Below are 1153433 nucleotides of genomic sequence, written 5' to 3' on the forward strand. Positions count from 1 at the left end.
TGGTATAATATTATCATTTTGCTATTTGTTCTTGTGTCTTATGTTTTTGCTCCTATTTTCCTTTGTTACTGGCTTCTTTTGTGGTAAACAAATATTTTCTAGTGTAACTTTTTAATTATCTTGTGGCATATTTTACTATATATATATATTTAGTCTACTTTATTTGCCATTGCTCTTAGCTGATGGGATTACAACTACCATCTTAACTTGAAACAATGTAGTTCAGATTAATACCAACTTCTTTCAATAGTTTACATAAACCTTTCTGCAATATAGTACCAATCCTGTTTCCCTTTCTTGTGCTATTATTGTCATGCTAATTACATCGTTATACATTATAAACCCATCAGAACAATTTTATAATTACTGTTTTATGCAGTTGTATTTCAAATGAAATAGAGAAGAACAGTGACATGATGCTATATATTTACAGTCGATTTTATATTTACCTATGTAACTCCTTTATTAGTACTGTTTATTTCATAATATGAATTTGAGTTACCATTTAGTGTTCTTTCATTTCAGTCTGAAAAACATCTTTTATTATTTCTTGAAAGTATGTCTGCTAACAAATTATTTCAGTATTTGTTCATCTGGAAATATCTTAATTTCTCCATTTTTAAAGAATAGTTTTACAGGATATATAATTCTTCATTGACAGTCTTTTTCTTACAGCACTTCCAATAGGTCTCCTGGCTTCCATGGTTTCTGATGAGGAATCAACTCTTAAACTTATTGAGGATTCCTTGTACATTAGGGTCATTTTTCTCTTTCTGCTTATCAGATTCTCTCTTTTTCTTTGGACAATTTGGCCACAGTTTGTCTAAGTGTGGCTTTTGTTCAGTTTATCTTATTTAGAGTTCACTGAGCTTCTTGGATATATAGATTAATGTTTCTAAATTAAGTTTGAAAAGTTTCTGACTTTTTTTTTCAAATACTATTTCTTCTCTTTTTTCTCTACCCTTACTTCTGGGAATCCCATTATGTATATGTCATATGTTTGATGATTTCTTATAGATCTGTGAAGCTCTGTTTATTTTTCATCATACTGTTTTTATTTCTGTTTCTCAAACTATTATCTCAACTTACCTTTATTCAAGTTCACTGATTCTTTTCTCCTGCTAGCTTAAATCTGCTTTTGAATATCACCACCTTGGATTATTCATGTAGCTATTATACTTTTCTTTTCTTTTTTTTTTTTTGAGATGGAGTCTCACTGTGTCACCCAGGCTGGAGTGCAGTGGCATCGTCTCTGCTCGCTGCAAACTCCGCCTACCGGGTTCACTACCTTCTGCCTCAGCATCCCGAGTAGCTGGGACTACAGGTGCCTGCCACCATGCCTGGCTAAATTTTTTGCATTTCTAGTAGAGATGGGGTTTCACCGTGTTAGCCAGGATGGTCTCGATCTCCTGACCTTGTGATCCTCCTGCCTCGGCCTCCCAAAGTGCTGGGATTACGGGCATGAGCCACCGCGCCCAGCCACTATTCTGCTTTTCAATTTCAGAATTCCTATTTTTTTCTGTAGATTTTATCTGTTTACTGATATTATCTACCTGATAAGACATTGTAAGTTTTCATTTTTTTTTAATCTTTAGACATGGTTTCTTCTCTTTCTTTCTTTCTTTTTTTTTTTTTAACTTTTTTAAACATGAGATCTTGTTATGTTGCCCAGGTTGGTCTCAAATTCCTAGACTCATGTAATTCTCCTGCCTCAGGCTCCTGAGTAGCAGGGATTACAAGCATGAGTTATTACACCCAAGCTATTTCTATAAGTATGTTCATAATAGCGAATTTAAAAATTTTATCTAGTAAGTCCATCATCTAGTCTCGCTCAGGAAAACTTTCAATTGACTAGTGTGTGCATGTGTGCACCCGCAAATACACACACATATGCAAAATAGTTTGCACACATGTGCAAAATAGTTTTCCAATTCTTCACATTTCTTTTGTCTTTTACCCAACAATTCCCATTTCATGTCATTTCAGAAAATATAAAGTAGCAACTCTGAAAATCAGATACTCACTCTCACCAGGATTTGTTGCTCGGTTCGTTTGTCATTGTTTGCTTAGTAACTTAGTAACTTGCCTGGACTACTTCTACATATTCATTGTATATTCTCTGTAGTGAGTCATGATTGAACTCTGCTCAGTAAGCTTAGTGGTCAGCTAATGACTGCTTAAAGATTTTCTTCAGTTCCTTGAACACATCTTCAAGGCCTTTTGCATCTTTGCCTTAGCCTTTACTTTTCACTTGTTCAGGGCCTCAAGGTCAGCCAGATTTGAACCCTCTCAGTTCTTGCCTGGCTGGTCCTCAGCTCTTGTTTTCCCCAGCTGCTATAGCAGTCTCAGGTAGCTGAGGTGTTAAAAAAAAAAATTGATGCTAATTGTATCTTTTTACAAATATCTTGGGTATAAAATTTTTCCCACAGAATGAGTAGTTCAAATAACTACAACACCCTGAGAAGGGAATTTTTGCAGGTAGCTATAAGACAGGTTAAAAAGTGACTCTAAAGTGCTCTAAAGATAGGGCTTTTTGAGCAGCTCCAAACACAAATATGCTCTTTTGATGGCTGCAAAGCCACAGGAGTTGCAAGGTTGCTGGTTTTCAAGGCTATTGCAGAGCTGGGTAAAGTGGAATGAGACAAGCCAACTTAAAATACCACAGACCCTGTTCTTACCTACATTCAGCTTTTCTTTGAATAAATGTTTTTGACAGTTTTTGATTGATATAAGCCATTGACTAATGCCAATAATTCTTAAAATGTTTATTTTGACCATTTTTGTTAGTGCTTTGTTGCTTTTATGGAAGAATGAATTTAGGGATATCTCCACTCTGCTATTATGGAAGTACCACCCAAATTTAAAAATATATATATTAATAGATGAAGAAATGGAATCACAGGAAACAATTATCCAATTTTCTATAACTAATATGTCAATCCAGGATCTAACACTAGATGTTCTGGTTCCAGAGTCCTATACTTAACTGCTACCTTATTTCCTCTTAAAATAATAGAAGCTATTTTGTATTGATTTCTTATTCTATTGTAGGTGTTATGTTATAAATGTTATATATATTGCTCAAAACAACCTTACAAATTAGGTGCTGCTATTATTCCCATTTTACAAGTGGAAAACTAATAAGAGATTTCACATGTCCAATAATTCAAGATTCATTACACAGATTTGGTTGACCCTTAATGGAAATATTCTTAAATTCTATAAAATTGTTTTATATCAAAGAATGATTAATATATTAACACATATCAATATGAGACCTAAGATTATAAACCACAGTACTCATTTTCAGGATTTTGATATTTTTATAGTATTAACATGCAAAATATCTTCCTTCCATTAAGGGATACCTTTGGAAGGATTCTCCTTGTCAGGACAATTATTTTTCAATGACATAAATTTTTGGTGATATTTTAAGCAAAACTAATACTAAATTACTTCACTTATTCATGTTTCAAAAATATTATTATTAAATAATAAATTTTAGTATATATTCTTAAGTATAAAAATGACAGAAGATCTTTCATGTAAAGTTGGGCATTTGAATACATGCACTTCTTTTTTCTCCCTTACCATATCAGAAACAATAATACTGTGAGTATATTTGAAGAGGCAGCTACAACATTTCGGAAACTAGAAATCAAATGGATGAGTAGCAAAGGATTTAGCAGATCCAAGAAGTCTGAATTCTAAACTAGCAATGGGGAAAGCTAACACTATATACTGTGTAGCATTCTCCCCAAAATTCTGAGTGGTTACAAGCACTTCTGGAAATTGGGGTGAAAGGTATATTCCTGAAAACGGGAATTGTTGCTTGAAAGGCTGATAAAGAAATAGACAGATTCAAAGACTCCCTCTGATCCTCCACACAGTGATGAGTTAATTATCAACAAGGCAAAGGAGAGAGTTTCTGAACGCTAGTAAACTGAGCACAACTGAAGGCAGCAGTACACCAAGCTGAAAACAGAGATCTTAAGTGAAGACCTGCACCTGCATACTGGAGACTCAGACCTCCAATCTTCTCTCACTAGAATCTTAAAATGCTGCAAACCAAGCCTTCTCTCTTGAAGCATAACATGGAAAATTTCTGGTAAATTCAACCAGCCTGAGAAGATAGGCATATACTTATAAAACAGAAATTAACCAGTTAAATTGTCCAGTCACATGCTCTGCTCTACAGCAGTAAGCAAGCATTAGTCATACTCACAGAGTTTCAAATTAGCTCCTTACTGCCCCAATTTTAAATACCTATGTATAACAAAGATTACAAGGTAGTTAAGAATGGTATCTTGAATAAGAGATACCATGAATAAGACAAATTACACAAAGCAAATGAAAAAGCTACTTAGAATATACTGGACGATAAGCAACTGTGTTTAATATTCTAATATTGGCTGAGTGCGGTGACTCATGCCTGTAATCCCAGTACTTTGGGAGGCTGAGGTGGGTGGATCACGAGGTCAGGAGTTCAAGACAAGCCTGGCCAAGATGGTGAAACCCTGCCTCTACCAAAAATACAAAAATTACACTGCACTGAAGCCTGGGTGACAGAGTGAGACTCTGTCTCAAAAAAAATTTTTCTAATATTCACAGAGAGGTGAGAAAATGTATTGCAAAGAAAAAGCAATAAGAAGATACAGTAAGAGGATTCATTGAAAATCAACTTCATTGATCTTAATGAAATCATAGAAATAGTATAGTAAGTAACTATCAGCAAAGAGATTAGAAGACAAAGTTGAGGAAATTAGATAGGAAGTGCACAAAGCAAAAATGTGGAAAATAAGAGAAATAAAAACTATAAAAATTTGATCTATTGTGTAGGAGATTCAGCATATAAATAATAGGAATTCCAGCAATGAAACAGAGATAACAGAGTTTTAGATAGACTATGTGCTCCACAAAATGAATGAAAAATAACATAGTAAGTCACAATTGCTTGAAATTTAAGAAACTTTGTAGAAAAAAGCACCTTACAATATTTCAGAAAGATAAAAATAATACCCAAATATTATGATCAACATACACAATAATTCAGACTTCAGAGCTCAAAGAGACTGTCTATGACCCTTTTGGTAGGAAGCAATAAATTCAGTGTTGATTTTTTATTTTATAAAACTAAAACAGTTTTATTATAGAAAAGCTGCTATTTTCTAGAGCAGTTTAGTTTTGCATATGACTGGGAAAATCCACAAATTAAAAAATAGTATTTTCGAAAGTATTTTCTATGACTCCAATGACTTGCTCTCAGTTGCCATCTTGATGTTGACAATTCTCACTCTACCAATAAGCTGTTATGATGGTTATGATCCTAATTTATCTGACAGATATACCAAGTTGATGAATTCTTCCATCACCTAATAAAAATATCGGGCCTTGAAGCAACATAAAGAGAGAAAATATGCAAGGCAATGTGTCTCCCGTCTCTGATTTATTCATCTCAATTGGATATGAGGTCAGTGGAAAATATAACAGCAGATCGTTAACAAGAACTCTTCAAAAATATATGCCTGTGTTTATATATGTTTTAAAACCAGTCACCCATTCTTTCTTTCTTTCTACCCCATGCCTCACTCTGGATGGCAGAGTTGTGTTTACTACATTTACTATAAAACACAGACTATTTTGACATTATTTTTAGCTATCTGGCATAAAAAAAAAATGTGTCCTAGATATTTTCTTCTAAATATGTGGTAAACAAACCATGTTCTTTTATAAAGATGATGCAGACATCCTGTACTACTTGTCACTACATCCTTTTGGTTTACAGACATGCCAGTTCATGTCAAAACATCTCTTTAAAAGAAACCCTCTCCTTGTTCTTCTGGTTAAATTTTGTTTGATTGTTTTTAATTTTTCTATGCTTTATGGCACAAGCCTATTTTTCTTCACATTTTTACCTACCTACTTACAAAATACATTTTGAACTTTATCCAGTAAAACATTTTCTTGTTAGTTTTCCCTTTATATAGTACTGCCCATAGTTGACGTCTTGGTAAATAGGTAAATGGAAAAGATTTCAATAAAAAACATAGCATATGATGGAAAGATTGTTATCACATTAAAACAAAATAACTTTGAATTTATTCTTACCGATTGTGAAAAATTTTATGAGCAGCCTTCAGGGATGAGACATATGCAGTCCATAAATACTTCAACAGGTCATTAGAGCTACTAGATGATGACTTTACATGCTATCCAAGAAGGAAAATGTTATTAATATTGAATAACGATTACTATCTCTCTTCCTGAAAATCAATTGTATTTACAAATATAATTTTTCAATACTCTAAATGAGAGGAGAAAATTGTAAGAGTTAGGATATGGAGAATATAACGCCTAATGCTTCCTGGAGAGCTTAATATTAGTTATACTAATTACAAGTAACACTGAATGCATTTGAAAGGAATAAACCAAGTAATTTTTTGGTTTTTGAAATATTCATAATTTTATATTGCTCAGAACTACAGCTTTAGTATTTTATTTGTTTATTTGTTTTTCTCCTAGCATGCAATGAGCTTTCTATAAAGCAGTAAGAGTCAGAAATGGGGACAGAGGAGGAGTAGGAAAAGTAGCAAAGTTTGATCTAACCATATGCAATATAATGAGTAAGTTCTCTAAAGGGAAACTTTATCTTTGGTCATTTACTCTTCCATCTATGACATTTTACTTTGAACATCAATATTTGATTCTGATTGTCAAATGATCATTTTAAGCAACTCATATGTAATTGCTTATGAAGGCAATTAAAATAAATTGATCAAATTAATCACAATCTATTCCATAATTATATTTCTATATAAGTTATTAATATGTTGACCCAAAGTTAGGATTAACCAGAACATTTTCTACACCACTAAGCCATAATTTCTCTGTGTTCACGTGTCTGTGTATAATTTATTTGATGTGAGAAGAGTTCATAGGACTGCCTCAATACGTATTGGAAACAAGGGTGCTATGAGATATGATCTCATGTGGCAATATACTCATATTAATACTGCTAGCATCATAATATACTTTTTCATATTAGGAATTATTTATTGGGAACATATTGTTCAATGCATTAAAATTATACATAAAGTATTATACGGAACTATCTGGTTACCTTCAAAGGTTATTAATAAAAATATTAGAGAAAAACTTGGTAAAATTCATGCCACATTTGTATTGTTCCTGGAAAGAATGAATGACAGCTAGAAATGTTATAACAAAGATTTATCTGATCCTTAGATGGTGGTAGAAGGATGACATTGTCTGATGATATCACCATTATGCCAGAGTCGATTGCAGCAAGAAAGGGCATAGCAAAAAGATAATAATTAAAGTCCATATAAACAAAGAGTTATTACTAATATTATTACTATAGAAAAGAGGTTGTTTTTGAAGTAAATAAATCTATCACAAAAGTAAACCCCACAGAGTTAGAAACATGTAGTAAAACTTAAGCAATAGCTCTGGGCACTTATCCTTAACAAATTAACACAGGAACAGAAAACCAAACCACATGTCCTCACTTATAAGCGGGACCTAAATGATAAGAACACATGGACACATAGAGAGGAACAACACAACACACCCTGGGGCCTTTCAGAGGGTGGGAGGGGAGAAGGGAGAAGATCGGGACAAGTAATTAATGGATGCTAGGCTTGGTACCTGGGTGATGAAATGGTCTGTACAACAAATCCCCATGACACCAGTTCACCTATGTAACAAACCCGCACTTGTACCTCTAAGGTAAAATAAAAGTTAAAAAAAAGACTTTATTAGAAATTTCCTTGAGGATCATTTGGAACTTAAATATGCTTCTCTTAAAAATCCAACTTTCTTAAAGCAAAATTGATTTATTTATGTTGTAGATATATTATTTTAAATCATAGATAATAACTACCTTGAAATTTTAAATACTAATTAAATTCCAAAGCACAAAATGTAAAAAGGAAAAAAATTTAGTAACTCTATAGAGTGCTATACTTTTCTTTTATCAGAAGGTTTCTTTTTTCTAAATTTGAAAGTCTGATATGTTTTTAAAATATTTCTACTATTTATCTAGATTTTTTTTTGTAAGCAAAGTTTTCTTTTATAGCATGAGATAAATTCCTACTTCTGTCTTAAGCATCTGAAGCAAGGTGTGAGGTTACTAGTTTCTTTCAAATGGCATTTCAATAATTGGATACACTGATTAGTAGATTTTAAACATATGTGTCTGATAACATTTCAAAACATTTAGATTTTAGGTTCAGAAGATTTAGGTCAAACAGATTGCTTTTGTAAAAGCGCTAATTCTGGTTTTTGTTTTTGGTTTTGAAAAGTGGCATTTTAGATTGATGTAGTCATTTGTGAAGAGGTAATCAATTCAAGGTTTATTATTAAAGCATTAAACTCACTAGCCCACCAACTGTTCACGGAGATGCACAGATGATCCCCAGAGTCATGGTCACTGTCTGTTTTGTGGGTGGGACCAGCTAATCTGGCTAGTAGAGAGAACATGCAGTCATAGTTATTAGGCCATTTCTAACCTGAATACACGAAAACTTAACTAGATACTTTTTTTTTTCAAAAATAAGAAAATTCTTATTATCTGAAAAAAAATTACTTCTCATCATTTTCTTTCCTTCATAACTTTGGCTTCCCATCTGCCATTCTTATTCTTTTCTTTCCTATGACATTGCTACTCTCTACTCCCTCTTGTTGGCCTTAATTTGCTTAACCTCTGTAATTGTTGTCTCTTTTTTTATTATTATACTTTAAGTTCTGGGGTACATGTGTAGAACGTGCAGCTTTGTTATGTAGGTGCACACGTGCCATGGTGGTTGGCTGCACCCATCAACCAGTCACCTGCATTAGGTATTCCTCCTCATGCTATTCCTCCTCTAGCTCTCCACCCACTGACAGGTCCTGGTGTGTGATGTTCCCCTCTCTGTGGTCATGTGTTATTATTGTTCAACTCCCACTTATGAGTGAGAACTTGTGGTGTTTAGTTTACTGTTCACTAACTCTTCCTCTCTTCATTGACTCAAAGTTAGGAGTCAGTATTCATGTACGTTAAACAGGATCTCTACTTTGCCTAAAATCAAATCCATATTCATTACTTACCTATTGTGTAATGCTAGATAAGTAACTTCTGTAAGCCTCAATTTTTTAATCTACGTACAAGGAATACTAAAAATAATTACCTCATAGAAGATCGGGAAGTGTTAAATGATGATAAACATGGAAAGTAGTCAGTGCAGTGAACACATGCTCCATAAATATTAGTCATTATTCTATCTTATCCCCCTTTCTTTCTGAAATTCTCTCTTATCTCCTAGTTTCAAAACTTCCCTTCCTGGTTCATTCCATATTTAACTCTGGTACCTTCTGAGTATACTTCCCACATAGTATGTCCCTTCAGCGATCTTATAAATCTGTGCCCATCTCTCTCTCTCTCTCTCTCTCTCTGGCAACCATTTTCATACCTGGCTTATTCTCTCTGCTCTTGCTAGCCTCCTCTTTTCTCCAGCTCCCCGCAGTGTTTTGACTCTTCCTTTGCCCCTCCAGCCTCTCCTGTCTAGTCCTTACGCACTGACAGGGGACGTTCCCTTCTTTTCTCCAAACCACCTTTTTCTGCAGTAATCAAGATTTCTTCCTTCTCATTCCCCTCCGCTACACTCACTGTTTCCTTTCTTTTCACCAGTCCACCGGTCTGTTCCCCATTATTCTATTTTGTTTCCCTTTTATTTTCTTACTTGAAGTTCTCACTTGGTTATTCTTGGTGGCCAACAGTAAAGATATGGAGAAGTCTATTAAAAGGTTTACATTTCCCAAAATCAATATTCCTTTTTAAAGCTGTAATCATTTTCAGGTATGTAAAATATCCCTCTTTTAGTTCTTAGGTTTTGTCTCATTGGGAGTGTTTTATATCTGCTTCTGAGACTCTCTCCTTTTAAAGCCACTCATGCTCTGAGAATGTTCACCCATTATACTCATCTAAGAACTGCTATATGTTGCTGACTTCCATATCTTATGCCCTGAGTCCTCACTGTGCTCCAGTTCCATTTTTGTTAAATTCCCACAGAGCTCTTCTATTCGTGATTCCAAGCCAACTCCAACTGAGCATGCCTGAGACTGATCTCTTGATATTGATAGCCGAGCAAGTCTGCTTTATACACTTTCTGGCGTCTTTTCTTTTCTTGTTTCTTTGGTGAAAGAGTTTTATTACTCTTCTTGATATCTTCTGCACTTTTCCTTTATAGCTAATGTGAATCTACCTCCTATTGTCTTGTTCTCAGAAGATGTTTTCTTGTCTTCCCATGGAAAGCAACACATCTATCTCAATAAACTGGATCAAAAGCTGTATTTTGTCCCACTATTTTTGTCAAGAACACAATTTATGGTATATTTAATACTATTAAAACCCAAATTCCTGCCTCGAGTTTAACTTATTTTTAAATTATATTATTCCCTGGCATAAATTATGTGTGACCCATACCCCCAACATTTCTTTCTCTCTTCCTGTCTTTTTCTCTCACATATGCCTTGTCAATTTCAAACTCTTCCCTTTAGTTCATTCTGTTTATTTCTTTATGGGTTACTTTTATTTTGAAAAACTTTTCTGCTAAGCAATAAAAGGGAATGAACTGTTGACATATGCAATCAGATGGACGAATCTCAAAATAATTATGGCTACTGAAATAAACCAGACCAAAAAAGAGTACGTAGCTGTTGATATGAAAATTCTAGTTAATGCAGTCTAATTTGCAATGATTAAAAAGCAGATATATGGTTGTCTGTGAAGCTAGGAAGTGGGGTGTGGTGAGTTGTCTGAGCAGTGTGGGAATAGTGGGGACAGGGGAAAATAGACACAGGAGGTAGGGAAGTTCCTGAGGATGAGAATATAAAGAGAAAAAGAATACAAAGAGGAAAAGAAAAAATTTAATATGTATATGGTTGTTATTGAGGTGATGTGTTCCAGGCCATATATAGAATTAAAACATACCAAATAATGCATTTTAAAATGTATAGTTTATTATATGTTTGTGACACATTAATAACGCTTAAAAAAAAAAAAAAAAACCTTTTCTAAGGAGGCAAGAAGCAAACATTTAAGTTGCTTAAGTATTGTGCAAGCAGCAGGCCTTTGCTGCTAAACCAAACCATGTTGCCTAAGCACCCAGTCAAAACTCCTCAGTCTGACTTTGAAGATATCTCTTAAATTGGCCCTAATTGATTTTTTTCAAATTTATCCCTCATTACTTTTTCACATTCTAATTCTCCTGCCAGCCTGGCAATTTGTTCCCAATATACCCTGTTGCTATCACCATCTTGTAAATATTATTCTAACAATGCCCCCAGCAAGCTCTTTGGCCCCACTCCCTTCCACCATTATCTCAGCCCATGGTTGTAACTCTTTTCTCAGCTATCTTTGTACTTATGGTCCTTACCTTGTCTTTGCGTCTTAACACAGTGTTGAAAAATATTTTTGTGGAGTATTTTAATAATTTTAATGCTGTTTTGATTTTCTGTTTATGCCATAGAACTCAGCTTGGTTAAATATGAAGTAAAATCAACCACTTAAAAAAAGGAAGCCCATGTATTGTGCTGTTGAATGATAATGAAATTGTGAAAATGTCCAAACTAACATTCCACCTTCCCATTTGCTCACCCCTGGGCCCAGGGCCAAAACCTCTCCTAGGAGTGGGCAAGTGTCCTCTTTAGGGGAGTTGTTTATTGTTCAAAGTGGACCTTATGTTAGGGCTTCTCTGGAATCATATCTAAGAAGTTCGTGTATTCCTCTTCTCCATGCCAAGGACAGCCTACAAATGGGAATTATACTGGATGTCAGGGCATTCCCTTGACAGGCCCAGATGCAATCACAGCTCCAGTGTCCTTACAGGATCTCCTCCTCTATCTTTTCCGCAACAGAACTCATTTTGTCATTGGTTTATTTCTTCCAGTACTGTTTTCTGGGGCGGGGTGGTGAAGGTCCCTTGTTTAATGAATGCCATTTTTAGCTTTAGATTTATGATGTTTTTGTTCCAAAACACATCTCTACTAATTCTTAAGTGTAGACACTATTTTCAAGAAGAGAAGACTTGAAAGAAATGTTCTCCCACAGAGATTTTTTTCTCCTGTATCATTCCAATCTACATAATTATCTAATCACATTTAGAACTGTAGACATGTAAGCTAATCTTATACAACCTTGTATATTTAATGCATGTTACCTAAACTGCAATTTTCAGTTCTAAGTTAATTGTTTTATAGAAAATGGCTACATTCAGACTTTCCAAAATAGCCCTTTATGTTCATTAGGTCTCCTTGTTATATACCAGTTCCATAATTCTTAAAATAAAACTTTATTTCCTTGGCACTTGTATTGGGTAAAGACATTGGCCTTGGAAGGACTGGCTAATATTTATTGACCAATTCAATATATTTCTCAATATATTGAATTTACCTCAGAAAATAAAGTCAATGTTTTGTAAAATGGTATAAAATAATGATATTATTTAATTATACTGACACTGAAACAGAAGTGGCCAAATAACTATTGAAGGATATCACTGTACTCTTCCAGAACATGAAATGGTTGAGCATATCATACAATGCAGGCACAAAGCTTCTTTCACTTTGGTTGTAATGTCTGCTATAAAATCGAATAAAGATAATATAAACACAGTTATGAAACTACTACTAATGGTGAAATCTTCCATCAAAGGCAATCTCAATTTTTGGCTTTTTAACCTATTTTTATATAAGTACATTTTTTATGTAAAATATTAACATTTCAAATGCAGAATTGTATGAAAAAATACACAATTTCATTCCTTTCCCTATCCCTTTCCAACCCATTTTCACTCACACTGATGGGCAACTAATTAAATAGCTCCTCGTTAATCCATCCTGCATTTTCTGTTTGTTGGATTGTTGTGTCTGCTTTTTAAAAATAAGTATATCTACATTTATATTTACTCTACCTGTATCTCCATATTTATTTATTCCTTATTGGTTCCTAATTTCTTCCAAAAAAGGTAGAATACTATATATATTCCTTGGTACCCAGATTATTTTTCACTTATTTTTTTTTTCCTCGGAAAATACTATGTATGTCCTCTTAGAGATATTTGTCATCTTTAAGTTTTTGTTTGTTTCTTTTTGCTAACTACATAGCATTCCTCTGTGTGGATGTTCAGTAGTTAATGCAACCAATACCCCATGCGTGGCCATTCAAAATTATCTAAAGATTTCAAATACAAATAATATCACAATGAATAATCGTCCCCCGCCCCATATTTCATAGCAGATGTATTTTTAAGGTGAATTCCCAGATGAGGGGTTGCTGGTTCAAAAGATGATTGCATAGGATGTGTAGTTCTGAAATAAAATGGTCTAGACTCACATTTCTCTGCTTTTCCCCTTTAAACGCAACTACATACCCTAGAGACTATTCTATAGTGATGATAGGACTCTGAATGAGGAGAAATAGATACATAAAGACTGGCTAGAGATCTCGAGACTTTAGAAATGTCATCATCAAGGGTTCTCTGGGTTTTCTTTTATCTCTAATGTAATCCTTGATTGGGCACCAGAGAGGTCTGCAACCTGGAACTGTCAATAGGAATACACAAGAGCACCAAGAAAAATTACTCTCTCTGACCAAAGGACAGGAAAGTGGAAGATCAGCAGAGAACTAGTAGGGAACCCAGCTCCCATTCCACAGTCTGAGCACCTGTAGGCAGTCTAATGCATTGGCAGGAGTGACAGCAGCACAGAAGGAAACCCTAGGCCATTCTAACTTCCACTCTGCAACCTAGATATCAGAGAGTGGTGCCATCTGCTTACAGGTCAGCAGTGTGGATGACCTTCATTCTCTGCCCTCCATACCTGTAAATTTCACCCCACTAGAAGGTCAATGAGTGACAACAGGTGACCCACAGAAGTGACTTCTGCCCCATAGATGGCTCCAGGAGACACTGAGTGAGAGCTCAATAACATTAGAAGAACCAGAACAGAATAATGTTGTAAGAGCTGAGAAAACTAAACTGTCATTGGAGTTGAATCCCACAAAAGTGTACCAGAACCTATATGCTAAACAGGGCTACAGTATACTACAATGAAAAATTTATGTAGGGTCAAAGGATTTATATAGGATCAAGCATGATAACCAAAATGTCCAAGATACAATCAAAATCATTTGGCATACTAAATGTGAGACAAATCAGAATTTGAATGAGAGATGACAATCAACAGATGTCAATATGAAGATGAATCAGACGTTGAAATTATCTGCTAAGGATTTTAAAACAGTCATCTTAAAAATGCTTCAATATCTAAAGGACATTTATAGAGCACTTCACCCAACAACACCTGAATACAAAATTATTTTAAGTGTCCACAGAACATTCACAAAGATAGAGTATATCCTGAACAATAAGACATACCTTAACAAATCTTAAAAATTAAAATCATAAAGAGTAAAATCTCTGACCATAATGAAGTAAACCAGAAATCAATATGAAATTCCTCAGGATACAAAATGAAAAAGCATTAATTGCATTTCCATACACTGACAAATGGATACTAACATTTTAAAAATAGGATTATTTTAGTAACTTTAAAAAAAATGAAATTCTTAGATTTAAATCTTATAAAACAGGAGTGATGTCACCAAAATGGCAGAGTAGAAGGAAGTTGGCTTCACTTTCCCTTGACAGAAAACCTAAAACAAAAATATAACACTAAGACTATCATCAGCAATATTCCAGAACTCAAATATGAAAATGAGACAGTTTCGGAGTCCATAGAGAAGTGAAAAAATTCTGTACAGAGGGTAAAAAAAAAATCAGACTTTTATGTTTGAGATTCCTGCTCCCTAGTCTGCCAGGCACAAAACCCAAGGAAAATTTCTCCCTGACGCCTGATTACTATACAGGAAGAAGTGAGATCAAGGTGGACAACCAGCTTTCCCACCATCTTGGGTTTCCTGGCAGAAGACCTGTCCCTCCTCAACCCGTTGGAAACATCACAAGTGCCCAAAGGGAGAAAAGTTCCTGAGGGCAGCTAGAAACAAAGCAGAGAGATGGGACTAGCATCCACAGGTGAAAAACACTGCTCTGTATCGAGGCCAAAGGAGATGCCAAATCAGAGTGGCTGTTCAGCAACACAGAACTTTAGGGGGTACACTGGGGTCTCCTGAGCATGAACTTGTGGCCAACCTTTCCACACTGCCAGGATGCCAGGGTACTCTCTTCGGGACCTTCCCCATCCAGGACAGGCAGCACTCTGAACTTTGTTAGTGCTGAAAAGGCAAATCTGGGCTAAAATGCCACCTAGTGCCAAAAAGGAGGTAGTGACCCACCAAAAAGATATTGAACAGCTACATTGCAAATAAATACCTAAGCAGACATACTTAGTAAAAACCCAAACAAGCCAGATAGGCTAGAATTAGTAACTAATTCTTCAATGCAAAGACATAGATATATATCTGCAAGAAACAACATTAGCAAACGGTGAACCATGACCTCCTAAAACAGACAAAGAAAGGAGCCAGTGATCAACCTCAACGAGAAGGCAATAGGTAGGCCCTCCAATCAGGAATTCAAAATAGCAATTTTAAGGAAATTCAAAAATCTCCAAAATAATACAAACAAGCAATTCAAAAATTTATCAGAGAAATTCAACGAAGGATTTGAAACAGTTTTTAAAAATCAAACAGAAATCCTAGAACTTAGAGGTATATTTGCTTAACTAAAAAGTTCATTAGAGGCTTTTAACAGTAGAATAAATGAAGCAGAGAAAAGAATCAGTGAAGTCAAAGACAGGCGATTGGAAAACACACTGTGTGAGAGAGAGAAAAGAAAAAAAGAATGAAAAGGAATGAAAAATGCCCACTGTAAGAATTAAAGAAAGAGGAAAGAAAAACAAAAAGTTGCTATACAGTCAAGGAAAGGTTTATTTTAGAGAAAACAAACCTGAGAGAGGCTACTGGCTGAGTTAGGTCATGCCCACTCTCTTACAGACTAAGAGTTTTTAAGGATTTAGGGTGGGAGAGTTTATCAGAGGCTTGGACTGCTTCTGTGTCTCTTTTGTCTCTTTGTTGTGCTTATCTGGGAGGGAGAGTTGTGTGTCTGTTCCCATATATCCCTGAAGCTGAAGGCACACTCGTGGAGTCTGCTTTTAGCTTTTCTATCTTAGTGCACCTAAAGGGAAAGGAATGCGCTTATTAAGGCCCACTGTTTTACTGGGGCCCATTGTATGAGGGTGAGGTTTCACAGTTACCCAAGAGACATTCCCCACATCTCCCTCTGTGCCCAAGCAACCTTATCTGTGTTTTACTGTCTGCTCTTTCTGGCTGCTTGTAGTTGGAAGAGAAGTGATTTCCTTGAAATGAATGAAGCTAGAAAGGGAGCTGGAACTTAAAATGGTGGTGTTTGTCTGAAATGATGGTGCTCCTGCTCTGTCACCCACAAGATATAAAAAACTACCTTAAAAGAAAATCTAAAAATTAATGGTATTCAAGGGGAATCTGAGCAAAAGAAAAAGATAGAAAGCGTATTCAAAGAAGTAATAATATAAAACTTTCCAAAACTTGAGGAAGATATAAATATTCAGGTATGCAAAGGTCAGAGATCACCAAACAGATTAAGCCCAAATAAGACTACTCCAAGTCATGTAATAATAAAATTCTCAAAGGGCAAGGGCAAAAGGGATCCTAAAGACAGCAAAAGAAAATAAGCATAAATGTATACTAAAGACAGCAAAAGAAAATAAGCATAAATGTATACTAAAGACAGCAAAAGAAAATAAGCATAAATGTATAGAGGCTCCAATTTATTTGGCAACGGATTTTTCAGTAAAAATCATATAGGCCAGGAGGGAGGAGGATGACATATTCAAAACAGTAAAAAAAAAAAAAAAAAAAAAAAAAAAAAAAAAAAAAAAAAATGCCAACTGAGAATATACCTTGCAAATTTATCTTTCAAACCTGAAGAAGAAATACAGTTTTTTCAAAATGAACAAAAACTAAGAAAATTGATCACAACAGACCTGTATTACTAGAAATCATAAAGAGAATTTTTCAGTTTGAAAGGAAAAATACTGACATGCAAAAGTAAAACATAAAAAGGCATAAAACCCACTCATAAAATAAGTACAAAGACAAGCTCAGAATACTATAACAAGATTTTGGTATGTAATCCAATGAACTCTAGTATGAAGATGAAAAGACAAATCTACCAAAAATAATAGGAGCTACAGCAATCTGTTAAGAGATAGTCAGGATAAAAACATGTCAATTGAAACAACAAAAGTAAAAATGAGGGGGGAATGAAGTTAAAGTGTATAGTTTGTCATTTTTCCTTTATTTCTATTATTTTCTTTGTGATAAAAGATAAGTTGCCATCTCTTTAAAATAACTTGTTATAATTATAAGATTTTTGCAAGCCTGATGGCTACCACAAAGCTAAAACCTATAATGAATGCACTAAAAATAAAAACCATTAATTAAAACATACTACCAAAGAAAATCACGTAATCACAAAGGATGACAGTAAGAAAAGAAAAGAGGAATTATAAAACAACTAGAAAACATGTCACAAATGACAGTAGTAAGTCCTTACTTATCAATATTAACATTGATATAAAAGAAATAAATGCTCTAATGAAAAGATATAGAGTAAATGAATGCATAAAGAAAAAAGATCCAACTATATGCTGCCTATAAGAAGCCCACTTCACCTATAAAAATACACATAGACTGAACTTGAAGGAATGGAAAAGATATTCTATGCAAATGGAAACAGAAAAAGAACAGTAGTAGTTATATTTATATAAGATAAAATAGACAACAAATCAAAGACTGCAAAAACAAACAAAGAACACTATTTTTAAAAAGAGGTCAATTCAGCAAGAGGATATAACAACTATAAATATCTACACACCCAACACAGTAACTCCCAAGTATATAAGATGAGCATTAATTGATCTAAAGAGAAAGATGAGTTGTAATACAATAATGGTTGAGACTTCAACACCCCACTCTCATTAATGGACAAATTATCCAAACAGAAAAATCGACAAAGAAGCATCAGAATTAAACTACATAGTAGACCAAATGGGCCTAACTGACATTTTCAGAACATTTCACTCAATTATTGTAGAATATGCAGTCTTCTCATCAGCACCTGAAACATGCTTTAGAACAGACAGTATGTTTGGTCACAAAACAAGTCTCAACGAATTCAAAAAAGGCAAAATTATATCAATTATCTTCTCAGACCACAATGGAATAAAATTAGACATCAGTAACAAGAGAAATGTTGTAAACTACACAATCACATGGAAATTAAACAACATGCTCCTGAAGGACCAATAGATAAATGAATAAGTTAATTTAAAAATTAAAAAAATTCTTGAAACAAATGAATATAGAAATACAATATACTAAAATCTATGGAATACAGAATAGGGAAGAGGGAAGTTTATGTCAATATGTGCCTACATAAAATAGTAGTAAGTTTTCAAATAAATCACCTAATGATATACCTCAAGGAACTAGAAAAACAAAAACTAACCCCAATGATAGTCGAAGGGAAGAAATAATAAATACTAGAGCACAAATAAATGAACTTTTGGCTAAAAGAACCCCCCAAATCAACAAAAGAAAAAGTTGGGTTTTTGAAAAGATATACAACATAGACAAACCTTTTTCTAGACTAAGAAAGAAAGAGAAGATTCAAATAAACTAAGATCAGGAATAAAAAAGCAAGGAAAACAACTGATACCACATAAATACAAAGAATCTTTAGAGGCTATTAAGAACAACTACACACTAACACTTTGGAAAACCTAGAATCAATGGATAAATTCTTGCACACATACAAAATATCAAGATTTAATCAAGAAGAAATAGAAAACAGACCAAATGTGACTTACAAGATTGAATTAGTAAAAAATTTTCTCATCAAAGATAAGCTTAGAACCTGATAGTTTCACTGCTGAATTCTGTTAAACACTTAAAAAAGAATTAATATCAATTCTACTGAAACAATTTGAAAAAATTGAAGAAGTGACAATACTTTCAAACTCATTCCAAAAGGCAAAATTACCCCAATACGAAAACCAGACAAGGTCACAAAGAAAAAGGAAAACTACAGACCAATATCCCAGATGAACATAGATGCAACTATTCTCAACAAAATACTAGCAAACTGAATTCAACAACACATTAAAAAGATCATTTATCATAAGCAAGTGGGATTCATTCCAAGGATGCAAGAATGGTTCAATGTATCAAATTAATAAACATGACATATTACATTAACAGAACCAAGAGCAAAAACCATATAATCATTTCAATAGGTGCTGAAAAAGCATTTGATAAAACTCAACATCTTTTTATGATAAAAAGTACTCAGCAAAATGGGTATAGAAGGAATATACATCAAAACAATAAAGGCATATATGACAACCCCACAGCTAACATCATACTGAATGGGGAAATACCTAAAGCCTTGCCTCTAAGCTCTGGAACAAGATAAGGATATTTACTTTCACCATGTTTATTCAACATAATACTGTAAAGTCCTAGTCAGAGCAATCAAGCAACGGAAACAAATAAAGGGCATCAAAGCTGGAAAAGAAGAAGTTAAAAGATCCTTGTTCACAGAAGACACTATATTTAGAGAATTCTTAATACATCACCTAACACCGTTAGAGTTGTTGAATAAATTCAGTAAAGTTGGAGGATATAAAATTAATATACAAAAATCAGTATCATTTATATACATCTGCAGCTGAAAAAAAATTAAGAAAACAATTCCATTTACAATAGTGAAAAAATATAAACTACTTAGGAATAAATTTAACCAAAGAAATGAAAGATCTTTACATGGAAACTATAAAACATTGATGAAAGAAATGAAGAGGACAAAGGAAAATGGAAAGACATTTCATGCTCGTGGATTTTAAGAATTAATATTGTTAAAATGTCAATATTAAAACAAATTCAACACAATCTCTGTCAAAATACCTGCCATTCTTCACAGAAATAGAAAAAATAATTCTAAAATTTACATGGAGTCACTAAAGCCTTCAATCCTGAAAAAAGAACAAAGTTGGAGGCATCACACTGCCTGACTTCAAAATATACTACCGAGCTACAGTAACCAAAACAGTATGGTACCAGCATAAAAACAGACATAGACCAATGGAACATAATAGAAAACCCAGAACCAAATCCATACATTCAAGGTCAAATCATTACTGAGAAAGCCTTCAGGCATTGTACATTGGAAAGAAATAAGACAATCTTTTCAATAAATGGTTCTGGGAAAACTGCACATCCATATGCAAAAGAATAAAACTAGAAACTTATCTATCACCATACACAAAAATCAAATAAAAATTGATTAAAGACTTAAATCTAAGACTGGAAACTATAAAAGTAGTAAAAGAAAACACTGTGGAAATGCCCTAGATCATTAGTCTGGGTAAATATATTTTGAGTAAGACCTCAAAGTGACAGGTAACAAAAGCAAAAATAAGATTTGTAAATAAGATGTAAATAAGATGTAAATAAGATTACATCAATCTGAAAAGCATCTGCACATCAAAGGAAACAACAAAATGAAGAGGTAACCCACAGAATGGGAGAAAACATTTGCAAATTACCCATATGACAAGGGATAAATTATCAGAATATAAAAAGAACCCAAACAACTCAGTAGCAAAAGAACCAATAATTCAATTTTAATACAAATGAAAGGTCAGTATAGACATTTCTCAGAAGACATGCAAATGGCAGACAGATATATGAAAAAGGGCTCAGCATCACTAATAGTCTGAGAAATAAAAATCAAAATCACAATGAAATGTCATCTCACCTCAGTCAAAATTGCTTCTATCAAAAAGATAGGCAATAACAAATGCTGGCAAGGATATGGAAGGAAGGGAACCTTTTTATATGATTGGTGGGAATATAAACTAGTACAGTCATTATAGAAAACAGTATGGAAGTTACTCAAAAAATTAAATATAGAACTACCATAGGATACAACAATTCCACTACCAGATATATATCTAAAAGAAAGGAAATAAATATATCAAAGAGATATATCCACTCCAATGTTTATTGTGACACTATTCAAATAACCAAAATATGGAATCAACCTAGTACCCATAAGTAAATGAATAGATAGAGAAAATGTGGTATATATACATGTATCAGTCTGTTCTCACACTGCTACAAATAACTACCTGAGACTGGGTAATTTATGAAGAGAGAAGTTTAATTTACCCACAGTTCAACAGGCTTAACAGAAAGCATGGCTGAGAGTTCTCAGAAACTGGCAATCATGATGGAAAGCAAAGGGGAAGCAAGCACATCTTACCATGGTGAAGTTGAAGAGAGAGAGAGTGAGAAGGAGAGAGAAGTCACACACTTTTGAACCATCAGATCTTGTGAGAACACACTATCATGAGAACAGCAAGGGGGAAATCCACCCCTGATATGGTTTGGCTGTGTCCCCAGACAAATCTCATCTTGAATTGTAGTTTTCATAATCCCCACATGTCATGGGAGGAACCCAGTGGGAGGTAATTGAATAATGGGGGTGGTTTCTCCCATGCTATTCTCATGATAGTGCGTAAATTCTCATGAGATCTGATGGTTTCATGAGGGGCATCCCTGTTTGCTTGGTTCTCATTCTTCTCTCTCCTGCCACCTTGTAAAGAGGGACGTGTTGCTTCTGCTTCTGCCATGATTGTAAGTTTCCTGAGGCCTCCCCAGCCCTGTGGAACTGTGAGTCAATTAAACTTCTTTCCTTTATAAATTCCCTAGTCTCAGGTATGGCCTTATAGCAGTGTGAGAATGGACTAACACAGCTCCCATGATCCAATCATCTCCCACCCATACCCTCCCTTGACATGTAGGGATACAAATTAAGATGAGATTTGGACAGTTACACACAGCCAATCCGTATCAATACACAAGAGAATATTATTCAGCTATAAGAAAAATGAAATCTTATAATTTCCAGCAACATGGATGGAACAGGAGGAACTTTAAGTGAAATAAAACAGGAACAGGAAGATGAACATAATATTTCACACTCATATGCAAGAGCTTAAAAAGTGAATCACATGAAGACAGAGGGTAGATTGGTGGTTACCATAGGTTAGGAAGGGTAGGGAGTCGGGGGATTCAAAAGGAGTTGATTTTTGGGTACAAAAATTCAGTTAGATAGAAGAAATAAGATCTATTATTTGATAAATAAGTAGAGTGACTACAGGAAACACTAATTTATTATATATTTCAGAACAGCTAGAAGAAAATAATTTGTTTGTTTTCAGCATAAAGGAAAGTTAAATGTTTAATGTGATGGATATAACAATTACTCTTATTTGAAAATTGTATATTATGCAAATGTATCAAAATATCACATATACCTCCAAAATATGTACCTATATCATGAATCAATATAATAAATAAATAAATAAATAAATAAATAAATAGATGGGTTCCAGAAAAAAATAAAAAATAAAAAAAATCTTAGAAAACATACAAAGGATCTTGATGATGACAGCTGCAAAAGGTTGATGACAAATTAAAGAAAACATAAATATTTCTAGACACCATATTTATAGTTTGTAAAACTCAATATCATAAGGATGTCCATTATTTTAATTTATCTATAGATTTAACATATTTCTTCTATCCATATTTCAGTAATGGTTTTTCTTTTAAAAGCAATCTTATAAAATTTATGTGAAAATGAAAGACCCTAGAACAGATGTATTCTAGGGGAATAAAGTGAGAGAAATCATTCTTCTTAACATACTATATAGACACAGTAATCCAGATAGTGTGGTACTATTGGAGTAATAAACACATAGATAAATGGAACAGAATAGAAAAACCAGAAATATATCCTCACAAATACGTTCAATGAGTTTTTGACCAAGTTGCAAGAGCGATTTAATAGAAGAGAAATTGCTTTTTAAATAAATGGTGCTGGAGCAATTAGACGTCCTTAGGCAAAAAGAATCTTAACTAACTCTGTATATCTTCTACAAGAACTAACTCAAAGTAGATAAAGAATGTAAATATAAAATATAAAACTATGAAATTCCAGAAAATAAATAAGTAAAAATCTTTGGCACCTAGAACGAGGTGAAGAGGTCTTAGATATGACTCCAGAAGTATAATATGTAGGAGGAAAATTGATCGGACATCTGCAAAATTTAAAAAATTCACTCTGTGAAAGAGTTCGTTTAAAAAAATGGAAAGATAACCTGCGGACTGTGAGAAAATATTTGCAAACCATATATCCAACAAAAGTCTTATATCTAGAATATATTAAGATTCTCAAAAGTTGGCAATAAGCAATCCAATTAGAAGATGGGAAAAAGACATAAACAGACATTTGATAGAAGAGATACTGATGCCAAATAAGCACATGCAAAGATGTGTAATATCATTGGTCAATGAAGAAATAAAAACTAAAACCACAATAAGATATGACTAATGCTCATCAGAATGGCTAAAATAAAAGAAATAGTGATAACACAAACACTAGTGTGGATGTGAGGAGAATGTCACTCATACATGGTACATCAACTCTGAGGAATAATTTGGTGGTTATTTATAAACTAAAATGGACCTACCATATGACCTGGCAATTACACTCTTAGGCATATATCTCAGAGAAATAACATATTTTCCCTCAGAAAATTATGCATAGATATTCACAGCACCTTTATTTATAGTAGTCAAAAGCCCAAATGTGCTTCAGTGAATGAATAATTAAGCAAAGGTGTTATATCTATGGCATAAACCACCTTTATGCCATAAAGCAATAAAAAGGAATGAACCATTAATACATGCAGCAACTTGAATGAACCTTAAGGAAATTGTTTCTAATGGGAATAAAAGTTAATATCAAAAGGAAACAGGTTGCATGTTTTCATTTATATAACACTTGTGTAATAGCTTAAGTATTGCCGTGAAGTACATATTAGTTATTGCCAGGGCTCAGGGTGGGGTATAGGGTGGGTATGGATATAAGTAAGTAGGATAAGGGAGTCTTGTGGTAATGGATGGTTTAAGTATTTAATATCTTGATTTTGGTAGTGAACCAATGTCAACAGCCTGATGTTGATAAAGTAAAATGGTGATATTGGGAAAGTTTAGGTGAAAGGGTACATGTGAACTCCCTGTATTATTTCTTTTCACTTTACTATAAATCTATAATTATTGAAAAAATAAGTTTAAAAAGTGAGGTCATATGTTGTTTTGTTACATAAGGCTGAATTCTCCTGTAAGGGTTGTAATATTTTTCTCTGCACCAGTAGTAAAGCTTTTAAGTTGTCCAGCTTTTTGCTAATTTTAGAGCAGAGAAATGGTATCCAGTATTCATTTGCATTTCTCTTATCATGAATGTGTTAACACAATGTCAAAACAAATTCACATGAATCATAAAATTTTCCAACTTCAATCTTAACTAATGATTTTAAGGATTCAAGCAAGAAGCAGACATGGACAGAATTTATTTTTAAATGGCAGGGCGTTATTCATACACTGCATCCTAATTATCTTTTTTTTCCCTAAAGTAATGTGTAATTTCAACTTGGATTAACAGACATTTCTGAACAATATATGCAAATACATTGTTTTCAAAGACATCAATTTCAGTTTTGGGGCTCCCCAGCTTTATGCTTTGTTACTTCCACAAACAAAGAAATGCCTACATGATTAACTCCCATCACCAGCTCTGCCCCAGAAATCCGTGTTATGTTTATTTGCAATAACTGACCTGGTACATGCCATCTGAATAAAAAGCATTTTTATAGAGTGAGTCTCTGTTATTCAACCATTTGTTTACTAGGAGATCTGATATAGGTTGTTAACCTACATGTAAAGAAATCTGGTCTAAGTTAATAATTACCATGGACATTCTGCTTAGGGAGGGATGAAGCACAAGTGTCTGTTAATTTCCTTCCAAGGAATACAGTTAGCCAAGACAATCCTAAGCAAAAGGAACAAAGCTGGAGGCATCACACTACTTGTCTTCAGACTATACTATAGGGCTACAGTAACCAAAACAGCATGGTATTGGTACAAGGACAGGCTGATAGACCAATGGAACAGAATAGAGAACCCAGAAATAAGGCCAGACACCTACAACCATCTGATCTTTAAAAAAAACTGACAAAAACAAGCAGTGGAGTGAAGACTTCCTATTCAATAAATGGTGCTGGGATATCAGGCTTGCCATACACAAAAGATTGAAGCTGGACCCCTTTCTTACACCATATACAAAAATCAACTAAAGATGGATTAAAGACTTAAATGTAAAACCCCAAACTATAACAATCCTGGAAGACAACCTAGGTAATGCCATCCTGGACATAAGAATGGGAAAAGATTTTATGACAAAGACACCTGGTGCAATCTCAACAAGAGCAAAAATTGACAAATGGGATCTAATTTAACTAAAGAGCTTCTGCACAGCAAAAGAAATGACTAACAGAGTAAACAGGCAACCTACAAAATGGGAGAAAATATTTGCAAACTATGCATCTGACAAAGGTCTAATATCCAGTATCTTTAAGGACCTTAAACAAATTTACAAGAGAAAATCAAACAACCCTATTAAAAAGTGGGCAAAACACATGAATAGACACTTTTCAAAAGAAGACATACATGGAGCCAACAATTATGTAAACAAAGCTCAACATCACTGATTATTAGAGAAATATAAATCAAAACCACCATGAGATACTGTCTCACACCAGTCAGAATGGCTATTATTAAAAAGTCAAAAAATAACAGATGCTGGGGAGGTTGTGGAGGAAAAGAACACATACACTGTTGGTGGAAATATAAATTAAATTAGTTCAACCATCGTTGAAGACAGTTTGAGATTCCTCAAAGACCTAAAGATAGAAATACCGTTGGACCCAGCAATTCCATTACTGGGTGATACAGTTTGGCTGTGTCCCCATTCAAATCTCAACTTGAATTGTATCTCCCAGAATTCCCATGTGTGAGAAGGACCCAGGGGGAGGTAATTGAATCATGAGGGCTGGTCTTTGTCATACTATTCTCATGATAGTGAATATGTCTCATGAGATCTGATGGATTTATCCATCAGATAAATGGTTTTCTGCTTTTGTTTCTTCCTCATTTTTTCTTACTGCCACAGTGTAAGAAGTGCCTTTCACTCCCCACCATGATTCTGAGGCCTCCCCAACCATATGGAACTGTATGTCCAATTAAACCTCTTTTTCTTCCCATCTTGGGTATGTCTTTATCAGCAACATGAAAATGGACTAATACGCTGGGTATATACCCAAAGGAATATAAATCATTCTATTATAAAGACAAATGTATGTGTATGTTCATTGCAGCACTATTCACAATAGTAAAGACATGGAATCAACCTAAATGCCCATCAGTGGTGGACTGGATAAAGAAAATGTGATACATATACACTACAGAATACTTTGCAGCCATAAAAATGAATGAGATCATGTCCTTTGCAGGAACATGGAAGGAGCTGGAGGCAATTATCCTTAGCAAACTAATGCAGGAAGAGAAAACCAAATACCACATGTTTTCACTTGTAAGTGAGAGCTAAACGATGAGAACACATGGACACATGGAGAAGAACAATACACATTGGCACCTACCAGAGGGAGGAGAGGTCGGGGAGGGAGAAGATCATTAAAATAACTAAAAGATACTAGGCTTAATACCGGGGTGATGAAATAATCTATACAACAGACTCCCATGACACGTTTACCTATGTAACAAACCTGTGCATCCTACATATGTACCCCGAACTTAAAAGTAAAAAAAATTTAGAGGGTGTTGAAATTTTATTTTTATTTACACCTGACTATTAAGAAGCAACATCTAAGCCCTTGGAATATCGTGCCTGATAAGACTGTCTTTGTTTACTTGGGGCCTTGGGCACCCCATACAGTCTGTGTGAACAATATAATTTATGGAGTGGGCCTTGGTTCATGCAGTACCAACCAGATCTCTGCAGGTGCCGGAGGCTCAGGTTAAGCACCCAGGAAGTCAATCAGGCCTATTTGACTTACCTCCAATAGAAATGCTGGACACCTGGGCTTGAGTGTGCTTCCCTGGTTGATGATAGCCTATGTGCCTTGTCATGTATTGTAAAACAATAAAGTCAAGCATTTTTTCATGTTAAAGTAGCACTTGAATATCTATTTTACAAATTTCCTTTTCATGTCTTTGCCTATTTTTAAAATTGGGACTTTTCTATTTATGTTGATTTTTAAGATTTTCTTTCTCAAAGGGAAACTGCAACAATACAACAACAACAACAAAAATGTGTCTAGAAAGGATAAAAAGGGTCCCTGGGGACAAATCATTGTGATGTGGAACCAAAATACATCATAAGTGTAATTAACGTGGTCCAGGACAGCATAGAACATCTATATCACTCTTCCTGATACAATAATCATGAAAACCGATCAATGAAGTTCTTTAACATGTACAGAAAACCGTCATGGGCTGGTTTAAACTTTTACAACAGTTTTAAAGTTAACTGCATAACTAAAGAAATGATGCAGACATTTTAATCCAGTGCTGTAGGTAGGCTCACAGAATTAGACTCAAAGGATTTGTAAAAATAAAAATGAAAACAATATAGCTACAAGATCAAAGTCAGGAAAGAAGAAAATTTACTTCTGTATTCAAGGATTACAGAGCTACAAATGCAGTCTGCGTGTTTTTGTTTGTAATGAGATGGATAAGTACATCAGACTAGATAAAACATGCAGAATGTATTCCTGAACTTACCCAGAAACTCCAAAGAAAACGTCACGAAACAGCTCACTAGAGAAAAAAAAAATTCCCTAGTTATTTACCCTGCTTCAACACTGTCAACATAAAGGCAGAAATAAAGAAAGCTCAGAACTACTGATATAAGACATCAAATTTCTAAATCAGTGTATTAAAAAAGTGAACACTTCCTCTTTTTTCTCTCTTCTACATTTAACTAGAATCATGTTTTAAAAAATTGTTATTAAATGTGACATTTCAGAGCTACTACTGGAAAGAGTAACTCACAACTTGCCTACCCTCCTACCATCCCTGCTGATTCAGGAAAAGAGGGAAAAAACAAAGAAAACAAAACAGAAAACCAACCAACCAGGGTGTCTTGTAGATTTGCTGCTATGCCACAAAATGTTGACATTTGCTCCCATGCCACAATGTTGGTCCACTGAAATAGGATTTCTGTGGAAACTGTCAACAGGAATTCACCATATGCAAGTGCCATCCTTAGCATATGAGAATAATAACAGGTTCTATAGAAATGTACAATGTGCTCAAGATAATGAAAATTGTAGCACTGCATTTGAGATTTGTTTCTCTACTTATCTAGTAAAACTTGTCATTTTTGCTCACCTAATTATGAACATTTGTGATTCCTTTAAATAGCAAAAATGCACAGTCCTCTTTAGGCCTCCACTCAATAAGAGTTTACATTACTCTTAACAAAATCATTCTACATAAACAGATAGCTCCTTAAAAAGAGTACTCTCTTATGAAATCTAATTTGACAGAAAGAAGTTTAAGGAAAACAGAGGTGTTTTATAAGTGAAAAAGCACAAATCTTTGGCCTTTCTCTTGACATTTTCATATGCCAAAAAGCAAAAAAACCTTCATGTAATTCAATCTGGTGATTACTTTTTGCACCGTAATTTGTTTTGCACACCACAAGAGGAGTCACTTTCAGTATCCGTAAAAGGTATTTAATCCTAAAACATGCTTACCAAGACAGTAATTAAAACAGAATTCAGTACACTCTAATATCTATTAGGAAATTAAGAGTTACCACTTCTTTTTTTCCTTTTTTTTCTGGCTTGACTTCTTTTATATATATATATATATATATATATATATATATATATATATATATATATACACTTTATGTTCTAGGGTACATGTGCACAACGTGCAGGTTTGTTACACATGTATACATGCGCCATGATGGTGTGCTGTACCCATTAACTCGTCACTTACATTAGGTATATCTCCTAATGCTATCCCTCCCCACTCCCCCCACCCCACAAGAGGCCCTGGTGTATGATGTTCCCATTCCTGTGTCCAAGTGTTCTCGTTGTTCAATTCCCACCTATGAGTGAGAACATGCGGTGTTTGGTTTTCTGTTCTTGCCATAGTTTGCTGAGAATGATGGTTTCCAGCTGCATCCATGTCCCTACAAAAGACATGAACTCATCCTTTTTTGTGGTTGCATAGTATTCCATGGTGTATATGTGCCACATTTTCTTAATCCAGTCTGTCATTGATGGACATTTGGGTTGGTTCCAAGTCTTTGCTATTGTGAATAGTGCCGCAATAAACATACGTGTGCATGTGTCTTTATAGCAGCATGATTTATAATCCTTTGGGTATATACCCAGTAATGGGATGGCTGGGTCAAATGGGATTTCAAGAGTTACCACTTCTCAAAGTCTTTTGAAAGCCATGGTGTTACCTGGTCAATGGCAGGAAATAGGGATTGGAACAAACATAAGAACCTACGGGATTTCCTACATGGAGGCCAAGAAAGACATTCCTTTATATTGCTTAAAAGTAGCAGCTGCTCTTTCTTTATTCCATTTTAATCAATGAGTATTCATTCAAGTTTTCCCTTCTATTTTTCCTTATGATAAGTTCCTTACAGTCGCTTATACAACAATGAATAGCATAATAAAACTACTGGATTCAATTGATCATCAGGAATAAGTTCTCAGGAAAACACAGGCGGAAAAATGAGCAAGAATCCCAAATACAGAACTTTACAAGATGTGAAACTTGGTCTCATGCAATCATGTTACTTCTCAAATTATAGATAATCTTATTTCTATCTATTGGAGCAGCATCTTGGCACATCAACAGGCAATGATGATGTTGAGAACAGCAGCAAAAATAAACAATCACATGCTCATGAAGAACCCAAGCCTACAAAATGAATGCCTTTCAGAAAAGTGTATACTTAAAAGACCCAAGGCGTCAGGATAATACAGCTCTGTATTTATAGTCTTTTATATGTCCTTTTGTATGTCCTATTGTGGTTACTACGCTTAAGTAAAATAGCTACAGGAAAAAAAAAAAAAACAGAAAAGATGACAATATCATAAAAATGTAGCTGTCTATTTTGGCAGCTGCATTGCAGAATTTCTTGACTACATTTAATCAGCTGGGAAAAAGTAAGTATATGCAAATGAATAAATTGTCCATATAAAAATATAAAAGTAACATCAATAATCATCTCTGACTTTCAGGTTTAAATTCAGTGCAATTGACAAATGCATGGCTAAAGGAAAATGCAACTTAAAAGATACTCTAAACATTTGTGTGTATTCCTGGGAGCACATTTTAAAATTATTGCACAGACTTTTTATAATTTTTATTTTTATTTTTAAACAATAACAGAGACCAACCACAGATGTGGACCTCTTGCAATAAAAGCAGGAATTAAAGTGCCAGGTACTCAGCATATTAGGTTTCCTACAGAAGTCACAGGTTAATAAGTTCTAAATATCTCTAATTCAAAACCTAAATTCAAAACCCTAAAAGGAGCTGGCACAAAACCATCATGAATGACTGCCTCTTCTGATGTAATTTTTTTTTTTTTTTGAGATGAACTCTCACTCTGTCACCCAGGCTGGAGTGCAATGGCATGGTCTCAGCTCACTGCAACCTCTGCTGCCCAGGTTCAAGCTATTCTCCTGCCTCAGCTTCCTGAGTAGCTAGGACTACAGGCACGTGCCACCACACCCGGCTAGTTTTTGTACTTTTAGCAGAGACAGGGTTTCACTATACCTGACCTCGTGATCCGCCCACCTCGGCCTTCCAAAGTGCTGAGATTACAGGTCTGAGCGACCGCGCCCGGCCTGTATGTAAATTTTAAAAAATATTATTATAGTCTCATAGTCCCCACTAACAACTGGGATACATGTAACAATGTATTGTGAAATTAAGTGTATTTATACTCTCTACCAATAGCAATTGCTACCCTACCTTAGTGAAACCAAGACTTGTTTCAATCAATGCTGTTTTGTAAAAACAGCAAAGCAACGAAAGCTGAAAATCAAAGCTGCATTACTTGGGTTAAATCAGTTTCTACTCAAACTTAAAAGTTAAAATTTTAGTACTAAAAGGCCTCAAAATAATTCATGACAGAAATAGTGTTATTAATTTGCTAAGCTCAACAATAAGGAATTCCTCAATTAAAATATTTGAGATATAAATTTGACGAGCTTTCTCTTCAGAAATGACATACCTGGATTATGTTAGCATTTCTAAAAGTGTGTCCATAGTTTCCTGTATTCTTGATTGTTTTTTCTTTAAGCTATCTATTTCCTTGAATATTTCTCCCATCCTACTCCTCACGAAATTTATCACTGCTAACTGAAGAACACTTTGGACACTGAATAACCAGCAGTGATACCCAGGTACTACATCAAGGGCCCAGGCGCGCCCCTGAGACTTGCTGTCTTCAGGTGAGCTATCCATAACATTGGAATATTTATATATATATTTTTTTCATCTTTGATTTCTTCCGGCAGTGTTTTGTAATTCTCATTCTAGAGACCTTTCACTTCCCTGGTTATCGGTATTCCTAGGTATTTTATCCTTCCGTGGCTATTGTGAATGGGATTGTGATCTTGATTCGGCTCTCAGCTTGGATGTTGTTGGTGTATAGGATTGCTACTGATTGTCATACATTTATTTTGTATCCCAAAAGTTTGCTAAAGTTAAATAGAAGTGGTACTATGTTAAATAGAAATGGTGAGACTGGACTTTCTGGTATTGTTCCAGTTCTCAAGGGGAATGCAGCCAGCTTTTGTCCATTCAGTATGATGGTGATAGGTTTATCATAGATGGCCATTTCTTCAATGCTTAGTTTGTCGAAGGTTTTTAATATGAAGGAATATGGAATTGTATTAAAAACCTTTTCTGCATTTCTTGAACAAGTCATGTTTTTTTGTTTGTTTGTTTTTTGTTTTGGTTCTATTTCTGTGACGTATCACATTTATTGATTGGTGTATGTTGAACCAACTTTGTTTCCCAGGGATAAAGGCTACTTGATCATTGTGGATTTTTTTACAGGCTGCTGGATTTGGTTTGCTAGTATTTTGTTGGGGTTTTTGCATCTATGTTCATTAATAATATTTGCCTGAAGTTTTCTGTTTTTGTTGTGTCTCTGTCAGGTTTTGCCGTCAGGATGATGCTAGCTTTATAGAATAAGTTACAGAGGAATTCCTCCCCCTCAATTTTTTCGAATAGTTTCAGTAGGAATGATACCAGCTCTTCTTTGTATAACTGGTATAATTCAGCTGTGAATCTTTCTGGTTCTGGGTTTTTTTTTTTTATTATTATTGCTTTTGGTTGGCAGGCTATTTATTATTAATTCAATTTCAGGTCCCTGAAAATACCAATATCATTATTAGTCTTTTTGGGGATTTAATTTCTTCCTGGTTCCATCTTGGAGGTTGTATGCTTCCAGGAATGTATCCATTTATTTTAGGTTTTCTAGCTTATGTGCATAGAGTTGTTCCTAGTTGCCTCTGATGGATTTTTGTATTTCTGTGGGGTGAGTAGTAACATCTCCTTTGTCATTTCTGATTGTGTTTATTTGGATCTTCTCTCTTATTTTCTTTATTGGTCTAGCTATTAATCTATCTTATTAATTCAGAAAACCAACTCGTGGATTCATTGATCTTTTGTGTGGTTTTATTGTTTCTCAATGTCCTTCAATTCAGCTCTGACTTTGATTATTTCTTGTCTTCTGTTAGCTTTGGCATTGGTATGCTCTTGTTTCTCTAGTTCCTCTAGTTGTGATGTTAGGTTGTTAATTTGAGATCTTTTTAACCTTTGATGTGAATGTTTAGTGCTATACATTTATCTCTTAATACCACTTTAGCTGTGTTACAGAGACTCATATGTTGTATCTTTGTTCTTATTTTTCCAAAATATTTCTTAATTTGTGCCTTAATTTCATTATTCACCCAGAAATCATTCAGGAGCAGGTTGTTTAGTTTCCATGTAACTGTATGACTTTGAGCAATTTTCTTATTATTGATCTCTATTTTACTGTGCTGTGGACCAAGAGTGTGGTTGGTATGATTTTAGTTTTTTGAATTTGCTGATGCTGAGGATTGTTTTGTGTTTGATTATGTGGTCAATTTTAGAGTATGATCCATGTGCAGATGAGAAGAGTGTACATTCTGTTGTTTTGAGATGGAGAGTTCCATAGATAATTGTTAGGCCCATTTGGTCAAGTGTTGAGTTCCTAAATATCTTTGTTAGTTTTCTGCCCCAACGATCTGTCTAACATTCTCAAAGAGTTGTTGAAGTCTTCCACTATTGTTGTGTATTTATCTAAGTCTCTTCATTGGTATATAAGAACTTGCTTTATGAATCTGGGTGATCTTGTGTTGGGGGCATATATATTTAGGATAATTCATATTTTCATTGAAGTAAACCATTTACCATTATGTAATGCCCTTCCTTGTCTTTTTTTTATCTTTGCTGGTTTAAAGTCTGTTTTGTCTGAAATTAAAATAGCAATCACTGTTTTTTTCTGATTTCTATTTGCTGGGTAGATTTCTCTTCATCTCTTTACATTGAGTACCTTCATTACTACTGCCCTGGTGGGCAGTAGCCCTGGGTGGGGTTCCCGCTTCCTCCTCTGTCAGCCCATCATCTGTATCCTCTCTCCATCCACTCTTGGTGCCTTCTCTCCAAAAATTTGCTTGAATTGTGCCAGTCTTCCTGATGTCCCAGTCCCTCAGTGGGAGATGTACCTACTGGCTGCATCTAGTTGGCCATCTTGCCTCCCTTCACATTCCTAAAACTATTTGTTTTTAAAAGAAACTTTTGTGTTGGTCAGAGGGTGGGACACTTGAGGAGGGATAATATTTGGAGAAATACCTAATGTAGATGACGGGTTGATGGGTGCAGCAAACCACCATCTAACAAACCTGCACGTTCTGCACACGTATCCCAGAACTTAAAGTATAATTTTAAAAAAAGAGACTTTTGTTTAATAGTCTTCACAACTATGTAATAAACAAACAAATTTGTAGGTCTAGGAAAGAGTTAGTACCTTTAGGGCAACTGAGAATTTATAAAATTTGATTGTAGAAAGGAAGTGGGAGTCAGATTACCAAGAGCTTTGTTACCAAGGAAAGAAAATTTCATTCTAATTCCATTTATCCTTCAGACCTGCTTTCTCCTGTGTCTGTCTCAATAATGATTTGAGATCTGGCTAGTTTAATTGAGTTCTTATTGCCGAACTTACGTTATCCTAGGATTTGTAACCTAATAGTTTCATATTTAAAGTAATTACACCTTTTGATTTGGAAGTATACTTCCAAAATATTACTTATGGTAAATATTTTATAAGACCCAGATTTTTATATAAGTAATTAGAAATTTTGGTTTGGGGGTACATCATCTGTTAAGTAGTTTGCTGCTTCCTTTTTTTTTTTTTTTTTTTTTTTTTTTTACCATTTGTTTTGTTTTCACTTTCTTTCATCTAAATATAAAAAATAATGATGTGAGTGTTTTTTGTTTTGCCCTAGATTGTTCTGTATTTTTTTTCAACATATTAGCTGTCCATGGGAAAAACATAGAAGCAGAGCCATGATAAGCAAATGACAAAGTTAAAACTATATATTTATGCTAACAAGGCCTAAATTGGGAAAATATCTGGTTTTCCAAAATGGACACAAGGGACTCTAGAAAAATAATGAAACACATTCAACAATAACAGTCAGCTGATGATGAGTTCAAAATAATCTCTCTAAAAAACTGTCTATTTTATTCTAAATGTTTTTGAAAGGAAACCCTTTTCTATTTGCTCTTTATCTTCATAAGCAGTTTACACTCCTATTTTTTATGGTACTTTTCTTTGTCTCTCAAGAATTTATCTTATCCTCAAGATTTTATTAATAGTCATACAATTACAAATATATAATTCAGGTCCAGAGAGGATGAATTTGAACCCTTCTCTAGAGCCAGGTTGACTGCTATAATTATTTTTCTAAACCTCAAAAAATGCAAACAGAAATTTGATTCAGAGTTCAGGAATGTGTTACACCCTTAGTTGTTCTAGATAACTTAGACAACCTAACAATCAACAGGTTCACTTAATCATGAGCTCCTCAGACAGGAGAACATGAATAAAATCAGGAGGCTAGAAAAGGGTAGGAAAAGATTAAAATATTTCCACTGTCTATAAATTTTTATGGCCTGGAGGAGGCAAAAATAAAATTGCAAATAACTGAAGGTTACTAATGAAATTTGGTATATGGAGGGATGAAATGATGCAATAAATGCAATACAAAGTCCTCTCCCATAAAACAAAAATAATTTTTCTACACACTCTGTGAGTTGCAAAAGAATACCTACTGGACATGCATAGTTTTTTTTTTAAAAAACCTGTATATGTATATATAATACTTTTGCATGTTAAATATGCAGTTAACCCTTGAAAAACATGGGTTAATGGAGTGGACTTACTTTTATGACAATTTTTTTCATCCAAAGGTAATTGAAAATACATTATTCACAGAATGTGAATCTTCATGTATGGAGGATCAGCTTTTTGTATACACAGATTTAGCTGGTCAGACTGTGGGATTTGAGTAAGCATGGAGTTTGGTATATATGGGGGGTCCTGGAACCAATTCACCAAGCATACTGAAAGATTATTTTATTATTTAATTTTCTGTAAGTATAATTACCATCTACTTCAAAGAAAATTTCTGTATAATTTTGTTTAAAATTCTATTGTTTTTCATTATTTTGATAAATAATATCACCAAAGAAATGCTGTCCACATTATTTCTATTGGTAAGAAACAAGAATTTGTTAGAATTTATTTATAATTTTCAGTCATGGGATTTGACTTACAAGTGCAAGTATCTGCCTTAATATCATTTTTAAATTGTTGTGCCAAGCATTTTATGCATTGAAATACATATTTTATTACCAATTTTTTTCTTTTGGTTTATAGTTCCTGTTTCTGTTTCATTGAATTTGTTTATAAACTTATATGTGAAGATAGAATACATTATCTACAAAAATCACTAAAGGTTTTTTAAATTCTGATAAAGCATTTATCATAAAAGGAGAGCATTAAGAGTAACAAAGAAGTGACAACAGAAAGTCAGTGGAATAAAATATTTTGGGATCACTCAAACACAGAGATGTACAATTAACAACTATTAAAAGACAAGAATGGCATTCTGAATTCACTGTAAATTGGAGGAGAACCCCCCTGGGCCCACAGAGTCAAGAAAAGCTGTGACCTCAAGAGGAAATGGTCATTTTAGACTCTGCCACTCCCTCCCTCAGAGCAGCAAAATACCACTCACAGAGAATTTTCTGAACCCAGGATTCCAAGGTGGGAGGAGGGAATTGGAAGTGAAAGTCTGGTCTCCTCCCCCTTGCTCTGGCAGTCTTCATGGAAAGCCCACTTTGGCCCTGTCCCATGGAAGAGCTGAACCACTTGGAGTAAAAATGAGACAAGGAATAGGATGCTGATCACAGTGACCATCCCACAGATCATGGTGGCTACTCTGTGCTCCAATTAGTGGAGCTGTCACGCAGAGGAGACTGGTCATGCCATAGCACTGTTAGGGCATTATCCATGGGAAGGCTTAAGTCTCTGGCCAGATTCCCCAATTAGCTCAGGTGCTCCTATGGCGCCTTTTCCTGACCAAGAAACATTTACAATGTTACAATTAAGCTCTGATGCTTGCTTAAGTCTTTCTCAGACCCAGAAACCACTGCAGCTTTGTGTTTAAGTTGCAATGCAGCAATTAACTTGTGGTGTGAACTGTACATTCTCCCCAGAACAGGCCAACAACAGGCCAGCAATTAAATTCTGATATTAAGTATTAAACATCTAACACTCAAAGAACACCTGCAAAAGCTGAAGAGGTGGCCATGTCCTCAAATGCATAGATACCAATGTAAGGACACAGGATTGTGAAAAATCAGAAAAATGACACCACCAAAAGAAACCAATAAAGCTCCAGCAACCAACCCCCCAAAATTGAAGGTGACAAGATATATTGAGACAAGAAAATGAGAAATTGACAAAGAAATAAAAACAATTTTAAAAAACAAATATAAACCCCAGAAATAAATAATACAATAACTATACTGAAAACTTAATAGAAAGCTTCAAAAAAACAGACTTGATCAAACAGAACAAAGAATCAGTGAGGTCAAAGACAGAACATATGAAATTATCTAATCAGAGGAGCAAAAAGAAAGAATTTTAAAAAGTGAAGAAGGCTTATGGGACTTATTGGACACCATCAAGCAAACTAAACTTCACATAATAGGAGTTCCCAAAAGATACAAGAAAGAAAAAGGCCTATAAAGCATATTTGAGAAGAAAAAACAGCTGAAAATTCTCAAATCTGGAAGAAGACGACAGCATCCAGGTACAAGATGCTCAGAAGTCACCAACAAAACTCAACCCAAAGAGAAATTCCCCAAGGCACATCATAATAAAATTATTAAAAATCAGAGACAAAAAAGAATACTGAAAGTGGCAAGAAAAAAGAAACATATTATATTCAACAGAGAACCAATGGAGTTTTCAGGAGATTTCTCAGCATAAATCCTCAGGGCCAGGAGAGAGTGGGACGATACATTCACAGTGCTGAAGGAAATATTGCAAACTAAAATTGCAAACTAAAATACCGTGCCCAGCAAAGCTATTCTTCAAACACAGAGAGATAAAGATATTTTCAGGCAAACAAATTTGAGGGAATTGATCAAAACCAGATCTGTCTTATAAGAAATCTCAAAAGGAGTTCCTCAGTTTGAAAGAAAAGGGTGCTAATATGTAACAAGAAAACATCTGAAGGTCTAAAACTCACTAGTAAAAGTATAAGGACAAATTCAAATATTCTAATACTGAATTTGTGGTATGTAAACCACGTATGTCTTTAGTATGAAAACTAACAAAAAACTATTAATAACAATAATAACTGCAATTCATTAAGGGATAGGAAATATAAAATGATGATGAGATCTCAAAAAGTCAAAATGAGGGGGAGAAATGATGTTGAAGTGTAGAGTTTGTTTTTGATTCTTTTCTTTTCTTGCGACTAAAGATGTCATTCAGCTTAAAATAACCTGTTCTAACTATAAGATGATTTTTGTAAGCCTCATGATAACAACAAAGCAAAAACCTACAATAGATACACTAAAAATAAATAGCACAGAATCAAAGCATACTACTAGAGAAAATCACTTAACCACAAAGGAAAACTGTAAGAAGGAAAAAGGAAGAAAGGATCTACAAAACATCCAGAAAACAATTAACAAAATGACAGTAGGAAGTCCTTACTTATCAATAATAACTTTGAAGGTAAACATATCAAAGTTAAAGTCTCCAATGAAAAGACATAAAGTGGTTGAATTGATTTAAAAGAAAAGACCCAACTATAGGCTCATTTACCTATAAAGACATGAATTGTGTTGACATCTCTCCTCTTTGTAAGGAGATTAGCTGTATTGGATTAAGGACTAATTGTGCTCCAGTGTGATCTCATCTTAACTAATTACATTTGCAATGACTTCATTTCCAAATACAGTCACATTCAGAGGTATTAGGGACTAGGATTTCAAAGTATAAAATTTTGGGGGGTGCACACGATTCAACCCAAAACAATTGCTCTATCAGTTTGCATTCCTGCTGCTATGTATGAGAGTTCCAGATCTTCCACATCCTTGTCAACATTTGATATTGTCAATATTTTAGCCATTCTAACAGGTGTGCAGTGGTAGTCATAGTTTGTAGATACATTTTTTTAATGGAAAACTGAGATTTTCTGTGTAGACAGTCAGGTCGTCTGTGATTTCTGTTTCTCTGTAGGTCTTTTCACTACTGTATTCTGATTATAGGAGGAAACCGTTCAGTCTTTCAACAGTAAGTATAATGTTAACTGTAGGGTTTTTATAATGCCTTCTAATCAAGTTGACAAAGTTTCCTTCTATTCCTAGTTTGCTGAAAGTTTCTACGTGATAAATAGAGTTTGCATTTTATCAAATGCTTAATCTGCATTAATTTATGTAATCTTATGGAATGTATATTTTAATAATGTGAATTACATTGACTAATTTTAAATATCAAACCAGCTTTGTATACTCACAAAACCTCCCTCTGTAGTAATATATGATTCCTCTTATATATTGCTGAATTTCATTTGATAATACCTGATTGAGAATCTTTAAAATCAAAAATTCGTGAGGCATATTGGTCTGTGGATTTGTTGGTTTGCTTTTTTTTGGTCTGGTTTTAGCATCAGGGTAATGTTAGACTCATAAAATAGGTTGGTAAATGTTGGTAAATGTTTGCCTGTTTTCTGTTTTCTGAAAGAGATGTATAGCATTTTTGAGTTTTTCTTTCTATTTTTCATATGGATAATTTCTTTGCTCTTTCTTCAGTCAATTCCATTCTGCTATTAAGTTTATTCTTCAAGTATGTTACTTCTATCACTATATATATATCCATTTTATAATTTCAATTTATATATTTTATTTTTATTTGTTAAAAATGTTCATGATTATGCATTTGAGCAATTTTAAAATAGCTGCTTTAATGTCCCTGTCAGATAATTCCAATATCTGTATCATCTGATTGTAGGCATCTGTTGATTGTATTTTCCCATCAAAGTTGACATTTTCATCTCCCTTTATATATATATTTTCTATTGTATCCTAGATATTTTGATTATTATGTTATAAGACTCTGGGTTTTACTTAAATCCTATGGAAAATGTTGATATTTTTGGTTTTGCGGCAATCTACTTGTTAAAACAAAAGTTCAGGCTGCAAATTTCTGCCCATCTTCTATAGGCTACAGTTACTAATTTAGTTCAGTTTCAAAGTTTTTGCAGTGGCTCAGTACTATTTGGATTTGTCCCTTGTGTACACTACTCAGTTGTCAGTCTGGGACCTATATAAGAACCTATTCATTAGTTCAGTTCTCCAAAGTCTTTGGTATGCTAACTAGAACCAGATTCATGCATATGCAGGTTGAAGTCAGTCCAGAAGTTTATAAACAACTTTATGAGTGTTCTTTCTGAGTTCTCATTCCTTATAGCATCTCATTCCATAAAATAAAGTCCTGCTCTGGGCATGGCAGCACTGTTGATTTTATAAAGTTGGAACAAGTAAATGGAATAATAAACAAAAACAGATTGGCTAACATCAGGTTACTTCAGGTTGCTTTTAAGGGTTAAAGCAAAGACGACTTCTTAATTACACTGGCTTAGGTCAACTAGGCCCTTTCTAATTGGTTGTTGCAAATATGCTAATTTCAGGAAAGTATTATTTAGTATTCCATGACTAGGTTAACTTAAAACAGAGAGTGAGAACAAGTGGGTCTAGAATCTGATTCCATAAAAGGGACCAGTAGTGCAATTTGAGCAAACGATTTTGTTAGGAATGTTGCTAAAGTGAGCTGATGGGCGGACTAAAGGATCTCTTACATAATGTGAAGATTTGGGTTTAGCATGAGAGATCCAACACTCCCTCAAGTTACCCACAGAAGCTACTAATTGTGAGATTCTAATGACAGTATTATACTTCCCTGCAAAAGAGGGAAACATAAGAAAGTCAAAAAATTAAGAAGGGTAAGAGTCTCATGATGATGAGTTTTATTCTTATGTCTTGGGAAAAGTCGTCCACAACTTGAAGTTGTCAACTTCTCATCCTGTTTGCAGTATGAAGGTCTCTGGTTATGGCATTTCACATTTCAGTGAACTCTCAAGGCACAAAGTTGCCCCTAGAAATTTATGTTGATTGGTCAGGCTCCAGATTATGGGGCTTCAAGAGCAGAACTGTTCTTGTCATTAGTGGAAGCCAGATATTGCAGGGAACAAGAAAAGTTTGAGGATCCAGTCCAATCTACAGGTAGATGATAAAAACTCAAAAACAGCTGGGCTTGGTGGCTCACGCCTGTCATCCCAGCACTTTGGGAGTCTGAGATGAGCAGATCACCTGAGCTCAGGAGTTTAAGACCAGCCTGGCCAACATGGCAACACTCCATCTCTACTAAAAATACAAAAACTAGCTGGGTGTGGTGGTGGGCACCTGTAATCCCAGCTACTCGGGGAGCTGAAGTAAGCAAATAGCTCGAATTCAGGAGGTGGAGGTTGCAGTGAGCTGAGATGGCACCACTCTACTCCAGCCTGGGCAACAGAGTGAGACTCCTTCTCAAAACAAACAAACAAACAAACACACAAACAATGAATAGAGCTATAATCCAATAACAAGTATACTGTAGTGTTTTTCTGAAACATAATTTTTATCTCTACAGTCGCCCCAATTTCTACCTAAGTTAATCAAAGTAAGACTAATTTGTTTACAAAAATAAATTTACTCTTATCATACTTTTCCTGATTATATAAGCAGAGCAAAAATAGTGATTGACAATATAGGCCCCTTTTTCACGTTGAAAATTTCTAATATGACTACGAAGCAAATCCTTATTTTTCTTTAAAACTTATTTTAGGTTTAGGGGCACATGCTATATAAGTAAACTTGTGTCACAGGGGTTTGTTGTACAGATTATTTCATGAGCCAGGTATTAAGCCTAGTACCCAACAGTTACTTTTTCTGCTCCTCTCCCTCCTCCCACCTTCCACCCTCAAGTAGACCCCAGGGTCTATTTTCCCTTCTTTGTGTTCATGAGTTCTCATCATTCAGCTCCTACTTATAAGTGAGAATGTGCGTTGTTTGGTATCCTATTCCTGTGTTAACTTGCTAAAGATAATAGCCTCCCACTTCATCTATGCTCCTTCAAAACATGATCTTGTTCTTTTTTATGGCTGTGTAGTATTCCGCGGGGTATATGTACCACATTTTCTTTATCCAATCTGTCATTGATGGACATTTAAGTTGATTCCACGTCTTTGCAATTGTGAATAGTACTGCAGTGAGCATTCACGTGCATGTGCCTTTATGGTAGAATGATTTATATTCCTCTGGGTATATACCCAGTAAAGGGATTGCTGGGTTTAATGATAGTTCTGCTTTTAGCTCTTTGAAGAATCACATTCTCCTTTCCACAGTGGTTGGAATTTACACTCCCATCATCAGTATGTAAGTGTTTCCTTTTCTCCACAACCTCACCAGCATCTGTTATTTTATGACTTTCTAATAATAGCCATTCTGCCTGGTGTGAGATGGTATCTCACTGTGGCTTTGATTTGCATTTCTCTAATTCTCAGTGATATTGAGCTGTTTTTCACAAGCTTGTCAGCCACGTGTATGTCTTATTTTGAGAAATGTCTGTTCATGTCCTTTGCTCACTTTTTAATGGGTTTGCTTTTCTTGTAAATTTGATTACAGTTCTTATAAATGCTGGATATTAAATCTTTGTCAGATGCATAGTTTGCAAATATTTTATCCCATTTTGTAGATTAGCTGTTTACTCTCTTAATCATTTCTTTTGTTGTGTAGAAGCTCTTAAGTTTAATTAGATCCCATTTGTCAATTTTTGGTTTTGTTAAGACTGTTTTCAGTGCCTTTGTCATAAAATCTTTGCCCATTCCTATGTCCAGGATGGTGTTGCCTTGGTTATCTTCCAAGATTTTTATAATTTTGGGTTTTACATTTAAGTCTTTAATCCATCTTGATTTGATTTTGTGTATGGTTTAAGGAAGGGATACAGCTGTATGTTACCAATGTGCTATAGATAACTTAAGAGAAAAAAATTAAAAGTTTTCTTAGTTCAGGAAAATAAAACATTAAAGCAAAGAATCTCCAAAATTTTGAATAGAAAGTCAAAAAACATTATCCTCAGCAGAATAAACATCATGCAATTCTTTTTTTTTTTTTTTTTTTTTTTTTTGAGACGGAGTCTCGCTCTGTCGCCCAGGCTGGAGTGCAGTGGCGGGATCTCAGCTCACTCCAAGCTCCGCCTCCCGGGTTTTTACGCCATTCTCCTGCCTCAGCCTCCCGAGTAGCTGGGACTACAGGCGCCCACCACCTCGCCCGGCTAGTTTTTTGTGTTTTTAGTAGAGACAGGGTTTCACCATGTTAGCCAGGATGGTCTCGATCTCCTGACCTTGTGATCCGCCCGTCTCGGCCTCCCAAAGTGCTGGGATTACAGGCTTGAGCCACCGCGCCCGGCCAACATCATGCAATTCTTGTTTTGCTTGATCTTATTATAGCTGTTGCATGAAGCCATTAGGTTTTTCATTAGAGTTTTTAAAATTCTTACCCAGTCCAATGATAAGATCACAAAGTTATCAGCAGAAATCTGTATTTCAGAGTACCTGTCAGAGTCTTTTTCATGAATGTCCTTGAAGATAAGGCAATTTTGAACTGTAGCTGATTACAAACACTTTCAGAGAAGAATCAAAGTAAAACAATTAACTGTCTGTGAATGACAAGAGTTAAATTGCCCATTGTTAAAAAATCTGGTGGCAGCTGATTATAATAATAATGTAATTACCAGAAGATTTGGTTATTTTTGTGACATAGCTATATTTTAGACTTGGATGTTACTACCTTTTAGGATATAAAGAAAAAGAGATTGAGTGAAGTTAGAAGTATTTTTTTTAACTTAAATATTGCAAATGTTAACTTTCTATATTCTCCAACTTAACTGAACCTTAGAATTGAATTCTATATTGTGTTTAGAAAACACTGGTGAGAAAAAGGGAGAAGCAAGCTTTTGAGAAATGCAACTGCTTGGATTTATATACTAGACAACTAGCAACATCTAGTGGTCATGCTCATGATCAACCCCTGTCTTCACTTTCATTGTTGCTTGGAATTAACTTGCATTACAAGAGTTGGCAGATATTTTGAATTAAGTAAAATCCACATGTGAAAAATAACAAAAAACTTAAACTAAGCATCAGTTTCAATGTATATGTGTTGTAAACATATAACATATAATACAGTGTTGTTTATAATTGTGTTCAGTTTCTGATAGAATTTAATACATTGAATAAAACTTATCTAAGAGAGTGTTCGTTCAGCTGCTTTATTTGTCTTAAGAAGGGTTGTGATCTTGCCACATTCAGGGGACTGGAGTTAATTTTACCAATTTTAATACTAAATGTTCAGTTGATATTTTGGAACTCTTATGGAGAACTGTACTATTTTAACTTATAATATTGGCATGGATTTTGAACCATTATTTATTTTATTCATCTGTTTGAAATTGAGTTATAAGCACAATAGTTTTGCATCCTTGAAAGCACATGACAGTGAGGTTTATACATATGTTTAAAAAATGATAATAGGTAATAATTACTTGGTGGCAAAAGAAAGGTAGCCAGGAGTTTTTATGATTCTCATGACCAATCTGCAAATAAATAATCAAAAGTTGAATACAGATTAAAAACTGTCAGGAAATGGGTGATTTCTACTAACATAATTCAAATGCTCTAAAAATTATTTATTTCACATACTAATAGTATGTTATATGGATGCTGAAAACACAAGGACTATAAACGAAAAGGCAGGAGTGGAAATGGAAGAAAGAGACCAATGATGTTTATGCACCTTTCAAGTGCCAGGCACTGGGTTGTGCTTCATGTGCATCCATCATTATCCTTCATCTGCATGACAATTCTAGAGGCAGGCGTCTTTGTCCCCCATCTTATAGATAAAGGAATGGAGTCCTACTCCTGTTATCACACAAGAAGTAAGCGAGAACGGTAAATTTGAATTTGACCAAATCTGACTACAAAATTGATGTTCTCAGAGTTTATCACCTCATCATATACACAAAATCTATAATCTGGGAAAAAAGTTTTTAATAGAGTGTCAGCATTTTTTTAGTCTCGATATTGTTTTGCAAGTCTTGAAAAAAAAAAAGCACATAACTTCAGTGTAAAGCAGTGAACAATGTGTCATCCTCAAATATGCCTAATTGGTATATTGATTATTTTGAGTTAAAAACATTAGAGAAATAATTTCAGAAAGGCTGAGCTGATTTTTCTCTTTCTGCCTGCAGCAAATGATAGATTCCTCGGGAAGGGGTACTTTCTCCATATCAGGGTGGGAAAATAGCCCTTATCACCAGAGACTTGAAATTGAAGACTACAGTGAACCTAAATAACCATAATTAATGAAGTAATCCTCATCCTTCACCTGTTTTACACTTTCCTATGTATTTCCTAGTCACTCCCCTAGAAAATTTTACCACAGTAGCCAGATTTTCTTTGTCCTATCATTTCTTCTCAAATTTATCACTCTATGTCTACAAAGTATCAAGGCATCTTGCTTTGGCCACTTCTTTTGACTTCCCTCTCTTGTGAAGAGCCCCATGTGCATGAAAACTAATAACATTTGTATACCTTTCTCTTATCAACCTTCCTGGTATCAATCTGGTTTCTGCATCCAGCTGAAGAACCCATTAAGAGTTAAAAGGGGGGTTGGAGGTGACCTCTGGCTCCCTACAAGTGTCATCTGTTATCTTGAAAGATGCTCCACTGGTCAAGCATGACTCTTACGTGTCAGTGAACAAAACTTTTCATTTTAAACATTTATTCAACTATTTTCTCAGGTACTTGTAGGACTGGAGAACTAAACAGGTGGACATTGCTTTCATGGATCTTATGGTCTAGTTGGGAAAGATATAACAGGTTTCAAAGGTAATACAACTGTGCTAAACATGAAAGGGGCAAATACACAATGCTTGGAAAGTTTTGAAACCTCCACAATTAAAGATAAGGCTTAAGATACAAATCTAAGTTCGAAGTGGTATTACAAATTAAACATATATAGCATTAGAGATGTACTCATTCAAAAATCATAGATTGTGCACCTACTATGAGGCACTGTTGATACCAAACAGATGATACAAATAGCCTAAACACCAATAACTCAGTAAAAACATATGCAAACCATTATTCACAATACTGAAGATACATTAGTGTATAATATATACTATAGTGGTAGAGGAGAAGAAGGAATGATGGTGTCTGCTTTGATGTAACTTGCAGAGTTTACAAAGGAGATGTTCAAACTCTGTCGTTTACTATCTATATTAAGGTGGAACAAAAGACAATGACAGAGGAGTCCACATAAAGGCAAGAAGCAGATGGAGAGAAGTAGATGAATTTGAGAGATATTTAAAGGCAATAATACATTAAGGGTAGTAACTTATCATGATGATAGAATAATACATCCTCCCCAAATAGGTAAGATGAGAAGAAGTTGTTGACTGTGTCTGGCATACTAATTGATCTAAACTGACACATTCCCTTTCCTTGAAGCCTTCTCAGATGGTCAATAATTATGCATTTCCTATTTTGGCAATACTATTTAATATAGTTATAACATTATTCCTTAGTTCTTTCTGAAAGTGTATTTGTTGTCAACAAGTTAAAATATATACACCTCCATACTTTAGGCCCACAACAAGAAAGGGCACTTTTATACTTTTTGATACATAAGCTCACACACACACACACACACACACACACACATAGGCGCACACACACACACACTCTTAATAAATGAGAACATACTACTCGCAACTCCACTGTCCCTCATTTATCCATCTGTCTCATGTTTGTGTGTCTGATAGTACCACATATTAATCGTTATTAGGTTGTTTGCAATTCTGCACTATTTAAAACAGGGCCCATCTGTGTTTATTTTTCATGGCCTAATTTGTGATGATAGCCTAGAGTAAATTCCTGAAAATGAAATGGCTGAGTTAAAAGATAAATAATTTTTAATCGATATTGTCAGATTGCACTCAACAATTTTGTTTTACTTTATATTCTCACCAAAAAATACATTAAGTTCTTGTTTCTGCACACCCACACTCAGTTTAGGAAAGCTTTAAATCTGTGCTTCTATGATAGACAAAATATGGTACTTAAATGTCAATTTGATTAACTTTTATATTTTAACTATAATATTTTAAAACCTGACTATGTAGTTTAAATTTTAACCATCATTCATATATATGTATGCCGATATATCTGCATATCTACATCATGTATCTTACAATACAGAGGAAGAATTGTCATACTCCTTTCTAAGTTTGTAGCAGCTGCCAACATTGTATCTTCCAATGATGTGAAGTATCTTAGAGAGTTTCTTTCAAGTGAAGTATTTGTGCTGTTACCACCTGCTCTTTAACATCTTTGTCCTTTTTGTCAGAATCACTTTCCTTGTGCATGTCATTAAGTGGGACCTTCACTAAGTTCCTTGGGCTGTGTAATTAGAGTCTCTCAATGGCAGCTATTTTCCCATAACTCCATTCATGTTTGATTCACATTTCACTGCTGGTGTTATAACTTTTTTTTTTTTTTTTTTTTTTTTTTTTTTTTTTTTTGCTGCACTTTTATGTATGTTGACTTCTTTGATTCCCTCTTTGGATTATTCACTTTTATAAAATGTCAGGCGGGTTTATCAGTAGGAGACCAGGAAGCAACACAACAAAATGCTTTGCTACAGATGTGCAGTGAACAATCAGTAACAAACTTTAAAAGAAGTGACATCATTGGCCACTGGTCACAATGTATCCATGTTATTTACATAAGGATTTGCGGTCTGAAGAGCCAGCAGCAACATTTGTACTTTACTCCGTTACTCAGTTAATATACTGTGAAAACTAAAATTTGAACTGTGTTGTTGGGGAATTATTATTATTTGGTATTATTTAACTAAACCATGGTAATTGAAATCTGTACATATTGGAGCTGTGCAAGGCAAGGACTATCTGTACACACATACATACGTGTGTGTATTTATTTCAATACCGTATGTACATATACTTTGTATTAATTTATTAGTGCTGCCATAACAAAGTACACATACTGAATGGCTTAAACAACAGAAATTTATTTTCTCACAGTTCTGGAGACAAGAAGTTGAAATCAAGGTGTTGGCAGAGATGGTTTCGTTGAGGCCTTTCTTTTTGCTTCGTGGATGACCATCTTCTCCCTCTGTCTTCGCATGGATTTTCCTCTGTGTGCACATATTCCCATGACCAAATTTCCTCTTCTTATAAGGACACTAATCGTATTGGATTGTAGCCCTCCATATAACCTCACTTTAACTACCTCTTTAAAGGACGTTTCTCCAAATACAGTCACATTCTAAAGTACTGGAGTTTAGCACTTTAACCTGTTGATTTTGGATGGCCACAATTCAACACAAAACCCTCCAACTTTCATGTCCTCTTCACATGCAAAATATGAGTTCTTTCCCAATAGCTCAAAATATTTAACCCATTCCAGTATCGAATCCAAGTCTAAAATTCATCTAAAGATCATCTAAATCAGGCATAGTGAGACTCAAGGTGTGATTATCCTCAGGCAAAATTCCTCTCCAGCATGAAACTATAGAACTGCAAAAGTTATCAACTTACTAAATGCAATGGTAGGGCTGACATACAATAAACATCCCATTTCCAAAAGGGATACATCAGAAAGAAGAAAGGGGTCAGAGGTCCCAGGCCAGTCTAAAACCTACCAGGTCAAATTCCAGTATATTTTAAGGCTCAAGAATAATCCCTTTTGTCTCAATTCTTTGTCTTCAGGACCCACTGGGGAGGTGACCCTGCCTTCCAGGACCACTGGGGTGGGCTGTTTTGCTCCCTTGGCCCTGGATAATGGCAGCCCAGCCTGCTGAAACCAAGGAGGTGGCCCCACCCTCTGAAACTGGGGAAGAGACCTCCCTGCCACCCAGACCTGAGACTCTGAGCCCATAATAATAGTGGCAAAGGTACAACTTTTGGAGTCATTTTTCTCTTTTCTTGAAAAATAACACAGATTTTTAGCTTGATACTCCAACTGGTTCATCCTATGGAATTTTAGAATTCTGATGGCTTTCCTTCACTCTCTCCCATCACTGTCCCTTTTATTCCAAGCTGGCAGTTTTTCTGCTGATATAAAATTCTCAAAAATAACTTTGTTGACTTCATAGGGATCCAAGCCATCAGACAAGAGCGCCCTCCACATCTTTTCTGGATGATCACATCTGTATTCTTGGCTTCTGCTGAGATCATTGATTCAATCCATGAGTCACATTCATAATTTCTTTATGAAATGAATGACCAGTCACACCCTTGTCTTCTGTTCAGAACGAGTTTTCTCATTTTTTGGCCATATGAATAAACTGATAATTTTCTAAATCTCAAGTTCTGACTCCTTTATTCTTAATGATCCTTTGATATATCTCTCTTCTCTTGTATTTTACTATAAGCATCAAAAAGAAACCTGGCCACACTTTCAAAAGTTTGCTTAGAAATCACCTCAGCTAAATCCCTGGGTTAATAATCACTTACATGTTGTACCTTCCATAAAACACTAGAGCACAATTCAGTCATGTTCTTTGCCACTCTATAATAGGTATTGCCTTTGCTCCAGTGTCCAAAACATATTTCTCATTTCCATCTAAGGTTTCACAGTAGCACTTTTTAAATTTTGTGTTTTTTCTCTTTTGTTTTTTGTTTGTTTGTTTGTTTGTTTTTGAGACAGAGTCTTGCTGTGTTGCCCAGGCTGGGGTACAGTGGTGTGATCTCGGCTCACTGCGACTTCGACCACTGCAAATTCTCCTGCCTCAAACTCCCGAGTAGCTGGGATTACAGGCATGCACCACTATGCCCAGCTAATTTTTGTATTTTTAGTAGAGACGGGATTTTGCCTTGTTGGTCAGGCTGGTCTTGAACTCTTGACCTCAAGAGAACCACCCACCTCGGCCTCTTAAAGTGCTGGGATTACAGGCGTGAGCCACTGCACCTGGCCCCACAGTAGCACTTTTAATGTCTATATTTCCACCAACAGTTTCTTCAAGGCAAGCTAAACTTTTTCAAACGTGGCCTCATCAGTCTTCGAGCCTCTATTCGTTACCTATTTCCAAAGCCACTTCCACATTTATAGTTATTTTTACAGTTGGTATCCCACTCCCAGTATCCAAATCTGTATTAGATTGCTAGGGCTATCATAACAAAAAATAAATACCATTTACTGGAGGGTTAAATAATAGAAATTTATTTTCTCAGAGTTCTGGAGGCAAGGAGTCTGAGATCACAGTGTCAGCAAAGTTTTGTGATTTGTTTTGTTTTGTTCTGGTTTTTATTTTTTATTTTTAAGGCTGCCCTCCATAGACTGTAGATAGCTTTCTCTCTGTCTTTACATAGTCTTTCCTCTGTGCATGTGTATGTCTAATGTCCAAATTTCCTCTTCTTATAAAGACTCCAATCTATTGGATTGGGCCCATCTGACCCTTTTTACCTTAATTACGTCTATCCCAAATACAGTCACATTCTGAGGCACTGTGTGTGAAGGCTTCAATGTATGATTTTTGGGGAGGCACAATTCAAATCAAAATATATGATAACACACACACATGTACATGTATATGTATACTACTATAAAATTGGTGTCTACAGCCTGGAACTCTCTCCCGACTCATATATGCAAATGTGTGAGGGCTAAAAGGGGTACAAAAATTAATGTGTCCAAAACTGAGCCTCCGAGAATCATTCCCAAATCAGCACTTTCTGCACTATTCCTTATTATAGTCAATGGTAACTCCATTTGAAGGGGCCAAAATTCTTCAGGTCATCCTTGACTCCTCTCTATTTCCCACAACTATATCCATGCTTTCCACAAATTCTAATAGCTCTACCTTTCCAAACTACGTACAAAATTTGATTCTCATTCTTACCACCTGGATTCCAGCAACTGTCATCTCTGGAGGACTGTTGCATTAGCCCACCTACTGATAATACTGCTTCTGCTCTCCTCACATATATTGTACCCTCAAACAATAGGCATAACAGTTCTAGGAAAATAAGAAATCATCACTTTCTCAAAACCCTCCAGTGACTCCCATCTCATTCAATGAAAAGCTAAATTCCTTAATGTTACCTCCAAGGCTCTATATTTTCTGGTTTTCTTACTTTTCTTACTTCTTTCCCTAGCTATTCTCCAATTCAAGAACCCCTTGGTTACACTGAACATGTCATGTATGTTTTGACCTCAAGTCTTTTGCACTTGTTAATCTCAATGTCTTGGTGCTGTCTCTCCAGATGTTCATATGACCAGTGTGATCACTTCCTCAGGATTTTACTGAAATTTCCTTCTCCTTGAGGCTTTTACTGCATATCTGATTAGCACTGCCATTTCTAGAACCCCTTCCCTGTATTAATGTTTCTCCTTAAAAATTATCAATATTCATTCTACTATATATTTTATTTGTTTATTTTATAAGTTATCAAGAAACAATAGATTTAAAACTAACTTTGTCAAAATCAAGTTAGTCTTCCATGTTTAGTATCCTGGGCTTATGTATGTTTGGTGGAATGCAATTATCTGACCTTTTACAATTTAAATTAATGTTGCTCTATACAACTTGCCAATTAATGATTTGGCTTTCATAATCAGTAATGACAGAGATTTTGTGAGATAATTATAAATTTCTGAGAAAATTTAAAAATAGCTATTCAACTTAATTGAATCATTTATGGTTGTTATTGATAACTTGATCTTATGAAATTTTTAATGATAGTCTTTGACAACCTGCTGTGAATAGGCAAAATCTTTTAAAATAATGTTCAGGTGATTTTTTAACAATGTTTATGTTTTTAAAACTTTTAATATTGATATGGAAAATAGAGTACACCACCTGACTCACCAGACTTTTGTAACATTAGTTCAACTACATTTGGACAAGATAAGAATGTTGGTCCATACAGCTGTGAGGTCAAGGCCAGGTTTGCTGTCTTTTAGGAAGAATGTAAGGACAATAGAAGAATATTCCCTCTTTTCTTAATATCCATTGTTTCAGAGGCCATATTAAAATTTTAGTATATTACCCAAGTCTATAAGGAAGGTTACTCTTTCTGGCTGAAAAAAAATAGGAGTTTTCCCCTCCTATTATAATGTCTGTCCTTAATTCAATTGACTATGAACAAGCAACAGCACATTCACTCAGATGAAACAATCATACAGGGCCTATTCTCCTGTTGTGCGTATGGTCTGACATATTTCCCAGAAGCTACATACTACATATTGACTCAAAAGATACAACAAAATTCCTAACGGGTAAAACTCCCTACCTAGGCCCAGAAAATAGAAAGAAATTTTTCTACTAAGTTATTAATTTGGAAATTTATTTCTTCATTTTGTGAGTTCCTAAATTATATGGCTTAAAATATCACGCCAGATAATTTTAAAAGTATTATGACTAGTTGCTATACTGTTAATTTTTCACTTTTATCTGGATAATTAATTAAAATTTAAGGAGATAATTTTAGAGTCTAAAAATTCCACAACCTTAAGTTTTGCAGATGATACGTTAAAAAAAAAAAGGCCAAAGTTTGGTACAAACCTAGTATCTCCACTCTCTTCATATTTCTAGGATATTCCTTCCTTATTATAATCCAATAAAAAGAGTTAGACTTCTTATCTCACAGGATCAATAGGAAATCTAGTCTCTTTCAAGGTCTCTCTCCCCAAGTCTTTGGGAGGAGGGGTTGTCCTAAAAAGTGCCTGTGTGATCCACAAATTTATCTAATTTATTTCTCATCATAGTAAATCTGTCTACTACTTCAGATCTTTTACTGGTCACATTTTGTAGTGTCATAACCACCTTTTTTGGCTGTGTGTGGTTGCTATGTTTGTATAACTTCTCACCAAGTGTGGGCCACTCTTCTTCCATACATTATTTAATTAAGTGACATCTCAGATGTAATATTTCAAAACACTTCATTGAACATTTTTGAAAAAAGTAAATAATTAAAACCTAGGGGGAAAAGTACATTGTACTTACTAGATGATGTGGCTCCTGAATTTCACAGGATATGTCCTTCCACTAAACATTCCCTACTCTCTTCACTCTTCTTAAGTCTAAAAAGTCTAAAAAGTTGCAAGAATTAGTCCACATGGCTAGAAAAGACATTGATAGAACAGAGATAGCAGAAATAGACTGAAATGTACGTGATTAATTGGATTTCAAACAACTTGCAAAAGCCATTCAATAGAAAAAAGAAGTCTGTTTAACAAATAGTGGTGGAAAACTTAAGTATCTATTTGGGGAAAAAAGGAAGGAAGAAATAAAGGCAGGAAAGAAGAAGAAAAAAAGCATCTTTACAACCATCCCTCCTCATATCATATATAAATATTAACTCAAACAGATCACATACCTAAATGTAAAATCTAAAAATTCTAGAAGAATATGCAGTAGAAACTCTTCATGACTTGTGTTAGGCAAACATTTTTTTAAATATGACACACAAACATGATCCATAAAATAAAATTATAAATCAAACCTCATTAAAATTAAGAACTGTGTTTTAACAGACTATTTTAAGAAAATGAAAAGATAAAACACAGATCAAGTAAAAATATTTGCAAATCACATTTCTGATGAAGAACTTGTATTTAATATTTACATACATGTTTATGACTCAAGTTTCAATCATAATAAAAATGAAAACATATTCTAAATGAGAATTATTTAGACAAAGTTAATTATTTTCATGTAATGGGAGAAGGAAAACATTAGAGTAGGCTTCCTCTAATAGTGTGCTATTTAGTCTAACTAGCCTATGAGCACTATAAATAAATATTTTTGCTAGTATTTCACTACTAATCTCTAACTTAGAAATAAGAACACTTCGTGTATCTTTCCATGAATTGGAAATATTCAGCCCAGCTTGAGGTTTCCTCAGAATGCACAAAAGCAAAAAAGAAAAAATTAAATGTCAGGGTTATGTCTAAAAAAGTACAAATATCATATATATTAAGTACTTCAAGTACTTGATAACACGGACTAAAGAGTTCAGATTTTACTTTGAATACTACAGAAGATAAGAAATTGACATACAATGTAGAAAGCATTTATTTTTAACAAAATGATTTGGGACATTTCAAGGAACATGCTGAAGAAAATGTACCTCTTATCTTTTATTAGCATGTGAGATAAATATAAGAAAATATTTATGAGATCATCCCAATGGAAAAATGCATTCTAGCAAGATAGTAGAGCTAAAGTATGTGCCTAACAACATTACATTTGATGAAATAAACTGCACACAGGGGATTCTAATATGTATTTTATGGGAAGTTTGCTGAATATCTGCATTCTTTGTCGGCCAGATCAAATAGTAATGTTTCCCTTATTTCATTTTTTCCTCCATTTGTTTTTGTATATATAAAATATTTATATGTACAAAACATATACTACATATACAATAAGAAATATAACACTGTGAATACACTTTAAGTCCCTTAGGCTCTAATCCCTAATCTCTCCTCAACCTTTACCCCAGGGGTAAGTACTGTTCTGAAACTTGTGCTTACCATTCTGTTGCCTTATTACACATAGGCAGTGAAGTGCGTAATTCTACAGTGCAAACCTTCATTAATTTAAACCTATGTATATTTCAATGTAACCATAACACAGATTAATATATGGAACATTCTCAGCCCTCCGGAGACCTCTTGTGTGCCTCTCCAGCCAGTCATAACCAAACCAAATGCAAACATCATACTTCTTTCTATTACTATAAAGCACTGTTGCCTTTTCTTAATATTTATATAAACAGAATCATACAGTAAAAACTATTTTGTGTTTAATTTTGATGATTCCTGTGGTAAATACTATTTTGTGTCTAATTTTGATGATTCATACAGTAAATACTATTTTGTGTCTAATTTTGATGATTCTGGTTTGTAAAAACATCCATGCTGTTGCATTTTTGTATAGTTTATCTTTTTTCATTGCTACATCGGTTTCCATTGCATGGTTACCCTACAATGTGTTTGCCTATTCTACTACTCCTGGGCACGGGTTGTTTCCAGTTTGAAACTACTTTGAATAAAGTCATTAGGAACATCATTGTACATGTCTTATTGGTAGCTAAATTAGTTTACATTTAGTTTTGTTGGATTTACACAAATAGGAATTCTGGGTCATAGGGTAGGTGTATGTTTAGCTTTAGGAGTCAGTGCCAAACAGTTTTCCAAATAGATCTGTCAATTTAAACTCCTACCAGTAACATGTGAGAGTTCTGGCTGCTCCACAGTTTCTTCAAAACTTGTTCTTTTCATTTTTTGAAAAAACTTTTAGCCATCTGGTAGGCTTATAATGATATATCTTGTTGTAGTTTTAATTTGCATTTGCCTAAAGATTGCTGTGATTTTGAGCAGATTTTTATGTTCATTATCCTTTCGAATATCCTCTTTTATGAAGTACCTGCTTAAGTTCTTTACCCTTTCTTAAAATTAGCTTGTCTGCATTTTACTTAATGATTTGAAGGAGGCTTTTATACATTCTGGATGCCATTTTTTTTATTGGACATATATATTACAAATATCTTCCAGTCTGTAATTATTTTTTAATATCCTACTCATTATTGATTCTCAGATTTTTTTTTTCTGGACTTATTTTCTTTCTTAGAGTATACTCTTTAGATATCCTTTTACCAAGAATTCAATTGACTGTAAGCCCCCTGTTTTTGTTTATCTGTAAGAAATATGTTATTCTTATTTTTGAAAATATTTTAACTGGGTTAACAGTTCTCACTGGAGAGATTTTCCCTTGGCATCCCATCTTCCAACTGTTGTACTAGGCTTGGAAAAGTCAACTGTTTGTCCAATTGATGTCCCAGTTCTATTTTATATCCTCCTTCTGAAATTTCACTATGAGTTGTAAGGAAATTACTTCTTTATTCTTCTTGAAATACGCTGCTGTATTTCCTAAATCTGAAGTTTTGTATTATTTATTATTCCTGGAAAGTTCTCAGACATCATCTCTTTGAATATTACTTCACTTCTGCCTTGCATCACTCTCTGAATTTTTTGTGCTCTCACTCTAATTAAGTAAATATTCTGCCTTCTTAAACTCTTCTCAGTGTTTTTTAACACCTCTTTTTCACTGTCCTGTCTTTCCTTGCTGCATTCTGGGTAATTAATTAAAGTCTACCATCTCAGCAACTTTCTCTTCTGTTGTGCCTAACCTGCATTTTTTTTTCTTTTTTTAGCTGTCATAATCATCGTTGTATTTGTCCATTTTCACACTGCTGATAAAGACATACCCAAGACTGGACAATTTACAAAAGAAAGTGGTTTATTGGATTTACAGTTCTATGTGGCAGGGGAGACTTCACAATCATGGCAGAAGGAGAAAGGCACATCTCACATGGTGGCAGAGAAGAGAAGAGAGTTTGCGCAAGGGAATTCCACTTTTTAAAACCATCGGATATTGTGAGACTTATTCACTCTCATGAGAACAGCATGGGAAAAACCTGCCCCCATGATTCAACACACACAACACATGGGAATTCAAGATGAGATTTGGGTAGGGACAAATCTCCCTCACACAACACATGGGAATTCAAGATGAGATTTGGGTAGGGGCACAGCCAAACCATATTTATTATTTCTAGTATTTTATTTTTATTTTGTAATCTTGCAAAACCAAGACCATTAGAATGAGTTTTAATTTCATATTGTCACTCAAAGATACAAGAAACAATAAGTACACCAAGCACTAAGTTTACTTAGCTTTAATAAAGGGTATGAAGCAGATAGCAAGTACTATGTGGGGCAAGAAAATCCTGGAGGGCTCGGACACTAAGCTGCAGCTTCCGATGTGCCCAACCATTGCACTGTTCTCAAGAAATGACAAGAATATGTTGAATGAGGGTCACATCAGCAAACACAAGCCACAGGGACTAGGGACCCATAGCTTAAGTACCTTGCTAGCCACCTAAAAGGGTATGTATCTAGCTCCCATTCTTTAGTAACACCTTGGCCCATTAACAACAGAATAAACTAAACCTTGCAAAAATTCAAGATGCTGCCATATGGATAAAAATTTTAGGATTCCCTTGAGCTAAGGAAGCTAGGATATCTCATCAGACAAAGAACAGGTTCTGGCACTATCTTTATTTGTTCTGGGCTGCTATAACAAAATACCTTAGACTGGGTAATTTATAAAGAATAGAAATTTATTGCTCACCATTCTGGAGGCTAAGAAGTCTAAGATCAAGGTACCAGAAGATTTGAGGTCTGGTGAGGACTTGCTTTGTTTCAAAGATGGCACCTCTTGCTGCATCCTTACATGGCAGAGGGGAGCAAGGACACTCCCTTCAGCTTCTTTCGTAAGAGAACCAGTCCCATTCCTGAGAATAGAGCCATCATGACATAATTACTTCTTAAAAGACCCATCTTTTAATATTATCACACTGGGTATTGGTTTCCAACATATGAATTTTGGAAGACACTAACATTTAGACCATAGCAAGTCCTTTACACCTCTTTCCACTAAGAAAGCATTTAGTAAGTCTTTGGGGGTTGGATAGGCAGTACATACCACACTTGAGTATGCTGCTCTGAATCATGTATGAGATGATGCAAATGACTGACAGTTGTGTATGTGGCCCAGAGGAAGGAGGGGTGATACAGCAGGTCAAGTCTGTGGTTGCAGAAGACTTGCATCTCTGCCATATTACTTGAAAGATCTGTGGTACTGTGGGTATCTAGATATATAGCTGATGAGTATCTAATAGATATAGTGTATAAAATCGCTGGCAAGCTCTAATAGGAGAATTACTGTGCAATCCTTGGAACACGGCCATGACATTTTATCACAGACCTATACAACATTTGAAAAGCAGCTGTCACCATGCTACTTTACCAAATAGGAGACTGATACATGACAATAGAACATTGTATAATCATATGACTGAAACTGCCCTCTTGGGCTGGTTGCTATAAGACACAGGAATTCATAAGATTAAGTAAACCCAGCAGCAGCACTTTGCAAGACAGAAGCAGCACATACAGGACTGGGGTGAAGCAGGTCCAGATGATACAAATGAGACGTGCCAATGAGTGACTGATGAGACCCTCAAATCACTCACCCACATTGTTGTACCTGCACTTTTTATTCAGCTTACACTTCCAGAGCTCAGGGTGCGGTTCTCTGTAAACAACTAATAAAATGAAGTGGATTCGTTCATGGATGGGTCAACTTGGTGTATTAGCAGAGGCCCAAATGGATTACTGTTGCACTAGAGCCCTACTTAGGAGTGAGTCTGAAAGACAATGGTGAAGTGAAATCCTCCCAGTGGACAGAGTTGCATGCATCTGGTTGTCCACATTGTGTGTCAACAGAAAACGGCCTGCAATCAGGATAAACATAAACTCCTTGGGAAGTGGCTTTAATAGCAAATGGCTTAGCTGATTAGTTCAATACTTGGATACAGATAGAGCTAAATATGGCGGATAAAAATATCTGAAGAAGAGGATGACTATGAAAATTGGGAAAAGGTGTGAAAATTTTGTATAGCAAATTAGTGTTCAACAGAGAGCATCTGTACTATAAAATCAATTAGATAGGTTAACTCAATCAGTAAATATCAACTAGCCTCTGTCCTTAGTCACCCTGGTACTTGCACAATGGATTCATGAGTGGAGTAACCATGATGGCACATATTACTGTAAGTCCTGGGCCAACAGCATGAACTGTTTCTCACAAAGGCTGACCTAGTTACTGTTACTGTTGAAGTTTCAACTTACCTTCCACAAATACCAATGGTGTTTGTCCCTCTCCCTGATAAGTTACCATCCTTTGAAGAGACAACCTAGTCAGTTGGTAAGAATTTTATTACATTGAATCTCTTTCACCCAAGAAGAATCTATGCTTTCTCATAACTGAAATCAAAACACACTCCAGGTATCAGTTTATTTTTCCTTTCCACAGTGCCTCAGCCAGCACTGCCACAGAGGGGTCACAGGATTTCTGTTCTCCCAACATGATACCCTGTGTAATATCATCTCAGATCAAGTGACACAATTTGTCACAAGGGAGACGCAACGGTGGGATATACCTTTGGGACTCATTTGTCCTGTAGTATGGTACAGAATTTGGAACCTGCTGGCCTCTTGGATTGGAACAAATTTTTGAAGGTTCAGCCGAGGGATCAGCACAGTAGTATAATCCATGCTCTGGGGTACCCTTAGGATCAGGCTGGAAAGATTAGGTTGGAGTTCTTATGAAACCATGTATTTATCTAGATCATTCTCCTATCCTGGTTCTGCTTCTTCCACTTCCATACAGATTTCTCCTAAAAACACTCCAATAAACCACTGAACGAGTATCTTCCCCCTTAACCTGTGCTTCTAGGGAACCTGAGCTAAGATAATAAGGACTAGATAGGTATTGGTCATGGTACATAAGAGTGGAAGTGGGAAAGGAAGAAAACTCAAAGAAGAAAAGATGCAAAACTCCAAAACTAAAATTCCTTGATCTAACATTTTATATATAATTTAGAACATATACATATTATAAAATAATAACAGATAAATGTATTGAGGACTTACTTTTTGCCAGACAAAGCTCTAAGCACTTTACATATATTCATTCATCAAATTATCACAACAACTCTACAATGTAGATTCTATTTTAGTCCTATTTTATATATATGTAGGAATTTGAAGCAGAAGGAGGCTCACACACCTACCCAAGGCAACCCAGTAAACAGGGAATCAGTATTCAGACCTGGGCAGTCTGGCCCGAGTTTTCACATTCCTAACTTTAATCAGTTCATTCAGCAAACATATACTGAGTGCCAGATATATGCCAGATACTATTCTAAGTGCCTGGGTGTAGTGCAGAAACCAACAAGAAATCTTGCCTTCAGGGGGTTTACAGTCTAGTGTAAAGGAGACAGAAAAGAAATAAGATATGTAAAAGACATTACTTGTTAGATAGAATAAACTATTATGGAGAAAATTAAGGCAGGGAAGGAGATACAAAGACTAATAAGAGTTGAGACTGCAGTTTGAGATAGGGTGGCCAGAGCAGGCCACACTGAGAAGATAATATGTGGATAAAGCCTGAAGCAAGTAAGGGAGTGACCTCTGTGGAGAGGAGAGCAAACTGTGTTCCAGGCAGGGAGAACAGCAAATGCAAAGGCCTCAGGGTAGGACTAGCCCTGGCACAGTTGATAAATAATGGTGTATTAGTCCATTCTCACACTGCTAATAAAGACATACCCAAGACTGGGTTATTTATAAAGGAAATAGGTTTAATTGTCTCACAGTTCAGCATGGCTGGGGAGGCCTCAGAAAATTTATAATCATGGCAGAAGGGGAAGCAAACATATCCTTCTTCACATGGTGGCAGCAAGAAGTGCCAAGCAAAAGTGGAAAAAGCCTTTATAAAAGCCATCAGATCTCATGAGAACTCACTCACTATCAGGAGAACAGCATGGGGGAAACTGCCCCCATGACTCAATTACCTACCACCGGGTTCCTCCCATGACATGTGGGGATTATGAGAACTACAATTCAAGACGAGATTTAGATGGGGACACAGCCAAACCACATCAAATGGGAAGATCAGTATGACTTCAGCAAAATGAACAGGAAGAGTCCAGAGAGAGAATGGGAATAGATTGGGTACACCTTTGTGGATCATTTTAGGAATTTTGGCTTTTAGTCTGAATGAGGTAGGACATGACTGTGGTGTGTAATAATAGCATATATTTTAATGAGATCATTCTGGCTCTCACAATCAGAATAGATTGATAGGTAGGAAGGGCAGGAACGGGAAGGATTGTTACAGGATTTTTGCAATAATCCAACAGAGATGACTGAGTTTGGACCACAGCAGTAGAAGTAGAAACAGTCAGAAGTTTTACAATTGTGGAAATATTTTCATGGTAAAATCAAAAGAATACTTTTATTCTATTGGATTTCATTTTTAGTATTCCAGCCTACCGGGGTTATAATTAGATCCTAATTCTGACTTCCCCCAGCGTTTTACACATTTTTTTTCTTTTAGAGGCAACTTGAACCAAGAACCATTGGATAAACACCTAAAAGTCTCATTACGTGTTGACTCTGATCTTAAAACAAACAGTTTTTATATTAAAATCCCGGACGCAAGAGTTGAACTAGCCTATCTCAACAATCACATTTTCCTCTTTCCATTTCTCACTCCTTTCTGACAGCCTTTTCCAAAATTGCTTGGCTGATTCAATTAGGAAGAAGCCAGTATTAACAATTCGTAGTCTTGGCCCCTGTCTATGCAACTTGACCATGCTGTGAAATTTGGTCATTATGATTGAGCTCAGCACTGTAAGTCCATAGGGGATGGAGAGGGCAGGAAGGAAATCTCTCTCCTCCTGGCTTTTTTTTTTTTTTTTTTTTTTTTTTTTTTTTTTTTTAGCACAAGCAATCCCTTCCTTAGTGAACAATTTATTTCAATTCTAGTTAAAGACTATTTTAACCTAATCGTTACAGGAAGATAGTTATCCTAGAGTTAAACATAGAAGAGAACACATACAAATAAAAATTAGGAAATTTATTTTCAACCTTCCCAAATCTCCAATAAGTGAGCATGAAGTTTATTACACTTTTCAATATCAAGACAACTGGAAATGCAGTATGTGAAAGGACTTATATTTAGAAATGTTATATATGATTTCCATTAGAAAGCCCTTGATAATTTACGGCCAAAGGAAGATATGCATTCTCTTAATTTTCTAATCAAAGAATGATACCTATCAAAAGTACAAATTTAATCATTCTCATATTCCAAATGAAAATATTAATTATTCACTATTACTTGAAAAATAACAAATTATATGAGTCTAAAATTACCTAAGGTGCAGTTTGCCAAGGTTGTCAGGTTAAGATTCGCTGTGGCCTTCAATAACCAAATGTGGGGCTTAGAAAAGTTTCTGCTCTAATCTGCACAAACAGGCAAAATAAATAAAAGTAAAACTATCCCATAAAAGTTTAGACATTGTAGATAAGAAATGATATTACCACAATCAAATCACTAAGCAATATTTAGGACATTAGAAATCAGGATTAATTGTCACTTAGAAAAAAAGTAAGGTAAAGTGAGCTTAATCAGAATATAAACATTCAAAAAACTCTAACTGTAATTTTTTTTGTTCAAAAGCTGACTCACAATTTATTGTCTTCAGAAACACTTTGGTACAAAATCAACAAATTTCTCCAAGTAACATAAAATAATTATGAGATAGGATGTTAGCTAACAGATTTTGTACAGAGTATGATCTATGGATGAAGTTTAAGTGTTACTGTTAAATTCCTGTGTAACATTAACCAGATAGCCTGTCTCTTCATTTTGTTAGAGGAAAAATAATATTGCTCCTGTATACTTAATACATAATAAGATAAATTATCAAAATGTGAGAGCTCTTAAAGTAATTTTTATAGATGATGCAACTATAAGAGCATCATTCTAATGTACACTAATTAAGAATCACTTTGGTTTATTGTCAGCCAAATTTATTATATCTCATTACAATTTTATTGCCTTTTTCTTTACATCAAATATTATGATTAACTAGATAATTTTCCTACAATCCTAAGAAACATTCATCTAAAGAATTGTGTGGTACACAGTATATAAAATACTAAGGCATCTTCTCAGAAATCCGGTGAAATTTCAGTCATGAACTTGTTGTGTCATAGAAGAGGTTATGGAAAACTCCTATGACTCTCAATGGCTTTGGTTGTTGGAATTCAAACATATTTATTACAAAGTATATTTTGTAAATACACTGTGAATGTGAAGTCAAACTCCCTTCCACCCTTGATAGGTAGGGATCCCAGTTCCAAGGGATTTGGATAAGAAACCTGGACATTTTAAATCAATCAGATATAATTATTTTTCTGTAAGTTAGTCTTGTTAGGAATGATGATAGCACTAAAAAAATGGCAAAACAAATTTTGGGAAAAAAAGAAAATATTTGGTGAGCTCTTATCCTATTTCAGACTGGTTTTACTCAGAAACTGAAATACAAAATTATTTCTCAATTACTTAGTTGTTGGTAGTAGAAATAAGAACCTGAAAAAAATGTGCATGTTAAATAAATATGTCCTAAAGAACAACAAAACAATACATACAGATTTAGACACAACAGAATAGACTATACGAATTTTATATCTTAGGTTTCTCTAAGTTTTATCTGTTAAAAGTTTTAAGGTTGTTCTCTCCTTTGCAGCGATGAGTCAAGTTTCTTCTGGAGTCCATTGGGGAATATTTGTTTTTCAGCTAGAAGGCTAGCTTCTTTTTTCCCTCCAACATTTATGTTTGTTGACTAAGTGGCTTCTGTCACATCTTGTTATTTTTGATGTTTTTCATTCTTGAATGTTTCTATAAATAAAAAAATAAGAAGCGTTTATCAGAAATATGTATTGAAAATAACCAGAAAGGAAACTGCCCGCTTTCAAATACTGTTGACACTCACATGCATGTACGTTTTTTGAGAAATGGTTGGAAGCAAAGCAGAAAGAGCCAACAAAATAAAACGAAAACAAAACAAACAAACAAACAGAAAAAGTAAGCTCTTCACTCTTCAGAAACAAGGTAGATACTTGTGTGAAGTAGGAGATAATAGCTTAGATGTATAAAGTGTTTTTCCATGGACAAAATGCTTTTCTTTGCCTTTCAGTTCATCCTTATAACAACTCTATCATATGGGTAATGTAAGGTAGAAAACTGAGACCTCAGTGAAGTTGAGACCTCCCCAGCAATCACACAGCTAGTAAGAAGATTAAGCTGATTATGTCTAAAAATGTCTATTTCCAGACTCAACAGTCTTTGGCTGTGGCACTGTGCCTACAGAATAGAATACAAATATAGTGGAGTTCTAAGAACTACAGAGGAGGAAAAGGGTGCCTAATAATTGTTAAACTGAAGAAAAAATCAACAGGCTTCCAGCATAAGTTGTACTATCTAAAGTTCCTAGTTAACATATACACAGACCTGGCATTAACACAAAATCATGTCAGCCTCTCAAATAAAGCAAGCTACGCTATGAATAGGAACTGTACCTGTTTTCCGGTAAGACACTTGATTCCTTTTTACTATGGCTTTATGGAGCATGATGGATGGGTGATTAAAAGAAGCCCTAAAAGTAAGCACTACAAGTGGTCAAGAGGAAGAGAAAACCAGAAATCTCTGTGACCCTCCCTTGCCTCTATTGTACTAGAGGTTAGTTAAGTGCTAGCTGCCCAGACCTGGAGAGAAAGTCTCTGGTCTTTGTTGGTCTTCCTTCTGAGCACTCAATAGCCTATAATTGCCTCCCTCCTTGCCTCCTTCCCTCCCTCCCTCCCTCCCTCCCTCCCTCCCTCCTTCCCCTTCCTTCCTTCCTTCCTTCCTTCCTTCCTTCCTTCCTTCCTTCCTTCCTTCCTTCCTTCCTTCCTTCCTTCCTTCCTTCTTCCTTCCTTCCTTTTTTCCTTCCATTTGTTTTCCTTCCCTTCTTCCCCTCTCCCACTTTCCCTCACTTTCTTCTTTTTTTCTTCCTGCTTCCTCTCTTCTTTTCTTCTTTGAATTATTTTTCTGTCACATTAGCTGTATAACCTAAAGTAATTTACCTAACCTTTATATGTCTCATTTTCTCATTTTTTTAAGGAGAAGGAGAAGGGGGATAATAATGCCCGTCAAATGGAATAGTTGCAAAGATAGAATATGTCAATAAATGTAAAAAGACTAACATTATCTCACCATCTCTTAGTGATTTTCATGATGTGTGTGAAACACAGAAGCAAAATATGCAGTTTCGTGGCTCCTGAGGAGGTCACAGACTAATTGAGAAAGAAGAAAGGTGTTGTCAAAGGAGAAGGAAGAGGAATTTCTCCACATACCATGTTAATTCCCCTAATGGTCTGAATTTACTTTCGTCTGTCAACATTCCCATCAGTACTAACTGGGACTGGAGCTGGAGTGGTCAGTGGGTTGATGCAGAAGAGAACATGGACTGCATGCTCTCCTAGATTTCCTTCCCTCTCCTCATGATCCACTGTCCTCAACGGCTGCCTTTACATTTTTAGATCTTTCTTATATGACAAACAGTAATAAAACCACACACTGTAGAATATACATTTTAGATATAAGAACACAAGATTTTTAGGCAGTATGCCTAGATTTAATTCCCACTTCTATCATTTACTATCTTTGTGACTTTATCTATAAAAAGGAATAACAGCAATATTTCTTCCTTGCAGTGCTGCTTTTCTTAGGGAGCAGGGGGATGGGATGAAGGAAAATGCAGTAAATGAATTGTAGTACAGAGAACTGGAATCTGAAGACCTAGGTCTGATTCCTGCGTCTACAACTTAACTGGCTGTGTGTCTTGAGGACTCTCTGAATTCCATTTCCTTATCAGTGAATACGTTTTCATTATAATAACTGAATCAGCCAGGCGCAGTGGCTCACGCCTGTAATCACAGCACTTTGGGAGGCCAAGGCGGGTGGATCACCAGGTCAAGAGATCGAGACCATCCTGGTTAACACTGTGAAACCCCGTCTCTACTAAAAAAAAAAAATACAAAAAATTAGCCGGGCGAGGTGGCGGGCGCCTGTAGTACCAGCCACTCAGGAGGCTGAGGCAGGAGAATGGCGTGAACCCTGGAGGCGGAGCTTGCAGTGAGCCGAGATCGCGCCACTGCACTCTACAGCCTGGGCGACAGAGAGAGACTCCGTCTCAAAAAAAATAAAAATAAAAAAAAATAACTGAATCATAGAGAATTGAGGAAATATCAAATGAAATAATGAGCTTGCAAGTGCTTTGTAAACTGTAAAGTGCTACAGAAATATTACTTGCCATTGCCATCTCAGAGTCACATAAAACTATTAAAAGCATGCAGTTTGAAAGTTCAATCTGTCATCTTGACAGTTATTAGTCTAACTTTCCCTTGTCAATAAGCAGATTTAAGATAGTACACAGTTAAGCAGAAAAATGGGAGTTGAGGTAATTAAAATAATTAAATTATTTCCAAATAAAAGACTGGGATTTAAACAATCTTAGTTTTAGAAGGGACCTTAGAGGTCAGCTCACCCTGCCTGATCTAAACCCAATCTTTACCCAGTGCAGTGGTCCTCTAAATTACATCTATGCTCTGGTGGCAAGCTCTAGTTGACAGAGCAGGAGATTCCACATTGAATAGAAATTGTTTCTTGCATACTAACTTTCAAGAAATCTCAAATTGTGCAATAACTTTTTTTTTTTCTGACAATAATTTAGGTTTTAAAATCCAAAGAGATTTAAAGTCTTTATCTTTTTGGCATTCATCACCCATTCCTTTTGGAAATGTCACAAGTTCAATAAGGAGGTGATGATTCTCATGTTGAAATGAATATTCACTGAACCAGTTACTCAGTTGATCAGACTAACTGAAGTACTTGGAATCATGTAGACAAGTTTCCTTGTAGATCAAGTAAAGTATTTCATTCATAGAAGAGTAGACATAGAATGGAGTTTCATTTTGCTTTTCTCTCTCAAAATTACAGGCTAAAGAAGTGTCCTTCAATGGTCAGAATTATATCTTTTTAAGAATAACCTACAAAATAAAGTTATAAGCATAAAATTACATGGGTAATTATTGGAATAAGAAGGTTAAAGTGAAAGAAAATTTCAATTTCCTCATACTTTGGAGGAATCAAGCTGAAGTATGTTTAAAAGTAATTTACATTCTCTTATAAACCTGATGTTTCCTAAAGTGTTAGTTTGAAGGAAAGCTATTCCCTTTTCACTTTTCTTTTGGGGAACTTTGAGTGCCAGTCCCCTGAAATTGCTCAATGTGATGGTGAACACTCAAACCTGCCATGAACCATCTTTCTCTTTTAGGATGCAACTTGATTGTGGTTTTTTGGAGAATCTTCTGAAGAGTTTCAACTGGATTTTCATTCATGTTTTCATATTTGTACCCATAATTAACTCCCCTTTCCTTAGTATCTTTTGTAATCAAATTGTGGGCTGAGACTGAACAAACAATACAAGTTAATAGCTGCTTTATTTACCCTCTCATTTGAAGTGATTGAGTATTGCATCTTGTTTCAGAGATAAGTCTTCTATTTGTACTCCTGGCAACTGTTTTTGAATACAGAAAATGTTTGATAGAATCCACACATAATCTGTCAAACACAAGATAGGAGTCTGGGGTTCATTTCTGTATTCAAGAAATACTTACTGTGAACCTCTTATGAGCCAGACACTTTCCTGTAACCTGAGGATAGAGCAAACTGATAAAAACCCCTGCCTTCGTAGTGACCTTATGTGGAGTAGGTGACCAATAACCAAAATAAAAAGGACACTGCAAAACATGTTAGAGAGCATAAAGGAGGCAGATAGTGCCAGACAGGAGGGTTATAGTTTTAAAATAAGGTGATCGCCAAGAAGGTAACCATTGAATAAAGACCTAAAGGAAGCGAATCTGAAAGCCACATGGATCTCTGGGGAAAGATTATGCCATTTAGATAAAATAGTCTGTGACAGCCTGGAGGATGGAGCTCTCCTAGGGTTTTTGAGAAACAGCAATGAGGCCAACATATCCAGAGTAGTGAGAAAGGAGAAGTAGAGAGGCCACTGGAAGACATTGAGGAGAGGAGTTACACAATCTGACTTAAGATTATTATACTTACTCTGGCTGTTGTGTTGGGAATGGACACTATGGGCCACGTGTAGGAGCAAATAGACTAGTTAGAAAACAAGTGCAAGAATCCAGATGAGAGACAGTGGTTGATAGCAGCAGATAGTTTAGACTTGGTTGGTAGTATTAGCCATGGAAAAAAAAAATGGGCGTATTCTAGATGTTGTTTGAAGATAAAGCCAACCAGGCTTTCTGGTAGAGTGGGTGTGATAAGTGAGAAGAAGTGAAGGTTGTTCACAATTCTTCTAGTGCATTATTTTTCAAAATGTGATCCATAGAACCCCTACAGCAGACTCACCTGAGATACACTGAAATACATCCCCGTGGTATACCTGAATCATACTTTTTCTCTAAAGGGCCAGACAGTAAATATCTGTTACCATTACTTGACCGTGCTGATAGAGCACTAATGCAGTCATACACAATGTTTAAATAAATGTAGATGTGTTCCAATAAAACTTTATTCATAGACATTAAAATTTGAATTTTATAAAATTTTTACATGTCAAAAATATTATTTTTAAATATTCTTTAACATTTGAAAATGAAAAATTAAACATTCCTGGCTCCCCAGCCATAAAAATCGGGCAATGGGACCCATTAATATTTTATCCATAGGCCATGATGCTTTTCCAACTCTGCTCTAGAGAATAGATCCCAAGAATATACATTTTTAGCATACACATTAAGCGATATTTTAAAACACAAGAAATTCCGTGTAAGATAAGTATTTTTATTCTAATTTTAAAGATAAGAAAACAAAATCACAAACAAATGTGACATTCTTTGAATTAGAGCTTAGTCTTGGGTCTGTCTCATTACAAAACTTGCACTCTCTACCATCCCCCAGCACCTCGTGGAATATTTTCCCAGGGGTTAATATTTCTGTTCAACCATAGATGGAGCACAGAGCAGAGTAAAAAGAAAACAAAAAGATTGCTTTGCCTAGAGAACTGTTTTTCCCTCTCAATATGGTACACGGTTTTGTTTTATAATTAGCATTCTGCTGATGAGATCTCTCATTGGTGAAGGCTTACGAGTAAGATTTCCATGTAAAGCAAGCACTGCAGGAAATAAATTAATCTCTAGGGAAGAAGAGGGGCGAGGTTGTCAGTGCTCACACAACTTCCTAATAGGAAATGATATTTCAGAATTGTTCAAAGAATGAAATGGCTATGGGTTGTCCTCGCAGCACATTCTTAAACATTTAAATCGTCTGAGAAGAGGGAGATAGGTTGCTATAAAATGAAGAGCAATCTTATAACATTTTTCTTTAGGGTGTCAGTATTTCCAAACTAAAATAGCCTTATCTAGAAATGTAAAATAAATTCTACTAATATAATTATTTTGTTTATATTATTAAATATCTGCATTGATGTTAAATATAAAGATGAAGGGACAGATTTTTAAATCATTGGTTGAAAATCATACAATATTTTAAATAACAGATTTTCTAGACTTTGGAATAAAAGTAATTTTTGCACTTAGAACACTACTTAGAATAAACCTGAATTTGAGGTGTTTCTTCTTTAAAATTAAGAGACAACAATGTGTTGTATGATCTAAACTACCTACCTCTTGATCCCATATAATCAGCCTTTCAATTAAGGTCTTTAATATAGAACCCCCAACTTGTCTAATCCTCAAAATGGTCCCGATAGGAAACTACTTATGTTTTATTTTCCATGATACAAATAGGATCTGAAGTTTATGTTAAGCATTTATGTTAAACTAAAGCTACAGAATCATTCTTTATTCTCTAGCTTCGACCTTGGCCTAAGTGGAGAGCTTTCCCAGGGAGTTTGTTTTTTTCTGACCTGTTTAAATTTCCAAATTAAGTAAGATCTTAGATGTGGTGAATTACCTGTATGTGAGTCTCAGAGATAAGACCATTTGAGTCCAACAATTTCAATGCTCTAACTCAGAGTAAGCCATAGGATCACAGGCTTTTAGAACTGATAGGGCATACAGATTATCTGGTATACCCACTATTTTGATGGAGAAAGTCAAGCTCAGAGAAATGAAATGGCTTCTGAAAGGCTAAGAATCCAGGTTGTGGTAGAACTGGGACTCAAACTTGGAGTGCCTGGGTTTCATTTTCTAGCCCAGGGTTTGTCTTACTACCTGACTAGTCTAATTTATGAAGGACAAACAGTAGCACAGATTTAGTCTAAAGTTGTAGGGAAAATTCAAAGACCACAGTCAAAGTTACAAAAGGAAGAAAATCGCATTGGAAAATATGGATCAGGAGAGTGTAACATTTGCTTATTAGAAAACATTTATGTTTATGTAGGACAAAAACAAATAAGCATATTTAAAAGGTCATCCTTCCTGGCAATGATTTGAGTTTCTAGAGAGACATAAGGAGGAAAAAGGAAAATGGCCCCTTGTTTAGCCCAGAAGATAACTGGAAGCAATGGCAGCAATTAATGAGTGACCCACATAATAATCAGATCCTCCTCAGAACTGAATAATCATCCTCTTGTACCTAATGGCTGTGCCCTTGGCTGAAAAAAGCCACATTGCCCATAACCACAGACTCTCCTCAGGGACAGCTGCATCCAATGATTGTTTGATGCAGGGGGTATAAAATTCTGTTCCCCACCGGCTAATTCAGGACAACCCTGAAGAACCATGCCAACTCCAGAGCTCCCTATGGGATCAGTTGAGGTCTTTGTTGTGACTATATCATGATTCAATTTTTCCCTCTGCCCAAATCTGCTTCTGGGACTCTGCCTCAAGTGCTGTTCCTCAGAGCACTTCCCAACCAACTTTCCACATGTAAATCAGCCCAGGGAACTGGATGCAGCAAATAGTACAATGAAAACATTTCCACTTAACACACTAAAAATAGACCTTAAGCTGAATAAACATTGAAGCCCTATGCTCCTCCTCCGCTATTGCTGCTGAAGTAAGATGGGGAAAGAGTCCATTAGGGAGAATCAGGGAATCCATGTCTCTACACAATTGGAGTGTTTCTTTTACTGTGAGGAATCAGTGACATTATCAAAGACGGTTTCTCATCCCCTCCAATGTTCATAGAATTCACAAAGGCCATAACATCTCCAAGAGCATACTGTTCTCAAAGGCAAAAAACGCAGACAGAAACTCAGAGACTAAAAGATCCATAACATGAAGTGGCCACAGCCAGCAATTTACAGAGCATATCGTAGGAAAACAAAGTTTTCCTTAGCAACCAATTTGTAAAGATTCAGTAGTTAATTATTATAGCTTGACTTCATTGTAGTTTACTATGTACTATACTTTTACCTATTTGATCTAATATAATCTTCAAAAAAAAAAAAAAAAGCCCATGGTATAGCACTACTAGTAACTCAATTTTACAAATAAAGGAATAGTCTTAAATAACAAATTGCTCATAGTCCATAGCTACCTAATGGGGAAACCAAAATGTTAAACCAGAAATCTCAGTTCAGCCTCTAAAGGTCTGTGCTCATTCTATCACTTAATCATCCTACTTTCAGATAACATATTTTAGTAATTTATGGATAAAATAACATGTAGAATTAATAGTAATGTTCTTAAAATAAGGCATGGGCATCACCAAGCAACCAGAGTGAATCAAGGACCCACAGAAAAAGGTTGTCTAGAATCTGGTGAAATGTTTTCATCAATTTCTTAGTGAAGATGTCAGTGGCTGGCAGCACTGCTCCTAAGTGAGGATTTACTGTACTCTTGGCTGGAATAGAGTCTTATTACACAATTCATGTTCAGTCATTCACAGTAAAATTTTAGTTGTTGACATTGAAGACCAAGATAAATAATTTCCTTAGTACAATTATTAGATACATATTTGAAAAAGCTCCACCCCATTTAATTGAAAGAATTAGGTCTGGGTATCCCAAAAGAGCAACACTAGAAAAGCAAAGCAGCACCCCTATCTTAATTAGGCTTTTTTTTTTAAGTCTGTGATATGCTACAAAGTCTCTGCAACTGTTACTCTCATCAAAGATAATTTAGGAAATGACTGACTTATGTCTAAGCATTAGAAAGAGGAGAAAGCTCAGAAAAGGCCTAATCTACCCATCCTGAACTCAAAGAAGGCTACTACATATTCCATGAGCTATCCATGTGAAGTATGGTAAATGTTAAGTATGGCTCCAATGAGTCTTTTTTTTTGGAAATGAAGAACATATCCTATATGATATAAGATAAAAATAAGGTTTGAAAAATTATATTTTTGCTCTACTCTACTTTTGTATTTTTATATATAGAATTATCACACAATTATAATCCATAAGGAAGAAAGACTGTAATTATTGCATTTACAAATGGGAAAGCAAATAAAAATATTGCCAAGATGTTCATACTGGGTAATTTCTAAATAAATGGATGTTAAAATCAAATTTATCTAGGAAAGGAGATTCCATTTTACTCTCTTGAATGAAGTTAGGGAGTCCCACTTGCCTTGAACCACTGCTTTAATTCCAGGTCATTTTTGTCCCTAAAATCATCACTTACAAGTAATACGTTCAACGTTGGTGCTTCTCTGGTCTGTAACATACGCTGTACTACTCACTCAGGGCACAAAGCTGGGACTACTGCTGTACCATCCCAGAAAGATTCACATACAAGAGAAGATTAGATAACGTTTCCCTCTGATTGAAACAAAAACTTTGATCTCAGGAATTGTGTTATCTGGTACTCTTTAAAATCCACAATCTTAAAGAAAAAAAAAACAGGTTCCAATGAATTAATAATGGCTTGAGACTCAATGCGCTGCAGCAATTTTCACTGCCGTGGTTGTTTCTTTTATAGTCACACTTGATTAGTATTAGAAATGTGGAGGAATTGCAATATGCATGGTTTTCAAAGCCCTTTACAGAATTTCATTTTTCTCACTAGGAAAGAGTCAATGAAAAGGTAATAAGAAAAGCTCTCTGGGACGTTTTTATAGGAGTGTCAGAAGCCAGTAAGCTAACTACATGAAAGAACCCAGATCGTGCAGACAGCGTTTGGAGCAGAAACACTTCAGAGACTTTATATCTAGTATTTTGACTTTTACATGTCCTTGGAGAAGAAAGTGTGCTAGCTACAAAACCAAATAAGGATGAGAAAGGAGGAAACCGTATGCTTAAGAATAATTACAGTTTCAATTTTCATAGGAAATACATGTGAAGTTTCAAAGATAAAGTGTAATAGAAATTGAGGGGGTTTGGTGTGTCTAAAATATTGGCAAGAAACAAACTTCTTATTTCCCTTGCTAGCTCATCCCAAATTTCCGCCATATGAAAGTTAGTCTGGGTAGCTTAATTGAATGCTATCAACTCCTCCACAAGTCCATTTGCTTTTGTTTTGCACTCAGTGGAGATGAAAAATATCAGATCACAATCCCTATAAACTGAACCATCATAATTCAAGCTTGCATTCAATGACTTATCTGACACTTCTTTAAATTTAAAACATCCCAATTATTTTAACCTCTTTTCAAGACAGTAATTCTTCTTGTTCATTGTTCTAGCAAAAATATCAAAATATTATTATCAAAAAAGTACAAGCAATCTTAAAATATTTCATTGGCCATGAAAGCCATAAAGGAGGTGAAAAATCTAATAATGGAAAACAATAAACATGACTATTATTATTGTGAGTGTTCAACATCATGCTTCACATAAAACTTCATTTCAATGTGATCTGCAGAGCAGGGTGATTACTTTGGCTGAGTCATATATTCCAAACAAAATAACAGTAAGAATCTGTCCATTGCACCTTTGTCATGTGGACAGTCAAACTACCGTGGTTTAACTGACCTATAGTCACATCAGTACCTGCTACTGCCGTGGCCCCACGGTTGCTCCTCTCTTTCTCTTCATCCACCAAATCATTCTGACTACCAACCGGTACTTTCGAATCCAGGCCAGCTTGATTTGGGTGAAGTTTCTTGGTTATGTCTACGTGATGACGCTGAAATGACACAAGTCAGAGTGACTGATTTCACAAGTAAATTGCCAGTCCAAAATAAATCCTTCGCAGAAATATGAAAGATTTATCACATGGCAATTCATTTCTGTATGTCTGAAACAGAACATTTGACATGTCAAAGCAAGTTACAAATTATATGTTCATCAAGATATTTTGGAAATCAAGGTGTACAATTTTTGAAGCAATCTAAGTAACTAGAATAAGAAATAATTTTTGGCATAGAAAACCATCTTCAAAGACCATTTGTGTATATTACTTTCTTCTTGTGAAGCTTTTAAAATATTTTTCATTTAGAACATTTTTATTTAGTTTTTATTCTTATAGTTAACTAACCCAGCACTTCATTATATATTACATAATTTCATATTATATGATCAAAAGCAGATTTCATTTATGTATCATCATACTCTTTATGTAAAACAAATCATAATATCTACTATAAATTAACCCACATTTTTTATCAGCATTATGCAAATTTGACAAAGCTCCTCTAGTCAATTTCAGAGTAATAATTCATCATAACAATGAATTATTAAGGCACGGCATCAATGGTCCCCATAACTCATCTCACATGTAAGAGATGTCACAGCATTTGACATTATACTGACACACTGTATGCTTCAAAAGAATCATCAGATGGGAACAAAAAGTGAAAACTTCAATTGGAAATTAAACTTCCAGCACTTAATTAATTCATACCCAAGTCCAGATTGGAAGTTTATCAATTTGAATAAGATTACAGAATATGTGAAGATTCTTAGAGTCAATATTATCTTGTCAATTATGGCCATTCAGACTAGCCATGTTGGCTCACTAAAGGATAGTATAATGGACACTTTTCCTGTAAAGTTTCTCCTATAGACCGTATATTGCATGAAATTCATTGAAAGCTTGATTTTATAAAATCAGCCGCTCTTAAAGCTTGAGAAAGGCCAATAAGGAAATTAGGCTTTAGAATGATTAAGTAATTCACTTGAGTTAACAAAATGAACAGTGCTGAGCCTTATGATATGAATCCTGAACCTCGGACAGTGTTCTTCATGATTGATTTCTTGAGATTTTTAATGCAGTGGACTGGATGCCCAGGTAGCCCTCACTCTTCACTCCTCTCTATATCCATGTCCTTTCTACAGAATTTTGCAGTGCCCTCCTATTCTGACTTTTGGCCTATTAATGTGGCTTCTTCTGGCCCAACAGGATATTGACATAGAGGCTTGAAAGAGGCTTGCACAATTGTTTTTGCTCATTCCTTAACTTCCACTATGCCATGAGACTATGCCTAGACTAGCTGGCCACAGATTGAACATGAGATGGAGAGTTAGGTCACCCCAGTTGTCCAAGCTGAAGCAAACAACAGCCAGGGGAGCCCCAGACATTTGGGTGAAACCAGTCTAGATCATCTGAGACCAGCTCAAGTCAGCTGAATTCCACAGCTTCATGAGCAAAATGAATGTGATTTTGGTCGTATGCCATTATGTTTTTCGGGTGGTTATGCAGCATTGTATGCTGATAGACAACTGGTACATTCAACCACCATCTATCTATAGTATCCCAGATAATGGATGTGGTGTGAGAATACAAACATAACATGACATTCTCTCAGACTCCAAATTATTAAAACACAATTTCTTACATTGTTTATGCAGATAATTAAAATAGAGTGTGGTAAGTCATTTGCAGATATTTCTCAAATTCCTTTTCTAATGGCAAAGGAAGGGATCCTAGCGATACTACAAAAGACAGCTCACAAGATCAGTTTGGATGTTGGTATTGACTAGAACTAAACCATCCCGCTTGTTTATTTTTAGCTCCTCCACAGCCCACAGAAACATAAGTCCATCACTGTAATTTTTAAAATTTATTGTCAGGCCTCTATTATCATGTAGTTTTTGGAAAGAAGCAGATTTCAGTATCCAACTACTTTCCTGATTCTGAATTAGACACCTTTGAAAAGGTTATTATTATTTCAAGTTATGACATGAGTATTAAATCATAGTTTCTCAGAACTGAGCAAGGCAATAGATTAAAGAAGGAATAAGCTTCATGTTTGTTCATACCAAATTCAATTGAAAATATTAAAACATTGAGGGAAAGTTAAGAATTCATGCAAGTTATGTATATTCTAATATATTCCAGACTGAAAATAAAAGAAATGCTGAGCTTATTTACTCATGAAAGGATTTTTGTGAAAGCCTGAGAGAGAAAACAACCCCTTGATCAGAATAGGTTCTGAATTGTAAAGGTCCTGTGCTTCCTGGTGCAAACCTCTGGCAGACTGGACATTTTATAAACATATTAGTGTTTCAGTAATTAAGAGCCTCATTTTCCTGGAAACAGTTCCCACATGGAGTCTCTTCTTAAGTAAGCCCTGTCAGATTTTCCGACTTTTCTTTTACGTTACATATTATAGCCAAGCTGCTGTTCCCAGGTCCTAATGTAAAGGGAGATAGGTGTCTCTTAAGTTATTGACCCTGCCACACTCCCTCTTCCTTGTTTACTTAGCCCCTCCATCTAGTTCCCTGGGTCTGCACATTATACCCTGGCATCTCTTTTCTGCTACAATAAAATTCCTACAGTGTTTCATTCTTAATTACCCAACTGCCCTCCACTAACCCTCAATTCTCTCTTCCCTCTCCCCTTTCCTATCTCTCAAATTCTTCCATCATGCCTTGATAACTTTGCTTCATGGTTTGCAAACTTCACTACATATTCAACTTCTTTTCTGAACATTGTCTCTACCTTCTTACCCTGACTAAAATCTCATTCTTCTTTGAAGACACCACTTCCTCTGTGAATGATACCGGCTGCTTATTCTTCCTCATCCCCGTTACCCTTAAGTGGAGGATCCCCTTCCCTGAGTGTTGTCCATTGCACCTTACCTCCTTGCAAATGTGCCTGCTGCTTTGATATTCCTGGCGTCTAGCTATGCGCCATCTCTCTTCTTGTTGGTATCATCTCTCTACTAATCTCTATGCATCTTTCAAAAGAAGTCTTTGGCACCTGGACTGTTGTCCAGCATCTGATGTAGCCTCAGCATCGCCATGATCTTGGACAATATCCACATCTACATAAACATTCTATCTTATTCATCCCTGGATCTCCTTATTACAAATGAACTTCTCATTCTTTCTAACTCATGCTTTCAGTCCCAAGATCACATTTGAAGTCTATCATCAGCTGAAATGTTTCCACCTCCAATATTAAGTATGTTCCTCTTTCACTTCTTCTCCTATCCTCAAGTTTATTCCCTCCACTCCAGCCAAATCACCTTCTCTACGACTGCTTTTTCCACAATTTCTGCCAAGGCTATTCGTGGACTTCACTGGCATCTGAGATCCACTAATCCCTTTACTTTCTCTATATCCATCACCCCCTTGCTCTTTTTCCTTTCTTCTCTACCCAGCATCCATTTCTGTTCAGAAACTTCAACCTGGCCAATAACCGGCCAGACTTCAACTTGTTTTACCTCTCAGCAGCATCTGACATGTCTGGTCACCTCCTTCTTTTGGCTTCTGATGTTCCTCCTACCACTCTGAGTGCTTATTCTTAGTCTCCTTTGCTGGAGTATCCTTCTTAACCAAACATTGAGTGTCAAGAGGTCTCAAGGTTCTGTTATTCTCCCAGTTTTCTTTTTACCATTCCTAGATAATTTCAGCAATCATGTGGCTTGACCTACCACCTGTACGTTTATGACTCCAGTGGGGAGGTAGAGATTTATGAAATGAGATGAGGTGTAGAGAGGCAGGAGCTTGTATGCCTTAGTAAGCACTCTGGACTCTAATTCTAACATCCTTTCAGGTCCACAATCTCATCACACTTCCTTCCTGTCTGAAGGCTTGGCTATTCTGTTTGCCTAGGACATTCTTAGTAAAATTTCCCCCTTAATATTACGAAGGCTTGGGTTCCTGCAAGTATCACTCACTGTATAAACCTTAGCCAGTGCCCTATTTTCTAGTCTTTGTGCACCTTGTACTTCTACTGTAATGTAATTTTTATAATTACAATCAAATAATAGCTGTTTTCATGTTTAATGTCTATCTCCCTGGCTAAAATAAAACTCCCTGGAAGTAAAAACTATGCATGCCCTGTTCACTGTCCCGAGCTCTTATCTCAGGGTTTTAAATATAGTAGGCATTAAATAACTACACATTAAATAAATAGGCAAATTCATGAATAAAACATGACTTAATTTTTATGACTTTTTCTTTAGCCAGTTATCAATAGCCACTGTATAGTCACACTCCCATGCATAAGCAAGTTTGTGTATATCATCACTCCTAACAGTACTGCTTATCATTATGTGTTGGTAGATAAAATGCAATTACATTTTACCTTGTTTTATCTATAAAAAACACATATTCCAAATCCTGTGCTTTTAAATAAACTCATTACTGAAATCATGCAGAACTATATACAGTATCCCATATAGCTCTGAATCAAATTACATTGGTCAACCATCTATGGAAGTTATAAATCTGAGAATTGTTATGTTAGAGAAAGTGAAAATTGAGAACTAAGTATGTAAACACAGCAGCCTCTATTACCCTAGGTGTGTGAATGTGGTCTGACAACAACTGGAGAAATAAAACCCTCTGTCAGGTCCTGCTTCTGTGATGTCAAGTCTTCAACCTGAAGGTTGGGTCCAGAGGAAAATAAGAAAATTAAAATGTCTGCAAAGAATGGAGAGGAACATAGATAAATTTGAACTGCCATGCATCAGGCCTCTGTGACCACGCTGTAGTTGTACTTCAAAAATAAGGTTCTGTTTATTCTATGTAATTTCCATTTAACTTGTTATTAGAAATGAATCATTACAATCCTGTCTGCTAATTTGAAATGACTATTAAATTATTTTTATGTATTTCTTGGCTTGTAGTTTGCACGTTGTTTTTAATATTCCTGCTAAAGGTAATGATGCAATTATAAGGTACTGAATATTTGTCTCACAAAGAAAGGAACAAATAAGTATTACCAAAAAGTTAACCAAGATGTCCACGAAAAAAAAAATGGAAAGAGCTCTTCAAATCTTTCATCTCATAACTAAGGCCATGCCGTTGAGTAAAATCATACTTTTTCAATTTATTGAGATTCCTAGTTCATGATTGTATTTATTTGTACCCCTTCTCCCCAAGGGCAAATGGTCATGTTTTTCCTTAGAGAGGTACAAAGGACCTGTCTTCACCAGGGACTGTACATCACTCATATTTAAAGCAACATGAAGTATCCTAGATAAAGTACTTTACTTTTTACTTTGTAAAAAAATCAATCCTCTGCTGACTATAAAAAGCAACCTCCCTCTCTGCTTATATAAACACTGCTACTTTCCACTGCCTGTACTTTTTCACTTCAGAAAGTACATTTAAGTGAAGAAATTTCAAGTGATATTTGAGAAGAAATCTCTCATTAACTAACTTTCTTCCAGAGAATTAAATTCTACTTAAAATAAGAACAATGGCAATAATTCAGAGACTATACATAAATAAAAGAGAATATAGGTTTGCTGGGGATATGCAAATGATCATTCTATAAAAGCATTCTGTATGTAATCTGTCTTCTACTGTGTATGTGTGTGTGTCTGTGTATGTATGTCTCTATGTGTGTTCTCTTCTGTTTATTACCTAGTTGAATCACCATAAATAATTTAGAAGATAATTAAGTGTTTTATATAAAAACTAATTAATTTCTTATTGTGTATTATAAAGGTCCATAATATAACAGAGACAATTTTTTTTTTAAAAAGCAAGAATATAAACTGAAAAATAATCTAAAACTGACCATCCATATAGACAGTCATCTCTTTTGGGCAATATTCTGAGGTTTCCTACAATGATTCATATATACTCAAACTGCCCTTTCTGCACAGAATGTCTTCTTTACACCAATTCAAAGAGATCCTTCTGAGCTTGTTCAACCCTATCCCAAAGACATGCTATCTTTTGACCCTTTCCTGTCCCTTGCAACCTTATGTTGTTTACAGAGGGTTTGCTCAAGCCTGTGTTTGGCAGGCCTTGGTTCATCAGCTCATCAGAAGCTCATTTCCCCTTTTCTGCTCCTCCTGGAGCTTTAGACTGTGACCTTCCCAGGTGAGATTCCTTGCTGGCATCAATTACCCTCCTTGGCTAGTGATCCTCCTCCCTGGACCCTTCACACCTTCTTATTCAAATGTGACCTTGCTGGCTAGGTCTGGGCTGGCAGTTGATCAGGAACTTCACCAGCAGTCACAGGTGTTTGCATGTGGCTTGACGCTAAGACATCCTTGGGCCCAATAGTGGTTAACAAGAAGAACAGACTCTTCCTTCTGTGCTTATTCCAAGTACCTCCAGAAAGTCAGACATTTGATAGAGTTGGTATCTACCCTGACCTTTTCTTGGGTTGGAGGAAAGACAGTAAGCCTACGGAAAAGAAAGATGCCTGAATCTATTTCCCTAGTTGCCTAATAAGAGAAGACAGCACCCCATCTGAATCCTACAAAGACCTCTTCTTGGACTGGCTGGGACCAGACCCAAGAAAAACCATCCTTGCTGTAACTGATTAGAAATTGTCTCACATATCATACATCAAATATCTTACTGTATCCCCTGGGAAAGAAGTTCCTCATTACTATTAAGATTATTTTATACTTCACTTTAAAAATATGTTTCAAGACTATATCAAGCATTAAAGTAAGAGATTAACAGTACTCATATTTCAGATATAGATTTCACTTGCATCGTCCTCTATTTTCCCTGATGAAAACTGGGATCTAGGTAATTTGATATCTAGAAGTCCCACCATCTTGGTTTACGTTGATTTAATCACCCTCTTGGAAAAAATCAAATCCTAGTTCATGGATGTGGGAAGAACTCAATATAATCACATACTTTGATTGAAATGAGTTGAAGTATTTTCATCTACAATACTTAGGTGGAGAACCTCTTCACATACTTCCATCAAGCTCAAATCAATGTGCTTCTTGCTACTCTAACATTCTGTGAATTTAGCCAAAGATGAAATGAAGATTTGAAGCAAGGCTTAGCCAATACTTCTTACTTTAAAATGAGATCTGAGTAGACAGCTAATCTGTACAATTATTATTCTTAAGGAGATAAACAAAAATTCCTTCTACCCTCAAAGAGGTTAGCTTTGTCACTCCAGATATTGGACAATCATGCAAAAGAATTTGCTATTTTAGAGACTCTGTGGCAAGTCCCTCCTGTTCAAATTGCCAAAGTTGGCTTACTCAAAATGCTGATGTAATGCACCCTGGAGCAGCTCTTTGTGTAGTGATAAATCTTCTTCCTTATTTTGTCTTCCTGAAAATTTGGAAGTAATTAATTTGCATGATTATTGTCATAACTTTCAAAGCTCCTATTTTAACGGGAAATCATAACTCTTAGAGTCTGTGAGTGTAATCTGTGGCCAAAGGGCAGGAAGATTAATCTTATTTTAAATTATGAAAATAGAAATTACAGTGGAATCAACGATGTGACACATTTTTTGTTAGATGAGATTTTGGAGAAATTAGTTTTGAATTAGTGGACATATGAATAGCATTTGAACAGTGTCCAGCCGGGTGACAGTTGCTGCAGATGGCAGACGGAAACTGTGGTATACTTTATAATAGGTCTGTCTGTATCTAGGAAAATTATTCTCAATTCATTTCTTAAAAATTACCTTTGAAATCATCTTAGCCTTCTGGGTATTAAAACGCAGGTTTTCACATGAGTCTTTAAAAGGTATATGTCCTGGCAATCTGATTTAAAACATTGTTGTATTATTATTTGAGCTAGAAATGATTTTGATGAGTATGACTCATCTCACTATTTCTTCAAGCCTTCAAATTACTGTATATAAACTATTGAATGGCATTCTTGCTACCAAAGTGTTGCTAAAATACAAAATGCATGTGCTGTTGTGAATAGGTGCCCTGTATAGGATGTGGTCCTTGGAGCCTGCTTTCTATCTCCTCAGCTCAACTTAAGCCTGGCAACATTTCTTTGAAATCTCTTCCCATAAAGGCTGCTCTTCCGACCTCCTCTAATTCACAAGCCCTATTTCTGATTCCCCTTTTAAGGCATTGTCTGGCACCACCACCCAACACCTTTTTGAAATTTCTATAGATTCCAGGCATGGCCCTTCATCTTCAGGATCCTTCTCCATTTTGTTCAGAATGGCCTCTAGCTCATGTTCTCCTCTTTGCTCTCCCTCTCCAAACATGACATCAACAGACCTTAATGTTTGCACCACTGTTGAACTTCCTTTTAGTCTTTTTTAGACTCTTGTAAGTACAATCAGAACATGGACCTCATTGTTCATCAGAATATCTCCATCCTCACGATCTTGGATTCTAACACTCTCCTCTGTGCTCTCACTTGCTGCTACTAACACTGCTCTTCCCTCTTGGTCTTATTTTCTTTTTTCTGGCATTGTTTTAGCTTTATTTTTCATCAAAGCAATACATTCACGTTGTAATCAATCAAACAGTGCAGAAGAGTTAGAAGGGAAAGCAAAAGCCTCCTATCCCAACATTTCCAATCCCTCAAAGCAACTTCTTTCTTATTATTTCTGCTTTTTAGTTTTGCTGGAGTCTACATCTGTAACATTTACTTTACACATTGTAACTTATCAGCTTAAATTACTAACTTTCAAATATTAATATAAAAGATAAAGATTTAGTTAATTTATACCAATTCATTCCCTTTCCATTGTTGTATGATCATTCATTCATTCAGCAAGTATATAATGAGCAACAACTATGCAAAGGTTTTGGGGATATAGTACTAAGAAAGAAGAGGCAAAGAATTCCCTGCCCTCCTTGTGTTTACATCCTGTGTGTGTGAGTTGGGATTTGGGGTGAGGTGGCAGGGAGGAAGAGCCAATAACAAATACATCAGGAAAATATATAGAATGAGTTCAATGGGAAAAAATGAAACAGAGAAGTGGATAGACAATGTAGAGTAGGGCAACAAGGTTGCAATTTTAGATTGGCATTTGAGCAAAGATTTGGATGAGAAGAGCTTTCATTATATTTGAGCAAAGATCTGAATTTAAAATATTTTTTCATTTGATTACATTTGTATCTTCAAATACACTTGAACCCCCATCACTCTTTCATTTATTTTTACCTATTGACTTCTTCCTTGATTCACTGTTTCCCTACCCAACGGGCTTTAAAACCTTCATATTAAAAACTTTCTTACTGTGACTATCAGATATCACATCCTCAATTTCCATTCTACCCCCTTTGCCAATTTCTTCTCTCTCTCTCTCTCTCTCTCTCTCTCTTTCTCTCGCACTCATACCCAGAGGTAGCAAGCTATTGCTGGTTTAAAAGAAAAAAAAAAACTTGAAATTTTCTATTTGTTTCTGACATGCATTCATGTTACCTGGTGACATGTGGGTTCTCAGTGTTGCTCAGTTTTTTGGAGGATCTCTGCTTCCCTTCCTTTCGAGAGGTCTATGGAAGATATTTCAAGCCTTTTTCTCTTCTATCAAAGTTCACAATGGAAATTCGGCATTCCTCATTTTAGAATGTTACTCAATCACTTAATTCGCTGATATGGTGGCCATCTGAAATCAATGCCCCTAGCTCTCCTTCTCTTTCCTTAGAAACAACACTTGATTTCTTCTGTTTCTTACTGACTCACAAAATGTCCAGTCCTTTTTCCAACGTGCATGCCTTCCCCTCGGAATATGACCCTTTCTCTTCCCCTCTTCCCGTGACATACTTAATCAATCATTCTTCCAACCTCTCATGTATTTTCTGACTCTCCTCCTCCATTGCCTCATTCATTTTTCTGCCAAGCTTTAACAAGAGCAATCCACTTACTGCTCCTTTTGTTCCCTCTCACTCGCTTATCTGGGTATTTACAGAATAGAATCTGGTTTCTGTTCCTATGACTTGACCAACAATACTTTCACCAACCATTTTCTAGTCATAAGTCATAAATCCCAAAGTGCCTTTTCAGACCTTGTGGTTCCTAAGTTTTCTACTGCATATAACTCTGTTAACCAACTCACCGTTTTTTAAAGACATTTTCCCCTCAGCCTCCAGTATTCCATCTCCAGGATCCTTACACACTCATCTCTTTACTACCTTTTCTCTTCCCTAACAACTTCTAAATCAGTGTCTCTAAACCATTCTGATTGCATGTTATTAATAAAAATTTTAAGTGTAAAACATAAATATGATACATGTATATAAAGTTATACACATGTATTTAACATATGTAGTTGTATGCATTTGCTGTACTAATATAGTATGTGTATTATAAAACAAACTCTAAGTAGAAATTTCAGAGAGGTAAAGTTGAAATAAAATATTTTGTTTAATGCAAATTTTTAAAAAAATATTTAAGGCAAAATTTTATTTCATTTACTAATAATATATTGAGAAAACAATGGAATAGTTTTAATACTTTTTAAAATTTTGATTTAACACTTTATGATACAGCGATTCAATTGTTTGCTTTATAATTAACTTCATTTTTGTACTGAGTTTTCATGGCTGTCACCACTGAAAATGAAGTGCTACAAAGCCATGTGGATCCAAGCAGGAAAAGTATATTGTTAATCACTCTAAGTCATGGTGAATATGTTTCAAAATTATCTACCAATTGTGCAAATATTTGTTAAAAATGGCTAATAAAGTTTTATCCACCTTGATGTCAAATTATTTTTAAACAATAAACTGGTTGAGCATGGTGGCTTATGTCTGTAATCCCTGCATTTTGGGAGGTTGAGGCAGGAGAATTACTTCAGGCCAGGAGTTTGAGACAAGACTGAGCAATATAGTGAGGACTTGTTTCTAATAAATAAATAAAAAGCCAGGAGTGGCGGTAGGTGACTGCAGTCCCAGCTACTCAGGAAGCTGAGGCCAGAGGATGGCTTTAGTCCAGGAGGTCAAGTCTATAGTGAGCTATGATTGTGCCACTGCACTCCAGGTCTGGGCAACAGAGAGAGACCCTGTCTCTATAGGAAAGAAAAAAAGAAAAGAAAAGAGAGAAAGAGAGAAAAAAAAGAAAAAAAGAAAAGGAAAGAAAGAAAACAAAAGGAAGGAAAGAAGAAAGGGAGGGAGGGAGGGAGAGAAGAAAGAGAAAGAACGAAAGAAAGAAAGAACGAAAGAAAGAAAGAAAGAAAGAAAGAAAGAAAGAAAGAAAGAGAAAGAAAGAAAGAGAAAAAAGAGATGAAGAGGAAGAAGAGGAAGGGAGGGAGGAAGAAAGGAAGGAAGGAAGGAAGGAAGGTTTGAGATAATATATTTAATCATTTAATATTTTTATTATTGAGTTTAAAATCCACTGCAATTCTTTGGAAGATTGTATCAAAGATTAGAAAATTTCCTTCCATGTTTTTAAGGTTTACAATATGACAGGCTTTACAGGTTGCACATCGTTTTCAGCAGTGACAGCATATAACATCAAAAATATTCCAAAACAATCAATTTTCAAAATATTCTCCATAGAATGATTCTTTTATTAAAGTTACATTTTTATCTTTTAACTAAAGGGCCAGCTCAAGTGTGTACGTGTGTGTTCCTGGCACTTATCCCGGATGAGGTAGGCAAATTTGAATGCTCACCATTTTGTAAAATAAAAGTTAATACTAATACGTCCTTAATTTTGTAAAAAGTGTTCTTTCATGAGATTATTGGCAAGTTTTTAGATGATGCAAAACAATGCCATAGTCATTCCCCTTCTCACAGAATATCATGAGGGTTCTACCGTATTTTTAAACCTTTGCTTCTATAAATTAAACATATTTAGTACATCCGGCAGAATTTGGTAAACCACTGGTTATAATTTCTTTACTGCAATAACATGTCTATAATGACACTGGGGATTTCATATGTGAATTTATTTCTCCAGGCTTTTTCATAAACACTTTAAAAATTCTGGACAATGCAGCTACTGTATCAGTGGTTGTACTTACTCAACTTATCCATAAAGAAATGCTTTCACTAAAGAAGTCATTAAGGGATAGAATAATGGATTCTCCAATGCATAAGAAATACTTCTTTGTGTATTTCATTATTGAAACACATCATGTAAATATAATAAACAGATATGTCAGGGAAAAAAACAGAATTCTCATGCAACTTATAGAAAAATCTCCCTTAACTGGGTCATTTGTTCATACAAACTATAATAACAGCTAACATTTATTTTGTGCTAAGTGTCAGGCATTATTCTAAACTGTTACGTGTATTAGCGTATTGAAATCTTCAGCATTTTTTTTTCCTAAGCATTTGTCAAGGGCATTTTCAAAAAAAAAAAAAAAAAAAAAGGTTCTAATTTGTCACCATATTGTTTCTTTGTGTAATTTTCCCCATATTTAGGAAGAACCAATGTACTTCCATAATATGTAGCTTTTTCTTTATTGGTACTTTTTTTTCTTTTTTCTTTTTCTTTTTTTTTTTTTTTTTGAGATGGAGTCTCGCTCTGTCACCCAGGCTGGAGTGCAGTGGCATGATCTTGGCTCACTAAAACCTCCACCTCCCAGGTTCAAGCGATTCTCCTGCCTCAGGTTCCCAACTAGCTGGGATTACAGGTGCATGTAACCGTGCCCGGCTAATTTTTTGTATTTTTTTTTTTTTTTTTTTTAGTAGAGATGGGGCTTCACCCTGTTAACCAGGAGCGTCTCAATCTCCTGACCTCATGATTCACCCACCTCAGCCTCCTAAAGTGCTGGGATTACAAGCGTGAGCCACCTTGCCCGGCCATTTTTTTTTCTTTAAACTCATAAGAGTTAATATTAATTTTGGTGAATCTTAAATGTTATGCAGTATTGGGTTGAGTATACCATAATTTTTTACAGTTCTGAAAAACTATAGGCAAGCATCTTCCAATACCTGTTTTCTGAGTTTTAAAAAGTGTATTGTTAATCATTATGGTTTCATTTTCCCAGTGGCTAATATCACATAACATGGTGAAGTTTTTTGTCACTATGAGTGTTTATAAAAGTTCATTTCAATCATTTTTATGATTTCAATTTTTTGGCTTACATCTTGATGGGTATGGTTCGTTCATCTGCTTTTATACCTCCTAATACTAGAAGTGTGAAAACTGTCAGGTTTTTTTAAACGATTCTCTTTAGCTCATAAGTACAATATTTTATTTACAATAGTATATAATACTTTCATGAAATGCACAAATAATAAGGACACAGCTCAATAACTTGATATAAATTGAATGTTCCATGTAACCATTACACAGATCTGGAAATAGAATATTAATAATCCCAGCAGCTCCTTCAAGCCTCAACCTAGTCACATTTCCAGTGCTTTTCCCCCAAAGCTAATCCTTATCCTGACACCTAGTATCATAGTTTAATTTTCTCCCCTGTTTGGGAACTTTATATGCTTTGAATCATATAACATATTCTTTGGTGTCTGGTTTCCTTCTTTAGATTCATAGCATCATTCCATTGTATGGATAAACCAAAATGCATTTGCTTACTCTACTACTGAAGAATATTTGAGTAATTTCCAAGTATTAGTTGTTACAAATAATGCTGTTGTGAATATTCCTGTTCATGTCTTTTTGTGCACATGTCACACATTTCTATTGGGTGCACATATGAATATGTTGCTGTAGACAGGTCAGTGCTGGGTCACATGACAGTTTTAGTAGAGCCTGCAGACAGTTTCCCAGACTAATACACTCTCTACATGGGTATGTGAAGTAGCAGTTTCTCCATATTCTTGCTAAGACTTGGTACTCTCAATCTATTTAACCATTCTAGTGGATTTGCTGGTGTTCGTGTTATCTCCTCATTGGTTTGATTTGCATTTCCCAGATGAATGGTGAGATTAAATAACTTTTCAATGTTGTATTGCTCATTGGAAATACTTATTGTGAAATGCCTACTTTGTGAAGTAACTATTTGAGTTTTTGCCCACTTTGTCTATTGTGCTATTTGTATTTTTATATTGACTGATAACATGTCTTTATATATTCTGAATACAAATTCTTTTTGGTATCCCTTATCTATTTTGCAAATAGCTTCTCCTGCTTTGTAGCTTGCATTTTCACTTCATTAATGTTGTCTCTAGTAATCTTTAATCCACAGGTTGTTTTCAGTAATTCTAAAAATTGCTTGTCCATCTTGTGAGATTTGGTTTCGTTTAAACTAGTTAATATAATGTTCAAAGAACTTAACCAAGATCCTTGAATCTGCAGCCTAACAATTCCCTGAAATCAAGGGTGCCACTGTGCACCCGTAGGTGGGGGTTCCAGCCTCAGAGACACTCAGTCTCTGGAAACTAAAAACAAGATCCAGTAGCTACCACTGCCCATTAACTTTGAGTTAACAATGATTATAAACAACTACCAGCTTTATGAGAAAGAAAGAAACAACCAGACTTTATGTAACTCCTGATGAAAATACATCACACTGTCTACGGAGTAATCTTCCTAAAGTATCAAATCTGAATCTATCAAGCCTCAAGATTTAACTGTCAATTCTCAGGAAAATAAGGCAGAAGAACGTTTTGGGAGGAAGCCCACTCACAGACAAAACAATCCAAGAATATACGATGTCTAGAAAAGACTATGTCTAGTATATATGACACGTAGTAAACAGAAAAGAAACTGATATATAAGAAAATCCTGTAAAGTGTAAGGAATCTAGTAACAGGAGATGTTTGGAAAACAACAAAGGACATTAAAATATCACCAGTTGATTCCAGTTTCTGCGTGAGTGGCTATATGTAACTGGCAAAAAGAAAATCATTTCTACTTCTCTTCACTTGCATCCATAGGAATATACTCTGCAACACTCATGCTGTGGCAAACTCTATAAAACAAATCGTTTCTCCAACAAATTGAGAAAAAATAGGAGGAAACTTATAAAGAAGATTTTAAAAGATCAACAATTGCAACGTATGCACCTTACGTAGATCCTGATTGAAACTGTAAGAAAACATTTATGAGACAACCATACAAATTTGAATCTTTACTTGATAAGTTTTCATGTGTGACACTATATTGTTTTAAAGAATCCTTACATTTTAGAGTTATCTACTGAAGAATTTGCTGATTAAATTATGTGAAATGGTATCTGTTTTGTTTTGTCTTGTTTTGCTTTTTCCGAAAAATCCAGCCAGGGTGAATAATGAGGAATATGGATGAAGTAAAATTGATCTTGAGTTAATGGTTGATGAAGTCAGGTAATGGGTATCTGGAGGTTTATTATGCTATTCTCCTGCTTTTTGTGTATTCTTGGAATTTTTTGTAAGACAATGTTTGGTCTAAGGCTTGAAATCAAGACAATAATTTGCTTGTGTATGACGTAAGGGCGCATGTGGCTCATGCCTGTAATCCTAGTACTTTGGGAGACCAAGGCAGGCAGATCACAAGACCAGGAGATCAAGATCATCCTGGCTAACACGGTGAAAACCTGTCTCTACTAAAAATACAAAATTTAGCTAGGTGTGGTGGCACGCGCCTGTAGTCCCAGCTACTCAGGAGGCTGAGGCAGGAGTATCGCTTGAACCTGAGAGGCGGAGGTTGCAGTGAGCCAAGATCATGTCACTGCATTCCAGCCTGGGTGACAGAGCAAGACTCTGTCTCAAAAAAAAAAACATATATATATATACACACGCACACACACACACACACACACAACACACACACACAACACACACAACACACACACACACACTTATACTGGAGTTCAGGAATTAAGATATTGTTTCTTGGGGGGCGGAGCAAGATGGCCGAATAGGAACAGCTCCAGTCTCCAACTCCCAGCGCCAGCGACACAGAAGACCGGTGATTTCTGCATTTTCAACTGAGGTACTGGGATCATCTCACTGGGGAGTGCCGGACGATCGGTGCTGGTCAGCTGCTGCAGCCCAACCAGCGAGAGCTGAAGCAGGGCGAGGCATTGCCTCACCTGGGAAGCGCAAGGGGGAAGGGAGTCCCTTTTCCTAGCCAGGGGAACTGAGACACACAACACCTGGAAAATCGGGTAACTCCCACCCCAATACTGCGCTTTAAGCAAACAGGCACACCAGGAGATCATATCCCACACCTGGCCGGGAGGGTCCCATACCCACGGAGCCTCCCTCATTGCTAGCACAGCAGTCTGTGATCTACCGGCAAGGCAGCAGCGAGGCTGGGGGAGGGGCGCCCGCCATTGCTGAGGCTTAAGTAGGTAAACAAAGCTGCTGGGAAGCTCGAACTGGGTGGAGCTCACAGCAGCTCAAGGAAACCTGCCTGTCTCTGTAGACTCCACCTCTGAGGACAGGGCACAGTAAACAATAACAAACACAGCCGAAACCTCAGCAGACGCAAACGACTCTGTCTGACAGCTTTGAAGAGAGCAGTGGATCTCCCAACACGGAGGTTGAGATCTGAGAAGGGACAGACTCCTTGCTCAAGTGGGTCCCTGACCCCTGAGTAGCCTAACTGGGAGACATCCCCCACTAGGGGCAGTCTGACACCCCACACCTCACAGGGTGGAGTACACCCCTGAGAGGAAGCTTCCAAAGCAAGAATCAGACAGGTACACTCGCTGTTCAGAAATATTCTATCTTCTGCAGCCTCTGCTGCTGATACCCAGGCAAACAGGGTCTGGAGTGGACCTCAAGCAATCTCCAACAGACCTACAGCTGAGGGTCCTGACTGTTAGAAGGAAAACTATCAAACAGGAAGGACACCTACACCAAAACCCCATCAGTACATCACCATCATCAAAGACCAGAGGCAGATAAAACCACAAAGATGGGGAAAAAGCAGGGCAGAAAAGCTGGAAATTCAAAAAATAAGAGCGCATCTCCCCGGGCAAAGGAGCGCAGCTCATCGCCAGCAACGGATCAAAGCTGGATGGAGAATGACTTTGACGAGATGAGAGAAGAAGGCTTCAGTCCATCAAATTTCTCAGAGCTAAAGGAGGAATTACGTACCCAGCGCAAAGAAACTAAAAATCTTGAAAAAAAAAGTGGTAGAATTGATGGCTAGAGTAATTAATGCAGAGAAGGTCATAAACGAAATGAAAGAGATGAAAACCATGACACGAGAAATACGTGACAAATGCACAAGCTTCAGTAACCGACTCGATCAACTGGAAGAAAGAGTATCTGCGATTGAGGATCAAATGAATGAAATGAAGCGAGAAGAGAAACCAAAAGAAAAAAGAAGAAAAAGAAATGAACAAAGACTGCCAGAAGTATGGGATTATGTAAAAAGACCAAATCTACGTCTGATTGGGGTGCCTGAAAGTGAGGGGGAAAATGGAACCAAGTTGGAAAACACTCTTCAGGATATCATCCAGGAGAACTTCCCCAACCTAGTAGGGCTGGCCAACATTCAAATCCAGGAAATACAGAGAACGCCACAAAGATACTCCTCGAGAAGAGCAACTCCAAGACACATAATTGCCAGATTCACCAAAGTTGAAATGAAGGAAAAAATCTTAAGGGCAGCCAGAGAGAAAGGTCGGGTTACCCACAAAGGGAAGCCCATCAGACTAACAGCAGATCTCTCAGCAGAAACTCTCCAAGCCAGAAGAGAGTGGGGGCCAATATTCAACATTCTTAAAGAAAAGAATTTTAAACCCAGAATTTCATATCCAGCCAAACTAAGTTTCATAAGTGAAGGAGAAATAAAATCCTTTACAGATAAGCAAATGCTTAGAGATTTTGTCACCACTAGGCCTGCCTTACAAGAGACCCTGAAGGAAGCACTAAACATGGAAAGGAACAACCGGTACCAGCCATTGCAAAAACATGCCAAAATATAAAGACCATCGAGGCTAGGAAGACACTGCATCAACTAACAAGCAAAATAACCAGTTAATATGATAATGGCAGGATCAAGTTCACACATAACAATATTAACCTTAAATGTAAATGGACTAAATGCTCCAATTAAAAGACACAGATTGGCAAACTGGATAAAGAGTCAAGACCCACCAGTCTGCTGTATTCAGGAGACCCATCTCACACGCAGAGACATACATAGGCTCAAAATAAAGGGATGGAGGAAGATTTACCAAGCAAATGGAGAACAAAAAAAAGCAGGGGTTGCAATACTAGTCTCTGATAAAACAGACTTTAAACCATCAAAGATCAAAAGAGACAAAGAAGGCCATTACATAATGGTAAAGGGATCAATTCAACAGGAAGAGCTAACTATCCTAAATATATATGCACCCAATACAGGAGCACCCAGATTCATAAAGCAAGTCCTTAGAGACTTAGAAAGAGACTTAGACTCCCATACAATAATAATGGGAGACTTCAACACTCCACTGTCAACATTAGACAGATCAACGAGACAGAAAGTTAACAAGGATATCCAGGAATTGAACTCATCTCTGCAGCAAGCAGACCTAATAGACATCTATAGAACTCTCCACCCCAAATCAACAGAATATACATTCTTCTCAGCACCACATCGTACTTACTCCAAAATCGACCACGTAATTGGAAGTAAAGCACTCCTCCGCAAATGTACAAGAACAGAAATTATAACAAACTGTCTCTCAGACCACAGTGCAATCAAACTAGAACTCAGGACTAAGAAACTCAATCAAAACCGCTCAACTACATGGAAACTGAACAACCTGCTCCTGAATGACTACTGGGTACATAACGAAATGAAGGCAGAAATAAAGATGTTCTTTGAAACCAATGAGAACAAAGATACAACATACCAGAATCTCTGGGACACATTTAAAGCAGTGTGTAGAGGGAAATTTATAGCACTAAATGCCCACAAGAGAAAGCAGGAAAGATCTAAAATTGACACTCTAACATCGCAATTAAAAGAACTAGAGAAGCAAGAGCAAACACATTCGAAAGCTAGCAGAAGGCAAGAAATAACTAAGATCAGAGCAGAACTGAAGGAGATAGAGACACAAAAAACTCTCCAAAAAATCAATGAATCCAGGAGTTGGTTTTTTGAAAAGATCAACAAAATTGACAGACCACTAGCAAGACTAATAAAGAAGAAAAGAGAGAAGAATCAAATCGACGCAATTAAAAATGATAAAGGGGATATCACCACCGACCCCACAGAAATACAAACTACCATCAGAGAATACTATAAACACCTCTACGCAAATAAACTGGAAAATCTAGAAGAAATGGATAATTTCCTGGACACTTACACTCTTCCAAGACTAAACCAGGAAGTAGTTGAATTCCTGAATAGACCAATAGCAGGCTCTGAAATTGAGGCAATAATTAATAGCCTACCAACCAAAAAAAGTCCAGGACCAGATGGATACACAGCTGAATTCTACCAGAGGTACAAGGCGGAGCTGGTACCATTCCTTCTGAAACTATTCCAATCAATAGAAAAAGAGGGAATCCTCCCTAACTCATTTTATGAGGCCAACATCATCCTGATACCAAAGCCTGGCAGAGACACAACAAAAAAAGAGAATTTTAGACCAATATCCCTGATGAACATCGATGCAAAAATCCTCAATAAAATACTGGCAAACCGGATTCAGCAACACATCAAAAAGCTTATCCACCATGATCAAGTGGGCTTCATCCCTGGGATGCAAGGCTGGTTCAACATTCGCAAATCAATAAACATAATCCAGCATATAAACAGAACCAAAGACAAGAACCACATGATTATCTCAATAGATGCAGAAAAGGCTTTTGACAAAATTCAACAGCCCTTCATGCTAAAAACGCTCAATAAATTCGGTATTGATGGAACGTACCTCAAAATAATAAGAGCTATTTATGACAAACCCACAGCCAATATCATACTTAATGGGCAAAAACTGGAAAAATTCCCTTTGAAAACTGGCACAAGACAGGGATGCCCTCTCTCACCACTCCTATTCAACATAGTGTTGGAAGTTCTGGCTAGGGCAATTAGGCAAGAGAAAGAAATCAAGGGTATTCAGTTAGGAAAAGAAGAAGTCAAACTGTCCCTGTTTGCAGATGACATGATTGTATATTTAGAAAACCCCATTGTCTCAGCCCAAAATCTCCTTAAGCTGATAAGCAACTTCAGCAAAGTCTCAGGATACAAAATTAATGTGCAAAAATCACAAGCATTCTTATACACCAGTAACAGACAAACAGAGAGCCAAATCAGGAATGAACTTCCATTCACAATTGCTTCAAAGAGAATCAAATACCTAGGAATCCAACTTACAAGGGATGTAAAGGACCTCTTCAAGGAGAACTACAAACCACTGCTCAGTGAAATAAAAGAGGACACAAACAAATGGAAGAACATACCATGCTCATGGATAGGAAGAATCAATATCGTGAAAATGGCCATACTGCCCAAGGTAATTTATAGATTCAATGCCATCCCCATCAAGCTACCAATGAGTTTCTTCACAGAATTGGACAAAACTGCTTTAAAGTTCATATGGAACCAAAAAAGACCCCGCATCTCCAAGACAATCCTAAGTCAAAAGAACAAAGCTGGAGGCATCATGCTACCTGACTTCAAACTATACTACAAGGCTACAGTAACCAAAACAGCATGGTACTGGTACCAAAACAGAGATATAGACCAATGGAACAGAACAGAGTCCTCAGAAATAATACCACACATCTACAGCCATCTGATCTTTGACAAACCTGAGAGAAACAAGAAATGGGGAAAGGATTCCCTATTTAATAAATGGTGCTGGGAAAATTGGCTAGCCATAAGTAGAAAGCTGAAACTGTATCCTTTCCTTACTCCTTATACGAAAATTAATTCAAGATGGATTAGAGACTTAAATGTTAGACCTAATACCATAAAAATCCTAGAGGAAAACCTAGGTACTACCATTCAGGACATAGGCATGGGCAAAGACTTCATGTCTAAAACACCAAAAGCTACGGCAGCAAAAGCCAAAATTGACAAATGGGATCTCATTAAACTAAAGAGCTTCTGCACAGCAAAAGAAACTTCCATCAGAGTGAACAGGCAACCTACAGAATGGGAGAAAATTTTTGCAATCTACTCATCTGACAAAGGGCTAATATCCAGAACCTACAAAGAACTCAAACAAATTTACAAGAAAAAAACAAACAACCCCATCAAAAAGTGGGCAAAGGATATGAACAGACATTTCTCAAAAGAAGACATTCATACAGCCAACAGACACATGAAAAAATGCTCATCATCACTGGCCATCAGAGAAATGCAAATCAAAACCACAATGAGATACCATCTCACACCAGTTAGAATGGCGATCATTAAAAAGTCAGGAAACAACAGATGCTGGAGAGGATGTGGAGAAATAGGAACACTTTTACACTGTTGGTGGGATTGTAAACTAGTTCAACCATTATGGAAAACAGTATGGCGATTCCTCAAGGATCTAGAACTAGATGTACCATATGACCCAGCCATCCCATTACTGGGTATATACCCAAAGGATTATAAATTATGCTGCTATAAAGACACATGCACACGTATGTTTATTGCAGCACTATTCACAATAGCAAAGACTTGGAATCAACCCAAATGTCCACCAGTGACAGATTGGATTAAGAAAATGTGGCACATATACACCATGGAATACTATGCAGCCATCAAAAAGGATGAGTTTGTGTCCTTTGTAGGGACATGGATGCAGCTGGAAACCATCATTCTTAGCAAACTATCACAGGAACAGAGGACCAAACACCGCATGTTCTCACTCATAGGTGGGAACTGAACAATGAGATCACTTGGACTCAGGAAGGGGAACATCACACACCGGGGCCTATCATGGGGAGGGGGGAGGGGGGAAGGGGGAGGGATTGCATTGGGAGTTATACCTGATGTAAATGACGAGTTGATGGGTGTAGCACGCCAACATGGCACAAGTATGCATATGTAACAAACCTGCATGTTATGCACATGTACCCTACAACTTAAAGTATAATAATAATAAATAAATTTTTAAAAAAAAGAAAAAAAAAAGAATAAAAATAAAAATCCAAAGCATGTTCAATTCTAAAAAGAATTATAGGTGACCTATAAATGAATACATTATTATACTTGTTTTTCAAGAGATAATTACATTGGTGTATTCAGTACTCTAATATAGCTAATAAAGTTATCATTTTGCAATCATGAAAAAAAAAAGATATTGTTTCTTAAATAACCTCTCCCTTCTAAAGTCAAAATTGAAGATCATTACTAGATTAGGATGGTATTGTTAGATCTATAGTCTCAGCAGATGAGAATTTTAGAGACTTGATTCTGTACTACTCCAGGAGCTAAAACAGAAGCTATAGTTCAGACATTATTGCAAGGAATAGACAAGGACTAAGGTCCCAATCTAACAACAAAACTGAGCAAATGAATGTGGGGCCTTTAACCTTTGTAACTTGCTCTCAGAAACATCTTGATAATTAAACACTAAATCTGTTACAAATAAGGGTGTGTGTGTCTGTGTGTGTGTGTGTGTGTGTGTGTGTTGAGAAAAAAGAAAGCATTAGTCTGTATCCTTTGTAGCAACTTCAGCTTTCCTGAACTTCATACTATATCTGAAGGGAGCAATGACTTTCAGTGAAAGGATAATCCATAGTTAGCAAATGATTTGGATACACATGATTTTTATTTAATAGTGATTGCATATTGGGGTTATATGTTTGGGATTTGTAGCCTTTAATTAGAGAATACATGGTGTTTTCAAAGTCAACATTGTGGATCATGAGAGGAACCTGGAAGAACAACTTCTGAATCAGCTGACACTGCCATCTAGAAGCCCGGGTACAATAGACCAGGAACAATCTGCCATGTATGTTTACAACTTCAGAAAGCCCTGGAATGACAGTTGCCAGGGTAGTTCTTCTGAATTTGCGGGTCAGCATTAGGGGGTGATGCATTTGTTTCACACATGGTCAACTCTGTGCCACTTGCTACAAGATATTGGAACAGGTATATTTATTTATTTAATGATGATCAATGATTCTGCCAAGGAACATCAGGGAAATCAGCTAGTATATGCTCTTCTTGAGAATTTTCAGCTCCAAATCCTAAAAGCATTCATGAAACTACATAAATTATTTTTGTTAAGCAAATCATCATAAGTAAATCCAGTCATATGAACCTGGAAGGATTTGCCGACGGGCACTAACACTGACCATGTGTTTCAGCGTGGCCACATTTGCCATCCATCATGGATTTTGTGCTTGGTGAATTATAGGGAGTGACAGAGAGAAGGATGTTTGGCCCAGTTGTCTTTTTTACCTATATCTGAAATTCTCACTTAGTCAAGAACAAAACATTTAGACATTTCATTTCTCTTTTGGGGTTTTAGTGATACATGTTTAGAATTGCATATTGAGAGAAAATTCTTTTTATTATATATAATTTATAAATTCAGTAGAGAGACAAATTTATACTGAGAAAATATTTTATATGAAGTATAGTTGTCTCTCTCTCACACAGACAAACACAAACACATATATAGCATCTGAAACTCTGCAGAAAATGTTTCAACCCACTCCCACATTCACTTTGAAGGGAGTGAAATTTAGTAAAATAGGGAATAAAATTGATAATAGGGGATATTTAAGAGATGAGAATTTATTGATATGGTTTTCTAACACCCAGATCTAGCCCCCAGATCACATAAGCACTTTAAGTACATTAAAATCGCTATGCAAGTATGTGATCTAGCATTATCATTTGCCAAGGTGATACCCAGCTCACAGAGGAACTATAAATCTATCAAGTACAAGAGGATTAAACAATATCCTCAAATGCAAATCAAATTAGAGTCTAGGCTAAAGACTCATCATTTTCAGACCTATGTTTGGATTACTTTCGTTCTTTGCCATTTAATTAATTTCTCCATATTCTTCTATCCCCTAATGTAGTCTGAGTTGTGTATCATATTGCCCTTTTCATAACAAGAGGGATTAACCCAGTTTTTGAAAACTATGATATAAGTAAAGAAAAACCAAATGATCCAAAAAAAAGAACGAAAAATATTTGTCAGCCTCTCCTTGACATGGCATAGAAAAGATAAAATAACAACAAATAGATAAAACTTCTAAAACAATAATAACTATTATTTATGAGTTAAAATGTTGTTCATTTGATGCCTGTAGTGTTTGGTTTAAATTTTCATTTCACTCTTGCCTTTAAAGTTAGGCTGTAAACAAATACCTTAACAAAGCAACCAGGAGGTTGTGACTTGTGTTTTGGTAGTAATTTTAAATTCCCACCAGATGGCAGTCTTCCCTGGCTCTTGGCAACTACCTTTCAGAGTGTAGCTATTCCTCGCTGAGGAAGCAGTGTCATATCTGTGCAGTGAGTTTGAATATGGGAAATCTGCCAGGAATCCATGGCCCTAGGATTAAATGTCTCTCATTTGAAAAGAGACTTCCATGGGCAGAGGTTTTTATTTTTTCAAGTCATACATATACCTTCAGGACAAAGGCGATTTACATAAACTCCAGGCTTAAGTTGAGCCTCTCAAGATCACAGTTGGCATCTTTTCTTGATGTTCAGGACTCCAAGAGACTGGTAAATGCACTAGTGAATGTTTCAGAGTATTGTGTTTCTTAAAGCAGAGCCAAGTAAGTATTCAAATGCCACCCATATCTCAAGTATTCTCATCTAATCTTAGCTCCTGGAATATTTACTTAAAACATTTTCATTTTCTTGGCAAAGAGCTATGTAAATACATTTAATTTTACCTTTCTTAATACATATTTCCCTGAGATCTTGCCTAATGTGTTAGATTCGAGGATTTTACTCACTAACTACATGGGCACAAATATATCATAAACCAATTCAAGAATAAATGTCTTATCACTATGATCATTGACATTTGGATTCAGAAGTCATAAGCAACTGAGAATTAATCAACTCTCTTTACTGTTAGAGAGAACCTTAATGTGTTTTTTGAGTTACTTATTTGTAATATGTACCTCTAACAAATTCATACCCCTGACATGGATTAGTACTAGTGGATGGCATTTTCAAGACAGGAATTCACACAATCTTAAATACTGTTTATACTTTATACAAGGTGCTTGTGCAGGGAAAAGGGTGGGGCTTTAGGGAAAGAGACTTCAAGGAAGGGCATGATGGTGACTCTGGGAGATACATCTGAGGTGAGCCTCTATCCTTCTTACCATGGTTTTGCTCTACTTACAACTAATAGAAACATAAGCTATTGAACAAAGCTACGGGTAAATCCTACTCTGGTCTAAGGTCTCACTCCCTTCACTCCCACTCAATAATGTAGTATACTGTAATTCTAGAGGATATAAGCCATTTTAATATGCATAATATAAAGCAAGAATTCAGTATAAATTTAGGTAAAAAATGCTCATTACCTAGAACTAAATTCACTGTGATCCACAGAGAATCAGATTGTAATCCAATTGTCAAATAATGTAGCATACATGGACACAATCATGCATAGAAAATTTTCTATGGCTGGAGATTTTGAGGCCAAATTATTTAGGTAAACAAAGCAACATGGAAAGGCCTTAGTATGGTTTAGGGCAGTTGAAACTGAGAAAGTTCTATCTTATTTCAATAGCAAAGAGTTATAGGGTTTTTCATGTACAATTAGAGTTGTCAATTTAACTTCTCTAACTCTTCTGTAACTCCAATTCTATTGCCCACACTGTAAATTCCAGACTACTACCTATGACCTTGACAATTATTGTGCAACCACATTTCACACCTCCCCTTCTACGCTTTGCTTTGTAATTCCCTGAGTAAGCCCTGACTTTGCTTATTTTCAAGTCTGTCCTGCTAGATCCTGTGCTCTTGGAAGTCTTTCTACTTGTTCACCTTGGAAATTTCCATTGAGCCCTTGATACATATGTGGTGAATTAATTAGTTAAGTAACTCATTAAAGGTTTTCTAAGAAATTTCTGTAGAATTTCAAAATACCTGGAAAAAAATACATACACACATATATATATGTGTGTGTATATATACATATATTCATATTGATATGAACTGCTATGTTCATAGCTGATAATTCCAAGCTAATTTCTTGGTAAGTCCTGTGTATCATATTAATTTCCCAGGGCTGTTATAGCCAATTACTACAAATAGGGTGGCCTAATTAAAAATATATATATTCTCTAACAGTTCTGGAGGTCGGAAGTTTGGTATTCCTTTGCTAATGGCTGTACCATTGCAACCCCTGTCTTCATCTTCACATTGGCTTTTCTGTGCTTGTGTGTGTCTAACCTCCCTCATCCTCTCTCATAAGAACACTGTGATGGCATTTTACAGTCCACCCACCACTCCATGACAAACACCCCTTCTCAAGATCCTTAATCACATGTTTTACCATATAAGAGAATAATGAAGAAGAGTTAAAAGAGAAGCGTTTGGGAACGAGGTCAGAAGGTGAATAAGAAGTCCAAGATAAAAAATGAATTTCAATTCCAAGGAACAAAAGAGTTAAGAGAGAGACAGAGAGCAAGAGTGAACAAATTATGGGGGAAAAAATAAGAAATTATTTCCAGGCTGGGCGCGGTGGCTCACGCCTGTAATCCCAGCACTTTGGGAGGCCAAGGCAGGTGGATCACGAGATCAGGAGATTGAGACCATCCTGGCTAAAGTAGACCATCTCTACTAAAAATACAAAAAAAATTAGCTGGGCGCCGTGGCAGGCACCTGTAGTCCCAGCTACTCGGGAGGCTGAGGCAGGAGAATGGCGTGAACCCGGGAGGTGGAGCTTGTAGTGAGCCGAGATTGTGCCACCGAAACCCAGCCTGGGCGACAGAGCAAGACTCCGTCTCAAAAAAAAAAAAAAAAAAAAAAAAAAAAAAAAAAAAAAAGAAAGAAAAGAAAAGAAAAAAAAATAAAGAAAAGAAAAAAAAGAAAAAAGAAAAAAAGAAATTATTTCCAGCTGCCTTTGAGGGCTCAGAATAAATGAAGGACCAACCAGTTGGGAGGAGGAGGTGATCATGTGAAACACAGGTGGCCTAGGTCGCCTATTTAATGCTGTTACCCTAACAAATCGTGGCAAGCATGTCACTTAAATGAGATTTGGTATGAATCAGCAATTTGCTACTTTTCTGATATTCCAGGACTCTAAGGTTCCATTATATGAATAGTCAAAACACAGAGTGGTTCTTAATATCATAAACTGCAGGGCTGACATTCGCTGGTGTGCACTGTTGCACAGCAGACATGCATCCATTCTCAATAACACGGGCTCTGATTGGCCAGTGCCCATGTCAATTTTCTCCAGAATCAGCTCCGGCTGTACCCATGGGCATGTAAGGACAGGGTTGGAAAAGAGCCATTGGAGAAGAGAGACCTGGACCTTGAGGTGGAAATAATTCTCCCCTGATTCCTCCAGGGAAATAAGTAGGAAATTAATTAGAGCAGTGGCAACAGGAACCTAATTGATTTTTTTTTTTTTCCTGCTTTGTAGGTCTTTTCTGGGCAGGTGGGAACAAAGGACATTTAAAATCATTTAAAATCCATGTGAAATTAAGTGCTGGAAACTCAAACACCTTCAGAACCCATGAGGCAGGACTCATGATAGAGAATGGAGAAAAAGTAAGGATCATATATATTTGTGACTGATTCTACAGCTGCAGTTACCAGTTTGTGACCCCTGGTAGATTGCCTCTAGTGGATTTGAATGTTGCTAAAAAAAAAAAAAAATTATTGGATGTAAAATTCAAACTGTTCATAGTCATATCCCAGTGATTATTTTTAAAATGCAACAAATGTGATTTAATCAAACTCAACTGCAGAGTCAGTCCAACTGGTTCTCCTGAAAGTGGTTCTTAACTGGCCTGAAACTTCCCAATGTCATCAAAAAGGGTGACCATATATAAGTCCAGGCTTGTTTTGCTGACCTGCTTTGGATGGTATGAGAACATAAATAATGGCCATTTTTTTCTTTAGCTATCTGAAAATAAAGCTAGTATGTGCCTACAAATGGCTGTGGAGAAGAAGAGAATTTATATATTGAAGCAATCTGTGATGAACATAGCATTATATCTCCAGAGAGCATTTATGAGTTACTAGAACTCCACTATTTAAACTATAAACCACTTACTACTATCTTTTCTTTTCTTAAGTAAAAATAAATAAAAATTTAGGGGACACTTTGTGACATATATTTTTTATATTACTAGCAAGTGCTCAAAAATTCAAAAAGCTTTTTAAAAATTTTGTTTTTCTAACAATGTTTGAAAATATTTCCACTTCTTTCTTACCCTCCATCGTATGCAGAGAAACGTTTGCACATTTGCTTCCCCACACCTGAAAAGTACTTAAATTTTATAGATAACATCTATTAGAACCCGGTAAAACCCTACAAATACTGTAGCTCTGTGGGAAATTCTGTTTTAAATCTGCAAACATAGTATCCAACTTTACTATTTCTCAGCAAACATGTGGTTTATAGGCACAGAAGCAGCAAAAGCTAGCAGTTCACAACCCGTAAGTTATAAACCTATGAGTAAGCTTACCATTTCCTTTAAACTTGCTGTTAAGTTTTCTGGTGCATTTTCAATACCTTTTAAGGGTCAAATAATGGTGTGTACATCATTTAAAATTAAATAATTATTTTTATTTTTCTTGATATCTTTTCTGATCTTGAAAATAGCTGATAGAACAGCATTGTTTGATGTTGCTTATCAAATTTTATTTGCAATATTATAGACTTAGAATCATAGAAGGAGGAAAAATTCTCTAGATATATTTTGTCACAAACTCCATAACAAAATAAAGATGCAAAAATAAACTGAAGAAGGAGAATAAACCAACTAAGGTATATGACAACTTCAGAATGAATTATTAAGGTTTGAAGCACACAAAAATCCAGACGAACAGCAGAAAGTGTTCAACTAGGTATTTAGAAACTTTGATTTCTTCAGTTCTCTAAGTAATCTGTGGAAGTCATTTATGGTTACACTGCCTTTCAGTTAATCCTTTGCTGCACCAGCTCATTCTCTTAACGAGGATCGAATTAATTTCTTAATCTGCAATATAAGAGTAACAGCTACTGGCTGGCCAAAATAATGGGTCAAGGTTACATGAGGCTGCTCAGGCTAGATATAAAAGAAGGAACCATTAAAATCCATTAGGGGACAGTTGGTCCCAAGCAACTGGCAGTAGCCAAAATGATAAAAGATGTTGCTGCAGAACAAGTGAAGACAATTTAAACATGTTCTAGGTGGGACAGTCAAGAGGATCACATGAAATACAGGGAGAGTGGGCAAGGAGGATATGAGCCATTGTGGAAAACAGTATTAAGGTCTGTCAAGAAATTTAACACAGAATCACCAGGCTGAGCATGGTGGCTCACACCGGTAATCCCAGCAATTTGAGAGGTTGAGGTAGGCGGATCACCTGATGTCAGTGTGGCCAACATGGTGAAACCCTGTCTCTATCAAAAAATGCAAAAACATTAGCCGGGCATGGTGGTGTGTGCCTGTAGTCCCAGCTACTTGGGAGGCTGAGGCAAGAGAATCACTTGAACCCGGGAGGCAGAGGTTGCAGTGAGCCAAGATCATGCCACTGTACTCCAGCCTGAGTGACAGAGCGAGACTCTATTTCAAAACAAACAAACAAACAAAGATAGAATCACCAAATGATGCAGTAACTCTGCTTCTGCTTATGTATTTAAAAAAAAAAAAAACCTGAAAGCAGAGACTCTAACAGATATTTGTAACTAATGTTCCCAGTAGTAGTATTCACAACAGCTAAAATGGAGAAGCAACCCAAATGACCATCCATGGATGAATGGATAAACAAAATATTTTACATAGATACAATGGAATATTATTCAGACTTAAAAAGGAAGGTAATTCTAGCACATGCTACAACATGAATGAACCCTAAAGACATTAGAGTAAGTGAAATACACCAGACACAAAAGGTCAAAGATTGTTATGATGTCCCTTACATGAGATACTAGAGTAGTCAAATTCATAGAGATGGAAGTAGAATGGTGGTTGTCAGCGGCTGCGGGTGGGGGAGAAATAAAAAGTTATTATTTAAGGGGTACAGATTTTAGTTTGGGAAGATAAAAATGTTCTGGAGATGGAGATGGTGGTGATGGTTCCATAACAATGTGGATGTCCTTAATACACTGAAACTACACATTTAAACATTGTTAAAATGGTAAATATTTGTGTTATGTATATTTTACCATGAATAAAAAAGAATATGAAGAATATTTCTTCTTGGATTTTGAAAAAAATAATTTATTAAAAGACCGACATATAGAAGAAGAAATTATTTTAGAAATAGTATATAGCACGTAAAAGGTGATTCATTAAAGGAAAATGAGAGAGAAAATAGGTTATTCTCCTGAGGAGGGCAAGCAAGCTAATAAGTAGTGGGTCCAAAGAACACTAAAAGGCAAAAACATCACTAGGTGACTGCCTTCTTCTGGTTAAAATAATGATATCTCAGATCCAGTGATGGTTTTGCATTAGAGTCCCTTATTTTATCACTTGACTGCTACTCTTCTGGGCATAAATCATGCCGGATATGAAGCCTAAGCCTAGGAAAATGCCATCACCCTCAATTTGTCTCCCACCCAAAGCCAAGTTAAATGAAAATGTTGACTTGACATTTAGAAATGTATAGATGTGAATGAAATAAATGAAGGGAAAAAGTTCATTTAGAAATATGACTGGTGTTTAAGGGGAGTAAGAGAATGAGGTCTCTAGAAAAAGAGTAAGACAGAATGGTGATGTTCAGAGAATACACCATTCAGTCCTTAAATGTAATGGGAGTATAAAAGGTTCCTTAGGATAGAGTCTCTTAAGGAAAATGTACCAGTGTTTTTTTAGTTGCTATGGTATTAGCTTTGCAGGCAGATGCTGAATTCAGACAAAATTGTAGACATCTTATTGTGCCCCAGGCTGCTTCGCATATGTGTGATGATGAAAAGGATGACGATTAAAACAAATCATTTTACAAATCTTATCCCAAGTTCCTCAGGTATACAATGCATCATAAATGCAAATCCTTTATTTAGAATTATTTCTGTTGAATACAATACATAAATAGTAAAAAGCAAGCCTGTTTTTCTACATTTTTCTAGTCATTTCTATATTATCACTACAGGTATTTCCTTAGGTTAAAGAGCAACTCACTAGATTTACTTTGAACAATAAAATATATTATCTTTTAAAATGTTTTTGGTCCAGAAAAAGTAGATAGTAAAGACAAAAACTGAAATCTGGAAATGACTTTTATTAAATATTAAAATTGACCAACTTTTCAACATCTCATATCAGGTACAAGGATCAGTGTTGACCCTAGGACAGACTGTTTATTGAGTGCACCAGGAAATTATTCTCCAACGAGTTGCAGCAACTTCTAGTGTCTTTATTGGGTTTACCAGAATCTGGTCATTTTGTCCAGGATGTTAAAGAGGGGTTTACTTTTTGGAAATTTTTGGTGGAAACAACATGTGTCTTTTATAGTCTCTTCTTGATCATTTTGTCTTTGTCAATTCCTGAGTCTCTCTTAATATTCTTATGTTACCCCCAGGCTCTTCATGATGCATCACCTTCAAGAAATGTACAATTGAAAAGAATGACAGTGAAGACTAACAGTGGACATCTGCACTTCCATGTTCATTGCAGCATTATTCACAATAGTCACATTGGGGGACAATCCATATATCCATCGACAGATGAATTAAGAAAGAAAATGTGATATATTCGTAGAGTGAAATATTATTCAGCCTTTAAAAAGAAGCAAGTCGTATCATTTGTGACAACATGGATGGACCTGGAAGGGCATCATGCTTAATGAAATAAGTCAGTCACAGAAGGACAAATACTGCATGATTCCACTTACATGAGGTATCTAAAATGGTCAAACTTGTGAAAACAGGAAAAAGAATACTGATTGCAAGGGGATAAGAGGAGACATAAGGTGTTCTTGTTCAATTGATATAAAGTTACAGTCATAGTAGATGGGTAAGTTCTAGACATATGCTGTACAACATAGTGCCTATGGTTAACAATACAATGCTGTGCATTTACAGATTTAAAAGGGTAGATCTCATGTCAAGTGCTTTTAACCCACATGCACACACATGCACACACATGCACACATGCACATAATCAAAAAGATGCATGGAGACTTTTGGAGGTGAATAATATATTTCTCACCTTGATTGAGGTATAATTACAATATCATGGGTGTTTATTTATCTAACCAGGCTCGTCAAATTATATATATTAAATATATACAGTTTGATTGTATATCAATTATGCCTCAAAAAAGCTGCCAAAAGAAAAAAGAAATGAAACAATGGAACTTATGTCAACATGGCTCCTGAGCTTAGAAATATTTAAATAATACTCTCTTTAATGCCACAAAACAATCAGCCATGCTGATACAAATCTAACTTTGAGGAGCTTAAATTATTTTCCAACACTCATGGAAAGCATTTTGAAAATGTGCCTCAAAGACTTTAATAGGACTGAACCCTTGACCAATAATTCTACTTGTGGAAAATATGCCTAAGTAACTAATCTTAAATTTAAAATGCCTTATAGAGAAAAATTAGGAACAATCATTCAATTGACAACCAAAATACCCAAATAATGCAGAATAACTAGGGAAATTGTGGTGAATTCATAAGGTAGATATTTAAAGTCATCAAAAAAGATGACATATGATGTTTATAAATATCTTTATGCTATGATTTTACATGTAAATATCTTTATGCTAAAATTTTACATGTAAAAAGCAAATAACAGTATGGGTATGGCTGTACAATGTACCTTTACTACTATATCAAACTACAAGTACTGGTCTGTTGCTATCAACATAATATATTAGTATGACGCCCTGTGGGTGAATTTGGGGTCCAGTTCTATTTCAACATATTCAACTATGTTCTCTTTAGGGCAATGGAAAAAAATTAGTGAGACTACAGGTTGTTTCCTGACAGAAACATGAGTTAAATAACATCCACACCAGTTCAATCTTCTGTTGTTAGTCTTTATTTTTGTTTTTGTTTTAGTTCTATAGTTGTGGAACATAGATAATTAGCTAACTGCTATAGATGTGCAAAAATTTGGTTACTCCACAGAATATGTACACTCAAAAAAGACCTGCTTGGTTTCTATTAAGGTGAGAATCTTACCTGTGAATTCTCTTGCATTGAAGAATTTAACACATTATGTTTAAAGGGAAAAGTTTTTAACTTATTGTTTAAACCTATTCTCCTTGGTTTATAAATATGAGTACAATTCTCAAAGATTATTCATACTATTAGAATAAGCTTTAGAGACATAAAATATTTGATATTAATATGCATGTTTAGAACATTGAAACTATTTGTTTCCAACTCAGTTTATACCCAGCTATTTCTCCATTTCTTCCCAAGTATTTCTTTGACTTGTTCTACTTTCAAGAAATAATTATGTATTAAATATCACTAAGTTTGAAAGAAAACCCAAAATATTAATGGCTTAATGAAGATATTCTATTTCTGTTTCACAGAAAAATACAATAGAGGTAGGTTGTCCAGGGTAGGCTACAAGGGATGCTGTGAAAGACAGTATTTACGCTAGAAGCCATATCCTAAAAATCAGGTATTCTATACTACTAAGGAGGAAGCAAAGAACAATTAGGAAACTATTAGCAATCTGCCACACAGACACTGCTTTTCACTATATTCCTATAGTACCTAGCACAGTGCTTTGCACTAAATAAGTGCACAAGAAATATTTAATTAATATTCCTTTAAAATTTAATTCAACTGAGTTAAGATTATTCAGTCACAAATTTGGTAATATGATCTAGTTATTTATATTAACTGACAAATCAAAGATGTGCTAAAAGATTTAACAAGGGTACACTGTACATTGTTATTGTTTTTTAATACTAAAAAATTAAATTAGAAACAATAAAAGACCGAGACTGATTATATATATTAAATATAGATATATTATAGATTTACTATACATATATTTTATTATATATTGTAGAAATCTATAATTATATTATATATAATTATATATAGCTATTTATAATTAGATATCTATTATATCTGCATATTATATGCATACTATAGCTATCTATATGTTAGTGGTATATAATTATAAATATCTATATATCTATATATAATATATAGATACAATTATAGATACATAATATATATTATAGATGTAGATATAAATTATAGATATATTTACAGCATATCTAGGCAAATATATTATGCCTAGACAATGTTAAATGTATATTAAAATAATTGAAAAGAGTGAATTACAAATCAGATTGAGCAGAGGGAAAGAAACTGAAAGAAGATTCATCAAAATTACTAAGGTAATTAACCATCTGTTGAATTACAGGGAAGTTTATGTTCATGTTTGTTTATCTCTTTTAAAAAAATCTTTTCCCATGATAATCATTTTTGCACAAAAGACTACTCATATGATAAAGTTATTTTTAAAAATATATTGGGATAATATGTAATGTTAGCATCAAAAGAAGACAGCGTTCATAATTCACGCTAAATATTATTCACAGGCCAGCCGAAGGATACTTAACTGACATAATAAATCTGTATCTTACTTTCATTTATTATGTGTGTTTCCCTGATTTTCTCCCATTCTCTTTTAGACATTTCTTTTTTTCTGAACATCCTTACAACACACACATACACTTTTACACAAAAAGCAAGTTAACTGTAAATGAAGAAAGGAATAAAAAGAATAAACTTCCAAGGAAATCATAACAACTGTTGAAAATGAAAATGGTCTCAAAAAATGTTACATGTTATGAAGATAGCACATACAAGACGACACTCAATTTTTCCACTTTATTTTTTGCAATTAGTAATGATGCTGAAGTGGAGCTAATGGCTGGCAGATCTGCTGCTGTTAGGACAATAGCTTGCCTCTGTTAGGTGGGTTACATCCATTGGGGTTTATTCACTTGAGGAATGCCATTTTCTGTTGCTATAACAGTACCTGAGACTGAATAATTTAGAAAGGAGAGAGTTTTATTCTGGCTTATGGTTCAGGAGTCTGGGAAGTCTAAAAATGAGGGGCTGCATCTGGTCAGCTTCTGGTGATGGTTTCATGCTGTGGCAAAACATGGAGAAGAAGTGAAAAGGGGAAGTGGGCACGTGTAAAAAGGGGCAAAATACCAGGGGTAGTCTCACTTTCTAACAACCCACTCTCACAGTAACTAATCCAGTCCCATGACAGCAAGAACTCACTCACTCTTAAGAAAATTAACCCAGTCCTGCAAGAGCAGTGTTAATTCCTCTTAATGACCTAATCACCTCTTAAAGTCTCCACCTCCTAATATCATCACACCAGAGATGAAATTTCCAACACATGAATATTGTAGGAGACAGTCAAACAGTAACAAAGGCTCTGCTTTACCAACACACATACTCAACATCTGATAGCCAAACTGAGGTGTCATGGATACTGCAGCAAAATGGGAATAAAAAACCAAGACTTTAAAGGTTTTAATCTCAGTTCTGTTACCACTACTACAAAACCTTGAGAAAGTTACAATCTCTCAGAAACTCAATTTCCAGATTAACCTATAATAATATAATTATATACTATTTAGATGCTTTATTGAGTTAAAATCTGATATCCACACTTCAAATTATTTAATAGTGAAAGCAGCCCTGGATGTAAGCACCCATCTCAGTTCCACTCTGAACTTTTATTGATATTAGATTAGACAGTGTGTCAGGAATTCACAGTATATCTATAAATGAGGGAGTGGGATAAGACAAACTTAAGTAGGATAAGGTTCCATTCAGTTTAACTTTCCACAATTCTTCATGTATGGCCTCTATAACAATTTTGTATGCCAGAACATTGCCTTTGGCAAAAATCTCATAGTAAAACTTGACCCAGCCATGAGGATATTATGCCTTTTGGATCTAGAGCTCTTTGTATGGTGAAAGCTATTTTTCTTTTATTTGAAAAAGCCTCTTATTGTTATGGCTGTGGCCTTCAGAGTATAACTTTCTTTGTATACATTTTTCAAAGCTGACAAGAGCATAAAGATATGTGGTGATTAACTGAATGTAAGCAAAGCAACTGAGCTCAATGTTTATTAAAACTCCAGGATTGATGTTTTCTATGTCGAGTTAGTGGGGAAGGAAAGTCTTCATGAAACCAGATATGCAGTGTTGCACATCAGCAGCTTATTTTGAAAGAACATTTGGAGCAGAAAGGAATGGTCATATCTATTTTTTAAAATGTTCTATCACATTTTCATTTCTCCCTTACCATTTTTGCTGTGTGTGCTATATGCCTTCATAGGATGTGGCATCCCTAATGTAACAGTAAACTTACAGGTAAGTCAGAAATAGATGCTATGACAGGGCCAGTGACTTTTTAGAGAATTTGTGAAAGGTGGTGAAGATCCCAATTAAATAATCTTATTCTACAAGACCCTGACAAAGCATTACTGGATCATAGGGTTAAGTGTTTCTGGACCCTACTAGATTGAAGATGAAGTTTAAGCCATAAAACAGGCCTTATACTCTGGACATATAGCTGAACTGAAAGTTTATTAGAGCAAAATACATCATACAGAATTACTGCTAGCTCCATTGACCACAAAAACACCACGTCATGAGTTTTATAGAATATAGGAGTAGATTTGGAGTTTTGAGTAGAACAAGGTATTAATAGGCAGGCACTTTATTTAATCTTTTCTCAGGCATTAATGAAAAGTCATTCCTAACCACTGCTCATTTCTGTATAGAATGGGGATACTGCATCCTAGATCAATTAGAAAGGCTTATCAGACATGCTTTAACAGTTAATGTTAATGGATTCATTACAATCATTGTTACTATGGAGGTATTATCACACCTCTGTCCAGATCTCAATCAACTAAGTTTATTGGACCAAGGTTGTAATGAGAAGGCTATCCTTACAGAAGTGAGAAAAATTACTGATATTTCTACTCTAATTAATAACATATTCTGGTCATCTGTGGCTGAGAAAAGATATTTTCCCTTGAGTGCAAAAAAAAAAAAAAAAGAAAGAAAGAAAATAATATGGCTTGTATTTCATTTTATTGAGTCAGGCATGTTTTCTTTTTTTTTTTTTTTTTTCTTTTTATAGTCTTGGCCTATAAGTAAAGTGTCCCCTCATATAGACATTACAAGCACTGATTTTATTTATTTTTATACATACCTCATATAATATTTTATATGATCAATTTGAAAAAGAAAAAAGAAAACACAAACCAACTTACTAATTATAGGCACAGTTTAATTCATGCCTGATCATAAATTTGAAGCCAGGAAGTCAATGCATTATCAATACAAGAGCTATTATTTTAGTAAAGCTATGTATTTGGATTTCCATAACAATGGCACAAAACATAGTCAAACTAGATCTTTTTATCTGATTTAAGACAGGAAAAATCTGCTTATTCTAACATTGACTACATAGTTGCTGATGCAATTTTAAGTTAATAAAATTTATGAGAACATTAAACTAGAATAAAGAAGCTGCTTAAACAAGAGAAAATCCTTGTGACATATAAAAGAACATTCATAAGACCATCAGTGGATTTCTTAGCAGAAACCCTACAGGCCAGGAGAATAAGATTACATATTCAAAGTGCTGAAAAAATTGTTAGCCAAGAATACTTCACCAGGCAAAGCTGCCCTTCAGGAAAAAAGGAAATACTTTCCCAGGCAAACAAAGTTGAAAGATCTTATTATCTCTCGAGCTTACAAGACGTACTGGAGGCAAGTATTCGAGGTGAAATGAAAGAATGCTAATTAGCAACATGAAAAGATGACAGTATGAAACTCACTGGTAAAGGTAAGGGTATAGTCAAGTCTAAAATACTTATGTTACAGTGGAGGTACATAAATAACTTTTAACTCTTGTATAAAAGTTAAAAAACAAAAGGATTGAAAGTAACTATAGCTATAATAAATTGTTAATAGAAACACAGGATGAAAGTCATAAACAGTGATACCAATAACAAAATGTGTGTCAGGGCAAGAAGTAAAATTGTAGAGATTTTCTTTGTGATCATAGTTCATTGTTATCAGCTTAAAATAGACTGTTATAACTACAAGATCTTTTATGTAAATCTCACAGTAATAACAAAGAAAAACCTTTAGCAGATGCAAAAAAAAATAAAGAGAAAGGAAGGAAAGCATCTCACTATAAAAATAATCACAAAGAAAGACAGATGAAAGGAACAGAAGAACTCGCTTCAGCTTTAAGGACAAAGCGAAGTAATCAAAGAAAGATATTCCCTGCAAACAGTAACCAAAAGAATGTAGAAGTGGTGGCAATACTTTATATGAGACAAATTAGACTTCAGGTCAAAAATTATCACAGGAGACAAAGAAGACCATCAATAAAAATAAAAGTGTAAATTTATTGAGAGATTATAACAATTGTAAATATATATGCACCCAACATCTGAGCACCTAACTATATAAAACAAATACTAACAGAACTGAAGGGCTAAATAGACAGCAATACACTAATGGTAGGGGACTCCAATACTACACCTTCAACAATGAATTTATTATCCAGCCAGAAAATCAATAAGAGAATAGTGAACTGAAACAACTACAGACCAAAAGGATCTAACAGTAATATTCAGAACCTTCCATCCAACAGCAGTAGAATGTGTATTTTTCACAATCATACATGTATCATTCTCCAAAACAGGTCATAATAAATTTAAGAAGACTGACATCATATCAGGTATCTTTTTTAATCACAATGGTATGAAATTAGAAACAAGAAGAAAATTAAATGCACCACTATTGAATCGCCAATAGGTAAGAAAAGAAATTAAAAGGGATATCAAAATGTGTCTTGGGACAAACAAAAATGAAAACATAACATATCCAAACTTATAGGATGCAGCAAAAGTCGTTCTAAAAGGAAAAGTTACCACAGTAAATACCTATATTAAAAAAAGAGAGAAAGATTTGTGTATACAACCTAAATTTATACCTTGAGGAACCAGAAAAGAAGAATAAGATAAGCCCAAAATTAACAGAGGGGAGGAAATGAATTAGAACAGAAATAAATAAAATAGAGACTAAAAAAGTAGGAAAGAGTAATGAAGCTAAGAGGTTTGTTTTTGTTTTTGTTTTAGAAAAATAGTCAAAATTAGCAAACCTTTAGCTAGAGTAACTAAGAAAAAAGAAGACTCAAATAAAAATAAATATAAATTAAAGAGAGAGCATTACAAGTGATAACACAGAAATACAAAAGATCACAATGGACTATGATGAACAAATATACACCAACATATTGGTAAACCAAGAAGAAAGATTTATTCCTAGAAACAGCAAATGTATGGTTGCCCTCCTAGAAACATACAAACTACCAAGACCCAATCATGAAGAAAATAGAAAACTTGAGCCAACCAATTATGAGTAAGAACATTGAATTAGTAATCAAAACTTCTCAACAAAGAAAAGTCTAGGACCTGATGGCTTTACTGGTGAATTATACCAAACATTTAAAGAAAAATTAACACCAATTTTTCCCAAACTCTTCTAAAAAATTAAAGAGGAATAAATATTTTCAAACTTATTTTACAAGACCAGTATTACTCTGTTACCAAAGTCAGACAAGGACCCAAAAAATAGAAAAGCACAGGCCAATATACTTGATAAATGCAAAATTCTCAACAAAATATTAGCAAATTGAATTCAATAACATTTTTAAAATCCTTCACTATGAGCAAGATTTTCCCCTGGAATGCAAGGATGGTTCAATATATGCAAATCAATAAATATGATACACCACATTAATGGAATGATGATTAAAAATCACATAATCATCTCCATAGATTCAGAAAAGCATTTGCCAAAATCTAACTTCCCATCATGATAAAAAAAAAAAAAAAAAAAAAAAAACTAATTTATTAGGTGTAAAAGCAACATACCTCAATATAATACAGATCACCTATGACAAGCCCACAGCCAACATCTGAGATACTCAAGGGTAAAAAGCTGAAAACTTTTCTTCTAAGATCAAGAGCAGGGACTGTAACGACTCCAGTAAAACATTGTTAGAAATAGTAAAAAAGTTCAGTAAATATGTGGATACAAAATCAACATACGAAAATCAGTCTCATTTCTATACACTAGCAATGAGCTTTCTGAAATAGAAATTAATAAAACAATTCCTCTTACAATAGCATCAAAAATAATAAAAATACTTAAGAATAAAATTAACCAAGTATGTGAAAGAGCTGTACACTAAAATCTATAAAGCATTATTGAAATAAATTGATGAAGGCAAAAACAAATTAAAAGATGTCTACATTCATGTATTAGAAGAAATAGAAGAAAGTTGTCACAGAAATAGAAAAAAAAGCAATCCTAAAATTTATATGGAAGCACAAATGACCCTGAATAGCTAAATCAATCTTGAAAAAGAAAAACAAAGCTGTTAACAAAACATCTTAACATACATGTTTTGGAATATAATAGAATATAGACTATAATAGAATGTTGATTGCCAGGGGCTGATGGGAGGGTGAAGTGGGGAGGCAATGGTCAAAGGGTACAAAGGTTCATTTTGCAAGTTATGTTCTGAAGGTCTACTGTACAGCATAGTGCCTATAGCTAACAACACTGTATTCTTATACTTAACAATTTCTAAAAGGATAGATCTTATAATAATAATAACAACAATAAATGATGATGATGATGATAATAATAAAGAGGCCAGAAGGAACTTTGGGAAGTGACAAATATATATCTATGGCCTTAATGGTGGTGATGGTTTTATGGTTTTATACTTATCCTCAACTCATTGAGTTGTATACATTGAATATGTGCAGATTTTTACATGTCAATCATACCTCGATAAATTGTTATCTCAAAAAAGTTGCTTAATATTTATCTCACATGTTTTAAGTGCTTTACAAAACATATGGTATACAAGTAGTCACAACTTACAAAAGGGTTGCATTTCTACATTTGGATAAAGGGCTTTTGGAGAATTTTTCTACAAAGCATTCTCAACCCAGCCTCTTCCACAACAGTTGCTTTAATGTAACTGAGTTTTAATACAAATATTATTTTCAAACGAACTCATATTTAGTACATAATTCTCATGGTAAAATTGTGAAATGTGTATACAGTTGAAACTCAGGCTGCTGTGGCCCGATGCTGCTGTGATGGACCCAGATTCTTACTCTCTCACCACTCTGCCATTCTTGGCATGCCAGTTTTGTCCATTGGTCAATTCCTCTCATCGTCACAAAACTGCTACCAGAAACAACTGAGCAAAATGCTTCTTTGTTCATATACACTTTAACACAGGGAAACTCTCTCTCGATGAAATAATACAATTTTCTCCATTCGGTCTCACAGGGCAAACTTGGATCATGTGCTCATCTTCAAACTAATAATAGTTGTTCGGGAATTGCCTTAAATTAATGAGAAAATAACCCTAAGAGTCATGATAGAGGTATAAAAAAGAGGAGTTTATATAAGGAAAAAGAGGGACAGCAAATGTATTCTGGGTACCAGACTACAAAGAGATTTGGGGACAGCAATGGAGACAATAAAAACAGATGAGCAAAGGGTGAATGGTAGCAATGGTTCAAATTAGTTAACTGTCTATAAATTATCTGTTGATCATTTAATGGATATTCATAATATTCACACAGAATATGTATGGAAGGTGAAATTTCTAGAAATTATTGCAACTCATTGGAGAACCTTCCCAAGAAATCAGGCAAGAATTAGCATAAAGCTCCGTCACACTCATTCATTCTTTTTTTTTTTTTTTAACCCTCCTTTAAAAACTATTTGGCATATTATTAGGGTAAATTATTTAAATAAAAATCTTGGTCTGCTGTATGCAAGACATCCTTTTTTGAAAACTGCCAGCATCTACAGAACACGTGTTCCAAAATAATATAATGCTCTTGCACTATATCTAGCTTTAGTGTCATTATCATCGATTAGATTTGAAGACAAAATTGGTGGCTACACCCCTTTTTGGCATTGAATCCCTAAATTTAAAAAATACTTAAATACTTTTAAATTAGAAGTTCTTGTTGGAGACTGGTTAGTTTGGCTTCCCAGCCTAAAGAAGTTTTGGATTTCTACTGAGAAAACAACAGAAAAGTCAATGAACAAGAATTGTGAAGCTTCCAATAAAATGCTTAACGTTTCACATTTTGATCCAAAATATACATTTTTTTTAATTACCCTACAGAATGCTTGAAGTAACCATCTGGCATATCAAGGCATCATTTTTAAAGATTCTTTTTAGTTTGCTATCGACTTACTATAAGTTTTAATTCAGTGTTGTATAAACATTTTGCACAATTAAAGTAACAGTAGAAAATAGCAACATTCTCATTCTCCATACTTTAGCAATTAATATTCAACCCTAATCCATTCAAGCACAAAAGAGGATCCATGTAATCAAAGTGTGTCATTAAGCAACCTTTTTGTTTTCATAAAAAAAGGTTTATCATCATGGTCTTTAAAAAATTAGGAATTACAGTTGAGCGCAGTGGCTCACACTTGTAATACCAGCACTTTGGGAGGCGGGCAGATCACTTGAGGTCAGGAGTTCAAGACCAGCCTGGCCAAAATTGTGAAACCCTGTCTCTACTAAAAATACAAAAATTAGCCTGGCATGGTGGTGCATGGCTGTAGTCCTAGCTACTCAGGAAACTGAGAAAGAAGAATTGCTTGAACCCGGGAGGTGGAAATTGCAGTCAGCTGAGATCACACCACTGCACTCCAGCCTGGGCCACAGAGTGAGACTCCATCTAAAAAAAAAAAAAAAAAAAAAACCCAAACCAAAAAAAACAGAAATTTTATTGTAACACTGTTTAATTTTCTAAAAATCTACATGTAGAAGTATTGGTATGCAAGTAAGTACTCATTTGCATTATATTACAAGTATAATTATACAAGGCTGTAGGATAAAAAAGGTAGAACACAAACATCTCCTTAATCTGTAGATCAATGCCACAAATGCAACTATGAAATCACGGGTCAATTTTACTATACCTAATGTCATTTCTAATCAATTTCACTTTTTTTGCAGCAGCACAAAAGATGGAAACAATAGTTTGTATGATAGTCTCTAACAGAATGCTTCCATGACCAAATTCAGTTTTATTCAAGGTGGCTGTATACCTGTTTCCTCTAATGGCTACTTTTGATAAGATAATAATAAACATAAAGTGATGAAAATGATCAATGTAAAAAACCATTACAGAAATCATTTTGGCACTTTGAACTGAAGCTTTTGTTTCTTTCCTCTAAGTCCTCTGTCACTCAACTGCATCATCTATTACTTTTCACTAATTTTTAGCTGTTTACAAATATGACAGCTACTGTACTTAGCTGAAGAAATACAGCCTAGAGAGATTACGTCTTTCTAGTATTTTAATATGCAGGTCAAATTAATTCCAAAAGTGAGTTTCATCAGAGTAGTTCATTGCTTAGCTTTTACGAGGCTGCAGTAATGTCAATTTGAACTCCAAAATGCAACTAGTTTGCCATCCAATTATTTATATCCTAATAAAAAAATGCTACCACAATTAATCTGGGATTTTTTTTCTGATCAATGGGCAACTTATGACTTTTCAATTTATGTATTTTCTCATTAGAACATTTCTGTCAATTTGTGATTTTGTGGCAACAATAATAAATTAGTATTGTACATTAAAAAATCTTCTTATTTTGGAAAAAAAGTAGAAAAGCAAAAATATCTGCACGTCTAGTAAAGAAAACAATTCTTTTATTCCATAATAAAGTTTTTCAATAGAACTTTCTCTGGTGATAAAAATGTTCTATATCTGTGTTCTCCATTACACTAGCCACATGTGGTCATTAAACTCTTTAAATGTGACTAGGTCAAATAAGTAAATAAAATTTTAATTTTTGCTAATTTAAATTTTAAAAGCCCCAGGTGGCTCGTGGCGATATTAGTCATAATCTACAGTGTATTATGCCATGGATTTCTGCAAGTATTGTTGAAGTACTGACAATATATCTAAGCCTTGGATAATATACAAATTTTTTCTTGAATAGACAAAAATGTACTTAAAATGTGATAATCTCTAGAGATACTAATATATTTAAGTACTTTATATGTAAAAAGAATTTAATTCACTCATGCATAGATAAATGGCAGATAGCTATAGACGTAGAAATATATTTACAAATATAAGTATGTAAGTGAAAGTGATATATGTAACATATGTCATTTTTTTTTTTTTTTTTTTGAGACAATGTCTCGCTCTGTCGCCCAGGATGGAGTGCAGTGGCTCTATCTCAGCTCACTGCAAGCTCCGCCTCCCAGGTTCACACCATTCTCCTGCCTCAGCTTCCCGACTAGCTGGGACTACAGGTGCCCGCCACCACGCCCGGCTAATTTTTTGTATTTTTTAGTAGTGACAGGGTTTCACCGTGTTAGCCAGGATGGTCTCAATCTCCTGACCTCATGATCCACCTGCCTTGGCCTCCCAAAGTGCTGGGAGTACGGGCATGAGCCACCGTGCCCGGCCCATATGTCACATTTTATTGGCCAAGTCAAGTCATATAGACAAGTCTGATATCAGTATAGCTAAGAATATTATCTTCAGGAATTACCTGGTAGAGAGTGATCAGGTAATAAAGGGCAGTAAATATTTAGACAATAATTATTCTCTATAGATTGATAGGTACATACATACATACATACATAGATAAATTATATTCATCTACAAATATATATATATGTATATATATACACACACACATAGATATATATTATATATAAATGCACATATATGTATATAACAGTATATATGTTTATATACTTATACATGTTCATAACAAAAGAGATTTGAACTGGTTAATAATTATACATAAAATTAACAGATTACAAAAATAAAGAATTAAGAATAAAATAAAAATAAGATGTAATTTAAAAGGAGGGAGTATACAAATAACAAATCATAAGATCTTTTACAGTTGATAGAGTTGGACTGTAAATTGGAGTCTGAACTTCCTAGTATCCCAAAAGAGGAAATATATAATCAATTTCTACACTTACATTAATCATAACTCACAAACAGACCAATTTCTTAGAGAAATATGGCTTAACTGGAAGAATTTATGAAAATACCTTGTAATAATGAAAAACCCATTCCTTAACAATTACCTTATAATAAATAAATATTATATATGTAACATCTATGTTACATATGTATTAAATATATTACAAATATTTAATACTACAGTAAAAGAATAGCCCTAATGCCTCATAGGTGCCTAATGCCTATTTCTTGAATGAAATATATCTTGAATGAAATAAAGAAAGGCAGAAACGTCAAATTCCTATAGCAGAAAGATAAAAAAGTGATTTAATGTAAGCTACAGGTGTAACATTAAAGCTGAAAAAAGTAAAAGATCTTTTACAAGAAGGCAACTATATAAATATGTGTATGCCTATCTAGATTTCTAATTGTGTGAATTTAATACAAAAATGTTTAGAGTATATAGAAGAATGAATGAACTACAGGTGATACAGGTAATCACTCATGAAAGAAAGAATTATTGGATCATTTTGTGAAAAAGAATCTGTTTCTTTATTGGGCAAGGAACACAATCAGAATTATAATAAAAGTTTACAAGACTTTTGAATCCAAAATTGTGTAATTTAAGCCAGATACTTAGGTAATTGGTGCAGTATTATGTATAATTTATGAACTTACAAAATAATTAACCCACAAAAGAACTCAATGCTAGACATGTCAAGAAGTATGGAAAGAATTATACTACAAGACAGTCATATTAGGTATTCTATTTTGAAATGGCTGTGTATTACATACAGAAATTTGTTGTATTTTCAGAACTCAAGAAGAGTACCTTTATTTTAATTAGTAAAGAGGAGGAGTTTGTTATTTAAGCGTAAATTTATACAGGGAAATGAAGTAATACTTTTAAATAAAGAGGCTTGATTATAAGAAAATTTCTTATACTAAACTTTTAGAACGCAGCACAATGCTCTCAAAAATGTTAAGCAAATTAATCAAAGAATATCACAGGTAAATTTTGAGGTTTGCTCGGTCCATAGTCACAAATATGTAGGCTGATGACACCAAAATCTACATCCCTAACTGTAACCTCTTCCCTAATCACTGGACTCATATAAATTGAATATATTCAACTACCCTCCAAGGGGTGAAGTTGGGTGTTCAAAGGGTATGAACGTTTAATTTCAAATTTAATATTTCCAAAACTTAATTATTCACTTCTCCTCAAACATATTTCCATACCAGTCTTCCCCATCATAGTAAGTGGAAAATTTGTTCTTCCAGCTACACATGTTAATAACCTTGGAGTCAGCCTTAACACTTTATCTCACATATGTTCATCACTGAATTATGTTGACTCTGTCTTCAAACACATCCAGCATGTAACCACATCTCATCACATCTATCCCTACATCCCTGGTCCAAGTCACCACTCCCTCTTCACAGCATTATTTAAAAGGTATTTCGTATGTTGTTTCTCTTCCTTCCCTCCCTTACTCTCTCCCTTTCCCTTCCTTCCCTTCCTTCCTTCCTTCCTTCCCTCCCTCCTTCCCTCCCTCCTTCCCCTTCCTTCCTTCCTTCCTTCCTTCCTTCTTTCCTTCCTTCCTTCCTTCCTTCCTTCCAATCCCTTCATAATCTGTTGTTCATAAGGTAACCAAAGGGATCATTTTGAAATGTAAATTAGATTATGTAGCTTCCCAACTGAAAACCTTATGATTTTTTACAGTGTCAAGTCTTTTGTCTAAGTTTCTCATTCGAGTCAATATTTATGTATAGTGTAAGCTAAATATCGAATCTCTCTCTTTTTTTTTTTTTTTTTGCAGATGGCTTTCTAGTTTTCTCAACACTATTTTTTGAACAGATAATTCTTCCTTATTATGTATTCTTGTCATCCTTATCAAAGATATATTGACCATATATGTGTAGATTTACTTTTAGGCTTTGTATTCTGTTCCATGGGACTATATGTCTGCCTTTATAACAGTACCATACTGTTTCAATTATTGTAGTTTTGTAATATATTTTGAAATCAGGAAATATGGTGCCTCCAGCTTTATTCTTTCTCAATAGTGATTTGCCTATTCATGGCCTTCATGGTTTCAAATGACTTTGAGAATTATTTTTTCTATTTCTGTACAAACTCCCATTGAAATTTTGATAGGTATTACATTATATCTATATTTCATTTTTGGTAGTATGAATATTTTAACAATTTAAAATCTTCCAAGCTCAGCATAGTGGCTCCGTCTGTAATCCCAGCACTCTGGGAGGCTTGGGTGGGAGGATTACTTGAGGCTAGGAGTTCAAGAACAGCCAAGGAAACATAGCAATACTCTATTGCTACAAAAAATTAAAAACCAGCCAGGCATGGTGGTGCATCCCTATAGTCCTAGGTACTCTAGCGGCTGAGGCCCGGAGGATCGTTTGGACCCAGGAGTTAAAGGTTGCAGTGAGCTATGATCATGCCACTGCACTCCATCCTGTGTAACAGAGTGAGACCTTGTCTCTTAAAAGAGAGGGAGAAAAAAAAAAAAAAGAAAGAAAATTCTTCTAGACATAAATGTAAGACCTGAGGTTGTAAAACTCCTAGAATAAAACATATTAGAAAAGCTTATTGACATTGGTCTTAGCAATTATTTCATGTATATGACACCAAAAGTACAGGCGACGAAAACAAAAATAAATGGGTCTACATCAAACTAAAAAAGCTTCTGCACAACAAAGGAAACAATTGACAAAATAATAAGATGAACTATGGAATGAGGGAAAATGTTTGCAAATCATAAACCTCATAAGGGTTAATATAAAAAAACTGATTAAAAATGGACTAAGGACTTAAGGAGACATTTCTCCCAATAAAACATACTAGGAAATGCAAATTATAACCACAATGAGATAACACCTCACACCTGTCAGGATGGTTATTACCAAAAAAATCAAAAGACAAGTGTTGGGAAGGATGTGAAGAAAAGGGAACACTAGAACACTCTTGGTAGAAATGTAAAGGTACAGCTGAGACAGGCAAGCTGGCAGGCTTCCGGTTTTGACATGGTTTAGAGAAAAAGAAAAAATGCCTCTCAAGCTATAGCTGACCTAAGTTCCAGTCAATCATCAAATAAAGACCCAAGAAGCTATTTATTACAGGTTTCTGCTTTAGGGGGCTGGGGACTTCCCTTGGGCTCCATATGTGCAGATAGACTTGAACTTCAACTCACAGTTACCCTTTCCTCATTTTAATGCTGAAAATCATGCCCAGGGGTGGAGATTTAAAATGCCTATGTTCCATGCAATGTATTAAGAAGTACATAAGGCCACTGAACAAGCACTAGAGAAAACCCTGCTATATAGGACCTGATGAAACCGTTCCCTATAGAAAGGATCTATAAAACTAGCGCACATACTACTCTCAGGGAGCAGCCCACTCTTTTCTTTTTGCAGTGCTGACTTCCTTGTGCACAAGTGAAATAAATCTTTCTCTTTGCTGCTATGTCTGGTGACGTCTCTTCATTTCTATACTGGGAGATTACAAGAACCCAAAGTGCCAACAGCACAGCCATTATGGAAAACAGTATGGAGACTCTCAAAAAATTAAAAATAGAATACCATATGATAAAGCAATCCTACTTGAGTTTTTTATCCAAAAGAACTGAAATCAGTGTCTCAAATTGATAGGAGCACTTCCATATTCGCTGCAGTTGTAATCACAATAATCAAGATGTGGAAACACCCTAAATGTCTACTGATAAATGAATGGATAAAGAAAAGAAAATGTACTCTCTACATACAAGGAGATACTATTCAGATATTTTAAAATAGAAGGAAATTCTGCAATATGTGACAACATGTATGAATTGGGAGACATTATGCTAACTGAAATATGCCAGTTATAGAAAGATAAATATATCATGATTCTATTATATGACATATCTAAAACTAGGCAAATTCATAGCATTCAAGAATGGAATGGTGGTTGTCAGGTGGGAAGACAGTGAATTGAGGAGTGACGTATTAAGTTTCAGTCAAGGAAGATGAATAAGCCCTAAAGATATTCTATACAATATTGTACCTATATTCAACAATATTATATGGTACTGGCAAAAATTTGTTACAATGATAGATCTCATGTCTTCTTACCAGAACTGAAACAATAACAAAAACAAAAACGAATCCTCTATTGGCATCCTGTCTTACTCAGAAAAGAAATCTAAAGCACTTATCATTCCTTATGCACTCTGGCTCTCTGCCAGCTCTCAGATAAAATACACTACCACTCATCTCTATTCCAGCCATGACAAGAAACTTATCACATCAAGGCCTTTGCATTGTCAGTCCCCTCCACCTGGAAAGGTTCTTCTCTCAGAAGTAGACATGATTGTCTTGCTCACTTCATTCCCTGGCCACTCTAATTTATTAAAATAACTGTCACCATCCCCATTACTTCCTCTACTCAAACTAAACTGTTTTCAATACTCATAATGCACTTAAAACTATAATTAGCCTATGGAATTGGCATTGACCTTGCTTTAATTTCTCATTTCTATCATCTCCCCTGCATTACCTGTTGTTGCTGCCATTGTTCTAAGTATCTCTAGGCTACGTACACAGAAGTAATACATTCAGTGTTGTCTACCAAGTTACTAAATGTCATAAAAATCAAAGAAAGATTTAATCAGCTGTTTATCTGCACTGAAAAAAAAGGTAGATAATTGGAGACCCATACAACTATCATATAAGTATGAAATAATTGGATTGGGCAAATGAAAGGAAAGACAAAGGGAATGTTTTTAAGTATTCCTTTTGGAAAATTAATCCCAACCAGGGTTTATTCTCTTACCTAGTAACTCGAGACCTAAGAGTTTAAGAAAGGAAAGAATGTGTCTGGTTTCCATGAGTAACTTGTACAGGGAAAGTCAATTTAGAAAGGAAAGGGAAAGCATTATATTTTAATTTAGGTGCACTTACCAATGAATTCTCTACGTGATTAAAATAGTCTTGATCTTCACTATGCATTTATAGCGCTTTATAACTTACAGAATGCTTTTGTGTACATTATCTCATTGAATCATCAAAAATCAAGATTTGTATGGCGGCTATGACTGGATCAACTAACTAACATCATCCTAAACAAAAGTTAATTTTGAATACTCCAAAGAATTGATGGCTGTTTGAGACAGGTGTTTCTGCCCAACTCTAGACTTCTGTATAATAAAGTAGGTTATAATTAGAAGCGATTTAAGACAAAAATAAACCAAAAAAAAAGGTCTTTGTCCTAGCTTTGCTACTCTCCTTACTTATCATGATCCATGAAAAAAGTTACCTTATCCACTTGCAAATGATTGAAAATACATAACTAGAGATAATTTTCTTTACTGTAGACTTCATTTTCTCTTCATATGAATCTACACTGTCCAGGTAGCTATTGAATTATTGAAATGTGGGTAGTCTGAACTGAGATGTGTACAATATATGTACTAGATTTTCAAAATGTAATAGGGTAAATTTTGTCTAATAATTTTACATTGATTACATGTAAGTCAATGAAACTGATGATATTTTGTAAATATCATGCTAAAGTATATCACTCAAATAAGTTTTTCCCTGTTTCTTTTTGCTTTTTTGATAGAGTTACTAGGAAAATTTTAATTACATATATGACTCAAAATTGTGGCTCACAATATATTATTATTTAATAGATCATTCAGAGAGGGCATATAACTTACAGATTCCTAAAATCTGGTTTAATTAGATGTAATTGAGGGAGGAACAAATGAGAGTATCATGAGATTTATCCCAAGTTTAGAAAGAAAGACACAGGAAATTGTGCAAGATATTTTGTATCAGAAAGTCGGTAATAGAAGGCTTTATGATTGGTAATATTTACTTAGTGTTTACTAGGTATCTGGCATTTCACATACTTTATCCCATTTAATACTTATAAAACCCCTATGAGATAGAGACTAAATAAGGTGAAACCCATTTTCTGTATTTTTTTCCACAGTCGTTTGTCAACATTTAGCCTCTCTTTCTCTCCATTTGGTTGAAGTCTATAATCTTGAGTGTTTTTTTTAACTCTAGTAACTTCCATTTAATTTTGATATAGAATTAATACTAAAGAAACACTAAAACATTAAAAAGGAAAAGTGGCTATGAAATGCACGTCTGCAGCAGACTGCTGTAATCAATAAGAATAAAATATAAAATAAAATGTTTCTTAAGTTTATACAGAGATATCACAGCCACAGAGAAGGCCTAAATGGGACACTAGGCCACAAACATGTCTCCTTATCCACTCCTTGACTATTTCAGGCCTTATTTTCTAAAATAATGCAGTTGGTAATAACATTGATCCAAGACAGGTGTTGCATGCTGGCATTACCCTAAAACAGCAGTAATCATTTGATAATTAGGCTGTGGCTCAAGAACAGTTTGTGTATTGTACTCCCATTACTTTTCCCTATCTATCATTAGATTTTGGAGTATCTTTATTTTCTTATCTATTACTTAAAATATCTAGAAGTTATTTTAACTCTGCTTTTCCTGAAGATTAATATAAATGTTGTTACATGTTTTGCTCTCTCTCTTTCTCTTTTTCCACATTATCATGAAATTAGACCCCTCCGCCCGTCCCAATTGCAGTAGGAGTTTATGCTTCATTTTGTTCTGACATCTTCATTTGTATGGGCCACCACCAGGGAAACCTCATTAACTGTGAATTTGAAAGCTTCATATAAACTACAAGTGTCTCATAAATCTAATCTTGTTACAGGAGACCCTTACATTCTCCAGAGATACCTCTTGAGACTTTCAAGAATTCTCAAAGTCAAGAACACTATCATAGCACATAATTTCTTTCTTAAAAATTCAGTAATGCAGAATAAAAAATGTATAAGAGGTCTCTTCAGACTCTCAATGGTTCTAAAAACACAAAGCCAAAATTGTGTATAAAGTTATTTGAGAGGCAAGAATTGTTATTTTCTTCCACCTCTTTAATGCTCATCAACTTTATCGGTTGACTATTTTCTAGGAAGTATTTCACAATGCGACAAAGTTTTCATCATGTCATGGATGTAGCTGTATGGAAGATGATAAAGAGAAAACAATAAAAGCCCAAATTGGGATGAATTTAAACTAGAAAAAATGGATGAGGAAGCTGACACCAGTCCACTGGCTGTGAAGCAGAGATTCAATTTCAGTTGTGGTAAATTATGAATTATTACAAGGTATTGCAAATGAAGATTTTTTGTAAACAATGAAAAGAAGTTTGTAATGCCAAATGTAAGGAGCTACTACCCAAGCTATTTAATCAAAATTGAATTGACTGAGTATACAGTCATGTGCCACATTACATTTCAAAGAACCACACATACAATGGTGATTCCAAAACATTATAATACTATATTTTTAATGTGCCTTTTTATGTTTAGATAAGTTTAGATACACAATACTTACCACTGTGTTACAATTGCCTCCAGTATTCAGTACAATAACATAATGTACAGGTTTGTAGCTTAGAAGCAATAGGTTATGCCATATAGCCTAGATGTGTAGTAGGCTATACGATCTTAAGTTTGCTTAAGTGCACTCTATAATATTTACACAATGAAATTGCCTAATGATGCATTTCTCAGAACATATCATAGTCAATAATTGGTGCATAGATGTATTTGAATGCTAGTTGATCAATACAACATTCCTTGGAAAAATGTTCAATTATTCTTAAATTTTTATTGATACTTAACCTAGAGCAAGACTTTATCGAGTGGCTAGTGGCTAATGTAGAAGCAAAGAGATCAAAATTTAGCACCCCAAATTCAAAGTGTCTGCTTGAAATTGTGGTCTAGTGGGCAGAACAAGATGGCCGAATAGGAACAGCTCCAGTCTCCAGCTCCCAGTGCGAGTGACACAGAAGACTGGTGATTTCTGCACTTTCAACTGAGGTACTGGGTTCATCTCACTAGGGAGTGCCGGACAATCGTTGCTGGTCAGATGCTGCAGCCTGACCAGTGAGAGCTGAAGCAGGGCGAGGCATTGCCTCACCTGGGAAGCGCAAAGGGGAAGGGAATCCCTTTTCCTAGCCAGGGGAACTGAGACACACAACACCTGGAAAATTGGGTAACTCCCACCCAATACTGCGCTTTACCAAGGGTCTTAGCAAACGGGCATACCAGGTGATTATATCCCACACCTGGCCGGGAGGGTCCCATGCCCACAGAGCCTCCCTCATTGCTAGCACAGCAGCCTGCAATCTAAGGGCAAGGTGGCAGCAAGGCTGGGGGAGGGGCACCCGCCATTGCTGAGGCTTAAGCAGGTAAACAAAGCCACTGGGAAGCTCGAACTGGATGGAGCTCACAGCAGCTCAAGGAGGCCTGCCTGTCTCTGTAGACTCCACCTCTGGGGACAGGGCACAGCTAAACAATAACAACAACAACAACAACAAAAGCAGCAGAAACCTCTGCAGACGCAAACGACTCTGACAGCTTTGAGGAGAGCAGTGGATCTCCCAACACTGAGGTTGAGATCTGAGAACGGACAGACTGCCTGCTCAAGTGGGTCCCTGACCCCTGAGTAGCCTAACTGGGAGACATCCCCCACTAGGGGCAGACCAACACCCCACACCTCACACGGTGGAGTACACCCCTGAGAGGAAGCTTCCAAAGCAAGAATCAGACAGGTACACTCGCTGTTCAGCAATATTCTATCTTCTGCAACCTCTGCTGCTGATACCCAGGCAAACAGGGTCTGGAGTGGACCTCAAGCAATCTCCAACATACCTACAGCTGAGGGTCCTGACTATTAGAAGGAAAACTAACAAACAGGAAGGACACCTACACCAAAACCCCATCAATACGTCACCATCATCAAAGACCAGAGGCAGATAAAACCACGAAGATGGGGAAAAAGCAGGGCAGAAAAGCTGGAAATTCAAAAAATAAGAGCGCATCTCCCCTTGCAAGGGAATGCAGCTCATCGCGAGCAACAGATCAAAGCTCGACAGAGAATGACTTTGACGAGATGAGAGAAGAAGGCTTCAGTCCATCAAACTTCTCAGAGCTAAAGGAGGAATTATGTACCCAGCGCAAAGAAACTAAAAATCTTGAAAAAAGAGTGGAAGAATTGATAACTAGAATAATTAATGCAGAGAAGGCCATAAACGAACTGACAGAGATGAAAACCATGACATGAGAAATACGTGACAAATGCACAAGCTTCAGTAACTGACTCGATCAACTGGAAGAAAGAGTATCAGCAATTGAGGATCAAATGAATGAAATGAAGCAAGAAGAGAAACCTAAAGAAAAAAGAAGAAAAAGAAATGAACAAAGCCTGCAAGAAGTATGGGATTATGTAAAAAGACCAAATCTACGTCTGATTGGGGTGCCTGAAAGTGAGGGGGAAAATGGAACCAAGTTGGAAAACACTCTTCAGGATATCATCCAGGAGAACTTCCCTAACCTAGTAGGGCAGGCCAACATTCAAATTCAGGAAATACAGAGAATGCCACAAAGATACTCCTTGAGAAGAGCAACTACAAGACACACAATTGTCAGATTCACCAAAGTTGAAATGAAGGAAAAAATCTTAAGGACAGCCAGAGAGAAAGGTCGGGTTACCCACAAAGGGAAGTCCATCAGACTAAAAGCAGAACTCTCGGCAGAAACTCTACAAGCCAGAAGAGAGTGGCAGCCAATATTCAACATTCATAAAGAAAAGAATTTTAAACCCAGAATTTCATATCCAGCCAAACTAAGTTTCATAAGTGAAGGAGAAATAAAATCCTTTACAGATAAGCAAATGCTTAGAGATTTTGTCACCACCAGGCCTGCCTTAAAAGAGACCCTGAAGGAAGCACTCAACATGGAAAGGAACAACCGGTACCAGCCATTGCAAAAACATGCTAAAATGTAAAGACCATTGAGGCTAGGAAGACACTGCATCAACTAACAAGCAAAATAACCAGTTAATATCATAATGGCAGGATCAAGTTCACACATAACAATATTAACCTTAAATGTAAATGGACTAAATAGTCCAATTAAAAGGCACAGACTGGCAAACTGGATAAAGAGTCAAGACCCACCAGTCTGCTGTATTCAGGAGACCCATCTCACATGCAGAGACATACATAGGCTCAAAATAAAGGGATGGAGGAAGATTTACCAAGCAAATGGAGAACAAAAAAAAAGCAGGGGTTGCAATCCTAGTCTCTGATAAAACAGACTTTAAACCATCAAAGATCAAAAGAGACAAAGAAGGCCATTACATAATGGTAAAGGGATCAATTCAACAGGAAGAGCTAACTATCCTAAATATATATGCACCCAATACAGGAGCACCCAGATTCATAAAGCAAGTCCTTAGAGACTTACAAAGAGACTTAGACTCCCATACAATAATAGTGGGAGACTTCAACACTCCACTGTCAACATTAGACAGATCAACGAGACAGAAAGTTAACAAGGATATCCAGGAATTGAACTCATCTCTGCAGAAAGCAGACCTAATAGACATCTACAGAACTCTCCACCCCAAATCAACAGAATATACATTCTTCTCAGCACCACATCACACTTATTCCAAAATTGACCACTTAATTGGAAGTCAAGCACTCCTCAGCAAATGTACAAGAACAGAAATTATAACAGACTGTCTCTCAGACCACAGTGCAATCAAACTAGAACTCAGGACTAAGAAACTCAATCAAAACTGCTCAACTACATGGAAACTGAACAATCTGCTCCTGAATGACTACTGGGTACATAACGAAATGAAGGCAAAAATAAAGATGTTCTTTGAAACTAATGAGAACAAAGATACAACATACCAGAATCTCTGGGACACATTTAAAGCAGTGTGTAGAGGGAAATTTATAGCACTAAATGCCCACAAGAGAAAGCTGGAAAGATCTAAAATTGACACTCTAACATCACAATTAAAAGAACTAGAGAAGCAAGAGCAAATACATTCAAAAGCTAGCAGAAGGCAAGAAATTACTAAGATCAGAGCAGAACTGAAGGAGATAGAGCCACAAAAAACCCTCCAAAAAATCAATGAATCCAGGAGTTGGTTTTTTGAAAAGATCAACAAAATTGATAGACCACTAGCAAGTCTAATAAAGAAGAAAAGAGAGAAGAATCAAATAGATGCAATAAAAAATGATAAAGGGGATATCACCACCGACCCCACAGAAATACAAACTACCATCAGAGAATACTATAAACACCTCTATGCAAATAAACTAGAAAATCTAGAAGAAATGGATAATTTCCTGGACACTTACACTCTCCCAAGACTAAACCAGGAAGAAGCTGAATCCCTGAATAGACCAATAGCAGGCTCTGAAATTGAGGCAATAATTAATAACCTACCAACCAAAAAAAGTCCAGGACCAGATGGATTCACAGCTGAATTCTACCAGAGGTACAAGACGGAGCTGGTACCATTCCTTCTGAAACTATTCCAATCAATAGAAAAAAAGGGAATCCTCCCAAACTCATTTTATGAGGCCAACATCATCCTGATACCAAAGCCTTGCAGAGACACAACAAAAAAAGAGAATTTTAGACCAATATCCCTGATGAACATCAATGCAAAAATCCTCAATAAAATACTGGCAAACCAGATCCAGCAGCAAATCAAAAAGCTTATCCACCATCATCAAGTGGGCTTCATCCCTGGGATGCAAGGCTGGTTCAACATACACAAATCAATAAACGTAATCCAGCATATTTGTCCAGAACCAAAGACAAAAACCACATGATTATCTCAATAGATACAGAAAAGGCCTTTGACAAAATTCAACAGCGCTTCATGCTAAAAATTCTCAATAAATTCTATATTGATGGAACATTTTTCAAAATCATAAGAGCTATTTATGACAAACCTATAGCCAATATCATACTGAATGGGCAAAAACTGGAAAAATTAACTTTGAAAACTGGCACAAGACAGGGATGCCCTCTCTCACCACTCCTATTCAACATAATGTTGGAAGTTCTGGCTGGGGCAATCAGGCAAGAGAAAGAAATCAAGGGTATTCAGTTAGGAAAAGACGAAGTCAAATTGTCCCTGTTGGCAGATGACATGATTATATATTTGAAAACCCCACTGTTTCAGCCCAAAATCTCCTTCAGCTGATAAGAAACTTCAGCAAAGTCTCAGGATACAAAATCAATGTGCAAAAATCACAAGCATTCTTGTACACCAGTAACAGACAGAGAGCCAAATCATGAATGAACTTCCGTTCACGATTGCTTCAAAGAGAATAAAATACCTAGGAATCCAACTTACAAGGGATGTAAAGGACCTCTTCAAGGAGAACTACAAACCACTGCTCAGTGAAATAAAAGAGGACACAAATGGAAGAACATACCGTGCTCATGGATAGGAAGAATCAATATTGAGAAAATGGCCATACTGCCCAAGGTAATATATAGATTCAATACCATCTCCATCAAGCTACCAATGAGTTTCTTCACAGAATTGGAAAAAACTGCTTTAAAGTTCATACGGAACCAAAAAAGATCCCGCATTGCCAAGACAATCCTAAGTCAAAAGAACAAAGCTGGAGGCATCATGCTACCTGACTTCAAACTATACTACAAGGCTACAGTAACCAAAACAGCATGGTACTGGTACCAAAACAGAGATATAGACCAATGGAACAGAACAGAGTCCTCAGAAATAATACCACACATCTACAGCCATCTGATCTTTGATAAACCTGAGAAAAACAAAAAACAGGGAAAGAATTCCCTATTTAATAAATGGTACTGGGAAAATTGGCTAGCCATATGTAGAACACAGAAACTGGATCCTTTCCTTACTCCTTATATGAAAATTAATTCAAGATGGATTAGAGACTTAAATGTTAGACCTAATACCATAAAAACCCTAGAAGAAAACCTAGGTAGTACCATTCAGGACATAGGCATGGACAAAGACTTCATGTCTAAAACACCAAAAGTAATGGCAACAAAAGCCAAAATTGATAAATGGGATCTAATTAAACTAAAGAGCTTCTGCAGAGCAAAAGAAACTACCATCAGCGTGAACAGGCAACCTACAGAAAGGGAGAAAATTTTTGCCATCTACTCATCTGACAAAGGGCTAATATCCAGAACCTACAAAGAACTCAAACAAATTTACAAGAAAAAAACAAACAACCCCATCAAAAAGTGGGCAAAGGATATGAACAGACAGTTCTCAAAAGAAGACATGCATGCAACCAACAGACACATGAAAAAATGCTCATCATCACTGGCCATCGGAGAAATGCAAATCAAAACCACAATGAAATACCATCTCACACCAGTTAGAATGGCGATCATTAAAAAGTCAGGAAACAACAGGTGCCGGAGAGGATGTGGAGAAATAGGAACACTTTTACACTGTTGGTGGGATTGTAAACTAGTTCAACCATTATGGAAAACAGTGTGGCGATTCCTTAAGGATCTAGAACTAGAAGTACCATATGACCCAGTCATTCCATTACTGGGTGTATACCCAAAGGATTATAAATCATGCTGCTATAAAGACACATGCACACGTATGTTCATTGCGGCACTATTCATAATAGCAAAGACTTGGAATCAACCCAAATGTCCATCAGTGACAGACTGGATTAAGAAAATGTGGCACATAAACACCATGGAATACTATGCAACCATAAAAAAGGATGAGTTTGTGTCCTTTGTAGGGACATGGATGCAACCGGAAACCATCATTCTCAGCAACCTATTGCAAGAACAGAAAACCAAACACCGCATGTTCTCACTCATGGGTGGGAACTGAACAATGAGATCACTTGGACTCGGGAAGGGGAACATTACACACCAGGGCCTATCATGGGGAGGGGGGAGGGGGGAGGGATTGCACTGGGAGTTATACTTGATGTAAATGACGAGTTGATGGGTGCTGACGAGTTGATGGGTGCAGCACACCAACATGGCACAAGTATACATACGTAACAAACCTGCACATTATGCACATGTTCCCTAGAACTTAAAGTATAATAATAATGATAATAAAAAAGAATATAAAATTCTATGGCTTGATTAAAAATGAAACAACAGCTGACGATGTTTTGAAGCCAACTGATCAGTCTTAAAAAGTACTTGGAATAAAACTAAATGTGTAACGACAAAGAAAAAAAAAAAAGAAAAGAAATTGCGGTCTAATATTCTCTGTCCATGGTGCCTTAAAATCACAATTCTAACAAACTCTCAATCATCATTAGTCAGGTCCATTATATTGCAGTCTTACTCCTGTAATACTTGTTTATATCTTTATATCTTTTTAATGCATACCGGAAATCCCCAAAGTGAATTTCAAACATTCCATCTATCTTTTTTGTCTGTTTGATGTTGTAACCAACAGTTTTGTTGAATGAAACATGAAGCATGAACTATTAAGTAGCATTTGAAAATCTTTGTTTTTTAAACACGTTTAATTTGGTGATACTTTTGTTACAAATAATGATTTATTAGAGTTAACCTCCTTTGTATTCTACTTCTATACAACATAATTTTTTTCCTCAGGTAAGTAAAAATCTAAAATACAGTCACACATCACTGAATGACAGGAATACATTCCGAGAAATGCAGCGTTAGTCAATTTTGTCATTGTGCAAGCACCACAGAATGTACTTAGAGAAACATTGATGGTACAGCTTACTACACACCTTCGTTATATGGGATAGCCTATTGTTCCTGGGCTACAAACCTGTATGTATAGTATGTTCCTGTACTGAATACTGTAGGCAGTGGTAACACAATGGTAAGTATTTTTGTATCTAAACATATATAAACATAGAAAATATACAGTAAAAATATGATATAAAACATTAAAAATTGTACATCAATATAAGGCACTTACTATGAATGAAACTTGAAGGACTAGAAGTTGCTTTGCATGAGTAAGTGAGTGAATAATGTGAGTGACTATGAAGGCCTAGGACATTACCATATTCTACTGTAGGCTTTATAAACACTGTAAACTTTGGCTATATTCAGTGTATTAAAAAATTTCCTTTCTTAAATAATAAATTAAACAGTTTACTGTAAAATTATTATTCTATAAATGTTTTAAGTTTTTGACTCTTGTTAATAACATAACTTAAAATACGCTGTACAGACATACAAAAAATATTTTCTGTTTTTTTTTTTTTGACACGGAGTCTCACTTTGTCACCCAGGCTGGAGTGCGGTGGCACGATCTCGACTCACTGCAACCTCCACCTCCCAGGTTCAAGTGATTCTCCTGCCTCAAACTCCCAAGTAGCTGGGATTACAAGTGTGCACCACCACATCTGACTAATTTTTTGTATTTTAGTGAAGACATAGTTTCACCACTTTGGCCCGGCTGGTCTCAAACTCCTGACCTCAAGTGATCTGCCGGTCTTGGTCTCCCAAAGTACTGGGATTACAGACGTGAGCCACCATACCAGGCCAAATATATTCTTTATATCCTTGTTCTATAAGCTTTTTTTTCAATGTTTAAAATTTTTATTTTTACTTTTACTATTTAACTAAGGCACAAGAGCACACACAAACGTAGGCATACACAGGGTCGTGGTCATCAACATCACTGTCTTCTACCTCTACATCTCGTCATACTGGAAGGGCTTCAAGGGTAGTACAAATGAAGCTGTCAACTCCTTTGGTAACAATGCCTTTGTCTGGAATACTTCCAAAAGGACCTACCTGAGACTGTTTGACAGTTAACATTTTTTAATAAGTAGAAGGAATACACTCTAGAATAATGTGTATTCTAGAATTATAAACCAGTGATATTGCCATTTATTATCAAGTTTTATATACTGTACATAATTGTATGTACATACTTTTATACAACCACCAATGCAGTAGGTTTATATACACCAGCACCACCACAAACAAAGTAATGTGTTGCACTACAAAGTTATGACAGCTACAACCTCACTAGGTGATACAAGTTTTTCAGCGTCATTATAATCTTATGAGACCATGCATATATGTGGTCCATAGTTGATCTAAAGTCCTTATGGGGCATGTTGACTATTTGTTCAGTGGGTCTGATGCAATCTTTTGTGAGTAGCTATTGATGATTTATGATAGAGACCCTCCAAAATATTCATTAATACATGTTCCCCTTTCTTCTTACAATCACTTTCTCTGAACTATACACCCACATGCACACAAACACACAATTTACTCTACTTCTGAGCCTATTTAATAATTTTAAATTCACACAGATTATAAATTAATGCACAACGCAATACTTCTTTAATTGAAGAAGTGTACTTTCAGAGTAAAATGAATGTTAACTAACCTTATTTGTATTTCAGGGATTCAGCTTTCCTCCCTTCTAACTAACTGAAATGCCACGCTGTGTTTCTGGATTCGTTAACAACTCCAAGCACATTTCCCTCCCCTTGCCTCTGTCAACCCTGCAAGCTGTTCCTTCTGACATCAAAGTGTAAATATTTTTGCTTCATCATCAGTTTTCTAGTCTGAAGGGAGAGTTGGCTTACCTAAAAAGAAACCATATTTTGCAACAAAAACAATAGAATAGAGATGCTAATCAATGCTTCCTTTTAAAATATGTATGCCTTTTCCTCCAAAAATAAAAAGGAAAATTTCTTTTATAAAAGAATAAAGGCAACATGTGAAACAGACCTTCAAATATTATTAATTATATTTTTGAAATTCAAGTTATTGAAATCAGACAGCGCAATTAGCTGAATTACTTATGCATTCAGAGTTATTTAGATCAGGTATTTAATATTTTACAAAAATTAAAATGTTTGTAAACAGAAGTTCCCAAGTTCCTCTCATCATTTGTACAGTTACCTCGATGTAGCTGGATGATGTATGCAAAAGTATCACCTTTTAAATATTAGCTTTGCTTTCTATTAACAGGTTCTAATCCTTTTGGCATCCCTGTTCTTAGCTCTCAGTGCACATAATCAATCTTTCTTGTTTATCCTGAAGATCAACACTGAAGATCTTACAACCTGAGAAAACATAATGTTGAGCTTAATCTAAAATGCAAATGTTGCAGCGTTTCAAACACATCATCAAAAGACAATGTTCATTTCCTATTTACTTTGCAAACTTCCTTTGCTAGCTGGCTGTCTGGATTCTGGTTAACTTTGGACTCTGCAGGAATATGAAACATTAATTACACTTGGGTCCATTTTTTTGATTTCTTAAATCCACACTTCAAATGAAAGACGTGAAGAAGAAAGAAACAGACTACAATCAAACATTTTTAGGATGCCATTTAATTGGGTAAGTCATTTGAATTGGTTCTCCTTGGCTTTCTTCATATTGTTCTAGTCAGTCATCAAAGGAATTGCTTTAAACTTCTAAGATTGTTGTATTTATTGTGAACAAATGATAATAGACCATTTTGTTGTTGTTGTTGTTGTTGTTTTTAGTATCTTGCCTGGCAGTGTATGAAGTATTGTCCTACAATATGTTCTTTGCTTTTTCCCAGGAACTTACTAAATACATTTCATCCCTCATTTTACAAGTGAGGAGAGAGTGGCAGAGATGAAGCAACATGCTAAAAGTCACAAAGCTTAAGCAGTCAGGCACTTTCTCTACAGCCATTCATGCTTGTTGTTCTGTCTTATGAAAGTTTTATTTCTGCTCCATTAGACAAAGGCCCTTAAAAATTACCTTTATATTCTTTTCTTTAAAAAAAAAAAATATATATATATATATAAAATTATGCTTTAAGTTCTAGGGTACACGTGCACAACGTGCAGATTTGTTACATATGTATACATGTGCCATGTTGTTTTGCTGCACTCATTAACCTGTCATTTACATTAGGTATTTCTCCTAATGCTATCCCTCCCCCATCCCCCCACCCCACGACAGGCCCTGGTGTGTGATGTTCCCCGCCTTGTGTCCAAAGGTTCTCATTGTTCAATTCCCACCTATGAGTGAGAACATGCGGTGTTTAGTTTTCTGTCCTTGCGATAGTTTGCTCAGAATGATGGTTTCCAGCTCCATCCATGTCCCTACAAAGGACATGAACTCATCCATTTTTACAGCCACAAAGTATTCCACGTTGTATATGTGCCACATTTTCTTAATCCAGTCTATCATTGATGGACATCTGGGTTGGTCTCAAGTCTTTGCTATTGTGAATAGTGCTGCAATAAACATATGTGTGCATGTGTCTTTATAGCAGCACGATTTACAATCCTTTGGGTATATACGCAGTAATGGGATCACTGAATCAAATGGTATTTCTGGTTCTCGATCCTTGAGGAATCGCCACACTGTCTTCCACAATGGTTGAACTAGTTTATACTCAACAAACAGTGTAAAAAGCATTCCTATTTCTCCACATCCTCTCCAGCACCTGTTGTTTCCTGACATTTTAATGATCACCATTCTAATTGGTGTGAGATGGTATCTCACTGTGGTTTTGATTTGCAGTCTCTGATGACCAGTGATGATGAGCATTTTTTCATGTGTCTGTTGGCTACACAAATGTCTTTTTTTGGAAAGTATCTGTTCATATCCTTTGCCCACTTTTTGATGGGATTGTTTGATTTTTTCTTGTAAATTTGTTTGAGTTCTTTGTAGATTCTGGATATTAGCCCTTTGTCAGATGAGTAGATTGCAAAAATTTTCTCCCTTTCTGTAGGTTGCCTGTTCACTCTAATGATAGCTTATTTTGCTCTGCAGAAGCTCTTTAGTTTAATTAGATCCCACTTATCAATTCTGGCTTTTGTGCCATTGCTTTTGGTATTTTACTCATGAAGTCCTTGCCCATGCCTATGTCCTGAATGGTGTTTCCTAGGTTTTCTTCTAGGGTTTTTATGGTTTTAGGTCTAACATTTAAGTCTCTAATCCATCTTGAATTAATTTTCGTATAAGGAGTAAGGAAGGGATCCAGTTTCAGCTTTCTACATATGGCTAGCCAGTTTTCCCAGCGCCATTTATTAAATAGGGAATCCTTTCCCCATTTCTTGTTTTTGTCAGGTTTGTCAAAGATCAGGGCAATCAGGCAAGAGAAAGAAACAAAGGGTATTCAATTAGGAAAAGAGGAAGTCAAATTGTCCCTGTTTGCAGATGGCATTATTGTATATTTAAAATACCCCATGATTTCAGCCCCAAATCTCTTTAAGCTGATAAGCAACTTCTGCAAAGTCTCAGGATACAAAATCAATGTGCAAAAATCACAAGCATTCTTATACACCAATAACAGACAAACAGAGAGCCAAATCATGAGTGAACTCCCATTCACAATTGCTACAAAGAGAATAAAATACCTAGGAATCCAACTTACAAGGGATGTGAAGATCCTCTTCAAGGAAAACTACAAACCACTGCTTAACAAAATAAGAGGACACAAACAAATGGAAGAACATTCCATGCTCATGGATAGGAAGAATCAATATCATGAAAACGGCCATACTGTCCAAGGTTATTTATAGATTCAATGCCATCCCCATCAAGCTACCAACGACTTTCTCCACAGAATTGGAAAAAACTAAAGTTCATATGGAACAAAAAAAGAGCCTGAGTTGCCAAGACAATCCTAAGCAAAAAGAACAAAGCTGGAGGCATCACTCTACCTGACATCAAAGTATACTACAAAGCTACAATAACCAAAACAGCTTGATACTTGTACCAAAACAGAGATATAGACCAATGGAACAGAACAGAGGCCTCAAAAATAACACCACACATCTACAACATTCTGATCTTTGAAAAATTACCTTTATATTCTATAGCAAATACCAATGTCAAGTTGGAAGTTAGAACTGTGAAAACAATTAATTAAAATTCACTTAAGCATTGATTGTTTAAAACCAACGATGGAATTATTTCAAGTTACACCGTGAAATTTCCCCTATCTTTTTACTTCTCCATAATTACAAAGTTAGTATATGTATAGCCCTTACTCCACTATATCTTCCTCTTCCTTCCCCAAGGGTTACTGCAATCAGTATGGTACATGTGCATCACCCCATATACATGTATCATAAGGCATATATGATCATATGGAAGTGTATGATTTAGTTTTATGTTTTTAAAAAATAGAAGAAGACTGCATTTTGTTTTGCAACTTGCTTTTTTATTTAATAATATATCTTGGGCACCTTTATTTCAGTATATGTAAATCTGTCTCTGCCACATCCTCTAAAATGCTTTATAATATTGATTTTTCTGATTTATTTAATCATCCTATTAATAGAGATCTAGATTGCTTCCATGTGCTCATTATGTTAGATAGCACAACAATGATTATTCTCATGAGTGCACATATGTTTGTTTTGTTAATAAGACAGATAATGTTAAGTGGAATTGCTAGGTCAAAAAGTACACAAACAAGGTACAAGATAATTTTTTCTCACACTCTCTGCTTGATTAAAAAATTTTTTTCATTTTTGTCCCTGGTGAATTAAAATGTCTTACTTTAAATTTTGAATATTCTTGAATTTTATGAGATTAGGTAGGGCTTTGTGTATTTATTGGTCAGATTTCTACAAATTTTCTATTTGTTGTATATTTCTCCTCAACATACGATGGGGAAACAGGATCATTTGTCCACTTTTCAGAATCTTCATCTGTTCACCAAGAATGTTTAAGGAAAATTTCTAGTATCTGAGCTAAAAAAAGCATTTCCTTTCAAGTTTAATTGCTTAAAAATCAAGGTCTTGGTGTTATCCTCTAGGAAGAATTTGGATGTGATGCTTCATTTTTGTACAGCCAGAATCACTCATATATCTTCTTGTTTCTGTCTTGCCAAAGACTACACACACACTCAACCTATTTAATAGGTATGCTTGCAAACAGATTCTAATTCTGATGGCTCTTCCCTTAAAAGAAAAGTAATACCTTTCAAATCTGATATTATTATGATGTTTATACTCCCAGAGAAGTCTGAAAATGTAAGAAATTCTGGTGGATAATTTAGAGGTTTATTCTTCTCATTTTGAGGGCATTTTGGGGGGCAGCTCAGTCTTGAAATAATTCTTACTCTATAGAAAGTTAACGTTTGTTTATTAGACTTCTCTTGGCTCTGCCAGTCATGACCTACTTAGCATAAAAATGAAGTTATGTTAAATCAACTTGATCGCACTGGATAAGTTCCAGAATGCAATGTCTGTATGCATACAAAGATATGCTGACTCAAACTAAGTACCTAAAGCTTCTAAGTAACTTTTTGCATGATTTTGGGGATAGAAAAATAATTAAGAAGCAAGAGATAATCCCAAGATTTTGCTGATAAGAGAATAGAATTATGCCCTGGAATGTACTTCCTTTGGGAGTAAGACAAAGAATGTAGCTCTTTATAATAGTCTCATATAATTAAACTGATATGGAAGCACTGAGACCTATCAGAAAGTTTTTAGAGTACCAGCTTATTAAAGAATCACTCTTTTTGATCATCACAAAGACTCCAGATATATTTCAGCATGGCTAATATGCCAAATTTTAATGCTGGAAACTTCCAAAAGAAGAATTTACATTTTTAGAGAGTATTTGAATCTTTTTATCCAATTTTTACCATTAAAATTAGAACACTGTTAAAAATGTTTAGAAATCTTAAAAATGCTTTATGTATTTTAAAAATTATCTGTTTTCCTATGACTGATACACCACTACATATCTAAACTTCCGCTAAAGGATTTTAAAAATATATTTTCATGACAACAAGAAGATTGTGGATATTTTCATCACATATGTGACATCTGGTATCTTCTTTCTTGCCAAGATCTATAAATGGCTTAAACTATCACTTAACTTTGAAAAAAGCAACCTGAATAAAGAAGCCAAAAAACCTAAAGAATAATAATCAATATAACAACAACTGTACGAAACTCTACTATTGGTGGCTACCGATAATAAATTTATGTCAGAGAAAAAAATTTAAGGTTAGCTAAAATTCAAAGTGAGAAAATCAAAATTAGCAAATTTATTCATTTGTATTTAGCATAATCTTATGGTCTCATACAGTTAATGGCTTATATTAGGGGCCCGGTTATCTATTGCTGAATAAAAAAATCACCACAAAACTTAGTAGCTTAAAAATACATCATTTTATTATCTCCACTATTCTGTGAATCAACTAGGCCCACCTCCATGTGATGCCAACTGGGTCTGCTATATCCAAGATGGCTCACTACACGCCTGGCACTTTGGTGAAGAAAGCTGAGTATCTCAGCTCAGCTGTTGGGGTGCTGTGACAATTGCATCTCCAAATCGACTCTCCAACAAAATAGCCAACATTTTTACATGGTGGTATGGAACTATCCTGAAAAGCAAAGCAGAACCTACCAGGCCTTTTTAATGTTTTAATTTTTATTATTATTATTTTTTGAGACAGAGTCTCACTCTCTCACCCAGGCTGGAGTGCAGTGGTGCACCAGGTTCATGCCATTCTCCTGCCTCAGCCTCCCAAGTAGCTGGGACTACAGGCGCCCACCACCACACCCGGCTAATTTTTTGTGGTTTTAGTAGAGACAGGGTTTCACCGTGTTAGCCAGAATGGTCTCTATCTCCTGACCTCGTAATCCACCCATCTTGGCCTCCCAAAGTGCTGAGATTACAGGCGTCAGCCACTGCGCCAAGCCAGAATCTGCCAGGTCTTCTTATGGCTTACACCAGAAACTGGTCCAGAGACACTTGTACTACATCTAATTGCTTAAAGCAAATCACAAAGATAGCACATATGTACTATGGTAAAACTTAGACCAGGAGAGCTGGTCTACTGGGGTCATTTTGGGAGAGTAGCTATCACACTTAGTCCTCTGGCCAAGGATGATGTGTTTTCTTCTCACTTTCAAAATACACTTACCAATCTCCCTAAACCCCCAAAGTCTCATCACTATCATACACTTTAAGTTCAGAATCTCATCATGTAAATCAAGTCAAGCTGCTGTATTTAGCAACTGGCTTCTAAAGCAAATAGAATGAGGCTAGTAGGGTGAGGGTGGAACTTCCTCTTGATCAGAAGACCATGAAATAAGGAAACCAACTATACGCCCCCACATTTCCACCTTACAATGAGGAGACATGATCAAGAGAACCACAATACATACCATCACTTAAAAAGAGGCAGGACAATCTGAGTGACATTGCGGTCACTGGGATGAGAAAATTCTGAGATCCAGTAAGAACGAGCTACCATTTCACCTTGCTCAGGAGGCAGGGCATATGTTGATTAGAATCCATATATGTTTCCTGGGGTGGTTCTTCTTGACTCCTGGCCGCACACCATGAACTCTTTAATGACACATGTTTGCAGCTGCATAATGTTCTTAGCCTGCTTCCTGCCCATAGGGAGTTGGAGACACAAAATCGTTTTTATGTTTTGAGCAGTGTCTGTTCCTTTCAGTCCAAGCTACTAAAATTCCTTTTAAAATATGTGGGCTTGTTGTGTACAAATTATAATCAAATTCATTAGACAACAGTGGCATCCACCTATTTCTCTGAATGGAGTCTTCCTCTATTTGGGGTTACTTGTGAAGACCCTCACAGCAGAGGGGGTCAAAGAGTCTTGTCCTTAAAATTCTTAGAAGCAATTTTTACTGAGAGGAAAATGAGACACTCTTCCACAATTTCCTGAAATCTCAATCAAATTACAACCATAGCTTTGGTTTGATTGTGAGCCTGAGGCCACAGATTTTACTGGCAGCACCCTGGGTTTGACCTCATTCCCTGAATTTTTTCCCATCACCCCCAAAAATTATTTCATGCCTTTTTTGCAGTTAATGATCCCCACCCCTGGCAACAAATGATCTGTTTTGCCTTTCTATAATTTAATATAAATGAAATGACACAGTATTTACTCTTTAATATCTGGCTTCTTTGGCTAAGCATAATGCTTTTCAGAGTCATTTATGCTTTTTTTGTAAAATGGTTGGTCAAACCTTTCTCTCTATTTTTAATCGTTTGTCTTATTGTCAAGCTGTCAAGGGTTTTTTTAGTGTATTAAAAATACAAGCACTTTGCCAGATATATGTATCTCTAACATTTTCTCTCAGATTGGCACCTTTGTTTCATTTTCAATAGAATATTGTGTTTTTTCAATTGGTTTAAATTATTTTCTAATTTTCCTTGTGATTTTTGTCTTTGACCCATGTATTCTTTAAAAGTGTATTGAACAAATGCCAAATAATGGGGGATTTTTCTGTATAACTTTCTGTTATTTATTTCTAATCAATTCATTCGTCAATGAGTGTACCTCCATAATTTGTCTACGCTTCTAAATTTGTCAAGACTTTTTTTTATGCTCCAGGATATATTCTGTGGTAGGCAACTTTTAAGATGATCCACCCATGATCACTGGCTCCTGCATCCAGGTCCTTGTGTAACCCCTGACTTTGATCGTAGGCGGATTTCGCGACTAGCTTCTAGGAAATAGAATAAGGCAGATGTGATGAAATCTCACCTCTGAAATTAGGTTATAAAATGACTACAGTTTCTGTCTTAGATACTGTTTCTTGGACCTCTCATTCTGGCGGGAAGCCAGCTGTCATTTTGAGAGACAGTTCTGTGCAGAGGCTCATGTGACTGACCCTGGATCAGAGAATCTGGGGTCTGCCCCAAGGCAGATGAATTACCTTGAAAGCAGAACCCCTCCGAGTCAGCAATTTTGATGAACGTAGCCCCAGCTGACACATTGACTGCAGTAGTACCATAAAAGACCCATAGCCAGAACCACCGAGCTAAGATGCTCCCAGATTCTGGACTCACAGAACCTGTGCCATAATGAATGTTTGTTGTTTATACTTATTAAGTTTCGGTAAAATTTGTTATGCAACAATAGATAACTAACATAGATATTGGTTATACCTCTTGGTGAATGTTCTGTTACTTGTAAGGAATGTGTTTTTTTCATTCTTTTTGAGTGCAGTGTTCCGTAAAATCAATTAGGTCAATTCAGATGAGAGTTTGTTCAATTATTCTATATGCTAACTTCTTTTTTCTTACTTTTTCTGTCAATTACTGTCAGAGGAATGTTGAAATTTTCAACTGTAATTGTGAATTTCCCTGTTTTTTTTTACATTAATAGGTTTTCATTTCATATAACATTCTCTTATTAGTTGCATGCATATATAAGAAATGTGATATCTTCTTGATAAATTGATCATCATTGTTATAAAATTTCCACCTTTATATCTGGTAATATTCCTTGCCCTAAAGTCCATTTTATATAGCCTCTCCAGCTTTCTTTTGAATAATATTACAATTATATATATATTTTTTCCCATTCTTTTACTTTTAACCTTTCTGCATTTTTATATTTGCAATACATTTTCTGTAGACAGCATATAGTTGAGTACTTTTTATTTACATTGAAAATTTCTGCTTTTAAATTGGAGTACTTACCCATTTACATTAAAGTGGTTATTGATGTGTTTGAGTTTAAATTTAACACCTTGGGTATTTTTTACGTTTGTTTCATTTTTACTTTTCTGTTGATTTCCTGCCTTACATTAATTGCAAATATTTTCAGATTTTGTTTTATCTATAGAACTAACTTATTAGCTTTACCTCATTTATCTACTTTTGGAGGTTGCTTTAGGTTTATAATATTGATTTGTAATTTGTGGCAGAGATGTTTCAAATAATATTATGCCACTTTGATATATAGGCCACTCTTCATAATAATACCTGAGACATTACATTCAGGAAAGCACATTTTTCAATGAAAATATCCAGGGCTGAAAATATAAGACAGAGAAAACATTTGTCGTATGACTACATAGCCTAATAAGGACTAAGTCTTTATTCAAACAATTATATTGTTAATTAAAAAGACAATTTTGGCTATCTGGGAATAGCATGCTAATTACTCTTTTAGACTATGAAAACTGTTTTTAGTGCTGGACTGAGAGCTGCAAAGAAAGGGCTGCTTACCAGATAATGGACAAACACCACTGTGCTCCATTACCTTTACATTCTTCCAGGCTTCCATATTTAATTAAGAATTATTTATATGATTAAAAGAGTGGTTATTTATTATTTTTAAAACACCATTTGGGTTCTCTGAATAGAATGATTTGCTAAAGATTGCTTTTTCAGCTTAGAGTACATGTGGAAAGGCCACAGACATCCAGAGTTCTATAATTGTTTCCAGAGGAGTGACTAGGTTCCCCAATATATGAATCACAAGAATCTACTCTTTGCGCAATCAAGAGTGTAGGAGTGCTGTTCTACTTACTGTTATAAAGGCTGGAACTTGACAAATGTACAAATGCAAAAACACTACAGGGTTGGTTTCCAGAATTTGGTTAATTGAGGATATACCTGAGTGTAGAAATCTCAATGCAGTCTCAGTGCTGAAGGAATTTTTGAGCAAATGCTGGAGGAATTATTCAGTGAAGAAATAATTATACGTATGTGTATGTATATTTCAAAACCAATGCTCAGAAGTAGCAAATCAGTCAGTAGTATCTAACAAACAGAAGCAAATATAAAAAGAAAGATGCCTTCTGACAATCTTCCCTATAGCACAGAATATAGGAAATGAATTTGGAACTGAATTGGATTTTTTAAATGAGCTAGTTTTCCTCGTTCTCAATGGTAGATTTATATATAATCAACGAACATCTGTTTCCATTCTTTTACTATCAACATGTGTGTTTATAATTAAAATACATTATCTGTAGACAACATGTAGTTCGGTCTTAATTCCTTTTATTCAGTCTAACAATTTCTGCCTTTTATTGAAGTGCTTACCCATTTACATTTAATGTGATTATAGACGCCACCTCTTTCAGGGAATCTACTTATTGGATACACTCGAACATTTCTCATGTTTAACTCTTTTAAATTTGCCAGCCCATTTGGAGCAGGCAGACATCCTAAGGTTTACCATAACAGTGATCTTTTTTTGTCATATATAAGCCATGTGTTCATTAAAAGGAAGTTCCCAGGGCATAATGTTTCATTTTCCTTATGTGTGCAGTTTTGTATTTTATTTTTAGTAAGTTATATATGCCAGTACTTCATCCAGTTCGACTATATTGAAGTGTTTATTAAAGTTTAGTCCTAAAAGTCATTCAAGTGGAATTTTTTTTTTTTTTTTTTTTTTTTTTTTTTTTTTTTTTTTTTTTTTTTGCTAAAAATGTTGAAGTAATTGGAGAATAAAGAAATAATACCTATTGGGTTGCTTGAACCCAAGTTTTCATTTTATGATGCTAATTTTATTATACTGCACAGAAGCAGATTCATCTAATTCAGGAGCAACTTCACATGTTATATCTGCAGGATGTACATACTGAGTTATTACAATATTCTCTCTCTCCTGAGAAACATAGGCAAAGATCCCATGAAGGAAAATTTCTGCAGAAGACTGAAACTACAGACTGTCTACATGTGATGATCAGTCAATCTGGTCAAAAAGATAGTTATTGAGCACGTTCGGGGTTCAACATATTCCTCTAAGTGGCTGATCTCACTTACTTTTGACTTTATCATCTTTCAGACGGAGTTAAAAGCCTTCTCCCTGACTGATCCTTTCTTAGGCATTAAGCAATGATAAGCTGTATCTTTAGAGTTTAACTTCAGATACATTCCCTTTAACATCACACCCTTCTCAGATCTGTAGTGACTTAATGTCAAGTTTGAATTTATGCATTATTTTCCAGAGACAGAGACATACAAGTAGCTTTTTCAAGTCAATATTGGAGAAGAGATAATTAGATTAACATAGTCTTCTGGATTTTCCAATCATATATATAGGGTTAATCATCACTCATTATTTCACTCATTTTATTTTGCTCATTCATTTACCAAACAAAATTTTAAGCCACTGAAAAATATACTATATTGCACAGAATAAAATACTCTCCCTGAATTGAAGAGCTCCAATGAAAAATAGTATTTCTAATGTGGTGTAGTAAGTGCTATAATATTGGTATGAATTGAAGCTCAAAATTCATTTTTATCAAAAATAGTGGAGCTTATCAATCTGCAAATCAAATGAGTTAAAGCTGTGAAATATAGGAAAAATTTCATAACCTCTCTGGCCTTTAGTTGCTCCACCAGTAAGAGACATTTAGAAGAGATCATCTGTAAAGCTTAATGTACTAATTATACTGTTTTATATAGCTTCAATTTTCCTAATAGTTCAAAAATTTCTGTTTCATAAAGAACAGCTCTAAAGGGATATTTACTCCATGATAACTTTTCTATCAAAAATTTATCTCCCCTGCATATTCTTGTTAATTTTCTGTCTTGTAGATCTGTCTAATATTGACAGTGGGGTGTTAAAGTCTCCCAATATTATTGTGTGGGAGTCTAAGTCTCTTTGTAGGTCTCTGAGAACTTGCTTTATGAATCTGAGTGCTCCTGTATTGGGTGCATATATATTTAGGATAGTAGCTCTTTTTGTTGCATTGATTGCTTTACCATTAAGTAATGCCTTTCTTTGTCTTTTTTGATCTTTGTTGGTTTAAATTCTGTTTTATCAGAGACTATGATAGCAGCCCCTGCTTTTTTTTTTTCTTTCTCTTTGTTAGGTAAATATTCCACCATCCCTTTATTTTGAGCTTATCTGTGTCTTTGCAAGTGAGATGGGTCTCCTGAATACAGCACACCGATGGGTCTTGACTCTACCCAATTGGCCAGTCTGTGTCTTTTAATTGCAGCATTTAGCTCATTTATACTTAAGATTAATATTGTTATGTGCAAATTTCATCCTGTAATTATGATGCTAGCTGGTTATTTTGCCCATTAGTTGTTGCAGTTTCTTCACAGTGTCAACGGTCTTTACAATTTGGTATGTTTTTGCAGTGGCTGGTACCAGTTTTTCCTTCCCATATTTAGTACTTCTGTCAGGAGCTCTTGTAAGGCAAGCCTGGTGGTGACAAAATCTCTCAGCATTTGCTTGTCTGTAAAGGATTTTATTTCTCAATCACTTATGAAGCCTAGTTTGGCTGGATGTGAAATTATGGGTTGAAAATTATTTTCTTTAAGAATGTTGAATATTGACCCCCACTCTCCTCTGGCTTGTAGAGTTTCTGCAGAGAAATCCACTGTTAGTCTGATGGGCTTCTCTTTATGGGTAACCCAACCTTTCTTTCTGGTTGCCCTTAACATTTTTTTCTTCATTTCAACCTTGGTGAGTCTGGCAATTGTGTGTCTTGGGGTTGCTCTTCTCAAGGACTATCTTTGTGGTGTTCTCTGTATTTCCTGAATTTGAATGTTGGCCTGTCTTGCTTGGTTAGGGAAGTTCTCCTGAATAATGTCCTGAAGAGTGTTTTCCAACTTGGTTCCCTTCTCCCATCACTTTCAGATACACCAATCAAATGTAGGTTTGGTCTTTTCACATAGTCCCATATTTCTTGGAGGTTTTGTTTGGTCCCTTTCATTCTTTTTCTCTAATCTTATCTTCATTATTTATTTCATTAAGTTAATCTTCAATATCTGATATCCTTACTTCTGCTTGATTGATTCAGTTATTGATACTTGTGTATGCTTCACAAAGTTCTTGTGCTGTGTTTTTCAGCTCTATTAGGTCATCATGTTCTTCTCTAAACTGGTTATTCTAGTTAGCAATCCACCTTACCTTTTTTCAAGGTTCTTAGCTTCCTTGCATTGGGTCAGAACACACTCCTTTAGCGCAGAAGAGTTTATTACCCACCTTCTGAAGCCTAGTTCTGTCAATTTGTCAAACTCATTATCCGTCCAGTTTTGTTCCCTTGCTGGTGAGGAGTTGTGATCCTTTCGAGAAGAGGTGTTCTGGTTTTTGGAATTTTCCGCCTTTTTGTGCTGATTTCTCCCCATCTTTGTGGATTTATTTACTTTTGGTCTTTGATGTTGGTGACCTTTGGATGGGGTTTCTGTGTCTGGATGTCCTTTTTGCTGATGTTGATGCTATGCCTTTCTGTTTGTTATTTGTCCTTCTAACAGTCAGGCCCCTCTGCTGCAGGTCTGCTAGAGTTTGTTGGAGGTCCCCTCTAGACCCTGTTTGCCTGGGTATCACCAGTAGAGGCTTCAGAACAGCAAAGATTGCTGCCTATTCTTCCTCCGGAAGCTTCGTCCCAGAGGGGCACCAGCCGGATGCCAACTGGAGCTCTCCTGTATGAGGTGTCTGTCGACCCCTCCTGGGAACTGTTTCCAAGTCAGGTGGCACCAGGATCAGGGACCCACTTGAGGAGGCAGTCTGTCCCTTAGCAGAGCTCAAGAGATGTGTTGGGAGATCTGCTACTCTCTTCAGAGCCAGCAGGCAGGAACGTTTAAGTCTACTGCAGCTCTGCCAAGAGAGAAAGAATCTAGAGAGGCAGTCTGGATACAGCAGCTTTGCCAAGCTGCAGTGGGCTCCACCCAATTCGAACTTCCCTGTGGCTTTGTTTAACTGTGAGGGGAACATTGCCACTAAAGCCTTGGTAATGGCGGACACCCTTCCCCACACCAAGCACAAGCATCCCAAGTCAACTTTAGACTGCTGTGCTGGTAGCAAGAATTTCAAGTCAGTGGATATTAGCTTGTTGGGCTCCATGAGGGTGGAATCCACTGAGCTAGACCACTTGGCTCCCTGGCTTCAGCCTTCATTCCAGGGGAGCGAACAGTTCTGTCTCACTGGCATTCCAGGTGCCACTGGGGTATGAAAAAAAATTCCTGCAGATAGCTTAGTGTCTGCCCAAACGGCTGCCCAGTTTTGTGCTTGAAACCCAGGGCCCTAGTGGTGTAGGCACCTAAGGGAATAGTCTGGTCTGTGGGTTGCGAAGACCATGGGAAAAGCATAGTATCTGGGCTGGAATGTACCATTCCTCATGACACAGTCCCTCACAGCTTCCCTTGGCTATAGGAAGGAGTTCCCTGACCCCTTGTGCTTCCCTGGTGAGGCGATGCCACACTTTTCTTTGGCTTGCCCTCCATGGGCTGCACCCACTGTCTAACCAGTGTCAATGAGATGAGCAGGTACCTCAGTTGGAAATGCAGAAATCACCCACCTTCTGCGTTGATTTCCTTGGAGCTGCACACTTGAGCTGTTCCTATTTAGCCATACTACACCTCCTCTTCCATGCTCATGGATAGGAAGAATCAATATTGTACAAATGGCCATACTGCCCAAAGTGATTTATAGACCCAATGCTACTCTCATCAAGCTACCATGGACTTTCTTCACAGAATTAGAAAAAACTACTTTAAATTTCATATGGAACCAAAAAAGAGCCTGCATAGCCAAAACAATCCTAAGCAAAAAGAACAAAGCTGGAGGTATGATGCTACCTGACTTCAAAGTGTAGTACAAGGCTACAGTAACCAAAAGAGCATGGTACTAGGACCAAAACAGATATATAGACCAATGGAACAGAACAGAGGCCTCAGAAATAATGCCACACATCTGCAGCCATCTGATCTTTGACAAAGCTGACAAAAATAAGCAATGGGGAATAACCTATTTAATAAACCTATTTAATAAATGGTGTTGGGAAAATTGGCTAGCCATATGCAGAAAATTGAAACTGGACCCCTTCCTTACACTTTATACAAAAATTAACTCAAGATGGATTAAAGACTTAAACATAAGACCTAAAACCATAAAAACGCTAGAAGAAAAGCTAGGCATTACCATTGAGGAAATAAGCATGGACAAAGACTTCATGACTAAAATACCAAAAGCAATGGCAACAAAAGCCAAAACTGACAAATGGGATCTAATTAAACTAAAGAGCTTCTGCAGAGCAAAAGAAACTATCATTAGAGTGAGCAGTTAACCTACAGAATGGGAGAAAATTGTTGCAATCTATTCATCTGACAAAGGGCTAATATCCAGAATCTACAAGGAACTTAAACAAATTTACAAGAAAAATCAAACAACCCCATCAAGAAGTGGGCAAAGGATATGAACAGACACTTCTCAAAAGAAGACATTTATGCGGCCACAAAAACATATGAATAAAAGCTCATCATCACTGGTCATTAGAGAAATGCAAATCAAAACCACAATGAAATACCATCTCACGCCAGTTAGAATGGCAATTATTAAAAAGTGAGGAAACAGCAGATGCTGCAGAGGATGTGGAGAAATAGGAACACTGTTACACAGTGGTTGGGAATGTAAATTAGTTCAATCATTGTGGAAGACAGTGTGGCGATTCCTCAAGGATCCAGAACCTGAAATACAATCCCACTACTGGGTATATACCCAAAGGATTATAAATCATTCTGCTATAAAGACACATGCACACATATGTTTATTGCAGCACTATTCACAACAACAAAGACTTGGAACCAACCCAAATGCCCAGCGATGGTAGACTGGATAAAGAAAATGTGGCACATATACACCGTGGAATACTATGCAGCCATACAAAAGGATGAGTTCATGTCCTTTGTAGGGACATGGATGAAGCTGGAAACCATCATTTTCAGCAAACTAATACAGGAAAAGAAAACCAAACACCGCATATTGTCACTCATAAGTGGGAGGTGAACAATGAGAACACATGGACACAGGGAGGGGAACATCATACACCGGGGCCTGTTGTGGGGTGGAGGGCTAGGGGAGGGATAGCATTAAGAGAAAACCTACTGCAGATGATGGGCTGATGGGTGCAGCAGACCACCACAGCACGTGTATACTTATGTAACAAACCTGCATGTTCTGCAGATGTATCCCAGAACTTAAAGTATATGTAAAAAAAAGTTTATCTCCCCAAAATCCATTTCCCTTTCTTCCAGCAAAGTCCAGGCTCTCATTTAGGCTATATCCCTCTTGCTTCTCAGTCCACCTGAACTGAATGAAGTACACACCTATCTCCAGAGCAGAATGTGTAATCTTGACTGGTCCATCAGCACCTTAAATCCTCTCACACACACACAATTCAGGGATTCATCCATGACCCAAAACAGGCCAATCAGGGGAACAAAACTCAGTTCTGTGGCTTCTGTTTGAGTCATTGCTGAAGCAGAAATGTTTCTTTTGTTTTTTAATGTCATGGCTCTGAAGATACTGAGTACTGTAATGGAACTGTGAATGGAACTACCCAGATGAGGTAGAGCTGAAATGGAGTCTGTGATGAGCTCTTTAATCCAGCACTTCTGAAAGAGCTCAACCCCTGGACTTCTCAGATTATATGTACACATACGTACCTTTTTAAAAATCTTAGGCCTGTTTGAGAGGATATTTCTATCTCTAACAACTGAAAGAGATATAACTTTCATAAGGTTTATCTATACAGTCATTCTAATTCCAAATCTTCAGATAGCAAAGGCAGTCACTCTGTCTGTCTATCTATCTGTCTATCTATCTACCTACCTACTTATCTATATATATCTACCTGTCTGTCATCTATTTATCTACCTACCTACCTATCATCTATCTACCTATTATCTACCTACCTAATCTATTCTCTACCTACCTAGCTATTATCTATGCATCTATCTATCTATCTATCTATCTATCTATCTATCTATCTATCCATCCATATCCATCCATATCTCTATCTATCTATCTATCTATCTATCTATCTATCTATCTATCTACCTACCTATCATCTATCTAATTATCATCTATCTACCTGTCATCTATCTATCTGTCTATCTTTATATCTATCTGATATCCATGGTATACAGGAACAATTGCATAAAATTGAATTGAAATTTTGGTCCTTAAGAAAGAATACTTTCTCCAGATTGATACATTTAACTAGAGAGTTTTGCATGGAGTATATTTCTCTTCTTTAGATCTTATTCGGTTTAATCTTTACCATATAAAAGGATTATAAAAATATAATCATTAAAATATCTCAGTTCACTTTTAAAGTTAAAGAACAACTGGTGAACCAGGTTAGCCGTCTTTTCCTGCTTATTCAAAAGTCAGAGTCTTAAGAATATTACAAATATAGACCAAAAAACCTAAGAATATCTTTAAGGAAGTGACTCATTATATGAGTACCATGCTTAATGTTATCAAAAATAATATTAATATCCTTTAGAAGACAGGGCAAAAAACTACTTATTTCTCATAATTAACTACTGTTAAATATTTTGAATTGGCCATTGTAACTACATATTATACCAATTTATAAAATTCTCATTTTCTTTTTCTGACAGGCTCAAGTTTGCTGATATTTAATGCACTGAAAGAAACTCATCTTCTCGTATGTACTCTCTTTTAGTATGAGATCGTTTTAGGAAGAAGCTTTATTTATTATTAAAAGCTTAAATATTTTATAAAACATTAATGACTTTGATAGCTCTAGGTATTTAATAAGATATTTTGCACTATTTGCACCCTGGGACAATCCTCTCAAAAAGTGAAATTTTATACACCACATGGATAAAAGTACATAAATAAATGTGGCATTCTTATTTTTCTCAGGTAACAGAAAACAAAATTACCCTGTTTGAGCCTACATATTTGAACAGTAAGTAAAATCATAATATCTTCAACAGCTTGGCCATCTGCTATTGTTCCAAAAAGCTTGAGGGAATATTCTGTGTAATGGAATGTAAAACATTATCAACTGCTATGGTCTGAAATGCTGTGGAATAGAATCTGTAAAACTTTGTAACCAGATAAACCAATTCAAAAAAATAAAAAGTGAATATAAAACCAAAATTTGGGGGAAATAAAGGGTAGGTTTGTTTATATCTAAACTTAAGTATTTAAAATGAATATACTGATACTGACAGCCAGTGTTGTTTGAATATTCATTATGTACCAGGTACTATTCTAAGTGCTTTTCTTGATGAGCTTTCTTAAGCCTCAAACAATTCTCTGAGGCACGTTACTATGCTTGTTTTATGAATTAGAAAATTGAGAAAAAGGGAGATTAAATAATTTGCCCAAGACCAACCGTTAGAAATGGCAGGCTAAGGACTTCTGACAATCTATTTCAGCATAAAAGCAATGACCACTAGCAAAATTTGTCAGAATCAACTTGTGCAGAACTCTAGAAATTAACTAAAAAGAAATATTTTTTAAAGAAAAGTGACTAAATCTTGATAAGAATGTGAGCTTTGTGATGTTTTGAATTGTCCTATAGCAATTCTTCTCAGCTCCATGACAGCCTTGAAAACAAGCAGCCTTACAATCACAGTAGCTGTGAGAAAAAGCAACTTTGCAACCAGCAAAGAGGGGACACTGGGTTTGGAGCTCCTCAAAAAAACTTGATTCCAAGAGCATTGCCACTATGTTAACTGTTAGGAATCTCCCTGAAAAAGCACCCTTTCTAGGACTTGTCTTTACTTGAGCTGACTCCATACTGTCCCCAGGAAAAGCCATATCAAAGAATGAGCAGCAATTATTAACCATTGCATCTTCCAGAGGCTGTGATATAATTGTGGCAAACAAGAATATAAGTTATTTTTTCATGTCCAAAATTTTCCCAACTTTTCTGTTTATCTTTGTCTTTTTCCAGAACCCTTGCCTGCACATGTGCATGCACACGCGCATGTGCACACACACACACATACACAAACACATGCACACACAACCTTCTTCCTTTAGCCGGAAAACTTTCATAGATCTACTCATGCACATAAAAGGCATCAGAGATCACTAGTCCACTAGGTCTGCCAAGATGAATCTAGTTTGCTCCTAGCTGACACCCTGCTGCACCCATATCAACATGTTCTTTGCATGACATCACCTTATCTTGATATGTTTCAAAGAAATTCAAACCTATCACTGCCACCAAGGAAATGCTTCTCTCTCTCTATCTCAACTGTCCTGCAAGTATGTGTGTGGAAAGAACTCTTTACTGTACACATATTATTACTGTGATCTGTTTTTTGAATATATCATAGAGAACACATGATACACAGAATATTTTGACAATGGATACCACAAAATGATTCTCATTTCTCATCATTACAAACATCAGCATGGCATGAGGTTAATAAAGGAAAGACATGTGTATTATCTAAAATTAAGTCTAAATACCAACTCTACAAGCTAAAAAGTCAGCCTGCTACAGTGATAGATAGGTAGATAGGTAGACAGATGATAGATAGATAGATAGATAGATAGATAGATAGATAGATAGATAGATGAATAGATACTATTCTGGCAATAAACACAAAGTCTCTAGATTAGAAAACAGGTGAATATTCACAGACCATCTTAGCACTGATGAAGCTATGACAGCCTAATGTCATCCTGCACAAAAAGAGTAAGCATACCACCATGGACCCACAAAACTATGACACTTGGAGTTTGGCTGGCACATTGACCCGTCCTCTCCTCAGGTGAGGGAGAGTCCTTTATTCTGAGATGTTAGCAAATGTTGGCAGGAGAGATGTCTCTAAACCTCTGTGAGGTAACCTACTATCTCTATCTTCCAAGACATATTTGCTATTCAACCATACTTTAAGTTTGCCAGTGGTCTTTCTTTAAAAAGATTGGACTATGTGGTAATCTGAAAGTATTCATGGAGAATTGCCTCTCAATAATCAGATCCAGGGGTTGACACCAGCCTAGTGACTTTTCCTGATTTATTCTACAGCTTTTGGTTATTGAATAATGGAAGGTTAAAGGACTAACACAAAGGAAGCTTCCCATCCCACAAGAAAAAATTAAAATGCTTTATTTCCCAATATTGACATTTTCATTAAACAAATCATAATTATTACCTTAATTCAAACTACCAGAATTTTTGAGGGTATTCAATTCCTGACAGTAAGAGGATACTCAATTATATTTTCAGATTATAGTACTCTAATTGAAAACAAGTTATTTTAACATTTTAGTCCCACATATTTTCTTGAAAACGCACAACAAAAATGATCACATCAGCAGAAATTATTTATTTTATCATTAAAGAGGCAATACATTATTATAGTGTATAAATTCTACTCAGACAAGGCTATTTCACTTAATCCTCACTAACCCCTCCCTATTCTCTAAGAAGACAAAATATTACAGAAATACAATTAACTTATTTACCTTAATATAGTAAAAACATACTGTAATCTCTGGGACACAGCTAAAGTAGTGTTTAGAGGGAAATTTATAGCACTAAATGCCCATAGGAGAAAGCATGAAAGATGTAAAATCGACACCATAATATCACAATTAAAAGAACTAGAGAAGCACGAGCAAACAAGTTCAAAAGCTAGCATAAGACAAGAAATAACTAAGATCAGAGCAGAGTTGAAGGAGATACAGACATGAAAAACCCTTAAAAAAATCAATGAATCCAGGAGCTGATTTTTTGAAAAAGATTAACAGAATAGATAGACCACTAGCCAGACTAATAAAGAAGAAAATAGAGAAGAATCAAATAGACACAATAAAAAATGATAAAAGGGATATCTCTACTCATCCCATAAAAATATAAACTACCATCAGAGAATACTATAAGCACCTCCATGGAAATAAACTAGAAAATCTAGAAGAAATGGATAAATTCCTGGACACATACACCCTCCCGAGACTAAACCAGGAAGAAGATGAATCCCTGAATAGACCAATAACAGGTTCTGAAATAAGGCAGTAATTAATAGCCTACCAACCAAAAAAAAAAAAAAAAAAAAAAAAAGGCCAGCACCAGACAGATTCACAGCTGAATTTTACTAGAGGTACAAAGAGGAGCTGGTACCATTCTTTCTGAAACTATTCCAAACAATAGAAAAAGAAGGACTCCTTCCTAACTCATTTTAAGAGACCAACATCATCCTGATACCAAAACCTGTAAGAGACACAACAAAAAAAGAAAATTTTAGGCTAATATTCCTGATGAACATCGATGCAAAAATCCTCAATAAAATACTGGCAAACTGAATCCAGTAGCACATCGAAAACCTTATCCACCACAATCAAGTCGGCTTCATCCCTGGGATGCAAGACTGGTTCAACATACACAAATCAATAAATGTAATCCATCGCATAAATGGAACCAATGACAAAAACTACACGATTATCTCAGCAGATGTAAAAAAGGCCTTTGATATAATTCAATGCAACTTTATGCTAAAAACTCTCAATAAACGAGGTATTGATGGAACATATCTCAAAATCATAAGAGCTATTTATGACAAACCCACAGCCAATATCATACTGAATGGGCAAAAGCTAGAAGCATTCCCTTTGAAAATCAGTACAAGACAAGGATGCCCTCTCTCACCACTCCTGTTCAACATAGTATTGGAAGTTCTGGCCAGGGCAATCAGGCAAGAGAAAGAAATAAAGGGTATTCAAATAGGAAGAGAGGAAGTCAGAAGGTCTCTGATTGCAGATGACATGACTGTATATTTAGAAAACCCCATCATCTCAGCCGAAAATCTCTTTAAGCTGATAAGCAACTTCAGCAAAGTCTCAGGATACAAAATCAATGTGCAAAAATCATAAGCATTCCTATATACCAATTATAGACAGATAGAGAGTCAAATCATGAGTGAACTCCCATTCAAAATTGCTACAAAGAGAATAAAATACCTAGGAATAAAACCTGCAAGTGATGTGAAAGACCTCTTCAAGAACTACAACCCACTGCTCAAGGAAACGAGAGGTCACAAACAAATGGAAAAGCATTCCATGCTCCTGGATAGGAAGACTCAGTATCATGAAAATGGCCATACTGTCCAAAGTAATTTATAGATTCAATGCTACCCCCATCAAGCTACCATTAACTTTCTTCACAGAATTAGAAAAAAAACTACTTTAAATTTTGTAGAACCAAAAAAGAACCCATTTAGCCAAGACAATACTAAGCAAAAATAACAAAGCTAGAGGCATCACACTATCTGACTTCAAAGTATACTACAAGGCTACAATAACCAAAACAGGATGATACTAGGACCAAAACAGATTATACAGACCAATGGAACAGAACAGAGGCCTATAGGGAAAGGATTACCTATTTAATAAATGGTGTCGAGAAAACTGGCTAGCCATATGCAGCAACTGAAACTGGACCCCTTCCTTATACTTTATACAAAAATTAACTCAAGATGGATTAAAGACTTAAATGTAAGACCTAAAACTATAAAAACCCTAGAGGAAAACCTAGGCAATACCATTGAGGACATAGCCATGGACAAAGACTTCATGACTAAAACACCAAAAGCAATGGCAACAAAAGCCAAAATTGACAAATGGGATCTAATTAAACTAAAGAGCTTTTGCACAGCAAAAGACACTATCATTAGAGTGAACAGGCAACCTACAGAATGGGAGAAAATTGTTGCAATCTATCCATATGGCAAAGAGCTCATATCCAGAATCTACAAGGAACTTAAACAAATTGACAAGAAAAAAACAACCCCATCAAAAAGTGGGTAAAGGATACAAACAGATACTTCCAAAAGAAGACATGAGGCCAACAAACATATGAAAAAAAGCTCATCATCACTGGTCATTAGAGAAATGCAAATCAAAACCACAATGAGATACCATCTCATGCCAGTTAGAATGGTGATCATTAAAAAGTCAGGAAACAACAGATGCTGGAGAGAATGTGGGGAAATAGGAACACTTTTACACTGCGGATGGGAGTGTAAATTAGTTCAACCATTGTGGAAGACAGTGTGGCAATTCCTCCAGGATCCAGAAATACCATTTGACCCAGCAATCCCATTACTGGGTATATAACCAAAGGATTATAAATCATTCTACTATAAAGGCACATGCACATGTATGTTTATTGCAGCACTGTTCGCAATAGCAAAGACTTGGAACCAACCCAAATGCCCATCAATGATAGACTGGATAAAGAAAATGTGGCACATATACATGGTGGAACACTATGCAGCCATAAAAAAAGGATGAATTCATGTGCTTTGTAGGGCCATGGATGAAGCTGGAAACTATCATTCTTAGCAAACTAACACTGCATGTTCTTACTCATAAGTGGGAGTTGAGCAATGAGAACACATGGACACAGGGAGGGGAACATCACACACTGGGACCTGTTGTGGGGTGGGGAGGTAGGGGATGGACCGCATCAGGAGAAATACCTAATGTAGATGACGGGTTGATGGGTGCAGCAAACCACCATGGGAGGTGTATACCTATGTAACAAACCTGTACGTTCTGCACATGTATCCCAGAACTTAAAGTACAATGAAAATATATACATATATGTTCAAGTAAATTTCAAAATCAAAACAAAATGACCTGAATATTTAGATCACATTGTAGGAACAAAGCTTCAGTATCCTAACCAACACGGATCTTAATCCTTTAGGACCCTCTTGGAGCCACAGTGATGCTTTTAAAATATAAATCATATCCTGTCACATTTACGCCCCAAGTCCTTTGATGGTTTTCTATATGCATCTAGAAAAAAATCAGAGTCTTTTCAGTGTCCTATAGTATCCTACATGGCTTACCTGTCCTGGGTAACAATTGGTGTTTTTGATGGTTTTGTTTTGTTACATCTACATATTCCAACCAACTGAAAGATCATTTGATAAACAATTGAGTACAATTAGCATGCAGCTTAGAAGTCTTAAAGCTTTTTAGCTTTGCACTGAAACTGGATGAATTCTATATATAATTCAAATGTTTTCACTAGGAGATTTTTCAAGTGTGAAAATGTGTTATCTTGTTCAACACTAGACAAAGACTATTTAAGGACAGACTTAAAGACTATCTTCAAAATCCTTTGAAGATAGTCAGGCATGCATGAGCAAGGTAAAGACGTGCTTTATTGAGCAACAGAATAGCTCGGAGGAGACCCACAGTGGTTATCTCCTCTCCATAGGCAGATCATCCCAACGTCTGTTCAGCTCTCAGCAGAAAGGAGACCCATAGTGGGTAGCTCCTTTCCACAGGCTGATTGCCCATTGTCCACTCAGCTCTCAGCAGAGAGGAGACCCACAATAGGTATTTCCTTTCTGCAGGCAGGTCATCCCATCATCTGCCCAAGTTTGGCTGAGTCCAAGGTTTTTATGGGCTTAAGAGGGGCAAAAGTAGGTGCTGATTGGCCCATGAGCAGTCATGGGAGGCCCCAGAGAAATCTCTGTTAAGTTCTCACTCTGTGGCAACCCTCCCGCAGGCTTCAGCAAATCCCTGGCCTGAAGGTGGGGCTTTACTGGGGACCCATTCCTTTCTGCCCGGGAGCCTGTTTGCATCCTACCACCATTAACCTGCTGTCCATGGTGCCTATGGCACTCTGGCTGTTTGTGCCAAGGGGTGCCTGCAGGACTGCACCGAGCCATCCTTAGTCCCCACTTCACCCTCCCTCCCATGCTTGTGGGCACCCAAAATCTGGAGGAGGCCGAGGTGATAGGGGGCTGGTGTTTCAGTGCTGCCCCTAGCATGCACACACCTGGCTGGGTCATGACAGTGCCCAGGCTTGGCCACAACTTTGCTCTGAAATTGGAGTGGGCACTGGGAGTGGGGAGAGGCCAGGCAGCGACAGCAGGCACTTTCCAGCCTGCAGGGGCAAGGGTGTTTCCTGGGGTCCTGAGAGTGCAGAGTTGCCTGGGTCCACCTGGCTGCTCTGCTACAGCTGGGCCTGGGAGGGCAGCGCTCCAGCCCCTCCAACTTGGAAGGGGGCATGGCTTTCACCTGTTCCCAGCTCCCACCAGTTTTATAGAGCACTCAGCCCTGGCTGTGCCTCCCCCATTGTAGCCAGTGTCATGGCAGCGGCCACTCCAGGTGGACCGCCGCTGCCATCAGTATTGCTCTGTCAATGACAGAAATAATAAACATAGTGTTCACATAAGGAACAAAAGCAGAGTGAAGTTGAAAAAGACACTCTTAAACAGCTTTTACAGTAGGCATCATGGGACCATAAGTACCCGTGTTCTGTTGGCAGGAGACCAGAGAGACAGGATGGCCATGACACTGTAAACCTTGGAATCTTGGGCGAGTTTCCTCACTATAAAAATGGTGATAATGATACCTATCTCACAGATTATGTTACGTGGGTCAAATAAGAAATACATAAAACCACGATGTTTTATTATTATAGTTTCTGGGAAAGACATGATTTTAAAATTTTGTAATATAGTTTACCAATAACTTGATGTTAGGAAAATTCTGAGAATCATCATTTTGGATTGTGTTTCTGGCCTTCAAAATGCTCCTTATTTTTAACCATTCCCTGAAAAACTCATGTTGCCAATCAAATCTGAATTACTGCCTGCCTATACAGGCCACTCTCCCTAAAACCGATTACCTTTTAACCACGATTCGAGATTTAGTTTTCATAATAGGAAATAACAGTTTTGCAGCATGGTCTGACGGGGCTTTAAAGAACAGCTTCAATCAGGCTGACATGTGCTTTTACTAACCATATTTTCTATAGCTGCACAGACAATGAGAAAGCGCTTCTGTGAGCAGAACCAATTATAAGTGAACAGGTACACTTTTTCCCAAGCCTGCTCATGATGTCAAATGCTTGATTAGAAAAGTGTTGTGCTTTTAGCTAAATGAGGGTAGATTTCTTTCCATTTACAAAAACAACCCATTTCCGCCTTTCATTCCACAGCCTCTCAACATCTAAATTTTCATTTCTCAATGGCAAATAGAGTCACAAATGTAACCCCTTGAGATAGGGGAAACAGTATTGTGATACTTGTTTGAAAACAAATTGAGTTAGTTTCAGGAAGGAATAGCCTGCACTATTGCACAAAATCAAAAGCATTGTGTGATCCTGGAGAGAACAGGGACAAGCTACACGCAGACAATGAGTCCCAGTTGGGGAAACATTGGGATGGATTTGACAGCCATGAAGAGGAATCTCAACAAGAGTGACAAATAAGGGAAAACTTTAAGATCACATGGATTAAAAAGCTGGTGGGGAACCTTCATGTGCATATCTAATAGAATAACACAACCACAGTAAATCAGGTTTTGGAAATACAGGACTAAAGTGGAGGAGTTGTGATTCTGAACAGAGGCAGTTCCTGGGAAAATCCTCCCAGAGAAGGTAAGAAAAGATGAAAACAGGAACCAAGTTTCTACTACATGCAGGATTAAGAAGCGAAAGCAGGCCCCATTAAATCAAGCATTACAGATAAGTCTCCTATTTGGGTGCCAAGGACAAAGAAACTTACAGGGAATGTCACCAAGAAGACTACCATTCCCCAAAATACCACAGGCTCACTTGAGGTCCTTCCTGTTTCTTGTCTTTAAAATTTTTCAGCTATGAAAAAGCAACCTGTTGATATTTCAAGGAACTCAACTGAAATTTTTTGTTTAAAATGTATTATTCAACTTTTAACTGGCCAGTGCATAAGTACAGAATCACAGATTGGTAGAATATTTAGCTAGAAGAAATAGTACTGATCATTTACTCTAAACTCATTTTATAAGCAAGGACACTAAGAATATCTCAGACCACAGAGCAAACTATTTACAGAGCCAGGACGAGAACCGTATTCTCCAAATTTCCAGATAAAGTTGTTGGCTTTCCCACTATAGTTATCTAATTCCAGATTAAACTTTCAACGTTTTCCCCCCAAAAAGTCATCACATTTAAAGCCCAAAAGATGATAATTCTGTTAATAACAGGACCCAGGTTGAAATAAGCTAAATTTTAAGTCAGAGTTGGAGAAGTTTTAAAATGAAGATTACTTAAGCAGAATAAGAGGGAAAATGCAACCAGAAAGAAACACTTTTGGCTTTGCACTCAAAGCAGATGTAGAATTAACCATTTCTTATTATCTCCATTGCTATCCTCCTAGCCCATGGCAGTATCAAGATGGCAATGTCCTTCTAACTCGTCTTTCTGTTTCCATTCTTGCTCCACTAGTGCCTAACCTCAACACAAAAGCCAAGATGAGCCCTCTAAGATGTAAGTCAGTTTCTGTCATTTCTCCACTCAATTCTCCTAATTGTTTCATCTTTCATGAACAATTAAGCCAAGATTACTACAACAACCTCAAGACCTAAACAATCTGCTTCCCCAATTTCCTCTCTGGTGTCATCTCCTTTGATCCATTTCAGTCACAATATTTCAGCCTTCTGACCTGCTGGCTGAATCATTTTTATTTAATACAGGGTCTTAGTATGTTGTCCACGCTGGTCTTCTACTTCAGCCCCCTGAGTAGCTGGGACTGTGCCACTATGCCTGGCTCTGCCTGTCTTGAACACATTAGACACAGTCCTGCCTTAATGTGTTTATTATCTCTTTCCTCTGTCTGGAACATTTCCTCTCACTATGCATATTTCATCTTACCCATTCATGTCTTTGTACAAATGTCATCTTCTCAGTAAGGTACACCTTGACATTCTTTCAGAAATTATTCTACCCCCCTCAAACTCTTAGTCCTTCTCCTTTTGCTCTATTTTTATAGTACTCTTAATGCTCTAACATTTACCTGATCATTTACCTGTATCATTTACTTCCAAGTAAAGGTAAACATTAAGAGGAGTATCAAACCATTTACTGAGGAGTTTTGTTACTGATGACAATGTAACACAAAAAACCAGTATGTAAAATATAATAACCAACAGATATTTGCAGGAAGAAAGATTTGACTGAAAGCAGATTCTCATCATGTTATAATACATAATATTTGGTTTTATTCAGACGTGAGAATATAAATTCTGTACCATAGACAGTTCCACAGCATTGAAAGTTCCTAATGCTCAAGAAAATGACCTGATATCTCCAACATGCATTTATAGATATGTCAGAAGTACACCAGAAATTGTTAGAAAACATACACATGGCTTTCTATTTAGATTTAGCTAAATAGAATACAAAACCATTTGCAAAGATGGGAAAACCAAATATCATAAAAATTCAAATTCTCCCAAATTAATATGCTTAATATAATTTCAATCAAATATCTCACCAGATTTTTTTAGAAGTTAATAAAGTGTTTTACAGGCTCATTTGAAAGAACAGGAAGCTGAGAATCTAAGTAATTACTGATAAAAAAGATTAATACCAAGGAGAAGAAGAAAAAAAATAAGTTGGTGCAAAAGTAATTGCAGTTCTTGACATTGAAATTGCTTTTGCGCCAACCTAATACATATGCATATTAGGATGTACTAGAAAGTCCTACATTGTAAGTAACTGATACTGGTTTAGGACAATTAGGTAAATCAAAGGCACAGAGTAAAAAGTTGAGAAATTGCTTCCAGAAAAAACAGGTAAAGAATTGTTTAGTCAATATGTGGTAACGGGGAAATATACTAACCATTTGTGAAAGCAGTTTGATCCTCATCTCATACGATATGCAAAATAAATTTTTTCACAGATAAAAAGTTAAAGAAGAAAATAAAAATTTAGAATACATTATAGTGGATCTGATTTCAAGGCAAGTAAAGCTTTCTAAGATTAGAAGTATAGAACTAAAATGAGAATGAGCATTTCAATGCATTTGTTTTATTAGTATTATCATCATTATTAAGCAAAAAACCAATGTGGGTTGATCCTGGGTGGAAAAGCATTGATTTTGTGAGATGAAAAACCTTGAAGAAGGTTAAGGTTTAGAGTTAAGGGCCATCAGTCATTAGGAATTAGAACTTCTACTTCCTGTTCCTAGCTATTATCACCAAACCTTCACCAAATTTATGTTCACCTACAAGTGCATTTTTAGTGGTTCCTTAAAAAATAAAAAGGACAAATTTAATTGACCATTTGAGGTACTAAAGACCAGAGCAACCTTACGCAGTTGGAATGCCTGTATTGAAATGATCACAGGTGACTGAAAACTAGAGAAGAGTAAACAGCAAGAAAGCAAATGAGACAAAAAGAGAAAACATAAAGATCCTACACAACTTTTTGGAAATAATAGAGGAAGCATTGCCAAAATTATATGAAAATGAAAGCTTATTTGATTTTATTTAGACACTAAAGCAAAATTTGACGTTCAAAGAATGACTGGAGATAACTGCATCGCACATACATACACATAAACACTAATACATATAGATACACATAAATATATGGATATATATAGTATATACCCATGTTTGGTGTGCAGAACACATATGCATGCATACTCATCAGCAACTTATTGAGTAAGCTGAACTTAATAATGTATATACAAGAGCCACCTTGATTCTTACTCTTTTATATCCCTTCAAATCTCTGTGAACTAGTGTTTATTCTAACTCTGCATAAAATCATGGGGAAATCCCATAGTCTTTAGTGAGCACATGGTTCATAAAAATCCACTTCACTCCAGCTCAGTTTAGCATGCTAACAAAGCTCAGAATCCTTCTCTAAGTCAAGACATCTTCCTGCTGTAGCTTAATCCCACTTGAGATTTTTAAGTCTACAGAAGAGAAGCAAGTATGTTTGGCTGCTTAATGATGAGCTCTCTTCAACTCCTGCATCCACGCACTAACTTTTCTTTTTTGATTTCTCTAGCTTACGGCCTTGGGAGAAAGTGGAATAAGAAGAAAGGATACACACTCTTGAATCACTAACATCTTTGTAATGTTGAAACAGCAGGAGTCAAAACCTAACCCTTTTATTCATAGGCCACTTCTTCAGATTAATGGGAAACCATCCCATTGGGAACCACACAAGTTTCTTTGACTAAGGCTAAGAATGTACCACTACCACCTTCAGTGCTTCTATTTCAGGAAATATACCCACTAGTCAAGGTCCCGTTCCATCTCTCAAGTTCACACCTTGTCTTCGGAGAACCCACACCTTCATTCTGCTATTGACAGAAGTGCAGTTTTCTTTCAGTATAACTTACCCCAGGCAAAAGGAAGCTCTAGTCACAGCCTCTCACCTTTATATTTTGGAGATATGGGTCAACGGCCAGCTCCTATTTTCTTCCAACTCCCACAGCCCATTGTCAAGACCTCCAAATAGATCACTTGAAGATCCCATCACATAACTTGAAGTGAGGGAGAGGAACCCAACTTCTCTAACCCATAATGCCAGGGACTAAAAATTCACACGATATGGTTAACAACCATCTGTCAAACAATCTTCTCTCTCCATTTTGCTAACTTCTCAATGTTTCTCTTATTTGACCTGAGGTGAAAGAAAAGCCCCAGCACTTAAAGAACACTCACTCCTTGCTTCCAAGATGGGAAACTAGCTAATACTGCTGGCATCGATTATAGGACCTTCACCTTCCAAGTCCTGCATACACAATTCTGCAGCTCACTTTAAAATGTGGGGATTCACAGGCCTGCATTTTTGTTCTCAGGCTTTGGGTTCTCAGGCTTTGGGCTCCCAGGATGAAGAGTCAATGAAACAATCTGTTAGACTACACACATGTGTACATATGCAAATGTGTTCATATGTCACTTTATCACAGACACAGATGAATACAGAATCATGCACATATGTGTGTCTGAGTATATATGTGTATGAATAATGGAAATATAATATTGTTAGTACAAAATATTAATAAGATGAAATTGCTCCTGATTTTATTTCCTTCTTTCATTTTTTTCTCTTTTCTAAAATAGCATGCCTTACTCTTAAAACCACAAAAGTGTATATTTATATACAAACATATAACAGTGGATCTTATTTTAAAGTTGTGATATTAGTTAAAAAAAATAAAAGATCTCTGGAAATGACTAAGTAGTTAAGAAACAGACTTTTATATAAAGAAGTTTTTTATGTGATTAAAAAAGCATCAGAAAATTGAGAAGAATCATTTAATAAGTGATATTGAGATATTTTGGAATCACTTTCATAAATACCAGATGAGTTCAACAGTGTATAATGGTACACACATATACATACACGCTCTATATGAATGTGTATGTGTGTTTGTATATATATACACACACACATATATATGTGTATATATGCATGTGTATGCCTATGGTCTGCATATGTATATATATGTGTGTGTGCATATATAGATAAATTATTTAAAAACCAGAAATAAATATATGTGATGCACATGTTATTCACTGGAATGAAGATAAGTTTAAAAGCAATTTAGAAGCAAGCACAAGTGAAAAGGTGCAAAAAAATTTAATACTTCCATGTGACTAAATGGAAAAGATCAAGTTTTCTGGAAATATCCCAAAATGTGACAAATTTTCAGACTCTTTTTAATATATGGTCTGTGAAAGAATTGAATTGGAAAAAAATAAAAGAAATTATAACGTTATCTCTTCTTCCTACAAACATTTACTGAGTGACTGCTACGTACCAGAAACTTTACAAAACACCGAGGAAGGAAATGCAAATACAGCCATGTGCTTCATGACAACATTTCCATCAAGGACAGATTACATATACAACTATGGTTCCATAAGGTTATAAAGTAGCTGAAAAATTCCTATATTAATGATGTCATAGCTGTCATAATGTTGTCATGTAACTAACGCATTACTTACTGTTTTGTAGTAATGCTGGCGTAAACGAACCTACTGTACTGCCAGTCATATAAAAGTATAGCACATACAAGTATGTATAATATTTGATCATGATAATAAATGACCGTTATTGGTTTATGTATTTACTCTACTATACTTTTTAATCACATGTAAGTGTACTTCTACTTATTGGAAAAAAAAAGTTAACTGTAAAACAGCCTCAGGCAGGTCCTTGAGAATGTCTTCCAGAAGAAGGCATTGTTATCACAGGAGACAGCGTCATGGTGATTTTGCCCCTGAAGACCTTCCAATGGGACAAGATATGGAGGTGGAAGGCAGTGATATTGATGATCTTGACCCTGTGTAGGCTTAGGCTAATGTGTGTGCGTTTGTGTCTTAGTTTTAGCCTAAAAAGCAAAACATTAAAAAACAACCTTAAAATAGAAAAAAGTTTATAGAATTAAAAAAAGAAAAATTATTTTTATTTATATCTGTGCAAGGGTTTGTTTTAAGCTAAGTGTTATCAAAAGCATCAAAACAAAAAGTTTAAAAAATTAAAAAGTTTATAAAGTAAAAATGTTACAGTAAACAAAGGTCAAGTTATTATTGAAGAAAGAACAAGTCTTTTATAAATTGAGTGTAGGCTAAGAGTATAGTATTTATAAAGTCTTCAGTAGCATACAGTAATGTCCTAGGCCTTCACCTTCACTCACCACTCACTCACTGACTCACTCAGAGCAAATTCCAGTCCTGCAAGCTCCATTCATGATAAGTGCCCTATACAGGTGTGTATTTTTACTGTATGTTTTCTATTTTTAGATACACAAGTACTACTATTGTGTTACAATTGCCTATAATTGTACCATGTAACACTATTTAGTGTAGGAACATGCTGTACAGGTTTGTAGCCTATAAGCCACATGCTATACCTTATTGCCTGGGTGTAGTGCAGGTTATACTATCGAGGTTTTTGTAAGTACACTACATTCTATAATGTTCAAATAACACCTAAAGATGCATATCTCTGAGGTATTCCCATCGTTAAGCAATGTGTGACTGTTTTGAATAGTCCACTATAACATTTTATAGTAAGAGCTATGGTAGTAATTCGTAAGGCCTGGAATGAAAACCCACATTAAGAACACCAAAATCAGACTTGCAAGCCGTGGGTTGAGAGGCAGATGAGCACCTGGGAAATTTTCTAGAACAAGTAACAACAAAGAGTGGTCTAAATAAAGGATGGTTTCGAATTCTAGCTCGCACTCTGAGTAGTAGTTCTCTTTCCTCAGATCTTTCATGAACTAAAATCACACATTTAAAATAAGATTCATAATTACTCTCTGAGCTTGAGTGTTCATGTCTTGGGAATATTAATAACACTCATAGGGATATGGAAAGAATTGAATGAGAATTATTTAGTTACTTAAATATTAGTGAGCCCTCAATAAATGGTTATTTAAAGAAGTAACAAAATTTCAATTGAAAAATTGAGGACTCAGAAGAGAATAAAATATTTGCAGGCTGCAAATGTTTAATATAGCCAAATACTAAATGTATAAACGTGAGGCAAGGTATGGAGGCAGAAAAGCTTGAGAATTAAATAATAGATGGATGATAAACTATTGAAAAGAAAGCCACAACAGGTTCTCAGCAAGAGAGATACATGGTAAGATTTTCTTTTTAGAATGATCAAATTATCTGTAATGTGGATAATAAATTTAAGAGTGGTGATCAAAAACAAAAAGACTAGTTAAGAGATGGTCTCAAAAATCCAGACAAGAAATCACGAAGATCTGAAGTAAGTAGGTATATATATTCAAGAGATATCAAAGAAATGGAATCTACAGGATTTGATGATTAACAAATGGAAACAGGAACAAAAAAGGAAGGACTGTTCCTAAATATTTGGTTTAGGTAAGTCAATAGATGGTGGTGGCATTTGGAAAGATAAGAAATAAGAGAAGGAAGGATACCATCCCATCGTTAATCTTTTTTGTTTGTTTGTTTTTTGTTTTCTTTTTCTTTCTTTTTTCTTTTTTTCTTTTCTTTTTTTTTTTTTTTTTGTCTGTGTAATAGTTCTTATATTGTTCAATAGTACCCAGTTTCCCTCTACTTTCAGGCTTAAGGGAAGGTTACACTTTCACACTCGAGCATAGACATGGACTCTGAATTTCTCTGGCCAATTAAATAAGTGCAATTGATAGAGACAGAGATCTCACATTTGTGCATTATTAGTAGTTTGTGATTCTCCACTGTCCTTTACCCATACCATGATAACAAGTCAATTCCGGAAGAAGGAGCTAATTGAGGACGATGTATTTCAGAAAATTTTTCTTTGACAAGTTATAGATCCATGAAATCTTAAGTGACCAATTTAGTCATAATGAGGTCCATAATTTTTATTAGGGGAAAAAAAGCATCAATTAGCCATGACTTGAATTTTGATTCTAAAGTCACAAATCTTCTTCATAGTACTGAGTCCCTTAAAATGTTGTTCATTATTTATATCTGAAAAGCAATGGTACATTGCATATGGTCTTGGAAAGTTATCCATTGTTTATGAGCTTTGTCTCACCTGTAAAATTGGGATAATAATAATTATGGAATTAATTTCACTAGTTTTGTATGAGGACTAAATGAGTTGATGCATATAGAAAACAGAATAGTGACTGATTCATTGTTAGCACTCATCTAATAAAGCCCTCTGGTTCTTACCTTTAAAATTTTTTAGTGTATTTCCTTTGTTCCTTATATTTTGGACTTTCTCAGAAAAAAAAATTCCATCTTCTTCTCTCATGGGCCACCCACTCTAGCTTCATCTCACCTTCTCAAAGAACATTATTTATCACATATTTGTTGACACTTGAATCATCGTCCTTAGTTTAGATTTCTTTCCTAAAGTACAGACCCATGGTAAACATCCTACTAGGCATCTCAGCTCAGAAATTTCAAACTAAACTAAACTGTAACCTTGCTTCTGTAAAACCATCTGTGATGGTTAATACTGAGTGTTAACTTGATTGGATTGAAGGATACAAAGTGTTGATTTTGGGTGTGTCTGTGAGGGTGCTGCCAAAGGAGATTAACATTTGAGTCAGTGGGCTGGGAAAGGCATACACACCCTTAATCTAGGTGGCACAATTTAATCAGCTTAGAGCGCAGCAGAATACAAGGAGGCAGAAAAATGGGAAACGGGAGACTGACCTAGCCTCTGAGCCTACATCTTTCTCCTGTGTTGGATACTTCCTGCCCTTTGAACATCAGACTCCAAGTTCTTCAGTTTTTGGAATTGGACTGGCTCTCCTTGCTCCTCAGCCTGAAGATGGCCTATTGTGGGACTTACATTCCATTAGTTCTGTCCCTCTAAAGAACTCTGGCTAATACAGATTTTGGTACCAGGAGTGGTTCTAGGGGAAGAGGAACAGAATATTAAGGATGGAGTTCTTCCATTGGTTTTGGGGTTTCAGGAGTTGACTGCATAATATGATTAGATCCAAAAATGCTAAGGACTCTACTTCTAATAGTGTGGAGAACACTGATAGTCCTTGGCATGAACTGTTTTGAGAGTTATGCAAAATAAATGCATTTGACATTCCTGATACACACTCATGAGAGGCAAAGAGTTTAGTGACTCTGTGCATAATACCTTTGACCACATGTGGAGAACCAAGGAACCTTTGACCATATGTGGAGAATATAATGAAGCTCCTTGGTTGCTCCTCAGTTCAGTGAGCAAAGTGACTAATGAAATCTACGATTCTATCTCCTGGCCTCAGAAGTACATGCTAAGCCTCAAATCTGCTAAGATTGCCCTGAGTCTCCTGTACAGAAAGAGCTGAAATTGTGGAAAACCAGACACAAGATCTTATCATGTGAGTGGCTAACCTGCAACGAAAGGTACATGCACAACCTTGCCAGGAGTCTACTGTTAAAGTGAGGGCATTGATTGGAAAAGAATGGGACCCTGCAACTTGGAATAAGGACAAATGGGAGGACCCTGAAAAAGCTGGAGACACTGAGTTTGTAAACTCTCATGAATCTTTTTTGCTTTTTTGCCAGGAGAAATAGCTTCCCCATCCCCAGTAGTGACAATATCCCCTCCTCCACCCATGCTGCCATCAGCCTTTCCACCTTTGTCTAAGAAGACAAACCCTGCACTGCCTGAGGCAACAGTGATGCCCTCCCCTGAGGCAATTGCCAGGCAAGATAATGTTGATTCTCCTCAGAAGCCACGCCCAACACCTCCGTTTGCTTCCAGACCTATAACGAGACTAAATTACCAGCGGACCCTAGAGGTGAGGTTGAGAGTGTGACCCATGAGGAGGTACACTACACTTGAAAAGAAGTGCTTGAGTTCTCTAATTTATATAAACAGAAATCTGGAGAACAGGCATGGGAATGGATATTAAGGGTGTGGGATAAGTGGAAGGACATAGAGTTGGATAAGGCATAATTTGTTGATTTGGGCCCACTAAGTAGGAACTCTGCATTTAATGTTCCAGCTCGGGGAGTTAAATAAAGGTTCTAATAGTTTATTTGCTTGGTTAGCTGAAATATAGATTAAAAGATAGCCCACTGTGAGCAAGTTGGAAATGCCTGATCTCCCTTGGTTTAATGTAAAGGAAAGGATCAAAAGGCCTAGGGAGATTGGGATGGTGGAGTAGATTGGTCACTTGAGAACTACTCATCCCAGCTGGGAGAGTCCAGAAGATATACTCTTGACCAATGCCTTGCAAAATAGATTTATGAGGGCAGCACCTGCATATTTGAAGAGCCCTGTAATTGTTCTTCTCTGTATGTCAGATCTAATGGGGGAACCACAGTCACTCAACTACAAAATTTAAATATAGTGGGAATAATTGGATCCTGAGGTGGTAGGGGCCAAGTGGCAGCACTCAATCATCAAAGGAAAGGTGAGGGTAGCATTATGCTAGCATAATGGACAGCAGAGGCAAAGAGACAATCAGAATAGTCAGACTTGTGTAGAGCACTGGCATGGCTAATCACAGTGTTCCTAGAAGTGAAATTGATAGGAAGCCTACTGCATTCCTACTTAAATTATACAAACAGAAAATTTATAGGTCGAATGGGCAAAAGACTAACTTGAATTATAAAAAATGGAGAATCATAGCCCCTCAATAAATTTCCAGACTTGAGCCAGTTTACAGAGCCAGAACCCCTTGAATGAAAGGGAGGCAGGACCCCTTGAGGAAGGACCCTACTACATTACTGACAATTTATGCAGTGACTCTTTCTCCCATCCTTCCCCAAGGAGACCTCTAGCCTTTAACCTGGGTAACTGTGCGTTGTGGAAAAGGAAATGTTCTGTCCCTCTAGAGAACCCTGAATAATACGCTATTCTTCTACCTATGTTCTGTGTTTTTTATTTTAATGAATTTTCTGAATGTGTTTTAATCAATTTCACCACCAGCCATTTTGATGCTTATGTTAGAAATCTGGATACTTTCCTTATCTCATACCTTTTTATTTTCTACAATTTATCAACCATACATCCTACACCTACCGTATGCTAAAATTTTCTTGCATACGGGTCTTCCATTCAGAGGCAGGCATCGTCTCTCTTATCTTATTGTTTTAGTTTCCTAACTTTGTCTCTCTGCCTCTGTTTGAATTGATTATCTGTGCTATAATTAGAGTATTTTAATAGCTGCATTCAGGTATGATTGATAATTTTAAGTGTACAATGCAATGATTTTAATACATCTATAGATCTGTGCAACCATTACCGTAATCCAGTTTTAAAACCTTTTCATCACCCAAAAGACGTTCCTCATGTCTGTTTGTCGTTAAGTAAGTAGTGTTATGCCTACTTATCTCTCTAGGAAAACACTGATCTGCTTTCTGTCTATACTAACTACCTCAGAATTTTACTGTAATTACATAGTTCTAGTTTTCCTCTATGTAACCACCATCACTGGATGTAAAACTAGAACCCTATAATTGCAGTAAAATAAAAATTTTCTAAATTTTTCTTTGCTTATTATGAAAGTGTTCATTATTCTGTGTTCCTGAACACATTAACCCTTTATTAATTTTTTCCTGTTATACATCCCTGTCTACCTTAATGAAGAGAAGACTTCATATTCTCTCTGGATCTTATATTATCACCTACTCAATATGGTATTCAAATGAATAGTCCTAAGTTCTACTCCTGTTCTTAGTTCTACTTGCTGAAGCTTATTTCAGCTAAATCCTGAATTGTTACTAAAGAGTTTTTGTGATGCCAAAGTTCATCAGCTAAAATTGTAATGTCTCTTAGAGAGTTCAAGATATTCTCAACTTTCTTCTCATCACTGGATCAGGAAAGAAAAGTCCTAAGCATGATAAGCCTACATTCAAAAGAATAGCATGTCAGTAGGAAGTCTCTTTCCTTACTTGATCATTTTCCCTGACCTTTGATCTCTTCCAAAGGTATAGTCAAACTGCTACAGAACAGACATAGTGATACAGCTAGTATCCCCCAGGAGCTGAACTCTCCTTAAAAAAAATGACATTTACACATATTTAAGCAGATTTTAACAGGAAAATATGACACCATTTCTGGTTGCTTTCATTAATGAATCCATATACATAAATAATTCTACTGACAGCCATTTTATACACATAAAATAAGAAATTTGTGAGTGTGGATAGGAATTTTAAAAGTAGGCATAGATAGAAACGAGACCAAAGACTGAGCTCAAAGGCACTTGAACATTAAAAGTTAATGGAGATTGGAGAAGAGCCACCAAAAAAGACGAGAGAAAAATACAACCACTGCAGTATAAAAATATCAGGAAGGCATAATATTCCAGAATTCTATGAAAGGATTTTAAAAAGTAGGTAGTGTTCAACTGTGCCACATACTACCTAGTATTCATATAATATGAGGACTGAGGATTGACCATAAAATCTGGCAACCTGAGTATCATCGGTAACCATGACACACCTAATATACTCCTCAGCCTAAATTACCTTATCTGCAAAATAGAGATAATCACAGCATCCATCTCATGGAGGAATATGGAAGATTAAATAAGAGATTAATACATGTAAGTACCTGGTATAGTGCCAGTTCAGTAATGAGCAGCTGGTGTTTTTATTGCAGAAGATTGAGATCAGTCTGGATCACAGACCTTCAGATATTTTATTATTGAACACAGGATGTCTGACAACCTTGTGAGAATTTGGCTGGAGCAGAGTCTAGTATGAATGGAAAATACAGAAATGATTTTACCTCAGGAGAAAAGCCGAAACCAGAACCAATGAAGAGAACAATAGCTCGGATAGGGTAGTTCTCAGCCTTGGATAACAATTGAGAAAACACATCTTACATGACTTTGTGTTTTATCCTATTTCACAACTGATAATTGCACACTTTTAAGACATTAATTACATTTTTTAAAAGCATTTGATAACAACAACAAACTTTTATTAAGGACGAATGGTATGTAAAGTTTAGTGATCTGAATGAGCATAAAGTCACAAGTCAGAATAATATTTGTATCTTTTCAGCTATACTAAAATAACAAATATTTATTCGTTTTGTATATTGTGTGACTTCATAATTTTATAATCAGTCCTTTTCAATTTTGTGTGTGCCTTCATAAATAACAGTGGATTTATTATACATTTCTTGTGGTCTTTAATGTAAAATTTGATTCTTGTTTGGCTAATTTTGTAGTCAATCGCCTTCTGATTTTACAGAATTCCCTCTTATTTTGTTCTCATCAGATCTAAAATCATCTGTGTAATTGGCTCATGGTAAATATCTCAAAGGAGAGCATTGGAGATATTTTAGCCTCTTACAAAGAGGCTAAAAGCAACTTGTCCTATTAGAAGTGTATCCTAATTAAGTATTGCTTAGAAAGTTTCTAAGACATCATGATTATATTGAAGTTAGATTCTGGACAAAGTACATGAAAAAGTTTAGGGCTATAAAATGTTTGCTGAGAGTTCTTCCTCAAATAATGCATGCACAAATATTTTCTTTGTCTATGAATTTTTAGAGTATCTATGGGCCCTCTGGTCTCTTAAACTTAAAGTTCATTTTCACTTTCCACTCTCTTCTATTTCTAAGACAAATTTTTTTCTTATGTTTTTTTACTTTTCAAAATTTGGAAAAAAATACTGATTTCTGGAAGCCTATTTTTATGCATTCTTTCATAGCCATCTTGTGCTCATTTTCTGTCCTAATATTTATCGAGCAAAATTTGGTTTGGGAAGCAAACCTAAAATATATTTGTTGATGTAGGTCTGATATCAATGTAAACATCACCAAAGATTAAAAGTAATGGTTAGCTTGCAAGAAACTGGGGAATTGTAGCAAAACTTATTTGCTCAAATATATAGCTTATGTCTTATCAATTTATTTTTAGGCAAGGCTTTTATTCTAAAATAAATTCATAACTGACAAATATAGTAATGGAAAATTCAGATAAATCTGTTTCGAAACTGCATAGCCAACTGGAACTTATCTCCTCCACTTTTCTTCAACTGCTCTTTTGATTTTTTTTTAAAAGAAAAACTGAAGGTAATAAGCTCAAAGAAAGGAACATAAATATCTAGTGAGCCCACACTCAACTTAGTGATTACAGGCACTAAAATTTCTATAGAGATTATAGGAAGTTGGCAATTCAAATGCCCTCACTTAATACATACTATGTAATGAACTGATCATTTTTTCTGTTATTGCTACCATTTCAAAAAGGAATTTCCATGTAGTGGGCATTTAAGTAAGTGAAAACTATTCTAATTTTCTTAAAGGCCAGAAATCTAATGCAAAGTAATTTAGTCCAAATTTTGCTCAAGCCTTTTGCTAATCTATTGAGAAAATAAATAAATTTTATAAATTCAATGTTTTTTCCTGCTAAAAAAGTAATATTCAGTAACACTGAAAATATGACATCACATATTTGGTGGTATTTTTGTTCCTGATACTATAGGTAAGGAGTGGGGGAACAGTATTAACTAATATTTTTCATCATTGCCCCCCAGGTGAGAACATTTTGAGTTGTTAGAAAGTTCAGAGAGGGCAAAAATGTTAGTTTATTCAAATATTTCCCATTGGAAGTGTACTTCAATTATGCCATAATGAAAATCATGTTCTTTAGCCATAAATTATCCAGAGAAAATCAGTATTTTATTATTAGTCTGATGACTTGTTTATTGTTTCTTGAAATTTCCCTAAAATCAGGTGATATTTGCAAATATTTTAGTTTAACCAATTCTTTTTCATTTGAAACTCAATTATACCAATTCAGCTATCCAGATGGAAGTATCAACACACTACATGTCACGACCAGAGCAAAACTAAAATTCAGATCACTCCTCTCCCATTCCAGAAGCACAAAAAAAGCTTATAAATATTCTGCATATGCCATTGGGCACAGATTTGTACCTTCGAGGTTTCAGCTGTAACTCAAGTTTGGTTAACTTTCAACCCAGCACTTTACTCATCCTTTGCCCTCTTCTCCCGTCTTTTTCACTTCCTTAGTTGTCTGTTTATAGCCCATGCCATTTACTAGACAACAGACCTCAGGAAACTCAAAAATCATGATTTATTATCTGTACATGTCTCGCCTTAAGGAAAGCTCAAATAGCTACTAAAAAAATGCTAAAATTGGCTGGGTGCAGTGGCTCATGCCTGTAAGCCCAGCACTTTGGAAGGCCCAGGTGGGCAGATCACAAGGTCAGGAGTTCAAGACCTGCCTGGCCAAGATGGTGAAACCCCATCTCTACTAAAATTACAAAAATTACCTGGACATGGTGGCAGGTACCTGTAATCCCAGCTACTTCGGAGGCTGAGGCAGAGAATTGTTTACACCTGGGAGGCAGAGGTTGCAGTGAGCCAAGATCGCAGCATTGCACTCCAGCCTGGGCAACAGAGTGAGACTTAAAAAAAAAAAAAAAGCTAAAATTGTATCTCATCACAGTCAAAATTTGTCAATTTTTTAAAGGAAGTTCAAAAGTTTCCTGTATTTTTCCTATTTTCAGATTCAAAAACCCAATATTTAAATATGTCCATATTCCATCTTCATTGTGTTGGGTCTTTGAAAAACGTTATAACAGTAATTTTCCCTGTTCAGAGGGAAATCAGAATTACAGCTTCTATGTTACACGAAAAGGACCTACCATGAGTAGAAAGGTGGGAGTGTTCAGAAGCTCAGTGTCAGCTACAAATTCAAACACTCTTAATGTATTTATACTACATCAGGTTAACAAAAACAAAAACAAGTCACATCGTTTGTGACCAAACCCTGTTGATAACAAACAAGTGGGTATAATACTGCTCTCTAATGATCTAGATTTAGTCCAGTAACGTGGGTTTCTCTAACATATTTCAGCCACTGTAACTGTCACACCACATCAGAAGTGACAATTTAGCACCAGCAGCAGCTGCTGAAGTGTTCTCTCTGCACTCCCCAGGAACCATTGCTTTCCTTCTGCCTTTTTCAGGCCTCACTCTAATTCTAGTGCAGGATATTTTTCTGCTCATTTCACAGTACCTTGCCATTACTGCCTCCCTTGCTCTTTGTCTTAATGTCTCCTATGGGTGTTCTTGTCCGACAGAAATCTAGAAATTCAGGCAGCAAAGCGGACACTTGGGCATTAAATGGCCAAACAGAGTTAGTGAAATACAAGATTTCTGGTCCCAGCTGCAGTCTCTGAAGACTCGGACTCTCTCATCTTTCAACCAAAGGTTTGTTTTTCTGTCTGGTTATAGGCCCTTTCATCAGAATACAGAAGTTACATTTCTCCTATGTGGCACTCAGAAGTCATAGCTATATATATCCATGACAGGCAAAACCCCAGTGAGTATATGTTCTTCTAAACTATCTGAAACCACTTCTAACATAGAAACCAACCTTCAAGGAAGGAGAATCTACCTGACAACATTTCTATTTAGAACACAATTTCAGGTCCAGCTTCATTTATTTAGTCATTTTATAATGTTGTTTCCATCAGATTAAAAATTCAGATGCACAGATCCTAATGACATTATTTCCGCATTATGTCAAAAACCTAAAGGAAATGTTAAGGATTCCCCTGGCCTATTCCCACTCCTTTGTTTAGATCCCATACATTATTCTTATAAACAGTTAACTAGCACATTTAAAGAACAACTATATTATTATTTCACGTAAAACCTCATAGGTCTTGAAATAGGCTGTAATCCTGTTTGTAACCATCCCCCCACTCTTGTCCCTGCCCAAACTGAATTATAATTCTAAAGTTTCTACACCAATCTACTTTTTTTTTTCTTTTTAGGTATTGCTAAAGCTGGAGAACTGTTGCCAATCTTACTTTGGAAAATAATTCTATTTCTCCTAGTTTCTGTAAACTGTCCTCATGTATTCTTAATTTTCAAACATTTTAGATGAGCTTGTAGTGTTCATAACCAACAACAGATACCTGCTGTAGGTTAATTTGGCTAATGCAGAGTGAATTTTAGATTCTTTCTCTTAGACTGCCCATACATCTGTCTGTTACTTAACAATGCAAGAAATGATTTAGTAAAGTTAATGATCCATTGGGAAGGCAAAAGTAAATTCATATAATGAAGCATCTAGGACTCTTCTCTGTGCATGTAAAACAGCATTTTAATGAGCTAAATGAGTTTGAATATTTAAACTCTGAATAACCCTTACTATTTGTTATCCAAATTTAAAGCAATATTTCATATGTAATCCATAATATTAGAGGCTGGTTTTCAATGGCTGCTTTCTACCTATGAAGTATAAAAAATGTTCCTCAAAAACACACATGATAGAACAGGCTTAATGTAAATATCAGAAGAAACATAAAAGGAATATATGAAAGGATGACTTTGTGAGAATAAGAAATAGTACTAATATTACTATTTTTGGAGTAGATTATGGAGAAACTAAGAGAGCTTCTGTTTACATTCTATAAACAATGTACTAAACAGATTCCTGACTTCATGGTGAAAAATAATTGCTGAAAATAAGGAGGTCAGTAGGTCTAAATACAGGTAGATTATAGCATCCTCTGACATTTTAAAGTGATTTCAGAGAAAATATAATGTTTTATCTATCACATTAGAATTAAAGGAACTATTCATAAACAAAGAATTGTAGACTCTTCTCAACTGTCTGATAAATTCTCAACCAGAGCAGGGATTCCCTGACAACATCACTGACATGATTTTCTATCTTCTGCTATAAACATTTTTGGGAGAAGAAATGTGTTCCAACATATTCCACCAAATTTGTCCTTCCTTTAACTTTCACCCAGTGTTGAAGATGTTGTAATGGAATATAAGTCTGCACTCTGCCACAAAGCAACTATTTAAATGTATAAAATAACTAATATCATCTAGTATCAAGTCTTCCAATTTTAGATTATCACTCAATGTCTTCAACTATTCCTCAATGAAAATGGCTCCAGAACATCTTAACATCTTTAATGGCTCTTTACAAACTCCAGTTAATAGTCTCTAGAGTGAGACTCAGAATTGGAACACCAAGAATCCATGTGGGGTCTGACCAGTAAAAAACAGTTAGAAATTATTAAGTATCTGGAATCCTACATGTACGGGTTTAGTCAAAGATTGCATTCACTTCAGTTTAGTAGTCTAGGCGTAATGTTGTTCTGTGAGTTTCTCTCTTAATAAAACACTTAGATCATTTTCATCTAATGTCTGGTAAATAACAATTTTTTAAAATTTTAACCTTTTATTCTTCCTATGAGTGCTTTTTTTGTGATTTGGTATTTTTTCTTAATCCTTTCTTTCTGATGATAGTGGACATCTATTATTTGTATCTCCATGTTTTTACATCCTGTAATTCTATATTACTAGATACTAAAGGCAACCACACCTCATTCTCCTCCCAACTGCTATGGTTTAAATTGTTTTATTCCCTCCAATATTCACATGCTGAAAACTTAATCACCAACACAACATTGTTGGAAGGTGTGTCCTAATGAGATGTGTTTTTATTATGTGGGCAGAGCCCTCATTAAAGGATTAATGCTGTAAGAAAAGGGCTTGTGGAAAGGGTTCCCCCACTTTTGCTATGTGACAACACAACATTCCTTCTTTCCCATCAATGGAACAATAAGAAGCCATCTTGGAACCAGAGACAGAGCCAACTGGCATTTTGATCTTGGACTTTCCAGCCTCCAGAACTCTAAAACAATAAATGGCTGTTCTTTATGAATTACGGAGTCTGTGGTATTATGTTATAATAGCACAAACAGATACCCTCCAATCATGCCTCTAGTTGGAGTAAGTAATAAATTGGTTGAGTCAGGAGATGGCATTAATCCAACCAAGGCCCTTTCGGTTTTAAATTTTGAGCCAAAGAGATTATCTTCTTCTCTAGAGATGAAACAATGAGATGTGAGATGCAGGAACTCTTAGCAGTAGGCTGGGAAAAAAAAAACTGAGACAGTTAGCCTGGGAAAAGAAAGCCAATATGTAATGAAAAGTAAAAACAACTTAGGCCGTTTTCAAGATTCCGGTTCCAACTATTCCTGAAGCTTAGCTATACCCTTAGGTTGTCCATGGGTACATGAGCTAATAAATTCATTTAAAGAAAAAAAAAAACACAACAACAACAACAAAAAAACACTTTTCTAGCAAAACAAGTAGTGACTTGCATATACATTTTATTGTCTATGGTTTTTAATTATTCCTCTTTCTCAACTTGATGTCTTGTATTATCTATTGTTACTATAATAAATTATCATCAACTTAGTGGCTTAAATAATACAAATTTATTATTTTACAGTCCTATAGGTTAGTAACTGATGTGGGTCCCACTAGCTAAAACCAGTGTTGTCAACTGCACTCCTTCCTGGAGACTCTGGGAAAGAATCTGATTCCTTGTCTTCTCTGGCTTCTAGAGGCCATCTGTGTTCCTTAGTTCATTATTCCCTTCCTCCGTCTTCAAATTCAGTAATGTTGGATCTCTGACCATTCTTATGTAGTTACGTGTCCCTCTAACCCTGATCTTATTTGGAAAGGTTGTTGTAAGGACTCTCGTGATTAAATTGGACCCACCTGGATAATCCAGAATAATCTCCTCATCTCGATGTCCTTAATTTTAAGCACATATGCAAAGTCTCTTTTGCCACGCAAAGTAACATATTCATAGGTTCTGGGAATTTAGGTATATAAATATTTGAGTGAGGGGGGAATTATTCTGCCTGCCACTAAGAAACAAAGACGACATTTCATTTCTCATTTCATTTCTCATTATTCAGTTCAGTAATAAAAATATGTTAAATAGGAGAAGCCAAAGATACCTTTCAAAATAATAACAACACGTTAATCAACATTATTTGGAAACCATTGTATTATATATCAAATGACTCTTTCAAAATTGTTTTTCTGGGAAGAAAATTTCTGCTGGTTTTATCTTTTTCTAAAGATGCTTTTGGAGATCCTTACTGGATTTCCCCAGCTATTATCAGAATGCAATCTCTGAGATGTAGAAATAAAAGTATTTCCATATCCATATACTTGAAGCCTAAGGCTGCTATTATTTCTAAGCATAGAGAGTGAACACAGCATCTCTTTGTTTTACTAATTGCTTTGTTTCCCTAAGCTGCAAGTACAACATCTGCCAGACCAGAATGCACTCCTTCCACACACCAAAGAACCACGGCTGGATAAACAACCTACACATCATGGTGTAAGGGCAAGAGCTTTGCAGGCAGCCAGAAGGCAGTTTTCAAGAGGCAAAGACTTCAAGTGGAAATGAAGCTGAATCACCCTCCAAAATCTTTAGAGTGGTTATGGAGTTGTTGATTCTGTAATGATTTCATAGTGTCTGCAATTTTATTGATTTTGTTTTTCAATAGAACTGTTAAAGATTACGATTCTAAGATAAGCAGAATGTGGGCAGATGCTCACAATCTCACTCACTGTTCTGCCAAGATATTTTTACATCTTTCTGCACATAAAACAAAATGAAGACATGTGCTATAGATGCATGCTACCAGTAATCCCCCATCCCCATAAGAAGGGAGTTTACTCTATGTTAATATCCTGGATGAGGTATTAAATTTTACTTAGAAAAAAATTAACAGAACTTCTAAAATAAAAGGGGTTTGCTTCCAAGGCAGTTTATGAAATATTCTTAATTACCCAAACCCATTGAAAAGGCAATTTGGGTCATCATTTCCAAATGTCATCTCTGTTATTTCCACTTCAGTATTAAACTTCATGCCACATCAGAATATAAAATGCTGCAACAGCTTACGCACTGTTGATGTTCATTCATCTACTGCACATCAGAAAAGCTCATTGCAAATATGGCATGAAAGAAAGAAAAGTAAGCAAAACACACTCAGAAAACACTTGAAACAAACTGCCTCAAGGAACACACTCCAGAGGAAAGATTGCAAAACCATAGCCTTACCTTGGGAGACTTGGGCAGGTCCACCTTCCTTTCTTCTGCTAAGGTTTGCAGGGTTAACTTTGTTTCCTCTACTGAAGGGTGTTTGGGAGGGCGAGGTGGGGGGTGTGAGGCTGAGCTTTCATATCTCCGCATCATGTAATACTGCTCTTCAGTGATCTCTTCTACCAGAGTCCTGACTAGAAATGGTCCTGCATCCCTAGAGAAATTACTAACTAACTGAACAGTCATATTCAAGCGACCCACAGGAATTTCCCAGCACTCCGTGGGGTTGGCAAAGTCACTTATGAGTAGGTAAGAGTCTGTGATGTCTTCCTCCAACTGCAGTCCTGGTGTGGCAGCCAACACATCCTCTTCAATGGAAAGATCCCTGACAGACACCTTCACATTGAAGGGCAAGCGGAACTGTTTACAGAGCTCAGAAATCGGGTACTGTTTCTTATCATGAATCACCTCTACAAAACCTCCTTCCATGTACAAAGGGAGCAGTGCTGCCTCATAGGACTTTTTGAGGATTTTTTCACAGGCCAGAACATTCACTACTTTTTTTATTCCCTCACAGAGGACTTCAGTTGTCTCTGAGTGATGCACCAGAAACTGGTCCCCAACAGATACAGATGACAGCTTGTTATGAGGGGAATGAAAGGCTTTGGTGGCCACCACGTGAAGAGGCTCCTTTTCACTCTTAGCGATCTCTAGGTCATAGGCCGTTGGGAACTCCCTCGGTCGCCGCTTGAACTTGCCTTTATAGCTAGTGGGGATCAAGAAGTGTCTTTTAGGAAAATTGCTTCTAATTTCTGAAGCTAAGATTCTTGATGCCTGGTACTTTTTGTGGATCACAATTGTTTTCCCAGGCTGTAAAATGCTTTGGGGCAGGTGATTTCCTTGAGGTGCTTCTATGACTTCAGTTACTATGGGGAACTCTTTACTGGTCATTTCAAAAAGATCTTCTGTTGATAACAGCTGAAGAAACCAGTTAGCATCATAAGAATCAGTGATGTCTTTGACTTCGACATCTAGACTGGGGAGGATGCGGACTATATCCTTTCGAACTGAAAAGAAAACAAAATCACTATGGTATTTTGTACTTCAAAATGTTTGCTGCAAGATACTCTCCTGATGACATAAATAAACTTATTTTACAAAATAAAGAACTCAGATGATCATCATATATCATTTCTTATGTGTGATTTTCCTTTTTTCAAATTTTAAGATGAAAGAGATTGAATATAAAACCAACACTCATAAGCCCATACTCAGTTTAAGAAGTGGACATTAGCCAGTACCTTGGAGCTCTAGGGAGCTTCCTCAGAATCACATCCTCACTTCTACTGACGTACAATCACTCTCCTGATTCTCATGCTAAATATTCCTGTGTTTATATTTATACTTTTATCATTCATAACATACATGAATATAGCTATATGTGTGAATATGTATGTAAATGTGTTCATAAATTTTATACGAAGGTTTATAAATTATTAGGTCATTTTAAGTCACATTCTTGAGGGCCAGACTTTATATATCAAATTATCATAGAAGAAAGTTTTGACCCAAAACATACATTCTTTATACCAAATCTTATCCTGTGAGATGAAACAATATTGCAAAATCATGAGATACAAGCTACTTGAGATTAATATGTGAAAATAAATACCAAGATGCAGTATTTTTCCAATGTCAAAATTATTTCTTTCTCCACTGGTGTTATATTATACCTACCTAGCAAAGGAGTGGTGCAGAGTGGGTCACAATCAGAGGAGCCATTCAGGAGCCCTACGTATGCTGGTGGGTGCTCAGCAATGTATTAATTGCCTCATGCGTCACTGGGGTTAATGGATATCTGTATTTTTTCCAACTACCCACTGTCTCATGAGTCTTCCTTTGAGACTGCAGAGATGCTTAGAATATTGTCCTGCATTTATTTACCTGTTCCTCATACACTACCCAACATAGTATCATTATAAATGGTCCTGAATAAACTTACGTATTGGCCAGGAACTGTATCTCATTCCTATAATCCCAGCATTTTGGGAGGCTCAGGTGAGAGGACTGCTTCAGCCCAGGAGTTCAAGGCTAGCCTGGGCAATATAGTGAGACCTTGTTTCTGTACAAAAATTAGAAAAAAATTAGCTGAACCTGGTGGCATGTCCCAGCTACTCAGGAGACTGAGGTGGGAATATCACTTGACCCTGAGAAGCAAAGGTTGCAGTGAGTCATGATCACACCCACTGCATTTCAGCTTGGGTGACAGAGTGAGACCCTGTCTCAAAACATAAAAATAAAAAAAAAATAAAGTTATGTGTTAATATTAACAGGGTATTATAATAGTCTATATTTTCTTGATAACTTACTAACATAAATTTTACAGCATTTTCATGATATGGCATTGATTTTTAATATCTCCAGCCACCCTTCTGTCATTTTTTTCTTCCTTCCATGCTTTTGAAAATGAACAATTTGGAAGATTTGGAAGACAGAATATCCTCTTATAAAACATTACATATATATTACTTTTCATATTATTAACTGCATCAAAAAACCTGTGTGATTTATGTAATATTATTTATATACCCTGTGTAATTATAGAGTTTCTGAAGATGCAGCAATGAAAAAGTATTATCTTCTTGTAAAAAAACAAAAAATCAGTGGTTGCCTATAGGCTGAAGGTCTGCAAAATTGTAAAGATTTTTAATTTTTAGAAAAAAAAGGAGGGTTTAAAGAGCACTTCTTACATTAATAAGTTATTTTATAAAGTTTAGCACACACTAACTTTTGACATTATACCTACTGGCTTCTCTGAACCTCAAGGTAAGTTTAGAAACTAAAATTCTGGTTGTTTGACTCAAAATGAGCTAGGTTTAAGAATCCTAGAGCTAGCTCTAGATAGGCTCATGCTATTCCTCAAGTCTAGGGAACAGCTAGAGATTAGTAGAATAGATGCCATCAAGGACTTCCTGAGAACTCAGAACATCAGTTTCAATGCAAGCTAGATCCCAATCTTTCTTTGTACATGGTGGGTGCTGTGGGCTAGGAATAGCTTTAATGCATTGAAGGAAGGCATTGCTGCTGGAGAAAGTCTACGGGCCATGTTATCTAAACTCTTAATTTTTTTGTATTCAATTACTGACCTATCTTCAATACTTTTGTGCCTAAATCCACTGAAATAATGTTAGCCTATCTTATTTTACTTAAGTTCTCAGCAGCATTTGACAAAGTAGATTAGACTCCCTCCTCTTTGATACATTTTTCTCACTTATTTTCCTCTTATCTCACTTGTGATTCTTCTCAGTTTTGCTGGTTTCTTCTCCCTATACACCACCCACCCCTCACACACACCTTTTAGCGTGTCTTGGTTCTCTTTTTCCCTCTATCTACACTCACGCCTACTCTGATCTTAAATGGTCTCATGTCTTTAAATATCATCTTTATGCTGATGACTACCCAAAATATAGCTCTAGCCAAAACATCTTCCTGAATGCTGTATGTCTACTTCAGATCTCCACTCGGACATCTAATAGATGTCTCAAAATTAACATGCTTAAACTGAAATCTAATCTTCCCCCAAAACCTAAGCTACATGCTGTTTTCCCAAACTCAGCTATTGGAAACTGTTTTCTTTCAGTGCAGTCCATAAATCTCAGGGACATCCTTAGCTTTTCTCTTTTTTAACACCTGACATCTCTTACATCAGGACTATCCTGATCTGAGCCATATTATCTCTTGCCTGGCTTGTTGCAATGGCTTTCTAACCAGTATCCTTGCAGTCAAATCTCAATAGGGAAGCCAAATATTATTTTTAGATGCTAAATAAATTATGTCTGTCTTCTGTTTATAAGCCTACGGTGTCACTCCTTTCACTCAATATAAAAACCAAAGTCTTTACCTGGCCCCTGGCACCACCTGGGTCTCATCTGCTACTCCTTTGTCTCACTCTAACTCCCCACTGTCTCCCGGACCTCCTCATTGTCAGTCAGATCTTTGCACAGCCTGTTTCCTCTGCCTGTTACATTCTTCAGCCAGATATGTTCACAGCCAACTTCTCTTTTTCTTCAAGACTGCTTAAATATCATCTTGGCAGTGAGATCTACTCTAAATGCTCTATTTAAAATTGCAAGCTTCTCTTCCATTTGCCCTTTTCTGTTTCTCTATTTCATATCACCCTTCACCTTCTATCATTCCATATCACTTGCTTATTTATATTATGATCATTTTCTATTGTTTGTTTCCCTAAACTGAAACATATGCCTTCCCAGAGGCAGTAGTCTTTCATTGTTTTCTTCATCAATGTCTAGAATGTCTAGAATGGCTCCTGGCACATAGTAGATACTCAATAAATGAATTAATGAATAAAAAATAATTGCCAGAACAAAGTACATGAGTGAGTACTAAAGGAAGCAAATCAGTAAATAAATTCTATATAAAATTTCACTGTAGAAAAAAAGTTTTCAATGTTAAAATTCCTGCTACTATTCATAGCAGCTATTGTATATTTTATTTAAGACATGTCTCTTAAGGTTACAGTTTAACTTAATCAATGGCCTGTTCAATGCAGTAAATACTTGTTTTTAATGTCTTCAATACAATAGAGAGATTGAAGTATAAATAGATGAGCAAAGTAAAATACTTTCATCCAAGTTTTTTAATTAAAAAGATTAGGCAAAATCATGATGTATATGCCTAAAGAGAAGATTCAGTACAAGGAAATAGCACAAGCAGTGAAAATCAACAATTCTTCTTAGATTCACCAGAGAATTGAGGTCACAGGGCAAACCACAACCCCAAAAACTAGACAGGTAGGCGAATACAAACAGTCATAGCTCACTGGGGGCAAAAACCACTGCTGGAGCCAGCATCTGGAAGAATACAAGGGTAACTGGGGACCAACAGTAGAATCGTTTAAGAGATAAAACTCCCAGGGTAGGGGGAGCATGTTTAGGAGGACCTTCCACACTTTTCTGAGTCTTACTTTCAGGGGCCCATCCAGGTTCTCGGGATGAAGATGAAAAAAATTTCCTTGTGCTTCTGGCAGGGTGAGAGAAGAAGCAACCATTCTGAAATATATCCAGACCATTCTGTTCTCCTTTAAAAATGCCTGTCCTCAAGGAAAACTATTTTAGCACAGCCCAACCAACTTGTGCTTTACCAGATCCTAACTGTTATGGGGGAAGGGAATTACCCAACCAAACCACCTCTAATATTCTATGTAGGGAAAAAGGAATACCCAACTCCAACCTCCTCTGTACTTCCACATAAAGGAAGGGAAATACCCAACTCAAGCCTCCACTAGCCATTCTGTCTCTCCCAAAGCGTACAAAAAAGCTGAGAAACATTTGTGAAGGTCACAGCCTAGAGACACAGGCTCACTAATAACTGAAACCTAATCATAAAATTATAGAAATCCCCCCTCCATACCATAGGACCACATCAACAGTGCTACTGTATAATAACAGGAAACTACGACTCAAAGAAAGGCATTTAAGACTGTATCTAAGAAGGAGTCTCTAGAGACTAAAGTCAATAGGGCAGACAAAAGCAAGAGCACTACACGACAATGTAGTCTCTGACACCTACCATTATCGTAAACTATAAACACAGCCTAACTTCTAGATAGACAAACAGAAAATATCACATTAAAAGACAATTTATCAGTTTCTTTTAACTGAAACATCATGTCTGGCTTTCAAAAAAAAAAAAATCTGCAACATATATTATAAGGCAAAAAAGCACACTCTGAAGAGACAAATCAAGCATCAAAGCCAGATTCAGATATAGCACATATTTGGGAATTATCAGACCAGGAACTTAAAATTTAATAATAACCCTAAGGAGTATAATGGAAAAAGGGGACAACATGCAGGGAAAGACGGGTGATGTAAGCAGAGAAATGGAAACTCTAGGGGAAAACCGAAAGGCAATGATAGAAATTGAAAACACAAGGCCAGGCACGGTGGCTCACGCCTGTAATCCCAGGACTTTGGGAGGCTGAGGCAGGCGGATCACGAAGTCAGGAGATCGAGACCATCCTGACTAACATAGTGAAACCCTGTCTCTAACAAAAATACAAAAAATTAACCTGGCATGGAGGCATGTGCCTGTAGTTCCAGGTGCTACAAAGGCTGAGGCAGGAGAATCGCCTGAACCCGGGAGGCAGAGGTTGGAGTGATGTGAGATCATGCCACTGCACTCTAGCCTGGGTGGCACAGCGAGACTCTGTCGAAAGAAAGAAAGGAGAGAGAGAGAGAGAGAGAGAGAGAGAGAGAAATTAAAAACACAGAAACAGAAATAAAGTCTTTAGTGGGTTTCTAATTATACTGGACACTGCTGAGGAAAGAATCAATGGGCTTGAATATATGTCAATTAAAAACTTCCCAAACCAAAAAGAAAGAGAAATGAAAAAACAACAGAACATAATATAATACCCAAGAAATGTGAGACAACTGCAGAAGATGTAACATGTATGTCCTGGGTATACCAGAAGGAGGATACAGTGGTCATGAAACAGAAGAAATATTTGCAGTAACCAGACTGAGAATTTTCCAAAATTAATGCAGTTTCAAAACACTGAGCAGGATAAATGCAAAAAAAAAAAAAAAAAAACTACATTGAAGAGTATCATAATCAGACTTCATCAAATCAAAGACAAAGCAAAAACTTGAACCAGAGCGATAAAAACACCTTACCAACAGAGGAAAAAGGAAGAGATTTACAATGGGCTTTTCTTTGGAAACCATGTAAGCAAGAAGAGAAGAGAGGGACAAATTTAAAGAGTTGGAAAAAACCCACCAACCTAGAATTCTGTATCCAGTGAAATCATCCTTCAAAAGTAAAGGAGAAATAAAGACTTACTAATATGAGTAACAATTCAGGGGATTTGTCACCAGTTCACCTGCCTTGTAAGATGAAGAATTTTTAAATTCTTCAGGGAAAAGAAAAATGATAAAGGTCAGAAATTCAGATGTACACACAGAAAGGACGAGTGCTGGAGAAGAAATAATTGAAGGCAAAATAAAATGTTTTATTTTTCTTATTCTTAATTGATCTAACAGAAAGCAGTCTGTTAAAAATAATAATTGTAGCAATAGTTTGGATGATTATAGCTCATAGATAAGTGAAATGAATGACAGTACTGTTTTAAGAGACAAGAGGGAGGAATGATGAATACTTTCATATAAGGTAACTGCAGTACTCATGAAGTTATTTGTGTTATTTGAAAGTGACATATATTAGTTGTAAATATATATTACAAACTCTAGAGTAACAACTAAAAATGTGTTTTACAGTATAATTTATATGCTAAGAGAAAAGAGAAAGTGGAATCATATAAAAGCCTCAATTAAAACTACAGTAGGCAGGCAAAGAAGGGGAAAAATAGCACATTTAATTTGAGGATGAGGATAAAGACATTTTATGAAAGGCATGGCCACAACACGAGACTTTAAGAATGAAAAGAAATTACAGGCGAAGATAGAATAGGAGAGGGTATAATCCAGATGGCAAGGACACCATGATCAATGATAAGAAGGGAACTTGAGAATTGTTAGTAATTAACAAGATATCCAACATCTCAGGATTTTAAATTAGAGCACAGGGACTGGACAGGAGACTCACTGAAAGAAACACCATGAAAATGAATTGACACTTTGAATGCCAGGCTGAGGCATGTATAACTACTTCAGGAGGAAATCCAAAATATTTCAGATCAAGAAAGATGAAATTACAATTAGCAATTTGGCAGATTATCTGATAAATCAACGGGAGGGGAGACTGAAACCAGGGAGTCTACCTTTCTTTCTATACTAAGTGCCATGAAGCCCATAGACATACAATTTACTGGCAACTCAGTCAGCCTCATTACTTTTGCATGAACTTTGAATTTTTATATTATTCTCTCATGTCTGTTAAAACAAAATGAAACCTTGATTATATACTGTTCTGTTGATTTTTGCATATGTTTTAAGTTTTCCATAGTCAAAAGTTAAAATAAAAACTCATTATTTGCTTAAGGTTACCTAGAATTTGGCAATGACATCCTCAAGTTTTTAAACTGAAATAGGTTTCATTAATTTTTATGGCAAATATTATACCTACAAATCTCTCCTAGAGAAAGATAAAGACACCAACACTTCTAGTGTTGCTCTCTTATAAAACAAAAAGTTGCATGTTTTTACAGAAATATTATAAAATATAAGACAGGAAAAACAATTAGAATCTTTTACAGATTTATAAAATTTTAGATTACCATTGCTTATGTTGCAGTATATATAGCTCTAATCGTGTGTGTGTGTGTGTGTCTGTGTGCGTGTGTGTGAGAGAGAGAGAGAGAATTTTTTTAAAGAAGCATTTGTTATTTTGCAATTGGGAAAATGGAATTTTCTCCCCCCAAAAAGACCAAACAGTACAAGCTAAATTAGAAAATGTCATTTTCCAAAAAAGTTCTTTTTGACTCTAAAATGATAGATAAGAAGGCAACACCTGAGAGCATGAGAATGAGAAACATTCCTGGAGGTTTATATTACAAGTTTTTCTGTTCCAAACTAAACCGAAGTGAAAAAGTTTTGTACTTATCAAACTTTAGTTTAGACTTCCCAGAATTTCTTTCTGAGTGAACATGAATTATCCTTGCTGGGTATGTTTTCTTGCTATCCAAAGCAAGCTCCTGTGAAAAACAATTTCCATTCCATTTTTTTCTGAAAGGGTAACAGGTTACTTCTGTATGTTGCTGAGTAGTTTCACTAAGTTCTTTCCAGAAAAGTCCCTTCACAGGGTGAATGCTAATCATAATGTGGTGCTTTTCTATATTCCCCACTGTAACAACCCTCTTAACTAAGTTTGAATTTCGGGGATGCCACTAAAATTGCCTTTAAAGAGAAAATAAAGAGTTACCCTTAAACTTGGTTGGTGATGGGCAACATATGTTTCCTTGGATATTTAATATTCAATTCTAGAATACTCTTGGTCTCAACTCACGAAGTGAGAACCAAACCTTTGTGATTGGACCTAAATTAGTACAGAGATGGAAATCCGCTGAGACACTCTTATTCAAGACTTGAAGACAAGAGGATTGTTTCTACATATTTTTCTCCAAAGAAATTTTATAAATCCTAGTGCTACAGTTTCTCCCAACTTCTAGTTCCTCCTATATTATTATTTAATGATAATAATCTGTATATTTGTTAGACATTTTTACCGTCTAATCTTTGTCATTTACTTTCTGAGACTACAGTTGTTTTTCTCAAAAGTATGAACTTCATCTTCATCTCTCATCCACTCAATGAACTGTTTAGTTACATATTTGCATTGCATTCCAATCTTTATTATAGGGCAATTATTAGGTTTATTAATAATTTCTGAGCTCTGCCTTGTTCCAGACTTTTAAATTAAAATTTGCTTTACAGTTCATTCATTTGATCTCAATTTTCTTTATGGATATTCTGTGAATTAATTTTTTAAATTTATTTAACTTCATTTCAACTTAAGAGAAGCTATACTATGAATTTCTATTTTCTTAGCTGGTTCTCCTCTGGTTCATCTGTTGTCCATATTTCTAAACAAAGAGAGCCTTTTGAATGGTTCTGTAACTTTTGTATTAGAAAAAATTATAAACCTCACTGAGAAATTGAGAGTTATTTAAAATGAATACACTTGCATTTTATATGAGTTTATTCATAACACTACTTTGCCTTTTACATTTTAATTTAGTCCATAAAATCTAAGAAAAGCAAATAAACACTTTTTTAGATACTTTTAACATGTATTCCATTGATGTTTGTAATGGTTAGTTTTACATATCAACTTGATTAGGCTATATTACCTAGTTATTTAATCAAACACTAACCTAGGTGAGGCTGTGAAGGTATTTCGTACATGCAGCTGTCATCTACACTCAGTTGACTTTAAAGGATGTTACCCTCCATGATTCAGGTGGGCCCTGACTAATCAGTTGGAGGTCTTAAGAGCAAAAACTGAGATTTCCCAGAGAAAAGGAAATTCTGCCTCAAGACTGCAGCATTAACTCATGCCTGAGTTTTGAGCCTCTGCAGCTTGTCCTACAGGTTTAGATCTTATCAACTCCCATACTCGCATGAACCAATTCCTTAAAATAAATAACACTGTATATATTAATGTATAATTAGGTATATTTAGCACACATATATATTCTGTTTCTCTGGAAAATCCTAATAAGGCATTAATAGTTGGTAATGTAAAAATAAATATATACCTAATACAAAATAGGTACCTTTCTCTGCTTGCTGCATGATATTTCTATTAGCAATAAGACTGTACCCTAAAGGAACAAAATGAAATGGGAGCTGACTAGAGTATCCACTGGTTCTAAATATCACGTCATAGTATTTTCATGGACACATTATGAAAAGCATCACTAACAAAAATTGAACCTGTTATACAAATACAGATGATATAAACTTTGGTACCATGAAGTTCATATTTTCCTTAGCTATTGAACCCATAAATATGTCATCATAATAAATCAAATCTGGATATGGTTAGTGAGAAAACCCCTTGTTACCTAAAGAGGAGCTTTGTACTGTGAAACATAAATATACATGCATGAACAATGTGTTAGTCGCTTAATTCATTCTTTCATTCACTTGATTTACGGAATGCTTATGGAACATTTACTCTATCTCAAGCACTGAGAAAATACAAATACATACATAAGAAATGAATGGGATATTTTTATAAATTACTGAAAATTGCATTTTACTAAATATATTAAATTTATAAATTATACTTGTTATCATTTAGCAGGAGTAGCAACCAGTCGTTTGAGAGATTATAATAGATCCAGGCAAAACTCTGGGCTAGAACTAATTTAATTAGGTAGTGAGATTTATGGCTAAAATTATACCTTTTCAATCCTTTCTCCCATCAAATTTACCACAGGGGTAAAAAGTCAAAAAAGGAAGTTTTTTTTTTAAAAAGTTCAGTGAGTCTAAAAGATATCTGCAATCCTTAATCTAAATGAAGACAGAAATCAGAGGGAAGAATGATAAATGACTTGACAGAAAAGAAAAAGAAATGCCTATGCACCTGAGGAGGCAAAATCCAAAGAAAAGCGAACCATTGTTGTCCCATGAGACCTCCAAAGACAGAATTTGGAGACATAAGGCTCCTGGAAAGCAAAGTGAAGCCAGGGGCCTAAAAACACAGGGATTATTCAGATGTCTGAAAAACGGTTAAACCCAGGTCTCCACTCTACTTTAGGGAAGATAGGTGACCACTCCTTCCACCTCTCTCTCTGCAGTAAAAAGTATATACAGGATCTCAGAACCTCAGAAACCAGACATAGGTGAGCAGGAGGGAAGCGTGGGACTGAAAGTGAAGTAGTTAATTATAAATCTGTAAGTAGGAGTGGTGAGATTGTTAGCTCCGTCCCCACTTAGCTCCAAGTCTCATAATCCCCAGAAGACACCACGAAGATTCTTCTCAGGTGAAACTGAACTCAAAAAGGAAAGACTCACAAAACCTAAATTTGAGGACCGCTGCAGTGAAAAAGCTGGCATGATAATATCTAAAATTCATAAACATAGAGCTTATATAGAAACAGTGCCTTACTTGTACATTTTTGTTTCAACTGACCCCTGTAAATATGAACATACGACAAGAAATCACAAAGCATTTGATAAAAACATTTAACAAGAAATGATACACCAAAATTTAAAAAAAAAAAAAAAAAAAAAAAAAGCCCAAAAGGAGGGAGAGAAAATGCAGTGAACTATTGAAAACTTAAAAAAACTATCTAAAATATTTTTAGTAGAGATAGGGTTTCACCGTGTTAGCCAGGATAGTCTCGATTTCCCGACCTCGTGATCCGCCTGCCTCGGCCTCCCAAAGTGCTGGGATTATAGGCGTGAGTCACCGGGTGGCGGGCGTCTGTAGTCCCAGCTACTTGGGAGGCTGAGGCAGGAAAATGGCGTGAACCTGGGAGGCGGAGCTTGCAGTGAGCCCAGATCGCGCCACTGCACTCCAGCCTGAGCGACAGAGAGAGACTCCGTCCAAAAAAAAAAAAAAAAAAATTATCTAAAATATTCTCAGAGAGACAAAATGTTGTATTTTAAAAACAAGAACAGAGTAAAATATGTACAATGATGGAAGAAATAACTCTTGGAAATTAAAAATATAACTAAAATTAAAAATTCATTAAAACAGTTGGAAATGTAGTTAAGAAAATTTTCCCTGAAGATAAACAAAAGACAAAAAGATATAAAATAGAAAAAGAAAAAAGGCCCTAGAAGATCGGTATGGGAATTTCAGTATGAGATTTGAAATTAAAGACAGAGAGAAGAGAAAATATAATTGAGCGGACATTATGAGAGAAATTATTCCAGACATAAAGCACCTAAATATTCAGATTCAAAACTGTCATCACAAAGAAAGAACAGACCCACCAGAAGTCACATTACTGTGAAACTTCAGAATACCACATATAATCTCTCCAAGACGATATGGGATAGTGGAAGATAAGGGAGTAAAGTTCTCAAAATTCTGAGGGGAATTTATTTTCAACTTGGAATTCTGTAAGTAGCCAAACTATCAGTCTTTTATGTGTATAGAATATTTTTCAAACATTCAGGCTTTCTAAATATTTGATATTCCACGCACCGTTCTCAGGAAGCAAGTGAAGGTTGGTCTCCATCAAAATCGGAAAAAAGTCAAGAAGGAGTTAGTTATTTGATTTCAGAAACAGTTAGTCAACAGAAACACAAGTCAACAGTCAATCACCAGGATGATTTTAAATGGAATTCCCAGGACAGCACCTGTGCAGTTGGTCTCAAGAATAAGCAATTCCAATTGGAACATGAGAATGAAGAGTTACAAAGGAATACATTCAGGAAAACAAATTAATAGAAAAGGTAGCCTTCCTGACAGTTTGGGCTCTTTGGAAAATTACACTGAGTGGCCTTTTTTTATAGAGTTGAAGAATGCTCTAAGACTTAGGATAAAATTGAAGAAAATCAAGCAAAGAAAACGATAAGGTCATCATCACAGAAAAACAGTGATGGAGAAATGGAATTATACTCATTATACACCACTTGGTTGAGCAGTGAATTGTCACAATAATGAAAATATTAATGTTTAGCCATAACTTGTACTGAAAATATACGGAAGGGGAAGTAAGAATATAAGAGAATTAAGTCTTCATTGTCATATGTGAAAGTCAATAGTTACTATCTTAAAGTTGATGACTTGAAAAAGAGCAATATTCCTTTATTATTTAGAAGTGTGCCAGAAAGTAGAGGAAAAATATTTAAAGGCACTACCTCAGAAGAACAGAATATGAGGAAAATTTGGCCCTCGTGTCAAGGGCACAAAGTTTTGCTGATAACGTTGTTATAATTCCTTTTACTGTTTGACTTTTTCGACTTTGATAAACATTAAAATTATTTTAAAAAATTAAATGAGAGAAAGAAGAAGTCTTAGTATTCTAAAGACCAAAGTGTTATTTTTCTGCTATTCACGTATCACTGATTATACAATATGCAGACACAACCTTTCTGATACCACTTTTCACTTGTGTGATTTCAGCCCTCTGCTCATAAAATGAATTAACTTTTTTCATATCTGGGCTAAAACCATTCCCCCCAAATTTGACAGGTATTGAGGTTTTTTCATAAAAGAAAGTTATACAACTCTGAAATTTTCACTTAGGGAAGAAATAATTATCAATCTATATGTCAAAACACGACACTATTTTAAGTTTTAATGGTCAAGACCTCTCTCTTTCAGAGGCAAATTTAAATAGCTCACTCAATTTTTTCATTTGCAAATATTATGTATTCCATTTAATATGCTAATATGAATTTCATCTTCCTGAGAAAGGCACAATACACATCGTGAAGTGACTTATATAAGACTAGTAGTTTGAAGTTTGCAATGTTATGTGTATCTATTTTCCGAAGAAGGATAATTTTTTCTAAATCATTAAATGTGTGATGAGGGTTGGGGACTTTCAAATCTATAACAGATTTTGGCCAAGTTTCCAGAAACAAATACTTTATTTAAACACTTTTATTTTTTATGAAACTCAAAATTTCACATTAATAATAAAAAACTAGCAATAAGAGTTGAATATCTTATATTTTCTCTTATCTCTACATATGTTATGTTCTCTTTTCAGCAAATCAGTATTTCATGGCTCCCTGTAGTTCTCACTATTTTTCATCTTGCTCTTTCCCCTAAGGTTTCTGTAAAACTTCGAATTCCCTGCTCACATCTACTCTTTTTCTTGTCACTTTGGAAAGGAAGCATTCTAGCCAAGAAGGGTTTGGACTGACACTCAAGGCCTGTGGAAAGCAATTTAGTAACATTCCTTGACCTCAAGGAAAGTTTGAATCTTCAAGTTAAGAAAGAATCATGTAAAACAAAACCACAATGGATTCAAAACATGGTCTATATTTTATATTCAGGGCAAAAATGCCTACAACAATAAAAATATTTTAAATTAGGTATTTGTGATAAGACACCCATCCTCTATTTCCAGGAAATATTCTGCAGTCAATACACATGCAATCCAGTCTCATGCAGTTTTTGTGCTGAAATTGCTATACAATAAGAACTAATGTTTAAAATAATCCCTATGAAATTAAATATCCAGTATAATTAAAATGAGAATTTAGTTTAAATAGCGTTAAATAATGGGAATTAGACTAAAACAATTTGTAAACAGTATTATTTCAACCAAGGGCTTTCTTCTGGGTCTTGGTTAACATAAATTCACAGTTAAGTCCTACCTAAACAAATACGTTAATATCCCCTGATCTTCTGATGATGACATTCAATAGACTGCACTTCCATCCAGTGCATCAAGACAAGAAGCTGGGAAGAAGTTTGGCGTCTTTCTCCTTCCAACAGACCTTCACATTTTGCTCATTGTACTTCTTAAATACCCATAAAGCCCAACTATGATTCTCTGTCTTTCCCACTGTTGTCTCTGTTGTATAAATTTCCTGTACCCTGGCACTCAACTGGCCTCACTACTCTCCTCTGTTCTTGTCTTTCCCTGCTTAAAGCCTTTTACTGATTTGCCCTTATGACACATTTTAGCCTCTTAGTATATACTTCAAGACCCTCCATGATTGATTCCACTCCCCATTGCATGTGTTCATATTTGTTTCAACCTGCCCTCTCCGTTTTTTTCTCACACCAGCTACACTAGTGCTCCCATCCCTTTCTCATCTGCTGCCCCCATACCACTGCTTGTCCACTTAATGACAAGGTTGGAATTCTCCAACCTTGTGCCCTTCTTCTTTGCCTGATTACCTCCTATGCATCTTTTGAGCCTTCATTTAAATGCCATTTCTGCAGAGTAGGCTTTCTTGCTTCCTAATTAATAAATGTTGTAATCACTTTATCGATGTGCTGCTTAGGTTGTAGGTTTACCCTCATTTGTAACTATGCAATAGGCAGGAGATGCCAATAGTTTTAGAAAGTAACACATTTTAAAATGGGAAAACACTGTTATTGATAAAAATTAAAGAAATCTCAATTACTCATCTCAACTGAACATTTAGGGATCGCTAACAGAACATTAATGTGGGGTCTACAATTTGCCGTTGCCTCAATTTTTTGTAATACTAAAAATACTCATTTTTAGCATTCATTAAGTGGAATTCCTTGCCTATACCTTCAGTTCAACTTGAATTGATTAATTTCTGATTAAATATTTGTTTGTGACAGAATTTAGGAACAATTCTAATACTTGCCAAAAGATTCATATTGATTTTTCAATAATTGTATGTGGCCAATAGTATTAATGAGTCCAGAGAAAAATATATTTTTTAAAAGATACCTAAGGAGGACATTTTGAACAAATGTTTTTACATACTGTTTTTTGTTCTCAAGTGTATAGTATAATAGTACCTTAATAAAACCTTAATTTCTCTCTCAACACTACTTTAAAAGGTAGGCAAAAGAGTATCACCATTTTCTTTGCATAAACAGGGAGTCTAAATGGTGCACTGAAAACCAACACCTATTAAGTTACTGACCCAGAATTAGAATCTAGGACTCCAAGTTCAGAACTCTTTATTATCCATCCTACTCATGTGTCATAATCCTGAAAACTCAAGGTATTAACACCTTTGAAGTAACAATGCTCTCTCCAGATATTCCTATTTCAAAATGCAAATAATTCTATGAAGATTGCATATTAAAACACGCTGGGCCGGGTGTGGTGGCTCACACCTGTAATCCCAGCACTTTGGGAGGCTGAGGTGGGTCAATCACAAGGTCAAGAGATCGAGACCATCCTGGTTAACATGGTGAAACCCTATCTCTACTAAAAATACAAAAAAATTAGCTGAACGTGGTGGCGGGCACCTGTAGTCCCAGCTACTTGGGAGGCTGAGGCAGGAGAATCACTGCACTCCAGCCTGGCAACAAAGCGAGACTCTGTCACAAAAAAAAAAAAAAAAAAAAAAAAAACCCACCATGCCTATATGTGAATTAATTTATCATATCATTTTCCCTTAAGACAGAGAAGCTCTGGGATAGTAGAGATTTATAGTCAATAATGGATGGATGGAACAAAAAAAAAAAGACTGTCAGAAAAATAGAAGTAAGAGATGCATTAAGGAAACTTTCCATATTTACTCTTTTGTTGACCACCTCCATACAAGAAAGCCTCATTCTCACTAAATATGTTCTATCTTTTAAAAGTAGCTCTTTTCTAGTCATATTTAACTGGCAGTAACAAAAATAAATTAGTAGTTTGATCTGTCTGTTCCTGATAGTTATAGCACCTCACATGTGAATAGTACCGTACAATTTACAATATACTTGTATATTCATTATTCAATTTGATCCTTGGAATGGATATATGGTTTGCTTATTGGTCGATGAGGAATCTAACTCTCAGAGGCTTAATAGTTGAAATAAAGACAGACTCTCATTTTTCAGCCTTTAAAACCTTTCTTTCCCAAACTCCACAATGTTCATGCTCATAGAACACCTTTCTCAGTGGATACTCACATTTCATCACACCTTGAATTTCATAAACAGGCTTGAGAATCAGGGTACCATAAAAGTCTTTAGGAAACAGATTCGTTGAGTCCCACTTATTTGAAAAATCTGTAAGTTTTACAGTTCTTGTTCTGTTCTTAGGAATCTTCCATTCAACAATCTCCTTTAAAGTATAAATGCGTTCATCTTCACATTCGTAGAATTTTCCTTCTTGTGACAAAGGCAAATTAAATGAGTGATTTTGATGATTCCTTACTACTGTACAGCTCACCATTATTTCTCCATCAATCTCTTCAACTGAGTTGAGCATGATTTGCTCACCCTGCTCTATGATGAAGTTCTCTAGTTTTATATCCTTCTGATGATAGAAGCAAGGATGCCCTAGTCTACTTGGTCCAATATGAATGGTCCTTGTGATTTCTTCCATAGTAAGGTACGGAGTTTTATCAGCCATGATCTTAAAAAGACCTAAGAACAGAATTATGTGAATTAAAAAGAGACTTCTTACAATGAAAATTCTCACAAGAAAATCGCAATGAGAGAGTTATAACACAAATACTGTGTACATTTTTAAAGTGATACCTTTTTAAAGATAAAAGATGCTTGTTTTTATCCAGAGTTCTTCTAGGTAAAATTATGAAGTATTGCTTTTAGATCACTAGATCATTAGACCAGACAATACAAATGGAGATAAGGGGAAAATACCTTGAAATAGAAAAGACCCTATTCTTGGAAATGGGAAATCTGGATGACACTGGCTCTGTTCCAACTACTTTGTGATCTCAAGCAAGACATCTTACTTCTCAGTCATATTTTAATTTTTTTATTTTTAAAATGAGAAGATTGGATTTGGTCAGCTTTTTTATGAATATATGCTCTAGACACACTAAAATTAAAAGATATTCCCAAAGGGATGGATTTGTAGTCATATTAATGATTTAAAAACTATATATCTGGGCCTGTAATCCCAGCACTTTGGGAAGGTGAGGTGAGAGGATCACTTGAGGCCAGGAGTTTGAGACCAACCTCGGCAACATGGCAAATCCCCATCTCTACAAAAAATACAAAAATTAGCTGGGCATAGTGGCTGCACCTTTAGTCCCAGTTACTTGGGAGGCTGAGGTGAGAGGATTGGTTGAGCTCGGGAGGTAGAGGTTGTAGGGAGCCACGATCACTCCACTGCACTCCAGCCTAGGCAACAGAGTGAGACTCTGTCTCTCAAAAAATAAAATAAAATAAAATAAAATAAAATAAAATAAAATAAAATAAAGCTATATAGCTTGGACTAGATAGATAGCAGTGATGGTTGCACAATATTCCAAATGTGCTTAAAGCCACTAAACTGTACACTTTAAAATGGTAAAGTTCATGTTATGTGTATTTTACCACAATGAAAAGTATCTGCACAGGTCCGAATAATGTAAGACTTCTTAGAAACTTTAAATACACTGTGACTCTCAAGAGAAGAATATGAGATGCAGAATTTCCCAAATTTCTTTGATTATAAAACCCTTGTAGAAAACACACATTAATAAATCACAACATACTACATCACAGAACCTTCCTTGAAAACACGAGGCTCTGTAGTTGTTCTGGACTGACTGCTCTTGACTATATTTCAATTGTTCTTCTCATTTTCTCTCATTACTTCTCTAATTTTTCCATTAGAAAATAGCACTATTTTCACTATTTCATTGATATCTATTTCACCAATTTCAATATTTAAAATGTTATCTCTATCAGGATAACCAACTACTACAATAAAATTTTACTGCTTAAGATACAGCTTTTTGTATAATGTATGTCTAAGTGGTTCCATTTGATTTATTTTATTTTTATTTCATGGGCACATCTGCTTTGTATCACTTTCAGAAATGCATTTATTGAATAGATTTTAATAAATTCCAGAGAAAATGAGAACAAAGCAGAAATTAGTTAATTGCTTTCTTAACCAAAAGTAATTAAGAATATTGTATACTAGCATGCTCTAAGATAGTATATTTTTAAAAACTTAGTAAAATTATATAGCTTCAAAAAATCTTTTATTATTTCATCAACAAGTGTATTCCAATGAAATTCATCTATATATCAAATCATTTTTAGCCAGATTATAGTATCATTTTTGTATATTTTTGGTTACTGTTCAAAGATTATTTTAATCCGTTATTTTTGAAGTAGTTTTTACTCATACAAACAAAAGGAATTTTGGTGATTTTTAGACATAAACTTCCTGAAAAACTGTGACTGATGGAATCTTGGCAGGAATGAGCAAGGTAGCAAATGCAACCTATCCTAAAAACTTAGAAATGGAACAGTGTTCATTCACTGCATGGTATGCTTGACTGAAGTAAGGGAAAGACACATTTACTTTGAAGGAATTTCTCATTTTATTACATCTTGTATCAGGGAGAATTCAATAAAATAGTGTTCTTGAATTCACCACAGTAAATGAATTTGTGTGTGTGTCTGTGCCTGAGTGTGTTTAATCTCATTTGTCTGTGTGTGAAGATTTATTTCTAAGAGTCCACAATCATTATCAGGGTATAGAAAATTCAGCAGTTATTGTGAAATAAGTTTTAAAAAAAATACTTACCTAAAATCTCATAAAGGATAGAGACACATAGTTTTATTTTTATCCTAGCTGTATCGATGACATAAGTCACAGAGAATTAATTTGGCGTCATCTTTCTTGGGGAATAGAGCTCACCTAAGGTAATAACACACCTAAAATATTATGAAGTAGGAAAAGACTAAAACCCTAAGGGCCACCATTATTTCAGTTAATCACACTATTCAGAGCTGTCTTACTGGATGTTTCTATTGCAAGAAAAATGTGTCTGTGAATCTGTGTGCTTTTCCTTAAAAGATGATGAAGTACACAGTTTAGCATATTAAAGTGGCACAATATAGGAAAAATATTTGATTAACTTATCTCTTCATATACTATTGCAGCCAATCCAAGTAATTCTTTTTAATAACAGCCATTGAAAGCCATAAAACTAGGGCATGTTGTTGTTGTCTTAATATGATGCCATATTGGAACTTCAGTTTCACAATGAAGAAAGTTAAATAAAAAGTTAAATAAAAAGCACCATTGGGACTTATTAGATCTAAATGTGACCCATTTTTTTTCATTTTTTTTCTCAAAGTGTACAATAGTTTTATACTGGGAAAAATATGCTTTGTTATTCTTCCAAATAAAGACAAGACACATTCTAAGAGTTAAGTAATCAAGTTATTAAAATAAGCCAACATGCAACCTTTATAAAACAAGTTAACAGATGAAAATAGATGTCTATTTCCACCTTGGATTGTCAAATCTCTCTCTCTTTTTTTTTTTTTTTTTTTTTTTGTTGTTGTTGTTGTTGAGATGGAGTCTTGCTCTGTCTCCCAGGCTAGAGTACAATGGCACGATCTCAGCTCACTGCAACCTCCACCTCCCGGGTTCAAGCGATTCTTCTGTCTCAGCCTCCCGAGTAGTTGGGATTACAGGTGTGCACCACCATACCCAGTTAATTTTTGTATTTTTAATAGAGACAGGGTTCAGCCATGTTGGCCAGGCTGGTCTTGAACTCCTGACCTCAGGTAATCTGCCCACCTCAGCCTCCCAAAGTGCTGGGATTACAGGTGTGAGCCACTGCACCTGGCCTGTTAGTTCTTAAAAGGAATTTTATTGTTATTTTTGAATTAGGAGACATTGCTCTTAAAAAACATGTCACTTAACTAAAAAAATCATGGGAAATGCAATAGATTGAGCGGTTAAAAATTAATTAATAAATGAAGGTAGTCTTTCAAGTCTTTTCCTTGAATCTTTTTAACCCATTCTTAATGATTTGCAGGTGTTATTAACAGTAATTACAACAATTGAAATTTGGTTAGAAATTTACAAGTTTGAAAACTTTTTCATATGCATCATTTATCCTTACAATAATCTTTTGAGGACAATGAAAGAAATATTATTACTATAGGGGGATATGAAAATAGTTGCAATTTTTACAACTGGTAGTCATAGCTCTGGAATCTCAATCTGAACTTTGACATCCAAGTTTTGCATCCTGCCACAAGCCAGGCTTGCCTCCCTGTTGCATGTATGACTTACAAGGACATTGCTCATGAGAAGAACATGTTTATAGGTCTTACCAGCCAGCCCTCTCTTTACATGGATCAGCCTTCCCCAGATGCCACAGTGTGAGAAGAACAATAATGATCTCCTCGTCCTACTGTGAAGGCTTTGATGGGTTATTTCATGCACACCATTTCAATCTAAAGATGAATAGAGATACTTGAGCTAGAACTTCTAATGGAAACACTGGATTTGGGATAATCTTGAAAAAGATACATTTGTAGAATATACCAACCTAAAAATTGTCTTGGGAATGTAACACAATGATAGAAAAGCCACAGAAACATGTGAAATGAGAATTATATATGACAAATATATAATAACAAGGATGTTCAGGTCGGTATATTCCACAAATCCATCAAAGCAAAACGTTCAAAACCCTCAAAGTATTGGAATATAAAATAACAATGTCTGAACTGAGAAGAGTCTCCAGATTTTGGTGTCAATTATAGATCATTGAACATCATCAGCTAATGAGTGACTCCAACCGTTTTCATAGAAGAGTCTTCAAGAACAGAAATAAGCAGTGTGGGGGAAGTCAAAGTTTGTGATAAAGAAATGATACACAGTAACTTAACTGAGTATTTGGGAGGGCAGAACATATGTCAAACATGGTGATGAAGTTTCTTAAAATGTTGAGGGAAACTAAGTGAAACTATAGAATGCTTATGTTCACATGTCTTTACATTAATAACTGATTTGGGGCCAGGCGTGGTGGGTCTCACCTGTAATCCCAGCACTTTGGGAGACCAAGGGGGGCAAATAATTTCAGGTCAAGAGTTCAAGGCCAGCGTGGCCAACATGGTGAAACCCCGTCTCCACTAAAAATACCCCCCAAAAAAAAATAGCTGGGTGTTGTGGTGCATGCCTGTAGTCCCAGCTGCTAGGGAGGCTGAGGCAGGGGAATTGCTTGAACCTAGGAGACAAAGGTTGCTGTGAGCTGAGATCATGTCACTGCACTCCAGCCTGGGCAACAGAGTGAGACTCCATCTCAAAATAAGAATAGTAATAATGATAATAATTAAATTGAAACTATCTGCAATAGCTATTAATAGGTTTTCAGATTTATTTTACCTGCAGAGGTAAAAGAATATATCGTAAAATCTTTCAATTCATTTTTACCTCTTTGGTTCAACCATTGCATGGGGAAAACAAACAAATTTTCCTAGTAACATTTAAACTCCTTGAAAGGAATGACTGCAAAACCTAACACATTTGGGATGCTTAACAAATAACACATTAATAATGTTAGCTCTTAAGATCAAATGATATAATCTGATATCTAGGCCTAAAGCTTTATTATAATCATAGCTTATTAATAAATGTGCCACACATCATGCACACACTTGTTCATGTTAAAACTTCCTCTCTCCCAGGCAGAGAGAGTAATAGACCTAGGATGAGGAGAGAGAATGTGAGAAATTGTTATTTTCATAACCTTGCTGGCAACACAGCTCCCTGGATGCTCATTAGTTCTGCAGAGCACTGCTCCTCGGGTTTTGAGAAGACACATAGAGGTATGAGGGCTAGAAAGAAACTCCACAGACTTTAGGCACCCCCAAACCTCTCACAAAGCATTGTTAAGAAGATTTTCAGAATACCACATATTTGCTGTTTCTAGCCCTAGGTGATTTTAGGTAGTCGAATTTTCAGGATTCCTGGCCCTAGGTGCTTTTGGGCAGTGTAGAACTTTCAGGATAAAGGAACATAACTAGAGTGGGGTGGTTAAGATTATGGCTTTCCAATTCCTATTAGCCTGGGTTTTAATTCTGGCCTCAGTCCCTTCCTTCATGTGTAAATTTTAGAATTCAAAGTCTCATGGCTACAATTTCCTTTTTCATAAAATGAGAAAAATTCTATCACTTACCACATAAGGTCATTGTGGTGATTAAATAAGCTAATACAGGTAACATGATTAGATAGTACTTAACACCTAGTAAGCACCAAATGATTAAAAACACAGTGTTTATTAAATCTCCTCATTTGCCTTTACTCTTGGATTCTAAGCCATTGTAGGATGGTTATAAGGTCAGAAAAATTAGTACCTATGGAAGTTGAACGCCAACGAGGACAAATGAGATATTCTAGTCTGGATCAAAATCGAGATAACAAAATATATGGAATCTACAGCTCAGCATCTGGCACAGATTGAGCAAAAATTTCCAGCAATGATAATTTTCACAGATTTCACCAGCATGTTTGAATATGGAAATGAGCTTCAGGTGACCACTTTAGGTGGACTGCCTTTGGAGAAATATTTCCAGGTCGCTTTGAGGAGCTTGTCTGACCCCATGCTTTGATAAATTACTTAGGATTTAACCATCATAATTTTATGCCCATAATGAGCAGATTATAGGGAGAATAAAAGATGTAAGCACATTTTAAATGCAAATATTATGCTGCTTGTTGTTATTCACAAAGTATACATTATACACAGTTACTGAAGTTCCCTTGAACAAAGGAAACAGCAAAATGCCAAGGCATTTTTGAAAATGTGTTTTATCCATGACTCTGAAAGGTAGCTGAAGCCAACTAAGGGAGTACTATACCCTCCCTCTATTTTAATGATCTTAATTTTGTTAATGGAATGTTAGTAGAAAGAGTTTGGGAGCCATGTGGAGCTGATTGTGTTGTTCAGTATTGATGTTGCCTGCAAATTAAATGTACCTAAGTAGCCACCTGTTTATGCTCATGATTATGTAAAGCCCCATATGTTTCTCTCTCTACACATGGGAGGTAAATATTGAAAAAATTATTCTGGTGTGAAGGGTGAAAACAGCAGCAATTCTTCTATAACTGTCAACATATGCTGTGGTGTTTCCTTGTAACATTGTGCTTTGTCTGACATATTTGCTGATTTTTACCATGCAGTGTTCAAAAAATCTGTTACCCATGGTTATACAAAACAATTAAAAATCAGTTTACATTAAATTCAAATTAGGAAAAGGTATAATTTCCCGATGTAACCATAAGTATTAAATGAACATCAGGGCTTAGGATTTAAATAGATTTTGATTTGCACAATAAAGAAAACTGAATTTTTGTTATTCTAAATTCACCAGCATAATAAGAAGGAACATTTTCTCTCTAAGCACATTATTTTGGTTCCATATTACTAGGCAATAAAAACTAATTTCAATAGCATGAATTTGAAAATCCCGCCTAAAATCGGCGGTGGGCTCCTGAACTGGCTAACCCACCACTATCCCAGTGGATTTGACTTGGAAAGGAGCTCACTGGCCCCTGACAGTCCTCTCTGGAAGCTTTGACCTGGTACCTGGTCCGCAGGAACTCCTGAATAGCTCTGAGATGAATTTCTTCAGAGCACTGGGGGATCTCGTGCGGGTAACTCCTATGGAACTGCCCCAAAACTATTCAGAGATCGGCCCAGGCAGTCGCTTCCAGGAAAAATCACAGCGTTTGGAGCTGCTATTGTTGATCACTTTAGACACTGAAGATAAACAAATGGGGGTTTTCCAAAGTTTGTGTTTGATTAAGAGGGGTTTAAATGCTGGCTGTCTAGCAGCCCTGGACACGGCCGTCCCTGACCTTCCAATATAAAGTATACACAAAAAGACACCAAAAATGATAGAAAATGATGAAAACTTACCACATCATCAAAAACTAAGAATAATAGACCAACTACTGCAAAATGCCAGAAGGAAGTTACTTCCTAAAAAGGAGAATAGAGCTGAAATGAGAAAATTCAAGGCCTACCCATGCTGAGGCTCATGAAAAGAGGAGCTCCTCCAAATTTTTAAAATATTATAATAATGAGAAAAACAATGTTAACACTGTTATTGTGTTATGTGTCATGGTCTGTAGTAAGCTAATCTCCTCATTTAATTTATTTGATCCTCTGAAGAATTTTGTGAGGTAAATATTATTAATGTTTTCCCTACTTTATAAATGAGAAAATTGTTAAATCAAAGCCCTGAAAGACACCAAGGAACCCAGCCTAAATTTTTATTTGTGTGTTTGTGTTTCTCTGTGTGTATGTGTGTGTAGTATGTGTATATATGTGTGCATATATTTACATATATTCTGAAAAAAATTTAACGAATTTAAAATAAAATTAAAATCACTCATTCTCACTGGACTGAAACAGCTGCTTTTAAAATTCTGACCTTTTTAACTTGATATATATATATAGAGAGAGATAAAAATGTTTTAAACAATGTCAAAAACTTTACTATAGACACTTCATTTGAATCTTACTTGTCTCATTTAATACTGAACCCCAAATAAACCCCATGCTTTAGAATATTTTTCACAAATATAGTTGTTAATAGATGAATATGTTGTAAGGAATGTATCATAATTTACCCGATTCCTCACTGTTGGGCATATAAGTTGATTCTATTGTTTTACTATTACAAATAATTCTAAAATGATTATTTCTTTGGAGTTAATTCTGACAAGTTGAAGCACTGAGTTAAAGCTTTAGACATTATAAAGGCTCTTTTCTCAGCAGAGTACTGGTTCCAGGATGGCAGAACCAAGACTAAGCATACCTGTGTCATTAATCATTATTTCTGTACATGCTTAAGATGTAGATGGAATTCAAAATATATTACATGTATTTTCAAAGAAGCTACTCAATCTATTATCAAATTTATTTTCAGGAAGGATACACTCCTCAGTTAGGTTTAAGAGTGATCCTTTGATAATATTTTTCCCAACTTCATTATTGCAAAAGCTTAGCTAGCTATATAGGTGGAAAAGTTGTTATTGTGTTAGTACAAACTGATTTCTACATAATTATAAACCATTTGAATTTCTTCTAAGCTTTGTCCATTTTCCTATTAGTGTTCTACCAGAATTTTTATTGATTTTTGTTTTTCATTTTAGTAACATTTAGTCTTAAAAATTGAGTTATTTTCCTTCGCTATTAAACATTTCTTCCTTTACGACAGAAAATTTCATTTTATGTATTCAAATATATTGTTACTTTATGGTTTTATATTTGCAACTTGAAAGTTGTTTCAAATATAGACATAAGATAGTTTTCCTCAAAATGTAATGTTTTTATCTATTTCAAATTTCTTTTGCTATCTGGTATAATGTTGATGATCCAATTTGATCTACTGTTTGTTACATTATTAACTGTACCAGAACAATGTACTAAATAATTCTTCCTTTAAACCCAACTGTGTGGTAAAAACTTTATCAAACAGAAAATAATACTCTACATTAAAGTCTGTTTCTGGGCTATAAACAAATGCTTAAGTGCATGGCACTGGAGTCAAATTAAAAACATTGCTATGACACTTCTATAACTACTAGTACAACTGTTATTAAAGTAATTTATTAATGCGGTTTTTGATTTTCTTAACCAATATATAGTACCATTTATTTTAACTTTGTATCAGGCATTAATGTTGGCAGGACAAGTACTCCCTCATTATCTTATTTTTAAAATATTTGCTTGAATATCTTCACTTGTTTATTCTCCCAAGTGATTTTTACAATTACTCTCTCAAGAGGCAACATAATAATAATGATGATTATAATATGGAAAGTTTATTCTGCAATATGTTGAATATAAATTAATTCACATGCAATTGATATATTTATAATATTCAGTTTTCTGATTCAAGCACATAAGTCTGTTTATTTTTAATAAATAAACTTGCATAATACTTTTTAAATAAATAAATGACTTAAAGTTATAAAATATGTTACCCCTATATATTCTAAGTGCTTATAAATGGAAAATTATAACTATATGTATTCTTATAAGGAAGAATATATTCCTTTACGTACCTACAGTTGTTTTACGTATTTGTTCATCATGTCATCTTACCAAGTTTCAATATTTTGTCTCATTTGATACTCTGTTTTCCTGGGTAATGTTACTATTTGCAAATAATTATTATCACCTCTTCTTTTAAATTTTCAATTTGTTTGAGGGAGAGTCTTGCTTTCACCCAGGCTGGAGTGTAGTGGTGGAGTCATAGATCACTGCAGCCTCAAACTCCTGGGTTCATGCCATCCTCCCACCTAAGCCTTTCAAAGAGCTGGGATTACAGGCATGAGCCACTATGCCCAACCAATTAACAACTCATTTCTAAAAGTTTTTAAATTCATTCATTTCTGGCCATATTTACTTACAATTCTAGAAAGAAGTTACATAGGTCAAAACAAACACCTTTATAAGAACAACTCTTCCCTTTCATCACTCACCTAAGCACTGCACATCTTGGTTCCCCTACCTGACTACAGGGCATCGTTGACAGTGTGACCCTCTGCTAGGTCTGTCAGGCCCTGTCATTTTCAAGGATGCTGAAGATTTAAAATTTCATGTTTCCAAAAAAATGGAGACAGGGATACTAAAGGCCATTGAATTGTATATTTTAAACAGGTGAATGTTGTTATGTGGAAATTGTTATAATGCTATTAACTCAAAAAAATGAGATGAGAAACACAAACAATTAAGTCACACACTCAAAAAAGCAGTTAGATTGGCCCTCTCAAAAGTTCCTGGTTGGAATGCAAATTAGCAGAGCCTTTATGAAATGTGATGGACAATATGTATCAGATCTTTAAAAGCATTTTTCCTTCTATGTATATAAGATTATTGTAATAGTCAGAAATGCAGACAAAATTTTAGTTTAAAAGGCTGTTCATCACAGTACAAATTGTATAAACAGCCATGTTCAGGATGGATTGAATAAATTACAGAATATGCATATGAGGGACTACTATCTAGAAAATAAAAATTATGCTTTGAAGAATATTTAATGACACAGGCAAGTCCTCAGAATAAGATTCTTTTCCCCATTATATTAAAACATGTGTCTATATGTATGCACGTGTACAATGCACTGGAAAACAACAGAAATAAATGTATCTAACATTAATGCTGGATGACTCTGGTGATGATATTATAGTGAGTTTTATATACTTCCCTGCATTTTCTCCCATTTTCTAATTGTCTACAAGATGCACGTGTTACTCGTAAAACAGAAAAACAAATACATCTTATAGCTTTAGAACTTGGGTTCTTTATCTTCACACAAAATCCTGCACATGAATGTTTATAGCAGCCTTATTCATAATTGCCAAAGCTTGGAAGTAATCACGATGTCCTTCAGTAGGTGAATGGATAAACTGTGGCATATCCAGACAATGAAATATTACTTGACGCTAAAAAGAAATGACTTAATACATCATGAAAAGCCATGTAAGAACCTTAAATACACATTAGTAAGTGAAAGAAGTCAATCTTTAAAGGCTACATACTATATGATTCCAACTATATGATGCTCTGAAAAAGGCAAAATATGGAGACAGGAAAAGCATCAGTAGTTACCAGGGGTTCGAGAAGAGAGGGGAATGAGTAGGCAAAGCACAAAGGATTTTTAGGGTGGGTTCTATCAAAGTAGATACGTGTCATTCTACGTTTATCAAAACCCATCGAATGTACACCACCAAAAGTGAACCCAAATATAAAACTTTGATGTGTCAATGAAGGTTCACACTTGCAACAAGTGTATCACTCTAGTGTTGCGTGTTGGTGGTGGGGGAGGCTGCCATGCATGCTGTGTTGGGGGTCAGGAAGTATAGGGAAACTCTGCTTACATTCCAATGGCAGAAACTCTAAATACCCAAAATATGACTGTGTATAGTTATAGAAACGTGCTCTACCAATGTTCAGTTAAGATGCAAGAAACAGAAGATCCAATTGTTTAAGGGCAATCTGGTTCCTCTCATGAGAGTCCTTCCCTGCTGGTACTGTTACGGTAACATCATAAAAAGCTTTTAGAATTGTGCCTGTAAGAAAGAGGGATGGTAAGGACCAGGAGAGATGAGATAGATTTTAGAAGATGGATATAAAACATTAATACAAGGAAAACTTATAGAACAGCACCAGCTGTGGAACAGTCTCCTTTAAAATGATCTTTCTGACAGAATTCTGATCTGATACTAAAATGCACATAGGTGAGTAACACAATAATTTTAACCTAGAACTGCAAAATCTGTTTGTCTTTTGGCTAATATATATGGTAGTTATCCAAAGACCAAGGATGCAGAGAAATAATCTGATCATGTACTAAAAAGCAAGATAAAAAATATTAGGCCAAGAAACAGATCTTAAAATTACTTTAAAAACCTGAATTTCTTTTGCACACTGATTAATTCATTTTCTTGCATAGTTTATACAAAATACCCCTTTTTGTCAAGGAAAAGATGTTGTAAGGTAGACACAGCTGAGTTTACTTTGCTTAAGTGAGCACAGTGGGAAATAGGTACCTTAAGGGAACTTGACCCAGAAAATTTGGAAAAACAGCCCCTGATTCCTTGGATAGTGAATTATCTAAAAGGCAGGGAGCTTTATTTAGAGCTGCTCTGAGTCATGTTTTATCATAACATCCAGATGGAAAAACAGTAGCAACTTCTGACTTACATTCCCTGCTTCTTTTAACAAAAGTCCCTAAAAAACAGAAGATTGAAAGGTTATTTAAAGCTAGCAAATGTATATTTTTTTGCATAATAATTTTCCTATCAGGTCCTTTGAAACTTGTGTTTTAGTCAAATAAAAAAATCAGCTACAGTCATAAAATAGTTAAGGATGAAAGATTGATCATTTCAATAGTAGATGAAAATACAATGAATGATGATTGAATGTAATACATATTTTCTGTTAATGCAGTATATAATTCTCCAAATGAAACAATGGTCATTGTTAATGTGTTACAATTAACAATGTTAATATATTACATATTACCTGGGCATAAGGAACAGACTTTATAAATTTTAGCCATTTATCCTTAATTAATTTCTTACAGAAACAATTCTATTAATTCAATTTCTGTCATAAGTTATTTGAATACTTTTCTGAATTTTTCACATGTATAATAAAGGTGATTTTTTTTTTAAGTCTTACGGCTTAAGGGATATAGTCATGTTGGAAGAGAATTCTCCGTGGCATTTCTATACGCCTTGGGAGCTAGAGGAGCAGGCTTCTTTTCAACTAGTATAAAAATGAAAGAGACTGTCTCCCTCCCCAGAGACATTCTAGGATAGTAAAGTCTTTCTCCTCGCCTCAAAGGAATTATTTTACATTCCAGGGTAATAAATATAATTTTTCATGGAGGGCAAAGGTTGGTAGTTTGCCAGCAACCCCTTTTATGTTTGGGGCTTGTAAGTTCAGGGTTCCCCAATTACATGTTCAGCAATCCCCTGTGTCACCTTGGGGGTCTTGGGGGTCAAAGTCAACCTCTGAGACATGAAGCTTATGCTGCCTGCTGTGCACCTCGTGCTCACTGTCTCCTTAGTGGTGCAATTCGTGGAAGAGTGGTATTAGTCTAGTAGCTGCCTGGCTGCTTAAGAGTTTCTTGACAACTTGATAGATAAAATCCTTGTATCTGGTAGAAATTAATTTAAGTAGGAAGCACGGCCCAAAGCTTGTTTTAAATACATGGTTTAAATCCATGAAACATATGAAAGAAATTTTATACTTAGTGAATTTAGTAAATTTTCTAACATTCATCTAAAAATTTCTGTTTCCTCTTGTTCTAGGAGTGATATTAGTTCAAATCTTTTTAACATTACAATGCTACTATATACAGTAGAAAAATTCCTTATTATGGCATTGATGTTGATTGACAAAAATATCAACTTTTTTTTTTCTATGATTAAGCAAGAAGTGCTTCAGAACACAAACCTGGACCTATACATACTGTTCAGATCTGTTATTTCCAATAGAGTACCGTTAACGTAGCCATTGTGCTGAGCATTTGAAATGTGGCTACTTGAATTAGGACAGTCTAAATTGAGATGTACTATAAGTGGAAAATATATATTAGATTTTAAAGGGTTAGCATGAAAAGAATATAAAATATCTCAATAATTTTATATGAATAAGTTGTTGAAACTATAATATCCTAGATACACATTTTTAAATAAAGCATATTAAATTTAATGTCACCTTTCTTTTTTAACTTTTAAAGATATCTGTGCTAGGTAGCCTCCAAGATGGTACCCAGTTATTTCTCCCTCCTGGTAGTCACACCCTTGTTCAGTCCCCTCCCAGGCTGTACTAGCATTGAACTGTCTGATCAAAAGAGTATAGTAGAAGTGATGGTATGTCACTTGTGAGATTAGGCCATAGAAGACTGGTTTCAGTCTTGGGCTTGCTCTCACTCTTAGAACACTAAGTCAGTGAGAACCGTATGGAGAGGACCATGTGGTAAAAACTGAAGCCTCCCAGAACAGTCATGTGAATGAACTTGGAAATGGATCTCCAAATCACAGTCAAGTTTTCAGAGACTCCATTTCCTGCCTACAGCTTCACTACAACTTCATGAAAGCCCCTGAGGCAGAACTATAGCATCTAAAGCACTCCCGATTCCTCACCCTCATAAATTATGTGAGATAATAAACGTTCATTGTTTTAAGTTTCTGAATTTAGACACAACTTATTATGAACATATATATAAGTAGTAAATGTGGATATTGAACATTTAAAATCACATATGAGGTTCATATTATATTTTTATTAGACAGTGCTAGGGCAGGCTCAGCATAACCACTTGCTATGTGATTTTGGGCAAATTACTTGGTGATTCTGTTTTCTCATCTGTAAAGTCTGAATTCAATTAGTATTTATATATACATAAAAGTGTTTAGAAAAGTTTTATATGTAAAAGTATTAAGAACAATGTCTAGCACATCATTTATATCTTCATTTGAGTGTGTGTTATGGACAGGATAGGATAAAGGGTAGTAGAGGATGTTCCATCTCAAGTATTTCTTCATGTCTGCTACCTCCTGAAACAAAATTCCTACACGCAACAAAATTCATAGAGTGTGGTCTAAATATTAAAACAGAAAAATGTCTTTATCTGGCCTTGTAATTTTAAGGGTGGTTTTATATATGCAACTACAGTCTTCCTTGACCAAATCATTTAGAGACAAAGTGAACTTGCTCTTTGGGGGGAAAAAAAAAATCCGTGTTCATCATAAAAATAGTATTGAAACACTCTCAGGCTATTTCTCATGACTAAGAGAATACATGTATTATTCATGCTTCATAACACTCTGAAAGGGGGACAAGTCTTTCCAGGAGGTAATCCAGAAATTTGGAACTTCACTGTAAACCACACATGACATGATTTACCAATCTATGCAGGTAATGCAATTAACTACCGAATAGGATATATTTTTGTTGTGTTTGGCCAGATTGGCATGTTTTCTAGCTCATAAAATGAACAGCTAGAAGGGCTGTTTTCTAAAAGAACAAGTTGTGCTTCTAAAGCAGTATGTTTTGTTTCGTTCATTACTGAAATGATTGCTTATTATTTCTTTTAAAATATTTGAACATCTTTGAGGTGACAAAAGAGACATACGGAAATAAAATATTAATATAGGATGCAACCAGTGGTGTATATATTTGGAGTGTAGTTCCCCATTCGCATTTTAGTTTAAAAAAAAAAAAAAAGGCTCCAGTTTGTCCCCTGAAAGTGTGCTTGTCAAACTCTGAAAACCTTTACCTTCTTGACTTTTTCTTGAGCTTTCATTTGCTGAAACTGCATCTACAAAGCTATGTTTATTGGTCAAAGGCTGGGTATCTTTCCTCAGTAGATTTTCTTTTTTTACAAAGAAGTAATTCTGTGCACTCTTGCCAAAGTATTTTCATCTTCAATACTTTTAAATTATCATAAAATTGAGGATATATGAGTTTATGTACTTTAATACAGAAGAGCAGGTCAATCTTTTTCAAAACTCTAAAAACTAACCCAAGAATTGGAGCAATCTGGGAAACATTTATTGAAGAAAAATGGCTGAATCTTGGTAAGAACAGCAAAGTTTGTGGCACTTTAACTTGTATTCTCATTCTCTCCTCCCCCACACTCAGGGCCACAGTAACCTTGAAAACTAACAACCTATAATCATGAAAAAATCATCATCCTGACAGTGACAGGAGAAAACAGTAAGAGGCTGAAGTATCTTCAAAGCTCAATCCCAGAGAATTGTTATTATTCGACATATCTGGTGGCTCTCTGGAAGGTCATACTTGCATTGTTGTCTCTTTGATCTCAGTTTGAACTCATTATTGGGGAAAGGCTTTTCCTCAGAGCAGTTGCCAAAAATAATAAAAGAAAATTGTTTAACTTTTGTGGCTACCTGCACTGGTGGGGAAAAAAATAATAGGCTAACCCAAAAGCTTAAAAAGAATATCTGGGAAATGAGATGCCCATAAGGACATTGAAAATTTCCAACATACTCCTAAGAAGTCACATCAGTAATTTTAAACACATGCCCAGGACTGTTTGCATACTCAAGAAAGACCCACGCAAGCCCTTACCTATCAATTCTGGCTGACTGCAGCTCTTCCTGAGCCCAAATTCAAGGCTAAGCTAGAATTTTCAATTGCCTGACTGAATGCTGACAGAATGGTCCCAAATGAACAACAGAGTCCTTCAACACATACTGAAAACATTGTTTCAATTGTGTAAGTTAATCTCTGTTCAGACATCAGTTGTCCACTAAGCTAACTAAGCAGGGACTTCTGTGGCCACACATGATGGAGAATGCAGACTTTACAGATTTAGTTAAGAAAATTCACTAAACAAACAACTACTAATAGAAGCAAGTCCTGGGAAAAGGAAACAATTTGATTATACAATTGCCACATTATATCATTTAAAATATCCAGTTTCAAACAAAAATTATGAGAATGCAAAGGAACAAGAAAGTATGACCTGTACACAGTGGGGGAGGGCAAGTAATCAATAGAAGCTGTCCCTGCAGAGCAAGATTCACCAAGAAAAGAAGAGAGAAGATTTAAATAAGCTCAATTAGAAATGAAATTGGAGATATTACAACCGATACCACATAAATACAAAAGATCATTCAAAGCTACTATGAACACCTTTACATGCACGAACTAGAAAAGTCCAGAGGAATTGGATAAATACCTGGAAATATACAATCCTCTTAGATTAAATCACAAAGAAATAGAAACCCTGAGCAGATCAATAACAAGCAGTGAGATTGAACCTGTAATTAAAAAATTGCCAACCCAAAAAAGTCCAGGGCCAGAGAGATTCACAGCTGAATTCTACCAGATGTTCCAAGAAGAATTACAACCGATCCTACTGAAACTACTCCAAAAAATAGAGAAAGATGGAATCCTCCCTAAGCATTCTATGAAATCAGTATCACCCCAACACCAAAACCAGGAAAGACCATAACAAAAAAAAAAAGCTACAGATAAAAATCCCTGAATATAGATGCAAAAATTCTCAACTAAATATTAGCTAACCAAATCTAATAGCATATCAAAAAGATAATACATCATTATCATGTGGGTTTCATCCCAGGGATACAGAGATAGTTTAACATACAAAAGTAAACAAATGTGACACATCACATAGACAGAATTAAAAACGTAAATCACATAATCGTCTCAATAGATGTGGAAAAAGCATTTGATAAAATTCGCATCCGTTTATGATAAAAACCCTCAATAAAATAGGCATAGAAGGGACTTAACTGAATATAATAAAAGCCATATATGGCAAACTCACAGCCAACATCACACTGAATGGGGAAAAGTTGAAAGTACTCCCACTGAGAACTGGAACAAGACAAGGTTGCCAACTTTCACCACTTCTCTTTAACATAGTATTGGAAGCCCTAGCCAGAACAATTAGACAAGAGAAAGAAATAAAGGGCATCCAAATCGGAAAAGAGGAAGGCAAACTGTTGCTATTTGCCAATGATATGATTGCACATCCAGAAAAACCTAAAGACTCATCCAAAAAGCTCCTAGATCTGATAAACAAATTTAGCAAAGTCTCAGGTTACAAAATCAATGTATACAAGTCAGTAGCACTGCTTTATACCATCAATGACCAAGCTGAGAATCAAACCAAAAGCTCAATCCCTTTACAATGGCTGCAAAAGAAACCAAAACCAAAACAAAAACCAACCTTACATTTTAACCAAGGAGGTGAAAGAACTGTACAAGGAAAACTAAAACACACTGTTAAAAGAAATCATAGATAACACAAACAAATGGAAACACAGCCCATGTTCACAGATGGGAAGAGTCAATATTGTGAAAATGACCAAACTGCCCAAAGGAATCTACAGATTCAATGCAATTCCCAACAAAATACTAGTATCGTTCTTCACAGAACTAGAAAAAGCAATCCTAAAATTAATATGGGACCCAAAAAGAGCCCACATAGCCAAAGCAATACTAACCCAAAATAACAAATATGGAGGCATCACATTACTCAATTTCAAATTATACTACAAGACTATAGTCACCAAAACAACATGGTACTTGTATGAAAATATGCACATAGACCAATGGAACAGAATACAGAATCCAAAAATAAAGCCACTCACAGTCAGGTAATCATCAACAAAGCATACAAAAACATAAGTTAGGGAAAGGACACCCTATTCAATAAATGGTGCTGGAAATACTGGCAATCCATACGTATGAGAATGAAACTGGATCCCCATTTCTCACATTATACAAAAATCAACTCAAGATGGATCAAAGATTTAAATCTAAGACCTGGAACCATAAAAATTCTAGAAGATAACATCAGAAAAATTCTTCTGGACATGAGCTTAGGCAAAGAATTCATGACTAAGACACCAAAAGAAAATGCCACAAAAATAAATAAATGGGACCAAATTAAACTGAAGAACTTCCACACAGCAAAAGAAATAAGCAGCAGAGTAAACAGACAACCCCCAGAGTGGGAGAAAATATTTGCAAAGTATGCATCCAACCAAGGACTAAAATCTAGAATCTACAAGGAACTCAAACAAATAAGCAAGAAGTAAACTAATAACCCCACCAAAAAGTAGGCAAATGACATGAATAGACATTTCTCAAAAGACAATACACATATGAACAACAAACATATGAAAAATGCCCAACGTAACTAATAATCAAGGAAATGCAAATTAAAACCACAATGAAATACCACCTTACTCCTGAAAGAAAGGTCATAATTAAAAAATAAAATAATAAATAAATGATAGATTTTGGCATAAATCTAGTGAAAAGGGAACACTTTTACAATGCTGGTGAGAATGTAAATTAGTACAATCACTGTGGATAATAGTATGGAGATTCCTTAAAGAACTAAAAGTAGAACAATCCGGCAATTCCATTACTGCGTATCTACTCAAAGGAAGAAAGTCATTATATGAAAAAGACACATGCATACACATGCTTATAACAGCACAATTCACAATTGCAAAGATATGGAACTGACCTAACTGTCCATCAACCAACAGTGGATTTAAAAATGTAGTATATACCCACCATGGAATACTACTCGTCCTTAAAAAGAAATGAAATAATGTCTTTTGCAGCAACTTGGATGGAGTTGGATGCAATTAGTCTAACTGCAATAACTCAGGAATGAAAAACCAAATATCATATGTTCTCACTTATAAGTAGGAGCTAAGCTACAAGGACACAAAGGCATAAGAGTGATAAATGAACTTTGGGGACTTAGCAGGGAAGGTTGGGAGGGGGTGAAGGATTAAAAGACTACATATTGGGTACAGTATTCACTGCTTTGTTGATGGGTGCACTAAAATCTCAGAAGTCACCACTAAAGAACTTCTCCATGTTATCAAAAACTACTTGTACCCCCAAATCTATGGAAATAATAATAATAATAACATAAACCATCTCTAAGGAAGCCCAGATATCAGACTTACTAGAGAAAAAAAACTTAAATTAGCTATTTTAAATATATGCAAAGAACTAAAGAAAATCACATCTACATAACTAGAACAAAAGTATGAGAATTATGTCTTACCAAATAGTTAATCTAAATCAAATGTGAAGAAAATTCAATTGAGATTATACCTTCAGAGGAAGAGGAAAAAAGTATAAAGAAAAGAACAGAGTCTCAAAGACCTATAGATCACCATAAAGCATAAGAATATATGAATAATAGGATTCCTAAAAGGCGAGAGGAGAGAGAGAGAGGTATAGAAAGAATATATAAAAAAACTAATGACAAAAATTTTCAAAATTTGATGAAAAACAATCTACATGTTCAAGAAACTTAATATACTTCAAGTAGACTAAACCCAGAGATTCATGCCTAGACCACATGATGATCAAATGGTTGAAAATCAAAGACAGCCTTGGAATCAACCCAAATGCCCACCAATGATAGACTGAATAAAGAAAATGTGGTACATACATACCATGGAATACTATGCAGTCATAAAAAATAACAAGATCACTTTGCAGGGTCATAGATAGAGCTGGAAGCCATTATCCTTAACAAACTAACACAGGAACAGAAAACCAAACACCAGATGTTCTCGCTTATAAGTGGGAACCGAGCAATGAGACCACATGGACACAGAGAGGGCAGCAACACACACTGGGGCCTTTTGGGGTTATTGGGGGTATTGGCGGAGGAAAAACATCAGGATAAATAGCTAATGCATGTTGGGCTTAATACCTAGGTGATGGGTTGATAGATGCAGCAAACTGCCATGGAACATGTTTACCTATGTAACAAACCTACATGTCCCGCACATGTATACCAGAACTTAAAAAAAAAAAAAATTAAATTTTAAAAAAAGGAAAACAAAAATCAAATGCAAATGAAAAACTTTGAATATAGCAAAATAGAAACCATTCATCATGTACAAGATATCCTCAATAAGATTAAAAGCTAATTTTTACTCAGAAACTATGGAGGCCAAAAGCAGTAGGATGAGATATTTAGAATGCTGAAAGAAAAAGCCTATCAACCAAGAATTCTCTATTCAAGAAAATTGTCCTCTAAAACTTAAGGAGAAATTAAGAAATTTCTAGATAAATAAAAACTGAGAAAGTGTGACACTGTCAAACCTTCCCTACAAGAAATAGTAAAGCAAATCATTCAGGCTGAAATAAAAGGACACAAGACAGAACTCTCTTCCATATGAAGAAATAAAGAGTATTAATAAAGATAACTACAGAGATAAATATAAAAGACAGTTTAAATACATAGTCTTGTTTGAAAATCTTTTGTCCTACCTGATTTAAAATTGCATAAATAACAATTACAAATCTATGTTTATGGGCACAACACATCTGTCAATAGAACAAAAACTTAGAGAACAGTAAAGAGAAATACGTGAATCCACTATTGTAACTGGAGATTTTAACATCCCGTTATAGACATGAAAAGATCCAGCAGGCAGAAAAACTAAGGGTACAGTTGAACTCAACAGAAACACCAATGAACTGGATATAATGGACATCTATAGATGACATCATCCAACCAACCACACCAGATTACACTTTCTTCTCAGGCTCACCTGGATATTCACCAAGATAGACCACATTCTAAGCCATAAAACACATTTATAGTTGGAAATTTTAAACAACATACTTCTCAATAAACCATTGATTAAAGACAAAATCTCAAGAGAAATGTTTAAAATGTTTTAAACTCGCTGAGAATAAAAATATAACATCAAAATGTGTGGAAAACAGAGAAGGCTGTGCTTAGAGGGAAATCTATAGCATCAAATGTATATACTAGAAAAGAAAAAAATATGTAAAAATCAATAATCTAAACTTCCACCTTAAGAAACTTGAAAAACAAGAGCAAATTACATCCTAAGTAAGCAGAAAAAATAAAAATAAAAATTAGAGCAGTAATAATGCAACTGAAAGCAGCGAACCAACAAAGAAAATCAACAAAACTTCAAGCTGTTTATTTGAAAAGATCAATAAAATAGATGTGCTTCTTGCCAGGCTAACTAAGCTAAAAGGAGCATAGACACAAATTTTTAAATCAAAAATGAAAGGGGGCATCATTACAAATCCAATGGACATTAAAAGGATAATAAAGGAATACCAGGGGCAACTCTATGCCCGCAAGTTTGATAACCTGTATGAAATAAGCCAACTCCTCAAAAGATGCAATCTGCTAAAACTCACACAAGAAGAGATACACAATTTGAATAGGACTATTCCTATTAAATAAATTGAATTAATAATTAATAACCTCCCACAACAAAACACACCAGGCCTATATGGATTCACTGGTAAATTCTAACAAATATTTAGGGAAGAAATTACACACATTTTTACAATGTCTTCTGGAAAATATTAACAGAGAGAATAGTCCCTAACTCATTCTATGAGGCCAGCATTATTCTAATACCAAAACCAGGCACATGTGTTATAAGAAAACATCTCTCATTAACATAAATGGAAAAACTCTCAACCAAGTAGTATCAAATCAAAGCCAAGGATACATAGAAAAAATTATACACCACAGTTAAGTGGGTTTTATCCATATTTGTGTAAGGATGGCTTAACATTCAAAAATTAATTAATGTAATTCATCACATCAACAGGCAAAAGAAAAAAATAATCACCCGATCATATCAATATATGCACAAAAATTATTTGACAAAATTCAACATCCATTCATGATTTTTAAAAAACCTCTCAGTAAATTAGAAATAAAAGTTTCCTCAATTTGATAAATAACATCTTTAAAAAAAATCATATAGTTGACATCTTACTTCATGTTGAGAAGTTAGAACTTTTCAGCTAAGATCAGGAACAAAGCTAGCATGGCACCTCTTACCACTCCTTTTTAATATTGTACTAGAAGTCCTAACAAATGGAATAAGACAAGAAAAGGAAATAAAAGGGATATTGATTGGAAAGGATAAAATAAAATTGTCTTTGTTCAAAGGTAAAATGATTGTCTATGTAGAAAATCTGAAAAAAATCATAAAAAGCCTCCTAGAAGTAATAAGTAATTATAGCAGTTACACTTGGAATAAATGATAAAGTAAAGCAAGTTTACAAGACATAAGTTTGATACAAAAGTCATTTTCCTATATGCCAGCAATAAAGAAGAAAATTTGAAATTTAAAATGCAATACTGCCGGGCATCATGATTCACGCCTATAATCCCAGCACTTTGGGAGGCCAAGGCGGGTGGATCACGAAGTCAGGAGTTCGAGATCAGCCTGGCCAACATGGTGAAACCTCATCTTTACTAAACATACAAAAATTAGTTGGTTGTGGTGGCAGGCACCGGTAGTCCCAGCTACTCAGGAGGCTGAGGCAGGAGAATTACTTGAACCCAGGAGGTGGAGGTTGCAGTGAACGAGATTGCAGCACTGCATTCCAGCCTGGGCAACAGAGCGAGGCTCTGTCTCAAAAAAGAAAAAAACAACAATACCATTTACATTATCATCCCCCCCAATAAAATACTTAGATATAAATCTAGCAAAATATGTACAAGTTCAACATGAGGAAGACTGTAACATTCTGATGAGAAACATCGAAAACTGAAATAATGAAGAGATATTTTATGTTCATCCATAGAAAGACTCAACATTGTCAAGATGTCAGTTATTCCAAACTAGATCTATAGATTAAATACAATCTCAATAAAAATCCCAGCAAATTATTTTGTGGATATTAACTAATTCTCTAATTTATATGGAGATGCAAAAGCCACAGAATAGCTAACACCATTTTGAAGGAGAAAAACAAGTTTAAAGGACTGGCACTACCTGATGTCAAGACTTACTACTAAGCAACAGTGATCAAGGCAGTGTGGTATTGGTGAAAGAATAAACAAATAGATCAATGCAACAGAATGGAGAGCCCAGGAGTAGTCTCATGCAAATATGGTTAACTGGTTTATGACAAAGGAAAAGGAAATACAATAGAAGTAAAGATACTCTTTTGAACAGACGATGCTAGAACAAGTGGATGCCCATATGCAAAGAAATGAATCCAGGCACATACCTTATGCCCTTAATAAAAATTAACTGAAAATGAATCACAGTCCTAAATGTAAAATGCAGAATTCTTAGACAATAACATAGGAGAAAACCTAGATAACCTTGGATTTAGTGGTGACTTTTAGATTCAACACCAAAGGCACAATCCATGAAAGAAAGAATTGATAACCTAGACTTCATTAAAACTAAAAACTTCTCTGCTAATGATACTCTCAAAAGTATGAGAAGACAAGCCACAGAATGGGAGAAAATATTTGCAAGAGGCAAATCTGATAAAGACTGTTACCCAAAATATGCAAAGAATTATTGAAACATAACAAGAAAAACAAGAACCCAATTAAAAAAAAAATAAGCAAAAGGAACCTAAAGTATAATTAAAAAAAAAAGTTTAAGATATTGGAAAAATAAAGAGGTGCAGAAAATGCTAAATTCACCAAAAAAAAAAAAAAAAAAGAGCAAAAGACTTGAACACCAAAGATGTACTGATAGCAAACAAGCATACGAAAAGCACATCCTGAATACATGCCATCAGGGCATTGCAAATTAACACAATGATATACCATAAGGGTCTCCTTATAAAATGTCCAAAATCCAAAATATTGACAAAGTCAAATAGTGGTGAGGATGTGGAACAAAATAAACTCTCATTTATTTTTGGGGGGAATGCAAAATAGTACAGCTACTTTGGAATATAGTTTGGCAGTTTCTTTAAACTAAACATACTCTTACTATACAGTCCAGCAATCACACTCCTTGGTATTTACCCAAAGGAGTTCAAAACATAACCTACCTTAAATGTGCTCAGAACACTTACATTAGCCTGCAGTTAGTAAAAACAAAATTCAAAATTTGATGTATGCTTTCTATGGAATGCATATTGCTTTTGCATCATTGTAAACTTGAAAAAATATAATCATGTCATCATAAGTCGGGGACTATCTGTAGTTTGAAAGTAAAAGAATAAAAGATGAGAGACCTTGCAAATATTAACTGGAAGAAAACTGTAGTGACTATATTAATACCAGACAAAATAGACTTTAAAACAAAAATTGCTGCTAGAGTCAAAAGATATTATATAATGGTAAAAGGATCACTCTATCAAGAAGAGATAACAATTACAAATACATATACCCCTACCATCAGAGCCCCCAAATACATGAAGCAAAAGCTGACAGAATTGAAGGGAAAATAAACAATTCAACAACAGTAGATGGAAACGTCAACACCTCACTTTCAATAATGACTAAAACTAGATAGAAGATACACAAAGAAATAGAAGACTTGAACAACACACATAAACCAACAGACATCTGTAGAACACTTACCCAACAAAAATAGAATATACTTTCTTCTCGAGTGAATACAGAACATTCTCTAGATCATATATTAGTCTAAAAAAAAAGTCTCACTAAATTTAAAAGGACTGAGTCATACAAAATATGTCATCTGACCATAATACAATAAAATTAGAAATCAATGTGAAAAGGAAATTTGGGAAATTCACAAATAAGGAAGAATGTTTTAAAATACTATTTGACTTTTTAAGTTGAAAATCTAATTGGGAACTTAAATAGTTTTAAATAGAGCATAAATAAAGAGATGCGGCTATTAAAATTTTTGAATAACATTAGCGTCCTTGATTTCTATCTTTCTCACTAGTGCCGATGTAGAAGAATTATCCCTGTATCTGGGATAACTTTCATCATTATCTAGGAGCTCTCTTTGAAAAAAGAAACTATACCCTAACCAGTGCCAATCATTTTACCCTTCCATTTTCACCCTATTCTTTTCAATAAAATTGTTTTATAAACATCATTTTCAAATTGTTACTTAATAGATGCAAGATTATCATGCCAATTGGAAGTTCAAAAGAATATTCTAAATGGCAACTCCCCAAGTTAAACTGTTAGCCAAAAACTAAGTGTTTGCACCATTCTAATAAGAAAAAACTCTTTCTACCAAAAGATTCTAGTCATTTTAACTTACTATTTATTATGTTCATCTTTTTCTAAATACCTTGGGGATTATTGCAATAAATAAGATTCAGATTCTGCCCGCAGCAACCTTGTGATCTATTAGACAAATGGTGGTAGTCAGACAAGTAGACAAATAACCTCAATTACATGCAAAATGTGACAAATGCAATGATTAAGGCACGAAAGACTATAGTGATTTAAAAAGGGAATTGTTACATCTAATTAGAGTACTTAAGAGAGGCATCTTATAAAGTAATGGTTCTCAACACTGGCTGCTCATTAGTATCACACTGGGAGCTTTAAGAAACCTTGATGACCAGACTTTGCCACAGAGCAAACAAATCAGAATATCTCATATAAGTGGCCTGAACATCAGAATTTTTTAAAGCTCCCTGGGTGATTCTAATGTGCAGCCAAATTTGAGAATCATTGTTATAAAAGACAAGTAAGAAAGACATAGAATTGAACAACGTGTAAAGTTTCACTTGAAAGGGAACTGGATACTAGAGCACTTGAAAAAATCCTCACTTCAATATAACTAACATATTTTCATTCTTCCAACTTCAGCTCAATTAAAGCATCCCTAAAAAGCTTTTCCTGACTCCTCCAATGATAGTCATAATATCTTAAAAATGGTAATAAAAGCTGACACTTTTTAATGCACCTTGCAGTATGTCACGTACCATTCTAAGCACTAAATATATTTCAATACGTAGCCCTCCCAATAATGCTAGGAGATAGATAGTATTATTATTCCCATTTTACATGAAAGGAAGGTAAATAACTTGTCAAAGTTATCCAGCTAAGAAGTAGCAGAGCTGGAATTCAATTACAATGGCTCCAGAATCCCTGTTCTGAAACACAACCAACTATAGTCTGATATTCCTTTTCAAGCCCCACAAAGGACACAGTATACTTCTATCACACCATGAAACATATTATATTGTAAAGGTTTGTGAGATTTTTCTCTTCTACTAGTCATTCATTCATTCATCCAGTTAACAATTACTGAGCACACACTCAATTGTGCCAAAAATTGTGCTTGGTTTTTGAATCAGAAATACAAAATCACATGTTCATATTTCATGTCAAGGAGTTTTAGTCTAGAGCAGAGTTCAGCAAACTACAGTTGATGAGTCAAATCCTGCTTGCCACTTGTTTTTGTAAATAAAGATTTATTGAGCCATAGCTATGCTCATTGGTTTATGTATTATCCAGAGCTGCTTTCGTGCTACAACATAAATAGCATAGTGAAATAGGTGTGACAGAGACCCTCTGGCCACAAAGCCTAAAAGATTTACTATCTGGCTCTTTATAGAAAAAGTTTGCCAACTCCTAGTGTAAAAAATATGACAAATGAGGAAGTCATCAATGACTGTCCAATGAGGTGTATGCTATGAGGCCCAAGATACTGTGGGAACATAAAAGAGAAATCTAGATTAGGTTAGAGGGTCAGCAAAAGTCTTCTAGATGGCATGATACTTGAGTTAGTTTTGGAAGGCTGAGTAGAGTCAATTAGATAAAAAAAGACCAGGGAGACTTTTCAGTAATATTACATAGGCAAGGTCAACGGTGATCCAAGGAGCCAGAGTAATGACAGTAAGAATAGCAAACAGGTGGATATGCTTAAATGATATTACTTAGTTCTACAGAATTTATGAAAATATATCTTTGATTTCTTGGTTCTCATTATTTAGCACAACTAACGGTGTGTATAGAGTTGGAACTCACTAAATGTTTGTTAACCAAAAAGATTACTTCTTAAGTACAAGATAAACATCTTTCACTTTAAAAAAGGAGAAAATAGTTGCCTTCCATTTGTTCTTAAAATGATCAAACTATAACAATTCTGGATTTTTTTCACCCATTGTCCTAGAGTGAAAAAAAGACCATTTTTTTCTCATTTTCAGTTGTGTATATATACATCATATTAACAATATAGTTGTACAAATGATAAGTGGTTGCAATACACTGTACCTGGAAAATTCATAGGCAGTTCAAATGGCTGTAGAGACTCACAACCTTCCATCTGCTCACAAATTTCAGCTATGATCTTCTTAATTTTGAGACCAGTAATTTTAATCACTTCTCCTGTTGAAAAACAGCATTCATTTCCAAACATTTCATAAATAGAGCCTAAAAGGAAAGAAAAGTTAAAACAGCTTTTTAAAAAGAAAACAGTGAAAAACAAAGTAGACTCAAAAGCTTAATATAAAGTGTTTTAATTCAGTTCCTGTCTTAGCTACCTACTAAACAGGAATTTAATCAAGCTTGGCAAAATGGACAGCATAGACCAGAAAAATATTAGATTTTCACTTTTTCCACTGGGCCAAGTATAAATAATCTTATTTTCTTTATTTTTGTAAATTGAATTTATGGTTTCCTCAGCACCCTTAGCTCATCTTACCATGGTCAAACTACAAACATATCTCCCACTACTGAGATTTATGATCTGTTTTTGCTGGGTCATAAAATTAAGCTTATATGACTCAACAATGATTTAAGTAACAACTGCAAACAAGGTTGTCATACAATCGGATATGAAAAGACAGAGGGTTGCACACTAGGGCTTCATATTAACGGGATCATATTTATTTATTAGATCTGGTTCTCTTCATTAGCATGAAAGTAAAACTTTTTGCCCATATTTATCTGTTGGTTTTTGACAAGCTAGAAACCATTCTGAATATCTTTATGGCGATAGGGGGCAGACCAACCCAGATAAACTGAAAAGCTTCATTTTAGGATTTCAGTCTTCTTCTTGACAAAATTTTTATCATAGGTGCTACAGCTAAGTTTTCATTCACTTATTTTCCTTTAATATTCCCTGATGGAAGGACAGTGGGTAGTAAAATAACCAGCAGATGAGCAACAGGCAAGAGCAGAGGCAAAAATTCTGGATAATCTACCCCCACCGAAAAGGAAACAACCTAAAAATGACATTTCTGGCATATTATTGCTTTACAATTCAACACTAAACTTAAAGCTGGTATATAGAGCTGTGAGCTTTTATATATATCAATTGTTCCTGACCTCCAAGATGGTTTGCATTGCCTTTGCCATACTAAATGTAAAGTATATGAGCACAGCATTTTAGGTTTGCTAATTTGTTTTCTGAATTTTTCTGTATTGAGCCACCTCCTCATAGAATTTTTCCTATACAGCATGCACCTCAAATGTTTTTATGGCATTAATGGTTGTCAGAAAAGTCATTAAGCCTGACATCCAATGTAGCTCTAAACAACAACTCTGAGGTCATACCAGAGTCCTAGTAGGTGACAGGGCACACTCAAATTAGAATAATTTCAGGAGGTTTATCATAGGGGCCATCTTTAAAAAGTGGCACAGACAGTTCTAAGCAACCAAAGAAAACAAATGTCCTGACCTCACTCTTCTCCAAAGGCATCCCATTAACCAAATTCTGCCAGAAGCCAGAGGACAAGTGAGTTGCTAATGTCCCCACAGAAGTCAGTCTCCCAGGCAGAGTGGGTATGAAAATCCAGCACACCCACATTACTGTCCATATCTTAGCAAGAAGCACTTTTGCAGACAAGAAGAATACATCTAAAGAATACATCTTAAAGATAATCTATCCGTTCCTCAAGCTTTGAGTACATATTTCCATAACCCTCTCCTTGTCTCATACTATTCCCTTAACTACACATGTGTTCATATTTTCATTAACTTTAATACATAGTGTTATCAGCAGGCTCAAGTCCTTTGTGGAACAAATTGAGATATTAAAAATACTAATAAATCCCCAGTAACATTTTCCTCCAATTGACTCTGAATGGTTATTTGCTATGATCCTCATTTGGCAATTAATCACATACTAACATTTTATATCTTTAGTATTATCTCAGCCTATACTTAACTTTTTATGTTTGTTTTTATGACTCCCAATTCAATTTTAAACTTCATGAGACGAAATATCGCATTACATTCTTGTATGACTACAACACATCAACTTCCCCTCTTCATTCATTCAGCAAACTTTGATTAAAAAAAAAAAAAACCTACTATGTTGTTTATTGGCAAAAGGAATCAGAGATTAAAATTGCTTCCCCCCAGAAGCATTGTCTTGAAGGGAAAGAACAATTAAGGAGACAATTGCGACAGATTATGAGAAAGGTGTAATAAAGGAAATACAGGGCATTGTGGGAGTATACTGAAGGCATTTAATCATGCAATTACATGAAAAAGAGATTAAAGAAGGATTCATGGAGGAGATGGCGGCAGATTTGAGTTTTAAAGGGAGAGTCAGAGGACACCAGGACAGGCAGAGGAAATAGTATTTGAAAAGGTACTGACGTGTGAAAGAGCCTGATACATTCTGGAAACTTTAAGTACTTTGTTATGTCTAAAATGTAAAGTAAGAAAGAGGAAGTGGTAAAAACAGAGACTAGAGAAGTAGAGGGAGTCCAGATGGTTCAGAGCGTTCATTATTGATTCATTATCAATAAATAAAAAAGCAATTCAAAGTCTGAAGCAACCTCAAAGTCAGATAATCTACATTTCCAGTTATCATGGTCCAAGAACACATTTAACGACAGGTCATTTGTACTCTAAGTGTTTGCTATACAAACCTTGGTCCACTGCATCACCTGAGAGCTTGTTAGAATCTTAGACCCCAGACCTGCTGAATCAGAACCTGTGTTTTTAACAAGATCCCTAGATGATTTATAAGTACATTAAGGTTTGCAAACGTTGGCCTAGGCAACAAATGGATAACAAAATAGTCTCTGTTTTGAAATTGTTGCAAAACTAACAGAGAGGGGAGAATGTGTTAAGCAGAGAAAACACTGGGCGTCATTGAGTTAGAGGATGTTATAAGTGGAGAGAGGGAAAGGGAAGGATTTTAAGTAAAGGAGCAAGAAGTAAAATTTTTCTTTGTCACGTTAAATGGAACATAGTTTAACCTAGCCCATCTCAGCTGAAGTCTGTCGGGCTTAATTTCAGTGCAATGGTTATCTAATTGTAAATGTAATGTATATCAAATTGGCTGAGTTGGAATGTCATCTTTCTTTTAAAGGTTCAATTGTAATTCAAAATAAAAAGATAAATTTGTGTGAGATTTCATACCATTTCACATGGAACAGAAGCCAGAGAGTTCTATAAAAACAAATTTCATGAGTCTTGGTCACCACAAGAAAAGCTTTTGACTCTGCAGGTCTTTTTCCAAGCAAGTCTTTCCTTTTGGAAGAAAAAAGGTCACTTATTTCAGTCACATAAGGAAAAGAACATCTTGTAAATGCTAATCTTTTATAATTTCTCTTTAATATTTTGTGACTTCCAATTTTCTTCAACCAAGAAAGCTGTTAACTCATTTTTAATAAAGAAAGTGTTCAGAGACATCCAGCACTAGAAAGTTGTGTCTATGATAGGTGACAGGGACATATAGCAAAGCTCAAGTCCCTAAAACTGGAAATCTTGTACTTTGTTAACACTAATATAATGTGTCTTAAAATATATTTTTTCTTCACGATAAATTAAAATGGTGAGTTTAAAAATAGCCAACTTTCATTATCTCAGAGCAAACACATAATATGTGTAATTGCTTTTAAAAAATTGCTGAGATGTGTTTCTGAAATATATCTGTGTATATATAGACATACATATTAAAATGGCTTTCATTTCATTTTAACCATAAAACATGTATTTTGAATATGCAAATCTCAAATCTATTAAATCTTTACAGACTGATTCTTTCCAAGTCAGAGCATATGTATTCAGGATAATGCCAAACATCAGAGAAAGCTGGAACAAAGCAGCCTGTTTTCAGTGATCAAACATTGCCCCTGAAGGCTGTAATGAAAGAGCCATGTGCCTTTGAAATCACCTTTTCTGTAATGCTACTTTGCTCAATAAAAACGACACATTAATATCCTTTTATGAGCTCATCCCTTGTTTGACAATCCATATAAGCAATGTTGTGATCACATCAGAGCAGCCAAAACAATTGGTTCAATAGATTTTCTTCCATCTTCCCTCCAAAGTTAAAAATGTATGACAGTCAGCAAAGAGGAAACTACATTGGATGCTTCTTCCCTTTACTCAAATGCATTCTCCCTCCACTACTGCCTGCCCTCCCACCCCCAGCCACTATACCAGGCCACCCATCCCTTTACATCCTCATCAACTTTTCAAAGTCCAACCAATTCCAAAGTTTCAGCCCATATTCATCATTTTCTTCAAAGCCTTCCATGATTCCTACACGTAAGTAAGAATTAATTCTGTCCTCTGTGCTCTGATAGCACTTCATGCGTATCTCCATTATAGCCCTTATGTGATTATTATCACTCCTTCAATTAGAGTGTTATGTATATTTTGGAATTATTATGATTTCCTAGAGAAGAGAAGAGACATTATCTTAACTATATGTATACCTTCCCCACAGCTAGTAAAACAGTTTTTATCACTTATTAGATCATTAGTGAATGTTGTTATAATTTTGTTTCACTGTAAAATGACAATTTTTGCAAATATAATAGTGGTCCTTCTACATAAGCAGTTTAAAGCATGGTCAAGTCAAAGGTTTTTGAATGGGTTATATCTTTATTTGGTGTGTTTGATATCTAATATACAAGCAAAGTATATGCAAGCTGGCCACATTGTGAATTCCCTAGACAAGGAGTAATGAGGGTAGTGGTTCTATAATATGAATCTCTACTTGTTAAGTTTGCATAAAGAGGGAGCTCATGTGATCATCTGAGATATGTTTTTATAAGTTAGGAAATTATAACTGCAAAGTATGACTGATAGTGTCTGACAGAACCATATCCAGTGGGGTTGCCAGTGGAGATGCATCGTTGCTCATTATAAATAGATGTGATTATTTTTTGCTTCAGGATAGCACAAGTTATCAAGAAGGAGCATCCCTCTAAAGGAAATGTTTAAGTGTAAAACTATTTTATTGGCAATTGTGTACGTAGACATGGAAGTTGATATGACATTGCGACCATTATAGTGATAAATTCAGTTTTCCAAATGAACCTCTAGATAAGCAGCCACAGGAATGAAGTTCAAAAGAGGCCATGGTTGCAATAGACATTTATGTGGCCAGTCTTCCATAAAGAGATGGTCTGCATTTTCTGTAAGGCAGAGACAATGTCATTCCCACTCTATGAAGAATGTGTCTAAAAATAAGTGAGCATGATATTTTAATGCAATGTACATATAAGTAGACATGAAAAAACAAGCTTTCAGCTTTACTAAGGGTGGATTCTTCTAGTTGGACACTAGATATACCACTAAGAGGTACATCTGAATAATGCTAGGGAATGATCCTTCCAGGCCATAGAGATTCTCTCATCCCCAAAACATCAGTATTAAGATGGCAAAACATTGGGATTACATAATAAGAAAAGTTATGGCTGTGCTAAGAACTAAGGTAAAATCTCTCTAACCTCTAAGAATATAGGATTTTTCTTGTGAATTGGGGGTTTAAGTATTATCCAGGAAGTCAAATCTAAAGACTGAAATATGCAAAAGACTGTAGTAAATGTTGGTGAGTCTTACATAAAACACCTCAACGTGGGGAAGCAATAAAAGTTCCTACAAATTGGAAATGCTGGGGCTTGAGAGCCAAAAATAAATAAATAAATAAATAAAATCAGATTAAAATAGTACTAGGGTCAAAACCCAGAAAAGCACAACATTTCAATCACTCTGAGTGATGTGCGAGTGATGTGCAAGAAATTCAAATGACTAAGTTTCAGTGATAGAAGAATAATAAATCACTGTTTCATGCACTAGCCAAAAATGTGTTTGTTTAATGGCAAATTTATTAATTTAATAGATTAAATAAAACTGTACTAAGAGGGCTTACAAGTGGTTGTCATGATAGAAGTCATCATTGTGGCTCACTGAGTCAACATTATCAGAGCAAAGGGATTTGAGGGTATGTGTATGAAATAAATATCCCTCCTGTGTATTCACAAAATATTTGTCTATGATTGTGGAACAAATCAGTGATTGTACATCTTCTGACACTATTATTGATCAAATATTTCCCATATTTCACCCAAATTTTAAGCCTCAAAGTGACATAAATAATATCATAATTTTATATATAAACACTATTGCATTGGGAGTTGGCTTATTGTTTTAGGAAGGACTTGGTTTCAAGTACATTTTATACACATCAACATCTCTGCCTACATTTTTATATCTTAAATGTTGAATAAATTTAATATAGACATCTATAGTCATTTAAAATTATAAACTTCTTCTGTATTTCCATTTAATGAATACATATGTACTGATTGCATTGATTACACAGGGACCCTAATGGGGTATAGTGTGTTCGCACAATACATACAAAATAAAGCTTCATGCTATTATATATTTCCCTAACTTTGTTAGCATTAATTAAACACTCCATTAACTATTCTGCTTGCAAATTTTAGTTTAGAAATTGAGAATAAAGACTGGGCACAGTGGCTCACACCTGTAAGCCCAGCACTTTGGGAGGCCGAGGTGGGTGGATCACCTGAGTTTAGGAGTTCAAGAGCAGCCTAGTCAATGTGGCGAAACCTGTCTCTACTAAAAATACAAAAATTAGCTGGGCATGGTGGCGGGTGCCTGTAATCCCAGCTACCTGGGAGGCTGAGGCGGGAGAATCACTGGAACCCAGGAGGTGAAGGTTGCAGTGAGCTGAGATTGTACCACTGCACTCCAGCCTGCATGACAGAGTAAGACTCCAAAGAAAGAAAGAAAGGAAAGGAAAGGAAAGGAAAGGAAAGGAAAGGAAAGGAAAGGAAAGGAAAGGAAAGGAAAGGAAAGGAAAGGAAAAGAAACAGTAAAGGCTTAAATTTTTAAATAAATTTTGGAGGTCATTCATTGAAATTGTGCTTATATTTTGCATTATTTAATTTTATTTTTATAACTCATTTTATTGCATTTTATCAAAGTACTAATTCATGATGGATCAGAAAAGGAAAATGAATTAGGTCTTCACCACAGATAGTTTTGGAAACGCTTCCAGAAGGAATTAAGTGCAAACATATGACCACAGTCAAGGCAGGAAACAAGGATGTAGTCTCAAGGAGTTAGAAAGTTAGAGTAAATTTCAATATCCTGAAAAAGGAAAGTTATAACCTAATACATAAAGTCTTAATCAGTGTTATTAACTCATCTATCTCAATGACACAGCAGCCTGAGTGTCCTAGCTAAAAGACACAGGAATTTTAATCAATTTGACAGTAATAATTCTAATTGCAAGTTATTGGACTGGCATTCTGATTTCTACCTTATATTCTTCTGAGTTGTATGAGTTAATGCTGATCCTAATTGACCATGGATGCTTTGAGTTGCTGGACCTACACAGCTCAGTTCTAAAGCCATAAGCAAGTGAAATCTCCCTAGGAAGTAAATTCTTTTTTTTCTTTTTTTTTTCGCTCTGTTGCACAGGCTGGAGTCCAGTGGCGCAATCTCAGCTCATTGCAACCTCCGCCTCCTACATTCAAGTGATTCTCCTACCTCACCCTACCAAATAGCTGGGATTACAGGCGCTCACCATCATGCCAAGATAATTTTTGTATTTTCAGTAGAGACAGGGTTTCACCATGTTGGCCAGGCTAGTCTTGAACTCCTGACTTCAAGTGATCCACCCACCTCGGCCTCCCAAAGTGCTGGGATTACAGGTGTCAACCACCCTGCCCAGCCCCAGGAGATGAATTCTATGCCTTCTACCTAAATAACAGGCCAAGTAGTCTCCATGAGAGAGACAGCAAATATGTGCAGTATATTCTACCATTTGTCCCTCCCATCACTAATCATCCAAGGTATATTTTGAGCTGACTCTAGATATGACCTAATAATCCTCAACATCAAGTTCTAGGTGACTATCCATCAGTTGAAGATGGCATGCCAGGTATTAATTATGCCCAGCCCAGTCCTGCACTATGACTCATCTTGCTTTCTTTAAGCCCCTTGGCTAATATTTTTAAAGACTTTAATCCTCAAATTGGGCTAATTTACTCCCAAAGGCTTGGTCTAATGAAATCTGGCAGAAGAATACAGAACTCTTCATTCAATCATTTATTCCAGGTCAGTTGTCTGAATTGAGGCATAAAACTCTAACTTGATAATAATCACAGTTGTATACAACCCAATGGCAGTTGTAGAATGAGTTTAAATTTCATTTACATTTCTGAGTGCTAGCAGCTTTAATGATCTCGCGAATCATTGCATCTCAGACAGGAAAATTTAAATATTCTTTTATCCTGTTAATGTATTATGATAACTGAGTCCCTATACAGTATCTGTACCAGGCAGGTGTCCAGATTTTATTTGAACATCTTCAGTGATGGAATTCCATTATTTTAAGGTGATCTGCTTTACTTTTGAGCAGCTCTTACTGTTAAAAATTTCTTCATTTTATTAACCTTTATCTGTGCTTATCTGGGATATACACACTCAAACAGGTTTTTAGCCTTTGAAATCATACAGAAAACAATTATCTTAACTCTTCTACTAGAAGCCTTAACATATTTGAAGACAGCTGTTCTTTCTAACAAACAAAGCTGTCAAACAATTGGAGTATATTCAGGGCCACTGCTTACTGCATAGGTTGCCCATTATAAAACTGCTTGAACCACAACTTACATGGATGTGAATGGCATCCTTGGAGTTGTGGAGCATGGAATCCTACTTCTCAAAAATATATGTACTTAAGTGTTCCAGGAAAGACTAAATAGTAGCACTCAGAGATGTCCAAAGGAAGTTTCCTGCCAGAAAACTAAAAATATTTGTGTGAGGAAAAACCAGCCATTTCATACTAGCAACATTTGACTTTGCCAACCAATGGTCAAAGTAATACCTACAGTAGAAAAAGTACAAATGTCTTAAAGCTGAGCAGCAAATGTAGGGAAATAATACCTCATCAATAGCTAGATTCTTCCCCTGTGTCCCTTCTACCATTAAAGCCAAGACATAAGGATTATTTCCCCAGGGAAGAAAGGAAGTTTTAGTCATTGTTTAGCTCTGAGATTCAAAGACATTTTGAATACTTAGGGAGATAATTGTCTTGACAAGATAGGCTTTATTAAAATTGAACAATATTTTTCACAATTGTCAAAATCTTTTCATATGAATATAAGAGTCCAATAATGAAAGATGATCTATAGTAGATCATAGACCAAGGGGGGCACAGTGCATGACATAAAGGAATTTATCACCCTGCTGAAAAAAATTTGGGATTTTTTTTTTAGTACAAAGAGAAAAAATAAAGAATACTATGTTTTATTTCCAAAATCTACTCTTTGTGCCAGATCAGAAAAAAAAAAAAAGACTTTTAAAATCAAAGCTTTTGATTTACAAGAGCTGTTTCTTATTGAGAGAAGTAAAAGCCAGGTCTTGAGGAAGGTCATAGAATTTATGCTTTGCAGTTAGTTTGAAAGGGAATAAAAGAATCTTAGACTATCTTCTGGGAGAGTACTGGGGAAGCAGAAAGGTGATTTCAATAGTGAGGCATCTTGGAGAAGATGAGCTGGGTCTGATTTGAAGACGTCATGTGCAGAAGTCCAGAGATTTCTATAAATACCCTACTCAGCATCCCCTGTGATCAGATTCAGGAAGCTGTCACTGTAGATTTTGACAAATTACCATCCTAACAAATACTAAATCAACCTGAAGAAACAAGATCAGTGTCTCAGCCTCTCAGTTCTGTTTGTTGAAGGCCTCCATCAACACTTACTTGAACGTCCAGCAAATTTATGTTTATCCATATGTATCATGTACATATGGATGTCTGCATATATGGATGTCTGCATATCATATGGATGTCTGCCTATACACTCTCAGGTTAATGATTGATTAGAGCTCATAGAAGTCAGAAAAGCTGTTATACTCATGGTTACAATTTATTCAGAGAAAGAACACAGATTAAAATGAGCCAATGGAAAAGGTGCATGGGGCAGAGCCCAAGAAAAACCAGGCACAGGTTTCCAATTGTCCTCTCCAGGTGGAGTCACATGCACAGAGCATCATTCTCCCAGCAATGATGAGTGACAACATCTACAAACAGTTGCTAACAAGGAAAGTTTACCTGATCCTTGGAGTCCTGGGATTTTACTGGAGGTCGATCACAGAAGCATGGAGTGCACACACAACTGACCTTAACTACTAAATATGCAGCACTCCCTCAGAAGTGAAACTCAAACAGTGTGGCCAAGGACCTCAGGTGAAAACCAAAACAAACAAAACTAAAAAAAAACAGATATTCATCAAAAATCACCTTGTTAGTATGAGCTATCCACGCTAACAGATGTTAGAGTGGTCAAAACAGATATTCATCAAAAATCACCTTGTTAGTATGAGCTATCCACGCTAACAGATGTTAGAGTGGTCAAACGTCCAAAGTATACAAAACACTCATCGTGCAGGATGATCCAAAGGTTTATAAGGTATCTCCAAGGAGCCAGTCAAGACCAGTCCTTTCTTTGGAATGTACATAAAGTTTGAACACCCAAAGCCTGCTGAGTTAACCCTTTACTAAATACCATGTTTCAAGACTTTGTTAAAGCTTTTCAGGAAAAAAGTTGTCCAAGACTTGAAAAGTACAAAAAAGATTACTACATATCCTCTCAGTGCAGAGCTAGATGTTGTCCAGCAGACCTTTTTGGGAATTATCTGATTCTACAGAGGTATACAGCTTGTACTGTCTTGTAGAAAATTGATAGAAATGTAAATTATTCTTATCCATAGTAACATAAATGATTATTTTCCACTGCAATAAAATGATTTTTTTCCAGTAAATATGTAATTGATCTATGCCTTGTAGAAAAGATACACTAACGTTCCATGTTTGAGGTTGATAATCAGGTTTGACTATACTGTAATTCATTTTGGCATTTCTGATTTTACTTTTGCTTGTGTGTATGTATGTGTGTTTGAACTGGATTTAACATCTCAGATTCCCTCATTTAATGAGTTAAAATTATTTGCACATTCATTTTACGTTTATTTGGCAGTGAGGTTTTTAATTAAGTGAAAAAATTTTATCAGTCTCATATTAGTTGCACAGCATTTGAATGTTCTTTTCAATAAGTTTAGTCATTTGTAACAGAGTGGGATCCTTGAGTCCCAGAAATGCATTGATAATATAAGGAAAATCTCCAATATTTACATTTGAGTGGAAATGCAGTGATGTAACTCACACTCCTGTTATTTGTAGAATATTGTACTTGACTTATACTTTAGATTTTCTTCCTCATATCTTTTTTAGCTCTGCTTTTTCTTCCCTAGTTTTCTGATTTATTGAAGATTCTTTAATTGAAAGAATAAAGATAGATTAATAATTTAGCTTGTTTTTAAAAATACATTAAATTTTACCATATTCATTTATAAAGTGCACTATTCACTATAAGTTACCTACACATAGTGTCTATAGTTTTATTCAATAACTAAAAATTCTAAAACAAATAGTGATGAACATAATTTTATAGTTATGTTATTTAGTTTATTTTTGCAAATTTTCTCTTTGAATGTTTTTCTTAGCAGATCAAGTGGAAAACAGATAGAATTTCATTATCATTTACTTTGAAGAAAGACAAATATTTTTAAATGTTTTACTCAAAAGAGTCACTGAGAAATTTTAAAATAAATAAATTCTAAAGATTCTAAAAAATTAAATTGCCCTTTGGTGGATGAGCTCTCTCTCCCCATATTTCTGTACGTTTGCAACCAATGCATAAAGTTTCATAACAAATTGAACTGAGAGATATAATATTTAAAAATACTCAATACTCCCTCTTAATTGAACAATTTTTATCATCTACGGAGGATCTAATATCATCCAATTAAGAGCACAAAACCAGATATTATCAAAAGATATACACACAAAGAAATAACCTATAAAAGCCAAAAGATCCCTTTTCTTGAGAAACTTACATTCTAGGTAGCTGGAGAAAGAAGACACACACAAATATATAAAGAACAAAAACAAATAAGCTAGTAGACACTAATGTCAGGCACAAAGAGCTTTGGCTAAGGCTACTAAGATTTTTATGTTTATTTTATGTATTTATTTATTTATTTATTTTACTTTTGATAGAACTCAGTAACCAAGAAAGAAAAAAAGTTTTCTGTGCTATAGAAAAGGAGATATAGGTACTCTTTTCTAAAGACTGTTCCTTTCTTTCTTCTAGAGGGAAAATCCTAAAGAATTATAGGAAAGGAACATCCTATACAACAACAGAAAACCTGTTAAACAACAACCATTCTACTCTACCCAAACATCACAGGAAAAAAAAAGAAAAACATTGTCTCTATGCTCACCCACACCAATAAGGGCTGAATAGAGAAGTGAAGCTTCGCTCTTTGCCAGGCTGTAACAAGGCACTCCCCCATTTTTTCTTGGGTGGTGTCAGAAAAGGCAGAGTAGAGAGCTGGGTCTTACATCTTTTCAAGGCAATAACAGTTCCTCAAACACTGTCAGGGAAACCAGGAGGAGAGCCTGGACTTTCACTCCCACTCAGAAGCAATGATACATCCTTTCTCCTTCCCACTGAGGTGATGTCAGAGGATGTCTACTGAAAAATCAGGGCCTTGTGCCCAGCACAATCAGCAGCTTCCCTACCGCATGATGTAAGGGGTGGCCAAGTGCCGAGTAATAAGGCAATGCTCGTACCCCTCCCAACATGGGTAGTGTCAATGAAGCCATAGTGGGGGGTCAGCACTCCCACTCCGCATAATAATGGGGACCCTGTCTTCCTAAGGTGTCACAGAGCTGAAGGAGAAACCTGGGATTTCTACCCCACTTGGCAATAATGAGACACTGCTTCCTGCTGTAAGAGTGTCAAAGAAACAAAAAACAGAGAACAAACAGAAAATTTAAAAATAAAACAGGAGATGTAAGCATTGCCATATCAATAGTTACATTAAATGTACACAACTTAAATCCTTTTTTTAAAAAACAGAGATTGGTAGAATGAATTAAAAAACATAACCCAAAGACATACTATGACTCACTCCAAATGAAATAGACAGATTGAAAGAAGATGGATGGAAAATGAATATCATGTGAATATTTATCAACAGAAAGCAGAAGCAGCAATATTAATACCAAATAAAGTAAAATTTAGAAAAAATGAAATTACTAGAGACAAAGAAAAACATTACATAATGATAAAAGTGTCAATCTACCAGGAAGATAAGGAATCCCAAATACGTATACACCAACCAAAGAACAGGGCTGAAAAATATGTAAAAGAGAAACTGTTCTAACTAAAAGGAGAAATAGACAAATCCACAATTACAGTGGGATCCTTCAACACTCCTCTTTCAATAATTGATAGAAAAACTAGACAGATTACCTGTAAGGATATAGAAGAACTCCACAACATCATCAAACAAGAGAATCAAATCTTCATTTATAGAACAGTTTACCTAACAACAGTAAAATACACATTGGTTTCAAATACCCACAATAACATATACTGAGATATCCTGTGCCATAAAACAAATCTCAACAAATTTAAAAAATTTAAAATAATTGAATCATAATATTCTATGACCACAATGAATTAAACTAAAAATCAGTAACAGAAAGATACCAAGAAATTCCCCAAACACTTGAAAACTAAACACAACACCTTCAAATAATCCATGAGGGAAAAAGAAACTTTAAGAAAAAAAAATTTATATATGCATATAATACATATTTATATCTATATGCATATACATACACATACATATATTTATATACACACACACTGAACTTAATAAAAATGAAAATACAACATATCAAAATTGTGGGAAATAGCTAAGGCAGTACTGAGAGGATAATTTTTAGCACTGAATAGTTATATTGGAAAAGAGCAATAGCCTCAAATGAGCAATCTAAGCTCATAATTCAAGAATATGGAAAAAGAAACAGAAAAAAAAAATCAATGAAGCAAAGAGAAAATTATTTGAAAATATCAATAAAATTGACAAAACACTAGCAATTCTGAAAAAGAAAAAAATGAGAAAAGACAGAAGTTATCAATAAGAGAGTATCACTACAAAACCTTCAGACATCAAAAATGTAATAAGGGAATCAACTTTACCACATCATTTGACAATTTAGTTGAAATAAACCAGTTCCTCAAAAAAAAAAAAAAAAAACCAACAAAATATACTATCTCTCATCCAGTATGAAATAGATAACTTGTTCAGTCCAATAACTATTAAGGAAATTTAATTCATATTATAAAACTCCCAAAAAAGAAATCTCCAGGCCCTGACTGTTTCAGTGGAGACAATCGGCCAAATTTCTAAGGAAATATTTTCAACAATTCTAGATGGGAGAATACTCACCAATTTAGCTAATGAAGCTAGTATTGCCATTATACCCAAACCAGACAGACAGCACTCATCAAAAAGAAAAAGAAAAAAAAAATCCTATAAACCAATTCATTAATATCGACAAAAATTCTTCAGAGAAATTTAGTAAATTCAATCTAGCAATATATAAAAAGAATTATACACCATGACCAAGTATGGTTAATGCCAGGAATACAAGGCTTGCTCAATATCAACAAAGCAATCAATGTAATCTACTATATTAACAGGCTAAAAAAGTGTGGTGGGGGAGCACAAATGATAATTTCAGTTGATGCAGAAAAATCATTAGACAAAATTTTACACCTATTTATTTAAAAAACAAAATTCTCACGCCAGGAGTGGTGACTCATGCCTGTAATCCCAGCACTTTGGGAGACTGAAGCGGGTGGATCGCTTGAAGCCAGGAGTCTGAGACCAGCCTTGCCAACATGGTGAAACTCCATCTCTACTAAAAAGACAAAAATTAGCCGGACATGGTGGCAGACACCTGTAATCCCAGTTACTTGGGAGGCTGAGGCAGGAAAACCCAGGAGACAGAGCTTGCAGTGAGCCGAGTTTGCGCTACTGCACTCCAGCCTGGGTGACAGAGTGAGAATTTGTCTCCAAAAAAAAAAACCTCTCAGAAAAACTAGGAGTACAGAGAAATTGCTCTAATTGGTAACAAGAATCTATAAAACAGACAAATAAAACAAAAACAAAAACCTTACCGACAAAATTATACTTGGTGGTCAAAACCTGAATGTTTTCTCCCTAAGATCAGAAACAAGTCCAGGCTATCTGCTCTAACCACTCTTATGCAAACAGTCCTAGAAATTTTAGCCAGTGCAATCAAGCAAGAAAATAAAATAAAAGTCATACACCTTGGAAAGGAAAACATAAAACAGTCCCTATTTCCAAATGACATAATTATCTGCACAGAAAATCCGAAGGAATCTAAAAACAACAAACACTATTAGAACAATTAAGTGAGTTCACCAAAGTTGTAGGATACTAGCATAACATTCAAAAATCAGTTTTATTTCTAAAACTAGCTATGAACATGTGGACAATGAAATTCAAAATAAAATATTTGTGACTGCTCAAAAAATGAAATACTTAGTCATGGATGTAATAAAACATGTACAGAACTTGTATGCTGAAAACTAAAAAAATGTTGATGTGAGAAATTAACGATCTTAACAAATGGAGAGACATACTGTTTTCATTCATTGAAAGTCTCAACAATGTAAAGATGTCAATTTTCCTCAAATTGATATACAGGTTAATACAATTATTATCAACATTTTTGTAAATTTTTTGTAAATGTAGATGAGATCATTCTGAATTGAATATGGAAAGACAAAGGAACTAGACAATTAAAACAATTTTGTAAAAGAAAAATAAAGGAGGTAGGAATTCAAGTACCCAAGTCAAGACTTATATTTAACTACAGTAATCAGAACTGTATAGTTAGTGGCAGAGAATAGATACATGTATTAAGGGAACAAAATGTACTCCCCAAAAACTGCACCACAGAAATAAGCCCATCTGATTTTTGACAAAGTTGCAAAAGCAATTCAAAAGCAAGCTTTTTAAAGAACAACAACAAAGTGGTGGAAAAACTGGATATCCATAAAATTAAAATAATTAACCTAGTACAGGTTACCCTTAAACAATGTATGGAGTTAAGGGCCCTGGCCTTGTGCAGTCAAAAATCCATGTTACAACGTTTGACTTTCCCAAAACTTAACAACTAATAGGCTACTGGAAGCATTCCCAGTAACGTAAAGTCAATTAACACATATTTTGTATGTTACATGTATTACACAAGGCATTTTTACAATAAAATAAGCTAGCAAAAAGAAAATGTCACTAAGAAAATAATAAGGAATAGAAAATGCATTCATAATATTGCATTTATTGATATCATAAGTTTACATCTTTTGTTTATAACATCTGTCTGAAATGCTGGGCAGCCACGACTGCAGACCTCAATCTATGGCACATATCAAGGAATTCAACTTTTTCTTGCAATGTTACAACTTTTCTCTACTTTTTGGGAGTACCAATAGCATCACTAATAGCACTTTGTAGGTGTCATGCTGTTTTTCAAGGTTTACGGTATAGCACTATGATGGAACGTACACGAGAATGAGCTCACTTTTTACTGCAATTCACAATTTGTAAGAGAGAATGAGTACTCAAAAGGAGATGATTAGAGTGACAGGGTGTTTTAATCAGACACTTCCAAAGCTTGAGCTCACCATAACAGCAACAGAACAGGGCTACAAAGTTATTATGGTAGAACAATATTACTATAGTTAATTTTATGTAGTTGTGATTTAACACTGCATCTGTTACATGTGTTTACCTTTGTCTCAACTGTGACTAGCACCTTTACATGTCTGTAAAGGCATGTGCAAGTTGTGAAAACTGTTATCTTTTTATAATAGATTTGTGTGTATTTTATGGTAGTATATGATAAAATAAATTAGTAGCTACATATATTGTATGGATTCATGACATACCTAATTTTCTTAGTTTTTTATCTTAGGTATTTCTAGGCTACGTGGTTTGTGAGTTCTTTTCGAATTGTTTCAAATCTCCAGAAAAATCTCCTCTATATATATATTTTTAAATCTGCATATAAGTGGACCCACGAAATCCAAACCTCTTTGTTCAAGAGTTAAGTGTACTAAACTTCACATTATACACACACAAATATTGACTCAAAATGGATTATGAACTTAAATTTGAAAGGAGTTAAGAAGAAGGTGGGAAAGTGGGAAAGAAGTAGATGTGGCTATAAAAAAGCAACGAGTGATGCGATGATATAAATATTGTGTCTCTTGACTGTAACAATGTCAATATCCTAGTCATAATATTGTATTATAGTTTTGTAAGACCTTACCATTGAGGGAAGTTGAGTAAAGCAGGGGTCCGCAACCCCTGGGCCACAGACTGGTGCTGGCCGCACAGCAGGAGGTGAGCAGCTAAAGAGCCAGCAAAGCTGAGCTTCACCTTTTGTCGGATCAGTAGGCATTAGATTCTCTTAGGAGCAGAAACCCTGTTGTGAACTGTGCATGCAAGGGATCTAGATTGTGTACTCCTTATGAGAATCTAATCATCCGATGATAAACATAGTGTGTACTTGAAACATCCCAAAAACCTCTGCCCCTGCAATCCACGGAAAAATTGTCTTCCATGAAACCAGTCCCGGGTGCCAAAAAATTTGGGAACCACTGGAGTCATGGATACATGGGATCTCTTTGTATTATTTCTTACAACTGCATATGAATCTGCATTCATCTCAAAATAAAGAATTTATTTTATTTGTTTAAATTAAATAGATGTGTGTATGTGTGCAACTTTTGACACTAGTGATAGAGAAAGTCTTTGTCAAACACAGAAGCATGTGCATATAAGGTGAAGTAGTAGAAGAAGCCTCAGCACAATGTAGAAACCCCAAAACTGCAGAAAGCCATTAGGGAAGTCAACACAGCAGCAAGAGAGGCAAATAGGTTTTATTGATATTGGAAATGTGAGCCTCTTCCCATCTTGAGACTTCTAGAGGGACTCCACAACGGAACTGTCCAGTAAAACTTTCTGCAATGTTGGAAATATAATCTGAGCTACCCAATACTGCAGCTAATAGCCACATGAGGCTCTTGAGCACTTAAATGTAACTAATGTAATGGAGGAACTCAAGTTTTAAATGCATTTACTTTCACTTAATTTAAACTTAAACAGCCACATATGACTAGCGACTACTGTAGTGAACAGCACAGTGCTATGAAAAGATTAAAAACAAAAATGAGAGCTGCAGTTTTGCAATTGGTGGACTGTTTCAGAGCTTTGGTAATTTGGTCATCTATGCGTCATGTGTCACCTTGATTGTCCTCTCATGCCAATGAAGTTAGCAACAAACAAATCGAAGTATAATCCTCTACATAGTTGACATGTGAGTATAGCTAAATGAGGTCAGTCTGGATGTTTGCCTATTAATATTGATAGAAAGGGCATTCCAGAAGGTAAAAATACCACTTTTAAGATTTGAACAAATTAATGTGCTAAAATATTATCTGACATCCAATGTTTTCCTACATGATCTGATTACAAAATAAAAATTCAGTGGTTGGAGAAAACCCAAGAAGAATATACTGGAAATGCAGACAACATAGCATTATTGTTGTAAGAAATTTTTCCTGAGTTGTCACAAAGTACAAGAGACACTAGAGGCAATGAGATGTGTTACAGAGTGAACCAGGCATGCACAGTGTCTAAATAAGATGACAGCTGCAAATATCAAAATTATCCACCACCAGGCACTGGTGAATTTCAAGTGAAAAAAATTAGATAAAACTGACTTCCAGATCGAGGTGCTGGGGTATTAGGAGAATGATAGGGCACTAAGAATCATTGATGCAGAAAAATAGAGAAGGAAGCAAAGAGTTCAGTTCTTGATATATTGTTTCTTATATCAAATGGTCATCCTTAAGCAGAGATGGTCCTGTCTAGTTCCTTTTCAACAATTGTTTGCATACAGACTGCCTTGGAATCAATTGGAGAAAGTTTTAAAATACAGATTCTTGGGTTATCTTCCAAAATTCTCAACCAGATTCTCCATGGTGAAACCCACGAATATGTAATATTTTAAAGTTCCTTCGTAAATTGCGAAGTTTGGTTAGGTTTGCAAATATTGTAGCACATTAAGCAGGTAAAGGAGTCAGGAGACAACATAAATCAACTTGGAATAGCATATGGATTTAGGACTTAGTTAAAGCTATAGTATGAAAACAAAACTAAATGAAAGCAATTAACTATGGCTAGATCTGCCTCCACTCAGAGCGACAATAGAGCATCTTGGACATATGTGGAAATAAATGTTTAAGATTATTATAATATCCTTATAATTTACTTAAAACACTTCAGCTAGATAATGAGATACATTCAGGCATATCTCAGAGATATTGCAGATTTGGTTCTAGACCACTGCAATAAATGAGTATTACAATAAGGCAAGTCACACAGATTTTTTTGGTTTCTCAGTGCATATAAAAGTTATATTTACAGTATACTGTAGTCTATTAAGTATCCAGTAGAATTGTGTCTAAAAAATAATGTATATACCTTAATTTGAAAACAATGTATTGCTAAAAACTGCTAACAATTTCTAACAATCCTCTGAGTCTTCAGAGAGTAATAATCTTTTTGCTGATAGAGGGTCTTGCCTTAATGTTCAGGGCCTTGATCTGAATTAGGATTTGGCTAAGAGAATGCTGTGACTGATGTGATCTTCTATTCATACCACTAAAACTTTCTTCATATCAGCAATAAGGCTGTTTTTCTTTCTTATCATTCATGTATTCACTGGAGTAGTACCTTTAATTTCCTTCAAGAACTTTTCCTTTACAATAACAGCATGGCTAACTGCTTAGCACAAAAAGCCCTGCCTTCAGCCTAGATTGGCTTTTGACGTTCCTTCCACACTAAGCTTAATCATTTCTAGCTTTTGATTGAAAGTGAGAGAGTATGACTCTTCCTTTCACTTGAACATTTAAGAGGCCAGCTTAGGGTTATTAATTTGCCTAATTTTTATATTGTTGTGTCTCAGGGAATAGGCAGACACGAGGAGAGCAAGAGATGGGGAACAAATGGCTGGTCGAGGGAGCAGTCAGACACACAACATTTATTAAGTTTGCCATCTTATATGCTCATGGTTTGTGGTGCCCCAAAACAATAACAATAGGAATATCAAAGATCATCGATTACAGATCATTACAACAAATATAATAATGATAAAGTTTGAAATATTGCAAGAATTACCAAAATGTGACACAGAGACACAAAAGGAGAACACATTGTTGGAAAAATGGTGCCAGTAGAATTGCTTAATACAGGTTTGCCACAATCCTTCAACTTGTTTATATATATTTGTGAAGCACAAAAAAGTGAAGTATACCTGTATGTATCTGTTCAAGAGTTTTAACCACTAGGAAAGGATCAGGAAAATGCTAGTTCACATCTGAGATACACCAATCAGAAATAAAATCCAGGGTGGCTAGACAACATGCAAAGACTAATCAGAGGTCCATGCTCTTAAAACAACTAGTGCAGATATCACATGCTTTTGTTTCCTATTAATACAGGCTTTGTTAATTAGAATAATGGTTTTTAGTAAGGCTGCTTCATGGGTGAAATCAATGGTGTTCAAAATGTGTTCATTAGTTGCAAATATAACACAGGCATTCCTGTTCTTGCAAAGAGGTGTAAGAATCTTGTGAATCCAACATGGGCCCTATGCTCTACAGTTTCAGCTCAGCAGCTGATTCAAAACAGTTTTGTTACCTGATTCTAACTAGAAGGGTAGCTGAATCCTGCTGCTGAAACACAGTTGCAGAAGTCTCTTATGAACTTTTTAGGCAAGGTACTGTCAGAGAGCTTCAAAAGACAGCTGGGACTACATCAAGCTGACACATGGCCATATAGCTGTTATTAAGTCTATTTGCAAACAAGAAAAAAATGCTTTTTACATTTGGCAAAATTTGATGTTAGGCATTTGATTTTTGGTTGTACTAGGCCTTCAAGTTTATGGGATAAGAGACTGATAGCTATCATCTACTTTCAAGAACTGAAGGCTATCGGTACCGACCAAAAATAACCAAATTAGGGTGAATGACAAAATGGATTCTGGTCAGTTTGCACCAAAAGTCATTTTCTCCAGAAAGTCTGGCATGAATTTTTTTCTAGTGACTCTTAATAAATAAGATGAGATTAATACTTCTCAATAAATTACTTTAATAAATGGAAATTTCTGAATACTACTGAGCAGCAAGCCTGTGGTTTTATAAAAACATGATGATTTTGGAACAATTCTGCTTTGTCTTTCAAAGGGATCTGAATTAGAAAAGCAACTAGCATGAAGCCCAGCAGTAAAAATACAATGCTGTAGGTCACTTGTCAGATAAATGGCATCTATCAGTAGTTAATCTGCACTGTCAGGTTTTTAATGAATTGCTTCTTTTTCCCAGTCAGAAGAAGAGAACATTCTGAACAGCAGAAATTAAAAATTGTATTCTTGTTTATATCTTTGTGAATTAAAATACTCATTTAAACGTAAAGCCTCTGTTACAATAAGAAGTAATTTGCTAGATGTCAACTTAGGAAAAAAAATCTTTTTCAAAAGAATACTATTTCTAATGCACAGAGGAAAATGTTCTCTGAGGTATATTACATAAAAATTTAGATGATCTAATTATTGTTGACAGAAACAATATCAATTCAGGAACGACTCTCTAACCTATTGAGCATAGGTTAACAAATAGCATATCTTAAAATGTCTTTGTAACTCTTATGTCTAACTCTACAATGGAGGCTTGGACTTTTTGAGAGTTAGGGCCATGATGATTGTGTGGTCTTTATTGCTCCAAATTCAGCATCCTGACAGGTATTAGGTAGCCACTCAAAGAGTGTCAGCTGGATAAATGAATATTCTTGGACACTCATTTACTCAGTGACTATCTGTTTCCTCAGATTGAAGTATCATGAAGAAAGATAATTGTTGATCCTGTTAATATGAAAAGAAAGTTTGAATCTTCTCTTTATTGATAATGGCTGAATGGAATAATTTTCTAAAAATGTGTGTAAATGCCTTTGTAAAATGAGATTAGTTTCAGTGATCTAGAATGCTGTGTCGCTCTGAAAAAAAAAAGTAAACAGATTTACTAGAAATGTAGAACATTATTTTTTTAAAAAATGAGCAAATTATTCGCGGGCAGGGTGTAGAGAAAGAAAGAAAAAGAAAACGAAGACTTGGTGCAGTTGGGGAAGAAGGGTGGAGAAGTTGCTTCTGGTCTTCCGCCAGCTGGAGCTGCTGGACTGGATCCTAACCCGAGGTCTCACTGAGCTGGTCTTCAACTATTTACAACCCGGCCTTGCCTAGGCCACTTCTACAGTTTGGTATTTTCCCATTAACCCTCCTCAGGCACCTGACTTCCTCCCAGCTGCGGAGCCCACCATTAACCCCCATTAACCCTCTTCCGGCACCTGACTTCCTCCCACCTGCGGAGCCCACCCTGCCCAGACTCCACCCGGTGTAGCCCAGTCACGCGGGTCACAGCCACCTAGTTTTCCTCAATTTTTAAGGCATGCAATGCAGGTACAGTTGATATGCCATTTTTAGGTACCATCTCTATTATCCTCTTAATTTTATTATGTGTCTTTTCTTTGAATGAAAAATTTGATGGCTGGGATTTTTATTTTATATGTTCCCCTTTTCCATGTATCATGTTTCACCACAGCACACAGCAGGTACTCAAAGTAAATCTGCGTCAGAATACGTTAAAATTTTCCATTCTCATTTGTCTAAAGTAAAAAGGAGGACAGAAGGGAGGGAGAAAAGGAGGGCAAGATTGTATCTGATCTAAGATTAGTTCAGATTACCATTATTTAAAAATTCCATAAACTCTTTGAGGAAGCCAAATAGATGCTGATTTTTATTTAAAATACTGGAACAAATACATATGCTGTGTTTAGGTAGAAGGGTTAGGACAACTGTCAGTAATTTTAAAAATCAAGGTGGTTTCTGCTCATGAACTGTTATTTCTGAACTCACATGATTTGATTTCAGGAGTCCTGAGGGGAAAAAAAAAATACTTTTCTGAATATGTTTTAAGCTTTGCCTGATGCCAAAAGACAAGTTTCTTTAAAAAAAAGAAAAAAAAAAAAAAGCACTTGGTCTGTGGTTAGAAGATTAGAATTCACACATAGCTGATGGGGCAGGTGTTCTTTCCTTAACTAACATAAATGCTGAATCACTAAAACCAACCCTTCTAATGTAGGCAAAAACCCTCTGGAGTCCTATTTATTTTTTGTAAGAACTAGGAAATCAGAGAGCTAATCTGTTTATATAGAGTAGTTGAAAATTGCCTCCCATAAAAACTTGTTCTAGTAATTTATTTTTAAAAATAATAACAAAATGTATTTTTAAATGACTGACCATTTCCATGTAAAAAGTTTTATTTCCTGTGAAAAAGTATTTCATCTAAAGACATTTCATTTCACAACTTTTGTTAAAATTTTGGTTTTAAAAGATGCAATGATTCCAAGTACTTATTGAGCGTGAAACAAATTAGATGTTCCAACTAAAATGTAAAGTTTTTAAATTCAAGAGCTTAAATATTGCATCAAAGCAGACATTTCTAAACCCCAGATTTTATCATCTTTTTTTTGCACGCTAACTTGAAGTCATTTTCTTTCCCATCTCAACACTTATTCACTAGTCATTTAGCAATGCCTAACAAAATCTACCAGTATCATAATATAGAAAACCATAAAACTACGAATCTTAAAGCAAGTCTTGCTTTTGATTTCTCTTTAGTAAATGTTTTAATGTTAAATAATTGACCAATAATTTGTACTTATTAAAAATGAACCAAAATTTTCATTTCACAGCATTTGAAAGTCTAGCAGAAAATAAAAAATAAAATTTTAATGTTTTCCTCATTATTTGTTTATACTTACAAAATGAAGGATGCACATATATAATCTATATTTATAGGATTACAGGAGAAAACATTTTCCAGTAGTCCAAATTGTAGCTTTGTATTGCATGGTCAAAGTTGGTGCTTAACAACAAAGAACTTAGGTATCTTTAAGTATGAACACTCTATTATAAATGTACGTCATATACTCCATTGTACAAAAATGTCCACATTTTGGCACATCTTCACTTAAGTAAATAACACAAAAAGTATTTTCCTCTACAGCTTTTGAAAATAATACAACTGGAATTGCTTTTATCTAAGCTTATTTGCTTGTTTCCTTGTTTTTAAAGCATCTGTTTTAGGGCTTTTCTCTACAATAAGGCCTGCTTAAGCTTAAGCTAAATTTTAGGGAGAAATGTGTTCCATTCAAGCACATACACAAAAATGCACTAAACTTTTAAACTTCAAATTTACATTCTTAAACTTCACATTTTTATTTTTATTTTTAAAAATACAATGTCCACACTAAAAGGTTAACTTTTTATTGACTTCTAGTATATATTGCTTGAAGGGATTCCAGTACACAAGTTATACAGTAGCTGCAGTGTCATCTTATACGGCAAAAAAAGTGGTCTCAAAGTTTTTAAAGGAAAAAAGTCCCTTGAAACAAGATTATCTTTTTAAGTATGTAGGTAAAATTACTATTTTTGCATGTAACTGAAATTGAACATTTAAGGTTTCCAAATTCTATTCTGACAGTCATTTTAGTGTCCAACCATACAAAATTGACACAAATAGAGCAAATTTAAAATTATTTAATAAAGTGTTTTAAGTTTCAGGATATAATAAATTTTATGTACTTTACAAGCTTAGATATAAAAAGTTTACAGTTTCCAACATGTGTGAGTTTAGGTCGTCCTGCCTATCTTAAACATGTAAAAAAACAATTCTACTTTAGAAATGTAATGTTTGTCTTCAATGAATCTTTACAACTAGAAGCTCATGTAGAAAAATACTGGTGCTCTCTTTTCATTTAGTTGAAATTAATTTTTTAAATATGATAGACCAGATTTCATTAGACTCTATATAATTTCATTCCACTTGAATCTATATGAAACAATATCAATGTTGTAAATTTTAAGAAGTTTTTAAAAAAGCTTTTGTTTTGTCTAAGTATTTAAAACCTGTGAAATATGAATACATGTGAGTAGAATATAATACTGTGATTTTCAAATTTGCCGTGATTTTACTACAGCATCACTGCTTGGTTTAATTGAGCCCGAAAACATTAAATTCATTTAGCCATAAAATAAGTATATGAGCATTAAAGTAGGCATGATTTTTGCTGCATAAACTCTCAGATGCATCAGATCCATAAAAGTCATGTTCATATAATTCCTAATTCACTAAGTATCATTATTCAATATACTTATTCAATCAGTTGTAGAGTTAATTCTTCAATGTCATATTTATCAAATTGCAATTAGTAATGTTATTAAAAGACAAGACAAATGTAGTTACTACTAGTTATTTCTTACGCGTGTTTACTTCAGCAACTAAATTTGTGTAGCCAAATTGCCATCAATAAATTGTCCTAAAATATCTTAGGAAACATTTTTGGTTCTATGATGATAGCATTTCCTATAGGATTTCTCATTCAAACTCTTCAGTAGAGCAGAGCAATAATGAACTTTACTGTAAGTTTTATCCCTATGGCAGAGGTAAGTGATATGAAAAACAGGAGACTCTAAAAAATGCAAATAATATTAATAATCTCACAAGAGATCTTCAAGGGCTAAATATATTTATAAACATATAAATTAACTAACTTAAATAAGAGTAAATATATATGTATACATATATATGAACACTAAATTTACATGTAGACAAACATATACATTATTTAATTACATGTGTTGCATTATATAGATTCACATATTTATGTATAGGCATACACATATAAAATATATATACAGGCACTCCCATACTTGGTTTGACTTACCAATTTTTTGACTTTATGATGATTTGAAAGTAGTACATATTCAGTAGAAACCATACTTCAAGTACCCAACAGAACCATTCTGTTTTTCATTTTCAGTACAGTATCAATGCGTTACATGAGATATTCAACTTTTTATTATAAAATAAGGTTTGTGCTCAATTATTTTGCCCAACTGTAGGCTAATATGAGGGTTCTGAGCACATTTAAGGTAGGCTAGGCTAAGTTATAATGTTTAGTAGGTTAGGTGTGTTCAATGCAGGTTTGATTTATGATATTTTCAGTTTACAATGATATTTTCAGTTTACAGTTACAGGATGTAACACCATCATAAATTGAGGAGCATCTGTGTTATATATATATGTATATATATAAAATATGTGCTTACACACCCAAATGTATATTAACAAAGAATATGGCACACTGCCTGGCCCATAGTAAGCCTTCAATAGATACAGCTTTAATTATCATTAATACCCTACTACAAATCACGTGCTAAAACCAAACATTTATTCCTGACATTCTCTCTATCTGGTGCTCTCTGCCATTTCTTTTCATCAACAAACTACCCTACTCTCTGCTGCCTCTCTTCCAACACAGAGACCGATTGTTTGGTTTGTTCGTTTTGCGTTACAGGCTGCACTTTATCCACACCTCCCATGTCAGTGTTCTTTGGGACCCAAGTATTTCTTCTGATGTGGCACATGGACAATGGGACAATTCCTAAAGTCACAAGACTTCTTTCACTCATTTTCAAATCCATAATGTCAGCCCTGACAACTCTACATTCCTTTTACTTTAGATGAGCATTTTCAGCTAAGGTTCATTTGCATGTGAATGTCATATAAAGGCCTCAAACTCATTGGAATACAACTGAATTATGCACCCCCTCTTTTAGTTACTCTTTCAATTAATGCTTTTATCATCTGCCATACTACTAGTCTAGACTCTTCAACTCCCCCTCTTGCTCACAGCCTTTCATAAACTGTCTAGTTCAGAATATTCTACCCAAAGGGAACATGGTTTCTGTCTCCACAGCTGCTATTAACTCCTTGCTATTATCTCTTTCTCATACCCTTCTAGTAAACGTCTACTACAGTGGATGTCTAACATACTCATCTGAGATGATTTTTTGCCTTGTGCTGCCATAACAAAATACCATAGACTAGGTAGTTTAAATAACAGGAATTTATTTTCTCATAATTTTGGAGACCAGAAGTCCAAGATCAAGGTTCTCATTGGTTCGGTTTCTGGTGAGGCCTCTCTTCTTGGCATGCATACTGGCTGCCTTCTGTCTGTGCTCACGTGACCTCACATGGCTTTTCCTCATTGACTGTGTGTGTGTGTCTGTGTGTGTGTGCACATGCATGTGTGCATGTTTACAGAGAACTTTCTGTGTCTCTTCTTATAAGGACACTAATCCTATCAGATCAGGGCCTCACCTGTGTTACCTCCTTTAACCTACTCATTTCCTTAGAGACCCCATCTCCTAATGTAGTCACACTAGGGTTTCAACATATAAATTGGAGTGGAAGAGAATACATTCAGTCCGTAACATATATTATAGAAATAATGTATTTTTGTAGTTGCCTATTGATTAGAAATTCAAAATCCTCATTATTATTCAAGGGCCATTTAAAATATGACCATAAATGACGTGATTTTCTACTATTCCCTGAGAAGTTTTTGAACCCCCTTTTGAACTTTAAAACTTGCATAACCTTCTAAACAATTTTCTCTCATTCTGAAAGTTTCTTAGTTACCAGGTTATCTTCTATTTGGGCTTCAAGTCCTAGCAAAATTATCACCACTTCTTGTTAAGCTTTCTCTGACTTTTCTGAGTGGTGAGTTATACTCTCCCCAGTGTTCTCAAACAGTTTATGACAGAGCACCTTTCACATTGTATTATTAATACTGATAAAAAATAAAAAATAACTATCTACTTTCATTAGTCATTGGAATTTTTAAGGGTAAAGATCTTGCTTTATTCATTTTCTAGAAGAAACTAAAGAGGGAAAGAAGAAGAAAGAAAAGAAGGAAGAAACAAAGGGAGATAAACAGTATTAGGGAATAATTTCCAAGATTTTAACATTTTTTTGCAGAAAAAAGAAATAGTTAACATTTAATACATGCAAAATACAGTACTTAAAAATCTTAACTCTGAAGAGGGAAATGACAACTTCTTGGCATTCACAAATTGTTACAAGAAACACTTTGGAGTATCATACTTTTGGGCTGAGTTAAACACAACTATGCTTTGACTTTTACAAATGTGTGTATGGCTTCATCAACATTTTTCTTTTTAATAAACAGTAAAAATAAGTGGCTTATGCTCTCTAAATTCATAGTTAAGAAAAGAGTTCTACCACTGGATTAGGTGGTTTTGGCTGATTTACTTTGGTATCTACAGCTTCCCCATTGAACATTACAGTGTCCAAAAGAGCCATATGTGCTTCTCCAACATTTCGTCTCTCATATCATTTCTGATCACTCTCCCCCTCCTTCCAGGCTCATTGGTTTCTCACTTTTCCTATAACATCCCAACACCTTCCTACCATAACGTTTTGCTAAAGATGTTTCCCTCAACTTGAAACACCATCCACCTAGATATTTCTTTGGTTAACTCCGTCACTTCTCCCAATTAGAGATAGCCTTTTCTTCCTGAGTCATTCCCAGCATGCTTTGTAAACAGATTCATAGTTGGGTTAGTTTTTCCATCAGTTGGATTTACAGATGAAGAAAATTCAGGCTAACTCAAAATGGATTATAGACCCAAAGATAAGAGATAAAACTCTCTCAAAATAAAACCATATAGCAAAGGGTTAACTCCATGGACTTGGAGTACTCAACCCCCATATATTCCAAAGAAAGAATTAGCTCTTGACAGTCCTTGGAGCACAAAAGTGTTTTTGTGTATCTGGAACATTGGGCCACACCGCAAAGTTTATGCTAACAACATGACTTCTGGTAAATTCCTGTTTTTGTTCACTTGGGGTTCTGGACCACACTGTATAAGTCTGACCTTTGTAGGGGCTGAAGACTGAGTAGCTGAGGTCAGTCCCGTGGGCACTCCATGTTTATGAGACTTTCCACACAAAAATCCTTGGACATGAAAGTACAGATGAAGTTCTCTGGTTGGAACTACTTTGTAGATGTTGTCATGCATCATCATTAAGAGAATTAAGCACTGTCCATATATCTCCACTGGGAGAGGATAACTGACAGCTCATGTTTGGTTTCTCCTGAACTCTGCCCTATACTGCCGTTTTCCTTTGTTGACTATCTTTTCCCTGTAATAAACCATAACCATGAGTGTAATAGCTTATGTAGTTCGAGTCCTTCTAGAGAGTTAGTGAGGGTCATCTTGGGCACCCCCAACAGAAAAACAGAGGAGAAAAGTTTTGTGCTCTTAGGTTAGGTAACGTGATACCAAAATCATGCCCCCCAACCCCCCCAAAAATAAATTGGATTTCATCAAAATGTAAAACTTTTTGCTTCAAAAGGCAACATAAACAAAATGAAACCACAAGCCACCAAGGAAAGAAAATAAGTGCAAATTGTATATCTAATATATTTGCAAATCAGATATCCAGAATACAAAAAGAATTCTTATAACTCAATAAAAGGAAGACAATGCAATTAAAAATGGGTGAATGATTCGAAGAGACATTTGATCAAAGACGACAAATAAACTGCTAATAAGCATAAGAAAAAGTGCTCAACATTAGTTGTCATTAAGGAAATACAAATTAAAACTACAATGAGATATCACTGGCTGTAAAAGGAGAAAATACCAAGTCTTAGTGTGGATATTGAGAAACTGAGATCCTTATACATTAATAGTAGAAATGTAAAATGACATATTATTCATAATACTTCCAATCATGAAACAATCTGAGTGTCTATCAACTGGTGTTAGATAAACAAAATGTGGTATATCCAAACAATAAAATACTCTTTACTAATAAAAAGGAACAAAATACTGATGTATGATACAATATAGATGAACCACAAACACATACTAAGTGAGAGAAGCCAGATTTAAAAAAAAACTGCATATTGTATGACTTACTTTATATGAAATGTCTATAGAAGGCAAATTTATAGAAAGAAAGCAGATCAGTGGTTGCCTGGAGATGGAAATGCCCATAGAGATTAATGGCAAAGAACCCAGGCTAATTCTTTAAGATGATGAAAATGATCTTAAATTGCTGATGATTATACAACTCTATCAATTTACTTAAAACCATTCAGTTGTATACTTATAGTGGTTGAATTTTATGGTATATAAATTATACCTCGATAAAACTGTAAGAAAAATCTAATAAGAGAGGACATAAAAACATGCTATACATAACTTACACGTAAGAAAGAGCCAGGTGCTTCAGTACAGAAGAAAATGAAGACCAGAATATAGAAGACAGGGAATCCAGGGAAAGGGGATTAGAAAAATTGCAAGAATAAAGAGGTAGCTGGGGTAAACCTCATAGAGAAGGGAGTTAGTCAAGTCAATGTTCTGAAGAAGAATTTTCCAGATGAAGAGTGTGAACAAAGCTTTAAGGCAGGAGAATATCTCCAAAGTTGAGGAACAGTGAAGTGGCTAGTGTGGCTAGGAGGAGATGCAGATTAATAAGCAACAAACTCAGATAAATAATGCAACATAGAGACAATGTAGAGCCTTATTACCCATATAAGGTTTTTATTTTGAGAAAAAATAGAGGGTTTTTGACAGAGGAGTGACACAATCTGACATCCATGACTATAGGTGCTATGTTGAGAATAGATTTTAGACATGAAAGAAAGAAGAGCATTTAGGAGATTTTGATAATCCTAGCAGTAAATTATGATGGCTTGAACTAAGGGGATAAATGGAAGTTGTGGGAAATGATGAGGTTCCCTATGAAGCACGGGGAAAAGGGATTTGGGCATCAATTTTCTTTTCTTGAAAGTTAATTCATATTTTTATAAAAATTACAAGAGAATGCATCAAAATGTTAACCATATTTCTGTTAGGTGGCATTATGGGTAATTTTGCATTTTTGCATTTATAAAATTACCAACCATGCACATGTGTTTTTCTAAAGCAAAAAAAAAAAAATTAATATCCAACTCATCAAAAAAGTTCATAATGCAAACCAATTTTGTTTTTTGCCAAATTTTTAAATCAACACCAAAATGGGTGCATGTACAAAGTCAACAGTGGTAAATGGTAATGTTTGCAATATGAAGAGTAGTTAAAGAAGCAACAGATGCTTCCTGAATAGAGTGATAAAATCACTTTCTTATGAACATGTGGTAGCATTATTACCCAAGTAACTTCCCTGACATTATATGACTCTCTTTAAAATATGCTTGGTTTCTAATTTTTTGAAATTGATAATAACTTCAGTTCCAGTCATAATAAAAATAGTTTATTGTATCAGTGAGAGAAGTGTAGCTTATATTAAGATAACAACCTCAAAATCTTAGAGATTAAACAATAAAGTGTATTTCTTATTTCACTACATGTCCAATACAGGTGGGTGAGGACATGATCTCTGCTAATTGCAGTCACTTAGCAACACAGGCTATTGAAGATTTCATTTTGACATAGTCTACCATGATGAAATATGTTTAATCATGAACTGGTTCTTAAAGCATCTGTACCAAATTATGCATATTATTTTTGTTCTCAGTACATTCGCCAGTACAAGTCATGTGATCATGTGACCACAAAAGGGTTGGGAAGTACAAGCATACCATGTACTCAAAAGAGGTGGAAAAGTGGAATAGATGAACACCAGTTTTTTCCTCAAATTTGTTCTTTGGTTATAAACTGCTTGCTTAAAGAACTGAAGAGGACAAGATAGCACAAGTCAATTTATCTGTGACATAGGTCATATATAATTACCCAGAGTTTTAATCTGAGAGGGACTCATGACAGCAATTGTGTTAGCTCCTTGCAGGGATCTCTAAATTGGGCCACATATTCCATAGAGTATTACAAGATGTGAGGTTAAAGTAGAAAATATTAGAACTTCGTATTCATTTCTACATAAAAGAAATAAGAAAACTAAACTATACTAATATTTAACAGAAAGATTTACTATTACTTAATTTCAAAGTTGCTAGTATTTGATATTAAAAATCCTAATTTATCTTTGCATCAGATAGTCATATGACATGCATGGTAAGTCACATACTGAGACAGATTGGGAATTTCAAAAAATGAGTTAAAAGAAATGTTTTAATTCATTCATTTACTTTCAATATACTACAACATAATGCAGTTGAAGTTAAGTTGATTTAAGAATTGTTATAATCTAATTTTATCTATACTCACTCTCACAAAATAGACATAACGTCACAAGATGCCAACACAGACATTTGAGAATTGAAAATTGCAGGCCCTATCAAGAAGAAAATGACGGAGTGACACATCTTCTATTAGCACAATCTTGTCGTTGTCTGTGTACAATTGCTATCTAACGAAACTGCCAAAATCAGATTTAGGAAGATTATTTCATAACATGAAATTTATAAAGATTATTTCATATATAGAGTGATAGCCACAAATATTAATGAAAAACCTGCTCTATGAGTAGATTACATATAATGTATATTGGACCTTGATGAGGTATCTTCAATAGCTGTCATTCAAAACAAAAACTAAAATAAATTAATTAGAACCATTTGAATCACTGTGTCACACGCTAATCAGCCTTTTCCAAAACAATATTTGGCAATAAAAATATGTAATATTTTCAATAATATGACTTCCACTAAAAATGGATTAATAGTTAATATGTTTTATTCTCATTCATGTATGGCAGCTAAAAATATTGATCTCACGGAGGGAAGAGAGTAGAATGGTGGTTACCAAAGGCTAGAAAACATAGAGAGGAGAAAGGGGTGAAGTGAGGTTGGTTAATGGATACAAAAATACAGTTAGATAGAAGGAATGAAACCTAGTGTTCAGTAGCACAGTAGGGTGACTATAGTGAATAATAACTTATTGTCTATTTCAAAATAACAGTAAGAAAAATTTGGAATACTCTCAACACAAAGAAATGATCAATGTTTAAGGTGTACGGTATCCTAACTATCCTAATTTGATCACATTGTAAGCATGAATCAAAATATTAAGTGTACCTCATAAATATGTATAATTATTATATATTAATTTTAAAACTAGTTAATTGTTACAATAGAGTTAATAGCTTTTGTGAGAAAAATAGTGTATATTATTAACAAAAATTAAAATTGTATAAGATATCAATTTTATCTTTTTTATAATTGTATTACTATGTATGCTTTGGAATGAATATAAATATCAATAGAGAAATACACATATGGAAAGCTGCATCCTCTTTTTTTAAATTGATGAGGTTTTTGATCAAATAAAGTCCTGATCAATTAAGTAATGGATGGGGCATTCCAACCACAAGCATCCTCTGTGCCCAAACCGGATTTTTAATTGCCTAACTTGAAATATCCACTTGGCTGAGTAATATATATTTATATTTAATATGTCCAAAACAGAACTTTTGTTTTTCTCACTAAAACCTCATCTTCCCCTGGTCTTCATGACTCTTTCAAATACACAAACATTTACCCAGTGGTTAAAGTCAAAATCTTGAATTCATCCTTTAGTCTTTTTATGTTCTCACCTCAATTTCAAATCCATTGGAAAATCCTGACATTTCAGCCGGGCGCGGTGGCTCACACCTGTAATCCCAGCAGTTTGGGAGGCCAAGGTAGATGGATCCCCCCAGGTTAGGAGTTCAAGACCAGCCTGATCAATATAGTGAAACCCCGTCCCTACTAAAAATACAAAATAATAATTAGCCAGGCCTAGTGGCGGGCACCTGTAGTCCCAGCTAGTCGCAAGGCTGAGACAGGAGAATTGCTTGAATCCGGGAGGCAGAGGTTGCAGTGAGCTGAGATAGCGCCACTACACTCCAGCCTGTGTGATAGACAGACTCCATCTTAAAAAGAAAAAAGAAAAAGAAAAGAAAAAGAAAGTTCTGACATTTCTACCTCCAAAGCATCTCTTGAGCTGTTCCTTTCTCTTCACACTAAATCAAGGCACCATCACCTCTCCTCTAGATTATTGCAGTCTCCTAATATGTCATTCCACTTTTGCCTACCTATTGCCTGTTCTCCCCAAAGTAGCCAATGATCTTCCTCAAATGGCAAACAGGTCTTGTCAGTCTGCTGCCTCAAACTAGTCATTAGCATCTCATAAAACCCAAACTCCTTGAAATGCTCTTGCCCACTCCTTAAACTTCTCATATGATCTTCTCCCTGCTTTATACATGCTCAAGGTACAGGGATATGTTTTCTCTTCCTCAAACAGACGAAGCTCCTTTTAGTCCCCAGAGGTCTGCACTGTCTGTTCACTCTGGAACACTCCAGAACCTAGATCTTTCCTTGGCTGATTCCTTCTCAATATTCAAGTCTCTGCTCCAAAATCATTTCTTCAGAGTGGCCTTCCCTGACCATATTATCTTACGGGTCCTACCTGTTTCCCAGCCCCACTGTGCACCACATTCAGTGTTACTCTAGCCTTCAAGGCCTACAAGGTCTGGGCCTGCCCATGCCTCAGTCTTTCTCCTACCAGCCTTCCCCCAAGTCCTTGCCTTCAGCACCACTTGGCTGCTCCTTGTTTCTTATTCAGACAAAGCAAGCTCTTCAGTAGTTTGCACTTGTTCTGTCCTCAGCAGGGAATTCTTCCAGATGTGGGCAAGGTTTATTTCCTCAGTTTATTCAGGTCCCTGCTCAAATTTCATCTCATCAGAAATAATCTGCCCTGGTTACCCCATCAAAAGATCACCTTTCACCTCACCTTGCTTTACTCTGCAGTCGGTGCTTCATGACACTTGTATATATTCTAAATCTATCATTGGTTTGTCATTTGTCCCATTCACTAGAATATAAGCTCCAAGAGGGGAGGGCTTTACTTTTTTTCCCAACTATAATTCTAGACCCTTGACAATGCCTGATATTGCATTATTATAATGTATGTAAGCTATTCCATTCTAGGCTTCCTTAATGTTTTTCTATAAAACATGCTTCTATGAGCATTCTAATATAATCATTATTTTGCTTTTTGTAATTATATTTAAAATTAATTTCTAAAGGTTGGATGTTTATAAACATTTTTCTCTGTAGATACATATTACCCAGTTGCAACCTAGAAAGTCTGTAACTGTTTATACTTCACCAAGGGTGCCTTGGCTCCTTTTCACACATTCATGCCTACAATGACTTTTGTGAATCTTTTAATACCTGTGACCTGAAAGAGAAGTAATGATTTATTGTTTCATTGCATTTTTGATAGTAAATTTGAATTTTTTAATATTAGTGTGTTATGTGAACTGCCTTTTACATCTTTATATTCACTTTTCTTTATTGTTAGTAATTCCTTATACATTTAGGATATTTATAGTCTGTCTGCTCTATATTACGTAAATATTCCCCTAGTGTAGAGTTAGTCTTTCTTCCACATTTATGTATTTTGGGTTTTTTTTTTTTTTTGGAATAAGGAAGTTTTTTATTTTATAAATTTAATTTTTTCACTTTTTAAAGTTTCAGTTTCACATTTTTATGTGGTTTCTTTAATTGGTTTCATTGTTATTGTTTTACTTTTACTATTTTTCTTCATATTTAATTTATGTTGGTGTATGCAGCAGTAGACAAATTCAAATCAGTTTTGTTTTAATTTTTGAAATAATTACCCAGTTTCTTTACAATATGCCAGCATTAAGGTAATAATAATAATAGTTACGATTTACTGGAAGATTACTCTGGGCCAGTCATTTTGCTAAATTCTTTATATACCATGGTTCAATTAATCTTCACATCCTACCTCAGGGTTATGATAAAACCCATTTTTCGTAACAGAGGACAAATGTTCAATGTTTTAAGTTGACCATGGAATCACCTCTCATTTATAACTTATCCAGGAGGCAGAGTCCTGAGTTTATAACCCACAATTCTGTGCTTCACATCAATAGGGCATAAATGCTTAACATCAATAGGGCTCTTAAAATAATAAATGCTTGAGCAACATGTTCTTGAGAAGAACATTCTCCCTATTACAACCATGGTTGTGAATGGGGAGTATTCAATCCAATACCAGAGAACCTCACATGATTTGACATCAGCCTTTTTCAAATTCCCTCAAACCTCCCATCCCCCAAAATGTGTCACAGAGTCACCATCACCACAGGATGGTTGGAACCTGGCTCCATTGCGTGAACTGACACAAAAGGCAGAAAGAGGACAAATAATATGTTTCTTTGCACATAAAACAAAAAATAAAACCCCAAAATATTGGAAACAAATGCTTAGAAAATGATATACCAAAAGATAGTTGAAGTAGTAACGTTGTCTAACAAAATAGAACCTAAAGAAAAAAAAATCATCAAGGAAAAAGGATGATAATGTAGTAAAAAGATGTAACTCTCTAACACATGGAACAACTGAACCTCAAAAAAAAATCTGATGAAATAAAAGACAGAAATGAAGAGTGAACTAGATAGATGTACAACTGATAAAGTAAATGACAGACTAAGCATATGAAAACTAAGCAGGGAGAGAAATGATCTGAACAAAACAAATAAAAACTCAAGCTATTTGGCATATAAAGAGGGGTGTTATACCAAAAAACAAATCATACTATTTTTGAGCACACAGGAAGTATTTCCAAAGTAGAACATGTTTCATACCACAAAGTAAAGGAAACCACAATCAATTCCAAAGAAAGATTATCCATCTCCAACAAAATACAATAAAATTATTAATTAAAAGCAAAAGGATAGCAAACAAAATCTTATCTGATCACTAAATAAGCAAAATTCATAGCTATTGGATTTAAAAAAATACATTATAATTAGAACTGAGGAATAATGAAAATGCTACATGGCAAAATTTATAGGAAACAGTTTAAAAATACTTAGAGAAAAATTATAGATGTAAACACACTTATCAAGAGGCAAACAAGGTATTAAACATGGCTGCCGATTCAACATAGGAGGCTGGAAAAGGAGCAAGAGAGAAAACAAACAAACAAGAAAACAAATGAGACTGAATCAGAAATAATAAAAGATACAAGACATAGAGAGTATTAACAAAACCAAATTCTGGCTTCTTTCCAAAAATATTCCATGTTTAGTAGGTCATCCAGGAGCACTCTAACAAATTTTTAAGAAGATTGTTAAACTTATTTTTAGAAAATTATCTCAGAAAATAGAAATAACAAAATTTATGTAACTCATTTTCGGAAGCTAATGTTATCTTAAAATCTAAAATGAATAAGTCTATGGGCTCATTTTAATTATGATTAAATGTAAAAATCCTAAATATAATGTCAAATTCCTACATTGTATTTCAAAAAGTATATGGTTTTTGAAAATATATATATTTATAAGAAAATATATGGATATTCATATATTATATATTTATATGAAAATATATATTTATATGAATATATATTCATACATTATATATTTATATGAATATATATATTTATATATTTATATGAAAGGATCCTCCAACATTTGAAAAATCTTTAAAGTTAACTCACATAAACACACTAAAGAAAGTAAATCACATTATTATCTTAATCAATGATGGAATAGCATTGATTAAGTTCAATACCTATTTATTATGAAAACACCTAGAAAGCAAAGAATAGTTGGGAACTTCCTTAATTGAGTAAAGGTTAAACACCAAAATTTAGTACATAATATATTAACAAGAAACTTTAGATGATTTTCTTTATGACGAGGAAAAAGACAAAGATTTCCACTATTGCTTGATATAATACTGAAGGCTCTAGTCTATAATAAAAAGGTAAGAAAAAACATTTGTGGTATGAAAGAGACACAACTTGATGTTTCTGATATTAATATCTATTTAAGAAAACCAGTGGAAAAAAATATAGACTGATAGAATCAACAAGGGAATTTATAAATATTACGAATCATATTGAACTGCACTTCTTCATTTTAGTGACAACCAATGGGAAAACAGACAAAATATGATCTCAATATAGTAATATATATACACACATGATATAAGTATGTGTGTGTGCATTCTAGGAACTAGGCTAGCATACATAAGAACTCTATAGAGATAATTTTTTAAACTGTGATAAATTACGTAGAAGATATTTTATTCTCTTTTTTAAATAAGAGATAAACTATGCTCATGGACGAAAATACTTTACTATTAAAAAATTGAAGTGATAATTAAAAACATTTCTATATTGGAAATCTCAGCTCAGGAGGCTTTCGTTGAAAATTCTACTAAATATTTAAATAAGAAATAACACCAAAGTTACATAAAATCTTTAGGAAAATAACAAAACACTAACCAAGAAGTTCCATAAGTTCAACTAACTTGATAATAAAGCCTGGCTAGGATATTACAAAAAATCAAAACTATAAGCCAATATCATTCCCTAAAAGAGATACAAACATTCTAACAACAACAACAAAAAAATAGTAAGCCAAATTCAGTGAAATATGACCCAATTGGTTGTATTCCACAATTAAAAGCTTGTTTAACACTTTTTTAATGTAAAAAAAACCCATGTGATTATCATAAAAGTTACAAAGAGAATATTTGATAAATGTCAAACATATATTCAAGTTTTTAAAACCTATTAGAAAACTAGAACTAGTTTAACCTAAAACAAACATATTTAACGGCGAATTACTGAAAATTGCTCTCAGTGGTCATGAATGAAATACAGAGATCTTTTTTTTATCATTACCTCTATTCAGTATTATACTAGAAGCAAAATCCATCAGTATTCACAGACAACACAAATGTACACATAACATATCCAAAATAAGTTAAAGATATATTCTTAAAATTCGATAAGTACAACAAAGAGAAAATGAATGATTTTAAAGATATCATTTAAAATGGCATGAAAAAATCAAATTACTAAGAATAAATCTGAAAAAAATACAAGATCTGCACAAAAATTATAAAATGTTATCGACAGAAATGAAATAGCCTTAAATAACTAGAAAGCTGTGCCAGATTAGTGGGGCAGAAGACTTAATTTAAAATGATGCCAATTTTCTCCAAACCAATGCACAGCTAATCAAAATTCCAGGAGGACTTTTGAGGAAGTTGATAAGTTAATTCTAAAATGTATGTGAAAATTCAAAGTGCCAAACTTAAAAGGGAATAATAAATCAAGAGAACTTATTCTAAAGTAGTAGTTATCAAATTTGACTGTGTGTTATAATCATCAGGAAGATTTTCAAAAACCTGATGGTGATGCCTTACCTTTTACACAATTAAATCTTTATCTCTTGAGGAGAAACCTAGGCATTTATATTTTAAAATCAATCCAGGTATTTTTAATGCACAGCCAAGTTTCAGAACCATGGTTCTGTAGCATATTATTATATATAATCTAATAGAAAATATATATTAGATATTGCATATCCACATTACTTAAGACAGGAAAAAATTGATGTAAGGATAGCAGTAGATGAATAGAACAGCATAAAAGGGAAAAGACCCAGTCGTGTACGGACACTATTTCTGAGTAAGTTTAACAGAGTAAGATGATAGAAAAAGGGCAGCTTTTCAATAAATATCACTGCACCAATTGACTCTATAGAAGAGAAAAATAAATATTGCTCTCAAGTTCAAACCATATACAAAAACATAAACCCAGGTAGACTGCAGATCTAAAAGTGAGGGTAAACAATAGGATTTCTAGAAGATAATAGATATTTTCATGAACTCAGGGTAAAGAAAAAAATTGTTGACAACACAGAAAAAGGAAAATACAAATTGACTACACTAACACTAAAGTGGAAAACTTTCATCCATTAAAAGACACAATTTTGAAAATAAAAGATGAAGCTATAGACTCAGAAAGTAATTTGCAACACAGAAAACTGACAAAGATTGAGCATCCCAAATATATATACACATAAACTTCATCAAATCAATAACAAAAATGTATAAAATTCAACAGAAAAATGAGCAAGAGATATAAACCACCTCTGCAAAAAAGAGTATCTCCAAAAATCCGAGAAATATATGAAAAGGTGCTCAATCTTATTAGTCATCTGGGAGATGAAAACTAAAACCATGAGCTACCCCTATACTCTTGCCAGAATGACTAAAATTAAGAAGACGGTAACGTCGTGTTACTAAGCAAATGAGTTAATCGGAACACACATATACTGCTTTTAGGAAAGTAAATTGGATTACTTAAGAAACTTGTTTTTCATTACCTTCCAAGGCTGAATGTACACATACAATATGACATAGCAATCCCACTTACTTTTATGCCCTATTTAATACATATACATGTAGGCGCACATGTACAAGAATTTTCATGACAAAATTACTGGAAACTCCAAGCCAGAAATAATCCAAATGCCTATAAGCAGTAGAATTAATATATAAATTGTAGTATATTCATCCAACGGAATAACATACGTACTGAAAATGAATGAACTATATAAAACAGCATGGATTAGTTTCACAAATACAATGTTAAATAGATATACCAACCAGAAAAGAATACATACTGTAATTTTCCATTTGACAAAAGTCATGATGATGGTTACCCTTGAGGGAGATAGTAGATAATGACTGAGGAGGGAGATAGTAGATAATGACTGAGAAAGAGCACAGGATAGGGCTTCTGGAATACTTTGAATTTTCTATTTCTGGACCAGGGTGGTGGTTACATGAATGTGTTTACATTGTGAGAATGATCAAGGTATTTACTTTTTTTCCCCTCTTAATTGAAGTACAACATAGTAGTAAAATAATAAGGTATGAAGAAGACAGTCTGGACACACAGAAGGACATACTATGTTCTTTCTGAAAACAACATAAAATGTCAATTCCTTCCAACTTAATCTACCAAATCAATAAATCCAATAAAGATCCCATTTAGATTTCTTACAGAAACAATTGATTTAATGAAAAACTTATTTACAAAGTCATGAGATGTTATTTCACTTCAGTTAAAACGGCTTTTATCAAAAAGATAAAAAATAATGGATGTTGGAGAGGATGTGGAGAAAAGGGAACATTTATACCGGATGTTGGGAATGTAAATCAGTACAGTCACTATGAGAAACAGTGTGAAGTTTTCACAAAAAAAAAAAAAAAAAAATAGAACTACACACAACTCAATAATCCCACTGCTGGGTATATTTCTAAAAGAAAAGACATCAGTATATTAAAGAGACATCTGTATTCACATGTTTTCACAATAGCCAAAACATGAAATCAACTGAAATGTCCATCAACAGATGAATAGACAAAGAAAATGTGGAATATTATTCAGCCATAAAAAAGAAGGAAATCCACTCATTTGTAGCAACATGGATAGAAGGACATTAGGTTAAGTGAAATAAGCCAGGCACGGAAAGACAAATATCACATGTTCTCATTCATTTGTGGGAGCTAAAAACAAACAAACAAACAAAAAAACTGCTCTCATGGAGACAGAGAGTAGAATGATGGCTACCAAGTGCTGGGAAGGGTAGTGGGAGGGGGATAGAGATGGGTTGGTTGATTAATGGGAACAAAAACACAGTTAAAAGGAATAAGATCTAGTGTTTGATAGTACAATAAGGTGACTATAGCTAAAAATAATTTACTATATATTTTAAAATAACTAGAGTAGTAGAATTGGAATGTTCCTAACATGAAGAAATGGTAAATGTTTGAGGTGATGAGTAATATCCCCATTACTCTGACTTGATCATTATACACTGTATCAAAATATCACATGTATCCCATAAAAATGTATATATATTATGTATCTATAAAAACATTTTTAAAGTCTATGAATATCTAAGCCAATTTAGGAAAAAAGGATTGAAAACAGGGATTGGTCTATACATCATTTCTATATTAACACATATTCCAAGGCCATAGTTACAAAAATAGTGTGTTTGGGGGCAATTAAGAAAAAAATACACTAAAGGAATAGAAGAGATATATTAGAGACAGACTGATACAGAGGTGAACATATAATATGATTTAAAGGAGGCAACAATAATCGATGGCAGAAAGATTGTCAGCTTAGCAAATGGTACCTGGAAATCAGGTGAACTGTATAAAGAAAACTAAAATTTGATCCCTGTACAATTCATAGGTGTCCTCCAAATAGACTGAAAACTAAATGCAAAATATAAAATTGTAAAGTTGATAAAAAAAACAATATAGGAAAATATCTTTTTAAAGTAGACATAAAGACTTTTTAAATAAAGCCTAAAAAACACAAACCATGAGACAAAAAATGATTTGAGGCTGGCTTAGAAATAGAGACACTGAAAATATGATTACACATGGCAAAACATAGTCTGATTCCAAAAATCAACTTACAAATTAGTTAAATAAAATTGTATGCCAAGCTGGTAACAGCCCATATCAATTCATCACCTGCAAGTATGTGTGTGTGTGTGTGTGTGTGTGTGTGTGTGTGTGTGTGTCTGTATATATATATTTAAACTGGAGCTGACATGTTAATCTTTCTTTTACTTGGCAACATAATATGTAATACATTATTTTGTCTATGAACAGGAAAGGCCTGCCTACCAAAACTATTTTCCTGGTAGTTTTGTCTTGATCTGATTCTACAATTACTTCAATTGTACCACTCTTGAGGCCAGAAATACACCTACAAATTATTCATTGTATTCTGTGTATTCAAACTAACCATGTAAAGATTCTGGGTTGTATATTGGAGATTTTAATGTTCTTTTACCTGAATTAACATAGTAAGTTACACCAAAACTCACTATCTTATTCAATAAGTTAATTGAACTCTGAGTTTTCAACATCAATTTTTTAAAAATTATCTTGTAGCAATAATTTCTATACCTTCAAATTAAAATGTTCATTATTTAAGGAATTTGGAATTAGGCCACTACAGAGTGAGAAAAACATTGGTATAAGCAACATTTAGAAGCTAAAAGTTTGGGAAATACTTCTGAAACACTGTGCCTTTGATAGTTGCTTTTGTTTTAGCAAGCTCAATTTTATTTTTTATATTGTAGAAACATAAATATTGATGACTAAATTTATTATTCTTGATTGCAACCAATTTCAAAGCAAACGCAGAAATAGTTCACCATTCAAGGCCTACAGAAAGCTCAAAAAGCTTCACTCAGTTTCTTATTGCTGTCTATCCCACAGTCCTGTCTAGTTTCTCCCCTCTCCAACACCATTGGCTTTTGACCATTCATTGGTCAGTTCATTACTTTCTCTCTTTTGTGATCGCCTTTCCTTTACCAGAACTAACATATTTGCTGTTAAAACTCCCCCCCTCCAATTTTCAAGAGTGTATACTTTACAAGAATGTTCTAGCCAGTAAAGGTATTGAAGAGTGCTTACCTTCAAAATAGATGCCTGCCTGGATTTCTAGAACCCTGGGTAGGGTCCTGGGGTCAAGAGAGTGGACGAATTCTTCCAGTGATAATGCCATTGCTATGCCTTGGGTAGTTTGTAGACCTGGTGCTCACAGAAACTTGTGGCTTCTGGGTGACACTTGTCTGCAATTACAGCCCCTGCTCACCATTTCTTCCTCAGGCAGGCAGGAATGTCACACTACAGCCAGCGTGGGGTGGAGTAGCTCTATATAGGGAGGACAGTGAGGAGGGAGGGAGGAGGCAGGAGACAAAAAATGTTACAGCTCTTTTTGTTCACATTGTGGCTTCATTTCCTTCTGACATTGAAGTTGAACAGGATGGGGGTGGGGTGAACAGACACTGCCCAAAAAATGAGACGTGCTAAGTAACTCATTCTGTCCGTTGTTAATCCAGGTGCGCATCTACTACGGCAGCAAAACTGAGGTCAGAGTTGCTTGTGACTTGCCCACCAACAAAGAAAAGGAACATAGGACTAAAGTCTAATCTTAAAAATGGCACCATGTGAATTCATTATCTCTCTAGTTCATTTCTAAAGCTTGGCTTTGTGCCTTATTTGCATACTGTCAGTGCCTTTACATTAAAATTGGTAATAAAAGTGCTTTGTGTCAGCTCTTTTTAGAATTTTGATAGTATACTCTGGAGAGAGTATCGAAACCACTTTTTATTCTTCCACATTAAAAATTTTGCTGAATCTTAAAGGAGGGTAGGGTAGGGATAGAATATGCAAAGTGATACAGTAAGTTAACAAAGTATGTTAAAATGAGTTTTCTAATCTCTACACTATAGTAGAAAGTATTAAAATTACTTGTCAGGAAACCTGGGTTTTCTGGGTTTAGTTCTGCTTTTGATTTACAGGCTAACTTCAGCCTTGTCTTCTCTGATTTTCATTTGTTTTATTTACTAAATGGAAATGAAGTAGAAGAGTCCAATCAATTTTGTCATTTCTTCCAAGTTCACAATTCCACAATTCTGATCTTGTTGAAATTTAGGAGGAGAAATTACCAGCATCAAAGGAAGCAGGAGAAACCTCATGAACATCGATCTCTTCAAAATCCTGTTCCTCTCTATTTTTTGCATGTAACTGAAACAATATTTAGAATATGTACAATTAAAGGTGGTAGTTCCTAAGTCTCTTTAAGGTAAAGTCAAAGAATATTGGTTGAGGCTGGGTACAGTGGTTCATACCTGTAGTCTCAGCACTTTAGGAGGCTGAGGTAGGAGAATTGCTTGAGCCCAAGAGTTCAAAACCAGCCTGGGCAACATAGTGAGACTTTGTCTCTACAAAAAAATTTAAAAAATTAGCCAGGCATGGTGGCACATGCCTGTAGTCCTAGCTGTGAGGAGGATGAGGAAGGAGGATCACTTGAACCCAGGAGTTTGAGGCTACAGTGAGCTGTAAATATGCCACTATATTCCAGGCTAAATAACAGAGCAAGACCCTATCTCAAAAAAAAAAAAAAAAAAAAGAATACTGGTTGGTATGTATACACTTGAAAGATGTCAGGAAGCTACACATTCTCTTTAGTAACTAAACTCCAGGCTCTTGTCTATAAACTGTTTTGGCCTTAGGCTGCAGAGAGCATAGCCAGATACAGAGGGTCAGGGGACATCTCAGTTCTACCATGGCCATCATGTAAATGACCTAGAAAGATAAATACTGCCTAGTTTTGATATGGAGCTTATAAAGCTGTTTCAATTCTTCATAATCCTATTTGACATTTTCAATAATCTGTCCAGCTTTATTTCTTTCTTTATAAAAGTAGAATGTACGATTGACCACATCAACAGGCTTACTATCGTTAGATTCAAATTCCTCACTTGCAACCTTTTTGTCCAAAAATTTCCTACCCTTGATCTGTCTGCCTTCCATACCCCTCCCCACAGTTTACAGCCTAGCAGTGTATTTCATGTGGATGAATATATGAAAGAGGCTTCTGTGGACTGCTCCTTAAAAATCATGAATCTGTTAGAATTGATACCACAATAAATTTCATTTGATATCTAATGCAAGCTGGATTTCACTTTTTCTTTTTTTTAATATTCCCAAGCCAAATTTCTATCCTACTAGCCAAACAGCCATTTCGTATCAGCAATCTCTTACAATTACCTAGGCTCCACCTGCTTCTGCTCTCGCAACAGATGACACTCCCTCTGTGATAATCATCTTCTTTGTATTCTCGATCTTAATTAATGACATTACTATTCTCTTAGTTTCCCAAGCCGGAAGGCTTAGAATCATGTGAGATGCCATTTTTTTTCTCTACCCGTTAAGTCCATCAGGCCCTATAGATGACAATACTCAGTACCACTCACTCTGTCTTTGCTCTATATCCCCACTGCTACTGCTTTAGACCAAATCGTAATCACTTCTGACACTCAGGCAAAAAAAATCCTGATTTGAGCAGCCAACGAGAATTACGAGAATTCAAAAAAAAAAAAAAAAAAAACCAGACTGTATATAATAATTTACTATTTGAAAAAGGTAAAATTTCAACGCAGTGGGGAAGAATGTTTTCTTCAACAAACGGTTGTTAAATAATTGGGGGAAAATTTTTTCCTAACTTTCCATGCAGCAAAATTAAAGTTAGATAAATTTTAAAATTAAATTTAAATAAAAATAAACCAGAGGGGAAAAATAGGAAAATGGCTGGAAAAGGGTAAGAAAATAACTATTTTTGAGTACTAATTGAAGTCTTCAAGGAAAAAACTAATAATATATTTGAAAACTAACTTATGAAGTACTCCTGTAAATAAAAAAGGAGTTTGAACAAAATAGAAAAAAAAGCATATACTTCAAATAAACAACGGTTTAGGTGTGTAAAGGTCACTTATTAGTCAATATGCAAAATAAAAATATTCAAAGACTTCTACTTCTGGCTATGAGCTTGTATCTGAGCACGTTTCCTACTAAAGGCACCTGGAAGAGCTGTATACTTTTTAAAAAGCTGTTTTAAGAAACAAGAGAGCTGTCAGGGTGCAGAACATGAGAGGCCAAGATCCTGTAAAGCAGAGCAGAACCATTAGAGGAACTCCATATTTTGCACTTCTTTTCCCTCAAGGCTTTTATGAGTTAGTAATTGGCACCGAGAGAGTCTGAGAAGCAGAGCAAAAACTGGTGGCTCAGGAGGAGAGAACCTGAGTTGAGTTTTTGGCAGTTTCACACAGCAAAAGAGACCAAAATAAATTGGACTTTGGGACTTAGCAAGTCCTCCAGGCAAAGTCAGAGAAATGTGTTGCTTAGCACCACTTTTTCCCCTTAAAAAATTTTTGCCCATTGAAAGCACTACAGGGTTGATTGTGTGAGACACAAACAAGAGCATGATTGGTATGAAGTTGAAGAAGCCAAGGAATGCTTTCAGCAGTCTTGCAGAACTGGGAAGCCAGGGCCACCAAGGAGGGAGCAGTGTAAGTAGGAGAATGCTTATGTTCTCCGTTGGGGCTCCTGAAGGCTGCTTCCTAAGAGAAAGGGTTGCCTATAAATAGAACAAGCTTTACAAAAACTGAAGCTTAGACTAAAATTAGCTCAATCCCTCACTGGATTAAAGTGGTCTGCCCCTATTCTCGCTGCCAGATAGAAGCAAATGTAAATCCTCCTGTTGAAGAAAAGCAGCCAGAACTTCTATAATATTTAAAAATACAACATCTATAATTAAGTATGAAATGAATAGAAATGCCAAAAGATAGGACAAAGAAAGACAGAGAGAAGGGAGACCACAGAGACAAACTCATGGGGTGATTCTGATATTGGAATTATTAGTCCTGCAATTTAAGATAATTTTGATAAACATGTTCAAAACTAGAAGACAAGAAAGAGAAAAGAACTGCTATCTATAGAAAGTATCAGATGAAAATTCTAGAGTTAAAAAATACAGTAACTGAAATTAAAAATTCAATAATTGGTTTTAACAGCAAATGGGACATACAGTAAGAGAGGATTGTTGAACTGGAAACGGGAGCATAGGAAAGATCTGCTCTCTCTCTCTCTCTTTCTCTCTCTCTCTCTCTCCAGAGAGATATTTCAGCCATAGTGGAAAGATCTTACATGTAAACTGAGTCCCAACATGAGAGGAGAAATAATAGTGGGAGAAGAAATATTTTAAGATATAATAGCTGAAGATCTTCCAAAGCTGAAAAGGCATCAATCCACAGATTAAAGACCTGCCAACACCACCAAGGAGGATAAATGCAAAAGAAGGCACACTAAGGAACATCATACTAAAAACGTTAAAAAGCGAAAGTCAAACAGAATATCTTAAATGCACTCTGAAGAAAAGAAATCATCACTTTCAAAGGATCACCAATAAGATGATAGCTGACTTACTAACAAAAACCAATAAGGGTAGAAAACAGTGGAATAGCATCATTAAAATGCTGAAAGAAAACAACTACCAACTCGATATTCTAAATCCAGAGAAGCATGAAAGCAACAGCAAAATAAAGACATTTTCAGACAAACAAAAACTAAGAAAATTCATTACCAGTAAGCTCTCACTAAAAGCGATGCTATAAAGGGTGTTCTTCACGCGAAAGTAAAATGATCTCAGATAGAAAGTCAAGACCACAGGAAGGAATGAAGAGGGTGAATATGTCAGTGAATTGAATATATTAAGTTCCCAAAACAATAATTAATGGCTTGTGGAGTTCAGATATATTTGCACTATATATAATTCATGCAATATATTGTAAAACATAGCAGTAGTGCAAAAGCAAAACTGATAATGAAGTTAAAATGTTCTAAAGCACTAGACTTCTAGAGAAATTGCAAAAGTACTGTTTAATACCAGAGTTAAATGAATAAAAACACATGTAATTTCTAGGAAAGCCACTAAAATGTAGTAAATGGATGATAAAATTAATCCAAAAAAGACGAGAAAGAAAAGAAAAAGAACCTCAAAATTGCTAGCAGATAGTATGATGGTATACATAAACTCAATTATACTCTTAAAATAATTGAAATGAACTAAATATACAAATAAAAAGTAAATAGTTTAATAGTTCAAGTAATAAACTAATGTTGGCAGATAACATTTAAACACATAAATTTACTTAAAATATACAATTTAATTACAAGTTTATAGAAAGTCTAAAGATGAAAAATGGGAAAATATATACCATAAAACATCAAGTAAAAGAAAGCTCGTGAAACTACATCAATGTTAGATAAATTAGATTTAAAGAAAAGGATTATAAAAGATAATAAGGTTATTTGTTTAATAATGAAAAGCTGACCAATTCTTGAAGAAAATTCACAGCTTTAAATAATATAACTTCAAAATATCTAAAGCAAAATTAACCAAATGAATGGAATCAGAGTAAAAAACAACCTGACAGAAAAAGCAAATATTTAATTCATAAAATTCATACTGTTAGTAGTGCAATATTTAGTCACTCATATGTACTACAAACTGTTGTGATTGATCTTGAAATCAATTTGATGTAGCAATTTCACATTTAGATATAATCAGATACACACAAAGATTTATTTATACCATGAACTGAAGCATTTATTAGTTTAATGACCAAAAAAAGGAGGAGAAAAGAAAAGAAAATGCATTTCACATTACCCTAATAATTCAAACAGGGAAGTTCCTATTGAAAAAAAAATCTTGTCCTCACACCAGGCTTGCTACTACTTAATGCACCTTCTTAAAATTTCTGCTAAAGAATAGAGATGGACTTGACTATCAAATGATGATTAAGTTATGGTTAGCATCATTAGTGCCAATGATTTCTATCCCAAGAGAAGTATTGTTGAAAAGAAAAAGAAAAATGGCTCAAAGCAAACTTTACATAAGATACCAATTCCTTTGCTAAATTATCTATAGCTGCTTTCCTAAAAAGTAAGCAGAACTGGCTGAATGTCAAAAAAAAAAAAAAAAAAAAAAAAAATCACAAGCAGAGAAATAAACTTCAACAGTAGAGGCTTAAAACTATATTATAATATCTGAGTGTAATGTAATATTTCTCTGAGTAAAGAATAAACCCTTATCTCCAAGTAGATATATCAGAAAAAAAAAAAGAAAAAGAAAGAAGAAGAAACGTTAGAGGTTATTCTACCTGGTATCTAAATCACTCATTCTCTGAAACTTTCTTTTCATTGTTTATTTCTAAAGAAGAAAAAAATAGGCTTATAGGAATCATTCCTGTGATTTTGGATTAACCAAAATGTGCCATTTATTGGTTCATCATTGAAAGGTTTACAGCATTTCTACCTACAGAATAAACTTGTTCTGGGGAAACATACAATATCATTAGGGCATTAGGCTCGGCTTTGTTTTTGCATGAGCAACATTTTGGGGAGATCCTGCTGTTGTGTGACACCTGGCAGCTCAAGATTTGTATCTCATAAATTCAAGTGCAATGGAAGAGACTACTTTCTCCTAGTCATACTGGGAAAAGTCCCAGGATAAGCTCTGATTGATCCAACTTGGCTCACAGGTATATGTCTCAGCCAATCATCATGACTAGAAAATGAAATACACTAATTTGCCATAATTTCAGGTTCATGGGCTCTACTTTGGATTTTATTAGGCAGTTATCTCAGCTAAATCACAAAAAGAGTTGGAAGAGGAAATATCTCAAAGAAAATAAGTGAGCTAATTACCCAAAAAAGAAGGAAAGGGTGTGTGATTAACGAAATCATAGTACACCCACCATCAATGTTCCCAATGCCATAAATGGCTTCCATTTGAAATACCTTGATCACTATTCTTTTCTGTCTCCAACCATCTGTACATTCTTCTTCTTTTTTTTTTTTTTGACGTGGAGTCTTGCTCTGGTGCCACATCCAGCTAATTTTTTTATATTTTTAGTAAAGACAGGGTTTCATTCTTAATTTATAAGAATGAATATGGCCAGGCGCGGTGGCTCAAGCCTGTAATCCCAGCACTTTGGGAGGCCGAGATGGGCGGATCACGAGGTCAGGAGATCGAGAGACGATCCCGGCTAACACGGTGAAACCCCGTCTCTACTAAAAAATACAAAAAAATAGCCGGGCGAGGTGGCGGGCGCCTGTAGTCCCAGCTACTCGGGAGGCTGAGGCAGGAGAATGGCGTAAACCCGAGAGGCGGAGCTTGCAGTGAGCTGAGATCCGGCCACTGCACTCCAGCCTGGGTGACAGAGCAAGACTCCGTCTCAAAAAAAAAAAAAAAAAAAAAAGAATATGAATGATTTTCATAACCTTGAAAAAAATAAAATCCTACAATAACACAACAGTTTGTTTTGTCAAAATGCAACAGCCTATGAGCGTGTTCATTCATCACCACCTGGTTTTCAAAGAAGCTCCTGCCTCCCAGCACTTTTAGTTTCCTTTTGAATGAAATTCAATATAGGATTCATGTTTCTTCCCATGTCAGTTTATTTTTCTGATCATCCTTTTGTCTAAATTAATGTTTAATTGTTCTTTCAGTAAACCACTGAACTCTTCCTCTACACTCGTCATTATACAAGGCCCTGAGAATATAAATAAGCCCTTAGAGACATTACATTTTAGCCGACCATGCCCACAAGTTAAGAATCACAATCCAATGTATACTGTTCAGGAACTTCAAGAATTAGGAAGCAGTCTCCCCAGGAAGAGTGTTCCTCAGATGAATCTTAAAGGGTAAAAAGCAGTCAGGTAGATGAGCCTGCTCACCATGAGAAGACTTTACTCAAATGAGTGGATCTGTGTATTTTTTACACTAGGTTCTGCCTATTGCTTGGTGCCACGGAACAGGAGCACAGGTTGAAATATCTTGCAAAGTGCAATGTGAATGTTGGTGTTACCGTATGAATTCTGCCCTGACATTTTCCCTTGCTGTAGGACTCAACCTTTTCTCAGAACCATGAAATAAAAAATGAATCCCTTATATTCATAAGAGATTTTCTAGTTTTTCTCTTTAAATGGTGGAGGTCCTCTGATGTAACTCTAACATTTTCCTCTGACTTTTATACAGCATTTGTGAAAAACTTAACTGCAATATGCCTGTAGAAAGGGTATGCCCACTTTAACAGCTCTTTTCTCTCTCTTTTTTTTTTTTTTTTTTTTGCACGTTTGTTATCTCTTATAACCCAGAGAAACTTAAAGATGTCATTTGCGTTTTGATGTGATAACATTTTAGAAACTCACGGAAACAATTCGGTCCTGCATTATTAAAAATAGAGTTTAAAACATTTAAAATAGTTATCTATTATAAATTAAGCACTGATAAGTTGCCAAATGTTTACAAAAAATCAAGTTTTCCTTTTAGATTTCAGATCTAAAAATTAAATAATATATTAAGTATATATTATAAAAATAAAATATTAAAATATGAATTAAATACAAATTATCTAGTTTAGTAAATTCAACTTAGGATATGTATTTCTTTAATCATTTAGTTTATTGGGCAACAGACCATTTGCTTAACCTGACAAATGTATACATGAAACTGTGAGTTATAAATAACTTTTTTTTACCTGGTGCCACTAGACTGAGTCAGGGAAGTTACTAGGTGATATGGTTTGATTCTGTGCCCCCACCTAAATCTCACCTTGAACTTTAATAATACCCACATATCAAAGGTGGGACCAGGTAGAGACAGTTGAATCATGGGGGCAGTTTCATCATGCTGTTCTCGTGATAGTGAGTGAGTTCTCACAAGATCTGATGGTTTTATAAGGGGCTTCCCCCTTCACTTGGCACTCATTCTCCTTCCTGCTGCCATGTGAAGAAAGACATGTTTGCTTTGCCTTCCACCATGATTGTAAGTTTCCCAAGGCTTCCTCAGTCCTGCAGAACTGTGAGTCAATTAAACCTCTTTCCTTTATAAATTACCCAGTCTTGGGTATCCTTATAGTGGCATGAGAACAGACTAATGCACTAAGTAATCAAAGCTTTGTAATATTAATGGCATATTTAACTGTCCCAGTCAAATGGATTATGGGGAAAAGTTACAGAGATGACAACAAAAACAAACACACAAACATTAAACAACAACTACACACACAAGGGAGAATGGTGATGGATGCAGGTTGGTCAGGATTCTTATTTCCAAGGTGTTTTAAAAACCTGAAGAATCTACTTTGTTCACTTGATAGGTCAGCAATACATGGTTGAGGACATTTTGTTTCTCAAAAGTGCTCCTCTTTTACAAACTAAGATAAAGATACACAATATGCCTAAGATAATTTTCAAAGTTGGAAAAGTCATAGATCCAGTAACAGAAAAATCTGAGCAGGGACTATTACACTTACCCACAAAATTTAATATCTTGAGAAACTCTCAGAAAAAAAAAAAAAAAAAAAAAAAATCTCAAAGGTATTGGAAAGGTAACAACAGAAGAGATTTATAGATTCACTTTATAGAAAAATAATAGCTTTAGCTTTCATTACTTTCTAGTGCATCTAATTTCCTTTTTTAAATATATAAACTAGCTAAGACTAAATTAAGTAAAAGGCTTGTTATAGATAATGATTTTTTTATAAAGAATTATAGTCATAGTTCAGACTACCTTCTCAGTGTCTCTGTTTTCCAATTAAACTCTGAGAGCCTTGCAATAAGCCTCATCATTTTGTAAGCTCATTGTCTTAGAAGATGTATTTATTTCATTCTTAGGAATTACATATTTATCCTCAAGAATTTGTTATTAGGGAAGAAAATTCTTGCTATAAACAGTTACAATCTTATTACGTAAGTATTGTTTTCTGATAGCACATATTCAAAAGTAATTGAATATTTTTATCCATTCCCACAATGTTATTTCCAGAATAAAGCTGTCTGAATAGAGCAAGGAATTGGAGAATCTGTTTCTACTATCACCATGCCTTGGGGAAGATAATTAGATGACTGTACATTTGAAATGGAGTTTATAAAATACAGCAACCATAATTTTTTAAGATAATTATTTAATTTGAGAATAGGTTATAGAATCATAGAAAAGTTGCAGAGATAGTACAGAGATTTCCTGTATACCCATACAAACAACTGTCGCCTTTGTTTTAACACTTTAGATTATGATGATGCATTTGTCACAACATAGAAGCCAATATTGAGATATTATTATTAGCTAAACTTCATACTTCACTAAAATTTTATTAGTTTTTTGCTAATGTCATTTTTCCTTTTTAGGATCCCATTCAGTATATCCCATTGCCTTTGGCCATTATGTCTCCCTAGGCTCTTGGGAGCTGTGGCAGTTTCTCAAACATTCCTTGTTTCTGATGACCTTGACAATTTGACGGATACTGGTCAGGCATTTTGTAGAACGTGCCTCAATTTCAGTTTGTCTGATGTTTTTCTCATGGTTCACCTTGGGTTATGGGTTTGGGGAGGAAGACCACAGAGGTAAATTACAGTTCTCATTCTGTCATACCAAAGTTATAGACTCTCAACATAATTTATTACTGATAATGTTAACTTTATCTGACTAAGTTAGTGTTTACCAAGTTTCTCCACAGTATTTTTACCTTTCCCCTCTTTTCACACTGTTCTCCATGAAAGCAAGTCATTAAGTGTAGCCTACACTTACAGGGTAGGAACTTACACTGTAGCTCCTTGAGGGAGGAATATCTACATAAATAATTTGGAGAATTTTACAGGAGATTTTTCTGTCTTCTCCTTCACTTATGTATTTATTTAATCATGATTTTATTTATATCTGCATGGGTTCATGGATATATATTTTATACTTTAAGTTATAATCTAACACAACTTTTAAAACTTATTTTGTGCTCAAATTGTTTCAGCTTTGATCACTGTATACACACATAAAATATTTCTACATGTCTTCGTCTGTATTTATATAAGAATGTAAACATAAGTTCGCACTGATATTGCCTACTCTAATCCAATACTTCATGGTTCAATTTAGCCTTCCTCCTTTGCTTATTTCTATCCTTCCACTCCAGTTGTGGGGTTTGGGAACCTCTGCCTACATTTCAAAGGATGTATGGAAATGCCTGGATGTTCAGGCAGAAGTTAACCGTGGAGGCAGAAGCCTTATGGAGAACCTTTGCTAGGGCAATGTAGAAGGGAAATGTGGGGTTGGAGCCCCCACACAGAGTTCCCACTGGGGCACTGCCTAGTGGAATTATAAGAAGGGGGCCATGGTCCTTCAGACCCCAGAATGGTAGATCCACCGATAGCTTGCACCACACACCTGGAAAAGCCACAGACACTCAATGGTAGCCGGTGAAAGCAGCCAGAAGATGGGCAGTACCCTGCAAAGCCAAGGGGCAGAGCTACTCAAGGCTATAGGAACCCACCTCTTGCGTCAGCATGACCTGGATGTGAGACATGGTGTCAAAGGAAATAATTTTGGAACTTTAAGGTTTAATGACTGCCTTATTGGATTTCAGACTTGCATGAGGTCTGTAACCCCTTTGTTTTGGCCAATTTCTCCCATTTAAAATAGGTGTATTTACCCAATGTTTCTACTCCCATTGTTTCTAGGAAGTAACTAAATTGCTTTAGATTTTACAGGCTCATAAGTGGAGGGAACTTGTCTTGTTTCAGATGGGGCTGAAATTGCCATTGCAAAATTGTAACTGAGACAGTGAAAGAGATTTAACCAACTCTATCTTGCTTCTAACCTCCAAGCTGTCATTGTTCATTCCTGGGAATAGGCTGAGTTAACTTTGGGAGGAATTTTTGGAAGTCAATCTGCATCTTACTCAAGTTCTGAGTCACATACATAGGCTGAGATAATTGAAGAGCTGTGTAAGTTACCTTGTTATTTCCAAGCTTCCATATTATCTTAGACCCAGGGATGCCTTGTATCCAGAATTGGTCTGAGAAGTGCCACCAGAAACCCAAACCTGTCTTTGAGAATTCTCAAACCTCTTAATCTGGAATATGACCTACTTCTATGGCCTAACTTAAATTATTAATACACATAATACACAACTGAAAAAAGTTTTAAGGTGTTAAGCAAATATAAGAGGAAAATCTATAATCTTCCTGTAAATATGACAGATTTTATATACCTGTTTGTATTTTATAATAGTGCCTGTAGGCCAAATGCTGTTTGTTTTGCCTTACAAAGTCCAACTGCTTTAATGTTGAAGTTAAAACCTCCAGATCTTAGCCTGAATTCCAATGCTTCTACCATGAATCTTCTTGTCTAAGCAAAGTGGATGACTTGCTCTTCCAGATCTGTATCCCTAATGCAGTGAGAAAAGATTGTTATTAATTACTTTTCTCAGGGGTCTGACTAGGATATTTTTCCATGCCTGAATGACATCAGTGGCCAAGTGAATGTAACGCTCTGCTGGCCAGATTAGGTCACAGGACCATTATGACATTGGACATGAAATGCTTAGACACAGAGCGGCGCATCAAGTAATTCCTCATAAAAGGGGAAATAGATACTGGATGGGAAAAAAAAGTCTCTTATACTCATCGTTTAAGTTCTAGTTCCTTTACCTCCATGAAGCCTTTTCTAATCTTTATTTTCAAAATTCTCTCTTCTTTTTCAGAGTTTCCATTTGCTGAATGTTTATTATGTGTCCATTTGCACGCTTTATCCTCAGTTCCTGAATTCTACATTTAGGTGAAGGAGATTTGGGTCTACTTCGGTTGGATGCACTCAATAGCTCCAAATACCTTCACCAGCACTATGCTAACAAATGTGGCGTTTTTTTTGTTTTGTTTTGTTTTAAAACAACGACAAAAAAACAAATGAATGGCCTTCACATATTTGTTGTATTTAATTGAATAACGTGAAACCAAACCAGGTTAAATTCTACCTACATTCTTACCTTCTCCTCCCCAAGATGACAGAATAGAATCATGACCAGACCAGGGCACAGGCCAGTGCTAGAGTGTTTGTCTCACTGAGAGATTTCTCTGTTGAAGTAAACTGTAAATTCAGGCTTTTAATCACCACAGCATTATTTAATCTGTATTTGAAGTAAATATCGACCTCATAAAGAAGCTGAATATTTTTCTCCTGTGTAACATTTTATAGTTCATGCATTAGAATCCAATCACAAGTACTCTATTTCAGAATACCAGTATTGATTGGTAATGATGATCAAGGACTGTGTGTTCGCTAGAACTTAATTGGAAGAAAATATTGCTCCTAAACTCCTTAGCAAACAGCGCATAAAATGGTGGAGGCCAAGTCTTATACAGGTTGAAAATTTATCTGATATGCTTGGGACAAAAAGTGTTTCAGATTCTTTTCAGATTTGGAAATATTTCCATATACATAATAAAATATCTTGGGGATGGGGTCCAAGTTTAAAAACAAAGTTTATTTGTGTTTTATAGACACCTTACACACATAACCTGAATGTAATTTTATACAATATTTTTAATAATTTTGTGCATGAAACAAAGTCTTGACTGAGTTTTGTCTGCAGCGTGAAGCTAGACGTGTAATTTTCCACTGTTTTGTCATGTTGGTGCTCAAAAAGTTTCAGATTTTGGAGCATTGTGGATTTTTGGATTTCCAGATCAGAAATGCTCAACCTGTATAGCTCTCCTGGAAAGGCATGTCTATGAAGATACTAAGAAAAACATAGATTTTTTTTTTCTTGCCACTTTGTAAATTCCTAAGGGATGAATTCATTATGAAACATAGTCATGTGTCACTTAATGAAGAGATATGTTCTGAGAAATGCAGCCTCAGGTAATTTCATTGTTGTGTGAATCACAGAGTGTGCTTACACAAACCTAGGTGTGTACTTTTACTACACACCTAGGCCATCAGGTACAGCCTGTTGCTCCTAGGCTACAAACCTGTATAGTGCGTTACTGTCTGAATGCTGTAGGCAACTGTAACACAGTGGTATTTGTGTGTCTAGACATATCCAAACATAGAAAAAAGCACAGTATAAACATGGTATTATAATCTTAAGGGACTACCATCACATATGTAGTCCATTGTTGACCAAAGCATTAATATAAGGAATGAAAGGAACTTTCAAATGTATGTAAATGCCATTTGCCTCCTTTGTTCCCACTATAGTAAAGTTACATACTTTTCTACAGTAGAGCCAGGAGGTAACTATATAATCTTCATTAAGTTCTCTTTTGTTTGAAACAAAGTAATATTACAGATAATGTGCCAAGTAAAATATTTTATGTGTACATGCTATGGTTATCACAAGAGTAATTGAATAGAAACACACTTTGACCTGATTTTATATGTTACTAGTGAATCTGGAAAGCTGCTAATTATTGATATTGAACCTTTTTTAGAATCAAGTTTATATAATTTTAATCTTATACAGACTGAGGTCCCACTGTAACTGTTCTTCATTGATGACCCATTTTTGTCCTATTTTTAGTAAATTTACTTTTAAAAGAACCACAGAAAACACTTTTGAAGCTTTTACTGGGGTGTGGAAGGAGGTTTATCATACTTCCCCTTTGGAAAAAAACAAAATTGAAAACAGACATAAAAGCAAAACGATTACAGTATAGTATCATTTTGTTGTTGTTTGTTTGTTTGGGTACAACTACGCTAAAGGACATACATGTAATCATGGGCTAAAGACCATATGTGTAATCATGGGCTAAAATTGGAGCTTCCAACCACTATCCCCTAAGTTTGTGGCTTGGTATGGACAGCAGAAAGAGATGAAGTTCCAGATTCTACACTTAGGAACATTCACAGACTTCACAGGCCTTTTTCGGGCCTATTGCTATTGGGCCCTGATTTGGTCATGCTTACTAGGTAAAGGCAGGGCAAATAAAGATGATGGGCTCTATACTCTGCTTGGGGCAGGAGGGAGTTAGGGGTGGGGAGAGAGAGGGTCAGAGAGAAAGAGAGAATAGAGAGAGAGAGAGAGAGAGAGAGAGAGAGAAACTTGAGCTACACATAAACCTTTATATCAATTGTGCCAGAAAAGAAACTTCTCAGGTAGAAGCACATGAGAAAACAGAATGAGCAGCCGGGTGCAGTGGCTCATGCCTGTAATCCCAGCACTTTGGGAGGCCAAGGTGGGTGGATCACCAGAGGTCAGGAGTTCAAGACCAGTCGCCCAACATGGTGAAACCACATCTCTACTAAAATTACAAAAATTAGCTAGGTGTGGTGGCACATGCCTGTAATCCCAGCTACTCAGGAGGCTGAGGCAGGAGAATTGTTTAATAGGAGGCAGGAGAATTGTTTGATAGGAGGCAGGAGAATTGTTTGACCCTAGGAGGCAGAGGTTGCAGTGAGCTGAGATTGTGCCACTGCACTCCAGCCTGGGTGACAGAGCAACACACCATCTCAAAAGTAATAATAAAAGAAAAAAGAATGAGCAAATTTGGTTTTTCCCCTTAAAACTAGATGTCAGAACTTTCTAATTTTTGGGTAATGCAAGTCTACCCAAAGTTATAAAATTAGCCCTATATTTGTCTAACTAAAAATATGTTTTTATGTTATAAAATCTAGAGAGTTAGAAAAAATTTAATTTTTTAATATTATAATTAAATACCTCTATAAAAATTAAACCTAGAGAATGAGTTAGAAATAATTATATAGATATTATATATATGCATATATACACATATATATTTATAAAAAAATACTTATATTGAAAACAATTATGGTTATATTACAATAAAAAATCACTGCCTACCCAGTCCCCACCACTGTCCTCCATCAAACCCCAATGTCTGTTTGTGGTTCCTCCTGTCATGGCAGAGAGGCAACTGGAATTCTGCCTGGGATAAGGTGAAGACGATTAATGGTACCTTCCTATCTCAACCTCTGTTCACTGCAGTGGTTGATACAGAGGTCCTTCCGCCTGGCTTAAGAGGGGTATGATCAAAGCTAGAACTGTATCCTCTCTGTGGGAAACTTAAATATTGAGTACAGTAAGACAAAGAAAGTAAGAAAAATGAAATGGATAGAATTTATTCATTTCAGTGGCTGACAATGATCAGACAAAATAGTGAATTACTGCTTGCTGTGCTGTTAGATTCTAAATTTCATACTTCCACATGCTGGCAGAGCCAGTGAACTCTCTAATATCCATAAAATAAATTTCCTTTTGCTTAAGCCAGAGTCGGTTTCCGTTGCTTGCAGCCAAGGACCTCAAATAATGTACTACCAGGGAATTATTTCTTGTTGCTTTGAGTCATAGGACAAGCTATTAGGCTGGTTCAAAAGTTATTGTAGTTTTTAAAACACATTGACAGTAATGGCAAAACCGCAATTACTTTTGCACCAACCTAATAGAAACTATTATATTAATGGACAGTACACTTAGGCTCAAGTCCACTGAGAAGCATCAGAAACCTCAAGACAAGGACTAGAATCAAAGAGTTTGCTTCTGCAAAAGGATTGATGTTAAAATTTAGTATATAGGGTCTAGAAAAAGAGAATGGAGAAAAACAAACCAAAAAAGTTTTTAAGAGTTGTATTTCCACAGAAAACTAAGCTTGACAAAGTACTGGATTTTCAGTTGCTAAGGTCTTCCCAAGTCTCACAAACTATAAGAGAAAGATTATAAAATGGGTTGGTCTTCAACACTATCTGAGATGTAGTTGGAAGTCAAAGAGAGCAGAATGGAGTCAGTCCCCCAGTTACATTTTGGGTCTGTAGGCAGGCAATAAGTGCTTCTAGTACCAACTTCTATATCAGTTAGGATCCTTTGGTTGCAAGCAACATAAACCAACAATAACTAAAGAAATATGGGGAATTTATTGGAAGAATAAGATATACAGAATTGATAGGATGCTGAAAACAGGACAGGAACCAGGGCAGTAGAATCTGGAATGTGTGAGTACTGAACCTAGTCTTTCACGTTAACTCCAAAATCAGCAGTGAGAAGTGCTTCCCTGTGTCAAAGTTCCTCTTTATGACCTTTGTTTTAGGTACTTTTAATCTATCTGCCCAGCTCCTAGTCATGAGAATTCTCCTTCTCTTGGAGTAATCAGCAGGGATGTCCCTTTCAGCCACATTTATATCATCTGATCACTTTCAAGACCATGGTTAGTTGAATAGAGACCAACACCTGAAACAAGCTGGGCCAATCACATTCTCTTTCCCAGGAATTTAGAATTTGAACTAAAAGATATACTGGAAATCATCAATTGTGTCATTAAAGATAAAACTAGCCACAAATTCCTGCTTCTGAGGAAGCTGCTACTTTCCCTGACTTCCTCATTCTAAGAGTCTAGTGGTTCAGCATTTCCTTGGATTCCATGAGATATTATAATAGGTTTCTAATACATTTCTCCTTTCTACTACTTACATTTGCATGCGTCAGCTTATTTCACTCTTACTTGAGAGACCCCTAATCAATACACTAGTGAAAGTCCTCATTGCAAGGATAAGTATTGATTTTTGAGAATCATGTACAATTAAAGTAAATTTGAAAGCCATTTGTCTTTAGGTATATTCTTGGATAGGTCCTAATCCCAGCATAGAGAGTGGCCCGTTAATAACTAAACACTGAAGGCTCCAAGGCACAGACTTGCAACATTAAAAATAAACAAACCCAGGTATAATGCATGCCTGCAATTAGCATTCTAATCCTAAAGAAAGATAATTTAAGGATTATCAACTTGACCCTGCCGGTAACTAATATTTTTCAGAGAAATTCTCTTCTAGACTAGGTCTTTATAACTGACCATTTAAAGCAAGAAAACCCTGAGAGTATATACATAATTAGTGATAACCGTGGCCCATAAAATCTTATGCAAGAGGTATTATCCCACAAAGAGCTGTACCTTTGATCAGAGAGGCTGAAGTTAATGATCATTATCTGCGTAAGAGCATTGGAGCATCCCAGGTGTTTTCCTCCTCTCCTGTAGAAAATAAGGAATCCAGGAAGAGCCTCTCACCCCCACCCACCAGCCAAAGAGACTGATGTAAATATAAATCTCGTAAATGTAAGTATAAACCTTGAGTCTGCAGAACACTTTATTTGTGAACCTGTTGTGTCTACAAAGTGGGTGGAGCTTCTAAATTTTGATGTGGTTAAACCCATATTGTACCAGATTCAGTATTTCCTGCTGTGCTAGCTGGAAATAACAGCAACCAATTCCAGTTAGATTAACCTAAAGATTAAAATTATTACAAAGAGCTTCTGCACAGCAAAAGAAACTATCATCAGAGTGAACAGGCAACCTACAGAATGGGAGAAAATTTTGGCAATCTACTCATCAGACAAAGGGCTAATATCCAGAACCTACAACGAACTCAAACAAATTTACAAGAAAAAAAAAACAACCCCATCAAAAAGTGGGCAAAGGATATGAACAGACATTTCTCAAAAGAAGACATTCATACAGCCAACAGACACATGAAAAAATGCTCATCATCACTGGCCATCAGAGAAATGCAAATCAAAACCACAATGAGCTACCATCTCACACCAGTTAGAATGGCAATTATTAAAAAGTCAGGAAACAACAGGTGCTGGAGAGGATGTGGAGAAATAGGAACACTTCTACACTGCTGGTGGGATTGTAAACTAGTTCAACCATTATGGAAAACAGTATGGCGATTCCTCAAGGATCTAGAACTAGAAGTACCATATGACCCAGTCATCCCATTACTGGGTATATACTCAAAGGATTATAAATCATGCTGCTATAAAGACACATGCACACGTATGTTTATTGCGGCACTATTCACAATAGCAAAGACTTGGAATCAACCTAAATGTCCATCAGTGACAGACTGGACTAAGAAAATGTGGCACATATACACCATGGAACACTATGCAGCCATAAAAAAGGATGAGTTTGTGTCCTTTGTAGGGACATGGATGCAGCTGGAAACCATCATTCTTAGCAAACTGTCGCAAGAACAGAAAACCAAACACCGCATGTTCTCACTCATAGGTGGGAACTGAACAATGAGATCACTTGGATTCGGGAAGGGGAACATCACACGCCGGGGCCTATCACGAGGGGGGGGGGGGGAGGGATTGCATTAGGAGTTATACCTGATGTAAATGACGAGTTGATGGGTGCTGACGAGTTGATAAGTGCAGCACACCAACATGGCACAAGTATACATATGTAACAAACCTGCACATTATGCATATGTACCCTAGAACTTAAAGTATAATAATAATTAAAAAAAAGATTATCAGACAATTAAAAAAAAAAAGAGAGAGTTCAGAATAGGTTAAAGGCAAGTATGCTGTTGTGGATCAGGTAAAAACTGGAACCACAAATTGAAAGCCTTCTGGAACTTGAAGTATGCTGTCTCCATCTTTCTTTTTTGTTTTCTCTGTGTGTCATGAAAGAGCCTAAGTAGCTCACGCACGTTCACTTAACTAGCTTGTAATAGAGCTGAAACTGAAATCCAAACCTTTGGACTTTAGTGTTGAGCAATTTCTACTTTCCTTTACTCTCCTCCTTGGGGGGCAACTATATAAAATCAGCTATGCAAATCTAACTCCTTCCATGTTTTACTAAATGGTAAATTGCTCCAAATAAATAGGTACTAAATAAGGTTGATGAGTAGCTGCACGAAAGCTCACCAATTCCATTATCCCTCCTGTCTGCTTGTTTTACAACATGATATGTTGTAGTAGGTAGAGTCCTAGACGATGAAGCCATATAGTCCCAGCTCTGCACCTCACTAGGCAGAGCTTCAGCAAGTCATTTAAACTCTCCAAGTCAGAATATTGTGCTAAGATAAATAAAGCAGGCCCAGAAAAACAAATACTGCATGATCTCATTCATATGTGGAATCTAGAAAAATTGCTTTCAGAATTAGAGGGTAGAAGATGCTTCCCAGAGTTATGGGTGGCTAAAAGGCAGCAGGGATGGGGTTGGTCAAAAGATATATAATTACAGTTAAGTAGGAGGAATATTTTAAAATGTGTCTAGAATAGGCAAATTTATAGAGGTAAGAAGTAGATAAGTGATTGCCTGGGGTGAGTGTGTAGGATGGGGTAGGGAGAAGAGGATAGATGGGGAGGGAGGGATCACTACTAATGGTTATGGTGTTTTTTTTTCCTGTGATGAAAATGTTCTCAAATTGATCATGGTGATGCTTGCACAGCTCTGCGAACATAAGAAGAATCATTGATTATACACTTTAGATGGATGAATTGTGTGATACATGAATTATGTCTCAATAAGGCTGTTTTTCAAAAGAATAAAACAATACTAATAAATTCTCCAAGTCTTGGCTTTCTCATCTTTCAAAAAAAAGATAGTAATTGTTTGTCCCCCAGGGGAGATACAATTTACGAATGAAAATTTATAAATGCTTATGAATGCTGTGAGAGTTAAATGAGATAGCATACATCCAAAGTGCACCAGTCCATGGTAAACCTTTGCAGGGTAGTAGCTATCAGTATCACTATTCTCATGTCAGTCCTCTAAACAACTCTGCCATCCCATCTCCAGTTCAAAACACATACACTACAGCTTTGAGGATTCTCAAAGCAGGGATCTTTATATTGATAAAAACAATCTTTTAGTGTTTTTGTGGAGGACGAGGTGAGGTAAACAGACAAATTGACATTCATTTTGCCTTAATCCAAGTGTCAAAGTCTGGCTTCCCAAAGAGAATGGCCAGTATTCTGGGGGCAGCTGTCAAATCTTCCCAATTTACACAGATGCAATAGCACCTGCTGAATTAACCTATGGCATTTACCAAAGCCAACCCCTGCCAAAAGCAAATCTCTCTCCTCCTGGTATACTGAATAAGAGACAGGGATGCATTAAACATTTACGAAGACACTTCAAGAGAGTCTCAGGTAACAGGAAGTGTTCTGAGATTGATTTGCCACGCTTTGAGTGCACAGAAGACAGAGGGAGACACACAGGGAATGTTCCTGAGACTTTTTCTTTTCAATCATCCTCCTCTGTGACTTCTACCCTATAATTTATTTTTAAAGAGGCATCATAGTTTTCTGGGTGCCATAACAAAATCTAAAATAAATGTTTTCACCTAGATAAGCACTATTAAAAGGAAAGGATACTGAATTCATTTGAATACATTTGCGGAAGATTGATTTTCCCAAGGGAATGTACCTATCCTATTTCTTTAATTATTCTTGAAGTTTTGCCTATCAACTGACAATTTCTTACAGAAAGGAAGCAAAACAGCCTGGCTTTCCTGACAGCAAAGAATTATAATAATACTAGAATAAAAACGGGTTTGTCACTTTCCTTATCTCTTCTAATGTCTGAGTTACTGGGAGTCAGAAATGTAATAACCCCATCCCAGTAACACAGTTATTCAGAATATGTTCAATTGAAAAGTAAATTCAAAGTCAAATTTCTCTAGTTTTTGAAGATCAGTATACTCATTCCTAACTACAAGCACCCAGTATGATTAGTTATACAACATTAGAGAAAATGTGGTCATACTCACTTTACTTTTTCAACTGATCATCATTTGATTAGAGAGAAGCCCATTTTGTTTCATATGACTTAGTCTCAGCAACAAAACTGTTTACTTAAGCATAGGAAGGCCAACCTTTGTACTCAAAGAGAACTGAGAAGTTTAAGCAGCCCATGATCTTCATTGTTTTGGCTTCTGCTGTAAAGCGTCACTGTGAAAAATTGGTCCTGATCCCAGCAATCGATGCTTTCCCACTGCACAGGGATGGCCTGGCGTTATCGTGCCATTGTGGCTGCTAAGGGCAGGGTTCCTTATCAATGCATAATGGCCAGAACAAGGCCTCCCCAACCCTGCACTAAGGGCAGGCCCCCAGTCCCAAATCGTTTCCCCATCTTATTCCAGTTTCTCTATGGGAGCTGTGGTTTCTTTCTGTGGTTGAATACGGTTCAGCTCTTCCTGAACCTGGTCCTCCCCCAAAATAATTAACTGTTGGAGAGTGGTGATCGTTGGACAACATTGTGAATATAAAATACCACTGAATTGTACATTTAAATGGGAAATGTTATGCTATCTATACTTTACTACAGAAATTATCTCTAATGTGTATTCCCAGGTAGCAGAGAGCTTGTCTTCTCAGAGGACCCTGAGCTGCCCTTTTCAGAAGCTCCACCACCTCTGTATCTTTGCATGCTAACAAAGACTTTTTTTTTTTTTTTTTGAGATGGAGTCTTGCTCTGTCGCCCAGGCTGAAGTGCAGTGGCGCGATCTTGGCTCACTGCATAGGAAGGCCATAGGAAGCATAGGAACCTCTACCTCCCAGGTTCAGGCAACTCTCCAGCCCAGCCTCCCGAGTAGCTGAGATTATAGGTATGCGTCAACACGCCCAGCTAAGTTTTGTATTTTTAGTAGGGACAGGGTTTTGACATGTTGGCCAGGCTCATCTTGAACTCCTGACCTTAGGTGATCCGCCCGCCTCAGCCTCCCAAAGTGCCAGGATTACAGGCATGAGCCACCATGCCTGGCCAACAAAGACTTCTAGTGCTAATCACAGATGTACCAAATGAAATTGTCCCTTTATGCCCTTTCCCTTCTCCGTCAAGGGATGAAATATAATTTTCCTCTCCTTGAATCTATGTAGACTTATGACACACTTGACATCAATCAAATGTAGCAGATATGATGCTAGAAAACTTCTGAGGCTCAATGATTACAAGCAATTAATTCATCTTCTTTCTCACTTGCTTGAACTCCCACATTGGATCTCTGAACTGCAATTGCAGCAGTTCAACTGCCCTGCAGTCACCACGCTGCAAGAAAGCCCAGACTAAAGCACACAAGGAGACCAATAGAGAAACACTAAGACTGCATGAAGAGCCAGAGAGTGGTGCAGCCCTCTGTTCCAGCTTCTGTCGCCGTCTGACTGCAACTTAGGAAACCCACAGCTAGAACTACATAGTCAAATTCTTCCCCAATTCCAGACTGGCTGAAACCATGAGGTAATAAAATAATTATTATCGTTTTTGATGCATAAATTGTTATGCAGATATAGATAACTGGAACTGAAAGTGGAGTGCCATAATATATATCAGAAATATGTGACTTTGGGTTTGGGATCAGGCAAAAGCTGGAAGAACCCTGTGAACTATTAACAAAAGCCTAAAGGGCCTGGAGAAAAACTTAACGGAGTTTTAAAAGGTCTCAAGGAGGCTGTCAATCAAAACCCGGAGGAAAGTGAGAACATTATCAGAAGGTTAAGGAAAAGATATCCTTTCATGCAGTGACAGAAACCTAAGCATAACTGTCATCTGAGGTAACATGGAAAATAGAAAATGTATGTAATGAACTGGGTGATCTATCTAAGGAGATTTCCAGGCAATGTTGAGATGCCTGCCTAGTTTCTTCCAGCCACTTATAATAAAATGAAGAGAAAGACATGAACTAAAAAACAAATTATTCAGAGTTTGAATTGAAATTTGAATAATTTGCAAAGATCCCAAAAGTAGTCTTTTCAGCTCGCAAAAGTTTCCAAAATAAGAATGTGTCTCAGGCCAAAGATCAAATCCAAAATGTGACTATGAGATTATCAGAAAGAGTTAAGGCGTACCCTCAAGACACTTTTCAGACAGAAAAAAAGGATCTAAAGGGCCTTAAGGGTATGCCTCATGGATCTTTTCAATTAAACAAAAGAGTTTCTAAGAATCATAAAAGCATTGCCCCTCAGCAGCCTCACAGGTAAACCCAAAACAGAAAAGGGTGTATCTGAAAGAGATATGTGGGTATGGCTTTTGTCAAATGAGGTAAATCATAAATTAATGCACAAAAAACCTACACAATTTTAAGAATTGTATTAGAGAAAATTCAAAATTAAAAGAGGTCATTGGACTCTGAAACTTCTAAAGGCAGAAAGCAGGAAGAGAAAACTAATCAACAGCAAACACAAGAGACTTTAATTAGAAGAGGAAAGATGACTCCAAAGATAGAAAACAGGAGCCTAGGGAGAGGACCAAGCCACATAGAGAACAACTCACAGGAGGTAGAAAAAAAATCTAATCAAAGGGCTGTAATTGTGTGTCTGGCTAGATTCCAGAATTGCCACAGATCTGTGACAGTTGTGTGCCTCCCTTTTGCCCCCTTTTTGAGTGGGAGTGTCCATTGCAGCTCTTGAACACCTGTTCCACCACTGTACATTGGGTCTACGTGCGGAAGAGAAGACCTCTCTTTGGCTCATTTGTTTTCAGGCAGAGAGCAGTATTTAAGGGACCAAATCCAAACACCTGACAACCTTTAATTGCCAGTGGACCTGATTTAAATGAAGAGATCCTGACCTTTGAACCGAAGCCTGATGCTGTAATGGGATGAGAATTTTGGCAGGTCTTGGGAGGGAGGATGAGTGTATTTTGCATGTAGGAGAGATGTAAATACAGGTCAGAGGTCACTCTGTGGCAGACTATATTTCCAAAGATGACTGCAAGGATATATTTCATTCCATTTGCTCTTATACAATCCTACCACTCTTTCATCAAGAGGGGAGGTCTGATGTCTCTTCTTGTGAATCTAGGTGGGCTTGTGACTCACAAACTCACTTAAAACCAATAGAATGATGTAGAAATGACATTGAGTGACTTCTGAGTGTAGGTGATACACTCAGAACCTTGTAGTGATACAACGTTTTTAGCTTCAATCCTGTTCATTGAAGCCATAAACTCTTCTATGAAGCAGGTTGACTATACTTGGGTTGCCATACGGGGAGGAAGTCCAAACTAGCCCACACAGAGAGATCACATGGAGAATTCCTAAGGCCTTAGGGAAAGAGAGAGAGAGAGAGCTAGTTGGTCTCAACTGCTTTAGCTCCAGCCACCATTTGACCGCATACAACTACATGAAAGACCCTGAGCCAGCACATACCCTTCAAGGCCTTCATGAATTTCTGTCCCACAGAAACAATGTGAGATAATAAAGTAGTAGTTGAAAGACACACTTTTTGGTAGCAACAGATACCCGACTACCCAGCCTTCCTTATCTCAATAACATTACCCACCAAGTTTTTTTCTTACTCCACATGCAAAGCATTAGAAAATACAGCCCATTCAACTTCTAAAACATAAACTGAAGCCCAATAGTTCTCATTTTCTCTCTTACTTCCTTAGTCCACATCACTATGATCTTTTCTCTGGCAAACTCCTATCTATTCTCCCAGCTTCTATGCTTGCCTCCATAAAATCTATTCTTCATACAGTCCACAGAGTAATCATTTAGAATGTAAATTATGTCACTTATCTTCCTGCCTAAAACTTTCTAATTTTTTGCCTTGCAGTTGAAATAAAATCTTAATTATTTTTCATGGTCTAAAGTTGTTACATGATCTGGCTCTGAGTCACACTGTAACCCCAACTCATCTGGTTCTCTTACTTGTTCACGCTTTTCTAGCTTTATTCAACTAGTTTCTGTTTTTTGAATCAGCCAAATGCTTCCCTAGCTTGGGGGTTTTCATTAATTTTCCCTTTGGAATGGAAATGTCTTCATGTAGATTTTCCTGTTGTTGACTTCTCCTTATCATTCAGTACTAAATTCAAAGGGTATCTTCTTAAAAAGACCTTCTCTGACCACTCTTTAACGCCATCTGCTCATATCTTACATCCACCTCAGTCACTGTTTCATTACTGCATTTTGTTTTCTTCATAGTATGCATGACAATTTGAAATTATTAATTTGTTCACTTCATTTTTGGTCTCCTCCTAAATTGGATTATATGTGTCATGAAAGAATATTTTCTCTTCTACATGCCACTTAGAATATTTCCTAACATATGGTTGAGACACATTATTTGTTAAGTGAAGGAAGGAGTGAATGTTATTCCCATGACCTCCATTCTTTTAGAGTAACTGTAGCAGATACTGCTAATTGGCTGACCCTTAACCAATTAAGAAAATCTTACTTCCTGCCTATTTCTCAATGATTGCTCTGCAGGTAGCCACATGACCCAACTCTAGACAATGTGAGGTAAGTGGATAATATCACATGCAATTCTTAGAAAACTTTTTTAAAGATAAAATTTCTGTGACAAAAACTTTCTAGTTTTTCACTCCTTGTTCTTGACAAGAATAAGTAACGTAAGACCAGGAAATGGAACAACCATCCTGCAGCCATAAATACACACTCATACGCTAAGGATGGCAAAAAGGAATAATGATACAAAACAACCCTCACGGAGGGGAGCAAATGTGTTGACTTAAATAACTTTGGAAATGAGTGGATTCTGTAAGACTAAAAGCAAAAGGAACTGCATATAAGCACTGTACTCTTGAAGGTAAAGTTGTTTCTCATAGAGGTATTGCTTAACAAATCTGTTATTGTTACACATGTATACTGGGATTGAACAATTAAGTAAATAGATGGCAGATGGTAGGAACCTGGTTTCTCAATGTTAGAGTAGGAAGCTAGAGATAAGCAAGGGGAGAAAACTATAATGCTTCATGTGGTAATATCCTTATGGACTCATGTTTAGCTTAATATATGCAGATATACATAAAAATATTTATAAATGTGTTTGGGCATATGGGATGCTATATATGCATATATATTTTTTTGCCCTGACATCTGAAAAGGCCTACAAGCAAGAACACCCCAATAACAATGAGCACATATAGGACTCAGATCTTGATTACACCATTCTCCAAAAGAACAAGGGTTCCTTGGAGAAATGGTTGCTTTTAGAACTAGGATAAAAAATGTACAAGAAACCTGGAGTATTCTGTAATGCCAGAAAGGAAATATTTGAAAAAACAAATAAAACAAAGCACACACAAACATTGATTGGGTATGTGAACAGGACATAGGACCCAACTGAAAGAGTGTCAGTGGCCAAATCTGGAAAAATTTGGGCAAAAATTTAATAACGTAGTATTAGATTATAACCCTACATACAAAATATTCATGAGTCCATACTAATATAAAGAAATGACTGAATAAATAAATGAGGGAAAATAGACAAATATCCTAGGCAGGAGGATTTCAAATATTTTACATAGATATTGACTCCTTCAAGGAGATGGACCATAATTCCTCAGACTTTACATGTGACATGTGCATAATGACTTCCTTCCAAAGAGTACAGTATGGAAAGGTGGGAAAAGTTTAGCTTTCCAGTTGAGAAGCTTAGCAAACACTACCTTAATCAGGTAATCAAAGTCAAAATCAAAAAGTGATAAGTCACGTGGATAGCATGTACCCTCAATATTGACACAGGATTTTTCTTGGCCACTTTCCCTTCTGGAGACCTCCAGCCAACAATACCTCTGCGCAGGTCCTCCTCAGACCCAGTTTCATTGCTGGAGATGCCCGGTCTACTCAGGTCACCGGGCTGCACCTCGCTTGCACTCTAGTGCAAATCCCGTGGCCACTGTAACTGCACACTCATCCTCCTGCATTTGACTGGTCCCAAGTTCTTGTCCGGTGTCCAAGAAGAATGAGGTTACACTAACAATTAAAGGGTGAGGAAGATGGAGAATAGTTTTATTGAGGACCAAAACAGCTCTCAGTAGAGAGAGGACATAAGGGTGGCCCCAACCCGAAGTTGGGTGGTCTCACTCTCCTTGTGCCTGGGCCAGGGCTTTTGTGGGCTCAGATGGGAAGTGTATGCTGATTGGTTTGTGAGTATACAAAAAAGGCTAAAACAAAGGTGCCATTCAAAAGAGGCCATGACAGTGTAAAAAACTAATTAGGGAAAAGTAGATACATATAAAATAAGTGAAGGGTGAAGATCAATCAGAGGAAAGCAAGCCGAATGGGAAGAGAGGCTCTCAATCTGGTCTGTGGATTTGACTCACGGCTTGACTTTCAGGCTTTAAACTGTCTTCAGCTTAAAGGTCAAGGTTCACTGGGGACCCACCCCTATCTGCCTACACATTTGTCTGCCTCCTGCCACTATCAATATGATATGATGTGAATAGCACTTTACCTCTGTAGTCTTCCTCCCAAAATTCCATAACTCCAGTCTAATAACGAGAAGAACATCAGACAAATCACCTTTGTAGATTGAGGAACAATCTACAAAATTCCTCACCAGTGCTCCTCAAAACTTTCAAGATCATCAAAAATAAGGTAAATCTAAGAAAACATAACAAAGTAAGTAAAATATGGTATCCTGGAACTCTAATAGGACATTAGGAAACAACTAAGATAATCTGAATAAAAAATAATAATGTATAAATATTTTTGTTAGTTGTGACAAATGTGTACACTAACATAATACATTAACAACAGGAGGAATTGGATGTGAAGTATATGAGCATCCTCTGTACTATCTTTGCAATTTTTCTGCAAAATTAAAACTATTCTAAAATTAAAAATGTATTTAATAGAAAAGCAATTATGGAAGGAACGTGGTCCTATTGATATCATAGAGTTGCTATACCAGTTGCATCATGTGATTTCCTATGTTGTTAAATTATTTTGATATAATATTCTAATTCTCCCTATCAGAGCAAAGCAATGATAAATGAATATACTGAGTCTCAGAGGTGTGAGAAGAGAATGGCAGGATTGTAAAAAAGGAAGAGGCATAGAAAAGACTAAGTTTATTCAGAAGTAAGGCCATTGTCTCATTTACCCAGATTCTAATATGGTAATTATGAGAGCAGGTATGCTTTTTTTTTAAACTGAAGGAAGTAGTCACTTTCCACAGTTAAAGAAAAACTCTAATTGTTGTGTGTTGTATTATTAAACATGATATGAAAAAACATGAAGATTAGAATCTAGAGATATTTGGAGGTAGCAAATGGGGTTTGCTGAATTATTCTTGTTTGTCAAGCTTGAAGCCCTTACTATATGCAGGGCAAAAGGAGGTGATGAATCCTGCTGTTTGTTTGTCTTTGAGATACTATGCATCTCTAAACAGGAGCTACAGAGGCCCAGTTCGTGTGTGGATGTCTCATGAGACTCCCCAGAAAGAGTCTAGGCCCCTCTCGCTAACTGTTTGGGTGGTTCAACCAAGGTCAAGAATGCCACATTCAAATCATCACTTAAAGAAGCAAAGAAATGGGCTTCAGTTAGAAACAAAATACCTCTCTCTGAAGGGAAGTATAATCAGTAAAAGAGAAACACAATAAGATCAGAAGTAGAAAAGCAGAATGTGGTAACCAAGTGAAGCTCGAGGTAACCCCAGCAGTGAGGGTGTGGTGAAGCAGAGGGATCATGATTTTTGTTTCCGGGCAAGTAAGGAAGAACACCCAAAACCAGACCCCTGCAAAGAGTTAGTATCTGTTTGCTTTCGGTTATACTTCACCTTCTAGAAGCCTGTGAAGATCATCCCCACATCATCCCCATAAGATTTTAAAGGGGTGGCTACGGAGGGGCAATTGTGTACAAAACTTTGATACCCTAGGAATGGAAGGGGTTCTAGAGACAAACTTTGTATTTTACTTCCTTTCTCAGAAAGCCCCATGGTTCATGTCATAAATTATAAACTTGGCATTATATATTTAATTGTAATTTCTTCCTCGGCCTATGTAAAGTTCAATCTGAAACAATTTCAGAGTGTTTCATTTTAATGACTGAAATGTGTATTCAATTCCTATAAAAATCCAAAGCTCCATTCCAAATGTAGTTGACATTCTCCAGCACATCATTTAAATTTCTCTTAGTAATTTTGTGCCTTCTGTGAGACAGTGATATTACATTGCCTCAAGGCATTTTGCATATTTTGTTGATTTTAACATTTAAAGTCCTGGTGGTTTCTATACTCTCATTATGCCCCTGTTCATGTCCCAAATTTCCCTCCACTCCTCACTAGGAAGCAGTGAGAAGGTTTAAATAATTTGTGTGATTTTTAAAAAGTAATTTCTCTGGGATGGGGACAAGTGAGAGTCTGAGACGGAAGCATTGATGAAGATATCAGAATTCAGGGAAACTTGTTCTGGTTATGATGGCTAAGAGGAAAAATAATGGGATCATTCTACCTATGATGTAGATGTCCTAAAAATAAAATGGAAGCCGAGGACTACAATCACTTTCAGCATTTAGGGAAAGGAAAAAATTAAAAATTAATTTACACTTTTCAAAGGTAAACCCTGTTGAATGGAGAATAAATATTTGGATGAAAACAGCTAACAAGAATATGCTAATTTGGCCCAAAGGCAGTGCCAAGAGCCATTATGTCTATCACATTTTTCTAGAGAGCTCTTTTCCAATGTATTAGTCTGAAAAGCGAGGCCCTAGCTCATGTCTGCTTATTACTTACATATATTTTATATTATAATATCTAGACTATGACTATAGTTATCTGGTCTATAATATGTAACATATATATAGCATATCTGGTCTATAATATGTAGACTATGTTTCTAAATAGTATGTAGAGGGAGACATTATGAGTGGGTTCAAATCCTATCCCATCTTCAATGAATAAAATATTTATCTAACTTAAGAAGTCATAGTGAGAATGAAATGGATAATACATTTACACTCCTTAAGATGCAGTGTTAAATAAATGTTAGTTATTATTATCATCATTAATGACTATTACCACTGGCCAGTAGAAGTCATACAGTTCAGGAAACATGCTGGTCATTTTTATATATTATTAATAAGCCATTTCAACCACCATCAAGTGTAATCGTTACCATTTATATATTAAAAAAATGAGCTTCAGAGACAGTTAAATTACTTTTCCATTGTCACCTGCAAATAACTGATAAAGTCAGATTTAACTCATATCTGGTTCATTCCAAACCTCATTCCTTTTCTACTGTGTCATTGCTGCTTCAAAAACAATACAATTTAACATAAACAGAAAATAGCACACAAATTCACCTTATTAGGGTGGGCAAATTTGGTAAGTAAAAATAAAAATTGTTGTCTGGGTTCCGTGGCTCATGCCTGTAATCCCAGCACTTTGGGAGGCCAAGGCAGGTGGATCACTTGAGGTCAGGAGTTCAACACCAACCAGGGCAACTGGGTGAAACCCCATTTCTATTAAAAATACAAAACTTAGCTGGGTGTGGTGGTACATGCCTGTAGGTGCAGTTACTTGGGAAGCTGAGGCAGGAGAATGGCTTGAACCCAGGAGGCAGAGGTTGCAGTGAGCCGAGATCATGCCATTGCACTCCAGTCTGGGCACCAGAGTGAGACTCTGTCTCAAAAACAAAATAAAATAAAGTAAAATAAAAATTGTTCATTGTTTATATGGAATTCAAATTTAAGTAGATATCTTGTATTTATTTGGCAACTCTACATCTCAAAATATTTTTAGCTATTAAACCTAGATGCATTGTTGCTAACTATTGATAATCAGGGATCTCACTTTTTGGTATGTATGTCTTCATTTGTTAGATGAAATTTAGTTAAGGAAGGGATCTTGTTCTTTATTAGACATCTCCCACCCACAGACTCACAGACTAATACCCAGACAGATCAAAAGTGCTCCTTGGAGACTCTGCTTTATTCACGTTTGTGTCTCCAAACACTATATATAACACACACGGGCACTCAAAAAATGCCTATGGAATGAAAACAACCACCACGTGTTCTTAGGAGTACTTGAGCAGGGAAGATTTGTGTGGCAAGAAAACATTTAACACATGGTGTGTGCAGCAAATATGAAGCAACAAGAGCTTTGTGTAGCTCTTTGGTAACTTAGAAATTAACACTCTTCTTTCTTCTACAACCAGAATAAACTTCAAATTCATCTATCCAAGCTCCATGTAATTATGTTTACTACTATTTTATTGAGTTACAGCTCAAAACAGAGAGAAGAGACTGATACTATTATATCTGGAATGTTAAATACTATGAATTGGTTCAAAGTTCTATTGTAGCAGAAATCATCATCAACATCACCATCACCACCATCATCATCATCCCTGTCATCATCATCATCACCATCATCATCATCATCATCATTATCATGTTACATCTAGTTGCTCACTGCATCATCTTTTGAATTCCATTCAGTGAGAAAATTATAAAATAAGAAAAACTTTTGGAAAAGGCAAAGGAAGCCCTGCTTAAGGTTTTGTCACAGGGAAGGGCAATCGAGTCTCTAAAATAAAATAATCACAAGAAACAGAAGCAGTGGTTTAGCCTGGAGGAAAAGAAAATAGTTTTTGATCTGTGAACTGGAAAAACTGGAACAAGAGCTGACCAAGAACAGACTCGCATTCTGGGAGAGTAAATGCACCTAAAGAGCTCACAGCCCTGGCCAGTTTTTGCATGGAGTTCTTTGACAGACTGTCTCTGGAGGGGTGGACTTATCCCTTCTCGTGATGCTGGAAATATCTGCACTAGCAGCCATCAGAATAGCAGAAATTGGTTAATCCAACCACTCTCTGAACTTGACCATCAGTAATGGTAATTATTTACTATGAGCAATTCTTCTGCCTTCTATGATCTTACACAATTTACTTAACCTCTCTGTGTCCCCATTTTCTCATCTGTAAAATGGGGTTAATAATGATTCCTATGTCATGTCTGTTGTACAAGCTAAGGCACTCAAATGCTCACTGTTACTATCACCTATTTTTCACTGTACACCACATATTATGCAATGACAGTGCTTTAGTATTATAATTTAAAAAATGCTTTAGCCTTTTGAGTCTAAAACAGTTTTGGCCTTGGAACTTCCCTGATTCCATACTGAGGAAGTTGGAGGGCATTTCTCTTTTTGAAGACCCATCTCTCCTGGGATGTAGGAGGAAAGCCTTCCCTCTGTTTCTGATACCAATTCTCAGGCCTAGTGATCTAAAAAGTGCCAGAGCGCCTCAGAAACTGACAATGTGGTAGGTACAGGTCATTCCCCAACTTCAGAATATGCACTTGGGTCTAAGTATCAGCTCTGAGATCTGGGGGTGCACAGGATGGCTACACACAAAGATTCCTGGGCACATAAAGAGAGTTCTTGGCAAGGGTAGGCACCTGTTAATCATTAAGCTTTAATCACATCCCCATGTGTAACAGGTACTCCTCACCCAATGATGCAGGCACAGAAAAATAAATAGTAGCATTAAATATTTATTCCATAAGGAGCAGAGGTACTTTTTTTATGAAGGGCAAAAAGAGGAGCATTGCCAGGGTCAAGAGAGGGGAACAATTTTCCTATGGACCACTAATAATGAATGTCTCCTATATGTAACATTTTGATCAAGGAAAAAAGGACAAAACCCCCTACAAGTTCTTTTGCAGTACCAGATCCTTTTTTTTTTCTTACATTGTGAAACCTATAGATTATTTTATGTTTTAGTATAGTATGTTTTAAATTTTCAGCAACTTCTAATTATGGTTAGAGACAGAAATTTAATAATAGAATAGCAATGTGTGACATTTGATATTTTTAAGAGATATAGAAGATATCTTTACCCTTTGAGTAGATTTTATTTGTTTAAATTCCAAAGTATTTGGAAAAATGTAAAACTAGAAAAACAAAAAGTATCCTATATCTGTTCATTATTTCCTTCCTCCTGATGAGTCATCTTGTTTTCATTTTGCTGACTCACTATTTCTATGAGTGTTGTGATCCTAAGGCAACTAACTCTCATGGTTTTTGGGTTTGGCTTTTTTTTTTTTTTTTTTTTTTTTTTTTTTTTTACCCCACAGCCTCCTGGTTAAAGCACATTTACAGCTGTTTATTTTCTTCTTTTCCCCCATCAGCTTTCAACACAAATACAGTAGTTACAATTCATAAAATTACAGTGTGCTCTGCTCTTTTCAACACCTTCAGAAATACATTTAGTGATATGCTTGTGGATGGCAAAACAATGTCAAAGCATTTATCCATCTGCCTTTCTACTAAATTGTAGATGGACTCAGAGTGTTTGATATATACTGTAGATCATAAGTGCGGTTCTCAACTCTTCTGAGAATGGGTTATACCAAAAGCTACAAGTATGAATTCATCATACTTTATTTAGACTCGGAAATATATACATCTTGGAATACCTTAATTCTACATTGATTCTACTTTAGAGGAAGTATAATCTTTGGAGATTTTTATGGTTAGAATTTTCTCTCTAAAAAACAAAGCAAACAAGATCATAGTAACCTCTTTCTTTCAGAAAAGCCATTGTAAGTTTTCCTAGGAACAAATAAATAAAAGCTCATCAAATAAGACTTCCGTGTTCACTTCTGTCACATACACAAGCTGTGTGATAGCTCAGCTTAGGGCAGACCAGTTCTTCCAGTGAGAACAACTACAATCATCTGCATTAAATAAATAAGTAACATATTTTTTGAAGGCTCTGGAGAACTGCTAAGATACATAGAATCTGAGATACTGGAAAGAAAGAAAACAGATATTTCCTTCAGGGCATTTGCCAAATTTTAGAGCACAATGAGAGGCCAACTGGGAGGAGGCAGAGAACCTAAAACACTTTTGAAAATATCAAAGTGCTAGAGAGACAAAATTTGGAGTTCAGGACTGCCCGGAACTAACACTTACAATTAACAGATAGGTTTTTAATTGTGTTAACTGCTTTTTCCACATCACAATGGCTAAACTGAAAAAGACACAACACTGAGTATTGGTGAGTGCGCAGGTGAATGAAACTCACATGCTGCTCAGGGGTGTTTGAAGTATTACAGCCACTTTGCAATTCTGTTTGGCCCTCATTATTTACTAATGGCCAGCATGTATATACCACTCCTAGGTATATACTCAGTATAACCCTTAGCAGAAACAACTACACACGCTTATGAAAAGACCTGTATTCTAGTGCATAGCAATACTATTCTTAATAGACAAAAAACTAAAAACGATCCAAATGTTCATCACAATAGAATGGACAAATTACATTATATTTATCCAATGAAATCCTATGCAGTAATGAGGAGGAATGAACTATTTCAAGATGCAACAGTACAGGTTACCTTCACCAACATTATGTTGATTGAAAGAAGCCAACAAAAAGGAATTTCTCCTGTTTGATTTTATTTATATAAAGCTCAAAACAGGCAAAAGTAAGCTACGCTGTTAGAAATTAGGATAATAGGTAACTTGGAGAGGGTAATGACTAGAAGTGGTCGTGAATGAAGTTCTGGGATGTTGCAAACATTCTACTTTTTCATCACGTTGCTCGTTACACAGTTTTTTGTTTTTTGTTTTTTTCATGAAATTTATTGAGCTATACATTTACGATTTCTGAATATCTATATGTAAACTATACTTTAAGTAAGAATTGGCCGGGCGCGGTGGCTCAAGCCTGTAATCCCAGCACTTTGGAGGCCGAGACGGGCGGATCACGAGGTCAGGAGATCGAGACCATCTTGGCTAACACAGTGAAACCCCGTCTCTACTAAAAAATACAAAAAACTAGCCGGGCGAGGTGGCGGGCGTCTGTAGTCCCAGCTACTCAGGAGGCTGAGGCAGGAGAATGGCGTAAACCCGGGAGGCGGAGCTTGCAGTGAGCTGAGATCCGGCCACTGCAGTCCAGCCTGGGCAACAGAGCGAGACTCTGTCTCAAAAAAAAAAAAAAAAAAAAAAAGTAAGAATTACTTTACAACTAAGATCTTGCCCCTATAGTTTAATGGGTTTTACCTCCAGAAACCTTATTGAGTTTCTACAGTGAAGAGCCAAAATATTGTCCGGAGCTGCGCGCCCCGGCCATAGCAAATAATAATTAATGATTAAACGCCCGAGCTCTATTCCTTTCCACCTTCTACCTCCTCCCTAGATTTGTTGTTTCTCTTTTGTATCAATACCTCATAATAGATGGCGCTCTTCCTGCTTCTTCTTCACTTGTTTTTCCCCGCCGGCGGCCGCGAAAATTGTTACTTTGTAGCACAGGCACCATCCCGTGCCCGGGAAAATTACCAACTGACAGCGCAGGTGCAACATGACGTTCGACCAGAGAAACCAATACCTACTTGGTCACGCCCTCTGCAACGAGATCATCTCCGCCTCTGGCCCAACCCCTTCCCCTCCAAGTATATATAAGGCACTGCATTACCGGCATTAAACGAGACTTGATCAGAGCACTGTCTTGTCTCCATTTCTCGTGTCTCTTGTCCCCCAAATTCCCACTCCCTCCTCCAGGGCCTGCTTCGACGATCCCGCGGGCCGGGATAAAAAATATTCCATCCTGGTTCTGATATGGGGAGGAAAAAATGTAGCCATTAGAAATAAACATAGGGGCCGGGTGCAGTGGCTCACACCTGTAATCCCAGCCCTTTGGGAGGCCGAGGTGGGCGGATCATGAGGTCAGGAGGTCGAGACCATCCTGGCTAACACGGTGAAACCCCATCTCTACTAAAAATACAAAAAGTTAGCCGGGCCTGGTGGAGGCTGAGGCAGGAGAATGGCGTGAACCTGGGAGGCGGAGGTTGCAGTGAGCCGAGATCGCGCCACTGCACTGCAGCCTGGGAAACATAGCGAGACTCTGTCTCAAAAAAACATTAAAAAATTTAAAAATACACTTAGGCTATTCTTTTTAACAAAGACATACTCCCCACCAAGGGGAAAGACTTTACCAGAGCCTTATCCCAGCTAAGAGAAAGGGAATTCATCTGACTCCAGCTCCTTCTAGTCTTCCTGTTCCACCTCAGTGGAAAAGAAGAAAGCCAAGAAACATTTGCGAAGGTCAAAGCCCAGGGACACAGTTTGAAAAACTGAGATTTAATCGTAAGATTATAGTCCACCTCCCCTCGCTTACACCTTACTGCCACACCAACAGAACTTCAGTACAGTCACAACAGATAACAGCAGACAGAGCTGCAATGTGCAGCTTCTGTCTAAGGAAGAGCTCTTAGGGAGGCTCAGAAACAACAGAAATATGAAAACGAGGACACGGGAGGAATCTAAAGGTGTGGTACCTATAACTAGAGCAAACACTAAACACAGCTCAACTCCTAGCCAGATTAACAGAGTCTCACATTAAAGTTCTATTTCCCTCAGTTTCTATTACTTCATATTTGACTTTCAACAAAATATCACAAAGCATGCTAAGAAGCAAGAAAATTATGTTATGTATTGTTATGTTATGTGTTATGTATATAGTATAAACCATCTCCTGAAACAGTGAATTAATTTACCCAACTTAAGATAAGTTTTCTTCATTGAGTATAAGGCTTAGTTACCTGTTTGACTTATAAATAGTACTTAACTTTTGGAGGCTGTACTACTGAATTTAATGAATATGTTTTCTGCTGATGTGCTGAATAATATTCTCTACCTCCCATCTCTGCACAAATGTCACCTCATCAGTGAGTTCTTCCATCACTTAAAATAGCAGCACTTCTCCAAACTTTTGACTCACGCTCCCTGCTTTACTTTTCTCCATAGCCTGTGTCTTTGTTTGATATATCATATTCTAACATTATGATTTATTAATTGACTCTCTCCTCTAAAATGTAAGCTTCACAGAACTCTCTCTTTAAATTCATTACTCCTCCCAAAGTTCTTACAACAGTTAGTTTTGTAAATCTATGTTAACTAGATGAATTAATATATATGTATATTTATCAAAGTTATGTTTAGATATACGATATTATATAATGGTAGCTAACATTGAATTCTTACTATGTTGTAAAACTGTGCTGAAAAACTATAGGTTTTGCATGGATTACTTTGTTTAAGCTTCAAAACAACTGTAGGGACACTAGTGTTCCTTTTTTAAAAAATGAGAAAGTTAAAGAAAAAGGTTAAATTATCCAATGTCCTCCGCAGATAAACTGGACCTTTCTTGATTTCTCATAATTATGTCTAAATTTCCAATACAATTATCAAAGTTATAACTATAAATGATAGGAACCCACTCATTCTAAAGCAAGGCCAATGTACACGTCTCTGTAAAACTTTTCGGAAAGTATATCAGTCTTACCATCTTTATTAGTCCGTTTCCACACTGCTGACAAAGACATACCTGGGACTGGGAAATTTACAAAAGAAAGAGTGTCAATGGACTTACAGTTCAACGTGACTGGGGAGGCCTCATGATCACGGTGGAAGGCAAGGAGGAGCAAAAGTCACGTCTTACATGGATGGAAACAGGCAAAGAGAGAGAGCTTGTGCAGGGAAACTCCCCTTTTTAAAACTATCAGATCTCGTGAGACTCATCACTATCACAAGAACAGCATGGAAAAGACTTGACCCCATGATTCAATTACCTCCCACCTGGCGCCTCCCATAACAAGTGAGAATTCAAGATGAGATTTGAGTGGGGACACAGCCAAACCATATCACCGTCATCAGACCATCACCTACATCCAAAGTATATAAAGGGAAGCTAGGAATTTGGAAAGTAAAGTGCTGTGTTGTCTTTTCAGGTAGTCATTAGTAGATTGGTAAAGGGGACTGTGGCTTTTGCCTTTTCCCATCTTCCCTATTCCTTCCCCCAATCCCCTTCCAAGAGTCATGCTGCCCAAGAGAACAATCCAGAGATTACCCATCTGTCTCCTATACTTGCTGAACTTCAGAAACTCACAGACAAGCTCTGGTTCACTGCACTAAGATGAAGTGCAGTGAGAGAATTCTCAGTAGCTTCACTGGTATCCTGTGAAGCTTGGGAGCATGCATGACCGTAGAATGAGACATCTGCCTTGTACTGCATAATGCTGGAGTTAAACTGATAGCTGAAGCGGCCCCTGATGGCAGAACTTGAAGACAGGGAGCCATACTTGGCTACCACTTTCAACAATTTGCCATGACAGAGCCAGGATTAATCCATTTTGAAGGCCTCTGTTTATTAAGGTGGACTGCTGGGTCAATGGAAGGTCAGCAGGTAGAGACCATGGGAAAAACTCCCAGGTGCTGGATCTGAGTTAGGCATGACCAGAAGTCAGTCAGAGAAGAAATCATCAATATCAGAAAACTGTGCTGTGTAGAAGTCCCCACAAGTCCTCCAAGGATCTAAATGTGATACAAGTTGGCATCTGGATGTCTGCCCCAAAGCAGGCATCGACAGTCTATTGGATGTTGGTAGCCAAAGGAAAATAAAAAAGCAAGACCAAAGAAGTAAAAGTAAATAAAACATTTACACGCTTGTTTCTAATCTCTTCTCTCCATTGTGCTGCTTCAGATTTCCTTTAAGTCAGGTAGGAAGGAGGGAAGATAAATGAATGGGTCCTCCACCAGTGCAAGGCCACAAGCCCCACAGTCAGCATGAGGTGGGATAGAGAAGATAGTTGCTTTTAACTAAATTAATATTTAAATTATGTTTTTGCAGTCTCTTCTGAAAGGTATACAGCTCTTTTAAAAAATTCTTTTAATTGAAAGTTATCAGAAATCCAAGCTGTTTGGTCCAGATATTATATAATCAAGGGATGAAGAAGGCAAGATCAAAACAAACATGTTAAAAGCAAGCAGAAAATTTTTCTCACTTTTACCCTAAGATTAAATCACTCTATAAACAAGTTATAATGATGATGTTTATACTATATAGACTTTAATGCATTATGCAATAAATAATTACAAAGGAATATAAAATAATCCTCATGATCTTTAAAAACACCAAGATATTGCAAAATCTGAGCTGGGAAGTCATTTTCTAGCTTGATACCAAGGGTCTAGATTTCTGGTGTCAGTCCTGGCACAAATGAACTATTTTGGACACAGACTCCACACTTAATCTCAATTTTATATCTGCTTCAATAGTTATATGTGAAATCCGAAATATACAGTAAAGAACAACTTAGCAGAGAAGACGCAGTTAATATCATATGTATCTGCTAAGAGACCATAAGATTACCAAGATTGTATATGAAGGTACAGTGAAACATCTCCATAAATACAAAATAATGACCACTATCATTGACAGAGTTATGCCAGTCTAGTAAAAAAATATTGTGTTTAACTTTTTAATTCTCACAACAAACTCATGAGGTAGGTTCATTATTAATCCTATTTTACAGAAGAGGAAATTGAGGAAGGAAGAGATTAAGAAAATTATCAGCTAGTAGGTGGCAGACAGGATTTAGTCTATGCTTCCTCTTATATTTATGTAAATGAGATGTCTTAAGTGGCAAAACAAAACTAGCCCAAATTCTTCAAAAGTTGAGATGAAATTATAAGAGAGTTACTCCCTTGTGTTACCGTAAGAGCCCAAGACTCCTAATGCCAGAGGTGTCAGTTTTGAAAAATTTCCTCTGCCCAAAGTTGATTATAACATTATTATAAAATTCTCAATGCCTGTCTCTTCCGGGTTTTCAAACACAGTATGGTGGGCAGGGATTCCTTTAAAGTCAAATTTAGCTGCAGGAAAAATATTAATCATTAAAGTTGGACTGGCCCCAAAGGTTTGGTGTTTCTGTTCTTTTATCTTTACACTTACTTCTAGTAATACCAATTTTACAAGAATACGTGTTTCTGCATATTTTTCTTATCTAAAACCTTGAATATACATTGTGTCATGTTTTTGATTATTACTTTAGTAACACACCAATTGATATAAATGTTAAGTGTTCAGAACTAATGCATTAGTTCCCTAAGCTGCTAGGACTGCTAGTACCAATGGCTCCCAGTTGAGTTTATCTCTAGGAATTGTCCTTGGTTGAAAGAAGTTGCCTCAGTCAAGATTAAGACAGTTCCTTGAAGGCTGCTTGAATTTAATGAGTAGTCAGAGTTGTGGTACAAAGATCTTGATCCCCTGACTCAACAGAGACAATCACGAAGGGATATCCCAGTTACAGGAAGCTCCACAGGATTGGTTGAAGCCTCTGGTGCAATTCATTGCAGTTCAATTTTATCTTCTGCCCAATCTTGCCTCCCTCATCCCTTACTTGTGTTAGTCTCTAGTAAATGCATTGAAAATAAATCTGCACTTAAATCCCAGTGTCGTGGAGTCTGTTTTCTGGGGAATCCAACATAAGAGAGTTGGTTCTGGGAATGTTCATAGGAAGCAAACCCCATAAATGTGATTTTAGAGCTAGATTCACTGTGGGTCATATGGTAATAAGGATACCATAACTGGAGGTAGATGAAGCACTCACAGCCCCTGGCACATATTTTCAGTACAATTAAAACTTATACCAGTGATGAATGGGGATGAGATACTTGTGAAATGTAATGCACTGGCAGGTGTAATAGCTTAGGATTTTTAGATATTTGGGGGAAGTAATAATTATAAGAATGACAGGATCAGACAGTTTCTGATGAGACAAATGACATATTGGAAAAACAGTGGAAAGATGAAGGTGATTAATCACCAACAGAAGGTAAAATGGTAAAGTCCAAGAGTTTCCTTGATATCACATAGAGGATCTCATTTCCATCAGCTACAGAGTAGAAAAGGCTGAGCACGAGACCCAGGAATTAATTATAAGAGAACCTACTCCAAAGTGGGTTGCATTCTCAACCCTGTCGGGTCTGATATGCCACGGTCAGAGCACTGATTGAGAAACAGGGGGACCCTGAAACTTGGAATGTGAAATCCTGGGACAATATACTAAAGGATCCTGAATTTCAGTAATTCTCTGAACCCACAGAAGGCAGAAATGCCTCACTTCTCACCCTTAATAACCATCACTCTCCCCTTATTTTGAAGACAATGTATAGATTTTTAATTGAAAGCCTAGTTTCTCTACTCAAGATATAGCACCACTTATTCTACTGACTGCTAGAAAATAACTGGCATTGGGTTATAACCCAAGCCATAATCCCTAGCCATAACTAGGCCAGGAAAGTGCAAGGCCTTCTAAAGGAAGAAAGTCATTATATACCAAAGGTACCAAAGGACCTAGGCAACATGTATGTGTTGTAGTTGGGAGATTACATATGAGCCTGAATCTTGACAGTGCTATAACAAGAGGGATGGAATAGAAAAGTGGGCAAGGGCACGTTTATCATATGGGATCACTCTCCAACATAAGATTTAATATACTGGCAGGAACCCTGGAAGATGGTACTGTTATACTGCTAGACTGGCCCTAGGATGCTTGGATGCTTGGAAAAAGTGATGACTTACACTAAGTGAAATGGAAACTGTCAGAATGAATGGTGAATTAAAGAGCTGAAAAGTACCATGTTAGAGTTCATAGTCTACCCTGATAGCAAGTCACAATTCACTACTCAGTTTCCAGACCTGAGCTAGTTCTTAGGGCTGAAACCACTGACTGAAGGAGAGACTGATTGACCATAAGAAAGGAACCTGCAGCACCATGGCAGGTATATAGATAATAGTTTCCCTGGTCCCTCTCCAAAGGGAACCACTACCATTTACTCAAGTACCTGTACATCAGAAAAATGAGAATACTCAAAATAATTAGAGGACTGTAGGAAGTATCCACATTCCCTACCCTCATTAGATTGATGGATATGGGAGTAATATGTTAAGTGTAGTCCTGTCCCGGATCCAACTCACAGTGAGATCACTTATTCCATGGACACATCCTGTAGTCATTTCTCTAGTCTCCAAATGTCTGATTCAATGGATATTTTGGTGGCTGGAAAAAGCTCCACATTGGTTTCTTGATCTGTGAGATGAGAACTAGTGGGGGAAATCAAGGGGATTTCTCTGAAACTTCCTCACAAGAGAGTAAGTCAAGACTAATATTGCCCAACTCAATGAGTGTACTAAAACACATTAAATTATGCAGTTTAAATAGGTGAATAGTATGATATGTTAATTATATCTCATTAAAATGTTTAAAATTGCAATTTGGGGAAATGGCATACAGTAATGTTACCTTTAGACACCTAGAAGATGCACCTTATCATATCTCTATTTCATTTACCAATCTGGCACCTAGAGAAACCAGATGTATCCTCTAGGTAACAGTGGTTACTGCAAACTCAATTAAGTAGCAACCTCAATTAAAATTGGCATTTCAGATATATTATCTTTACTAGCACAAATTAACATGGACTTGGGAACATGGTATATAGCCATTGACCTAGCAAATTTGTTATTTTCATGTCTATCAGGGAAGAGGACCTAAAGTAGTTCATATTCACTTGAGATAAGCAATAGCATATATTTGTGATCTTGCCCTAGAGCTGCAGTATTTCTGACACTCTGTTGTAATATAGCTGGAAGCAACCTGCACATTTGGACATTTAAAAAAAAAAATTCGTTCAATTCAATTTAATGAAAAAATACTAATTAGACCTGATGAACAAGAAATGGCAAATACATTGCAGGCTTTGATAAGAAACAATCACTTCTGATGGCAGCAGAGAAACTCTACAAAGATTCAGTGACATGCCACATCAGTAAAGATTTTAAGAGTTTAAGAGGCAGGCCAGGCACAGTGGTTCACTCCTGTAATCCCAGCAATTTGAGAGGCCAAGGCAGGTGGATTATGAGGTCAAGAGATAGAGACCATCCTGGCCAACGTGGTGAAAACCCGTCTCTATTAAAAATACAAAAATTAGCCAGACGTGGTGGCTGGTGCCTGTATTCCCAGCTACTCAGGAGGCTGAGGCAGGAGAATCACTTGAACCTGGGAGGTGGAGGTTGCAATGAGCCAAGATTGGGCCACTGTACTCCAGCCTGGCAACAGAGCCAGACGCCGTCTCAAAGAAAAAAAGAGGCAGGAATTGGTTGGAATCCTGTCATGACCATCACTTTGAAGAAAAAGAAAAAAAGAGTTTAGTAGTAGGTCAGACTGAGACATACAAATATAAAGAACAAAGAACTGTCCAAATTAGAGAACTAAGAATTGCATTTTGAGCCGCTAAAGTAGAAGGACGTGTAATGCCTAGCAGAACTCTCCCAATTCTGGAGGCAATATATATGCCATGCTTGGGAAAACTATATCATCCCGTTTACCAATGAGGAAGGTTGCTGACTTTAAATGGGGTCCAGAGCAGGAAAGGGCACTGCAATAGTTCCAAGCTACAGTGCATACAAGCATTCCTGCAGCTTGGGCCCCGCGATCTGGCAGACCCTCTCATATTAAAGTTATCTGTGGTGGGAAAGATGCCATATGGCATTTAGGGTACCTCCAAATAGAAGAGTAACAGTATGGGTTCTGGAGCAATTCCATATTGTCTGATGTTTAGATGATTGAGCATCATTCTAAAAATAGATGGTGGTTTTTGACTGGGTCCTGGTAGAAATGGAGCACCTGAACCTGGATGCACAGTGACAGAGCTACCCACCTTGAGTTGGGTTATTTCAGACCCACCAAGTCATACAGTCAAGCAGACCTAGCAGTAATCTATCCATTGTAAAATGAAATTGGTATCTCTTGGAGCAAGCAATAGTAGTGAAGTCAACTGCACAATCAGATAGTTCAGAAATCTGTGCCATCCAAAACTGTTGCACCAGTACCCTTCTCTCATTAAACAGCTATAGTAAATGAAAAGTCTCTTATGGCCAGCTGACACAGGAGGCAGAGGGCCAAGCAAAGTTCATAAATTGGTTGGTTCAGCACATGGTTGCACGTTGACAATAGACTGCTATTCTACTGCAGGCCAACTTAGTGGCAGCCTTGAAAGACAGTGGCTAGAGGAAATTATAGCACTCAGTAAAGTTTTGGGCAGTGCCTCTGGTCATGTACTTCGCATGAAAATATAAGTAGCCATATATGGATGGATTCAAGGATAATGACCAGTGGCTGGGATCTTTGTTTGAGGCCTTGGAATGAAAAAAATTGTAAGATTGCAGACAAGGAGATTTGGGGAATATATCTGTGGGTAGAATTATCAGAGAAAGCATAGAGTGTGACACTCCTTATATTGCGTATTAATGCTAGAGAATGTCCACTGAAACCAAGTGGACAGAATTATATAGCTAATTGATGGTTACACAGCTTTTGTTCTTAGCCACTGCTAAATGGCTGGGGTAACAGCCACTGACAGGTGGTTGCAAATTGAGTACATTGGATTTCATCTGTGCTGGAATAACCAGTGATTTATGCTGATTGGAATCAACAGTTATTCTGGATATGGATTACCTTTGCTGCTTGAGGGGCTTTAACCAGTACCATTCTCCAAAGGTTTATAGAGTTTTGATCCACCAATATGGATCCCATATAACAGTAAATAAAACCAAAGGAACCATTTCAAAGCAAAGGAAGTTCATCAGTAAGCTCATGGTCATGGGATTCACTGGTCCTCTTACCTTCTATACTACCCAGAAACCACCAGCTTAATGGAGTGATAGAGTAACTTATTAAAAGTACAGATGCAACACCAGTTTGGTTGTACAAACGAAGCACCAGCTTGGATAATAGGGAACTATCTTTCATGTTGTGACACTAACACATTGATATTCATTATATTGTGTTGTGCTCCCAATATGTAAATACACTGCAACAGGAACCAAGGGGTGGAAGTAAGAGTGACCTCAATGATATCAAGCGGAATGACTTACTTGGAAGTTTGCATTCTGTACCTTTAACTCTAGGCTCTTTTGGCTTTAGAGATTTAGGAACACTCCCTCCCACCAAAGGACACAGTGAGAGTCCCATTAAATATTAAGTCAAAGTTGACCTCAGGTCACTTTAGTCTCTTTATACCTAGAGCTCGGTGGGGAAAGAATGGCGTCAACATCCTTGCAGGTATAATTGATCCTGATCTTCAGGGGGAGACAAGGCTGACGGTATACAATCCGGGCAGGGAAGGATTCACTGGGCATCCAAGTGATGCACTGGGCTATCTGTTGGTGCCCACTATTAACAGGAAATACTCAAGTAGAGCAGCCGTGCTTGAGAAATACATAGGGATTAGGAGCTCTCACTCCTCGTGGATGAAGGTCTGCATCACTCAACCACAGGAGCCGTCAAGACAAGCAGAGGAGCTAGTTAAGGGTGAAGCAAATTTAAAATGATAAATATCCTTGAAATTAGCCGCAGCACTGGAGTTTGTAGTTTGTACTGTTAATCTTCCTCTTGTATATTTCCCTGGGGGTAGAGACCAACCATAATCTTGTAGGAGCTACCTCCAGACAGGGTGAATTCACTACATTATATGAAGTAAAAGGATCCAGAGACACACAGGAGTGAACTGTAGTGAATGCTATAGCGTTATACCCAGAACTTTCTTTAAGGCCATGCACCCATCACTCAGCTGCCAGAATTGTTGACTATTGACCACACTTAGCTGAACGCCCCTCCAGATATCACCTATGGTTTGTGGAAGCTTCCTCACTTAAGGTTCTGTCCTTTGCCTCTGGGTAGCCCTGCAGCCAATGACCAGTTCATGGAGCGATACAAAGGCCTGGCCTCTGCCCCAGTGGAGGCAACCCTGAAGAGGCATCCAAGCCCTGTTAGAACTGCCTGGTGATTAAACTCCTTCTGCTCAATCCTGCTTCCCTCAACCGGCATATGTGTAGCTCTCAGGAACATTACCCAATACACCGCCTGCATGCTAATCTCCGTTTCCGGGTTTCTTTTTGGGGAAACTAACCTGCAATATTCGCCAAGTCTGCTAGAATAATACTTCCTTTTTTTCTTACCTAGTCATTATAAGTGTATACATGATGTTACTCTTTCTCGGACAATAAATAGTACTTTTAAACTCTTATTTAAATGATTCTTTGATATCTCCTGAAGGCCTGGTGTCAAATTCCACTGAGCCTTCTTTCCTTTGCCTTTTTCCTAAGATTGCCAGACCTGGGTACCTGCAGGCACAGCTGAGGAGACTTGGCATTTTCTCATCTACTGTTCAAAAGTGCCATGATCTAGTTCCTCTATTGCTACAGTAATGGCATAAAGACAAACCTTGCGATGGCCCCTTTTAATATGAAACAACTCAGTTTTTACTTTACCAAAGCCACCAATTTCCTGTACTTTTAAGCCTTTGTCTCACTTCAAGAACCACAAAACACAATCATTAACAAACGCCAACAGTATTTCTCAACCTTAATTCAAATTTGATGTTTCAGTTTAAGTTCTACCAGAGAAAAAAGTCTCCAGAAAAGTGCCCTTTTTGGTTGCCTGGATAACTTTTCATTGACAACAAAATAAAGTCCAAACTCCTGTCAATGTTAGGTCCTTTGTGCTTTGTTTTTAAAGGAATCTCCACTCCGATCCTGCTAAACGGATTTGTATACAATTTCTATCTTGTGCCTTTTTTGTAGTACTCTCCTCTCTCACAACTCTTCCACCCATTAGTTAAGCCCCGTCTCTTATATCATCTGTGATGAAGTTTTGTGTGACCAACAGAGAGAAAAACAGAGTGGTGGGCCCCCATTGCTTATGGGAGAAAGACCATAATCCCTCCTACAGCTTGGAAGGTCCTGTATGGGACAGCTTCTCTGTCTAGCTCCAGCTTTCTCTGGCACGTTGCTTTCTGAGTTTCAGTCCCATTCACATTTTTCTCTTTGTAGAACCGACGTTCTTCCTGCCAAAGCGTTATTTGCATGCCTTTCCTCATACTTCTAACATTGCTTCTGTCCTGAAAGCTCTAGTCTTTTGCAAGAGCTTCCTCATATTCTTTCAGATCTAATATCAGTTTTCACTTCCTCAGGGGAACTTTACCTTATTTCCCAGAATAGGTAAGAATTCCATTATGTGCTCTCACAGAACATACAGTTCTTCTTATAGCTGTAGCTACGTACTAGTTACCCTGTATTTCTTATTTAGTGCTTTTCTTATTGACTTAGTCAAGGTTTGGGTAGAAAATCAGAAATAGGCACTTTAGGCCAGTCATGGTGGCTCACACCTGTAATCCCAGCACTTTAGGAGGCCGAGGCAGGTGGATCGCTTGAACTCAGGAGTGTGAGGCCAACCTGGGCAACAGGGCGAAACCCCATCTCTACAAATAATACAAAAAATTAGTGGGGCATGGTGGCCTGCGCCTGTGGTCCCAGTTACTCAGGAGGCTGAGGTGGAAGGATTGTTTGAGCACAGGAGGTCGGTGCTGTAGTGAGCCATGTTCATGCCACTGTACTCCAGCCTGGACAACAGAGTGAGACCATATCTCAAAAATAAATAAATAAATAAATAAATAAATAAATAAATAAATAAATAAGACATACCCACTTTAGGCCGGGCGCAGTGGCTCACGCCTGTAATCCCAGCACTTTGGGAGGCCTAGGCGGGTGGATCATGAGGCCAGGAGATCGAGACCATTCTGGCCAACATGGCAAAACCTCGTCTCTACTGAAATACAAAAAATTAACTGGACGTGGTGGCATGGGTCAGTAGTCCCAGCTACTCAGGAGGCTGAGGCAGGGGAATTGCTTGAACCCAGGAAGTGGAAGTTGCAGTGAGCCGAGATCACGTTACTGCACTCTAGCTTGGCAACAGAGCAAGACTCCATCTCAAAAACAGAACAAAACAAAAAAAGACATAGCCACTTTAGGTATGTCGAGGAGGAAGGGACTAAATATAGGAATGTGAGGCTTACACAAGACTTTGGAAGGCGGGAAGAGCAAAGTCTGGGAGGAAACTGATATCAGAATTCAGGAGCCCATAAAATGCAGGAGTCACTTGTGATCTGGGCTGAGCTTCTGTGGTGAATTTGCAAGCTAATACCTAGAAGCTGCTGGCAAAACCTCCTATGAGCCATCTGCCAAAGCCCATGCAGTTCTCTTACACGCCATAGGAGATAACTACCTTCTGCTTCTTTTCTCCCTTCTAAATCTCTTGCAATCCCCTCTCATTACCAGAATCTAATCTGCTGGTAAGCATTTTAGGCAATGTAGTTCGGAGGCTTCAAGAACAGATTTGACAAACATTTCTATAAAAAGCCAGATAGTCAATATTTTAGGCTTTAGCTATTGTAGTATAGAAAGCAACCAAACTAAAATTTGAGTTTTGGATAATGATTACACATTACAAACTCCTATTTTTCATTTGATTCTTCTCCCAAACCATTTTTTTTTCTTTTTTTTTTTTTTGAGATGGAGTCTTGCTCTGTTGCCCAGGCTGGAGTGCAGTGGCATGATCTCGGCTCACTGCAACCTCCACCTCTCAGGTTCAAGCAATTCTCAGCCTCCTGAATAGCTAAGATTATAGGTGCCTGCCATCATGCCCAGCTATTTTTTTGTATTTTCAGTAGAGACAGGGTTTCACCATGTTGGCCAGATAGGTCTTGAACTCCTGATCTCAGGCAATCCACCTGCCTTGGCCTCCCAAAGTACTGGGATTACAGGTGTGAGCCACCACGCCTGGCCCTGCTAAACCATTTTAAAATGTAAACATTATTCTTAACTTTTGAGCAGGACAAACAGGTGGCAGGTTAGATTTGGCCCATGGGGAGTTGTTTACCAACCACTGGTCTAGACCCTGCAAAACAAGAAGGGTGGAAGTGGTACTGACATGTCGCTCATCTTGTAGCTAACAAAACTACAATTGTTTTAGCATCTCAGCGATGTCATAGATATGAGTTCAGGAAGAGAAGGTGAAGAGCAGGAGCAGATGCTAGAGAATTCTGAGCTACCAATCTTGAAATTTCCTTATGGTTTCTTGACCTTCTTAGACTCAGTCTTATATTAATATATATCAATTACATTTAATCATGAAAAACTGCTGCACACATCCCACTTTATAATTCTATGGGTCAGATAGCACTCAGTTCTTGATGGTAGCTCTGTTCCTATAGTCACTGGTGTTCCATATCATAGTCAGCTGCTCCTTTTCTACCATGGCCAAGTAGCAAATTAAAAGCAGCCTTACTAATAGAGGATAGTAGTTTGCAAAAGAGGAATTAGCCTTATTCTAAAACCTCAGGGGTCTACATTGTGATGTCATTGTTGCTGGCAACAGATTTTATCCCTTTCTGCCACAAATACTTCAAGTACAATTCACTCTTCTAGGTCACAGGTCTAAGTGATGGGTCAGCTTGCGCAGAAGCCTGGACCTGCTGCATAACCCCACCTTGCTCTAAATATCCCTTGGAACAGGTTACCTGGTGTAATATACCCAAATATGGAATTTGTTGTGTCCCAATTTCAATGAAACATACTGAATGCTAGAGCTCTTTCTTCTGTGGGTTGTGCAAAGTGAGACAACTTGTCCCTCATTTGAAAAGGAATATTCTGTCATTTTCACAGCATTGTCACACTAGAAACCTCATATGCTCACAAGTCTATGAAATTTCACGTGGTTTGTCTCCCTTCCCTGGTCATGTGTTTGTGTTCCTAAGGCATCAGGTTGTTAGTTTCTTCCTGATGACATGGTAAAATTAATATGCTCCAACATGGTATTCTATTGGATATTGAGACAATCAAGATCCCTCTAGACCAAATTACGTGCCTGCAACAATGAGGTAAGGAGCTTCCACCAGAATATAAATCAATGCACTACTCCTTCATCAAAAAAATCTTTGTAAGAAAAAAATTGCCAGCTGAGCCAGTGTGCTTAGTGGTATAGTTCACATTCTGGTGCAAACTTCCTAATTCATTGGGGACAAATAAGAAACATGGACCAGAAACCAGTTCACAGATGACACTTTAAGGATCACTGCTCTAGTCTAGACCTCAACATGACAGAGATCAGATATTGTCTTGATAAAAGACAGCAAAGCTATACTGCTGACCCTCTGGGCAAAGGTGAGATGTCCAGGGTTATATTTGCTGATGGAAACTAAAAAGAAAGCATTTGCTAGGTTGGTAGGTTCACATTGCATGCCAGAGGCCGATGTGTTTTAGTAAAGGTACCAGCCATTTCTTGCCTCAGATTTCCAGGTTTCAATTTCCCCAGGGCAAAAAGTCTGTCTATGCAACTCATCCAATATATAAGTGACTCAACTCCATATACGATTTGATGAACTGTGTTTTAGGGGAACTTCTGGAACCAATTACAGTATAAGTCAAGAGTTCAGCAGGAAAATGATGGCATACTCAAATAGTTAATTGAGGGATATGTTTTTTGTTTTTTGTTTTTTTTAAAAAGACCATTTACAGTAGTACTAGAATGGCTGGGGGACCAATAAGGGTTGGTAAAACAACCAGGAAGTAACAAAAGCTATAAGCTATTATCATCTCTGGGCCTGAATGGAGACAAGAATAAAGCAGTGTTACTCGAACCTGGAAAGCTGAGGCTATGTAGCAAATGACTGACTCCCAGGATATTGGTAGAGGAATTGCAGCCATTATAAAAAAAATATGGACCAGTATGGAGAATGTACCATGTCTCTTTCCCCCCACCAGTTGATCTTTTGTTGGTGCCTTGCCTTGGCCAAACCAACTCCTCTAAGGCAGAGAGCAAGGGACCCCAGGTGATGCAGATCCAAGAAGTTAGCCTCTTATGACAGAGAGCCAAGTAGAGAAGGGCAGAGACTGATGCTTACGAGGCAAATAGAGAATTCATCCATAAGAGAAAGTTTTGATAAAACAGGTTATATCTCTACAATCAAATATTATACATTAATTTTTAAAATGAACTAGATTTCCAATGTAAATAAATCTCAAAAACATATTAAGAGAAAAACAGCAAGCAGCATCGGGATACCCACAGTCTAACATTTATATAACATTTACAATCCAGTAAAACCATATTTTATGGATATTTAAATATGGAGGAAAAAGATATTCTTGCAGCTGGGAATGCGATTCTGTATACATTAGTGTTATGGGTTGAATATGTCTGAAAATATCCCCATTCTATTCTCACAACTTGAATAATTTGGCTGGGTGTGTTTTATATTGCTGTATTTTGTGGGTTGGGCTGTGTCCTCCAAAAATATAAGTTGTCTGAATCCTCAATACCTTAGAAGGTGACCTTATTTGGAAATAGAGTCATTCCATATACTATTAGTTAAGTTAAAATAAGGTGATACTATGTATGACTTATGTCAGTATCCAGTATGACTAATATCATAAGAGGAGAAGAGACATTGGGAGAACAGCATGTAAAGATGGGAGCAGAGATTGGAGTGACGTGGCTACAAGCCAGGAATGCCAAGGATTGGAAGCTAGGAAGAGGCAAGGAAAGATTCTTCCCCTACAGGTTTCGGAGGGAAAATGGCCTTGCCAATGCCTTGATTTCAAACTTCTAGCCTCTAAGAACTGAAAAAATAAATTTCTGTTGTTTTAAGCCACCTACTCTGCAATACGTTGTAATGGCAGTGCTGGAAGTCTAGTAAACTTTCAGGACTCTTAACGCAAGATGAGTGACATGCTTCAAGGCTATCTGGCTCTGATGGGTACAGATGGATGACTCAGTCCATCTTGATCTTTCAGTCAAGGGCATCTATTTCTTTCCTGGCTGGTGTGCTTCAGGCCCCAGCTGTGCAGACACAGTTTGGCTCTATTCTCTCCCATCTTCTCTGGCACCCCCTAGGTCAGACAGTTTCAGCCCCTGCTCACTGCTATGGCTTTTTCCATTTTTCTTTTTGGAAAAGCCTCTCTATTTCTGATTTATGAGATTTATCTTTCTAGTTTTCACAGTGGGATCTATATTTATAAAATATGTTTGTGTGTTGCTATCATTTATGAGTTTGGACTGGAATGGAAGAAGATTTTGTTTATGTTCAATCCGTGATATTGAACTGGATACATGCCATAGTCTCCTTAGGCCCAGATTTATTTTTTGTTTCTCATGGTCCTGAGTCAATTTACTTACTACAGAACTCATTGAATTCAGAAATACTATAAATGAAGTGCCAAAGTACTTAGGGGAATGAGCTATCCAGTGTACTCAAAGGATAATCCTGGAAAGTTCCCAGGAGCCGATGCCTTGGGGTTTCATTTATTTGTCTGATTTTTTAGAAGTAGAAACACTGTATGATGTAGTAGGGATAACACAGGAGAAGAAGGAAGCCTGGATTCTAGGCCTGGCTTAAATTATATCTAATAAACATTTATTGAAACTTACCATTTGCAATGCAATAAATTAAGCTCTGGATTATGCAGTGTGAGGATGTAGAGAATGGAAGACAGTGATGAATAATATATTCAAAATCCTGTCTTTGGCTTGCAAAGCTCCGGGCACTGTGGACCACTTTCACTGACCTCATGTACTACTGTCAGTGTGCACCAGCCTTACTAGCCACTTGCTCTTTCTTGTACACATCCAACCTATTCCTATTTTAGGGCTGTGGATTGAAAGGATCCTTTCCCTTATTCTTTTTGGAGATCCAGGTTACTTGTCGAAACATCACCCTTTTTGAAATCACTCTGCTTAGCACATATCACTATCCAACACTTGTCTTGTTTATTTGATGTATATATTTTGTTGGTCTTTCTGCTTTCCTTCTCTGGTTTTATTTCCATGGGCATTGTTTTAGACAGCACAAGATTTTGATTTAAACACTGTTTCATATTCCTTTTCCTTTGCGTACTTCTGTTAGGTTGATGCAAACATAATGAGGTTTTTGCATTGTTGGAATTTGCCATTTGATACTGGAATACATTCTTAAATAAATGTGGTTATGCCATATATCATTTTAATGGGTATTTCTGGCTTTATGTGCTTTTTTTGCTAATGACTTGTTACTTGCTGTTTATTTTAGACTATGTAAATGATGTTAGACAAAAAGCAAATTTGAGCGATTTTCTTATTCGGGTTCAATACCGGTCATAAAGCAGCAGAGACAACTTGCAGCATCCACAACGTATTTGGTTCAGGCACTGCTAATGAACGTACAGTGCAGTGGGGGTTCAAGAAGTTTTGCCAAGGAGAAGAGAGCCTTGAAGATGAGGAGTGTAGTAGCTGGCCGTTGGAAGTTGACATCCACCAATTGGGAGAAATCATTGAAGCGGATCCTTTTACGACTACATGGGAAGTTGCTGAATAACTCAATATTGGCCATTCTACAGTCGTTTGGCATTTGAAGCAAATTAGAAAGGTGAAAAAGCTTAATAAGTGGGTGCCTCATGAGCTGAGTGAAAAAAAGAAAATCATCGTTTTGAAGTGTCATCTTCTCTTTAAAAAATCATCGTTTTGAAGTGTCATCTTCTCTTATTCTATGCAACAACAATGAACCATTTCTTGATTAGATTGTGACATGTGACAAAAAGTGGATTGTATGTGACAACCGGAGAAGCCCAGCTCAGTGGTTGGACCAAAAAGAAACTCCAAAACTTCTTGCACCACAAAAAGGTCATGGGCACTGTTTGGTGGCCTGCTGCCAATCTGATCCACTACAGCTTTTGGAGTCCCAGCAAAACCATTACATCTGAGAAGTATGCTCAGCAAATCAATTAGATGCACCGAAAACTGCAATGCCTGCAGTTGGCATTGGTCAACAGAAAGGGCCAAATTCTCATGGCAATGCCCGACTGCACGTTACACAACCAGTGCTTCCAAAGTTGAATGAATTGGGCTATGAAGTTTTGCCTCATCTGCCGTGTTCACCTGACCTTTGCCAACTGACTACCTCTTCTTCAAATATCTCAACAACATTATGCAGGGAAAACACTTCCACAACCAACAGGATGCAGAAAATGCTTTCCACTACAAATTTTTATACTACAGGAATAAACAAACTTATCGTTGGCAAAAATGTGTTGATTATAATGGTTCTGATTTTGATTAATAAAGATGTATTTGAGCTTGGTTTAAAATTCATGGTCCAAAACCACAATTACTTTTGCACTAACTTAATACCCCAACAGTAAGAAAAGGACTATATGCAAAAGGGTACTTTTTCCATTTGAAAAAGAGATTATGGACTCAGGGATTAAAGGTTAAATAATATTTTTTTCTCTAGATTCAATACATGGGATTTGTTTATTTGGATCATCCACTATTGGAGGGTCGTCCAAAAATTTTGTGATTTTATATTGGATATCGTTGGATGATCTGGTAGGTCATAAATGTTGTAGGGCATATCTTTGGAAACATGTTAGAAGCGTGTATCTGAACATACACACACTTGTGCACGTGTACCCTGGCCTCCTAGAAATGGTGGCTTCCTGAATCCAGATTGGTCCCTCACATGGCTGTGCCTGTGCTTCCTGGCCCTGTTTGACTGGATCAGTGATACAGGCAGCTGAAACAAGTAATGAAAGTAGAAAAGGTTATTCTCAATATTACAACCAATGAAGCAATCACAGTTTTCTGCTTTCCATCTTTGACATTTTGGCTTTATTGATCTTGGAATTTTATTTCTCAGAGGACCCAATAATGGTTTCATTGAGCTGGAAGTTGACTCTGCTGCCTGGGCTTCAAGGCTCCTTTTGAGTTAAACAATAGACATGGGAGTGGACAGGGCTGTCAGGTTTTTGTACTGATTGGGTGATTGATACTAATTGTCAAGTATATGGTTCCTGGGGCCAGGATGACTGTTTAGAATTTAAGGGCTTTTCTGGAGCACCTCTGTTGTGGCTTGAATGGTGATCCCCACCCCCTACCCCGAAAAGGTATGGCTATCTAGACTTGTGAATGTCATATTATTTGGAAAAGGAGTTTTTTATGTTTTTGTTTTGTTTTGTTTTTCACTTTTAATTAAGGTAAGGATCTTGAAATGAGATCATCCTGAATAACCAGGGTGAGCCCTAAATCTGATGACGGGTGTCCTTGAAGAAGACATGGATCAGAAGAGGAGAAATGCAGAGGAGTAGTCCATGAGAAGCTGGAGGCAGAGATTAGAGTTATATGCCTACAAGTCAAGAATGTTAAAGATCCTAGGAATGCCCAAGGCCACCGGCAGCCAAAAAGTCTTGGAGAGAAACATGGGACAGATTTTCCCTAGGAGCTTCAAAAAGGAATCAACTATGCCAATACCGTGATGTCTGATTTCTGGCCTCCAGAACTGTGAGAGGATAAAGTTTCATTGTTTGAAGCCACCAAGTTTGTGGTAACTTGTTATAGTAACCACAGGAAACTGAAGAAACCTCTCTGTATTTTCATGTCCAGTACTAATGGTTAACAGGAAATAAAAGCAGCCCAATAAAAGCAGTTCTAGATGCTTCAGATATTAAGATTTGGGTTACCCCCACCCTCACGTGCTAGTTGAGGGCAATGGGGCAATGGGCCTGTATCCCATAAAAGGGAAACCATAAATACTAACCATGGGTTCATGGCCCATTACAGAAATGAGGATTATAGGAGCTATGTGTATTTCTTTCATTGTTTGTAGTGTATATTTTTATATATATTAATTATATTTTTTTCTGCTTTCGCTTCCTCTTGTATTAGTTTTCCATGCAATCTAATGAATTACCACAGACTCAAAGACTTAAAAAACAATATACATATATGATCTCACAGTTTCTGCGGATAGGAAGTCTAGGCATGCCTTAACTGGGTCCTCTGCAAAGCTGTAATCTGTGTGCTTTCCTGTCCAGATCTTGGAAATTCAAAAGTGTTTTCTCCTCTTCTGTTTTCTTGGAAAAGATTGTGTAGAATTAGTGCTAATTCTTTACATGTTTATTAGAAATTTCCAATGAAACAGTCTAAGCTCAGGTATTTCTTTTTTGAGATTTGTAAATGATAAACTCAATTTCTTTAATGGTACTGCTTTTATTGGGTTGCTTTTATTTTATATATTTTCCAGAATATCAGTTTTGTCTTAGTTGAGTTTTAACAGTTAGCAGTGTTTCAGAAATTTGCCCATTTTTTTTTTTGGAAATTTTCCAATTTGTTAATATAAAGTTTTTTTTTTTCAGTATTCTCTATCTTTTTTTAAATTTCAACTTTTATTTTAGATACATTAGGTATATGTGCAGGTTTATTAAATGGGAATATTATGTGGTGCTGAAGTTTGGAGTACAGCTCCTGTCACCCCAAAAGTGAGCATAGTACCTGATAGTTTTGTAATGCCCTGCCCATTCTATAGTACTCCACAGTGTCTATTGTTCTCATATTTATGTCCATGTGTACTCTATGTTTAGCTCCCATTTATGAGTGAGAACATGTGGTATTTGATCTTCTGTTCCTGCATTAATTTGCTTAGAATTATGGCCTTCAGCTCCATTCGTGTTGCTGCAAAGGACACAATTTCATCCTTTTTTATGGCTGCATGGTATTCCATCGTGTGTATCTACCACATTTGCTTTATCCAAGCTATCATTGATGGGCCCCTTGGTTGATTTCATGTCTTTGCTATTGTGAACAGCATATGGATGAACATACAAGTGCATGTGTCTTTTTGGCAGAATGATTTATTCTCTTTTGGGTATAATGGGATTGCTGTAATGGGATTGCTGGCTCAACTATCTTTTTTTTTTGATATGGAGTCTCGCTCTGTTGCCCAGGCTGGAGTGCAGTGGCGCGATCTCGGCTCACTGCAAGCTGCGCTGCCTCGCGGGATCACGCCATTTTCCTGCCTCAGCCTCCCCAGAAGCTGGGACTACAGGCGCCCGCCACCATGCCTGGCTAATTTTTTTTTGTATTTTTAGTAGAGACGGGGTTTCACCGATTTAGCCAGGATGGTCTCGATCTCTTGACCTCGTGATCCGCCCGCCTCGGCCTCCCAAAGTGCTGGGATTACAGGCGTGAGCCACCGCGCCCGGCCTCAACTATCTTTTTTTTTTTTTTTTTTTTTGAGACGGAGTCTCGCTCTGTCACCCAGGCTGGAGTGCAGTGGCCGGATCTCAGCTCACTGCAAGCTCCGCCTCCCGGGTTTACGCCATTCTCCGGCCTCAGCCTACCGAGTAACTGGGACTACAGGCGCCCGCCACCTCGCCCGGCTAGTTTTTTGTATTTCTTAATAGAGACGGGGTTTCACCGTGTTAGCCAGGATGGTCTCGATCTCCTGACCTCGTGATCCGCCCGTCTCGGCCTCCCAAAGTGCTGGGATTACAGGCTTGAGCCACCGCGCCCGGCCTCAACTATCTTTTTAATGTGTGCAGTATCTGTAATGATGTTCTGTTTCAATCTTGATACTTATTTTTTCATTTAATTTTTGTCTGTCTTGTTAGAGATTTATCAATTTCATCAATAATTTTGGAATATTTTTTTCATTGATATTCTTTAATGTTTTATTATTTTCATTGCCATTGATTTCTGCTCTTATCTTTATTATTTCCTTCCTTCTGTTTGCTTTTGTTTTCCTTCTTTTTGTGTTTTCTTGAGATAGGTTCTTAGGTAATTGATTTGAGAGCTTCCATCATTTCAAACGTAAGCATTTAATGCTATAAATTTCCTGCTCAGGACTACTTCAGCTGTCTCTCAGAAATTTTGATACTTACAGTTCTTCCAGTTCTGTCCTTAAAAAGTTTTCTTTGAAACTTTTTCCTTAACTCATGAATTACTTAGGAGAGTATAGCTTAATTACCATGTATTTAGAGACTTTCCTACTGTCTGTTATTTAATTCTAGTTTGATACCTTTATGGCCAAAGACCATACTCTATAGAATTATTTTAAAAATATTTTGTTGGGGTTTATGTTATGGTCCATGATATAATTTATCTTGTTAAATGTTCCATAGGAACTTGAATAAAGTATATTTTGCTGTTGCTGAGTATTCTATATTTCATCAATTAGATCTGGTGATTGATTGTACTGTAGACTTCTGTATTTTTATTTATTTTCTGTCTAGTAATTCTACCAGCTGCAGAAAGCGGGCATTTGAAGTTTCCAACTATAATTGTAGATTTCTCTAATTTCCTCTCTATCAGTTTTTGATTCATTTGGGGACTCGGTGTTTTGGTGTGTATAGTTAGCACCATTGTGTCTTCCTTGTGGATTGATCCTTTTCTCATTAATCACCCTCTACGTTTGTAGTAATTTTATTTTTGCATGAGTCTACTTTAACAGATGTTACTATAGTCACTCATGATTTTTTAAATTCACTGTTTGCATGGTGTACACCATTTTCCTTCCCTTTACTCTCAAACTACCCATTTCATTGAATATGAACTGAGATTCTTGTACATATTATATAGGTGGGTCATGTTCTTTGTAGTTGGCTTTTATCCAGTCTGTCAAATTATATGTTTTATTGGCTTTTAAAGGAAAATTAAAGTAATTATTGATACTTTAACAATTGTCATTTATTTGTTTTCTGTTTATTTTCTCTGGTTCTTATTCATCTGTTTCTCTTTCCTTACCTTCCTGTGGGTTATGTGAACATTTAGGGGATTCCGTCTTGATTCATTTATAGTGCATTTGAGCATATTTTTTCATATACTTTTGTGTTTTTTTGTTTTTGATGATTATACTGTAACATGTGATGTATTACAATCTAGTGGTATCAATATTTTACCATGTCCAATGAAGTATAAAAACCTTACTTCTACTTAGATGTCTTTCCTTTCCCACTTTTAACTATCATTTTATTGAGTCTCAGATGGTGTTGGAATTTTTTTGTTTCAATCATCAAAAATGACCTATGAGATAAATAAATGTAAATAATGTTTTTGTAGGTACCCATAATTCTACTATCCATTGTTCTTTCTCCTTTCCTGATACTTGAAAACTCCTTCTTCTATCATTTACTTCCTGTTTGAAGAACTTCTTCAGCAAATCTTCAAGGGAAGGTCTCCTGGCAACAAGGTAACATAAGCCAACAGCCTGCAAAGCTTAAACTATTTATTAGATGGCTCTCTTTAGATAGACATATGACTTCATTAGGTTTTAATTTCTTAACCTTAACAACAAGGGCTTGGGATTAGATAATTTCTAAATACCCTCTGATGTTCTACAATTTCATGAGAAAAAAAGCCAATCCTCTAATTTCTTATGAGAAAATGAGATTCTTTTTCCTCAATGACCACATTTGATCACAGGCAATAAAAAACTTGACATTGAAAAATAAGTAATTAATGAATACATACTCACTTTATCATTCCAAGAATATAACATGAAGGTGAAGAGAAATCAATTTCGGTCTGCTGACTGTGCTTCAGGTAATTAGATTTATAGAACTAGAGTTCAGGTTCCCATTGTGAGCTGGCAAGAGCCCACACTGCTTTACACCTGCCATAGAAGTCAGCAGGCATCATCACAATCTGGAAATGCGATGCTTCCACAGATGCTATTCTGCACTTGTGACTAAAATGGTTCTGGCCATCCCACGGCTCACAGAACAACTGCTCCCCTTTTGAGTTCTCAGTATTGTTATTTCCAGAAGAATTATCTCCTACTCATCATTTTGGGGAGTGCTTACTAGGTAAAATGTGTGAATTATTTTCTGAAATATGCTTTTCTGAGGTTAGTCCAGGTACAAAGAAGCAGAAAGAGAAGCTGATCTTGTTTTTGTTGTTGTTTTGTTTTTATCTTAGGAGTCAAGATTCATCTACATGCATTTTTAAAACAGAAAAATAAGTGAGGAAACGAAGCAAATAGGAAAAAAGAACATGTATGGAAAACAGTTATGATAGCTATTTTAAGACAGCTAAAACTCATATTTCTTTTAAATGTTTTAAAAAGGTCAAAACAGTAAAACCAGTTATTTCATGACGGAGGTCACAGACTGGGAGCATGAAGCTCTTACACAACCACAGCAAGTGTAGCCTTCAGACAGGGTTTGTTTGTTCTACACAGAGTTGGACCAGAGGTTTGTTTTCGTCTATATTTCTAAACTTAATTGGTTACCAACATTCGAGAACTTTCTAAATTAATCTAAACATTTTGATTTCTACATTCTCTTGGGAACTGGGCCATGCTTGGGTCCATATCCCTGTGCCGCTAAGGCTGCTGGAAGGTAGTGCTGCTGCAGGTGTTCAATGTGCTTTCGAGTCCCAGTGGGGGCAGCCCTCCCCACATTGCTCCCTTTTGTCCCCATATCAAACAGCAGGTACCATTTACCATCACTCACATTTTTTGTGTTTCTTACAGTACAGCTGAATGTGGCAGAATATCTAGTATCCATTTAGTGGGAAAATGCAAGAGTAATCAATAGGAACATGTGTTTTAATACAACCAGGAGGCAGAATATTTTGTAGAGATGAAAAATATTCCTATTAGGAAACACACAAGCTAAGGACATCCATTGTAATAATATGACCTGAGTGACCATTCTTAAATATACATGGCCCACTTCCCACACTCACTGTCCCTGCTGGTCTTGCAGGCATGAATTTCCCACTGCTTTCTCAACAAATAGTAGGTGGATGCCATGACATTCATATTTTTCTCTACTTTCTCAGTTACATTTTGTCTCCTCAACCATGCAGTATCATCTAAATGCATGGCCTTTGCCTATCTGTACATTCTAATTTCTATTTAAGAAAAGAGGCCAGGCATGGTGGCTCACGCCTGTAATCCCAGCACTTTGGGAGGCCAAGGCGGGCGGATCACGAGGTCAGGAGTTTGAGACCAGGCGGGCCAACAAGGTGAAACCCCGTCTCTACTAAAAATACAAAAATTAGCCAGGCATGGTGGTGTTCACCTGTAATCCCAGCTACTTGGGAGGCTGAGGCAGGAGAATCACTTGAACTCAGGAGGCAGAGGTTGCAGGGAGCCAAGATCATGCCACTGCACTCCAGCCTGGGAGATGGAGTGAGACTGCATCTCAAGAAATAAAATGAAATAAAATAAAATAAATATAAAAACAAAATAAGAAGTCATTGGTGACTCAATTTAGATATTCCTGTTCTTCGTATTCTATATGTGAATAGACTGCATAGATTACATCTAAATACCAAGGGTTTGATTCTTATGGCCTAAGTGCTACATATTCCTGACTGAATCAAGACTAATATAACCTAAAAGACGAATCAAATCTGCCCAAAAAACATGAGGTGGAAGGCATTTTATGACAGATAATATCTCATGATGATGGACTTGCCAATTGTATTAAAAAACAATACTTAACATCTAACACAGAAAATTGCTGATTTATTCGGATGTAGTTGATTAGTTTCAATATAGTCTTAACATTAAAGAGGGAGCTTTCAGATATTCCATAGTGACCTATGTTTTCTTCCGTGGTTTAGAAACTCTCTATTGGTGTCTTTCTGGATTTGGTAACAACAGGGTCTCTGTGTTGTTCGTTATCTTCCAGGTTAGCATTTCAATTCACTTTGGAGGAAGCTGGAAGTTCAGAAGTGTCATATATATCTACCACATTTCCATTGATTTGTGGAGAATTTATATTCCAAAAGCCACTTATAGCTTACTTAAAGTAGATCCCAAGACAGAGCTTTTCCTTTTAGTTTCAGAGAGATGTAATAATACTCAAATACTCTGCAGACTGCTTGAATAGACAGGAGGTGTGAACAAATTCAGATACATCTTTTACTCCAAACCTCCCTAACCTGTGAGACTATGAAATAATATGTAAGTAGAAATGATTAAGGGAGGCACAGCCAGTTGCCTTCTATCTTCACTTAGTGTTGAATGAAATGGCACACAAGACTCTACATTAAATAGGGGTGCTTACGAAAACACTGAACTAAGTCTAGGAAGGATGTGGAGTCTCTGCCTATGGAAACATTTTATAGGGTAAATATTACATATTATACCCAGGATATGTGATGGATTATTGATTTCTGGCTATTTTGTTATTATAAAGAACACTTGCCAAAGTGCACAGAAATTAAATATAAATGCTCAATTGTCACTCCCCTATGAAAGTTAGGCAAATCTCTGGGCATGGTGGCTCATGCCTGTAATCCCAGCACTTTGGGAGGTTGAGGCGGGTGGATCCCCTGATGTCAGGAGTTCGAGACCAGCCTGGCCAACATGGCAAACCCCCGTGTCTGCTAAAAATACAAAAATTAGTGGGGCATGGTAGCAGGTGCCTGTAATCCCGGCTACTTGGGAGGCTGGGGCAGGAGAATCACCTGAACATGGGAGGTTGAGGTTGCAGTGAGCCAAGATCGCACCATTGCACTCCACCCTGGGCGACAAGAGCAAAACTTCATCTCAAAAAAAAAAAAAAAAAAAAAAAAGGCAAATGTCAAAGGTGGTCTTCCAAAGCTAGTAGACTACCCATCTCATATTTTCAGTTGAGCTACAACCAGCCGCTGCTCTTCTGCATTTTAGTATTTACTGGTATCTATTAAATTCAGATGCCAAGAACCTCTTCCTTTACACCATTTTCTGGGAACAGAGTAGATATGAGAAGGAGCAGCTGTTGGTGTCTGAATTCCAAGTTTACGACATGAATGCCTGGAACTCAAGAGATTCTTGTGGTAAGATGAAGACTGAATGAGCACATCAGCACATCAGTGTGGAGATAAACAGGTGGCCTCTCCATGTCCAGGCAAAAAATATCTCCCGTTTTGTTTATCTTTAAATGTGAGATCATTTGGCTGCAACACAGCAACACCTTTATCTAAAGATTCTGATGGTTAATACTGAGTGTCAACTTGATTGGATTGAAGGATACAAAGTATTAATCCTAGGTGTGTCTGTGAGGGTGTTACCAAAAGAGGTTAACATTTGAGTCAGTGGGCTGGGGAAGGCAGATCCACCCTTAACCTGGTGGGGACAATCTAATCAGCTACCAGCAAATATAAAGCAGGCAGAAAAACGTGAAAAGACAAGACTGGCCTAACCTCCCTGCCTACATCTTTATCCTGTGCTGGATGCTTCCTGCCCTTGAACATCGGACTCCAAGTTCTTCCGTTTTGAGACTCAGACTGGCTCTTCTGCTCCTCAAGCTTGCAGTCTATTGTGGGACCTTGTGATCATGTAAGCTTATATTTAATAAACTCCTTTATATATTTATCCTATTAGTTGTGTCTCTCTAGAGAACCCTAATACAGACTCCAAAGCCTAAGTATTAGAAAAGGCTAGGAGACAGCTCTAAGAGAGCTAACACTTATTTTCAAGAATGGTTTTAAAACTCAAAAATTCCCAGTTGCTGGTGTGTGTGTCTCTGGCCCAAACACTTCCAACATTTCCTTAGTAATAATTATAGATGGGGGTCTGTAAAATTCAATGACATGACAGTCATTCAAGGAATAACTAAATTAGGACTAGGAAGCCCTAAACTATGAAAAGCATGTAGAGCTCTGCCAGTGGAAGGGGACCCCATCCCCAGCCAGCACCAGGACATCTGCCCAGAGGGACACAGCCAGGGGTGTCGGAGAACATAGTCATGCGCAAGACTACTTACAGAGCCCCTTAAGGGTATAAGATATGAACTTTTGAATATGAGTTTTGAGATCAACAGGCAACCCCTCTCCCACTGTCTCCTGATAAAGTGGCTTCTGTGGTGCCCAAACAATAGCAAGCATGATATTTCAATTTCCTGTTACAAAGAAAGAGAACTCTTGTTCTTTGAATTTCAGAGGCTGCATAGACCTCTGAGCTTTGTGGACAGTTGTGCTCATGATAATTCTGCTGGTGTGTGGTGCAATCACGAGTAGAAATGAAGTCAGGGTCACACAGTGAAACAGAATCTTCTATAGGATAACATAATAAACATTACTGGGTAAAAAAAAATATATCTTGGGCGAGTTTGTGGATTTTTTTGTTCAATGTCTCCATGTTTAAATGAAAATCATCTTTCCTAGGAAAAGGTTGCTTTACCTGAATTGTTTTAAAAGTCACACATTTTCTTTTTTTGGTCTATCTTTGTGACAGTTGGGAAACAATGTGTTTAGCAGTAAAGACATAGCTGTTAAGTAAGAATGAATCTGTTGACAAATCATGTACCTTCTCATTAGCTTCCATTTCATTATCTGTAAAATAGGGATGATAAGTACCATTTGTGAAGTTGGTTATAAGAAAAAAGTAAGATGTGTATTACATAAATGGATAGTGACATACATAAATGGAAAATGTGTGTTACATACATGGATAAATATAGAAACAAACAAACAAAAAATGATGTCAATCTCCCTGCCTTTTCTACCTCCAGCTACTGGACATTTTGGCATTCAATTAAGAAAATAAAAATAAAAGAAACTAGAGGTTGGAAATTAGTTTTACTTTGAGTAGAGTTTTTGTGGCCTATTCGTATCAACGAGTGTAGGAATAAGCTACTCATTTAGTAGTGAATGCATGAAAGAGGAAAAAATGATGTGCAAACAATAACTGTTATAATTATAAAAACTTTATTTCATTCTTACTTTAATTAAATCTTTATAAGCACCATGTCATGAGCTGGCAATCTAGAAAGAGGACACTGGAATGCTTTAGTCAATTACAAACTGCAAGCTGATGACGTGAAGTTACAGCTACATGGAGCATGTGAACAAGACCACATTTAGAAATGTTCACTTAAGAATCCCATGACAATGCGCAAAACAGGAATCTGGCATTGATTTGTTCACACTTTTAATAGTCAGAATCCAAAGCTTGTGCATGTAAACATCAGGAGAAACATTTTATCACCCTAACAGTTTACAGTTTGCTAAAATTTGACCCTGAAAGCATATATGTTGCCATCTTGTTTTCCTGACCAGTGCTGGGCCACAGGCTGAAAAAATCAATTCCTTTAAAATTTAAACGATGCTTAAAGGCGGTGTTCAACATTGTGTAAGTTGTCAGCAAGGCCTTTTAATGTGTACATTTCTCATGTATGATCACCAAACCATTATTTACCTAATGAAATTGTGAAAAACTATACATTTTCAGTAAAATGTTTTAATTTGGTCCTATATTAAAAGACCCAATTGCCAAGGGATTTTACACAAATTTAATTCACAAGCATGTACACAAGAGAATCACTATAAAGAACATTGCTTCCTGGTTTATGAATAAAAAGTTTATCCTCTACTTACACTAAAACATACAAAAAATAATCTAGAAAAATCGTTTACAATTGATTTTAGCTAAAGAAAAAGCTTTCTTCAGGAAAAAAAAGATGATTGTGTGGTGGTAGTATTTTAGCCATCAAAAAAGGAATGTAAGTAACCAATAAATATAATGTGCTTTCTCCATATAGACATATTTACACTTGAGTCTTTGGCTTATGTTATTTTCTAAAAAGAACTTTAAATGATCCAGCCATCATTGCACATTAAAAGAAAATAAGCCAGTTATATATATTTATATATTTATATAGAGATCTGCTACACTGGAAACATATAAAAAATGAACTTTACTATGAATTTGCACAGCTTTTCTTTTCTTCTTCCTTTTGAGATTCATCAGCTTTCATTTTAGAAAGGGAGAAAAATGCCACGTAGAAAGTATGAACTCATGCAACATATGGTAGCTGTTCTACTGAAACCATGAGAAAAAAGGTGGCATGTTCACTGTACAAACACCAATAAGTTCTCATTTCAATCTGGTTCTTATTAAATATAATTTATGTGGCATGAAATGTTGATGCTTTAATATAGTAATAAAAACTAATTCAGTCCTTTTTATTAAGATACACAACTTCATAAGAAAAATACTTTTACCTCTCAAATGTAAAAGTCTCCCACCCCCCACATTAAAATCTTTCTGCACAAGTGTAACAGGTACAACAGTTGCTGGCTCAATAGATGAACAGGTTTCTTCATAGATGCACGTTAAAGAGTCTCACCCAACTAAGATGATTCCAGGTACTCCAAAGCTACATCATAGCAGAAACGGTATTGCTCCTGAAAGATGTCAAAACACAAATAGTGAGAACAGTTAAGAAAGAGATTAACATTAAATAACAGTTACCAAATGAAACTTGACAACCAATTTAGATAACTCAAGGATTACAATTTATTTTTTCTATATATGAGATTAATATCTAGGCATACATATTTTATACTTGAGTCTAATGATCCATTTAAGAAAAAGGAAATTTATATTAAAAAGACATTTTATCTTAGACTCATATTTTCCATCAATTTTTTAAATGTCTAAAATTTTTTATCTGATTATAATAGTAATACTTGATCATTACAGAACAATTCTGTACAAATCTAAAGAATATACAAATTCTGAACAAATATAAAGAATGAGAAAAAGAGCTATAATTCTATCATCAGAAGAAATTGTTAAAATATCACCTTAGTTTGCCTCAGTTCTTTTTGTGCATGGTTGAAATAATTATCTTAGAATAAATATAACTATGTATACTTCAAAATATAATTTTAAATGTAACTTTTAAAATTTAACACTGTTGCAATTCTTTTTCCACGTTATTTAACATCTTTTAATACCACATAAAAATCAAACATATGTATTGTTTGACTATTAAGTTGCTTTTCTTATTTTCTCTATTTTATAATGCTATAGTGATCAACTGCAAATGTTTTTCTCCATGTATTTCCGATGATTTCCTTGAGAAAAAAAAAGTCAGCCATTTTAAACAGCCATTTATGCAATTTCAAATTCTTAATTTTTGACACTGTTTTTGTCCATCAGAGTATTTAAGCAAATTTTTCAAGAATGGTTAGTGGTCCTTAAATTTTGAGCCTACTTATACCTGAACATTTATTTCTGCTGCCTTTATATGTTTAAGACAACATATTGGCAATAACATTTTTGAGTTAAAAAGCCTTTCCTCTAAGCCCATCTATGGACTTGCTCCATAATAAGAATTTAGAAAAATTCAGAGACTATATAATAAACTATTACTTATAATATGCAATTCATTTAAAAATTCCCAACTCAGTTCATTCAAGTGGGAAAAAATTCAGGCTGGATAACAGTCTAAAAGGCATATTATTTTGGAAGAGAAGTTCCAGGTGTCTCCAGCAATAAACTAGGGTAATAAAACTTTCCTTAAGAGGTCTTTATCATTCCAACACTATTTACCAAGTAGGTATGATTCAAATTCACCTACCACTGTGGCGAGTGCATTCAAGGAACCAAAATGTGCCTAGAAATAGTTATGTCTCTTTAAGCAGTTTCCAGCAATTTTGCCTACACTCTAAATCTCCTCACCAAACTTGTCAGCTCAGCTCCATAGCCCACTAAACTAATCATCAACACTGATTAAACACAAATCAGAGGGCGAGTGTTCAGGATTCATGAGACACAAATGTAAAGGAAAACAGTAACTTTTTGGAAGGTTCCAGAATGGCAGAGTTTAACCATAGATTTTTTTATTTTTATTAAAAAAGGGTGGGAAGTCAGTTAAATTTGAAGGTAAAAGTTGAATTCTGAAGTCAGAAGTGATCCCACTGATGACTTTAAGACTTGATCTGAAAAATGGAGGCAGTTTACATCAAGAAATCTTCAAACTGCAAAGAGTTTAAAGACACAACCACTATTCATTCAGTTGCTAAGACAATCTGAGAGTTCCCCGTCAAAAATCTCTCCAATTCATCCCCCTTTCTCATCTCCACAGCCAGCACCCCAATTGAAATCAATGTAATCTTGTGTAGACAGCTGCAACAACCCAGGGAAATGAGGCGGTGTACAGAAGGAGTTTGAGGGCACCTGTAGAAAGGGTGGAAGTCTAGTACCTCTTGCAAAAGTGAAACAGTATAAACCTAAGCCTTCAGATTTTGTCTCAGGAAGTAACACAACTCTTGTGTGAGCAATCCACGAGCAGGAAGTGGTGAAATACTTTAAAGGTTTATTGAATTGCTCATTCTAGTTATCTGATCATCTTGATAAATGTAGGGCAAGCAACAATGATGCCTTGGTTTTTCTGGTTTACTTCTCTGTGAGCATACACTACACAGCTGCTCCCAACCTGATCCCATCATGCACATACATACGTGTAACCCACAGATACCTCTCGTTAGAAGTAAAATGTGTTAGATAAGTGTAGCTTTCTTTCTTACTCTGCATACAGCTTCACCTAGATGAACTGTCACACACACACACCCCTATCAGCTCTTATTTTGTAAGCTATGTTCCGACTTCATGAGCCTTGACAAGCTCAAGTAGCATGATATGAACTGCCCTCTACAGTTGGTAAAAGCTGAAAACTTAATAATGATAGTTTAACCATTTATAATTTGATCAGAAAATGAATAATTATAGATATTGACACAACTAAATTTCAGTTGCCCTTTAAAAATACTGGCTGTCTAAGGTACTTATGAAACCTATATCCCTTAGACATACAGCCTTAATACAGGATTTATTCTTACAGGACCATTTACCAAAGTTTACTGCAGCAAATATTTTTTGGCTATAACAGAAAAAAAAAATCCTACAAATTTCCAAACGAAATGAAAATAGTTTCACTTATGTGATATGTGATTAAGTGTCTGTGGGTAGAGGGGGGTGCTCAGCAATCTATTAATTAGGCAGGAAAGTCCCCACAACGTCTCATTTTCACATCTGATTCCCTATGTGTGTATGAAGTCAAATCAATAAGTAGGTATATGACTAACTAATCTCTAAGATGCCTTCCAAGTCTAAGATGCTGTGACTCACCGGGGCTTCCACCATGTTTGGCTTGCTGTTCCTTAGCGTCTTTACCGCATGGAAAACATCGACAACGTTTTGCCGTTTCACCATTTCAACAACGATGCCTATCGCACAGAACATGCCACTTCGCCCGCCACCATTTCTGAAAGCAAAGAAAGCACAAGCATTTTAGATAGCAGCACCAAGTGACCACAGGTCACACTATCATATATGTTTGAGAAAATAAGACATTGTAGTTTTAATTGTTTTCCATTTGTGTCTTAATTTTGCTTTATATGTGTACAAGGCAGAGAGGAGGAAACTTGAGGATGAAATTAGATCAGTAACTTATACTTAGGAATATGCTATAGACATAGATTGCTGCATTCTAGACTTTGAGATTCTGATATATTTGTAAACTGTGTAAATCTGAAGTTGTTAAGAGTGGTGTTCCAAAGAGTTTAAATAATATAACTACATAATAATCAATATTTAGAAAATATACAAAATAAACTTAGTAGTTAATTATAGACTCATGAGACAGGAAGACTGTTTAAAAATAACATCTATGGGAGGTCCATAAGATGCAAGTCGGATAGTCTTCAATATTGAAAATGAGAAAATAAGCACCAAGGCCCTATGAATGACGGGCTGCACTGCCCTACTCACAGGCAATGGATAATCGTCCGGCCTTCCCCTTCCTCGCATTCCTCCTGCCACTTTTCCACCTGCAGTATCAGTTTCAAGAATGACCTTTTGGATCCAGGTACTTCTCGATGAGAAGCCCATCCTAGGTACTGAAACTGTTGCACCATCAGATAACCTTCCTGTGGCTGTAGAGGGAAAAGTGTTTTTATGTAAATAAGCTGGGACTACAATTTTTACAAAAAAGTAAAAGGTGCATACAATTTACAATACAAATAGCATCTACACTGGATTGAGTCTAGCTGATATAAATCCTCAATTTGTACATGTTACTACAAAAACATTATAAGTGATAATAGCAGGAAACATGGCAATCATCCTCTATACCTGTTGCTCCCTCACACTATGTATCCAGTAATTCATTACTATGATAACATTTCCTAAATAACTTTCAGATTCATTGCTTTCTCTTTATCACCACTGACATCAATACACTACCAGTCACAGGCCCGGATAATTACCTCCTAGTTGAGCTCCCTGAATAAACTTTGATCTCCTTCCAGTCCGTTCTTACTATAGGCATCATGATTATTTTGAACTGCAAATACAATCTTGTCATATCCTGCTTTAATGACTTTCAAATGATCTTAGCATAAAATCCAAATTGTTGTCATGTCTTAAAACAACTGATGTGATCTGGCTCCACCCCCTTCTTCAATTTTCTGTTGGTCTTCTTTTAATCCATTTATCAAGTCACTTCTTGCCTTGGGGACTTTGCATATACTGTACCCTTTGCCTTGAATACTTCTTTCTTGCTTGCTCCTCTCAATCCCAAATAGAATGACCAACTTGTCCCAGGTTGGCCTGGGATTTCTGTGGTCTTAGCACTGAAGCCTGTGTGTCTTGGGAAAGCTCCTGCCCTGGACAAACCAGGATGGTGGGTTACTTCAACCCCCAAGTAATTTCTATTGATTCATTAAATTTTGGCTTAAATACTCTTTCAAAGAGGTCATCTCTGATCACACAGTTATGTCAGATCGCTCAGTTAAACACTCTATATTCTTTACTCTTTCGCTGTAAAATGCATCACTTTTATACAAAAAGGATTATACAATTTTCATGTAATGCTTTTCTTCCTGAAAAAAATAAAGATTCCTTAAGTACACGGAAATCTTTTTTTCCTACACTCTGTATCAGTAGAACTTTGCATAATACTTCCCCAAAAGTAATATTGTTGAAAGAATGAATCAAAACCTTAAACCTTGAAATAAAAATATCGGGAAGAACAAGTAATATATGAGTAAACCATATCAGATTGGCAAGGGCCCATGCATCTTTTGGTAGCTGACAAGCCCTACTTGGTACTCTACAAACTTCTTGTTGGTACATATTAAATATTTGATGCAGTGAAATATATTAAATATACTAAATGCTGACAGTGAGAACAGAAAAAAAAATCATGTACTAATAAGGACCAGAATACCAAATACAGAGGCAGTTCAATAAGTAAGCAAACAAATAAATAAATATGCTGACAAAAATATAACATTTCAGTTCCTGTTCCTAGAATATTTTTCACATAAACTGCTCAATTACCAGACAAGCCTTACTGTCTTCAGCAGTTCTGTTTTTTTCAAGTAAAATATTACTAGAACCATAATGTAACAGATGTGCAGACATAATGAGATTCCATTTAAATTAACATCTAAGATATGCATGAATATTATGAAATGATTGAAGTTACCCTTTTTTCCTCCACTGAAATGAGCAATAGGAGTCGATATGATTCCATTCCCTGCTCACAGTTATACACATATAGACTTATTAACCAGACACACACGTAGTCATTTTGATATGAGAGACACTGAAACATGACAATCCTAATCACACACTTAAAATAATACACACCCACAGAGCTGGTGCTTTAAAAAACAGAGTAATCTTTCTCTCTAAAAAGAGCTTAATTCCATGAAAGTCACTAATATTTTCTTTTCCAATTCTTTTTTTTTTTTTTTTTTTTGAGATGAAGTCTTGCTCTGTCGCCAGGCTGGAGTGCAGTGGCATGATCTCGGCTCACTGCAACCTCTGCCTCCTGGGTTCAAATGATTCTGCTGCCCCAGCCTCCAGAGTAGCTGGGACTACAGGCATGCACCATCACGCCCAGCTAATTTTTGTATTTTTAGTAGAGACGGGGTTTCACCACATTGGCGTGGCTGGTTTTGAACTCCTGACCTTGTGATCTGCTCACCTTGACCTCCCAAAGTGCTGGCATTACAGGCGTGAGTCACAGCACCCAGCCTTTATTAGCACTTTTTTTTTTGAAGATCCTCCCCACCCAGATTTAATTTGTCATGTAGTGGAAAGCAGATGAGGAGTGAGGGAAAGACGATACAGTTACTACTTTGCTGCTGGGAAAAGGCATGGCAGTAGCAGCACTGATTCTACCTTTAGATCTGCGTAGAGCCAGAGGTTGGGACATTTAGGGAGATGAAACTGCAGGTAGGAGAATCAATAATGAACTTGGAACAGTGACATGGAACCCTTCTATAATGGTTGATCCAACATGTCTCTTTCCTCCTGCAGTACATCTTCTCTGTCATTATCGTTTTTGCAATGTTCTCATTTTTTTTTATCACATGCCATTTCTGTGCTGGATGTCAATACTAATAAAACATGCAGTCATCCTTAAGATAAGTCTACATACACTCAGAGGCCAGGCCTAGGCTATCCAACTTGACTGAGCCAGTGCATCTGTATTTCCAGAGGGAATATGTTACTCTAGTGACTGACCAACAAACCTAGCTTCCAGCATTTCTGCTTTCTTATGTTTTTATTCGAGTACTAAGGCATAAGATGGTTACTAGCTTTGAGGTGGAAGATATAGTGCTTATCAATTCTAGTCTCCCTGTTGTCTGAATAAAATTATACCACATCTTGGTTATGATTGACCTATTCTAGATCAGCTCAAAGGATCCAATTGTGACTCACTCTTGTTAGATTGCATATCCTAAAAATCCGGTTGATCACATCACAATCCATTGAACAAGACATGCATTCCACTTGGATGGGGCCATATCGTAGCATCCCTTCCTCTGGCCAGTACTGAGGGCAGCCCTGAATGATGAATGTTTTGAAAGAAAAAAAAAAAAAGCATTATTTTTTCTAATTAGGATAGTATAAAGCAGATTTTAGCATTTCATTACTACTCTATTAAGTTGTATGTAAGTACACAAAAGCAACCCATAGCCATTAACCTGGGACAAGTCGACTTCGTTTAACATCACAATGGAGGTGCAGCCATAATCATACACTAATCTCCAGAAGTCTTTCACAGTGTTTGGCAGAGGGTATTGTGTGACGATGAAAGCAGCTGGTTGCCTGTAGCTCTGTGAAGAAACAAGGTAGACAGAGAAACATAAGAACTTAAAATGTATGATCAGTTGTACAAACAGATACAATACACTTCAATGTAGGACCAGTATGATGTAATAGCTTCACATGCAGAGGGAGCCAGAGTGATGCTTCAGCCATGAATAAAGAGATTCAGACCACTGGAATGAACTGAACTAGTACAGTAATGAATCAATTTGGTAGAAGACTTCAATGCCTCCAAAGCAATTCAAGTCAATACCTGAATTTTTGCTTTACTGAAAGATGTAAATACAGGATAAACACAAAAGAAGAAACTAAAGAGCTTCTGAGGTTAACATCCTCTGTAAGGTACCTGTTGGGCTATTTCAATTTTCTAAACACAATCAGTCTTTGAGAGGCTGAAGGCAAAGTAAGAACAAAACCCCTGGTATGTCTATCAATCATCTGGGTATGTGGATAGTATGTGTGCGTGCAAGTAAAATCACTCCAAATAAGAAAAATAGCTCAAACACTTGTGCTTTTACATTATGTGGACACTACCAGGATATTCTGCACATCTCGCAGGCAATCCACCTTCCACAGCTTCCTGGGCATTTCTAACATATATCAAAGGTCATAATGACAGTTTCAACCATTTAAGATACTGAAGCACCAAAGAGTAACAACAATACACTTACTGTCCCCACATAAGCAGGGAGATAGCTCCTTGTTTACCAAGTGCTCCTTGATTAGAACACAATATATTATCTGTTTCCAAAGGGAGAAGTAGTAAAAACAATATTTATCTGACCTGGACAATGTCATTTGATTAAACTAATTATTTGAATTAAACTAATTATGCAATAATAATAGTAATAATTAGTAGCTTATAGAGTTCCCTAATGCTGACAAAAAATTTCAATGATCTTATAGCTCATTTGTATCACATTACTATTTAAGTCCTTCAAGAATCTTAACATCAGAACAGGAGCTGGTTCTTGGACTTCACTGATGCTACCACCATTTGGGAAATGCTGCTAACCATGGCATTCAGCACTGGCTGAAGACTGCAGGATAAATCTGAGTAGATGACAATAATAATTTACCTGGCTACTTCCAAATGACCTTAAAACCTTATGAAGTTACACATGCAGCTGGGATGAGGGTCTCCTAAGAAAGGTATGAAGGTTCATGAATGATATTTTTTGGCTCTGTGTCCTCATCCAAATCTCATCTAGAATTGTAATAAACCCCACGTGTCAAGGGCAGGAACAGGTGGAGATAATTGAATCATGGGGGGCAGTTTCCCCTATGCTATTCTCCAGATAGTGAATGAGTTCTCATGAGATCTGATGGTTTTGTAAGGGGCTTCCCCCTTTGCTTGGCACTTCTTCCCCTTCCTGCCACCCCGAGAAGAAGGACGGGTTTGCTTCCCATTCTGCCATACTTGCAGGGTTCCTGAGGTCTCCCCAGCCCTGTGGAACTGTGAGTCAATGAAACCTGTTTCCTTTATAAATTACCCAGTCTCAAGTATGCTTTTATTAGCAGTGTGAGAATGAACTAATACAATGAGAAAAGTTAAGAAAAAGTAAGCTCTCTTTCCAATCAAATGTCTGCTCCACGGAAAGGTAAGTCAAAGCAGACTGATGGCTATCTACTCATTTTTTGAGCCACTGGGGAGGGGACATGCATGAGGAGGAGCTGACAAGAGAGAATACGACTGAAAATTTCCTTTTCTTTTTCTCTCTAAATGCAGGAACATATGTAAGGCTTTGAAATTACAGAATCCTTGGCCTTACCTCCTAATCCCTCATAGGCCTGGCAAAAAGGTATCACACTAATGATGGGAATAAAGGGTAGGGAGAAAGAGGAAGTGTTGAACAATAAACCCTATTCTTGTAAATCAAACCAGCTTTACTTCTCCGAAGGTACAGCTGGGCTTCTCTGAAGGTTCATTTGCACCACTAAATCCCTAGAACATCTTTAATTATGAAATGTCTTTTTTGAATCACAGGAGATTAACCAGACAGTAAGAGCAGGTGGATTACAAGGTTCAACCTTCATACAGAAAAGAAGACAAGCTTGGACAAGAAAGCAAGACCCATCTTTACAAAAATTAAAAAATAAAAATTAGCTGGGCATGGTGGCATGCACCTATAGTTCTAGCTACTTGGTAGGCTGAGGAGAGAGGATCACTTGAGCCCAGGAGATTGAGGCTGCAGTCAGCTGTGATCATGCACGACACTCCAGCCTGTGCTACAGAGTGAGACCTTGTCTCAAAAAGAACAAAAACAAAGAAAAGGAGACAATCTGGAAATTGAGAAAAATTTGATAAAGATGACAATGGCAAAAAATTCAAAGGCATCAATGCTTTTCTAAATATTATTATTTTCTCCTTTTCTTGTTCAGACATCCTTTTTTTCATTCCATATTTAGATGCAGAAATGAAAAAGTATTGTATGCCATCTCTGTATTTAGTATATTTGCCTTTCCAGACACCTAATATAAAAATAAAAGGTATAATTAGGATTTAATGTGATTTCAGTGGGTGTGATTAATGGCCAGGCAAGACTCTGATCACAGCAAGGATGACAGCTTTTCACAGGCAAGAGCAATCACAACAAGGATGAGAGCCTGCCTTTAGACTATTCCACTTTGCGGCACCAAAAAGAGGAAAGTAACTGGTGAAGACTGCTCAGAGAAATAGAATTTGGGCTTAATAGGAACAACAACTCAGAAAGCCTGATTATAGTCAGAAAGAAATGAACCGTGGCTTCTAATTTCTCCTTGCTATTGTTTCATAGGAGAAAGGGCAAAAGCTAGAAATGAAGGCAGTAAACTGTTTAAAAAGATTCTAAACCTTGATAGCTTTCTTGCTTCTTTCTAAGGTAATCAAAGTAAAGTGGCCAAAGTCATAATTTAAAACTTTCTTTCCTTGAGAGGCCGAGGTGGGCGGATCATGAGGTCAGGAGTTCGAGAGCAGCCTAGACAATATGATGAAACCTCCTCTCTACTAAAAATACAAAAAAGGCCGGGTGCGGTGGCTTACGCCTGTAATCCCAACACTTCGGGAGGCCGAGGCAGGTGGATTACCTGAGGTCAGGAGTTCAAGACCAGTTTCACCAACATGGTGAAACCCCGTCTCTACCATATGCAAAAAATTAGCCAGGTGTGGTGGTACATGCCTGTAGTCCCAACTACTTAGGAGGGAAAGGCAGGAGAATAGCTTGAACATGGGAAGCGGAGGTTGCAGTGAGCAGTGATCGTGCCATTGCACTCTAACCTGGGCAACAAGAGTGAAACTCTGTCTCAAAAACAACAACAAACAAAAAAAATTAGCCAGGTGTGGTGGCACGCTCCTGTGGTCCAAGTTACTCGAGAGTCTGAGGCGGGAGAATTGCTTGAACCTGGGAGGCGGAGGTTGCAGTGAGCTGAGATCATGCCACTGCACTCCAGCCTGGGTGACAGAGTTAGACTGTCTCAACAACAACAACAACATAAAAAACTAAAACAAAAAACTTTCTTTCCATATTGTTTTGTCTATGGGCTACAACACTCTGCGGTTTAAGATTTTGAATGGGGCAAGATCGTTCTTTCATTATGATGGATGTGTTAACCTAATACCATCCATCTCTTCTCTAGTTACTTATAATAGTCTTTATTGATTAATGGCCAACAAATTAATTGTAAATTACTGAAACATTAAATGTCAGAAATAAAAATTTCCCAAATTAACACAATTTTTGTACGATTTGGCATGCTGTGATTTAAAACATTCATTTCTAATTATATTCAAAATAGATAAGGCATGATTTTCTTTTCTGAAAATAATTAAGATGACATTTATAATCTGCAGTATTTACTATATGAATATAATAACTGACAATTAATCTCCAAATCTACAATAAGGCTATAAAAATGACAGTTCTTAAGAATCCCTATAGGGAAAATCTAAAATCATTTTCCAAAAAAATATATTTCAATAAAAGTTTCCACTTCTCCTTTTTAGGTTATTTTAATTTCCTCGAAAAGAAAACTAGCCAGTGTTCAGTTGCATTATGTAGCTTTTCACACAGCACTCTACACTAACAAAGAGGGCAGTCTCTTACATCCATAAGAGCAGCATTGATGTAGTTACTGCTCTCCCCATCAATTGTAATTAAAAAAGGCAGACATCTGTCAGGTGGCAGCATGTCCATGAAACGATTCTTGTCATGGTTCCTTGGCAGGCACGCTATACTGCAGTCTTCAGCTTGTAGTCGAGGGGTGACTGAATTCAGAGTCTAAAAAGAAAAGAGAACCCAGGTTAAAAGACAGTGTGACCCATTTAGCAGTGTAACACAGATCCATCAGGCTTTTAGAAGGCCAAGTAGAAAGTTAAGGATTTGTGCAAGGCAATGGCATTTGCTACTATGACAGGCTGATAGACTTTGTAGTTAAAGCTAATGAAGCCTGAGAAGTGACAAAGAAACAAGACACACATTGTTCTGTGCTCCTCTTCTTAAAAGGAAAAGGGACGCTAAACAACACTGCTACCTTCAAAATGCATTGCCTTAACCAAAGAAAATACAATCGGGAAGTCCATGATGATGATGACCCTTCATCACAGTGGGAAACGGTATAATTTGTAGTAACATCTGGGCTTGCCATATTTGAAGATAAGCTATGGTATGTTGGAAAGAGCACTGGACCAACAATCAAATAATTTGGTCTCTGCTCTTGAATTTATTTTCACCCACCTTCAGAGATGTTTTAAGGGCAGTGAAAACATTTAGGGCTGTTTTGAAATAGTATTTACTACAAACTTCATTATTTATTATTATTATTATTATTATTGAGACAGGGTCTTGCTCTATTGCCCAGGTTGGAGTGCAGTGGTGATATCATAGCTCACCACAGCCTTCCAGGGTGAAGTAGTCTTCCAGAGTCAAGCAATCTTCCCATCTCAACCTCCTGAGTAGCTGGGACTACAGGCATGCACCACTATGCCCAGCTATTTTTTGTACTCTTTGTAGAGATGAGGTTTTGCCATGTTGGCCAGGCTGGTCTTGAACTGCTGACCTCAAGATCCGCCTGCCTTGGCTTCCCAAAGTGCTGGTATTATAGGTGTGAGCCGCCACTGAACCCAGACTCAGTAGTAATTAATGTGCTTGATCTCATCACACTGTGAGTGACCAGGTCAAAATCTGTATGGCTGCATGAAAAAAGGCTATAAATACACACAAATCACCGCTAATTTTGATTTTTTTTTTTCTTTTGAGACAGAGTCTCGCTCTGTCACTGATGCTGGAGTGCAGTGATGTGATCTCGGCTCACTGCAAGCTCTGCCTCCTGGGTTCATGCCATTCTCCTGCCTCAGCCTCCCGAGTAGCTGGGACTACAGGCACCCGCCACCACGCCCGGCTACTTTTTTTTGTATTTTTAGTAGAGATGGGGTTTCACTGTGTTAGCCAGGATGGTCTCGATCTCCTGACCTCCTGATCCACCCGCCTCGGCCTCCCAAAGTGCTGAGATTACAGGCGTGAGCCACGTTGCCTGCCCTAATTTTGACTTTTATGATACCTTTCCCCTTTGCTCTTCCCTAAGTCTGAATTTATTTGTCACTTTGGATACAGTAGATACAAATTCATTAATAGAAAAATGACTATATAATATGTATAATGAAAGAGATATGTATTGTATTTAAAACAGGATCAAAGGGACTTGAAAGACCTTCTTTAAAATGATTCCTAGTGCCCAGAACAAATTGTAGTAAGTCATAAAAGAGGTTTTAGAAACAGTTAATACCTGAAATTCATCCTTGAGATGTGAAGAGTTAGTCTGGGAGTCTATTCTAATCATATCAAAATATGCAGCTTTAAATTCACAGACAGGTATGGCAGTTTCTCCACATAAGCAGGCTTCTAAAATGGCATCATGAATAAAAATGTACTGTTCCTACCAAAAGAATGAAAAAGAAAATTTTGTACTAGTTTTAGTATCACTTCTCTGTCATCGAAGTTAGGGAATGCAGAAAATTTTCTCTATATGGAAATATGAATTAAAACACCAATATTTTTCTATATGACTGAGCTAATATTGATTACATATGAAAAACATCTACTCTTTCGGTTGAGTAGAGTACATATGAGACACATCTACTCTTTGTTTGCAAAAAAAGAAAAAAAAAAAGTCCATACAGGTAAATCTACATACCTCTGTCTGGACCATATTAATACGTCGAGATCTTAAGGCTTTGACACAATTGTAGATATCAACAACACCCTCTCTTTCAGCCATGTCCAGCATGATGTCAATCACAATGTAGCAGCCAGTTCGTCCAGCACCAGCACTGAAACAAATGAACAAATTGCAAGATGCATGTTAGTCTTCATAACCTTAAAGAAGGACCTTTTCCACTGTCAGATAGGTAGAATCAAATTGATTTAACAAAGCGCAAGGCATAGCACTTGTCCATGCTGGGTAAAAGCTTGTGAATGTACAAATAACTTCATGCAGAGTATCTGCTTTGGTATAAACTAAAGATTGGAACAAAAGTTCGAAATTATTTCCAAATTGAAAATAACGTTATTTAAATTCCATACCTCTCTCACAATTTTCATTTTATGTAAATTTAATACACATAATTTCAAGTTCATAGAATTGATCAAGTGGCAGATTCATGCTTCAGAATTTCACTCCAGATTGAATATTTTTAGATTCATCTAGCTGTGTGTCCTCTGGCAACAATGTGAGAATGTTGGCTCACTCACTGTGTTCGCCTCTTGTAAATACCAAGGCAAAAGAAAATTAATTCCCAAACCTTTAAATGGGAAATCTGAGGAGCCATGATTCACAGGAAATGCAAATGGTGGGGATGGGCAAGAGAATGATGGTTACATAAAGAGAGGAGAGTAACAGTGTAAAGACTATTTGAATCATGATCTGAAGAGAAAGGAAAATGAATTATTAAGTGTAGAATATGATTCCCAGCAAGTCACAAGGCTAGCCACTATCTTACTATACTTAATTCTAAGGTATTTTTTAAAATTATATTTTATTCTTGAATTGGCAAATAATAATGTACATATTCTTCGGTACATAGTGATATTTCAATACATATAATGTATAGTGATCAGAAAAGGGTGATGGGTATATGAATCCTCTCAAACATGTATCATTTGTGTTGTGAACATTCAGTATCCTCCTTCTAGCTCTCTCCAACTAAACATTATCATTTACCGGACTTATCCTACAGTGGTATAGAACACTAAAATGTATTCCTCTATCTTACTGTATTTTGTATCCTTTAATCATAATACAGTGTGATTATTTTGCCCCTGGGGAATGTTTCTCCAATTTTATATATAGAAGTCAATGGAGAAAACAAAATAAAGATTTTTTTGAGGGAGTGGGGAATTCACTTTGTAGTCCAGAGATACTTCAGTGTAAGTGGAAAATGACACTTCTGTTTCAAGAGAGTATCTGAGACTCTTAGAGCACTTCTGAAGCAAGCAATTCATAAGAAAGTAAACCTCTCTGATAAATCAAGAAATCCTTAAATTGAAAACCCATTTATCTCATTTTCTAAGTGCTTAGATAGGCTAGTAACATTATTTCATTGTTATCCAGATTTGGTCACTTCTCTTAAACTCACTGTTCTTTTAGAAATTTAAGCAAAAGATATTGTGGCTATCTCTATTTATTTTTGTCCCCTACCATCTTCTCAATCACTGTTCCCAGAGTTAGAGACAGGAATGTAATTTAAGAGTACATCAGATTTCATGAGGAGGATTGAAAGGAAGATTATTTTTTTGTTTTCAGGGTACATAGTATCTGATCCTATGGGATGTTTTACCTTTACTTCATTCTCGCTTTTTTTCCCCTCTTTTACACACGGTTATTTAAACCCTGACTAGGTTGGATTTTCAGATAGCAAAAAATAATTAGGTACAACCTATTATGTAGCTTGGAGGGAAGAGCATTTGAGAATGGTATGCAGCATCATTTAGGAAACGCTTTTCAGATTCAGTACTTATTTTTCTGGTCACACCTCAAAATGAGGCCATGTAATTTGCTTTTAGTATCTATAAATGCTTGTTTTAAGAGAAGTTTCTAATCAGAAGAAAGTCTGGATATAATGTTCGTGTTTTTTGGCACATATTTGCTGAATCTCACTGATGCAGTTTTCAAGGTCCTCTAATGTGAAGTCTTTAGATTTTTTTTTTTTTAAATAGCTGTTTTGCAGCACAAATCCTTGAAATTTAGGCCATTTAGTAACTCTGTATGTCTGAAATTTAGTTTTAAAAGCTGGAATTCTATTGGGAATTTTCTAGATTGGTAAGAAATGTCTATTTCAACCTAGCATTCTATACGATATGGGATTTGCAAAAGTGATAAAAACAAAAAACACAGATGTTGCCACTAAAAGGCAGAGTTTCTATACTTTAAATTGTTGATAACACTACACACATTAGGATGAATGTATGTATTTCTTAAATTCCTGTTTTATAGACTACTTACAGAAACTTTTATTTTATTGCTGTTTTACTTTATCTATAATACAAGCAAGCTGGAACTTTGTAAGCACACATTAGCTTTTGTGCTCAAAAGCCTTGTCTTGACACTCTAAAATAAGCTGATTGCATAAAGTCAACACCATTTGGACCACCACTCACCTGCAATGTACAACGATGGGGCCCGCACTGGGAGGGTTGGATAACTTGACTCGCCGGATAAAGGAAAGCAGCCCTGTAGCATGGTAGGGCACTCCGTGGTCAGGCCAGCCCGTGAAATGGAACTGTTTAACTTCACGGATTTCATTGTAGCCCCTCTGTGCAAAGATGGAAATAAATGTTTTCAAAAGCCATTTTAATGGCCAAAATAAAGCCATTAAACACAATTGTGGGTACAGACCCAACTGACAATGATAACAATAAAAACTTTACCAAAGATTATGCCTTTTCTTAAAATTAAAAAAAAAAAAAAAAAAGTGAAGGCCTAACATGGACTAGGAGCTTACCTTTATTGTCAGACAACTGCCAAAGAAAGAAAATTAGAAGTCTTGCTCAGTTCTAAAAGTCTGGGTAAATTTTATTTACTTTGACAGCTTGCTTCTGCTGGAAATGACAACACATTAAATTATTAGGGGAAAAGAAGGAAATGGGAAAGCTAAAATGCAGCCCTATTGACCCAACGCATTGAGTTCTCAAGTGGTGTATAAAAGCAACTTTCCAGCTTCTCACCTCACAAAGAGATTTTAATGCCTTGCTTATCCATGTTGAAAATGATTTTGAAGCATAGCATGTAGGGATTTTCCAGGACAGTGCTGCTCTAGATTGGCTTGTGAAAATATACAGGCAGCTAAACTGTTCTTTGGGCAAACTATTTTTCTTAGCTCTGTGAAATAATTCAGCACAGTATTATAGTAACACAAATACAAAATGAAAGAAGTGAAGCATCTGCTGTTGTGCTGCTCTCCCATTGGGTTGATTTAAGAGAATCCTACATAAATGCACATTTCAAAGCTTTCTCCTTCCTTTGTGTTAGGAGAAGGCTGTAGATGGAGGTAGCACAGCTTGGAAGGTATAGATTAAATACTGCAGAATTTATTTTTAAGAACTCACATTTGTAGCAAAAGGAAACAAAATCCCACTTTAATCTATATAATTCAAATTCTATTGTGAACTATCTGTAAACTCTCAGTCTCACTTGTTCAGTCAGAAAAGGTAGACACATTACATGGAATAAACAAAATTGAGGAAAAGTTTATCTTTAGATTCAATCTTATATAGACCAGTATCACCAAAACCTTGGAAGTTAGTGATCATTTCTTAAAGGTTTTCTTAATTCCAATTCCTAGCACAATGCCCTATACAAAGCAGGGATGAACAAACAATTGTAACAATCACAATGATAAGCATCACCATGGAATCACCCCAATGGAAAATCACCTTTTGCTACTTTTCAACTCTAGTGAAGAAGGTCAAAAATTGTTTCAAGGCCTGATTTTAGGTATTACTTGACTCCTTCTATATTAATTCTTTTATTAGAGTTGCTGGATGGGCCTTGCTCCCTTTATCTTTCTATTACATTTATAGGATTTGCTCTTTTTAGTACATTTTTATATGTCAGCGCCTATTTCCCTAATGTTTTTTTTTTTTATTTTTCTGAGTGATTTTCAAATATATGGTTAAACCCACCCCCCCTTTTCTTGTTCTAAATAATAAGAAAAAAAAAATCCAACGATTTTCCAAATAGGATTGCATTATATCCATACAGTGTTATTAATATCAACTACTCCTATATTCTGGAACACGGTGCATGTCTGCACTCATTCACATATTATGTGTATCCATAAGTACACGGTTGTGTTTTTATTCAACCAGGAACTGTATCATTCTTATTAAATATATTCTGAGATAGTTTGGCACTTTTTATTTTTAAAGATTATTTAGTAATATTTTCTTATTTCTGCTTATTGCTAATATAAAGATAAGCTATAACTTATGACTATTTATGCAGATTTAATCATTTAAATAAACGTTTATACATCCCATTTAAAAATATTATCTGTAGTTTTCTTGGTATAAATCCTTTCATCTTAAAATAATTTGTCTTTTCTAGTAGTTACACAGTTTATTCCTTTTGCTGCCTTATTTCATTTGCTAAAACTTCCAAAAATGTTTAATATTAGCGACACTGATTATCCACATAACATTCTTGATTGTAGAAGCAGTAATATAATCTTTATACTAGTTTTTTAATGATAAACGAATAGTCTTTAGTTCTTCATTCCTTAACATGGCTGCTACTAGGTATTGTTGAATCACCTTTATCATGGTTTAGGATGTCTCTTAGCTTCCCTAATTAGAGTATTACTATAAATATTTTGAAAATAAAATTAAATGCATTTATCTATTAATAAAGTCATACAGTTTTGGTCCTTTAACGTACTGACATAATAAAATATCCTGTTAGATTTCCCACTACAGTTGCAATCTTCTTGCATTCTTAGGGAAAAAACAATAGCTCATGTAGTGATATTTTCTTAATTCACTCCTAGATCCGAATTTTCAATATTTTATTTTGAATGTTTTCATGTTCTTGAATGAAACTGGTCTGCAATGTGTGTGTGCATGGGGAAGAGAGAGAAGAAAGAGATTGTGAAAGAGAGAATGAGTGCTCCAGGGAATGCTATCGTTATCTGATTCTGTTATCACCATTATGCTAACCTTCTTCTTTTTTTTTTTTTCTTTTTTTGGAGACAGTGTCTCCCTCTGTTGTCCAGGCTGGAGAGCAGTGGCGCCATCTTGGCTCACTGCAACCTCTGCCTTCCGGGCTCGGATGATTCTCTTGCCTAGGATTCCAAGTACGTTATGCTAACTTTTAAAACATAGACATAGACATTAGCTATTCCTTAAAGGATAAAGGAACTTTAACTTTAAAATCACAGTGCAATTTTAATGATAAAGTTTAACAATCATTCTATTTTCTTTTACCATCTATTTGTGCTTCTAATTCTTCATGATCTAATTTTTGAGAATTAGCGTTTGCTAGAAAATCAGTGTCCTAGACTAAAAGTTATATTTTTAGGTTTATACATAATATTTTCTATAGCTTTTCTAATAGCAGGTATAACGGCTATGTCCCTCTGTGTTTCCTAATATTGCGTATTTTGTTTTCATTGTACCTCATTTAGAATTGATAGTGGTTTAATTACTTTATTGATCTTTTCAATAAACAAGCTTTTTATTTCTTTTTTCTCATTTGTTTCTTTTTTATATTTAATTTTTCCTTTGTTCTATTCTACTTTTCCTGATTTTTCAATGTTACAACTTTTCACGTGATTTCAGAGCACATTTCAAAACAGAAATCACTTATGGGTGTAAATTTTTCTTACAGAATAATGAGGTAAATTTTGATGTAAAACTGTTGATCTATACAATGTAATTGTAGTTTTGAGGAAATCATTCAAGGATTATTCAGAAGAGGATTTGGTAACTTCTTTTTTTTTTTTTTTTTTTTTGAGACGGAGTCTTTGCTCTGTCACCCAGGCTGGGGTGCAGTGGCGCGAACTCGGCTCACTACAAGCTCCGCCTCCTGGGTTTACGCCATTCTCCCGCCACCTCGCCCGGCTAGTTTTTTGTATTTTTAGTAGAGACGGGGTTTCACTGTGTTAGCCAGGATGGTCTCGATCTCCTGACCTTGTGATCCGCCCGTCTCGGCCTCCCAAAGTGCTGGGATTACAGGCGTGAGCCACCGCGCCCGGCAGGATTTGGTAACTTCTAATAGGCTAATTTCTGGGGTCATTGGTCAGTGGTTTGTTATTGCTTTCTCTTGGATTTTGGAAATATCTCAACTTTTTGTTACGTATTCAGATTTTCCTTATTACTAAGATCATCATTGATTTTTATAAGACTTGTATGGACTTAAGAGACTGTATATTCTACATTTTCTTTTTGATAATATGATCTAGTTATTCATTAAATCAAGCTTAATGGTTCTCTGTGAAATCTCCCATATCAATTGCTTATTTTATTCTACTTGATTTATCTAAGAAATTTTCATACATATTTTATAGTTACAATAATCATGATTATGTTGTTCTGTATAATGCTAGTTTCAACTTAATATTTTGCCTAATTTTTTCGTGTTGGTAGGATAACTCACAAATGTTTTTATAAAATATTATTCAACTATTTCTCTATTGTTGGCCATTTATGGTTATCTATAGGTTTCTAATGCTATAAATGAATTCATTATATTTAAAATAAACTCCTTAGGAAAGATTCATGAAAGTTAACTTCTCAAAGGACATAAATATTTTAAAGCTCTGGAGATACATTGTTTTATTGATTTAAAGAAGGTTTGTAGCAATTTAACTATGATCAGTAATGTATAAAAATATGTTTCAACACATTCTAACACTCAATGAGGATTGTTTTTTAAAGTTCTACCTGATTTGAAAGGACAAAATGGTGTATCAGTACACTAGGTTAAACATTTTTAATAGGCATGTTAACAATTGTGTTTCTTCAGAGATTCTAGTGTTTTTTTCTTCTACTGGTATTAACATTATAAATTAAGGACATTAATAAATAATCACCAGGTTCTTTTGTGTGTATGTACCTTTGATAAAATTTTGTGCCACAGGTAATTTCACAGTTTTATGTGGTCAAATCTACCAAGCTTTACCACAAAATGTATTTCACTGTTAACTATATTCCACTTCAGTCTACTACACCAGCCACCTCACATTATTCTTTGCAATGTAACACTTGGAGTGATCCTTTTAGAAATAAAAATCAGACCATGTTATCCCTGGGCTCACAAACCCTACAATGGCAGCCTAACTCAGTTTTAGTATGAACTAAAATCATCATGGCCTACAAAGCACCACTTATCCAATTTTGTGATTTCTCTGCCTTCATTTTGTATTCCTTTCCCCTTCACTTATGGATCTCTGAACATCTTGGCCTGCTGACTGGCATTCTAACATCTTTACACATGCCTCCGGGCTTCTGAAATGACTCTCCCTTCTGTCAGAAACATTACTGCCCTGGACATAACCCGTCACTCCCTCACTTAGGTCTCTACTCATATTACTTCCTTAACAATGAGTTCTTCTTTGATCATCCTTTCAAAATTGTAAACCATTTCTTCCCCCTGCCTCAATAATATTCCCTACTTCCTTTCCTAACATTATTTTTCTCTATAGCACTTGTCATGATGTATATTAGTTGATTTATTTATTTTTATTGCTGTCTTAATTCAATCGGCTATAAGATCGACAAGAGGAGATTTTAACATGTGTCCCAAGGTTTAGAAACATGTCTGGCACATAGTAAACTCTTAAATAAACATTTGTGGAATGAATACATGAATGAATGGATTTTATAGCATCACGAAAACAGAACTTGACAAAGGTTTTAAGAGAAAAAGCAGTTTTGATATAACTTTTTAAAATAGAATTTTAGAGTACTTACCCTTTCCAGGGTGAATGTCCTAACTACATATTCAGCAAGTGGTTCCATTTCTACACAAGTTACTTTGAAGTCACCATAAACTTCAGTATCATCAGGCCAATATTTATAGCATTTAACCTAAGTGACAAAAAGAATACATAGGTAGACCTGAATATATACTACTAATTAGCCAAGGTGATTTAATTCCAGCAATAACTCTTTAGGTCACAATTAAAACTCAGTTAAAAATCTATAAATGAGAAAAAAAAAACTGTTACACAATAAACAGAGTTCATATAGTCTCACAAAAAATATACAAGCCTGATAATGCAATTAGATTCTAGTACAAAATTAAAGCTTATATTGTTACTCAATGAGAAATCAAATAATTTCTCAGCCATTCAAGGTCTATTTAGAGGTACTCAATTAAAATGCTGTGCCTATAAATTTTTTTAAACAATTGGATGATATTCTATTTTGAGTCTCTTATATGCTGCCTCTCAACTAGATTCATTTTTATGACAAAAAAATTCTTTTTATTCCTCTTACCCGGCCAACCTCAACTAAATTTGTAACCATCACAATGCAAGCAGATTGTTCTTGCCAAATCATCCTCCAGAAATCATATACTGTTTCATGAACGGGACCTATGAAGAAATTAATTAGAATATTATGTTATCAAAGGAATTTTGTAGTTAGTAAGAAGTTTAGCTAAGATAAGAAACAGAGTAAATGAAATAATTCCAAAAAAAATGTCCAGCGCAAAATGTCACTGAAAATACTTAAATCCAGTTCATATCTAAATTCTCACAATAGGCAAAACCATAGGCATATGTAAGTTTTTTTTTCTTTTTTTTTTTTTTTTTTTCAATTTGCCCTCTATACTTCCCAATTTAGAAGACACTATCACTAGTTTCTTGGGTATTTATATCAGTCACTAAGTCATTTTAACACATCTTCAAATATATGTAAAAACTAGAACTCTTATACCACCATCAACCAGACAGCATATATTACCAATTAAATAAGTGCCCACTATTTATAAATAGTACATGTTTAGGGATCAATAAAAAACATATCCTTACACGTAAGGACATACTCTAATCTTATCATTATATAATCTCCAAACTGCAAAAGCATGTGCTGGGCTATTCTCTACTGAATACCATAAAACTGAATATTGTTCACACTATGGTTGATCTTTCTAACTTTAAAGAGTATACAACTGAACTCAATTACTCCAAACATATGTGAAAACATAGAAAAATGACCCTTGTCAAATGAGTAAACCTAGCTTTTGTTTTACTTTCCTTTTATATAAAATAGATGTACAGGTTTCTCTTCTGAGGGCCAGTAGTAGTCAATTTAGAGAGATAACTACAGATGCTTTTTGTTTGGATACTTTTACTCCCCAGTGTACCACTATAACCAGATCTCTCTACTTTCTTATTATTTTCCATGAAGAATTAACTTGACTAAATTCCATCTCTTTGTTTTGTCTTAGTCTTGACTTGTCAAAAAATTGCTCAGTATAATAGCTCATTATAACAATATTGGTCTTGGGTACTATTAACAAACTTGCTGCAAGAAGACAGGCCTCTTATATGAGACTTCTTTTTCCTTTTCTCAAAAATGAGTAATTCCTCTGGCTGGCACTATGGACTAGTGCTCTGACCTATCTGTATAACAAGGATCAAATCATAATAACCACTACCAGCTTTTCTTTTACTTTTAATTAAAAGTAAATCAAGCTTGAATTTATATAAGCTTTACACACATAACAAATTTGTACTGTACAAATGAGTAAGGAGCAGTGTTAATCAGAAGGGCTGATTTTTTTGTTACTAAGATAAAATTAAAAAAAATAAAAACCACTATATAGATGAATAAGCAAGTTTGTTTTTTCTATAACATTTAACAAGGCAAAGTTTTACCTTGGGTTGCAATGTAATGACTTGGTCTCTGGTAGCCCTAAAATAGGAGAACAAATTAGTTATCATTTTACATCAATATCAGAAATAAATGAATGAAGGCATAAAAAGATGAAGACAACCACCTGTTAAGATTAAGTTATAATAAAAAGTCCAGAAATGAGTAGTGAACACATAGTTCACTTCTCAAACCTACGTTATCTGAAAGGTAAACATAAAACAAAAATTAAATATTTTAAAGGCTCTGATTGGAATATATATTGTATAATTTATTTTTGTTTGCCATGGAATATAACCTCATAGATTTTGTTTGGTTTCACTAAAATGTTTATGCCTTCATGTAAATGTTTAGTCATTCATTCCTGGTAAAATAGTGTTTAAAAATATTAATTCTCATTTTATCATCCAGAAGTACAACACACTGCATTACAAATGGACGAGGACATATTAGAACCATAAAAAAAATAACAGAACATTCCAATGTTAGAGCTGGACAATGCATGTGTGCATCCAATCAAAGTCCTGCTGAGATTTTTAGAGAATATTCCTTTTCGATAATACATTCAGGGATATGCAAAAACTATTTTGTGCGTGCTCACAATGTTAATTTACACACACATAATTATAGGTACACACACATATATATATATATAGGGAAAGAAGAGTTTTTAAAAAGGCATTTTATCTTGAGTAAAAATTTAGTATTTTTTTTCAGTGTGCTAAAAGTTCTGTTGAGGAGGAATAGATTGTTAGTCGCTCTCAATTGGTTTGAATACCAACAGAGCATAAGTTGCAAAAATGTTGATGATACGATCCTAAGTTCTGAATTTGTTGCATATTTACAAATGAGCCTTAGTGAAAGTCTGTGGTACAATTTGTCCACTTATTGGTGTGGGCAACTCAATACACATATAAATACATGTGAACTGAGATCTCCAACCTAAAATTTAATAGCAGGAGTATGACATTGCAAATTTGGAAGATTTCAACTTTTTAATATACCACAATGTTTTATGGAAAATAGCACAATGTTTTCTGGAAAAATTTTTCCAAGCTTTATATGTATTTGCAGTTCTTAAAAAAATACCAATTGCCGAAGTATATACTTATATCTTTTACATATAATGAACTAATGGGAGAGGGAAAATTATGAAATTGTATAGAAATAGACCAAAATACACTGGGGTCTTAACAGAAAGACTGGATAACAAGTCTTATTTAAAATACAGTCCTACATTATGAACCATGAAATAGTTTTATAACAAGGCTCCAGTGTACATGTCCTGGCAGAAAACCCAGGTTAAAGTAAATAGGTAAGAACAATTACAAATTTTTCATAGAACTGTTGATTATTTTATTCTAAAAATTAGACCATTAGCTTAGTTTTACATAATGACATGTTTGATAAATTTAATGAATAAGAGTAAGATTATGATCAGAAATTGAACCCATATACTCATATACTATGCTTTATAAAATATATTAATTCAACTAAATACATACAATTCATAACATAAACTCTAAAATGTGAACTTAATAAATGTAAAGAAAATTATTTCCTATTTATGGAAATTAGAAAATGTTGGGTCCTAGGTTTCATATCTTTTATGTCTATAAAAGTATACATATGCTGCCATACTTAACACCCCCACCTTTTGTCTTATAATTACACATATTATGAATCAATTTAATTACAGCACACCTAGATTTTAATTGTAAAAAGAAAAAAGTTGAAGTTTAATGAGTGCTAGGCATTGGGCAAAATGCTAAACATGCATGACTTCATTTAATTCTCGCAACAAAGTGAGGAGGTTAGTACTATTATTATTATCCCCACTGCAAAGATAAGGAAACTGAGGTACAGAGAGAGAAGTAACATTCCCAAGCTCTCCAGTGTGATTATGAACCAGGTGGTATCACAAAGAGCCTGTCCTCCTTATAGGTAATGTAATATATTGCCCTTTAAGAATGTTTTATATTTTGTTTGATAATTACTTCCTTTAAATAAAGAATTTGCATGTAGATATATATGCAATCAAAATTTAACAGTGAAATATATGATAGAAGCAAACTTTTTCATTTCTGTGATTCGATATATATGTGTGATATGTGTATTTTACAATTGAAATTTAGTAATTATTTTGCCTGAGTAATTTTCTTACTTTAGAAGCCAATACAACACATCACAAAATAGTCTCCCTACTCATTTTAACATCAGAAGTCAAATGTAAAAAGTAAAATTTCAGTCACACTAATACACATCATACTATCCAGCTTCTCACATATGTTTAGGGAAGGGTAAGAATAAAAGCCAGAAACAGAAATCATCAACAAATAAAACTCGAGTACATAATAAATTGTCAAAGCTAAAAATGGTCCTGTTTTTCTACACAAGAAAAGGGAAGGAGGTAAAATAGATCTTTACGCATGTGAAAGAATTACAAAAAAACGAACAGAGATACATTGTATGAAGCTAATTAGGTGAAGCATGCAGAAATAACTAGTAGTAAGAGAGCATTAGTAATAACTGTAATTAAGAACGTTTGTATTTATAATAGGGTGCTGTTATTTACATATAGTGGTACTTACATCCCTGTACAGCCAAATCTACAGCCCAAACCAAAGTCAGGTGTGAAAGAAAGCACAACAACGTCAGTAAGTACTAGGACGTAGAACAAGGAAAAGTGTACAGTTTGTACTTTTAAATTTTAAAAAGCTAGCAATCGCTTTATAGGTAATGGGCAAAAAGGTTCATATATATAAGTCAATAAAGTAGACATACTTAACTATAAAAATACTTACATCAATATAGTTGGCATTAATATAATCTGAGGAAGGATCATCCTCTACGGGTTGCAAAATTACTCTGGAGTGATCATCTAAAAATTTTAAATAATAAATATAAGCTGTTAAATTTTCTCCCTGTTCTGAGGCAATGTCATTGGTTGAGACCAAAGAATTCAGTGGTTGCCCATAGTCTATCCATAGTATATTACTACCAAATCAGTCCTTTGAAGAAGTATAAGAACTTTAGTGAGCCTTGCTATTACATTTATAATACTCTGTGACTCAAGCTTCACTGACTTGAACCTTCATAGTTAGTGTTTAGGAGACATGAAATTGTCTGGTAAGTAATCATTTGAGTCATATAATTGTCCACATAACTGAACTAGACTTAACTTCTAATTTTGCTTCTTAGTCATGACTTTAAATGGGTTGGATCCTTTTCTTCTGCACTTTACAGCAAATGAGCTACAGAATTAAAAAGTGAATTTTGAATTCCTGTTCTCAGTTTCTTACTCCCTGAAAATCAAGGTTAGATTTTGAGCTATTCATAAGATACTTTAAAATAATTTAAATTCAGAATAGAGTGGTCTAGGTAAATCAGCAGCTAGTTACAAGTTAAACTACCTGCTACTTTCCTTACTGATCTGTGGTTTTATCTGATAATGACTTTATTATCCCGTGTATATCTTGAGGACTTACTCAGGAGGAAGTCCCTAATGATAAATAATACCGAACAACTGGAGTTTAGACAGTGCCTCCAAGTAAGAATTAAAGGCATGTGGAAAGAATAACACCCCAATCTTGAATATGTTTGATGGGGTGTTAAAACAGTTTATAACTGAAAATATCTTATTTTTTCATTATCCTGATAGTCTTAGCTGTTCAGTAACACCCCATGCATTTATGTACAAACATGAAATCAAACAGCAAGTTATCTCCACAGGGTGAAGTGGCTGAGTCAATTTGATTAATGAGGATGATGACAATTTCAGAATCACTGCTAATAGCCAATGTTGTTTTTGTTTGTTGTTGTTTTTTGAGATGGAGTCTCGCTTTGCCGCCCAGGCTGGAGTGCAGTAACAATCTCTGTTCATTGCAACCTCCATCTCCTGGGTTCAAGCAATTCTATTTCCTAAGCATCCTGAGTAGCTAGGATTACAGCCACGTGCCACCAAGCTGGGTAATTTTGTATTTTTAGCAGAAATAGGGTTTTGCCATGTTGGCCAGGTTGGTCTCAAACTCCTGACCTCAGGTGATATGTCCGCCTTGGCCTCCCAAAGTGCTGGGATTGCAGGCGTGAGCCCCTGAGCCTGACTGTAAATGCTGTCTTAATATGAAATAGATTACTTCATAAACAGACACACCACTCTCTGGGATTTTTATTAAGGTTTAAAACCATATAAGCATATAATATTTACATTCACCAAGAATTGTATGGGAACTTACATGCTATAATGTTTCCATATCGGTTTTTTGCTCTATTTTGATCTTTTTTAGCTACATCCCAAGATGCTGACTGTCCTTCAAAAAAGCTCTGGAAAAACAAAATGAATAAACAGACTGAATTTAATTCCTTTTTAAAAATCAGGTTATCTGTTCGGAAGCCCCAAATAGTAAAAACCACTTTCTCAGAGAGGAAAGGAATCCCACAGTAGTAAACAAGTTTCATTCTCAGACCTCAAAGCCGCTTTGTTGGATTCATACTTGTTCATCTCAAATTGGATTGAGGTCAAATTAAAGACAAAATAATAACTTTAGAGAAAAAAAAATGGACCTTGAAAGTATTTTAAATTTAAGATCACTATAACGAGAGGTAGAAGTAGAAAAGTAGCATTCTTTTCAAAACGTATTGAATGATAATGCATCAAAACTGCAAAAAAAACTTTTAATGAGTATCTTTCAAATGTGCATCATTTAGCATTTATAACAGTAGAAAGAAAACCTGCTTCCCTCCATAATTATTCATTAAATTGTGTGCAATACATCACATTTGAGTTTCTTTGAAGATCATAAAAAGGACTGAGTCTTTACAACAAAGGACCATATAAAAATTAAAATAGAGTCCTCTTTTTCAAGAATCTGGGAACAGATGAATTTGTTGACTAGTTTAATTACCACACACAGCAATTTAAAATGGGTGTAAATTTCATTTTGCAAAAGAACTTAAACTTTGCTCAACACAGGAAATGGGGTCTTCAAAGGGCCAATGGTCTTTGAGGCAAGGTACACAGGAATACACGTGAAATGAACAAAAAGAACCAGCTCTGACAGAATAGTCTAATTCCTTGTACTTATTTTGTTACCATGGCATAGTGTTTCTGGCATATATCTAAAATCAACTTTCAAAATTCAGAGATAATTAATACTCCTAATTTAAGGTATTCAAGTAATCCATAGATAAAATATAGAGTTTAAAAGATTCTTCATGAAATTGGATGTGTTTTGGATGGTCTTTTCAAAGCCAAATATTACTTGGATTCTTTCACTTTAAATGTGTGGGTACTGTGATGTGTTCATGGGGAGTGGGCTGGCTTCCTTCCATGCCCCAGATTGGTATTTCTCAGTAAGTGAAGGGTGGCAAAGGAACTATTTCCCTTTTGCTATATTACATTAGTTGGAATGTTTGGTTTTAAATCACTGCCTTTGTAAGATAAGTCCTGGTATTTTGGTTTGAGTAGGAAGGGGAAATAAGGTTGGAAGAAATATTTCCCACTGCCTTCTTTCAGCTTCTCAGTGTTGTTTACCAGATTTGCAGTGCTCTATTTTTTTTCTCAGCCACCCTCAACCAATAATCCATAAAATTAACCTGAGAGTGGCAAGTAGTACATTTAGAGCACAAAGCTTCATTTGATTTCTCAATCATAAGGTCAACAAATGAAGAGGCAGAGAAGTACCTGCTACTTGATTCATTCAAATGATAGAATCTGTAATGGAACAATGGGAACCAAAGTGTATTGCTACTTGATTTTTGCATGAGAAGATACACAAAGTATTTTTTAATGCCATAGTAAAATAAATTATGGAATCCAACATTAAAGATTCTTGTAATAAATTTAGACTCAGATATATCTCTGGGAAGTGCTTTTTCCCCATTCCCTTCCCATTCCCATGATAAACACTAGATTAGAGAGCCTACAGAGCAATCCCCTCCTTGTTGTGTTAAAGACGGGAAAAAAGATTAAATTCCACTGAGTATCCTAGTTAAAAATCAAATTCAATACAGTATCGAAACTTATTCACCTCATATTCCTCTTTGAACCCATAGCTGTCTGATGTCTTCATGAGATTAATGTGTTGCAGTAAATCAGCTACCCTGATGGCTGGATGCAGCTGTCCTGTCTGGTAAGGGGATTCCGTCCCCTCACAGAGGTAGCGAGGTACGTCTAGAAGGCGACTGGACTCTGCTGTAGCACTGTGGTTCTCATCTGGCATTTTTCAGATTTCAGAAGTTAAAAAAGAAACAAAGTTATCTTGTTTAATATATATATCTATGCAATGAGGATTTTAAGACCTTAAGATCTTTTTGATAATAAGAGGAATTCTGGGAAAGAAATATCATACAGTATAGGCCTAGGCAGTATCCCCAAAGACAAAACTCAAGGTTTGAGGTGAGAGTATATTATGTGTGGATCAGCAAGAAAACAGATCCTGTGAGATGCAGGAAGGCATCTGATAGACCTTCTTTTAAAAGCTTAAGTGGGAAATTTTGCTGAGTTCTTTTTCTTGTATCTGCAGTCATAGCAGTATAGAGTGGGACCAGAGGACCCAGCTGTCAAGTGGAGGGGTATTTTCATGGTCGATTAAGTTGATCAAACTCCTTCCCACCCATATCCCAACCTCCCTCAGAGACACCCGATCTAGGTGGCCCATCCCCAAAGGGCTGCTCTTCTTGTTCTTGTGGCCCTATTCTCTGAGGCTTCTTACCATAGCACACTCTGCACTAGGAAACATGGGCATTCCACATGATCACCCCTGATGCCACTCTGTCTGCTAGCCAGACTACACGTGCATTTATATTCAACCTCTGCCACCTTGACTTATTACTATTATTGTTTTTATTGCAAACATATTCTGAGTCTCCTGGCCACGCTGTGAGAGAAAGCAGGGTGTGCTTCTGGAGCAAAATGTGGGTTCCTCCCCTGGAAGTCTTTTCTGGCCCCTCCAGGTTGAGTTACAATGCTCCTTCTTTATGTTCCCATGACCTCTTATTCATTTTTACATGTCATTTCACTTAATCTATATTTTGATCATTTATTTACTTGGCTATTTTCCTCACTAAATTCCAAACACAGAGTACAGAGACAGAATATTTTTCTTTCTATTCCTAGTGCCTGATGCATAAGTCACTCAATAAACATTCCAATGAATGAATTAAAAAGTCAACTGAATCCCTGACCACCCACAATTAAGTGTAAGTCCCTTCCCAATTGTGTCATTAGCTTTAAAAGAAAAGAAACTTTAAATTCTTTTTCTGTCATAAGAAGAAAAGAACAAGAACATTTTTGCCTATGAAGAATAAACAGTATTTTAATGACCAAAGTACTAAACATTACAATGAGAAGCATGCTCATATTTATCACATTTAAACTTACCAATTAAAAAAAAAAAAAACAAATGTTTTAAGGGGTGTTACTTTGAAAAGCATTATACCGTCATACTCATTAACAGAAGAGAAAATACACTCTTAGGGGAACTTTTTTTTTTTTTTTTTTAACGATAATGCATACTGTAGAGAACGATATTTAATTAACAGATAAACATATTTCAAGTGCTAGTACATTTGCCTGTTCTATCACCAACTCTACAAATAGGATATGGCAAAAAATGAATTGTTGTCCCCATGATAAACATTTTTTCTTCCTGGAGAAGGGGGAAAAAAAAAAAAAAGAACCCTACAATCAGATTTGTGTGCCTCTGTAATTTAGCTTGATTGCATTTATCTTTACTCCCTCTTATTAAGCTGAATGCTTATTTTTTGCATTCATTCCTAAAAATACCACATTGAATCAAAAAATCCCTGATAGATTCTGTTGTGACCTAACCACCTAAGTGAATTCATGTCTTTTACTCAGATTTTTCCCACCCCTCTACACAAAAACATTGGCTAATAAACATGATTCATGAGTTTCCTATTGTCAATATGAGACCGAAGTCAATGGATCTACTTCTATTAAAATATTACAATCAACAGACCGACATAAAGAATAAATACATCTCCCCAGAAAAATTAAATTCAGAAGCAACTGATTTGGGCACTGCTGCAGAATATACAGTTAAGGATGAAAAGTAAAGAGAACAGATAACATCAGAGAGGCAAAATGCAATCACTCAAGCTGGAGGAAGGTAGCCAGGGCTCAGTGGAGCAGCCCCAGAGCTCACTTTTACCTGCTGGAGTAGCAGAATATTTACAATTGAAAAAGGCTTAGTGAGAAACACAGAATTCACCCATATTCCAAATCTTACAGATGATTGTGTCCTAATATAAAATAGACAGTGCCTTTTGTTTTGCATTAAACTTTAATACAGTAGTACAATGAGCAGTAAGGTCTTTAAAATCATCACATATGCATTATTAATCTCAATACATTTCTGCCTCATTAAACCACCTAATAATGTGACTAGTAGTGATGGTACATGTACTAATCATTATCCTTATTATACATTTAAGAATAATAACTTGAAATACATCCTTGATTGAAAGGTTTTCTAGAGTTCTTTGCAATACACTTACCTGTTATAGGAACTTAAACCCAATGAAGCAGTAAAACACAAAAACCAAAAATATTAGTCAATATGAAAAGTTTCTAAGCCCTTTTAAATCAGTAAGCATTAGCATTAAACAATATTTGAAGTGATTTCAGAAACTGCATTATAAATACAAAAACGATTGGATGCAAAACTCTAAAGACCACAATCCTAAGAATGATGAAAAATACAACATATCATTTCTACATCTAATATGATTAAAGAGATAGTTAGCTTTTAAAGAATGCCAATATATTTTTAAAACCAGCTTGACTTTCAAAATTTAAAAAAATGTATAATGAATGTTTATATAACTAGACTTCATGACTCTATTGTGTTAAATCTGACTTTCCTTAAACATGAAAATCCTTTTTCACAGGAAAAATTATTATAATAATTATTTATAGTTTATAAAACTCATACACATGATCTAATTTTCTCTTTATAATAAAATCCTGTGAAAAAGGTATGGTAGGAATTATTATACTGTTTTACAGATGGGAAAACAAAGATGTAAGGTATTTTTATGAGTTCATATTGTAAATCTACAGGAGGAATGAGACTTGGACTTTACATATGTGTAGAAAATTATTGTAATGAAACTTAGCATTGAAGCAACTAATTTTTTCCAATTAGTTATCAATATTTTTAATTGAAATTTATTAACTTTATACTGACAGCATTCTACAGTGCTTAGCAGAAGATGACATTTTCGGAGGCATCTGATGTCTCCTTAATGATCCCCAGTGATCATCATTTATGGCTCCTCCCTGTGTGATCAGATCACTCCCTGGGGCAAATCCCCAGTTCACTTCTTAACCATTATTGGTGGACATCAAAGGGAGAGTGCAAGTAGAGATGAAGAACACTGACTTTTCAGATTATTTAAGAATATATATCCTTCATAGTAATTATAAAATTATAATTTTAAATATTTATTTTAGTGAATGAGAGGTATATTCTACCTGAGTTAGTTGTGTTGTTCCAAAATATTTTAAAAAATTCAATTTAACATTGATTGTATGGATAACAAAAATACAAGCATAAAATATGAGTTAAAGTTTTATGTTCACAAGAAATATTAAATAACAAACATGACATTTGGGAATTTACAAGATATATTTATCTGATAATTTCCCTATTTCTTTGGTTAAAGCTTAACTAGAAACACTGGTAAAATTGATATGGAACCTGTGAACATATAGGCAAGCTGGTTACTAATCATTGGTGTATAATTAGTCAAGGAATAGGGTACAAAGTGGAATGAAACCCATTCCATTCTTCAATATATAGGTAGATTTAAAAAATAATATAATTTTACATCTGTAAAAGCCTTAATTGTCATTAGCAATAGCAGTTGTATTAGATGTTATACAGTGGTAACCCAAGTAGCTTGTTCTAAATTTCTTGAAAGGTAACACTACTTATCAGATAAAGTTCATGTAGAATGTCAAACCCCACATCAAGATTTTAGCAATTTTACCTACATTATAATAGTCTTAATAAAGACAAAAGCTAAAGCAAATGCACATAATCCTAATGTTCACTTGTAAATTTGTTCTTTTGTGGTTATAAATTAGGAGGATTTAGAAACATTCCTTTCCATTAGGTAGACTTTTACATATAAACTAGTTATTCAAGCAACACTGGACCCTGAGATGTATGCATTTGGCTTCATTCTGCTAATTTTGACATGTTAATATTAGTTATATATTAAGGGCCATTGTACTACTGCTCCACATCTAACAATCAAGAATTAAAGAATACATTAAATAGCATGCTTTGCTAATTTGAAATCCACTAGATCTGATATTGAGTTGAACACAGTTGCTCTCTTTGATAATACTACGGCTATTTTCAAAATCAAGCTGCCTCCTGCACTGTAAATAATCTGTATGTGGGCAAACCCATGCAAGGAGGTGTCATCCATGCAATGAAAAGATGATAAAGATTTAGGGCCTCACCTAACACAGCAGTCGGTACAAGTGGATCATTGGGCACTGCAGGAAAACAAAGCTCATGAAGGAATATATTGCTCTAAAATTGTTTTTTAAAATCTTTTTTCTTTAAAATAGATTTATGCTTTTTAAAGAAATATAATCATTAAATTTTCTCAGATTACTGTATTCTGCAAATGTAAAATTTTCTCTCCCAGCTTGCGTTATATCTAAACATCAAGAGAGGTGTATCTATAATTATAGTTCAGAACTCTGTTTAATTTAAAAAGCCAGAAGATCCAACCTGACATTACAAAAATTAAGGGAAAAAAACCATGTATTTTAGATCTATCAAGTGTAAGGTATTTAAAGAAATAATTATCTCATATTCATTCCAAATAATTTTTTTTCAGTTAGCTGTGGGAAATAGATTTAATCCTTTCTCTAAGTTCGTAAGTGGATATTTATAGTTACACTGCGGAATTCAAACTTTCAAATAAGGTCCTAACATAGGCAATAGATAGACAAGTTTGGGAAGCATGAATGCTTTCAAACCCTTAAGTGATTAAGTATTAAATGAAGTGGTTAAGGAGATGATACATCTTTATTTTCAGCAAAACTTACTTTCAACAGTAATAGTATTTTACGTTTTTCTCCATCATTTATCTATAGTGAAATAAAAATAAAATAGATCTGAAAGGCCCTTTCATGATTATAACTAAATTCCAAAATGACTCATGTACAGCATTCCTAACTACTAATTTGGTATACATATATACATAGAAAATGATGGGCTTCATTTTAGATCCAATAGTTACCGAAAAATTTCACCAAGCTGAACAATTCAGAAAAAAAACCTTCCCTCCCTGAAAAGACATACAAGCATACAACCTACAAATACTTTCTTTTCAATCTTACTACTACATATGTTCATAGTTTGTATATGTTCATAGTTTGTATAATACTTCTATTGTTTCTTTGCTTATACCCATGTTTTCCAAATTGGGGTGTGCATATCTCTGAGATCTGAGCCAAATGTCATAAGGCCCAAGTTATACAAGGCCAGTATACTCAAGAGATATACCTGATTTGCCTGCTTCAAGCATCAATTTTACTAGAGGATTTGAAGAAACAAAGTTAGGCAATTTCACTTAAACTTAATTAACTTAAACAGATGCACTATAGAACAGAATATAACATTCATATGAAATTTGAAAATAAACAGTAATATTGATTCTGGGGTAATTATTAAAGTCATCTGCTTTTAAACGGTACTTCAGTGGAAATATTTTAAAAGCCGTGCCTTCATAGACCAACATTAGGAATTTTCAAGACAGATGGATGGATGAATTTCACTGTTCCTTGCAAATCCCCCAATTCAAGTATACTTTTGGACTTCACAGCAGATACTTAAGAGCATGTAGACTAACGTTTCCCTGAGTTAACTTTTCAGTATTGCAATTCTCCAGGAGTCTACAATATACTACTTTAATGGCATGATTTTACCTATGCCAATAATTCCCAGAATTACCGTTTCCTCTTATCTCAAAAGAGACTTTCATCTTACACAAAGGAAGATGCAAATGGAAAAAGAATTACAAATTCTGACATGAACTAACTTTTTGTAGGCAATCATGTATTTTCACTTAAAGCAATGACATGTGCTATGGACTGAGTGGAATATGTTTGGAATATCTCTTGTGATACAGTAATAAAATTCATAGAGTTTGAAGTTAAACTAAATCCAGTATCAATCCTCATGAGAACCCTTCTTGTAAATTCCATAATATCCTCCATCTCTTTCTCTTCTTTCTAGCTGCTTCTCCCCTCACTTCCTTACTCTCTCTCATTATTCAAAAGGTAATGTGCAGAATTCAAAGTGAACTTAATGAGCCGTAACATCATTTATTAAAACTTTAATGAAAAACTTACATCTTGGACTAAAGTTATGTTGGTCCATGAAGGTGATGGAAAGAGGATCTTCTGCATGCAGAGTGCTCTGATCAGCGTAACTTCGATCCATTGCATTCACCATGTGAGTCATCTCCTGCCGGGTATTCCCCATGGCATCTTTGCGTTTTTTAGCAAGTTTGCTGCCAAGGCAAGTACAAAACGGAATCCTTAGTGTTTGAGGCTTGAAGGAGAGTTAACACCAGCAATAAGTAGTTCAGGTGAGCCCGAGGATAATGTTACAAACATGGTTTAGAAACCCCAAGCACTGGTCACAATTTCAGGAATTAAGTTTGACATTCAAACAATTATATTTGTTCCTTGCTATAAAAGTATTTTGTCAGATGCATATTTCAATATTCAAGCTGTCAACCCAAATCTCTCATCATTTCCTATATTTTATTCTCTTAAATATAATAAAATATAATTATAGTTATTAAAAGCAAAATAAATACCTCCTTACTAGAGTAATTCAATAAATATTTAAGCTAAAGCCAAGTTTTGATATTCCTCCTGGGTAATTAATTCTTTTGATCAACTTTTAGTTCCTTTTAGAAATAACATGACTAACTTTTCAAATCTGTTTTACTGTAGCCACCAAATTAAAACAAAGACATGTCCCATTCTTCATTCTCTGTGCTATTATTAAAAATGCGATATGTAGCATTAATATATTTAGCAATATATTTACAGCATTAATCAGAAGCTAATCTGAAGACTTTTAGAATAAACCACTGCTAGAAAATTTCAAGTACACATGAATATATGGGATTAAATAATATACTGTGTAAGAAAAGTACTGAGAAGAGTTTTAAAAAATGGTATGGAAAGATACGCAAATTATCATCTTGGAATATTCACATGGTCAAATATTAAAAATGTGTTTTCTAATTAGAACCACATGACATACTATCAACTAACTACAGCAATGCTTTATAAATGCAGAAAGGCATATGATTTAAGAGATTGGCTAATAACAGCATTAGAATTACGAACTACTCAAATATTGGCACGTTCATCTTACATGTCATGGATGTAAAATATATTTTAGTTCTTTGTGAATGTTACACATGAAACATCCAAGAAAAAGGGCTATTAAAGGCACATAAAATATTTAAATCACACTAACAAGAAAATTTATATATAAATAAAGGTACTCTAAAAGCCTGTAATAGGCAAATTGTGTTACTAAGTTTATGGCAGCAATTTATATTGCCTTGGAAATATTCTTTAGTTGTTTTAAGAACACCAGTCCTCCACTAGATTATAAGCTAAGCCATTTTCTTCTGATCCTCATATTAATATCCAACCCAGAGTAAATGTACTACAAATACTACAAAGGCTCATTTAATAGACTGAGTTTATGTATAAAGGCTTCTCCTTTAAAACATAAATCTAGCAATTGGAGGACTGCTCCGGTGTAGGATATTTTTCTCTGAGAATTATATTACTTGGCCTCAAGGCGGTACATACACAACACACACGACACGTGTACACAGCAGATCTGACACTATGTTGTTTAAGATAGTCATAAGCTAAGATTTGAGGATGGAGATGGCTATTTTAGAAATAATAAATAACGATAATCACAGAATCACAGTATTGGTAATAAGAAAAGAACAACAAAGTGTAACAAGAACTATCACCACCACCAACATAACTACCACTACACCATCACCACCATCATTTATTAGCAACATTTGCGCTATACATTCAAAGAGCTATTAATCTTTTTCTAGGTTTGAGGGTAAAAATCCTTTATGAATATGTAGGTTTCAGACAGGTAATATAAATGAGTGCTGCTGTCAGTGGCAAGATACTGTAAGGAAGGATAATGAAGAACCGGAAAGCAGTTTAGGGGCAACTTGCCTAAGTGACTACTGGTATTTGATCCCAGTGTTGAACTTCTGGCTTATTTATTTATTTATTTTTTAAGACAAGTCATGATGAATCTGATTGTTGATGTTAATTTTCTTGATTTTTTCGAGTGGTTTTATTTTTTGAAACAGTGTATGGGCCACATGAAACATCATAAGGTCACATTTAGCCTATGGACTTTCACTTTCCAAACTTCCCGCTAGGCCATCATACAGGATGTTTGTTCTTTAACCTACAACATTTTTTTGACTGTAATATCTGGCTAACTCCTATCTGTTCTGTCTCAGTGTAACAGACACTTCATCAGGGAGGTTTTGCATGACTGACTCTAAAACAGCCTTTCTCAAGTTAGGCTAGGTATTTTCTATACTACCACATTCTTCCCCTGTAATGAGTGTTATTGATTGAAAAGTGCGAATATCTTTCAATTGTTTTCCCCACTATGTGCTCCACAAAGAGAAGGATGATCTGCATAGCCTTGGCACTTGACTCTGTGTCTGGCATGTAACAGGCTTCAGTAAATACTTGTTGAATTGATGAATTAGGCCTGTTATGTACTTGGCACTTTTCATTTGTTAACTCAATTCTCAGATCAATCTGCTGAAAAAGGCACAAGGATTCTAATTGTATAGATAAGTTCAATGAGGCTCAGGGGAGTTAAATAACTTGCCCAAGGTTATTTATCTAATAAGCAATGAAGAATGACTTGGTTCTAAAGCCTGAGCTCTTACACTGTATCTGGTTGCTTACACTTTTTAAATTGCCACATTTCAAAGTGGCACTACTTACTCCAGCAGTTGAACACTAGTTAATATACACCACTACTTACTCTAGCAGTTGAACACTAGTTAATATACACCACTACTTACTCTAGCAGTTGAACACTAGTTAATATACACCACTACTTACTCTAGCAGTTGAACACTAGTTGTTATAAATTTCAGCAAAATATATAGAAAAAATATTTTGCCATTTGTAAATTTTAAAACAGCAAAAATTGCCTTAGGAAATAACTTCCAATCTTTGTTTCTAGGATAAGAAGAATAAATTCATTTCTCAAAAAATATGAGAGACTGAATTGAATAAAAATAGCACTGAAATAAAAAGCAAACTGAAATTTGGATTCAAAATAATGTTAAAATTTTGAAGATGGGCAGTTCAAAGTCAATAGAAAAGACAAATTTAAACCCTGAGGCTTTACTTTAAAATATGTGTAATTTATATGTATTTCATGATTGGAGAGAAACAAGAAGTAATGAATTTGTTAAATACATGACAGGTTTAAATTTTCATGCAATGAAGGACTTTAACTTCTCAGATTCACAAACCTAGATTAGTTGACAAATTATGGGGGAATATAACCTTTGTTAATATCTGCCAGCCATGAATTATCAGCTTGGTTTTTATACCTTAATCCTCACAACAACCCTGTGAGGTAGGCTTTCATTCAGGCTCTTCTAAAACAAAGAAAAATTAACATCAGTGTTAAGTGTTTTGATCAAAAACAGATAGTTACTATGACAATGCCAATGAACATTAGCTCAAAGATCATATCTGGTTTTCTTTTAAGCTCTACTCTGATTTTTATCTATTTTTATCTTTAAAAACCCCTCTAATCCAGATAAGCATCACTAGGTATGGCTAAGCAGCCTTTAAAAGCATATCTCTGTGATAATCTCTGTAGTTATGATTAAAATTGCCAGTAACCCTATGTACTACAATAATATTAGTATAACCTGTTACATTGTCTGGAACACAGAAATGTTGTCTATCCATCAAAAAAGGGAATCCCATTTTAACATCAGAGCTGCATCAATGGTTAATGTTAAGCTATTGACAGTCTCATAATGAAATACTTATTGATTCCAGTATGTTTGATGCTTTGTCTCCTCCTGAGCAACTAGCATATATAATGTGCACTTCAGAACAGTTAAGCAATTCATTTTGCAACTACTTTGAGTTTGACAGATGTGCAAATGACTTTCATTATCAAAGCAGCCAACAGCATAAACTTCTGCAGGTGGATGTATGGGTGGGCCATAAAGGGGGAAAGTGCTCCATCATTGTATGAAACGGTACAGTTAATTATCTCTGGCTTCATCAAACATAATTTAACAAGGATATTATGATTCATCACAATAAGTTAGGAGCACTGTTAGTGTACAGCTGCTTGGTTTAGCAGATTTTAGGAAGCAAAACTTTTATAATATTTAAAATGTTGGCAGAACTGTGTTATAGTCATGGAGAATGGAGACTGTTACAAAGGTTTTATTGTAAAGCTAGCTTAAATTTACCTAGTGATTTAAATGCTGTGGGATATGTGCCCCAAACATACTTAATTTCAATCTTTAAACCTTGAAAGGTGGTGGATCAAATACTGGTCAAGCAAAGTCCAAGAATGCCTTGCTGTAATGTTCCCTTGATTTGGATGAAAAACTACTCCGGCATCTTAGGTGATAAGCTGAAAATGACTCAGGAAATAGAATGGACCATCTTCTCCATCCTTATCCAAATGAACAAACCATGCTTGAGTCTCGGAAGAGTTACAGACTTTGGAAGAGAAAAGGAGCAATGTGGTGCCTATATCTGTTCCTAGTTTCTAGTTGACAAAGGTTTTTTTTGGTTCTAGTTTTAGGAAACATTTGTCCTACTTAAGTTACAATGAACTCATTTTTTTCCTCTAAAAATAATTTTTATTTCTTTGTTGCTGCAACACCATGATTTTTCTACTATTTTTTTCTTTAACAAAAGCACAGTGATTGCCTTAATGGCCAGACCAAAGATGTTCTGAAGTTATAACCCATCCTGGATTCCTAGAAATACAGAGAGAGATGTTATCACATGCAGACCTGAACTAATTTGCATCCTATGAAGGCATTTTGAGTGTTCCATAAATACACCATTTGGCTCATTTTGTCAGACATAACGATGCTACATAAAGATAGTGATTTGTGAGTTACAACCACTATCTCTTCTTTACAAGATGAGTGAAGTGTCATATTGCTAAGATAAGGTACAGGTTTAACTTTAGTAAATAAATGATGTTTTGGCTCTAGACTAAAGCTACTTATGGAAAATTATAAATAAATTAAAAGTAGCTGGACAAACAGAAATACAATATCCCTTTTTAAAAAGATTGGCAAAATAGGTAATAAAGTTTATAGTTTTAGAGTCTGAAAAAACTTTTTTTTAATGTCACCAAAATTGCAAACATTCTGTTTTGTTTTTGAAAAGGGATACTGCATCCTTAACACATGTAAAGTTGTACATCACCCATTTTCTACTTACAGGTAGTAGGAGTAAGAATAGTAGCTCCTCCTGGCAAGCAAATCACAGACAGTGGAAAAAGAGAAGCAATGGTGAATGAAAAGCGTGACTCTGTCACATTCAATAAAGCAGAAAAATGTGCGTTAAAAAATAAAAGAAAATAAAATAAAATTCATGTTTTTTTGCTTTGCATTTCAATTTGCTCATGCATTGTTAGATTGTTTTTTTGCCATGCAATTAAACAGACAGATATGCAATTAAAAATAAAATTTGAAATACATAATTTGGAAAAAATAACATGCTGATATTTCTTATTGCCAAAAAATTGAAAAATTAAATGGATTGTGTATTTTCAACATGCAGTTAAGCATAATATCCATTACCATCTAAATATGTGACAGATGGAACAGCTGTGCATAGAACTTGTGTACTATATAGATTATTTTTCTTTAGATACAAAACATAAAGATTTATCATATTAATATATCATATATACAGAATAACACCTAAATTTCTACAAACAAGTTATTATATCTTAATGGTACATAGGTATATACATATGTTATGTGAATATACATATATACCATATACTATATATACACAAAGATACTTCTACAGTAGATGCATGTGAACATAATATACACAAACATTTACTGTATTGAAACATAATTTCAAATTTATGTTTGAGTTATTAATGTGTTCATGCTGTGCATGTAAAATATAATACACAACCAATGAAAAATGGCATACATTTGGAAATAATTGAATAGCGATTAAATTAAAAAAATGACATTGCGTTTTGAAAGATGCAATATCCCTTTTCTTAGCCTAAAAACTTACTTTATATATATCCTTAGCTGTAAAACTTTACTCAATTGAATTACACACCATCCTTTTGCAAAACAACCAAAAAGACATGGAACTGTTTTCCCCACAAGAAATATATCTACATATATTCATCCCAGTGAGGGATAAAGTCAAACTTAACACTATCCCACTAAAATGCAGATAAGAGACTAAAGTAACTTGTTTTTCCATTATTTTAATTATAAATTAATATATGAAAAGGGAAACATTTTATATTAATAGTTTTAAGCTATACTTGATGATAATATCCAATGCAATGCTGCTATATCTATACTTTTTTATATGTATGATAAACATACTTGTAGTTAAAGCATACATGTTACATGTGTGACACACGGTACATATGAGTAAAAGTCATTACAAAGTTGCTTTGCTAAGTAAGAAATTCAAGTAATGTAGATATAAATACTATATATTAGAAGGTAACATATCTAAATAATGAAACCTGACCTCTCTATAAAAGTGTAGGTTTTCCTGGATATAAAGGTGATGGTGAGGAACAGAAGCAAAAGCCCTAACATACTTTCTAGCAAAAGACAATCAAAGCATAATTATGAAAGCTCAAATGTTAAATATTTTAATAGAGAGGCTCATTAACTTAACCATTTAATATATGAACCAGAAAATCAAGTTGTCATATTACACAATTTTAGAGAGCTGTCAGAGCATTTTACCTTCCCCTAAAATCTTGCTTAGTGATGGTTTTAGCATACTTTAGGAAGTTTATTTTTCAATTTTTTTTTCATTATTGCTAAATCAGAGGCCTGGATAGGGAGGTTTATCAAGACAAATGAATGCTTTCAAATAAAACTGAATAGTTTAGCCCAATTCTAACTGAATATGAGGACATAATTAGAAGTCACTTTCATGTTTATATCCAATCTGAAGAACATTGTTAAGCAACGTTTAGATAAATTTGCTCTCTAAACTGTTTACTTAAGTCTCCAAATACAAATTTAAACTAAACAGAGACATAAGGTCTGAAGGTTACATTTGGTGATTTTTATTGATCTTTACTGGCAAATTTTTATTGCTAAAATACTTAAAACTTTTGCCTCACATATGATGTATTTTCCAACCACAGAGGGAGACAACAGCAAGAGAAAGCACTATTTGGGGAAAGCACGTATGTAGCTAATTTAACACAAAACACTATAATGCATACCTAATGTTTCTAATGCAGATGTGTCTTCTCCAACATATATATCTCCAGGGGATAATCGTAAAGAGGCAATATATTAAAATAAACTCTGATGGAATCGTTAAAACATGTAGTATGAGTCTTATCTATAATGTTAATGCTTTATTTCAAGTATAAAATAACTATAATAGTAAACTGGATAATTTAATGTACTATAAGCAACATCATTTATTATATTTTTCAATAGAATTCATTGATTACAACCACTTCTATACACCAAACTATTTTAGGACTGTACTTTTGCTTATAAAGATTTTTTTAAAGTCTTTCCAAATTGTAGCATTATCCCAAATACACAATGGGAAAGATTAGAGTGCTATATTAGTTTCCAAGACAATGCCTTACAGATTTATGACATTTTATATAATGTAAAACAGCTGAAATTACAAAAACTGTGTACTTTGAAAGGCTTTTCATCAGGAATATACTTTGGTCTCCAGAGCAAAGCTCAGTTTAAATTCCAGTAGGTCTTAATATTTTCAAGTAATTCCAGAAGATGGTGATATTGGTTGATATAGTATAAAAAATTAATGTTCAATTAAAACAATTTACTCTCTATTTTAAAAGGCTAAAATTTTTAGTCAATGAATATTTAATGTACAATTTTACTAAATAATGTTTATATTCTTCTCATATCTTATTTGTAGCCAAGATGTAGAAAAATACATTAAAAGAGCACAAAATAATTCCTAGACCACAGCCCAAGTATCACAATAAATCCATATTTTGCCATTGTTAATAACACTTCAAATACAAGATAAATTATCTCAAGTACCTTTGCATTTGAGAAATTTAAATTCAGATATTAATTTCTAGATCAACTTAACAAAAAGCGTATGTTTTATATCCAGAATTAAATTGCAAATAACCAAATAAGAATTTATTAGACAGCATGTCCAATAGACTCAGGTGCTGACAACATTGTTAAAATTAAAAGTTTCTTCTTGTTGTTTGTTCTAATTTAAAGGATCTTGAAAAAAACAGGTTTTTAAAACCAGTGACATAAATGGCAAGTGAGCAAGACCGGACAATATTAGGCCTTACCTCTTTTTTACAATTAATATGACAACTAGGAGAAGGAGGATGAACACCAAAATTCCAGCACTAATTCCTGCTATTTTCACCACTCTGTCTGTCTGCTTGGCGGGATCTGGGATCACTTCTGGTTCTTCTGTTGCTGCTGCTAAATGAATAAAAAAAAATCAGTTACTGAAAGAAGCTAACAATCACAGAAAAAGAATTATTCCCAGTAATCACCCCCAATAAACACAACTTGTTTACTGTATATTAATAAAAATAATTTCACAATGTAAATACAGAAGCATGCTAAAATACAATAGGAGATTTAGGGTCGAGGTAAGGAAATCTTTCTGACAAGAGGTTTTGTTAATACAAAAAATAAAACAAACCTCCAAAATAAATATCAAAGAGAATGATGAACTAGTTTTCCCCAAGTGTCCTTGAAAGTCAGAACATAAGGTTTTCTAGCAACTAGTACATTGGAAAGAAATGGGGTCAGATTTAGAGGTTTATCAGTCAATTCAGCAAATGCTTCTTGACTCAAATGCCTGGTGGTATGCTTGGTGCTTTAAGGCAGTATTAATGACACTTGTCTGGGACAGAAGGGTTAGGTTTAATAAATGTCTAGTATAACTGCTAGAAGCATGAGTTTATGATTTAATATATATAATTTGAGATGAATAGTTGAGTTGGCACAAGAGAAGAATAGGAAAAGAAAAACAGACACATCAAGGAATATTTCAAATTATTTTATTAAATAAAACCCAGATAATAAACTTGGGAAACAACTTGGAGAAGATGATTATTTTTAAAAACTTCTTTGTATGCCCTAACTTCCTTTCTTCCTCAAAACCATCTGACTACTCATCATACACACAATCAATTAAAATTATAAACTTTAACTCCTTTACAAGCCCCGGTAACTCTCTGAGGACATTTTCCTTTTACCTCATTTATCTTGAAAATTGACAAGGAAAGTATTACTACCTACACTTTATCGATAAAGGAACTGAGGCTTAGAAAGATAAGGATAGTTTATAAATTGCTCAAGAGCAAAGAAAAAATCTAATATATCTTCTGTCTTTTAACACACAATTTCTCAATGTTTCCAGATCCATGGCTCCTACTGCTAAAAATTGGTGTAACAAGAGTCCAGGTGATTCGCAGGATTAGACACATTTGGGAAACTGCCTTGAAGCACCCAGCACAGCGCCTTACACTTGGAGTCAAGAGATGGTGTCCACATGAACAGACACACAAAGAAATCTCTAAACCTAACCTCGTATCTTTCCAATGGACAATTTGTTAACTAGCTCTTAAAAATGAACCATTTGTCTACATTCTGATCCTTTCTTCTTTACCTTCTCCTCTTGGCTTCTCTACACTCCCCCAACCCATAGTTCTATACATCCAAGTATCTGCTCCACTTTTCCCACCAGCCACAGATTCTGCCAAAAGGAGACTGTTGAGGTTAACTATTAATTTCTCAAAGTAAGAAATCTGACAGAATAAATAGATCTAATGTAAATATTGTTATATAAAATGGTAATTTAAAGCTAAACCGGTGAGAAAGACATAGTTACAAACCGTTAACTTTGTAAAACAATTCACTATAACTGTCGTAATTTATCTTATTTCAATTGCATGAAAACTTCTCCATAGACTAGATTTGGTAACTATTATTCTCAAGCTGAAAAAGCAAGCCTTTGGCTGGTATATTTTGGGAAACTAAGGAAGATTCCCTTTCTGACTTGACACTTTCCATATATTCTGGCTGTAGGGAATTTCTAACCTCATAATTATGAACAGAGGTACCTCAAGGCTTTCAAATTATTTTATGGTTCAGTTTACCAAAACATGTAGTAAATATGTTAGAGATCTTTTCCATTCCAGGGCAACTTTAGAAATAAATACATATATCTATATCTCTATATATGTAGCTATTGAAAACAGGTGGAATATGTTACAAAGTTGAATGAAAAAACCTAAAAGGAACATAGTCATTGCTTGTAACTCTTAAATTACATTGGTTTGGCAGAGATACTACTTCAAATAGGAAGAGAAACAGAATGTTTGATGTAGAAATCACTAGAAAAAAAGTCTTAGTCCATGCAACAAATCATCATTATTCACTAATCAAAGACTACTTTCTTCAGGTTCTGTGAGACACTTGGCTTTCAGGGGCTAATGATAATGATCCCTTAGTGATTTTCTGACATATCTGAGTTATAGAATCAAATGTTTCTGAAAATTCTCTGGAAGAGCAGTTCTTGCTTAATGAGGTCAGCATTTTTCATAACAGTTAAAATAAAATACGTGCTATTATGGTATAATTTTCTAAATATATTATACTATGAGTGGCATATGCTACATTTTACAAAAATCTTCAGAGATGCTTCTTCCCCACCAGAAGCAGGTAATGTATATGGGTACAAATATAATATATATAATTATGTAGGTGCAAATATAAACTATCATCATGAAGTAAGAGCAGTAGCTTTAATACTACTACCTAGATTTAGTAATAAAATAACACAACTGACATGAGGGTGATGGGTCAAACAATTTCAAAGTTAGGGGATGAAGAAATTTTTAAGGTCTTACAAGTAATACAGATAGGTTAATGAATTCATGTAAACATATTTCCAGAAATAAAAAGCCAAATCTGGAAGTAACTTTTTTAGCATAGATAGATACTAAAACGCTTGCAAGTGTACCAAGAGTACAAAGCATTGAGACTTTCATAATCTATTATGCAAATCAGAGATATTACTTTAAAGTCATAGTCTATATGTCTTTGTTAAAGACTGGACTTCAATTCACATTTACCATGTGGTTAATGAAGGAAAAAAAGCCCATTAAGTTATTTATTTGAGTTGGGTAAGGCTGCCTGTCTGTCATGATGACAATTCTTGTGCCAAGAGTTGTTCACTAATCTTCAACATAATTATTAAACTGAAGTATAGAAGTCTAATCAAATTCTCCAAGTACATGTGATTTGGTGGTTGTTTTCCTTAATTGTGAGTTCTCCTCAAAGTCTTTAGCGGTGGCATTTATTATTATCATTACTATTACTACCATGAACAGTAGTTTTCACTAAATATGTCTGTATAGATTTATTAGTTTGGATATTTTAATCACATGTATCTTTTAAAGTTCTTGGCCTGCTATAATCGGGGAACATAAATATCCTATTTAAAATCATTCAAGCTTAGAAGATTCATTAAAGGAAATACAACCAGTAGCCCCTAAGTGAGCATTTTCCATTTTCTTCAAAGAGAGCAAAAAGCTATTAATAGTGGTGGGGCCCCTGATTTCTGTTTGTAACTTATGCACATACACAAAGACAATGTGGAGAACCTTTTTCACGTTTTCCTTGACCATAAATCTTTACCTTTTTTTAATCTATCACAGAACATATAAGGAATCCCCAGGGTTCAGAAGCCAAGAGCAGCATAATTCTTCGTATAGTGAGAAAAAAAACTAAGGCACAATTTTATTTTCATTGAACAAATTTCTAGAATGCATTTTGGGGGGCAAAAATAGCTAAAGTGACTTCATCAATTGTGTCCTTGCTCCCAGTACTTAAAAAGCTTTAAAGTCACACAAATTTACCTTAAAAATTATAACTATTTTAATAGCTGTGATTAGACAAATTCATTCTTCTACTTTCATAATGGACATTAGAGATAGAAGCCTCTAAGTACAATGTATTAAGTAATCTTATGGTGTCTTCGGATATATTATTGTCACTCAAATTCTGCAAATACTCCTGGTATTTCATTAGCGCTTTCTTCCTTTCTCAGTTATAGATCTGAGAAACTGTTCCCACTCATGTCCCAATCATTCTTTAAAATCCTACCAGCAGGCTATGTCCCCATCCACACCAAACCACCACAACCAATGTTTCTAATGACTTGCTAGTTTCTGAATTCAATGTGTACTTTTCTATTCTTATTTTATGTGACCTCTTAATAGCATGTGACATTCCTGTCTACTCCCTCTTTCTTGCAATACCCTTTTTCTGGGACTTCCATGAACTTGGGTACCTCCTAGTTTTCTTGGACTCTGGTCTCTCCCCTCCAGATTTTTGTTTGCTCATCCCTTAAAAATAGGTGCCCCTTTGAGTTCCTCAGGGACCTATGCCTCTTGACACTGTGTTCCATACTTTTTGGCTTGGTGATCTTATCCATTTTCATCTCTTTAGTTACCATCCTGATACCTGATCACTCTCTAATCGATGTATCTCTGACTGAAAGTTGCAACCCAAATTCCTGACCCAAGGAGTCATGTGATTAATATGTCTTCAGGTCAATGTATGACAGTCACCTTAAGCACACCATGTCCAACCTGAACTCATAATCTTATCTCATGCCAGTTCTTTTTCAAGTGTATCCACTTTCAGTAAATGGCAAAACTATTCATACAGTTCTTCAAGCCAGAAATGTATGCATCATTCTTGAATCCTCCACTTTGCTTATCTCTAGGATTAACATTTATCATTCAAATTGGGATGTTTTTGAAGGAAAACAAAAACTGGAATTATCTTGGGCAAACTGGAATGCACAGTCACTTTCTTACACAATTAGTTACAAAATTACTACTTCCTAAATAATATTTATCTTCACTTTTCCCATCCCCACTGCTACTACCTTCACTCAGATCAGTATCATCTCTCAGCCAGATCACACAGCAGCCACCTATGTTTAATCTCTGAATATACTGTTTGCCTATTCCACCTCAAAACCCACATTGTAGCACAAGTATTTTCTAGGATTTCAACTGTATCATATCACTGCACTGATTAGAGCCCTCCAATAGCTTCCCATTGCTGTTAAGGTAAAGCCCATGAAAGCGGAAACCACATTTATTTTTCTCACCATTGAATTTCTAGTAGGACCTAAAAAGGAGCAATACAACAGAAAATATTAGTTGAATAAATGAAAGAATGCCAGTAAGCCTGCCTAAGGTAGGTTGTATTGGCATATAGAAAATCAGTTATCTCCTTAAAAAACACAAGGATGTCTCTGATCAGACAAATCTCTTACTGTTGTGGATATTAACATAAGGTGAACTTGACACAAACATTTTTGAGTTGTCTCTGGAAATTTCAAGGCCCTTTGTTACATTCCTTTATAGAGCTAACCGTTTCCACCACCTGTCACCACCTATGGCCAAACCAATGTGCAAGAAAAGTCCAGTGTCACCGAAAGCACAAGGGATTGGATCAGCAAGACCCTGTTTTGATTCTTATCTCATTCTCTTATCTGTTGTGTGACAATGAGCAAGTGAGAATCTTTTAGAGTGAATGCCTTCATCGATAAAATAAAATTAGTAACATTACCCATCTTGTGTAGCTTTTAGGAATATCAAGTAACATAATGGTGTGAAAGGTTTCTGTAAACTAAAACACATGGGATAGTAGAAATAGGAGTAGATGCTGCTGCTCTAGGTAGAGATAACCTAGATGTCAGTTCTTTGGGTCTATTATATAGAAATGAAAAACTATGAATAGGAAAAATGAAATTATCGAAAAACAGCTTTTAAAAAAATCCTTGCTCCCTATTATATAAATATACAATGACAGGTTGTGTAAAGTACGTGTTATTTATATCACAGGCTGCCACAGTGGAAGCCTAAACCTTATGGGCGTCTTGAAGTATGTATTATTTAACTCAATGATCCTTTTAAGTAATCTGGCTTCCTCATCGCATGTGATCTTATGAAACTTGCCCAGTATTAGATCACTGACTAAAACAGGGTCTACCAGAGATTTTATTGGTGAGAAAAGAGAGCAGCTAAATGCCATGTGCTTTAACAGTAAATTGGAAAATAATTTATTCTCCTTTAATAATGATATGGATGCGACCCAAATATTTCCGATGTGGAAAATAGTGCAAAAGTCTATGAAGACTTTAAACAACTAAGAAATAAAATTACAGATTAATATTGAAGATATTGGAAATTAATTTTACACTGCTAAAGGCATCTTCTAGTCTTAAGAGTCTCTAAATTAGTTTTGGTTTTAAAAACACAGCTCAAAATGCTATATAAAATTCTGAAGTGACAGAAATATGTTTTAAGAAAGCAATAAAATAAGTATGTTTTAGGAATGTATATAATGGTAAAAAACATGTAAAATATTATTGTTTCATAGTAATGAAGAAGAAATATTTTAATGTGCATATTAATTTTTCATGAAGTTTCCCATTAAATTCATTCAATTAGGTAAAATACAGCATTAGTGTACTGTCTTACTTCTTAAATGCAGTTGATTCTATCTCCTTAGTTCTCTCTGAAACTGGTTCTGAATTCTCCACCTCACCTTCGACTGCCTTCAGGACCCAATCTTGTTTTTTCACTAGTCCTCCTGCTTCCCATGTTGACTACCTCAGATTTGTCCTATATATTGCTAGTTGGATGAGTTTTCTAAAATGTAAATGTGAAGAAATGACTACATTGCTTTACATTCAAGAGGAAAAGGCAAAAGTTATGACACATAAGGCCTTTCACAAGCAGGCTCCAATCAACATTTTCAACCTCGTCTTCTGAGACACTTCCATTCATATACTCTTATCATTAAAATCCTTCCACCATTTCTCAAATACTGTTTACTCCATTTTAGGAGTTGGCAAACTATGGTCCTTGGGTTGTATCCAGCTCATTTTGATGAAACAAAGATTGTAAATATTAAACTTTACAAGATAATACACCAAACTGTTACCAATTTATATACCTACCAGCATTGTATGCCAACCCCATTTAAGTTATATCTTACCACAGTAATGTAGGCCAACCCCATTTAAATTATATTAAATTATATCTTACCACTTTGTATTCTCAGCCTTCTTGATTTTCTACTTGAGCAGTAGAAAATGATATGTAATACATATTTGATTACTACTAAAATGACTTTTTGAGATACTTGAAATATCTCTACCTGTTTTTTTCTCTGAAATGTTCAGTATATAGCTTTGACTGAAATTTGTATTACAAATATCTTCTCCTATCAGACGGCATAAGGGATGAAAACCATCTTTTCCTTTCAAGATGTTAAGAGTTCATGGCTAGGACCTCTATTACAAAAGACAGATTAAGAAGAGAAAAATACAAATTTATTAATATAAGTTTTACAAGACATGGTAGACTTCATAAGGAAATGAAGAACTAATGCAACAGTTAAACCCGAGTGTTTTTCTAGTAGGTTTGATGAAGGCTGACGTTATAAAGGACGATGACAGGGTAAAGAGTATGAGCTAGTACAGTAAACCGCAGAAAACTTAGCAAGGCCTGTTTGTTCAGATTCTTCTCTGTGTCCCTTATCTTTGGAAAGAAGGGTGCTTTTTTTTTTTTTTTTTCCTGTAGTTATAAGGAGGACACTTCTCATATGAGGGTCTTATGATCTGTTTCAAGGGAAGGTCAGAGAGATCTTCCTGTTTCTGTCACTTTTTCAAATTTTTTTCAGGTTAAAATATTCAGTATGCTAAGATGCCATATTTTGGGGTAATGTGTCCTGAAAGCCATCAGTTGCTTTTCTTCCCACTTTACTTATGGTATGAATAACAGTTATTAATTTTAATGAAGTCAAATATATCAATCTTTTTTATGGTTAGGGTCTACTCTTTAAGAAGTCCCCTTCAAACCTGAGTTTTTAAAAAATCCTCTTTTTTATTTGAAAGTTTTAAAAGAGTCCAAGATGTATAGTAGAAAGCTGTTTCAGGTCCTCCTCCCTCCTTACATACATATCCAGTTACCTGTGCATAACTTTTGAATTGATCCAATGATCTACACAGCCACTTCTGTCCTATATCAAAATTACATAAGTACATGAGTCACTTTCTGGATTTTCCATTATATTCTTAGAGGAAATAAACTATTCTGTGCTGAAGTACATGATTTCAATTACTATAGTTCTGTAATATATTGTATATATGATGGAGATATCCCCAGGCCTAGTTCTCTTCTTCTTGAGCATCTTAGCCCTTTTTTCTGTTTTGTTCTGGGTAACTTCTTCAGATTTAAACTCTAGCTAATAAATTATCTCTTCATTTTGCCCAATCTGCTATTAAGTCTATCCAAAGAGTTATTTTTAAATTTGAACAATTATGCTTTCCCTTCCTACAAGTTCCATTTGGTTCTTGTTAAACAGTTCTGTGTTTAGTTATTCCTGGTAGCACCTTGTTAATCTTTATGATTTGCACTTTATTTCTTTAGAGGTTTTGTACAAGGCTATTTGTATTTGACAATCTCAATACCTGCAGTTTTTTTGAGGATTTACATCTGTTGTTTCTGCTAACTCTCACAGTGAGTTACTTTCAAGAATGCTTGGTGACCTTTGATTGTGAGTTAATTGCTTTATGTTAGTCTGTGGGAACCCTGCAGGCCTAAATTGATCATGCTTTCATCTCAAAGATAATTTACATCTCCTACCAGTAGCCATGAGGTGTCCCATACCTCAGACCAACTCTGCCAGCTCCATATGGGAGTCCCAGGCTGGGCAACACTCTTACTACCAGTCTGAAGATAAAAGTCTCAAGGGCAATATAGTTTTAGCATCCCCCTTCAGGGATTACCAACCTCTCTTTCTGCCTGTTGCTCACTGTTTTCAGCTCTCTCTCTCTCCTTCTCTCTCTCTCTCTCTCTCTCTCTCTCTCTCTCTCTATATATATATATATATATATATATATACTACTGCTCAAGTGACAAAAATCAAGAAGGCTGAGAATACAAAGTGGTCAGATATAATTTAAATGAGGTTGGCGCGCATATATATATATATATATATATATATATATATATATATAAAATATATTTCTCTATATATATATAGAGAGAGAGAGAGAGAGGGAGGGAGAGAGCAGAATAGTGGGTCCTGAGATATCTCCACCAGCCACTGTAAGTCCAGTAATGTATCCAAAGATGTGTCCTATCCAGGGTAGGACTGTTCTGCAGAGGTCCTCTGAGAACTTAATTTGCCAGACTTCCAAAATGGGAAGACGGATCATGGGCTTTTATGTTCTTTAGTTTTCCTAACACCTTTCCCTTAACTACCCTCTCACCTCTAAACACCAGTCAATTATTTTCCCATAACCCAAATAAAAATTGTATTGCAAGTATTTCTCAGCAAGTCTACAACTCACACTAAGTCTGGAGCAAATCGAGGGCAAAGATATAATCTCATTCATGTCTTTATGGCTAATGATTTTTACATAATTACCAATATATTGTTAACTTTTAATATATATTTGTCCAATGAGTAGGTAAAATATGAAAAATGCTCATAATTTGTCAAGGTATGTTACTTATATAAGAGCATCTATCAACTATAATATACTGTTTAAAGTTTAAAAATTTTTTTGAAACAAATACATTAATGCTAGGGTTAACTGAACTAACTTATAAAATCTACAGCATTCTTTAAGAGAAAAATTCTGCTCTTCATAGCATCAATTGGTAAAGAGCTTCAATCATCTCTGGAAAAACACGAATAGTGAACATTCTCATCAGGTGGCCTTAAATTTTTTTTTGATAAAACAAAACCATCAATCAGAGTTTGAATTCCAGCTTTGTCACAAGTTGACCTTAGGTAAGTTAACCACTGCTCCTCACTTTTCTTATTGGTAAAATGGAGATTGAGTCTACCTTCTAGATTGACTCAAAGATTAAATGTACTGAAACATGTAAAGTGCTAAGGACAATATTTGGTACTTTATGAAGTCTCAGTAAGTATTAGGGAATGTATAAACAGATTCGGATAAAGTTCTCTTTCTAAATCTGGATTTCTGCACCATAAGTATTATAGCATCACAGAAGCAGCATTAGATGGAGGGAAGTGTACTTTCTAAAAATATGGAGACAAGAATCTGTTATTATTTATCATTTAGTAGGTATTTGTTGAATATCTGATGGTTATAAAACACTGTACTAGGCTAAAAAACCAGAAAGATGAACAAGTGTTCTTACTTTAGAGATTGTATAAACTAGAAGAACATGGTAATTACTCAAATGACTGTACTTATTAGCAGAATACTGCAATACATACCATGGCTACTAGTATTACAGAAGAGGCACAGATAAGGCTCCTCCATAGGGGGATGAATTTGTATCTGATTTGTTGACATCCTAAGACATTTCTTAGAATCATTCAACAAAAAAGTCCAACTGTGGTTTTCAAATAAAGAAAGACAAACTCAGGAGAGGGAAGTGGTTTTTTCATAATTCTAGCATTAACTTCTGACACAATTAAAAATACAGCCCATGCTTCCTGACTCCCATCTGGCACTTTCACTTGGGAGAAATGTGATTAGCTACCTATATTAGGAGTAATTTTTAACATTGCCTTTTCAAAACACGGAGGTGAAGTAGAGGATACAATAGAGGTGTCAACCTCAACTACTACCTAAGAAAAAGACAGGAAAAGTTGGGGAGATATAAATACACATAAATTGGCAGTCAGTCACATCAAATCCTTTTGGGGAGAAATAAAAGCAGACTTAAATGGATAGACGAATGAATGGAATCTGGGAGGGTTCTAAGAGGAAGCCTTAGAAGCAAAAAGAAAAAAAAAAAATAAATGTTCCGTGCCCCATCTTAAACCCACAAAGAAAACATTTACTTTTTTTGTTACCTTCCTTTCGTTAATTAAATAAATTATTTGGTGTCCCTGGCATGTGCCTGGCACACTTCTAGGGTTTAAAGAATCATTGCTGAACAAAACAGAGAATATTTCCACTCTTGTGCAGTTTACATGTCTGTGTTGTCTAGTAAATGACAGACAAGTAAACAAGGATCACCTGATAGTGAGGAGTTCTATACTGAGGATTAAAATAGAAGGATAAGGTAGAGTGCCTTGGTGACTGTGTTAGATTTGGAGCTGAGAGAAGACCTTTCTGAAGAAGACATGGAGGTAGGTGGTGTGTGTGTGGTTTTTTTTTACTAAGTTGAGGAACTGTATCATCTCAAAAGCAAAAATGCTTTAAGTGCCTTGTCTATGTAGTAGGTGCTAAAGGGAGTTCAGTGATTATGGAGTTGTTTAATTGACAAATAAGAATTTTTTGTCCACCTGAAATAACAAAAGTCAGAGAATAACAATAGGATGAAAATAAAATTTTATTTGGGGAAGTAAAAAAGAAATACCCTGGAAAATAATGAGCTGGTTCACATTTATGCCAAACGTAAAGGAAGGAAAGGAGTGTAAATCACAAGAAACTACACCTCTACATACTGATTATTACATGTGTGACATCCAAGTAGTAATGGCCTATTAAGAGTAAAACAAGCTGAGCTGAACATTAATGGGAATTAAGAGAAAAAAGTTCAAACAGTGCGGAATTATATATCTAAACATAGCGTTTATAGGAAAGTAGGCTACGGAACAACTAAACCTGACCCAAAGTGAAATTGTTCTGAAATGATAAATGTGGATATATGGAGATGTTAGGGGAAAAAGCTTCATAATAATGTCAGTGATATTTTTTCCCTTCCACAAACTACAGGACCAGAAAAGTCTCTTCTTCAGGGAAAAATCTAAAATATTAAAATCCAGGCACTGTATGTAATTAAAAGGCAAATGCACTTGACATTTTTGTTGGCACAAACTCAGAATGCCAGATCTGGGCCAGTCATCCAAACATGCCATTCAAAGTACAAACAGGAACAAAATCACATTTGAATATTAGAGAAAGAAATAGAAAGCAAATAAAACCTTTACTAGTGCTCAAATTATAAGAATGTGATGTGATCTAAAATAGCAAAGATGGTCTACTTTTTAACCTATTCCCACTGATCTTATTTACAAAATGAAGGGTTAAGACTAGCTGTTTTTTGGGATGCTTTTAGTTATGAATTCCATTTTCATTTTGAGCAGGTCATTTTCCACCAAGCCTTCGATAATTCATTAATCTGGCATATCTCAGGAAAACATACAACATGGTTTAAATCACATTAATAGAGGTTGCACTGCAATTTTCAGAGGTGTTTATTTACTAAATTAGAGACTGCCTTAATATTAAACAGATGAACCAGATTTAAAAAAATGATTTTAGTTGAGCTCTAGCTTTTCCAAGATAATTTAGTATAAAGTCTAAATTATTAATAAATATTTTAGAGTTTGAGATTGGTTTTTAATCCTAAAATGTTTTTTGGCCTTGAGTGAATGAAAAGATGGGAGCCTTATTTTTAAATGATTCTTGGTTGTCTAAAATTATCTAATAACTACATTTCACAATTTCTAATTCTCAAAGTATCTAACAAACGCTTACATCCAAAATACTTCAATGGGCTGTAGGTTGTCCAATTCTAGATAATCAACCTTTTTATACGCAACATCTTCCCCTTGTCTAAATTGGACCCTTTTAATAAGAAAGTTTCATCTCTTCCACAAAGCCTTTTCCAGCCCTCAATCCCCCAAGGGTCTTTGGAATTTCTATGCACTTGTTGGCTGTATTTCTCATTTGAACTCTAAATCACAGCCTAATAGAGGTAGGCTGGAGTTTTAGAAGGAGCAAGGCTTTCTGAAGTCACCATTCACCAATGTATAGACTTGGGGAACTTACATAACTTGAATATCAGTTTCTTTGTCTATAAAATGGAGTAGTAATATTCTTTCATATATATTCTAAGGATTATATGAGATCATGTTGAAGAAAGCTTATAAAGGTTTGTTTCCTTTGTGTTTTCCATTTATTTCCTCTCGGAGGGTACATACCAGCACCTATCTTGACTCTCTAGCAAAGAGTAAGAATTCAGAAAATATTTAATCCCCAAATCCCTCGCTTACATTAGAGATTGGACCACCAACATTCTGTACGCCACTGTTTGGAAAACAGAGTTTTACAACGTAAATGCAAATTGGCTTTTGCCTGCTATTTCAAAAGCTAGAGTAGTTGGTATAAATTAGTTCTCAGAAGAAATTAAGTGCCTGTTAGTGGCACAGTTGGATCTCTCATCCTCCTTTCTTTTTTATGGCTGCTTCAGATTCTCCTGCGACCACTTCATAAAACACTGTGTGTGTTGGTAGCGGGGCTGGAAGGTGGGGGGACAGAGTGGTGCTTGTTTTGTCTTTTTGCCATGAAAACTTTTATTCCCCTACATTTCTTCTCTTAAAATCTAATACTCAGCAACCTTTAAGCAAGTGACTTCATTTTTCTTTGACTTTTAGTGTATTTACTTTTTCGATTATTTTCAAATGCACTGAATCCAAGTGGTTCACATATTCCACGTAGAGTTTTGAATTCCTAAAAGCCAGTTTCTATGCACCTCACTCCAAATGAATCCAACTACTGTCAATGACCCCTAGCTTACGGAGTAAAGGAAAAATCTTCATTGATTTTGAAGAGATCACTGAGGCACTGTCCTCCAGTATTGCCAGAGCACACAGCTGCCTGGGGCTCCTCGGTATTTCCTGGAACACCTAACCCACCTGGATGATCCGAGTTATTCCTCTTCCATCTGCCTCACTCTGAATTTGCTCTTTCCATGGATATCACTGAATTTATATTTTATGAACATATTTCTTTTACAGTCTGCCCCCAATATGTTTTCACAATTTGGGAGACTAGAGAGCTAAGATATTTAAAGGAAAATTGTGTTCTCTATCAAGTTTACACATACTTAGTAGGTTAAGATACTGCAGCCTGGCTCACCTCAGCTACTTGGGATCACTGCATGAACCAAAATGCTCAGATACAGAGATTAAAAACCTAAATTACAAAATCCCATCCTCACCGCATTTTCTGATTTAAAAATATTGAACACTTCTTTGACCTGTAGTGAACTCAGCAGTGGAGCTGGAGCAGCCAAGAAAAATGGGGCAAAAGAAGAGTCAAACCAAAGGCTAAAATCTGTAAAACCAAGTATAATTTGAGAAACAGGATCCATAAAGCTATCCAATAAATTGTTAATAACATCACATGTGACTATTAACAGTTTTCCCCAAATCTTAGCTGAAGAGTGATTTCTAATTTTCTTGAAATTAGAAACTTCAAGCTGAAGTTACAAGAATCAGGTGAAATGACAGACCTTACTCTGTTTTTCTTATTAGTTTTTTGCAAGATAATAATTCCTTCAGATTTGCAAGCATAAAGATTAGTCTTCTAGGCAACATGCCTCAGAAATAATAAAAGTTTCTGCTCATTCGGCACAGCTGAGTGAAAAGACCCAGTTCTGGGCAAGAGCAAAATGGGTGCCTAGCCATATTCGTGTTAAAATTTAGGAATGGAAAGAAGGCAAAGCACCTCTATCTGAGATCAGTGGTCACCAGTCTGTTGGGAATTTGGGTGGCCTAAACGAGATGCGGTACTCTAGATACCACTCCTCTGTTTTTTTGATGTAAAATCCTGTTCTACGCATAACTCACTTCTGACCTTCAATTCACAACTCCCTAAAGTCAAATTTTCTTCATCAAACCTCTCTGGATGCTACATTGGCAGTGTCAGCCCCTCCTAATTTTTTTAACTCTCCTTTTGCCCTGGAGCTGGTGTTGCCTGGTTTTTCTTCTTAATGTTCAGATTCTCTTCACCACTTAATTTGCCCCCAGCATGTTCCTTATTTTGGTATGATTTCCCAATAAAACTCTACTGGGAAGTATTCTTTTAAACAATATGATTAAAACAAAAAAACAAACAATCATTTCTCACCTAGCCTATTTTAAAACAGGATTATTCGATCCCTTATTTTATTTTATTTTTTTGAGACAGGGTCTCACTCTGTCTCCCGGGTTAGAGTTCAGTGGAATTATCTTGGCTCAGTGCAGCCTCACCCTCCTGGGCTCAAGCGATCCTCCCAGCTCAGCCGATGGAGTAGCTGGGACCATAGGGACATTCCGCTATGCCTGGCTTATGTTTTCTTTCTCTTTCTCTTTCTTTTCTTTTCTTTATTTTTCTTTTTTCTTTCTTTTTTTTTTTTTTTTTTTTTTGGTAGAGATGAGGTTTCTCCATGTTGTCCAGGTTGGTCTTGAACTCCTGGGTTCAAGCAATCCGCCTGCCTTGGCCTCCCCAAGTGCTGGGATTACAGGCGTCAGTCACCACACCCAGCCAATCTCTTATTTTTAACTCAAAGAGAGACATCTCTAGGGCAATCAGATAATTCACAAATTTTAATCTCTGTTCACTCATACTATTTTTCTTTCCCAAACAGGTATTTAACATACCCGCACAATTCAAAGCTACTTAAATATTCCAAGTCATCACAGTAACTCAATCCTTTAAGCACATAACATTTCAATCCAGATGAACACACTAAAATAATTTAGAAACAGACTAAAATAATTCCTTGTAAGAGCTTTGTAAACATCTGGAGAAATCTTATTCTATCATATCACAATGTACTTTAATAACTAAGTCTATTCTAAGCACATGGCCACAACTACTTGCACTGTAACAGATGATGTTCTCAATATAAGATTATGTTGCAATGGCATCAACAAACCATGATCTTACGAATCAATTATCTTATTTACCAGGACCATTTTTAAGGAAAATAAAAAATTACTGGTTGTCTATTACATTTTTACATTTAAGATAAATGTAAATTTAGCACTAAGCATGAAAATTAGTAATTTGACATTTTCTTAGAGTACAAAACCAGACCTATGGCCAGGCGCAGTGGCTTATGCTTGTAATCCCAGTACTTTGAGAGGCTGAGATGGGCAGATCACTTGAGGTCAGAAGTTCAAGACCAGACTGGCCAACCCCCATTTCTACTAAAAATACAAAAAATTAGCTGGGCATGGTGGCAGGCACCCATAATCCCAGCTACTTGGGAGGCTGAGACAGAAGAATTGCAATCTCGCAGGAGGCGGAGGTTGCAGTGAGCCGACATCGTGCCACTGCACACCAGCCTGGGCAACAAACCAAGATTCCATCTCAAAAACAACAACAACAACAACAACAACAACAAAAACAAACTAGGCCTATATTTTAATCACTGATAATTCCTAGAATTTATCATTAGATTTTTCAGGATCAGCAATACAGTTTTGCAATTTATTAACATGTGCCAAAAGAATGAATATGAGAGAATAGAATGTAAATTGTAATGTTTACCTTTTCAACTAAGATCACACACTACTAGTTTAATTTGCAGTACAAGAAGTGTGTCTTTGACATATGTGGAATAAATTCTACAAAGCTGAAAGAATTTGCCAGTCCTTTTAAATTAAGATTATCTCAAGCTATTTCCAAATCCTCAACAAACTGAAACATGGCTTTTGCATTCTGCATGTTGGAATGCGGCTGACAACAAAGATTTGCATAAGACACTCTACTTTCTCCCTATGAGGCCGAGTTTTGTATTCCTTCATTAGTTTGTATGAATTCATATTCTAAAGTCTCTGGTTCAGACAGATTGTTTTCTCTAACTTTTGTTATATCAAGATTTTTTAGGCTGAACCTGAAAGGAGACAACACATTCTTATACGTCTTTTGCAAAATTGTCCTACCTTATAGAGGAGGAATAAGTAAACACATTTAAATCAAGATGAAAATCAATGGTTTGTAGATTAGAAAACCCTGGTTCTATCTAGCTCTAATAAGATCAAATGCTGACTAAACAACTGCATGTAAGAGAAAAAGTCATAAAATAATTTTCTATGTCTGTATTAGTTTCTCATGGCCACTGCAGAAAACTGCCACGACTTGATGGCTAAAAACCACACACATTTATTCTCTTACAGTTCTGGGAACTAGAGGCGCCCAAAGCAGTATCACTGGGGCAAAATCAAGGTGTCAGTAGGGTTACTCTTGCTGCTCAGACTCTAGAAGAGAACTCATTCCTTGCCTTTTCCAGTTACCAGTGCTGCTGGCATTCCTTGACTTGGGGTTACATGACTCCAGTCTCTGCCTCCGTGGTCACACTGATTTCTCCTCCTCTGTGTGTCAAATCTTCCTCTGCTTTGCTCTTGTAAGGATACATGGAACTGGATTTAGGGCCCACACTGTTAATCCAGTATAATCTACCTCGTCAAGATCCTTTACTTAATCACATTTGCAAAGACCACTTTTCCTTAAAAGGTAACATTTACAGCTTATTGGGATTAGGACATGGTATCTTCCAGTAGCCATTATTCAGCCTACTAAAATCCATATGCTTTCCAATGTATTTTTAAACAGAATTTTTCAAGGTATAGGTTTTAAAAATTAAGAGAATTCCAAGAGATCTGAATGGTAAGAGAGAGAGAGGCCTAAGTGATGATAGTGAGGGGCACTGAACAAAATAAGACAAAGATGATCATCTGCCATATTTGACAGTTGTTGGTAGACAACATCTTCTCTTCATGTTCCGTTGTTTGTTATTTGTTTTTACTGCTACCAGAACTTCTTACAATTCTCTACTCACTCATGTAAACACTAGCTGCAGAAGGCCTGGCAACTTGGTTCAAACATTACTTTTCTCCTATTTGTATATGTGTAAAGTGGTCTTTCCCTTACATTAAGTTAAAAAAAAAATACAGTTGTGATAGCTACTTCCTAATGGCCAAAGGGTTGCATTTGAAAGAGGGATGAAAATCACTCCAGGTACCAAGAAAAAGTACTGTGTGATCTGGGAGAAGTTATCTGCTTCTTTTGAGACCCACTTTTCTCATCTTTACAGTGAAATAACTAAATTCTGCTCTCTAGGCTTGCTCTGAAGTTTACTGAATACACATTTAAAGTACCTAGAAGTATTTGGCATATAGCAGGAACTTAATATACAATTACTGGTATTGCTATTAGGGATTAAGAAAGTACTAGCATGTAACATATTATATATTTGACAAGATTACATCATCTTGAAAATATATAAGAAGCATTCTTTTTGTATAGTACTTTAAGGAGGCTATTATTCATTTTATATCATTTTCCTTCTCACTGTGATATGTAGAATATATCACACCGAAATTGTGGTTGACCCAACACTCCCAATCAGAGTCCTATTTTACTCACTCTGTATTTCTTAATCCATTTAATAAATATTACTAAATCCACTTGTTGTGCTAGATGCTGAGGGAGGTGTGTGACACAGCCTGTAGTCTAGAAGGAGAGGTAGACATTAAACAAATAATTAACTCCAGTCAATTTCAGTGCTATATATGAAAAAGACAATTCACTATTTTTTATGACTTGACTTATAGCTCACAGTGCCCAGAAAACTGGGAATCTTGATAGACCGAACCACATATCTCCTAATTAGCAACAATCACTAGTTTGGCCCCATAATGTACATAGCTAACGCACACTTTCACTGGACAGAGAAGAAAATACCTATCACCATATTATGATCAAAGTATTTTTTAATTCCTCATTATTTCTTAGTGCATACAGCAATTCCTTTAAAAGCAGACTCTACCAGCATGTTTCCCACTGAACAGAATTGTTTGTCCATTTAACAAAAAGATATTTATTGCCTGGGAATTCATTAGTTCATTATTTGAAGAAATATGTATATTGGGCAAGAATGTAAGTCAGGCAGTTAGTTATCACATGAAAATGCATAAAACAGTACCCACATTCAAAGAGTTCAAAGAGTCCTTCAGGAAATCAGGTGCCTAAAAGTCAAACTGACCCTTTAAAAAAAAAAAAAAAGTTCATAGCTTCCTCTGTTAAATGAATGATCATTTCAGAGTTTTGTAAATGCCAAACTCTTTTAATATATTATTTCAATTAGCTTTCACAAGCACCTATGAGGCTTGCTGTATTTTTATTTATTTGTTTATTTTGAGACAGAGTCTCGCTCTGTCACCGAGGCTGTGGTGCAGTGGAGCAGTCTCAGGTTACTGCAACCTTCTTCTGGGTTCAAGCAATTCTCCTACCTCAGCCACCCAAGTAGCTGGGACTACAGGTGTGTGCCACCATGCCTGGCTAATTTTTGATTTCAATAGAGATGGAGTTTCACCCTGTTGGCCAAGCTCGTGTTGTACTCCTGGCCTCAAGTGATCTACCCACCTTGGCCTCCCAGAGTGCTGGGATTACAGGCATGAGCCAATGCACCCAGCTGTATCTTCTTTTACAGATGAGGACACTGACAGGTTGGTGTCACCTCTTTCCTAGTCTATATTGCAGCCATTCCCTTATTGAAGTTTCTGACTCCAAGTCCTACTCATCCTAATCTACCTGCAGCTTTTAAGATGTCATTTTTCTAAAACTTCGATATGTTCCTATCATTGTTCTGCTTAATAGCCTACAAAGATTTCAGAGAAAATGAAAATGAGGAATGTAAATTATAGTGCACACACTATTTATAATAATATTTAGCCACTTAAAATTAAAACACATAAAAATGTGGGTAAAGCTCATGGTAAAATAGTAACTACAAATAATTACAAGTCACAATCATTGCAATAATGAGAAATATTTAAGTAAGCACTTGATAAAAGGAAAAGCAAAAGTGATAACAGTTGTTTAGAATATTGTTTCAGAACACTTTTTAAGGTTACTATCCTGTTTCAATTTTTAAAATAGAAGAGAAAGTGCATTATCACTGTTGATAGCTGCCACCCTGCTCTCAAGATAAAGTCAATCTTGAGTTTTACAGCCCTTTCTCATATCTGTATCCACATACATTTTAGCCTAATTTCTTAATAACTCCTCAATATATTCTTGAACACTGCATTAATTTTCATGTCTAACTGCACACCTCTGCCCATGCTGTTACCAGTGTGGATATGGTCTCCAGTTCTTCTATCCATTTAAATGTCACTTTGTATGGAATTCTATTTCATGTTTAGGCACACTGCATGAAGTTATTACTTCATCTATCAGGTTCTTTCACTATTCACAACTTCTTGAGAGTATAGAACATATCCTACATATTTTTAATATTTTCTCAATGCCCAGCCTAGGCAGAGAGTAAGTGTGCAACAAAATTGTGTTGATTTAATATTCGTATTTTCCATAAGTGAAAACAATATTTTTGCTTGATATGATGCTTTGATGGTTTCTGATGTAAGGTTACGATGTTAAACAGACTCCATTTTTACATGACCATAATTCTACTCCCCAATTCTGCCATGTTCCTAAGTCTTTAGTGAGCTAAGAATTCAGATTCATGGTAAGGTTAGAATTGTGCTGGACTGCTTGTGACTTCAACTATCCATCTTCCATGATCAGCTCTTGGTCAACGGATATAGTTTGGATGTTTGTCCCCTCCAAATCTCATGTTGAGATGTATTCCGCGATGCTGGAGATGGGACTTGGTGGGAGGTTTTTGGTTTTGGGGGTTGGCTCTCTCATGAAGGCCTTGGTGCCATCCTCACAGTAATGAGTGTTCTTGTGAGATCTGGTTGTTTAAAGAGTGGGGACCCTCCCCCTCCTGTCTCCCTCTCTTGCCATGTGATACATGGCTCCCCTTCACCTTCTGCCATGATTGTAAGCTCCCTGAGGCCCTCACCAAAAGCAGATGCCAGCACTATACTTCCTCACAGCCTGCAGAACCATGAGCCATTTAAACCTCTTTTCTTTATAAATTACCCAGTCTCTGACTGGGTGCGGTAGCTCACACCTGTAATCTCAGTACTCTGGGAGCCCGAGGCAGGTGGATCACTTGAGGTCAGGAGTTCAAGACCAGCTTAGCTAACAAGGTGAAACCCGATCTCTACTAAAAACACAAAAATTAGCTGGGCGTGGTGGTGGGCACCTGTAATCCCAGCTAGTGGGGAGGCGAGGCAGAAGAATCACTTGAACCTAAGAGGCAGAGGTTGTAGTTCCACTACACTCCAGCCTGGGTGACAGAGTGAGACTCCATCTCAAAATAATAATAATAATAATAATTATTATTATTATTATTATTATCCAGCCTCACATATTGCTTTATAGCAATGCAAGGACCAACTAACACACCAAATGAAAGCCAAATTTCCTACTTTGCTTACTCTTCAAAATACTTGTAAAGGATCATGATCCAGATGTGCTGGAGATTGAAGATGAAAGATAAAAGAAGGAAGAATCTATTCTCAAAAAATTCTCATGTGTTAGGTTAGGTTTCCTAGAAGCAGAGCCTGAGACAAGGATTTGGATGCACATGATTTATTAAGGAAGTGTTGTCAGGTGAAAAGGAGAGAGGAAAGTAGGGTAGGAAAGGGAAAGCAGCTAAGTGAGAATGTGGTATTAGTGTAAGTCTAACTTCAGCCTGATGTCATGGGGAGCTCTAGAGCATGAATTGCCCCAGAGTTGACCTAATCATGAAGTGAGGGCCTTGGCCTTTTGTATTCTCCATGTCAGTTAGTCATCAGATATGAGCTGATAGTGTTGGGAGGTACGTGCATAAGGTTTGGGCAAAGTAAATGTTTTTCAGCCACAAGTGATTCTGAAGAGAAGTCGGGGCTGTGAGCCATTAGCAGCTAACACTGATGGAAACTGGGGGTTTTACGGACTTGGTAAAAGGGATCTGGACAGGGCACCAAAGGTGACTAAAGTCACCGGAAAGCACAACCTCCAAGTGACAACATAAACATCTCTTTAAAAAAATATAAAGTGGCAAGGAAAGAGGCATTTTGAAGGGTAAAAATCACAAGATTTATAACTTAACCAGCAGTGCTTCTAGCTCAATCAGCAGTTGCTCATATTTATCTGTACATCTTGACATTATCTGTAGATGGTCCTTAAAACCCGATTCTTCCCTTAGCTGTGTCCTGTAAGATATGGATATTTCTTAGTTCCTGTTTCTAGCTGTGCATCTTGAAATTGCTTTCTTGGATTATTTTAATCTTATCAAAGCCTTTATATGCGTGACTCTGACTGAAAAAGGAGGCCTTCTTCATTTCCACAGAACAAGCCCTACCTGGCTGATCAGATTGCAGCTGGATTATTCTTTTAAAAGCAGTTGATTCTCTGTATAAAGCTTGTGCACCTCAGGCTTGCTTTTTTGCCTCCAAGTCAGAAATCAAGTTCAAGAAGAATTTCAAGCTGACATAAAAATAATTCTCCTCAAAAGCCTAAAATGTCATTCTCTACAGCCTATACTAAACTTTTCACATGGAAGTGGTTATGCACATCTGAATATTGCATGATTGAACCATAGCATTCATTTTTTCCCCAACAAATATTTATTAGACACTTACTACATTCAAAAAAATACACTAAATGACATGATAGACAAAATGATTAAATCAAATGAAACGTCATATCTGTGAAACTTTTATTAGCAGTAGAAATTTTTAAAAAAAGATACACATAGGAACCCGATATATGAAACACTGAGAGCACAGACACAGTAGCTGAAAAAGAAATAAGACACCCCAGCCTTGAATGCTCTGACTTCATTTCGCCTCATATTCTTGAAAATCACTCATTCAAGTGTATTTATAGTTTGGGCAACCTAGATTTGAACAGGTGATTTGGCTAAGGGTACACAACTGTTTTGTAGAACCTAGGTCATCCGACACCAAGCTTGGTACATTTTCTTTCAAACTGCAGCTAAAGATATATTTCCCGTCCTCTGGCACTTCGCACTTTGTTTGAAAAGAAAATAAATGTTCAATAATGATACAAATTGTGTGACACTAATGCTATATAAATGCTGCAGAGTGATTTACATAAGACTGGGAAATGTGAAATGAATCATTCACAGAAGAAACTGATGAAGTAATTTCAATGTCTACATAAAATTTCTCAGTGTTCCATGTAAGAACAGACTAGGGTAATTATCTTTTGTTGTTATTGTTGGGGAGGAAAGTAACTAATGAGTAAATGGCAAATAACTAAACTCCAAATCCATGTTTTAAAATTAAGTATGCTCCTTTCCCCTAACAACCCAAATACCTCCAAATATTTCTACAATCAAAACTGCTTGAGCTGGACTTTATTTATCCCCCTTCTTTAGCTTTCAATTTGTAGATCTTGAACTAATTTAGAACAGTTTAAAGAACACTAAAATTTAAGTGACAAAGACAAAGAGATGCATTGCCTCCTATACTCTTTCCCTGTAAGAAAAACACTGGAACGGTCCAGTGACCTGTCTGAGTCAGCATCCTCAATCTCATGTCCTGTCTTTCCTACACCCTCACCCGGTGTCAGGGTCCTCCGGCTGTCATAAGCTCCGAAGCTGCAAGTGTCACAGGTTTCAGTGGACCAGTGTAGTCGCAGTCACAACAGCAAGGACTTCCTGTGGAAGGCAGGTACTATTTGAACAGTTCAAGTGCTTCTGGTTTGCTGTGTCTGCTCTGATCTCAAAAATCTATCTGATTTTGACCTGCGACCTATCTCTAATGTCCAGCTTCTTATACAATGCAGACTCCTGAGGCATCCTCCGGCTGCCGCCTCTCACCTTCAGATGCCCTCAGAGCCCTGCCTCCTGACTTAATCTTCCCTTCCAATCACTGCTGGTTGGTTTCTTACCCTCTTGCTGCTGGGCTCTGTGCTGTATTTTTCAGCCCCTTTGTGGTTTTCTTCTTTCTGGCGTCTGGTTCTGTGTGAAGAATCATGCTGCCTGCACTAGTTTTGCCAGTTATGCGATCCAGATCGACAACAGGAGATGGGTTATTCTGTCAAAGGATTGTAAAGGCCACAGCTCTAATAGCTTCAGCTTGACACACTTCTAGGAGTGTGTCTAAACTCTGATTTTAGATAATCCAGGAAATTTTAAATCAAATATATGAGTCAGTATTTATTATGTGTTAACAGCCTATACATTGATTGTAACTAGATATATAAAGTCAAGTAAACATCGCATATGAACAGTCAACTTAACCATAAGGGTGAAAAATTACCCTCTTTAAGAAGGATGAAAAGATACAGTAATTCCAGCTTCCAAGGATGAAAGGCCTCCAAGGTTTTGTAGATTCTACATTTTAAAAAATATTTTAGATCAATAACATGAAGAAAGGAGTCAGTAGCACGTGTCACAGACATAGACATGGTTACTGAAGCAATATCAGCTTAGTGCATATTATATCATATGTTACTGCGGGAACATCAGCCACGTGAAGAAGAAAAGCACCCTCAGGACAACACTGCCTGGACCTGACCCCAGATCTTATTTTCTTGAATGACAGATACTTTTTAAAAATCATTTTTGGTAACCCAGAGGTATGCTCCAAGCCAGTTCTAAATTATGTAATCTTCCCAGGAAGAAAGCAGCTGTTTTTATGTCTGAATAGCTGATAGGAAGGTAGGTGAAGGGCTCTTTGGGAATTTGATAGGGATAGATGTGGGAAATCTAGGAGAACATGCTTCTAGTATTTCTAAATTTTTTTTCTAGTTGGTTATACTCCCTGAGTAATAACTTGGAAAAAACATTACTGATTTTGGAATATAAGGGTGGCACAAATGACAGATCTAAGTTTTTTTTTTTTTTTTTTTTTTTTTTTGAGACAGAATCTTGCTCTGTCGCCCAGTCTAGAGTGCAGTGGCACAATCTCTGCTCACTGCAAGCTCTGCCTCCCGGGTTCACACCATTCTCCTGCCTCAGCCTCCCAAGTAGCTGGGACTACAGGAGACCCCACCACGGCTGGCTAATTTTTTGTATTTTCAGTAGAAATGGGGGTTCACTGTGTTAGCCAGGATGGTCTCGATCTCCTGACCTCATGATCCATCCACGTGACAGTGGATTTTGTTAGGGAATATCAGGAGATACTGAGATATAATGGATACGTCTTGGCAGAAAGTGAAAGTTGTTGAAGTCAGATTTAGAGCATGAAAATTCAGCTGACAAATCTATCATTCCAAAGAGTTTAGCACTATATTCAAACTTCATGAGATCATAACTATCTTCACAGTTTTCACTGCCAGATTTCTGAGGATTTTAGAACAGCATATGTCTGCTATTACTGCATTCAAATAAATTTTTGTTTTACTGATACATGGATTTGGAAGTCAGATGAAATGGTGGCTTTACATTTAATGAAAGCTTTTGTGTTTAAAAGGTAAAACTGGCATAGCTGAGCACAGTGGCACATGCCTGTGATCCCGGCACTTTGAGGGGCCAAGATGAGAGGATTGCTTGAGCCCAGGAGTTTGAGACCAGCCTGGGCTAAGTGGAGAGATCTAGTTTCTACAAAAAATAAAATTATTTAATTAGCTGAGTGTGGTGGCTTGTGTCTGTGGTTCCAGCTACCTGAGAGACCGACGGGGGAGGATCACTTGAGCCCAGGTGGAAGCTGTAGTTAGCTATAACAGTGCCACTGCACTCTAGCCTGGGTAACAGAATGAGACCTTGTCTCAAGAAAAAAAAAAAATAGGGGATAAAAGATGAATTTCACAAGTCGGGAATAGTTTAGTACTGGTTTACAACACTGGGTTTGATTAGAGTCCTCTGAGTGCCAAAGAGGATGTAGACACCTCAGGTATCACTCATATTTCTATTCTTTATATCTTCATATGAAAAGATACACTTCTGTACACTTAGGACCATCTTCTTGAATCCAAACTGGTCCTCCAGTACAAGCTGTGTCTGTTGTCATTAACTGTGTAGACTAAACCATTCTCAAACTTACATTATTATGTTTTTTATACAAAGGGCAGTACATTCTTTTCACCAGAAACATCTACATGCACAGTTAGAGGGATTAAAGTCTACATGCCTCTCACTATAGAAAAAGGCAGCTAAGGCAGCCCAATCAACTTCTCCCTTGTGTTTTCAGAAATAAAGCAACAACATAATGGAAAAACTATAAGATGTATTCAAATCGATGACCAATTTTTGATTAGTAGCATTTCAACCATCACAAGGTTGAACGCAACTTCCCTTTGCTAAGGAAAAAGAATCTGTAAAATATTCTTTGAAGAAATATACTTTCATCTTTTTTTTTTTTTTTTTTTTTTTTTTTTTTGAGACGGAGTCTCGCTCTGTCACCCAGGCTGGAGTGCAGTGGCCGGATCTCGGCTCACTGCAAGCTCCGCCTCCCAGGTTCACGCCATTCTCCTGCCTCAGCCTCCCGAGTAGCTGGGACTATAGGCGCCCGCCACCTCGCCCGGCTAGTTTTTTGTATTTTTTAGTAGAGACGGGGTTTCACCGTGTTAGCCAGGATGGTCTCGATCTCCTGATCTCGTGATCCGCCCATCTCGGCCTCCCAAAGTGCTGGGATTACAGGCGTGAGCCACTGCGCCCGGCCTATACTTTCATCTTTAACAAGCTGTATTCATTCACACATTTATATCTTCATGCAGTCAGTACAAAATTATTAAATATACACAGTGCTGTAAATGTTTTGGTTTAGGGAATGATACAGGGGAAAGAAAAATCAAAAGCAAGCACTCCAAGGTTGTAAACCTATAGTCCCTTTAGATTTATTAAGTAGGCCATCAAAGAAAAAATAAAACTGTTAAAGTTTTATAATTTACAACTTCTCTTTGGAGAATGTAGTAGTTGTATGGGACAGTCGTTTTGGTTTGTTTTGTTGTTAATTTGAAGAAGAAGTGTTAGGCAATCAGAAGTAGGTGTTCAAGATTTGATGATTGAAACAACAAATGGTGTTATGTGAAATATGTAAGTCCTCAGTAAATACTTGTGGATTGAGTGAAATGTTTAAACTGAAAAGTGAAAAATCTGTTAAAGATACACATTTAAGTCATATTAAATGTTTCACAGCAATGTCAGAAAACATATTATCAAGGAGAAAGATGAAAGTGAGACAGACATGAAAATTTGCAAGCTACTTAGTTTACATCCATTTATGCTGGTTAAAGAAAATTTAGGGAGTGGTCGTTTTCTGATGTTTAAAATGTTTTTCTATTCAAAAGATGTTGCGTGTTAAAAACAATTATATTGGCTGGGCATGGTGGCTCATGCCTGACAGCACTTTGACAGGCCAAGGTAGGCAGATCACCTGAGGTCAGGAGTTCAAGATCAGCCTGGCCAATATGTTGAAACCCCGGCTCTACAAAAAGTACAAAATTATCCAGGCGTGGTAGAGTGTGCCTGTAATCCCAGCTACCGGGGAGGCTGAGGTGGGAGAATCACTTGAAACCAGGAGGCAGGGGTTGCAGTGAGTAGAGAATGCACTATTGCACTCCAGCCTGGGCGACCAGAGCAAAACTCCATCTCAAAAATAAAATATAAAATAAAATAAAAAATTACATTAATACTCTTTTTATCAAAACAATACTGAATCCTTCATTGCTTACTGCCAATGTCATCTGGACACAAAATGACAACATGGTAATGATACAACATGAGGCAAGTTGGGATTTCATGTTATGATCTGCCACTTGAAGATATACTCATAAAAATATATCATATTCCCAAGTGTGGACATATCTATGTTCTATTTTAGGAAACAGAAAAAAATATTCCAAGTTTCTATGTGCTCATGGAAGACTGAGAGCAAAATCTTCTTCAGAGCTACCAGGGACAGATGTTACAAATAAGAAGAGGTATGGAAGGTAAAGTTCTATAGCAATGTTCTCAGTATAGCAGATAGTGCCTTCTGGAGTCATCTAGGAAATGTGTAGGAACACTTAGGTCTCCCAATTAGAGTAAGGCTCTATAATGTTTATTGGGAAAGAGCAGGGCTGATAGACATTCTGAGATCTGCAGGACAGTCTGCATAATTAGGAGTTTCATTCTGTGATTCTCAGAATAGCGGCAAACATCAGAGTATTCTTTATATCTTCTAACGTGGTTGTGTTCAGTAGTTTAGGCAATAAGCATATATTTTATTTCCTTTGACTCTTTTTAATATTAAAAGTTAGGTACATTTGGTTATCTTTTGAAATGATGTATGTTGGTAAATGGAATGCAATGGATTTTTGCTTTTTCATAGTACAGAGGGTCTTACAAACAGTTGTTGTATTTGGGATCTGATAGGGTTGGGAAACCTCTGTTCCCAACCTCAAAATATGAGGTATTTCATATAATATAAGCATGCCTCAAGGTATGAGAAAGAGACACAGGCAACCAAAGCCTCTCCCACGGCTGTGAGAGAATGAGCCCAATAAACTACTGAGTTTTATATGGTTTCATACTTCACTGTGGCTATGTCATCTTCATGGGAACAGCTACACCCAGGAGATGTTTTAGAAACCAAATTTGGTCTTACGGATAAGATACAACCGAATTATAAGATGGTTGCTAGCAACAGAGTTGTACAGAGAATAGTAACCATGTAGGCAAGAAAAGATAACAACAACAATGAAATAATTTTAAGAGAAAGAGTGAAAATTACTAGCCATGAGTAAGAGAGAAGATAACCTTCATCAATGGAAAAAGGCAAAAAAAAGGAACATAGAAAAGTACTAGGATGTGAGTGCCCTAAAATTAATACACATATATTGCTATTCTTCAGTCTCTCTATGTTTAATAACATTGCAAGTATTTAATAAACTAAAATACTGAAATAAATGTAGAAAATAAAGAGTTGGTAAAATATAGATACATCAAAAATTCTAAAGGAACCTACCACTCACTCATCCTTGATCATTTTGAAAATAAATGAACCGATTTCTTTCCATCTCCTCCCTAACTCGTTCTTTTTTATTTATTTATTTATTTATTTATTTATTTTTTTGAGATGGAGTCTCGCTCTGTCGCCCAGGCTGGAGTGCAGTGGCCGGATCTCAGCTCACTGCAAGCTCTGCCTCCCGGGTTCACGCCATTCTCCTGCCTCAGCCTCCCGAGTAGCTGGGATTACTGGCACGCACCACCATGCCCAGCTAATTTTTGTATCTTTAGTACAGACAGGGTTTCACCACCTTGGCCAGAATGCTCTCGAACTCCTGACCTCAGGTGATCTGACTGCCTTGGCCTCCCAAAGTACTGGGACCCCACACCCAGCCCTCCTTAACTCATTCTTTTAGTTGTGCTTGAGTGCAAATCTTGTTCACTGTGCTGCCACCTCCCTCGCCTTTCTCCTTTGGGTTAATCAGATTTCTCTGCCTCTTCTCAGTCAACAGGACTATATACTTGATCTCTAGACTCAGGCCTCTGTCATTGATAGACTCTCTTTTAGAGAAACAAGAGACATTATATATTAAGTCATTTAAGTCATCCCAGATTAAGACTGAATTAATTTAAGTCCCAGGGGGAATTTAAAACTGGATTATCCTCTCCTGAGATTCCTCTACTTCCTGCAGAAAAGTTAATTTAGGTCATTTTGTGATACCCTGCATGATGGGCAACTGTGCCCGTGAATGAAACCAAACAAAAGCATGATGCAAATACGGAGCAAGTCAGTCCTCTGAGAGAGTTACCCAGTTGAGCTCTCTTGGAGCCTCCTAGAACATCTGCCTATCAAGATTTAAGAATGCATATCTTAAAATAATATTTACAAAATCAGATTTGGAGTTTATTATTCACTTAACATCAAGACATTTGGGAAATGACTCTAGCATTATTAGAATTTTACTATGTATTTATTTCAATGAAGTCTTGATTAGCAAAAGAAAAATGGAGCAAAACCCAGTCAGATTTGGAATATCTGTAGAAAACCTCTTAGCATCATGTCAGTAAATAAATTTCGTGCTCATGACAACAGATCAGGGAGCTGTACACATTACTGGTTATTTGGTTTAATCTAAAACTGAATTCTTCTAAAACTAAAAAAAGGAAGTAATCCTGAGTTGAGCAATGTATAACATTCTTCTGTTTGTCTCTGTAATAAACTTCTTAGACAGTTGTATATATCATAGTGAAATTTAACATTATTTTTTAAAGATTTTTAAAACAATTATTATATTGAGGGTAAAACTTAATTTTTTCACTTTAAAAATTTTTGTGCGGTTTTAACACTGATTTTCAAAACCATATGTTATTTATCAACGAACAGAATATAGAGCTTAGATGTTTCACAGCAATGTGAGAAACACGCATCATATTGAACACTGAAAAAGACTTCTATCAAAACATCTGGTAAGCAGAAGTAGAACTGAACTTAACTGGTAATATGCATATTTATCTAACTTGTTTTTCTAACTTGGTTATATATCTTGGAAGAGATGTGGCGATTTTTTTTTCCAGGAGAAATTGAAAATACTAATGTACTTTATATACATTTTTTATGATTATAATGACATTTGTCTTACTGTCATTCAAAGCATTATGCAAATTTTAAAAACAGCAACTTTAAATTAACATTTTTTAAAAAATTTATCTTAGTAGTGAATTTAAAAATATTCTTCACATTTGCCTCTACCAACTAGCTTATCTAATGAATCTCAATTTATCTGTATGGCTACTCATGCTTTCTTCCACTTTGATTATTTTGACATACTTTACTTTTATTAAGAGTAAAAAAGTACAGTTCTTATAACTTCTAGAGATACTGCTCCACTCAATGACAATGTCTGGAGAAATCTGAAATCAGAGACTGTCAGTGATTACAAAAAAAGCCTATCTTAAATCAAGATGATTTAGAATCTACTGTAGCTCAGGAAATGCGACAGAACCACTATGCACTTAAAGACATTCCAAAGCAAACTAAAGTATTTCCAGGCTTTTCTTAAGGAGCAACTATCAATAAAAAAACTTTAAATGTTTGATTTTTTTCATTTTTCAAAGTGCAACAAAATGCACCACACAAGTTGAATAGTTAACTGTGTTTGTCTCTTCATTCTTCATGCAACAATTTTATGACTGTCTCTTCATTCTTCATGCAACAATTTTACAATAGGCAGTGTTATCATTAACTGAATAATGTTACGATGAAACATCACAAAATGTTAATCATATCTGCCCATCACATAAGCAAAACTTTTAAAGATTGGCACTAATTAGTAGTGATAAGGATATGGAGAAATAAGTATTCTAACATATTGTTTGGAATGTAAATGTGCATAATTATCTTGAGGCTGTAATTATTTACAATATATACATATCATATGACCTGACAATATTGCTTCTAGAAATTTATCCCATAACAGAGAATGTAAAGATCTTAGCCAAGGATATTTATTGCATCATTGAATGTAATCCCAAGAAATTTGAATAAACTAAATGTTCATCAATATAAGAAGGATTAAACATACACTCATGCTATGGAATGCTCATAATTTCATACTTGAAAATAAGTTAAAGACACTATTTTAAGTTCAAAAATGCAAGCTTCAGACCACTATTTTAGGATGATAACAATTTTAAAAACAGTGTATTTTTCTATATTCAGGTAGATGTAGAAATATAGATAGGGTCTACGACCATAAATAAGTCTGAAAAGAGATGCCCACATTAAGTAAATACATAATGAATGCCAACTGAAATTACAAACAGAAAAGTTTCTACTTAAAACACAACATTGGATTAGTGACTTGTTTTATAAAACTGGAATCAAAACAGCCTAGATATATTTTGGATAATCATATACTTGTTTAAAGGAAGTGTTAGTAAATTCTAAGTTATAGGGAATCTATAACTTGGACTGTATATATTCTACCCAAACGAAAAGTGAAGCAACTTCTTCCAAAGAACATATCTTGGCAGAGCTGGGGAACTGTCACAAGAAGGTTCACAGCTCATGATTTAACAAAGATGTGGCCAATGTCTGTTTTTATCCCAAACCTGCTCTGCGTAGTAACTGCATACAGGTGGGATGCCTTCCCTCCTACGACCCTCTTATTTGGAGCACAATATCTGATTTAGTGCCTTACAGACAGGAAGCACATAATACTTTCTGAATGCATGACCAATAGTCCCAATATTTAGCAGCTGGTAGAAGAGTTAGGTGTAGGAAATTAAACAACTAACAAAGATATATTCAAGGGATTGCTGTTGTTACCATGATGATGTGAATTCTAAATTTAAAAAAAGCAAATTAATAAGGTGGCTGTTGTTATTACCATTGCTAAGAAGTGTTGTGCTGGCAAAGTCAAGAGAAAATGCCTCAATTAGATAAGGCAAAATTTTAGCTACATACTTCTTAGGAACTTTAATTTTTATCCTCTGTTTTCCTTCTCTTTACTAACATTTTATTTGCTCTAGTCTTTAGACATTGCTAGACCACCAACAATGAGTCACATTTACTTCACACTGTCTCCACAGTGGCTGAACTTGTCAGAAAAATGATAGCTGCATAATACAAAGCAGTCTTTGTTTTTGTTTTTGTTTTTGTTTTTTTAAATAAAAGAGTCAAAACCAAGATGATGGTCATCAGGGTGAACAGAGGAAAGATTTACTAGGACACTGAAACTATCCCTACCTTAGAAGCATAGCCCAGTTGGGTTTTCACCTGGGAAATAGCAGCAAATAGCAGGAGGTATACAAGAACTGGGAATTATCCTCAAACAAAGGGCAAGATTGGAATTGTAAGAGGCACAGATGCAAAGCCAGGTGCTGTAAATAACAGCTGCAGTCAGCAATTACAACATTGTCTGAATTGAAAATATGGAAGGCACACCTGCACACATGAACATCGCTCAGGAAGAGTAACATTGTTAACTAAAAGATAATCTGTATTTGTCCATAAGGGTTAGTAATACTCATACTGTAAACCTCTTACTGCCATTACTAACGATATACAAAATGTGATGAGGATCACTTTGTCACCTCTACCATCATATTTGCAAGCACCTGAATCTCTACATTTTGTTAAACAATGAAGAATATAGAGTGTCTATATAAACCAAGCCGAAATGATAACCTCTTTACCAGTTAATACAGAATGAGCTCTTGAATACTGAACAGGAAATACAAGAACTGGAGCAAGATTCCAAAATTAGAAGCTCAGTTGAGATCTGTGTCAAAAACAGTAGGTGACAAATCTAGAACTATGCAGATGTTTGGAGTAAAATTCATTTTCTCTGCCTGCAAACTAAAAACACAATAAACTAAACATGTGTTCCACTATGTGGCATTTTTTATAACCCATTTTTACAAAATTTAAGATATTTTTATTTTAAAATGAATTAAAATTTATCCATGATTTTTGTAACTTCAATAGGAGTTACATAATTTTTTTGAGAAAACTGATCACACAAAAATTAATTCTCTAATCTAAAAGTTTTAAACACATAAAACAAACTCAAAGAACATAATATTCTATCTTTCACTCCCATCAATCACACATAGTGGTCACCATTCATTCAAGAAAGATCCAATTAACTTTCTACTCTAATGCATTTATTAAATCAGATAGATAATCTTTGAAGTAATCCACATTTCATTAAAAACTGAATAGAATTCATAATTTCAGTCACTAAACTGATAGAGGATAAAGAATACTTTGTCTATTATATGGCAATAATCATAAACCAATGCTCTATAACACTCTGCAAATGTGCTTCAGTGAGGCCAAACTGGATTTTAATACTTTTTCCCTGCAACTGGATAAATATAGAAAAAAGAGAGGCAGAAATCACGTCACCATAATACTGCAATAAAACTAATGTAATCCTTTTCATATAGAGATTCAGTATAAAGGCCTGTTTTTAATTGCTAAGGATAGAAATACTTAAGACTTTTCTGTAGCATTTGCCTGCTTCATAATCAAAGTGAAGGTTGAACTGTCACTACATAAAGATAATAGTATCAACAAATTATATATAATATATATATGTGTGTATATATGTGTGTGTATATGTGTGAATGTGTATGTGTATATATACAGTTTTATATGTCTATAGTTTTATAAAAGTGGGTATATATGTAATACACATTTGTGTATTAATGTCTGTATATATAGCTATATATATAGTTTTATAAAAGTATGTATATGTAATATACATTTGTGTGTGTGTCTGGAAAGTTTACACCTTCAGCATTGCTTGGAAATCGCCTTACCTCATATACAAATTCATAATTTATAAATTTGGCTTTCCCCAGAACTGCACAATTCAGCTAAATTTCTGCCACCTAACAAGAATACCCTCTCCTCAGGTTTCAATATGTTCTTTATTTTCTTCTGCATCTTTGCCACACAGACTTTAACATTCATATTTCTAACATTCTGTTGAAGGCAACCTAGGCTGTGTATCATGTGCCTCAAAATTTTTCCAAGCTTCTGCCCACTGTCTGATTCCAAAGTCATTTTCATGTTTTTAGATATCAATTACAGTAAGACCACACTTGCAGGTGCCAGAATTTGTATTCATTAGGCATAAGTGCTATAACAAGTTACAGCAAATTTATGGGTTAAAACAACACAAATTCATCATTTTATATATCTGAGAGATACATAAAGAGAAGTCGTAAATGAGTCTAATGGGACTAAAATCAAGGTGTTGGCAGGGCTTTGTTTTTCTACAGACTCAAGGGAGAAAATCTGTTTTCTTGATTTTTCCACTTTCTAGAAGCTGCCTGCATTCCTTGGCTCATGGCCCCAATCTTCTTCAAAGCAGGTCATTCCCACTTTTGCTTCTGTCATCACATCCCTTCTCTGCCGTTGATTCTGCTACCTCACATGTATCAGCACTCTTGTGATTACACTCATTTTACCTGGAAAATGCAGAATAACTTTTCCATCTCAAGATCCTTAACTTAATCGCAACTGGGAATTCTCTTTTTTCCATGGAACTTAACATCTTTACAGCATCTGAGGATTAGATGTAGACATCTTTGTGGGAGGACATTATTCAGCCTATCGCAGAAGCCCCAACCAAGAATTATCATTATTACAAATAACCTATCTGTTTGATATAATATGATTCTGTAGAAATGTTAACTGGCTCAGTTTTGATTGACAGCATTAAAATAAAGGTTGTGAGGGAGGATAATCTCATCAAGTATTTTGCCATCTTTGCTCTGACATAAATGTATATGAAGATCTTACATGGGTAGTAGTTATTTCTGTTTCATTAGTCACTCAATGTAACATTCCTAGAATTAAAGGCAATAAGTAATTTAGACTTTACCGTTGATATTATTTGAACAAAACTCTAAATTATAAAATTCTCCCTAATAAACAAATGACATCCTCAGTTCGATGCTATCAGTATACTCTATCAAATAAAAATATCTGGCTTGTTCTTTAATCACATTAGAGAAATTATTATGATAGACCTCTGGTACTTAGATACTCATATTACTCTTGATACGAAAATAGGGGTTGAACATATATGAGTTTTAACTGATGATTCTACATGGACAGTGTGAAATAAATGTAGTGCACTGAAAAAAGTACAGGGAATTGATTTCTGTTCCTACACTTTCAACTGTCTGTCCTGCCTCAGAAATCAAATCATCAATAAACATCAGTCTTCTCATCCATAGCAAGAGGGCATTGACTTAGGTCAGGGAATCCAAACTTTTTAGTATGAAATCATTTTGAAAAATAAATACTAAATGGAGTATAACTATTTTATTAATAAGTTTATAAGTTTAAACTTACTTATGACCAATACCATTTGCATTTCTTACTATAAAGCCAATCAGTGAAAAGAAGTGTTCTAAATTTGAAACCAAGGGTTAAGAAAGATTGTTGCATAGGGTTAAAAATAACACATTTTGTTGCTTGAGGGGGCAAAAAAAGAGAACGATAGCTGTGATATTATAGAAACTATTTAATATTTGATTTGGTTGCATGTTATCAATATATGGAATCTAAATATATTACATACTATCATCTTAGTAACTGACATTGTAGTTTCAAGTTATATGTATAACAGAGTGAGAAGAAAAAAAAAACTTTTTTTTTTTTTTAAATCTGTTTAGGAATAAAGAAACTTTATGGCAAAATTTAAGGGAACATATTTGTTAGTATTCTGTATATGACACATTTGTATAGTTAAGCATTGTTTTTAATTTTAAAAATAGTTTATTACAAAAGTAGGGCAAATGCTCTTGAAGTCCATAAAACGCCTGCAAAAGAAACTAGGAAAATATTTGGAATATATAATGCTAAGTAACTCAAATTTGAAAATTCAATAATTCTATTTTCTAATGACTATTGATTTTGATACTATATCAAATCCAACATTTTCAATCCTCATCCTATCCATGAAAGAACTCATAGATTTCAACTTACTTAGATTTTAAACAGCTTATTTTTTGCACAATGTCACAAAACCAAATGAAATAGCAAACTCATCCACTTAGTCGTACATGAGAAAAACCTATCATTCTTCATTTTACTTTCCTTCCTACATTACATTTAATCTATCAACAAGTACTATGTATCTGTATCTAAAAGTATTAAATACGCCCATTTCTCTCTCATGCCACTGCCACTCCCTTAGTCTTAGCCACCATTGTAGTAGTATGTGCTCTAAATACACTCTGACGAGCTTACAATCTCTTCTCCATGGAGTATCCAGAGTGATCCTTAAAAGCACAAATCAAATCATGATTCCCTGTTTATATGCTCCAGTGGCTCTCTTTCACACTTAAAATATAAATTCTCTATCATGGTTTACCAGGCCTTCATGATCCTCTTTATTCCTTGAATATCCAAAGTTTGTTCCTATATCAAGTCCTTTGCATCTGCTGTTCCTTCTCCTTGGTAAGCTCTTCTGGCAACTTATATGACAGGCTAATTTTTTTTTTTTTCTCATTTAAGTCTCAGCTGAAACATCAACTCAGTGAAGATTTATCTGAAATCCTTTCAAAATTAGTTTTACTCAGGAAACTCACTCAAAATCACATTATACTGCTCTTTTTTTCTTCACTGAATTATGTATCAAAACTTCAAAACTATCTTGATTACTTAATTTGTATTTGTGGGTGTGTGGGCGTGTATGTGTGTGTGTGTGTATACATATATATGTAGTTGGTTTCCCCATCTGAAATATAGGCTCCTCGAAGTGATACGTCTTGTTTACCATTTTAATGCTGTCATCTAGAATCATGTCTGGTACACAGGGAGTGTTTAAAAATTTTTGTTGAATAAATGAATAAATTTGTTGGGGGAAATCCTCATACAGCCTGTTAAAACCTTTCTGCCTCTGCTTATGCCCAGTCCCAGTTGAAAGTTCAACTGACCTCTTAAGATGTAGATGAGATTTAATGACTTCCAAGAAATTTTCCACAAGTCATCATCGCTGTTCTTGAAAACTTCCTATCTCTTTAGTAGAATACTTACATATAGTATACATACTTATATTACATACACACATTTTTGAGTTTTTTTTTTTCTAGACTAGTTTTTTCCAGATCTATTTATGTGTCATGAGTTGGACCATGAGCTTCCTGAAGTCATGGGCTTCTATATCATTTCTTTCCTCTATTTACAGTAATCACACTACTCTTTATCCAGTAGGTAGAGGCAAGGTAAAAAATCAACTACTTTTTAAACCTATTTTTCTCACAAAAAAGGTGAAAATTAATATAAGATGTAATGAAATTAAGAACTCAGGCAAAAGGTTTCTTTCTGTATTTTGTCCATTCTAAGAGGGTATGGGAGTGCAGAAGCAAAAGCAAAGGCAGAACTTCTTTCTATTCATAAACATTTTCTCTTTTTCTATATTAGATTAAAAGAAAAATGACCACTCCACATTGTTTCTAAATTATGTCAATAAAGTTAAAACATAGCAGAAAAAAACACTGATACATCTTCAGGGCACTGAAAAGAATAATTATGAATTATTGTAGTAAATAATATTCTGAATAACAATATTAATTAATTAAGCCAGTCCAAAGAGATGAATACATATCTTAAATATCAGGCACAGACAATTATAAGGAGGTTGATACCTTCATGAACTTTACAGTCCATCCAGACAGTTCTTCATTTCAGTAAGAAATTCCTGAATAATTAACAATTTGACCACTCATCAGCCTTTGAATCCATTGTGGCAATACAACATTTTTATTCTACTCCAGTTTTTCAAAGGCAAAGAGAGAATTTAGCCTTGCAAACAGGTTGAAAAAAATCTATTAGCTATTAGCTTTTTAGTACCTTTATATTTAAACAAAAAAGAATTTATAATGATAAGGATGTTGACAGAAAAGCAGGAAATATTAGTGCCTAACAAAAGTCAGTTCTAATTCATGACCATTGATTTAAATGTCATTAAAATTGTACTTGTTCCTGGCTTGGCTTTGCTTAGATATGCTTTCATTTCCCTCAGGCTGTAGTCTATTACTAATATACTTTTCTGTAATTTCCTCCCTTCTGAGTTCAGTAAAAGAAAAACTTTAAATCAGATTAATTTTTGACAACTTGTGCATAGATCCAACAGGCAGGAAGAATGATACACACTTGTTCCCTTGCAGGAGAAAAGAGTGTGATTGTCAGCAAGAGTGCTCAGGCACTCAGAGGAAAAACTACACAATTCTGCTCATTGATTACAAGTTTTCAGAAGGGCTAGCAGCTTTTCCCAAGCTAATTCCATCCTAGGGACCAAGAAAAGCCACACACCTGCCCAAAGTTTCTGAATGGCTAGGCTAACCTACCACAGTTAATCCTAACTTCCATCCCTTTAAAAAAAAAAGAGGTAAAAAAGTGTCTGAAAATTTATTGTTAATGCTTTCCTATTTCCTTCAACATCAGTAGTCTAAAAATAAAGCATCTTAGTACAATTTAAGAAATTAAGACTAGGATTTCAGACCCTGAAGCCCATTTAAATATGTATTATTATTATTATTACTTTTTAACCCTTGCTTTTAAACCACCCTCAACTTTTGTAAATTCTGTGAGGGATGAAACACAGGAGTACAATTTAAGAGTGGAGATTGTGGAGTTTCTCAAGTTCACCAGTGGTGACTATGATGGGAATGAATTCAGTCAAACAATTTCTAAACACACGGAGTACAACCAAATGGAGCTTCCACAGTTTTACTGTAACTTCTTGACAGATAAACTGTTCTTTTTCTTCTCAGGTTTGTTATTTTTGAATGTCTGTCACTTATAAAAGCATGTCATCCATCTGCACAGAGAAAAGGGCACCAGTGAAAGATTTGACAGAAGCAGCATCAGACAAAATTAAGATTATGAAGAAAATGCTTTTGAAAAAACAAATTCTTCATCAAGTAATTAGTGAATAGACCACAAAAGAAAGAAGAATGGATAAATTAGACAAAACATGATCAGTGCTGGTATGTCTTATGTATTTGGATAAAATCTTCCATGTACTACTACTCTTTTGTAACAAGTGATTTTTTTCTTAATATTGGAATACATGTTTAAAATGCAAGCTAGCACTGAAGTCAAAGATTTTTAGAGGGAGTGAGGAAGGACTTATCATCATTGCTTACCATAAGTAATATTCTGAATAAATAATAATCTGACTTAGACAGTCCCAGGATATAAATATACAAAACGAAGAGGTAAACTCCAGACTATATGAATCTTTAGTAATTATACATCAACTTTAGGTTTATCAAATGAATGAATAAACTGATATTAAATGAAAAATGAATGCATACATGTATGCCTTAGCTTTTGGAATTTTTTCTTTCCATGCCTTCTAGGGGTACTGTCTGTGTTACTGATTTCCAGCTATATCTGGTGCCAGTGAGGATAAGTTCTACCAAAGTACCTATGGCAAGGCAGCCAAAGTGTTTCTGGTATTCTAGACTGACGCCAAGAAGGAGATTCACTATTTAAAAAATATCATGGTAATGATTAGGTTACATGAACTGTAAGTGCTTTCTTGATATCATTTGTGAAATACCTGAATCTTTACACTTCATATTGGAAACGAGCCACTATTTTTACTAAAATTCCTAATATCAGTTCAGACATTATATGCTGCAAATAACAGATTACCTACTAGCAGTGATTTCCATAATGATTTTTTTTTTTCAAATACAGATATATAAAGTTAAGGAAGTCCAGCAATGGAGATCTCAGAACTTCATGGTTGTTAGGGCTCTGAGTTGGCTAATTTGTTTAGACAATTTGGCTCAACTTTCTGAACACCATATCCTGATAAACAATGCCCCTAGGTAAAAAGGATAAGTTGGGGGCTGTCCTTACCACCTCTCTGTTTATAAATCAGGAAGGAAAACATTTCTTTGAAGGCTTACATTCTAAGAAAATGTAGCCTTAGATCTCTCATGCCAAGACTGGATTACATCTACAATGCTAAACCCATCACTGGCAGTGGGTGAATGGGACTTGCTTAGACCAGCTGTTGACCTGACCAGCAGTGTCGGGGTAAACTTGTTAGAAATGCAAATGGGCCTCTTCACAGGCCCAGTGATTTAGAAACTGTGGAGCTGAGGTCCAGCAATCTGCTTAACAAGCCCCCAAGTGATTCTGACTTAAGCTTAACTTTGAGAAGAGCTGATTTAGAACATTCTAGCTCATATCCTGGGTTTGACCCACCTTCTCTGAGCAGATAAGGAAAAATTCTCCTCAAGGTTCCACGTATGTTCCCTCTGCCTCCAGTGTTCCTCCCCCACATGGGTGATGCCCTCATTCCCTTCAGGCAAACACTATGCTTTTTCATATCAGGGACTTGAGCATCCCTGATTTTGGTATCCTCAAGGTCCCAGAACCAGTTCTCTTTGGATACTAAGGAATGACTGTACTTACTTGTTTGTGTTTGGTCTACTTCCTTCAACTAGAATTTCAATTCCATAAGAGCAAAGGCTTTACTCTACTTATTCACTTTTCTATCCCCAGGGCCTACAACATTGTCTGGTATACTATGGACATAAAATAAATATCTGCTATAGAAATATTGATATCCAAATGAAATTAGAAATAAAAAAATGGCTCATGAATAGACAAGCAACATTATTAAATTTTTAAAAAGCATTTTTCACCATAAACACTATGTTCAAATAAATTTACCTATATTAGAAGTTTTGCCATTCTATCAGATTTCATAGCTTTTATCTATGGAAATGTCAGGTTTTTTAAGAAATAGATTTGACTAACATACAAACTTCTGCCAAAAGTAAATGCTAAGTAACAAGGTTTGTTCTAAAAAAATCCAGAAATTCACAGGATGGAGAAATTAGGTACAACCAAAGTAGTTTCGAAATGTAAACTACTTACATAAACAGATTACAATTCTTGCAATTTCCCATACCGTTGGTTTTGTTTCTTAGTTTTAGTCTAAGTATTATTCAGCATCTTGATTTCTTATCAATGCCCGCTTGCTTTACTTTAAGAATAATTTTATGTAAATAAGTACATGTGTCCACAAATAACTATTTATATATTGAGAAAATTTTAAATGACATAATATGCTAAATATTATCACACAATATAAAATAAAAATTCAACCGAAAGGCCTCTTTTGTTAGTTTAATATGGATAAAGCGTATTTCTAGTGAAATACTTTTGAAGATCCTTTAAGTAAATTTTAATATAATTTATATATTTGCATGATTCAGCACATTTAAATCCAGCCACAAAAATGTTACTTGTTAAGATCGTTTGCTTAAGAAAAAAATGATTGCAGTATAAATTCTTGATGGCATCATGCAAAAAATCCTTAGCTGCTAATTTACAAATAATTGTGTGTATGCAATGAATTAGGGCACCATATAAATTACATATACAAAGATAGGCTGGGTGCAGTGGCTCACGCCTGTAATCCCAGCACTTTGGGAGGCCAAAGCGGGTGGGTCACCTGAGGTCGGGAGTTCAAGACCAGTCTGACCAACATGGAGAAACCCCATCTCTACTAAAAATACAAAATTAGCCGGGCATCGTGGCGCATGCCTGTAATCTCAGCTACTTCAGAGGCTGAGGCAAGAGAATCGCTTGAACCCAGGAGGCGGAGGTTGCGCTGAGCTGAGATCATGCCATTGCACTCCAGCCTGGGCAACAAGAGTGAAACTCCGTCTCAAGAAAAAAAAAAAAAAAAAAGAAAGCAAATCAACATCAATCTCAAACAGTATTTTTTCAGTAGAGAGAACTGAACCTAAAGACAATGAGCATGCAAGTTGCACAATGATCCTGTCTCATTGTACAAGTGACTCTCTAGTGTTGCTCCATGTTCTTAATGTATCACAAACACTTTTCCTGAGACTTATCCTCCTTTTTGCTTTCAAATATACAGCTAACCAAATTCCCTTTCACATGTTAAAACAATCCTGGTTTTGAACAGACTATGTTATAAATGGAAAGCCTTTCTTGATTTTTAGTACAATTTAGATAAGCCCTTCTACTCCATTCTTGAAGCATATCTTCTCAGTGACTTCTTGCCTAAAAGAATAACAGGCAGAACCACTTGTCTCAACTGCAATGAACATAACTCCCAAAATATCTCTTCTCTTGCATCAAAATATGTAACCACATGACTATTTATTTTAAACATTATGATACTGATTATTTAATTAACATGCTTCTTTAATAGTCAAGCCAATGTCTTTATTCTCTTTACGTACTGGCTGCCACCAGAGATACAAATTTCAAGAAGGCAGGAAACAAACTATTACACAAAGCATTTTTAATTTTTAGTTTATTTTTTTTTATAGAAATGGGTCTTGCTATATTGCCCAGGCTGGTCTTGAACTCCTGGGCTCAAGCAATCCTCCTGCCTCCACCTCCCAAAGTGTTGGGATTACAGGCATGAGTCACGGCATACAGCCTATACTGGGAATTTTTTAGAATGATTCTCACATGCTCAAAAATTTTCAAAATGATGTTATTTCAGGATGTATGCTAATTGTTCTTAGATTTAAATTCTTTCACATTGTCCTTCAAGAATTTTCAAACTTTTAAACATTTCCTGGTCTCTTGTTCCACATCTGATACTTGTATTCTCTGCACAGGACCTCATTTAATTTGTTTAAATGGATCATCCAATACACTTCTCATTTTTTTCTGTTGGTGTCACTTGTCCATTTGCCCTCACAGGTTCAATAATTCCCAATTGTTTTAAAAGGTATGTTTCTGCATTCGTCCAATTCTATCACTGCTTACTTCGTCTAGAAAGTTATACTTTCTTATATATATTCAATAATTTTTGCTCCATTGGTAGGTTTCCTCTGATAAATAAAATATGCTCAAGTCTCTACCATACTTAATAATTCTTTTCTAAATTAAAGAATCTCCTTTCTATCAGTAATGCATTTCTGGAAAGGAAAGTTTCCCCAACCACTTTATTTTCTCAGCTCCTATTCACACTAAAGTCTTGCTTCTATCCGCTATCTTTTCGCCCAGTCACTCTAATTGAATGCTCCCTTTTCTAAACTCAACCATAGACATCACAATTTGCAAACCCAGTTGCCTCTTCTCATCCTATTTTATTTGAGCTTTCTATGCTGCTTCAAACTATTAACTACCGTTTATAAGCCTCTTCTTGGTATATCTTCCTTTCCTCAGTGTTGTGACAAGGCACTCCACTGTTTATGCACCTTTCAATCCGGTCACTTCTATTCTAGCTTCTCTCCTACCTCATTTTCTTCCTCCTACTGTCTCAACATAGGTGTCCTCCAAGGAGCTCTCCTCGTCTTTCTATATTATCTTGTTTATATGTTTTTACTACTCCCAAAGCTCCTAGTCTGAGTTCTCTAGTTCCAGACATTGTCCAAACTTTTATTTCTGTTTTTCTGATTGCATTTATCTTAGCTGTTTTTTGGTACTCTACACTTGGCTTTTCCAAAATGGAATAAATGATTTTTTCTTTTAAATCTCAGCCCTTGTTTCTAGTCTTTTCTGTCTCTGTGACGGACATCACATCTTCCTAGTGTGGTTGGTTCAGGACAGAAGTTCAGCATCTTATTTAAGTCTTCAGCTTCCTTGTTCCAACAGATACACCCCGAGACATGTTAACTTGTACTCCACCATCACCTCCTCCATAGCCTTATTTCTTATTTTTTAACGAAATCACTCATCTCTTCTCCATATTTTAGTACACCAGCTTTAAAATTCCAACTTTTTGTTGGAAAAACTCACAAACTTACAGAAAATTTGCAAATACACTACTCTTTTTATTTTCACTTTACTAAACATGAAGAGTAAGTTACTGCGCTGATGCCTCCATTATCCAGAATACTTTAGTATTTCTCATAAACAAAAACATTTTCCTACAGAGCACAAAATGATGTTCAAACTTAAGAAAAATTACTGTCTAAACTTCAGATCCTATTCAAATTTTGCAGTTGTCTTAATGATGTCTTTTGTATCTAAATGATCTAATCAGAATCACGTGTTATATTTAGTTACTATATCTCTTTGGTCCCATTCAGCCTTCACAGTTCAGCCTTCCCTTCACTTTTGAGGCTTTACATTTTTGAAAATTATAGCTCAGTTATGTTGTAGAATGTCCTAAATTTGGATTTCTCTGTTTTTTTAATGTTTAGATTAAGGATATGCATCTTTGCCCTGAATATCACAAAAGTGATGCTGTACTTTTCTTGCATCCTAGTGGGAAACCACAATTACTTTCCCAACATGGATACTGTTCACCTTCATCATTTGGTCAAAGCATCTGCTAGGCTCTTCCAATGTGAGGTTAATCTGTTCCCTTTTATAAATATTAAGTTTTTGGGAGCTACTTTGAAACTATGTAAATACCTGGTTTCTCATCCATTTTTCTCTATATATTTATTTATATCAGTAAGAACTTGTGCTTTCCTGTTTTATTCAGTGTTATAATCAATCACAATCTTCATTTTGATTCTCAAGTAATAGGCCTCTGGTTCAGCCAATGAGGGGGCACCTTGAGGTTGGCAATTGTGTCCTCTTGATATGCCCTCAATTTTTTTTTTAGCGTTTTATGGGAAAAAAAAATAATCTAGTTTTATGTTGTACTTTTCTTGTTCCAGTCCTGGATTGAGCCGTTTATCCAAAGAGCCCCAGTTACTTTTATTGGATAATGGTATTCAGACACCAAAATCTGGATGTTAGGCATATTTACCACCAATATGTTGTTGCTCCCAGGCTCTCTCAGTGGACTATGTGTATGGAACACACACAAACACACATAGACACCTATACACAGTTTCACCTGTGTTTTTTGTTGAACATTCTCCCTCCCACGCCTGCCCTGCCACACACATAATCTCTGCCATCTCTGCTTGCACCTCCTTCCCTGTGTGGCTGTGCTCCTCACTCCATGCAGACTCAGGCACCCTGCACATGACCAACCTCTGCCTGGAAGTTCACACACCTAGACCGATAAGGCTCTGATATGCTGCATGGGCCACCCTCTTGCATGGTCACCCTCTTAACCTCCCGCAGAGTCTGCCTCCCCACCCCCAAGCTTTTCATCTTGTTTGGACTCTGACACCTCACACCATGCCATGTGTCCCTGACAGGTCCCCTTTTCACTACACTTGGGCTCTCATTTCCCAAGGTGGATTGCCTAGTGTGTTGATATTTCACTCGCCCTAGTTGGGCTCCAAAACCCCAGCAGTTCACCTCCACATGTGGACACTCTTCTCCCTGCTCAAGCTCTTACTTCCCACACGGGGTCGTGCCACCCACCGTCCCCATGAAGACAAGCTTCTGAATCTGATTGATTTCTGAGATGCCACACGAGGCTGATACTTTGTGAGACTGCCTCCTCCATCCAGCTCAGGCTCTGACAAGGTCTGTGGGGCCACTGCTGCTTCTCCCCTCTCCCACTGGTGTGGGTCCTACCATGCTCTGACCCACCACAATGGTTATGAGGTGAATTGTCAAGAAAAAAAGAGAAGAAAAGAGAAAAGGCTGAGAAAAAAGAGCTGCACCAGGCTTTCAGCTTGTTTCTTTACCTCTACTATTTCACTGCATCAATCTAACATATATGCCATTGAGAATTTTTTAACCCAAAATGTTACATATAGCTGGGATTAAACTGCTTTCACTTCAAAAGCTTTCAGTGATTTACTGTTGCCTTTGCAATGCAATTTGAATTCAAGGTGCTGTCCAATATGAACATAAACTTTCCAGCTTTTCTTTCCCTGCATTGATATGAATGAGACAGAAAACTTTTATTCTTTAGATGTAAAGCATGTTTTCTAGTCCTATAGCTTTTGTTCTACCTAATTACTGCTAATTGGATTATCTTCCCTTTCATTTCCAACTGTCAAAATAACGTCCATCTTGGAAAATAAGATTTAATGTTACTTCCTCCATAAAATTCTTCTCTTAGCTTCTCCACCAAAAGCAATTATGAATAATAGTAATAATAGCAATGAGTTGTATTAAAAATGTCTCACATGTACTTTACTAGAAATTTCACGTCTATTATTCCTGCTCTTTTGTTAGTTCTGAAAATTAATAATTTTCAACTCCAATTTTATTTTATATACAATAACAAAACATCAGCACAGAGAGTTCAGATGACTTGTTCAAATCTTAACAGTCAATAAATAGCAGAGGGGGGATCTGAATCTAGATTCTAGTCTGAATCCAAGGCTAATGCTATTTGCAGTGGGACACAAGCATTGCTCACTACACTTTTCCAGGCACTTTGTCTTTTTCATTTTGAACATAGCACATTTGCATCATACTTTACTTGTTTCGCATATTACTTAAAAGAATAAAAGCTCCTTGAGGACAGGTTCATTCATGTTTAATTTCATATCCCTACCATCAGAGAGCCTTGACCATGGAGAACCCTTAGCACAGAGAAGAATGAACCATGGACTAGGGGGTCAGGAGGACCAGCCTATAATCCTGCTTTGCCACAGGTCACAGGGATATGAAATGATACTTTAAATAGACACTTAACTTCCCTGATCCTAGGATTCTATGTTTCTAAAAGGCTGTGGTGGTAAGACTGTATGACTTTTATCTCTATCCAAATTAAATCCCTGAGTTGTTTGATTTAATAAATAATAACTTTAAACATAAGAGAGTAAAAAAAAAATCCTATCACATCCATCTTTATCTTTCCATATATTTAAAAGTTTTTTGGCACTTTCAATTTTAATAAACTATTTCATTAAAAGTCAAATTTGATCATTATCTTTAGAGAACTGAAAGGGTACAAAGTTTATTTTGACAAAGAACAATTTGAATTCACTTTTTCCGGTAAACAGCCCTGAAAGCACTTTCTATAGGACTCAAAGAATAAGAAAAACATACTAAAATAATAGCAACAATTAAAAAGGGGTATTTTAACCTGAAAATGATCTACAACTAATATATATAAATGAACTGGCCCTGTGATACTTGGTTTCATATTTATAATTCAAATATGGCTTAAGACCTAAGTAATGGGTATAGAGTTGGATATATTTTTTCTATTGGATTATAACCGTTCATGAATTTGGGGTTACTAAATTCCTTAGCAGTGTCCTTTTCCATTTATACGTGGTTTTTTTTCCTATCTCCTCTTCATTTTCGTAACGTCTTTGTATTTGCCATGATTGTTGCCTAAACATTTCCTGCATTGTTTTTTGTTTTTTGCTTTGTTTTGTTTTGTTTTTAGAGACAGGGTCTTGCTCTGTTGCCCAAGCTAGAGTGCAGTGGAGTGATCATGGCTCACTGCTGCCTCAAACTCCCGGGCTCAAGTGATCATCCTGCTTCAGCCTCCCAAGTAGTTGTGACTATACGTGTGTGCCACCATGCCCGGCTAATTTTAAACGTTATTTTGTAGAGATTGGGTCTCACTGTGTTGCACAAGTTGATCTCAAACTCCTGGCCTGAAGGGATCTCTTGCCTCAGCTTCCCAAAGCACTGGGATTACAGGCATGAGCCACCATATCTGGCCATGCTTAAAGTGTCTTTAAAGTTTTTCTGGCTCCTTTACCAGAAGTGTCCATTATTCAGGACACAAGCCCCCCGCCTTCCTTTTTTTTTTTTTTTTTAATCTTGGAATTAGACTTGTGTAAGCCCCAGCAATGTGGTCTTTCTTTTCCTTTCTTCTCTTTTTCTTCATTTAGATTGTCGCTAATAGTGAGCATAATACTGCAGTTTTGGAAACTTTGTTTTTCCCTCCCTCTTTCCTCTTTAATTTCTCTGGTTTCCCAGCTTTTTTTCAGCACATAGCTCATGGTTAAGGAGTAGTCAATGAGAAGGGCCTAAGGTCAGGTTTTCAAGGGGCCTAAGGTCAGATTTCTACACTTCCTTAAAATTCTGTTCAATGCTATATCTACTTACCACCACAATTCACAGACTTTATGTCATCATGTATTTTTATTCCTTAATCTTTGTTGTTTTCTTTATCCATACCTGAACATATCTGAAATATGCTTTTTTTTTTTTTTTTTGAGATGGAGTCTCACACTATTGCCTGGGCTGGAGTGTAGTGGCACAATCTTGGCTCAATGCAACTTCTGTCTCCTGGGTTCAAGTGATTCTCCCGTCTCCGCCTCATAAGTAGCTGGGATTACAGGTGCCCACTACCACACCCAGCTAATTTTTTGTATTTTTAGTAGAGATGGGGTTTCACTATGTTGGCCAGGCTGGTCTCGAACTCCTGACCTTGTGATCCGCCCGCCTTAGCCTCCCAAAGTCCTGGGATTACAGGTGTGAGCCATGGCACCTGGCCAGAAATATGCTTTTAAATACCTGTTCTTATTTACTCAAGTAAGAGTTTGAAAACCTGAACTGCATACATATTGGGTGTAGAAAGATAGTAAAATTATGGTATTATATAAGCTGGTATACAATCTGAACGGCAAATGACTAAATGAGCTGTCATTTCTTAGAAGGTTCTAAAGATTGTTTTCAAGAAATCCTATTCAGAAGTGTTCAAATAAAGTAGGCCCATATTCTCTACTTAGAGAAGGATTTGGGGGAGATACAGGCTATGGGTGACTTTATCCTATGTTATAACTCTTTATCTTAAGGAGGTCCTTAAATCATCACTCAGATTTCTCTCTTAGTGTCAATAATTAATTTTCTAATTATTTTTCATACATCCAAATTTTCTACTTCTTTAATTGTATGTATAATTTTTGGGATTTTTCTCTAATTTCTTCAAATATTCTTTTAACTAGCCCTTGAGACACTTGATATAGATATTGTACAGAAAAGAGTTAACGTAGCAGGACTAAGACTGAAATTCTTGGAAAGGGCTGCTTGCAAAGTTGACCTTGGCCTGATGTCCGGGAACTCGGATTTGGGAGGGTTCCCATCATTCCCTGAGAAGAGTGGTTCATTGTGCCTAAATTGTGCCTTATGCTAAAAGTCTAGTTTCCTTCTGGGAGTAGGGAATCTTGGCAGATGCTAGCAGGAAGGGGTTCATGTGACTAGTCCCCACTAAAAACCTTAGGAACTGAGTCTCTAATAAGCTTCCTTGATAGACAACATTTCACATGTGCTGTCCCAATTCCGTCCTGGAGAAATTAAGCATGTCGTGTATGATTCCATAGGAAGAGGCTTCCTCTGAACTTTGTCCATGTGACTTCTCCCTGTCCTTATTCTGCTTTGTATCCTTTCCCTTTAATAAGTCATAGCCATGAGAACAGGACAACTCACAGGATGACCGAGTCCTCCTTGTGAATCACCAAATCTGAGGGTAGTCTCGGGAACCCCTGAGACAGATGCCTTTCTAGATAATATAATATTTAAATCATAATACATCTATATAGTTACTGCATATACCTTTTAACTTTTATTAGTTATTTTATCTCATTTTTACAAATTAAACAATACAGTGTATATTCTTTGTTGTCTGGCTTTCACTCAAATGATGTTTGTTATACTTATATATATTATTTTGTGTAGTCATAGTTTGTATTCTCTGCTTTAGAGCATGGCATTATGTGAATATACCCAACTTATTTATCTAGTCTACTAATGGTTGTTGCTGGGCTGTTTCTAGTTTGTTGCTTTTATAAATAGTGCTGCTATAAATTTTGTACTACATGTTTTTGGGTGTATTGACATACATATTTCTTTGGTGAGTATCCCAGGAATGGAATTGTTAGGACATAGGTTAGTTTACTTTCAGTCCGTTTTGCTAGACAGTTCTCCAAAGTGGTTGTACAAATTTATACCCCCACCAGCAGGATGGTATGATATTTCCAGTTATTTTACATCCTTCTTAAGGCTTGGTATTTTCTACAATTTTTCATTTTACTAATTTTAGTATAGGTGTACTGGAATCACATTGTGGTTCCAATTTGTATTTTCTTGTTGAACACCATCTCATAGGTTAATTGATCATTTTGTATTTCCTTTTCTCTTAAGTGTCTGCTCAAGTGTTTTCTCCATTTTCTACTGGGTTGTCTCTTGTCTCGCACTAGTTTTAATACTTTTTCAATACGTTTTTGATATGCCCTATTTCAGATATATTTATTATAAGTATATTTTCTCCTCTGTAAATTCTGTTTTACTCTCATAATGGTATCTTTCGACAAGAAAGAGGTCTTAAGTAGAATTTATCATTTATTCCTTTTGTTCAGCATATTTCTGTCTTCTATCTAAGAAATCTTTGCCTATTATGTTTTTAAAAAAATTGTTGAAATTTTTATTTTCTTTTTGGTGGAGGATGCAGGCATCAATCTTTGCCTGTTGTAACATCATAAAAGGTGTTCTCCTATATTCTTCTAAAAGCTATATTGTTATAACTCTTACATGTAGCTGTATATTTTTTATATAGTGTGAGTTAGGGGTCAAGATATAATGTCTTCCATATAGATATGGAAAAAGTACCATTTATTGAAAAGAGTATCCGTTCCCCTCTTCCCTACAGTTTTACCTTTGCCATAAAAAATGGTGAACGTGTGTGTGTGCATCTATTACTGGAGTTTCTCTTTCACTGGTCAGAATTTTTATTCCTATGCTATTACTACACTGTCTTAATTACTATAACTTTATCATAGGCCTTGATAACATCCAGGAACAGTATTTAGATTTAAGAGTAGCCTTGCATATTCTTATTCCTTTGCATTTTCATATTGTCTTTAGAATCAGATTGCCATTTTTTTTAACAAAATTGGGATTTTGAATGCTTTAAATCTACACATTAATGTAGGAGAACTGACATTTTGCCAATATTGAATCTTCTAATCCATGAACATGGTGTGTCTTCCCATTAATTTAGGTATTGTTTAATTTCTCTCAATAAGGTTTTGTAGTGTTCAGTGCAGAGGTGTAACCTATCTTTCACCAGACATATTCCTACTCTAATTTTTAAAGATATATTATAAATGGCATCATCTTAAAATACTGTTTTGTTGCTGCTTCGCTACTGATTTTTGAATATTGATGATATAACCACCCACCTTAGTGAATTTTTCTTCTGAAATGGATTATAAATTATTTCCTTTAGGTTGTACCAATTTATGTTTTTCCAGTCTCTTCTAAGTATGTGATTACAGCATTAAAAATTAGGTTAGAAACTCTATCCTTTCCACAGTTAACAGTGACAGTTTGATCAGTTTATGAATGAATGTCATCACTTCTCTCCTGTAGATGTGGCCATAAATGTAAGGTACCTGCAACAGGCTTCTCAGGAAAGAGAGGGTAATAGGTCAGAAATCTCATAAAACAGTTTAATTTCTATAATAGCAAAATGCTTGAATCATCTTCAGGTCAGTTCTATTTTTTTCCATTTCTCTCTTTATCCTAGCATCCCAGTTACTATCATTCTGTCAAAAATAATTAGACTAGTAATATTTCATATGCAAACAATAATAGTTTGCTACTTTTAAAGCAAAGGAATATTTAACTTCCATCTAACTTGGGGTTGGGATGAAAATAGTGATCATGAACCTTTGAAGGTCCTCAACTCATATCTTTTCTGTTTCGGTGACTTGGCTATTTCTCTAAGAACATGGTGGAGAAGAGTCTACTTATACTAGCAATGAGAGCAAAAAGAGAAGTTCCAGGGTCCAACTTGAAGTGAATTAAGATGAAACCAGTCAGACACAGTATATTCCAGATATACAGTAGTAATGGGCGGACTGTCACCAACTTTGAGAATTCAAAATGTTGGCCGGGCGTGGTGGCTCACTCCTGTAATCCCAGCACTTTGGGAGGCCGAGACGGGCGGATCATGAGGTCAGGAGATCGAGACCATCCTGGCTAACACGGTGAAACCCCGTCTCTACTAAAAAATACAAAAAAATTTGTCGGGCGAGGTGGTGGCACCTGTAGTCCCAGCTACTCGGGAGGCTGAGGCAGGAGAATGGCGTAAACCTGGGAGGCGGAGCTTGCAGTGAGCTGAGATCCGGCCACTGCACTCCAGCCTGGGCAACAGAGCGAGACTCCATCTCAAAAAAAAAAAAAAAAAAAAAAGAAAAAAGAAGAAAAGAATTCAAAATGTTGGGAAAAGATGAATGTTGAAAATTGTATGTGTTACTCCTTTTAAATTTCTAGTTCTGATCTTACGCTTGAGAACTATAAAAATATTCAGAACTATTATTTCTACTTTGACTGTAAAATTTAAAGACATCCACCAATGAAGTCAGGGTTCCTCATTAGCAAAACATGGTACATTCTTATGCTACTTAGTTATGTCCATCCTTATGACACTTGATAGAATTTTAATCTCTCATCATAATGTCCTGCATCCCAAATTTAAGTAATAAGAGGTAATAATAGCTAGATTCCCTTTGGACTCTGTTGTTGCGGAAAGTCAGGGACCCCAAATGGAGGGACCAGCTGGAGCTGCAGCCGTCGAACATAAATTGTGAAGACTTCATGGACATTTACCAGTTCCCAAATAATACTTTCATAATTTCTTACGCCTGTCTTACTTTAATCTCTTAATCCTGTTATCTTTATAAGCTGAGGATGTACGTCACCTCAAGGCCACTATGATAATTGTGTTAACTATACAAATTGATTGTAAAATGTGTGTTTGAACAATATGAAATCAGTGCACCTTGAAAAAGAACAGTAAAACAGCGATTTTAGGGAACAAGGGAAAACAACCATAAGGTCTGACTGCCTGCAGGGTCGGGAAAAATAGAGCCATATTTTTCTTCTTGGAGACAGCCTATAAATGGACGTGCAAGTAGGGAAGACATCACTAAATTCTCTTCCTAGCAAGGATTAATGCTCTGGGAAAGGCATGCATTCCTAGGGGGAGGTCTATAAACGGCCGCTCTGGGAGTGTTTGTCCTATGCAGTTGAGATAAGGACTGAAATATGCCCTGATCTCCTGCAGTACCCTCAGGTTTACTAGGATGGGGTAAAACCCTGCCCTGGTAAATTTGACGTCAGACCAGTTCTCTGCTCTTGAACCCTATTTTCTGTTGTCTAAGATGTTTATCAAGACAATAGGTGCACCGCTGAACACAGACCCTTATCAGTAATTCTGCTTCTGCCCTTTGTCTTGTGATCTTTGCTTTTGCCCCTTGCTTTGTGATCTTTGTTGGACCCTTATCAGGAGTTTGAGATTTTGCCCTTAGAAGCATGCAATCTTTGTTCTCCTTTTTGTCCTTTGAAGCATGTGATCTTGTGACCTACTCCCTGTTCTTGCACTCTCTCCCCTTTTGAAATCCTTAATAAAACTTGCTGGCTTTAAGGCTCAGGTGGGCATCATGGTCCTATCGATATGTGATATCACCCTGGAGGCCCAGCTGTAAAATTCCTCTCTTTGTATTCTTTCTCTCTTTTGTTTTTTGAGATGGAGTCTCCCTCTGTCACCCAGGCTGGAGTGCAGCGGTGCGATCTCAGCTCACTGCAAGCTTCGCCTCCCGGGTTCACGCCATTCTGCCTCAGCCTCCCAAGTAGCTGGGACTATAGACACCCCCCACCATGCACAGCTAATTTTTTTGTCTTTTTAGTAGAGATGGGGTTTCACTGGGTTAGCCAGGATGGTCTCAATCTCCTGATCTCATGATCCGCCTGCCTCAGCCTCCCAAAGTGCTGAGATTACAGGTGTGAGCCACCATGTCCAGTCTGTACTCTTTCTCTTTATTTCTCAGCTAGCCAACACTTATGGGAAATAGAAAGAACCTACATTGAAATATTAGGGGCGGGTTCCCCTGATACTCTGTGCTCTAATACATCAACTCATTCATTCTGGTTAACTCACTTGAATAGGTCCTTCACACTGAAATGTGAGTACCAGGAAAGCAAAGAAGCTATAGAATATAGTCATAAGAATAGCAGTGATTACAATGAAAAGACAATTTGAGCTAAACTGTCTTCCTATCACAGAATTCAGCAGAAGAAAACTCATTTGAATAAAACTGATATAGACCCAGACTAGGACTCAATTTCATTTAATTCACATTAGTTTATAGATAATATTTTTAACTGCTTTGTTACTAAAATAAAGTCTTAGCTTTGGTAAAAGTATTCTATATTAGAATATGACATATATATCACAATATAAATTCACAGTTAAAGAAATAAAAACAACTCTAGTTAGTTAATAAATTTGTCTTAACTCACATATAAACACTTTTCATAATTGCAGACAGTACTGTAACTTGTTTGATTAAACATGAAAGCTGAAGCATCTACCTTACATTTTGTTCAAATTCAATTATCAACTCAACAAATATTTATTGTATCTAATACGACTCTCACTCTGTACTTGTCCCTGGCATATAGTGATGTATACATATGTATATATAGAGAGAGCTTCAAACTTGGCTAAATAAGCATTTTCTTTTTGTTTTAGTAAAATGTTTTATTTTCTATAAAGATGATACGAATATGTAACAATGAACTCTGGTTTCTCCATATAAAATACAACTTTTTCTAAATAAAGGGGTTAGAAAAACAATTTCCAGAGAAAGACAGAGTGAGCAAGAGAGACACACATTTCGTTCAAGGTACTTTGTCCCAGACTACATTTGGAATGTTTATAACTATTCATTTTAAGTTTTCAAAAAAATGAGAAAAAAGCAACAGACTATTGCATATGGCCTGAACAGAAAATTTGTGTGGTAAAAGGTCACACTGCAAACTGGAATGTCTTATGGAGGGACACCAGAACTAAGTTCTTTTCAGCAAAACTGATCTAAATACAAAGAATATTAGGAAAGGAAGGTTCCAGCTCTTCAGTATGCACAACTGACACTGGAAAGAGGGTCGGGGCAGGGCAGGAGAGGGTCTGACTGTAGGACAGGTAGAACACAAGACTTGCCCGTAGGAGTCATCCAGGATGAAGAAAGGTCCTTTCTACGCCCTTTCCATTCAGCCCAGGGATTCCTGGGCAGGGTTGTCCTTCTCATTGAAAGTGGCTTATGTACTGAAAATGCACCTTGTCCCGTAGAAGGAAACTTTCACTGAAGCTAGCAAGGGGAGCCTTTCAAACTCCAGACTCCCCTATAATATACTCAGTGCTGTTTCTAACTCTGGTCATGCAATTTTTAATGTTTAATTCATTTTTTAATACTGAGAAATACCTTACCTATCTACCTACATATCCACACACAAATTTATAAGAGTAAAGTGCACACATTTTAAACATACAGTTCAACAGATTTTCACCTACATATGCACCTGTGAAATACTGAATCGTTCCTTCACCAGAAGGTTCTTTCATGCCTCTTCCCAGTCATATGATTATGCTATTTTGACTCTTAAATGTGTCTTGAAAATGCCCTGTCAGAAAACTTTTTATTTTCATATTGAAAAATTTCACACCAAAGCTGACCATACCTGCATGTTAGTTTAAAATGTAGTCAGGCAATAAGTTGATGCTACTTTAATAAATGCAGTAGTTTTCCGTTTTCATTTCATTTCATTTCTTTTTTTTGTTTGTTTTCTTTTGAGACAGAGTCTCACACTGTCACCCAGACTGGAGGGCAATGGTGCAATCATAGCCCACTGAAGCCTCAAATTCCTAGGCTGAAGCAATCCTCCCGTCTTCCAAGTAGCTGGAGCTACAGGTGCATGTCACCATGCCTGGCTAATTTTTTTTTTTAGTTTTTGTAGAAACAGGGTTGGCTTTTCATATGTGGAAAAAATGCTAACTGTTCAGAGAAGAAAATATATTAGATCTGGTCAGAAACATTAAAAAACAAACCAACAAAAAAACCCTTAGTTTCTCCCCTGTTCTCGCAATCTCAGTCATGAACATTTAGTTTTGTTTTTATACATATTTCATTCATAACTGTCTAACCTAAATTATGTCCCTCTTAAGTATAAAATTATTAGTATAATGATAAGATAGTTAACACATGTACTATTTATAATATGCTAAGCACTATTTAAGCACTTCATATATATTTTATTTTATTATTTTAGAGACAGGGTCTCACTCTGTCACCCAGGTTGGAGTACAGTGGCACGGTCATAGCTCACCGCACACTGAAACTTCTGGGCTTAAGCGATGCTCCCGCTGCAGCCTTCCAAGTACCTGGGACCACAGGTGAGCTCCAGCAAGCCCGGCTAGTATTTATTTTATTTTATTTTCAGTAGAAACAGGGTCTTGCTATGTTGCCCACGCTGGTATCAAACTCTTGGCCTCAAGCTATCCTCCCACTTTGGTGTTGCAAAGTGCCAGGAGCCACCATGTCTGGCCTATATATGTTATTTTAATCCTCACAACAATAAAAAGGTGTAGGTACTCTAATATTTAATTTTTGGAATGAAGGTTTACATCATTTTCTCAATACTAAAAAACTCCTAAGGGACACAGTCAATATTTGAAATCAGATAGTACAAGGCCAGAGTCCTTTCTCTTACTCAGTACATCACACTGCATTACTGAGACCCAGAAGTGTAGCAGAACTAGATTATTAGACAAATAATGAACTATGTTTTTTACCACTTCAAAGTTTCTGGCAATTATTTTATGCCACATGGTAAGACTGTTTCCAGGATCTCAATCCTCCTGTAGTTTAAATATCATGTGGTATTTGTCATTTTTAAAATTTGTATTGAGAGAGAGAAAAGAACACAGACATCTCAGGCAAGAGCAAATAATGAAATAACTGAATAAAAAAGTTATGTTAGGATAATATATAGCTATCATTTCCCAGTTACAGAAACATAGCATGACATATCTAAAGAACTTCAGAGGTCAATGTGGGACCCTTTTGCAATTTTGGTTCTACTTTAAATCTGGAAAAAGACAGGTGATATAGACCTAAATGCCTTCTTCTATTATCTTTCAAAAATTTCAACTCTCGTTCCTAATCCATAAGCTAAAGTAAAATCCTTATACATAATATGTATCTGTGTATATTCTCTTTAATAATTGCTTTTTAAAATAAAACTATCAAAAGGAATCTTCATATGTGAATTGAAAAAAGTATATATTTTCTCTTCCACAAAGCTTCTTTATTACTCGCAAGAGTTAAGGAGAAAGTCTTTCTTTATTGCCTTACAAATCAGGAGTAAAGCACAAATGCTGATTGAGCAGACTGATGACTAGATGGAGAAAAATAATGAAAGGAAAGTTGCCAGTACAAACAGAATATTGCCATTCATTTTTACCCCAAATGAATCAACTACTGGTCACAAATGTGGATGTGCTACTAATTCCGGCAACAAACACCCAAAGAACCAACCCTCTGAGGAGGCCCACGTCTGCATGCAGACAACTTTTTCATGTTTCTCTTGCTAGAACACACCAAGTAGCAATTTCTCCTTTGTTGGCATAATCAGGTAACTCTTAAATGAAGAATCAAAAACACAGAGAATGCAGGAGACTTTCCCCGACTTGGAACTCTAAATACTCATTCAAAGATGCAAATGTTTTCTCTTGTCAAAGAAACTAAACAGCTAAGTCATAATATGCCTGGTCAGGAGGAATTGCCCTGACTATTAGCTAGCCATCACAGATCTGATTTCTCACAGTAAGTTTAAAAAAAAAGTAAATGATCTTCAATCTAACTGCACTACTGATGAAGATATGGACCAGTCTCTATCCCTATAATCTTATATAAGCATGAATTAGCTTGGTTTTACATTTGATTACCTATGATGGAAAGTAATAGAGGTTTTTAAACAAGTGACTTGCTATTTTCATCTGCTATTCCTGACCTTTTCCTAAGATATTGGTTGATCAGCAGCACAAGACTATTCAGACACTAAATGGCAGAAATAAGTCCTTCTAAGGTTTTCTAGATCTTTCCTATTATCATAACAAGATTCCTTCAGTCAAGTACTAGAGGATGGGAAGTAGCACGCCAATACTTGTTAAAGACACCCAAGTGAGTCACAGAACTAACTGTAATAGAAATGCCATATTTAATTAGCCCTGAAGCAGGGAACAAAGTCCTTCCATTTTAGAAAGGTGGTGAGTGTAGTTAAAACAAGCAAAAAACGCAAACCTCTTACCTTTTGTAGCAATGCGTACACACTGGGTTTTAGTTTCCTGATAGAGGAAAAATGAAAAAAAAAAAGAGTCAATGTATAGATAATGTTTCCTGTTTCATAAACTATAATTATTATAAAGATCCATCTGGGGTCATAAAAAGGGATTATAAACAACAGAATTTTAATATTAAGAAAACTTTTAAAAATATGCCTCCCTAGGGATACTTAAAAATATAAAATAAGAACTTTGAAAAATATTTTAGTTTTTATAGAGATGTAAATATCTGTTTTTAGTTCGCAATGAAACAGGTTAGTTTGTGACAAGTAGTATAGCATTCTATTTTCATATACAGTACTTTGTAAACTATCAGAAAGAAAAATGTATTTGCAAAAGTAATAAAAATCAGGTCCAAATATAAATTTAATTTTCATCTGAGAACTGTAGACTCAGACCAAAGCTGAACATTATATACTTTCATTTGGATCTCAGCATGACTAAAGAGCTAAATGATAGCAGTTAGAAAGATTATCAAAACATTGCATCATAGTTGCGGTGTAATTTATCTCTTCTTTCTTCCTTTTAATTTAGCTATTAGGAGTTAAATGTTTCTCAGCATAGATAATTTTCCTCCTCTTGCTAGACAGAGCGGATATACAAAGTAGAAGCAGTAGGAAAGGACAAGAAAAAATATCATTATTATTTTTAATGCTGTAGGGTGACAGTAGGAGACACATGTCCCCACCAGCTACTTTTGGCCCCACTCTTCCTCCTTTAGGACTTAGTTGAGTCAGTGTACATCCTTGAATATACAAGAGGTGAGAAAAGGTATCGAAGCCAGTAAACAAAACAGAGGTGATCTGTTTGCAAGATGCATTTATAACTCCATCTTGAGTAGTTCTATATGTTGATAATTTATAAAAGAGTTTACAATTTCCACTTAAGCATTTTTTAAAATTATTTTTAAATTAAAATAAAGCAGTGAGGGGGGAGTTAGCAATTAAAAATAAAATTTTGCACTTCTATTACTTGTGGCCTGAGACCTTCATGGTAACCTACAAGAGATTATTTCACATTCCCATAAAGGCCCAAAAGGATTTTCATTTCCTAAAAGCAATTGCTGTTAACTTTCTGTTGGCATTACCAATCTCTGTTGGTAGAAGCCACATCAACTTTAAAACTCTTTGCTGCCGGACTCGGTGGCTTACGCCTGTAATCCCAGCACTTTGGGAGGCCGAGGCAGGTGGATCACAGGTCAGGAGGTCGAGACCATCCTGGTTAACATGGTGAAACCCCATCTCTACTAAAAATACAAGAAAAGTAGCCGGTCGTGATGGCGGGCGCCTGTAGTCCCAGCCACTCGGGAGGCTGAAGCAGCAGAATGGTGAGAACCTGGGAGGCAGCTGCAGTCAGCTGAGATCGCACCACTGTACTCCAGCCTGGGCGACAGAGTCAGACTCCGTCTCAAAAAAAAAAAAAAAAACTATTTGCCAAGATAACTGTGAAATATATTGTTGCTATTCTGTACTTTGACTAAACCACAATGTAGATATATTAACAATTGGAAGAGAAAATTCATATCAAGAAGCTTTTAAAGAATGCAGACATTCATTAACACTCCTCTGGTATAACAGACCAAATAACCAAAGTTAATTTGGAAGCTCTCTAAAGATGAAAACCCTCAGACAAAACTATACTTCCTGCTCAATGCTACATTATACCCAGAATAGACTAATAACTTCCGTAGTGTTCTGTTTTTAGAGCAGCTCAGTTGTAACAGTGGTATGGAATGATGCGTGGGCAGGAAGTGGACACTAGACTACTCTCTAAAGACCCCTGTTTCTTTAGAGGTAAACCAGAAGAGGAGAAGAGTATCTTCAACCGTGAGCAGCCTCTGACTTTGGAGAACATCTTAGAAGATGCTGTGACCTTTTTCTTTGCTACCTACAAGCCAACCATATAGGCAAGCAAACAACAAAGCTTTCATTCAAAAGCAGTTAATCAATACCCAAAGCTCTCACGGCCCCTGCATAAATGCAAACGGATTGTTATGTCTTCCAATTAAACTCTTCCAAGATATAATATACTGATGCAATTGTATATCATGTAGCACTCCCAGGTGCTCACCTTAGGGACTCAATTACATAAACCCAGCAATTTCCTATACGCCTTCAAGTCCATTAAAATGTCATCATTCTATTGGATTTTGAATTGTGAATATTTCTATCCTCAACATTTGTTTTCCCTCTATCTCTGTCTGCCAATAAATAAATAAATAAACAAATAACAGTAAGTTTTAGGAAAGAAAATTTTCCAAAGAGAACAGCATGAGGCATGAAAGGCCAGGTTGTTTTCTCACATACGGAACTGCTGGTCATTCCTAACGTCCTGTTGTGTTTTCCTCTTCAATATTCATTTGGGATCAGCGGCAGTGTTCAAAAACAACTGTGTCCAAAATGGGAAAAGGAGGGGCAACCAGGGAAACAGAGAGAAGCCTTCTGTAATGGCTCAGCAGCCAGTCATCGCCAGGCTGCCTTTTGTTTAGGTTCCGTCAGATATACCACAGGCGCCCTATTACTTTGTAATCAGAGGATTGTTACTTGTTATTTACTATTTGGCTTGAAAACCCTGAAAAGTTTATAAGGGTTTATTAGCCTGCTGTGGAACACGCATTCTGTTTATCCTGCAGTAAATTTAATCTCTTGAAGTGTGCCACCACTGAGCAAGGAAGACAGAACAATGCCGGATCGTTACTGGGGGTGGAGTCCCGGCAGCAGCACACCCACCTTTTCAAATCATTTTACTCTCAATTGCTATTGTGGGCTTTCCTGAGGAAGCCTCCAGTCGAAGCAGTTACTAGGAAACAGGAACCCTGTGAAATGGAACTGGCGTGCGGCCTCAGCCCTACAGGAGGCCCCAAACTGTGCACACTGTGGAGAACAAAACCCCCTACATGCAAATTTTCTTTTTCTTTCTTTCTTTTTTTCTCTTGACAGATGCTACTGAGTATTTATAAAATTTGACTTCAGCTTTTCTTCAAAGCAGGGAAAAAGCAAATCCTGGAGGAAGCTCACCTTCTCCACACTGCTCATTGCCTGGAAATAGATGTTGTATCCTTTGCGTGGAGCCAAAGGAGGGTTCCAAAAGCCTTGGTAGGTCCGATTGTCACCCACAGTGAATGGGGCAGGCTCAGGCAGGTTTCCTGGGGGAAGTTCTGCAGCAAAGTAATAGGGTGCACCCCCACTCATGGCATTTTGGTATGTGACAGGAACCTGGTAGCATTCCATGGCTCCTGCTTCTCTCTTGGTTCGGTGTGGGTGCAGTTCTTCCACAACAATCTGATAAGCACTTTGGGGAAAAGAAAAAAAAAACGATAACACATCAACACATATATACACACATATTTAGAGATTTGAGATACTAAGTTTTTTTTGTTTTTTTTTTTTAAAGGAACAAGGGGTTTAAGGGGTTGACTATTAACAGACAACATTTCAAAGTATTTAAAGTCAGTCGTAACCTGCTACACTCTTTTCAGCTATTTCGCAATAAAATAAAAAATTCACATAGATGCTGCTGTCCCTAACATCACCGTAGTTACAAAGAAACTGATAAAAATAAGAACAATCACCTTAGGACTTTCAACATTTTCAAATGTTGAGGAATGAGCCACCCTAATAAGGATTCTGACATTAACCAGAGACACATCATAGATTCAGTTCTTTGTCTGATATTTTTAAATGTTTAAAGTTAACATTTTCCCTTGAAATGAGAGTACAGAAAGTCCAGCTCCAAGGTCTAACAGAATGACTGCCTCAGGGCGGTGCTAGAAGCACCCATTTGTGGTTGTCACAGCCATAGAGACAGAATGTACTGACAGGCTTCTCCACCTCTTGACCTTGCCATGGCATCTACATTGGCTCAGAGCTATGTAGATCTAAAATACAAGTGACATGCGGCAATACGGGCACAGATGGACAGAAATCTGTCCTCACAACCGAAATAGACCGCCTCCTTCTTCTGGAGTTGTTAATAATAAAATGTTACAAATTGTAGAAACAGATGGCATTTGGCCTATTAAAGCTCTAACCTAAACCTTCTGATATCTTTAAGTCTTAAAACTTTTCTATAATTGCAATTACTTTACAGAGGAGAGAGAAAACAAAACAAAACAAAACAAAAACACAACAACAACAACAACCAAAAGGCAAATTTAAAATAAAGATCCCCCTGATCTCTACCAATATTTTTTAACAACTCTGAAACTGGTATATTAATAATATTCTTTTTTAGTAGAAAATTCTTTAGGTTAAAATTTTTTCAGGTAAAATATTACCATGAAAGTTGACATAATTATATTTTATATATTATAAATATATTTTAAAATGTTTTAAAATTCCTAAAATTCTGGAAAAGTATATGTGGTATTTCATGTAAGTTGAACATAAATTGTATGTAGGGCTGCATATTGATATTCAGTGGATCTCCAGGAGGAATAGAATATATTCTTTAAAAGATTTCCATGAAAAAGAAAGAGGTGGGTAGGTAGAGGGGAGTGGGAAGGAGAGGGGAATGGAGAAATATATATATATATATATATATATAGAGAGAGAGAGAGAGAGAGAGAGATACACTGAACATGTGTCTATGAAAATTAAAACAGTTTAGACTCTGGTATAAAATTCTAATTTAATATAAACTCTTATACCTACAAATAAAAGATCTTCATAGATTAAACAAAAGGACATCAAAAGAAAGAGTTAAATCATAATTTAATTGATAAAGATTTTCTTTTCTTCCTAATTATTCAAGCTCCCATTTTCCATTAAAATATTGCTAATAAATCAGTAGGTTGGTATCCATCTCGTTTCCTATAAAAAGTGAACAGAACTTGTAGTAGTGTCAGAAATTCAGATTTGAGCAAGCAAGGCAGAAGTCTATGTTATTTCAAATTGTATGTGCTGCATCATTCCCTATACCTCTGCCAAGTTGGGTTGCTAAGCTTCTAAGTATGCTACTGACAAGATGCATGGTCTCTGAGGCATCCATAGAGCAGGCGCTTGTCAATTTTAAGATATAGAAAATACATAAGCATAGCCCTGGAGAAAGAAGAGAATGATCATAGCTGACATATGCTATGTTTTATTTTAAATTTATAATTCATATTTGTATATTATACATTTGCCTGTCCTGTGGATGTATCCACATATGCATATAAACTGCCTCATACATGCTCTCCAAACAAATGTAACCTTATATTCTTGCCCTAAAGAATAATAATGATAATTACCTATCCTTGTTAATCATTAATCTAATCCTTAAAAATAGATTCCTCATTAATTATCCCATACCTTTAGAAAAAAAAAAAAACAGAAAATCTAGTGAATGTTCAATCTTAACTAATTCTATTACATTGACAGAGATTCTACATATCAAATTAAGGATACTTCATGCAAGACAGCTTGTCTATTCAGATCTATGAGGAGCAAAGTAAACTGCCAGTGTTGGAGAAGAGTGAAGGAAGAAATGGTGCAATAGGTTCCTTGGGAAAGAGCCTTAAGTATGGTGCCATAGAAAATAAAGATCAACGCCTTGGGTTGAACTTTCAGATTTGGCCCTATTCTCAATGAAATGGAAGATAAATTATTTCAATTTTATAAGTTCTAAAATACAAGTGACATACTTGTTTCATAAAGAATAAATTAAGAAAATGATTTCCACATATATACAAATATAAATTACAGTGCAATGCACTTTAATCTTATGTATCTTTTCTCTACCAATATTATGCATTTATTCTTTGAATGGTCATTACGGAAATGAAGTATTATATTTTTGTTACTATTGAAACTGAAGCAGAGAAATTGAGCTCCATTAAAACTTAAACCAGGAGCCTCACTTTGTTCATTCTCTACTTTACACTATAGTGTTACCAACTGAATATTTGTGCCCCATTCCCCCAGAATTCATGTTAAAACCCTAGTTCTCAAAGTGATAGTATTTGGAGATGGGGCCTTTGGAAAATAATTAATTTAGAAGAGGGGCCCTCATCAAGAACCAGATCCGAGAGCACCTGGATCTTGGACTTCCCAGCCTCCAGAACTGTGAGAAATATTTCTTGTTTAAGCCACCTAATACTTTGTAATAGCATCCTCAGCAGATTAAGACATATACATACAAAAAGGCTTCTGAGAACTGGCTTCCAAGCATACTTTCTAAAACATTCTTTGCATGATGAGTGACATTAGATGGAAAGCTAGTTGGAGATAACCTGATCATCCCACTCTACCTCTTCCACTCTACCACCAGCTATACCAGGAGAAACGTCTTCATGATATAACATTCACCTCAGTTTCTAGATATTTTTTAACCTCAGATATGTTTAACTCCAAAAGCTGATACAATAGCCATTACATTTTCACATGTTATACTTACTTAAATGCCCATTATCCTATTTGAAACCACACTTGAATATATGGTTTCAAATAGGATAATAGGCATTTAAGTGTTTGTGAAATGAATACACCGCTTTTGCCTTTTCTGTTTTTTTTTGCTTAGGACATTTCCAATATATTTTTTTTTCCTTCTTCATGAAAGTACATTTTTCACCTGAAAAATCCTGAACATTATTTGAAGAGTAAGAATTTTCTCAATTACCTTTCTTCCTGTGACATTGTATCCATTAATTCATTTTCATTCAACAATTATATATTTAATAGTTATCACGCAGGCTCTGAGGACAGAGAGGTTAAAAAAAAAAAACAAAAAAAACCCTGGCTTTCACGGACCTTATATTCACTTTTATTTATTGAAATTTCTAGTGTTCTACCATTTTTAGAATGCTTTCTGCCTGTCTCAAGTTTGATACAGTTTAAAACAACAACAAAACTAAAATATATACTTTCTTTTAAACTCTGTCCACTTACGAACCTGTGACTGTCCATGGTAAGCTTTTAAAATGACTGAGACAGCTACCCAGAAGTAGATCTTCAGAGTCTTTTAAAGTCATCTCTCATACTCTCTTTTGCGATTATACCCAAACCAAACTGAAATTGTACTACTTTTCTATAACATCACCCAGAAATACCCCTTTCAGTTTAAAATCTTGATACACACCTGTCTGCTGTACTGCTATCTTTCCGTTCTGGACCTCCTCAGCATGCTACCTTTTCAGGATACTGAAAATATGAAAAGTACCTTTCCTTGTACCAGTATCCCTCAAAATCCTCTATTGGAATTTTACTCTCCTTAGTTGAGCTCAGTCTTTAGTAGGTGTCTTTCTGAATGCATCACTTTGTGTATCTATTTCTACCTTTTTTCATGCCCATTGAAGAGGCATTTTTATAACTCATACAGAGATCAATTGTAATCATGGTGAATCTTTAAGAAGTATTTACATTTAGTGAAAAACAGCTATAAAAATAACAGAAAGTCACAATAGTCCATGTTTAAAAGAAACTATCTTTACTTCATTGTTCAATCTGAGAGGTTGTTCTCTAATCACATTTCCAATTTTTAAATCTGTTTCTGTCCTTGTTATTTTCTTATTTATCAATACAAATTTATTAAAAGACAGAAATAAGAAATGAGAAATCGCATTAGAAGTGAGTTGACTAATTACATGAAATGGGCTTGTGCTTCTTCATTCTTCTGGTTGTCTAATTACCTAATGGTACTAAACTCTAGCTAGATCTAAATATTATGTGAGCTTAGTACTTTAGCAATTAAAAATATTCCAAAATCATCGTAATATTTTTAATAACTCTACGCATAGTTCATATATTCCCCATTCCTTTTAATAAACTTCAAAAATATTTCTGTTAAATTTAAATTATGTTAAATCAATATATGGGTTCATGAATTTTCATTCATTACACAAAATATGACTTCCTTATTTTTTTAAAAATTAAAATGACGTACTTTAGTACATTATATGGATGTTTCTCAACTTATGATGGGGTTATGTCCCAATAAACCCATTACGAGTTGAAAATATTGTAAATTGAAATGCATATAATACACCTAACCTACTGAACATCATAGCTTAGCCTAGCCTAGCCTACCTTAAATGTGCTCAGAACATTTACATTACCTTACAGTTGGCAAAATCATCTACTACAAAACCTGTTTTATAATAAAGTGTTTGATATCTCATGTATTACATATCACTAGCCCAGTATAATATCAACATTCAAAATTTGAAGTACATTCAAATTTCAATGGTTTTGCATCATAATTTTAAAGAAAAATCATAGATTGAACCATCAAAAGTTGAGGATCATTTGTAATCTAATTTGATTAAACATTGGTATGTAGTCATTTTTTTTTTGGTTTTAGAGAGGCCAAATAATGACTTCTCATCATGTAATTTCCCGTTAGTTGTAAGACTAAGAAAGCAAATGGATAAGGGGATTTTGCCGTTAACTCAAAAAGAGACTATGTGATACATACGGTAGACAGTATTCTTAATTTAATGCTTACAAAGTATGAGGCTGAACCCCAAATTATCTATAATGGCCTGCCATAGATTTTTTAAAAAACCCATTACTAAGTAAATACTCTGTGAACATGGTTATAGTTTTAGCTTGCACAACCTCTTGGTGATAGCAAAATAACAAGTTATACAGTGGTATATAAACAACCTCAAATTTAATCTAAAATGTCTTCTTAAGGCTTTAGGAGAAATTATCTAGCTCCAGTATTTTACTGTTTCTCTTACAAACAATCTTTTCAATGTCCCAAAGCTATGGTTGCTTCTACTGCCAATATTTTAGTGCCCCAGGGGGTAAAGATTTAACTGTCATCCCTGATTGTCTTTCCAATCCCTGTTTTTCACCTTTACACACCTGAAACACATAAGTCACTTCTCCCATGACTAATCTCCCTGTAAAAGGAACTAACAGTTACCAAATAAACACAGCTCAAAATCCCGGCATTAACTTTAATAATTCCTATCTTTAACCAAATTCTATCTCCCTGTAATTTTTCTTAATAATGCCTTTTAATATACTATTTCTCTCTATCCTCATTTCTTCCATTCCTTCATAAGTCAAAATGTACTTTTTACACTAGGGTTGATAAATTACCACATTCCTTACCTTATATCTCCATTCTTGTTTTATCTCCTGATATTTATTTTCCATTTGAAGCTGGTATGACCATTGTTACCCAAATATACTAAACATACAGTCAAGAATTTCTAACTTTCTTGTCTAGTTTTTCTACTTCTGCCATGAAGCCGTCTTGAACTATCTCATTCCTCAGTACTCTGTCTTCTAAAGACAATGGAGTAATTTTTGAAGTGAGGATGATTGAAGGGTGACATGGGGGTAGAAGTCATAATCACATGTATGCATGTTTAATCTTGTTCCTAACACAATTACAACAATTATAATGAAAAAGATCCATTGATCAGAACCATAAATGGCATTCTCAAAAACTCTGGGGTGGAAAAAACAAAAGGCCTAGCATTGCCGTCTTATAATATTTATTGCTTATGTGATACATCAGTATGTGAATGTGGCACATTACAAGTACCAACATGGTACATTACAAATATGTTTGATATTATACTGTTATAAATAGTTTTTTAGGTATATGTCTTTTCTTTAGCAGATTATAAGCTTACTACATAATGTAGCTGTTACATTTTTAGCTCCAGTTCATTCGTTCACCAAATATTTACTGAGTATCTGTTACATGTCATGCATTGTTTTAAGTACTGAGGTTAAAATAATGAAGATAGTAGTGAAAGTCTCTGTTCTCATGAAGTTTACATGCTAGTGGGGAGATACAGATAAAAAATTAAATTCAGAAAACCAACACATATCAAGAAGGGATAAGTGCTCTAAAGAAAGATACATCAGGCTAAAGGAAAGAGGAAATGATGGGAATGCAGAGTGCTACTTTATATGGGTTGGTCAAGAAATCCCTATGTGATAAAGTATCCATTGGGCAGAAATCTGAAGAAAGAAAATATTTATACTACGTGGGTACATGTATTATCTCTTCCTGCATAACATATTACTATAAAATTCTGTAGCTCAAAGCATTTATTCTCTCACAGCTTCAGTGGGTCAGGAATTCAAGAGTTGCTAAGCTAGGATGGGTCTGGCCCAGGGCTTCTCATAAGGTCATAAGCAAGCTGTGGGTTGAGACTATGGAATTCTAGAGACAGGAAAGAAGATTTAACAAGAAGGGCATACCTACTCCTATTTTTGGTTAGAAAAATTCTAACGATTCTACCTACTATGCTTCTAGAGAATAAACCATAAAATTAAAATAACATCTATTTGATCTAATTGGACCATATGACCTTTATGCCCATAAAAGAGGGCAAAAAGATTATTTCAATCTCTGGTTAAATTTCAAGATGGTTTTATTTGGAATTCAAGTAAGCTCTAGGTTAGGATAGTGGTTAGGAAAATCAGAACTATTTGATATATTTAAATGTGTGTAATGAAACAGACTATTCTGCAGGTGGATGAGGATGGCCCCAAATTTTAAAGCTATGTGACCCAAAGAAGACATACAACCCTAACATACATTTGTCTGTTAAGCTGTCAGTGAACTTAGAATATCAGACAATTTCTTTTCCTAATTTAACTGTGGAAAAACTGGTGGTTTTGACTTTATTTCATGACTATATTTTAATTATCAAACTAAATAGGTAGTGCTTAATGTTATGAAATGCAAATTAGATGTTCTCCATAAATCAAAGTAACCCTAGAATGGGTAGCTTCCTGCAGCTCAAAATTGGTAGCGTTTCTATTTGGAAAATGCTGAAATACAATACATATTCATTTATTAACTTTACAATGAACAGCCTCACCACAGAGAAACTGTGTTTTTACAATATGCTGTTGTTATTTTCATTCTTTGAAAACACAGCTACATTGGGTCAATCTTTTAATAAATGGGACGTTCTATGCATTATAATTTGTAATTATATTTCCCCAGGTTAGAATTTTAATTCATTTTTGAACAAACCTTTTAGAAAAAAAGAAAAAGAATTATGTATTCTAGGGAATTGATTCTAAATGTAGACAATATTCATTTTGAATACAGTGATGATTGTCAAGTGATGACAGTTGTAAGGATAGATCTCAAAAAGTTGGTAAGGAGATTCAAAGTTCTACTTAAGTCAGGCAACAATGTTCAGTTTTTAGAAGGATTATAAAATCAAAAATTAATTTTGTCAAAGAACCATACTTACCAGCACTGCATTGCACATGTTCTACATTAGCATAGGGAGGCAGTAATGGGTAACAGAAGGACAACGTGGTTGGTGAAACTTAGTGCTGCATTTTGCAGAATGGAATTTTTCACTGTGGTCATTACTTCTTATGTAAACACCATGATCTCTTAGAGATTAAAACTTGGTGAAAATATTGGTGAGGTAGACAAAATTTACGAAATAACCCCTCTTTTCATAGAGAGACCATTACTTTTTTGATTTGGGTAGCAATACTAAAGTATTTGTTATCACTTAATAACCTCAAAAAACAAAACCTTGAATTCTGAGATGTCTTTTTGCTCTGCTATCACTTCAAATATAAAAGCTACCATCTTCTCTCACCTAAAGTCTCCACTTAAACTCTCTTCCCACAAAGCTTTTCACATTCTACTGATCTGAAACCTTATGTAGGAGGCACAGCCTTTCCTGCATTTCCATTGCTACTTTCTTGATACGGCCCATTAGCACTTCTCACAGGGACTACTCCAGCCTTCTGGATTATCCCCAGTCCATTCTCTATGTTTCTATCAGAGTGCGCTTTCTAAAAATGTAAAACTGTCCATGGTCATTTCTGCTTACGGTCCTTCTGTGCCTAGCTTCAGTTTTGGGGCTGGCACTAAACAGCCTCTCCCTTTGCTCCCTGTTCACCCCTCCAGCTTCAGCTGCTGTCAATTCTCCCACAGACCCTTCGCTCTCAATGACCTAAGCTATTTGCAATTCGTAAATGCATCAAGTGACCCTTGGCCATGCTCATTTCTTCCTCTCCTCACAAATTCAGCTCTAGCACCACATTTTCTAGCTCCTATGATTGCACTTACCATACATCATTGTTACCAGTCATTAATTTAGGAGTCTACCACTCACATGGGTGCACATACTATTCGCCGTAAGATTTCTATTTCAAGTATGCAGCTCAGCTCCTGGCACATATGGAATGCTATTAAATCAACAAATTTATAGAAACCATTGCCGATTTCAGCTTTCCTAATAAAACTAACTCTGTATACCAAGATTTCCTAGTTGCTATGTCAGAGGATTGTAGAACTGGAGTTTGTTTGATATTAGGAAGACCAAGCAGAAGGAATACATATTTCCACTGGAGGTAGGATGAATAGATGGTGAAATGCAAAATGGCAGAGGCTAGTAAGGACAGTATTTAGGTTCTATGACAGCCAGTAAGCTAACTCCTGGATGCTCTCAGAAGATTTAGTTGGGTAATATGTAGTTCTGGTTTATTTGGGAAGGCAACAGGGGTGGCAGGGGGAAGGGTCACAGAGTAGAATAGCATCGAGCATTAGCAGAGAAGAAATTTTGATAGACTGACATAAACAAAGAAAAAATTGACTGGAAAGTAAAATTGCTTCAAGTACATTAGAAGTGAGTGATGGGAATCCAATCAAAGATTTGAGATACCAGACCATAAATTCAATGGTAGGAAAATTGATTATATCAAATTGAATCCTCATTTTCAAAAAATTAAGGCACTGGATTAGATAAGCCTCACGATAAGGTTACAGTTGCTGGTAGGGAGACTGAAAGTAGGAATGTGGTCAGAGGAAAGGAAGACAGCACTACCTGACTGAAGGATTCAGAGGGTAAAGGAAGCAGGGCTCATCTGAAGTCAGATTACTTGACTAGACCTGTCTGGCCCCATCACCTGGCACCCACCTGTGGGTGAACTGGGCAAGTCATTACAAAAACTAAAGATGGACTTGGTGGGATTAGCATATCAGTTAGAAAGCAGATTTTATTTTCCTGGTGGTAAAATTCACTTCAAAAAAATCTGTTATTTGTTTATATTTGATTAAATTACTACTTCTTGTAATATTCCAGGATTTAAATTTATTTTTCTGAGCACTAATCTCCAACAATGTATAATTTGAAGTTCTCAGCCACTGGCTCAATTCCAGAAAATTTCAAAAATCTTGCCAACAAATACAAAGAGGAGTGTTTCTAATTGGTCATTAGAAATTATATAAAGGTAATAAATAAAAGACTTTAAATTTACAAACATGTATCAATAACATATTGAGTTCACAAAATTCTTGAACATGAGCTATGAGCAAAGGATTTACAAGGCTGCAGTCACATCTGATAGTCTATGACAAACCTGGGCAAAGATTCTGTGTTTTGCTGTGGTCATTTTATTTTTGATTTACAATACTTTGCACAGTGACTGGCATAATAAATTATCATCAATGTTTGTGAAAAAAATTGATTAAATGAATAAATAGTTAATGTAAGTTACACTATATCGTACAGTTATGCAAAAATAATGAAAAATATGCTGTGTTTGCAACTTACGCAAAACAAAGTTGAATTCACCCAAATATCTAACTTTTAAAAGATAAATGCAAATAGCTGGTAGCTGATTTAAACACCAGTAACAGAACTGAACACCTAAAAAGTAAATTTTGTCCCAGGTAAGAACATGTGAATGACCCTGATTACTTGTCAATAGAAAAAGATAAGTGCAGGCATTTTCTCTTTCTACTTTGGATCAGCAATCAGATTCACTCACAGATCACTGATTCATGAACAGCACTATATACTTACTTTGAATTTTCAAGTAGCCAGTGTTTCATAAGTGTTTATATTACAAGTACACCCTCAGCCATCTCTTTTTCTCTGGTATAGTGTTCTCATGATTTTTAGCCAGATAAGACCCAAGAGTTTCCTTTATGACTTGTATTATTTTATCAATACATTATTTTAAATTAAGAAAAAATATTTATTCATTTCCAGCGACATAGGATTGTTTTTAGTTATTTGAATGGCTAATATGTGCTCATGAAGTCAAATGTATACCTTTTACACAAAGAACAAAGATTAGTTTTATTTTCAAGTGAATGTGCAAATGACTTGATCTAAACCAATTATGAAGTGCCTACATGGATTTCTGTGCCTTTATTTATTTCTCATTAGAAGTTCGATAATGAAATGTCCACAAAATCACATGTTTCTAATGGAAACTTGTTTAAGTTTTGGATATTCATCTAATCACAAATGTGCAGAAATTAAAATGGTTGAAACAATTTGACTCAGTTCCTAAAAAGCACATGGCTCACAATTTTCTGAAAGATGGGGATGTTAGATAATATGAGTCTTTACTGTTGAAAAGATAAAGAAAATGGCAAACTAAACATTCAGTTTACTATGGAATGCTTAATAAGGAACAATTCAGGAATTAAAAGGTCCCATAGGCTTCATGTGTTATAACTATTTTGCTTTTATTTCCTCAAAGCTTCTTATTTTTCAGTCATTCATATGAAATTATTCATAACTGATTTACTGCATTGGACAGGAGTTATTTTCTCATCCTATTTCTGAGAAATATCTTCAAAGCTCTTACAACACAGATACCAAGAGAGGAAGTGAAATGAAATGGGACTAGACGGGGGAAAAAGGGCAATGCTCTTAAGTCAAACTGCACAGAGAGGTGAATGGTTCAGTGCATGAATATCTCAAAAATGCCCTTAGAAATTTGCTCTTAACTACAGGTCTATCAGCAGGCTTTGTCCAAATGAAAAACTAACAAACCAAAGCAAACCAAACTAAACTAAACAAAAATAAAACTTTCTGACAGAAATTCTCCAATGAATGTCTCTTAGAAATGAGCCACTTTATTAGCTGCTAAGCAACCTTGAGAAAACATTTCTCCCCCTGGCTCCTTTTTCTTTAACTCTTACAGAAAAAGAAAAATCCTTCCCCACCCCGCCCAGTTTCTTATATCTCAGTTTGTTACCTGTGTTTCAATTACCTACAGTCAAACTCATCCAAAGATAGGTAAGTACAATACGATATTTTGAGAGAGAGAGAACACAATCACCTAACTTTTATTATATAGTTGTTTTATTTTATTATTATTGGTTGTTGTGAATCTCTTATTGTGTCGAATTTATAAATTAAATTTTATCACAGGTTTGCACATATAGAAGAAAACATAGTACAGTCTGTATAGGGTTTGTTATTTTCTCTGGTTTTAGGCATACTTGGGCATCTTGCGATGTATATACCTGTGGATAAGGCAGAACTATTGCAGTTTTCTCCTCTTACCTGATAGGAGCACCTTTGGCTTGTGCTGGTCTCAACAATACAGTTATTGTGGTGGCAGTTTCATTGAGAGAGGCATCAACTCCTTCATAGTCAGGTAAAGTTGGAGCTGATGAGTGATGAAGAGACAAAAAAAAGGTTCAATTAATTTACAGTAATATATTATAGGTCAGAATGAAGAGACGATCTTAAGTTAGGAAAAAAAAAAAAAACAATTCACCTAATTATCTATAATGTATCTTGTTTTATAGCGTAACATCTCCAAATAAATTTCAACTCTGGGAACTAAAACATCAAAAGGTAGAAAATCAAGATTTGTTGTGGAAATTTAAATAATAATCTGGCAATTTATGACACACATTCCAAATATTTTGTGAAGATGCTCTCCTTTTAGTTTCCTGAGACCTTCAAGTGAGTAATGATGGGAGGGAGGGAAGGTAGTAACCGAGAAGACTCGGTAGCAGTGATTATGGAGTCACATAATGGAGATCAGGAGCTATGAACAGCAGGAGCTGAGGTCAAGGGCTGCCTGGTGAAACAGTGTCATTTATGATCTTATAGTGTAGAAAGACCCAGTATTCTTATCCTAATGTTTTTCACAACTCTGGTCACAAGAGAAACATATCAAGAAGGGTGGTGAATGAGAATGGAAATCTCAGTTTTTGTTCATTGGAGATATTAGGTGCCAGATTCTTGAAAAGAATAAATTTATAAATTTTTACAATATTTGATAATGCTTAATTGGGGACTGGGATCTTGAGGGGGAGAGTTACTTCAAATAGCTTTGGATGGCTTCCATGTAGAAAGCTGTTTAAGGAGTATATACTCAATGAAATGTATGCATTATCTCTATCCATTCGTTGAACATTTACTGAATACATACTATGTGCCAAGTTTTATGAGAAATGCTATGAATATAAAGACAAAGCATGTCTCTGATATTTACAGAATTAAAAGTAGGAATTCACATTTTATGAAAAGAGTCTTAAAACCAAAAAATTATAGCAAAATGTTAGGGGCCAAAAGTGGAAGACCATTTGCCAAAACAGTGGTTCTCAAACTTGTAAGATCAGAAGCACCTAGAGGGCTTCCTAACACACAGATTATAGCCCGTCTCTCCTAGAGTTTCTGATTCAGTATTTCTGGGGAGGGACCTGGCAATGTTTGTTTATAGACACTTCTCAGGTGATGTTGATGATGATGGTCTGGGGGTGGGGGGTCACACTTTTTACATTAGTATTGGCAGTGGGATGATGAAACCAGAAGGCTCAGGGTGTCTAATGATGTTTAAGCCAAATATTAAAAAGAAGGGTAAAAACTCATCAGGAAGAGAAAGGATGAACTAAAATTCTGAGAGAGGAAACAGAATAGCTGAAGATAACAAAATATGAAAGGGCATGGTATGTTTAAACAGCTATAAGCTATTGGCTGTGCTGGGAACTTTGGGTTCATGGGGAGAAGTGGAGGATGGGAGGAGTCATGCAAAGAAGGACCCTGAATGCCAACACCGAGTGGATCATTAGACTTCGTCCCGCTGATTATAAGATACAAGACTGTGAAAATATTTAAGAAGGAAATATCTGTGGATTAAAGATAGATATAGAAATACAGTGAAGATGGATACGTCTGAAGGTAGGGATACCACTTAGAAAGATATTTCAATAATCTGTTTAAAATACTGTCCAGATGGAAGAAAACGAGCAGTGACATTAGAAAGAGATTGATTATTATCTGACAGTTTTTTTAGGAAGCAAAACCAACAAATATTAATTTAATACATGCACAATATGTAGTATGTATGTGTGTATATATGTGTATGTGAATGTATGTGTGTATATCAATAATTCCCCCAACCGCTATGCCTCCAATAACTTGATTTCACTGTCATTTAAATTACTTTTTTTAAAATACTGAGCAATGTAATTACTGGACTCAGGGAATAAATTTAACAATAAATTATCTGAAACGTTCAAGTAATGCTGAGAATCACACTAACCATAAATTTTATTAATCTTAATGTGATTAATAATTGTTCTCAACATAACGTGATTGCAACCAAGTTTTTAAAGTACAATCAAGTACTTATTGCACTTAGGTTAATACAAGTGAAACTGAAGTTGAATAATTAAATGAAAAAACTAGATGGATGTTCTGGTCCTTTTTATAAACTTTATGTTCCACACAAACACAGTATCTGAGCCTTGACAGACATACATACACACACACAAACACATTCATGGTTCTCAAAAATTTACATTTATTCTCAGTTTTATAAGTTTATGCAAATTTTGTAGCTGTCTCTCTTGAAAGATCTTACTCAATTATAGCACTACTGCTAATTCCAGAGGGTAGAAAACCTATCTCAGTACATCGTAACATCACCAAGTCCTATTTTCTGGTAAAGTGATTCAATACACACTTTAAATTCATGATTTGTAATTGTTCTCAGGAAAGAAAATTGCAATTTTAAAACATTATTATTTTATAATATAATGGATGATATTTTAAATGTTTTTTATTGGAATATTAAGAAAACAAAATGTTCTTCCAAGGAATTATAACTCATAATGGAATAGCTAATTTTATTCATGATATAAATTTTTAAAGTTTGTATTATATTCAACACATCTGCAAATAACATTTTAGACTCAAAATAATTTGGAAAGTCCATGTCTTCTTTTTGATGCAAATGGTATAGATTAAAAAAATTAAAGACATATTTTATGGGTATTAATGATGTATCATTAATATTTGCCATGTAGAACTATAATAAAAATGAACATAAATGAACAAAAAGAATTTACAAAGTCAAAAATTTGTGCTTTTCTACATTGTGTGGCTGACCTTTAAATAATTTATTTTTCAAATTTAACTCTTCAGTTACATATACAATATGTATTTATTTTAATAATCTTAAATCAGAAAAAAACATTATATAAGCTTTAGTAGATTTAGGCCATATTACAAAGTTAATTCCTTGCAAGAATTTAATCAGGTTTAACTGATGATCGGACTGAAGGAGAAATAAGCTCTGTAAACAATCTAGTCAAATACAAACTATGCAACTGTGAATACAATAGAATGTAAAGTTTAATTTGTTTATCAACCTAAAATTCTCCTGTATGTTCCCATTCTGAAACTTACATGTATTTATGTAAGATTTCTACGTGTGAAAGAAAAGCCCATATTTGTTTAAAATTATCATAGTGTCAGGGAAAATGAAACAGAAACAAGGTATATAGTACTATAATGCTAGAGAAAGGATCTCTACCATTTCTTTGATAACATTCATTTAGAATAAAGGTCTGACACCATAATAATTATCAACTCCTCAAAAGTATCATAAGACCTATTAGGATTTATAATGAATTTTAAAAGATTTTTAATACAGATTTAGCATAATTTTTTTAAGACCACTGTCAATCAAAAGTGACTATTTCAGATGCGTTTCGGTTTGGACACATAATTTATATTCAAATAATTCTTTCCAGTGCTTTCAATTATGCATAACTATATTAAAGGTTTGACAAGCAAGATGGACTACACTTGGTTTGTATGTGATTCTCCAGGATGTGCCATTACAAACCAATGCCATAATCAATTCTATTTGTAATTTATTCATTTGCATACCTGAGATATTGGTGGTGACATTGATGGCTGTGGCTGGTCCAAAGCCTTTGACTGTGCTGGCTCTTATGAAAAACTGGTACGTGGTTCCAGGGTGGAGATGCATAAAGACATGATGTGTACTGTTCCATAAATTTGATACAGTCTGGGGAGGTCCAGCCACTGGAACTGCAGGATCAAACGATCTTATACTGCTATAGCTGATCTGTTTTAAGAAATACGTGTATTACCGATCTGGTATCCATCATAAGAAATTGTAAATAAACTCTTTATAAATAAGGCAGTATGCAAGGGCACCCATGTGGAGTCAATGGTAATTTTTTCTTTTCTTTCTCATGTTGATATTGTTATTTCTGTCATGCTGAAGTTCTATCTATATATCAATCAATCGTCTACCTATCTACAGATACACCTGGAGTTATATCTGACCAAACCAATATACACCTATTTTCTTCCACCAAAAAAAACCACAATAAGTTATACGTACATAAAAAATCTTATAGCTATATACTTGAATGCATATGAAACACAGAAAGTGTTCAACAGATTTTTATTATTAATACATTCTATACTTTGTTCAAGTTATATAACAAATTTCATGTAAATAGTACTCAAATATGCGAACACAGTTGCAAAATATAACTTTGCACTAGTGATTCTCATTTCCATAATTCACTCTGTAGCCATTAGAAATTTAAGCATTTATGCTCTAATCAACGCTATGTAGGAACAGAACTACACATTTGTGTAATTTAAATGATTCTTTCATTTCTTCTTTTTTAGTTTCTCATATTTGAAAAGATAATGATTTATATTCACAGCTGAAATGAAGCTCTGGAAAAGTCAGCTTTAATATCTATTTTGCTTTTTGGAGATTATTCCTTACTTTGAAACAAGTGAAATTCAATGGCTTCTCCTAAATCACAGTATGATAGGAGTTTCTTAATTTTATAAAAAGGAAAATGAGGGTTTTTTAATATGTGATTATTTATTACTATAACCATCATATCTGATAATGACTATCCTGCTTCCTTAAATCAACAAAACAGCAGCAAAAAACATGCATTTTTTAAGAATTTGAAAATTCTAGATGCCATACAAAATATTTATTTATTTTGATACTTAATTTTGGAATCAAAGAATTTGTACATTAAAACAAAGGAGAATAATGATTTTAATCCCCTAATCCTCATTTACGTCTTTTCCATATTTCCCTCTAACTTTTCCTTTCTTTCTCCCTTTTATTCCTTCAATTCACATTTCAATTAACTTCCTTGTTCTCCCAATACCTCATACTGAGTGATGATTCCATTTGGATCCAAAGGTTCTTTCCAGTTCAAGAAGATCTTATTTTCAAAGGATGTTCCTTGAAGAGATTTTACCGGTACGGGGCCAGGCACTACAAAACACATGAATTTTTTGTTATGAAAATGCTTACATGAGAAACAGAAAAAGTAAATCAAATAAGCTAGATAAACAGGATTAAAAATAATTATAAAGAAAAATAAATTAAAATGTGTCCTTAGAAACAAAATAAACTATATGACTAGTTCTCTGATTTTACTTTGATATATGGGAATTTAAAGCAAATCTATAAGGTTCTGATGCAGAAAATGTAGAAATGCAAAGTTATTTTTATTCAAAAGAATATTCTATCACCTTAGAGAGCTGCATAAATTATGTAGTCTAATTTTCTCTGTTGTATACCTCTAATGACATGAAGATCTTATTTGTAATTTGTTTCAAGAACAGAGCTGTATTTCCCTGAAAGATTTTTTTGAAAATTATGTGAATGCCCCAAAGAATCTCCATGAACAAAGTTGATAAAATAAAAAACTATGATAAAATTAGCACTCTTTGGTCTGGAAAGCCGAATCACATAGCAATGAATTGAAATGTCCATTAATAGCCAACCTTACTTTTATAGCTATACTTATTAAATGTTCCACAATTTTAAAAAGGCAGTGTTGATTATTACCATATTTAAAGAGTTATTACAGATTGATAGGTTCAAACGTCACTGCTTTAGCCTTTTAAAGGAAACTCACTTTTTCAAAGCTAAGAATTAACTAGTTTATAATGTCAGACTTGTTTAGAACTCAACAATCTGCACAACTACTTTTGAAGTGTCCCCAGCTATGACCATATTTGCAGAACCTTCGCTTCAGTCCTTATTTGCAAATGTCATATAACTGGCCATACCCAACGGCAACACTGAATGATGCACCAGCATCTATTGACAAAATACCAGATAAAAAATTCTTTGTTATCATGTTGTTTTCTTTTATATATTTTATTTAAATACTTAGCTGCTATTTATTCACATGAATATCCCATTTCTAGTTCTGATGTTTTAAAATATATACTATCTATCCTACTTGGCTCAAAAATGTGTTTCTTTTTGAAAATGTCAACTGAATGTTGGGCAAGCAAAGCATACTTTTTAATTAATATTTTCCCTTAATCTAACGTTTCAGTGAACTTCACACATGACATTATCTAGAAATGTGGTTTCAAAGTATATAGCAATTTTGTGAGGATTGAAATAAATTAAAAATCACTGGATCAAGGGAAATACATTGCATTGTGGCTAGGAGCATCAAGAAATTCTGAATGATATATCATGAGAGCAGGATTTATTTCAATCTACAAGGACTATGAATGATATTATGACCTCTGAGACAGGCAACATAATTTGATACATTGAGGAAAGGAACCCATAGTAAACAGAAAAGATGCCAGAACTAAACTTCAGAGGATATGTTCAAGCCATTGTCAGCTGAAGACTCAGAAGTTAACAGAAGGTGGCATCCGTTCCCTCTCTGTTCCACAGTATCAGCAAGGCTGTGCTGCTGATCCAGGCAGAGGGTCAGTGAGAGCCCCTCTGCACATCTGTGGCTACTGCTAAGGCTGCCATGGGTATGGTTTGTCTTGCAGGAGTACCTGTTGTTTCCATTATATGCAAATGACATACACTTATGATTATATTGAAGGAAAAGATATTTCTTCATCCTTACATATCTCTCACAGAAGGTGGCTAATGGAGGGAAAAAGGAGTAAAATATTCAATTAATGAGTAAATGTTGATTTGATGGCATTGTAATTATAATAACTGCCTATGTTTACCTAACACAATTTAGCCTACAAATACTATAAAATGGCATGGATTTATTTTACTGAACAATGTTCAATAATAGGGATGGTTTAAAATATTTGTATAATTCTGCATTGAAAAAGGGGTAGAATTGGAAAGTATCTTCCCTAGAAGTTTTGTATTTCTATGCTCTTACACTTTTCTTGTTTTGACAATAGAATTCACTACAAGTACCTATAGGTTGCATTTGTAAGAGAAAAGTTTGTGAGAAAGTTGTGGACAAGAGAGTGTCATACTACTTGTTGTGTACTTGGATGAGCATAGTAGATGAGAGAAGGAACTACGCTTAGATGAACTAAAAAACACACATAAACAGGTGAGGTGAGGTGTGAGCACAAACAAATTAGATTCACTAACTTTCTACATTTGAAGGAAGACCATGTGTACAATTATAGACAGAAAATGTCTGTCTGTAGCTATGATTTGTGTAAATACTATGTGAAGTTACTAAAACCATTATCATGGCAGTCTACTGACTGCAGGGAATGTCACTTCACATTTCCACATCAACAACTTTTAATGGAAACAGAATGCTGACTTTTGTTTCCCTGCCTGAGAGATTTATGACAGCTGTTTCAGCTACTTTTTTTGGAAGTCTTTTATTATATAACTGTTAAAATGGAAGAGAGGGGGAAATAAAATATGGGTGGGGCAAGATTATATTAGATAAGCATTATAGCCTTTAACATGTAATAAACGTACGTTTAAAAATAGCTTTGTAGTCTCAAAAAAATGTCCCCAAACCAGACTTTTCTGCTGAGCTAACTTCATAATATTGATTTTTATGAATGCTGGAATAAAAAATGAAAACAAAAACTTGTACAGAAAATTCTGTTCAGGCATTAAAAAATATATGCAATAAATTAAATATAAATTCTACCTTAGGGCTCTGGTGGGAAATGGTTCTAGTTTTGCTCTCATGATTTATGGATGTCCCTAGAATTCTTTTTATAAAATTATGTCCTCTTATTAGTTGGTTGATAATTTATTCTATTTCTATGTATATAGGGCAGCAATAATTTAGTAACACTGACTTAATCAGATCATCATAATCCATCGATCTTTGCAACAACAGATTATGATTTAGGTTTTCTTTCCCCGCTCAGGAACATTAAGACACGTCAAGTCAACTACTCTATGTAGAAAGTGAAGCTCATGCGCTGATTTGAAGACGGAGTTACTTGCAAATACTTCATGGAAGAGTTTACATATCAATCATTAAATATTGTATATAAAACAAAAAGAAAAAATTACGCTCATAGTAGAAGGGACTAGTTTGTGACAATACTATGAAATAACAATATGAAACTTAATATCATTAAAACTGGTAAAAAATTCTTCAAATCAGAGATTAAAATAAAACTAGGATTGAAAATTATATTAAAATTAGAAATCAAAATATTTTGAAAAATAGTTAATGCCATTGCATTTTTACAAAACTATTTCAGATAAAATAAATAGTACAGTCATGAGTTTGATCAATGTAGGGCATAATTTAAATTCCAAAGCAACTCATTTCTTGATTATTAGTCTAGTCATATGCATACTGAAAAATGCATTTAAAAATTTAATGCAATATGCAAAAGATTATATAAGCCTGGCTGCATTCTTTTGTTTGTGGGAAAGAAGGGCAAACTAACAAACCATATCAAAAAATACCATCAAAATGAATTGTATTATTAGAGAGTGACTGGCTAAAGCAGCACAAAACTATGTAACTGAGTCTACCATTACCAATTAGGACATGCTTTTTTTTTAAGGGTAGGCAATAAAACATGTGAACATACTTTAATAACTGAAAACATGGACTACAAAGTGCCTAGTGTGACAGAGACCTTGTAACATTTATCCCATTTTAAAAGAAAAGATAGAGATTTTTTGGAGCTTTCGAAACTGTACTTAGAATTCTCATTTTTATCATGTGCCTATGAAACAATTACCCCTAACCATTCTTTCTTGCATAAATACGCATTGAGTTGTGTCCGTGTGGCAGGGGTAAGATACAAGGATGTTTGTGTGTTTATAAATTAGGAAAGGGGTGTTGTTTAAATGCTGTTGCTGCTTCAATTAGGTGCCAGTTCAAACATGATGTCTAAAGTAATTATGTTTGGTTACCTCAAACATGACAAAAGTACATTCATCATAAGTAAGTCTTAGGTTTATTCTCAGAAATTTTAGGAACATGAGTAACTCCATGTATAATTTCCAAACTATATTGTTTCCTTCACATTTTGAACTAAATGTCGTTAAAGGGCTCTCACTTCTCTTATTGCAACAAAAACAGCAAGGCAAATGAAATGATGGTCATTTCCACTTTCAGAGTGGGAGAGTTTGACATTATAAGTATTTGTAGAAACTATAGCATAATAACCTATTTTATGGAAAGCTAAAAAGACACACCTGATCTAAAATTCAGAACTTGAGGGACCTTGGGAATACGTGGTTATAAAATACATCCTGTTTTATGAAACCCAAATAAAAATGTAGTCCAGCCAGACACGTTGGCTCACGCCTGTAACCCCAGCACTTTGGGAGACCGAGGCGGGTGGATCTCTTGAGGTCAGGAATTCAAGACCAGCCTGGCCAAGATGGTGAAACCCCATCTCTACTAAAAATACAAAAGTTAACTGGGCATGGTGGCGGGTGCCTGTAATCCCAGTTACTTGGGAGGCTGAAGCTGGAGAATTGCTTGAACCTGGGAGGTGGAGACTGCAGTGAGCCTAGTCAAGTCACTGCACTCTAGCCTGGGGGACAGAGTGAGACTGTCTCCCAAAAACAAAAACAAACAAACAAACAACAACAACAAATATATGTATATATATCTCCCTAATGTCAAGCTACTTAAGGAGAAGTTTAGAGTTTAGAAGGGGGTGGAACCTCAGATATCACTTAAAGCCCTTCATTTAAAGATGAGAACCGACACCTAATTTAGCTTTTCCTTAGTTTACCATATGGCACACTTTTATTTCTACATGCCTTAATTCTTAAAAGGAAATTTTGACAGGAAATATCTTACATCTAAAGAGTGACTTATTGTTATTATTAGATTATCATTTGCAGAATTTCTATATGTTTTTGCTAAATTAGGAAATATATTCTCATTCAAATTATAATATACTGTAGTGCTATAACAGGTATGTGAACATTGAAATACTAATATAAATATTTGTTCATATTTATTTATTAAGAAGTAACACACAGAAATTAGACAAAGTACAGTTTAGTTACTTGGATGGCAACAAGATATATAAAGAACAGCTTGCTAATGTCTAATAAAGGCCATTATATTAGACTTACAGATATGAACTGTTGCTTTCTTTTATATTTATACTCACATAAAACCATCTAAAATGAATAGAAAGGGTAAACAGTATAAACAGTGTTTTCTTTTTCTTTTTTTCTTTGAGATGGAGTTTTGCTCTTGTTGCCCAGGCTGGAGTGCAATGGTGCAATCTCAGCTCTCTGCAACCTCTGCCCTCGGGTTCAAGTGATTCTCCTGCCTTGGCCTCCTGAGTAGCTGGGATTGCAGGCACCCACCACCACACCCAGGTAATTTTTTGTATTTTTAGTAGACATGAGGTTCCTTCATGTTGGCCAGGCTGGTCTTGAAACTCTTGACCTCAGGTGATTCACCTGCCTCGGCCTCCCAAAGTGCTTGGATTACAGGTGTGAGCCACTATGCCCAGCCCAACAGTGTTGTTTTCAAATATGAGAAAAATAAAAACAGCTACTATTGGTTTACAAAATACAAAAACCTTAAGTTTTTTATCAAGGGCATTTTACCAATAGGCAATTGATACAGTGCCATGGATAGTAAAAATTATTTTTGAACATTTGATTTAAAAGACCCCTTCATTTAAGTTTTTAGTGTAGTTGCCACTTCTGTATAAGAAGAGAGGACAACAGAAGTACATTTCATTGAGTATTTGGATGCTTGTCTGAAGAATATTAGGTTTTGTAAAAGGCAATTTTTTCCAAAGTTGACCTCATTAATAACATTTACATGATTTCAGAAACCAATTCAGTATTGGGCAATCTTAGGTAAATCGTAAGCAATCACATTATTCTTGTTAGAGAATTACCCCCTTTTGAACAGCAAAGTATGCGCATACCATCTTCATCAGTTTGAATAATTGTCTCTTCACTCTCCTTCCTTCCCTCTGGATTGGTTAGGATCATCTTGAGGCTGACATTTGTATAAGGTGGCAGATGGTTCACAACATGCTGAGGGGCTTTGGGGTCCATGTCCAAACAGTCTGCCTTGCTCTCGTTGTGACCACGGAAGTAATGGTAGCAGATAGTGACATTAAAAGTGTGGCAACGCGTAATGTTGTAACCCAAGGATTCCCAGTCCACAGCAATCCGTCTTGCCTGTATTTCAGCAATCTTTAATGTCTTTGGGGTTCGCATAGGTTCTGAAAAATAAATCAAAGTTGCAGACAGCTGTCAATTATATCATGAATAATCTTGGAAAAGTAAAACACCAAGTATAATATAGCACATGCAAATCTAGAAAATGTGAAAGTCGTGTTTGATTTTCATTTGCTTTATTTATTCATGATCCTATTCTTGAAGGTTTCAATCAGGGATTAAGATTTAACAACAGGAAAAGAAAAGAAATATAAAACGTCAACAACCCACAGTACTCAGGAACTTGTCAGAAAAATAAAAACCTGAAAATGTAGCCACCATGCCTTTATAGTTGTTTCTGTTGTTACTACACAATTCTCTGCCTTTCTTTTGTCTTTATTGAGCAAGTGAATTAGCTAATATATCAAAATGGATAAGAGTCAACACATTTTACTTTGTGATTTATCATGTCACTAAGCTATGCTGTATACTAATTATTCTAATTGTAGCAACAATATACTACCATTTACAAGAAATGACACACATATTAATTAACATTAATTATTTCCATAGTGATGTTATTCATCAAAGCAAAAAACAATGGAGAAAAATTACAAGAACATATGTAGATATTCACATTGTCTTCTTTCCTTATTGATCTCTTTCTTTTTCTAGAAAATATTCAGGTCTGACAATGCATTCACTGTCACCCAAACCAAACTGGGAGGTGAATTTTCCATTCAGCTGGAAAATACTGGCAGAACTGAACACTCCAAAGACTAGAATCCATCCTTCACTGCTTCCCAAGTGTATTCTTTCCTCATTCAAGACTAACTTTAATCATCTAACTTAATGAACATAATTACTCTATGAAAGTCATGGCCATGGCAACATCTACACAGTAAAGAAACTAATGCATAACAAAAACTTTAATTCATTGATTTAACAAAAGGAAAAAAGTCAAGGCATTTCCGATGCCTCTCTTAACTCATTAAAGATAGTCAAATTCTTGTTAAATGGAAATCAGTAGGGAAAATAACAAAAAAAGTCTGACTTGGGGGCTTTTATAAATTTTTGTTTTTGAGATTAAAATCACAGTTCTGTAAAAATAATCAGCATGCTACACAGATGGCAAGCCCAAACTGGGATTCTAGTTCAATGTATTTAATGTGCAATCTGAAATGAACTCTGGTGGCCATTTAATTTAAAATCGTAGATTACAAAAATCTACATATATGCAAATTAATCTTTGGTAGAATCTAATGCTCAGGTTTTAAATGTTATTTGCCAGTCTTATGACTATTCACAGTATCCAGCCTCCCAACTTTACCACTTTCATTTCAGACATTACCTGAAATTTCATTTCAGACGTTTCCACAGCCTGGAAGAAAGACGTGGCTTTCTAATTATTTTAAAAATCGTTTTATATGTTTAGCTCTATGCTAAGATTTTCCCCACAAGACACAGGAGTAAAGTGATGATACTTTCAATTTAGTCTAGTTAGACTGAAAACACAGTCTTTGCTATGAGTGCCCACCAGCTAACCAGGCAATGAGAACTAGGATCACCCTAAATTTCCCAGATAAACTGACATCTTGCTCCTCCTAGGCAGCAACTAGATACTATTTAGTGGGGATGGCCAGATTCAGCCATACCTTGTTGTAAAATTATACAGAATGAAAAAGTAAGATTTCCCATGAAAATACCCAGAACAAATAATGCCTATACAGCAATGAGAGAAAACACCACTAATATTTAATCCCCTAGTTTTTTAATTTTTTATTTTTTTAGGTCTAGCACTTATACACTTGTTTTAACACATCTCTCATTTTAAATCTGACATTTTCCCCTTTTATAAATTTCTCTGTTTCTAAGTCATCACTCTCTCTCGTCAGTTCTTTTTATTTTGTCTATTTAGTCTGCACTTACTCTGCATTTTAATACCATTTTGAAAGCATACCTAGACATCTTACATACTGTAAAGAAGACAGAGTAGCTCTGCATCCTCAATTCTTACATATCTAAGAGTGAGCAAATAATTTATTTATTGTGTGCTATGCAGAAAATGCATAGGATTTACTTTAAGTGAGAATTTTATTTTGGTGTCTTTAAATGCTGCTTACTTTGGCACTCATTTTATTAAAAACTCATTTAAAATCGGGATAGAGTAGCTTTATTAGTCCTACACGATGTATATAAAGCACAATCATAATTTCAGTGACCAATACTTTATTAACTGATATAGAAAAACAAAGAGTTGTGGAAAGAAATAGCTTTCTAAGAAGTGACAAAGTCAATATGTTATTTGAAATTGACATTTTTTCCCCACAGTTTGAATGTATGCTTTAAAGGGCCCTGTTGTTGATAAAATAGTGACTTAGACATAATTCTGCACTCACTTTAGGATAGTTTTCAGAAACATATACACAACCAAAGTAAACACACACAAACACAGACTGAAAATCAAAACTTGATTGTTTTGAGCTGTGTGGAATTAATAACTCAGAGGGAGTTATTGAATAACTGTATTTTTTTCTTATTGAATAACTGTATTTTTTTCTTAATTGGCATGCACCTTAAATTTTTTCAGTTTTTATTGTGTTGGAAACTTCTCAGGGTTTTGTGTATACATACACACATATAAATATACACATATGCAGTACATACATGTATATCTCTATATGTGTGTATACACATACATATGAAATGTGTATACCACACAAACTTCTCTGAATACTATTTACTTAGACATGGGTTGATAACTATATGCATATGCATTTTTATATTAGAATATTTATAAACAGCAGTGACTTGAGATGGTTCTACTACTATAAAATCCATTCAAAGAAATTTTTCTCAAAGAATCCAACAATAAAATTGCCTAAATTATTGACCTTAATCCATTATTTCTCATGCTTAACCAACAACTGCATTGTATTTCTGAGGTATAAATACATAAATAAAAATTTAACATTTAAAATCAAAATAATTACTTGAATTGCCATAGAATAACTGAAAACAAAAAGGTATTGTTTGGAAACCACTGATATTTACGAGCTGGCCATAAGGGCTACTATAAGTATTAAATAACTTCAAGATATGACCTAGCAGGGTCAGTCACTCATAGAGGTACTATAGTAAATCGTATTTATAACAAATAAAAAACCATAATGGTGGTGAAACAATGGAGAACACAGTCATGAATTCATTATCTGTCAATTGTTTTGGAATATGCTACATGTTCTTCCTCCTCCTCAATTTTTTGACTTTCTTTTTTCAAATCTTTATTGGGTACTCCATATATTGTAATTTTATATATTTCTTTTTTTTTAATTAATTAATTATTATTATTACTTTTTTTTTTGCATTTCTAGTAAAAAGAAAGAACTGGAAAAGGCTGTAGGACAAAATTTTATCTAAAACTTGGAAAGAAACAAAGCAATGCTGGGCGTGGTGGCTCACCCCGTAATGCTAGCACTTTGGGAGGCCAAGGTGGGCAGATGGCCTGAGCTCAGGAGCTCGAGACCACCCTGAGCAACATGGTGAAACCTCGTCTCTACTAAAAATACAAAAAATTAGCCAGGTATGGTGGTGCATGCCTGTAGTCCTGGTTACTCGGGAGGCTGGGGCAGAAGAATCACTTGAACCCTGGAGGCAGAGTTTGCAGTGAGCCGAGATCACACCACTGCACTCCAGCCTGGGTGACAGAGCAAGAGACTCCTTCTCAAAAAAAAAAAAAAAGGAAAAAAGAAACACAGTAATAGAGTGATCTTCACGCAATGAGTGGTTACATTTAAATGTTTAGATCAAGTCATCCGTCTATAAGGAAACATGAGACTTTATTAGTATATACAGTGTACTAACCTAAGTATTAAGTATTCTGGAAGGTACTAAAGTAAATAAAGCACAATATTAGACCTCAAGGAGCTTCCATTTGTTTATTAAAATAAGCTAAGGAAAAAAAAGATAAACAGTGTATTTATAAGTGGCATATAAGTAGAATAAAATGCTGTAGGAATTCAAGAGGGATAAATAACTTCCACCTTTCAAATGGAGTAGACATTTGTGTTAGGTCTCAATGGATAGAAGCAAGATCTTTAGACCTCATTTGGCTAAATAATACAAAAAATGGAAGAAACGAGATGAATAACAATATAGAACACAGTTGGAGAAAATTTGTAATCCCACTTGGTTGCTGTACAAGTATCACATAGGAGATAATGCAGGAAAGGTTGGTTGGGAAAAGAACGGGTAAACTTTGGATGTCATGGTAAGAGGCGAACTTAGCTAATAGACCATGAGAAGTCACTAGGGCTTCTGAGCAGGAAGTTAACATAGTAAAATAACATTAACAAGATAAATTTGGAAGCTGTGTCAACTGTGGAGACACTGAATGTAGAGAAATCAAAAGAATGTGATGTGTTAGCAGAGAGACTGGGGCTAAGCAAAGAGGTGGACAGCAGGAACACTCAGGATAGGGGCTATTGATGTGGAAGGACAACTGAAAAACTTTGTGCTTACTTGGATTTGAGTTATATGAATGGATACAATATAGCTAATGTGTTCATACCAAATGACAAAGAAAATTAAGGTTCTCTTAAATGAACAGAGAAAGTTCAAGAAGAGACACAGATTGGGAGGTAAAATGATCCAACAATTTCTTACTGCTTATTTATTACTTTCTGTTGGCCAAAAAGTATACTAGAAACTAAGGAGGCAAAGATCAATTTGACAATGTCCCTGACTGGGAAGCAAGGCATACAAGCAATACTTGAACTGATATATGTGTTTTAGATAACTTGGAGAGCATTAAAAGAGAAAGAGGTCTAAGTGGAGGCATCAGTTCACCTAAGTCAGGATTGGGGTACTCCTATCCTTTCAGAGATAAGAGGAAGAACAAGAGAGAAGGTAACAGATAAGGATAGGGCGAGAGAAAAGAGAGAAGAAAAAGGAGAGGGCAGAGGAGAAATGGAGGGAAGAGAATGCTCTGAAAGAAAGGGAGAAAGAAGGAAACAGAACAGAGACAGAGATGAGCATGTGCTAGTGAGCATGACAGGGGGCAGGTGAGCTTGAAGGGAAGGTGGTGGTAAGCACATATGTTACAAATTCATTCACAACAGAGACCAAAGAGAATTGCATAAAATCTAGTGTCTGCCCCATTTTTTCAGGGGAAAAAAAAAAAAGAATTGGAATGAAGGTAAGTTGACTTTTCTAAAAAGACCCACTAAGTCAAAAGCAGAGGTGAGTACCAGAAACCAGATCTCACCACACAAAATATTAAGTGTTTGAGGTGATGGATAAGTAGCTTGACTTTGCGATTCCTGTTGTGTTCGTAAATTTTAACACACTTTGTATCCCATACATTTATACATTTATAAATTGTCAACTTATAACTTTATTTTTTATTTATTTTTTTTCTGAGATGGAGTCTCGCTCTGTCGCCCAGGCTGGAGTGCAGTGGCCAGATCTCGGCTCACTGCAAGCTCCGCCTCCCGGGTTTACGCCATTCTCCTGCCTCAGCCTCCTGGGTAGCTGGGACTACAGGCGCCCGCCACCTCGCCCGGCTAGTTTTTTGTATTTTTTAGTAAAGACGGGGTTTCACCGTGTTAGCCAGGATGGTCTCGATCTCCTGACCTCGTGATCCGCCCGTCTCAGCCTCCCAAAGTGCTGGGATTACAGGCTTGAGCCACCGCGCCCGGCCTGACTTATAACTTTAAAATAGAAACACCATGATGTCACTTTTTCAGGTCATTCTACATTTCATTTTTTGAAATTTGTGTTCAGTGTACTCAAGCTTGTCTAACCTGCCTCATTTTGTTGTTATTGTTCTGTTCTGTTTTGCTATAGGCTTTTAGCAGCCTGAAGCCATGGTTTTTAGTTTCTATTTCTAGTGATAAGTGGAAAAGAGGGAAGAGGAAGGGGTTTATTGGCCCAACCAGAAACAGAAACTAAGAACTCATGACATGATTGTTTATTTCCCTTGGACACCCCATCAATCATGGAGTGAAGACTGGGTAAAAGCTATGACACAGGACTGAGCAGAGGAATTAAGAAGGCTGAAGGTCCTGTGTGTTTTCATATACTTGAAGAACAAAATCAGGGGCTAGGGGGAGTGCAGATAGAACATTAAGAAGCTGGTAAAAGGACTGGAACTAGAAGTAAAATCCAGTGCTCTTCCCATTATACTCTTTAGCTGATGAATCTTGACTTATTTTATTATGTGCTCTTATCTACAAACAAAAGGCATAAGGCTCTCTTCCAAGGAAAACAGTCAACTATTAAATTAAAAATACATATATTCAATAGGAACTGTCAACATTACCTGGTTTTCTTTAACTTCCCTGTCAAATGTTGATCAGCAAGGTTTACTAACCTTTCCCACTTCTTTTTCGCCTTTTATTGTCCAACTAATTCTTAATTGTTACAGTGAGAAAGGCTATAGGAAATCAAGATGAAATATAAAGAAATGGCAGAAAATTTATATATTGAGTCTTTGACCAGTATTACATAATTAGTAAGTAAATAAAGAAGTAACATATCACTGCCTTCACTTAAATTCTAAATAGATCAAGTATGGTATTTATGCCTGTAATAATTTATGTGTTAAATGTTTAACCCAACTTGATAGGCTAAAATGAAGAACTACCTAATAATTCTCTAAAGGTTAATAAAAGTAAAGACAACATGAAGAAACAGAACCTGTTGACTTTGAGTCACCTCTCAAGAGCAAGATGATTTAATACATGGTTCTAGATAACAGATAAAAGGGAATTTTGTTTTTGGCACGTGCTAAACAACTCAGGACATGTCAGGTCAATATCCCTGTCGTTTTGTAGCAATAATTTCTAGTTATTCTGAAAGAGTTGTGAAAACAAAAGCTTTAGCATCTGTAAGAGAATGGAAGGCAGGGATCATATTTTCCTAGAATCAGTTTTTAATGATAAAACTTATTATGCAGCTGTCAGTCAGAGAAAAATAGAAGATGTCCCAAAGCTCATGCCAAGGAAAAAAAAAAGAGAAAGATCTTGTCAAAGATGTACACAAACTAAGAATGCTGAAGCATGACAGGAGCTTCGTGCTCCTGGCTGCCTTTTCATCAGAAATCTTAGAAGCTGACTGCAAAATACAACTTTCATTCCATTTATCAAAACAAATACAAGAAAAGTGAATTTTCTGACTGCCAGAGAAAATATTTGTTAGTGTAGATAAAAAAGAATTGAGATGAAATTTCTGGACAAAGGTGAAATTAAAAAAAAGTGAAAATAAAAGCAAAGAAAACAGTGCTGCACCTTGGGGAAGGAAAACTTAAGGTCTTCAAAAGACAATGTGTTTTACTCTTACCTTTAGGTGCTTTGCAATTGTTATTCTTTTCCTCATGGTAAGGGTTGAGGATAATCAAGGTTTCACATTTCACATCTTTTCAATGTTACAGCAACATTAGTCTTGCCAAAAAGATTTCATCTCTGCTCCCATGGGTCAAATTGAGTTAATGATAAGTCGGTGAGATGACTTGATTAGTACTGTAACATGAGGGAGCCTCAGGTCCAGGAATAATCACAAGCCAACTGTCAGCTTTTTAGGCTTTCTGGCTGTGTTGCTGAAATGACATGCTTGGACTCGAGGGATATAAAGCGACAGAGGGTGGATGGCTCACTCAGCTTTCCTACAGAATCACAGTAATATTTACCCAGTGCCATCAGAACCACACTAAGCACATCATCAATTTAAAACAAAACAGGACATCACCACTGCTCTCAACACTCTTACTGAAGTTTATCAGATAATTCTAATAAAATTAACACTTGGATTCTCTCTGCATTAATGCCAAGGAAATTGTTTGATTTTAAAGGACAGTATTACCCAAGTGACATGGAAAAAAAGGAAAAGATAATTCTTTTACCAATAGACAGATAAATTCCACTAAATATCTTATCATCAGACCTAATTCCCAAAATTAGGGTGACTGAAAATTTGGAGACCCTTTTATGTTTTTCACTTAACATTTTTTGGTAATGTTATTAGACTGTGGAAAAATATGTAACTACAACCACTTTGATTCATCTCTGATATTGCACATCACATTCATATGTTATTTAAATAAATCTTAAAAATAGGTAACTGTCCATACTTGGAGAAAATATAAAATAAAAAATATATTTTCTTAGTTTATAGAAGAAAATAAGAAGAGAATAATCTACTTCTGTAAGATCAAGCTTTATTTTTCACAAATTTTTTAGCAACAGTATAAATCATAGACATAAAAAGATAGAGTGATTTGTGTACAACCCTAAAAAAATGTAATATGGAAAACACTGCTTCATAATACACAGTGTAAAAAGTAAGGTGACTTTAGAGGAGCTGTACATAGCAATGACAAAATTCTAAGAGGGATTTTCAATGCTTCCTTTATCCCTAAAAAAAGATAAATTTACCTATCTCATAGGTTATTCTGAAAAATGAGGTAATATTTTGCATGCCAAATATAGTGGTTGATCCATAGTATATGGTTGGAAATTTTTATTTTCCGAACAATAAAGCGGGTAATTTCAATATGTTTCAAACTTAAAAGCTAATGAAAATGAAACCTAAAAACCCAGTTCTCTGTGGCAGTTGAAATAACTCCAATTATTCATTTCTTCTTGTAGTCACACTGTTTGCCATGTGACTTTGCAACTGCTCACACCAAATGGGGTCTGCTTCCCCATGCTTTGATTTTGGCCTTGCTGTGTGACTTATTTTGGTAAGCAGAATAAGACAAAAGTGTGGGTGTGCTAGTTGTCAGCCTATATCTCAAAAAGTCCCCTGTTCTCCTGCTTGCTCATACCTCTTCTAGAATATGAGATACATGTGGAACAGAGTCAAGTTGCCCGAGTCGTACCAGCATAAGTCAACCTATATCAGCCAATAGCCAGTCCATCAGTGGATACGTAAGCCAGTCAAGATCATCAGAGGCTACTAGCCAACCATCCCATAAGTATAATTAATACATGCGTGCTCTGTGCCACTGATAATAGTTTGTGGTTAGTTGTTACTCAGCATTTTAATACAGGCATTATTTCTAATATCTTTATTTGGTAAATTACCTTAATATTTATGTGAAGATTCTATCAGTGGTATCTACAATAAAACAGTACAGTAATTTAAGAATTGCATTTCTCTACTAATGTGTTGTGCTCAACTTAAATAGTATCCTGTTTTTAATAATAGAAAACACTTATTAAGTGCTTAAATGTCCCAGATACCATGTTAGTATGGTATATGCCTTAAAACGACTTTTAATGGATATATTTTTGTCTTCGTTTGCTGTATGCTCTTTGAGGAGGGGTTAATTTCCTCACTATGCTCCCACAGAGAATAATAAACTAAATATTGGAATAATAATAATCCTATAAATAATAAGACATATCAATACTTTATTACAAACTGTAGTAGGTTAACAGTAACTTACTCTTCCAGCACTACAACATAACATTTATTAAATTTTTAAATTTTTTACGTCAATATGATTTTGTAGGTATACATAAGAGAATCTGTAATATAATTGGAATTTCTTCACTCTTGAATAGGACAGAATACATATATATATATCCAAATCCCTCTAATACTGCTGAGGTACAGAAATAGTACATGTTTTTTTCAACTACATAATTCCCTTGTAAATATTTTATATCTCCCCTTGAATTGGTCAGTCAATTCAGTCTAGGAAAATCATCATGAAGTATATTAGTTAATAAAATGCTAAGAGGGCCCAGTTTTAAGTGAGACTATCTTGTGACATGGAGCTCCTCTCCTCGCCCCCAAATAAACCATTAAAATTACATTATAATGATATTCCAAGTATGTACTTCTCATTTTGCTCCTAAGATTATGATTTTAATATGTCAACTTAGGTCCTTCTTTCCTTCTAGAAACTTATTAAAAAGACTGATTTGCTTTTGATTACACATCTGGAAGATAAAGAGGACAACTGTAAATTATAACAGAAACAGGATATAGTATACAAAAGTCAGCATGACTATGGATACACACTTTTACACCTCATTTGATTTTATAAAATGTAAGTGGTAACATGCTTGCTTCAGGGAATAGAAAGGCAGATAAGGACTGCAGGGTTGATGATTATTTGTCCATTTCCTTTTCTGAAGTCACCATTTATTCTGTCTTCATGCATGATTAACAGCTTGTGGATCCTTCACCTATAATCAATAGTTGTGAAGTCTTATATTAGGTTTAGAGATTAGACAGCCTTGATTATAAATTTTATTGATTTGTACAGCTTAGCTGCAGAAATCCCTGTACATTTTTCAGGGATTAAATTAAAAGGAGATATATGGCCTGCACATACTAGAAATGTTAGTGTGATTATAAGGTGTGACCTCTTTATACTCATTCCTCTAGATGAATAAAACCTATCTAGTGCACTAAAACATGAATCAGCATGTCAACAAGCATCAAGCTGAGATAGTAAACACAGTGAAAATGTGACAAAAAGAATTACAAAACTGCAAATAAACCTGGCTTAGACTATAATTAATACAGGCGACTTGCAAGGATTAATTGCTTCAGCTCATTTGTAAATTAGGAAATTGACAGAGATAAGAATAATGAACTCCTTAACTTCTACCTGGAAAATCTGAGCACATATTAAAATGGAAGATTCATGATCTTTTAGATAATGGAATGAAGACAAATTTTTTTTAATTACTAGAATAAATATGGTCATTTGAAAGTTAGCAAATAACTAAGGGACTATTTACAATCATAGCAAACTCAGCCTTATGAATATTCTCACTTTAAAAGCTATTATAGTACTGCTATATATTTTATGTCCAGTAATTTTAAGGTCTGAGGTTGTCCAGAAAAATTTTAATAAACATTTTAATAAACATCCATACACTGAAACATTAGAGGAGCCTAATATTTTCCAGTGTCAAAATCTCACCTTTCCCTTTTCATGTTTGTAATTTTTTGAACATTAGTTGACCTTTGTTCCTTATGAAATCTCTTTCATTATTCTAATTGATTATATGTCAGAGCTGAATAACTCCTATATATGATGACATATAAAATATAAATAAATAAAAGGAAATTCCTCTTGATATATTCCTAAATAATTCATTTCTTTCCTTTTGAAAAGGTATTCAAAAATAAATGTTAGAGCATGGACTGGCTCAAGCCAGTCTATAGAATTAGTCAAATGTTCCAGTGTTTTATACTGGCCTTAAAAGAAAATAAAATACCATTAAATTGTAAAAGTAAAAAAGCAATTTATGTATCAAATACTTTATACAAGGTATTTAATGAAGATATTTTCTATTAAAATGTACTACTGTCTTCAAAGGGTTCCATTCCACAGGAAATCATAAAATGTTAATAACACATAGAAATGACAGCCTAGAAGACTGGTTTCCTTTGTTTCCATAAATATGTCCTGGTAGGACTACATTTTGAAGTGTTATGTAGAAGGTTCTAATCTGTATAAATATTCACAGAAGAACAGTAAACAAAGATGGAAGTGTGTAAAAGTGTAAAAGAACTAGGGGATTATTTCATGTTTGTTCTATGAATATACATAGTATTCACATTTTTTTCTATATCCAAATCTATATTACCAGTTCCAACCTAGCTCTTGAATTCTGGCTCTCAATTTCAAACTGCCTGTGGATTTCCATCTGGATGCTAACATACTGTTTAAAACAAGATTCATCATCATCTCTCACAAGCACCTCATTCTAACCTTCCTGCTTCTATTAAGGATGTTAGTTTCCAGACTAAAACCTTAAAGACACCATTGGCTCCTCTATTTCCCACATAGTCCCTCATCTGTTACCAAATCTACTTAATACATCCTTTAATAGAATAACTGGCAATTCTACGTCTTTTTCTTTAATTCAGGTCCTAACTTTCTCTCACCTGAACTATTAGGAAATCTTGCTACCATCAATATTTGTAGTGTATTCTTCATCTAGACCTTTGAAAGTACAGTTCTAATAACCTGTGCACATCCAAACAATTGTTAGAGATTTCCCAGGATGAACAAAATACAGTAAAGTTCCTTTGCCCTAGAGCCCAAGGATCTTCTAACACACAGCACCACTTTATCTCATGTATTCTCCCAGTGCCCTGCACTCCTGCCAATGTATTCATCTGCTACCAAACTAATGTAGCACTGTCCAACATATACCATTATCTATTTCATTCCATCTAATAAGAATACATTCCCCACTATTGATCTCCCTATTGAAAGACTTCAGTGTCCAGTTAGAATATACTATTCTTTCAGTGAAAGCTTGGTCAGGAAGTCTGACAAAGTAACAATGTGATAAACAATGTTTTAATCTGTACCTCTATTAAAGCATTTAATGCATCATGTCTTCCATTCATTTGGGTGTTTGGGTCTCCTATATTAACAGGTATGCCCTATCTAGAGATAAATGGTTTATGTAAACTGAATCTTGAAGAAATAGAGCTCAGTAAATGTTAAAATAAGCAGCTAATATGCTTGCAATATACAGCAGATTTTAAAAAATAGAACAAACTCCAAGATCAGTTGCCTAGTAGCCATATAATGTCAAGAACAAGTATCTTTATCAAATAATTAGCAAGAAATTACAGAGACCAGATCATTTGCTTAGGATTCAAAGACGAGTAAGACATGACTCCTTTTCTTATGTAACTCCCTATGTGATAAAAGTGAAGGCTCACAGGCAGGTAAATTGTATTTTTATGTAATAAAGTCAAAACACTATTGGAAAAAAGAAGTAAATAAAAATTTAAAAGACAGGAAAAATAGGGCGTTTCCCCACAAGAGTTACCAATCAGCTCTTTTCCAAAACATGACTACATGCTTTCATTGTAAAGTGAGGGGGTATGAAGGACCTTCGGAAATAATAAGGTTGCAGAAAATCCTCCCGGCCATTTTAGACAGGAAAGAACTTCTATTCAAATTGCCATATTTCTCTACTACTATATTCATTCATTCCAGGTGGAAGAAAGTGTGCATGGGGAAGGAAAATACCTTTTAATGTTAACCTCCAGCTAAACCTCTTCCTGAACTCCAGACTCATGTATTTGATTACCTACCAAATATTTCAACTTATTTGTCTAATGAGTATCTCAAACAAAATCTCTAAATCCGAGCTAATGTGATTCCATAGCATGTTCCCTGGCCAGGCTTTCCTATCTTGAGTAAAATCACTCCAGTTTTTCAGTTCAAAAACCTGAGAATCATCCAAAGGCCTTCCTTCATCTTGATATAGAAAAGAGGCAGGGAAATACTGGGTAGAAGAGGGCAGTTCCCCAGCAAAGGCCCCACCCTCAGACCTGGAAACATGTGGCCCTAAATGTTCACAGGTATTCCTGGTTTTGCACCGAAATGTTGCCTTTTGGCCTGCTCTGCCCCCCATCCTGTTCCCATATTAACCCCAAACCCCAGGTTCCTTGAGCAGATGAGCAGATGAACAGATGAGCAGAAGAACAGAGGAACAGAAGAGTGGAGCAGCAGAGAAGGAGAAAAGACAAGGAGTGTCTGAACATTGAGGAGTTTGGCTGTGGAAGGCTGGAGTGGAGATCAGCCATGAAACAGCCAAACTCTAGGGGACGATCATCTTCCCACTCCATCCCCTTTTCAGCTCCCCATACATCCCACTAAGAGCCACTACCACTCAATAAAACCCCCTCATTCACCATACTTCAAGTCCTTGTGTGACCTGATTCTTCCTGGATACCAGACAAAGACCTGGGTATCAAGAAGGCACTGAGCTGGTTAACACTTAAGCTGTCTGCAGATGGCAGAGCTAAAGGAGCATAGTAACATACCCACTGGGGCTTCAGGAGTCACAGGCACACACCCCTAGTTGCTACTGTGGGGCTGGAGCCCAAAAGTGCTCGCCCTAGTTCCTGCACCTCCCCATCTGCATGTTCCCCCTCCTGTAAGGGGTTTCAGCTGAACAGCTGAGCCACACCCCTGTTGCACATCCTGCAATAGGGGTCAGAGAGCTCTCCCATTTCAATCTGACACATCACATCCATTTCATCAGTCAATTCTTTTTTTCCCTCTTGCATCATGTTTAGATTACAATCTGTCCACTTGATCATGACTTCCACCAATGCTATTTATTTCATTTTAGCCATTATCACCTGGGGCTGCAATCAGTGAAACTCTCCATACCATATCAAATGAACCCTGCTTCCTCTTTCACCTGTCTTCCCACAATTTTTTTACAGGGATCCTGAAAAAGCCCCCAGTGACTTCCCATCTGAATCGCAGTAAGAGTGGAAGGCTAGGTCTTGCAGATTGTTTCTCCCCACCCCATCTCACCTTCACTGACCTCATCACCTACTACTCAGCCTTGCTCGCTCCATTCAAACATGCCAGCTATGCTTCTTGCCCCAAGTAGGACCTTTGCACATGCTTTTCTCTCTGCCTAGAATGTTACTCTACCAGATATTCATGTGTCTCCTTTCCTCGCCTCCTGTAGGATTTTATTCAAATGTCATCTTCTTAATGAAGCTTTCCTCGATATCCATTTACTTCTTCATTTTTCTCCCAAGCACTTACCTCCATCTAAAATCATTTATATTTTACTTACCTTCATTATATTCTGTCTTTATTTTTCTTGTTTCTTTTCGAGACAGAGTCTCGCTCTGTCGCCCAAGATAGAGTGCAGTGGCGCGATCTCAGCTCACTGCAAACTCCGCCTCCCAGGTTCACACCATTCTCCTGCCTCAGCCTCCCGAGTAGCTGGGACTACAGGCGTCCACCACCTTACCCGGGTAATTTTTTGTATTTTTAGTAAAGATGGGGTTTCACCATGTTAACCAGGATGGTCTCGATCTCCTGACCTCGTGATCCACCTGCCTCGGCCGCCCGAAGTGCTGGGATTACATGTGTGAGCCACCACGCCAGGCCTATATTCTGTCTTTCCACACTAAAATACTTGGTACAAAATCATTGCTCAATATATATTTGGGCTGATAAATAACTGACTGAATAAATAGAACAGATCATTGTGTATTCTTCAGTCAGTAAGTTCCTGGCGTATAAGTGACCTATACGTTTTTATTGATTGAAGGTTACTTTTTGGTAACAGAAAAGCCATCGAAAAAAGCTTATGTCTCAATGTTGTTATAAAATGAGATTTAAACAACTGACCAGGGTAATGCTCTAGAAAAAGCCTTAACATGTTTTAATGTTAAAGAAGCAAAGTAAAAATATTAATTAGAATAACAAAAATGTCAAATTACTTGGTGAGATCAACTGAGAAAAGAGGAAAAGGTCATCGAGAAACTTTGAAATTTTTCAAAGGTGAAAAATATTGGACAGAAGAAAGTTTACACATAAAGATGAAAATTTGAAGAGTACTTAAAACATTTTATTTATCATGAATATTAGACTAGTTTAATGATATTCGTTTTTAACTGCCTTTTATTGTTTCTGGATCTTTCAAATACTTTTCTTGTTTTCTCAACTAGAGAGCAAGTTTCTCCAGGGCAAGACACATATTTATCACCTCACTTATTTCTTATTCAGTGCTAAGCGTAGAGTAAGAAAGCAATGAATATATTAACTTTAAACAATTTTACCCTAAAGGAGGTGTTATGAAATCTAAGGGCTTTGAGCATAAAATATCAAAATAAACCTCATGAAGACTGAGAAAGAAAATTCTTGAAATCAATGGATGTTATTTTCATAGCATAGGAAGAACAGATCTTTGGTGTCTTAGATTACTTGATATTCCCATTTAAAAATTAGATGCCCTGCATAAATTAAGTTTAATTCATAAACAACTGATTTTGTTTCAGGTTACACTGTAGAACAGATGCTGCCATTAAATGCACATTAAACATCTTTTTCATTCACACGGAGACCTAAGGAGTTAGTTCTTTAGAGCCTGAGTCATTACCATTTACCTTGAGTTTAATGTCACTTAAGTTCTATCATTCCGGAGATCAAGTCCCATTGTACACTGCTTTTAATTTTACCAACCTGATTATGATAATAGCCCAGAACAAGTTTCACAAGAGTATTTCCTGGCTTCTATGTGTTTTCCTCCATTGCTGAAAAGGTCTTACATGTTTATGAAATGCCTTAGTGAGTAGGCTGTGGAATCAGACTACAGGTAACTTAGTGAAAGTTACTTAACATCCAGACATCCTTCCCAAATCTATGAAATGAGAAAAACAAAAAACAAAAAACTAATGTCTACCTTATAGAGTTGAATTAAGGATAAAATAAGATGCTACAATGCAGAGTACATAGAAAATTATCCGGCAAACTTTATGAATAAAATGTGGTTATTAACTTTATTGTAGTTGTATATTAGTGGTCTATAGCATTATCACTTATAAGAATAAAACCCTGGAGAGTTTTGGGAAGAATTGTTTAGTTTTTCGTTGTTGTTTCTTTTTCTTTCTCCAAACCCAATTAAGTGTCTGGATGTTTATCCATCTTCTATTCCCTCTGTAGAAAATAAAAGCATAGAGTTTTAATTTTCAAAATGTCAAGCTAAATAATTTTGGGAAAGAAGCATGATTTCTGGATTACTTTGCCCATTTTCAGGTGGTTGAAAAAATGTGTGTGTAAGGTGGTAGGAAAAACATCTAACTTGAAAAAAAAAAAAACAGCACTAAAATCTAATAGAAATCTGACATATAGAAAACCATACAAAAGAATAGACAATGCTGCTAAACACAAAGCTTTTCCTCTAAACCAAATCCCTTGGGCCTACCCACTCATTTTCATACATGAATGTAAACTGTCTTTTTATCTACAAGTGAAATTTTCAATATATCATTAAACATTAGTACTGAATATTTCAATAATTCTTTTGAATGTAAAACTATAGGGAGAATTGTTTTAAAAATTTAGTTGCTTATTTATCTTCAATATAAATGAGAGCTCAAGAACATTTCTAGCACCCAAATGTCATGATCAAACTGTAGCTGTTTATAACATTCCAATATACTTTAATTCTTTCTTGGAATATTTTAGTATATTTTTTGTAAAGGTAAATAAAAAAGAATTTGGTAAGTATAAATGATCTGAGGGTCTAACAGAGGTACTTTACTATAAATTCTTCAAAACTGGGTTTAAAGACATATCCATATGGCTAATTTTTGGATTGTTTTGAAATTATAATGATTTGTCTTAAATACAGGACAACATAGCTAGACATTTACTAATACATTCTGATAAATAACCCAAATTAAGCAGTCCATGTAATTATACTTCAACAACTGAGGTTACTCATAATTCGTTAATACATATGTTTATCTCATATAGTATTACATCATATATAAGTATATACATTGTCTGTTTTTAGAAAAATTTTATGGCATAAATGGAGGGCCTTAAGAAAATCATGAAAATGTAATACTCAGCAATTACAGTATGACAGTTTCATCTCTTTTCCTTTTTCTTCTTTTACATGCTTTGAGAATACATTTTTGTATACATTTTCTAAGGAAAACTGTAATTCAATTCTCTGACTCACCAAGGAATAATGTATAGCAGAAATATATATTTTTAAAATATTTTGAAATACTTCCCCTAAAGCAGAAGAATGTATTAATTCCTCTAGCCCAAAGCTGTAAAATGTAAAAAGTGATGGAGAAATAAATTGTATTTCTTCAAGATCTTTAAAATTATTTGTATATGAGTAAAGCAATATAATTTTAAGTAAAAGAATGATCAGTTATTTCATCAAAGTTAAAATAAAGAAAAAGTGTGTGTATATCAATTTGCCTTAAGTTACATACACACTATTTCATCAAACTTCTTTTAAAAATGTAACAAAAATATCTGTATTAAATCATAATACTTGTGACACTTTGAGAGATGAGGATTTTCAGGTGTCTCCAATAGAAAACCTGATTCTCTCAGTGTGTATCTGCATCACTGGACAAGGATTCACATGGAGAGGCATAATTGAGATGGCACCTCCTGATGAGCAGGACAGCAGTCCCCTACATGGGGACATGCCAAGGACTGTGTCATGAGAGGCCTCTATTTTCTCCTTGACATAATCATATTTCTTTTCATTTGTCAACCATCTCATCATTGCAATTTGCTTTTAATTTTACATGGATCAGAAAGTGATCTCTCAACCATTTGATTATGTCCCAGGCCATGCCAAAAACAAACCAAATCCGTAAATAGCAAACACACACACACACACACACACACACACACACACACACACACACAATTTTACTCAGAATTAGTTATTTCTAAAGCACATTCTTTAAGTGCCAACATTGTTTTAGTGTCCGTATTGACTTTTTAAAAATCATACTAAGTTTAGTGTTTCCCTCATACGAAGCTAAAATAACAAGCTAATACAGTTATTTTAATGAATAAAAAATAGGTAAGACATTGTCAATAAAAATGCAATAAAATAACAAAAGAAGAAAAAAATTGACTTTTGATTGTACCTAGTGCAGAAAAAGAGAGTAGAGGCAACAAGGTACGTACTATGTGCCATGGAAAACGCTTTATATATATATTATTTCATTTAATTCCCATAAGAACTCTAAATGGCAGATTTCCCTTGCTAAATTTTACAAAAGAGGAAATTGAGTAACTTACTGATAGGGGATTGAATAATTTCTTGATAGTACCTTTGGTGAGGCACCTTGCCATAACCTGTCCTCACCTGGCCAGAATTCAAATTCAATTTTGACAGATGCAAAAACAATATTCTCTTTAACACTGTACAGAGTTTACATTTAAAAATCTGGAAAATGTAAGTAATGATATATGAAGAAATTTCCAGTGTCTTAGTCTGCTTGGGCTTACATAAACTATCGTAGTCTGGGTGGTTTCCAGAGCAGAAATGTGTATCTCACAGTTCTGGAGGCTGGGAATCTGAGATTGGGGTGATAGCAAGGCGGGTTCTGGTGAGGTACCTCTTCCAGGTTACAGTCAGCTACCTTCTATTTTTATCCTTACATGACAGAGAATGAGCTAGTTCACATCTCTTTCTCTGAGAAGGACACTAATATCACAGGTGCTGCATCCTTATACTACATTTAAACCTAATTGCTTCCCCAAACCCTGACCTCCAAATGCCATCTCAATGGGGTAGAGGGTTTCAACATATGGATTTTGGGAGAACATAAACATTTACCTCATAATACACAGAACAGAATTATAATTTCCAAAAATATTTCAAATAACAACTACTATGTGTCAATGATTATATTTAATTTATATTTTTAAAACAATAGCTTTTAAAACAGTATTAGAGTAACAAAATGCAAATGAACAGCCTAATCAGCCTTCTAAATGAGCCCCATGCTTGTCATACTTGCCCTTTTACACGTTTCAAAACTTTGAAGTGTAAGATTAATTATGATTTTCAATGTAACCCACATACATTATTAATAACTGTTACATTATTAATGGCTCACACCTGCCACAAGGATTGTTCTGGTCCAGTTGTCTTATCTATCTTATTTTTAAGTTGTATTCATTATTTACATACACTAAATGTCTATTTAAAGTTATTACTCTTTTCTTGCTATATGACAATTTAAAAAGGTATCAGTGTCTCAGAATTGGTTCATCAGAGACTAACAATGGTAATGAACATAAGCTAGCTCCTTACTATAACGACAGAGTCAAGTGTCAAAATATAATGTGAATCTCTTTGTGCTAGAACAAGCAGCGATAGACAAGAAAGGAAGCACAACTTAAATACTTGAAAACTTGGATTTTCTTATACTGGTGATCCATTCATACCTGCAGCTCAGTGAACTGTTTGTAATAAAATATTTTGAAATAATGGGTTAAATCTATTGACTTTTTCACCATTTTCAAAACAAGCCCAGTAACCTCTGTAGTAAAGCAAACAACTGTTTATAGAACAAGAACAAAAAATTTTCCATGATATAATGGCTAATTTTAGTCCCCCAAAATGAGAAAGGATGAAAACCAGAGATTTCAATTGATTCTCTCATAAGTAAAGCAAGTGTATACACTATATATATATATATATATATATATATATATATATTTTTTTTTTTTTTTTTTTTTTTTTTTTGGAGAGACAGGGTCTTGCTCTGTTGCCCTAGCTGGAAAGCAGTGGCTCAATCATAGCTCACCTTAATCTAGAACTACTGGGCTTGAACAATCCTCCTGCTTCAGCCTCCTGAGTATCTAATACTACAGGCATGCATCGCCATGCCAATTTTGTTTTTATTTTATTTTTTCAGGCAACTTATTTTTATTTTTATTTTTTTGTGGAGACAGGGCTTCACTATATTGTTCAGACTGGTCTTAAACTTCTGGCCTCGAGCAATCCTCCCATCTTGGCCTCCCAAAATGCTAGGATTACAGGTGTGAGCCACCATGCCCAACCTATCAACACTACTTTTGAGTTGGCCCCTGAGAAAATTAATGATAAACATTTATTTCAGCACTTACTTTGAATCACACTGAAGAGAAATTTAGTAAAGAGAATGGAAAAAAAAAAAAGTAAAAATATGTAAAAACTGCATGCATGGCTAGTACATATGATAGAGTTTCTTTAAGTGAATATTATAACTTTCTTGGATGGAAACACATTAAAAAGAAAAATGAGGTATTGAATCATTAGGACTTTTTATGTGAATATAAGATCTCAGTATTTGATTTTAGGACGGAGAGAACATAATTTAGTAAATTATGATGAATTTTTATTGGCTCAGCAAAGGGAACACACTTATGAAAACTGTGGTACACTAAAAGCATGTGACAGAGGAAACATAAATCTGAGTATCACAGGTTCAGACGTCTGGAAGAGCTCTTGACAGGTTATCTGGGCTGGCAATTGCCCTGCCTTGGCAAGTTCATTTTCAAAACAGCAGACAAAAATGCTTGTGTGTACTTACAAAATATCTCCGGGGGAAGAGGAATCATAATCCTCCTTAATAATTCACTAAGCTTTCCTAACCTGGAAGCTAAATATAGTTTAGCACATAGAGTTCAGAGGCCATATTCTTTTGCTTTCACTTCGTTGGTGAATTAGAATAGCCTGATTAACTGGGTAAATGCAGTTTGATTTCTTACAGGCAACTCAAACTCATGTCAGCAACTGAAGTCATCTTTCCTATCTCTTTTTCCAAAGGCTTCTTCCTTCTACAGTCACCTACTCACTCAAACCTGAAAGTCATCCTGCATATGCTAGTTGTTCCCCTCTCCCAAACATTTACATCAAATAAAACTCCAAATCTTGCCATTTGTTACTCTGAAATCATCCATCTTCACAATTCTGAGATCTCATGAAGAGGAATGAAATAGCCTCCTAACTAATCTCTTCACCTCCAGTTCTATCAGCCTTCCCTTTGTTTCTAATTACACCAGAAAATACTTAGCATATTAATTACATAAAGATGGACACAAAATGTATCTATGGTATTGTGCCAAGTAACTATATACAGATAGAATACACATATGTACACAGACAGAAGAAAAAAACTTGAAAGAATTATACCAGTGTTAACAGTGTTAGCTGTTGCTTTGTGCACATACATAATTTCTAGTATTATAAATTACATAAATATATATAATTATATATATATAAAAAATAACATATATATAGTCAGCTCTCAATATCTGCAGGTTCTGCATCTACAGATTCAACCAACCATGGATTGAAAACATTTGGAACAAAATTTAAAAAATACAAATAAAAATACAGTATAACAACTATTTACATAGCATTTACATTTTATAAGTATTATAAATCATCTAGACAAAATTTAAAGTATATAGGAAGATATGTTCAGGTTATATGAAAATATTACACCATTTTGTGTAACAGACTTGAGCATCTGCAGATTTTGTTATCCATGGGGGTTCTAGAACCAATTCCTTGTGTATATTGAAAGACAGTTATAAATATAAATACCAATTCTCCTGCCTTGGCAAGATGATTTTCAAATCTCAGTAAACAAATGCTTCTGTGTACTTAAAAAATACCTCACAGGGAAGAAGTCACAGTCCTCTAAGTACATACAAAGTATACACACATGCACACATGTATACATAAGTGCACACACACATATATAACAGAATGTATCTTTATGGTGTCCAACAGTGTTTGAGTAAAATTGTGATTAATGTTATTAAAGAAAACTGTAAGAAACTATGACGACATATAACAAGAAAATCTTTATTGATAATAAGGCATCAAGAAAGGCTTCCTTGAAGAAAGATCATTTGAGTTGCATTTTGAAGTCTGAGAGGCAGGAGTTGATTACTTAGAGGTTTGTGGGGTGTGTTCCAGGTTGTATTAGTGCTTTTCCACACAGCTATAAAGAACTACTTGAGGCTGGGTAGTTTACGAAGAAAAAAGGTCTAATTGACTCATAATTCTGCATGGGTGGTAAGGCCTCAGGAAACTGACAATTATGGCGGAAGGGGAAGGGGAGTCAAGGCATGTCTTACATGGCAGCAGGAGAGAGCAAGTGAGGGGGGAAGTGCCACAATTTAAAACCATCAGCTCAGCTGGGCGTGGTAGCTCATGCCTGTAATCCCAGCACTTTCAGAGGCCGAGGTGGGTGGATGACCTAAGGTCAGGAGTTCAAAACCAGCCTAGCCAACATGGTGAAATCCTGTCTCTAGTAAAAATACAAAACAATTAGTCAGGCATGTTGGCTGTTGGCATGCACTTGTAATCCCAGCTACTTGGAAGGATGAGGCAGGACAATCACTTGAACCCGGGAGGAGGTGGAGGTTGCAATGTGCCAAGGTCACGCCACAGAACTCCAGCCTGGGTGACTAAGACTCAGTCTCAAAGGAAAAAAAAATAACTCTAGCGAGAACTCACTCACTATGACAAAAACAGCCTAGGGGAAACCACCCCCATGAACCAATCACCTCCCACCAGGTCCCTCCCTCGCATGTGAGGATTACGATTCAAGATGAGATTTGGGTGGGGACACAGAGCAAAACATATCATAGGTATATAGCTCAGAGTAAAGACCCAGAGGCAGAGCAGACCCAGAGGGGCCACTGAAATAAAGGCATGCCAGGAGCAAAAAGAAAGGCAGGTACAAGCGGCATTTATGTCAACTTGTGCCATATATGTAAGTATCACAGACTTTGTTTATCTTCAGTCATTCCTCTGTTTATACATGTGTCTTAATCTGTGATTAAAAAAAAAAACTAAACCAAAACACAGTCCCGCAGAATGATATTCCTAAAATGCAATCCCATTATGTCACTTCTCTACTCTCTGTCACATTCAAGATAATGTCAATCATCCCAGGACGTATACCAAGCACTCAGCATTCTGGCCAACTTCCAGCTACTGGACTGCACCTGCACCATACCCCACAATCATACAGGTCTCCAGCCAGCCTGAACAGCTCAGCGTCCCTCAATGGACACAGTCATTTAGTCTTGGTTTCTAAGTCAAACACACTTGTCCCCTAGGATCCTCTGGCTCAAACATGTAGGACATTCAGAACCAAGGTCCCACTTCCTGTAGCAAGCGTTCTAGGAAATGTACCTTCTATAGTCACATATAAAATTGGAAGTGCTCACCCTTTCTCCACTTTCCCACATGTCTCCTTGGTACAACTGAAACACACACTTAGGTAAAAATGTACAGAATGCCAAAAACATACAGACAGGTATACAGCTGCAAGAGTAATGATTTTATTTTAAAAAGCTGATCATAAAAATAAAATTAGGAAGCACCTGGTATATAATAAAAGCCATATAAGAGTAATTAAGAGAGTGAAGAGATAAATTTCACACTAAAGTTTTATAGATGCTTTTTACCATCAATAAAATGGGAATGCTAATCCCTGTATTATAAGCTTTCAAGGTTAAAATGAGTATGACTTAGAATAACAGATATAAAAGGGATTTCAAAAAGTAACGTATGATATACAGTTTATTATTAGTCTATAACTTATAATTAAAATCTGAATGTTAATGTTCACATAGTATTATAGTGAACAAGTCTTATTTTAAGATAGTCAGATACAGATGGGAAATAAGTGAATTTCCTATTAAATACATCCTTCTTTTACTCTCCCATATTTAATGCATACGAGTCACTAACTTGAAAATGTGTTTCTTATCTGCAAAATCAACACACAGAGTGGTATACAGTCACAAGTAAACACCTCTTCACTTCACCCTGAATCCTCACTAAAGCCCTCCTCAACATTCCTCCCCAAAACGAATCACAGACTATTGCTAATATATGTGAAAATCACAGCTTGTCTCAATCATTTATCACATTTTACAAGATTTCTTCTACTTCTGTTACACTTGATGCTCCTAATTGTATCTTCTATACTTGATGGTCTAATCTGTCTTTTATTTACAATATCAGTTACTGGTCAGGGATGGATTAAGGTTAACAGGGACACAGTACTATCTAAATTTAGATTTACGACCTACAACCTCTTTGAAATGAATTTTCAATGCTTCTTATCTTTTTTAAATTTAGAATTAATTAGTTTTATCTATACTTAATCTTTGAAATGTAGTACAGATATAATCTGACCCTTATCTGAAATATCAGGCCATTTGATTTATTCTTGGATTATGAAGAGGTCATGCTACAGATACATGTGAATGTACTGATAACTATATATCTCTGGAAAAATCAGATGTCTTCACAAAATCTTTTAAACAGATAAGATGTGTCACAACCAAAGAGGGACAGATAAGAATTGGCAGATAAGATATGGTGCAACCAAAGAAGCAAGAATCCAAAGCTTGGGTAAAAATAATTTATTCTTTCTAAGACTGCAAAGGAAATCCACATCCCTATACCTATACCAACAATCAACTGTATGGTGCAATGGATAAGAGAAGAGTTGTGGAATTTGTCGGATTCCAATCTGGATCCATGAATAAACCAGGTGAACATTGGCAAGATATGTCATCTTTCCAAGCCTCAATTCATTTGTCTGTAAAATGCAGCTAGAGAAAAGATCTTGTGTTGAGCAATCATTTATGAAGAGATAAAATTCTCATTACTGAAACCTAATTTCAAAATATTCCCATTAATATATAAACTAATTAATGGGAATAGCAAAGCTATGTTGATGAACAAAGATATGCCAATTCCAGATTTATGGATTACAGCATTCAATATCCCCTAAAGCTCCTCTAAGAAGAAATAAGTTCTGTAAAATCCATTTTGAAAACCATTTTCCTATGTTAGTGTTAGACAGATTATAATTTGGAGAGCTAACCAACATATATTCAATAACAATGGGGCAAATCAAATTGATTAGGTAATGCTTCCACAAGGAGTATAACATTACAATTGCATGACATAAACTTTAGAAGAATCTCAAAGAATCAAAAAAAACTTACTAGGTTTGAATCCATTGGCAACAGAAATAGTTGTTCCCCTAATACAACATTTTATAATCTGCTATATTTAAATGCTAGAGTTTTCTGTATTTTTTAGTTTGCAGCTTAATTCATTTTTATCAATTAAGATTTACACAGTTTTTGTTTTATGCAATCTAGTTTTCAGGATATAAATATTCATTTTATTTATTTATTTATTTATTTATTTATTTGACAGAGTCCTACTCTGTCGTCCAGGCTGGAGTGCAAGTGGCATGATCTCAGCTCACTGCAACCTCTGCCTTCTGGGTTCAAGTGATTCTCCTGCCTCAGCCTCCTGAGTAGCTGGGATTACAGGCGCCCACCACCATGCCCAGCTAATTTTTGCATTTTTAGCAGAGATGGGGTTCTGCCATGTTGGTCAGGCTGGTCTCGAACTCCTGAGGTCGATCCACCCACATTGGCCAAAGTGTTGGGATTATAGGCTTGAGCCACCGCACTCGGCCCATATTATGTTAAAAATTCTTGTATTTTATAATTTATTTATTTGTGACAGGGTAATACGATCCAAGAACCAATAAATGCACAAACTCAACAAGAAGTCATCCGCATTATGGAAGACACAAGAAATCCACTCATTATCCAAAGATTCTTTGATTATGAAATGCTCATAGGCAAACAACAAAAATACCAATACATAATAGTCATGGTGACCTATGATTCAAAACTTCATTTGCTCTTCTATCCATCAGAGTTTTTGGTAAAGGGATCTATAGCATGATTTGCACCTAATGGGAACAAAGTTAGGTCACCGTGGACTTACACGGTGGTGTGTCTGTGTTGCACAAATACCCTGGCACCTGCCTTAGCCATTCAGTCCCAATTTTGGAAGAAACTACGCATGCATATAGTTTTTCTCTAATATGGCCACTTCTGCTTGACAAATACAGGACATAGAATTCAGAAAAGCAGGAAGAATGCTGAATTTTACACCACTTTTTATATTAACAGTAAAGCTAAAGAAGTTTTCCCTTATCAATTTCCTTTGAACTATGAACAAGGAAAGCCACATGTTTGGAAGGACTGTTTTGAGTTTGATGTTTATAATGACCTCTGAACTTAAAAAAAATATGGTTTTTCTTTTAGCCATGTTCTTAATCTATCTTTGTTATTGGTATGAGAGACAAAATGATGACATCAGCAAAATATCTCCAGTTTGTCTTCTGACTCATTAATAGATTTCATGCTACCAGTATTAAAATTCATCCTGAGAAGACCCCCAACATTAACCTTTTTCCACTTGAGAAATCTGCCACATATTCCTCAGCTACTTCCTATTTATTCTATTGTCTTAATCTGAGAAGAACGTTTTCCTCTTAATCCTTGTTTATCGTCTTTCCTTAGCTTTATCTTGTAAAAACCTTTTTCGGAAGTTCTGAACACTGGAAGTCTGAACTGCAATAGAATTTTCTTTCCCATAGAACATCTGCCAATTGACTTCATTTAATGGATTTCTCTCAAGTGAGGTTCTATTTAGTCTTGAAAAGAACAGTCAGAAACATTATTTAAATACTCTAATAGCATAAATCAGCTGTTTCTAAAAAGCCAGGTGAATACATTAAGTGACATGCAGAAATTTAAATTTCACCTATTGGCTAGCCTAACATAATTAAATGAAATCTAAGCTAAAGTATATTCACAGGGTCTTGAATCTCTTCAGTAATAAAAACATACTTAAAAAACTTAAATGTAACTAAACAACAAACAACACAAGCCATGGAAGTGTTAAAAAAACCAAAAACAAACAAACAAACAACCAAAAAAAAAAAAAAAAACTTACATTCCTTTGATTCCTGTTTCTTTACATTAAATTTCAAAGATCAAAATGAATTGTTTTAGATATTGTTACTTAAGCCTTAACTTTACTCTCCAATGAAGAATGCAAACATCTCCTAAAATATAAAAGGTTTTGAATATTAACCTTCTTGCTAAAATATATTTCACAAACTACTTTAGGTATAATGAAAAATTCAAAACTATGTAATAGAAACTTGAAAATATTTTCTCAAAGGATTTATTTGTAATAGAGCTGCTGACTTTGACAGTTATTTCCAGGAGTAAGCTAAAACTGTGTCTGATAAAATAATAGCTAAAAAAATAAATTTACTCAAGGACCAAACTGACTTTATCGCAAAAGAGAAAGATTTCCGTTTTATATAGTTTTCTCCTTCCACATTAACTCCAGGATATCATGATGAGATTAAGTGTAACAGTAAACCAGTAACTGCAATGCTTATGAGAACAGCTTCTAAAATATTTATGCTAGATATTCTGCATTTTCAAGTGAACCAATGGGCATATTTTAAAAATTAAGTTTGGATGTATTCAGCAACAGCTATATACCAGGCAATTATTTAGGTGCTTTATATGTCATTTTCTTTGGTTCCTACAATAATCACACAAAATAGTTCCTATCCTCTTTGTATTAAAAATAAGGTTAGATATTTTTTCCAGTCTCAGTGTTTCAGGAAGAAGTCTGATTCTTCAGTATTCCTTTGTAATCCAATGACATCTGAAAAAAAGTTAACTGAAATAAACATTGTTAACTAATTTTCCTGTAACTTTTCAATTTGATAATATTTTGTCATTATATAATTTTAAACTTAATCCTACTTTCAAGCATGACTAATATTAATTTTTTGCATGTCAATTCTAGTTTTTCCTATGCAAATCTATTCTTATAGACATGGTTAGAATTGATACTATATTACTAACATTAATTTTGATGTTTCAAATAATATGTAAAAATTTTTTCTTAAAGGTATTCTATGTAGAAGGACAACTTTTTTCTTTTCTTTAACAATTCCCACCTCAGAAACTTCTGAATGTTTCCAACCTAAAATGAGAGTATCATGAAACATAAATCTTTATCTCAATTTGAGGCTCTTTATTTATTTTGAATATAGTAATCCCACTACTGGAAATCTATCAAAAAGACAATGCATACACACTGCCGTGTGGCAATTTGTGACACACATTAAATGGTAAGGAATTACCAAACTCATAAGCCAGAAACCAGGGAAGATTAAAAGTGTTTGCTGATGGTTGTATTTTATGTATGTATTGCTTATGGAAAAATTTCTTTACTTATTGAATATTAATCAAGATAAAGGCAGAAAAGCATAATATTCTTAACTGCACAAGAAAAAAAGGAAAATGAAACATCAAGTTTGTTGGAGAATATCTCAAAGAAGTCAAAACTTACATTCCAGTTTACATTTTTTTAAGAAAGTATTTTAACATGTACTTAATTTCAATTATTTTAGGGAATATAATGCTAAAGGAAAATTATGGCATATTTCACTAAAATGAAATTTCTACTACTAAAACCTAACTTTTCATTACAGGGGAAAAGAGGACTATAGCACAATAAACATGTTTCCCCATAAGAATCCGCTTCTGTGTATTATCTTTTATTTCCTTCAGAATTGGAAGAGAAAAAAAAATTAGAAAATAGTTATTTGAAATATATTTTTATTAATCAATCAAAATATTTATTGAGTAATAACTACTATTCAGCAATAAATAAGGTATTTGAGAAGAGGCATGCTTGTTTTCAAGAACTTTACAAAATAGTTGTAAAACTATTACTATGTAAAACAATAAAATCAAAAACTTTGAAAACATAACTTAAAAAAATAAAGGTAACATACATAAGCCTTAAATTATAGTGCTGTGCATAGCTCAAATTCAGAGATTTAGAGATGACTCCAATGTAGAATAGAAGGGAGGAAATTTACAGTTTTAATCAGACAATATCATTCCCAGTAGGGACTGAGAGTCATTTAACATTTCCCTGGACAGATAGCTGCAAGTGATACAAATGTTAAACGGAAGTAACAAATATTTACTGTTCACAGTAGGAAATAAACACCTGATAAAATAAAATGACAACACCTGAATGACATAATTTGTGTATGTGTGTGGGTGGCTATCTAGGTTTTCAAATATTTTTGGTCAAATGATTGAAACATTATAAACAGTAACATTAAAATTATATTTATCTTCATTCTAGTATAATAATTTAAAGGCTATAAAGAAACATAAGTACAAATTTATCTGCACAGAAAACTTTTTGTTTTTGAAAAAAGCATGGTAATACTCTTTTGCATATGAAACTAAGGTAAGTTAAAGAAACTCAAAGGAGTAAGTCATAACAGCTGCTTCCTTCTCCCTAAATGATTGCCTTTTTGGACTTCGCACCTTCCAAATGTTGAGTGAATTTTAAATGTCTTTTAATGTGCGGGTTTTTTTTTTTCTCATCCCAGCAATCAACTTGAAGATTACACCACGCCTGCTCTCCTGTTTAAGTTTTACTTTTTCTGAACTTAGCACTATACTCCAAAAACTGAATTTAGCTTTCTGATTCTTGTCTAAAAAATGAGTCAATAGAAGTTTTACTAATTTGTGACCATAAGTCATTTAACTGTGTTTCTCTAGTGTTCAGAGATGTCTCATTCCATAAAGGGCAGTTAACACCTGTAAGGTAATTATATCTACCAAATGCTGTTGGCCAGGAATATGAACATATAATTGTTGCTGCCATCTGTTAATTGTTCTATTTGAATCACTTACTTCATCATATATATTTACCTGACATCTACATATTTTTAATAGCCTCTAGAAATGCTACATCTGCTTGTAGCAGAGTTTGTAAGTTTTTACATTATTAAGAAGGAATTTTTAAGTCTTTGGGGGAAGACACAAGTTAAATGAATAAAATAGCACATGTGTGCATGTATAGCGGTGGGGTAGAGTTTGGGGTTATGCTACTGAGGAGGAAGCCTGAATAAGAAAGTAACCATCTTCAGAGAGAAACATTTAATAGAGAAGATAAGAGTATATTAGAAGATAGCTGGATAACAAAGGTGGAATCTTACCTGAAATCCTATAAATTAAAAAGGCACTATTGAGTTCTATCATAAGAACCCCTCAGCAAAAAAGACTGACAAAACTTCATACCAAAAGCTGAAAAATCTCTCTTTCATGACTTTAAACCTTCAAGTAGAATCCTCAGTTTCCACAGAAGGATTCTGAATTTCTGCAAATGTTTGATATACATTTTATTTGCAGTTTTAATGACAATAAATGCTGTTAACACTGGGAGGAAATTTACCAGCTGTATGACTTTAGGCTAGTTTGTTCACTATTCAGTGCTTTGGTTTTATCACCTACAAATGAAGGATAACTGCAGTATGAAAATTAAAAGAGAATATATATAGAGCATGCTTATCAGTGAATACCATATAGTAAGAGTTCAAAAATTACTACCTATTATTATAATCATTTTAAGAAAATTCTAACACTATTATTATTCTAACACCAATAATACACTCAATTGTACTGTAGATTATTTTTCTGCAGGCTTCTTTTGCCCAGTTTATGCAGAGTTGAACACTTTATAGATATGGCATTGTGTGAGTGGGTGGAATAGTGGGTCCCGAAACAGATGTCAACACCTGGAACTTCAGAATGGGACTTTATTTGGAATAAGGCTCTTTGCAGAGGTAATTAAGGATCTTAAGATAAGATCATACTAGATTTGGATGGGCCCTAAATTCAATGATGAACATCCTTTTAAGAATCTGAAAAGGAGAAAACAGAAATACAGGAAAGATGAACATGAGAAGATGAAAGTAGACATTAGAGTGATGCATCTGGAAGCCCAAAAATGCCCAGGAAAGCCAGGAGTCACCAGAGGCTGAAAAAAGCAAGGAAGCATTGTCCCTGGAACCTTTAGAGAGAGCACGGCACTGCAGACACATTGATTTTTGAGCTTCTGCTCTCTAGAACTGTGAGAGAACAAGCTTAGGTTATTTCAATTCACTCAGTTTGTGGTACTTTGATAAACAGTTGTAGGAAACTAATACACAGCTTAGGAGGAAATCTGTAGTTTTTTTTTTTTAAAAGGTCAGGCCTGCATGTACACTCCAATAACATTGCTCAAGGAAGAACATTACTTTTGTAAAAATAAATTTTTAGAATAGTTACGCATTTACAGGAAATTTCCAAAAATAGTACAAAGTTCCCATATATCCATACAGCATTTCCTCTTACTAGCATTTTACATTAACATGGTACCTTTGTCAAAATTAATGAACCAATATTGGTACATCATTACTAACTAAACTCCTCATTTTATTCAGACTTATTTAGATTTACTTAGTTTTTACTTAATGTCCTTCTTCTGTTCCAGGTTCCCAACCAAGAAAATTAATTACATCGTATCTCCTTCATCTTCTCAGTTCTGTGAGTTTCCCAGACTTTCCATGTTTATAGGACCTTAACAGTTTTGATAAGAAATAGTCATTAGGTATTCTGCAGAATGTCCCTCTATTGGAATTTGTCTGAATTGTTTTCGTGATTATAAACTGAGTCTATGAATTTTGGGGAGGGAAACCAGAGAGGTAAAGTGCCATTTTCATCATACCACAGCAAGAGCATATACTAACAACATAACTTATCACTGTGGATGCTGACCTTCATTACCTGGCTGAATTAGTCCTTCAGAGCCCACCCAGATAGTTTCAAATAGCCCCTTCATTAAAACTTTTTTTCCCCCCTTGAGACAGAGTATCACTCTGTCGCCCAGGCTGAAGTTCAATGGTGCCATCTCGGCTCACTGCAACCTCCGCCTCCCAGGTTCAAGCGATTCTCCTGTCTCAGCTTCCTGAGTAGTTAATTTTTGTATTTTTAGTAGAGACAGGGTTTCGCCACGTTAACCAGGCTGGTCTCAAACACCTGACCTACTTCAGGTGATCCACCCACGCATGGCCTCCCAAAATGCTGGGATTACAGGCGTGAGCCACCACGTCAGGTCTTCTTCATTAATTCTTAATCACATCTGTCCTTAGTCCTTAATCATATAAACATATCCATCTAACACATTAGATATTACATAAGGTGATATTCACATTTCTGCCATGTAACGTAATCACATTATCTAGGAATTAGGATGTGGACATATCCTTTTGGGGGGTCATCAGTCAATCCACTACACCACAATTACAATATCATTGTTTCATGGTCCTTAAAAATCCCTCAGTGCCTCACCTATTCAAACCTCTTCTCCTCCACAAACCTCAGGCAACCACTGATCCCTTTACCTTCTGGGATGGTTATTATTTTTTTTCTGTCAACTTAAAAGTTTAAAAGTTGTTTGTGGATGATACTAACATTTAAAATATGCTTAAGTAATCATTTTGCCCTCCATAATGTGGATAGGCCTTATCCAATCAGCTGGAGACCTGAATAGAACAAAAAGACCAGCCTCCTGCAACAAAAAGAAATTCTCCAGCAGACTGCCTTCAGATTTTATCTGCAACTTTTGCCCTTAAAAATTCATTTGCAACACTGGCTCCTCCATGAGTCATGAGCCTGCTGGCGTTTGAACTGAAACTGCACCATCAGCTCTCCTGGGTCTCCAGGTTGCCAGCCTTCTAACTAGAGCCACCATTGACTCCCCTGGTTCTCAAACCTGCTAAACTGCAGATTTTGGATTTACCAGCAGACATAATTTCATGAGCCACTTTCTATAATTAATCCCTTTCCACAAATAGAAACATTCTATTGTTTCAATTTTTCTGTACAATCCTAACTCACACATTGTCTCTATAGTTTTACCATTTAAAAAATGTCATATGATTCTTCAGACTTGGTGATATAGCTTGAATTTGTGTCCCCACTCAAATCTCATGTTAAATGGTAATCCTCAATGTTGGAGGCGGGGCCTGGTGGGAGGGGACTGGATCATGGTGGTGGTTTCTCAGGAATAGTTTAGCACCATAACCTGTGATATTGTCATGATAGTAAGTTCTCATGAGATCTGGTTGTTTAAATGTATATAGCACCTTCCCCTAACCTGCTCCTGCCATGTAAGACACCTGCTTCCCCTTTGCCTTCTGCCATGATTGGAACCTTCCCGAAGCCTCCCCCAAAGCAGAAGTCACTATACTTCCAGTACAGCCCATGGAACTGTGAGCCAATTAAACCATTTTTCATTATAAATTACCCAGTCTCGAGTACTTCTTTATAGCAATGCAAAAACAGACGAATACACTTGCCTTTGAGTTTTTTTTTTTTTTTGAGATGAAGTCTCACTCTGTCCTCTAGGCTGGAGTGCAGTGGCTCAATCTTGGCTCACTGCAACCTCCGTCTCCCGGGTTCAAGCGATTCTTCTGCCTCGTCCTCCTGTGATCACTCGGATGCACCACCATCCCAGGCTAACTTTTGTATTTTTAGTAGAGATGGGGTTTCAACATGTTGGCCAGACTGGTCTCGAACTCCTGACCTTGTGATCCACTCACTTCGGCCTCCCAAAGTGCTGGGATTACAAGCGTGAGCCAATGTGCCTGTCCGCCTTTGGGGTTTTAAAAAATAGTTATATAATTTGAATCATACAATATTTAGTGTTTTCAGACTGACTCCTTTCACTGAGCCACATATATTTAAGACTCAACCATGCTTATGTATAGCGTGATAGCTCATTTCTTTTTTTCCTATTTTAAGGCCTTTTTTTTTTCACTTTAAGTTCTGGGATACATGTGCAGAACATGCAGGTTTGTTACATAGGTATACATGTGCCATGGCGGTTGGCTGCACCCATCAACTCATCATCTAGGTTTTAAGTCCTGCATGCATGAGGTATTTGTCCTAGTGCTCTCCCTCCCATTGCCCCCCAACCCTCCAATAGGCCCCGGTATGTGATGTTCCCCTCCCTATGTCCATGTGTTTTCATTGTTCACATATGAGTGAGACAAGCAACAGCTCATTTTTTATTCCTTTTTATTACTGAATAGTATTCCACTGTGTGCATATAGCACCATTTCTGTCTTCATTTGCCTACCAAAGGGCATTTGGGTTGCTTCCAGTTTTTGGTGATTTTGTATAAAGCTGCTTATACATATTTGTATGCAGGTTTTTCTGCAGAAATAAGTGCTTTTGTTTCTGTTTTTCTTGATATGGAGTCTCCCTCTGTGGCCTAGGTTAGAGTGCAGTGGCATGATCATGGCTCACTGCAGCCTCGACCACCCGGGTTCAAGCAATTCTCCCACCTCAGCCTCCCAAGTAGCTGGAACCACATGTGTGCAGCTCCACACTTGGCTAATTAAAAAAAAAAAATCTGGAGAGTCAGTGTCTCATTATATTGCCCAAGCTGGTCTCAAACTTCTGGGCTCAAGCAATGCTCCCATCTTGGCCTCCCAAAGTGCTGAGGTTACATGGGTGACCCATGGCACTCGGCCCAGAAATAAGATTTTGAATCAATTAGGTAAGAATGTGATTGCTAGATAGTATCTTAAGACTACGTTTAATTTTGTAAGAAATGTCAAAGTAACTGTACGAACTTGCATTGCCACTAGCAATAAATGAAAATTCCTGTTTGTGTCACATTCATGTTAGCAACTGGTACTTTCATTTTTTTTTTTTTTTTTTTTGGTGGATATGAGTCATTCTAATAGGTTTAGAGTGGTATGATGTTTTGCTAATTTGCAATGTTGAAAAGACACTACTTTCTTCATTGGATCATCTTTATGTCTTTGTCACAGAGCAGTAAACTATAGTTGTATGCGTCTATTCTGGGTTTTCTGATACATTTCATTGGTCTATATGTCTAGTATTTCTCCAATACCACATTATCCTAACTACTGTAGTCTAACAGTTATTCCTGAAATTGGCTAGTTGTAGTATTCCAACTTCTTGTTTTCCTTCTTCAGTACTACTATGTTGGTTATTATAGGTCTTTTGCCTTTCTATATAAACTTTAGAATCAGTTTATTGATTATCTACAACATAGACACTGGGACTTAGACTGAGATTTTGTTGAATCTTAAGATGAAGTTAGGAAGAACTTATGTCTTAACAACATTGAATCTTCTATTCCATGAACACAGAATATCTCTTCATTTATTTAAGTGTGTTCTTATTTCTTTCATCAGTGTTTTATAGTTTTCCCCATACAGACTGGATATGTACTATATTAGCTTTATACCTAAACAACTACAACAGGGATGCAATGTCTTGGCCTGCTTATGACCTAGGATTTTATGTAGCCGAACAAGCTCACTTTCTTGATGCAAGGTCACAATGTTACCTGTAGGGAAAGTGTTGTTGATGAAACTAGAACTTGCATTTCAGACTCAGCATGCAAACTAAAGGAAAAATGGCTGTTTACAAACTCTGAATGTCTGAGCAGAATATTGAAATATCTGAGATTACTTCAAAATATTATCTTTTAATAATGATTGGCATACTCCATCTAAATTAAACTCTTTGCCTGGTAAGCATGGTAAGCAGCAGTTAAATTTTCTTAATGACTCAGCATTAAAATAATTTCCAATTATTCCTCTTTCAAGCCTGTGGATCAGCTTACTAAGAGACTGTCCTGTGATTTCAAAATAAACTATTAATATACCCTGTTAAAATTATGTGTATTATTTATACTAAGGATTTTCCAGACACCATGAAACCAAAACAAAATGTAGAAATTAATGAGAAGTTGAGGCCAATATATGATGGCTGCTGTCATCTAAAACCAATGAGATTTAGTTTTTGCTTTTATCAAAATACTCTTTCACTTACTGGCTTATAAGGAAATTTTATAAACTTTTAAGATAATTATATATTTATAAAGTATTTATTGAACTTTCATACTAATTTCATTTTTTAAAGTCGCTTTCAATGTTAAAGAATCAGTAATGTAATACATGAGGATCAAAATCTATAGTTTGCATAGCAGGTGAGACAAGGTGATCTCGAGTTATCTTTCCATCTTCTTCTTTAGAATTTCACCCCACCCTCCAGCTCACTGCTTATACAAGCACAGGCACTGTGGTTCAGCTTAGAAGATCCTCCTCTTTTTCCTCCTTTGTTTACCAAAACCACTCCTATCCAAATTGCCCTTCAAATGCACACAGGCATAGCATCAATTCTCTTCCCTTGATTCCCAGAATACTTTGGGTGAACATCATTTTGGCACCTCATGGTGAATTCATTGCGAGCAAAATCTGCAAAATACTGTGCTTCTAAAAGAAAGTACTTGTGTATTCAGAGGAGAAAGGAGAAACCACAAGAAAACTTTGCTGAACCTCTTCCGGATTCTAAACAGTTAAGGCAGAAATAACAATAAGATACTAGAAGAAAGAATACAGAATTCCAACAACATTTTAAGATATAGTAAATACTTTTGAAAGGATTTTTCTGTTACAGATGAAGAAATCAAACTATACACTCAACTCTCCAGAGGCAGTCATTCTTTTCTAATGCTAGAGTTACTTGATGGGAAGGATACTTTTGTATGTTCACAAGCTAATATGAAGTACCAAAAAGATGTATTTGAAATAGATGACAAATGAGTGCTGCACAGAAATGACATGAGCCAATACTTCAATGTACTGCAACAAGAATTCTTTCTATCAAAGATGTTACTAGTGCCCATTTTGAAAAGTAAGGCCAAAAGGGGCTTATTGATTTCATCAGGACATATTTCCACTAATTGCACATACTGCTTATGTGAACCATGATTTGTACAGATAGAGATCTTGACGTCTTCTAGGTCTTCTTTCTTGCTTTGAGTATTATACAATTTGCCTTGAGTTATCAATTATCTGTTTAAGTTGGCTTGTAATTCTGACTACATGTATTTATTTCTTTTCAATCTGACTATTACATACTTAAACTCAATAATCTCCTCAATTGATTTTTCTGTACCTCTCAGAGTAAGCCATCTATCTCATCACTGCTATTCAAGAAAGAGGTAATATTCACCAATGTTATTCATGTGTGGTGCATGTTTTCATTAATAATGTGACTTGTCTAAAAAATAAAACTATGTCTTGCTTTATTACATCAGATTCTACTGTTATTCCATGATAGTGGTAGACTTTTTTTTTTATATCAGATCACCAATTAGCTTTGATCACCAGGAATTAAGTATTCACCTAAATTTCATTGATGTTCTTAGGTTCTTTCTGTTACATTCGTATTAGAAACATATTGCACAGTACCTTCAACAACAACAACAAAATACTCAGTAAACGTCTGCTAAATAGAACTGAAGAGAATAAGAAATGCCATCACTTTTCTGAGATATGGGAGGCAAGCAAAAGTGAGATGATATATCACTCTTAATAAAAACAGTGTATACACACAAATGTATAAACACAATGGCATATGCAACACATTTACAAGTTGAACATCATTACCTTCAGAACGATCTCAAACTAATAGTATTTAGAAAAAAATTAAGGTATTTTATTAAGCATGTCCCTACTCCCATTTTGTATATACTTTATTGTCATTTCACGGCTAGATATGTCATCATGTCAGTTGAGAACATTAATCTTGTTTAGGTTGAAAGGAAAAAATGCCATCCAAGGAAAGCAATGAAGCATTTCTCTATATCTTTTATGTTTAAAGGCTTTCTGAGTGTCATCAGATAATGTCACATTCAGACAATCATCTTGCCAGTTCTGAAAGTACTACTCTGCTTGTATTGCTTGGCAAAAAGATATAAGAATACAGTTAGAGTTACGATATGGTATATTTTCTCTAAGTTATAGAATGATTTCTGATAACAATATTGCAGACATTAAATAATTGCTTAAGTCTAAACAGTAAGGCATCTTAATGTGGAATGTAATTTGTTCTAATTATTCTGGTTATAATTTTTCTATCTCATATTTTAAAGTTTCATTTCCTTACATGGCTAGAATATCAAATATATTTCTGCAAACATTATATTTTCTCAAAGATAGGCCCTCAATAATAAATCTTGCAATGAACAGAAAGCCTGTCTTTCTTCAAATCAAGAATACGAGACATACTTTGTTGCCAGGGCATATATGAAGGTCCTAAAAACATACTCCAGTGTCTCACCTCAGTGAATGGGCTCACTGAGTTACAAGCTAGAAACCTAGAAGCCTTGCTCACCTAACCCTATATTCCTCTCTCACCGAGTCCAACAAATTTTTCCCTTTATTTTTGAATATGTACAATCCTCTATCTACACATTAATCCAAGGTAGTGAGATAAAAATAGGTATTATGGAGTAAAAGGGTTTTATTTAGGAAATGCTGGTTAAACAAATAAATCCTGATCACCGTAAGACTTGTGAGCCTTGAACATGTTTTATTGTAAATCTTCAAGGCACATTTTGAACATTCATTTGGCAATCACATTAAACACTCAGGGACTATTTGTCCAAAAAATGGAATCGTTTTGGAATAGAAATGGAGAGATTTCACCTCTGATTTAGATACCCAAGGCTCTGAAAACAGACACATTAAGGAATAAGGACGTACCGATATAAAAAAAGTTGAACAACTGAGTTATAGTCTAAGGAATTTGGTCTGAATGCTGCAAAGTTCTGGGCTAGTGCCTCCTCTCTAGAATTACATAATTTATTGTTGCATGAATGAGTAATGTTTGTCTTGTGTCTTATACTTTCCATCCATTTCATATCCTTATGGATTTACGCATGTCTACTTTTTGCTTTACTTCTCAGACGCCTTGTGCACCATTTTCTTTCTCTTTTCCATTTTACGGAGAGAGAATTGAAAGGGGTGTGGTGCATTGAAAAGAAAAATCAATTCCCAAGAAGCAGGAAAAAGCATAGCTGAAATAAAGGACTACAGATTGTGCAGGGACAGAGCTTTGAGCATTCTATTCATGCCATGGCTTTCTTTCAAAGTCACTGGAAGATAAAGAAGCAATTGTGACTTTGGAAATCTTCCAAATACAAGCTGTGTGTTGCTTGAAAACCTACTTCTCTGGTAGCAAAACATGAGAGGGGTGGGGAGGGCTACAAAAACCATGCCTGACTCAATAAAAATCTATGGGAAGCCACATCAGATGAGCGACCATTATGAATGCTCTAGTCTGCATCTACTTGGGGTGGTGGTGGTGGTCGGGGATGGCAAGTGCATATTTGGAAACAGGTAGCCTATTAACTACTTTTCAACAGTAAGATTAGTTCTTTCCTATTTCCAGGCATCTGAGCATCTCAGCATATAACAAAAATTCATCTCCCACTGCAGTTCTGGCTGAAAATCTTCCAGTGTCCCTCTGACCAGAAATAAAATTAGGACGCCTGCAGAACAATATGCCCTCCTTCAAGTACAGTTGTATCATTGTGCTTGTTTTAAATTAACAAGGCTCAGTTTTAAAAGGGGTATCTCCAAACCACCATCTCTGTTTATAAGAAAGCATGAATAACTTTTCAAAGATTGTTTTTTTCACTGTTTCTTTAATGTCAAATTAGAGCCAATGAATGCTGTGATAATGTTTTGTAACATAAACTGGAAGCTGAAAAATGAGTCATCACTTTTTTGTTATTGTTCTTGGCTCTGATCTCTTTAAGAAAAACATCATACTAGTTAATAATTTGTTTATAAATTATTTAAACAATAGTCCCATTGATGCACAAAAACTATGTCTTTAAAGGTCAAATCATTTTTTTTTCCAGACAAATAATTACAAACTGCTTTGCTCCTAAAATTTTCACATTTGTACTTAGAGCTATGAAATAAAATGCTCAGTAAAATGAAATAAAATAAAATGAAATAAAAGCACACTGAAATACTATGTAAGACAAAAGGTCAAATAGTTACAGGCTGTGCGTTTTAAAAATGAAAACTAGTGCCATCAGTAATAGTCTCTTCCTTTGATTCTCCCTTTCCCCAACCGGGGCCCACACTAGAGAACAGTAGTCATGATGGGCTGTACTGTAAATCTTTCCTGTATTACACAAATGACACCACTACTGTGTAAAGAAAACATAAGCGGCATTAGTTAAATTTATGGCATACTTGACTTTCATTTAGCATGTGAATATCATACTCATAATATCCTCCACAAACTATTCTCACCACATACAACCTGTGTTCTACATATGCTACTGCAAGTCTAATAGATAAAACGGCAAAAACTAATGGATATGACAAGCTATCTTTCATGTCCTTTTATAATGCCCTGTTGCCATGTAAAATACAAAATTGTCCTGATTTTTTTCCATCAGCCCCATTTAAACATCTAGGTGTCAACATCTTCCATTCTAGTAAGAGAGCAACTTTCTACAGAAAGACACTCAAAAATTACTGATACTGACTCACATGAACACCTCAACTATAAAAAGAAGTAGAACTGCTACATTTCTAACAAAAACTCATTAGTCAAAAATTCCACCAGAAAAAAGATACATGCATGCTGACAATTTCTGCTCAGGGTATTTATAGAGAAAGAGATAAATAACATCTATTTAAAATTGTATGTTGAAAAACAAACAGAACTTTGACATGTAATTTATACTTTGATTTTTTTCTTGTGTTATGCTATATAATAATATTAGTCTAGACAAGATGAATAGAATGATGTAACTTATAAGATATAATCCTGACAATGGATCTCTAAGATTTATTCCAGCTTTAAAATTTGTATTAGTTTGATATCTAAAGTAAATATCAAAACGAACACATCTTCATATATGACATATATAAATGATGAAATAAATTTGAGAATATAAGGAATCTTGGTATTTCTCATTTTTATGGACAAAATTTTAAAAGTGTACAGATATTTTAGATTTCATTTTTTACCTTGAAACATCCATAAGAAGTGGTTACATTCAACTTAAGTTTACGTGTTAATCATTTATGATCAAAATTACATCTGAGCTAATATTTTTAAATTTTTTGGAAGATAAGAAATATGACTTATGTTTTGGTAAAACACATTTCACAAAGCCAAAATTAAAATTGAGTTTTTTTGTGTGGTAGAAAACAGAAAAGCTACAAGCAAGCAAAAACCAAAAATACTTTCATAACTATCTGAATGAAATAATAACTAAAGAAAGACTTTTTTTTCTCTCTCTCTCTGAGAAGGGGTCTTGCTATGTTGCTCAGGCTGGTCTTGAACTCCTGGACTCAAATGATCTTCTCATCTTGCTTTCCAAAGTGCTAGGATTACAGGCATCAGCCACCACACCTACCCTAAAGAAAGATTTTAAACAACAAGAAATACATTGATGTTGTGGGCCCTCAAATATTTATGTCAACTCCTTATCTTTTATTTCCCCCAAATTTATAAGAACAATATAAAATTCCAACATTTTAAGATTAAAATTCTGCCCCTTGCAACCAAAGTGACAAAACAGTTTTGACAACCTATGAGCTTTTTTTCTTTTAATTGGCCCTAAGTGGGTCTAATAATACTGTTATTGCAATATCAAATAAATATATTTACCAATAATTAGCAATAGAGGAAATATTTGTGAGGAAGGATATATTTCTATTTCCATAGTCAAATGCATCTACATAATACAAAACAAACATACTTGTATATTTATAGCTTTTCTTAGGACATGCATATATTTAAAAATTATTCGTGTGCTTGAACTGTTCCTTGGTCTGTCTTATCTCTTGTCTCAGAGCCTGTATTTTTTGAATTCTACTGATGATATAAAAATGATCTTTTCTAGAGAGATTTGTTAAACATCTTGTTCTACTCTGCTTTGTGATAACTGTATTTTTCAAAACTTAAATTTCAGAACATTTTATAGTCACCTGTGATAGTTAGTTTTATGTGTCAACTTGACTAGGCCATGGTGACCAGGGTTTGGTCAAACATTAGACTAGGTGTGCAATGAAGGTATTTCGTAGATGTGATTAACACTTGAGCAGAGCCAGGCACAGTGGCTCATCATGTCTGTAATCCCAGCACTTAGGGAGGCTAAGGCAGGCCGACCACTTGAACTCAGGGGTTCAAGACCATCCTGGGCAATATGACAAAATCCCATCCCTACAAAATATACCACCATTAGCCAGGCACGGTGGTGCACACCTATAGTCGCAGCTATTCGAGAGGCTGAAGTAGGTGAGCCCAAGAGGTTGAGGCTGCAGTGAGCTGTGACTGTACCACTGCACTCCAGCCTGGGTGACAAAGTAAGACCCTATCTTAAAACCAACCAACAAATAAACAAATCAACCACTTAATCAGTAGACTTTGAGTTAACAGATTCCCCTCCATAATATGGGTGAACCTCATCCAATAAGTTGAAGGCCTTAAGAGAAAAGACAAGGTCCCCAGTAGAGGAAGAAATCTGCCTCTAGACTGCCTTCAGACTCAAGATTGCAACATTCACTATTGTAAGAATTTCTGGCATGCCCTGCAGATTTCAGATTTACCAGCTTTCACAATCTTGTGAACCAATTTAAAATTAATCATTCAATCACACACACACACACACACGCGCACACACACACATCCCTCCTAATAATTTAGTTCTATTTCTCTGGAGGACCCTAATATATCACCATATTTTGTTTTCTTCTCTATTAATCTCAGATAAGGCAAGGTCTAACCATGATTGATGTGTGTTCACAAAAAAAAAAATAGTGAATATGTGGGGGTTTCCTTTTTTCCACTCTCACTGTTCCTTGAACTACTGTTGAACTCTGTTGCTTGACCAGCTGGAGGACTGGCTGAAGGAGAGGGCTGGACCCAAGAGCAGGGGTGCTCTTCCCTGTTGGTTTGGTAAAGCCACTGTGCCATGATCCACCTTTCACTTTGGCTCCCTTAGATATAAGGAGTTGCTGTGTCTAAGCAACTTTATGCTGCCTGTACAACAGAAATGCCTGTTCACTGTTGGCTTGTTATCACAGGTACATGAAACTTGGGGATTCCCAGAACTGTTTTTCAATGTGGTTGGGATTCAGCCTAGGGAGTGAGCCTGAAAGGTGTATAGCCAGGCTGCCCCATTGCATTCTCATGCACTTTGCTCCATTCACTCTGTTTTAGAAACAAGGCCTTCTTAGCTAAATCCTGCACTACGATATCCCTGTGTCCTCTGAGCCTCAAAGTGCTGCTAATTCCAAATGCTGTTGATTTATAACAGTGAAACTAAGTCTATGAGATGTGCACTGGATTTACCCTGAGTGCCACAATCACGTTTACATTTAGAGGTTGGGCCATTGTAATCAAGTACTCAAAAAAAAAAAAAAAAAAAAAAAAAAGCATCTGGTAGAGTTTTAAGAAGTCATCTGATATACCAATGAATATGATGTTATGAGCTGAACTATGTCTCCCCAAAATTCATATGTTGAAGCCATAACCTAACTCCTAGTACCTCTGAATGTGACTTCATTTGGAGATATTAAAGTTAAATGAGGATTTGAGGGTGGGGTCCTATTCCAATATTGCTAGTGTCCCATAAGAAGAGAAAGAGATATCTGGGATGTGAATACGCTTAGCAAAGAACGCTGTGAGGACACAGTGATAAAGTGGCCATCTGCAAGCCAAGGAGAGAGCCCTAAGAGGAACCACACAGAATTCCAGCCTCCAGAACTATGGTGTTTAAGCCACCCAGTTTGTACTATTTTGTTATGGCATCCTAGGTAGACAAATACATATGACATCAAAAAATGAAGAAATAAAACATCTAAGAAAAGCATTACATACAGGGATTAAGGTGCTTCCTTGAGCTGCACTATCTACTGATCAAACACACATCCCATCTAAGTTTTTGTGATCTAGGATCAGAATGTGTAAGGGAAGATGCACAATTCATTTAATAAAATGGCATCCTTAGGCTCTTACTTTTGATTCAAGTATTTTTTTACGAAGTTGCATAAGGGTATATTTCCTCAACTTTAGCTTTTTAAAAAATGCCTTTTTGTTGCCTTCTCATGTGAAGATTTATTTAATGTGGCATAAAATTCTTGGCTAGGTATCTGACTGCAAAACACTGTAGATGCAGTTGTATTTTCTTTAGGATTTTACTGTTGTAGCATAATTCTGAAGTATTTGTATTTTTTAAAAACCCCTACCTTACTTCTTTCTGTTTCTGTATTTCTAGATAAGGGTGGAGCTATACTGAACTTGGGTGATAGTCAACAAAGAAAATGCATTCTTTGCTCTTTGCCCCACTTCATATGCCCTTCTGTGATGTCCGAATCCATTGCTCAGAGCTGGATGGCTAGTCCACGTACATGGTTTCTATCCAAACCCCAGAATCTATCCTCTAGGGATCATCCACAGTTCTAAAGTGGACCTTACTGTTCTCCAGTAGTCCAGTGCACTAATGTTCAGAACTGCTGGAATGCGTACAAAACTAGATACTGCTGCATAAACCACGACCTAGCCTCTTCCTATATGTTTTGTTTGTAGGGTTCCACTTGTGAGAGCTATGCTCTGCAGGGGACAAAATATAACCATGTTCTCTCCTCCCTATTTATCATTTAATTACTTTCTGAATACATATGAAAACAGGTGCTTGCAGAAGGGGTTTGCTTTGAAAAGTAAAATTTATACAATATATGAGTAGCTTCCAGTTCCCAGTTTAAATAAACCTTTTATTTTGAGCCATGCAGCATTTTACAGCATTTTAGGGCAAACTTAGTTCTATTTCCAAAAGCATACATCGGTAAGCCATCAATTGCACTTGAAAATCTAGTTCCATCAATGGAGTGGGAGACAAGCATGTAGAATAAAATGATAATAGTAACGTACAGGTGGTGGGTATGCAAGTGTCCACTACAAGATTATCTTAATTGCTATAGTTTTGAAATTTTATGTAACTAAATGTAGGAAAACAATTTCAGAATTCCTCTCAAATTCTGGCAGTAAGCCGACAATCAGTCTATATTTTCCATACTATGAACAGATACTTCTTTGCGTGTCTTTATAGTCAATTTACTGGAAATTTTTGGAAGGCTGTGTCCAAGGCTGCTATCCAGACACCACTTAAAATAGAAATCTCAGTACACCTCTGCAGCAATACATAGTTATTTACTGAACCCAAACAGCATCCAAGATAGTCTTTTAGAAGTAATGGGAGGCTCATAATCTAATAAAGAATAGCCAAAGTAATTATACTAAATGTTCCCACTAGCTAATATAGTAATACAAAATTTAGTAGGTCATATGAAACATTCCAAGCAGTAAAGGTAGAGCTTATATAGCTCTTATGAATTATTTCAAATAATGGAAAGTATTAATAAAAATAAATAAATGAAGATCATCCCACAAAACAGGTATATCCCACATCAAGTATTTTTCTTGCCCATTTGAAATATAAACACCTGGCACGTATTTAGAAAGATACAGATATTTGATTTACAAAACATACAGCTTTATAAAACCAAAGGCTTATTATTATCAAGGGAGGATGTGTATTTGGACCTGTGCCAAATGACATTTCCTTAAAAGAGGTAATATATACCTGGTCCCCAAATTAAAGATGGAAATAATCCACATGTTCTTGTTTAGACATTATAAAACAAAAGAGATATTGAACATGTATTTTCACTATAAATACTGGAGAATTGTCAGAATAATTTCATGATGTCTAGTAGAGATGTTTTTCTGGCCAGCCCCAGATGAATATAAAGTAGTTATACAAACCATATTAAGTTACAAATCTGATTATTTCTCTTTTTAATTATTTCCTGCCTCACAACAGGAAAAAACAGATGTGCAACCTGGCTTACTGAGCAGTGATCAACAAGGATGGGGTAATCCTCATGAACTCTGATTTATGTGTATGACAATTCCATAATTTCATTCCTTATTCAAGAAGGTTCAATGTTTCTGCTACACCTTAAAGATTATTGTCCTATGGACTTATCTAAATCTTCCTCTGAAATTCTCCTTGGTGTGTTCACCATATTGATTTTTTAGTCTTATTTTTTTTAAAAAAAAACAGCTCTGATTTTTCTGATCTCTTCTTCAATTAAGTTAAATCACCCTCACTTGTCTTTATTTCTATTTCATTTGCCAATCAATTTCACTTTTTTATTCAAAAACTATTTCTATCAATCATCTGGGACTTCAAGCAACTAGGTGTCCTGTCTTTATAGCATCAGCAATACTGAGCCTTTCACAACCTCTGTTTAGTTTTCAGAGTGGCAGCATAATAGGATATGAAGAGTCTTCTATTTGGGAAACTTAATGGACATGTTCTATAATCACTTGAGTGCTCTCTTGGCAGACAGCACTCCTCACCATACAAGTCACATGGGAAATACAAAGAAAAATCACGAGGCCTACGCACCCCCAAGAGGGGTGAATAAAATGAGGTATGGTGTATAGGCAATTAAGGAATACACACAGTGGAATCTATCAGTGAAAGTTCAGAGAAGGGGGGAACAATGTGAGCTAAAGCATCCTGGAGAAAAATAGCATGAGGTCAGAGGACAGTGAGGAATGTGTCTAGCAGGAGTTTATGATCTGGTCAGAAAACAATGGGAGGTAAAATTAGATGGACAGAGGACAACAACATTATGGATAATCTTAAACACTGGATGAAGAATTTGAACTTCCTGCAAGCAGTGGTAAACCTCTGCAGGTTTAGGGTATGGGAATCAAGAATGTTAAAAACAGTATTTAAAAAGTAGCTGCAATAGTCCATCTGTGAAGTGATGAGAGCCCAATAGCTAAAAGCTATCTCAGACATTTTAAGAATAAAATGTCACACACACAAAGTCACTAATATAAAATGAGTGAAATTTCATGAAACTATAGTTTAAAGGGCTCCTCTCTTCTTTTTGCTTAAAGGTACCCTACTGAGAACCTAGATACAAAAACAGGTTTTAACACGAACAAAGAAGTGTGAAACTTTGAGGAAGTTCTTTTGAATGATCAGGGTTCCTTTTAATTAGAGTCAATGAAGTCAATAAATCTCTTCTCTCCTTTCCCCTTTTCTCACCATCAATGTCTGCCTCTCTTTAACACTAATCTGAATGTACAAACATATCTAAATCCAGGTTGTCCTTCATTGCCAGTTTTTGATGAGTCCTCTGGACTTCAGAATCAACATCCAGGAGCTCTGAGTAAACCACGCGGTACTGAAGAGTCCATGAGAATAGACTCTATTCTACTTCTCCAAATCTAAACAGTGTCAGATACTAATAACTTGGTTTCAATTCTATACTTAACAGTGCCAAAGTTTTGCTTTCACTTCACTAGCAACATTTTTTAAAATCCAAATCACTGGCATTGATTAATTAAAAAGAAAATTGAGACACCAGAAAGCAGGGTGCCAACAAATGCTGGGAACACTGTTGGACTACTCAGACGCTGTCATCCAATCTCCTCCTTTGCAATGGAGAAAGATGTTTGCTCATCTCCTGTATAAAATGCTATTGCACCCCTATCTTGCATCCAGATACACAAGTTGCAACATTGTTTCCAGACTCCTTAGCACTCACATTGTTTAGAATTCATTCTATACCTGGCAACCTATATGGATAACATTTATGACAGCTAAACATGTTATTTTACATTTCTCTGAAGAATAACCCTAAGCCTAAGGCATTATTTACAGTCAGATCAACAAATTGAGGAGAATATATTTAAAATCCTATAGGGGTAAAATAGAATTTGTACAAGTGGCCTTTGAAAATTAAAGAATATATAAACAATAATTTTTCCCTTTACTCTGAAGCATTACCTTTAAAATAAATACCTCAAAGTATGCTTTTTTAGTAGTCAAATATCTCATAATAAATGTCAGGAACTTGTCTACAACACCTCCACTTTACCAGGCCCATCCCTAGTTTGAATTGCTGTTATAGTGACTTTAGTTTCCTTATTCTTGCAACAAAATTGATTTGAATACATTAACCACTGATTTATACATAGGTAATTCCCAAACATTTTATAGAAAAATATTTTTTTCAAGAAAGGGTGAATTATTTGAGCTATTGGATTTATGCTCAGAATTATCGTCATCATCATTGCCGTCATCAGGATGCCCATTTTATAGATAAACATTTTCAGAAGAAAAGGCCAGATCAAAATAAAGAAGGTAGATATATGCAGTTGACTTTTCAGACTTAATTTTTCCTCAGTTTTCACACTAGACAATACTTTTAAATTCACACAACGGCCTAGTTTTCATTTTAGATAAATTGTTTTATATTGGCAGGATATCCCTTATCCTTAATATCCTTAATATCCCTTAAATGTGGAAGATTAGTTATCCAGAGATGAAGGAGGACTACAGTATTTTGCTTTCACCCAAAAGCAGAAGACTTTGTTCAGTACCACGTATAAGGAAGAATTATTTCTATGGTTTCAAGACTATCTCTATGTCTCTCTTTTCTTTTGGTAAACCTAATAACTTGTACCTTTATACATAATGAATTTTGATTACCTATTAAACACAACTTGATTTCTTCATTGGTGAGAAAAATTTATGCACAGCAAGAGTTGATTCTTGATGGAACTGAAGTACAAAGGAAGATCTAGATTATTTTATTTTACTTGATATTTTATTAAAGTGTTCAGAATTATTGTACTGTAAATGAAACCTTGTAAATGTATAACTACAAATTTATTCTGTTATAGTAATACAAATTTCCTTAAAGGTCAGGGGAACAGTCTTGACCAAGAAACATAAAATTTCAGTACAAATTATTGACAAATAATAATATCTTTTAACAAACACTGGAAAAAATATATTTTTTCCAGTGGAAAGGTGGAACAAATTGTTATATCCCTACCTTCATAAAAGTTACAAAGAACACTGTGAAATAAGCTCTTCTAAAAGACATAAATATGTGAGGAGATTTTAGAATACTTTAGTCATTCACATATAACTTGGAAAGAAAAATAAAAGCATAAACAAAACAAAACAAAACTCCTCACCTAAAATCCTGTTGAGATTTGGAGTATGGAGTCCTCCAACAGCAAAAGGAATATAAAAAAATATTGATCTGAGTGCAAACCTGAGGAATAGCATTTTGACTATCTTTTAAACAGCTTCACTATATGTTAAAGCAACTGTTTTGAGCAGCTAGAGATGTATTAACTCAATTTTGATAGCAAAAGCATTTTATATTTATTTGCTTTGTTTATAGAATTGTTCCATTTCATCTTGAGCTTGGGTTTCTCAAACTGCCCTTTTGACCCACTGGGATGAATTTAGCAATGTGTTCAATCCTCACATCATATAGAAGCCAGAAGAATATTCAAATTATTTTCTGGTTTTGCTTTCAATTTTACAAGACTGTTCTTTTTTAAGCAGCAGATGGTACAATATATTGTCCCATCTAAATTAAGATAAATCTTTCTTCCTTCCAAACATCAAATTATTTCTGATAATCAACAACCAACTCTCCTCTCTTACTCCATAAACACATATTATACTTTAATGTATATGTGTATTTAGTTATATATTATCATTATGTGCATATATGTATATATACGTATATATACACAGACCACATAGATACAATACAGTCATTGTAAATGACAATCTATGACCTTGCTTTTTCTAGTTATCACCCTAGAACCAGAGAGCAGAATTCTTTCAGAACAAAGTATAAACAAGCAACACAAATTTATTCATTTTTACTTCAAAATTCAAATTGAGAGGCCTGCAAAGAAACTGATAAGCTGTCTTGTAGAGTATAAAGTCTACCACAGGCCGTAAGATTTTGCACAGATAGATTAAGTGTGATGAAGCAAAGGGAATACATATCATCTAGGATGAAGAAATCCATCATAGCTTTCAGCTAGACAAGTCAAACATTGGAAGTACCCTATAGCCTTCCATTGGAAGTTAAGAAAATAAATACTCCCGTGTGTGTGTGCGTGTGTGTGTATAAAATATATATATTATATACACACACATATGTGTAGTTTCCACAGACATGTCTCCTCCAAATGCAAACATATTCTTACAGATAAGTATTTAAAGCAAAAAGTTTTTTAAATAAAGAAGTGGACTCAAGAGAATTAGAATGTGTACAGAAAAAAAATACCAGTAAGTCTTACATTTCAACAGAAATAAAGATTAATTTTAATAAGGAGTGATTGTCCTTCTAGTCATGCAATATCTTATCATCTAAGTATCCTGGTGTCATGTATATAAAATGCATTTCTACACACAAAAGGAAACTTTGGTACTATCACATATAGGGCATGCTGTATTTTAAACCAAAATCAAGTAGAGACAATTTGGTACATTGCTTCTTCACATAATTTCCAATTATTGTAATATAACTAAGATATTTATGGTATTTGATCTAAAATATTGACTTATTTCTCAAATATTTTTCAAAATTCATCCATGTCAAAGGAACTGAAATATTCAACAGTTTGTCTAAAGTTGATTGGTCCTGAGACTTATTATACTTCTCCCCTTTCTCTTCTATAATGTAGATCTCTCCATAAATGCCTTCTTTTCACCTTCCAGGTAGAAGAGAGGTTAAAGGCAACAGCAAGAGATTGACACTGAACTGCAAGATAGCAGACAGTAATATAATAACTCAGCAACTCCCCACCCTTTCCATTCTCCCAGTACTTTGACTCATCTCCACATATTCCTCTACAAATAAGTACACCTCTCACCATATACAGAAAAGGAAGGGAACTATACATTCACTTAAGAAAAAGACTTGATGAAAACCTTTGTAATTATCTGATTTGAAATGCTAAATATCATAATACACGAATGTTTTATTTCAAGTGGTAACTGATTTCATCTAAAACATGGTACTATAATAATGCTACTCTGACCTACATAAGTCTGAAAATGAGGCTTCCTATTAGTGTTTTAGAATATTACCACATGAGATGACTTCTTTTCCATCCCCGTCATTACCAATAATTGCACCATTTCCAAACACCAATTTGGGCATTCCTCTCACAGAGTTATTGCCCTTACCTTCCAGTTCATGGACTCTAGTGCTCCCATTCAGGGATTCACTGGCCTCATTGGCACTTCTAGTCTGCTGGCCTTTCATTGGCCATCCCCTGCCCTCACTTCACTCTTTACCCAGCTTAGATTCCAAGTGAATCAATCTAATCACATCCTTTCATAAGCTCTCAGCTATTTTTTCCCCTCTTAATATTTTGCTGGAGAAACCCAAATCTGAGTTAAATCTTATCCTCTGCCTACTCTGCACTTGTAATAAAACAGCTGAAAGTGGCTGGATTTCACAACAACGACAAGAGTATAATGACTAGTTCACATTCAATTTTTGACTACACCCGAGTAGTCAATTTTTGACTAGACCAAGGCGGGTGCTCCTCACAGTCAAGAACTCTACTTCCTTGAACTATTTACTCTATTTTATATCTCCCCTCTTCTTATTTTTCATCCCATTTTCACTCTTAGCAGCCCAGCTTGATTCTTTTTGCATTCAGAAGAGAATATCCTCACTGTCCCACCACAGCTAAGTGAACTAAGGTCTTCTCTCTCCTAACTCACCCAGGTGGCCCTCTTCTCTTCCTCAAACATGATGCTTCTCAGATTCTCTATAGTGAATGACAAGCCCCCTCCCTAAATTGAGTGTGAGCCTAAACTTTTGAAAAATACAGTAACAATAAGTTACCAAATAATGAAATAAAAAAGAAATGCAACTCGTATCAATTGCCAGTTCAATGTATACAAATATTACATTAAATTGCTTTAAATCTTTTTGTGTATTTGTAATAAATGATCAACATGGTGAGCACACTTCGAGTAACCCTGCCCTACTTCATCAAATATTGCCTATGGCAGGTCTAAGGCATGTTGTTTACTCTGCTGGAACATTCCTTCCACAGAGTCACATGGCTTGTTTCTTATCTTTTTCACTTCAGTAATCCCCTAAGAGAGGACTGATCTTTCTGACCACCTTATCGTCTTTCTCAAAATAAGATCTTGCCATCATTTTCCATTTCCTCACCTAGCACTATTTTTCTCAATAGCACTTAAAATTCACATGGCATTCTTATATAATTATTGTGTAGGGCTTGTTCTCCAATATAAATTCTATGAAGACAAGGACTTTGTTTACTACTGAGTTCTCAGGATTTAAATTATACTTGCTGCAAAGTAGGTATTTAATAGTGCTGAATAAATGCATATATTGCACCAAAAATATAACCAAAGATAACTAGAATGTCATTATCACAGGTTTCTGGAGAACTGCAAAAGGTTTCTATGGTTTCATAAATATCCATGTGTGGATTTTGTCACAATAACATATGTTCAATGCTTCTCTACCATGTGTCCCAAAATTAGGGGGAAAATCAACAACAACTCTCTCTCAGGAAGGGCAATACTGTGGTGGTAGGGGCTACATTTTAACCATCACATATGCTGTGTAAAATAAAGTTGACTTCCCAACAGCTACACAATAACAAGATTTTTCAATTGTTTAAGGCGCTTAGAGGAAAATCAATCGGAATAAGCTTTTAGACAGAAGAAACTCCTAATGAAATGAAGGCATGAACAATTAAAAGGCACTGCTTTTCAAGAAAGCTACAGGTGAATTTGTAATATTACTGTTCCTTAAAAATTTGTTAAGGGGGTAGTTCTTATGTTCCTATCACACACACACACACACACACACACACACACACACACACACACACACGTAATAATAATAAATGGTGAGGGAAAACTTGTGGAGTTGATGGAAAGATTTATGGTATAGATTGTGGCGATGGGTACATGAGTATATTCTTATGTCCAAACTCATAAAGTTGTATATATTACAAATATACAGCTATTACATGCCAGTCTTGCCTCAATAACGCGGTTTAATAAAAACGTTAATGCTCCTTCATTTACAAAGGGACCTGAGTTTATTTTAATTTAGTTCAAAACTGAATTACTGTGTACTCCCCCATTAAAAAATAAATATATATATAGGTGAAATTCAGAATACGAAGAAAAAAAATTGAAGAAATAATTGAGTTCTTATTCTTGAGATTTAAAACACCAGAATGCAAAATGTATTGTTTTGAGGAATTAAAAATGATCAAAAAAGATTACTTTTATTAAAAAATTAACCATAAGCTTTTTCAGATTATATTTATGCCTTGAATATTTTCTATTCCATTAGGCATAGTGTGTATTCTATTATCTTACAACATACATATCTTACAGTTAGCATATTAAGAAGTCATTTCTATCTTAAAAAATGATTTTTAACTATCTCATTGAAAGTTATTAACTGATTTTTATCAAATTAGTATAATGTGGGCACCCATTACTTCATGTTCCCAGCACTCCAAGACTCTGCTTAGAGAACAACAGCTGTATTCTGGAAAATGCTTCTTCCTCCATTGGTCATGGCAGCTCCATCTTTCTCTGTACAAATGCAGTCTCACCTACAGCTGGGTCAGGTGTGGTACCCCAGCCTGCTAAGTGGGGTTGAAGGGTCTAGAAGTAGCCCTTCCCCTAGATAAGCCAAATCAGGGCCTTTCAGCAGATCCAGGGTTAGTGGTTCAATCCCTTTCTGACAGTGGCACTGCAGGATGGGAGAGAAAAAGGCTAGTGACACTGATATTTGACTACAAAAGGGCATGAAGGAATATTTTTTTGGGGTAATGAAAATGTTCTGTATTTACAAAAACTCATTTATATACTAACAAGATCAATTTTACTCTATATATTTCAATAAACCTGATTTGAAAATTCAAAACTCCAATGTACTTCTTTAAATAATTTGTTGCTTGTTGGTATTGTATTTTACCATACTCTGTGTGTGTGTGTCTGTGTGTCTGTGTGTGTGTGTGTGTTTTGAGATAGAGTCTCGCCCTGTTGCTAGGCTGGAGTGCTGTGGCATGACCTCGGCTCACTGCAACCTCTGCTTCCTGGGTTCAAGTGATTCTCCTGCCTCAGCCTCCCGAATAGCTCGGATTACAGGCACATGCCACCACGCCCAGATAATTTTTGTAGTTTTAGTAGAGATGGGGTTTCACCATGTTGGCCAGGATGGTCTCAATCTCCTGACCTCGTGATCTGCCCACCTCAGCCTCCCAAAGGGCCAGGATTACAGGCGTGAGCGACCATGCCCAGCCTACATACTGTTTTAAAACTGTATGTATATATATATATACACACACACACACACATACACACACACACACATACACACACACACACATACACACACCAATTTGGTAAAACATTCTTGTTTGCATTCTAATCCCCAAATATCACATAAGACACCATGTCAAGGTACAAAATTAATAATTTAAAATCATTCTGTGGAGCAGTGTATAATACTCAACAATTTCACATCCTGTTTGCAAAATCTACAAGTATCATATAATTGTTTCACTTAGGAACATGTTTTAATACAAATGAATAGCCTGTAAAACAGGCACTAGAGAACTAAAGTGGGAACGTTTCTCTTATTCCAATCTAATTAGCTCATTCTTCTACCTCAGTTTGCTCTCCTGTTATCTTCTGAGATATTGTCTTTGTATAAAATGAATATTGCATTCATTTCTAACTGTGTTCTAAGTAGTAAATGTTATTAGTTACCATATATAAATGCATGCTGTATAGTATGTGAAATTAATGCAGAGATTATATGAACAGATATTGGAAACATTTATGAATAAAGATGACAATATTTAGAAATGCTTAAATATTCTGGTAAAATAATAATCTGCTTAAAGCTAAACAGCTACAATAACTTTTTACAGAGTTTTTTTAGTTGGAATTACAAGAAACTAGTAGCATTTTATGGTTTCAGAAAAGCCATTCATCATCTTTGGTAGTAAATAGCAAAACTTTAATTCTCCTTTCAGGAGAGACAGTCAGATATTCATATTCAAACTCATTCATCAGTGTCTCTCTACCATGGATGTAGCTATTTCCAAATATTTATACATTTTTTACCCTTAAATTATAAAATAGAAAAAACTTAATATCATTAAAAAAAGAATCAAACTGAATAAATACAATGAATCCAATAAGTAAATCTCAATAATTTTCAATACTCATACAGAGACTTCTTCCTATCAGCAGCATATCATTAATGTGAGGGTTGGCCGCAGATTGCTGCAAATGTTTTTAAAACTCTATCATACAAGTACATGTGAGGATATCCTGGCTCAACAATAGATCATATGAAAACAACACAGGATAAAACAATAAAAACTGAAGCGAGGAACAAAATAAAATATCTGATGGACCAAAAATGATTAACATAAGTTTACAAGTGTCTCCTTTCCTTCTCTCCAACCAATAAAGCAAAGGCTTTTCTGCCTGCTCTATTTTCTCCCCTGTTTCAGTAATCTTCAAATGTACAGATTCTTTGTTATTGTGGAGAAGGTTAAAAGGTAAATTTGTATGATAGTAATGTGATGGAGAAAAAAAAACCACAAAAGAATTTGAGTTGACTGCTAAACTTGAGCTAAGATAGGGCTGGCAAGAATGTAATCTTAGTGACCAGAAAATGGGAGGTGAAAAGCAATCATAGTCCATATTTGGTTGAACCACAGCATGTGAAGTTCACTTGTCCATATCATATTTTAAGAGGGGCACTGATGAATTTATTTGAATGATGAGTATGTGCTGAGCCATCATGGTAGAAGAAGCAGGGTTTTGGTATTTAGTACCAGAAGGATGAGGAGAATACATTTTACTTAAGTAGGTAGATGCTGCCTAAAAATAAAAAGGGTTGCTTTGTGAGGTAGAGAATTCCTGATTATTGGAATTTTAAAATATTCATTGAAAAATGTCTTCAGCATATATTACATAAAATGCTATGCAAAGCATTATGAAATTCCAGATAGTAATAATATATACTTCTTCCCTCAAAGAATGTCTACTAAAGCATGAATTTGGAAGGTATGAGTAATTGCTGTGTTGGGATTACCGTAGAAGGTGATCCTCTTTTGACAGGGAAAGGACAGAAACGTTCCTCTATAATACTTTCCAATTCAAATGGTTAATGTTGATCATTAGCATTTTATTATTCCTTTCCTGAAGAGACCTGAATATTCTTTAACAGGTTACAGATACACTATTAGCATTTCTTCAATATACCAATCAGAGCAGAAACCAAGGATTGGCTGATTGTCCAAAAAGAATACATTAGCCTTTCTTTTCTTACCTTTGCAAACTTTTAAAACATTTTAGAGTTATCAAAACATAAAAATAAAAAAAAGTTCTGCTTAAAAATGATGTGTCCGGCTACAATGATGTACTTAGTAAAAACAATCACTAGTGTATAGAAAATTTAACTGCATGTTCATTAGCTTTGGAGGAATGAAACTTGGTTTACTCTACGATCATATTATGTCTTTCCAAGGAAAGAACAAAACCAAGGTTTGGGAAAATGACAGAATTTAATTACTTGTTTCCATGATTTCAAGCGGAATTCATCGACCATATCTTACATAAATGACTGATACGTTTTCATCAAAGAGAACCATGAACCAAATCAGTCTGCTTGATATAAAGGTGTAGACTGTCACTGAATAAGAAAATCTTTATGAGAACACTTGGACACAGGGTTGGGGAACATCACACACTGGGGCCTGTTGTGGGGTGGGGGGAGAGGGGAGGGATAGGATTAGGAGATATACCTAATGTAAATGACCAGTTAACAGGTGCAGCACACCAACATGGCACATGTATACATATGTAACAAATCTGCATGCTGTGTACATGTACCCTACAACTTAAAGTATAATAATAATAATAATAATAATAATAATAATAAATATGGCATATCATGGTTAATGAAACAATAATAATATTGATAATAATTCCAAAACAGAATATACTAAACCTGAAATGTACTAAAATGGTGCTTTAGATTTGTCTAACTTAATTAATATTTTAACTTGTGAATAGTTGTTATATTGCAGTCACATTGTAATGTTGCAAACATGCAGTAGATAGCTTTGGAATTAGATAGGCATATAGTCCAGTTCTAATCTAGTAGTCACTGTGTGACACCTAATCTTGCTAAGGTTATTTCTTCATTTATTTTAAATGGGCTTAATAATACATACGTCACAGGGTAGTTGTGAGAATTAAAATAGATAAGGTCTGCATGCAGAGTATTTGGTAAAGAACGTAGTACTTGGTAAGGTCTCAATAAATTGAAGCTGTATATAATGTTTGTAATGTAACTAATTTGATATATGGATGCCCATTCATATTGCTCTCATCACTCCTCTCTTCCTCCTTGTTCCTGCCAAACTAAATCAGCACTGTATCTGTGTGCATGTAAATGATAGGTAAGAGGTAGTCATTGCTGAAGGCCTTTAGAACTGAGATTACTTTCAACTAACTGTAGATGTTCACTATGGGGAATAGTGTTCCGGGAATTATAACATGCCAGGATTTCATTACAATTACGGAATCTTCCTCAATAACCCTAAGTGAATCTTATTCTACTGGAAGATGAAACAGACATAATGTCTGCTCATGAGATGGAAGCACAATGTAGTCTTAAGACATTCATTAGTATCAATTTGGGTTAAAATGAATGCCAGAAGTTTAGTGGATTTGGCTGTGATTTTAGCCACAATCAATATAGCAGTAAGCCAAAGAGTCAAAACTCCAGGGGTAAGAGTGGGGGTGGGGTAACAGATCTATAATTACTGCACTGGGCTTAGTGTTGCTTTTTAACGCTTTTAATATCACATAAAATTATTTCTGATTTTATTCCTTTTGACTTACACAAATACATAGTAGGCAATAGGCCAAATAAATGAACAGTTCCAACAAAACTGGATTCAAGAGAGGAACTATATAACTCTTCCATTGTTTATGAAGCAAACAAGTAAAACCTAATAACTGGTATATGTCCTACATTCTAGCCTCATCGGACCCTGAAGGGCCCACACTTTGAACTCACTGTTCCCTCACTCAGGAATATACCACCTTTTCCCCTCTCCGGCCTTCCCTGCTCATCTTTCTAGAGGCATTCCAAATGTTACGCCTTCTGTCAAGACTTCTCTGCTTCCTTGACACTTTCAAACAGCTGACTGCTGTTCATGCTTTGAAAATGTACCCTGTTATAACATTATATAAACATCTGTTTATCCCTTTCCTCCTGGATATTGCATTTTCATTGAGGAGTCCCAATTGTCTAAGTATAAATTACTGACGAAGGGAAGGGCAACACTATGAAAAACACAGATTTAATGTCAAATCCTGGCTCTAGCTACAGAATTGGGGAAATTTATTTAAACTTTTTGTGTTTACTCATCATTATAGGAGGATGAAAACGTTCGTTTTGGGTTTTAGGTTTTTATAAAAGATTAGTCATAAAGTATGTAAGGTGATTAGCATGCATAGTATTTGGCAAAGACAATTATGGCTTAAAATGTCAGTTATTATTATTGACAATAACTCAAATATAGCATATCATGTTACAAGGGGATTGTAGGAAAAAAACAAAATATTAAAGGAATATGAAGTAAAAAAGTAATTTTGACTGAGATGTCAGGCTGTGAAGCCTTACCGAATTCAACAAATGTCTGTTAAATTGACTTGAATTTCTAGATCTGTTGCAAATTAAACCAGAATTTCAAGATAAATAAAAAATTTAAAAATTCAAAATAGGGAGAAGGAGTATTTTTTACCCCATTTTATGGATTTCAGCTTTCCTTTTGTCTATGTGCAATGTACTTGGAACTATATCAAAAAATCCTACATGATTGCTCTATCAGATTTTATTTTATGAATGTATACAGCCACAAAAAATTAAGCCAAGGGTAGGAGAGAAAGGCGGAGAAAAATTAAGGCATTCTTAAAGATAGTCCTTAATCCTAATCTATATAGCTTTAAACATCTCTTTAGTAGATGATCACTAAATATGAGGAGATATAAATGGTAAAAGAGCCCATACACAGTTAAACATACAACTGCAAGAAGTAGTAGGAAAGACCATAAATTCTTCATAGATGAAAACTTCAGATTAGGTAGTTCTTTAAAAAAAAAAAAAAAAGCACACACACACACACAAATAAGCGCCTATTTTTCAGAAGGTAGCATAAATATAAGTAACATTCAAATAAATTAGATTCTATAAATCTATGCTTCTTATATGTTACACAAAGGCTTCCACTGTAGAGAAGGTGGTATCTAAGAAAAATTAGATTTGCCTACGAGAAGGTTAGAAGGTTATCACAAACTTCTAAAAAGAAAGTTTGAATGGAGTGATCAAGGAAACAGAATAACAGACAATTAATGAGTAAATACTATAGAGGCAAGAATGATAAAAAGGCAATTTTTTGAAATTTTTATTAATGAAGGAAAAATAAAATAGAGTATAATCAGAGAAAACTGGGGTCAGAGGTTTTTTTTTCCTTGATGAGATTTAAGAATATGAATATTTGTGGCTGCTTTAATGAAGAGAAATATCTAAGATGAATTGTTTGATGGAAAAGGTCCCTGCAGAGACCAGAGCCCCAAAGATTAAGGAGGCCTAGGAAGGGGCTATTATCTCTGAAAAGGCACAGGATATAAGTGCCACAGAGTCAGGAAGAAGGTAGAAGGGAGGACATTCTAAAAAATGTTTTGTTGAGGAAAGAAACAGTCATCGTAGAGTTGACATTAAATGCCTTTGATTTTTCTCACTAAAATCAAAGGAAAGATTTGTAGCTGAGAGTTAAGAGAGCGGTTAGATGTTTTAAAGAATGGGGAATTGTCAGAGTCACCAGCTCTCAGAAATAAGAAGTGGAAAGACATGAGTCAAAGGACTGATGGTAAACTAGATGTCTACTAGAACCAATCAGCACAGTGACAGGACTTCAGGTCACATTGATTGTGGGATTTATTCAATGAAGTCTGACAAAAGGAGGGATATCAGCAGAGAGGTGCCCTAGCTGGAGTGAGTACACTGGTGAAATACTCCAAGAACAGATCCTGACAGGTGGGGAGGAGAAAACCTTAGAGAGACTGAGGAGTTGGGTTTTACAATGAGGCTGGGTAGCCAAAAAAAAAAAAAAAAAAAAAAAAATCAGTGTAGTGAGGAGGAAGAGCTTGAATTGGTAAGTTTAATGCTAGAAATCAAAGGGTCTGAACAGTGCATGGGTGCTCATGAAAACAGAAAAACAAGAAAATGGGTTATCCATTTGGCTACTTAAGTTCCCTAAGACGGTGATAAAGTGAAAAGTAATGGGAAAAAACAGACCCACGTGGCAAAAGGGTGATTAAAAATAAGTAAGGTCTGCTTACAGTGGATAGATCGTGATAGAGGAAGTATTAAAATAATAGCATTTATATGATGTGACTCACAAAGGTGGAGCAACTTGCAGAAGAAGAGTGACAGAATTATCAGGGAACATCATCTAAGTCTAGAAGCAGTACCTGGTGACCTGCATGGAATGGTCTGGAACTCAAACATCTGTAGGACTGACTCTGTAACACCTCTTTTTTTAAATTACAGAATTCAGTTTAACTAGAATTTGTCACGTATCTTCCATCTCTCTACAACTGAGAGCCATGAGGAAAATGATCCAGAACCTAGGACGATTTTTGCCTTCGAGGTGAACAAGAATGTTTTTGGGAAGAAAAATAAACTATGTGAAGAAATCAGTGGATTAACAAGACAAAATAGAAATAACTGATGTGTATGATATGTGAAATCAAAATCAAAGAAAGACCAACACATGAGAAAACCAGGATTTCACTAAGTTAGAATGATAATGGTAAAAAATGGCAAGATAGTGAAGACTGACTTAAAAAAAAGAAAAAAGAAAAAAAAAAAAAAGCAGGCAATTTCCTCAGTAAGGTATAGCACATGTGCTGCAGCCACTGGGACATGGTTGAGAAAGTTATTAATACATAGTATAAGAAAAGTAATTTAATCTATATAATCATGTTCATCATTCTGCAGCATGTGGGTTTTCTTACTAGTTAAGGCATATTACATATATGCTATCAAAAGAAAAAAAAAAGTGTTTTCCAGAATTTGATTTAAATTACTTGGGTGTAAAAGTGTACTTTCAGGAGGTGTCTGGTCTTTTCAAATTACAATTAGCATTACATTTTTCACGGCAGCTCTACAGTTTGAAATCCGTCTTTCAAGTTAACAATGAATGTAAGTAAATATACTGTCCTCCCCTTCAAGAATCAGCTAGTTTATAAAGAATTTAAGATAAAGGCATTATAACACTGTTCTGACAGACAATGACAACGTTTTCGATACAATACCTGCTAAATAAAAAGCATGAAATTCGGCAAAGACTTTGTTAATCATTTCGTTTTACAGAAATTTATTCATTCAATATTCCCAAGACAAAATGGCCTTTTCCCCTGAAATATTAAAACAGCTAAAAAAGCTTTTATACTATCCAGTATAAAGGTATAGGTCGGACCTCCATTTATCAAAATGTGCTTCACTCTCCATGCTCCCAAGAAAAAAGTAAAACTCCACAAATACTATCAATAATAATGATGGAAGCTTAGGAATTCAGAAGCATGTATTCTTTAGCTAAGAACAGATTTATGATTAGAGCAGGCCATGATTGTGATAGAAGAATTAAAGAAGAAGGATAGAAAAAGCTAAGACAGGTTTATTTCCTAAGACTTAATATTAAGAGTTGTTAATTGTTATGAATAATGTAGTGATCTCAGTTGCATGTCACATCTTATCTAGGTATTTGTTAATAAATAATTGATGTATATTAATAATTAAAATTGAGAATTTGTATATTGACAAAAGAGAAAATCCAATTCATAATGAAGGTATAACAAATATGAATCTCTATTGAAGCATACAGCATCCAAATGGCAATAGTAAAAAATATTAGGAAAAATATTGAGCAAAATTCAGTTTTATTGATGTCAACCGTTAGTATCTCTAAAATAATCACTGCAACCTAAAATGATCTCGCTGACTTTAATAATAAAATGACAAAGAAGGTTTACTGATGGTAAAAAACCAAAATATCATGGTAAACAATGATATTTTAGATAAGAATTTCTTCTTTAATAGTCTCTATATCTTTGTAAACAACCCAAAATATCAACATGAACCTGGTTAGTGAGGTTTAAAATTTTTCAAAAATGTACAAACGACACTACCTCATTTTTTGATCACATGTAATACAATAATCAAAACCAATGGGAGATTTTTTTTTAATTGTTCACCTAAGGAATTACTTCATCAAAGAGGAAATAAAATGCAATTAGAGATAATTTCAAAAATAATGAAAATGATAACCCATTTCCAGCTGTTATAAATTCACATAATTTGTTAATTGCATAATGATTCAAGATGAAAATACAGGTAGAGGTACCAAGTTATATTCCATTTTTATGTTTATTTTGGAAAATGTTAAACATACAGAAAAGTAGATAGAAGAATGTAACAAACCCACATGTACCTAGATTCATTAAATATATTAGTTGATTTGTTCAAATTTGGATCTGAATAATGTCCATACATTGCATTTTAGTTGATAAGCCTTTTAAGTCTCTTTTAATCTGTAAGTCCTTTCTCTCCTCCCCCATTCTCACACAGCACGAGTATTAAAGAAGCATGAGTATTAGTATTAGAGTATTAGTACATCCTAGTAATATTTATACATTATATAATAGAGATTCCTACATTCTAGATTTCTTTGCTTAGTATTATTTACACATCTCTCAGTGCCCAGAATATCCTGTAAACTGGTGGTTATACTAGAAGTTTGATAAGATTCAGGATTGAATATTTTTGGCAAAAATATTTCATAGGTGTTGTATACTTCTACCAGGAGGCTCACAATGTTCAGTGCTCCCTTTTTTGGAATATTAACAACCATTAATGATCACCTAAATCTATTTTATTAAGTTTTGCTTAGTGGAAATATTATAATTCTACCATTTTGTCTTTATTCATTAGTTGGAATAATTCGGAGCCTTCACTCTTCAGCTATTTAGTTATCTTGAGTTATGGTTAATTTAGGAAAGGCAGGTTAAATATTTTTCTCTATAGGTTTCAGAATATGTTGGTTTCCTACTATCTTCCAAAGATTATCAGTGATATCAATTTTATACTCTATAGGTTGGTGCAAAAGTAATTGTGGGTTTTGCCATTAAGTTCAATGAATGTACCAACCTAATATTTTGCACCAACCTAATATTAAGAATTTTAAAACATATTTTTATGTGATTCAATCCATTACAGTTTCTTCCTTTGCTTCAACCTTTTTATTTTACCTTAGACTGGCTAGTGGTAGTAATTTCAGGCTGGCTCCTCAATTCATGTGACAGAACTTTAGTAAGCTTTGAAACGTTCCTTATGTTCTAGTGTTATGAGATGTTTCAAGCTCCAGTATATACCTGGTTCAGATGTGGTATCAGTCATTGCTCCAAAGAGTCACAAAAGTTTGGATAAATTAAAAAGTGCAAGATCAGTAATAAAAATATTGGAAAGCATTCCTAACTACTGTGGTGGACACCAGTAAACATAATTCTGCTGTCCACCTATCCATTCCAGGGTACAAATACCAAATGTAAGAAACACAAGTTCTGTACTGATGTGGCAACTATTGTAAGTTTTTTACAACTTAAATTTTATAGTGTTGACTATTTTTTTCTCATGATTTACCGTGTTTGTGTTTCACTATCTATGTATTCTTCTTTAATCTATACATCATAAAGTTGATATTCCCAATATAAGCTAATATTTTATAAATTAGACCTGAAATTAAAAAAACAAAAAAAAAAAAACCCATGGAATTTCTTAAATATCCAGCCAAATACAAGCTTTGATAATAATCTGTAGAATAAAAAACGTACTACATACTGGCTATTCATTCGTTCTCACATTGCTGTAAAGAACTACCTGAGACTACCTGAACTATCTAATCAAGAAAAGAGTGTAATGGACTCACAGTTGCGTAGGTTTAGCAGGAAGCATGGCTTGGAGTCCTCAGGAAACTTATAATCATGGTAGAAAGTGAAGGGGAAGCAAGCACATCTTACCATGGTGGAGCAGGAGTGAGAGAGTGCGAAGGTGGAAGTGCCATGCACTTACAAGCAACCAGATATTCTGAGAACTTACTATCACAAGAACAGCAATGGGGAAGTCCACCCCCATGATTCAATCAACTCCCACTAGGCCCTTCCTCCCACGTGGGGATTACAATTCACAATGAGCTTTCGGTGAGGACATACAGCCAAACCATGTCACACTGGTGACAAAAAGATAAGAGTAATATATAATAGTTATTTAAGAAAATAACCTTTATTTAAAGAAATTATATAAATGTATAGAATTTTTGGGATCCACTTCTAAATAGTTCTAAATGCTTATTTATACATGTGTCTGTATGTATATAAACATGCATGTCTGTCCTACAGGCAGTGTAGCATCATGTTTAAGAACACAAATTGTAAAGTCAGAATGTCTGAATCATTTTAATAACTGTGTGACCCAAAAGAAGTTACCTAACTCCTTTTTCTTTGGGGTTCTATAACTTTAAAATGGGTATAATAATAACATATCGCAAATGAGTTAACACAGGCCCATCATGATTTGTCGGACATCAGGAATAAAAGCTCTGAAGACCAAAAATTTATTCAAATTCTGAACTGTGATGAGGCACTTTATAGTATTTAATAATCCCTCTTGCTTTTGCTTCAGGAAAAGTAATGTGTCTGATCACAGGAAGCTGTTCTAGACTCCACTAGAGAATTAATAAGCTTTCATGTCTGAGCATAGGCTATTGATTTTCATAAAATGTCTTTAAACACTACCGTATCCTTTCAATACTTGCTTCTACTTTTTTCTTAAATGGGAAAGATACTTCAAGAATCTCAGGATTCTCTCATTTCTTAAAACATATAAATGATTTTTATTATCTTTTGTTAATATATATCAATATTATGAAGCACATCACAGTTGACTAAATAAACCACAAATCTATAAAGAATAACATTTCTCTAACTACTAAAGTGACTTGATATTTGTTTTGGATTATTATGGATTATTATACAGCTTGTGAATGGTTAAAAACATTCCAGAGTCATTTAAATTTCTGATTTTATTTCTTTTCCAAGCATGTTAAATATAAGTACTCAAGAAAAATAATATGTAAAGTATCTATAAGGAAATGAGAACTTTTTAAGTGAATGGCTTCTCTCTCTAGTTCCTACTGACTAAGCTGTATGTACTCTGGAAAGGAAAGAAGACACACATTTAATAGAGGAGGGCCAAGAGCCCTGGAAGAAAGTCTGAATGCTTGCTTCATCCACAATACACAGACACTTCAAACTAAAATAAATCACTGAAGAGTTAATTTCTGTAGGTCTACATAAACTTCTGGTTTCTGTTTCCTATTTTTCATTTTTTTCCTTCATATAAAAACCACATGAAGCATTACTGCTGCCAAATACATGATCCATTAAGTCACTCAAACCATAGCTTCACAGTGGCCACTTCACATTTCCTTTCAAAACCTTTATCAAATAGTTAATAGTTACAGCTTTTTAAAAAATCTTCATTTGAATAGGAAGCTTAATTCCTCTACTCCTATATTCAGTATCATTCTTTTCTACATGTACCTAGAAAATGTGTTGGTTGACATAGACTCCCTCACAGGTAATAATTTTTGAAGTTCTTACCTCCTCAAGACAAACACAGATCAAAATCATTTTAGGGCTCAAAAACCCTTCCCTTAATTAATTGACTATATAGAAATTATTTTAATTTCTGAACATATATTGGGTAGTCATTGAAATCAAAATTAGTTTTGAGTGACAAGAGACACTATAGAAATGTCTCTTTTATATCTGAAGGGTTGCAAAACTCAGTATAGAACAACAAAAAAACTTCATGAAAAAAAAAACTGGAACCATTATAGAAAAAAAGAAATTATAAAACCTAAATGATCAATTTCTTCTATATGAATAATTCAATATTAGGTGTAATTCCAAAAGGATATAGCAAGTTTCAAGATTCAATTTATCATGTTTTGATACAAAGAAGTAAATCAGAGTCCCATACTAGGAACTTTCTACAAACGACATATAAAAGCTCCAAGTGATTTTCATCATCTTCTGGTTTCTTTCCCAGTAGAAGAACCTATCAATTGCCAGTTTCCTACTCCTGGGTTGTAAGCTCATTTTATACTTAAAGTATGAAAGTTGTGGAAAACCCATTATTTGAATATTTTAAAAAGAATCATAATCAAATATGGTTTTGAAGGAAATTACAGAATGAAAATCAAAGTCTAAAGTGCCAATTTGCAACTCTTGTATTTAAAAAAAATAAAGATGGACGTAAAAACTTGTACATAATCTTTCGAAGTCCGCTGGTGCTGGCACCAATGAAGTCTATTTCTTCCTGATAGCCTCCTTATGAACCTACTCTAAAGACATGAAGATAAATGTAAGCCATCAATCACTTCCATGGCAATAGATTGTGATGTCAAAACAGAGAGCAATACAGATTTATTGTAAGATGGGATACATTTGGATAAACAAAAAATTTAGCAGAAGATCTAAAATCAGGTAAAATGGGCAGGATTATGTTTACTTACATCCTGAGGTTTTTTTAGTAGCACAAATTATATATTATTATAAAAGAATTAAACTTCATTTATATCTTGATATCTATATACTTCTTCAAAATTATTCTTATTTCAGGCCATTGGATAGCTCACGTAACTTAAAAAGAGGATAATTACTATTGATAGTTTAATATTCTTCATACTTTTAGCAAATTAACATTTCATATTAAGTAAAAGAATTGTATACTTATGCAATGAAAAAGGTAGAGTAATAGTGATACACTACATTCATTCTAAATGGGAGCAATATCAGTACCAAGGGGGTAACTGATGCTTAAAGGGGACAAAAAAAATTACTCTTTTTACACACATACATAAACAGATACACAGTATATTTGTGGTATAAAAATTTCATCAGAAGAAATTAGGAAACAAATTCTAAAATGGCTGGTATGGATGATAATGAATGAAAGTTTGAAAAACACAAGATACACTCCCATTACCTGAGAAAAGAGGACTACAAGATGATACAAAGTGGATGAACAACAAAGTGATGGAAATTTTGCCCTAAGAGACAAAGAGTTTGTACTCTAACACTGAGGAGGTAGGTCAGAAGGAAAAAGTTTAGTAAAAAAATTTAAGTTACAGCAACTCTTTTCATTAGCCATGTGCTTGGCCACATTACTTAACTATCCTTAATCTTGCTTTCCTAAATCTGTAATGGATATAACCAAACCGAAGCTCATCAGGTTGTTGACCTGAATGCAATAATGCAAGTGAATCCTTAGCACAGTGCACTGAAAATAATATGTTAGAAAAAAGTATTAATATGTATTTTAATATAAATTTATATTGACAAATAAAAACATTAAGGCTAATCTTCCAAAGCCTAAAACATGTTAGAAGATTAACTTAATACTAAAATAAACTGAATATAAAATAGGATCCTTTAACACTTTAGTGCCAAATTTCAAGAATAGGATATTGAATAAAGCTGTGGAACCTCTATTTTTATAAAATTTTAGGTAAGTACACCTCCTTCTGCTCAAGATGATTTACACATTTATAAGCCTTAAAGAGAGGGGCTAGACCAGATGGTCTTTTATTCTCTTCCACCTCTATTATTTTAAAACCTCAAATAATTTCAGTTAAACAAATATAAAATCATATAATAGAAAAGATAAAACTTCTTAGCCCATGTTAAAGAACAAAATGGCTTATATTTGGAAACAATTTGTTTTGCATGTGAATTTAGTCAAAAATAACAAATGATAACTGCATTCATAATTAACAGTTCCGTGGCTTTCTTGAATATAAATCAGAAAGAAACAATATTTGATTAATGTATTACTGAAAGTTTCATGTTCTAGTAGCCCTATGTGAATTGTCAGTGTGTATTCCACAGCTCGTTATGATTTATCTTCATCACCCACAGGCCAAAATTACCAGACTCCAATTACTTTGCTTCCTAGATTCAAGAAAGAGAGAGAGAGAAATTATGTCAGTCCTACCACAGGAGATGGTTTAAAATGCCTGAGGTAAAGAAAGTAATCTACTGTTCTCTGACATTCACTGCCTGAAAGTCATTCACATTAACAACCATTCAAACTTGTTTAGTGCAAGCCAATTGCTTCTATTTCCCTCTTGTCAGTTACATTAGCTCCAATTCAAATTTAACTCTTATAAAATTAAATAAATAAAACTCTCTCAAAGCCAGACAAGGGTATATGTGGGTCCTGACAGAATATAATGCTTCTGAATTTACCAACTTTAATAAGATAAATTTCAAAGTTTGATTTTCAAAAAGAACACTGTACTCTTATATGCTCATATTTGTTCTCTTTTCTAACCCTCATAAACTTGGGTGTAATGAATGGGCAAATAAACATATTTGTCAATTTAAAACAAAAAAAATACAAATTATCATTTATACTATGGACAGCATCAGGAGAAAATAAACCAAACATCCCTAATTTCAACCAAGACTATGTCATTACTTATGATTATGAGGTAGAGATCAAGTTACATTTCAAACTGCATAATATAATCTAATATTCTTTCACTAAGAACTATTAAACTCATATAACAGACCATTAACTTCCAGACAATTTAGAGCTTACAAGGTTAACATCAGCACTACAAAAAGGAAATGGGGATGACATTTAAATAACAGTAAGTGCCAATATACCATTATACAACCTAATGAGGATACTAGTTTTGATGTTTATCTATTATGTTGAACTATAAGACTCATATTTTACAAGCAGATGAACTTTTTCATATTCAAGACATACATCTTACATGTGTGACTAAAAATATATGATACATAATACAGCTACCAGTGAACTGAATCTTACATTTTTTTAAAATCTAAATTTACTCCATTTTATCTTGTTTTGTCCTCTGTGTCTTTGAGTGTGTTTATACGTTTGTGCATGAAAGAGAAAAAGAGAGGGCACTGAGCTCTTTTTGGGCCTTCCCATGTCTGTATGTGTTGGGAAAGCCAGAATGTGGGTACAGCTCATACATTCCCTAAAACTGTCTTAACACTTTTCATATATACAGAAAGAGTCTGAGGTGAAAGCAATAAATCCAAATGTATTTAGAAATAATTGATTGTCAAATCCTTGCTGAAGGCTGTATTTCAACTTAAGAATGGGCCACATACTTCATGTGCTCAATTAACGAAAGAAAGAGTAGACATACTTAGTTAAATCTATTAGGGAGAGGTCCATTAATCGTGAACTTTGAGTAGTAAAACAAAATTGCAGGAAGCCACAAATACTGATAAGATCTGTACAGAATCTTGCTTAGAGATAGTAATCAAATCCTCTGAAAACAGCAATGTGGACATCAACACTGACAGGCTTTTGTGCCTTCTGTTTTTCTGTTTTTCTATGTGATTAGCACAATTCTAGGTGCTACTTATTACTTGAACACTGTGCCAGTTGTTACTCTTAAATTATTAAGATCAAAACGAAACCTAACTTTTTATTTATTTATTATGTTTAATATGTTAATGTTTTTATATAATACTTAATGTTAATATGTTTAATATTCATTATTAATATAAATAACATTATGCTTAATATGTTTCTATTTATTAGAATAAAATACTTTTTTTCCTAACAAGAAATATTTGTAAATGCAGTTATCATTCTACCTTTACTTCATTGTGATGTTTCAAATGTTTTTGGACTGGGATGGGCTTAAATGAGTTAACAATTTTTCATTTTCCCCCTTCTGTTGGGTAGATTTATTCTATAAAAAAACAAATGCATGATTAAACGGCTTGGTAGAAAAATATTTTGCAATTTCCCTTATAACTTTATGCACGATGGCAGATAAAATGCTGAAATGTTGTCACATTTGGAATAGAATAAAGGTTAATAACAAGCTGAATTAGCTTACTTCTTAGGGCAACGGTTTTATATTTTTTATACCATGGATCCCTTTGGCAGTCTACTGAAGCTTAGTCCCTTCATGAGAATAAGGTTAAAAAATGCTTAAAATAAAATGCAGAGAATTCCAACAGAAACTATAATGCATAACTATATTACTTTACCAATACATTAAATAGAGGAAAGTCTAATAAATATTGTAATTTTAAAGTAGTGAACAATAAATCATATTCCAAGCTATCTGAAACATCTGTAATGTGACATAAAAATATCTGCAATGTTTGTTGGAGATGAAGTCATTGTTGCTACTAACACTACTATAGTTTGTGGACTATTCGCGATTAAAGGAAAAGCTAAATTAGAGAGTAGTGAAATGGGATATATTTTACTTTCTTGTACAAGTTCTCCTGTGGCCTAAATACAATTCATGGAAATGCATGTTAAGAATTCTCATTTTAGAGAATTATTTCCAGTCCTCTCTATCATCTTCCTTCAACACACTCAAATCCCTCACTCCTTCTCATTTTCTTCTAGAAGATACCCCATCACCAACTCTAATTATGCATCTCCAATTAATGGCTAAATGGAAACTATTACATAGCAAGTATTGTGTTTACACATAAATATCTATACAAAGATAAAGATATTTGAAAAGGAACATGAATGATGAATCAGAGATATAGGTAACACAAAGACAATCGGTTCAAGTTCAGAAGTATAGCTTAGTTCACTATAGAGAAAACATGTCTACTGTTCATGAATAAAGCATGACCCTATAATCCTAGTTCTTAAAAGTTATGACCCTCTGCTCATTTTCAGATGCTTTATTAATAAAATAAAATTTTCACCTACTGGTCGTATAGGGTTATTAATTGGGCTTTTGTATATGACATTACTATTAAATTGTCCAGTTCTATTATGATTTACTTTGGTAAAACTTTAACCTCCGGCCGGGCGCGGTGGCTCAAGCCTGTAATCCCAGCACTTTGGGAAGCCGAGACGGGCGGATCACGAGGTCAGGAGATCAAGACCATTCTGGCCAACATGGTGAAACCTCGTCTCTACCAAAAACACAAAAATCAGCCAGGCGCGGTGGCGGGCGCCTGTAGTCCCAGCTACACAGGAGGCTGACGCAGGAGAATGGCGTGAACCCGGGAGGCAGAGCTTGCAGTGAGTGGAGATCCCGCCACTGCACTCCAGCCTGGGCGACAGAGAGAGACTCCATCTCAAAAAAAACAAAACAAAACAAAACAAAAAAAACTTTAACCCTCCAACACCTCTAACTTATGACAAGGAACTAAACAATATGAGTTTGCTTCAATACTAGTAACACAAGATTAATATCTTCATCTTTAAAAAGGTTTTAAAAAACACAGAACTAAATCTTAAACTAATTTCTCCTTTTCAATCTTTAGCTGGCATAAACTGGTTTGCTGAAGTACATATAACCAGTACTGCTTTAAAATGCACAAAATTAAAATACAGGTTGGGGGGAAGATTAAAAACATTTAACAAATTATTGGAGGGTAGAAGAAAGGCCAGAGGAAAAGAACATTTGAAAAATGGCAGAAAATATACATTATATGGAATGTAATATACATTAGAATATATGTATATATTGGCATGAAATTCGCTGGGAAAAAAAAAACAGGGAAATATTCAAATATTTTCCACATTTTCAAACACATTTCAGAAAATAAAAGCTATCTAAATTATCACAATGGAAGTACAAAGACCTCATTGACTAAAGTGGTCTCCCCATATTATAAGAAATGTAACAGTCCTTCATACAAATTTCACAGTTGAAAGTTTACATGTTTGCATAAAATTATATCTCCCGTGAATTCTATGTGTGCAAATTATGCTAAAACTACTATCAAATCACCGAAGACTTTGGCCTACTGCATTTAAAAAACTTAAATCAAGGGAGAAACAAAAGAAATGACAGAAACACATGTGATGGGAAAGTTTTCCCTAATCCACGGTAATTATTTCAGTTTTACCTTAGTTTCCAATTTTGTTACATAAAAAAGAAATAATTTTTATTAGGAAGTAGTACATATAAAGTATATTATGTACATTAATTTTATCCAACCATTAATTCTTCCCCTTTTTCCTCTTTACATACAGTATGCACACAGGAAGAGATGTATGAATTTCTCCAAAAGTTAATAATGTTTTCTTTTTACATGATAGAGGTTTTGGTTATTTTCCTTTACTTTTTATATGGGGAGGAGGAAAATCATTCTATCCTATGATGAGATCTCAGTCTTTTGGTAAACCTGAGTCCCAACAGTGGCTTTGCACTATTCCTATATAAATATATAATAGGTATTTATATGAATATGTAATTACCAATATAAACATAATATAAAGTAGACCCAAAAGGTATACACAATTAGGAAAGTAAAATTATAGAGCTGTTCATAACATGATTTTTTCCTACAAATTTTCAAATATGTCTCTGCCTGAATAAATCTGTAAATTTATCATACTCAAGCATTTATGAAAAATTAATGAAGCTAATGCCAAATCTATATTCTTTGTAATAGTTTATATCACAGAACAACTGTAGTTCAATAGTTAAGTGAAAGATTATATAAAAGTAAAACATACATGTAAAAACATTTAAAACTAAAAATAGCATTGGACATTTATCAAAATTCTGCATGACAGAAGAATTTCTAGATTTAGCTCTCAGTTACAAGAGTATTTCTTCTAGATACATGTAAGGATAAAGTTACTATAATTCTGACCAGTAAGTCTTCCCCTTGGCTCTAGTATTAACTGTTCATAGGAGACACAGCTTTTAGAAAGTCAATTTGCTTGTAGCCTTAAGACAAAATAATTTGGTAACACCAAAGAGCAAAGAGATCTTCAAGAGGATTGCCTGAAGGTTATGCATTACAGACATTCCCCTAGATAGGCTCCATTTTATCCTTGAACCAAGCAAAATCCCCACAGACATTTTTTTTTCCTTATCCTTAGAATTAAGACAAGGTATGCTTTTCTGATTTATTAATATTTTATCCCCTTAAAAATGTTTATTCTGTAATAACAGCATGGATTTTGGACTCAGATTTCCCAGCTCAACCAGCTAATAGCTGTGTGATCTCAGGAAAGGCACTTAACTTTTTTGAGATTCTGTTTCTGCAAATGTAAAATATAACAGCATCAAGACTTCTCAGGGTCTTTGCAATAACTAAATAAGATAATCGTATCAAATGCTGGACAAAGTTTTTAGAATGTTATCAGTGACTGGTAAGCATTAGCTGCTATATTATAAATAATAAATATGGTAGTAATTGTTACAGATTTTGCTTTTATTACTAGTAAATTTAGCATCAAATCTATGGTGCCTTCTAATAACATAAGACTCTCCTCTAGTAACAAAACTCTAACAACATAAATTTTTATTTACTCTCATTATCCCCCAAGTTCATTTATTTTACATTTTACCTTTAGTATCACTTTTTTCCCCAAATTACTTATCAACTTAGTATTCTTCTGTTAAATCCTTTTGTGTTTTAGTAAATAGCTTAGAATTACTCTTGAAATTAGGAAGGATGTAAATTACACACATATTCCTATGTAAATATGTAAATAAAATAAAGGCTAGTTGAATAACATTTTATTTTCTATAAAATTAACATGGATATTATGTTTTCTTTTACTTGGGGTTCCTGGAGTTATCAATATCACTTGGAAAGTATTAGGAATAAAGTATAGCACTTGTGGAAAAATATTCAACTTCCCTCAAAATGATTAAAAATGATAGAAACAAAAAAAACTTCCTTAAAATCGGTCCGACGTTTTACTTGAAACACAGTCTGTGCTATGACTTATACAGAAATATAAATGAAAAACTCACATGAACAGAAAAAAATATTTTAACTGGTTGATGAGAAAGCAAAATGACAGAAATATGTACACAGCCAGAAAAAAAAAAAAATCTAATTTTAATAGTTAAGATGACATTAACACAGCGTTTGCTGGCAAGCACTCTAAACAAACAAAATAAATCTTTTCTTTTCTTTTTTTTTTTTTTTTGTTTTTTTTGAGATGGAGTCTCGCTCTGTCACCCAGGCTGGAGTGCAGTGGCCGGATCTCAGCTCACTGCAAGCTCCGCCTCCCGGGTTCACGCCATTCTCCTGCCTCAGCCTCCCGAGCAGCTGGGACTACAGGCGCCTGCCACCTCGCCCGGCTAAGTTTTTGTATTTTTAGTAGAGACGGGGTTTCACTGTGTTAGCCAGGATAGTCTCGATCTCCTGACCTCATGATCCGCCCGTCTCGGCCTCCCAAAGTGCTGGGATTACAGGCTTGAGCCACCGCGCCCGGCCAATAAATCTTAACATACAAATTTAAATTAAAAATAATCTCAGAAGTTAAAAAAGTTAATTGCATTAATATTTGCCATGCAGAATATCCGTAATGACTTATATCTAAATTGAACAAAAAGAATATATAAAATTTTTTTCTCATGCATTATTCTAGTTTTTTTCATCTGAGATATATTGGGATCAACTTTGTAAAATGTCAATTTTAGTATTTCCATATTACTTCCCTCCATTAATAGGGTTAAATTGCAGTTTGAATTACTTGGTTGCTGCTCATGAGTAATACAGTTCATATAACTAGGTGAATCATAACAAAATTTTCTATAAAAATAATTCCTAGAAAATTTTAAGTTAAACTGCATAACGGGCAGTCCAACTGCAGTAAGGTTCCCTATCATTGCTCTAGTAGGGTAAGATTTTACAGTTGAATAGACATTTCATGAACTTGATTCTTGTAATTACAACATGTTGTATTTATTAGTAATAGGTCTATCACACAACTGATGACTCACCTTCTTAATATTACTTCTACTTATATGCCTTCCTCAAATTCAATTTAGGACCAATTTTACCTCCTGCACCTGACCTAGTAGCATTTTATTAACTATTAAGTAAAAACTTGTAAAAACTTTTACTGTTACCAAAAACCTACTTTTAAATAAAAATTTAACTCAGTTCTAGTCTGAGGTAAAAACGTTTTCAGTTTTGAGAAACTTTAAAAATCTTATTTAAAACATTATCCTAAAAGCTGAGCAAAATAAGAGTAGTACTCAGAAGTTAAAATCTCCAGACGAAGTCACTGGAATGAAAATGCCTCTGGATGAACAGCAAATGCCAGAAAATGTGTTCTCACAAACTCTTAGGAAGTAAATCTTGTGACATCTCCCAAATAAGCAGCAGCTCAATTTAATTCTTTCAAGCATTTTGATTGAAATGAAAGTGAAAAAAGATTTTGCTCAAAATATAAACAGCCGTAAGTGTTGGTGAGGTGGTAGAGAAAAGGGATCCTTGCTCTCTTTTGCAGGTGGAAATGTAAATTCATACAACCGTTATAAAAACAGCATGGAGGTGCTACAAAAAACGAAAAGTATAACTATCATATGACTCAGCAATTGGCACCTTGTGGAGATATCTGTACTCCCTTGTTCACTACAGCAGAGGTCCCCAAACCCCTAGTGACAGACTGGTACTGGTTCACGGCCTGTTAGAAACTGGGCTGCACAGCAGGAGGTGAGCGGCAGGCAAGGGAGAATCACCACCTGAGCACCACCTCCTGCCAGGTAAGTGGCGGCCTTAGATTCTCATTGGAGCGCAAACATCATTGTGAACTGTGCACAATGTTTTAAATCGGTTGTGTGCTCCTTATGAGAATCTAACTAACGCCTGATGATCTGAGGTAGCAGCGTTGCGCCCTGAAACCATCCCCCTCCACCTCCTCAGTCCATGGAAATACTGTCTTCCATGAAACCGGTCCCTGGTGCCAATAAGGTTGGGGACCGCTGCACTACAGCACTATTCCCAATAGCCAAGATACGAAAACAAGCTAAATGTCCATCAATGGGTAATTGGATAAAGAAATTGTGACATATATCTACACAATTCTTCCCTAAAAAGGGCAATCCTGCCATTTGTGACATCGTGGGTAAAGCTGGAGGACACTATGCTACGTGAAATAAGCCAGACACAGGCAGAAAATACTGTGACCTCACTTAAATGTGGAATTTTTTTTCTTAAAGTCACATAAATAGAAACAGAGAGTAGGGAGGGGGAGAAAGTCTGGAGAAATCTGTTACAGGCTATACATCTGCAGTTAGGTAGAAACATTAAGTGGAGAGACAAAAATGTACAGCATGAAGACTATAGTTAATAATATCCTATTGTAAACTGAAAGCACTGCAAAAGGAGATTTCAAGTACTCTGACACCCCACAAAAGGATAACTACTGAAGGTGATCTATCTAAATTTGCTTGACTATAGTAATTATTTCAGCATCTACATGTATATCAAAACACATTGTATATTTTAACATATACAATAAAAAAAACAGCCCGAAGCCTAAGTTAGAAAAACCTATCTTTAAAAGAAAAAAACAAAGAAAGCTTAAGTAAGCCATGTGTTAGTTAAATTCATGCTTATTGCTATAGATCAATCTCTTTCTTTCTGCAAATTTTCTCTTTCAAAAGTATTTATTTTTACTGATGAAATGACTTTAAATAAAGTCAATAAATGAGAAAATTATCCATACAATTATTTCCTGATCTCAACAATTATCACATAGGGTATTTTTTATCGTTATTTCACCATACCTTGATTCTCTCATTTAACATTGTATTATGTTCATTATTGGATTAAGACATTATACAAATAACTTCAATGGCTAAAAAATGCTTAATGCATAGACAAAACAGAACTTATGAAACCATCTCATTATTCTTAAGCATTTAATTTCTTTCCAATTCCCACTTAAACATGTTATTTTCAAAAGCGTGTGTGTGTGTGTGTGTGTGTGTGTGTGTGTGTGTGTGTGTATTATTTTAAGGCCACTATTACAATGGAGACAAACAATATATATAATTTTATGATAAACACCAGGCACTTTCCAGAACAATATGGGATAATACATTTTACTTTTTATTTAAAAAAAAATAAATTAATGGTGACAAAACAAATGTTGAAATCTTAGTGAATGAATATCTTCAAATTATAGTAGGCATCTTCCTTTTGTGGTTTTTTTTTTACTAAAATTTTATTTAAATTAGACTTTGAGCAAATTTTAATAATGGCAATATGATTTCTTAAATTATTAGTTGGACTATCATATGTAAAATTTTAATTTTGAATAACACAAAGCCTAATAAGAAACTTCATGCAACAAATACCACAAAATAGACCAAGGCAGATCCTGAATACTGCCTGTAGGAGCCTGAGTGTTGGAGTTGAGTTAAACTCCCCTGCAGGCCAGAAATAAGTGACTGAGAAGATATCTACATCTTTGTCTCTACATCTACGTTTAATTTATATCTATCCATTTCTGCATTGATAAGTCTATTTCTATGTTTTTACTCAGCAAAGCCTACTTTGCTAGGAAAGAATGATTAAAACAACAACAAGAACAACAAAAAAACTCATGACATGGGTAATTCCTTTATAACCTTATTTGGGGGACTTTAAAAAACCTATTGATTTGAACCTTCACTTTCTAAAGGTAGTATTTCCTAAATCAATCACTTTATTTAAAATGCAAACAGATCTTACCTGGCATATTATTTACTTGAGAAATGACCTCTTTCTTAGGAGTGCCACTTTGGGAGCTAGCACTGAGAATTCATGGTCATCTCTTAAATTAACAATGTTGTTACCTTTCATTTTTTTCCATAATAGATGCACATGTTGTCACTAAAGAAGAAGAAATTAAAACAATTCCTCCCAAACCACACAGAATTGCAGAGAACATTTAAGGAGTACAAAATTTATCACTAAAATAATAAAAGTAAAAAGGTAGAATGTTTATATTTCATATCAATTGACAGATTATGAATGACTTTAAAGTGCTAGGGTTATAGATATTGCAAACTAGCATTTTTAGACATAAGTCCTAGTAAGAAAGAAAAAAAAAAATGTTAACACTTAGATTTTGCAGTGATGCATATGGATACACATGCAAATACACAGTTGAGAAAAATAATAAAAGAAGTAAATTATCATTTCCAGGAAAAGCTTCCTTCAGTTTCACCATAAGACATTTCTCCCATATAATGTATAACGATGTACCTTACAAAGGAAGTAGGGTGAATCTAAACTCAGGGAAAGAATGAGGTCTGGGGGGAGTAGAGAGAAGAGTGAGAAATGGAAAGAAGAAACACTTCAAGTAAAATTTTACTTTCTTCAATACAGTGGATCCAAAGTCATTTCAGCCAGCATGTCACAACCTACTTATACATCAACTAGGTTTGAGTGACAAAAATTCGCCAAGCCAGAAATGATGCAGTATTTGTCAAAAAGATTGAACTGCACTTTCATATTAGTACAAAAACCCGACAGTGCATGATTATTGCCACAAGCATGAGGTTGTTTAGGGGATAATGCGAGCACCTTAACAGTGGGCAGTAATGGAAAATGTCTAACTCTCTTTCTTCCCTTTCAAGGCAGGCACTTGTAATATGCCTTGTTATTCTGCCAAATCATTTCTCACTCCATACTCTTTAAATGCCACCTGTCCAAGCCGAGAATATATTTTTAACTAAGGACATATACAATACTCCTCACTAAAAACCACAATACAACAAATGCGTTACTAGTCCCATGAAAATTAAGCTACTCTGTACTGTTTGTAATAAAGGAGGAGCTCTGTTTTGCTGTTGTGCTGCACGAAGTAGACACTGATTCCTCTATTATTTAGAGACTTCTGATGATTTGTATATTAAAGGGCTATAAGTATGCCCTATTGTTTTATAGAAGAATATTTTTAATTCTGGATGAATTTCTTCATTAGATCAATTCTTGATGTTAAATTTAAGATAAAGGTAACATTAACCCCATTTTAACTTTATTGTTACAAGTATATGTATACACGTTTCTGTCAAAAATATGTTTCTAAAAGCTTAGAATTCCAAATTTGACTCTCCTAGAGCCAATTTTGTAATTGAGGCACTTCTAACTCATCTTCTTAAAAAATAAGGGACTGATCAACTAACTCTGGAGTATGTTTCGAAAATCTTTTCACTACACAACTAATAGCTGATTTGACTAGGCAGAGTTTTAAAAATGGGCTTACTGATTATTTACAAAACTATAATTATAAAAATGTTATAACTGAGATAAAAGGAAATCAGCTAAAAAAGTAGAAATCAAATTAACCTACCCAGGTTAATTAGCATCATACGCAAAGACTGGAACAACTTAGGGAATGAATCACTAACACTTCTCCCTACCTTTGTTTTAATAATAGGCAGTTGTACAGTCATCTTCTTAAGATGATATTTGTACTGCTGTTCTTAATAAAACAACTGTCTTGCTGACCTACTTTTTAGTTTATAGTAACATTCCAGTAAAATCTGAAAGGATAGAAACATTTATTTTTTTCTCTTCACTGAAAGGGAGATAGGTGCTTTATCTCCTCTGTGCTACTGAAAATCCTTGGAAAGTCTAAATATTTAAGTTCACCCTACAGAGGCTTTTTACTCGAGGGTTTAAAAAATCAGGGTAATTATTTTTGCTCATTACTAAAGCACTCACATGTAGAACTTGATAAAGAAAATTTAAAAATAAGTTGTTCTAATTGGATGTTGTAGTACAATATCAAGATAATACTGATATGTAGATATATCTAGTATGTGTGTGTGTGTATATATATATACACACATACTACAGATATATGTATATCTATATATACTATATATGTATATGATGTGCACATATATATGCACACATGTACATGTAAGTGACATGTACATACATATGTATATATTCTATATCTAGTATAGATACATATACACACACACACACACACACATGCACACACACACACTACACGCATATCAACATATTCAAGTAAAATTTTACTTTCTTCAATACAGTGGATCCAAAGTCATTTCAGCCAGCATGTCACAACCTACTTATACATCAACTAGGTTTGAGTGACAAAAATTCGCCAAGCCAGAAATGATGCAGTATTTGTCAAAAAGATTGAACTGCACTTTCATATTAGTAAAGAATGGGCACACCAGCACTGCTAATCATGGGGCCATATGCTCAGGTCCTTCTCCTGTCATCCTATGGAGACACCTGAAGAGTGCATACACAGCATATGAGCATCAGGAACCATTAGGGTGAGGGACAACGAGAAGTAAGAGAGCAACAAAGGGAAGAATATAGAAATGTGCTCAACACACATTAGTTTACTTGCAAGTATGCCTGGGATTGGATGATGAAAACCAACAGTAAACTACATTTGATTCTGCCCTTAACATAATGCTCTGAGCTACCCATTCTGGGGAACAATTAAAATGCAGCTACAGAAATCACAATTCAACAAACCGATCACTCTTCATAAATCACATATTGAACAAATTTAAATACTTGTGAACACAAAACAATCTGCCACATATTTTTAAGTTGTCTCTGGGTCAAATCATTACCAGTTTCTGCCCTTGAGCAGGGAGGCTTGAGTAATCAGAATAGTTCATGCAATAAGATACTAACATATACAATGCAATTTTTCCTACAAGATTATAATTTCTAAAAATGTGGTTGAAAGAAACTTACTTCAATTTCCAATTCAAGGAAATTATAGTATACTTATGACTCTCACAAGAGGAATTAAATCATGATGACACTTAAATCTGTATATCCTGCTCTCTGCCCTCTCTATGAACCATAAACCCAGAAAAATAACTGCCTAACCCAATGCCTCGTTTCTAAAAATAAGCACAGAGATTTTCCTTCTAAAACTTTCCCCAATGTTTGAGCCCTTCAAGTTAAAACCTGTCACTATATCTTAATGTTCCAAGCCAGAATTCACTTCCAATGTGTCACCAAATTCTACTGATACCTATCAAATCTCTTTCAACACCTGTCTCCTCATTGGAATTCATATCTCCTCTGCTTCAGTTCAAGCACTGATCAATTTTTGCTTAGACTTAAGTGGCAGCCTTCTAATCTCTCTGAAATCTCCTTTCAGTCCTTTTCTTAAACTATCACTAGAGAAATCTTTATAAAACACAAATTATTCTAAGCATTCCAATAAAAATTCAAACAATTCATTATTTAAAAAATGTATTCCCTTACATAGAATATTTTAATGTATTATTTAAGAATTAAGATGAACTGATAGATGAATAAAAAGATGTAAAGGTAGATAAACATGTGATATAGCACATACCGCAAAGGTAAATTATAGTGGTGGACGTCTGAGTGTTCACCGTATAATTCCTTCAGATTTCTGCATGTTTGTAGTTTTTAAAATATTAGAGAAAAAATATATTTAATGAAATGACTTTTAATGTAGTATGGCTAATATTTACTATGGACTTCTTATGTGTCATACATTGTGCTAAGTAAGCACTCTGCAGTAGTCATCTCCATCGACATAAAGGAAAAATGTTTAATATTGTAAACATGTTTGTGGCTATCCAGAAATAAGAGGGAGTGGGAGGGAAAAGAAACCCTCATTTGTAGCGCTTAAAATTTCAGTGCTGTAATATTGTCACTATGGTAAAAACTAGGAAGAGGTGAGAATTAGAGGATCATTATATGGTATTTCCAACGTACAGATAAAATAAACAAAAATAACCCAAGAATAGAAATAATGGTGTAATATATTAAAATAACTAGGAGGTTTAAGTGCATGTTCCTTTGTTTAAAATATACTTGTAAATATATATAATTTATTTCAAAATAATCATTTTAAAACCAGCTGGCAAAATTCTTGTAAATTTAATGAATTCATTGTAAGCTTTAATACATGCCCAACTAGCTCAAAAATATCAAATTGGGCAGGATCAGTTATTGATTTTTATTTTATAGATGAAGAAGTGAAACATTAGATTAAATTATTTGTACATTAGTAAGGATTACAGCGAGATTTGAACCTAGACACTACTGGCTCTCAAACCTTAAAATAACCAATTTTACTGATTGGCTGCTTGATGAAATTATACTCATATTTTAGAGATGTTTTGTGCACTCATAGAGCCTAAAAGCACATCTATTATACAGCTTATTGGTTTAATTATTAACTTGCATGTCTACCTTCTAGCCTTTCTGGGCAGCTCAACACAGAAATGCATTCAGGCAGCCTCAGTTTGCATTTATGAGTTTACATTAGTGCCGGACACATAGCAAGTACTCAGTACTTGTGAGCTACTGTAATCATATTCTCTAGACTTTGAGTAGCTACAGAACAGAGTTTTCATCTTAGAATATCCAGTAATTTAGACAGAGTCTGGAATACAGGAGATACTCATGTAAAAGAAAAGTTGAAAATTGCAATACAAATGATAGTCTTGGTTTTTCTCATACAATAGCTGTTTGATATTGATCAAATCACTTCCCTATTGAGACTAAATGCCCAGAATGATGATTAATAAAGGAGTTGGACTTGATTAATTATAAACTACTTTCTTGCACTAAAACCATATGACTGACCTTGATGTTGTCAGTAAAGCGCATTGATACAATACTTTCAAAAAGTAGTTAAACAGTATTTGTCAAGAACTTTTCAGTTACATGGAAAAAAGGTACATTCACGATCTTCACGCAGCGTTTTCAATGGCCAATCGTGAGAGTTAGTTCAAACTTTCAGTGACATGAGAATGGTTATATACATTCAGATATATATGTATATATCCAACAGAATATTAAGCAGTCATTTAAAGTGATGGTGATAATGTCCTGTAGAAACACAGGAAATGGGTTTGCATGATGGCAATTACAATAAGCAGAATATAAAACTGTATATACTTTGTACTTCACAACTAAAATACTCTCAGGCACAGAGAAAAATAATAGTGCATTGATAAAAATGACAATAGTTTTGTAAACATTCTAAAATAATGAGTTTTTTTCTAAATTCTAGTTGTAACATTTGATGTATTATTTTAATATATACATAATTTATAAAAATAATTTGGGTACACAAACTCTGTGCAGTCTTTACAGAATATGGGACTTCCAGCAAGGGCCCTCCAAAGAAATCAAGCTTACGGATAGCTAGTTCACCCATGTCACATTTTCTCCACCTAAACAGAATGGAGTTGGCTGTTGTAGAAAGAAAACCCTAAATCAGTATCTGCCCCCTACCCCAAATAAAAGCACAACATCCAAACATGCATAATGCACACACATGCATGAAATGCAAAATTTGCTGGAGGAGAGAGATGGAGAATCAGGAAGGAGGGCTCTGGAACAATGAATCTGCTTTAATATTCTTCACTAATATAATTTTTAAGGTGGTATCTAAATTTTTAAAATTACTCTTAAAAGGAGAGTGTGTGCAGATATATATATATATATATGCATATGTGTGTATATTCCTTGTATTAGCAGAAGGTATTATAAGTTCATGTGTAACAAAAATATGATTTTCAGTAAATTTTGGGTAGGTTGAATAACAAGACAGAATATAGCAACTGCTTAAAATAATTTAACCAACAGGTAATAATACACTGTTTTCTGATTGCTTATTATGATTTTGTTGTAGTGAGGGACTATGTAGAAGTGGGAAATAATAACATAGCCAAAGAACGAAAGATGAGTTCTTTAAACTCAACTTCACTGAGATGGTTTGGCTGAGACAATTAAAATGGACATCACTCAATGATTTCTAGGCCATATCATATGTAGTGACAGCTGAATTTGCACAGATCTTGCTTAGGGTGATATAAACGGCATGAATTTCTGCCCTTTGAAGTTCATTTTTTACTGGGTTCACGAAGTCTACTATAAATTAGAAGACATGGGATTAGAATTCACTCATTTTCTCTTTCCTTGGAATATGTTTTTTTCCTTCTGCAGTTTACATTCAGGTTGGTGGAAAGGAAAGAGGATTGAAGAGTTATCCTCTGGTGATTATTAGCTATGATAAGGCCATATCTTGCAGGAAGACAATGAAGACCAGAAAGTGAGATCCTAAGCTGATGATTCCATGTAGGTATGAGTCAAATTAAATGATGAAAATAATGAGATTCATCCATATGTCATTTTTTTTCCATCAATAAATGGCACAGAATGACCAATACTCCCCCAAAATGCTAATTATACCTAGGATGGGTATGGATAAGTGAGACCAAAAAATAAATATGAAGCTGTCCTCCTCCCCCAACAACGTCTACCAAGAAAATATGACTGCATTTTATTTCTGTCAGAACCCAATTTAGAGATTTCTTTCGTATTTCAAAGCAAAGAAATCAAATTACAATTCAACAAAAGATATGAATTAGGAGTGAAAATTGAAGACAGAAGTAAATTCTCTAGGTAAAGAGAAAGAAAATCAAGAGCAAGTCTATACCTCATAGTGACCCCAATGGCACCATCAAAGAAAAGTCTCAAATCACAGGCTGGATCTCTTGAACCTGTCTTTGTGACTAACACATCTCTTACAGTTTGATGCCTGGATCTACATCTTTAAAATTCTATCTAGGTCATTGTCTTCATCATATCCTCCTGGTGTTATCATCATTTAAGATATTATAAATACACCATTTTACTTTTAAAGCCATTTCTACTTCCTGATATCAAATAAAAAACCTACGACTTGAGGGGAAAGAACATTTCACGAGGCTGATACTGTTATTCAAATCATTTCTACCTGAAGATTTATTGTAGTTATACAAAATTCAATAAAAACAAATGAAGCCAATAAAAAGAGTACTTAATGGTACAGTTAACAGACTCAGCATGTGGTACAGTACTATGAATAAATAAATACGGTGTCATTAACACTGGTTACCAACTGCTTTTTACCAAACAGTCAGTCAGATGACACAATTTTAAGCTGAAAATAACCCAACTCTATTAGTAAAGATAATTACATTGCTACTGATGATACCATTTATAAGGAAATGTGCCATGAATTGGAATGTATGACTAACTGTACAACCTACTCCTGAGGTAAACCCAAAAGGTACTGGGAAAGGCTATTTCATGTTTGTTCAACTTTCATGACTCTTATGCTGGGAACTCCTAACATAATAGACCATTAGCAGAATGTACAGGTGTTGATTACCTTATAAGTCAGTCTGTCTGTCTCTGTCTCTCAATTTCCATATAAATTTAGAATAACATTTTTATACTCCCATGAACCCCAGAAGTTTAAAAAAAACACAAACGACTTTGATGATTTAAATTAGAATATGAACTATATCTTTCATTTTAATACCTCCATCTGTCCATATAGATTTCCTACTTGTGAGTAGAAGGAAAAGAGGGAAGGCAAACCATCCTTATGGTGACTACTGCCTGGACATTGTTTCATGCATTATTTCACAAGTAAGGAATTATGGATAAGGCCATGGCTTTGTTCAATGGAAACATTAAACCAACTTTGTTTAGAAAAATTAATAGTGCTTGGGAAAAATTATTTTTGGTCAGAAATTATCTCTCTATTCTTTGGATTACTGTTATATTTTTATTGTATCATTTATTATATTTTTGTTATGTTTTTTATTATTATACTTTAAGTTCTAGGGTACATGTGCACAACGTGCAGGTTTGTTACATATGTATACTTGTGCCATGTTGGTGTGCTGTACCCATCAAGTCGTCAGCACCCATCAACTCATCATTTACATCAGGTATAACTCCCAATGTAATCCTTCCCCCCTCCCCCTCCCCATAATAGGCCCCCAGGTGTGATGTTCTCCTTCGCAAGTCCAAGTGATCTCATTGTTCAGTTCCCACCCATGAGTGAGAACATGCGGTGTTTGGTTTTCTGTTCTTGTGATAGTTTGCTGCTGAGAATGATGGTTTCCAGCTGCATCCATGTCCCTACAAAGGACACAAACTCATCCTTTTTTATGGCTGCATAGTATTCCATGGTGTATATGTGCCACATTTTCTTAATCCAGTCTGTCACTGATGGACATTTGGGTTGATTCCAAGTCTCTGCTATTGTGAATAGTACCGCAATGAACATATGTGTGCATGTGTCTTTATAGCAGCATGATTTATTATCCTTTGCGTATATACCCAGTAATGGGATGGCTGGGTCATATGGTACTTCAAGTTCTAGATCCTTGAGGAATCACCATACTGTTTTCCATAATGGTTGAACTAGTTTACAATCCCACCAACAGTGTAAAAGTGTTCCTATTTCTCCACATCCTCTCCAGCACCTGTTGTTTCCTGACTTTTTAATGATTGCCATTCTAACTGGTGTGAGATGGTATCTCATTGTGGTTTTGACTTGCATTTCTCTGATGGCCAGTGATGACAAGCATTTTTTTCATGTGTTTGTTGGCTGTATGCATCTCTTCTTTTGGGAAATGTCTGTTCATATCCTTTGCCCACTTTTTGATGGGGTTGTTTGTTTTTTTCTTGTAAATTTGTTTGAGTTCTTTGTAGGTTCTGGATATTAGCCCTTTGTCAGATGAGTAGATTGCAAAAATTTTCTCCCATTCTGTAGGTTGCCTGTTCACTCTGATGGTAGTTTCTTTTGCTGTGCAGAAGCTCTTTAGTTTAATGAGATCCCATTTGTCAATTTTGGCTTTTGCTGCTGTTGCTTTTGGTGTTTTAGACATGAAGTCTTTGCCCATGCCTATGTCCTGAATGGTATTACCTAGGTTTTCTTCTAGGGTTTTTATGTTATTAGGTCTAACATTTAAGTCTCTAATCCATCTTGAATTAATTTTCGTATAAGGAGTAAGGAAAGGATCCAGTTTCAGCTTTCTACTTATGGCTAGCCAATTTTCCTAGCACCATTTATTAAATAGGGAATCTTTTCCCCATTTCTTGTTTTTCTCAGGTTTGTCAAAGATCACTGCTCAGTGAAATAAAAGGGGACACAAACAAATGGAAGAACATACCATGCTCATGGATAGGAAGAATCAATATCGTGAAAACGGCCCTACTGCCCAAGGTAATTTATAGATTGAATGCCATCCCCATCAAGCTACCAATGAGTTTCTTCACAGAATTGGAAAAAACTGCTTTAAAGTTCACATGGAACCAAAAAAGACCCTGCATTGCCAAGGCAATCTTAAGTCAAAAGAACAAAGCTGGAGGCATCACGCTACCTGACTTCAAACTATACTACAAGGCTACAGTAACCAAAACAGCATGGTACTGGTACCAAAACAGAGATATAGACCAATGGAACAGAACAGAGTCCTCAGAAATAATACCACACATCTACAGCCATCTCATCTTTTGCTATGGTTATAACACTAGCCTGTCAATTCCTTAAGAGTAGGAATGTTGTCTTCTCAATGTTTTATCTTTGGCAGTCCTGTGTGTGGCAATGTGTACAACTTGGGCCCTCACTAAAATTTGTGAAATAATTAAACATCCCATCTGATATACAGTAGCTCTTGAAGTTATCTCCAATCTCTCATGATTTTCCCTTCCAATCTAATGTATTATACCATTTTTTCATGTGTATTAATATTGCACAATTCACATATTTGAAAAAGTAATTCAAACAATGAAGTTATTCACTTAACACATATCTTTAAAATCCCCTTATAAAAGTACCTTCCTGATTATTATGAATAATATTTTCTAGGAATTTATGGATTTCCTGTTTCTGATTTGAAATGGAAAAGATGCTATGGAGTAGACTACAACTATATTTATATATATGTAAGCATGTTTTCACGATCTCTCTGCTTCTAGTCCTTCCTTAACTTCCAGAGATGGGATGATCCTTTTACAAACAAATCTAGTAATGTCAGTCTGTATCATACAAACAACTAGGCAACAGGTGGATTATGTTATACTTAGCTGCAGCTCACCTGCCATCCTCAGTTCTACCACCAGCACAGAGTTAGCCAGTAATCCACCTGTCCATCTATTTTCAGAAACCCAAAAATATCACCAGTGTTTACTAGGAGGTAAAAACATGTAGTTTGCTCTCATTTTATTCATTTCACTTTGCATTTACTCTTTTTATAGATCTGGTCCCTAGTGACTCCTAGGAGCTTAAGTGCGAGACATTGGTTGTATAACTTTGAAGACCTATTAATTAACACAGTACTGTTAACAAAGAAAGAAGCCAACAGAAGTTCTTTTCTGAATAAATATTTTTCAAACAGAAATATTCTCTACAGAATCTAAAAACCAAAAATTAGGTTATTACTCACAAAAAAGAAATCAAAAATGGGATTTTATTCTTAGATTCCTAAGAAAATTGAAGAACTGCTTCCATTACTTTTCCTAGGGCTTTTTACCTTTAGTTTTTTTTATTTCAATAATAATAATAGCATTGCCTTTTAAATTTCTTGCTCATAAAAAATAAAAAGCCATATAAAGATCATATATAAGCAGTTCATACATTTCAAAAAAATTTAAAGCAAGCATTGATATAAGCCAACAATTTAAATCAAATAGTAAGTCATCCTTATATTGTGAAACCGAACCAATTCTTGGAAGAGTTGTTTATTTTGTTTTAACCTCTAGGCTGAGTGTTAACGGTTACTAGTCTTTGTGATTGATAACTATCTTAAACCACAGCAAAAATCAATATATGGTACCGTTTTGCTGATGGTGCTATAGACTAAAAGCTAAAATTTAACTTCTCACTTTGTGGTTTCTGATATATGCCTGAGTATTATTTTGTTTTGTTTTTCCTTCCATTTTGGATTTAGGACAAGAAAAAAATGCATTTTTAGTAAATGCTTACTTTTAAAATAAGACACTCTCCTTTTCACTGCTTCATATATCTAAATGCTTCATTGAAAATTGCCAAGAGCATTGAACTTCAATATAAGAGTAGAGAGTAGTTTTCCCAACTGCGTAAATGTATTATGTTCTGGACACTCTGAACTCTTGACCTTCCCTATGAGAGAGATGCTGCTAAAATGTCAGTTAATCATAAAGCAGTTCCACAATGGGTTACCCAGAAGCAGAAGGCAATTTAAAAGAGCAATTTTAACATGCAATTGCCAAAGCATGCAACACAGACAATTTCTGATGATGGCATATTTTATTTCCATTTAATAAGAGAAAGAGAAACAGTATTTGCCTAGCTTCTATACCAGATGGTATACCCAGAGGAAATAGACACACCGAAAAAAAGCAAGCATACTTTCTCTGATTGTTCATTGGAGTTTTTGAATTACTTCCCTTTTAAGACAGCTTCGCATTTATACCCTTTTAAAAATTTCTGAAGTGCCTGAAGAAACATTATGTGAACAATAGTATGGGTCAGGGTATAAAGTAACAGTGAAATAATCATATCTCTCAGGTTCCTAGAGAAGCATGAGGTAGGCCTCAGTGGCTTCAGCCTTCGGAGGCTGTAATTACCACCTCTCCTAAGTCAGAGACCCTGAAGCAACTAACTGCAGTTACCAAATGATTATAATGCACTTTGGAAGGAAAAAAAAAAAATAGCTTTGGTAACCAGACAGGATATTTTCAGAAAAGGATAAAATAATACACTTCTATACTTTAATTGTTTAAAGTATTGAAAACACAGCATATATTTGAGAGTTAAGCACTAATCAATTGGGCTTTCAATAAATTTGAAGTTGCAAAGATTAACCTATGTTTTCTCAGAGAATAAGTTAGCCACGCAGACTCCATTTTTTAAAATGTACATCTCTTCCAGATCTTATTTGTTGTGCTGTTATTTACTCATGCTATACTATTATAAGAGGGAGGAAATTACCTATGAATAAGAGGAATAAGTATTAAGGCCATTAAAGTCTGAGAAAAGGAGTTGAGGCCCATCTGTCTGATATTGGACAAGTCAATGTTTTGTTTTTGTTTCCTGGGTCTTAAATTTACCAACTAAAAAGTGAGAAAATAATATATCTAACTCACAGGATTGGTGTGAAAATAAAATATCATGATAGATTCAATTCATACGTTGATTCTACAGTAGCATTAATCAATACTTAGCCACAAAAAAATCTACATTTTCATTTGAAAATGTAAAATTTATTAATATAAATAAGGAAAACCTTTGTATTGACTTGCTGGAAAATTATGTATTGACAGATTTCCCTCAGATAAACACTTACTATTATCAGAAATAAAAGGTCAATGCCTCAAATACCTTAAAATGGAATTTTAAAAACAGTAAATTGTAAGTAATTTACTTATTGATTGGTACTTATTTTTAAAGCCACCTAGTCTAACATGCTGGGACTATTAAAATAGCTGCTTCAAAATAATAAACATTTATTCAGTCAGATGATATTAATGGCAAATTCTACAGCTGTAACATGGAATAGTCCCAGTCCTAATTAAAAAAGAATGGTTTATAAATCTAGTATTCAGTTCCTCTTATAGAACCAGTATTTAGGCATGCAGAATTTAACAGAATTAGATGGTAACTTCCTCCAAAGGTTATGTTTGGAGTCTCAGAGGTATTTCCCAAGATTACGAAACATTTAAAGTTTCTGCAATCTGTAGTAAACTTCAGTTAATATCATAGTTAACATAAACTGTGTTCTATTCGTTGATATGAGCTTCTGGGCTGAGGCCAATAGTGGTACTGGTAATTTCAAGTCTGGGGGACCCGAAAATTGGGGAAAGAGAAATGGATCTTAAAGAAGGGAAGTAGATGGACATACATCATAATGCTAACTATCATTGACTTTTTACTTAATTATATTATATACATCAATTATGTTCCATGTCTCCTTTTTATAGACTGTTTAAAAATTAATACAACATATACTTACATAAGCTTCTCTTTCTTTTCTAATAATAGAGCAAGATTAGTAGACATTCCTGATGAAATAGTAACCATGGTTCCTCTCAAATTTGCAGAAAAATCTAGTCTATAAGTACTTCCCTCCCCCAAAATCTTGCAGACATACCTTATGAGGACATTAATTAGCTATAGTAAACATGTGTGATAAAGACTCATTACATGTGAAAGATAGTTTTAGAAACAAACTTAATACCATTGGGAGTAAAACTACAAGTGACTGAGCCTGAAAGCATTTTATGTCACAAAGAATACACAAATTAAATGTTTCTCAGAAAAGGAATCAGATAAAAAGACTAGTATAATTCCAAAATATCAAGGCATTTATAAGTTAGAAAGCAGCTATGGGCCAGGCACGGTAGCTCACAGCTGTATTTCCAGCACTTTGGGAGGCCGAGGTGGGTGGATCACTGTAGATCAGGAGTTCGAGACCAGCCTGGCCAACATGGTGAAACCCATCCCTACAAAAATACAAAAATTAGTCAGGCATGGTAGCGCGTATCTGTAAACCCAGCTTCTCGGGAAGCTGAGAGAGGAGAATTGCTTCAATGCGGGAGGCAGAGGCTGCAGTGAGCCAAGATCGCGCCACTACACTCTAGCCTGGACAACAGAGTGAGACAAGAAAGCAGCTATGAGTGTAAGTTAATTATCCTCTATCGCCTCTCACATAGATAAGGCTATTCTCAGAATAAACTACTTCAAAGCACTTTATAGTAATATTTTTACTTAAACAGTCTAACGTCCACTCAGAACATAAGCATAGGGATAAATCAATATTCATTAACATGTTTTATCCACTTAACACGGTAAGCCAGTTATAAAACACATTATTTACATGCGATTGGCTTTAAAACACAACATTATTTACATGCAATCTCCATGGCTTTCACATCTGGAACCAATTTCAAATAATTCCTAAGTTAAACAAAAGTTACATTATATTAACAATACACTGTGTGGTAATGCTAATTTTTTAAAGATCTATTTTGACAAAAATAAAAAATAAAGCAGGTGAAATACTTAGAAGAAAGCAGTTTGGGCAAAGGTAGTCAAGAGGGAAACCAATGGAACACCAAATTGTCAACATTGTTACAATTTATATATACATTATAAATTTATATATATGTAGAAAAGTATAATTTTATTAGAAAACATATGTATGCAATATTTTTAGTAAAATTCACTCCATAATTCAATTTTGCATATTAGCATGGGATATTAATTTTGGAATAGAGAGTGAACTACTTTTTAGTTTCCAAATTGCTTCCTCTTTAAATGATTTCTCTGAGTAGTTGAGATTATGGAGTCAACTTGCCTCTCCCTTGGGAAGTTTACCTTCTATCATAGAAACAATTTGTCACATGACCTCAATTGAAAGGACATAGCCATACAGAATATTTGAAAAGCAAATTGTGAGATTTAGGCTGAGCCATGGAGATTTACCCAACATCTTCTATCTTAAGCTCCTTTTCAACCACCAGATAAATGTATACAGCAATCAGCAAATTATTGGACTCTCTATCATCTAAGTCTCAGGCTAACAGTTGAGAAGTTAAATTTCCTATTAGTGAATATCTTTCAGCAAGAGCTTTTGATATATAAGTATTATTCTGGATTAAAGAATTTTTATTCTTTAATACATCAGGTAACCGAATGGATTTTGCTTGGATTGTAGCTCAGTACCCCGGTGGGTAGCCCAACGATACTGTCAATGACAAACAGATGCTCAAGAAACAAAAGACAAAATACACACTACAACTAAAACTGTACTCAAGTAACTTAGATATTTAAACTCTTGGCTTTTAATTCATAGCTAACAATTCCTCCCATTATAACATGGTAAAGAACCAGGATGTGTGGTTATATATAATTTTTCATTTTTATTTTTTGTGTTTTCTCCATATGCGATTATTTTCACTACTCAGTTTTAGTCATGAGGAAGGCAATAGAAAGGCTTAAAATGTAAGGAAAATCTCTCTGTGTTCTGCAGCCGGGTGTCAAGCTCCCGAGGTTGTCCTCAACAACAGGACGTTCCGAAGAAAACAGTTATCTCACCGAGGCATCGTCCAGACTAACTTTTCTTTTCCATATTATAAGAAGTGGCCTTTACACTGACTATAACAAAATTACTGAGGGATAGAATTTCCACATGATAAAAAACGTATTCGGTATTTGCTTGAACTACATTGATCTTTTCTCCTAATAATACTTTCAATTACAGCTATCAGAGATTTTTGGACTGAATATGTAGCAGGCTCACCAAAATTACCATGCCAATAAAAGACTCTAGATTCATAATAATCATGGATTGATAATAGAGAAGCACTCCCATGTTCTCAAATCAGTCAAATTATGACATAATGAAGGTGATGATTTACCTAATTCATTGGAACTCTTACTAGTGTGACTATATCATATATCAAATAAGGAGAACCTTCAATACTGCATGTATTAATGTGTCTTATGCTAGATTCCTTCACAAGTTAGAAAGGCCTGCTACTCAGTCTTACCTGCGCATTTTGTTCTGGTGATTAGTGGAGGTCCTGGGAGCCCCGTTCCACCTTCACCAGGTCTTGTAAGTAGAACTCGGATCTCATATTCGGTATCTGGATCTAAATGCCATAATTTGTAAGTTGGAGCATTGACTGCATGGGTTTCTGTCCAGGATCCTGATGTCATTCGGTACTCTACTTCTTTTAGGATGATAGGACCATCGCCAATGATCGAATTGGCATTTAGTTGGATCAGCAAATATGTAGGCCCAACACCAAGCAGCTGAGGAGGAGCAATGGGTCTTGGTGGTTCTAGGAGAGATGAGTGTGCACTTCAATTAGTAAGATTTAAAATAATCACAGATATATTAATGTCTAATAAGGTTTAAATGCTTAATAGAACATTTATTAGAAATGCATACTAAATACTTAAAAGAAAACTAGAATGTGCATGATGTGACAGTTGTACTTTTATAGAACATATAAGTTTGCAGGTACATATGACCATTTTAACATATTTTTTCTTTTATTGAAAACACATTTTTTTTTTTCAGGAGATAAACTTGTAAAGGCACAATATACAAAGGAAATAAAAATAAAATATTTAGATATGGATAGCTCTAATTAGCTTCTAAGAGAGTAGAGTTGATCTTTCACAATTTATTTCATTCATGAACTATGACCAAGAGGTATTTTTCTGTTTGCTTTCCTTGCTACTTCTTCACAGTTTCTACAGATGAGTAAAGGAAGAAAGAATAGCATAACTGAACTCAGAAACTGATGCCGGGTGCTAACTTGTTTCCACAAACCTGCCTCACAGTATGACAAACTTAAATTTACACCTAGGCACAATCACAAATCACTAAACATCAGTGGCTTTTGGGAGCAGCATAAGATAAGGCAATTCACCAACTATTAAACTCAAATGTCAAAGGCACACTATAATTTAATTTTTGATATCTTAAGATATTTTGCTTGAAAGAAACTTTGGAAAACATTACTTCAATGTTTGGATTTATAGAAATTATGAATGACATATTAAGGCACGTTTTTTCTTTCATTAGAACAATGTCACTGAAATGAGACACTGAACTTTATGAGACACTGAACTTTATTGAGGACTCAACAGCTATAGCTCTGTTCGTATGGTCTTTCCAAAAGGAGTAATAAGTCAAGAAGTTCTCTGAATTCATGGAACACTTCTCACTTTTCTTGGGAAAGTCAAAAGACCTAAAGAAAGTGTCAATCTTAATAAAGTAGTAATTGCTCAAAAATTGATTTAAAAGTTTTTTTTTAAGAGTTGGAGCAAAACACATAAAGTAAAACTATTAAACACAATCACAAAATGCTCCCTCATCCCAATCCACTCCAGGTATGGGGTGGACTGAAGAAGGCACAAATAGAGGGAAGTCATGAGCACATAATCAATATCTTTCTAGTCGGATTTTTTATTTCAATGGCAACGCATTGCATGAAAAAAAAAATAATGCAAACAAGGCCTGTAGACAGGTTTAACCTTCGTATGCCAGTTTAAATGAAACAAGAATGTTCAGGTGCAGACCAGGATTTTCTTGTTAAACCTGACTGTATAAAAGTATAGTTTTCTAGCATAAAAGCCTCTGACTTACAAACAACCTTAAAATTAGGAATAAGATTACCTAGTCTGTACTGCTACACAGGCTAAAGTAATTTTCAAGAAGATTCTTTCAAAATTCATATGGACAAACATTAACTGAGTAGCTATTAATTGTTAGGCTGTCCTACACATTGGGTATCCATATAACATTGTAGGGGAGACATTGTAAAAAGAAATCAATGAATTCATTATTTTAAACTGAAATTTATATAGAAAAAAAGACTGCTAAATCACGAATGTGATATCAATACTTTTCTGTCCAAAATCACTTGAAGGACATAAGTTACTCCTCACAAGTACTCATAGCTCATTATGGCAATAACTTTTAAACTAATTATTGGTAGAACCACATGACCTTGGGATTCACTGTGCTCATGTTTAAAACAAAAACAAAACTAAGATCAAAGATGATAACATATGCTATATGAAGTGCAAACATTTATAATTTCTACAGAAAAGTGGTTAACACATGATTTATAAACTTTAACTACAACATCCATTCCTGATAGTTTGCAAATTGTTTAAACAATATGTAGTCAAAATTGCATAGCAGGTGAGGTCTTTCCATTTTCACAACTGAATTCAATGGAGAAGTTATTCACAAAAGAAAAAAGTTTCAATGAAATAAACAGTTTAGAATTTTCATTTATGAACTACAGAAAGAACTAGACATTTCATACCATGAAATTTTACCAGCTGCTCTAACAACTTTTATACTCAGAGTTTTAAAAAGTTTTCATAGACAGGGAGAAAGTTGATGTATTCTCAAACCCTAAACTAAAATGAAACTGAATCGAGAAATGAACATAATAGAAAAAAATGTAAATGTCTTCCGAGATTACCTAAATGCTGCACATATTTTAAGAAGCAGTCTGTATTTTGTGAATAAACTGAGTTGCCTCATATGTGCAATGTTTGTTTTCATTCCAGATGGCTCATATACTAACTAATTTAAGTAGGAGAGAATGCTAAATTTACAGCTCACTAGGGTTCTACCCCAGTGTAGGGGTAGAATAAACAGGAACAATGTGCCAAGTGAATTACACATAACAAAACATGGTTAATCATAAATTTATAGATATTCCGAAACCTGAACTTATGTGTGTATATCAAATGTTGAATCTCACCAATCAAAACTCTGCACACTATTGCTATGGAAAATAAGGAGAAAACTTAAGAGGAGAGCAGAAGATGAGAGAGGAAGGAAAGAAAAAATAGCCATACCACAACATAAGAAACAAGTGAAAGAAAGAAGAGAAATAAGTGAAAAAGTAAAGCATAACATTAATTCCAACATTTCTATTTTTAGGGAAGTGACATATAAAAGAAAACAAAAATTTGTAGTCTGGAAACCTAATTAGAAAAAATGCTTACATATTAATAGCGGTGTAATCTTAAATATATTATTTAACTTCATATTATAATTTCCTCATCAGTGCACTAGGCATTATTTGAAGAATTTTTAAAGACTCAACTCCTAAATACAACAACAAGCCCTGTGTGATGCTAGGTTGCTTTGTTCTGTTTTGCCATATAGCATATACATTTTAACAATGAAAATAAATATTCAACACTAGTGTTGTTTGTACATGAAGAAATGAGTTTGATGTAATCAGTCAAGACTTGGTCAGAAGGGTAGTAGTTCACTCTGGCCAGTTTTCCATCTTACTTGCCATGGTCAGGCCAAAAATGGGGGCAATCCAGCAATCAAAGCAATTGCTCATTGGAAATGTGGCAATGTTAAGAGAGACTTAAAAGCATATATATTGATTAACAGCATGATTTTCAGATGTAAAATCTAGCATTAATGAGGTTAATATACCACTACATATTAAATTTTTATGTTGGAGGTAAAAAGTAGCTTTATATTAGCATATGTATTTTGTTTTCAGGCCCTTGAGAACAATGGGGCTTATTTATAAAATCTCTATTCATTTCCACAAATTATGCATGAATTTTAATCAGTTCACAAATGAACAAGTAATTGTTCTGCAGCAATATTAATATTCTTCATAACTTAATACACAACCAGACCCAGAGGTGTGGTGCGAATAAATCCCAGTTGTACAGGAGGTATCAACTGAAGCATGCAATCCCCAAACTATAAGATAAACTTTGCCAATGTTACCAATTAACTTTCAATTAATGACTTACATTCATTATTCTAGATCTGAACCTATTATAAAACCCCAATTATATATTCAAATTGTTTTATTTGTTTTTATTTCAAATAATTTTTAAAAGTGTCTTGAAATCAAGCAAATCATTATGAAAGAATATTCCCATTCCTTTATTCCTAATATAATGCTATTTTACAAACACATGTGTCACTTACCAAAATTCAGTTAATTAATAAAATGCAGAATAAGAAATAGAAGCTACAAATCCAGAAAAAGTCAGCACAAAGTAAATGTCAAGGCAAAAAACACTTCTACATTTAGTTTCTCAATTAGATAAATTAAATACCTCTCAATCCTACCTCCTTCCTAAGGGTTTTATTTGTCAATGGGGCCTTGACATAAAGTATCCTAGGATCAGTCCTACCACTATAGAAGGAGGCAATGATAGTACATTATTCTCCGATGACTGCTGCAACAAATTACTACAGACTTGGTGACTTAAAACAACAGACATTCTCTCCAAGTCCTGGAAGCCAGAAATCTGAAATCAGTACCACTTGATCAAAATCAAGCTGTCAGAAGGCCATACTTCCTACAAAGGCTCTAGGAAAAAATCAGTTGATTGAGTCTTCTAAGTTCTGGTGGAAGCTGGTATTCCTGTCTTGTGGCCACATCCCTCCAAATTCCTTTCATTTGTTCACATTGCCTTCTCCTCTCCCGTCTGCAGTCAAATCTCCCTCTGCCTTCCATATGGATATGGATGCTTGTGATTGCCGTTAGGGCCCATACGTATAATCCAGGATCTTCTCACAATTTCAACATCCTTAACTTAATCACATCTGCAAACATCATTTTTCCATATAAGGAACATTCACAGATTCCAAGGATTAGAATCTACTTGGGGGGCATTTTTCAGCCTACCACAGACATGATCTCATCCTTCCTCCTGCCAGATATTTCAACTCCACTTTTTCGCCAGTTTGGTAGAAAGCTTGTGATCAGAAAATACTTCACCTATGAAAGTTTCTGAGCTGGGTCCAGAGTAGCAGATTATTTAAAAGTTAATAATGTATCTATATCTTTTTTTTTTTTTTTTTTTTTGAGACGGCTCATCTGTTATCCAGGCTGGAGTGCAATGGAGAAGTCTCGGCTCACTGCAACCTCCGCCTCCTGGGTTCAAGCTATTCTCCTATTCTCCTGCCCCAGCCTCCCAAATAGCCAGGACTACAAGTGCACACCACCACACCTGGCTAGTTTTTGTATTTTTTAGTAGAGATGGGGTTTCACTATATTGGCCAGGTTGGTCTCAAACTCCTGACCTTGTGATCCGCCCACCTTGGCCTCCCAAAGTGCTGGGATTACAGGTGTGAGCCACCACACTCGGCCCATATTTTTCTTTTTACTATTTATTGTAAAAGGGAATAACAGAGATGATGAAAATTATGTTTTACAGGAGTCCATTGCTCCATTAACACATTCAACACTAGAATATTTGCCTTGGAGATGGAATATTTTTTATTTGCTACCATTTGTTTACTTAAATGAAAGAATCACTCTGAAGTCAATTTTACTCTGTTTCTTTATAATTTACCTCACTAAAATTTTTATCCAGTTCTGGTTCCTGTTAGACAACAAATTCACAATGCTTCTCATTGTTTAGTTTTCTTTCCCACTACCTACTGGAAGTACAAGAAAATGGACATGAGGGAGGTTAAGGGGAGGAAGAATGACATCATTGGTCCATCTAATTCAGGCATTTATCAGCTACACTACAATAATTTTTAAATGATTTTAACTTATGTCAACAAGTTGGTAACACAATTTAATAAATTCTTGAGCATTTCAAGAAACTTAATATCATTGATGAATAGAAAGATGACCTTTGCTCCCATAACAAACGGAAAGCAGGTTATTCATATTTAGAAGCAATTCATTTGAACATTAAATATCATCTGTACAATAACACAATTTAATTTTTCCTTAGATGTTAAAACAAGAAGCGTACATTTGAAAATTTTTAGATTAATAAGGTTTCTCCTACCATGTCAGTTTAAAAACTGCAACCCAGATATATTTATGAGAATTCTTTCATGATTTCACACTGTTATTTTTCTGATACTTCAAATTTTCAATCCTCACAAGTTCCTTAGGACTCAAACAACTCATCATAAATTTAGCTCATATTTTAGCTCACAATGTAGTCAGCAAATTCTATACATTTTTAATATAAACAACTATTGAGTTTTATTTACATATTTGTACAGTAATAGAATTTAATTAAATTTGTTTTATTATATTAAAATCTATTTTTTAAACCATCAATTCAAGTGATAGATACTTTTTTTTTTTTTTTTTTTTGGACAGAGTCTTAGTCTGTTTTCCAGGTTGGAGTGCAGCGGTGTGATCTTGGCTCACCACAACTTCGGCCTCCCAGGGTCAAGCAATTCTCCTACTTCAGTCTCCTAAGTGGCTGGGATTACAGGTACATGCCACCATGCCCAGCTAATTTTTGTATTTTTAGTAGAGATAGGGTTTTACCATGTTGGTCAGGCTGGTCTCAAACTCCTGACCTCAGGTGATCTGCCCACCTCAGCCTCCCAAAGTGCTGAGATTACAGTTGTGAGCCACCAGGCCCGGCCTGGAGACCTTTTTCCAATCATATTACTTAGGTGGCTCATAAGCTTGTACTGGTCAAATAAAGTTAATGCTAAGACACCACAAAGTTTGGATGTTGGCTGACCTGAGGCCCCTATGCCAGCACCTATGTAGCAGAAGGAGCTACCACTATGTATTATGATCTCTATGAAAATTAGATAGATGTCTGCATATAGCTATGAAGAACTAAGGAAAGAGTGTGTACTGTGCCTCACTATCTATGCTTACAATATTTCACACACGAATAACTTCTGAGAACCATCAAATAAGCACATATGATTTCACAATGGTAAGTAGGTAGAAAACTTTAGATAAAAGAGGAAAAAAGATTTACAAATAATAAAGTGTCCATTTAATGGGATATTATATATGTTTGTTTATACTATATTTTTATTACTATTAATTATATTTAGCTAAACAGAGTTTCTTCATTCTCTCCCAGTGGCTCCCTACTGGGGGCAATTGTTCAAAAGCCAGGCACAGAAAGACAAATACTGCATGATCTTACTTATATGTGAAATCTAAAAACCTTGAACTCATAAAAGCAGAGAGTAGAATGGTGGTTACCATGGGGACCGGGGCGGGGCGGGGAGTTTCTAGGGAAATGGAGAAACATTCAAAGCGTACAGAATTTGTTCAGACAAAGAAATTTTGGAAATCTACTATAGTATAGGTAACTATAATTAATAATAATGTATTGTATACTTCAACATTTCTATGAGAGTAGATATTAAATATTCTCACCACAAATAAATGGTGAGATGATAAATATATGTTAATTAGCTCGATAATTATTTCAAATTGCATACATATACCAAAAGACCACATTGTACAACTTAAATATATTCAATTTTATTTGTTAATTATAACTTACTAAATCTGAAGCAAAAAAAAAAAAAAAACTTCTCTAGTCCAAAACAATAATAGGTTCCTCTTGAACAGTTCAACAATATAGAAAATAATTTTAACAATGTTGAAAATAATAAATTCACCACTTATCCTTACCTAAATCTACATCACTTATATTTCCATTTCTCAAAAGGGCAATGGAGCAGCATATTGAGGAGAGTGCAAGCTCCGTGGCTGTGGGAGTGATCATTTATTAATATGGGCTTGACTGTGGCCAGGAAAACACATGTAAATGGGCATGTGAGTACATGAATTGTTCATAGGCAAGTGAACTGATAACAATATTTTTGGAAAATAATTTATATATCAGGAAATAAATATGTGTAAAGTAATAACACTTTGAGAAATGTATCATAAGGAGATACTTTCAGTCTTTGCTTAAAAGTAAAGTAAAAACGTGATCAAAATAATCAATGATGGGAAAATGGGAGGTAAATCATGGTGTAACTTCTCAACAGAACACAAGTTATAAATATCATTAGTTTTCACTTTTACAAGTAAAAAGTATATCCTTGAAAAAACAAAATCAGCAACCACCAAAAACAGAAGAAAATATACCAAAAAGTTAATAGCAGTGACCAGGGAACTCCAGGACCATGAGTGACAGCTTTTTCTTTTATCCTTGTTTTTCAATACAATTTATGTGCCCATAAAACATTCTCATCATTACATTCCCAGTGTTTCTTGTAGCACCTGACAAAGTTCAATACTATTATTATAGAATGAATGACTGCCTTAACAATGCCCCCAAATACCCAGGCCACTGTAAGAAAAACTTATCACCTGGGAGCAGTGGCTCATGCTTGTAATCCTAGCATTTTAGGAGGCTGAGGGGGGGAAAATTGCTTGAGCCCAGGAGTTTGAGACCAGCCTGGGCAACATGGTGAAAACCCATCTTCACAAAAAATACAGAAATTAACCAGGTGTGCTGGCAGCTGTGGTCCCAGCTACTCGAGAGGCTGAGATGTGAAGATCACCTGAGCCTGGGAAAGTTGAGGGTGCAGTGAGTCAGGCTCATGCTATTGCACTCCAGCGTGGGCAACAGAGTGAGACCCTGTATCAGAAGGAGAGGAGAGGAGAGGGGAGGGGAGGGGAGGGGAGGGAGGAAGGCAGGAATGGAGGAAGGGAGGAAGGGAGGAAGGGAGGAAGGGAGGAAGGGAGAAGGACGGAAGGAGGAATGAGTGAAGGAGGGAAGGAAGGAAGGGAAAAAACTACGTAAATTCTACCTATTCCACATTTTAAAACGTACAATTCAGTGTAACAATCGACACTTGGAGAACACAATACCAAAACTTTATTTATGTACTTATTTAATTTTCAGGTGTTAACATTAAGCCCTTAAAAAGTAAGATTTAACACCTCACACTTTGAACCATGTAGCAAGCCAAATGCCCTGACAGATACATAGCGTCCACAAATTGTTACTGTTTAATTAAATGAGTTAGTTGACTGGAACAAAAGAACACATTCTAAGCAACTGCTTAGTGACCAAGTGGAATCAAATGATTTACCCAGCTTGTTTAAAAAAAAAAAAAAAAAAAAAAAAAAGGCACAGCTACAATTCTAGCATTAATATTTTTTTGCCTTTTCAACAAATCACATCAATTAAAATGTTTTAAGTATTTTCCATGTGAAGTAAACACTCCAATTTATGTATTTTAAAACTAATTTGAATATACAAGACCCATAAGAAATTGTATATAATTGGACTAATACGTGTGTGTGTATATGTGTCTGTGTGCGTGTGTGTCCCTTGAACAAAAATTTAATTCAGGGTAGGAGAAAATTCTGATGCTAAATATGCTGCTCTTCATATTCAACAATGATTTTGTCTCTCAAGTCCCTGTGTGATATGTATTCAGTTTTTGAAATGCAAGATCTGTAGAATTACAGTATTTAATGTCTATGACATGGCTTTTTCCTGCTCCCTAAAGTGCTGAAGTAAGAAGAATCATTTCGGCAATGAAACTGCAAATTTTGCATACTTAATTTTATATCCTATGCATTACCATGGCGTTTTATTCACCTTGATTTGAAAACATTGTTGCAATAACTTTATTACCTGCTTGAAATAAAAAGGCACAGCTGCAGCACACTGTTTTAGATGTCAGCAAAAACTAAAACAAGGTTAGGTTCATATTTAGGGTGGATGAAAAGGTGATGGAATTTTAAAAAGTGAAGTTTATCTGTCCTTTAGCTCATAATCAAACTATAGGGAAACTAAAAAATTGTGTCTCATTTTGTCCAAAACTACTCTCTTCTTCATTAATATCCATGTAGTGAATTGGTTTAGAATTATAAATTATTGCGATAATTTTAACAACTTTACAAAAGCCTCTCTCAGTACTACAGTCAACATGGTTATGAATCCCTATAAATGAGTCATAAGCTAATAAATACAGAGATTTTTCTCTTAGCCATTTAATACCTCATTTCAACTTTGTCAGAGCTCAAAGTGTTCATAGTATTTCAAGAAAAGAACATCCAGTTGATTCCAGGAATAACAATCAAGTCAGCAATAAAACCAGGAAAGCCTTTAACTCTGTTCAGGTCACTGAAGTCTAGGGCCATAAACAGGTGATGTCCTCACCATATCATCAGTCACAGGTGATGTCCTCACCATATCATCAGTCACCTTAAACAGTTAAAAGTAACTCTTTAAAATATTGCGTGTTAAGAGTTAAAGGTGACTCTTAAAAAAAAAAAAAAAAAAAAGGTGACATATTTAAAAAATATGGTTGGAGAAAGGAAGGGAACTGTGTTTGTCAATGGCAATATATGTCCCAGTTACTTGTTGAATATGCCTAGATTATATAGTACTGGCTATTATTCCATTCTAGATTATAGGCAAAAGGGTTTGGAGTACAATAACACTATTTACATTCATTTTATGCTAATACATATTAAGACACAATGTCTGAATCCAGTAAACAAGGAGATACCAATTAAAAAAAAATTCTACTGCAAAAATCTCTATAATGAGAATATAATCTCTACTTATAGATGTGTGTGTGTAGTATACATATATACAGACCTACACATATGTAAATATATGTGACATGTATATATAATGAAAAAAATTATTAAAACTATCTTGAATCTTCCACATCTAGAATATAAATACATTTGTAAAATGTCATCAGCCTAAATTCCAAATTTTAAGAAATTTTAAAACTACATAATTAGAAGATTTTTGTGACAGTTATAATCAAACATAATCTAAGTTTGCCAACTTGCTCCCCAGGTCTAAACACTCCATTGTGTTGTCTTTGTAACATACAATGTACAAGCATATGTTCATTATAAATACACACTTTGTAATCATTTCAAGTCAATACCAAATAATGAAGTCAATATTAAGTACATGAAACCAACAATTGATGACCATTTTAAAATGTAATGACTCAGACCTGCAGTAAAACAGGACACACTATTTGCATCCTCCACTCAATGACCCTGGTTTCCGGTCAGGTAAAATGCAGGACTTTATTTACCCTAAGTTAATCAGGGGAATTATTATTTACCTATTATTTCTACATGTCTATGTGGGGTACAAAGTCACAATGACTTGTCCAGGCACATCCCTGTACATACTACTAATATATTTACTTTTTCATGAAAAAGGAATTGTGATGACATAGTAAAACTAATGGAACAAGACTTCAGTCAATATAAAATTCCACTATATAACAAGATTGATATATGTACTACTAACTCCAGAGAAGTCATAATTATAAGCCTCTCTTTGGATCAAAAAATCATAAATCTTCAGAGACTTTAAGATCTTCATAGCAAAGGAAATTTGTCATTAGCTTATATAGATCCAACTAAGTTTTATAACATAAAAATTCCCAATATATATTTACTCAGGGACATCAAATGATATAAATTAGCAATTGTCAAAAATAGCCTCAATTTTGGAATTAAACAAAAAACAACCATGTGTCTTATTGGATTAAATTAAGAGAGAGAACTTTTCAGGAGAAATGAGTTCATTACATGGAGTCACTGACTTTAGGTAAGCTATCCTGCTGGCAATGATATAAAAACATCAGGTAGACGTGACCTGGGAACCAGAGGACAGGTTATTATGTACTTCCAATAAGTCTTTCAACTAAGAAAGGCAGGTTTTCATGGGTAATTGGAGAGTATATAGACTTAATGATGGGGGAAAAAAAGAGAATGCAGTAAAAGCAGATCTATCAATACGGTTACTATAAAGACTTCTGAAAAATTATTTTAATCATGTAATTCCATTAGCATTCCTTTAGGGACCAAAAATACCTGTCCTCAATAGTCAAAGTGCTATCAAAATCACCACACCTAGTTTTATAAATAGATGGAAGCTGAAGGTAGGCAATAATTATAGACTCATCTGACAAAATAACAAGTTAATAATATTTTTAAGATGCTTAAGCATGTAAATAGTTACCTGTTCAAAGACATTTTATACCAGTGTGTCAGCTGAGCCAGCAAAAGCCCTTTTATTTCAACTCCCCTTGAACACACTCACTTTCACACCTTCATAATATCAAAGTAAGCCATATCATCCAAAATAAGAAATACCGGAAGGCAGCCTAGTTCTATAATCCATCTTGCACAGCAAGAGAAAGCTTCTAGACTAGTAAAAGAGTTTCTAGAGCACGAGTAATGCAATTACACAGCTAGGGAGTTGGGATCTTCTTTCACAGCTACTGTTCCTAAGTAGCAAGAGAGCTTCCTAGTCTACTTTGATGAATACCATGTCTCTAAAAAATAAGGACATAAAATGACTACCAATCCAGACTATTCACATATTCTTTTCTGTGAATTTCAAATTCCCTATCCTTTTCCACACTCAGCCAGATCAGCTGAAAGTTTGCTGGAGAAAAGAACCATAAGACATAAAATGGCACTAATATTTTCATAGATATTGAAGATTCTTGAAAATATTATCTCAATCAGTGGGTGTAAGGTGAATAAAGAATTGAGAAAGGAAGGCTACTATTTTAAATATTGTGGAAAAAGAAGAAGGTACTATGTTTCTTTGGTATGAAATTTTGTAAAATGATGCACTAATGTAAGTTGATAGCTGAGAGCTCTTCATATTGTAACTGAAGGGTATCAATTCCTGCTCCAGTGCCATATAATTACATTTTTAAATCTCTCTCTCTCTTTTTTTTTTTTTTTTTTTTTTTGCTTGAAAAGACTTACTTTAAGTTCGGGATACATGTGCAGAACTTGCAGGTTTGTTACATAGGTATACATGTTCCATGGTGGTTTGCTGCACCTAGCAACCTGTCATTTGGGTTTTAAGCCCCTCATGCATTAGCTATCTTTAAATGTCCATGTCCAGGTTTTAAATTAAAAGTCTGACATTGAACAAATGTCAAGACACTAAACTTGGAAATTAATCAGAGAAGTATACCAGATGTATCATTACTATACGGCATAATAATTTCCTTAAACTATAAAGGCACTAATTTGTACCTGAGTATTTTAAAATCTACTTTCAAAAGTTATTTTATTTTAATGTATAAATGCAAACTATGCGAAACAGAGATATAAATGTACTCGTTGTATATTTTCTTCTTTATAAAACCAATGTCAATTATGTGAGGAAAAAGATCAACGGTTAAGACTGTGCTCTCTAAACCAAGGTGTCCCCTAAGTGATATTCAAATTACAGTCAGAACCCCTGGGGAGGGGGGACAATCAAACTATACTAGATAGATTTTGTGACTATTACAATAGATAGCAAAAAGAACATGAAATTAAGGCACAAAATAACATTAGTCACTGCAGTGGTCTGAAAATGCGCTACAAATTCGCTGATAGCACTCGCATAGAGAGGCTGGATCCCCTTCAATCCAGAAAGACCTCATGCCTGCTCAGCAAGTAGAGCTTAGAGGAAGTGATGTAATGAGACCTCTGAGGCTAGTCAAAAAAAAAAAAAAAGTAACTTTCCCTTTGTTCACTGGAACCTAGAACATTTGTTGTAGGTGCCACCATTTCCAATTTTCAATTAGCCAGTGGCATTATCCCAACTCAAGTGCCAGACTTGTGCCCGACGATTATAGCCTCCAGGAGTTTAAATTACCTTTAGCTGTTCAATTTGAGACTTCTCAGCTCGGGACCCAAATATATTAGAGTGATATATACATATCAGCCAAATTTACAGCCCACAGAAGCTGTGAGTGAGCATTATAAAATGGTTATTGTTTTATGCCACTAAGTTTTATGTTGTTTTATCATGCAATAGGTGATAAATGCAATTCTATGTCTTATTAAGGTAGCTAAAGGTAAACTTCCAAGAAAGATGCAAACTTCCTAAAATAAAATGCACTGCCCTTTCATGATCTGCCTCCTGCTCATCTGTCCAACCTCATATGTTACCACTCTTCAAGTCCAATTATATGTTCACATTTAACAACTTGTGTTTTCCATGGGAAACTCTTCTCTTAAAATCATCCCACCTTGAGTTGAACAATGAGAACACATGGACACAGGGAGGGGAACATCACACACCGGGCCCTGTTGGGGAGGCTAGGGGGCTAGGGGAGGGATTGCATTAGGAGAAATAACTAATGTAGGTGATGGGTTGATGGGTGCAGCAAACCACCATGGCACGTGTATACCTATGTAACAAACCTGCACATTCTGCACAAGTACCCCAGAACTTAAAGTATAATAATAATAATAATAATAATAATAATAATAATAATAAAATCCCACCTTTACCCTATACTTCCTAGAGTATCTTTTTGCCATTTATACACTTAGCAAAATTATCTGTCTTCAAATCTCAGTTCAGTTATTACTGCCTCTGAAAACCTTTCTTACCACACTCTCTTCAGCCTGAAATAAATGCATTTTTTCTGGTAAGAGATTTACCTATATTTTTTGCCTCTTTCTTTACTTACTGACTTTCTTGAGGCAAGGACTGTAAATTGTTTCCCTTTGAATTACATTTATGTCTTGAGTGCAATCAATATTTGTTGAATGAATGCATTTATGAACAAATAAAAGAATTAACATAAGAAGATAATTAGAAATGGAAGAAAGCAGGATAATGTCAACTGTTGGTGAAGATGTGAAACTTTATGTTTGCAAGGTGGAGTATAAATTGTATGAGAAATTAAGAAATTTTTTTGCCAGTACCTCCTTGAGCTGAAAATCAGCATACTCTATGACCTAGCAATTCCGCTTTGAGGTACATGCTACCCCAAAATGAGCCTGTCTGTTCCTGAAAAGTCATATACTAGTATATTAATATACTGCTATTGTAAATAGCTCAAGGTGAAAAAGAACCAAATGTCTATCATCAGAAAAATGAATAAATTGTGGCATAGTCATACAACAGATTTCATAACAATGATGTTCTATGATGCATAGCTACATGCAGCAATATGGATTTCACAAACTAAATGATAAATAAGAGAAACCAGATAAGAGTATAAACTATTCATATGTAAGATGACATATACTTGTTACTTATTCACGTTATAAGCCAAGAACAGTGGCTACTCTGGGTGAGGAGGTTATTAACTAGAATGGAATGAGGTAGCACTTCTGGGGTGCTGGTAATATTCAACTAGCTATACATTTATCAAACTATATATTTAATATACACTTTTCCATATGCCTACAATACACCAAAGAAGGAAGGAAGGAAGGAAGGAAGGAAGGAAGGAAGGAAGGAAGGAAGGAAGGAAGGAAGGAAGGAAGGAAGGGAGGGAGGGAGGGAGGGAGGGAGGGAGGGAGGGAGGGATGGAGGGAGGGAGGGAAAGAATAGGGAAAGGGTAGGGAAAGGGTAGGGAAAGGGAGGAAACAAACTAAATTGTTAACCAGAAAATCCACCAACCCCTACAAAAGCCACTAAGTATAAGTGGAATCTCATCCTGAGATTTAACATTTAAAATCAGCATATATGGCAAAATCTAATTCCTTCAAAATTCCTCTTGAAAATTCCTAAATCAATCACAAACATGGGCATCTATGTTTTTCCTTAAATGCTTCATTGCACCAGATCTTTTGCTTCTAAAGCATGAGAATCCCCGAAATCAAAAGAAACATGAAGAATAGCCATCTGCAAAAGTTTAGGCATTCAAATGTTTTTGCGTATAAGACGGATCAGGTATAGGTTAGAAGGAGCAGTTGAGTTCTACAGCCATCTTTGTATGTTACATATATTGTGATGTGATTATGCCACATAAAGGCATCAAGTAAACTTTTTTCTGCTTTGTAACTATAAGTTATTTAGAATTACTTATTTGAATTGATCTAAATATGATAGTTCATACATTTCCCAGAGCATCTGTCTATTATGAGAATACATTTCCTTTATGTAACATTATACTGGAATAATGCCAAGTTAGGTCTTTAATATCTTGATATTATTTGTACTCTGATTGCATTGCCACTGTTAGTTCAGAGAAAAATTCTGAACTCATCTAATAACATCTCTCTAGGTAAGGTAAGCAAATGTAGAAATGGAGCTACTCCACAAATGAGTCATTTGACAAGGGGATTTAGCTCATGATTTGACTTTTATCATGAAGGGATATTTAGATTACATCCCTACTTAAGATACAAAAATAGAGCAAACTTGCTCCACAGCATACATGTAAAGATTTCTAGGCCAAGCAGCGGGCTCACATCTATAATTACAGCAATTTGAGAGTCTGAGGCAGGAGGATCACTTAAGGCCAGGCATTCAAGACCAGCCTGGGCAACATAGCAAGTCTCCTGGCTCTATGAAATATAAAGATAAAGGCCGGGCGCGGTGGCTCAAGCCTGTAATCCCAGCACTTTGGGAGGCCGAGACGGGCAGATCACAAGGTCAGGAGATCGAGACCATCCTGGCTAACACGGTGAAACCCCGTCTCTACTAAAAACACAAAAAATTAGCCGGGCGAGGTGGCGGCGCCTGTGGTCCCAGCTACTCGGGAGGCTGAGGCAGGAGAATGGCGTAAAACCCGGGAGGCGGAGCTTGCAGTGAGCTGAGATCTGGCCACTGCACTCCAGCCTGGGCGACAGAGCAAGACTCCGCCTCAAAAAAAAAAAAAAAAAGAAATATAAAGATAAAAATAGCCAGTGTGGTGGTGCTCAGCTACAGCCTTAGCTACTTGGGAGGCTGAGGTGAGACTGCTTGTATCTGGGAGGCTGAGGCTGTAGTGAACCAGTCTGGGTGACGGAGAGAGACCCTGTCTCGAAAATAAAATAAAATAAAATAAATAAATAAATAAATAAAAGTTTGCGAATCCTATTTTATCAGTCTGCAAATGAGAATTCAATAGAGTGGTCTGAAAGAAGGAAAGGAAAGGAGAGGAGAGGAGAGGAGAGGAAACAGGAGAGGGGACAGGGGAGATGGGAGACAGGAGAAGGGAGAGGGAAGAGGAAAGAGGGAAGAGAGAAAGGGGAAAGGGGAAAAGGGAAAGGGAAATGGGAAAGGGGAAAGGGGAAAGGAAAGGAAAGGGAAAAAGAAAAGAACAGAAGTAAGAAAGACAGAGTCCAAAATTTTCTTTGTACTTAATCGAAGACGATTGGGACATTAAAAAAACCTACCTTACTGAGCCTACCCTGGAAGGTGTTTTTAATTTTCATATTAAATTAAAAATAAGTGCTTATGGACTTTCTTTGATTACTAAGCACTATGACTTTAAAACAGGATATGCTATTAAATTCTATGTAATTTATTTTTTCTACAAACAGGGGAGTGCAGAAACTCAAAGAATCTCATGATATTATTAAAGACATTGAAAACACTTCCAAAATTTTCTTAGATCTACAAAGGCAATTCATAATTCTTGACCTAAAACCCAAGAAAAATGTTCAGGGAAGAGGGGAAGAAAAATGCAGGAGGAATAGCAGAATAATTTCTTAACTTTTCATAAACCACACTTATTCCAGGTTCTGCCTAGATTCTAAAAAAGGCATGCTGAAATCAAGGTTGAGAGCACATCCATGCATATGTGAGTGTGCATGAGTGTGTGTATGTTTATAGTAGTATATCAGAATCTAAAAAAAGGACATGTGTGGTAGTGCTAGTTTCAAACATAAACTACACTTGATTTAGAAAGGAACACACATCTCCTGCTCCTGTATTGAGAATCTGCTATAAAATGATAGGTTTGGCCAGGCGTGATGGCTCATTCCTGTAATCTCTGCACTTTGGGAGGCTGAGATGGGAGGATCGCCTGAAGCCAGGATTTCACGAACAGCCTGGGAAACATAGTGAGACCCCATCTCTATTAAAATATATATATTTTTTACTAAATTAAAGTTTAAAAGTTAAAAATATAAAATAAAATGGTAGGTAATAACTATCATGGTACTTGTCAGGGCAGGAATCAGTTAAAAATAGCAGCCAAGCAACTTAAAGTAAATGCATTGTTTCTAAAGAGACAAGATAATGATCTCAGTAACACAGCAGTAAGAATCATTGAAATTTAAGGTGTAAATCTCACAAATCTGTTTCTTACTCATATTTATGTAAAACTTGCTTCAAGTAGCAAGATTATTATTAATAAAATTAATAATAATCTTATTAGTTGGAATATCACTACCAATGAGTATGGAAAGTGAAGAAATTGATCCATAGAGGTCCTGGAAAATGGACAAATATAAGCAGATGCCATCTGTGGCACTCAAGGAGAGGAATGAAGGCAGACAGTGAATTCAGCACCTTCCACTGAAATATCCAGGTTCTCACACTGGGACTGACTAGGCAAACAACTCGACCCACGGAGAACGAAGAAAAGCAGGGTGGGACTATGGCCCACTTGTGGGAGACATGGAGCCAAAGGAAACCCCACTCCCAGCCAGGGGAAGCAGTGAGGAATTATGTAACCCTGCCCGGGAAACCATGCTTCTCCCGTAAATATTTGCAACCTGAGGATCAGGAAATGCCCTTGTAAGTTCAGGCTACTAGGGCCTTAGGTCCAATACACAGAGCTGTGTGATGTCCCAGCAGAGCAGTCGCTTAAGTACACACAGAGACTTAGGAGTTTCGTATACTCTGGTCCCAGGATTCCCAGCAAAGTGGGAGAGGGTCCCTACATACTCCTAGGAGAAGGGCTGAATCCAGCGAGCCAAGTAGTGTTGTTCTGCAGGCCCCACTTCCAGGGTACTTCACAAGTTAAGACCAACTGGCTTGGAATTCCAGCCAGACAGTGGTGACAGGCTGGAGTCCACCTAAGAAGAACGGAGTTCCTCAGGGAAGGGGTAGTTGCCATCTCTGTGGTTCAATCAACTCAGAAATTCAATTTGAAATTGAATCCCTGGATAGACCAATAACAAATTCTGAAACTGGGGCAGTAATAAATAACCCACCAACCAAAAAAAAAAGCCCAGGATCAGATGGATTCACAGCTGAATTCTACCAGAGGTACAAAGAAGAGCTGGTACCATTTCTACGGAAACTAATCCAAAAAATGGAAAAGGAAGGATTCTTCCCCACTTCGTTCTATAAGGCCAGCATCATCCTAATACCAAAACTTGACAGAGATACAACAGACAAAATAAAGCTTCAGGCCAACATCCTTAATGAACATCGATGCAAAAATCCTCAACAAAATACTGTTAAACCGAGTCCAGCAGCATATTAAAAAACTTATCCACCATGATCAAGTTGGCTTCTTCCCTGGGCTGCAAGGTTGGTTCAATATACACAAATAAATAAATGTGATTCATCACATAAACAGAACTAAAGATAAAAACAAACAAACAAACAAACAAACAAACATGATTATCTCAATAGATGCAGAAAAGGACTTCAATGGAATTCAACATATCTTCATGTTAAAAATTCTCAATAAACTAATGGAAAAGACTTCAAAAGAGTAAGAGCCATATATGACAAACCCACAGCCAATATCGGCAATATCATGCTGATTGGGCAAAAGCTGGAAGCATTCTCTTTGAAAACCAGTACAAGACAAGGTCACTGTCTCTTACCACTCCTATTCAACATAGTATTTAAAGTTCTGACCAGGGAAATCAGGCAAGAGAAAGAAATAAAGAGTATTTGAATAGGATGAGAGGAAGTCAAATTATCTTTATTTGCAGATGACATGATCCAATACCTAGAAAACCCCATCGTCTCAGCCTGAAAGCTTCTTAAGCTGATAAGCAATTTCAGAAAAGTCTCAGGATAATCAATGTGAAAAAAACTGCTAGCATTCCTATACCCCAACAACAGGCAAGAATAGAGCCAAATTCTGAGTAAACTCCCATTCACAACTGCTACAAAGAGAATAAAATGCCTAGAAATACAGCTAACAAGGGAAGTGAAGAACCTCTTCAAGGAAAACTACAAACCACTGCTCCAAGAAATCAGAGGACACAAACAAATGTGAAACATTCCATGCTTATGGACAGGAAGAATCAATGTCATGAAAATGGCCACACTACCTAAAGTAATTTACAGATTCAACAGAATTCCCATTAGACTACCACTGATATTCTTCACAAAATTAGAAAAAAAAAAACTATTTTAAAATTCATATGGAACCAAAAAAGATCCTAAATAGCCAAGACAATCCAAACAAAATGATTAAAGCAGGAGGCATCATACTACCCAACTTCTAGCTATGCTATAAGGCTGCAGTAACCAAAACAGCATGGTATTGATGCAAGAACAAACACATAGACCAGTGGAACAGAACAGAGAATTCAAAAATAAGACTATCCACCTACAACCATCTGATCTTTGAAAAACCTGAAAAAAAACAAGCAATGGAAAGAGGATTCCCTATTTAATAAATGGTGCTGGGAGAACTGGCTAGCCAAATGCAGAAAACTGAAACTGGACCCCTTCCTTAAAATATATATATAAAAATTAACTTAAGATGGTTAAAGACTTAAATGTAAAACTGAAAACTGTAAAAAGCTTAGAAGGAAATCTAGGCAATACCATTCAGGACATAGGCATGGACAAAGATTTCATGATGAAGACACCAAAAGAAATCTCAACAAAAGCAAAAATTGACAAATGGGATCTAATGAAAGAGCTTCTGCACAGCAAAAGAAATTATCATCAAAGTGAACTAACAACTTACAAAATGGGAGAAACTTTTTGCAGTCTATCCTTCTGACAAAGGTCTAATATCCATAGTCTAGAAGGAACTTCAGCAAATTTACAAGAAGAAAACAACCCCATTAAAAAGTAGGCAAAGGACATGAACAGACATTACTCAAAAGAAGACATATATGCAGACAACAAACATAAAAAAAAAAAAGGTCAACATCACTGATCATTAGAGTAATGTAAATCAAAACCACAAAGAGATGCCATCTCACATCAGTCAGAATGGTAATTATCAAAAAGTCAAAAACAACAGATGCTGGCAAGGTTATGGAGAAAAAGGAATGCTTATAAAGTGTTGGAATGTAAATTAGCTTAACTCTTGTGGAAGACATTGTGGCAATTCCTCAGAGACCTAGAGGCAGAAATACCATTTGACCCAGAAATCCCTCTACTGGGTATAAACCCAAAAGAAGGGAATCATTCTTTTGTAAAGATACATGCATGTGTGTGTTCATTGCAGCACTATTCACAATAGCAAAGACATGCAATCAACCTAGATGCCCATAAATGACCCACTGCTTAAAGAAAATGTGGTACATATACACCATGGAATACTATGCAACCAAACAAATGAATTAGATCATGTCCTTTGCAGGGACATGGAGAGACTTGGAAGCGATTATCCTCAGCAAACTAATGCAAGAACAGAAAACCAAACACCACATTCCTCACTTAAAAGTGAGAGCTGAATAATGAGAACACATGGATACACGGAGGGGAACAACACACACTGGGGCCTGTTGGATGGAGGCATGCAGGGGAGGGAGACCATCAGGAAGAATAGCTAATGAATTCTGGGCTCAATACCTAGGTGATGGGACAATCTGTGCAGCAAACCACCATGGTACACATTTATGTATGTAACAAACTTGCACATCCTGCACATGTACCCCTGAACTTAAAAGTTGAAGAAAAACAAAAGGAAAGAAAGTTAAGAAATTTCAAGCAAAGGCCAGGCGTGGTGGCTCACGCCTGTAATCCCAGCATTCTGGGAGGCCAAGACGGGTGGATCACCTGAGGTCAGGAGTTTGAGACCAGCCGTGGCCAACATTGTGAAACCCCACCTCTACTAAAAATACAAAAATATTAGCCGGGAGCGGTGGGGGGCACCTGTAATCCCAGCTACTTGAGAGGCAGAGGCAGGAGAGTTGCTTGAACCTGGGAGGCGGAGGTTGCAGTGAGCTGAGATTGTGCCATTGCACTCCAGCCTGGGCAACAGAGTGAGACTCTGTCACAGAAAAAAAAAAAATAAAGGAAAGAAAGAAAGAAAGAAATTTCAAGTTAAAAAATATAAGAGGGGGGAAAAATGTCCCTAGGGACATGCCCTGCTTGTTGACATATTTCATTCAAAAGAAAAGTCACATTTCCAGATAGCTTCTCATTTTCCATATACTCATTAGTAACTGAATCTGGAATAGACTTTCTTAGTTAGAAATATGAAAACATAAACAGAAGCTTTATTTGCTTCTTGGACCCTCATGAAAAGAGCCTGGTGGAGAAAAAAGAAATTATGTTATAATTTTAAAACTAGATATTACCATAGTTACATATGGCACTATAACACCCTAAAGAGTGTGTATCTTAGTCATTTTATTAGCTATAAATCCAATAATTAACCATGATGATCCTCAAATATGGTAATCAAATCAATGAATGTATAGGGTTTTTATGTCTATGATAAAATAATATTATTTTAAGTGACTTAGAGGGAAGGTAAAGAGAAAAAGATCTGGTGATATTTAAAACAAACTCTTTATTTTGGTATATCAGAAACACATTATAAGAATCAAAGAGAACACACACATTCAGCAAGAGGGCACACTTCCATCACCTAGCAGAAAGATACATGCTGGTAATAATAAAAGGTGTTCATTAAAAAAAAAAAAAAAAAAAAAAAAAATTCAGAGTGTCTTACACTGTTCCTAAGCCATTCAGTCAAGGCATTGGTAACAACAAAGCACTTTACTCTCCACATAAAAAAGAATTATCAGTATTAATTGTTAAAACTCTCTGTAGATAAACTAGATACTTAAAAATATTTAGGCAGATAAGGCAAGAAAATAGAAAATTTAAGTGTTAAAGATTGCTCTTTAAAAAGAATTATGATACATTTTTTTTTGTGATCATCTCAAAAGTAACTTCATATAACACCATAGGCTCAAAATGATGAAAGGTCACTGATGTATTGCCAACTCATTTTTATGAGATAAATTCAATTATAATTGCTGTGACTATTCCAGCCACAATGTAGACATAGAATCCAATTATCCATTTCATTTTCATTTATACCTCATGGGCTAGATCATTTATCATGTTTCACGATAATGATCAGAAGACACATGGAAAGTGATTTCTGGAGGTAACAAATTACCTTCCATATTAGCATAGCTTACAAGTTCCTGTCAACAACTACTATGCATAAATATGAGGTAATTAAATTTACAATGTGCAGGAGTGTTTGATATGCTACTTGCTTCCTTCACAGCCGCCAAAAATCTAGGTTGCTAAGTGCAGCAAACCCCTTTGGTTGCAAATCAGGAATCATTATACCCCAGAACCCCAACAGGTAGATGGTGTGCTCGGGCTCAAGGTGCTGAGATGCATCTTTCATCATCTGGTATTATTACTTCTTGCCACCAAACCATCCATCATTACTGCTGAGACAGCTTGAAATGATTGTCCTGGACTCTCACATTACCGCTTCTTGAACTCTGTCTCATCCATCTTTTGCATCATACCTGATTCACAGCTAAGTCCCCTCTCCCTGCTACAAAACCAAGTGTGAATCTATATTGCCTTTCACCTACAGTGCTTCTCTAATAATAATTGACTTCTCTTTATTATGGAGCTACTGTTCAGAAAAGACTATCCATGATTGCTGATGCTGATGGCTGATTTTTTAAAAAACCCGATGTACAGAATTCCAATAGTTGTAGGAAAATGCACTCTTTTACCTGCAAGTTAGGCTTCAGAATTTCATTAGTATTTCTATTTGAATATTTATCGATAAACCTCAGCAACACAAACATAGACAAAGACAGACACAGAAGCCTCTGAGTGTACAGATATACACTAAAAAGATAGCCTGTACCATATATACAAAAGCAGTGTTTCAATCTGAAAATTATTAGAGTTTCAAAAATGTTTCACAGTAAAATTCAAAACTTTAAAGTATCTAATATGTTGAAATTATAAAATATGTTTAATAGTGACACAATGCAAACAAAAAAGGGATTTAAAGTTAGATACAAGAATATAAGTGAAAACTTCCTTTTAAAATAAGTATCTTACCCACCCATTTTTTCCCCTTTTCACTGATGCTAAAAGAAGCTTCAAAATGATACCAGTAACACAGTGGTTGGTATCCCATAAACTATCCAAGACTAAAGGTTTTAATTCAGCTCCATCTGAATGCTGTTATAAAAGTTTTATAAATCAAAATGATCAAAATGTTCTCAGTGGCAGATTGGGATTCAGTTTCCAATTCAAAATCTCTTTAATATATGGCTTCTCTGACATCTCGCATTTCTACCATCCATGTTGAATTCCAAACACCCTACTTTATATCATTACCATGCATCAACCAGTCTGGTCATGGTAACTACTTTTTAGCAATCCTGCACAGTACACAGAAATGTCAAATTGAGTGGGGATTTTAACATAGGAAGATTATGTCAGGTGTGGACTCTTTATCTACCCTTAAGTAAATATTTTCAAACCACCCACTATAGTGAATGACATTCTTTGAGAACGAGAAATGCCGTTAGCCAAAAGTCCTACCCCCCAAAAAAAAAATATATATAGATATATATATAGATATATAGATATTCCCTCTCCAAACCCTTTAAAACATTAATGTAAGAAAGAGACAGGTCTAGGAGCATTATTATCAGGGGCAATAAAATTCTGAAGAGCAGAGAAAGTAGAGAAGCCTTTAGAGAGTTCACTTTATTTCTATGAAGCAAAAAGTTTTACAAAGAAGAGGAAAAATATTTCTACTTAACAGACAACCACAAATATAGTCAGGAATCTACATGAAGTAGTGGGGGAAATATTTACACATGATATATCTTACATGTGTTTTTATATGCAGATAATGTCAGCAATAAAAAAAGACATCATATTAAACTCTGGTTTCTCTTTCTAAATTCTCCATTTAGTTAAAAACCTCTGCTTTCATCCAAAGTTTAACAACATGAAAAATTCCAATAGTATAAGCTAAAGGCTATGAAATTGAAGCTTAGGAAATACAAATGATTTCTATACACTAGGCACCTATTATTCATTTCATCATGTATTGAGTCTTTACTTAATGCCCTGTGATTAGTTTAACACTTACTCACATTCCTGAAGATTTTAAAACTGGATATGTTCCTAGCACCCCAATCAAAAGTTTACAATTAAACTTATCATCTATGCTCTCAAATGACATCTTCTACAAGGCTTCCAATCTCTGACCATAATACCATATTTTATCCAATATCCCAAACAAAAATCTAGAAGTCTCCTTTGACTCCTCCTCCTACTGTCATTCCACAATGCTTTACCAACATTGCTGCCTCATCTCTCATCCTTGACTCATTCTTTCTACCATAACCCTACCCTACCCTAGGAACATTTATCATCTAAAGCTTTTAAAATTGTAAGAGCCCCCTTAACTTACTCCCTAAAAATGCACCATTTTCCAAATCATCTGCTATCCTGGTTTTCTGAGACAGATAACATGTGAGTAACCTACTTCAAAACTCCTAAAGCTTCCCAAATTAAATACACAATCCATTTATATTTCTTAGTCTGGCACTCAAATTGTTCCACAGCAAGGGCTCAAAGTACAGTTTCAGGATTATCTCAGATGTTTTCACTGGAAAACATTGTGTTATGGTCAAAATTTACTGCTAAGTCCACAAGACCATGTTTTCCAGTGCCAGTCCCTCTGCCCAGAATGCCTTTACCTATCTTCCACTATCCAAATGCTACCCACCCATCAAGGGTCGGTTGGAACTTCTTCTCCTCCTCAGCACATTCCCTGACCATTAGAAAGCAGCCACGTAGCTGCCCTCCTCATTCTACACATTAAATTCATGTCATTCATATGGCACTTTATACCTCACTATTTTTGTTTCTTTGAGAATAAATATTTGATGAGATCTGCTAGACCTCGATCATGGTATTGGCTACAGAGATCCAATCATGAGCGTGCAAAAGGAAAGGGTCCCTAAGTACATCAGTCTCATGGAGGAGGCAGATGTTATGAATGCAGTTATATTTTGAAGGAGCAGAGCAATTAGAAAAAGCCAAGACCCTAAGGCACGAGAGATCATGGTATGTTCAAGCAAGTGAAAGAAAACCAGTGTTGCTACAGTTTGGTAAGCAAAGGAGAGTCTTATGAAGGACTGAAGCCGGTGAGCACAGCTAAAAGCCTATGAGCAAGCAGGGCCTTGGAGCTGTGATGAGGCATCTGGAATTTATACCGCATGAACAGGAAGCTGCCAGTGCCAGGGGGAGCATATTCTGACTTACTGTGTCATACAGTCACTCTGGCTTCTGTGTGAAGACTGCCTTGGAGGAGGTAAGTGCTCATGGAGGGAGATCAATAAGGAGGTTTTTATACAAGTACACGAAAGAGAAGATGATGACAGAGACAAGTGGTGGCAGTGAGAATAAAGAAAAGTGCTGGGCACTCGAAAGCAATGCAATAAAATAGGAATAAAGGAATCTATTTATATACATATTACAAACCAATTTCAGACATACAGATTTCTATTCACTGCATTTCCAACAGCACAAAAATCTTTGAGACCACTGTCTTGTTCTTCATATACTTACTGATAGTAGGCATTACATAAAGATCTTTCAAAAACTTTGACCTAAATAACTCTGGAGGAAAAAAAAAAAAGGGTAAAATAAAATCAATGAATTCCCTTCTGTACTAGAAAATAATTGCCATTTGGCCTTTAGGTATTTTGGGGGGCGGAAATGAGAAGAAAGCTGAAAGGAATAAGAATGTAAAAGCATGCATCTATTCAAGAAAAAAACAGGCGAGGGTGGAAAGAGCAGGAAGTGTAAAGCCCAGAGACAGAAGTATACTTGGAAGAGCCAGCTTTGCCTGCTGTGGATCAAGGAAGGAGGTGAGTGACAAACAACAAATTTGGAGTGGCAGCCAGGGGATATTTCATTTAAGGCCACTTAGAACAAGAAAGGATTGTGATTTTTTTTCCCCTTAATGTGAAGGGAAACTACTGGAGGAGGTAGCATAGCAACATGAGAGTAGCCATGGTACCTCCATATGTATAAGAAAGACTAATGAAAATCCAGGGGCAATCAGCAATATGTAAATAATCAGGTGGGTAAAATTTCTTCCTAACGAAGGTACAAGTAATTACGCATTTGTTATTTCATTGTTTAACACAAGGACAGATTCTGCGTCATCATAGCTAAATCTATGACTCCAAATCAAGCAACAATAAAGAAAAACAACAAAATATTTTCTCAGTTTAGGGCTCAGCAGAAACTGGAGAGAAAAGAAAGTTATACGCTTATAATTAAGACAAATTATATCCTAAAGTGTAAAAGTCACCGTGTTTAAATACCTTGTAAGAGACGAGAACACATCTATAGGCCATAATTTCTCTAAAAACAAACATCAGAGTTAAGGTAAAGCCTGTACAAGAAGAGATTGTTGTATATTTATGTGTTCAGGAAAGCCGCCATATTTTCTGCCATATTATTTAATTTCTGTCCCGCTGTCTGTCCCCAAATTCTCACTTTTAATACTGAAATGTTACAGTATTTCACTTTTTTTTCCTAAAAGTTAATAATAATGAACTAAACACAATCCATGCTGAGGAGTAACAAAGATTATTTATCTGTATTCATTTGTGTTGACCTTATACTTGGTTTTAATTGTCAGATTAAATATTTCCTAGAAAGAGGGAAAATATCATTTATCTTAACACAGATGGGAAAGGAGGCAATTTCTGTGGTACTATCAAAAACTTGGAACAAGCCGGTTTTGATCGACACATTAATAAATAATTACATATTATTTGCTTTCTTTGTAAGGCTTCTACACAACATTTTATGAATTTTTTGTTTGTTTTCTGTGTATTTCCTTGTTTATATTCTCAGAAACATTTTAATTCTTAGTAACAGTTTAATTCTTAGTTCCTGATCATGCTTTACTGGTCAGCAGAATGTACATTAGCTAGCTTTTTAAAAGATGTACTGCTTGAGTGGCAAATAATTTATGCTAACTGAAAAGCTAAACACAAAAACTCACCTGTAAGTCATATACTGGTAGGGAACCCTGCTACTAATGACTCTCTTGAAGATGAAGTGGAGGGGAGAGTGGGAGAGACTCAAGAACTCAAACTAATGAAGTAATGTCCTACTACAACACTTCTATTGCCATCCTTACACATTATACCACTAAACACTCTGATTTATCTCTCTGCCCTCACTGATTGATTCCAATTTGTCAACCATAGAGCTTCTGTTCAATCAACATTCTATAAGACTCTCCCAGTGTAACTTTTATTAAGCCAAATTGGTGCTTAATAAGGGGTTTCAATGAAATAGTTGTATTTCATTGAAGTTAGAAAATACGTAGACTATTTTTTATTTGTTAGGAAACACTTTTTATTCTTACAGAGTTTAGAATGTGATCAAAACCTAAGTCAAAATTCTGTGCCATGATACTCAATAATTCTACATTTCCTATAGAATTAATTCAATTATGAGATTCTTTTTTTTTTTTTTTGAGACGGAGTCTCACTCTGTTGCCCAGGCTGGAGTGCAGTGGCCGGATCTCGGCTCACTGCAAGCTCCGCCTCCCAGGTTTACGCCATTCTCCTGCCTCAGCCTCCCGAGTAGCTGGGACTACAGGCGCCCGCCACCTCGCCCGGCTAGTTTTTTGTATTTTTTAGTAGAGACGGGGTTTCACCGTGTTAGCCAGGATGGTCTCGATCTCCTGACCTCGTGATCCACCCGTCTCGGCCTCCCAAAGTGCTGGGATTACAGGCTTGAGTCACCGCTCCCGGCCAAATTATGAGATTCTTAAGCACTGAGACTATATATGTGATTTATTTGGCATTTGTCTTTATTGAATACTAACATAGTAACACACACTTGCCTATTACCTCATTAAGAACTCAATAAAGGCTGCTAGCTGATTTTTCAATGAAGTTGCAAATAAACCCAGAAAGACTAAAAAATCTTAGTTCGAATGGACACTGTTGCTTTATCTTTGGTTTGGGGTGAGAGAAAAAAAAAATGATTAACAGGTAGGGGAATATAAACTACGAAGACACTCAGTCCATGTAGTAGGTAAAAGTCCGTTGGTACACAGAAATGTGCCCAAATTACATTTATCACAAACTCCAAGAGAAAAGAATTGAAACTTAGAAAACGTGTACAGGCCTACTGTCAGCAGTCTGAAATAAAATTCCCTTGAGTTCAATAGAAATAATTATTAACTATGCAAATGATTCTGCTTCCTCCTTGATCCTTTTCAAATTCTTAAGATGAAAGCTCCATCAAAAGCAAACTCCCCGAAGATTTACTCCAAAGAGCAGTGACCAGTACCCTACTCACTCAACACACGAATTGCCTAGGAAAATAAACTGAGAAAGCTTTATGGAAAGAACTCTCATCGCATTTTTATTTTAAAAACAAACTGAAAGAAAAATAAATAAAATGAAAAAAATCACTCTGACAAAAACAACTGCTGCACTTTACCATCCTTATAGAGTAGCTATAAGGAAACTCAGAAAAGGAGAAAATTAATAGAAAAAAGTATTTGGCATAATGGTGTACAGAAGTGGATCAAGAAGAGTTTCAGTAATAATATGAAGTCACAGTGAATATTCATATTAGATTTAAAAACCATAATTTTTCTACTATTCTTAAATAAACATAGATACTATCATTGTTTAATGCTTTTCAGCTTTGAAAATGTACGTCTTAATGGACTACATGAACAATTCAAATGAGTATCCAGTTTCTGGTTGCACCACAATATACTATCTGAAATAAGAACATCTAGCACTCTTTTGCTCATTTAGAATTTAAATATGTACCAGACATCCTGAACACTGAATCACCTGAATTATAAGTAGGTACTATGAATGAGAGGAGACTCCAAATGTTTCTTTTATCATACTCAAGGGGAACAAAGTAAAATTTTTAAATAGATTTGGAGACTCCTCCAAATTTGACACATTTGGTATCCACTGGCTGCACAGGCTTTTTAAAAAATATTTAGGGGTTTGGGGGTGGGGGAAAAATTAGTATGTGATTCAGTGTGTTCTGAAATGTTCATTATATTTCATTTTTTAGGAAAACATAGCCGTTTAAATTACATCCTCCAAGATAACTCCAAACTTCCTGTCAAGATGACCGGTTTTCACAATAGAAGAAAAGGGATCTCAAGTCACCATTAAGGAAAAGGATCTTTATATGAATTCATGAGCCTGAGCGCTGTGCTAGGAAAACTAGTTAAAAACCAATACTGCATGATATTAAACAGCTTGCTGAAGGTCTCAAGCTAGAAATTCCATGGCCTTTAGCCACCAACTAACGAAAGTATTCATAAAGTGTTTTCCAATTCCCAAATGACCTGGCTTCTTACATAAAAACACCAAAAAAAAAAAAAAATGGATTTAATTCTATGTGCAAAAGGATTCGAGTACTGGAATAGAATACTGGTCAGATCAATATTATTTTTCAAGTTAAAAAATATTTACACTAAACTGAAAAGTCACCCTTAATAGTCCACTTGAGAAAGGAAAGAGTCTGGTTTAGATACTACAAAAGCAACTGTCATCATCACTTCCTTTATGCCAGCAAACTTGACTCCATCTGTAGGTGAGAAAAAATATCTGGTTCATCGCTCATCCCCTACATATGCCAGGGTCAGTCCCACTCCTCTGGTTTCAACTCAATTTTATTTGTTGATTTTGAGAAAAGTACTGAATTTCTTCATGTAAATACTGTGCTAGGTGCTGAAGCAAACAAAGATGAACTAGACAGGCTCTGATAGGACATAATCTATAATTACAGTAAAAGCAGAATCTGAAAAGTTCTAATAGGTTTTGACTGCTTTCCTTCTCCATATGCATAGTAAATAACTGATATAAAGCAAGTGATTCTATGAACAGTTCACCATTGACCAAATAAGCTATGATCCTACTGATTACCTATGATTCATACTGTTACTTGACTTAGTATGGTAACACCCTTCTCCAATAGTGCAATATTCCAAACTCTGTATGTCCTTCAAGATTAAGTTGTACCTTCTCTTGACATTATTTCCTCAGTCACTATCTAACTGAATGAAATAAAGAACTATCTCTGAGTAACACTGTTTATGCTCTGGAGTCTTGTGTACAAAAGCTGTCTACTGGACATACTAGTTGTTTATCCAATAACCAGTGATGTGTTATTTGCTTTTCTGTTTGTTTTTTTGATAGTTGTGGTAGGTCCTGCCCTCTTTACCCCTAAATGGATAAGATCAAGGAAGCATGTAGTTATATTTCTCTCCTATGACTAGGAGGTGGGCCTGGCTTAGGATAGAAGCCAAAATCTTAGACTACAAAGTGAAGAATTGGAAAGAACGTAGATCTTCAATGACTTGATCAACAAACCCCAAAGCCTATCCTGCATTACTCAGTCACAAAAGTTAGTAAATATTCTTACGTATAAGCTAGTTTATATTGTCTTAACGGAAAGTAGTGACATCTGTCTGAGTTTCTTATGATGTTAAACACCGACTCTGAATAAGACTGGATAACTACCCTGAGTAAGGTTAGGTAATGTGATTGATACTAATCCCCATTTATAGCGGGCACTATTATTCATTAGGAACAGACTAAAATACTAACTAAATACTTTTGTATCCAGAGCATTTTGATAATGACTAGTAATTGACACTACAATTTAAAGCTCAAGCCATTAACAATGACAAACCAAAAACTGTGCTTTCAAACTGAAGTACTTAAAATGTAATTGTGGTTTCACAGGTAAAAATGATAGATATAAAAATATAACAAACAATTTGGAATAGAAATTGAGTGTGAGGTGTGGAAATCAGAGAATTTTATAGAAGTTTACTTAGGTCAGCTGGTTCGAGATGTAAGTGGGTCTTCGATTTAGACAGATGGAAACGGACAGAGGAGACCACAACTGAGGTGAGGAACGGCAAAATATTCTGTAGCATAATTAGACTACAAAGTTGGTGCTTTCAGTTTGAAGCTTATAAACATGACTTCAACTTGTATTTCAAATTTTTTACACTTCAAGTTTGTAAAACATTGAGCAAAAATATCAGCTCTTCATCTCGTCTCTATAAAAACTTCTTAGTCAATAAAGATTGGTCTCCATAAGCTGAAGACATTATCATTATTCAAAATGATCAGGAAGCAATGCTAAAATCATAACAAAGTAAATTCTGTTTCTCCGTACTTTTTTTTATTCCTCTGGCTGTGGGAAAGCATAGATCAATACTCTTCAGCATGAAAATTTTGCAGTGAAATTTTCATTTGTAACAAACAGCAACAAAAAAGCCTTAAGCGTGCCCTGTCACTTTCAGTTTAGGAGAAAATGCACTAATAAACTCTTACCCTTGGGTCATCTTTGACAACAGGCAATACCATGCCAGCTCTTATTAAAGACTATTCATATCACTGCCCCAAAAATTTCCTTTAAAATTACCATCTTTTGTATCCATGTAACAGGATGTCAGCTTTAAAAGTGCCAATGAGAGATAGGACCTGTCAGCACAGTTAATTCTCAGCACTGTTTCAACACCAGGACAGCTGACCCCCGAGGGTATGTTTTTGGTAGTAATATTTATTTGGTGGTTATCTCTACAGACAAGAAAACTTATTCCTCTATATTGGTTTTCAAATAAAACAGCAAGCAAAGTATCACTTGTAAGTATTAAATATAGAACAACCTAAAATGTGTTGAAAGAAAAATAAAATTGCCAAAACTAACAAAACATATTTCTAAAATGATAGCAGACTCTGGATAACAAATTCAAAATGCCATCATCTTTAAACTCAACCTTTCCAACATAAAAATCACAAAACTTACGGCAGGACTTTCTTTAAAAAAGGAAAAATAAGGCTGGGTGCAGTGGCTCATGCCTGTAATCCTAGCACTTTGGGAAGCTGAGACGGGTGGATCACAAGGTCAGGAGTTCAAGACCAGTCTGGCTAACATGGAGAAACCCCCTGTCTACTAAAAATACAAAAATTAGCTGGGTGCGGTGGCACGCACCTGTAGTCTCAGCTACGTGGGAGGTTGAGGCACGATAATTGCTTGAACCCAGGAGGGCAGAAGTGGCAGTAAGCCAAGATTGCACCACCGCACTCTAGCCTGGGTGACAGTGAGATTCTGTCTCGAAAAAAGAAAAGAAAAGAAAAAAAAATAGGTCAAATTTTTCAATGAAATTTAAGGATCCTCTTTTTTATAAATTTTATTGAAATAATTATTAATTTAACAAGTAATACTGCTGGAACAGCATTGTAACATAGTTGTCTCCAGGTAAAGAAAACCAGGCTTCGATAAAATAATAAAATCTACTTATCAATTAAGATAAACAAAAGAGATCTAGTAATGACAAAATGATTCTCTTTTAAAACGAACAGGCTGAAAATGTTTGCACAAAGGAAAGAACTATACATATAAGGGGAGCACCTGGATAAAAGCATCAACAGGTCTTCTACAATCTTTTGAGAAATACATCAGGAGTGACTTTTCTGGAAAAAAATGTATTATACATAACTTATTCAAAGGAATTCTAGGTACACTATTTAGGTGCCATCTCCTTCACTGGTTGCAAATTGTGAATGCATATATGGTAAAGAAGATCCAGTGAGCATGATAATTCAGTAGCACACCCACAATCCTGTATCCATGGCATATTAATCATCCTGAAGATTACCCAAGGACACCTTCAGGCTTTCAAACTTAGGCTCAGGTGAGAGAGATGCTGGAATGGGACTTGACAAAGATGCATGTGTGAACATGTGATAAATTATTTCTCTGCCTAAACACGGGAGTCAAATACTATCATATTTTCTTAATTGAAGCTGTGATCTCATGAACTTGTACAGGTGATATGAGCTGACTATGGAGACATCAGAGAAGTTACACTGAAAATAGTCATATTTAATCTATAAAGTTTAAAAAACAATGAGCCATAGAGTCTTCCAAGACAGAAGTTTACAAGAGGTTGATAGCACTATCCAATAATGTTAATGTGAGGGAAAACTGTAGTGGAAAAGAATGAGCTCACCACTAAGAATCAAGAAACAATGGGTTCTATTCTGGCTGTCAATCATTAGATTTAATTTGCTCTGGGTAAATTATCATAAAGTCTGAATTTCAAATTTCTTTTCATTAAAAATATCAAAGGTTAAAGTATTAAAAACAAGACAATATTGAATAATATATGTAAAAGATATTTGATGCCAAGCATTATAAAATATATTGACTAGAATATGGACATATCTCCTATTTTCCTTCCAGCCCATAGGCCTCGGCACGTGCTGTGCTCTCTGCTTGCTGGTGTTTCTTTCTCTTGCCCCTGACCCAACATCCATACTCCTAACTGGGCAGTTTTCTCTGAACCTTCAGATCCTTACTCAAAGAAAACCCACTTGCAAATGCCTTCCATGATATGTTTACAGTCTCAGCCCCAGTTTAGATATTTTTGCTAAGGTCTCTCACACTTCTCCTTGAAGAGACTTAAACAGGTTACGATTATTTTCATTTGTGTTAATATTGATTGATGCTTGACATCCTACTCAACAGAGCTGCTTTACCTCTAGATTTTCATATGGCTTAAGTCTCCATTTTTTTTTTAAGCTTTCAGCTCAGTTGTTGCCTTCTCAGAGTGGCTTTCCAGAACGCCTTAACTAAAATATCAATTTCCATCCTTTTGTGTCTCTTTTTCCTTCACAGCACATACCGTGACTTGATAACTACGTTTTCAACACCTGTCTATATAGTCTGCCTAACGTAACTCAATATGATGCTCCATGTGGATAGGGACGTTGTATTACATTTACAATCGTATCTCTAATATCTACAACCTACAACAGTGCTTAAAATATAGGAGGGACTCTATACATCTTAAATGAATGTAATATGTGTTTTGTACTTGTATTTTTCCAGTATTCACTACAAATATGTACTGATATGTCATAATCCCTGACATTCTTCTAGTAACTTTAGTATCCAAGAATATTAGTGAGGACTGTTTGGTAGTTCTAACTTTCTAAGATTCTATAAGAGACATGCATCAGTGAAAATTCACTATTGGATTTTAATACCAATAAAATTTGTGAGACTACATGGAAATAGAAACTTGGACCTTGACATCATTGCCACAATGCTTCGAAGAAAGGTAGTATCCGCAGAACTGTTTTAAATAGAAAGAACTAGATCTAAAGTTAAAATACAAACGAGGTGATGACAATGTGGAATAAGGTATGTGATATATTTAGTCCACTTAGAGCATTATAAAATAGATTTCCTTTAATGCCAAACACTTATTAGAAACTTCAAAAATTTTACAAACTACAGTCTTAATTTTACCTTCACACATTGTGAGAAATTTTATGATGACATATTTTTATAGTAACTTGACATCAGAAACACTATGGTTTAAAAATCAATCAAAATATCTACAGAGTTGCTTTTGTTCTAATAAAGTCATGCAATTTTGTAAATTGAAAACAATTTTACCTTACCTCTCACAATAAGTTGAGCAAAATTGGACACACCGGAACCTCGTTCTGACTGAGTTACACAGCGATACAAATCCTGGTCAGTTTTTGTCACTTCTTGCAATCTGAAGGAAGCGGCAAACCTTCTATGATTGATGTTTTTAGTCTGGGCTACTGGTATATCTTCTCCATTTCGTCTCTGCAAACAGAAACCAATCTTTAAAAACAGGTTGTTACCCTTTTCATAAATCTATAAAGCATCTTAGCAAGGAATATCTGTGATAAATTATTCTTGTTGCAAAAGATCCACAAATTTTTTCCACTGTCATTCAATCTGGAAAAGGATGTAAGTAAATAGTGGTATCCTCTAAAGCAGTGATTCTCAACTTTTTTGGCATAAAGGACCAGTTTCCTGGAAGACAATTTTTTTATGGAACAGTGAGGAGATGATTTTGGGATGAAACTGTTCCACCTCAAATCATCAAGCATTGGATTCCCACAAGGCGCTCACAACCTAGATCCCTTGCATTCACAGTTCACAGTAGAGTTCGCGCTCCTGTGAGAATCTAATGCCACAGCTGATCTGATAGGAGGCAGAGCTCAGGTGGCAATGCTTGCGCACCCACTGCTCACCTCCTGCTATGTGCCCTGTTCCTGACAGGCCACAGACCAGTACTAGTTTGCAGCCCAGAGGTTGGAGACCCCTGCTTCAAAAGGTGTAGGGTTGACACTATGGTAGTAATCTCAGTTCTCCATAAATTGCTACTACACCAGAGTAAATGAATTAACAGGAGAGTTAATAGGTCCAAGGCAAATGATTCATTGCCCCCATGCTCTCAGAGTAATATATACAAGCTTCTTTTAGCCCTTAAGCTGTACTGCCTGTGCTGTAGTACGTTTGTCCCCACCAGAAAAGGAAGAGCATTGCCTGTGCATCTCTGTATTCCAAATGTGTAGCATGTGCTGGACACAGATAATAAACTAATGATGAATAATTTAGAGTCAAACCAAAATCTGTACTCTTTGCAAACAACTCTCTCTTTGGCATGAATGACAGCCAATTTATACGTTTTGGAGAATTAGTCAAAAGAGCCTAAACTTTAAAAGTATACCTGTCAAATTTCAAAATGAAATATTGGAAACCATATTTATCATATCAGCATATCCCAGACAAGAGTAATAAGCATAAACTAATAGGAAATGACCGAAAAAAATTCAACTATAAAAAATTTGTAACTTCTATATGTTCAAAGACATCATATATAAGGGGGAAAAAAACAAGTCACAAATGGTGATAAGGTATTTGTCAAGGAAATGCCCATCAAGAAATAAATATCCAGGGGGGCGGAGTAAGATGGCCGAATAGGAACAGTTCCAGTCTCCAACTCCCAGCGCAAGCGAGCGACACAGAAGACCGGTGATTTCTGCATTTTCAACTGAGGTACTACTGGGTTCATCTCACTGGGGAGTGCCAGACGATCGGTGCTGGTCAGCTGCTGCAGCCCGACCAGCGAGAGCTGAAGCAGGGCGAGGCATCGCCTCACCTGGGAAGCACAAGGGGGAAGGGAATTCCTTTTCCTAGCCAGGGGAACTGAGACACACAACACCTGGAAAATCGGGTAACTCCCACCCCAATACTGCGCTTTAAGCAAACAGGCACACCAGGAGATCATATCCCACGCCTGGCCGGGAGGGTCCCACACCCACGGAGCCTCCCTCGTTGCTAGTGCAGCAGTCTGTGATCTACCGGCAAGGCAGCAGCGAGGCTGGGGGAGGGGCGCCCGCCATTGCTCAGGCTTCAGTAGGTAAACATAGCCGCTGGGAAGCTCGAACTGGGTGGAGCTCACAGCAGCTCAAGGAAACCTGCCTGTCTCTGTAGACTCCACCTCTGGGAACAGGGCACAACTATACAACAACAAAAGCAGCAGAAAACTCTGCAGACGCAAACGACTCTGTCTGACAGCTTTGAAGAGAGCAGTGGATCTCCCAACACGCAGGTTGAGATCTGAGAAGGGACAGACTCCCTGCTCAAGTGGGTCCCTGACCCCTGAGCAGCCTAACTGGGAGACATCCCCCACTAGGGGCAGTCTGATACCCCACACCTCACAGGGTGGAGTACACCCCTGAGAGGAAGCTTCCAAAGCAAGAATCAGACAGGTACACTCGCTGTTCATAATATTCTATCTTTTAGAGCCTCTGCTGCTGATACCCAGGCAAACAGGGTCTGGAGTGGACCTCAAGCAATCTCCAACAGACCTACAGCTGAGGGTCCTGACTGTTAGAAGGAAAACTATCAAACAGGAAGGACACCTACACCAAAACCCCATCAGTACATCACCATCATCAAAGACCAGAGGCAGATAAAACCACAAAGATGGGGAAAAAGCAGGGCAGAAAAGCTGGAAATTCAAAAAATAAGAGCGCATCTCCCCCGGCAAAGGAGCGCAGCTCATCGCCAGCAACGGATCAAAGCTGGACGGAGAATGACTTTGACGAGATGAGAGAAGAAGGCTTCAGTCCATCAAATTTCTCAGAGCTAAAGGAGGAATTACGTACCCAGAGCAAAGAAACTAAAAATCTTGAAAAAAAAGTGGAAGAATTGATGGCTAGAGTAATTAATGCAGAGAAGGTCATAAACGAAATGAAAGAGATGAAAACCATGACACGAGAAATACGTGACAAATACACAAGCTTCAGTAACCGACTCGATCAACTGGAAGAAAGAGTATCAGCGATTGAGGATCAAATGAATGAAATGAAGCGAGAAGAGAAACCAAAAGAAAAAAGAAGAAAAAGAAATGAACAAAGCCTGCATGAAGTATGGGATTATGTAAAAAGACCAAATCTACGTCTGATTGGGGTGCCTGAAAGTGAGGGGGAAAATGGAACCAAGTTGGAAAACACTCTTCAGGATATCATCCAGGAGAACTTCCCCAACCTAGTAGGGCAGGCCAACATTCAAATCCAGGAAATACAGAGAACGCCACAAAGATACTCCTCGAGAAGAGCAACTCCAAGACACATAATTGCCAGATTCACCAAAGTTGAAATGAAGGAAAAAATCTTAAGGGCAGCCAGAGAGAAAGGTCGGGTTACCCACAAAGGGAAGCCCATCAGACTAACAGCAGATCTCTCGGCAGAAACTCTCCAAGCCAGAAGAGAGTGGGGGCCAATATTCAACATTCTTAAAGAAAAGAATTTTAAACCCAGAATTTCATATCCAGCCAAACTAAGTTTCATAAGTGAAGGAGAAATAAAATCCTTTACAGATAAGCAAATGCTTAGAGATTTTGTCACCACTAGGCCTGCCTTACAAGAATCCTGAAGGAAGCACTAAACATGGAAAGGAACAACCGGTACCAGCCATTGCAAAAACATGCCAAAATGTAAAGACCATCGAGGCTAGGAAGAAACTGCATCAACTAACGAGCAAAATAACCAGTTAATATCATAATGGCAGGATCAAGTTCACACATAACAATCTTAACCTTAAATGTAAATGGAATAAATGCTCCAATTAAAAGACACAGACTGGCAAACTGGATAAAGAGTCAAGACCCATCAGTCTGCTGTATTCAGGAGACCCATCTCACATGCAGAGACATACATAGGCTCAAAATAAAGGGATGGAGGAAGATTTACCAAGCAAATGGAGAACAAAAAAAAGCGGGGGTTGCAATACTAGTCTCTGATAAAACAGACTTTAAACCATCAAAGATCAAAAGAGACAAAGAAGGCCATTACATAATGGTAAAGGGATCAATTCAACAGGAAGAGCTAACTATCCTAAATATTTATGCACCCAATACAGGAGCACCCAGATTCATCAAGCAAGTCCTTAGAGACTTACAAAGAGACTTAGACTCCCATACAATAATAATGGGAGACTTCAACACTCCACTGTCAACATTAGACAGATCAACGAGACAGAAAGTTAACAAGGATATCCAGGAATTGAACTCATCTCTGCAGCAAGCAGACCTAATAGACATCTATAGAACTCTCCACCCCAAATCAACAGAATATACATTCTTCTCAGCACCACATCGTACTTACTCCAAAATTGACCACGTAATTGGAAGTAAAGCACTCCTCAGCAAATGTACAAGAACAGAAATTATAACAAACTGTCTCTCAGACCACAGTGCAATCAAACTAGAACTCAGGACTAAGAAACTCAATCAAAACCGCTCAACTACATGGAAACTGAACAACCTGCTCCTGAATGACTACTGGGTACATAACGAAATGAAGGCAGAAATAAAGATGTTCTTTGAAACCAATGAGAACAAAGATACAACATACCAGAATCTCTGGGACACATTTAAAGCAGTGTGTAGAGGGCAATTTATAGCACTAAATGCCCACAAGAGAAAGCAGGAAAGATCTAAAATTGACACTCTAACATCGCAATTAAAAGAACTAGAGAAGCAAGAGCAAACACATTCGAAAGCTAGCAGAAGGCAAGAAATAACTAAGATCAGAGCAGAACTGAAGGAGATAGAAACACAAAAAACCCTCCAAAAAATCAATGAATCCAGGAGTTGGTTTTTTGAAAAGATCAACAAAATTGACAGACCACTAGCAAGACTAATAAAGAAGAAAAGAGAGAAGAATCAAATCGACGCAATTAAAAATGATAAAGGGGATATCACCACCGACCCCACAGAAATACAAACTACCATCAGAGAATACTATAAACACCTCTACGCAAATAAACTGGAAAATCTAGAAGAAATGGATAATTTCCTGGACACTTACACTCTTCCAAGACTAAACCAGGAAGAAGTTGAATCCCTGAATAGACCAATAGCAGGCTCTGAAATTGAGGCAATAATTAATAGCCTACCAACCAAAAAAAGTCCAGGACCAGATGGATTCACAGCTGAATTCTACCAGAGGTACCAGGAGGAGTTGGTACCATTCCTTCTGAAACTATTCCAATCAATAGAAAAAGAGGGAATCCTCCCTAACTCATTTTATGAGGCCAACATCATCCTGATACCAAAGCCTGGCAGAGACACAACAAAAAAAGAGAATTTTAGACCAATATCCCTGATGAACATCGATGCAAAAATCCTCAATAAAATACTGGCAAACCGGATTCAGCAACACATCAAAAAGCTTATCCACCATGATCAAGTGGGCTTCATCCCTGGGATGCAAGGCTGGTTCAACATTCGCAAATCAATAAACATAATCCAGCATATAAACAGAACCAAAGACAAGAACCACATGATTATCTCAATAGATGCAGAAAAGGCTTTTGACAAAATTCAACAGCCCTTCATGCTAAAAACGCTCAATAAATTCGGTATTGATGGAACGTACCTCAAAATAATAAGAGCTATCTATGACAAACCCACAGCCAATATCATACTGAATGGGCAAAAACTGGAAAAATTCCCTTTGAAAACTGGCACAAGACAGGGATGCCCTCTCTCACCACTCCTATTCAACATAGTGTTGGAAGTTCTGGCTAGGGCAATTAGGCAAGAGAAAGAAATCAAGGGTATTCAGTTAGGAAAAGAAGAAGTCAAATTGTCCCTGTTTGCAGATGACATGATTGTATATTTAGAAAACCCCATTGTCTCAGCCCAAAATCTCCTTCAGCTGATAAGCAACTTCAGCAAAGTCTCAGGATACAAAATTAATGTGCAAAAATCACAAGCATTCTTATACACCAGTAACAGACAAACAGAGAGCCAAATCAGGAATGAACTTCCATTCACAATTGCTTCAAAGAGAATCAAATACCTAGGAATCCAACTTACAAGGGATGTAAAGGACCTCTTCAAGGAGAACTACAAACCACTGCTCAGTGAAATCAAAGAGGACACAAACAAATGGAAGAACATACCATGCTCATGGATAGGAAGAATCAATATCGTGAAAATGGTCATACTGCCCAAGGTAATTTATAGACTCAATGCCATCTCCATCAAGCTACCAACGAGTTTCTTCACAGAATTGGAAAAAACTGCTTTAAAGTTCATATGGAACCAAAAAAGAGCCTGCATCTCCAAGACAATCCTAAGTCAAAAGAACAAAGCTGGAGGCATCACACTACCTGACTTCAAACTATACTACAAAGCTACAGTAACCAAAACAGCATGGTACTGGTACCAAAACAGAGATATAGACCAATGGAACAGAACAGAGTCCTCAGAAATAATACCACACATCTACAGCCATCTGATCTTTGACAAACCTGAGAGAAACGAGAAATGGGGAAAGGATTCCCTATTTAATAAATGGTGCTGGGAAAATTGGCTAGCCGTAAGTAGAAAGCTGAAACTGGATCCTTTCCTTACGCCTTATACGAAAATTAATTCAAGATGGATTAGAGACTTAAATGTTAGACCTAATACCATAAAAATCCTAGAGGAAAACCTAGGTAGTACCATTCAGGACATAGGCATGGGCAAAGACTTCATGTCTAAAACACCAAAAGCAACGGCAGCAAAAGCCAAAATTGACAAATGGGATCTAATTAAACTAAAGAGCTTCTGCACAGCAAAAGAAACTACCATCAGAGTGAACAGGCAACCTACAGAATGGGAGAAAATTTTTGGAATCTACTCATCTGACAAAGGGCTAATATCCAGAACCTACAAAGAACTCAAACAAATTTACAAGAAAAAAACAAACAACCCCATCAAAAAGTGGGCAAAGGATATGAACAGACATTTCTCAAAAGAAGACATTCATACAGCCAACAGACACATGAAAAAATGCTCATCATCACTGGCCATCAGAGAAATGCAAATCAAAACCACAATGAGATACCATCTCACACCAGTTAGAATGGCGATCATTAAAAAGTCAGGAAACAACAGGTGCTGGAGAGGATGTGGAGAAATAGGAACACTTTTACACTGTTGGTGGGATTGTAAACTAGTTCAACCATTCTGGAAAACAGTATGGCGATTCCTCAAGGATCTAGAACTAGATGTACCATATGACCCAGCCATCCCATTACTGGGTATATACACAAAGGATTATAAATCATGCTGCTATAAAGACACATGCACACGTATGTTTATTGCGGCACTATTCACAATAGCAAAGACTTGGAATCAACCCAAATGTCCATCAGTGACAGACTGGATTAAGAAAATGTGGCACATATACACCATGGAATACTATGCAGCCATCAAAAAGGATGAGTTTGTGTCCTTTGCAGGGACATGGATGCAGCTGGAAACCATCATTCTTAGCAAACTATCACAAGAACAGAAAACCAAACACCGCATGTTCTCACTCATAGGTGGGAACTGAACAATGAGATCACTCGGACTCAGGAAGGGGAACATCACACACCGGGGCCTATCATGGGGAGGGGGGAGGGGGGAGGGGGGAGGGATTGCATTGGGAGTTATACCTGATGTAAATGACGAGTTGATGGGTGCAGCACACCAATATGGCACAAGTATACATATGTAACAAACCTGCACGTTATGCACATGTACCCTACAACTTAAAGTATAATAATAATAAATAAATTAAAAAAAAAAAAAGAAATAAATATCCAGAATATGTAAAGATCTTCTATAGTACAATTAGAAAAAAAAGATAACTCAATCAAAAAATGAATAGGGTATAAGAAAGAGAAAATGTGTATGTCTAACAACCATGAAATGAGATTGTCAATCTAAATTTTAAAACTTCTATATGACAAAGACAGCAAAAAGGACAAAGAAAACCCACAACCCTGAGAAAGAATTGGTCATGATCCACAACCTCGTTTCTTGTTGGTGAAATGCTAACTACCCCTGATATCTTTCATACTACTTGAAATATCATTTCATAGGGCTGTATATGGGAAACAAAAATGGTAACATTCCTGTTGGAAGTATAAACTGCTAGAGTGATTTTAGAAAATGATTTGTTACTATCTAGTAAAGTTGAGGATGCATAAACCTCAGGACCCGGCAATTCTACTTCTAGGTTTCCACAAGTGAACCACCAGTGTATATGGGATCAAGGAGATATGTACAAGATGTTGAACTCTAAATTATCTGTGATTGTGAAATATGGAAAATATCCAAATATTTCTGAGTAGCAAATAAATAAACTGAATTTTATTCATTCAATAAAATATGATGGGACAGTTAAACTAGGCAAAGAAAACCCAGCAATGTATTGGTAAAATTTGGAACTGTTAGTTCTCCAACAAGAAACATGAAATGGCATTTTGTAGTATTTGTCCATTTCTGTGGTGTAAATATTCCACTATAGCAACTTCAGTTTATCAGTGTGATATCATTCAAAGTTCCTGAAAACCTAACAAATTTCTGGTATTCATTGGTTTCAGCATTCCACTAATTAGTACTACATGTATGCATGTTTAAATGTTAATTAAAAAATTCCTTAAGAATAAGATGACATGAGACAAGAATATAAACTGTTAATTTCTATTAAATTACAGTGGTGGTACATTAATGGCCATTTTATTGTTTTCTATGATTTTTTGTACATTTGAAAATATTTATATTTTTAAAGTAAATAATAAAGAGGATACTCTATTGTTTTAATAATTTTCTAAATCCTAAATACACTATACCTTTAAATACCCTTCTCCATATCTTAAATCATGCATATGCATATTATATAGTAAATACATATATGTTTCTGCATATGCATACAAAAATACCTAAGGACATCAAATCCAAATTAGGATTTTGCTATTTTTTATTCATTGCTTTTGTTAATTTTTCTCTGCTTACCAACCTATTTCATGATTTTTGCAGCAAGAACCCTGCTCATTCCCTTGGATAATAAGGAACTGGAAAAGCAGCTTATATTCAAAAGCTCTTCAATATAAATCCATAAAATCAGCCTAAACTCTTTCCCTACAAACCACATACACCAAAAAAAATCATTAAACATGCAAACCTCAGACTGCATTTTTTTTTTTCAATTAGCACATCATTTTCATACAATCTTCCTAATGGGAAGGCCCACCATGACTCCCTGCTCCTTACTTTTGTTATACAACCTCATCTGGGCTTCCTCTAGCTTATCTTACCAGGTGTGTTCTCAAACTGTCTCCTTGCTCCCTGCCATATGTATTTCTCAGTTCTTCTGCAAGACTAGCCAATTCCCACTGCCTGTACTGACTTCCAAATTCTCTTGCTCATGTCCACACCCACTCAAGTCTTTTCACACTATGCCTTTCAAAACCCTTCTCTTGTGAAGAGATTCTGAGTATCTTTAATGTTTCCTTCTCAATAATCATTATTCCATCTTTTCACCGCAATGGGCGTTCCTCTCACAATACTTCTATCTCAAAGGAGGGTACATTTTATAGTACCGTTCACCTTCTTTCAGGGAGAGCCACCATTTTCCTGGTTCCTAACTTGAAGACAACTCTTCCACTTTCCCACTCAACCAACTCTCACCTTTTGGAATTCCCAGCATGCCCACATATCATTCCCATCACTGGGAATATTCACAGACTAAATTATCCTCCCTAACCAGTCCTGTGAATATTCCCATTGATCCTCAAACTCACTTTGGCCTCAGTGATCCCCAACAGCCTCCTTTACCACCTTACAAAATCCAAGTTCCTGTTCTGGTGAGTTTCCTCTCGAAACACAACAGCCTGTGCAATTCAGTCTCTCACTCCGTCAATCCTCTACATTGGCAGTGAGACCTTATTTTGTGACCCTTTACTTTACAGCAGCCATTTCAAAGAGACATTCTCTAGCCTGAAAGGGCTCCAGATTCTTTCAATTTTCTATTGTGTATGCATTGCCAATATTGAATTTGCACTATCTTATCAACTATTCTAAAACTACTGACATTTGCAGAAACTGGTCATTTGTTCTTAGAGAAAATGTCTGTGTTATCCAAAAATGGAGATTAAAAACTTGCACACATTCCTACTTGATTTCCACAGTGACCTGATCTATGGTATCTAGCTCCTTCCCCTCTGCCCCAAGTTCACATTCCATCAGCTCATATATACTCTTCCCTTTCTACTCCTGCTGACAGGGTCATGAATACTGCCTCAAAAACTGTATAAAAGATTATAAAAACTTATTAACTGGCTTTTCTATCTTAAATCTTTTCTACTATGATATATTTATAAATGTCTTTTCATCTGTTTGTATACTGAAATCATTCTGAAGGTAGGGTTTCATGTCTCATATATATATATATATTTTTTTTCCTCCATAAAATTTAATATATATTATCTTTATTTAGTGGGTGGCTCAAGTACTTTGTTAAAATGAATTAAATTCACTGAACATTTTAGAGACAAGAGTCACATAAATCCTCCTTAGGCTTTTGTAAGTTACAATAAAATACATATTAATCATCAATCTAAATTAATAATAAAGGGAGGTTACAAAAATATTGAATTTCAAGGACACCAAGAGATCATTGACACCAAGTTATTTCAGAAGTAATTAATTATACCACAACTCAGAGAGGCTGAGGGGTATACTTAAGCTCATCCAGTCAAGATATCACCAAGTTGATATACATGATGTTTATATGTGTGTATTAATATACTAATATAACTATAAATACATATGCTTATATAGGATGTATATTATACAACTAATGAGTACAAAAGACTTATGTAATATTTATTTCTTGAAATAAAATAACAAACAAAATTAACAGTCATAATATTCAGGTTTATCTTCAATAGTCATTTAATAAGCACCTCCATGTACCTTATATTATGTCAGCTGTTACTGGTTCTGTGGCTTCTCTTTCTTATGAACTTTTGTGATACAGTCATATCCAATTAAAGTTAAGATTAAAAATGTGATGCATAGTCTGTTAGCAGGACTAAAACTCAAAACTAGGTTTGATGACCTAAAATCCAGCAGACTTTCCTCTAAACTAAACCAAAGCTGTTATGTTCATTTTGATTACAGTTCCTGTCCAACAAATTGATTATTTGGTGTTGAGGTTTAATCAAGGCATTGCTCCAATGGGCTAATATAATCTATATTAGACACTGCTTTCTTTACTTGGCTTCCAATAATTCATTAGAGCTAAAGGTAACAATTTAAAACATATACATTCTAGAAGTCAAAAATAACTTTTCCTTTTAAAATCCAAAATAATAGGTCTTTTCCTGATTACACACCATCAACTTATCAGAGTAGGCAGTGCTAGTGAAGGACAATGTAAGAAGTAATGGTAAATTTTCTCTTATGAAGCAATGTTTGCATATAGTTCTCTGCCTCTGTTATGTTTTTCAGTTATAGGCTCTTTATTCTGCTTTGAGTTTTTATATATGATTTCTCCATTGCAAATATATATCCAACTCTGAGAAGTACTGAAAAATGAATCACACAAATATATGATCTAAGGGATTATAACGTAGCACTACTTTTTTTCCCTACTTCCCACTCTGCCCCCCAATCCATCTCAGGCTTCTGTATTTATTTTTTCTCCAATACAAGCTCCTGGATAAAACTTGTCACTCACCAAGTAACCCTGGGCAAGTCACTGTAATCCTCAATGTTATCACTCCTCTCCTCAACTACAGTAAGCTTCACCATGCACAGTGCATGCAGTGTTCATTTGACACGTTCCATTCCTAGTGGAATATAGTGGTAATAATGGTTGATTCTCCAACATCTATTTCAACCAGCCAGGGTATTAGCCAAACACCTTGCCATGTGGTCTATAGAACAGTAGCATCAGCATCAACTGGCAGATTGTTACAAATGCAGAGTCAAGAGATCACTTTAGATATACTGTATCAAAATCTGCATTTTAACAAGATCCCTAGGTTATGCATCAAGATGTTACACGTGGAAACACACTGGGCCATCAACACTAGGTTAACGTGAGTCTTCTTTCCATTAATAGTGACATGTTTTAAAAATGGGGTGTGTGTCCATATTCTGGCCAAGGAGGTATAATAAGAATTCAACAGCCCTTCATGCTAAAAACGCTCAATAAATTCGGTATTGATGGAACGTACCTCAAAATAATAAGAGCTATTTATGACAAACCCACAGCCAATATCATACTGAATGGGCAAAAGCTGGAAAAATTCCCTTTGAAAACTGGCACAAGACAGGGATGCCCTCTCTCACCACTCCTATTCAACATAGCGTTGGAAGTTCTGGCTAGGGCAATCAGGCAAGAGAAAGAAATCAAGGGTATTCAGTTAGGAAAAGAAGAAGTCAAATTGTCCCTGTTTGCAGATGACATGATTGTATATTTAGAAAACCCCATTGTCTCAGCCCAAAATCTCCTTAAGCTGATAAGCAACTTCAGCAAAGTCTCAGGATACAAAATTAATGTGCAAAAATCACAAGCATTCTTATACACCAGTAACAGACAAACAGAGAGCCAAATCAGGAATGAACTTCCATTCACAATTGCTTCAAAGAGAATAAAATACCTAGGAATCCAACTTACAAGGGATGTAAAGGACCTCTTCAAGGAGAACTACAAACCACTGCTCAGTGAAATCAAAGAGGACACAAACAAATGGAAGAACATACCATGCTCATGGACAGGAAGAATCAATATCGTGAAAATGGCCATACTGCCCAAGGTAATTTATAGACTCAATGCCATCCCCATCAAGCTACCAATGAGTTTCTTCACAGAATTGGAAAAAACTGCTTTAAAGTTCATATGGAACCAAAAAAGAGCCCGCATCTCCAAGACAATCCTAAGTCAAAAGAACAAAGCTGGAGGCATCACGCTACCTGACTTCAAACTATACTACAAGGCTATAGTAACCAAAACAGCATGGTACTGGTACCAAAACAGAGATATAGACCAATGGAACAGAACAGAGTCCTCAGAAATAATACCACACATCTACAGCCATCTGATCTTTGACAAACCTGAGAGAAACGAGAAATGGGGAAAGGATTCCCTATTTAATAAATGGTGCTGGGAAAATTGGCTAGCCATAAGTAGAAAGCTGAAACTGGATCCTTTCCTTACTCCTTATACGAAAATTAATTCAAGATGGATTAGAGACTTAAATGTTAGACCTAATACCATAAAAACCCTAGAGGAAAACCTAGGTAGTACCATTCAGGACATAGGCATGGGCAAAGACTTCATGTCTAAAACACCAAAAGCAGCGGCACAGCAAAAGAAACTACCATCAGAGTGAACAGGCAACCTACAGAATGGGAGAAAATTTTGGCAATCTACTCATCTGACAAAGGGCTAATATCCAGAACCTACAAAGAACTCAAACAAATTTACAAGAAAAAAACAAACAGCCCCATCAAAAAGTGGGTAAAGGATATGAACAGACATTTCTCAAAAGAAGACAGGCATACAGCCAACAGACACATGAAAAAATGCTCATCATCACTGGCCATCAGAGAAATGCAAATCAAAACCACAATGAGATACCATCTCACACCAGTTAGAATGGTGATCATTAAAAAGTCAGGAAACAACAGGTGCTGGAGAGGATGTGGAGAAATAGGAACACTTTTACACTGTTGGTGGGATTGTAAACTAGTTCAACCATTCTGGAAAACAGTATGGCGATTCCTCAAGGATCTAGAACTAGATGTACCATATGACCCAGCCATCCCATTACTGGGTATATACACAAAGGATTATAAATCATGCTGCTATAAAGACACATGCACACGTATGTTTATTGCGGCACTATTCACAATAGCAAAGACTTGGAATCAACCCAAATGTCCATCAGTGACAGACTGGATTAAGAAAATGTGGCACATATACACCATGGAATACTATGCAGCCATCAAAAAGGATGAGTTTGTGTCCTTTGCAGGGACATGGATGCAGCTGGAAACCATCATTCTTAGCAAACTATCACAAGAACAGAAAACCAAACACCGCATGTTCTCACTCATAGGTGGGAACTGAACAATGAGATCACTTGGACTCGGGAAGGGGAACATCACACACCGGGGCCTATCATGAGGGGGCGGTGAGGGATTGCATTGGGAGTTATACCTGATGTAAATGACGAGTTGATGGGTGCTGACGAGTTGATGGGTGCAGCACAGCAACATGGCACAAGTATACATATGTAACAAACCTGCACGTTATGCACATGTACCCTAGAACTTAAAGTATAATAATAATAAACAAAATTTAAAAAAAAGAAAAGAAAATATAAATTAAATATGTATCTGTACATTGGGGAAAAAAAAAAAAAAAAAAAGAATTGGTCAAGTTATCCTAAAAAGGTTTCCTCACTTCTAAGGAGACATACAAGGAAATGGGTTTCCTTTGCTTTTGCTTACTGTCATGCCTAAACCTGGAAGACTTATCACCATGAGGCAGTCCAATGTAAGGGATATGCTGACACACTTAGGATGGCATATCAGGTAGAGAGACAGAGGAAGTTATTGATTAGATCTCTGAAATGACACCAACAATTATTACAGCCCATTTCTCTTTGGACTTTTTGCTAAATGAAATAATACATTTGGTTTTCTATTACTTTCAGCTTGAAAGTATCCTAAAAGAAATATGGTATAATTAAAATACGCTACACTTTACTTCAGTCTCTTTTCAAAGTTTGAGGAATAAAATTAATCTAGTTTCATTTCAGACCAAAAAGAGCCACACTGACAATACATGCCAAGATTATTTCAAGCCTACTGACTTGAAAATAATCAAATTACACTTATTTATAGGTTTATTTCTTCATTGACTTTCCTGGGAACATAATGATATATGATTCTCTCATCTTCTTAAAATTGTAAGACTTAGAAAGAACCTATTTTCTGATGTTTGGTATTTAGGTCCCCGTTGAACAGCATCAAGAAGACTGCATATGAGTTGTCAAAATTAATGCCAAAGTAAATTTGCACAACTATGACCAAGTGAGGCTGACATGAAATTTACAATAGTCCAGCCAAATTAATCCCAAGGACCTGAGAGTTCCTTACTGGAGTTTGTCTGCTCTATAAGAGTTGTATGAAATTTTTTCAGTCTCACAGGATGATAAAGATATTATCATCATCACAGTCACTATTATTGAAGAACAAAATAATTCTATAATTCTAGAAACATGAAATAATTTTGAAGACAATTTTAAAGATTTCATAGAAAACTTAATTTAAAAATTTCTAAAATTAAAAATACTATGTTATTATTTTGAGAGAAGCACTTATTCTTATTTATGGTCATAGAAATTATTATACTTATTTCAGTAGAGTAAGTAAACAGTGTTCTCCTAGAAAAAAATACACTGAAATGACAATAATAACACCAAAGTACTGACTTTCTGGCAATGGAAGGATGGAAGAAGGTAAATGGTATTTGACAGAGATAGAAAGAGGTGGTGAATATTATAATTCTGAAATAAAGCAGGGTAAAAATATGCTGGAGATAGCAAATACTAGAATCAGAATTATTAATCAAGTATAACAAAAAGTAAAGTCAGCCATTAAACAAGAAAAGGAATTTCACCCTAAGAAGCATGGGTATCTTTGCAACAGGGAGAAAAGGTGACCAATAAGAGGAGTCACAAAGACAGAGCACATGTAAGTAGACAGAACCATGTCTGCTGGGGATGACACCCAGGTTCTAGCCCTGAAGCAACTGTTTGTGAGCTGAATAATTTCTCATTACTTCTCAAATTTCTACCTTTTCATCTAACATTGGAGATATGTATTTGTACCTGCTTATTCAACAGTGACAATGAGAATACTTTATGAGATTACTGTGTAAAAGTATTCATAGCAAATACTGATAATCACAATTTATGAAGATGATAATCCGAACAATATCTAAGCAAATAATCTGTTTGATAACTGTGTCAGTCTTCTGATGTGTGAACTTGCCTATGCTACAATCTCTAGCTATTTCATTAAACACCAAACTAGGTGACCCTGTGAAGGCATTTTGTGGATGGACTTAAAATCCAAAATCTAGTAAATTAGATTATCCTAGATAATCTGAGTGGACTGGATTAAATCAGTTAAAAGGCTTTAAGACCAGAGGGGAAGCTTCTCTGAAGTAGAAGAAATTCTACTAATGAACAACACCTTCAATCTGAGCATGCCCTACCCAAGGGTTTGCCCTACAGACTACAGACTTGCCTGGCCAATCTGCACAAGCACATAAACCAATTCTGTGCAGTAAATCTCTTCAACTTTGTAACTAAAATCCTACTATATACAATCTTATAATTATGTAGAGAGATACACACACACACACACACACACACACACACATACACACACACATATATATTTCAATACAATCATATCTATCTCCTACTGGTGTTCTGCTTTACTTTCTTGAAGCCTGAGGGATAGAGATGATTTTAGGACCAGAAGTGCTTCTAGAGAATCCGATTTTTATGGATGAACTTTCTGATTTGATTCTGATTCTGGGTTTACTGAAATTTATTTTTCAATCTGATTAGATTTAAAGGTACCTATAACCTTTCTTGCCAGTGGCAAAGAAGACACTACTAGTCCATGACATGATGTAGCAGTAGAGGCATGTAAAATATCACTATTAGATATATTCCTAATCAAGTATCTATAGAAGGCAACGTTTTGGTAACCATGTATTTGCTACCTTAGAACATTTTAGTCAAACAAAGAAACATAATGGGATTGGCTGGTTGCTTCACACTGCACTGTAGAAAGCAGAAATGTGAAGCATATGAGTCCACAACTATAAAACCATGCAATTCACAGTGAGAGGGAAGGCGGGTGAAGCCAGAAGACAAATGCAATGAAACCATCAGATTTGAGGGATTCTGGGAAGCTGATGGCAGTAGCATAGTTTTTAAATCTTTCTGAACCTGTCACATAAAAACAGACAGACTAACAGAGTGTGGAAATAGAAGGACTAAACAAAAGTGGGAAATCCCAGAAATCCCAAAGGCAAGCTGCCATATTTTAAAACATAACTCAAAGCAACAGAGGAGGGAAATCTATAAAATCAGCTAAAGTTTCCTGAACTCCACCTCATTTTAAAACTTCAGGAAAACTTATTTCACATAAAAATGAATAACTTAAAAGTATCAAGATCAAACCCACATAAAGATTTTATAAGATTAAAAGAAAATAAGGAACAGAGTATGATCCTTAGTGTCAATGAAAGTCAGTCAGAAAAATATGTCCACAAACCAGATCAAAACCACAACATAATATTTCAAGATAAGCTAAAACATATTAAGGAAATGATTCATGAGATGAAACAATATTAATTTAAACAATAAAACTCAGAAATGAAATGACAATTCAGGAAAATTAGAAATTAAAGAAATATCATTTTAGAAATTATGAGTTCTCACTCATAAGTGGGAGTTGAACAATAAGAATACATGGACATAGGGAGGGGAACATCACACACTGGGGTCTGTCAGGGTGTGTGGGGCTAGGGAAGGGATAACATTAGGAGAAATCCCTAATGTAGGTGATAGGTTGATGAGTGCAGTGAACCACCATGGGATGTGTATACCTATGTAACAAACCTGCATGTTCTGCACATGTACCCCAGAACTTAAAGTCTAATTTAAAAAAAAAAAATAGAGAGAGAAAAAAAAAAAAAGAAATCATGAGTAACTACAGTAAACTCAACAGATGATTCCCGAAGAATGACAAAAGCAAAAAAAGGAGTAATTTTTAATGTTTAGAATAAGGAGAATAAAAATATTTGAAAGTGATCAATGATGATAGGCAAAGATCAAACACAGAGAAAACAGAAGTCTCTAGAGGATCAAGGGAACAGATAAAGTACTAAAAATTATAATTTTTTTAAAAACTTCTAAAATTTAAAAAAAAGTTTATAAACTACATAAAGAAAATACCACATACATGATGATAGTAACTCGGAGTGACTTACTTTGATACATATTCTGATAAGATTAATTAGAAACAAAAATTATTTGCATATCTAGAAGAAAGAGGTACAGACAGCCACCAAGGCTTTATGGTGACTGACTGTACCTATTGCGTCTGTAAAAGAAAATGAAGTAACATTATTTAAGTTACTTAAGAAAAAGCAAATGAAAGATTTTATATACTGCAAAATTGACTTAAGAATCAAGGGCACAAAAAAAACTATTATCAACCTCTAAGAACTCAGGGAATATTATTCCCATGAGCAGTTCCTAAGAAATTTGAAATGCAGAAGCGGTGTCTCTGACATTCAAAATTACTAGATATGACAGGTGGACTAATATTGAATATTAAAAACATAGTTACATTTAGAAGTAAGACTAAATAAGAGCTAAGTAGAAGAGAGTATATTATCCATGCAATAGCTATATGCTGACAATGGAGCTTTAGTACAAGTTTCAAAATAATATGAAATAAAAACCAATGTATAATTATGATATATTCTAAATCCATCTTCCCTTGTGTCACTGACAACCAAGAATATCGGTGTGGAAATAAAATGTATTTGAAAAGTTGTAATAGGATAAACATTCAGTAAAAAACTTTAGGCTTCAACTTGAAATATCCCTATGAACTCATTAGGTATTTTATCATTAAATACATGTGAATATATTTTTTAGCTCTATTCACTGAAAAGATCTAGAAATGAATATCCCTCAGAACTCACATCATGATCTTGAAATATGATTTCTTACTAAAACTAAACAGGGCATCACTGCAAAATGACTGATCCCACATCCAGAGGAATATTTGAAACATCTCACAGTACCAGGTACCAAGGAAGCTCTCAAAGCCTACTATAATCATATCAAAAAGAATCAGGAGCAAATTTGGAGAGGTGCCCACTAAGCAAAGATGGGACAATTTAAGATTTAATAGAAATAATAATTGCAACAAATTAAACTCCATTAAATATGTTTAAATACATGAGTTTATAATGATATTAGAAGAAAAAAATAAGTCATATTTGCAGGATAACAGGGAACCAACTCATATTAAAAACTAATAAATATAGCAAAGATTGGAGAATGTATTTACCCTTTCCTTAATGAATTGTGTTACTGGGTAACCAAACAGTAGATTAGGGGGAGTATGTATCTTTTCAGCAACTAAACAAATACAAAAGAAATAAACAACAAAAAAAGATAAACTATCACAATTTTCTACCCCCAGGAATAAATATGGGCATTAATCATCAGAGACTGCCAAGATCACAAAAAGAAAGATGACACATTTTGTTCCTCCTGTTATTATACCAAGCACCACCTATGACATTGCCAAAGGATCAAACTTGACCCTGGATCTGGCTGCCAATTTGCAGGAAATAGAGAGGAAAGAGGGACATGTGGAACTGAAGAGGGCATTAGTATGCAATCAGCAAAATGTGGACAGGGGAAGCTAGAAGTCAAACATCTTAGGCTCAACAGATAAATTGTGAGGAAAGGAATAAAGGACAAACCTACAGATTAAAAGTGACTTAAAAAGATGTCTATTTTTAAAAATCGATAAGACTATGGTGTCTAGGGATGCATACATAGCTGCAAAAACCTGCAAGGGTTAAAATTCATGAGAGTGGTTATTTGTAGAGGCAACGAGACAGCTCTGTTATGCCTGGCACAGAGCACATGGAAGGTGCCTCTGGGATGGCTGGCAAGCTCTCTTTCTTGTCCTGTGTGATGTTTACCCGATAGTGAGTCATAATAGTTTTTATTTTTGTGTGGTTTTCTATACCTCTGTTTTATTTTACAATAAAATAACTTTGTAAATTTTAGATCTTTCTAGCAGACTACTTTTCATAAAGAAGAAACCAGACCTGCCAATGCTCCATGTTGTAATACTGATCCCAGGTGCTCAACGGGAAAGTTATAAAGTGCTAGACATGATACACCTAGAAACACACTGAAGGGGCAGTTGTACAAACAGTAAGTGAGCATATTGTTCTTGCACAGAAAGAGAAGTAAATTATTTCTAGATATCGATAAAAAGCAATCCTTGAACTTCCATGACTGCCAGGCTTGTATAGTCCTGTTCCGAGAACAGATAAGGAAGGTAAAGAATAGTATACACATTATTCATTTATGATCAATTATGTAATCTGTAGACATTAAATTCAGAGTTTATAAATTATTAAAGAAGGAAAAGAAAGCTTTATATCTGCAAGGCATTGATCTCTTTGCGGTTGAAAGCCACACAAAATCAACCAAAATGATCTCAGGAGTATTTAATAATTCTAAAAATTAAATATGATTAAACTTTCTGAGGCTCATCGTTACATATCCAAAATGCCAGAAAGTAGAAGGAAAACCTTATAATCCATGATATGAGATCGGTGACTTTATCTCAAGACCTATAAGCAGAATTCTTTATATAAAGCTATGCAGAAAGAAGAGAATGCCGTGAATTAGACTATACCAATGGCCCAAGTAAAAGTAGGACTGCCAAGAGTGTTGGCCCTTAGCTACCAAAGAGAACATGGTCTCTTAAGTGGATCAGAATTAATTGTAAACCATTATATACATGGCAAAATCACTACTGCTTAAACAAAAGATAAGCAGAGAAAATTAGAATTAAATAGCAAGTTAGTACTCATCTGTCAGCTAAAGTTTAGACCAGGTAACAAGAAACTAGGAAAGCACAAGGGACATGGTTTGCACTCCTCACACTCCTGTCTTGTGAGCCAGAAGTTACAGAAGCAGCCAAGGCTGAAGGCACCAACAGTTTTCCCATAGACTAATTCTCCTCAGTGACATCTGGGCCACTCAGAGGTTTAAGTTGGTCACAAGCTTCAAATTGTCTTGGTAAACTTTTATTAAAGCTAGAAAGAGTCAAAAGGAATTGAAATGTCTCCTCATTTTTCACTCCTACTGAGGATCACTTACATGAAATTATGAAGGTAGAAAAAGGTAAAAAGTAAAACAACCTGGTTCTAATAGACAAAAGAGCTCCAAAAATAGAAACTGAGAAAACAAACTTATTGACTATCTTTTAAAAATAAACTCTTAAGAAAATGTACAAAGCTGTCTTTATTATTTCACTCTCACATCTTCCCAAATTCTATAAAATTGTGCAAACCAGGCCCCAAACCGTTTTGTTTCTCAATTTGTCCTCCCCTTTCCTACTCAAGGATTTTCCAGTTTCACTGAAACTGTCCAGAATCAGGCCCTCATTCCCTGATGACTGTACTGAGAACAGAAGCCTCTTCCTCTTCCAGCAGTTTCCAGCACGGTCTAGTATCAACTTCTCCATAAACTCTGCTTAGCTCCACTCCTCATGGTGAACTTTCCACTTCAGTAAGATCCTTCTCCTTCAGTTCCTATCCCACGTCCCCACACATACATACGGTGTTCTTTCTGCCTTCTGAATCTGCAGTAGTAACCATGCCCACCTTTGCTTATTCAAGTCTTATGTACACTTCAAAGTTTCAATCAAGTCTTCTCTAATGATTTCACCAAACACTCCAGTCTGCATTGCTCATGCTCATCTCTGAAATAGTACAGTCCTTAGATTCTATACAGACTTCCCATACGCAGTTATAGAATCACGTGTCAGGGCCAGAAGTATCTTAAAAAGTAGTTAGCCTCAGGCTTGCATGTCTTCTACATCTCTAGCATGTGCTTATCCAGATTATGCTTGGATACTTGGACTAATTGTAATTTTACTACCTCCTGGAGCAGCTCATTGTAGCTTTCAACAGCCCTACAATTACAAAGTTCTCCCTTATAATCAGCTTACAGCTCTCACCATAAGCTTCAAATCATGTCATTATTATACTTCAGGATCTATAAAGAGCAAATTAAATCCATTTGTATATTCCTTACATTACAAGGTAGTAAGTCACTTATGTAGTCTTCTACAAATCTCAAGATATATTTGTGCCATGTGCCTTTAGCAATTCTGACATCATTCTTCAAGTTCACTCACTCTCTTTGTAATTGTATGCTACCTTTTGTTATTTTAATATTTTAGAAGTGTGTCAGCCATTATTAAAGTCTTTTACCTAGAAAATGTCAGAACTTTGACCACATCCAGACATTAGAGCAACTTTTACTGTATTGTATTGCATTGCTTTTTCTTTATGCATGTTACCTAGTGTGAGCTGATCACATATTATGTATTTAATCAAGTTGATTTTAAAAACCTCCTCTCAAATTAGTTTCCAAAGAATTTCCCACTGTAAACTGCAGTTCCTAAGCATGCAGTAATTTCTTCAGGAAGCTTACCTTCATTATAATAAATGGAAAATTATCAATTTTTTTCCTAAAATAAATAGTGTCAGGATAGTAAAATCTCTTGCAGAAATTAAATATGCTACAAACATCTGAGCCTGCCAAATGGCAATATAAATAAGCACAGAAAAATGCTACAGCATGGGGCATCAGAAAGAGCACTGTGAGCCATAACTACTTGGCCTCTGAAAGGGTGTAGTGCTATGTTGTCATCAGCTAAAGTTTCTGTGCTTCCCAATTAACTCAATTGTTTAGAAATCATGCTTTAGATTCCCACGACTATGTCATGATGTTTGCATGGAGTACAGGAACAAGGCTTCGGCGTTTCCCTGAACAGGTAACACACTATGTGGTCAGAAGTTTTAGACCAACCACTTTCACTGCTCTTTCACTGACAACAGTTGGTACCGTAGGGGGTCAGCCTCTCTCTAGTTGTTTTTGAGAGCAATTTGCATCTCATTTTACTGATTTCACTCTCCAATTAGTACTCTCAAGCCATTGCTTAAATTATGTGTTGCTCCATAAGGAATGACATTTCCTTTGGCTGAGCAACTAGCTGTATCACACTATTCTAGCAATGATGAGCCTCACCAAGGGCGAAGCGGCGGCTGACTCTCCTGTTTTGGCAGGCCCACGGAGGAGGCACAGTGCCAGCACCTGCGGCGATTACTGACAGATTGGCCCAATTGCCACAGCTTTGATGGCAATCTGCATAGGATTGCCAGTCACACATTAAACAGCCTCATTTCAATTCACCAAAACAAATGGTGCCACCAAATCTACCCACACAATTCCCTACTTTCAATAACTCCACTGTTGAATTTCTCTGCCCAATTCAATGATGCATGCCTGCCAAGTGCTGTAATGATGGATGGGGTCATTAGTATTTTAGTTTCTACACTGAACCTGAAGCCAAAGCATATGGTCTGACAGATGTTGCAGCAATAGGCTCTATTTGATTTACCATGTAGGTGTCTACTTATACTGGACCTTCATGACAGAATACTAATACAAAACTTTCAGTCCAACCCCAGTTACAACCCTTTCATATCCTCAAGTTATAAGGTGTTCTTAAAGCAGAAACTCAGAACATGTTTATTTCAAGTTAGACTAATGATTACAAATTACCATTGAACCTAATCAAATCACTTGAAATAGACAAGACGGACAAAAACGCAAGTAATGCCTGTAGGCTATTACCATCTATGGCTTGATTAGCACTGCCAGTAAGTTTGTTATTTGATAAAATGTGTCACTTATTCACTTTTTTTCTCATTTGTGTCTTAATCAGGTAAAAATTATATATATATATAGAGAGAGAGTAAATTGGACAGATCTTAATCTTTGACAAATGTATGTACACTCATAGACCAAGACCCCAGTCAATATATATGACATTAACATTATCCTAGAGAATTTCCCCCTGCCCACATCCAATCAATCCTTATTCCCCACAGGCAACAGGTGTTCTGATTTCTATCACCACAGGTTAGTTTTGTTTCTTCTGAAACTTCATGTAAATGAAATCATAAAGTATATAAGCTTTTGGTGTCTATCCTCTTTCCAAAACCTAATGTTGCTGAGATCCATTCACGCTGTTGCATTATCAGCAGTTCATTCTTTTATTGCTAAGCAGTATTTCATTGTTTGAATGAGGCACAAATTATCTATTATCCTGTTCATGGACATTTAGTTTTTTTCTAATTATCAGTTATTAATAAAGCTGTTATAGGCTTCCTTGTACAAGTCTTTTTGTGGGCACATGTCTTAATTTCTCTTGGGTAAATACTTAGGTATGGAACTGCTACACCATATGTTCATTTGTTGCCTATATATTTGCTTTTTCCTGCAATCACTTTATCCAGTGTTCATAATAGTAAGAGTTACAATCTAGTGTTCAGTAGCACCATAGGGTGACTGTAGTAAACAATTTATCATATATTTCAAAATAAAGAGTGGAATTGGACTGTTCTTAACACAAAGAAATAATAAATACTTGAGGTTATGGATACCCCAGTTATCCTAATTGGATCATTACACATTGTATGCTTGTTCCAAAAATATAACATGTACATAAATATGTACAACTAGTATGTATTGATAATTTGATATTAAAAATTAAAAATAATTCAAAAATATTAAAAATATTCATATATTGAAATAGTTGAATATTTTTGAAAAGTTTTGAATTTTAAATATTTTCAATAAATATTGAAAATAATTCAAAAATAAATTCAAATTGTAAAAATAAATAACCAACATTTCTGGCCTATAAAAGTGTACAATCTAATTTTTATTTTTCCTGTAAGAAAATTATTTGACATGTCTCAGGAATATAACCAGATGCTTTTATTATTTCATTCCAATGTAAATTACATGTTATAATTTCACTTTTGATTTTATTTCCCATAAGTAGAGCTTTATCATAGCTTCAAGTTATGAATCACAAATTCCATATCATTGAAAGTTTCTCAGAAATACAGAAATTCTTCCTTATCCAAAGTCTCACTTTGGGCAGTTGCAGTTACCTTCTGTCAATCTCAGTCTGAAACATTAAATGAAAAATTCCAGAAATAAACCATTCATAGGTTTTAAATTGCACTCCACTCTGAGTAGCGTGATGAAATCTTGTGCCTTCCCTCACTTGTCAGTCATCGACATTGCGTGTTTCTGATATCCCAACCATCAAAATCATCATGGCTCAATGATCCAGGATAGCCCCAAGCAAACCTCCTTCTGACATATTGACAGAAGGTCAATAGTAGCCTAATGCTACATCACACTTCCTATATCATTCACCTCACTTATTCTCATTATGTGAGTTATTTTATCATTTTACTTCGTCCTAAGAAGGGTGAGTAAAGTACAAAGATATATGAATGTGATCTCTCTCAGCATCTAACTTTAATTACAGTATATCATTATAATTGCTCTATTTTATTATTGTTGTTATGTGTCTAATTTATTAATTAAACTTGATCATATGTATATGTAGGAAAACAGTATATGTTGGGTTTGGTACTATGTGCGGTTTCAGGCATCCATTGGGCTTTTTGGAATGTATCCCCCAAGGATAGGAGAGCACTACTATAAAATTAAAATGGCTTAGTTCTACAACTAAGATTTGAAAAATGTCTGTTCATGTGGAAAAAATTTACAAATCATTAACCAAAAAATATTATGTTTATATCAAGAATACATGCAACTTCACTGAGCTCTCAATTGAAAAATAATCTGGAAATTCTCTAAGGGCGACTAAAGATTTTATTCTAAATTTCTTTTAGTGCATAAATGTACTGTATAACATACATTTAAAAACTACGTTCCAGAAAACCTCATGATTTCACCATATTTTTAGTCTACTGACACTCAGACTTATAAAAACATTTGATGTTGTTTTATGTATCATTACTTCATTTAGCATGTACAAGAAGGTTGATCTGGTTTATGTATTTGTCATGTTTTCCTACATATCTACAAATACAGAAAACCTACTTCAAATACTCTATAATTGTATAATCCAATTCTTACAAGAAAGATCATTTCCTATAGACATTTTCAGAACCACCATAATGTGCATTATGAAATTATCCTAGATTAATTCAGGCCACTCATCGTTTACATTTTTCCCTGCATTTTTCAATTTACTCAATTTATATATCATTTTAGACAATAATGACTGATATATTAATTATAACCTAGAAGGAATACACAAGATAAATTATTCAGTTTTTCCATAATAAATTATTTTAAATATCAAATATGATCAAGTATTACATTCTGTACAGCTTTCACGGAGTTATAGTGTATCATTTTTCCTTTTAAATAGAAAATTGGTTGTTTTTCTAGTCTTTGCTACTTTAGCCCATATTTAGACAACATTTTGCCAATTGAAGCTCAATACTACATAATGTAAGTTATTTGGAGGACATACAAAGTTGATTGCCATTTGGTATTTTACCTGACCATGGCAGGTATAACAACTGCTGTATTATTCCATTACCTCTGTGATAGACGGCAATGACCTTTCATTGAGTGTTTCAAGTACATTCATTCTCAGTACTAGCAGCAGATATTTTGAGCATTTGTTCTCACAATGATACTTAATTTAAGGTACCATTTTTCCCCATGCAAAACGAATAACAAGACTTTTTCATTCTTCCACACAAAAAGGTTATCAAGGCCATGTTTCAAGCCACAAAAATAACCTAAACACCTCGTTTAGCATCTTACAGCTGGAAGGGATTTTAGTGTCTATTCAGAATCTCCTTTTATAAATAAGCAAATTGAGTCCCAGAACACATAAATGAAATCTCTAAGGCCACTGCAATTAACAGGGTTAAAAGGTTTAGGAGGGTTAGAGTTAAAGTTAGAATTAAGAACTGGGCTTCCTGAACTCTAGGCTGTTATTCTACATGAAATGAAAATAATCTGACATCTGTTTGCATGAGTTAGCTGGTAGATTCACTTTGGAACCAGAATTCTTCCTGCTTTATTATGTTTTTTACTTTCAGCAAAAGGTGGGCAAGTTTTTTAAGTCACTGCCACCTTCTAACTGATCGATATATAATGATCAATCTTATCTGGTTCATTTTCACATAATTTCATAGTAAAAGTTTTTATTTTAATTTGAAAACACCCTAAGTAAGTAATTGATAGATTTCAATATTTCTTGTACATAAGTTAAGGTAATTGATGTGGTATTACTGAAAAAGGTAAAATAGCTTTTGAATAAATTAAGGTGAATATGTACACTACTGAAGAACGAGGCAATGTCCATGTAAAGTGGAAGAGAAATACACAAATTCACCGTTCTGTAGCAAACACCAAAAAAAAAAAAAAAAAGAAAAAAAGAGAGGTGAGGAGGTGAGGTAGGGGAGAAAGCAACATAGAAGTCTCATAGAATATTTTACCTCTCATCTTTGTTAGAAAAAATGGCAGGAGGAAAATTTTTTTAAAACCATCATGAAATGGACTATCTACAAAATAGAAAGCAAACAAACAAAAAAAATGAGCAGTGTTTGGACTACCACCCACTCGGACCAGCAGGGTCCAGAAAGTCTTTGTTGTCACAAGGCAGCTGGCGACTGAGGATACAAAACCCTTTTCATTTCAATGTCACATTAAATCCTGAGGCATAAAACCAAGGGCAGACCTACAGAGCCTCTAGTCTCCAAGAAAAGACCATATAGCTCACAACTAAAGCCAAATGCCAGCTAATGTTCCCATCTAAATGAAAAAATCACTAGCAAAACAATTAGAACATATATCTAAAATCATTCTTAAACTATTATTTAGGCATAGAGAGAGAAATAAGAAAACTGACTTGACATTTAGTTGATAAGACAGGTTGCACATCATATAATACGCTTTCCAGGAAAAATTATCCTATTTTTCAATCTCTGTAGGAGAAATTACCATAATCACAGAAAAAAAGGACTCTCATTTCCTTTTCATATTTGGACACAAAATATGGTATCCTGATATCAGAAAATCAAATAAGTTATAAAAGTAGTAATAATTAGATTAATATGAAGTACACCTGTTGTAACCTCCAATTGGAATGCTGTAAGAACTTGATGAAATAACACACATATAACACCCAGCACAATATCAGACACTATAAGGTATTATTTCAATATTCATTTATTATAACCTTCATTAAAACCACCCGCAAACTAATAATTATCCCCAACACTACCTTCACCTATCTAAAGGATGTAGTAAAATAAATCATGATGTCTATGTTAAAGAAACTAAGCTCATCTTATCAGGATTTTTTTTTTGGTCTCTATTGGCATTCCCATGAATTTAAAATTCACAACTAATTAAATCATTTTCCTCATTCTGATGCAGAGAACCTAAAAAATAATAATAGAGGTGCTCAGAGAATATTATTACTTACATATCATCTAGCTTCAAATATTTAGCTCAATAGCCATCTCTTTTAGGCCCAGTTTCCTGGCTTTAGAGCTGCTCTCAGCTCTTTCCAGCCCCCAGCACTCTAGCACTGACAAGTAGACTTTCTATAAATTCCCTGAAGGCAAGGCATATTTCTTAGTCTCTAGTTCTCTCTGATTCTAAATCTGCTTATATGCACCATTTGCAGTTCCCCCAACATGTATGTTAAATCATAATTAAACACAAATATATTAAGGACTTAATATGTGCAAGGCAAATGTCTTCACCTCAGATCTGGGATTAACCTTCAAACTCAAAAATTTAATTGGCTCTCTTCCAATTCATATTTCCTGAAGTATTCCCAAGGGTTTCTTAAAATACTTTAAAAAATTTATCAGAGTATGACAGTTCCTACTTAACTCTTATAAATTCGGTTTTAAAAATATTATTAAATAAGAAAATATCTCATTCTTATTCATATTTCAAATGGATCTAGAGTTTCTTTGCAGTTTGAATATAACAGAGAGAATTATTACGTTTCAGTAGATACTAACGAAAATACTTATTATTTTCCTGTGTATTTTATTTCAGAAAAGGAAATCTCTAACATGAATTAAATTAAACTCATGCAGACAGCCTGTCCCACTACATGCGTGCACGCGCACGTGCACACACACGCACACACTCAAAAGGAAGAGACCACAAACAGTCCTGTTGTAATTTTTTTAAAACATAAAGTATACTCTTTAGCTCAGCTGCCAACTTGGCCTTACCTGGAGCCATAACTTGTTATGCACAGCATCTCTCCCTGTGGCAATGCACTGAAATGTAGCGTTTTGCCCTGCATTCACCTCTACATCCCCGAGACGGAGGAAATGAGGAGATTTATCTGTGAAGGGAGGAAGAAAAAATGTATTTGTTTTCACATGAAGAAAACATGCCATGTTACTTTTCTGCAGCTGAATATTATTGCTAGTGTTTTTACTTTTGGTCAAGACTAACATCAGAAAGAAGAAAACTGAGGGGCTTTTTTGTGCCAGAAGATATCATTTCCTCTGTGACTCTCATGGTTCTGTTTTTCTCAGGAGTTCTGTTACTTACTGTTCCATAATTGCTGGAGTATTGCTCTTTACAGAGTGAGCACTCAACAACTGCTGCTGAACTGCTGCCATGGCATGTTGCATACGGATGGTAATAAAACAGTTACAAGCTTACAAGTCAAAGCAACCAAAAGAGATCAAATTGACATGAAATCAGAGCCTAATATAAAGATATAATGAAAACACATAATGATTTCTAAACTACTGACAGTTACACGGCCATTGAACTTATTAGGCTACATTTTAAGCAGTTGGATCTTTATAAAAAAAAAAATCAGTAGTTATAACCCTCTAGCATTTCAAAGAACAAGGGAATATTTTTGTCTCTTGCAAATAGAAACTGGTAAGCTTATTCCTATTCCATTATAACCATAGTATATGAATCCAAAATAAATACCCATATTAGACTAACAAAAATCATGACTGCAGTCAAAATATAAGTGAGATTTATAACTATCAAGTATTCTCTGAAACTACCTTTTAAAACAAGCCTTATCCATGTTTCCCATTGAAAGGAAATTTATATAAACAGCAAAAGCTAATGCTCATGAGTAAAAAGAAAAGCTCATGGAGGACCATATCACCCTAAAACTGATGTGCTCAATTCACAATTTTCTACATACTTATGAAAACCTTTCCTTAACACCTATCATTCAATAAGTGAAAAATAAACAGTAAATAAAAACACAGTTCTCTTAAACTACAGATTGAAAGAACTTAGTAAACCCACCTGAACCCTAAGTGAGATGATTTTGTTCTCTTTTTTCTTAGAATTTACCAACCACCATTGTTCTCTTTTTTCTTACCAACCACGACATGGTATATATAATCTGACGCTTACTGGCTACATCTTTCTCTAGTGCCTTACCTCTCAGGAAGAGATTTAAAATAAGGAATTCTTGAGTTAGAACATGAGCTAAAGCAGCAGTTCTCAATTTACGAACTCTAGACCAGCAACATCAGCTGCACTGGAATCAGAAATACAAATTGTCAGGCCCCACCCCAGACCTATTGAATCAGAACCAGGGGAAGAGCCAAGCAATCTGTGATTTACCACAGCTGTAGGTGATTCTGAAGCACACTAGAGTCTGGCAAGCACTCAGCAGGAGCACAGGCCTTGGCCCTCACAAGGGGCCCCCGCCTGCTGCTGACAATGTGTTAGAGATGCTTCTCAGAGAGGACTGCTGAACAGATAATCCAGAATTCACGGGCCCTATAAAATGCTGCTGTTGGGAAATACAAGCAAAGACTGAATTTATGCCAGCTGTTTTTTGCCTGGCTCTATTGAATGCAGGCAGTAATTGTTTTTCATGGAATGTGAGGTAAACACAAATTTAGGTACACCATCTGAAGGCCAACCAATGTGCATCTAAGGGCATAACAAAACTGTGTATTGATAAACCGAGTTTCTTGTTTCGTTTGCTTTCTATTTTTCTTTTTTTTCTTTTTCTTTTTTTTTTTGAGACAGAGTCTAGCTCTGGTTGCCCAGGCTGGAGTGCAATGGTGCAATCTCAGCTCACTGCAACCTCCACCTCCCAGGTTCAAGTGATTGTCCTGCCTCAGCCTCCTGAGCAGCTGGGATTATAGGTGCACACCACCATGCCTGGCTAATTTTTTTTATTTTTGGTAGAGATGGGGTTTCACCATTTTGGCCAGACTGGTCTCAAACTCCCGACCTCATGAGTTAGCCAGGTATTTATTATGACAGAGGAAAAAAAAGTAGTCCTAAATTTGGAATAAGATGAACTAATTATTTCTCTTAATTTCAACCCAGCCCTCAACTTAGTAGATCAAATAGCTTCATGAGGCTTCTTTATATTTTCCTTTCTGTTGAACTGATTTGTTATTCTTCTCTGTTTTCCTAGACAATTTAATAGTGCCAAAAAAATGAACAAGTCCTCCTGACAGCTGCCTTTGCATGTATATTTTGTTCTCAGTAATGAAATAATTTAAAAGCATCTCCTAATATGTATATAATTAGTTACAAGTCTGAAAAATATTTGATTCAAAAACTCTAGAAATATATCAGTTTTCTTTTAAAACTCAATAGAAGGCTAGGACTAACAATAACAAGAGAGAGCAATAACCAAGTGATACACAAACAGTCGTCACTGCCAATATAAGGCAAGTGTTGAAAGGACATAGAAAAATACAATTCTTAATCACAACCTACCACAAGGATAACTCAGTACTTGGATGTCATCAATGGCAATATAACCACTTCTCCCTCCTGAGACTTCGGCTTCAAATATTACCTGTCAAAAAGAAACAAAAGATTTACAACAATCATTTTCAAAGAATGTCTACAGTGGAGAGGAATAGCTAAATATATGCAAAAGTGAATCTAATTTTTGTTCAGTAAGAATTAAAAATGTAACCTTTTAATGTAAGTAATTTCCTAAATCTTGTATACGTAAACAAATCAAAAAACAAAATTTGAAGAACAATTACATTACAGAGGTTAAACAGCTTACATTTTTTAAGTAGCTATTATCAAGTATTGTTGTATTTCCTGAAAAGGAAATATATAGGAACAGAATGACTAGGCAGATATAGAAAATCTCTTTAAAAGTAAACTTTTGCCTATTGACTTTCTCCATTTTTGTTGTTTACTTAACATACATGGAGCACCTACTATGTGCTAAGCAGTATGCAAACCACTGAACACATTAATATAATAATCTGAGTTTTAAATAGCTGAAGTTTCAAGGAAACTTGATACAGAAAGGGAAACAAAATGAGGGAGAAAGTAATGAAGTATGTTTAGAACATTTCAAATTTGATTTGCCTATGATACACACAGGGGAAAATGCTTAAGTAATAACCAGATAGATTTGGAAGAGAAGATTATCAGTGTAAAATAAAGGTATAAATTTCAAAGTTATCCGATGAAGGATATCAGTTAACTCCATGGAAGGGAATAAGCTACTGATTTGAAAGTTAAAGTGATTGGTGAGTAAGATGGCATAAGAAGATAAATAAGAGAAGAAAACTACTGGAAATGAAAGGTCAAGACTGAAAAGGCCACCAACGGATATAAAGTCAACATCGAATGGTTCAGAAAGGAAGGGTGGTATCAGGAGGTTTCAAGCAGGTCAACACTCCTAATAAAAGGATTAGAAAAGGCCAGGCATATTACAATAACAATAATTTAAAGATTTCAGATATGTGTGTAAACAATGGCATCCAGATGCACACACATTTTAGGAGGTGAGAGCCTCTCTGATGTTATCTAATAATCTCCAGCCATTTTATTCTTTCCCATGGGAGTATCTGCCAATTCTGAGATCAGGCTATGGTTCTAGCTTAATACAGCCTGAAAATCTCTATTAGGAAGTGGTGAAAACCTCTAGTAGGAGGAGGTGAAAACCATGAAAGCTTGGTGCAGCTGTGCAGAAATAGAACAGCAACTTGAAAATTTGGGAGGCTGACTTTTCCAAAAAGACATAAGTAAAGGCAAATAATATCTAATATAAGAAAGAGGTCAAGAGAAACCGAAACTAGTAAGCATCACTTGGGGTTAGCTCTTAGGTATTCTCTGGTAAACTCTGCCAGGACATTTTTACTCTGGTGGAGGAGGAGAACCTTGATTAACTGGGCTGATAATAAGTAACATTTGTCAAGCACTTACTATATAAAGTAGACTGTCCCAAGCTATACACAATCACACACATACATACACAAAAATTGATTTAATCCTCATTACAATCATATGAGGTAGGTATTATTTTCATGATCATTTTAAAGAAAAGTAATTGAACCAAGGCATAAAAGCTAACAAGTGGTGAAGCCGGGAAGGGCCCGAGCTATCCTGCCTCTAGGTTGTTTTTGAAAACTTTACTACATTGCCTCTCAAGAAAAAGAAGACACAGAGTATTTCATTTAAGTAGACTTTAGAGTTTAAATTTCCTTTAAATGTCTAAAATGTTAAGTAAATTTTAAAATCAAAAAATGAATTTCACTTTAACTAGCACACTGACAAGACATTATATTGACAAGACAGCAGTATGGTTCCATTAAACCCTTTCCAGTCTCACACCATACTCTTACAACTACCCCAAAGTCAGTAACAATGAGACAAGGTAAGCCGCCGGAATAGATGGCTCATCTCCCCTCCAACTGTCCCAACCATAAACCACCTGTGTTACTTCTTTTCCACTCCAAGCTTGCCCTTTGTGACAATTGATGTTTTACTGGAATAAAATGAAAGTGAGATGGAGGATGGGGTCTTTGTGGTAAGCAGAATGCTTCATGATGGAAGGATGGCTATCTATGAATACAGGAGGGTGCACAATATGCGTATGCATATGATTTATATTTTACATAAATGTATTTGGTGGGAACGTAATTCCTATGTCATTTTCTAAATACTGGAACAAGAGCTTAGCAAGAAATGAGGATAGGATCAAAGACTTTAAATAATGTATAACTTGAGACAACTCTGGTATAGACCACTTTTTCAGGAGTGAAAAAAACCTGTATTATACTCCAAGCCCTCCTGTTTACAGATTCTTAAGGATTCACATAAATTTGAGATTTGAAACTTTTAGAGCTAAGTCTTAGCCCCATAATGTGAATATAATACAGCTTTCAAAAAAACTTTTCTAAGGATTAAATAATAGCATACGGAAAGGTGCTATCTAAACTAAAAAGTGTGATTGTCAACAGTGTTAATACCTGAAGTCTGTATAAATGTATCTTAGGAAAATAAGTTTTATTTGTTTGATTAGTGGTTTAAGCAAAGAGAAGTTACAGAAAAAAAAGTTTTTAAAAATCATTTTTGAAAAAAATTACATTCTAATAATAAATACACATCATTGTTGGTTATTTCAGTTTTGTTGTCAGTATTCATTAAATTATTTTAACTTCTAGGTCTATCTTAGCTTCACTTTCTTGAATTGTTGTACTTTAATCTCGTACTTTGAACAAGATTACTACACCCCTGAGAAAAAGTTTCGTATGTGTTCATTTAAATTGAGCTTTATTCAGGACAATAAATTGAGGCCTTGATTTTAAAGGAGGCAAAATTGGTTCTTTATTTAAAAAAAAAAAGTTTCTCTTCTTAGTGACCTCATTTTCCCTGCTAAACGTTGTCTTTGCCTCATTAACGAGAGCTAGAAGAAATTTCTAAGATCAGATTCCTTTACTGCTAAAGATCTAATCAGCTTTATCACTTCAACAGAGCCCTCAACTTGTAGGGCTCTTCTGTCCAGTCAGGGGAAACAAATCTCAATAGCTTAATTACGCAAAGCGAGCTTGGGCTAATGCTCAGGTCAGATCTAATGCTTGATGTCAAGTAGTCAACCAGGCTTCCCAGAAGAAGAGAGCAATGAAAGCCACACCAGATGTCAACTTTAAACCAACCAGGAGGCCAGCCTGGGAGCAGAATGAACGGGCTCTGCTTTCCAAGCCGTTTTTACTTCACTCCATTACCTGAAACACCGAAGGTGACGATTCTAATCAAATTTTTGCTCCTCCAGCAACAGTCCTGGATTATTAACTAAATAAGTGAAATAAAGTTGAATTACACTTGGGGGAGATAGGAAATCCTAAAGAACAAGGGCAACTTTTTCCTCTAGCAAACTGAATGACTCCAGAAGTGTCTCCTATAATGGAAAGCTGAACTGGGTGTCCGGAAGCCTGGGGTCTGGTTGTTGGTCTACTAACACATATAACCCAAGCAAGTTATTAATAACTTGGGTCTTTGTAGTCTCATCTTGACAACACTGCCTTTCCCTACATCACGGGTTTCTTGTGAAGACTGAATGGTATATGTGAAATGATTAAATAATACATGAAATATGTAATATAAGATATTACAGATACTAGAAAAATCTGAAAAAAATTCCCCTTAATATTCTTCCAATCTATCATAGTGTTAAGAGCCCAGGCTCCAAAGTCAGATACATATTTGATTCATCTTTTTTTTTTTTTTTTAATGAGACAGACTCTTCGTCTGTCACCCAGGCTGGAGTGCAGTAGCATGATCTGGGCTCACTCTAACCTCTGCTTCCCAGGTTCAAACAATTCTTAGCCTCCCCAGTAGTTGGAATTATAGGCACATGCCACCACGCCTGGCTAATTTTTGTATTTTTGTAGAGACGGTGTTTCAACATGTTGGCTAGGCTGGTCTCGAACTCCTAGCCTCAAGTGATCTGCCTGCCTCAGCCTCTCAAAGTGCTGGGATTACAGGCATGAGCCACCACACCCAGCCTAGCTCATACCCTTTAACTGTAATTTTAGCTTATGTAAAATGTAAACCTCAATTTCCTCTTCTATAAAGGAAATTTTATAGGGAAGATTAAATGAGTTAATGCACATAAAACATTTAGCACATCTCCTCACACACAGTAAGCATCCTATGTTAAGGGGCACCACTGTTATGAGCAGAAAATAGCCATAAAAGATACATGTACTAAAATCATATTTCTTTCATTCCCTTCTCCCTCCAATAAAAACCTAACCCCCCAATCCCAGTTTGGAAACACACGAATAAACTAGTATTTGATTCCTATAAATCTCCTTAAATTCCTGTTTTTTATTTTAATATTTAAACATTAAATTTTGCTAACATCCAAAATAAATCACACATCTGCCTTCAAGGAAAAAATGTGCCCAAATCAAAACCTGTTTCTAAATATCGATGCCCAAATTTCATTAACAAATAAAATAGGCATCTGTAACACACACAAAGATAGAATAACGCTACAGATCCAACCCTATGAGTACCAGTAAAGCACATGCATCTGCATCTCTCATAACAAGGTGCGACCTCTAATTTAGGAACTGTAGTTAACTTTGTGTCCTCAAAGCTCAAATACTGTCTATCAAAAAGTAGACATTCAACAAATGATAACAGGACTATATAAGTGTGTGTATGTGTGTGTGTGTATATATGTGTGTGTGTGTATACACATTACATAGATATGCATATATATAAAACATCATTACATATAATTGAATTCTACCATGTGAAACTTACACATTGTAGTTCCACAAGATGTATCCTCAGTTTTTTTCTCTCTTTGCCCTATACTTTCAACTCTGACAAGACTGAGGAAGATGAGGCTACAATGAGGTCAGAGGGAAATGAAAAAATACATATTTAAGTGTGTAGAACTACAAAAGGAAAATGGAAGTACATGGCATCACAAAAGCTAATAAAAGCGTATCTAAAGAAGAAAAGTCAGGAACCCTATGCTGGTCAAATACTACATAAAATGGTTATTGAAAATGCCCCTTATTTGTGTCATTGAGATCAGAAGTGCCCAAAGAAAGAGCAGTCTGTATGAAGAATAGAAGTGGAAACCATACTGGGCAATGAAGAACACGGTGAAAGCACAGAGACAGCAAGGTTAAGAATGCTGATAGGAAGTTTGTCTGAACGGATAAAGATAAATTTGACTAAGGATAGAAGAAGATATGGGATCAAGGAAAGGTTAGTGTTTTTTTTTTATTTTTCTTATTACTTTTAAGGTAAGAAACACTTAAACATGTTTAGATATTGATGAGGATAATTCAATTTAGTAGTGAATATTTGCATATATACATGAAAGAAGTGATAACTGTTAGTGTGAAGCAGGATAAAATCCAAATTACAGGCTGTAAGAGGGGCTCTCTCTGCCTTTTTTATAGTAAGAGGAAATGAGAAGATGCATAAAAATGTAATTTCTAGGACTGGTAGCTAAGGAAGTTTCCATTATATGGCTACAATTTTCTTAGCTATAAGTAATGGACTGGTGAAAAGAAGGAGTGGTTGAAGTCCGGAGAAAATTGAAAGGAGTTGAAATACAGAGTAGAAGAACAAAGAGAACTGAACAGAAAAATATAGTAGTAGAATTTCCAGTTATATTTGAACCCAATTGAAATTGATAACCCTGAATTTCTAGTGATCAAAATCTATCAGGTGGTGTGATTTAAAAAAAAAAAACAGTATTTTTTTTTTTTAATTTAAGCCCAGAAAAAGTGGATAGAATAAAAGTCAGTAAAGAGTTTATGGAAACAGCAATTGTATAACAAAAGTTATCACAATGAAATCAAATTTTGATTTCATTTGATGATAAGCAAGTTAAGTTGATGAACTAGCTAAAGACAGATGGTTTGATGGATTGGAGCTCTCCATGAAGTTACTGGATGATCTAAGCAAAATGAGTATAGCAGAAGAAGAAAGGTTTATGCTTGGGAAGTATGATACATATGAATAAAGTTAGAACAGTTGTGCAATATTACAACATCCGTGTAACCAGAGTAGTAAACAGAGGGGTGACCTTTGGAAGTGGTGAGGTGAAAAAACTATCCAGGTGCTTTCCACACGTATACTGATGTTGTCAGTAGGATGATGAGCCTCAAAAGTGGAGATAGCAACTCTAAATTATGCTGGTACCCAAGTTCATGATGAGTAAACAAAATGATTTCAGGTCCAGTGGAAGCTAATAATAAGGATGATGATGTGGTTGAAAGAGAAAAAAAAAAAAAAAAAACAACACACAACTAAAAGGTGCAAAGACATTTCCCACCTTATATGGTTTGGCTGCTCCCCCACCCAAATCTCATCTTGCATTGTAGCTCCTATAATTCCCACATGTTGTGGGAGGGATCTGGTGGGAGATCATTGAATCATGAAGGCGGTTTCCCCCATCTTGTTCTCATGGTAGTGAACAAGTCTCATGAGATCTGATGGTTTTCAGGAGATTTGAGGTTTCTGCTTTTGCTTGATTCTCATTCTCTCTTGCCAAGGCACATAAGAAGTGCCTTTCACCTTCCACCATGATTGTGAGGCCTTTAGCTACGTGGAACTATGAATTTATTAAACCTATTTTTCTTCCTAGTCTCAAGTATGTTTTTATCAGCAGCATGAAAATGGACTAATACACCACCCATTGACCTAAGTTACTTGGGAATTAATATCTTCTCTCTTAGAGAACATTTGGGAAAAAGTGTCTGTAGGCTATAGCCATGAACAGATCATGATTATAATTACATGATTAACTCTAAGTAAACATTTGATGTTTATCTCCTTTACTAAAATATAAACTCATTGAGGGCAATGGCTTGTCATGTTCCTCACAACATCATTGAACCATATGAATCCTGTTGAGAGTCAGGGCTCAAAGAGTCCCAATATGTCACAGAAAACAATAGATGGATTAACTGTTTTGCCTGAAAGGGGAATATGGGAATAGACATTTAGCTCATTTTTACTGAACTCACAAAATTGTGTTGAAATAATACAATGACACTCCTTTGAGAAAGTTCTAGATAATTTTCCCAAACTATATTAGAAATCATGAAAACACAAACCTCCCTTGAGCAGCTAAATAATGCTCTAAGGCATAAATTTCTGCTGATAGGCCCCAGAAGATTTTCTATAGAGTAAGTCCAGTAGCTACATGAAAACTTAAAATTCTAGAATCTAGTTACTTTTCAAATGTGAATATTCTATTTTCATTCATACATAAAGATCAATATACACATAACTGACAGGTGATACCAAAAGTGCAATGTACAGCTAGCAGTTACTGTCACTCACTGTAGCTCCTCTCACAGACACTGTCAATTTGGAATTGTGGTTTCTCAACTAAGAATCAGCAGAAAATATGAGCGAAAAGGAGCTTCTCTTCGTCAGACCCCTGCAAGTCAGGCTGGTTTGCCTATTGACTCATGTAATAGTCCACTTCTAAGAGTCTAAAGTGTGAAAAGGCCTTTAGTCAAGGCCTTCAGACCCTGAAACTGCTGAATTCTTATCAACCTTTTCCTATCGGTTGTTTACTTGTTTGTTTAGTTCCCGGAGGAGATATATACCTGCAATCACAAAAAGATACATAGATAAAATACGTAAGCAAGGGAAATACGTGTATACTCTTTGAGTTTAGAGGTGCTAAAGTCAACTATTTGACTATTTGTAAACTCTTTGATTTTAGAGTTACTTGAGAAAGTAATGAGGGGCTTCTAATTATATGCCAACTAAATATGGAAGGCAATTAAGACATATAATCAAGTCGAAATTGATTCTTCATCTAACCCCTATGAAATTTCAGATTTTAGCTATCCTTAGCACTTCTATGACTCAGATGCATAATTTTCCTTAAGATGTCCTGAGATTAAAAATGGCTGGATCCTTAGAAAGATTAGTCCTACCAAGACTTCACATAAGGATTTTACTGTCTACAGGGAGTAATTAGGGGTCCAGAGATTCTAGAAACCAACAGTCTCTTACCTGAATACATATAGGCCTTTTGCATAGTTACAACATCTGCCACTCAGGAGGAGCTACTGTACAGGTTTAAATATTCTTTCACTTTCATATATATATACACACACACACACATATATACACATGTCCACATACTTCTATGTATCCATATTTCAATGTAATTAATATTACAGTCACAAATTAATTTTAGAATGCTAACACTGTAATGTTACCAGGTATTCTTTAATAAAACATCAATGTATCCAATTACAAGAGCTTTGATTACAAAAATATCCTGAGGTTTAGCATTACCAATTGCCTACACGATGAGAAGGACTACCACATTATCTAATAGGGATGACATCAGGTATAACCACAGTGCAGTGGCTTGAAAAGCAGCTGCAGCACCACCCAACTGCAACCCTTTCAAGAATGATATTGTGTTTTGCCTAATAAACAACAGAACATCAGTCAAAGCACATGGCAGTGTCCAGGTAACTGTAAAAAGTCAGGACCACAGATCGAAAGGAGAAAATAAAACCTAAGAGACTTCATACCAAAGTAGGCTGTGTAAAAGAAAAGCCCAAAGAAGGAGATTTTCAGAAGGTTCCATACTGAAATGAATATGCAAGCATAGTACATTCCTATGTTTCAAATTAGCCCAGGGGGTTGACTATCCCTAATGTAATCACTAAAAGTATCTAGAAGATCTAAATAAATGAATGAACAATAATCATTTCAGAGCATATGCTAGAATGTTGAAGTTATAATAATAGTCCACTAGTTATTTAAATTAATTCTGCATTCCTGAAATCTTGCACTTGTAAATGATTATCAACGGTGTTTTTAATTAGAATAGATGTTCATGCAGGTTTATATGTATCAAAAACACATGACTTCTTAGTCTTAAAGTGACTAAGACAGACTTCTCACATCTGAAAACAAACCCAAAACCTGAACTGAGAATGAGTAACTTTAACAATATAAACCCACAAAAAGTTCTTGTGTTCTCTGCATATTATCTGTAATATTAAAATGGCTCTGGGGGTAGAAGGGATTATATACTTGCTTTCTCAAAAAGGTTTTGATATAGACCCTCAAGGTAAGACAGAGAGACACACACACGTACACCCAGTCAATACAGTGCACACCAGAGTTCCCAGCAGCAGAGCCCCAACTCTGAGCCACAGACCTCAACTCAGGTCCCAGTTCTGATCTCAAGAGGTCATTGCAAGGATTAAAACACATTACACACAAATTAGGAGGTTTCTCATAAATGTCAGCCCCTTTCCTGACCTTTGCCAGAAACTGATTCAACATAGATATACCTTTTAGCTCTTCTGTGCTATAAAAACAGCACCACAAACTCACTACCTTGCTCATTCCTAATGTCTGACATCCCTATCACTAAAGCCTCTTTCCATGACCCCTTTTCCAGTTCAATTCAGGGCCTACATGTGGTGAAGCTGCCAGAGACTAGAGACCACAGTATAAGGTATGCCAACCTCCTGCTCTTTTTGAGGCTTCCCAATTCCAATATAGGCAGACAGACAGGCAGAGCATAATAATACATTCCAAATGCCTTAAATATGAAACTCAGAAATAAAAAATTGAAATAGGACCCACTATTCATGGCTCAGTCTAATTTACGTTAGAATATGAGTTTAGCAAAAAGAGAGGAAAAACCAAAAAGGCAATTAGAAGAGGAAAATGAAAGTTTACTGAAATAATTCAAGATCTAAAAATGCCCTTAAACACATTTTTCATCCTATGGATCTGTCCTTAGATACATAAGCAAGCAACTTACACCATAAAAGATCTGGTATAAAACTGAAAGTGGGGAAGCAAAGAGCAGCAGAAAATTCATCAGCAAAATGTCATTTCTGTATCTTTACTATCATAGCTCCACCATCTGGGTTATATTTTATAGTTAGTTGTCTGGAACAAAAATAAAAGATGACTGGTTAAGGTTTCTATTTCTATCAACATGACACTGAATTACAGTACTATTTTTCCTTGCTTCCAGAGATGTGCCATTTGTCTTCCTACAATCCACAAGCAGAACCTTTTAAATTTTAGCACCAACAGTCCAATCTTACATAGAGCACAAGTACATCACTTCACCTGCACAACTATATCTGAAAAAAAATGCTTTCAAACTAACAGAGTAAGTCTGTTCTTAACAAATTTAAATGACTCTCAAGAGCTTTAATTTATACCTATGAAACTCAAGAAAATTAAAATTAGTAGTTCAGCCTACATGTACTATCATACTAAATATCTATTAACATACGAAATCTGATGACACTATGCATTTACAAAGAAAAGCAACCTTTTAGTAAACCAGATGATTAATTTTGCGTGAAGAGATAAGATAAATGGATGTGTCTACATCCAGGCAAAGTTCAGCCAGATGCTAAACTTGAGTTTTCACACCACAAATTCAAATATATTAATAAGTAATTATTTTGTTTAAACCTCTTGTAGTAAGAGAACTCTCTACTTACATAATATTGATTCAGGAATTAAGTAATTTCAAAAGTACCATGAACTTTCCCTACTGAAAAAAAACAGTTATGGATGGAGGGGAGAGGGGAAAGGTTTTGACATAAAGTTTGTAAGATTAACTATTTTGCATACTCTTAGTTGAATTTAGGGATAGAAAACTTGTGAACTTTTATTTTCTGTTTTATTTTACAAGACAAATAGTCAAGAACAGTGATATCTTTAGCTATATAATATTTAAATAGTACAAATATAATTACATATTATTATATAATTTATGATGTTAATGCTTTTAGCTAGTAAAAGCATAGCTGAAATTGAAAAACATTTATGAACAGATGTTACAAACAATACGTTTGACGGTCAGGTTCAACAGGAGAAAATAATGGGGAACTTTAGAAGATACCCCAGAACAACTAAAAATAATGGGTGCATACACACAACTATGCATATATATATATATATTTGTCTTTCTTTCTTAAAACATATATTTAAGATGAAGACACTAAAAGTATATCATTCACTTAATTCTTTGCAGAAGATGAACTCAAATTTTTGCCAATATGCTTAAGAAAATATTCATGTGTCATGAATCAGCAAAAGATGAAGTTTGTAAGACTTTAAGAATCTTGCTAAAAATTGTAAGGCAAAATATTTTCATCTAGAATACTCAGAGATTATTCAGAAGTTAGTCAAAAAAAGAAAGAAATGACGTCCTTTTGATATCACAAACTTTTTGAAGAATACCTATAACCTCTCTGGGTGTCCAGCAATCAGTAAAAATGGGCTGAAGCAGAGAATTTAAGAAATACGAGGGAGAAATAAATCCTTGGAACTTTTTGTGCAATTACAAAGGCTTGAAACTATACTTTTAAAATAGGCCTGATTCATAGACCAATTTTGTTACCCATATATAAAACAATATAAGTGGAATAAAATTAGGGTTTTGTTTTGTTTTTCTTGAGACGGAGTCTCGCTTTATCGCCGAGGCTGGAGTGCAGTGGCGCCATCTCAGCGCACTGCAACTTCCAACTCCCGGGTTCAAGTGATTCTCCTGCCTCAGCCTCCTGAGTAGCTGGGATTACAGGCGCAGGCCACCACACCCTGCCAATTTTTGTATTTTTAGTACAGACGGAGTTTCACCTTGTTGGCCAGGATGGGCTCCATCTCCTGACCTCGTGATCCACCCTCCTTGGCCTCCCAAAGTGCTGAGATTACAGGCGTGAGCCACTGCGCCCGGCCCTAAATCAGATTTTAAGGATTGATGGAGAGAGAGAAACTCATCTTCATTGAGAACACAATATGGGAGATGGTGAAAAAAAATGAGGGAAAGCATTAATTTTATTGGCAGTATTTAGTCATAAGAGAGGGAAAGCACTAGACATTATAATGACCAAGTGCCTACTTTAATAGTGTATAGAATAAAAACTAACCTAAAATGATTTAGGAGGACTGAAAGAGCAACTGAAATGACTTTAGATGTTGTCTATGAAAACAGAAGGCCTTTGCCAAAGACATCAGGAGATATTTAACCTGTTTAACCTTTGTACTGACTCCACATATTGGCATTAAAGTATGAACAAATTATCAAGATGCTGAAGGCTGAAAAATACTGCTAAGACAGATCAGGTCAAAAGTTATCAAAGCATGGTCCTGGCACCAACAGCATCAACAAAACCTGGAAACTTCTTAAAAACTCTGTGGTTGGGACCCACTGATCCATGTTTTCACAGCTCCTACAGATGATACTGATGCAGGCTAAAATGTGAAAACCACTCATCTAGGCTGATCTCCAAACTGAGCTAAAAGTTACATGACAGTTTCAATCCTATAGGTTTGTCTTCCTTCAGAACATTTTCCTTTTCAAGAAAAAAAAAAAAAAAATCCGTAAGTACAATCTTAGGTTTTCTTTAGCAGATACCCAGCTAAAACAAAAGTATAAGCCTGTATAAAATACCAATTTTTTTAAAATTTGAACAATTAGCCATGTGTTTATTCAACAAAAAGAAATTTATGGAGTGTCTAATATTTGCTGGACTAACATCTGACAGAAAGAAATACCTAATTTTTGGTCCCTGTCCTCAAGAGAGTCACAATGTGGCAGCAGAGATAAGCATGGTAGGAAATAACTATGGCACAGTTATTTCTGATAAAGCAGAGTTAGAACACTAAAAGAGTTCAGGGGAGAGAGAAAATTAATCCACCTGGGAAAATAGCAAGACTTCAGAGAAAGCGACCTTTGAAACATCTTTCATTCACCCAGCACTTAGTGAACACACACTAAATATTCTAGCCGCTAGGGATACGAAGATGGATAAAAGGCAAAGCCACACCTTTTAGAAGGTAAACATCTATGACATATGTAGAGCAATAACGTAGAACAAGAGAAAGAGTAGGCAAACTATTTTCTTTCTTTTTTTCTTTCTTTCTTTTTTTTTTTTTTTTTTTTTTTTTTTTTTTTTTTGAGACGGGGTCTCGTTCTGTCGCCAGGCTGGAGTGCGGTGGCGATCTTGGCTCACTGCAACCACCGACTCCCGAGTTCAAGCGATTCTCCTGCCTCAGCCTCCGGAGTAGTTGGGATTACAGGTGCCCGCCACCACGCCCGGCTAATTTTTGTATTTTTAGTAGAGACGGGGTTTCACCATGTTGGCCGGATAGTCTCAATCTCCTGACGTCGTGATCCGCCCGCCTCAGCCTCCCAAAGTGCTGGGATTACAGGTGTGAGCAACCGCGCCCAGCCCTAGGCAAATTATTTTCTATCTGGGAAAGCAGATGATGATTCAAAAAAAATAAAAATAAAAATAAATAAAAAAGATTCCAAGCAGTTACTGCAAAAAAAAAAAAAAAAAAAGAGGACATTACAGATCAAATAAGGTGTATTTGCAAAAGATTGACAAGAGGAAGCATAATGAACTATTGGCACAAGCAATTTTATAGAACATCTAGTTAGGAAGAACAGAACAGAAGATATAAAACTTGGGAGATGGCATGGCTCATGCCTGTAATCCCAGCACTTTGGGAGGCCGAGGCAGGGGCATCACCTGAGGTCAGGAGTTTGAGACCAGACTGACCAACAAGGAAAAACCCCATCTCTACGAAACATACAAAATTAGCCAGGCGTGGTGGCACATGCCTGTAATCCCAGCTACTAGGAAGGCTGAGACAGGAGAATTGCTTGAACCTGGGAGGCAGAGGCTATGGAGAGCCCAGATTGCGCCATTGCACTCTAGCCTGGGAGACAGAGGGAATCTCCGTCAAAGACAAAAAAAAAAAAAAGCAATAAACACCTGGGAGATAGGAAGCTGGGACCTTATCTTGCATGGACTTCTATGCCACAAAAAGAAGTCTGCCTTTTTTTTTTTGGAAGGTGTTGTAATGGCTTTAAAGGGTTTTATATGAGGGATAACGTGATTTGCACCTTAAAAAGGTTAGTGTGGTAACAACAACCAGATCCAAGAATTGGAATCTCATCAGAAAGACCTAAACATGTAATAGTATACCTAAATATGCTTGGATATTAGTCAACCAATCAAGAAATATTTATTGCATACCTACTTGTACAATAATGTGGAAAGATTTAGATTGTAGTGCTATATTAACATACATATTTATGCAGAGATCAAACACATTATATATTCAGGAAAACAAATGTGTGTATGTAATTTTTTAATCCAAAATACAACAACAAAACAAGTGTTTAAAATAAATAAAAGTCTCAGAAAGGCTTCACTTAAATTTAATTTCAGACTTAAAATAATGTCATAAACATTTTCTTCAATCTAAGATTTATAAGTGAAATGATGTAATAAAATGCCAACTTTTTACCCCTTTCAATTTAAGCTAAATTCAGTTTTCACAGATAGGAGAGTGATAGAAATTCATTTTTAATTTTCTCTATATTGTGTGTCACAAAAAAAAAAAAAAAAACATGATTTACTCAACTAATCTCATTTAAAGTTCCAGTTCTCAAAAATATGAAGGTTCTCTGATTTGTAAATAGAAATAAACTTTATTGTCATGGCTCATAATAAATCCAGGGAGAAAGAAAAATGGCCAGAATATATTTCATTCAGAAATCAATTAGGACCACTGAGAATTATTTAAATGTGATAATTTGAGGAGATGCACATGGGGAGGAAAGTGTCTGGAAATAAAATCATTTTCTTTATACATAAACTAAATTTTATGCTTTTTAAGAAATAAGGCATTTAAGAAAATCACCATTCTGTTTGTCCCTATATTCTTCTATAAGAAAATAGTAGTTATGTGAAATTCCTTAAAATTCCTATAATAAAGACCAAAATATAATGTTAAATCAAGGTATTAAAACATCCATTTGAGTATGTTAAAAAGATAAAAATATGTTACATACTCACTGATATGACAGAGTAATCATGCATGGTTTAACCGGCTAATATCTCTCCCTTACGTATTCCTGAAGTGCTCATGCTAACACTAGAGATAACTGACCAGAAAAATCCAAGGCACTGAGAAAATGAAATAAAGTAAACAAATATGGAATAAAAATGTTAGTTTCACTGTGTACTTTTTTCATTGTGTATGTACTTTTTCATTAGATAACTATTTCTCAAGCACCTGATATGTACAAGAGATGAACAACATAAAACAAAATTGATGCCTTCATGGAGAACAGGCTAGTATGGAAGAAAGACACCACACAAGCATATGGAACAGTGACCAAAGTGCTAAGGCAAGTAGGCAAAGGAGTTAACGAACAGACAGGTAGAGACGGGGTAATGAGGTCAGCCTCTGAGAAGGTAAAGTATGAGCAGAGACCAGAATGAGAAGATGGAGGGAATGCCATTCCAGGCGGACAGAATGATAGGCACAAAGACTTTGAGACACGAACGATCTTGGAGCATTCCAGAATCAGAAAGCTGAATGAGGGAGGCAGAGAGCAGAAGACAATTTAATGTGGAGCTAGTCGACAATCGGATTTGGATTTTGCTGACTCCATTGAGAAGCCAGTGGAGGATTTGGGGTAGAGTTACTAATTTCCTGATATCTGACACGTGTTTTTAAAAGATCAGTCTGCTGTGAGAAGAGCCTCAGAGAGGTAACAAGGGAAGCTGGCAGAAGTATGGGGAAGTCCATGTTTGAGGTGAGAGACTGGGAAAGCAACGATTTTTAGCAGTGCTTCTCAAATGCTTTTATATTATGAAAAACAAACAGGAAATGACAACATCTGTGTGTCACCTTAAAGTAAATGGGCAATTGTTCATAGCTCCAGGCTCCACCCTATAAGCTGTAATACCTGTAATACCACTGCCAGGGAACACCAGTAGGCCATGGCTCAAAACCACTAAACTAAGAGTGAGAAGTGGTCAGAGTGGGACAGGTTGCTTAAAAACAGAATATGAAGAGAAAAGCTCTTCACAATATTCCAATTAAAGAAACCAAAACATTATGTATTATGAGTTCACTGAATACCAAGTTTAACATGCACATGCACACACATATATGCATGTACATATATGCACATACATACATGCACATGTATGTCCCACCCGTCAAAATATTAGGAGTCATCTCTAGAAAGCAAAGAGTGTGAGATTATGGATTACTTTCACTTTCTGGGTATTTCTCCATTGATTTCATTACTTATAGTAAGTTTGCACTGGTTTAGTAACAGTAATAGAGACAGGCAAATAATTTCAAGTATGTTTTAGAAGTATAATTCAGTGTGTGTTCAATTTTCATTCTTTTATGTGAAAATCACAAATCCCTAGGAAAGGACCAAAAAAATTCTAAGTATACTACTTTTCTAGCAGTTAAAGATATAACAAAACATTCTTTCCTTTTCATTTAAAGAAAGCTAAAAGGAAACTAAAAAAAAAATGTGACTTCCTTCTGTAACATAAGAACCCTTCCACACAATTGCTTTCATTTTCCAGTCCATAACGTATGTAAAGCAAATATACAACATGGTTGTAATTTCATAGGAAAGGCCTTAAACTACATAGACCCAATTAACAGTAGTCATCTTGGGGGAGAAATTGGATGAAATGGGTGAAATGAGTTTCACTTTTCATTTTACTGATGTCTGAAATTTGAATATTTATAAGTATTTATCGAAACATAATTGTATAATTTAGAAAATCTTTTTTTAGACTTAGAGAGTATATTATTCTCTGGATTACACTTCTGATGACATGGCTTCCTAAAATATATAATTCTTAATTTTATTGTTTAAAAGATTGGATTTTATTCTAAATGTAATAGAACCGGCTTATAGCAGAGGAGTGACATAATCTGAATTAAGATCTGAAGAAGTTTGTTTTGAGGACTGTGAGAAGTGGTTTGTGGGAGAGCAAGATCCAGAAGCAGAGACAATATTAAGGAGACCACTGCAGTTGTTGAAGGAAATGATCATTGCTACCCACAATATCTAGCATAGCATATGGTGTGTAAGTAAGCATATGGTGTGTAAGTAAGCCTCCTATAAAGAGGTGTTCAGGTAAGAAAGTTAGGAAGAGAGGCCAGCCATCCGGAAGGCTGGGATGGAGATTACCACTTTTCCAATTGGAGCTGGAGAAGCGGAACATTTTTCTTGAAGATGCTTGTATAATGTCCATTTATGAAAGCAGTTTCCTAATCTCCTAATAAATTAAAGACTCACATAACCACTACCACAACAAATTTGGAAGCAGGTACAACAAAAATTATTTCAAAACAAACTTAGTTCTCAGTTCAACTCCAGTATTAAAGCATGTGGTCACAGAACTTTCATGTACATTAGAAGATGCTGCAAAAATATATGAAGTTGTAGTAAGTTACTTTAAAGATACCTTAAAAATACTGCTTTAGTAAGCTTAACATTTAATGATATAGTTGTCCTCTAAGATCTGAAAATAAAAATTTTAATTGCAAAACTGATTTGCATTTTCTTAGTTTTTCCATCTCTTTTTAGGGAGACGCTGAGGTCTCTACTTAGTGTTTCACCCTGAGCTTATATAGCAATGGTTTCTTTTTTACCCCTCTTGATCTGTCAATCTATCAAGCCTCTAAACTTCATTTTCTATTTTACCCATCCAAATTTAAATTCCATGTTGTCTTTATTTATTTTATATTCCAACCTCAGTGCTCCAAATAAAACTTTCAAAAAAGAAAAACCCTTCAATTTTTATTCAAACAGATGATTCATTTTTGTATTTCTTTTGGTTCATATGATTAAAGACGTAAAAGAAGAAATCAATACTCATACAGATTTTCCAATAGTTATATGGAGTTAAAATTTGAGAATAATGTTCCAGAGGGCAAAAAATGTTAAAAAACACTATAACAAAAAACAGCAAATTTAACAAGCTAGCATTTAAGGTATTTTATTACATAATATAGGTGAAACACTACATTGTACATTGACAGGTATATTTTACTACAATTTCTTTATGAAACCCATTGTCTCCAAATTTGAAATAGCAACATGTTTTTAACACGGTAAAAACTGGCCAGATGTCTATAGTTATTAAAGGGGAAGTACTGTGTGCAGAGCTTCTGTCTAGAGCAAAACTGTCCAACAAAACTGTCTGCCACAATAAAAATGTTCTATATCTGTCTATATGGTAGCCACTAACCAGCCACCTGCAGGCATCAAGCACTTGAAATGTGGGTAGTGCAAGTGAATAAATATATTTTTCATTTAAATTTAAATTTAAATAATTGCATCTGGCTAGTGGCTAGCTCATTGAACAGCAGAACTTTTAAATATGAATTTTGACCAATTTGGGCAATAGCTTTTGGAGATATATTAACAGTTAAATCAAAAGCAAAAAGAAGTAACGGTAGGTCAAGCAAATTTCCATATAAGACATAAATTCCACAAGAATCGAGAATGCAGGCTCTACTCTTAAGCACAGTGCCAAGTTGGGCCCTTACATGGTGGGCTAATTATTCCGTTGCACCAACACGCAAGAATGACACGATTACGCTTAGAATCCAATACCAGGAGTTACTCAGCCTGAGAAAGCTCTCTCCACATGTGCAAATGACAAAACTGATCAAGTGTGCTTTATGTGGATCAAGCAATGCTGTATGGCTTGCTATTACAGTCAAATATTACTTTCCAGGTTTGGATTCATCCCAATTTTATGGATGACAAATTAAGCTACATAATGAAAAGTTATACTGCTACTCAAAACTGTTGATACATCAATTGTATGTAGTTTCCAACCTGTTTTCTCCCTAGATTCAAAATGTGAGACAGCCTCAACATTAAATTATTAAAACAAATACGTTCACGGAAGTGAAATATATTATGAACTATACTCTCTTTAAAAAAAAGATGTTTTATCTCAAGAGAATCACATTGAGAAACTTAAGATGTAATCACTGATCATCAATATCTGTTATCTTATCCTAAATTTTTGGCCTTTTCTTTTTGTTTTCTAGAAACACTAAACCAACACTAACTTCCCAAAGAAAAGGACAGAGTGTTTACTTATTTTATCTTTCATATAGGTAAACCCTAAACTAGACCCAACTACAGAGCTATAGAGGGGGCAAGGTAAAGAAGGAGGGAGAGGGAGAGAATGACAGACATTGTCTCCAAAACCAACTAAACTCTCAGTTGCTTTGGAAAATCACTTTAGGACTAAAGACTTAGACATCAGGAATTCCTACCTTTCTGTTTAATGTGATGCATTCATATGAAAAGTCTATTTTGTGAAATAAATTTTGTAAATGAAATACTCTTCCAGTCTTTTTATAATACAAATTTAAATGATACTTCTTTTTTTTCCCCCCCCAAGAATTTTTAAGTGGGACCAAAACCAATGACTAAATAAATAAATAAATAAATAAATAAAAGTGCTTTACATTCTAGATAATTCATAAAAAACTGGGCCAATCTTCCTTGAGTGTTTGCTGGAAGGTGGCAGACCTAGGCCTACCACAATCCTTCACCTTCATACACCCAGCAATCTGAACTGAGCCCTGAGGACTAGGCAGAGAAGTCCAGTACTGATAGTGATGAGCTTCCTTGCCTCAATGAAGGAAGGGAAGCGAGTGCTTACCCCACAAGAACGTTCCCTGGGTCAAACACAAGGAAGATTCCAGAAGAAATCAGTCAAGACTGGGGTGCCTATGAGAAGAGGAGGCTGGCAACTGACTTCTGGATAATTATTTCATGAGAGAGTTCTTAGGAGGACTTGGTAGAAAGTCCTAAGAAAGAAGAAGCAATTTCTTTCTCATTATAGAGACTATTAATGAGGGAACACTTGCTATTGTAGCCTGAGCAGTAGAACGAGAAGAGACCAAAATACAGCAAGCCCAGTGGTCTGCTGGTAAATGTTCAACAAATGGCGGGGAAAGATAGATCATGGTTTGTGGAACTTGTTGATTTCCGAGGTAGAAATGATCTCACCATGGCCAATTTCAGGCTACTAGCATGAAGTTAAAGAATGTGGAGTAGGGAGAGATGTGCAGTAGCACACCATTATACAGTATTATCTACCATAAAAATATAGCAGATATAAAGCAATATCAAGAGCACAGGTAATAATAAAATGCAGCAAAATAATAAGAAAGTGATGTTTTAAATATTTAGTACATTTTCTAAAACAATTTATTGGATTAATCACTTACATAATATAATTAGTAATTACTGTGTTAACAACAAGATCATAACTTCCTAAAAATGTAACAGTTAACACTTGAGAGTCAGTACAAGCCTCTCTTGCACACCACTGGTGTGCCTGATAAGTGGGTGGGAGTTTCTCTGCTGTCATGAGGACACAGAAGAGGTTCTCCTGTCTTCACATGAAAGAGCACCTTGTGAAGGTGGCACTGGGACTCTAAGGATTTCCTAGGCAGCATCAAAGTTAGAGACCACCACTGGTGGAAAGGCCAGAGTAGTGAATCACTTTGCTCTGGAAGAAGCACAGCTGTTTCTTTCCAAGGAGGTCCTTGAGGATAGAGGAGGTTGGTATGAAGCAGACTACCAGATCAAGCAAACTATCCTGCTAACAACAAGAAAAAACCATACCCATTAGTGGAGATTTGCAGCAAAACTAAAACATTACAAAAGAAGAAAAGTCAGAGGAAGATCAGGGGTCCTCCCCACATCTGATGTAGGTCCAGTTAAGGAAGAAGATACCTGCCTCCCTTATGTCTGTTCCAAACTCAGGAGTGATATTATTTGGAGTATTGTACTAAGCACCCACTGCTAACAAGGAAATTAAAAATAAGCAAAGATAAGTTTTTCTTTAAAGAAAAACAGTCCACTATTTTAAATATTAATATCAGATAAACAGTGATACATGTAGTTCTGCTATTTCTATGTAGGCATTTCCCATCATAGATTTACAGCAAATGCAAAGAACTATACTTTGGATAGATCTTTATAGCTTACAAAATATTTTTTTTATTTTTATTATGTTTTTAGAGATAGGGTCTTGCTATGTTGTCCAGGCTGGAGTGCAGTGGCTATTCACAGGCATGATCATAGTGCACTACAAACTTAAGCTCCTGGGCTCAAGCAATCTTCCCACTTTGGTGAATAACTGGGACTACAGGCATGCACCACCATACCTGGCTCACAGAGTATATTCATGAACATTATTTCATTTGATCCCATAAAACACTTGCTAGGTGGTTTGGCTGTGTCCCCACCCAAATCTCATCTTCAATTGTAACTCCACAATTCCCATGTGTCCTGGGAGGAACTTGATAGGAGGTCATTGAATCATAGGGGGCAGGTATTACCCGTGCTGTTCTTGTGATAGCGAATAAGTCTCACAAGATCTGATGATTTTAAAAACGGGAATTTCCCTGCACAAGCTCTCTCTTTGCCTGCTGCCATCCATGTAAGATGTGACTTGCTCCTCCTTGCCTTCAGCCATGATTGTGAGATTTCCCCAGCCAACTGGAACTGTAAGTCCATTAAAGCATTTTCTTTTAAAAATTGCCCAGTCTCAGGTGTCTTTACCAGCAGTGTGAAAACTAACACAGGTGTGTAGAACAGCTTTTAATAGTCACATCTTATAGATACTAAAAATGAAGCTGAGAGAAACGAAGTGACAAGCTCACTTAAAAGCCAAACTTTGAATACACTCAAAGATCTACACAATTATCTAATATACCTTGTCCTACTCTGTATATCATTTTATCACCACAAAAACTAAATGATTTAGGACTGATTTTATTATTATAAATGAGGTGGCAAATATACATACAGTCTACTAAGATGAATAACTAATTTTTAAAACTTAGACTCATCTTTCAATGTAAAAAAAATTTATTATAAATATAAATAACTTTTTAATTAGTCATTTATTAACAAACACATAGATAATAGTGATCATGTACTAGAAACTCTTCCAACTGCTTTAAAATATTAATTCATTTGGTTCTTGTAACAACCCTGTGAGGTAGCGGCCAATACTACTGATGAAGACATAGAAACAAAGACAGGTAAGTATCTCTCCCAACACAGCTATTCAGTGGCAGCACCAGATTCTAACCCAGATAGTCTGGTGCCACAGTTCTTGCACTTTGCTTACTATGCAGGGTCATATATAAGTTAACTCATCAAATGGAATTATCTTTCAAAATTGTGTTCTGAACTACAAATTTAAATTTGAATGTACTTAAATCTCTAAGGTGGTACAAAATTTAATTCCTTTTTAGGGTATTTTAGAGACATAAAAAATTTGAAAATTCATACATGCTATGGTCTAAATATCTGTGTCCCTCCAAAACTCTTACATTAAAATTTGAATCCCCAAAGTGATGGTATTAGGAAGTGAGGTTTCTGGGAGGCGATCGGGTCATGAGGGCTCCACCTTTGTGAATGGGATTAGTGCCCTTATTCATGAGAGACCCTTGCCTCTTCTGCACTGTGACAACACAGTGAGAAGGCACTGTCTATGAACAAGAAAATGGACCCCCATTAGACACCAAGTCTGTTGGTGCCTTGATTTTGGACTCCCCATCCTCCAGGACAATGAGAAATCAATTTCTGTTGTTTACAAGCCATCCTGTTGATGGCATTTTGTTAGAGCTGAATGAAGTGACTAAGCTAGCACACACATTTTCTTGCAGAAAGGACAGCAGTAGGTTGTGGATACAGAACAAGAATCAAACAAGGCTAAAACTACTAGAAGAGCAAAAGGTCCTGAGGCTGGGAAAGGACACAGAAGTAAGTACTCTTGCTTGAATTTTTGACAATATCACTAATTGCTTCACAGTGGCACATAGCAAATGCCTACCAAATGTATGTTTCCCTTCACTTTCCAGTGGTCTGGCAGTGACTGGGGACCCAGACAGATGAGGCTCAGTATACCAATGTGGAAAAGTCTGAAAAGCACTGGATTACGCAGTTTTAAAAGAATAAGGTTGCATGCAATTAGATGAGGAACACTGAATTTAGAGGTCAAGCCTGAGTTTGAATCTTGATTATGCTATTTACTCTCTCCAGACCACAATTCCTTCTTCTATGAATTTTCATCCTTGGACCACAAAATCTAAGGTCTTTCCTAGAATAGAATCACAAGACTATAACACCAACAGTGGAAGGCAACATGTCCAAAAGTGCAGGATACTGAATAGACATCTAAGCACACACAATGCCAAAAGGAAGAATCCAAGTAAAGCTCACAGCGAGTCAGAATTTAAAAAAAACTGGTGCTGAACCAGCTCTCAACTCAGAAGCTTTTGTGTGCTTCCTGAAAACAATGTTTCCAAGCTAGCCTAACCAATGGGGCTTGTGCATGGAAGTAAACGTCCAAAACTGACGTGGGGTGTGAAGGAGGAATATAACAAAGAGTAATTTCTGAAAAACAAAAATTCTGAACAATCTGAGTGAAAATTATATCTCACTTTATTCTAGAAATCATCAACAACTGTAAGGAAACTTGTTTATTATGATATTGAACATTATATTCATCTCATAAAAATATTATGAAATCACATAGCTAATTCAATGTTAATTTGGTATTTAAGTTTTTCACAAATAAGCAGAAACAAAAAGGCTCATATATTAATGCTGATTTGTTATTTTCCTGGGTGTGCATCAGTGATGAGTCAGTATAAAGTAAATGGAAAAAAGGATAAAGTCTGTGATTTATCTACCTGCCATAAATGCATCTTTGAACAGGCGAAAATGTAACTCATTTTTTCAACCAATTTACCAAGAAGAGAAATCACTAGATGAGTCAACAAAATATGAATTATTTTATGTCCTCTCTTTTAGTTCTTCTATCTTATTTCTTCTATCTCATTTATTATTTCACCAAAACCTAGTGACTGCTGTATCATTTAAAACCCATGTATCCCATGGGGGGAAATATCTCTCTTTTATTTTTGTACCTTATATCCATAATAAAAATAGAGAATAAAAACACATGGACACATATATGTAAAATATACTAACCCAAAATAGCCCCAATTATGTAACTTGATAAACATGATATTATCTTCTAACATGATTAAAATTGACTTTGTAAAGGAAGCCTGGGTTCCTTACTTAGTTTATCATTCATCCTTGACCAACCTGGACTAAGACCCAGGGTCTCCACTTAATGTATAAGTCTAAGAACATTGCTTCAGCCTCCCACAGACCCTCTTCATTCTCTGAAACATAGGGCTATTCAGAGGGGGTCATGCGGTAACAAGCGATCTATTCTACCATGGAGTAGTCATTCAATCAATTCTTATCTATTAAGTCCCTGTTATGAAGGTCATATCTTTAGTAAGGGTTCCTACACATGACAGCTCTCAGCAAAGACTTTCAGTCTATTGAAAAGAAACACTTATACTGACCTAGCTAAAGAAATTTGAGTCTCTCCTATTATTCCGAGAATTTAGAAGCAAAGCCTGGGTGTGCTTATTCCTATTTCTTATACAAAGCTATTAATAACCACCTCTATTCAACCATCCACCCAACACACATACTCCAACAAAATTTAAGTACACAATGGCAAACATGAAAATGAAAAAACAAACTACTACTATTTATTGAGCACTTATCCGTCAGACATTGCCTTACGCACTTTTGAACAAAGTTGAGTCCGAGAAACAATAAATAAGCTGTACAAGGAAAGAGATGGCAAGCGATTGCGCTGAGATTTTATTCTAACTGGATTTGATCCTAAAGCCAATGCTCTTTAAAACTGTGTAACTCCTTCTCCAATATTTGGCTATTACCAATAATTCCCAAAAAACTGCCTCAAAAAAGTTTATATTGAGTAATTTACTAAACAAGCCACAAGACACCACAGTTCTTGTTCAAAAAACAATTATTGTAATTAATACAGTTCATAATACAATATATAGTATATATGTTGTAAATATATAATATAACATTGTATATGTATAACAACATATATAATCCCTTGTCTCTGATCCTGGAACTGTGGCTACTTAACAGTCCTTGAAATATTGAATACAATGTTAATTATTAGCTTAAATATTCTACAAATAGTAAAAACCTACAAACACATGAATGTACATCAAAATTATAAGCAGGAGCAGAATATGAGTTTAAATTGGAGACTTCTGGAAAAAGGAGATCTGATAAGATTTATCAGGAAAGGCTTGAACAAAAGAGTTCAAGATAAATCTCTTTTCACTATTACATCAACTACTGGAGCGAAGAGACCATTCTTATTTTCTAGTGATTATAAGAAAATGCACATTTCAGCTAAAATATATACTGAAGCATCATAAAACTACCAGTATCATATTTTAGCACACAAGAAAATTTATATTATTCCTCTCCCAGACTAAGAGAATGGGGAGGAATGGGACAGTGGTGGTGGGGAAGGCTGAAATGGAAGCATTCAGTTATTATGAAATAATCATTATGTCAAATGAATAGATACATTTACCTGAACCTTTCCCATTCTTATGCCCTAGAGGTGTGTGATTATCTTATAATCATTGCTGTTTCCCAGAGAAACACATTTTGCTTCATGATACAATTTTTTAAAAGTGAAAAACGTATTACCAGAGGTGCTTGTTAAATTGATGGTGATGACTTAAATTAACCCACATTTGTCACTAAACTCCAAGGGTCATCAATTATTGAGCACAAAAAGACATATTTTCTACGTGAGAGGAAACATAAAATGCAGAAAAAGTGAGAGAACCATTCTTTAAACTTTACATGAAAGAAGACAGAGCCATTAGAAATGCTTATGATTTTAGCCTTTCTTGGGAATGGGGTCCATATTCAGAAAAACAAAGCATCAAAGACAGACGAAAAATGTAAAATGGTTTACTTATATTTCTCCAACTGCCTTGTCAACAAAAAGTCATTATTCTGTAATAATCATTGTGCCCCAGTGAACAGTAAAATTACTTTTAACAATTCATTTGTTTTATAATCTCTAAAATATAATGGCTCTAGTAAAATTACTGTACTATCACCTGATCACCTACCTCTAAATCAGTCCTTTATCTGGAGTACTAAGTCCCCTTTAAATATAGCCATCTAAAGTAAAATACTTTCAATATATTGAATCTATTCTTACCATTTTATTCTTTGCTAGCTATATATTCTCTTAAGATAAACTAAGATAACTAAAGTGTTTCTTGATGAGTTTACCAACAAACACAGAGGGACACTTTTCAAGCTTTTTTCTTACCTTGGTAGGAAACCAGAAACTGTATGGTTAACATTCCCGAAAGGAATAATTATTAGTCTTACCATTGGCTTTCCACGAATAAATTGTAAATATGAACTCTTAATGAAGATGACTTGTGACTGTTCATCTATTATATGATTTTATTCAATCATTTCCTGTACTATTACTCCCATCGAAAGAAATGATCCAGGTGAAATAATATGCAATAAGCTATCACTCTGATGTCACATACAGAAAGGGAGATCACATCAATCAATAATTTCCTTGTCAAGTAAAAATCAGGAGAGAACAATCTGGTAATAAGTGTCTCATATCTCACATGCTAAGGGTTAATTAGTTCTAGCAAAGTCCCAGAGAGCAGGAATTTATTATCTTCAATAAAATAAAGGCAGTTTAATGAAACAGTTTCTAAAATTCAGTTCTAAAACTCCAGAGTTTACCAATCTTATGTAAAAAAGAGAATTAGCATCTATATGTCCTGCAAAAATATAACTATTTCATTCATTATATTTCTTAACGCTTCTATTATTAGAATAGGGATTAAATTGCCTAATTGCACACCAAAAAGCACAAGTAAATGCTGTAAATCTGTCAGTGAAAAACATGAAGAAATACTAAGTTTTCAAAATTACATTTATAAGAAAAGTTATAGGATATTTTAAGTAATAATACTAATAAACAGGTAAATATTGGTGAAACAAAAAACAACACATAGCATAAATCAAGAATACCTAAGTACTTAAATTGTGATAAGAGTTTAAGGGGCAATTCTTAATTTTAGCACCAAATTTTACGCCCAATACTGTGCAAGGCAGTGTGTAGAAGGCAGGACAGAGTAGAATACATGGATCCTGTCATCAAGAGAAGATAAATTCTGTTAGAAAGCATCTGTAATTTCTCAGGCACTGCTGCAGGGCAATGGGTTACAAAGCTGAAATAAAGACAATCCCAGCAGCCAAAAAGCCAGAGACTAGATAGAATAAAGGTAGCTACAAGAGGACATCATATGGTCTATGACAGAGATATCTACATAAATCTGCTGAAACACAGAGGAGAGACTGTCAGGTGAAGCTGGAGAGGCCCAAAAGAGGGTGGCAACTTAACTAACAGGATGGGCAAAAAATAATAATAAAATTTAAAAAGGTATAATTAGAGAGGCTTTAAAATCAGGCAAAAGATTTTGATTCTCCAAAGTCAGCTAAAGTGTTTAAAGAAAATGCATTTAACGTCAGCTTGCAGGGTGCCCTACATTTGGATGTTGATGAAAGGGGAGGGCACTTAATTGGGAGAATGGCGTATAGAAATCCATATGCTAGTGGAAATAGAGACGGTTACTGGATATGAAACACATTACAAAGACAATGTAATTCATCAACTGATTTTAATATGAAAAAAGGAGGAGAAAGAGATTGTGATGAAAGGTGAGTCAATTCCAACTACAAAGTTTCCAGCTAATTCCAACAAAAATGTTTCCTAAAATCACTGGTTAGTCTGTAAAAGGTATTATAGTCTCCAAAAGCAACTCCTCTTATATAACATGCTGCAGTTTTTCTATGGAGAAAAACAAAATCAATTTAGCATTTTCTGTGACTGCAAGAAAGGCTTCAAACCAAGTAAATTCACTTTCCTTTCTGCTGATTGTACCTGCTACTCGATTATCCTTATCCCATAATAGGTAGTTCTAGCTTTTGGGCTAAGATCATTTCCTGGAAACCACTTCATAAAACAAGATAGCTGTAAAAGGGATTGTACTTTCTCATAGTTATATTATAATTTTGATGGAGTTTTTGACATCAATAAATTACAACAATATCAACCATGTATTATTAAAATAAAAGAAAAATGCAAATATGTAGTCAGCATAAATATAATCATTTTGAGCAGTAAGATTATATTCTAAGTCCTCTCTTAGGATTTTCAAACTGAGGAAACCTTAGAAAGTATCTAAAATGGATAGACACATTTTCCGGGATGAGAAAAGTGACACATATAGCTTAAATAGCATTCCAAATGTTTCATTAAATTAGAGACAAATAAAAATTTAACTGAGTTCTACTAGTTCAAAGGTCAAGGTATTTTACAATTTATTATACTTCAACCCCTAACATTACAAAGGCACATACAGTGACCATAAATAATTAGTACACATTGAATATAAAAGGAGAGTCAATGTATTACAAAGTAAGCATATTCCATTAAAACTGCAATTCTACCATATTCAATTCCAAGCATTTTCCATATACAACACAGATACTAGCAATGTAAGAAACATCAATTACATATATGTCTTTAAAGAATGTACAATACGTAGCACCCAGTAGTCTTAACTTTTAGAATGTATTTTTGCAAATTTTTCAGATAGTACACATTTCTTCAAAATGCTATTCAGAAAATTTTAATTTATTTCTCAGCTAAAACCATCCCAGGAATCAATCTGTTTAAATATACCAAGCATATCACTTGGTTATGGAGAAATCTGTGTATCAATCAGGCATTAAGAGACCAAGATTCTAACTCTTGCTTTGTTTTTTAGCTGCACATATGCTATATAAAAGGAGAGGGCAGAACTGGATGGCTAAGGTCTTAAAAAAAAAAAAAAAATCTTAAAAAGTTGTGACTCCGACTACTTCAACTGTCCACTTTGGGCAAGTAAGATTTGTTTTATTTAGGTCCTTAACATCAAGAATAGCCTTGAAAGTATTAAAAAAAAGGGATAGACAAAAGGCTATGTGTGTTCTGTCATCTACTGAGGGAGGGGATAGAGGCTGCAACCGTTTGCCTTCATAAGACCAGGAGAAATACAAACCTCAAAAAAGTCTTCTGGAGTCAATCCAAGGTAACTGAGATGGCTGGCAGAGGACCAGGTGCTGAAGGAGCCACAGCAGTTGCCAAGTCAAAAGCAAAGGAAACATGGTACCTGACTACTCCAGAATCAGAGCAGTGATTACCAGTTAAGTGCTTTAAACTCTGACAGGGATGGAGAGGGGACCGACGAGGTGTCCATTGTAGACATGGTCCTCCTTGGTTCTTAAATCAAGATGAAAGCACTGCAGGGAGGTTGAAAGCAGATGATTTTATTCACCCCATCCTGTTATCAGCTTTATAAGAGTTGTAGCTGAAAAATGGCTGATAAAACCAATGTACTAATCTCCCCTGCTATTCTTTGATCTGGTTTTCTGGCAGAAGCAGCTATTAAGTACTCAAAAAAAGAAAGGTCTGATCAGGTGCAAATCCCTACTGGCAGCCTGGCCTAACCTCAGAAGACCCCCTTCTCAATCAAAGTTTAAAGCATTCACAAAACACTAGCAGCACACTGCTGTTCTCAACTTTGAAGGAGTCATTAGTCAGACTTGGCAAATTGTGATTATAGTATCTTTGGTTCTCCTCCAAGACTATAGATGCATAATCTCTGGCCAATTCTTCTGCTTGTGCCTTTAGCACATTTGACTGGTTTATTTACTTTACTTCAAAGAGTTGGAACAAGTACATTTAAAATCAACATTGAACTGAAAGGTTTAATGTGTAGTTTATCAAGAAAATTAAAAGAATTATCATATGAATAGTACTTGTTATTATAGTAATAATTCAATTTCCTAAAGCAAGGATCTTAGTGTTAACTATAATGAAGCTTTGCATGAGTGATTGTAATGGATTTATCCACACATGCATTAGTCATTAAAATATAGGTTAAAACCAATACAATCATCTGATCTTTGACAAACCTGACACAAACAAGAAACGGGGAAAGGATTCCCTATTGAATAAATGGAGCTGGGAAAACTGGCTAGTCACATGTAGAAAGCTGAAACTGGATCCCTTCCTTACACCTTATACAATAATTAATTCAAGATGGATTAAAGACTTAAATGTTAGACAGAAAACCATAAAAAACCCTAGAAGAAAACCTAGGCAATAGCATTCAGGCCATAGGCATGGGCAAGGACTTCATAACTAAAACACCAAAAGCAACGGCAACAAAAGCCAAAATTGACAAATGGAGTCTAATTAAACTAAAGAGCTTCTGCACAGCAAAAGAAACTACCATCAGAGTGAACAGGCAACCTACAGAATGGGAGAAAATTTTTGCAATCTACCCATCTGACAAAGGGCTAATATCCAGAACCTACAAAGAATTCAAACAAATTTACAAGAAAAATACAAACAACCCCATCAAAAAGTGGGCAAAGGATATGAACAGACACTTCTCAAAAGAAGACATTTATGCAGCCAACAGACACATGAAAAAATGCTCATCATCACTCGCCATCAGAGAAATGCATATCAAAACCACAGTGAGATACCATCTCACACCAGTTAGAATGGCGATCGTTAAAAAGTCAGGAAACAACAGGTGCTGGAGAGGATGTGGAGAAACAGGAACAATTTTGCACTGTTGGTGGGACTGTAAACTAGTTCAACCATTGTGGAAAACAGTGTGGTGATTCCTCAACGATCTAGAACTAGAAATACCATTTGACCCATCCATCCCATTACTGGGTATATACCCAAAGGATTATAAATCATGATGCTATAAAGACATATGCACACATATGTTTATTGCAGCACTGTTCACAATAGCAAAGACTTGGAATCAGTGACAGACTGGATTAAGAAAATGTGGCACATATACACCATGGAATACTATACAGTCATAAAAAGAATGAGTTCATGTCCTTTGTAGGGACATGGATGAAGCTAGAAACCATCATTCTGAGCAAACTATTGCAAGGACAGAAAACCAAACACCACATGTTCTCACTCACAGGTAGGAACTGAACAATGGGAACACTTGGACACAGGGTGGGGAACATCACACATCGGGGCCTGTCATGGGGTGGGGGGAGGGGGCAGGGAGAGCATTAGGAGAAATATCTAATGTAAATGACGAGTTAATGGGTGCAGCACACCAACGTGGCACATGTATGAATATGTAACAAACCTGTACATTGTGCACACGTACCCTAGAACTTAAAGTATAATAAAAAAAGAAAAAAAAAAAACAATAGATGGACTTTATTTTGTATAACTATCAACTGTTTACAGAAAGAAGTCATACTTAATCTTTGCGAAATCCTATACCCATTCTATGAAAAGCATCTATCCTTCTTTCTATGTAAAATTGAGTTTACAAGACTTTGAAGCTCAAAACTAAACAACCTACCGAGATCCACTGTCCCCACATTATGAACCCGAATCTCTAAAACTCCATCAGACATACAGTCTAAGATGCAACATCTTCTACTACAATCACCTGAAGATTGAACTCCATACCAAAACATGTCTAAGTGTCCTGGGCCAAGAGTCCTTCCATTTTAGATTCAGGAATGAAATTTCTAGGGTCATCTCCATTGAGTACACTCATGGACTTCCTAATAAGAAACATTCCAGTAAAGGATATACGGAAAATTAGTCAATACATAACTCATAATTTATCACTGTAATGTCTCAAAAGCACCTGAATTTTACATGCTTTCTCCTCACTATCAAAATCAAACAGTTGTTCAGCAAGCAAAATAAAAACTCTTATAAAAAGTTATACTCCCCCTTTTCACCAAATACATACATATAGGGATAAGCAATGTGCCTTTTTATTATTAATGAATATATTTCATTGAATTTACTAATATGGTAAGAGTGAAAACAACAGAATCTACTAGATTAACTAAAGGATCATGACTCTTTTATGCAAGGTACAGATTTTTCCTCTTCAAAATATTTAAATTATACCTTTACAATATGATTAAAATGAATATTCGCTAATAGACTAGCAAGTCTAAATAATGATCCACCACTTCAAAGAAACAATAGGTTTTAAAATTACAACCCTAAGTTGTTGTTGTTTTGTTGTTACTGCCTCAAATTTCCTGGAAAAACTGCATTCCTACAACACAGAATACAGGGTTTACTTGCTCTGCCTAGAATTTTCCCTGACAAACTAAATTCCATTTTCCAGCACTTAAAAACCCTCACATTCTCTAAAATCCAAAAAACTACAACTATAAACCAGTGTTTTCGTAAGTCTATTATGGACCTATGAAAACAAGTTAGTAATTATTAAAAACATACTGTGAAAATACTATTGAGGACATTTTAAAATTTACTATGCATCTCATAATAAACTACTTTCTGGGATCTACAGTTTCACGAATTAAATTTAAAATTATATCACAGCTCCTTGAGCAGATGATCTATAGAAGCAATCATCAGCATTAACACTCAGATTTAAAAACTGAGGTTGTTCCATTGATCACTATATAAATAAACTTAAAAGCATTTTTTCTCTGTATCTAAACAAATGGTTTAGAAATGCCTCCAAAAAGTGACAAGTATGTTGTCTCAATATTAAATTCGTATGCCAGATTACAGGAGAGTATAAACTGAAATGGCGAAAATCTGGCTAAAATTAATGTCTGTTTGAACCATTTTAGATTATCAAGAAAAAATTCAAAAGACAAATTTCTGGCCTCAGCTAACCAAAAAAAACAATATAAATTAAAATGGACTTTTTGGTGCCGATGAGTTCTGATAACTACAATCATCAATAGAATCCTGTTTGAAAACACCTTATAATACTGTAATTCAATTATAGGATAAGCAAGTTATGTTCCTGTTTCCAAAGAGAAAAAAAAAATAAATCTGTGCAATTGCAATATACCAAATGCTAGAATGAACACTTACCATGCATATTTCCTTATACTTCACTAGCACTGTACAATGCACACTTTCATTTTAATCATAACAAAACACTTATAAGTATCATCCCTATTTTACAGATGAAGACACAAAGCTACAGTTATTGACTCACAAGCTTAGAGGAAATGACAGAGAACGAGGATTTGAACTCAAAGGATTCTGACTCAAGCTCTTATGTTGTACACAATGTTGTAAGTATTACTTCTCTATGTTTGCTTACCTTTTTCTATGTGAAGCTGAGTGTTCAGAGCCCTGATATGTTAATCTATTTACATTTATTTGTTTGGCTGTGTTTTTGTTTATTTATCTATTTATAACCAGCAGGCAAATTCCATAATATTACATGGAAAGAGTAAAAGAAAGAGTTCAAGGGCTTGTGGCAAGATTTTCATTTGAGAGTTCAAGGGCCTGTGACAAGATTGTCATTTGGGGTCTATTTGGCTCTAAAGAAAAAAGAGCTAATCAATTGCTAACTGATTAGTTTAGTTTTAATAATGGTTACAGTAATGTTTAGTTTAGTTTTGATAATGGTTACAGTAATGAGAGGTTAAAGGGGTCAAAACACTGAACCAGGTGTTAAAGTTCTTAATGGTAGTATTTGAGAATATACATTAGACTACTTAACTCTGAACTTATACAGGGGATAAATATGGTTCCACTGAGTAGGGGTTCTAATACTTGTTTGAACGTTCTAAAATTAGTTGGTTGTTTTCACTCATAAAATGAGAAGGCTGGACAAAATACTTTCTAAGGTCCCTTTCAGTATTAATATTTCATAAAACTAAAAGGCAAACTACTTGATGAATTATGTCTGACTCGTAAGGTTCTTTCAAAATTTAATGTCTTATTTTTCTTTGCCACATGATATATTTTTTGCCTTTTGTTTTTTGGCAAGTCATAACACAATCACACCTTTTAAATGGGGGCAATATATAAACCATGCCTACTTTATAGAATTTTCACATCAGTATGATGATATATGTAAACTTTAAAAAAAATTTTGAGTATGCACATAAGAGAACATTAACTAATTAAATATTAAGTGATTGACTATTAAAATCATGTTAAAATAGGATGTCTATAAATGCCAATTTACTAAATTATTCAGTAACAAGAGCTTAAGATTCTACTTGAGGCAACATATATAAAGTTTTGTGGTATCCGTAAGTAATTTAAATACAAATTTCTTTACTTGTCTACTAATAGCATTTACCAGACCACTTTATTTAAGAAAGCAGAAATACTGTCTTTGACCACAGAAGTTCAAAAATATCACTTTTTTCTCATTATCCTTTTCTACTACAGATGTTTTGTATTTGTTTATTTAGATTCTGCCTCCATTCTAGAAAACATTAAAGGAAGCTGAAAGGATATATTAACCACAAGAAAATTCTAGAAGTGTAAAACTGGACAGAAAGAAGAAAGAAAAAATGGGAATAAAGCCATCAATTAGAGCCAGAAATAAAGCTCAAATATGTTTACCATAAACATTTATATACTTCTTATTAGAGAGCCAGAAACTGGCTCTAAGCTTTCTGGCAATGAATGCAGCAAGCAGCTCCCAGTGTAATGTGATTCAGTAAAACAATTCCATTGGGAGGTAAACCGATGTCTTCCTTGTGCCAGTCTCTGCAGATCTGGCTTGATTTGGGGATAGATTTTTAGATAATGAAGAAACATAGAAGGAGCTGCATATCTTTCAAATAATCTTCCCCAAATATTATTTCTCTAAGCTGTGGGCACCAATGAGTGCAAGACTATTTCCTGAAAAAGTATACAGCATAAAATTACTCATCAGTGGCATTTAAATTTTTTCCATGTGTCTCAACAAACCCTAAATTTTAAGAAACTGTGTATATGAGATATATATACTCTTTCAAAAATTGAGAATTTAATCTTGAAAAAGACTTGACCATGTCCCAAAGGGCCTCCCCACTTTGTAGCATGCAATACCACAGGAGCACTAGCTTGGAAAAGTTTTTCTAAATCTCTAACTGAAAGACAATGAGTGACCTCTCACTGAAGAATCTATTCCTTATAGCTTGGCACCACAATGTCAGTTTGAAAAAAAAAACAAAGTCTCACTAATGTGAAAACAGTTGTCTACTCAAGTTAATACAGAAAGTAATTCAACAAAACACACATTGAACGTTTAACTTGGAGCTAAGCTTATAAAATCTACCTATTAAGTATAAACCAAGGTAATTTGCAGAATGGGTCTTTTAAATAAAAGTCAGTCATAGTACAATGAACCAAATAAAATAATATTACTTGTACAAGTAGTTGTCAATTCAAGCCGCTGTTAGATTGAGATAAAATACGAAACTGTCATAAGAAAATGATTGTCTTTTGTCCTCTATTAGGGAACAGGCATGCAAGAGCTCTGTCAAAACACTGAGATTAAGTTAAAGAGAAGAGAGATCAGAAAATAATCATATGTTACTCTAATGCAATATGTGACCTGTTCTCTCAAAACAATATTCCTGCTGACCCTGACTCTAGAAACAGTAATACAGAGACAGATTCTGAAAGGAGATCAATACTTGGGGTAGGAAGTCCATATTGAGTTTTGGTCTCCTGACCAAAGAAGTGAAGTTTGGGGAAAGGACATATATTAATTTATGTGAAGTTAGACTAACATTTTAACATGATTTATGAATCAACCTCAGCAAAAGGCTTAGGTTTGAATTAATAGCTGTCTTGAATTAATTCCAGTCTTCTAGTCCAAACAAAGAATATTCTAAAGTATGGAGAAAATTTGCAGAAGTACCTGGCCCATCCGAGGTACTTAAAACTGTTTGTTGAATGAGGGGCTGAATAACCTAATTTACTATTTGCTAACACTGACAAAAATGGGCATGATATGAGAACATGAGAACAAATACAGCCCCAATATTTTTTAAATGGAATAAATTGAGTTTGTTTAAAAAGAAAAAGCCCACAAATCAGTGTTTCTAAATTATCAGTGAAATTCTATTGACAATTTAAATGAATACTTTCTGGCTCTTTTCCCAAAAATGCTAGTAGTACCATAATAAGAAACAATGCAGGTCTTTTTTTTTTTTTTTTTGGTTGTTTTCTGAGACGGAGTTTCACACTGTAGCCCAGGTTGGAGTACAATGACGCGACCTCAGCTTCCTGCAACCTCTGCTTCCTGGGTTCATGCGATTTTCCTGCCTCAGTCTCCTGAGTAGCTGGCATTACAAGTGCGCACCACCACACCCAGTTAATTTTTTGTATTTTTAGTAGAGACAGGATTTCACTATATTGGCCAGACTAGTCTTGAACTCCTGACCTCGTGATCTGCCCACCTTGGCCCCCCAAAGTGCTGAGATTACAGGAGTGAGCCACTGCACCCAGCCAGGTCTTAATATGTCTACATTTCAATAAAGCATTTGAAAGAAGCTCTTGCCCTCCACTTATGGGCAAGGTGTAGAAATGAGAACTGGATAATAACAAAGTAATGTCACTTTATGACTAGTCTAACCTTTATACTGGAAAAGAATTGACTAATGCATTGTTATCAACTAGGAAGATGTCATCCTGCACAAGTCCCACTGGGCTTGGTCTTTAGATTTAGTCTACTTATTATTTAATATTATTATCAAACACTTGAAAGAAAACATAATTAATACTTCTCAAACACACAAGACTATAAAAAAAGTCTAATGCACTGGCTGAAAAGCTTAGTATAAAAAATTCTTAACAGGCTATGATAATGAGATACATCCAGTAAGATAAAATGTATTAGAGACAATGTTCAAGTTCGGTTCAAATACCAAACTCCTCATTTCTCAAGTCAGTGCTCTTGTTCCACTCCAACACATGCAGACATCAAAAGAGAGATGACTTTTAATCAGTAAAAACAGTCCAGGATGGGGTCCTAAACAAAGAAGCCAGGGATGGGGGTAGAACCCAGACTGGTTTGATCTGGTATTTAGTTCACAAATTGCTGTGTGTTTAGCTTTCCTACTCAGTCATTAATCACTCTGAGTTATAGCCTAAGCACTTATATAGAAGCTCAGAGTGTGAGCCATTAGAAGTTGACTGTAACAGAGTTGAACTCATACAAATCCCTGGAGGGACAAGTCCCCCAAATTTCTACTGAGGGTAAATTTGGGAAAAAAAAAAAAAAAAAAAAAAAAAAACCAATGCCTGGAAAAATTGTTTACCATGTATGTCTGTTCTATGAATGTGTTATAGCTTGATTCTAATTAACAACAACAAAAAATTAACATAGGTTAGCCCCTAGGCTAAGAGAAGTTTAAAAAAATATTGATTTGTGATGTTTAAGAAAATGGGAAAATAACAGGCACTCCAGCATTAGATACCTTTAATTAAAAACAAAGTAACGGGACTCATTCCCCAATGAACCGCTTTCCTCAGCTAACTGCAGAATTGCTTATCAGGTAAATCTGTTATGGCAACAGCCACTTCAACAGGGATCACTGAAGTTGGAAGCCAAGTAGACATATACTCCAGACGTTAACCAAAGAGCCATTCTTTTTTCCCTTTTTTAACTTGAAGCCACTGGAAGAAAACACTCTTACCAAATGCCTTTTGAAGCATTATTTCAGAAAGTTAGGCATAATGGGGAATGCAAAAAATGCATCCCCAAAATAAAGATTAAAATATTATCTATTTTAATTTTGACAAAAACAGCCACACAATTTTTGCTACATGTTTACCTCTAAAATTTTAATGTAATGAGTGGAAGAAAGTATTTGTGGATCAAAGCTAATGCCTTTATTATTAACAACTTATCACATTCCATCCCAAGCCATTTCCCATCTCAATGACAGCATATTTATAAATATTAGTTACCATCAGCCTGGAAAAGCCCATCATCAGGCAGTAAAGTCTTTGTTAATCACTGACTTACTGGAACAGACCCATTGAGCATGCATGTATGTATATGAGTTGTGTTAAGAGTTTTTGATGTTTTCCTTTATTAGCGTCAATTTTTTAAATTCATGCATGTTGAATAATATCAACAGAAACAAAATTAACCTCTTCCCCATCTCCTAAATCTGAAAACACAGCTTGAGTTAAACTACTCTATTTCCTTATCAAATTTAATATCTCCTCCTCCAGCTCTCAACTCAAAACTCCAGGACAGCACTTAGCAAGCTTCTTGGTAACCAGGTATCCTATGCTAGAGTCTCCTCTGGACCTGCAAAGTTAGGGACAGAGTTTTGCATATTCATCCCTGGAGGCTGGCACTCAACACAATAATGAGGTCCTAGTAGCTTCTCAATGTCAGTGAATAAATTTTAAAAGACTGTTCCTATATGATCTCAGTAGTCAGAAAATTATCACCATCCTTCTCCTCCTTGCGACCATCCTGTCAGGAAATTTTATCAAAGAAAATACTATTATCTAATAAAGCAGAGGCTTAAAAAGTAACTTGTGGCGTCATGATGCTTTCAGAAAGCAACTTAACAATACAGCCCATTGGCCATACTTTCTGAGTTCAAAAGGCAACTTTGGGAAGTTTATGGAAATAATATACAATGTGTTTTAAAGATATATGTAAAATTTAAGAGAAAAAACATGGAATAATTAGGAGAATAACTTGGTCAACTATAATAATTTCTTACGCATATGTTCCAGGCTTTGAAAATTATGATCACAAAAACCATATCAAAATAAGGTAGGAAAACATTATTTAATTAAAACATTTAAATTTCCAAACAGCATATGTTAGAGTACACACAGTGTGTGAAACATATACTTAGAAAAATCTGGAAAATGCTAATAAATTAATTGTAGTTAGATGTTTGGGACTTCGAATATTTTTAAAGTCTATTTTTATACTTTTGTAGCATATTCTTTGAGTAATTATTTTCAAAAAATATTTTCCTAATTAATCGAATCAAACTTTTTAGGAAAAAAAATCTAAGTGATAGTGATTTCTTATCTTGACCCTTTAAGAGGATTATAGGAGGAAAAAGAAATCTGGATTTGCAAACATTGGGTCATATTATAGCACAAAGCAGCAACTATTTCTCTACATCAGTACAGAAAGGCAGTTTGATATCCTGCTGACCCCCGTAACATGATCCACTCTGCTGAACCCTGCAGAGCTGGTCAGGAATCAAAGGGCAGGCCAAGGCCAAGTAGGCAAGGCCAGTATCAGAGAACAAGGCCAGCCAGATGTGGACTTCTCCAAATAAAGTGAAGGCAGGAGGTGCTGATTGAGCTTTAGGGTCTAATGGTAAAGAAAACGATCTTTAGGTTTCACTTATCCAAAAATGACTTGTATCTTACGCGTGTTTTATGAAGAATATAATTATCCTTCCCCCACTCCTTTTTCTCCCCTCAAATATTCCTTCCAAATGAATGTGAAAGGGGCAAAGGCTGAAGAAATAGGGTTCAGGAGTCAAACAGGAAGCCTCTGAGGTTAAGTTGATAAGTTAGTTTTCCCTTTGTTTCACTTTCATCACCCTATTCTCCATCTTAGAAACCTCCAAGAACACCCCTATGCCTAGAATCAGGGACTACATATATATTTTGTTACTTTCCACAAATCCTTCCCTGGAAGCAGCACTCTACCTTGGTGATTAGAGAACTTCCTATCTTCCTGGAGGCCCTGTGCCTACTAATGAATACCCCCTATCTCTGCACTTACCGTCTCACCAATTCCAAACCCAAATTCTCTCTTGGAATCCTAATAGAAGGCAGAGAGGTGCAGGCCAGTGGCCATATACTATACACAAACTCAAGTTTCTTTCAATTTCCAAGAATCCCTATCAGAATTAATCTGCTATCTTTGAGTATTTAGCTGAAATTGGAGTCCATAAGCAGCTGCAGTTTTCAACATGTTCAATAGCTAAAAGAAATGAACGGGAAGGTAAAGAGAGAAAGGCAACATGGACTCATTTGGTGAGGAAAAAAAAAGGGAAGTGATAGCATAAGATTAGCAAAGAACTGATTCTCAAGCTTTTCTTTTCTGTTGCCTGGTTTATTTGTGTTTTTCCCCAGTGAATCCATATGCTACAGTGGGGGAAACACTACTAAAGCATCTTAGGACTATACATGGCTGTCGACTGAACAGAGTGAAGCTCCCTCCCTAAGGGAGACAACTCTTCAGGGTATTTGCTTTTGTAGAAAAGGTAATGCAGCTAATCCACACCAAACTCTGCTAAAGCATAAAATACCTGACTAGGTTTCCACAAATATTATCAGTGTATAAACATAAAAATACTAGTTATATAAGTCAATTAAGCTATTATATACATGTAGATGAGTCACACACAAGCCAAAGGAGCTTGCTGTAATTTTTAAATAATTCTATCAAGAATCTGAGTTTGTCACTTGCCGAAATTCCAGAAGTTCAGTAGGTCATTGCTCCCTGTCACTCCCCAAGAGGCAAGATAATGAAAACAAGGTATCCAACAGAGGTTTAATGTGCAGATCTGTAATAATTCTTTAAACACCAGAAGTTGATAAAACCTGCTTTACAATTGCAATTTTATTCTACAGGCATGTTCACATTTTTTGCCAAGAGATTTGGTTTACATCAATCTCTACAAATTTATGTATTCAGTGTATAAACATTTTAACATAATAATAATCCTTTATCATAATAGAGAGGCAGCATGGTCTAGTGAATTGTGTACTGAATACCCTATCCAGCCCTATCTACCTCATAGGGATTCTGTAAAGATTAATTAGTAGATACCTCCAGAAAGCACTGTGAGCTTTTTTGCAAAAACAGTGTACAAACATCACTTATTTATCATACCACAACTTGTGAAATAAAGAAAGAGGCAATAATATAGCTATAAGTGTAAAAAAAAGGAATGGTAGTTGGGATGAAAATGAATGGGACAGCTGCAGAAAGAGATTAGAGGGCAGAATAAGTGTAAAAAATATGAACATATGAGTCCTACGTAGAATACAGGAAAGGGTGGTGCTTTCCCGCAGCTGTATTGCAACAAAACACCCCCACCACAAAGGGTTAAAACAGGTCATGTTTTCCGGCAGCAAAGTGTCCTGATTTCTCCAGGAAGGTGAGGACAGGAAGAACCCAGCCTGTGTTTGACTTGTGCTCACCGCCAAGGCTCCCTCCTTACCTGCCCTGCCTACAGAGTCCTTGGTGCACACTTGTCCTTCACAGACCATTTCCTCCAAGGGTGCCCCAATCAATTTAGAAAATGACAAGGTGACACGAAACAAAAAGCAGAAGCTCTGAAATACAGCCCATTCTAGTCAACAAACAAGACTCAGAAATATATATTAACCAAGGAGCAAAGTGATTTACGAGAGCTCAAAATACAATTAGTACATTTTGATTTATGAGAAGAATGTCTCAGTTATAAAGCCACATATAAGGTAATTCTTCCTTCTCATATCTCAGAAGTAATAATGCTGGGGGAAAGAGAGGGCTTTTTAAAAAGCATGCACTTCTATATGTAAATCATTACCACTATAAATTCCTAAACATTGTCTGGTAAATTAAATAAGTTGCAATGTCCCAATCTATAAAATATAACCATTCCTAAACTGTCATTTTCAGATACAAGTATATAGACTGAAAAATAATATAAATAGAAGCAATGTACATATTCACACTAAAATTAAAATCACGAGCATTTATTATATCAAGAAAATAGGTTTAATAGTTAGAGATAATTAAACTGCCCTTGAAAGAAGCCACAAAGCAGCAATTTAGTCAAAGATCCACTCAATTTGTAGTATGGTGTCACCAGTTTCTAAGACTATTTCTGGTATCTATCCTTCATTTTTCTTTTGCATTGTATTTCACCTTTAGGCCATTAGCTCACTATACCTAGACTACCACAATGACCCACTCACAAGTCTGCCTGACTCCATGTGGCCTACATATGGCAAAAAATTAAATTTCCCTGAAGCAAGACTCTGAAGGTATTCATTGCAAGTTAAAATTTGAGGTTCTCTCTGTTTCTCTCTCTCTTTTTCAAAAACTGGATACAGCTCAAACTTATTAGGCTGGCATTCACAGCTCTTCACAATCTGGCTCCATTCAGCCTCTTACGTTCTCAATTTCTGTTCCAAAACAAAGCCCAACTCCTACTTAATTTGGACTCCTGTAATTCACAAAAAACGCCCATCTCTCAAATCCCAAAGCACCTTTTTTTGTTGTTGTTGTTTTTGTTTTTGTTTTTTGTTTTTTTTTTGAGACGGAGTCTCGCTCTGTCGCCCAGGCTGGAGTGCAGTGGCCGGATCTCCGCTCACTGCAAGCTCCGCCTCCTGGGTTTACGCCATTCTCCTGCCTCAGCCTCCTGAGTAGCTGGGACTACAGGCGCCCGCCACCGCGCCCGGCTAATTTTTTTTGTATTTTTAGTAGAGACGTGGTTTCACCGTGGTCTCGATCTCCTGACCTTGTGATCCGCCCGCCTCAGCCTCCCAAAGTGCTGGGATTACAGGCGTGAGCCACCGCGCCCGGCCACCAAAGCACCTTTTAAAGCCAATGCCTGTGACTATGATGTCTCTCTCCTGCTGTCACCATGGTAAATACTAACAATTCGAATGCCTTTCATCCTGGTCATCTTTTCCACATTATGTAGATTTGATTTCCACTTCCATGCTCAGCACCCTGGCCCCACCCACCCTTCACAATCAGGGCGCATGTCCCGAACTAATCACATGATGCTTTTCACATACTGATTTATTTATAGATACTGACCCATGTGTGTGTGTTCTGAGAGGACAGAAATTCTCTCTTCTACACCTCGGTCTCATATGGTACCCCGCTTCAAATGTTCACTCAATGAAAAGTGTCCAGTGCAAGAATGAATGTTTCTACTTTGCAACAAAACTCCTAAAGGTTATTCTCTATTTCACTAGAGTTTGAAAAGACAAAAACAAGATGACCTCCTTTTTAAAATCTGCATGATATTTACAGAAAAGATGTACTTACAGGACATTTTTTAAAGTACATGATGTTTTATAATTATTGCTCATAACGCATACAAAGTAGGTCAGAAGCATCACCTTCCCTGTAAAGCTAAGGACACTAGAGTGCAAATTTCTGTAGGGCTCTACTCTACAATTATTTAATAAAAGTTTCTGCCATTCTTACTATGCTTGACTGGGAAGTATGTGGGATCTGTTGTCAACTTTAAAAATTTTAATTTGTTTCTGGTATTAAAGAACTGCCACCAATTAAAACAGTATAGAGAAGTTCATGAAATATCTTAAGTCCCAAGTTATGGGCTAGGCATTGTGTTACACGAAAAGAATATAAAGTTGAATGAAACAAATGGAGACCTTATTATTTCTCAGTTTACATATCAATACTCTCCTATACACACAAAATATACTAAGAGGAATACTGTTGTCTTCATACCCAAATTTCACAAGAACAGATAAAAACTGACTTTTGCCATCCCTGTACAAATGTTGTAGCAAATTCTAATGTTCTCAGGCCACACTGGTCATGATCTGAAAATCTGAGCCAGTTATATTGAAATGTCACAAGAGGCCGGGCATGGTGCTTTGCGCCTATAATTCCAGTACTTTGGGAGGCCAAGGAGGGCAGATCACCTGAGGTCAGGAGTTTGAGACCAGCCTGGCCAACATGGTGAAACCCTGTCTCTACTAAAAATACAAAAATTAGCCGGGTACGGTGGCCAGCACCTGTAATCCCAGCTACTTGGGAGGCTGAAACAGGAGAATCACTTGAACCTGGGAGGAGGAGGTTGCAGTGAACTGAGATTGCACCACCGCACTCCAGTATGGGTGACAGAGCAAGACTCTGTCTAAAAAAAAAAAAAAAAAAAAAAAAGTAGGGTGTAGTGGCTCACGCCTGTAATCCCAGCACTTTGGGAGGCCAAGGTAGGTGGATCACGAGTTCAGGAGTTGGAGACCAGCCTCACCAATATAGTGAAATCCCATCTTTACTAAAAATACAAAAATAGCTGAGCATGGTGGCATGCGCCTGTTGTCCCAGCTGCTCAGGAGGCTGAGACAGGAGAACTGCTTGAACACGGGAGGCAGAAGTTGCAGTGAGCCAAGATCGTGACACTGAGCTCCAGCCTGGGCAACAGAGTAAGATGCGGTCTCAAAAAAATTCTCCAAAAAAAAAAAAAAAAAGAAAGAAAGAAAGAAATGTCACAGGAAAGTTAGAAATATTGAGGTCATTTTTATGACCTTAATCCTTAATCCGAGGCACCAGAAAGTTCTACTTAATCTTATGACTCCTTTCCCTGCCCTGTTCCAACCCTGATCAACATGCCCTCTGGAAGATCCTACTGTTGTTAAATCCTTCTCTATACGGGACCCAGAGTCATCTACTTTTAAAAGCTGTTGTCTCTCTAAACCAAACTCAGGTTGAAGACTGGGCTCCTGCCCTGCCTCTATTATGTACCTTCCCTCCCCACAGCAGCGAGTGGCGACCCTGTCTTTTTTCTCTTACTGCTTTTAAAATTTTCTCCTTACATCAGTATTCAGCCACTCTATTAGGTGATGTCATGGTGTTGTTTTCTTTACATTTACTCTGCTTGGAGTTCATTGTGCTCTTCGATCTGTGCATTTATAGTTTTCATCAAATTTAGAAAATATTTGGCCATGACTTTTCCAAATATTTTTGTTCTCCTTCCCTTTTGCTGTGAAGCCCAATTACACGTCAGACTATTTGATACCGCCCCACAGAGCACTGAGATTATATGAATCTTTTTTTCACATTTTTTTCTGTTTGAGTTTCATTTTCAATAATTTCTACTGCTATGACTTGTATAGGAACTACCTCCAGAAGTTCCATTTGGTGCATTTGTGTACCTTCCATTTCTCTCCTTATTATGTTCATATTTTCCTCTCTCCTGAGCACACGGCACATATTTTTAATAGCTGTTTAACACCTTTGCTAATCTAGTCACCGCCACCTTTCGCAGGTATGTTTCCATTGATTGTTTCCCACTACTAGTTACAGTTCATGTTATTCTACTTCTTTGCATGCAGATTCTGTATTGTTTGATGCTATATATTGTTGTATTCCTTTAAGGAATAACAAGTTTTTGAGGGGTGCACACTGTTATGTGTAAATTAATGTAATTCTCACAAAGATTAATTTAAAGCTTTGTTAGTGTGGCCTTCGGAGTAAAGCCAATTTGGTCCCACTAATAAGGCAATATCTTTTTGAACACTCTATCCAATACTTTGTGAAGGTTTTCTAGCCTGGCTGGTGGGAACGCCAACTAGTTCCCAGATCTGAGTGAATTTTGAGAATTGTTTGTCCTACTGCTTTTCAGTGAATTTCTATCCTGCCTCTTAAAGTTTTAACTGATATATATTCCAATTTGAAATGACCCCTCTGTTAATCTCTGGAGGTCTTTCTTTCTGTGCATCTTGTTTCTCTCCAGCTCCCTGCCCTACAACATCTCACTGCATCAACCTCCCCAGCCCTGATCTCAGTCTCCTTCCGTCAAGTGAAAGTGCTAGATCCTATTTAGGTTCCTTTCCCTCTGTCAGGCCCAGATACTACCAAGAGCCTGTAAATTGGGACAAACGTAGGGGGCACCTCATTTGTTTCTCATCTATCAGAAATAGCAGTATTGTGTTTCCTGAAGACCAGTGTCCGAAAACTCTTGCTCAGAAAGACAACTGCAGCAGTTAATCTTTCATGAGCAAAAGAAGAGTTTCTCCCAAGCACGATAATCCAAAACCTCCTTTCACTCTCTGCTCTTTCACCTCAGAGGGGCTTCCAAACTTTTATCTACCTTCAACCCCACAGTTGATCATCTAAATTCCTCTCTTACCTGTAAACTCAACATCACAAACCACAATATAACCACTTTCTTGTTTCAAACTTTATCAAGACAAACCATCAAAAGCAGACACCATTGCCCTTAAATTCTTTTCACCAAGCTAAAAACTTCTGTGCATCCTCTCTATTGTTACTTCCTTTCCGTCATTCTTGGAAGATGAGCTGACATTAGTTGTTCATGTCCAACTCTATGCATTTGACTATTTGCTTTTCCTGGATCTCATTCCATCTGTCATCAATTTCTTCTGTATCTTTAACATCCCCTTTCTATTTACTCCTTTCCATTAGCCTTTTATAAATATGCTCAAGAAGTTTCTTTCATTTTTAAAAAGCCTTCTGATCATGATTATCCTGTGGCTACTGTCCAAACATTCTCTTCTTATTCAAATTTCTACTCCCTACCTACTTTCTATTTTTTATCATCTCCAACTGACTTGTCATCCCACTGAGATATGGCTTCTTCACTTAAATCTCTACTTGAGGCTTTCTCCAGTAGACTTTGTCAGTATTTGGAGAGCTAGCAGCCAAAAAAAAAAAAAAAAAAAAAAAAAGATACGCTTAACTGCACATGTGAAGAAAGCCAAATTAACCCCATTATTTCTATAGCACTGGTTCTCAAACTGTGGTCACAGACCAAAGGCATCAGTATCCACTGATGACATATACTGATGACTTGTTAGAAATGCAAATTCTTGGGTCCTTCCTCAGCCCTATCGAGTCAGAAACCCTTGGTATGGGACACAGAGGTTTCAGTTTACCAAGTACTCAGAATACTTCCTCAGACTTGGGAAACGCTGGTGTAGAGACTGGGGGAACAGGAGTCAGTTCTCTAGAACAGAGAACTGGTGCTGCTTAAGGATTCTACATATCAGCAATTTAATTTTTTAAGCTCTCAAAATTTCTAACTTATTTAAACGTATACTCTCTATGTTTATTAATGTAAAAGCAACATACTGAATGAAACTCTTAATCATTGAAAAATATCTGAAGATTGATTTTTAAAACAGAGGATAACTATAAGCCGAAAACTAAGAGTGTAATAGGAAAAGCAATGCAGGAAACAACATCAGATAATACTTACTGAATTCTGCCTGTATGCCAGGCATTAAACAAGGCATTTACCTTTACCTTTTTTTTGCTGTTAATCTTCAGAAAAGTCTCACTTTATAAATAAGGAAACAAATTAAAAGATAAGTGCAGTAGACACAATGGCTTCTTGAAAAATGCTTACATATGAATCTCCAGAATGTGGGAATGCTGTTACATGGCAAAGAAGAATTAAGGTTACCGATCAGGTGACCTTGAAATGTGACAATAATCTTGGATTGCCCAAGTGGGTCGAATGTAATCATTAGAGTCTTTAAAAGTAAAAGAGAAAAAATGAGACTCAGAAGCAATGCAACTAGAGAAAAGGTCAGAGGGATTCAATGGGAGAAGCGCTCAAACCTACTGTTGCTGGTCTTGAAGACAGAAGGTGGGTAGATGGCCTTCTGAGGCTGGAAAAGGCAAGATTCTTTCCTGGAGCCTCTAAAAGGGAGCACATTCCTGCCAACACCTTGGTTTTATTCCAATGAAACCCATGTCAGACTACTGACCTAGAACTGAAAGAGTATAAATGTGGTAATTTTAAACCACTAAGTTTTTGGCAATTTGTTATGGGATAAATTAGAAAACTAATACTATAAGTTATGTGTCCAAGATCACAATACTAGTAAGGAACAGAGCTATAATTTGAACTCATTCAAAATCCCTGTTCTTTCATTGGGCCATGTTGTTTTGCAATCAATACCTATTGATACCAAATAATTTAGCAGCTGTTACAGCGCAGTGATATTTCTCCCACTGCCGTGGTTATAATAAGCAATCTCTTCAGGAGTACTATACCCTTTCTCAACTGGGATCGCCTCCATCAGCCCTTTACCTGCATCAAGCTTGCAGTTGCAAGCTTATGTTGTGTTTGTTTGGCATGGTGTTTTAACACAATATACTCTCAATTTCTCTTGCTCTGCCATTTTGTGTGTTCTCACAGTTGTCTCTGTTCACATATTTATGCTACAGTGTGGCCCTGGTAGGCATTTGTTTTTAACTACTCTTGTTGTTGAAAAAGGCCAAAGTTCTCTTACCATAACTTTTAACTCCTTCAACCACTTGAAGAAAAACCTATGGTTTTAGAAGTTAGCGCTAATGCAATATATCATGAAAGAGAAATAAAATATGCCACTGTTAGAAATGAAAAGATAAATATGGCATTCTTTGCAGAAGGTATCATCGGCTACCAATAAAAAACTTTAAAAAACTATTTTAATTAAATAAATCCATAGGTATCAATAAGATAGATTACTATATATTACATGGACTTGTAAAAAGCAATTGAGGATACCCAAAGAAAAATTATTTTGCTTATAGAAAAATAAAACAAATATCAGTAATAAGTTTTAGATAATTCTGTATTGCTAACTTCCTGATTATATTCCACACATTTCTCATGGAAATTATGACATATATTGTAAACATAAATCTTCTCATAGTATTTAATTTAGAAAAGTCCAAATGCATTTTTTAAAAAGACTTTGAAGAATACTGACCTAGATGAAGAATAGAATATTTTTAAAATATATTAAATAACAATCCCATTGCTATTCTAATTGCAATTTTATCAAAACTAAAAATTAATATGTGAATAAATTAGAGCTTAACGTATTTTCCCTTTGGAAATACTTGTTTCTATTTCCGATACTATTTTACATTTATTTTCCCCAGGCACGAAACACAAAGAAATATAACTTCCAGAACATTTCTCACAACTCGGTGGATTTCTATGTGTTATTTTCTCTGTCATAACCTTCCTCCTCTTGTCCTAAAAACAGGATGTAGTCCATAGGGCATCTGTGCTATAAATTCTTCCTTTGCCAGTCACAGGTAATAGATAATCCTATTCTGTGTTAACTAGTACATTGACATATATCCATTATAGTATTTGAATTTTAATGTAATTATTTGTTGACTAATTATTTTTAATTATTTGCACCCCGTACAAGACAGAAGCTAGACAAGGGCAACAGCTGTGGGCAATTTATATTTTTATTCCAGCACCTAAATGAACGCTTATCTTGCAAACAGAACTTCAATAACCTTTGTTAAAGAAAGAAAAGTGTCTTGGTGGTCAAAGAATACCCAAATAGTGAGATGGTTTGGGGTTCAACAGCCAAATGGTGTTTATTAGCTTTGTGACCCCAGTTAAGAAAATTTCACCAAGACTTTTAGCTTTTTTCTTCATAAAATGAACATATTTCACTTCATCCAATTGTTATGAAAGTCAAAGTAGATAATGCAATACATATATCAGTACAGAATAAGTGGACGTAGCCACCATTTTGTCATAGTTCATTTTATGCTGCTATAACAAAATACCTGAGACTGGGTAATTTAAAACAAATTTATTTCTAGCAGGTTTGGTTATCTGGTCAAGGCTGCTCTCTGCTTCCAAGATGTTGACTTGTTGCTGCATTCTCAGAGAGGAGAAATGCTGTGTTTTCGCGTGGTGAATGGCAAAACAAAACAACACAAAACAACCCAAAACCCCACAAGCCAACACCTTTTATAAGGGCTTTAAACCTATTTGTGTAGGCAGGTGCCCTCATGACTTAATCATCTCTTAAATGTCCTCTCTCTTAATACTATCACATTGGCAACACCAAAATTTTGGAAAGGATACATTCAAACCACAGCAATAATGATCCTCTACTGCACACCTCCATAAACCTTTACTCCGTTATTGTTTAACTGGACTGGGATTTATAAGACCTTACCAGAAATACCAAACATCACTTACCAGTCTATCTTATGAAGTAAGTAAAACATGTAATAAAATTTTAGAGAACGCAAAGCTTAGACCTATTCCAAACCAATATGCCCAATTAACATACTTTTCCAGGAATTATCTGAATTACAGGTTCTTAGGTTTATTATAATTAAATAACAATACCAATAAAGCTATCTGAGGAAAAGAGGTACAATTCATTTCAATCTTGTTTTGCAACTCTCTAGTACAGACAACTCAGGTGCAAAAAGCACAAAAGAGACACACAATCATATCATAGACTCATTTCCTTGCACATACATTGTGATCAGATGGAAACCTGCTTGATATCCCTGGGATGGAGCCTTTGTGCTTATAGCTATAGATGATTCTTTTTTCTTTTAATCTTTGCTTTTTTTATGCTTCCCCGTCTCCATCATATTACATATTTTTCTACAAGGACAATTAAAAATGTTTATGTTTGATATATTAGTAAACTAAGTATATTATTTAAGTGTACACTGTGATTATGGTTTATTTGAGTGAATTTGATCATATAAACAAATATTCTTAAAAAGAAGAAATCAATGTTTGCTCTGCCTTCTATGAGCAGATTATTTTGTTATTCCTAACTCTGGTGCTAAGAATCAGTCTTTCTAAGGTGGCCAGTATTGATAAAATCACAGCCTTTCCTCCAAACAGTTTTCTACTCCCTATTTCTCTTGGAGTGATGCATAAAGGAGTCCTTCTTTTTGCTTTCTCCAGTGTACCCTGAAGTAGAAATGCTGTTTGATGTCGATTTCTCTTCTGCCTCCTGAATTACCAAGCTGGTATTCTTTAGAGTCCTCTTGGGTTTCACAGACTCTAGCAACTTGTTTCCATTTATAATTAGTGAATTCTGGAAATGTTTGCCTGCATTTTGCATACTAAATTTTTATTAAGTTAATTTACCACATTACAGTTTCAAGACAAGATGCAAACTTTACTGCACTTCATCTCTATCATTTTGGTAGACAGAGGGTATATCTGATAATAACTAAAAATATATCTGCAGTAACCAACAAAAGTTTAAGATTTACCTAAATTTCACATTGGCTAAAAAGGCAATTTTTGCTTTTTTATCCACTATAATGACTTAAGGCATGCTAAGTGCAAAGTTTTCATAATATGTGTATAATATACATTCCACTTCTGCTTTATCACAAATTCAAATAAGTTTTGTTAAATAACTTATGAATGTAGACATAATGATAAGTTCGTAAATATGAGTAAAGAACAGAGGGCTGACCAACTCAAAAAGAAACCATAGACTTTTAGGAACAAAGCCAGAGTAATTAAAAAATACATATGGTTAGAATTACAGTATGAAAAAGGAAACAGATAAACATATCTGTTTCCACATAAACAGATATATAATTGTACATGTGATTCCATTATATGGTTTGGAAATCCTTAAGTCAGTAATATGTGATTCTCTTTCAAAATTTAACTATATGATTAACTTACATTTGAAATACAAACTATGCAATAAACTATGTGTCAACATATGAATACTTTCAAACTATTGTCCTTCAAATTTAAAATAATTTTTAAAAAACTTGATAGTATCGGCTGTTCTAACTGTTAAAAAGATTAAAAAAAAGCTTCCTTAGATAAGGAAGAGATCACTGAGAAAATTAATGTGTAAAACATTATTAATGTGACTAACCATCGTTTGTATAAAACAGGAAGGTTTCTTCAAAGACGCCTAAGTTACAGGATAAACAAGAGCATCAAGTAGATTTTACGTAGGAAGGGAAGATTGGAAAAGGAAGAATTGATATTTTTATATTCAAATACACTCAGATATATGTTAAATATAATATATAATCAGAACAAATTTCTAAGATTCAGTATGCTGGGACTAAGTTCATTGCTTGGACTCAACTTCTATAAGGTTAATTCAGAAAAAACCTTTTGACCTTCTTCCTTCAAAATCAATGAATTACTATAAGATGGGGCAAGATAAGCTAAGATAGACAAGAAGTTCCAGAAAGCTCACGTCAGGGCAGTGCTCAGTCTGCATCAGGTAGGCTCTGCATCATCTGTGAATTAAAGTTTGGTAGCATGCATTGTCTCAGGCTTCATCCTATATTGATGAAATCAGAGTATCTGGAAGTGATGCCTAGGCATGTGAGTTTTAACACGTCTCCTGGGCAATCTATGCATAGTAAAGCTTGAGAAGCATTGCTCTAGGACAACTGCGGTTGACAAACTTTTTCCTTAAAAGCCTAATAGAAAATAGTTACGGCTTTTCAGGCCATACTCTCTCTGTCACAAGTACCGAGTTCTGTCATCGTAGCCCGACAGCACCACAAACACCACAACCAATAGGTAAAGGACTGAGGATGGCTATGTGCGAATAAAACCTCATTTATGAACACCAAAATTAAATTTCATATAATTTTAATGGGTCATAAAGTATGATTCTTCTCTTTCCTATCCCTCCAACCACTTTATAGTGTAAAAACCATTATTGGATCATGAGATAGGAACAAGCCACAAGACAGATTTGACTTGCTGGTGGTAATTTGCCAACCTTTGTTACAGGATATGGAAAAACCATAGGCTGGAAATGGACTACAAGTATTTCTCAGGTGAGTACAAAGCAAGATTTTTTTTTAATTGGTACTAAGAAGGAAAAGGAGGATGGATTTTTTTATATAGTAATTAAAAAGTAACACTAAGTAGTAAAAGCAATGATCTACTCACACCTGGCCAAAGAAATGTGTAAAAGATGCAGCAATGTCATTTAAGTGGGGAAAATTGAGCCTTGATTGGTACAAAATAAGTAAAGCAGCAAATACAAATCTGATCAGGGTTGATACTTTTTGGTTCTTGCTTCTCATTCTCATTTATAGTCAGGAGATCCAAACCCTAACTCTACCTCTGGTAAATCCAGTTCAGTAACCTTAGGCAAGTTAGTTTTCCACATCTACATATTACAGTGATTATTTTAAATAAACCTTGATTCTCCAAAATTAAATTTTTAAGATTCTGGAAACAGGACATATGCAGAGCTAATACACCTTAAACTTCAGGACACTGTAAAGTCACATAGCAATTCTATTCATGCCCAGTAGGCTACACTGTAACTGTATAGCTTACTGTTGCAAAGGCTAAGAAAGAAAAGTTTAGACTTACATCCTTACAGAATGTGCTCTAAAGAACATAAAAAATGATTAACATCACTGAAATCAAGTTCCTAGCAAGTCTCTCTACTCAAAAGCTTCCAATGACTCTCCACGGCCTCTGAGTCAAGGACAAGTCCTTCGAAGCAAAACAAGTTTCTAAGTGACCTGGCTCAATTCCCTCCCTGACTTAACCTCTTTCTCCTCTTTCTCCTCTCCCCTTCTTGCTCCCATCTAGCCACAGTGATCCCTTGCAACCCATGGACAGGCATGCTTCCACCACAGGGCCTTTGCCCTGGCTCTTCTAGTAGATATCTATTCAGAATACACCCTTGTCTTCTTATATCTTCGCTCAAGAATCAACTCAATGAAGCCCACTCAGACTACTCAATTTAAAATTACGATCGGTTCTTACCTCCCAGATTTCAACATATACCCCCTACCCCCACCACACTGCTCTATATTCTTTTCCACAGCTGTACTACCATCTAGTCTTACTTACAATGTTAACTGCTCTTGGTTTGTAACCACCTTCCCCAACAGAAGAGCTTTTTCAGAGTCAAGACTTGTTTCTTTGATCCATTGTTACATTTTAAGTACTGAAAATAGTGCCTGGCATGAAGAAGACACTTGAAAAATATTTCTTGAATAAACAAGTGAAAGTTTTCCTTAATGGAGGGTGGATAGCACTATTTCTATTTTTAATAGAGCCACAAAAATATAGCAATTTGTCCAACTGTAAAAAAATTTCAGTATTTCTTTTAATACAATTCATTTTTTCCCAAAATGATGTTTTTACTCATACATTATCGATTTTAAATCTTAAAATCAGAAATTTTATTTTGTTTGCTCAAATGCTTAAACCAAAATGATATTTTTTCAATATTCTCTTAATTTAAAAAAAACATAATAGGTAAAAGTATGTATCACATTGGAGTGTCGGTAAATTTTGCATTGTACTTGTTACTTGCTTTAAAATATAAGATAACATGTAAGAAGCTGAGATAACTGTTAAGCACGTGCATTAATATTAATCACTAACGTGATTTCACACTATGATCTAATCAATTTTTTAAAGTACATTAAAATTTCAGGCATATAGTATCTTCATTATTAAAATAACATTAATTTACTTACATTATAAAAAGAGTCTTTTTTCCTTTTCAGAAGAAAGCAATTCTATAAATGCTTATTTATCTAATTATCACATATACTAAATGAATATATGGTTTAATTCATCTGACTATACACACTGTTTGAGTTTACTTTAGAGTTGGAGATCATCATTGCTGATATATTATTTGATAACTAGACTGCCTTTCTTCCACGCTGGAAGACTATGTTACTTTACTTTTCCTTTTAGGATGAGGATATTACCTCAGTGATTTACGTTCTGGATCTATACAAGCGAAAATAAAATGATTTACATTGTCTTGCCTGCTTTAGGTAGATTATTTTGTAGCACATTCAAAAACTGGCCTTCTGTTAAGAATAGCATATAATACAGATAACTTTATTGTAAGCTCCTGATACTAAATTACAAATAAAGAAACAAAAAAGCTAACCAAAGACAAACCAGAAAAGCTCATCATAAAAAGCCAGGAAAGGGGCTGGGTGAGGTGGCTCACGCCTGTAATCCCAACACTTTGGGAGGTCAGAGTGGGTGGATCATGAGGTCAGGAGATCGAGACCATACTGGCTAACATGGTGAAATCCCGTCTGTACTAAAAATACAAAAACAAAATTAGCTAAGCGTGCTGGCAGGCACCCAGTCCCAGGCTGAGGCATGAGAATGGCATGAACCCAGGAGGTGGAGCTTGCAGTGAGCCGCTGCACTCCAGCCTGGGCAACAGAGGGAGACTCCTTCTCAAAGAAGAAAAAAAAAAAAAAAAGCCAGGAAAGAAACAGAATATCATGTGCGTCAGAACTAGCTATACTTCCTTTGCTCTGTTTATTTACCCAAAACATGCATTTGGAAGAAGTTAAAACCAGTCTTCTAGGCTAAAGTCAATAAATCTTTTAAATTTTAACTTCTTTGAGATTTCTGTAGGATTTGTCAGTCTTACCTATTCCTTTCTTGAAACATTCTCTTCCTTTAAATTTCCTGTCACTCAATATTGTGGTTTGTACTTAACTCGTTTTATCTTGCTTCTCTGGCCCCTTTTGAAGGCTCAATTTTCTGGCTCTTCTATAGATTATCATAAATGTTGATATTCATGAGCCCTTTTCATACTCTATTTATTCTTCCTAGGCAATACTAGCTCCTTCTCACTTCTATCAGTATCTTTATGCTAATGGCTCCTTAGTTAAGATCTTTCTCCTAACCCTTAAGATATTCAAACTTTGAGTCAATGGCACGTGGCTGGCCCATAGTCACCTAAACCAGCATCTTCAACCCCACGACTCACAGTGTACACACACACATACACACACACAAAACACACACATACATAATCTGTCTCCTCTCAAATAACTCATGTATCAATGAATGACATCATTATTCACTACACTTGTACAATTAGAAAACAAGACAACATCTCTTCCTTCCTTCCCTAAACTCACACGCCAATAACTTTCTACTCCTATCAGTTCCATCTCCAAGCCATTTCTGAAATGAATTGACTTCACTCAGTCTACATCACCAGTATTTCAGGTCTTCCATCCCCATCTCTGACCTATAGTCTCTAAATCAGCAGGTTAACTCCAGCTCTGCCTATTGTCTCCCATTCCTAACTACAGCTTCCAAAGCTGGTTGTCCTTTTTGTTCCACTAAACTCTACCCCTTAGACTCTCTGGGAAGTTTTCCTATGAATCCATAGTACTGGCATTGCTTGATGGAGTTGAGGTCTCTGTCAGTCTTTGAGAAGCCCTTAGGGAGTGAAAGCGGCCCTATAGGTGAGAAGCAAGACAGAGAATAAACACTTGGAGATCATATCCCTTAGTGTATTAGTCCTACTGTATTTCTTATCAGTTCTCTTCCATTCTACTGCCTAGGTTACATTTGTAATGAAATGTTTTCCTATGGGTTGATGCTGTTCAATATTAGTGCATGGTATTCTGTTATAAATCATACATTCTCTAAGTAGATAGGACTCTTTGCTACCTCAATATCTTAAAATAATACCTGCTACAGTTGATTATCTTAAGCTACAAGACTTGTTAAAGCTGTGGAATGAAGATTTGTTGCTTAATTTTATTCCATTAAAATAAGTTGTACAAGCAAATTTCTATTTTAAAAATGAAAAGTTTTTCTTTAAAACACTTAGACTATTTTTTACACAGAATTTAAAGAACCTACAATTTTCACAACGATTGCAGTTCCAAGGGCTGATTATCTTAATTACAACACTCATTTAACAATTATTTGAAGTCTAGATACCTGTTGAAACAACAGAGGAGTTTATCTTATGAAGACAAAAGCAATACTGCAGTCAGACTGAAACACAATCACGGAAGAAGATGGTTGTGCCACAGCCCTACGACTTAAGCAATTTTGGAGCCCATGACTTATGCAATTTTGGAGCATTAACATTATTCTAAATGTGCTTCATATTTTGCCTGTGGTTTACCTAAAAAGACCAAGACAGCCACACCAGCGCCTTCTGTTCTTCACTGTTAAGCTGGGGTGACATAAGACCTCTTTCCACATAGTCTTGCCAAGCAAAACCTAGGTATACTAGTTAGAAGGAGAAACACAACTTCTTTATGAGAGAAAGTATTTTAGAATAACTCACAAATTAACAAGTTTTCTTTCATTAATGTCACCACTGAAGGTGGTAGCATTTAACATCAGGGAGGCCCAACTTTACCAACTATATTTTAGCTTAAATAACTACCCATGTTTCATTATATCATAAAGAACAAGTAATTTCAATGGATGAAAATGATAAATATATGCAAAACACCCCTTTGGTTGGACTTTAGAAGAAAAAGTTATTTGTAAATGCATAAAACATTTAAGTTTTTTTGAAAGTAGTTGAATGGAAAGGCTCACTAAGAACCCTTTCTGTGTGTGATACCCACAGAATCAATTGGCTTCTTAGGAGTCTCTAAAATCAGGTTGTTAGAGAAAATAATCATTAAAACCCTTCAGATTAAAACATATATAACTCTACTAATTGCTAAGTTTAATAACCAGTATTACCTGCTTAAAGAAATGCAACTGTGCACAAAGAAAAGCATCTCCAGATTTATTTGTTCAAGATAATTCAGAAGAATGCTAAATTCCCAAGGAGTTCATTTTCACATACTATCAGCATATGCTCCCTAGTCCTGCTAGGAATACAGTAACAGACTGATAAAACCTAGAAGAGAAAAGAGACAAGAAACTTTTTTTTTTTTTTTAATAAAACAAAACTTGTGAGAAACAAGGCACTCCAACTCACCATGGCAGTTTAAGAAATAGATTATAGGCCAGGCGTGGTGGTTCACGTCTGTGATCCCAGCACTTTGGGAGGCCAAGGTGGGTGGATCAAGAAGTCAGGAGATCCAGACCATCCTGGCTAACACGGTGAAACCCATCTCCACTAAAAAAAATACAAAAAGTTAGCCCGGCGCAGTGGTGGGCACCTGTGGTCCCAGCTACTCAGAAGGCTGAGGCAGGAGAATGGCATGAACCCGGGAGGCGGAGCTTGAAGTGAGCGGAGATCGCATCACTGTGCTCCAGCCTGGGCGACAGAGCGAGACTCCATCTCAAAAACAAAAAAACAAAAAAAAAAGAAGAAGAAGAAAAAAAAGAAATAGATTATATACCAGCATGCTGCTCAAAAAGCATTGGCAAATGGCAGTTCTCTGTCATGCCTATTTTGTTACTTCCATATTTCTTAAATAATTTTTTTCTGAAGATAAAAATAGCTCTTTATTCTACCCAAGTATTCTTTCCTTGAATGCTATAAAGATGACCTAAACAGTAAGTTTGAAAAAGAAGACAAGAAAGAGTCGATATGCTTTTTACTAGATTTTTGAAGAATTTCCTTTTCAAAGTCATCATTTCATTGGTTTATCACTGTCATTTTAGTGCAGACCAATTAATATCTGAAATAACATTGACTAATGGAAGTGGCTTTAACCAGATTTTTCTCCTTCCTTTATTTTTCTTCTTTACATGAATCACCAAATAATATTGGATTCTCCTTCTACATCATTAGTAGCTTAGAGGATTTAAAGTTTCCTTTTTTCTACAAAGAGTCCATAAACACACCAGGCTTGAATAGTTAGTCTAGGTACTTTGACTTGCCTTGTTTATATAAAATGGAAATGTAAGAAAACAAGTCTATTAGAACCTAAATGTATTATTGCTATGGTAGCATTACTTTTCTCTGACTGAGAAAGTCAAGAAACATACAAAAAGAAACGAAATCAAGAAAACCTATAGAAATGAAACATTTATAGTTAACATCTAAAAAACAAGTAATTTAGGAAAGACAGGCTCTCCAAGCAGGTTGAAAATTGGATCTTTCAGAAAGATATAGAATCTGTCAATTATGCTAAGCAAAACTCAAATGTTTCATTTCTGCCATAATAAAATTAATAGCATATTTTAAACTCTAACTATACAAATGAATTGTTATTAAAAGAATTCGCCCAGAAGAACCCAAATAGAATTTCATTGAATAAGACCAGTATCCTTCTATTAATCAATCCCTCAGTATTTATTAGTTATCTGTTATGTACTAGGTATTATGATGGATGCTATAGAGTATGTATTAGTTTGTTCTCACCCTGCTATGAAGAAATACCCAAGACTGGGTGCTTCCCCTTCGCCTTCTGCCGTGATTGTAAATTACCCAGTAAGAAAGTGTGAGAAATTGGTTCTATTTTAGATATGATGAGTTTAAGGTGATGTACATCAACATGGAAATTTCTAGCAGGCAGATAGAGGGCTCAGAGCTCAGAAGAAAAAAAATATATATATACACACATATATACATATATATACACACCCACACATGCACACATAGACACACACATACAAGACAGAGACACAGAGAGACAAAGAAAAAGACACAGAAAAAATGTATATGCATGATTCCAGCACTAAGGAAGAGTATCATAAAAGACCCTACTTTAGGCTATATATCAAATCAAACCCAAAGTCATCAAATATTTAAATTTGAAAGGCAAATCATAAAATTTTTAGAAGAAAGATAGAATAAAATAAACTCAGTGTTAGGAAGGGCTTCTTAACAAAGTCACTTTTTTTGTATTTGTAAAGTAAAAACAAATCAATAAAATCATCAACATTAAAATTAAGGCTTTTTGTCCAAAGAACTATAAGAAAGTGAAAAAATAAGCCGAAGCTAAGACAAGCATGTATTATTGTCAAATGATTACTATCTAGACTAGAAAAGAAGGCTTCCAAATTGATAAGAAACAGATAAACCAATAGATAACTGAGCAAAAGACATAAATGAAAATCTGACAGGAGTAGAAACACAAACAATAAATATTTGAAAACATGCTCAACCTCAATGACAGTCAGAAAAAATTCAAATTTGGACCACAATATTATACTTACCTAATAGGAAAAACAATCTGAAAATGTGCAAATAAATACCAAGGGTTACTCAGCACACGAATCAATAGAAATGCATAGTGCCAACTGGAATGCCAATTGTTCAATCATTTTTCAAACAACTTAGAGTCAACTTATCAAGTTGAATACATAAACCACATGACTTAGCAATATCACTACTTAGCAATATCATACACATGTATGTGAATGCTCATAACAATATTTTTTAAAATATTACCACTAGAAAACCAGGAAACAACCCAAATATCCATAGACAAATGACTGAATAATCAATTTTGGCTTATTCAAAAACAGAATGCTATACAACACTGAAAAAATGATTACCACTACATAAAAATCCTGGATGTTGACTGGGAAAAAAAATCGAGTAGCCAAAAAAATATACAAATCATGATATCATTTATAAAGCATTTGTTAATTGTATAAAACAAAATATTTGTTTAAAGTAAATTAAAGAAAAAAGAAACAAAATGATGAACAAAAAATTCAAAATACTACATTCCTTGGTATAGAAGGAAAGTTTTAATGGAGAGAAACTTTTAGGAAGTTCTGGTGAGATTAAGTTGATTTCCATAAAACATACATATATTATTATTCTTTATATTTCCTGATTAGTCATGTATTATAAAATATTTCACCAAAAATAAATATTAATAAAAGAAAACTGAATACATGAACTGCCTGCATTCAGAGGAATGTTTTTTAAAAAGGAGAAAAAAGAGAAAATGATCAAAAAAGTTTACCAAAAAATAAAGGGTAGTACAGGCTTTTAGATCTAAGGAAAGAAGGAGAGTCCAATAATCTCAAACATTACATGGAAGACAAGGGGAATAAAGACTTGGGAAAAGTCAGAGATATCTCATCAGAAGACAGAAATTTTCAGGTGTGTGAAAGGAATAGCAACCAAGTTACAAGACAATAATTAGAAATGAACTAGAAGCGTTAAGTAAAAACCACCCTACGAAGTCTAGCTATGAAGAACACATGTCCAGAAAGACAGGACAAAGTTTTTCACTGTCCTTCTGGACATCAATTCTTCATAAGTTTCATAAACTTTCAACAAGTTTTGCAGCTGAATGAAACCTTTACATATTTGCAGAGAGACAGGTAGGAATCAGTGGACACATGGTGTACACTGGAGTAGGCCTGGAGAAAAGAATCAAAGATGCAGGAGAAGGCAGATCATTGTTAAGGTTACATGCCACTTTTAAATAAATAATATTGTAAATGATAGGGTTGCTATTCTCTACATTAAATGCCTCACCACTCAATAGTCAAGCCAATAGGTTATCAATTACAACCCTGCTAGAGAACAACTTCTTAGTTCAAAGATTTAACATTTCTCATTCTTTTTTCACTTACCACACAGTCTAATCCAACTGAGCATTCACTAGACCTTTTTAAAAACTGAGACCAACTAAAGGACATGGTACAGGCATCACCTCTCCTACTCTCCAATTCTCTTAACCTCTGGTGCAAGAACAAAATCTTTTCCTAATAGGGACATGGTTCCTCTTGGAAGAGGAGTGGGAAGTGAAAGTTAGGGTGTAAATGGGATTTCCTGGAACAAAGCTGAAGGCAGAGAGGGGTGGGAGAGCCTAGAGTCCAGGAGTAATCAAAAATCAATGCAGATCATCTAGACAGTAGGGAAGCATTAGAGACCAGACACAGGAGTCCTGGTCTACAACCACGGTTCGGACCCTACACAAGGCAATGGCCATGCTGAAATGTGGTAGCTGCTACATAAAGCAGCTTGCTGACCTCCTCTCGCTGGAGTTACTGCCACCGAAGTCTGTTACATCAGCAGCTGAAATAACTTCACATCAGCCTCTTTGTTTTATATTACAGAAGGAGAGAACCTTAAAAACACTTAAGAATTAAATAATGATGTGTGGCCAGGTTGTAATAAGAAGTACAAATGCCACCCTAATTCATATTTTCCAAACCATTCCCTCTGAGTTAAAATATTCAGGTTTTTAAATTTCTCCTTCTCATGGTTAATAAATTAACACCATTTTTATAGAAAATTTCCAATTCTCCTTGGTACCAGTTCACTCCCTCCCAACAATATGATCACAAATAATGGTTTAAATAATCTCCCTAATCCACTCTTTCTAGTAGAGGTAATAAGATTGAAAAATAATATGAAAAGTTTCAGTCTCAGTGCCTACAAAAAAAATGCCATCCATTTGTATGAAGGCTAATCAGAAATGCAAAGGTACTGGACAATGAGCAGCCTTTCTCTTATATCTTTCTTTTATAAGCTTAGTGAGCTACTCTGTCTTCACCCAACAAGCACATGCTTTATTCAGTTAGTTACAGATGACCAAGTTTTGACTTAGATAACAGGGGAAGCAGATTGTGCCCTCTTTCTCTCTGATTTCTGGTCACTCCATAAGATAGCTGATAGACATGCATGGTCTCAACGAGTGTAGAGATGATTTGTTAAGGAGGATTTATTAGCTGAGGTGAGAGGATTGTTTCTGCAACATGAGCTCTCTCTGAACTAGAGTGAGACCCAAGGCTGAAACTCAATACAGGGCATAACCTCTTGACAAGGGTAGTCCACTAAATTTCAGTTAGCAGAGTGATAACTAAGAAGCAGAGGATAACGTTGCCTTCCGTATCCTTTGCTTGATGTTTTTCCAAAAAAAAGAACTCTGAACAAGGAAGATCCAGAAACAAACTCATTTAAAAATGCTGTACCTTACACAACTCAGGCCCATAACTAAATAACTCAACTGGCTCCAAATTGGAAAGCAAATGGCAATGAAAAAGCAGAAAGGACCTTTTGCTGCACTGTGAAGGCAGCCCACTGACAATTCTCAGAGGCAAGCGGCACCGCAAAAAGGAACTCTCAACATGAACAAGGAGCTTCCTGCTGCCAATCAATGGGGTACTCTTGGCTGTACGCTGAGTGAATGCCATTTATTAACTGGGCTGCATTAAAACCAGCAGGTCCATTTGTGAACAGCAACCCACTTTATTTTCCAGGAGATCTTGGGGGAGTAGCATGCCCTTCTATGGCACAATGAATCTTACTTGGCATACTGGACATAGAACTTGTCCGACTTGGAACCACTTAGTACTTAAAGCAAATAAAGGATTAGAACATCCAGGTGTAGGAGATTAAGGACTTAACAGGCAGATGGAGGAGAAGAGCATAATCTGGACATCCTTCAGCCTTTATTGTAAGGGAAAGTTCCCCCGGGATCCCAGCAGAAAGAACAAAACTTGAACAAAATTTAGCAATTCTGTTGACAAAATAATCTTTGAACAGACTTTTAAAAAACATTAGTTTGTATGCCAAAAACCTGATTACCTTTCATAACAAAATAAATAATTCTCTACCCAAGAGAAAGGGAACTAAGTAACAAAAATATGACTTGCCCTCCACAGGTCATCATCTAAAAATGTGAACAGTGCAACTTCATGGGTCTAGTTCGTACAGAGAGGGTTTGAATTGTGCAGTGTGCAGATGTCCGGTAAATGCTGTGTTATGGGCCCCCTTTGATCTGCTAAATTCAGTCGTCAGATTGACTTATAAAAATCATCACTGTCATCACATTGTTCTGCTGATTAGCGTCTTCTGAGTGGTCCAAGCATCGAGGAGTCAGACAAATCTCCCACCCCAGATTTGGAAACTTCTCAACAAGGTACAACTTATTTAGCATACCCCTTCCCTCCTCATTTCAAGACCCTCCATGCCGGCCAGAGAGAGCAGAATGGCTGTCCCCTTACACAGTATGATCATTCTCATTTCTGACTGCCTGAGACTGCTATCTATGCCTCATAATTGGGAAACCTCAAGTGCCTTTTACTCCTGCCTTTACACACCCACCATTTTTATGCCCACTACAGTAGCTCAATTTTGTAAGAGACAGGGTCTTGCTATGTTGCCCAGGCTGATTAGAACTCCTGGGTTCAAGCAATCCTCCTGCCTCAGCCTCTCAAGTACCAGATCAATTTTTATCGGATCCCAGAGCCCACATGTTTCTTCCTTCTTGGAGCTCCCTTATTAGTACTGTTTTCTCTGCAATATTAACATTTTAATCCTTTTCCTTCCCATCTAAGGGTCATGACCAACACTCCTATCACAAAAAAACAGGTTAACAGGAAGAAAACATAACAAATTTATTTGATCATAGTTTACATAACACAGGAGCCTTCAGAAGGAAAACCCAAAAATATGGCAAAAAGTCAGTTTTTATGCTTAGTTTCAATGTTGTATGGACACCCATGTAGAAATATGATTTCACATGAAGAGTAGGATCTAATCAATGCTAGCAGACTGAGGTGGGGAAACCCAGCAAGGCCTGTCCACATTCTTCTTGGCCACTTTGTGCAGCATTTCTTCCTTCTGGGTACAGGGCAGGACCCTTTCTAGGATTTGGGTCTTTTGACCTACATGCATACAAGATAGGTCAGATAATTTCTTCGTGGCCAGTTATTTCACAGAAAGGCAGGTGAAAGTTAGAGCAATTGTTTTCAGGTGTTATGGTTGGCTTTGAAGAAAAAGAGAGGTTCTGGTTTCTATGCCCTGCCATGGGGAAGAGGTTCCTGTAGAAGCCAACTATAGTTTCAGTGGCTAGCCTTGGGGGAGTAGGAGAAGTGAGAGACAGGAGGGAAGGAGAAGGTCAGAGAGAAACTTTTATTTCTGAAACTGCTCTGGAGGCTTTCATTTTGGAGATTGTTTTCTGAGCCCCAACAACTCTTGGACATTTAATGAAACAAAATACAAGGCTGCCAATGTGGATGTTTTATCTCTCTCTGAAGACTTTCTTCTCCTCGTTGTTTAATTATGGCATTTTCAAATATTATGAGTTAGCGATAATAGTATAACCAAGTCTTATTTAACCATCATTTTCCATTAAAAATTATCGATGTATGGGCAATTGTCTTAGTGGATTTTATATTCCCCAAGGAAAAGTATAAAATTGTTTTCATACTTTTTTGCTGGTTTTGTCCCCAAACCCAGACTAGTGCTAAGCGTGTAGTAAAAACTCAGCATGTGGTTGTGGAAATGAATTGAACTTCAGTTCACCAAAGTTCTGAGCATTCCATGAAGTATTCAGCTACATTCAATCAAATCTTGGATACACAACCCATGAAACCATTCAGTGTTCTTAAAGAAACATTAACAAATAATATGAAAGAATAAGTCCCCTGAGAAAGTGTATGGATATAAAATAATTCTAATTTTACTCTTATACCATCATTGAATGCTTAATCAGCAAGCCAATTTTCTTTTGACACCAAGACTGGAAAATCATCACTAATATACAGCCTGGCACAGGAGAGAGGGACTAGAATTTCACAGGAGAGAGGAGAGCTAGCTCTATTCTCACTAGAAACATGACCTTAAGCAAGTCACTTATCCTCTCTCAGCCCTTATCTCTAAAATAAAAATAGTTGTACTTTTCCCAGTGACCCCACAGTGCTATTGTGAGAATGATTTTTTTTAATTTATACAATTGCTTTCTGAAATGCAAAGCACCTAATTGTCATTTTGCCTTTATGGGACACCCAGACCTTTTTAAAAGAGGGCCTATAATACTATTGGAGGAAAAATACCTGAAATACATAAAACAAGCAAAATGTCTAATGAGCAATGCAGGCCACACACATCCAAGGAGAAGGGAGTGACCACTGAGTGTGGAGGTGTTAAGCAAAGCTACATGGTAGAAGTGGACATAAAGTTGGGTCTCAAAGGACAAACAGAACTTGGACAAGGGAAAGGAAGAAACAAAGCCATTTCAGGACACACATACATTACATCCTACAAAAAAAAGAATGGTAGAAAGATTGGAGTAGTTGTCTGATGCTAAATGATGAAGGACCTCAAACAAAGGCTGAGTGTTTTGACTTTAAAGGAAACACTGGCAAAATCTGAGGAGCTCAATATCAGCAAATTAGCATTCCCCCAACAAGTAATTGACTTATAATAGATTTTAAGGTGAGAGAAAATAGGAAATTACCGTTATCAAGACCAGACACAATCAGAGCTGGGAGCAGAGTAAACAGTAAAAAAAGACTAAAGAAAAATATAAATGGGAAGCACGTACAAGATAAGACTAAGAATGAGTAAATAGGGTCCCTTGATAAAAATTATCTGAAAGCATTAGGATTCTTTCCTCAGATTGCAAAGCTCTACATAACTGGAATCTGCCCATCTCATCTTGAAACAGGTAACCTTTGACCTCTGTACCAATCTCTGTCCCTCTGCAATGCCAATTTCCTTCCATATTTAGGTCCTTGGTTTTTTTCTGTCTCTAACGTGTTTCCCCTGATCTCTGCATGCCTAGTTCGTTTTTCTCATTCAGATCTCCAGGTGACAGTTCTTTCTAGACCACCTGGTCTAATGCAGTTTCTAAGACTTCTGCTCTCATATTTTTTTAATTTTAATTATTTCTTTAACACTTATTGTATTCTAATCTTTTTCTCATTTATTTATCCAGATTTTCTCCCCCACGAGCTCTGACCCCTAGAGTAGAATTCCTGGGACTATAGGATCCTTGAGACTTATTCAGCACTGTCCAACCCCAGCACCCAGAAGGGTGCCTGGCATGGATTAGGTTGCTCAATATCCACTCACCAAATGGATAAAATAAGTAAGTCAGTACAGCAGTCCTTCAGAGAGAAAGTGTTTCTGTTTTATTCAGATCTAATTGGGTCCTGTGCCTTCTTTAGGCTGGGAATTCCTCTTCCCTTAAATGCTGTGAGTGATTCCCAAATCTTTTCAACTCTGTCTCTTTTCTACTTAACTAGGTCTAGTTGGTGTCTGTAATTTTTAAATAAGAGCTTTAAATAGACAACTTTGTGAACCTAATAAATCACAGTAGACTAGCTATCATCCCATATTGCAGGGACTGAAACTCAAGAAGTCCCACAACATAGTCACTCAATGAGCAAGGAGGCCTTGACAGAATGGACATGAACACGTGACAATGGATAGTAAACACAGGTCACATGACAACTAATCCAAACCTTTACCCAATATACAAAATGGCCTCTACGTTTTTCTCCAACACCATTAAAAAAAAAAAAAGAAAAGGAGAGCTTCTACTTCTAATTCTCACACATCATGTTACAATGTCTAATATATGTACCACAAAAACAATTATTTGGTTATCTTTATTGTTCTGCTTACAATGGGTCTCACTCCATCCCCACAAGACACAGAAAGAGGGGACTAAATGAAAGAAAAAACAAACAAACAAACAAACAAAAACAAAACACAGAAATTCATCTTGGTGTTTATGGAGCTAAACTGACTTCATCTCTTTGTAAGTCTTATATTACTAAAGTTTACAACCAAACCAAAAGTGTCTTTTAACAAATATAAGCCCAGAGAACCACGCTGTTTTTAATTATTATATTTGTGATTTTGTCGCAAAATGTCAGGATCTAAAGATATTTAAGCTTGCACCAAACTTTGTCTCTAGGTTCTAGAAATGTTTTGCTCTTTATTATTTTATTGAATTATTACTTGGTATAAATTTGACTATAGACCTTATTTTTAAACATAAAATGAGAATTGATTCACTGCTTCCAGAGGACTGAGAATGATTTTTTTAACAGATCATTCAAAGAATATTAAGAATCTAATTCTCATAAGGGAATTCCAGTGGTGTGTGCAATGACTATTTATAATTAAATAACATGTAGTAGCTAGTTTTATAATGACAGTTTTAAGAACACCTTTTGAAAATCAAGACAGCTAAAATTAACTATAAATTGTCCACTAGATTATATAAGTAAAATTTAGTGTCCAAAGTTTGTTTTCCTTCATATTCTAACCCTACTAACAACAGAATAGATTCTATGTAATATTATGTAAAGAATAATAAAATTGAAAAGACTACAAATGTCTGACATTTGCTGTACATTTCCTTCTTCCCACATTCTCTCAAATTAAAAATGTATTTATTTTCCAAGAATTGAAACTGAAATCACCACAGCACAAAAGTTTTTAGATAAAATGTTTTTAAATAAAAAACATATTCATTTTTGTTTTTCCCTTATAACACCAATATTTTGTTCACATATTATATATAGACTAAAGTGAAGAAAAATCAGTCTTTGAAATGAAAATGGACAAAGAGTTCACACAGAAATTCAAGTTGTTCAAAAACTGGAAAGCCCTAAAACTAGACCAATTCCAATTAACTATCAAAGTCAGCAGACAACATAATTGAAGAAAAAATTAATTTTAAATTGTTATCTATTTGTCATGTATTATATGAAACGGTATAGCATTGTCAGAAACAGCATTTAAACTGATTAGAAGGAAACGGTTCTCACATTTATCTGCCTGATCAATTTATGCTAAATAATTAATAAAGAAGTATGCAAAACAAGAAATCAGAAATGTATTTTTTCAGATTCAGCAAACCAAAGTGAGTGCTAGTTGAGTACATAAGCAAAGAACTGGCATCTCTTCCACTGCTCCTTTTAGCATTTGTCTTTCTCATTCCCCTTAGATAAGACAAACTCCTAAGTAAGAAAAAATCATGCATTGAACAAACAATGCTTATTTCTCCTGACCGCTCATTATTTTTCAGTTACTAAAAGGGAATTGAACTAATTTATGGAAATGTTTCTCAAAAGAAACAATGAAAGGTACTGTGGCAGCTCCCACCACCCTATATAAAAGCAGTATGACTGAGCAGAATAAAAAGAGGCTTATTACATATTTACAGTAATTGTTCTGTTAACTATCAGGACTCTTTTGTTCATCAGTTAAAATTTATTTACACAACCATAAGTTTCATCAATGAATCAACAATAACCATTTAAGGTCAAAGTAGAGCAGACATTTTGTAATAAAAGCAAATCACCATCAGGAACCAGAGACAAGTCACCTTCATAGGGTTCTAAGTTTTAAGAAAACAATAACTATAATAATAGGAGGGCCTTCTCAACCCATTTGGGGTACTCTATTTGCAACAAAGAGAATTGTGATCAAATAAAAGGTATTTTGTCAGTGTAAAAATAAGCCACAATGACCATGTTAGGTAAATCCTGTTGCCGTAACTAAAATAAGTCTATCTAGTTGTGGCTAACTTCAGAAGTCACTGATATAGCTAAAGACCAAACTCATAAAAATCATACTATTTTACTAAAGACAAAAAATGAGAAATAATATTGCTGCACCACTAAATAAGCACAAATTCAACTGTGCATGAAGGTAAGAAACATTTACTTAGCACACGTTCAAATATTAATACAAATAAAAGATGACAAACACGAAAGTTTCCAGCCTAGTATCCCACACACAGTAGATACCCAATAGATCATCTTTCCTTCCTTGTTTTCTAGCCCCTTTAGTCAGTGATCCACTGTCTTACCGACCTATTTACATTTTCAAGTATGTAAGTGTGTCTTCTCTCTCCAACTACATTGAAAAATAAAAATTGCTTCACTCATTGATAGATACGTATTTTTTTAATTCTACCATATGTCTTACATGTGCTACCCACAAACAGTATGTGCTGACAGGTAGTATTGCTCGAAAGCTTAAGACACAGCGTGAAGTATAACATTGCTTTTGGCTGTGCAGGAGAATATTCATCTAAAAATTCTTTAAATAATAGTTTTATTATTATTATTATTATTATTACTTTGAGAATAGGTCCCAGGCTCCTTGAAAGCCTTCTTCTGTCACCCTCAGTTTGTCATCTATTTCCTTCTTCACAGTTACAAAATGACCACAATGGCACCAAGAGCCATGTTCTCATACAACAGCACTCTCTTTAGGATCAGGGAGTAACATCATTCCCAGAAGTTTCCTGGCAGATTTTCTTTCCTAACTAATTGACCAGAACTGTGTCACATATAGCCATCCTTACCTACAAAGAAGCTGGGAAAGCAAGTAAGCTGGTTGGAACTCCTGCCACTATGAAAGAAAGCGAGGAGAATGACTAATAAATAATAACAGCTATTTATGACAAACCCACAGCCAATATCATACTGAATGGGCAAAAACTGGAAAAATTCCCTTTGAAAACTGGCACAAGACAGGGATGCCCTCTCTCACCACTCCTATTCAACATAGTGTTGGAAGTTCTGGCTAGGGCAATTAGGCAAGAGAAAGAAATCAAGGGTATTCAGTTAGGAAAAGAAGAAGTCAAACTGTCCCTGTTTGCAGATGACATGATTGTATATTTAGAAAACCCCATTGTCTCAGCCCAAAATCTCCTTAAGCTGATAAGCAACTTCAGCAAAGTCTCAGGATACAAAATTAATGTGCAAAAATCACAAGCATTCTTATACACCAGTAACAGACAAACAGAGAGCCAAATCAGGAATGAACTTCCATTCACAATTGCTTCAAAGAGAATAAAATACCTAGGAATCCAACTTACAAGGGATGTAAAGGACCTCTTCAAGGAGAACTACAAACCACTGCTCAGTGAAATCAAAGAGGACACAAACAAATGGAAGAACATACCATGCTCATGGATAGGAAGAATCAATATCGTGCAAATGGCCATACTGCCCAAGGTAATTTATAGATTCAATGCCATCCCCATCAAGCTACCAATGAGTTTCTTCACAGAATTGGAAAAAACTGCTTTAAAGTTCATATGGAACCAAAAAAGAGCCCGCATCTCCAAGACAATCCTAAGTCAAAAGAACAAAGCTGGAGGCATCACGCTACCTGACTTCAAACTATACTACAAGGCTACAGTAACCAAAACAGCATGGTACTGGTACCAAAACAGAGATATAGACCAATGGAACAGAACAGAGTCCTCAGAAATAATACCACACATCTACAGCCATCTGATCTTTGACAAACCTGAGAGAAACAAGAAATGGGGAAAGGATTCCCTATTTAATAAATGGTGCTGGGAAAATTGGCTAGCCATAAGTAGAAAGCTGAAACTGGATCCTTTCCTTACTCCTTATACGAAAATTAATTCAAGATGGATTAGAGACTTAAATGTTAGACCTAATACCATAAAAATCCTAGAGGAAAACCTAGGTAGTACCATTCAGGACATAGGCATGGGCAAAGACTTCATGTCTAAAACACCAAAAGCAACGGCAGCAAAAGCCAAAATTGACAAATGGGATCTCATTAAATTAAAGAGCTTCTGCACAGCAAAAGAAACTACCATCAGAGTGAACAGGCAACCTACAGAATGGGAGAACATTTTTGCAATCTACTCATCTGACAAAGGGCTAATATCCAGAACCTACAAAGAACTCAAACAAATTTACAAGAAAAAAACAAACAACCCCATCAAAAAGTGGGCAAAGGATATGAACAGACATTTCTCAAAAGAAGACATTCATACAGCCAACAGACACATGAAAAAAATGCTCATCATCACTGGCCATCAGAGAAATGCAAATCAAAACCACAATGAGATACCATCTCACACCAGTTAGAATGGCGATCATTAAAAAGTCAGGAAACAACAGGTGCTGGAGAGGATGTGGAGAAATAGGAACACTTTTACACTGTTGGTGGGATTGTAAACTAGTTCAACCATTCTGGAAAACAGTATGGCGATTCCTCAAGGATCTAGAACTAGATGTACCATATGACCCAGCCATCCCATTACTGGGTATATACCCAAAGGATTATAAATTATGCTGCTATAAAGACACATGCACACATATGTTTATTGCAGCACTATTCACAATAGCAAAGACTTGGAATCAACCCAAATGTCCATCAGTGACAGATTGGATTAAGAAAATGTGGCACATATACACCATGGAATACTATGCAGCCATAAAAAAGGATGAGTTTGCGTCCTTTGTAGGGACATGGATGCAGCTGGAAACCATCATTCTTAGCAAACTATCACAAGAACAGAAAACCAAACACCGCATGTTCTCACTCATAGGTGGGAACTGAACAATGAGATCACTTGGACTCAGGGAGGGGAATATCACACACAGGGGCCTATCATGGGGAGGGGGGAGGGGGGAGGGATTGCATTGGGAGTTATACCTGATGTAAATGACGAGTTGATGGGTGCGGCACACCAATATGGCACAAGTATACATATGTAACAAACCTGTACATTAGGCACATGTACCCTACAACTTAAAGTATAATAATAATAAATTTAAAATAATAATAAATAAAAAAATAAAAAATAAAAAATAAAATCTACAGTACTTATTTGTGGCCTATAAAATACATAGAATAGCATCTTTCAACCATAGCAACTAAAACAAATGTAATACGATAATTTCTATAATTAGTATACTAAGCTGAAAAGACATCGATTGTTCTGAAAACATAGGTGAAAAACAGTTTGTTCCTTATATGTTAGTGGATCACTGCAATGATTATGTCAAAAAGCAAAATTTACATTTGCTGGTTCTAAGTAACTAATTTACAAAAAAAATACACAGTACAGTGGAAAGCATCTAGAAATAGAGGAATCGACAGAAAAGAATTCTAGTCTCATTTCCACTTCAAATTACTTTAGAAACTAAACTATCTTTTGTTTTTGCTCTCCCCACTACATTTTATATTTACCTCTCTCATGCCATTTAACCATCGCTATGGTATTTCAAGTTATATCTATGTATATCTCACATTTCCCATCTGGACTAGCCTCCTTAAGAGCAGAGTAACCATCTGATTTACATTTTTATCTTCTACAGTGTAAAGCTAGACTGCAAACTTCATGAGAAAAGGGACTTGGCTCGTGTACCCCCAGGAGTTAGCATGATGTGACCTCACAGTATGTGTCTAATAGTAGATGTTACAATAAATAAAAAACTTGAAAAGAATGCCGTGCTTTCAAAATAAAAGAAAATGGGGATACTCTTTAAGAACCACACTAAGCTAATTAATACCAACAAGTTAGGGAATGATCCAAAAATTTCAAAAGAAGAAACTAAACCAAAAATACAAATGGACAATGACTAGCAAATTTGTTAAGCAGACCAAGATTATATCACTACTGTGACAAAAAGGAAAAACTAAACTAAACGTGTCAATGACTCCCAACACCTACTACAATTTCAAATTACTTTGCCTTTGTAATTTTCTGTGCAAAGTCTTCACCCTGTATACATTGATCCTTCCTCATCAATCTTCAAGAGAAGATTCAAACATCAAACCTCCATCAAATTTTTGTTTCTTCCTTGATTCTCCTGGACAGAAGAATAATCTCTCTATTCTTTAAACTTCCAAAACGGTTTATCTGTGCTTCTCTACTAAAATATAGCACTTATTTATTTTTTTTCCACAGCACCATGCAATCAAGGCTAAGAACAAAATAAAATGACTACAGCTTACAAAAATAAAGAACATAAAGCAATAAGAACAGTGACCTTTGAAAGCTATTCTTTTTTTAACTAGGTATTTTTAACCTATATTACTTAATATATCACATACTTCAATATCATGAAGTTTAGCTGGTAGAGTTTCTAAGCAAGCAGTACTTCAGAATTTGCATTTTGTCATAATTTTCCCCCAATCTTAAGAATAAATATGCCTTTTTAGTTATTGAGAAATTTATTGAGCTAAGTCCTAGAATTGATAAAGCAAAGAATAATTTACAACTGAACATATCCCTCTGCGAAAATGTTGTCAAGGCAAAGAATGCCCTTGACTTGCTAAAAGATGGCTGGAATGAAAAACACAATCTGCTATTCGACAGAGCCAGTATTCTCACCCATTCCTGAGTTGGAAAAGCCTTGAAGAAGAACAATTATTTTACGAACAAACAGATCTCCATAAATCATGATGAAAACAAAGTTAAAGTATGAAATACTAAATAATGAAATCCAATGGATCAATTCATGGTTAAGTCTGTCCACATTCTGAAGTTAATTCATTTGGGCAAGTCTAATAAGATGTTCAACAGATGAAGTTAGTTGTTTCACAGGGGTCACAGCTAAATTGTTTTACCGTCAAGGCAGTCAGATGGTTTTGTTTCTTCACTAAGGATAACATTATTTTATTTAATACATTTTTACTTAAAAATTTAACAAAAATTATATGAAATATTTCTGAAAATTTATCCAGCTATTTGAACTGGCTTAATAAGAGAGAAAAGGAACTTCAAATGGTAAGTTTGTCCCCAAAAAGCAAGTCTGATACATACCTCTGTATACACAGGAGGTGGTTCCTTTCTTACACAAGAATAGAAATCAAGCCTCCAAATTTCCCTGACGGAATCTCAAAACTGGCCTCCAATATCTGGTATTTAAAGCAGTTGAGTTTCTCTTTAAATATAGAGACATGAGCACCTAAAACACCCATCAAAAAATTCTACCATGTTTTGCCAGCAAACCAGTACTTACCAAACACTTGACAGGATTTGACTTTGAAAGCTATCAAAATGTAGGAGAGATTTAATGTTTTTCATGTTACTTTCCAAGAGCAAAAAAGCACATAAATATAGTTTATGTTATGTTGGTTGTTTCTAATAACTAATGTACAGGTACAACTAATAATCTAAATGATTAAATTGATGAAAACATCAATCAAGTAATTTACTGAGCACTAAGCACATGAATAAAAAGTACTCTCTTGTTTGCTCTCATTGATTAAGCTTTGCAGGTTAAGGACAAATATGTGAGAGCAAAATAATCACTTAAGAAATTATCTATGGCTCAAATTTTAATCTGCAACAATGAGACATTTACCCATAGTTTCCATGTATTTATTTAGTCATCATTTTGTCTGACAAAACATCTCCAAAATGATGTCACTGGCCTGGCTGAAACTCACCCAGGCACTTTTTGCACTTCTTGCTTAAATACACCACAAGCACATATAATGAAGGGGGTTTTGTCATGCAAAATGAGACTGAACAAAGAATTATTAATCCTGTTCAAAGTACTGTAACTTGACAGTAGAATTAACACCGCAGTAATTTGTGCCATAAGAAAATAATGTTATTAACATCAATGATTCAAAGATAGATCTTTAACAACTTAGAAAAAATAACTACATGTATGTTATTTCTTAGTTACCAGGAAAAAGAAATATATCATAGATATATTACTTGCTGGATTTATCAACAGTTACTTCTATGTTTTTATTGTTGTTGTTTTAAAGTACAACTGACAGTCCGATTCCTTAAAGAACTATCTACACAGGAAACAAGTTGTGAACAGGGTTGAATACAGGCAATCTGACTTCAAAACCCACATTTTTAATGAGTCTGCTAGATTAATTTTTATTGGGGGTTTTAATTTGTTTTGTGAAAGCTGACTCTGTTGATAATTTTATTCTGCGAATCAGAATTTCTTTCTAGTGCTATGTTAAGCTCCTATGACAGATTCTCATGAAATCAGTATAATATAATGCATTGTGAGAGTGACCTGGCGATGACAGCCATCAACCCACTTTTGTCAGAGTTGAGCCCACTGATCTTGCAACAAGTGCTCTAGCATTCGTTTTACACACTCCCATCCACCTACCTACCATATCATATATGCAGCCCTCCTGGGGCTGTGGACCCTGAAAAAGCAGATGGCTCTCCCAGACTGAAGAGAAACATCCTTATGCTCCGGAATAACAGAATCAGCTAGTACCTAATGAAAATCCATTGAAAACTCAATAAACAGATAACCTTGAACTGAAAATCTTACCTGTGGAACCATGCCTACAATGTAGGAGGCTTTTAATAAAACAGAAAAGTCAACTCAAAATAAAGCAATTAAAGCAAAGCATTTCTTTTTTCCCCTTCAAGAATAAAGACAAACCTCACTTAAATAATTCATTTTTAAAAGGCAGAAATAAAACTATTCGTTTATATACTGCTTGCTGACCATCATAAAATATACTTTTACATAAATGTATTCTCATTAGGCTTTATAACAAGCTACAAATAAACAAGTCCTTTAAAAGTTTCAATCTCAAGGTCTAACACCAAATTGACCTTTTAAAGAAATAACAATATCCAGGGACTGAACCTCATAGTAGGATTACTGAACAAACTCTCCAAACTAGTAAATGAACCTTTTTATTAAGAGTATATAAACTCAGTCACAGAAACATAAAGTAGGTACTGACACTATTGATTATCTGATTTAATCATAATTCAATGAATCATTTCTGAAATAAACACCCAAGGTTTGTGAATAACTTACCCTTTTTGGCTTATATTTACATGTCATTTAATTGACAAAATTTAATTCATTATTCAATTAATTAATCAAAATTAAAATAATTAATGAAAATGCCTCCCCCTTAACATAGTTCATGAAACTCTATATCACATTTATTTCCCAAATGTTACTTTCAAAAAGTCAGTAAATCAGTCCAGTCTGAAGATTACAATAAACTCAAAAAGGCTATTTCTTCCTGAACAAAGCTATAGAAAAGAATCTGTCAATAAGTAGCTCTTTGTCAAACTACCAACAAATTCTGGACCTAAATTTGATTTTTTTAACATGTAGAAATATTTTCCCTAGTTTAAAGGTTTTGTGCCAATGTCTCCAAACACTTCCTCATCAACAGGGTGGGGAAGAAAGAGGAGCAATCTCTCATTACCATGGGATGCATATTTATATCCATGTATGACACTTCTCCAACAATGGGGGTGGGAAAGGCAAGAGGGAAATCTCTCATGACCATGAGATGCATATTTACATTGATGTATTACACATATAGTGAGATCTGATGACATCAAAACATACACCAGAAAAGTACAGATGATTACCTGATATTCATTGGGCCAAAAGGTGCTCACTGCTAGCTCAGCCCGAAGCCAATCTCTACCCGTGAATCCAGTCACATTCCAAATTGGATTGGCAAGCGGTCCTTTATTCACCCTAACCAATATGTTCAAAGTGCCAGGATTCAGTCCTTTCTGGCTATATAATAGGTAACTGAAATCAATGCAGTGAGTGTCGTTCTCCTTCATTGTAGGCAGCTGAAGTCTGGCCTTTTCTCCAGGGTCGTGATCTGAAGAGTCCACTATCATATAGGAACCTGAAATGACATTACAAATAATAATGCTAAAGAGATATATAAGCAAAGGGAACATACAACAACAAAAATAAGCCAATCCATTCTGAACATTAAATTTAACTTAAAAAGACTGTTTTCCAGAACACAGCCATAGAAATATATCAATCAATTAAGTAGATGAACTAAATTCCTACCAGGTAACAGACAGCATTCAAAGTACACATTATGTATTAATTCATTTAGTCTCCACAACAACCTGTTGTTATCCTATTTTACAAATTAGGAAATTGAGGCACAGTTAGTAACACTCAAAGCTGGGTTCAAATCCAGATCTCACTCTAAATCTCTGGTATTACTGGACACAAGTCTTTTAATATAATATATATATTATATATATATATACACACACACAACATATACACACACATACACAAAAGTGATACTTTATTGGCCTGGTTTACATAGAGGGTACACTTCTATTTTTCATTATCCAGAATATTATTGCAGGGAGATGTGCTTAGAGTGCAGATAATGGAACCATTTCTAATTTCATATTGGAAGATCATCATTTATACAAGTTATGTGATCACTTGTAACATACTAATTTTGAACCTCAGTTCAGGGAATGAGGACACTTTGTAATGTCAGTATGAGGGCTAAAGTTAAAAATGCCTAGAGCTGGCCGTGCGCAGTGGTGCACGCCTGTAATCCCAGCACTTTGGGAGGCCGAGGCGGGCGGATCATCGAGACCATCCTCCTGGCTAACACAGTGAAACCCCGTCTCTACTAAAAATACAAAAAATTAGCTGGGCGTGGTGGTGCGCGCCTGTAGTCCCAGCTACTCGGAGGCTGAGGCAGGAGAATGGCGTGAACCCGGGAGGCGGAACTTGCAGTGAGCCGAGATCGCGCCACTGCACTCCAGCCTGGGCGACAAAGCAAGACTCCGTCTCAAAAAAAAAAAAAAAAAAAAAAAAAAAAATTCCCTAGAGCTGAGGATCAGGACATAGTAGATTTCCCCATTTGGAGTCTCATCAACTAAGGTGTCAGCTAATCACCACTACTATTGGCCCCAGTTCTGTAATAGTCCCTACACTCATGTAGAGCTACAAGAAACCCAGTTGAAAATCACCAATCTACTCCATTCTCTTTGACTTAGTAAGTGTTCATTGGTTATCTATCATGTGGAGGCACAGGTCATAAAGAGTCCCACTCTCATAGCTCACATACAGACTTTCCATTGCAGGCAAAGGCCACATAGGGACTAAGTACAAAAATGAGACTTGAACACCAGGCTGCTGCTTTTAGTCCCAGAAAACTCTCCAGTAAAACAACCAATTGTTCTCATGTCATTGTGGATTTTAACAAAGACACATATCACAAAAATGCAAATATGCCTATTTATTACACAGAAGATGGAACACAAATTTTATTGTAAAATATCCTTTTTCTTTGCTAGCATGTAATTTTAACCAAAATCTATCAGATGTAGTGTTACAGAACTCAGTGTTACAAGAGTTGCACTTGACCTTCTCTTCCTGACAACATGCAAAATCAATCTTCTGTATTCCCTCCCCAAAATTTGTACCCATGACACATTAAACACTCGTTAACTACTAGTCTAACTTGTTCAATTAACCCTCAACAACAGATGCAAATCATGGCAGAGAGGATGGTGTCAACTACTTGAGAAGCTGAATTTCAAATGTGACCAATTGCCACTGAGTAGCAGGTACCCTCTGGTTGAGAGCTTTTGGGAAGATTTCTGTAACACTTTAGTATAATCGAAGTACAGAATAAACAGATCATAGTGATAGTGGCTGATATTATTATTCACTTCTTTTTCCTAGTTATCCTCTTCTCTTGTAAGCTAGGATTCTTTTTGTTTCTCTTTCTTTCTCTCTGAGTCTCACAGATGGCACATTAATAGAATAAATTGTCCGTGTATACTTTGGAGAAATTATGTCTTTATTTTTAAACAGAACATCCTGGATCCCAACCCAATTTATAGAAGCAGGATGTTTCTAGTCCTTATTATATTCACATTCTGAAGTCAATGGTTGATTTAGCAAGATGTCTTTCAGATTCACCACTGCATAGCAGACCAATTATTCCTTTCAACGAGGACCAGCCCTGAGATCTTGGATAAGTTACTTAGTGTTTGTTATTGGGCCTTAGCATCTTCACAAACCTGTAGCCTATTTCCCCACTACTACAACAGTCTTTCCACCCCCCAACGCCCCGCCCAATGGAATATTATGGCAGTAGTGCATTTAAATTTATTTTTAGAGGTCTGTATCAATTATGGCTTCTGAATGTCAACTTTAAAGTAGTAATCTCTAAATGATTTACTGGCTTTCTAATAGTAATTTTCTCCTGTTATAAAATAAACTTTGGTGTAAAAATATGCTTTGTGTCACATTTTAATTATATAGCACAATATTTACTATAAAGACCATTCAGGAATTTTCAGTCAGTTGTACTCTTAAGCTACAATAATTATTTTTCTTATTAAGGAAACAGGATAGGCAAAGTATATTCACTTGCAGGCATTATCAATTTGATCATTAGGAATACAAAAGTCACAAAATAAAAGCTTTGTGAATAGTCTACACTATTTCAACATTTCAAGCAAGTTAAATAATAAAGAAAAATAGTGTTGATAATTCATTTCTATAGAATGTTTCTGCTAAATGGCCCTCTTTCAATAATGCCTGACTACTGCCACATTCTCTGAGTGCTCTGGAATAATAATGCATTTATTGCACAGCTCCAGAAAGGAAGAATCAAGTACTAGCACCAAAAAGCCGTCTAAATCCTTCTGCCTACTGCCTTGATATAATGGCAATTTGTCCAGTAGGCACTAGGGAGTGAGCTGCCTGTCTGACCCAGTATTCCCTTCCATCATCCCAAACACAGAAGATACTGTGCTATTCTTATCAACATCTAAAAATTACTTCTGTAGTCTCCCAGAATAACTGGCTCCCAATCCTTACACTTGGGAAATTATACAATATGTACTTCCCTCATACTTTATGTTATAATTTAAACTTATTTACGACTGTTCTGTTACCAGCTAACTAATTCCTCAGATTTCTAACAAGAGTTTAGTTATCTCAAGGCTTAATAAAACATCTATGTTCCCACACATACAATGTAGTAGCTTTTAATTAAAACTTCTTTAAAATGGCCTTACGAATATTCCTTACAGTCTCTTGAGCAACAGAGTTCTCAAATATGTCATTCAAGACAGAGAAAACTGTATATGCTTTTTATTTGTTTGTTTTAAGTGCAACCTTTGTAGACAGCAATTTGACATCAAAGACCTTTAAGAGATATTCATGAATAAAACACCAAAAGCAATTGCAACAAAAGCCAAAATTGACAAATGGTATCTAATTAAATCAAAGAGGTTCTGCACTGCAAAACAAACTTTCATCAGAATGAGCAGGCAACCTACAGAATGGGAAAAAATGTTTACAATCTATCCATTTGACAAGAGGCTAATATTCAGAATCTACAAGGAACTTAAACAAATTTACAAGAAAAAAAAACCATTAAAAAGTGGGTGGAAGATATGAACAGACACTTTTCAAAAGAAGACATTTATGCGACCAGCAAACATATGAAAAAAAAGCTCATCATCACTGGTCATTAGAGAAATGCAAATCAAAACCACAATGATATACCATCTCACACCAGTTAGAATGGCAATCATTAAAAAGTCAGGAAAAAACAGATGCTGGAGAGGATGTGGAGAAATATGAATGTTTTTACACTGTATGTGGGAGTGTAAATTAGTTCAACCATTGTCGAAGACAGTGTGGCAATTCCTCAAGGATCTAGAACTAGAAATACCATTTGACCCAGCAATCCCATTACTACGTATATACCCAAAGGATTAAAATCATTTTACTGTAAAGACACAGGCACACGTATGTTTACTGCAGCACTATTCACAATAGCGAAGACTTGGAACCAACCCAAATGCCCATCAATGATAGCCTGGATAAAGAAAACGTAGCACATATACACCATGGAAAACTATGCAGCCATAAAAAAGAATGAGTTCACATCCTTTGCAGGGACATGCATGGAGCTGGAAACCATAGTTCTCAGCAAACTATCACAAGAACAGAAAACAAGACACCACATTTTCTCACTCATAAGTGGGAGTTGAACAATGAGAACATATGGCACAGGGAGGGGAACATCACACACCAGGGCCTGTTGGGGGGCAGGGGGAGGGATAGCATTAGGAGAAATACCTAATGCAGCAAACCACCATGGCCCATGTATACTTATGTAACAAACCTGCAGGTTCTGCATATGTATCTCAGAACTTAAAATATATTAAAAAAAAAAAAAAAAAAAAAAAGAGATACATGCCTTCTGGTCTGGGAATTCCATGTCTACAAATGTATATTAGATAAACCATGTAAAAGATACAGGTTTAAAGGATGCCTAACTCATTACACTAAAATGGAGAAAAATTAAGTATTCTTAATATTCAATAATCAGTAATTTGCAAAATTATTGCAAATCAATTTAGTGAACAATAATGCAGTCATTAAGAATTACATTATTTTAAAACATTTTATGGAACATATTTACAATGTGTTAAGTAAAATATGCAGGTTGTAAACTATTAAACCCACTTATGAAAAATACATATTTAAGTTAAATAAATACATCCGTGTAAATGTGCATATATTCACATATGCACACACATAAACTTGTACATGTGACTAGAAAAATATATAGCAAAATCTTAATGGTATATTATCTGGTGGGCTGTAATCGTCTTCTAGGTTTTCAAAAAAGTTTTTGCATATGTACAGTTTCTGAGAGTTCTATAATGAATAGGCATTAGATTTGCACTTTTTTATTAAAACAGACTACATGAATACTATCGTACAAGAGGAAAATCAAATGAATAATGATACTTAGTAAATAAACACAGGTGGGTATTTTTAGTCTTTTAAAAATAAATCCTATTTGTATCCTACAGATTAACAGCATCTTGGCATTCAAAAAACACAATACAAAAATTGAGTACTTCTTATTCCAATTCACTAAAAAATAGAAAGGCAGAGAAGACTTAAAACAAATGGCAGTTTTTACCAAAAAGAATGGCCAAGAAAAATAATATAATCTTGTATCTAGATGAATATATAATGCCCTACGGATTTTATATATTAGTGATTTTTTATCTTTAAGCTACACTTCTATGAATAAGGTATTTATATGGGAAATTCGATTAATAGTAAAGAAAATAATTATAAATGGATTTCCATACTTTCTTCTAAACCTCTTTTAAATATGTATGTGTTGGTATACTTTAGTACACTAACATAATATTTGTATTGTCAGTTATTATTCAAAATCTGTTGAATGTGCCCTATAAACTAAAAGAAAAATTTGAACTTCTCTGCTTAGTATTCACAACTTTCCATGATCTTATCCCAAAGTAACTTTGGTCATTTTACCTCCCACTTCTCTTCACAAACCACCTTCTCCAGTCCGACAGACCCCTCACTATTTTCTCCACACATTGTGCCAGTTTTCTTTCCTCGAACTGTCTCACAGTTTCTAAATGTCTAATTCTGGCCCCCAATTATACACTGCTTTTGTGCCAATTTTAAATGATTTATATGGATATCATTTGTCAACCTCAGAAGGGTAATTATGTTCTCTTAGAAAGCATCTGACTTATTCAGATTCCAATCAGAAGAGAGAAGCCACACAGTAAATTTAACAGTGAAAATGTAATATAAAGAATTACTACCTATAAGAAGGTAGAAACTTTAAAGTTGTGAAGAAAACCTTAAAGAATAATCAAAGTACCCAAGAAAGAAACCAATGTAGACAGCGGAGATTGCTGAGAATCAGATTTCCTTAAAGAAGTTGGAGTTGCAGCGCACGGAATGATAAAGTCTGCTGGGTCACTCAGGCCAGAGCCAGTCCTGCTCTAGGGAAGCAAGGGAAACAGGACACATTCTCCCTGCAACAGAGTGGCATGAGGCCTGGGGTATGTGTGTGCCACAGCAAGGCGGTCACCAGGCCAGGTCTGGTGCTACAAGCTCACTGAGAGACTATGTCTGCTACATGCACACAGCTCCATCCACCGTGCCGTATCACCAAGAAAAAACAACCCTAGGATCACAATTCAACCAAGAATAGATGTTTCTTCTTTCTTAAGTGTCTCTCCAGTGCCCTCTACTGACAAAGCTTAACACTGCGCCAGTTGTAAAGCAGAACCGCTTTACAGGGTCAAGTGCTGCTATCACAGAGCAGGTAATGAAGGATAAATTTTAAGCTCCAGGGCAATAAATTGATAACTGGCACCCTATCTAACAAGGGCTTTGCATACAATAGAAGTCTAATAAACATTTGTTACTTGATTAGTTAGATTACCAGTTGAAAGAGGAGGCAAAGACACTGTTTAATAACATGAACAATTGAGGCAGCAGTAGCTCTAACTATATGTGAGATATATAACCAGAAAATGTCAAAACAACAACAAAAAGAAAAACAAATGAAACTAGTTTATGCTGCTTTCAAACATTAGGATTTAATGAAAAAGTATAATGTTTGGAAGTACATATTTAATGTATTTGTCAGAGCCACACTGGTATACATAAGAAATCTTCTATTAAACAAACGTTCTCAAATGTTTTAGTCTCAGGGCCCCTTTATACTTGTGATGTTAAGGATATCAAGCAGCTTTTGTTTCTGAGTTATATCAATATTGACCATATTAGAAATTAAAATGGAAAAAATTCAAAAATAATAATTTGTTTAAGATTAGCAATGATCTCATAATTTACTATCATATTTTCATGAAAAATAACCATTTCCCAAAATAAAAAAAAAAAAAGATAGCAAGAAGATAAGCATTGTTTTACTTTTTACAAATCTCTTTAGTGTCTGTCTCAATAGAAGACAATTAGATTTTCATTTTTACTTAATCCTTCAATCTGTTGTAGTATCATGCATCATGTAACCTCTGGGAAATTCTTCTATTCATTCATGAGACAATAAAAGAGAAAAAAGGAAAACTGTATCTCAGTGTTATTGATAAGCAATTTTGACCTCATGGATCACCTGAAAGAGTATGAGGGTCTACAGAGATCTTTGGATCACATGTAGAGAACCCTATATTTTAATATACATAAACCTTTTTATCACTCTGCTGTAATGAGAACATTATGTTGAGTCTACTTCACTCACTCAGTCTCTGCAGGGTATAAAGATGTACTCTATAAAATCAGTTAGAAAACAAAATCCTTCACCGGAGTGCTGGATGCCTGAAGAATGAAGATGAAAAAAGCTGAGATATATATATATATATATATCAGGAGATTTATTATAAGGAATAGGCTCATATGATTGTGGAAGCTGAGAAGCCCAGTCTCAGGACAGGAAAGCTGATGGTATAATTCCAGTCCGAGCCCAAAGGCCTGAGAAACAGGAGAGTCAATGGTATAAATTCCAGTTCAAGTCCAAGTCTGAGTCCAATAACCAGGAGAGCCTATGGTGTAAGCTCCAATCTGAGTCCAAGTCCAAAGGCAGGAGACTGATATCCCAGCTTGTAGACAGTCAGACACGGGGGAATTCTTACTCCTTATTCAACTCAGTACTTCAAGCGATTGGATGAGGCCCACCCACATTGGGGAGGGCTATCTGCTTTACTCAGTGTACCTTTCAAATGTTAATCACATCCAGAAACATACACACACACACACACACACACACACACACACACACCCCTAGAAATAATGTTTAAGCTAATATCGCTGAGTCTAACTGACACATAAATCAACCATCACAAAGGGCTTTCTTCCACTCTAGTCTGCCACCATCAGAGAATCAGATTGTTACGTATGAGCAGAAGAGTACAGAGGACTAAGTAATATTCTATCCTCATAAGAAAAGTATTTTTATGTGTTCTGAAGACCATTTTGAATAGCTACCAAAGCACCAACGCACTGTGCAAAACAGCTAGCTCTTGGCATTGAGTGAGATTTTCCCAGTAGTAACAAAGAACATGCCAGAAACTGTTGGTGTAAAAAAACTTAAAGACATTATACAATAATGTTGCTTCATGCCCAGAGAGCTTAAGAAGCAATAATCAGGATCTCTAAGTAGAAAGAAGAATGACAAGTGAAATCATTATTTGGGTCTCAGCCCATCTGGGATATTTTTTTTTTTCTGTTATAAAATTAATGTCTCTAAGTACTTCTGTTACTATTACCTTTGTGCTGAAGGCAATGCCATTATCCTCCTTTTCATATCTTACATCTTTTCATTTCTTTTTTCAAGCCTCTTCTCCCACCACCATTTTTTTTCATCTGATTAAGTGGCAACAAATATAACCAATTATTAAAACTAAGGACTCAGTAATCAAACTAGGAATCAGTTTGATTTTTTCCCTCTTTTAATTAACTAGCAAGTCTCATTGTTTCTACTTCCTAGCTCTCTCCTCAATCCATTCATGTCTCTTCATAATCACTAGTTTTACCAAACTCCTGTTACCCCTCAGGAGGACAAATAGAATGGAATCCTAGCAAGTTTTATGATTTCCACACTACTAGCCCTACAATCGTTTCTGAAAGGCAGCCAGGTTAATTTTTTTAAATCTTTCTCATCCTCATATTGCATTGAGAATAAGATCCAAACTCTAGCCCCACCCCTCAGCTTCAATATGATCTAGTGCCTGCCTTCCTCTCCAACATTATTTCTTACACCTCTCTTCCCTTACATAAGATGTTCCAGATACAATGGGCTTTTTCTTTAAAAAAAAAAAAAAAAAAAAAAAAAAACACCTAAGCTTATGCTTGTCTCAATCTCCATGCACTGGACCTTCCTCTGTTTGAAATGTTCTGTCCTCAGCTGGCTGTTTTTCATCATTCATCTATTGGTGAAGCATTCCTAGGTCGGTTAAATAAAGTAGTTCCTTCCAAGCTTCTTTCTTACATATCACTTTTTATTATATCCTTTATAGCACTTGCCACTTACTGAATTTATTTGTTTACTTAATTGAAAAATTCCATGAAAAGTTGGGATTTCATGTATGTTGTTCATCCAAAAATCTAGAACAAGGTCTGGAGTTTTCAGTTTGAAGTTGAATGTTTTATAAAAAAGTCAGACAACTATCTATTTGTGTTTCCTGTGCTGCATTCCCATAGCACTTACATAATGCTCTTTTATGTACAAAATATACTATACCTGTCTGTGCATTCCCAGAACCCTAGTACAAGCTTTTTAAGATTAGAAACCTCTTTGGCCTCGCCAGCCCATAACAGAGGGGCTGTGTAATTTGTAAACTCGGCAAGCTCCACTGAAGGTAAGCAAAAATATTTTTTTAAGTATTTTTAATTCAAAGATAGTTAAAGAGAAAAAAAAAAGGTAAAATTTGAAATGATAATAAGCAAAGCTCTCAATCTTAAGAATAACCCTAAAATATTCCATTAATTTGGTTAAACGGACATTAGTGTCATCACTTTTTGTACAGTCTATTTTTAATTCTTCAAGCTTTTACATTCTATTATTTCTTAAGATAGATGTTTCTCTTCTAATGAAGTCTATCCCCTACATCATACAATTCGTTTCTAAGACAGTATGAGGCAAATATTACAAAATGTCAGAAAAAGAAAAAGTAAACTTTCCCCCCAAACTCCAAAACAAATGAACTGAATTTGCATCTTTGTAGGAGTTTACTTTCAACAACTTTAGTCTCCTTAAAATGTCCCTCCCATTGCCTTGTAAAAATATAAACCTGTTTCCTTCACAGTCCGCAGGATAAAATTTCTCTTGATCTCTGAAGAAGTGCTTTGTATTTGCTCTAGGTAGCCAGCTTACATTTGAACACAGAAAAAATATATGGATTTCAGATAATAGCTTCTAAAAACCTTCAGGCAACACAGAAAAACTAAAATGAAAGTTTCAGTAGAAAGTAGCACATTTCTCCTTCTTAGGAAGTGGATGTCCTCATGGAATTTACCCGTTACACATTAAGATTTAGAAACTTGGCCAAGCATTGTTCTATAGTTTAATCCCCTTCCCCTACTACATCTTAGAGAGACAAAAAGCAAGTACTTGGCCATTACTTTGACAAAGAAAATTGCCAGTTTCATCTTTATGACACAGGAAACCTATGTCATAAATTGTTAAAAGGATTAGTGCCATCTGTTTCCTATTTCAAAGTGGCTAATTTTATAATAGGTTTTGAGTTCCTTTCCAGCACCTTCCAGTACTCCAGTTTTCCCTACTTCCTACACATCTATTTACTTGTCTATCCTGGGCAAATAATTTAACCTCTCTCTGTCTTGTTTCCTCATCTTGAAGTGCCCACCCCACTGAGGTCCAGTGTGCAGACTAAACAAGACTGCCTCCATGATGTGCCAAGGCACACTGACAAGAGGAATAGATGGGTCCTCAATACTCATTCCTTTAGACATATTCATTCCTTCCTCCAACAAACAGTAAAGAAAATAAAACTAGAAAATGTATGAAGAGAACACTTTCAAAGTTTAAAAACGAGATGACAATGTTAAAGGATGGTACTTTTAAAAACTTCCAACTTAATGGCACTTAACCTTCATAATCTTTCTTAACCCTTCCCTTCACAACTCTACCTATCCCTTTCATCCCAATGTGAGTCAGTCCTCTTTCTCAGTCCTATCCTTCCTATTCCTCTCTAACCCTCCCTCTCTCACTTTTTCTTTGAAATCTGAAGTAAATTTAAAGTATTGTTGCCTCAACGCCCACTCCCAGAAACACATACACTTACTTCGCCAACAATTTTAAAGGACTCATAGATCTAAGTTTAAGAACTCTTGTTTCAAGATTTCTCCAAATTCTGAAATCATGGCACTCTCCTAACAGCTATCCAACCTGCATAACTTTTATGTTACATGGTAGTGAAAAGTTTTGAGAAGCAGTTGTTAAAATGAAAAGCAACTTAAGAGAAAATAATCAGAGTAACATGACCCCAAAAGGCAATAAAGTCTTTGTCCTGTGGCCAATTTTGTAATCATCACTCACCTTTTAAAAATACCCAAGATTGAAATGAACAATTAAAGGTAAGAGAATGTAGTGTGGCCTGTGGCCTCTGGAAACTGCCTGAAGACTAAAAATCATGCTAACAATACCCACCTGGTCTGGATACACTTCAACACTGTTAAACATTGAAGACCAGAACTGAAGGTCTAAAGAGAATGAGGGCACAACACGTCTATGATTTCCACATAAATGAATATTATCAAAGTCAAAACATTCTACTAAGTAGTCGCATTATGTCTGAATGTACCAAATTTTTATTTTTTGTTTCCCAGTGCATATTAAAGTTATGTTTACACAATATGATAGTCTATTAAGTGTGCAATAGCATGTCTAAAAAAAGGTATATAAGGTATATAAAATATATATCTTAATTTTAGAATAGTTTATTGCTAAAAAAAAAAATACTAAAAATCATCTGAGCCTTCAGCAAGTCGTTATCTTTTTGCTAGTAGAGGGTCTTGCCTCAATGCTGAGGGCCGTGGTCTGGATTAGGCTTTGGCTTAAGGGAATGCTGTGGCTGGTTTAATCTTCTATCCAGACTACTGAAACTTTATCCATGTCAGCAATAAGGCTGTTTCACTTTCTTATCATCTGGGTGTTCACTAGAGTAGCACTTCCAATTTCCTTCAATAACTTTTCCTTTGCATTCGAAACTTGGCTAACAGGCACAAGAGGCCCAGCTAGTGGTCTGTCTCAGCTTTGATATGCCTTCCTCACTAAGGTTAATCATTTTTAGCTTTTGATTTAAATTGAGAGACCTGCGGCCAGGCACAAGGGCTCACGCCTGTAACCCCAGCACTTTGGGAGGCCGAGGCGGGTGGATCACAAAGTCAGGAGATCGAGACCATCCTGGCTAGCATGGTGAAACCCCGTCGCTAATAAAATTAGAAAAATTAGCAGAGCCTGGTGGCGGGTGCCTGTAGTCCCAGCTACTTGGGAGTCTGAGTCAGGAGAACAGCGTGAACCTGGGAGGTGGAGCTTGCAGTCAGCCTGGGTGACAGAGCCAGACTCCGTCTCAAAAAAAAAAAAAAAAGTGAGAGACCTGCAGTTATTCCGTTAAGTTGATCATTGACAGGCCACTGTAGGGTTATTAATTTGCTTAATTTCAATATTGTTGTGTCTCAGAGAACAGGGAGGGCTGAGGAGAGGAAGAAAGACAGGAACAGCCGTAGGTGGAACAGTCAGAATACATACAACATTTATCAATTAAGCTCACCATCTTATACAGGAGCTGGTCGTGGTGCATGAAAAAATTACAACAGTAATATCGAAGATCACTGATCACAGATCACCATAACAGATACAATAATAATAATAATAAAGTGTGTAATATTGTGAGAATTACCAAAATGTTACATTTTGTTACACAAAATGAAATACTGTGAGAATTACCAAAATGTTCAATTTGTGAAACATGCAATATCTGCAAAGTATAATGATGCAAAGCTCAATAAAACAATGTATGCCTGTAGTTGTACTGAATGATGTAAGTTTCCTTCCAACTCAACTAGTCTGTTATTCTGAAAGTTCCCACCTTTCAGACAACTATAACCTAGAAGAACTAAAGTACTTTTAGTACAAGAAGTACATGAAGAACAACTAGACCTTACTGTGACTCAAAACTAATAACAATTGTAACTATTCAATTTTATAACTGTAACAACGGTCACTGCTCCTAAATAAGTAAATGGCAAGTAATGATCAATTAGAGAAGAATTCAGATTGAACAAAGTTTTTCAACTCAGTTCTCAGGAACAAGGATAATCAGGTCACAGGGGCAGTTCAACTGGCCACCAAAGAAGTTTCTTCCTTTATTAAACTTTAAGTCCACTAAAGTTCTTACTTATAATAAAAGACACTCCATGAAATATTCAAAAGGAAGAAAAAATATAATCTCCCCCATTATCCAAATGAAAGCAGATACCTGTTTATTAAATGGTTAAGGCCGGGCGCGGTGGCTCACGCCTGTAATCCCAGCATTTTGGGAGGCTGAGGAGGGCTGTTCACGAGGTCAGGAGTTCGAGACCATCCTGGCCAACACGGTGAAATCCTGTCTCTACTAAAAATACAAAACTTAGCTGGGCATGGTGGCAGGCACCGGTGATCCTAGCTACCTGGGAGGCTGAGGTAGGAGAATCGCTTGAACCCGGGAGGCAGAGGTTGCAGTGAGCCAAGGCCACGCCACTGCACTTCAGCCTGGGAGACAGAGTAAGACACTGTCTCAAAAACAAACAAACAAACAAACAAAAGAATGGTTAAGAATGCAGGCTCTGAAGTCAGAGGCCTAAATTAACAGCCACATTCTGTCCCTTTCCACCACATCTCCTCTCTACCATTTTACTGATGAAAATTGGAGGCTTGGAACAGATAAATGTCAAGATATAATGAAAGCACTGTTTGAGAGGATTGTTGTGAGGATTACAGAAGTGGGAACTGTCAAAGGAAAAACATCTTTTCATTTTTTTATTTACAAAGTAGTATCACCTAAACCAAAAATCGGTCTGCTTGTTTGAAACAGTTCTGCCTTAGAGGTTCTAAGACGAGAAAAGGAAAATAAAAGCAAAAGGGAATGATAACAACAACAACAACAACAAAAAGGAGAGACTGAGCATAGCAAAATGAAGAAAAGAGCTCAAGTAGTAGAAGGAAAAAGAGATGAAATAAGTGCTTACACTTTAAAATGTTAAGTTCTGGGAAGATAAGAGAAAAAAGAGGAGAACAGGGCGGTAGAGAAAACAGGGTTATTTTATTTTTCATCTCACCAGTAGCTTCACAAACCATACAAATATAATAAAAGAAACTGAGGTCCTAGGATATAAAAAAGTAAAAGCGAATGGTGTCATCTCCTCAAATTTTGAGACTGGTGCTTTTGGTCACAAGATAATCTCCTATACCTCAAGGTTTTAGTATAAAATACATATTTAAAGAAAAAAAAAAAAACCTGAAACTCTTGTAAAGTCCCCTGAATCTACATTAACTTAAATCAGCTTTAATGAATTATTTAATGGTCCCCAATAATTGAGCAAAGTATAATATTAAATCATATCTCAGGTCTCTGGGATAAGCTATTCTACTTCCAGTGCTACCAATGCAGTTATTATTTTGAAAAACAAAATTTTAAAAATAGCCAAAACACACCTGGTCAATTTTGAAATGCCACATTGAACAACGGTGAGGAAAGGAAGAGCACGCAAATACTTCTATGATTATTGCACACAAGTAATTCAACTTCATCTTAGCAAATACAATCACCCGAAGATATTCCTTCAACAAAACATTCCTTTTAAACATAATCAGAAAAGCTGCAGGATGCAAGTGACCTCCATTCCAACAGTGTTTTTGTTTTGCTTTGTTTTGTTTTGTTTTGTTTGCCCTGAGAGCAACTGAGAATTGTACTTTAATGTTTTCATAAATGCTAACTTAAGGCTCAATGGGTAAACACAAACATTGAGAAATTGTAGAGTTTTAGTTCCCACACTAATTTTTTAAAGCTTCCCTCTGGGGTGTACTGTAGAAACTAAAATAAAAAACAACTTCAGCCAAAACAAGTAACAGTTAGATCTCAGACCAACAATCAAGCACAGGTGTCCTTCCCCCACCCCAAGGCGCTGGGAAAATGGGAGGTAATTTTTCTCTTACAGGAGGGAAGAAGAAACTTTCAATAGTTTCAAAAATTTCACTGTCACATCGTTCAATCTATTATTGAGATATACTTTCAGGTTTTCATTAACATTTATAAGCTAAATGGATGCAACTCAAGTACACAGACAGGATCAAATTTCTCTCCCTTGAGAATAACCATGAGCAAGAATATATCTCAAACATTTTCTTCTTCTAACTACAATATTATCAAGTATCTCCCTAAGAACTGTTTATGTAACTAAACAAACAAATAAACAAACAAAAACTTCTTTTGCTTTACAGTGATCCTACAAGCAGCGATTAAACTCTGCAAATACTATGAACTAGTAGTGCTTGCTTCAGTGATGGTGACACACATTCACCAGTAACAACACAATTCTATTGGTTGAAGCAGTTAACTGCATGCTCAAGCACAGGTAAGAACCACACATTCCATCTGATGCTCAAAAATCCTCACAAACTTGGTCCATAAAAACCATGCCACGCTAACTTACCATGAACCCCCAGCATGAACTCATAGCTCATAACAGTTCATGGTTCATAATAAGAAGAAAATAAGCATTTTTGCCTGGTTTGCCCCTCCGTCTTGCAAAGCTTGTATTCTCTTTTCTCCCCTAAGAACCTTTATTTCTACCTTCTTCATAAGCTCTTATGTCCAATTATACAACTTTTTAGTTAATTAACAAACTTTACATTTCCCACTTTGTATTTGTTAGAATGTGTAGAATTTTCCAAGCTCAGCAGTAAACTTCTTAAAGGCTATTACCTCTTATTAGGCCTTTCTGTGTAGTGATCTACAGAAAGCTGATACTCCATCAATGGAAGTGTTGATGGTGACTTACTGGCATATAAATCATTAAAAGAATAGCTTAAGACAGTAAAAATATTTAATTCAACCAATCCTCCAGTGAGAAAGCTACTGAATATGTAAAGTGCTAAACATTGTACAGGAAAATGTGAAGTGGAAAAGGGTTAAGTAACCTGCTCAGATCTCAATTTGAATCTAACATTAAACTTATCTTCCTTAGCTCTTATACTGTGCCACCTATCAAAGTGAACAAGTAGTTCATTGGCAAAATGATTGTTTAAATCGCATAGAAAACCCATGAGGATGAATCTGAAGTACTCTAACAGATACCATTTCAGTACTTTTCCTTCATGGGGCTTCTTCTGCACGGATGCAGCATCACACGAGTAATCAAAGCATCAACAAAGTGTGTGTCAAATAAAACTATGATGACCTCTACACAAGACAGTCTGGCTATGAAATCATATAATGGGGAGATATGACCTCATCAGGAAGGTGAGAAAGTCTCTCTGAAAAAGTGATGTCTGAGCTGTGACCTGAAGAATGAAAGAGAGTTATTAGGAAGATCATTTCAGGCAGAATAAACCACTTGTGCAAAAGACCTAGAAGAGGGCCAAGTATAAGAGACTGAAAGTTTGGCTGCAGAGGAGAAAATGGGGAAGATGACGATAGAGATGAAAGAAGTAAACAGACCAAGCAGGACTTGCAGGCAACGATAAACAGTTTTGTCTTTATCTTAAAAGTTATAGTTAAACACAGAAAAGAATGAGATGAAGGTTGCTATCACAAGTCAGATTTTCATTTTGGCAAATTACTCTGGCCACAATGTATAAAACAGATGAGTGATAGGATGGTGAGCAAAGTAGGTATGGGAGACCAGGGAGATAGTAGCTGTGGCAGTCAATAGAGGAAAATGTTTTTAAATATAGTAATAAATGATGGAGGTGATGTGAAGCAGTCAATCAAGACCTATATAGGAGGCAAAAACAGCAAAATTGGTGATGCATAGGATATACAAGAGACAGGTATCCAGAATGTGCAACTATATTTCTGGTTACTACAACCAAATAAATAGTGTGCCATTCCCCGAGCCATGGTACATTGGATGAAGATCAAGTCTGGGAGAAAGATCAGTTCAAGTTCTTCAATGTAAACAGCAGAATCCACTGTATCACTTTCAACAAAAACAACCAAAAAAAAAAGTATTAAAGAACATTAGGAAGCCCAAATAATAAGCCAAGTATATCCCAACCCCCCCACCAGCACTCAGGTTGGGTCCTGTGCTTTGCCATCCCTGGAAGTCTATGCTTCCCCTCTCTGCAGAATGAAATCTTTACGATGCCTCCTCCTACAAAATAGCTTCCTAATCAATGTTCTTATAGGTATTCTGAATTGTGATTTGGTCACCTATTGATATCCTAGTTAAAGATGGCTGAAAAGGTGAGCTTTTTACTTCTTTCTGGGGCCATAAAAACTCGTAAGGCAAGAGATTCACCAAATATAGGAAAAACTGCCATGAACAAAAATAACAAATACACTCTAATGAAGGGAGGAATTAATTTTGTTGAGACATCCCAGCAAAGATGCTACAAACGTATTTGTAAATCATCTACAAATGCATTTACACATATAAATCCCATAATGCTATTATGTTTTTTGCTTTTGACATTTTCAAAAAAATCTTAAATATTTTATAAATAAAATATAACACAGTAAATTTACTTTATCAAAATAATGCTGCTCTGTATTTTATTATGGAGCATGGAATGTAGCAATCTGATTGCAAACCTTTTTTCACTAAAATGCTACAGAGGACAAGGGAAATGAAATTCATTCTAAATTTCTAACTTACACAGCTAACTTTTACAATCATAAATTTTCCTATTTTTTACCAAAATGTTATTTCAATAGTGATTAACAATTTGGGTGACTTCCAGGAACCCACAACAGAATCTATCAGCAGTTAAATTAAAGCCATTTAATCTTGCACTAACAAGCCCATGTAACTAATTCAGGTATCTGAAGCATGTTCACCTCTTGACCCTCACTAAACACATCTTGAATCTGAGTAGCCATCTACTAATGTATTTTTCCCAAATATAAGACCAAAATTCCCCTTTGAGTGTATTATATATTTATCCGGATCAGCATTCAATTTAAAAGACAATGTGTTTGGGGGAAGAAAAACTGACAAGCTGACATATGTGTCTGGAGAGGCAAAATTGGAACTAATTGTGATTGAAACACAATCATAATTTTCCTCTCCACAGTAGCTTTGGCAAAAATTGCTTCCTGGAACACAGAAAAAAAAAAAATCCTTCTGTACCTAAGAAAATGAACATAAGTAAATAAATGAGAATCTAACAAGTAAGTTCATGGTGACAAATTGCTGCAGATAAACTTTCTGCCAGGCGGATTCCAGAAACAGCTTGACCCTAAGGACTTATTGAGACTTAGAAAAGGTCCCACAAGGGACATCAATAATACCATAGGACATCTGATTCTTCTTTTATAGGTAGCAGCAGTTCCACAACCAAGTTTTTTAGGGCTAGTAAGGGAGGTAGTTTTGGCCACTGTTCTAGTTGCCCAGAATGAATATTTGGACTAAAATCCAAAGGTCAAAATTACTACCATCACCCCACCCCATCCAAAATAAAACCAGTAAAAGAGAGTGGTGGTGAAAGAGGGGCAAGCTGCTAAGGAGCTAAGCAAAAAGAAGATGCAGAAGTCTGAGGAATCTGATTCTTAGACAAACTTAAAAGATTTATTGAAAACTTCAAGAAGCATTGGATTTTAGGAGGCTGGCTAAAACAGCCTCCTACAATAAGTCACTTCGTGTAAGTGTAAACTATTTCTTGGATCTCTATCAAATTTTTAAAAATAGCTAAGAGTTCACTGGTCCAAACTCTCAGAATATAACCATATGGCCCATAGCATAAACATGGCAACCAGACAGGGCGTCAAGACTTTCTCCGTTGATGAACATTTCTTTCAGACACCAGTCTCAGTAAACTGATTTCCTTATGGAATCCCCCCATTCTAGCAGACCCAGCAACTGGGTAAGCATTATTAGTTTTACCTTAACAACCTCTAAATGTACAAGAAAGCGTGCTCTGTTAATTCCCTATGGGCTTTCAGGAAAGAGTTTAGAGTTTAAGGGTAAACTCCTGATTCAGTGTTTCTCAAACATGAGTAAAATCCCAAGCTTTGAAAAAGAAAACTTTCTCACAGACTGCAGTGTTAAGTTGAACTTTGCACAGATAAATATCTGAGTATTAACATACCATAAGTTTACTCATACAACAAATGTATAAAATCAATACAGTTTAAATTAGCATCCTTTGTTATTTAATATAAAGTGATGTTTTGTGGAACCAAAAATGCAAATAGATTTAAGAGTAGAAAATAGGTACTTCTTTGTTTTATATTTTACATTTCACTTTTAGGTTTGATTCTTTTGGTTTTAATCATAATGAAACATCATTTGAGTTAATGTCATCATAATTTTTGTTATTTTTCTTTAATACTAATTTTTAGCCACTGATTCATGCTTTTGATAGACTAATAAATTTAATAATACATTCTAAAATAATAGGAAAAGTTTAAATCTGCTTAATAAAAACAGTTCTCTGTATATTTACTATATTTGTTAGTAAACTTTTCCAAGTTAATATGTACAAAATCAGGAACTGCACAATATCTGTGCTTTAAAAAAGTCAATATGATGTCAACTGGTATTTCACAGCTTATTATAAATTTTGCATGCTTATGGTATGTGTTAACTGCCACTTGGTTGGTTTTTTTTTCTATATGTACTCTGAAATGTGATACAATTCGTCCTTTCACTTAGAAAATGTAATGTAAACACAAATGCAAATAATGCCTCTGAAGTATTTCTCAATGATTAAGAAATGATTACCTTAAGTATATGTATGTTAATTTTAGACTCATAAAGTAAAAATATATAACTTTTTAAAAAAGCTTCATATAACTCAGATAATTCTGCATTCACACTGTAGTTTGAAAAGCATTGCCTTCACTCACTTAGTAGTAGACTCAACGAGAATTTGTCACATACAATACCAATAACTGTAGATTAAGAAAAGAGTAAGTCCAAAAGGCACATTGGAATAAAATTATGTATATACGGGCCTAAATTAATTTTTGTGAAAGAAAATCCATAACTTTCTTTAATTTTTCTGGAGAAAAACATTTTTTCAAAAAGATGCCTCAAGGGATTCACCTCCTTAAAACATGTAAAGAATCATCACTTTATTTTCTATGCCTTTCTCTTTACCTGCAGCTTTACAACTTGATGCTAGGAAAGGCTTTCCTTCCCTTAAAATAGTAAAGTGAAAATTAAATAACTAATTATATGATTCCTTTTCAAGATGATTACCAGGAAGCTTAGTATCTCATTTAAGTTCACCTAGAACAGCAACGTAGGACTTACTGCCTGGAGAATATAGGTTTATTTGTCATGGACTTGATTTTATAATTATATTTGCATTCCTACAGCTCAAGAGTCATTTTTCCTTATTTCTCTTTGCTATGCGGCCAATTATCTTTGCGATAAGTAACTTCGAATTATTTGCATAACAATGGAAGGCATAAGAAGGTATATACGGCCGGGTATCATGGCTCACGCCTGTAATCCCAACACTTTAGGAGGCTGAGGCTGGTGGATCACCTGAGGTCAGGAGTTCGAGACCAGCCTGGACAATATGGTGAAACTCCGTCTCTACTAAAAATACAAAAATTAGCTGGGCATGGTGGCACACGCTGGTAATCCCAGCTATTCAGGAGGCTGAGGCAGACAAATCATCTGAGCCCGGGAGGCAGAGGTTGCAGTGAGCCAAGATCTTACCACTGCACTCAAGCCTGGGTGACAGAGTGACACTCCATCTCAAAAAAGAGGAGAGGAGAGGAGGGGAGGGGAGGGGAGGGGAGGAGAGATATAGATCCCAGGTTTCAGCACCAAAAAAATTTTATTTTTAAGTTCTAGAAATTAAATAATAATAATTAACATGAAGGTAGCTTCTACTTGTTACAAAGACCAAGGTTTCTGTAAGTGCCTACTCTACCTAACCAAAGCCCCGAAAGCCAATTATACATAAAATTGTGAATAGAGTTGGTCAATTGTAATTGCCTGCTAAGCCAGATCCAAGGAGGATTAAAGCCAGGTACTGGTTATTTATCTCAGTATTGAAGTATTTAAACTAAACACAGTTATGACAGAAAAAAAGGCTCATTATGTAGTCATACCTCCGTCCCATCACCACCCTGAATAGCTGTGTGCTAGCTCTCTAATACGTGTTCATAAATTACATAAAAATGTATTGTTAATTGATTCCCACTTTTAGAACAAAATAGAAAATCTATATTGTGAACAAAATTAAAAGGGCAGATCCAAGGGAAAAAGTATAATAAATTCAAAAGAAATATCTACAAATTATTTTTTTTAAAAAAAAGAACAGTTTTAAGTCATGCATAGTAGCACACAACTGTAGTCTCAGCTACTTAACAGCCTGAGGCAGGAGGATCACTTGAGCCCAGGAGTTTGAATCCAGCCTAGGCAACATAGCAAGGCCTCATTTCTAGAAAACAATTTAAAAATTAAAGAACAGGCTTATTACAGAAAATTTTCAAAGAAGAAACTTTTTTGGGTGGGGTGGGTAGAGACTGTCTGAATTAAATCTTTCTTTCTGAAAAAGTATAGCAACCAAAAACTGTATTAGTTAACATTTTCATTGGTGAAAATTCACAAACGTTTCTTTTAGAATCAAGAATGTACAAAAGATGTCTACTATCTTTTTATTTAATGTTGTTCTGGATATCGTAATGTAGTAAGACAGATGATATATATATATATGTCTATATGAAAATAAAAAAGAATCAGCTGGGCATGGTGGCTCACACCTGTAATCCCAGCACTTTGGGAGGCCAAGGCAGGTGGATCACCCGAGGTCACGAGTTCAAGACCAGCCTGGCCAACATGGTGAGACTCTGTCTCTACTAAAAATACAAAAATTAGCTGGGTGTGGCAGCGGGCACCTGTAATACCAGCTACTCTGGAAGCTGAGGCAGGAGAATCGCTTGAACCCAGAAGGCAGAAGTTGCAGTGAGCCAAGATCGCACCATTGTACTCCAGCCTGGGCAACAAGAGTGAAACTCCATTTCAAAGAGAAGGAAAAGAAAAAAAAAATCAATAGATAGTTTGTTATCATTAATAAGAGTATCATAAGGCTTTCTAGCATTTAAAGACAAAAATTAAGAACTAGAAGATTAATAAATTTAAATAAAACATTATTCATAAAGGTTAACTCTATAGCACAGTTAAAGTTCTATTAACAAACTCCATTCGAATGAGGAATTTAAATAGAAAGTCAGCTGTTAAATGCTTTATCCAAAAACATTTCATAAATTATGTGAACCAGAGTTGTTTGCATTTTTAGCTGCTTGACAAAATATACAAAGCCAAAGTCCTTATATCTCCCAAGTCCAGCTGAAATAAACAGGGCAGATCTTAAGCTCAGAAACATCTGCAATTTTGTATGTTTTTCTAAGCCTATAGCTAAGAGAATGAACTCTGGGGTCAGATCAACCTTGGTTCAGATCCTGGTACCATAACTTATAAGTTAAGTGATTTTCATAACACTTCCCTGTTTATAGACTTGGGCTCTTTATTTGTAAAAGAGAGATAATACTATCTGCCTTATAGGAATGTTGGGGCCATACATAGAACATGTTTATTCCATCAAGTATTCCAAACATTTGATAGAATGTGCTTTGGCTTCTAATATCTCAGCAATACTGCCTTGGTCTTCTCACCCAAAACGAAGCTAAACTTCCTCACATGGATTCTCTATTCTCAATGGGTAAATGGCTATATCCTGATCAACAGCACCAAGGTGAATATGTTTCTTATGCCATCCTCTCACCATCCACCTAATACTGCTCCCACTCTCAGAAACCCTCCCATCACCATTCAGTCAATGAAATCATACTCATCTTTCAAAGGTCAACTCAAGTCACATCAGGATTCTTATGCTGAATTCGCTAACAATTGGAGATCTGTGTTTATCAAAATAGTGTAAAACATAAGATGATACCCTAAAATGTAGGCTATCTGCAGCCTGATTCAACAAAATTAGACTATGATTATTCAGTCTTTTATCCACCCTCTCCAATCACTCCTCATGGTTTTTTTTTTTAAAGGTCTCCCTCTGTTGTCCTGGCAGATCATGGTGATCATGGCTGACTGCAGCCTTGACCTCCCAGGTTCAGTTGATCCTCCCAACTCAGTCTCCCAAGTAGCTGGGACTACAGGCATGCACTATCATACTGACAAATTTTTTTGTATTTTTGGAAAAGATGGGGTTTTGACATTTGCCCAGGCTGGTCTGGAACTCCCAAGCTAAAGTCATCTGCCTGCCTCAGCCTCCCAAAGTGCTGAGATTACAGGCATGAGCCACTGCGCCTGGCCTACCTCTCACTTCTAAAGAGGACTTTTATCTGCACTGCTCAGCTTTTGCTGGTACCTCTGTAGAAAGAAGAAAAAACGGTGGGAAATTTTTTTTAATTAATCTAGAAAAAACAATTTGATTATATGATAAAAGCCAAAAAGTTACTTGGGGAACAGAAGAAAATTATCCTAAATGTAGGAGAATAGGGGGAAAAAGTAGGTCTCAATAAAAGCCAAGCGAGTTTTTTTTGGGGTTTTTTTGGTTTTTTTTTTTTGGTGGAGTTGCACAAAATCAGAGTAACTACTATGTGATGTAGAACTTTGAGAAGTCAGAGTTTTTTCAAGCAAGTTTTTCCACTTATTATATATCATACAAATATTCAAATATAAATTCATAGATACATGCATTCATACACATACACCTAAGGGAGTCTTCAGTGAATGCTATTTTAAGCACTTTTTAATATGGAATATATATGCTTTTTTTGATATGACACCAAAGGGAATTACACATTTAGATGCAGGCAAAAAGATGCACTTTTGTTCCCACTACATATATTAAACAAAATCTCTGAGAGTGGCATAATGTAAGTATCAAATAAACAGTAGCTGCTCTCATCCTGTCATCTGTTTAATTATTCTGAGTATGTTCACGATCTCCTCAAGAAGACAAGTCATCTTGCTGATGGCAATACCCTGTACTACTTCAAACCACAGCATCTAGCATTGTACTAAAGACGGGGTCAGGGATCAATAAGTATCGGCTAATTGAATCACTGACATTTGAGAAAATCCCAACATCTGAGACACAAATAATTAAGTTATGATGTGAAGCTTAGCTCCAAGAGAAGCAAGAATATTTTCCGATTTATTTCTCCTCCAGTGCAGCCCAGAATTCCTCTTCAGTACATAACTCAGGCTGGAGAGATAATATACGTGCTAATCACCATACAAGGAGAATATATACTACATGCATTTGTATCCCTTCTCACTGATACATCTTGTTCCCCATTAAGGTGTTTAGTGAAACCTTGCCTGTTATACCAAAAGCTGTGAGATAATGAATCTAAATGTATAAGACTTATTTCCATTAGAATTAAATATGTCCAATCCTCAAAATAGAAGCACTCAATCTTCTTTAACTACAAAGGAAAGTGGTAGGTGTTTTTTCTTAATACCTCTTGTATCCATTTTTTTAAGTTATATTTTAAAAGGTATATATTTCAGGCTGTAAATGTCTTATTTATCTTGCAAGAAAGAAACTCCTTTCACCTTAGTATAGAGTTGCCTTCTGAAAAAAAATTTCCAATGAATAACAATCAGAAGCAGGAAAGAAAAGAAGGATACAAGGATATTATATTACTGATGTCTTCCCTGCCATGCTCTGAGTGGCCACAATCTCACAGAATTCTATGATTTTTAGTGACCTGGGAGATCATTTGATTGTGCCATACATTTTATAGATTAAAAATCTGAAAAGCACGGAATGTAAGTGACATGTAGAAAAAATATTAATATTAAAGAAAGGAAATTTAAAGAAGGAAACAGATAAAGACGAAAATTGAGAAGCAGTCTTTTATTTTTGTGTGATCTTAAGTAATCCTGTCATTTTTAAAAGTTGAAGTTTTCAGCCAATTTTCTATAGTATAATAAAACTTTACTAACAGTCTGATATAAATCCCCAATCTAAAATATTTTATACATTACATGAAATAGAATTACTTTATTTTTTAGTTGCCTAACAAATTAATCCAGTGAAAATTCTATTTCTCTCAGTAAACAGACAGATCTCAAAGAAAGATAAAACATTTACACAGCTTGTAAATGTTCCCTTCAATACAAACGGAATAAGACCACACCAGTTTAATTACTGGACCCTTCCTTGTCAAACGTGCACTCTTGAACAAGTTGTTTCCCCGTTCTGAAGGAAAGCCCCTTCATCTGTCAAACAGAGATAATACAGCCTGCCTCACAGGATTACCATCAGGAATATATTGGAAAACATCAGCAAAGCACTAAACATAAGACTTGACACATAAGAAGTCTATAACAAATGACAATCTCATGCTTGCCATCCCTATAAAAATAGGAAAGGAATGAAAACATAATTTACATGCAACAAAAGTCTGATCTTAAGTGACAATACTTTAACTGATTAAAATGCTAAAAACACTAAGATTTGCCTGTTTACTAAGAGACATGGAATCTGCATCGTATTGCCAGCAAAAGAAAAAGAAAAGCATTCTATTTCATATTAATTTATAAAATGTTTTGGATTGAGATCCTACACCAGTAAATAAACCTCCTAATAAATGAATAATATGTTATCTCACTAGAAACAATAATACAAATTTATATTTTAACCTTGATCTCTGACTGCAAAAGAAACCTGTATGATTCACCAGCAAGCTTGATGGGATCAGAGGGAACACGGGGAAGAGAGGTGAGAAGAGGGGCCTTGGAAACATGCTAACTCAGGGAACTTCTATACCCTTGGGACTGTGAGAATATTATCATAGGACTATTTATAGCTTCTCTCTCATCATATGGCATCACACAAATCCTGCTAATTCAGGCAATGAAAGAATTGACTAAATTAATTGCAGGATCCTAGGGTCCTCTAAACTTGCAGAAACTGGAGATGAATTTACAGTGAAGAAGGGTCAATGTGCTATGTTGATTTTTTTTTCATTTGTTTGTTTATATGTTTTTAAGAAGCAAGAAAGTCATACCTATACCAGGGACCTTTATGTTTTTCATTTAAACTGTAGAAGTCCCCATGTGAGTGTGTGTATGAGGGGAAGGAGACAGTAGTAGATAAATACAAGGTAAAGCAATCTAATATCTCAGATATTTTTAAAGCTCACTTACTGTTCTTTCCTTGTGTAAAATATGGTTTTAAAAGAGAGAAATACATTAATATCCAACCCATTACAAATTGAGCTACTAAGTTAAATTATCTGGAAATAAACTTTTTAAGAAATCTAAAAATTTCCTACATTTTATATATTTATAACACTCCAATCTCTACATTGTAATTAAAATTTTAAAGTACAACCATCATAATATTCCATAAAATAGCAACATCAATATGTTGATTTTTTTGTTAATAAAGTTTATTCTAAGTTCTTGAAATCTTGCTTTATCAGAAATACAATACCTATGGGAATCAGATTATGTCAATTACCTCAAGGATATGATAAAAAAAATGTTAAGATATGGCTTTCAAGTATAGATTATTGCAGCTTTGACACAACACATATACTTTTATAAAAAGCTGTAGAGAATAATAATATTCAAAAGTCATTAATGCATTATTATTATAGAAACATGAAATGAGGCTACATTATTTCCAAGTATGTACTTATTTATGTAAAACACAAATAAATTTCCCAATTAATCAATTCAGTATATGAAAGAATGCAATATTAAGGAACAAATCTGATTACGCAAAGCCCCAAAATGTAAAATTCTCCCAAAAATGAGCTCTTTTAGTCAAATCTGGATGGAGACTACTAGATGAAGTTTTGAATTCAATATCTACCATCTCTAGGCCAATAAAAAGTGTCTTTCACTTGCAAATATAATGGTTGTTAGATATATTAAAATAATTTCTTTTCATTACAGTAGCATATCCAAAACCCTTCCCCAAATCTTTAAAACATATTTGCACTTAAAAACTAAGTTGATTGTATTTTATTCATAGTGAATACTAAAGCCATAAGTTTATAAAAAAAAAAAATTTCTGTAAGAATGACAATCCAAGTTTCCTTTTGTAAACTGAAATATTTTAATTTGTTAACAAACATATGATCGATTTTTATTTTTCCTTATTTCCATTCTTTTAGAAGTTTTACTGGAAATATAATCCAATATAATGGTCAAATTGAAGAGAATTACTTTTCAGTTACTTATTAAGTATTTTTAGCTATTTCTTTAATAAGATATGTATGAAAACTTGAAAGCTCTATGACAATTTGTTTAACTTCTAAATTGGAGGTGGACTAAATCAAACTTCCTGTTGAACACTGACAAGCAAAATAATCACTAATTTGGCTACCGATGAATAAAAATATGTAGGCACCACAGCACAGAAATGATTGCATTCTTATTAAATAAGAAAGCAAATAAAAATTCACCTATCTAAGAATGTTAGTAATTGCTAAGGGCTTTTGCAAACAGAGATTTCCATACTATACTTGCCCTCCCTTATTCCACATAAGAAGGCAATTACCAGAAAAGAAAGAAATGAAGGTAAAATCACAAAAAGAAGTATGAATAAGGCGTAAGACAAAATTCCCAAGAGAATCCTAAAGAACTCAAATCTGAAGTCCAGAAACATGAACAACACTTCACTGTCAACCTAGAGCAATGGAAAATAAACTACAGCAAACCTAAAATCATGGAGTGTTACTATTCCTCACCTCTTCTGCATATTCATTTAATCAAGTGTAAGCAGGAAATAAAACACTGAAATACATTTGCCCATAAATATTCCCTAGTAGATTTTTTTTCAAGAACTAAAACTCCCTGGATAGTGATTTATAATTGAACGTACAATTGCAGATGAATGAGAGATTATATCAACAGGAAAACACAGAAATTCATTGTAGTTTAATGCTTTCGTGATCTCTGCCTTCTCTTTTCTTTTATTGTACCAAATATAAATAATTGAGCAAATGAAATGTGAGGTGAGACATGCCCACTGCAACATTTTAGGTAAAGAGCTGCTGCTGTCTTACCACCTTAGTTAAAAACAAGCCAGCATATCCTCAGAAGCTGATTCTGTTATAGGGGAGAGAAAGACAGAAGTATATTCACACTGTTCAAAAAAAAAAAGAATAAAAAATAATTATCGTGGGTTTTATTTGTAAAATACATGAAAAATTGTGATGAAAAGAAGTGCTGTTGAAAGGGCATAGGCTTTAGAGTCTATTTATTCTGTTTTACTTGGGTAATAAGGAAATTTTAAGCATTTAAAATCTACTTAAGCATTGGGATTTGGGCAAGGTTGCCATCTGTGGAAACTCTTTAATGATTATAGAAGACTCATGGGTCAGGTGACCACATAAGTCTTCCTCCAAAGCAAAACACAGAGTTTTGCACAGAGAAATAGGGCACTATTAATAAATATTCCCAGGCTACAGGTATGAACCATTACTATCTCAGGAAAATTAACACATATGGGCAATCCACCCACTAGTTTTAGAATGTGGAGCAGCACTGAGAGGCAATCCATACTAAGAAAACTATGTACAAGTCCATGTCTATGGACTGATACATGCATTCACTTGATGGGGATGGCAGAATGAGAGAAATAAAAACTCCAAGTAACAGGATGGGAGCCAGAAATAACAGGCCAGAAAAAGGAGTTGGAGGATCAAAGACACTAGATTTTTACAGGGCACCCATGGGCTAGCTCACAGCAAGGTAGAAGGTATTAAAGGTAGCAATCAGGGTCAGATATGAAAGTGTTCTTAATTTTAAAAGTTTCAGTGTTTTGTAAGAAGCAATCAGCAGGTATTATATATGTTGGAGTGCAAAAGTAGAAGAAGTAGAGGAAGGTAATTTTGTTAAAATTGAAGGACAGGAGACTTATCAACAGCATCAAATGCCCTTAAAGGAAAAGGGAAAAGAAAACAGAGGGTAGAGTGCACAGTGTACAGAAAGGTATTCATCAATCCAGCGACCACTGATAGAATCCAGTAATGCGTATGCTAGATCAAGGCCTCCAAACAGATAGATGAAAGGTGCAATCTGCCCCCAGATATGTTTTGTTTGACCTACACAGTGCTTTGTAAATATTTAAGCCAATTTTTTTAAAGAAAAATTCAACATAACAATTGGCATTTCTAGTTACTCTAGAATAACTTAAAGTAATGCAAACACTGGGCCTATACTTCCATGAGGCCAAAATATGTGGGATTCTAACACAATTTAATATTTACTCTTAAAATGAAAAATTATCACTAAGCAAGCTTATATTACCTGTTAGCTAGTAGATCTTTAAATGTGCAAACCATATTAACTTCTTTAGAGCAAGTAAATGAGTCTATCTCCAGTTTAATGTCACACTCTTAGTCCTCTAACCTAAAAGAAGCTGAGCAAAAAAAAAAAAAAAACACAGTGATGAAAGTTTACTTCAACTCTTCTTCAATTTCTAAGTAACTCTACAAACAAGTATGTCGGATACTTTGCTAGGTGCTGAACCATAACAGTGAGACAAAGCCTGAAATTAGCCAGGAATCTAAAAGAGACAGCCCTAAGTCTACAAACGAAACATGACTCATTCAGTCTTGGAGTTCTAACTTCTACCACCTTCTACTCTGCAGTGCAAGGGCCTGATGAATGAGATTTTAAACCTAATCTTGGCACTTTAAGTAAATAAAAGGTGGCATTTCTGTGTCAAAATAAGTGGTAGTGATATAAATACAGGAGAAGGACATCTGCAAATCCACATCAACAATATTCTTATTTTATAGAGGCAGGGAGGTTAGTGTGTATTATGTGGTAGAAAATGAACTGCGAATTTAAACAGGACATGTTAAGACAAAAAGAAGAGAGAGAAAATCATCACTATAATTCCTTAAATAGCTGAAGGAATATTTGATAGATAACTGAAAAGGTTAAAGAACTTCAGCTTCAAAAATAAAGAAAAAATATCCTAAAGTATAGATCATTAGCTTCTCACGTAATTTTCACAAGTAAATTGATTAAATGAATGTTCCTGGTAGTTCATTTTCTCACCTAGTTCTTACTAAAAATGTACTCCAGAGTTTAAAATTCCCCTTCTTGAAATTAGAATTTACCAGTCTGAACTCCCAAAACCCTAAGGGCAAAAACTTTCAAACATTTTGTTCATGGAGAATCTTTTCAAAAATGAAATTGTGCAATGAAACTTACATGAAACAAATAAAAGCTAAATGTCATAGCTGAAATGACAAAGGGTCTCCTTGCAGTCCACTCTAGCCTGCCAGGAACATGGTAGTAGGGGTTTAGAGGGATGGGGTCAAGGTCTGGTTGGATGTTGAAAGAGGGAATCAGATTTCTGGAGTCCAGGTCATCCATCTCAATTTTCTTCAATATAGCTCAACTCCAGTTAGTTTTACATTTTTGTATTGGGCCTTCTGATTAGTATATAATCATTTGAAATATTCCATTAGTAGGCCTGGCCTGGTGGCTCAATTCTTTAATCCTAGCACTTTGGGAGGCCGAGGCAGGTGGATCACGAGGTCAGGAGTTCGAGACCAGTCTGGTCAATATGGTGAAACCTGTCTCTACTAAAAATACAAAAATTAGCCAGGCATGGTGGCACATGCCTGTAATCTCAGCCACTAAGGGGCTGGGGCAGGATAATCACTTGAACCCAGGAGGTGAAGGTTGCAGTGAGCAGAGATCGCACCACTGCACTCCAGCCTGGGTGACAGGCGAGACTCCGTCTCAAAAAAAAAAAAAAAAAAAAAAGAAAGAAACATTCCATTAGTAAAAATAACAGAAACTCTAAAACAAACATAAACACTAAAACAACTTTAAATGTAAAACACTATCATAACATATTAAGTGCTTTAGTTGCACTATCCTATAATTTATTTTCCATTCTGCAGCGAGAGGGATCACTGCACAGTCCCGATTTGATTGCCTCTTCCTTGGGCCTAGTATAAAGATAAGGTATTTAACATAGATTATGTCTTTATGACTTGCCCCTCCTATCTTCAAAGCTTATCTACTGACCTTCTTGGTCTATGCTGCAGCCATACTGAACTTTTTTATTTCCTCTAAAGTGCCACGTACTCTCATTCCTCCAAGTCTTTGCACATGCAGTTCCCTCTGCATGGAGGACCACCCTCCCCTCTGTCTCTGCCTGGACAACTCTTATTCATATACAGATCCCAACTGAGACATCAAATTCTCAAAGGCTATGAATTTCCACAGCAGTACACCCTAACAAAGCATATATAACATCTTATAATGACTGCAAACAGTCTTCACTTTGCTCAGTAGTGTAGGAATATGAAAATGATATGCCAGTTGAAACTGTGCAAATAAATCTTTGTAATAAGCAATAAAATAGATTGTTCAATGTCCTTTGAAAATTTTTGTCAAAACACTAAAAAACTGTCATTTTTTACAAATGTATACAGAAATGAGGTAAACAATGAAACTCAGTTATTTACCATACTGAAATACACAACATTAAAAATATTGAAAACCATCAATAAAAGAACATTCAATACTTAAAAAAACTATTTAGCAAATGCAGACATTTCACTAAATAAATTTCACAGTTGTTTAGCAAGCACATGGAAACATATTTGATATTATTAGTCATTAGAGAAATGCAAACTAAAATTTCAATGGGATCACTAAACAACTATTGGAACAGCTAAAATAAAACACAGTGCTAGCACCAAATGCTGGTGAAGATGCCGAGAATATGGATTACTCATACATTGCTGATGGGAATATAAAATGGTACAGCCACTAGGAAAAACAGCTTGACAGTATTTTATGAAACTAAACATGTATTTACCATGCTAGATAGCAACTGTACTCTTGTACATTTATTGCAAAGAAATAAAAATATTTGTTCACACAAAAACATGTAGACGAGTGTTTTAATAGCTTTATTTGTAATAGCCAAAAAGGAAACAACAATGTCCCTCAATGAGAAAACAGTTAAACAAATAATTGCATACAATGGAATACTATTTAGCAGAATAAAGGAACTATTAATATGCGTAACAACTTCCACGGATCCTAAGGGAATCATCTAGATTGAAAAAAGTGAACCCAAAAGGTACATAGTACATACATTCAGTATACATACATACATCTACACGCATATATATTCCATTTATATAACAATCTTAAATTGCGACATTAGAGAAGTAATGATGAGTGGTTCTGAAGGAACAAGGGGAGGGGGCTGTGTCTACGAAAATGTAGCCCAAGGGATCCTTGGGGTGACAAAAAAAATTCTATTATATATCTTGATCATGGTGGTAGTTACTATGAATCTGCACATGATAAAACTGGAAATAATACACGTGCACATGTGACTGCATATAAAACTGATAAATTCTGAATAAGGTCTTATTTTATCAATATCAATTTCCAAGTTGTGATAATGTACTACAGTTAATGTAAAATATAAAATATTTGAGGGAAAATGGATAAAGGTGCACAAAAACTCACTGTATTCTTTCTTATAACTGCATGTGAATTTATAATTATCTCAGAAATAAAAATTGAATTTAAAAATTAAGAGTAATTTGAATAATGCTACCCTTGTTTTCTTGGTTAAATTTACCATAAGGAAGCTAGCATATATTTTATGCCTCAGAAAATTGTCATATTCCTTACTAAGTTGTAATAAGCCTCTAGCATTTAATCCTTTATATGTTTAATGTTGTGAAATATCTCCACAGGTTAATTTGAATATTTTACTAGTGCTGCTTCTTCTGGGACATCTTCCTTTTTGTCACAACCACCTTCCTTCTTTATGTGAATAAGTTCACCTTAACTAGGTTTCTCTGGCCACATACATACAGTCTCTTGAATGGCAGGATAGTCAACATTTCCTTAGTCAGCAAACTCTTCTGTAAGTCCATTTAGGTTGGATTCAAATTTTACCTCCAAAGTTATCACTTGTGTTTCTTTGTTTCACTTTCATCTTTGTCAACCAATTCCTTTGTAAATTACCCATATTTATAAAATTTCATGTAAGCTTACCACTGAGAGACAGAGGCAACACAAGTAAATGGTTGTTGTCTGCACCTGACCCGAACAACAAATGAGCAGTGACCACTCACTAACAGATTGCAGGAAGTTATGCGATTAGTCGCTGATCATGATGTACATCTATTATTTATGTAGTGATTTTTGGGCTGAAGACCTAAGAATAAGGTTAGTCCTTCATGCAATTACTCACAGTTAACATATCATGGTAACTAAAAGTTGGACTGTGTTGTTAGGGGACTGGTATGACTCAATGAAACAGCACAAGTGAAGAACACATGTGTGTCCTTATTTCATATACTTACTAGTATATGATCTCTTGATTTTCTGGGGGATCATACATTAGTACATATCAACATTCACAGGAAAAAGTTCTTCCTCCTACCCTCCCTATTTCCTCCTATGTAAATAACTAGAGAGACTTTGATGAGTGTTTGTGATATATTTGCACTCTCATAACCAGGCATGGTGGCTCATGCCTGCAATCCCAGCACTTTGGGAAGCTGAGGCGGGCAGATCACGAGGTCAGGAGATAGAGACCATCCTGGCTAACTCGGTGAAACCCTGTCTCTACTAAAAATACAAAACGTTAGCTGGGCGTGTTGGTGGGCGCCTGTAGTCCCAGCTACTCAGGAGGCTGAGGCAGGAGGCTGAGGCAGGAGAACGGCGTGAACCTGGGAGGCAGAGCTTGCAGATAGCCGAGATGGCGCCTCTGCACTCCAGCCTGAGCGACAGAGAGAGACTGTCTCAAAATAAACAAATAAATAAATATAAAAATAAGCCTGAAAAGAACACAATCACACTGGTATTAATAATCATGTTAATACTGAACTCTAGTGAAAAAATACTACACAAAGAAATGCTAGAGTTTAAAATCATTCCATGATTATCTATGGTTAATAACAAAAGAACAGCAAACAAACAAAAAACCCTCCAGAAATAATTTCATTTATACATGGTGTGGTTTGTTTTATGTTTTTTATTTTATTCTTCTTTGCTCAGCAATTTCCATGCTAAAATTCTGGCTTTCACTCCTTGAACAGATACCTACAGATATCAGGATAAGCCATCTCAAAACTGTACTGCAGAGTGGCAAAAAATGTTATGGTAAAAGAATGTTATCTCAGAATGTAAAATCTGCAAAAAATGCCCATTTAATTACTATGCTCATTGATTAAATCCAGAAACTGCTTCAGTTTATTAGAAGGGAATTGCATGTGAAATGTAAAAAGACCTATTCTCCTTACTTTGCTTTTAGTGTCCAAATATTTCATATATGGGAAGATCTGTATCATTTTATAACATTTGATACATATACTTAACAAGGGTAACATGCATTCCTTACAGAAAATACAAAAAAAGGAAAAATACCATAAGAAAATTAAAAGCATTCATAATCACATCACCCAGAGATAAAATGTTTATATTTTAACATATTTATTTTTTCTATATATGGAAATACTCTTTTCCCCACAAACAAAATTATATTCCTAAAATACTCATTCTTATAAATTGCATTTCTTTACAAAACACATTCTAAATTTGTTGTATTTTTATTCATGTATCTTTAACCACCTAACATAAGCATCCATATAACTGGCAATAAGAATGGCTAACATGATTAGAAAGAGTAAGGCAAAGTGCTAAGCATTTTATAAGTATTAACTCATCCAATTCTTATGACAATATGAGGGCACTAGTATTATTCCTGTTTTACATGGACTATGAAGACTAGGAATATAAACTAACTTGCTTAAGATTACACAGCTAATACATGATGAAGCTCACATTCAAGCCTAGGCCACTTTCATCTAGACTAACTTTTAATCACACATGCTTTCAGCCTCTAATGGTCAGCCCTTATCTGTTTAAGGTCACACTGAACTAATTACATGCAAATTATAGCATGTTTTTAAAGGACATTATTTCGTCAGCAAATATTTTACAGAAATCAGCACTCATCTAGTAAAAAATTTAATGAATGTTAACACTTTACTGGAGAGTTACAATTATATTCGCAGAAACAAAAAGCTGGTTTCCCTTATGGTAACAGCTAACTCTAAAATTCTTAAGGGTATATTGACTTCATTGTTTTACAGCACTTAAACATTCTTTAAATGTGGTTCACAATCCAAATATTCTGATGTGAAGATGAAAGTTTTCTTACACCTACATGCAGAACAACTGAGTTCAGTAATTATGCAATGTCCAAAAGTGAGAATAAAGGGTGAGGCTGCCTAGCAAACCATTTTATCAAAGATTACCAAAAAATAAATTTCTACCCATGCTATCTAAATTATTTGAAATTTAAAATAGTAGAATAAAAATACTTAAGATTTGACATTAAGTCAGTCCTTTAATTTCCTTTTCCTTCCTTATGCAGAGAAAAAAATGTTTTTTGTGCCTTTAACACACATTCAATACATATTTGTAGAGGGCCTATTGTGTGTAAAATAGCCTCTCTTTACTGAATAATAATAATATGCACACACATGCATGTGGGTATATGTGCATGTATCATAGACACTGTAAAATTCTAGAAACTGGGGAACGAAGAAGAAGATTCAAGTAAATTTTTCAAAAAATATTATTTACCAAAGTTCCCAATTTTTCTACACATAAACATACTTTCTACTAGAATTTCACAATTTAAGAATGCTGCTGAGTGCAGTTTTCCTTTAGTCATACTTCTCTGAAATTGTTAAAAACCAGTGAGACAACTAAAAAGCAAATAGCTTTGGGGAAAGTAAGTAAATGGAAAATCAGTCTATACACAATATATTTAACTTAAGCCAAAAAGAGACACGTCTAGGTCCCAGGTGTTACTTGTCCTGTTTAAGGCTAACCCTTCTGTCTATTTGCAAGGTTTCATTTCCTTTTATCTTCTTCCAGTCCCTCTCCCCACATCAATTATCCCCCTCCTCTCCTGTTTCTTTACTCTACCCCCTTGACTAATCTGGCCCCTGCATAGAATCTCCTCCACCTTAACAACAACAGCAACAACAAAAATTCAAGTCCAGATCTACTCTTTCTCTCTTCTTTAATTAAGTTTATTGAAGGTATAATCAATGGACTTCCTCATTTGCATGGCAAGTTCACATCACTGCAACTTTATTCTTGCCCCTTTCGACAGCTGAAACTAGTTTCGCCAAAGTCACCAGTGAGCCCTTAATTAATGAATCTATCAGACATTTTTCATTTCTCATCCTACTGTATCTTTCCAAAGCAACGAGAACTATTGGCAATTCTTCTGCCTTCTTGAAATCCTCCCCTATGCCCTTCACGAAACAACTATTGTTCTTTTTCCTGCTACTTCTCTGATGATCCTCTTCAACTTCCTTATGATGATCCTTCCTTATGATGATCCTCTTCAACTTCCTTTGTCCATCCTTCAAGTAATGGCTTTCATTTAGGTTTCTTTTCTTTCTCATATCATAAATTGCAATGTTTCATGGACAATTTTTCACACCCCATGCTTCAGCCATCAATTCATTCTGATGATGCATAAATTTACATTTCTACTTCAGATCACTTTCCAAACTAGTATGAAAAACGGGGGTCTGGAACTATTTTATTCATTCTATGTCACTGAGATAACCAGGATCAGAGTTGAAATTGTAAGCCATGCCCCTGAGTCCACATTTAGTCCTATGCTTTTTCTAACATAGCATATAGCTTCTCTAGTTCTACAATTGTAGCAATGCTGTTTCAAAGAAGTAGTAGAAGAAATATAAACTCCAAAACTTTACACAAAGGCAGAACTCCATGGTGGAGCTGGGGCTTGAATACTGGGGAAGCTTAAGAGAGGTAGAAAAGAGAATTTCTAGACACAATTTAAGAATGAGGATGGAGGCTGGAAGTCCATTAAGATGAGACAGAGCACAGGGATCCATCCTTCCTAAACTAAGAAACAGGGAAAATTTTTCTCTTTCACCTTTTCTTTTGCCTGTATTTTCAATTACCTAGTGAAACAATGACATTTAGCTACTATTATGCTTATTTTAAATCTGGGTTTCAAGCCAGCTCACTCGGTAGGTATATCTCGGGAACTGTTTAATCAGCCATGGATCAGAGTTCAGATTTTAATAGTTTCATATGATATCACAATATTAAGCACAGGGAAGAAACAAATACAGAGATCATAGACCTCTGATTACCAACTGCCTTTTACAAGTTGTATAACCTGATGTAGGAAATAGTCACTTTCCTGAGAGGGCAAGAAAGGCAGGAGCAGGAGAGAGACATGCGAAGGAGACCTACATTTTAGGCCTAGGCGGGGACCCCAGATCCCAGACATCTAGCTCCACTATAAGTCTTAAGGATTTAGCATTTCTGGCCACTGTCACTGTACACGCTGTTCCCAGCCTCAGTCTATTTATATTTATAGACTAGTTAGCTCTTTGTAGCCAGAAGAAATCAACACCACCCAAATAATTATAAATATTCATAGTCAAGAGCAACTGTCTTTGTTTTTCAAAATGATAGAAATATGAAAGCTACAGTGTTTCCATTCCTAGCACTATTACTTTTATCAATGCATCCTTTCTAGAAACTTGACACAGCTTCACCTTTGTAAATAGATAACATGCTGCTGTATTTTAACAGTAAGTGGTAGTGATGCTATATAGACATTATATCATTCAATCACCCCTTTTGCCATCCCTACTCACACAGCAAATTTCCATGAAAAACATTAGCATCTACCCAGGATAGGCCCACTCAACAAAGCTGTATCAATGACAATTTTACTTCAGATCTGTGAGTTTATCCCAAACTTAAATTCAATATATTTTTATAACTTTAATACTAAAATACATCAAAATTGGCTACCTCCTTCACAAGTTAGAGAGGTCAGAACAGCCAAATGAAATTCAAAACAATTATGATAAACCAGAGACCCAATTCCATTTGACTTATAATAACCACAATTTACTATAATGGTCCTTGGCCCTGAAGGAGAGGGCATATTCAGGCCAGGCTGCACAATCCCATTCAGATACCATCAGTGGTGAGGGGTGGCAGTGCTCCTGCACTCCCTTCTGCATACAGACCCTTGCTTTCAGTTCCCCATGGGCCATGGGGTTTGTGGCAGTTGAAGAGTTCAATATCTGCTATCTATTCAGAGTAACCCAACAGTGTGCAGCTGAATGAAAACACTGCTCCAACCACAGTGAAATTTTAATAGATGGGGTCATGCATCCCAAAGTTTCAGACACAGTACAATAAGAGGAAAAACATGAAAAGGAGAACCTTGAGCAGAGCTCTGAGTATTTTCCAAATACTGGGAGGTTTTGTCTACCAAAAATTCTCACTGGACAGTATAGCACAATAACTTAATAATGCAGTGCCATCTTCAGTAGCAGAATACCTAGAAGAGAGATGTCTTTCTAAGTCTGCCGTTTCAAAGCAAATAATTATCTTGATAAATCATGCAACCCTTGCTCAGCTGAATGACAAAAATATCCAGTGCATTATCTCAGCACACGGATTGGTAGAAAGATAATAGGAAATGAAAGGGTTGTTTCAATTTTTAAGTATCTGCAGGCAGCAGCTGGAAAGCAGCAATATATTTCAGTTAGGAAGAGCAGCTCCTAAAATTATAATAGACTGCTCAGATTTGAAGGCAGAAAGAGAAAAGTGGGGAGAATGATATATATGGTGATAACAGCTTTTACTTATGTGATACTTATTGCTCCCGGTTTCTATCATGACAGCCAGTTAAATAGGATGTATACTGTAGATAATACCTTATTTGCCCTTGCTTTCACTAAGATACAGACTCCTCCAGGATACTGGCACTCAAATGTAGCATAGGATCTCTGAAGGGCAACCATATAACCCAATGGTTGACTGTTGTAAAGGATAACTTCCACCAGGCTTGGTGGCTCACACCTGTAATCCCAGCACTTTGGGGGCTGAAGCGGGTGGATCACCTGAGGTTAGCAGTTCAAGACAAGCCTGGCCAACATGGCAAAACCCGGTCTGGGATTACAGGCGTGAGCCACCGCATCCAGCCAAGGCAGTATTTTCTATCTTTTAGTATAACATAAAGTTATTCTCTGTATAGTGGTATACTTCCATTTTCCCTAAAGTTTGACAACATTTAATAGTAATCTAAAAATGAAAATTATCTTTTTATTTTTGTAGTTCAATAAAAAGGTGCACGGACAGATGAAGTGGCTCACGCCTGTAATCCCAGCACTTTGGGAGGCCAAGGCAGGTGGATCACCTGAGGTCAGGAGTTCAAGACCAGCCTGACCAATATGATGAAACCAATATGATGAAACCCCGTCTCTACTAAAAATACAAAACTTAGCCAGGTGTGGTGGCGGGCGCCTGTAATCCCAGCTGCTTGGGAGGTTGAGACAGGAGAATCACTTGAACCTGGGAGGCAGAGGTTGCTGTGAGCCGAGATCACGTCATTGCTCTCCAGCCTGGGCAACAAGAGCGAAACTCCATCTCATAGAATAGAATAGCATAGAATAGAATAGAATAGAATAGAATAGAATAGAATAGAATAGAATAGAATAGAATAGAATAGAATAGAATCGGTAACACATCTGTGAAAGAGCGTTTGCCTACTAGCTCAATTAATAAGTGAATAATTAGCCATAAGGTGCATGGCAATAATTCAGTAGCTTGCTCAGGTGGGATTATCCTTTGGTCTAGAGTCAAAGGAATGCTGGTCTTTTTCACAGGCATTTTCCACTGCATTAGTTCAATTCACTGCTTCTTGAGTGGTGCAAGTTAGGAGGCCTTCATCAATTAACATCTATTTCAAAATAAAAACTAGTTCTCTTTATAGGCAATTTTATATTTGTTGTTGCTCAGAGTTGAATTTTATCAAGCTTTTGTAACAGAAAAAAGCACTTACGACATCCCATGATCTTTTGAGAATGACAGTGCTTAAGAGATCATTTCATAAAATCACAACATTCTAACAAAAATGTATCAAAGTTTAAGAAACTTTAACTCCCCCTATTTCCCAGGACCTGTTCACTGTAAGTGAGAAAAACAAGTAACAACTGACCTAATATTTATAAGGCCAGATTACTAAAACCTTGACACATTATCATTTCACTTAATCCTCATTTAATCTCTGTATTTCAGATGAGACGCTAATGTTCTTAAAACCATGGGCCAGTACGGAGCACAGATTTCCAACACTTTTCCCCACTGAACACCATCTCTTTGAAATTTCATCAGCTGGAGCCAAAAAAGTAGTCACAAAACATTGAGATGTGATGACAGCTGCTATTATATAATGTCAAGGTAAATCACTAATTAGCATTTGAGAATCATATAAAGAGTATTAACCTAATAAGTATGGTGAATATGAAGCCAGTAATTCACCTCCAAACCCATTCTTCCATGTCTTCTACTTTCCTTAGCAGAATTCCTAGACTAATTCTGCAAAATGTTTATAATCCAGGACCCAATATGTGACTCCCTTCATGTTGATATGCGCATCAATTAAACTTTTATATGCTTTTAAATAAACATTGATGAAATTAATAGTTAGGAAACTAAAAAGGGCAAGGTGACAATGTTATTCCACACCCTGTACAACCAAAACTAGCCTTAGTTTGTTTTCAACATTGCACTACTAGCATTAAAATTCCTTTTAGTTTCAGTTATGTAAATACTACCAAACAGAGCTCCTGAGTAACATGAAATAACCTGTGTCATAATTCAGAAATAATATAATTTCAATTACATTATATTTCATTGTTTTGAAATACTGAAAATGGAATATAGGTCTCCCACTGCCCCATTATAGCTTTCTTACACTTAAGAATTCACAGCAAATTAAGAATCATTAACTACTTGAAATAAATGTCTAAGTATTGACTATCTAAATTTATAAGGACTAGCTTCCCAGCCATTTAGAACATTTCATATTTAGCACAGTTTGTGGGGATTCCAGAAATTACTGCAACCATTCAATTTACAAACTCTATACTTGGGTAGTCCCTGGGCAAAACCATACATATAAAACAACTATCTCAGGAAAGAAAAATATTCACCTATGAGAGAATCTGTTCTCCTCATTTTCAGTTTATGCCTATGAATAGTTACCTGTTTTCTTCAGTGTAACTAAACTTCCCTTTCTATATTTAAAAAACAAACAGTATTCAGTTACTTTTTGTTACTTTGTTTATAATTTTTCATAGCACAGGTGTGACTATGCAAGCACACGGGACGATCCTTTAAATGATAAAATGTATAAATTTCAGTTAACACAAATAAATGCATATATGTCATGAGTTGCTTAATGATGAGGATAGCTTCTAAGAATGTCACTGTAGTTGTGTAGTTGTGTAAATATCATAGGGTGTTAATTACATAAACATCATAGAGTATTATTCACACAAACCTATACAATAGGCATAGTCTATTACATATGATATAGTCTATTGCTCCTACAATATAAACCTGTACAGCATAGTGCTATACTGAATACTGTAGGCAGCTGCATCACAATGGTATTTTTAGATCTAAATAGATCTAAAAATAGAAAAGGTACTATAAAAATATTGTAGTATAATCTTACAGGATTGTATATATGCAGTCTATCATTGACCAAAACATCATTATGTGGCACATGACTACATTTAAATAATATATTTTAAAAGTTCTTTAGTTCATCTAAATAAAGGCATTTTTGTCAATCAAATGTTGTGCAAATAGCACATTCCACAGTTTCCAGCTTATTCTTACCCAATCATATACTATCTCAACAAGTTAACAGAGTATGATACAAACCAGATTTGCACTGATATAAATTTATCTTTCATATCTTACAGCACAAAAAGGAACACTTTATGTATTAGGCCATTCTTGCATTATTATAAAGAAATACCTGAATCTGGGTAATTTATAAAGAAAAGGGGTTTAACTGGTTCACAGTTCTGCAAGCAATACTGGAAGCATGGTGCTGAGCATGTCTGCTGGGCTTCTGGGGAGGCCTCAGAGAGCTTTTACTTATGGGAGAAAGTAACGGGGGAGCAGGCATTTTACATGGTGAAAGTGGGAGCAAGAGAGGAAGGAGGAAGGTGCTACATATTTTTAAACTCTCTCACAATTGTGAGGACAGCACCAAGGGAATTGTATGAAACCCTTCATGAGAGATCTGTCTCCATGAACAATCACCTCCCACCCAGCCCCCATCACCAAGACTGGGGAATACTATTCAACATGAGGTTTGGCAGGGATATATATTCAAATTATATCCATTTGTGTACTCAATTTATCTTTAAATCTATGACACACAGACATAATAAGATCATTTTAAGTATATACTATTCTGTAGAGGATTTCAAAACAAGGAAAAGTGAATTCTAAATACAACCCTTGATTCCTCATTTACCAACAAATAGAATTATTGGCTGTCCAGCTTTTTGCTAAAGCACAAAAGAAATTCTAGTTTTTACCTTTAAAAAGACAGATGAGGGACCCCTGAATTTCCAGTTTGCTGAAATGAAATTTGAATGTTAGATTAAAATTTGAAAAGGGTTCATATAAAATAAAATAGCATTGGTGAATGGAGGCATAGATCACCTTTAATAAGTTGCAAAGAGAAAAAAGTACAGAATATAAATATAAATATGTGTAAATTTTCTCAACGAAGAGAGCCTGGTACAAATACGTTCCCTGAAAGAGAGATGTCTATGTGCCAATGACACAGTATAAATTAGAATTTGATGCATTTTTGACTATTATGAAATAGGTCCTCATGAACTGAAGTTCTACCAAAACAAAGAAGCCAAAGTAGGAAGAAAAAGAATCATTGCAAATACAGTAATGTAAGTCATATTGGCTTTAATTATCTTAACTCTATAAACTTAAAATGGTAGAAAGAGGTAGGAAACCCTCTTTTGCAACATTTATTTTGTGTTACACATGATGATGTACTCGTCTGCTGCCCACATTTCTCATCCTGCTTGCAGTTAGATGGTATAATGTCACTTGTGACCATGAGCTGTGACATGTGTTACTTCCTTATATAAGGCTTCGGAACACCCATGAAGGTTCTCCAGTCACTGTCTTTTCTTGCCACTAATATAAAGTTCTGTGTTCCAAATGGTGCAACCACAAAATGTAGAGCCTCAGTCAGCATGAGTTTGTGGTTAACTACACAGTACACATCCCCCAATGACTTGATATGCACATAACATAAATAATAAATTGTCATTGTCCCTGAATGCCGCGGTTAATTAGGAACTACAATATAATTTAACCTAAGTTGACTTGAATACCTTTCAAAATCAAAGAGTTGGTCCTATCAACGGTCTATTCTAAACTACTCGATAAAACAGTACCTGCTTCCATTCACATTGCATGTCTGGAAACCTCCTTCACACTCCTATGTCTTGGCTCATAAATTGCAGTCTCACTGGAAACAGACATAAACATCATTTCTGTTTCATCTGGGAATCAGTTTGCTGATCACTCATTTCTATCTACTAGGTTTACCACTAATGACAAATCAAATCATGGCAAAGTAAAAACATTCTCAAAACAACTCAAACAGTTTTTTAAAACCCATCAAAAAGGAAGGCCCTCTTTTGTAAATCTATTTGGAGAAATTTTCTGTGTGTTTACTTTCAGGCCCAGAATTTAGATTTATAGCACTCTCTTTTTACTTGTTGCTTTTGACAGAAGACGCTCTTCTAAATGGCATTTCTATACGTACATCCACAGTTAGTCACCATATCAGTCAATGCTACATTTCAAAAGTAGAAGGAATAGATATTTTACTGTCTCATTTTTTTATAGCTGAGAGAACCAAAACCATACAGTTAGTAATTAGCACAGCCAAAACCTGAACTTTTGGGTGTTATTATTAAAATTCTGTTACATAGCCATTTATCCAAAAAAAAAAACCATACTCAAATTTTATAATTCAATTTTTATAAAATTATATTACCCAACATGAAAACTTTTTTTTACCCTGTGATATATAACAAACTTCTAACGAAATTGTGATTCTGAGTCTTAATGAGTTTCTTCAAGGCATAATTTTTCTTATACATTCTCAACTTTAAGTTTCAAATTTTAATATATTTCTTAAAAGCAAATGGCATTCGAACAATTATGTTTTCTATCCTGTCCCATTATGGGGGACATATGATCCCTACCTAAACTTGCCAGTTAGTTACAGAAGTTTGCATTACATTTACTGAATAATTTTTATATATAAAAACATATACTTAGAAACATATAATTGATCTGAAATCTGATTGCAAACACTTCAGTTTATTGTCATGAATATCTCCCAAGTCTTGCTAAGCTATTGGTAACATTCACAAAGGAAAGCAGAGGCCTTAATGAGGCATTAAGTAAGCTTTATTAACAGTAATGATCATTGACTACTTCCAAACAAATTAAATGGACAAACAAATAAATAAATAAATAACCTCCTCCTAAGCAGCAATGCTTGGGTATTTTAAAGTATATGGATAATTATTAATCTCACCTAGGATTTCACATATATAAACACAGCCTAAACTTGTACATTTTTAAGAAAAATATAGTAATGAATAGTCACAACACCCTTTCTCCTGCACACGGGTTTTCCTAGTAGGGTAACTCAAAGGCCTATGAAGTGTTTAATATTGTGAATCAAGTTTTTAAAACTTTCCTTTTCCTGTCATCTTGTCTATCTAAATCTGAGCTTATTAAACAGTGCTGCTATAAACAGTGCTGTAATATAATCAATGACTTCATCTTTTCCCAGTTATGGTATGAGTTTGATAAGCTATATTTCTGTATTATTCATAGTAAATTTAAGAATAGGTTTGTAAAGTAGACTATATCTGCATATATCTGCATTAGATATATTTTGAAAATGGCAAAGAATGTCTAATGAGCACTGTGATTCAAACTCTTCTAATTTCTTGGAAGTGTCCTACAGAATCTAGCACAATATACAACACAAAGTAGATGTGAATAAACACTTGTAAACTTGTAAACATCATAGGCCAAATTCAGGCTCGTTAGGGGTACTGTCTGTATATTCAATTTTCCTAGCAATCATATGTATATCTTTATAGACACAAACCATCAAAGTCATTTGGTCAGTTTAAAAGTCATTTCTGACTTTAAAGTTTAAGTGTCTGAAATGGCATTTGAGATTTGATATCATTTAAATAAGAGATAAGAGAAAGAAAGGCTGAGGTAATATTTAACTGAAAAGAAATGAAGTGGTATAATAAAAATACCTCCAGAGAATAAAAAATTAGATTATAAAAGGCCTTCCAAAGTCTTTTATAATTGATATGAAGTGGAGGTGGGTTTATTTTTTTCTAGTCAAGTGAACATTCATACTAACATGCCATAAGTTCCTCAATCTTATACGCCCACCAGCCATGGTGTGCATAGCTTCAGCTAATGATAGCATTTTCAACTGGATTTATGAGTTTGTCACATAATTTGTTATCAATATCAGCCTTGTCTTTGAACTTTTAGAACACAGAGAACAGGTACCTCTCCTGGCTGAAGAGTTGAATGGTTTCCAAGCCAAAGATCTTATGCAATGTTTAAGTTAAATCAGTAACAAGGAAACCCTGATAAGACTGGTTTAAAACCTAATCAGGTTTGATATCCAAATGCTAAGGTATTCTTGACTATGCTCATTAAATGCTCCCAGAAGTGCTATGGATGTAATACTTGTGACACAGTCTCAAGCAACACAGACTCATGTTTTACTAATCTCTGAATCTTTCTGCAAACATTAGGTGACAACTGAGCCAGATTTCCTCTAAGTTCAGATAAGTCACAGGGAATGAATTATTTTAGTAGAAGACAGAGAAGCCTTTCCATAGAATATTCCTGAGGAACTAGCCCTGACCATTAGGAAAACTTGTCAGTAAAGGGTCACACAAAGAAGCTCAAGGTAAGCACAAACATGAAGCGAGCCTTAGATACTTTTGGGAGTACTATGCCACTCTAACTAGCTCTTTAGGTACTAAATTGTAGGTGTTAGATGATACTTTTGGAAAACAGCAAAATAGAAAACTTGGATAGCTTAAGGAAAAACACTGTAGTTATCCAAGAAAGTTTCAACTAATACAACAGATTTAATTAAAACCTTTAAACCCTAAATGAAAGAATGTACACAAACATGTTTCACATCTCTTCTGTTGTAGTATGTTAAAGTTTTAGTAATTTCTCTATTTTTCAATTTTAAGTATTAAATAAAATTTGTGGCTCTTCGTGTACTAACAAAAAACATCTCCATTTACTAACCATCTATTTCTATCAAGTACTGGACTAAAAGGGTTACACATCTCAAACATGCAAAAGGCCACTACAAAGTGGATATCACAGTATCCATTTTATGGCTGAGTAAAGAAACACTTAATATTAAGGTAATTTATCCACCTCGGGATAGAGTTGAGAAATGAATCAAGTCTATGATCCCAGAGACTGTAACAACAATGCCTTACGTATTTACAGCATTAATACACAATGAGGATGTAGAGGCATGTCAAGTGTGCATTGAACATATATAAAACCAACTGCGTGGGTTCATGAAACAGAAAAGAGAGTGAATTAGAATCACAGTAACAGTTTGCCTGCTTTTAGATTTAATGAGCATGCAAATCAGATTGCAAACACAGATCTACTATTCCCTTCATCATGTTACTTCCCTCCCACCTCTCACAGTATTCACTTCTTTGGATTCAGAGGATGACTCCGGTGTTAGAAGATAGATGTCTTCATAGAAATCGGCTCCCAACACCAAGCACACTTCTCATTTGATGCTCAGCAGTCCCAGTGCTGCAGGGGAGCAAGCTGGGTTGGACCTACTACATTATATTACCTTGGTCTCTATGTGCCACCTTCTTTAAGGATGTAAACTCCATAAGGGAATAATATTTTACTACTCTGTTGACTTCTCTAACCCCTATGCCTGGTATATGGTAGGCCCTTAATAAACATCTGTTGATGCATGGTTAATTTAAATGTAGTTCTACTATATTCTGCATGCTAGTTTTCCAACATAGACAACTGGCGATCTTGAATTATCCAGGACTCCATCCCAAACCCTCCCCATTTAATTCTAACTAGTTTGTCAGCACTTACTTAAAGAGATATTTCCAATATCACAGGATTCTAGAATCCAAGGAATATGTAAAACTAGCCATTAGAATACCCACTTGGGCCCAAAGTAGTAGAAGCCTCAAAACCAACTATTGACAAATTCAGTGACTTAACCTAATGTATCCAATATTATCCAACCTGACATAACCTGGAGCACTTTTAAAAACACCAATACCCTGGCCCTCATTTAAATTTAAGTGGTCTCAGGACGGGCCTCGCACAGTTTGCTTTTTTAGCTTCCAAAATGATCTAAACCGTCAAGTTTGATCACCTCTGACCTTTGACTAATCTCCTAGTCAAGTGTTGGCAGAAGGCCAATATTACAATAAAAGATAATATTAAGTATGGCAATAGAGAGCATTTCTCCTTCTAAATTGTTTCATATATAAATCAAACCACTAACTTGGGCCTCATTAATACTAGGTGCCTACATCAAACACAGGTTTCTTAGCACATAATAGCAGTACCGAAATGGAAACCATTAACTATTATAAAAATTACACAGTAATATCCTACTTGAGAGTTTGAGAGAGCCTTCGGGAAAAAAATATTCTCACTTTAATGATTTACAATGTTAGTTCAATTTTATAAAGCAATTAAATGAAGCAAATCCAGTACTTAATTTTTGAAATTTGACTCTCTAATGGCCATATATACCCTTCCCATGGTCACAATAAAAAATAAGGCAAAATGTACAGATGTCCTCTCATTCCAAAACTGCTGAGTTTATTTTGTAAGTCACTGGATTTAAATCTACAGGTGTCAGAAAATTAACAGGTCCCAATTTCACTGAAATATAGACATGAAAAGCAAAGGTTCATACACAGGGACAACAGAAAGCAGAAACTAAATTTAAAGAATAAATTTAGGGTGACAGAGAGCAGAGAATATAAACTGAAGAAGGAACTGAGATGAAAAGAAAGGGATAGAGCCATGATCAGCATTCACTCTATTTAAACAAACAAAACAAAATCAATTCATGTAACTACTATTTTAACTACTCTGTTAAAAAAGAAAAAAACGTCAAAGTGCAGACAAATCTGTGACAAGGCCAATGACCAAGATCCTGCTTTTTACCGGTTGCTTCCTCTGACTACTTGGAGCTTCCTTTGAATAATCCTAATTTTCCCCCAATGAAGCTTTATCATTCCTGTCAACTCACTTCCAATTTATTTTTAACACAAAATAAATGCTACTAACTCAAGATTGCAACTAACTGGAATGAGGAGTATCTGAGTCAGAAATTATTTTCCTTTAACTCTTTAGGACCACAAAACCTAGAGTGAGGGGTGAGCCATGACAATTGTCAACTTAACTCCAAGTAGCTATGTGCTGTCCCCCACGCAAGTACTGCTACCTCTCTGCAACTAAGTTTCCATGTCTGTAAAGTAAGGCATTTGGACTAGGTTTCTACAGTACTCTCTAGTTCCAAAGTACAATACACTTATAGACTACAATAATGGTCCTTAAAATTCAGGCACCAGGAAGTCTTTCCATTATTCAGAGTCTATAGAAGAATAAAACTCTTCACTCTTTAAAAAAAAAAAACAAAAAAAAAAAAACAAAAACACACACACACACACAGCAATAACAACAAAATCACTCAAGAGCTAAACTACATAGTTGACTTAATTCACGCTCTTTTAAAGAGTCTTGGCTTTGCATGCAATGTAAATTCTACCATCACTTCACAAGTCAAGTTTCCTGCCTTTAAAAGATATACTACACATTTTACCAAGGGAAAGAAGTTATCCTGAAAGTACATTTATATACTGATATTTCCCCATTACTATCCCACCACTCTTTCCTTGAAGTTTTACTGAATCATTTCCCACTTCTATATTCCTGAAGAAAAGGTGGCAGTTTTGAGAAGTGCAGTAATGATTATAGAGAGTGAGCTCTTTTCCAAAGCACAGTTTAACTTTGAAGAGCTTTGAAGAGAAAATGAAAATATTCCATATGTAAATAACATTTAAAGGCAGGGAACCCTAGGTAAAACCTCAGATGTAAGAACAATATAGATAGACATTTTACAAAAACAATATAGACATTTTACAAGACATTAAAAATATATCAGACCCCGGTCTGATAAACAGGAGTTTAATTTAGCCTTTTACCTGGTAAAACAAAATACTGCATGTGAAAACTGACTATTCTTTATTCTTAAATTCCTGACATACAAAAGAATATGTAAAGAAATTTAGCTGTATTCCATGTTCAAAGAATTATATTTAGTAGGTTAAATGTTAATATATTTATAGAAATTACTGTCTTCTGAACTCACATGTATTGAGAAGCTGGATTATGAAAGTTGAACAATTTTTAAAAAGCTTTAGAAATTTATTTAGTTTATATCCTTTCTCTCATATTTTAGTAAATGCTCTCATGGCATATGCCACAAAGATGTGGATGCCATGTTTCTGAAGAATATTCTACAGCTATGCTTGTGAGGAAATCTGTTCCAGAACTGAGCACTTTGTTCTAATGATGGGAGGTAAGAGGACAGTAGCAAACAGAATTTCCTTTCTTCTAAAGCTGACAGTCTTGTAAGAGAAATCTTCAAACACTGAAACCATTCAAAACTTGAAACCATTCAAAATATTTATGGTCTAAAGAAACATTTGTTAATTTTTTTTATTTTTTATTTTTTATATTTTTTTGAGACGAGTCTCGCTCTGTCGCCCAGTGGCGCGATCTCGGCTCACTGCAAGCTCCGCCTCCCTGGTTCACGCCATTCTCCTGCCTCAGCCTCCCCAGCAGCTGGGACTACAGGCGCCCACCACCTCGCCCGGCTAGTTTTTGTATTTTTTAGTAGAGACGGGGTTTCACCGTGTTAGCCAGGATGGTCTCGCTCTCCTGACCTCGTGATCTGCCTGCCTCGGCCTCCCAAAGTGCTGGGATTACAAGCGCGAGCCACCGCGCCCGGCCACATTTGTTAATTTTTTACGATGTAGATTAAGAGCAAAGTTTTAATGGACAGGATACAATAATGAGCAAGAAATGAAAGCTGCATTTCAGAGGTTTAGAGTCTACAGAAAGGACATATCATTTGTTCCCTTGCACATAACAGAATCAAAATAAATATTTTTAAAACAAGTATTAAAACAAAAAGCGGTTCGACAATAACAGCTTGTGTTCATACTGTAGTGCTTGCCTTCCACCCACAGAGCTTAATATACTAAATTATAAACATCATCATCCACCAGGGCATCCCTGTTATTGATGTAGCTGGAAAGTATTATTCATTCCTTACCCAAATGAGGAAAAGATTTTGGAAGGTTAAATTACTTGCTCACAGCTACAGAATAAACAGTAAAATAGGGAATAGAACTAGGGTTCCCTAAGCTATAGCCCCTGATATATATTTTTTCATTTCCTAAATAAAATATTTCTCCTTTATAGGCCTTTAGGGTCTCAAGTATTTTTTCATAGTAATATTATTCATGGAGCAGTGCCTTTTTAACATCAAGATAATTCATCATATCATGTTAGCATTTTTAATGGGCATTACTTTTCTCATAAAAATTTTTCTACCAGTAAAACTGTTAGATTTTAAATTCAAGATTATCACACAATAATTCAAATTTTTATATAAAAGTGCTATCAAAAATCATCAATTATAAATTTGTTTTAGACTTTTGTTATTACCATTCTTTAAAGTCAATTCACCTCACAAAAAAGCATGCTTAGCTTATTACTTCGAAGATTAAAAGATTCCCTTCATGATTTATTACCAAAATTCATCATTAAAGTCAAATCTGTTTGCCTTGCAAATAATTTTAAATATTTGGTTCCAAGCAATAGCACCAACACTACTAAAGACAAATCATGTTTTCCCTTTTTGTCCTTTGTTAACATCAGCAATAAGTTTACGGTGTCTTGTGGCTATTGTTTCACTATAATTGAATTCTTAGAAGATGTCATTTGCCTCAAAACATTTCAAGAGAACAATATGAACAACTCAATTACAATCAGACAACTCAGTGAAATGAAACTGAATACACAGAAATACTAGGATTTGTCTAAGAATTATACCATGCCTTCCCACGTTCTTCCACTCTCACCACCCAATCAGCAAAAAAACTCAAAAAACACTTGCTTTGTCTTCGATTCTTTCCCTTTACAATTATTATACTGTCAATTCATTTTATTAGTTACATCTGTTTCATCCGTGTGGCCTCTATCTGTACCATAATGTGAAGTTAGTAGAAAACAAACGGCTACTTCAGTATCAATCAAATGAAACAACACTTTTACTGCCAAGCATTTCTAACTCAAATTGATAGCTTGTTAGCAATATGTTAATTTTACATATTCTCATAAAAGGTTTTAATGCAATCTAGATTTAGTATTTTGACTACAGTTCCAATGTTGTCATTATGGTTTTGAACTATAGTTCTACTCTCAGTTACTATTAAAACCTGGAACACTTCAAAATCCATTACAATCTGCTGCTGTCATTCTCACACTTCATCAGCATATTTCAACTGTAGTTCATACCTTGGTTAAAGAGCCTCCTTCCTTCCAACCGTGGTTGTAGAGTCAACTCTAAGATACCGAAAGCACCCTAACTACTAACTCACCCAACCAACCACCATCTTTATCTTTCCTGAAAAACAAATAAATGTATTAATCTCAAGAAAGCAAGGCCAAAGGCAGCCAGGCACCATGAGGCACACCTGTAGTTCCAGCTACTGAGGGCAGGGGAGGCGGGAGGATTGCTTGAACCTGGGAGGTCGAGGCTGCAGTGATCCAAGATTGTGTCACTGCACTCCAGCCCTAGTGGCAGAGTAAGACCCTGTCTCAAAAAAAAAGGAGAGAAACAGAGAGAAAAGCCACTCCAGACTTCATTCTTCATCACCAATTTCTCAACTTTTTAATTACTCTGCTTAAGCTATAAATTCAATGGCATTTTACTACAAGAAAAGCTGCTTAGAGATTTAGGAGCTCTGAGGCACACAACAGCATGAAATGAACATTTGCCTAGTTGACCCATATTTGTCCATTATTTTGGTCCTTTCCAGTTAGTCCTTTTTCTCTCATATCAACTTAGTGATTTCCCTAGCTATAAGCCCAAATTCTCGTTCTATTTCCAAGTTCTGACTATAAGACTTTTATTTTAAATTGTCAAATAGTGCTTTTCAGAAATAGGTCTGCTAGCAGTTGCCTATAGCATAACAAAGGAATGGACCTCAAAAGCATGGCACAAGAATACCAGGAAATGGTGATAAAAATAAATTAGAAGTGAAGAAGTAGAATTGAGGGAGAATCTGTAGAAAGGAAATGTTTTTTAATGTTTTGGGTGTGGTAATTAAAATCATGTTCATCCACAAGAACACTCAGGAACAAAAGAATCAAGTCAAAAATTAGGATTCAGTTTATTCCAACATTCAATGTATCAGAAAAACCAAAGATAAACTGACAGAGGTACATTAGGCACATTGTATACATTGTTCATTTAATCTTCAAGAGGAATTTCCAAAGAGTTGAAAAGCAAGCCAGAAACCTAAGGGTAAATAAGGTCAATACCTGTAGTTGGTCTTTCCTATTAATACTTGATTTTAGGTTGTTGAGGACAGATAATGATAAGGACAGTTATTTTTTCATTATGTTGTATTTTAAGTGCCCACACCTGATACTCTTACAGGCATGAATAACTGGTATAAATGGCTACTCCATAGTACATGGACAAGAACCCTACCTAGCTCTCAGAAAAGTGTCTATCTTTTTGGCACATCACAAACACATTTCTGGTAAGTCAGTGTCCTGAGTTTTTTCATTCTGCCCTGCCACATTTTGAAGAGAAAAATGGAATGAGAGAATGAACAGAACAGAGTACTCTGGTATATATGAGTATGTGTGTGTATGTGTGAATGTACCATACACTGTAATACTGGGAACTAATGAGGGAGGTAATTAAAAAAAGAAAAACACATGGTGACCTAAGACTGGAAACATTTCAATATATTTTTTTAGTTAGCATTTCCCAGTAAAAGCACAAAGTCTATGTGGCACATGTAAGGTCCTATCAAAGATATTGTGCTAAAACTGCTAACCAACCAATTAGATTTATTCCTAGTGGTCACATACTCTTTTTAGAATTTTTCTATATACTATTTAAATACAATTGCAAAGTTTAGTCCTTGGACTTGATTCTTTGCAAAGCTGTGTTAGTTCACATTTTGATGTGCAGCACACAGATACCAATTAGACACAGATGCATATGCAATAATCTACAAACAAAATCAGGATAACCTATTGCAACACAAAGTGCTACAAATGGTAGACACAAAGCACACACACTGCCTTGGCTTCCATTACGTTGATGTTTATCATTAGTTGTACATTAAAATTAACCAGGGGACTTTAAATACTAGCCCTAACTCAAACCAAACATACAAAAGTTTCTGGGGGTGTGGCATTAGTCCATTAAAAGAATGTCCGGTTTTTCTAAAAAGCAGTCAGCTTCGAGAACAAGTGTTTCATAACTGTCTTACAACATTGCCTCAAAGTTGCTTGAAATTATCTTTTCTTCTAGGCCTAGTATTCTGATTTTTCATTATGCTAATAATAACAGATAACATTGCAAAGTGCTAAAGGTAACTATACGATCAATATGTATCTATGCACAGTGGTCCAGAATGCAGGCTTCTCTATCATTTATTCACCCTTGCGGTAGTGATCACTCCAAATTTCTGTTTATGACACAAATCTTTGCCTGCCTATGAGTACCCTTTAGTCTCAGTACTAGCCGTAGTTATTATCCTGAGCAACAAAATTGTTTCTATTAATATTTTATTATCTTTTATCTTACAATGCAATTAATTATATTCTATTTTTCTTACTACATAAAACAAGAAAGGGGAAAGAGGCCTCAGAAATACAGATGTAGCCCCCATCCTCTGATTTTCCAGTCGCTTTCCAGTATGCATTTTAATATTAATCTCACATCTTGTTTGTTAATTTTCCTTCTTTCACTGATAAAGATAGAAAGGTAGACAGATGTTTAATCATTCTACTCTTAAGTTCACCTGAATCATTCTCAAAATTTATTGATATATTTGCCAATATAGTTCATATTCCTTTTATGGCACAGTCCATTACTGCTTAGTTTCCTTTGTATATTTCTCTAAATCTTTGAACTCTAAACAGTGGAGTAATATGCATGTGTCAGTCCTTGCAACTCTTCTGCTCTCTATTTGTACCTATACCATTGTGATCTCATCCAGTCTCATGGTTTCAAACACCATCTATACAATAAAGACTCCCAAGTATGCATCCCAAGCATGGTCCTCTCCCCTAATAATCAGACATGCATATCAATTAAGTATTTCAAACTTAACATCTCTAAAGCCTAACTCCTGTTCTTCCCAAACATCTGCCCCTCTCACATTCATCCCCATGTCAGTTCATGACTATTATGTCCTTCCAAGTGCTCAGGCTAAAACAATATTTACTCATCCATGACTCCTGTCTTTCTCTCATATCAGAAATCCAATCCATCAGCAAATTCAATTTACCCTAATACTTAATAACCATCTCTGATTATATCCTGGCCCCAAGTTATAATCTTCTCTGACTTGGATTATCACAACTGCCTAATAGCTGGTTTACCTGATTCCATCCTTGCCCCATCCCAATGTCTACTCTCCACATCCTGCACTCAGTATAACCCTGTCAAGATAAAATTGTGTCACTCCATTTAGAACCTTGTGAAGTCCCGATAATAGCCATATACAATCAGTCCCCTATTACTACTCTGACTTTATCTTCTATGATGACACCTTCCACTCTTTCTTTAAACCAAACTGGTCATCTTATTCTTCCTCAAATGCCAGGCATGCTTCTAGTTCAGGGACTTTCCACTTGCTGATCCCTATGCCTGGAATGCTTTTCCCCTAGATAACTGCATGGATACTCCTCCACATTTTTTAAGTCTTTAATTTTCTCCATGGTACTTAGAAACACTGCATATTTTACTGATAACTGTTTTATTATCTTCTTCCCCATCAAGGTATGAGCTTCTTCAGGGCAAAGAATTTTGTCTATTTTGTTCATGGATTTAGCCCAAATGCCTGGAAGCATACCTGGCACACATATTCTACTAGTTCGTTTTCATGCTGCTGATAAAGACGTACCTGAGGCTGGGTAAATTATGCAGGAAAAGGGGTTCAATGGACACACAGTTCCATGTGGCTAGGGAGGCCTCATAATTATGGCAGAAGGCAAGGAGAAGCAAGTCATGTCTTACATGGATGGCAGCAGGCAAAGAGAGCTTGTGCAGGGAAACAACCTTTTTAAAAAAAAAAAAAAATCAGATCTCATGAGACCCATTCACTATCATGAGAACAGCATGGAAAAGACCTGCCCCCATGATTCAGTCATCTCCCACTGGGTCCCTCCCACAACACGTGGGAATTATGGGAGCGGGAGCTACAAGATGAGATTTGGGTGGGGACAGAGTCAGATCATAACATTCCATTCCCAGCCCCTTCCAAATCTCATAACTTCACATTTCAAAGCCAATCATGCCTTCCAAATAGTCCCCCAAAGTCTCAGCTAATTTCAGCTTAACTCAAAAGTCCAAAAGACTCATCTGAGACAAGGGAAGTCCCTTCCACCTATAAGCCTGTAAAATCAAAAGGAAGTTAGTTACTTCCTAGATACAATGGGAGTACAGGCATTGGGTAAATGCAACCTTTCAAATAGGAGAAATTGGCCAAAACAATGAGACTACAGGACCCATGAAAGTCCAAAATCCAGCAGGGTAGTCAAATCTTAAAATTCCAAAATGAGCTCCTTTGACTCCATGTCTCACATCCAGGTCATGTTGATGGAAGCTATGGGTTCCCATGGTCTTGGGCAGTTCCACCTCTGTGGCTTTACAAGCTACAGCCCCACTCTTGGCTGTTTTCATGGGCTGGCATTGAGTACCTGTGGCTTTTCCAGCCACACAATGCAAGCTGTCAGTGGATCTACCATTATGGGGTCTGAAAGACAGTGGCCCTCTCCTCACAGCTCCACTAGGTGGTGCCCCAGTAGGGACTCATTGTGGGGGTGCCAACCTCACATTTCCCTTCCACACTTCCCTAGCAGAGGTTCCCCATGAGGGCCTCGCCCCTTCAGCAAACTTCTTCCTGGGTATCCAGGCATTTCCATACATCCTCTGTGGTCATCTAGCCAGAGGTCCCAAACTTTAATTCTTGACTTCCATGTACCTGCAGGCTCAACACCACATGGAAGCTGCCAAGGTCTGCAGTTTCCACCCTCTAAAGCAACAGCCAGAGCTACACCTTAGCTCCTTTCAGCCATGGCTGGCACGACTGAAACACAGGGTACCAGGTCCCCAGGCTGCACAGAGCAGGGGAACCCTGGGTCTGACTCACAAAACCATCTTTTTCTCCTAGCCCTCTGAGCCTGTGATGGGAGGGGCTGTCATGAAGACATCTAATATACCCTGAGACATTTTCCCCATTGTCTTGGTGATTAACATTCGGCTTCTCATTACCTATGCAAATTTCTGCAGCAGGCTTGAATTTCTCCTCAGAAAATGGGATTTTCTTTTCTATCATATTGTCAGGCTGCAAATTTTCCAAACTTTTATGCTCTGTTTCCCTTTTTAAATGGAATGCCTTTAACAGCACCCATGTCACTCTCGAATGCTTTGCTGCTCAGAAATTTCTTTCACCAAATAACCTAAATCACCTCTCTCAAGTTCAAAGTTCCACAAATATCTAGGGCAGGGGCATAACGCCACCAGTCTTTTGCTAATACATGACAAGAGTCAACTTTGCTCCAATTCCCAACAAGTTCCTCATCTCCATCTGAGACCAACTCAGTCTGGATTTCATTGTCAATATCATTATCAGCATTTTGGTCAAAGCCATTCAACATGTCTCTAGGGAGTTCCACACATTCCCACATTTTCCTGTCTTCTTTTGAACCCTCTAAACTATCCCAACCTCTGCCTGTTACCCAGTTCCAAAGCGTTTCCAAATCGGGTATCTATTCAGCAGCACGCCACTCCTGGTACCAATTTACTGTATTAGTCCATTGTCACGCTGCTAATAAAGACGTAACGTACCTGAGATTGGGTAATTTATGCAGGAAAAAGGGTTTAATGGACTTACAGTTCCACGTAGCTGGGGAGGCCTCACAATTATGGTGGAAGGCAAGGAAGAGCAAGTCACATCTTACATAGATGGCAGCAATCAAAGAGAGCTTATGCAGGGAAACTCTCCCTTTTTTAAAACCATCAGATCTCATAAGACCCATTCACTATCACAAGAATAGCATGGGAAAGACCCAACCCCTTGATTCAATCATCTCCCACCAGGTCCCTCCCACAACACATGAAAATTATGGAAGCTACAAGATGAGATTTGGGTGGGGACACAGAGCCAAACCATATCATGTGCCATTAAACATATATTTGCTAAATGAATATATGACTGACTTGTAAGTAATAGATAACTGGAAATGCCTAAATCTTCTACATCGTAGTACTTTGATTTGTATTTCAAAATCATATTCAGCAACTTGAGAAAAGTTAAAAGGGATATGAAAGTGATCAACTTCATTAAAGCAAGAAGCAACCAAAAAAAAGAAAAAACAGAATCAAAGTTTACTAGATAAAGAAAATGTTCTTAACTACAAAATAAATGAAAAAAACATGTCCTAATTAACATGGAAGGTCAACTAAAATGAGAACTACATGTAATTTTCATTCACTCTACAGACTTTAATCAACTTCAGAACTGTTACAAGCATATAAATTAGGTTGAATTTTAAACACATTAAAATTCTTTCTTTCTTAATGTTGAAAAAGAGCACATGTTTCTTTGCTCTGCTTAACTCCAAATAGTCAAGCATTATATTTCAGAAGTAATCTGTGATCACGGTTTGCTTTGTAGGCTGTGTTTCACATATCTTCACAAAAATAGAATGAATTTAACCACAAATATTAAGGTGAAAGATATATTTCAATAAATATAAACCATAAGTTACTTTCATCTCTAACGTAATTAAGAAGTTATTACATTTATGAACTAGAAAACAAATATAATCAAGTAAAACATAAGTTAGGCCTGCTATCTGGTCATGATTTCATATATAAATATACACAGACACACACAGAGATGTACATACAAACAACAACGCACACACACACAGACTTAGAGGTAACAAAAAATGACATCAAAAGATTGATGTTGATTTTCTCTTGGTTATGAGACATGTATAATTTTCATGTTTTCTAATTCATTTTCACTTCATTCATATACATGTACAAATGTTAAAATAAAAAATAAGCATGAAAAATCTTTCCACTGAAAATACAAATAGTCTTGAGAAAAACACCTTTCAGGAATCTGACTATAAATATTAGATTCTAAAATGATTACTGCTAATGTATATGCATAATCTTTCAAAGAAGTCCAAATAATACTATGTAAAATATGCCATGTAATTGAAAATATATACGTATCTCATTTTTGGATAAATTTTACAGGCAGAATTTTGTCACTTCCTGCTTTCATCTATTTTCTTCTTATAAATGCTGTTTTTACAAGTATGCATAAATATCTTCTACTTTTATCTCCACTTCAATATAACTGTTACCCTATGCAAAGTTCAAGTAAGATTGAAAATAACAAAATGAGTTACTTGCTATGGTTAAAATGACCTTAGAGATTAAACTTTAAGAAGCTATTTTAATTACTGAATGTCCATCACAGTAAAGTACTATTCAAGACACTACTAAGAAAAGAAAGAAAGAAAGAAAGAAAGAAAGAAAGAAAGAAAGAAAGAAAGAAAGAAAGAAAGAAAGAAAGAAAAGAAAAGAAAAGAAAAGAAAAGAAAAGAAAAGAAAAGAAAAGAAAAGAAAAGAAAAGAAAAGAAAAGAAAAGAAAAGGGAAAGGAAAGGAAAGGAAGGAAGGAAGGAAGGGAGGGGAGGGAAGGGGAGGGAAGGGGAGGGGAGGGGAGGGAAGGGAAGGGAACCTAATTATTTGCCACTTGTCTCATCTTCCTGGTATCTTCCTACTAGTCTGTCTAGTTTCTGATTAAATGTCCTACTCCCTGTTCTTTTTAGAAACTGGTGACCCCAATTTCAGCTACTTTATTTGCTCATACTCCAGTTTACCTGGTTCTTCCTTTCTCCTCTATCTCTATACTCTGCCATTACTACCTATAGTCATGGGATAAAATATTATGAATCGAATAAATGTTATATGATGCACTGCCATGAACCATGTGATTGAGTCTCATTCTTTGAAGTGCTGACTAGTAAAATGACATGGAATAATTAAAGATCCAAGTATCAACCCATTTACATTACCAACACAGTACTCTTGTTACTTCATGGGATTATAAAAACATACTTTAACTGTTTTCAATGTTTGTTCACAATCATGTATTATTTTAGTCCTTACAACTACTTTCTGGGAAAAGAAGGACAAATAGGAAAGTCTTGATTTTACCTTTAAGAAAGAGAGGGCAATCTGTCCACATCATGTGGTGTAAGTGCTAGAGTCTAGAGCCTGAGTCTTCCAAAATAAGAAGTTCTTTGGTAGAAATGCCTCAGTTGCCTTATTTTACTTCATAAGGTATTGAAGAAAAGGAACAAAATTTTATATTCCCCAAAATATCAAATCCTTTACAAGTTGTACATACTCTCAGACTTATGAAATATTTGGTAAGTCACATGTTCCTTTCTAACACTAGTTGGCTAGACAGAGGGAAAAAGCCTCGAGCTTCCAGGGCATTCACTTTAGGAATGGACGGCAAACTCTCTCAGTGTTTATTTTGTTATTTAATAATATTTGCTATCTAATATTTTGTTGTTTAATAATATTTGTGTGCTCATTGGTTTGTTTTTACTTATGGCTTTATTTGTAATAATCAACATTAAGTTGCAGGAAATGAAAGACACAATACTCAAAGTAATTTATCTAAGCATTCCCATGGACAATAGGTAAGTATATGGAAGAAGAAGGATGAAGGGGATTTTCCAAATCCTGTTCAGCCTGGATGTAAACCCTAGCAAATGGGCTTTCATCCCAATAGTATAGCAAGTGGGACATAAAACAGATGTGCTTATCAATAACAGGAAAAACCTACAGCTATTAGTCTTAGGAGAGAAAAAAATTCACACTATAATTCTTTGAGAATAAAGAATTTTAAATCCTTTAAACTCTAGATACAGTTGACTCTCCTTGAAAGGATGAAAATAAAACTAAAAGGGTGCAGAGGAGACTTTGTAGAAAAAAAGTATCATCTTTGATTGCATCAGCACAAGATACGAGACTAGGAGATGAGCAAAGTGGGAGTTTTGTTTCCCTTTCTAAATGTAACCCCCTACCCCCTCCACAGTGCCTTAGGGACCTGTTCAGTGTTGTACTCTATAGAATTGTGCTACTATTCTGTGTGATTATTCTGATATTCTGTGTCTAATATATGTATGTGTGTGTATTTGTAGATGGTTGTGTATAGGAAGGTATGTGATTTTCCAAGCATATATTATTTCCAAGCATAATATTCCAAGTATACACACACACACACACACACACACACAATATTACAATTTTAAAGGGTTTATACACTCTCTAAACACATCTCTGGAGCTGCAGGTTTAAAAGAATCTGCATTTGACATACAAAGTAACTGAAAACACATTAATTATCATACTATGTAAGAGACGTACAAAGAGCAGAGAGTACTTATTCTTCTCTCATTCTTCAGAAGAGGTAACCAAGGCTTAGGTAAGACAGCCAACCTAATCAGGTTTCTCATTTTAGAATAAGAATTCACAGCTAACAATCTGGGCACAGCCCAAACATCTGAAAACAGGTTAAAAAATTACTCAAATATGTAGAATCCAAGTAAGTATCTTTACAAGTTCTACTGTAAGACATAAAACCAAAATCTGTTTGTGCAATAGAATATCCAGATTTTTAAAAATACGAGAAACTCTATCAGACAGTTTGAGACCCATTTTTTTTCCAAATCTAGATATTTGCTGGTGCTTGCTTGTGCTTTTGCAGTGTGAGATACTTCTAACCATTTTTCCAGTGTCTCAGCTTTAAATGTTGTTGCATAACTTCTTCCTCTGCCTTATGACACCATAGACTGCAGCTGCTGTCAACATTAACTAAAATTCTAAGTAAAAGATTGTATTTCATTAGCAAATTTTTTAATTAGAATGATCACAAAGCAATTCAATAACCCACATGGAATAACTACATAAAAACAGTCTTAAGACTTGAGAAATAATAAACCTTTTCCCAAACTATTTCCATACTTCATTGCTATATCTTTGTTGTAAAAATCATTTCTAGATACCATTATGGGTTACAGTGCAAAGCAACTGTACTTAGTGAGCAATCATGTAACAAAGGTAATTTTCAGAATTGGATATAAAATAATTCCTAATGAGCTACTGAAAAATTGTGATGAGAAAATGCAATTTATTCCTCGCTTTAAAAAAAAAAGTGAAAGGAATTCAAATCAATTTCTTATAGATTAATGAGATTACTAACCAGCCATGTCACCTTGGGCCAGAGGGAAGGAGGCAAATAGTATTATTCACCATCAGCTACATCCCAGATACTACCAGATGCTGCACACTGTATTTCATTTCACTGGTACCACAACATTTACAGAGAGAGAGAGAGAACTGTCATTATTCATAATTTACTGATGGGAAAATGGAAGCTCAGAAAGGTTATATGTCATGACCAAATCTCGAGCAATAAAACCCAGATTTAAATCCAGGTTACCCAGGTTCCCATGTCCGTTTGCCTATTTCCACACTATTCTTTATTTGTAAAATGAAAGTTTAGTCTAGAGATAATCTCTGGGGTCTCTTTCAGATTTAACAGAAATTAATTTCAGACCAGGCATGGTGGCTCATGCCTGTAATCTCAGAACTTTGGGAGGCTGATGTGGATCACTTGAGCCCAGGAGTTTAAGACGAGCTTCAGCAACATGGCAAAACCCCATCTCCACAAAAAATGCAAGAATTAGCCAGGTGTGGTGGCATGCACCTGTAGTCCCACCTGCTAGGAAGGCTGAGGTAGGAGGATTGCCATGACTATGACACTGCACTCAAGTCTGGGCAACAGAGCAACACCCTATCTCAAAAAAAAAAAAAAAAAAAAGAAAAGAAAACATCAATTTCAGTAATGTTAAAAGTATTATAATGGTGCTAGTACCAAAATGGTTTATATGATATGCTGAGTTTGGGGATTTTGTGTGTAAAAATACTTGGAAAATTGAGCACAAAGAACTACGACTTCTATTATAGAATACTATCTTTTCAACTATATATAATCATGTCCTTTTAAATCTTTTTAAAAATGGACAGTAAATATTTTAAAAAGCAGCATAAAGAAAACCTATATGAAAATTATCTTTTTTTTTTTTTTCTTTTTTTTAAACAGAGTCTCGCTCTGTCACCAAGGCTGGAGCGCAGTGGCGTGATCTCAGCTAACTGCAACCTCTGTCTCCCGGGTTCAAGAGATTCTCCTGCCTCAGTCTCCCAAGTAGCTGGGATTACAGGTGCACACCAACATGTCTGGCTAATGTTTTTGTTTGTTTTTTGGGTTTTTTTGTATTTTTAGTGAGATGGGGTTTTACTATGTTGGCCAGTCTGGTCTCAAACTCCTAGCCTCAAGTGATCTTCCCGCCTCAGCCTCCCAAAGTGCTGGGATTACAGGTGTTAGCCACCACACCCAGGCAAATATTATAAATTGTTTTTACTGACCATCCATTTCTCTTTATTTCTTCCACTCTAATGATTTCTTGGGACCTATAGGTGTCCACTTCCTAAACATAGATGTAGAGTATTTGAAATTTCAAAACAACTTTTGTACCACTGCTACTGGTTCAGTAAAAAAGAAAAAAAAAAAAACTGCTCAGCCTGCAAAAATAAGAAAGTAACATAAATGCCATCCTATTTTTTAAAGGGTTTATATAAATTTTATTACTAGGGAGAAACTTAGACTTTATGATAAGGAATGTGACATACGGTAACAGCTCTTCCCACTGGCTTTTCTTCATTGACTTTAATTTTCAGTCAAAGAGAACAGAAGAAATAGTCACCACTACTAAGCTAAGAAGAGTCTGTTTCTTGGTTCCAATGGCAATGAATATGCCTGAATAATCCAGTTTAAAAAAATCAAAATCAATGCCTATTACATAAAGCAAGATGTTCTTGTCACAATAACATCCTTAAGAGCAAAGTTTAACTCTAAGACCTAACATGAAAAATATAATCTTCCAATACTGGGGCAAAGATCTAAACTTCCAAATATTTCATGTAACATGCAGGAAAAAAACATAAACATCAACAGTAGAATATTATTATAGTGTTATACAGGGCTGGAATTAAACCCACTCAGTCAATCCTCTTGATCAGATTCATCCCATTCATTCATCTACATTAAAAAGCTTCAAAAGGCCATTTTGCAATAGTATAGTACATTAAGAGCAGTTAAATTCAAATCATTTTCTAAAATATTCCTTTTTCCTTCATGTAAATTTATCATTCCATTTATGTATTCATTCAAAAATAACTTGAGTTCCAACATAGTTAAGATATGTTTTCAAGAAGAACGTTGAGAAAAGCATGTTTATATTTTTAAGCTTTTGAGCGATTCATAAAACAGTTATTTATCATAGGTCCATGTGCCAAACACAGTGCTAAACTGCACAACACTGAATGGTGGTATTGTTTCACCTTATTCTTAACTTTAAGCATCAATTTCTTAATTCTATTGTCAAGAACAGTGTTGTTTCATGAACAATAGCATACCTTTTAACATTGTTTTAAGTATCGTTTGTAGCCACAAAAGTAGTAAGTCAAAATCATTAGTAGATTACATTCAGAAAAAATATTGACAGTTTAAACACATTTTTATTTTCTATAAAATGTTAAGTTAAATTATATCTTAGCCCTATATAAAGTAATATACTAGAAACATGAGAAAAATTAAATACCCAATTGTTTTATACAGCTACTATTGAATTTACTTCTTAAACTCTTCAGAAGGATAATATTTTTGTTGCTTTGGATGCTAATTTAGGAAATAAATTCCTACCCTTTTAGGCTTGCTCATTACCAACAATTAAATCAAAAACACAATTTCACATTAACTTTTCCCTTCCTAATAAATATTCCTTCTCATTCAAGATTCACTTTGACAACTGGTTGAAGGTGGACTTCTAGTTGATATGTTCCATACGCACGATAGCCTAAAAAATGTTGCCCTTGTCCATATTTTCATCAATAAAAACCTTTTCTTGGTTTACAAACCAAATTTAATGGAGATACCTCTCAACATGTAAGTTAATAGAGATACATCTCAATACAAAGATTTTTGGACAATATTTCTATTTTTTTCCTGAGAAATTATTTTTACTTATGACTCAAAAACTCTATATAACATGTAAATCAGGGGTGTCCAACCTTTTGGCTGCCCTAGGCCACACTGGTGTTAGGCCACATTCAAAGCTATCCTGGGCCACATGTGGCTGGTGGGCCATGGGTTGAATAAGCTTGATGTAAATTAAACTACCAGTGGAAAGAGTTTGTTGTGAGTTACATTCAAATACAACAGTTAGTAAAACATCAGAATAGTATAGGTATTTTGAAAAGCGTAGAGTGACTACAAATGGAATGTGTGCAGAACGTAATGAATTTAAAGAAATGCATTGAATACAAGGCAATCATGAAACACATTGTTTGGTGACCATAAAAAATTTTTTTTTTTATTTTTTTAAAGTTTCACCGTCAAATATTATATTAATGCCAGACTGGAATTAGGTTTTCTCTCTGTTAAAATAACAAATTGATCTTAGTATTTTCAGTGTCTTCTTAAAAAGAGGTCACAAAAAATGATTCCTAATCTTCTGTTTAATCTGAGGAAAGATTGGGTATCTCTCCAGGATATTATTATACACATTAATTTGATTTTATTACAGTTTTGATGATTAAAAACAAAGACAACTTTATTTCTTGGAAGAGCTGAGTTTCCTTATCATTGTGTTACCTTCTATTTTATTTTTAAATATTAAAATTAATTACTATATTAATATAATTAATATTATCATAAACATTAATAATTTTAAAATACTGGTATTATTCCTTATTTTTAGGCACCTGTCTTAATCAAGTGACCAATCTCCTGTGATAACTCTTCTGATTCTTCCTTGCATGATAAAACAATAAATTCAGAAAAAATAAAAATTTCAAGAATTCTTTTCTTCTAATCTGCCTTTGTGATTTCCTATAGGTCTTTGGACAACCACAGGGATTCATTTGCTTGCCTTATAAGATTAGGAACAATAAAAATAATTAAATTTGTTTGTTACGTTCCATATTTTTTAATTAGCTCAACACCATTATAAGGCTTGCATAAAAAAAAAGAGCTTCAAATCAGAGAAGTTCAACTTTCTGTGAATTAATTTTTTTCAGGTAATATAAAATCTTTGTCCAAAATAATTCAATTTACAGGAAGAACATGGCAAGCTGTTAATACAGTCACTGTCCATATATTGTTACTTTCGGAGGAGCTGTTAACCAAATACTTATTAAATAGTAAGTTATACCCTGATAGAGAATTTTTCTCTTTTCTAGTGTGATACGGTTGATTACCATAATAAATTAATCACAATCATTCAGTCATTCAGCAGGTGGTTTCTGCATTTCCTCCCATACTTGCCTGAAGGCTCTGCTATCAACTATAGGCTCCACAAATTAACTCCTTGAATACTGGCCTCAATAGAAAGTACTAGATCAGGTACTTCTAACTTTGATGTCTTCAAGGACCAGCCTCAAGGGTATAAGCTTCAGAGCTGACATCACCTACACATCAGCCAGAATATACCAGGTTACTTAGCCAGAATTTCTGGGATTGATGACTTCATGAAATAAACTGTAATCCCCAAATTCAAGAAATAAATAATTAGTTAAATATAACTTAATGAACTCATGAGGTGAATCAATTTTGGATTATTTGGGAGATTTTCAGTATATTTTTAATGTTCTGTGTTTTTGATTGGTATGTATAATAATAAAGCTTTTCATTTATCTTGATTTAACTTTAATCCTTGACTTAATAAAAGTTCTTTAATTGATATCCGCTTCTAATTACATCTAAGATATTCAGTAATACATTTTTTCTACTTTTCTTTCAATGGCAGTTAACTGGATAAATAACTAAGAAGAGGCCTTTTTTTAAAACAGAATATAGTTTGACAAATCAACTGTACAAATTGTTTGATTAAGAACTTTTTTACTAAAACACATATGATAAGCTCACCAAAGAGACAAAGGCTGTATATTTCATATGCAGAACCAATCAATACCTATAGAGCCCTCCCAGTAACTGGGTCTGTTACCTAGTCTACCTAGTCTGAGTTTATAGGGTCCCAGCCTGAGAGGACATGGTCAATCCCTGGCAAGCCAGGAAGCTCAGCTGATTTGGGAGACATAAAAGAGGAAGGAATTCACCCACATTTATAAATACTTCAAGGGAAATATTCCTAAAGGAGATGGCTATTTTGAATTGGTTCCTAAGCTTCTGAAAAGAAGAAGAAACCAAGATTTGTTTTTTAAAATACTCTGAAGTAATAAAGGCTACTGAAAACACAATTCTAGATTTCTAATGAAATCTTCAAATAGATGTTAATTTTCCACTCTTACTAATTGTTTAATAATGCATGGCACTGTATATTGCAATCCTACTACAAGGTTTATGTCAATAAACACTTCTTGCTGCACCTATCTAAAGGAAACAGGCTGGGTGCAGTTGCTCATGCCTGTAATCCCAGCACGTTGGGAGGCCGAGGCAGCCAGAGCATATGACATCAGGAGTTTGAGACCAGACTGGCCAACATGGTGAAACTCCATCTCTACTAAAAATACAAAAATCAGCTGAGCATGGTGGTGCATGCCTGTAATCCCAGCAACTCAGGTGGCTGAGGCAGGAGAATCGTTTGAACCCGGGAGCCGAATGTTGCAGTGAGGCAAGATCGCACCACTGCATTCCAGCCTGGGTGACAGAGCGAGATTCTGTCTCAATAAAGAAATAAATAAATAAATAAATAAATAAATAAGACAAAAACTAAAGGAGACGACTTTTTTGTTGTTTTTAACAAGAATCATCCTTGGATAATATTTATGATCCTAAGGCGGAAGTTTTAAGAAAAAACGTTCAAAACTTGGGACCCAGCACAAGAATGACTATATATCCTTCACCAAAGGATTAGCTAATATTTAAAAGTATGTCCCTTCATTGGAGTCACTAATTACCACTGATGAAGATATTTTACAACTCTGTGAAAAAAGACTTAACTTGTAGAACATTTATAGCAACACAAATGATACATTATAATAATGCAAACAAATTTTGTCTAGTACAGAGGAAAATGATTTGTCTGTTAGTAAAGATAGCCTCATGGTTTCATTTTGATTGTCTTATTGGACATTTAGTATAAAATTTAGGAATCTTATTCCACCATTTTTTCTTTCACTGATTATGTTTCCCTTATTCCTATAATCTTTTGAACCAGTTGTACTAGCCTGCTGGTTACCCCAATAATAAATTAATCTCTCTTTAGCATATATTCATTCACACACACACTGTATAACACTTGACTCTTTCTTAGTTTTGGAGTTTTTTAAAATAAAGTATGTTCCCATATTTATTCCATGTCATAAAAATCATAAGGAAAACAAGAGAGAATGAAAAATTCTTGTGAGTACCAATGGCAGGTTAGAAAGGTAAGGTAAGCTTACTAGGGGTAGGAAGATTTTCTGCTTTTCATGGTACAGATGCAGCAAATGTGTGAAATTAAGGGAAACCTGATGCTAGGCTGAACAACGCATTAGAGCAGGGCTGTCCTACCCTCTGGCTTCCCTGGGCCACCCTGGAAGGAGAAGAATACACTAACACTAACGACAGCTGATGAGCTTACAAAAAAAAAAAGGCAAAAAATCTCATAATGTTTGAAGAAAGTTTACAAATTTGTGTTGGGCCATATGCAAAGCCATCCTGGGCAGCATGTGGCCCACGGGTTAGACAAGCTTGCGCATTAGAGAATACAATGTTGTTTTAATAAATGCTTTATTTGTGCGTTCTTCTAAATCCCACAGCTTTGAAATTCTGCCTACAGATCTATACTACTATATCTGTATCAAAGAGTATCCCAGAAACATTTTTTGTGTTTATTTATTGATAGGTATAAGACATAAGGAGGAGACAACTAAGAACCTCTTTTTCTTCAGGATACTGTTGTGTCTGAATTTTGTACCTGGAATAGCTGTAGATTTTAGACCTTTAAAGGGAAATAGCCTGAGGTAAAAAGATGACCTACTGGAATGGAGAAGCAAAGAGAGAAGAAAAAATTTGAATTGTTGATGAAATCACTGAGCCACTGACTAAGCCAACTCTGGACCTTTTGTTATGTGAAAGTAGCCTTCTTTATAGTTGAAACACATTTCTAGTTGTGCTTCCCATTACTTGCACTGGAAAAAGCATAAGAGATACAACTTCTGCCACCCCTTCAAGTCAGCCCTGATTCTTTTTGCTGCAGTCTCTAAAGAAGGATCTCTACATATACTTGTTTTATAAAGTTCAAAGGTTAAATCCTTATCCTAGATCTCTACATATCTGGATTCCTAGCCTTGCCTTTCCCAAGACATAAAACCTATGGCAATTTACTTAAGCTCACCTGACTTCAGTTCCTTCATCTACAGAATGATGTGAATACATATTCCAAAGGCATTTTGGGAGAATTAAGTGAAATGACATATTTTAAATGCTTGGGATTACACAGAAGGAGTCAGAGAAACATTTTTTAAGTATCCAATAAGTCTGACCTAACATGGATAAAAATCACACCCTCAAAACATAACTTTTGAATACTGAAATTTGCCACCCTACTTTCCTATTTAATCTCCAACTCTTAAATAACTGAGGTGGGAGGAACATACAGAAATACATAACCAGCCTGATGAAGTTTGTAAAACTGTCCTATTTAATTTTATTCTCATAAACCTAGAAAAAGCAAGCCAGCATCTTTTCCATCAGCATTGCTAGGTGGAGATTTCATGATGCTGTGAGCATTTCTAACTTGTCATATGCTCTAAATTTAGAAGATGTGCACTTTTCATTGAAAAATATATCTCAGCCAATAATTTCCTCTTTGGGGAGGGAGTAGAGGTCTTTAAAGCATACTATAGTACTCTTGGCAGGAACTAGGTTGGAAAACTAACATTCTTCCAAGATTTTAAAGCATCTTTTATATGTAATGATAATCTAATATATAATCATAACTCCATATTTTCACATTAACTATATGATATAAGTAATATTATATATATATTTAATAATTCCTAGTTACTTACCTTCTCTTGGTTTTTTGGGGTTTTTTTGTTTTTTTTTTTTTTTTTGGTGTATGTACGTGTGTGTGTGTGTGTGTGTGTGTGTGTGTGTGTGTGTGTGTATGTATTTCCCTGGCATTCTTCTTGTGTTTGAAAGATAATAAGCTTTTAAACTGAGATAGTACCTAGCTATCTTGAGTCAAGTTTATTTTTGGAGAGGAGAAGTATAAGGTCATAACTGTTATTTTCGGTCACACTGCTACCAAGGAAAAGTAATTTTGAGTCTTTGGACTATCTATTGATTTTAAGGTATATGTTAAAGGTGACTATATAGTCTTTGAAATTGCTGTGTATTCTTATCTTAATTCATCTAGGAGGTTGGAAATTCTCTAGCACTGACACCTATATTATTATTTTTTCTTTTTTTTAATTCTAGGCTATTATTTTCTCCTGAAATATATTAGGACATATCTAACTTAGATGCATTATGTGCCTGAAATATCAAGAAAAAATTCCAGTCTCAGCATGCCATTTCTATCCACTGTAATTTAGACATTTTTCATGTTGCATTTATGTCTGCTAGGGTAATAGTCCTTACATTAAAAACCAGCCTTCATTAAGTGGCTCACCCTTCAAGTAGTCCATTACAGCCTTTCATTCTCTCACCTTGCACTGCTTCCAACTCCCACTGTTTTTAATAAGCAACTCAAATGTGGCAAACTATCTTCTCTGTGCAGAGGGCAAAAGCATCAATAGCCAGATGATAACATGGTTTGGAAGAGCACATCAAAATAAGCCCATAATTCTCATCCTAAAATACCTCACTGCAAACAAAGACTTAAAATTATTTTCAAACCCTAGACTTTAGTCTGATTCCTTTCGTCCACGATTTTTTCTTTTACCATACATGCTCTAATGAGACAGCGGATAATATGTGTGTTTCTAAAGGTTTGCTTAAACAGACATGCAGCAAGTGTTTATCAAATAACTAAAAATAACATACAGGTAAACCAAAGGAAGGGCAAAGCGTCTCCCCAAGGGATGAGAATATCATAGAGAAAATCCTGAAGTTTGGCAGCAATTCCAAACAACAGCAAGTCTCAGATTCCATTTCCCACGAAGGGTAAGAAACAGTCATTTAAAACTTTCAAATTGTGGAAAGAAATATTTTAAATGAAGTGGTAGAAGATCATTCTGGATTAAATGAAATAAATTATATAGCTCATTATATAGTGGATTTAAATAAATGCCCATGCCTAAGTCAAGGAAATTTGTCAACTCAACTACAATGATGAAGCACGGTGGTACTGGAACAAGCGTAACTTTTATATTAGACAGACAGATCTAAGTTCCAATTCTGTCCCTAGGTGACAACTATTCTATCACTCTCTGCCATGTTTTGTCTCTGTAGATATGCTGTTAAGATACTCACTCCACTACAATTTTATAAGGCTCTTGTGAGGATTAAAAGAGACATGTCAAGTCCCTAGTATAGTAAAACTCAGTAAGGGACTAGTAAGTGGTAGCTAATAGTAGTAAGTACTTTAATCTCAGAGATGCTTATCTAAAAGTGCTTGAGTTTGCAACATCATTGTTTTCAAACTGCCCTTTGGAGCCATATGTCTCTAGGCATTTTTCAGAGAAGCCACCTTGATGGAGCCGGGGTGGTACAGAGAAAGGGGTAGATGGTGAGTATGTAGGGGATTATAAAACAAGTAAGTCCCAGGACCATTCATTCCTTGTGATTGATTTTAAATATTAAAGCGGTAGAAAATATTATTTTCTTAAAAAAAGATTTCTATTACTTAAAAAAAAAATCTGAAATCATTGAATGATGCATAACCTTCCAGCTTTAAACCTCTGCAGTTTTCAGGCTCCTTAGAATCTAACACCTATATCCAGTACTTTTGGAGGTTTTCCCATCTGTGTTAATGGCCTCATGTTAAGCCCTTCCTCTCCCCACTACCACCAAATCTCTCAGTTCCCCTTAGGACAACTGCACATGTTCACAGACACACTCTCTTTGGTTGTGTTAACAGACAATGCTAAGTAGATGACAAAAAGAAAGTAAACCAACATTTTGGCCTGATTTTCTCAATCTTCTAATACAAAACTAGCCATAATATTGCAAGTCAATATTCGTTGCCAATACTACATGCACAGAACTTTATTCTACCACTCTCTGCCACGTTTTCTCTCTGGCAGATACACTGTCAAATAATTCTGTTAATTCAGCTGTGTGAGATTTTTGGCCGTTATAACTTTGTAAAAAACATATGCTTTTTCATTAATCATCTATAATGGAGGATGAAAATATTAGTCACAGTGATCCACTACTTTTGGTAACTGATCACTGTTCCCAGAGAGAAAGAAAGCACAAGTTAACATAAGAACTTCCTTGAAATTTCTTCTCGGATGTATTAAAATGTGTTACATGGCATATATGACATTGTTTTAACAAATTATTACTAAATTAAATTATTACTAAATCTTCTATAAAACTAAGAGACTAATATAAATACTTAGAAAACTTAGCTGAAATAATGTTACCTATACCTTTTATTGTAGGAATCAAATTATGGACACCAATGTCTTATTTAATTTTCACTTAATCACACTATCAGAAGAAAGCCAGGTACAAAATCATGTGACTCATGCATGCTCCCCACTGAATAAAAAAGCGCACTAAATCTCTCCAAATAAATAATTGAAGAATGGTACTGGAATTACCTGTTTTATAATCCCCTACATTCTCACCCCTACCCCCTTCTCTATACCACCCTGGCTCCTCAGGGTGGCTTCTCCGAAAAACACTTAGAGACATATGGCCCTAACCTACTGAATCAGAACTCACTCAGTTTCATAAGGGAGGAGGAATGATTCCTTACTTCAATCTTCAGAGTAATTTAATGACAAAGGGCTTTCATTTTTTACTATATATATAGTGTGTGTGCATTTTAAATAAAGAACCCTGTACAATTATTTTCATTATTATCGGTGAAAACACTAGACTGAAGGTAGGATACAATTCAGTCACAATTTTAAATACTATCAAATAAGTTCTCTAGAGACTCTAAACTAAAATTCAATTAGCCATTTTACAAAAACCTGTTAAAAATAAAAAGCAGTTGTAATTACAGTCAAAGATAAATGTATTGAGATGTCAATCACAATCCCTACTCTCAGATCTAGGACAGAACATATAGTAAAATGGTCAAATATGTTTGCTTCACGAGGTCATAAGCATAAAAAATATTGACAAACAAGGTCAAGAATGCACATGTCTTTGAGATCAAAGAACGATTTCTAGTTCCATGCAACAGCTCTTATTCTCTATGGGTTCTGAAAATACATATACAATAGATTTTTGAGGAACAAAAGATCGGGATTTGGCAAGCAAAAGTCAAAAACAAAAAGAGAGAAAGAAATATGAAAAGAGTACACAAAAAGACAAAAAAAAAGTTAATTTTTGGTAGAATTAACAACATTTAAGTGTATCCAAAATAGATAGGTAATATTCATAAAGACAAAGGTCAAAGCTTAATAATTTTATGTGAAGGTCTAATTACATAAAAATCTCAACTCAATATAATGTTTGGTAAATGGGGTATTTTTTAATTCAATTAATTTTCTAACAAGAGGAGCTTGTTTAATTCTTGACAAAAATATTTTAAAACTTACATTACAGAAGTTGACATTTTTGTCTAAGAAAAATTAAATTTTTTTTTTTTGAGAAATAAAAGACAAAAAAAATGGTCTATGTTCATAAGGGTTTTTTTTTTTTTTTTTTTTTAAAGACAGTCTTTCTCTGTCACCCAGGCTTGATCTTGGCTCACGGCAACCTCCACCTCTCAGGTTCAAGCAATTCTCCTGCCTCAGCCTCCTGAGTAGCTGGGATTACAGGCGCTGTCACCACATCTGGCTAATTTTTGTATTTTAAGTAGAGATGGGGTTTCACCATGTTGCTCAAACTTGTCTCAAACTCCTGACCTCATGATCCACCCACCTTGGTATCTCAAAGTGCTGGGATTAGAGGCATGAGCCACCATGCCCGGCCGTTCATAAGGACCTTATAGTCTAATGGACAGAAGGACATGTAAGAAATATACTATAAAAATAGCTACAATTTAAGTAGTACATAGTACAGTGGGCCGCATATTCTGATATGAGGATAGAAGAAATAGACTTTCAAGCCAGTCAGGAAGATCTTCACAAAGCTAGTAGAACGTGAGTAGACACAGTAAGAATGGGTAAGAGATTGATGAATGGATAAGTAGACACAGAAATATTTCAGCAGAGGGAAGAGAACAACACAAGGCCCATACAAAGATATCAACGAACACAATGTTTTTTTAGTAGAGAGGAGAGAATCCAGTATGGTAAGAAAACAAGAAGTTTGGACCCATTTGAGGATTTCTATTTTATATCTTTTGTTCTAATCCACGACATTTTATTTATTATTTTAGTTTCCCAGGCTTGTGTGCAGTGGTTTTATTTATTTTTTCTCAATTTACATTGACATATCAGATAGATACATAAAGAAAAGTATACAACTCATCATTGCACAGCTCAATGACTTTTTACAGATTTCACCACACCTCAAACTGTAAAATGCCATCCAGATGACGAAATAGAATATCACCAGCATCTGGATGACTCCTTCATGCCACCTGACAAGCACTAACTATCATTACCCATTACTTCAAGTAAATAATATGCTGATTTCTAACATCATTGATTAGTTTTGCCTGTTTCTGAAACTTACATAATTTATATAAATGTAAACAATATATACTCTCTTGCATCTGGTTTCTTTCCGTCAAGATTGTGTTTGTGAAATTCATTCATATTATTGTATAAAGCAATGGTTCTTTCATTTATTTGCAGTACAATATTCCACCTTATGAATATGCCATCATTTATTTATACATTGCACTGCTAACAGACATTTAGGTTGTTTTCAGCTTGGAACTATTATGAATGCTGATGCTATCAACATTTTTGCACATGTCTTTTGGGGAACATGTATACTTAGTCCTGCTGGGCTTACACCCAAGAATGGATTTGTTGGTCATAAGGTAGTACAGATTTATGCTCCAACAGTGGTATCAGAGGGTTTTACTTACTCTACATTCTTACCAACATTTGGAATTAAAATTTTCACTTTTCCACTGATTGTACAGTAGTTTCTCACTGTGTTTTAAATATGTATTTCCTTGATGACTGAGTTAAGTAGGTGCCCATAGTTTCATATGATTTGGGGATATTAGAACTGTCTTACGAAGTACCTCTTCTTTTGTATGCTATTTTTTATTCTATTTGGCAGACTTTCAGTCATCATCATTGTAATCTGACCAAACTAGTATGTGGGACTGTGTAGTAAGTAGTAAGTAGGAACTGCTGCAGAACATTTTAAGCAATGATTGATGGTACTGTATCTCTTCATGAATAGAAACAATTTTCTTTTTGTCTATTATTCTCTACTATCCATCTTCAACCTTCTTTCATTCTATTTATTCATCCTGTCTTTTTTCACTCACTCTTGGCTTTTAGTCCAAAAAGGTCAATAAACAGAAGCCAGTTAATAGCACCAAGTATCACACAGTTCAATAACAAGTTAGGTTTGGAGAGCCAGCTTTTATAGAGTTGCCAAACATTTGGGGGTTTTTTGTTTGTTTTGTTTTTGTGTGTGTTTTTAAAGTACATAAAGAAAATAAGCATGCTTGCTAATTTATATGAAAATAAAAAGATCATAACATTTTAGTATGATAAATCTAAATGTCTCCTTTATGCCAATTTATGAGCAAGGAATGTTCAGTCAGCACTTTAAAGGAATATCAGAAGGAAAATGAAAACAATAGTATCTATTATAAAAAGAGATGACTAAAAGAAGAATATACATGAGTGCTTTCTCTCACCTCTCTGAAGACTAAACACAGTTTCATTCGGCAAAGTGGCCGTGACCTTTTTCCCTCCTCTGCATGATTAATTACTTAATGTACTATTAATTGGAAGATATGGCTGAATTTCAAATGCTTTCATTTTCTGTGCATATCATCCTGTACTGTAACCACCGATTAAGCTGTTCATCAAAGGTGAGCCAACAAGGTCATCTGAGCAGTAATTCTTCAACTATTCATTACCCACCATCAATGGTAATTAGCAATGGTAACATTTCCATAAATCAACATCTTTCTTATTATTCTATGATGATAAACATTCAAAATGTGTGCATCCCAGCCCACCCCCTTTAATTTTATATGAAAAGTTCAGTCTAAATATACCACAGAGAAAATGCAGGTAAAAAATTACAGTAGTTTAATTAAAATGCACCAGGAAAATAAGGTTACATACCTTTGAAAGAAAAAATACAAATCTATGCACAAAATTAAATGAGTCTGCTGACAAAGTAGGGGTCAAATATAAAAAGCAAAGAGTGTCAACCACACAGTTCCAATTTTCCCTCTGCAAAGGAAATTATGGCTCAGTTCAGCCTCAAAAATAACCATTTGCCTACTCAGTCACAGAAGGTGACAATTCAGAGTAAAAAGCAAATTTAATTCTTTCTACTATAAAAGTACACATCATGGGGGAGCCAATAAACATTTTTTCAAGGAAATATTTACCATATTCATTTACAAACCAATAATTACATTTAGAAATGTAACTTTTAGGTTTTGTTTTATTTGCTTTGCATGATTGTGATAAATTGTTTATTGTTGATGTTTTCACGTTTTGTTTTTTTAAATCATATTAATCAGCAAGTTCAGGGACGCTGCTGATAGAATTTTCACTCTTCAATAACCAGAACTGACATTTTCACTTCTAATGGCTATGTTTAAAATTGTCGCATCTAAAATTCACACTCAAGAAGGACTTACTCATTTTGTAGAAAAATTAATTCTAAACCATTTTTAATCATAATAAAAATACTAAAATACACTCTGAAACCTAAATTACTAGTACTAAGTAATCAGCACATTATATTATATATTATAATAGCATAATGATATATATTACATATATGTGACTATATATAATATATAATTATGTACCATGTACTATTCTTGTTTCTTTCTAAATATTGGAAGGAAAAGAGTTTGATCTCTTTGATGTTGTATTTTTAAATTTCTGTTTATATTTTCAAAGTTGCAATTTATGTTATTGCTAAGCATATATGCATAGAACTTGGAATTTGCTCCAGATTAACATGCAGAATTGAAAAGCACAACTATTAGTCTAATATTGTATGAAATGGTATGTAAATATTGACATCCTATGTTAATTGTGTGTTTTTCCTAAGTAAGATGAAACACACTGCACACTGGCTTAAACAATTATAAATTATATTATCTCACAAAACCCAAAATCAAAGGATATAACAAAGTAAGGTTGGCCGGGCGCGGTGGCTCAAGCCTGTAATCCCAGCACTTTGGGAGGCCGAGACGGGCGGATCATGAGGTCAGGAGTTCGAGACCACCCTGGCTAACACGGTGAAACCCCGTCTCTACTAAAAAATACAAAAAACTAGCCGGGCGAGGTGGTGGGCGCCTGTAGTCCCGGCTACTCGGGAGGCTGAGGCAGGAGAATGGCGTGAACCCGGGAGGCGGAGCTTGCAGTGAGCTGGGATCCGGCCACTGCACTCCACCCTGGGCGACATAGCGAGACTCTGTCTCAAAAAAAAAAAAAAAAAAAAAAAAAGTAAGGTAAAAAACGAAAAGATGCTGGGCGCGGTGGCTGACGCTTGTAATCCCAACAGTTTGGGAGGCCGAGGCGGACAGATCACAAGGTCAGGAGTTTGAGACCAGCCTGACCAACATTGTGAAACACCGTCTCTACTAAAAATACAAAAATTAGCTGGGCGTGGTGGTGCATACCTGCAGTTCCAGCTACTCAGGAAGCTGAGGCAGGGGAATCGCTTGAACCTGGGAGGCAGAGGTTGCAGTGAGCTGCGATCAGGCCACTGCACTCCAGCCTGGGTGACAGAGTGAGACTCCATCTCAAAACACAAACAAACAAACAAAAAGAACAGATTTTTCCCCTATTTCTCTACAATTCCCACATAAAAGATCTCCATTAGACACTTTTGTCTCCATGCTGCCTCCCCTCAGAATCACTGGCATGCTCATGACCACTGGGAGAAAGACACAACCTCTCTCCCTACAATGTAATAAAATTCTTTCCCTTTAGTCTGATTGGATCCAACCTGTATAATTTAATTGAATAACGATGAAAAGAGCTGATCCCACATTTAAGATTTTTTTGGAAAGGATTTTTTTTGTTTGTTTATTCTGCTTTTTTTATTTTTTGATTTTTGGTTTGTAACTTGGGTTTTTATTAAATAGAAAAAAAACACTAATACTTATCTTTTTTTTTCAAAGACAGAAATAACAAAGGTATAGTGAGGATTCTTGAGGAATACAGAATTACAGAAAGTTATTAAGGGAAAGGCAGAGAATACTTTTAAGGCTCTTAGATGTGATCCAGTAGCATAGCAATTTAGCTTATTATAACCATTAAATTATTGTTGTTACACCTAAAATAAGAAAATCCTAGACACTGCAAAACTGTTCCCCTAACATTGACTAAACAGAGTGACTCTCACCTTGAGGCATCTCGGGTGGTAGATAATGAGGCTCTTGAGCACTAACATGCACCCACTCAAAGTCATCATACAGATCCTGGTGGTAATCACAGGCCCCTGGACCATCATCAAAAGTACAGCCACCTAGGAGAAAAGAGGACTACTGTTACATTCTACACAGATTTTCCAAACATAATGAAAGCTCGGGAGAAGGAAATGTTATATTGATATATACAGTATGTTACTCATAATCTTGATTTTGAATCATTAAAAATAATAGAAGATACATGCATAAGTCAGGCTTTCTTGAAATATACAAAGTGTTATTGGTAGAGGGTCTTCACTGCAATTTGCCCAGGTCCTTGGCATCTTGAACAAAGAATTGGACAAAACCCACAACAAAGCAAGGAAAGAATGAAGTAATGAAAGCAGACATTTACTGAAAATGAAAATACACTCCACAGTGTGGGAGTGCACGAGCAGCAGCTCAAGGGCCCAGATACGGAATCTTCTGGGGTCCAAATACCTCCCTAGAGGCTTCCGATTGGCCACTTGGTGTTCACCTCATATAAATGAAGTGGTGGCCCACAATCAACACTGTACAGTACTTTCTGCAACCAATCAGAGGTACTTTCAATTTTCCATCACCACTCAGAAAATGAGGAAGTTTGCAAAGGGAAACTGGAAAGTTGGGGTTTTCCTTTCTATTTAGTTCTAGGACGTCAGGTGAATCAGCCTTAGGTTCCCTGCCTCCAGACCCTATTCTCCTGCCTCACAAACCACCTAGAGCCTAACTCATTTTTAATAACTTTAGCGGTGAGAAGCAGAGGAAGAACAAGAGTGAAAGTTGTCTTCCTCTACAATGCAAATTCAAAAAGGTGAAATAATTTAAGTTTTACCAACATCTTTGCTTTAAAAGAACTATTTGAAATCTCATAATAGCCAATGAAACATAAAGCTTTTTAGGGTCTAAAGTGCTTGAGGTCTGTGATATCTTCCATGCTTTATTTAGATTACTTTCATACACAATTATGATTTAAAAGGTAGGGGGTGACTCAAGCATAAAACCAATCAGATTAGCCTATAATCACTTTCACTGCTCCTACTTTATTTAATAACTTAGTCTTTTTAAATGGGGGTAGCATTTCCCCTTTCCATCAGTCATGGTTTTTCTGGCTTAATTTTCAGGGGTAATTGTATTGCAAAAGTAGAAGGATTATTTTTGCTTCTTAGCTGATGTGTACAGGCACACACGACTCAACATATTTAGTTTATTCAAATCATGAAAATAAGAACTGGCCTATATGTCTCATCTTGAAAGAAAATGCATTAGAACTAATGAAAATCCAGCAGTGGGTTTAATGAGAAAAACCAATAACCTGTCTCCTTTCAAATAGCTTATTTGTTTAGTTTCCATGGGGATCTCTGCGAAGAAACTCAGTGAATTCTCTGACCAAGCAACAGACTAAGGAGTAGTAAACCCCAATGCTGTAAATTCTTCCCTGTAAAAAAAGGAATTTACTTTCCTCATCAAAAGTTTGGTAATCTGAGTATGAGTGAAAGTTACACTCCTCACCAACGACAGAGAGGGGTGAGTGTCACAGGCAAAGCAGGAAACATCAGAGATGTCATGTTGGCACTATAAGCTCTAAAATCTTTTCCAAAAGGAGAATATGTTGAGCGTATTCTTGAATCACTCTTATGAATACAGAAAACCTATAAAACAACCCAACTCGAGAACTCAAAAGCTTAATATTGTCTTTTAAATATGCTTAAAATAGACTTTTTATAAATGCTCTCATTAAAAAAGATGTACTTTTTAATTTAAAATTAATCAATGAAAATAGGTTGCTAGGAAATGTATCTTCACATAGCAAGGGGAATGTTTTTCTCAAAATATAATTTGCTATCAAACTCTGAAATAATTTACTGCTTTCCAACACAGGCCTTCAGGGCCCCCATTACCCTTTATAATAATGTGAGTGCCCTTTGTATATAAATTTAAACTACCAGCGGGACCCATATTGACTCATTTGAAAGACAAATGGCCTTAATTGCTCTCCTTCATAGCCACTGTTAATTTTAGACTACAGGATTCTGATTAGCAATAACAACTAGGAGTAGCTATACAAAATAAGTGGGTCAACCCTTGCTATTTGTTGTACATCCCTTCCCTATCTGAAATTTGTCAAAGGAGTCTTGAAAATTATTACTGGTCTACTTGACTTGAGTAACAAGAAAACTTTCAAAATAATTTTTAATATCTAATTTACAACAAGGTATAATCCAAGCGGTGTAAAATATAGCATACTAATAAATCTTTTGCAAATCTTTTTCTAAATAATTTTGTATTTCAAGGTTAAGGGCAAATATAGTATACTGGAGTAGACTATAGGAAATACAAAAATAATAATACTAGACTGATAAATGAGACAAACTATGGGAGACATATATATTAAAATAAATACAATTTGTTATGTAGGATAATAATATGATGAAAATTCCAAAGAACACAAAAGAATTGGCTACCCACACTAGGATTGCTTAGGGAAGGTTTCATTGAGTTACTCGTAGTGAATATGAGGAAGGATATACCAAACAGAGGCAACTCAGAATGGAAATGGGATTAAAAGTAGAGGAAAAGCAAGAGCAGCAGCATATAAGTCTAAGGGAACATCATATGTTGTGAAATCTCAAATAATTCTGTATAATGAGCATCCAGAATATGTAGGAAACTAAGAAGAAACAAGTAAATACGAAAAATTTTAGATGTCAGCAAAAGGAGTTTAGAGTTTGTTCTACAGCTGTATTAAAATCTTTAAAAGATGTTATCAAAGAGTATGAGGCAATTCAAGCATTTTAAAAAAAAAATGGTAATAACCCATGTAGAGTTAAAAGAGGAATGGAGGGAAACAGAGGAAAATAATTTGTTTCAACCTTGTAACAGAGAACAGCACATAACATATCCTGAATTAATTCAAACATATACAGTTCCTATTGACCATTTAGGACTCACTAGAAAGGTCTAAACACCAAGTCCCCTATTATACATAGTCCTCGATACACATTCTTGAGTTCAAGACATCTTTATGTATAGCATTACATAAATCTATTTAAAAGAGAAATGTCATAGCAAGGTCCCAATTCATAAATTAAAACATACCTTATGAATTTAAAGTTTCACTGAGCTGGATGGTAGATGGCAGAACAGAAAGAGGTAATACCAAATTGGTGTTCAAGAAATTTAGTTAGGCAGAGGGAAAGAAAAATGAGCACGGAAATGTTCCATTTTCTGCTGTTGCATTTGCTACTGGTGATAAGGCTACAATGAGTAGCTGCAAATCATGCCAGAGAAATGGTGACCACAGTTCCTTGACCTTTGGAGGAAAATTACTTCTGAAGAGCATGTCACAGATTGCTAATTCCTCTACTCCAATCAATCAACTAAGGGACAGATCTATCACCAAAATGGTCTGCTTCTGTGATAGCAAGCCACTTAAGGGGTTGGCAACCTGTTCATCTGAAAATAAAAATCAAGCTGATTTGAACTTGCCAGAATTTCATTTTATTCCTAAACTGCTCAGTGAAAAATGTGGTACTAAGTAGTATTAGACACCAAAAAGATTAAACATAAAAAGTAAAGAAAAGTAAGTACCCCGGCCCCAAAACTATATTGCCTAAACATCCGGCATTTAGATTCTTGAGTGCTTATTTAAAGAGAAGGTAAAAGTGCTGTGAGAGAACACGGAACTGGAGACATTTTCTGCAGAATCAGGAAAAAAATGAATACTAAATTTAAGTCCTTTCTGAAGTCAAACTTTTCAATAAAATCTGGGTTCAACTTAATTTAAACGAAGTTGAACTGAAGAAAAATGAAAAGTCAGTAGATCACTGGAAAGCTGTGAAGGACATTCTTTTAAAAGATTGTCTAGGATCTTCCACATTTTCCCCTTCATGGCACCTCTAGATTCTTAATTTTCTGACTGAGTACAGTAGCAAGAAACAAAGTAGAATTATCTTTCATGGTTCTTTACTGTTTGTAAAGAACAAGCTTTATTTAGCTGAAGATACAGAGCATTTTCTTAAATTTTTGGAATATATGTAGTTTTTTCAAGTAGAAAGAAAGCCCAAAACAAAATATGTTGGAAAATACAATATCCCCTTAGTAAAGTTGCTTGATGATCCTCAAAAATGGACAAATTAACCTTCTCCAATAGTGAATGAAGCTGTGATACATAACTTTGCTCATGTAAGTGATTATCAACTTGGAATGATCTTTCTTCCATTTAGGACACAGAGAAAGATTAATTACATGTCACATTAGGACACATGCAATACTGAGTTAAACTAACTTTGTCATCTATTTACGCTAATCAGAAACCATCATATAAATTTGTCGGTATGATCTCCAAAATTCATTACAAAAAAAGCCAATATATTTCACAAAAATTTTAAAAGAATGAAAATTACTAAATATCTTAAATGCAGTTCTATTGATAATCTGGGTAATATAGTTTATTCCCAGAAAAACACCTTACAGAAGTACAGAAATTAGTGGGTTTTGGTTTTGTTTTTGTTTTTGAGACGGAGTCTCGCTCTGTCACCAGGCTGGAGTGCAGAGGCACGATCTGGACTGGCTGCAACCTCCGCCTTCCAGGTTTAAGCGATTCTCCTGCCTGAGCTTCCCGAGTAGCTGGGACTCATGCCACCATGCCCATTATTTTTGTATTTTTAGTAGAGACAGGGTTTCACCATGTTGGCTAGGATGGTCTCAATCTCTTGACCTCATGATTCGCCCATCTCGGCCTCCCAATATGCTGGGATTACAGGCGTGAGCCACTGCGCCCAGCCAGAAATTAATAGTCTTAAATAAAGTTCATCTTTCCTCTGAAATATATTGGCATATCTGAATAGCTTTTTTTTTTTTTTTCCCTTTTAACTCTACACTTCTGGGAATACTGAAGGTACAAAACAAAAACTGGCATACCAAGATAAATATTTAGGTACTTTATACCTGCTGTAATGACAAGCAACAGTTTTGTTTTCCAATTTAAGTACTGAAATTAAAACAGGAACAATTCCAAGTCGATACAAATAACAAATGGTTTTAAGGGCATATTTATGAGTCACTGGTCATAACACATTGCTCTGGTTCATTACCAAAGAGGATCTACTAGAAGAAAACAGAAAATTTATGAATAGGAGTTCTTTAAATAATAATCACTTGAGATCCTGAAAGTATCCTTTGCCCTGCTTGTAGTTAATGAGGGTGTGAAAATATTATTTAGGTCTAACTCCTTCATTAAGGAAAAAGAACTAGAGACACATTTCAGGAAATCCAGACCCATTATTTATTGATAGGTAGAAATAGCTCTTAATGATGACAGAACTCACTTCAAACACAATTGTTAATTATCTAATTGTTCATCCCTAGAGTTCCATCTCTAGCCAAGAATATATATGTTTATATAATCCAAGATTATTTAGCTAGTAAGGCTTCTATTCAAATTGTATATTATTTGAAGCAGATGCTCTACTCCAACTAAATAATCTTCACTGAACTAACCAGAGTGTAATAACAAGTTCAATTCCACCCCCTTCATCTTTACAGAGAAACAACATTAAAATTCCTTATATCTCTATTAATAAGGCTGAAAGAATTTTAAGTATGGGCCATACATCATCCACGCAAGTGATAGAAGAGAGACAATATAGCTAAACGCAGCCTGGAGTAATGGCTAAATACATACATAGCTTTCATATTTTACTTCTTTGAGCTTCAATTTCCTCCCCAGTACAATCAAAATAATAACAGTTATAGCACAGTGGTGTTAGATTAGTCATAATGCATGTCAAATTCTTAACACCCAACACAGTTTTTTTTTGGTTAAAAAAGCATCCTTATTTTTTCATGTTTTATTCTTCCCAGTTTATTCTGTATATGCTATACAGATGCACACAGTTAACAGCTAAGCCCTTAACAAAAAGAGAAATATGGTTTCCATCTAATATACACAGAAAGACTAAAGATAGTTTATATAAAGGCAATATTACCATATTGCTAAAATCAGTTTTACCTGAACACTCATCATATATACTTTCAAACAGTCAGTAAATACCTTCCTTTAGCATAGGAATCAGCAAACTTCATGTACAAAAAGTAAGGTAGTAAATATTTCCAGTTTTGTGGGCCATGCCATTTTGTCATAACTACAAAACTCTTGTCATCATATCAAGAAGCCACAAAGAATACCTAACAAATGGGCATAGCTATGGCTGTACTTGATTAAAATTCTATTCACAAAACAGGCCACATTCTGAATTTGGCCCAAAGTTCACCAACCCCTGGTTTAGATCACTGTGATCTTAAACCGTAGGCAGAATATAGTCTGCTTAAAAGCTTACAACCAAGAACCTTTAACTTCTGCATCACCTCCATATTTTCTTTCTCACATGTTAAGAGTAGTGGTGAGCCACACACAGCCAAGCAACTGAACCAGAAACGGAGAATGATAGTGCTACATCTGAAACCATATCAGTTGTCTGGCTGGCAAGCAGTATGAGTAACAAAGTGAAATTAGAAAAAGTGAGAACTAGAGATACTTTCAAGGGCCTCCAGTCCAAATGCTTCCAGCTTGTAAGACCACAATAGGAAATACCTCATGCCCTAGCATATACATGTATACATGCATGCGAGTTATCTCCTACTATGCTTCACTAGTTCAGTGCTCTTTCTATAAATGAAATAAAATGAAGAATAGTTAGGTAAATCAAGGAAGCAGCTATTAAAAGGAAAAAGGTCAGCAGTCCTTTGTTTTAAATACAGGTAACCACATATCCATTGTAGCAGGGGATCCCGAAGTGTGATCAATCCAAATCTTACCTAATTTTTAGGTCTCAGGTACAAGTTGGAATTCAAAAATAAGCCTCTGAGACCTGGGCAGCTTTGCCAGTATGTATGTGACTTCATCCAACCTCATTATGGAGCTAATGGGTAATTAATTACATGCCAAATACCCATAGAAATGATTTCACAGATGAAAAGAGTTTTTGAAAATGTAAAAGGAACATGTTAGTGAAAAGTACCCCAAAGCAGAAAAAATAAAACTTGCCAAGAGTCACAGAGCAAGAAAGTACCAGAGCCAGGGGCTGAACTTAGGCACTATGGGTTCTTTACTCTTAAACACTACATTAAGTGTCTCCTAAAAGTGAGGCAGGATTAGCCATTTTTAGAATTATCCAGTACAGTTGCCTCCAATGGGCACAACCTCAAGAGAAGATATTCCCCATTCCACCCATTTGGTATCATGTTGGTGCTGCATCCTATGAGAATAAAAATGTGGTAAATTTTGAACCATATAATACGTCAACGTCTCTCAGACATCTCTGATATCACAAACAGGAAAGGGTCTTTATTGGAAAAAGCTATAAAAGTCTAGCTAATTAAAATTTTTACAAATAATTGTATTTAAATAGGGTGACTTAAGGCTGAAAATTTATATGATCATTAACACTGTCCTATCACTCTTGCTTGGGAACCTTCACTTTTCACCTCACCTCCCCCTAAAACATGTATAAACCAGTGAATTTTCTATCTTTAAAAACATTAAAAGCAATTTTGTTCTGACTATTTTTGCAGCAGCCCTTGCACAAACTGTAGGATAATAAACCAGGTGTTTTCCCAAAGATCATTAGTGAGTATATTTACCCAAGTTTCTTTTCCTACTTTTTATACTTTTAACTATTCCAGCAAAAGGTCTTTTTCGCTTAGTGTTAGATACACAATAGAGAAACTCATTGAACAAAGTAATAGAGACTAAATGTAGTGAAAAATAAAATTCTCAACTGAAGCCATATTTACATTTTGGTAAAATTGGAAACCACCCAAGCTCACATTTAAACATATCTTTGTTTTGTTTTGTTTCTCCTGGAGAGATTATTGATTACTGGTGGGCTCCACTTCACCCATATGAGACACACACTAGCTTATTTCAGTAGTTGCTCCTGACTTAGCTCAAGCATGATGGGAGATAGATCATTTTTCTTTTATGAAGGGATGTAAAACAGAATTCCATGACCCAATCTCCTAGAGGAAGGGCAAAGGCCTGCTTTGAGGGGTTGAATTTAAAGTTTTACTTCAGACTGGCAAAGGAAATTTAAATATACTCACCTACATTTTAAGGAGGTCAACAATTAAGTTTTGTAGGACTTTGAAGTACACTTCAAGAAAATAGATAACCAATTAATTTATGTAAATAATTAAAATGCATCTTGAAATTTTTAAAAAAAAGAACACTTTTTTAAAGAGGCTCACTTGAGCCCAGAGTTGGAGACTATCCTGGGCAACATAGGGAGACCCCACCTCTACAAAAAATAAATTAAAAAAAATTAGCCAAGCATGGTGGAGCGTGACTGTAGTCTCAGCTATCGGGAGACTGATTACTTGAGCCTGGGAGGGTGAGGCTGCAGTAAGCCATGATCACACCACTGCACTCCAGGCTGGGTGACAGAGTGAGACCCAATCTCAAAAATAATAATTCCATATATATATATATATATATAACTTTATCTTCCCATATTTTTCATTAATATAAAACCCCTTGTGTATCAAAATGTTTCTAGACTAGGTTAACATAGAAGGTGTATGGACCAGTGTTTGGGTTTTTCAAACTTCTTAAAACACAATTCTTAAGAATAAAGAATGATGGTTTTTTTCTGCCATTTTCTTCAGTTAGAATAGATAATTGGATATCATCCTCATTACAACCAGTATATTAACTATTGCTACTGGATGCATTAACCAGCTATTCTCATTCTAAGCATAATTTAATGTCAGTTTAGCCTTCTGTCTGGTCCAGAACAAACAAGCCACTCACACAAACATAAGCAAATCATTTTGTTAATGTTGACTGACATCAGAACCCTGGATGTAGAGGACCTTTGCTCCCTTTCTCATAAAGATAGTACTCTGGGCTTTAAAGGGAGTTTTAGTGAAACTTTTAAGATAATCTTTAAAAGTGCCAACTTCTGACCAAATCAATGCTGAAACCTGAATCACAGTAACTCTCCTCAAATTTCCTCCCTCAGGAGAGTGCATATAGTTACCATTTAGTGGAATCACCACATAAAGATTTCTCAAGCAGCAAAAACCACTGCTTTGCACAGACATTTAAGTGACATGTAAGTCAATGGCCATTCTAACCCAGCGAAGACAGTGTTAAAGGGGGGAATAGTGAATAAAATTTTACATTGGATCTCACCAAGATTCAGGTTTGTGTGTGTTTTCATTTTTTCATTTCTATACCAACAAAGAAACTATTTGGACTGACCTTCTGATTTCTATTTCCAACTACTACTTAGAAACGTGTGCCAATTAGTTTGAAAATTTCTCCACAATATCCTATGATATTAGAAGCTAAGTGTTATGCACATTTAAGTCATCATTAGTTAATATCTTAGTTAGGAAAACATCTAGATCAAGCTTGTCCAACTCATAGGCAACAATTTAATGGAGATAAGAAGTTAACCTTCTTTTGCTTCAAACTCTAGTATATCAGAAGTTCGTGGTTCCTAAGAACAGTATGTATGAAAAGATCTCCAGACTTGAAATATCCTGATCTCATCAGAGATAGATGACTGGGGCCAGGCTCAGTGGCTCACACCAGTAATCCCAGCACTTTGGGAAGACAGAGGGGTTAGATTGCTTGAGCCTAAGAGTTCAAGACCAGCCTGGGCAACAAAGCAAGACCCCCACGTCTACAACAATTTTTAAAAATTAGCCAGGAGGAGTGGCATACACCTGTAGTCCCAGCTACTTGGGAGGCTGAGGCGGGAAGATCTCTTGAGCCCAGCAATTTGAGACCGCAGTCAGCTATTGCGCCACTGTACTCCAGCCTGATTGACAGAGCAAGACCAAGTCAAAAGAAAAGAAAAGAAAAGAAAAGAAGAAGAAGAAAAAATGATTCACTGAAGTACTATAAAACTCTTTCATTCAACTTCTTTTAATTTTCCCTCCAGCCCTTGCTCCAAAACATAATGACCAAGTTTAAATCTATCAAATTGTAAAGTTTATTGAAAAAGGTGAACACGGTCCTTCAGAAGAAAATCTAAAAAGCAAGAAGTTTTTAAATTTCAAGTATGGGGGAGGAAAGCTGGCAAATAAGATTTGCATAATAGATTAAAAGCACTAGCAGTACGAAGATAGCATTTGAAGTCTGGTATCTTCTCTGCAGTATTATAGCTTTCATGACTCACTTCTCATCTCAAGTCACACCTTATATTTTGAAATATTCAAGTCACTAAAAATAGATAAAATAAATTATTACAATGTGTTTCTGACAAGGACATCCTGGCCAGTAATTATTAAAAATAAAACTGCCCGGCCGGGTGCAGTGGCTCATGCCTATAATCCCAGCATTTTGGGAGACCAAGGCAGGTGGATCACCTGAGGTCAGGAGTTCGAGACCAGCCTGGCCAACATGGTGAAACCCCATCTCTACTAAAAATACAAGAATTAGCTGGGCATGGTGGCAAGTGCCTGTAATCTCAGCTACTCAGGAGGCTGAGGTAGGAGAATAGCTTGAACCCAGGAGGCGGAGGTCGCAGTGAGCCGAGATCATGCCATTGCACTCCAGCCTGGGTGACCGAGTGAGACTGTCTCAAAAAAAAAAAAAAAAAAAAAAAACACTACCCCTAATTACGGTTCCAATAAACTTAGGAAAAAAATCTCTCAACTTCACTATTCGAGTAAGGGCAAATTGCAATGAAAATGAAGAGTTTGTCCATATCATTTGCAAAAAAGCAAAGGATTGATAATATGTAGTATTGATCATAGAGGAGATAACAGAAGGACAATTGGCACTTTCTTTGTTTGAGGGCAACTTGGTTTCATTTAGCAAAGTTGTTAATATGCTTGCCCTATAATCCAGCACTTTCACTTCTACCCTACATAAATGTTGGCATATGTTTAGTCCTGAGTCCTATAGACACAAGCTAAGGCTATCAACACTGAGAGAAACAAAAGCAAAATGTCTATCGGTCTTTTTAATGAACCCAATGGCTAGAGGGAAAAATTGAAAGAACAGACTTAAAGGGCACTAAGAGCAAAATGGCTTGCAAATATACCCTCAAACTTTGGACTAATGAATAACAGAAAGATATCATAATAATTCGTGTGGAGAATCTGAATATTCAACATTATCAATTGATTAAGACAAAGCATATTTTAAGAAATAACATAGGATCTGGCAATTATCTGGCCAAACTGCTGACAGAATAAAAAGATCCAAAGATGTTACAGAGGTAAAGAGATGTTGAATCAGTGACGAAAATGGAAAGAAAAAAGTGCCATGGGAGATCTGTGACATAAAAGTATCCCTTCCTAGCCATGAACTATTTCAGCTAGCAATTTAGTGGATTAAGAAAATAAACACAGGGAAACTACTTATGGGAAGTAACATTTTATGATAAGCTATCCAAGATAAGATTGATTACACCAATAGCCTTTTAAGTCAGCCAACAATAAACTTATCTAAAAAATGGCTATAAGTATAACTTCCTAGTATTCTCCTGACATCTAATTACATAATTTAGCTCCTTTTCACTTATCATTTCAGTAACTGCAGGCCTTCTCTGAAGATAAAATCAGAAAGCAAAATAGATTACGTGTAATCGAGGTAGACACATCATAAGTATTTCTGATGCTGCTCTATCTGGAAGGGATGGGTTTATAACTTTGCCAGAAGATGTAAATATATATTTTTTCATTAAGAAATGTTTGAACTATGACTGTGACTACCTAGCTACTATTACTCATAACATTATTTAATTCAATATTTTTACTCCTAGCCTGACATTAGTAAAATAAAATCTGTTCCTAGAAATAGCATTTTCAATTAGTGGCCTACAATACAATCAACTTGTAAAGTCACATGTTGATATGGTTTGGCTGTGTCCCCACTCAAATCTCATCTTGAATTCTCAGGTGTTGTGGGAGGGAACCAATGGCAGGTAATTGAATCATGGGGGCAGGATTTTCCCATGCTGTTGTAGTGATACTGAGTAAGTCTCATGGGATCTGGTCGTTATTAAAAGGGAGCGTTTTCCTGCACAAGTTCTTTTTGCCCCCTGCCATTCCACATAAGATGTGACTTGCTCCTCCTTGCCTTATGCCATGATTATGAGGCCTTCCCCAGCCACGGGGAACTGTAAGTCCATTAAACATCTTTCTTTTGTAAATTGCCCAGTCTCAGGTATGTCTTTATCAGCAGTGTGAAAATACACTAATACACATGTTAAATGTACTAAGAAAAATAAGAAAATACCATCCAGGGTCAAGTCCTTTCCTAACCCCTCCTTTTAGCCCTCACCATTATGATTAATTTTAGTCTACAATTTGGTTGTTACCATAGATTTTACTCAGATCGAGAAGGTACATGGAGGAAGTCACACTGGAGGAAGTAAGACATGAAAATCATGTATAGAGCAAGCAATTAGCTGATATTCCAAGTAATTGTATTTGTCTAAGATTCTTTCATGAAATGCATTTGGGTTATTATTCAACAGCTTGTAACCTCCAACCAGTGAAAGACTGCTGTATCTAGAAGGAAATGTGTGCACCCTCTCCCTGCTGTGATCAGGTCAACAAGTAAATGTACCCCCAAAACGAGCATTATCCATTTATAGGATTCTGCAGTTCACCCTCAGTTCCCTTTAGTAATCTATAAAAGGGATTGACTATGTTTCATATGAAGATTTGTTTTTCATATATTCTGAGCATATTGTAAAAGAGACAAAAACTACTTTTTGCTGGGAAGATATTGGCAATAACATAGTCATGTTTTCAAGAAATATTATTTCTACCAAAACATTAAAAATCGCTAAGAATGATTTGTCATGTGGCCTTGCATCGGGCTGTGGTAACCTCCACAACAGGCAGTCCTAAATTGGAGTATTTGTGATTTCTTTAAAGACCCTAACAGTGCAATGAGTGAAAGTCTACTGAATCTGACTCAACGGCATTAATTGCATCTCCAAGGGTGAAGTGAGAACTGTGTGAGTCGAAGAAAACTTTATAGTACTATAAAATACGGGTGTAGAAGTCACAGGGGAGGGGAACTGCAGGGTAAGTGAGGGTGAGAGCTGACTTCCTGCCCAGTCACTAACTTGGCTGAGGCTGGGCCTTCAGTGGCAAAACTTCCTTATCAGCCTTAAGTTTGCTTGTTTATTTTCTTTTTGAGACAGGGTCTTGCTCTGTAGCCCAGACTGAAGTGCAGTGACACAATCTGGCTCACTGCAGCCTCAACCTCTGGAGCTCAAGTGATCCTCCTGCCTCAGACTCCTGAGTAGCTGGGACTACAGGTGGATGCCACGACACCTGGCTAATTTTTGTATTTTTTGTAGAGATAGGGTGCTGCCATGCTGCCCAGACTAGTTTCGAACTTCTGAGCTCATGCAATCCACCCACCTCAGCCTTTCAAAGTACTGGGATTACAGGCATGAACCACTATGCTCGGCCTACCAGCCTTAAGTTTATAATCATAATCACAACCACACCAAATGAACAGACTCTTCTTCTTAAGCATTTCGGACACAAAGTTAAGCTCTCCAAAAACTCAGGGTGCCAGCCATATTGTATTTTTTCTAAATCTCAATGTTACCTGGAATAAGAGTTAGATGTAAACTAGTCAACATTACTATCTACATTAAATACAGAAAATATCAACACACACAGAAAATAGAAACATCTTTTCCCACAGAGAAAGTAGGTGGGGACTTAACATTTTTCACTCCTAAATTGAGAGCAGTTTTACTTCAGTCCTATGATCAAATCTATTCTCTACATGTTGACAGCTTCGAGCAGCTATAAGTAGCAGCAAATTACAATACGTGCCATTTGGAATGCAGTTTTACAATTACAATCATTAGCTGCACTACAATTTACAAAACTCAGAAAGCTTTATGGATCTCAAAGGGGATTAATGAAAATATTTGGTCAAAACACAAATGAAGTGTAAAACCAATAGTTATTTTTAAAATACAAAAAGTATTTAACACAGTTCACAGCACATAGTAAGTACTAAGTAAACAATAGAGCTTTTTTAATTTATTTAAAAGATCACATATATTCCCAAAAACCAGAAGCAGTAAGTGCTAATATTTTGGTTTCTATTTATTTCTAGCCTTTCCCACATTATACTTTCTTATTGTTTATTGATGATATTTGGAAAAGTCACCTCTTTTTGAAAATTTGCAGTCTCTAATCATTTTGCTAATGATCTAAATCTAGTAATTTTACAATTGATGCTACTGGGCCTTCTAAGTATAAATTCATAATGTCTAAATAATACTGTTTGTTTTCCTCTGTATATGTGTAAAATTACTTAAATCCATAAAAATTTCTAAAACAATATTAGTAATGGTGATATGGAGCAGATCTTAATTTATTAGTGCTCTTCCTATGAGACGGAGTGTTAATTTGTTGGTAAATTAATATCTCTTTCCAATCATCTTCAATGCTACTTCCTATACAGGATATTCAGCAGCCATTGATGGCAGAGTGGTGAAATGCCAGGCAATGTTCTAAGCAATCTAAACAATTCATTTAATATCCACACCTTAGTAGGGGGTACATTAATATGAAACGATGTATTTAATCCCCACAACAACCTAAAAAGTTGGGCATTATTATCATTCCCATTTTATTGATGAGGAAACTAAGGTAGAGAGAACTTGAGTAATTTGTTTAAGGTCTCATTGCTAGTAAGGCATCAAACCATAGTTCAAACCCAAGCAAAGCTGGCATTTCCAAACTTCTTTTCAGATGCATGGAAATACGTACTGCGAGGGGAAGAGAAACATCAAACTTCAGAAGAAAGTCAACAAGTAGGCCAGGTATTACCAAGTCAAAAATGCAAACTAGAATGGTAGGCCAGCAGCCTCATATCATAAGCCAGAGAACACTGGCATTCCTGCAATACAGGAAAGATCTCTGGAGAAAGAAGATACATTTTTGTACAAACTATGGCCAATGATAAGAGCTCTCTAAGGAAAGGCAGATTTCATGCTTTAGACACTCCACATAATAGAGTAATGGCTTCCTGTTGGCCTAGGAATCTCACAGGCTTCTCAACCCAGTGAATTTTAAGTAAGCTGTTGGCACCAATTCTCTTTCACTCCTTTCTCCCTATTTCTTCCCTTCACGAGCGGGAGGGACCCATGGTCTCATTTTAGCAGCTGTGACTCAGCTGTCTACTCTACATGCCCACACTAGGAATTTGGACAACCCTTTAGAGATGCCATTTACAAGTGAGAAACTGTTGGGAGAACAAGGATGCGTGCCTCTTTCAGTTAGCATCTCTTTTGTGTAATAAATATTTTTAACCTAGTTTATTTCAGCATCTACAACCCATATATTTCCTCAGGAAGGGCATTTAGTTTACTAGAACCAGCTATTTGAGAATGGTATCTGTATTTAAGCCCGCCTACATATCCCTAAAGCAGGACAAGGCAATGATATTCTAAACTGTCTCCTGTAGAGTTCAAAGCAATCCCACAAAGGAAGAGAAAGGAAATATCAAGGGTATCTGTCAAGTGTTTGTCTGCATGGAGTACTGCACAGACCACTGCAGAAGAGAACATTCACTGGTCCCCTTCTTTCATGAATTCCATCCTAGTTTTCAAGGAAAACGCGGAGCTCTACTTATTCTAAATGATCATTTATTTTAAATGAAAAAAAAAAATGTGAGGAGTTGCGAAAGATTCCCAAGCCCACTTAGCACAATTCTCCACCCAGTATAGGAATGTCCTCTAGAGTCTCAAGACAGATGGCCTCTCTGCATCTGCCTGGATATTTTTCATACTCTTCATCTTAAGAAAGGGCAGGACTTCTCTGATATCAATGGTATTCCTCCGCGGTGTCTTTGAAATCACTGGACTATTCAGATGGAATGGCACAGCACGTTTGAGAAATTAGATCTTTCCAAAGGCTACACCCTATTGAATGTAACATAACCACTAGAAATCAGAACTGAAAATTACTTTAAGAATCACTTAAGCACAGGTCACCACAACTTAGGTCAGTTTAGTAAGAAGTCCACGGGTGTATGTATGTGATGCTTACCTAGAATGATCATTTTATGAGGATTACCTTCCTATACTGATCCAACTTTTCAAAACATGGTTTTATTTCTGTTGCCTTTTTCTTACTCAAACCAATGTCTACTTCTAAATTTTCATTCTTTACTACTTAATTGACCTTAATAACCCTATTTTAAAAAAGACTAACAGTAGTTAATACATCACTAAAAGAAAAGAGAAACTATAGTACTGGGATTCTGATAGCTCATGGGTCACAACTGGGAGAAAAATAAAAGTAGATTCATTCAGTCCTTAAGAAGGACTGAATAGAGTAACAAATTCCATGTGATACTCCCCAAATTCTAAGGCAAGATCCTATTCATTCTAAATATACTTATAATCGTAAACAAATAGATATAGAAAAAGTCCGCATTTCCTCCAACTCCTAGTATTAAAGTTTCAGAACCAGAAGGAATGTCAAGATTTTACCTGAATCAGCTCCCTATCTCCAGGTAGGAAAGGTATCACAGCCTCCTTTCACACCCCAGACTCTCTAAGGTGAACTGACTTTCTCAGACTCATAGTAAATGAGTGTCTCCATCGCGGGACCCCTTCTTCCTAGTGCGGCAGTTCTTTCCCTGTTGCACACCATACCACCCTGCAATGTTTAATTATTCAAATTCCCTCTGTCAACCGATTTGATTTTTTAAACATTTTTTGCTAGTATGCACAAATGAAATAACCTCAGAGTGAAAAAAATTTAAAGAGAGCCGCTATTGTGTATCATTCACCTAATGTTTTTAAAAAATGAGTCAAATAGGTGAGAAGTTGGATTGCCTTGCCACTACTTATTTGTAAAACCTTATCTTCTGGAGACTTGTTCTTTTATTGTTCTGTCCAGTTGATCTAATGTAACAATGCCATTTCTAAGCTTTACTAAGTGTGATACACAGAATATGTGAAACCAAACGCTTGTTTCATAAAGTAACCTAAACAGTTTTATTAAGTCACATATTATGTGTTCAGACTGTAGGTGGTACTTTCACTTAATATTTATAAATGTTTCATTTAAGTTATATATTATTTAATATTTATGAATATTAATTTCCATTTTTTCACTTGATATAAAACATTAACATTTTATTTAATATAAACATTCAATTTCATTTAATATTTACAAACAAGGTCAATGAAAAAGTTCTCATTTTACACCTCAGAAAACTGCTTTAAAGAACAGTTCAGTGATTTGGCCAAGGTCAGATAGCTATTAATTGGTGAACTGAAACGTGTTATCTGATTCTAAAACTTGTGTACTTTTCAAACAAAAGTAACAGGGGTCTTGATGACATTGCGGAATGAAGAAATGGCAGGGACTCTTCACAAGCATAAGTCTAGATTAGGGAAGTATTACAAAATCAGGTAATCTTGTGTGGTTTTTTTTTTTTTTTTTTGATAAAATTTCTTTAATTCGCACTCACTTGCTCATATGATTCAAGGTTTGGCACAATCTGGCAGAAAACACAGTCAAGAGCTATTGTCTACAGATCACTGTACAAAGCTCCTCCCAACGATCTCAGAATTCTCCAATGGCAAGGCTTCTTGTGAAAATTGAAAGAAAAAAAGGTTTTTCTCTAGGAATCTTAGTTTTTAATCTTGAGAAAAATCTGGATGAGGAAGCATATAAAATATAACTTGTTCTTAATGTCCAAGGCCATGAAACCATTGCCACAATTAAGAATGCTTGTTCTTTTAATGAATAAGTTAGCTATTATTTTTAAAAAACACAAAAGAACCATCTTCCTATTTTCAGTGGTGAAAAACATGCCATTTGAGATATGCAGTGAGAAAAAGAAAACACACACACATTATTCTCACAAATCACTTCCACCAAGCCCTCTGGCAGAGATGACTCTTGAGGATAATGTCCATTTGTTAAGTTCTCCTCTCTTCAGAGAGAACAGGCTGGAGCCACTGAGCAGCACCTGAACCCAAGAGGCAGCAGATGAGCCTTGTTGAAGATAATGGCATGATAAACAAACCCTAATCCAACCAGAGTTATGATTGCAATAATATTAAATCCCTCTATAAAAGATTCTTGATGTTTATTCACTCAATCACAGCAATCTGTTTGAAACCAGCAGGGTCCATGACACATAGGAAGGCTTAAATAAATTACTATTCAAAATAACTGAAAATAAAAACAAAAAATCCATTCCTATATATGAGATAAAAATAGTGGTTGTGCAAAATTTTTGATGGTTGAGATTAAATGTTTGGGGCTGATAATATATTTGTAGGTGACATCAGAGCTCACTAAATCTAGTAAAGAGAAATAATTTAATTCAATAAACATTTAGCAAAGTATCAGTACCACATTCAATTTGGGGAACACAGAGATGAAAAGTGGCTGTCCTAAACAGGACTAGAGAAATAAAAGTAAATAATTACAGTATGAGAAATATATGCCATGTGTACAGGCAGCAATAGGATACATCGTTAATAAGCACTTATACTTAGGTGGATGGTCAACAAAGACTTCACAGAAGATCTGACATATTAACTAATTTTTGCAAGAAGAATGGCGACCACCACACACACACACACAAAAGTACAAAAGCAGCATGATTAACGATTAATGCAGCATTAACTTTGTTGATGAGCAGGATCAAGTTGAAGAGTGGAATACTAAGATAAGAACTGGAGAGGTAAACAACACTCAATAATAACTGGCTTTTATAACATGCTGAGTATCCTGGATTGCCTTGTAGTGAGGAACATCAGTGAGATTCTTGTTTTAACACATTAAAAATAGTATACAGGATAGATTGTAGAAGGCCATCCACAGGGACAAAGACAAAATTTAAAGATGTGATAGCAATAGTCTGGGTAAGAGTTGTTAAAGAGCTAAACTAACTCAGGTTTAAAACCAGATCTACTGTTGGTGTTGTGCTATACACATAAAAAATATAATAATTATATATAATAAAATTATATAGATATAATAATTATATAGGTAATATCGCTATATTATTATAATTACCTCAGATAATTATCTATATAATTTTATGTGTATATATATACTGTAAAGTAGGACATTTTATCTAAAATCTATATTTTCCCCTTTTTTTGTATACTACTCTTACATGCCATGGAAAGTAATTCCTTTTTTTTTCTTGGGCTAACATTTACATTTTCAAAACAATCTCATTAGTTTTAACAAGTGGTCAAGTATTAAAGATACACAGTATGTGTGAGGAATAAGAGAGCCAAGAAGTTAAAAGACCAGGACAAGATAAGCCACTACATAAGTCATGCCTAGGAAGACAATAGAGCACTAACTGTAATTTCAGAATTGCCCTATGGATCATAATATTCTCACTGCAACCTTTCCCAAGAATAGACCATTAAATATCAGAACCTCCAAAGAGAAGTTTATACACTATTTGTACATAGAAAAAATATAATGGTTAATAATGCAAATTCAAAAGCAAACATGTTAGAATGGAAAGCATGGGAGTCATTTAATAATGTCAACAGCTACAGATCACTTTAATACAAGAAAACTAATGTGTTGGCATGTCATTAAAGGTTCTTTCTGGGTCTATCACTATTATAAATCATTCTGACTTCACTAACATGTAATAATTAGGCAATAAAGCTGGGCCTTCCATTTCGATTTGCTTAATAACAAGAAAATGTCTTTGATCATCATGGTATTTTTGTCACTCAGTACCTCTTCCTTAATTTTCTCATTGCTAATAATATTGCCAGGAACTCAGAGTTTGCTTTTCCTCCCTGAGAAACAAGCAGAATTCCACAGGGAATCTTACTTACATGGTATGGGAAGAAAAAGGAACGTGGTCCTTTTCATGTCTAATTCCCAGATACATTCTCGGCAACCACTTTGTGTGTGTTCCTCTCACACTCTTGACATTCTGGGCAATGTATCACATTACTTCCCACCCATATACAGAGAGATGAAAGAGAAAGTAAAAATGCCTAGGTGCAAGTGAATTTATTTGTTTTTAAATCATTTTTAGATGCAAAGATAGATGCTAACATTCTATTAGACACTGTATCTCATCAAAAAGTTGATATGTATTTTTACCAATGCTAGGCTTTATGAATTCCATTTATCATAAAGGTCTAACCATCTAAAATCCATTAGGTTTAATTTGTAACATAATCACAGTTCCTTCAAACCACCCCACCCCCCGCACTCCTCTCCTCAAAATTCCAAATACTCCAAATAAAATGTTACCTTTAGGAAAAATGTGGTTTGAACTAGACGTCCCAGTCCTCATTGCAAACTTGTTCTGCATGTCCTAAAGCAGAGGTCCCCAATCCCCAGGTCACAGAGCAGTACAGGTCTGTGGCCTGTTAGGAACTGGGCTGCACAGCAAGAGGTGAGCACTGGCTGAATGAACATTACTGCCTGGACTCTACCTCGTGTGTCAGATCAGCTGAGGCATTAGATTCTGAGAAAAGTGTGAAGCCTACTATGAAGTGCACATGTGAGGGATCTAGGTTGCGAGCTCCTTATGAGAATCTAACTAATGCCTGATGACCTGAGGTGGAACGATGTCCTCCCAAACCAGCTCCCCAACCACTCACCCTCTTCCGGGGAAAAACTATCTTCCACGAAGCCAGTTCCTGGCTCCAGAAAGGTTGTGGACCACTATCCTAAAACATCTACCATAAGCATATGTCCACTGTATCCAGATCCTGAGCCTCCTCCTCAGCACCAGAACACTACTAAAAGCAGCAAGGGGGAAACTGAGGAACAAATCACACCTCCACCAAATTTTAAATGTTGCTTAGGTGTCTCTGAACTTAACTCAACCACCTTCTTGTCTACATCATTCTTTTTTTCCATCCCTATTTTTGATGCCTATCCCTGCTCAGAAATACTTTACTGTAATGATCCCCTCTAGCTCTGTAAAGCATTGAAAATGTATAAGATCTACTATGCTGTGAGTTTAGACCACTACCTTTCCAAACTTTTTTCGAGTGTATTCAGCCTACCTTGCACTTTGTTTAAAATGTATTACCTGTTCTCCCCCAAAAAGAAATGGGAACATTGTCTTTGGCTATAAAGTGTGTCGAGAAAAAGAGTCATCCCAAATAACTGAATCAAATTGAAAGAAAAAATATAAATTGTCTCAATGAGGTTAAAATTCTTGGAATGATCCTTTTCTCTACGCATAGATAAATTAATCAATAAAATAAACCCAAAGCTCTAAACTGAATTATTTGCACAATTTTGCCTGAAATTCTTGCAAGCAGAAAACTAAAATATCTATTTTTCCTTCTTTAATCTGTGACTCAACTGTTGGTTTTCAATCAATAAATGTTTAATTACTACCCACTAAATCTCAGACCTTACTTTAGGTATATGGAACATGCTTTGATGAATGAGACTTTACCATTGCCCTCAGAATGCTTAGAGCTCCCTGGAGAAGCCTGGACATAGAAATAAATAATGACAACCCAAGCAACTCGTGGTAATTACTAACACAACAGAAAGTACAAGCCAAGTGATGTGAGCATTTAGAGGGCAGCAGGAATTTTACATTTGCCATTTACGGTCAGGAAGAACTTATGAAAATGACAGTACTAAGAATAAACATACAAGATTTTGTCAACTAAAGCTGAAGAAGGACATTCTAGTGGTGGGGACAGTATAGACAAAAAGCCACAGAGTGTATCTGGAGAACAGTGTAACATGAAGCTTAGATTTGAACCAAAAAACAGTGGCAGAGATAAAGATAGAAATTAAGCAGTTATTCTCAGTATAATCAATTTCAACTCTGGATAAAATGACGAAATTTAATTTTGGTATTTGGAGGAGACCTTCTGTGCCCCGGTAAAATAGCCTACTTGATATTTATATGTTACGGTTTGCCAGCATGTCTTAAACATCAATATCATCTTTCCTACATTAGCTTCTAGTTGCTTATAAAAAACACAATCTTTCTTTTCCATATTGTTTAAAATCAACATTGATCAAATCTGACAGGTATATTTTTCCTAATGTCATTTATAAACAAGTAAAAATTCACTGAATTTTAGTACATCAATTGGTAAAGAAATGTATTCGAATATTTTATCTTAAAATTATAAAGCAATAAAGTTTTGGGGGAAAAAATCTTACCACATAGAATAAAATTGGAAAATACAATTTGGGAGTTTATGAGTTTGGAAAGATGGGAGCAAAAAGTGATATGAAAATAAAACAGGGCTGGTTGCCAAAAGCAGTCCCATAAATATTTTTAAGAACATTGGTATTTGTGGCAGAAGATATTAGTCAGTCTCTTTTCCTAAAAGTGAGAATAAGAGAATAGGGAGATTTTTTAAGTGTTTATTATTTGTTTATTTTCCTTTTTTTCAATCTAATGGTAATACTCCTCTGACAAAGATTCAAAACTCGTTAAATATAAGAACAAGATTTTTCACAAATCATTCAAGATGACTCTTCATGAGTATTCACTTTTCCAGAATTAGAATTCATTTCCAGAAGGAAGGACTCAGTAACTCCCCAAGAGAGCACCTCTCCACTTCCCACCTTACACAATATACCCAAAATGTACTGCTCTTCTCTTTTACCCAGAATTGCAAGGATCAGCATACAAATGGCAGAGAGGAGTTAATTATAAATGATGGAATTAGCATGAAATAATATTTCTTCGAGTTCCACAATCAATCTAAAAGAAGCTAAAATTGTGTTCTTAAAATCCTTCTGGTGTAAAAAGCGTTTGAGTTTTGTTAATGTTTTGGTTCGGCTCATAAGAACACGTTACTCTAATAAACTGACAATTCATGATTCATGAGGCTAGGCCCATTCAAGTAAGAAACACACATTGCTAAACAACATACAAAGGCTCATCCACCTGAGAGCCCTGGCCAGCAACCAGGAGCCAACAGAGCTGCTTTGTATTTCTTCAGGGAGATCCCTCTGCCTACAACTGTATTTTTGTGTTGTGTATTTTCAAACTGTGTTGTTGAAAGGTTATGTTTAATTTTTCATGATGCGTTATTTTTCCTCATGCACACATTTTTAGTATGTTATTTCAGGTATGAATTTAATATTTTAGTTTCTGCATGTGTGCACATGCATGGGTATGTGTAAATTGATTTCGCTATCTTTAATCAGTAAAAACTCACTCTCGCCCACCTTCTCCCAACAAATATAACTCTACTGTGAAAAGCTGAATCACTAGGAAACTCAATGGTCATACTACCGCATGGAGAAAAAGAAGAAAACAATGAAGCCAACACACAAAGAGAAATAGGGAAGTGAGATGAAGATATCATTGAGGTCTGTGTCCCATTTCTAGTTGTTCCAGAGGTCAGCCTGCATTCCTGAGCTCTCCATGGCTTCTTGTTTATTATTCACTTCATCTTTGGACTTCATTAGATTCCCATGTACCTTTCCAATATACTCCTTTTTCTCTTCCAAATAGTCTGATCTTTGTTTATAATCAAAAGATTCACATTATTGGTTCCATTTGTTACAGCATGGGAGAATGTTTTTTTCCCAAAGAACTCAAAATAGTTTTCAACATTTCATGGATATATATTAAAAAATGAGCATTTCTGATGCTTAGAAATATTAAAAAATAGAAGAGGTTGAAATGTCTAACGTAATAACCTGGTCAGTCATCGGTACTGAGCTAACACTAAAATTTTCAAAATGACTCTTCTTCGCTCCCTAATCTATGTGGTTCAAACTCAAAATGGGCATACAGTCATCTTAAAATAGGTTCAGCTATCTCTAGCAATTATAAACTCTGTCCACGAATAAACTTTTTCTAAGCACCTCAAATCAAATGAATATATCTGCCTGACAAAAATTTGGGAAGTCCAGCATCCCTGATTTAAAAAAGAAGAAACTATTTATAATTTTAGTCTCTCGTTCTTAGTGCAGGATCTGACCACTGGTTAGTAATGCAACAACTGTGATTAACAATGAAGAAAAACTATTTTGAGTTTTCTCATGACCTAGCCACATTAACAATCTAAAAATAAAAAAGGAAAAGTTCCTAAAAGCTTGACCTTCTATTAAGTGACTAAACTTCATCAAGCCATCACAAGCAGATTTCTAGGACGTTTTTTGAGAAGAAGAAAATAGGATCATTAGTTTAGTGACAGTAACATTTGCGCAGGTATACAAACAATGTATATGTCAGAACAAAAGAATTTTATACTGAATATGCTTTATGGTTTTTTATAGTATTTTGTTGAATCTATATTTGTTTTGGGGAGTTTTGTTTTAGGTTTTATGTGTGTGTATGAGCGTGTGTGTTCTCGATTTTAAAACTATTTCTTGAGTTCTTTAGACCATAAGAACATAATGTATAATAGTAAACACATATTTCAATTTATCTGAATCTTTTTTAAGAAGTAACATAGATTGGCCAGGTGCCGTGGCTCACGCCTGTAGTACTAGCACTTTGGGAGGCAGAGGCGGACGGATCATGAGGTCAGGAGCTCGAGACCAACCTGACCAAGACAGTGAAACCCCATCTCTACTAAAAATACAATACTTAGCCAGGAGTGGTGGCACCTGCCTGTAATCCCAGCTACTCGTGAGACTGAGGCAGGAGAATCACTTGAACCCAGGAGGCGGAGGCAGCAGTGAGCCAAGATCACGCCACTGCACTCCAGCCTCGGTGACAGAGCGAAAGTCTGTTTCGAAAAAGAAATGAATAATATAAAATAAATGAAAAATTAAAAAATAACATAGATTAATTGACTCTTAAGAGAACTATAGCAAATAATGTGTGGTGCAACAAAAAAAAAAAAAAAAAGGTTTATTATGGCTGGGTGCGGTGGCTTACACCTATAAACCCAGCACTTTGGGAGACCAAGGCAGGAGGATTGCTTGAGGCCAGGAGTTCAAGACCAGCCTGGTCAACACAGAGAGACACCTAGTCCCTACATAAAGTAAAAAAAGAAAAAAAAAAAAAAAAAAGGCAGGCATGCTGGCAGGTGCCTGCAGTCCCAGCTACTTGGGAGGCTGAGGTGGGAGGATCACATGAGCCCTGGAGTTCAAGTCTGCAGTGAGCTATGATCACAACACTACACTCCAGACTGGGTGACAGAGTGAGACACTGTCTCTTAAAACATTAATAAATAAATAAAAATTTTAAAGGTTAATTTTTATAGCTACAGACAAAGATATAGTGCAGAGAAAGAATATTGGTTCTGGAAAAGTCATTTTGAGACAGGAATTTCAGGCTCGCTTATCTGGTCAAGTTACTATCTGGAAGATGAAGGCTGAAGCCCACAACTCTCAAGAAAGTAGCATTTTGCTTAAAATTACACTATTCACAGCTGTATAAAATCAGGCTAATAAGAAAATAAGTGAGATGTGGAAGTTCAGAAGGATTCCTTCTCTTTTACTGACAGGTCAAAAAGCCTATGAAGAACAGCAAAAGTCATGAGGGAATTCTGGTTCTGATGTTCATTCACCCTTTTTCTCTGATCCAAATCAGCATCTCGTTTGGCCCAAAAGGTGGAGGATACTCTTGTGGTGTCAGTTCTCTTCCAGAAAAGAGAACAGCTGTTAGAAACTGCTAAGCCCCAAGTCACTCTCAGACTATTGTATTGCTTTACCTCAAAAACATCCTTAACAACAGTATTTCAGTAAATCTGACTTTATGCACCATTAAGAATGAAGGACGCTGACAATTAAACAGTGACTAATGCTAAGAAACTTCTTGATTTTAGATATGTTAAAATGTGAAAAAAAATGCATTTAAGAATCTAAAAACCATGTATCAGTCACATACAACTAACATCAAAGAACTGCCAGTTATCCTCCTTTCCTTTTCTTTTTTTCTTTCTTTTTATTTCCATAGGTTTTTGGGGAACAGGTGGTATGGTATTTGGTTACATGAATAAATTCTTTAGTGGTGATTTCCGAGATTTTGATGCAGCCATCACCTAAGCAGTGTACACTGTGCCCAATGTGTAGTCTTTTTTAAAAAATTATTTATTTATTTATTTATTTATTTATTTGAGACAGAGTCTTGCTCTGTCACCGGGCTGGAGTGTAGTGGCACGATCTCGGCTCATTGCAACCTCCACGTCTTGGGTTCAAGCGATTCTCCTGTCTCAAGTCCCGAGCAGCTGGGACTACAGGCATGCGTCACCACGCACAGCTAATTTTTTGTATTTTTAGTACAGACGTGATTTCACCATGTTAGCCAGGATGGTCTCGATCTCCTGACCTGGTGATCCGTCTGCCTCAGTCTCCCAAAGTGCTGGGATTACAGGCGTGAACCACAGTGCCTGGCCCTAATGTGTAGTCTTTTATCCCTCGCGACCCCCTACACTTTTCCGCGAGTCCCCAAAGGCTAATGTATCATTCTTACGCCTTTGCATCCTCATAGCTTAGCTCCCACATAAGAATGAGAACATATGATGTTTGGTTTTCCATTCCTGAGTTACTTCACTTAGAACAATAGTCTCCAATTCCATCTACTCCTTTCCTTTCATAACTTTCTTTCTACTACTACCACAACTATCCCAGGTTAGACCAACATTACCTCAAGCCTAGTCTACTAAAAAAGACTTACGATTGGATGCATCCCTACAAATCTCCTCCAAGTCTCTGATCCATCCCATCTCACACATAGTCTCCAGATTAACCCTCCTTAAAAAGCACACCAGATCATGGCTCATCCACATCTCTGGGAAGCTTTCATGAGAAAGCTTCCATAGATCCACCCACTGACTCTTCACTCTGACGTTCAGGCACTCTACAACCTTGACTCCATCTACCTTTACAGGCTAACATTTCGCAATAAACATCGGCAATAAATTGTTTCATAGCATTTTTATGTATTTTGCTTAAAAAGAGGGTTTCAAAATTAACTAAACTAGCATAAATAACATTAAATACATTTTCTTACTAGAAGACTGTTCAGAATCTTTAATCTGTAATGTTTGAAAACTTTCCAGGAGGCAGATATAGTACCCAATGTTTCCAAAACTAATATCACCATAGAAACCTCTGTGTGCATGTTATCTCTTGGGACTAGTATTCTTGGTGAAATAAACTATGACTTTCTGCTTCCCACAATTATTCTTCTGATTTCTTCCCATAAGTACTCCTCTGATTTCTAGTCCTTGCACATTCAAGTCACTTGTTGAGGATGCCTTTCCCTCATGTGCCTCCAATTCATATCAGTATTTATCAACTTCACTTTTTTTCTAGGCCTAGTTCAAATATCAGTTCATTTTAAAAGCTCCCCTTGAGGTCTGCCACTGGAAGTAACATCTCCCAGAGAACACTGATTCTATTTTTCTTTCATTATCTAACACTTTCTACTGTTCTATTAAAGCTGTTTTTACAGTATTTTATTCAATCCCTATAATCCCTTTGAAAGCATCATCTGGACCTTATCATTTTATTCTTCTCAGCACCCAACAGAAAAATTCAAATATAGCTTAATCCTTATAACTTCTTCTAACTCTCTTAGGACCTCTTCACAAACCAAGCTCCTTCAAATGCTCTTTGCTTTGAAAACAATGAATGAAATCTTTAAAATCTTTAAAATCATACAGGAACAAGATGTAACATTTTCAATGAAAAACATTGTATTTCTAACATTTTACTGAACATCTTGCCACTCATCTTGTCATTTGTAATTAAAATGGCTTTTCTCTAACCCATGTTTTGGTGGGAAAAGTGAAACAAAAACATTTGTTTCTGCATAAGGTCGACTTATAAAGATTTTTTTCTTGATTTGCCTGAAAGTAAATATATAATGTCCCTACTCAAGTAAAAACTATCAAGGAACACTTTTTCAAAAAACTGATAAGACTTAAGATTTCAGGGCCTTGACTTTTCCTGGTACTCCTCAATTTCAGTCTTTCGATAATGGAATCTTCCACACAGCCAACACTGCAACTGGTGAGGCATAAGTTCTCTTTTCAAAACATAACACACGAATAAGTTGAAAGATTATGATCTTCCTTTAATGTAGTTCCCCATCATGTGTTCCAATGTGCATTAGTACTGAATAGGCACATGTTAAAGGTGTAGAGCTAGCACTGATTTATTAATAGTAACAGTAATAGCTAACACTCGGTACCACTCTATGCGCCAGAGAGTGCTTATGTGCTTTGTGTGCATTATCTCTTTTAACCCTCACAACAACTCTTTAAAGAAAGCACCATAATTACCTCCACAAATAAGAATACTTTAAGAGGTGTTATGTAATTTAGCCAAGTTCACACAGCCAGTAATGATAGTTCCAAGATTTTAACTGAGGCAGTCTGACTCCAGATCCCAAACTCTAAGCCACACCACTCCCTTGCCTGCCTTCTATTTAGGGACACAGGAAATACAGTGCAGTTACATTCATGGCTGAAGAGTCATTCCTATCAACCCTATCACTAAGCACACTTCTTTGTGCCATTGCTGACAAACAGAAGATATGTCACAACATTAGAAAGCAATAATGTCTGTGCTCCTTCCCAGACAAATGAAGTATGTCCTCCTGGAGAAAGACAATGTAACATATGAACATTATTTTTATTTTTTTATGATTTAATTAATCCATTCATTAAATACATTTAAATACATTTAATGAATGTATTAATTACTTCTGTATTCCTCAAAGTAAAGCTAGATATCGTCTTCAGTTCCTGGATGACTGCCACACCAGAAGTAGTCCCTTCTCCTTAAGCCCTCCCTCCATGTAACCTCCACACAGCCACGACCAGCCACGACCAACCACGACCATCAGCAAGACAATATAAAACAAAACGTTTGGACCGGGCACGGTGGCTCACGCCTGTAATCCCAGCACTATGGGAGGCTGAGACGGGCAGATCACGAGGTCAGGAGATCGAGACCATCCTGGCCAACATGGTGAAACCCCATCTCTACCAAAAAATACAAAAAATTAGCTTGGCGTGGTGGTGTGCGCTTGGTAGTCCCAGTTACTCAGGAGGCTGAGGCAGGGGAATCACTTGAACCTGGAGGGCAGAGATTGCAGTGAGCCAAAATCACGCCACTTCACTCCAGCATGGTGACAGAGAGAGACTCCGTCTCAAAAAAATAAAATAAAATAACACAAACAAACAAACAAACAAAAAAACATGTGGCATCATCCTTTCCATGCACAGTGAAATAAGAAATCATATGAGGGCCGGGCGCGGTGGCTCAAGCCTGTAATCCCAGCACTTTGGGAGGCCGAGACGGGCGGATCACGAGGTCAGGAGATCGAGACCAGCCTGGCTAACACGGTGAAACCCCGTCTCTACTAAAAAATACAAAAAACTAGCCGGGCGCGGTGGCGGGCGCCTGTAGTCCCAACTACTCGGGAGGCTGAGGCAGGAGAATGGTGTGAACCCGGGAGGCGGAGCTTGCAGTGAGCTGAGATCCGGCCACTGCACTCCAGCCTGGGCGGCAGAGCGAGACTCCGTCTCAAAAAAAAAAAAAAAAAAAAAAAAAAAAAGAAATCATATGAGAATCTGTGGACACTGTGAAATGACAAGTCTGCTTCCTAAGAATTCAATGGAGTTATTCACTCAGGGATAAGACCGAGTCCATTCTTCAACTGAAGAATTAGCTGCTCAGAATTATAGCAGGATTCCATGGCTAAGCATTGTACCCCAGCTTAGGAGAAAGCAATTATAGCAATCTAAAGATGCATATCATTAGTAGACTAGTAAGGTGTAAAGCCTATCGTTATCTATTCTTTCAACTTGTTCAATAAATATATAGTAAATGTAGACACTGTTCTAAGTATACTGAGTTCAGCAAAAACAGTGAAATGTTCATGGAGTCTATGTTCCACAAGCAATGGCAGTTAGATCTAGTAATGTCATACAGAGTGCTAGAGGGGAGGAGGAACTGGGATGACTGGAAGAAATATGTCAATGTGAAGATCTGTGGTAAATAGTCATTCCAGACAAACTAACAGCAAGTACAAGTTACACCAACAAGTTAACTAACCTACAAACAACTGAATACTCAGAATGAATTTCAATTATCTATCCTGACTAGAGTTCAGACGGTCCCCAACCTATGATGGGTTGACTTGCAATTTTTCTACATAACAATGGTGCAAAAGTGATATATATTCAGTATAAACTGTCCTTAGAGTACTCATACAGCCATCATACAGCCATCCTGCTTTTCACTTTCAATACAGTATTCAATACATTGCATGAGATATTCAACACTTTATTATAAAATAGGCTTTGTGTCAGATGACTTTGCCCAACTGTAAGCTAATGTAAATGTTCTCAGCATATTTAAGGTGGATTAAGCTAGATTGTAATTTTCATTATGTTAGGTGTATTAAATGTATTTCAACTTACAATATTTTTCATTTATGATAGGTTTATCGAGATGTAATCCCTTCATAAATCAAGAAGGATCTGCACATTTGTTAAGAAAATTTAAGACCTTAAATCCAACCTATGCTATTAGCAAACTAGGGTAAGTCACTTAGCTTCTGTGCATGTCAATTTCATTATCCTTAAAAGGAGGGACAGGAACATATGACCCTAAGGTACCTTCCGACTGGAAATTCTTAGAATTCTATGGTCATGAAGTCTGAACTTCAAGTTGCTTTTCCAAAGTAGCTAATTAATGTATACTTCCATCCTTATAGCCTTGCCCTACTTCCCTGGTGACAGAGCTGACAGGGGCTATGTCAAAGATGTGCTCAAGAAAGAATTCAAGCTATGGTCCACCAGGTGATAAGCCTATAACCTTCAGGTGACTAATACATTATTCCAAGCAACTGAGCTAATAGCCAATATAAAAACCTTCTTGGTTTTTTGATAAAAATAAAGATTCATACTTCCTGGTCTTGTCCTATTAATTAGACTACAATAAAACAAAGGTAATAGTCCCATTTTCAAAGTTATAGCAAAGTAAAATCTGACAACTAAAAACTTCACCATCATCTATCTTTTTACAATGCATTCCATTGCATTCCAGTGGCAAGACATGGGAGCAGAGAAATGTTGTAAAGGGGCATTTATGTTTAAAAAAGAAAATTCTAGAGGCTCTTCTAGAAGTTTGCCTTAGTGACTCAGAATGTAAACTTACTCTATTCAGTGAGGCGTGCATTATTAATTAGATAATTTCTACCTTGAGAGACTTACAATAAAGATCAAATAGACTGAGAACATCAACCATAATGAGATATATTTGTATAATCATCAATGTAATATAAAGTTAATTTTAAACTATAGGCATTTTATCATTTTTGAATTCGCTTATTCGGCACGAAATTTTATTTATAAAAGATCAGAATGAAAATTTCAGCAGTTTGTAAGAGATTTTAGGTGGAATTGTGATGATGAAATGGTTCCTTGTGGGAATAATAGAATCACCTTGATGGATGAATATTGAATGAGTATGCTTATATAATATGAGGAATTTAAGGGAAGAAACTTAGTTTTGAAAATTGTATACTCCACCAAGTCACTTACCAATGAGTTAAGAAAGAAATGGCTCTAAAACCATAGAAATTCAAAATCTCAGGAAGCAGCTTAATACAGCTTTGACAGGAGACAGATGCGGAGAAAGCCTAATTCTGTACTTTTTAGCTCCTTAAGTTTCCTCGACCATAAATAGAAATAGTGTCTCCTTTCTCCAAAGATTATTTAAAAGATTATGTGGGCATTGAATTATAAAGTAACTAATTAAGATACTAACATATTTTATGAAATCAATAGATGCTAGTTGTCCTCCCAAGTCATCTTTTGAAGTCTTTGATTTTACTTGATTGAACAAGCATTTATCAAGTGTTCATTCTATATCAGAGAATATATTAAGTACCAATGATACAATGAGACTAAAATATAATACCTACCTTTAATAATAGCAGAAAAGACAGAGAGGACATGATAACTAATGAAGCAGCTTATGTGCTAGCATGAGAGTGTATAAAACACACATACAGAAATTTAATTCTGCTTTAAAAAAATAATGAACAAGAAAAGTCACAAAAGGGTGACTTTAAGATTTGACGTTGAAATATAAGCAGGAATTTGTCCTAGCAAAAAACAAGCCACATAATGAAAAATGAGACATTAATTCAGGAAAATTTGGATTAGGAAGCCTACTGTGTGCTAGATTCTGAACTGGCACCACGCACCCCCAGGCAGAAACCTGGAGACGTGAACATACCTGGTGTCTTCCAAAAAGAAAAAGCACATCCCACACACAAACATTTAGAGAAATCTTTATTAGTCAACGTGTGATTTTTAAAATTTTATTTCTTTTATTTTTTTTTTTTTTTTGAGATGGAGTCTTGCTGTGTCACCCAGGCTGGAGTGCAATGGTGTGATCTCAGCTCACTGCAACCTCCGTCTCTCAGGTTCAAGCAATTGTCCTGCCTCAGCCTCCTGAGTACTAGGATTACGGGCACCCACCATCATGCATGGCTAATTTTTGTATTTTTAGTAGAGACAGGGTTTCACCATGTTGGCCAATCTAGTCTCTAACTCCTGACCTCAAGTGATTCACTCGCCTCGGCCTCCTAAAGATATGGAATTACAAGCATGAGCCACCATGCTCGGCCAAATATTCTTAATTATTTGCAAATGTGCGGACTTTGTATTGTGTTGGGAATGTTTTCCAGGGTTCTTTATAAATTTTAAATAAATATGCAGCCTTAAAAATACACGCATCCATGATAAATAAAATATAGTTTGAAAAAGAATACAAAATATCTTTGTAAGCTAAGCAGTCTGAAAATGTCTTTTTTAATAAATAAAACACTAGATTCCAATCTCTCCAGCTCAACTGGTGGTCATAGCTGATGATGTAAGAATGAAATCAACTTAATATATACATATATATAAAAACTATATATGTGTATACTATATATATGTACATATATATGTAAACTATATATATATAGAGAGAGAGAGAGAGAGAGTTTACAATTTAGCAGATGTCACCAATAATGTCAAGAGCATATCAAGAGAAATGAAATGCCATTTTAGTTAGGGCTAGCCTCATCATGAACTGAAAATGCCCAAGACATGGTCATGTTAAACTATCAAAAATCCTACCATTTGCTGGATCTAATTGTTTGTTTTTCTTTCTTCCTTTCTTAATGAAGCAATGGTCTTTTACAAAACCTCCTTTAAGTGCATCCAACACAATAAAAGCTCAACATAAGATCTCCTTTTCAAACATAAGTACCTAACACTGAAACTGTTTCCAAATGTAAAGCCAAGAGAGAATCCAAATGAATAACAGTTTGGCTACTAGGCAGAGCTTTGTGGCAGGCTGACATTTTCATGGAAAATGTACTGTTCTCCACCTCCAACTCTTTTATACATAGTGGAAAGATGTAATATTATTTATGTTTTTACTCCAATGCAAAAAGGAAGAAAGGAAGGAAAGAAGAGAAGGGAAAAAAGGGAGGGAAGATAGGAGGAGAAAAAGCACAGTTGAAAACACAGCTCCTTACAGTTTTCTAATACAATTTGTTAAAATTGTCATAAACCATTGTGATCACCAACTACTATTTTCAAAGGATTTTGTTTTAAATGCTCAAAACAGAAAATCAAAAACCCCAGTGAAACATAGACACTGCTCCTCATTTACAAAATAGGTAGACTGTGATAACTTCTTATTGTACGAATACTCGGATATATTTTGAATAGATTCCATTTTCAAGTTTAAAAACCTGATATAAATTAAATCTTTTAGGAATTACTACCACAATATATAAATTAAACTGCACCTTTGGTGTCTTTGCAAATGCAATAATGTAATAATAGAGAGAAGTTCCTAGGAGACAATGGCTAAACAAATGTACATTTTTCTTATTATAAAACTCTGTCCATTTATAGTTATGTAGTAATGAGCCTTGACAATTTAACATGCTTTATATAAAATTGTAGAATCATTTAAGCCCATTACAAACCATTAAGATTATCAGCTCTGATGTGAATCATACAAAAATATGCCTATGTCCCTGTTTCAGTCCCAAGATAAAACTATTTTAAGTGAGTCATCAATTCCAGATTTTCAAAGTCAAAATATCCTCACAAAGGGTTCAGCCGAGTCTTTTAAACACAGGTATGAAGTACAAAATGAATCTAAACCAATGTTACCCCTACCATACAGGTATGTTGTGTTCACAAATACATACACGCACACACACACCCCCCTCTAACTCAATGTAGTTTATTCAATTTTATTTTTACATTTTTATTATTAATTTTTATTCAGTAGTTTTATTATATTAAATTTTATTTCCTTAATCCAGGTATATTCATTTAAGTGTCTTATGATTTTGCCGCTATAGTTTATTTTACCCTGATTTTAATATTATTTTAAATATTTCATCCTTTATTCTTTATTATTCAATTTCCATTGTATTTCCTTGAACTATTTGTATTAATACATAATGTTGGTACATATTTATGTAGTACATGTGATATTTAGATACATGTACACAACATGTATTGATCAAATCAAAGTATTTAAGATATTTATCTACTCAAATATTTACCATTATTTGTGCTAGGAACATTTCAAATCTTCTAGCTATTTTGAAATATATAATACATTGTTGTTAACTATAGTCACCCTACTGTGCTATCAAACACGAGAACGTGTTCCTTCTATCTAACTGTATGTTTGTACCGATCAACCAACCTCTCTTCATCCCCTCTCCCCGCCCCCCAACCCACACACACCCTTCCCAGCCTCTGGTAATTAACATTCTACTCTCCACTTCCATGAGATCAACTTTGGAAACTCCCACATGTGATATTGTTTTTCTGTGCCTGGCATATTTCACTTACCACAGTGAACTCCACGTCTATCCATTCTGTTGCAAATGACAGGATTTCATTCTTTTTATTCCAGGGCATTTCTAAGAGGTTTTTTGTGTTTTGTTTGTTTGTTCGTTTGTTTGTGAGGCAGGGTTTTGCTCTGTCACCCAGGCTAGACTGCAGTGGCTCAATCTCAGATTTCAGCACCTTGCAACCTCTGCCTCCCAGGCTCAAGTGATCCTCCCACCTCAGCCTCCCGAGTAGCTGGGATCACAGGTGCACACCACCATACCCGGTTAATTTTTTTTATTTTTGATAGAGACAGGGTTTCGTCATGTTGCCCAGGCTGGTCTAGAACCCATGAGCTCAGACAATCCTCCTGCCTCAGCCTTCCAAAGTGCTGGGATTACAGGGGTGAGCTACCATGCCCAGCCTCTAAGAGTTTTTTTTAACAGACATTTATAAGTAACTTTTACTTATAGATACTAAGAAGATACTTGAGCACAGGAGAGAAAGTCATAGGTACGCAATCCAAAAGCCATAAAGAAAAGATGGAAAGAAATCTTTGAATGATTTTGTATTAAATCACCCCAAATCCCAAGTCAGAGATCTCTTAGGCTAATATGGGATAAGATACTTTATCCTAAAACCATCATTAGGCAACAGTGGCTGACAAACCCATCTTGTTTCCATTTAGACAACAGTCTAGGAACTACATGGATAAAATTACTCCTGCAGGAGGATAACAAACTAGCCTCCAAAACAGCCCAGGTGAATGGAAACAAAAAGATTATCTTGTCTCTGGGACAATTCACAACGTCTCTGATGAGACAGGTAGATATACAAACAATATGATCTCTGAGTACAATCGTATAATTGTGGACTTTTCTCCTGAGCAAACCAGCCATAGACAGACAAGAAGGCATATGGGACTTCCCTAAATGATCTTTCTACTCCGTTTCAAAATGACTCATAATACAAATAACTGAATACTTCTGAACCTCCCTTTCAACGTTTTTGGAAAGATACACAACACCCAGGGCAACTGAATGTAGCTGTGAATAATAGCAGAGCAGATCCCAACACTAAATAGCCATATGACTTGGAACAAACTGCTTACCCTTCTGAAATCTCAGTTTATTTACTCACTATATGACTCAGTCATAGAATTTGCCTCATATATTATTGTTGAAGTATTAAATGAGACCACAAATGTGGAGTGTGTCCGGCACTCAAAGAACTCAATAAATATAATTAATTTTTTAAAAAATCTTAAGCATCAAAATTAAAGTACTGGAATCTTTTTTATGCTGGTCCATTCCAGAATAAACTCTAATAAATAGAATTATTTCACTTCAGGAAAGGAATTTAGCTGGGTACAGTGGCTCATGCCAGCACTTTGAAAGGCCAAGGTCGGACGATCACTTGAGGCTAGGAGTTCAACACCAGCCTTGGCAAAATAGCAAGGCTATTTTGTCAGCCACTGTTCCCTGTCTCTACAAAAAAATAAGAAAAAAAAAAAAATAGTTGAGCATGGTGGTACATGCCTGTAGTCCCCACTACTCAGGAGGCTGAGGTGGGAGGAACACTTGAACCTAGGAGGTCAAGGTTGTAAGCAGGCAAGCAGACAGAGGAAGAAAGGAAGGAAGGAAGGAAGGAAGGAAGGAAGGAAGGAAGGAAGGAAGGAAGGGAGGGAGGGAGGGAGGGAGGGAGGGAGGGAGGGAGGGAGGGAGGGAGGGAGGGAGGGAGCCTGGCTTAAATGTTCCTCATATGTGAGCCTCCCCAGTCTGCTCTCTTTATAACAAAAATCAAGAAAATGCTATGTTGGATATGCTCCCAAATAGGTTCTACAATTTTTTAAAACAATTTCAAACTTCATGATTTTCAAAATCTTAGTTTGCAATGGACATCCTGACACGGTCTAAAACTGTAAGTCAAACGAATGTGTAATTAAACAGCTCCCCCTAAACTAGTTGATCTTTTGGGGATGAAAAAAATAATGTGGAATTACTTTTTTAATTTAAAAAAGAAACTTTTTTCTTGATATGGAATTCATCTCAACATAACTAGCCAGTGGTTTAAATCTGAATTTACTACAGCACCCAGGAAGAGGCTGGGCATACACCAAGAGTTGCACAGAACAACGTGGGTCAGCTGATGAAAGGAAAAGAAAATGATAGTTTTCTATCTTTCTGGTGTATGGTTTTAAAGCAGTTCCTTATCTGTTACTTGAAAGAAAAATGCTAACCCAAAGAAATGTTAGAGACTTCTCTTAAGGGACCAGTCACAAAGAGATGATGAATAAAGGGCGGGAGAACAAGGCATGACTATAACAGCTTGGCCCCTGGGTGAAGCTGGACAAAACTTTTCAGAAAAGCCCCAACTCAGAAATTATAATGAAAGTAAGTTGTTGTGTGCTTTCTAGTCATCAAAGGTGTCCTAATAAAAACATGAGTTCTCAAATAAACCACACTAGAAATAAACATTTTGGCATTATAACAGGCATAGTTTAATTAAATAATTCAACTAATTGACCAAATTATTCAGTCAACTGGCCAAAATGAGAATGAGGAAAAATATATATATATATATGTATTATATATATATCTTTATATATATATGTATTATATATATCTTTATATATATATGTATTATATATATATCTTTATATATATGTATTATATATATCTTTACATATATATATATATATATATATATATATATATATATAGCGCAACAATTTTACCTCTTAAAAGTTTGTGAGCATCCCAGGTAAAGCAACAAAAGATATGAAAAAAATCAATCCCTTTTTTCAATCAAAAAAGATAATTTGTTGCTGTTTGGGTCTCAACCAACATTTTTCCAAAGCACTGTTTTAAAATCTCAAGGCAGCCCCCAAAAGACTGGTAAGTAGTTTAAATTTCATTTTAAATTGCAGTTTTAAATTTTTGTATTAAGATTGAAAAATAATAAATTAACTATACTAGCAATTAAAACTATACTAACAAGTAAAATAATCCAACTGAAGGAATCTTTTACAATACATTTCACCTACTGGAGCTTAAAGAAAATCAGATTTGAAAGTTTTGTGGAGGAAGAATATTCAGAGACACATATAGTTTCTAAAGACTTTTGACATTGTCGCTTACTTTAGAAATTGGTGTAAAGCTACTTTCTCTAAAACAACTTTTCTTTTCCATGTTTTGAGTATATACTGACACTAATTTCATCAATTTAGATTATTTATGGGACTTAAATTAAAAGGTGCAGTGGCAGCTAAATAATAAGAGCTAACAATCACTGTTGAGTGATTTTTTTTTTTCTAAACTGATATGCTGAGAACTTCACATGCATTATTTTATTTTAGCCTCCCATTTTATAGGAAACAAAGGCACAGAGTACCAGGTAACTTGCCAAGATCACCAGATAGGAAAGGGATTAAAACCCAGGCAGTATTTGTCCTTCTGTGACTGATATGATTTTGCTTTGAATTATCTAAATAGTCAAACTCATAGGAACAGAAAATGGAATGGTGGCTGCCAGTGTCTGAAGAGAGGGGAAACAAGAGCTGCTGTTCAATGGGTATAAAGCCTCAGTTACGCAGGATGAATAAGGCCCACAGATCTGCCGTACAACGTTGTGCCTATAGTTAACGATACTGTATTGTACACTTAGAAATTGTTTAAGAGGGAAATCTTGTGTTTTTAATTTATGATGGTTAAGTGTTCCTACTATCAGAGGCATCCTAACTAGAGTGACTCCATCTTGAATAAAGATGGGAAAAAGTCAAATCTGCTGGGTTACATTCCCTGGGGTTCAGCACTCTTGGTCACAAGATATTCATGGTTGAGGGACTGAGTTAATAGTGTTAACTAACTGTATAAGACCCAGAACTTATGGAAATGCCCTAGTACTTTAAGAACAAAAACCATTCTTAGTTTGAGAATAGGTTTTGCTTTAAAGATAAGAGTAACATAAGAAAGTAACAATACTAATAGTCTGCCACAAGCTAATCACAAACCATCATAAAAGAGTACATAAAAACCTATCTACATAAGCAAACACTGTATTTGAAATGGGGGTGTGCCTCCTCTTGCATTCTGAGGACACCCTACTCTGCAATTAAGTAGTCTCTAATAAACTATGTTACCTTCACTATACTATACTGTGCCACTCGCCGTGAATTCTTGAGAGATCCAAGAACCCACTTTTGGGGTCTGGGATATAAACACTTTTCCAGTGACATTACCACAATAAATAAAAATAAATTACATAATTAAATATATTTTAAAACAAACAGGTGGACTTCAAAGCCTTAGTCATTATTTAGGCCATAATTAAGCTGACCCAAAGCAAGGGGAGAGTATAGAATAAAGATATTCTTGCTAGAAAGAATAGAATGAGACAAAACTAAATGAGTAGCAGGCAGAGAAATAATGAAGGCACACCCAAAATAAAAGCATGGGCAGGGCTGATGAAGGGTGTACTGAGGTATAGCATAGCAAATGGACCATGAGGAGCGTGAATACATGGAACTTGAAACAGCTCCCACCTTTGGCCAGAAGCTGTCACAATTCCCAGGTCAGGGTTCAAGAGGACAACAGTCATGCCTCGCATACTCAGGAGAGATCAGTTCCAGGATCCCAGCTTATACCCAAATCCGCACATACTAAAGTCCCACAGTCAGCCCTGAAGAACCTGAACATCCGAAAAGTTGCTTCTCCCCATATACGGGTTTTCCATCCCAGGAGACTGCAATTTCAATCACCATTTGCATGAAAAAATATCTGCATATAAATGGCCCTATGCAGTTCAAGCCCGTGTTGTTCAAGGGTCGACTGTGCATACATTGGGGCTGACTCAGTCAAACCCACCTAACATCACAGAGGTTTCTGAAAGAGAGTCTTGTCGGTAGGTGACCTCCACTGATATCTCTACCTCTGCCAAGGAGTAAAGGAATAAATGAAGATTCTGCATGCCACTTTTGAATGGATGCCAACCCTTGGCTCTTCATTCTACCTACTCTTATACACACAGTAACACTCTAAACCATAATTCTACTGTAAGTTTCTTCTTTGAAATGGCAATCGCCAGTAGGGAATTCTGTAAGAAGAATCTACTTTATCACTGCCAGAGCACACAGAATTTTGAATTAAGGAAACAGCTGGCTGCTTGCCACAGGCAGGAAATGGAGAAGAGAGAGCCAGTCAGCATTCATCTCTCTTCTTCTGTCCAACTAACTACTTCTAGCTCTCTTCATCTGCCTTCATCTTACCTCTTTTGATTTGGGGATCCAATCAAAGAGCTGTTATGCACCTCAGATGCAATGGAGTATCAACTTACAAAAAGATACAAACAGTGAACTAGAGCTGCCCCAGGTGCCAAGTTAGGCTGAGAAAAGCCTAAAGACAAAGGAGTTCAGGCTGCAAGACTGAAACCTGAACACACTGCCGAATACAGTACCACTAAAGCTCTTACTGATCAGCTGCTTCTGAATTAATCACCAAATAATGGTCAGCATTTACAGAGAGCTCCTAGTATTCCTGGTACAAAAAAGATACTTCCAATATCTGCATGAACTCTGGGAACTAGTTTTGCTTTCCCATTGAAACAGAAGTTTAGAGAAAAAAAAAAAAAATGACCACATAATTATTCAGTGATGGATCAGTATTCCAATCAGAACTCCAAACTTAGGTTCTTTCCATTACACAGTGGAATAATACCAAGGAAACACTGAGATTTGCTTAGAAAGTACTTTGGAGTGATCAAAGAATTGCTTTTAAAAAATGGAAAAATTCCTTAGAAGATCAGGATTCCACTAAATGTTCATAAGTTCTTTATTAGATGGGAATCAAACATTTAGGAGCAAAACTGATTGAACAGTTATACATTCCCCCTTCCCCTTCCTGCTTCACATATTTTACAACGAAATTACTAAAGGGGTTGGGGGGATATGAATGACCACGGTAGATAACACCTGTATCCAAAAAGACGACAAATAATACAATGAGTGCAGAAACTTTGATTCACCATTGAATCCCCAGTCAAGAACAGAGTCTGGCCAATATATTTTTTATATAAAATAATTCATTAAGAAAAATGGAAAACTATTTCCACTAGTGTAATTTGAAACAATAATCCTTAGTACATAGAATTAATTCAAGCATGAAAAAATTACAGTAGGTTTCAGATAATAGAATCTCCTTCAAAATGCTTTATTCATGATTTCTGCTATGGTTTTAGATTTCAAAATCTGTGCTTTGGGGAAAAAGTATCACGAAAACAGGCCAAACACCAAGGAGTAAAGCCTACCAATGACTATGAATGACAATCCGTGACCTTGAGGATAATTATACGCTGTCCCTAATTAGTCTTCCAAAAGTTTGAGAAGTGAAAATGCAGTTGCAAATAGATAGATGGACTTCTAAACATCTGAATGGTTCCCAGAGTAGATAATTAAATATATTTGGTCTTTAATGGACCTCAACCATGTGCTATTTCCAAGCTATTATTTTACATTCACATTCTGATTGTGATTTACATTCTGACTCATACTAGAAGCAGAAGAATAGATAAGAAAGAAGAATATCCCATCCTATCTTTTCCTTTTCTTTGAGTTAGCTGCCTGTAGAAAATATTCAAAGTACCACTGAGCCTTGAACAACAGAGCTGGACTTGCACAGGTCCAAATATGTAGATTTTTTTTTTTCAACCAAACCAGAGAGAAAATACAGTATTTGTGAGACTGAAAACCTGCATATCCAGAGGGCCAACTGTTCATATATGTGGATATCATGGGACCAGCTGTAGAACTTGAGTATATATGGATTTTGGTATAGGCAAAGGGGTTCTGGAACAAATCCTCATATTTACCCGGAGACAACTGTGGTGTAAATTAGCCTTTGGCATCCTTTCACCTCCATTGTCTTGCGAAGCTCCTGCTACTTAATTTCTTGTCTCTCAAGGGTTCCAAACTGTCTTCATGGTAGGTTATGGACGAGAGCTTGCCTCACCTCAGGATTCAATGCTCTGCAATTGGTTAGATCCTCTTTCTTTCTCAATCAAAAGTCTTTCTGCCTGATTTCAGATGAGTGTTAGAAAGGAAACACTGTAATTAACTCATGCTAAAGTATGATTTTTAAATCTAATTTTTAAAATATATTTGTCTGTTTCAAAAAATTGTTTTAACATACTAAATGCAATATAGTGAAATTTTCCCATTCTGCAAGGAACTGCTGCCGTTAGTATCCTGTGAATCCATCCTAAATTTCTATGTATATCTGTAAGCATGTATGTATGTACACAAGCAAGTAGAAATATATGTCATTTCTCTCCTTCTTAATAGAAGGTAGTACATTATATGTGCTGTCAGACATCTTTATTTTTTATCTTTAATAAAATGCCTTGACCTTTCATGTCAGTATATAAAGAAAGAACTGCCTCATTATTTTAAATTTTTTAACAGCTGGAGAGTATTCCACTGTATAAATGGACTACAATTGATTTAAGTAGTTCCATGCTGATGGACATTTAGTGGCTTTTCAATCTTTTACTATTAAAAAAAAAAAAACACTGCAATGAACATCTTGTACGTAGACATTTTGAATAAATTCCCAGGGAAGGTGTTGTTAGATACACCCATCTGTATTTGATGGATGGTGCTAAATTACCCCCTACATTGTGTGTTCCAACTTACACACCAAACAATAGCATATAAGAATTACTGTTTCCAAAACCTATACTAATAAAGACCTACATCAAATTTCTGGATATTTGCCAATCTTAGAGGTGAAAAAACGATATTTCTTATTATTTTAATTTGCATTTCTTTGTTATAAGGATTATTAAGCCTCATTTTAAAAATCTGCTTAAAGGTTTATATTTCCTTTTCTGTAAATGGTTCATATCTTACCAACAGTATGAATTTTGGGTAGCCACTTAAACTTCTGCAAAGCATTCCATGTTTTCTAAGGAGACTTAATCACCCAAATTAGTCTGTAAATAGCGCTATTTGAAAAAACATGATGTGAAATGAAAACTTTGGGCAGTTGTGGGGAGAACATTCTACTAGGAAAAAGTAACCAATAAAGAGATAGTTTAGCCTGGTCTAAATGTCTTTGAAATGCTCTTTTATTAATCAAAAAAAAAAAATCCCCAAAGATTAGAAAATTAAAACAATTGGCAAACAGCATTGGTTTTCATGTCAAGGACCAGGGCCCGCCCTCAAGGCCCCTCTCCCCTAGGCCTGACATTAAGGCCCTTCATTCTTTCCCAGCTAGTCTCTCCTCTAAATAGTGCAGACAAAGGCTAATAAACATAAGCTTGGAAGTCAGATCTATCTTCCATGAAACTAGCAAAAGTATAACACAGTCCGCAAACAAGGATTCACAAGATTCACTTCTAAGAGTCAACCACAAGATTAGCAATTTAAGAGGATATATAAAGAATGGTTTACACATGAAAGAGAGCTAGACAGCTGGTTTTGGTCACCACTGCAGTAATAACAAAAGATTAGGAAAGCACAAATGGTCTGCACTCTCATTCTAAAGAGAAGCCATCAGAAAAGAAAGCCTAGAAAAACGGTTCAGAAGAGACCACAGTGGACACCAACACTCAGTAGCTACAAGCCCAACATGTAAATAACAAGCAAAACTAAATCTCCAGAGACCTCTGACTTCCAAACTCAGACCGACCTAGGAGTCATCAAAAGTCAGGTCTCAGGCATTAACTCCATATTTGAATAAATATGAGAAAAGACAAGTAAAGACGAATACTGGTAGACATGTCTTCAAAACACTTCATAATGTTCTTTACAAAATTCTGAATAGAGCTGTACATTTGTTTAAAGTTTAAATATGCAAAAGAGTTCTGGAATGAAGTAAAGCTGGTAGACTTTCCTCCCTGAATTCCCTCCACTCTGTCAGGTTAAATCCTTCTAGCTTTGGGACCAGTCATCTCATTTTTAAATACATTGCCTACCTCCTTTTGTAGCTCCCTCTTTCATCATTTTATCTCTGTCCTTCTTCTTTTCCTTCAATGGTGGTGGGATCAGCATTAATTAGAGATCTATGGTCCAACTTCTAACCTCCCCCTAGACCCCATACTCACCTCAGGTAAACTACATTTCAAATAGGTAAACATTTGCATGTAATCAAATGCAGCTTCAAAACAAGTCCATGGCCCTCCCACCTACAACTATATGGCCACACATAAGCCCTCCTATGTAGGAAACTGGCCACCAGTGCCCATAAAATATACCTAATTATTTCTGGCCCTGTATACTTGTACTCTACCAAACATCTATCTCGTTTCTCCCACACAGTGGTGAGCTTCCAAAGAATAAAAGTGTGACCTCATACATAACGAAAAGTAGCTTCAAACTAAACTTGTACAAAAATGGTAGTACAATCTGTACTATGCAGCCTCTACTATGTCCTGAGCAGAACAACTGAGGACAGTCAGAGGCATATAAAGGGTTAAGGAAAAAAGTCTAATTCATTCACCGATGGACCCTTGCATCTTCATGGCTGTAATTAACATAGCCAGTACATTAATACAGTATCAGCTAAAGAATAATCAGGAAACTTAATGACTAATTGAGAAGAAAAACTAAGATTTATTGTAAAAGGAATTTGATTTTGTATAGCATTGGTGAAGCACAAACATATGTGCACTTTTACCAGAACTGTAAAGTTCAGAACGTTAGTAATTGGTTATCATCTTAAAATAAAGCTGACAAATCACGTTAAAATAACATGATAACACAGTACACTTCACAAAGATTAAAAAAAATAAGATTAATTATTTAAAATGGTAGCAGACAGGAACATTGAGGTCATTCTGAAAAACATAATTTTCTTGGAATTTCACATGGTTATCAGTACACCGTCTATAAATAGGCTCAGTCTAAATCAGTAATAAGCAACACAGTTTACTGAAATACACAAGTCTTTATGATTCTATCTGCAAGGTACCTGGAGGAGGGAGAGGTAAGAAGGAGACGAGGGAAGAGGGGTGAGGAAGTGAATGGAGAAAAGAAAAGAAGGAGGAAATAATGGATGCAGAGACTAGAAAAATAGAGGAGGAAAGAAGAGAGGAAAGGGGAAGGAGGAAGAGGAACGAAATGGGAAAAGAAAAGTAAAATTATCATAATTATAATCCAAAGATACAAGTTGTCTGGAGCCTGGATTTGAGGGAACACTAAATTAGGGAGCAAGTATAGTCATCTAAGTGGCATAGACTAAAACGGAGAGGTTGGGGTGAAATGCAATAAAGTAGAAAGATCTGTTATTAAACTAAATAGAGCTTAATACTTGAAGGTGAGGCAGAGACAGAGAAGGAATTATGACTCCCAGGTTTCTAATATCAATCACTAACTGAGTCAAAGCTGGCAGGGAAGGCTGGAGGAAGAAAATACAGATTTGTACAGGAATGTAATGATTTCAATTTGCTATGCTTGGGAAATAAGCAAATGGAGATATGGAATGAGTGAAAGGTTCTGGGGCTTGACAGAGACATTCTCCTAGACCAGATTTTTTTTTTTTTTTTTTTTTTTTTTGAGACAGAGTCTCACTCTGTTGCCCAAGCTGGAGTGCAATGGCACGGTCTTGGCTCACTGCAACCTCCGCCTCCCAGGTTCAAGCAATTCTCCTGCCTCAGACTCACGAGTAGCTGGGACTACAGGCGTGTGCCACCACACCTGGCTAATTTTTGTATTTTTAGTAGATATGGGGTTTCACCATTGGCCAGGCTGTTCTTGAACTCCGGACCTTGTGATCCACTCACCTCTGCCTCCCAAAGTGCTGGGATTACAGGAGTGAGCCACCGCTCCCGGCCTTCCTAGACCAGAATTTATTCAGGCTCTTCTAAGCCCGTTTCTCAACTAGAACCCAAGTATGCCAGACTTGAATAGCCCAATGTTAGCAAAATCCTGCCTATCAGTTTAGTGAGAGTCCTCCAACCTATTATATATCTAATCAAATTCCTCATTCCCCCCACTCCCAACCCCAGGTGATTTCTCATCACTCTGGCTTGCCTTTAGCAAGAATCCTGTTAGGTCTGTCGAACCAGAATCTCCTTTTTCCTCTGAGATTTCCTCTTAGTAATTTTCCATTCACTAACCCCGACCCTGATTCTGTGGCTATAAATCCCCACTTGTCCATGCTGTATTCAGAAGTAAGCCCACTTATATGCTGAGCTCTCTTTCCCTCTATTGCAATAGTTCCTGAATAAAATCTGTTTTTTATTGCTTTAACTACTGTCCAGCTCTGGTTTTCTTTAACAGGCTCAAAGAGAGCTCAGGACTGGAGTAATAAATTTAGAGTAACAAATGAGTTTCTAGATGGTAAGTAAGAGATAATGACTTCCCAGGTTGAGCCAAGCAGAGTGTCCAGAAAGGTAGAAGAAAAAACAGAAATGAAATTAAGAAGAAAAGGGAAGTAGCTTCCTAAGGAGCTTGTTGCCAAAAGAGTATTTATTGTCTGTTCAAAGAACAATAGATCTTCCTCCAAAGCCAGGATTTTCACGCACCACTTACATGAGCAGGTGAAATTATTAAGGGAAAAGGTAAGAATTTGAATCTCAACTCTTCATGTATAAAATACTTCATTGGACTGCTAGAAAAATTAATGTACATATATTCCACATTTATATACAATATCATAAATATACTTACATATAAAGTATGTGTGTATAGTATACATATAATTTCTGGCACACACTGATGCTCAAAAAAATGAGAGCTCCTTGCTATGACAGAATAAAAGGGCCAGGTGTGGTAGCTCAGGCACGTAATCCCAGCATTTTGGTTGGAGGAAAGCTTGAGCCCAGGAGTTAGAGACCAGCTGGGCAAAATAGCAAGAACCCATCTCTTCTATTTGATATATATGTGTGTGTGTGTGCATATATAAAATATATATATTTATATATAAAATAGAGGGGAATTTATATATATAAAATAGTAGAGATGGGTTCTTGCTGTTTTATATATATATAAATAGTATAAATACTATATATAATAGTATATTATATAAATACTATATAATAGTATTTATTCTCATCCTTTCTTACATATATATGAAAGTGTATATATAATACACTTACATATGAAGTATATATGTATAATATGCTTATATAGCTGCTTCGTGACTTTTCAGCTTTAGGCATCATCTATTGTATTAGTCCCTTTTGACACTGCTCTAAAGAGCTTCCCTGAGACTTGGTAATTTATATAAAGTATATATATACTTACACATAAAGTATATATGCATATATATATATATATATACTTACATATATATATAAAAGGATGAGAATAAAAATGCATTAAATGCATGTAGTTCTAATTATAGTATACATTTTTCTTCCTAACATTTAACCAACTTTTAGAAGCAAAGCAATGGTAATTATATATTTGAATTTTTTTTAATGTTTTGAGTTTTCTTGTTTTGCCTTAGGAATGAATACTGATATTTACATTATCATTATAGCTGTATGACCAGATAAACCATATTAACAATAAGACTGCTTACTGTCATTGATGGAGTGCACCAACTAATGACTATTGGATGGGTAATAAACTGCTCACGACGTTGAATTCTTTTGCCTGTTTTCTTATGTTTTTGAAACTAAGCAACAGTTAACCTCGATAGAGTTGCTAGAAAATTCCATGTGTATAAAGGCCTAACATGTTCCATCTTGTACAGGTTAAGACTGGGCCAGTTTTCTTCACTTAGAATCCTACACTGGCCTCCCACCAAAAGGCATGTTAATTGCAGAATTAGATCCAAGAGAAAAAAAAAAAATCTACCATTCTCTAAGTAATGGTGATGAACTCACCTATGACTTTGCAACCTGCACATCTCACTAACGTTCTGAGATGTCTGACTGGATAAGCGATTTCCAGATAAACAAGAGAAAGGGTAAAACCTCTTTCAGAAAACTCCCTCAATTAGCAATCACCTTCATTTAGCAGCAGCACCTCTACCATGCCAGCTGCAGGGGGAATTAATTAAATTTAATAGAAGCCACGGGGGAAGTAATTAAATTTAATAGAAGTCATGGATTCCAAATGAAGATAAACTGTATTTGTAATCAGACCTACTGTGTCACTTACTCCCAGGTCTGTAAAAGCATGAGCCAAGCACTGTACAAACCACTTCCCACAAAAACACCAAGTTTCTGGATCACTTTCTCATTCTCACTTCAAAATGTAGAATAATTGATATGGCATGCTATGGAAAGCATTCCTAATTTTTAAAAAATTCTTTTTGCAAAATAAAAAATATGTGACACTGTTACATGTCAATTATGTGTAAACGAGCAGATCTGAATAGCACAGAAGCCATAGCACAGACAAGAAGTAATGAGAGGTTGGCATGTTTGCTTTGGGAAGGAAAACTAGCAGCCCATTCATCTAAATGCAGTTATGTTTCAATTTAACTAAATTACAAGGTTTGAAATTAGCAATGCTTCAAGCGCTCTGGGCTACCGCTCCCACCAGAACACTTCATCTTTAATACCTGCTCCAGCTTGCAAATAAAACTAAGGAAAACAGTAGGGGAAAAATGCTCAAAACAGCTTTTTAACAAAGGTCTTTTCTAACAACTGCAATCTTGTGCTTTTTCACCCCTCAGAATATCTAAAGCTTAAATAAGACAAAGCTAAGGAACACTTTTTTTTTTTCCCAAAACTATACAGTATATTCTGCACAGTTACTTAAATATTTACCTTATTCATCATACTAAAGTGTAAGCTTCTTAAGGACAAGGATGATTCCAGTTTCAAGTTTCTTATTTCTAAAATACTTAGCACAGTGCTTTGCACATGGTGAGGGGGTTAGAAAATGTTTATTATCCCACTCTAATGAAAAAAAGATAGCCTCACTCTCTATGAAATCATTACCAACACTAAAAGCAGCTCCTCGTTTGAATAAGCAAGCTGTTATCTTGGTTGGTAGTGAAGAGCCCTGCAAGAATGCCAAGATTTCTACCTGACCTGTGAAATAAGAAAAATCATATTTTGGAGTTATTTTGAGGATTAAATGATATGCAGTTTATTAAAGTACTTCAAGGGAAAATAATAATAGCTAACATATAACAAGTCTCTACCATATGTCAGGCACCATGCTAAGCACTTTACATAGATCATCTCATTAAATGCTCACAAAACCACTAGGAGTTGGCTACTTTTTTTATCTCTAATTTAGAGTAGAAGAAAGTAAGATTTAGAGATGTTACATAACTGATCTAGAGACCCACTAAATAATTAGTGGTCGGACCCAATAGCTAATGAGCGGTGAGATCTGACCCATGCTTAATCTATTATGAGTGATTGAAGTAGGGGGAAAGCTGTGGCCATTTTTCAGCGTGCAGATTCAAAATCATACCTTTGTTTTGTTTGTTTTTTTAGATGGAATCTCACTCTGTCACCCAGGCTGGAGTGCAATGGTGTGATCTTGGCTCACTACAACCTCCGCCTCCCAGGTTCAAGCAATTCTCCTGCCTCAGCCTCCTGAGTAGGTGGGACTACAGGCATGCGTCACCAAGCCCAGTTAATTTTTGTATTTTTAGTAGAGATGGGGTTTCACCATATTGGTCAGGCTGGTCTCAAACATCTGACCTTGTGATCCACCTGCCTTGGCCTCCCAAAGTGCTGGGATTACAGGCATGAGCCACCGCACCCGGCCCATGCCTCCTAAAGATAAGAAACGCCTGTAGCACAAAAGCAAAGGCCTCTTTCTATTTGGAAATATTGGGGCCAAATAAACATAATAAAATACTTCATGACTCAGAAATATCCTTCTTTATGTTGTGGCAAACGCAAATGTCTTGTTCACATGGCCAGTCACCAGCCATGTTAGATGCCCCTTTATGCATTTCACCTCTAACGCATGTACACGCCATACGGACTCTCCCAGTACATGATGGCCCACTATTCATGCCAGCGTCCCTAGGGCCTGCCACGTTACAGATGCTATAGATACTTCACAAATGCTTCTGAACTAAATAAAGAACTATTCATTTTTTATAACCTTGGTTCTGGAGTTCTGGAGAGATAATAAATGATGGCTACTTATAATTATTAACTCATCTGAGTTTATAATTCCAACTGTTTAGCTGTTCTGCCAAGAATGTTTGGTCTTTTCATTTCACACCCTCTCTCAAGCTGAACTGTAACCAAGTTCCCCTATACATATTCCTATTATAGAACTCATAACATTTTTCTGCCCACTCACATCCTCCTCTGCTAAACTATAAAGATCTTACCTTATTCCTCTTTTATCCTCAGCACTCAGCACAAAGCATGCCACATATTAGGCACTAAATAATTACTGGAAATAATTTATGCACAAGGCTTTGTATTAATAAGATGCTGGCTCCTTGCCAACAGGAATCAAAGATTTTCTAATCTGGGATGAGACAGAGACAAGAAATTATGAATACCATTTACAACTTAAACTCTAATCACAGACCAAGCACAAAAAGTACTAGCCAAGCAGAGCATTTAAGAGCGGTTACCTAACAAAATATTTTGTCTTCTCTAAGTGGCAAAGATGAAATCAGCTTCTTATGTGTTACTGTCCAATGCCAGGCCAGGTTTTTTGTTTGTTTGTTTGTCTGGGTTTTTTTTGTTTTTGTTTTTTTGAGATGGAGTCTTGCTTTGTCACCCAGGCTAGAGCACAATGGCGCGATCTCGGCTCCCTGCAACTTCCACCTCCTGGGTTCAAGCAATTCTCCTGCCTCAGCCTCCTGAGTAGCTGGGATTACAAGCACCCACCACCACACCTGGCTAATTTTTTTTCAGTAGAGACGGGGTTTCACCATGTTGGTCAGACTGGTCTCGAACTCCTGACCTCATGATCCGCCCACCTCGGCCTCCGAAACTGCTGGGATGACAGGCGTGAGCCACCGTGCCCGGCCCACCAGTTTTATAAAATGTGTTTAAATGTTTGCACTAAAGTGATTTTTTAAACACAAGCAAACACACATGCATCTGGAAAGGGCTTCACAAATCTCATACTGTATACCACTGAAAAACAGTCTTATTTAAAACTCTTTTAACATTTTCTTCCTTCATCTATATCACTTGATATTATTTAAAATAGCTCAATACCTATACTCATGCATGATTTTATGAGAATTTACTATTTTGCTCACTCATGGTGTCTGATATCAATCTCTATAACCATTCTTAACACACCTAGAAGGGCACTTTTTTTTCAGGGCTCTACCTCATTCTTAAATGTTGCTTTTTTCTCCAAATGGAAACCTGGATAAAAAAACGAAGAGGAAAATACAACAGTAGAAAGTCCCAGCAGAAATTCTAAGAAAATAATCTCATCTCTGCTCTCTAGGTAAAAACAATGATTTTTTTTCCTAAGGTGCAATTTTTTTAATTGACTATTAACCAAGGGTAGGAATAAATATTTAATACTTGCATGTGAATTAGGTGCTATGTTAACTCAGTAACTGAAAAGTCTAACACATTCACACTTAGGCTATTTTTGCCCAAATGCTTACTTTGTGAGATAAAACTATAGTAGCACAAAAATCAGACAGAGAACTCTGTAAGTTGGCTTGGTGCGGTGGCTCATGCCTGTAATTCCAGCACTTTGGGAGGCCGAGGCAGAAGAATTACTTGAGGCCAGGAGTTTGAGACCAGCCTGGCCAACATGGTAAAGGCCCATCTTTACCAAAAATGGAAAAAAAAAAAAAAAAAAAGTCGTCGGGCATAGTGGCACACTATGAATAGCTGTCATTTCAGTTATTCAGGAGGCTGAGGCACCAGAATCACTTGAACCCCGGCTTGGGGCGGAGGCAGAGGTTGCAGTGAGCTAAGATCACGCCATTTCACTCCAGCCTGGGTAACAAAGCAAGACTCTGTCTCAACAACAACAACAACAACAATAAATAAATAACTGTATAAGCAGAGAAATGATATTAATACTTTGACAGTGGAGAGAAATATGCCACCTGCTTAAACCATATTTGTGTCTAAGGATGTGCACACAGTTATGACGATAAACAAGATCACTATTAAGAAATTCACTGTGAGGCATTATTGTACTTAATTTACTTGAAAATTAAAAACAAATTATCCTCTTCTCTGTAATAGCAATTTAATTTTTCAAAGCTGTTAATGAATCAATTAAACAAAACCACTTGTTCTAATGCATGGAAGAAATTCTACTCTTAGAAATATATACCAAAAGAGTTTTTTTTACATACAAGTATAATTGCTTTATCGTACACAATAACCTCCCCTGCCCTAAACCAAGGATACTCAAAGTGAGGGTTTCTCAGGGCCCTTCTAGGGGTCTGTGAGGTCAAAACTATTTCCATGTCATATTAAAACACTATTTACCTTTTCCACTGATGGTGCAATGAAACTCTTGGTGGGTAAAACTGTTGATTCCTTTAGCAAAAATCAAGACAAGGGCAACAAATTTTACTGGCAGTCATTTTACTCTTCACTGACATGCAATCATAGTAAATAGAATGCAGTTTCACTTGACAACATCTTTGATAAACCTGTAAAATCAATTTTTAAAATCACAATCATTGTGTATGTCATTTTAATACTCTGTATGATGAAAAAAATATACATAAACCATTTCTGTTGCATATCAAAATAAGATGGGTTGGTTATCTCAAGGAAAGCACTTAAGAGACTGAGATATGAGCTGAACTAGCCACTCTTTTCATGACACACCATTTTTACTTGACTGATTCACTGAAGACAAACTCTTCCCAAGTGGTCATGACCAACATTTATGAGAAAAGGAGTAAGCCTGTCACCACAAGAAAAATAACTGACAATGTCTGTTGCCAATGATAAAATTTGAGCTTTTAAGCCAAAAACGATATACTAAAAAATTTAATCCACCATCCTGAGCTTGACAGCTTTCCAACTCTCAAACTGCTTTGATATTAAAAATCTGATTGTTTGATACATAACGAAATATGCCAATGTGGGGAACATCTAAATAACTTAGTGACTTGATATTTTCCAATTGACCAATACATGATGTTACCAAATCATGCATAGGCAAAAGATCCATCCAAACTACAAAAAACACCAATGTATTTTAACAAAACAGTACAAATTGCTCACTGACAAAGTTTTAGAGTCTGATTCAAACTCTTAAGAAATTATAATCTGTGGAGTTTTGGTATAGCATCAAAGAAGGATATACACAATTATTTGAAAAGTCTATAAAACACACCTCCTTTATCCAACCACATATCTGTGTAGGGTGAGCTTTTTTTTTAATACATTCAAACAAAACAAAATATTACGAGGTTGAATGCAGCGGAGATACAAAAATTTAGTCTTCTAATAAGGTAGAAATTGAAGACTTGCAAAATATGTTTTAAAAAAAGCCTTCTCAGCAAATTTTTTTGTTTGTTGCTTATTTTGGAAATGTAGGGGTTTTATTTCCTGTAAAAATTCATTCTATGCTAATATGTAATGGATATTTAATTATTGGTTTTCTAATCTCTCAGTTTTAATTTCTTACATGGTAAATATTTATAGACATAATCCACATAAACAGAAGTTATTTTAGACTGTCAGTAATAATTTTAGGAGCATAAATGGGTACTTGGACCAAAAAGTTTGGAAACCACCAAACTAAGTCTAACTGTCTACATTACAGCATGGTTTTCAATAGAATTTTTACCACGATCCTCTAATAAGATGAAAATATGCTTTTCATATATACACATAAAGAGAACCTACCAAATGCCAAGCACCATGTTTATTCTTCATGATGCAAGATATATATACTTTATTTTTGCCCTCAAGTTGCTTATAGTCTTGTAAAAATATATGCTAGTCATTCTAGAACTATTTGAGGACAGGTCACGTGGCAGCTTGAGCCCTCTCCTAAAGTCTCCAGCACTGTTCTACCTGTTCAAATGCTTCTTACAGTTCCAGTGCCACCATTCATCTCTGCTCATCTTAGTTCATGTGTTTTCATTTTGGTCCCCTTTCACTTTCTCTGTATTTCCCAATTCGCATATAAAAGGTCACCCTCCCCTGTAACTAAACATGGCCATCCATCTGAGTCCTCTCTTCTTTTCACTTAAAATATATACAAGTCCATTTGGTACTTTTTCCCCAGTTAATAAATTGCTGGTTATTGACTGTGTCTTCACTTCCAAAGAGGTTTTTAGGGATGCATTACATTCTCTTTATAAGCTTTTAATTATCAAATATTTTGATATGGTAAAATTATATACCTATACAACCTAAGCTTCAATCGCTGGGGAAAATAATCCAAGCTTACTTTTCTTAAATTCACATTCTACAAGTATAATGAGGCAAATCATGCAAGACACAGCAAGGAATTTTATTGAGTGTTCATTTCCAAATAATGAGCAACACCTATTGAAAAATCACAGCAAAATTCTGAACTGATCATGATTAGTTAACACCTTACTCCTTCACTGTCCAACACCAGGGAGGAACTGAAAAATGAAAACAAGCACACTATAGAGATATGACCATGTTTTCATATCGAGGTAATTAATTGGGTCGTATTGTATAAAATTTGTGTTGTTATTGCTATATAGGTCTCCTGTTTTGGATGGAAAACAACCTCAAACTGGCTTCTGGAGATGGCTACTCTCCAAACACTCTTAATTCCTATGAACTCTTCCTCTGCCTAGTCAGCATAATGTGATTAAGAATAAAGATCTACATAGTCAGAGGAACTTTGGTTCCAAGTTCACTGTGTCACATTGAGCACTCAATTTGCTTAAGCCTATTTCCTCAAGCCTATTTCCTCAGAGTTAATAACAGCTAACCTGCAGATTTAGTGATTAAATGCTATCATGAAGGTACGTAAATAGCATTGTGTCCATCACCTTATAACCATTTTGAAAATGCTAGCTATATTGGTCTAATCAAAATACCACTACTGTAGGCAACCGTATATACTTACATTTTCCTACGGCAGAATCTGAATATTATAAACAGTCATTTCATTTCTTTATCTCAGAATGGAAATAGACAAATCTACAGAGGGTATGGGATTAGACATGTGAAATATCCCACTCTGAGAAGAGCAGAGAATTGGGACTCACTGCATAGGCTCTGGATCTCCCAACCCCTGCACCCCTTAGCCCCAACCCCTGCACCCCTCAGCTCCAGCCCAACCCTTTGCTGGACCTATAACTTTAGACGAGTAGATAAATTTTAGCTTCTGTAGCATGAGGAATTAAATTACCTATCTCATGAGGTGTTATGAGGGTAAATAAGCTAACGATTGTAAAGGGCCAAGCTCAAAGCCTGGCACAAAATAAATCCTGAACAAATGTTAACATTATTTTTTGGTTGCCTTTGGAGTGTTTCTTCTACAATTCATTTACCTTAGTTTGTAGATGAACAAATATTAGGAAGCACCTCCCAAAACACTCCTACAGAAATGCTTCGAAAGAAATCCATATACTCTAATAAAGTTTGGCAAGAGGATATATAATGTGGCAAAAAACAAAATAGCCACACTGTAAATGTGCTTTTATAAGAAGTAATAAAACTTTGGAATTTGGGATGTATCCAAGCTCTATATTGGTGCTATTCTACCCAAGCTGCATGTAAGAATCACATGGAGAAACTGAAAACTATGATGCATGCAGGGCACCAACTTAGTATGCTGAAAACTGACACATAAGGAAGAAAATTGTTCCACCTTGCCAGTATAAACTGTGGTTCCAGGTAACCAAATAGCCCTGGCAGGTAAAGCAAAGTTCTTATACAGAAAATAATTCCAGATACTCTATGGATAAGGAAGAATAAGACAAAGACACAAAACACAGTAATATATGGATATATAATAAGAAAATCCCCATTTTGCAACCCTTCATGGAATAAAGCAACAGCAACGGTCTTCAATGAAGGGCAAAATCTTTAGTTTAAAGAGACCCCAGAGAGCTCCCTTGCCCGTTCAGCCATGTGAGGACATAGCCAGAAGGCAGCTTCTATGAACCACAAAAAGGGCCCTCACCAGACATCAAATCTACTGGCACCTTGACTTTGGATCTCCCAGCCTCCAGAACTGTGAGAAATACATTTCTGTTGTTGATCAGTTACCCAGCCTATGGTATTCTGTTATAGCAGCCTGAGCAGACTAAGACAGTTCAGATGCTGCTAAGCAAACTTTGATGAAAATTTAAAAAGAGTTATCTAAATAGCAAAGATTTGTGATGTAATAATGAAACATCCCAAATGCACAGGCTTTAGGCCAGGCTAATGCTAACCAGCCATCTTTTTGCTTTATCAATACTTTATTTAAAAACATTTGTTATTAATTTGTATTGTGATACGATTTACATACCATAAAATTCATCATTTTCAAGTGTACGATGCAGTGGATTTTAGTGGATTTATAAGGTTATACAATCATCATTACTGTCTAACTCCAGAACATTTTCATCACCCCAAAAAGAAACCCCATACCTGTAAGGAGTCACTAATTATCCTTTAAAGAGATATACCTAATAAAAAATGTTATATTTACTAATATAGGTATCTCAGCACTGTTCTTTTTTGTAGATCCGTATTTCCACCTGGTATCATTTACCTTCTGCCTGAAGGAAACCCTTGAATATTTCTTGAAATGTGGGTCTGTTCATGCCAAGTTTACTCAGCTATGTTGCTTTACTTTTTGAAAGCTATATTAACTTGATATAGAATTATATAACCAGCCGTCTGGTCCTGAAGAAATTACTTCACTGTTCTCGTTTTACTCCAAATTGACTAATCTGAAAAATAAGGTTTCCTGTGGGGACTAAATGTAGGGCTGTACATAAAAGCCTTTTGCAAAGAGTCAATCTCTAAGTAGAAAATATTAAATATTTTAAAAGGTAATTAACAGCATATAAAACAAACTATTCTAAGTAACCCAGAAGTTTAGTTTTTCTAGATCCTAAATGATGTTAATTATGTATCACAAAAATAATAAAACTTATTTTATATAAAATTATTATGTGATTCAGACTGTCAGTTAATTCAAACAGGTGTTGCCCATAAGTCATCTAAATTAGCAAGTTTTTACTGCAATGCTATTAAGTTGCACAGAAAAAAAAAATTAAACAGATCCAAAATGGGCACATTTGCTAATCTGAAATCTCATTAAAAATTCTTATCATTAAATACACTCATTTTCTTCGTAGTCTCATGTTAATTCTCTGCTTTCCTGACCTTGAAAGCAGGTATATTGCAGGTAGAAAACTACCATTCCCACTTAGGGGCTACAGTTAGATATGCTCTGAATTTGGAAAGACGCTCCCCTTTTAATACTAAAAGCAGTTAAAATTAAAGCATAAGCAGCATATCCTACTTCAAAAATGATCTATCAATCTATATACGAGCCCAGTAGCAAGTGACCTGACTCCAGAATCAGATTCAAATCCCAGCTCCTCCACTTATTTCAGAGAGTGATTTGAAGCAAGTTAGTGCACATTTCTCTACCTCTCCTTCCCTCTTGTTTTAATAGGGAGACCAACAGTCATAAATAAATTTATAATATTCACACTCTAATGTCTTAAGTAATAATTAATGGGAGGGTAAAGATATACAAGTCATTTTAGAAGAGGAAAGGACATAATTTTTGGTGGTATTTGTCCAGCACAGTTAAGAGTTAGAAAACACTTTCCTCCCAGAGATGGCTATCAGGTACCTGGATAGAAAAAATGTCCAGAGACAATTTGTACAGCAACCACAACACTTTTGAACACGTAATTTAGGAACACCTAATTCCAGGACTGGTTCATCTAAGAGCCATATAATCTACAATGTGATCCCCCAGAGTGAAATCAGTCATCAAAAGAAGTTAATAGACAGAATCAGGGAATTATCACCAATATAATTCATGATAAGTCAGTCTCTTTTCAGTTTGTTTTATCATGAATCAGGCTCCTCAAAACAGATAAATCAAAATGTTAACCCTGCAAAATTCAAGATCCAGCAGTGGAATGGGGTGACATCATCGATACTCTAAAAATCTGCCCTGACAAACTCTTGTTATGAGATCATAACTATTTTTCAACAAACAAAGTACCCACTATGTGCCAGGCACTATAAGTATAACAAAGACACACTTTCTGTCTTCATATTCTAACCAGGGAGGCAGAAGCCCAAATGCACTTGAATATGAGACCAGCCATATGACAAGTTACACACCAAGGGTTACAGAACAAAAAAGTATCAGAAATATTTGTAGATTCAACAAAGTTTGTTAGTAGGAATCAAATTTAATTGTTTACCCTGAGTAATAAAAAACGAGTAAAACCATATCAGGAGTAACTAATAAAATACTAGATACTCTTCAATGCAGCAAAAATGACATAAAAAAAGGAAGGCAAAGTACCAAAACACTCTGAAGTTATGCAGTCCCTCAAGTATGGAAGATAAGATAATTATAATTATCATATTCTAAACAAAAGACACAGAGATTACATAATTTAAGGTTGAGGTACCATATACTTTTATTCATATACATTACTTAACTAAAAGTATGATAGTTCTGAACTTGGACTATGGACAACTGCCTTGGTCTTTCCGGTTTTTAAGCAAACATTAGATCAGATTCAAAGTTTTACTTGCAACTGTCACAGAGAAAGCAAATGTCCTTCATTGTCTTTTTACATATAGAAAGAGAGAAGATCATTCATTTATTCACTTCATGTGTGGTTTTATAATTTCCTCTTTAAAGGTAAGTCTAAATTTGAAAAATACATTTCCCAAAATGTTTCTGTTTCCCTTTCTTAAAGACTTGTGTTTCAATAACAACTCCCAACCCACCCCTGTAATCCAAATCCTATTTGGTCCTGCAGTGAAGTCAAATGTAGGATCCTGACATCAATTTGTTGCCATGGAAATAATTGAGATGTCAATGTTTCTGCATTACGACTGTACCATAGGAGCAGATGGGCTGACAAGGGGGAAAATCTGCAAATATCTCTCTAATAATTAGCCAAAATATGAGGTAATATTCAAAATTTACATTACTATAAAAATCTGAGTCATATCTATCTAAATAGCACAGAATACAACCAATTTCAACTTCCAAATTTACTATGGAAAACAGTTTCAAAGTATACAAACAGGAAGGTTTACCATATTCTTTTATTCACTTGATTATGTTTTCTTGCTTGTTGCATCACTTTTTGTGCTGCATAAAAATCTATAACCAAGTTCAGAATAAATCAGATTTGACAAAAGCAAACCTCATTCCACATAGAGAAGTAGGTAATAATACTGAATAAGTTGAAGAGACAGACACACTTAGTCCATCAACTCCTTTCTCTGTCTTACTAAAAATATTTCCCTTATGAAGAATACTGGAGTTGGCTAAGTAATTATATAGCTAATCACTTGCAATACATTTTTGCCAGGTCCTATATTCGCCACTGTGCTTATGAATTTGTCCCAGAAAACTGACTACTTGAATACAAAGACCAAATTCTTTTCTGCATCCTCCACAATACTTAGCCATGTCTCCCAGACTAAGCTGAATTAATAGTCATTTATGCATTCACATACAGATAATTTTTTTCCTAAAAATGACAAGAGTTTACTTATATAAAAGTAGGTCTGGAGATTATATATATGTTCACATATGCACAGATACGTGATTAAATCATGAAAACTGTCACTCGCCAGATCTTCATAAGGTACTGTCATTTGGAACCTCTTATTCTACCCCCTACAGTGTGCCCTTTTTATCCAAACACGAAAACATTGTTCTTCCCCATTGCAGGCTAATTACGCCATCTGTTTAGACACAGGACTATTAATGTTAACTCCTTAACATTTCCACATGTACTGCCCTCAAACACCTTATACTGTCAAATGTACAAATAGTAGAGAAGGCAAGAAAATCAGTCTCCCAATTTGTATTCTCAACTTTCTCTACTGAGTCAACACTATGGTCTCCATAGGGACTTGAACATTCAGAAAATTTCTCTCCATCTCTTACTTTAGTGGTACAGACCGTCAAGATGGATAGCAAGAACAAAATCGATCTCCCCAACCACCTCCATCCAAACTAAAAATCAGGAAATACAAAAATGTTTGGGGCAAAAAAAGGAAACAGGGCCAGTACACACAGAGCAGATGAAGAGTCAATCATCTGACAGGGATTGCTTATTCTTAAGATTAAGCCAGCTGGTTTATTCACTTTATCATAATATAAGTTAATAAAAAGATGAAACTCTCCTTACAAATATGAGTATGCAGCCATAAATCCAGAATGTATGGAAGATAACTCTACACTAAAAGATTTAAAATACAATCTCAGAAGAGTATAAACTATACATTTGTATAATACGACTGGAAATAAATGTCTACCACATTTAATTGCTAATAATAAGAAACGATGCCATTTGAAGCAGATTTTAAGTGTCCTTTTTATTGCACACGCGCGCACACACACAAAATGGCAACTGTGTGGTGAACCGTATATTAATTTGATTGTGGAAATCACTACACAATGTATACATGCATTAAATCATGATGTTGTACACCTTGACTATATGAAATTTGTATTGGTCAATTAAAATTCAATAAAGCTAGAGGAATAAAAAAGAAACCATACCATTTGAGAGAACAACAGAGCATTTTTCAGTGTATTTGTTTGCTTACGTACGTGAAAGAAATCCATCATGCTCTTCTCCTTATTCTTCTCCTTATACTCATCTCTGTCACCAGTGAAAAGTCACTCACACAAAACAATTAACATTTCTCATGGCCATTCAAATATTCTTTCTATTATTAAAGCTCACAGAATTTTGGAAATACATGCATTGACACTAAAATTATATACACACTTTAAAAGTCATCCTCATGGCTTGAAAATTGGAACACTTAAATATGAGTACTATAGGTTGAAAGTATCTGGAATCTATTGCAAAGGAAGAAAAAGATTAATGGTAAGTGTGTTGGGAATCTTTGGCAGATTCCTCATTTGGAAAATGAGTAGGATAAATTTCATTATCTCTATGTTCCTTCAAGTTTTAATATCCAATAAATCAAAAACATCTTCTTATAGTTATATGATCACACTAAATTAATATACCGGGCTTCTATAATGGTCAGGGCATGGTACCAAAACTTGGCAAAGTTCATTATAGCCCATAGCTTTTATGCCCACTGCTTACAATGGGACAAAAGAAAAAAGGAAGACAAGCAAGAAACCCACAACCACCAGGGCCCCTTTTTCCACCTCACCAAGTTTCACCTTGAAAGCCATTCTCCCACCACCTGGATCTCTGTGGATCACCTGTGAATTCTGAAGTCATGGCTTTGACAGCTTTGTACCCCAAGTTGCTACTAAAACACAGACACCCACAGCAACCACAAATGTAGTCATTTGAACCAGTGAAACAGCACAGGCCAGAAGTCTGGCCCTGTCCTCTGTAGACTGCAAGAAGATGCTCACAGTCTGTTGCTATCATTCTTTACATTCCTTCAAGTAATAAACCTTCATGGGATGCCATTTCTAATAAACAAGGCAATCATGGTACTTATCTATCAGGATAATAACATTACAATGAAGATAACAGTTGTCTATAATTAACGGGAAAAAATTCAAAGAGGTTGTATTAGTCTGTTCTTGCATTACTATAAAGAAATACCTGAAACTGGGTAATTTATAAAGAAAAGAGGTTTAACTGGCTCAGGATTCCACAAGCTTAGTAGAAAGGAAACATAGTAGCATCTGCTTCTGGGGAGGGCTCAGGGAGTTTTCAATCATGCAGAAGACAAAGAGGGAACTCAGCATCTCACATGGCAGGAGCAGGAGCAAGAGAAAGAGTGGGGGAGGTAGCACACAATTTTAACAATCAGATCTCATGAGAACTCTACCAGGAGAACAGCATTAGGGGGATGGTGCTAAACCATTCATGAGAAAACTCCCCCATGATCCAATCACTGCCCACCAGGCCCCACCTCCAGCACTGGGGATTACATTTGAACAAGAGATTTGGGTGGGGACATCAATCCAAATCATATCAATAGTGGAGAGTCATAATACATTATTGATTATAGATTCATTGCATGTCCCAGGTGTGGTCTGAAAATCATCAAAAAGGCCCTTTTCCAGCCAGGCATGGGGACTCACACCTGCAATCCTAGCATTTGGAAGGTCAAGGTGGGAGGATTGCTTGAGCTCAGGAAGTGGAGACCAGCCTAGCAACACAGTGAGATCTCATCTCTACTAAAAATAAAAATAAAAAATTAGCAGGGCATGGTGGTGCATGCCTGAAGTCCCAGCTATTCAAGAGGCTGAGGTGGGAGGATCACTTCAGCCCAGGAGGTTGAGGCTGCAGTGAGTGAGCAGCTGTGATGATACCACTGCACTCCAGCCTAGGTGACAAAGTGAGACCTGTCTTTAAAAAAAAAAAAAAAAAAAAAGGAAAGAATGTCCTTTTCTTTCCAAAAGAAGTAATCATTAAAGACAAATAGAGTTGCCAATTTGGGGGTGTTCCTTCCCTATTAAGTCACTAACATAAGTCAAGTGTCTACAAAATTCTTTACTTTGGAGAATCAAAGCACACCTAATTTAATGGAGACACAACTGCTGTCCCAGTGTAGCTGATGGAGCAGGTGAAAGCAAAAGGCTTCTCCCCATTTTAAGACATTAAACTTCTGTAAGAAACTTTCACTTCTCCACTATTTGCTTAGTTAAGGTCAAGCTGATCGAAGTTTATATTAGTTTTACATTGGTTTATTTATATATTTATTTTGAAGGTTAAAATTAGCCATCTCAAAATGAAGGACAGATATAAAATAATGAACACTTAGAAGTGTAAATATAAAAGCAATATTAACTTAAGATACTCCAGTTTACAGCCATCTTTAAGGAAGAATAGTAGAAGAAAAAAATGAAGCTGAAAAGAAATTATTTTTTAAAATACTCCTTTACATTCACCTCTTTTCATTTCTTAAAATGGATCAATTTAATCAAAGTGTTTCTCTTCAGCACACCAACCCCTGTATTGTCAAGATTTGTTAGGAAAAAAATACATATTTATATACTTGTAGTATAGATATGTATAATCACCTTGTGAAAAATGTTTTATCTTTTGTAATTTGCGTGTGTGTGTGTCTATGTGAAATCCAGATGTCCTAATGAAAAGCCATGATTCATCAGATGTTGGAACATCACTGAGGAATAAAGGAATAAACTAAAGCTATAAAATGCATTAAAAGGACACTTAAATACATTTGCCTAACAAGCACCCTTGGGGGAAAAATTGCATTGAAATAAATTTTGCACACACACCAATTTTAAAAAGGAATTAACTGCTTACAAAAGTTTCAGCACACATTGACCTATTTTTTTCATTTTTTAAGATGAAAGCACCTGGCCATTATTGAAATTAGCAAAATCATACACTTAAATTCTAGGAAAGTTAAATTGATTTTAATAAAGGATAAGGCAAATTTGTTTTAACTGCTATTAAGATATAATTCACATACCACAAAATTCATCCTTTTAAAACGTACAATTCAGAGGCTTTTAACATATTCAGAGTTGTACAACAATTACCACTCTCTGATTTTACATTTCTCTCTCCTAAAAGAAACCTAGTGCCTACTAGCAGTCATTTCTCACTTCCTCTTCCCTGTTCTCCTAGGCAACCACTTCCCAGCTCTACAGATTTACCTGTTCTAGACATTTCATATGTAACTGGAATTATATAGAATAAGGTCTATTTTGACTTGTTTATTTTGGCATGTTTGTGATTGCATTTATCAGTGCATCATTGATGAATAATATCACATCTAACATTTTCATATTACATCTATCATTTTTGAAGACAATTTTCAGAAGATTTGTTGGTATTTTTTTCTTTTCTTTGTTTTTTAAGAGACAGGGTCTTGCAATGTTGCCCAGGCTATACTCCAGCTCTTGCGCTCAAGCAATGCTCCTGCCTCAGCCTCTCAAGTAGCCAAGGCTACAGGTGTGAGCCACTGTGCTTGACTAGATTTGTCAGTCTTCTAATTTCAGGCCCCCATGAAAATATTTTTTCAGCAGAAGAGAATAGGCAAAAAGGTGTCCTAAGAGAGTTAGTAGAAAAAAAATCAATAAAGACTCTAGCATTCTCCAATAAAAATATAATTAAATCTACATAATTTTAAATTTGCTAGTAAGTTGTATTTTAGAAAGGAAAAATCATGTGTAATTAATGTTAATACTTATGTAATCTAATATAGCCAAAATATTATCTTCAATATGTAAGTAATATAAAAATTAATGAGATAGTAACACTCCTTTGTTCTTATACCTATGATGTAACTTAACATTTATTACAGATCTCAATTCGGACTACCCATATTTTAATGGCTCTAAATAGATCTACATCAGAGAAAGATGAGAAAGGTTAGAAAGGATGAGGAACATGAAGTGAAAACAGAGTAGAATATGGAAGACTATTAGGGAAAAAAAAATAGGTAAATTAATTAATTAATTTATTTATTTATTTAAGATGGAGTTTTGCTCTTGTTGCCCAGGCTGGAGTGTAATAGCGTGATCTCGGCTCACTATAATCTCTACCTCCTGGGTTCAAGTGATTCTCCTGCCTCAGCCTCCCAAGTAGCTGAGATTACAGGCACCTACCACCACACTCAGCTAATTTTTGTATTTTTAGTAGAGACAAGGTTTCACCATGTCGGCCAGGCTAGTCTTGAACTCCTGACCTTAGGTGATCTGCCCACCTTGGCCTCCTAAAGTGCTGGGATTACAGACATGGGAACCACTGTGTCCAGTCAAAAATAGGTAAATTTTAATTTCTACATTAAATATGTTTTAGTCCCACATCTAGCTGCACCGAAAACACCTATCACACCGTGCATGACACTTGGAAAATTAATTAATTGGGTTATTAAGAGGACTATAAAAAAGGAACAATATATGCCTGTCCTCAATAAACATATCATCACAAAAGATAAAACATTTAAAAAACTATACATTAGAAAGTGATGCCCCCTATATGACAAATGCAGATAAAGTGTGGAAGAAAAGTTTCAGAATTTATTCACAACTAGAAAAGTCAAGCACTGCCCTTCCAAGTTTGTCCTATATTCTCTCTGCTTGTTTATACTATCCATCATCTCTCTTACAACAGTTAAAATTAAGTCTGTTTGATGCTAGTGTTTGGATCACATGGCAGCCTCCAATGTGCTATTCCCAGGGTCAATAACCAGTTTAGAACTGGGGGTCTCTGCTTACACATGTTGAATGCCTGTGATGTACATTCACTTCTTCAAACCACAAAGGCTTCAATTTACCTGTGAAATGCACCTTGATGCCACATCTATCCAATGTTTACCAACCATTCAAGGCCCCCTATCAGCATTTAGCTCTATAACATTGGTATTTTATATTAAGTAGTTTTATATAAAACAAATTCATACTTTAAAGATATGCACCTTTCTAGGTAACATAAAATTAATATAGCTATTAGAAAGTGAGAAATTGAAGTATTTTATTCAAATTTTATTTAGTTTCTGCAAAATAACTCAGCCTTCTCCATAAAAGTCAATCTTTACTTTTTTTTTTTTTGAGATAGAGTTTCACTCTTGTCACCCAGGCTGGAGGGCAGTGGCGCAATCTTGGCTCTCTGAAACCTCCACCTCCAGGGTTCAAGCAATTCTATTGCCTCAGCCTCCAGAGTAGCTGTGATTACAGGCGCCTGCCACCACACCTGGCTAATTTTTGTATTTTTTTTAGGAGAGACAGGTTTCACCATGTTGACCAGGCTGGTCTTGAACTCCTGACCTCAGGCAATCCGCCTGCCTCAGCGTCCCAAAATGCCAGGATTACAGGCGTGAGTCACCACACCTGGCCAACTTTACTTTTAAATAAATGATTCCTCCATGAATTACATGACAAACTTTTAGATAAACTAAATTATGCCTGGAATGCAAAGCACCTACTCACCATTGCATAATACTTTAGGCAATGAGCCAAATTATAAAAAATACACAAAAAAAATCTCTTTATATAGCTAAACAGTTGCTTCAACTGTGAAGTCAAGTAAAAAGTCATAAATTCAACTATTAAGTCAAATAGGCAGCCTAGTCTCTAGATGGAAAGAAAATATGAAGTCATAAACTAGATGAAAGCTGGCACAGAAGGCAAAGTAAATTACTTAAGGTCCCTAGGACTTTTGGGTAAGAAAAGAGTGCATTAACAACCCAAAATATCCATTTGTATGATCTGCCTTAGGAGATATAAAAGGAAGGAAAAAGTTAATTTGGAAAAAATCAACAAAGTAGATCTCTGAAATCTGCTGTGCTAATAGAACACTACATCAAAAGTCATAAATTAAGAATTTTAACATGTTATTATGTATTTCACCGGGAGCCCTCTAAAGGCTTTATTTTAGTTTAAAAAAAAATACAACAGATGGTCACACAACAGCTCCAGCACATTCCCCAGTGAGTACCTGCAACACCAGCATAACCAACTCTTCCAACTTGTGACAAAGGAAAAAATTCGAGCCGGAACACCAATGTTATTTTTTTTTAATTTAGAAGAAAATAAGATCACTGAGTTTAAAAAAAAAAAAAAAAAAGACAATAACAACACAACAAAAACACTGCAGGTCTACAGGAGTGGGAATAACAGAGGTCACAAAGACTATGGATGGAAAGATTAAAGACAATTTGTTCTCTCTCTCTTGGGTTTGTTTTTTGCTCTGAAAAAAGGTTTGGGATTTTGCCAAGGACAACCCTACACTACTCTGATGTATTCAAAGTCCTCATGCAATACAAATATGTCCTACAATAAAGCAGTCAAATAAAATGTATAATTTCCAACAAGAGCAGTTTGGTAAGTTAAACCAATTGAGGGTAAAGGCAAGGCTGAAATGAACATGGGACCCAGGGAAAGGCAGTGAAGATACAGAAAAGCTTTATGTAAAAAAAGTCTTCACATACTAAGTCATGAAATAAAATGAAAATTTTAAAAGATCACGAAGAATTTTAATTAAACAAGTTGCGTTTTTTCAACAATTTCAGGGTAAAAATAATTGTAAAACTTTGATATTAATTTTGCAATTCCGTATTTTAAATTCAAATTCCTTTTGTTACCACTATAAGGATATAAATAGCTCAATTTCAAACAATGTAATCTCTGGAAAGACAATTCTTATTATAAAATATTTGGGAATTCCTTAGGGTTCTAAGTACAACCAAATCTATTCATATACCATGTTTAAAAAAATATAAAAATTATGGAAACCAATCAATAAGTTCCGAAGGTGTAGTTTGTTTCCAGGCACTAGTTCACTATTAACAATTGTCAGGGCCCACTTTGTCACTTGTCCAGAACAAAATGAAAATGCAAGCCTTTTATTCAAACACCAGGAAAAATAATTCCTTTATCTTTCTTCCCAGGTGTCTCTCTCAACTTGTCACATTATTTTTTATTTGTTATTGAATGACAAGCTCTCTTGGGCATGGGACTGACTATCCATGAGGTGATTATAGACCCTCACAGGTACCTGGGGCCCTGTATCATAATTCAGTAAACACTTACCAAACTCAACCATCCCCACACCTGTGCCCAAGCTTCCACTAGGAGCAGAGAGTAGATAGTCCCTGGGAAGGGTGGGGGCAGCAGAATAGGTAGCCAAGAACCCACCCCAGGAAGGCAAGAGGCATGGGAGACAGACCATATGTGAGCAGAGGGTCCAAGCCTCAAGCTCTTGGCCCATTGTCTCATGGGGCTTCATTTATAAAACCAAAATCAAAGATAAAATTAATAAAAATTTCAAGACAGCAATAACAGGATATTAAACCCCAAGTGTGGACCCTCTTCTGAATTTGGGATCCTGTGTCACTGCACTGGTTGCCTGCCTATGAAGCAAGTCCTGACAGTTGTTACTCAGACTAAGGGAAAAAATTACTAAATTTTTTTTCCTGAATGTTTTCTTGTAGCAACTACTGTCAGTTTACTTGGCTGAATCTGTCTTCATAGTGTCTACTGCCAAGTCTTTGTCAATGCTACAATTACAGATAAAGAAATCTAACAAGGAAAAAACACACTGGATATACAATATTTTACCTATTAATTCATGTGTCAGACAATCCATACTAAGTGCAAAGCAAATTAGTTCTGAAGCTTAAAGAAGACAATAGCATAGGCAAGAATGTCAAAGATGAATATTCTAACAAATAGATTTTCTTAATCTAGAAAATAAAGCAATTACAGTTGAAGCACTTTCTATGCATAATGTACAAGAGCCTCCTACAGGCACAGGGTAACAATTGTGAGTAGATGCATTTCAGGTCTTTGAAATGGCAGAGTCTAGAAACACAAGACAATTAGGTTCCTAATAAAATAGAAAGGGGGATAGTAGGCATGGCCAGATATTTAGACATTTAAAAATAAATTAGTTTAATCTGGGATGAGAAAAACTGACTTTGTGAGTATTCATTTTACAATATACAATACTGCATACAATATACAATATGGCTCATTTTCATTGAATATACAATGAAAATGAATCAACAGAAAAGGCAGAGTATGCTTCAAAGCAATGCACAGAATATTTTTCATCTAAGGTATTTAATATACCCAAATTTTAAATGAAATGTAAGAGAATAATAACACACAAATGAATAAACCCTTAAAAAATATCAGACTGAAGTTGAGAATCAACTAAAACTGAATGATACTAAAAATAACAAAAGAAGCTTTTGCTATTATATTTTGGACATGAGGATTAAAGAAAATTATGCTTATATCAGGGAAGACAGTAAACTGCATTTTGTTGGTTTGTTTGAGGCACAGCCTCACTCTGTCTTCCAGGCTCTGCAGTGGTACAGTCACAGCTCACTGCAGAGCCTTGACATCCCAGGGTGATCCTTCCACCTCAGTCTCCCAAGTAGCTGTGACTACAGGTGAGCACCACCGCGCCTGGCTAATATTTTTGTGTTTTTTGTATAGACAGGATTCTGCCACGTTGCCCAGGCTGATCTCAAACTTCTTGCCTCAGCCTCCCAAAGTGCTAAAATTATAAGCAGGAGCCACTGAACTGGCCCAGTACAGTGTTAACAGTGGCAAATCCTATTTTGCTAATGTCACTCAGTTTGATATTGAGAGGGTAAGATAAATACCACATACAAAAAGAAGAAAGTAAACCCTGCATATAGATGAGAATTCTACAAAACAGCAAATGTTCACTTCCAGTAAGTTTAGATATCAACTCCCAGAAGAATTACATCCCATCCGTAAGAAAACTTACAGATCTGTGTCACTGGAGCCAATTTGTCTAAGGTCACTGATGACTTTCATATCACCAACGCGATGCATGTTTTCAGTCCTCACTCTTCTTGATATTTCAGCAAAATTCAATACCGGTGATCACTTACTTCTCCTCACATTCTTGGCTTCCATTATGTAAACCCACTAGTTTCTTCCAACCTTTCTGGCCACTCACAGGTTTCCTTTGCAAATTCATAGTCCTCTCACTGGCCATTAAATGTTGAAATTTTTCCTTAGTATCAATAGCTTCAATTACAAGCAAATGTAACTGTCCCATTAAAATTCTTAGAAGTCCATAATCTAGACATAATCCTTTGCCCTCTATACCTATATATCCAACTACCTAATTGATTTCTTGACTTGTGTGTCACTATAAACTCCATGAGGTTAAGGACCACATTTGCTTATATTCAGTATCCTACATCTAACATCTAGCATAATGCATGGCAATTAGTGGACACACAAATTCTTATCAAATAAATAAATAAAGACTATTCTGATTAGAGAAATCTTAGTTGACGATGGAGAGGGCAACACTTCAACTGCTGATTGAGCCATCAATACAAACTAATTTGAGGCTTACATTTTGTAGGAATATTAACAGGCTGATATGCATATGTTACTAAACATGTACGCATATACACACACAATCTTAGACAAAATTTCAGTCTGGCAGCATCACACAAATCTTGAATTTCAAGTATTTAGTTAACTAAACTCTTCAATGGAAGTTTATTAGGGCCTTCATTTAAGAGTCTGAAAATACAATACAATAACATTTCTTACCAGTCATGTTTATTTTCAAGCAACTTGCCTCTGTTTAGACTGATTTTTTTTTTCTGTTCTCAAGTTTATACTACTGTTAAATATTATCTTTGATATAAATTTTCATGAGTAGAAAACTTTTTCTAAAATAGATTAGCAAAAAAGAATTTCCCACCAAAACCTCCAGCAATTCCATGACTTCTGTGGACAGCACCCAAAGTTTGCCTCCTTGTTGGTAATTCATTTTTATACATGTCCACCCACCCAAGAAGCAAAATTCTATTGGTTCTGTTTTATTTTCTCCTAAATTAAGTCTAACCTAACTAGTATTTGGCACTTTGCTTTAGTCAGAGATTTCTCTAACCCTTTGACAAATTCCAATGTTTCTATTTCAACCAGAAATAATTTCCTGAAATCTCTGTACCAAATGAAAACACTGCCCCAAGCCAGGGAAATTCAATATGCACATTAAACACCTTTTCAAAAAAAAAAAAACTTAGTGTATTCTGTTTCACCAACATAGGGTAAGTTTCTTTTCCACAGAAGTTCCCACCGATAAAGAAATCTCACAACTTTTTGAAACAAAGTATTTAGTTGATAGCAATGATAAATGTACTCTTCACATTTGTAGGAAAAAAAAAGATCACTATATCCATGGCCAGATGAGCAAAAACAAACCAGTATCTAACCTTGAAGAAACAGAAATGACTACTATAAGGAAGTGCTTTCCTCCATTTATTTTATCTAGCTAGAAAGCATATATTAAGCCATCTATCAAGAAACAAAAGGTTATCTTGTGTACTTAGCTGTAGATGTATGCCAAGGGAAGCTGCTGTTACAAATTAATAAAGTAAGAATGCACACAAAGAGAGCGTGCTTGATGCACTCAGCTTCCAATAACCTAAAAATACCTCCAAAATAATATATATTCCAACACAGAGATCCATTTCAAATCCAATGAAACAAAATGCTGGCCATTTCCTATATTATTGTTATTTACTAACACCCTGGAGTAGCTTTAAAGAGATATTCTAGCAAGAGTGTTGAGGATAGGAGAAGAAACAGAAGAGCAAAACGATCAAGTTAACTTGATACCTATGCCTCCAAACAAATAAGACTTTGGCTGCTTCAAGTCATATTTTTATTTTAATGTGAATATTTAGATTAGACTTGTGGTAGGCTGAATAATGCCCCCCACACACAAGTATCTATATCCTAATCACTGGGACTTTGAATAAGTTAGGTTATATGGCAAAGGGGAATTAAGGTTGACAATCAGCTAACGTTGAGATGGGGAGAGTGTCCTGGATTACCAAGGTGGACACAATACAATCACAAGTGTTTTTAAATGTGGAAGAGGGGGGCAGAAAAGAAAAGAGATGACGGTGTGGGCTTTAAAGAGAGAGAAAAAGGGTCATGAGCCAAGAAAGACAGGTGACTTCTAGAAACCAGAAAAGGCAAGGAAATGAATCTTCCCCTAGAGACTCCAGAAGGAACCTAGCCCTGCAGACCTTCTTATGGGCTCAGTGAGACTCACCTGACTTCTGAGCTCCAGAAATGTAACAGAATAAATTTGTGTTGCTTTAAGCTACTAACTTTGTTGCAATTTGTTGCAGCAGCCATAGAAAACTAGTATAATACATACTTCAACAACTAACAAAACAACAAACTGACAACAATGAAAACATTATACATCCTGTTATTCCTAAGCAGAATAACAAACTAACCATCTTATATAACTTGTAGTTGGGGAAGGGGAACTCATAGTTTATTTCAGACCCCATTAAAACAATTAGCTATTCATCCTTGGGTCTCAGTTTTCATAAATATATATACACATATGAATACATATATTCATAAATATATATATAGATATATATATGAGTTTATTGGAATGTTCTAAGGTTTTCTAGAATTCTCAAGTGTTTTTGCATCCTGAATGCTAATTATGAAGTGTTGTTTGAGCTTTGACTTTTTCTATGAAATTGTTTTCTTAACCTCTAATGAGCTTTTTTTTTTTTAAAAAAAAAAAAAAAGGTAGTCATGTTAAAATCCATCCAATGTAAGTTCACAAAACTATTCATAATAACCTAGTGCCTTTCACTTTAGGTCTCTAACAGAGTCTCTGCTTTACTACAGCACTTCTGTCGTCTTTCAAAAACACTTAAGTTCAAGTAAGAGAACTTGGTGTTGAAAGTTAGAGAATGTTTCAGTTAATACCTGCCTGCAGCTTTTTTCGATTTCAGAAGAGGGAAGACAAAAAAAGAAATCAATATTGTGCAGAATTTTTCTTTTAAGTAAGTCTTAACATACAGATTTTACAGGTTCAATGAGGCATTATCTAGATGAAGAAACAATATATCTCTTTTTTTTATGGCTAAGAAGCCTTCCCTGTAAACTATTACAAGTCTGTGATATACAGCTTAACATCTACAGTTAAAAAGAAAGAAAGAAAAAGAAACTATAGTACACATTTTCACTGCATTTAACCATGAAGTGAATTTTTCTTTCTTTCTTTCTTTCTTTTTCTTTTCTTTCTTTTTTTTTTTTTAAAGGAGAGAGTGAGTCACCAAACCAAAAATAAACCAGACAAGGAACGTTAAAATCACATTACATTAAGAGCTAGGTTGCCTTCTATAAGTTAGAGAATCAAAATATTCTTAGAATATATGATAATGCCTTCAATAAATATCACTGAAAGATATAATTTAAAAGTAAATTTTACGCAACAATGTTCTCTGGGCTTTAAAAGAATTTAATATTCCTGGGAGTAAATGACAGTCATGGCCAATAGTTGAAAACAGTCAGAAAATATATATATTCAACATTTTCCCAACCACTGTTATAAATATGCCACATGTCAAGGTATTTTACAGGGCATCCAGTTTTCTGATATAAGTACTGTGAGATTCTTTTTGCATTTAGTCGACAAAATAAAATTTTACTTTTCAAGACATTTGGAAGTAGAAACTGAGGCAGGAAATGAATGGGGGGAAAGTGAATAGGCAGAAGATTCTAGCTATTAGGGAAGATGAGAATAAAAGGCTAAACAATCCTGTTCCAGAAAAAAATCTAATAAGGATAGAAACTTTCCAGGAAGAGTTTGGGGCAATAGAGATGGACAGGGATATTACCGAGGAGAAAAGAGAAGTCTTAAAGGAAAGCAATTATAAAGTAATGAAAAATTTAAATCAGAAATGCATTCACTAGATACAAAACAACCTTTAAAAAAAAACCCACAACAAAAGCAGGTCAATCAATAAAGAGAATGTGTCCTGGCTGTGAAATGGACCAGGCAAATGGACTCACTGATAAAATACATTCCTTTTTATTTTTAATCACAAACTAGTGGCCCAACAGGTATATGTGGAGTGTGTATGAGGTTAACACTGGGTATTTTCATACTGTATTTCCGGCTGGGTTTCAAATGAGTTGAATATCGTCATGCCGATTATGGTTTCTCTTCAATTATTTTAACTGAGCTAATGTATAACAAGAACATAGCAGAAGCAAATAAGTCTGTGTGCCAGCTTATGAGCAGGTGATAAAACATAGCCAAAGAAATAAGAAGACTGAAAAAAGGCAGTTGCAGGAACAAAAGAGAGAGAGAGAGGATAAGAGAGGGGGAGGAGGAGAGGCTGGAGAATGGGGAGATGAAGGAGACAGTTCAATAGGGCAAAGTAGAAGTTGACAGCAACACAGCCACACCTTGCCGTCTCTCCAAGGCTGCTTCTTCCCTCCAGAGAGGATAAAGCCAAGTGAAATCAGGTGATTCTGCTGAACTTTTGCTTCTAATCTGTTCTTTGTTTCTCTGAGGTTTTCTCCTCATGAACTCTGTGTTTTATTTGAACAGTGCCGCAGAAGCCTGGTTGTGCTGCTTTTGTTTATTCACATGGTTCGTGATGTCACAGGTGGGTGCACCCGAGCTAAATGCGGCACGTGGGTGTGTGCACTTGTGTGTTGCTTGTTTGTTTTGTTTTTTGACACCCCCCCCATGTAGTTTAAGGAACTCCCTGAATTTTTGACACCCCCCTCATTTAGTTTAGGGAACTCCCTGAATTTGTTATCTTTTTATTTTGCAATAATTTCAAACTTACAGAAAAGTTGCAAGAATAACACAAAGAATTCCTGAATATCCCTTACCCAAGTTCACCAATTTTCAACATCTTCTATTATGTATTTCCCATCTTTACATCTATTTACCATTTATTACATATAATTCTACATATTTTCAAAACAACTTGAGAGTGGTTGCATACAACTTGCTCTTTAACTCCCAATAATTCAAAAATATGTATTTCCAAACTGTAACAATATTCTCTTACATAATCACAATATTGATATCAAATTAAGAAAAGTTAACATTCATACACTACAATTATACAATCCAGAGTTTGGTAAACCTGTGAAGCAAATCTAGTCTGCCACCTGATTTTATCTATTCAGTTTTACTGGGACAAAATCATGCCCCTTCTTTACTGCATTATTTGTGGCAACAGTGTGAACAACAGCAGAACTGAGTAGTTGTTGCATGAGACAACAGTATTTCCTGCAAATTCTAAAATATTTATTTGTTATTTTATTTTAAAATTTTTCAGACACCTGATATAATTCACAGTCCATATTCAACAGCCAATTTTCTCAATAATGTCCTTCTTAAGTATAATTTCCAGTCTAGGATTCAACCCAGGATCCTGAATGGCATTTAGTTGCAACTCACATCTCTAAATCTCCTTTAATGCAAAACAGTTCTTCAGCCTTTGTTGTGTTTCATGATACTGCCATCTTCAAGAATATAGGCCAGGCATTTTTTTAGACAATTTCTCTATTTGGATTTGTCTGATATTTCCTCATGATGAGATTCAGGTAATGCATTTTGTCGGAATGCTACAAAAGTGGTTTTGTGTTCTTACAGCATCCTACCTGAAGGCACATGATATCTGTCTGCCTCCCCTCAGTGATATTAATTTTGACACTCAGTTTTTCCACTATATGGTTACCATTTCTTTTGGCTTGCAATTAATAAAATGTCTGTAGGGAGGTGCTTTAAGACCATGCAAATATCCTGCTCTCTGTCAAATTTCTACTACCTCCAATTTAATATCCAATGATGACTCTTCCAAATCAATGTTTACTATAATGGATGCTAAGTGGTAATTTTCCTAATTCATTTTTATGATCAGAAATCAGATGTTCAGAAATATTAAATGACTCACCTCCCAGTTATTTTTCAAGGATCCTTTAGAGAACTCGAGAACTTTCAAAACTCTTAATTTCCATGATCTTAGCCTCTCAGAGTACAAAATGCCTGAACAAATGTTCTCAAGACTCAGATAACCAGAATCTCCTGCTCATCAGCATACAAAACCTATCTTGTAAAGCTACTACTGTGTTAAAAAGCTACATTTTTGAAACTCCGTTGTTTTCATTCTAGAATGAGCATCAATTTCTATAATACAAAGTAGAAAACAAACATTAAAGACAAAGTAAAACAAAAACAAAACCTGACATATTTTGTACAATCTGAATTTTTAGTCTGATCATGAATCACTCCTTTCCATTTAACCTAAGAGGGCCACAGATCATCATGCAATAACCACTGTCTTAGGCTCAAGAAATAATAAAACAAGGTGTAGGGACTGATAACTAAATTATTTGCAAGATCACTGCCAGTGTTTTGCTAGGTAACACTAAACCATATTCAATTATACCCTTGAGTCTCCTAATTCAAAGGGAGAGCAGGATGGTGGGGAAAAAAAAAAAAAAAAAAAAAAAAACCTGAAAGTCATGTTGTAAGAGAAACATGAATGGCTATTTAAAGCAGAGGTGACATCATGGGACATGATAGCTGTCATCAAATAGAAGAAGGGTTCTCATATGAAAGAAACATTAGAAACTGACTTAAGACATTCACAAGAGTTTGAACTGTGTCCTAGAAAACACTACATTCTTCAATGGAAAAAAAAATGATCTTCCTAACTCACCTGATCCTAGGAGAAAAAACAATGACCTCAGAAAATAAAATAAATGCTTAGAACAATCTGTGGACTGAATAAATGGCAAGGAGTTGGCAAAATAAGGCTATATAAGTATCTGTATACTCCTTTTCTCAAATCAAACTTAACTTCAAGAAATAAAGTTTTCAATGGCTCTGTTCATCAAAATATAAGTTTTTTGAACTTCTGCAACTGAAAACTCACAACTGCCTCAGGCAGAAGCAAGAAGGGAAATAACTTCATACCAATGCTCACTGTCATTATCTTTTTCTCTGCAGCAAAACGTATGCCCCAAACTGTCAACAACATAAGGGCAGGAAAAGATGCTGCTAAAAGGAAAAGATCACGTATGAGTGTTGCGAATACATCTAAAAACACCCAATGTCTCAACTGAAACTGAAGCCATACAATGTAATAAATAGCTTAAGAACCATTAGTACTTGTACCAACTCAGGAGATAAGAACTACTGCCTTTCAGCATTAAGTTTATACCATAAAATGTGAAACAATCTCCTTTACACAACATGGCAAGGTAGGCCACATTCATTGGTATAGGATGATATAAAATGGGCCCATCCTCTCTTGGTCCACTTTTGAATTTCAAACCCTGCCTTTATGGGAAGCTAAGAAATTAGAAGCATCATTACACAGTGTTTACACACAGGGCATCTACCATCAGACTGCTTGGGCCAAATCCTGGCCCTGTTATTATCAGCTATGTGACCTTGGGCCAGGTACTTATTTTCTCTGTATTTGTTTCCTCATGTGTAAAATGGTGATAATAAAGGTAAGTACCTTATTTAGTTGCTGTGAAGATTATACAATATAATATTTTTAAAGAGTGCCTTGCACATAGAAAATATTTAAGAGGTAAAGCTACTTTCTATTGGCAATAGGGAGGCAGTGAACATTTAAGACAAGACTCCCATGATTAGATTTTTATTTCAGATAGATCACTTTGAGAGAACAGTGAAAGATAGATTGGTTAGAGGAGGTTATTTGTGCAACCAAAGCGGAAGACAGGAGACTACTGCCACCGTCTAGGAATGACACTCTGAAGATCTTAACTACAGCAGTACTGGAAAATGCAGGAGGCGCAGGTATGAGAGAATTTAAAGAGACAGTGCAAGATTTGATGTAAGGAAGGTAGGAAGAACCAAGGTCAACCAGCAAGTTTCAGGCTTAGGTAACTAAAACTCTGCAATTTTCATAAGAAATAATCTTGGGCACAAATAATACAACTGCTTTTAAGTATGCTGAGATTGAGGTACTCCTGGGCATCACTGTGGGTTATGGTCTTAAATAAACCTGAAGCACAGGCTGGGCTGAAGCACACAGGACTGGGCTGGGATGTTTATTTGAGAGCCATCATTTCACTAATGAGAAAAATATGTTAAGTTTATTTTGGAGAAAAAAACAGACGACACTTCCTTTAAAAAGACAATATATGGCCATATCCATTATACATGATGTTCAGTGTCAAGTATTTGTGCAGTATTTAATACTGACACTAAAATCCTTCTATCGATAACATTCTACTAAGTCTTCAAACTCAGCACTTAGAATTTTTTTTCTTAAAAAACATTTAGAAAGGATATCTTACCAAAACAAGTTTCCCATTATAGGTAAGTCATCATGTCATTCTGTAATTCCCCAAAGAGGACATTCACAGTACAGATTTACTTCTGCTGCCCAAGAACTACACCCTCACCCCTTGAGGTAGTCTTTGTGTTTACAGCGCTTTTCCCCTCATATCAAGAGCCTATCTCCATCATTTTCACTGGAGTCATATAATCAGACCCTCAACAATATCTTGGGACACATACACAAATGGTAACTCTGGATGAAGACAGATATGTTAATTGATTTGACTGTGGTAATCATTAGACATGTATATGTATATCAAATCATCATATTAGTACCTTGAATATATATTCTTTTTATTTGTTGGTTAAATATTTAAGAAAACAAAGAAAACATCTTGGGTAGCATCTTGCTCATGATATGTTCAGAATGTCTTGTGTGCTAGAAACCATCCTTGTTGTCTGAGGTCAACCAATCCAAAAATATGTAAGCAGTATGAATTATCAACTAAGCATGAATCTTTAGAAAGAATATGTATAAACAATACACTGGAGAATCATAAAGTCATTTTAATAAAGCAGGCTTAGTTCAGTAAGTGTATACCATATATATATTTAGTTTTATTTCAACACTCTTTTTACAGTGGCTGAGTAGTGTTTTAAAATTATTTAGTCTCATTCATAGTCAAGAAAACAATTTCACTTTGGTTTGATTCAGCAAACACATTCATAGTTTTCAGGTTCAGCACATATTTAAGTCCTGGAAATCTGCAAATAATTAGTGGGGAACTTAGGATATGTGATATTAAGATCTAGATGATGACTAATTTCAGCAAGTATGGGTACTTTCTAAATTGCTTTTCTAAAAGAAAAAATCAATCTTGAGAGTGAAAAAGAATAAAATCTTACTACGATGTTACCACAGTTTGTAAAATAAAAGGGCTTCCATGTGTTTTCCAAGCACTTAATAAAGAGGCAATAAAAAGTTAAAACGTGATTTCCAAATTTTATGAAGAAGTCAGAGCAATCATGAAAGCCAAGAAGGATAAAAATGTTTACCCAGTTTGATGTGAAATTACCCTGAACTAAATTTTAGAAAAAGTAACAAATTTATGGTAAATAAAGCAAGCTAATTTTTCCATTTCGGGAAGCCAACAAAGTCTATTAAAGAAAATATACACAGTTACACTTAGTAACTAGCAGATGTATTATAGCTAGGCAAGAGATCTTGAAGAAAGGTAACATTGTTTTCATGGTTGCATTCAACATTTACCACAAAGCTGCAATTTCTTTTCTGTACCCTATAAATTAAGTTCAAAAGCTAAACTTCAAGAAGAATAACCTCCATGTTTCAACTAATAGTATTTAAAAGCACCAAAGAAAAGACGACTACTTAGTTCATTCAAAAAGACTAAGAAATGAAAAACTGTGTAACATGTAGCTGATATTTGTGATTTTTAAAAATGTAGAGAGAAAATGTTCAAATATACAATTTAAACACTGACAATTTTTTTCATTAGTAAAAAACCAGCCTAATTTTAAAAAGATCATAATAAAAAGCCATCGTTTTTCATAGGACAGAAAGAAGAAACAGTGTTCAATTCTGAGGCATTTGGGGATAATTTAACAACTCCTCCTCCAGCCATCATTCTCCATATGCCATTGCTACTGCCACCAAAATGAAGAGGCTTAGGATAGGAACTGCACAGTAAGTGTAAAGATACAATTTAAGTATCACCTTACTTAGGGCAAATGTGTGGAACGTCATTTAAACTCATTGAAAGAGAGGGTGTGGTATTCTTGCCTACTTGGGAATTAATTAATTCAGGCAATCTTTGGAGACAGCGTTCTGATATCTACCATTCAGTGGGGGAAAAAAGTAGAACAAAGATCAAAGAGTTAAAAATTGATGTGATTTTGCTTACGGCTCATGGACTCCTTCATGCCTTACTTACATGCTCCTTCCTAACTCTTGTTTTCTGATAGAATACCAGCAAATACATGAGATCTTCCTTTTTTGCTTTCTCACTGGATTCGTTCTGGACCCATCACCGTGCCTAAGTATTGGTGGCTGCAAAGGGTTGCAGCTGACCACACCTCAAGTACTGCTTGGCACTTTTAATTGATGTGCTAGTTCTGGAACTGCTCTAACCTTCTTTGGTCTTCTCTCCACACTGGAGAGTGCAATACAGATATTCAGGTAACCCTAACATGACCATCATGCTGACAAATGCAAACAAAACAATGTTACAAAACAAGACCACGGACAGAGGCCATTTTGGATTTGTATGATACTCTGCCACTCTCAGAAAGAGATGATTTCAAATACATGTGAGTTTTGGGGGTTTTCTGTTTGTTTTTTAGCAAAAGTATAGATGACCATGCCTTGGGTGTTTGCTAATCAGCAGAACATTTTCAGTTACTTTCCTTTTCACTTGCCCATATCAGAGAAAAGCAGTATTATGGATACAAAAATAAAATTGGTAAGACAACATTAAAGTTTTGCTAATTTACAGGCCAATAAAGAAGCGTCTCCAGATGTAGGTTAAGATATATTGCTAGACAACTTCAACATGGCCGAAGCAAGTAGCGCCAATCTAGGCGGCGGCTGTGAGGAAAAAAGGCATGAGGGGTCGTCTCCACAGTCTGTGCCACCCGGCACTACCATTTCGAGGGTGAAGCTCCTCGACACCATGGTGGACACTTTTCTTCAGAAGCTGGTCGCCGCCGGCAGCTACCAGAGATTCACTGACTGCTATAAGCGCTTCTACCAGTTGCAGCCTGACATCACACAGCGAATCTATGACAAGTTTATAGCTCAGTTGCAGACTTCTATCCGGGAGGAAATCTCTGACATCAAAGAGGAGGGGAACCTGGAAGCTGTCTTGAATGCCTTGGATAAAATTGTAGAAGAAGGCAAAGACCGCAAAGAGCCGGCCTGGCGCCCCAGCGGGATCCCAGAGAAGGATCTGCACAGCGTCATGGCACCCTACTTCCTGCAGCAACGGGACACCCTGCGGCGCCACGTGCAGAAACAGGAGGCTGAGAACCAGCAGCTGGCAGATGCCGTCCTGGCAGGGCGGAGGCAGGTGGAGGAGCTGCAGCTACAGGTCCAGGCCCGGCAGCAGGCCTGGCAGGCTCTACACAGAGAACAGAGAGAGCTGGTTGCTGTGCTGAGGGAGCCTGAGTGAGGAGACCGCCAGGCCCAGAAGCAGAGGGCAGTCAAGGTCAAGAGCCTGTGGCCAGCATGCGTGGCCTGGGCGGCCTGCCTCTGAGAATGGCTGAAATGGTGCCCAGTCCCTCAGCAGTGATGGAATTTGCTGGAGGACTAGGCCAGAGAAAGCCTCATTGCCACTGTGCCTTTGGGGTACCCTTGGGGTTGGACATACACCCCCTTTAGATTCCTCTGTTTCTTCTACCTGGATAATTCTTGGCCATGTTCTCTCTTCTCTAGGTTCAGGTCAGCTTTGCCCCTCCGCCCCACTCCTGCTGGTTCCTGAGCCCTTTTCCCTGGGCCTGGCTTGGAGAATCTGTTTTCAATCTCCACTGATTGCCCCCTTGCTGCCCAGCCCAGGGGCCTTTACCATGTTCTCCCCACATCCGTAAATAAACTTCCTCCACTACACTGTAAAAAAAAAAAAAAAAAAAAAAAAAAAAAGATATATTGCTAGAAAATAAAATTCCTAAGATACAAAGTTCCTTATAGTACTTCCTCTTCCTGGACTCACAGGTGAGTTGAGCAATCAGCTCCATACCAACTTCACCTTAGCCATCCAGCTGGCTGAGTCTTCCTCACCCAGTGCACCCAGGCTCCCACTCCTCCCTAGAGAGCTACAAAGTAAGCCAAATGTTCTCAGCAGGCAGGGCAATAGATTTGAAGCTGGAATAAAGCCTCAGCAAACACTGACTCTACTAGACTGTAGCTGGTATTGTTCTAGTTGAAAAAAGGGTGCTTAATGACTAGCCCAGAAAACTTCTTGTCCTGCCACAGTGTTTATAGTGTGTTCAATGGCCCAGTTCACTAGGGCTTTACTTCCCCAGCATCAATAAAACTGTATGATTCTGGTACAAAGTTATTGCAACTAATTCAATGTCTCAGAAGGAAAAAAAAAAAAAAAACTGCATTTGATTTCTGAAATGACTGTGACACTAAAAATTAGGGGGAGGTGAACCCAGTAATTTTGGCCATCCTCATGCAGATCACTGTGAATCTTGCTATAAGCCTGTATGAACTAAACGTAGTTATAAAATTCCATGTTGACTCAATCCCAGTCAATGTCCAAATTCCACTGTAACAAAATCCATCTTAATTCACACACAGTGTTTTCAGACGGTGGTGATGACACCAAGCTGGCACAGGGCCTCTTTGCAGTAAACAGGTTGGGAAGGGGTACATTTTTTATCGCAATAGGAGTATTAAGGAGGAGGTTTCACACATAGGTTTTCTCTCTCTGCCTTCCTAAGAGAGATGCTTCACTTGGATAGATGGTAAAGCAGTATAGGTAGGATGTGAAAGAGAAATAATTAGAGGGGATAGTTAATTGCTCGTTGAAAGCAGAATTAAAAGGGGAGAAAAACTTTTCTTTTCTCACAGCAAACAAATTAAGTTTCTTGAATTTTACTTAACACTATTTTCCTACTTGCTAGAATGTCTAACTTCTGGTTTTTGGTTAAAATAAGGACTCCATTCTTATAATCTTCATTTCCTCCACAAAATTATTTATTTCACTTCAATATTCAAGAAATAGCTCAAACCTCAAGGCAGTTGCCCAGAATCCACTTACTATATCTCATAACCAAACTCAGTGGCTTTCTCAACCTCTCAGATACCCTTTGCCTTTCCCATTTCTCTGTTTGCCCTTGACTTCCAACTTCACACATGTTGGCTCTGAATTACACGAAAGCGTTGCCCCCACTACCACTCCAATACCACACCTTATGCCAATATTCTTTTTTCTGATTCCTTCCTCAGTGAGCTCATTGATCTCATTCGCTTTCTGTTCTAATGACAGCCTGACTGTGGCTGAAACCCAGGAGTCATCACCAGGCCTGACCTCTCTCATTCCCCTTTCACACTTGTTCTTCCAGATGCCTGCAGGACATCTCACTCACATGTCAACTAAACTTGGACATGTGAAAACCTGAGCTCTTCTTCCCCCAACAATAAGCAAGTGTTCTTAAACTCCCTAGTGTTACTTTTGTCCTCCCAAACCCCTAGGCTCATAAATTTAAAGTTATTTGTGACTCTCTCTTCTTTATCAACATTCACCCTAACAAACTACCATTTCCACCTCCACAATATCTCCCTGCTCTATCCATTCCTCCTCAATTTTAGATGTGGTTCCAGCTCATGTCCTTATTCCCTCACATATGAATTAGTTAGTCCCTAGCTCACCCACACACCTTCAGTTTCTTCTCAGTACTGAATTAACAGAATAACCTCACACAACAGGTAAAGCATCTTACAGAGCAGTTTAACACCCTCATTTTCCTGATGAAAAGCTAAGGCTCAAAAAGGTGAATTAACTTCCACAAGTTCACATACATAGTTGGATGTGAAGCCAGGGCTACAAAACCCAGGGTTCATGACTTCCAGTCCAGTGTTCTGTCCATTTTATCAGAATGCTTCCAATACCACATCAGTCACCCACGGCCAAGGCCCACTCTGAGTCTTCATACATCACAGGGAACAAAACCTAAAATCTTCCACTGTACTATTCAAGCCACTAAAAATACTTTCACTGCTTCTCCAGATTCATTTCTCATTACTCAGTGCTATAACCCCTCTTCCCTAAGTCATTCTCTGTCACGCTCTTACCAACATAACTTAACCCCACTACTAGAGTGATACACACACCATACCCTGGACAGTCCTCTACTTTTATACATATTACAGCCCAGAGAACAAGCTGTAAGACCCATAAAGAGCCAAACAGGTTTGCATTTTCAATTCTCATTTCAGAGAGAAAAAAAAATAAAAGCTCAAATTACCCCTTATCTTTTGAAGGAATTTTGAAAATGTATTTTCTTCATTCATACAAAGTATTTAATTTTATTCAGCTGTTAACATGAAATACATAGCCAATTATTTAGGTTCAACTGTTAACTGGCCACTTACCCTACCTCATTGCCAAGATTTAGAATATGAAATTTTATATTTTTTTTCGTATTTGCAATGTTGCATACCAAATCCTCTGCATTTTAATTGCTTTACATTGATGGATGTTTACAATTTGCAAAACTCCCCAAGAGACTAACCAATGCAGATTTTGAGATGATGAACTAAGATGAGATAAATGAATGGAAACTCACTCTTTAAGTGACCAACTAATTGATTATTTTCCTATTATAATGATGTCTGTTTCCCCATGCAATACTGTAACACTGTATTGCAGAGATTGTGGTATCAATACCTCCTAATTCATTAAGAATCCCTTCCACATCTTTTTCTCCTCCAGTTATAAATCTACCTCCCTCTTTCTTGACCTGATTCAGTATCATTCCTCAGTTGCCTTGGAGATATTCTGATTTAAAATATTATAATTATAATATTGTTAACTTGTTGATAGGTAGTCTTCATCCTCTACCAAGAATTTTCATGAATATACATTTTAAGAGTATCCAACAAGACTTACATACTTCAAAGAACTGGGTCTTAGAGTTATTTTATCTTTTCCAGGACTATATAGATAGCATTTTGCAGAAAACAAGCACACTATAAAGGCTTGCTAACTAAATGAAGGGGGGTTCTAAAATGAACTGTTTGGCCACTGTACATTTTCTTCTCAGAACTGAATTTTGTTCTAACCAAATATGCTAACCCAAAAACAAATAAATAAGAACTAATGAATGAATCCTGCTTGCATGGATTTCAGGCAGTAACACAAATTAGCAATTTACACTGTTTCTTTTTTGTCGTTTGTTTTTAGGACTTGCCCCTAGCAGTTCAAACAAGAACACTGACTCTGCTGGCCCTAATGAGACCTAGAACTGTGCTGAATGATGTTGGAAAACATTCCCCAGATCTTTTAAGACGTGAAGTACAAGTGAAATAGACAGGGCTGTAATATCCCCCCAAGCCTACAGTGAATTTGGAAATATATCTCAGAGTTGTCTCTGTTTACATTTTCTCATAGTTCATATGGCACTGTAATATATTTGTTCTTAGTCACAATGTATTGCTTAAGCTACTCTGAAATGGGAGCGGCCTTAAAGAAAACCCTGCCTGTGAATGAGATGTGGTCATGAGACATGGGAGGAAAAGGAGGTGGAGAAAGAAAAGCAGGACAAGAAACTGAGACCTGTTTAAAATAAAATGTATACACCAGAAGAGGTGAATAGAAACACACTTTAAGAAACAGACTCAATGGAAAGGCTAAAAGTAAAGTAGCAATGTGGACATCTTAGATAGTGAGCAGTTAAGTCAAAGTAATAACAGCCAAATCACAGAAAAGTGCCTCAAAAGCCACCCGTGTGCCACTTCAGTTCGTTGGTCAGTGAACAGTTTCTGCTACTGATGAACACACACCAACCAAAAAAGCAAGGTGCTAGGAAATACAGAGAATTCCCTCTTCTACTGTTTGCAATCAACAAGACACTAATTGTTCTTGGTTGAATGGCTTATTCTGGGAATTCTTCTGACAGGAGGGATCAGATAGCATCTGTCTCTTACAAGCAAAGGCATTAAGCCAATGAAGAGTTCTCATTATTCCAGACAACAACAAATGAAGTCAGAGCACGGAACCAGGTGGTATCCTGCTCATAAAACCACTTGATGCATCAACATTGTCCTTTTTTCTTAGCTGGGCCAACTAAGGGCTACCTTCCTTAGCTGCATGATTCTTAATGAAATAAAATTATACCAATCTGAATGTCTCTTAAATATTTAGACATAAGTGCTCAACAGTGTAGTAATGCCACCAACACCAGGCCCAGCAATTTATCTATTTATTTTCAAAAGTTTGAGCAAAGTAGTACCTTATTACATTATCAAGGCCAACAAAAGTCATATTTTTTCTACAACATTTTTTATCCAACAAATTCATTTATATCTTGTTTCCACCACTCCAAATGTTTAAAAGCAAAAAGGCAGCATGACTTTTATTAAAATAATTTAATTCAATAACATAATTCTGATTTTACTTCCTATGAGAGGTATTTTTTTTCTAGCAACTTGCTTTATCCTATTAATTCATTTACATCTGCTACTTTGTGTTTAAAAGCAAAAAGCAGCACGTTTCTTATAAAAATAATTTAACTGAAAAATAATATTAATTTTGATTTTTCATTTCCTTTTCATCTTCTTCTCCCTCTGATATTATAAATTTGCATAGGTTAAGTGTAGTAATATTGAACCTGACTTATGTATTCAGAAGGTGAACAAGGGAAGGTACAAAACATAGTAATGGAACTCTAATGTGACTAAAGGAACTCACACATTTCCCTAATCTCAGATCACAGACATTACACAATGCATTCAATGTCATTTTGCACCCAATCATGGTTATCCCTTGATATGAAGAACCAACATGTCCTAAATAAAATCTCTGCACTCCCTCATCAGTCAGTGCCTGCAACTAGTTTAGAATTATACTATAATTAAACTGAAACTCTAATTAAAAGTACTGGGCTAACGTGATATGAAATGTTCACAGCCCAATTATGTCTACTTACCATTGTCCTCTGGTGTGTATAGATGATATCTTTTTATAAAAATAATGGAACACAGATTTAGTAATGACATCCTGGGCAGGATGTCCTAATAATTTCCAGGGTCAGTCATTTCCTTTCCAAAGTATTTTCCCCTCTTCGTGGTTCTGTTATGCATCCCTGGTTTCCCTTAATTCCTCAGAAACATATCCTAGCTACTGACCAAAGTGCCCTTCAAATATAATTAACTGATAAATCCTAGATAGACACCATACTATGGTTACCATGTTTATCCAATAAAACAAACAAAAATCCCCCTTTTTTCTCATTTGGTATTAATGGACTTATTCGTCACCGTTGGTCCTAAATTATGCTGAAGACAGACTAAAGTACCGTGATCTTTTCGCAAACCTATGTTTTCTCAAAAATAGTAGGTTTCAGTACCACTAACCCTTCTTTTTACTTCCTTCTCTAGAAGCCTTAATGATAAATGCTTAGCAAGACTTTAAACTCCTAACAGTAAAATTACAACTATTTTGAAAACGTAATGCTTGCTACAGGTTAATTTCAATCCTGTTTGTAATCTTAATTTTTAAAGTAAATTATTAACCTTCAATAAATTTCTACCTACAGGCTTTATAGTAGTTACAACAAATTTGAATAAGTCTGAGTTTGTGATGCTAATTTCATTGTTGTTGAGCCAGTTATCAAGTGATAATACTTACATATATTTGTTCCCATGGTTACAAGTAAACTCGGGAAGAAACTATTTCCTAACTAATCTTTTATAAAGTAAACTTTTAAAACACAAATAAGTCACTTGAAATTTTGTTAATGCTTTATTTTAAAATATTGAATTATACTCCTGAAATACAAAATGAGGCAATGGAAAATTGCACCAATTTATATTTTTTCTGCTAATAGTGTCCTCAAAAATAAATTTAATTAGCATAGTTTGTTCAAATCAAATCACATTTTTAAACTCAATAGTTTCCTTTCCTTTCAGAAAATGCAAATCAAATCCACAATTCTAACTACTATAATTTTAATTTGCTTCAAAACACATACAAACATAATAAAAATTAAATTTTCATTTTAACAAGCAGACAGTCTTAACAGGAGGCACATGAGATCAAATGCATTAGACTGAGTTCTCTGAACCCACAATGAAAAGGAAGAATGAGGTCCATATATGAAACGTAAATTATATGAAGTTTTAATGCTACCTGCAAATAAATACAAGCTATATAATTACAATTCAACTGTATGATTAGGAAAATTATCAGAAATACCTAGTTGTCTCTAAAAATGTTAACCTATGACTTTGTGGCAATCCACCCATAATCACTTTTAAAATCACTTAAGTAATGACATTCTAAATTTAGAACAATTGGTTATATTAGTACACATCACAAATTTATCATCAGGTTCTAAGCAAGTAACCAGCTATTGTGCTATTTAGTCTTCATGTAGTTCTGCTGCCATCAGATTTCCAACCATTTCTTTCACTGGGAAGAAAACAGAGTGAATGGAAAAATTTCCTGGCATCCCATACCCATGTAACCTTATATAGATCTATATCATTAAAATGTTTTACCTAGTAAATCATTCATTGAAAATGCATGCGCGCACACACACACACACACACACACACACACACACACACACACACAGATCATGCCTAATACCTAACAATCACTGTTACTACAAAGGCAAGTTCCCAGTCATGAAGAGACACAGAGATAAGTTGCTGTCCCCATGAGGAATGCTAGTGAATGAAGGAAGAGCCCGTGGAAGAGCGATGGAGTAGCTCTTCTAAAGACCAAGATTGAAGGTAATCACCACCAAAGAAAGGATTTCAAAGCAGAAGAGGGATGTTGACAAGGTCCAAGAATAAACAGAATGGTGCTTCTGCTGGAAATATGTTCTTAAGTAATAAATCAATAATAATCAGACAAGCAATGTCTGGTTCTATGAAAAATACTTGTAGAAACAAAGAATAATCAGCAGTCTTTCTTGATAAATACACTTTTCAAAATCTACATACCATCTTTTCATTTTTATGACGAAGTCTGAAGACAAGCTATCCTCATTTTGACCAAGAAGCAAACAATTGTTTAATTAATGCCACTTAAGTAGTGACTGGCAGAGTTTACATTTGTGTTCAATTTTATTTGAATTCTAAAATGTATGTTCATTAAATAGTTTCATCTTTTCTCAATAATCCAGCTGTTAGAAATTAACCCACAGAATACTACTAAAAATGCACAAAATTCTGTTATTGTTTAAAAAATAATAATAATAAAAAGGGGGTGACAGCTTTTTAGTTAAATTAGTTCAAAAAACTAATAAAAAGGGGGTGCTTGTCTGATTATTATTAATTTATTACCTAATAACATAGTTTCAGCAGAAGCACCATTCTGTTTATTCTTGGACCTTGTCAACATCCCTCTTCTGCTTGGAAATCCCAAGTATTTACTAGTAACATGGGTGGAGTGGGAAACTATGACACTATTAATATATTATACAGACTTTTTATGACAAATATGAAGAAAAAGTTTAGGGGAAAAAATCACGTTACTTCAAAAAGGCAGAAAACAAAATTATACCTATACTCTGTTTATAATTATTGAAATAATTTATTAATATGGCCAGGCAAGGTGGTTCATGCCTGTAATCCCAGCACTTTGAGAGGCCAAGACTGAAGGATTGCTTGAGCTCACGATTTCAAGACCAGCCTGGGCAACATGGTGAAACCCTGTCTACAAAAAAATACAAAAATTAGCCAGGCGTGCAGGCATGTGCCTGTAGCATCCAGCTACTGGGGAGTCTGAGGTGGAGGTGGCAGTGAACTGAGATCGTGCCACTGCACTCCAGCCTGAGTGACAGAGCCAGATCCTGTCGAAAGAGAGAGAGAGAGAGAGAGAGAGAGAGAGAGAGAGAAAGAAAAGAAAGGAAGGAAGGAAGGAAGGAAGGAAGGAAGGAAGGAAGGAAGGAAGGAAGGAAGGAAGGAAGGAAGGAAAAGAAAGAAGGAAAGAAAGAAAAAGAAAGAAGGAAAGAAAGAAAAAGAAAGAAAGAAAGAAAGAAAGAAAGAAAGAAAGAAAGAAAGAAAGAAAGAAAGAAAGAGAAAGAAAGAAAGAAAGAAAGAAGAAAGAAAGAGAGAGACAGAGAGGGAAGGAAGGAAGGAAGGAAGGAAGGAAGGAAGGAAGGAAAAAAAGAGGAAGGAAGGAAGGGAGGGAGGGAGGGAGGGAGGATTTGTGAATGTGAACACAGAAAAAATCTTTAATTGACATAGAGATCACTTTGGTTGTGACAGAAATTCAACTCAAACTAGCTCAGAAAAAAGAAAAAATGTATTTTGTGGAATCAAAGGAACTGTTGAATAATTAAACTGCAGGATACACAAGAAAGAAGCTAGCTCTCAACAACTGAACCAGGGAATTTTAACATGACAGAGCACTCCAGTTCCTCTCTCTAATTCGCTTATACTGCTTGCTTCACATGGCAGGAAAGCTGCATGCCCACTCACATTTTAAATTTTGCAATGTTCACTACCTGTGAGAGGATGGCTTTCTGAAGTAGGACTCATATTTTCCTGATGTAGCTCAGGAACCCACCTCCTGGATAAAGGAAGTCAGGACAACTTGACTCAAAGTCCCTCCAAGACTGTGTTGGGCTTCAGAAAATCACACAGAAGTATGGCACTGTAGTACACTGGGAAACTGGGAAGGCCTCAAAAACAGCCTCAGAAACAAAGCCCTTGTTCTGACTTTCTGCTATCCTTCTGTCTCTTATCCCTCTATCTCCCCTGAAGCAAGTCATAGAAAACAAAATTTGTTTTCCCCAAGGCAACTCCTTTCCTCCAAAACAGGCCATAAAACCCAGAAAGGTCACCCTCCCCCTTCTCCATCCTTCCCTAAAGAGCCTCATTCCAGCGGGGGAGTCCTGCAGCATACCCAAGAGGAAGCAATACCACAGAAAGGCCAAGAAGAATGAACACACAGGTATTCACAAAAGGGAATGATCTAATAGTAACAGAGTGATGGGGGAGTGTCCATTCTTCATCAATCCTAAGCATAAAAATAGAGTTTTCCCTGGGTCTTTGGGTCTTCATTTCATAAGACTCCCAGGTCACATAAAACTTGATTAAATAAATTTGTTATGCTTTTCTCTTGTTAACCTGCCTTTTGTAACAGGAGCGGTCGGATGAGACCCTTATCACCAGTAAGAAAAGGTATCAAACCTTTCTGCCCCCAAAACTGCATTCAATGAGGTGTAGATTCCTGTATTACTCAGGGTTCTCTAGAGGGACGGAACTAATAGGATAGTTGTATACTTGAAGGGGAGTTTACTAAGGAGCATTCATTCACACAGTCACAAGATGAAGTTCCACAACAGGCCATCTACAAGCTGAGAGGCAAGGAAGCTAGTCCAAGTCCCAAAACCTCAAGAGTAAGGAAGCTGAGAGTGCAGCCTGTAGTCTGTGGCCACAGGTCTGAGAGCCCCTGGCAAATCACTGGTGTAGGTCCAAGAGTCCAAAAGCTGAAGAACTTGGAGTCTGATATTCAAGGGCAGGAAGCATCCAGCACAGGAGAAAGATGAAGCCAGAAAATTCAGCAAGTCTGCTAATTCCATTCTAGCTGCGCTGGCAGCTGGTTAGATGGTGTCCACCCAGATATAGGGTCTGCTTCTCCCAATCCACTGACTCAAATGTTAATATGCTTTGGCAACACCCTCAAAGACACATATTGAAGGATACTTTGTATCCTTCAATCCAATCAAGTTGCCACTAGATATTAACCATCACAATTCCCAAAGCAAAATCTGGATGCTGTTATCAGAATGGAGAGTAGATACCGGGCATTCACAAGCCAGATGCCTACTTTCTAGGAGCCAATAGAATACGCTGTTTCTAACATAAACAACAGCAGATAATTTTCTTTGAAATAAGGGTTCCACCTCACCTTTCTTGTTGAATATGCTGGATAATGACACACTAAAACTGCTTACTGGAGCGCTCACAGCAAAACCTCCATATTTATGGTTAGTTTTGCCAATAAGCCCGTATTTAGCATTTCTGGCAGTAAGTAGTAAAGGTATATGGTTCAAGAAGAAAAGCGTCATACATAAGTTGGCATAATGGTACTGAAGTTTTGCAATAAATAAATTTAAATGTCATTTAATTCTTTGAAACCTAAAGGGAATTCTTAAAAGTAAATTTCAACTATGAAGAAAATGCAATAAATATTTTTTCAGCTTGTACCAATTCTAGAGTCTTTTAAAAGTAGGAAGTTTACTAAAAAAAAAAAAAAAAAAAAAAACTACAAAGCCACTGATCTCTAATGGGAAAGAAAAAATCTCTACTGTATATTAAAATAATCTCTTTTCCTCATAATTTACATTTCTTTATTTTTACCATTAATAGGAGAAAAAACATACTTAAAAAATAATTAATTAATAATTCATGTCATTCTCTAGTACACTTTCCACAAATCATAAACTTCTGAAAACATTGCCACAGCAACCAATATTAGTGCCATAAGTTGAGGAGTGCACCTTCAGGTATTGAATAAAGTAATATATAAAGAGAAATATTTTATTTTGAATATGGAACACATTTTTACTGATATGCAGAAATAGATAACAAATTGGTTTCATGATGGAGAAAAACTGCATAAATTGTTCCAAAGGCAGTTTATGTTTATTTTCACAGTTAAGAGTAAAGCTCAGTGCAATCTCCTGTTTCTTCTTATCCTGGTAAGAGTCATGCAAGCAGAGCAGATAATGGGTTGATCCATGAGCTGGAACAAACTTCACTTGGAAATGATGCATATGCTCAGGCCTGAATCATAATAACTAAAGTGATGGTAACGTGGTTTCAGAAATTAAACAATACTTGTCATATAACTCTCTCAGTCATATAAAATTAAGGAAAATATAAAATCAATAGAATCTAATTTTATTCTTTTCATGTGTGCCCATGTATCTGCATTAAATTACACTATATGAAAGGCACATGGCCACATACACATTGTCTGTTCTTCACTTAATTACCTCATTAAAAGGAGGATCAGGAAAAGAGTCCATGTATTCATTGTAAGTTTTGTTTTCCTATACAACTGACACAATTGTAAATTTGTAGGAAATGTTTCATGAGCTCAGAAATAAACTTTTTATAATTTCCCATGTCAACCCCAATGTAGATATGTATACAGTATAATCCATTCTGCATCTGCATTTTCAGGAAGGCTTCCCACACTTACTCACCCTCAATGGTCATTGTATTGCATTTTTACATCTGTATCATTTCTTCGGGTATGCTGAAGCTTAACTGTTTACCAAAAAAACACTACTACATTTTAAAGACTATTTTAAAACATGTAACATACTAAACATATTTAAGTAATTAAAAAGTGCTCAATTCATCAGACCAATCATAGGTGTTAACATGGTCACTTTAACTCAAACAACTGCTCTTCTCTCCTCTTTCCTTCTCCCTGTTCTTTCACCAAAAAAAAAAAAAAAAAAAAAATCTTTTCCGAAAGATGACAGTCAAGAACAGACTACAAAAGCATTCTTCAACTGAATCGATGAGACTAAAGTTGGGGAAAAAAATGAAGCTGAGTTTTGCTGTTATTTGAAAAGTTAATTCATGACAAGAAAAATGTTAACAGTGTTTGCTGACCCTACTCATTCTGAGCCATGAAATTGCTCAAGCCAGAGCAAACTGCCAACCATGACAAGAGTAAAGGATTCTGCAGATGCATCATTCCTACACAGTATAGCCCAAGGTGAACAGTCCATGAGTATTATACACTAGAACGCAGAGAGCTGGGTACAGAAAATAAGGGGAGGAAAAATGCCAGAGGCAGTATATGGTCATACCAGCCAGGCCCCAATACTGGGAAGTTCTATCTTCATGAGAAGCAGCACAGCATGGTGATTAACAGCATTGATTCCATAATCACACTCCCCACGTGTGAATCCTAATCTGTCATTTTCTAGCCGTGTGACCTTGGGCCAGTCGCTCAACCTCTCTGTGCCTTCATTTTCCCACATAGTAAAATGTGTATGTATTAGTATACGAGGACCAACATAGCAAAATACCACAGACTTGAAGGCTTAAATAATTAATTAATTTTCCCATAGTTTCAGAGGCTGGAAGTCCAAGATCAAGATACCAACAAGGCTGGTTTCTTCTGAGGACTCCCCTTGATTTCTGGATAGCCACCCTCTGCTCTTCTGTCTTTATTTCTATGAACACACATTCTTGAAGTCTCTTCCTCTTTCTATAAGGACATCGGTCATAGTAGATTAGGGCCCACTTTTATGTCATCATTTAACCTTAATGATCTCTTTAAAGGCCCTCTCTCCAAATACAATCACACTGGGGGTTACGGCTTCAACATATGAATTTTGGGGAATACAATTCAATATATAACAAACAGTATAAAACAATAATAGCTACGTCATATGATTGTGGTGATGATTGGATGTATTAATATACATCAAGTGCCTGGAACATGGGAAGTTCTATATAAATGCTTACTATTAGGCTATGCTCCATTAAATTTACATGTCTAACAAGTATCCACAAATCACAGCATCAGGTGGATGAAAACAGACATTTGCAGTCTGTCTTTAAGATTTCTTGTATTGGAACAGTGATATCTTTAGGGAAAATGAAGGACACATCTTGCTGATAACATCTATCTCGATTCAAAACCTGGGTGGTTAATATAGAAGTGTTAGTGGTTCCTAACCAGGAGCAAAACCAATAGATAGCTTTGATTTTCTCACATTCCCAGTGGGACACAAAGGCTTTTTGTGTCTCAGGATTATGTGCTGATAAAGAATGCGGAAAGAATGTTTATGAGGAAGCAGACAAAAGCAGCCTGGCTCCCGCGTATCCACACTTGGCAGCTGTAATGCAGTTTCGGCTACACCAATAATTTCCAATTATTTTTACCTGCGGCCAATTCTTGAGCTAGAAGACCGTGATGAGAACATAAGATTAATTTAGACAGGCTCAGGTACTCATGTGAACACCAAAATCTGCCACTAAAAGAAACATCAGGCTTACATTAATCTATCATTTTTTTTTCTCTTGTTACCTTTTCAATCGCCCTTCATGATCCTGGTGAGGGTTCTGTGTGCGTGATAGATGGAGAATGGAATGGCGGACGGCAGCAGAACAACAGCAGCAAAAGTTACCGACCACAAGCACAGACACTAAAAACGAAAGCTGCTTGGTAACTAACAGGCTAATCTTCAAGGCAGGAAGAATACTTGGCAATGAAAGCTCCCCTGGGAACTGATTCACTACTGTTCACATTTGCTTAAATGAATTTAACATAATCTTCTAATTGTGGAAGTCTGATCCTACCACTCCCCTGCCTATCTGCCTAAAACCCTTCCACATCATCAGGTTGCCTCCAAGATAAAGTCATCATTCCCTTGCATCACACCCAGGGGTTTCGTGATCTAGCCCCAACAAATTGCCACATTCATCTCTATTACAGAATCTTCAAAGACACCAGTAGCAGTTCCTAGTGCTTTACTTCTGGGCCCTTCACATGCTGCCCTCTCTACCAAGAAAACCCTCCTCATTGGCTCTGATAACTGCTGTATGTCTTTGGTCTCAATGCTGATATACCTTCCTAGGCAAATCCCATCCATCCACCCCCAAATGAGTAGTTTACCTCTTCAGCATGTTCCCAGAATACCCCAAATCTAACACTATTATGGGATTTATCATACTGTTACACTGTACATATTTAAGCGATTGCCTACTCAAAATTTTCAATAGAACCTTGTAGCCTAACCATCCAAAAATGAAAATTCCAATATATTATGGTGGTTGAGATCAAGTATTTCTGTATCAGACAGACCTGAGTTTGAACTCACGTGGGGCCTAAAGAAGCTGGAACATGGAGACAATAATATTTATTTTACGGCATTTTTGAAAGATTTAATAAGTAAATACACTTGCCACAGCAGCTGGCATGAGGACAAGTTCATAGCCGTTATTTTCATGCTCAGTATCTAATTCATCCCCTACTACTCTATTGAATATAACCCACTCTTCAAGTTGGACTGTTTGGCCTAAAAATAGTCTTAAGTTTTCTCTTCAGCTGAAGTGCCCCATCTCCCAATCTTTGCATATGGAAACCCTTGCCTTCCAAAAACCCCCTGCTAGTGTCACACTTTCCACCTAGCCTTTCTGAGCCTAGACCTGCTTTCTCCCTTCTCTTGGGCAGCCCCCTCGTACTTTTTGGAAAGGGCAGGAGAGACTGATGTTTGCTCATTTTTGTGGCAACCCATACCCCGTATTTTCCCCCAATCCAGAGTGTAGTGTCCCACATGCCACCCAAATGTAAGTATTTTAGAAGCTGGAATATGTATTTTTATTGCTCTCTAACAATATCTAGCACGTGGTAGGCACTCAACAATAGATGTTAAATGAATGAATGAGTTGGCTGTTTCTATTACAAAAGAAAGTCAGCATTCACCTCCTTTACTTTTTCCCAAGAGCAAATTCTATTGACCAAAATTCACTGAAAACTGGAAATTAAAACCGCAATTTTTAAAAATTTATCACATACGAATGTCTCAAGCCTAGTTAGAAGTACCCCCTGCCCCCTACACACATACGCGCACACACACACACATACACACACACACACACACACATACACATACACACACACACATACACATGCACACACATACACATACACACAAACACATACAGAGAAACAACTATACTTACACTGTGGCCAATTCATTGAACACTGTGGTCAATTCATAGATGTCAAAAAAAATCTACGAGCAAGAGAGTTTAGAAATCACCAAATGCAAATGATTTATTTTAACCACGTGGTAACCAAGCACAATGGGTAACTTGGTGTCATCAAGGCACTTTTCCTCCATCTCTTCATCTGGAAACTCCAAAGGTAACTGTCCCCTCATCTATGATGCTTTATCCAACTTCTCCAGATACAGTCAGTAACTCTGTCATCTGTGTTCTCTAAGCACTTCATTCCTATGTGAGTTATAACATTTATCAACATGTCCATTTCTCCAAACAGACTGAAGCTCCTAGAGAGCAAAACCTAAGCAAAGTGTAACATAGTGCCTGGTACACACTAGTGGTTTACCACATTGGTTAGCGTTAAATAGATAAAGAGTAGTTACTAGAACAGGTGTCTGTGGAAGTCTGAGGCAGGAGGATCACTTAAGCCCAGGAGTTTGAGACTGCAGTGAGCCATGACCTCAACTGTGAATAGCCACTGCACTCTAGCCTGGGCAATGTAGCAAGACCATTTATCTCAAAAAAAAAAAAAAAAAAAAGTGTAGTTACTTGAACTTGCTAATTGATAAATTTGCTTTAGTTTCTATAAGATTACGTGTTATGCTGACGTTCACCATAACCATTTTTTAAGGATATAATGTTTTAGCTAAATTAGGTTTTAAATTTAAAAGATAAAAGAAGCTACATTCTAGTAAATTTTGATAATAATTTTCCTACAAAATATATCCCTGAAATTAGTATACTATACTTCAAATAAGATGTAGGAAGCTTTGTGATTGGCCAGACTTGCAGTGTGTAAATAGGGAACAACTTTGAAACTGCTGCCCAACAGCTGGAGAACTCAGCAGGAGCACTGAAGTAAAAAAACACTTCTATTTCCCCAGGGGCAAAAGGCTACAGCCAAACACAATAGTACAACCAAAACAACAAAAGGAGAAAAAGTGTTTACAGGATTTATCTTGACTCTTTGGGAAGGAAAATAAAATATTACAAGACTTCAATGGAAGTGGCACCACGCCGTCATGCAATCCAAAAGCATTTTAAAATCTGCCCATGATGTTTTCTCTAGTAAACATTTCCAAAAGAGACTGAAACTTGATTTATGTGCGTGAAAGAGAATTAAAGTATACCTCCCTACCTTTTACAACTCACATTAAAACTGTCATAACGCCCTGAAAGTATAGGGGAGAAAGTAAGAGCTGAATTGCTATTTTTCTGACATTAGTAAGCAGTCACACTGTAAAGCCTTTGGATTCTCACCAAAAAAAAAAAAAAAAAAAAAAAATCTCAGTTCTCAACTCTCAGGTATGTGTTCATTTTCTAAGACAAACCATTAAAGAAAATATAACAATTTTTAAAATATTTCTTCCTTATACATCAACGCTGTGCAATTCAAAACAAACTATCTGTGTGAGTGAGTGTGTGTATCTATCCATTCATACACAGTCTAAAGAAAAGAAAGTGAATAGGCAAAGAACTTCAAAAACAGCAAAGCTTATCACTCAAGGAAGTTAAAGGAGAATCAATATAGAAAGGTGCCTGGGGTAAGGACCCAGTTGTTTAGAACTGAATTTTAAATGACTACATTTTAAACAAATGCATATGTACATAGACACATACCATAAATGGTAATATAAAGAGAAGTAATTTTGGGGAAAAGATAAAAGAATGTATAGCCATGTTGCCTAAAAAAGGAATTACGTAAACTGTAAGGAAAAGGTAATACACAAATTTGTTTTTAAATCCTCGTGGAGGCAAGGGCCTAAAATAAAATGTTCCTTAAATGTTACATTTCAAACCAAATACTCAGGCAGCATCTCTCATCCTTCCCTCTCACTAAGTCCCCACAAATCTACCAGCAAGCTCCATCACTCCCACCTTCAAAATACCTTTACCTGGACACTTCTCTCACCCTACAATCACTTAGACTGCAACAATGTCCTCCTAACTGGTTTCACCAAAATCCACGTGACCCCTCCAAACCCTTTATATCACACTATGCTAAGGGCAATACTTACAAAATGAAAATTTGATCATGTCTTTTCCTTAAAGTCGTCACCATTATTTATAAGGTCCTGCATGTTCTGGCTTTTACCTGAAGCCTTGGCCACTCCCACCAGACTCTCCTTCACAGCCTCTTCCCCAGCCATGGTGGGTGGGCTTCTCTCAGTTGCTGCAATGCACTGCATTCTCTCCAGTCTCCACACAGGTGGGACTCTTTGCTTGTATCTCCTGCCAAGCTTTCCTAATGTCAAAATTCCTATGCACTCCTTGGGTAAGACACATTCTTCTAAAACCCCTGTTTTTTTTTCTGGACTTTCCAAACTTAGGATTACATATTGACAAGTATATGTTTCACATCCATCTACCCTAGACTGTAAAAGTCCAGGAAGAAAAGTCCACAATGAAAAGGACTATGACCTCAATCCCTAAGGCATGCCACAGTGAAGTTGCTCAATATCCAGCTGAAGACTGACAGTGTCCTTCAAAATCTCCAGGAAAAAAAGTAAACTTGATGAGGAAGTCCATCTTAGATTTCAGCAATGTGATTATCAGAAAAAACATTTTCCTAAATCTTAAGGTAGAAAAGTAGAGCGGAATGGGGGCTAGTCCTAAAACCCAGTCCAGTACTAAAGTAGAGAATAGAGAATATTAATTGTAAAATTCCTCCTCTGATTATTATATACTATATCTAAGGAATTTGTCATATACTTTGTAACCCTATGGTTCCTCACAGAATGTTGTAAATATGGTTAGCATTTAATGAATATTTGATGAACAACCATTTTTAAGATAAAATATTAAACCAAAGTGAAGTGACAACTTTAAGACCTTGAAATGTGAGATCAAGTCCAGATGTTGTCCTTACATGGTCCTGTCCTGAACGATCAGAAAGACAGTCATGTTTGAAATCATATAATTTCTTTCAGCTTGATCATTAGTAACAACATATGCAGCTTTTAAAATTATTAACATCCTGTAAGATTTATTATCTTCTAAACAAATATTGTATAAGCCAACTCTAACTGCTTCTTGGTTTATGAAAAGCAAAAGTGTTACAAAGCTATAATAAACTAATGATGTTATAAATAAACTAATGATGTATATAATAAACTAATGTGACATTTTCAGGTGTGGCTTTTAGAATTAGTCTCATAATACAATTATTTATAAACCAAGAAGAATATAATTTTTCTCACAAAATCTTACTCAAAATATAACTACATAAACCAAAGAAGGCCAAGTGGTTCTGGAATCAGTAAAACATTACAGGTAACAAACATAAAGTTACTTATAAAATAAATAACATCCAAAAAGTACACCATAATAACTCTAAGCCAAAACCCTCCCACATGCACAATAGTATGTGATTAATCACTTATAAAATTGCCTTATGTCAGCTGTCAGAATTGAAGATGGCTATATGCTATACTACCAGCAAGTATTCACATTAGAGGGAAAAAGTAAACATGTATGATCCAGTCAGTAGCAGAACACTAATTTCAACATTAATCATTTTATGATCCCAGGAAGAGGAGGAAATAAGTAACATTAAGCTCACTTTTAAACTATTTTTAATTTAATTATGCCTGGCTATATATACTTTAAAAATAACCATTTTACGCTGAGCTTGGTGGTTCACACTTAATATACCAGCTACTCTGGAGGCTGAGTCAGGACGATCCCTTGAGCCCAGGAGTTTGAGATCAGCCTGGGCAACATAGGGAGACTCTGTCTTTAATAATAATAATAATAATAATAATAATAATTTGAACACAAACTAGACTGAAAATAGGTTGCTCTAAATACTTGAGATTTTTATCTTGGTTTGAAATGAGTAAATAGAAAATGTCAAATTTCAATCAGATAAACATTAAAATGAGAGGGTCACCCATTTAAACACCTTGGCTTCCTTGTTTTGATTGAATTCGTCCTATTTCCCCTCTTTTAAAATTTCTTACTCCGTCATTCTTATACCTTCTCTCCCATTATTACACATCCCAGTATTAATACATCCCTATTTTGATGAGCTCTGTCCTCTTAATTTGGATCCAAATTTTAAGTAATTATCACCTACCAAAAAGGTTTTTTTTTTTTTTCCTTTCTATTAGATGTAGCTAACAAATAAACAGTAAAATCTCAGTAACTGGAGGTGGAGTGAGAAGACTAAAAATCACTTTAAAATCTGAATTGCAGAACATTTTAAAATAATATGTTGTGTATATTATGAAGTATTTTTAACAGTAAGTAGTTTTAACAACATGTTGACTAAAATACGTCCTAAAGGATTTTTCTCGAGTAGATTTAGATACTTTGCTATTAGCATACTGTTTATGTCTGAATTGTAAAAAAAATAATAATAATTTTCTTAGGAGCTGTAAATAAATCCCCTGAAACTGTAGTCATCCCCGCTTCCTTAACACTCTTTTTCTGTCAACAATGTTAAAAAGACAAATCATAGCCTAGCTTCCATTACAAGCACTCTCCCATCCAAACTATGGACAGTTTGCACTTTCAAAACAGAGCCCTTCCCATCCTGGGCTCCTGGATACTGAGGGGACTTTTCAGGCCTGCCTCTCATTGATACAGCCCAGAGAATCTACATTTGAAATATTTATTTAAGAAACCTCATCACTCGGAAGAATACTGGCTTTTCTTGCCCACTTAAACGAACCAGCTCCCTCCAACCCATGGGGAAGACATTTACTCAGTTCAATAAACAGCACTTGGCAAAGAGCCCTTCCTCTACTTTATTTGCATCCCAATGTCCTCCTCTGCTTTTAGCAAGATGAGGCTAAGGGAATGCTGGAGAACAGTGGCATCAATGCTCCTCTGTCCAGATAACTGTCTGATCCTCTAAAGGTTGAGAAATATATCTAAGTATGACAATGTGCATAACTCAAAGTTTTCAGGATATATACTGAATTACAAGGTTATGCCACACTGATACATAAAATGCAAAATATATATTTTTATAATTATATTCTGGAATTAGGCCACAGAATAAATATGGAATAAAATCATATTATCTTGACAAAAAACTCAGCTGGATGCCCACACATAGATAGATAAATAGAATGAATGGCAGAGAGAGAGAAGACAGGCAGCAGACAGCTACTCTGCTAGCTATTTTCAATTACTGAAATAGCTCTACTCACAAGTTTTACAGTTGATTGGAGGTTTTGTATATCTTTTTTGTTCCTTTGTTGTTGTCGTTTTTAAGTCTTGGATATATTTTTATTCGTCAAAATTATTTCGATGTTCCATTGAGTATCACCATGGGTATTTCAACATAAATTTTAAATCAAGTTTTATTTACGTGGTATTATTTTGTTTTAAAATCAATATGCAGCTTTATTTGAAGACAAATGTGAATAACGAGTTCATACAGGTATGTCCAAAGTACACTTGCCTTCCATTGTTTTTGTCAAGAGTAACACCAAAATAGGAAAAGTAAATATAAAAAATAAAAAAACCTTAGCTTTATTCACAACATCTTGTCATAAAGAAGAAACAAAAGACTATGTAAAAAGTACTCAACAGGACTGATCTCTACACGTGAAACACTGAATTGTAAATCTTCAGGTTCAAAAAATATTTTAAAAGACAATCCAGTCTTCTCAAGTCAAACCTGGTAGTCAATTAGTATTTGAAGAGCCAAAGAGCAAGGCATTACAATCATAGTAACTTACATATGTGTAGCTCAATTTGGAAAAGAATATCCAACATAAATTACCCAGTTGGATTCTCACAACCCTGTGAACATCTACAAATTATACATGAATTGAGGATAAGGAAACAGGCAATACACATTAAATTACTCATTTACCAAATTACGCAAACTCTGTGCTCTTTGCACTGTACCAGGAAATGCCACGACATAATAGTTAAGAGAATAAACTTGGTGCTTATAAAGTTGTGTGAATAGGATTTATAGTGAACACTGTATGAAACAAGTATAGTAGCTTTCCCACATTTTTGGGTGGACCCACAATTAGAAATTCTCTTTGCGTTGTGACTCAGTACACAGACACATAAAGATATATAAATCTATTCCATTAAAACCAAAGTTTCATGAAACAATACTTTTCTCTTCCTCTAGGAAATGTATGATTATCTTTTTTATTGTTTTTGTTATATTATATTCTATTTCATGGTTGGTCTGTTTTTTTCCTTAAGCTGGTTGCTACTTACTGAATTGAATTCAGTACTCACCAAATGGGTGGTTACATACAATTTGAAAATAATGAGCTGATACTTAGCTCAATGCTAGGACCAGTAAACACTAAAATGTTAGTTATTGAAAATAATTTCTAAAGTTATGTCCCTATAGGTTGGTGGACTCAAAACATTCAAAAGGGATACAATGTTTACCTCTGAAATACTCAGGCAAGACATGTAAACAGCCTAGAGAAACATATACCAATGGCTTCAGTGTCTGATGCAGAGGCAGGTAAAATCCTGATGCTCATGTATTGTTGTCATTATGTCATCAGGCTGCAGTGAAGGAGTGGCTAAATATAGTGAGAAATGAACTAACAATCTTTATCAGGCCCTGCTGAATAAACAGAATGTTGAAATACAGAGTAAAACAAATTAGAAGTTGTCTGTCAAAAACAGATGCTCTAAAATGGGTCATCCTCGTTAATATAATCATGTGATTAACTGAAAATTTTGGGGGGATGTTGAGGGGGGAGTCTCATTTCAATCACTGTGGCCACTACTGGTAAGCTTTCCAGCCTTATGAATTACAATTTACCTAGCATAATTACATCTTTGATTATGCTTAGCTAATTCAGCCATCACTCTGAATATCAATTAATTGTTAAACTATTATAGGCATAAAGGTAAGAGATTGAGTTTAACATCTACTGACCCCAGGTCATACAGTAGAGACTGATTTTTAAAAATAAGTCCCTGAGAGTTTATATGAACACATGTCTTTTTCCTATTATATAACCATTTAAGTGCAGAAAACAAAGCTTCCAAACAACTTAGTACTACACCTTTATTAATTCTGAATATGATTTGTCTCTATGTCTTCTCCCACTCAGTTTCCTCAAGGAGAAGGACTATACTAACTGAGAAGAGTTAAAAATCTACATATTGTTTTGCACAGTCTGGGAAATATTTGTTGTGAAATCTATACCCTGTTGCCTGGGATAAGTGCAGTGGCATAATCTTGACTCACTGCAACCTCCGCCTCTTGGGCTCAAGCGATCCTCCTGCCTCAGCCTCCCACGTAGGCTGGGACTACAGGTGCGTGCCACCACACCCAGCTAATTTTTTATTTTTCGTAGAGACAGGGTTTCACCACATTGGCCAGGCTGGTCTCAAACTCCTGACCTCAAATGATCCACCTGCCTCAGCCTTCCAAAGTGCTGGGATTACAGGCGTGAGCCACCAGGCCCAGTCTGAAATCTATGTTTAAACTGTAAAGTTTGGAATGCTTCCAAATTCTTGAAATTGTTCATATATAAGGCAAAGTAAATTTTTTTCCAACTACAAGATAAAAGATTTTATATAAGATATACAAAGAGAAATCATACGGAGAAAATCCATTTTCCCAAAATAAGTAATAAGTCACTTGGGGACTGTCAGCACTTTGTCATATATTACTAAACTCAAATCACACACTCACAAACACACACACACACACCCTTCCCATTAAAAGGGAAAAAAATACATATACAACATATTCACAACCTGCCAATTTCAAGAATTTTTTTACAATATACCTTAACATGTGAGTATCTTAGTTTTAGACACTAGGTTTTTTGTGGGCAGAGCCTAACAAAGCATGTGGAGCACAGGAATTTCCATTTAGCGCTACATTAATCTTACATGACATTTTTTGGAACATGAAATATTTTTGTCCTACATAAACAAATATTATAAGAGCGTATATTAAAGCAACATTCCAGTTTTCTAACACTGATAGAGATTAAATAATGAAAGAATTTTAAAATTTAAGGGAAATAATCAAAAGTAACTTTAGCTAATAAATAGTAATAACTGCTTACAAGTAACTGATAATTCAGTAGAAAATAATGATAAAAGACGATTAAATCAAAAGCTCAAATGCAGTATTAAGATTAAAAACATGCTTTATATTTAATAATGTATATTTTGTAGATGTTAACAATTTCACATATATACACCCAGAATAAAATTCCATCAAAGTGGCAATGTATATCAGAATTGGATGAAAATCTACCTACTTTTACTGACATGTTGATTCTTCCAATATTTCTGAATAACTTAAATATTGGGTGCTCTTGTGAGCCACAAGAGGTTTGTTAGTACAAAGATTATGTAGTAACTTACAAGCAACATTTGCTGAAAACGCACTACCTACTGTGTAGTATTTGGGAAATATGGTGTTTAGCATGAAAAATGTCCATAATTCAAAGACATTGAAAAGTTTATCTTTTACATAGTCCTAGCAGTACTTAACAGGCCTTAAAGAGAGCTTGAATAGTCATATCAATACCTGAGACCAAGGAAAGTCAATTCTGTACAGTGGGGAAATTTGAGTTAAACAGAAAAACAGTCTTCTTCTTGGGGACTTATTCCTGAGATTAAGCTCCACAGTGGATGCACCAAAGCCTTCTGACATCAACATTTTGTATCAATGAACCTAAAGTTTCTTGATAACCAAACCCCCACCAGGAATTTCAAAATGGACCAGGTTTTCTTACACTAAACTGTTCAATTAGGAAAGTGTTACAGAAAGATCCCATAATTAAAGAGGATTATCTCACTGGATTCCTCACACCCATATCCCAAATTATAAGGCATGGAGTAGTGGGCTGAAACCAGCCTATACCAGCTCCTGAAAGTCAGTTGCTAAAATGTTCAGGAATTTTGTGGGTCAGTTATTAGTCACAACTGTTACTTAAAATTAAATTGTATAAACTTACATTTAAATGAATTATATTAAAAACAGAGGTAATAAATCAAAACTTATTTCTTTCTAATTATATTACTATTAATTATATTTGCAGGATATTTACTTCTCTTGTATCCGTATGGTGGAGATACTAAATAAGAGTGTGTTACTATGCATCTCTTCCTAATTTTGGGCTCAGTGATGTCACATTGGTCCTTTGAATTCAGCCATGGTGGCAGTATTTATACCATGGAAACTGACAAGTGCTAAAACCTGAACTTTGGCCAGGCATGGTGGTTCACGCCTGTAATCCCAGCACTTTGGGAGGCTGAGGCAGGCAGATCATGAGGTCAGGAGTTTGAGACTAGCCTGGCCAACATGGTGAAACCCCATCTCTACTAAAAATACAAAAATTAGCTGGGCATAATGGCACATGCCTGTAATCCCAACTACTCAGGAGGCTGAGGCAGGAGAATCACTTGAAGCCAGGAGGCAGAGGTTGCGATGAACTGAGATCGCGCCACTGCACTCCAGCCTGGGTGACAGAGCAAGACTCCATCTCAAAACAAACAAACAAAAACCTGAACTTTTTGGCTTCAGAGCGGATTATTAAACATTACCACCATGACTATTACTTCCTCATTTTCCCAAGTACGTTTTGTGCCCATTCATAAGGATTTTGCCAATTGATGGCCTGATGGTACTTTTTGTACCTCCCACTCTTAATTATATCTTACTTATTTCTAGATCTTCTAAATAGTCTGTAAGGTCATTAAGTGCAGGGACTTAGTCAAGTACATCATTTTGCCCTCTGTGCTATACACACTGCCTGGCACAATGAGCATGCATTTACTATTTGATTAACTTAACCAAACTAACATGAAAGAAATCAGATAAACTCTGTCATACATATTTTGTTGAATGAAGAGACCACTAGCTCACCAGCCTAACTTTATGTATTTTTTTTTTTTTACAGACAAGGTCTTTCTCCGTTGCGCAAGCTAGAGTGCAGTACCCAATCATCACTCACTGCAGCCTTTAACTACTGAGCTCAAGCAATCCTCCAGCCTCAGCATCCAAAATAGCTGGGACTACAAGCATGCACCACTATGCCTGGTTATTATTACTTTTTTGTGCGTGTAGAGACAAGGGCTTGCTATTTTTGCCTACCAGACTAACTTTATTAGGGATAGTAATCAATCCTATAAATGCACAAATCAATGGTTCCTGCCCCAATAAGGTGTTGCCAACAAGACCATATTAACAACTCAGACTGATATCGCTTGTTTTAACAAGCTTTGAAGGATATTATATTTGACATTCTGTCATAAATGCCAAAGTGTACAGAATAGATATATCCTTTTTGTCATTGCTCACATAAAAGACAACATGTGATGCAACTGTAATGCCAATAAATCAGGTGACAAGAACAATAAGAGTCTTGACCTAAAAGGACACCTCTTATTCTTTCAAAGCATTAGCCTCTGGAAAGGTAAATGCTGATACGACATCCTGCCCCTTCTCTGTTCCCTACCCTTTACTTGACTACATTTGAAAGCAACAGGAAAAACTCTTAACAAAATTATATGCTTTTCTAAAATGTGTTGGCAACTGGAAGCAGCCTGTAGTATAACTGTCAATGAGCAAGGAGCAAGGATTGAGTACTTTCAGCCAATAGTGTGCCAAACTGTGAACAAACTGTGGAGTCCAGGAAAGATCTCAAGTGGATACTTCAGTGAACAGTAAGTAACTGAGAAATTCAAAGGATTGCCCTACAGACTCCTGAACCTAAATTAAAGGTAAAAATAACAGCCCTCAAAGCAATTAGCAGGCTTCACCTGGGATCTGTATTCCTGGTAAGAATTAGCTGGGAAAGGGCACAATGTACTTTGCAAAATCTGAAATGTTGCCTAAGGAGTAAGCCATCAGAGCACCTGGGTTCTTCTGGCGATCTCAGCGCTCACCTTTCCTGGTTGTGGGTTTGTCCAATACCCTAGTGCAAATAGATTGAAAGTCAGAGCCTGAATCACACTGGTTAAAATTTATGGCTTCTCATGTACATTATCATATTTAAGCATACCACTATCTAGTGTTTTCATTATATAGATCTCCCATTCTCAGTTACTCATTTTCTGATTCAGTATCCTTTAGGTATTATTGTGATGAACATATGCAGCAGCCTGCTTTCCAAATAATAAGTGAGCCATGATTCTGGGGTCCAGGACAAGCATGTATATATCCCTATTTTTAGAACTGTTTCATATTTAAATTTAGATGTGCCATAGAATTTGTGAAGTTTTGTTAATGCTCCTTTTATTAAGACTGAATCTGGTCAACCAGTACACCAAAATGGTAACAACTTAAGAAGTTTACTTTTTTTTTATTTTTTTTGCGATGGAGTCTCACTCTGTCACCAGGCTGGAGTGCAGTGGCGCAATGTCGGCTTACTGCAACTTCTGCCTCCCAGGTTCAAGCGATTCTCCTGCCTCAGCCTCCTGAGTAGCTGGGACTACAGGTGTGCGCCACCACGCCCAACTAAATTTTGTACTTTTAGTAGAGATGGGGTTTCACCATGTCGGCCAGATGGTCTAGATTTCCTGGCCTCATGATCCACCCACCTCAGCCTCCCAAAGTTCTGGGATTACAGGCGTGAGCCACCACTCCCGGCCTAAGAAATTTAATTTTTAAATGAAGATGAGTAGCCGGGCGGTGGTTCACGCCTATAATCCCAACACTTTGGGAGGCCGAGGCAGGCCGATCACTTAAGGTCAGGAGCTCAAGACCTGCCTGACCAACAGGAAGAAACCCCATCTCTACTAAAAATACAAAATTAGCTATGCGTGGTGGCACACGCTTGCAATCCCAGAACTTTGGGAGGCTACTCGGGAGGCTGAGGCAGGAGAATCACTTGAACCTGGGAGGCAGAGATTGCAGTAAACCGAGATCATGCCATTGCACTCCTGCCAGGGCAACAACAGCGAAACTTTGTCTCAAAAAAGATAAACGAATACACAAAATAAAAAATAACTGAAGATGAGTTTATGAAGACAGTTGCTGCCACCACAATCACAAAGAAGACTTAGGTTAGTAGGAGCATCCAGTCAGAACACAAAGTTGCAAATACTGTAAGGACATTGGAAGGACATTATCTCAGTGAGATTCCAGCCTGCAGTGCAAAGAGCTTCTCTGGTAAGAAAGTTAACAGGGGTTTCTAATATCTGGACTGCACAAGTGTTACACAAGGAAAAGAGAAGTTTGTGTCAATTAAAGCTAGAAAAGATAGTGTTAAAAAGTTGGAAAAATGAAAGAAATCTAAAGCTCGAGTCAAACATAAAATCCTTCTCAAAGTTTGGAAAGGCTTTCCTCTGTGTTGACAGGCCAAGGAGCAATTCTGCAAATGAGCTAATAATTGTCAAAACTTTAGCCAGACCTTTCCACCACATGTGCCAGGACTAAGTGGCTTTACTCAGAGGATAGCAGCTTGAAAAAGTCTTGGGGTTCAAATAGATTTGAAACTACCTCATTGCTTTGTGAACTAAGGAAAATTAAGCAGCTAGACAACCTTCAAAAAGAAAAATGTTATATAGAATTCATAAACACATGTTCTAAAGGCCAGTGCATTTGTTTAGCATATGTGTCAAATGCAAACAGAAGCAATGTTGATATTCCTTCCTCATTCTATAACCATTGGGGAAACAATATACCAACATTCTGAGGCATTAAAGAGATCCCTCTTATCTTGTTGATTAATTCTAATTATCTCATTCTAAATCTGAGTGCCACTCCCAGATAGGACATAATACTTACTGGGATGGGCACTGCTTGGAGTGGCAGAGATTTCATTCCTCCACTTCCTGGTCAATTCTTATTTTAACCTTATTTCCAATTTAGAATTTTCATATTTTATCATCTGAGATTAAATTGTTCTAGAAGGTAAGAAATTGTTTGTAGGTCAAAAACTTCCCACCCCCCTCAACCTACCTAGAGAATTTTAAATGCATTTTCCAAAGATGTTGGGTAGGTTTTTATACATGGCGAGAATCTGATCTCTACAAAAAATTTTTTAAAAATTAGCCAGGTATGGTGGCGCACGCCTGTGGTCCCAGCTACTCTGAAGGCTGAGGCAAGAGGACTGCTTGAGCCCAGGAGGTTGAGGCTGCAGAGAGCTATGTTAACACCACTGCATCCCAGCCTGGATGACAGAGTAAAAGAATAAATTTGCCTCTTGTTTTCACAAACACTGGATTATATTCTATAAAGTGATGCTTGTGGTCTTTGCTATCAGCATATTGAGCTGATTTACTTCAGGCTTCCTATTATCTATTCTCTGGTAGTTTTATTTTAAAGTAAAAGATAATGTAGTTAGATATTTTAAAAGATAACAGCATGAGATTAGATATTCTGCAAACATTGGCAATTTCATTAACAATAATAATAACTAAAATGGACAAATTTTATTAGTGTGTCAGGCACTTATTTAAGCACTGTAACTCAATATTTCTCAAAACTTCTATCTGGAATGGGTACTTTCCCATTTTGAAGATGTGGAAACTGAAGGAAAGTGGTCAGATCATGTAGTAATAACATGTTGGAACGTATATTCTCACTCAAGCGGTCAAGTTCCAATGTCCGCATTCTTAAACACTATGCTCTATACTAGGTGTGGAGATCAGTATTTGATAAGTATTCTTTTACTTAAACATAAAATGGGCATAAAATATCAGTGACTTAACTAACACAAAATAGTTTTTTAAATTTCTATATTTGAACCTTGGGTATATGTAATTTGGTAATTTTAATTTGGCTTAGAAAAAATTTACACTTCTCCAAAATTGCTTTTTTCTCCTTAATTCACACACTAGAGACCATGTGGGCCTCCTTTAAGACTGAAGTTCAAAATCCCCATTTCCTGGTAAGACCATGAGTGTATTTAAATAACTACTGTTGTCCCCTTCATAATGGATGACCAAAAAGTGCCTTATGGGATGCAGATGCCAGGGCAATTAGGTGATGGTCATAGCCCACCCTCATTCCTGGCTTGATAGGACTCTGCCAGCCACTGGCCTCCCTCTCTTGTTGCTGCCTACTACACAGGGCAATGGGCTACAGAAGCAATAGCAGAGAGAGGGCTAATCAAAGTCCAGGCAACAGAGGCAGTTCATAAGCAGCTGCAGGTCAGAGCAAATAGGATTCTGCAGCCAAACAACCAAGGATTCTGCACGTGAATGTTCAGGTTGTAAATGCACACTGACATACGCTGTAGTCTAAGAGGCTGTCCACCAATCTTCCCGATCCTGCTTCCAGAGGGAGAGTTAGTGACAGCAAACCTCCAGAAAACAAATGTGCTCTCTCCTCTGCTTGACTTTGTTTACATTTTGGATTACTCAACTTTCGGGAAATTCCACTTGGTGGAATTTTACTATCATTGTGGCAATGTTTTTGTAATTCTTTTTCGGTAGGCTTTTACTTGTTTGAGTAGTTTCAAGACCATGGAAAGACTACAGATGGACTGGAATTATCCTAGGCAAGTTCTGAAGTGAATCAGCAAACTGAGACAGACAGAGCTTTGATACTTGCCACATCTCAGGAGTATGGTCAGTTACAAAATATATGGTCAGTTACCAAAAAAGCCCCACACTTCATTTGTGAATCACTAGAAGTGGGGAGCGATGCAAATATTACCATGCCTTAAAAGTCATTAACATTACAAATGCTTCACAGGCACTGGGACAAGTTACTGCTGGCTTACTTGCCAGCACACTCAAAACCTGGCACAGCATGGGCACGTAGTAAGGTGTTCAAAGATACATGAAGTGAAAGTATAAATCAAAGAATATAAACCTCATCAGAATCATGTGCAGAACAGCTCTGATGACAAGAGCATGTTCTAGCTCATCATGAAAAATTTTAAAAGGAAAAAAGTATGCACACAGCTTTCTATATATGATATATATGTACTTAAAACACATTTACATTCTTTAACAACTTATTTTATAATCACATAATCTATATTGAATATCTGGAGGAAATACAAATACAGTAGACCCCCTTACCCAAAGTTTCACTTTCTGTGGTTTCAGCTGCCCTTGGTCAACTGTGGTCCAAAAATATTAAATGAAAAATTTCAGGCAGGGCTCTGTGGTTCACACCTGTAATCCCAGCACTTTGGGAGGCTGAGGTGGGCAGGTCACCTTAGGTCAGGAGTTCAAGATCAGCCTGGCCAACATAGCAAAACCCCATCTCTACTAAAAACACAAAAATTAGCCAGGAATGGTGGAGGTGGGTGCCTGTAATCCCAGCTACTTGGGAGGCTGAGGCAGGAGAATCACTTGAACCCAGGAGGCAAAGGTTGCAGTGAGCCAATATCATGCCACTGCACTCCAGCCTGAGCAATAAAAGCGAAACTCCGTCTAAAGAAAACAAAAAAATTTCAGACATAAATAACTTTTAAATTACACACCATTCTGAGTAGCGTGATGAAATCACATGCTGTCTCGCTCCATCCTACCCGGGATGTGAATCATCCCTTTGTCTAATGTGTCCATATTGTACAGGCCACTTACCTGTTAGTCACTCAGTAGCCATTTCCACTGTCAATTGAAACAACATAGTATAGTATATATAAGGGTGGGTTCTATATGAGTTTCAGACATCTACTGGTCACCTTGGAATGTATCCCCCAGAGATATGGGAGGGCTACTGAACTACTTGGTAGCATTAAAGTTTATTTATACATACATAGGAAGTACATATATGTGAAAAAAGTTGGGGGGGGAGACTGCACTTTTTGATACATGATTGCAAAATCACCCATTATTCACAAGAACCATGCTCACTCTTCTTTATTATACCACTTTCCCGAACATTGAGAAGCAATGTATCACTTAAACATGCAAATATATGAACATTTATTGTTTTCATTTCCATTCTTCAGCATATACACTTTTTGTGCCTTCGGCAATACTTTCCTTATCGTCAAAGTTTCTATTCCTAACAAAATTTACATTTTTATGGTAGTTTACAAATATAAAACTACTTTCACATATATTATTCATTTTCACCTTAAAAGTGTCTGGTTCAGTAGACCAGACAAGACATTAAAGTCATTCTTCATTGTAATATTCTCATTTTGGTGATAAAGAAATGAGGGATCAAGCAGAAAGGATTGCTCCCAAATCTCAGAAAGTGACAGAGCTTAAGACTGGAACACAAGTCATCCTGTAGCAAGGCCAACGTTCTGGGCATTCAACAGCCTCCTGCATAGATCTCCAAAGGCTCTGGCTCTGAAGTAGGTTGCTGCCAGCTCCTTCACCTCATTCATATATTTCCTGAGCATTTAAGTGTTGGTTTAGATAAAGGGGCATAATGAGTCAACACTAGATAGCAATCTGCTCCAACCGACCAGATGGTTAGGGCAAATTATTACAAACTTCATCATTTAGGACTGACAGTCATCACATAAGGACATAAATAAGACAGAAAAAGAGTCATAAGTTATTATAATAAGTTATTTATGATAATAGACGAAAGTGTATGAAAACAAGCCTCCAGTGACAGAGGGAAGCACAATGAAGTCAGTAAACCTTCCTTCTCAACCACTGCCTTCACCCCTATGTGCTAGGCCAGCTGCCCTGGCCACTGAAGGGCCATTATGGACCTTTAAAGTGCCATTATGGACCTTTAAAGTGCCTGGGGACTACCCCCTGGCCTCAACTGGCACAGCCATGGTCCTCAGTCAAATCCACTAGCACTAACATGTGATTAAAACAGCCTGGGTAAATCTCTCATTAGGAGAGGAGGTAGCTAGGCAAACAGCTGCTACTTCTCTATATTTTATTCATTACTTAGTACCCCAAGATATTTCTTAGAGCAACTCTTCCTAATAATCCCATGTTGCTCAAATATACATAATAAAGTTAGGCAGCAGAGGTTAGAAGATCAAAATTAAAAATAAAATCACCATCATCTCTTGAGCTTTTCAAAAATAGTAGAGTTAGTAGGTTTTGTCTGTGTCAATATCATTTACCATAGCTTACTTTACCCTTTGCTTTCTATTAAAAATAAATAAATGCATACAAGCAAACACCTGTACATGCATACATGTATAAATTCTGTCATGACATCTGAAAACCAAGCAGTTATCCAAGATGGTCTCCGCATTCACAGACATATTATCACCTTATATTCAGATTACTATTCAAATCCAATCATTAAGTCAGGTTTATATTTGGAATATTGTTTCAGAAATTTGGAATACAAACCAAAATTTTTTAATCTTAAATGAGAATTATCTATATAGATTACTCTTAAGGAAAATTATATGTGTATATATATATATAGAGAGAGAGAAAGAATACATTGGTATATGATGTATATATATAGTAAGAACACTAACCTATATATTAAAATCTTTAATTTGAGCTCAAGTTCTTCCTACCTGTGTGACTTTGGGCAAGTTATGTCAAATGAAAGGGTCATTAATTTCTAAGGTCTTTTTTAACACCAAATTCTACGAATTTTTAACGTTAGACTAATTCAATACTGAGGCAAGGAAAATAAAATAACAGAAATAATATAAATTCATGCTTTAAAGTAGTCCTTAAAAGGAAAGCCAACAAATACTCTCAGATTAAAAACAGGTGATCTGTAAATGTATACAAGCCTGCCAGACACAAATTGCCTCTTTCCTCTCTTTCTCTTCCACTCTTTCCCACTTAGAGATCAACTAGTAGTCCACAACAGGGAACCATCTGATCCCACTGTCTCTTCCCCATCATCTCCCACCTTCTTTCTTCCCCATCAGAAAGTTTATAAACCCTGGGCTAAGCCAATCAACCACTAACTTCCCCTCAGTCAGAGCCTTAGATTAAATGGTTGGATACATGATCTACTGGATTCAATCACTGTAAACCTTAGAGTCTTATCAGTGGCAACCAGCAGATAATTCACATTTCCTTAAGGGACTTGAACTTGGGATCTTGTTGGGTGGGAGCTGCCACAGTCATCATTCCTCTATATGTAGCCTAAAAAGCTCCTGGAATACCCTAGAACTAAACTGAACAGGCAGAGAAACATCAACTTCTAAATCAAGCTCCACTTGAATTGTAGTTAGGAGAGACAAATTCACCTTTTGTTACAACCAGTCTGGGTTACATTTTCTGCCAAGATGCAACCAAAGAACTGTCTAATCTTTTAACATTTGTGTACATTCATTAACGAATCTTGACTCTACCAGTGACTCATATAGCCACTTGGGACAAGTTATTACTTAACCCCTCTAGGCCTTAGTTTGTAAAATGGAGATGATCCTCATCTTAAAGGATATTGTGAGGATTTAAAATTATGTAAAACACTGATCACAGGCCCTAGCAGGTCATGGGATCTCAGTAAATGGCAGCTCATATTGTTATTTTTGCAATTGCTTTGGGAAAAGCTCTCTTCTCCAACATGTAAGAAAATAAATGAACCTAATTATTGCTCATAAGAATAAAAGCAGGATTAGTAAAAAAGACAAGTTCTAGAATTTGGAGTAAAATTAGAAAAAGTAACTGTAAAACTCTTGAAGATATATGAAAGTGCCCTCTCAGAGTTTCTCCATCACTACTTCTCCTCTAACAGTGATCAGTCTCCTATTAAACCTCTTTTTATAAACATCAGTGTCTAAATTAAGTACATATGGAAATCATACTGATTTACAGTTAATTAATTCAATAAATTATATATTTTAAATTTAAGACAATATAGGTTAGGCAGACTTTTATTTACAGTATCAAAAATGTAGAGAATGTTGCTATTATCCCAAACTCCAGCTTCTGATCTCATGATACAGCCAACCGTAATGGGTGAATATTAATTTTTACTTCGTGTTTTTTATTAGTCTCTGCCATAACCATGTCATTATGCCAGTATTTTCTGAACCAGTAGTGAACGGAAAAAAAATCTAGCAGTTGTGATTTAATCAGAGACATCACCGTTGAAACAGTTAGCACAAGTAGACACATTTAGAATAGTAAATGGATAACAAAAAACACTTAGAGGCTCATTAATAAGAAGGCAATTAGGTCTTCTGGGAAAATTCATTTTCTAAAAGAATGCTAAAGCAAGCTATAAAATGCAAGTAAAATTGTGTTTTGACATGAATAGTGTACACTGTCTATTACATCATAATTTTTCTCTTGAGAAAACTGACAAGAATTTGTTCTTAAATATGAGCACAAAAGATAATAAAAAGAACACCAGTTATATTTAATGCATTCTACCTACTAACTCCCATTCATTAAATTTGACTGTCCTATAAATGAGCTCCTTATTACAAAGATCTTAAATTATACTTACATGAAAAAGAGAATTATAAAGCAAGAGACTGTTACTAGTAATATCAGAGGGAATAGTATTTCCTGTATCAACATAACATTATGCTAAAAATGATTTGCATATAGCATGTTTGGTTCCTTAAAGAGTATGTTTATCTTTAAATATTCTTATACAAAATATTCATAACCAAAACTAGTCTTATTTTTAGTGTCTTATGAAAATTTTTTTTTCAAAATCGTCTGAGCATTCTTTAAAAAAACTTCTATAGTACTGTTGTTTTGATGTGTCTGGAATGTTAAATAATACTCAAGCAAATACTGATCAGAAATATAACTCCGGGGGCCGGGCATAGTGGTTCACACCTGTAATCCCAGCACTTTGGAAGGCTGAAATGGGAATATCACTTCAGCTCAGGAGTTCATGACCAGTCTGAGCAACATGGTAAAACCCCATCTCTACTAAAACTACAAAAATTAGCTGGGCATGGTGGCGCACCTGTAATCCCAACTACTTGGAAGACTGTGGCAGGAGAATCTCTTGGACCCAGAAGGCAGAAGTTGCAGTGAGCCGAGATCGTTCCACTGCACTCCAGCTTGGGTGACAGGATGACACTCCATCTCCATAAAAACAAAAGAAAAGAAAGAGACAAAGAAAGGAAAAAGAAATATAAAATCCAAGGAAATGTATTACAGGTTATAATTAATCCTTTTGCAATCCTCTTGAAATTCTACAGTAAAGTGCATGTGACAATCTTTATAAGCTGAGTTTTCTTTGTCCTAGAGCAGTGTTTCTCAGAATTAAATCTTCCATCAAATCACCTGGGGATTTAATTAAAATGCAGATTCTGATTCAGTAAATCTGGGGTGGCTCTGATAGATGATCACAGATCATCACAAGTTTCCAGATGATGCTAATTATATTGGTCCATGAATCACAAAATCCCAGGACACCTTGCAGCGAAGAATACAATGCCCATGAAGCAATCAGGCATCAATCCCTGGGTGGGTAGTGAGGACCCTAGAAAGCCTTCCTCTCTACTCTTGAATTTACTGAATGACCTAAGAAAAATCACATCAAGGAGCTGTTGCCAGTCTGCCACTTAAGCAGCTGCTAGGTCACCTCCACTGTCCAACAAGGATTAGGGGAATTTCTGTGGCTGGTCAGCTGCAGCCTTGAACAACATTTGGAGAATCGGCCTATGAGCAGCTGGTTAAGGAACAGGCTGCACTGGGAAGGGTTTATATATATAGACACCAATCTGGAGAAAGATTTATTATTTTATCCTTAAAATATAACAGTATAGTATAGTATACAGTATAGATTATATACAGCTTATTTTCCTCGTTTCTACATCTATGAAATAAAGTAATGATCTATTGTCACTACTCTTTCCAAAAACGTAAGTATGAAGTTTTGATACCATCTCTAGATGCCCTTACCTTCCTTCTAACCTAAATGTTTCTACAACTAAATCCTAGCATTGTTAAGAGGTGTGTGTGTGTGTGTGTGTGTGTGTGTGTGTATGTATTCACACACGGGACTACATACTTACATCTTTCACATTTCCCAACAAAATAAATACGAACAATAACTCCACTACACACTATTTTATTTGGCCTTGTTTCTGAATTCCCCTTATTAAAACAATTCCTAGAATGACACCTGTTGGAGGATTCAGCCAGCATTGCCCTGTTCATCATTTTCATTATCAGAGCTCAATAATCATATTAAGTGGAAACACGGATTATTCCATTTAGGACAACTTAATTTGATCCTAAAACAACTGTTAAGTGACAAAATAAGCCACTTGTAATTTTTATGGATTATCAACACACAAAAGAGAATGCCAAAAAATTCAACCAGAGTTAAGTGGGGAAATGGCAATGTTCCACGAGAGGATCAATGTGATCTTTAGATCCCGGGCCCAGTGTTTTCCAGAATCTCAACAATCTAAAAAAAAACCTCACAAAACTAAGTTTTAAAATTACATACACTTAGTTTTCATTATTAAAATATTAAATACAGATCGAAAGAATTCCCACAAGAATACAAAAGGAAAATAAACATACTTCCCGCAACAGAATCTTCATGAAACTTTAAAAACCTTTTATGTGAAACTACATTTCTTTAGGAGTATTTTCACAAAACACATTTGCACTAATGTGGAGTGTGAAGTTTATAGACTATTCAGAGTTCACAATGACGTCAAACATCATAACATTTTTTAAGTTTTCCAAAGCATAGTTGTATGTAACTCATCTCACTTATCTCAAAATATCAAGCAATATGGTTCTGAAATTGTCTATCCCCATTTATAAAAGGGAACTCAAAGACTTTCAGAGACAGCAACAAATGAACGTTCTGTGACATTAAAAGATTAGTTTATGGATACGCACATTTGCTTTTTGCTTCAATTGAAATAAAAATTAGCCTGATTAATGTATTATTCACTTACTTTGTTATCAAATACTATTTTAAGACCTATCATGAATTTGTGTCTTGTGCTTTTTTTTTAGTACTATGACAAACAGCATGAGTTTTGATTAAAAAAACAAGTCATGTTCAAAAGCAATTACATCTTTTTAGGCAAAAAGAAACACCATTTGATAAAGGAACACAGACCAGATACATATGATCAAAGCATAAAGACTGAGAGGAATACACAGAGGGAAATTTTGACATTGACAGAACTAGAAATAAATGTGTTTGGGCAAAGGCAAAGGCTGATTTCAATAAACAAGCCAAAAATAGGACTATTTTTCCTCTTCTGAAAATTAAGTAAAAGATCAAAGACACATACACACACATACTCACACACACACACACACACACGTGCACACACACAGAATCCCTGTGTTCTTTGTTTTGTCCTTAAGAAACTCTCTCGATGCTTCCTGCTCTCAATCTTCCAGCATCTCTCTTCCTGCCCTCCATGAAAAGCAAGTAGGGGAAATGGGAGCAGCATAGATCCCTATTTAGCATGATTTACACTGTTTTTAATACCAGTTTGAGTAGACCTGGTACACTGCACTTTAAAAATATTAGTAGCCAACACACTTTTTCTATATGGAATCATATCACATGAATTAAATATTCCTTTAAAGGCCAGAAAAACCTGTAACAAACCATCATTGCTAGAAATATGAGAGTTGGTGGGAATGCTGGCATTAGCTTTGGATAGTGGATGAGTCATATTTCCAGTTCTTAAGGACATGTACAGCACTAAAATATATTTGGCAAAACCAAAAAGGCTGTGATCTTGTGTATATGTATGTGGGGCTCTGTTTTTGCTAGAGAAGAGTAGGAGGGAGTGTGGGAGGGGGCAGAGTGGCAGAGCGGTTGATTTATTTTTCAAATTCACATTTATGAACACAAAGAGAGAGCTGTCAGCAGTACACATGCCAATGTCCAAACAGCAGCCAGACTCGCCTCTTTCCATCTGGGTAGGCCAGACACAAAACTACATCTCGCGATCTAGGAAAATGAAGAGTCAGATACAAGGGGACTAGAGAGAGAAAAAACAGTTCTGGAAATGTCCAGCTACATATGATTGCTAGTGATTAGAATGTGGAGTTTTAATGAATTGAAGGACTGAGGGATATTTAGCCAATCCAAACCGAAAAAACTAACAGGCAAACCTTAAAGCAAGCTGGCTCCAATATATCTTCTGAGCAGGTAAAAAGTGTAAGAGAAATTAATTTCACATAAAGAGACAACAAGGAGTCAGCTATTGCTCAGGTGCTGCTTAGATGAGTTACAGGGTCCTAAGCATCAGGTGAGTGCACATCAACAGGGTGACATGTCAGGAACTATAGACAAAGCAGGATCTCGAGCTGTATTTCCAGGCTCCTATCATACAAGAGAGACAATGGTCCCTCTCTAGGTCATTGATAAGACTGCATCTAAAAAGCTACATATTATTCTCAACACAGAGTTGAAAAGCTGAACCAACAGCTAAAGAAACTGACTAAAAATATTTTTTTTCTGTAGTTAGAAACACTAGGAATGTTAATAGTGACTCTTCCACGGGTCTAACTCAAGTAAGGATTTATACAAGGTAAGTTAAAAAAAAAAATTAAGGATAATCGATCATTGTGCCGACAAAATTATGGTCTGGCCAATCTAGTATGTTTACGTTTAACAATAATTATGTTTAACAACAATTAAAATGAACGACTGGCTGAGTGAAAACACACAGACACGTGCGCGCACACACACACACAAATCCTGAACAGCCTGCACTTACTGGAGAGAGAATTTGGAAGCAGTAAAAAGCCGAAATTAAAGCACTTAATGATGATTACACCCCAGATAGCTGCACAATGCTTTGTGATTTACAGTGCTAGTTCCCATAAATTACTTCATTTAAACATAAAAACCATGTGGAAAGGTCAGGTCGGGTATTATTATCCCCATTTTACAGATGAGAAAGCTGAGTTTCCAAATCACCTTACCTGCATCTGGTTTTGTCAGTCATCTAAGTCCTATAGAAAACTTTCTTACATTATGATATCAAGATATCATAGCTATACAACCCAGTGAATAAACTTTAATACTTCTTTATTCTTCTATGCCTCGGTTTCCTCAGATATGACATGGGGGTCATTTTAAGTGAGAGATGAAACTGAAAGAATATATGAGTTGAGATTTACAGAAAGTTCTGGTTTTAAAGAGGCTCACAGTGCAGCAGTTTTACACTTTAACTGCAAAAGCTAAGAAAAAAGTCACAATAATGAAAACACTCTTGCATTTTTGGTTTAAACAAAGAAAACTGAGTAAGTATATGACACATGTCATATACTTTCAATGCTCAGCCTTTCAAAATTTGCTTTTGAAGCTTACTACATTAGGGACCACATGGTATCAGAAAGTAAACTGATCTCAATGAATATGATTTGAAAGACATATTTAAGATATTTTTAAATTCTCAACATGAATTTGTCTTGAACTTTTAAAGTGTATTTATTTAAATTTCTCAAAAGGAATAGAAGTTCACTATGTAAAGTAACATATAAGAAAAAACAGAAAAATAGAATACACCTCCAATCTCCAATACATCTCTAATCTATGTCTGCAACAAATCTGACTGCCATAGAATTTTATGACAAAAAAAATCAAATGATTTACGATAGCCAGAAAAAAGGAAGTATTAACAAAACAAACTTATAATTTGTGAAGAAAGGCAAATCCGCAATCTGACTTTAAACTCTGGGAATAAAAGACATTCATTTCTGGGCATCCATTCCTAACGAGCAAAATCTTGAGATGCAATCGTGTGATTACTATACTTTTCAGGAATGCACATTATATTAATTAAATATACAACATAATGTCAAATGTTATGCTTGTCACTAAAGAAAAGCCAGGCATATTTAGTTAAAGTACTTAGAACTAGATATCTAAGAACACAATTGTTTATTGTACATTCTAAACTCCAGGTATCAGAAAAGCTCATTTGCACATTCAGCTGGAGGAAACGTAATATTTACTTGTTAATTAAAGTGCAAATAACATTTAAAAAGAGAAAAAGAAAAGTTTCTTTACTGCTGAAAATATATCCATCAGCTGTGGCGACATTAATAGTTGCAACTCTTGAATACATGTAAGTTTAATCATGCAACTGGTAGAGTTCAAACTTTCAATTAACAAACTACAAGCCTTTTCAAGCGTAGGCTCTCGGTGCAGTGACAAATACTGTTCAGAAATCAATACTCACTCCAACTTGCCTGCATATAATGAGTTACATCAAGCACGGTTTCAATACTAACGGGCATTATATGTCAGAGATGCATGCAGTAATGCTTACTCCAGAAAGAATTCAATTAAATCATCGGATCATTCTTTGCACAGAGCTGTTACCCTCTGCGTACATCACCTATATACAGGGCTTTTCCTCTGCATGCTGCCATTTCATAATCTCTGCCTGAATGTACGACACATGCTGCCACCTGAATCTGTTGTTTAACTCCCTTTACATAGTTCTAAAGGGGGCGGGGATAAGAGGGAAATGGAAGAGAAATAAACGATTACTCCAGAAAACAACAATTTGAGTTTATTTCCAGGAAACAGGGCAGCCACAACAACGTGAGAAACTGTCAGGTACAAAGTAAGTTCTTTGCGTCCTGCGGCTTCAGCCAGGAGCGCGGCTGTCGCTTTTCCCGTCTTCTCCATCACCCTCTGGCCACCTCTGCGTCTCCATCTGCACCGCGAACCCCAGCAGCGGATGCGCTCGCCAGCCGAGCTAAGCTGGGTAGGTTGGCCAGAAAAGTTGTCAGGACAGGCGGGAGGTAGGCAAGTGCTCGGGAGCCCGCTCCCCAGCGTCCACCTGGTGAAACTTCAGAGCCCCCAGAGGAGAGAACGAAAGAAGCAACCAACCTACATGAAGGATAACAAAACTGGAGGGGAACAGAGGGCGGGACCGGGAGAGCCGGGGTTCACGTACTTCTTTGAGCGGCTTGACTGAGAACGCCCACGGCTACTGCGAGACGCTCCACATGTCTCCTTTTGGGTTCCCCCGGCGGAAGGCAGTCATTTACAGTCCGCTTCCAGCCCCAGGCCGGATCCGGGAGGCGCGGGGCCAGCCTGCCGGTGGTTTTGCCCGAGGAGCGGGCTCCCAAGCGCGAGTCAGGCTCCCTCCGCCGGGTGCTCAGACCTCGATCCCCATGAACGCTCGGAGTGGGTCCTTAGAACCGCATTTCAACACATCTTACAGGGCTCCGCGAACACACACACAGAACATGCTCCAGGCAGTGCCCAAGCGCACAGGGCAAGCCCAGGAGCAACCCAGCGCTGGGGGAGGAGAAATGGGACTCGGGGAGGGACGGGGAAGTAGTTAGACAATAGTCAGGGGAGGTTATTCCCGGGACAAAAAGCACCTGGCAAAGCGCGCCGAGGTCAGTCCCTTCGAATCTTCACATTTCTGACAATGGCTTCCCGGGGAATTTGTTTAAACACCCAAGTGGCAGACAGCAACAAGCCCGCAGCACAAGCAACAGAGCGCCGTCACCGGAGTCGTAACTACTTTTTCTTTCTCTCTTCCCCACTAGCCCGGCGCAGGCCACGCGAGATGCCGAAGCCAGCAGGTCCCCACAGTCTCCGGCTCGACCGTGCCAGCGTGCGCCCCGAGCGAGCTTCGGCGAGGAACAATGGGTGCCCCACGTCCCACCTGGCACGAACTCTGGGGACAGCCCTCCTTGTACCCTGTATGCCCCACCCCCGACGGACCGCGAGAGCTCCCCACGATCCTTGCCCCCGTCCTGGCGGGGACCTGGCTCACCCCTCGTGAGCCCAGGACTCCGGGCGTTAGTCGGGGACGCCCCCCGGCCACTCACCTGCGGAGAACTGGCCGTGGGCCGACCCCAGAAGAGGCCAAGGGGAGAGGAACAAGAGCGCCACAAAAGCAGGCAGCGCCGCCGCCGCCGTATCCATGCCGAGTTTGGGAGAAGTTTCAAGCAGCTTTGCAAAGAGCTGCCGGGGGGATCGCCGCGAAATCCACGACGGAGGCGCGGGCCGGGCCTCGCGGGCTGAGGACCGGGAGAGGACAGCCGCCCGCCCGCACTTTTTCCTTCTTCGCGGTCGCCAAACTACCTCTGGGGCGAAAGCGTTGCCAACGTCGCCGGCCGGCCGCGGCGGCAGCTCTCCATGCTCGGCGGAGGCTGCTCCTGTTAGTCAAGAGTTACTTTGCTCGGGGAGGGACGGGGGCGGAGCCGGGGGTGACGTCGCCCCGCGGGCTCCGGGCGCTTCTGAGGAATGCGGGCTCGGGCGCGGCGCCGCCGCCGCCTCCTGCCGGAGAGACGCGCGCCAGCGCCGGCCGCGCGCCCCGCGCCCCGCGCCGCCTTTGTTCGCTGCCTGGGCCCGGCCGCCAGCCGCCGCTCGCGGGGTGGTGGGGGGGATGCGGGCGGGAAAGGGGACCCGGCGCAGCTCGCTGCCCTGTTCCAGAAATCAGAGTTTGAGAGGCGAGAGTTCGGTAAGCCGTGCGGCCAGACGACCGACGACGCGCGCAGAGAAACCCCTGCCGTCCGAGGAGAGGCGTCCTGGGGTTCCGTCCCCAAGGTGGAGGTCCCCCCCGAGCGGTTGCCGATAGAAAGGGGAGTGTGGAAGTGCCCTGAGGAAACACCCGCCCGCCTTGGAAACTCCCCTTTCCTTATTCTTGTAATAAGGAATAAGACACCCCACCCCCATCGAAAACTTGTCCCTTATTCATAGAATAAATAAAACTTGAACCAGAATAAACAATCGGTAACTTTCCAGCGTGAACGGCTGGCGTGTCTCCTTTCTGGTTTATTTGTCATTTGCCAAGTATTTGGATTTACTCTGCTTCACTGACTTTGCTTGTTGTTCCGAAACCTTCCGGCCCCTTTCCACTTCTCACCTAAGAACTGCATCAGGGCTTATTATCCCTTCCCTGCACCTAGGTCTGGTGGGGTAGGAAAGGGTGTGTGTGTGAGTGTGTGTTTGTGTGTGGTTTTATTATTATTATTATTTATATCTAGTAGCTAGTTAAGGCATAAGTATTTAACAAAAGGACTTTTACACTGACCATGAAAACAGCTTCTTTGAAATGATTCATCTGGCAGAAAATAATGCTATATTATGACAGTAAAATATTTCACAGTTAACTACTTCAGCAGCTTGAAGTGGTTTCACCATATGCCACCCTGCCTTACTTTCTGTGGTAAGACTGTATGGTACATACTTTATTCATTTTGGTGAAATATCACAAAAAAATAGGTATGGCCACAATTGAATAACATAATAACTTTGATTCAGAATTCTTATGTGTTATGTACAATTACTAAAACAAGTCTGTTGATTGACATCTGTCAGTTTCTCACACATCTTGGCCTTTGTAAATCAAGACAATGTGAAATTCATTTTAATATAACATTCACATAATTTACCAAGCCCCATATTCTTTTAATCAAATATATGCTATTAATGAGCAGACTTATGACAGAGCCTGTGGAAATAAAAACGTAATAAATATACACACAAATATATACATGTATACATACATATTATACACACATACATATCAGGCAGAAGAGACTTTTAAAAATTCTGTGAGAGTAGTAGCCTGCTCATTAGCACACTGACTAGCCCAACACTTGTCAATTGAGTTCAACACAGTTAAGTTCATCCTTCCTTAGGGTACAATGTAGATATTTTTTTAAACTCATTAACCTATACCTTTCAGCACACCATCACCATTCTATTTCTTTAATTAGAGAACATTCCTAGATCCCAGGTAACAAAAAACTGAGGGACATGTTTTTCTTTTTGAGGACAGTAGAACTTCCTAAAATTTAGCAGCAATTTGCCCCAGTAAAAAAAACAAAATCCTACCGTCTATATACTAATTCATCTGTTCTACTCTTGTGAGAAATGTAAAAGAAGTTCATGACGTGGTAATTTGTTTGTTTAAACACACAAACAAAAAACTTCTTTAAAGATTTTCACACAGTGCCAGGACAAAGTACACACAATTCTTACCTTGCCCATTTTGGGGGACAGCTGATAGAAGATTCATTTCTTGAAACTTTATTACTTTCTCTATCATGGAAGTAATAATAATAGCAGGTAATGTTTAGAAAGTTCTTCAAATGTTCTAGGCTCTAGTCTTAGGATATACAATGTCACATTGAGACATCAAGATTTTCAGTGTTTCACTGAGTTCAGACAACAATTCTGAAAACTTTGGTACAATTAGTATTCCCATTCGACAAATAAGGAAACAAGGTTATAGATTAAGTAAACTTACCCAAAGACATATACTTAAGTGAGAAGTGGGGGAGGCAATGCAAAGAGAAGAAAGGAAATTCTCAAAAGAAATCAGCAAACCAACACAGACGCTTTCTCACTAAAAATCAAAAGAATGCAATAAAACTTTTAGGTGAGTACATTATTCCTTTTGTGCCTAACTAATGCTGCCAGTATGGATTGAAATCGCTTGAGTAGAAACCTTGTGGGTCTTCTACATAGCTAAGTGCTTGGCAAATATTAGGAATCAGTAGATTTTTGCTTATTTGAAAGAATAAATGAATACATGAATCAATAGAAGTATAAATTTGGTTAAACTTTTAGAAAAAAAAGTCAGCCTGCATTAAAAATCACTAAAATCTTCATATTCTTTAATCTAGAAGCTATTGCAAGTAAATAATCCAAAATATGAAAAATGTTATTTACAGTAAGATTTTTATCATTTACAAAAAAGTGGAGAATATAAATATTCTACAATAGACAGATTCATAAGCATTATATAGTAGAATATCTCATAGCCACTAGAAAGTTATGACAAAAGAGTAAATTGCAAGATGGAAAAATGATTATGATCAAATGTTGGGTAAAATAATCAGAAGACATTACAGTTTCAGTTTAGAAAGATAAAAAAGTTCTGGAGAGGGCTGGTGGTAATGGTTGCCTAACAACGTGAATGGACTCAATGCCACCAAACTATATACTCAAAAATTGGTAAAATGATAAAGTTTATACCATGTATATTTTATGACAATAAACAAAAGCAGAAGACAAAAGTCTGTGTACTATGACCAAGAAAAAAAGAACGCTGAAAAAATTTCAAAACTTAGCATTAATATAATTAGCAATAGATGTAGTATACTAAAATTTTATGGCAGCTCTTCTCTATTTTCTTATTGTTTTGGCATATGGTTACAGTATTCCTTTTGAAAGAGGACAGCTTTGTGTTCTGATTGCAGATCTACCACACACTAACTCCAATCATAACCTTAGATCTGCATTTGGCGAGTGTTTTCTGAAGAATCCCAGTTCTATCAGATTTAAATAAGTATAATTCAAAAATACAGCCTCAAGATTAAATTAGCTTGGAGAACTCTGGACTGAGCAAAGTTTAACAGATTTCTTCAATATAGCAAGCTTCTTTATTGTAGGATCTTTCCCATGGTTTCCAATATGGTATTGTGCATTATAAGTCTATTGGGGAAGGAAAAAAATGCATTATTTCTCAGTTTTGGACCACAGAACCCTTGAATAGAGGAGTAGGTCTCAGGACCAGGGTTTCAGGGAACAGAATTTTGGAACATTGCCTTAAACAACATTTAGTACCACCGTATCTTAATTTCCTTCATGTGAAAATGAAGTAATAATATTTTTAGAGGATTAAATGATATATATATATATATATATATATATATATATATATATATATATATTTGTACAGCTGCAGATTTGCTTGTAAGTATAGACATCAGGCCAGGCACGGTGGCTCACAACTGTAATCCCAGCACTTTGGGAGGCTGAGGTGGGTGGATCACGAGGTCAGAGGATCAAAACCATCCTGGCCAACATGGTGAAACCCCGTCTCTACTAAAAATACAAAAATTAACTGGGCGTGGTGGCACACACCTGTAGTCCCAGCTACTCAGGAGGCTGAGGCAGGAGAATCACTTGAACCCAGGAGATGGAGGTTGCAGTGAGCTGAGATCGTGCCACTGCACTCCAGCCTGGCAACAGAGTGAGACTCCATTTCAAAAAAAAAAAAAGAGTATAGACATGAAAGGGCCTGGTTGATAACAGCTGCTAAATGTTATTTTCCTTGTTCACTGAAGGACTACGCACAAACTTGCATTGAGCGGAAGCAAGGTTTTTATATTTACCCAGTGGCAGATCATGAGTATACACACAGCATGTATTTATAAGCAATTAGATAATATTCTCAGCTTATTAATAATAACTAATTGCTTATATTATGCTTTTTAGTTTGTAAAGCATATTCACCCACATGAATATGATAGATCATAATCTATCCTCACTCCAACTCTGTGAAGGAGGCAAGACAGGTATGATTAATTTCACTTAACTGAGGAGGAAAACCAAAGCTTAAAGCGATTAAAATACTTGCCCAGGGTTATGCTGCTGGCTAATAGCAGGACTATAACTCTGACCTGGGTCTTCAGATTCTAAATCTCATTTTCTTCCCATTCCTATGTACCTAATTCTTATCTCTAAAAATTTTTATTTGAGTCAGGTGTCAAAATCCTCAAGCCAATTCTTCTTGCAGAGCCTCTTGACCTGGTAGGTAGAAATAAGCTTCTATTTTCTCTTTGAAAGAAGAAAAACACACCTATAAGCACTTTCTTACAGGAAACTTCTTGCATGGGTGCGTGTGTTGTCAAAAGAATCCCCGGGGACAAGAGGGACAGGGAATTTCTGACAATAAAGCCCATGGATGGAGCAGGGACTTCCAGAGTGGAAAAATGTGCTTGTCATACCCTTAAAAGCTATCACCTTGGATGGGCATTGTAACCTTGGACTGTAGAACAAAGCCTGACTCCTCCCTGGAGTTGCACTGTGACCTGTCCAGTTAGCTAGGCTCTTAGACCTTGACAACAGAGTATGCAGGAAAAAGAGGAATAGTGATGCTACTTGCCTGCATTTCTCAGGAAATTCTCCTCTCTATATGGTCTTAGGTAATTTCTGATCAGATGGAAAGACATACACTGTATTCACAACCAGAGTTATTTTGCAAGTCCCTTGAACCCTTAAAATATCCATAACTGAGGATTAGTTCAGAAACACTAGTCAAGAAAATGCATGCTCCAAAGGTTTTATCAAGGGAAGCAGAAAATGTGAGCAGCTTGAGAGCTCAGTATTGCCAATTTGGAAGAGCAATTTGCCTACAGCTGGATATAATTAACAAGCATGGGTCAAAAAGGAAGCCAATCATAAAAGTGTGAATTGGATTGAGGTGGAGGGAAGGGACGGTGACAGTCCCTTCCAGAGCTGGTAGGTTCCCATTGGTGAGCCTCTCCCCGTTTTCAAAAAACCTAGTCTAATGATGTTAATAGAAGAATAAACTCTGAGGGAAAAAAATGCCTAGTCTTCACAGTTACCCAGGATGTGTTTGACAAATTATTTTTTCTGGGACAATAAATAGTGCCTTATTCTCCCTTTATACTAGTTAGTATTTTCTATGCCCACCAAAATGTATTATGTTTTTCATGGCTCACTATAGGTAAAGAGGTATAAAGGTACTGGCTATACAGCCTCCCATTGAATCCTGTTCGAATTCTTTCGCTCTAAATGCATAAATTATCATGGGGAATTTTTGTTGTTGTTATTTTGGTAAAAACCAGGAAAGAGGATAACTTAAAACTAATTAAATACATCATGCATTCAATAATAAATACATCTTGTGGGGTTAAGAGCTCATATGCAAAGTTGCAGCCTGATGAGAATTAACACAGCCGAATAATAAATTCTCTAATGATTATTCTCCTTTCCTCCTCCCACCTACTTCTGAGTGGGGCTGGGGGGCTGGCTTCACATATGGAACCCTGTGGATTTTGCCATCTTTCTTCTCTGCTTATTGTGGTCTTGAGACAGAAAGAAATAGAAGTCTGAACACAAGATGCGGTGCTTCCAAAGCTTTGGAGATTTTTCTAATCCTCCAAATGTTCTCCAATAAAATCCTGCCTTTATACTGCTGATGCTGCCACAGCATTCATAACCAGGGGAAGTCTGACAAGAAAATGAACCATTAAAACCTACACACAAACATAGGGGCTCATTTCCATGCTGAAGTCATCTCTAACCAAAGCCAAAAATTCATTTCGTCATTTGCAAGCGTTTATTAAGTGCACAACACAGTGCTAGTTACTTTGTGGGGGATACAGGAGAATTAGTAGTTTACATCTGAGTTTAACAGGCAAAAATAAAAAAATAAAAATAAGGGACAACAAACCACTTGAGGGAAGAGGAAGATGAATAAATAAATAAATATGTATATATGTATGTATATGTATGTATGCATATGTGTGTGTGCATATATATGTACCCTAAATGTGAAGGAGTAGAAAACAAAGCATTAAGTCATGGTGAAGTGCAACTGAAGGAAGAAACTTTGGGATATGGCTAGTTTTGAGCTAGATTTGAAAGAAAGTGATAGTTGTTGCAGGCAGGAAAAAAAAAAAAAAAAGGCCTGAGGGTTAAACCGCTTTGTGAAGCTTGAACTTCTTCCTTAAACAGGCTTTCTGGGAAGTAGCTGGCTGTTAGTATCTGACCAAGGTGTGCCTCTCATTGACTGAACACTTGTCCATCCTAGTGATGAATTCTCAATTTTATTGATAATTTTTTTTAATCACCTAAGAAGCCTTGTTGGAAGATGCATAAAGTACACAACAGATTTCTCATAACATCAGTTTATAAGCATTTAAAGCTTCGCAACTGTCTAAATAAGCCCAGAGAAGAGTTCATTAAGAAATAGCTGCACGAGCACAGTGGAGTATTAAAATCACATGCAATTTCTTTGGGGCCATAATGAAACAGTCAATTAACTTTTTTACTTGTTGACAACTACAGCTGATATAAACTAATGGTCCACTGATCTGAGCAGAAAGTCAAAGAACAACAAGTTAAAGCAGTCTGGGAAAAGAATCAGAGGCTGAATTGGTCAAAACATAGTTTTATTTCAGTTTCCACCTGATGTATAATAGCCACTTAACTATTTCGTATACACCTTAGAGAAGCTTGGTGAACAATGTGAATATACATAATAAATAATATTAGCTAATATTTAAAAATACTTTCCAGGGGGTGGTAGGCAGAATTATAACATTCCCCACCTCCACTACCAAAAAGATATCGGTGATGTAATCCCTGGAAGCTGTGAATATGTCACATCACAGGCCAAAGAAACTTTGCAGATGTTATCAAGTTAAGGATCTCACAATTGCAATATTTTCCTGTACTATTTGCATGAGTTCAGTGTAATCCACAAGAGTCCTTACAAGAGGGAGGCAACAGAGTTGGAGTTAGAGAGAGAAGATGTAAGGATAGAAGAGAGGAAATGCTACACTGCTTATTTGGAAAATGGAGAAGGGGGCCATAAGCCAGGGAATACAAGTGTTTTTCACAAGGTGGATAAGTCAAGAGAATGGATTCTCCCCTAGAGCCTCCGGATGGAACACAGCCCTGCTGACTCCTTGACTGTAGTCTAGCGAAATCCATTTCTGACTTCTGACCTCCAGAACTGAAAGACAATAAATTTGCGTAAGCTACTAAATTGGTAGTAATTTGTTACAATAGCAATCCAAAGCTAATACGTATTATGGATCACCTCATTTGATCCTTAAAATGTTATAACCACTTTACAGATGTGAAAACTGTTGCTCAAATAGGTTAAGCAGTTTGCTTAAGTAAATGATGGAACTAAACTATAAATCCAGGTACTCTGACTCCAGAGTCTGTACCCTTAAAAAATACACTGTTTCCAAAAACACTAATTTAGAATGGTTAGAATATATTGTATTACTCCACAAAGGTAAACTGTGATAGCAAATTTATAAAAACCATACTGAATATATTTTCAGTCCTCTCTGTATTCACAGTGAAAACAATTCTTAACATTCTATTACAGTTCCTTTGCTATGAATGCTAGCAATCATATATTAGTTTGACATTATATTACTTCATCAGAAGAAGACATAAACTAGGAGATAACCTTTGTCAGTAGGTACCTTGATGATTAATCATCATTTACATTTGGCATTTTTCCTGTCATAACTCTCATTATGATGTCTTCTACAGATTATAAGCTGTTAGAAAGCTGAGACTGTATTTCCTCTATGTTCTACAAGGACCACAACCCATGTCATCCCATGTGCATGTTTGCATGTGTAGGTCATAATGAGTCTGTTGGTCATTAATGCGAGGATCATTGCCTCTTTAAGAATCAAACTTTTGTTTCATTGGTTCCTGGACTGTCATTCTAATGTCATGGAAGTTAAGGATTCTGTATTGTTTATCATTATATCCCTGCCCATAAAACAGTGGTCATATAGTTGTTCAATTAAATGTAGTTGAGAAATGAATGCATGAGCAGACTTTCTAAAGTAGCTTTGGAGAAGTCTGGCAGGAGAAGATGTTGAATTTTAAGAAAATCAAGGAAGAAATCCCTTGAAAGAAGGCTTAAGAATGATTGAACAGAGAAAGAAAAATCTTAATTTCTATGGCCATTTGAATAGTTTAAAAGTATCGTTCTGATTCAAGATGCTGAAGTCCATTTTTTCCTTTATTCTATTTCTAATATTTTTCTTGTTTATGGCTCTAATACTGATCAAGAATGCAGACTTACTGGTTTCCTTCTTTTTGTATTCTTCCTTCTGTCTGAATAGGAAATATTATCATTTATGCATAACAAACAGCCGTTAACATCATTCATTCATAAATGAATGATGATATTCATTCATTTCATTCATGAATATCTCATGAAGAGATATTCAATATCTCTTCAATAGAGATATTGAAGACTTATTTTCATAAATCATTGTGTGATACTCAGAACTCAGTACCTGCTGGGGGATTGAGAGCTTTGTGTCTAAATCCACGACATCAGGGGCTGGGCGCGGTGGCTTATGCCTGTAATCCCAGCACTTTGAGAGGCCAAGCTGGGCAGATTGCTGGAGCCCAGGAGTTTGGGACCAGCCTGGGAAACATGGCAAAACCCTATCTCTATCAAAATAAATAAATAAATAGAAATATGACAATTAGCCAGGCATGGCTATAGTTCCATCTACTTGGGAGGCCGAGGTGGGAAGATTACTTGAGCCAGGGAGGTAGAGACTACAGTGAGCCAAGATCGCACCACGGCACTACAGCCTGGGTGGCACAGTGAGAGAGATCCTGTCTCCATAATAAATAAATAAATACATGACAAATAAATAAATCCAAGGCATCCAGGATAAAGTGAGATTGCATACTAAAACAGTTTAGGGTGGTGTAAGTCATCTTAGATCTCAGAGTATTTGAGGTTTCCCCTTTCCTAGACAGCTTCAAGAAGGGAAAGCTAAGTTCACATCTCTTATTCACTATGCTGTCTTTCAACGTAAAATACCTTAGTAAACAAATCAGGATCAGATTGATGGCCCTAGGATTCAGTTACTGGTTATACACTCTTATTTCAGGGTGGTTTGACTAAGATATGGCTCCTGCCAGCCTGCCCCACACAACCTTATTTCTTCATTTATTTGGTAAATATTCACTATGTGCCTCATAGGTGCCAGGTACTATTCTAGATACTGCTTATATAACCGGGCACCACGTAGACAAAAATCTTTGCCCACAGTTACATTCTAGTGGAGGGAGACAGACAATAAACAAACAAGTAAAGCCTATAAATGGTCTAGAAAGAATAATTGCTATTGTTATAATTAATATTGCAATATCTGAAAAATATCAGCAAAAAGAGGGATTTTTATTGTATTTGCTCCCAAACCAAGATTAGATTCAATGTAACAATGTTATCAAAAGTAACATTTTAACTCAGTATAAGAAAAGAATGTGTTATTCATACATTAAACAAATTTTTTTCGGCTGGGCGCCGCGGCTCACGCCTGTAATCCCAGCACTTTGGGAGGCCGAGGGAGGTGGATCACTGGGCAGGAGATCGAGACCATCCTGGCTAACACGGTGAAACCCCGTCTCTACTAAAAATACAAAACAAATAAGCCGGGCGTGGTGGCGGGCGCCTGTAGTCCCAGCTACTCGGGAGGCTGAGGCAGGAGAACGGTGTGAACCTGGGAGGCAGAGCTTGCAATGAGCGGAGACTGCGTCACTGCACTCCAGCCTAGGCAACAGAGCTAGACTCCATCTCAAAAAAAAATCTGTCTCTCTGTCTCTCTCTCTCTCTCTCTCTCTCTCTCTCTCTCTCTTCAAAATCCTGGGTGTTTATATTTTATAAATTATAGTGTAGCTATCTGGGTTTCCTTTTTCACTTTGGCTGTTAGGAAACTGAGATCTAAATTTGTAGTCACAGTAATTGTGCACGACTTACTGGTCTGCATTGTTATATACTGAACTTCCAATGGTATTATCTTACTATTCTACCCTCGTTTTTCTTTCGCTTTAATTTCTCTAGTTATTTGTATTGTAATGTATTGATTTCATTTTTGTTAACCAAGAACTAAGTCTACAGACCAATAATGAAAACTATCCCAAGTAAACAGGTACTTCAGGTTTTTGTTTTGAAACGGAGTCTGGCTCTGTCACCCAGGCTGGAGTGCAGTGGCGCGATGGCTCGCTGCAACCTCTGCCTCACGAATTCAAGCAATTCTCCTAGTCAGCCTCCGGAGTAGTTGGGATTACAGGTGCCCACCACCACGCCCAGCTAATTTTTTGTATTTTTAGTAGAGACGGGGTTTCACCATGTTGGCCAGGCTGTTCTCGAACTCCTGACATTGTGATTCACCCGCCTCGGCTTCCCAACGTGCTGGGATTACGGGTTTAACTCACCAAGCCCGGCTGGTACTTCAATTTTATACATTCACAGAATGAATCAAGAGATTCTGCCTTCCTACTTCTTAAATCTTTTTGGCTGAAAAATGCCAGGTCACAGGAGCGTAGGGTGTCTTATCCAAGATTTCAGAGGGAATCCTTAAGCATGGCTTATTAACTACCTGTTAAACAAGTGTCGAATTAACAACTTAGGGTGAAATGGGAGCAAGAGTGTTTTCTGCATTTTGAAGGCTATTGGTTAAAATGTAATCAAAGGTTATTCATCTCTAAATCATAAAATGAAACTAGCTTTTAAGTTTCTCTCAGTTCTATGTGACATTCTGCCATTTATCTTTGAGTTTTGATGAGAGAAAGAGTTTAGAATGACCAACTGGGTTCTCCAAATTTTTACCAAAACTGTGAATAAGAATAAATGTAGGCACAGAATCTACAAATCATAGCACATGGACATGCTTGAGGAGACTAGGTATGCCATCAGAAATGTCTTTAAATTATTGTAGCATACTCCTGCATTTAAAAGATATTAATTATGTGATTTAAATCCAAAGGTATGATTTTTCAAAGAAAAATGATATCTGAGTTGGTGGTAAGTGACAAGACCCATCACAGAGATATTTTGTCCAGTAGCAACCCAGCTGCTGATCAGTTTACTAAAGAGCCCAAGGGGCAGATTAATTATTTAGCAGTGGAATAAATTGAAAAGTTGGCCCTAACGACCTCAATACAAATTGAAACACCAGATTCTGCAAAACTCTCAGCAATAATCACAGAAAATGTGAGTGAATTTGAAACCAGGTTTTGCAAATGGTCTGACATCATCTCCTTTTCTTTTCTCTTAACCCTCAACCTCCCATACTCCAGCTCATCCAATTACCCACTTTCCCCCTACCCCCACTTCCACTAACATTGTGCTAACCCATACCTTTCTAGCATGGCAATTCCTCTCTGCATCTGCCATCCCTTCCATCCTATTTATAATGCTCTATATTGGGCAATGCCTGTACCCCCCATACCAAGATAGCATGCAGGATATCATCCTCCAAAAGCATAAGTTACCATCTAATGGTGAGTACAGCAAACAGGGAGAATGCTATGTAAAAAAATAAATAAATAAAAAAATAAGAATAAATGCAAAAATGATAGGCACAATGGAGGTACAAACAACCTGCTGTGAAAACACAGATGAAGAGGCAATTAATTCCTGTCATTTTCTAGCAAGAGTGGGTGACAAATATCTTCACTCTGCTTATTCCCCTCCCATCTGTTTCTCTCACTTCTAATGGGGACAATTTGGGATCTGGGTTGTCAGTTTCTGCTACTGAAATGTGAAACTGGAGGATGAAATTTATTCTGATGTCAACCACAGAAGCTGCTGTATTTAACTTAATATAGTGAAGGAGCAGTTTAGTGACCAATTCTCTATAAGACACAACCATCCTACATCCCTGTTGTCAGTTACTGCTTTAGGACTCCAATACGAATTGTTTTCAGCCAGGTTTTCTGATTTCTCCCTCTCTCCTCCAACTTCCCAATCCCTTCCCAGGATTGCCCAGTGTTTTCCTTCTGCTAACTCACTAGTTTCTTGTACCAGGCTATTCTAGCTGCCTTATACTTTGAGGATAGACCTGTCTGTGTACCAAGATGGCCTGTTTGCCTATGTATTATGAGTTTAGAGGCACTCTCCAGAGTTGCTTTGCCTAAAATGCCAACATTTTATGTGTCTTAGACATCCAAATGACCCCGTGAGGACAAAGCAGAAGGTCCATCAGTCATTTACATCTCAGTTAAAATTATTTCATCATATCATTTTGCTTTAAATAACTAGCAGAGATGAGCTACCCTGGGGAGGCTAATTCACTCTTCAGCCACTATCTACTTAGCATCCTGTTATATGTTAACTTGTTTCTAAAATGAATAAGACTTGTCTGACTCATATGCCGGTTGGGGGAAGAAATACAATTGTAATTTTAATAAGTGATAATTGCATGGAGGAACCGCCAACACTGCCCTGGGCATTGGGTAAAGGCTTAAAAGAGGACCAAAGATTTTAGGTAAATCTTGAAGTGTAATTTGGAGTTGGCCAGAGCAAGGGAAGCAGGGAAAAATAACTAGAATTATGAACACGCTGAAATGGAAAGAGTTTGAGTGAGAGCTGAGGTAGAGATTTCAAGCAACCAAGAATAGTATAAGACATTATGGATAGCAGAGAAGAGGTAGATTTAGTATTTGGAAGAAAATTTTAAAGAGAGAATGGGATATGGGAGAATTGTAAGACGGACTATAACATTTCAAATTTTTGCCGTTAAGAACTTCTTTTAAGAGGCAAAGTAACAAGGCAGTTAGGATCAGATTAGTAGGATAAATCTGATGGAATTAGAGTATGAATAATGAAACTGACAATGCATGAATTGTCAACATTCCTTTTAATCAATTCCTTCTCCCAGTCCCTCAGGTCTGTATTTGTTACACATAAACATATTGAAAAGCACAGGAGTCCTGGTTCTATCATTAACTAACGGCTCACAGGTATCCTAAACACCCAGCAATCCAATTTGCATATTTCACAGGAAAGCGCCAGAAAAGATGATCCTTAAGATCTCTTTTAGTTCTAAAGACTATTATTATTTTTGTATCTTGGAAGCAGTGCAGTGTGTATTGTACTTTCTAAGTAGACACTATCTCCTCCTACTAGAAGCCTAAGCAGTACCAGAGCATTGACATTAAAAAACTCAGGATTTTATTATTGGAAATTTTTAAAATAACTCTTTTTCTTATTATAAAAATAATACATGTTCATTAGAAAAATTAGAAAATAAAATTGTAAAACATCACAACTCCTACCCACTCAGACACAACTGCGGTTAATACTTGGTATATAACCTTACTAAGAAGATTATTATTTCATATAAGATTGTATTAAATAATGGCAAATTACTCTCTACTAGAAAAAGGTTGTTTGTTTGCTTATTATAGAGCCAAGTAATTTTCACACAAATAGCTATTGAAGATTTCATGGGGTTCAACGAATCTAGGCAGATTTCTTTCTCCCTACAAAGTCAATCAACACACATTAAGTAAAAATGAATAGAATTACAACTCAGTATAAATGTCTTCCCTGTGGCTTCAGATTTATGCCTCCTAAGGCCCTTTCAAATAACACACTCAAACATTAATAGGAGGGGAATTATGGAGTATGTACAAGGCACTGTACAAGGTACTTTCTATGTGTTGACTTGAACCTCATAATAATATTCTAGAGCAGGTTTTTTGATCCCAGTTTTACAGATAAGATTCAGTGGCTTAGAGAGGTTAATTGACTTTATTACAACTACTTTACTAGTAAAGATCTCAACCAAGATTTGACCACAAAACTGCCTGGTGCCAAATCTCATGTGTTTACCACTATACCAGCATTCACTGAACTGGTTTCCAAATAATACTAGTATCGAGTGATACATTGTTCCATGAAAAAAAGAGTCCATTGTCAACTATGTTTGGGAAACATAACACTGCAGGAAAGAAATATGTTTTCTCAGTTTAACATTTATTTCTTATTTGACAGTGAAAATTCTTTTTTTTCCTAGAAGCATGAAGTTGGTTATGAAGGACTTGAAAATCTTCCCCACTTCGCACCAGCAATACAGAGATAATGAAAAAATACAGCATCACTTGAGTAAGATCTTTTACAGATTCGACTCCATGGCTTGGAGTTATTGTGGCCTGAAAGGAAGGATCTGGAGACCAAAATAAAGTTACTGTTTACCTTTAATTCAAGGGTGATTACAGGTTGCTGAGCCAGATGTAAATCTGTAAAAATGTCTCACAGGGCAATATTTTTCCTAACTGAATGAGCTTCAGACTCCTTGTCTGTAAAATAGGGTGAATGATGTTAATACATAATTAATATTAATTATGGGAGAAAGGTACCAGATTGCAGGAGGATCTTAACTGCTTTAAATTCCAAGACAAGAAGTGTTGACTTGGCTGTTATACAACAGGAAGTCATCAAACTTGTCTCAAAGTAGGTTAGTTTTAAGAAAATTAGTGTGATGGCAGTGTGTAGAAGAGATCAGAGGAGGTTACTATATTCTGTACCTGCAATTTGGGGAGTCTGACATTACACCAACTGCCTTCCTCCACTTCAGTGCGGGCTGTAGCCACTGACCAGTAGATCACCACTTTTTATTTCAGGATACTCAATTACTGTTTGTCACAAGAATTTAATTCATTGGCTCAAAGCTTACCTCCTCAAGTTTCACTTTACTGTGCCAGAGAACTTAAAATTTGATAATGTTATGACTACAATTTTCAGTTGTTTCCTAAAGGGGAAGATAAAATTATCTAGACCAGGAAACTTGAAGTGAGTATCTTTAGAGGCAGCAGTATCTTTAGAGGCAGCAAGACCTGTCAATATGAAAGAGCTGGAGGAGAAAGAAAGTTGGTCTTGGCTTTTGGACCCTTTTCCAAAACTCTGGGGAAGCCCTAACAATGTATTTGTATGATCATATACTTTTGGTAAAATTTGCAAATAAAGATATAGTACCTGCAAAAAGACTTTGTCTTTTTCCTCATTAACTTCTCCTGTGCCATATTTAGGTATAAGAATAGTGGTGGGCATTTTTGGTATTTAATTAATAAGATGAGGTGGGACTGTAGTGAGATTTGTATAAACAGTAGTTCTCAACTGAGGGTGATTTTGCCCCCTGGGAGACATTTAGCAATGTCTGGAGAAATTTTGGGGTATCACAACCAGGGCAGTGGTCAGGAGAGCTACTTGCTTCTATTGGGTAGAGGACAGGGAGGCTGCAAAACATCCTGGAATTCACAGAATGACTCCTCCTTCAACAAAGAATTCTCTGGCCTCAAAGGTCAGTAGTTTCAGGTTGAGAAACCTCAGTTTAATGGAAAGAATGTTAATGGTTTGCAATTTTAGGTACACTTAAGTTTCTGGTTGTCTGGATACAGAAATGTTTACCAGAAATACTCTGTGCTGAGTTACCCAATGTCATGATCTGAAGATAGAAGACTAGAGATTGTATCATTATATGCACGTGCTCTACAGTAATTAGCACTAGAGGTCTAAAGGTGATGGAGAAAGGTTTGAAATGAGCCAGGACCTAGTCAGTGTTTTTCCAAACATTAAACATGTGAAATTAAAGGGAAGATGACTACTCTTCCCTTTATAGAAGTCCTCTTCTGTCAGGAAAATGCAGCAGGTACAATTATAAATGAACCACATTTTTTTTCTCTTTTTTGAGATGGGAACTATGCAAAACAGAATGTATAGAACTCTTGCGATGATAGGGTACAAATCTATAGCAGTACATTGAACACCATACATGTCTGTTTTTAAAGTTACATATTTTATGCATGCCAACAATATAGAGGAGTCTTGATGTGATATTACTGAAAATGGATTGTGAAGCTGCAAGAAAGTTTTCTAAACTATCATTTGTTTAAAACATATTTTGATCTATCAGGCTAGAAGACAGACTGAATTATCTTTCTTTTGCTGCTATAGAAAATACAGGATTGTCATATAATAAAGTGACCAACGGTATGCAACCAAAAACGCCATCGAAAAAGTATTAAAGAAGTATATTAGGCAATGAATTAATTAAAAAATTATATTATTCTTGATTTTTTGTAATGTTCATTTTGTCAGCTTTAAAAAATGTTTAATTTATTGTCATTTCTTTTATGAATTTAAATACTATTAATCTCAATTTGAATTTGTTACTTTAACTTCTTTTTCTTAAAAAGGATCCACAAATTTGTATAAATTTCAGACCTCACAGAACCTGGATATTCTCCTATATATACATTTTATTTTGAAATGAAATATTGAATTGAGATTTTCTTTATTTCTTTAAAGACAATGTTTGTTTCCTGCTCATGGCTCACTTCAAAAAGCAGCCCCACTGAGAAATCCATTTTTTCTCTCTTCTGCCCTGTCTTTCTAGGACTAAAATATTCTCTTCCATTTCCCTTACTTATTGGAAAATGAAGAGGCAAGAAAAAAAATCCCATTACCTCTGTGAAGCCTGCTGCCCTAAAGTCACAAACATAATTTATGGATTCTAGCCATGCTTGCATTCCTTGCCATGCCAATAAAGTTTATTGAAATGGGAATTAGAATTTAAAAGCTTAAACCGAAAGAACCAATCCAGGAATTGGAAAAATATATGTATGTAGCTTATACCGAAATCAGAATATTGTTCCACCTCCAGCCAGACTGTAATGCAAGTTAGCAAAAAGTAGTCTGTTTGATTTTTAAGCCAATCTAATCATGTTAACATTGAAGAAAATTTTCATTTTGATTTAATATTTTATGGTCTAAGACTTGTCATTCCATATTAGAATTAGGGTCCAAGAAGAAGAGCACTTTCTGCCTTATGGTTCAGAGTTCTGGGACTTTAAGATTTAGAGAGAACATGACAAAAAGTATCTACGGTGAGGCTAAAATTACTAGTCAGGGTGAACATTATAAAAATGTAAGTAAAAATGAATTTAAAAGTGATATGAGTACATTGAATGGGTTGAAACATAAAATCCCACAGAGAAGTATTTGAGGATTGCTGCAGGAAATCTACATTAAAGTCCATTATTTCATGCAGAGAGAATCTTACTGAAATTATAAAGTACTCCTATGGCAAAAAGGGAAGAACAACCCACAGCTTTACAGCAGCAGTCAGAGTAACAGCAGACATCTCAAAATAAATCCCTCACACTTTCTGAGGAATAACTCCTGCTAATCAAATGTCCCAAAACATCTGGGCACTACTTGCAGTTGCCTGAACATTCTGGTCAAAGAGACAGAAATATAGGTTGCAGTAGGGCATAATAATATTTCAGAGACTCTGCTTCCTAAGCATTTCCAACTTCATTCAGTCTCAGAAAGCCCAAGACTAACAGGGAGACAGAAAGATGATGGGCATCAAGAACCCCAGATTGCAGATTAGGTTATATTTAAAGCTAAAATCCACTTAGAAGACTGGCTGTGTGTAGATAATCACACAGATGAAGTGTTTGAGCTCCTCATTCAACTTCCTATACTCTACTTCATACAGCTCTGGAATAATCAGATAGGCTTGTCTGAAACTTTTAGGGAGTATCTGTATACTTTGAGCTTTTAGCGGAAAATTTAGTTGAGAATTCTACCAACGCCTAAGAAAAATATCTAGATGACTCTACACCCTTAATATTTTACAGAATAAAGAAAAAAGAAAGCAGTTTGATACAAAGAAAAAGCTACCAATCCAGAGACACAGAAACAGTGCATGACTGTAACTTGGCTACATTTCTTAAACTTATCTGCAAAATATTTAAGAGGACATATCTGAGGAATGGTGATGAAGATTAAATAATAGTATGTGAAACAACTTCACATGGGGCCTGGAACAGAGTGGTTTTATTGTTGCTGTGGTTTTAATAGTAATCCTTCCTTTTTAAATTTTTTTTTCCTTGAGACAGGGTTTCGCTCTTGTTGCCCAGGCTGGAGTGCAATGGCACGATCTCAGCTCACCACAACCTCCGCCTCCCGAGTTCAAGCAACTCTCCCTGCCTCACCCTCCCAAGTAGCTGGGACCACAGGCATGCGCCACCACACCCAGCTAATTTCGTATTTTTGGTAGAGATGGGGTTTCTCCATATTGGTCAGGCTGGTCTCGAACTCCTGACCTCAGGTGATCCGCCAGCCTAGGCCTCCAAAAGTGCTGGGCCTACAGGTGTGAGCCACTGAGCCCGGCTCCTCTCTTCCTTTCTCCACCCCAACTATTAATACTTAGGTAATGATGCTTGAGAGAAAGCTGTTTGTCTACTACACTTTGAAGTTAATCATAATTATTTTGTTTCTTCATATGGGTAAATATTTTGAAGTTTGAGGGAAAGAATGTTAACAAAATGAAGAGAAAGATCTGCTCATTAGATGATTCACAGGATATCATGAGTTCTTATTTGCTGAGAAGTAGGAATAGGAACGCAACATTCTAAAAATACCTTACTTTTACAAATACCCCATCTCTGGCTCACTGCAACCTCTGCCTCCCGGGTTCACGCGATTCTTATGCCTCAGCCACCCGAATAGCTGGGATTACAGGCCTGTGCCACCATGCCCAGCTAATTTTTGTATTTTTAGTAGAGACTGGGTTTTACCATGTTGGCCAGGCTGGTCTCAAACTCCTGGCCTCAAGTGATCCACCCTCTTCGACCTCTCAAAGTGCTGGGATTACAGGTGTAAGGCACCATGCCTGGACACTCAAACTACTTTGTGTACCGAGTATTTCTTTTTTACCAATTTTTTTTAGTTACGTATGAAAACCATGCTAAAATTAAGTTAAACTATTGAAAAAATAGGTGCATATTTTAATTTAAGGGAAACTTGGGCTAACAGTTTCTACCATCACACATAGAAATGTCTAGTACATTGGCCGGGTGTGGAGGCTCACACCTGTAATCCCAGCATTTTGGGAGGCTGAGGCGGGCGGATCACCAGGTCAGGAGATGGGGCCATCCTGGCTAACCTGGTGAAATCCCGTCTCTACTAAAAATACAAAAAATTAGCTGGGCGTGGTGGCAGGCACGTGTAGTCCCAGCTACTCGGGAGGCTGAGGCAGGAGAATGGCGTGAGCCCGGGAAGCAGAGCTTGCAGTGAGTGAAGATTGCACCACTGCACTCCAGCCTGCCCGACAGCGTGAGATTACGTCTCAAAAAGAAAAAAAAAAAAAGAAAACCAATCCAAATGTCCATCAATGACAGACTGGATTAAGAAAATGTGGCACATATATACCACAGAATACTATGCAGCCATGAAAAAGGATGAGTTCATGTCCTTTGTAGAGACATGAATGCATCTGGAAACCATCATTCTCAGCAAACTATGGCAAAAACAGAAAACCAAACACCACATGTTCTCACTCATAGGTGGGAACTGAACAATGAGAACACTTGGACATAGCAACGGGAACATCACACACCTGGTCCTGTTGTGGGGTCAGGGGAGCGGGGAGGGATAGCATTAGGAGATATACATAATGTAAATGACAAGTTAATGAGTGCAGCACACCAACATGGCACACGTATACATATGTAACAAACCTGCACGTGGTGCACATGTACCCTAGAACTTAAAGTATAAGAAAAGAAAAGGAAAAGAAAAAAAAGAAATGTCTAGTACATTATTCATCAGAATGAAAAACACTTGGATTTCTTTCTTATTTATTTTATTAACAAGTTTCTGACGGAACAGCAGGCAGTTGGGCCTCGATACAATGTACTAAGTTTTAGACCTAAAAGATTTCAGTATTATAGTCTTATCTGTAAGGTTGTCCTACACAGACCCTAATCACAGCATCAAAAAGAGGTTCCAATGTAAAAGAAACATAGCAAGGTATCTTAAATATAGTGTAGCAAGTATACATAAAAGTATTCTTAAATATACGATCTGAAATGTTATATTACATTTCTTGCAATTCTGCCTAACACACCACCATTTATAATTCTTGAAAGGTTTTCTGTAAAAATAGCAGCACTGGTAGACAGACACTAATTCATCTATATTCTTTGTTGTCTGGTTCCCCTTCAAACCACTAACTAGGTCAGCTGTTATTTGATTATAATTGTTAGTTTAAAATGCACAAAGTAACCAGGAATGGTGGTATATGCCCGTAGTCCCAACTACTTGTGAGACTGAAACAGGGGGATTATTTGAGCCCAGGAGTTTGATGCCAGCCTGAGCAACATAGTCAGACCATGTCTCTAAAAAATAAATAATAATAAATAATAAAATATACAAAATATGCACATTGGTTTCATAAATCCATGGCTACACTTTTCAGAAACTACAGGGCCATTCTGGAAAAACCCTGGAAAAACAAAATTGAAACATGATAGTGAAACTCTTAGCTGTAATTCTATATTATTAGAACTTTTAAAGTTAAAGGAATCTGTGAAAATGCATGCATTTTCAAAAAAGGTTTAAACTTCTCCAGCTTTATGTTATGACTTTCTTCTCTTCTTAAGGTGTTAAAATTATAGGTTCACAAAGCCTTATCTGCAAATCTGAAATCCAGAATGATGAGAATCCTAGAAGTTTTTCTGAAACTCATTTGATGGCAAACCTGCCATGGCTAAACAGTAGGTTATTTCTAATCTCTTATTTTGCACAGTTATGGGTAATCCTACACTTCCATGCAAAAATTAACATGTCTTTCATCATGGTGGATATATATAATCTATAGTATGTGTACTGCAACACTGTTTTAAAATTCTAAAAGTTCTTAACTTTGATACACATCTAGACCCATGGAGTTCAGGAGAGATTGTAGACTTGGATTTCCTTTAGAATTGCTCTTGTTTCAACTCAACTTTTTTTCTTTATTTCTATTTTTAAAGATTCAGTAATTTGAATTTCATTAAAGGTCAGCTGTGCTTAGAAATTGATCAGGAGTTAATAATTCAGGACATCTTGTGAATTATTACAAGTAGAATTGAAGTTATTTCTGTTAGAGAGGAGGGGCAAACACCAGAGAGCAAACAGGAGTATCCATTTGAAAAGATACGATTCCTTATTACTGAAGGAAACAGAATGCTAGATGTGTGAGTTTTATTTTATCAACACATCTCAAACAGCAGATGCCTGTCACTGTATAAGAACTGCTAAAAGTCCTGTGATTTTCTACCATAATCCAGCTGTTTTTAAAGTTTTTGATAGATGGCCCTTACTGCTCTGCCACCCTGCTCTGTGAATCATGTAATTGTTTACTGTCCTGGTCCATTTAACTCCTATTTAGGACCATACCTCATACATATCTAGAGCATTTATATTTCCTTTCTTTGATCATAAAATAAAACATTTTATATTTTCTACGTATAGGATTTCAGAAGTCAGGTTATTACTGCAATAAAGTACGTTTTTTGATCTATATTAGGCCTTTCCTTCCTCCCTCCCTCCCTCCCTCCCTCTCTCCCTCCCTCCCTCCCTCTCTCCCTCCCTCCTTTCCTTCGTTTCTTCTTTCCTCTCACCTTCTTTCCCTCCCTCCTTCCCTTTCATTCTCCTTTCCTTCCTTCAAATGAATATTATCTTTAAGGAACTTAGATGCATATGGAGCCCTTCTCTTGAAATACAATGCTTTTTTCCCACATGGTAGTTAAACGTACATAAATATTGCCCTATTTAAAACAGTTGTAATGAACTTTTATCTTTATTATGGAAATGCAATAAGAATAGCTGTGTATCAAGTGATAATATGATTATATCAATTAAGCAAATGGAGATCATGTGTTAATGACATTTGGTATGGATGGGAAAAATACAAATTTGAAAGAGAACTTTTCTATCTTGGTATAATCTCCAAATTAACTCAGAGAAATGATAAAATATTGCTCAATAAACTGCACAAATTTAAAGTTAGCAATTTCAGAAATGTTGACATATGTATACACCTGTGAAAACATCAACACAATCAAGATCATGAACATACTTATCACCCCCAAAAGTTTCTTCAAAATTCTGTCAGCCCTTTCTCTCATCCCTCCTGGTGGTTTTCCACATCTTGTCCCCAGGCAGCTACTGATCTACTTTCTGTCACTATAGAATATTTGCTTTTTCTAGAATTTTAAATAAATGGAATCATACACTGTATACTTCTGTTTTTTTTACTAACTTCATTTGGTATAATCATTTTGAGATCCATCCATGCATTGAGTGCACTGGAAATTTATTTCTTTGTGATCCTGGGCGGTATTACATCGTATGGATATGACACAATTTCTTTATCCATGTACTTATTCATGAATCAGTTAGGGTTTATTCCAGTTTTTGATATTACAAATAAAACTACTGTGAACATTTCTATATAAGGACATACGTTTGAGTAAATATCTTGGAGTAGAATAGATGTATCATATGGTAGGTGTATATTTAACTTTCCAAGAACTTGCCACACTGCTTTTCAAAGCAGTTAGACCATTTTACATTCCCATGAGTAGTCTATGAAATTTCCAGTTAGTCTACATCTTCAACAACACTTGGTATGGTCAGCCTTTTAGTTGGGGACATTCAAATAAGTATATAGTAGTATCTAATTATAGTTTTTATTTATGTTTTTCTAATGACTAATGATGTGTGGATCTTTTTATTGATGGTTTTTCATCTATATATCTTTTTGGAGATATGACTATTCAAATTTTATACCCATTCCTTAAAAACACATTTTATTTTTTAGAATAGTTTTAGACTTACAGAAAAACTGAAAATATAGTACAAAGAGTTTTCATATATCCTGTACCTAGCTTCCTTTAACATCTTACATTACTATGGTACCTTTGTTCTAATTAATGAATCAATATTGATATTTTATCATTAGTTAAAATCTATACTCTATTCATATTTATTTAGTTTTTACCTGATTTTCTATATTGTTTTCAGGATCCCATCTAGGATACCATATTATACCTAGTTGTTTCTCTGTAGGCTCCCCTTGTCTGTAACAACTTCTCAGACTCTGTTTTTGATGTTGATGGCCCTAGCAAGTTTTGAGAAGTACAGATCAGATGGTTTGTAGAATGCTTCTCTAATTGAGTTTGTTTGGTATTTTTCTAATAGTTATACTGGGATTACAGTTGTTTGGAAGGAAGAGCACAATGACAAAGTTCCATTTGCATCATATCATATTAAGAATTTATACTATCTATTTGACTTATCACTGTCAATACGAACCTTGATCACTCAATTAAGGTAGTATTTGTCAAGTTTGTCCACTGTAAAGTTACCCTTCTCTTTTTTTATTTCCATAATGTTCTTCTTGAAAATAAGTCACTGTGTGCATCCCACACCTAATGAATGGGAAGTTATGCTCACCCTCCCTGAGGGTGAAGTAATTACATACATTATTTGCAATTCTTCTGCCCAGGAGAGTTATCATCTCTTTCCCTCTATTATTTATTTGATCATTTATTCATATCAATAGAAACTGATAGACAAAATTTTATTTTACACTCTGGATTATATTTCTGTAAGTAATCTAAGTTGTTGTTGTTGTTAATGCTCAAATTGATCCAGCTTTGACTAGTGGGAGCTCTTTCAGCTGGTTCCTGTATTTCTTTGACACAATTCCATCAATAAAGGATTGTGTTCTGTTTTTGAGCACCTCCTTGCTTTCTTTCATAAAAGATGTTCCAGCCTTATTTTGCTTATATCTATTTTTAATATGGTTGTTTTTTCCTTATTTATGAGATTTGATGACTCTTTATAAATTGTGTATAGAAGCCCTTTATTAAATATATAATATGCATATATTTTCTTGAAGTCTTTGGTTTTTCTTTTCATTCTCTTAACAGTGCCATTTGAAGAGCAGAAGTTTTTAATTTGATAAACTCCCATTTTTAATTTTTTTGTTTTGCTTTATGGATGGTACTTTCAGTGTTGAATCTGAGAAATCTTTGTCTAACCCATTGTCACAAATTTTCTACCATGTCTTGTTAGAATTTTTATAATTTTAGGTTTTATATTTAGGCCCGTGATTTTCTTTTCATATATGGAATGAGGTGTGGATTGAGGTTAACTTATAATATTACATGGTTATCCAATTTTTTCAACACCATTTGATGAAGAGAGTACAGTAATACCCCCTTATCCACACTTTTGTTTTCTGAGGTTTAAGTTACCCATGGTAAACCAAGTTCCAAAAAGAGGTGAGTATGGTATAATAGGATATTTTGAGAGAGAGAGATAGAGACCACATTCACATAAATTTCATTACAGTATATTGTTATAATTGTTCGATGTTATTATTCATTATTGTTGTTAATTTCTTACTCTGCCTAATTTATAAATTAAAACTTCATTGTAGGTATATATATGTGTGTGTGTGCGTGCGTGTGTGTGTGTGTGTGTGTGTGTGTGTATGTATGAAAAAACAGTATACATTTGGTTTGGCACTATCCATGGATTTAGGCATCCACTTGGAGTCTTGAAATGTATCTCCTGTGGAAAAAGGGGGACTAGTGTATGCTTTCTCCAGTAAATTCCTTCTGCATGTTTGCCAAAACACAATTGGTTATATCTATGTGTATTTATTTGCAGACTCTGTATTTTCTTCCTTTGATCTATTTTTCTATCTTTATCTCACTGTCTTGATTATCATATCTTTATATTATCTGGAAATCAGGTGATATAATTCACCCAACTTTGATCTTCTTTCTCAAAATTGTTTTGACTATTCCAGGTTCTGTGAATTTCCAGATAAATTTTAGAACCAATTTGTCTATTTCTACAAAGTGAAGATTGTTGTACCTTTTATTAGAATTGCAATGAATCTATATCTAGATGTGGTGAGTATTGACATCTTAATAATGTTAAGCTTCTGATCCATGAATATAGTATATCTTTTCATTTGTTTAGGTCTCTAATTTCACTCAGCAATATTTTGAAGTTTTCAGTGTACAGCTCTTGCATGACTTTTGTCAAATTTATTCCTTTTTCTTTTTTATATTTCATCCTATTGTACATGGTATTTTACAACTTCAACTTTTGATTGTTCATTATCAGCATGTAGAAAAACAATTGTTTATGTACATTGAGCTTGTATACTAAATACTTGTTAATCTAATTTATTAGTTCTAGTAATTTTTAGAATAAATTTCAAAATATTTCTTCTATATGACCACATCACCTGAGTATACAGATAATTGTACTTTTTCCTTTCCACTCTGGATGCCTTTAATTTTTTGTGCATTACCGTGCTAACTAAAACTTTCGGTATAATGTCGAAGAGTAGCAATGAGAAGAAACATCATAGCCTTGTTTCTGATCTTAGGGAGAAAGAATTCTGTCTTTCTCCATTTAGTGTAGTGTTATCATTTTGTATTTTAATCTGAAAGCATTCAATGTTTTACTTTAAGTAGCTGTAGGTTAATTGTACATTGTGGCCCTCATTAGATGATTTTTCTCTTTTTGGGGGTGAGGAACAGAGTCTCCTTATGTTGCCCAGGCTAGTCTCAAACTCCTGGGCTCAAGCGATCCTCCTGCCTTAACCTCTCAAGTAGCTGGGACCACAGGCCTGTATTACTGCCCCCAGTAAAACTTTTCCTGCTATTTCAAGTTAATTGAGAGGTTTTGTCAGGAATGGATGTTGGATTTTGGCAAATGCTGTTTTTGTATTTATTGAGATGTTCACAGAGTTTTTCATTTTTAGTCTGTTAATATAGTGAATTACGTTAATGTATTTACATGTTACTGATTTCAATTTCACTAACATTTATTAAGAATTGTTTTATCTATGTCTCTCATAAATATTTATTGGGCTTTGTTATTTACATAGTATTGTTAAAATAGAATGACTTGGAAAGTATTCCTTCTTCTTCAATTTTCTAGGAGATTCTGTGGACAATTGATTTTGTTTCTTCATTTTTGTGAAGAAGGTTCAAAGGTACATGTACAGAATATATGTATAAAGGTAAGGATACATGTACAAAGGTAAGGTCAAAGGTACATGTACAGGATATACGGGTTTGTTACATAGGTAAATGTGTGCTATGGTGGTTTGCTGCATAGATTATCCCATCACTTAGGTATTAAGTCCACCATCTATTAGCTATTCTTCTGACAATTAATATTATGTCTTCATTAAAGGTTTGACGGAATTCACCAGTGAAGGCATCAAGGACTTGTGCTTTCTTTGTCAGAAAGTTTTTGACTATACATTTAATTTTTAAAGTAGACCTGGATGACTCAAGAGCATGAGTCAAATCTGATCAGGACAAACTCAAAGAAATTCAGACAAAGCCACATCAGTGTCAAATATAGGAGAGCTAAAGAAAAAGAAAAATTTTTGAAGGCTTAACCGTAGGGAAAAAAATTCAAACAAGAGTAGATTTATCTTCAGAAACCATGAAAACCACAGGAAGTAGCACAACATTTTTCAAGTGTTAAAGAAGAGAATTGTCAACCAGAAATTCTGTACTCAGCAAAAATATCCTTCAAGGATAAAGTGGAAACAAAGTCATGCTCAGGTAAAGAAAAACTAAGAATTTTTTTCCAGGAGACTTATGCCCAAATAATGGCTAACGGAACTTTCCTAACAGGAAGGAAATGAGAAATGACAAATCTCAAAATATCAGCAAGGAAGAAAGAACAACATACAGGGAATGTTTAATTGTAATAATTTTTCTTCTCTTGAGTTTTTAAATTGTGTTTGACAGGTGAAGCAATAATTATTATACTGCCTGATGTGGTTCTAAATTTATGTAGAGAAAATATTTAAGACAGTATATTATAAATGGGTGAAGGGTTGTTAAGAGAGGTAAAGTTTCTACCCTTCACTCAATCAAATAAAATATCAACACTAGTAAGCAGTGATAAGTTATGGATATATAATGTGATACCTAGCATGGTCACTAAGGAAAATGTATAAAGAAATACACTGAAAAATATCATACATAAATCAAAATAGATGTTTTAAAAATGTTCAAGTTATCTACAGAAATAGGAAAAGAAAACAGAGAAATGAAAAAGAGAGACAACAAACAGAAAACAAAAACTAAAATGGCAGGGTTAAACTCTATTATATTGATAATTACATGAAATTTAAGTTATATACACACACAGTTAGAGGACAGATATTGACAGAATACATAAAAAGATATGGCCTAACTATACTGTCTACAAGAAACTCATTTCAAATATAATGATATAGGTGGGTTGAAAAAAAAAGATAGAAAAAAGATACCATATAAATCAATTTGTTAAAAAGCAAGAGTAGCTGTATTAACATCAGATAGACTTCAGAGCAAAGAAAGTTGCTAGAGGTGGAGGAGGACATTATGTAATGATAAAATGGTCAATCCACCAAAAGACACAGGAATCTTAATGCTACTGGAGAGTGAGCTGCAAAATATGTGAAGCAAATACTCATAGAACTGAAATGATATACATAACCATAATCAAATTTGGAGTTTTTGACCCCCTCTATCAATAACTTATAGAAAAACTAGATGAGATTTGGAAAAACTCAACAACACACCCAATCAGTAAGATCAAATTGAGATTTATAGGTCATTCTACCCAACAACAGCAGAATATACACTTTTTACAAATGCCACAAAACATATACCAAAATATACCATATCCTGGGTCATAAAACAAATCTCAACAAATTAAAAATAATTGAAATCATATACAGTATGTTGTCTGACAAAAATCAACTCAAACTAGAAACTGATTACAAAAGAGATTATAAGAAAACATTCAAAAACTTGAAACTAAACAACACACATTCTAAATAATTCATGAGTTAAAGAAGTCTCATGGGAAATAAAAAATACATTGAACTGAATGAAAATGAAAAACAGCATTTGAAAATGTGTGGGGCACAGGTAAATCAGTAGTAAGAGGGAAATTTATAGCAATAAATGCTTATGCGAGTACAGCCTGCCCTTCATATTAATGGGTTCCAAATCTATGGATTCAACCAACCTTGGATCCAAACTATTTGTGGCAGAAGAAAAGGATGGTTGTATCTGTACTGAACATGTACAGACCATTTTTTTCTTGTCATTATTTCCTAAACAATACAGTATAACATTAACATAGCATTTGCATTATATTTTGTATTGTCAGTAATCTATAAATGATTTAAAGGATTTGGGAGAATGTGCATGTTAATGCAAATACTATACCATTTTATAAAAGGGACTGGAGTATCTGTGGATTTGGGTATCTGCAGGGGGTCCTGGAAACAATCCCCCATGGATACTTAGTGATGATGATATTAGAAAAAAGAGGCCGGGTGTGGTGGCTCACACCTGTAATCCCAGCACTTTGGGAGGCCAAAGTGGGCAGATCATGAGGTCAGGAGATTGAGACCATCCTGGCTAACATGGCGAAACCCCGACTCTACTAAAAATACAAAAAATTAGCCAGGCGTGGTAGTCCCACTACTTGAGAGGCTGTAGCAGGAGAATGGTGTGAACCCAGGAGGCAGAGGTTGCAGTGAGCCAAGATCGTGCCACTGCACTCCAGCCTGGGCAACAGAGCGAGACTCTGTCTCAAAAAAAAAAAAAGAAAGAAAGAAAAGAAAAAACCTCAAATTAACAATCTAAATTTCTACCTCAAGAACCTAGAAAAACAAGAAAAAATATGCTCAAAGCAAGCAAAAGAAAGGAAATAAGAAAAAATAAAAAATAATAATGAGAAGAACATAAGCCAACGAAATCAAAAACACAAAAATAAAAAAAAAATAAGTGCAGAAAAATCTAGTTCTTTGAAGAGAGCAATCCATTTGACAATATTTACAGGCTAAAGAAGAAATACCATGCAATTTTATCAACTGAGACAGTAAATATTTAACAACATTCAACACCTATTCATTATGAAAAGTGTCTGGAAAGTTGGCGTACAAGGGAACATCTTCAAATTGAAAACCTATAACAAACATCATATTTAATGGGTAAAAAACTGAATGCTTTTCTCCCAAAATTAGCAACAAGGCAATTATGTCTGCTCTCACCATTGCTATTGAATATGGTGCTGGAAGTTCTAGCCAGGTCAATATATTAAGAAAAGGAAATTTAAGGGCCTGGCGCGGTGGCTCACTCCTGTAATCCCAGCACTTTGGGAGGCCGAGGCAAGTGGATATCGAGGTCAGGAGATCCAGACCATCCTGGCTAACAAGGGGAAACCCTGTCTCTACTAAAAATACAAAAAAATTAGCCAGGCGTGGTGAAGGGCGCGTGTGGTCCCAGCTACTCAGAAGGCTGAGGCAGGAGAATGGCGTGAACCCGGGAGGCAGAGTTCGCAGTGAGCCGAGATCCCGTCACTGCACTCTAGCCTGGGCGACAGAGAGAGACTCAGTCTCAAAAAAAAAAAAAAAAAAAAAAAAAGAAAGGAAAGGAAATTTAAAACATACAAATAAAAGATAAACAAATAAATGTTTTAATATTAGCGATGCTATGATGTTCTACATAAAATGATGACTATATGGACACCGAAATTAGAAATCCATTATTTACAATCACTAAAAATATTAGGTATAAACATAACAAAACATGTACAGGACTTGTATGCCAAAAACTAGAAAATGAAGAGAAGAAATTTTAAAAGTTCTAAATAAATGGAGAGATATAATGTGTTCATGGATTGAGAGTCTTAACACAGAATAGACATTAATTCTGCCAAACCAATGTTCTAATACAACACAATTCTTGTCAAAATCCTATCTTATCAAGATTTGCTTTTAAAGACAAGATTATTCTAAATTCATATCGAAAGGCAAAGAAGCTAAAACAATTTTTTTAAAAAAGAATGAAATGGGAGAAATCTCTTTTCCCAATTTCAAGATATATATAACTAAATTAATCGAGACTGTGTAGTGTTAGTGGAGGGATAGACATATGCATCAATAGCATAGAATTGAGACTCCATGGATAGCGCAACAAGTATGGCCAAATGATTTTTTATAAAAACGCAAAAACAATTAAATGAAGGAAGGATAGTCTTTTTCACAAATGTTACTAGAGCATCGTCAAAAAAAAGTTTGTCAGCTTCTTGAAAAACTATATACACTTATCATATATCCTGGTAATTGCACTCCTGGGCATTTATCCCAAAGAAATGAAAGTTATGTGCACATAGAACCTGTACATGATTGTTTATAGCAGCTTTATTTGTAATAACCGCAAACTGGAAACAGCCACAATGTCTCTCAATAGTTGAATGGTTAAACACACTGTGGTATGTCCATTCCACAGAATATTCCTCAGAAATAAAAACGAATGAACCATAGATGCATATGACACCCCAGATGAGTCCCAGAAGTATTATGCTGAGTTTAAAGAACCAAACTCAAAGGTCACATAGCATATGGTCCCATTTATCTAACATTCTCAAAATGAAGAATTACAGAAGTAAACAGTAAATTAATGGTTACGAAGGCCTACGGATGGTGAGGAGAAGGGAGTGAATGTGACTATTAAGAGATAGCAGGATGGAAATCTTTAAAGTGAAGAAGTAGTTCTGTATCTTGATTAAATGGTAATTACATGAATCTACATATACAATAAAATGGCATAGACATGTACACACACTTTACACCAATGTCAAGTTCCTAGTTGATATTGTACTACCGTTGTGTTAGAAGTAACCACTGAGGAAATTGTGTGAACCTGCACGGGATCTGTCTGTACTCTCTTTGCAACTTCCTGTGAATCCATAATTATTTCAAAATTTTAAAAAGTTTTTACGGCCGGGCGCGGTGGCTCAAGCCTGTAATCCCAGCACTTTGGGAGGCCGAGGTGGGTGGATCACGAGGTCAGGAGATAGAGACCATCCTGGCTAACACGTGAAACCCCGTGTCTACTAAAAAAATACAAAAATTAGCCGGGAGCGGTGGCGGGCGCCTGTAGTCCCAGCTACTCGGGAGGCTGAGGCAGGAGAATGGCGTGAACCTGGGAGGTGGAGCTTGCAGTGAGCTGAGATCCGGCCACTGCACTCCAGCCTGGGGGACAGAGCGAGACTCCATCTCAAAAAAAAAAAAAAAAAAAAAAAAAGTTTTTAAAAGATAGAGACAGTAAGTTTAATTCTACTATTTGTCATGTTCACAGGAGTATAGGCTTGTTGAATTTTCTTCTTACAAGGTTTGTAGGTTTTAACCTCCTGAGTTTGAAAATTATTTTCACTGAGACCAAAAGTGAAAATATAAGTAAACATTTACATAGAACATAGGAAAAAAATACATTTTAAGCCCAATGAGGAAGTGCTAAATTATCTAATAAATGATATTGAAAATGGGCTATATTAAAAAGTAAAATATATATAAAGAGTAAATTTAAAAAGCATCAAATTATAACATTATTGGGAGGAATATAAGAAAATATTTGATATAGTGTTGGTGTGGAAAATTGCTATTTTTTTTCCCATTAAGCAGTACCCACAAGGAAAACAACTTCAGCCATTTGATGGACAAATTTGAATACCAAAAAATTAGTTGTCCAAACAGCAATAAACCAGCTAGTTTGCCAATATCGAAGTTCAGAAAATAAACAACAGATTGGAGAATAAGATGAATAACTCATATTTCAGAGAATACAAGGTACTAAAAACAGAGGCTGGAGTCAAACCAACTGGGTTCAGATCCCACCTGTGCCACTTTATTGCTTATTAGGCTTTGGATGATTGATATAAAGACTCTGCCTCAATTCTTGTTCTAAAAAACTGATAGTAAGAATACTTTGTAGGACAATGTAGGAGTTAGTTTTTGATACTAAGATTTTTATCATGAAGGATATACCAAGTATACCCATTATAGAATTCTCAAATCTATTGGAAATCTATTGGAAAGATGACTAAGCCACTTGTAAAAAGGGACAAAGAGCATTTAAAAAGCAAATCGGGGGTAAGAAATACAACTAATAAAAACAAAAAAATGCCTCATGTCATTAATAATCTACAAAATTAATATTTGCAAAATAAAATATTTTTCAACTCTTGAGAGACAAACGTTTTAAATAATTACAAATATCCAAAATTGAAGAGGGCACGGGAAAAAACAGGCATTACCATATGCTCCTGGTGAGAGGGTAAATGATCAAACGTTGTGTTTTGTTCTCTGTGTTAAATGTTGGAGGTTTTTCCTCAGATGTGTTGAGATTTAATGCTGGTGTTCTTGGACACCGGCAGTGGAACAATTGGTGGTTAGTGAGGTGGGAGTTAGAACTATTCAACGTTTAGCCTTTCACTTAATTGATTTCATTTTTCAACCAATGCCTTCATTTCAATGACCAAACCTAAGGTTTTCTGCTGCCATGGAGGCAGTAATCTGAGTGCCAGCGGGTTCCATGGCATACCGTGGACTGCACCAGTACTGCAGACCTCAATGTTCCTAGTCTTTCTGGGATTTGGAAGGGTGAATCAGGTAGCTCCTTTTTAGTATTCTCCTTTTTAGGTCTTAGATTTCATCTTGCTCCGACAATTTGATTACCACTCTTCCATCTACTTTTCACATCTCTTGCCAGATAACTACCAGTAGTTCTAAGAAAATGTTAAAATTTGTTCAAATCTTTTGTCCACTGTTATCTTCTCTCTAATTCTCTTGTCCTTGCACTTTTATTCTTTATTAACATTATTTTCTATTACTTCCATTTCTAGGGGGAGTGGAAGTAAATGGAAGAGTTCAATCTACCATGCTTGAGTGAAACCTGTTTCCTAAAATTACCGTAAGGAATATGATAATATAAAATAACTTTAAAAAGTTATTTTAATATGAATGCTGACTTTGACAGATAAGACAAGCTCTCTCTATGTATTTTTATGATCCTATAATTAGTCCTGAATAAAACACAGAGTAAATTGATTGCTTTGTAATGCCCACATCCCATATATTCAACAGAGCTCTACCAAGTGTGATATTTTTACAGTTCTCTTTCTGGTTATAGGTTTGATTCTTAATGTGCTGAACTGTTGCTTATATTTGGTGCACGCAGGATGTCTGTAGAGTACTTGCACATTGAGGAACTGTCAGCACCTTGGGAAAGAAATCTTCAGGGCTAGATTCAGGGGATGTTTGTTTAGTTTGTATTTTTTAAAGTCCAAATTATGGAGGTATGTATGAAATAAATAACTTATTAACCAAATTAGAAATGTAAAAGCCAGGAGCAGTGGCTCATGCCTATAATCCCAGTTGCTTGGAAGGCCAAGGTAGGAGAATCACTTGAGCCAAGACTGCCAGGCTGCTGTGAGCTGTGATAACGCCACTGCAGTTCAGCCTGCGTGAGAGTGAGACCTTGTTTCAAAAGGAAAGAAAAAGAAAGAAAGAGAAAGAGAGAGAGAAGATGAAAGAAAAGAAAGAAAAAAAGAAAACAGAAAAGAAATGTAAAAAAGCAGGTAACTATTAGTAGTTCTAAGAAAATGTTAATTGTAATAATAATTGTTTTGAAAAGTCCTGGATCTATGTATGATGTTGCTGATTTGTTAGCTTGGGTCAGCTTTCACAGAGCCTGAGTTGCATTACTTTGTTTCCTACAAAATTTAAAAAGAGAAATTAAGTGGAACTACTGTCATCTGAGGTGTAAATGCCTACCTTGTATATGTATTTGTCCGTTTTTATCTCTTCATGGACTATAATACAGGAATTTCAATGAAAACCTTGATCTTTTCTGCTCTATAATTGATTTCATTTCTATTAAAAGAGAAAGGCACAGATAATAGAATGAAAGCATGCAATCTATGTTATGTCAGTAAATCCTTGATTTCTATTAAAACCCCACCTAAACTTGCAATTCCTTTGGCAGAGCACGTAGGAAGGCCTTTCTCCAGCTGCTGTTTTTGCTGATGAGATGCCAAGTGTCTTTACAGATATGTCTTCAAAGAGAGAGAGAGAAGGACAAGAGATAGAGAGAAAGAAAGAGAGCGAGAGAAAAGAGAAAGATATGGGAATGCAATTACAGAAACTCTGCTTTTAAAAGAAGTGGTTCAGGAAAAGTGAGTGATTTTATACTTACTAGATCACCATATTAGGATGATTTTAAGTGATGTTCATTAGCAATGAAGGATAATTTTATCTGATTTTAAAAGATTAGTTTATGTCTAATAAATAATGGGTGAAATATCCATCATCTGCCTATGTGGTACATTATCCTGTCATAATTTTTTCATTAAAAAAACTTCGCAATTTTAAAGTTTGTACATTCTTTACATTTACCAGGAATTCAATTTATTTTTACACATCAACACTCTTGAGCTATACTCTGCAGACATGTTGAATATAGAGGCACTTAATGTGCACATATTATTTATTATCAGGTATGTTTCATTTTTATATGTAATAAAGTAACAAGGGAGTAAAGTAGTGTTATAAATTTAAATTCTATAGTTTGAAACATAAATTTCAAAAATTTCCCATTTTCAATTATAAAAATCCAAATAAGTTTCATTACTCCTGCTTCTCATACTACCCACCTTTCAAAGAACTTTCTCCTTATATACAAGGAGTACTGGTTTGCACCAACATTCATATTCATGCACATATTATTAGCATTAATAGTCCTTGATGAGGATTAGACATAAAAACTTCTAACTTCAAACTTGGGATTTTGGAAGTATTTATTGTTTGTTTATTCCTATATTCTCTAGGAGTTTACAATCAGAGTTATAACTTAGTATAGTTATGGCACAATAAATAAAAATCTTAACAAATAGTAAAACGAAATAACAATGTTCCCCATTACTGGTTTTCTCTCTTCTCTTCCTTTTCTGTCTTTCTCTCCCTCTTCTCTTCCTCCCATCTTCCTTCTCCTTCTCTTCTTTTTCTTTCTGTAATAGTAAACACAGCAAATGGAGTTCACAGCTATTTGAGATTGGACGATCTTTCTTATTCATCACTTTCTAAGTTAGATTATACATCTCTTCTTCAAAGCATCAAATTGTTACAAAACTGTGTATAAAAAATAAAACTGCCTCTGAGGCCAGGTGATACATTTTTAGTGTTCTTGAATAAAGGTGTAAATTGAAATGGAATAAAACAAGCAAGAACAAACAGGGTAAGAATTAAAAACACTTTATCTTTGTTCTTTCATTTCCTTTACTACAGAGCACAATCAATACTTTACAACAGGGTTAATACACTGCCTTCAAACATGTTATTATTCTTACACAAGAGCACAATAACTTTATTAGTTATGCTGTCTGCAATCTTCCAAAGTGACAGAACTGAGTGGGCATGCTGATCACAAGCAATTCTTGGTGCCCTCTGTTGGAGTATTTTCAGTGTACACCAACAACAGTAACAAGCACAATACAGCTGCAGGTCATTTTAATGGTGGGAGTTCTAACTTTAATTAGCACAATTAACGGAAGCAAATAAAAGAGAGATTTACCCTTTCTGCTCATTGGTTATTGAATATTCAGATCTTACATCTGCTCTCCATTCAAGGGAAATCTGAGTTACATTACTTTGTTTCAAAGCAGTGTTAATTCATCTGAAGACAGTAACTCAACTAACTCCCAGATATTTTAGCAGAGTTCGATGTAACTTTTTCTAAGTAACATTCATATATGGGTTGTTGTGTTTCGAAAAATATATTTAAAATAAAAGTGAAATTATTGTTTGAGCAACATATAAGACCTCATTACTAAAACATGTATTTCAACTTGTGTTTTACAGATGAAAGCAGAATACGCTTTCTCTCTGATGATTATTATTACCATTATTACCAAAATGACTAATATTAAAAAGCATTATAAGTACAGCAACTGAAATCAAATGCTGTGAATTCAACATCAACTGTGTACATAAGATCGTATTAGATAATTCATCACTGTGATTTCAAATGAAATAAAAATGAAAGAAATTTGTTATGAGTTGAATTGTGTCACCAAAAAGAATATGTTGAAGTCCTAACCTTGATACCTACTAATGTGACCTTATTTAGAAACAGGATCTTTGCAGATTAATCAAGTTAAGAGGAGGTTGCATTGGATATGAGGAGTTCCTGATCCCAATGCTAGAGTCCTTATAAGGATAAAAAACAGAGACACAGAGACATAGGAATAAGGCTATGAGAAGACAGAAACAGATATTAGAGTTATTTTACCACAAGCCCAGGAAACTGAAGGATAGCCAACTACAACCAGAATCTAGGAAGGGGCAAGAAAGGACCCTCCCCTAGAGCCTTCAGAGGGAGCATGGCCTTGCTGACTTCTTGATTTTAGACTTCCAGCCTCCAGAGCTATGAGACAATGAATTTCTGTTGTTTTAAGCCACAAAATTCGTGGTATTCGTTATGGAATAACTAGAAAACTAGTAAAATATCCTCTGGTCAAGTGAGATTATTCCTACCCAAGAAAGATTCTGTTATGTATTAAGGTCCTTAGAGCCCTAATACTACACAGTTTGGCTGGGAGTGCAGGCAATGCTGAGAGAACAGTCTGTTTTAGAAGAGACATATCAACTACTTTTGTATAAGATTCAAGAGGATAATTACCCAGCACTCAATTATTAAAGTTAATAAATGGTACTACAATAAAAGGGTTCATTCCGACCTTTCCTCAAATACTGAGGTTCAGAAAAGACAAATTGCAACATGTGCATCATCATTGATATGGTTTGTGTGTCCCCTTCAAATCTCTTATTGAAATATGGTCTCCATTGTTGGAGATGGGCCTAGCGGGAGGTTTTAGGGTTTTGGGGGCAGATCCTTCATGAATGGCTTGGTGTCCTCCCTTTGGTAATGAGTTCAGGTGAGAGCTGGTTGTTTGGTATTTCTCTTGCTCCCTCTCTTCCCATGTGACACATCTGCTTCCCCTTGGCCTTCAACCATGAGTAAAAGCTTTCTGGGCCTCACCAGAAGCCAGGCAGATGCTGGTGCCATGCTTGCACAACCTGCAGAACCATAAGCCAAATAAACCTCTTCTCTTTATAAATTATCCAGTCTTAGATATTCCTTGGCAATGCAAACAGACTAACACAATCACCTTATCAACTACTTAGTACAGCTGGTGTTCTCTTTTAAAAGCATTCTTTGAGAAATTATCAAAGCAGAGAATCATCAAATATAAAACAGACCACTGAGTGAAAACTTCACATAATTTTAGGGCCGGAGATCTTAGTACCAATCCTGTTAACTTATTAACCCGCTTGGCCTTTTTCCCTACTAGTTGCTCTTTTGCATTCTCACCCCAGCCTATTACAATCCAGAATCAGCTTGCAATGTTATCACGTTGGTGCAAAAGTAGTCGCGGTTTTGTCATTACTTTTATGGCAAAAACCACAATTACTTTTGCGGTAACCTACTTATAACTACTAGGAATTCCCTAATATTGAGAGAGCAAAATATAGATGATCCAGAGAGGATCATGGATTAGACTGAGAGAATAGAAGAAGATAGAAACAGAACCTTATAATTAAAAGATGGTACACTACTTCAAGGAGAGAGAATCAACATTGGAAAAAAAGCAGCAGAAAGAAAGAATCAGAAGCAGTGTCCTGGAAAAATAGGAGGGATTGAAACTATATTAGTAGCAGAAAAAAAAATCAACCCAAACTGCATTTGAGAGCAATATTTTAGAATAATATATAGGATTATAACTTCACAAATATCTTTAAGAAAGTGATCATTTAATTCCAAACAATTTAATAATTATGTATATGTAATTTATTTTTTAAAATCAGATGTGTTATTGGAGAGGTATAAAATAGAGAAGAATCAACGTTTAGAGGTCACAACACTATTTGAAATCAGTGTTTTACATATACTTGTCAAATCTCAGGATTTGTAGGTTCACTATGTTGTTTCTCTTTAGATGTTGTTAGGAGGAGCTTCTGTGATACTTAACTCATGGGTGTTTATAAAATACTCTAATACATTTCACAAACTATTATCTGAATTTTGTGTATGTGCCGTGCGTGTGTGTATGTGTGTGTGTGATAGTATCCACCGATAAGCAATACGGCACCTTTTTTTGCAGAAAGCCTTATTTGCTCAAATAATGTTCACACTCAATTACTCATGTGATGGGAACAAGCTTATCTGCCATTGTGAACAGATAAGAGGCACAAAGTATGCAAGAGGAGAACGGAGTGGAAGAAATATTTTACAGTTTCTGCTGTCAGTAGTTATTTTAAAACAACATAAACATTATTATTACAATACCATTTCATCTCTGTTTGCTTTTCTACCACTGAGGCTGTTTTCCCCCTTGTTCCAATTATTTTCCATTTTCTACATTTTGACAGTTAACTAAACCCTCAAAATAATTTAGTTTCTGAAATGCTGTTAGCCTGGAAAATGTATAATCTCTGTACCCACATTGATCTATTCTACCTCATCGCCCTCTTTTAGTCATTTTTTTCCTATTTCCTAGAAAACTGTCCATCATGTCAGAATTCTTCCTGCTGTGTATAATTCCATAAGGTAAGGGCAGATGCCTTAATTTTATGATAAACAAATCAGGAATGTGGGGTGATGAGGGATGAGAAATCTTAGATTTAATTAAAATTTCAAATTACTCTACATTATAGGGATATAAAATATTCCTTTGGAAGGGCATGGCATATATTATATTTTTTTCTTTTTTTTTTTTGAGACAGGGTCTCACTCTGTCTCCCAGGCTGTAGTGGCACAATCACAGCTCACTGCAGCCTCAGCCTCCCCAGCTGAAATGATCCTCCTAACTCAGCCTCCCAAGTAACTGGGACTACAGGCACAGGACACCATGGCTGGTTAATTTTTTTTCTTTATTTTTTGTAGAGATGGGGTTTTGCCATGTTGCCAGGCTGGTCTTGAAATCCTGGGCTCAAGTGATCCACCTGCCTTGGCCTCCCAGATTGCTGGGATTACAGGTCTGAGCTGCCACACTCTATTTTTTTTTTTTTTTTTTAAAGATAGGCATGAAAGGGGCTGGCCAAGGCCAGCATCTTTGACATTGTTAAATCCTTTCAGCTGCTTTTTTGAACACCAGTACTTGATGCATTTGTCTAGTTTCTAAAAGGGTTTGAACAACTATTTTCTGTTTAAATGCAAAACATATTAATCTCTTGTCAACTAATATTTTAATGGAGATTATCTATGAAGATCACTCCAAGTGCAAGCATTGGGGAAAAGAGATAGAGCTCTTAGAATGCAGCGAACCTGGGAGGTTAGAGGGCCTCAAAGGAAAGGAAGGTGAGGTGGGTGGTGCTAAGGTCAAACTGCCACATTTTGATGACCCTGCCAAGCAAATGTGCTGGAAATGTCCCATTATCCAACTCTTTGCCACAGTTTCCTTAATATTAATGTTTATTTCCCACCTGTTGCTATCATTTAGTTTTTTCCATCTGATTTGTGAGCACAGGCAGAGGGTTCCCCTGTTTCATGTCAGGGTCAGGTACTTTTGTTCTGACACTGCTGAAAGCCTATATTCGTTCTGGACTCAGATATATTAAATAAATTTGCTAATTGGAAATGCGATATGAAAACGTGTCATAAGGATTTGTGTCCTCCTTTCGAGTTTTGTTGTACTTTGAATTCTCTAAGTGATTTATTTTATTTTTCTGAGTTCAGTTATCATTTCTCTAGCACACCACCTATTCCGTTGCCTCCCTCAATAACTTCTACAGAAAAACATTAATTTTACTAACATCTCTTTGGTTACTTATTTTCTTTTCACTAATTTTTTTATGTTTTTTTTTCTTTTCCTCAGTAAGCCCATATTCTTTACATCCTTCTACCAGGTGTTCAAATTACCACCAATCAAGACCAGCCTTCTGCTCATTCTTGTTTCTCTCTCTCTCTCTTTTTTTTTTTTTTTCAAGCTGCCCATAATCCTCTCTGCTTTTCTTTCTAAATTACACGCAGTCTTCGCCCTTGGCTCTCAGTGATTGTTAAGAGTTTCCTCTTCTTTGCTCTGATATCTATCACCTCCTTGTCTTTAATTTACTTGACTGTTTTCTTTTTTTTTCCTAATCCACTAATCTCCCATTCTCCAATGATTTTTGTTATCTCAAACTGCTACATTTACTCAAATCATTTCTACATTATTCTACAATATGAAGAAATATCCTTTATATCCAAAATCCTTCAAACTCTTTTGCCACATCCTAAGCTTTCCTTTAAATATACATATTATTGATTTTGGTAATTGACAATATATATGTGCACCTATTGTTTGTTTTTTGTTTTTGAGACGGGGTCTCACTCTGTCATGAAGGTTGGAGTTTTGTGGCACCATCAAAAATCACTGTGGCCTCCAATCTTGGAGCTCAAGCGATCTTCCTAACTCAGCCTCCTAAGTAGCTGGGACTATAGGCATGAGGCACTCTGCCCAGCAGTGCCTGTTTTTAAAGCATGATCATTCTAAAGAGAATTGGCAAAATCTACATCTGTAAAGTGTACAATTAGGAAAACAACTTAAAATTGTTATAAATATACAACACATACTGCTCATTCAATAACAGCTAACAACAGACTCATTGTTGAAACTGCAAGTGTTGAGGATTTTAGTAGCTTGATTATGTGAATGAGATAAAGCCTTGTTTATGTATACAAATTGAGCAGGTAATTATTAATGTTTTATTATATATGTGAGTGTGCTCCTGTGTAATGTAAAAACAGAGGCATGCTCACGCCTGTAATCCCAGCTGTTTCGGAGGTGGAGGCGGGCAGATCAGGAGGTCAGGAGATCCAGACCATCCTGGCTAACACGGTGAAACCCTGTCTCTACTAAAAATACAAAAAATTAGCTGGGCGTGGTGGCGGTGCCTGTAGTCCCAGCTACTCGGGAGGCTGAGGCAGAGAATGGCATGAACCCAGGAGGCGGAGCTTGCAATGAGCTGAGAAAGCATCCCTGCACTCCAGTCTGGGCGGCAGAGTGAGACTCCGTCTCAAAACAGAACAAAACAAAACAAAAAAACAAACAACAACAACAAAAAAGACAGAGACATGTTTGAGAAACTATGAATTCCTTGTACAAAGAATTTAGTAGCTTTATATTTGAACTTCTTGTATTACTGTGCCTTCTTTCTGCTTACAGGAATTATTGCCTAAGTCAGTGATTATCTGGGCAACAGAATTAATGTTCTAGCTAGAGCATTGCACTATTTCACAGGATCTATTGATTATTTTTTTTTTTAAATTTCTCATCTGTCCTGTTCTCATTATTCTACTATTATTACTTTAGATTGGGCCTTATTTAACAATTAACTAAATAATTATATTTGCCCCCAAATGGTATTCCTGCCATCTACATTCTCTCTCTCTTTCTCTTTCTCTCCACTCATCACCTGTCTACCTGTATATTTATTGTCTACTATTTTCCATGTTTCTCATTAATTTCTGGTAATAGTAGACTGATACCAAATGTTGCCTCCCTTAAGAAACTGATAGCCTAGTCCCATTTACTACTGTTCAATAGAACCTTGCATCTTTCTTCTTTAAAAATCTTTAATCTCTTTCAGTGGCTTTTAGAAAAGGGTTCACATTTATCAGAGCTTTTGACACTCTTTACATTTTGACACAATATATTATTATTATTTAGGGGAAGGGCAGGAACCAGGGCTGATTAATTTCCTACAGTGTGCAGGGCAGTTCTATATAACAAAATTATTTGTCCCACATTTTGCATGACTTTCAAATGCCCCACAAAATGTTCAAAGACCTAAAAATCTCAACTGAACTCAGAGCTCAACTCTGTTTTTTATAATGTACAAAGCTTTGATTTTATTTATTTTTTGGAAACGTTTTAATATGCTCTGATTTTGATGCTAATTTCAACCCAACTAAGTCCTCACCCAACTGCTAGATCCATCTTCTATTTTTAAACTTTAGGAAGTAGAATAGGTCAGTGAAGAGCATTGTGATAAAAACCCAGGGTATTCCCACACTATTGCCCTCTCAACAATTTTTTAGGATGTGAGTGTGTGTGTGAAGGTGACTTTTGCTTGGATAGGACACCACCCCATAAAACAGAGAATAAAATAGAAAGAGTACAGTTGGAGTCCTGTTCCTGCTCTTCTTACCCCCATTATCTTGTGACAAACAGTGCCCACTCCAAATCCACACTCAGAATTCTTAACCCAGTATCTCAGGAGTAAATTCTGGGCACTAAAGGGGTTCTTTCTTTCTGAGGAGCTACGAAAAACAGATAGAGACAATCTGACCTCAAGCACGTGTGTCTCTGCCCCTCATTCTCCAAATTCTTGGGACAGTGTTACTCAATCTTATTGCACAGTGAAATTATCAATGGAACTTTAAGAAATACTAATGCCTAGGTCTCATTCTAACGGCTTCTGATTTAATTGCTTTAGGGTGATTCTGAAGTGGTTCTCTCACAACCTAGGAATAGGGAATTATAATCTAAGGTGTATGTCCTCCAAATGCTGATTCTATTTAGGGCAGTAAAGAGTGGAAAGTGAAGGCTTGACCTGTGATTTTGGGGGTGGGGAAGAAAAAGGATATTTTGGTGTTTCTGGCTCTTCATCTTAAGAGTCATCAATCCCCTACTTGCACTGTCAGACACATTGGGCTGACACATTCGAAATTACACATTGCCTGACAGTGTGGCTGATACTCCTAGAGAAGCAGTTTCTAAATTTTATAGCCCATTAGAAACACTTGGACATCTTTAGCAAACACTGATACCTGGCTCCTACTCCTAGACATGCTGATTTAATTTCTATGGAGTGGGATCTGGCTTTAGGATTTTAAGAAAGTTGTGCAGCGTATTCTAATGAGCAGCGAAGCTTGGGACCCAGTCCCGGTGAAAAAGAGCTCGTAGAACAATACAACAGGACATTTAAGGAGCGCAGCCATTTCTAAACAATAGTCTGTATTATAGCTATCCATATAGCAGAAATAGTAAGACAGATTGTGAATTTAAAACTAAGAAAGATATTTGAAAGATTACAAAAAAGGAGTGAATAGCCAAATTCATGCCATATATACATATAAAGGTTTCCAGGTCAGAAGACCAACAAAGAATCTAAAGTAAGACAGACATTAGGTTTTTCAACAGTAAATACTATACGCAAGAAGATAATAAAGGGATACTTTATAAGTTCTTAAGGAAAATAATTTAAAATACAGAATTTCCTATCAAGCCAAATTGTCTTCAAAGATGTCAGCATAATAAAAGTATTCGGAAGCATGGAAAGCCTCAACAGGTTTGCCATGCGGAAACTCACATAGACAACAGTTTTGGATAAAGTTAGAGGAAAGAAAAATTCAAGAGATGCTGCAAAAGATATTTGAATAAAAGGTGATTGAATAGATTGGCAAAGTTTGTTCTTGTCTTGGCCCTTTATTTAAAGTCAAATAAAAAGAGGAAAAATATTAATAATAATCCAGAATTAAAAGTCTAGGAAAAAAAGTCATGGGGATTTTTGTGGAGAACTAAGGAACTTAAGAATTTACCAATTTCTTGCCTTAATGGGGAGTAACTTTTTTTTTTTTTTAGGAGGAAGCATTAAAAAGAGATAGAAAAAGTAAACATAACCAAAAAATAAGTTAAGGTTGGAGAAACATGTCCAAATATACCAGTAATAATGATTAATATAATTAGACTAGATTTGCTAATATAAAATTCATTATTGAAAAACTGAGTATTAAAAAAAGCCAGATATATATTGTTTAAAAAGTATGTGGACTTCACTTGTGCCCAACATGGAGCAATAGAAACAGATTTACCCTTATATCTGAAACAACTGAAAAACAGGATAAATATACAAAAACAGTTTTCAAGGCATTGGCATCAAACAACACAGAATCGTGATCCCTGGTAGACAGGAAACAAATGAGGTGAGACCTCTGATTTTCCTCAAGAGAATTTCCAGGCCATCAGAAGGGGAAACCCAAGTGGAGACCAGTGGACTCCCTGAGTGAAGGAGATGAAGCTAAGAATCCATGAAGAAGAATGCAGCTAAGGTTAACATGGCAACTCAAGCACCAAAGGAGAGATAGTCACACACAGATAAAACTGGACAACTACAGAAAAATTGCCCTTTAATATTCAGCAAATTACCGATCAGTGCATGTATTTGAAGAAAAAAATCTCAATCATAATTGAGGGATCAATTATCAACTACCCAAAATGATGAAAGGGAACAGGACTCAGCACTCACCCAGAATGGGGGGAAGCGCTTGTTCCCCACGAGGCAGGCTGGTAAACCACACAATTCACAGGGCTTTGGGTAAGGGATCTTGTCTTGGCAGTGGGGAATAATTAACCCTAGACCAAACATTGTGCTGTTCTTGCTTAATAAGTCTTGAAAGCAGGACACCAAATGGTCAAACTGTTTCAAGTAACTTAATCGCATCTCAGAAAAAGCTCATGATACTTTCAGAATACAAAATATTCAACATCCAACAAGGTGCAATTAACAACTCCTGGCATCTAATAGCATGAACCCAGGAGGTGGAGCTTGCAGTGAGCCAAGATCGCGCCACTGCACTCCAGCCTGGGCAACAGAGTGAGACTCCATTTCAAAAAAAAAAAAAAAAAAAAAAAATCAGTTCATCAAAATTGATTAGTCAATCAGAACTGATAAACCAATCAGAATGGATAAAGATGTAGTAATTACCAGACAAGAATATTAAAATACTTAAACTCTACATGCTAAAAATAGCAGAAGAAAGATTGAACATGATATTAAGAGAATTGGAAGATATAAGAGAACGAAATAGAACTTTTAGGGATGAAAACTACAGTGTCAGAAATGAAAAACACACTAAGTGGTATTAACAGCAAACCAAGCACTGAAGAAAAAACCAAAAGTTTAGTGAATTTATAGGCTTAGCAATATAAATTATCCAAAATGAAAGAAGTAGAAAAAAAGACTTAAAAAGAAAATGAACCGTGTGCTAGTTAGCTCTGAGACAATTTCAAGTTTTCTAATGCACATGTAATTGTAGTCTCTGAAGGAGCAGGAGCAGAGAAATGGTTGAAGAAATAATGGCCAAAAATTTCCCAAATCTGATGAAAGCTGTAAACCCACAAGCTCAAAGAAAAGCAATGAACTCGAAGTATAAGAGACATAAACCTGGCAGGGCACAATGGCTCACACCTGCAATCCCAGTACTTTGGGAGGACGAGGGGGTTGGATCATTTGAGGTCAGGAGTTTGGGACCAGCCTCACAAACACGGTGAAACCTCATCTCTACTAAAATACAAAAATTAGCAGGGACTGGTGGCAGCTGTAATCCCTGCTACTCGGGAGGCTGAGGCAGGAGAATTGCTCGAACCCAGGAGGTGGAGGTTGCAGTGAGCCAAGATCGTGCCACTGCACTCCAGCCTGGATGACAGAGTAAGACTCTATCTCAAAAAAAAAAAAAAGGCATAAATCTACGTATAATCAACTTGCTTAAAGTAAGTGATAAAGAGAAAATCTTAAAAGAAATCAGAGCAAAAAAAAATAGATATTACAACTGAGAAACAAAGATAGGGATGCTAGGAGACTTTGCATTGGCAAATCTGAGAGGATGGTAGAGCAGCATCTCTACAGAATTATGGGAAAAAACAAACGTGTGCACCAGGTGTTCTATGATTAGCAAAAATATATTTCAAAAATAATGTGAAAATACAGATTTTTCAGATTATCTAGGCACAAGAATGAAGAAAACCACAAATAACACTGTAGGTACCTATAAAATAAGTTTTCTTCTCATCAAAATCTCATCAAAAGATAATTGATGGTTTAAAAAGTTATACAATGCTTTTGGGGGATTTATAACTTAGCCATAATTAAAATGCATGTCATCAGTTGCATAAAGGTGGAGAGAGAACACATGGAGATATAAGAGCATAAGAGTGTTATATGTGAAGTGGTAAAATATTGCTGGAAGTAGGCTGTAATAAGATAGAAAAAGGCTCAGCTAAAACATAATAACAATCAAAGTTTGGACATAAAGTCGATTAAGAAAAGCAGGTGTAGGTATGTTAGGACCAGATAAAATAACAATGAATCATTAGAGATAGAGAGGAGCACTCCACAATGATATAGGCTTTTAAAACATGCTTATACTTAATGCAATAGTTTACAATTATATGAAGCAAAGTCTATAAAAATGCTATAGAAATAAACTGATAAATCCAACATCAAAATGAGAAATTTTAATACACCCCTTTAATTTTTAGTTGGTCAAAGTGAAGAAAATAAAAGCCAGTATATAAAAGATGAAAATAAACTCAACAAAGTTGACTTAATCAACACGCATAGAATTCTGCATACCACAATTGCATAATACGCATTGTTCTATTGAAGACACAGAAAGCATATAATAGGCCCTTAAAAAGCCATGCTCTTTCACAAGACAATTAAGTTAGAAGTTGGTAACAAAAAAAACACATTACTAGAAATTAAGAACATTTCAAGAATTTTCTAGGCTTGTAGCTTCAGTGCAAATAAAGCATGTTTTGTTTCAAATTTTATAAACAGTGTTTCACCATTTTGGAAAATGACATCACAATGTCACATTAACTATGTTAACAGTACGTGAATTAAGGTGAGGCAAGTGAGGCAACCAAAGTGCAAAATTCAAGGAATCAACCACCTGTGGAATCATGTAAATACCTCTTTACATATTTTTGTCCCAGGAGCTTCCTAGGTTTACCCTAGTTCTGGCGCTGGTATTTGAGTCATCTCAACAAGTCACTTGTGTTGGTCTACATTTGTAGCTGTTACATATAAATATATTAAATAGGAGGTTTGTGGCTCATTTTTAACAGATTTAGAATATCATTAAATTAACAGTGAAACAGCAAGGTCAGGGATGCTATTACATCTCACTAGTAAAGGTAACCTTAAAAATATTTCATATTTTTTAACTTATGCATTTTTTATTTATTCTGGAATCTATTGATAAATTAATCTGCTGTGCACAGAGCACAGTGAAATTATTTCTATAATTTGGGGTTGACAATCTTCTTCAAACTGACTCAGATAAATGTCCTGGAGGATAATTTTACAATTTCTCTATAGATTCTTATTTTATAGGTGGGCTGTTTGTGTATTTTATATTTCCTCTTAATTCATCCTTTATTCCCCATCTTCATTAGATATACTTCAAGATTTAAGCACCAAAGCCTAATATATGCTTTGACATATAGTAGGCTTTCCAGAGATGAGCTGTGCCTTCTGTCATGATACTTTACTGTCTCATTCCATGCAGTGATATAAGGAAATATTTTGACTTTATAAAGCTCAGCTCATTTGTGAGGGTATTATATTTTCTTTTCCTCCCTTATGTTAATTTGTCATTTGTCTTGACTTATCATCCGTACTTCAATTAAGGTTATGTCCCTCTTTCTTTTATCATAGAATTAATACTAGTCTGTTTTACTTATTGCATCAATTTTTTTTTTATTGCTGCTGTAACAAATCTTCACAAACTTGGCTTAAAACAACACACATTTATTACCTGATAGTTCTACAGGTTAGAAGTCCGACACAGGTCTCACTGGGCTAAAATCAAGGTTTTGACAGGACACTGTTCCTTTCCAGAGGCTCTAGGGATGCATCTGTTTCCTGTGTTTCCTCTAGAGGCTGCCAGCATTCCTTAATGCGTGGCCTCCTCCATCCACAAAGCCAGCAAAGGTGAGCCGTCCCCCTCTCTCATCTGCAGCACTCTCACCTGGATTCTCTCTCCACATTTCTTTCTCTGGCTCTGAGTCTTTCTTCAACTTTTAATGACCCTCATGATTACATGGAGCCCACCCAGATAATCCAGAAGAATCTTTCTTTTTAAGGTCAGCCAATTAATAATCTTAATTCCACCTGTGCAACCTTAAATTATCTTTACCAGGTAACATAATATATTCACATGTTCCAAGGATTAGAGTGTGGATATTTTTTGGTAGGGGCATTATTCTACCTATAATATATTTTTTCTAACACCAGTTGTTGTTCTAGTGTTCATGCCCATGTTTGCTGTTTCATTTCCCTAGGCTTCTACAAAATGAGTTCACCTCACTTGTCACAAATTATATCTTATTCATTTCCTGTAGGCATATGCATTTGAAACTTTTATACATCTTCTGGTGTACACAAGTCCTTACATGATGAAATGTAAATTATTTTAAATTATTTTCCTGTTACGGCTCTAAAATTGTATAGTTAGGGCATCCTCCCTCCCTCCTTTCCTCCTTCCTTGCTTCCTTTCTTGAAATTATGTGTGTTGGTAGGTTGCATTAATCATCCGTTTTATCTCAGGGTCATAAAAGGAGTGTAACAAAATAAGTATAATAAAAAAGGAGTGTTGGATATGTTATGACTGAGAGGCCCCTTAGTAGAAGCCAAAAGTTGACTCCTTGGACTATAAGAGAAGCCTCTTCAAGGAAAATCAAAGTACTCTGTCCATAAAGAACTGTGCAAACACTGCCTACCCCCACCTCCAAATACTTTGGATATTCAGGCAGACCCAGAGCTACTGTCAGTGGAAATATTGATCTTAGTATGTCATTTAATTATCTGAGTTCTATCAAGAACCTTGTAGACCTGTGAGTAGAATATGAAATAGAGCTTACCCCCCATAGTTTGATAAGAGCTCCACAGAACAACAGTGGAAAATTAAGCAAATTCCTGGACAATTTCAATAAAAATGGTCTATTTTAAAAGTTTTGCTAAATAAAAATTAAAAATTTGTGTTAACTTTATTTTGGTTACTAAATGATAATGAGCATACCTTTTCAAAATTAAAATAAAATTTACATTCTTCTTGTGACACATTTAATTTCTGCTTAGATGATTTATAATGGAATTCATCACCAAAAGATTCTTTAATTATATGATGGTAGTTTACATATAAATTAAAAGTTTTTGGCTGGGCACAGTGGCTCATGCCTATAATCCCAGCACTTTGGGAGGCCGAGGTGGTTGAATCATTTGAGGTCAGGAGTTTGAGATCGGCCTGGCCAATATGATGAAACCCCGCCTCTACTAAAAACACAAAAATTAATGGATGTGGTGGCATGTGCCTATAGTCCCAGCTACTTGGAGGGAGACTGAGGCAGGAGGATCACTTGAGCCCGGGAGGTGGAGGCTGCAGTGAGCCGAGATCACACCACTACACTCCAACCTGGGTGACAGAGGGAGACTCTTTCTCAAAAAAAAAAAAGAGAAAGTTTTAGGTTTAATTTTTTTAAAATTCTCTACATTTTCCAATGGAGTAATTATATGCCTGAGTCAAATATGAGCCTCCATCAGATTTCTTGGCTCCCTTCCTAAAGACAATAGAGCAACTCATTACTCTGCTTCAGAATTTTTCTCCCAACCTTTACACTTCTCTAGCTATGTAGCGATGGGAGGAAAAGTGGTGGTAGGATGGAGTTGGGCACAAATGCTTATTCCTTTCATGACTGTTTTATAGTTGCTTCCTTGCAGGCTCATGCTACAGAAAGAAGACACTACAGGATTCAGAAAGAGTTAAATAAAGATAATTTATGGAAATCTTATCTCTTAAATATCTTCAGGGAGAAGTATCCTCAGCAATTTCTTCTTTCTATAGGCAAATCATGGCTGGGTAGGTGGTGGTCTTCTGCTTCCAAGAAACTGGCAATCAATAACTCAAGTTGCCTCACTTCCCATATACAAGTCCCAGCAAGAACCTAGATGGATTCACTCATGCACTTCATCCTCCTGCCCTCTTCCTGGTTTAGGCAATAATAATCATAGATTGCTATTGTCAATTCTTTTTTGTTAGACATAATGCTTTTTAACGTTATTTCATCTAATGCTCACAGAATCTCTATGTGGTTAGAAATACTATTACTTTACAAATGAAAGAACACAAAATAATTGAGGGATGTAAATAACTCTCTCGAGATAATACAGTAAACAAAGGGTGATATCATTGGCTGTGTCCCCACCCAAATCTCATCTTGAATTGTAGCTCCCATAATTCCACATGTTGTGGGAGGGACCTGGTAGGAGATAATTAGATCATGGGGGTGGTTTCTCTATACTGTTCTTGTGGTAGTGAATAAGTCTTAGGAGACCTGATTGTTTTATAGGGGTTTTCCTCTTTTGCTTGGCTCTCATTTTCTCTTTTGTGTGCTGCCATGTAAAATGTGCCTTTCACCTTTGGCCATGATTGTGAGGTCTTTCCAGCCATGTGGAACTGTGAGTCCATTAAGCCTCTTTTTCTTTATAAATCACCCTGTCTCAGGTATGCCTTTATCAGCAGTGTGAAAATGGACTAATATAAATGGCAAGGCCCATAAATGAACTCTATTCTGTTTAACACTAGTGCGTATCGTTCATTCATTCAACAAAATAATTCGGTCACTTAATATGTGTCAAGCAGTGAGGTAGGTATTGAAAAGGCAATGATTAACAAGACAGAAGATATGTTTCTCCCGGGAGGTTAAATTTTGCTGAAGGAAATAGAGGGAAGCAAGGAATTAAATTAAGTAGTTACAATATGTAATAATTTTGATGAAGAAATCACATAGGGATCCCCAGGAGGGCAGAAAGGTATTTCAAGCAGAAAGTTCAAGGAAGGTCTCTCTGAGTAATGACCTTTTAAGCTAAATCTTTAGGGAGACAAAGGGTGTGGCCAGGAGAGGGTGGTGGGGGCAGAAACAGCATTCCAGAAATGCACACCAGCCAGTGTGGAGGATGACTCCCATGCAGTTTGGTGAAGACTGAAGGGGTCATAAAAGTAAAGCATTTTTTTGGGTGCAATTTGGCAATAAGCATCCACATTTTAAGTACATTTAAATTTTCTTTGGGTGCAGCAATTTATTTTCTTTATTATTATTATTATTATTATACTTTAAGTTCTAGGGTACATGTGCATAATGTGCAGGTTTGTTACATATGTATACTTGTGCCATGTTGGTGTGCTGCACCCATCAACTCGTCAGCACAGCAATTTATTTTCATGTGGGCTTTAAAATAAGTGTTGCATATGTAAACTAAGCCACACAATCAGGTAGACATTACCCTTTCCTAAGGGGCAGGAAGACATGGGATCTCACGTTTTTCTTGCTGTTTTCTTTTTTTAATCTTTTCTTCGTCTTCTTATTTTAATCTTCTGGGCTATAAGTTAGAATGCTCCTTTTACACTTTTTTTTTCCTACCTTGCAGGCAGTCACCTGACAGGGAGCTTTCCTGGAATAGTAATAGGAAAATCATGCACAGCAAAGCTGACACACCACAGGCCGAGCTGTACTGAAGGCACAATCATAACTTTTAATAACAAAAGTTGGCCGGGCGCGGTGGCTCACGCCTGTAATCCCAGCACTTTGGGAGGCCGAGGTGGGCGGATCACAAGGTCAGGAGATCGAGACCACGGTGAAACCCTGTCTCTACTAAAAATACAAAAAATTAGCCGGGCGCGGTTGTGGGCGCCTGTAGTCCCAGCTACTCGGGAGGCTGAGGCAGGAGAATGGCGTGAACCCGGGAGGCGGAGCTTGCAGTGAGCCGAGATCGCGCCACTGCACTCCAGCCTGGGCTGGGCGACAGAGCGAGACTCCGTCAAAAAAAAAAAAAAAAAAAAAAAAAAAAAAAAAAAAAAATAACAAAAGTTTATTTTGGTAAAATGATGTCTTTCCAGCTGTCCTAACAGATATTAATATGCTCCTTTGGGACAGGACGGTGGAGAGAAGTCACCCCAGTTCCAGAGGGGCATGCCCTTGGTGCAGAACCTCAGAGCACTAACATAATGTAGTAGTAAGATTGCAGCGACACCAGTAAAACCTGCTCTGTAGGACTGCACTAGGCTACATTTTTTTATTTGTGTTTTTGTTTTCCTGTAAATCACTTTTGAGTTTCTGTTTCTCAAGTCTGGAAGCAGCAGGCGTGTAATTTCGGCAGAACTTTTCCCAGTCATAATCTAGTGGTTATTGTTTATTTAGAACGTGGAGGTGAGTTATAACAAAGAGATTGGCCCTGTGGGTTAACACTGGGCACATTTCTATTTACAGTCCTACCAGTTCTTCACATTCTAGGCAAAATGAAAGGTTAAGCCAGTTATCCAGATAGTTCAGGCCAAAAGGTAAACACAAAGAGAGGATGGTTTAGCGCTGCCCACCTCCTGCTTGTGCTACTGAGGTAACAACCACAGGGTTCTGCTTTGGTTTGGCAATGGAAATCTGAGTTCTCCTAGCTATGACTTGTGTTAGGAATGTAGACTCTGTCCAGCTCAGTAGGCTGTGACAGAAAATACATGAGGTTAACTTGAGCATAGAGATAGACACGATCCAATTCCCAGTTCAAAACTTACCTCCATTGCCTCGTTTCTTTTCCTTTTGTATGCTCTTACATCTCTAGTGAAGTTTGCAGTCAATTTATTTAGTTCTATTAAAAATTCTCCAGGTTCAGTTCATGTGGTCATTTTGGGTAGACTGTGACACATATTTGCATGGATTTGATCTCCCTCCCTCCCTTCTTTCCCACCTTCCTTGCTCCCTTATTTCTTTTCTTCCTTTCTTCCTCCCTTCCCTCATCACTTCCTTCCTTTCTTCCACGTTTATTTAATGTCTATAACCAGAAACCATGCTACATATTCAAGAAACAAAGTCAAACAAAGCATATGGTTATTTTCTAATAAACTCACAGTGTAGTTGTTGGGGAAAAAGAAAAGTAAATGAAAAGTTATAATATTTTGGTTAAAATGTTCACTGGAAGCTACTGGAAAAGAATTCATGAATACAACTTGGTTGTTTTTAGTTTTACAGGAAGTGAACCTGATATACAAGTATTGGTGGTCCAGAAATACAGATGAACTGGATAAAATAATTTTGAAAAAGAGGTTTAATCTTTCTCACTGAAAGTCCATTACAATATGGAGAATATTTATTTCTTCTTTGAATTGTATACATTTCCTAACATATAATAGATGCTTAACTAAAATGTTTGAAAGAAAGGAGATGTAATTATCACAAGTTTAAAAAGTAATGATTTGGCTGGGCACAGCGGCTCATGCCTGTAATCTCAGCACTTTGGGAGGCTAAGATGGGAGGATCACTTGAGCCTAGGAATTTGAGCCCAGCCTGGGCAACATAGTGAGACCTTGTGTCTACAAAAAATAAAAGGATAAAAACAAAAAGTACCCAGGCATAGTGGCTCATTCCTGTAGTCACAGATACTCAGGAAACTGAGGCAGGAGGATTGCTCTAGCCTCGGAATTGGAGGCTGTGGTAAGCTATGGTCATACCACTGTAATCCAGCCTGGGCAACAGAGCAAGGCCCAATCTTTTTTTTAAAAAAAAAAAAGAAAAGAAAAGAAATGATTCTTTTTTGTAGGGAGTATTTAGAAAACATTTTATGCTGTGCTTTTCTGTATTAATAATGACAAAACTGAATATAATTTACCTTTTCTTTGAGAATTCAATAATTAGTATGAACAATGATTACTTAAGTGAACTTTAGGTGTTGAGGCAGAGGAAGATGTAGGGTATAGGACCAGTGGGTAGCAACATGAGCAAGCGCATCACATATTCTTTCTTGAGATGATCTCATTTGCTGAATGCTTGCTTCTAGTTTATTTTCGTTGGTTAGTTTCCTGTCTCACATATGTGGAAGAAAACCAATGTATTACTTGGCCCCTAGGGAAGTGTAATATGGCTATTCTTTCCCAATATAAATCATGGAATAAAAATCCACAGCCTTCTCTCAAATTATTTTCTTGCCCTCCAGAAAAGTTCCTCTCTCCTTGTCAGTTGATTTCTCAGTAACATTCAGATCATTATCCCTTTTTCCAACCTGTCACTATTAACATATCAACTTCAATATATTTTCTATATATTTACACTATCATTTATTCAACAAATATTCATTGAATATCTGCTTTGTATCAGACATTGTTCTAAGAATTAAAGGTGCATCAATAAGCAAAAGTACGAATCTCTAACTTCACAGAGTTTATAATACAGTACATATAACTGAAGTGTCTCTCTATCAAGAATTTGTGTTACTGTAATTGAGAGGGTTCTTTCTCTCTCTCTCTCTTTCTCTCTCTCTCTCTCTGTTTCTCTCTTTCTCTCTTCCTCTCTGTCCTTCCCTCTTTCTCTCTCTCTCTTTCTTTATCTTTATTTCTCCCTCTCTCTCTCTCTTTCTCTCTCTCTCTTTCTCTCTCTCTCTTTTTATGGAGTTTTGCTCTTGTCACCCAGGTTGGAGTCCAATGGCACCATCTTGGTTCACTGCAACCTCCACCTCCCGGGCTCAAGTCATTCTCCTGCCTCAACCTCCTGAGTAACTGGGATTACAGGTGCCTGCCACCATGTCCAGCTAATTTTTGTATTTTTAGTAGAGACATGGTTTCACCATGTTGGTCAGGCCGGTCTTGAATTCCTGATCTCAGGTGATCCACCTGCCTTGGCCTCCCAAAGTGCTGGGATTACAGGCATGAGCCACCGTGCCTGGCCCCAGGGCTTTTTCAAAGCGTATTTCATAATAACAAGAATGACTATTCATTAAGGATTTTATAAGATTTTACAGCTGACAATGCTCTTTTAGAGAATACAATTTTGTTGGAATTTCACAGTAACTTGTAAGATACATAAGATAGGCATTATTATTGTTTTTTTGTAGTGTGCAGATGCAGAACTTGGGTTTAGACAGAGTAAATTACTTCTCAAGATCCCACTGGTGTAAGTAGCAGAGCTAATGCTTGAGTTTAGAATATTCAAAAATTCTAAAACTACCTTAGTACTTTTAAATTTGGAAAGTATTTTTATATTTATTATTTTATTTATATTATTTTATTTATTTTTTTATCTTTATTATTTTATTTATATTATTTATTTCAAAATGATCTGTGTGGTGATTACTGATCCTCTCTAATCTTCATACCTGATGATGTAGAATTGTTGCATTATCTGCCCAGATTTATCTAGTTGGTAAATCCAACTGAAAATCCAACTATGTTCATTTTAAAAAATCAACTGTGGATGCTGAACACAAATATTTTCTTTAATCTTTCTATATTCTTATAGGTGAATGGAATTTTAAAAATTTATTGTAAATATAATAGGGATTTTTAAATGCTTTAGAAATTAATTTCCCATGAAGTTAATTTTTCTCATAACATTATATATTCTAAATAATACCCAGGTATACAGTTTGAACAATGAGGTGGCAGTGGCAGGCAGTAAAATCATAAAACTATTACCTGACCCATTCTGCTTTTCAGAGTATTTTCTACAATTTTCTTAAGTCAACCCGTCATTCAGACAAGGTTTTAAAAAGTACATTTCAGCCTCCAAAATAAGGTTAAAACAACTAGAAAAACAAAACAAAACAGAGCTCTAGCACCCCTCCATTAATACATACCTTGTAAATATAGAGCTGGAAATGTACATTATTTTTGACAGATAGAGCTTTCAATAGTGAGGGTTTTATTACATAAAAGACAGTAGGAATGGTATATGCAAAAGCTGTTAAGGTCTCCCTTTTCTTAAACTCAGCAGTTTGTGATTATTACTATTTGGCAAGCAGGAGTAAATTGGACCACAATTTCAACAGCCTCGTAGAAGTATTCCAGGAGACAGTGCTGATAAATGAGTCCTAGAATGCCATATAATTTTCCTGCAGCTTCATTGTTTGATGACTTACTTTTCATGGACACACTCTGCCCTCAGGTTTCATGTCCTGCTGCCAAATGTGAAAGCTGTTTGTCAGAAATCAACGGGCTCAAGTGGCCTATCAAAAGCTTCTGCCTTTTTGTTAATAGGAAACACTTTGTATAGGAATCTGCTTTCTAGAGAACTCATTGCTATTCCTTTTGTATATACCTGAACCTTGTCCCGGCTATTATTATGGTTTTCTTTGCCAGGGGATTCTCAGTGAAGGGTGCTCTGCCCAGTACTGCTTGGGATACTCTCAAGATGACAACCCCTCCAATACAGGAATGACTGCAAAGCTCTTATGGCCAATAGGATTCAGAGTGTCTTCCACCAAAAGCCTGACCTAAATATAGCCTAAATACAGCTTTTTGTATTTTGTTCTAGGGGGTCATTGAGGTATTTAGGGTAAGGAATAGATAGGATAGATAGGGTAAGGGATAGATTGTGAATGTATTATGTAGCAGGCACTGAGGTGCTTTCCGCATGCTATCTTTTTTAATTGTCACAAAAAAACTCTATAAATTATATATTATCCCCATTTTGCAGATGAGCAATCTGCTACTCAAGAAAGATAATATTTGCTGAAAGGCAAATAACAGAGGTGGGATTTCAAATTCAGTTTTATCTCACTCCCAAGATCATGCTCTTTCTACTTAGCATTTGGTTAACCGGGTTTAATTTGCACTGAGACCAAATGACAGTGAAAGAATTTCTCTTCTGATAGGCAAACTGACAAATCAAATCTATGTTTTTGAAAAGTCCTTTACTTCCCATGACTCTGCTTTTTGTTTGTTTTCTATTGGTGAGAATAGAGCACATTCAGTCAAAAGTAACTCTGGTTAAGGTGGGATTTTGAAAGTTGGGAGGAAGTTAAGTGTCTGACTAGTTTTGTCCACTCTGTCCCAAATCTCCATTGTGATAGGTAGGATATGCTCAGTCCAGGTGTCTGTGTGTGATAATAGGTTAGAAAGATTCTTGTACTTGAGGCTTTATGAAGTTGACCAAAAGACATTAAGAATAACTAACTGGGCTGGGTGTGGTGGCTCACACCTATAATCCTGGTACTTTCAGGGGTCAAGGCAGGCAGATCACTTGAGGCCAGGAGTTTGAGACCAGCCTGGCTAACATGAAGAAACCCTGTCTCTACTAAAAAATACAAAAATTAATCAGGTGTGGTGGCATACACCTATATTCCCAGCTACTCAGGAGGCTGAGGCATGAGAATCACTTGAACCTGGGAGGTGGAGATTGTAGTGAGCCAAGATTGCACCACAGCACTCCAGCCTGGGTAACAGAGTGAGGCTCCATCTTAAAAAAAAAAAAAAAAAAAAAAAAAGAATGACTAACTGCACTTAGGAATGGAGACTACATTCATTCTCTGTATAGATACTGGAGGTCTTACTAGGGGGTTGTGGGATTAGTCTTCATATGTAATTGTTCTAAATGCTTTGCAGCCTCACAGTTTTGAGTCTTTTGATCCCTTTGGTGGCTTATCCAGGCTTTACTACCTGGAACTGCTGATACTTGGTTTCAGAACTCTTATTAGCAAGATCTTGGTTAGTCCTTGCATCTACAAATAGCTAAAGTTCACTTTAAGTAGAAAGCTTATCAATAGATTTCTATGGAGACTGTGGATCCCTCCGATATGCTTGTTGCTTGATTTATTTATTAGCTCTCATCTCTTCTTGGCTTTATCTCTGCCTTTTTAAGTAGGAGTTTGTTTTCTCTTTGTTTTGTTTTTGGTTAAAGCAACAGAGAACCCAACTCAAATTGGCTTAAAAAGTGAAAATGATTAAAGTTTTCGTGGTATTACGGGCTTCAGCTTTTGATCAATGAAGAAACTGGCTCTATGTCCCTGCTATTCTTTTGGCTCTGGTTTTGCAGTTATAGCTTTGCCCTAAGTCTGGCTTGTTCTATGGTTATAAAACGGCTGCCAGCAACTTCTGAAGTGACGTGTTTCTCCATTCAGATTTATAGAAAAGAAAGAGAGAATTGCTACTCAAGCCATTGAATTGAAGTTCTAAATATTTCTCTGAAGGAATCAATCATGGATGCTTGGGGTAAATGAGATTAACCTGATTTATTCTAATCAAGGTGCACCCTTGGAAGAGGTCAACGCTTCCAACAAATACACAGTTTCTATACAATGAACAGTGACAAAGACTTGTTTGGAGGTAATCAAAGTGCCCACCACATTTCACTGATCCTAAATATTAAATTTGTCTTTATTTTTTTGTTGTCTGTTTTACTACTAGCAATGGAGCAGAGAAAGTTGGAGGAAGGTTATTGGGATCATTTTGAAGAGAAAATCACATTCTCATTGGTAACCATGATGAAAACTTATTTTCTTGCATGTGTGAGTCTGAGACAGTGTCATAAACTGCTTTCAGCAGTAGTTAGTATGGTCTAACCGAGTGGTTCTCAATCAGTTCTAATCAGTGGCTCTTTCTCCCAGGCCAGCAGCATCAGCATCTCCTGGAAATGTTTAGAAATGCAAATACTGAAACGGAAACTCTGGGGATGGGGCAAATCTGAGTTTTAATGAACACTGCCATTGATTCTGATCATGCTGAAGTGTAGAAACCACTGGTCTGATGTTTATTTGCACTATTATACTATGGTTTACATATGGGTTTGACAGGCCCATTTACTTTCATTTACTTACTATTCGAGATTTTGTCTGGTCAAACAACTGAGCCTCAGATAAATTATTTTCTTACTATATTCTGATAAATACCAATAAAACTTTGAATACAACCAACATAAGACAGTCAGTTCTGCTATAATGATTTTTAAAATGGGAATCTGTTTCAATGCAATTAATATATTAGGAAACAAATTTAGCGTAAGGCAAAATTTGCATTTATTTGTGCACTACTTCATCTGCTCAACCAACTAGGTGAATGCAAGAAACCATTCACAGTTGAACTGAGTCTCATAAGAACACACAAAACACACACACACCTCACAAGGATAATCAGTGGCCCAGCCCATGCACATCTACTATTACAACTTCTTGTCCATTTCCACCGCTTCACTATTATTAATATAAGCTGCAACTCTTCCACAAACAAACTTCAGGTGGTTTTCAAGATAAAGTGCCATATTTCTTGCAGTATTTATGTATTTTTTAATCATTTAATGAATGTAAAACTATGCTAACATGTATTAGCTCCTTCTTTCTATAAATGTTCCACTGACAAATGTTTTGAGTATTATCCTTCAAGGCCTGTGATTTTTATTGTGTTCTTTTGCATTGCACAGAGATTTTTAGCAAACCCTATGTTGCACTAAAGCAGAATTGAGGCTAATTTGAGCAAAACTTAGCAGCTTATAACCGTTACAATCCTTATTTCAGGGCAAACTTTTCATTTGATAATCACAATTATTTTGTTTCCTCTTAAGTAGCACACACACAAACACACACACACAAATCTAAGGTGTTCACTATCACAGAATAATACCCTTTAGAATGTTTACCAGTTTTCATATTGATATATTTTGTTTGACTCTGTCATTCTGGGCTTTAAGTACTAAAATATATTAGTCTTTTTCAGAAAACATCCCAAGAAAAAAGTTAAATTCCTACCTAGTTTCCTCTCTCTTTGATAACCTATTGTCATAGTAATATACAAATACCTGAAAATTGCCCAGATTATTATTTTCTTCTTGGAACACAGATTTGTTGATAAGTGCCAAAGGATTTTTACAAAAACATGAGAAGTTGGGCATCACAGTAAAATTTAAAAGGAAAGGCTCTTTATTATTAGTATCATCATTGCTATTACTGTTTCCTTGAGTATATATTTCTTTGTCTTATTTGTCCTTTTCCAAAAGATTTTTGTTCTTATATTATTAGTTAGCTCTTTAAAGAAATCAAGAAATGCTTGTTGATTATAGTCATCCTTACTGTATAAAGGGGGAGAAGTTCTTTGGTAATTAGCTGTGTATGTGTACTGTTCATGTACAGAAAGAACTCTTGTATTTCCTTATTTTTCAGTATATTCTCCATTCCATCACACCTCTTTTTCCAATGATGCAGTGCGAAGAAAGTATAATCTCTGGAGTAATTACAGTTCAGTGAGGAAATGATATCACCTGATGGCCCTATGAAGCATTTAGCAATCAAAGGTGAGTTGTCCAAAATGCATTTACCCTGAACAGGAATACAATGAAACTACTAAGTTTTATCTTTATAATGATTCGTTGCTTATTATTTTGTTGCTTGCATATGTTCTGTTTCCCACATCAGTCCTGTCTTAGATTATGATCTGTCTTGACCTAGACTCTGTTTTCTACATTGCTATGTGCAATTAAATGCTTTGTGATCATGATAAAAAGCATCATGATAACTGTTAGACTAGAGGTTTCCATACAAAGCTGTATCCCATGGAGAGCAGCTACTGGCACTAAACAATGGCTAGAGACACTCTACATAGGGAAGGGGCTGACAATTATTCAGTTTACATCAATCATTGTGCATATATCTCAATAGAGAACACCAGGCTAGTTTGTGTGTGTGTGTGTGTGTATGTGTGTGTGTAACTCACTGCTTACTCTATAACAGAGAGAATACCAATTAAATTGAGCCATACAGGAAGATCAATTAATATATTTATTAATTGAGGGCCTTTTGACGGCCTAGTTGATCTCCTATGGTTTAATCTTTAAATCTATAGTGTTTATTAGATTCATTGCAGACTCTCAGTACATTGTAAGGCATTTGCACCTATAAATGCATTTTAAAATATCAAATTTTAAATTTTGTAGCACTAAAATGTGTCAGACAATATTCTGAATTAACTTGCATTATTTGCTTAGTGTCTGATAAATCACTAGACAAAGTGTCCTACATAATCAACAAAATACTCTTCCAAAATTAAACTAAAAGTATTTGTTAACATGTGGCCGGGCGCGGTGGCTCACGCCTGTAATCCCAGCACTTTGGGAGGCCGAGACGGGCGGATCACGAGGTCAGGAGATCGAGACCATCCTGGCTAACACGGTGAAACCCCGTCTCTACTAAAAATACAAAAAGTTAGCTGGGCATGTTGGCCGGCGCCTGTAGTCCCAGCTACTCAGGAGGCTTAGGCAGGAGAATGGCGTGAACCCGGGAGGCGGAGCTTGCAGTGAGCCGAGATCGCGCCACTGCACTGCAGGTTGGGCAACAGAGCGAGACTCCGTCTCAAGGAAAAAAAAAAAAAAAGATGTGAACTTCTTCTTTTTCTTCTTCTTCTTCTTCTTCTTCTTCTTCTTCTTCTTCTTCTTCTTCTTCTTCTTCTTCTTCTTCTTCTTCTTCTTCTTCTTCTTCTTTTTAAAAGAACACTACTGCGCAAATCAAGCCAGTGAGCCCCAGTCAGTTGACAGAAATATATATTTCGGACTCCTTCTCTAAATTATAAAAACACCTGAAGAATAAGAATAGTCATTTGCTTTCTTATTTTTAAAAGATCTGTTCCCCCAACTAAGTTTTTAATCTTCTACTTGTTACCAAATATCAACTGGACTTTAAAAGGAGAGGAGGAAAAAACAGACACCAATGTTTCATTTGTGAATGTAAACTTTGGTTTTTTGGTTTTCTTTTCTTTTTTTTTTTTGAGGCAGGGTCTCATTCTGTCACCTAAGCCGGAGTGCAGTGGAACGATCTCAGCTCACTCACTGCAACCTTCACCTCCCAGCTCAAGTCATCCTCCCACCTCAACCTCCCAAGTAATTGGGACTACAGGTGCAGCCACCACACCTGGCTAGATCTTTTCTATTTTTAGTAGAGAGAGGGTCCAAGTTGCCCAAGCTGGTCTCTTAACTCCTGGGCTCAAATGATCCACCCACCTCCTGGGCTCAAGTGATCCACCCACCTCAGCCTCCCAAAGTGCTGGGATTACACATTGCACCTGGCTAAACTTCTGAAATTAATGAAGTGCTCCTAAATCCTTGATGAATGAACATCTTGAATGGCAAATTAAGTTTCAAGTGACATATAAGTCAACAAGTATTTCTAAGTTTCTAAAATAAATTTTCCGAATTTGAAGTTATTCTTTCTTTCTTTTCTTTGCTTTTCTTTTTCTTTTCCTTTTTTTTTTTCTTTCTTTCTTTTTTTTTTTTTTTTTTTTTTTTTTTTGCCGGTCTGTTTTTAATCGTGGTAGGGCCTCACACACACATTCAGGGTTCAGATCTTGTTGAAAGCTGCGATGTCGACACTCTGCACATGCTCCTCAAACTTGGTGATCTCCTCTAGCAAGTCTGTCCCCACCTTGTCCTCCACCACACACTGAATATGCAGCTTCCGGATACCGTAGCCCACGGGCACCAGCTTGGAGGCCCGGCTCACCAGCCCATCCAGCTTGAATGGAGCGCACGCATGCCTCCACCTGGGTCATGTCCGTCTCATTGTCCCAACGCTTGATGTCCAGCAGGATGGAGGACTTGGCCACCAGCGAGGGATTCTTTGCCTTCTTGGTGTACTGCCGCAGCCGCTCCTCCCACAGCCGCCTTGCCTCCTTGTCTTCCTCCTTATTGTCGCTGCCAACAGATCAATGTCATCATTCTCGTTATCTTCTGCTGCCTTGCCTGGGGTGTAGTGGGGGGCGGGGAGAGCTCCACTTGGTACATGGAAGACACGTGCTGGGTCTGCGGGGCTGTGGACCGTGGCCGGGCGAGCTCGTCTGTCTTCTCCAGCACGTTCAGCCGGGCCTCCAGCTTGGAGATGGCCCTCTGCAGCTCCTGCACCACGCCGCACAGGCTCTGATTCTCCACTTTCAGGCTGGCGATCTGAAGGAAGAGCTCGCTGTGGTCTCCACTGGAGCCGCTGGAGGCCCTGAGGCCGAGCTCTGGCGGGAGGTGCTGGCCACAGGCCCATTCATCTGCTCGTAGAATTTCCTTTCTGCATCTTCATATTTGAATTGGTCGAGCCAGATCTTCTCATGTACTAGGAAGTTTGTAGCTATTTTTCTGACTCCAACCAACGATGCGGCTGCCAGAGATGAGGAATCGGTGGACGCGGGACGCCTAAGGGCGAAGTTACTCTTTCATAACGTGCAAAACCCGTGAATCTTCAACAGAAAGTACCTTTTTTATCGAAAAGAAAATCCTGCAGTTTGAAAATAAAAGTTTGTATTTCAGAGAGTTGGTGAGGAAATAATCCATTAAAGACTGCTTTTATAAACATAAACTGCTGGGAATAAAGTAAGAGTTTTAAAAGACAATGAAAACATTCTGACATCTCAACAGGCGTTAGCCTGATGAATCCATCTCATACCAGAAGTCTTTGTTTTCTATTTCTGGCTCCTTCAGGAGCTCAAGGTTTGACCTTGGACAGGTCATTTCATCTCTCAGAGCCTTCTTTCTCTTATGTCAAAGGAAGAGGCTTGCCTGTAAAATCTTTAAAGTTCTTCTGTTTCTAAAATATAAAATTATCATTCAGATACTCGTGGTATAATATTTAAAAATTCTTTAAATGTGTACAGAAAAATGTTTTGAATATTTTTCTATATACTGAGCTGCTATGTTGAGAAATTTCAGCAGTATCGCTTCAGTGTACTGTTGCTCTGATGACCAGCTATTACTGGAGAGGGCTACTGTTTCTTCCTTAAAACTTGTGTATTCCCCTCAAATACTGATGGAGGAAAAAGTACATGAATCTTTATAGTAAAAGACAGACAATTAGATATAATTGATCTTAATAGATCTGTATATAATATGGACCATTATCTACATATTATTTGTTAAATTTAATGCGCTCTAGCACTCAGCTAAACTAATTGTATTGTGTATGTATATATCTTAAGCACAGTTGATTTCATAGATCAGTGCCCCTGGGCTAGGCAGGAAAAGGTCAAAGCTCTTAAACCAGTCCACCAAACTATGTTAACTAAAAGCCTCAGAACTAGTAGTATTTCTTGTTAGTCTTTCAGCTGCAGGGTAGAGAAAGAAAGCGAAATCACAAGGCAAGTATTTTTCTACAGCAGTTTGATTTAGCAAATGTTGAACAAATAAAACATTAACTAAATAAAATATTGCATATATATATATACTGTTTATTTTCATGTTGTCTGACATCCTGACAACTAAAGGGAAAATAATGTAGAAGTAGGCGAACTTTGTGTCTCTGAGTTTCCTGGGCCTGAAATAATTGGCAGGGTGAATCTGAAATGCAGACACAGAAAGTCACCCTTGTTTTGATGCCCTTTTTTTTTTTTTCCTTTTCATGTTTATATTTTGGTGCATTTCCCTCCAATATCAAATATTACCTTGGTACTAAAAAAATCAAGAAGGGAAAATGCAGGCAGGAAAACGAGGAGAATCAGCTTGTTACTTCTCTCCCATGTATGATTGGGCTCATGTGATTGGTGCATTAGACTTTGTAGTGTCATTTCACTCCTTTCTCTGTAGACATCAATACTAACAAATGAACTGCAAAAATCCTAAAGTGTGAGGATGAACACTAATTATTTATGTATGCACATCATTTGTATGGATTTCTAACTATTGATCTTCAGGTAAATGTCTAGACAGAAGTAGATTTACATATAGGTAGTTGTGCTATACTTTTACATTTATAGTAATTAATATCTAGAAAAGCAAGAAGGAAAAGACAAAATATCACTATTATTATTTTGCCTACTTGCCTCTGCAAAAACGAAGAAATAAAAGGATTGCCTTCTATCTACCTGAGACAGACATTTAAACTATAGTGAATTCAGAATCTTTAGGCATTCTCCTCAAAGTTTCTTTCAGTGAAAATTGATATGAATCAAAAATTTATGTTAAAAAAAAAGTCTGGGCCAATGCTCCTAGCAGAGTTATCTGAATGACTTGCTAGGTCGAGCCATCGGTCAACTATTTTCCTCTAGATTGTAGGATTAGTATATCAGGCCAGATTCTTATCCTGTGCAATGTGGAGCACAGTTATTTTTGGAATCTGAGAGATCGTATGATTTGACGCTCCTAAAGGAGACCTTCTAAGACTTTACTTCCAAAAAACGGAGTGGATATTATAGTAAAATATAATTCCTATACTAAAATACAGCTGTAAAAACCAAAATGCAGTTTGAATACATTTAGAGGGAGTCTTCAGTGCTTTGTCCATTAGATAAAAAGATTGCAAATTAAAAGTACTCAAAAATTGCAGTTGACATTCAGAAACTCATTAGCTTCATTCTTTTCCAAAATCACCATAGCAATTAGTCTAAACTTTAATTGGTCAAAATTATTCATCATTAAAACACTGATTTCTAAAAGACTATTTTGTTTTCCCTCTGTCTTGGACTTACATTTTTTAGGAATTTAAATCTTTCTCTACCAGTTTCTGAAATGATTAAGCACATTTGCATCTTATGTGTCTAGAGAAGATATTCCTTCCCTTGAACTCTCTCATTCTGGCCTCTTCTGCTTGGTCAACTGTCTGTGGAAATTCTGTGCTGATCATCTATAGATTACATGCTAATCTATATTTCCTAAGAAAAATAAGAAAAATATGTACATAGGGTTCAGTTTATATTTAGAAACCTCAGGATCTTTGGTCAATTCTTACTCCATTTTCATGATAATCCCTACATTTTTATCTCAATTTAACTTATCCCGTTTAAGATGTTGCTTCCTTATTAAAATATTTATCACCTTAAAATTATCCACTACTATTTAATATATACAAGCTTTTATATTCCTTCCTTCCTTCTTTCCTTCCTTCATATGTGCAGCCAATCAGTCATTTGTTCATTCAGTATCTTCCAGTGCCAGCACTGTGCTAGAAACATGGAATTAAAAGAGGAAAGAGTATGTTCTACGATCTAAAAATGCTCATAAAGATCAGGTAAACAAATAAGTGCATTTAATTGTTAAGAGAACAAAGACCAGGACATGCTGGAGGCCCAGTGGAAGGTAGGAATTTTCCTATCTGGGAGGCAGGTGGTGAACCAGAAGGCTTATAGGTGCAGATGATGCTTGAACTGAATGTTCACAGGTGCTTTTTGCCAGATAGTCTAACAGATTAAGATGCTTTCCCTACAGAGGGAGAACCAGAGGGCCGGAAACTGAAGCATGAATTCGGAGAAAATGACAAGTAGTGCAGTCTGGCTAAAGCAGAAAGGCATATCAGTGAGGCAGGGACCAGTTAATGGATAATAACAAGACAGAGAGTTTGGATTTCAGACCACAAAATATGGTCAGGGGAAGAATCAGCAAAGTTAAGCAAGAACAATAATATGACATATATTTTTTCATTTAGACAGAATGCACTGAATATTTAAAGAAATAGAAATAAAACATTTCAGAATCTACCTTTTGCTTCTCATTGACAAAGTCCTCACTAAGATGGAATAAAAATGGAAGCATGAAACAGAGAGAGAGAAACTGTGTTTCTGCATGGGATGACAAGAAGGGTAGTGAGGCTCACCCAAGTACAGTAATGTTTACAACTAATTGATCACAACCAGTTACAGATTTCTTTGTTCTTTTTCTACCCCTATTGTTTCACTTGACTAGCCTTAGAAATGAAAAAAAGAAAAGAAAAAGGGTAGATTACAGAGTTCAGGATCTGTGTTTCGGTCCCCATATTTCCAGTCCTTTTCACCAATGCTTAGTAAATATGTGGTTAAATAAAAAATTGTATTCAATTAATTAATTATTAGTATTATTATTTTTTGAGACAGAGTTTCACTCTTGTTGCCCAGGCTGGAGTGCAGTAGTACAATCTCAGCTCACTGCAACCTCCGCTTCCCGGGTTCAAGCGATTCTCCTGCCTCGGCCTCCCAAGCAGCTGGGATTACAGGCAACTGCCACTATGCCCAGCTAATTTTTTGTATTTTTAGTAGAGACAGGGCTTCGCCATGTTGCCCAGGCTGGTCTTGAACTCCTGACCTCAGATGATACTCTCGCCTCGGCCTCCCAAAGTGCTGGGATTACGGGTGGGATCCACCATGCCTGGCCCTTAATTAATTTTTTTTTAAAGCTATGTGACAGTGACCAAAACTATATGATTGAGGAAATATTTGTAGAAATGATATATATGACAACAATAGCAAAAAGGACAGGGGCAAATAAACAGAAGTCTTATTTTTCAAAATTCTTGCACTTTATTAGAAGCATTATAAAATTAGCTGTAAGTAGATTGTGGTACTTAATAATAAATGTTGTAAACCCTATGGCATACACTAAAAATAATGTAAAAATGTGTATTTAAAATGCCAACAGAGGAATTCAAAGGAATATTTTATAACAACATCAGTTAACCTAAAAGAAGACAGAAAATAAGGAAGGCAGGAACAAAAATACGGGTGAGACAAACAGAAAAGAAATAGCAAGTTATAGTTGGGTCTTGATTTTTAAAATCTGGGCTAAGAATTCCATCTTTTAATGGGGAGAAGTAATCTATTTATAACAAATATAGTTATTAATTAAGTTGGGCTTAAGCCATATTAAAATATATAGATTTTTAGTCTGGATAAAAATGTATGGCCCCATTATATCCTGTCTATAAGAGAAAAACTTTTTGTTAAGAAAATACAGATTGATTGAAGGAAAATAATGGAAAAAATTATAGCATGCATTCAATAAACTTAGGCAATATGGGGTGCCTATTTTAATACCAGAAAAAAACAGACTTCAACGCAAAGAGTATTATCAGATATAAAGAAGAATATTCCATAATAATAAACTGCTGATTCATGAAGGAAGTATAACAATTATATATGTGGGAAGGTGGAGCAAGATGGCAGAATAGAAGGCTCTAACGATTGTCCCACTATCCTGCAATGACACCAAATTAACACCCATCTACACAGAAAAAAAAAATCTTCAGAAGAATCAAAAATCAAGTGAGCAACCCAGTACCTGGTTTTAACTTTATTGCTGAAAGAGACACTGAAGAAATAGAAAAAACAGTCCTGAATCCCAATGCCTTCCTCCCTACCCACAGAAACTGGCAGTGTGGTGTGGGGAGCATCTCTCAGTGCTGAGGGAGGAGAATACAGCAATTGTGAGGCATTGAACTCATTGCCGTTCTGTTAGAGCAGAAAGGAATATCACATCAAACTTAGCTGATGTCCATCCACAAAGGGAGCATTTAAACCAGCCCCAGCCAGAGGGGAATTGCTGATCCCAACAGTTGAAACCTGAGTTCCTGCAAACCTTGACACCAAGGGCTACAATGCTCTACGTCTCCAAATAAACTTGAAAGGCAGTGTAGGCAACTTTTAGGCAAGTCCTAGTGCTGAACTAGGCCCAGAACAGTGGACTAGGTGGGTGCTGTACATACTGAGACACCAGCTGGGGCAGGGCTGCACAGGGTAGAGTAATGCTAGCACTCCCTGAGCCAGACACCACCAGCTCTCCCTTAACCCTAGGCTGCACAAGTCTCTCCAAAAGAGACCCCTTTCTTCCACTTGAAGGAGAGCAGAGGACAGAGCGGGGAGGATTTTGTCTTGCAATGTGGATATCAGTTCAGCCACAGCAGGATAGAGCAATGGCCAGAGTCAAGAGGCCCTTGTTCTAGGCCCTAGGTCCCAGACATTTCTAGACATACCGTGGGCCAAAAGGGAACCCACTGCCTTAAAGGAGAGGACCCAGTCCTGGCAGTATTCATTACTCGCTAACTGAAGAGCCTTTGAGCCCTGAATGACCATTAGTGATACACAGGTACTATGTCTTGGGCGTTGGGTGAGTCTCTGAGACTTTCTGACTTCAGGTGAAACTCATCATCTTACTAGCTTGGATGGCTATGGGTCAAAACTCCTGCTTGAGAAAAGCAGAGGGAAAAGTAAAGTCTTGCACCTTAGGTACAAGCACTGCCACAGGGGGGTAGAGCACCAAATGGTCTCTTGGGATCCCTGATTCCAGCACTTGACTCTTGGATGGCATTTCTGGACCTTCCCTGGGCCACAGAGGAGCTCACTGCCCTGAAGGGTAAGTCCCAGGCAAGGTAGCCTTCACCACAAGCTGACTTAGAGCCCTTGGGCTTTAAGGGAACGTTGGAGATAGTCTGTCAGTACTGCTTGTGGCCTGGGGTGGTGGTGGCTATGGGGTGAAGCTCCTCTGCCTTTGGAAAGGGGAGAAAGTATGGGAAGGACTGCATCTTGTGGTTTGAGTACCAGCTCTGCCACAGTACAATAGAACACCAGGCAGACTTCTAAGATGTTTGACTCTAGTCCCTGAACTACCGGACTGCAACTCTGGACCCACGTGTGGCCTAGGAGACCTTGCCACCCTGAAGAAAAGGACACAGGCCTGGTTGGCTTTGCCACTGGCTGATTGTGTAGCCCCAGGGCGTCGAGTGAACATAGGCAGTAGCCAGGGAGTGGTTAGAGTAGGCCTTGGGCGAGGCCCAGTGCTCTGCTAACTTCAGGTCTCACCCAGTGCAGTCACAGTAGCGGTGGCCGCAGAGGTGCTTGTGTTACTCCAACTTTAGGTGGCTTGGACATAGAGACTATGTTTGTTTGGTAGAAATTAAGGAAAGAGAACAAGAGCCTCTGCCTGGTAATCCAGAGAATGCTCCTGGATCTTGTCCAAGACCATCAAGGCAGTACTTCTATGAGTCTGCAAGAACCACAGTGTTACTGGGCTTGAGGTAACTCCTAAATCAGATACAGCTTAGATCATAAAACCTAAGCCCTTTGAAATATCTGGAAAGCCTTCCCAAGAAGGACAGGTACAAATATTCCCAGACAGTGAAGACTACAATAAATACTGAGTTCTTCAATGCCCAGACACCAAAGAACATCTGACAGCATCAACACTATCCAGGAAAATATGACCTCACCAAATGAACTAAATAAAGCACCAGGGACCAATCCTGGAGAAACAGAGAGATGTGACCTTTCAGACAGAGCATTCAAAATAGCTGGACTGAGGAAATTAAAAAGAGATTCACAAAAAGACAGAGAAGGAATTCAGACAAATTCTATCAGATAAATTTAACAAAGAGAATGAAATAATTTAAAATAATCAAGCGGAAATTCTGAAGCTGAAAAATGCAGTTGGCATACTGAAGAATACATCAAAGTCTCTTAATAGCAGATGTCATCAAGCAGAAGAAATAATTAGTGAGCTTGAAGACAGGCTATTAAAAAATAAACAGTCAGAGGAGATAAAAGGAAAAAGAATAAAAAACAATGAAGCATGCTTACAGAATTTAGAAAATAGCTTCAAAAGGATAAATTTAAGAGTTATTGGCCTTAAAGACAGGGTAGAGAAAGAGGTAGGGGTAGAAGTTTTATTCAAAGGAATAATTACAGAGAGTTCCCAAACCTAGAAAATATATAAATATTCAAGTACATGAAGGTTATAGAACACCAAGCAGATTTAATCCAAAGACTACCTCAAGGCATTTAATAATGAAACTCTCAATGGTCAAGGGGAAAGAAATAATCCTAAAAGCAGCAAGAAAAAAATAAACAAATAACATATGATGGAGCTCCAATAAGTCTGGCAGCAGACTTTTCAGCGGAAATTTTGCAGTCCAGGAGAGAGTGGTGTGCCATATTTAAAGTGCTGAAGGTAAACAACTTGTACCCTAGAATACTATATCTGGTGAAGATGTCCTTCAAACATGAAGGAGAAATAAATACTTTCTCAGACAAACAAAACTCGAGGGATTTCATCAATACCAGACTTGTCCTACAAGAAGGGCTAAAAGGAGTACTTCAATCGAAATAAAAAGACATCAGTGATCAATAAGTAATCACCTGAAGGTATAAAACTCACTGGTATTAATAAGTATATAGAAAAACAGAATTTTATAACACTGTAACTGTGGTGTGTAAGCTACTCTTATCCTAAGTAAAAAGACTCAATGAAGAACCAATCAAAAATAATAACTATGGCAACTTCCCAAGACATAGTCAGTACAATAATATATAAATAGAAACAACAAAAGGTTTAAAAATGGGGTGGGCAATGAAGTTAAGGCATAGATTTTTTATTTGTTTTCTTTTTGCTTGTTTCTTTGTTTATGCAAATGGTGTTAAGTTGTTATCAGCTTAAAATAATGGGTTGTAAGATAGCGTTTGCAAGCTTCATGGTTACCTCAAGCCAAAAAACATACAATGGAGACACAAAAAATAAAAAGCAAGAAACTAAATCATAACACCAAAGAAAATCACCTTCACTAAAGGAAGATGAGAAGGAATGAAAGAAGGAAGAGAAGATAACAAAACAACCAGAAAACAATTAACAAAATGGCAGGAGTAGGTCCTTACTTGTCAATAATAACATTGAATTTAAATGGACTTAATTCTCCAATCAAAAGACATAGACTGCCTGAATGGAAGGAACAAGACCCATTGGTCTTTTGCTACAAGAAACACACATCACCTATAAAAAATAGACTCAAAATAAAGGGATGGAAAAAGATATTCCATGTTGATGGAAACCATAAAAAAGTAGGAGTCATTACACATATATCAAACAAAATAGATTTCAAGACCAAAACTTTGAGAAGGGACAAAGAAGATCACTATATAATGATAAAGGGGTCAATTCAGCAAAAAATGTAATAATTTTAAATATATATGCAATGAACACTGGAGCACCCAGATATATAAGGTAAGTGCTAGAGCTAAAGAGAGATATAGAATCCAATATAATAATAGCTGGAGACTTCAACACCCCACTTTCAGCATTGGACATATCTTCCAGACAGAAAATCAACAAAGAAACATCAGACTTAATCTGCACTATAGACCAAATGTATCTAGTGGATATTTATAGAACATGTAATCCAATGACCGCAGAATACACATTCTTTTCCTCAGCACACAGATTATTCTCAAGGATAGACCATGTGTTACATCACAAAATAAGTCTTAAAATATTTAAAAAATTGAAATAATATCAAGCATCTTCTGTGACCATAATGGAACAAAACTAGAAATTAATAACAAGAAGAATTTTGGAAACTATACTAATACAAGGAAATTAAGCAATATGCTGCTGAATAACCAGTGGGGTCAATAAAGAAATTAAGAAGGAAATTTAAAATGAATTATAATAGGAACACAACATACCATAATCTATGAGACACAGCAAAAGCAATACTAAGAGGCAAGTTTATTGCTATAAGTGCCTACATCAATAAAGAGGGAAAGCTTCAGAAAACAATCTAATAAGGCATCCTAAAGAACTACAGAAGCAACAACAAACCAAACCCAAAATGAGTAGAAAAAAAGAAATAATAAAGATCAGAGCAGAAATAAATGAAATTGAAGTGAAAAAAATACAAAACATCAATGAAACAAGAAGTTGGTTTTTAAAAAAGTTAAAATTGGCAAGCCTTTAGTCAGACTAAGAAAAAAAGGACAGAGGATCCAAATAAATAAAATCAGAATTGGAAAAGTAGACATTACAACTGATACTCCAGAAATTCAAAGGACCATTAGTGGTTACAATGAGCGACTATATGCCCATAAATTTAAAAATTTAGAAGAAATGGACAAATTCCTGGACACATTCAACCTAGCAAGATGGAACCATGAAGAAATCCAAAACCTGAACAGACCAATAACAAATAATGAAATTAAAGCTGTAATAAAAATTCTCCCAGTAAAGAGAAGCCTCAGACCTGATGGCTTCATTACTGAATTCTATCAAACATTTAAAGAACTAATACCAATTCTACTCATACTCTTATTAATATTCTGAAAAATATAGGAGGAGGGACCACTTCCAAACTCATTCTACAAGGTCAGTGGTTACCCTGAGACCAAAATCAGACAAAAACACATTAAAAAAAAAGAAAACTACAGGTCCATATGTTTGATGAATATTGATACAAAAATCTTCAACAAAATACTAGCAAACAGAATTCAACAATACATAAGAAAGATCATTCATCATGTCCAAGTGAGATTTATCCCTGAGATACAAGAATGGTTCAACATATGCAAACCAATCAATGTGATACATCATATCAACAAAATGAAGGAGAAAAACCATATGATCATTTCAATTGATGCTGAAAAAACATTTAATAAAATTAAACACCACCACATGATAAAAACTCTTAAGAAAACCTGGGGATGGAAGGAACATATGTCAACATAATAAAGCCATATACATCAGACCCACAGCTAGTATCATACTGAATGGGGAAAAACTGAAAATCTTTCCCCTAAGATCTAGAACACGACAAGGATGCCCGCTGTCACCACTGTTACTCAACATAGTATTGGAAGTCCTAGCTAGAGCAATCAGACAAGAGAAAGACATAAAGGGCATCCAAATGGGAAAAGAAGAAGTCAAATTATTCTTGTTTGATGTTATATAATCTTATATTTGGAAAAATCTACAGACTCCACAAGAAAACTATTAAAACTGATAAGCTAATTCAGTGATATTGCAGGATATAAAATCAACATACAAAAATGAATAGCATTTCCATATACCAATAGTGAACAATGTGAAAAAGAAATAAAAATGCAACCCCATTTGCAATAGCTACACATACAATTAAATACGTAGGAGTTAACTGAAGAAGTGAAATAGCTCTGTAAACTATAAAACACTGATAAAAGAAATTGAAGAGGACACAAAAAATGGAAAAATATTTCACATTCGTGGATTAGAAGAATTAATATTGTTAAAATGGCCACACTATCCAAATCAATCTACAGATTACATGCAATACCTATCAAAATACCAATGATATTTTTTACAGAAATAGAAAAAAAATCCTAAAATTTATATGGAACCACAGAACATGCAGAATAGCCAACTCTATCCTAAGCAAAAAGAATAAAACTGGAGGAATCACATTACCTGACTTCAAATTATACTATAGAGCTATAGTAATCAAAACAGCAGGGTGCTGGCATAAGAACAGATGCATAAACCAATGGAACAGAATAGAGAATCCAGAAACAAACCCACACACCTACAGTGAACTCATTTTTGACAAAAGTGTCAATAACTTACCCTGAGGAAAGGACAGTGTCTTCAATAAATGGTGCTGGGAAAGCTGGATCTTTACAGACAGAAAATTGAAACTAGACCTCTATCTCTCACCACATATAAAAATCAAGTCAAAATGGATTAAACACTTAAATTTAAGACCTCAAACTCTGAAAGTACTACAGGAAAACTTTGGGGAAAATCTCCAGGACATTGGTTTAGGCAAAAATGTCTTGACCGATACCCCAGAAGCATAGGTAACCAAAGGAAAACGAGACAAATGGAATGACATCAAGGTAGAAAACTTTCACACAGCTAAGCATACAATCAAGAAAGTGAAGAAACAACCCACGGAATGAGAAAAACTATTTGCACACTTCCCATCTGACAAAGGATTAAAACCAGAATATATAAGGAGCTCAAGCAACTCTACAGGAAAAAAATCTAATAATCCGATTTAAAAAAAAATGGGCAAAAGATTTGTATAGACGTTTCTCAAAAGAAGACATACCAATGGCAAACAGGCATATAAAAAAAATGCTCAACATCATTGATCATCAGAGAAATGCAAATCAAACCTGCAGTGAGACATCATCTCACCCCAGTTAAAATGGCTTTTATCCAAAAGACAGGCAATAATGAATGCTGGCAACGATGTAGAGAAAAGGGAACCCTTGTACACCATTGGTGGGAATGTAAATTAGTCCAACCACTATACAGAACAGTTTGGAGGTTCCTCAAAAAAATGTATATATATTGAGCTACCATATCATCTGGCAATCCCACTGCTGAGTACATAGCCAAAATAAAGGATATCAGTATACCAAAGATATTTACACTCCTATGTTTATTGCAGCACTGTTTACAATAGGTAAGATTTGGAAGCAACCTAAGTGTCCATCAACAATGAATGGATAAAGAAAATGTGGTACATATATACATCAGAGTACTACTATTCAGCCATAAAAAGAATGAGATTCAGTCATTTGTAACAACATGGATAGAACTAGAGATAATTAGGTTAAGTGAAATAAACCAGGCACAGAAAGACAGACATCACATGTTTTCACTAATTTATGGGATATAAAAATCAAAACAATTGAACTTATTAACATAGAGAGTAGAAGAATGGTTACCAGAGGCTGGAATGAGTGGCGCGAGGCTGGGAAGGGAGGTGGGGATGAATAATGGGTATAAAAATTGTTGTTAGAATGAATAAGACCTCCTATTTGATAGCACAACAGGGTGATTATAGTCCATACTAACTTAGTTGTGCATTTTAAAATAAAAACAGTATAATTGGATTATTTGTAACTCAAAGGATCAATGCTTGAGGGGATGGATTACCCATTCTCCATGATGCGCTTATTTCACATTGCATGCCTGTATCAAAACATCTCATGTACTCCATAAATATATACACCTACTATGTCCCCACTAAATTTTTTAAAAAATTAAAACCAATTATATGTGTGTATGTACTAATAACAGAGCTTCAAATTCAATGAAAAAAAAAACCCACAAAATTTGACAGAACCAAAAATAGAAATAGACAATTCCAATAATTATATCACTTTTCTCTAATGAATGTGGAACAACCAGGCAAAGAAAACAGTAACTGTATGGAATATCAAAACAAAAATATCAGATACTTTCGTCTAACTAACATCAACAGAGTACATCCAACAACTGCAGAATATACATTCTTTTTAAGTGAACATAGAACATTCACCAATGTAGTTGATGTGCTAAACATGTCTAAATAAATCTTAAAACCTTGCAGTATTGCTGACTATAATCTCTAGCCACAATGGATGTAAATTAGAAAAAAATACATTGTCTAGGAAAGTCTGGAATATTTGAAAATTAAATAACCAACTCTAAATAATATTAATATATGGGTCAAAGGTGAAATCAGAAGAAATATTAAAAAACATTTTGAAGTGAATGATAATGAAAGTGCAACATATAAGAATTTGAGAAATGGAATGGCAAATTCATTCTTTCATGAGGAAGTAACTAACATAGAATTGCCCCCTTTCTGTAAATTATTAGAAAACTGGACCAAATATGTAAAACAATTATTTTTAAAGATTGGCCTATAGATAACAAAGGACTATTATTTGCTTAACAAATGTGTTAAGCCCTACTAGCCAGAGGAAAAACAGGTATGTAAGGATGATCACAGATTTATCTTCATAGTTCAACAGCAACTATGTGTTGTCTACATGAGATACACTCTTAATGTAATGATCCAGAAATACTTAAAAGTAAAAGAATTGGAATATATGTACCATGCATTTAAAAACTATTATGATATGCTAAGAAGGCTGCAGCACCATTTCTGTGGTATTCCTGCCAAAAGTATGTATCTTGAGTCTAATCATGGGGAAACATCAGACAATCCAAGGTGAGCGAAACCCCACGAAATGACTGACTTGTCTTCTACAATAGTGTCAAGGTTATGAAAATCAAGGAAAAGTCGAAGAAGTTGTTCCAGATGAAGAAAACTAAAGAGACTTGCAAGGGGTGATTCTGAACTGGAGCTTTTAAATATAAGTCTTGTTGGAACAACTGGTCAAACTTGAATAGGATTCAAAGAGGTGGCCTAAAGAGTTAAAAGAGCTAAGTGATAGTATTGCATCAGTGTTGATCTTCTGGTTTTGATGGCTGCATTTTATTACTGTAAAAGAATGTTAAATGTCTTTATTCATAGGAAATACACACTAAAGTAGTCAGGTATTGAGGCTTTAGGTTGATAATTTATTTTCAGATAGTTCAGGAAAAAAGTCTTTCTGCTGTTTGTGCAACTTTTGAGTACGTTGGAAAATTTTTATACAAAAATCAACTTCAAAATTGACCATGTAAATGAATACCATTAAAATACCATTGAAATTTTCAGTAGTAACATTAGATGCTAGAGATTGTGGAGTAATGCCTTCAAAATTCTAGGGGCAACTGCTGTTCATCACTGAAGCATACCTTGATCACCTTTCAATCAAGCCTGAGGGTAAAACAGCAACATTTTCAGATATATGAGAACTCAGAGTGACCATTCCCTCTATCAGAAACTGGAGAATCAACCTTATGCAAAAGAGGCAATAAAAAATGCATCCAGTAGTGGAGAGAAACATTAAAATGACAGTGCTCTGTTGGCCTAAGAGTTAAAAAGAGGGGCCAAAGAGTAGCAAAATGGGAGAGTGTGCAGAGATATGTCTGGAAATTGGTATTTTCCAATGTAGATATTTTAAAATAGGTGCATTCATTCCTTTAATGACGATTAAAAAATTATATTTAATATGAATTTAAAGAAGTGAGTGGGGAAATGAAGATGGCAAGTAAAGGCTATTTTTTTTTTAACAGCAAAATAAAGGAGAAAGCAGAGAAAGTAGTTAAAAAGGAATCTATGTTTGAGAGACTGTTTTTCCTGCTAAATTAAGAGAAATAAGCATGGTAGTGTGATCTGAAGGAAAGCCGGAAACTGGGTGACCAAATAAAATGCACTAGAAAGAGTGCTTTTTCACTGAGGCTGGTAGAAAGGAGGTGATGTACCATGTAGATAGAAATAATTTGTAGTCTAGTGTGCTACAGAGAGCCTCACTTTTCTTTATACAAAGGCATATTCTAAGAAAAAAATAGGGCATAGATGGATAAAGAGGATTGCAAAGCTTTGCAAAAAGTTGAAATAACATCCGTGCCTCATAGTTGAGGGAGCTAAAAGAGGAACACATAGAAGAATTGCCCAGCAGCATGGATGGTCCTGCTGAGGAGGTGAACATGAATTTTTAGCAGCATTAGCCATGCATTTGTATAGTGTTTTTTAAAGTTTTTATTCGAATGTTTTTGTCAGCCTGGGTGTAGCTACTAAATTTGGATTTGGGATTTGCCCAGTCTTGCAAACAAGTAATAACCCAGGGTATGGCATAAACTAAAAAGAAAAAGAAGAGAAACTATGCAAGTATGTCAGGCAGAATTCAATTGGAGGTCAAAATTTGCTGAAATAGCAGGTAGAGTGGGATTAAAGGAGCAAAAAGTGGGGATTCTGTGAAGTTGTGGTCCATGAAAGAATGAGAGGAGGAGGGGGAGAAATTCAGAATTGAAACTGACTACTCCAAAGACTCGCTGGTGAAAAAATCTGCCAATAAAAAATCAAGCATCCTTGTATACAAAGAAGAAAATCAAAGAGAGATGCCTAGGGACCTTCAGTTCTTTTCAGGAAGTTAAGCTGGCCTAGAGCTTCTTGCTGAGCATCCTTGCATTCATGGGGATGACATTTCTGGGACAAAGCAAACTTCCACCACATCAAACTACCTATGGATGATAAACCAACTACGATGAAGCTGGCCTTTTCCAGGTTTCTACCTTGGCACCAGTTTAATACTTGAGTCCTTTGTACCAAGCTTGTTTTTTATTTATGTTTTTTATTTCCTCTGCATTTCAGTGATAGTTGTCTTGGCACACAGTCCCAGCTGCAGACAGCTTTTATTTGTAGGTTTCCCTATTCAGAAAAAATAGTCCCATTTAGGGATTTCACTGTCATTCTGAGCTTTCCAGTAAGCTACGACTCTGCAGCTTTCTTTAAATTCAAGTCACTGGGGAGGGCTTTTGAAATGCTCAAAAAACGAGACAACATTTTGTACAAAGGGGAAAAAGCAACCAAAAAGATATTCCAGAACCAAGTAGATACCATGAAAAAGAATGGAAAAGAGAAGACAGTGACGGGAACCAAAAGGGCAAAAGACAACACGTTGAATCTGTAATAAGCCAGCCAGAAGCCCCAAGGACAAGGGCAGTAACCTGCAGATAGAGGTTTGCACGTAGGGAAAGAAATTCTTACTTTGTAAGAATTCCCAAAAGCACCACCCAAGTTACTAGAGGTGACAAAAATACTTCCTCTTTTTAAGATAAGGAAGTTATTTTGGGACCACATTATTAGTGAACTGGTTAGTTTTAGAGAGCTCTTCTAGAAACTCATTGAGGTATAGATTTTCAAAGTAGTTAAGTACATTGTTTGAGTAAAATAACATTATGTTCAACCTAACTTACAAAAGGAATAGTATAATTAAATAGACTTGTGCCTGGAACTGAAAATATACTTAGTTAAGCATTGCCATATTTTATAAAGGATGTTAGAATCCCTTTTCCTTGTATTTAGCAATCCTAGCTGTGATGCAGGATAGATTAATAAATAAGCCACAAAGTAATTGTAATCAAACATAAAGGTACAATTTAGGAAATGGGTAATGCACCTATAGATGCCTAATCCAATATATACTTCATATGATGCCCAAATATGCCACATTTTTGGTCTGTTAGAGGAGCATGAAATGAGTGATGGTCAGGAAATGATTCAGAAAGCAAGTCCCAAGGCAGTTGCAAAGCTGTAGAAGGAAAGTCCTAGAAAGCTTTAGTGTTTTGGGCTTGCAAATGGGTCTCTTTGTCCTCAAAATGTTTTAAGAATAATTTTTCAGTCATCATTTTGTAAAAGCCAATGGCATTTTCATCGAAAATATTTTGGCCTCTTGAGGTGGACTTGCAAAAGATACTGCACCGGCACTTTTGTATCCCCACTAACCATTTTGATGAACTCAGCTGTATCATCTCCTGCCCTCAACCACTCATTCCCTCCTGGTTACTGCCCTGTGTTCTTAGCATATATGGTACCCTGCCATGGCTCATTCATTTTCAGCAAGGGGACAAGGAACTCAAGAACTAGCAGCACCAGAGCAAGTTGCCTCAGGCCAGGGTTCAGACCCAGCTATAGGTCTCGCCTTGTCTCCTCTCCACTTTCTCCATTTCTTTGGCTCTCCTGACAATTTCTCATAGCTTCCCTGTTTGAGCACACATTTTGCTTTTCCCCTTGCATTTCTATTGATCATCCAGAAGCTGTTTACTGGGGCCTCTACAACTCCCAGCTTGCAATATTTATGTCCATTCTCTTGATATCTGTGTGTATCCATTTCCCTGACATTTTAAAATGTGTTTCTCCTCAGTTTTAGCTCTTCTCCTGATTACTACTTTGCCCTGTCCCTAGATATCCTGCCATAATTAATGTTGAATGAAATAATCTAATCAACCAAGACTTGAAATTCATACAGACTTTGAAATGGGAACAAAATCTTACATTTGTTTCTAGTGTGTCCTCATAGATTTGACTCTCACCCTTTGTACAGGGGCATCAGTGGCATTAAGTGACAAATTACTTCTGAGAGTTGTAGGATAATTCTGTATCAAGCTCTCCACTCAGATCCAATGAGTCACTAGTTCCTACTTATGAACAGGTATTAACTTGCTTCATTTGCAAACCCCAGCAAGAATTTTGGTCACAAGCCACAGTACCATAAGAACTGGCTTTGGAATAAGTTAGGTTTTGGTTCCTATGCCAGCTCTTCCATGTCATAACTTTGATCAGGATAACAATAATAACAATATTTTTTTCTCCCAAGACTTACCATAGAGTTTGGTACATAGAAAGTACTTAACTACTATAATGAGGCATAAAAATGTTTAATTAATCACTGAGATTTAAACTGACTTTTAGAGACACCTTCTTAGCAGGTACCCAGTTCCCCAAAGTTTCTCATATCCATGGCACTCACTATAACCTTAGCAAAGGTTATCAGGATCTTCTGTTGACTGTGCTGTTCTCTCTGTACTTTTGGCCTCTTGCAAACACTGTCCCTCCCAACAGTCCATGCTGACAGTTTCAAGCTGGTGTGATCGCGTCTGTCTAGTCAGATGCTAACTTTCTGCTTCCCAGAGTTATGTCTCTCAAAGTTGATCAGCTGACCTGAGGAACCATTTGGAAAGATTCCTTCCTTCAATATCTCTGGCCGAGTTATGCATACCTCCTCATCAAAGACAAATAGAAAACAAGGTCAGTACGAAAGTGGTGCTTGCCTATCTCACTGTCTGTACCTTTTCCTATTATAACTAGCCTCATAATCTTTAGGTTAGAATGACTCGCACTAACCTGTTGCTAGAGTCCCTTCCTTGTCCCTTGTGGCACTTTGCCACTTGTGATTGCAACTGGTGGTTTTAAGCATGTCTCCACTTCAAAACTCCAAGCTTTATGAAAAGCAAGAAGATGTATGTATCGTTCGACTATTGTTATATTCCCAGTTTCTTTTTTTTAAAATTTATTTATTTTTTATTATTATTATACTTTAAGTTCTAGGGTACATGTGCATAACGTGCAGGTTTGTTACATATGTATACTTGTGCCATGTTGCTGTGCTGCACCCATCAACTCGTCAGCACCCAACAACTCGTCATTTACATCAGGTATAACTCCCAATGCAATCCCTCCCCCCTCCCCCCTCCCCATGATAGGCCCCGGTGTGTGATGTTCCCCTTCCCAAGTCCAAGTGATCTCATTGTTCAGTTCCCACCTATGAGTGAGAACATGCGGTGTTTGGTATTCTGTTCTTGTGATAGTTTGCTAAGAATGATGGTTTCCAGCTGCATCCATGTCCCTACAAAGGACACAAACTCATCCTTTTTTATGGCTGCATAGTATTCCATGGTGTATATGTGCCACATTTTCTTAATCCAGTCTGTCACTGATGGACATTTGGGTTGATTCCAAGTCTTTGCTATTGTGAATAGTGCCACAATAAACATACGTGTGCATGTGTCTTTGAGTATATACCCAGTAATGGGATGGCTGGGTCATATGGTACATCTAGTTCTAGATCCTTGAGGAATCACCATACTGTTTTCCATAATGGTTGAACTAGTTTACAATCCCACCAATAGTGTAAAAGTGTTCCTATTTCTCCACATCCTCTCCAGCACCTGTTGTTTCTATATTCACAGTTTCTACACCAGGGGTTGGCATTATCAAATAGCGGTTAAGAGCTTGTGATCTGGAGCCAGCCTGCTTGGTTCAGCTTACAACTCCACTCCATACTATTTACATGAATTTAGGCAAGCTACTGAAATTACTCCTACTTCAGTTTACTTTCCTAAAAAATAGATATTTTCATAATAGTGTTTACCTCTTTGGAGAGATTAAATAAGTTAATATGCGTAAGCACTTGGGATAGTGTTTGGCACAGAGCAAATAACTATTAAAATAGGTGCTCAGTAAATATTTGCTGGATTAACAAATGCCAGAGTAGGTCCAGTCATCAGCATTCTGCAGACATTATTTAATCAACCCGAATAGTCCAGCTGCTTTAGAGTCTCTTGATTTTTTTTTCATGATTTTTTTTTTTCATTTACTGCCTCTCAGGCTTTATTGCATTTGTGTCAAATCCACTTGTCTAAACATTTAAAAAAGCAAAACAGTGTTACATAGTTTTAAAAACCATTATAATTTCACTATATGAGTTTCTAAAACTTCATGTACAAGTGCTTAATTGTCTCATTTGAGGTTTTACATTGCTGATGAAATCCACTCATTTAAGAGGTACGTAGTAACGCAGTGTGCGGGGTGTAAAGTAAGATGCTACGGGTATGTGTGTGTGTGTAGGTATGTTTGTGTATATGTGTGCCTGTGTATATTTTTATGTGTGTGTGTTAGGGGTAGAGCTGGCTATGCCAAAGGTGAATAAGATAAAGTTCCTGCTCTACGGAATCTTGAAATTTAATAAAAGACATAACCATGCAAAAAACTAACTAAATCACAAGGCACAATCCTCTGTGAGCCTATGAGTATCTGCATCCTGCTCTGGGAAAGTGTAATAATCTCTTTTTGTGTCTGCAATTGTATCCAGGCTGGCATCTGAATTAGATCGTAGGCTCCTAACATTTCACTTTATCAGTTCGTACAATGCCCCACATCTCTGTGAGCTAAAATAAAATGTTGCTATTAGCACAATGTGAAAAGAATGGTTTTTTTTCCCTGAAAGGAAAAAAGTAGTGCCATGAAGCTATAGAATAGGCACGTCTCTCAGTAAAACGAGTTTCCCTAAAAGGATTTCCTAAGGAACATCTTAAGGTATTAAATAAACAAACAAACAAGACAACTGAGTAGAATTTAAGTCTGTGCCTTTCCCTTATTCTCTAGTCCTGGTTCTTTTGATGTACAGTGAAACATTTTTAGGGTTATTTATTTCCACCCCCACTCTGTCATAATATTAAGAGAATTCTCAGAGGGGAGAGTATAGAAGTCTGTCAGCAGCAGACTCTATTCTGGCAGGAATATTATTCTATAAAAAAAGGAAGAAATGGATTTCCTCTCCTTGTAGTTCAATATTTTCTTCCTCTACACATTGGTTAAATTCTTCCATCCTATTTCCTTGAAAATGTCAGGGTTGGGCTGCCCCAGTCTCAGACAACTCTCTTCATTATGATTATCAGTGTTAATGCCATGTCGTTAATCCTCATGAGTATATGGAGGCCTCACACTGAATGAATGGAGAAGGTCACCGTGGAAACATTTGTCTCCATAGATGACTCACGGCAACCCCCATAACTGCTGAACCACATCCTGTCTCCCAAATGCACTGGATGAGGCCACAAATTTGGCATTTCCTATAGGACCATATTATTGTTAAAAGCTATTAAAAATCTATGCCAGGGAAGCATTCTTCAGACTCATGGTAATAATACTCTTTGCAATGTGTTTAAGTGGGTGATGCTATGCAATTAGTTGTTAACACCTTTTAATAAATGCACACGGTAAACATTACCTGTGGTTTTTCAGCTCCCGGTTTCTTTGCAGTGCTGTCATCTCTAGAGACAGGCACTGGCAGAGAGAAAAGTGCCCATGTAGAAAATAAGCAAAACACCTGCATTCTCACATTTCAGAAATGATCCTCCTTAGGGGTTAGTGTGGTCTATCAACCTGCATCACAGTGAAGTGGAGGGGAATAAAATGGTCTTTGCTGGATTTATTTTTTTTTGGCTGCCTCAATGAAAAAATGAAGCAAGATAACTCGTAGAAAAATTACATTTGAGGACTGCAGACTTCTCACTTAGCCTTATCATGGAACGGCAGGATATCAACATTTCCTAGATGGAAAATTAGGTCTGTGGTGGGAGCTATCGGGCTTAAGTAAAATCACATGATAACTACTGTGTATACATATACCAGTCACCTCAGCACAGCTACGCTGAGCAATCTTTCTAGGGTTGCTATGTTCAGAGTTGGCCGTAACTATACACACCCTAAGCCCAGCTGGAAAAGCAAACAAGGGAGTGAAAAAGGAACAGACTATTTCCCAGGCTGTACACATTTGCTGAATCTTCACAGAGGCAGGTTGTCATTTCTTGTTTATTTCTTGAATCCTAGATGGAAACCTTGAACTTGAGTGATAATAATAGTAGACATTTGCTAACTGTACATATATTAGCTCTTTTGTGTCTGTAAATGATCATATAATTCGGGTAGTATTCTTTACTTCATTTGACAGATTAAGAGACTGAGGCATGGAAAGATTAAGTGATGTTACCATGGTCACGTAGCTCTTAAATAGCTGAGGCGGGACATGAACCCAGGAATCTGGCATCCAGAGTTTTTTTTCCTTTAACTTTAAGCCATGTGTTTACCTCTTGTAGAGTCATATTTATTCCTTTTCTCTCCTCTTCTTTCCTCTTCTCTTTCTCTCCCTCTCTCTTTCTTACCATTTTTCTACTACTCTTTCACACCTGCCCCCAATCTTTCCCCTCAAGCCCACACCCACTTCCCACTTCTCTGCTCTCTCTTCTCTCTTTTCCTCTCTATTACTGGAAGTGATGGGCCCCATCTGGGTCCACCAGCTGGCTCCAGACAGGAGATTTTGGCCTCTCCCAAACTAAATCCTACTTGTAAAGCAGGAAAAGCTACTCCCTGCTTCCAGATCTCCCCTTCTCACTGACCCTCCCTTGTCCCTCTGTCACCTTCCTTTTTTTGCATAGGCTTCCAGTTCTCTTGTACTCTTTTCCCACAGTTTTCTCAGGAAAGAATGGGTTTTCTTAAAGTCATCTGATATGGTTTGGCTCTATGTCCCCACCCAAATCTCATCTTCAATTGTAATCACCACGTGTTGAGGGAGAGAGTTGATTTGATCATGGGGGTGGTTTTCCCCACGCTGTTCTTGCGATAGTAAGTGAGTTCTCATGAGATCTGGTGGTTTTATAAGGCAGTTTCCCTGCTCCCACTTGCTTCTCTCTCCTACCACTGTGTGAAGAAGGTCCTTGCTCCTCCTTGTCTTCCGCCACCATTGTAAGTTTCCCGAGGCCTTCCCCAGCCATGTGGAACTGTGAGTCAACACAAATCTCTTTTGTTTATAAATTACCCAGTCTCAGGTAGTAGCTTTACAGCAGTGTGAGAATGGACTAATGCATTATCATATAGTAAATTCAGTCTCATCATTTACATTAAATGTAAATGAACTCTTTATGAACATTTGCTTTTTAAAAAATTTTTGTTATTGAAGTACAGTTTACCATATAAATGGTGTCGTGGACTGAACTCTGTCCCAAAATTCACACGTTGAAGCCTTACCTCACAATGTGATTGTATTTGGATATAGGGCCTTTAAAAAGATAATTAAAGTTAATTAAGGCCTATAGGGTGAGACCTTAATCCAAGATGACTTATACCCTTATAAGAGAAGGAAGTGACACAGGGATATGTATAAATAAAGGCCATGTGAGGACACAGTGAGAAGGTAGTCAGAGACCTCAGGACAAACCAAACCTGTTGACATGTTGATCTTGGAATTACAGCTTCCAGAATTGTGAGAAAATTAATTTGTTGTTGAAGCTTCCTAGTCTATGACATTTTGTTATTGCAATACTAGTAGGTAAATACATATGGGGAAATACACAAAAATACACAAATCTTAAGTATACAGCTTGATGGGTTTCTACATATTTATAAACCCATGAAATCACTCCAGATCAAGAAATAAAACCTCTCTCCTGCCCCAGAAACCTCTCTCCTGCCCCTTCCCACTCACGTTAGCAGTCTGTGCCCATATTTTCAGATCTGTTTCCCTGCAGAGAGGGTTCACTTAGGCCCTTCTCTCTCATGTGGAAGAGCTTTTCTTCTGCAAGTGCTCCTGTGCCTGGGTCTGGATATGAGAGTCAATTTTGGGAGTCAGGGTTGGCAGGGCCATTTGGTCAAAGAGCTAACGCAACATTTTCCAAGCTGTTTTCACAAGTAATAAAGATGACACTATAATCCTCATCTGATTTCTGCATCAATTTCCTAATTGTTTCTGAACTAGGGAGGAGAAAAGGGTATAATTATCTCCTTGATACCTAACATCTTGTTGGTTGACTGTGTTCAAGTTTGGAATTTTAAAAATAACCTGTTTTTATTATAAAATATTTCAAACAATCAAAAATACATATGCTAATATAATGAACTACCACCTGATTTCAATAAATAAAGATGATTTACTATATTTGCCTTTGAAAAACATTTTAATTTAAGCTAGTAAATCAGAGTTTCTTCTAATAGTCTTGAAATCTAAAGGCTTTGGGTCTTTTGAACAAATAATGAATGCCTCTAACAATCAAATAAAAAGCACATGACACAAAGCTCTCATAATTGTCAATTCTACTTTTTATCTAATGCACTTTCTATCATGTTGCATGCCATCTGCTAACTAACGAAATGCCCTAAGGCTCAAATTGATAGATGTAAAAATCTCCCAATTCTACATAAAATAGAATTTGATATGTGATTGAGGATTCCATGCTGATTTGGATTAGATCTTTGATGGAGTAGAGACAACTGAAAGTTTAAGCAAATTTGGGGTTGTCCTACATCACTAATATCATCCTCTGGGCAGGAATGGGTCTTGGGATCCATTTACTTTCTCTTCTCTCCTATATATATATAGGAAGAGCACCTGGTGGACCAGGCCTTGATGATCAGGCAGCTACACCAAATGGTTACAGAAAATATGAATAGGTTTGAGAGGGGAAGAGCATCATAAATTCTTCAAAGAATTGCTATATGGGTTTAGAGGTGACAAAGCTATTACTGGTGAAGAGTCACCACAGAAAGTCCTGTGTCCTGAATGAAAATGCTCAAAAAATGAGAAAATCGGAACTTCAAAGATAGGCATAAACAAATGGAAGCATATTTCAAGAGAACCAGGCAGAGCATCAAATTCAAGCCAGGGTTAGTTATTGTTTTGGAGGAATTATCTAATTTAGGGCAGTGAATGTGAACAGCTATGAATGATTTTGAACATAAAGAACTCATTGACTTCGTGTGCTCACTCCAGAGATCTAAACGGCATGTTCAAAAAACAAATGGCCAAGGAGGGAGACAGGGAGTGAGAGAGGGAGGCAGAGAGAGAGGGAGAGAGGGAGAGAGGGAGGGAGGGAGATTAAGTACTGAAAGTGGTGAGAGCCCTACATTAGGTTGAGAAGAAACAGGATGTATTAAGAAACAAATTAATGGGAACATGTGTTGGTTTGCTTGTGTAATTCTTTTAATTCTTTAGAATTATCAATATGAATGATAAACCACATGCATCCAGTAATAAAAAATCCCGGTCTACAGTTGCTGAGGAAACTCAAAACCCATTCTGGTGTTTAAGTGAGATACTTCTGTCAGCATTCGACAGTAGTTTTGCAAGGATTTACACTGGGATCACATCCCTAGTCTCGATCCAGCCCTCATATCCACCTACTCTTAGGAGAAGGAGAAAGTTACCTGATTGGTGGATTTAGGATTAGTTAGATATAATCAATGTAGCCCATTCCTCTCTTTTTCTTGAGTCTGTGTGCTGGGAGAAGGGATGTATTGTATGCTGTTTACCCTTTGATACGGACCCTGCTACAGTGTGGTGGGTCTGCCGCTTTCTCGCTGTACTTATGGACAGAAGGGAAGGGGAAAATTTGTTCATTTCCGAGGTGAAGTCTTAACAAGTTCACGCTGCCAGTGTCTAAGTCATAGTCTCCAATCACTTTTGTTAGTAATAAAAGTGTATTTTGTTAGTAATATACCTTTTGTCACTTTTGTTAGTAATAAAGGTATATTTTGATGTTATCCCAAAGTTGAACATGGAGGAAAGATTGTTTTTCAACAATGCTTTCAGCAGTTTTGGGCTCTATTTCCTAAATGACTGGATAGAATTAAAATAAATTTGTAATGATGTACTAATATAAATAAATGAAGTATCAGTAACGAATATATGAATTAAGACAGAGCATGTAGCCTTGAACAAGCTGGCGGACAGAATATAAGGTCTTACATAATAATCATATTAGTGGCTAATATTTATTAAGTGTTTATTCTGTCCAATTAATTTTGGTAATATTGTGAGCCCCATTTTTTGTGAGTCCCAATATTGTGAGATGGCAGCCAAAAAGATGTGGAGAATGGATTCATAATCAAGGGCTTGATCTCAGAGTGGGTTCTCTTAACTTAGAATATACTGGAAATTTATTAAGATAAATTTGTCTCTGAACTTCCTTGAAAACAGAACTTTTGTTATCAGTGCTAATACTTCTTTCCTTTTTCCTTTTTATATTGAGATATATTACCAGGAGAAAAAAAATTATCTGTTAGGACATCCTGCAAAAGTATACTCCAAAAAGTTTCCCCCAATTTATCCTGCCAGTAAGGGGACATAAGTATGCACATTTTAATCCACCTTGGATTAAAACGTATTTAAATTAAAATGTATTTTAAAATAGGCTGTTGTCACTTTTTATATTTAATTTCAGTCAGGATAGACTATGGTCATCCACAGTATCAAGCAGCCTCAGAACTTCATTGGCTTAAAACAACTTAGATATATACCTTGCTCAAGCTACATATTTTTTTGCAAGCTAGATGGGTGCTCTGTTCTGTATCATCCTTTCTCTGGAATCCCACGCAGGAGAGCTGTATAAGGTTTTGCATCTGCTATTCAATGTTCTTTTCCAGAAGTAAAAAATATCACTTAGTTCACAATCCCATTAGTCATAACAAGTCATCTGGCTTCACCCACTTACAAGTTGCCTGGAAGTGCAAATCCACCATGTACCAAAAAGGAAGAAAGCTAGACAACACTTTGTGATCAGCACTAGGATTGCTACATGATTTTACAAGTTTTATAGCTGAAAAATGGCAACTAGCCTTATTTGGCATTTACATTACGTGAGAGGTTATGCAATTATTTTCTCTTTTGTGAATTGTTTGTACATGCCCTTTTGTGTCTGACATATTTAAATGGGTATGTTGGCGGTGTCCGGTAGAAAAGTTGGTGGAGGAATTTAAGTTGTTCTCAAGTAATCAACAAGGGTTATCCACTTTTTCTCCCTGCCCCTTACCCGCTGCTGTCTCCCTTATCCCTTGGAACTAAAGTTCTATATAGGAAAATATTCTGGAGGGTGGTGGTTACCTCATCTGTAACACACTATAAGTAACGTGTCTTAGAATGGTTTCCATGGGGGCATTGATCATTTGGTGTTTCCTAACCTGTGATTGATTCATAAGTTTATCAATATCTCATGTCCGGCTACTTCAGGTACTCTGTAAAAGATACCTATTTTTCCAAGGTGTATTTCTTAGGCGTCTCTTAATTTGAAGTGACATAATTCCAATCTGAACTCATTAAAAAAAAAACAAAAAACAAAATGGTGTGTCCTCAAATAAAAGTTACAGGGGTTTCCTAGGTTTAGGCATGGCTGGATATGTGAAGTCAAGTAATAACATCAGAACTTATTCATGTATCACTAAGACCAAACTGGGAAGTTATGTGAGTCTTTACTTGCTCATGTATGTATTGGGGATAATTATTATTTTTCTGCTGTACTTGTTGTGAGGATTCTTTCATTAATTCATGCAAAACTTTTTTTTTTTTTTTTCTTGAGATGGAATTTCACTCTTGTTGCCCAGGCTGGAGTGCAGTGGTGCAATCTCAGCTCACTGCAACCTCTGCCTCCCGGGTTCAAGTGATTCTCCTGCTTCAGCGTCCCAAGTAGCTGGAATTACAGGCATACGCCACCATGCCCAGCTAATGTTTTGTATTTAGTAGAGACGGGGTTTCACCATGTTGGTTAGGCTAGTCTGGAACTCCTGACCTCAGGTGATCCACCTGCCTCAGCCTCCCAAAGTGTAGGGATTACAGGTGTGAGCTACTGCACCTGGCACATGCAAAAGTTTTAATACAATGCCTGACATAGCAATAGTAATAGAAGATAACTGCCTACTATTGTTCTTACTACATATACTATTACTATTTATTCTTACTTATGGATGGTTCAATACACTGAAATGATCTAATTGCATCTGTCATTTGGAGATTTGAATTTAGCTTAATTATTATCTTTAGACTTTATTATTGACATATAGATGAAGGTGATGGGTATGAAAGATTTGAAATATGTTTTTCAAATATGTCCTAAAACAAATTTCAGGAAGAGACTAGAAACTGGACTTGCCAGATTCCACATATCTCAATGCTGAGTGTGTGGAATTTTTTTATTTTTTTATTTTTTTAAATTTGAGATGGAGTCTCACTCTGTCACCAGGCTGGAGTGCAATGGCGCAATCTTGGCTCACTGCAACCTCTGTCTCCAGGGTTCAAGTGATTCTCCTGCCTCAGCCTCCTGAGTAGCTGGGACTAGAGGTGCATGCCACCACACCCAGCTAATTTTTGTATTTTTAGTAGAGATGGGTTTCACCATGTTGCCCAGGATAGTCTCAATCTCCTGACCTCGTGATCCATGTGCCTTGGCCTCCCAAAGTGCTGGGATTACAGGCGTGAGCCACTGCGCCCAGCCTGAGTGTGTAGAATTTGACGTACCTGTGTGGTAACAAAATGGATATATCCAGTTTATAGCTGGAACTCTGATTCTGTACAGAGGTCATGACAGAGGTCAGGATAATAAACATTGATTGAAGAGTCATTTGTTTATGTCAGAGATTTGTTATGTAGTATAAAATATATCCATGATGTTATGCAAAAATGGATTGTGTATTTTTTCCCTCCTAAATAGATCTTAATAAATGGGCTACTTTAACATATTACATAAAAATAAAAAATTGAGTTTTAAAGAATAAATTTGCTTGACACAACAAACATCAAAGGGAACTGAGGAGCAGCTACTTTGGCCAGGATTCCAATTCTTCATTCAGTATGTGTGCATACCTATTCCCCATTTGTTTGGGTCACTTGCTTCCCCTCTGGAGGAATCTGAGCACTGAGTCTGCTTAAGGGTAATAGAGTCCTTGACAAAGTTCCTGCTAAGGCCAGAGATGTGAGGTTGCCATCTGGAAACAGAAGAACAGGTGGCCAATTATGGAAGTGGGGAGAAGAGCCATCCAAAGAAACTGAGAAGAATCAGTAAGAACAGTAGGAGAGAGCAATTTCACCCAAGTCAAAGTAGGAGATAGTGTTATCTTTTTATTTATATTATTATTTTTTAATTTTAGAGATGAAATTTTGTCCTGTTGACCAGCTGGAGTGCAGTGGTGGGATCACAGCTCACTGCAGTTGCAATCTCCTGGGCTCAAGCAATACTCCTGCTTCAGTCTCGCTAGCAGCTTGGGACTATAGGTGCTCACCACTGTGCCTGGTTAATTTTTTAAGTCTCAAAGAATGATCAGTGCCATATTCCCAGATAAATCTAATAGACTTAGTGAAAATAATCTATGAATTTCATCAATTAAAATATAATGACATACAATGAAAGCAGTTTCACTCTTGTGATAGGGCAGAAATGTACGATAGAGGAGGTGAGGATGTCTTTTTAAAATATTTTTTTAATTTTTAAGTCTTTTGTTTAATGGAATGACAACTAAACGAAGTTTTAAGGAGGGTTGCTTTTTTAAGTTATTGAATTAGAAAATGTTTTATTGCCCAACTGGGAAGAAGTTCAAACATGAGATGCTACAAATAGAATGGAGACACAGAAACAACTGATGGAGCCCGATTCCAGTGGAGATTGATTCAGCAAATTTTAATCACACCTATGTATGTGAATTTTAAGACTTGCTGGTCTTAAGGTGAATGTTCCATAAGTTTTTGGAGCTCAAATCTTTTACAATTAATTTCATTCACTAATTGATCCTACCCAGCCTCAGAATTCTATTCTTGTATCCCCTCTCCTAGCTACCTACTCTCTGAAATAACTATGAAAGTCATTTTGTACGTCTCTCTTTTCTTCTTATCTTTCCTGCCACCTCCCATCCAATCAGACACAAAGTCCTACAGATTCTTTTTTAAAAATATATAGAGAGAGTCTTCACCTTTTTTTTTTCTTAAAAACAAGATTCTCTTTTTTTGTGATCTCCATTAAACTGGAAGCTCCTTGGAAATGACACTTATTCTTATTAATATTTTCCCTCATTTCAAACCCTGAAAATGTATGTAACATAGTATTCAGTAAGTTTTGTGGAGTTGAGCTAAATGATCCTGTTTCAAGTTTCACGACCTACCACCCTTGAATTTTACATTCCAGCCATACTAAACAACCAACTCTCCCAGCGATACTCCAGACTGTTCTTTTGTCATTGTACGTGTTTCCTTGTCTTTTCACACTCTCTTACTTCTGCCTGAAATGCTCTGATATGCATTGTTCACCTGGAAAACGGACCTTATCTTTCAAGAGCTAGAAGAATTTATGCCCCCGTGAAATTTCCCTTTGTTTCTCTACTTTTGTGCAGACTGTGCTGCAGAATACCAAACACATTTCTTCTCCTTTCTGGCACAGAGCAAAACATTTCCCAATCTCATTTGTTGTTTGAAACGGCCACAGAAGGTGAATGGAAACAATGTGTACACTCTCAGGCTTGGAGGGTAAATTCCTCCCAGTTGTGATTTTCCCTGTTGTTTTCCACATTCAGGTGGCTGATCTAAAGAACCCTCTCAAGGAGGTCTCAGGAACCACATGTTGAAGAGGGTAGAGCTGTTAGAGAAAGCAGCCCAGGCCCCCTGAGTCTCCTTAGAAGAGAGCTGCTTAACCAGTAACTCCTGCATAGGACCATTGTGAGAGTGGGAAATAAACCTTTATTGTGTTAAACCACGGATTTCAGAATTTATTTATTATAGCCGCTCACGTAATCTTAACTAATGCAGCTCTCATTGCATGTTGTATGCACCTCTATGCAGCTCTCAATGCGTCTTGTATGCACCTCTATCATAATTTATTATATTAGATTGTAATAATCTGCATATATGGCTATCACTCCACCAGACTATGCCTGTTCCATAGACTTTGTGTATATCAATATTCCCAGTATCCGCTACAAAATATGTGTTTTACAAACATTAACCCTAAATTTTATGAGTGTGCCACAATTTAATCTATTATCTTTTTCTCAAGTTTGTTTATTTCTGGGAAATGTTTTCCAATTATTTTATTGTGATAAAATACATATAACATAAAATTTACCATCGTAACCATTTTTTAAGTGTACAGTTTAGTGGTATTAAGTATATCTATAATCTTATGCAACTATCACCACCATTCATCTCTATAACTCTTCTCATCTTGTAAAACTGAAACTCGATACTCATGAAACAATTACCTATGGCCTCCTCTCCCAGCCCCTGGGAACTGCTATTCTACTTTCTGTCTCTATGATTTTGCCTACTCTAATTAGCTCATGTAAGTGGAATCATACAGTATATGTATTATTGTGACTGGTTTACTTCATCTAGCATAACACCTTCAAAGTTCATCCATGTCATAGCATATATCAATATTTCCTTTTTAAATTTTTCTTTAAATGTTTTTAGAGATGAGGTCTCACTGTGTTGCCTAGGGTGACCTTGAACTTCTGGGCTCAAGCAGTCTTCCCACCTCAGCCTCCCTAGGAGTTGTGACTATAGGCATGTATCACATTTTGCTTTTCCATTCATCTCATTGGTGAACACTTGAGTTACTTCTATGTTTTAGCTATTGTGAATAATGTTATTGTAACATAGGTATATAAATATCTCTTCAAGATTCTGTTTTCAATTCTTTGGGGTATATACCAAGAATTGGAAATTCTGGATCATATGGTAATTCTATTTTTAATTTTTGAGGACTCGCCATACTGTTTTCCACAGTGGCTATAACATTTTGCATTCCAGCAACAGTGCAGAAGAGTTTCAATGACTCCACATTCTTGTCAACATATTTTCTATGTTTTTAAAAAAGTTTTCCTGTAATCTCAGCACTTTGAGAGGCCGAGGCGAGTGGATTACGAGGTCAGTCATTCAAGACCAGCCTGGCCAACATAGTGAAACCCTGTTTCTACTAAAAATACAAAAAAAAAAAAAAAAAAATTAGCTGGCTGTGGTGGAGGGGCCTGTAATCCCAGCTACTTGGGAGTCTTAGGCAGGAGAATCTCTTGAACCTGGGAGGCGGAAGTTGCAGTGAGCCCAGATCATGCCACTGCACTGCAGCCTGGGCGACAGTGCGAGACTCTGTCTCAAAAAAAAAAAAAAATTTGTAGTATCCCTCTTAACAAGTGTGGGGTGATAGCTCAGTGTAAGTTTTGGTTTGTATTTCCTTAATGATTAGTGATGTTGAACACTTTTCATGTACTTATTGGCCATTTATATATCTTCTTTAGAGAAGTTTCTACTCATGTCCTTTGCCTACTTTTAAATCAAATTGTTCATTTTTCATTGTTGAGTTTTAGGAGTTCTCTATATATTAATATCTTATCAGATATATGATTTGTAAATATTTTATTCTGCAGATTGCCTTTTTACTCTGCTGATATTGTCTTTAAAAATGTATATTTAAAAATTCTACCCAGCTTAATATATTATTGACAAATAAAAGTTACATATATATATTTGTGGTAGGCAACATATTTTGATATATGCATACAGTATGAAATGATTAAATCATGTTAATTGACAAATCCATTGCCTCACTTAATTATTCACAAATTTTTTTCCTTTCCATAAAATTCAATTTGTCTGTTTTTTGGTTTGTAGCCTGTGTCCTTAAAATCATATCCAAGAAATCACTGCCAAATCCAATGTCATAAAGCTTTTGCCATATGTTTTTTTCTTAAGAGTTTTACAGTTTCTTAAGATTTTAAATGTAGATCTTTGATCCATTTATATAAATTTTTGTATATGGTGTTAGACAAGGGTCCAACTTCATTATTTTGCATGTGGATATCCAGTTTTCCCAGCACCAGTTGTTGCAAAGACTCTTTTCCTCATTGAATCGTCTTAGCTCTCTTGCGAAAATCATTTACCATATATATGAGGATTTATTTCTGAATTATCTATTCTATTCCATTGGTCTATATCGTCCATTGGTCTATAACTATGTTTATGACAGTACTACACTGTTTTGATTACTGTAGCTTTGTGGTAAGTTTTAAAGTGAGGAACTGTGACTCCTCCAGATTTGTTCCTTTTTCAAGACTGTTCTGGCTATTCAGGGAACTTTGATATTCCATATGAATTTTAGGATGAATTTTTCTATTTCCATAAAGAGTATCATCAGGATTTTGATAGGATTGTATTGAATCTGTAGATCACTTTGGGTAGTATTGCTATCCTAAAAATATTGTCGTCTTCTCCGTAAACATAGGATGAGTTTCTATTTTTTATGTCTTTAATTTCTTTCAGCAATATTTTATAGTTTTTCTTGTACATGTCTTTCATCTCCTTGGTTAATTCCTATGTATTTTATTTTCATTCAGAAATATTTATTAGGTGCCCACTTTGTTACCCATATTATCCCAGGGAGTTATTACAAAATGATGAGCAAGACAGACAAGGGCTCATGGGGCTTCCTCATGCATGTTTTTTGGTATCACCAATTTACCTCCTGTGGCCTGTAGCAAATGTATTGTGTAATTCTAGTCCATGAGCTTAGTATATTTATTTTCAGGTACTCACTCAGCTGTACTTGTTTAAAAAAAAAGCCTGAAACTTGATAAGTTTGTATGGATATTAAGAGTAAATCAACTATTCCATACGTGTAAAGTACATTTTATTCTCCCTGTAAAACTCTCAATGTTTTTCTTCAAAATATGCTTTATGATGTATATACTAACTTATTTTAAGATAGTTGGGAAAATGAAGGGCCTATAATTAAAAAGAGATGGAACATTTGACACATTATGTGGCTGCCTGTTTTTATTCTTGTCACCTTGTCTGTTTTTCAGGTTTTTAAAAATATTATAAATGCCCACACATGTACACACACTCACTTAATTTCTTCTTAATCTGTGATCTTCCAGGTTTCTATTATATAGATTAATCCATGTATATTTGCTAGTCTTTTTAAATTAAAGTCAATGACAAAAGGACAAAAGGACCTTCATGTGGACAACCACTGGGAAATGTTTCATTCACTCTTGTAAGTTACTTGTTTCCAGTGCAAATGTTTAAAAGAAAGTCTTTTTATTTATTCAAAAGTTGAAGGTTTTTTTTTTTTTTTTAAAATCATTTTCTCTTTAGCACTGGAAACTGTCAGGAAAAACAGTATATAATATATCCCTAATAACTATTTCAGAAATAAATGTATCATTGTTTATAATAATTGGATACAGTATACAAATGTTGTTTTGTAAAGTCTGAATACTACTATTAACTGAACAAAATATAAACCAGGAAATTAACATAAAAGAAATATCCACATTCACCTGTTCCTCTCCTCTCTCAACATTCTGCTTTTCCTTTGCTCTGTAGGGTAACCATGGTGAGAAAGATGTTGACGACTTGGATGGAGAACAGGTACAAAAATTTCTCATTCTATGTTCCTCCTCTACTAGTTTGGCATTTACACATGTCATGATTAATCTAGAAATGTAAATATGCATATTTAATGTTTAAAGTTTATCTACGTTTGTTCTTATCCCAAATATACAAGAACCTTAGAAACCTAACTTGAATCAACCTCTCCCATATTACATTTCTTTCCATCTTATTTTTGTTAAATCTATCACTTAGACATTGTTATTATTATTGTTTTATATAGTCAATGCTTATTTAGCTCTACCATCACATTTCTTCCATTTTCTGGAAGAGATCAAGAAGGATTCGTATTAGTTCTTTAAATGTTTGGTAGAATTCACTGAGGAAGCCATCAGGTCCATGGCTTTTCTTCAGGATATTTTTTGATTATTGATTCAATCTTCTTACCATTGATTCAATCTTCTTACCAATTTTAAGTCTATTCATATTTTCTATTTCTTCAGGATTTAGTTTTGCAGTTTTTGTGTTTCTGGAATTCTTTTATGTTTTATATAGGCTACCTGGTTGTTGGCATACACTTGTTCTTAGTACTGTTTTATAATTTTTTGTTTTTTTGAGATGGAGCCTTGCTCTGTTGCCCAGGCTGGAGTGCAGTGGTGTGATCTTGGCTCACTGCAATTTCTGCCTCCTGGGTTCAAGCAATTATTCTGTTTCAGCCTCATGAATAGCTGGGATTGCAGGCATAGGCTACCATGCCCGGCTAATTTTTGTATTTTTAGTAGAGACAGGGTTTCACCATTTTGGCCAGGTTGGTCTTAAACTCCTGACCTCAACTGACCTGCCTGCCTTGGCCTCCCAAAGTGCTGGGATTACAGGCATGAGTCACCTGACCCAGCCAATTATAATTCTTTTTATTTATGTGGAATCATCTCCACTTTCATTTTTGATTTTATTAATTAAAATTTTTCTCTTTTTTCTTAGTTCATCTAGTTAAAATTTCATCAATTTTGCTGATCTTGAGGAATCAACTTTTGGTTTTATTGACTTTTCTCTATTATTTTTCTATTCTCTATTTTATCTTCGCTCTAATCTTTATTTCCTTCTTTCTGCAAGTTTTGAGTTTGGTTCTTCTTTTTCTAGTTCCTTAAGGTATAAAATGAGGTAGTTGATTTGAGAACTTTTTTGTTTTTAACATTAGGTGTTTACAGCTATAGTTTTTTTCCTTTAGTACCATTTTTGCTGTGTACCATAAGTTTTGGTATAATGTAGTTTCATTTTCATTTGTCTCTAATTATTTTCTAATTTCTTTTGTGATTTCTTTGATCCATTGGTTGTTGAAGACCGTGCTGTATGATCCTTTTGTAGTTCACAAGCCTGATGATTGGGTTTCATGCACTTGGATGAGATGCACCTCCCTCAAACCTGGTGTTACAACATAGGCACATTATTTGTCTGACATGAGAAAAAGGAAAAAGGAGTGTGCTGTGCAGTTTCTACAAATTTGTGAAGTTTCTAGTTTTACTTGTGTTATTGAGTTCTAATTTCATCCTGTTGTGGTCAGAGAAGACAATTTGCATAATATTTATCTTTTATAATCTATCAATAATTTGTGACTTAACATACTGTATCCGGAGTTGGTTCCTCCCAGTTGGGTTTGTGGTCTAGCTGACTTCAAGAATGGAGCTGCGGACCTTCGCAGTGAGTGTTACAGCTCTTAAAGATGGCACAGACCCAGAGTGAACAGCAGTAAGATTTATTGTGAAGAGCAAAAGAACAAGGCTTTCATAGCATGGCCGGGGACCTGAGCAGGTTGCCGCTGCTGACTGGGGGTGCCGAACTTTTATTCCCTTATTTGTCCCTGCCCATATCTGGCTGATTAGTCCATTTTACACAGTGCTGATTGGTCTACTTTACAGAGTGCTGATTGGCCCACTTTACAGAGTGCTGATTGGTCCACTTTACAGAGCGCTGACTGGTCCATTTTACAATGTGCTGATTGGTTCATTTTACAAACCTCTAGCTACAGAACGCTGATTGGTATGTTTTTACAGAGCACTGATTGGTGCATTTTACTAACCTCTAGCTAGCTACAGAGCGCTGATTGGTACATTTTTACAGAGCACTGATTGGTGCATTTTACAAACCCCTTGTAAGACAGAAAATTTCTCCAAGTCCCCACTGGAACCAGGAAGTGCAGCTGACTTCACCTCTCCATGTGATATATCTTGGAAAATATTCCATGTGTACTTGAGAAGAATGTGTATGCTGTTGATGTTGGGTAATGCTCTGTATATGTCTGTTAGATCTAGTTGGTTTGTGTTGTCTTCTATTTCCTTTCTTATCTTCTGTCTGATTGGTGTCTTCATTATTGAGAGAGGAGTACTGAAATCTTTGTTATTGTAGAACTGTATTTCTCCCTTCATTTATGTCAGATTTTGCCTTATATGTTTTGATGGTCAGTTATTAGATGCATGAATGTTTATAGTTTTTATATCTTCTTGCTGTATTGAACATTTTAATTTATAATGTCCTTCTTTATGTCTTTTTCATTTTCTGAATTTAAAGTATATCTTGTCTGATATTGGTATAGCCACTGCTGCTCTCTTTTGGTTACTATTTGCATGGAATAGCTTTTTCTTTTTCTTTTCTTTTTTTTAAATAAACACACTTTTTTTGTTTTTTTGTTTTTTTTTTTAGAGATAGAATCTCTCTGTTGTCCAGTCTGGCATGCTGTGGTGCAATCTCAGCTCACTGCAACCTCTGCCTCTCAGGTTCAAGCAATTCTCATGGCTCAGTCTCCAGAGAAGTTGGGACTACAGGTGCACACCACCACCCCTGGCTAATTTTTTTGTATTTTAGTAGAGACAGGGTTTTACCATGTTGCCCAGGCTGCTCTTGAACTCCTGACCTCAGGTAATCTGCCCACCTCCTCCCAAAGTGCTAAGATTATAGGTGTGAACCACTGCACCCAGCCAGAATAGCTTTTTCTATCATTCCATCCTTTTTTTTTTTTTTTTTTTTGAGACGGAGTTTTGCTCTTGTTGCCCAGGCTGGGGTGCAATGGCTCAATCTTGGCTCACTGCAACCTCCTCCTCCCAGGTTCAAGTGATTCTCCTGCCTCAGCCTCCTGAGTAGCTGAGATTACAGGCATGCCCCACCACCCCAGCTAATTTTTTATAGTTTTAGTAAAGACAGGGTTTCACCATGTTGGCCGGCTGGTCTCAAACTCCTGACCTCAGGTGATCCACCTGCCTCAGCCTCCAAAAGTGCTGGGATTACAAGCACGAAACACCATGCCTGGTCTATCATTCCATCTTTTCGCTTTCCATCTGTTTGTATTTTTAAATCTAAAATGAGTCTATTGTAGACAGCATTTAGTTGGATCATGTATTTTTAAATCTATTCTGCCAATATGTAATTCTTGGGTGGAGAGTTTTACTCCACATTTATTTAAAGTAATTACTGATAAGGAGAGACTTACTTCTGTCAGTTTGCTATTTGTTTTCTATATGCCTTATACTTTATTATTCCTCAGTTCCTGCATTATTGTCATCTTTTGTGTTTACTTGATTTTTTGTAGGAAAGTGTTTATATTTATTTCTCATTTCCTTGTATATATTCTGTAGTTTTTTTTTATGGCTGTCATGAGGATTACATTTAACATCTTGAAGTAATACTCTAATTTAAATTTGTACCAGCTTAACTTTAATACTATACAAAAAGTTTACTCTGTTATAGCTTCATCCCCACTTATTTCAGCAGCTGATGTCATAAAATTACATCTTTATATATTATGCATCCCAAAACATAAACTCATAGTTCTTTTAAATACATTAGTCTTTTAAATTATATAGAAGATGAAATGGGAACCAAAAGTACAATAATTAGGTTTCTGAGTAATAATTTTTTAAATGTATTTTTCTCTTAAATCATGTAGAAAACAAAAAGTGGAGTTGTAAATCATTATTACAATAATATTTGATTTTATGATTGCACAGGTATTTACCTTTACTGAGATGGTTATTTTTTCATATGTCTTTGAATTACTGTACTGAGTCCTTTCATTTCACGCTGCAGGCTTCCTTTGAGCATTTCTTTTGGGGCAGCTCTAGTGGTAATGAACTCCCTCAGTTTTTTAATTTGGGAATATCTTTTTTTTTTTTTTTTGATTCAAGATCTTGGCCTGTCACTCAGGCTGGAGTGCAGTGGCACAACTGTAGCTCACTGTAGCCTCCAACTCCTGGGCTCAAGTAATCCTCCCATTTCAGCCTCCCAAGTAGCCAGGACTACAGGCATGCACCACCATTCCCAGCTAATCTTTTTTAATTACTATTTTCTGTAAGGATGAGGTCTCACCATGTTTCCCATGTTGGTTTTGAATGCTTGGCCTAAGCAATCCTCCTGCTTCAGGCTCCCAGAGTGCCAGGATTACAGGTGTGAATCACTATGCCCAGCCATATAGGAATATGTCTTAGTTTCTCATTTTAGAAGGATAGTTTGGCAAGAGATAAAATTTTTGGTTAGTAATTTTTTTGGGGGGTTGTTTGTTTGTTTGTTTTGCACTTGGAATATATTGGCCCCATGGCCTTTGGCCTCCAAAGTTTCTAATGAGAAATCTGCTTATGATCTTATTGAAAATCTCTTGTATGTAGTGAGTCTGTCTTTGTTCAATCAAAGGTTTGATTATAATGTATCTCAGTGTGGGTCTCCTTGAGTTCATCATATTTGGATTTTCTTGAGTTTCTTGGATGTTTATATTCATCTCTTTCATCCAGTGTCAGAAGTTTTTCAGCCATTATTTTTCCAAATATTCTCTCTACCCCTTTCTCTCTTCTCCTTCTAAAACTTCCACAGTGTGCATGTTGGTCTGCTTGATGATATGCTACAGGTCCCTTAGGCTCTGTTCACTTTTCTTCAATTTTTTTTTCTTTCTGTTCCTTAAACTCAATAATTTCCATTGTCTTATCTTCAAGTGTCACTGATTCTTTTGCCTGTTCAAAACTGCCTTTGAATCTCTCTAGGGAATTGTTTTTTTCAGTTAGAGTACTTACCATCTCTAGAATTTATTTTTGGTTTCTTTTTAGGTTTTGATATCTTTATATTTCTAGTTTGTTCATTTATCATTTTCTTGATTTTTATTTTTTACATCTTCCTTTAGTTTTTAAAATATATTTAAGGCAATTGTTTTAAAGACTTTGTCTAGTGGATCTTCCATCTGTGTTACTCAGGGACAATTTTGGTTGATTTATTTATTTTTTCCTTTGAGCCATAGTTTCCATTTCTTTGAATGCCCTGTGATTTTTTTTTTGTTGAAAATTTGCATATTTGAACCTAATAAAGTGGTAACTCTAGAAGCCAGATTCTCCTCCCTTTCCCTGTGTTTGCTGTTTCTTGGTTACATTTCATTGTTTATTGATTTTTTTTTTGAGTGTTCTAAGCTATCTCTGTGTCAAGGATCAGAATGAGATATATACTTAAGGTCTTCTCAGGTATTTTCTGAGTCTGTGCCTTCCCATGGGCTTGTGTGGTGATAAAAGAAAAACTTCAGTTGAATTACATTTAAAGGAGTTTAATTGAGCAATGAATATTTTGCAAATTGGGAGCTCCCAGAATTGCAGCAGATTCACAGAGACTCCAGCACAGCCATGTAGTGGAAGAAGATTTATAGACAAAAAAAGGGAAATGACCTACAGAAATTGGCGGTGAGGTACAGAAACAGCTGGATTGGTTACAGGTTGGTGTTTGCCTTATTTGAACACAGTTTGAACACTTAGCAGTCTATGAGTGGTTGAACTATGGCCGCTGGGATTGCCCAAGACAGTTATTGTTACAGCTGCATACTCTTAAATTAGGTTCTCAATCTTGTGTGACTATTAAGCTAGGTTGCAGGTCATCCACAAGGACTCAAGTATAGAAGTATGGAGTCCTTCTCAGGCCATATTTAGTTTGCTTTAACAGTGACCACTTTCTAATTTTCCTCACATATACAGCTGCTTTTGAATGTCCAAGACTTTAATGTCTGGCTCCCAGAAAGGCAAAAAGAAAAAAATTAAGGGGAGAGGGAAGAGGCAGTGGCTCTTAAAATTCCCTGGAAGTCAATTCATTTGGGGGTAGAAGGGAGTAGCAGCAATGTGAGAAGGTACAAAACAATAGCTGCCTGCTTCTTTGCACCTCCGAGATCAAAAACAACAATCAGTAATCAAAGCTCAGATCTTGATATTTGGAGGACAGAGTTCTTTTTGTCACACTGATTTCCACGAGCTGCATTCTAGCTGCTCCAGGAACATGTGCATTGCTACCTACCAAGGAACTGGGTGTGGGGGATGGGGAGCTCCTCCTTTGCAAACTAAAGTTGACAAAAGTAATAGCAATTCACTAAACAAGCCTTCCTTTGGAAGGTGCAAGCCTTCAATAGGATCCACAGTTCCAAAATAGTTACATCAGATAAATTCTGTCAGTACAATTGTAGTAGGCAGATAGATTTTAGGTAGGCAGATAGATTTTAGGTAGGCAGATAGATTTTAGGTAGGGAGATAGATTTCTGGTTCTTCCTACTCTGCCATCCCATCTTCTAAAATTACGCCTCATATTATTATCATTATTACTATTATTATTACTTATATTTGAGACAAAGTCTCACTCTGTTGCCCAGGCTGGAGTGCAGTGATGCAATCTTGGATCATTACAGCCTTGATCTCCTGGGCTCAGGTGATTCTCCCACCTCAGCTTCCCAAGTAGCAGGGACCACAGGCATGAACCACTATGCCTGGTTAATTTTTGTATTTTTTGTAGAGGCGGAGTTTCACCATGTTGCCCAGGCTGGCCTCAAACTCCTGGGCTCAAGAGATCTGCCTGACTTGGCCTCCCAAATTGCTTGGATTACAGACATAAGTCACTGTGCCCAGCCCTAAATTTATTTTTTAAATAGAAGATTCACAAAAAAATTGACCTCACGATTATAGGTAACTAGATTTTTTGCACATGAAATTATCTTATTAGAAAGTGTATTAGGTATAAGCAGTCATATTTTTACCCAGAACCACAAGCAGTTCTTTCTATTCAGAGTAAAGAGCGATATTGGGCATATTTCCAAATTCAAATGTCATTCTAAAATATATTTGTATTTTTATCGGTGCCAAGTGCAATGGTAGTTTGTGCAAATTAGTGCTCACAGTAGGAGAGTTTTAGTACTATTGAATAATAACAGTGTAATTTGAAAGGTAATTTCATTATGGCAAGCTTCCTGGGAAAAACAAGTGGCCTGCCTTATAAATTTGGACTCATTGTTAGAAATTACAAGTTCAGTGAATATTAAATACAGTAGTCACTGGGCCTTTAGAAGTGAAGTTTTAAATTGGTAATAAAAAGAGCTAGTCTCATAGAATTCCTTTTATACTTGTTTCTTTTTCCCGAAATTATCAAACCTTGCTTTGGATGTAAGAATGAGTTGTGAAGGCAGCAAAAGGGCAACTGTTCTCTGTTCTTCATGCCAAAAATAATCACTCATTTAGTTTTTTCTAAACATTTTCTTTGTTCCAAGGTAAATAAGATTTTCAAGCTACTTTAATTACAATGAATGATTGTTAAAATCATAGAGAACAAAAAATGTTACTGTTATTCAGGATTAGTAGGACGCTCAAAAACTTCATCAGTTAAATATTATTAATACAAGGTAAGAGCCTAATAAAAATAGAACAGTTTTATACATGTTAAATAGTTAAAAAATACATCAATGGTTACAATACATTTGACAATTTACTTTGAAATAGTCTACAGTTTGCTCGTGAAAATTAGAGTTGGAAGGATTGCAGCTTGTGAGTTACTATGTAGTAGTGAAAGGAGGGTTGTCAAAATCTGCAGTCTTTTTGCAGCCTTAAAACCTGGAACATGTTTGTTTTCCCTTTGAGATGCAGTTCCTTGGAAGCATATGTTTATAATAGATACCTATGTCATAAATATTTAAAATTTGATCCAATACATAGCCTTGTTATTCAATTAACTTCCGTATCCCTTCTGGAAATCTGTGACTTTCTCTTCTACACTCAAAGCTTTACTGATATGAAGGCTTTAGGAGTTGTAGTGGTGTTTGAAACCACCAAACCACCCTCTAGTAGCACTGAAAGGAGAAAATTATGCAGGATTTGGTGATAACGGTCTTTGTATAGAGATATTGCTTTCTCTTTGATTAAGTTTTCTCTTTGATTGTGAGAAAGGTTGTTTTTGATCATTGCACTATTTGGTCTTCATATGCTCAACAATATTTCAATTTCTTGTATTTCTTTCGTCCTTGTTCCTATTGATTTCACAGCGCTTGAAGTCATTCAAGACATAGACATGTATTTTTGCAGAGTTGTGTCTGATGGTCCACCATGTGGATTCCTTTATGCTTGTTGCTCTGGAGATAATACATATTCCCTCCTTTCTTTCAAAACACTTTAGTTCAAGATGATCTTCAATATCATCAATACCTAAAGATTTTCTTTTACATGCATGGCTTGCTGGTTTTGAACACAGATGCTTAGATACGTTTGAGAGATTAATTAAAATAGTGTGTTTTTTGTATTGAAAAGTTCGTGAGTTCAAAAGAATGGAAAAACAATGTAGGCTAACACATGCTGTGGACTGAGATAACTGGTAGATGGCTCAGGTCTGAGCGTGTATATGTTTTGTGTACTAATTCCCGTATGGCTCCATCTAACCATGCAGTTTTCTGCCTTGATCTAGTGTTTCTTAAGTGGTAATGATTCATAAGGAGATACAAAATTTATTTTATGCTGAAATCATTCCTTCATATGTCAATCATGTTGGAAATTCATGTTTTAAAACAAGTGCTATAGCAGAAATGACTGTGATAAAAAAGTTTAAAAAGGAATAAAAACTTATGTCTGTCATTATAGTAAGTGTTAATTGACTGAAATCTCACTTTACAAGACCATCAGATTGAAGTAAAAAAGCACAACTATGTACTGCCTTTACAGGAAATACATAATAACAAGAGATGAGCAGAGCTATATGCCAAATGGAAACAAAATAAAGCAAGCGTGGTATTATAAATATCAGAGAGGCTGAAATTTAATGATAATAGCAATTATCAGGATAAAGAAAGACATTATATAATAAAATTACTATTAATGAAAGAGATACACTTTTATAAACTTTTATGTACCAAATATAGCAACTAAGCATATAAACTAAAATATATTAGAAATTAAATTAAAATCTATTTAATATAATGAAACTTTAGAATACCACTTTAAATTTCAACTTTGTCCAGTAGAAAAAAAATTTTAAGAGATGCTTTAAATAAAACAATATTAGACACACACATATGTAACACACATACATACATGAATATGAACATAAATATAACATTTTATAGCCCTTAAGTAAAGAAAATATAGCTTAGTCCTAGATTTTAACATATAGGTAAAAAAATAAACATTAGAAGAATCTTAGAGTTTATCAATCACTTGATACACTATGATAAAGGTTTTATTTTAGAAATGAATGGTGGTTCATTATCAGGAAGTTTGTCACCAGAATGTTTTTTCATCAGCTTTTAAGTTTTGTGGTACATATGCAGGATGTACAGGTTTGTTACCTAGGTAAACGTTTGCCATGGTGGTTTGCTGCACCTATTAACCCATCACCTAGGTATTAAGCCCAGCATCCATTAGCTTCCTGGTGCTCTCCCTGTCCCTACTCCCCAACAGGCCTCATTGAGTGTTGTTTCCCCACCATGTGTCCATGTGTTCTCATCATTTAACTCCCACTGATAAGTGAGAACACGCGATGTGATCTTCAACAAACCTGACAAAAACAAGTGATGGGGAACAGATTACCTATTTAATAAATGGTGCTGGGAGAACTGGCTAGCCATATGCAAAAAATTGAAAGTAGACACCTTTCTTACACCTTATACAAAAAGTAAGATGGAATGAAGACTTAAATGTAAAACCCAAAACTATAAAAACCCCAGAAGAAAATCGAGTCACCAGAATTTAACACAAAATTTAATATTAAACTTAAAGAGAATAATCATGTGGTCATAACAGCAGATGATGAAAATGACATTTTAAAAATGTATCAGGAATTTCTAATAAAACTTGAATTAGAAAAAACAAAAAGACCATTTACCAAAAATACAGCTGAACTTTTTTCTTTTGTAAGTGATGAAATACTAAAAATACTTAAAATTAATTGAGGGTATAGTTTCCAAATGAAAAATGGACAAAGGACAAAGGCAATTCACAGGACAGCAAATCCAAAAGGGCAACAAATACATAAAATGATGTGCAAATAGGCCTGATGCAGGGCTTATCCCTGTAATCTCAGCACTTTGGGAAGCTGAGGTGGGCAGATCACTTGAGGTCAAGAGTCTGAGACCAGCCTGGCCAACATGGCAAAACCCCATCTCTACTAAAAATACAACAGTTAGCTAGACGTGGTAGTGCATGCTTGTAATCCCAGCTTCATAGGAGGCCAAAGGAGGAGAATAACTTGAGCCCAGGAGGCAGAGGTTTCAGTGAGCTGAGATCACACCACTGCACTCCAGCCTGGGTGACACAGCATGACTCTGTCTCTAAATGAATGAATGAATGAATGAATGAATGAATGAATGAATGTGCAAACTCACTGGGATTCAGGGTAGAGTGAATCCGGGAGGCAGAAGTTGCAGTGAACTGAGATCACACCACTGCATGCCAGTCTGGGTGACAGAATGAAACTCCATTTCTAAATAAATAAACAAACAAATAATTAATTAATTAAATGATACACAAACTCACTGGGAGTCAGGGAAATATGAATTAAATTGAAAATGACATGTTATTATGCACTTAATTAGACTGGCCAAAATAATAAAATACCCATATCTTCCTACTATTTGTGGTGGCGTAGAGAAAAGTATTTCCAAATATTGCTGGTGGATATATGAGTTATTATATTTTTTTGGACAGAACATTTAGCAGTAAATATTAAAATAAAAAAATTTTAAACCCTCATATACCCTTTAGTCCAGAAATCCCAAACCAGGTATTTTGGCTATAGAGTTAAAGCACCAGTATGTGAGTATTAGTATATAAGGATGTTTAATAATTTAATAATGATTGCTCATACTAGCAAAAAATGGAGGAAAATGAATATCCATTGTAATGGTTAACTTATGGTACCTGCATATAATGAATTATTTTGCAGCTACTAAAACTTGTCACTGTTTGCTGATGATATGATTGTATACCTAGAAAACCCTAAAAACTCATCCAAAAAGCTCCTAGATCTGATAAATGAATTCAGTAATGTTTCAGGATACGAAATCAATGTACACAAATCAGTAGCACTGCTATACACCAACAAATGACCAAGCTGAGAATCAAATCAATAACTCAATCCCTTTTACAACAGCTGCAAAAAAAAAAAAAGAAAAGGGAATACTTAGGAATATACTTCACCAAGCAGGTGAAAGATCTCAAGGAAAACTACAAAACTGCTGAAAAAAATCACAGATGACACAAACAAATGGAAACACATCCCATGCTCATGGATGGGTAGAATCAATATTGTGAAAATGACTATACTACCAAAAGCAATCACAGATTTAATGTAGTTCCCATCAAAATACCATCATCGTTCTTCACGTAACTAGAAAAAACAATTCTAAAATTCATATGGATCCAAAAAAGAGCCTGCATAGCCAAAGCAATACTAAGCAAAAAGAACAAATCTGGAGGCATCATATTACCCAACTTCAAACTATACTACAAGGCTACAGTTAACAAAACAGCATTGGTATAATAGGCACATAGATCAATGGAACAGAATAGAGAACCCAGAAATAGAGCCAAATAGTTAGAACCAACTGATCTTCAAAAAAGCATACAAAATCATAAAGTGGGGAAAGGACACCCTATTCAATAAATGATGCTAGGTTAACTGGCAAGCCACATGTAGGAGAATGAAACTGGATCCTCATCTCTCACCTTATACAAAAAGTCAACTCAAGATGGATCAAAGGCTTAAATCTAAGACCTGAAACCATAAAAATTTTAGAAGATAACATCAGAAAAACTCTTCTAGACATTGGCTTAAGCAAAGAATTCATGACTAAGAACCCAAAAGCAAATGCAACAAACCGAAAAATAAACGGGAACTAATTAAAAGAAAAGGCTTCTGCACAGCAAAAGAAATAATCAGCAGAGTAAATAGACAACCCACAGAGTGGGAGAAAATGTTCACAAACTGTGTATCTAAGAAAAGACTGATAAACAAGTGTATATAAGATTTTATTTTTATGTTGTAAATAATTGTAAAAGTATACATTTTTGCATGTATATGCTGAAATATGGTGGAATAGTTACTACATTTTTAAAATGTTGGAATATATTAAATATGGGGAGGAAAAATCAAATAAATATTATAATGTGGGGTGGGGGGGCAAGTGGAATCAAGAATAGAGAAAAACAAGCAAGTGATAACAGACTGCAAAAGAAAAAACAAAATGTTTGGGAGGCCTAGGCAGGCACATCACTTGAGCCAGGAGTTTGAGACCAGCCTGGGAAAGATGGCAAAGCTCCATCTTTACAAAAAATACAAAAATTAGCAGGGCGTGGTGGTATGAGCCTGTAGAACCCCGCTACTTGGGAAGCTGAAGTAGTAGTAATGTTTCTTGAACACAGAAGGTGGAGGTTGCAGTAAGCTGAGATCATGCCACTGTACTCCAGCCTAGGTGACAGAGTGAGACACTGTCTTGAAACAAAAAACAAAATGTCTAACATATAGTGGTCTCATTTATGCATTTATGTAAATTAGTATTCTGCTAGTCTTATGCTTTTTAGAAGGGAAAAACTGATATTTAATAATAGGCTTAATTATAAACGCAAAAAAAGTCATATTAATGAACAACCTTAATCTACCAAAATATGAGTTCAAAAAATGTACAATTATATGGAAAATTTGGATTTTAAAATGGTGTATTTTGTCTAGGCTACTCTTGTATCCTGCAGACCAGAGAGGGCATAGGCAAGATGCTGACCTTACCTTGTCTAGGAAATAGTAGTGATGGCTGGAGGGTTACCAATTTCAAAATGAAGCAGCAAGATTATATTTAAATGGGGGGTCTCAACTGGGCGCTCATGCCTGTAATCCCAGCACTTTGGGAGGCTGAAGCAGGCAGATCACCTGAGGTCAGGAGTTCAAGACCAGTCAGGCCAACATGGTGAAACCTCGTCTCTACTAAAAATACAAAAACTTAGCCAGGCATGGTGGCATGCACCTGTAATCCCAGCTACTCAGGAGGCTGAGGCAGGAGAATGGCTTCAACGTGGGAGGCAGAGGTTGCAGTGAGCTGAGATTGTGCCACTGCACTCCAGCCTGGGCAACAGAATAAGACTCTGTCTCAAAAAAAAAAAAAAGGGGGGTCTCATTACTCTGCTTTGCTTTCTCCATTGACCATTGGAACCAATTGCTTTGAAGGTTATGGCAGGTAGCCACCTATGTATAGGAATATGAACAATACCTACCTAACTGAAGGTGTCAATTTTTAAGTTTACCAAAAAATTCTGATGCCCATGTTTTCATTCCAGAGATTCTGATTGAATTGGTATAAGAGGTGTGGCTGGTTTTCTGAGGCAGAGAGAGTGAGAAATTTACCCTCTCAGGTTTGTTCAGCTAGAATTATAATTCATTTCAAATCTATCTAAAATGTTTGTCATTACAAACGATTCCACGTTGTGCTTAGTAACCAGATGAAACAAGAGCAAACAAGGGCTGCATTATTTAATTCTCATCTATTAGTAAACTAGGACAAAATAGAGTAATTAAGTAATTATTATCTCAAAGGCACTGAGAGTAGGGATAAAAGGAATGTCATCAAGTGAATATACATGAGGTGAGACACAGACTAGTAAGAAAAAATGAATCTCCCTTGACAGTACATTGGAATCACCTGGGGAACTTTAAAAAATACTGATCCCCACCCCCACCTACTGCTCAAATTCTGATGCAAGTTGTCCTGGGCATAGTGATTTTAAAAGTCACCCATGACATTCTCTTATGTAGTCAGAGCTGAAAACCAATAACCTAAAAGGAAATAGGATGAAAAAAGTAATTCGTGTAGAGGTTCAAAGACCCTTTAAGATGGATGTCATTCATTCATTTATTTATTCTGTTCAGGTATTCACTTTAGTCATTCTTTTCATTACATTCAGTTAATCCAATATTTATGAAGTACACATTTCGTTTTTGTCACTGAATTAGAGTCCCAACATCACCACTTGATAGCTAAAATGCAAATTTGTTTTTACTAATTTATTTGTGACTGGAAGGCCTCTCTTATTCTGACTCTGGCTCTATTAGAAAGAGAGGCAAGTTTTGTCCTCTTTTCTCTTCTCTCTTTTCTCTCTCTTTCTTTCCCCTTCCTTCCTTCCTTCCTCTCTTCTTTCTTTGTTTCCTTCCTTCCTTCCTTCCTTCTTTGATTCCTTCTTTCCTTCCTTCCTTCCTTCCTTCCTTCCTTCCTTCCTTCCTTCCTTCCTTCCTTCCTTCCTTCCTTCCTTCTTTCTTTCTTTCTTTCTTTCTTTCTTTCTTTCTTTCTTTCCTTCCTTCCTTCCTTCCTTCCTTCCCTCCCTCCCTCCCTCCCTCCCTCCCTCCCTCCCTCCCTCCCTTCTTTCTTTCTTTCTTTCTTTCTTTCTTTTCTTTCTTTCTTTCTTTCTTTCTTTCTTTCTTTCTTTCTTTCTTTCTTTCTTTCTCTTTCCCTCCCTCCCTCCCTCCCTCCCTCCCTCCTTTCTTTCTTCCTTCCTTCCTTCCTTCCTTCCTTCCTTCCTTCCTTCCTTCCTTCCTTCCTTCCTTCTTTCCTTCTTTCCTTCTTTCCTTCTTTCCTTCCTTCTTTCCTGGTCTTTCGAGACCAGGCTGGTCTCGAACTCCTGGCTTCGTGATCCACAGGCCTCCCAAAGTGCTGGGATTACAGGTGTGAGCCACCACCCCAGGCCTAGGGATTTTTAAAAAACGAAATCTCACTCAATATTCAGGATTATTTATATTTTTACAATAATAAAATTTATTTTATTTTAGAAAATAAAATTTATCCTTCCTTCCTTCCTTCCTTCCTTCCTTCCTTCCTTCCTTCCTTCCTTCCTTCCTTCCTTCCTTCCTTCCTTCTTTCCTTCTTTCCTTCCTTCCTCCTTTCCTTCCTTCATTTGGTTTTAGTAAAGTGGGAAGATTAGGGGATTGAGAAAGAGCCTAGGAAATTCATTTGGTTTCTACTGTGTTAGCTACGGATTTACATTTCACAGGTAGAATTTCACAAATCTGTATCAGAGGCATTATTCACTCCAGTTTACAAATAAAGATTCTGAGACTAAAAATCATTAAGTAACTTGCAATAAGTAAAGCCACTTATTGCAAAACTAGGATGTAAACTGCAAAGTTACTTCCCCCAACACTTTTCCTTCCAGTTTTTTTAAAGTCAAAAGAGAGTATAGCCATGTCCCCCTGCAAATCGTATATGTATGCATGTATTTGAGGAAGTTGTTCTGGCAGTGTTGTTTCTTTGAAATTTCTTCTTGTATCTTTAAAACCCACTTGAATTTTTATTCACCCCCTATATGATGATTACAATGCAAAAATTGGCTTTAATTTGCCATTAGGAAAAAATAATCTATTTCTGCCTTAAGGGATGCAATTGCATTGAGTTTATCAATTTCAGAAAATCGTGTTGACTAAAGAGAACTGACTCAATGTATAAGGCTCAGCATCTAGGAAATTGCTCTGTTCTGGCTTGTAATCACTGAATTTCATAGATCTGGGAATACAAATGGTAACAGCTCCCTTTCTCCATGCTTCTGGGTCTCTGACAAGTCTTGCTGAAAAGAAACCTTCAAATGCTGCCTGAATTGAAAAGGCCTCCACATCCACTGACCAGTCTCACTTAATTCAACTGATGCTGACCTTTTTTATCCCCCGCTAATGGTATAATTCTCATCTCATGAATCAAGAATCCCAAGGACAAGGCAGGTGGATCACTTGAAGACAGGAGTTTGAGACCAGTCTGGCCAACATGGCGAAACCCCATCTCTACTGAAAATACAAAAATTAGCAGAGCATGATGGCGCATGCCTGTAATCCCAGCTACTGGGGAGACTGAGGCAGGAGAATCACTTGAATACAGGAGGTGGAGATTGTAGTGAGCCAAGATTGCACCACTGCATTCTGGCTGAGGAAATAGAGTGAGACTCTATCTCAAAATAATAACAATAATAATAATAATCATCATCATCATCATCATCTCAAGTGACTCATAGTCCCTATTAGTAACTCTCTTCATCCAGTTGAAATTTTATTTTATTTTTTTTTTTTTGGTGGTGATTCTGTGTCTATTTCAAACACTCACTTGGCAGCACTTTGTATTCTTGCAATTTATTCAACTCTTGTAAGTATCTGTTTAGTTTACATATTTTCTGCTGGTATAAGCTCTAAGGTAGAAACTTAGTCTATCTAACTAACTCATCTTCCACACCTAGCATTTTGCCTGGTACTATAAATATTGGGCATTTAGTATTTGTTGAATGATTGCAGCATAGGACTTTCACAGATAATTTACTCCTAAAATATGCTTTTGACATGTCAAGCTTCACTGACCTTGAAGAAAGCCTGAAGTAATTTTTAGTTTAATTGATTTTGCCTTTTTATTGTATTGTTCTATTCGTGATTTCTTTTCAGTTGCAAAACATTCTGAAAAAGTTTTGAGAGATTTGTTTGAAATGTTGCTATAAGAATGGTTGTCCAGGGATTTTTTTTTTTTTCTTTTTTCTTTTTTTTTTATTTTTGGGGCAGAGTCTGTTGTCCAGGCTGGAGGGCAGTGCTACTTGGCTCACTGCAACCTCCACCTCCTGGGTTCAAGCAATTTTCCTGCCTAAGTCTCCCGAGTAGCTGGGACTACAGGCATGCACCACCATGCCCATCTAATTTTTGTATTTTTTAGTAGAGATACGAGGTTTCACCATATTGACCAGGCTGGTCTCAAACTCCTGACTTTGTGATCCACAGGCCTCCCAAAGTGCTGGGATTACAGGTGTGAGCCACCTCCCCAGGCCTAGGGATTTTTTAAAAGAATGAAATCTCACTCAATATTCAGGATTACTTATATTTTTACAATAATAAAATTTAAAATATAAATAAGCATCAAAATTCACCAACATGTTTAGTATTGATAGTTTATGTTACCACCAGTTCACAAGTTTAGGTTAAGAAAATATCATTTGGTTGTTTCTTCTGTCAAGATCATTTCAGGGACATCTGAAGAGTAACTGACTCCATAATATTAGATTTCTATGCATTTCCATTGTCTTGTATGTTGTTACTGGTTTCAAGTCTATTTTCAAATTACTGGTTTTTAAATCCCACTCAATATTGCCAGTTGAACATGTAACTTAAAACTTATTTCCCTTCATAAGGTATATGAAAGATAACAAATTTGCTTACCTATCTACTGTTATTGAAATTTCTGGCTGGGCACGGTGGCTCATGCCTGTAATCCCAGCACTTTGGGAGGCTGAGGCGGGTGGATCATGAGGTCAGGAGATTGAGACCATCCTGGCTAACACAGTGAAACCCCGTCTCTTACTAAAAATATAAAAAAATTAGCCAGGAGTGGTGGCGGGCACCTGTGGTCTCAGCTACTCAGGAGGCAGGAGAATGGCGTGAACCCGGGAGGCGGAGCTTGCAGTGAGCCGAGATCGCACCACTGCACTCCAGCCTGGGCTACAGAGCAAGACTCCATCTCAAAAAAAAAAAAAAAAAAAAAAAAAAAAAAAAAAAAAAAAAAAAAAAATTCATGTAATTTTTGGGGAGTTCACGATATTGAGAATTAGATTAGTCTCAAACTTGCCCTGAGCATATCTAGTATTGAGATATATGCAACTACTATATTTCATTCATCGTATTATTTTATGTGTATTCTTTATCAATCACCTGTCAAATTAGGTAATTTTATTACACACACAGGTATCTATATCATTTTTAGTGACACAGGACAATTGTATATCATTTCATATTATCCTCACACTGTCAGAGAAGATATTTGTTGTTCCTTAAAAAATAAAACAAAGAATAGAAAGCAACTGAGAATATTGAGATTCAGTCTTGCCAAAGGTCACATATGCTCACAGGAGCTGGAACCAGTCACGGATCTGCTCTTCGTCTGGTGCTGTCTACTCTGATTTTCAAAATAGTGGCTCCTGTTCACTCTCTCCTGTTTTAATTTCAGAGTTCTGGCAGAATGGAAGGAATGTAAAGAAAATGGTTCACTGCTTACTCTGGTATACACTTTATCTTGTAAGAATTTATGGTAGGTGGTGTTGGGGAACAGTGCCTGCATGGCAATTCTTGCAGCATCTCTGCTGCTGTATATCATCCCGTTTTCTTATTTGCCACATTGTAAATCAGCTTTGCAAATAGCCACTCATACAGGGAAGTAACACTTTAGGCTGGATAGTACAGTACTTTCCAATCTTATAGATATTTTAGGAAGCTGTATCTGCTGAATATGCCACATTTCTTATCACTGTCATCTCAAAACCGTAATTAATATTAACCGACAAATGATGATCAAGGTAATAGTCTCAAAACTCTTTGGCAAACAGACCATGCTATTGCAGCACAGCTTTGTTAGGCAGGATGTATATAGGTAATTAATACTTTTAGGATATCTAAATAGCTATTCTGTGGGGTTGAGGTAGAAAACCTTTACCAAGAGAGTGGCAATTAAAAAAAAATGATGCAGTACAGCAAGATGCCGCTGAAAAATAATCTTTGCAGAAAGCAGAACAGGCATAAAGTACATATTTGGAGCTCCTTTCAAGAAAAGTTTTAAGCTGATCCAACTATAAAGTGGAGCTGCATGCTCAGGGTAAGGCTCTGCAGAAAGCATTGACCGGGTGTGTGTTTATGGTTTTCAAAGCCAGAACTAGCTACTGTGCTGGTGGCTTTTATAGCATCTGGTGGGTAGGAACCAGCAAGAGTCATCCAGGGAGCACTGGACTAGCCGGGGCACCCCAGTACCCGCTAAAGAGCTGACCTAGCCTCTTGCCTGGGGCTGAGAGGCTGCATTCGGTCTAGATCAAGGTCCTAGGGAGGAACTAAGCAGATGGTTTGATCTGAAATACTTGAACTGGCACAACGTCAAGTAGGCCAGACAGGTAGGGCAGAGGCAGGCATAGCAAGAGCACCATGAACTGGTGACTTAGTAGTTGCGTGGCCTCAGTTCTTTTTGGCTAAGGGCTGCTCTGTTGTTCTTTGCCTTTTCTGCTTCCCTGTGGGATAGAATTTGCAGGTCTAAGAGGTTCAAAAAGTTGAGAAAAGCCCTGTTACCTGGAAAAAATATCATATTCTTAGTTCCCTAGGAAAAGTCTTCTGATTCTGAATTAGAACTTGTTATTGACCTTTGTCCTCACTGGTAAAATCATTCCCTGGTGTTAGAAAAAGTGAAATTTGTGCTAGGAAAAGAGGAGAATCTTAAAGCCAAGGATGCATCTGTCCTTAAGCAGTACAATCCTAACCCGAGCGAATCCATGAAATCTGCAGCTCTCCTTACTTTGCCCTTGACTCTGTCAGCTCGTTTACTTAAAAAGGCAATGTGGGGCAGACTGATAAGATGGGTTCCCTAGAGTATATCCACCGCCTCTTCAACCTGGCTGCGGGTTGACAGTTTATATAACACTAACTCTGAATATGTGGAACTGACAGTTGTCAAATTAATATTTATACAGAATTTGCTCCGTTTGTGAAACCAGTCAGGCTCAAGTTGTAAACAATGGACATTGGTTTTACACTTTCTGATGCTTTAAATACCATCCTAGTATAACTGAACCTTACCTTGGCATAGAATTGTGGTAGGATAAGCGCTGGGCTACTTTTAGTGCACAGGCATTAAGTACCTCTCACGAGATAACTTTATTATTATCCCTCAAGGGAACTATGGGCTTTTAAAAACTATTCTTCTTTTTCTCTCCTGTTGAGTTCCAGTCACAAATTCTCACAGAGAAGAGGCTTAATTAAAATTTCATTTTCCCCATAAGTTTTGTACAACTCTGTTAGAGCTTCAGCATTTGGAATAGGCCCCAAAACTGCCTTTAATCCATTCACTGACCAAAAGTTTCTCTTCTCTGCATTTACAAAATGAACAATAAACTAATGATGTCATTTCTGCCAGAAACTGCATGAGCTGAAAATATACACGTTTAAAAAAACATTTTAGATACATCTGAGCAGTGTTGTCACCATTTGTAAACATCACGGAAGACAATCATTCTCATAACAGGTCTCAATGATAGTGAAATGGTCAGAGCCAGCATACCTGAAAGTTATGAAGATGTTTGAGAAACAAGGTTTTAGTCAATGGCATCTACTGAAAGATTTCTGAGTGTGGAAGTATATACAACTAAGAGGAATTAAGAAAGGTAATGTAATAAAATGAGGAAGATAATCCTTTCTCACTTCCCCACCAGACATTTTTATCATTTTATATGTTTTTCCCTTATGTAGCACTTGGTAAATTTAGAATTATATATATGTAAGTGAGTCTTTGAAGAATGCCTTATTTCCCCCAAACAAACTATGAGATCCACAAGGGCAAGATCATTACCCATTTTCCTCATCTTGAATCCCCCATATACTGTGTATGATGCATGGAGCCTGCAAAAGGTGAGTATTCAATTTATTTTTATGAAAGAATAAATGAATTAAAGAATGAATGAGTCTAGTAGATAGAGGCTTAGACAGTTGAGGAAATAAGTCCAAAGATGCCACAGAGAGTCAAAAGAGTTGACAGTGAATAATAGACTAAAGGTTTTATGCTCTGTGCCCTGATTTATAGCCTGTTGGGTACCAACGGCCCCGAGTGCCCAGGTATTGACCATGACCAGCAAGCATTGTGAGACCTGAAGGTGACTCTTTTCTCTGATTGTGTTGGTAGCAGCAAGCTGTTATCTTACTCTGGATTCTGATTACATACTATGTATACAGTAATTATGTAACAGGCCAGGTGAGCATTAAACAAAGGCTGTTTTCATTTCTTAAACTTCCTGTGCAATTCTTTAGCATAAGGATGATACACAATCTGGCAGAAAGTCAAGTGTTTTAAAAATATTTTCGGGGTGGTCATTAAGATATATATCATTGTTGTAATTCCTTAAAATTTATGGTAACTTTTAATTGTATGTTCAATAGGAACAAATCCAAGCTGACCTATCGAACTGGTTGGTTGTGTAATTAATACACATAATAAAGACATTAAAGGACCATCTTAGCTAATAATAGCAAGCTTATCTTCCTTAAGTGGGCTATTTTTTTTCCAAACAATTTGCAACATAATTTATTTAGGCTAGTTTATGTTCACCAAATTTCTTTACGTACTGTCTACTAGAAGCAATTTATCTTTTCTTCATAGGCTTATAAATTTGAGTTTTAAAGCCAATTAAAGAAAGAAAATAACCAAATTAACTCTGCTAATTTATTTAACTAAGAACTTTTACAGAATAAAAAATACATGGAATTTTATGTCTTACTTTGTCTTTAATGACTTTCCTTTTAGTACATTAGACTTCAATGCCCCATTATATAATTTTTAGAATTGAGTTAATAATTTAACTAATACATCCATATTTATCTTCTGTATATAATAGATATGTTATAAGCTATAAGCTCCTCTAAACAATATCAAATATGAAATGTTCAACACAAATCTGTATTAAAGAATTTGTTTTTACTTCTTATTTGGTAAAACATTAAAAAGTCTCAATAGTTTTAGAAAACATTTATTCAAATACCAGGCTAGATGTTGAGGATATAGTGATGAAAATGTAATCTTAAGTTCACTGTGTATTGGGAATGTAGATAAGGAATCCAAGGGTTTCATTACCGTGTGATGAGTAATATAACAGAGGAATTCACACAATATTTAAAGATGAGAGCAGAGAATAGAGGCATATTTTTTAACCTAGAAATTGACTTTGTTGTCAAAGAAGATTTTCTATAGGCAACTAAACTTAATGGGTTTCTTGAAGGAAAAGAAGATATCAGCCAGGAGGAAACACGTGTGTGTATGTGTGTGTGTGCGCGCGTGCGTGCACACACACACACACGAGAGAGGGAGACAGAGAGAGAGGTAGTACTTTGGGTATTTCAAGTATGTGCAAAGCATGTGCAAAGACATTATGGCATCAAATAGCAATGTCTCACTTTTAATTCTGTACTAAACCTAAAGGTTTAATAACCATTGATGGAAAGTTGGGGGAGGTAAACAGGAGACAGATCATGAAGACACCTGTAAAACATGCTAAACAAATGGCTCTTTATTCTAAGAATAATGTGGATCCACTAACAACTTTTACACAGAATAGCCTTTTTTTCTTTTAGACTACAGGCTGTCCTTCAATATATATAAAAATAATGTCTTCCTTTAAAAATTTTTGAAGTACAAAATAATCATTTTTTAAGGCTAAAACAATTATAATCTTTGATAAGATTTTCTGAATTACTCTGTCATATGATTTAATTAAAGAAGTCTCCTTTCTTTCACCCTACCCCTTCCCCAACCCTTAGATGGGATTATTATATGATTTCCTTGCAGTCACTCAGTTGAGAATAACAGATTTAGGATCAGTGTGGAATGTGGATAAGGAAATCTCAGAATGAACTGGGGAGATCTGTTAGCAGGCTATCGGGTATTGCAGGTAAGAGTGATGTGTGCCTGTGCTGACATAGCAGTGGTAGGAACTGAGAGAATAGGATTGGTATGAGAGATACTATGGAGGTTGCATCAGTGAGACTTGGTGGTAGATTGAATGGGGGATGGAAAGACAGAATGGTTGAAGTTGACTGCCCAGTTTCTGGCTCAGCCTATTGGGTGGATGGTGACACATATCACAGTATTTTGAAGGAGTATGGAAAAGAGGTAGAAAAGATGGTGAGTTCAGTTCAGTTCTATTGACTTAGAGATAAATAATGTGTAATAGGCATATGGAGATATGGATTGGTGCTCAGAAGAGATATCTGCTAAGCAGTTATGAATTTGAAACTCATTACTGAACAGATAGTTCAAGTTACAGGTTTGGCCATGATGTTCCAGGACAGAGAGTTTACTGGAATCAGAAGAGTACAAATCAGGAAGCTTTGGCGAAAACTCCCATATTTAAAAGCAGAAAGAGGAAGATAAAACCTGAAAAAAACTGACAAAGAGCAACCATTGACATAGGAATTAAACCAAGACAACAAAATCTTGGAAGATGCTAGAAGAAATAATCATAATGTCAAAAGTGACGGAGAGGTCAAGTAAGATGAGGATCTACAAGTGTCCATTCAATTTGGAGTTACTTTTTTTTAACTCCAAAGACACAGGCACACACACTTGGCAGCCAGATTACCTCATTTGTAAAAATTCAGGTGACATTTTAATAATTTTATTAAGCAAAATAATTTCTCTAGAAGAGATAAAACCAAGCCAAACCAAAAAATACTAAGAGCATAAAAGCATTTCCTTTACTTATCTGTATAAATATAATAAGACACTTTAGTCTTTTGGTTGAAGAGAAAGGAGAGGGAGAGGGAGCATTTTATTTATGGCATTAACATCCTTATTATTTAAGTCGATTACAGATTTTAGTAAATCCATATATTCAAAATGACAAAATGTGCCCCTCTTATCTATTTCTCTTTTTTTCATGGCAGTATTTGTATTTCTTTTTATAAATTTAAATAATAATTCTGAATGTCATTTTCTAGAATCGCATTAGCAATTCTAGATTCATAATATAAGATTATAATGTGAAATTTAATACCATATTAATGCTTTTGGAAGAAGGTAAGAGATAACACAGCTTAAAAAGTAAACAATTATAGCATCCTTTATGCAGAGGGGCTATAGGTTTCGGGTAATTAGTAAATTTAAAAGCATCAAGGAAGATTTGTTCCCAGAGGGAGGTTTTTCTCTCTGATGCAGGTTTTCCAGTTTGATCCTTAAACATGGGAAGAAACATACATGAAGTTTGAATTTGGTGGCAAGACAGGAAAGAGAAGGGAAATACAGAGACTTACCAGTGTTATTTAACAGTGTTGTGAACAACAGGCCAACTTCTATTTCAAAGTAAAGTGATCACAAAAGCTCAAAATAGCCTTGGGCAGTACAGGAGAGCAGAGAAAGCACTGAACTGGATGCCAAGATGAAATCGATGAGAGAGAACCGTTGAAAAATTGTCAGCAAGAGTTACATTTTGGGCCTAGGCAAGAATGTGATGGTTCCAAAGGGCTACCCACTCTCTGAAGCAGGATTGTATGAATTATATTTCCTAAATATATAGCACCTGCAATGTGGATGGCTAGGAATTTTGGAGAAGTTAAATTGGTTGCTTATTTCATTGCACGTCAATGCAAACATTTTTCGATGAATAGAATATGTCTACAATTAACAAAAGAAAGTTCCAGAAAATGTAGCACTCCCTAAGCCAGAGTCTTCTTGGTGAATAAGTAGATATGTTCTTATATCCTTGATCAGCAAAACCCAAAGGACAGAGACAGGACTGATGAAGATTTCTATTCTCTCAATAAGTTTAGCAGAACTGACTGGAGTCATCTGCCTTAGAACATCCACAGAGCAACGATGTCTGTATATCTCAGTAGATCTCGGATGTCCTCTAATTCAGATTGTGAGGGATGGGAGAACTTTTGTCTATTTAGAGTCAGAGGACACTCTAGACACTCTAGACAGTTATGTGTAAAAAAACATTCCAGAAATCCACCAGGGTGCCATGTCTAGAAATAGTAATTTCTTTGATTATTGATTTAAAAATGTCACAGTCTGGAAACCAATTAGAATTTTTACCTAAATATTTCAATAATCTAGCATTGTGTGTCTGATTTAAGACACCTTTGAAAATCACTGCAAGGTTGGGTGTGATAGTTTATGCCTGGAATCCCAGCATTTTGGGAGACTGAGGCAGGTGGATCACTTGAGCCCAGGAGTTCCAGACCAGCCTGGGCAACATGGTGAGACCCTCATCTCTACAAAAAATACAAAACTTAGCTGGGTTTGGTGGCGGGGCCTCTGATCCCACCTTCTCGAGAGGCTGAGACACTCAGGCATCTCCCAGGATCTCTTGAGCCTGGGATGTCGAGGCTTCAGTGAGCCATGTTTGCGCCCTTGCACACTCCAGCCTAGGTCACAGAGTGAGACACTGTAAAAAAAGGAAAAGAAGAAAATCACTATATATATATCCACATGAGTATATGGACATGGACACACACAAGATTTGGAAATTTGATTCTGGACATGACTTGGAAATATGAGATTAAACTCTGCTGTGGAAAATGTTCAAGTCCTGATATTGATGTCTATACCATAATTTCCATCTTGCTAAATGTGAGAATTTTTTAAAGAACTATATAAAAGTTGCTTGGAAAAGCAGTATACTTCTCTAGAAAGATGATTAACCAAATGCTAACCAGACATTATCAATGAGGAACAGGTGATTGTTCACATTTCTGTGATCTTTCGAAACATGATAGGAATAGTTAACTATTCCATAAAATGTGTTTTCCATTTTATATATGTGAGGGTTGCTGGAAACCAATGAAACACGAAAGAACCAAATTCTCTCCTTGGAATGAATCAATTTTCCACCAGAGCCACTAAGGCAATTCCTTAGCTCCTGGTTGTCAAACCCTGCCTTCAGAGAGTGACATCTATCTTTCTGAAGTCCAACTCCTACCCCTCTTGTTCAAAAATATTCACTGACTGCATATTAATTAGCAAATAACCCTCCCTCCAGCTCTCCCTGACAAAAATCGGACTCATTTTCAGATTCTTTCTGAAATGTCATCTCCTTCCTGAAACCTTTTCTGAATCTTTTCAACCAAATATACTCTCTCCTTCCTCTGACCTCACAAACTATCTCACTCTTCACTTTGTGACATTTATTTGTTTAATTTGTTCATTTGCCACACTATTTTGTAACTTCCTTGAAGGCAGAGTTTCTTCTTCGGGTTTGTATTCTCTATCTCATTAGATCAATATTAGATAGGTAGATAGATAGATAGACAGATTGATAGATTGATACAGAGCGAGAGAGATAGAGATAAGTAGATAACTCATGTTCAAATAACTTGTTTTTAGTGGAATTAACTTACAGAGAAGAAAAGCAGGCAAACATAAAAGGATTCTGAAAGAGAGAAGATACTTTGGCCAAAAACATATTTATCAGCAGCATACTAATGAGCTTAAACTTGGAGGCATTATGCCAACCCAAATACAAACTAGTTCTTTTTTTTGTCAACACATTTTCACTATTGTCACGATAACTTATTTATCATATTTTTCTTTTGACTCACTTGCCTCCAATTATTGGGTCCTAGAATGATCATGTTCCTGCTGGACAGAGCAAGACATGTTTAGAAGTTTGCTTATGGAGATCAAAGTTGTTACAATTTCAAGGTCATCTTATCCTTGCACTTTAAATCTACTATTTAGTTCATCTTAATCTTTAGCTTTTGTCTATTTCCAACCTCTGAAAGTAATTTTGCTTCTCATTTTGAACTCCATCCCTGTGTGGAGTTTCATATGGCTCTTGGCTGTCCCAGTCCTGCCTCTCAATGACTCACAACCCTGGCATGATCTTTAGTAAGATTCTTCTTAGTTGTTTTTTGTTTGGTTGGTTGGTTGGTCGGTTTTTTGTTTGTTTGTTCGTTCGTTTATTAAAGGGCAAGGTGGGTAGGGAAATGGCACAGAAGAACATACATCTGGTTGTTTTTCAGGGTGCCTACGTTTATGTGATTATGATCAGGTAGCTCCTGCTCTTTACATGATTTGAAGTCTTGTCAGGGACACTTCTGCTTCGGCAATGATTTCTATAGGAAAGTGAAGCCCATAACATTCAAACTTGTGTTTTTTATCTTCTTGATTACTAATTAGCTCTAACTTCCAATATCCACAAGTAAAACTTCAGTGTCAAATTAAAAGTCTTTAATTGATTACTTTAAATTCGAAGGGCATGCGTACTTATTTCCATGGAATTGCAAGATCAAAGGGGATGAAATTCCTGAAAGCAGTACTGTGGCCCTCAAATCCTCTGATATTAACTGCTCTTAAGGATATGGGGAAATGGGATATTTTGGGATGGTCTGTATCATAGCTCTTAGGAAATAAAAAATAAGAATGGAATAGAAGCTTCAAAATACATTAGGAATAATGTAATTACACATTTAAAAACTTAGATATGTGTGAAAATAATGTTTTTAATGAATTATTTGAATAAGTAAAATAAATTTAATTTTGAAATACTTCTATTTTTTTGTGAATTATTTCTTCCATGATGATTTAGAGGGTCTATCATCAAACCAGTACAAATATTTCATAAATAATATCTGCCTCTTTTCTAACCAATTGAGTAATTTGTTGCACAATAAGCCACTTCACATCCTTCTGCAAGAAAAACATTAGCTGTGAATAGTAAAGTCATTACACAATGAATTAGGACACAATTAAAATTTGCTTTAAATATTTCTTTAGAGGAGGGAACACCACACTTCCACTTAAGGAAAAGAAATGTTTTTACAGTCCAGACATCTTTTGCTTCTTTTACACCTATTATGCCATGAATGCATAGGAGACAGGTTCCAGCAGCTCAGGCTTCTTTCCACTGATTCTCACAAAATGTGCTTCTCTGGGTGGGACAGGCTGGTGTGTCAGTTGAATCCAGGAACCTCTCTCTTGGCTTCCTTCTTTTTCTGACCATTTTCCTTTATGTGTTTTAGGAAACTGTCTCAGCACTTACGGTGCTTAATATGCTCAATATGCACATGAACTCCCTTGGCAAGAATCTTGCCCTTAACTTGTTTACAATGATGCCAACAGCATGCTGGGTAACATCGTAGACTCTTCCAATTTTGCCACTTGTGGGGCATTCCTTTTTGAACAGGACTCATTCCCTTGATGTCTACAGTAACACCTTTCTTAAGTTTGCATGTACAGGGCCAAATGAACAACTCCCTATTTTCCAAAAAGCCTAGAGAACATCTATCAGTGCCTGTCCTCTTTCCCTGTGTGTTCATCATTGTGGTGAATTACTGAAAGATGATGGAATTACTGAAAGATGGTGGTTCTGGCTGAAAGGTTAATTTTTTAATTTAAAAATGTCTAATGATTCTACTTTTATAATTTCTAATTAATTTCTAAAAATCAATTGTATAGTATTAAGTAAATTTCACTTTTCAGAAATGTTCTAAATTTGTTTTTTCTAAACATGCTAATACCACAATTTCAGATTCAGATTGATTCTGTTTAGTAAGCCATTTATAATTTGCTTGTAGTTCCTGGTAATAGTATGAGAAGGCAACTTCTTCTTATTTATTTATCCAAATTTGCAGTACTATTCAATTCATACAGTATTTACTCATATCCCATTTTAGTTTTGGTTAATTTCTCTTTGGAGAAATATGGGAGACAATGGAATCTCACTTTGGAAAAGAAAAAGAGAAACTAATTCTTATTCAGTATCTATTACATACCAACCACTGTGTCAGATACTTTAATCTCACAACTATCCTTTGAGGTTGCCAAATTTTTGTGCATTTTTATTTTTTTTCTTTATTTTATTTTACTTTTTACTTTATTATTATTATTATTATTATTATTATTATTATTATTATTATACTTTAAGTTCTAGGGTACATGTGCATAACGTGCAGGTTTGTTACATATGTATACTTGTGCCATGTTGCTGTGCTGCACCCATCAACTCCTCAGCACCCAACAACTCGTCATTTACATCAGGTATAACTCCCAAGCAATCCCTTCCCCCTCCCTCCTCCCCATGATAGGCCCCGGTGTGTGATGTCCCCCTTCCCGAGTCCAAGTGATCTCATTGTTCAGCTCCCACCTGTGAGTGAGAACATGTGGTGTTTGGTTTTCTGTTCTTGTGATAGTTTGCTAAGAATGATGGTTTCCAGCTGCATCCATGTCCCTACAAAGGACACAAACTCATCCTTTTTTATGGCTGCATAGCATTCCGTGGTGTATATGTGCCACATTTTCTTAATCCAGTCTGTCACTGATGGACATTTGGGTTGATTCCAAGTCTTTGCTATTGTGAATAGTGCCGCAATGAACATACGTGTGCATGTGTCTTTATAGCAGTAAACTAGTTCAATCATTATGGAAAGCAGTATGGCGATTCCTCAAGGATCTAGAACTAGATGTCCCAGCCATCCCATTACTGGGGATATACCCAAAGGATTATAAATCATGCTGCTATTTTTGTGCATTTTTATATGGTTGAAGAAATAAAGTATCAAGAAGTTAAGTAACTAAGTTGCAAATAACCTAAATGACTCAAAGTTTATGGATTGAGTAAATTGTAGTACATTCATGTGTTACAATGCAAAAAAGGCAATGAAAGATTAGCAATTATGTTATTATTTGATATCATAAAATGCCTACTAAATATTGCCAAATTTAAAAAAGAGTACACACAACCATTTATATGTATGTATATGGGTATGTATACACACACATCTATTTTTTAAAAAATAAACTAAAGACATACATACAACGCAATACTCACAGAATCACATAAAATCAAAAAAACACATTAAAACAGAGAAACCTGGTAAAAGTTGTTTTAGCACTTATATCAGGGTAGTGAGTTACAGATGATTTTCATTCTTCTGTTTATTTACTCTAAATTTCTGACAATGAGTATATCTCAGCTTTATATTTTAAAAAAGCAATGTATCAATCATTTAAAAAATACATATTCCAATGTTACACAATTATAAACATTAGAGCTCAGTTTTGAAATACAAGGTTATATTCTTTCCTCCATGATCAAAGATATACTACTCAGGCCTAAAGAAAAACACTCAGACACTTGCATGTGGGAAGTGGGGAGCAGGGAGAGAAAGAGAGAGGGGAGAAAGAGTCAGACACACACACACACACACACACACACACACACACAGAGGGACAAAGAGAAAAGAGCTTGCATTTGGCTGTTCTTCACATTAGGCCACCTTCACTCTAATTACTGATTGTACAGTTGCAAAAGTCCTTCCCCATTACATATAAGGATATTTTTGAGTTCTACTGGTTGCTATTGCAAAGCTATGAAGATCTTCATAATTACCTTCAGGCAGTTAAAAAGTTAGAGATCCAGAGAGGTCTAGGTATAGATTCTTTTGAAATAGCTGGTCCAGCTGAAATTGTTAGGAGGTTAATATTCAGTACAAAGGAATTTGGCTCTTCCTGTTTAAATCACAAATTTAACCAACACTTAGGTTAGAAGATTCCAAACTAAATCAATTGTATATAGAGAAGAACCGAGAAAAAAAAAAAAAAAAAAGAATCCATTTAAACAGCAGAGTAGGTATAGTAATTGGGCCTATAGATCACAGACCCAACTAGTAAGATTGTATTACTAAGCCAAAATCATCACTGAAAGAAAATAAAGCCAGGTGACTAAGTCAAGGTCTGGTATGACAATGGTCATGAGTCAGCACAAATAATCTTGGCACAAAAGTTTCAGGACAGGCTGTCCAAAAACAGCTGAGAGGAAGACTCAAGTAAGATTTTGTGTGTGGTGTGTTACTCTGATCTTCCTCCCTCACTTACTTCCTTGTTTTCTCTTTCCCTCCTTCTTCCTCTTCCTCCCTCCCTCCCTTCCTTCCCTTCCTTAACTTCCTTCTCTCATTTTCCTTCTTTTACAAAAATAATCTCTACTGCATACATTGTTTGAAGCACTTATAATGATGAATAAGATGTGTCTCCTGCCTAAACAGAGTTTACAGAATATGTGTGTTGAGATCACAGGTTAATATTTGTGTTTACTTATTATATCTTGAGTACTCATTTGCAGTGTTTTGCTTGTTCACAATCTAACATATGGATTTAATGCTGAACACACGGCTCATGCTGTAGAAAAGTTATGGGCCTTTGGACAGAAACCCTACTTCTGACCTTCAAACTGAAATGGATGTCCTAATTGATGTAATGTGTATAGCTAACGATGTTATACAGTAGAAATCATTTGTAATAGCGGTATTGAGAGACTTGGCTAATGGCCACATGTAGACTTAGTGATAAAATGAGAGAAATTCATGATGAAACTTTAAGAGAACATGATTTTTCTTCCAGTATAACTGAATCCTTGCTATTATAAGAAATATTAGGGTGAAATTTAATAGAATTACACAAAACATATTGAACTACTGTTGGAATAGTATGGAATGTGGTATCAAAATCATGCTTCAATAGAATATAAGTTTAGGCTTGAAATATGTTATATTTCAAGTTGAACTTCATGACAGCTGAATAAGGGATATGATATTGCCTTTTAATGAGCTAATTTCTTCCCAATTTTAAGAGTGACCAAAGGTCAGCCCTTTGGATTGCACAGCACACACTTGTAAGAAACCGTTATAAATCATCCTCATGTTCAAGTGCAAGGCAACTATAACACAAGCCCATGTATTAAATCAAAAGTGCCTTTCAAAATATGAGAGAGAGAAGCAAATGTTCACAATAACAGTATGATAAGGGTTTTATGAAATAGAAAATTAACCTTGGTAGTTTCTCAGTGGACAAGGCTTAGATAAAATAAAAAAGTTATTCCTTTGGTATGCTTAGAGGATACCAAACCACGTAGAACAATTTGCATTTTAATGTGGATGTTGTGCCGTCTGTTTACTTCTGAGTGTCAGTCCTTCTGCTTTATCCCCATTATTTTCAAAACTGTAAACTACATACAGCATGGCTCTAATGAATCAGGTTGACAGGGATTGCTAATGCATTGGAACATTTCTGAATGTTCATTCCAGAGAAATATGAATTTAGCAAGTGCCATATCTGAAACCAGTACAGAACCTGGGGGTGGATAGTTGGTATTGGTGGGTGGTCAGAATTTGACACCCATCCTCAGTCTTCAAAAGGGATTCAGAGAAGTGTTTCTAATAAGATTGAACTTAAAAGGATATGACAATGGGAATACCAATTGGTTTAATCCTTTTGAATGGCAAATTATTATTAAGAATTAGCTAGCATTAATTTAGTATTTTCTATATGTCAGGAACTATATTAATTTATTTATATATAATTTAATAACTAAATTATTTTATGTGTAAAATATTTAAAATTTTAAAATTATAATTTTAAAATTATTTATAATACAAGTCTTAAAATTATTAATGGAGTCGGGCGCGGTGGCTCACACCTGTAATCCCAGAACTTTGGGAGGCCAAGATGGGCGGATCATGAGGTCAGGAGATTGAGACCATCCTGGCTAACACAGTGAAACCCCCATCTCCACGAAAAATACAAAAAATTAGCTGGGTGTGGTGGCGGGCACCTATAGTCTCAGCTACTCGGAAGACTGAGGCAGGAGAATGGTGTGAACCTGGGAGGTGGAGCTGGAAGTGAGTCAAGATCGTACCACTGCACTCTAGTCTGGGTGACAGAGTAAGATTCTGTCTCAAAAAAAAAAAAAGTATTAATGGTCTTGACATAGTATTTCTATATCTGGGAACTTAGAGTAATAATTAATGGCCCATATAAAGAATTATGCACTAAAATGTTTGCCTCAGCATTATTTACATAGCATAAAGTCTGAAACAAATGTCCAACAGTGAAGAATGCTTAGGTAAAGTTGCATAAAGGATGTTATACAGTCACTGAAATCATGTTTGCAGTGAATACTTAATAGGAAGATGATCTCCATGCAATGTTAAGAGAAAAACAAAGTAGCACGCAAAATAGTATATATAAAATACTTAAAAATATAATAAACGATAAACTTCAGAACTTTTATAAAAAGACTTAGAGGAGATACAGCAAAATATCAATTGTGGTTATATCTGGGTAATGGGAATTATGAATAATTTTAGTTTTTAAAATTTATTTCTGTACTTTCCAAGTTTTTTACAAAAAGTTTACATCAAGTATATAATTTGAAAAATAAGCTTAAATATTTTCTGGCTGAAAAGGATTCCTGGCTTCTCTACAGGCAGATTCCCTTCACACAGCTTCCTGTCCAACTTCCTTGTCAGTGGGACCGCTGCTCATGTGAATATTTCTTTGTGCTAGTTTTTGGATCTCCAGGCTAGAGCAGTTTTCTTCTGGGCTTTGGAGCATTTTGTTTCCTACCTCTTAGTAATCCACCACCAACAGTTGACTACTGGTTTTGGTGTCCACCCTTTTATGAAGCCATCCTCAGGTTGAGGTGGTTAAACCATTCCATTCCACCATTAGTTGCTCGCTGCCACACTGGCTGGCTTCATGCTTTAGTGAAGCTAGTAAAACCTCAAGGGATGTATCAAGTATCCCAAAAGGTACTTAAAATTTTGGGATGACCAGGGGGGATATCTAGCCATCTTCAGCTCTCAGAAACTTGGCTACACCTCTCTACCAATAAGCCTGTTTATACTGAGGACTTTCATGACAAGATGGATTACAAGAATGTTTTCATGCAAGTCCCTAGGACTCCTGGGTAAATTAAGGGTATGGGACTTTGAGATTAAAAGTCAGTTACTCTCAGAGACCTTGGAGCGTTAGAGATACTCAAGAAGTATCTGATGAAGGAAAGAATACTAGGGGTGACAAAGGTAGTCTTTAATATAATATTTTTACTAATCAAAAGAATAAATATTATTTTTCAGAGAATAGACAGGAGGCGGGAAAGACATATGAAGGAAGCAGGGAAATCATTCAGAGGCAGGGAAAATTGATGGAACATGTGCCCTGTTTTGGGACAGATATTCAGGGTTAATAAGGAAAATTAAGAGAATAGTTTAGTGTGATATGATGTCAATGGACATGTAGATAACCGATATCAGTCCTTTAACAAAGGAAATTGCAAATTGTTTTTTCAAGAGTTTCAAAGAGGTACAATTTTTATTGCCTCGACCTTCTGTGGCTGATTGTCATAGGTGAACAATGGCTGCCCCAAAATATCAAGTCCAAATTGTTAGAATTTGTAAATGTTATCTTCTTTGAAAAAAAGGTCTTTGCAGGTATGACCAAGTTAAGGATTTTGAAATGAATAGATTCTCCTTGGATGACCCAGGTGAGCTTTAAATACCATCAAAAGTGTCCTCAAAAAATAGAGGCCGAGGGAGATTCCACACCAACACATGGAGGAGACAAACAGAAGAGGAGTGGGCAATGTGACCAGGCAGACAAAAATTGAGGTGATGGCCACAAAACAAGAAATACTTGGAGTTGTCCAAAGGTGGAAGAAGCAAGAGCAGATACTTCCCTGGATCCTTTGGAGAGACTGTAGTCCTGCTGATGCCTTCAGAGCAGTGAGGGAACACATTCCTGTTGTTTTCGGCTAGCAAATCTGGGGTAATTTGTTATGGCAGCCCTAGAAAACACACACAGTGAATAAAATAACTCTTGTGTGGGAGAACAGCCTCATTCTGATTGGTTGGGGAAGAAAGTGATTGCCAGTAGTGTGCCTGTAAGATGGTGGAAGGTGAAATCAGCTGTAAAGCATAGGAAGGCAGTGGTGGTAAGTGTCTGGGAATACGGTGGTCACAATAGCATCTGCTATTGTAAGAGCACTGGGGAGTGAAGGGGGGAGAAGAAGAGTGGAAGGGTCACTTTCCTGAGTGCCCTAATCCCTCTTTTAGTTGACACATCAGACCTAGCCATCCGGATGAGATGAAATTGTTCCATTTACAAGACTGAGTGGGAACTGGAGTCAGGATACTCTGTGGGGTTATTTATCCAAATCCATGCCCAGTGCATCGCTGGAAAAAGAGGTTTATGCCATAATTTATTAAGATGGAAACCAAAAGAAGGAAAGTTGCCAAATTAATTCTTGGGGGCTTGAAGAACAGTTGTTTGTAAAGAAATGGTTTAAATTACAGTTTAAAAAAAAACAAAAATCCCTGCTGCTTCAAAACTCAAACTAGACCACCTCCACAAGCATTCTTTCCTCAAAGCTCCCTTGCAGATACCAGACCTAGTAAATTTACATTTGACAGACAAATAGGAAACTTTTTCATGTTACACAAAGGCAACATTATAATCTAGCTGTCAGGCCTTAGCTCCATTGATGCACTGAGATGTGGGCCAGATGAAGATCATTCAGGGAATCTAGCTCCAGCGAGAGTTTCAGGGAGCCCTCCCTCAGTTAGTTGAAATCCCAAACGCTTATCACAAAAGAAAGAGAAACTTGATAATGACCTGGCAGTGGTGGCCAGACTTATTCTTCCTAGAACAAGAAAGTGATATTCAGAGATTGACATACCCTTAAAATGATCAAAAGGGAAAAGCAAGCATTTTCTTTTTAGAGGTTCAAGTCATGCTGAGTTTGGTCAGATAGTGTGAGGGGCCCAGTCGAGTCACTTGTGAGAGTATATAATATAAAGTTGGCAAACAAAGGAAAAGAGTGAAAAGAAAGAGGTATTTATTCGCTAAAAGGACCAATGAAACCGATCCCCTCTAAGTGTAAAAGAAGGAGTAGAGATTACTGCACCTGTTGTTCAAAATATGTAGACAGATGATTATTTCTAGAGGACGCTTAGTATATATTTACCATGGTATGCACCAAAGGCAACAGAATTTTGTTATGTCACTTACCATAAAATAATAGAATAAAAAAATCAATATTGATGTTTCTGTTTTAAAAAGTAATACATGTTCGTTATTTAAAAAACTAAACAAGAGCTGTAATAAAAGTGTACAGTATGGAGGGCGACATTCTCAGAGCTATCCACCTCTTGGTGTTAGCCACAATGAACTGTTTGGTGTACAAAATCACAGAAATAACGGCTGATAAATGTGTAGATGCCATCAAATCCAATTCCCTTATTTCATAGTGGAGGAAGATGAGGCACAAACAGGGCTACAAGGCTATTGAGTTATTGAAGATTGTTCAGTTAGTTAGAAAACAATGCTGGTTTGCTCTTATATTACCTACAGATACAGATAATTTTATTCACCTGTTTTTTTTTTTTTTTTTCTGTTGAGCTATCAGGGAAACACATCCTAGATATTCAGAACCCCCTACTAGTTTGACTAAAACAAAGCAAGGAAAGAAATTTTAAAAATAGCAGAGGGCGTCTAAAGACAGCTGCTTGAGGTAAGCAAATGAACAGGTGTTTATGATTGAATTATTAGCCTCAATAAATTGAAAAAAAACACCGTTCCTTTTTCAAACCTGAGGTAAAAACACAATAACAATAGAGTATTTATTACTCTCCAGAACTTTCTTTGTTGAATACAGGAGTATATTTTTAGCTTTTTCTCTAGGAAATCAGCTTCCAGTTTCTGAATCATTTTGGCTAGTTTTTATATGCTTCCAATCTAGCCTTTGCATCACTCCTGCAAGCTGCTTGTTTTGTGGCAAATAATATCAAACAACTTTTTATTTTTTTCAGAGATATCCAGAATTTCACCAAATGCTGATTTTTTTCCTCTAAAAGAGTCCTTGTGAAAATCCCTTACTTATTTCTGTCTAATAAAACCACATTTAATATTTACTTTCTCCAGGGAAGACTGTTTCAGTACTATGAAAATCTCAGAAGAGCAACTAGAGTCATTTAACCTACTCTTAATCTGTCCTAATGCCATTTCTCTCTTAAACGCGTCTCCATTTTTTTCGGAATCGTATGCCTCTTAGTTTTTCAAAGCAGTGACTAGGTTGAGCAGAGAAAGGGCCAGTACAGCATTTGTTCTCCCCATACTGTTGAGCATAGTCATCAAAATGTCCTAAGATATGTGTATGAATAATCATCTAAGAATATGTGTATATTCTGTATTCATATAGAACACATTTATATATGTACATGTTCTCTGATACATATAGGGTTCTTGATTTTTGAATAGGAAAGGGACTTGGACTTTGAGACCTATAGATTTCGGATCAAATGTCAACTTCTACTTCATGGCTATGTGATCTTAGAAAAGTCATTTAGCTTCTGAAATTTAGTTTCGTCACTTACAAAATAAGGATAATAATGACTATCTTAAGGTGACGTTACAGGAATTATATGTGGTAATGATATAAAAGGTCTGTTTGATAAATGCCCGACATATCATTGTCAACAAATGGCAATTATTATTTTCTCATATAATCACATAAATTTTCAAAACACTAAACCATACTGACTGAAAATATTCAGCATTTGCACTTTCTGTCCTCTAGAAAATGCTACTTCTTTGAGATCATTTGCAAACTGTAGCTTTGTTCAGTCTTTCTCAAACTTAGACGTTCTCCCCTGCTCCATCTTTGACAGCTATAGCTGCTCTGCTATTATCACTCTCTGGCTCCTCTTGTTCATGCATCATTTCAGATTGGATGGTAACATGCTCTGGAACCACTTCAGGTATTCTGCCCTCTGTGCAATTGCCTTAGAATCAACTTCTCCCACAATTGGTTGTCACTGGTTACATTTTTATCAGTTAACCAAAATGCTTAGTTGAGCATAGATTAGGTTGTCATGCCTCTGGAGAGCCTGCAGTTCAGAACTTTTTTACTGGACACTTTCTCTTGTCACTGCTAAGAGGAACATGTCAACAGTGAAACTTATCTGGAAGCTGAATATGAAGTAACTGATAGATTTAGGTGTCACATTATATAGTAGACAGTAGTGTTGCTTGATAGAACATCGTTTGACTCTATGCCAAAAGGCACACTGGGTTCACTATAGCTGTCTAACTCTTCCCATATCAGTATGTCATTTCAAAGCTTGCTAAAAATGTAGCAAGAAGCCAGGATTATTTTTAGTTGGAAAAGCTTCGTTTACTTCTTACAAGGTAAATAGATCTTTAATAACTTCTTTAATTTAGTCTTGTTTTTAACACATGAAATGGGAATAAATATTCAGTGATTTGAATGATGGATTCTCTGTAACAATGAAATATTTAAATGCTCTTACTAGGAGCAGTAATCGACCATAACGTTTCTTTTTGACACTCATAAGTATTTTCTGTTAAGTGGGAGTAATGTTTTTAAAACTAAACATAAAATCATAAACATAGAGCATTTTCAATTTGAACTTTTTATACTTAGAAGTGAGCCTTTATTCAGAAGACTCAGAAGTATTTTCCTTAATTTTTATATGCATAAGGATCTCTTCTAAATTAACATCAATTTTATGATTAATTTTGAAACAGAAACCTAATTTTTAGTCACTGGCATGAAATGTTCCTTGGAACAGCAAAGAGAAGTTTATTTTTGTTTCTTACTAACTCAGTCATCATTTAATGCCATCTGATATTAAATGCCATATTTTCAACAATCTAAAATGAATAATTTATAAAATGTTTTAATTATATTGTTATGATATTAAATATGGTAGGCTGTGTATAGTAACACAAGCTCACCAATAATGAATTTGCTGAGATTAACTGTGAAATCTGGTTGAGAGATATGCCTGTGGAGGATTATCCTCCCTTGAGAGTAAGAACCATGAAGGTGGTTCATTCATTTGACTAAAGCTTTGAGCTCATGCTCATGTGGTAGGCTACTTTTCCTCTATTTCTTATCAAAAAAATGTGTAGCCAGAGGAAAATAGTATTTTCAAATATTTCTTATAGTAAAGACAATAGTTGCTATCATTTGGATGTTTGTTCTCTGCAAATATCATGTTGAAATTTAATTCCTAGTGTGGCAATGTTGGGAGGTGGGGCCTCGGGGAGATGTTTGGGTCTTGGGGCACATTCTGCATGAACAGATTAATGTTCTCTCTTGGTGCTGAGTGAGGTTTCACTTTATTATTTCCCATAAGAGCTGGTTGTTAAAAAGAGCTTAGCACCTCCTCCTTCTTTGTCTTGGTTCTTCTCTGTACATGTGATCTCTGCACACTCTGGCTTTCCTTCACCTTCCAAATGGTGGAAGTAGCCTGAGGCCCTCACCAGATGGTCAATCTTGAATCTTCCAGTTCCAGTCAGCAAAACTATGGACTAAATAAATTTCTTTTCTTTATAAATTACCCAGTCTCAGCTATTTCTTTAGAATAGCACTAAGCAAAGTTAAGCCAATAGCTCTTGTATTTCCCATATCTGCGGTGCTTGAGATAGATCATTATGTAGCAAAAATTCCTCATCTTTGACTTGACCAGAACTGATGGAGGTGTATTTTGTTGCTGTTATTGCTGCTGTTTATTTTTTTCCTTTTAAATTGTCTAAAGGACTATTTATCAGTCAGTTTTTGGCCATTTCAAACTTGTGGTATTTTCCTGTATGGGTAGGTTTTAGTCAGGAAACCAGAAGCCACTCTGGATATTCAGATAGGAAAGGTTTCCATACAGTAATTGTAGGTATAATCATTGCTAGGGCTGCAGAGCGAAGGTCAGGAAAGTCTCCCTGTTGATTCAAGTAGCCAGTAGACCTACAGAGCATTCTCAAAAGTTCATCCGGAAGCTGCTGTGAATCTTAAGAATCAACATTCCTGCTGCCTGAGGTACTCAAAGTGGCTGATTTGAAAGCTGTCACGCATAGAAGCTCATGCCTGCATGTGCATATTTCCTTAATTGTTGATAGAAACTAATGCTTTTTTCTTCTTTGATACCTTTACTACAAGCTTGCTTGTCATTTGCAGACTAATCTGTAGCCATCCAATTAAATCGGTTCTGGGGAAGGGAGTTTTGGGTTTCTCTTTGTTGAAGCAGACAAAATGATAAAACAGGCACGGTAATGATGTCAAGTTGAAGACAAATCTGGCATAGCCATGTTTTGTCAACCTAGCGTTTGTATATACTCTTCTACCTACATTCTAACTTCAAAAACAACATCCAACTTCATGCTTCCACATGATATGATGTAACTATGTCTTATCCAGCCATATATACATATACATACACATATACATATATGTATATACTCTCTCCCTACATGGGTAGACACAAAGTTCTATAAATCACTGTATGCTTTTTTTGGGTGATGTTCCTTCTTTTTCTAACTCAGTTCCAATTCTCCTTTGGTATCTCTTAACTTATAGACTAAATTATAAGGTAAATCTCTATTAATACACTTTGCATTAGATAAAAGATGAGGATGGTGGCAAAAAATCTGGTTAATATATGCAACTATGTCTATCATAAATCAGAAAAGGAAATAGGCTTATCTTTCACATGCTTCATTTCTACAAGTGAATAAGAGGCCATAATTGGTCTTTACAATTTCGCTCTCTCTCTATCCATTTGATTTGCTCTCAGTGGGCGCCTTATCTGGTCATGGTTCTTTACTTGATGGGATGATGCAAAACCTCATTTTTGAAGGGCTAGAGCCATTACTTGCCTTGCTTTTTTGGGGTGCTCTACTCCTTTGCTAACCTTTTACACTAGATATACAAGTACTGAGGGGCAATCCAGAGAATCCTTTGAATCCTCTTTGCCTTTATTATGCAGCAGCAACTCTATTTCTCCTTGACAATCAATATTATTCACTCCAGTTAGTACAGCCAGCCCTTCTTTGACTGTTGCCTTAGTGGCATGAAGAATTCAAAGTGATAGTTTAAATTTCACATTCAGTAGAATCATTGTTAGGTCCACTAGTGTAAGCATTCATTTTTTAGAAATTAAGTCCTCTAAACCTACAGAATCAAAAACTGGTAAAGAGAAGTGATATAGTTTGGATCTGTATACCCACCCAAATCTCATCTCGAATTGTAATCTCCAGGTGTCGAAGGTGGGACCTGGTGGGAGGTGATTGGATCATGGGGATGGATCCTCCATGCTGTTCCTATGAAAGTGAATGAGTCCTCACAAAAGCTGATGGTTATAAAAGTGTTCGGCAGCTCCCCCCCCCCCTTTCTCTCTCTCCTGTTATCATGTAAGAGGTACCTTACATCCCCTTTGCCTTCTGCCATAATTGTAAGTTTCCTGAGGCCTCCCCAGCCATGTGGAACTGTGAGTCAATTAAACCTCTTTCCTTTATAAATTACGCTGTCTCAATTTGTATCTTTAGAGCAGTGTGAAAATGGACTAATATAAAAACCAAAACTTTTGTGATTGGGTCTTTAAGAATAACAGAGAGAGGAACCACTCCCGTTCCCACTTCTTGGCTCCTTTATCCATGTCTTCTGGCCATGGGAAAAGACAGTGTCATGTTGTCATATTTTTTGCTAGTTCAGAACATATATGAAATCTTTCAGGACAGCACATAGCCAAACAAGGTATTATTACTTAGCCAGCACTCAAAATGGGTTTTTAATAGGGTATTCCACTATTATGTCAGACAGGCCAATTTGAGGTGATGTGGTACATGGTAAGACCAATAAAATTCTACAGATGTGAACATTTCCCTCATTCTTTGCTGGTCAATGTGTTCTTTGGCCAGAAGCAAAGTTATGTGGGTATCGTTAAAGAGAATCAGGTATTCCATTAGTCTGTGGATACTGGTACTTTACAAAAGCAGAGCAGACAGGGATGGCACATTCATATCTACTGTGTTTATTCAGGTAAAACATGCTGCTCTTTCTTCCATGATGGAAATGGTCAACATGGCTAGTAGATCCCCTCAATAATAGTGCCACAAAAGGAAATCAGCATCAAACTCAGCTGACAACATACTAGGTTTTTAGCAACTATGATAGCGAAAATAGTCTTATTGAAGAGAAGACGCCATTTTTGCGCCCATGTGTAGTCTCTATCACTGACACTTTGACCATTTTATTTATGAGCCAATTGGTCAAGCTCAAATGGCTGGGAAGAGGATGGCTAATATTCATAGAAAGTATTCTCTTTATTTTATTATTGGGAAAATGCCTTGCAGTTGAAGCCTGTTTGTGAGCAATTACTTGGGGCACAAAAAATTTCAAACTCTTACCATTCCCAGAGGTTTATCACTTCTTACTCAGACCTTTGTGTTATCAATCCGGTATTTTTTTTTTTTTCCGAAATCCAGAGAAATGAGAAAACTACTTTCCATTGTCCAGTGTAGATAGGACATCTATTTTCCAAAAAAGAAAAAAAAGTGAATGCAGTTCTGCCCACTAGAAAGATTTCCTTTCTCCCCTATCCTTAAAGGCCATTATATAGTGGGACTGAAAGCTACATGGTACAAGACTGTTGTGTGGACATATCTACAAACCAGGACTGATTTGTTTTATCTCAGTCACTTGATCATGAACTCCTCCTGAGGTCCCAAATGTGGTGTGTGGTATAGTTGTCAATGCAAGCTTTTGATGCCAAAAGTTCAAATTTTGCCATCAGTTCAAATTCTTCCCCATATCTCATGTTTCTACTCTGGCTGGTATGAAGGGGAACTAATGCCAAACTTATGTGAGCTTGCTGAATTTTTCTCTATAATGCAACACACCTGTGTTTTCAGAACTAATTGAGCTCAGTTGCACATACGCCACTTAAGTTTGATAATGGAATGCTGCTATACACTCTAAAAAATTAAATCAATCTTATTGAGATTTAATTTATATACCAAAATGCATTCATTTGAAGTGTATAATTTGATGTGTTTTGGCAGTTGTACTCCCTGCATGACCTTCACAAAACCCAATATGTAGAACATTTTCTTCATTCAAAAATTACTCTGTGCCTCTTTGCAGTCAGTACCAGCACTTATTCCTGGCCCCAAATAAACACTGATCGATTTTTATCACTATAGATTGGTTTTGCCTATTCTGGATTTTTATATAAGTGGAATCATGCAGTATATAGTCTTTCATGCCCAGTTTTATTTCACTATATAATGTTTCTGAATTGCATATATCAGTAATTAGCTCTTTTTCACTGCTGAGTAGTATCCCATTGTTTGAATATATCACAATTTGTTTACCCATCACCGTGTTGGATGTACTTGTACAAGTTCTTTCTGTAAACAAGTATTACTAATTTTCTTAGGTAAATAAGAATGAAATGACTGGTTTGATGTTCTGTTCATGTTTCACTTTATAGGGGATGCACAAAATGTTTTCCAAATGGTGGTTGATTATTCCCACCAGCATTATAGTAGGGTTCTCACTGTTTCACATTTCTGTCAATATTTTGTGTTGTCAGTCTTTTAACTTTAGCAGTTTCTAATGGGCATTTGGTGGACTTAATTTTGATTTTTCTGTTGATTAATGATATTTCATATGCTTATTAGCAATTGATATATCTTTCTATGTGATGCATGAGTTCAACTCTCTGTCCATTTAAAATTTTATTGTTTTTCTTATGATTGAGTGGTAAGAGGTCTTTATATATTCTGGAAACTAATCCTTTGTCAGAAATGTGTACTGTAAATGTACAAGACTTTAGCTTGCCTTTTTATTTTTGTAAAAGTGTCTTCCAAAGGGCAGTCATTTTAAATCTTGATGGAGTACAAGCATCAGTTTTTCTTTTATGTTCATGCTTTCTATGTAGTATGTAAAAATAACACACAAAAAAAACAATATAAATAGCATACCAAGGTCACAAATATTTTCTACTATATTTTATTCTAGAAGTTTTACAGTTTTTCATACAGGGCTATGATTTAAGTTAATTTTTATGTATGATTTGAATTAAGCATTAAAGCTTATTTTTACTTTGTTATTTTTATCTCTGGTTAGAGTTAGGTCTTCTTCATATCATCCATGTCTCTATTTAAAATGCTTAATATTTCCTCTAGGTTCTTGAACACCTGGATATAGTTGTAATAACTGTTTTAATGTCCTTGTTTTTACATTCTATCATCTTCATAATTTCTGGGTCAGTTTTGATTTAATTTTTTCTCTTCGTTATGAGTCTTATTTTCCTGGTTTTTTATGTTTGTATGGCAGGCTTTGTGAAATTTACCGCATTGACTGATGCATATTTTTGTATTACTATAAATGTTGTTGAGCTTTGTTCTGGGACATAGTTAAGTTACTCGGAAACAGATGGGTTCTTTCAGGTCTTGAATTTAATTTTTGTTAGGTGGGATTAGAGCAGCTAATTTTGTCATGCTACTGAAGAAAAGCCATTATGCATATACTACACAGTGCCCCATTTTCCACTCTGACTAGTGGGTAGAGAAACTATTCTTGCCCCTGTGCAAACTCTGTAAATTTTCTCCTCTAATCCTTTTGGGTTGTTCTTTTTCCATCCTCAGAGAGTTTCCTCACAGAAACGCCCTGATTAATACTCAGACAAAGCCTTGAGGGAAGGAGGATCCTGTGAAGATTTCTGAATCTCTGTGTAACTTTCCCCTCTCTGGTACCCTGACCAGCAAAATGTAGCCTTCTCCAAAGAGACCTGAGCAGTTTGTCAGGAATTAGAGTATACTGGCACCTGCGTGGTGTTAGCCAGGGAAATGAAATGTTTTGTGGTGATGTCAATCAATTTTAAGGCATCATTTCCTCATTGTCAGACATATCCCTCACATAGACAAGGAAGCTCATGTCAGCTGACTAGACATCCTCTCTCCAGGATAATGGTGGAGACTCCCTATGAATCTAGCCCTCTTGATCTCCTTTTCCTTTTGTTGCATGCCAACATGCCCTTGCTTGATAAACCCTCTTTCTTTTGTGATAACTTTGTAGCTCTCTCAGTCCCAGTGACATTACAATCTTTGCTAATTAGTCATCTCACTGGGGTTTCCAAAACTCTTTATTCACAAATACTGATAGTCCTATAAATCATTCTTATATATGAGTAATTCAGTAATTATGTGTTGATTTTTACCAGTTTTATCTTCAAAGATCAATTTCATTGTAAATGTTGTGACTATAATTACTGTGAATTAAGAATTTTTGAACATATTCCTATTTCAAACAAAATCTTTGCTAGGACCTTCTATCTTATTTGTATGAGCTCCTTTATAATCTAGATTTTTGTGTATCATTTATTTGTTAGTATTTTCTAGTTTGATCTTGTCCTTATTTTAGTTCTATTTCATTGTCTATAGAATTAAAATAATTTTTTTCATGGTGGATTGGTCGGCGAGGGAAGACGGTGGCAAACAGGGTCTTGCTCTTTTACCCAGGCTGGAGGGCAGTGGCTCAATCATAGCTTACTGTAACATCAAACTCCTGGGCTCAAGAGAGTCTCCTAGCTCAGCCTCCCAAGTAGCTGGGACTCTATACATGCACTATGACTGGCTAATTAAAAAAATTATTTTGTAGAAGTGGAATCTTTCTATGTTGCCCAGGCTGGAACAGAATTAAAATTCTAATATAGTAAAAAACGTTTATTGTTTCTTCTCTTTCTTTAATGCATATGAATAAATTAATATTTAATCTAGAGACATGAAAAACATTAAATTCTATTTTCTGGTAGATTTTTGAATATCTATTTTATTTTTGTAGACATATTAGAGTGCTGTTCCATCTCTCATATTTTTCTCCTTCCTGACTCTCCCCTCATCACTTGGCTAACCCATAACAGCATGGGGCTGGGTCCATAATAGCCCTGTTGGCACAATCTGATTCTTCCTCTTTGATGATAGTTTATTTTAACCCAGGGACCATCTGAATCAAGATGGCCCGATTAGCATTATTTTCCTGGGACTTTAAATTGGGGCTGTAAAATTTAAATTGAAAACAAAGAGAATCACTTGAATGAATAAGATGTAATCTTACGACACCATAGAAGAGATATCTCAGTTACCACATCACTGGGTGTTCAGAGAAAGAGGGGAATAAATGAACTTAATGCTCAGTAAGAAGCAGAAGTGAGAGGAGAAAGGGAATTTTCTGAGACTTTTGTCTTCTGTTCCTTAGTTCCAGTGTTTCTCTAAAGTTAGCCTGCATTTCTGTTCTTGGTCATTAATAAAATGTACTTATATCTTTATAATAAATTCTCTCTTTCACTTAATTTAGCTAAGTTTATAGTACTTCTAATTCAGAAGTTTTAACTAATAAAGAATTCAAGTTTTTTCCTTTTTCGTAGCAAGTTTGTTGTAAGCTGTCAGATGGAGTATCCAACATTCACCCTAAGAGTAGGAACTAGATAAATTACATACCATCTTCTGGGCAGCATATGAAGGCAGATCACAAAAGAAAGAGGCTGAGGTCAAGGCAGAAGCTAGTTATGTATATTTCTATCAATTCTTATAATTTCTAAGACAAAAGAGATTAAGCTTAAGCTAGGTTAGAAAACCATGTGAGAGACTGGTTAAGTATCAACACTAGACCTGGAGAAGGGGCAGACGCAAAATGGAAGAGTAATAAGAGAAGACTGAAAGTTACACTTAGTAAAATTAGATAATCCATACAGAGTCAATCTAGAAAGAGTCTCATGGTTAATAAGTTTAGTTAATCCTTTATTTTTTTCATTTAGCAGCTGTATAGGCAAAGGGTACTGGACAAAACAAGGATATACAGCAGAAACCAAGGCAGACACAGACCTTCCATCATGGAGCTCACATTCTTGTGGGTTGGAGAAGGAAGGTATTAAATAATTAAGTATACATTCATTCATTCATTCATTATTACGGTAATGAGTACTGTTAAAGGAGAACCATTAAAGTTTAAGCTGAAGGAACTTGACCAGGTCTGGGTGACAAGGAATGATTCTTTAAGAAAGTGAAATAAAGTATCTTTGCATGTATTTTCTAGGCCAGATGTTTAAAGGAGTAGACTTGTTCCAGTGCGCATGTGGATTTAACAACAACAACAACAAACAAAACACTTTATAATTACTTGTAACAAAAATTGGCAGAAATGCAAAAGTGTATGGATTTAAATTTCTGTGTTTTTTTATGCCTTTGACATTAATTTTCTTCTTGAAATAGGTGTTAGTCTTGTGACTTAAAATGCAGAGGATAATACACATTGTCTAGCTTTGTCAGAGGGATGCAGTGAATGCAAAGAATTATCTTGCCTAAGAAATCTAACATTCTAAATGGAAAGGCTTTAAATATCAAATAAACCCGATGCTACTTTATTTGATACCTCCTTACACCATTTCATTTAGGGTTTTCTTTTTTCTGCCTCCTAACTCACATGCTCAGACTTTTCTCTAAACCTTCAGGCACTGAGAAGGAAAAGAGAACAAGGAAACTAGAAAATTTTAAGCATGAGCTATGTACCAGGTCCAACAGGAGATGCTTGGCCATTTTGGGCTGCATCTTTAGCATTAGAAATCCATTCTTCTCCTCAACGATCTCTTTATGGAATTCTCCAACAGAACAGAGCTTTCTCACTAAGGCCAGGGACCTCTGGAGTTATTGTGTGGATTTCAGGGGGTCAGTGAAAACTTGGAAAATGTATATATTATCCTATATTTCTACATTTCTGTAATTTATAATCAGATTTAATTGTTCTTATAAATTTTTATTTGTAAAAAAATATGTTTAGCTTAATGAACAAGACATGTAGAGTTTATTTTGTTATTACTTGCTATTACTGCACTATTTAGAAAAGGACCTTGTAAATGTCAGTTTTTTTCCTATCATACATAGTTTTAAAATGTTCAGATTATTAGAGTAAATAATATTGTTTAACTACTCAGTATGTTGCAGGCAGAATAATGGCCAACAAAGATATTTACCTCCTCATCCCTGAATCTGTGAAGATGTTGTGTTGGCATAACCTCATGGCAAGGGGGTGTGAGGTTGTAGGTGGAATTAAGGTTGCTGATCAATTGAGCTCAGAATAAGAATATTTTCCCGTATTATTGAGATGGGTGTAATGTAACCACAAAGGCCTTTAAATATAGAAGAGGAAGGCAGAAGGACTGGAGTCAGAGTTGTTCAATGTGAGAAAGACTTGCCAGTCTGTTGCTGGCTTTGAAGATGTTAGGAGACCACAAGCAGGTGTTCTCTAGCAGCAAGCAAAGGCAAGAAAACAGATTCTCCTCTGAAGCTTTGAGCAAAGGATACAGAAAACACCTTGATTTTAGTCTAGTGGGACCTATTTTGAACTTCTTATCTCTGGAATTATAAGGTAACAAATCTATTTTGTTTTAAGCCACTGAATCTGAAGTGACAGCAAGAAGCTTACTAATATTATCAGGTAGGAACATTAGATTACTTTTATTGCCCACACATTGTGGGCCAGGTAAATAATTAAGTACTTTACGTACATATATTTTTTAGTTCTATCTGACTCCAGGATGCGCAGTCTTAACCACTGTGCTATACAACCTCTTTTACAAATTAATAATTCAATGAATGATTGAAATACGGAACATCAAGTCCGTGCTCATTTGGAACACATATGAAGTACTTAGCAAATGCTTACAAGTCCTTTTCTGAAGAGTGGCTTTTTGGCCCATAGGAATATTCAGGAAGGCAGAGTTATTCTACCTCCCTGGATAGAGGCATCATGGCTGGAGCAACTTTGAGCTTAGCACATTCTATTTGAGCTGTTCATTACATTCATCATTTTAGATATACTCAAGCCTTTGAGAGTTTATTTCTTATAATTCTGAAAATACGAAGATATATGAACATCCTAGTACACCCTGGTGAATTATCTTAATCAGGGTGTTTCCCTCAAGGTATTCCAAACAGACATTTTTTATAATATGAGAAAGTGAAAGCATATTGAACCTAAGGCCAAGTTATAGATTCCCTAAAGGTAAGCATCATATAAAACAACCGATCCATTTTTTTTCTTCACCTTTCCAAACTTGTTTTTCCCCATTTGCTTGAAATGTTTTCTCTCTTGCTCTGTAAGTATGTTTTGTGTAGTGCCTGATTCTCCCTATGGTATTTGCTTTCCATTAACTTCCTATTGATTTTCGGTTATGTGAACACAGTACTGCAGGAACATAAACTGCAAACACCAGACTTAAAGAAGTCTGAACTCAACTGTTTTATCTTGGTGACAGAGTACTACAACATGAATATTACCTGTGGCCTCTTTTAAAAAATGTATTCAAAGGCAGTTGTGACAAGTAGGGTCAAGTCTGAGTAATGATGTATATAAATTACAGTGGGAAAATATCTGGCGTCTCAGGATGAAGGATGTTCAAGTTGAAAGGACAGGTTGGAACAGATAAAGATGAGTTTTTGAAAATATGGCATTACAGAAGGTGAAGCAAAGTGTAAGTCATTGTAAAAAGAAAGGTGCCAAAAATGAGAAAAGTGAGGAGGAGTGGGAAGGAAGAAACACACAGCAAGTGGATATGACACCCAAAAAGGAATACCGTTTTTGAAACAAGTGAAATTTAAAGTTATCTTAAATTAATCTGATTGATGATTTCTCTCACATTTAAATGCATTCACGTTTTCATTGTTTTGCTTTATAATAAGCTTATCCAACTGGCAGCGCACAAACCGCATGCAGCCCAGGACGGCTTTGAATGCGACCCAACACAAATTTTTAAACCTTCTTAAAACATTATGAGTTTTGCCAAAAGCAACTGCAACAAAACACAGAACTGACAAATGAGATCTAATTAAACTAAACAGATTCAGCACAGCAAAAGAAACTATCATCAGAGTGAACAGGCAACCTGCAGAATGGGAGAAAATTTTTGCAATCTACCCATCTGACGAAGTTCTAATACCCAGAATTTACAAGTCAGGAAACAGTAGATGCTGGCGAGGCAGTGGAGAAATAGGAACGCTTTTACACCATTGGTGGGAATGCAAATTAGTTTAACCATTGTGGAAGACAGAATGGCGATTCCTCAAGGATCCAGAACCAGAAATACCATTTGACTCAGCAATCCCATCACTGGGTATATACCCAAAATACCAAAATAGTATTCTACTATAAGGACATGTGCATACGTATGTTTATTGCAGCGCTATTTACAGTAGCACAGACATGGAACCAACCCAAATGCCCATCAATGATAGACTGGATAAAGAAAATGTGGTACATATGCACCATGGAATACTATGCAGCCATAAAAGGAAATGAGATCATGTCCTTTGCAGCGACATAGATGAAGCTGGAAGCCATCATCTTCAGCAAACTAACACAAGAAGGGAAAACCAAACACTGCATGTTCTAACTCATAAGTGGGAGTTCAACACTGAGAACACATGGACACAGAGAGGGGAACAACACACACCAGGGCCTGTTGCAGGATGGGGAGGTGAGAGGAGAGAACTTAGAGGATGGGTTAGTAGGTGCAGCCAATCACCAAGGCACATGTATACCTATGTAACAAACCCACATATTCTGCACATGTACCCTGTTTTTTGTTTTTTTGTGTTTTTTAAGAAGAAATTTTTTAAAATTATGGGTTTTTTTGTGATTTTTTTATTTTTTGTCTTTTTGGCTCATCAGCTATCATTAGTTTTAGCATATTTTATGTGTGACCCAAGACAGTTCTTCTTCCATCGTGACCCAGGGAAGCCAAAAGACTGATATCCCTGCTTTATAATCTCAAACACAGTAGCACACTTTGAAGATCAGAGAGAAAACACCTAACTTCATCAGTCTTCGTTATGTCACCTATAAGATAGAGATAATAAATATTAATTCAGAGAGTTACTGAATGGCTTATGTGTAAGTAGAGAAACTAGTAAAGGGCCCATGTAGCTTATATGTATTTTTAGAGGTGATAAAAATAACCAATAACCACATTTATAATATATTGAAGTTAATTGAAATGAAAAATGATAAATTAACAGAAAAGATTAGTCATAAATAAAATGAGTTGAACTAATCAAGCAAAAAACTTAATTTCTTTCAATTATTTTATAGACTTTGACTGAAGTCCACAGTGCTGATTAAATTCACATCTCTATTAAGAGGCATCAATTGTACAGAAGAAATAGACAAGCCAAGGAGATTGATGGCAGATATAGGATTTCTTTAAGTTGGTGTTCCATGAAAACAATCTTAAATTAAAATATTGAAGTGAGATTCCTTTATATTATAATCTCATGTTTCACAAATTTGTGAGTGTATGATTGTACTGGGCTAAGATTGACATTGAACGTTTTTTCTGTTTTCTATATCAAATCAATAACAAGCAATTTTATAGAATTTCAAGATTGTATTCCTCTTTCATGAGTATTTTTAGAAATGGAACTATGTTATAAATATAAGAAAATTATGTCACATTACTGAAAAATGTTTACATAAAAGACCTGAATTTCATGAAGAACCTTAAACAATGTTCATCTCCATAAACATAATGTCTGCTCTGAAACTTCTTTCTTATTAGAGCCAGGAAATAAAGAAAGGTGTATTTTTGGAGGAAAGATAAATTGCCTGTGATATCTTAGATTTATGCCTTTTTTTCTTATATGTATTTTATACTAATGAGAATTTTCTATTTATCTTTTATGAATTGATTGTTTGAAACACTATTTTGTTATTTTTACCATATTTTGTTTGGGGCATTTGATACTCTTAAGCAAGAAGTTTAGTTACTGAATATTTTATATTGATCTAGTTTCTTTTCTTTCCATCATTAAGTTATTTCTTATTTTTTTATTTTTTTGAGATGGAGTTTCACTCTTCTTGCCCAGGCTGGAGTACAATGGCACGATCTCAGCTCACCTCAACCTTCACCTCGTGGATTCAAACGATTCTCCTGCCTCAGCCTCCCGAGTAGCTGGGATAACAGGCATGAGCCACCATGCCCGGCTAATTTTGTATTTTTAGTAGAGATGAGGTTTCTTCATGTTGGCCAGGCTGGTCTTGAACTCCTGACCTCAGGTGATGCACCCGCCTCAGCTTTCCAAAGTGCTGAGATTTCAGGTGTGAGCTTCAAGTACAGGAAATAACGCTCAGTTGGGACTGAGCTGGACTGAGTGGGTTTATGATTAACTGTGGTCTGCCTGAAACAGAAGAAGTGCTGTCTGTAGCAAATGTATCTTGAAGGACTGATGGCTACACCTCCTGTTGCTCTGTTCCTATTCTTATACTAGTTTCATAAGTATCTATAAGATAAATAGAAAACTCTCATTAGTATAAATCATATATAAGTTCCATTTCTAAATAAACAAATTATTTAAAAAGAGGAAGTGTTTTTTTTGTTTGTTTGTTTTTAATTGAGTGCCTATTTTCCCAGTCTTACCCTCTTCCAGGAATGTACTCCTAGTTGTGAAAAACACTGGCTTTTGATAGGTTACTTGATATTGCAATAGTATTGACATATCCATCTAGACCATGGTTCAGTATAGTAGGACATTATTTTTTCTGACTGGTGAAGAGAAAGTCTAGGTTTTCAAGCATCTTGGAAGACAATGGATATGCTACCACCTGTGGTAGTCCTGTTATTTGATCAGGGCTTAGTCAGATCTTTTTAAAGGAGCTTTCCTTAAGAATTCGCTCTCTCTCTTTTTTTTTTTTTTTTAATTATACTTTAAGTTCTAGGGTACATATGCACAATGTGCAGGTTTGTTACATATGTATACATGTGCCATGTTGGTGTGCTGCACCCATTAACTCATCATTTACATTAAGTATATCTCCTAATGCTATCCCTCCCCCCAACCCCCTCCCCACAATAGGACCCAGTGTGTGATACTCCCCTTCCTGTGTCCAAGTGATCTCATTGTTCAATTCCCACCAATGAGTGAGAACATGCAGTATTTGGTTTTCTGTTCTTGCGATAGTTTGCTGAGAATGATGGTTTCCAGTTACACCCATGTCCCTACAAAGGACACAAACTGATCCTTTTTATGGCTACATAGTATTCCATGGTATATATGTGCCACATTTTCTTAATCCAGTCTGTCACTGATGGACATTTCGGTTGATTCCAAGTCTTTGCTATTGTGAATAGTGCCGCAATAAACGTACATGTGCATGTGTCTTTATAGCAGCATGACTTGTAATTCTTTGGGTATATCTCCACTAATGGGATGGCTGGGTCAAATGGTATTACTAGTTCTAGATCCTTGAGGTATCGCCACACTGTTTTCCACAATGGTTGAACTAGTTTACTGTCCCACCAACAGTGTAGAAGTGTTCCTATTTCTCCACATCCTCTCCAGCATCTGTTGTTTCCTGATTTTTTAATGATTGCCATTCTAACTGGTGTGAGATGGTATCTCATTGTGGTTTTGATTTGCATTTCTCTGATGACAAGTGATGATGAGCATTTTTTCATGTGTCTGTTGGCTGTATGAATGTCTTATTTCGAGAAGTGCCTGTTCATATCCTTTGCCTACTTTTTGATGGGATTGTTTGTTTTTTTCTTGTAAATTTGATTGAGTTCTTTATAGGTTCTGGATATTAGCCCTTTGTCAGATGAGTAGATTGCAAAATTTTTCTCCCATTCTGTAGGTTGCCTGTTCACTCTGATGGTAGTTTCTTTTGCTGTGCAGAAGCTCTTTAGTTTAATTAGATCCCATTTGTCAATTTTGGCTTTTGTTGCCATTGCTTTTGGTGTTTTAGACATGAAGTCCTTGCCCATGCCTATGTCCTGAATGGTAATACCTAGGTTTTCTTCTAGGGTTTTTATGGTATTAGGTCTAACATTTAAGTCTCTAATCCATCTTGAATTAATTTTCATATAAGGAGTAAGGAAAGGATCCAGTTTCAGCTTTCTACTTATGGCTAGCCAATTTTCCCAGCACCATTTATTAAATAAGTAATCCTTTCCCCATTTCTTGTTTTTCTCAGGTTTGTCAAAGATCAGATGGCTGTAGATGTGTGGTATTATTTCCGAGGACTCTGTTCTGTTCCATTGGTCTATATCTCTGTTTTGGTACCAGTACCATGCTGTTTTGGTTACTGTAGCCTTGTAGTATAGTTTGAAGTCAGGTAGCGTGATGCCTCCAGCTTTGTTCTTTTGACTTAGGATTGTCTTGGCGATGCGGGCTCTTTTTTGGTTCCATATGAACTTTAAAGCAGTTTTTTCCAATTCTGTGAAGAAAGTCATTGTTAGCTTAATGGAGATGGCATTGAATCTATAAATTACCTTAGGCAGTACGGCCATTTTCACAATATTGATTCTTCCTATCCATAAGCATGGTATGTTCTTCCATTTGTTTGATCAAGTGGGCTTCATCCCTGGAATGCAAGGCTGGTTCAACATATGCAAATCAATAAATGTAATCCAGCATATAAACTGAAACAAAGACAAAAACCACATGATTATCTCAATAGATGCAGAAAAGACCTTTGACAAAATTCAACAGCCCTTCATGCTAGAAACTCTCAATAAATTTGGTATTGATGGAACATATCTCAAAATCATAAGAGCTATTTATGACAAACCCACAGCCAATATCATACTGAATGGGCAAAAACTGGAAGCATTCCCTTTGAAAACTGGCACAAGACAGGGATGCCCTCTCTCACCACTCCTATTCAACACAGTGTTGAAAGTTCTGGCTAGGGCAATCAGGCAAGAGAAAGAAATAAAGGGTATTCAGTTAGGAAAAGAAGAAGTCAAATTGTCCCTGTTTGCAGATGACATGATTTATATTTAGAAAACCCCGTTGTCTCAGCCCCAAATCTCCTTAAGCTGATAAGCAACTTCAGCAAAGTCTCAGGACACAAAATCAATGTGCAAAAATCACATGCATTCTTATACACCAGTAACAGACAAACAGAGAGCCAAATCGTGAAGGAAGTCCCATTCACAATAGCTTCAAAGAGAATAAAATACCTAGGAATCCAACTTACAAGGGGATGTAAAGGACCTCTTCAAGGAGAACTACAAACCACTGCTCAGTGAAATAAAAGAGGACACAAACAAATGGAAGAATTGTCTCTCTTAATACAGCTTCTCGTGATGACTGGTTCACCTTCCATGATACCATTACATCAGAGGAAAGCCTGGAAGAAGTGTGGTGGATTTTGTGTGCATGTGTGTGTATGTAAGCAGTGCATGATTCTTATTGGCTTATTTCCTCATAATTCAGCTAAAGGAAAGTGTATGGTGATGTTGATCTAACTAGCATTTATTTATCTACTGTATGTTTCCAAGAAATCGAATATTCTCTTGAGTTCCCTTTACCAAAGTAAATTTTAAATCATCCTAATTTAGAGCAAAAACATAGTTACTTTTCAAAATTGCAATTCCATGAATTTTAGCTTCATTTTCCAAGATGAGAAAAACAATAGAGGAAAATTCCCACTTTCAACCTAACTCAGTTATCAACAGAACATTCAAGGCTGGATCTCCAAACCAACATTGAAGAAATATCCCCTACACTGGGAAAATATTCCTGGTCCTGTCTTTACTTCATACTGCATTATTCTCAGATTGGAAAAGTATATAAGTATGGCAATTGAATCTACTCCCTTCCCCACATATCCCTCCCTTTGTAGTGAGGTCAAACTTGGCTCTTTCACTGTGTTCATAGTGTCAGCATTTTGTGTTAGAAATTTACGATGGGTGTGGGGCATTTACAATGCATTCAACATTTTTTTTCAATGCCTTGTATGTGGAAGTATGGTGACATGTGCAGCCAGCACTGAGTAAAAGTTTTAATGGGAGGGGAAACTAGTGTAAGAATAGGAACAGAGCAACAGGAGGTGTGGCCGTCAGCCCTTCAAGATACATTTGCTACAGATAGCACTTTTTCTGTTTCAGGCAGACCACAGTTAATCTTAAGTTAGAAGAAGGAAGCAGAGCTGATGAAATATATATATATTATATATATACACACATACATATTCTATATATATACATATATATATATATGGAGAAAGTTAAGTTGAATGTTGCAGAGTTAACACTCAATAAGTATTTGGAATGTTAGCAGTACAACCTTTATTAGCAGCTACAAAAATCAGACTACATAGTTTTTTAATAACAAGATGATCAATTCAAGGTGACACAGAGGCTTGTGCTTGGAGAAGAATGTCTTGTAGACTATTGACCTACAGGGCAGAATTTCCCTTAGTACATTCATCACTGTTCAGGTCTAACTTGCATCCTTTTAAGTACGGACACCTGACCTATCACACCCGCAAAAGCAGATCAGATCAATCTCAAGCAATGAACTTGCACTGACCAAACACACAGGAAATGCATATAAAAGTAGATTCCTCAAGGCCACATCTGACCAGAGTATTCATTATTTGTTACAGAAGACTCTGGAAAGTGTTGAATGGCTATCTTATCATTGTTTTTTCCTCCCCATATGAAACTGCAGACACCATTTGAAAAGTGGCTACATCCCAGCCTATGATTGTTCTCAGGTGGCATTTTTGTTCTTTTATTTTCTAAATCTTGATAGGTACCTCACTGTTATTCACTCACAATATCTAAATCTTGATGGGTACCTCACATATATCACTCGCAATATTTATATCATATACTAGTAATTGAATGTGGGTTCCATATTCTACATTCATTTGCTAGAAAAATGATTGAGATTTTACTGTATGCCAAGCACTGGAGTAATCTGTTAATTAGTTAATTCATTTATTAGTTTCTTTAAGATATACTGTATTTACTATGTATTGGGGACTATGTTAGAAGCTTGAAATATCATGGTGAACATGCTTGACAGTGGCTACTTTCAAAGTATCTACAGAATAATTGAGAAATCAAGTGAACAATCACAATACTTCTGATAAGAGATAACACAGAGGAGGTACTAGTTTTTTGTTTTTGTTTTTTTTTAAGAACAATATATACATATAGTGGCTTTTGTATTGTAAAATTTAGTGGCAATGTAATTTGTATAAAACAAGGGAACCCAAGTGGATAAAATAGGAAATCAAAATATTAGCTAGTAGTAAAATAATTAAATGGCATTCTCTGGTCTGGAAATTTTGCCAAGTCTTTTCAAATGAAAGAAGAAAAAAGCAAAAAACAAAAAAAACATACCTTGGTTTGTTTCATAACAAGTCAAAAGGAAAACCACGATGCAACAACAATGCAAGCAACAGAAAATCTTTAAATAATGACACTGAAATTATCTTATAACTTTAATAAGTAAAAGTAGAAATGCAGAAATAAACAGAAGTTTGGTGGAAAGAACAGATAGAAAATTTCAAACCTCAGGAGAAAAAGAAAGTCGAGATCTTCATGAAACAAAGCTTTAAAAGAGAAGAGTTAATGTTAGAAAACCACACAAAACTCTAAAAGGTTAGAATATTCAGATCCCTAAAGAAATAAGGAGAGCATTGCATAGATTTTATGGGGCATTTTATTTTCACAATAGTTGACACTGAAAGTAATTTTTTTTTTCCCAAAGAGAATGTGCCATATAACAACTAGTAAAATAGCAAAAACAACACGCAAAATTGGATAAAATACTCTGTTTTCTAGCAGTCCAGGAGTTTACCCTGTAATTTGTCTTTTAGTTTTTAACTTAGCCCATCCCTGACTGTCTCATATAACAATTGGTTTGTAGATGATCCCATCATTGAGTAGTTTGGCTGTCTCTGAATCGTAGGCCAGGTACGGCATTCAAACTTTCGTAAAAACATTACTCTTTTGGTTCTTAAAAAATATTTTGTGAAGGAGATGCCACAAGCTTTCCCTTAGAAGCCCTGTGGAAATCATCTAACTGCTGGGCTATTATTAGACACATTATCAAAGATTCTGCTTTTTTGCAAGTCTCTTCTTAATACAGTACTAGCACATGATGACAACAGCCCATGTTATTATCATGTCATTCTAGTACTTTAATAGGTCCCTGGGAGGAGGAGAATTAGTTTATTCCTTTGAGATTATATATAGATTTTCTTTCTTAATTTTTATCTACAGTGTAAACTTATACCTAGATCATGTATTTTATTTCTTTTGTATTTTACATAGCACTCCCTTTGCCTTTAGTCAAGGTTTAGAAGAGGCAATAAGGAAAGATAATTTAAAGGGTAGTAGAAATAAGTTGAATTTGAGATTTGAGATGTATATGAAAGGGCTTGGAGAGGTAGTTGCTGAAGTAAGAGGCAAAGCTGGGACTTTGTCTTTGGAGCAGGCTTTTTGGACATGTAGAACAGTGTCTTTGCCAGAGAACATTCTGGACCAGGAAAACTGGGAACATTCATCTAGATTAGTACAGGACTTTGAACATAGTTGTGACTACCTGACTTGTAAATTGGAATATCTGTATTTTTCTGCTGTCCTTAGTTAGTTATCTTTGTATTTTAAAATACTCATCTGAATATATCTGCTACTTTTGCCCACCCAGAACCCACTATCTTTTCTTCAGTGCGACACTGTTCCCTCCCCACCTTTTTTGGAAAGGGATGCTGTTCCAGCTTTTAGGGCTTTCGTTTTGGAAAGGCAGACCACCAACCTAGATCCAGATGTAGCTGTGGTCCAGGCCCACCCAATGACCTTATTCGATTTCCATACCTACAAAGCATGGTTGAGAGGAGGAAAAAATCCACACTTTTCAGAGGCAATCCTAGGTTTGAACTTTTGAAAAGGAGGAGCTCTTTCCACTGTGGTTTTTGAAGGTAAAGGGCTGCCTGGAGCTGCCAGTAGCCATCTTGCCACTCCCTGTGCTAAGCCTGACTGAATAAAGTCCACATAGAAGAAAGCAGACCTGAGGGAAAGAAAGGGACCAAATCCCTACTGATCTCACTTGACACACTCGGTCTACTGCCTGCTGAACATTTCTTGAGCCTATAGATTACCCTACCTCCCTTATTTCCCATAAGTCACCATGACTTGCATTTTTCTGTTACAACCAAATTAGTCCTAGGAAAAAAATGTTTGTTTTGCTTCCACACCCACCAGGGGGCTTGGGAGCATCTATATTTCAAAGCTGAGAATTCTTCACAGAATCCAGTTCCCTTCTGTCTTGTTTTACCTTCTGAGGAGAGGAACACGAAGGCAGCGTCAGACACATTACACAAATAGCGGCCGTGTTTCATCTCTTTTGTGCAGATAGTTTAATAATAAATACCTCCTGCCCTTATTAGGGAAAAAAATAGTTTTATTTTATATAGAAATTTCCTCTGTAGTGAATAGCAGTGAAACACTAATATTTATTAAAGAGAAATCACCACTAATACCCTTTGTGGAGCCCAAGGGGATGTAAGAAAAAAAGGAACAAATGGCACCTCTACTCTATAAGCTGCCTAAGTGGAATCTTAATATAGAATTTGTTGCTTTGTAGTCTTCTTTTTTTTTTTTTTTTAATCTAGCAAGACTGGTGTTACAGAGGATCACGGACGTTAGTAACTTGTTCTTGATAACCTTTGGAGAGTTGGATAAAGGAAAGAAACTGCCCCCAGTGAAAAGGGATGATCTGCAATATCTGAAGAATTATTTCCCTGGAAGACAATGTTATTATGAGATACTGGAATATTATGACTATTTTGGCAGCTTAAAGAAAAATAAATTCATAATACTAGATATTAATTATATTCAATGATATACATAATTTATAATACTAGGATAGAAAAAATCTTTGTTAATTATCAAGTAGTTACATCATTTTTTCCTTCTCACTTCTTAGCATGAAGGCCGTTTATGTACTGGCAGATGAAATGTCAGGTTGAGAAGGCTCTAAGTCATTTGACAGTAGGGAAAGGGTTGGGTTTTCAACTTGGAACCAAATTTTATTTTATTATTTTTTGAAAATTTTATATATATATGTATTACTTAAAATGGAAAATTGCACAAATCATAAGTGGACAGCTTGATACATTCTCACGAAGAGAACACATCAATGTAATGAACACCCAAATTAAGAAACACGACATGATTATCTCCCCAAAATCCTCCATTCGGCTACTGTCTAGCCAATTCCCTACCAAGGGGAATGGCCACACTGACTTCTAACACTGTAACTTAGTCAGTAGCAGAGATTTTTAAAGGCAGTATGTCCTTGAGATGTGAGGGAAATTCCATTGATGATTTTAAAGCTAAAACTATATGAATATCTTTAGCAACAAAACCTGCTTTCCTCCAGACCACATAGGAACCCACCCATGCCTGTCATATTTCCTCTGGAGCATTTTAAGGTTAAGTTTTAGATCTTGTAGTCTGGTGATATAGTATGTTTTGACATAACATGGAGTAAGGATGCCATGGGGGTGCCCAGCTCATGTAGGGGGTGCCCGGCTGGTCTGTGATAGTCACTGGAAGAAAGGGTTAAGGGGAGGGCAGCCATGTCCTTTCCTTCTCCCTCTTATCCTGCACTGTTTATTCTTTAAATAAGTGAAAGGGAAAGAAAGAAAAGTGTCATGTAAAGGGTTCCAATTTAAGTCTCCGACTTTATTCTGAAGCCCTGCTTAATCTTTCTTGATTCTACCCTAAGGAGTGCAAATCTCTTTTGGCTGATCCACTTTCCTTCGAGGAACCAAAAGTGAACACAAGCAAACAGGCTAAAAGATAGCCCAAGAGCACTGGTCAACCTGTGCCCTGTGTGGTTGGATCAAGTGGAGGGAAAACATGATTTGCTTTAAAAGAATAATGGTCATTGCAATGTCCTGCTTCTGTTCTGGGGTTCAGAATGTAATATTCTGCATCCAGTTAAAGTAATCTCTTGGCCATTTACCACAGTTAACAGTAATTAACAGAACCTACTGAAAATGCAGATGCACCCTCTTCAAACTAGTAAGTGTTACTCATCATGCTGGGATATTGAGAGAGATTTGACTTCCAGAAGCATGGAGAAATGATTTGGTTTAAAACTAGAAACTCTGGATTATACAAACACTCATGGCACTAAGCAAATTCAGAATTAAAAGAATATGCCTTCAGAGAGACAAATGCCATAGGATCTCTCTCATATGTGAAGTTTAGAAAAGCCAAACTCATAGAAGTAGAGATTAGAATGGTGGTTACCAGAAACTGAGGGTGGTGATGGTGGGTGGAGAAAGGGGAGATGTTGGTTAATGGATGTATCCATTTAGTTTCAGTTAGGCAGTAGGAGTAAGTTCTGGTGATCTATTGCACAGCACAGTGACTGTAGTTAATAGTAATGTATTATGTATTTCAAAATTGCTAAAAGAGAGGATTTTAAATGTTCCTACCACAAGAAATGATAAGTATTTGAGGTGATGGATATGCTAATTAGCCTATCAGATCATTCCATCATGTATACATGTATCGAAACAACCTTATACCTCACAAATAGATGCACTTATTGTGTCAGTTAAAAAAAAAAGTTAAAAAAATTTTGAAGAATTTGCCTTAAAAAATATTTTGTTCTTTTCATTAAATAATAATCTTAGTAACACTGACAGTGAGAATCTATAAATTTAGCAATTTCCAGAGCAGTTATTTTAATTGGATTTATAAGGGATATTATAGTGGACAAAACTGTCAGAATATTTTATGTAGTAGTGTCATGGTTTATTATACAGAATTCATCTAAAGTACACATGCAACACATCACATTATCTTCTTATAAACCTTGCAATAAGCAATTATTGAGAAGAGTTGAGAGGGTGATTTTCTGAGTTTAACAAAGAAGACCTTACATCTAGAAGCTTGCAGTCTTCTTAAAGATAGAGATTCTGAGTTAGTTTTGGCTCAGCGTCACCCTTGCCTGAAATAGTATGTGGAAAGCCACAATAATGGGAATGAGCATAGCGTATCTGGGGGAGGAGTAGACAAGTCAGTCCAGCTGAATGCTATATATGTACGTATGTGTTTGTGTGTTTATATACCAAATGTAAAATAAAATAAAGTACAAGTCATAAAATTGGACATGTTATGGATGGTTTTGTACTGTCATAAACACATTTACTCTCAATAAATGTGGAATGAATAAATCAAAGGACAAAAAGCTTTGAATACCTAATGGAAGCTGAGGGTGTTCGTCTTGAAGGTAACTAGAAGATGTAAGTTAATTCTCTCTTGGTGGCCAGAAAGGCTAGAATTCGTTTTATAGACAGAGCAAAGTTGCAAGTTTTCAGACAGATGGGAAATGAAACAACTTTTATCTTTAAAGACAAAATCCCACCTAACATTGTGCATGTTTAAATTTATGTGAAGTTGCCCACAGGCAGTGGAATGAGTTAATCAAATGACAAAGAAATGTCAAAACATCTTATACTTGTATATAAACCTGGTGGTTCAGGATCCTATAAAGTACAACCAATCCATCTGTCCCAAAGCCTAACATCACTTTTTTTGGTGACATTAAATGCTTTAAATTATGTCAGCAAGATTTGTGGCAATGCCAAATGCTAGAGTGATCAATATCAAATGCTAGAGTGATCAAACCCAAATATTATTGTATATAATTATGTGTGTGTATGTATATAAATATATGCCAAAATGCTATACAAATCTATAGACACTTTATGTAAGTACTGTACACACACACACACACACATAATTACTAAGTTTAAAAAATTCCACGTGATGAAATTTTCTTTTAAACTTTAAAAAATATTAGCTCATTAGACTTTTCTTTTCTTTTTTTTTTTTTTTTTTTTGAGACTGGGTCTTGCTGTGTCACCCAGGCTGGAGTGCAGTGGTGTGATCTCGGCTCACTGTAGTCTCTGCCTCCCAGGTTCAAGAAATTCTCCTGCCTCAGCCTCCCAAGTAGCTAGGATTACAGGCTAATTTATGTATTTTTAGTAGACACAGGGTTTCACCATGTTGGCCAGGCTGGTCTCAAACCCCTGACCTCAAGTGATCCACCCCCTCTTGGCCTCCCAAAGTGCTGGGATTACAGGCATGAGCCACTGCACCCGGCCAGCTCATTAGACTTCCTGATAGGATTTCAAATTTTATGTCTTGTCTGAAGTCAGATCTATAATTTTAAAAATGTAAACTAGTTATTTTTATTTCTTTTCATTTTTTTTTTCTGATTTTTAAAGTAATTAGTTCTACAAAATGGTCTACTTGGCTGTGCTCATGTGTATAGCTGATGTCAGCATATTAATAGCCAGATGTAGATGACATATCTTGATCTCTGGTCTCATCTCTCTACTGTTACCATCAACACTGTTACCAAGCATGAGCTGGGCAATGCAAGGCAATTATTTTCTGACCCTTGCAGTCTGCATAATTTGGTTATCCCCTAGATACAATCTCTATAAATAGTGTTTGTTGGGTTCTGGAAACTAGAGTGGACAGATGGCATGGAGGACATAATCACCAACCTTACCCAAGCATGTAACTGATCTGAGTATATAAAGAAAGCTTGGGTATTTCTTGTAGTCAGCATGATATTTTGCTCATAAATTTCCAACATAATGTAAATTTTGAAACAAAAAGGTAAGGAAAATAAAGCTTTAGGACTGTTTTCAGCCTGCTATTTTTGAGGAACAAGTGACAGAGTCTGGTCATCATTCCATTCTGCATCTTTGGATTATTTTAATGGATTATGTCCCAGATGGATATTAGCATGTTGGTAGGGCATGGGCAGCTAAATGGTCAAAATTTTTAAAAAGCAACAGTTACTGGATTGGCTTGAACTGTTTCCTTAAAATGGCAGATTAGTTTTACCAGTGGTGTTTTTAATACAGCTTCACAGCAAAGCAGATTTGTGTAATTTGGCCACCTGCTATAAACATCAATTTTAATCAATCACATATATCTTTGCCAATATAGTTTATCAGTGGTAAATGTTTAAAGATTTTGAAATAAATTTTATGATAAAATTAAGCAGCCATCTGGAATTGTAATATAGGTTTTTCTCTAAATGGTTTGCAAGTCATAAATTTTAAACACTATATATAGAGAATACACACAGTAAGTGTACATTCATTTTGTCCCTGTTTACAATATTGTTTTTGAGGACATTTCATTGTGAATAATACAGAAAATTTACCTTCTGAACAGGACCTATCAACAGTCTCGGGCAGAAAGACGTTTGAGCTCTGCTGATCTAGACCTGTGTGCTTAGATAATGAGTCCAGCTATTCTTGCCAGAACGGCTTGGCAATTATGATTCAATCTCTGTAGCTTTTCAGTCAGTGTGAAATTATTGCAAAAAACAAAATCTGCTTTCTGATACATTTATTTCAAGTGATATTGCTTTAATAATGTACCCCCAATCCAAGTAAACTTTACAAGAAAAATGTTGTATTTAGCCTGCATATGCAAGTTGCATATCCTCCCCATTAGAATAGTAACTTTCCAAATTGTTTAGGAAAGATACCTCCAAAGAATTTGCATAATTATTATATTGCAATCTGGATTTGTAAAATCAAAGGTCTTGGATATCTAAATTAGTAGGAGTATCTGCACACAACCCCTCGATCCACTTATTACATGGCTTACTTTAGGTTTTCTTTTTTTAGGCTTATTTTGGAATAATTTATTTATTTATTCTCTACCAGTAGTAGAGAATGTGGAGGTTGGTTTTTATCTCCTCTGTTTTATCCCCCTTTTTATTCTTCTTTTATTGTTCATTTTAACATGCCACCTGTGGGGTTTTCTCCTTGACATAACTAGTATTCTTCTGGCTAAGACCATATTTTATTAGTTTTATGGCTTGTCTTGCCTTTATTCAAAATCACAGGTCTAGAAAAAGACTGGATACAAATGTAAAATGTAAAGAAGAACAAAAATACACTTTAAAAAAGACTTAGGATTGCCAATATAAAGTCCATTATTAGCATTCATAAAATAAACTATTTTAGATCCAATAAGGATGAAATGCTCTACCTTTAATTTCTGTGGCAGTATTAAAAATACTGTGAATGGGATATATCTTACTTTATAGGAATTAACTTTGAACATACAAATAAAACAGGAATCATAAAACCAGTCTTATGTATTTAAGATTTAATCTGAAGTCAAAATATTTTATATATTTGATGTGTATCCTTAGGTTATCACTTTAGATAGACAGATGTGGAAGTCTTTAATACTTAACAAAACACATATAATAGGCTGGGTACTTACCTATATCATCTGATATAAAACTCCTGTGAGGTAACTAGGGCTGACTCTAGATAACAAACTATCATCAATATACTGCAGTATGTCTCACGTAAGCTATATTTGTGGCACAACTTGATGTGTGGTGTAATAGTCATAGTTATGAATAAGCATATGTTTGGATAATACAGGAGGATGCAACTCACTCTTCCTTGAATAGTAATGATTTCACAGAGAAACTAATATTTATACTGGGACACAAGGAATGCATAGGACTTTATCTAGTCCAATTTAATTCTTGTACAACAAAAGTTGGAAAGAGAAAATGTCATTGACTTTGGAAGGTAGGAACTCTTGCTATGAAAGTTGGAGGTGAAGAGTATTCCAACAAAAAGAATAGTATGAAATGATATAGTCAGTTAAGAGAAAGCCAAGAAATTGAAGTTCATAAGATTGGGAAGGTAAACAAGATGGTGAAGAAGTAGAGTAAGGGGTTTCGAACTCATCTAAGGTCAGGTTATCAAGGGCATTATTGCCAAGATAAGGAATAATTATGCAGGCATGGAGAGCTAGCCAGTATTTTAAAGCAATAAGACTGACATCAATTTATGAGCTTTTATAAAAAGATTATCAAGTTATACTGTGGAGGTTGTACCAAAGAGGAACAGATTGATAGCAGTGCCAATTATACAGAAATGATACTGATCTATTTTTTTTTCTTTTTAGCAGAAAAGGAAGCCATGGGTTTTTCTAGGAAGAGCTCCCTATATGTAACTAATTAGCATTGGTTTTACTGCTAGATTACAATAAAATATATAAAGATTAGACAACATTGTTTATAATTAATTTTTTGCATTTTTTATTTTTGACAAGACAGTTTATCATCAAGATAGTTTATATAATGATTTGAATACATCTTCATCCTTTTTTCTTCATACTTTTTAAAATAATTTTTTTCATATGTTCAAGTTACTATTCATCCATGTGGTTGACAGAGGTCCATGAGGTTGATAAATGAACTCCATTGTAACCAAAACAACTATTTTTAAAAATAAATATGTCTCCTTTACCAAGAGTTTGAAGACATCTAAAAGCAAAAGCAGTTGATCTGTTTTACCTTCCTTACCTGACACTTCCTGCAAAGAAAACACAATGTAAATTGTTAGAAAAAGATTCAAAAGGCAGCTGACTGAAAAGAAAAGGTGAAAAAAGTACGTAAACGAGCAACACAACAAAAGACAATTTAATTCTTGTACAACGAAAGTTGAAAAGACAAAATGTCATCGACTTTGGAAAGTAGTAACTCTTGCTATGAGGATTATTATTACTGTTATGTATAATGCCTTTATTATTTATTCTGTCTTATTTATACTGTTCAAAATCTCTACTGTGATAGATTATGAAACAGAGAATATTCTTGTGCCTGGAATTGTTTGTCCATGTCAAATATTGTTTGATGATTTTGACTTGATTTGACAAGTCAGGTCAATCAAAACAATCAAGGCTCTATGCCATATTTAGTCTCATTATACTGTCAAAATTTAGATATTTTGTAATAGTAAAGCATATTAATTGTTTGCTGCAAGAAGTTCAGGGTCCTTAGCTGTCCTTCTAGCACGGAAAATATTGTTCATTTTAGCGAATATGTAAAGGAATAGTTGGATTAACTTTTGAGCAAAGCAATTTATTTCCTTACTTAATGCAAGACTAGTACTAATGATTCTTGTAACAATTGTCATAAAGATGATTCATATTTTTCTATGTGGCTTTATAAATGCACCATCTAGCATAAGATAGAAGATTCTAGTTTAATTGCTAACATTTATCTTTTTGGGTCTCATTTTCCCCCTGGAGTAACATTTCTAGAAATGATAAAAAAAATCATTACTTAAAAGATTGGGCCTTAAAATTGGAATACAAAGTTATTAGATAAAAATTTCTGTGGGGGTGGAAAGTGCATGTATTATCCTAAGTTATATATTATTTTGGCTGTTAAGCCATAGGTATAATTAAGGGGTTAATTGTTATAATTGTCTTTGGAGGTCAAAGTTTAGATTGAATGAGCAATTGAAACTTGCTATGTTTTAAATGTAAGAAAAATAGAAATTTGCTTTACAGTTAACCTTTTAAATAAGACCTTACAGGAGAGTTCTTTTCTGTCATTCTCCCTCTCTTGTCCTCTGCCTTGTCCAATCTCCATTACTTCCTTTTTGCCTCTTTTCCCTCCACAAATATTTATTGAGAGATTACTGAATGAGTATAAAATGTATTAATGCAGTGACAAATACATTGCTGTACAAACAAACACAAAACTTTCTTAGATTAAAACACTGTTAAGGTTAGTTTTGAGCAATATTTGAAGAAGGAAAGGGCTGGAGTGTTGGAGGGAAGGCATCAAGAGTGGGCAGTAACTACATCAGGATAAAATTGACCATTTAGGAGCAAGTCCAAAAGTCCAGTTAGGTAGAAGGAGTCTTAGAGGCACGGTAGCACTAGAGGGCAAGAAGTCATGTTCAAGCTAGCAGAGGGGGAAGTTCTATTAGACGATGACTCAAGTAAGGAAATAATAAACTACAGTTCTAGCAGGCCCTCATGAGGGAAAATTGCATGATACAGAAAGGGGCATTGGCAATGAGAAGGGAGGCACAAGCAGTGTTGGACTATCAAAGAGGATAGATTCATTTTAAGAGAAACCAAGTCACTTTGGCTTCAACAGTGAACATTGGTTGGTCCATAGTGTGGATCGACAAACAGGGTGAACCTTTGTCAAAAATATTAATTTAAATTGTTTGGTTAGCTGCTACTGTTGTTGTTTTGAAGGGAGATTATAGCTATCATGCAATCAAAACAGTATCTAACAAGGACAATTTCAGAGAGCATAGTGATTAAGAGCATGTACTTTGGAGTCGGATTGCCTGAATTCAAATCCTAGTTTCACTATTTACAAACTTTGTGACTTTGGGCAAATTATTTAACCTCTTTGTACCTCTGTGTTCTTATATTTAAAACGGGGAGAATAATAGCACATACCTCAAAAGATGCCGATAAACATTAATTGAAATATTTGTAAAGTGCTTAGAATAATACCTGACCAATAGTAAATGGTTGTTAAGTGTATATGTGTATGTGTGTGTGTGTGTATATATGTATATATCTGTGTGTGTGTGTGTAATAAAGGCTGTATGTTGAGTAGCTCATGACAGAAATGGTAAACACTATCATTTTAGGGAACAAAAGACAAATGTATAATAATGTTTGAACTTGAAGTAAAGCTTGCAGTATGTAAAGGATGGAGTGGATCTAGAGTTTATTTCTTCTAGTTTTACAAGGCCGATCTATCATGTTCTTGCCCAAACATGCTAAATTAGCCTAGATGTATTGTTAGCTCAGCCAGGTAAGTATTAAAAGGATCTAGTTTCAAATTCCTGCTTTAGGGAACAAGGACTATTGAGATTCCAAACCACTCTAGAGTTAGTAAAACTGGACCAAGCTTCTTTTTCTAGGAGTCTTGAGAATATTCAGGGTTAGAAATCTCGGTGCTTCTGAGAACACCATACCACATAGTCTACATAAATCCAGACTCCAAAGAAACATGTCAAACACAAGACCTGAAAGGATTTTAGAGCTGGTTCAAGGCTGTTACCTGTATTTTGCTCATTCATGAATTGTTGGCCCTTGTGGTTTGCAAAATGTTTTGTGGGTGGCACCTGGGACTTTTTGACATTTGGAAGTCTCATTCAATATTTGAGTCTCTGATGCAGTCATTTGGAGAGTTCTAAAAATATGAAGATATTTTGTAGAAATTTTAGGATGATGCAGATTAAGAAATGGTTGATTGTTCTGTTGAGAGGTTGATTCAGATTTTCTGTTATTCTAGGGGGAGAGTTCTATTGATGACAAAAATGTAAATTTCTTTCTATGTCACTTTGTTCAGTCTATGGGGAGAAGCAAAGGATTATTCTTTACAGTATGTTTTCTAATGATTTGTCCAAACTAATTTTGTATTCCAGAATCACATACTGCTCTTGCGTTTTTCTCCCCACATTTCCCTTCAGTGGATTATTTATACTTTTAACAAAATGATGAATAGGTCATTGTATATTCAAAATGTGTTTACTTCCTCTGGAGAATCTGAGTGAAGCAAGTACATTCTTGCAGAAGAATCCTAATGTGGTTACCTACTCCTTTGAAATTGGTTTTATCTTTGATTCTGAGAATTATCTACAAATTGAATGCTGTATATTAAAAAGCTACAATATTTCATATTTTTAATAGCAGAGATAAAATTGTAGAAACAAGTTATAATAGAGAAAGGATTTTAGTTTCTTCTGGAGAACAGTATTTCATAACATAAAATAAATCCACTTAGGGATTTATAGAATATTTTCTCTACATATTACTGTGAAAATTTTAAGACATAATTTTTTTTCTCCTTTCTAGAAATCCTCTCTCTCCTCTCTGTGGCCCTTCTCTATCCCCCACCCCATTATTGTACTTTGGCACTTAAGCATCTAACTACAGTTTTGACCTAACAGATACGTCTGTTTGTTTCCGTATAGTAATATATGTTTATTTTAGAGAAGAAAAAATAAGATGAAGTAAAAATATACAGCAACTGAGGCACAAAATTTTGCGATGACTTGCTTAATTTTCCCCTTCCTAATTAATCAAAGTACTATCAAATGTTCTGTTTAAATTTCTCAAATTAGAATATAGGAAATATCATTCAGATATTTTTTAAAATGTAATTATATACATAAGCATAAGTAATAGCACAGAATGTTGCATAAGCTGAAAATGTATATAAACTTAGCTGTCATTGATCGTACTGAAAATTATTTCTAAGATGGACTTCAATAAACTACAGATTTTTAAGATTTTTAGAATTGTAAGCTCTGATCAAGGCACTGTGTTACTTACATGGGGATGTATGTATGTGCATGACCTGGCCCATACTTTCCAGAAATTTATAATTTAGTTGAAGAGAAAAGAAGTAGACACCATGAAGATACAATCTATCTGTGAGTGGTATAGATTTTGCTATAGCTCAGAAGAATAAAGGCATTTTTTTCATTTCAATAGTTTTTGGGGGAAAAGTGGTAGTTTATTACATAGATAAGTTCTTCAGTGGTGATTCCTGAGATTTTGGTGCACCCATCACCTGAGCAGTGTACACTGTACCCAAGGTGTAATCTTTTATCCCTCATCCCCTGCCACTCTTCCCCGAGTCCCCAAAGTCCATGGTATTATTCTTGTGATGCCATTGCGTTCTCATAGCTTAGCTCCCACTTATAAGTGAGAACATAGGATGTCTGGTTTTCCATTCCTGAGTTACTTCACTTAGAATAATGGTCTCCAACTCCATCCTGGCTGCTGCAAATGCCATTATTTTGTTCGTTTTTATGGCCGAGTAGTATTCCATGATACATACACACACACACCACACACACGCACACACACACACACACACACACACACACACACCCCACATTTTCTTTATCCACTTGTTGATTGATGGGCATTTGGGCTGGTTCCATATTTTTGGAACTACAAATTGTGCTGCTTTAAACATGCATGTGCAAGTGTCTTTTTCATATAATGGCTTATTTTCCTCTGGGCAATACCCAGTATTGAGATTTCTGGATCAAATGGTAGACTTAGTTCTTTAAGGAATCTTCATACTGTTTTCCATAGTGGCTTACTAGTTTACATTTGACCAGCAGTGTAAAAGTGATCTCTTTTCTCCACATCCAAGCCAACATCTATTTTTTTTTTTTAATTATGGCCAATTTTTGAATGAGTAAGTTGGTATCTCATTGTGGTTTGAGTTTTCATTTCCCAGATAGTTAGTGATGTGGACCATGACCTATTTTGGGTGCAAGTTTGGCTTTGGGAAGTGCTTTGGAGCTTCTTCTGAATCCAACCACTGAGCTGATCATCGAAAGTCGTATAAAATCCACTTCTCACTGCATGTCACAATTCAATCTAGAAATGGTTTGTTGTTTTTGTGTTGAATAAGAGAATATGGCACTTCCAAATGACTTTTTTTTTTTTTTTAAATTTTCAGTCAGCTCATGAGGCACTCACTTATTGAGCTTTTTCACCTTTCCAATTTGCTTCAAATGTCAAACGACCATAGAATGGTCAATGTTGAGTTCTTCTGCAACTTCTTGTGTAGTTGTAGGAGGATCAGCTTCAATGATGGCTCTCAATTAGTTATTGTCGACTTCTGATGGCTGGCCACTATGCTTCACATCTTCAACACTCTCACCTCCTTTGCAAAACTTCTTGAACCGCCACTGCACAGTATTTTCATTAGCAGTTCCTGGGCCAAATGCGTTATTGATGTTGTGAGTTGTCTCCGCTGCTTTATGACCCATTTTGAACTCAAATAAGAAAATCGCCCAAATTTGCGTTTGGCTAACATCATTTCCATAGTCTAAAATAAATATAAAATAAACAGCAAGTAAGTCATCAGGAAAACAACATAAAGCAAGAAATGCACATTAAAATGATATACGGCATAACAACACTTATTTAAGAATGTATTTTAATATCAAACAGCAAATTTCAACAATGCAAAAACTGCAATTACGTTTGCACCAACCTGATAACTGTGAAATATACTTTGCTTTAGGCTGCTTCTGTCACTGAAGCTGACTAGTTACAATCTTACTAGTCACTGAGAATTGAAAGGACGGTGCCACAGTTGACACAGATCACCAGTCCTACACTATTCAAAATTTTACGTTAAAAAATATTTATTACCCAGTCTCTACTAAAAAATACGAAATCTAGCCGGGCGAGCTGGCAGGCGCCTGTAGCCCCAGCTACTAGGGAGGCTGAGGCAGGAGAATGGCGTAAATCCAGGAGGCGGAGCTTGCAGTGAGCTGAGATCCAGCCACTGCACGCCAGCCTGGGCGACAGACAAAATATATATATATATATATAGAGAGAGAGAGAGAGAGAGAGAGAGTACTTTTCATATTCAAGGGACTGTAAAAGACAATGGAAATAATTTTCTAGAAGAGTAAAAAACAGATTTGTCTCCAAAAATTTCACCATCCACATATGGAAACAATTAGGCTAAAAAGTCAAACCAAACAAATTAAAGCTTTAATGAAACATGGTTAAAGGAACTCAGAAAAAAGCGTGTCTAATTCTGTTTTGGGGTATATGGTAAGCCATGACCAGAGGAGTAAATCTCAGGATGAGTCCTAAAGATAGACCAGGTAGGAAAGCGCATTTCAGGCAGAGGAAACTGTATAGGCAGATACACCAAAGTGACGTAGAGAATCCTAAGGAAATTGCAGACTAAATAGTACAGTGCTGATGGAGTTGTCAAAGCCATGACCCCAGAGTGTGGCAAAGGGCAGCTCATGAAATGTCTTGCACATTAGCCCGAGGTAACGTGTTTTGAAGTGCAGTCCTTCGAGTCCTGTAATGTTAAAAGAAATAATGCTGTCATAATTCCTAAACATATTATGTCAAGATATAACACAAATCTATGAAGTGTTGTGAAACAGGATGGTGCAGTCTAATGCAAAACAAGTGGTCATTTTTCAGGATGAATCTAGATTCCCTGGGGTGAAGGAGAGTCAGAGTGTAAATAGATACAGAATGTTTAATGAGCTTTGAAAGACAATCTTTATTGAGTCAGAATGTAAAAGAGTCACAAAATGAATAACACAAATGTATTAATTTATCTAATAAATATTTATTAACTGCCTTTAATGTATCCATGTGAGAGATGAGAGTCTTACTCTTGAGAATTTTGTAACATACCGCAAACATCAAGATCTTGGAGTCTGGAGAACCAAAGTAATAGAATTGGCTGGACGATGTTGTGGCTACTTCCGGCCCTCCAGGTGTCTTGAGTTAATAATATTGCTGATCTGGAAAGAGTAGGAAGGTTAATGAACAACTGCATTTCTTAATGTTCTTGTATGTGTTTCTTTTGAGAACTGAATGTTAGCCCATTTATAAGACATGCCACAAAGTGATCTAGTAGGAACTCTTTAAGCTCATGCTACAAACTTGGGGTTGTGAATTAAGCAAATAAGTTGGTATTTTTAGTAGGTAATGAAAGGAGGAAAGTTGTGGATGAGTAGAACAAAGAGATAGGTTTAACAATCATAACACACAAAGTCGTTTGGTGGTCTATATCCAAACTTTCATTGATTTTGTTCATGTTTTGTCCTAGAATCTTGAGAATCGGGAGAATCTAGTCTCTTCCCCAACCTCAGAGGTGAAGCTTGATTAGTCCAGGCCAGTTATGGTAATTCCATACCATTGTCAAGTGACTCATTCTGTTATGGACATAGGATGACAGAATTTTGGCAAATAAGATATGAGGGAAAATCAGTTGGGTAGCCTCTGAGACAGTTTTAGCTATTCTTATTTAGGATAGAAAGATGAGAAAATGCCCTGTTCTGGCTTTTCAGTATTACTGTGTGAGAATGTAATATTTGAAGCTGTTGCAGCCATCTTGCTACCATGAAGGGCCAGAGGACATAGTTCTACTTTGTGATGATGGCAGTATGGAAGGGATGAAAAGGACAGGAGTTATTTTTGTATAATGGACTGAAGAATTAACCAGCTAACCATTCTTGCCCTGCCACAGCTCTAAACTCTTACATAACATAGAAAATGTATTTACAAAAGCCAATTTTGTTTCAATTGCTTTTCTTTTCCTTGCAGCTGAAAGCATTCTTTTTTTTTTTTTCCCTTTTTGCTATGGTTTTCTTTTTTTTTTCTTTCTTTTTTTTTAATTTATTTATTATTATTATACTTTAAGTTGTAGGGTACATGTGCATAACGTGCAGGTTTGTTACATATGTATACATGTGCCATGTTGGTGTGCTGCACCCATCAACTCGTCATTTACATCAGGTATAACTCCCAATGCAATCCCTCCCCCCTCCCCCCTCCCCATGATAGGCCCCTGTGTGTGATGTTCCCCTTCCTGAGTCCAAGTGATCTCATTGTTCAGTTCCCACCTATGAGTGAGAACATGCGGTGTTTGGTTTTCTGTTCTTGTGATAGTTTGCTAAGAATGATAGTTTCCAGCTGCATCCATGTCCCTACAAAGGACACAAACTCATCCTTTTTGATGGCTGCATAGTATTCCATGGTGTATATGTGCCACATTTTCTTAATCCAATCTGTCACTGATGGACATTTGGGTTGATTCCAAGTCTTTGCTATTGTGAATAGTGCTCCAATAAACATACATGTGCATGTGTCTTTATAGCAGCATAATTTATAATCCTTTGGGTATATACCCAGTAATGGGATGGCTGGGTCGTATGGTACATCTAGTTCTAGATCCTTGAGGAATCGCCATACTGTTTTCCAGAATGGTTGAACTAGTTTACAATCCCACCAACAGTGTAAAAGTGTTCCTATTTCTCCACATCCTCTCCAGCACCTGTTGTTTCCTGACTTTTTAATGATCGCCATTCTAACTGGTGTGAGATGGTATCTCATTGTGGTTTTGATTTGCATTTCTCTGATGGCCAGTGATGATGAGCATTTTTTCATGTGTCTGTTGGCTGTATGAATGTCTTCTTTTGAGAAATGTCTGTTCATATCCTTTGCCCACTTTTTGATGGGGTTGTTTGTTTTTTTCTTGTAAATTTGTTGGAGTTCTTTGTAGGTTCTGGATATTAGCCCTTTGTCAGATGAGTAGATTGCAAAAATTTTCTCCCATTCTGTAGGTTGCCTGTTCACTCTGATGGTAGTTTCTTTTGCTGTGCAGAAGCTCTTTAGTTTAATGAGATCCCATTTGTCAATTTTGGCTTTTGCTGCCGTTGCTTTTGGTGTTTTAGACATGAAGTCTTTGCCCGTGCCTATGTCCTGAATGGTACTACCTAGGTTTTCCTCTAGGATTTTTATGGTATTAGGTCTAACATTTAAGTCTCTAATCCATCTTGAATTAATTTTCGTATAAGGAGTAAGGAAAGGATCCTTATGGAGGAATGCGTTTCTTCTATCCTCTTATTTTCAGTATCTGGAAGCCTGTAAATTAAACGAACAACAACAAAAAAGGCAAACCTACAGGAGGAAGGGCATATATTTCTTTTCTTCTTAAAATTTTATTGAAGTATGATTGACATACAAAAAATCTGTACATATTTAATGTACAAAACTTTATGATTTTGAAGATAAGCATACATCCATGAAGCCAGCACCACCGTCTATGCCTTAAACCTATTCATTACCTACAAGAGTTTAAAACTTTATTGAAGTATGACTGACATACAAAAAATCTGTACATATTTAATGTACACAACTTTATGATTTTGAAGATAATATACATCCATGAAGCCAGCACCACTGTCTATGCCATAAACCTATTCATTACCTACAAGTTTACTCCTGACTTCTTATCTATTATTCTTATCTCATATGATACCAAAAAGAGAAAATAATTTAAAAATATCACCACAAAGAAGCATCAAAACACAAAGATAACGAGATGGAGAGAGGAACACAATAACTGCAAAACATTCAGAAAAACAGTTAACAAAATGGCAATAGTAAGTTGTTACCTATCAATAATTACTTTAAATGCAAGTGGATTAAACTCACCAATAAAAAGACACAGAGTGGCAGAATGGGTTAAAAAATAAAACCAGAATCAAACTATATACAGTCTCCTTTCTCTTTTCTGTATCTGTTATAAGTTTTTTCTTTGTGATTACAATGAGGCTTGCATAAAACTCTTTGTTACTGTACAGTCCATTTTGATTAATGACAACTTCAATTGCATACAAAAACTATACTTGCACTCCCCTGCCCCACTTTATTTTATTAACGTCATAATTAACTTATTTTTATATTATGTATTCATTATCCAACTTTCTGTAGTTATCATTTCTCTGAATGTTTTGCCTTTTAAGCTCTATGTTAGGGTTAAGAGTGATTTATGTACCCTCATTACTATTTTACATTATTCTGTATTTGTGTATATATTTACCTTTACCATTGAGAGTTATGCTTTCATATGTTTTCATATTACTGTTTAGTGTTCTTTAATCTCAATTTGAAGAACTCCTTTTAGCACTTCTTACATGACAGGTCTAATAGTGATAAACTCCTTAGTTTTGGTTTCTCTGGGAAAGCCTTTATGTCTTGTTCATTATTAGAGGAATTAGAGGAAAGATTTTCCAGATATATTATTATTGGTTAGCAGTTTCTTTTTTCAGCACTTTGAATATATTATCCTATTCTCTCCTAGCCTGGAAAGTTTCTGCTGAAAAATTCATTAATAGTTTCATAGGGATCCTTCCTATGTGATGAGTCACATTTTTCTTACAGCTTTTAAAATTCTCTCTTTGACTTTTAGCAATTTAGTGATAATGTGTCTTACTGTAGACCTCTTTATTCTTTAAGTTCCACCTGGGGTTTTGGGGGCTTCATAAATCTGGATGTTCATTTTCCTTCTCAGATTTGGGAAATTTTTACCCATTATTTCTTTAAGTAAGGATTTTGCCCCTTTCTCTTTTATTTATTTTTTTTCCTAAGGCACCCATAAGGTAAATATTTATTTGCAGGATGGTGTTCTATAAGTCCTGTAGGCTTTCTTCACTCTTTTTCATTTTTTATCTTTTCATTCCTCTGAGTAGATAATTTTAAATGACCTGTATTTGAACTAATAAATTCATTTTTCTGCATGATAGTCTGCTGTTGAAATTATACAAATTTTGAATTCAATTATTTTCTTTGGTGGTAGAATTTCTGTTTGGTTCTCTTTTATGATTTCTGTCTCTTTGAGGAACTTCTTGTTTTGCTCCTGTATCATTTTCCTGATTTGTTTATTTGTCTATCTGTGTTCGCTTGTGGCTCATTGAGCTTAAGATGATTATTTTGAATTCTTATCAGGCAGTTCATAGATCTCCATTTCTTTACAGTTGGTTACTGCCATTTTGTTTTGTTCCTTTGGTGGTGTCATGTTTCCCTGACTCTTTGTGAATTTTAGGCCTTGACTTCATGTCTATGCATTTGAAAACATCATTTTTCCAGTCTTTACAGACTAATCAGTCCAGTCAGAGATTCTGGGTGAGCTGGTTGGTCAGGTGGGGGCAGGACTGCTGTTGATATCTTTGGGAAGGTAGCCTGTAACCTGGGTTTCTGGGAGCAGGCCTGGCTCTGGTTTCCACTGGAGTAGGTCTGGTTCTGGGGTCATGATAAAGTCTAATATACACTTTCCTCTTCCTTTCTTCCACAGGTGAACTCCTGGGCCAGTAAGATCTCTTTGGGCACTTGATTAAGTGAGCTAGGGAAATACTGATGTGGAAGTGAAACCATCCTTTCTACTCTGCTTATTGTACCTTTTCTAATTTCTGTGCTCTATTTGTGTGTTGCAGCCTTTCACCTGGATTCCAGAGTTCTTATCAAGATGTTTTGTCCGTCGATGTTTGCTAAATTCATTTCTGTGGGATGACAAGGGCTGGAACCATCTATTCCACCATATTGCCGATCTCATTTCCCCATATGTTGCTTTATTGATATTAATATTTTATATGCTTGAGGCCTCAGAAAAAGAAGTGAAAACCCCAAAAGGCAGTTAGACCCAGAGGCCTATATACCACTTTAATGAAGGGCAATACATTGCAGAGAAGAAATCAGCAATAAAAAAAGGGATTTGGGCTCCTAGGTACTGTAAATTGTGAAAATGTGACTAGTATAGTAGATAAAGCCTGTTTAGTATGGTTTGTCACACAGATAGGAGTTGTTTACCTCTTCCAGGTACAGGAGAGGAGAACACCTTTGAAAATGGAAACTTATGTCACTTTTACAAAGGAAAATTTATCCTGTGATTTTAGGCAGAAAGTTGACACCAGAGAATTCTTCCTGCTGCTTCTCAATTTCCTTCAGCTCAAAATGATCCTTATGCCAATATGGAATATTTTTGGGGTGGCATATTCTGCTCCTCTTCAGCATCCTTCCTGGTATGTGAATTACCCAACTCTTGTGTTCTCAGAAGTTGGGCTTGAGCCTTTTGTTCAGGCTTATGGGTACATTTTGTACTCTCTAGGAGCTAAAGCAGATGGGAAGGTAGTTTTTAGCTAAGATATTTTTACAAATCATAATTTTTATGTCTATAGTAAAACCAAATTTTAAGCATCATTACAGCAAATCTGAAGTGGATAAATGAGTTGAGAATTTTTTTAAAAATTAAAATAGTTTTAAGAAATTGACGTGTAGGTTCTAAGCTAAGATTTAATAGCTAACAATTAAGTTATCTTCCTTATTTTTATGACTGCTGAGAGCAAAAACACAAAGACTTAAAGCAAGTAATTGAAATAAAAAATGATGGATTGGGCCGGCAGCTATTCTTTAGATATAAAAATAAACACAATCTGTCTGGAATTTAAAGGGAGTTGGTGATCCTTAACCCTTCCTTCAGATAGACATGTAAGAAATACAAAGTTTAACCCTTAATAAATAAAGCTTGGGAGTAAGGAAATTCAGAAATTTGAATCATATGACCAATAAAAGGTCTCTCTTTATGTCACTATTGATATCATTTGTGTAGGGGTTTGAATGGCATTTAAGAACCTCTTGGTTATATGAAATTGAATTTCAGTGAAACTAGGCTGTTATTTTGTGAAGTATCTGACTTAGCATTTTTTAAGGAAGATATCATTTTAATTAGTGTATTTGAAGGTCGAGTGGATAGTTTTACTCTTCTTAAGTAATGATTTTCTTCACAAACTTCAGTTCTGTGTCATATATTACTGACCTTTACAATGTCTCTGAGTTACTGCTGTTTTCCGTTCTTAAATTGGGAGAACTTTATTCCTGATTGAGAAGCAAGAACTGAAAATGTCACTTTTCCCTTTGAGGTGTGGAGGAAATCTTTTGGAAATGTTCAGTCTCTAGTTTCATAATGTGTAACTTACACTTGTATAGAATGTTAGGTCAATTTTTTTTTTTAATCAGTGGCATTTCTCACATTCAGGTGTAAGGGCTTGACGCTCATGTAGATACAGGAAGTGAAACTCACAAAAAGTCTCCACTTGTTTTAGGGAATTCAGTACCCAGACGAGAGCAATTACAGGCAATATTACGTTGGCAAGAAATGTCAGAGTTCAAATGGCCAGTCTGAGTGGTCACTTTTTCCTTTACTTGCTCAGTAATCATGGCTTTAGAAGGTTCTCTTTTTAAGAAAAGCTGTGACCTCACCTGAATTGAAAGGTGGAAGCAATATTTCTTATCGTGTGTGGCATGGCCTCTGGTCAAGTGAAAATTATTCACTCACTTGGAAAATGTCTTTGGTATAGGAAATGATGTCCTGAAATTCATTAAGGGTTTACCATGTGGTTGGATTGTTTATAAGAAGTGATCACAGAACTTCAAACATCATTCCATTAATAACAGCTTCCTAGGCTGCGGGGAGAAGAACTTCATTTTCTCAAATATTTATTGAATACCACCACAGGACATGGGCCTGTACTAGGTTATTGATGTTTCTAGATAAGAAGTTTCCTTAACTATGTATAGTTTCCTTAACTGTACCTCAACTATATCACCTGTAGCTTATTACGTGTAGATATCTCTGCATGTATGATCTATTTTCTTCTACTACTACAGACTAGTAGATAACAGAGTTTGCAATTCTACCAAAAGAACCTATAGTCCCAGCTACTCAGGAGGCTGAGGGGGGAGAATCTCTTGAACCCGGGAGGCAGAGCTTGGCTGAGATCGCACTACTGCACTCAAGCCTGGCAACAGAGCAAGACTCCGTTTCAAAAAAAAAAAAAAAACTCGTTTTGGGTTCCAATCGCTTTCCTTAGGGAATTATTCCCCTCAAGCTCCAAAGAGAGTGGACAGAAATGTCTTATCTCTCCAATGAGTAATTATGACTTTTCTTTAAGTCTACTACTACTGTAGTCTACTACTACAGACTAGTGGAAAGAAATAGATCATACATGCAGAGATACCTACACGTAATGAGCTGCAGGTGATATAGTTGAGGTACAATTAGATGTGGGTAATACAGTTGACGTAGTTATAGCTTAGGTGCAAGGGACAAAAGTTAAACACTATGTGATTAAAAGAAAATCATCCATCATCTGAGCAACAACTATTCATTGACCATCTCTAATGTGCCATGGATCATGCTTTGTACAGGTGTTATCATGGTGAACAAAATAGACTTTTGGCATTTATTCTTGAATGGTAATGTATTAATCAAAAGGTCTCATTAATGTTTAATTACAAACTAGATTAACTATTGTGGTTGAAGTGGACAGCTGCGTCAGTGGTGGAGTATATCAAGGATAGAGAATTTCAGTTCTGTATATTATTAATTAACTGGGAACCAGGAGGTATGTTCTATACTTAGATTTAGTTGTGTAGCCTTTTGTGCTTCAATTTCGTCATCTTCAAAAGCAGGAAGAGCTATATTCATCTTTTCTCACAAAGCAAATTAACATAAATGAAGGAGCCTTGGAAGATGGAAAGCATTATACAAATGTAAGTTGTATATAGTTTTATGGTAATTGCTAAAAATACTGAGGCAGAGATAATCCTTTGTAGACAGAGGTTTTGGTTAACTTGTAAGAATAGAGTTAGTAGAATGCTAGACGCAGAAAACAGATTTCAGTGATTTCAGGAGAAAATCAGAGGGAAGGAAGAAACACAAGGTGGGGCCAGAAGTGGAAGTCTCCAATTCCTTTAGAAAAGGCACATGCAGATAGGCGCGGTGGCTCACGCCTGTAATCCCAGCACTTTGGGAGGCCGAAGTGGGTGGATCACAAGGTCAAGAGATCGAGACCATCCTGGCCAACATGGTGAAACCCCGTCTCTACTAAAAATACAAAAATTAGCTGGGCGTGGTGGTGGGTCCCTGCAATCCCAGCTACTCAGGAGGCTGAGGCAGGAGAATCACTTGAACCCGGGAGGTGGATGTTGCAATGAGCCGAGATTACGCTACTGCGCTCCAGCCTGGCAACAGAGCAAGACTCCGTCTCAAAAAGAAAAAAGTTTTGGGTTCTGATCTGTTTCCGTAGGGAGAAATTATTCCCCTCAAGCTCTCTTTCTAAGAGAGTGGCCAGAAATGTCTTATCTCTCCAGTGGGTAATTGTAAGCTAAATAGGCAGAAAATTCCCTAAGGACTTATGCCTGGGGTATTGTAGGTTTAGGTCATATCTGAAAGGGTTGCTCTCCTTCTTCCTTTTTCAGAGTACTCTGTACTGTTATCTATTCCTTTCATTTTTTTTTCTGAATATTTTCCTAACTTATTTCGTCCACATGTTGTTCTACAGGTAAACCTTAAAGATTACATTCTGTTGACCTTGTGCTTTCTTCAGTCTAACTCCTTGGCACACTGAAACCACATTTGATATTGAATGTTTTACATAATCTATTTCAGGAAGTAAAAAAAAACCTAGAGCTCCCTCTTATTTTCCTTTATGTTAAATAATCACCCTCTCTGACATTGTAGCTTTTTAAGGAACACATCCTACAGAATTGATAGGTTCTTTTGGTAGAATTGCCAACTGTGATATTTATTTCGTGCCTGTACATCATTCTCAGCAGGTCAAAAATCATTGTATTATGAACATCTAAATTGGTTCTTTAATACATTTTTGTTAGCAGCAGCACATCTCCTGAAAAGCAACATTTAAGTCGATTCTGCGGACATAAGGATGATTTGGCCTTGACATCTGTCAGCCTGTTAATCACTAAGGAAGATTTGGCTGAATTAATTTGTTTCCTGGTTAGCTCCTTTTCTCCTGCTCCATTATGTCCTTTACTATGTTGCAACCTTGGACAAATTAAAGATACACTCTAAGATATGAGAAGAATTTTCATCAAATGTATGAAAATCAAGTACATAAACATACATGAGAAATTCAGTTTCCAAAACATAGGACATCTTTGTGCAGAAGGACAGCTTTTTGAAGCTTTCTATAGAGGAACACCTCCAGTTCTATAACATTTCTTCAGACATTTAATGATAGTTTCCCCTGTGCCAGGCACTGTCTGTAAGGTGAGAGCTCAGGCTGGAAAGAAGGGTGGGAGTGGGGTGAATGGGTAGGGGGTGGGGACAAGGAAATAAACATAAGTGCACACGCACAACAAAAAGGTCCTCTCGGGCCTTTAATTTTGTATCACCTGCCTGTATTTCTATTCAGACATGAAAAATTTTTGAAACAAATTTGAAGGGGGAGTGGTCCTTCACCAACTAAGGCAAGTTATTTTCTCCTTTGTACTTACAACCATCTTTTCTGTAGTTCATGCTGTGCTCTCACTCTATGTGCTTGTTTCCCATCTGAGATAACCCTGCCCCTTTTCTGTTTTCATGACCATTATTCAGTGGAAAATTGGAATAAAGTAAAACAGGACAAGCCTGAATTACTTTGAGCTCTTTGTTATATCTCGTCATTTTTTTGGTCTCTTTTCTCCACTACATTTAAAACAAAAAATAACCTTTGTCCATGCTTTTACCTCACTTCTAGATACGTTTTTTTTTAACCTTTTCTTTGTTCTCTTTTGTACTTGCTTTCTTAGTTAACATTACAAGTTTTCTGTTTTTTCTAAAGCTAATTTTAAAAGGAGGCCTATAGTATTTGTGTAAAGTTTTTCATTCTTCCAGTCATCCCATTTTCTATATGACTTTAATGTGTTATCTGCCAGAACAACTAGAATAGATATCTCTGTTATTTCTGCACAGATGACAGAGTGAACAAGACTTTGTCCTTATAATTTCCATCAACAAAACCAAACCACTTACTGTATATGTATTGCCATTCGTGTTTAAGTGCTGAAAATGGACTTGGAGACTTATCTCAGCACTATCACTTATGTACTCGAACTCTTCTTTATTTGGGTAGGGAATCCTTCTTGTGACTTCCTTCAGGGTGTGGACACACTGAAAGATTAATTATTCACATATCAGCTGGAAAAAAGTGAGATGACAAGTGTTGACATTTGCATTTCTGGAAGAGGCACATTGTTACATCAGAAAAAGGATAATGCCAATTAGGATTTTATATGTATTATTTCATTTTCACAATTACAATGTTAGAGGAAAGCTTAAAAGTAAAGGTTTTTGTGAAAATGATCAGATGATAAATCTTGATACCTATGTAAGAGATGAAAGGACCACAATTTTTTAGAAGATGAAAAATGAAAAAAAAAAAAAAAAAAGAAAAGGAAACTTAATTTGGCATTGTTAGAAATTCTATATTGGGAGTGGAAAAACATGAAATAAAGGAAAAATAGCTTTAATTAACTCCAAATTCCTTCTTTGGAAGTGCTGTGTGTAATCTCCATAATATAATGCTGGTATACATTTCCCCCAACTCTATTAAAACCATCATCATCATTGTCATCTTCATCAACATGATCATCATCATTGAACACACACTCCATACAAAATAAGATGTTATGTGTTTGTATTATAAGCAGAGATTAGACGATAACTCTACTCACAAGGATGCTATAACTAGTAGTGTAGATGGTAGATGTGCACAACAGTGAAGGAATGTTTGATGGTATCTAAGTTGTGTAGTCATTAGTGTAGATGGTAGGTGTGCACAACAATGAAGGAATGTTTGATGGTATCTAAGTTGTGTAGTACTTGAAGAGTTTCCCCTAATTTTTCTTTTTTCTTTTTCTTTTTTTTTTTGAAACAGGGTCTTAGTCTGTACCCAGGCTGGAGTGCAGTGGCACAATCATGGCTCACTGGAACCTCCTCAACCTCCTGGGCTCAAGCAATCCCTCAACCTCAACCTTCCTAGTAGCTAGGACTATAGGCATGCACCACCACACCAGCTCATTTTTTTATTTTTTAATTTTTTGCAGAAACATAGTCTCACTCAGTTGCCCAGGCTGGTCTCAAACTCCAGGGCTCAAGCAATCCTCTGTCCTCAACCTCCCAAAGTGCTGGGACTACAGGTATGAGCCACTGTGCCTGACCAGAATTTTTCTTGAATGTGATATTCTCCTTCATTCTATTATACATAATTTCTCTAATCTTCATAATTTAGTTATCATTGAATTTCAGTCTATCTGATTCATATAAATAAAACCTGCCATTCCAAACATGATTTTTCCTGTTTACAAAACTAATCTAATATGAACTGTATTTGATTCACTAGAGAATTCAGTATAGTGATGCCTCAAGTTATTGATATCTGCATTAATCAGGGTAACTAAGGCTTACTATGGAACAGGTAATGCTGTAAATCTCATGGGCTTAACATAAAGTCTGATGTAGGTTTGGGTGGGGGCTTTCCTAGGGGGCTTACCTCTAAGCAATGACAAAAGTATGTAGGCTTTTTTCAATTTTGTGGCTCTGCCATCTTTAAGTCCATCACTTCCTGCCTCAGCTATAGAAGAGAGAAAGAATGAACTGTCAAATGAGACTTTTAGGACCTATATCACATGTGGCTTCAACTTAACAGCAAGGATAACCTGGGAAATGTCATCTTCCTGTGTACCTTCCCAAAAATAAAATGAGTTTGTGAATACATAGCATTTTCTTTATTACACTACAGAATATCCAAGTAGTGATTGGATATTCTATAGTGTAATAAAGAAATTGGGAAATTAGGAGTTCGGGCTGAATGATAAATCTAGCCTCTGAAGACAATGACAAAGATATATAGTTGATTAGTTGGATATTAGATAATAAAACCCATTGTCTAAAGAAAGAGCATAGCAAATGATTAAAAATAGGATTTAAAGAATGGTTTTTACAATGAGAGATAACGATAGAAGCTTGTTGTGGTGTGGACTTGTAGTTACCTCTTAATTTCCATTTTTTTTCTTCCTTTGTAACAAAACTCTGATTTTTTTGCCTAGCTAAAAGACTGTTGTATACCCTTCTTTATAGTAGAGTATAACCCCATGACTAATTTCACATATAAAAATGGAAAGTGGGTGCACATTAAAGAGTAGGTAGGTGGTCAATATACTTTTTCTGTCTCAATCCTCCCAACCTGCCCTCTTTCCCTTTATTTCTCCAAAATAACATGTTTGTTGTTTAATAGAAATGACATTGTCCTAATCTGAGGCTTAAGATTCCTGTACCTCTTAAGTCACACTTTGCCAAAGTTTTATTCAATCACTGAAGGCTCAATTTGCCTCTGAAAGAAAAAATAAAAGAGCAAGCGAAATATTTCTGACTGTGAGTGTTCTTATATTGGCATCTTAGTGTGAACTTAGGGGATATGTTAGCATTGACTGTTTTCTGTATCACCTCAGGTATATTTTGTCTTTCCCATCTTGACTTCACTTACCCACTCAGTCTGACTAATGTCCTAGTAGTGGCAAGCATGTAGATGTCTCAAAACGTAGAAATTGTAAGAAAGAGGCTGTTTCAGGGCAGCCTGAAAGTGCCTGAAGTGGCTGTTGCATGGGGGCAAACCATCTCTCTCTCCTGCCAGAGGTTGGTGACCTTGGTGATGGTCTCTAGTCAAAAGCAATCCCATTAGTGAAAAAAAAAAAAAAAAAAAAAAAAAAAAAAAAAAAAACCCAACACTGACAGTAACTGATTCCAAATATTCTCCTGTCTGCTACTATAGAATCTCCTAGTGTTTCCCATCTTGTCAATTCCTTTCCCTCACCTTTTTTACACTGAGTGAACAACTTTTATTTGAAGTGTTAGGTACTAACCCAGTTCTTTTATCACAGTTCACCCTGCTTCCTTCCTTTCTCAAATGCTTCCTGCTGTGTAACCCTCTGCAGCTAGTGATAAATTAGTTTATGTTTATGTTTTCTTAAGAAGTGAAACTGTTGTAAGTTGACCTGTTATATAGAAGTACATACTCCTCAGTAGAAGGCAACTTATGATTGTAGAAACTGGGTGTTTGGTGAGAAGTTGCTACTTAACTGACCAATTAGGAAAAGGGGCACAGAAATGATTGAGACCCTCAAGGAGATACAGATTCATTTAAGTTGAGCGTACTGCTGCAGACATCATTTTGAATATCTGTATTACGAGTAAGTGGTGGAAATTCAAAGACAAGTCCATACTTTGTGAAAGTAAGAGGACAAGAAATTTGTTTCCCTAAATCTGTGAGCATACCCTATAATTCATCAGAAACAGCAAATTCACAAACACAAAACTGACAGAAATATGTAAAACTTTTCCAACAGTTTACTTCTGAATACGTTAGAAAATGTGACAGAACATAGTAAATTTCTTGTCATTTTATTTCCCAAGGGAAGTGCTAAGTTTCTAAATCCTAGAATATCATCAAATTATATTTTGAACTTTATTTCTTTTTGAGCTAGAATTTTAAAAGATTACATGGTTTTTTTGGAGAATATGTTCATCCAGTTACTAATAAAGATGCTGAAGGAATGGAAATGTAATTTCTAGAAATCACTTACCACTTTTTAAAGTTTTATAGTTTGTGAACTGGAATACTGAAGATTGAAGTATGATTTAATTGGTGGAAACAGGAGAGTTTATTATTTGTAGCTCTGATGTTAGAAATTACTTGAGGTTTCTGTTACAAACTTCACAAAATATATTTCATAAAAATGATTCTTAACTCAGGTTATACATTTTTTAAAAATTATTCTGAAAGGAATTAGATATTTGACATTGTAGCTGACCTAAATAAATTGGAAAAAGTTCTTAAACAATTATCTTTCATTTTCCCATCAATAAATGGAGCAATAATAATACCTAATTATTTATTGCACAGGAGTCTTGCAATAATTAATTAAAGCTTTAAAGTACTTTGAAGATGAAAACAATTTTATAGGCCTCATTATTAAAGGTAATTTTTTTATGGTAAATAATAACCAGCCAAAGTCCTTCATTTGGTCTTTTAAACTTGTTTTTAAACACTCTATTCGGATCCATGTGTTAATTTAAAAAGTTAAAAACAACACTTAGGAAACAGATATGAAATTCTGCTTTCAATCTTGATGCTTCACTTGTGAAATCATGGGTAAGTTTTTTTCCTGAATTTAGTTTTTTTCGTGTTTATACACCTCTCTCAAATACCACTGAGTGAGCAAGTATTGCTCCCAGCTCATTATTACAAAAAGGGGTTTGCCCTGTTAAAGCTACTAAGATTTTTATTTTTCTGAAGCGCTTTACTTAATGCAAAGACAAAGTGTCATCTCTGATAACAATTCTGCATATGGAAAACACAAGATTATTCATCCACTTAAACATTTATTTAGCAAATGCTACAGCTTACAAAAGACATACCCCTTGGTAAATTGGAAAATATAGTAATATGTCACTTGCATAAATTTTTATCCAATGAAAGAATCAAGTAATTAAATTCAAGGTGGAAAGTGATTGGTGTAATATAGGTCAAAAGTCAGAATGGCAAAGGCTGAAACATTACAAAGAGAGGCATCAAATGTGCTTTTGGGAAGCACTCAATTTTTGTGTAGGTGATATCCTAGATGTACCTTATATTTAATAGGAAAGAAGGCAGTAGTGGTATTCTAGAACAGTGATTCTCAACAAGGGCAATAGTCCCCATCCCCCATTCCTGGGACATTTATCAATTTCTGGAAATATTTTTGGTTGTCACAACTATGGAAGTGCTACTTGCGTCTAATGGGAAGCTACTAAACATCCTATGAAACACAGGACAGCCCACCACAACAGAGAATTATCCAGCCCTAAATATCAACAAGACTGAGCTTGAGGAAGTCTACTCTTGTGGGAAAACACAGAACTATCAAGGCACCAGATGGAGAAAGTACAGGATGTATATCAGGAATAGCTAGGAAGAAGTAGACTTTGAAGGTAACGTTGAAAATGCTTTAGGATAGCGTTGATTATTAGATTAGACTATAGAGCTGACTCATTGAATCACTCATGTACTGTGAGTCATTCAATAAACATTTATATCTCAGGCAATGAGGACAGAGAGATAGAAGATACAGATCCTGCTGTAAAGTTTACAATTTAGTTGGAGACAGTCAGATAAACCTCCCACTGTGTGAACAAAGTGATATCTGTCAAACACCAATTCTACTGTGTCTTTATAAAGAGTTCAATTAAAAATAAATTTTGGAAAGAGTATGCACTACAGACTTCTCCACACCTTGGAACTATATACAATCTTGTTTTGTGTATCAGTTTGCCTTTATTTCAGCCAGCATTTCTTTTGACAGTGTACTTTTAATTTCCTTTTTTATAACAACTATTAGCAAGCCATGATGTATTGGATAGCTCCCCTTCCAGACTCACTCTGGACCCTTCTCCGTGCTCTTCCAGGCTCAAGATACTGATCTTCAGAAACTTTATGCTGAGTGTCCCTGTGTTTGGTTGTTGATTGTGTTTGGCCCAACAGGGACATTTACAGGAGATGAGAGGGTGAGAAGAGAGAGGTGTTGGGACATTTGGTCCCTCAACTCCCTCCTCCAAATAGCCAGGTCACCGCAGACTTGTTGCATCCCTCCACTGAAAGCCACACTCCTTTCAGATGCTCTTTCTTATAGAGCTACCCTGTCTGGGTCCTTATAACTGCTCCCTCTCCTTATCTCTTCTATCTAAAGCTGGCAATGCTCCTCATCTGTTGTGAGCTGTATGCTGCTGCACGATCCCTCTTTGGGAAACTTCCTACACATTTGCAAAAATCCTTTATTAAGCACTCCTCAAGGTGCCAGTCTAGGATTCTCATTGTTATGTATGGGGAATATGACTTGGGAAATGCTTGTATAGTAGTTGCTTATAAAAAGAGTTCTGCATAGAAAGGAGTCCGAAAAGTTGAAATTTCATATTATGACTCATGCACATCTATTGAAGAATGTATCTGTTAGCTTATAAATTCCTGCATGTATGTATGTATCTGTATGTATGTATTTATTTTGAGATGGAGTCTTGCTCTGTTGTCCAGGCTGGAGTGCAGTGGCGCAATCTCAGCTCAGGGCAACCTCCACCTCCCGGCTTCAGGCAATTCTCCTGCCTCAGCCTCCTGAGTAGCTGGGATTATAGGCACCTGCCACCACACCCGGCTAATTTTTTTGTGTATGTGTACTTAGTAGAGACAGGGTTTCGTCATGTTGTCTGGGCTGATCTCGAACTCCTGACTTCAAGTGATCCACCTGCCTTGGCCTCCCAAAGTGCTGGGATTACAGGAGTGAGCCACCACGCTCAGCCTCATTAATTTATTTTTAAATGTGGTTTAGCTGTTCCGCAGGACCATTCTGATGTTCTCTATGTAATTCCATTTTTGCTATATTTGGTTTCAGTGAAAATTTAAGGTTTTGAAAAAGTGAAGTGACTCAAAAAGAGCCATGCTTTATTCTGGTAGATGGATTTCAAAGGAGGGAGGAAGGCATGAAGCAAGGAGACAAACCCAGATGTACATTTAATATTGGGTAATTAGTACTTTATTCATTATGTTTTCTTTTATTTTAGAATTCTAGTGAACTGATGACAATACTTTTAAAAAGCATGTTAATGATTTGAGGAGTTAGCAATGGCAGGGAAAGCATGAATGGAAAACGATTGTACTATTACAGTGACAATGCCTGGAAACTCATTGAGTCTAACAGTGTAGAAAGATGATGTGAGATAGGCAGGGAAAGACAGTAGTAAAAATCCAAAATTTTATGTATAGAAACAACCTTGTTTGTGGCCATTCCACTCTGAACACGCTGATACTGTCTGATCTCAGGGGCTAAGCATGGTCCAGCTTGGTTATTATTTGGATGGGAAGAAACATCTTCCTCCCCAAGTCCTTTTTAGTTACTGATTATATCTGTTACTTTTATGAATGTTAAGAGTCTACATGGAGATTAGATTAACATGCAGGGGTATGACAACCTTCTAATGGAGAAGGTAACTTCTGGTATCTATACACTGGAGAAAAGGTGATTCTTACAAGAAATGAACTGCAGATGCAGACCCGAATAGACTGAAGCAATAACTCTATTTCCCTCTTTTGATCTTTGAAGTATCTATATCAAAAAAATCTTCTTGGTGGTGGGGATATAAGTAAAGGTACACATTTTGGGGTTTTATTTGGTTGTGGTTGTTCAGTTACATTAATTTATCCTTACTGAGCACCATATATGCCAATCACTGTTATCCATTCTAGGAATGCACAAATGAATAAAATATGGTCCCTGTCTTTTCTTTTATATTTTCTGTGAACTTTCTACTTGCGTCACAATGGTGCAATGGGAAAAGAAGAAATGGATAATGTATTCAACTTTCGATCAAAGAAAGACCCCCTCCTAGTTAGCATGGTGGTAGCAGGGATAATCTGTAAGGAACCCTAAATCCAGTGTGAACCTCTGAAGAAAGTGAGGATGGTTAGAGTAATCTAGCCCTGCCTCCACATCAGGACATACTTTCCATAATCAGCCTGGGAGTGTCTTTATTTTTTTTTGCGTTAAAGAGGGTAGCATTTCCTTTTAGTTAATGCTGAGATTCCCCCCAGAAAGGTATAATAATTGTAGTGTAACAAAGTTAGTATCAGGTTAATGTCCACTTTAATGTGAGAATTTCAAAAACTAGTATTTTCAGTTTTAATGATATCTTTTTGCTTAATGAAATGTCTATTATTCACATAGTTTTTGTTAGCAATCAACACCAACAAAAATATTTGATGAACCCAGATAAATATTTAAGAAACTTGTATGCTATAACACTTCATTTTTAAAGATATGTATTTTGTCATCTCCAAGTTTTCTTTTTATAATTGCTATTCCAACCCTTCTTCCCCTCAATTTACCAGCATCACTAAATGCCCACCTTATTATCCAGTAGTTTATGTATTCTCTCATATTTTAAAAAGCTTTCTTGAGGTATAATTTATATATTATAAAATGCACCCATTTTAAGTATACAGTTCAATGAAATTTAGTAAATTTTTATAATTGTGCAACCATCACCACAATCCAGTTATATAACATCTCAGTTACCAAGAAGTTACCCTCATGCGCCTTTGCAGTTAATTCCTGCTCCCACTGCAGCCCTAACAACAGCCACTAATTTTTCTGTCTCTATAATTTTGCCTTTTCTAGAAATTTTGTATAAAAGGAACCATACAGTATGCAGTCTTTTGTGTCTAATTATATTTGTATGTTTTTGAACTATTAACTTGCCACATGTATTAGTACTTTGTTCCTTTTATTGATGAGTAGCATTCCATGTTTGGACATATTTTGTTCAGTCATCAGTTGACAGATATTTGGATTGTTTTTAATATTTGCCTATTATGAATTGTTCTGAACAAGCAATTATGAATAATGATTTCTCACACACAAGTGTTATGTAAACATATGTTTTTATTTCTCTTGGGTAGATACCCAGGAATAAAATTTCTGGGTTATATGATAAGCATATTCTTAACTTTTAAAGAAACTACGAAGCTACTACTTTTCCAATGTGTACGTACCATTGTGCATTGCCACCAGCAATGTAAAAGGGTTTGTTTTTCTACACTCTTACCAACACTTGATATTGTCAGTTGTTTTGATTATAATCACTCTAGTAGGTGTGTTGTGGTGTCACCTTGTGGTTCAATACCCATTTTCCCAATAGTTACTTATGTTGAACATATTTTTATATGCTTTTGCATATCTTTTCCAATGAAATATCCATGTCTTTTGCTCATTTTTGAATTGGGTTATTGTCCTCTTGGATTGTAAAAGTTCTTTTTAAATTCTGAATACAAGCCATTTCCTAGATATGATTGGCATGTATTTTGTCCCATCCTGAGGCTTGCTTTTTCTTTATCTTAATGGTGTCTTTAAAAGCCATGCTTGTGTAAACATATTTATCCACAAACATAAACAATGTAGGAGTTTTGTTTTGTCTTTTTTATTTTATTAAAATGGAACTGACTCTATATACTTTTCAGCATCTTGATTTTCTAATTCAACATTACTTCATAGAAATTCATCCATAATTCATATCATTATTTTTAATGGCTGCATACTCTTTCATGGTATGCATTCCCCCATTGATGAGCATTCAATTTGTTTCTAGGTTTATTCCACACCCCCAACAGCCAGGAAAACAATAACCACATTTGTACCCATTTATAGATCCTTTACAGGTGCTTTTTATTTCTACAGTTTCAAGCCCAGGAGTAAAATTTTTGGCTCAAAGGCTTATATGGTTTTATTTTGATTTATGTTACCAGATTGCTTTCTGAAATGTATGTGACAATTCACTTTTCTCTCAAATGTGTGGGCATCCTTTCTCCTATATCCACGTTAAGTCAGGGAGCTATCCATTTTCAAAGGTTTGCCTTTAAGAAGGTAGAATGTGACTGGGCATTTGCATTCCTATCATGACTAGCAAATTTGGGCATTTTCATATGTTTGCTAGTTGACTGAATTTGCTCAATTGTTAACTTCAATTTAACCCTTTATAAATTTTTCCTGTGGGTGTTTTGTCTATTTTTTCAGAACATAAATATATTCAGAGTTATAGATACTGGGTTTTGTCATTTGAATTGCAAATATTTCTTCCGGTTGTATTGTTTGACCATTGGTTTTGCTTTGATCTCCCTTGCTACAAGAATTTTTAAATTTTATGATTCCTAGTCTTGAAATATTTGTAATATCATTACTATATATTTTCTAATTCTTTAAGGTGGGTACTAAATTCCTTTATTTTTGTCTTTCTCCTTTAATAAAGAAGTAGTGTCCTGGAAGTGATAACATCCCAATGTCAAACACCTAGAGTCCAGATCTGGGTTTCTGAAGGTCATTTCTAAAAAGAACCAAGAGTCCTTGGAGAAATGGCTGATTAGAGGTTGTGGCCAAGAAAAAACAATCAAATCTGAATTATTTTGTGGCGTTAGAAACAAGGAAGTACTCAGAGCCTAATGGAGGGAGTCATGTTAAAACGACTCAGAAATCACATTGAAGGAGCCACCGCTGGTCTAATCTGGAAAAATTTGAACATCAAAAATAGAGAATAAATAACAGTCAAATTGAGGATCACAAAATATTCGAATAAACAAACAAACAAACAAATGAGTCAACAGAGATATTCCAAAAAAATGAGAGACTAATAAATGTAAGGAAAACATGTCTATTTAATAATCACTATTGCAGCTCCAGTATAACATTTGATTAGGCAAGAACATGGACAGAGGCTAGAACTTTTAGCCATTAGATTGCTGGGGAACACGGTAGTCTCACAAGGGTACAATGTTTGATAAGGTTTGGCTGTGTGCCCACCCAAATCTCATCTTGAATTGTAATTCCATGTGTTGTTGGAGGGACTGGATGGGGGTAATTGAATCATGGGGGCGGTTTCCCCCATGCTGTTCTTGCGATAGTGAGTGAGTTCTCATGAGATCTGATGGTTTTATAAGCATCTTGCATTTCCCCTGCTATCATTTATTCTCTCTCCTGCTGCCCTGTGAAAAGGTGCCTTCTACCATGATTATAAGTTTCCTCAGGCCTGTCCAGCCATGTGGAACCGTGAGTCAATTAAACTTCTATTATTGATAAATTACCCAGTCTTAGGTATTTCGTCGTAGTAGCATGAGAACAGGCTAATGCAGTAAATTGGCACCACAGAGAGTGATGTGCTGCTATAACAATACTTGAAAATGTGGAAGTGGCTGTGGAACTGAGTAGCAGGCAGAGGTTGAAACAGTTGGGAGAACTCAGGAAAAGAAAGGAAAATACGGGAAAGTTTGGAACTTCCTGGAGACTTGCAGGGCTCAGAAGACAGGAATATGTGGGAAAATTAGGAACTTCTTAGAGACTTGTTGAATGGCTTTGACCAAAATGCTGATAGTAATATGGACAATGAAGACCAGGCTAAGGTGGTCTCAGACGGAGATGAGGAACTTATTAGGAACTGGAGCAAAGGTCATTCTTGCTATGCTTTAGCAAAGACACTGGCAACATTTTACCCCTGCCCTAGAAATCTGTGGAACATTGAACTTGAGAGAGATGATTTAGGGTATCCGATGGAAGGAATTTCTAAGCAGCAAAGCATTCAAGAAGAAGCAGAGCTTAAATGTTTGGAAAATTTGCAGCCTTATGATGCAATAAAAAAGAAAAACCAATTTTCTGGGAATTCAAGCCTGCTGCAGAAATTTTCATAAGTAACAAGGAACCAAATGTTAATCACCAAGACAATGAGGAAAATGTCACCAGGGCATGTAGGAGATCTTCACAGCAGCTCCTTGCTTCACAGACCCAGAGGCCTAGGAGAGAAAAAGGGTTTTGTGGGCCAGGTCCAAACACTCCCCCCCCCCGCCCCGCCCCCCGGCAGCCTTGGGACATGGTGCCCTGTAACCCAGCTGTGTCAGTTCCAGCCATGGCTAAAAGGAACCAAGGTACAGCTTGGGCCATTTCTTCAGGGGTATACAAGCCCCAGGACTTGGCAGCTTACTTGTGGGCCTGCGGGTGCACAGAAGTCAAGAATTGAGGCTTGGGAATCACCACCTAGATTTCAGAGGATGTACAGAAAACCCTGGATGTGCAGGCAGAGGTGTGCTGTAAGGGTAGAGCCCTCATGGAGAACCTCTGTTAGGACAATGTGAAAGGGAAATGTGGGGTTGGAGCCTCCACACAGAGTCCCCACTGGGGCACTGCCTAGTGGAGCTGTGAGAACTGGAACACCATTCTCCAGACCCTAGAATGGTAGATTTACTGGCAGCTTGCACCATGTGCCTGGAAAAGTCACAGACACTCAATGCCAGCCTGTGAAAGCAGTCAGGAGGGGGTGGTACCCTACTAAGCCACAGGGGCAGAGCTGCCTAAGGCCGTGGGAACTCATCTCTTGCATCAGCATGACCTGGATATGAGACATGGAGTCAAAGGATATCATTTTGGAACTTTAAGGCTTAATGACTGTCCTATTGATTTCAGACTTGCATGGGGCCTGTAGCCCTTTGGTTTTAGCCAATTTCTCCCATTTGGAATGGATATATTTACCCAGTGGCTCTACCCCATTTTATCTAGGATGTAACTAACTTTCTTTTTATTTTACAGGCTCATAAGTGGAAGGGATTTGCCTTATCTCAGATGAGACTTTGAACTTGGACTTTTGGGTTAATGCTAGAACAAGTTAAAACTTTGGGGGACCTTTGGGAAGGCTTGATTGTGTTTTAAAACATGAGGACATGAGATTTGGGAGGGGCCAGAGGTGGAATGATATGGTTTAGGTGTGTTCTTACCCAAATCTCATCTTGAATTGTAATCCCATGTGTCATGGGAGGGACCCAGTGGGAGGTAATTGAATCATGGGGTTGGCTCCCTGCATGCTATTCTCATAAGAGTGAGTGAGTTCTCACGAGATCTAATGGTTTTATAAGTGTCTGGCATTTCCCCTGCTGGCATTCTCTCTCTCCTGCCATCCTGTGAAGAGGTGCCTTCCTCCATGATTTAAGTTTACTGAGGCCTCTCCAGCCATGCAGAAGTACGAGTCAATTAAACCATTTTTCTTTATAAATTACTCAGTCTCAGGTATTTCTTCATATCAGTATGAGAACAGACTAATATAGTGTTACTTCATAAATTGCTTACTAATTGGAAAGGGGAAAATGTATTAATACCTTTAAGATAGAAAGATCTGACAACCAAGTAGACAAACTTAACATTGCTAATAATAGGACAACCTGATATTTTGTTTCTCCTCTGCTAGGCAATATAAAGTACATAAATCATTACCAACAAACTATGCTTGCCAAAAATGTTTGTTCTAAATAAAGCATCTACCCAACTTCTCATTTATGTAATAAGTATAGGTATTAGAGAAAAAAATGAAGTAGCACCATTATGCATCAATCAGACAAATCCATGATTTGGGACATTCTCTAAGTCAACTAATTTGGCTCTTTTAGAAAGTGAAAGTCAAGAGAAAATAAAAATGTAAGAGGCTTGGCATGGCGGCTCACACCTGTAATCCCAACACTTAGGGAGGCAGAGGTGGGCGGATCACTTAAGACCAGTTTCAGACCAACCTGGGCAACATAAGTGAGAACTCATTCTCTTAAACAACAACAACAACAAACTCCTGCCAGCAGAAGTGTGCTATTAAAAAAAAAAAAAAAAAAGAGAGAGAGAGAACTATCTAGATTAAAAATGATTTCAGAGAAATAATCTTTATTGCAATATGAGAATTTTTCTTTGGATACTGAAGTTGTTTTCAAGATATAAATTTATTTTGATGAAAATTGAAACTTTAATACGGACTGAATTAGATTACATGAAATTATTATTAATTTTTAACAATTTTGATAATGATATTGTACTTATGTAGAAGCTTGTCCTTATTAGGATGTGTGTGCTGAATGTAGGCTTTAATTGCTGCAAAAGTCTTCCTCACATAAAGTCAAAACTTTTTAGGTACTACCTATTCATCTTCATTCTGCCATCTGGAATTAAAAGCATCAGCTGATACTGTCACAAGAAAATTATCTTCTTTGTATTAGTAAAATAATTAAAATGTATATATACAAGACAGAGAATTACAAAATTTGTGTATCGATACTATTATATTAATTTTATGCTAATATAGTATATGCCTTTTTAGATGTTTACTACCTGCTAACAGATATGTTTAGGTAGAAATGATGTATATAGCTATTTCCCACCATTTAGATGCCATGAAGTTGCAGTGATTAAATAAATATTTGGTAAACTGGAATAACCTATTTTAAAGTGTTCTTTAAAAGGTACGCATAGGCCGGGTGCAGTGGCTCACGCCTGTAATCCCAGCACTTTGGGAGGCCGAGACGGGCGGATCACGAGGTCAGGAGAGCAAGACCATCCTGGCTAACACGGTGAAACCCCGTTTCTACTAAAAATACAAAAAATTAGCCTGGTGCGGTGGCGGGCGCCTGTAGTCCCAGCTACACGGGAGACTGAGGCAGGAGAATGGCGTGAACTCGGGAGGTGGAGCTTGCAGTGAGCCGAGATTGCGCCACTGCACTCCAGCCTGGGCGACAGAGTGAGACTCCCTCTCAAAAACAAAAACAAAAACAACAACAACAACAACAAATTAGCCGGGCATGTTGGCGGACCCCTGTAGTCCCAGCTACTTGGGAGGCTAAGGCAGGAGAATGACGTGAACCCAGGAGGCAGAGCTTGCAGTGAGCCAAGACCGCACTACTGCCCTCCAGCCTGGGCAACAGAACAAGACTCCATCAAAAAAAAAAAAAAAAAAAAAAGTTATGTTTGTATACATATGTGCACAGACACATAGATATTTGTGTATCTTCTTAAAGATTATATTTTATATGACTATTATATATTATGTGATATATTATTATACAACAATATATTCTATAAAACTATTTTTCTTCAATTTATTAAAATATTATTTTCATGTAATCCCAGCACTTTGGAAAGCTGAGGTGGAAGGATTGCTTGAGCTCAGGAGTTTGAGAACAGCCTGGGCAACATAGTGAGAGCCCATCTCATAAAAATTAAAAACATGTATATATTATTTTCAGTTTTATACTTGACAGGCTTTACAAGAATTTCAAGGAGGTATAAAAATAATGCAAATTGTCTGGAAGAACTCGTCGTCTCCTCTCCTTACTCTACCCTGCTACTGGGAAAAAGATTAGCTGATGGTGAGTGGTGAGTCACCATCACTCCATGTTCCTGGATGTTAAAAGCCACTCACACATGTGACTTCTATCTTTACAACACATGAAGTAGGAGAGGCCAGAATTCTGCTTCCAGCTAACTGGGAGAGGTAGTCTGTTCCCAAAGACTTAAAATATCCTCAGGTCAGGAGTTTCAAGGTCTACACTTAGAGGGAAGAACCAGGAAGTCCATAAAGTCATAGGTTTCAACCGCATCCTTCAATTTAGTATTTCTAACAACAACACTGGTATTTTGATATCCATCTCTTTAATACCTGCTTCTATTTCCAACTTGTTTAGTACTTCAAGAGGGAGATAAGGTTTAATTTAGTGCCTTCCCCAAGCCCAGCATTTAGGGATGCAGAGATAGTATGTATTTTAAGCATGTGCTGTAGTAGCCAATTGGAATCCAGAATGTTGTTGTTTATTTTCATTTTAATTTGACTACAGAATTGTTTATTTTAGGTCCTTTGATCCAATGCTAATTTAAATCATTTTCAATAGAACATTGTTTCTTTCCCTTCATGCGTTGAAACTCTAAATAATAAAAGATACCATCATTTACTTCAAAGTCCATATTCTCCAGGCATTATTTTTGAGCTTCACATAGGCTTAGAAGAAAAACTGATGAATAGTAGTGATGTGATGGTTGTGGAAGCAGTTGCATAGCTTAGATAGCTCAGGTTTTAAATCTCAGCTTTGCCTTATATTAACTGTGTGAACAGGTTAAAATGACTTTCATCTCTCTACACCTGTTTCCTTGTATGTAAAATAAGAATAACAAAAGAGTAGCTGGGAAGATTAGTGAGCTAAGACATGCACAGTGATTACCATGTCTCCTGCCATATACACCTCAAAAATTTAGCTCTTATTATACTTGTTTGGTTCATAGTAGGTGAAGTATTAGGTAGAAAAACTGGGAATTCATTCCTTTCTTGATTAGAATGAATGACAATCCATTTGCAGATTTCTGGAGAGAGACCTCTCCAGAAATAGAAAGAGGCAATGGCTCTGGAGAATTGAGAACTGACGGGAACTACGCTCCACAAAAGATAAGGAAATCAAAATGCCAAGAACAATATTTTGAGAAGAAGGGAAAACGAAAGAACAGAAAAATTATCAGTTATGTGGGGCGGGGGGGGGGGAATCTGAAAGGAAAAATCTCGAAGAAAGGGGGACTAAAGAAGTATAAAGCTGATTATTCTATACTGATCTACCCATCAATGTGCTAATTAAGCAGTAAGCAGAAGAAGGTTACAGGATGGAAGTATGGATTCTTCCTGACCGTTCTTTACACATTAGATGATTTCTCTACTTAATGACAAGAGCAATAGGCAATTGGAAAATGTCACTTAGCCAGCATGTCCAACTCCATCTTCTTTGACTTTCCTGGTGAAAGTTTTGTCTGTGTAGAGACCACATATTTTATTCTAGATACCGGGTTGACCATAGAGGTAAGACATGCAGTGCTTTGGAATTTGTAATTTTTTTTTTTTTTTTTTTTTTGATGGAGTCTCGCTCTGTCACCCAGGCTGGAGTGCAGTGGCGCGATATCGGCTCACTGCAAGCTCCACCTCCCGGGTTCACGCCATTCTCCTGCCTCAGTCACCCGAGCAGCTGGGACAACAGGCGCCCACCACCACGCCTGGCTAATTTTTTGTATTTTTAGTGGAGACGGGGTTTCACCGTGTTAGCCAGGATGGTCTGGATCTCCTGACCTCGTGATCTGCCCGCCTCGGCCTCCCAAAGTGCTGGGATTACAGATGTGAGCCACCGTGCCTGGCCTGGGGTTTGTATTTTCTTAATTCTTTTGTTTGGTATTTTGCAGATTTGGGGAGAAAAAATTGGTGAGAAAAACAATATTATTAACATATATGAAAATTCAGCTGCTACCTTTTTTATGTAAAAAGAATTCAGCTTTTCAATTATACGCTTTCAGATATAATCTGTTGTTTCTATAGCATCATTAGTGGCAGTATTTAAAAGTCTCTAAGCTTGACAGTTCACTTCGACAAATGCAAAGAACAATGAGCACTGATTTTCAGGAAGCTAATAAGAAGTAGTTTAAGAAAAAAATTGGCTTAATTTGAGTTTACAATAATCCAAAATTTTGCAAAGATTTATTTATTTATTTACGTATCATAGTGTGCTTTTGAATTAGACATTTCTTAGACTAACATGCTTATTTTCAGAGGATTACAAGGATGCAACAGACAACATTCCATTTGATGTACATAGTTGCGAATACATTTAACATTGAAAGTTTCAAGCACTTTCTTTTAGTATTTGAATTTTTCATTTCACTCTTTCTAGCAAGATAACTTAGAGATATGTATGAGAAATATAAAGTAAATGACAAAATAGAATGCTGTATGGAGAACAATTTGATGAAAATATAATTGATTCAGAGATTTTTGTTGAACAAATGAAACCAACGATTTTTTTCCCCATCAGAAACTAATTGCATTTCTTTCTTATTTCCTTGGAGATACATGTGGAATAAAATGTAATAAATACTGTACTTGTGTGTTTACTTCCCAGAATGTTCTCTTCAGAAAAAGTAATGATACCCTTTCATTGACATCATCCAAGTGATAATATACTTTTGTTTCTGTCATTGGAGTAATAATAACCTTTCAACCACATCACTGCACAGTGCTTCTTTCTTTTATCCTACATAATGCATAAAAATAAAGAGAGTATATTATTTCTTAAGGAAATAGGTTGTTATTTAAATAAATCCCAGGCATCAGAAAACTACAGTTCTTGCTGGTGTGTACTACAATTTCTATAGATACTTATAACTTTGTATAGAAATTTAATTTTAATATTCTTTTAATTGTCACATCATACTTAACTGCAGATCTCTGCTATTTCACATCTCAAAAATATGACTTAAAACCAGTTATAGTTGTTTATACCCCAATGATAAGGGATTAGAATATTTTTTTTTCCAAATACTTTTTAGGCTAAGTTTCAAAGTCTGATTTGTATAAAATATTACTAGCACATAAATAGTTTGTTAATAAAACATCCAAGCTTATGCTGATAGGTGAATTTGCTATAATTTAATAAAGGCTAACACTACTCATAGTGAGAATTTAAACTTTTTCTCTCAGAATACATTATTCATTTAAATGAACTCACAGGTTTAATGTAAAACATTTTATATATATTTAATACGATCCTTTACAATTGTTTCCTAGCATAATAAATTGAATATGATGTGAAACAAATTACAATTGTTTCCTAGCATAATAAATTGAATATGGTGTGACTTTGTTTTTTTTACTTAGTATCTCAAGTTTGAAGAATATAAGTTCTTTATGTTTTTGCTTAAGTTTGATTTACTTTATCATTAATCATAATAATAGGATTTGCGCTAGATGATGGAAATCTAAACAGTGTTACTTGGCATAATAAGAAAAGTGAACTACATATTGAATGTTTAAAATGAAGAACTAATCTTAAACTAATCAGATTGTTTCATGATGCAGACAGCAATCTCAGGAAATAGACTTAGTGGAATTTTCTGACAATTAAGTATAAAATTTTACATGCTTTAAGTAAATATTTCTAAAATAAGTGTCTATTTCTGGTCTCATTCCATGCTCCAAAGAGTTTCATCTGAGCTTAACAATGTTGGTTTGAAGGCATGCTTGTAAATAGAGGGCAGAGATGTTACCTCTATTTTCAGATTTCTACTATTGCAAACAGTCTCTAAGTTAAAGCCAAAGTTGTCTATTTTATTGGAACAAGGAAAGCCTGATTAAAGCTTTTTTCAGAATACATATTCACTCAGCAGAGCAAGAAAACAACTTCAAGACTGACATAGCTGTTCTAAAAGTCATCTTTTGGTTTTATTGTTGGAAAGAGGGATTGTTCATCAAATCACTGATAATAAGAGTGCTTAGATAACACTGTTACTTAGTTGGTGTTACTTAGCATGCCAAATCTCTTTCTATACATATTAAAAGTGATAAGTTGTTCTCAGCTAAGACTGTCTAATAATTTTTTTTCTGGTAAGATCTTTATTGAGATATAATTCACAAACCATACAATTCACCCATTGAAATTGTACAGTTCAATGGTTTTTACTATATTCACAGTTAATGCAATCATCACTGCAATCAATTTTAGAACATTTTCATCACTCCAAGAAGAAATCTCATATCTATTAGCAATCACTCCTCATTTCCTCCTAAACACCCCTCAGCCAACCTCTCAGCTCTAGGCAACCACTAATTTACTTTCTGTCTGTATATATTTGGCTATTGTAGACATTTAATATAATTGAAATTATATAGTGTGTGGTCTTTTGTGACTAGTTTCTTTCACTTGTCATAGTGTTTTCAAAGCTCATCCATGTTGTAGTATATATCAGTAGTATTTCAATGCGTTTTATTGACAAGTGATATTCCATCATGTGTATATACCACATTTTATTTAACTCTTCATCAGCTAAGGACATTTGGGTTGTTTTCACCCTTTGGCAATTATGAATAATGTCACTATGAACATTTGTGTACACATTTTTGAGTAGATATATGTTTTCACTTCTCTTTGATATATGCCAAGGAGTGGAATTGCTGGATTATATAGTAACCCTATGATTACTCCTTTGAGGAACTGCTGGACTGTTTTGTAAAGAGATTGTGCCATTTTTCATTCCCATGAGTGGTATATGGGGATTCCACTTTCTACATGTCACCAACACTTTGTTATTATCTGTCTTTTATTTATTATGGCCATACTGATGGGGGTGAAGTAGTATTTCACTGTGGTATTGTGGAAGTAGTATTTCATTGCCTTACCTTTCCTTAATGATGTTGACATTCATCTTTCAGTGCTTTATTGGCTGTTTGAATATCTTCTAAGATAAATGTCTATTCAGATTCTTTGCCTATCTAAAAAATTGTGTTGTCTTTTTATTGTTATAATAAGAGATCTTTATATATTATTTTATCAATTTTGCTTTGTGTGGCTTACTAAGATAAAAAACTCGTGTTTGCAATTAATAAATTCAATTGTTAGCAAAATTATTAAAACAATAAATTATAATTTTTTGTCCACCTGAAATAGGGAAACTAATTTGACTCAACTTTTCTTTCAATTGTTGTGGAGTCTGGTTGACTACCAAATTTTGTGAATCTTAGTATTTTACCCAGTAAAAAGCTTATTAAATAACAGGATGTACTGATTAGAGGTTACTTTCAAGAAATTAAATATTTTTTTTGTCTTCAGAAGGAGTTCTCCTTTTGGAAAGATACTATATGAATAAAGAAGTAAATTTTTTTTTTTTTTTTTTTTTTTTTTGAGACGGAGTCTCGCTCTGTCGCCCAGGCTGGAGTGCAGTGGCCAGATCTCAGCTCACTGCAAGCTCCGCCTCCCGGGTTTACGCCATTCTCCTGCCTCAGCCTCCCGAGTAGCTGGGATTTTTATGTACATTTTTTTTAAGTGCATCTCAGTTTTTTTTTAAAGGAACATTTGAATTTTAGCATTTGAGCAGCTATCTTTCCTTCTTTCAAAATTTTCTCATTATCCCTTCCCTGTACATATTATTATTTATAGGCTGCAAATGAGACCTAAAAGAACATAAATAGTTTTCTATTTCAAAAGAAACAATCACCTCCACGTCTCACTTTCATATCTTTAAATAAGATAAAAGTAAAAGTCATGGTTGCCCCCTTGGTTTTGCTAGTCTGAACCATTATCCAAGCACACTGTGGTAGAGATATAATAAGCCTGCTTTGCATAGAAGATCAGTTAGGAACAACCAAGGCTTGGGGAAGAAATCAGTTGCCACTAAAATGTCAAAGTATCAAGTATTTCTGCATGTGTAACTAGAGGAAATGGAGAAGACAGCAGTGCTTCTGATGAGGCCCAAGGTCTCTGGCATTTGAAAGAAAGGTGACAGCTGTTGATGGTCCCTTTCTTTGGGTCTCTTTCCTTGGGTCAGGATTGTACATGAAAGTCGCTTTAGATACATTGGCCAGAATGTGTGTAGCCTAACACAAATGTGACCTTCTTTTTATGAAAGGAAGAAATTCTTGGGAGATATAACTGAAAATTATCATCCCAATTTACAAACTCACTGGACAATATGAATTTCTCTTAGGGCTCCTGGTGTATTTCTGTCAGATAATAAGTCTTTGCCATGAAAACAAAAATGAAATGGACTGTAAAACTGAACAGGCTGGGCTCAGTTATAGATTTGATTGTTTGGCTATATGCAGGGAACCAGCATTTAAAATATAATTCCAACATTAATCTGAAATAAAGCAAAGTCTGAATGTATGGCATAGCTTAATGATAAAATAAGCTCATAAATGTCTATAAATGCATTTATAAATATATGAAAAGATTTTTAAAGTAGATACAATTCTTTGTCACAAATACAGATATGATTCTAAATATCATCAAGCTTCTGCTAACAAAAAGATGCAAATGAAAGTCATGATCCAAAAGCTGGACGTAGTAATAATTCTGGTATCTGGTTTGAGTTTTAGTTCCTTTCGTAGCTGTCAGCAAAATCATCCCCTGAACTTCTCACTCTTATGCCTACCCGTCTTTATTTTAACTCATAGACAAGCAGTTGGAATTTTACTATTTAACAGCCAAGCCCTGCGGCAGGATAATAAGTAACAGTCCACTAACATGAATGCAGAGAAAAGCATATGTTAGGCCAGGAGGGATGAAAATTGTCCACAAAGAAGAAAAAAAAAATAGAAAAAGCAAATAAGACAGAAAGAAAAAGATAATAAAACCTTAAGGGCCAGAATTTTCTGTTTACAAATATGCTCTCCTTTAGCCTAGGTTTTACAAGTGGGTGACTGCATTTTGTAGTGTTAGTAAATCATGACTGCTTAACCATGCATTTTAAGCTATTAAATTAAGTTACCAACAGCCAATCCCCCAAAACTTATATGCATGAAAAGACATAAAAATATAATAAAACAATAAAGAAAATTTCCTATTTAAAATTTAATGCTGATATGATTAAAAACATATATCAACAGCTTAAAGGCAATCAGACTTCATAATCAAGGAGTAGGCGTGTTATAATAAAAACAAGCTCTAGTTTCATTTCTGGTGCAGGTTTAATTTATTATTATTTTTTAAAAAGCTGAAAATGGTAGGAGGTGATTCATTTGTTTGGATTGAGGACTACATCTGGTTCAGAGTTAATAGTCGTCTAAAAGTAAAGTATCATTTGAGAAGGCTTAGGGGTATGCCCGAAGTTTTAACTTTTACATCATTTGCTAATGTGCTAGCTATCTGGAAGCTATTAAATTAGAATATTTGATTTTGCTGAGATTAAAAAGAAATATTAGACTCATAGTTAATTTTTTGTGCAGAAAGCTTCCATTATATTCTGCAAAGTTTTAAACATCCAATGTAACAGCCTGTTTTTGTTTTTTATACTTTAGGAAATGTTCTTCAATTTGCCATATAGGAAATTAAAAAGTATAACATTTGAAGTAGGTTAATGTTCTGAGCTTATGTTTTACAAAGCTTTGAATATTAAAACTCCATGGTTTAAATAATTTCATGGTTAATATTTGTTCTGTATAAATTCACTGGTTTCCTCTACTACGACACATTAAATTCCAGAGAACCTATATCTGAAGAAGAATTAGTTGTAACAAAAGTATTTCTTTTTTATCTTTCTCTAATGGGAAGATCCATATAGTATAGGAAATTGTGAGAATACTAATGAATTACTCAGAAATAAACTAAAACTGTGAAAAAAGTAAGGAAGTTAGAGTTGAGAGAATGTCAAGATCACCAATGGATTTAGACTCAATTGTGTATTAGGCACATTTAAGTCTACGTACATTGTTGGTCATTTATAAGTTTTTAGACTGCAATTTTTAATATCTGGTTTTCTCTTCATTTTCCTTTCCTAAAATTATTTCCTCTTCTTTCTTTTCATTTTTTCCTTTATTCTTTGTTTCCAAGGGAAATTATTTTCTAGCACAGCAAGACGTGATCTGCTTGCTGAGGAGCAATTGCACGCTGAGGAGGATTTTAAGATGCTGATGTTTTTCTATTTAGTTTTGCAGGCTCAGGGCACACATGTATGAGTGTGTGGAGTGTGTGTACATATCAAAGAAGTTTTTATTCTAAGACAATTTTGAATATAAGTTTGAATTTATTACCTTTCTCTTTTGCCTAGTATGTTATACAAATTCTACACAGTTTTAGAGCCAAATTACAGCAATCAGTTCACAATCCCTGAGATCATATTCTTTTCTCAAAATTTCTTATTTATTTGAAATGACTATATTGACTTATTTTAACTGAAATATAGTCACAAACAGATCCTCTTGTAATACTTTTCTCAAGGTTCCAGCTGAGAAACTGCAAATATGAAAATACAACTAACTTCTTCAACTGCTTATTAAATATCATCTTTGGTTACAGTTCAAGATCAACTTCTTTGGGACAGGCAACTTTCTACTTATGTATGAGATTTTTTAAAATATTACTTATGATTGTTTTGGTGTACGAAGGATCCTGTCACCGAGGTAGTAAGCATAGTATCCAGCCAAAGCTCAGCAACATGCAAATTACCCATGTAACAAACCTACACATGTACCCTCAGAACCTAAAAGTCAAAAAATAAAAATAAAACATGTATGCCAGTAACTTATTCTTTTTTAAAAAAATGACTGTTTATAAATTTTGGAAATAATTTTCCACTGCAACAGCATTAAAAGAATGGGCCTTGGTCCAAGAATAACCCCTAAACTGGTTGTTTATCTCATAATAAAGCTGAATTGTGGAAATCTAGAATCTAACTTCAATACATTGTTTTCAGGGGAAAAAAATGGTTGGGAATACTCTTAATTTATTGATTTTTCTAATTTACCAGAATTTTGCTCTCCATGTGCAATCCAATTCTTACCTCTGGATGCATGACTTCCTAGGGAAAAAAAAATGTTCATTTCTGGCTCGCCACAATTTCATGCTCATTTTAACTGAGCCCTTATCAGTGCCCTTCTGTTTTAATTTATCTGTTGCTGGTTCTCTAACAAAATATCCAAAGAAGTAGCTGCCATGGATTTTTTATCTTTCCAATTCCATATTCCCTTCCTTCTCAACTTCCATTTGTATTCCTCATCAAATGATTATTCTCTCTGTTGATTTGAAAAGATTTAGGGCACTTTCCCTCCTCCGCAGCTTGTCAACTTGTGGTTTCCTTTGATTTCAGAGAAAGAGATGATTCTACTATAAAACCAACCTATCTCTCTGTCCTTGACCCAGCTTTCCCTGTTTCATAAGAGATATTATTTTTATAGATATTCCTTTCTAGTCTTTACATACACATTTGTTCCTTCATCCCCCTCTGGCTACTGTCCTCTTTCCTCTTTTCCTTTAGTGAAAAATATCTTCCATGTCCCTTGCATCTCTATCACCCTGGATGTGAGTCCATTTAATTGTTTTCTCTTTGTTCCCTTTCTATGAGAATTCTCAAGATCAACTTTGTATCAGCTCTAGCAGCCACATATTCACTCAGTCTGGTTAATTCTTTAGTGCACTTCACAACTTAAAACTGCTTTTTCCTTGACTTCTGGGAAAGTACATTATATTGCCCCACAATACTCAGATTCTTCTCTTCCTACCACCTAAATGCTCAGTCTTTTTCATATATTCTTTTTCACTCCTCTGTGTGTTTTCTCTACTAAATATGAAATCTCAGCGATCTCATCTACCCCATTATTGCGACTCTCCCTTCTATGTGAAAAAGCACAAAATAATAATCATTTCCCATTTTCAAAGAGCTTTTCCTTGGATACTTATATTTAATCTTTAATAAGAATTTATGAGGTAGATATACCCATTACACAGACTACCAAATTCACATTTTCAGTTTCCTACTAATTTGGTCATTCTCCATAAGTCAACAAGACATTTACTGCACTTAGGCATTCACTATAGTGTAGTACCATATCAAAAATTAAGTCTATGGTCTTTTTATGCCCCGTCCAGTGTCCCTTCTCAACTTTCCTATTGGGATTAAATTGGCCAGGCTACTGGCCAAGTCTGTTCGTTCAAAGTCTTAAGAGTAAACTTCATTTCAAACAGTAGAGGCTTCCAATGGGATGAACTTGGATTATTAACTATTGGTGACCCTCCCCATTGTCAACTCATCCTTTAGAAGCCCACTCAAATGCCACCTCCTTCAAGAGTCACCCACTTATCCCAGTGTTCCTAGGAACATTTTCACAACTCTGTTTCTGTGGCACGTTTTGTCCCCATCCTGATATTGCTAAATAGTGTGGCTGTCAGAGCTCTGGTTCTTGGGTCAGACAGCCTTGTGCTCCAGTTTTTGTGCTGTCACTTACGAGGTGGATGACTTGTTGCAAGTCACCTTTTTAAAGCTTCATTTTTCCATATTGGTACACAGTGTTCCTGATCATAATGCCTAGTTTGTGGGATGTTTAAAAAGATTACATCAGATAATCATATGCAGAACTGGAACACACTAAGTGCTCAAAAAATTGTCAGCTAACTCACTTTCCAAAACGTAATATTCTGAACACATACAGAACCTGACTTTTAAGATCCAGTTCCTGGTTTTGTGCCCGAGGCTTTACAATGCTGTGATGCTGTGATCTGGTCATGACTCAGAATACTTTGATTATCTCTGCTATACAATGGGATGAGTTATAATTTAAATAAGTATTTGTAGGGCTGGATGCGGTGGCTCATGCCTATAATCCCAGCACTTTGGGAGGCTGAGGCGGGTGGATCACTTGAGGTAAGGAATTTGAGACCAGCCTGGCCAACATGGTGAAACCCTGTCTCTACTAAAAATACAAAATTAAGCTGGGCGTGGTGGTGGGTACCTGTAATCCCAGCCACTCAGGAGGCTGAGGCAGGAGAATCACTTGAACCCAGGAGGCGGAGATTGCAGTGACCCAAGACCGCACCAATGCACTCCAGTCTGGGTGACACAACGGGACTCCATCTAAAAAAAAAAAAAAATTGTGGGATAGATGAAAAAAATTTCTATAAAGATGTTCACAAACTATAAGATTCTTGCTAAATTGTAAGCAATGATTAAAATCAAACATCTGAACAGCAGAATCTGGTTTTGTACATCTTTGCATTTTGTATGTTATATGACCAAAAACAGAGTGGCTTATATTAAAAACATTTAGTTATTTGTTGATTGAATTTACTTTGATGTCAATCCTCCGTTTCTTATATATATGCACTTTCCAAATCCTATTGACCAAAAAAAAGAAAAATCTCATCTTCATTACTTTACCCCGTAACCCAAAGCCACTCCTCTAATCAGACCCCAACTCCCTTTAAGAATAACCATAAGTGGCCGGGCGCGGTGGCTCAAGCCTGTAATCCCAGCACTTTGGGAGGCCGAGACGGGTGGATCATGAGGTCAGGAGATCGAGACCATCCTGGCTAACACGGTGAAACCCCGTCTCTACTAAAAAATACAAAAAAAACTAGCCGGGTGAGGTGGCGGGCGCCTGTAGTCCCAGCTACTCGGGAGGCTGAGGCAGGAGAATGGCGTGGACCCGGGAGGCGGAGCTTGCAGTGAGCTGAGATCGGGCCACTGCACTCCAGCCTGGGAGACAGAGCAAGACTCCGCCTCATAAAAAAAAAAAAAAAAAAAAAAAAAAAAAGAATAACCATAAGTGTCTCCTACTTGGCCCCATACCTCCAGCTTTTAACTCTATTAATCCGTTTGTTACAATGATATGCAATAAATAATCTTCTGTAGACACTCATTTGACCATGCCCTTCCCTTGTTTAAGAACTTGCAATGACTTGCTTTTCCCTAGCACAGCAAAGCTAAATTTCTCCCTTGAATTTTAAAATCCTCCATCTGTTTCTATTCTTCCTATGCAATATTATTTTCCATTATTCCTTAACAAGCTTCCACTGTCCTACTGAGACAGGTATATTTTTTGTCTCTAGTAAACTAGGCCCTGAAGATAAAAATTTGCATAAAATATTCAGTAGCATGTTCCTTATTTTGCTCTCACCTTCTATGCTTTTACACATGCTATTTATGTCTCCTGGAATGCCTTCTCCTTTCCCATCATCTGACATACAGTTACCTAAACTCCATGACCCAATAAATATTTTTTCTCCCCTGTCAACTGTTTCTTCATGAATCTCCTCCTACTCTTAACGTTGTTACATAGTCTCTAAAAATAATCTAAAATAGATGATTTAGTCATGTGGAGTAAGATTCAGAAGGTATCCCAGACCATGTAGTTAAAGTCTCTTAACTTCAGCAACGCACCTCCCAGATTCCCTCCTTCTCCCAGAGATGTTCTATATGTAAACAAAATATTACATATATTCTTCCCTTATCTCTCTTTCTCCCCTCTTTTTAGTGCAAATGATGGAGGGAGTAACAAAGCTGTCCCTAAAGATATCACATTTATGCAGAAACCTGAAAGAAATGATTGAGCATGTCAGGTAAGGATCAGGGGAAAGAAGATTCCAGGCAAAGTAAACAGTAATTGCCAAGTCCTTCAGATGGCAGCAAGCTTGTACTCCAGGGAGAATAAGCTGGACTGCGTTGTCTGAATGGAGGGTAAGGAGGAGATTGTGGCACAGGAGGATGGGAAGGTAGGAGGGATCAAACCAAGGAGAGTAAACTAACCCATGGGAAGTTTGGAATTTATTCTAAACTTGATGAAAATCTATTATAGAGTTTTGTGGCGAGCATGCTGTGAAATATTCATATTCTAAAATGACCGTGTGGATGCTCTGTTGGGATTTTTCAATAGGCAAATATAAATAAGCAGGGAAGATATTTATGGATCTTAGAGAAAGATTTTAAAACTCCATAAAAAACCTGTAAAAACACTTTTCTAAACTGCCTGTGACATTTCAAATCAATTGCAATTACAAATTACTTAGAAATTAATGACGTTGGCCGGGCGCGGTGGCTCAAGCCTGTAATCCCAGCACTTTGGGAGGCCGAGACGGGCGGATCACTAGGTCAGGAGATCGAGACCATCCTGGCTAACACGGTGAAACCCCGTCTCTACTAAAAAATACAAAAAACTAGCCGGGCGAGGTGGCGGGCGCCTGTAGTCCCAGCTACTCAGGAGGCTGAGACAGGAGAATGGCCCGAACCCGGGAGGCGGAGCTTGCAGTGAGCTGAGATCCGGCCACTGCACTCCAGCCTGGGTGACAGAGCGAGACTCCGTCTCAAAAAAAAAAAAAAAAAAAAAGAAAAAAAAAAAGAAATTAATGACGTTAAGATTACTATATATTAAAACCCATAGAATATAAACATAGTGGTACTTGGTGGGAGGACATTCATAACAGGAGATGTATTTTTTTTTTAATGTTGAAGGTAAGTAACTAAAAAGCAACCAATCAAAAGTATAAGGATTAACAAAGTAAGGTAAAATAATTTGGTAGAAAGGATGAAACAAACTATAAACAGGAATTAAATATAAATACAATTAAAATTGGCAAATTTGAAGAAGAAAAAGAGAAGATGCACGAATGCCTATTGTGGGTAACTCTTCGTGAGGGTGGTTCAGCTCAAAATTCCACCTTTTCTGGGACTGGTTTCTAATGTATAGCAACTGATGCTTTGTAGCTCAATGTATGATTTGTAGTCCTATCCAAGTAACTGTGATTCATAGAGGAAGGATTAGTGAACTCACCTCAACCCGGTGGTCCAGTTTGGGCTAGACTTTCCTGGAAATTTGACATTTAAAATCGTTAAGAAAAAGAGAGTGGTTAGAGCATACAGCAGTGGTCATTTGGGGATGTGCCTCCGCTGATACGTGTAGTAGGCACTCCAAATGTTACTTGCATTCATAGATATTTTAGAAAGCTTGTCCAACCTGCAGCCCATGGGCCATCTGTGGCCCTGGATGGCTTTGAATGTGGTCCAACACAAATTCATAAACTTTCTTAAAACATTATGAGATGATTTTGTGATTTTTTTTTAAAGCTCATCAGCTATCGTTAATGTATGTTTTGTGTGGCCCAAGACAATTCTTCTGATTTGGCCCAGGGAAGTCGAAAGATCGGACACCTCTGCCAGGGAGGTTCTATATTCACATTATTCATACGTACATTAGCCTAAAATCCATCTGTTTGAAAAGAGTTCAATTTTTAAAAATTATACTTTTCTCCCATTCATTTTCATAGTAACCTTTTCCTTCTTTACAAGAGGGAGGCATATGTGTCCATCAGTATTCTTGAGTATTACAATGGTGCTTTGTATTAGTGTGTAAAACTTACCAGACTGCCAAACAATGGACAAATAGAAATATCGATGTTGGTGCTGAGAAAGTGAATGCCTAATGACTGGGTAACAAATCCTCTTGCAAATCAGGGGATTTCTTTTTCACTGAATTAAATAAAATTTAAAGAGAACCTAATAGAATTTCTATTGATTAATCTTTAAAAATATTTTTTGAAGAAATATCACTAAGTAATTTTTGTTATATACCCAATAATGAATTCAAAGAACTGAATACCATGGCTATATCAAAACTCCTTCTAGGACCTATTGTTACTTTATGTGAACAAGCTTTCTTAGCACTTGCATCTATGACAATGAAAATAGGGATTATATGGATGCTGAACTCTATTTCAATTGACAATAGTAACATTCATCAATGAATATGTGAATTAATAGAAAAAATAAGTGAGAAATCAGTAAAGCTTCAGTTCCATCTATTTCATTAAGAAATACATTTTCAATTAAAGTTTACATTTTCATGATTGAAAAATCATCAACATTTGCAAATTTATTAAGTCACCTGCATACAACTAATAATTATAGAAATAATTTAGTCCAGAAAAAAGTAATTCAATACTTAGAAACTTATAATCAAAGGAAATTAAACTTTAGTTTATATAATTTTCTTTTTCTTTTTTCTTTTTCTTTTTTTTTTTTTTTGAGGCAGAGTCTCCCTCTGTCGCCCAGGCTGGAGTGCAGTGACGTGATCTTGGCTCACTGCAAGCTCCGCCTCCCGGGTTCACGCCATTCTCCTGCCTCAGCCTCCCGAGTAGCCGGGACTACAGGTGCCCACCACCATGCCCAGCTAATTTTTTGTATTTTTAGTAGAGGCAGGGTTTCACTGTGTTGGCCAGAATGGTCTCGATCTCCTGACCTCGTGATCCACCCGTCTTAGCCTCCCAAAGTGCAGGGATTACAGGCGTGAGCCACCGTGCCTGGCCAAGATTATATAATTTTCTTGTAAAAATATGTTAAAAGATAATAGAAGATGCCCAAACATAAAAAATATATATTATCTTAGTATAAAGTTTTATGGGGCAAGTGAAAGATAAATAAAAAGAAAAGAATTATGTAAAATTTTTACTTACAAAGAAAAGACTTTTTAAAAATGGATTGTAGTGGGTGTCAAATTATTATGGTATTTAGATTCCCACTACATACAATTTAAAGTGACATGACAGTTTTATTTTTAACGTTATATATTTGCAATAAGAAGAAAGGTATCTTTTGTAACTTCCTATATTTATAACGAAAATTTTAGTTCCCAACCTAAAAATTCATATACAGATGTATAAGAAAATGTCTGGAGACTTGTTCTAGAGAGAAGACCTACCCCTGAAACTTGTGCTGCAGAGGTCTTACAAAAGAACTTCCTTCTTTCACAAAGTAAAGAGTTAGATTTACAATTGAAAGAACCTAAAGAATCGCCAGCTTTTTGTTGGTATGAGTTAAGAACACAGGCTTTGAGTTCCAACTCTTATTAGGCCACTTGTTCTCTGTCTGATATCAGATAAGCAACATAATGATTTACCACTCAATTTCCTCATCTGAAAAATGGGAAAAAATGTAGTACCTATCTCAAAAGGAGCTTATGAGAGTTAAATTAATACAGTGCCTGACATAGAGATCCAAAATAGTAGTATTGTTATTACGATAAAGAAATGGACTCTAAAAATACGAACAGCAGAGAAAACGTTAGAATATTTTAAACAAATGTTTGACAAAATAACTGAAAAACTGGATTACTGAATTTGCCTTTAAGAAAATACATATACAGATTTTGACTCAACTAAAGAAGAAAACCTGAACAGAGCAACAATTATAGAAGAAGCCAGCACCTAAGAAAGATACCAGGAATAGATGATTTTATAACCAGGCTCTTCTGAACCTTTAGAAAAGAGAAAATTCTTAAGTTTTTAATAACTGGTTCTGAAAACAGAACAGGATGGAAATCTTATTTCTATATTGACACTAGCAAACCACTGATAAGCTAAACCTCTCCCAGAAAGGAATCATTCATATATACACACACACTCATGACAAATCTTACTTATAAAATATGATTTCAAAATCAAAGTTTTCTTCAAGAATATAGCCATGCGGCCGGGCGCGGTGGCTCAAGCCTGTAATCCCAGTACTTTGGGAGGCCGAGGCGGGTGGATCACGAAGTCAGGAGATCGAGACCATCCTGGCTAACATGGTGAAACCCCGTCTCTACTAAAAATACAAAAAAACTAGCCGGGCGTGGTGGCGGGCGCCTGTAGTCCCAGCTACTCAGGAGGCTGAGGCAGGAGAATGGCGTAAACCCGGGAGGCGGAGCTTGCAGTGAGCCGAGATCGCACCACTGCACTCCAGCCTGGGTGACACAGCGAGACTCCGTCTCAAAAAAAAAAAAAAAAAAAAAAAAAGAATATAGCCATGCTTATGCATTAGAGAAACTATTGTGATAATGGGATAGAAAAATAGAAGCCACAACAAAACACCACATCACCTACTTATATGAAGAGTCACTGACCTGAGAAATAGAGACATATAGGATATTCTAAATGGGGAAACTCAGTATTTTACAGCTAGTAATTGTCCTTAAATTAATCTATATATTGAATGTGATTCAAACAAAATTTTCAATAGAATCTTGAATCTCGATTTTATCTGAATCAATGTTTGCAAAGGAATGGGCACTCTCAGTCATGCTTGTTGGGAGTGGTGTTTCCTGCATTGGAGGGGGGCTAGTATGGCATTATATATGTAGCTGCGTAATATACATATTCTTTGATTCAGCTGTGAGACACATGTTTATTAATTGGCGAGTGTATTACTAATGGAAGAAAGCAAGTTGAAAAACTGTTTAATTTTATTTTGCTAAAAATCTTTATATATATATTTAGGCATATTTACACATATGGAGAAAAGTCTCTCAAAAGATGCACATCTAAATGTTAATGGATGAGGCATTAAAAACTCTTTACTAATTCATACAGTGCTGTAATGTTAGTTTTTTGAACAACGAGAACACAACATTTTCGTAATTAAAATAAAAAGTCAAGTCTTGGGAGGGATCATAAGGTTGGCAGTGGCTACTGGAAAAACCACATGTCACTTAGCTTGGAATTGCAGTCAAAGAGACATAGACTGATGGAGAGATGTCAGGCTCAGAAAAAGCATTTCCTTATAGCCTCTTTATTTGGTAATTAGTGGCAGATCTGCTTTAGAAACCAGATTCACTCTAATTTCAGCTAAACTACACTATCTCTTTTGCAGTTGAATGTTTAGACTTAAGAATAAGTCCTCACATTCATCTCATTTAATGCTGCCTTTAAATTACCCTGTTCCCTTAACCTAATCCAGATGGTTTGAGAATTTTGGTTAAACAAAACAACATAGTCTCTTCATAGTTTTAGGTCACATTACAGATTTATCTAAGTTATTGCTTAAATATTTTCATTGTATAGAACAAAGGATAGGCTATCAGTCTGAGTTTTTGTATCGAAAGTTTCCTTGTTTTAAGGATATGGATGTTAAAAGAAAGGTAGACTGTCACAAAACTGTGCTGTCAGTCACCTGTCCTTGGGATGTTCCCATGTTCCTATCTTTCCTTTTGTTGCTTTGCCTTCCAGTCGCATCTTCCACTCTGAACCCACCCGGAAGCATTAGACTTTCATCCTTCCCCAGCTTGTCCCCATGTGGCTGAACCTACTTTCCCTGTACAGCCTTTAAATATGGTCCTTATCCTTGTCAAAATGCTTGCTCTCTCTCAATCTCTTTCATCTATCTATCTATCTATCTATCTATCTATCTATCTATCTATGTATCTATCTATCCATCCATCCATCTATCCATCCATCCATCCATCTACCTACCCACCTATCAATCATCTACCTATCATCTCTCATCTCTCTCTCTCTCCCCCACCACTGTCTGTCTATCTCTTTTATCTACCCATTTATTCAGTATAGGCAGCTGTTCTTGATTTTCACATGGATATGATGAATATGCTTACACTTTTATTTAAACAGCTTTATGTGTTACCTCTCCCAGGAGAGTCTAAATTTGAAAGGAAAATTTGACCTTGAAGTTTTCCATAGATATATTTCAAATAGAAGAATAAGTCTCTATGAACCCGAAGGATTTTGGAAAGTAGCTTAAAGCACTCCAGCAAATACTAAATGTCTCTATTTAGTGTACATACTAAATACTAAATATCTTTGGATCCCTATGTTTTGTCTGTATAATTCAAGCATTGCTGAATTATACTTCATAATATGTTTATTTTAATATAAAATTGTGGTTTCAACTATGAAATAAAATGAACCATTATTTCACCAAATCTTTAATATGGTGAATTCTTCAACAAGGTGTCTTCTGTTATACCATCACTCCTCATGCTTTCTTGCGTATCACGTCACCAAAGCACAGTATTTACTACTTAACTTTTGCATGCATTTGCGTTGGAAGAGTGTTTGTCTGAGTGGGGTATTATCTTGTGGTATTATTTGGTAAAGAGAGTTTGCCTTCCCAACATTTGTCAGGGACCTGCTATGCTTACTTGTAGGAGTTACATGTAAAGAAAAGCGTAATGTGTACGTAAGTTCCTTGCTGAGATTTCCATGCACTTTGAAAGCTGAATTTCTAAGAGGCCATTTCAGTGTCTTATGAAATTACTCACTGGAAGGAATGGATGCAACTTTTAAAAGAAACAGAGGTTCCCAGAGAGTGCTAATGCTCTGCTAGAATGAGCATCAGTAGGCAGGTAAATCAGTCATACAAAATTAAATTATGTATGCACCTATTAAAGATTACCTTCTTGCTAAATAAATGAAAAATTTTATGATAGACATATTGCTTGTAATTGAAAGTCCTTGATTGCAGGGGTGCAATGGCAACAGGAACTCAAGGGAACCTGCTTGAATGAATTCCTTTTATAAAAAATATTGAAAATACCCATTAAAAAGAGGTATTTTACTTTCTTCCAAATGTTTAAATCAGAAACACAACAGGGTAAAATAAATCTCTTAGTGCTAAATAATCTTAGAGAGTAAAATCTTGTTTTTTTGTTAATAAAAATAACATTCTTTCGAGCATTATTTTAAATAATTTAGCAAGTGTGATCTAAATAGTTTATGGTTACAAGGTACATAACAGATATTTACCAGGAACCATTCATATGAAACAAAAAGGGGTGCCTTTGCTGATAAAGGTGAGGAGGCCACTACAAGATAAAGTCAGAGGATACAGGAGAAAAATAAATAGAAAAATGTACTTGGAACCACATTCAGGGACTTCGGTAAGGCTTGGAGGGTTTAAATGACTAACAAAATGTTTGCTGGTAGAACTGGCGCTTAGAAAGCATAAGATACCAACTGTAAAGATCTCACCAAGCAAAAGGCTCTCTTTTCGTGGAAGCAGTAAAACAGTGAGAAAATGAATTCAGATCCTAAGAACTAACCGTGTTGTATGGGTGATGGATGATGTGTCTTCAGTCATTGTTAATAGAAACTTTCTATTGTTCTTTCAAATTCTACCTACCATATTATATTGGCAATTTCATCGCCATGTTCCAATTCATTCTCATCCTTAATTCCCTCATCATTCTGTATTGTTTCTTCTCATGTCCGTACAAGTACAAGGAAGTGGCAGGAGCTGTCCTCAGCACAAACTTTGCCTAAGCGTCTCTCACGCCACTTTGGCACCTCAGACTCAAAAGGGGAGCAGGAAACATCTAATTTTTGCTTAGCTCTGTGCTGGTGCCAAGCCAGCTTCAGTCAAGCGACTAAGTAAATAATGGCAATGAAACTTATTAGGAAAGAACGTCAGGGCTTTCCTACATATTATATATGTTTTTTTCTCCAGGAAGAATTTCCCTTCAAATGTTAAGATTTCCCTGTCCCAGCATATGCGCTTTTTGCCAAAATCTCCTCTTGTTGAGTGACAATGAGTTCAAATGATGCAGTAAGTCACTTTTGACCTCTCATTTCATTTTGTCACAAGTGACAGGTGTTTAGGCTGAACTATTTTCCTGCTTCTGCAGGACTAATGACCTTGAGCTCGTGAAGGTAAATTTTTTGAGGCAAAAACTAGTAAAGAAGTACATAATTCTCTCAAGATTTCCATGCTGCGGCTTGAGTATAAATTGTCATCTTCAGTACAATGTGGAGTTAATGTTTAGCCTTTATTTTTTTTCCTTGACTAGTTTTCTCTTTGCTCACTCAAGCAAATCTTGTGCCTTTTCCTTTTATGTTATTCGTTTTCGATTTGTACACTTTCCATGAGTGAAGGGGAGTTTATGTGGGAGGAATTGTTGTCATTTGAAAGATTCTCTTAAAGCATTTGAATAATATCTTAAATAATAGCAATTTATGTGTCTAAAAGCAATTAAGGTAAATAAATTCAGTATTTTGACTTTTTAAAATAATGCATGTTATTGAATTCTTCCCCATATTGTTGAAACTTTGCATGAATTTGGTTTCAAAGGCCAACGCTAGGGGTCACCCTTCCTTATTGTAAAATTTTAGTCATTGTCCAGAGCCCACTGACAACCCATTATCTCTGACGAAAGTGAGGAATTTTGTAAAGAAAAGCAAAAGACTTTCGGCTCTAAGAGTGCTAGTAATGTTGCTTTTTGTCCTTGCCCTGTCGTGAAGCCCAAATTTGTAACAAAATTTTATGAATGAGGAAATGATGTTGAGCTTTTGGGGGGAAAAATATTCTGAGAATAAAAATTTATTCAGCCTGAAGTAGGACTAAAAATAATAAGCATTTTAGGGTATTATTTATAGGGTATTATTTGAAACCATTAAGTTTAAAAATGCATTTTTATTTAATAATCTATATTATAGACATACTGAGTTTGCTTAAGAAAATAGTACAAATGTCTTCATAAAATGAGATGGGAGGACTTAACGATTATGCATATCAGATTATGGGCTTATAAAAGTTAGCTGAGAATGAAATTTTAGATAAAAGGTGTATGCTGAAATATATAATGTTTGTTCATGCTTTGTTTGTTTGGTGTGTGTGTGTCTGGTTGAAAGAATATTTCCATCTATAATGATGCAAAGAATTTACATAGTAGAAATCGCTAGTTCATCATTTGCTCTGAAGTTCAGTTTTGAAGATAAGTTTAATAATTTTATCAGGAAGCTTGTGTCTTACTCTGTCCCTATTTCTTCTTAGCTGGATTATTTCTTTTTTTTTTTTTTTTTTTTTGAGACGGAGTCTCGCTCTGTCCCCCAGGCTGGAGTGCAGTGGCCGGATCTCAGCTCACTGCAAGCTCCACCTCCCGGGTTCACGCCATTCTCCTGCCTCAGCCTCCCGAGTAGCTGGGACTACAGGCGCCCGCCACCGCTCCCGGCTAATTTTTGTATTTTTTTAGTAGAGACGGGGTTTCACGTGTTAGCCAGGATGGTCTCGATCTCCTGACCTCGTGATCCACCCACCTCGGCCTCCCAAAGTGCTGGGATTACAGGCTTGAGCCACCGCGCCCGGCCAGCTGGATTATTTCACACATAATGTGGTTCTAAAAGAGATCACAATTCTCTCCAACAGTCTTGAATTGTTTTTGCTTTCACTTAAAAACTGTTACCTCTGCCCTTACACTTTTTCCTTATTTTAAAAGTGTTCCTGTTGATTTTTCATTTCATTCATCCAGATCATAAAGATAATAATCTCAATTATGAAGTGTTTATTATGTGCTAAGCACAAAGTCTTCACATCTTCATTTTAGAGATGAAGAAACTGAGGCACAGTGGTGTAAATGGAATGCCAGAAGCAGGATCTGAACTGGGGCTGCCAGACACCAGAATATATGAATACATTCCTAAACTGTAGGTTGTGCTAAATTGGCTACCCAACCACAAAATTGCCTGTCAGTTACACAGCATAGATGCATAAGTGCCCCAAGAGCACCTAAACATGAGGTGGGAAATGCACAATTACTAGGAATTTTCTGAAGATACTGATGTAATTTCAAATGAATGATTCTAACAGTGGCATTTTGGACACAGCAGTGGGATCAGTAGAGTGCCTATCTGAAAAAAGTGGGGATCACCCAACATCCTCAATTTTCCCACAAAGGAAGCACATCAACGAGCAGAGCCAACAGCCTTTGTAGCAATAATTGGGTAACCCCCTCCTTGGGGACAGTGACGTTTGAGTGTGTTGGGAAGACAGGGAATGGTTAAACAGGATATAATGACATGTAATTGGTTCTTTAGGCTGATTTGCCCCCGGTCTATAGCTTTCCCCAAATTCAGAGGAACAACAAATTTCTCCTTCCTCTGTGCACCTTAGCAATTTGTATATATGTTATTACTGTAATTTGCTCATTACCTCATAATTATGTCTTTGGTTTCCTGCACCTAATCTATATGCTCACAGAAGTTGAGACTATGTCTGGTTCTTTGTGGCATCGCCAACATATATCACAGTGTCAAACATACGAGAAACAGAAAACAGTTGTGAATAAATGAATTCATAATTTTAAGAGACTCCTTGCCATATTTTGCAATATGAGATTAAAATGTTGCACAACACCATTAAGATGAGGATTGGAGCTGGGTGTACAGGGATGCTATGCTGGACAGATGCAGCAAGTTACAAGTGATTCAGAGAGAGAAAGAGGGAAGTGAAGGGAGGGAAAGGAAGGGAAGGGGAGGGGAGGGAGGGGAGGGGAGGAGGAGGAAAAAGGGAAGGAAAATGATGAAGCTCACCTCATACCTGGACCGAGGTAGCTTTTCTGCGCCAGTTCCCAGGTGGTAGTCTGTATATTGCACTGGAAAGGTTAAAATAATCCTTTGCCAAACTGAGTTTGGTATAGGCAATTAAATCTCTGCTTCATTGTCAGCATTGACAGAAACTCTATTTGGGGGCTGAGGAAACATCCTCTTGTCATCTAGATGCCTGATGAGACATCTGTCACTCTGCATCCATACCTGCTGCTCCTGTTTACACCTCATCAGTCTAGTTATAAAATCTGCCAATTTCCCATGTTTGCCCACGACATTTTTACTCACACTCGATTTTTTTGGAGTTGAGAAACCCTCTTTGAAATTTAAGAAGTCATGGGGAAGACTTAAATCATGGAGATACAAGAAGTCATGGATTTAAGAAATCACAAGCCCACCTCTGTATTGGCTTTGTTCTGGGCACTTAACTCATCGCATCTCTCTCATCTTTTCTCTGAGCAAATCCTTCTCCTGGCCTCAGGTAGGTAGCCTTGGCACTAGCAAGTGGAGGGAAGGGAGGAAATGAGCAAGAAAGTTCTTACTTGACTGATGCTTTCAGGAGCTGTCATTGAGCTCTCTGGGTCTTGATCTTGCTTTGAAATACCTTTTTCCTCTTAAAGCACTTTTGGGGTTCCTTACAGACTCTCCCGCTTCCACCTCATGTTGTAGATGGCTCCACGCCTGTAGTTCTCTTGAGAGGGAAAGTTTCTTCCCCACCTTTAAATTTAGACATGCATTACTCTTTAAATGGTTTCTTCAAAGACCTCTGCTTGGTTTTGAGATCAAGAAAAAATAACTCCTAATTCTATTTCCCTTGTAGAGGAGAAGCACAGCACACAAACTCGCCAAAAATTCTCTACTAAATTCCTCCAAGACTTTTATATACTCAGTGGGTGAGGCGTTAAAGACTCCCGCAAAGCCAGATCACGTCATCATTTTCTGCAAATTTCACAGGTAGTGTTGTACCTGATTTTAATATGTAATCTTAAGGCTTTGGCTGAAAATTGAGATGAAAATGACTCTTAACGTTCTGTTAATCAAGTTATAACTCGGGCCAATACACTGAAAAAGAACACAAACTCTTTGCAGTTAGAATATTTGCCTCGTGTCACAGAGCCGGTCAATGGCAGATCTACTTTAAAAAAAAAAAAAATTATGGTTAAAATATGCATAACATAAAATTTACCATTTTAACCATTTTTAGGTGTATAAATCAGTGGCATAAAGTACATTCACATTGTTGTGCATTGAATCTACTTTAAACCAAAGTCTTTCTTCTTCTAGGCTGTGAGCACATTGTGTGACATCAGTGATTTTTATTCTGTGCTTTGTGGCACTCTGGGCTTCATGAGAGGTGACCACCAGGCTCTTCATACTCTGTTATTTCTCCAAGTCTTCTCTTCAACTCGAGCATCTTCTCTATGATTAATGAGGTTTCTTACATAAATATTTCACTTTTAAGCTGGGCACAGTGGCAGCTAGCAGTCCCAGCACAGTGCTGGTGGTCCCAGCTACGAGGGAGGCTGAGGCAGCAGAATCACTTGAGTCCATGAGTTCGAGACCAATGTGAGCAATATTTATTGAGATTCTGTCTCAATAATATGAACAAATAAATAAACAATTTAAAAACACTCTCTACTTTTTTCTCCAGTCCCTCTTTTAAACCCAAGCATCTCCTCTATGATTAATGGGGTTTCTTACATAAATATTTCACTTTTACATTCTACTCAAAATAAATGTTGAAAAACATCTGCACTGTATCTGTCCTCAAGAACCAATTGCTCTATTCCACTAGTCTTTGCCCATTTCTGTTAGAGTTTTCCTCATGTTTCTTTCAACTCCTGAGATAATAAAAACAAAAAAAAACAAACAAACAAAAACCCCAAACCAAACAAAACAAAATCCTCAGAGCTATTTGTAAGAATAAACCTAAGTAGTATCAATTTACAAAGTCCAATCCCTAAACCTTATCCCTCCTGAAAGTTTAACCATGTCTTCGTCTCATAATTAAGTAACCCAGGTACTGATTCTGTGTTTCCTGCTCTGGCCTGGAGCATCACTCATTAATTTGTGTGATATTTGTAAATACATAAGGAATTAACCATAAAAGAAAAATGGATGCATTTACCATGCAAATGGGAAATGTTATTTCAAAAAACAATGTAAACTCACGTGAAATCCAAGTGACAAACTCAAAACATGTTTTCACATCTATGTCAGAGCTGGTGAATTCTTGTTTTTAACACTTGATACTTTTGCTCACCCACTAATATTTCTCTGATTTGAGCTAGCTTCCCGGGACTTCTCATCCTCAGAAGAGTTGCTCCTCCCCTACTTTGTCAGTGTGATTATCTCAGTGCTTTCAGTCTCTGTGAGTAAAATGATCAAAATGAAAATATAAAAATAAGTATTTTTTCTAGTCTTTGAACAGCAAAGATCTTTCTTACCATGAAAAATTCATAGGAGCCATAAGGAAAGAGTCAGATTTGGCTGCATGGACATTTAAACAAAATTTATAGTAGACAATGAGATGAGACAAATATTTGTAACATTTACTGACATAATACAAATATTTTTGAAAAATTGGAATAATTCCATAAAAATGAGAAAAAGACAGTATATAAACAATTGTTAGGATATACTGATGGTAGAAAATATACAAAAGCTAAACTTCGTAATAAGTAGATGTGAAGAAAAATGAGATACCCTCTTCTTTGCTCTTCAGACTAGTGACGATCAGAAGATGTGATAACCATCAGTATGACAAGTTTGAAATGAACCAGTACTTTTTAATACACTGTTGATGGGAGGCTAAACTGGTGCAAAATTTCTGGAGGATTAGGCAATATAGTTTCATTCATTCACTCAAAAATATTCTGTGTCTGCAATGTGTCAAGTATTATACTATTCCAGACACTGGGGTTAAAACACAAAACATGATTGACAAAAGTCTCTGGCCTCATGGGATTTCATTGTATTAAAACTTGGTGTACAAACCCTTTGACCCAATTAATAGCACTTCCAGAAATTTATCTTACAGAATAGCTTGCAAAAGTGCACAGAGGTTTATGTAAAATGATATTGATTGTAGCATTGTTAGTCATGTGAAAAATTAGGAACAAGCTGAACTTCATCAATACAGGACTGATTGAATAAATTATGGTATTCATTGTGTAAAAAAGTTTCTGTAGCTATTGAAATAGCTTAGGTAGATTTAGGTACATGGGTTTACGCATAAAAATATTTACCTCTGTAGACATATTGCACTGAAGAAAATCTGGCAAAACCATCTGACCAAAACTGGTTTCCTCTGGAGGTAAAATTATGGCAGACTTTCATTTCTTTGTGCATTTTAGAGTGGTGTAATCCTGTTTTCCAAAGGGCTTTTGTTGTTTGTACAATTAAAATTTTAAAAATTACCTTCTTATTTCTATTAATTAAAAATGCAAATTAAAACAACATAAGATATCATTGTTGTCTCTCAAATTGGTTTAAAAAAGAAGAAAAAGAAAAAAAAGAACTGTATTGGCAAAGATGTAGAGAAATAGACATCAATATATGGATGTTCTATTGACACCACATTTCTAGGGGACAGTAATTTAGCAGGGACTAGCTCACGGCATTAGGCAATACTGCTCCCTAGAGGTCATTATCATTCTCTGGTCATGCTTTCAGACATCCCAGGGACAGAAATAGATGCCTAGCGAGGATTCTAGGCTTAAATGTCCAGGCATGGGGATGTGGCTTTACTACTCAGTAAACCAGCAAGCGGTTCATCTTCAATCCTGCCTTTGTCAACTGAGAAAGAGGTCAGTGATATGAAAGGAGAGATGTGTGTCATCAGAGACCCAATGCTTGTGAAAGAGCAAAGTCCTGGAAAAGGAAGAGGTTTCTTGTTGGCTAACAAATGAAAGAAAGCACCAGTATTCAGTGTTCCAGAAGAAGGCAGGGCCTGGTTCTGTGGGAAAGAGCAGGAAGACTGAAAGATCAGAGGACAATTCAGCTGGGGGACTACAGAACTGTTCATATCTCCCCGTACTCCTCTAGCCCACTACATATATGAGGAACAGATGGGAGAGTAACACTAGAAAACACCAAACCCCCACATTTGTATTGTCACACTACAATACACTCATTTGGATTTACCAGCAGGGAGGCCAGTGATAAAGATACACATACCAAGGCCAAAAAGCATATCTGTTCACTTAACAATTTGACTGCTAGGAATTTGTCCTAAGGAAAAATACTTGCCATGACCACGGTTTATGCACAAGAACAGTTATTGCAAATAGCAGAAATAATCTAAAGTCCAATCATAAGAGATTACTTAAATATATTTATACCATTATCATGTGATTGCATACAAGGGAGCCTTAAAAATACTCTTGAACAATACTTATTGTCAAGGGAAAATGTTAAAAGAATTCAAGTAAAAAATGAGACTGTAAAGCATATATCTCCAATGTTGTAAGAATATAAAATAGAGGAATATATTCATATGATTAAGGGCATATGTACCAAAATGTTAACAGTGGTTATTCTGGATAGATGGGATTTCTTTTTATGAGTGATATTTTCTTATTTATTCTGTTGCTCACTTCTAAAAAAAAAAAAATTTTTTTTTGAGAAGGCTTGCTCTGTCACCCAGAATGGAGTACAGCGGCATAGGATCTCAGGTCACTACAACCTCTGTCTCCTAAGTTCAAGCGATCCTCCTGCCTCAGGCTCCTGAGTAGCTGGGATTACAGGTGCCCATCACCACACTGGCTAATTTTTGTATTTTTAATAGAGACAGGGTTTTACCATGTTGACCAGGCTTGTCTTGAACTTCTGACCTCAGGTGATCTACCGCCTCAGTCTCCCAAAGTGCTGGGATTACAGACGTGAGCCACTGTGCCCAGCCCACTTCTAAAAATTTTTAATAAACATATCCCTTTTATAGTTAGAAAATATTTAATCCAGAGAAGTATCCCTGCTTGAATTTTAGGTATAATTCAGATTATTACTCTTATGTAATTATTCTCAGAATAGTTATTTACTGGCTTAATTTTAGAGTTAGTGATTTTAGGTAACCTAATATGTGTCTTTAAGATTGTCCCCTTCTTATTTAATCACAGAGAACATAATGATATATGAGTATATATGAGTCGGAGACATAAATTCCTCTACAAAGTAGAGTTAACATCACTATTCCATAGGCTCTTTTTGAGAAGTAAATGAAATTAATTCATGCAAAAAGCCTCATGAAGTGTCATTCTCATAGTAATCTTTATTTATTACCTATTAGCAGTGCAGCATGTCTATTATGTTACTGTTTCTTCTTTACTTTCACCCATCATGCATGCTTTGCAGAGATTCATATATATTCAGTGTACTTCTAGTTGGTTGGATAGATACTGGTGAGCAACATGTTCACCATTCAGCAATTTTTTTTTTTTTTTTTTTTTTTTGAGATGGTCTCACTCTGATGCCCAGGCTGGAGTACAGTGGCATGATCTTGGCTCACTGCAACCTCTACCTCCTGGGTTCAAGTGATTCTCATGCCTCAGTCTCCTTAGTAACTGTGATTACAGGTGCCCGCCACCACACCCAGCTAATTTTTGTATTTTTATTGGAGACGGGGTTTCACCATGTTGATCAGGCTGGTCTCAAACTCCTGACCTCAGGTAATCCACCTGCCTCAGTATCCCAAAGTGCTGGGATTACAGGCGTGAGCCACCACACCCAGCCCAAACAATTTTTATTCCCCCACCTTGCTGAGAAAAATCCTGAAATCTTCAATGATGAGATAGATGAAATCTGTTACTAAAGTTCATATGGCTCCACACTATTAAATGCTGTTTGGCTTGCATTTGTCCTCATTTTCATCAGTAGTTGAAGGAAAGTGCCATCCTCTTGGCAAAATATTATAAGATCTATTGATTTTTATTATTGTGTAAGCTTGTTTCTTGACATAATCAAATTTTGCTCGAATGTATCAACTAAGTAGAAAGCAATTTTTAATGGCTCTGCATTATACTCACAAGTATACTGTGGATAACACTGGAAATGGATCAACTAAGGAAAAGATAAGCAAATATAACAGGCACAAATGATGACTTTATATTTATAGTAAAAGTTTCTCACACCCATACCTAAACCGAGGAAATTCAGAGGAAGGCTGGTCTTTAACTGTGAAGCATTTCATTTAACATTTCAATATTGCAATATTTCTAAATAAACATCATGTAAGATTCCTATGAATTGCTCTGTGACATCTTACTACCCAGAACTGAGTTGAAAGTAAAAAGGATCTCTGAAGTCATTGAGATATACAATTTTAGTTTGAAAAATGATTTTTGCATTTATTTTTGCAGTTTTTCTACATCAAAGAAACTATTGATTAAGCAAACCACACTTATTACAACAGCACAAATGTACAACGTTAAATGGATGTATTAAAATGCAAAACACATACCCTCATATAATTATATAATTACTAGGTTATTAAACCATAGGTAAGAAACACATAATTTCAGTGGAATATTACTAACAGAAAACTTTGTCGTGGGAATTAGAATGATCAACTTTTCAGAGTCTGAATTATTTATTAACAAGGAAAAATTATCAAATGGCTCTTTGCTCTTCTCATGTTTATAGGGCCATGATGTAAAAAAGAAGCAATATTTAAAGTGTCAAAAGAAGTAGCAAGCTCATCTATACTAAGAATTCAGGATTTTTAACTCTCGTAATTTATGATCTAGTAACTTTTAAAAATAAAGGAGGACAGGAAGATGTACTCCTGACTTGTGAACCTCAAGTTATTAAACAATCCAAGTAGTGTTAGTCTCTGTTCAGAGGCAATACATTAAACTTGCTTACTGATTTGTTATGCACATTTATGCTGCTGACTGGAACTGGTATGGTTATCTCTGGAAATTTCACTTCAAGTTTTTACTGGAAATTCAGAAAAATAAAATAATAACTAATTGTTCTCAATCATATTATATAGGTTTGCTACTACTTCCAAAAATAAGGTAGGTAAAATACCCTAATTGACCCTCTCAAATAAAATAATAACAGTTTTTAAAATATTTAAACAACTTGAAACATATTAGCTGGCAGAAAGGAAAGAAATTTTAAAAGAATAAGCACAAAATGAAAATAGAAACCATAGAGGTAAGAAAGAGCCAAAGCTTGCTTTCACTCTGGAAGACATGGAGCGCAGGGAATAAGAGATAAAGCCTAGAACCTTTGCAGGATCGATAGTCTTACAGCAGACACTTTCACAAAGCTCAGATTCTAGTGTAAAGATTTAAGAGTGAAGATTAAAGAACCCACAATGCTGAAGGGGACAGCAAGGAAATTTTCCTGTATCAATTTTTGTTCTGGGATGAAGGGAAAAAAGAATATAAGAATTTATGTCCATAAACCAACCCTTAAGTAAGCTTGAGGTCCAAATTCCCACTGAGTTGTTCTAAAACACTTAAATGGGGAATTTAGCTTATACTTGTCCAGGGTTGGTAATGCCTTCAGAAAAAATTTGCAAAAGCAAACTCAATTTCTCTCTGGTGAAATACAACTTCAATTATGCTCTCAAGAATTCACTCATATCAGATTTTCAGCTATACGAGTACAGGTTAAAAAACAACAACTCTCTCTCTTATAACACACACACACATACACACACACACACGGAAATAAATAAGAGACCGTATGAGAGAGCCAGATGAAACAGTAGACTTCACAATGAGATTAAACACTTTAGACCTTGTTACAAATGCATCTGAAGTTATTGAGGATAACTAAAAATGTGCCTACTAACAGAGTACAATTTTCAAACAAGTAGAAGGAAAAATGTGATCAAGAAAACCCAACTCCAATCTCAAAAATACAAGAAATGAGTAAAAGTGAAAAAGAAACAGGAAAACAAAAAACTCAGGTCAATAACAAGTACATATAAAGTTGGTATAAATAAATCCAAACACAGCAGTAGTCACAATGTAATAAATGGGTTAGTCTCTCAAGTGTATCATTTCCAAACTAACAGTAGAATGTAATGAAGAAACAAGACTCTAATCCAAAAGAAGACAAAAATTAGTTAAAGCAAAATGAAACAGAAAATATAAACAGAAAACAATAAAAATACATACGAAGGTGGCACAAATAAATCCAAATGCAACTGTAATTGAAATAAATATAAATGGTTGAACTAAACTAGTTTCTAATTAACAAAAAATTATCAGATTAGAATAAAAAACCTTGCTTCTCATACAAGATAAACTTCATATTACAAAAACATAAAAGTAAAAGGATGAGAAAAACATAGACTAAAAATATATTAAATCAAAAAAAGCGATGTTATTATAAGACAACATAGACTTTTAAAGCAAAAGGTATTATTAGATATAAAAAGTACTAAACTGGCTGTAAAAATTATTGAAATGATAGGGGAACAAATCCACTCTTTTAGTAGAAGACTTAAAAATACAACTCTCCAGGAAATGATAGTTCAAGGAGACAAAATAAAAAGTGAAGATACAGAGCATTGATATGTTTGATCAAATAGACAGAATGATGCTCCAAAGGCATCCTTATGGACTCTGCTTGGATGGACTCGGTATGAGATAGTTCATCATTCACCACTGATCTGCATTACCTTTGTTATATATGTTTTCCATAAGTATGTAGATCTATCTCTAAGCTATCCTCTGTTTATAGCTGCATTGAAATAATAGCAACATAATTGTTAAATTTTTTAAATAAAAACAGTGGTAGGACAGTATTTTCAACAGCCATGAGGCATGACACTTGTAAGCAGAATATAGCTGAATAAATGTATATGCATATATATTTTTTCATTACTTTTTCTATGGAATTGACATGTAAATATAATCTTTTTGTTTATTTCAACATTAGCATAATTAAATAATGATAATTTAAAATTCAATTCTATAATTTTTAGTATTTGTCTTGCACCACAAAATAATAAAAATCTTTGCATGATTTTCCCATAGAACAATCTACAACATGTCCATATCTTGTTATTTTAGTTAAGAATTTTGATTTCCCTACTTTTAAAATACAAGATTAGTGTTTATACAGTGTAGTTAATTAAATTTACTAGGTAATTTAATCAAATTTATTGCTCTTTTGTCTTCATTTCTTGTGATAATTTTATGCATCAGCTAGACTGCTTTAAAGGATGCATATGACTGGTAAAACATTATTTCTGGATAAGGGTGTTTCCTGAAGAGGTTAGCATTTGAATCACTGGAGTAAATAAGGGAGATCTACCCTCAATAAGGTGGGTGGGCATCATCTAATCTGTTAAGGGCCAATTGAATAGAACAAAAAGGAGAAGGAAATGCAAACCCTGGCTTTCTCCTTCAGCTAGGACATTCCCTTTCCCTTGGACATTGAAGCTTCTGGTTTCCTTAGAATTCCACTGGGACATACAAACCACTTTCCTGCGGACTCCACCATCTTTGGCCTCAAACTGGGAGTTAAACCATCAGCTCCCCTGGTTCTCAGGTCTTTGGACTTGGACTGCATTACACCACTGGCTTTCCTGGTTCTCCAGCTTACAGATAGCACATAATGGGACATCCTGATCTCCATAATCATGTGAGCCTATTTGCATAATAAATTTCCTCTTATATATATGTGTGTGTATGCATATATATACATATATATGTATGTTCTGTTGCATAGATATATATATACATATGTATATCTGTGTCATATATTCATGCATGTATGTTTATATACATATATATATATAGGTAAAATAGACTGTTGGTTTTGTTTATCTGATAACCCTGACTAATATTCTGACTTACCACCTTTTCACTATTCCTTTGATATAGTTCATGGATAAATTTTCTTTTGGAGAATAACTACTGGGTAAAAGATTTTAGATGTTATACGTCAGAAAACATTTCTATTTTGCCTTCACTCTTGAATAACATTTTAGTTAAGTATAAATTCTATGTTGATAGTTTTCTTTTTCCTCCTTCCGTCTTTCCTTGAATATAATTATTCTGTATAATTTTGAAGTACATTGTTGCAGATGAGAAGTCTACCTTTTATCTCACTGTCATTTGTATATAATTTTTTGTTTGGCTCTGGTAGATTTTAGGATTGTCACTTTTTCCTTGATGTTCTTGTAGGGACAGAATGGTGCAATACCTTTCCTTGCCTATCAGAAGGATCATAGCCCACACTCCTATGACAAAAGATAGGTTAACAAGAGCATAACAAATTTATTTAATCAACATTTTACATGACACAGCAGCCTTCAGGAATGCAGAGCTCAAAAGGCCCAGGAAAAACTGTTTTTATGCTTAGGCTCAATGAAGAATAGACAACCATCTAGAAATGTAACTGGAACAAGGTATGATCTAGTGATAGCAGACTGAGGGGAAAAGTTCACCAAGGCCTGTCTGTTCAGTTTCTTCTTGGCTTCTCTGTGTAGCATTTCTTCCTCCTGGGTATATTGCAGGACTCCTCTGGAATGAGAGTTTTATGACCTATTATCAGACAAGGTAGGTCAGAGAACATTTTTATGGCCAGCTTCTACAGAAGAAGGTGGGAGAAGGTTATAGTAATGTTTCTAGATTTTATGGTTTGCTTTGGAGGAGAAGGGTTCTAGTTTCTATGACTCGCTTTGGTAAAGAGAAACTGGTTTCTATGATTCGCTTTAGCGGAAAGGGAGGGACAGGAGACAGGAGACAGTAGAAAGTCAGAGAGAGACTTGGCTGCTTCTGAGGCCCTCCAGTCTCCTTAAGTTCAGAGTACTCAGCAGGCTAAAGTGCCACACTATGGAGTATTATTTTCTCAGCCCCAGTACTTAAGTGTCAGCCCACTGTGTATATGTATGGAGTTTGCCAACAAATCAGAATACAGTAGTCCCCTCTTATCTGCAGGGAATACGTCCCAAGACCCCCTGTGGATGCCTGAATGGCACAGAGTATCAAAGAACCCCGTATATTTTATGATTTTTCCTATCAAACATTTCTACAAAAAAGTTTAATTCATAAGTTAGCCACAGTAAAAGATTACCAGCAATAACTAACAATGAAATAAAACAATTATAACAATCTTCAGAATGGCACACAATCTTGTTGGGGTCCGCGTGTTTCCTAAACAAAGGAATGAACACACAAGACAACACAAGACAAGACAAACATGGCGGCTGCCTCGAATGGCACGCTCCACTTTATTTTATATAGTCGTTTGTGGAATGTTGCCAAGTCAGAAGACACATTGTTGTTTTTCTGACCTTTCCCTGACTTTCTGGATTTTCAAGATGTTTACATATAAACAGGCCCCCAACGCCCTGCTTCATTTGCAAGAGCAGGACTTATTGGGAACGCCCTGCTTCGTTTGCAAGAGCAGGACTTGTCGGAACGCCCTGCTTCGTTTGTGAGAGCAGGATTTATGGGGAACTCCCTGTTTGTGAGCACGTAGTCCTCTACAAATCTAATATGTAATTTTTTATTTCTGGAATTTTCCATTTAAAGTTTTTGAACTGCAGTTGACTAGCAGTAAGTGAAACCACAGATTGGGAAACCATGGAAAATTCTGGAGCATTCTCAAGCAGTTATCGCTTCAATATTCTATCTCTACCAGTCTTTCCCATTAAGGAAGAGTTTTAGCCTTTCAACCTACCTTCTATACTTCTCAATTACATTTCTATGTTTATTCTAGCTTCTCTGAACTGTATGCAAGATGAGTTCCATCCTTATGTCATCTCCCTAGTCATTCTGTAGTTGTTACCATTTTTATATTAATCATATGTATTGAATATTATTTTAATGGTATAGCATGATGAGCTGCAGACAAAACCCCTCAGACACCAAGTTAAAGAAGGAAGGGGTTTATTCGGCTGGGGGTGTCCACAAGACTCCTGTCTCAAGAGCCCAGCCCCCTGAGTGAGCAATTCCTGTCCCTTTTAAGGGCTCCCAACTCTGAGGGGGTGCATGTGAGAGGGTCATGATTGATTGAGCAAGGAGGGGGTACGTGACTGGGGGCTGCATGCACCGGTAATTGGAACAAAACAAGATAGGAATTTTCACAGTGCATTTCTATACAATGTCTGTAATCTACAGATAACAGAACCGATTAGATAGATCTTTAACTACCAGGCCCAGGGTGCAGCGCCGGGCTGTCTGCCTGTAGACTTCATTTCTGCCTTTTAGTTTTTACTTCTTCATTCTTTGGAGGCAGAACTTGGGCATAAGATGATATGAGGGGTGGTCTCCTCCCTTAATGGCATTGTTTTTATTTTAAAACGATCTTTCTATATTCTCGATAGATTTCTTAAGATTCTCTATTTTTTTTCTTCTCTTCTTTTCTTTTCTTTCTTTCTTTTTTTTTTTTTTCCCCCAGACAGGGTCTCACTCTGTCACCCAGGCTTCAATGCAGTGATGCGATCATGACTCAGTGCAGCCTTGACCTCCTGGGCTTAGGTGATTCTCCTACCTAAACTCCTGGGTAGCTGGGACGATAGTTATGGGCCACCACACTAGCTAATTTTTTGTACTTTTGGTAGAGATGGGGTTTTGCCATGTTGCCCAGGCTGGCCCTGAACTCCTGGCCTCAAGCCGTCTACCCACCTCAGCCTCACAAAGTGCTGAAATTACAGGCATGAACTACCATGACTGGCCTGGATTTCTAAATTTTGTAATTTGTTAAATTTAAAGCAACCTATACCTCCTTTTTCCCTTGAAAATCTTCAACATATTTATTTAAAAATCCTTGTCCCAATTTTTTTACAAGTTTAAATTAATTGGAATGAATTTACATTTTAATTGTTGACTTTTCTTAGCTGTGTTTTGATATTATGTTTTTATGTGTTTTCTAATTTTCACTGTTTCTCTTTCTCTCTCTTCCCCCTCCCTCCCTCGCTTCCTCCCCTACTTCCTCCCACCCTAACCAGCAGTCTGAATTTGCTTCTGGCTAGCCCTCTGATTCTTCAATTGAGAACCAGGTCAGGAAATGTTAGATAAATTCATAAACCCAGTGACTGGTATAGTTTAGCTTCTTGTCATAATTCTTGTATATTTTTTGTCTATTTTCTTTTTCTTTTTGAGACGGAGTCTCGCTCTGTAGCCCAGGCTGGAGAGCGTGGCATAATCTCGGCTCACTGCAAGCTCCTCCTCCGGGGTTCATGCAATTCTCCTGCCTCAGTCTCCTGAGTAGCTGGGACTACAGGCTCCTGCAACCACGCCCGGTTAATTTTTGTATTTTTTTTTTTTTTACTGGAGACGGGTTTCACCGTGTTAGCCATGATGGTCTTGATCTCCTGACCTCGTGATCTGCCCACCTCAGCCTCCCCTGAAACATCAGTGTCTTACAATGTTTTGCATTTATATTCCATTTCTGGTCAATGGAGATACTTACTTTGAATTTGAGTTTGGCTATGCAATTTTGTTTCTCTATACTTTATCTGCTGGTATCATGGAGAAGGGTTTATCAAAGGGTGTATGAATGCTTTGTACTATTTTGACCTGGATATCAATTTATTCATCTTACTATTCGGTTTTTCATCATCCTTTTCTGCCTTGACCCATATTTTGTCTTCTTGACATTGTGATAATTTTTGAAAGTTTGCCACAGGTCTTTAAGCTTCTTTTTAATTTGTTTAGCGTCTGGCTATTGAATTGCAAGTCTTTGCCACCCTTCCAGGTGTAGTTCTATTATTCTTGTAGCTGCAATTGCACTGTTTCTTGGTCCTCTGCATTATACTCTGTGCCGTAGCCCATTCTTCTCTTACACTCTTCTGTTACGTTCTGCATTTTTTTTCTCAAATGCGCTGGAGGGGAGAAAAATAATAACATCTTTTCCTTACCTACTGGTAGGTTAATGACTGAGGCACCTGTAATAAAAGCCAGATTAATGAGAAGAGCATACAAATTTATTTACTGTTTTACGTGACACAGGAGCCTTCAGAAATGACCTGAAGAAACAGGGAAACCTGTGTATTTTTTTACTCAGATTTTTAATGCTCAGGCTTGATGAAGAATGTACAGTTGTAGGGAAGTGTGATTGGACAAAGTGGGTATGATTTAATAATAATAAACTGGCCGGGCGCGGTGGCTCAAGCCTGTAATCCCAGCACTTTGGGAGGCCGAGGCGGGCGGATCACGAGGTCAGGAGATCGAGACCATCCTGGCTGACACGGTGAAACTCCGTCTCTACTAAAAAATACAAAAAACTAGCCGGGCGAGGTGGCGGGCGCCTGTAGTCCCGGCTACTGGGGAGGCTGAGGCAGGAGAATTGCATGAACCCGGGAGGCGGAGCCTGCAGTGAGCTGAGATCCGGCCACTGCACTCCAGCCTGGGCAGCAGAGCGAGACTCCGTCTCAAAAAAAAAAAAAAAATTAATAAACTGGGAAGAATTTAGCAAGGCCTATTTGTTCTGATTCTTCTTTGTGTCCCTGTGTCTTCAGAGGTAAGTGTGGAGTCCTAATTAGGGAAAAGGAGTCAGACTGGCAGGAGCAGGAAAAAGCAGAAAGAAAAAGAAGATATGCTCTAAGTTGTTTTTCATGGTCCAGAACACACAACTCTCCTGCACAAATAATTCATAATCTTCCTGTACCCAAATATTGCCAAACCCTCGGCTGAAATAAAAATTTAAGTTAGCTCACTACAACCTTGGCGTTATCAGTATTGCACAAAACCCTCTTCAGCCCACAGCACAAGCACCATCCTACGAAGTCCTCAGCAAGCCTTTGTTTCCCTGCAGTCAGTTCCCATCTTGCTGACTTGCCCATTACACCCTTGCAACATATTTCCATACTTCTAATAAGTCTCCTGTTCTTTACCTACAACTGTTTTAGTAAATTCTTTTTACTGCCTGTGTGACACTGGCCCCAGATAGTCGTGACCTGTGACAATAAGGATGTTCTTTTCTTCTGGGTATGAAGAGGGCACCCCGGAATGAGAGCCTATGACCTACTTCAAAGAAAGATCGAGAATTATTTTATGGCCTGCTTCAGAGGAAAATGTTGGGAGAAAATCAGAGAGACTGTCCTGCTTCTGCTGTTTTCTTAAATGCCACAGTGCCATATTTTTGGGGTAGTGTGTGTCCTGAGCTCCATCAGTACCATTTTTTTTCTATTGACCCCTTAAACACAGATATTATTTTTAAAACTGTCAATTCTAGCCATCTGACAAAAAAGTTCTTGAATTTATAGGATGCGCTCTCGCTATATGTGACCAGATCTCATCTTGGTGGTTGTAACTTTCACAGATGTCTTTGGTGCTTCATCCATATCCTGTTGGCATTCACTCTAAAGGATTGGTTTTTGCAAATACATGGCTCTTCCACTTAGGGCACTCTTCCATTTAGGGAATTTTATGTTTGTATTAGTTTGCTTAGGCCACATACAATACAAATCAGAAGTTCTGGAGGTGTAATACCTCCAAAACAAGTCACCAGAAATTTTGGAGAAGATGTGATGTATAATTGTTTTGTTTGTTTGTTTGTTTGTTTGTTTGTTTTGAGACAGAGGCTCGCTCTGTCGCCCAGGCTGGAGTGCAGTGGCCGGATCTCAGCTCACTGCAAGCTCCGCCTCCCGGGTTCACGCCATTCTCCTGCCTCAGCCCCCCGAGTAGCTGGGACTACAGGCGCCCGCCACCTCGCTCGGCTAGTTTTTTATGTATTTTTAGTAGAGACGGGGTTTCACCGTGTTCGCCAGGATGGTCTCGATCTCCTGACCTTGTGATCCGCCCGTCTCGGCCTCCCAAAGTGCTGGGATTACAGGCTTGAGCCACCGCGCCCGGCCTGTGATGTATAATTGTTACAGGTTGCTTGCTTCTCATTTGGGATAAGTCTGATCCATGTTTTGCACTGTCTCCTGGAGTTCCTTAGTGGTACTTAGTTCCAGTTGCCCTCAGTGGTAGCTTACTTGTAATGCAGCTTCTATTGATTTTATTTTTTTTCCCCTTTTTTTCTCTATTCTTTTGTAGACACTTACCTGGATCACTGAAAAAACAAATTACTTACATTCTAACCTTTTTCACTGGGTTTGCCTCTGGGAAATTTCAAACTCAGATACAAGTCAGTCTCATCTGCCTACTGTATTTAGTGTTTATCCATTTCTATTTGGTCTCACAACATATTGTGGCTATCTCTTCTGAATGTTTTTAATTTGCTCTCTGTATACCTCTCCTTTATCTATGTGCTGAACTATTCATGTATCCTTTAAGAGAAGTCCTTTTATTGATATGGACAGGAGGCAGGAAAATACTGGGTAGAAGTGGGTGGTTCCCTGGCAAAGGCCCCACCCTCAAGCCTGGAAACCCATGGGCCTAAATAGGAATAGGCATTCCTGTTTTGGTGCTGAAATGGTGCCTTTTTCCAAGACCACTTGGCCCACCACACCCCTATCCTGTGCCCATATAAACCCCAAGCTCCACTAGCTGAGCAGCACAGTGGAGTGGCAGAGGAAAAGAGAAGAGGAGTGTCAACGCCAAGAGGAATTTGGCTGGGGACTGTGGGAGAGGAGCTTGGCCACAGGACAGCTGAACTCCAGGGGAAGATCATCTTCCCACTCCATCCCCTTTCTGGCTCCCCATCCATCCTGCTGAGAGCCACCTCTAGCACTCAATAAAATCCCCATATTCACCATCCTTCTGTTGGAACCGAACTGTCGATTCCTTCCTGGGCAGGGGTCGCCGCGAAGGATCACCGACACGAGATTCACAGCAGAGAGTTATTTATTACTAGCGCGCTAGGGTCCCAAGTTCTAAGTTGGCCCTGGGACCCCGACTGCTTGTTACAGGCTGTTTATATAGGCAAATACAAGTTCAAACACAGCTTAGGGCGCGAAATTCAAACAAAGCTTTAGGCGCGTGGTAATTGGGTCTGTCTATGGCCTGAGCAAGTTGTCTTATGCTAATTGGTTAGAGCAGGACCTTATGAGGTTTTTTCTTGGAGTTGCTGATTCCGGGAACTTCGAGGCAGGGTGGGACCCCCGGAATTGGCAGGGTGGGACCCCATGAGGTTGTTTCCCGGAATTGGCAGGGTGGGACCCTATCAGGGTGGGACCTTATTGAGGCAGGGTGGGACCCTATCCAGAGCCACTTGGTGTTAATTTTTTCTATATGAGGCCTATTTTCTAAATTTTATGAGGCCTAGTTTCATTCCCTCCTCTTTTTGTGTCAGAGGCTCAATCTTGAGCCTCTTTTTTTAGTCCTGAGGGTCTGGTATAGTTGGGTCAGAACCATAGCATGTAATCTATTTTTAATAAGGGTGAGTAAGTGGTTGAGTATGCATGGCCTGAAAGTCAGGATGAGCGTGAGCAGGATGAGGGGTCTTAAGATGGTGGAGATTAGGGTGCTAAGCCAAGGGGATTGGTTGTACTAATTTTTAAACTAACTTTGTTGAGATTTTTTCTCTTTTAGTTTTGCCATAGAATCTTTAACTATTTTTGAATGATCTGCATAAAAACAACATTGCTCTTTTAGGGCTGCACAGAGCCCGCCCTTTTTTAGAAAGACAATTTCTAGTCCTTGTCGGTTTTGTAATATAATTTCAGACAGAGAAGTCAAGGACTTTTCAAGTTTTGTGATAGATTGTTCTATGGCTTTAAGGTTTTTATCTATGGCTATTTTAAGTTGTTGCAGATGATGGTTACTATGCACTAGGGCTGCTGTCCTGGTCTTAACTCTAGCCGCTACCTTAATTTTTAACATGTCGGCGAGGGTGAGGGAGATTAAGGGCGGGGAAGTGTTGGTATAAATAGAGACTTTATATTAATTTTGTTGTTATCTATCTGTTATTTTTTAGGTTGAAATAGAGGTCTGGAAACCAAGTCTTTATAGGAGTATTTTCGGAGGTCTTATTTAAGACCTCTTGATTATTAAAATTAATTCTCTGTCAGGTCAGGCTAAATGGCCGGTGGGGGTTAGCGTCAAAAACTACACTAGAGACGGCGCAGGGAAGAAGGGTAAACAATAAGTAAGGAGTTAGATACGAGAGAGTCTTATCTTGAGCGGGTCCGCGGAGCGTTGGAGTTTTCACGTCTTAAGTGGTGTTGATCCGGACGTCTCTGGAGCAGCCTTGGCGTGGGATGCGTGGATCTAAGTGGAGATTCCGTCAACCTTTATGGCTGGAAGGGGTGACTGGTCTGTGGATGTCTGGGTTGGTACAGTTCTGCCAAGGGGGCCCAGATTTGGGCCTGTACTGCTTGGAGTCCTTTTAGCCGGGCCTGTAGGTCAGTCTTAGGATCGGAGGGGGAGAAGGAATTAAGCAAGGTTGACAAAGGGGGAGGTCCTCCGTAGAGGATTTCATATGGAGTGAGCCCAAAACGGTTAGGTGTATTCCGGGCCCTTAACAGAGCTAAGGATAGGAGGCGTCTCCAATCTTTTAAACCAGTCTCTAAGGTCAATTTAATAAGGGTCTCTTTTATTGTTTTATTTATTTTTTTTACTTGTCCTGAGCTCTGGGGTCTATAGGCACAATGTAATTTCCAATTAATCCCCAATATCCTGGCGAGCCCCTGACTTACCTGAGAAACGAAGGCCGGCCCATTATCTGACCCAATTACCTTGGGAAGTCCGAATCTAGGAAAGATTTCTTTCAAAATTTTCTTGGCTACTATGTGTGCCGTTTCTTGCCGGGTGGGGTAGGCTTCTACCCATCCTGAAAAGGTATCTACAAATACCAGTAAGTACTTATATCCAGCATAGTGAGGTTTTACTTCAGTGAAGTCTATTTCCCAATAGACTCCTGGGCGGTTATCACGAGTTCGTTTCCTTTCTGGCACTCGGGTAGCCCCAGCGTTTACCTGCTGACAGACCTTACAGGCAGATGTCACTTGTTCTACGAGGGTACTTGTCTTTGGGATTAGAAAGTCAGTTTTTTTAATCAGTAATTTTAGCTTTCAATTATTTAAGTGTGTCCAGGCATGCATCTGCTGGATCATTGCCAGGGCCTCCTTGGTCAGCATTGGGGGTTCGTCAGTGCTGCCAGCAGTTATGCCCCCGGGATTTTTTTTCTTGGCCTAGCCGTGGGGGCTGAGCCTCTTTAGGGACCCCTTCTGGGGGTCCGGCAGGTGACACAGGGCGGCTGGGCTGGGGGCTGCCCTCAGGACTGGGCTCTGTGCCTTTTTGCAGGGAACTTTCCGAATGGAAACTCTGGTTGCTGTTCTCATCATTGAGATCCAGCAGGATGAGAGGGCCACCCCCTCGGGGACTGGCGCCCCTGCCCCGACGTTCCCGGCCACGGGATCTCTTTGCCCCGCCACCTGCCCGCCTTCGTTCCTCCTCCTGGGGGTCCACCACTGGCACTTACTTGAAGATACGAAGGGAAGTGTCGCCTACAGTCACTCATTGCTTCTTCCATTTTTGGACCTTCTTGATGGTCGCCATTACCTTCTTGATGTTATCTTCGGCCCGGCTCCGGGTTTCGGCCCGTACGGTCCGGCCGGCCATGCTGGCGTGGTTGGGGCCGGAGCCGAGCCCGCGGCGGGGCCGCCTCCCGTCTGGCGGGCTCAGGCTTGGCGCCAGGCCCGGGCGCCGCGCTCTCGGCCTGCCGTTCCTCCGGGAGTTGGCCGCGCCCTCTTTTGTCCTTAACGCCTCCGCGAGTCCCCTGTTCTTTGCAGTAGGCACACTGGTCTTTTTCTACTTTTGGCCGTCTCCGCTTCTTTCCCTCTCTCCCTGGTCCTTTCTTTCTCACAACTGTTGCCAGGATTTTTGTTAAATGCTTATCCTTTACTCGGTTTTTACGATCCTCTCGCTCTATCTGTTCCTTCGCTAACCTGGCTTCCCTTTCCTTAGGGGTTTCTTTCTTATCTTGGCCAAATTTGTGGGGCGTTTTCCTGCCCCTTTGAGACCCGCCAACAGAGCCTGGCGATAGATTTGGAGACTCTCCCTACCTGGTGCCGTTTCATAGTCCTAGTCCGGGCGGGTGAGGGGAAATCCCTCATCTGTTTTATTGGGAAGTTGGGTTGGGAGGCCTCCTGGTCCTGGCACATTTTTCCGGGCCTCCAAGAGGACTTGCTGCCTTTTTCAGTGGTTAAGAGGACCTGCAGGAGTTGCTGGCAATTATCCTAGGTGGGCTGGTGGGTGAGGAGAATGGATTCTATTAACGAGGTTAGGGCCTGAGAGTCTTGGGAAAAGGAAGGGTTATGGGTCTTCCAGTTATAGAGGTCAGAGGCAGAGAAGGGCCAGTACTGGACTGTGTGACTGACAGTACGGAGGGGAAAAAGGGAGGATTGCTAAGTGGAAGGGCCTTCTGGGTCCTCAGTCCGCCGCAAGCGGAGACGAGGAGGTGTCGGCGGCGGCGTCCGAGGGGTGAGTTTGGGCGGGGCTGGAGGAGGAGACGGGGTGGAGGGAGGGGCTGAGGGAGAAGTTGGAGAAAGGGTAGGGGTCGAGGCGGTAGAGGAAAGAGCTGGGGACAAGACAGGGGGCAAGGGTGAAGCGTAAGGTGGAGGTCCCCGAAGGGGGTTTTGAGGTGGAGGAGGCAGGGGTTCGAGAAGGAGGAGGTCCCTCTGGGGTTTATCTGGGAGGACTGGCTTATGCGGGTCCGGATTCCGATTCTTTGGGGCTTCTAAGGCAAGGAGGGTAGATTGGGATGGGGAAGGGGAATGGAGGAAGGGTTTCACCCAAGAGGGAGGGTTTCGGACCAGATCCTCCCAAGTAATTATGTAGGCCACCTGGTCTGGGTGTCCGTGTGGCCCAGGATCCATCACTGTTGCTTTAACCTGTAAGATAATTGGGAGGTTAAATGTTTCGTCCCGGGGCCACCCAACATGGAGGGTAGGCCACTTGGACGAGCAGAATTTTCTCCATCGTCCCTTACGGAATTCTATGGAGAGGTTGTGGGCTCGAGCCCGAACGTCAGGGAAGTGAGTCAGGGTCAGAGACAAAGGAGTCGTCAACGTCTGTCTTATTTCGTCCACGTATAACAAACAAGGACAAAACAAAAGTAACAAAAACAAAGACCAGACAAGTAAGGAGAAGCCGCGCGGCCAGAGAGTAGCGCCACAAGATTACAAAATATTCAGACGGCAGGGGCGGCCTGCCTACAGATTTGAGGAGGCTGACCGAGTCATTAGCCTTCTCCCAGACTACCGCCAGGGCGTCCCCCAGGGCGAAAAGTGGGAAGGTGCGGGACACGTCTGTCCCCCTTCCCCACTTAATTCAGAAGGAGTACTCTCCAGAGTTCAGAGTTAGCCGGCAAGACAGACAGAACAAAACGAAGGTACCTGGTAGGTCCGTTCAGTCAGCAGTCCGTGGCCCGGGCCAGATAGGTCTCCGCCGGATGGGTCGGGGGTCCTCGGACGACCCCACTTCCCGGCCAACGCACCAAATGTTGGAACCGAACTGTCGATTCCTTCCTGGGCAGGGGTCGCCGCGAAGGATCACCGACACGAGATTCACAGCAGAGAGTTATTTATTACTAGCGCGCTAGGGTCCCAAGTTCTAAGTTGGCCCTGGGACCCCGACTGCTTGTTACAGGCTGTTTATATAGGCAAATACAAGTTCAAACACAGCTTAGGGCGCGAAATTCAAACAAAGCTTTAGGCGCGTGGTAATTGGGTCTGTCTATGGCCTGAGCAAGTTGTCTTATGCTAATTGGTTAGAGCAGGACCTTATGAGGTTTTTTCTTGGAGTTGCTGATTCCGGGAACTTCGAGGCAGGGTGGGACCCCCGGAATTGGCAGGGTGGGACCCCATGAGGTTGTTTCCCGGAATTGGCAGGGTGGGACCCTATCAGGGTGGGACCTTATTGAGGCAGGGTGGGACCCTATCCAGAGCCACTTGGTGTTAATTTTTTCTATATGAGGCCTATTTTCTAAATTTTATGAGGCCTAGTTTCATTTCAAGTCCATGTGACCTGTTTCTTCCTGGATGCCGGACAAGGACCCTGGTACCAAGAGGGCAGGATGTAAAAGGCTGTCACCCTGACTCTCCCCTGAGCTGGTTAACACTTAGCCATCTGCAAATGGCAACTGCTAAAAGGGCATTAATCGTAACACACTCCTAGATGCTACCGTGGGGCTGGAGCCCAAAAGCCCAGGTGCCTGCCTGTCTGCATGCTCCTCCTCCTGTAAGAGAGCAAACGAGCCATGCCCCTGTTTCAAGTCCCATGAAGGGATCAGGGAACTCTCATGTTTCATTATTTTTGCAACATGTGCTAAGATTCTAGCAACATCCTTAGAAAAATTCTCCCATATTCACTCCTACGGTCTCTTCCTTTTGGTCTTCCTTGTCTCTCTTTGGAAACATGAGCTGCTTTAAAAAACTGCTATATTCATAGTATAGTTTTCACAACCAGGCATAGTTTAGAGCAGGCATAGGCAAGACTTTATCATCCACATAGATACTATGAGTTGTTTCATTTTGTAGCAACAAAGGTGTGATTGCACAGTACATCCATAGGAAGCTATACCTGTTTGTTGACTTAAGAATTTAAAACAGGGGAGTGATAAGATGGTATGGTTTAAAGCTTGGTTTACAAATATCAGATGTGATGGCATCTTATAGTACTACTTCTTTTCTTTCTACTTTTTTAGTATAAAATAATATTTAATAATACTTTATTTGGATAAAATACTTAATACTTAATACTATATAGTAGATACTTAATAATACTTTTATTTGAATAAAATAATTATCTAATGGGTAAAATGGTTAATCTGTGTAAATGTATTCTGGATACATAACTATCTTTTATAATGCTACAACTAGCAAGAACTTTCTTGTTTCGTATTTTTCTTCTTCTCGTATTTTTCTTCTTTTCATTTTTTCAGCAGGGAGGTCACATTGATTTCTGCTATAGAAAGAAGGCTAGAAACAGCTGCAAACTGCTCTATGGGGCAATTTAGTATCAAAAAATCAGCTAGCAGAATAGATAATATTCAGAGACAAAACACCACCAGGCAAATTCAAGAGCATTTAGACCCAACTTACGTTTAATCTCTTCCCAGTTGATAATAGGCAAATATTGATAGTGGATACTAAAATCTACAAAGCAAAAAAGAATGATTTTCATGGATATTGAAAAAAGCCACTGGAGTCAGTTGTTTCTTTTCATCTGCCAGTTGCTTCTCCTTTTTATGTCTTTGGATTGGCTTATTGTTTCAAGCTTTGTTCCTCACTTAGAGGCAATTTACACAGAAAAGAGGTTTTCATTTGCATATTCTGCTGAGGAACTCAAAGCATGTTTCCTTGGAAACTTTGGTTGTCTGAAACAATTATTTACATAAACAATGTTTTTTATCAGGCTAATGTTTCTAAAGAAAGAAGAATATTAATAGTTTGCCCCAAATAAACCATAAATTAAGACTAACATATTTTATCCTGAGATTCATTAAGATTAACAAAATTTAATTATTTTGTTGTAGGACTCTTTCTTTAGTTCAGCTAAAATCAGGGGTCCTTATCACATGGCCATAAAAAATTAGGCTAGCAGAAAATTTTGAAGGGTAAGGAGGGGAAGGTTTATGGGGTGAAAAGGAAAAGAGAGAAGCAGGGACTCTCTGCAAGGCCTGAGTCCCTGCTAGCGTGCTTCTAGCCTCCCAGGTTCCACCCAGGAAGAGGAGGGGCCAGGCTCCTCCCTGCTGCAAATAGCATGAACTTCTGTGTTTCTACTCTAGTGTGCACTCTTCCCAGTGTACAGGCTGGTTGGAGTTTCTTTGGGGATCCCTTCCCACCTGGCTGTCTCACGATCATCAACAATTTGAAATAATCACCAAAACTTTCATAACATGTATTAAGTTACATGTTCTATACATTATACAACAGTATCACCTCCTAATTTAGGACCGGTAGGTGGAAAGTTAACTGAAATAGTTGTCTAAAGTGTTATATCAGAAAAAACCAAAAAGACAGATACTGTTAAAGAAAAAATATTTATGTCACTTGTTAAAGATGGTAATGCAGACTTTATTCAAAGGGGGCCATAGAAATAGGTATAGGAACGCCTGCAATGGGATTGCAGCTGGGGAGAGGGAGTGGACTCAACTCCAACTGGGACAATACCATAATTCATGCCAAATTTTAATTTTAAAATTTATTTTCAAAATAAACACAATAGTGAAGATGTAAAAAATATATCTATAAAGACAATATATGTATATGTACATCACGCATATATTCTATCTTTTAAAATAGGAATTCCTAAGCGAATAATACTTTTATGCTTTCTCTGACATTAGTAAATTATTTGAAATGGGGAGACTAACATTCAGAAATGTTATCAGATGTGTCTTATAATTTTCCTCTTTTCTCTAAGTGCCAGTTCTGTTCAGAAGTTGAAAAACAAATCAGGTATCACCCACCTATTTAACATTGTTGTCAGAATCCTTCAACTCCACATATAGCTGATCCCCAGATCTTTGACTCCCAATTATGACAAGGTATCTAGTGTTTTCTTTTTCAGTTTCTTTTTTTTTTTTTTTTTTTTTTTTTTTTTTTTTGAGACGGAGTCTCGCTGTGTCTCCCAGGCTGGAGTGTAGTGGCATGATCTCGGCTCACTGCAAGCTCCGCCTCCCGGGTTCACGCCATTCTCCCGCCTCAGCCTCCCAAGTAGCTGAGACTACAGGCGCCCGCCACCACGCCCGGCTAGTTTTTTGTATTTTTAGTAGAGACGGGGTTTCACCATGTTAGCCAGGATAGTCTCGATCTCCTGACCTCGTGATCCACCCGCCTCGGCCTCCCAAAGTGCTGGGATTACAGGCTTGAGCCACCGCGCCCGGCCTTTTTCAGTTTCTTATCCTAATCTCTAGCTCCATTTTTGTAGCTTATTTTCTTTCCCAAAATGAAAAGTTATGTTATAACTAATTTATTGCCTTTCTACTCACATATAGTTATATTAAAAATTTGGGCATTGTAAGAAATGACGTAATAGTAGAAAAGATAGATTTGGAACTTATTAAACCGAGTACAAGAACAGGGAGTGGATGCACCATTGTCGAAAAATCCAGCTTATCTTCCCAGAAAGAAATCAAAATGTCTTGAATGTCTTCTACATCAGCCTGAGCTTGGCAGCCTATATATTACTGATAGTTGATAAATATGTATTGAAAGTTTCAATATTATAGATTGAAATTGGCAAGCTTATTTATTCTGGCAAAACCAACATTCACTTTACTAGAATTTAGGCAATCATCTCAGCTCTTCATGGACAACATAATCTCAAAATTATGACAGAAATGAAGGAAAAAATCATCATTAAATATTCCCAATCCTCAGTTTGGTTCCATGTACTTAGAAGTTCTTCATGTTTTATTTAAATGAATCTTCATTGTCAAATTAAATACCACTCACAAATTTTTCTCTCCAGCCAAATCTTTTCTCTGAATATCAGGTTTCTATATCTGTTTGCAGTTAGTGACTCCCAAACTCAATTCCCAATCTTTCCCCCCACACCCTCTCACACTTCCCAAAATCTGTAAAAGCCATCTTCATCTCAATTAATAGCACAAATCCTTCCAAGTGCTTTGGCCGAGAACTTGGGTTCATCATTGACTCCTCTTTTTCTCTCTAATCCTGTATCTAGTCATCAAGGAATGATGTTTTCTGTAATTTCAAAGTATGTATAGCATCTTAACTACCTCTCTGTCTGAATCGCCATCTATAGACTAGAAGATTGCAACAGACTTCTATCTGTTCCTCCTAGACTTTTAAATGGTCTTCTTACCCCTCACCTTGCTCCTTTACAATTTATTCATATTAAACCAACCAAGTGAACTTTTTAAAATGTAATTTTCATGTCATTTCTCTGATAAAATTCTCCATTGGTGCCTCATTTCAATTTAAAAGCTGAAGTTCTCACAATGGCCTATAAGCCCCTTCATGACCTGGTTCACTGTTACCTGTCTTACACAGGAGTACTGATCAAGATCTACCAGGGGAAGGGGCCCTAGTGAACACAGCCTGATGTCAGGGGAAAGCCCTGAGGAGATCTTTGACTCCCAATTATGAGTACAAAAAAGTACAAACTAGGAGTTTGTACTCATAGGAATGAGTACTCATAAGAATTGTACTCATAGGAATGAGTACAAACTAAAGGAGTCTCAATGAAACAGCAATCCAGACTTGACTTAGCTGAGTCCCTGATTATATTATGAGGATAGCTATGCCTCTCGATTTCATTTGTCAAGCAGCAATTGGTGGGGAAAACTTATCTGGAAGAAGTCAATATTGTTTGGAGTCACCACAACTTTTCACACATAATTTGTGTGTTTCATTAAATACCACTAGACATGTTAAGTGATAGGATAATATGATCAGAAATACAAAGAAAATGCCAGACCATATAGCAAATCCACAGGGTGATTCTGTTATTAGAGTTAGCAGATAGAAACATTAACATAGCTGTAATTAATGCATTAAAGAATTTAGAAAAATGGGAAAAAGATGAAAAGTTAGAGAATGTTATCAAATTACAAATTGTAAAGCAAATTGATACTCAAGGCTCAAATTAAGCTCTATAGAAATTTAAAAACAGTAGAGGATAGGATTCAATAGAAAATCTGAGGCCTGAATGCTCAAAAGAGAAAGGACATTAGAGACATATGAAACACATGGATATGATCAGGAGTTCCAGGAAAAAGTAAAAAGTGTAGCAGAAGTAATATTTGAATGGATCATAGCCAGGATTTTTTTTAACAACTGATAAAGGACTCAAGAGAAAGACTCAGAGAAGGACTGTGCTAGAGAACATCCAGTATAACAAATACAAATAAATCATACGCAGGCATATAATAGCAAAACTCTGAAAACCAAAGTCTAATAGAAAATCTTAAAAGCAGGAAAAGTGAAAAAAACACTTCACCTTCAAAGTCTGACAGCTAAATACTCAGCAGAAATTATGGAAGCCATTTATTAAAAAGTCAAAAAATAGTAGATGCTAGCAAGGTTGTGGCAAAAAGCAAATGCTTAATGCTTATATGCTACTGGTGGTAATATACATTAGTTCAGCCATTGTGAAAAGCTGTGTGGCAATTCCTCAAGGAACTCAGAACAAAATTATTTGACCCCGCAATCTGTTATTGGGTATATACCCAAAAGACTATAAATTGTTCTAACATAAAGACACATCCATGCGTATATTCATCTCAGCACTATTCACAATAACAAAGACATGAAATCAAACTAAACGCCCCTCAATGGTAGATGGATAAAGAAAATATGGTACATATATAATATAGAATACTATGCAGCCATAAAAAGGAACAAGATCATGTCATTTACGGCAACATAGATAGAGCTGGAAGCCATTATCCTAAGCAAATTAACACAGGAACACAAAACCAAATGCCACATGTTCTCACTTACAAGTGAGAGCTGAACACTGAATACACGTGGACACAAGAGAACAACAGAGACTAGGGCCTGCTTGTGGGTAAAGGGTGGAAATAGGGAGAGGATCAAAAAACCACCTATAGGGTACTATGCTTATTACCTGGCTGATGAAATAATCTGTACACCAAACTCAGGTGACATAAAATTTACCCATAACACAAACCAACACATGTACCCTTGAACGTAAAATGAAAGTTAAAAAATACATACATAAAACAAAATCATGATGGAAGCCAGAAATCAATAGGATGACACCTTAAAAATGCTAGAGAAAAATTGCCTACCTGAATTCTACATCAAGCAAATAACCCTTCAAAATGTAGACAAAATAATTAATAACATTTTCAGAAAAATAAAGAATGAGAAGTCACCACCAGCAGATCTGAATGAACAGAAACACTTAGGAAATTCCTCAGGCAGAAGTAAAATAATTTGAGATAGAAACATGTAAATTCAAGAGGTAAAGATAAATATGTGGATAAATCCAATCACATACTATTTTTAAAACAACAATAATAGTAATTATTTGTAGTTCTTAAAATATGTGAAAAATTAAAATATACAACAATACAAAATATCATAGGGGGCTAATAACAAATTTATACTACCATATCGACATTCTGATTTTTTCTAACCTTTCCTCTAGAGCTACAGGCTGAATGACTTTCAGTGTATTGATGTTGACAGTTTTACCAAATCTTTTGCCATTGCCTAATAGTCTTTCATATTTTCCATTTCTGTTATCAATTTCTTCATTGTCTGATCACTAAGCCACTGTGACACATTCAAGGCATTTTTCAAAGGATGTATCCCACTTCAAATTACCAATATCTATATTAGTTAAGATGATATCAGAAGCTATAAAATTTAGGCCAGTGTGGTGGCTCACACTTATAATTCCAGCACTCTGGGAGGCTGAGGCAGGTGGATCACCTGAGGTCAGGAGTTTGAGATCAGCTTGGCCAACATGGCAAAACCTTGTCTCTAATAAAAATACAGAAATTAGTCAGGCATGGTGGCACGCCCCTGTAATCCCAGCTACTTGGGAGGCTGAGACAGGAGAATTGGTTGAACCCAGGAGGCGGAGGTTGCAGCGAGCCACGATTGTGCCTCTGCTCTCCAGCCTGGGTGACAGAGTGAGACTCTGCCAAAGGAAAAAAAGAAAGAAAGAAAGAAAAGTTATAAAATTTAGAAAGAACGCAAAATTTTTTTTCTTTTGGTGAGTTTATATAAGTAGAGTTTTTTTCTTTTTTGCTCAAGTAATAGTCTAATATAGGTGTTCTTGGTTGATAAGTAGCCTTGTATCCAGTGATTCAAGACCTTAAACTCTTTCCATTCTGTATCTTCAATATCCTTTAGGACCTTCAAGTCCTCTGCATTTATCTGGCAGGTCAGAAAAGAGTGAGAATAAACTAGAGCTGTTGTTTCTCAGCCTGAAGTGGCATCCATCACTTTTACTCACAAAGGATTGGAATTACAGACTTTGCATAGACAGCTGCTTCCCAATAGAAATGCTTACATTCCTGAGATAAATCATGAATTTTTGTTGACCAGTTAATCAATTCTGTCACTAAAGGTTTTTTGAATGAATAAAATAATCTGATGGTTTTAAAATTTGTAAACAAAGCTTACTTCCTATCATAATAACCTTATAATGCATTCATAATTAAATCAACTTGACAAGGTATCTATGGTACAGGGAGGGAAATGTCCTGTATTTTGTGCTATTATGTAAAATATTTCCATTAGGTTACTCATCTGGGAGTACATACCACTAAAATAAGAAGCATGAGTTGAAAAATCAATGATACAGCCACAATTATATATTTTGAAAAAATAGATGCATTTTACTTGAGATAGTTTGTATTTTAATCTGTCTACAATGAATTTAACTTAATTAGTTAAAGACATTAGAAATTAAGGTATTAGTGGGAGTGTTTTACTAAGTTTCATAAATGATTATTGTTGTTTATGACAGTTGTTTGAAATGACCTCCCTTAACTGCTCTTTTTTCCCTTTGCATTTATATATTTGCTCTTTTGTATGTGGAACTTAAGTCTATAAGGCACTGGGTTTATTCACTTAAGTTCCTGTTCAAAAGGAACTTTTTGGTACTTTAATTTTGCCTTCAACAGCAATGAGTCCTGAAGTCATACAAACTTTAAAGATTTAGGTTAGTCTTTTGAAACTCACTTCTCTTAAACATGGATGGGGTATGAAGCAAATAAAAATGTTCATATTTAAAGCAATTGTGCTGAACTACTTAATTTCTCAAAATGACTTCTCTCTCTGCTTTAACAGTGGGAAAAACAAATGATAATTATGGTCCTCAAATTTGTGACCTAAACCCATACCTCCAAGGGATAGAGATGATTATTTTGCCAATATAAATTCAAATTCAAAGACTATTGCATACATTAGAAACACACTGTAGTATCAAGCAATTGATTGGAAAACAAATTTTGTGAAATATGATGATATAACACATGAAAATATGCCTATAATAGTAAATCTAAATTAAATATATACCCTTGATTATTCATATTAGCCATTTAATATAGATGCTACTTTTGTGTTTTAATTTACAAGTAGCAACATTTAAAACAATTACATTCATCCATTTGAAGCTTAGCATCAGATGAGGTGGCCATTTAGAAACTGCTCAATCTGATAGACTAAGCTTATGCCTTTGATTAGTTTGCTGAGCCCATATAGATTTAATGAAAACATCTTACCAGTTGTCTACTTTTTGAAATTTTTATTAAATAAGAGGTGAAAAATTGTGCCTATAAAGTGCAGGATTATTCACTCAAGTTGAGTTCCTATTCAAAAGGCACCTTCCAATATGACCCAGTAAAAACACCACTAAAACATTTTCAATATCATATGAAATGCTAATTAGATCTAGTCAAATATATATTAAATTTTTGTTACAATTCATTTTGTCCTTGGTTATTATTGAATAAGGTAGATGCAGTTTTTAGCTTGGTAGCAAATGAATTATTTCCAACTTTACAATAATCATTAAAACTGCAAATAATCTGTTGATTTTCCTTTTGTTTGATACAGGTTTTTGATTTAGATTTAACAATGGAGATTTTCAATACACAAAGTAAATGAAGACTGACCTTTGAGGTATTTAGTTTGCCTTCAGGGCCAACACTAGAAAAATTAACATATACATTTTATTGCCAGAATCAAGAAAACTTTGGTCATTGCAAAGATTATAAATTACTTGAGAGCAACAATTATGTGTTAGATAATTTTATAGTCTGCAGCTGTGCCAAAAGAAGTGAAGTGGGAAGCAAGGGACATAGAGGCAGAGGAAGGGCAAGGAGAATCCCATGCCATCAGAACCAGGGAAGTGAATAAGAAATTGCCTTGTGGTGGCCTCTCACATCAGTCACCTCAGTTAACATAGACTATCTTACTGTTTGTTAATTCTCAGAAAAATTTAGTAGTTTTCATTGTGTAGGACTGTCATATCTTATCTTGAATTTCTTCTCAAGTATTTTGCGTTCTTCAGTGCTAATATAAGTGTTTTTTAATTGTCTTTTCACAATTGCTTCTTGCTAATATAGAGAAATAGGATATATTTTTTATATTGACTTTGTAGACTGTGACTTTGCTAAAATTATTTGTTCATTCTAGTATCTTGTTTTGTAGATTCCAGCAAAATTTTGAGTCGAAGTATTGAGAATGGGCATCTTTGCTTTGTTTCACAGCTTAGGTGTAAGGCTTTCATATTTTACTTAGGTAACTATAGGTTTATTGTAGATTTCTTTCTCCAGGTTGAAGAATTTCTATTGTATTCCTAGTCGCTGAAAATTAAAAAACTTTTTTTCAGATATTTTAGTTTTGATTTCTAGATTCTCATTTGTTTATATTTCTGAAAGGTATCTATTTTTCTTCTGAAACTCCATTTATCTTCATTCATTATATCCATCTTTTTTGCAAAATCCGTTAGCATATTTATGATACTTATTTCAATGTAATACTTCCTAATTAAAGAATCTGGATGATCTGTGAGTTTGTCTCTATTGACTTTCATTCTTGAGTATTTATCACATTTTCCTGTTTCTTAATATATCTCATAATTTCTATCTAACTCTAAACAGAGTGTTTGTATTTCATAGTGGGCAGGCCTAGTGGCTGGGGTAAGGGGCTCATCATTCAAATTCCACTGGGGTCATATTGAGTTGCTTTGGGCTACAGCTTTTAATAGTTTTGTTCTACCATTGAATTCCTTTCTAGCAGGATTCTGGAAGCTTTGCACCCCAAAATGCGTAAGACTGCATAAATTTGGTTCCATACCTTTATTTTACTGACACTTCTCTCCTCAAAGTTCAGGAAGTTGTGGGAGAAATTGTCAGGCACATTGATTAGTTTTTGCATCTAGGACTCTTCTAGATTTCAGTCCTCTTTGCCAGTCCACACAGATTCTAGTTAGGCTGGTTTCTCCTCATTCCTGCAAAGTCTTTCAATCTATGACAGGTCACTTGCTGCCCACCAGTACATAGGCAAGATACGTACCCCTAGGCATGGAAACTGTCTTGACTTGCTTCTCCTTCATGTAAGGTTCATTTCTTGCTGAGATTTAGCTCCTCAAGGCTTCCAGGCATCCATACCTGTTGATCCTCCATAGAATATCATGTATAGTCATGCACTGCATAGCCATGTTTTGGTCAACAATGGATAGCATATACAATGATGGTCCCATAAGATTATAATGGATCTGAAAATTTTCTCCTATTACCTGGTAACACAGTAACTATCATAACATCATAGTGCAACACGTCACTTACGTGTTTGTGGCGATGGTGGTGTAAACAAACCTATTGTGCTGCTAGTCATATAAAACTATATTGTATACAATTATGTATAGTACATAACACTTGATAAAGATAATAAACAATGATGTTACAGATATATGTATTTACTATACTATAGTTTTTATCATTATTTTTAAAGTATATTTCTTCTACTTATATAAAAAAAGGTAACTGTAAAACAGCCTCAGGCAGGTCCTTCAGGAGGTCTTATAGAAGAAGGCATTGTTATCATAGGAGATGACAGCTCCATGTGTGTTATAGTCCTTGAAAACCTTCCTGTGGCACAGATGTGGAAGCAGAAGACAGTGATATTGATCCTGACCCTGTGTAGGTCTAGGCTAATGTGTATGTTTGGGTCTTAGTTTTCAACAAAATGTTTAAAAAATAAAAATAAAAAAACTTTAAATCCAATAAAGTTTATAGAATAAAGACAGAATACATTTTTATTTATAAAAAGGATAGCTGAATTTTTGTACACCTGTTCAATGCATTTCTCTTTTAAGCTAATTGTTACTTCAAAACAGTCAAAAAGTTTAAAAATTAAAAATTTTATGAAGTAAAAAAGTTATTGAATAGAAATTTTTTTTATAAATTAGTGTAGCCTAAGTGTACAGTGTTTATAAGTCTATAGCAGTAGAGTACAGTAATATCCTAGGCCTTCACATTCACTCATCACTCACGCACTGACTTACCCAGAGCAATTTCCGGTCTTGCAAGCTCCATTTAAGGTAATTGCCCTATATAGGTGTACCATTTTTTTTATCTTTTCTATTGTATTTTTACTGTAACATTTCCATGTTTCAGTATGTTTAGATATACAAATACTTATTGTGTTACAACAGCATACAGTATTCAGTACAGTAACATGCTGTACAGGTTGTATAGCTTTGTAGTCTAGGAGCAAAAGGCTATACCTTTTTATATATACCTTTTATATAGTCTATATATGTAGTAGACTGTATCATCTAAGTTTGCACGGCAGTAAAACCGCCTAACGGTACATTTCTCAGAACATCTCCCTGTTGTTAAGGGACATATTGTTGGAACCGAACTGTCGATTCCCTCCTGGGCAGGGGTCGCCGCGAAGGATCACCGACACGAGAGTCACAGCAGAGAGTTATTTATTACTAGCGCGCTAGGGTCCCAAGCTCTAAGTTGGCCCTGGGACCCCGACTGCTTGTTACAGGCTGTTTATATAGGCAAACACAAGTTCAAACACAGCTTATGGCGCGAAATTCAAACAAAGCTTAAGGCGCAAAATGATTGGGTCTAGCTATGGCCTGAGCAAGGTGTCTTATGCTAATTGGTTAGAGCAGGACCTTATGAGGTTTTTTTCCTGGAGTTGTTGATTCCGGGAACTTCGAGGCAGGGTGGGACCCCCGGAATTGGCAGGGTGGGACCCCATGAGGTTGTTTCCCGGAATTGGCAGGGTGGGACCCTATCAGGGTGGGTCCCTATCGAGGCAGGGTGGGACCCTATCCAGAGCCACCTGGTGTTAATTTTTTCTATATGAGGCCTAGTTTCTAAGTTTTATGAGGCCTAGTTTCAATATGTCTGTATATGTTTATTATTTATTATTTTTTGGTGGATATATTTTTACATCTTTTTACATCCTACTCAAAAGCAGAAATTATTTCAGCCATCTTATATTGTGCCTTCTGTTTGTGGAGACAGACTTATCTCTACTGTCTGTGTTCACCGACAGACCAATTTCTTTCCTACCATCCTTTTATTAAGGGTACGGCCATCCCTGAGTGCGGCTACGAGTAGGTCCAAGATTTTGTCTCTTAGTTTCTATCTGTACCTTAAAATACAAACCATTAGTTCATTGAAGTCAATAAATCGTTCATGAAGAGTGATGATTAGGTTTTAGTGTACCACACAGGTTATTAGTACTTTGTTTCTATTCTCTCTTCTCTCACTCACCCCTTTAGAAACTCATGGGGGAGTTCCCCCACCCCCAATGCACTGAACTATACCTATGAAAGCTTGTTTTCTAGATTTTATTCAGCATTTCTAGGGGCTCCATGGTTGGACAATATCTACTGTGCCATATTGACAGAAAACAGAAGTCCTTTCTTATGCCTCCATGTAACTTTTAACCTCTCCATCACACAATCTGGAAATACTGTTTTTCTTCTTCTGAAACCCTTCAGAATTTTTCAGTTCCCCCTTTATGACACTTATCGTGTTCTCTGTTATGTCACTACTAGTTTGCATGCATGTCCTAGATGTACTATAAGAATGTAAGTTTAATAACGAAATAACTTTCTTATATTCTTTATATCTTTAGGGCCAGGTGTAATACATTGCAATATACTATGCACTTGATGGAATAATTGATGTATGGAGAGCATAATAATGTCAATGAATTTCTCCAGACAAAAAGCAAAACATTTCCATGACCCAGGTAAAATTCTGCAGTTTTGATCCCTTTAGCTGTAGAAACAGACAAGAAAAAAATCTAAAGACAAGAAGACAATGGTGCTTTTCTCAAGTCAATTACAGCAAAGTTATATTGCTTTCATTATATAGTTGCCAGATTTAGCAAATAATTATAACAATATAAATCTCTCCATTAAATTTGAATTTCAAATAAACAATGAATTTTTAAATATATAAGTATGTCTCAAATCGCAATATTTGTTGTTTATCTGGAATTCAAATTTAAATAGATGTCCTGTATTTTATCTGGTAACCCCATTCACATTACAAGTAGGATGCTCAGAATCTAAACTTCAGGTTTAGACTCCTTGGACTGTATCCTATACCCCAAATATCTCTCTCAATGCCACTTCTTTCATTATCAGGAGAACCCACTCATGATGTTTAACGTGGGTTCTTTTCTATTTCCTAAATGTCTCTGCTGGGTTGAGAAATAAAGGGAAAGAGCACAAGAGAGAGAAATTTAAAGCTGGGTGTCCGGGGAAGACATCACATGTCGCAGGATCCGTGATGTTCCCCCAGCCGTAAAACCAGCAAGTTTTTATTAGCGATTTTCAAAAGGGCAGGGAATGCATGACTAGGGTGTGGGTCACAGAGATCACATACTTCACAAGGTAATAAAATATCACAAAGCAAATGGAGGCAGGGCGAGATCACAGGACCACTGGATGAAGTGAAATTAAAATTGCTAATGAAGTTTCCGCATGCATTGTCATTGATAACATCTTATCAGGAAACAGGGTTTGAGAGCAGATAACCTGTCTGACCACAGTTTATTAGGCCGGAATTTTCCTCCACCTAATAAGCCTGGGAGCGCTATAGGAGACCGGGGCTTATTTCATCCCTTCGGCTTCAACCATAAAAGAAGGGACACCTTAAAAAGGGGCCATCTATAAGCCTACCTTCAGGGCGCATTCTCTTTCTCAGGGATGTTCCTTGCTGAGAAAAAGAATTCAGCGATATTTCTCCTATTTGCTTATGAAAGAGGAGAAATATAGCTCTGTTCTGTTCGGCTCACCTGTGGCCAGTTCAAAGTTACCTCTCTTGTTCCCTGAACATCGCTGTTATCCTGTTCTTCTTTTAAGATGCCCAGATTTCATATTCAAACACACATGCTCTACAAACAATTTGTGCAGTTGATACAATCACAGGGTCCTGAGGCGACATTTATCCTCCTTAGTTTACGAAGAAGATGACGGGATTAAGAGATTAAAGACAGGCATAGGAAAATACAAGGGTATTGATTGGGGAAGTGATAAGTGTCCATGAAATCTTCACAATTTATATTCAGAGATTACAGTAAAGACAGGTGTAAGAAATTATACAAGTATTAATTTGGGGAACTAATGAATGTCCATGAAATCTTCACAATTTATGTTCTTCTGCTGCAGCTTCAGCCGGTCCCTCCATTCAGGGTCCCTGACTTCCCGCAACGTCTCATGAGGGTAATTTCCCAGTATTCTTTTTGTTTTTCAAGAGTGCGATTAGCAAATTGACAAAACTAAGCTGTGTTGCATGAATAGTAGGTATATCCTGGAATTTGCAAATCTCATGTAACATGTGCCTAAGGTAACAGTGATCTTTTGGATTCAATAATCCAAATAGATGATTCTATTAATGGAAATCTCAAACCAGAGACAAAAATATCAACAAAAAGCAAGGAAGAAACTTGTCTTCCAAACAACTCAATAAGGTGACTGCTAGTGACGCCCATGTTTGGAGGAGATTTCCTGCCTGTTGTAACTCCTAGCATGCAGATTTTGTGATTATTAGCTATCTTATGTTAACTGTAATTGAAAACATTTTTTGTTTTTTAAAAAGATATTAAAAATTTCATATGATCACTTGCAGTCTTGCATTCTAAAAATTTATGGCAGATAAATACTCTCTGGCAGATAAACAACCAAAACTCGTCATAAATAGGTCTTTTAGACACAAAATTGCACACACCACCAGAATTTCTCTCCAGATCACATACTTCCTACTGCATACCACAACTTCTCCACTATTAAAGTATGCAAGAAGTCTAGAAATCAAATAGACACATTATTGGAATTATGAACAAATAAACTGCTACCTAAAATTGTTGTTATTATTATTATTATCAGAAGAGGGAAGAGAATATGGAATTGTTAAATGTTTCAAGTGAAATAAAAAGAAGTTTTTGAGTATTTTAAGTAAATGTTTTGTTTTGTGAGACAACAGAGATTTTAAATTACAGCAGAAATAATGGTTACATGGAATATAAGGAAATACTTGTAACTGGAGTATAAACCAGGAAGATAACTGACAACTGTGGATAATTTTCAGAGGAACACTTATGATCATCTTTTTCAGATGGATATCTTCTTGATGATTTTGCACATTCTACAGATTTCTGTGTGGTTTGTTTATATATAATGAGTCAGATTTTAGGAATGGAAAGGACCATTTTCTTGTGGTTCTCAACCATTTTCCCATTACTCAACACACCTGAGGAAAACAACCAACTCCTAAAGGTAACCACTGGAGTGGTTCCCAAAGTGGTAGTAGTTCAGAATTCATGTGAAGGATTGGGAGGCTACACAGTGACATAAGTAGTTTGATGAAGTCCTCCAAATAATTCTGGCATCTGGCTGGGTGCAGTGACTCACGCCTATAATTCCAGCACTTTGGGAGGCCTAGGCAGGGGATCACCTGAGGTCAGGAGTTCGAGACCAGCCTGGCCAACATGGCAAAATCCCATCTCTACTAAAAATACAAAAATTAGCCGGGTGTGGTGGTGGGTGCCTGTAATCCTAGCTACTCAGGAGGCTGAGGCAGAATCACTTGAACTAGGGAGGTGGAGGTTGCAGTGAGCTGAGATCGCACCACTGCACTCCAGCCTGGGTGACAGAGTGAGACTCTTTCTCAAAATAATAATAATAATAATAATTATAATTATAATTCTGGTATCATTTTTCCTTTCTGAAGGATCATATATCTAATATCAACATTTTTTTTTAATGAGGTAATTGAGAGTCAGTTTTGCCCAACATTGCTGAGAAAATCAGATAAGAAAACAGAATTGGAAATGATGTCTATGTCTCTCATTTTTAAATGCAGTGCTCTTTCTAATGCATCATATTTTACCTTCCTCTTCATATACTTCTCTTAGTGACCGTAATGGTTTATCACTTCAGTTCACAAATGCATGTGGATTCTTTGACCTTTTTCTTTTTCAAAAAAACTGATTTTCTTTAACTGTTTTAAAGCAGTGAGTCTCTGGCAGATAAATACTGAGACATGAATTGCCTTAGTTATTCCTACTCTGATGCTCCCTGACGAACTCAAAGGTATCAATATAGATCTTGTCTTTTTGTATTACATAAGGTTTTGGAACACATTGTTAGAATCTTTAATCAGGGATGAAAAATGTCAGACCTCTTGCCCTAATGATTAATTCTGATTAACTCATTTAACCAATCTGGTTTATAATTCCATCCTGTG

General features: G+C 35.9%; 3 protein-coding genes, 1 non-coding gene and 2 pseudogenes across 39 annotated transcripts; 2 read left to right on the forward strand and 4 right to left on the reverse strand.

The window, feature by feature from the left end:
• Window positions 1–61371: 61371 nt before the first annotated feature.
• THEMIS (thymocyte selection associated) lies at window positions 61372–270119 on the reverse strand. Of its 10 annotated transcripts, none has more exons than XR_012433424.1 (7): window positions 269903–270119; window positions 226706–226864; window positions 198860–199318; window positions 181868–182916; window positions 173536–173678; window positions 73281–73416; window positions 61372–63214 (listed from the first exon to the last, which is right to left on the reverse strand). XR_012433424.1 is itself a non-coding variant. In XM_074037016.1 (7 exons), exons 3-7 carry the CDS (start codon window positions 226848–226850, stop codon window positions 63183–63185), a joined length of 1821 nt encoding a protein of 606 aa, XP_073893117.1. In that variant the 5' UTR covers window positions 226851–226864; window positions 229811–229921; window positions 269903–270119; the 3' UTR covers window positions 61372–63182. The 10 variants fall into 10 exon arrangements, 9 of the variants coding, with proteins under 9 accessions (XP_073893117.1, XP_005551826.3, XP_005551830.3 ...); XM_074037016.1 differs by lacking the exon at window positions 173536–173678 and adding an exon at window positions 229811–229921; XM_005551769.5 differs by lacking the exon at window positions 173536–173678.
• A 64174-nt stretch (window positions 270120–334293) lies between these two features.
• On the reverse strand, window positions 334294–899315 carry PTPRK (protein tyrosine phosphatase receptor type K). Of its 26 annotated transcripts, none has more exons than XM_074037018.1 (33): window positions 898977–899315; window positions 776514–776636; window positions 698448–698719; window positions 622719–622800; window positions 620219–620334; window positions 591479–591653; window positions 556349–556642; window positions 462929–463231; window positions 456952–457061; window positions 455666–455867; window positions 452039–452144; window positions 439824–440097; window positions 436773–436809; window positions 379043–379178; window positions 377963–378004; window positions 375952–375981; window positions 370768–370928; window positions 364394–364578; window positions 362600–362687; window positions 361169–361245; window positions 360956–360973; window positions 358370–358406; window positions 356985–357082; window positions 356457–356573; window positions 351147–351301; window positions 348685–348820; window positions 348277–348426; window positions 346599–346772; window positions 342393–342524; window positions 342127–342252; window positions 339163–339326; window positions 338521–338656; window positions 334294–335789 (listed from the first exon to the last, which is right to left on the reverse strand). In XM_074037018.1, the coding sequence occupies exons 1-33, from the start codon at window positions 899071–899073 to the stop codon at window positions 335736–335738; spliced, it is 4407 nt and encodes a 1468-aa protein (XP_073893119.1). In that variant the 5' UTR covers window positions 899074–899315; the 3' UTR covers window positions 334294–335735. The 26 variants fall into 26 exon arrangements, with proteins under 26 accessions (XP_073893119.1, XP_005551842.1, XP_065399443.1 ...); XM_005551785.5 differs by lacking the exons at window positions 375952–375981; window positions 377963–378004 and adding exons at window positions 366885–366896; window positions 368863–368898 and having other exon boundaries at window positions 379043–379181; XM_065543371.2 differs by having other exon boundaries at window positions 379043–379181.
• Window positions 856540–857637, forward strand: LOC102139622 (polyamine-modulated factor 1). Of its 2 annotated transcripts, XM_065543369.2 has the most exons (2): window positions 856546–856916; window positions 856978–857284. In XM_065543369.2, exons 1-2 carry the CDS (start codon window positions 856549–856551, stop codon window positions 857150–857152), a joined length of 543 nt encoding a protein of 180 aa, XP_065399441.1. In that variant the 5' UTR covers window positions 856546–856548; the 3' UTR covers window positions 857153–857284. The 2 variants fall into 2 exon arrangements, with proteins under 2 accessions (XP_045246300.2, XP_065399441.1); XM_045390365.3 differs by having other exon boundaries at window positions 856540–857637.
• Window positions 899316–961068: 61753 nt separating the features above from the next.
• Window positions 961069–962263, reverse strand: LOC102134926 (elongation factor 1-delta-like; annotated as a pseudogene).
• Window positions 962264–996717: 34454 nt separating this feature from the next.
• On the forward strand, window positions 996718–996822 carry LOC123573261 (small nucleolar RNA U13). Its single transcript, XR_006697988.1, has one exon. It is a non-coding gene; the product is annotated as a small nucleolar RNA U13 (small nucleolar RNA).
• A 137427-nt stretch (window positions 996823–1134249) lies between these two features.
• Window positions 1134250–1134878, reverse strand: LOC135970537 (B-cell CLL/lymphoma 7 protein family member C pseudogene; annotated as a pseudogene).
• Between the last annotated feature and the right edge of the window lie 18555 nt (window positions 1134879–1153433).

Source organism: Macaca fascicularis, chromosome 4 (assembly GCF_037993035.2).
Source record: "Macaca fascicularis isolate 582-1 chromosome 4, T2T-MFA8v1.1".
Classification (NCBI taxonomy): domain Eukaryota; kingdom Metazoa; phylum Chordata; class Mammalia; order Primates; family Cercopithecidae; genus Macaca; species Macaca fascicularis.

Coding starts and splice junctions, on each gene's coding strand:
- THEMIS (XM_065543365.1), bottom strand. CDS start 269,993: ATGGCATTATCACTGGAAGAATTCGTCCACTCTCTTGACCCCAGGACC. Junction 182,917..198,859: donor AATTCAAGGTGTGATGAAAT/GTGAGTATCCAC, acceptor TTTTCTTTTCAG/TTCGAAAGGATATAGTCCGC. Junction 176,370..181,867: donor ACCTGCCCAAGTCTCCCAAG/GTAAGGCTATGG, acceptor TTTTTTTTTAAG/TCTCACTCTGTTGCCCAGGC.
- PTPRK (XM_005551783.5), bottom strand. CDS start 850,225: ATGAGGAGAAAACCTCAGAGAAACAAAGAACAGATTAGAAGCAAAAGT. Junction 620,335..622,718: donor AGTACTGAGTTATCCTTGTG/GTAGGTTGTGAT, acceptor CTCCCTTCACAG/ATAAATCTCCTCATTTCCTC. Junction 370,929..375,951: donor TATTCTTACTCCTACTACCT/GTAAGTAGAAAA, acceptor TTGCCTTGGCAG/CAAACTTGCTAAAAAACGCA.
- LOC102139622 (XM_045390365.3), top strand. CDS start 856,549: ATGGCCGAAGCAAGTAGCGCCAATCTAGGCGGCGGCTGTGAGGAAAAA.